This window comes from Triturus cristatus, chromosome 5_1 (assembly GCF_964204655.1).
Source record: "Triturus cristatus chromosome 5_1, aTriCri1.1, whole genome shotgun sequence".
NCBI lineage: Eukaryota > Metazoa > Chordata > Amphibia > Caudata > Salamandridae > Triturus > Triturus cristatus.
This window is the reverse complement of record NC_140587.1, coordinates 210,389,813-211,543,245: the sequence shown is the minus strand read 5'-3', so window position 1 is coordinate 211,543,245 and position 1,153,433 is coordinate 210,389,813. Positions and strand designations below refer to the sequence as shown.

At 45.1% G+C, this 1,153,433-nt stretch overlaps 2 protein-coding genes and 1 long non-coding RNA gene across 3 annotated transcripts; 1 reads left to right on the top strand and 2 right to left on the bottom strand.

The window, feature by feature from the left end:
- Positions 1 to 29,485: 29,485 nt before the first annotated feature.
- GPR20 (G protein-coupled receptor 20) lies at positions 29,486 to 221,951 on the bottom strand. The gene is made up of 2 exons (XM_085604828.1): positions 221,844 to 221,951; positions 29,486 to 31,875 (listed from the first exon to the last, which is right to left on the bottom strand). The coding sequence occupies exons 1-2, from the start codon at positions 221,946 to 221,948 to the stop codon at positions 30,793 to 30,795; spliced, it is 1,188 nt and encodes a 395-aa protein (XP_085460954.1). The 5' UTR covers positions 221,949 to 221,951; the 3' UTR covers positions 29,486 to 30,792.
- Positions 221,952 to 620,241: 398,290 nt separating this feature from the next.
- LOC146830648 (uncharacterized) lies at positions 620,242 to 1,135,733 on the bottom strand. The gene is made up of 28 exons (XM_085604827.1): positions 1,135,343 to 1,135,733; positions 1,073,884 to 1,073,985; positions 975,995 to 976,093; positions 973,672 to 973,785; positions 961,734 to 961,838; positions 950,747 to 950,845; positions 948,089 to 948,190; positions 917,953 to 918,054; positions 913,772 to 913,870; positions 911,506 to 911,706; positions 906,762 to 906,863; positions 883,114 to 883,212; positions 841,352 to 841,480; positions 770,525 to 770,653; positions 732,856 to 732,972; positions 730,153 to 730,251; positions 729,096 to 729,296; positions 722,182 to 722,280; positions 702,505 to 702,711; positions 665,105 to 665,206; positions 663,800 to 663,898; positions 658,633 to 658,779; positions 657,311 to 657,418; positions 650,079 to 650,276; positions 632,856 to 633,062; positions 630,237 to 631,605; positions 623,644 to 623,796; positions 620,242 to 621,016 (listed from the first exon to the last, which is right to left on the bottom strand). Exons 1-28 carry the CDS (start codon positions 1,135,487 to 1,135,489, stop codon positions 620,808 to 620,810), a joined length of 4,944 nt encoding a protein of 1,647 aa, XP_085460953.1. The 5' UTR covers positions 1,135,490 to 1,135,733; the 3' UTR covers positions 620,242 to 620,807.
- Positions 1,057,866 to 1,059,110, top strand: LOC146830649 (uncharacterized). Its single transcript, XR_014961182.1, has 2 exons — positions 1,057,866 to 1,057,964; positions 1,058,676 to 1,059,110. It is a non-coding gene; the product is annotated as an uncharacterized LOC146830649 (long non-coding RNA).
- Positions 1,135,734 to 1,153,433: the final 17,700 nt, after the last annotated feature.

Genomic DNA, 1,153,433 nt, shown 5'->3' with positions numbered 1-1,153,433 from the left:
AGAGCACGCCAGTTGTCCTCGAATGGTGCTGGAGGCTCCGGTGGTCGAGGAGCATGTATGTTCCTTTCCCGTGCTGAACTGGATGGCAGATAATTTTGCAGAATGTTCCAATGACTTCCTCTTGGAAGCTGTTGCAACTTACTGTGCTTATACATTGATGGATTGACTTTTTTGCACTTTCATTTCGTCATACGTCCTTCAATGTTTTTTTTATCCTTTAAATGGTTTTTTTCAATTCTTTTTATTTTTTCTTTGTTTTTTCTCTTCAAACTTTTTCACTTACCTTATATGGACTTACAGTTCATGCCCTTGGTTCCGTTCTATCAAACTTGAACTCTGCGTTCTTGCAAGTGCGCCCCTACTGGTTAGTGGTCCGATCAAAGGGGGGTGTAGTGAAGATCGTTATCTATATATGTACAATGCTAAGTTAGCACAACCGCGTTAGATGTTAGAAAGCCATCTTGACGCTGTTGCTGCTTTTGCACATGACACTGTAGTCACATGTTATTAACTTGAGAAATGCTTGCTCGACTTTGCTTCACATGAGAACTGTCTGTTGTTCACATCCCAAACAGTGAGCAGCGACCTTGGTCTGTACATCGTGTAAAGAATCAGTCTGGGTCGCTAGACGGTGCATGTTGTTGGGTTCAGGTTGATCGGCCCACTATTTAGCCATAACACGCACGCAGCTGCAAATACCTAAAAGTCGGGTGCTTTTAATATTGCAGTGTTACATGTTTTTCATTACATTCGAAAGAAGAGCTTTCCCAGGAGCAGAGCCTAGCTGATCCTGTGATGTGATCTCACTGAGCTGATCTTTACGGTATGGGGTTCCCCATTCAAGCCTAGAGACCTTTTACTAGTCTAATAATAATAATATTAGTTTGCTAGCGAAAGGAAGGTGGCTGAGATCCACTGTCATTTTAGTATGATTACTCCTTTCATTTTCTATGGTATTGTAACTATGCTGATGGTTTTGATTTTAATCATTTGTCTGCTTATGTTAGCCAAAGTACTGCATCTTAGGACACGAGGTTTATAAAATAAACTCTTTAAACTTTACCGTGTCTCTGTTTATTCTGTTGTGGACTGATATGAGAATAATTACGAACAGGTATTTCTGATTCCCACCATTCCTGAGAAATACACTAAGTCGCTTGTTCTGGGTTGTCTATACATTGGGACCGCCGAGATAAAACTCGGATAACGAATGGGACACTGATGCTGGTCGGATAAGGGGTTCTGGGTTCTGAGGTGAGTTTTTGGTACACCACAATTCACTTAGGTCCTGGTTTCCTGTGCATAGTTCTGTGCATAAGCAGAATCCCTGCAACAGAGTGTCCCACAAAATGGCGCCAGCGCCAGGGATCACTGCTGTTGTATGCTGGAGCGGCCACTGCTTCTTCTAATCGGCGATGCAATCCTCCCCTGATGAGCAGGAATAGCGAAGGGGAGCAGCGGGGGGATTCGGTGATGCAGAGAAAGCAAGAGGCGGAGTGACTGCATGACTGCGGGTGCCCGCCTGAAGCCTCCTGACCGCGGACATCAGGAGTCTTGGTCTGCCAGCGTGAACGGCACCCTTACAATGAAGAGGTCAGCCTTGGGGGCAGAACATGCCTAAATGAAGTTTGGGGTCTGGGGGGCTGAGATTTGTACCGGATGAGCCCAAATAGGACTTGCCTGACTTCAATATGGCGCACAGGCAAGACTTGCCTGATCTTAACATGGCGCCCGCCGCATAGAAAAGGAGCATGCAGGATTAAGATTAACTGCCTCACTGGGAATCTTCACACAGGACTGCTCAGAGTTGTTGGCCAACGGCGAGCAGGAGCTTTGATATCTTCACCCCCAACAGAAAGAATGGGTGCCAGCTTTGGATTTTGCAAGTGCTGAACCTAGTCCTCAGTATTGGGGAGCATAAGATTGTTCCTTTTGAAGGAGTAGGAGCACCCCCGGGAAGTGGTGGAGCGGCACGCAGGAGGGAGCAGCGCTGGTGAGGTGTGGGCTCTTCCATCCGCGGAGGGAAGAAGTGAAGGGCTGCACCAATGCCACCGAAAAAAGCCCCTGCTAAGGTGTCCAGCAAATTCAGTACTTTAGAGAAGAAAATGTTGCAGGATTGAGCTGACGACGCCACAGCTATGGCTCTCACCAAGGAAGATCGAATTGCTTCCCTCAGGGATTTCAAGGCGGAGCTCCGCACAGAGATTAAAGTGGATATCAAATCCTCCATGCATCAACTGAAAGCTGACCTCTCAGAACGGATGGCAACGCTCTAGCAGAACCTGAATTCGGTGGGCACACGAGTGCTGGACGTTGAGGTGCAAGCTCAAGACCTAGATAAAAGAATGTCAGCCTCCCAGGATAAAATACGGGGGCTTCACACCCAGTCACAGTCCACGCTACTAAAGATCGAGGACCTCGAAAACAGAGCACATAGAGATAACATCAGGATTAAGGACCTGGAGGAGGGGGTGGAGGGACCAGACCGGGAAGCATTTCTTGAGGGTCTCTTAGCGGAATTCCTGGGGGCGAACAAATTAAGATAAAAATCGAGCGGCTGCATTGAGTGGGATTGCAGCCTGGGGAGAGTGACATCGCACGCTCGACATTTTGGTGAAGCTCCACTCATTCAAAGTGAAGGAGGCCATCCTACAGGCGCCCTGGAAAAAGGATGAGATCTCATTACAGGGCTTTCGCTGTACCCTCTATTAGGACTTGGTGCCCTCGACTCTTCTTCGGTTGCAGCAATTTCGACCTCTCACCACAAAACTAGGAGCGGACGAAATGAAATACAGATGGACTTACCCTTTTGGCTTGGCCTTCGAGTTCAATAATAAAATGAAGTATGTCACGGAGCTTGAGGAAGGTCTAAGACTTGTGGGGCTCCCTCTGGGGCCAGAGGACCACACCGGCCACTACCAATAGGAAGGGAAGCAACAAACCTTTGCGGTGGAACGTGAGTTCGAAGGGCTGTCACTCAAAGGACTATAATAATCCAACCTCGACCTTCTGGTGGTTAGGAACTGATGGGGGGGATCCATCATGGATCACGAGATCTAAAGGGTGGAGTCCTCACCCAGGGATCATTGGGTAGTCAGGTTTCGCTTTTGTCATTTCTGCAAGCACCTACACTCTAACTCTGCAATTGTACAAGATGCTTTGGCGATAACAGGTTTCGAGAAACAGCCAGGGCCCGGGAGCTGGACCGTACGCCATACACCACAAACCCTATCTTCCAAGACTCTATAGCCGAGGGAGCACAAGCTGCCCGGCGCAGGTTTTGGGTATTTAGCTATGTTAACTGTTAGGGAAGGGGGGTTATGGAGGACGGACTCTGGTCTATTAAGGTCATTGGTCACGCATCATCACTGGCTTAAAACGCGTTTTCGAAATTTGAAGAAGCTATGTTTATTCCCTTAGTAGTAGAATTTGAAGGGATGGTGATTTTGTGGCTTCAGGTCCAATCTACGCGGGTGGGGGTTAAGTTGAAACTATGCCAATTGCAATATTTTCCTGGAATGTAAACGTCTTAAATTCACCCTTCAAACGCCAAAAAGTTTGGAAATATCCCTCGGACCACTCCTTTGAGGTGGTGGCCCTACAGGAAACACACCTAAAGCGGGAGGAGGAACTACAATTGCGCCACAAAAATTATGCTTTAATCTGCAGATCCTCAGCGGCTACGAAATACAGGGGGTACCTTTACTTTTTCACAGTTCTTCCAAACTTCAACCTGAAGCCATAAAGTCAGACAAGGAGGGGAGGATTAGCGTGGTAAAGGGTTTTATGAGGGGAAGGCTGTGTACGTTCATATCGGCATACACACCTAATACAGGTCAGCAGGCGTTCTTGTCTTCCCTGCCCAATATGCTGGGGGGGTTTGCCGAGGGTCCGACAATATTGATGGGGGACATCACCCTCACGTGGCATGCAGATTTGGATAGCACCTACCCACACAGAGCGCCCACAGGCAGTTTCTCCAAATTAGTAAAACACTCCATACATGCTATAGGCTTATTAGATGCATGGCAGCAAGTTCATCCTGATACCAAAGATTACTCATTTTTTTCTCATGACCAACCAACATACTTGAGATTAGATTATATTTTTTATAAGCCAGGGGTTATTGAGGTCCCTTCAGGATGAAAAAATGTTGCTGATCTCTATCTCTGATCACAGCTTAGTCGCAATTAATTTAAATTAGAAAAAGGGCGCCTCCAAGATGCCAAGATGGTACTTTCCAGTTTCCCTGACGAGAGACAAACTGATGCGGAGGAACTGCGAGGAGCTATCTCGGAATTCTTTTGTATAAACCAACCACAGGATACTTCTCCCCCGAATAATTGGGACGCCTTTAAGGCGGTCATGAGGGGGAAATGTATGGAGCTTAACTCAGCTCTAAACAAACAGAGCGCTAAGGAGAGAGAAGCTCTGGAGGCAGAACTGGAGGCCACTGAGAAGGAACACAAACAGAACCCTTCCCACCCTTTTCAGCCCAAACTGAGTGCCTTGAGGGGGAAGGTAAAAGCCATCTATGCTAATAGACCGGAGTTTACCCTTTTGCGAATGCGCCATGTCTCCTACACACAGGGCAATAAGATAGGATAGGAGGAGGTGGGAAAGACGATTGCGGCACTTAAACCTAATAAATCTTTGGGCCCAGACGGCCTAACGGCCAACTTTTACAAAACGTTCGCACCAGACATCACCTCACAGCTTACAAAAGTATTCAATGCAATGGCAGAAGGCTCGGTTACCTGGCAATCTATGAGGGAAGCCGTCATTTCGGTCATCCACAAACCTGGAAAAATCCACAAAACTGCGCCTCATATAGGTCCATAGCACTCCTAAATCTGTATGCCAAATTATACTCTTCAATTTCGGTACTCATGCTCAGAGAGTTGCTGCAGCCTCTATTCTTACCCGCGGCTTATCCGATCACTCTCCAGTTACATTAACAGTCACAACCGGCATACATAGACGACCATTCCGGTGGAGAATGTCCACATGGCACCTGCAAGACCAGAAATATAAGGAAAATATTAATAACTCAGTGGCAGACCATCTCCGTCATAATGAGTGTTCTGCGTCTTCGCCGACAGTACTATGTGAAGCCCTAAAACCTACCCTACATGGGGTTGACATCAGCTACACCACTGCAGCCCGCAAAAGTAAGACACATGAACTTAAACAATTAGAAGACCAAATTATGACCTTAGAAAAGCAATGTCACGAGCACAAAACCCCTATATTACACAGAAATCTAACTCTCGCTCAACAGCAATACCAAAGCATGTTAATGGAAGAGGCCAGACAAATGTGGTTGGGATGCCAGAGTTGAATATATCAATGTGGCGACAAATCTAGTAAGCTATTGTAGTGACTGTTCCGACAGGCAACGTTATCCATACCCCTTTCCCCTATTCGGGCTTTACAAGGGATAACCCTTACGGATCCAATCGATATCGCCAATAGCTTCGCGCAATTCTATGAAGAATTATACCAACCAAAAGAGGTAATACATGTCTCTTGACAGAGAAATTTCTAGTTGACATACCACCCCACACAATCTCGGAGGATACACGAGAAGCCCTAGACGCACCTATCACACTAGAAGAGGTCACTACTGCCATGGCCGAACTGCAGACCGGCAAGGCCTCAGGTCCTAATGGCTTTCCTAGTGAGTTTTATAAAAAATGTATAACACAATTAGGCCCACATCTCCTTAGTACCATGTCTGAATCGATGGAGATGGCACGACTCCCGTCAGATTGGCGACATGCCAAAATCGTTGTGTTCCCCAAACCAGGCCGACCAACCGAACGCCACTCTTCATATTTCCCAATTTCCCTTTTGAATATGGAAGCAAAAATCTTTGCTAAAATATTGGGGAATAGGCTACTACCCCATCTGACCACGATGGTTCATCTGGATCAAGCCGGTTTTATGCCTAATCGCTGTAATCGCCATAACATCCCGAGAGCACATAACGCGATCGCAGCCGTAGATCTGTTGAGCAGACCAGCGGTATTGTTACTGGCAGATATGGACAAGACCTTTGATTCCATCAGCTGACTATATCTATTTACTCTGCTACGGCGCTATAATTTTGGCCCACAATTCATAAAATACGTCAAACTCCTTTATACAGATCTCAATGCTACAGTCCAAGTCGCCAATTGTGTTTCAGCTCAGTTTTCGGTAGGGCGAAGAACGCTGCAAGGCTGTCCCCTGTCCCACCTCCTATTTGCACTGGCCATCAAGCCCTTGGCTGTATGAGTCCGGAAAGATGCATCAGGGGCTTTGAGTGGACAATGGATATTTCTGATTGCATCGCATTATATGCTGACAATATACTCCTTTTTCTCATGGATCCAAGCAAAACTGGTCCCAGAATTCTGCCGATTATGCAGATTTTCGGTGAAACATCTGGCCTATACATGAATCCCCGTAAAATCTACCATATGGCCACTGCGCGACACCTTAGGGTCTAGCAGATCGGCCGAGAACCTACAGGTGGTAAAGGATGGACTACCCTATCTGGGAGTGTTTCTGTCTGAGTCCCCTCAAATTTCGTGGGACAGAAACATCGGTACGACCACCGAAAAGTATGCTCTAGCATTAGGTCATGGACAGGATTACCCTTATCATTATATGGGAGGTCCGCTATATTTAAAATGGTCTCTCTGCCACAACTACTCTATCACCAACAGAATCATCCATATCTCATTCTATCTTCCTGGTTTAAATTGATTAATGTTACTCTGGGACAATTCTTATGGATTACTTCTCCCTACTTACTTCCCAGTTCTATAAATACCTGCAGTTCCGCCATGCAATCACGCCGCACATCAACAAAGTCGACTCATTCCCAGAATTCGGCCCTTGGTGAACTTCTCATAGGTGACCTAGAAAAGCATAAGATCTCCAAAATTTATCAATCCCTTTTCACCCATAGTGCCACTTCAATCGAAAAACTTAAAGAAACATGGCAAACCGACATTGGTCCCTTAGACGCTGACGATTGGGCGGAGGCTTTGGAATTTCCCGGTGGAGCTGCCATCTCCTCTCGACTACGCCTTGTACAGTTTAAATATATTCATAGGGCATAATATATACGGTATAGGCTATGGAGAGCAAACATGATTGCATCTCCCGTGTGTCGGCGATGTCAATCTGATGACGGCATCTTCATACACACAGTTTGGACATGTACAGGTCTAGACAGATTTTGGAAAGGGGTGCTAACAAGCCTGGCGGAAGTCCTTGGGTGGGAAATACCCAGATTCCCTAGATTAGCACTACTGCACATAGCATACACAATAGGCGGCAATAAGTACAAATGCCATCTCCTTTGGCTAGGCCTCACCATTGCCAAGCGCGACATTGCTAGAGCCTGGAAATCAGATAAACGCCCTGCGATTAGAGCATGGAAAAATGGCATAGACTTCTGTATGAGAACTAGAGATTTCTGTCTTCCAGGCTCGCGGCTGCCCACAGAAACATTCTAAGATATGGCGCAGATGGGTGGATTACCGTGGGCTGGTCTTGCCGGCACCGGCGACAACGTCTGATGTGTTAGACTCTGAATACAGATCTTATGATGCACAGACACGATGAATATCATGAAAAATGTATGCAGAAATTATGATTCCTCTCTATCTAATATGTATATTATGAGCTTATACAACTGCATTGAAATTTTTCAGTTTAGTTATGTTTATATTAAGTATATAATTTTGATAACGAATGCATACATTCCCAAAATATGCTGTAATGATGGGTTTGTCTTTACACCTGAAAATATGCTAATAAAATTTGTTCTGAAAAAAAAATGATATTATTGCTATATGTATATATATGTATTTTTATTACATTTATAAAAATTAAATTATAAAATAAATTACAAATATGAATGTATTATTGTTAAATTAGATATATGTAAATAAACATATATATTAATATTTATGTTTGTTTTAATTTTTTTGAAAATAATGACAATTGTTATATTTTTCAAAAAGATTATTATCTATATTTTATTTTTATTTTATTAATATTATTATTTAAGTTAATTACCATTTACTATTTAAATGTATATATATCTATATATTTAAAAAACGATATTTTAGACAACTAAATTAGTGACGATATTTGTTTCCTGATATTTTTATAATTTTAATTATAAGTATAGGAAGTCAATTTCTTTGTCATCGATATTTTGCTCGATATTTTTGTATGTAGATATTTTGGTGGTTGATATTTTCAGTGAACCATCAGGTGACATGTATTACTATCCAGCCTGGTAACCAAACAAAATAACTGAAACCCAGCACTGCATTCCCGCCCATGTACCTGACCATCTTACCTGAATGTCCTGAAATCCTCTTTGCAATTGCTTTGAAATCAGAAATTCAGATTCATTACCCAAAAAAGGGGACATCAGAGTTCACACTCATTCCCTGGCGGTTGTTACTTTAATGGTTGGTTAATGGTTGAGTTTTCCACTCCTACAAGATGCCCATCTTGAATGCTCACATCCCCTCTTCGGCACTCGAGCAGCTCCCATTCTGCTCTGCATTTATCTATCTTTGTCTTACTCTCCTTCAGTGAAAGTTTTTATAAATATATAGGATCAGATTTACAAACCCCTTGCGCCACTTTTGCATCATTTTTAACATGGGAAAAGTGACGCAAAAGTGGCTCAAGGGTCTTGTAAATCTGCCCCATAATTCTGTTATCAGCCGCAGCTCCCGCAGGTAAGCGCTGTGGGCGGGGGGAGTCGACAGACGATGGAACAGAGATAATAAAATAAATAAATTAATCCTATTCCGTCGTCTGATGACATCCCCCCCCCTCTCTGTCCCGCCTGTAATGTTCGGCACGCGCGAGGCGTTCTAGCCTTCCGCGCTGCCGAGGTGCGCTAGCGCTGACGCGTGACATCAGACGCTAGCGGGATATAATAAAGAGGCGTGGCCTCGGCTAGTTAGTCGGAGCCGCGTGTGCACTCTAATTAGACCGGCTCCCGTGTGCTTATTTAGCGCGATCGCGTTGCCATGCTATGTAGGCATTCAGAAGCATTACACTGGCGACGAGGGGTCAAGTGAGCCCTGCTGTGCTGTTTTGGCGCCCCACAATGCTTTCTGTGTCCTCTCAGGCTGCTAATCCATTGTGCATGCTGCTTCCCTCATGGTGACTCGGCTGAGCCTGCTGGGAGGCCTGGTGAAGTCCACTGCAGGTGCCCGGAGGGCCCTTCCAAACATCTGCTGGGTGTGCCCTGGTGCCCCAATCCATGGCCTGGAAGGGGTATGTCTCGCCCGGGTGCTGCCGCACACGCCCCCACGAGGTGTCTGCAGACCACCGTGCCCTCCTCCGATCCAGGCCCATGCCGGGTGTGATCACCTCGACCCAGAAGCACCGGAGAGTCCCGCGGACGACGTCCGGAGGTAGGCGCGCCCCCGGTTGGTGCAGCAGCGCGAAGGAGGTCACCGAACAACGCCCGGAGGGAGTGCAGGCCAGGTGGCGTCGACGCAGAGGAGAGGAAGCCGGCATTCACCGCGTGCTGCGCACGTGCCAAGATGGCGTCCATTCCCGCCATTGAGCCGTTTGTCGTGGATGGTGCACCGTCGTCCCTCGCCCCGCGCTGGAAGGATTGGACAGACCGCCTGCAATTCTACTTCGAAGGGGCTGGCATCGTGAGGGAAAGGCGCAGAGCACTGCTACTCCACCTAGGAGGTAAAGACATCCACCGCATCTACAAAACGCTCGTGGAAGCCACGCCGAAGACGTACCACACACTGCTGAACGCGCTCAACGCCCATTTTGAGCCCATGGCGAACAGAGACGATGAGAGGTTCATCTTCCGTCAGGCCAAGCAAGAGGCGGACGAGTCTCTGGATACGTTCCATGGCAGGCTGAAGGAGCTAGCCAGCACGTGTGGGTTCCGCGATGAACAGGAAGAGATCCGAGGGCAGATCATACAGGGGTGCTACTCGTCTAAGCTTCGCGTCACGGTCCTCCAGGAAGAAGGAAAGCCCCTGGCGGACATCCTCACCCTCGGACGGTCAAAGGAGCTGTCGCAAGCGAGAGCCTCGCACATGGAGGCAGCCCTACATCGCCCTGTAAAGACGGAGCAAGTGCAAGTGGCGGAAGCGGTGAACGTAGTGCGGCCAAAAGGGAGGCAAACCGGAGGGAAACGGCAGCCGGAGGCCAAGAAGAAAGACTGTGGGTACTGTGGCGGCCAACCCCACCGCATGCAAGACTGTCCGGCCAGAGGGAAAAGGTGCGGCGCCTGCGGGTAGATGAACCACTTTGCGGCGGTATGCCGGTCCACCAAAGCCAAGAAGGAGGCGGCCCATGCGGTACGCAAAGAGGCAGACAGCGAAGACATGGACGACGACACCGAAGAATACCCAGTCCACTATGTGTTTGCAATCCACCAACCACAGAAGAAGAAGCGCAGACTTCCGAAATGTCGCATACTAGTCCAACAACAGGAAGTAAAGGCGACGATTGACACTGGGGCCTCCATCGAGCTGATGGCCGCCAATGTCTACCACCAACTTCGGGCCAAACCCCCGCTGAGAGGGGCGAAAATTAGAGTGTTCGCATATGGCCAGAAGACGCCCATCCCCCTCATTGGGTGCTTCCAAACAGAGATACAACATGGCGAGAGGAGCATCAGCACCACCGTCTATGTCACGGAAGAGAGCAGCGGGATGCTGCTGAGCGGGCAATCGGCCGAAGAATTGAGGTTGATATCGTTCGCCATGGCAGTCCTGGAGGAGGAACTGGACACCATCCTAGAAGAGTTTGGAGAAGTCTTCAACGGCATTGGATGCCTGAAAGGGAAGGAAGTATCCCTACACATCGACCCGTCGGTCCAGCCAGTGGCCCTGAGGCACCGGCGAATTGTGTTCCACCTGCGGCAGAAGGTCGAAGAGGAGCTAGAGGCCCTGGAGAGACAAGGCATCATTGAAAAGGTCAGTGGGCCAACCCCGTGGGTATCCCCGATCGTCATCGCCAGGAAGCCGAAGCAGCCAGGACAAGTCCGCATCTGCGTAGACATGCGCCTCCCCAACGCCGCGGTCAAAAGAGAGCGACACCTGACGCCCACCATTGATGACATCCTGGGGGAGCTGAACGGGGCCAGGTGGTTTTCGAAAATGGACCTACCGTCAGGCTACCACCAGCTACCACTCCATCCGGACTCGAGGTACATCACCACTTTTTCCACCCACGTGGGCCTCAGACGGTATCGGCGCCTGAACTTCGGCATTTCAAGTGCCGCCGAGGTATTCCAAAATACCATCAGAGAGGTGCTCAGTGGGCTCCCTGGCGTGCTCAATGTGAGTGACGATCTGCTCATATATGCGTCAACCATAGAGGAACACCATCAGCGGTTGAGAGGGGTCCTCAAGAGGATCCAGGAGTCAGGCCTGACCCTGCACCGGGAGAAGTGCCAGTTCCTGCAGAATAAGATCAGTTTCTTCGGGTATACCTTCTCGGACCAAGGGGTGGCCCCAGACCCGGACAAGGTGAAGGATGTCCAAGACGCCCCAGCTCCGACGAACATCTCGGAGGCCCGGAGTTTCCTGGGCATGGTCAATTTCTGCGGCCGCTTCATTAAGGACCTCTCCAACCTCCCCAAACCCCTCAGGGAGCTGACCAAGTCGTCCACCACGTGGCAGTGGGGCCCGGAACAAGAGCAGGCATTCCAAGCGACGAAGGCGGCCCTGTCAGCGGACACTACCCTTTCATACTTCGACCCGGCAAAGCTCACCAACGTGGCAGTGGACGCGAGTCCGTTTGGGCTGGGAGCAGTCCTGACACAACTCCAGGACAATGAGGAGTGGGCCCCCATCGCCTACGCCAGCCGGTCCCTGACCGAAACAGAGCAGCGGTACTCTCAAATTGAACGAGAAGCCATCGCCATCCACTGGGAATGCCGGTATTTTCACGTGTATGTGTATGGACATCATTTCACGGTGACAACCGACCACAAGCCACTCATTCCCCTCTTCCAAGGGTCGTCCTCGAAGCCGCCACCCCGGATTGAAAAATGGATACTCCAGCTACAAGGGTACGACTACCGGGTGGAGTAAAAACCAGGGGCCACGAACCCGGCGGACTACCTGTCACGACACCCGCGGAAAGCCACGACGGAGGAGAAAGAGGAGGCCGAGGATACAGAGGAGTACGTCCGGTATGTGACAGAGCGGTCACGGCCCCTCCCAATGAGCCTGGCCGCAATAAGAGAAGCCTCAGAAGGCGATGAGTGTGTGAGAGCAGCAGTGGAGGCTGTCAGATCGGGGGATTGGAGGACAATTCAAGCCTCGCTCAACAGAAGAACGCCCCAAGCCAAGCTAACACTAGAGTCGTTCCTGAAGGTGAGAAGTGAGCTGTCCGTTGACGCCCAGGGATGTCTTCTGCGGGGTCCGAGACTAATCATGCCGGCCAGCCTCGCCCAACAAGCGGTGGACCTCGCCCACAGGGGACATCAAGGAGTGGTGAAGACAAAGGGCAGGCTCCGAGCCAAAGTATGGTTCCCAGGAATGGATGCGATGGTGGAACAGACGGTGAGAACCTGCACGTGGTGCCAAGCCGCAGGACCGCCGGAGCGCCCTCGCCCAGTGGCAACTGAAGACAATCCGCTGTGACCATGGGAGTGCGTGAGTGCCGACTTCGGACATCTCCCCGATGGGCGGTATGCGTTGGTCATCATCGACGATTTCACCAAATACCCAGAGGTCGAAATCGTGGGGAGCCAGACAGCCACGGAGGTGATCGCGAAGTTTGAAAAAACCATTGCCACTCATGGCATATTCGGAGTGGTCAAGACCGACAATGGACCGCCTTTCCAGGGGCAGGAGTTCGCAGAGTATCTCAAGAGCTGGGGGATCGCTCACCGCAAGATAACACCACGGTGGCCCCAGGCCAATGGAGAGGTAGAGAGGTTCATGCGGACGCTCAATAAAACCATTCGCATCGCTATGGCGGAGGGATCTCCACTAGAGAGAGCAATTTACAGTTTCCTGCGGGAATACCGTCTGACCCCCCATGTCACGACCGAGGCAGCGCCCGGGTCAGCCACCATGGGGAGAATCGTAAGCGACACAATCCCGCACCACCCTACTTGGGTTCCGGCACAAGCCACCAATGAAAGGACATTAGCCAATCGGAGGCGCTCAAACGACCACGCCAGCCTGCGAAGGGGAGCTAAGGAGTCCAGGATACAGCAGCAAGACCGAGTGTATGTGAAGGACCGCTACCCAGGCAGCAAGTTCAGACTTCCTTTTGAACCACAACCATGGGTGGTCACCCGCCGGACAGGCACGATGGTGACCGCTCAAAGAGGCGCGGAAACGGTCACACGAGATGTGTCCTTCTTTAAGAAAGTCCACCCAGGAACACCACCTCGTCCCGGGGCCGAGCCTGAGAGACCGGATCCCGACCAGCTGAGAGGAGATCAGGAGGTGGAGGACGGTCGGAGCGAGGATGGGGGTGCACAGCCCGTCCCAACCACCCCAGGGGGTACCCCGCCTGACAGCTCCCCAGCCCGGGTCGAGCTGAACACCCCAAGGCGCAAAACCCCCGAGGTGGTCCCTTCCAGAGGCGGTCCGTCCCGCTACAACCTGAGGAAGAACCCGGCACCATCATCCCAGCTGGCGGACTATATGGTGTGACCTGTAAAGACTGGCGGACTGGTAACATAACCATCGTTTTGTTTTCATGTTGTGTTTGATGTTTTATAAAGGTTGGAAGGAGTGTAATGTTCGGCACGCGCGAGGCGTTCTAGCCTTCCGCGCTGCCGAGGTGCGCTAGCGCTGACGCGTGACGTCAGACGCTAGCGGGATATAATAAAGAGGCGTGGCTTCGGCTAGTTAGTCGGAGCCGCGTGTGCACTCTAATTAGACTGGCTCCCGTGTGCTTATTTAGCGCGATTGCGCTGCCATGCTATGTAGGCATTCAGAAGCATTACACCGCCCTACAGAGCTTACCCGCGGGAGCCGCGGCTGACAAAGAGCCCAAAAGTGCGAAGTATGTTAAAAAACACCTTGATTTGCACCTGGTGGAGGGTTATAGAAAGGTGGTGATAGTAAAAGTGTTAAAATGGGACTACAGGGAGGAAGAACGAATGAAGAGAAAGGGAGGTGAAAGTGGTGATGGAGAATGGGAGGCAGGCAGGTAGAGTGGTAGAAAGAGAAAAAAGGAAAGAGATAGGGCTACAGAAAGGAGGGAGGAGAGAATGAGAGAAAAGGATAGAAAGTAGAATAGAGGGAGCAGATGCAGAAAGAGGAAGAATGTATAACGACAAAGGCAAAGAAAAGGAGTTGTCAGAAAAAGAGAGAGAATTAAACAAAAGTGAGAAATTTAGTGGGCGTAGAAAAGGATGAGAGGAAGAAATAGAAAGTTGAGAAAGGAGGCGATGAAAGAAGATACACAGAGGAGAAGGAGGAAAAGTGTGAAATGGAGGAAGAAAAAGAGATAAGAAAGGAGAGCGGTGGGCGAAGGAGGGAGTGAGAAGGGCAACAGAGAGAGTAGGAGGAAGAAAAAACATAGTGATAGTGGAGAAGAACGGGGACGGTGACAAGAGGGACAGTGAAAGAGATGAAAGAGGAGCGAGAGAGGTAGATAAAGAGGAACAGAAAGCAGAGACTGGTAAATGAGGGCAGAGAGGATTTGGAAAAGGAAGATGAGTGTGAGATAGTAGAAAGAAACAAGGGGCATGGAAAAACAAGGGGAGTGTGCCTTCACATATGTTACTAGCCCAGTGTGCTTTAAAATGTACTGTTTACACCTAAATTCACAGAATCTCTGTGGGGGAGACCATTGTGTGCATGGCCCTCAGGCCTACTGGGTGTTCAGCAGTCACTGGCCCTACACACCTTCAAACACAGAACTTTCCACTTTTCATCACATGAAAAGTGATGTTTAAAGCCCTATCAAATGTTTAGCAAGTTACTAGCTCCAAATTGCTTGTTGGAGACATATGGCAAGAACTGAAAGACCATTTTCCTCAGCCACCAACTACTCTTTAGGCCCATGAAGGATACAGAACAGGGTCGGGCTGGCCTATAGGGCAGTGTCTGATGGGCTGGTCTGGCAGGTTAGTGTGTGGGGCGTTTTTTGGCTGTTTTATGGTGCTCTTACTGTTGATGTCCATAATAATAAAAACAAGCACCGCGTGCCGCAAGCTCAAATCCATTCAGTCTTCCATTCCTTGAAAAAACACAATGCAGCTTGTATTTACAAGTTCAGTACTGCTCACATTTTCAAACACGGACCACTTTTTAGCCTTCTAATTCTTTAATGGAGGCCACTTTTATTTTGGTGGACGGGACTATTTTCTGTCCGAATCCGACCACGGTACAGAATCCGTGCTAGCTCACATCCGTGAACACCCCATTTCATCACTTGACACAGGAGTTCCAGAAGTCTTCATTCACCTCAGCCCTCAATCCATGTAGGATACCGTGGAGCACGAGACACTCCTGGGCTGCCTGGAAACATGGGCCAATTAAGCAGGCAGGTCTTTACAGACCTTTCCATCTTTCCTGGAAAACTGCAGCCAACAGATCCCCATAGACCCTTTCCATCAACGTCGGCGGTCGTCTCAGGCCATCTTCCCAAAGGTTCGCCACTATTGTCTCACTTCACGAATTCCAAATCCAGATGACAATGGGGAGCAGAGAGATATATATTAAAATACAAACATTGACTATCTGGGAATAAAAAAAATCTTTCTGTGCCTTAATGAACCTAAAACCAAGACAATACCGGGGGATGCGGAGAGGGTCTACTACTGACCCCATTCCATCGTGAATCCCGCGCAGTGCTGATCTCAGTACAGAAAGTGGAAAACCTGTGGATAATTTTTACTTATTTACTTTCTTGAAAGCTAATGGATATATGGTATCGAGTGACTGTGATTTTGCTTATTTGATTAATTCTTTGAATAAATCTTATCTTTAATGTTGATAAGCGAAAATTAAAAAAATCATAATAAAGAAAACATAAACAGACTGTGGGTCTGGTTAGAAGAGGACCTTTCATTCAAGCAGTCAAATCTCAGCCAACATGCTTCTTTCCTAGCAAAGAATTTAATCCAAGATTCTGTTCAGTGTCTTCTAATCAGATTCCGGGTGTCGAACATGCCCCTGTGCAATCCAGTCCTCACTGTGTCCTAATACCAGGCATAAAGTCACACAGGCACACTGAGTTCTAAACATAGGGCCTAATATAGAGCTTGGCAGAGAGAGTACTCGATCGCAGCTGCAAGGAGTACCTCGCGCCAAACTCTTGGTTCGCCCTCCTGATTTTCAGGTGGACGGACCTTCAGTATCTTTATGACAGACTCTACTCTGGCTCTGTTTCCGAGATAGTGTTCCGATGACCCAACGGAGTACGGGCCACTGGAGTTCTGACAATTTGACCACCCACCCGATTTGGAGTGGGCACTTGAATGGCCAGTTTTCGGTGTCCCTCGGTGACGGATAAAACCTGGAGGTAAGGCACAGTGAAAACATTTAAATTACTTCTACACCATGGGAGAGAGCTCATTCCTTTTTGATTTTTCAGAAACAAACTCCCACTTTGGGAGATTGTTTTTGGAAATCCAAAATCATGTTGTAACTTAGACGTACCGTCCATCAAACTTTTAACACATTGACATGATGGTGGCTACTGCCAATGACTAGAGATGTCCGCAGGGCTGGCAGAGATTTCTAAATGCAGAGGACAGGTACTCCATCAAAGAGGCAGAGTACTTTACTCCATCGCTCTGATGGGGTACATACCGTACTTCGTACTGTAAATCAAGCCCACAGAAATGTGAATCCATGCCTGGGGAAACCCTTAAACCCAGCTTCAAGGTTCTTGCTCAGCTTACCAGCTTTCAAGAGAGCATGGAAAACCCAAGCAGACACAAGTGACATGTTCACTGTGGGCCAGAGACAGGGAATATTCCCACAATTATCTTAGGCACTGAAGCTTGTTATCTGTGACTCTCTCTCTTTTCTATATTGGAAGCACTACCATGGAGGGCAAGGGTAAGTAGTTGTGAGAAGGTCTCACTGTCTACGGACAGCAGTATTACTATGCGGGCTAAGCATACGAAACCCTTAGGTCTGGTCACTTTCGAGGGAACCCAATTATAAAGCCAATGCCTCTTTAAAATTGAACCATTCTCTGGGGATTATGCAGTGGAGAGAGAAGAATCTCTACGGAAAGGAATATTTTCTCAAACGGAGTGCTTGGGCGGTTACATTGATTATTTTTTAGTAAATATATCTTTCTATGACTCACTTACAGATCTAAATTAAATTCATAATAAAGTAATATCTATGGGGGGAGTACTACCAGTTAGTTGATGACCAGGCGTAGAGTCAGCTGGTCTGTGAAGAAGCATACAGTTGTAACACTGGGACAATCTATATACACAAGCAACATTTGCTGAATTAGGTGTGTTTTCTAAAATGACAATGCAGTTACATACATGCTACAGAAGGCAAGGTGTTGTGGAATTTCTCTTAAATTATGATTTAGGTATGAATAGTTGTGAGAAGTTGGCCTGATATATGCTGTCCACTAGTTATAGTGGGCACCTTGTATCAGTCTAAACAACCCCTTATGGTGATAGGTTAAAGACAACCTTTATTGAAAGCTTTCCTAGTGGTAGCTATGGAGAGCAGCCTTCAGGCTAAGTCTTGAAGGAATGTAAAGCAGCTTGTTTTACCAGTCTATAATCTCTTGAATGACCAAATGAAAGGACCAGGTATATATTTAAAATATATGTACTTAAGATAAAACACATCCCTCTAGTCTCTTTATGAGACTGGAGTTCGAATTACTTAAGTTACAAGTCAGTATTCAACAGTAATAGCACAAATACACGTTTGGGCCCTAGGGGCGTACCAAACCATATACCAATAAAGTGGTATAAGAACCACGACTGAGCTATACACAAGGCCTAGAGCCTGTAGAAGTCCTTGGACCACAAGGAACAACCCAAGGTAGTGACACAGGGGGCCCACCGGGGACGCGTGCAGTGTGAGAACACAGCCACGAATCGCCGTTAACTTCTATGGGGAATGGCGCGGTTGGAAATTAAGAATTTAAGGACACTTAGAGGATGACTACGAGTGAACCCTTTTGGACTTAGAGGTGTCTAGGTCCAACATCCACGGGAGCACCGTAGTACTCGAGTTACCTCACCCAGGGAAGCCGGGTGCATAGGTGTCAAATGGTGTCGGGTCGCGTCGCTGTTTTCAATGGAAGCTGGCAAGGAAGTGCTGCTGCCGTGAAGAGGAGAAGTGTCCGGAGAGATCCAAGCTTGGATTTAGGATGGAAGGAACCTGAAAGCAGAGGGGACAGAGTCTGGGTCACTTACCAGTGACGAAGGGCACGATAGTCCAATGCCCACAGATGTCGAGTGCTTCAGGTGAGTTGATGGGTGTCTTGATTCTTCAGCCCCGAGGTCCAGGAGGCGCCGATGACAACCAGGAGCTGGATGCCAGCTGTCCCACGAAGTCTGTCGAGTGCTGCGGTGTCGGCGACCAGATTGGACCCAACAAGCCTTAGCAACGGCAAGTCACTTGGAAATAGAAAAAGGATGTCGGTGCAGACCAGCAAGATCTGGGGGACTCACCCAGCAAGGGTAAGTCAGGGCATGTCTGGAGCAAACAGGAAAGCCCAATCAGAAGAGGAGTCGCCTTCGTGGGGACCCACTAGCCAACGGGCTAGCGATCGCGAAGGAACCTCGAGCGGTCACACTGGAAACGAGTGGAGGCCAGAAATCTTTGCTGCAGGAGGTGCTCAAGGCTGGGGCTACTCGGAGCCCAAAGCACAACTTCGAGGAAGACCAGGAAGATGATGGATCAGCAAAACATCATGGTGTCCAGGGGTCACAGTTCCACGTCACCCACGATAGCCACGGGCCTCAGCTGTGCTGTGGACTGAGGGTAGCCACGCAGAAGTCTGGAAGTCCACCTCTGGGGATGCAGAGACTTTGGCGTCTGGCGGGAGTTTCGGAATTGCAGACCGGTCAGTTGCTTCTTTGGTGCCTGCCAAGCAGGGGAGTCACTTCTTGACCCCAAGGGAGATTTCTTCAGTCTTCTAGTTGAAATAGAACGTTGAAGGTCCAGGATATATGTTTCAGAGTTTGGTCCAGGGTAATCTAAAGTCGCAAGGACTGGTTTCCCATACTTATACAAAGTTTGGGGGTCGGACATACTCTAGGGACCCACCTATGGGAGGTTTTGGAAAGAGGGGTGGTTACACCCATTTCCTTTGTCCAGTTTCGCACCAGAGCAGTGGCAGGTAGCCCCTGCAACCTGTTTGAACTGGACTATGCACAGGGACACCAAGTGTGCACCCAGTGCAGGACTTCAAAGCACCAGAGAGAGCTCCCGCCCAGCCCCAATACACATCTGCCTGTCTGGGGAGGTGGTTACACCTCCCCAGACAGGAAACCTATTGTCCAGGCCTCCCCTGCCGGAGTTTTGGTCAGCAGCAGGAGGCCAGACCCGTGTCAGTGGCAGAGGCATCCATTTTGTGATGCCAGGGCTTTAGAAAGTCTTTACCGGATAGACCAGTGTGAACATGTCTCTCCCTCTAGAAGGGTGGAATGCTATCCCCGCCGCCAGAACTGGAACTGGCGGGGGGGGGGGGGGGGGTAGTATTCCAAAGCGTTTGACACCAAACACAACATGTTTCCGTGTAGCCAGTCCAAAGTTAGCATTTACCGCAAGGTTATAATGCACTTAAGAGTATATGGTCAGGCTGCACCACAAACAGCATCATACTAGGTACTCCGAATGCTGCAGAGGGGAGCTGCTTCCGTATTGAATCCAGCTGGCAAATTGATTTGAATTCAGCTGGCAAATCCGTTATTATACGTAAATCCTGTTTCACAGCCCTCTCCAACTTGGTGATGGGCTCCGTCAGCTTGAGCCGCGTTGTAAGGTAGACTCGTTGCCTTATGTTGCGGGGTGACCTACCGTGCGGTTGCTCTGCCAAGTTGGAGAGGGCTGTGAAACAGGATTTACGTATAATAACGGATTCTGGACACGAATTGTCAAGCATACCAGACCTAGGTAACGAATGGGATTACGGGCTGTCTCTTCCCGAACCCATTCTTCTAATATTCTTTTTTTGGTCCTGACGAAGCGCTCCTGGATCCAATAGGGACCATCAGATAGCGCGAAACATGTTGACCTGACTTTCTTTATAGCACTTTTGTTAATACACTACACGGGTTGAGAGAAGTGGGACTTTATTTGGTTCTGTTTCCCCTCTCATATTAGCACTATCGTGCATCTCCATCCCCGTCAATGTTTTAGTTTGAACCAGGGACCTCCCAATTAAACTATTTTTGGACCCTGTCTCAATTTTATAACCTGCACTCACTAGCACACTCCTACCCACACACCCACACTCACAAATGCGGCAACTCCTAAAAGAACTCCACCAGAGAGCCCCTAACCAAGGGCCCGTGAGGGACTGCAGCACCACCCCCACGAGGAGCAACTGTGCCCAATGATGATGCTAAACATCCGCAAGGGTGTGTGAGGGCACCAAGTACCACAAAAAGGAGTATCCTCTCCTCACTCTGCACACTCACTCTGTCCTTGGAGACATCCCCTACTCTTTACAGCTTATCCTTTGTCTATTACTATATTTTCTCTTTATGTAGGAACTGTAACCATCCGTTGGAATAATATATGACTTTTAGGAGCATTGGTTCAGGACCTTTTTCAATTCGCTCCTAGTCCCCTCTCTTATTGATTTGTTGCATTATACTGTCCCCAGAAATACAGTCCTGAAGAGACCCTGTATCTAGAGAGGGTCGAAACGCCGTCGACAACATATAAAAGAGACAGCTTTGATTGAATTATTGTAGATTGTATTAAGTCTGTCCTTGTATAACTTTCCAATAACCGTCTTAGTTTCTTTTCACCTTGTCACGTAATTTCACTAAAATAGGTTATGGTCACTTCACTTGGGGTCACAATATCACTACAAATGTAAAGAATATATGAATCTTTTTTTTATATATATTTTTGATATTATGTCTGTGATACAGACGACAATTGCAGAATAAAAATACCTACTTCGGCTGAAGTTAGGTATATTCTTAAAGGAAAAGTTTTTGTGTGGGCTTATTATGAATGATAAATGTATATGATTGATACTGCAATTCATTATAAGGTCATATTTGAAATATATGAATGTGATTAATTCAGAGCGACAACTTGAGTTGCAGACTGTGCATTGTTTAGTTGAAATGAGTTCCTTGTGAACATTGTTGTGTACTTTTTTTTTTTCAGGATTGTTAAGACCTGCCATAGGAGTGGCTTATAGGTTTTATATGTGTGTGCTATGGTAGTGATATAGGTAGCCCATTGCTCCCACCTATATAGGGTAACTCTCAATCACTCTCCATCATCCGCATTAATCAAACCATTCTTCTGATTTTCACTCTTTTCAAATTTGCATTCTGATGTGATATCCCCGGAGTGGCAAACATATGCCTCTCATTTCAGGGGTATGTGGATGGTGGGAGGGAACCTGTATGGCGGGGAGATTATACTTCAAAACTGATGACTTCCATGCAGCTGATGCAGTGGTGTGAATGGATGAAGAATATCCTGTTAGCTAATCATTTTTATTTTGGGATATAAAAAAATATACTGATGAAACTGTTAAATCAATAAAACCCAAATTAAAAAATGATATTTACAAGTAGCGATAAATAGAAGTCTCTGGGGGTACCGGAAAACGTAGATTATTTAAGATCAAGTAGACCCAAAGTGATGAGAGGTTGTACTATTTTTAAACAGAAGTTCTAAAGAGAATGGGGATGATTCTGAGGGTGGAATAGATATCCCAGTGCATTTTATGGTTTACCTCCTCCCTATAGTATATCTTCCAAATTGATTATAAAAATGGTCTTATCCATCATACTGTGGCACCTGATTAAGTTTGTTTTCATTTTACTCTTTAGAGATGTGAAATGTGAAACAGATCCTGTGGATATGATGGGGTACCCAGTTGCTGGAACATAAACATTTGCCAAACGTATCTTGGGAAATAAGTTCAGATGTTATTCATATGTTAAGGATACAATGTGAGGAGAAAGGTGGTGTCATATCTCATACTCCATGGCATATTGATAGCATGCAAAATTTATTTTTTGCACTATTTTTGAATAAAAGGGGCGTTGGGGAAATAAATGGAGAAGCAATTGGGTTGGTAGGAAATAAGAAAAAATTGTGTATTCTCCCCAACTATGAAAGTTCCAAGGGAAATATATAACTGTACTATCTGAAATGAAGAAATCACAGGCAGGATATAAATGGTACATAATTGAGAAATAATTTAGAATTGGAAGAAATGTTTCCAGGAGGCCAAAAAATAGAGAAGAAATTGGAAGAATTTCTAGTGCAGATGCATAAAATGATCATGCATAAAATGATCATGCTTCCAAATATGCTGAAACTACATAATTTAGATTTTTTTCAACTCTAACTACAGACAGTAATAACCTTTTTTGAGATGCCTCGGTCGCATATATTATCTAAAAAAGGAAATACTTGAAATATTGGTAGTTCTCAGTTAGGGTATGTTGTTCTATATACTTATACTGGGGAGCTTCTCCAGCTTGTTTTCGCCTACCTGTCGCCTCCAAGTCAGCACCTTCAAACGCCAGAGGACCCCTGGTGGGACGAGGGTCCCAGGGGCTGCGCTGTTCTTCCCGCAAACGCCGCATACACTCCGGGGGGACCACAAACCCCAGAGTGCACGACCGCATACACCAGCTGCCGCGAGTGAGGGGGTGGTGTGGCCAACGCGCTTATAGCGCAGGCTCTCCCACTGCGGCGCGGGACGACCGCGGGATGCAGCCCAGATGAAGCCTGGACCAAGGGCGGGCCCGTCTGTGCCCGTCCAGGGCCATCAGAGGCCGGGCTGGGCCACCCCTCTGACATCTTTGATCATCTGTGCTTGGCAGTGGTGAGTGGTGAATCACTTCAGTTTTATGTTTGGGGCAGCAATCGTTATGGGCAAACGCAATATTACCCCAGCATTGCGTAACACTACGTCCATAGACAGTATGCTGGAGAGAGCAGTCAATATTGTTAGCACCGAAATCGAGCTAACCGAGAGGCGCTTGTCCTTGGGCCTAACAAAACCCCATTTCCCTCTACAATCTGAAAATACCGATTGTAGTGACTCCCAACCAATGTTGACTATACCAGTTGATCACAATTCACACTCGTCAGCTCGAGAAAGCGAAATGGGCACTGAGGGAGATGTGGACATTGGGCACATCGGAGAGATGGAGGATTCCGCATCCCTGGTTTGCTCTAAGGACACTCTTGCAACTGCAACTGTGAACGTCTCCCCGAACCCTGAAGTTACTGGGGCAAAAAGAAAAAGGAAAACAGCTAAGCCGGTTTGTTCTAAACGGAAACAACCCTCACGTTCAAACTCACAACGCACTGCGCTAACTACATGGATTCAAGGCTCGGCAGCCTCAGCTGACCCAGTTCCTGTTTGCGCTTCTGTTGATCTAACGTCTTCAGAGACACTAAATTACTCTGTATACACCCAAACTCAATCAACACCCACACCTTTTTCTAATCTTAGACTTGGGGATACTGCTATTGATATTATTATAGATAAGATGTATGAGCGAGTCAAAGAGCTTGTAGATAAGAATTTTGCTGCATTATGGAAGCGCTTGGACCGCTTAGAATCACTAACTAATAAGTCAATCTTACAAAGTAATACACCCAAGCAGTTATCATCACAGGGCGGCATTCACAAATTACAGACCCTGAGTGATGCAATTCTTAATGAACGACAGGGAATTATCATTTCCACACAGTCTCCTGCCCCTTGTGACACCTGTCATAAAACTAAAGATTGCATCCCTCTCAAACTTCCCACCGACTCTGCTAAAGCTCAAAATTCAGTCATCTCCACCCAAGTATATCCATCTAGCCAAATCGCCGATTACGTCCCTCCCACAGCCCCGCTAATATTGTTTGTAATAATATTTGTGGGTTTGCTGTGGCAAGTAAAGATGTTTTAAGTCTATCACCGGTAGCGTGTCCGTATGTCCAGCTTCTCGCAGGGGTTCCCCCAATAGGGAATAATAAATCTGAGTCTTGGGACCAACTACGGAATAAGAGTATTAACTGGCTGGCTAAACACAAAGGGTTCAGGAGGTTTAACATAAACGACATTATAATGGTACGTAGGGTTGGCTGGGTTGGACCGTCAGATAAGACTATCGAGGGAGATTGCATTGTTATTAACTTTCGTCGACCAGTACTTGTTAGATCAATATTGATGGCAAAGGAGACTAACAATTTTTTATCCACAAATATTTGGTAATTACCTCTTGGTTTCTTTTATAAACCAAACACTGAGCAGCATACTTCAGCTACCCCCTCATATCCGTTAGTAAATAGGTTCTCTGCCCTTTCTAGTCTTGACAGTTTAGATTGACCGTCATACATATCAAAACTCACTGCCATTTTTCCTTTGACACCTATGTTGGCTATTCCGGAAAACAACGGTTCTGAGCCATATGACCCAATGTTACATGTGCTAAGCTGGAATATTGCCGGCTTGGCTTCCAAACTAAGTAGTGATGATTGGGTCAAGACGGTAAGCAAATATGACATTCTGATGTTTCAATGGACCTGGGCAACAATAGAGCTATATCTTGAAGGGTATGAATGCCTCAATATTACTGTACCCCCCCCTAAACAAGGCCGACCTTCTGGTGGCCTATCCACCTGGGTGAATATTTCTTCGGGTGGCAGTGTTAAAACAATCCTGACTAAAAGCGCTAACATCCAAGCCTTGATATACACATGGGGGGGTTTCGATTTGTTTAATTAATTTTTATAATAATGATTTCTTAACTACACCTAATATGAATTTTGTTAACCTTTTTAACTTTATTTCAGATACACCTAATCTCACAGGGAATCAAAAACTTGCTGGAATTTGTTTGGGTGGTGATTTTAACGCAAAGATCGCAGGGGGAAACAATTTAACTCCCCTTTATCACTCTTTGGTCCACCCATGTAAAAGGGGGTTTGAATTCATGGATCACTTATCGAATAGTAGCCTATAAAATGTAATGGATATTGCGGACACAAATAATAATGAGGACAGCCCAATACCTACCTATAGAGGCCGTGGTTGTGCCTCAACAATAGATTATGTTTTTATAACGGCCACATTAGAAGACTATTTGGCTAAAGCAGAGGTCAAACCGACCACGTTTGGGGATCATAATCCAATTTCAGTTTTATTCAGGGTTGCCCCCAGATCTGACTTCAGAAAGGAGCCAGGGGCTTGTAATTTAGCCCCCTCAACAGATAACTTAAGGGTTATATGGAAAGGTATCGATAATAGTAGTGTGTTCCAAAACATGTTAAAAACTTATCGAACATTTTGTGATACTTGTTTTTCACCTGTTGATCCCAACCCAGAGGTAGTTTCTGCTTTTGCTCAATTATGCGCAGGCATTAGAAAAATTGATCTCAAGACCTGCACTTGCTTCCAACTCTAACCCTAGGTGGTTCAACAGCACTTGCTCACAGGGAAACAGAGAGCTTAGACCTGTCCTCTCAGCTGTCCCTAGGGATTCTAACCTCATTAGATCATTGAGGCACCAATATAAAAGAGTAACCAAGCAGAGGAAAGACTAGATCTTAAAAGAACAATGGAACAACTTGGCTTGTGCTCAAGACATAACAACTCAAATGGCTTTTGGGCAGCAGCCAAGTCTCTGAGATCATTGGGCAATACACTCACTCCGTTAAGTTGTAATATAACGAGCGAAGCTTGGGTAGCCCACTTTTCCAAAATATATGCCGCTACGCCCCAGTGCGAGGATTCTGTAGATAATCTTGTTGCTACACAAATTCAGATATCATTATCAGAGGTTGAGGATGCTATCGACCAAAGTCTGGGTAATAAGGCCCCTGGCCTAGATGGGCTTCCCATCGATCTTATAAAATTTAAGTCGGAGTTCTGGGCGCCCCTTTTACTCAATGTTTTTAATAATTTGACAATCACCAAAATCCCCAACACATGGTCAACATCTGTTATCGTTCCAATCTTCAAAAAAGGCGATAGATCCAACCCGAGTTGCTATAGACCAATTTCTTTAATTGACAATGCACTTAAGATATTGGGGAGGGTGCTATTCAACAAATTCAGATTTTGGGCCGAGGAGGAAAACATTTTAAATAGATGTCAGCTAGGTTTTAGAAGCAATCTTGGAACGGTGGAACAGTGTCTTAACCTCAATTTGATCATTGGTAAATATACCATAGCTCGACACTGCCCCATCTACCTAGCATTCATGGACCTTACCTTGGCCTTTGATCTTGTTAATAGATCACGGCTCTGGTCATGCCTTTTAAATTGAGGGTTGGATGAGGCTCTAGTGCACTTTCTAGCATATTTACATAGGGACTTAAGGGCACGGGTGAGAATTAGTACGGATGGGGCAGTTTCTGGGGACATAGTGGTTGGAAGAGAGGCAAGACAAGGGTGTGTCTTAGCCCCACTCTGGTTCATTTTATATATTAACGAGTTACATAATGTGCTGTCTGAACTGACAACAGATGTCCTGATGTTTAATGGTAATAAACTGCCCGTCCTTTTCTTGGCTTACAATTCTCAGACAATGGATCTTAGGCAACCCATTTGGCATATGGCCGGAGTAAATTTTTAAAGGCAGTTAATTCGATCTTAAATCTTAAATCTTCCCCAATCAAAAAGAATTGAGGTAGTGTGTCCCTACTCAAAATTTATAGAACACAGTGTGTAGCCACTGTAACATACGGGGCCGAAATCTGGGGCTTCATAACTTCTAAAAGTATCCAGGTCGAAGAAAATAGATTTTGTGGGAGAATTTTGGGGATACCTATCTCCTCTTCAACCTTTGCCTGTCATAATGAGCTAAAATTGTCTTATATAGAAGATTATATTAGGTCCCGCCCTGCCCTGTTTTGGTTAAAAGTCTGGGAAAATCCAGCAGCCTCGTTAACCAGAGAAATTATAGTTGATTGTCTAAAATGCGACAAGTGCGAAGACATACCGTGGCTGGCAGAAGTAAGGGCAAGTTTAAATAGAGTAAATCTTGGCCACGGGTTTCAAAACCCAGACCAGTTAGAGGGTATTAACAAAAAGACTATCCGAGAAGCTATCTATAAATATTATGGGAACATAAGATATGAACAAAAGCTCTCTAAAGCATCCGTCGCACGTTACATATTTATGGTAGATGTCAAGGTACCAAGAAATCCACAGGAGCCGATGATGGTCCCAACGCCCCGCCACCTCAGTCGCCACCAGAAAGTTACTCAAGGTAACGACTAAAGCGGGGGGAAAGGGGAAGTGGAAGAGAAACAAGAGAGACAGCCTCGGAAGTAGATGGTTCTTCACACCATGGTCTTTGTGGCGTCTTCTTAACTGCACATGGATGAAAGACACATATGTAAATACAACCTACACTGTTCTATGCTCGTTATTATAACACAATGCTTGATTTACCCAGTAGACCTCAGGCTATTGCTTCTCCCTTTTTGTTGTTTCTGGTGATTTGTTTTACAGCATCTGTATTTAGGGGAACAACAGCATTTAGATAAACATTTCTACACTAGTAAACAATGATTTTCTATATACCTAGTGAACTACCCTTTTTACCTTTTACTACAAATAATAGCGTATAGCTCAACTGTAGTTTTCTTATTGTCTTGGGGAAGAGTTATGAAACCCTCCTAAGATTCTCCAAAAAATATAAAAATAATAAATATGTAATAAGTTTAAATTCCTTGGTTGTCAAGTGACTGAGTCAAATGTATGATCCCAGCTCCGTGCTTTATATAGAAGAATACAGTCACAATACCTCAGTTGCTCTAGGAAGGTGAAACAGAAATACCGCTATCTGGAACACGAAGGCATAAAGACAACGATTGTGTTACACGAATGTTCTCCTCATACGCGCTGTCAAAACTCTGATTTTCCTCGTCTGGATACTTGACTCCCACGTTGCGCACGCGTGTACTGACCAAAATAGTAAAAATAGTTTGTTTTCGTGAACATAGAAGGAAACTAACTCTGCGCTATGAGGAGACGCTACACTCTCACGGAGGGCTACAGTTGAAGTGCGAAGTTCCTTCTTGGAACACGCACCTTGAGCTCCCTAACAGTCGCGTGAGGGGAAACACTAGACCGCCAACCTGCCTTTGATCTGTCCTCACCTGTGCAACCATTTTCCTCACCAGAGTTTTTTATTATTTTCACGCATTGCCTCAACAGGAGTTTCGACGCCAAACATCTTCTTCTCCAACGCGGATACCTAGTTTGTTTTAACGAAGGTTTTTAGGTTTTTACTCTATATCTCACTATATGTGAAGTCGTTGCCAAAGTCTTGACAGTAGACGATGGAGGCCCCCCCTCTTATCTACCAGCTAGTTATCTTTTAAGAGACATTAACCACTGGGATCGAAGTTTGCTCTTTCGTCTCAGAGCTGGTACATTAAAATATTTGTTGTGCTTCCCCTTAGGCTTTCAAACCAACCTTGAGCAATTGCCTTGCCTGTGTGGCAATTCAGGTAAGCAATCTATGTTACATTTTCTGTTCTTTTAAAGGTTGCTTACAGGGTTATCCTTCAGCTTAATGGGGAAAATGTAATACTTCGTGTTTGTACCTTCCTGAAGATGGCTATTCGTTCATGTGCCTCTATGAGCCCCTGATAAGTAGATTTGATTGTATTATACAAACCTTCTGCCTTTATGCTGATAAAGAATATGCTTCTTGCTTTTTGGCCAATGTTTAAATTATCCAGAATTTTATCCACGGATCTAATAGTCTATCTCCCCCTGCTGCTATTCTTCTAAATCCATTCGCACTTGCACTTTGTATTTTATCATATGATGCTGCTATATAACCTGACATACTCTTGGTTTCTGTGAAAATGATAATCTTATGATGATTTATTGAATTGTTTTTTATACTGCAAAAGCCCTTTTGTATGTTTTAAACCCAGATGATGTTTTTATGTAATGTTTTAAATGTTTAACTTTGTGAGATACTGTTTTGTGATTTTTTGGATACCTTATATCCGAATAAAGATTATTGAATTGAATTGTATATACTTATTGAACAATAATCATTGTATACAGCATGCTCAGTCACACATTCTTTAGAAGCCCCTGAAACCATACTGGTAAAATGGCGATAACTAATGCAATTATAGTTTTGCCAATAATTTTAGCAGGACTATGTTATTTTGTAGCCTAAATTGTGTCCAAGAGTGATGCATATTGCTGCCCGTCCCATCTATAAATCCATTTGGGCTGTACTTGGGGTGTGTAAATGTAAATCTAGAAATGTGAAACACATAGCAAGAAGAATTGATCACAAAATCATTCAAACGTCATTCAAGACTGGCCTGTTAACATGAATACATTTTATTAACATACCATACTTTACAAAACATTTATTTACCTGAAAATAATTTATTTGTGCGGGAAAAAAACACTTAATACTGTTCCCTCCGTTTCTTCAGTTTTCACAACCTATAAATCCCACAGTAATATTTCACACACTCTTTGGTTAGCTTTTTAATAGATAATCAATAAACATGTTTGTGTTGTACTGAAGAACATCATTACTTTGCAGACCAATGCATGACCACACCGTATCTTTGATTATCATGGTTACCTTGCACCGGTGGACTCAAATATTACATGTGCACACTTTTGGTCTTATATTTTTGTGGGTCTTCTTCATCAAATTTACATATTGCTTATCAAGTAATGCCACTTATCAAATTACTCATTTGATACTCTACACACAAAAATGGTATGTTCCTCTATTCAGTTCAGATGCCTCCTTCACTGCCTCAGGATGTGATCCTATAGCTATGATAGCCTCAGTAAAGATGGCTACCTTTTTTCTGAGCATTGACCTTAGACACTCAACGATGTAATATATAAAGATTTCTTTGATACCAAAAAGAAGTTGAAATCATTAAGAATCTGCATTTATACAGATTGCAAAGTTATCCATGACATTTAAGAATATTAAGGAACATTAAATAAAAAAACAGTACATAAAAATGTCGGACTTTTTTTTTAACTTTAAAGACATCTTCAAAAGTGAGTCTTTGTTGATGGGCCACTGAATCAAATTATGCATTTTGAGAATTATCCTTTTCGTTTCTGTCTGAGCCATTGTGGTGGTGGAATGTTGGTAGTACTGAATACTCAGTTTTTCTTCATCAAATCCACAATTTTAGTAACGGAAACATCCAGCATGACACTAAATTGTCTTACTGACCTCGATTGAAGAGTACATGAAGCACGTAAAAATGCAGTTGAAACAGAGATGGTTCACATCCAACATATCCCTTTTCCTATTAGTATGCGAATAATTCAGAACATACTTTTTATGACAATAAAGCAATAACTTGGTCGAGAAAACAAACTAAAATACATCTTTGATCATTATGAGCATGGCAGCCATTTTGGATGTGCCACATATGCCGTATAATGCTGGAAAGGCATTGTTTTCCGTTCATGCCCACTTGTGGCTTCCCTTTCCAACACCCAGCAAGACCTCCAAAGACTTGAATTTTGCATTGAGAGCATTTCCTGTGCCTTCCAGAGAGCAGCCATTGTTGTACCGGTTGCAGAACCCATGCTGCACTGTACCATAATGTATCTGAACTGATGCCAGGGTCCTCTAACTGGCTATAACTGGGCATTACTGGGCAAAGGAAGGTTCACTGGAGAACTTATTATGTTTGAAATCGCCGTTATGGCGCCCGACCCTTTCGAGCTCTTCTGCATACTGATGATATCTCCGCTAATTTGCTCCTGCTCATACTTCCTGAAGATATTTTTCACAGTGGACTGAAAGTTGTTTGTGACAAAACAGTAGACAATTGGGTCCATGCAGCTGTTGAGGCTGCTCAGTGTCACCGTGACATGGTAGACAACCAGGCTGATGTCGCGGGGTGTGTCTGGCTTGGCGCAGATGGCTACTTGGCTCACATGGAATGGAGTGAAGCAGATGGTGAAGATGATGAGCACCGTGATGAGGAGCTGGACAGCTCTCATCCGTCTCTCGCGACTTTGGTGCATGAGGCTCGACTTGGACAGGGCGCACATGATCCTTATGGTGAAGATGGTGATGATTATGAGCGGGAGGAAATATTCAAAGACCGTCAGGACGAAGAGCTGGAAGAGGCAACAAGATGAAACATTGATTGCCGATGTTAGAATGGAGAAAGTCACAATGATGGCAAAGAGCCAGATACACACACACATTCCCTTGGCAAAGTTTGGGTTTCTCCACTTCCGCGAGGCTTCCACTTGTACAATGGCTAGGTAGCGGTCGACACAGATGCAGGTAAGGAAGAGAATACTGCAGTACATGTTCACAAAGTAGCTGAAGATGTGAACAAAGGAGCAAGAGCTACAGTCCCCTGCGCTATAGTACATGATGATGCGTGTCGGCAAGGAAAATCCCACCAGTAAATCGGTGATGATAAGGTTGATTGTATAGATAACCGAAGTCGTTTTGTTCTTGGTCCGAAAGCAGAAAACATAGATTGCCAAACTGTTCAGTACAATGCCCACAAGGAATATTATGGAGTTCATCACCATCAGGGTTATCCACAGCTTATAAAATGTATTGTAGAGTGTAGTGTCCAAGTGGGCCAACGTGTTCAGGAAAGGGCAGGGGGTGTCGTTTTGAGGCACGGCATGTGTCATTTTGGTCAAATCTGGAATTTCGGTGGATGTGGTCTGCATAGTAACAACTTGAATCACCTAAAAAAGAAACAGATCAATCTATGAGTACAATTTTGCTTCAGAACATGTTTATTGCCATTGTGAAGACTTTGATAAGTTCAGAGCTGATATCACGATAATTTGAACTAATAGCAACAGATTTGACTTTGTGAGGCACTATGAGTTCATCTATAATAATTAAAGCATATGATTTATTCTTCTTATTGCACAAGGGTTGCACTCTTGGCACATGGTATATGCATACTAAATTATTGACTCTGTTACAGTTTCAACTGAACTTACCACAATGCTGCTTTCACTACAACACAACTGAAGGATTTAGTGTACACATGCACTGTAAAGAGCAATCCTTCCAGTGCAAAACCTATGCTAAACATCACAAACACTTTTGTGTTGCTAAGCTCAGGAGACGAGTGCAGCAGTGCTGCATCTCTGTTGCAATGTCACTGCATCAGTTTCCCCCTTGTGCAATGTGACACAGCAACTTGCTTGCTGCACTGCATTGCGCAATGTTTTAGTAAATCTGTTTCTTTGTGTCAGGCCACAGAAAAAGGGCCTCAACAGTGCCTTTTACTGCAGCAGCTGTTGTGAGCTTAGTTCTGTCCGAATTACTCTGTATGACTGCTCCAGATGTTACAGGAGGTGTGCAGTCTCCTGTAGAGAGGTCCCCAGTGTGGGATCAAGTGGTTTCTGCAATGGTACCTAACATGATGGTGCAGGATGGGTAAGCAATGCGGATTACTGGCATACCTGTGGGTAATGATTATTAGTTGCATGACTATGGTTCTTTAAATGTGAGTGTAGTAAAAATTCCTGGCATGGCTACGGTGTTTACATACCAGGGGTAATGTAGACACTAGGGGCCCGATTCACAGAACAAACTTAAGACAAAATCCTAAACTTAGTACCATTTTGGTATTCACAGAATGCACTTACTACTTCTGGTATTCACAGAATTAACTTACTACTTTTGCGATTCACAGAATAAACTTACTACTTTTGCTATTCACAGAATGGATTTACGACTCCTAACTTTACGTCCGCACTCGGGCCGGAAATTCCGGCCCGGAGGCGGAGCTTCCGGCCCGGGGGCGGGGCTTGCGGGCCGGAGGCGGGGCTTCCGGGCCGGAGGCGGAGCTTCCGGGCCAGAGGTGGAGATTTTGGCCATGGCTAAATGTCCGCCACTGGCCGGAAGCTCCGCCTCCGGCCTGGAAGCCCCGCCTCCGGGCTGGAAGCTCCGCCTTCGGGCCGGAAGCTCCGCCTCCGGGCCGGAATTTCCGGCCCGAGTGCGGACGTAAAGTTAGGAGTCGTTAATCCATTCTGTGAATAGCAAAAGTAGTAAGTTTATTCTGTGAATCGCAAAAGTAGTAAGTTCATTCTGTGAATACCAGAAGTAGTAAGTGCATTCTGTGAATACCAAAATGGTACTAAGTTTAGGATTTTGTCTTAAGTTTGTTCTGTGAATCGGGCCCGAACATTGTGACAATAGGCCTGATTTAGATCTCGGTGGAAGGTGATGGATAACTTGTTTGCAGAAATATAAATCCCATTATATCCTATGGGATTTATATTTCAGCGGACGGGTTATCCATCACTGTTATGACGGAGTAACCCGTCCGCTGAAATCTAAATCCGGCCCTATGCAAAGTTAAGTCTGTATGCTTAATACTTTGTTATTTCTCATGGCCTTGGATTAGAATGGGCATATTGTCCATTGGGTTACACTATATATCATAGGGCAACTGCTTCTCTTATTCAGCGTTTCATGTCAGGTGCAAGTCTTTTCAATTGGTACAATCATAATGTCAGTAGAGAAATATTGCTCCTGGCCATGAAATATAATATTATATAGTTTACATTTAGATCTCCCTGCTAAACCTATATCTTTTTAGCTAATATATGTGAAAAAGCTATGCTTTAATATTCAACATTTGGCTACTAATATTTTTTAGAAACACTATCTTCTTGGAAAGGGTCATTCTCTCTCACCATGCTCTTTTATTTGCTATATCCTGATGTTGGTAACAGTTTCCGGGGGCCACTTTTGCTTCTATGGTCAGCCCTGACTGTAACCTTTGACTGTACTTCCCTTCAGTTCTTTAACCTGGCATATAGTCAATTCATATGTTCAGGAAACATCTACTTAAATGAGTATCTTGCCCACAACATCTATTTATTTATTTATGAGTTTTGTTTAGCGCTCGAGAGGCAGCTTTAAGGCTTCTGCAGAGTCTTGAAACCTGAAAGAGACAGGTATCCAAAATATATATACCAATAGCATCCCTACTTGGTATTACTCTAACAGTACTCTTGTTGATGTCATAGTTTGGAACCCTTTTCCCTTGTGTTTTGTCATTTGATTGTTGTTAGGCCTCAGCTACAGACAGCTAATTTGTCTGTAGACACTTTTGCTGTTCCCAATACATTACATGCTTACTTAGAATGGGCTCCTTCATGATTGGATGGCTTTATTTCTTTCTCATGCCTGCTCTTGAGTCAATGGCGTTCATCCCCATTCTTGTGTTTGCCCCTCTGTGAGAATATGCCTCTTTTGGCATAGTTAACCCCCATTTTTGTGGACTGATTCTGCTGGCTTCCGAACTCTGTGCACTGAGGTGGTGCTGTCCAGTCTCAAATGTATGTGTTCCGACTCCTAAAATATGGTACAAGTGGCTAATCCCTAATTGGAATATTTTGCTTCCCAGTAAGACCATAGTACATGGTGCAGGGAAATACACCAATGGCATGGAAAGTAAATGTCACTTGTGGACTGGAACCCACCAAGCTGGCAAGTAAAATGTGGCTTCAGGCCCACATGTGTAGGCTGACAGCAGCAGCTTTAAACCCCCAGAAGTGCCTGTCAAAATAACCCTGCTATTTTATTACACCGCCTGCAGCTGGCCTGTTAGTGCTGCCTCTGATGAGGTGGGAATTATTGCCCTTAGAGCAGGGACAGTGTCTTGGACCTGGCAGTAAGGCTTGGGTGACGTATGTGATACAGTCTAACCCAAGAAGGGCAGTTGAGGAGGGTCAGGAACTTCATTAACTCGAAAAGGACCATGGGGAGACATGTACTTTTATAGTTTAGTGATAAGAGAAGCCTGGGGAAAGGAGGTCTTTTCATCACAGGATACACTTCAACTCTCAAAGCTTGAATCTCCATGGAGGAGGGATCTGGTGCCAGAACCAGTTTAGAGTGGCTGAGTGGGTCTGCTCATTACCGTAGACGCACCTCAAGGTGTGCCACAAGCTCCTTCCAGGGGCAGAATGATTCTGCTATGTTGAATTTAATTGAGAATTGTGCACTGTGGGACAGTTTTCAGTGAGGCAAACAGGTGGTATTACAGAAGTAGGAAGGACTGCCCTTGGAATTTTTTTATCCATTGCTCATGGAGTGTTCAGCAGTCGCTATTGAACCGGCTATTGAACGGAACAAAGATAGCTCCTCATCTCCAGCACCTCTGAACACTTTGTGAACATGTGGCAGAATAGAAATGGGCTGAATCTGCTGTCTGTGACCTGTGTGGAGTCCTGAAGGGCTGGGCCTGCCCCCTTCTACCTAGGACTGAGAAGATTACTCCAAGGGATAGTTTGCTGACTTTCTGTGAAGCTACGTGGGCCAAAAAGATGCAAGAGGCCTTTTCATAGCATGAACAGTGGCAAGTAGACCCCCACTGGACTCTGTCAGGCCTCTGCTGAAGTGCTTCCATGACTAATCACCCAAGACTATCCACTCCAGATGCAATTACGGCAGCAGGAAAATCAGGTTGGTCCTGCTCAGAGCTGTCCAACTTCAGCTGACCCTCATGGCTGAGGTATCCTGCTTAGGGATAACCTACCTAGTTACAGCCTCCAGACTGGTCCCACTCAAGGTTTTTAAGTGCTAAAAAGGAGGCTAATTCAGAAGGCAGAAATCTTGACTGAGCAAAGGCGCAAAAAGTATCTGACCAACAAGAGAACTTCGACTGTTGCATTGCATTATAACATTTTTATATCCTAGTAAATATTTATTGGCTCTATGCTTTAGTTGTTTTGATAGCGAATTTGTTATGGGCTTCAGGAGTCTGTAAACACCTTTTTCATATCTCCTCTCTCAAACGTCACAACATTAGTCAGTTGCCAGTTTACCACTGTGGTCTATTCCCCTATAATTAACACAATTCCAAAGGTTTGGAAAATCCCTTTGCTTTTGCTTGAACCACTCACGATGGTTCACAGCAAACAGACAAAAAACAAGCACTGCCAACCAAAGCCAATAGGTCTGGATTTAATGTGCTAACATGTGCAAACAGGAATTCACAGATGCAGTTTGCATGCAATACACTGATTCTAGACCTATTAGCTTTGCTTTCCCAATATTTGTTTTGCAGTGGTGTAGTCTTGCTCAGGGGAGAATTTTAGGTAGAGCTCAGTTTCATCAGCTTATTCAAGTATATTTAGTTGGAATCTCCTTAATACTTTCTTTAAGGGATCAACATATAAGTCTAAGATTGGAGGGGCGACAACATAGAGCAGATCCACTCCATGGGGAAAAGATATGAATTCTGGAGTGTAATGTCAATTTTTACTTCCTTGCAGTCTCTCTACAGACATCAGTTGTCTGTTGAAGAAAGAATTGTACACAGTGTTCGACAAAGCCAATCCTTGCTCAAGACTGGATGTCTTCCATGCCAATCTCAGTTGCCTTGCTCTTATTTGTTGCTTTCCTACCTTTCTTTGTTTGAAAACACAGAAGCTTTTTCATTTTACTGCTGGGAGATTCAGCTCATCCTGCATCCAACTGCATTGTGTCTAAGAAATTAAAACCATGTTCAAACATTAGTTTATTGCCTTTCAGTGCCACCTAATGGTCACTAGCAACAAACTGCAGCAGAACAGGCATCAAAATCTGCTATAAACAAGCACTGTCAATCATTGGCTGCCGACGGAGACACAAAGACCGGTTGGGCGGGTGGGAAGAGGGAGCCGGCGGGGGGAGAGCGGGGAGGGTTAATAATCAAAATTAAAAAAACAAGACTTATCTTGTGCCGCCGGCCACCTCCTGCTCCTCTCTTCCTGGTTCCAGCAGTCCCTGGGACAGCATCGGACTCCACATCCAATTCCCGCGCTGCTCTCAAGCTTGAGAGTAGCATGAGGATTAGCCTAAGCGGGCTGAAAAGACGTTCGGTCAGGCACAGGGAGTCTGTGCTGTTTCTCCAACCCGGCTGTGTAATACAGCTAGGTTGGAGAAACCTAAGTGCGCATGTGTGTTTGGCCGGCCAGAAATGCGCACTTAAAAGTATACATACCACTCCTTCAGGCTTTATCTGGTGGCCCTAAACTGAAAAACATAGATCCCACCATCCACCCTAAATAGATTAAACAGTCTGATGTACTTACACTGACGACCCTGAGTCCGTCAACGTATCAGTCTGGTTTCAACCTATCAGAAACATGATGGTCCGTCTGACTCTAAAAGAGTGTGTAGAGTAGACTACCAGTTTGGCAGACAGGGTATTCCATGATATTTGCGCCAGGGTAAGCATTCATTCAGATTTTAAAGGGGACCCATGATTTCCACCTTAATGTATTCGAAAAATGTGAAATGGACTCCATTGGTAGTGCTACATTTCCATGAGTCTATACATTAGAACATTCTGCCCTCTGTGCAATGTGCTCTGTTCCCCCTAAGGATGAAATAATTTTGGGGCAGCATGAGATCATTACTGGGTTGGGAGTGTGGCCCAAACATTTTTTTAAATATTTGTATGTTGATATCAAGGAGAAGTAAAATGTATTTTATCTCTCTTTTGTAGGGTATTTCTGATGTACATTTTCATAGCAACCTTTTAAAAATGTCTGAGGACATAGTTTTTATGGGGTTTAGGTTAATGGTGATGACATTATTAGGAATCTTCTTAATATTAGTTTTAGAATTTTGTATTGTTATTTAGGATGAATCTAGTGCGGATTGAAGGAGGTATTGAAATGGATGAGGGTATTATGTTTCATGAACCAGGCCTGGGCATAGTACACAGAGTCGTGCTACGCAGAACTTCGTGAAGTGCCAAAAAAACTCTGCCGCACCACGTGCTGATTTGTAGCACCAGGAGTTTCTCCCGCGCTGTAAAATCAACACAAACAGCATCACGCTGAACGCCAGAGGGCGCTGCTTGTTTCTGCCGCTAGAGTAGATTTTCTACTTAAGTGTAAGCTCCCTCTATGCGAGCAGCAGCTTTCCCAACGTGAGTGGTAGTGACCTGCCACGACCACCTGCGTTCAGAAATCTCACTGTGAGGTGGTTCACCACACGATTTATCTCACTCGTGAACTTAACATTGGTGAGCCGCTCCAGAGAAAAAACTCAACTCTGCATCGCGGAGTTTTTCGGAAGGGTGACTTTATGAGGATGTCCATGTTTTTTTTAAAGTATTAATGCTCTTCAATCAATGCATGACATAATTCAAGGTAAGTTCATGTATACATAGTTATACCTTAGTGACCGTATTTGTCCACCTTTTTTCACTGTGAATAAAACATTAGGAAGTTAACAATTCCATAATATAAGAAAACACACTTGTGTCGTAGTCGACTGATCCATACTCCTATGAACATAAACTACAATCATATGTCATACGCTTTGAGTTGTAGCCCATTGATACTCCTTCATCAGTTTGACATTGTGATCAAGAGTATCAGGCCTATTAGATTAATACAGATCCATGCCCGCCTAATATCGAGCCATACTATATCAGGAAAGTTTTCAAGACAGATATAGTGGATAGCAATGTGGCTAGGTTAATAGTGTTTAGTTAGAATCCCATTGAGATATTGCTCTATGTTGCTGTACACTTACAGCGCATGAACATGTGGCGTAATATCATTGTGTATCACAGTTACAGCAGGAGTAGAGAGTTGAGGTCATCTATCACCCATTGAGCTCTGGTTGGATGTGGCTACCAGGCATTGTAGGAGGAGAGAAAGGGTCGAGGGGGCTGTCAAGAGAGTCTGCAGGTTAGCAGAGATGTGGTGAAAGCTGACATGAGATAAGTATAATGTATTGAAGTATTTACAAACAACCACTCAAAACATGGAGCAATGCATTTCCCTATGTTTGAAGGACACAATTTAAAATATCATATAGGAGCACATTATTCAACACCATTATATGTAAACTTGGGGCAGAACATAACCATAAGTATGGGTCAAAAGTATTCACAGAATCCTAAGAGCAACATTTAACTTTAACAGTAAACAAGCACTGGCAAAGCCAATAGGTTTGGCAACAGCGACCAGCTTTTGGCTTTGTCAATGCTTGTTTTGACTTTTCCTGATTTTCACAAAACAGTATTGTTAGTGAGGTTGCTGTGTCATCAATCCCAAAAATATTGGCTAATGCAAAAATATGTTTTGGTCTCAAAAAGCATGCATTGCCATAGTAGTTCCTGGCGCTGGACGGAACTACTTTATATGTGAATGTACTCCTTGTGATAGGGCAGAAGGCCGCCACTCCGAGTGAAGAGGGCTAAACCACTGTCCCAAGCTGTATGTTGTAGCGGGCAGAAAATACTAATGTATGAAGAGGTCTGGCTGAAAGCCCCCAAAAGTAAATATATGTGTGCATTTAATTTTAGTAAAATGAATAGGTCTTGCCTAACACCAGATCTAAAAAAGCACCACGATTCCTCAACAAATCAATGTGATTGCAGTGGGTGAAAGTAAATAGTGATGGACTGTTCTGGGGGAGCAGGTCAAGGGGTTATGGCCAACTTGTCCTCCTCAGTTCCAATAGGCCCAGCCACGCAGGTACACGTCACATTTACATTAAGTATCTCTAGATACAGCAATACCTTCCTTGTTTTAATGGTGTGATTGAGACCCCACGTGTTCAATGTAGTAATATTTAGACATTGAGACAGTCCAGAAACCGGGGCTTGTCTAGTTTCCCACTCAGGACGAGCAAACTAATGCTCTCTGTAGCGCCATAAGCTTTGAGATGAGCACATGCGCTGTTTTCTACCAGAGACCATTCAGGTTGGTACAGCCCCCCCCACCACCAATGTCTAACCCCCTCCAGCCCTCACGTATAAAAAAACTCAACTTTCAGTGCCCCATGCCACCCAAACCTACCCCATTCTAGAACTTAAAGTACCCAAAAGAAATCGCCCAAAAACATATAAAACAAAATGACCGCTCCAGCTAATTTACCCAACTCACAAATTAAGCATCAACCCGCCTTTGCTGAAAGCATAAATAAATATGACATCAAGTAAATACAGCAAGTCACCTCCAACCACGACCCAATTGGGAATCAGTAACTACACCTATCCATGTGTATGCTGCCATTGTTATGTCCCCAATCCTGTGTAGACTTGTTAGTACAGTTTCAAACCCTCAGTTTTGATACTAAACATTGATGTCTCCACTGTTATCCACAGTTGTAGCAACTGCACAATTTCGGATCAGTGACAACCGGTTTTAGTAAAAATACAGAATAAAAAGTAGTGATTTAGGGTGTGATTATATTTAGCAGTTAGAGTAGGGAATGGTGAGAGGGATGACATACGTGTATGGGTTAGGGTAAGGGTTGGTGTTATGAATGGGGTATGAATTAAGGATGATGTAAGGAACCGAGGTTGGAGACGGTTACCTTTAGGGGTTGGGCTAGTGGTAGGGTTATTCTAAGAGATTTTGTAGTAAGGACAGGTGTAAGAGAAAGTGGTATAATTAGTGTTACGATTGTGGTTAGGTTAGAGGTTTGGGAAAGAGGAGGGTTAAAGATGAGTTACGTGTGGAGGTTGAGTTAGGCTTTTGGTAATGGAAGGTGTAAGAGTTTGCAGGAGAAGGGTGGTGCAGGTGCTATGGGAGCATATGGGTATCTGCCTGGAAAATGGAAAAAACCAAAGGGTCTCGCTTTTTATAAAACGTTTTATTGTATTTTAACACCAACTGGGTAGCGGTACATACAGAATAAATTCACTGTAAGAAGTTCTCCCTCCAGTACATACATTATCATAGTGACATTTACCCCTCGATGGGATAGGGGTCCATGCAGAGCAATACGTTCATACAATTTCCAATCAGCAATAAGAGACAACTCTGTCCAGAGAATACAAACAGGGTGCAACAGGCGGCTGGGGCTGAAGAGAACAAGAACACCACACCTAAGGGGAAGAAGCCAGCACCTCCGCCGTCAACTGGGCCATCAGTGTTCGCCTTTCTTTCTGAAGCTCCACCGTCGGGGAGATGCAAATGTCCCCTCTGTACTTATTCCATTTTCCCTATTTCTGAACACATTTCATGGGCAGCCCCGTCCCTTGAATACTGACTTTTCAGCAACCATGGCGGTGTCCATATCCTTTGCCAAGTCAACCAGGCCCAGGACCGTCTCAAGCGCAATATTCCGTTTCGCAATAATAAAGCCCATAGAGGCCCACGCCTGTTCAGCATGTGTGAGGTCAGTCGCCCCCCAAATATTGAGTAAGCGTAGCTGGGGAGATAACCCCAAGGATTTGCCTCCCGCCCTCTCAAGTTGGCGGGCAATTTTCCCACAGTAGTCCTGAATATGTGGGCAGTCCCATAAGATGTGAATGAAAGTACCCTCTTGATGTCGGAGACAAAGTGAATCGGGGCATCTACCTAGTTTGAACAATAGTTTAGCATCAAAGTAGGCCCGGTGGAGGATCTTGAATTGGAGGAGCCGCATGTGCATGGGGATGGCTACTTCTCGAGGTGAGGCTAATGCGTCCCGCCACATGTCGTCCTCCATCTCTCCCAGATCCCTCTCCCACCCCCCCTCAATTTCAGCATCGGGTCAGCACGGTTGTTGACCAGCTTCTTGTAAGTAAGTGAGATGGCCTTGTGGTCCATGGGTTCCAACAACAGCCGGTCTTCCAGAGGGGATGAGTCGGGGAGGGGGCATTCCCTCGGCAGGGCGGAGGACACAGCGTGACTAATCTGCAAATACCTAAACATCTCGGACGGAGCCAATTGGTATTTTGCTTGAAGCTCTGTAAACATGGCCAGCCTCCCCTTAACCCAGATGTCTCTAACTGTGGAAATTCCGATTAAATCCCATTGATGACCGAGAACATCGGGTTCCCATAAAGGGGTCGCTTTCGTCAGACGCTTGTGCCAACCCAACTTTTTGGTAACACCGTGCCAAATCTCGACCGTGCGTGCCCTGGGACCTGTTAAGTTGAGTTTACGGCGGTTGGCGTAGAGTGCTCTGCTATAACCGCCCGTCCTGTGAGCCAATGATCCGTACGGAAATTAGGCTCGTCATGGGGTTCAAACACCCATCTATTGACAGCAATCAACTGGGACGCTTGATAATATAGTCTGAGATCCGGTAGACTGATGTCCCCGTCATACCAACCCATGGTGAGCTTATTCATTGCTATTCGCGGCGTACTGCCCTCCCACAGCAATCCCCGCAATACACCGTCGATTTGGGAAAACTAAGAATCTGGGATCGGGATGGGGGTATTCTGCAGGGCATAAAGAAAACGCGGAAGTGCTAGCATCTTGAACAGGGACGCGTGCCCAAGAAGAGTGAGGGGGAGAGAGCACCAATGTACGGCGTCGGATTTGAAATGCTGAAGAGGTTCGAGTAGATTTTGTTTGAAAGAGAGATTGGAGTCAGGAGTGGTGAAAATGCCCAAATACCGAAAACCCTGGGGGGACACCGGAATATCATAGCCCGAGGACTCGCCCGGGGAGGGGGGGACCCCACAGCGCATACATCTGGGACTTGGACCAGTTTATCCGATATCCAGAGTGGGCGCCGAAGATGTGAAAATTATGGAGCACCCGTTGCAGCGACCGCGCAGGGGAAGCCAAGTATAGGAGGATATCGTCAGTATACAGCGAGATGCGGTCCTCGTGATATGCCGTCCACTTAAACCCCCGTATCTCCGGATCACCCCGGACCCACACCGCAAGCGGTTCTAAGACAAGGGGTGACAAGGGGCAGCCTTGCCTCGTGCCCCGATGAAGCACAAAAGTGGCGGAGCGATGGTTATTAATGACGACATGGGCCGTAGGGTAAGTATACAATAGCCGAATCCAACGTATCAGTTTGGGCCCGAACCCCAGGCGAGTCAAAACAGCGAAAAGAAAATCCCACTCGATGGTATCAAATTCCATAGAGGCATCCAATGATAAAAGAATCGCATCTTCCTCTATGGTGTGGAGCCTACCAAGGGCCCCATGTACTCGACGCAAGTTCCGGGCCGTATTTCTCCCCGGCATAAACCCTCATTGATCCGGGTGGACCAGATCAGCAATATAATGGAGGAGACGATTCGCCAGGAGTTTGGCCAGGATCTTAGCCTCGACCGTCAACAGGCTTGTTTGGTTTATGAATGACCACAATAGCTGCGGCACGGATCTCTGCGGGGAGGACACCCGACTCAAAGCATTCAGTATATAAATGTAACAAGTGGGGAGCCAACAGAGTTGACATGGGTTTAAATAACTCAATGGGAAGCTCATTAGGGCCCATAGCTTTACCGGAACGGACATATTGTATAGCCTTTTGAACCTCCGTCACTGTAATGTCTGCCTCCAAGGTCTCTCTGTCTTGTGGGGAAATAGTGGGAATGTCAATTGTAACCAGGAGGTCAGCCGATAGCGAGGCCTGAGACGTAGGAGAACTAGTGTAAACCTCCTTATAGTAGCTAGCAAATGTGTCAGCTATTTGTTGAGGGTCGATTAGAAGGGTACTCTCAGAATTCGCTAATGCGCGGACCCACCTAGCAGCCTGTTACCGTTGTTCAAGCCACGCCAAGAGTTTACCTGTCCGTTCCCCCTGCTCGTGTCGGGAGGCTAGCGAGCACGCCGCTACGTCTTCAAAGAGAAGCTATCGATAGTCCTGTCTCTTAATTGCAAGGCTGTGGCGTGTGATGTGATCAGGATCCCGGGCGACCGACTCCTCCAGACCCGAGACCTCAGCCTCCAGCCCCCGTAGTCTCTTGGATCGCTCCGCCCTGTGTCCCACCATGTGTGATAAAGCCCTGCCCTTTATGACTGCCTCGAAGGCCCCCCATAGCGTCACTGCAGAGTCGACTGAGCCAATATTTTCAGCAAAATAGTATTCAGTGTCTTTGCGGAGAGCTTCTTTGATGTTCAGAATTTTTAATGCCCATGGGTGTATGGAAATGGAGCTGGGGCATCCCCCACTTCGAGATCCCAAAGTCGCTAGGACGGGAGAATGGTCGGAGATCCCACGGGCCAGGCAACTGGACCTGATAAAAAGCTGAACGTCTTGGGCATGAGTAAATACAAAGTCTATCCTCGATTGGCTAATGTGTACCCCCGTTTGAAACGTGAAACGGGGGTACGACGGATTGAACCACCGCCAGACATCCACAACCCCCAGGGCATTAGCAAACTCCAGCAAGTTTGAGCCTCTCAGTGGGTCCCCCCGGGGAGGGAGACTGTCCAGAGAACCCTCCATCGTGAGATTGAAATCCCCTCCCAACACCAACACCCCGAGCGGCAGGTCCAGTAGCAGGGTTCCCAAGTCACGCAGCATCCGGCGTTGCAGTCCGGGGGAGCATACACAGAAACGACGTTAACAACATGTCCCTCCCAGGTGCCCGAAACCACAGCGTATCTGCCCTGGGGGTTAGTCCAGGTGTTATGGATGATGTAGGGACAACCCCTCTGAAGCAGAACCCCCACCCCCCTGGAACCCGAGGTAAAGCCGGAATGGACCACCATTTTGTACCCTTTCCTGTTCAGGGCACCACAGGAGCTCCCAACCAGGTGTGTCTCCTGTAGTAACACCAGATCGAGCTCATTACCCTTAACGTATTGCAACACAATGCCCCTCTTCATTTTGTCACCCAATCCGTTAACATTCCAAGCGGACAAGTTAAGTGTCAAAGACTCGTGCCATCAGCTTAGGTGGATGTCACTTATGTCAATGACAGCGGAATTGAGTGTAAGAAGGGAGAGGTGAACAATAGCATGCACCGGTACCAGAAATAACAAAAACAAAAGCAACAATCCCCCCGTCTCCCAGAACGCCCCCCCACCCTGCCTCCCTGCAGAACGGGCCTAAAACCACCCACCACCCCAAACTTGCAGCGCGCCTGTCGCCCACCCACATCAACTTCGGGGACGTGTACAACCCCACTCCCTAAAACAGGAAATAGTGAAACAAACGCCAGCCCCGGCCCCAACACCCCAAAAGAAAACATGGTACAGCCTTATTAGACATTCAGAGAAAAGGATTCGCTAAAGCCTATGCAGCAAAATCTAAGCAAACGCAGAGGCAGTCACCCCGGAGCCAAAAGTAAATCCAGCAACCCATGCCAATAAAACAAAAACACAACCCATAAAGTGGAGAGCAGCCGCATCACAACCTTGCAAACCCAGAAAACATTGTGTAGTGCTCTGGCAAGTTCAGTCTTACATGATCACCCCGTGGTGCCCTGAGAACTCGCTTCAGAGAGAGGCGGAGCTCGAGGTTGCTGTCGCCACTCATTGAGTTCCCCAGCGTTCGGTGTCGATTTGTGGGATTACTTACCCACCGTGCGCCAGCCTTTGAGCCAGTCCCAGGCCTCTTCAGGATTGGTGAAAAACCACAGTTTGCCATCCGATTCAATTCTAAGCTTCGCGGGGAATAACATGGCATATTTAATCTCCTGGTCCCTGAGAGCCCGTTTCACTTCCAAGAAGCTCCGGCGTTGTTTTTGGACCCTCAGGGTGAAGTCTGGGAAAAACGAGACCTTACTGTTTTCAACAGTCAGTGGGGGTGCAACCCATGCTGTTTGGAGGATCAAGTCAAGGTCACGATAATTGAACACTCGGGCGAGAAGCGGACGGGGGGGCCCTGGTTTGGGCTTGCCTCCAGGCACACGATGGGCTCGCTCAATCGAGAAACACTTGGAGAGACCCCTTGGCTGCAGACGCTTCAGGATGAGTTCCTCGACTTAAGAGATTGGCGTTTGGCCCCACCGCCCGTTCCGGAATGCCCAAAATTCGGATATTGTTGCACCGCATTCTACCTTCATATTCGTCGAGTTGAACTGCGAAGGCCTCATGAGATGAGCGCAGCTCGGCCACCTGCTCCTTCGTCGTAGTGGTCTCGATGGTATTTACACGGTTGGCCATTTTGTGCATGTCTTTCTGTATGAGGGCCACCTCCGTCATGACCGTGTCCATTTTGTGCTCCAAAAAAGTCAGCACGGTGGTTATTGCCACCAGGAGGTCCTTATTGGTGGGTTCAGAATCACCATCGTGAGCCACAGCATTGCCCGGCTTGTCCTCGTGGCTCTTCTTCCACGCAAACCTGTCCAGTTTGGCTTGTGTCACATTACGCCCTTTCCTGCCTGTCACCATGGTGGCTCCGCTGGGAGGAGGCCGTGAAGGAGTAGGACGCAGAAGTTACTCACAGCCGCCTGCCGTGGGACACCCCACGTGGCCTGCCGGCTTTGGCATGTGCCTCCCTCACCCCCAGCAGGGCAGCACTGGAAAACACCCCACAGACTCACCCAAGGCCACAGGTTTGTTGCCTCACGCAGGTCACGGATAATGGGAGCCCAGGTACCCTGCGCGTCCCACTGGGCTGATAACAGTCTGGTCGTCGGGCCCAAAGAGGTTCTTCACTAGCCCCACCGCGGGCGAAGCAATATCCTCCTTGCTAAAAATGAGGTCATCAAAGAACACCCTCAAGAGCCTACCTGGACACTCGCACCACAGGCAACATCAGGAAGTAACTGCCAAAGCAAAGTCAATCAGCGCGACTCACCAGACACAGATGAAAGCAATGGATACCCACCTGTAGGCCCACACTACTTGCAAGACATGAAGTGGGGCAAGGCGGCCAATAGAGCCTAGGGGCTCACGGCGATGGCAGTGCGGGCGTCTTCAAGGCAGAGAAGCGTCGTCTCAACCAATCGCCCCCAGCGATGTCACCAATCTGCTTAAGAAAGAGGCTGATGGGGGCGCTCAAAGACCCAAGGCCTCGCGGCCCGCTGGAGGCACGGATGCGCTGGAAGGGCGATGAAAAACAGAGGTAGGGCGGATGCACTCCTGTGCGAGGTCCCTACGCCCACGATTGCAATCCAACAAACGGTTCAAGTGTCAAATAAACAGCTCCGGGTGCCGGCCAGTTCAAGCAGCAAGCGCGGCGCGGCGCTGCACGGACTAGGCCGCAACCGCGGCGTTGCATTGTTCTCCGCCGCCGCAGGGCTGCACTTCCTGTCAGCGTGGTCGCACCCAGCAGAGTCAGCGTCTGGAGCGTCTAACGCCAGATACACCCGATTGACATCAAACTGACACCGCACCCTGGGCAGTGGTATAGGCGATCGTAGAGGCACTCAGGGCGAAGATTAGGCCAGGGCAGACAGTGTAAAGCGGATTTATCGGGAGTGGCGCGCCGGAGCTCAGTAACCGTGCGGCCATTTCCGTCGACAGCTGGCCACGCCCCCCCCGGTCTCGCTTTTTTAAAAAGAAAATGGCTGGCCCCAGCATGATGACCTATACATGTGCATGTGTAACCATGCTTTCATGCTTTTGTAGGCATGTGCCATAATGCTGTGGTGGTAATTTTTTTCATGGCATGGCAGTCTCGCTAGTGCACCTATGTGTCATAACGCCAGTTCACGTATGCAGTGGCATAACAAAAGTCCTCGTAGACTCCGTGGTGCGGGGGGACCGAGCTCCCGGGCCCCACTTTGGCACTGGCATGTTCCTGGCCTGAGAGCTCCAGACTGAGTTCTAAGCATTGAGGGCCCCTTGCATGCACTTTGCAGGGCCCCCCCCTCAAGACTCGTAATTAAGCCTGGGCAAAGCACTACGCTACGCTCGCGTAGTTTGCGAAGTTCGCGCTACTTCGCACTACGCGAACTGCACGTAGCACAGTGCGAACACGCGTAGCTTAGTGTTGCGTAGTGCTGCGGTCATTTTTTGCTTGCTCGCGGTCCTCAACGTCAAGTTGGCGACCGCGAGCAAGCAAAAGGACATCCCGGCGAAACTTTTTCCTTGTTCGCGATCAGCAACTTCAAGTTGGCGATCACGAGCATGGAAAATAAACCTCCCGGCGAGATTCCCAACGCGAGGAGGTCAGGTTTCTCATTGTGCGTGGTCGCGTATGCTCGCGACCGCTCGCGATGAGAAACTACCAGTTCGCGTTGAGAAAGCTGAAGCTCGAGTAAAAATCTACTCGAGCAGCAGAAAACTACAGCTCGCACTGTGCAAGATGCCATTTTCAATGATTGCACAGTGCCGGTTGCTTGTCCGCACTGTGCAATCATTGAAAACGACATCTGGCATAGTGCGAACAAGGTACTACGCAGTTCGCGAAGTGCTACGCGTAGCTCGCGTAGTGCGAACTTCATTTTGCGTAGGTTCGCGAAGTGCTACTTCGTGAACTACGCCCAGGGTTACTCGTAATGCCACTGCGCATATGTGCCATGAATCAGCGGCAGCCATTTCATTTATTTTAATTTCCCATGTCAAGAGAGTAGACACCCTTCCTGGGGTGATAATTGTTTTTTTCAAAGGTGCACTGCAGCTCATGGAGCAGCCTAAGGGCAAATTGCAGCTTCTGTGCCCTCGGAAAAAAAAAATCAAAAAGTAAAATGCGATCGGGTGAGGGGCTGTGGAGCAATCAAAGATCAATTGAAGCAACAGAATGCTGCAGAGCAGCATGTAGGAACGGTGAACAGGGAGGGGCCTGGAACCAATAGAGGAGTTGGGGGGGATGGAAAAGAAACCAGAAAAAGACCAAGCAGGATGAGGAGTGTTTGGGAAGCAGTTGGCTAGCTGGCGGAGCGGGTGGTGGGAAGAAACAATAAGAGTACAGGATGTGAGTGGGAAAGTAGTACGAGGGAGAGAGAGAGCATTAAATCACATGCACTCCCATGATGCGCTGAAAGCAACAAAAGTAGTTCCCTGAATGTAAGCAGTGGAAGGATAGAAGTCATCCAGTTAAATGGATGGTACAGATGTTGTACCCCAGGAAGGGACAAACATAAGAAGAGAAATATACTCCATCCAATAAGAAACTAGCAAACGAGAGTGACATAGAAGAAAACCAATGGTAAGCAATGGGCTGATATAAAAGCCTCTGTAAGTATCATAACATTCCGTATAGGCCTTTTGACAGGAGAGAACTAAAAACGTGAGGATGAAAGTTAACAAGGGTGTAACAGTTAGGGATCAGGGTAAGATTTAATTTGTCTCTTTCTACAATTCACAAATGTAACAGTACAAACCCAGGTTTTATACTTATGCATTTTTGTATTTCCGATAGACATGCATGTTAGCCATAACTCTTTTTACCTCTACGTTTTATTTATTAATCATTATTCATCCTCATTGAAACATACTTTTCAGCCTTAGATTTATTGCACAGGGAAGTGAAGTTTGGAAACATCATTAACTTTATCCTTCATATTGTAAATAACCTTTCTCTCTGTCGATTTTAAGGACACTCTCCTGTCCACAAAGTTGAAGATTGAAGCAATAATTGGCCTCCGAAGTCATTGTCAAAGACCTTCGACTCCCACTCATCTATGATGAACATCTCCATGACTATTTGCTCAGGATTGTTTTTGTGCAGGAAGGGGTACCTTCCTGCACAAAAACAATCCTGAAAAGAGGAGAATAAAATATATTTCTCCTCCTTACGTCTCTCTGGGGAGCCATGTCTTTTAAGGGCATTCCCAGGTTTTCCTATTTTTGTAAATCTGGGAATGCATCAAAATCCATGGATGTTGCTTGGGAACACCCATGTAACACCCAATGAAACGCCTCCCTGGTGCAGAGTAATGCAACTCACTGCTTTGCAATACTTGAGATTTACGAAGCCACACAGGGCCACGCAAGGTCATAAATCTCATTTTTCATTTGCATCGCTCTTGCACCACATTGCGCGGTGTAAGAGCAACGCAAAGAGGCTCATAAATTTGCCCTTTTGTGTTCATCTTTGCACTTTAAAACGTGCAGATTAATGCCAGTGTAGTCAATGCCTGATTGTTCTTTCACATTTTGCAATGAGAGTTTGTCTTACTTTTTAACAGTTGTGTTTTCTGTTTTCAGCCTATTCAAACCTGAAAGACAACTAGTGCCAAAAACAATACATGTTTGTCTTAAAAACTGTGGCTTTGCCAAATTCAGTTAGGGTGTGTTGTTCCGGTTCCATTTCTTCATCTCTTCACTTTCATCCAACATAAAAGGACCATCTCATACATTTCAGTGTAGGTGTGCAAATGTATGACAACCAGCGGCAGTTTCTTTATGGGGGTGCTGGGGCCTAGCCCCCCATTTTTTTTAAGCCGCACTGCCCGGGCAAAGAAGTTACATGGGTAAGCAGGGCGAGCCTCCCCTCTGAGTGTGCCTGCTTGATTGGCAGGTGCCGGCCCTCCTGTGTGTGAAGTGCACAAGCCAGTTTGGATGGATGCCTTGCTCCGACCAGCCCGACATGCACACTTGAACCCTCATCAGGCTCTGTAATGTAGGAGCCTAGGGTATTGTTGCCGCAGCCCCAAGGCTCCAAATGATCATTTGTAGCCCCTGACCCAGCCAATTGCTGGGTCAGGGGATATCAACGCTCAACCAATCCTCACGCTGCTGGAGTCGTGTGGGTGGGAATGGCCCAGTGAGGTGAGGCTATTGATCATGTAGGACTGGAGTCTAAGATAAACAGGTCCCCGCATGCAGCCCTGACTTCTGGACGCTTGCACAGCCGCAGCCTTGCGCACAAATGTTCTGGCTCTGCCCGGGGTCCGTGCAGGAGGAACCTGGAGGGGTCTGGTCTGCAGCTGGGATGAGGCACCCATGGACAGCGCTGCATGGAGACGTCGCCACACTGCCTTCCTTGGACATTTCAAAGAGCCGCCGTCCGGAGTGTTTTCACCTCTGCACCTGAGTTGAGGCCCTTTCACCTGAGCCTCATGCACAGCAAGAATAGAAGAAAGACAAATCATCTCAAAAGGTACATTTACGGAAACAACCTGGACACCGCGTTTCCCCCAAACAACCGAAATACCGTCCATTATTCAGCTGACGTTATCCCTGGCAAGGAGACAAAGCTTTTAGGCAAAATTCCATGCTATGTGCTGTTATCGTACATGTAAACTCCCTCCACGAGCCGCTACTGGCTGGAAACAGCCTTTTTAACGCAACCTTTACAACGCATGCAATTACATCGCATGCCGTTGCAATGCAAAACTTTACCCCGGCTTTCTGTTGGTGGAGCGCTGGAAGTTGGAATAGATTAATTTTCTATTCGAACTCCAGTGTGTGCAACAATCGGGAAGGTTTTGGAGTTAAATCCAACACCTTCTACGCACTGCTGCACACCTTTTGCGTTGCAACAGCGTGCAGGGTAATCGCATGCGTTGTAACGGTTGCGTTAAAAAGGCTGTTTCCCCATGAGCAATGCATCAAGAAAATCATGGATAGTAGAAATAAAGTTGTTATGCCTTGCTTTATAAACCTAATTTAACAGTCGCATCCTCAAACATAAATGACTGCTTAAACCAGAGCAGCCATATCCATCCAGTCTGTTCATTATTTCGGTGCTCATTAAATAGGAACCCCACAGGTACTCCAGCCCTACAGAACACCAAGGAAAGGCTCTCGGGAAATGAATGTCGCCTCGCTGTGTTTGACTTCTAGACGTTCTGCTGAAGGTCCGTAAACGCGAATCACCCGAGGCTGCCAACCTTCTGGCGCATGAGCCAAGGACAGGCTGGCAGTGCCACTCTCCAGGACACTCACGATCAAACTGGACCTGTGCCAACTTGTATCTCCTCAGTAGATTTCATCTTTAAAGGTATATCAATAAATAAGGAAATCTGAGAGGTACTCAGCCTTGTTATCTCAAAGTCTGTCATCAAGTTCTGTGGTTATACTGAATAAGCAGCTCCGTGCGTTATCATGAAATCTCTTTATTGGTGTCATAACTGCACTTTCACAATTGCCTTGTTACTTTTTTAAATTTGCTTGAAAATGCAGCATTTGCTCACATTTTTTTTCAAAATCTTGTCAGAGAGAGAACCCCTCGCTTGCTGCCCTTGCTCACCACAGGTCACTAATCCCAAACTTTTACCCCTTGTCACTTTCAAATGTCACCAGCCGCCACTGATGGCTACCCCTTTATGAGATCAGCCCAGGGCTAGGCGCCACGTCATGATTTTGTCTTGTTTAGATCAGGAACTTGGTTTTCGCTCTGACGTTTCAGTCATTCAATGCATTGCTTCTCTCTGGTGACATCACTAATGCCGACACACATTCCAGACATCCCCTTTGGCACTAATCTTTGCTGATAACCTTGTAGGAGAGATACAGTGAAACACCAGACGCTCTATTTACAGTGAACCTCACACAGCTGAGGGCAATTTCATCTGAGAGCAGATGCCTCTCATACTCTAACTGCCCACTCAGCTGATGGCCAAAGCCTGGGTACTCGATCCTTGTGTCAGGGCTGACAATGTAGTAAGGTATATCAGTGACGGCGCCGAGATGCCCCAGGGTGAGTTGAGCGCTTTACAAGTACAATAACATAACATAACATGACATAACACGGCTAACTGCTGGCAGCCTTTCAACATCTGGTCCGTCACAGAAGGGAGATGACCCTTTATAATTGCACCCACCCATGAGGGTGGGATGCTAGGAATCTCCACATGATACACAGCTGAGACTGGAATTGTACGAACTTCATGGCATTGTTTAACACCAAGGGGCATATTATCAAGAAACGGCGTTAAAATTATCGCCGCTTTAGCGGCAGAAAACTGCCGCTAAATCAGCGTTAATGGGCTTGATAATATGCTCTTAAGAATTCCCATAGAAGCCCATGTTCTGGTGTGAACATGGGCTTCTATTCGAATTCTCCAGGGCCTATTATCAAGCCCATTATCACCGCTTTAGCAGCAGTTTTCTGCCGCTAAAGCGGCGATAATTTTAACGCCGTGCTTGATGTCATGCCCCCATATTTTTGCTGCAGTATAGTTAGAGGTAACATTGCTCCCACTTCCTTAACTCCTCCGCACCTATACACTAGCACCGTAATACTTCTATCCCTGCTTTTACCTCAGTCCCTCCCTTTGCACTCTGTTCCCTTTCTCATGCCCAACTCACACTACACCTACCTATACTCTAGAGTACCTCGGGGAACAACCTTTACAACGCAACTTTTACAACGCACTACACTTACAACGCATTTTTTACAACGCAACATCCATTACAACGCATGCCATTACATCGCAGGACACTACAACGCATTTTTAAAAACTACCTTTACAACGCATTCCATTACATCGCATACTACCTTTACAACGCATACCATTACAATGCATAATATTATATAAAAACCCCTACACTATCCAACACTTACCCTACTGTTGCACCCCCTGGAGTTAGAATAGTAATTTTTACCCCTATACTATCCAACACTTACCCTACTGTTGCACCCCCTGGAGTTAGAATAGTAATTTTTACCCCTATACTATCCAACACTTACCCTACTGTTGCACCCCCTGGAGTTAGAATAGTAATTTGTACCCCTATACTATCCAACACTTACCCTACTGTTGCACCCCCTGGAGTTAGAATAGTAATTTTTACCCCTATACTTTCCAACACTTTCCCTACTGTTGCACCCCCTGGAGTTAGAATAGTAATTTTTACCCCTATACTATCCAACACTTACCCTACTGTTGCACCCCCTGGAGTTAGAATAGTCATTTTTACCCCTATACTATCCAACACTTTCCCTACTGTTGCACCCCCTGGAGTTAGAATAGTAATTTGTACCCCTATACTATCCAACACTTGCCCTACTGTTGCACCCCCTGGAGTTAGAATAGTAATTTTTACCCCTATACTATCCAACACTTACCCTACTGTTGCACCCCCTGGAGTAAGAATAGTAATTTTTACCCCTATACTATCCAACACTTACCCTACTGTTGCACCCCCTGGAGTTAGAATAGTAATTTTTACCCCTATACTATCCAACACTTGCCCTACTGTTGCACCCCCTGGAGTTAGAATAGTAATTTTTACCCCTATACTATCCAACACTTACCCTACTGTTGCACCCCCTGGAGTAAGATTAGTAATTTTTACCCCTATACTATCCAATACTTACCTTAAATGCAATGTAATATTATGCGTTGTAATGGTATGCGTTGTAAAGGTAGTATGCGATGTAATGGAATGCGTTGTAAAGGTAGTTTTTAAAAATGCGTTGTAGTGTCCTGCGATGTAATGGCATGCGTTGTAATGGATGTTGCGTTGTAAAAAATGCGTTGTAAGTGCATGCGTTGTAAAAGTGTGCGTTGTAACGACGTACATCCGAGTACCTCTATTCACTACCTTGCCACTTAACCCCTGCCCTTTTTATCTTTACCTTTTCTTGTCCCCTTTCTGGTGTTTGCATTTGTGGAACCCCTAAAATTACTTGAGGAAAGGGAATTTTGTAAATGCACCAAAATGGAGTTCCAACAGGCTGTGTTTCTCAAGCTGATTGTCACCCATATTGGGTTTTCCACAAAGTGAGGTAGAGTTTAATTTTAGGCTATGCCCTAAACTTCAGAAGAGTACAGCCATTGTGTCCATGGCCCTCTAGTGCCTCTCAAAATATTTAGACCACCAACCAATCCTGCCCATTTGTTTCCAGCCCTGCCCATTTGGTCCTGGCCCTGTGTGAGAAAATGGGTTGCTGGTTGAGAGAGATGTGAGCCTTTCTCAAGCAGCAGCCTCACTCCTTGTAAGGGTGAACCACAAAGTCACAAAATTAACCTGTGCTTAACCCTCTGGTAGCTTGGAGCTTAAGCAGCAGCCAGGCTTAACTTAGAGGCAACGTGTAAAGTGTTTAGAAGCGCATTGGAAGTAATAAAGTGAAAAACAACATAAGAAATATCCACACTAATTTAGAAAAATAGTGTAAAATTTAATTAATTATTTGACAACAAAACAACAAAAATAGAATCAAAAGAACCACAGCTATGCAATTTCAAAGAATTAAAGTAAGTATAGCGCCTAAAAGCACAAAGCACCACTCTCAGTTATCTGGTTGTGCGAGACCAGGTGGAAGTCACAAGTTTAGGCTGAGTGCGAAGGAGCACATGCTGGATACAAGGACCAGCTGGGTCCAGCTGAAAAAGTTACCTTCTAAAGTCCAGCACCAAGGGTCCAGTTCATGGTGGAGGAGACCAGGCATCACGGACGGTCGTCACTGTAACACGAAGATCCTGCTGGATGTTGTGGATGTTAATTGCTGGAGCTTCATGGTGGCAGTCACCACAGGCTGTCATTGCTGTAGCGTGAAGTGCAGATCTTGAGTAGCTGGTTGTCGGTGGCAGTCGCTGTAGCATGAAGAGGCGTGTTCGCATTGGCAGTCAGCATGGGCAGCAAGATCTTGCGGTCGCAAAGAGCCCAAAACGTCAGGATTTCTCCTCATTTTCTAGAAGGAGCTCAACTGATGCCATGCCAAGGGTCCATAACATGGGAGGCACTTCTTGGGGAACAGGAACTCACTCCAGCAGAGGTCAACAGGGCAGAGGGGGGTCCAGTTACAGGTCTGGTGCAGCAGTTTAGATGGGCAGTTGCAGAGAGGCCTTTAGAGCTTGTTGTGTCCCTGTAGCTTACAACAGTAGGTCAGCCAGCTGACCCTTGGAGTCACTTCTGCCTAGGATAAAGCGTGCAGGTCCAATCTTCCTTCTCAGACAGCAGGGCAGACCTCACGCAGTGGGGCAGTCCTCTAGCAGAAGGACAGTTCTTTTTCTGGAGTATCCACAGGTCTAGGAGTGTATACTCATGAGTGGGTCTGAGGGTCGCCTTTTTATACCTGGTGCTCTCTTTGAGGTGGAAAAAACTTCTGGAGGCTTTCCCCAGAAAAGGTGTCTACAACTTCCTGCATCCCTGCCTTGGTTCCAGTCTGTCTGCAAGCACAATAGGCTAGGTTGAAGTCTTCAGTGTGTGAGCTGGGCAGTATCCCTGAAGTGCAAGTATGATAGGTGACAGCTCTGCCCCTCTCATAAAGTCAGGATGGCCCATCCTGCCAACATCCAGATTCTTTATTGTGTGGCTCGCTGGTAGGAATACACAGAGGCCAACTGTGACCCAGGAAACAGGCTGCAGGCACCAAATGGTTAGTAAAGAAATGAGTTAGTGTTTTTCAGACCACTGTATGCTAATCAAACATTTCAGCAAACAGTCAATGGCAAGCTTAACTTAACTTAACACTGGTGTGCACGGGAAGCAGACTCGCTATGGAGAAAAAGATTACGTTACTTTACGAAGGTACGAACAACTTCAGAATGGGGTAGGCATTTGAGGGGGAAACATCATGGGATAATGGGCAATGGGAACATCAGGCAAGGTTGAATAATGAAGGGTTCATAAAGGTGTGTGAAGCTCCCCAGGGCACAATGTTTTTCGCGTATTATTGCGCACTTTGAGGGAGAACGTCAGTTTTTCAATTAAGCTTGCCATTGATTGTTTGCTGTAATGTTTGATTAGCATACAGTGGTCTGAAAAACACTAACTAATGGCAATGTTTTAACGTTTTTAGTGAACCCCTGACGAAGAGCTACTGATAGCTGGAAATGCATTGGGTTAATGAGATCCACCATTAAGGATGTTTGATGTATATACCATGCTCCAGAAAAAGGCCTGGAGACGCGTTATCTGTTGAAGAAGAAACTTTTTTATACATATACTGCCTCACTTGTGACAGGAATAAAATTTGGTGAAGATATTTGACCGATTGGAAAACATGGTGAACAGATTATTGAGCATGCTGTGCGTCTGGAAGGAGTGGAATGCTGCTCCAATTTTCTGATGTATCTATACGCGGCATTTGGGCAGTCCACTTCACCGAGGCTGCACGCTTCAAGGATTAAGCATTATCTAATAAAGAATGGGGAGTTCCTTTGCCTGCTGCCTGGTGCTGCTTGTTGTCTTGTATACACAAGAGGCTATTGAAAGATTTATTCATTACCTAGAGGGTGGAGAGGATTCTGGGTTAGAGTAATTCCTCCCAATTTTAATTAGTTAATCACACACAAATTACTCTAACTGACCATCCAGTGGTCGGTGTAGGTGCACTATGATGGGAAGATGTGAAGGATATAGTAAGGGGATGTTTGACTTCACCAATAGGTGAGCATGGAAGCACTTCCTTTTGGTTTAGTTACCCTCACACACCCTAGTGGTGTCATGCTTCATCATCGGGTCACCCCGACGCCTATAAGTCGGGGTGGGCTCGACCACAGTGTATGGAGCTCTTTGAAGAAATTAGAGATCAGGGGGGCTGAAAGATTAAAAAACCTCAGGCAGATCCCCAGTTTCCCTTTATTTTTGGGTCTGTCTGGGTTACTAACATTACTTAAAATATGGGTCTTTTTGGGAGTATTATGGTCCTAAGACCCTGGTGCCAACATGTTTCAGTCCGTGCGAGGCCGTAAAGGTCCAGGACTTTCTTCAGGGCAAAGTAGGCCACCCTGGGTAGCAGAAGAGGGAATTCTCTATCCTGTCTGTGAGACAAGGGCAGAGTAGCTGCTCCTTGTGTAAGTGACTGATTTTATTTAATCTGTCATACGTCGTACTCCATCTGAAAAGAGAACAGAAAAAACAACAACATACACTTGTATGATTGCTCCGTGGTATTTTTAAAATGCTGTGTCCCTTAAACGTGCCTTGGAAAGAGACCGACACCTACATGTGCCAGGTGAGTCTATGACATTGTGGTGTACTATTCTTTCCAAACATGTGCCACTCGTATCCGGATGTATGTCGTTACAACGCACACTTTTACAACGCATGCACTTACAACGCATTTTTTACAACGCAAAATCCACTACAACGCATTCCATTACAACGCATGACACTACAACGCATTTTTAAAAACTACCTTTACAACGCATTCCATTACATCGCATACTACCTTTACAACGCATACCATTACAACGCATAATATTAAATTGCATTTAAGGTAAGTATTGGATAGTATAGGGGTAAAAATTACTAGTCTTACTCCAGGGGGTACAACAGTAGGGTAAGTGTTGGATAGTATAGGGGTACAAATTACTATTCTTACTCCAGGGGGTGCAACAGTAGGGTAAGTGTTGGATAGTATAGGGGTGAAAATTACTATTCTAACTCCAGGGGGTGCAACAGTGGGATACGTGTTGGATAGTATAGGGGTAAAAATTACTATTCTAACTCCAGGGGGTGCAACAGTAGGGTAAGTGTTGGATAGTATAGGGGTAAAAATTACTATTCTAACTCCAGGGGGTGCAACAGTAGGGTAAGTGTTGGATAGTATAGGGGTAAAAATTACTATTCTAACTTCAGGGGGTGCAACAGTAGGGTAAGTGTTGGATAGTATAGGGGTAAACATTACTATTCTAACTCCAGGGGGTGCAACAGTAGGGTAAGTGTTGGATAGTATAGGGGTAAAAATTACTATTTTAACTCCAGGGGGTGCAACAGTAGGGTAAGTGTTGGATAGTGTAGGGGTAAAAATTACTATTCTAACTCCAGGGGGTGCAACAGTAGGGTAAGTGTTGGATAGTATAGGGGTAAAAATTACTATTCTAACTCCAGGGGGTGCAACAGTAGGGTAAGTGTTGGATAGTGTAGGGGTTTTAATGTAATATTATGCGTTGTAATGGTATGCGTTGTAAAGGTAGTATGCGATGTAATGGAATGCGTTGTAAAGGTAGTTTTTGAAAATGCGTTGTAGTGTCATGCGATGTAATGGAATGCGTTGTAGTGGATGTTGCGTTGTAAAAATGCGTTGTAAGTGTAGTGCGTTGTAATAGTTGCGTTGTAAAGGTTGTTCCCCCTCGTATCCATATCTGTACACAATGAAATTACGTGACAGATATATCGTGTGGTGGCGATTTTGCTCGCATACTGACTTATGATTCATGCCAGTTGGTGCGTACTATCAAAGTAAACATCTCCGTATCTCGCTCTCGTACATCACTCATACCGTATCCGTGAAGAAACGAGGTCATGTGCGATTGTCGTGAACACACATGTATAAAGTATTAAAAGTGCACACATACATAAATCCTTACCCGAAATTCGGAGAGTTCCCGTGTCTCAGGGGATCGCAGGGCTTGTAGGGGTAGCTCTAACCCTATCGTTGGACCCCAAGGGTGAGAGAGAAGTTTGGAAATGTGGAGTAAGGAAAAAGGCTCTACGGTTGTAATCAATGGTGGCACCCCATATAAGGTGAGATGCGTGCGAACCCGAAACCTTGTTTGCGTGCCCCAAACTTACTTTGTCAAGAGTCCTGTCCACCTAGTTGGTTACGATCCCTGGCTTGTGCATCGCTAGATCGGTAACCGGTGGATTTGTACTTCCGTATTGCGCGGCAAAAAGGTAATTGGTCCTCTAAGACGCATGGCGCGTGACGTCATGGCGACAGCGCGCTTCCCGTAGAATCATGGGAAGTGTAGTATGCCCCGTAGAAGCTGGTTGTTTACATGGAAACATAACGTTACTAAATGCGATATACCCCGGGTGGTAGATGCCACGGAATGTATGTATCCTTGAGTGCAATTTGGGAAGCACAATTACGGGTCAAAAATACTGAGAATACTATACTCTTGTCGTGAGTGTAGAGGGATGTAATAATATAGACATTAATGATGCTCGGTGTGAGAGACATATCCACAATTATGAATCACGAAAGCGGCGTAAAGCCCTACGGTACTTATGGAGTCTTGATGTAAGAACATCCCGTGGTAGTTAGTCTATCGAAAGTGAGGGTTGATTGTCAGATAGTTATCAGTTGACAACCAAAATTGTGCAGAGGTCATATCTATTATGTCAGGTGTAAGCGTGAACAAGGATGATCACACAATATTATTATTAGGTACATAAAGATCTGTTTGGATAGAATGACACAAGATTATATTTGATGGCAGACATAACGGTCGCCATGTACTGACAGCGGTTACCTATATTGTCCAACACATAATTAAGTCGGTAAGGGTAAGCGGACAGTTTACCTATTTAGTTGACTCCAGGGTATGCAATCATTGAGGCCCTTCTCGTGGGTCTTCAAACGATATACCCATCGTTGTTCTCGCTCAAGGAGTTTACGCTGTTGGTTACCAGTGTTTTTGACCTTCTCTATTACAGTCCACTTGATTTCTGTGTCTTTGTGATTTTTCTCTTGATAATGTGCTGTGAGCCTAGTTGCTGTCACTGCTCGTCGTATTGTACTTCTATGTTCGCTATTGCGACCTTTCACTTTGCGACTCGTCATTCCGATGTATATCATATTGCACGGGCATTTGATCAGGTAGATCACTGATTCAGAGTTACAATTAGTGTGTGATCTTTGTTCCCACGGTGAGTGTAAGCCTAGTTCTAATGTCTTTGTGTGTTCTGTAAACGGGCAGGCCACACATGATCCGCAGGGGTAGTGTCCCGTGACAGAAGGAGTTCCCCATAATGTCATTTGATTCGTGGTTCTGGGTGTAAATGTATTAGTATGTACTAGGGCGTCTCTTAAACTTGTGTTTTTTCTGAATGAAAACATAGGTTTCTCGAAGGATAGTTTATTAGATGTCAATATGGACCATTTTTTGTTTATTATCTTTTTTAGGTCATTAGATGAAGAATTGTATGTAGTGACGCATATCAACTGGTCGGGCTGTTCTTTCATATGTGTTTCTAAAAGGGCCTCTCTTGGTGTGTTGCGTGATCTTTTGTTGGCTCTTTCTATAATCCTGGTGGGGTATTTCTTTTGTTTGAGTTTGGTGGTAAGGATAGCCGCTTCTTTTTTGTATGTCTGAAGATTAGGGTGCCTCCTTTAGCTGTAAAGGTAACATCCAGAAACCCCCTTGTTCTATACGATCCCAAAAATACACAAAGGAATCGATTCCTCCACCAGGCAGACCCATAGTCTCTGGCATTGGGTCTGTCCTCGAACCACTATCAAAATATACAGACGGGTGCTTGCGTCCTTTGGTGACAAACATTAAAGCCTACGTCCAAGACCCCAAACACCTCTTTAATCTCCTAACGCAGGTTGAACACAATCCAGATGAGAACATCTTGGCATGTCTGGACGTAGAAGCGTTATATACTAATATACCTCAGACAGAAGTGGTTCAAGAAATTCTCATACAAGAGGAGTGGATGTGGGCAGCACCAATTGAGTGGATCATTACACTCATACACTTGGCACTCACAGAGAATTTCTTTAAATTTGAAAATCAACTATATCTACAGGTACACGGAACTTCAATGGGCAGTACATTCGCCCCAAGTCTGGCCTGTCTGTATGTGAGTTTCTTTGAAGACCAACATATATGGACAACAAATCCATTCAGTATCAACATATGTAAATGGTACAGATATATCAATGACATTCTGATGATTTGGAATGGAGACATGACTAGTCTCGATAACTTCAAAATATGGATCAACACTCTGAATCCTCACCTTCATTTCACTATGAATATGTACAAAGAAAAATCTATTTTCTGGATGTTACCTTTACAGCTAAAGGAGGCACCCTTGAAAGCTCTCTGTACACAAAACCTACAGATAAGAACAGCTTGCTAAGATTTGATAGCGCATACCCACGCTCCCTAAGAGAAAACCTCCCAGTAGGCCAATTCTTGAGGGTGCGTAGAAATTGCTCTAATCTTCAGATATACAAAAAAGAAGCGGCTATCCTTACCACCAAACTCAAACAAAAGAAATACCCCACCAGGATTATAGAGAGAGCCAACAAAAGAGCACGCAACACACCAAGAGAGGCCCTTTTAGAAACACATATAAAAGAACAGTCCAACCAGTTGATATGCGTCACTACATACAATTCTTCATCTAATGACCTAAAAAAGATAATAAACAAAAAATGGTCCATATTGACATCTAATAAACTATCCTTCGAGAAACCTATGTTTTCATTCAGAAAAAACACAAGTTTAAGAGACGCCCTAGTACATACTAATACATTTACACCCAGAACCACGAATCAAATGACACTATGGGGAACACCTTCTGTCACGGGACACTACCCCTGCGGATCATGTGTGGCCTGCCCGTTTACAGAACACACAAAGACATTAGAACTAGGCTTACACTCACCGTGGGAACAAAGATCACACACTAATTGTAACTCTGAATTAGTGATCTACCTGATCAAATGCCCGTGCAATATGATGTACATCGAAATGACGAGTCGCAAAGTGAAAGTTCGCATTAGCGAACATCGAAGTACAATACGACGAGCAGTGACAGCAACTAGGCTCACAGCACATTATCAAGAGAAAAATCACAAAGACACAGAAATCAAATGGACTGTAATAGAGAAGGTCAAAAACACTGGTAACCAACAGCGTAAACTCCTTGAGCGAGAACAACAATGGGTATATCGTTTGAAGACCCACGAGAAGGGCCTCAATGATTGCATACCCTGGAGTCAACTAAATAGGTAAACTGTCCGCTTACCCTTACCGACTTCTATCTAGGTCTATACGTCAGGAGGGCGGATAGTAACATTAATTACGTGTTGGACAATATAGGTAACCGCTGTCAGTACATTGCGACTGTTATGTCCGCCATCAAATATAATCTTGTGTCATACTATCCAAACAGATCTTTATGTACCTAATAATAATATTGTGTGATCATCCTTGTTCACGCTTACACCTGACATAATAGATATGACCTCTGCACAATTTTGGTTGTCAACTGATAACTATCTGACAATCAACCCTCACTTTCGATTGACTAACTACCACGGGATGTTCTTACATCAAGACTCCATAAGTACCCTAGGGCTTTACGCCGCTTTCTTGATTCATAATTGTGGATATGTCTCTCACACCGTGCATCATTAATATCTATATTAATACATCCCTATACACTCACGACAAGAGTATAGTATTCTCAGTATTTTTGACCCGTAATTGTGCTTCCCAAATTGCACTCAAGGATACATACATTCCGTGACATTTACCACCCGGGGTATATCGCATTTAGTAACGTTATGTTTCCATGTAAACAACCAGCTTCTATGGGGCATACTACACTTCTCATGATTCAACGGGAAGCGCACTGTCGCCAATACGGAAGTACAAATCCACCGGCTACCGATCTAGCGATGCACAAGCCAGGGATCGTAACCAACTAGGTGGACAGGCGGGGCAGGACTCTTGACAAAGTAAATTTGGGGCACGCAAACAGGGTTTCGGGTTTCAACGCATCTCACCTCATATTGGGTGCCACCATTGATTACACACGTAGAGCCTTTTTCCTTACGCCGCATTTCCAAACTTCTCTCTCACCCTTGGGGTCCAACGATAGGGTTTGACTATAGAGCTACCCCTACAAGCCCTGCGATCCCCTGAGACACGGGGACTCCCTGAATTTCGGGTAAGGATTTATGTATGTGTGCACTTTTAATACTTTATACATGTGTGTTCACGACAATCGCACATGACCTCATTTCTTCCCGGATACGGTATGAGTGATGTACGAGAGCGAGATACGGAGATGTTTACTTTGATAGTACGCACCAACTGGCATGAATCATAAGTCAGAATGCGAGCAGAATCGCCACCACACAATATATCTGTCACGTAATTTAATTGTGTACAGATATGGATACGAGTGGCACATGTTTGGAAAGGGTAGTACACCACAATGTCATAGACTCACCTGGCACATGTAGGTGTCGGTCTCTTTCCAAAGCACGTTTAAGGGACACAGCATTTTGGAAATACCACGGAGCAATCATACAAGTGTATGTTGTTGTTTTTTCTGTTCTCTTTTCAGATGTAGTACGACGTATGACAGATTAAATAATCAGTCACTTACACAAGGAGCAGCTACTCTGCCCTTGTCTCACAGACAGAATAGGGAATTCCCTCTTCTGCTACCTAGGGTGGCCTACTTTGCCCTGAAGAATGTCCTGTACCTTTACGGCCTCTCACGGACTGAAACATGTTGGCACCAGGGTCTTAGGACCATAATACTCCCAAAAAGACCCATATTTTAAGTAATTTTAGTAACTCAGACAGACCCAAAAATAAGGGGAAACTGGGGATCTGCCTGAGGTTTTTTAATCTTTCAGCCCCTCTGGTCTCTAATTTCTTCAAAGAGCTCCCAACACTGTGGTCGAGCCCACCCCGACTTATAGGCGTCGGGGTAACCCGATGATGAAGCATGACACCACTAGGGTGTGTGAGGGTAACTAAACCAAAAGGAAGTGCTTCCTTGCTCACCTATTGATGAAGTCAAACATCCCCTTACTATAATCTTCACATCTTCCCATCATAGTGCACCTACTTCTACCACTGGATGGTCAGTTAGAGTAGTTTGTGTGTGATTAGCTGCTTGTTGTCTGCCACATCGTGTTCAAATCCCCTGGTGGGACAAGGGTCCCAGGGGCAACGCCATCATCGCCGTACCACCCACGCTGGCAATCACACTCTGGGGACTGCAACCCCCAGAGTGCACCGCTGTTCCTCCTGTTCCCCGCAGCTGCCGCGAGTGAGGGGGAGGCGGGGCCAACGCGCTCATTGGGCAGCCTCTTCCCCCGCGGCGCGAGAGTTTCTTTGCCTGCTGCCTGGTGCTGCTTGTTGTCTGCCACATCGTGTTCAAATCCCCTGGTGGGACAAGGGTCCCAGGGGCAATGCCATCATCGTCGTACCACCCACGCTGGCAATCACACTCTGGGGACTGCAACCCCCAGAGTGCACCGCTGTTCCTCCTGTTCCCCGCAGCTGCTGCGAGTGAGGGGAAGGCGGGGCCAACGCGCTCATAGCGCAGCCTCTCCCTCCGCTACGCAGCACGCGCGTGTGACACAGCCCGGACGAAGCCCGGACCAAGGGCGGGCCCGTCTGAGCCCGTCAGGGGTCGGAAGAGGCTGGGCTTGCCACTCCTCTGACATCTGCTACTGAGGAAAGTATTTCATCTACTCCGTAAGTTCCAAGTATTATTGATTTATCTGTTACATCTTATTGGAGAGCCCGCCACCCCATTGCCCTATAATTGCACTGTTTAGGTCTGCTGGAAAATGAGCAAACGCAGGGGAGCAGCTGGGACACTGGACGCTTTTCTTGTGAGGGCTGAGTCCCTGTTAACCCATGAAATTGAACTTACAGAGCGTCGTCTGTCCCTCGACCCTGTATCCTTACAATCTCATCTATCATTAGGTGGTTTGACTACAGATAGTGTAACTTGCGCAACTCCAAATAATGTGCCACATAATGTGCCGTTAACGGATGCACGCACTGCTCCCACAAGTCTATCCACACCAGATCTGGGAGCCTCTAGTAAGTCTGCCCCCGACGTACCTAGTCTTAACACCAGAGCACGGGTGGCATGTCCACAAAGAAATCCCAAAGTGAAATCACAAATTGACAAAATTGTAAAAAGAAAGACCAAACCTACTAAAGACCGCCAACCTGTTAATAATGCATCAAATCAGGTGGTGATTCCTACCATCTCAGTGGGCATACAGACCGATGTTTTCTCCAACTTTGCCTGCAACGATTTTAATATAGACACCATGGGAGCTGCTGCTGACACCAACCTTGCAGTAGAATCCATCGGAAATGCACTGGCAAATCTCAAGGATTTAATTAAATCAAATTGTGTCGCACTTTGGGGGAAACTGGAGCATCTAGACTCTGAAAAGGTGGATTCTGTTCTTAACGATGGCGGGGGAGGAATCTCCTCAATAGCCCTGGGCAGTACACTTGGGTATGAGCCACAATCTAGTCTTGTCCTGAACAATGATGTCACAAATTGTAGCAATTTAAATGTATCCCCAGATGATATTGTGTTTATACAACTGTAATTCTTACTATTATGTATTGCTACTTTTTTTTTCTGTCATTTTTAACCATTGTCGCACTTTTATGGATACTATGTTTATCTGAATAAAGTTTGCGAACTGATCTGAATATAAAATGATGTCATTCTGATACAATGAAGGATATATGGTGTGCACGCCGCAACCCTTTTTTGTGTTTTGCATAGAAAGTTTATTTTGCCAGGTCAGAATGCCAGCTTAAAACTGCACATACAGGCTGCAAATGCACATCTGAAACAGGTTTAACAGGGCTACTTAAGTAGGTGGCAGAATAAGTGCTGCAGGCCCACTAGTGGCATTTAATTTACCAGCCTTGGCTATCGCACCTTACTATGGACTTACAAGTAAATTAATTATGTCAATTGGGCATAGGTCAGTCTTGTCATGTTAACAGGAGTAAGCACAAGCACTTTAACCCTGGTTAGCAGAAGTAAAGTGGCAACAAAAACAAATTCAGCAACACATGAGGAGTGAAGGCAAAACGTTTGGGGGAACCACAGCAAGGATTCCAGGACTAACATCCTGTTTAATAGTTACATAGAACCACTTAAAATATTTTTCAACTTTTTACATACTCCCACAAAGTTTTGCACTCCCCAATCTCCATTCTGTTAGAAAAAAGGCAACTTAGCTTTGTGACTGCCTGGTTTAAATTTATGTTCTCTACTTTACACCCATGACCCATTATTGGTAAATAGCTAAACATTTTACAATATTGAGATAAACCTTGGTAAAAGGTGTTAAGATCCTCCTTTTTCGACTGTACTGCTTAGAGATGGTTGAATCAGTTACATGCACCTTCTGATTGTCTTTTCAGTCAGTAAATCGGTTTCACTATGATTGATGATTGTTTCCTGACTCCTGCAACCCAGCCCCTTTGGTAATGCTAAGCCTTTGTGTTTGGTTTGCACTACCTATTCGTACCAAAAAACACAAAAAGCTACATAAAACAATCTTTCACTGGAGCCAGGACCAGGTTCTGAAATTTCCTTCCTCTGCCCAACAGAACCTCATCTGACTAACTCGTCTTCACGAAACTTTGAAAACCTTCTAAAACCCCACCTGTTCTGCATGCACCTCAACTAACTCCTTCAGGCATCACAGGCAGTCTCTTCTTTTCTAGTCTTTTAATGTGACATTCTCACAGCAGGTACATCTCTGAAAGGTTCAAATCACAGTATGTCATACAAGTTGTCGGCATATACATTATAATGATACTGTCGTTGTGCCTTTATGTCATTCCTATAGTACTGCACCTAATTGAATAAAGTGAGATTAAGTGGTTTGTCCGGAATCACAGTATGTTGAGTTGAGGCCGAAACACGAGCCTCGTTCCCTAGTGGCCTATTCACAGAACTAACTTAAGACAAAATCCTAAACTTACTACCATTTTGGTATTCTCAGAAGGCACTTGCTCATTTTGGTATTCACAGAAGGCACTTACTCATTTCGGTATTCACAGAAGTTAGTAGTCCTAAATGTAGGACTCCTAAATGCCTTCTGTGAATACCGAAAGTCTTAAAGTTAGGATTTTTCTCAGTTTAGGAGTAGTAAAGTTAGGACTCCTAACTTTAGGACTCTTAAATGCCTTCTGTGAATACCGAAAGTCTTAAAGTTAGGATTTTTCTCAGTTTAGGAGTCCTAAAGTTAAACGTTACTACTCCTAAACTGAGAAAAATCCTAACTTTAAGACTTTCGGTATTCACAGAAGGTATTTAGGAGCCCTAAAGTTAGGAGTCCTAACTTTACTACTCCTAAACTGAGAAAAATCCTAACTTTAAGACTTTCGGTATTCACAGAAGGCATTTAGGAGTCCTAAAGTTAGGACTCCTAACTTCTGTGAATACCGAAATGAGTAAGTGCCTTCTGTGAATACCAAAATGAGTAAGTGCTTTCTGTGAATACCAAAATGGTAGTAAGTTTAGGATTTTGTCTTAAGTTAGTTCTTTGAATCGGGCCCCTAGTTTCAGAGTCGGCAGTTAGAAGGAATTGAAGATGCATACTATTTTTCCCTTTGTCTGAATGACATCTCTCATTTGTTGGCGGAAATAAGATGTGAGATACATTTCTGACAAAAAGAAAAATGGTGTGCAAACATGGCCACTGTGCTGCTGGTTTAATGCAGCAACAAAAGCCAGGTTTGGCTCATTTTTGCCTCTGCCTCTGTGCAACTCTTCATCAAATGAAATCAGTAATAAACATATTGTTTGAAAACAACATGCTACAGTGCCTGAAACCAGGTGTGTGCCACATGGCATTTTGGAAAATGCATATTTTTGCATTGTCCCAAATTGCACATGTTTACCATAGAATTGAAATCAATGGTAATAGCGATTCCTAAATGAACAATTCTGATTTAGGAAAGGCTTCTTAGATGTGCATTAGGGAAGTGTAAATTGTGATTCCCTATTTGCATTCACAATTTAGGAAATCGCGAAAAATTGCGAATCCCAAATCCTTTCATACATTCAGAAAGGCCATTTTGCATTAGCAAACAGTTGAATTTAGCGATTTGCATCCTTTGTGAATGCAAAATACTTTGTGGTCCTTGATTTACTAGTGTAGCGTCAACCAAATACATGAAAGCTACATCCAAGAAAGCATTCCCATCAGCGACAATACCTCTGACCAATCTGTCACTTTCGGTAAAAAAGAGGTCATATCCTAAAAGCAGTGTTTAAAAATCTAGGTCTGACTTCTGCAGCTCTCCATGCGTTTTAAAATGCTTAGTCTTTACCCATATTCATGCGCCACCAGGCAGCTCCCTAACTCTTTCGGTTTTTGCTAATTACAGAGCTAAAAATGGAAACTATTTCATAACAAATGTAGTCTCAATCTCTGCCTTTCCTTCATGGGAAGTATTCTTGGAGTCCTGGAGGCAATCTACTCTATGAAGGGGCTTTATTACCCTCATCACTATGAAGAGTATCCATGACTCTCATCACTATTAGGAGACTCACCGACACTCACCACTAGGAAAAGACTCTATGACCCTCGTCAATATTAAGGGACTCTATGACCCTTGTCACTATGGGCCCGATTTAACTCATGCAGCATAGATACTCTGTTGAAATAGCGACAGAGTATACAGCCAAGAATGTGGTCCGCCCACCAAATTTATATGCGGGTGGACCTTTGGACTAATCACGACGACGAATATTCCATCTCTGCCACGATTAAACATCTCCAATTGCCCTACAGAGTAAGGACCATTTGAGGGTCACCTCTAATTCCGCCCAGCTATTTGAGATGGGCAAAAATAGAGGTCAGTTTTCACTGCCCGTCACCACCAGGAAAACCGGTATGGGGCAGTGAAAACTGCTTAATGCTCCCCTCGCCATGGGAGAGGACTCCCATGGCAAATTTTCAAAAAGAAAATCACCTTTAAAAAAAAAAAAGATATATTATTTGATGGAATGCTCCGTCATGTTGACGAAGCTGTGCAACCAAACTTTAAATAGCATTAACAGGAACTGCAGTCACAGTGGTTCCTGCCAATGCGTTAGAAAGTTTGGCGATCATTTCTAAATTTGGCAGACGGACTAGTCTTGGCCTGACGGATATTACATCCTCTGCCAGGCCAACTCACTAACAATTAAATCGGGCCATTTGAAGCGACTCAGTAATTCTAGTTATGAGTTTGCTGAATGTTGGTGTAGGGATTCAAGCCTGGAATCTTTAATTGTGGCAATTGCAAGCTGTTTCCCCGGAATGGGAAACAAGCACTTAAACCTGGAATATTGGGTTCAATTCCATATGTTTTTCACTGATCTGTGGATTAATCCAGACATTTTCCACCTGCTCAGAGCAAGTAGAAGATGCCAACAAGAGAGGTCCGGTGTGAGTTGTGATGTGGGAGTAGAGGGTTAGGGGATCAGGGCAGGGTAGCGTGGGTGTAGGCTAAAGCAATTTTTATGCTTTTCCCATGGTGCTGCGGGGTTCGGATAAGGGCAGGCCTATGCTCTTGCCCACAACCTCTGCCACTATCCCTGTAGTGGACTCACCGGGGCATATGGGCACCCAGTGCAACCATAGCAGTGCCTCTGGGTTGAAAATATTGGTCAGAAGAAACAAGGCCACTTTTAATGGTCCAGCACAGTATCCACCCTGAGCAAACATTCCACCACTCGTAAACAGGGCCTATGTCTTTTACCAAGTGTACAGCAGATTCAGGGAGTGTATTTGTATCAGTTTTTAATCTGTTAATCCAATACTACGTATAAAAGAACATTGTCGTACTGGGTGGGCACATGTAAGTGTACGAAGGAGAGGGCACTCAAGGAGCTCTTCACGCCTCTGGATCTATCCATCTCCGAAAGTGCCTTTCTTTCTATACGCCTGCAATACATCTGCGCTCACCCTCTCAACTTCTGGCGCATGTTCGGCGTTTTTGTCTGCAAAGGATGGGTGGCAGCTCCCTTGCTCTGAAAGCAGCCTTAGCCTGGAACTTGTTGCCATTCACTCTTCGGTGCATTCAGGATCCCATTCTGTTTAAAAAAATAACTGAAAACATTTCTCTTCGCTTAATCTAGTCCCCACTCTCTCCTAGGCTCGCACCGGGACACTCTTCGGAGTAGCCCTGCGCATTATAAATATAAATAACATAACATAACATTTATTTACAAAATGCTTTTATTAAATACAGTGTGCAGAATTTATCTTTAAAAATGAAGTATGTTTTAATGTAAAATTTGTAGTAGGGAACCACACTTAAAACTTGTAGGCTTATAACTTCGCAATAGGGCCTGGATTCTTAAATTGACATATGTAAAATGCCATGTTTTGACGTGAAGGCACTTAAATGCTTACTTTTCACTTTTACCGACAGTTGTGCAAGTTGGTTTTCTTCTTTTGCTGCAGATGTTGCAACTTTGAAAGCTACTGTTTATTAGTTGATGAACAGATGTTGTTGTATTAGATGACTGATAGTGAGGTACATACCGCAGAACATGTAGACGACAGGGAGGATGATTCATGGGAAGAAAATTTGTGAAGCAAGATAGGATGTGCCGAAACATTCAAGGACACACGTTTAAAGGATGATTGTATTCTGGTGAGAAGATGGGCAGAAGACCTGCTTCCAGGAGTGTGCTGAAATCTTATTGGTTAACGTGAAGAAAAAGTACATTTATGTGCAATAGAGAAAAGGTGTTTTTGCCTTAGTGCGTGTTCCTATCTAGTTAAGCAGATTTATGCAGAAGCAGCTTTGATGCAGAGCAGACTGAATTCCCTTTTCCCTGACTCTCTGAGAGAGGCTCTGTACTGAGTTTTTTTGATCTGTTGTTATTGGAGCTGAGAATACTTTCAAGCTTATTGTGCTAAAGCTTTATGCTTATGCTGGATTCTCTCATCAGAACTCTACATGAGTTCTGAACTGACACCTTTTTCCCTTTTTGCAATTATCTCGACTTAACTTAGAATAGGGATGTTTTGTAATGGAACGCGCGTTTTACTTTTATTGTACTAATGCTAAAATTTGATTCACTAACTTGATTAATTATCACAAATTGATTGTTAACCTGTACTGATAACGTTTGCAGAATAATAAATATAAAAATATAAAATATAATAAAAATAAAGAAAAGCAAAATGATTTAAAATAAAACGCTTTAACTCAACTTAACTCTCTTCATTGACTGAACTAAAGTCATGATAGATGGCAATGATTTATGCTGAGATTTAACTTCTCAACAGACATCTCAACATACATAAAAGATCCATCGACCGGAGATGTACATGGGGTTCTTGTGGATGAGTAAGTGACGAGCTGAACCCCTTGCTCTAGCACACCTTACAGTATTGTCTCTTAGGCTTACTCTTGTATGTTCTATTTCATACCTGCTCTCCCCTTTGTCATGGGTTTCCTTTCCTACTTCTTTCTCCCTTTGGTGCTTTTCTGTCTTTTACCTTTGGGTTAATAGTTGATGGCAAATAAGTCCTGGATCCCTAAAATGAGTATAGTTGGCCATAACTGCATTCTGTCCTTCACTGGCAGACTGTCTCCTGTGTCTTGTTTATGCATACAAACAGGTGTCATTCGGGGAGTCAGCGAAAAGAGGTTGGCAAACAATCCAAGCACCTTTTTATATTCCCTCTGCTGCTCAAGTGTTTTCTCAGGGCCTAGCTGAACCCCTTTCACAGTTCCTCTCTTCATTTTACTATGTAGCAAATCAGGAGTCTTCATCTACTTCCACTGCCATAGTCATAACATTCCCATTATATCTCTCCAGAGGTAGGGCTTCAGCCTGTTCACATGGAACACCCTCTTGAATTCCCTTGTGGCACCTGTGTCCACCAAGTAGTTAACCTCAGAAATCTGTTGAATTACATTGTATGACCAACATCATTTGTCCACCAAAACCCTGGGACAAATAGGCTTTAGCACCAATACCTCCTGACCTTCCTCATACCCATTCATTGTAGCTTTCGGTACGTATCATCCCTACATCAGCGCTTGGCTGGCCTGAAGGTTTTCGTTTGCTGACTCATGTGTTGCACCATCAACTTCCTAACCTAGTCCACTACAACCTTCTGTGGAGACTCTGAAGTTCCTTCCCACCCTTCTATGATTAAGGGGAGTTGTCCTCGCACTGGGTGTCTATACAGAAGCTCAAAGGGATGAACCCTACTCCATTCTGCGGAATCTCTTGGTAGGGAAACAAGAGACATGGCAGGAGAAGGTCCCACTTTCTCCTGCGGTTCATTGGTAGAGTTCCCATCATGCTCTTCAGTGTCTTATTAAACCGCTCCACCAAACCATTGGTTTGTGTGTGGTACGCTGTGGAGAAGTAGTATGTCACACCACATCTCTCTCATGTAAAAGGAGTTGAAGTTGGTTCCCTGGTCAAAAATTACTGTCTTTGGAAATCTGACTCTATTAATGATCCCCAGGAGAGATCTTGCTACCACCCAAGTAGTCATGCTCCTCAGAGGTACAAAGTGGTGGCTCCTCCGCTAAGGTGGAGGAGCATCTCCCCACTGCTCTTTGAGCAGTACAAAAAATTAAAATAAAATTATAATAACATGACATTATTATCATTTTATTTTTCACTGCTGACTCGGAGCCAGGTTAGGGTGGGGCGGGGCTGGCCAGAGCAAGGTGAGGAGGGGTTTGCACTCCTTTAGGGCACATGATTGTTTGGCCGGCCCTCTTTGGGCCGGCTAAACAGTCATGTGCACAGCCTGGTGAGGAGCATGCACATGTTTCCAGTCCCTCTCTGAGCAGTGAACCACGGTGCTCAGACCACTCACAACGCTACTGTAAAACAGCTTTGTGATTGGATGAGAGAGACTGGGAGCCTGGGTGCTACCGTTCTGCCAGTGCACTGTCGAGAGAAGATGACGGAGGAGAGTCACCAGCGGCGTTCCCAGGTAAGTTTATTTATTTTATTTTTCAGCCACTCGCCACACCACCCTGTTCTGAGGCAGCTGCCACTGGAGGTACAGCTTCCAGGTACCTGGTGGCATGATCCAACACCAACCAAGATATACTTCTTGGCTGGCTGTGAGGGGGGGATCCAATGAACCAATTATGTTGAGTCATGGAACAACTAAAACTTGCAGAGGCATTTACAGTGCCTTAGCCCTCTGTCCTATCTTACCACTCATCTGGCAAGTGGGACATTTTCTAGAGAACCTCTCTTTGTCTCTGCACACCCCTAGTCAATAGAATACCGGGTCCAATCTACCCTGACTCTTTCTAATCTCTAAGTGTCCTGCTAAGGGCACTTCATTGGCTAGTGACAAAAGCAAATTCAAGTGCAATGAAGGAACCACCAGCATCTTGCTAGTTCCTGGCTCAAGATTTACCAGATCACTATAACGTAGGCCATCTTACCAGCCAACATAGGGGCATATGTACAAAAGAATGGAGGAGCGCGGTGTTAAGCCAAAATAGCTAACGCCGCACTCCGCCATTCTGAAAACGGAGGGATGCACTGTATATACAACAATACGGTGCATCCCTGCATTTTCCCTAGCTCTGGCGCTGAACTCAGCTGCCTAGTGCCAACGCAGGCCCCCTTGCACCATAGTGCAAGAGTGCCTACATGGAGGGAATGATTGTTTATGTGGAGGAAGGTGTCCCTTCCTGCACTAAAACAATCCAGAATGACGATTTGTTGCAAAATATCATTTTTAAATGATTGTTTATGCGCAGGAAGGGACACCTTCCTGCACATAAACAATCATTCATGCAGTTTTGCTATTTCTATGTGTGCTGCACAATGCAGCACACATAGAAACAGCAAAAAACAAGAAGAAATAAAGCATTTCTCCTTGTTTTGCCATGTTAAGAACAGGTTTTCCCTGGCCTTAATTTTGGCACTGACTCCTATTTACATCACCTTTGTAAATAGGGGGCAGAGTCAGAATCAATGGGTGTTGCGATCGAACACCAACTGCAACCCCATTACCCACCCCTTTCATGCTGAGTATAGCGTGAAAGGGTGTCTTATTTACAAGGTGGGGTTGAGCCACATTAAGTGACTTAACACCATCTTGTAAATAAGGTCAAGCTCCTATTGCCACTGGATCGTCGATAAAAGTGACGTTCTTGAGGCGATAGGGTCTTGTAAAAATGCCCCATAGTGTGCAGTGCGAGATATAGTTCATGTAGCCCGGCTAGTGAGTTCACAACACTGTATACGAAGGTGCACGAGTCATAGTAAGTTTTTAGTGGGGCCCAAATTATAACTTTAAGTTATAACAATAACTTTAGATTCTCTAATGCTTGTGTAGTATAAGTTGGTTTTGTGTGCAAAGTTATAATAAGGTTTTCCTAACTAGAACTTATCCTGAACCTTTGTTTTTGTCATTAAATTTTAATGTTTATTTTTTATAAAAATGTGTATCACATCGTGAGTGTCGTTGAGTGGAGTGTCATTGAGTGGAGTGCCGTAGAGTACAGTGAAGCAGAGTGTTGAAGAGCATTGTAGTGTCGAGTGTCGTGGAATGGAGTGTCATAGAGTGGAGTAGAGAGGACTGTCATAGAGTGGAGTGCCGTAAAGTGAAGTGTTGTAGAGTGTAATGGCGTAGAGTGTTGTGATGTGGAGTTCGTGGTGTAGAGTGTCGTGGCGTGGAGTTTAGTGGCATAGAGTGGAGTGGTGTACAGTGTCATGTCGTAGAGTGTGGTTGCATAGAGTGTCCTGGTGTAGAGTGAATTGTTGTGGCTTATAACGAAGTGGCATAGAGTGGAGTGGTTTTGAATGGAATGGTGTAGAGTGGAATGATGTGTCGTATAGTAGAGTGGAGTGGCGTGGCGTGTCATAGACTGGCGAGTTTTAGAGTGTCTTAGAGTGGAGGGACGTAGAGTGCAGTGGTATAGAGTGGAGTGGCATCATACAATGGAGTGGTGTAGAGTGAAGTAATGTAGAGTGGAGTGGTATAGAATGGGCTGTAGTAGAGTGACATGTTGAAGAGTTGAAGAGTGTTGTGGCATAGAATGTTGTGACGTAGAGTTTGTGGTGTAGAATGTTGTGGCATAGAGTCTCATGGCGTACAGTGGAGAGGCATAGAGTGAAGTGGCATACAGTGGAGTGGTGCAGAGTGGGGTGGTGTGTCGTTGAGAAGAGTGGAATGGCTTGTAGTGTAGGGGCGCGCCTTAGAGTAGAGTGGAGTGGTGTGTGATAAAGTGACGTATCATAGAGTGTCTTAGAGTGGAGAGGCGTAAAGTGAAGGTCCATAGAATGGATTGGCATGTCGGGGAGTAGAGTGCAGTGTCAAGGAGTGCTGTGTTGTATGGTGGAGTGCCATGCTGTAGAGTGTACTGACGTGGAGTGTCATAGGCTGGAGTGGAGTGTATTACAGTGGAGTGGTGTGTCGTATAGTGGAGTGGCGTTTCAGTAGATGGAGTGGCATATTGTATAATGGAGTAGAGTAGAAGGCCAGATAGTGGAGTGGCATTCAGTGGTGTGGCGTACAGTGGCGTGACATCGAGTGTTGTGGCATAGAGTGGAGTGGTGTACGGTGGAGTGGTCTGTCATAGGATAGAGTGGAATGGCATAGAGCGAAGTGGCGTGTCAGACATTAGAGTGGAGTGCCATGTCATAGAGTGATGAGTCTTAGAGTGGAGGGGCACAGAGTGGAGTGGTGTGTCGTGCAGTGGAGTGGCATGTTATAGAGTGGAGTGGTGTGCCTTACAGTGGACTGGACTGGTGTCTTGTTAAATCTTGTACAATGGAGTAGAGTGGCATAAAGTAGAGTAGTGGAGTAGAGTGGAGCAAAGTGCAGTAGTGTATTATGGAGTAGAGGAGAGCAAAGAAGTATGAAGTGGCACAGAGGGGGTTGCGAAGAGTCTCGTAGAGTGGCATAGAGTGGAGTACAGTGTCGTAGAGTGGCATACAGTGGAGTTAAGTTTTGTAGAGTGGAGGGGCATACAGTGGAGAAGAATGTCTTAGAGTGGAGTGGTGTAGAATGTCATAGAGTGGAGTATATGGTTGAGGAGTGGCATAAAGTGGAAAGGCATAGAGTGGCATAGAGTGGAGTGTCATAGATTGGCATAGAGTGGAGTAAAGTATCATAGAGTGGAGAAGAGAAGAGTGGAGTACGGTGGAGTGACGTAGCGTAAAGTGCAGTCAAATGTCGTGTAGGGGCGTGTCATAGAGAGGAGTGAAGTGGTGAATCATAAAGTATCAAAGAGTGGAGTGGTGTGGCATAAATTGGGGGCTTAGAGTGGAGTACAATGTTTTTTGTTTTTTTTTTACTTGAGTTTTATATAGCACTGGCTAGACCCGGAGTTATCAGAGCGCTTTACATGAGGAGAGTTACGTAGGTTACATGTTACACATTGTTACAGAAGATACATCAATTACAAGTTACATCCAAAGGTACATCAATTACAAATGACATCCGTTGGTTCATGGCGTGTAGAAGGGTAGAGGGTAATGTCAAAGGGCGACTCTACAACATCTACAATGTTGTAGAGTAGAGTGGAGTGGCATAGTGCAGAGTGGAGTGGCATAGAGTAGAGTGGCATGATGTAGAGTGGAGTGACATCTCGTAGAGTGGACTGGCGTGTCGCCGACTGGACTGACATGTCATAGAGTGTTGTGTTGTGCAGTGTCTTAGAGTGGCGTGTTGTAGAGTGGAGTGGAGTGGCGAGTCATAAACTGTTGTAGAGTGGAGTGGCGTGGTGTAAATTGGGGGTGTAGAGTGGAGTAGAATATTGTAGAGTGGCATAGTATGGAATGGTGTTGCGTAGTGCAGAGTGCAGTAGCATAGAGTAGATTGGCATTTTGTAGTGTGTCTTAGAGTGGGGTGGCATAGACTGGAGTGTAATAGAGTGGAGTGGCATGACATAGAGTGAAGTGACATCTCGTAGAGTAGACTGGCATGTCGAAGAGTGGACTGGCATATCATAGAGCATTGTGTCGTACATTGTCTTAGAGTGGAGTGCTGTAGAGTGGAGTGGAGTAGTGGAGCAGAGTGGAGTAGTCTGTCATAGAGTAGAGTGGAGTAAAGTGATGTGGAGTGGCATTGATGGAGTTCTGTTGAGTGTAGTAGAATGGAGGAGAGTGGTGTAGAGTGGCACGGAGGAGAGTAGAGTGGAGTGGTGTAGCGGGGAGTGGAGTAAAGTGACATACAGTGAAGTGGCATGTCATTGAGTTGAGTGGAGTGGTGTGTCATAGAGTATCATAAAGTGGAGTACAGTGGCGTATAGTGGAGGGGCATAGAGTGGGACAAAATGTTGTAGAGTGGAGTGGCATAGAGTGGAGTGTTGTAGTGTACAGCGAAGTGGCGTGTCATAGAGTGGCATGTCGTAGTGTTTTAGAGTGAAGTAACATAGAGTGGAGTGGCATATAGTAGATTGGAGGGGCATATTGTAGAGTGGAATGGTGTGTCATTTAGTGGGGTGGCATGTCTTAGAATGCAGTGGCATTATGTAGAGTGGAGTAGTGTAGAGTGATGTAGAGTGGAGTGGTGTGTCGTAGTGGTGATTAGAGTATTGTAGATTGGAGTGGCGGGCCGTAGAGTGCAGTGGCGTGTTGTAGACTGGAGTGATGCAGAGTGGAGTGCTGTGTCGTAGAGTGAAGTGGTGTGTTTTATAGTGTAGTGGCGCATCATAGATTGCAGTTGAGTGGTGTGTCGTAAAGTGTCTTTTGTCATATGTCAGTATATTTCAGTAGGTACTGCAGTATTTAGATAATTTTGAGGAAGAATTGCAGTGCTCCGTTAAAGTTTTTTTAAAACATACAAACTAATAAAGTACGTTCCCCTTACTCTACCTAATTTCTTTCTATACATTAAAAAAACAGTAATAATCTATATTTCCCATTAAATCCCAGCTCAAACACAAAGGCCCTGATTCACAAAGGTAAACTTACACTTTTGTGTAAGTTTACGATTGGTATTCACAAAGGGATTTATGAGTAGAATGCTTACAAATGCGGAGTCTCCGTACTTGTAAAAATATTACTGGTAAATACCTTTGTGAATAGCAAACAATTGTAAACTTACACAAAAGTGTAAGTTTACCCTTGTGAATCAGGCCCAAAGTGCAGTATAAACAATATGGCTGCCTTTTATTTTGTAAGAGCTGTCATTAGACAATAATATTGTGTTTTGTCATTGCCATATACCGCAGTCCAATATATCACTAAGTTTTTGTCATTTATAACTTAAAAACCACTGAACCAGTTCAGATCAAATAACAAAAAACACCCTTTGCTCCCCATGATCTATATTCCCGCTAAATTTCAAGTTTAAATCCGTCCAGCCATTTTGTTGCTACGTCAGAGTAAAACATCTATGAAAAATGCATTGGTGGAAAAACATTTTTGGGATCCTCCTTTTTTCTTTGCACTCCCTTAAGTAATCACCATGAAACCTTGCATCATCAGCCAATGTAGAAAAATGAATAGGTCTGTAAAGATTCGTGGAGATTCATCAAAAGGTGACAAAGTTATTCCCAATGAAATATCAGAGGAATTCCTATCTCTTAGAATCCAAACTATAACTACAGAGTGACTACTGCCACTTTGTAATATATATATATACACAAACACACACACACACACACACACACATACCCACAGACACACACACACACACACACACACACACAGACATATATATATAAACATACATAAACACACATATATTTATTGATGCGCACATGCCTAAAGGTACACAGTTGCCAGTACTGTGACTGGTGTGAGTACATAGGTCACAGAGAAGTCCCCACAGTGGCATGCAGCAAAGGGCCAGGCTGGCCATTCTGCCACTTCAACATTTCCCCCAGAGAAATGAAGACTGGGGATAACTTTCAGTAAAGGATGTTCTAGTAAGACCCAAACAAAGCTCATGGCCCCTTTCTAGTCACAGCCTCTTGCAGCTTGGAACAGATTTAAACAATTTTTGCCAGGGCGGATTTTGGTTTCTTTTCCAGCTCTGTGTACACTGTAGCTCACAATAACTTGGACATGATGCACATTCTGCACTCTGACACTAGCTGAATCTATCAAAAGCTAGAGAAGGAACGCAGGGTTCATTACGAAGGAGTCCACCCATGAGGAGGACGAGGCGTTGAATGAGGCAAAGCAGGGTGGGACTGGAACAGAAAATAGACCAGGCCACCAGGAGTCTTTGTCAAATACTAATGTTCATTAGGCAGGCTCATTGGTTCTCTTAAACCTACAAAGCTGGAAACATTGAGAACGGACTAATAGCCCACATGTTAAATTTAAAGCAGCAGTGAGTAACATATTTCCGGCTTCAACATGAATTCATTTTGGCAATGATGGTAAGTGTTCTTTTCGATTTTGTTACAGGTTAATCCTTTAACAAAATCGAAAAGAACACTTACCATCATTGCCAAAATAAATTCATGTTGAAGCTTTGTAGGTTTAAAAGAACCAATGAGCCTGTCTAATGAACATTAGCATTTGATAAAGACACGCATGAGTTGAAATGCGTTATGCTTCCTGTTTGCCTTGAAATAAAGAATTTTACGAAGCACTATTGGTCTGGCCTGCCTCATGCTACTAAATATTCCGTGTTTTCAGTTGGAATATATATATATATATATATATATATATATATATATATATATATATATATATATATGTATATATATATATGTATATATATATATATATAGATAGATAGAGATATATAAAACCAGTTATAGTTAGGACCTAGTTTCCATAGGAAAAACGTTTTTTGTTTTCTCAATAGCCTTGGCGCCGGTTGACGAAGTTTCGCAAAATTTTCAAAACTAGTGGCCCGCTCCGGTCAGCTCCTGTCTTGAAAAGTTTCGGTGTGATTCAACAAGCGGGGTTGTAGAAAAAAGGGGGGTCCCAAAACGTGTTTTCCCCATGTAATTTTCCATAGGAAACTTTAGACACAGCTACAACCCGAACTGCTGAACGGAATTATACCAAATTTGACAAAAAGGTAGGTCTTGTTTCAGAAACAGCCCTTTTTTGTTAAATGGTGTTCAGTAGTTCCTGATAAATTTTAAAAAGAAAAAGTTTCGATATCTAGGGATGCGGTGGATTCGCGAACCCTCCCGAGCACGAGCTTCATTCTCATTGGCTGCCAACACTCCAAACTGGGAACTGTTGGCAGCCATTTTGTGACTCGGTAGAACCAAGTCACAAGAAAACAGTAAAATAAATGTCTAAAAACAAGAAAAGGGGGCAGGGTAGAAACACTCTGACCCCTTAGGCCTGTTAAGGGGGTCCGACAAGAACCCCCAAGACCCAAAAAAGTGTTGTTTTTTATAATTTCGGTGGAATGCGCAATGAGGTTGTGAATCCCGCTGAAATTGTTTTTTAAAATGAAGCCCGCGCTTGATTTAAATGAGGCCCCCGGGTGCCTACCACTGGGACAATGCTGTTTGCTATGACAGGGCGGGAGCATGGCTCCCGCCCTGTCATTTTGCTTTGGATTTTGGAAGCGAGAGCAGGGAAACCTGCTCTCTCTTCCAAAATCCAAAGCAGATTGCTTTTCCACACGGGGAGCTGCATGTGAGCAGCTCCCGTGTGGAAAAGCGATGCTGGCTCCCGCAGGAGGCGGGGAGCCGGCGGGACCGCGGGGGCATTGGGGCTCCCCCCACAGTCCCTAACCATGAGGCCAGGTCACAGGGGATGGAGTCTGGGGCCCTAAATGGCCGGGGAGGAGGGTGGCAGTCCCCCCTCCTCCATTATTTTATTAAAACAATTTTATTTTTATATTTAGGCATGCCCTGGGGGATGGGGTCCCCAGGGCAAATGTAAATTAATAAAAGTGGACGCTTAAAAAATAAAACAAATTGAAGTCGCGACCCTAGCGCGATGCTCAGTGCGGCCCCCTGGTGTGAACGCGGGGGGTGTGTGGCTCCCAGCGCGGCATCTGGTGTGAACACGAGGAGTGCGTGGCGCTCAGCGCAGCCCCCTAGTGTGACGTGAAGGGTGCGTGAGTTCTGTATAATTTTTTTTTTTAAAGGAATATAGTTTTCCTAACTAAAAAATGTTCACTATTTTTTTAAATATATATATGTATCTATATAGAAAATAAAAAAAACATAGCATTGAGGTACATTAGACTTACAAATTTTCATTGAAATTCACTGAAAAAACCATAGGATTCAGGCATGTTTTAGTAAGAAATTAGTATTTAAAAAACCATAGAAATTCACTGAAAAAACATAGGTTTCAGGAACGTTATAGTTAGTTGGACATTCCACTCGTACAAAACCATAGAAATCCCGGTGTTATAGTTAGTTCAGCTACCTATAACTTGCGCCCCCGCAATGCACTGCTGATGATGTCACATATTACACCATTCATGACATGGTCAGTGACATCACTGATGACATCACTGATGACATCACTGATGACATCATCCACATGAAAATCTGATGCACCTCCTTGCACCTGAATATTACCTTTGATACACCCACTCTAAAATACAGACTACCATTTTCGAAACAATAGACACATCAATACCAGTTACTAAATACGCACTGACTGATTCCTAGGTCTACACACACATCCACTCATTCACCCATACAGTCACTCATACATGCAGTCACTCATCAATACAATACTATCACATGCAATCATACACCTATACAGACACTCACACACTGCCACATATCCAGAGTTACTCACACACCTAGTCAGTCATGCAAAGAATCAATCATACTTCCATGTACTCAGCTATACAGTTATACAGACACCACATCACTTATTCATAGAGATACTAACACATAATTACTCTCTTATAGAATCTCTGATACAAATACACGCTCATCCATGCAGCCACTCTCACAATAACTGACTCTCACATATAGTTATTTATATACACCATCACTCACATATACTGTCTTTTACATATGTAGTTACTTGCACATGTACCACTGAGACATCTATTCACTCACCAACACACCCATACACACACTCACCCACTCCTACAGCTGTTTCCACATGCACTCTTGAACCCATACATCGAGTGAATCAACCACTCACACGTCTATGCACAGAGTCACACACCTCCCACCCACCCACACACACACTCAGGCAGCCATACAAATACAAATACTCAGGCAAGCAATCAATAATCCATATAGACACTCATGCAGCTACTCACCAACCCATGCAGCAGCTTACACAACAACAGATAGACTGATACAGACTTTCAAACAGTTATGTCACTAACCCATGCATTCAGTAAGACACATTTAATCACTCACTTATACAGTCAGTCACGTACCTACTAAATCCTCCATGCAGCCACTTATACACCCACTCATTCTTTAATACAGCTTGGCATATATATAAAACAAATTTAAACTTAACAGAAACACACAGTCACTGGATGATGTCATCAGTTATGTCATCAGTGATGTCACTGACCCTGTCATGAATGATGTAATATGTGACGTCATCAGCAGTGCATTGCGGGGGCGCGAGTTATAGTTAGCTGAACTAACTATAACGCCAGAATTTCTATGGTTTTGTACGAGTGAAATGTCCAACTAACTATAACTTTCCCTAAAACCTATGTTTTTTTCAGTGAATTTCTAAGGTTTTTTAAATGCTAATTTCTAATTATAACGTGCCTGAAACCTATGGTTTTTTCAGTGAATTTCAAAGGTTTTTTAAATGCTAATTTCTTTTTTATTTTTTTTATTTTATTGATTTAATGCAAGCCAGTTACAATACAGATACAAAGATAATGGGTCAGAAGACAAATACCAACATACAATAAATAATAAAGCGGAGTATACATACAACTTATATTTAACACCCAGTCTCAAATCACAGTTTAAAAGGCACAAAGGGTTATAAAATAAAAGAAAAATAAATAAAAGAAAGGAAAAAGGACCAGAAATTAGCCCACTTCCCCCTGAATCCATTGCAGGACTGGCGCCCAAATTTTCATTCCTATAACCTTTTTTTTTGTCCCTTTTGTTCTATAGATAGCATGTTCCAAGTTATACATTGCTAATAAGCGTGCCCTCCAGGTGCGAAAAGATGGTGGTTCAGGACTAATCCATTCTTGAGTAATACAACCCCGAAAAATGGCCATAGAGATGAATACTAAGTTTCTATTATACTCATTTGGTAACTCAGAAGACACTCCTGTCAATACTAATTCTGCTGTTATTGTTATTACCAATCCAAATAGTACAGTAAGAAAAGATTGAATTTCATGTAGCAGAGATGTTAATAGTGGGCAGCTATAAAACATATGAACTGCATCAGCAGCAAATAGCCCACATCTGCTACATGCAGTTCCAGCTGTTGAACCCCATTTTGAGATTTTTGCAGGGGTATAGTATAGGTCACAAATAGCCATATAGTGCTGAGTACGCAGTCTACCCGTCAACAAAACAGAATTAGCAAGCGAAATAGAAATCTGAATCACATTATTATCACATTCTATCTTCTCCACCCATTTCTGTTGAATAACCAACATATCATCAGAGCAGGATGATAATAATAGGTTATAATAGAAACCAATCCTTTTTTTCATATGTAAGGCATCAATAATAGGAATCTCGACAAGTCCAGAACGAACCAGAAAGGTCATATTCTTGAGAAAACTATACACCTGGAGATACTTAAAGTAATCAACATTTGTAAGATTAAACTTAAATTGAAGTTCTGAAAATGTTATAATGTGATTATTATGCCATAAATCACCGAACAAGTTAATGCCACAATTCCGCCATCTCGTCATTGTATAATCTTTAAAGATGGGAGGAAAAATATGTGATGACGACAAGGGGGTATATCACGAAATTTTTTTAATCCCTAGCTGGCGCCTGATTAAGTTCCAAACAAAGAAGGCGGCTTTTAATATCTTAAATTTTGTTTTTTTATAATAGCTGGGTTCTATATTTCTTAACAGACATCCACGCGCCGCAGCTCCCAAGGAAAACTCATAAATTGAGGGAGCATGGGATTCTAGAATCTGAGCCTTCGCTCCAATTATCAAAGGCGAAATGAACTATAAAGCAGATGCTAAATAATAGAATAAGAAGTATGGTGTGCTCCATCCACCCCTATCCTTAGGAACAATCATCTTCTTATAAGCTCTACGTTGACGTTTGTAACCCCACAGGAATCTAGCTGCCATTCTCTCAAGTTCTTTAAAAAAAGTAAGAGGAAATTCTAAAGGCACAGATCGAAATAGGTATATAAATTTAGGGAGAATTAGCATTTTCAGCACATTATTCCTCCCATATAAAGACAGATGCAAATGATTAATAGTGATCTTGCTACCCAAATATGTTGCCACAGGGACGATATTGAGCTGAACCAAGGAGTGAGACAGGGGATTCTGCCCCACCAAAAGAATTTGCGTTTTGGACATATTGAGTTTATACCCAGAGAATACACCAAACTTTGTTGCCAGTTCTTCCACCTTTGGAATAGCTCTTACAATATCTGTAGTAATCACCACCACGTCATCAGCATAGGCTAGAGCTCTATAATTTACTCCCGCAACCAGAACTGGTGATATATGCTCAGTTTGATTCAACTCTTTAAGAAAGAGATCAATATAAATGGCAAAAAGTAATGGTGAAGCTGAGCATCCCTGTCTAGTCCCCCGATAAATAGGAAACAGGGCAGACGATTGTGTCCCAATTTTAATACAAGACATAGGGGATTTATACAAGGCTTTCAAAGCCGAGATCATAGTAAGTCCAAACCCCTTCAAACAAAGCACATCCCAAAGATAGGGCCAAGCCACCCTGTCGAATGCTTTTTCAGCATCCAACAGGCTGACTGCTATGGATGTATTGGTGCCCTGCGCCCAGTCCATGAGAGTAATAATCCTGCGGACATGATCCGAAGTATCCCGCTCAGGTACAAACCCATGTTGCCACCTGGAGACTATGGTAGAAATTATCCCTGATATTCTTGATGCTAACATTTTTGAAAAAACTTTGCTGTCTGCATTATTTAATGATATTGGTCTATATGATGCCGGGTTAGTAGCAGATTTATCTTTTTTCAGAAAAGCCATTATTGTGGATTGTCTCCAGGAGGGTGGAGCTATCCCTTGCTGTGCTTCTAGAAAAGTGGCCAACATATCTTGTTTTAATAAATGCCTAAACAGCCTAAAGAATTCCAAAGGGATGCCATCAGGTCCCATCGCTTTATCCGAGGCAAGAGAGAGTAGAGCCAGCTCAATTTCATCCCAGGTAATGTCAGTATCCAATGCCTGAGCTTGGGCAGTGGTTAATTTTGTAATATTGTCCAGAGAAGAAAAATTCAAAAAAAGCTCGTTAGAATACGGTAAAGCATCTTGCTCATACAACTGTGAATAAAACTGTCGAAATACCTCAAGAATTTCCTCAGGATTATTATGAGTCTGACCAGAAGCATCCTCTATTGTAGTGACAGTATTAATAACCTCTTTTTGTCTTATTGTTTTCGCCAGTATTCTCCCAGAATTTTCCCCCATCTCATAAATCTGAGATCTAAATATTGCCGTCTGCTCAGCCACTTTAGTTGCTAAGACTTCGTAAAGTCTGGCTTTATGTATATCTAAGATGGTTTTAATATGCTCTGTGTCTTGTAATAAGCTGATAGTGGTGGTTAATTTTTCCTCCCATTCCTGGATCACTTTATAATAATTATCCAGCTTATTCCGGATGTTTTTTTGCTTTCTAATCAAGAAAGACAATGTCTCCCCACGTACTCCTGCTTTAAAAGCGTCCCAGACAATTTGGGTCGAAGCACTCCCTCTATTGAGCTAAAAAAACTCCCTGATCCACTTCCCCATGTGTTCTATATATTATGGATCCGCGAGTAACTTTTGCTCAAAAGACCAAGTTCTCACCAGTGGTGTATCCGGTCTGTCTATTTTAACCTCTATCAACACCGGGTTATGATCAGAAATTATTCGTGGGAAAATAGTCCAATCGACGGAGCTTCTGATGTGGGGCAGAAAAAAACGTGTATCCCGGTGACAAAGGATTTTTATCAAACCCCACATCACACAATCCAAAATCCAAAATTAGTGCTCTTAATGCCTTAAAAGTCTTATTTTTTAAGCCTAAATATGTTGAAGTGCCCCGTATATCCACACCCCCTTCCATATGGATATTTATATCTCCACAAAGAATTAGAGGAGATGGCCAGGCTGCTAACTCTATGCTTAAAAAATTTAGTATCTCAGGATCATCAGTATTTAGAGCGTAAATTGAACATAAAGTCCATACTTTGCTATCAATGCTAATCTCAATAATCATCCATCTACCATACTCATCTACTTTAGAACGTTTCAGACTACCCAATCCTTTCCTCATAAGGATAGCCACACCTTTAGTAGTAGTTCCCTGACGCGTACATCCCAATAGCTGCATACCCAGATCATTAAATAAATGTCTATCATTCCAGACCAAGTGCGTTTCCTGAAGACACAGTAAATCGAGTCTCATATTCTGTATTAATTGGGCGCAGACCCCCCTTTTTACCCCATTGTTAAGACCACAGATGTTCCAAGAACAGATCCTCAATTTACCCATCTTATTAATATTAGGCCTAACAGCCTACTACCACTAGATAACACTAAGTTAGCACAATTCTCCCTTTCAACAAAAAAACAACGAAAATACCCTTTTGTTTTATAGGTCCAATTGATTATAACATTAAGCTCCATGTATAGCATTATGTATATCTCCAGAAAAGTAACCCAGATCAAATTCAAAATCATCTTATAGCAGAATTTATTTTCCGACCCGTCTTTTAACCTTGCTTGCCCCCTCCTCCCCCACACCCACCACCCCACTCAACTGCCCACCCCCTCCCCTTTCCCAACCCTGAATGCTAATTTCTAACTATAACATGTCTGAAACCTATGGTTCTTTAAGTGAATTTCAAAGGTTTTTTAAATTCTAGTTTCTAACTATGCCTACAGAGATAGAACATGTGAAGAAAGAAGAAAAAATGCACAGAAAGAAGCAAAAGAAATGCAGAAAGAGGCAACATCAGTCCACAAAGATGAAGAAAATTGCAGGAAGAAGCAAGACGTGCAGAAAGAACCAACAGAGGAAAAGAAAGAGGCCTTGTTGCAAAATCATCCTGTGCCCACAACTTTTTCAGACGGGTCCTGGTAGTAACTGACTCTGACTAACCAGGCCTAGAGCCAGTGCTATGCTAAAAGACACCTAGAAGACAGTGAAAACACCTACATACACTAGGGAACACTATGCGTTGCGGTACCCCTGTGATTAGCATGACCTCCTCTGTAAGCCCCTAGTTCATAATAGGGCAGGGGGATTAAAACTACCTTTTAAAACCCGCCAAGCGGCGCGTTTGCACAGTGGTGAAGGGAGGGGGGGGCCTGAGGTGACATGTGTGCAAACATGCCCTGTGGCTGTTTTAAGTTGGGGGATAAAGTCCTCTTGAATCCTGAGGGTCCCTGGGGTCCAACTAGCCCACCAGGTACCTCCAGTAAGCGCCACAGAGCTGCGTTGCAGAGAGGTGTAAAAAGGGGCATAGCCGGGACCACCTCTCTGCAAAGTAGGTCTGTGGTGCTTACTGGAGGTACCTGGTGGGCAAGTTGGCCACCAGGGGCCCTCAGGATTGAAGGGAAATTAATTCCCCAACTGAAAACGCGCCACAGGGTGTGTTTGCACATGTCACCTCAAGCCCCGCCCCCTCACTTGACCACTGTGTAAACACACCCCATGGCACGGTTTAAGTTGGGGGATTAAGTCCCCTCAAATCCTGAGGGTCCCTGGGGTCCAGCTAGCCCACCAGGTACCTCCAGTAAGCGCCACAGAGCTGCATTGCAGAGAGGTGTAAAAAGGAGCTTTGACTGGACCACCTCTCTGCAACGCAGGTCTGTGGCGCTTACTGGAGGTACCTGGTGGGCTAGTTGGCCCCCAGCTGCCATCAGAATTGAAGGGGGATTAATTCCCCAACTTAAAACGCGCCACAGGGCATGTTTGCACACGTCACCTCAGGCCCCGCCCCCTCCCTTCACCACTGTTAAATGCGCCCCGTGGTGCATTTTAAGTTGGGGGATTAAGTCCCCTTGAATCCTGAGGGTCCCTGGGGTCCAACTAGCCCACCAGGTACCTCCAGTAAGCACCACAGAGCTGCATTGCAGAAAGGTGTAAAAAGGGGCATGGCCTGGACCACCTCTCTGCAACACAGCGCTGTGGCGCTTACTGGAAGCATCTGGTGGGCTAGTTGGCCCCCAGGGGCCCTCAGGATTGAAAGGGAATTAGTTCCCCAACTTTAAATGCGCCACAGGGTGTGTTTGCACACATGTCACCTATGGCCCCGCCCCCTCCCTTCAGCACTGTGCAAACGTGCCCCGTGGCGCGTTTTAAGTTGGGAGATTAAGTCCCCTTGAATCCTGAGGGTCCTTGGGGTCCAACTAGCCCACGAGGTACCTCCAGTAAGCACCACAGAGCTGCGTTGCACAGAGGTGCAAAAAGGGGCATGGTCTGGACCACCTCTCTGCAAAGCAGGCATGTGGCGCTTACTGGAGATTTTGGTTTCCATTCCAGCCCTGTGTACACTGTAGCTCACAATAACTTGGACATGATGCACATTCTGCACTCTGACACTAGCTGTATCTATTAAAAACTTGAGAAGGAATGCAGGGCTCATTACGAAGGAGTCCACCCATCAGGAGGACTAGGCGTTGAATGAGGCAAAGCAGGGTGGGACAGAAACAGAAAATAGACCAGGCCACCAGGAGTCTTTGTCAAACACTAATGTTCATTAGGCAGGCTCATTGGTTCTCTTAAACCTACAAAGCTGGAAACATTGAGAACGGACTAATAGCCCACATGTTAAATTTAAAGCAGCAGTGAGTAACATATTTCCGGCTTCAACATGAATACATTTTGGCAATGATGGTAAGTTTTCTTTTCGATTTTGTTAAAGGTTAATTCTTTAACAAAATCGAAAAAGAACACTTACCATCATTGCCAAATAAATTCATGTTGCAGCTTTGAAGGTTTAAAAGAACCAATGAGCCTGCCTAATGAACATTAGCATTTGACAAAGACTCGCATGAGTTGAAATGCGTTATGCTTCTTGTTTGCCTTGAAATAAAGAATTTTACGAAGCACTATTGGTCTGGCCTGCCTCACGTTACAAAATAGTACGTGTTTTCGTTTGGAATATATATATATTATATATATATATATTACCTACTGGTGGTCGCCAGTAGGTAGTTATAGTTAGGACCTAGTTTCCATAGGAAAAAAGTTTTTTGTTTTCTCAATATCTTTGGTGCCGGTTGACGAATCTTCGCGAAATGTTCAAAACTAGTCAGCTCCTGTCTTGAAAGTTTCGGTGTGATTCAACAAGCAGGGGCTGAGAAAAAAGGGGGGTCCTAAAACGTGTTTTCCCCATGTAATTTTCCATAGGAAACTTTAGACACAGCTACAACCCGAACTGCTAAACGGAATTACACCAATTTTAGCAAAAAGGTAGGTCTTGTTTCAGAAAGAGCCCTTTTTGTTAAATGGTGTTCAGTAGTTCCTGAGAAATTTGAAAACGAAAAAGTTTCGATATCTAGGGAAGCAGTGGATTCGCGAACCCTCCCGAGCACGAGCTTCATCCTCATTGGCTGCCAGCGCTCCAAACTGGGAACTGTTGGTAGCCATTTTGTGACTCGGTAGAGTATGAGTGAAATGTCCAACTAAGTATAACGTTCCTGAAATATATATATATTCACTGAAAAAACCATAGGTTTTAGGCACGTTATAGTTAGAAATTAGCATTTAAAATACCATAGAAATTCACTGAAAAAAACATAGGTTTCTGGAACGTTATAGTTAGTTGGACATTTCTGTCGTACAAAACCATAGAAATTCCGGCATTATAGTTAGTTCAGCTAACTATAACTTGCACCCCCGCAATGCACTGCTGATGATGTCACATATTTCATCATTCATGACATGACATGGTCAGTGACATTACTGATGACATCACTGATGACATCTTAAATGATATCACTGATGACATCATCCAGTGACTGTGTGTTTCTGTAAAGTTTAAATTTGTTTTATATATATGCCAAGCTGTATTGAAGAATGAGTGGGTGTATAAGTGACTGTATGGAGGATTTAGTATGTACGTGACTGACTGTATAAGTGAGTGATTAAATGTATCTTACTGAATGAATGGGTTAGTGACTAAACTGTGTGAATGTCTGTATCAGTCTGTCTGTTGTTGTGTAAGCTGCTGCATGGGTTGGTGAGTAGTTGCAAAAGTGTCTATATGGGTTATTGATTGGCTGTCTGAGTATTTTTTGGGGAGATTGAGTGTGTGTGTGTGGGTGGGTGGGAGGGGTGGGACTCTGTGCATAGATGTGTGAGTGGTTGATTCACTGGGTGTATGGGTTCAAGAGTGCATGTGGAAACAGCTGTATGGGTGCGTGAGTGTGTGTATGGGTGTGTTGGTGACTGAATGGCTGTCTCAGTGGTACATGTTCAAGTAACTACATATGTAAAAGGCAGTGTATGTGAGAGTTGAAGTATATAAATTACTCTACATGATAGTCAGTGATTGTGAGACTGGCTGTATGGATGAGTGTGTACTTGTGTTACTGATTATATAAGAGAGTAAGTGTGCGTTAGTATCTGTATGAATAAGTGAGGTGGTGTGTGTATAATTGTATGGGTGAGTAAATGGGAGTGTGATTGATTCTTAGCATGACTGACTAGGTGTGTGATTAACTGCATGGATGAGTGGCGGTGTGTGAGTGTCTGCATAGGTGTATGAGTGCATATGATAGTGTTTTATTGATGAGTGACTGCATGTATGAGAGATTGTATGGATGAATGAGTGGATGTGTGTGTAGACCTAGGAATCAGTGAGGGCGTATGTAGTAGCTGGTATTGGTGTGTCAATGATTTAGAAAATGGTAGTCTGTATTTTACAGTGGGTGTATCAAAGGTTATATTAGAGTGTGAGGAGGTGCATCAGATTTTCACGTGGATGATGTCATAAGTGATGTCATTTGAGATGTCATCAGTGATGTCATCAATTATGTCACTGACCATGTCATGAATGATGTAATATGTGACGTCATGAGCAGTGCATTGCCGATGCGCGAGTTATAGTTAGCTGAACTAAGTATAACGGCCGAATTTCTATGGTTTTGGAGTGAAATGTCGAGCTAACTATAACGTCCTTGAAACCTATGTTTTTTTCAGTGAATTTCTAAGGTTTTTTAAATGCAAATTTCTAACTATAACGTACCTGAAACCTATGGTTTTTGCAGTGAATTTCAATGGTTTTTTAAATGCTAATTTCTAACTATGACCTCCCTATTAAGTCCCCTTGAATCCTGAAGGTCCCTGGTGACCAAGTGGCCCACCAGGTACATCCAGTAAGCACCACAAACCTGCGTTTCAGAGAGGTGTTCTGAGGCCACGCCCCTTTTTGCACCACGCTGCAAACGCGGCTTCTGGCACACTGCTGCTCAGAGAATGAAGTCCACTTGTGTCTTGAGGTCCTCATGACACAAGAGGACCTCATCGCCCCACCAGCAATGCACCAGAAGCCGCATTTGCAGAGTGGTGTGAAAAGGGGCGTGGCCTCAGAGCACCTCTCTGCAACACAGCCCTGTGGCCTTTACAAGAGGTACCTGGTGGACTAGTTGCCCCCCAGGGACCCTCAGAATTGAAGGGGAATTAATCCCCCAACTTAAAACACACCACAGGGCACGTTTGCACTGTGGTGCAGGGAGGGGGGTGGGGCCTGATGTGACAGGTGTGCAAACGCACCCTGTGGTGCATTTTAAGTTGGGTGATTAAGTCTCCTTGAATCCTGAGGGTCCCTGAGGGCCAACTAGCCCACCAGCTACCTCCAGTAAGCGCCACAGAGCTGCGTTGCAGAGTGGTATAAAAAGGGGGTGTGGCCTTGGACCACCACTCTGCAACGCAGCTCCCTGGCGCTTACTGGAGCTATCTGGTGGGCTAGTTGGCCCCCAAGGATCCTTAGGATTGAAGAGGACTTAATCCTCCAACTTAAAACGTGCCACACGGTGCGTTTGCACACTTCTCAAATCAGAGCACGCACCCTCCCTGCACCACTGTGCAAACGCACCCCCTGGTGTGTTGTAAATTGGCGGATTAAATCCCCTTGAGTCCTGAGGCTCCCTGGGGTCCAACTAGCCCACCAGGTACCTCCACTAAGTACCACAGAGCTGCGTTCTCAGGAACTACTGAACAGATTTACACCATTTAACAAAAAGGGCTCTTTCTGAAACCGGACCTACCTTTTTGCCAAATTTAGTGTAATTCCGTTCAGCAGTTCGGGCTGAAGCTGTTTCTAAAGTATCCTATGGTAAATTACATGGGGAATACACGTTTTGGGACCTCCCCTTTTTTCTCAGCCCCTGCTTGTCGAATCACCCCGAAACTTTCGAGACAGAAGCTGACCGGAGCAGGCCACTAGTTTTGAAAATTTTGTGAAGATTCATCAACTGTCGCCAAAGATATTGAGAAAACAAAAAACGCTTTTCCTATGGAAACTAGGTCCTAACTATAACTAGTAGGTAATATATATATATATATATATATATATCACCTACTGGCTATCGCCAGTAGGTAGTTATAGTTAGGACCTATTTTCCATAGGAAATCCGCAACATTCTATTTGAAATAACGTTGGCGCCGATTGACGAATCTTCGCAAAATTTTCCAAACTTTTGGCCAGCTCCGGTCCGCTCCTATCCTGAAAATTTCACGGTGATTCGTCAAGCGGGGGCTGAGAAAAAAGGGGGGTCCCAAAACACGTTTTCCCCATGCATTTTCCCATAGGACCTGTTGACGCAGCTACAGCCCGAACTGCTGAACGGAATTACACCAAATTTGCAAAGAGGTAGCCCTCAGTTCAGACTCGTGCCTTTTGCTTAAATGGTGTAAATCCGTTCAGTAGTTCCTGAGAAAATTAAAATCAAAATCACATATATATCTGGGCGGAGCCTAACCTCACAGCTCATTGTGAGATCTGATTGGCTGTCGGCACTTCATCCAAGAAGTGTTGGCAGCCATCGTGGGACCAATATACATGATAGCACCTCATTAAAAAGCATTGCAGTTAATAGAAGGTTTTAAGACTTTAGTTACATTATAAATCATTTGTTGATGGTACCATACTCATTTTAGGAATTGTGGTGTGTTCGAAGGTGATTTTACCATGTGAAAAAGCCTTTTTCTGTGATATCATCAATCATGTTTGAGAGAAAACCATTTTCTCATGCTTTTCCCACAGAGGTTTGAAAAGTGATCTGTAAGCTAAACTGAGAGCATATTTTCTGTAAATTCACATTATCTTTCTCAGTCATGTGAGAATGAAGTCTGACATTCTCAGTAAAACATGTACATCCAACAAGGGCAGAGACTGTCAGTTGATTCCTTTGTGTTCTACTGCAACTTCCCAGAGTGTTCTAAAGAACAACTAGAGCGCTAACAGTCCTACTTCTGACAAACGTATTGCACACCTGAAGCCATCTTGAATGGAATAAAGTGGTAACTCTTAAAATATTTAATTTAAAAAGGAACACAATGAGAGGGTTCATTTTGCCATAGAAAGTATGATTAGTGCTGCAGAAAGAAAAAGTTAGGGCACATTTTGAGTGACTTCTCAAATCCTTTTCTATTTCATTAAACAATTCTGACATGCAGACTGAAACATGCACTTTCAATACCAGCAGCAGACTTCCCTGGTGAGCAGTAGCTTTACTACAGTGATCTAATAAGCAACTAGAGTGCTAACATTCTGAATTTATGGCAAAAGTGTGACACATCTGAATGCCTTCTTGATGGAATCAAAGTAAAAAACTGAAAGTATTTCCTACTGAGGAGACTGTAGTAAACAAGGAAATTAGGAAACTTCATAACAAATAAGTCTCCCAAAATGGCCACCAGAGACAAAAGAGCCCAAATATAGCCCAAATATCACCCAGATGTAGCCCAAGTATAGCCCAATGACAGAATGTCCCAGAGTGTTCTAACGAACAACTAGAGTGCTAACAGTCTTACTTATGACAAAAGTATGGCACATCTGAAGCCATCTTGATTGGAATAAAGTGGTAACACTTAAAACATTTAATTTACAAAGGAACAAGATGAGGGGGTTCCTTTGGCCATAGAAATTATGATTAGTGCTGCAGAAAGAAAAATTAGGGCACATTTTGACTTCTCAAATCCTCTTCCATTTCATAAAAAAATTCTGACATGCAGACTGAAACATGCACTTTGAATGCCAGCAGCAGACTTCCCTGGTGAGCAGTAGCTTTACTACAGTGATCTAATGAGCAACTAGAGTGCTAACATTCTGAATTTATGGCAAATGTGTGACACATCTGAATGCCTTCTTGATGGAACCAAAATAAAAAACTGAAAGTATTTCCTACTGAGGAGACTGCAGTAAATGAGGAAATTAGGAAACTTCATAACAAATAAATCTCCCAAGATGGCCACCAGAGACAAAAGAGCCCAAATGTAGCCCAAATATCACCCAGATGTAGCCCAAGTATAGCCCAATGACAGAATGACCCAGAGTGTTCTTAAGAACAACTAGAGCGCTTACTGTCTTACTTATGACAAAAGTATGGCACACCTGAAGCCATCTTGATTGGAATACACTGGTAACACTTAAAACATTTAATTTAAAAAGGAACACAATGAGGGGGTTCATTTTGCCATAGAAATTATGATTAGTGCTGAAGAAAGAAAAATTAGGGCACATTTTGAGTTCCTTCTCAAATACCCTTCTATTTCCTTAAAAAATTCTGACATACAGACTGAAACATGCACTTTTAATACCAGCAGCAGACTACCGTGGTGAGCAGTATCTTTACTACAGTGATCTAATGAGCAACTTGAGTGCTAAAATTTGAATTTATGGCAAATGTGTGACATATCTGAATACCTTCTTGATGGAATCAAAGTAAAAAACTGAAAGCATTTCCTACTGAGGAGACTACAGTAAATTAGGAAATTAGGAAACTTCATAACAAATAAATCTCCCAAGATGGCCCCCGGAGACAAAAGAGCCCAAATGCAGCACAAATATCACCCAGATGTAGCCCACATGTAGCCCAATGACAGAAGTGTGCAAAACACTTATTTTTTGTGTATTTGCAGTTTTATATAGTGCAGACTTGTCAGGTATTGGAGTGCTTTACATGAGCATTGGTTACATCACACAAGATCAAATTCATTTTGGTTGTAGACATGGGGAGATTAAGTGATTTGACCAGAACCACAGAATGTTGAGCTGAAGCAGAAACTCCAACCTGGTTCTCCAGTTGCAAAGTCTGCAGCTCTGGAAGTAACACCACATCCTCTCCCCTAGGTGCAACATTTAATCAAGTGGTCAACTGGATAACAAAAATAAAGATTACAAATAATTTAAAAATTCTTTGTCGCTATTTGAAAACGCAGAAAATATGTCCTCATTTTAGTTTTTTAGAGCACTAACCAGAATTTTGATGCAAACAAGACCCTCTCATATATGTAATTTCTAAAGGAAATGCTCTAGGTATTACAGTTTTGATTACATCAAGATGACGTCAGGCGTTCCACACTTTTGTAATAAATATAGAATGTTAGCAATCTAGTTGTTCATTGGGATACTGTTGAGAGGCAGAGGCCAGGGGCACGGACTCCAAAAATTGAAGGCAGGTAGGAGAGTGCAGAGGCAACAATTTGACCACACTGGGCAGGCAGGAAGGGCAGTGGCAGCACAACAGACTTTGGAGGGCAGTGGAAAGGGGGGCAGGGGCAACAAACCAACAATACAGGACTGGCAAGAGAGGCTGTGGCAATATAATAGACCATTGTGGGCAGAAGGAAGAGGCAGTGGTAGTACAACCATACATGCCAACAGACCCGTTTCAGCCAGGAAACGTCCAGTGTTTTTAAGCTCAAATGGGCTTTTTTTGGTCTGTCTCCTGTCTACAATCTCCTCTTTTTCAATGTAACTCAAAGGGGAAAATCAATACCCCAGTGTTTTTTTCAAAATCTCCCTCTTACCAAGTTCAAAATGTTCGCAAGTATGGTACATTGGGTCATGGTAGGCAGGAGGAATTGGGGTAGGGACATGGACTCGGATAACAGAGGACAGGAGGGACATGGAGAGGTACACCAAACTGACCCTACAGGGCAGGCATCAGGGTTTGCAGCAGCACAATACACCACACAGGGCATGCGGGACGGGAGTGCAGCACAACAATCCATAGAAAGCAATAGGGAGGGGACAGGACAGCCGTGGTCGGTAGTAGGAGTAACTGCAGGGCGGTGACGTGGGGAGTGGGAGGGGCAGGGTGGGGGGTAGTAAACTATGGATTATGGAGGTTTACAGGTAAGTTAACATATAAATTAATAAAATGAATTTCATTGCGTGCACTGCATCCCCAGTGCACGCAACAAAATTTGTTTTATTAATTTATATGCAATGGTAGCTAGCTGACCATAATGGACAGACAGGAGAGAAAGCTGCAGCATAACAGACAATAAAGGGCAGGAGGGACAGATTAGGGGCATTACAATGGAACAGACAAGCCAGGAGGGAGGGAATAGGGGTCTGCACATGGGCTGGGGGTAAGGGGGCAGGGCAGGAGCAGAAAGATAACCATGGAGGTCAGGCAGGATGGGCACTAGAAACAAGACACACCATGGAGAGCAACAATGAGACTATGATGGCATACACACAGACCATGGAGGGAAGGTGGGAGAGGGTCAGGGGCAGCTAGCTGACCACACAGGGAAGGTGGGAGGGCCATGGCAGCACAGAAGGCCATGCATGGCAAGCGGGAGGGTTAGTGGCAGCACAATGGCTATGATGGGCAAGAAGAAGGGTGCAGGAGCATGCACAAAGGACCATGGAGGTTAGAAGGGAGGGTCAGGACCTGGGCACAGACAAGAGATTTCATGGGAAGGGGCTTCACAACAGACCACGCGGGGCAGGCAGGAGGAGCAGTTGCAGCACAACAGACCAGGGAGGGCAGAAAGGTGTGGCAGTAAAATGGACCATGGAGGACAGGAGGAAGGGGATAGGGGCATGGCATGTGGACAGGCAGAGTGGAGGTGGCAGGGACAGGTTGCAGTCATCTGACAATGCTAGGCAGGTGGGAGGGGAGTGGCAGCTCAAAAGAACACTCAGAGTAGATAAGAGTGGCAGGTCCATGGAACATGGTGGGCAAAAAGGATGGGGCAGGGGCATGCACAAAGACATCGGAGGGCAGGGGGAAGGAGAATAGGGGCAGCAAGCTAAGCACAGAGGCTAAGCAGGAGGTCAATGATGGGCCATAGAATTGGGCAATGGAGGGCAGGAGGAGTGGACTGGTACATCATGCTAAATGGAGGGCAGTGGCAGCACATCAGACCATGCATGGCAGGAGGGAGGAGGCTAGTCCATGGATTCAGACAACAGAGGATAGGGAGGAGGTGGATGGGGCAGCAAGCTAACTGTTCAGAGAAAGTGGGTATTAGGAACTTTATTGTTTTTAAAATGTGTGTCTGTGCGAACTACTTAAAATATGAACAAGTATGCAGCATAATCTCACTTTTATTCAGGAAGAAGAGGACGTTGGTGACTCTGGGCTCACTTGGCAGAAACACCCCCTGACCCTCCACCCCCCATCGCAAAATGTAATGCCCGTGAAAAAGGTAGGTGGACGCAGTGTCATATAGAACATAGTCCTGAGAGCATGATTGAAAATGAAAACTAGATATAGAATATGGTATAAACTATGCACCAAAAAGTGTGATATAAGATGAACCGGGGCGTGAAATATAATATGCAATACATTGTGCGCAATGACAGATTAATTGGAGAGCGCGAGATAGCACAGGCACTAGCGCGTGCTATGCATTATGCGCCTTGGAGTGTAATATGCACAGGGCAGTGTTGTGTAACCTAACTAGTCTCTAAAGTTGTAATATAAAATATATCTTGACTGACTAAGATCGAAACGTCATCGACCACAGTGTCAAAATTCCCTTAAATACTGTCTAAACCAATTGGGTGTTTTTTGACCTGTTTCTAAATGCGATGAGATGTTTTTATTGTCACTTAGCACTTCACGTCACGCACTTTCACTTTTGTATATGTGAGCACTGTATATACAATACACAAAAGTAAAAATGATGGGAATGCAAGCAACTCCATTTTATGATGTAAATAAAATGTGATGTCTTCCGCTATTTTTCTGTGTCCTTGTATACGTTCCGTAATTGGATCTAATTAATTCTCCGTTACCATCAAATATTAGTGATAAATTTATTTTTTCCTCACAAATAAATTTCTGTAGCACTGCTACTCGAGGATTTTGTGACCTCACCAGACCATTGTTTTTTGAACTATCTACTACCCCAGGTCACATTCGTGAGGGGTTCCCTTGTCTTTTATACACGTGCGTTATAACATAGGCATTGAGGAAGGCATGTTAGATGGGGCAATATAACCCGTGCGAAGGCAAGTGTGGCATGACATATTCACGGGGTGGTGTTACAGTGCACATGGGCTAGAGAGTGTCATAGCATACGCACTAGCTGGTGGAATACAACACAGAGGTGTGTGGCACTCGGTGGGCACTGGTGGGTGTAACACAGCATTGGGCTCAGCAAGGAGCACGCTGTGACTCTCAAGTGAGGTTTGTCTCCTTTCCAGAGAGCAAAATAAAAAGTAATACACATTCGGCGGTGGATGTGTGTTTTATTAATCGTGAGGGGGGTTTCTTGCATAGTTTGGTCGAATTTTTGTCAAATCCCCTTTGAATGGCTTGGTGTGCGTGTGTATTAAATGTGCCCGTCAATAGCTACCCATGTTTGTATAAGTAAACAACAAGGGTGTCTACTTGGAGAGTAACCACCGGCGGGGGCGTCAGACATGTCAGAGCTTCACTAACGGTGTAATTACATTCCACATGGATTCATTGTATGCATAGTCGCCTTTTAATGAATATCACTCAAATCGTCATGGTGATAGGTACATACGGTTTGTCCAGCATGTCCTAGGTGTTTCTATAAATATATATTTTTTTAAAATAATAAAAAACAAAGGCCGGTACCGGGGGATGGGGTCCCCGGGGCCAAAAGTGGCCAAAAGAGGCCTGAGGAGGGGGGCAACGCAGCCCCTCTCCTAAAGAGTTAAAAAAAAAAAAGGCCATGACCCGGGGGTTGGGGTCCCCGGGGCCGATTAAGGCCTTGGGAGGGCCAAATTATTTTTTTTTCAAGAAAAAAAATGAGGGTGCAGGCCCTGGGGGATGGGGTCCCCAGGGCCAATAAATTAGAAAAAGAATGGGGGCCACACAGCCCTCCTTCTTAAAAAAATAAAATAAATAAAAGACCGGCATCGCGCCGGAGACCACGCCCCCTCCTTGCAGCACTCTGCAAACGCGCCCCCTGGCCAGTTGTAAGTTGGGGAATTAATTCCCCTTCAATACTGAGGGTCCCTGAGGGCCAACTAGCCCAACAGGTATCTCCAGTATGCACCAGGGAGCTGCGTTGCAGACAGGTGTTCTGAGGCCATGCCCCTTTTTACACCTCTATGCAACGCAGCTCTGTGGCGCTTACTGGAGGTACCTAGTGGGCTATTTTGCCCCTAGGGACCCTCAGGATTCAAGGGGACTTAATCTCCCAACGTAAAAAACGGCCACAGGGCGTGTTTACACAGCGGGGAAGGGAGGGGACGGGGCCTGAAGTGACGTGTGCAAACACGCCCTATGGCGCGTTTTAAGTTAAGAAAAAAAACCCCTTCAATCCTGAGGGCCCCTGGGGGCTAACTAGCCCACCAGGTGCTTCCAGTAGGCGCCACTGCTCTGCGTTGCAGAGAGGTGGTGCAGGCCGTGCCCCTTTTTCCACCTCTCTGCAATTGCGCTTACTGGCCTTCCATAGTGGGCTATTTTGCCCCTAGGGACCATCAGGATTCAAGGGGACTTAATCTCCCAACTTAAAAAACGTCCACAGGGCGTGTTTACACAGCGGGGAAGGGTGGGGACGGGGCCTGAGGTGACATGTGGGCAAACACGCCCTGTGGCCGTTTTAAGTTGGGGGATAAAATCCCCTTGAATCCTAAGGGTCCCTGGGGTCCAACTAGCCCACCAGATACCTCCAGTAAGCACCACAGAGCTGCGTTGCAGAGAGGTGTAAAAAGGGGCATGGCCTGGACCACCTATGACACTTACTGGAAGCACCTGATGGGCTAGCTGGCCCCCAGGGGCCCTCAGGATTGAAGGGGAATTAATTCCCCAACTTAAAACACGCCAATGGGCATGTTTTGCACACGTCACCTCAGACCCCGCCCCCTCCCTTCACCACTGTGTAAACACGCCCCATGGCACGTTTTAAGTTGGGGGATTAAGTCCCCTCGAATCCTGAGGGTCCCTCGGGTCCAGCTAGCCCACCAGGTACCTGCAGTAAGCGCCACAGAGCTGCGTTACAGAGAGGTGCAAAAAGGGGCGTGGCCTGGACCACCTCTCTGAATGCAGGTCTGTGGCGCTTACGGGAGGTACCTGGTGGTCTAGTTGGCCCCCAGGGGCCATCAGGAGAAAAAAGGGGGGTCCCAAAACGTGTTTTCTCCATAACCAAGTCTACAGCCCGAAATGCTGAACGGAATTATGCAAATTTTGCCAAAAAGGTAGCTCTTGGTTCAGAAAGTGACCATTTTTTTAAATGGTGTAAATCCGTTCAGTAGTTGCTGAGAAATGTAAAAAATAAGAGTCAAAAAAAAATTTCCATAGGAAATTTTATCCAAGATTACAGCCCGAACTGCTGAACGGAATTACACTAAATTTGGAAAAAAGGTACTGCTTGGCTCAGAAAGCGACCTTTTTAAAAATGGTGTTAATCCATTCATTAGTTGCTGAGAAATTGTAAAAAAAAAATAGCGATATCTAGGGGTGCTGAGGATCCGCGAACCCTCCTGACCACGAGCTACATTCTAATTGGCTGCCAACACTCCAAACCAGGAAGTGTTGGCAGCCATCTTGTGACTCCGTAGAACCGAGTCACAAGAAAACAGAGAAATAAAGATATAAAACAAGAGAAGGGGGCAGGTTACAGACACCCTGACCCTCTAGGCCTGCTGAGGGGGTCCCACAGGGCCCCCCAGGGCCAAAGAAAGCATTTTAAAAAAAACACAATAGGCTGAATTCGCGCTGGGTGCGCCAATCCGGCCAAAAAAGCCCGCGCTTTGTTATTGTTAAGCCCCCGGGTGAGCAATGCCAAAATGTATAGCAGGCGGCCCGCAAGGGCCCACACAGTCCAGGGAATCTCCACCTCCCCGGGGCTTTTTTCATTATTTGCGGGGGGGCTCTCCTGTTTTTAATAAAAAAGGTATGTGTGGGGGGCTCCAGCCCCCCCACATGCCCCGGGGACCACCACCTCCCCGGGGCTCTAAATTTTTAAATTCAAGAACCTTTGTAGTGGGCTTGAGCCCCCCACATGCCCCGGGGACTGCCACCTCCCCGGGGCACTTAAATGCAAATGCGGGGGTCCGTTACCTGCCCGGGGCTTCACAAACATTGGGAGGGGGGCCGCCCTCTCCTGGAGCCCTCCATGGCCCCAGGGCCGGCTCCTGCAGTGTTCCGGGGTGCTTACCCCCGGTACATTGCTGTTTGCTATGATAGGGCAGGAGCCGTGCCGCTCCCACCCTACCATAGCAAACTTGCTTTGGATGTTGGAAGCGAGAGCAGGGAAACCTGCTCTCTCTTCCAAAATCCAAAGCAGATTACTTTTACACACAGGGAGCTGCATGTCAGCAGCTCCCCGTGTAGAAAAGCAATTCCGGCTCCCGCAGGAGGCGGGGAGCCGCCGGTACCGTGGGGATATTGGGGCTCCCCCCACGGTCCCAAACCATGTGACCGGGACCCAGGGAATGGGGTTCCCGGAGCCATAAGTGGCCGGGGAGGTGGCCCACGCGGCCCCCTCCCCTAAAAATAAAGATACAAAAAATAAAAAAGGAAAGGCTGGCCCCGGGGGATGGGATCCCCGGGGTCATAAATGGCCTGAGGAGGGCCCCCTCCAAATTAAAAAATAGTTAAATAAATTCTGGCAATGCCCCGGGGGTTGGGGTCCCCGGGGTGGAAAATGGCCTCAGGAGGGGGGCCACGCGGCCCCCCTTCCGTTTTTTTTACACCTCTCTGCAACGCAACTCTGTGGCGCTTACTGGAGATACCTGGTTGGCTTGTTGGACCCCAGGGACTTTTAGGAGGTTTCAGGGACATTATAGTTAGAAATTAGCATTTAAAAAACCTTTGAAATTAACTGAAAAAAACATAGGTTTCAGGCCCGTTATAGTTAGAAATTAGCATTTAAAAAATCTTAGAAATTCACTGAAAATACCATAGGTTTCAGGGACGTTATAGTTAGTTGGATATTTCACTCGTACAAAACCATAGAAATTCCCCAGTTATAGTTAGTTCACCTAACTATAACTCGCGCCCCTGCAATGCACTGCTGATGATGTCACATATTACATCATTCATGACATGGACAGTGACATCACTGATGACATCACTGATGACATCTCAAATGACATCACTGATGACATCACTGATTACATCATCCACATGATAATCTGATGCACCTTCTCACACTCTAATATAACCTTTGATACACCCACTTAAAAATGCAGTCTACCATCTTCGAAACCATAGACACACCAATGCCAGTTACTATATACCCACTTGCTTATTCCTATGGCTATACACTCGTCCACTCATTCGCCAATAGTTACTCATACATGCAGTCACTCATCAATAGAGCTCTATCATATGCACTCATTTAGCTATACAGACACTCACACACCACCACTCACCCAGAGTTACTCACTCACCTAGTCACTCAGGCAAATAATCAATCACACTTCCATTTACTCACCTATACAGTTATACACATACCACTTCACTTATTCATAGAGATACTAACACATACTTACTCTCTTCTACAATCACTGACACAAGCACACACTCATCCATGCAGATACTTTCACATTCACTCACTCTCACATATAATCATGTATATACTCCAACACTCAAATATACTGCCTTTCACATATGTAGTTACCCACACATGTACAACTAAGACGTCCATTAACTCACCAACACAGCTATACACACACTCACCCACCTATACAGCCCTTCACTGATGCACTCTTGTACCCATACACCCAGTGAATCACCCACTCACACATCTATGCATAGAGTCATGCCCCCCACACACCCACACAGACACTCAGGCACCCATACATATAATCAGACAACCAAACAATAACCCATTTAGACACTCATGTAGCTACTCGCCAACCCATGCGGCCGCTTACACACCAACTAAGAAACTGATACAGACATTTACACAGTTTTCTCACTAACCCATGCATTCAGTAAGATACACTTAATCAGTCACTTATACAATCAGTCACACATCTACTAAATCATCCATACACACACTCAAACACCCAGTCATTCTTCACTACACCTTGGCATATATATATAAAACATATTTAAATTTTATACAAACACACAGTCACTGGATGATGTCATCAGTGATGTCATTTGAGATGTCAGCAGTGATGTCATGAGTGATGTCACTGACCATGTCATGAGTGATGTAATATGTGACGTCATCAGCAGTGCATTGCGGGGACGCGAGTTATAGTTAGGTGAACTAACTATAACGGGGGAATTTCTATGGTTTTGTACGAGTGAAATGTCCAACTAACTATAAGGTCCAGTGAATATATATATATATCGCACTACTTTCAAATTATGTCATATTTATAACTTACATTTATAATTTATGCACCACTTTCAAATTACTATAAGTTGCGCACCTCTGTACACAGTCTTGTCACCTCACTGACCACATTACATGAACTATAGCTCGCTCCTTCTCCATGCAATAGTTATACCCTTGCATATTACATAAGGTATAGTATTTGAAATTATATCATTGATAACAACACTTATGACATCTGATGTCATATGATTTGTTAGAACACAGTGCATGTCAGAGTGGCGAGTTATAGTTAATGCAGTGTGGGCAGAGAAGTGACAAGACTGTGTACGGAGGTGCACGACCTATAGTAGCAATATGAAGGTGGTGCATCAATTATAAATGTAAGTTATAAATATGACTTACAGTAATTTGAAAGTGGTGCATACATTATAAATGTAGGCTATAACTATAACTTTAGAATTTCTAATGTTTGTGTAGTTTAAGTTGGTTTTGTATACAAATAAGAAATTCATTTTCCTAACTATAACTTATCCTTAACATGTGCTTTTTTCAAGGAATTTTAATGGTTTTAAAATTTTGAATAAAAATGTTTTTCTAATCATACAGTTTACTGTTGTCAATTGGAGTGTCATTAAGTGGAGAGTGGTACAGTATATTGTTGTAAAGTGTACTGTCGTACAGTACAGTCTGGTGGAGTGGAGAAGAGTGGAGTGCAGAAAAATTGAATGAGATACACTGGAGTGGTATAGGCTGGAGCGGCATAGAGTGGAAAGGTGTAGAGTGGAGTGACAGAGCGGAGTGGCGTACAGTGAAGTGGGATAGGGTAGAGTGACGTACAGTGGAGTGGAGTACAAAGGAATTGCGTATAGTAGAGTGACGTACAGTGGAGTGGCGTAGAGTGGCATGGTATAGAGTGGCATCGCATAGAGTGGAGTGTGGTGTATTTGAGTTGTGTATAATGGAATAGTGTAGAATGGAATGGCGTACAGTATAGTGGCATCCAGTGGATTGCAATAGACTTGAGTGTAGTATGGTGTAGCAGGATACAGTGGAATAGGGTATATTGGAATGGCGTACAGTGCAGAGGCAAAAAGTTGAATGTGGTAGAGTGGAGTATAGTGGAATAGTGTAGAGTGGAATGGCATAAAGTGGAGTGGCATACAGTGGACTGGTGTAGTGGATTGGCGTGGAGTGAGGCAAAATGTAGTAGCGTAAAGTTGAATAGCATAGAGGGTCTGGAGTAGAGTTCAGTGGCATCCAGCAGTATAGCATACACCAGAGTGGGGTAGAGTGGAATGGCATAGAGTGGAATGATATAGACTGCAGTGGTGTCCAGTGGAGTAGAATACAGTGGAGTGGCATAGAGTAGAGTAGCATACAGAGGAGTAGTGTTTAGTGGAATAACATTGAGTTAAGTAGTGTTCAGTCTAGTGACGTACAGTGGTGTTCCATACAGTGGAGTAGCGTGTAGTAAGCTCTGTACAGAGGAATAGCATTGACTTTAGAAGAATAGAGTGTAGTGATGTACAATGAAGTTGTGTGAAGTGGAGTTGAGTAAAATGTATTGTTGTACAGTGTAATAGCATACATTATAATGTGGTATAGTGGAGTGACCTACTCTGCATTTGAGTAGAGTGGAGTGGCGTGGTGTACAGTGGAATAGTGTATAGTGCAGTGGCGTGTACTGAAGTGGCACTGAGTGGAATGGCATACAGTAAAATAGTGTAGGGAGTAGTGTCATAGAGTGGAGTTATGTACATTGGAATAGCGTACAGTGGAGTAGCGAACAGTGGAGGAGCGTACAGTGAAGTGACGTAGACTGGAGTGTCATTAAATAGTGTGGCGTACAGGTTAAAATGCCTTCTTACTTAAAAAATACTTACTCTAATTACCTGTAGTACCCATAAGAATCATCTGTGCACCTTAGTGTGTAATCCTCCAAATTTCATATAAATTCGATCAGCCTTTTGTTGCGCTATGTGAAATACAAAAGTCTGTGTAAAATGCACTGGAGTACAACTGTGTTTTGGGACCCCCCTTTTTTCTTTGCACCTTCTTGACCAAACGATGCAAAACTGTTGATCCTCCACCACTGAAATGAATGCAATAGGTCTGAAAAGTTTTGTGAAGATTCGTCAAATGAGTGCAAAGTTATTAAGGGGCAAATATCTGAGGAATTCCTAATTCTCGTAACCAAATCTATAACTACAGAGTGGCTACCACCCCGCTGTCACATATGTAGCAAAATACATATATATATATATACATACATATGGCTCGACCGTTAGGATCCCGCACTGGTACTGAGCGCCGTGAATCTGATGAAATGAGCCGTTTTGTGGGGATATATATATATATATATATATATATATATATATTATATATATATTATCTACTGGCGGTCGCCAGTAGATAGTTATAGTTACAACCTAGTTTCCATAGGAAATCTCAAAATTCTATTTTGAATAACTTTGGCGCCGGTTGACGAATCCTTGCGAAATGGGGCGCTCCGTTCAGCTCCTACCCTGAAAGTCTCGGGATGATTCGTCAAGCAGGGGCCGAGAAAAAAGGGGGGTCCCAAAACGCGTTTTCCCCAAGCATTTTTCCATAGGACCTTTAGACACAGCTACAGCCCGAACGGCTGAACAGAATTACTTGAAATTTGGCAGAGAGGTAGCCATAAGGTCAAGGAAGTGCCTTTTGCAGGTCTGGTGTAAATCTGTTCAGTATTTCCTGAGAAAATAGCATTTAAAAGCATATATATATGTGGGCGGAGCCTAACCACACATCTCATCCTGAGATCTGATTGGCTGTCAGCACTTCATCCAAGAAGTGTTGGCAGCCATCTTGGGACCAATATACATGATAGCACCTCATTAAAAAGCATTGCAGTTAATAGAAGGTTTTAAGGCTTTGGTTACATTATAAATCATTTGTTGATGGTACCATACTCATTTTAGGAATTGTGGTATGTTCTAAGGTGATTTCACAATGTGAAAAAGCCTTCTGCTGGGATATCATGATTGAGAGAAAAATATTTTCTCATGCTTTTACCACAGAGGTTTGGAAGGTGGTCTATAAGCTAAACTGAGAGCTTATTTTCTGTAAATTCACATTATCTTTCTCAGTCATGTGAGAATGAAGTCTGACATTCTCAGTAAAACATGTACATCCAACAAGGGCAGAGACTGTCAGTTGATTCCTTTGTGTTCTACTGCAGCTTCCCAGAGTGTTCCAAAGAACTACTAGAGCGCTAACAGTCCTACTTATGATCAACATATGGCACACCTGAAGCCATCTTGCTTGGATTAAAGTGGTAACTCTTAAAACATTTAATTTAAAAAGGAACAAAATGAGGGGGTTCATTCTCCATAAAAAGTATGATTAGTGCTGCAGAAAGAAAAATTAGGGCACATTTTGAGTGACTTCTCAAATCCTCTTCTATTTCATTTAAAAATTCTGACATGCAGACTGAAACATGCACTTTCAATACCAGCAGCAGTTTTCCCTGGTGAGCAGTAGCTTTACTACAGTGATCTAATGAGCAAAAAGAGTGCTAACATTCTGAATTTATGGCAAATGTGTGACACATCTGAATGCCTTCTTGATGGAATCAAAGTAAAAAACTGAAAGTATTTCCTACTGAGGAGACTGCAGTAAATGAGGAAATTAGGAAACTTCATAACAAATAAGTCTCCCAAGATGGCCACCAGAGACAAAAGAGCCCAAATGTAGCCCAAATATCACCCAGATGTAGCCCAAGTATAGCCCAATGACAGAATGTCCCAGAATGTTCTTAAAAACAACTAGAGCGCTTACTGTCTTCATTATGACAAAAGTATGGCACACCTGAAGCCATCTTGATTGGAATAAACTGGTAACACTTAAAACATTTAATTTAAAAAGGAACACAATGAGGGGGTTCATTTTGCCATAGAAATTATGATTAATGCTGAAGAAAGAAAATGAGGGCACATTTTGAGTGACTTCTCAAATCCTCTTCTATTTCATTAAAAAATTCTGACATGCAGACTGAAACATGCACTTTTAATACCAGGAGCAGACTTCCATGGTGAACAGTAGTTTTACTACAGTGATCTAATGAGCAACTAGAGTGCTAACATTCAGAATTTATGGCAAATGTGTGACATATCTGAATACCTTCATGATGGAATCAAAGTAAAAAACTGAAAGCATTTCCTACTGAGGAGACTGCAGTACATGAGGAAATTAGGAAACTTCATAACAAATAAATCTCCCAAGATGGCCACCGGAGACAAAAGAGCCCAAATGTAGCCCAAAATCCCCCAGATGTAGCCCAAATATAGCCCAATGACAGAAGTGTGCAAAACACTTATTATTTTGTGTTTTTGCAGTGTTATATAGTGCAGACTTGTCAGGTATTGGAGTGCTTTACATGAGCATTGGTTACATCACACAAGAACAAATTCATTTTGGTTGTAGCCATGGGGAGACTAAGTGATTTGACCAGAATCACAGAATGTCGAGCTGAAGCAGACACTTCAACCTGGTTCCCCAGTTACAAAGTCTACAGTTCTGAAAGTAACACCACATCCTCTCCCCTAAGTGCAACAATTAATCAAGTGGTCAACTGGATAAAAAAACATAAAGATAACAAATAATTTAAAAGTGCTTTGTCGCTATTTGAAAACTCAGAAAATATGTCCTTATTTTAGTCTTTTAGAGCACTAACCATAATTTTGATGCCAATAAGACCCTCTCATATATGTAATTTCTAAAGGAAATGCTCTAGGTATTACAGTTTTGATTACATCAAGATGATGTCAGGCGTTCCACACTTTTGTAATAAATATAGAATGTTAGCAATCTAGTTGTTCATTAGGATACTGTTGAGAGGCAGAGGCCAGGGGCACGGACTCTGAAAATTGAAGGCAGGTAGGAGAGTGCAAAGGCAACAATTTAACCACACTCAGCAGGCATGAAGGGCCGTGGAAGCACAACAGACTATGGAGGGCAGTGGAAAGGGGGGCAGGGGCAACAAACCAACAATACAGGACTTGCAAGAGAGGCTGTGGCAATGTAATAGACCATTGTGGGCAGAAGGAAGAGGCAATGGTAGTACAACCGTACATGCCAACAGACCCGATTCAGCCAGGAAACGTCCAATGGTTTTAAGCTCAAATGGGCTTTATTTGATCTGTCTCCTGTCTACAATATCCTCTTTTTCAATGTAACTCAAAGGGGAAAATCAATACCCCAGTTTTTTTTCAAAATCTCCCTCTTACCAAGTTCAAAATGTTCGCAAGTATGGTACATTGGATCATGGAAGGAAATGGGATAGGGACATGGACTTGGATAACAGAGGACAGGAGGGACATGGAGAGGTGCACCAAACTGACCCTGCAGGGCAGGCATCAGGGTTTGCAGCAGCACAATACACCACACAGGGCAGGCATCAGGGTTTGCAGCAGCACAATACACCACACAGGGCATGCAGGACGGGAGTGCAGCACAACAATCCATAGAAAGCAAGAGGGAGGGGATAGGACCATGCACATGGACAACAGAGAACAGAGGGGCAAGAGGCAATGGTAGCTAGCTGACCATAATGGACAGACAGGAGAGAAAGCTGCAGCATAACAGACCATAAAGGGCAGGAGGGACGGATCAGGGGCATTACAATGGAACAGACAAGCCAGGAGGGAGGGAGTAGGGGTCTGCACATGTAAACAGAGGGCTGGGGGCAAGGCGGCAGGGCAGGAGCAGCAAGATAGCCATGGAGGTCAGGCAGGATAGGCACTAGAAGCAAGACACACCATGAAGAACAACAGTGAGACTGTGATGGCATACACACATACCATGGAGGGAAGGTGGGAGGGGGTCAGGGGCAGCTAACTGACCACACAGGGAAGGTGGGAGGGGCCATGGCAGCACAGAAGACCATGCATGGCAAGTGGGAGGGTTAGTGGCAGCACAATGGCTATGATGGGCAAGAAGGAGGGTGCAGGGGCATGCACAAAGGAACATGGAGGATAGAAGGGAGGGTCAGGACCTGTGCACAGACAAGAAAGTTCAGGGGAAGGGGCCTCACAACAGACCACACGGGGCAGGCAGGAGGAGCAGTTGCAGCACAACAGACCAGGGAGGGCAGAAGGGTGTGGCAGTACAATGGACCATGTAGGACAGGAGGAAGAGGATAGGGGCATGGCATGTGGACAGGCAGGGTGGAGGTGGCAGGGACAGGTTACAGTCATCTGACAATGCTAGGCAGGTGGGAGGGGAGTGGCAGCTCAACAGAACACTCAGAGTAGATAGGAGTGGCAGGTCCATGGGACATGGTGGGCAAAAAGGATGGAGCAGGGGCATGCACAAAGACATCGGAGGGCAGAGGGAAGGAGAATAGGGGCAGCAAGCTAAGCACAGAGTTTAAGCAGGAGGTCAATGATGGGGCATAGAATTGGGCAATGGAGGGCAGGAGGAGTGGACTGGTACATCATACTAAATTGAGGGCAGTGGCAGCACATCAGACCATGCATGGCAGGAGGGAGGAGGCTAGTCCATGTATTCACACAACAGAGGATAGGGAGGAGGGGGATGGGGCAGCAAGCTAACTGTTCAGAGAAGGCGGGTATTAGGAACTTTATTGTTTTTAAAACATTGTGTCTGTGCGAACTACTTAAAATATGAACAAGTATGCAGCATAATCTCACTTTTATTCAGGAAGAAGAGGACGTTTGTGACTGTGACTCCGGGCTCACTTGGCAAAAACACCCCCTGACCCTCCTCCCCCTATCGCAAAATGTAATGCCCGTGAAAAGGGTAGGTGAACACAGTGTTATATAGAACATAGTCCTGAGAGCACGATTGAAAATGAAAACTAGATATAGTGTATGGTATAAACTATGCACCAAAAAGTGTGATATAAGATGAACCAGGTGTGAAATATAATATGCAATACATTGTGCGCAATGACAGATTCATTGGAGAGCGCAAGATAGCACAGGCACTAGCGTGTGCTATGCGATATGCGCCTTGGAGTGTAATATGCACAGGGCAGTGTTGTGTAACCTAACTAGTCTCTAAAGTTGTAATATAAAATATGTGCTGGGGAGTGTAACGTTGCATATGCACTGTGACAAAGATATGGATCCCAGATTGTAATATGTATGGCATAGCACTGTGCGTTATAACATAGGCATCGAGGAAGGCACGTTAGATGGGGCAATATAACCCGTGCGAAGACAAGTGTGGCATGACATATTCACGGGGTGGTGTTACAGTGCACATGGGCTAGAGAGTGTCATAGCATATGCACTAGCTAGTGGAATACAACACAGAGGTGTGTGGCACTCGGCAGGCAATGGTGGGTGTAACACAGCATTGGGCTCTGTCAGGAGCGCGCTGTGAATCTCAAGTGATGTTCGTCCCCTTTCCAGAGAGTAAAATAAAAAGTATTACACATCGGCAGTGGATGTGTGTTTTATTAACCATGAGGGGGGTTTCTTGCATAGTTTTGGTCGAATTTTTGTCGAATCCCCTTTGAATGGCTTGGTGTGCATGTGTATTAAATGTGCCCGTCAATAGCTACCCATGTTTTTATAAATAAACGACAAGGGTGTCTACCGGGATTAGGCACGGTAGGGCATCAGACATGTCAGAGCTTCACTAGTGGTGTAAATACATTCCACGTGGATTCATTGCATGCATAGTCGCCTTTTAATGAATATCACGCAAATCGTCATGGTGATAGATACGTACGGTTTGTCCAGCATTTCCTAGGTGTGTCTATAAATATATATTTTTTAAAAATAATAAAAAACAGTGGCCGGCCCTGGGGATTGGGGTCAAAAAAATATAATTAGGAGACAGGCCCTGGGGGATGGGGTCATCAGGGCCAATAAATTAGAATTAGAAGGGGAACCACACAGCCCCCCTTCTTAAAAAATTAAAATAAATAAAAGACTGGCATCGTGCCGGAGGCCATGCCCCCTCCGTGCAGCACTCTGCAAACGCGCCCCCAACAGGCATCTCCAGGATGCGCCAGGGAGCTGCGCTGCAGACAGGTGTTCTGAGGCCAAGCCCCTTTTTACACCTCTCTGCAACGCAGCTCTGTGGCGCTTACTGAAGGTACCTAGTGGTCTAGTTTGACCCTAGGGACCCTTAGGATTCAAGGGGACTTAATCTCTCAACTTAGAACAGCCACAGGGCGCGTTTACACAGTGGTGAAGGGAGGGGACGGGGCCTGAGGTGACGTGTGCAAACACGCACTATGGCACGTTTTAAATTGGGGATATAATTTCCCTTCAATACTGAGGGCCCCTGGGGGCTAACTAGCCCACCAAGTGCTTCCAGTAAGCGCCACTGAGCTGCATTGCAGAGAGGTGGTCCAGGCCGTGCCACTTTTTACACCTCTCTGCAACGCAGCTCTGTGGCACTTACTGGAGGTACCTAGTGGTCTAGTTTGACCCTAGGGACCCTTAGGATTCAAGGGGACTTAATCTCTCAACTTAGAACAGCCACAGGGCGCGTTTACACAGTGGTGAAGGGAGGGGACAGGGCCTGAGGTGACGTGTGCAAACACGCACTATGGCACGTTTTAAATTGGGGATATAATTTCCCTTCAATACTGAGGGCCCCTGGGGGCTAACTAGCCCACCAAGTGCTTCCAGTAAGCGCCACTGAGCTGCATTGCAGAGAGGTGGTCCAGGCCGTGCCACTTTTTACACCTCTCTGCAACGCAGCTCTGTGGCACTTACTGGAGGTACCTAGTGGGCTAGTTGGACCCTAGGGACCCTCAGGATTCAAATGAACTTAATCTCCCAACTAAAAACGGACACAGGGCGTGTTTACACAGTGGTGAAGGGAGGGGACGGGACCTGAGTTAACGTGTGCAAAAACGCCCTGTGGCCTGTTTTAAGAGGTAGTTTTAATCCCCATGCCCTATTATATACTAGGGGCTTACAGAGGAGGTTATGCTAATCACAGGGGGACCCCAACGCATAATGTTCCCTAGTGTATGTAGGTGTTTTCACTGTATTCTAAGTGTCTTTCAACATAGCACTGGCTCTAGGACTGGTTAGTCAGACTCAGTTACCACCAGTATCCGTCTGAAAAAGTTGAGGGTACAGGATGATTTTGCAACAAGGCTTCTTTCTGCTCTTCTTTTTGTTCTTTCTGCACGTTATCCTTCTTCCTGCACTTATCTTCGTATTTGAGGACTTCTGTTGCTTCTTTCTGCACTTCTTTTGTTTCTTTCTGTGCATTTTTTCTTCTTTCTTCACATGTCCTATCTCTGTAGGCATAGTTAGAAATTAGCATTTAAAAAACCTTTGAAATTCACAGAAAAAAACCATAGGTTTCAGGCACGTTATAGTTAGGAATTAGCATTTAAAAAACCTCAGAAATTCACTGAAAAAACCATAGGTTTCAGGGGTGTTATAGTTAGCTGGACTTTTCACTTGTACAAAACCATTGAAATTCCCCCGTTATAGTTAGTTCAGCTAACTATAACTCGCGCGCCCGCAATGCACTGCTGATGACGTCACATATTACATCACTCATGACATGGTCAGTGACATCACTCATGACATCACTGATGACATCTCAAATGACATCACTGATGACATCATTCTTGTGATAGAGTGGCAGACCTCCTCTCACCCTAATATAACCTTTGATACACACATTCAAAAATAGAGACTAAAATTTTCAAAACAATGGACATACCAATACCAGTTACAACAACCTCTTAAGTAATTCTAAGATCCACATACACATCCACTCATTCACCAACAGTCCTATACAGTCACTCATACATGTACTCACTCATCATATGTACTCATACACCTATACATCCTGTTACACAATGCCACTCATCCATAGAGTTACTCACACACATAGTCACTCATGCTAATAAAGAATCAAACATACATTTACTTGCATATACAGTTATACACACACCACCACACTTACTTCTACGGAAACTTACACATACTTAGTCTTTTAAACAATCACTTATAGAAACACATACTTATTCATACAGGAACTCTTTCAATCTCTCACTCTCACATATACTCACATATATACACCAATAGTCACATATACTAGTTTAAAACATATGTAGTTACTCATAAAGACACTATTGAGACAGTCATTCACTCACTAACACACCCATACACACACTCATCCACCCATACAGTCCTGCACACATGCTGTGTTCAACACATACAAACAGTGAGTCACTCATTCATGCACCTATGCACTACGTAATACCCCCCACCGAACCATGCAGACACTCAGACTGATACTCAAAAAACCAACTAATAACCTATATAGACACCCATGTAGCTACTCACCAACACATGCAGCCACTTATACACAAAGTGAGAGACTGATACAGATATTTACATTTATGATACACTTAATCAGTCAGTTACACAATCAATTTTTCAAAAACAAATCATCCATTTAGACACTTATATACCCATTTATTCTTCCATCGACCTTGAGATATACATATATAAAACATATTTAATTTTCAGAAAAACACACATTCACTGGATGATGTCATCAGTGATGTCATCAGTGATGTCATTTGAGATGTCATCAGTGATGTCATGAGTGATGTCACTGACCATGTCATGAGTGATGTAATATGTGACGTCATCAGCAGTGCATTGCGGGCGCGCGAGTTATAGTTAGCTGAACTAACTATAACGGGGGAATTTCAATGGTTTTGTACAAGTGAAAAGTCCAGCTAACTATAACACCCCTGAAACCTATGGTTTTTTCAGTGAATTTCTGAGGTTTTTTAAATGCTAATTCCTAACTATAACGTGCCTGAAACCTATGTTTTTTTCTGTGAATATATATACACACACACATACACACGCACATACACACACACACATATATATATGTGTATATATACATATCTATATATATATAGTTAGATAGATAGATAGATAGATAGATAGATAGATAGATAGATAGATAGATAGATAGATAGATAGATAGATAGATAGATAGATAGATAGATAGATAGATAGATAGATAGATATAGATCGATAGATATAGATCGATAGATATAGATAGATATAGATATAGCAAAGGAAGAGCACAAGTAATATGCAGAATACAAAACCTTTCCTTATTTTACTTGTTCCCACCCAACCCCCAATCCAATTTTACTAAGAGATGTAAAGTTTAAACTACTTTAAACTGATATCTTGTGAACTAACCCCAAGAGATACTTTTATAATAGGCATTACTGTCTGGCTCCTCCCAGATGTGTTTATTTATTGTCTGGGGTCTGCTTAGTGTCAGCGTGCTGCTTACAGTTAGGTTCAAAGTGATTTTGGGGTACTGCCAAGACTGAGACTAGGGAGGTGAAAAGAAACAATGTGCTGAACGTTGCAGAGGCCTCTTCTGTATCACTTTCCGCTCCCACCACTCCTATATTTACTTATAACAGCAGTATATTTTTGGTCGTTTCAAAAATGAGAAACTACCTCCAATGTATGCCTCTTTCTACCATGTATCACTGGATGATAACTGCAAAGATTGGTTATCTTTATAAAATATGCAAGAAATCAACCTGTTCAAATTATGCACTTTGCCATTTCAAGGTGATTTTATTTTCATCAAATACATGATGAGCTAGTCTTCCTCTAAATATGGATCTGCCGCTCATGTACTCAACATGGAGAAAATTTTAAAGGTCCGATTACAAGTTTGGCGGTCCATCGGACGGCCAAACTTGTGGTGGAGGTGCGATGCCGGTTGGGGACCCACACACCAGCAGTACGACCGCCATATTACGAGTACGGCGGTCATAACACTTTGTGGCTGCCGCAACTGCCAGGGATCAGTAATCCCTGGCAGTGGTGTGGTGGTCTGGGGAAGCAATATGCATGGCGGTGCTGCTGCAGCACCACCATTCATATTACGAGTTTCCCCGCTGTCAGCCTTTTCGCGAAGGTGAGTCTGCCATGAAAAGGCTGGCAATGGGGAATCAAAGGAGGGGCCCCCTGTTGCCCCTCTGCTTGTTGGTGCATGCAGGGGACACATGTTGTTGTGCCCCCCTGTGTGCATGCACCCCTATCCAAGCACGGCATGGACTACTCAGTCGATGCTGTGCAGGAACGTTCATTGGCGGTCCTGCAGCAGTGCAGTTCTAAGGCTCACTTATGAGCCTTTAAACTGCACCGCCGTGGGACCACCAAGCCTCCCGCCAGCCAGACCACATATTAACTTGCAATCTGATGGGCTGGCAGCGGTCGGGTTTGGTGCTGTGGGAGCGGGGAAGTGGCGTGGCGGCCTGCTCCCACACCGCCAAACTCGTAATCAGGCCCAAAGTCCACATGGGAAAGCACACTACAACACTTCCTTCAGCCCTATTTTACCTTTTCCCCCACTCAGATGAGCAGTGCCCTACGAAACACACTCTCTGTAAAGGGGCCCCATCCACTTTCCAAATGGGCCTTGCAGACTCTGCCTGAAAGAGAAATACAGTAACTATTTTGTTTCTCTTCAGTCCCGGGTCTGCATGGTATCAGTTCAGAGCATCATGCTAACAGCAACTGCTTTAGAGAGACACACCTTTTTACAGCACAGATATATTAAGGGCGCAGGGGCGGCTCCTCCATTAGGGCGGAGGAGCGTCGCCCCACTGCTTTCTCGTAGTGCGAGAAGCCGAAACATAAAATGGTATTTTCAATACCATTTTATGTTTCTGCTTTTCGCGCTGTGTGATAGCAGAATGGTATGCCTGGTTGGTGGTGGGTGGGAGGGTATGCCTGGTTGGGGGCGGGAAGGGGAGGAGTGGCTTGTCCACTGTTGTGGGCCCTGGGGCAGCCCAAACCAGTCATGCGCATTCTCCTGTTTCTCTAGAGAAAATGGCCTCACTACAGGCACCGGGCTGGGCGCCGTCCCACCAATCACAACGCTGCCATTGCAGCGTTGTGATTGGCTTAGGGGAGGAGCGGGAGGATGCCTGCTTCCAGGTCAAAGCAACAGCAAAATGCCAATCGCTGGACCTGGCCAGGAGCGGAGTCGGTGAGGGACCCAGAAAGGTAAGTTTTTTAAAAATGTATTTTTAACACTCCCCCACCCCACGATAACCCCCCATCCACGAGACCCCCACCTCACCCGCGAGAACCCTCCCCCACCCGCGAGTAATGCCGGCGGCATCTGAGAATTGCTTGCTTGACATTAATACTTTCGCTTTGGATGATACAGAGGCTGTTAGGCTACAAAACAAGCAAGGCAGAGTATGTTTCATTGGCTTTTTTTTCAAGTTTCGCTTGAATTTGATGTCTAAATGCAATGTCTGTGTTAACCATGTTATTGTATGTAGTGCGGATGGTGCCCATTTTGTCGCCCAGGTTTGGCTGAAAATAACCTCTGCAGCTGAAATGTCTTGTATGACTCTGCACTGGTAATCTACAACCTGTTGTGAGAGCACATACCTACACCAGTTAACTAACAGTGCCGACAGAGAAGCGTATGTTTCCGAGGAAGCAATCCGCGATCTAAATCTGTTGTATTGCATGCAGACAAATACAAGTATTGTTGGCACCATAACCGATAACCATGCTCATATGTAACCAGACTCCCCGTGCTGATGATACATGACATAGCACCCGTGGAAATACATTATGGTGAGTGATGAGGCATGTGCGAGCTGGCGTGTGCGTTATTTATCACAGTGCAAGAATCAAACAGTTTGCTTTGATGCATAAATTCAAATGTACATCCATAGTCATAGCTTCAAGTATTTTTCCATTAACACGCCACATGGATTGACAGTTTGGTTTAATGAAGATATATTTTCAGTCTCAAAGTCTTAAATGATGCTGCCTTTTATTGCATGCTCTTACCTATGTGAAAATTGTACAGCAATTTTCTTTGTGTAAATTGTAGTCATTTTTCTTGCTACATGTACAGATGTAAGTTTTAGGCAGTCATGGCCTAGACGTTTTGAGTTTTGATTTTTTTCTTGTATTTATTTCACACTGTTCTAAGCATCAAGTTATTCTTTTAGTAGGTTTTGCACAGGGACAACATGTCTTGATGAAAACAAAAAATACGATTGATGTGTATTTAATTGCAACCCAGGGATAAATAAAAAATCCAACTGGCAGCAAACCAGATTGTTATCAATGGTGTCAGAGGTAATATTTTTTTATTATAGTATTATGATTCCTACCTCTGTACTCCTCAACAGAATCATTTCCCTGTCCTTTATCGGCTCTTAGAGTAGGCACCAGCCTACGAGGGAAGATAGTTAGGATATAGTCACTGGGCATACATTTGATGCCACTGGAAAGGAAGTAGTATCCTCCTTGCAAAAATAGTTTTCAAGACCCCCAATGTTTTTCCCTGTGCAACACATTTCTACACACTAGGATTAATTTCTTTATTTTCTTTCAATAGTACCCCTCGCCCGCACGAGCATTACACACCAGCACAACTATATATTAGAATGCCCTTAGGTTTAATTCATGTCTGAATTAAAGATGTTAAGTATTGGGGAAGAGGAAATTGAGGAACTACTGAAGCGACCCTCTAAACTCAATCCAAATAGCATTCAGGCAACGTCAGGTCAACAGTCAGATTTGGATAAAATCACTAGTTTGAAAAAGAAACAGGTACGCACGGCCCTACATGGCGAAGTGCTACTAGAACATCTATGAGCAGGTACAATACCTGCTGGCCTTCAAGTGAAAAATGTTCCAGTAATCTTTATAGACCAACCAGAATACCTAGATGGTTTCAGCCATATAGGTACAAAATGTTCTCGAGACTGGATGTTTCACTCTATCAAGACAGCAGAGAGACTTTCCCTATTGGAACTTTAACTAATAAAAAAATTGGAGGAAGAATTTAGATCTAACACAGCAGTGCAGAACGCACAAGCACTCTTGATTAAAATTGAAAAAGAGAGCAAAATCTTCAAAAAGAACACAGAGGATTTAAAAAGATCCAAACTTCAAAAGGACATTAGCAACTTTACAGAAAAAAAGACCTACCCATATCTGGATTCGGAGTATTACAAACAACCGTCAAATCTTGGCATGCTCTGTAAGTACGGTGGTAGAAGCAGGAGACAATATATCACTTTCTCTGACACCTCTTCATATTCAGACAACTCAAGCGACTCGGAACCCTCAACAAGCAATAGGGAAAAAGAATCAAGACAATACTTTCAACCGAGGCCTTTTTTAGGCAGAGGACCAAGATGACCAACTGGAACAACAAGACCAATACAGTGGTACAACCGTCCACCTCCTCCCCAACAATATCTGGGAGAAATCACAGCCCAGAGGAGAGTCTACAGATGGTAGAAGAAGAGAAGAACTCCATTTACAATCTATCTACCTATAGTTTATCGCAAGAAGAAACATCATTACTTCAGAAAGGGTTGTCCTTTATACCTACAGTTAAACCTGACATTGGTCAAATGAAGTTGGAGATGATACAAATATTTAGAAAGATGCGTCTGAAAGTCTTCTTCGCCAATAAGGAAGACTTAGCAATGACCAACTACTCGGGCTTAAAGAATCCTTCTACGTTCCTTCCTGCTGCTGTCAATGCCAATAGAATTGCTTACTTTTGAAAAAAATGTTATGAGAGATCTAAACACATTGGATCAAAAGAAGATTTACACCAAATGAAACCTGACCAAAAATGAGAAAATAGCCTTGGAGAAACTAATGGAGAATGAAGACATTATTATCAAGCCCGCGGACAAGGGCGGTGCTGTCGTCCTTCTGCAACAAGACAAATATGAGTCTGAAGTTGAACGACAATTGACCCAAGAAGAACACTACAAACGCTCTGATGAAGATTTTGTAAACTTGATAAAACATAAACTTATCGCTTTGATAAGTTCTGGAGAAGAGGAAGGATGGCTGTCCAAAAAGGAAGCCCAGTATTTGATTAATGAAAACCTGAGAACACCAATAATATACGTCCTCCCAAAAGTCCACAAAGATCTTAAAAATCCTCCCGGAAGACCAATTATCTCAGGAGTGAATTCCATCCTGGAAAGACCTGCCAAGTATGTAGATACCTTTCTAAAACCTCTAGTAGGAGATACCATCAGCTATATAAAAGATACAATGCAAGCTATTACCCTTCTGGAAGGCCAACATTTTGAAGAACAAGAAGAATATCTGGTTACGCTTGACATCGACAGCCTGTATACGAACATCCCGCAAGAAGCAGGCTTGGAGGCTATTGAGTTCTTTTTGGAAAAACGTGTACTTCCTCATAATGTTCCAACTTTATTCTTACGACAAATGGCGGATATATGTTTGAAATATAACTTCTTCACCTTCAATGGATCCTAATTTGTTCAAATAAAAGGAGCAGCAATGGGTTGTCCATTTGCGCCGGAAATGGCCATAATGTTTATGGCATTATTTGAGGACAGGTGGATCTATGCCAATAATCCATATGACGGCCATATTAAAATGTGGTACCGTTATATTGATGACGTTTTTATGTTATGGCGAGGCTCGAAAGAACAACTCTTGGAATTCCTCAACTGGGTTAATAGTAGGTACAGAGATATTCAATTCACGGCCAATTACAATAAAACTGAGATGAACTTTCTAGATCTAATGATCAAACATGAAGGAGGAAGTCTATATACGCTTTTGTATAAGAAAAAAACTGACAGAAACACCATACTCCATTTTTCCAGCTTTCACCAACGCAATCTCCGTGAACACTTGCCCTTCAGCCAGTTTTTGAGAATAAGACAAAACTGCATGAAGGAGGAGGACTACTTTGAAAACGCGAAGGTACTCATGGGGAAACTTGCAGAGAGGAATTATCCAAGGAAACTTCTGAAGAGGGCCATGAAGAGGGCATGGTACATCCCCAGGGAAACACTCTTGGTACCTAAAGAACGAGATGAAGACGTACCAACGACATGAAGAAAAAAGTACGCAAAAACTGGTCCACTGTAAAAGCCTTGGAACCACTGAAAAATCCTCCGATCTTTGCACTTAAGAAAAACAAAAGACTAAAGGACAACCTGGTGCATGCCGATAGAGCCAAGAAAAAGATCACCCAGCCAATTCGAAACTTGCTAGCATTACCGCCCATTAGAGGACTTCGGAGATGCGGTAACTGTTCCTCTTGTGAAAGTACAATAGAAGGCTCAATTTTCATTTATGGAAAAAAGTTTGTAAAACATGAGACCTTTACGAACTGTAACACGCATAACGTAATTTACTGTGCCGTGTGCCCATGTTCAAAAGCGTATGTTGGCAAAACAACTCAAGCCATTAAGAAACGTATTACTCAACACCGCTCGAGAATTCGCTGTAAGATTATCAGTGCACCAATGGTCACACACTGCTTGGAATGTCAGCACAGTCCTAACAACATAAAATGGACTGTGCTTAAACATGTCTCCGGAAAAAATGGTGACACTCTCCTGTCCAGATTCGAAGCAAAAACCATCATGTACTTAAATACAATCGAAAACGGCCTGAATGAAATCAGCAAAATTAACCACCGGGTATGAGAAAGCTTCTCCATAGCTCTTCTTTCCTCCCCCCATATCTATGAATGAAGTAGACAGGTTAAGGATTCATGTAGGCACCCTAGGCATTATGGTCATGTACACTTGGGAGGCACGAAAGTAGGATCGCTAACGTAGGTTGCCCTTGAGAGATTTAATTACCATTAAGCCCCTCCAAGTCTTCAATATATGTCCATGGTAAGGTAAGTATGCAGTAGCTCATTTTTATGAATTTCCGCATTTACAGTGACGTGAATTGTAATATAGTACGTCCGAGTGCACTTCGAACTAGTATTCAGTAGTTTCACTTTAAGAGCTTGTAGCTCCATGGCAACATACCGGAACTACGTCACAGCTGAGCTGTCCTACTTCCATTTTAGAACCCGGAAATAACCCTGCACTTGTTGTGGCTCGACTGTAGGACCAAACTGAAGCATCGTAGTGTGAGTAAAGAAAGAGATTGATTGTTTGTCCGAAGCCATCTTTACGCTCGAACATTCGAGGGAAGTACACCGCTCTTCCGTGCCCCGCACGAACACAGCCTGGGGACGATCGGAAGTTTCACAATGGGGCTACTTTCACAGACGTCGTGATATAGGTCACTCGCCAGCAAGTCCAGGTACAGATTGTTTGTTTAACACTAGTCCTCACACCAGCGGTGAAAGGTTTGCCACTACGTCCGCTTGCATGCACACCGGCGTGATGAGTGTTTTACCGCTTTACCGACATTTAAAGGAAACAGCGGTGCGGTCACCCCGCCATGCCCCTATGAGTAGCTTTATACACTTATCACACCGGGTGTCTACACAGCTCTATTGATATCCTCCCGCTACCCTCCCATTAATATCTTCCTCTACCGGTCACACTTTACGGTGTAACAGAGAGAGGTACACTACAATAATCTAATCTAGAGTAAACTCTGATATGAGGATAGAGATTTACTATAGTATCTATGCCTTTGCCTACTTTCTTTCCATAGTCCAAAGAATCTTCTCCATCAAGAGAGCCAAGAAGCTCGACACCATTTAAAGACAGATTTGGTATGTAATGCTCCCAGCTGATAATAAACTTCCATTTGTAAATATTCCCTATATTACAATAGTTTTTGATTAGCTCCCACCCTTTTCACAAACAGGTAACACCAGTCCTCCTTGTCAATAATTGATGAAGACCTCTGGTATAAGAAGCACCACGCAGAAGGTCGAAACGCGTTGGTTATTTTTCCTGTGAGGCGAGCCTAAAGAACCCAGGATAAATTTATATTAAGAAATTTCGACTATCTATAGCCCATTTAATACGGCTCTAAACTGGGTTCCAAACTTTGAGGCGACCTCTCTCTGGCATACAAAAGATTACTGTACTGCGAGGACCTTATCAAAGGGAGTCCCCGTACCTCTATTTAAGAAAAGAGTAGGACTATTTCCTGCATGTAAAACTGCAGTATTTGATGTTTGTAAATTGTACAGCAATTTTCTTTGTGTAAATTGTATAGTCATTTTTCTTGCTATATGTACAGATGTAAGTCTTAGGCAGTCATGGCCTAGACATTTGGAGTTTTGATTTTTTTCTTATATTTATTTCACACTGTTATAAGCACCAAGTTATTCTTTTAGTAGGTTTTGCACAGGGACAACATGTCTTGATGAAAACAAAAAATAAGATTGATGTGTATTTAATTGCAACCCAGGGATAAATAAAAAATACAACTAGCAGCAAAGCAGATTGTTATCAATGGTGTCAGAGGTAGTATTTTTTGATTATACTGACCTATACGAAGGGCACTCAGTGTATGCAGCCCCAGTAAAAGCATAAGTCACATTCAATCTGTCGGATCGTGAAAATACTCCAAAGAAGGAGCAGCATTATTCAAACATTAAAAGCAGTGCCCGAGCTGAGTCAATCATTTGTGGGAATGTTTTAAAATCACTTTCAAGAACAAATGTGTCATCAGCGATGAAGTGAGTGCCGAAGAGTTGGGTCACTGAGGGTCCTGCCAACTCTGCATTTTATCCTAATGGGCACTTCAAATCGAAGCGTGTAAGCGTGTAATGTGTACCTCACGCCCCCCTAGTTTCAAATGTCACCAGCCGCCACTGAGGGGCCCCCTTCATGTACTGAAGTCTTGGGACCCAACCTCACTGCGGGGGTTCTCGGGGTCTCTGTTCGGACCAAGCTGTGAGTCAGATCATAGCCAGTTCAGAAACATGGAGCAGGAGGCATTACTCTGCATCTACGAGCTTTGCTTTCTGTGGAGCACGCGCTAACACATGAAGCTGGAGCACGTGTGTTGCAGCAGCAGTTTCTTTAAGGAATTAGTGCACAGTTCTCTTCTACAACTATGCCCACTTACGCACAACATCATGGTGCGGCCTCGGTTGCTAACAATCACCTTGGTGCTAATTAGCACCTACAGCGATCTAGTGGATGTGCACACTGGATCAGAGCAAAGTTGAGCTCCCATATCTATGCAACTGCACTGTCTAAAGCACATAGATTTAATTCTCATTTAGTGCATGAGCTGAAGACAGCCAGGGCCAGACTGGGAACTGAAAGCAGCCCTGGCAAATTTTTCCCGAGCAGCCTCCATCCGGCACGTAGCGAGCGTGCGCAGCGAGCGAGCCCGACCACTACTAGGGGGGTTTTCCCCCCACGGACATTTTGGAAAAAGACAGACCAAAATGGTGCATTCTACAGCACATTTTTCATTACAAATTTAATTGTATTAACTTCTAAAGCACAGTAAATAGTACATGATGACCTTAAAGAGCACCAGATTATCCAGTCATTACGCCTACAAGTAAGGCAGGCCAGGTGCCTCAGTGCCTACCTGGTCATGAGGGATGGTGGTGGTAGACAGTGGTTGTGGCGCCGAAAGTAAGTGTACGCGGGACGCAGCCTGCACGTACCGGCTGCATGGCACCCTGTCCCTGCGCACGCACAGTGCAGTAGCTGGGTAGACTGGTATGATAACTTGGTTTGAATTTAGTAGTGCATGTGTGAGGCACACGCACTACTAAATTCAACCCAACTACTGCACCGCAGCACCTCTGTCTGTCTGTGCAGGTAAAAATCACCACTCCCATTCGTGAGTGAGAGGTCACCCCACCAATGGCAGTTGCAGGAGTGCACACTGCACTGTGCATAGCTGCCAAGGTTTCAGATTGCTATGTGTGACATTTTCATAAATTCAGTGTAATTATGAGTGGTACTCAATGACTATGAGTAACACTTTCTCACAAGCAAAAATCAAGCAATGAATATGGGGGAAACATATAAATACCAGAAATTGCACCTATTTGAGCAACTAGAAACTCTAAGATCTTAAACTGCTGCACTAGTGCTGCTGGGAAATTCCATCTGTAACTGGCTCTGCGTGAGACTGCGATTGCACAAATCAACCCACCCACTGCTCTAGTGGTCTCAAAAGGATAGAATATAAAAAAAACTGCAGTGGTCTGAAAATACGGACAAATACAGCTTGTATGATAGCGGCTATAGTTAGTGTAGCACTGTAAAGCTATGCAGACCAATGGTTTGTCAAATTTCCAGGATTTCACTTCTGAAATAGACTGAAAAGTGCCCAGATGCATTTTAGCTTCCAGTACAGCGCTATAAAAAGTTCCCTAGTAAATACAGTCGACAAAAGTGTATCATAATCATTATGGGAAATATTAATTCTAAATAAAACATTAATGTGAGGCAGGGCAATACAAGAAGGGAGGCAAAAAGCAAACAGCAACTGGTGGCGCTGTGGTTTGTGTTTACGTGCTTATGCCCGACCCCTTTCACTCAGTGACGGCCCTCAGTACCTCTCCCTCAGTGCCATTTCCTAGTCAGTGTGCCTGGGTCACTGCGCCCTATACTCACTGTTTCTCGGCCCTGGGCTTGCTCCTCAGTGGACTCCGCAGCGGCTCCCAAATCCTGCTCCCTGGTGCCCGTGCTCCTCTGTCAGTCTCCTGGCTCCAACCACCAGATCTCCGGGCTCATGGTCCTTTATTTTGGGGCTCCCGGCTCTCCCGGTCTTTGCCTGTGCTCCTGGGCAGTGCCGGCTCGCGGGTGTCCTTGCTCTCACGTCACTGGCGGTGCCCAATCCCTCTTGCATGGATCATTGAACTCCCTGTCCTCCTGCCCTTCTCATTTCACATGCCGCCGATACCGTCACTCCCACCTTCACCCGGCAGCTCTTGCTTCTCCCGCTGCGCCTCCTGCTTACCCTGGAGCACTCCCTGCTTCCTCCTTCTACCTGTAAGAATGCAAGTGCAAGGCGCTGCTGTGCTGCAGGCCTCTGTAGCACATCTACGGCCCTCGGGCCTCAGTCCTGAGACTTACCTCGTCCCTAGCGTGAGCTGCTATTGCTCTCCATGAAGAGCCTTCTGCGGTTGACCAAGCTCACATGCGGATCTATCTGTAAGCTGTATTTTCAAACCACCGCAATTGTTTTTATATTCTATCCTTTTGAGACCACTGGAGCTGTGGGTGGGTTGCTTTGTGCAATCGCAGTCTCACGCTGAGCCAGTTACAGATGGAATTTCCCAGAAGCACTAGTGCAGCAGTTTAAGATCTTAGAGTTTCTAGTTGCTCAAATAGATGCAATTTCTGATATTTATATGTTTCCCTCATGTTCATTGCTTGATTTTTGCTCACGAGAAAGTGTCACTCATAGTCATTGAATATCACTCATAATTACACTGAATTTATGAAAATGTCACACATAGCAATCTGAAATCTTGGCAGCTATGCACAGTGCAGTGTGCACTCCTGCCTCTGCTCTGCGGAGAAAAAGCACAACTGCCATTGGTGAGGTGACCTCTCACTCACAAATGGCAGAGGTGATTTTTACCCGCACAGACAGACAGAGGTGCTGCGGTGCAGTAGTTGGGTTGAATTTAGTAGTGCGTGTGCCTCACACACGCACTACTAAATTCAACCCAAGTTACCATACCAGTCCACCCAGCAACTGCACTGTGCGTGCGCAGGGACAGGGTGCCATGCAGCCGGTGCGTGCAAGCTGCGTCCTGCGTACACTTACTTTTGGCGCCACACCCACTATCTACCACCACCACCCTCATGACCAGGCAGGCACTGAGGCACCTGACCTGCCTTAATTGTAGGCGTAATGACTGGATAATCCGGTGCTCTTTAAGGTCATCATGTACTATTTACTGTGCTTTAGAAGTTAATACAATTAAATTTGTAATGAAAAATGTGCTGTAGAATGCACCATTTTGGACTGTCTTTCTCCAAAATTTTCGTGAGGGGAAAACTCCCCAAACCCCCCTAGTAGTGGTCGGGCTCGCTCGCTGCACTCGCTCGCTACGCGCCGGATGGGGGCTGCTCTAGAAAAATTTGCCAGGGCTTCTTTCAGTTCCCAGTCTGGCCCTGAACAGAAGAGAATATTTAGGGGCACGGACTTCTTCCCTTGAGGCCGTTTCACACAGGCCCTGACGCGGACTGCAAGCTATAAAAGTGTCGGAGCCCTCCACCAACAGCCATCTCGCCAGCAGTGGGAGGACCTGCCCGGCGCACGCTTGAAGCCCTCCTTGTGATCTTGGGCGCACATTGGTTCTGTGTCGCCCTGTGTACCCCCAGCGCTTTGAGGCCTGCTGCGGATCCTTCACTTCTTCTCCTTCACTCCCTTCTTACCCCCGCAGCCTCTGTGTTCGGCGCCTCTCTTCCAGGAGGCCTCCTTCCGGATCCCAAACTGCATCTGAACCTCATGCATGGCTCCTCCCTCTGACCCTCACATGTCACCCCGTGTGCCTCTCCTCGGCCACAAGTACATAATAACCAAATGCAAAAATACACACGTATCTGTACATGTTCAGTAGGAGCTCCTCTATGACATGTATACATGGGCTGCAGATCCAAACGCCTTCTCTGTCCTCAGGCTTCACATGATGACACTAACTACAGGACCAGTTCCTGTGCAAGCACTCTGCGTGATGCAGAGCATGTTTTGCAGAACCATGATTCTGTTCTGGGCACTTGATGTGGGGGTTGAGGAGTGTGAGACTGCCTTTCTGTAGGACTCCACTGTCTACGGCGTACCCACATACATTGCATGTTTCCGAGTGCTTTGAAGTGCCTGTAAGGTGGAGTGTTGGTGCTACATAAAAATAGTGGATAATTTGTAACAAAAAAACAACAAAAAAGTGCCGGGGCTCATTTGTCCTGTTGGCGCCGCCTAAAACAGAACCAACTACTAACCAGGAAAGCAAAGAGCAAATGGCGTAATGGCGTAATGGCCAGCGCTGTCGACTGCTTGGAGCTAGTAATTCTAGACATATCACTAATCTACCTGTGCCTACCATAAATAAATGTGCCCTTAACCAGTGCTCCTGAAAAGCGCAGGTGTTAATGATTAAGCGGAAACCACCAGCTCAAATTAAGGACTGTATAGAACATATAATCAATGGAACAAACATTGCATGGGAGCTGGTTCCAGCCATCAAGGGGAATATGGGCACCCCTTCCTACTGAGAGCTGCTTCCCGGTGGAAGCTTCCAGCTGTTGGGTCTGGACACTAATATTTGGGTAGACCTGATGTGAATTAAGAGGGTATTAGAGAACACGGCTGGACTGCTGTGCGCGCGTGACTGCCTTTTGTGCTGAAACAGACGCGACCAGCAAGCTAGGCTGCTCCAGGGGAAAATAAATGCTGTCAAAGTTTCTGATTTTGCGCGCGTTCTGTATTTATTTCATGATGGTGCCACGGACGATGTTGCTAAAATGGAGCGCATAAAGACTTGGGAATGATGTAACAGGTCAGACGGGATTTTTGAAAGCTGCGCAGCACAGTATTAAAGCTGACACCCTCAGGCATAAATGAAGGCTTTGATGCCGATGTTTTGCTCCTGTTTTCAGTGTGAATAAATAATGAATGTCTACGGGCTTTGCAGTCCCTTTTCTCCCCCTTTTGTGATGCCATTTTTTTTCTGCTTATTCCTCCAAGAGACATTTTCTCTCTTTCTGTCTCTCGAGTATTCGAGGCCATTGCCCCGAGCAAGGCCTCATTTTCAGCCTCAAACGTTGCCACAGAGGGGGTCGGGGCGCACCTGATACACGCAGTATAAATAATATCATATTATTTATACTGCATGTGTATTTTTGCATTTGTACACTCCAGGGTCGGATTCCTGCTGACAGCCCATGCTGGCCGAGGCCTGGAAGCAGGACGGTCTTCTGATTTTGCTGCAGGGGGCCGATTTTTCAAAAATCGGCCCCCAGCAACAAAACCGGCCCCCTGTAAAGAAACAGGCCCCCAACCCTTCCGGCCTCCCGGGGGATTGCCCAGTGCCTGGTATTACCAGTCCGGCCCTGAAGACAGCTTAGCTCTGAAAAAGTGAGCAGTGGTTTTCTCTCTGTTTTAGAGTAGTGCTGTCTGCAGCTAATGCACTAATCCCCAGAAATACCGGATAAAAAGAATGTGCTTTCAATAGTCCCATCACATAGAAGCAAATGCTCAGCTGAGGGCCAGCGCACAAGTTCATGATACGGTCCTTATTGTTCATTCTTCATTTCTTGCCAAGTTGTTGGACTTAGGGCAAAGGCGAATTCCTGATTTGTACCTAGTGATACTTATAGAATATAGTATTTCTATATTCACACTCCCTTTGAAAATACAGATTACTGTTAGACCAACCTGTCATTTCTTGGGACGTTTCCCATCATAGTGGCCCCACCTGCATGTCTCAGCTTATTATAGCATGTGTGTGATACATTCGCCATACGTGTAAGAGGTGCTTAATTTGTCAAATAATAGGTGCCAGGTCCCTAGCCAGGAGGCCACTGCAGCTTGCACTACCCATTGCCCCTGCCAGCGCTGACAGTGACAGTTCCTACATAACTACTGAACATCACCCGCCTACAAGTGTGACAATGCAGGATTTCCCAGGCGCCCAACACTACAAGGATGGTTTGGGTGACAGGTATTAGTCCTTTTTTTTATGTATATTGTGTTAATGAACGACTGTTGTATTGCTCATTTCTAAATTAGACAGACAGCACCACCAAATGGCTGACTGTAATAAGTGGCAGTATTGACAATTAAGTGCCGAGCACTGTAAACCACTGGCACAAATTAAGCACTGCGTGTAATGTAGCCTCAAGGAGAATGTCATAGTTGCACATTAATCCATATATTGACCATCCTGACCAGCTGCTATTTCCCTCTTTTTGATTAACAGAATCTGTGGACATTTGCCACATTTTAGATTGAATGGGAACGATATCAATATTAAACATAGGCTGAATTTATCCTGCTCAGCGATAGACTTATTTTGTGGCTGTACAAAGGCTGAGTTAAGGACTGCTCATTCTCTTTAGGGGAAATGGAGACACTTTGACGGCAGGTCTGTACCTATAGCAGCCTTATTAGGGTGTTTCCCCAACCACATAAATGACACCCGTCATCGTCATCGGGACAAAGGGTGGGTTGGCCACTCTGGCATGTGTTTGGTAGGCTGCCATCTAGGGGGCTGCAGTGATCCAAAAATGCCCCATCCTACACAAGCCCAGTGAAAGGAAGGCTGGTTTAGCAGAGGCTGCCCCCAAAGGGGGCCTCGAGGACTGGCGCCATAACCGATGCCGAGCCCCGGAAAGAACCAGTTTTTGGCGCGCTGAGGCGCCTAGAAGCGGAAGAAGCACCCGCAACACCCACCCCTGCGGCAGCTGCCAGAAAGGTGCCACCCCCCCCGGCCAATGGGAAACCGAGCGGGGTACGAACCCCCCAATAGGGGAACCCGCCAGCTAGGCAAAAAATGACTCGGGCGGGATATAAGCGCCACTCCCTCAAATAAGCTCCTAGCTAAGTGGAGCGGGGGAACAGCAGCGGCGCTACGGAGGCACACCGGAGGGCGGTGTGCCGGAATACGACCACTCAGCTTGGGATGGCTCACGGCTTGGTGAGTTGGCCTAAGGGCGGTGCGTAGGACCACTCACTTTGGGATGCCTCACAGCTGAGTGAGTTGGCCTACCAAAAGGGGGTAGCAAACGGAGACGGCGCTCTCAGCCCAGCCCCCGCCGGATGGCAGGGCACAAAAGAGTCTAACAAGGTAGCGAGTTGTGGCCTAACTCCGGGACAGAAGCTACCCCCGCGCAAATAGAGCGCAAATCCAACCAAACAAGGAGACAACCCAGAAGGGACAAGAAACAAGACAAGCCTGCAAATGAGCTAACCAACGAACTGTCAGTCCAATTTGCTAATTGGTGATGTACATATGATTTATGGCAGATATGATGTATGGCAAAATGCTTATGATTTATGACGCAAATATGACAGTTCACCAATAATGATTTATGACCAGGGCATGCAAATTATGCCAAAGTATATACATGTAGTCCGAATAAAACTGGGGCCAACAAATGACCACTACAGACACAACTAACTGCATGTTGGCTTATTCATTCTAAGGAATACAGTGGGGGAATGTTGCATGTACTCTGGAGTGGGCACAGTAAGGGGGTTATGAACATCTTTGGGATGGCTGATTTTGAGTTACAGTCTGGCTCCGATCAGGAAGGTTCTGTCTAAGGAAATCAAACTGAGCTGTGTTTCACAAGTCTGGAGTGCTCTGTGTTGGCATCCAGCGCCCCCTGGGAGGTAAGTAGAAACAAAATGCAGTTTGCAAAATTGTGGTGCATTATGCACACCGATGTCATTGCTTTAAATTGGTACAAACAGGTACGACATGTGCGTGCTGGAGATACCTAGTAAAAGATGCATTGCGATGTGAATGACTAAAAACCCTTCCGTGTGACAGGATGTTTACACGTGGGCCCGTGCTCACTGTGCCACAAGACTCAAGCTGCACCCTCCTGACATGGCCCAAATAGAAGGAAACAAGTCTGGGGTAACTTGTGTTCTGGTGTAACTGTTCAGTGGGGACTTGGCCTAGCAGTAGGGTCTGAACTGTTCCTATTGGAGCAGAACCTGTTCAGATTTGCATAAGACTGGTCCTTTTCTGAGTGACATGCTGGCAAAAAACAATGGACTGGGAAGCTGTAATTACCAGTGGCTAAGATTAATTCAAGCATGCCACCCATTATATTTTTGTATTCCTCGGTGCAACGACCTTGGTGTGGCGCATGTGCACAGGTGTTGGTCCTCCAGTAATGGTGCCACAGAACCATTTCTGCAGCATATTAATAAGGCCTAACTAGTCAGTGGTAGGTGTGGGGTTTCTTGTTTCCGTTCTGGTGGGGCCTATCTGGGGAGTTCAGGATGGAGTATTCCTTTTGGACCAGGGAAGCCTCATTTGTATATGGTTTGTCCCTATCTAAGGTGGCATGGCGGGGAACTAAATGATGCACCTGGATATGGCGCTGAAAGTTAATCAAGCATCCACCTATCACATTTTGCATTCCTCTGCATGTGCGTGCATGCCATTTTCTCTCTGCTGTAAGCTGTGGATACAAAGTTTGCATTATAACTGCAGCACTACACGCCAAGTGAGATGCAGTGTTCTGGTGTTTGGGCATTGGGAATATCACCTATTCTGTTCACTATACATTAGTGACCCTACACAATTGTTTGACACATTTGTTGTGTTACTTTGCAAATGCCAAAGTACAGATCGTTTCTGTACTCACCTGTTCACAGGAGGCTGTCCCTCCAATCTCAAATACATGTACACATGTGAGTATACATCACACAAGTTCATTCTTTTCTACCATCCATCCAGCCGCGGCCCGTGCAGGTAAGAGCGGTGGGCCGGGTGGGGTGTGGGAGGATTTTGATGGAAGATGAAGAGGGAAAATTAAATAAATACTTAATTTTCCCTCTTCATCGCCTGTCAAAATCCCCCAAATCCCCCCCACCGCTCTTACCTGCAAGGGCCGCGGCTGCATCCATGTCATGATTGTTTGATCTTGGTGCACTTGACTTTTGTAGGAGCAGCAGTGTGAGTCAGACAGCAGCTACTTCAGCTCAATTCAGGGTTGGACAGGCCACACAAGAAACCAGGAAACCCCTGGTGGGCTGGCGACAGAGGACTGTTTGTACGTCTGGATGGTTTGATAGATTCTTGTATCCAACCATCCCTGAGAGAGCAGCACAAATAGTCTTATAGTCGCAGGTCTTGCTGAATCACAGAAATATTATATCTGGACTTTGTACAGGCCGTGAAGGGACATTGGACTTACTCTCCATAGTACTTACTCTGTGTAGGACTTACTCTTTGCAGGTACTCGATAGGTGAATTCAGATTTTCATGGCCTGCTCCTTGTCCCATCCTTCGCCTCATTCAATGCCTCGACCTCCTCATGGGTGGACTCCTTCTTAATGCACTGTGCATTCCTTCTCCAGTTTTTGATAGATTGCCCTGGTGTCAGAGTGCAGAATGTGCGTCATGTTCACGTTATTGTAAGCTACAGTGTACACAGGGCCAGAATAGAAACTAAAAACAGCCCTGGCTATTTAAATCAACCCCACACTGCAAGAAGCTGTGACTAGAAAGGGCCATGGGCTTTGTTTGGGTCATGGCAGAACATCTTCTTCTCAATGTAGTCCCCCAGCATGCACCCCACTGGGAAATTGTCGGGGTGGCAGAATGACCAGTCCAGCCCTTTGCCACTCTGGGACGTCTCTGTGGTCTGTGTATTGTTTAACGATATAAGACAACGGGTGCATACTACCCACCAATCGCTAGACATGTAACTCAATCCCCTGGTTAGACAGAATATCACTTACAGAACACTCTTGATTTCACAGTACTCGGCAACAGATACCTGGACACATACTAACATTGACACAGGCAATACACATCCTCAGATGGCCCTCGAAGGAGGGCCTCCAACCTTGAGGGCAGAATCTGAGGGATACCAGATAGGGGACCACACATCTCACGTGCTTGCCATTGAACTGCCTCTTAATGAACAGATAGAGACAAAAATAAGTACACAGTGATAGAAAACCGAGGAAGGCTGTAGGAAAACAGAGAAAATGTATTATTGTCCCCAGGCCAGACAATTATCTCTTGCTAGTCATTATGTAAATAGCATGAATTTAACCAATATATTTATTGCCAGACATGACCCCACTACCAAGAAAACCTGATGATCAATCAGTTAAATACTCAGAAATCCATGGTCTTACAGAAATAAATGGCCCTGGACTATGTTCTTGCGGTCAAAGGGGCAGAATGGCCTTGGGCCAGAGTAGGATCACAATGTTGTGCTAACATTCCTAACACCGCCACCATTTGTTATGAGGGAAGGTGGCAAGATGAGTTGTGACCTGTAGAGAACGTGTCTGTTGGGAAGATGCGTTGCACAAGGGGTACCTCCTTCCCAACACAAAAAAGCAATGGTCAAAAGATGAGACTCGGAATTTGGTGCCATAAAGAAGAAATGGTGAGAGGTAGAAAAATACATGATGGTAAATGCTTCTTGGTAAAGGGTTAGTGGCAAAGGTTGTCTTGGATGCAGCACTGGAGATCATCACATAGATCCCTCTGCTGTGCTGTTTCCATCATGTGTATAGGTGTCCAAGGATCAGGCAGGAAGGAGATACCCCGAGGTTTTGTATTCTGCTAATTTACTGTCTCTTTAAATCTGGGCCAGGAATCTGCCTGAAGCTTGTTTTCTATTACTTTTCAGTGCTTTGTATTGCCATGGCAATGGGGCCCTCCCCTCAAACCATGGCTTCTTTACAACATCCTATAAGAGCAAAACAAACCTGTAAACTAAGTAGAACAAGGGTGTCCAGTTTAACGGGATGAGATCCATATCCGTGCCAGATTTATTTGGAAAGCAACATGGGATAAAATAACATTATACAATAGCCTAAATAGGAATTATTTACATTAGGGGTGCATGTTTGTACAGGAAGGTTGGATCCACGCCAGGTTTTCGGGATACCCACATGAAATAAAAATGCATACAATCAAAATGAAACATATTTAGAAAGTCCAAAGCTAGTGTGAGTATTGAACACATATCCAGCTCTCCTGGACCTACACTGGACTCCTGTGCAGCAAAGCCAGTTATTTTACAACAGATAGATGTATTGGTGGAACCCAGGTAGAATTTTGCGTTGCCCTTACATCATGCAAAGGGGAGCAGGGGTGATGCAAAACCTAGATGAGATTTACTAAGACATGCAAGGCCTCCTTGAATGTGTCAGAATGCTATGTCTCCCCAGGCATTTTGCAGCACATGTAGAAAGAGGAAAAAGCCTCAGAGGATTGTTTCTGTGCAGCCTGCCTATAACGCAGGCACCCTTGTGCCATGGTGCAAGGGTGCCTGCTTTGGAGCTAGGCAGCAGTTTGTGCACCAGCGCTGGCAGAGGGCAGGAATGCGCTGTATTATGTTAAAGACGATGCATTCCTGCCCTCTTCCTTTCACACAGCACAGCAAGGTGGCATGCCGCTTTGCCTTGCATTAAATGCTGCTAAATATGGCCCTTGGTTTTAACTTTCTGCTGGCAGCATCTGTTGTTGAATGATGGTGAATGGTGAGATTGAAAATAATCATATACTGCTAAGCGTGCATTTTATAGTAAGTAATAACACAGAACATCCAGGGCTGTGGATGCAAACGCAGAGATCTGGGTGGCCAGCCATCTGTTGGCAGGCTGCAGTATTTTGCACTGGAAAGTACAATGGTACATGATAAAGTGCTAGGACCAAACATTCGATTGTAATCCTGCAGGTGGGAGTGACAGCTCAGGGGCCTGGTGCCAAAGGATGAATGTTCTCACTCCCCAGTTCCATGTCAGCATGTGAGCAGCTGCCTCCTTCTTTGTTTAGTTTTCTGCCTCTGTATGTTTAGTTTCCTCCTGCGATTAATCATGATATTTATTATGAAGGGTTAAAGCACCCAAGAATCATTTCCCCATCTCCGCATGTTTGGAAAGTTCCTGTTTAACAATAGCTCAGACTGGCCAAATATGGAGTTTTCAAGCAGGATGAGAGAAGTCTTTCAAGTGTAAACACCAGGTAGTAAAACTGTACTTATTACACCAGACAGGGCTGCGCCAGTGCAGAGCGTCTGGCACCTTCAGCCCCATCTTCAATAAAATTAAAGTTAACGTTAAGCAAGAATGGAAACTTCTGCGGTCTTTTCACCTGTGCACTTACCAAATGTATTTTGCTTAAAATAATAGCAGCAAACGTTCATTTTTAAACCTATACTGCTTAAAACAAGAAGTGCATGTATTTCCTAATTAGACATAGACACACACATAAAGACAGAAACACAAGCATATATATATTTACAGGCATCGGTAAGATCATAGCGCCAGACGCGTTTCAGGAGTCTCATTATTCCTTTCATCAGTGGCGCACCCACTTGGGATTACCTCAGCGCACTACAGTTACCAGAAGGCTTAGATTTAAGCCACGCCCACTGGGACAGGTAATTTGGAATAAAAGTGCGCGAGAAAAGACTGCTCCTTTTCCGTCATGCTGCCACTGATGAAAGGAATAATGAGACTCCTGAAACGCGTCTGGCGCTATGATCTTACCGATGCCTGTGTGCTGTTGACTGCCTGCTTGCAAGTTTTCAATAAATGCTGTGAACTACGATCTTCTGGCGGTTCACTCCTTGGGGCTAACCTGCGATGTTGGATATATTTCGGCTGTTGCCCAGCCGTGGAGTTGAACCCACCGCTTCCGAGCAGGTCCGTGTTGGCGCCATCCGGTGCTACACTATACGGGATGAAGGAGTTGGCGCCTGTGCAGGACAGGTGTCAGCATATGTTCATGTTGATTTCTACAAAGCGGGGCAGGCATGTCGACGGACCAGAGCACGAACCCACTTGGGGAACATTTTTGTATTTTATTCATGAGGGACTAGAGCGCACCCACTTGGGATTACCTCAGCGCACTACAGTTACCAGAAGGCTTAGATTTAAGCCACGCCCACTGGGACAGGTAATTTGGAATAAAAGTGCGCGAGAAAAGACTGCTCCTTTTCCGTCATGCTGCCACTGATGAAAGGAATAATGAGACTCCTGAAACGCGTCTGGCGCTATGATCTTACCGATGCCTGTGTGCTGTTGACTGCCTGCTTGCAAGTTTTCAATAAATGCTGTGAACTACGATCTTCTGGCGGTTCACTCCTTGGGGCTAACCTGCGATGTTGGATATATATATATTCACTGAAAAAACCATAGGTTTCACACACGTTATAGTTAGGAATTAGCATTTAAAAAACCTTAGAAATTCAGTGAAAAAACCATAGGTTTCACACACGTTATAGTTAGGAATTAGCATTTAAAAAACCTTAGAAATTCAGTGAAAAAACCATAGGTTTCACACATGTTATAGTTAGCTGGACATTTTACTCGTAAAAAACCAATGAAATTGCCCCGTTATAGTTAGTTCAGCTAACTATAACTCGCGCGCCCGCAATGCACTGCTGATGACGTCACATATTACATCACTCATGACATGGTCAGTGACATCACTCATGACATCACTGATGACATCTCAAATGACATCACTGATGACATCATCCAGTGAATGTGGGTTTTTCTGAAAATTAAATATGTTTTATATATGTATATCTCAAGGTCGATGGAAGAATAAATGGGTATATAAGTGTCTAAATGGATGATTTGTTTTTGAAAAATTGATTGTGTAACTGACTGATTAAGTGTATCTCTCACTTTGTGTATAAGTGGCTGCATGGGTTGGTGAGTAGCTACATGGGTGTCTATATAGGTTATTAGTTGTTTTTTTGAGTATCAGTCTGAGTGTCTGCATGGTACGGTGGGGGGTATTACGTAGTGCATAGATGCATGAATGAGTGACTCACTGTTTGTATGTGTTGAAGACAGCATGTGTGCAGGACTGTATGGGTGGATGAGTGTGTGTATGGGTGTGTTAGTGAGTGAATGACTGTCTCAATAGTGTCTTCAGGAGTAACTACATATGTTTTAAACTAGTATATGTGAGTATTGGTGTATATATGTGAGTATATATGAGAGGGAGAGATTGAAAGAGTTCCTGTATGAATAAGTATGTGTTTCTATAAGTGATTGTTTAAAAGACTAAGTATGTGTAAGTTTCCGTAGAAGTAAGTATGGTGGTGTGTGTATTACTGTATATGCAAGTAAATGTATGTTTTATTCTTTTTTAGCATGAGTGACTATGTGTGTGAGTAACTCTATGGATGAGTGGCATTGTGTAACAGGATGTATAGATGTATGAGTACATATGATGAGTGAGTACATGTATGAGTGACTGTGTAGGACTGTTGGTGAATGAGTGGATGTGTATGTGGATCTTTGAATTACTGATGAGGTTGTTGTAACTGGTATTGGTATGTCCATTGTTTTGAAATTTTTAGTCTCTATTTTTGAATGTGTGTATCAAAGATTATATTAAGGTGAGAGGAGGTCTGCCACTCTATCACAAGGATGATGTCATCAGTGATGTCATCAGTGATGTCATTTGAGATGTCATCAGTGATGTCATGAGTGATGTCACTGACCATGTCATGAGTGATGTAATATGTGACGTCATCAGCAGTGCATTGCGGGCGCGCGAGTTATAGTTAGCTGAACTAACTATAACGGGGCAATTTCATTGGTTTTTTACGAGTAAAATGTCCAGCTAACTATAACATGTGTGAAACCTATGGTTTTTTCACTGAATTTCTAAGGTTTTTTAAATGCTAATTCCTAACTATAACGTGTGTGAAACCTATGGTTTTTTCACTGAATTTCTAAGGTTTTTTAAATGCTAATTCCTAACTATAACGTGTGTGAAACCTATGGTTTTTTCAGTGAATTTCTAAGGTTTTTTAAATGCTAATTCCTAACTATAACGTGTGTGAAACCCATGGTTTTTTCAGTGAATTTGCAAGGTTTTTTAAATGCTAATTTTTTTTTTTTTTTCTTCATTTTTTTCAAACATATTTTTAATTTAATTTTTTACCTTTTATAAAGACTATGCTTAATTTTTTAAAATCATTAAATATTTATTTTATATAAATTTTTTAAAAGAAACAAGTAAAATTTATTTCTAGATTATTTTTTTTTTTTTTTTTTTTTTTTTTATAGTACGCGTACCGTAAGCTCACGGTAAGCGTACGGTTTACGCAACGTCCGTAATCTATCTACGCTGCTTGCGTATAGTTACGTACTTTGCGTAGCGCGCGTACTGCGCGTGGGACGCGTGCGCGCTTACGCAACACGCGCACGTTACGCGGAAGTGCCGGGAAATGACTGTTATGCGCATGCGCGCAAGCGCGTGTCTTTTTTACGCGCACGCGTACTTTTTGCCGTAAGCGCACCGTAAGCGTACCGTAAGCGTACGGTAGGTCATGTGATCATGAAACACAACTTTTGATTGGTTGAAACTACTTTCAGTTCTAGAACTCTCCTACACCACACCCATTCCCCTCATTTCTGCTTGTGATCCCTTGGGAGAAGGAGCTGGTTTGTCTTTGGGATACGATGGCAGAACAGCAGAGCTCTTCTGAGAGTGAGGCTAGCACCAGCAGCACTGTCTTGAGGCAGAGAGCGAGGAAAGTAAAGCCTTCTTATGTTTGGGATTATTTTACTTTTCCAGAAGGCCAGCAAAAGGTGAATGCACCCTTAGTTACTTGCAAGCTGTGTAAGCGTGTACTTTCTAGAGGTAATCCTGACAGGAAGTATTCCTTTGGGAATCACACCATGATGAGGCACCTCAAGGATGTACACAAAAGGACACATGCTCAACTTTTTGGAGGTAACTCTTCAGAAAGACGAGCCAGTACATCCACAGCAGCTCAGCCTGGACCATCACCTGCAGAGCTTACTCCTTCTTCTGCAGCTCAGGTGAGCCCTTCATCTGTGGGGGGAGAATCTCCTTTTGCTGGCCCTCTGGAAATGAACCCTCGATTTCGGAAGGTTGATATTCATTGCACATTTTGTAAAGCTCTAATTTGTTATAGGGAGACCAGTGTTTCCCTAGTGAATAACAAAATAGATCAGCACATTTGTAGCTTTGAATGATTTTCCCATGGTTCCTTTCCTCTGTCCCTGCATGAACACAACGGTTCTTTTAAGAGCCAACCTTATCTTTCATCTTTTTTTTACATTTTTTTTAAAAAACTTTTTTTTTTTTTTTACCGTACGCGTACGGTAAGCGTACCTTTTTTTTTATTTTTTAAAAAAAACACTAAAAATCATTTTTCACATTACAAGGTCCTTGAGAGACTACAATTATTACTATTGACTTACCATACTCACTGAAAAAAATATTTATTCATTTGTTTTTTTAAAAAATAGTTTTTTAAATGGTTGTAGTTTACGAAAATTTTCTATATCGATCTGAAAAAAAAGAAAAAAGTATTAATATTTTTAAACCATTTTATAATACAGTACACATATTTACATTTTTTACCAAAAAATATTTTTGCCTTATTTTTGCTGTTTTCAGAATATATTGCATTTCACTATAAATTGTGAAAGCAATTGCATTCATCATTTTACAGCGGGCAAAAAAAAATAACAATCTCAAAGATTGTATTAAAAAAGCCCAGAATCTCTTCTCACTTAAACTTATCATTACAGAAATGCATATTATTCTAAAAAAATATCATCTAAAAACAATACTTTTTTCTTTAAAATACCGTCTGATATTTTTGTTTCAGGAGTATAATCACAATATTATATCTCAAATAACTCCAAAATACATCTGATTTTATTTCCTTTAGGCCAAATTGTATTTTTTTTTTTTCCCTGGAATAAATTTCCAAGGGAAAACCATTAAAATTCTAAAGTTTAATCTGTCCAGATCTCACCGATTCTCTGTAACATTTTGGTTCACAAAAATTTTTTGAATAATTTATTTAGTCCACAATAGAATTGGTTACTTTTCCACATGGCCAAATAGTAATTTTTTAAATCATTTTTGTAAAAATTTCCAATGGCAGTCCAATAGCATTCCAAAATTTAAAATGTGCAGAAGTTACCGATTATCTCTAAATTATTGGTTTTTCAAAATTGCATTAAAAATTTAAAAAGTCCACATTACAATTGGTTATCTTTCCTTTAGGCCAAATGATAATTTAAAAAAATATTTTTTCTACAAAATTGCAATGGTAATCCAGTAAAATGGTAAAATTATTTTGTCCAGATCTTGCCAAGTCTCTCTAAAATTTAGGTTTCAGAAAGATTAGATAGGAATTTGCTAAATCAAAAGGCAAACGTTGTTTGAAAATCAATTGGGAATCATTACACAGTGTCCAGCCTTTTTCACATTTAAGATAAACTGTGTAATGTCCAGAAGTAACAGTAGGTCCATCATGGAAAATTATTGCAACAGTTACAAAAGTTTTTCCTGAAATTGATAATTGCTGTCCTGTAAACTTCTTTATTAAAGTATCCAATTTTGAACCATCAGCTCTACATCGTTGCATCATTAAAATTACATACTGTCCGTATTCCCTTAAAATTAATGTTGAAAACATGTCAGAATTACACTCACCACATTTCATGCTATGATTAGCATCTTTAACTAATTTTGCAAAAGTGACTGTTTTACTCTCTGGCAATGTCAAATAAATAAACCTTTCATTATCAACAATAGAGCCACATATATTATAACAATTTTCACAACTATGTTCCCATTTATAAGAGAGACCAAAAAAAATGTCAATGGGAACTCCTTCTTCTTCCACTACCTGAAGAAAAAACAACAAGAATTCCTGTGCGTCTTGCTGTACATTTTGAGAAAACTGTGTTCGTCCTGAACATACATCTAAAAGTTTTCTAATGTCAGTAGCACTTTCTATTTGAGTTTTATCTTTACTCAGCTTTTGAAAAAGGAGACTGAGCTCTGAACAGAATCTTTTTCCCTGATTTACTATTATCTGCTCTTGCAAACTTTCCAGATAAAATACAACATTCAGCACTACATTAGCGTAGCAGTTGACACCAGAGCTATTTTCAAAATGACATCCTACAACCTGTTCTTCATTTTCCTTATTCTTTTTGCTTGCAATTACATCACTCCTCTTTTTTTTCCTCTTCTCTACATCTTCATTACAGATATTCTCATTTCTCCTTTTACGAGAAACTACACGTTTCTCCAACACAGGATACTGACCTAAATGAGGAGCATAGGTTCTTCTTAATCTATTATACTCCTTTACACAGTTTGTATCAGCACTAACTTTTGAATCATCAAAGTCAATCATGAATAAACCTGATAATGTTTTGACTCGTGACAAAGCTACATATGCCATACCTTCTTTGAACACAGTTGAACCAATGTTCACAAATGCACAATCTACAGTCAATCCTTGAGACTTGTGGATAGTTACAGCATATGCTAGTGAAAACGGAAACTGCTTCCTACGTACATATAAGTCTTTCACAAGCATGAAACGAACTGAACAACGACAAATGTCTTTAACTTCCTCTATCTGATCAAATTTTATTTTTAAACATTCAATTCCATCTTTTTTCTGATAATTAATAAAACCCACAACTCTTCCCATCGCTCCATTCACTAAGCCTTTTTCAACATCCAAATTTCTCCTTAAAAACACTCTACAGTTCATGCAAACATATAGATTTTTTTCTAATCCTGCTGTTTTGGAGATATTCTTCTCTAGTGAGTCCAATTTATTTTTCAGTTTGCCTGTTACTGTGACAGTAATTCTTCCATCCTCAATTTTGTCCACTGCTTCCAATTTCATGATGTCTTCATTTTCCAATTTCAAAAGCTCCTCATTAAATATTGAGCATTCACGTAGAGTTGGCATTAAGCAGATGACACTTTTGTTTTCTGCAATATTCTTGTATATTTTCTCTGCAACTATTTCTTCCTTTGGAAATAAGTTATGTAACAGCCGACTCTGTAATGCTTTTTTGCCAACTTCTGTGAGTAGTCCAATTCTGATATCTTTCAGAATACTTCCATATTCTTCATCGTTTGCTTGCCTCATATTAGTTGTAAGTTCCTTGTACTCAAAGAAGGACCAAATATTTGTATTTCCAATGCTTCCCAATGACTTCTTCGTGTCTTCATGTGTCACAGTATTAAACACTGGTTGTCCTTTAACTGGAGTAAGTTGCAAAAGATCCCCAAAAACTATGACGTGTTTTCCACCAAATAACACGTCATAGTCTGTCTTCAAAATTTGCTGCATTCTTAAATGCACAAAGGCAAGCATTAAGTTTGATACCATGCTCACCTCATCAATAATGAGAACTTGCATCTTCTTCAATACTCTTGACACTTCTAAGGATGCTTCTCCAGTTAGCTTGTTGAATTGTATTTTGTTCTCATGCTCCACTGGTAACATTAGCAAACGATGTAAGGTGATTCCTTTTATGTTATATGCTGCTAACCCAGTTGGAGCAGTAACCACACAAGACAAAGTAGAATCCGTTTTTTGCTTTAGGTAGCTTCTGATGACTTTAATTAGGAAACTTTTTCCAGTGCCAGCTTGTCCGCTTACATACATCCTGATTGGATGAAATGATGTGCATGAGCACTCTTTTTTGATATGTAGAAATCCGTGATCAATTTTGTTTTTGATCTCTTCATAAATTTGTTGCTGCTCTTGATTCAGTTGTCTTTCCAAATTTTCTAAGTCTATAAATTCTTCTTGAGCTTGATTCATAGCCGTTTCCACTTCATTCATGGCTATTGATGCTTCATTTTCAACGATTGGTTGTCCTAGGGGATCTTGACTGTATGTTCCTGAACTTTGGCTGTCCTGAGAACTGTCTCTAGCTATTTCTGCTGCAATTGTAGTTTCCTGTTCAATTTCTTCATTTAACATTTGCAGATAAGTTGAGAATGTACTGCATTGTATGCTGTCTTTGCAAGCATTAAAAGAATCTTCATAGCTCTGGAATTCTCCCAGTAGTTCATCCTCTGTACGCCATGGTTTAAACAACTGTAAAAGAGCCAAGTAGTAAAATTCTTTCTTGTCGGTAGTGTCGCAACTCAGCTTCCGGTGATTTATCAAACTTCCTTTGGTTTGCTTCACCAAACATCCTTCTTCACCAACAACTTTATATTTTCCACTGTTGATGTTTTCTGCAGCTTTCCGTGAATAAATGTAGTTCTGCAGCACTTCATAGAGACACATGTTCTCCAGATGATGACTTCTCTTGGGATAATATGTGTCCAACATGTTTGTTTTCAATATGTCTGTACTTTCTGGGTCATTCTCAGCCAAATATTCAATTTCTCCAACAGATTTCAGTACCCGATTTCTCATTGCTGCAAGGCCTAAACTTGCCCAAATTATTCTTCTTGACTTCGAGTAGAGACTTGCAGAAGATAACCTATCTGAACATTCGTAGGATCCAATTTCTCGATGCGATAACATCTTCAAACTGAAACTGTACAGCTTCTTACTGACAGTCTTCTCGTGAGAAATCTCTTCCCACATTTCCTTCAATTCTGTTTTTTCTGATTTCGTAATGTAAGACGTTACATATCGAGCAACAGCAATGGAATTGTCAGCAACATACTGTATATCCATGTTAGCGTTCCACATGGATAAAATGACTGGGTTGTAGTCATTTATATTTTTTGATTCTTCTTTTCTTTTAAGGTTGTAGGTATTCTTAGGTGATTTTCTTGTGATAGTATGTCTCACAGCTGACATAAAACTGTTGACTCTTCCATTTGTAAGAACAGGTCTAGGAAATCCAAATCGACATTTAGTGTAGTATTTTTCTTTGCTCTTGTATTTCCGTCGACAGTATTTTCCACACCGATGACTTTGGAAACGTAGAACTTGCTCCTTTAACTTGTTCTCTTCTGTGCTTTTAGGTATAGCACATGTTGCATATTCTTCAATGTAAGATAACACTGCTTCATCAGTATCTGTTCCAAACTTTGGGGCATCCTTGATCCACAGCAGCATATGAATATGAGGAGCACCTCTTGCCTGGTACTCTTTTCTCCAAAAGAAATCCACTACTTCTCCAAGGGGTGGATTTTTTTTATTGCAGATGAAGGACATCATAGCCTCAAATCTATGATTGAAATATCTGCAAACATTAACCGGATCCAATGAGCACAGTTCTCCTGCTGTCTTGTATTCGATGTTTTCAATGTTTGAATTGGCCTCTCGTAGAAAATCCAGTAAATCATCCCAAGCGTACTCGGCGCAGCTTAGGGTAAGGAACCATGTTGGTGTTCCTAAGTTGCGTAACATGCATTTTAGTTCACCATGGCGTCGGTACCAATATTCATTTGTCCCACGCTGACAAGCCATCAGATTGATCAGTTGTGTTTCCAAATGATCATCTCGGTGCTGCACTTTCTCCATAAAATCCTTAGCAGACACATTTTGTAAATGTACTCCACTTTTTAAAATGTGATTTACTGCATAAGACAGTGCAGACAAGTCGCTTTCAAATAAAAGATGGAACAAATAAGGGATACTTTGTCGAAATCTGGGATCTTCAGCATATAGTCTTGTAGTCCGATACTCAGAAGCTGGAATCTGTTCTGGACGTTCATCGTATCGTCCTCCTTTTCCTGTAGGAAACAGCTGGGGAAAACATCGAGCTTCCAAGCTCTCCTCCCATACACTCACGGGATTTCCTTTTGCTTTCTTCATCTGAAAGAGATCAATATTGTCTCCCATAACTTCTTTCGAATGGAGAGGATGTATGCTAAAATGTTCATAAATTTCTTCTTCCTTTGACTTGTCCACTTTTTCAATTTGTCCAGTTGGTGTTTCTGTGTCTCCTTGTAAATCTTCTTCTTCTTCTTCTTCTTCTTGTATATAAATTGATTCATACCATTTGTTATTTTTTTTCAAATACAAATTTGCTCTTTGTACTTTCCGCACATCTACCAGCTCCTGCCAAATCTTCTTATTCTTTGTAGGGACACCATTAACCAGAATAATTAATGGTTCAGTTTCCAAAGTATCTGCATCAATAGTGTCCATATTTTTTTTCAAATCCAAGGGCAAATACACCACTCTACCTTTTAAACCTCTCAGTAAATCTGAAGGAGGTAATTTACCAGTTTTGGGCTCCATACGTACTATGGTCTGGAACGGATGAACACATTGAATGAGTATAGACTCATATGTATTTAATTCAGAAAGTTCAGCAGGAATAGCATCCAATTCTAAATTATTATGTACAGCTCTGGTCGGCATTCTATTTTCCTCTAACTTGTTGTAGCAGTATTTACAAATACGCTGATCTTCACCCAATTCAAAACAATTTTCAAGAAATATATATGTGGCAAAATCCATCCACTTATAATTATCTTCATTTTCACTCTTTCTGTAGAGATCAACATTCCTAGTTTGTTTTCTATAATGAGTTCTGCGGCAACAAATACAAGTAACATTTGGTCTTTCATTAGAGACTATTGCAAATTTTGTTATGTGATCATTAAATGTGTTACTTACAGAGGGTTCTACATTCTCTTCCACTTCTGCCTCATTTACTGTGTCCTTCTCTGCACTGTTTTCTTCAGGACCAAAGTAACAAAACTGAATTTCATCAACAACCTTCTCTACATCTGATACCGTTCCTCGGAACAGAGCCCTATTCAATTCATTTAACTTTATTGCTGGACTTTTGGCAAAATACAACCGTCTCACAAACTTTCTCATTTCAGTATGATGAACAGCCAGCATCCTAAAATGATGGAAAACACTATTGCACACTTTTCTAGATAGACAAGCAAGAGAATGACCCTGCAAACCAGTATTCTCTCTCACTCTGCATGGATCCAGACTTTGAAGCACCTTAATCTTTTGTTTTACACTTTTTTTACTATATTCTCTTAGAAACTCTCGAAATCTGTCAATAGATTCCTGACGCACAGTGCAAATACTACTACAATTCCAAGTGTACACTGGGGCTTTAGGACGTCTCCCCATTGCCTCATCTGCCATCACTTGTACCTCATCTCTTGGAACCATTATCTCCTTCTCCATTATGCAACCATTTTTTACTTCGTATGAACGACCTCTGGTGTCAACTGCATGCAGCAAACTATTACTTTGAAAATAGCTTTCTTCATTAAAAAAAGGTTCACTACTTGAACTATGCATCCACTTTCCTAAAAACACTTTACAAAAGTTTGTTCTGTTCACTACTCTTTTGCTTTTGCTTTGTGATTTCAGTACATTAACCATTTTATCTAATGTACGCATCCTATTCAAAATTAATATGAATAGTTTCCTTTTTAATTCTAATGCTTTTGCTGCAATGGCTTCAATTTCTTTTTTTCTCTTATAATATTTAGCCTTTTGCTTATATTTCTTTATATCCTTTATCAAATTGGACATAACTCTTCTCTGAAACATTTTTCTACGTATCTCTTTAAATGCTGTTTTTCTGTTTATGTTAAACTTTTCAATTGCAGAAGGTATATTTGCATTAACTAAATCCTCAATTTTTTGCTGTTCTGTAGGTTTTGTTACATTTTTCCGAGAACAGACATTTTGGACATTTTTGTTTGTTTTCAATATTTTGTTTAGGAATTGTTTTTTTTGCTTACCAGAAGATTTTTTCTTTTTCCCAACATCAGCATCTTCTACTAACTTTGGTCCTCCAGTTGTCCTCAAATATAGTTTTTTTTTTAGCGTTTTTTGAACTCGAGATTTTGTAGGCATCTTAAATTTTGTTCACTGTTCTTCAGCAATACCTGAAAAAAACTAAAAAAAAAAATCCTTTATTGTATTTAAATATATTACTACATTTCTTTTCACAACAGTCACAAAACGAAATTTCTTTGCCATTTTGAATGCACACAAACTGCTCTTTTTTTAAAATTTATTTAAATGCACATGTCCAAGCTTTTTTTTTTTTTCAGATCACCACCGTGTGCATTCTCTGTGACTGCCTACACTCCAGCAGGGGCAACCAGCCTTAGTGATGCTGAATATATTTGCATTACAGACTTAAACCTGAAAACCCCACTCGCTTCTAATTACTGTGCATGACTATACATGGCAAGCACATGGGTGTGTGCTAAGCCTCTGCTTTTTCCCCCAAAAATTCGCTCCTCTTTTCCATCTACTGCAACTGTGAAATCACCAGAGGAAGACGCAATAAATTTCTGCCTATAATTCTTCTATGCACACAGAGTCATGTTATCACATTAGTGCCAAAACGAAATTTCTTTGCCAATTTGAAAGCACACTTACTGCACTTTTTTTTTCGGGCCAAGTGAAAATCTCTTTTTACACTTTGAAATCACTTTTACAGACTGACACATTCTGAAACCTTTTTTTTAAATTTATTTAAATGCACATGTCCAAGCTGTTTTTTTTTCAGACCACCACCGTGTTTATTCTCTGTGACTGCCTACACTCCAGCAGGAGCAACCAGCCTTAGTGATGCTGAATGTATTTGCATTACAGACTTAAACCTGAAAACCCCACTCGCTTCTAATTACTGTACATGACTATACATGGCAAGCACATGGGTGTGTGCTAAGCCTCTGCTTCTTCCCCCAAAAATTCGCTCCTCTTTTCCATCTACTGCAACTGTGAAATCACCAGAGCAAGACGCAATAAATTTCTGCCTATAATTCTTCTATGGACACAGAGTCATGTTTTCACATTAGTGCCAAAACGAAATTTCTTTGCCAATTTGAAAGCACACTTACTGCTCTTTTTTTTTTGGGCCAAGTGAAAATCTCTTTTTACACTTTGAAATCACTTTTACAGACTGACACATTCTGAAACCTTTTTTTTAAATTTATTTAAATGCACATGTCCAAGCTGTTTTTTTTTCAGACCACCACCGTGTGTATTCTCTGTGACTGCCTACACTCCAGCAGGAGCAACCAGCCTTAGTGATGCTGAATGTATTTGCATTACAGACTTAAACCTGAAAACCCCACTCGCTTCTAATTACTGTGCATGACTATACATGGCAAGCACATGGGTGTGTGCTAAGCCTCTGCTTCTTCCCCCAAAAATTCGCTCCTCTTTTCCATCTACTGCAACTGTGAAATCACCAGAGCAAGACGCAATAAATTTCTGCCTATAATTCTTCTATGGACACAGAGTCATGTTTTCACATTAGTGCCAAAACGAAATTTCTTTGCCAATTTGAAAGCACACTTACTGCTCTTTTTTTTTCGGGCCAAGTGAAAATCTCTTTTACAGACTGACACATTATGAATCCACCATGTGTAACTACAACAAAAACAATTCCCATTTCTATTATTCATTTCTTAAGTTACCACATACATCCCCTCTCAAACTGTAAACTCACCTTTAAAATTAGTTAGTTGTGAAAGAAATGTGTCACTCACACAGCAGATTATCAGAGCCAGGATCTCTGTTCTGTACACCTCTCTCCTCTCAGCAGAACCAGATAATGGCAAACTTTCCCTCTATTTTTCCACACATATACATGTAAGTTTCAAATCTCAGTGCTTCCCCCTTTTTTTCAAATGTAATGACACATTTCTATTGGTTGAAAACCAACCCTTTTCCAAAAGTACCCTGCCCCCAACTTGACTTCTGCCTAGTACCCTTCCCCCAACTTGACTTCTGCCTGCTACCATAGCAACAGCTCATGGAACACTGCTGTGTGCAGTTAGGTCAGAAGTTCGACACACAATGTTTCAATTCCACAGAGCAAGAGTGCTTGACTTTTCAATCCTAACTGCAAATCCATAGTACTGTTCTTTGGTTACACATTTTTTTGTACCAATACAAAACATGCTTCTATTAATTTTCACATACAGCCTAGTTTTTTTTCTAGAATGGTATGAAACAGCCAATCAGTTCTTTTTGTTTTGTAAAAAATATGTATGCCTCCATTTCCAAACTGTCTTTCTTTTCATATTGCCATTCTACTGAAAGACACCTCCTGAGTGCATCCAGTTCTCCTTTGAAGATGTTCACAGTGTGGATTGTAGGGCACAGCTATGTCTTCTGGAGTGAAAAGTTTGCAGAGAAAACAGATATGGTGAGAGACCTTGCTTTGCCAAATGTAGACATTAAATGGATTGGTCAGAGAGGGTTAAAGTGGCACCAATTGATGCCATTGGTGAAATCCTTCATTCAAATCCAACACCCTGACCTCATAATAGTGCACTGTGGTGGCAATGACCTAGGCACTTTGACTGGGGTAGGTCTGGAAATGCTTATGAAGGACACCTTTGCACAACTGTTTACACTTTTCCCTAAAACTGCCTTTGTGTTTTCCAACATATGCCAAAGGCAAAAATGGAACTGGTCCAATCATTTCTGTCCACAGATTGACAAAGCAAGAAAGCACGTCAACAAATCTGTTTCTGCTTTCCTCCGTGACTATGGTATGGGTGCCATTTACCACAACAACTTGCGTTACGACATGCAAGACATTTATAGAGGAGATGGTGTGCACTTCAATGATGAAGGGAACAGAGTCTTCCTCTTGAACCTTAGACTCTGCATCGGTACTTACTTGTAGGTACCACTAAAAAAATGACTCCATAAACACAACAGCTCTTTTTAGAGCTCCCTAATTTCTAAACTCTTAAATCTGATTTTCATTTATTTATTTTTATTTTTTTTACCGTACGCTTACCGTGAGCTTACCGTACGCGTACCCCGTGATTTTTTTTAAAATCAATAAATGTTTTTTTTGTACTTTTCTGTCCTTCTTTGACCCCCTTACAATTGTTAGGGGGTCTGTAACTCTCCTCATTGCCCCCTTTCCTTGTTTTCACTCTTTTTTTTCAGAGTGAAATACACAAAATGGCGGCCGCCGCTTCCTGGTTTCGGCCGATTCGAATGTTTACTAAGATCTAAGAGCCAATCAGAATTGCGCTCGCGCACGCCACCGTACGCTTACCGTAAGCGTACGGTAAGCGTACCGTAAGCTGGCTCAGATATATATATTGATTTAAAGGCTATTTTCTCAAAATCTACTGAACTGATTTACACCAAACCTACAAAAGGCACTTCCTTGACCTACGGACTACCTCTCTGCCAAATTTCTAGTAATTCTGTTCAGCCGTTCGGGCTGTAGGTCGTTCTAAAGGTCCTATGGAAAAATGCATGGGAAAAACGCGTTTTGGGACCCCCCTTTTATCTCAGCCCCCGCTTGACGGATCCCCCCGAGACTTTCAGGGTAGGAGCGGACCGTAGCGCCCCACCTATTTTGAGAAATTCGCGAGGATTCGTCGACCGGCGCCAAAGTTATTCAAAATAGAATGTTGAGGTTTTCCTATGGAAACGTGGTCCTAACTATAACTACCTACTGGCGACCGCCAGTAGGTAATATATATATATATATATATATATATATATATATATATATATATATATATTATCTATTGGCGGTCGCCAGTAGATAGTTATAGTTAGGACCCTGTTTCCATAGGAAATCCGCAACATTCTATTTGGAATAACTTTGGCGCCGGTCGACGAATCCTCGCGAAATTTTCAAAATAGGTGGGGCGCTACGCTCCGCTCCTACCCTGAAAGTCTCGGGGGGATTCGTCAAGCGGGGGCTGAGAAAAAAGGGGGGTCCCAAAACGCGTTTTTCCCATGCATTTTTCCATAGGACCTTTAGACACAGCTACAGCCCGAACGGCTGAACAGAGTTACTTCAAATTTGGCAGAGAGGTAGTCCTCAGGTCAAGGAAGTGCCTTTTGTAGGTTTGGTGTAAATCTGTTCAGTAGATCCTGAGAAAATAGCATTTAAATCAATATATATATCTGAGCCAGCTTACGGTGCGCTTACCGTGCGCTTACGGTAAGCTTACCGTACGCGTACGGTCCCGTTCGCGAGCGCGATTCTGATTGGCTATTCGATCTAAGTAAACATTCGAATCGGTCGAAACCAGGAAGCGGCGGCCGCCATTTTCTCTCTCGCACTCTGAGTGGGGCTGCAAAAACAAAGGCAAAAAACATCTAAAGGGGCAGTGTATTCAGTTCCTAACCACCTAGCATTGATGAATGTGTCCCCAAAGAACCCCCAAGGCCAAAAAATCAATTTTATTTTTTTTCGAAAAATCGCCGATTACGCTTACCGTACGCGTACGGTAAAAATTAAGAAAAAAAAAAAATATCCACACTATCCCCACCCCGTGTGCAAATGGTGCCCGACGGGCACCATTTGTGCATTGCCTAATAACCCAAGGAAAACTATAAAAGATTACCTTTCACAACGAAGCACATAATATGTCCTCCATGTGCGCGCGTTGCGCGAAGCGCAACGTGCGTACATGGCCCATCCCGCGTAACGTGGGCACGCGGTGACTACCGTGCGTGCACGGCACTAACTGCGTAAAGTGGGCGCGCGGTGCGCGAAGCGCACCGTGCGCGCATGGAACGAACTGCGTTAACTGGGCGCGCACGCCACAAATGGCGTAAAGTAACTTAGCATTTAAAAAACCGTACAAATTCACTGAAAAAACCATAGGTTTCACACACGTTATAGTTAGGAATTAGCATTTAAAAAACCTTGCAAATTCACTGAAAAAACCATAGGTTTCACACATGTTATAGTTAGCTGGACATTTTACTGATAAAAAATCAATGAAATTCCCCCGTTATAGTTAGTGCAGGCAACTATAACTCACGCTACCGCAATCCTCTGCTGATGACATATGTGTCTTTATGAAAAAAAAATACTTGTAATATATGTATAGCTAAAATTTAATGGAAGAAGACATGGGCAAATAAGTGTCTAAATACAGTATTAGCATCAGCAGAGGATTGCGGTCGCGTGAGTTATAGTTGCCTGCACTAACTATAACGGGGGAATTTAATTGGTTTTTTATCAGTAAAATGTCCAGCTAACTATAACATGTGTGAAACCTATGGTTTTTTCAGTGAATTTGCAAGGTTTTTTAAATGCTAATTCCTAACTATAACGTGTGTGAAACCTATGGTTTTTTCAGTGAATATATATATATATATTACCTACTGGCGGTCGCCAGTAGGTAGTTATAGTTAGGACCCTGTTTCCATAGGAAAACTGCAACATTCTATTTGGAATAACTTTGGCGCCGGTCGACAAATCCTCGCGAAATTTTCAAAACTAATGGGGCGCTACGCTCCGCTCCTACCCTGAAAGTCTCGGGGGGATTCATCAAGCGGGGGCTGAGAAAAAAGGGGGGTCCTAAAACGGGTTTTTCCCATGCATTTTTCCATAGGACCTTTAGACACAGCTACAGCCCGAACGGCTGAACAGAGTTACTTGAAATTTGGCAGAGAGGTAGTCTACAGTTCAAGGAAGTGCCTTTTGTAGGTCTGGTGTAAATCTGTTCAGTAGTTCCTGAGAAAATAGCATTTAAATCAATATATATATCTGTGGCAGCTTACGGTGCGCTTACCGTGTGCTTACGGTAAGCTTACCGTACGCGTACGGTGCCGTGCGCGAGCGCGATTCTGATTGGCTGTTAGATCTTAGTAAACATTCGAATCGGTCGAAACCAGGAAGCGGCGGCCGCCATTTTCTCTCCCGCACTCTGAGGGGGGAGGAAAAACAAAGGGTGAAAACATGTAAAGGGGCAGGTTAGACAGCTCCCAACCACCTAGCCGTGTTCACGGTGTCCCAAAGGAACCCCCAAGGTCAAAAATTCACTTTTAATTTTTTTCGAAAAAACGCCGATTACGCTTACCGTACGCGTACGGTAAAAATTAATTATAAAAAAAAAGTATCTACACTTTCCCTCCCCCGTGTACAAAAGGTGCAAGTAGGGCACCTTTTGTGCATTGCCTATGATTTTACGGAACATTTAATCGATTACCTTTCACAACGAAGCGCATAATATGTCCTCCGTGAGCAGATGGTGCGCGAAGCGCTTCGTGCGTACATGGCCCATCCAGCGTAACGTGGGCACGCGGTGCGCGTAGAGCACCGCGTGCCCACCGTGCGTGCACGGCACTAACTGCGTAAAGTGGGCGCGCGGTGCGCGAAGCGAACCGTGCACGCACGGAACGAACTGCGTTAAGTGGGCGCGCACGCCACGAACGGCGTAAAGTAACTTAGCATTTAAAAAACCGTACAAATTCACTGATAAAACCATAGGTTTCACACACGTTATAGTTAGGAATTAGCATTTAAAAAACCTTGCAAATTCACTGAAAAAACCATAGGTTTCACACATGTTATAGTTAGCTGGACATTTTACTCATAAAAAACCAATGAAATTCCCCCGTTATAGTTAGTGCAGGCAACTATAACTCACGCGACCGCAATCCTCTGCTGATGACATATGTGTCTTTATGAAAAAAAAATATTTGTAATATATGTATAGCTAAAATTTAATGGAAGAAGACATGGGCAAATAAGTGTCTAAATACAGTATTAGCATCAGCAGAGGATTGCGGTCGCGTGAGTTATAGTTGCCTGCACTAACTATAACGGGGGAATTTCATTGGTTTTTTATGAGTAAAATGTCCAGCTAACTATAACATGTGTGAAACCTATGGTTTTTTCAGTGAATATATATATATATATTTATATATATATATATATATATATAGAGAGAGAGAGAGAGAGAGAGAGAGAGAGAGAGACAGAGAGAGAGAGAGATAGATATTGGTGTAGTTTATAGTTAATTTAGATTTGTTTTGCTAATAACTGGTGCCTCAGCTCATTGCAAGAAAGTTTCGGAGTGATCATTCAAATGGGGGCTGAAAAAAAGCGGAGTCTCATAAGTCAGTTGCCCCAGGTAGTTTACATGAGGAATGTTGTACAGTGCTACATCCAAAATGGCAGAAAAGAATTAAGCCAAATTTGGCAGGAAACTGTGACCTAGATTTACTAAGCACTTGTGTTGTCCGTGCGCTATGCAAGTATTCGCAAAGCAACACAACTGTTTGAGTGACTGTTACAAAGCCACGCAAGTTGATATTTGCAAGGCCTTGCATCAATTTTCACCTGCAGTATAAAATAATGCAGCACTTTGTGCTACTTGCGTTACCCTTTGTAAGGGAGGCATTACATGGTTGGACCATGGGCGTTACTGTGCATTTGGCAATGTATTTTGACGCAAACACAGATTTTTTAAGTTAGTAAACCTGGGTTTGTGCCAAAATCATGAGATTACCTGACCTTGGCGTAACAAGGAGAAATCTCTTTATTTCTCTACGTTACTTTCTCTTTGCTTGTGTGCTGTATTATGCACCCAGTACATAGGGAGGAATAATCCTCTAAGGATTGTTTTTGTGCAGGAATGTATCCCTTCCTGCACAAGAAACAATCCTGCCCACAATGCAGCCCATACATAGGTGCCTGCATTAGTGCTAGGCAGTCACAAGAGTGCCAGCACAGAGAGAGAGCTGAAGAGTGACATATCTTTGTAAATGTGTGAGAACGATTAGTAAATCTGGGCATAGATCTTTATCCAGAAAGCGTGCTTGTAGCGATTTGGTGTAAATCTGTTCAGTAGTTTTTGAGAAATTAAGGTTCCGAATTTATAGATATGTTGACAGTTTAGCTTGAATTAAAAAACTCAAGAGTTTTGATTAGCTGAGGGGGCTTTTTGAAGTGAGCACTCCGACTGGATAGGCGCAATATGAACACACATGTTGCAACTGCCCCTACAGGACTCGATGGCTTAGTCTCTGTGTCCAAAAATGGTTTAAAAAAGACCTCTAGCCCTTTTTGGGGGCCACCCTGGGCACAACATTTTAAAATGATTTGGGGTCACCGTGACCCCAAGGGAATCTCGAGGGATTCCATTGGGACTCCCAAGGGACCAGGACAATTAATTTTTAAAAATATTTTGGGATGGGTGTCCATTAGGGTTGGATGCCCACTGGTGTTTGGAGCCAAGTCCTGCGCCCGAACCCATGCCGCACACAGCCGAAGGCAGGAGGTTGGCCCCCAGCAGGGGTTTGGATATGCTAATAAGACTTACTTTACAATTTTAAAAAAAATCACTGGAAAAAAACATAGGTTAAAGAGGCATTATAGTTAGGTAAGTTAATAATATCTTACTTTACATTAGAATAAAATTTCAGAAATTCATTGAGAAAAACAACTGTGAACGTGACATTATAATTAGGTAAAAATATCAGCTTTTTTACCATAAGGTAAGATATTATTTTTAGACCTGACTATAATGCACTTTAATCTTTCTTTCTTTCAGTGAATTCCTGAGTTTTTTTTTAAACGTAAATAAAAGATCTTATTGCCCTACCTAGATTCAAAATATAATTTTAACCGTTGTTTTTTTCAGTGAATTTGAAGGGTTGTAAATTATGGTCTTACTACCATACCTAGCTATAACCTCACAGGCCTGTGTCTTGTCAAAGGGTCATGCCTCAGTATATAAAAAGTAGAACTATTGGTTTTGTCAAGGGGTGCCACTTCAATATACAAGGAAAGCCTGTTGACTTTGTCAAGGAAGCCATCGAATTAGTAGAGGAAGCCAAGCCTATTGGCTTTGTCAAGGAGTCACCACCTTATAGCCTGTCGTAGCGGGCTATACCGGCTATTAAAGGCCCGCTCCCACGTTAAAGGCCTGAGCCTAAGGCGAGGGACTTTAACAAGGGTGCGGGACTTTAATAGCCGGTATAGACCCTGCTACGAAGGGCTAAAAGGCTATTAGAACATTCTGCCACTAGAGGGCGGAATGTTCTAACAAATAAAACAAAGGCTTCTCGAAGCTCAAGGGAATTTAAATCCCCTCTAGGTCTGAGAGGACTTTGTAAAACATTGGAATGTTCTCTGCAGGCCTTTACCTTCCCGTAGAAGCAGGGAGCACTCCATTGTCTTCAATGGAGCTCCCAACATTCCAGTGTTCTAATACAACATAATTCATTTTGCTCTTAAACATTACAATCTAAAGTCATATTTAAAGCATTTGTTAATAATATTGCACATGTGTTAGACTCTTTCTTTGCAACCATAAGAACAAACACAAGCAATCTCTACAATGCTCAGCTGAAAATGAAAAGCTCCAGCTTAGGGAATCCTTATACAATTTTCCTAGAGTCATGTCATATACACCACAGGAAACATAGGATTTCTTTAAATAAGATATTTCTGGAGGCTGCTGCACTCCTTGCAGCCCCCCACAACATTTTTTTTTAAAACATATTTTATTGATCAAGAACACATATCATGCAGGTCTCTGTAACCCAGAGAGTACTGCCAAATCACTGTCACATCTTGACATTTATCCTTTTACACTAAAATAATGCAGGGCATTTCAAACCAAATATAGCCCTACTAAGTCTATGGTTCCCCCCAACACCCGCATCCCTCCCCCCGACCGCTAACCTGCCCATGACTGTCAATGGAATAAAATCCTCTCCACCCATTCGCACAGCTGACCCACCGCCTTCATTGTTTCGCTCGGGGGACCATCAACCACAGACCACTCACACCCGCTGTTCGTCCCGCCCAACCGCCGGTGGTTCCAGAAATATCCCTCTGTAGTCTGCCCAGCGCTTCCAGATTTTATAGTGCTTACGGGGGCACCCCCTAGCCTCAAACACCGGGAGCTCTAGACCCATGTTAAAGTCCAGGCCCCTCTACCCTCACAACATTTTTGTAAAATTTTAGCAGTGCCCCTGCCCAGACCGGGGCACCACAAAGCAGGAAAACATATGCAAATTAGCCGCTCCTTGCCAGGAACCCTGAGTAATAAATTAGCGACTCCGAACGCTCATTTATTATTACTTTGTGTGGATTCATGCTGCATTCTTAAATTTTCTTTGAGTGCCCATGCCCCAACCGGGATATCTGCAGCTTGCCATATCATTGGGGACATGCAGCGAAAGACCCACGGCCCCGTGGCCACACCTGGAAGCGGGTCATGGTGCTCCTGCTGGTAAGAGCAGCCATTCTTTCTGCTCCTGCCGGAGCAATTCAAGGGCCACTGCCTGCGCTCTGGCAAGCTAGGAAGAAACATGCCTCTTTTAAGTCCTGGGGCTAGGGTCCTTGGGACTCGATAATTGTGTTGGGTCCCAGGGATGGGGTCTACTGGGCCTCTACATGGTTTGGGAAGGGGAGCCACACACACTCCATTTCCCCATTTTCATTTTTTTGAAATGTGCTGACCCTCCGGGTCCTGGCCCACTCCTGGCGGATTTTAATTAAATTTTAAAAAGAATTTGGGACAGTCTCGGGAGAGTACTGCAGAAGTCAGTTGGGCAATCCCTCTTCCCACTTATATTCAAGAATCACCTAGACTGGAACACTCTTAAAAATTACTCCTATCAAGGTAGGTGTTAGTAAGGGTTGTATGCCAGATTACCAAGTACAAAATATGATGAAGCCAAAATATTGTGCACTAAATATTGAGTCCAAAATATCATGAATGTAAGTGACTATAGGTGAGTAAAGAGTGAGTATACTATTCTTTACTCCTTGAAGATAGAACGAAAGATAGATAGATAGATAGATAGATAGATAGATAGATAGATAGATAGATAGATAGATAGATAGATAGATAGATAGATAGATAGATAGATAGATAGATAGATAGATAGATAGATAGATAGATAGATAGATAGATAGATAGATAGATAGATAGATAGATAGATAGATAGATAGATAGATAGACTGGTGAAATAATAGGGAGAGAACTCTCATTTACTGGAGCAGCATAAAAAGCATAGGCTCTCCAGTCTCCTCAGTAGACCAAGTGTCTGTGCCGCAGTAGAATCTTCATGACAGGACCTTCCAAAATTCTCAAGGAGGGAATAGGAAGTAGGAGCCATAAACATAATGTATACTCTATCATGATAATTACAACTCAGAGTTCCCAAGTATAGCAATTTAATAAAAATGCAAAGCACCTCGAAAGCAGAATGTATTGAGTCTGTGATTGGGACATCAGGGCACCACAACTCAAAAGGCCAATTGTTGAAAACACAAGGTCTTGTGGGGAGCTTCCCATGATTCCTATGGCAATGTTGGGACCTTTCACTTTTTCTAAGGCTTAGGTTTGAGACTCATGGCCTGCTGTCTACCACCAGACTCCTTCTCCACAGCGCATCTGGTGAGGCTTCAAACCTGGGATAGCAGGCTAAGGTACAAACTGGGACTTCTTCAAACTGGCTTTATACCTTGAGAATACAGAAAATCACATTATCTTAGTAAAAGCTTCATATATTTTTGAGTTTGCCCAAAAGCACGTATATGAACCGCAAGCATACAAACATACAAAATATGAGAAATGGGAAAACACATCTACCTCACCCCCGTTCTTTTAAAATTTCTACCCACATGTTATCCTTTTACAATGTGCCAATATTCATAGCTGATAATGCAAATATATCAAGAATATAGACTTGATAAACTGAGAAGGAACACAAGCAGTTGCATTACTCCCCAACGCCAATCCCAGTTCACCAGTTTAATTGCCTTTTCTGCAGCCAGGAATGTGATGGCCATTGAGGACCTAGCCTCCATGGACTTCTTTTTAAAACCTGCAGATTCACTCCAAGCAAAGTTATCTGATCAGCTTTCGCCATCAGCCTGATCATTGTTGCTTCTCCACAGCTTTCATTGTTGTTTTATATAAGAAAAATATAGGACTATCTAAGCATACTTCAATTTTAATATACATCTCGGCCAGATAAAATATGATGATTGGCTGGGTTTACGCTACCTGACAATCTAGTAAGGAAGATGCAAAAAACAAATATTTTTCAGCAAACTTGTAGGGGTCCACCGTGCATCCAATTACTGCAATCTGCAAACCTTAGTGCCAGAACAGGCTTAGGAGTAACAATGCATTCAGTCAACCAGCATTGCATTACTATATATTGTTTACATTGGTTGATAGGGAACAGCTACTGAATAAGCGTGGAATGCCGTTTTACTCACACTCACACATCCACTAGGAAATATATGTTGCAATCAATCGTTTGCACATTGAATACATTCTGGCTACTTCTTAGTTTCTACTAGAAGACATATCTAATGACTTTGAGGACCCCTGAATGCATGAAATGTTACCATTATGCCTACGATAGCATTGGTGGGTAAGAAGGCATATGTGATTGGCCCAGATTAATTGACAACATAAATCATTCTCTTCACATATTTTTGCAAGAAAACTCCACCCCTACTCTGCCCTTGTACATCCTCCTCCCCAACTATCTCATAAATTAGAAGGTTGAACTTGAAACTACTTTGGTTACAAAATCCCAGGTTATTCTGGCATGCATCCATACATTCGCACCATGGAGACCACCCAAAGCCTAAGATGCACCCCAACCGATTACCCCTACGCTATTTGTCCAAGTCATTTTGGTGTTGTTTAAGCTGGACTTTCTGAATTTCATTCACAAACAAATGTGCACAAGTTGCATCTTTCGAATTTTTTGAAGAACTTCACCAAATGACCATCTTGGAAATCTGCACAATTTCTGCTTGAGTGCCAGCTGTTTTAAATATGGGAATCATTTGAGGCATTTCGAGCAGCATAACCAGTGCTTGAAATGGAAAAATAGAAGTGCAGGTACTCTGTACCAGAGTACCTGCTTGTTTTTGAGAAGTGCCGGTACTCTCCAATTAAACGGATAGCATTTCTCTTGAGAAGTGCCAGTACTCAACGTCTCAAAATAAAAAAGTGCCGGTACTCCGTACCGGATAGTACCGGCCCATTTAAAGCACTGAGCATAACTAAAAACAAGTAGATCGATGGCAGCCGCGTGATATACCTTACCTCAGCAATCAACGTGCGCTCCTTACCTGCATGACGACGCATAGTACGAGCATTTTCAATGTAGCTTCCAGATGTTTTTTATACTGATTGGCATTTGAGACTCTAGCTACACCCGCATCGCTGATGGTAGGAACTGGAGGTACTAGGAAAGGCAATAGAACCAGGACAGGGGCATCTGTTGAAGTCAAGTTGACTCATTCAGAGGGACGCAGTCAAGTAGGTGGACACCAATGAGCATTTTGAAGGAGTAAGGGTAGGTGAAGATCCATCATACAGGCACCTTTTCATCATAACTGTGTTATATGTTTGTCGTGATCTGTCTTGATCACATTTATATAGTTGGTGTGTGTTAATTGGATTATTTTAGTGATCCATTGTTATGTATAATTTTTGTCTTTTTGTCATTTATGTGCATATGTATACCCTAATTAGAATGTTTCAATTTATATTTTCAAATGAATTATGTTTTGATGTACTTTTATCATATTTGAATTAAAGAAATGAACTTTTAAAATATTTATTCTGTTTACACTGAGGTCATTGTATCAATGTTGCATATTAGTAGCTAATATTTTCACACACCGTCAATTGCCTAGCCGTTGTTTCTCTATTGCATATTTGCCCTGCCCTAAGAATCTTGTGGTTTTGCAGGGGGTCCTTGTTATTTGCTCCAGCCCATTACCGCAGCTGCAACCTTGGAAGCAAATGGGGGTGAGAGAACTTTAAAAGAGTCCTCCGGGCGTGGGTTACACAAATAAGGAGACTACTGGTTCAGGGCAGCGTGGGACTGAATTTGCTTACCAGGATCACTAAACAAATTGTTACCACATTTGATAAAGCGTAGACCGCCTATTAAAACTGAGATTTGGACTAAACTCACTACTAAATTGCATTTAAACCATGTCATAAAGGTGAAACGTGATGTGAAAAGACTAGGAGGTGTGATGGAATGCCTGAAGAAGGGTTACTAATAGTCTGAGAGATGGACAAAGTAATTCCCTTATACCCTCTTGATTGTCCAGGAAATGAAATGTGTGTTCATAGACAAGCAGAGGATATGAACCACTAATGTTGGGAAAACACTCCAAATCTAGTGATGAGATACTAGTGTGCTGGCTGTGTTATTAATAATCTATCGGAAGGTGGAAAGTGAAATGTATCGGAAGTAATAACATAACTGCTTCACTCACCCCAGAAATTGCCCTACTGGTTGCCAATCTTCTCTGCAGACTCACAACACAATATGTGAGAGGCCGTAAGAGGGGGTTTTGAGAAAATGTCCGAGTTTGAGGAGATAGGCCACAACCTTGCTGCCTAGGTGAAGGTCTTCATGGAGGTTCCTGGTTAAATGTCTTTCTTGCTACAACCAGGGCAGAAGAGGATTCAAGGATGGAGACTCAATGTAAACTTCGACAAACGGACATTCACTACATGATGCTCTTCCCTGCACGCCTGAGATAAATATCAGAAGGAAAGACATATGTCTTCCTGCCACTGATGGCGGTATCAGAAGGGTTTGATGGCTGGCAGGAGGAGAATAGGGGACTGAGAAAGATGCTTGAGAAATCGCAAAGAGGAATGCTCAGGGATAATGACCCCGTCACGCACTACAGTAGCAGACGTCGCTGGGGGTCTGGGCCATCAGGTGCCTAGGTCAGAAGCAGTGGAGAGGGACCGATGGCGTGCAAGACCTAGGAGTGATGTATAAAACTCCTCGAGGCACAGATATCAACTCTGAACATACAAGAATGGATCCACAGGGAAAATGGGATGACACCGAACTGCACACAGAGAGACAAGTATGTAGTCGGATCAGAAGCTCTGGCATGATACTATAGAGAAATTTTATATAAGGCCTAGAGTGAGGCTAACAAAGGGTATTGATTTCAGCCAAGGCCATAATTGAGATGGAAGCGCAGCGTGACAGAGGAGCTGCTGATCCTGAAGTTGATCCTCACCCAGAGGCACATAAGCAATTCTCACTTAATGGAGAACTGCTGGGGCAAACAGTACAGTTGTAAGAAGTTTCAAATAAGTAAAATGTTAAGACTGGGGAGACAGGCTCCCCAGTGAATTGGAGTGGCAGGCAGGTGAAAGCTTTCAGCATAAAGTTGTGGGGTGAGGAGTCATCAGGGAAGTGTGTATTTTAAGGGTTACTTCGATTTATTTTATTTTGGTTATGACATCAAAACAACTCACTGTTCCTGTATTGGAGAAAACAACAATGGGTCTGTGAATGGATGGGCAGGCTTAATATACAAAGGTGAAAAAGGGTTTACTTTGTGACAGTGGGCTTAGGCTCTTCTCCTGTAATGTTAATGGCTTGGGAAGCTAAGTTAAGAGGAGGTTATTCTCCATCAGATGTTGAAAAGGCACAGCCCAGATGTGGTATTCTTTCAGGAAACCTATCTCTGGGGCACGAGTTGTCTGGCCCCGGGAAGGGAGAATACGGTCCTCTGGGCCTCTCTGGCCTTACATCTGATTCCAGAGGGGTAGCACTACTGATCACACAAATCAACCCACATCATAGTTAGGCAGACCATGTTCGATCTCAAAGGCTGCTATGAAGCATTGAGAGAGATCTGGAATGGTGATAAATGTATTCTGTGTTCCGTATGCTTCCAACCTAGGCTCCGGTCAAGTGTGATGGACAGGCTGGGACCCCTATTGATGCAGATGCCAGAAGGGCTCCTGGTGAAGAGAGAGATCTAGATTCAGTCATGCGCGAGGGCCTGGACAAAATGTGAGGCAGGTAGTGCAAAAATGACACATGCCTATGGAAATTCACCACAGCCTTGGCCCTAGTGGATGTTTGACTAATGCAGAACTTTACGGACAGACAGTATTCCTTTCACTTCAGGGCCAATAATCCTTTTTCCAGAGTCGTTTCTGTTGGATGGAATAGTCTCAGCAAGAGAGTTTTTGGATCATTCCCTCTTGTGGACAGTAATATCCTTAATCTCAACTGGCTGGAAGAGGGATACCTAATTGCTAAAGGACAAAAAAGTGATAGACATTTCTACAAGCAACCACCGAATATGACTTTGAAGAAAACATAGGTTGGGTGGAGTTGAAGGTTAACCAATGGGAGGCCTACAAGTCCGTTTTTTTTATAGGGGACGGACAATTTCCTGTGCCACAGCATTAAAGCAGTCATGGTTGTCTAAGGCCACCCAAGCTGGGGCTGAAGTCCTACAGCTTGAAAAGGAATACTTGGAAACAAATAACCCAGAGACAGGTCACTGCCTTGCTCCTAAGAACATGGGTTACTGGGCGTTGACTAGAAATGATGCTCAAAACTGCTTCCTTGCTACCCAGAGAAAGCTCTACGTAGTACATGGTTGAAGAAGAGAAACAAGACAAAGTTAGTCAAAGGGTGGGAACTGAAGTTCCCTGTCAGCTGTATGGTTTGAAGAAATGACAATATTACCCAAACCTTTCCAGATTGCTTCTGAGCGGTATACCTCTCATGGTTTAACACGTGTGACTCTGACCAGGAGGCATTCCAGTCAGGCTTGCCACTGCCTAGACTCTCATCAGGGAATAGAGACATACTGTAGTTGGAGATTTCTGGTGATAAAGTTGGAGATGCAATACCTGGCTGTAAAGACCCCAGGATCCATTGGCCTGCCAGTAGATCTCTACAACAAAATGACTCGTAAACTGCCACTGCACCTCCTGGCAATGTTCTAGGTGGCAAGGGCTGCCCACCTTAGGACCTTTGTCTTACTACAGTTGTAGTTATTCATAAACGTTGGAATACCAGAAACAAGTGCTCTTCTAAATGCTGATTATATTAGCCAATATACTGGCCACCCTCATGGGCTAAATCATTGGTATCCTCGTGCACACTCACAAGTGGGAATTTATGCCCGTCAACGTATAAAACTCATTTTTACCCACATACATGGTTGCATGACATGCACCGAAAGGGTGGCACAGCCAGAGATGGATATGTTCTTGGATGTAGCCCAAGCCTGTGACCCTGAAGTAGTCCTCAATGTTCTCTGGGTGATAAAAACAGGGGTTCGGGCTGTAGTACATGAAGTGGCTTATGTGATTGTATGGGCATTCTCTGAGCCGGGTTAAGGTGGTTGGAATCATATCCAAACATATCCATCTCTTGAGGTGCACAAGAGAGTGGTGCCTCTTATTTCCTGTGATTTTTGCCCAGGCGCTACAGCTCCTGGTGTGCTAGGTAGGTGCCTGCGATGGGTTGCTACATGGGATAATTGAGTCTGACTCTGTGTGGATGATTTGCTCCCCTATGTTGCAGAAGTGAATTAGACCATCGAAAGGCAATTGCAAATCTTTGGGATATTTGGGCAACAAAATCAGAAAGGATTGAGAATCCAAAGCCATGCACCGCAAGGGCTGCTGGACCCTGGAGGGGAATCTGCTCCATGCCTATATTTGCTACCCTGAGAGATGAAGGTGCAAACAATTGTAGACTTCTCAATCTGGGACATGAAGGACAGGAGACCGGCCAGAATGATGTGTGTAAATGGATGGATGGATGTCAGAATATTCTTAGCAAAAATACTGCCGGACAAAAATGTTGTGTCCTAATTATCGCTTACAAAATCATCACCCTATTGGGTGTGGATTTTCTATTAATAAATCCAATGAGGTGATATTTTTGACAACAAAATTTAAGACACAATGTTTCTGTCAGACGATATTTTGGTTAAATTGTTTTGGCTGCATATCAAGTGGATACCTCAAAAACTTATGTGAAGCCTTGGAAGCTTGTGGACATGATGGGTAGTCATGATTCAGTTCTCCCAACACTTTAGCAGCGATATTACATGACCTATTGACTGCTTTTGGTACTGTCTCCCGTCCAGAATTTGAATTTAGTCAACACAAACATGCTTAACATGCCACACCATCTCCACTTTCTATACCACCACCAGAAGGTACTCTACAGGCGGATCAGCAACCAATAGCACTGGAAGCCCCTGAACAGACACGTTTTCTAGATGAATGTTTAAAGGCTGTGCAGAGAAATAATCAACATCTCTCAAAACAACCCATTACAACAATGTAATATTGGGGGAGATCCATCAAAGCCTCAAATTGGTGGCCAGTGAATTGCGGGCTCCTGGAAGTGGCAGATGCAGGGCATGGACAGTCTCTGATAGACTCTCAATAAATCAAGCGAGACAAGCTCCCATTCCCAGAAAAAACACAATGGGCGATGCCCCAAAAAATAACTTGGTTGCATCACCTGACCGACGGAAAGAGGCAACCTCAAGTCACAATAATCATGTTGCAGGGCATCATACAGGTTTGTACATGAGCCATGTGTAACCTGTAACCCTCACACTTCCACCAAGTAGGAGCAAAATTGAAGTCTACGCTTAGATGTTAACAAGAATCAGTTAGGATTGTACTATTGAATATCAACCCCCAGAATATCGTGGTTCAAGAATATCAAAGGCAACATTTTAAGGGATAAAAGGTCGAAGGTAAAGACATATAGGGAAGCATAGATTTATTATTCCTAACTCCACATGAACGTACTTTGAATATATATATACATTGTGTACGTCCATTTATATGGAGTTAGGGATAGAAAATCTAGATTTACCTGTCAATATTTTTATCTTCAACATTTTGTCCTCAATATTGTGTCCCATCGATATTCTGGGTTTGATAATAAGGGGGCACACATATTGTTAGGGATAGGCTGGGAGAATGGGGATTCCTGTAAGTGAAGGTATTATTGAAGCTGAAGAAAGGGAAGAACAGAGATTCCTGTTCATTGTGATTTGGTTGGGGTATATTTTCACCAGTGTGTTTCTGTTCAACAAAACATATTTGAGATGATAGCTCGCCTCATGACCAGCTGCATCGATCAATCCGTTGAATATTCTGCACATTTCTCTGAGTGCTCCAAAGAGTAGATGAGCCTGGGTATATCATCTCCAGGTTTGTGTCCCATTGAAAAAGTTACCTTCTAAAGTCTAGCATGAAAAGTTCTGTTAGTGGTGGAGGAGGCCGTGAGGAGCAGGGAGAGTGTCTTAGATGGTCATCACTATAGGATGAAGAGTATGCCGGGCACCGGGACAATCATTGATGTAGCGCAAAGATCTCGTCGGGTGTCACAAACGGTCGGTGCTGGAGAAATGCACTGGTGGTCAAGGCAGGCTGTCAATGCTGTAACGCGAAGTGCAGATCTCCAGTTGCAGGTTTTTGTTGGCGGTTGCTGCAGCACGAAGTGTCGGGTTCTTTAGAGCTTCGCATTGGGGGTCGGCACAGCAGCAAGATCCTGGTGCAAACGGGCCCATTCTTGGCTGCAAAGTGACCTAAATTTCAGGATTGATCCTTTTCTTCAAGGAGTAGCAAAACTGATGTCACTCCCAGGACCCAAGGGGCATCTCTTGAGGATCAAAAACTCACTCCAGCGGAAGCCAGACGGGCTCAGGCAGCTTCAATTGCAGAGTGCACCAGCACTTTAGCTGTGGCAAAGTGTGTAAAGTCCTGAGGCCAATAAAAAAAATTCAGGCAAAGATAGGAGTAAGGCTAAAAGTTTGGGGGAAGACCTTCCTAAGGCTGACAGGTACAACAACCGTACATATAGATATCATGGAAGATTCCTGCAAAATTGCTTTCCCCATTCATAGCCATTGCTAGGATGCTATTGTCCCCACTGTGCCCTGCACTGTCCTTTGTCTGTTCCTTGCCTGGAGTCCTTGACAACACCTTTTAACCCTTGATCACAGGTATGATTGGAAGTACAATGCCCTGCTTGTGTCACATCTTGTCGCAGGAAATTGTCACTTCTGTTGGCCAGGGGTGCTAAGCCTCACAACGGACAAAGTTCAGAGAACTCCGTAGCAAGGGCAAGGTTTCCTGACTTCACCTTTGTTTTAAATTTTTCCCACACTAGTTCTCACCTTCCACAGTGACTCCTAGTGCTGGTAAATTGTTTCTCTTTTTGCCAATTTATTTTGGAAAACTGTGCTAAGAAGAGAGCCATCAGTTGTGCATATATTTGTGCCAACTTGTGATGCCAAATATTAGTTGTAACAACCCAAACTTCTAGTTTTCTTCCAGATCTACGTTACCTTACAAATATCGATGTGGTTGCAAATCAATGTAGGATCATGTATGCTACTTGGGGGTAGCCTAGTATAGCAGCTGCTACCCCTTGCTTCCACTTTCTTACCTCTGACACTGACTTGTTGCTCCTGGCCTAAGAGGTTGTGAAGGCAGCAACAAAAACTGAAAGAAAACATGGCTCCGCGACCTCTGTTTCCATTTCTCGCCCTTCCCTTTACCTCGCAGTGGCAAATAAGTGGTTGTTGATGGCCAAAAGCGGGAGAAGAGGCCAATCATATATTGTCATTGGAGGCATGATGTCACTTTCGCTACTCATGATTTTGTGGCGAATCAACGTCCTTGTTATGAGCTGGCTGTGTAATAACTAACATTCAGGTCTTTTTTTAGTCAAATTTTACATCATTAGTGAGCTAGACCGTAGACCTACACATTTCTTCCAACAGTGCTCCTCTTTGTGAACCTTGAACAAAGTACAGCCATCTGACACCTTCTCCGATCTACTGAGAGAAACACAAAATCTGTCTGAAGATAGTCCTACTGACATACTAGAATACCTGGAACTCAGACTAAACAAGTTTCCAGATACTCTGGCTCCTACCTCCAGCCTTAAACAACGGCCCATGAAGAGAGACAAATGCTAGACTGACAGCCTTCAGCAACTAACAATCCTCGAGGCAGAGCACTAGAAAGATGTTGTACAAAATAAAAGTACCTTCCAATCACATGGACCGCTGTGCCCAATTCACAGGTGTTAAATCAGCCTGCGGCAGGGTATTTCCTACACTACTGAATATTTAAATTTTCCCAAATAACTGTCATGCATCTATATAGCTTGTCCTCAGGTACCCCAGAACCATCATCAAATCTATGTGACAATTTTCAGCCATTCTTTACCATTAGAATTGATACAGTAAAGGCTAACATTGGTGCTAGCACCCTATGGGCCAGGGAATTATCTAATCCCTCCTAAATGAAAGCATTATGGACGCACACATTTTAAGGTGAACCTGGCAACCTTTTCAGTTTATGTCACTCCCTCTCTCAGGTTTGTTTGAGGATGTAAATAAATGGCATTGCTGAAATGGTGGTAAAACTGAGCCCTCACTACCGGGCCTCTGTCAATCCAGCCTAGGGTCTCTACTGCGGTCAGTGGACCTGGCTATTCCAATCAAACCCAGTGCATGAAGCATATCATTTGAATGTGATCTTCCCTGGCAATCTTTCATTTGCCCTCAACATATGTGTGCTCTTCAAACCCGCATTCTGCTGTCTAGATCTGCTGAAAGCGACCTTGTCACTGCTACGCTGCCTTGAGAAACTCACCCTAATCCTTGCTGTGTAATGAGACATGTGGATTACCACAACACTCCATACCTTGGTCTTTCCATTGCATCTCTGTCAAAAATCCAGAGATTTCAGAACTATGCAGCTCACCTGAGGTCTGAGGTGAAACAACAGGAACACGGCACCCTAGCCTTGAAATTCCTTCACTGGCATTTAGTAAAACATAGGGCATCCTATTAAACACCTTGCCTTGTGTACAAGACGTTCATTGGCTGCTCATTGAAGTAGCTTGCAAAACTGTTTTGTCCCTTACCAACCAATCAGAAAGCTCGGGTCTATTACCTGGTGCCTATTGGTGACTCGACCTTCAGGTGCAGTTGACCCCTATCTCCAGCGCGCCGCTCTGTGAAGCTTCCAACACAAGCATAGTCAGTGTATCATGGGCAAGGAAGGAAATGTTTAAATGACAATATATGGCAAGAATGAGCAAGCAGTGGGACTCTCCGTCCCCTGTGACCCGGGGCCACCGCTCCTACTGAACCAATGGAAGCTACACCCCTGGCTCCCAACAACTTCACCTGAGATTGGAAAATGATCATCTAAAATGCAATAGATCCTTCAGGGCTCACCTCCTCAGCCTGACATTTAGATACTCACACACTCTCCGCGACAGCCCACGTCTTAGGTCCATCCTGGCCAGATGCCTAAATATAGCCTCACCTTCTCACCCAGGCGCTCAGGCTTCCTCATATAGCTGCTATTCGATGGCGGGCTATCGCGAGCCATGGCCCATAGCTGAAGAATGGTTGATTGGTTCCACCCACAAGTGCCTCAGCACGAAACTGCTCTAAGTTCACCACTGGGTGATCAGTAGTGCTTTAGAGTGCCCCCAATTCTAGAATAAAAGCACCCCGCCTGCCCTGGATTATTTACATCATGGTGAGCCAAATAAAAGTGTCATCCTCACCTAGCCCCCCCCCCCACTCCCCCCCTACCCTTCGACCCCACGAGTTTTTCGCCATACAGGCACCTGACCATTGCCCCGATTTATTTACGAAAAGACAAATCATAATTGGCGAAGTTATCCTTCTTCTCATGCAAATCTGTCACGTCAGCCACACGAGAATGTCTGATTTCCAGTCAGTGGAAAATCTGAGCAGAATCATGTATTTGGCAGGGCTGTCGCCCGCCCGACGTCGGTCTGCCATCTTAAGTGCTCGAGGCTTCAGACTCACTCGCGCGCGGTTTTCTGCGGTGAGTATTTTTATCCGCGGCTCCACCCAACATCGCCTCGCGCCTGGGAATAGCAGTGTGGGAACGGGCTCGGGAGAGGCCTAACGGGAACTCGCCCTTTATTTTTGCATTTTACATTGTATTATGAGCACTAGTTACATTACAAAAGGTCGCGTTCTTATTTTATTTTTTGTAGACACGGGTGGAATGGGTTGCGTGATTTCCCGGGAATCACAGGATGTAGAGCCGGCGCAGATACTCGAACCTGGTTCTCCACGTTCAGAAGCGGAAGCTTTGACCGATTCACCGCACCCTCGCCCAGGAAAGGGACCACAGGGGAATAAACACAGTTGCATATGCTCATGCTCTGCTAAACCTGCCCAGGACACATTAAAACACCCTGCAGCATGTCATCTTCATCTCTAAAGCAATCTTTGAGAAGTAAATGTAAACATTATTTGTCAGAGCGGACTGCTTCATGGCACGTGTACATGTACGGTATATAATTCAGCGGTTAACGAAGAGAAATTCACCACAAGTAAAATTGCTTAATAGTGCAGTCGCAGGAAATGGGTGCCACAATTCCTAATGCAAGCGATGACTTCTGTCCCTAAATTAGGACACAATAAATTATGAACTACTGTCAAGGTACTAAGATTTTCTTATTGTGTAGCAAATGGCACTTCCAGCTGCACTTGGGCATCAGTGGATCATCAGAAAAACCAAAATCCAAATTATGTTTCAGGTTTTCAATAATATATGTCAAGAAAACCAGTGGCTGAGGTTGGAAAAGGGTGCAAGAGTAGACCCTGCATTCATAAGTGTAGTCCAGGCTTAGAGAATGTCCTAGCATTGCTCAGGGTGTGTTGGCAGGCCCTGGGGTGATGTGGTGTTTCTTCTTGCTGCAGGAGGTAGTTTTGTAGTGTTAAAACAAACAGTAGATAGGGGAGGGCTGCAGCTCTTGGGTCAAGGGAAAGCCAGAGGTAGAAAAGTAGTACCCGAAGGAAAAAGTATCCAAAAGTGTTGGTGGCTGAGGGGGCGTGAGGAATTCAAATCATAGCGGTGGATATTGATGGAGGTGGACGAGGTGGGTGATTTGAACTTGGGAGAGGGACAGGAATTTGAAGAAGAACGGCTTGTGTGTCATGAGCCAGTAACTCTGGTGGCAGAAGAGTGAGATGGGGTGTATTTGGGGAGACTGTCGAAAAGAGGGAAGGTGGTGGTCTGCTTTGCAGAGAGTGGTAAATGGCTCCATGGAGTTGAGTGTTGCTCGCTTGAATAGGGTGCAGGACTTATGGGTGACATTGAGGCCTCCTCCCTTCCTATATGTGCAGTATAGAAAATGGATGCTTTAGCCTGTAGGAAGAATGACGTCTAGGATGTGCGAAGATGTGGACCTGAACCATGTTTCTGTGATGAAGAGCACGTCAAGCTTGTGATAGGTAATGAGATCTGCAATGTCTGTTCCAGGCAGTACTACACAGTGTGCATTGATGGACAAGCATTGGAATGTGTGTTCCATTTTGAGGATTTGTAGTAGTTAGTGGGATGTGTACGAGGTTGCGTCTGTGTGTTGGTGGGAATGCTTTGTCAGTGTTTGTGTCATCTTACTCTGGGTGTGATTGTGCTGATTGGCAGTTTGGGGTGCTGGATGAAGAACATGATTTTATCTTACCTTGTCAGTTTCACAGGAACAGAGTTTGTGTCTGAAAGCACTATCTGGCAACAACAGGCCCAAACAGAGAATGTCCTTGTCTGTTTATGCCTTTTGCGCAGGTATCCTACAGATGGGAGGCCCGCTAGAGTTGACTGAAATAGAGAGAAGGCAGGAAGTCATGCAATTCCTGTGCAGATGTGTGATGGGAAGTGAAGAACTCCTGCTTGGTGTCTTTTTTAAAAGATGGTTTTGGAGGGAAACCAGTGATGTCATTTTTTAGATTGGAGAGGGAATAGTAAATGTCAACACTTTAGTGTCCAACGCCTTCCCCAAATTGGTTTAGATTGGAGTGGGAATACTAAATGTCACCCCTTTAGTGTCCAACACCGTCCCCCAATATGGTTAGATTGGAGTAGGAAGAGTAAATGTTACCCCTTTAGTGTCCATTCCTTGTTAAAATTGGTTTAGTCCTGAGTGGTAATAATAAATGTCACCCTTTTAGTGTCCAACACCTTCCCCACATATGGTTAGATTGGAATGGGAATAGTATGTCACCCCTTTAGTGTCTAACAATTTTTAAAATGATTTATGTTGGAGTGTGATTATTTAAGTATAGATATAACATTTTATTTTACTTTTATATCTGTGAAATAGAAATAGTTTGTATTATTTTAGTAGTATTGTTGGAAATTAGAAATATAATAAAAGAATAGTTTATTGTATGTTTGTAAGCAATATTACATTTTTTGGTTTAATGATGACATGTGACAGATTTTCTAATTTTATTAATGTTTCCAAAGTTTATTTATTGTACACTTTTACATTTTTTATTACATATACATCAAGTTAAAAGTAAACATTTATATAAAAAGCATTACATACAATATTTTTCTTTTATTTATTAATACAACGATGTAAATTATATTTCAGTACCATTGTATGTTGTATATTTTCATCTTTTGTTTTCCGTTGTTGAACAGATTTTTTATCTTTTTAATATACATTTTTTCAACATTATTTTAATATAGAATTTTTCAGTATATATTAAAACAATTATAGAATTTATACTATGTAATTTATAATTTATACTATGTAATTTATAATGTATAATGTTTTTATATTTGATCACAACATTTCCTGACATGTTTTCAATGTTTAAAATCTGTTTTGAAATTTAAAAAAATATTTATTCAACATTTTTGCAATATTTTCCATTCATTTCTATGGGAAGATAGTCTTTTTTTTGTTTCATGTAGCGGGCATTTTCCTTTTTTTGTTTGTTTTTGTTTTATTGTAACCTATTTTGTAACTTTTTTGTGTTGTTTTGAGTATGTTTTCCTAGAACCAGGTCGAGGTAAGGTGCTGCTGTTCGTCGGAACAGGAAAGTTAATTTTTAAGGATTTTTTAAGGGGTTTGAGGGTAGGAGGGGGTCTATGGGAGAGATGTGCAAGTTAGTTATATTGTTGTTTGAGGGTTTCTTGTATTTTGAGATGTATTTTAGTGATACTGTTTTTTACTAGTTTGCCATTTTGGCTTATTGTTCACTATTTTAGTAATGTATCGCTATGTTATGTTAAATTGTGTTATGTTAGTTATATTTTGATGATTAACTGTTATGTATTTATATTTTTGGAAAGGTAATGTGTTTTGCGGGTGGGTTTTTGCATTTACTTTACAGGTTTTTCTCTATGTCCTATGGGCATTGGGAGTGTACTTTTTTTCTTTTAAGAAATTAATTTTTTGTTTTTAATATACCAGTGCTTTTGACTTTGATTTTATTTGTTTCATGTTTCCTGGAGCGTTTCTTTTTTTCCAACACTTTTTCAGGTTTTTTATGGTTCCTTGATACTTTAGTTGCTTTGAAGGATTTCTTTTGGGTTCATTTTATAATTGCATTTTATGGGGGTCTCTATGGACAGCATTTTCCCCTCTTTTGCTGGATTACTATTTTTCATGTGGCTACAGAGAAAGATCTGCAGCTACAAAACAGTAAGTTTTCCTTCTTTCTTTTCTTTTGGGTGGGAAATGTAATATTATATTGTTTGTGTAAATATGTGATTGTGATGTGGACTGTTTGGTTTAAGTGTTGTAATTATCTTATGTGATGGATTGAGTTTGTTTATCACTTTCTTGTATGATGACAGTTAAATGTTTTTATAATAATTTACATATATGTTTATATCAGTCTTCATTAATTTTGTAATTTAAATATTTTTTCTGACCTATGTAATAAAATATTATGTTTCTTATTTTAAATAAAAAATATTTGGTGTGTTGGTTTTGAAGTTGTTATCGTTTTTCAGGACTTTGGTAGGTTACTACTTATTTAATAATATGCTTTTGGCTATCATTTCTAAGTAATCTACACCTCTGTTATTTAAGAAGACTTTGGGCCTAATTCTGAGTTTGGCGGTCGATTAGACTGCCAAAGTCGCGATGGAGGTGTGGTGGCAGTTGGACCGCCAGAGGCTCCAATATGCTTGGTGGTGCCGCTGCGGCACAGCCAGGCATATTTGGAGTGTCCTCACTGCCACAGTTTTCATGGCGCCTTTAAAACATACTTATCGCGATTGTGCAGATTCATTGCTTAAATCATCTTTTCTTATTATCCACTGGAACCACTGTTTCTCCATATATAACTAAATTCCCTGGTTCCTTGTGAGTAGGGTTCCCCTGTTCTTTGTAGTGGCCTTTAAAACAGTGGCGGTGAAGAAACAAAGGGGGCGTCCCCCTGGGCACTACTATTGATAAAGGTTTCTTGAGTTAATCAAAATTTCTCGGGTTCACCATCTGAGACCCGCTATACCCGCATGAGCCGACTCCTCCCTTGTTCCCCGACGAAGGGTGTACAACCCGAAATGCATTGGAACTAACGGGATAGTCGTGTAATCACGCAAAGCAATAAGAACATATATGGATTAAAAAAGAATATATGTACTATGGATTAAAAACAGTGGAAAGACTACAAACTTTTCGTAATCATCATTGGTTCCCACAAAATTGAACCCCAGAAAATTTGATTAACTCAAGAAACCTTTATCAATAGTAGTGCCCAGGGGGACGCATCCTAGTATCGGATACGCAGTTAATCAGTATTGAACAACGTACTATATCGGAGTACGTTACCCCGGGAGCACACGATAAACAGCAAACCTCAGTGAATATTGCATAAGTTTGGCTGTGCGCGCATAACACACATTAGAAACAAAGGGAGCCTCATAGCCATGGTATGCATGCAGGGAGGCACATGGTGTGTCCCCCATCTGCATGCACCCCTTTCCTGCTCATTCTGTTACCAGCGTATCGAGACACTACACGGATGCCGGAATAGAGCGGTCCCAGCATGGCTTCACTTCCAGCTGTTAGTGACTCGTACATGACCATAAGTGGATCTTGCTCACTACTTTAAGCCACTGATTATATGTATCTTTAAGCGGATTATCACGCATGGAAACAGGAATCATGATCCTTATCCCGTATGTTCTTCATTAAAGGAATCCCGCCCCACGAACGGCAGCGGGCACACGAACAGGCCCAGTACCTATCCAGGTTGCCCCTTCTGTCCTGATGAAGATCCGCACGGCCAAGGTTCAAACTCCCTCTTAAGGCCACATAGACGGATCGAAACGTCGACGCCCACTGTTCATTAGCCTGGGACACGTCACTCTCCCGCGTGCTATACTAGAATTGTCTTCTAGTTTAATTTGTAATTGTATAATTAAGTTGGTATACTCTGAAATGTGACCAGGCTTTATAGGACGGTGATTGATAACCAGTCCAGTATTCAATTCTGTTAAAGTTTTCTATGTCACTACTTTCTGAATCCTTCTCTTCTTCACTTCTTCACTCTTAAGCACTCTTGCTACATGCACGTTCCCTCTGGAGCAACCTTGATGACAATAACTGTCAAAAGCAAAAACTATAAGAAAATAAATGTATGGTGTTCTTTGATTTTGGTTTGTTGCACTTTTTGGTCTATATTGAATATTGTATCTAGTACTGAGAGCTACCTAATTTATTATTTTCAGCTCACATTAAGTGAATGATATTACTGAGTAAGGGCCTATAGCCCATTTTTGATAAATTAAGGTCCAGGACCATTGTTTTCTGAATCGTAATTACACCCAGGTCCTTGACTATTGGGTTACCTCATTTCTGTAATGGCCCCCTTTCCTGCTCAGCATGGACTGCACAGTCCATGCCATGCAGGAACGGGCTTTGGCGCTCCCATTGCAATGCCTTTTTTTATAGGCACCGCCGTGGGAACGCCAACGGACCGCCTGCCAGACCACGAGGTAACTCGTAATCTGGCGGGCGACCGGCATTGAGGTTTGCGGGTGTGAGAGTAGGACGGTGGTGTGGCGGCCCGCTCCCACAACACCAAACTCATAATCAGGCCCTGCGACTTTAAATTGTAACATCTTGTACGTTTTTTGGGTTTGTTTACTAAGTAATGGACCAATTTGGCTAACAGATTGTTCCAGTCGTGGTTCTTGGTAGTTTTGATCTTTCTGTAATGCTTCTATAAATTTGTAAAGTGTAGGATCGGTTCGGCCTAGTGTGGATTGGAGCAATTCTTCCACTGCGTTGTTTATTTTGGCTTCCTATGCCAAGATGCTGTCATAGACATTCTGCCGTGGCATTTGGTATTTGGGTTGGCATCTGTGTCCGGAGTGATCTAGCCTGCCAACCCAAGTGTCTTCAAACTAGTCCAATAGGGGACTATATTTGTCTTCATTTTGTTAGTATAGTGGGATGACATTGTAGTGATTGGCTACCTTTGTGACAGGGACACAATCTAGTGCTAGCATTGTTTTAATTTCAAAGGCAAATTCCTATTGACATGATAGTAACATCTTTGTATGGCTGTGTGGGGGTACATTTTTTGAATGCTTTGAAACATGGCTTACTCAAAGTTATTTCTTTTCTATTTTATATGGTGTACGAGGCCGTAGTAAGTGCTGCTTGTTGATTTGGTAGTAGGTTGGGGGTTCCTGGGAGCTAGTGACTGCCTCTATTATATCCTGTAATATCTCTCTTACCTCTATTTCTGTCACATTTGGGGAGGTGGTTGAGCACTCTTACATGAAATACATCATCTTTTATAGTTGCTCTCCAACAGCATGCATTAAAATAATATTTAGTAAATTTACAGTTTATAGTTTGTGATGATGCACTTTTTTGGCTGTAGGTTTAGCCCATGTAATTTTGTAAATGCTTTCCTTTCTGTGAAACAATATATTTTGCATCTTCTGTCAATGTATCTGAAAGTAGTGTAATAGTATACATATAATCAATTTAAGTTCATGTTTGTTATTTTCATGTAAAAATATGCAACTGCTTCTATTTTTTATACGTACATGTATTTTCTGTTTAGATGTTTCACATGGTTTTACAGCTGTTCCATTCAGGGTGTACTCATGTTAGTTCGAAAAGAATAAAGTTAAACATTAAATTTAAAATTTTAATTTGTTTGTAGTTTCTAGAGTTTGAGGTCATTAGGTTTATTTTTGCTTGCTATTTCGGTTAATAGTTTTTAAAATAAATTCATGTATTCTTACTTCGTTATATCTTTTCGCTGGTTTGTGATTGTTGGAGTTGTCTGTCAGTTTATTGTTTTTATCATGTTATAGTTTTTCCATTTAGAAAGTCTATGTAAAGAGATAGAAGTTGGAGAGGGCTTTAATAATTATTTTACATTTTTAGTTTCAATCACATTTTAGTTTAAATGTAAGTTTTACATACTTGGTCAGGTAGTTTTTTAGATGTATCTATTTCTTCTGTAGTGGTCTGGTGATAGAATCCGGCAGAGTTTCCTTGTCTTGCAGTGTTTGTCAGTTTTGAAGTCTTTAGTGGTTATAGTTACTTATAGTTTCATTTTATTGGTTAGTTTAATTTTAGTTAGAATTGTTTTTATGAGTTGAGCCCTTTTATGGTACAAACTAATTAAGGTTTTATTGTTGATGTATGATATATAGTTTGAGAGTTTTGAATATACATTTATTTATATATATATTTATTAATATTTAGGTTAGTGTTTAAATGTTTGTACTTAATGCCAAGTTTTAATTTTGGAGTTGTATTGTTAATATTTTAATTATTTAATTTATTGAGGTATATGGTAAATATTTTCTTAATGAAACATTTTTATTCAATTTAAATATGTGCATGAAACGCTTTGGATTTATTTGAAATAATTGGTTTATGTGAAAGGTGTTTTAAAAAATAATTATTTATGATTATTTGTTTTGGCAATAATATTGTAGTTGATATCATGTGAATCGATATTTTTGATATATTATATGTTTATTTCAAGGGAACTATATTTTTATTTTTGATACTTTTGCTTTTGATATAGGAAAAGATCAATATTTTTAACAACGATATTTGTCGTTTTTTTGTTATCAATATTTCAATTACAATATTTTTGTGTTTCGATATTGTATGCATCAATATTATGTCAGTAATCCACCATTGTTTTATATATGCTAATATTACTAATAGCAGCATCCATATATATTTTTTAATGGTTTACCTACTGTATCTTTCGTTGATATCAATTTACATGAACAATGTTATATTTTGCTTATTTCATTAAAGTTGTTTTTATTTTTTATACCTACATTTACATAGTTTTTTTACTGACTCTCTTTTAGATATTTTTCAGACTCTCTCTTAAGTATTAAGATTGTTCAGTAAGTTAAGTGCTTACTGATAATATTTCCAAAATTTCTTTTACTTGCATCTATGATCTGTGTCTAATCTGCAGTTCACAGTTTCGACTGCTGATGGGGATGACTCAGACTTGAATCTCACGCAGGTTAATAATTTAAATACCTTTAAACTGGTATTACAAGATTTGTATTTCCATAATCAATGAAGTCAAAACAGAAATTGCGAGTGATGTAAAAATCAATACGGCAAATTTAGAGAGAAACTTGTTTCTGCGTAATACAAATGAATATCAGATTACTGAAGATAAGTTTAGTATTGGAATAGTACAATCGAATGGGACTCATAAATACGTATGTGTTGGCCTAGGACATGGGTGCAATGTACTGTATTTGTCAGATCTTGGCTGAAATTCAAATGGTAAATGACTTTGGGCATTATTTAAAGTTTGGCATTTGGGATACTCCTTCAAAAGACGACAGGCATATTGCCCACCGTTTTACAAGTGCCATAAGCTATAATGCACATCTAATATGGCAGATGAGGCATGCACCATGTTTGTGATGGGAGTATTCTTTTGCACCAAATTCTAAATAAGGCCCTTTATCTTCGGCACTACCACTTAATCTTTGAGTAAAGGAAGAATTATTTACCTTTCCAAACCTCCAGTGTTAGGTCATGCATCAAAATGCCACTAATTCCTCTGTCTATATTTTGATAGTGTCTTAATAACATGGTAAACTGCACCGCATATCTCTCCTTCCTCTTCCTTGTCTGAAGCCTTACTAAGTCATTGATAGAAATCTGCATCCAGTGATGTAGTGAGCTCCTCAGAACAGTAGCTAAACTGGGGAGTGGCCTGCGCCAGTAAGATATCGGGTTGGTCTTGTGCTGCCGCTCACGTGGCACCAAGGGATGCAGAGCATTGTGTAGATATACTTACTGTCACAAAACTCTGCATGCAGAGTGCAAAATGTGTAGTGTCCGTGCAGCACTTAGGTTATAACCCCCCAAAAGACTAACTAGTGACTTTATGGGGCCCATTCTATCTACATGTCCACAGACAGAAGCTATAAGTGCACACTTCACAGGAATGGAAAGGCAGAACTAAGTCATGGGGAAGGGGGCTGGCAAAGACGAAAGGCCAAACAAAAGTGATGAAAATGTGGTTGAAAGGAGAGAGAGGTCTGTAAACAAAAAGAGAGAGAGAATAATGAAACAGAGAAATAGTAAGGAAGTTAGACTAAGCAGCAAGTATGACCAGTGCCAATAAGTCTAGCCTTGGAAAGCTGATGCAATAGTTACTCTTTAAAAAACGTTGGAAGTATTTCCCACAGAAAAAAGAAGAAAAAAAGAAAAATGCCACCGCCTAACTGTGAAAACTGTATGCTTGCAGTAGAAATGTAAATTTTAAATAAGATTAATCATAGAATATAATGTTAAAAGAACAGGATTAGGGCTTCCTAGCCAGTTGATGAACTGAGACCAGGTATAGAAACTCTTTTTAATTGTAAAGTACACTACATCAACAGATGTTTCTTATTGGGACAAAGATAAGGTACCATTGGCTGTGAATTACTGTAAATTGAAAATATTAGTTTAATAAAGAATAGAGAGAAAAAAGCTCTGCTAAACTAAAGTAATGGCCCACCAATCATGACACTAAAGTGTACTTGTTTTCAAATGGATGTGCAAGTGATCAGGCCAAATGACGTCGCCAACAGTGCAGAAGATCCAATGACTGAAGGGTCCCTTGAACTAACTACAAGCCCAAGAATGCATTAATTTGGGTTGTTTTACCCTAAACACCCCCGAAGGCTACGCCCCTGTCTGGCTGTGTAACAACGGAGAGAAGTGGGGATGGATTAAGGGAGGCTGTATGGAGGCATATGGCAAACATATATTTTGTATGCAGGTCACAAGGCACATGGGGGATTTTGTAATAAACCAGAACCACCCTTCTTTCTCACTTTTCTGCTTTCTTTCTCTTGCTCTGAGTCAAAGTCTCTTAAAGACAAATAAGTCCTGGTCAACAATAAGCATTGGCAAAGCCAATTGATCTGCTACCATTTGTTGCATACCGATGCTGGTGTAAGCTTTTACAGTGCTTGTACAATTACGGCACAAGCATTGATGAAGCCAACAGCTCTGAGTGACCATCTTGGAATTCAATATGGTTGATATTGTTTATTATAGCTACACACTTTCAAACTGGCCATCATGTTGCATTTAGATGCTACATGGCACAACATGATGACCATCTTGGAATTCTATTTGCTTTGCAATCTGAATTATAGTTATACTGTTTCAAGATGACCATCATGGATAGATGCAGCATTATGCAATGTAACCATGTTGGACAAAGGAAGCACTGCCCATGGAGGTGCTACAAACAGCAGCTGCTTGTTTGTAGCCCACTGCTCCAGTTATTGAGTGCTGTCCTGCGTGACTTAATTATGCAAACAACAGTAAGGATTTAGTGACTGAACAAAAACTACGCAAGTATACTCTTAAAAGAATCATTACTCGTGTCAGTGACTCCTTTCTTTATGGAGCACAGTATTGCTGCAACCTGAATGGTAATTTGCACTTCATAGAACTTTTTGCCTTTTGTCCTGATAAAGACCAAATAATTGGTAAAAGAAGACATCAACATGTTTACGTCCACAGATTGAATATTGATATTTCTATTGCCAGCTCTAATTTATGAAAATGTCTCTATGTAACTAATCAACATATACTGGAGAGCTTTTTGATGTTCTTAGTGGCATTAGTGTATTCATATTGCAAAATTCCATAGAGAAATTTATCATCCACACCCTAAGAATGACTTTCTACCACCATTCATTGCATAAAAGCTATTTGTGCTTTGACCATGTATTAACCCCTTCCCCGCTCATGACGGAACCGTTCCGTCATGAGCCACGGTTGCCGTGTGCTCATGACGGAACGGTTCCGTCATGACAATCCTGTTGGCGGCCGCTCCGCCTGCGCGGCGCTGTTTCCCCGCCTGTGCGGGGCGACAACGCAAATGGGCGGAGTCATGACGGAACCGTTCCGTCATGAGCACAGCTCAACTGTGGCTCATGACGGAGCGGCTCCGTCATGAGCACAGGCCCGCCGCGCTGCCCCCCCCAGCGCTGCAGCGGAATGTCCGCGGCAGCGAAGGGGTTAATCAATAAACTCTGTGTATGAAGGCTTAATTACCTTTCCTTGATTAAAATTTACTAACTAGATTAAGGGCCCAATTAGAATGCTGGTCAGAGTTGCCTCCGACCGATATCTCAGCGGGTTCAAAACCAACCGACCTCAGGTCGGCGGTCTGAAACAGCAAATACAATGCGACCGCACATAATGTGGTCTCAAACTCACATTTCCCTATGGGAGCTTGTGAGGCGGTCGGAAACCAGCCGCAGCACAAGCTCCCATAGAGAAATGGAAGACACTGTAAAATACCTGCACCTATGGCAGGCACCTCATGGTTCCTGCCACAAGGTGCACGGATTTACCGGGAGCCACCACAGGTGCCCCACCTGGCCTACAACCGGAGGCCGCAAAGAAAAGGGTTCCCTGCTGGGGGCCCCCAAAGTCGCTATCTAACAGCTTTTCATGTCGGAAAGCCTGACATGGAAAGCCTGCCGGAAACTGACAACATAATCCCGACAGCGTAAACGCCATCCAGTAGGGATTATGATTGGTTTCCGACTGGCCGATGGGCTACTTGAGCCCGTCGGAAGCCAGTTGGATTGACTGGCCAGTTTAAACTCCGACCACTTCCTTTGTTATAAGGTGGTCGGAGTTTAAACCAAGGATGTCGAACGGTAAGGCTCCGACGAGCGGTTGGAGACTTACCGACGGATATCCTAATTGGCTCTTAAATGTTACACACAGTAGCCAAAAATTGTACAAATGTTTTTGAAATAATTCCCTTTGGAACATTGCTTTGTGGATTCTGTAAAGACTCAGGTTTGCATTTTGAATACAGTGTGCCCTATATTATTAAAAAAAGGCAAGGAATATAGCATATAACCAGGCTAAAATCCTCAAAACGTTCAATTTTCTGAAGATTGTATCCATGGAGTCTAAATGAGATTTGGGTTGGCCATGTCCCCTTTTTAAGTCTAGCACAAAGTGCAGCTGTCTGTAAGACTAGTTGTTACTGATTCTTTAAAATATACGTAGTTTTGGCTTTGATTACTCTCAAAGTAGTATTTCCCTTTCATCTTGTACTGTTTGTTCTTTCATGTACCATTCTGCTTTCTAAGAAGTACTTCATTTAGAATGCATGAGGGACTATTTTAGATCAGAAAACTGCAATTGATCCTCACACTGTTGGGTGTATTCATTTCTTCACCTCATATGCATTCTATAGCACAAAATAGCCAACTTGAACATATTGCTGAGAAATAACTATGTTATTTCAATTATATTCCTAAATTTGTTAATTCATTTTGTATGTTTCTGAGTCACTGTAATTGCCTAAGGGCCTCATTTAATATTTGGAGGTCCTCCACCCTATTTTGAGATCCCACTTACCTCACAGAGGGCCCGATTCACAGAACTAACTTAAGACAAAATCCTAAACTTACTACCATTTTGGTATTCACAGAAGGCACTTACTCATTTTGGTATTCACAGAAGGCACTTACTCATTTCGGTATTCACAGAAGTTAGGAGTCCTAACTTTAGGACTCCTAAATGCCTTCTGTGAATACCGAAAGTCTTAAAATTAGGATTTTTCTCAATTTAGTAGTCCTAAATTTAGGACTCCTAAATTTAGGACTCCTAAATGCCTTCTGTGAATACCGAAAGCCTTAAAATTAGGATTTTTCTCAGTTTAGGAGTCCTAAGGTTAGGACTCCTAACTTTACAACTACTAAACTGAGAAAAATCCTAATTTTAAGGCTTTCGGTATTCACAGAAGGCATTTAGGAGTCCTAAATTTAGGACTACTAAATTGAGAAAAATCCTAATTTTAAGACTTTCGGTATTCACAGAAGGCATTTAGGAGTCCTAAAGTTAGGAGTCCTAACTATACTACTACTAAACTGAGAAAAATCCTAATTTTAAGACTTTCGGTATTCACAGAAGGCATTTAGGAGTCCTAAAGTTAGGACTCCTAACTTCTGTGAATACCGAAATGAGTAAGTGCCTTCTGTGAATACCAAAATGAGTAAGTGCCTTCTGTGAATACCAAAATGGTAGTAAGTTTAGGATTTTGTCTTAAGTTAGTTCTGTGAATCGGGCCCAGAAACTTTATGTGATGAAAGTCCCTCCACTGGTGAGGCTCGTGCTCTTGAATGACTGTTGCATGTCAAGTAAAACAATCATGTTTTTTCGGCCCACTTAGCATTTGCATTTGTTTTTCAGCACCAAATCCCCAAAGTGTGGCTTGTTTCTGAAAAGCAAAAGAAAAATGTCCCTCACCCGCAGGGAGTATTCTCCCTCCACATTTGGGACACATTAATATTTTCCTACCTGGACCATCATGCCGTATGCTGGTCCCAGGAAGCATAATCAGAGGGTTTGACTGGTCCTAAATAGAGCGCCCTGACAATCACTATACTGCTGGATGAAGATTTTCTGGCAGCATATCCAGTGGAGGCTTTTCTGTCAGAAACCTACAATTTTTCCTGCCACTAAATGAGTAAGTGAAACTGCAAGTTCAGGGAGGGTGGCAGCTCTAACAAGACAAGGCAAAGCTCTCTCTCCGTCAAACTCTACATGACCTCGTTAGGTGTAGATTTGTGGGGTTATACCCTTTTTAATGCATACTTACAGTGAAATTTTCAAAGGCTTCCACTGCCATTTGGCGGCTTCACAAAAGAAAAACCTGCAATAGTTTTGTGTCAGCCCACATTTTGGAACAGTCGGTAGAATTTCTCCACTGGATGTGAGTTATAAAGGAAAGCATAGAACAATATTTGTAAGGCAGGTAGGTTCATGGCCATGCAAAGAAAGATTTATGAACAAAGGTTAAGACTAAAGCATGGCTTGACTGTAACATGTCTCCAACAACACCAGGGTTACATCTTGACACTTCATGTGACAAAGATACACCTGCTAGTTTGTTATGATTGTTGTTTCATTTGTGGACAAAGGGTGAGCTACTGCTGGGACCCACCCTCTATTAACAATAAGAGTTTTAAGTGCTCATCACACTTTTGCACACTGTGGAGTGAGCAAGAATTATTGCTAAACGTTTCTTTCAATGTAGATAGTGGGAGTGTCCTTCACAAGAAGAACGTATGTGAACTGTTAAAGAAGCTTTAGCTAAGAGTGAAGATGCAGTTTGTATGTTCTGGTGTGCTAGAACCCTGAAGCATATAGCATTCTGACCCCTGACTATATGCTGTCTGAAGATGGGCCTCAGACCAAATCAAAGATGAATCTAATGGACTAACGAGGAATGCACTATCTGGAAACACGTCCATTGCACAACCAACTCTTCCTCTACACTTTGTAACTATGAATTTGGAGAACCTTGGACTGATCGGACTTGCATTTCCAACAGTTTTCCATCTAATATTAGAGGGCTGTCCTTATCCAGCCGTGCATTCAATGTCGATGTCCTTCTTGCCACCAGAGTTCAAGAGTTTGTCGGGAAGAGAGACACTTGTGAAACGTTCCATGAAATGACTACTAGGGGCCCTATTATGTAAAGGGCGCACTTTCCATGTTTGTGCCCAGGTGCACTGAGCACAAACAGAGAAAGTGTGCCCTATTACATAGAATGTGCTGCCCCCAGGGCAGCCGCAAATCTGTGCTGCCATGGGGGCCGCACACTCAAGTGAAATATGGAGCAGCTTTGCAGCAGTTGCTCCATGTTTCACTTGTCAGACGGCAACCCGCCTGCACTTTAAAGAGGAATTAGGAATCCCCTTGCAGGCGGGTGCTGTCAGTGGCTACACCCGCCTGCAAGGGGATATCTGGGGGGGTCTATGGGACCCCCTTACCCCCATCCAGAGGGCTGACTTCAAGGGGCGCACTGACAGTGCACCTCCTGACAGCTTCTTTACCTCTGCGCCTGCATCTGCAATACGGCTCGAACGCAGAAGCAAAGGGATTCCATCATTTGCATGGGGCACGCCCCCATGCAAATGAGGTGACGCCCCCTGAAGATAGTGCTGGTGCTTTATGTAAGCCAGCATTATCAGGAATACAGAAGGGCCGCACAAGCGTCTGCAGCCCCTTCCGTAATACCAAAATGCCCGTTGCACCCTCAGGGCACTGATGTAATACGGCCCCTGATTGTCCTGTGTTTCCCACAATGTTTCCTGGGTTCCAAATGAGGGCAGCTGGCAACTTTTTCTCCACTATCTTTCCCTGCAATGGAAGATAGGGGGGATAGGAACTAGGAATAGAAAAGCCACAGGGAGAGAGATTTTCTGTAGGAGGGTTGATGACTGCTTGTGGAGGGCGATGTGAAAGTGTGTGAGGTATGAAGATCTGCCAGAGGGTTCAAGCGGAATAAACACTGCCTCTAGATTATTAGTTTGGACTTTCAAAAGCAAAGAAGCTCCCAATCCACCCTTGCACCTGAGCAACACGCATCATGCGATAGCATACCGTAGATGCATCCCTGAAAATAAGTGCGGCCTGCTACCTCTGGCTTGCCCATGGTCACTCCTGCCACAGCCCTTGCTATACGTAGTCTCAGAGGTCATGGAGGCAGCAGCGACAACAGAAAGTAAACATGGCTCTCTGAGCTTTATTGACTTTCTTTAGTTTCCATTCCATACTCTTTAGAATAAACATGGAGGCTGCTGTGGGGCTAAGTTTGGGAAAAAGAGGTCAAGCCGATGATTTCATTGACAGTTAAAGGGCATTTGAGCTCTCTTTCATTGCCGTTGGTGAATTGACATCTGTGAGCCTTAATGGCCACACTGGTCCATACAGGTATAGTCCTCTCTGTTTGGGGGCACTGCTTGGGATCCTGGCCGGGAAAAACACATTCCTGGTGGTGAACGACAACAGTTGGAAAATGGCCGCGCCGAAAAGATTCCTCAAACCATTAGCATAGCAAACTTTCCGGTCCTCTCACATCCTTCAAACAAACAGAGCTTCCTGCCCTTGCTTCCACAGAACGTGTTCCTCTTAGATGAAATACAAAGACCTGACAGGACACAGATTTCCCAAATATTAGCGTTAGACTGTCATAGCAAACAGAACTCTGTTTCCAAAGTTCTCCTGAGCAGGACACCGTCCCCTGCACTTGTCCAGATCCATCACGCCCTGTATCTAGAGTTTGATGTTCTTGTCCAGAAGCGTCAACACAATCTGAACATCTCGAACACGCTGCATATTGGGCATTATCTGTATCAGTGGCCGTACAGTGTATATTTATATTTGTACACTTATTTGTTGGCCATTCTTACAGGAGTGCTGTGCAAAGCTTCAGTACAGAAGAACAACTGCACGTGGGGTGGTCAAATATTTATGCAATGGTTTGTTGAGGTTGAGTGTTGTAAATGGTCTCAACATGTACACTGCTTACATTTGATAAATATTAATGGTTTAACATTAGCAAATAGAATTATGAAGCAATTATCTATATATCTTGTTAGGTCTAGCCTTAGCTTTAGCTGTGACGCCAGCCTCAGGTTTGCCCCCAAAAATTATAACATTACATATGAATGTGTATAGATTGGTCTGTTGAAGTGTCATTAACAATTTGTTTCCGCCCATCACTGCCTTCAGGATAGGGCAGTGGGTCTACCCTCTTCAGCCATCAGCTCACTTCACTGTGATTGACAGCATTTTGCACGCGTGTAAATCTCTCCAACAAGTAGTCTAGTTTTGTGCCAGAACGGGTTGCGAATCTCCACTTACATTTCATGTATTTTAATCATTTTTGCAACGGTTTATTTTTTTACTTACTTTTTTATACAAATATATGCATGCCACCCTCAGAGGGTGGCATTTTTCCTTTTAATTCCTTTTAGATTTTTAATGTCTATACATATGTTGGCAAAAAAAAGAAATAAATTAAATAATAGCAGGCTTGCCATGACCAGACCTTTCGATTCAGCCCCCAAGAAAATTGATGACACATTAGTTTGAATTGAACTATCTAATTTCTGGTACTGCCCATGGATCCCCTTAGTCAACTACAGAAAGTATATAAGGTTACCATGCTTTCCCCTAGCCCGACTGCTGGTAGACACTCCCACTTGCACCCATCCACGGGCCCTCGTCAGCAGCAGACTGGACTACGGCAACGCACTCTACGCAGGAATCCCAGCCAAACACCAACGGCGGCTACAACGCATCCAAAACGCCTCCGCCCGACTGATCGTCAAAGCCCCCCGCCGCAGCCACATCACCCTCCTCCTGAGAGACCTGCACTGGCTCCCCATCAACAAGAGGATCATCTTCAAGCTCCTCACCCACGCACACAAAGCACTCCACAACGCCGGACCAGCCTACCTGAACAGCAGACTCAGCTTCTACACCCCCACCCGCCAGCTCCGCTCCGCCAGCCTCGCCCTTGCAGATGTCCCCCGCATCCAACGTACGACCGCCGGCGGCAGATCCTTCTCTTACCTCGCTGCCAAAACCTGGAACACCCTCCCAACCCACCTACGACAGACCCAAGACCTACTCGCCTTCAGAAGACTCCTCAAGACCTGGCCCCCCCCCCCACCCCTCAGCGCCTTGAGACCCTCACGGGTAAGTAGTGCGCTGTACAAGTACATTGATTGATTGATTGATTGATCCATAAACCCACTGCCACTCTGTTTCTCTCCTACCAATCTTTCACACTCTTCATTCTACTTAACAAATTCTTTGTACGTGTACGCTATACATACTGTTCATGGCATCCTTTGGATATTGGAGTTACCATACATTGGTGCTATACTCTTGAATAAAACCATTTTTATTCTAAACCATCTTTTTTTCAAAGCTTATAATTTAGTTAGTTAAAAGCCGTCATAAAGCACTTTGGCATCTTCCCTGCAGAACTGATAGGACCAGTGGTGGCTCCTGCATTTGGGCGTGGGGGCGTTGCCCCACTGCTTTCTCGCAGTGCGAGAAGCAGAAACCATTTTATGTTTCTGCTTCTCGCACTGTGAGAAAGCAGAAGTGCCTGGAGTGCCTGGTTGGGGGTGGGCGGGTTGTCTAGGTTGATGCCAGGTGTAGATGACTTGCCAACTGTTTTGGGCCTTGACTGTTTGATCAGCCCCAGGGCCGATCAAACGCAGTCATGCGCACTCTCCATTTTCTGTATGTAGGCTGCATGCAGCGTACATAGAGAAAATGGCCTCCCTACAGGGGCTCGGCTGGGGCGCTCTCCGCTGCGCCTTACCAATCAAAACGCTGCCATTGCAGTGTTCTGATTGGCTTAGGGGAGCAGGAGGAGGGAGACTGCCTAAAACGCACCAGGAGCTGAGAGCAGCAGGAGCTGAGGCAGCTGCGCGTGATGCTGCATGCGAAGGAACTGGAAGGTACGTTTTTGTATTTTTAACTGTTCTTTCCCCCCACCTGCCCGTCTTGCCAGCCACAACTGGATAGGAAAGTTACACAAAGATGCTCTGAAGGCAGCTACACATCTGGACAAGATGAGGCAGAGGAAGTGACGTCAAAGGTGAGCAGTAAGACAGACTGACCTAGCTCTAGAGAAATCCACTGGAAACCATAGCAACACAGTGTATTGAAACTTAATTTGAACTTACTCCATCACAATGGTGACGGCTATCCTATCCACCGAAATATAAATCCCATTATATTCAATTGGATTTAAATTTCTGTGGACGGGATGTCCGTCACCATTGTGACGGAGTAACTCATCCGCCTAGATCTAAATCAGGCCCAATGCGTTAAAAAAAAAAGTAATTTCTAAAATCATTTTAGATTTACAAACTATTGCACAAACCTTTTTAATATTAAGAGCTTTGTTAATGCAAAAGTGTCCCATTAATTGTTCTCTGACAGAGCAAGGGAAGACCTCCTTTGCAAGTTCCAGTGAAGGGCTGTCAGCCTTGATTAGAGACAGCCCAGGCAAGTTCATTAATCACAGAGCGGGCTCGCTTGATGAATGGGATAAACATCAAGACAATATGTCATAATAGTATGAATCCAAAATTCTCCATTCGTAAGTGTGAGTTTTATTACGAATCCTAATGGTGTATCACAGTTAATACAGTTCTCTTAGAAATCTTAATGTTGCGGAGTGTTAAATCCTATGTCTTGGTTTGAAACATGTAAGTTTTCTTTAAAGCAAGTTATTTATCTTTAGTAAATAATAGTTGGCAGGTCTGGACTCACAGGAGCCATGTATTTCTCAGAGGTTCAGGGTAATCCAAGTTGTCATTTAAAGAAGATACATTTGACTTCCGGTATGTTTACAGGAAGTAGCATCCTTGCTAATGTCAAAATGGAGATACAAACATGTTTCAAATCAGCAGATTCCACATTATAGTACTAATGCATGGCTCACTAGTCAGCTCCTCCACCACCAGGTTAGGATAATTTGCAATATTTAAGCGAAATCACCTGACAAACCTGGTACCAGCTATTATGCGAGATAAATAGCAAAAGAAATAGCGGTCACTGGACTGCACTGTGAAACTGACAGCACATCAAACATTCTAATGTTTGAAATATGTATTAAAAAAACAAATGCTACCTGACACTGACATGTTAAATCCTGGAACCGCACTTGTTAATTTCTTGTTACGGAAAGCGAATTTGCAGAAACAGTGCCAGGTCGCAAGAATAATAGAAGAAATGTTTCCTGGCAAAGATTGCTCATGGAAAAATATATCTCCAATAACTCTGAGTGCTATCAAAGACTGGATTTGCTGCCCAAGAGGGAAACTAGCCCCCACCAAGGATATTTGCTGTGACCGCTGTGTCGCGTGATTGGGATCGCTGCCGAAGCTGGCCTTTTACTGTTGCAGAAAGGATTTTGTGGTACTCCAAGTGCCGTGGTCAAAGTCACCTCAATTCATCTGTGGAACGAGGGATCAACCGCATTTCATCCACGTGTACCGCACAGCTCCAGGAGCATCATTGAGCAACTTTTCTGCCTGCATCTCCAGCATCAGGACCACTCCATTATCATCTACGGCAGTCGTTTTTTAAAGGCTTGAAACAGACTGGAAAAGGCTCTGGTGGCCAAGTAACTGTCAAATGAATCCTACTGGACTCCTAGAACTCTGCCCTGTCACCCAACCCAGGATGGAGTTGTTGAACTAAATGTTTCAAACTATTCAAAAGTTTGCACAAAGTTTTTTGTTGACCAATGCTTGTTTGCAGTTGAATTGAAGTCTGTATCTCTGAAACACTCCAGTGAGTTTTGATGATCAAGGACTCTAAAGATTTATAAAAAATGTTGTCAAGTCTTTTTCTTGTTGTGTGACTTTCCTTTCTCATTTCGTTGTTTGGTGCTGGTAAATGCTTTACACATTGCTCCTTTGTCAGGCTTTGCTGCTCAAAGCCACAGCTACCTAGAGTTGAGCTTAAGGTATATAAATGAGCCTGACTGGACCCCAGACAGTTTTTTCAAGTATATTACACAATATGGCCCAACAGCCATATCATATAATACATCCAAATCCTCACATGATTCCATTGTACAATTACAGAAGGACAGTTAGCACACAAGTTTTTAATGTTTCTGTGTTACAAACTGACCCATAAAAAACTGTCCAACTTCACACACCTGCCAGTTGACGCTGCCTTAACTATCAGGGTAGGGAAGCAGAGCAATGAACCCTGTGGTGCTTAGAAGAAAGTGTTCTAGTGGGAACATCATAACAGTGTGTTGGAGAAAGGTGCCTTTAGAAGTGGTCTTGGTAAGTTGCTTAGATATGGCATAACAACTAGTATATAGAAACCGAGAGTGTATGTGTCTGCTGGATTACAGGAGGAGAGTAACATCCTTGGCGCAGTCTTTAAAGTCCTCCATCAAAATATATCCCACACCTGTGCCATAAAATATTTTCTCTGACCATCTCATTCCTCCCCGTGTAACAAGGTGCTCTCAAATCAAAACCAAGAGAGCGAGCCCTTGGTCCAAATTATGATAGTGGGAGAAAGTGAATCCTTCCAGTACAGTGTAATATTGCGTTTTGCTGGAAGAAGAGCCAGGTTGAGGAACTTGGTGGAGGATTTCTTGAACTTAGGTCGGGGAATACACCCAATTGGACCACTTCAGAGTATTTCGTTAGTACACAAACCATTGTGGTCAACAGCACCTCAAAAACTCTCTGCCAGTATGAAAGGATTGTGGGGCAAGACCAAAACATAAGAAGTAAATCGGCATCTAATTAATTACTGCGAGGACTTGCAGCTGTGGCTCCCAGGTATATTTTGTTAATTTGTCCAGGTGTAAGGTAGGATTAGTTGAGAATTTTAAATTGAATATACTAAAAACAGGAGCCGCTGGATACTTTATGGGGATATATACCAATATTTTACCCAGTTCGCATCGTGCAGACGTTTGGCCATGTCAGTCTCCCAGTTAGTACGGAGAGAAGCTCTGCAGTGGATCCCATGTTGCAGGAAAGCTCTGTACACCCATCTTATCAGTTTGCTGCCAGTCCCTATGGTGTAGAGCATCTGGTACTAGGTGGTGGGCATGAAATATGGCATTTAAGGATTGCATAAGCTGTTCATAAGGAAGGAATCGACCCATGTACAGACTGTAGTCTACCATAAGGGTTTGGAAATCTAGTAGCTCGCCCTCAACAAACAAATCAACCAATTATGATAGGCCTGCAGCAAGCCACTGATGGACTTGCCCTAAGTGAAGCCGTCCTGTGTGAGTGGAGAGGCCTAGCAAAATTATTGCAGGAGTGTAGGGTTTCTTCATGTTAGTAAGTGTACGGGTCCCAATAAGGAAAGAGAAAGTTGTGCAGAATACCCACATGTGACGTTGGTTAAAATGGTCAGTGGGAAACAATAAGCAGTGCAGTAAGATCTTTAAAGTCTTTACGGGTAAAACTTGTCTCATGCAGGGGATGGCCAGACAGCAAGCAAAACACCCATTGTAACAAAGTAGCTAAATAATAGCATTCTAAATCCAGAAAGGATAGCTTTAGAGTAGAAAGAGCTACTCGGCTGCAGCCCTGGCCCCCAGATCAGATGTGGAACATGTTGAGGTGTCTGGAGAAGGAATGAGGGATGAACAGGGGAAGGTTTGCAAAATAATAAATACAGTAACCAGGGTAGCACCACCATCTTCACTAGTGCCACGTGACCATAACTGAAAGCAGAAGAGAAGACCAAAGAGAAAAGTGCGCTGTGTCACTCAGCCCAGATTTCTATACTACAAGACAGTGGGGGAATGGTAGATGTTAATCCTTAGGTATTGAAAGGTAGCTGATTCCCATGTTCAATATGGGGTCTATCGTTCTATAAAGTGGAAAACACTACCAAATTGTTCAAGAAACACTTCTTACATTATAAATACCTTATCATGCTCTTACATTTTGCAGATCACTGGTTCGGCCTTGGCTCGACTGCAGAACTATTTTAAGACATGGACAAAGTGGACAATTGCCCAGGGCACAACCTTCCAAGGGGTCTGTCTCATGCCTTCACAAGTATGAGCAACGGCCCCTTGCACCAGTAGAGTTTGCCCGAGGGGGTGGGTGCTGCTTGTTCAACCTCTTGACAGTGCCTCTTCTGTTTCTTGCCTCTCTGCTGAGACAAATCCCATGTACACAATACTTTCCGCTACTCATGGGAGGCCCTTCGTGTCCTATTTTAGGAATTATCCCACCTTGTTCTTCTTCTCCTTATATGTCCAGTTCTTAGCAACAACCCTTTGAATCAGTTGTTGTGGTTATCCCATTTGTTCTCGATTTTATCCTGCTTTTTAATTCTCTTCGATTGGTAGTTCGGCACTCTAGTGAGACTACGTACATGTTGTGGGTACCTCACATCCTGACATTAGGTGTGAGACTGTCACCCCCACACCATCTGCTCTGTCTCACTATTTTCTTTTAGGTTTAACGTCCACAGGAGAGGTGAGACAGAAGTTTTTGTTCAACTTGTCTAAACTAGCAGATGGTGAATTACCTTAATGTTTCCCAAACGGTTTGCCATGGATTTGAAAATGTGGACAAAGGACAGGGTTTTGAGCGTATGTGGTTAGGAGAAGGCGCCTGCAACAAGTGTGCATATTATTAGGATTCGAGGTGTTTGAGACGGTGCTGACAGGAGGGGGAACCACACTGAACCCCCTAAAATATAGATCAGAGGTCACCCAAAATTGTTGCAAGCCTGTGCACACGTCAGGGTACAGAGCAGAGTAAGTACTCCTTATCTTAAGAACCTAAAATTAAACATTCACTGTATAACAGATTGAAAATAAAGACAAGATGAACAATCTTGAGTGTTATGTTCTTCTTTTGCCCAGCCACGTGTTTCTTTTGGGGAAGTACCCCTAGACTTCTTCAGGGCTATAAGGCAATGCCAAAAGATATCTTGATCCTCTAAGCCGGTTATACTTTCGTCCCGGCTTGTTAAAGAAAATGGGTGTAATCCAAACATTTAGGGGGTCCAAAATTCAGACCATGTAGTGGAGCCAGAGTATGTGCTTCACTCAGAACCGGTTGTACTTCCATCCCGGCTGTGGTGGAGCAGTGAGGGTTGATAGGATAAAAATGGTCCAGAGTAGGGACCATCCGATGGGGACCAAAATGGGCTAGTCATGTACAGCGTGTGTGCTATATGCCATTAACGATCGCAGCGTCTGGGACCGGACGCTGCAATCGTTAACGGCAGACCGCGCACACGCTGTACAAGACTAGCCCATTTTGGGCCCCATCGGATGACGTGTGCACAGGCTAGCAACAATGGATTTGAAAATGTTAAGAAACATAATCAAAATGTTGCTGTTGCTCTTTCTCCTAGAAAGATTGGATAGATTTAAGTAGGGGTGATGCCCTTGACACCATGGTCAATAACATTAATTTACTACTGAACAAGGGCTTAATGTGCCACCTGAATGTAGCATACCCAGAGGCAATCACAAAGACCATAGTGAATAATTAGTGCTGTGTAGAAAACAGTAAATAAATGCACTGATAAAGTAGTGGCGAATGGCCTCTCCTTGGATGTGTCCATAAAATTGCCCTTTTGTCCTGAATTTTGACCCTTTATCCTGAATTATTGTCCTGAATTTTGGCCGTTTGGCCTGAATTTTTTATTGACCTGTCCAGAATTTTCCTGCATGCCAGGTGGTCACCCTACGTGCCATCAATGTCAGAAGGAAACAGAACACATTTGTGTAACTCTTTCTCCCATATAATATAAAATGAATATTCATTGGCACTCGAAAGAAGATCAATAGTATGCATACAATTGGAATACAATTACAATACAATTGGAAACCAGTCACCAATGCGTCATACATGCTTTCTTCTTGCACATGTCCTGGTGTTTTGTGCCTGCTACTTCTCCAGCAGACTGATCACTCCAATGGATTTGCACATATGGTACTCTTGCACAGTTAATCCAGTTAATTTGACAGCCTCAAAACCCAAGACCCTTCCACTACACCCACAACCACCGCACCCCACAATGCCGGACCCCAATAGACCCTACTCAGCTGGACCCCCTCACAGAGGATGACATCCTCAAGATCATGAAGAGCATCCACTCCAGCGCACACTCAGATCCCTGCCAGCACCACATCTTCAACAAAGCAGGCCTCACCATTGGCCCGGAACTCTCCCGCGTCATCAACTGCTCCATCAACTAAGCCACCATCCTGGAAGACTGGAAACATACAAAGATAAGCCCCCTGCTGAAGAAACCCTCTGCCGACCCGACGGACCTCCAGAACTTCAGACCCATCTTGCTTCTCCCCATTGAGAAGGCCATCAACTGCCAACTCTCCGAGTTAATCGAAGCAAACCACATCCTGGACCTCTACCAATCCGGCTTCTGACACAATCACAGCACCGAGACCACCCTCCTGGACCTCTCGGCCACCTTCAATACTGTCTTTCACTGCACCCTATGCATAAGACTCCACGGCGCATGCATCCGCAACACAGCCCCCGAATGGATCCGCTCATTCCTCACCAGCCGAACACAGAGAGTCAGACTACCTCTGTTCCTCTTGGAACCCACAAAGATCAGCTGTGGAGTGCCTCAGGGCTCCTCCCTGAGCCCCACGCTTTTAACATCTTCATGGCCCCCCTCGCAGCTATCTTCAGGAACCACAAACTCAACATCGTCTCCTTAGCCGACGACACCCAGCTGATTCTCTGCCTCACCAACGAACCAACAGTTGCCAAGAACAACTTTCACGACTGGATGAAGGCAGGCGCCATCTGGATGAAGAACAGCTGCCTCAAGCTCAACTCAGAGACCGAATTCCTCATCAGGGGCTCCACCCCCTCTGCCCGGGACGACTCCTGGTGACCCACAGCACATGGAACCTCCCCCACACTCAGAGAGCACGTGTGGAACCTCAGCATCATCCTGGACTCCTCGCTCACCATGAGCCGCCAGATCAATGCCGTCTTATCATCCTGCTTCCACACGCTACGCCTGCTCCAAACGATCTTCAAATGTATCCCCACCGAATCCAATAAGACGGTCGCCCACACACTCGTTAGCAGCAGAATCGACTACGGCAACGCACTCTTGCCGGCATCACCCAGAAACTCCTCAAGAAACTGCTGACTCATCCTCAACATCCCCCACCACACCCACATCACCAGCCACCTAAGAGGCCTCCACTGGCTCCCAGTCAACAACAGAATCACCGTCAAGCTCTTCAAACACCTACAAAGCCCTACACGACACAGGACCTGCATACCTCAACCACCGCCTCACATTCCACATACCCACCAGAGACCTCCGCTCTGCCCAACTGGCCCTGGCTACCGTCCATGCATCGGCAAGATCACATCCGGAGGAAGAACCTCCTCCTACCTCGCAGCAAAGACTTGGAACACCTTGCCTCTCCACCTCAGGCAATCACCATCACTGCCTCAATTCAGGAAGGACCTCAAGATCTGGCTCTTCGGCTTAACCACAGCTCCTTGACGGACCTGCAGCTCTCTGCAGGCAGTGCCTTGAGACCTTTACGGGTGAGTAGTCACACTCTACAAGACACTCATTGATTGAATCCTATGTAGGTACTCCGGGTAAGAGATGCAAAGCAATTCAACCAGGATTCGCAAAAAGGCTAATGGAGAAGCTACGAATCAGACTCAGGTCTTATGTTGCAGAAGGCTTCAGCTTTGTCACTAGACCTCAGCTGCCCGACCCTCCTCACATTCCCTCACCTGGTGGAGTCAAAAAGATGAACAAGTTGTCCGGTGAGTGTATGGCAGAGTGCATGTTGGCCAGGAATGTAGCTGTAATTCTGCAAGGGCAACTATTCTGAGGGGCACTGTCCCACCAATCACAATTTTTATTTTTAATAGGTTTAAACAGTACTTCATTCAGTTAAGCTTGCATGCTGCTGTGATTCAGTGATTCCCAGAGCTCCTTTCAGAGTCATAACTATTTGGATGTCCCTTTTTTCACTTTCACTTATTGCAAGTTAAGCTCAAATTGCGCTCATGCATTATTTTGACACTCTAATGTAAGATGGAGGCAAAATAGGTTCCGTAAGAAGCACAAAATACGTTGCTCTTAAAATTCCCCAAAAACTCTTAGGACCTGATTACGAGTATGGCGGAATGGCAGTGGGCCGCCACGCCAGCGCTCTGCTGCAACACCGCCAAACCTATACTGAGACCGCCTGCTGAATTCCGACTGGAATCCAGGTTTATTGGTCCTGCTTTGGTGGTCCCACGGTATGCCATGCTAAGGCTCATATGTGAGCCTTAGCAAAGCATTGCCTTGGGACTACCAAAGCACGTTCCTGCACAGCAGCATGGTCTGTGAAGTCCATGCCGTGGAGGAAGTGGAGATGCATGCAGACAGGGGGCAAAACATGTGCCCTCCTGCCTGCATCCCCAAGGCCTGAGGCAACAGGGGGCCCTGTAGGACCCCATTAGTTTCCTCACTGCCACACTATTCATGGCTGGCTCACAAACATCAAAACTGTGGTGGTGAGGAATCTCGTAATACGCTTGGTGGTGCCGCAGTGGCACCACTAGGATATTGTGGGGCTCAGACCACTGGAAGACAGCCAGGGATCACGGATCCCTAGTGGTAGCAGCGGTCCCATGGCAGTCCAAACACCCAACTTGGAATGCGGTGGCCGGACCGTTAGTGCAGCGGTTGGCACACCGCCACCGTGGGTTTGAATTAGGCCCTTAGTCAGTTCGCAAAGCCAAGCACAATTAGAAAGTGTGCCTCAGGGTTTTCATGCCTAATTTAGAGTGACATTCTAAATTAACCCAGAGAACATGATAACCTGGATTACTCCTGTGTACCCCCTGTCACTGCAAAACCCCTGCCTCAGTTGCTCTGTAAGCAGGATTAATGTGCATGATCTGCAGTTCTTAAGTTCGAATCCTGGCTAGGTTAACTCAGCCTTCAATCCTTCTAAGGTGGATAGGACACCTTGAAGTTATTCATAGTGCTTAGAGATGGCAAAACAGGTGTAAGTACCTTTATGTTAGACACAGGTTTTAACCAAAAATGCTGAAAGTAAATAACACATGATTCTACTCACAAATTGGCCCATGTCTATGCAGGACATTTAGCTGAAAACTGGCTTCCATTGTCTGTAGGGTATGGCAAGATGCCAAGTAAAGGGATTGTGTTTTTGGAAGAATGGTATGGAAGGATGGCAGGTGTGGGACAGTGGTGTGTCTGTTGTACGAGAGATGACAAGCTACTTGTGCAGGCTATGGTGTTTGACAGCTGTTCAGGTTTTTGCCGTGTATGAATCCAATATGGGACTGTTTGTGCATCGCAGCTGTCAGGACACCCAGGTATGGGGCAATTTGTGAATGAGAGTGGCAGGATATTCGGATATGGGACTGGAGGCCAACCAGCTATGGGTTGTTTGGGTTGAAGTGCAGGACTATGTTATGGGGTGAGCATACTACGTGTGATGTAAGCTGTGTTGGTGAACAGGCTTGAGAACACTAAATATTGGCTGATTTATGGGCGCTGATAGGGGTGAAGGCTGCCTGGGGTGTGCACATGAGCAAGGTACTGGTTTGCTCCCTTAGGCTTTAGGAAGTTACCACCAGGGCTTTAAGTGCGATGATAATAAAAACTAGAAGGTCTCTGAAAGGGGTGTGGCCTGTGCAATTAAGGGTGTGGCTTAAATATGTAAGCTAAAAATCTGTGTGCGGCCCGACTGGTATTTTGCTGCCTCTTTCTGTTATTACATCCAGATATGTAATACAACAAATGACATTACACCTAAAATAAGCCATGACAATTGGTTTTGTGGTTGTTAGTTGCATTAGATAAATAACAACAACTTTGTTGTATATAATATGAAAAAATGCTTCAATTATGAAATGATGAGACTGTGAAATTAGTATAAGTCTCTTTGAAGTTACATCAAAGGCCGTGAAGGGTGGTGCTGCAGTGGAGTTAAGGTTTTTTTCCTCACTTAGGGTTAGGGAAAAAAGTGGAGAGCCTGATAAGGACCCGTCTCAACACCTGATTTTTAGAACTGCCGGTGCTGAGCAGCGACAGGATCCGGTCCACTTAAAGCCCTGGTTACCACAACAGATGTATACAAGATTTGATACCGGTTTAGTTTAAACATCTCTACTTAAACATTTTGGAATACAATTCTTCTTTTTAAGGTTGAAAAATACTGATTGTGGCTATAACAAAACACCAAAAATTCTGCAAAAACATAATTACATGCAGCAGTATTTGGCTTTGTTTGCGCCGCAAAATTAAATCTATGAGCCCTGATCCAATGTATTGCACCCGGTTCTAAAGAGCATGCATCAGAAGAATAAAGGTAGCCTAGAGATATTCCAAAAAAGGGTTTACTAGGTGTTTAATGGTTTAACCTGAAATAATACTTCACTCCTCTGTTATTGGAGGCTCCTAGAGTCCCCACCACCAACCACGCGTGGTCTGAGCCTCGCCTGAGGATGGTCTGGACCCAAGTAAAGAACGGGCTGTGCTCTCAGCAGTCCTTGTTCTATCCTAGTATTTGTGAGCTACTTTCCTCTCAATGCAAGAAACTTTGGTGACTGACATAACACAGTAAAACATAACAATTTTAAGCATTTGTGCTTGAGTATGTGCTATTTGTGGGTATATATATGTGTGTGAGATGGAGAGATAATCCAGGCTCCAGTGAGATGCTACACTAACATAGTGCCAACAAATCACTATGCAGAGAGGGGTGCAGCATGAAGAAACTTAATAAAACTACAGCCTGCAAGCACTATAGAGACCAGACAAAAGTAAATGTTGAGGTTGGTTGTGGCCTGGTCCTCTTGTACACCCAGAAAACACGGGACCTACACAGCAGTAGCTGGCAATACAAACTATGCCCAACTCACCTTCATGATGTTCCGCCCGGTATGGAACTTCCGGCGATCATGGTGTGACATCCACAAGCAGGAAAGGGAACTACTTCCCTTCCTTCCCAGTGGAATGAGACTCCTGACCAATCCTGGAGATGCCCCGCCACCCTGCCTCACGCTCGTGCTGTACACAGTGCAAGCTAGTGGCAAAATAAAATGCCATTATTATGCCATTTTACTTATTACTGTTTGCCTGCTGCGTCCGCCGCAGGCGGGACAACGCTCCTCCACCATTTAGGAGGAGCCGCCCCTGGACCGACACCTCAAGTGGAGCTACTTCGCTGTTATCTTTACATCGTGTTGACTCTGAGCTTGCATCCCTCCCTGGTGGGAGAAGGGTCACAGTTGGTGGAAACATGTGTAAGGAAGATTCAGCAACATTTGAATGTAATATGAAGAAGAGCCCAAGGTGAAAAAATTTGGTATGGGTTATAATTAGCAAAACTAAGAACGCCTGAGGTCAGCTATGCTTGGCCTCATATAAATAACCAAAGTGATGTATGCCCTATCCAGCTGAACATCTGAAGTGAGTTATGATTGGACCAAATAAAAATATCTGAAGAAATTAATTCATGCCCTGCCTAAGAATACAAGAAGTGAATTATTGCTAGCACAAATAAAAATATATCATATGAGTTACACCATGCTAAGAGAACCTCAAGAACTTTTACTCACACCTGAAGTGAGTTATTCCTAGCTCAACTACATAAAATGGATTCGAGCGAAGTCTTCCGAAAGTCAAAATACCGAAGTGACTAATATCTGTCCCATGTAGGTTTAGTTGTAGCAAAATAGGTCTGACACGAGTAAATATGCCGGAAGAGACTTATGCATGTCCCACGTAAAAACACCTTTTGTCAACAATACCTCACATAAGTTATGCATGACCAATCTAAGATTAGCTGTTAAAAGTTGTTTCTTATCCGACTAAGAAAGCCCATTATGAATAATGCCGGGCTCACCAAAAATATGTGAAGTGAATTGCTTCCAGTTTAAAAAAACCTGGACTGAGTTATGCCTGGCCCAACTGATGCCACATGCCACTGAAGACCCAAGTTCACCTTCTACACAATGAACACACTGAGACAACTTCTCATCCTTTGGATAACAACAAAAACTACAAACAATCCTCACTCTTGTGATCTTCAAGCTCGAGTACGTCAATATCTTGGTGCCACCAGCTTCATTATACACAAAATGCATCAGATCCATAATGCTGCAACCAGCTTCATTATACACAAAATGCATCAGATCCATAATGCTGCAGCAAGACTTCTCCAACACCTTCACCCCAGAGAACATGACACCAGTCCTGGAAACACTCTACTAGCTACCTGTAGCAAGAAGATCAATGCCCAAGGCACTTTGCATTGCCCACATAACCTCCCAAGGAAAAAGGATCATTATATCTATAAATGAAATGTCAACAATACATGCAAATAAGAAATCCATTGTAGGCTGTGCTTTCTCAGTGCAAGTCGTCCAGTTCTGGAACTCAATATCAGCCAAGATTCAAAACAACCAGGAAAGTTCAAGAAAGGAATAAAAACATGGATGTTACCAAAATAGCTGAATCACCCACTGATGCTGGAGTAGAAGGCAGAACAATAAACTCTCTCTATCAGTATAAGTATGCTCCAGAGCTATGGAACAATCAGCACACCACACCACGAAGACAGATGCTCTAACCGATCTAGGGAATTCCACCCAACTTAGCTTCACAATGGCCTTGACATATGGCTGCACTATGATAAGCACATTATACAAGATATGCATCCCAACTCAATATTAGAAGTATGCTTTGCCACTAAGCATCTGCAGAGCCACATCCCGCCCAATGAGATGGAGGACTGTAACAATCACCAACCTCCAGACACCACAGACATAGCAAACAGTGTCTACCCTACCTACTACCTCCAACTATAAAAGAGGTGGCAATGACTCCAATCTTTCTAACAGTCCTCCAAGTTTTAATCAAATATGACCCAATTCACCACATGATACTATTTATCAATTTACTCCCTGATCATTCATTCATCAATAGGGCTGCATTATAATATATGCTAGGACATGTGGAACCTTAATGGCAACCGGAAGGCACAGATACAGTCTATACTAGCCCACTTAACTAACCACTCAATACTAACCAGACAGACCTGTGAAGACCAAAGAGATACGCCACATTGTGCTGATCCTTGTAAGATTCTAACATAGTCCACCCTGAAAGTCCCAAATAATGACATACCTTAGGCACCAACATCCTACAATGACAAAAAGGATGATTCTAATCCAGTGCATCTTGCAGAATCTCCTCACTGAACACCTCATAATGGCAATCATAAAAAATGAGGACTGTAGCATTGCCTATCCTGGCAAATCTTTGATTCCCCTCAGTCTTTCTCTACAGCTGTACCGTCCCCATATTCATAAGATCTCAGAGCATATGGCCTCTAGTGAAAGACACTATTAGATGCTGGATTGAGAACAGAAATGCAAACTACTCGCACAATAAAGGGACATACAGAGCTAATCGGAGCTGCCAACATACCAAAAATTATAGAAATTCACCTCTATCTGTCACACTTAATCATCCTTTACACCACCAAACGTTGTGTCCCATAACATGATAATCACACCATGAAACCCTTCCCACACTTTCCTCCTAGGCACAAAGCAAAGCCAATACACTTCCACCACACACTCACCAGGTGCGGCATGCTATACCTGTGGATTGGCACTTTAGCGTCCACATGGGGGCAGTAACCACTATACAAATGCCACAATACAATGCAACATATACTAAAATACCTGAAGGGGGTTTTACTGTCTCCAATTAAAATACTTGAAGGAGCTGGGATTTAGCTAAAATACCTCAGGATAATTATGCCTGAACCAACTTAAAATATCTGAAGTAATGTATAAAGTCGTTTATTAGTCAATAAAAACCATAAACATAATAAAATGTACAATTGAAATCAGAATAAAAAGATACAATGAAGGAAAACAAGCAGGAATATCAAATCACTGTGAGCAGGAGCAGTTTTAGGTGCGGACTGATGATACCAGTGAGTGCAAAATAGCGAAGAAAGTGCAACAGTTCGGGACTTCTGTTTTGTTTGTCAATAGCGAGTATAAAGTAAAAGCTGATGAGCCCTAATTCTATCTAGCAGCCTATAGTGCCAGTGTATTAAACTTAACAAATGCCTATGCTGTGTGCAAAATTACACCTAAAGTGCAACAGGGCTAATAGTTGGTCAGACGAGATGCACAGGTGAACTTGGGCAAATATCCAACCTGACGGGATTGGGAACCGACAAACACGGGTTAACCCTCGAACCCCATCGTGCTGTGAAAATGTTTCTGGGATTCTTTACAGAGCCTTTTTTAGCCACCTGCCTTGACCCCGCCTAGGTCTAAGTGTTCACTTTAGCAAGGGATTTAAAGATGTCCAAGAATTGTATCAATCGAATATTGAGCTTTGTGTTTCTTGGATCTAAAGACTCAATTAGTGCTGATCTACAAGACCTGATCCCTAATGCGTTAAATTCCTCCTTCAACAGACTCCTTCTCTGATGACCTAGAGCAGGGAAAATGCAGATGACGTGCTGCAGGGTTTAATCTGTCCGATAATATAATCGACATTCCTTGCCCCCCCCCCCCCTGACCTTCTCCGCGCCACTGTGGAAATAAATCTAGCGTTGGAATATCACCAAGTCTCAGAGCCAGTAATTTCTGTTTGATCTTTAGGGAGTAAGTGGCTTCCAAAAGGGTGAGCTCTTTTTGGACATTGTAGGATTTCATCACCAGCCACCCATGTGACCGCTTAGCCACTTTATCTTTATCAGCCAACTTTGCAACTTGATAGATTTATTTACCGCTCTTCTAAAAATTCGACCGGATGTATTTAATTTCCATAGCTCACCCAATTCAAGCTTTTCAATGCTTCTTTCGAGGTATTTTTTATATACACCATTCCCCTTCTGAAGGTTTATTTCGGACCAGACTAAGGGGCTGATTACAATGTCAGTCGGACCTACTTCCACGGTCCTATCGGAGGTGGTCGGACTACTGATGGTCTCTTTGGAAGCAGCCAGTCCGACCACCAGATTGCGATGCATGCATCATGTACTCCGACCGACTGCTGAAAGACGGCCAACTCCAACAGCTTTTCTCTGACCACAGAGATGGCGGTCAGAGACAACTGGCATCCATAGAGCTGTACATGGTTATCCGACCGCCGTCCGGATTATGATTTGCATTTCCGACGGCCCGACCGTGGTGGTCCGATCGGCTGCCTTGAGTCATCAAAAATGAAGGATTTGGAGTGCATACTTAGCCCAATGTGCTTCTCTCTAGCAGTCTCTACCATGCATCCTTTCCTCCAGGTCCCCCCAACACCTCGGAAGCTGAACCCAGATGACAGCGATCCTGTGAGTGCCGGAATCCAGATCAGTCCTTCTGGGGTATGTATCTTCATTGACTGGACTATGCACATTCTGCCACACTTCAGCAATGGGGTACAGGGTGCATAAGGCATATCCCCACATATTAAAACCAAAGGGGATGATGGACGGAGTGTTGAACCATGCAAGCACTCACCCCCAGTCAACTGATCTGGGTTTAATCCGTCATTCTTTAGCTCATTCCACCACCCCAGTTCAGACATGACCATATGCAAATCAGTCTGACCCTGTGCCTCATGGGAACAGTCCAGCCCAAACTGCCAAACCACGCCTTCCCTGGACCGGAAACAAGCATCCTGGGAGCGGTTTTGGGTTCATAACCCTCATCAGCCAGGCTAGCTTGAATCAAGTGGCAAAGTGAGCAAGGGACCCACATCTGGGCATACCCTGCCAACTTAGGGCAAATACAGCAAAACCAAAGGGGATGATGGACGGAGTGTTGAACATTGCAAGCACTCACCACCTGTCAACTGATCTGGATTTAATCCATCATCATTCTTTAGCTCACTCCGCCACACCAGTTCTTGTTTCTAGTCCAGGGAGGACCTGGCTGCGTAGTTCAGGCTGGACTGTTCCCATGAGACACAGGGTCAAGACTGATTTGCATATGGCTGGGTTCAAACTGGAATGGCATGGTGAGCAAAAAACAATGGATTTAGGCCCTGATCTCAGTACTGGGGTGAATGTATGACATTGTTCTGCATTCTGTCCATCAACTGTTGTTTTTGCATTTATCACCCCGAGTGGGACGGGTATGCTCAGACGTGGGTCCCGTGCTCTCCATGCCACTGGAATCAAGCTGTCCTGGCTGAAGAAGGGTGAAACCCTGAAACCGGTCCTAGGATGCTTGTTTCCAGTCCAGGGAGGACCTGGCTTGGAAGTTCGGGCTGGACTGTTCCCATGAGGCACAGGGTCAAGACTGATTTGTTTATGGCTGGGTTCAAACTGGAATGGCATGGTGAGCAAAAAAACAATGGATTTAGGCCCAGATCTATGTACTGGGGTGAATGTATGACATTGTTCTGCATTCTGTCCATCAACTGTTGTTTTTGCATATCCCCACATATGCTATGCATGTGTGTGAATACCAAATGTATTTTTTTGAGCTTTGTACTCATTTGTAGTGACATATTCGGGGATATGTGACTGCCCTAGCTGCAACTGCTGCGCTAGCAGCTGTTGCATCGTAATACGGCGGGGGGCAACTTCCCAGACTCATAGGTCAAAAAGGGCTCACAGATATGGCGGGCAGACAGTTGGTCTGACGGGCATCGTGATGAACCCTTAAGTTAGCCAATGAGCCCCCAGCAGCTGAATGCAGTTTGTGGTAGCATTTTACAAATGCTGCATGCATAGCAAGGGACTGCTCTGTCTGAGAAAACTCCAGACTAATTTGGGCAAGCAATGCTGATCTTGGTAGCTGGAAAATTTGTTTATAGGATCTTATCACAAATTTGTCCAGGAGATGGGCCACCGCACCCATCATTATTTCTGCTCCATATGAGAGTGCAGGTATCAATTTAGTTTTCATTAGATCGGCCATTGGCTAAAGATGGTGCCCCCTGGAAGGGTTTTGCTAGCATTGTAAAGGCATAGTTATGGACTTGTGAATTTGCTTTGATTGCTTCCGTTTGAGGTGCAAACGTAGCCCTGGAGTCTATCTTGACACCTAGATACACATTTGTAGAAGTTTCATCAATCGTAGCTCCTGTAAGATGCCATTTATGTTGATTTAAAATGCAGCGACTAAGTAAGATGACTGTTTTTTTTTGCAATTTATTTCCAACCCATTGTCCTCTGAGTATGATCCTAAGCAATCCAGTCATCTCTGCAAGCTAATTTTGGTGTTACTAAGCAATAACAGGTAATCCACGTACAAGATCTTCTATAATGGCTGGCCACCGAAGCTCAGGTCACGTGAGATCTGTCCATCTAATGCCCAGGAGAGATACGCAATATCTAGATTAAAAGAACAGGTGCTAAAACGCAACCTTGCTTTAGTCCGTACAATGTTTTCATTTCCCTCGATAGGTGGGTACCAACTCCCATTCTTAATCTTGACCCACTTGTCTGAGTAGAGCAGCCTTGTGGCCCTTAAAATATTGGTCAGGATTCCCTGCTGTTGGAGTTTTGCCCATAGCTTGCCAAGTGGGACATAGTCGAATGCTGCCTTAAACGTGATGAAGCACATATAAAGCAGAGTACCTGTGGCCTTTGCTCCACTGAGGATTAGAACCACTGCCATAAGATTGGTAAATGTGCCTTGGTTCTTCGTGAACCCTGTCCGATTGAGTGAAAGTCAGCTCGTGTCTGATGCCCGAGCTTCCAGGCCACGAAGCAGTAGTGTGGAAAAGTTCTTGAGATCCACATCCAATAATGCATTTAGGCAGTAATTGCTAGGTGAAGATGCAGCAGCTCTCTTAAAAATGGGGTGAATGATCGAACCTTTCGAACTTTCCAGAATAACTCCTTCTGCCAAAATGGTATTAAACATCATGGCCAGGAAGCTGGCCCACCGTGCAGAGGAATGCTTAAGGAGTGCGTGTCGTATTCCATTTGGGCCAAGGCACAGTCAGCCCGAATTTCTTTTATGATCTTTATCATCTCTGCAGGTGTATATGCTAAGTGAACGGAGCAGGTGTTGGTCCAGTTTTTCCCATGGAGCTGATCCAGCTTGGCTGCACCCTGGGAGCTGCAATTTAAGTGGGACTTCAAGTGTTCAACCCATTCGCCCTCACTTATATTGGCATTGTGGGCTGCCCTTGGGCCTTTTTCTTTGTTAATATTAAGTTTCCAAAAAGTTTTGAGTCATTTGACTTTGAGGCATACAGCAATTGAGCCCACAGCACTTCTTGTTTGGCTCTTTTGACGGCCTAGATCTCTCTTTTCAATAGTCTCCTCTCAATGCGCAGTACCCTGAGTAGATTTTTGTCCTCAGGGAATCGCCGTAATTGCCTAAGCAGTCTGCCTACTTTGGCTCTTCTCAAGTGGACAGGCTGTGGCTGGACTGTGCTCCTATGGCGCCCATGCTGTGCACCCTTGCTCATACTGCTGGCAGGATGTCTATTTGTCCATTTGTCTGTGAAAGCTTCCCATACGAATATTAGGTTGGAATTCTCTACGGCCATGGTCTCATGTGTAACCACTGCTTCTTCTGCCTGGTCCTTTGCCGTACTAGCGTCCCACTTCAGGCGTTTTAAATTGTCTGTACCAAAGTCTCCCGATAGAGCTGTTATGATCTTGTTTTTCTATCGCAAAGAGGTCGCCACCAAGATTACCTGCGGGTGATGATCGCTCACCTGGTGGTGAGATATTCTAAAGTCCTCCACTTGATTATATAATGGGAGGTTCACCAACATGTAGTCTTGGAAGGAAACTGACTTGCCTGGAGCTCTAGTCCATGCTGGGGTGGTATCGCCTTATTTGTGGCCGTTCAGGGCCAAGAGACCAATGAATTTACATGTTTTGCAAATGTTTCCCCAGTTGTATCTTTCCATTTGTAATGTGGCATACTCTGATATGGGAGAGGCCCAACAACCTTTAAATGCTCCTTTTTTGAACAGTGGAGACTAGCCAATATGATGGGCGCCATGTATTTTTTAGCTGAAGCATTCATGAAGCCAGCTTGTCTGCAATTACGGATTTCTGCCCGAGATTAAATTACAGATTTACGAAAATCAAGGATTCATGTAGATGCTTGGCCCAACCATCCAGACACAGAGCCAAATGGCATGGATCTTATGTACTGAGTTCTGTAATCTTTGTAAACAAGTTGGAGCTAATATAGACTGACAGACTGCCTTTTGCCCATCTGAGGTAACAAGAGTGTTATCCGAGAGCTGTGCCCCTCTGGCTTGTAAAAACTTAATAGCAAGTATATCATCTGCCACCACATGATCAAGGCCTGGCAGTGCCTTTATTAATTTTAGGATGCTCAAGTAATTTAGTACATCCTGTGAGCCCCTAGATTTAAATTCAGGGATCTATAGTAGCCGACATCCTAGGTCATTATGCTACATCGATATGTGTTTGTGGTCGGTCATGCTTTAGTTGCCGTCATCACAGTGGTAATTTCACATCACTTGATTTGGGGTTGCTAACCCTGTTTTCCCACTGGGTATCCCTCTTCCCACCTTGGAGACCACACCCATGGTTACTTGTGACCATGTCTCCGGGGGAGTGAGGTCTATAGTGGCTGAGGTTTGGGTTGCTTCCTCCTTGAGTCTCCGGGCCTGGCGGCCCTCCTTATAGACCTTTTTATCTTGCAGGAATACTCTTATTGCCGGTAAAAGTTAATCTCATTTTAGTGACTTTACTGAGGACGTTTTAATGGATATAGAGGTGCCCTAAAGATGGGTGCCCTACTGTTGGTGCCGCCCCAACATCGGGTGCGTTGGTTACAAGCACAGGTTCATTCCTCCGGGAGCTATCTCCCAGCGGAACCTCAACCTCATCCTCTTCAACCTCGCTTGTCAAGGTTGAGGGTAAATGTACAAGGCCTGGTGCAGGCTTTATTTCTACCCTTCCTTGCACGCTTCTTCTCCCTTTTTGTCAACCAGATCGGTGCATATGTTGGTCTTGAGGTGAGTTTAGCACATGTGCTACCTTGCTGTCTGGGCTAAGGTCTCTCCTTTGGCCAGCAGGGGTTCCTCTCTGGCATTTTCCTGCGCCTGCAATCATAGCACCTGCTGAGACCACAGGTAGATCAATTCTTGTGTCCTGCTCCTTCCGAGTTACTGGCTGGCTGTTAATAGCACTTCAAACCTGTGGGGTAGTTAGTGGTGTCTTGACATGGGCACCCTCGTTGCAAGGCTGATCTTCACTTCAACCAACATTCCTTCCATAATCTCTGGGAGTTGCGCCATCCTGTCGACTACCTCCTTGCAGGAGCATATAGTAAAGTCAGCAAGGTGCTTTGTTTGAACCCTGGTGATCAAGGTATTTGACTTTTTGAGTTTGTTGTCGATTCCGTAGATGAAAACTACCATGGTATTGAGTTGTCGTGGAGTTCCTATAAGAAGTATACAGGATCTGCACGTTTAGATAACATACACTGTAGGATTGGTGTTAGATGAACTCTGATCACCCCCACCGGGTATGTTGGCCATTTTAAACCAACTAGCTCACAGTGCCACTAGAATCTTCTCTTACCAAGGAGAGACTAGTTCCTGCCAACCATCGAACATGACAACCCTGATCCCTCACGACAGTGGAAATAATATACTACCTTTTGCTCAGTCACTCGTGCTTACTTAGGGGCATATCAACAACAACCGGCGATAATTATCTCTAAGCGCACTTAGCGCTAGGATAATTATCGCCGGCTAGCGTGAATTTTTATCGCTGAGATAGCGTGCTATTAGCAACGCTTATCTCAATAGCGATAAAAATCCTCACGCTAACAGGCTAACGTGAGATTATCGCTGGAAACCCAGCGATAATCTCACGTTACCTTGTTGATAGGGACAGGCAAACTTAGCCATGATATCCTCCTTCCATAGGATATCATGGCTAAGTCAGAAAAATACCAGACGTAAAAAAGCAGCGTTAACCGCGGTTAGCGCTGCTTTTTTTGTCTCTAACAGGGTTAGCGACATTCTTGATAATAGGAGAAATGTCGCTTAGCGACATTTCTCCTATTATTTTACTCTGGAACGCCCCCTTTGCATCTCATTAGAGATGCAAGGGGAAGCGTAGAGTAAAAGGGTGCTAACATGCAAATTTGCGTGTTAGCACCCTGTTGTTGATAGGGCGCTAGTTTTATCTCTGCTTTTTTGGCTTTTAAAGCCAAAAAAGCAGAGATAAAGCCCTTGTTGATATTCCCCTTAGTCTGTCTCAGAGAGATACACCGAATAAAACAAGCTGGGCATTTTCAATAGGCATTTATTGAACAGTTGTTATTCTGGTGTAGAATAGATGTGCTGCAACAACCGCTAGACAGTATAAGATATAAATGATTAACAGTACTATAAAGGTAAATGGATGGTATAGTTCTACTATCAAACTAAAATCATGAATACATTCAAGTATATAAAACACATGATAAAAAGATGCGTACTTCTACAAGCTTTCCCTAACTAGATGTACCTACATGTACCTTACATGGGTGTAGGTGTTAAGCCAAGAATCCCTCTAGTATTTAGTCAACCCCATTACCTGAAGTTAGAGACTATGGGACCCCATCCTGGTCTCGAGTTGGACACTCCGCGAGGGATGTTAGACCACTGCGAGCTAGAGTATCTGCATGCAGGAACCTCAGCGTCTCTGGTCAGTGTGTCAGCCGGGAAGTCTCTGTCTCCTCTGTCTTATCTTAGCAAGATGTGATGTATATATATCTATAGGTCTCCCCAGGGGTCCTACCTTGCTGTATTACTGTGTCGGCCTAAGGATGACGTCGGGCATGAACTTTATACATAGATTTTATACAGGAGATGGTTCCTGCTGTGCTTCCAAGAATCCTCATGCATAATGTATGAGATTTCGAACTAGGGAAAACCTGCGTTCAGAATGCAGTGTCGTATCTAGGTAAAAGGCCAGTCCCTGTAAACCGTGACAAGTGTAATGGAGAGACTATAGGTGAAGGGTAATGAGATTACCGAGGCCTATATTACAAGGAATATAACAGAGTAAGCCCACCTGGATTTCCATTTTGTTTGCATGGTGCCTAAGGGCAATCACTGCCGCTTGCATTGAATTCTGGATTGCCTCCCACACCTTAGTTGAATTGGTCGTAGTTTGCAAATCCTTGTTATATTCTTCTGCCCCCACCTTTTGGCTAGAGTACCATCCCGGGAGGGTTGCCAAATCACCCTTCTGTGTCAGCGTGCAGCGGGGGCTTTCCTATATCATTGCTATTGCTCTCCTCCAGCTAATCTGGCTCCTTAACCCTGATAGCGGTAAATGCTAGAAAGGAATTGAGCTCAAACTGAGGGCTCTTAAAAATACAGAGAGGGTCAATCTTTTGATGTTGAGCAAAGTTTACCATAAAGGGATGGTGGGTTCCTAGGGATTCCAAACCTACTGGTCCCGGATTCAATCCATTAGAGGGGGTTCACTCTCAGCGGAGAATCTATGGGGAAGATGGTTATTTAAAATCAAAATTGTTGGAGACAGGGGGATCTGAGAGGGGGACTCCACTGTGACCTCAGTAAATTCATTACCCAACAGATCAGGAGCTGCTGGAGCAAAAGGGCTGGGGCAAGGCCCATGATTTCCAACTGCCCCCTCAGGCTGGCTATCACATCCTCCAGCTGGGGTCTTACTGTCTTGACCACTTAATGACTGAAAAAAGTAAGTTATGTGTGGAATTGTGTGATCCAGTCCTCTAGACTGCTCCAGGCTTTGATGGGCTTCCGCATTATCAGTGTCCTGTGAGCTCTCTGCTGTATCTGTGCGCCTTTCCACGGCTAGGTCGCTGTTATCCAACGATCGGGAGGGGAGGGGCACGAACATGGCGGACGCTGCTGGACCTTCTAGTTTTAGGGTGAGGACTGATGGGGTTTCTTCAGCAACAGGAATCAACCGTGGTCTCCTGACCGCGGGCTCCACCTCTACCCCCCAGGTCTGTCGACTTCACTTTTCCTTATGTGGAGGACGGGGGCACGAGCACAGCCGATGGCGCCGCCTCACCCTTCCTAGGTGTCACTTTCCTCCTTGTATGTTGTGGGGGGCAAGGGCGCTCTTATACTATAGGGATGGATGACGTTTATGTAATCCTGTATAGCTCCTTGTGGCTCCTTGTGGTTCCTTCGGTGGCTTGTTGCAAACGAAGGGGGGGGGGGCAACCTGATTGCAAGCCGCACCCAGGCCTGGCCAGCTGCTTCCGTAACACTGGGCCCTACCGACCAACCGCTCAACTAAGCACGGATCCCCTCCATCAGCCTCGACTGCTCCTCGCTGTCACCGGAGCATTATCAGGTCCTTCGGTTAACACTTAATTTGCAGACAGTACCAGTACCAATTAGGAGGGCAGTTCTTCAAGGTCCTAACTGAAGCCAGCCGCCCCCGCGCTCTACACATTTTAGCTAGTTATGGCTGCAGCGGGGACAGTATATACCAGGAGCAATGGCAAAGTAAGTGTTGGTTAAAGGGAAACACGGAGGGGGGTGCATGCCCCTGTATCTGTACCCCCTCCTACCTTGCCTATTTCATCTGATCTGATTGCCACTGTTGCCTCGGGGCTATAGTGGGCGACGGTGACCGCGACCATGGGGGATTGCGGAAGGCGTGGGAGATGCCGAGGACCTCCAGACTGCAGCCCCCAGCTCTGAACACTGCACCAACAGCAGCCAGAATGTCTGTCTCCGCCCTCCAACAACGATTTAGAAGTCACACCTGAAGTAAATTATGTCTGTCCATCTAAAACAAACTCTGGCAAATTACGCTTGGCCAAACTTAGGGGCAGATTTACAAGCCCCTTGCTCCCCTTTTGCGTCACTTTTAACATGGGAAAAGGGATGCAAAAGTGGCGCAAGGGGCTTGTAAATTTGCCCCTTAGTATTCTAAAACTAATACAAGCTCTGCTAGCCTTTACTAAAAGTATCAGTGGTGCCTGGCTCAACCAAAAGTACTTGAAGTGAATTTATTTCTGACACGTTCCGGGAGTAAATTATCACTAACATAACTAAAAGTGTTTGGTGTGACTTAGGCTTGGTCCACCTAAACATATCTATGCCTGGCTCGAATATACATACCTCTATTGAGCTGCGCCTAGTTCAGTCCTGGCATATCTAAAGGTTCATGAAGTGGAGTGAGGTGTGGAATCTATCTATGGGTAGGTCAGTCAGCTCAGGGGAGAGGATGTGGCAATGTATGGCCATAGCTGCCGATTTAGGAACTACAGGACCAGGTTCGAATCTCGGCGCCAGCTCAACATCCTGTGATTCTGGGCAAACCACGAAATCTCCCCGCGTGTACCAAAAATGAATGTGTCTTTGTGTAATGTAACTGGTACTCATGTAAAGCGCTCCAGTAGCTTCGGGTCGAGTTCGTGCTATATAAAAACTGAGGGAAAAAACAGAAAACTACTAGCAGTTTAACCAACTGCCAGACTAAGTTAACCTGATCTCAGTTATGGCTGACCCAACTAAAAATATCTGAAGGGAGCCATCTACAGCTGACAAAGTGCCTAAAATGACCTCATATGCCACCATAGGGACAGACAGTTTATGTCAATGAAGAACTTCCCGAAATGAGTTGTGAATAAGCAAGAGTCCCCCATTTCCAACATTTTTTATGTTCTTAAAATCCGTACAGGCATAGAGGTCGGTCTGTCTCCCTGCCTGGGCCTTGGACTCAAATACTTTGTGGAAAAAAGAAATAAACTATTAAAAACAGCAGATTTGACGTCGCTTCCCTAATGTTCATCAGAAAGATGTCTTAATCGCGTGTTTGAAGGCTGCGGACCCATTTTTGGTATGTAAAACGCTGTGACTTATGGCTGGGCCCGGGCAGCTCTGAGCCCAGACTGCTAACCCCGCCCCCTTGGAATGCGCAGGACTCGGTGTTCGACGGCAGCAAAATGTTCCATGCGGGTTATTTGAAGCCTTGGATCGTGCAACAATGCTAGAAATAGCAAGCCCAACCTGATGTAAATAATTCAAAAAAGCCTAATGCATGTGACAAGACAAGGGCTGATTCACAAAAGCTTTTATGAGCACAGCAAGCAGTGCTACAGGAGAACTCTTACAAGGCTTTGTAAATTGGCCCGAACATCCAACTCAGTGTTAGTAAAAGTGCAAAGAGGGCACAATCCTTTCTATTTGTACTAATTGCTTACGCATATAGGCAGAAAATTCCCATTTTATTCCCATTTTCGAAGATTTGGGGTCAATTGATATAGTCATCTTAGAATAAATCTGTTTAAATTGAACAAAAATAAAGTCATCTTAGAGTTTGTGGGAGTATGACAGGGTCACTATTTTTCTCCAAAATGCCATTGGGGCGGCTCCTCCGCTAAGACAGAGGAGTGTTGCCAGGGGTGGCTCCTCCATGAGGGCGGCGGAGCGCTGCCCCACTGCTCAGTGGCATAACGAAAGTTGAAGGGGCCCCCCTGCAAGGTACACAGAGGGGCCCCTGCTCCGGATTTAATCCAGAGCTCTCTGGTGTGAGTACAGTGCTGAGGGACCCCCCCGCACTGCGGGGGATGCGGGGGCCTGTGTTACTCCCCTGCCACTGCTTTCTCGCACTGCGAGAAGCAGAAACATAAAATGGTATTTTTAATACCATTCTATGTTTCTGCTTCTCGTGCTGCGAGAAAGCAGAAGACAGGTGTATGCCTGGTTGGGGGCAGGCGGGAGGGCATGCCTGGTTGGGGGCCGGCGGGTGCGCGGGTCGGGGAGGAGTGGCTTGCATCACTCTGAGTACTTTGACTGTTTGGCAGGGGCGGCTGGTGACATTTGAAAGTGGTGAGGCTTAAAATGTGTGGTGAAGCGCACCGCGGCAAGTGAACGAGCCTGATCGGCATAAGGAGAGTTCGGGGGTTTCCCCCCGAGAAAATGTTGAAAAAAAGAGTGGGCAAATGGTGCATTTTCAAGCAAATTTGAGAAAGCAAGAAGGTTAAAAAAGCAGTTTTGAAAGTACAATTATTACATTAATAAAGAGAAGTCAATGTCATATAATAACATAGGTAGTTGCTTATTCACTATAATCACAGAACTTCATAACAGACTTCGAGATAACAATGCTGAGTACCATTCATACATAGCACATTTGACATCAAAATGCTTTTTTTTTTTTTTTTTTAAAGCATTCATCTTATCTGTTTGAGCTCTTAAAATAAGTAAAGCAGTGGCAGGTGGTGATTTTTCAAAGTGTAAAAAAGTTAGCCCCAAGTGAGCCCAACCGATATAAGTCAAGATCAGGGGGAGGGGACCCTCGAGACACCGCTGGTGGACACCCCCCTGGGATGCACTGCGGATGAAGTGCTCTGATCCTACTGCGAGGTGTGGGCGGGGGGAAGCGACGAGGAGGGAACCTCGATGGAAAGTATTTATGAGGCAAGGGTTGTTCTGCGGGGCTTCAAGGGTGCGGCAAAGTTATGCGGAAACTGGGCCCTTAGTATCTGGCCCACTTAAACAGTCTGTTGGACTGGGTGTAAAGCCTCAATCCTTGCCTCATTCCATGTTAACCACACCCCCAACCCTAAAAGTTTGTTACCCGGGTGGCACTCCGAGCCGAGGCCTGGGGCCGCAGTATACAGCTGTCAAAACACGCTCGCCCCTCCCTCGACCCCACTGCACATTCCCAGCCTGACCCATTCATGCACGCTCATTAAATGGGGGGTTTAATTGGACTAATGTACAAAACGAGTCTCCTGGGGCCTGCCCCTTAACTCGACGGGGTTTTAAAAGCACCTTAGAGAAGAGTGCGGACATATTTACACCCCGGCTCCTAGTGACACGTTTCTGTATTGTGTAAGTTTGTACACTTGCATATACTGGCTATTAAAGAACGCCCCAGACGTGAACTGGGGCAGCATGTACGCGCCAGGCGGTATACACAACTCTATGGGGCGCTTCTATTCTGAACAATTCGGCATACTTCGGCGGTCACCATATTTTTGTGTCTCGTGCTACACAGCGCGTGCGCTGTTTTTAAAACGCATTTCAATATAATAAAGCTAGGTCTTTGTTTTCTATTTGTACGGAAAATCTCATCCAACAAGTTAACCACATCCTCCAGCGCGTAGTAGTTTTAGTGAGAGGGGATTGTAATCACCCTTCTCCAAAATTTAAGCAGACAACGTGGAATATTGCATGTCTGGCTGATTTTATAGTACAAAAACGTTTTTAAAAATGCATTTCACAGGAACCTCCACAACATATGTGACTTATTGTCGCGCGGGGGGGGGGGGGGTGTTAAAATACATTTTTTTTAAATCCTACCTGAGGTCCTCAGCACGTCCGCGCCACCTCGGGTCCGTCCGTTGGCGCCTACAGCCCCTCTCAGGCTCTCAGCCAATCCTGGCACTGCCAGCAGCGCCAGGATTGGCTTAGGGCACGGTTACTGCTCGCCCACCTGCCCATTAGGAGACCGAGGTTTGAGCCTTTGCTCAACCCTCGGTCTCCTAATTGGCATGCGCCAGCCAGAGCAGACACTGGTGCGCATGACTGGGCACAGAGCGAAAATTCGCTCACCTTCCCAATCATGCGCACTTGTGCTGCTGCCTGTTGCCCCTGCCTGGTCCGTCTGACAATCATGTCAGTCAACATGACGCCGGACCGCCCACCGGGGGTGGGCGTTCCGACATCATGCTGACTGACATGATTGTCAGTTCTCCCTCTGCTTCTTTGAACTTGAGTAAACTGATTCAGTTTACTTAAGTTCAAAGACGCCAACGCTGCGGGCGACGCTGCGGGCGGGGGGGCTACGCCCCAACGCCCTAATGGACGCACCGCTCCTGCTGTTTGGTCAGCCCCGGGGCCGACCAAAGCAGTCATGCACCCTCTACATTTTCTCTATGTAAGCTGCATGCAGCCTACATAGAGAAAATGGCCTCCCTACAGGTCTACTGGGCGCTATCTGGGACTTTACACCAATTACAATGCTGCCATTGCAGCATTGTGATTGGCTTACAGGAGGGGAGGGAGCATGCCTAATCCTGTTCCTGTTCAGGAAAACGCAGAAAGTGGGACCCGGCCCAGGAGCAGAGGTGGCACGGACCAATTCAGGTAGGTTTTCTTCTTTTATTTTAATCTCCCCCCGTGGTAACCCCGGCACAAACCACCGTGCACTCCCCCCACCCGCGAGTATTGTGAGCAGCGACTGAGTGTTGCCCCGCTGCTCTCAGAGCAGTGGAAAAGGGAAAAATAAAATGATAATGACATTGTGATTATCATTTTAGTTTTCGCTGCCATGGGGCTGGTTAGGGCGGGGCTGGTGGCACACGGAGGAGGAGTGTTTTGTGTACAAGTGCGCATGATAGTTTGGCCGGCTATCTTGGGCCGTTCAACCATGCTTGCGCACTTAGCATGTTCTCCACCGGGATGGAATACACAGCCTGGGTGGAGAACATGCACAGGTTCCCAGTCCTTGTCCGAGCGCCGAACCACGGCGCTCAGGCCAACCACAACGCTGCATTGCAGCCTTGTGATTGGCTATGGGGAGCCAGGGTGCTTCCTGCTTCTGGGACTCGTCAGGAAGAGAAGCAAGAACGGAGGAGAGACGCCGGTTGGGAAAAAGTATGTTTTAAAAAAATATATTTTATTTTTCTCAACCCCCTTACGCCGCCACCCCATTCCCTGCCAGCCGCCACTAATGCCATTGTGAATTGGTGCCATAGTTGTAGAAAATGTATACACGTGTGAGGCCGCTCAGTGCTCGTAATGGGCAAACTACCTCGATTCGCAACCTGGTGGAGTAGTAGCCACTGCAGCACAACCTTCTTTGCTATGTTATTTGATGGTGCTATACAGAGATTTTAGGCCCTAATAATGAGCCAGTAGGAGCGGAATTAGCACATGGAATTCTGCTCTGCCTGATTCTGAGTGGGCTGGAATTCTCGCACCTGCTTTTCCCCGGTGTTGGAACAACAGACCCAATGTTACTGTGCAGTAATTCAGCCTAGAAAAATTGCAAGACGAGCAGCCAACCCCTTTACCTTTTTTTCCTGGAGGACGGGCTACATTACATAGAATTCTCCCCCTGTCGGAAATAAGCCTTCCCTTCATTTCCCTACTCCACAACCTCCCCCCCACCCTACACACAGGCTGCAGCATACATTTACTGTCAGCTCAATGAAGTTGGCAAATGTTTGCAATAAATCCTATGGAATTGGGAATTCAGTGTGATTTAATGGCCAGCAAACCTGGTCCCACCAGGTAATTTCTTGTTCCACTCGTTGTCGCGTGGTACTGGCAGTGTTATTGCACGGCGATATTACTTTCGCATGCAGATTTACCAACCCATCAGTACAACGCAACTCGTAATCAGCCCCATAGACTACACAGTTAATGTACTCTCTCCCGACCATAGATAGCAGATGGGGTGCCTCTTACTCGGCCACCCGTAATGCGCACCACGGCCTCAATAGTCATAAAAGGCCCTATAGAAATGCTGCAAGTTCCCATTCATATTGCTCAATAAAATTGGCCACTCTTTATTGGTTTCGCACAACCCTTGCTTGGGAAAAATGTTCACTTTATGGGACTGTTAAGAGCGTAAACAGCTGTTCTTGGTGAGGTGATGTTCCTGTGATGCAGGGAGCACTGACTGAAGATTGTGGGGTTGTGGGATTGGGGTTTTCAGGAGGAAGGCATTGCTGGTTTAGTCAGTGGAGGTGATGACCTGCTGACAGAGGAGGCCTATCCTTTTTGTGAAAGGGGAATTGCTCCCACTATACTTCGTGAATGGCAGGAAGGCCTCTTTAAAGAGACATAGGGGCAGATTAATAAGCCCGTTGCGTCACTTTTGCAGCGTCTTTGCGTCACTTTTTGTGACACAGCTGTGGCGTAAACAATGCGCCACGTTGATGCCCATTAGCAATGTGACGCATCTAGGGGGATGCGTCACCTTGTAAAGCCCTGCGTTATATTATACCTGCGTCAGGTATAATGTATGCAGGGTGGGCGCTCCCACGCATGAAAGCCTTGTAGAAGTGACACGTGCGACTACAAGAACACCATTGTATCAAAACCTTACGCCTGCTTGAAGCAGGCGCAAGGAGTGATGCAGTACAATAAATATAGGCCTCCCCATGCATTGCTAAAGTTGCGTTGTGCTTGCGACACGACTCCAGCAATGCGTGACTTTTGCGCCAACAGATGTGTCAGAATTTCTGACACATCTGTCAATCCTTGCGCCATGGTGTATTGTAAATACGGCACATCCATGGTGACGCAAGGGTTTCACATGGAGGCGCAGGGAAACTGACACATCTCTACAGATGTGTCGGTTTCTTGTAAATCTGCCACATAGTTTTTAAATATTTTTGATTTAGCCAGAATAGGTTGATCCCTAAGGCTTGGTTAAAGTGAGTGTTGTAATGTAGATTGTCAGTATCCATTTCTTTTCTTATTGTCCTTTGTGGCTTTCCTTAATTTCACTTGTCATAGTTTGCCCGGGGCATTGTGATGTCATATAGAATCCTTGGCATTAAGGCTGTGAGGAGCTGGAGATAGGAGCCTGTCTTTGTATCTGCTTACGGTTGAGCTCTCTATATTTAATAAAGAACTTATTAAATATTCTTCTATTTGTGAGCAGCATCACTACAGTGAGCTCCAGAGCTGAGCACCTACAGTGTGGGTTGATTACCTGACATTTAGCCCCCGATATTTAACTCGATTTAGTCCTCACAGGAAACCTGTCCTGCAACTGGGGCCTAATATTTTTTTATTTGCCCACTCTAAGCTCAAGGCCCTGGTTGCAGCGGGTGTATCTATTTATAGTGCAGCAGGTGGAGTGGCACCAGGCCCATAGTCCTTATCACCAATAATAGGCATTCTAGAATGTTACTTTGCACGATTACACCTGTTTAGGGTTTGAGATACATTGTGACACAATTCACCGACTGGCACCTTTAAATATGAAAGCAAAGAAAGACTCCTCAACAAAGGTGGCTGAATAAGTCATTTGTACTTCTCCATCAAGGTGCCCAGGAAACTACGCACTACGTTGCTCATATAACCAATCATGAACCGTATCTCATGGCTCACGAGCTGCTCGGCGCACTCCCGTCTCCCGCGAGGCTCCCGCACACATACACTGTAGCACCTCCGCACATTGTTGTAAATTCCCAGGCATTTTCACCTTTGGAGAATGTCATCTCTTAATTCTAAAAAAAAACCATACTATTTTTAATAATATTGCAGACTAGCGGCCTTTACTCGTTCCACCATCTGAATTTATATTCAGTTTGCATCAAGTGTTGGCAACAGAGTGGATATTCGTAGTCAGGCAGCAGGGAAAGGCCAGGAGGGCAGGACCGCTGCTTTAGGTCTGGTGGGAATGGACTTCCCCTGGCAGCAGCACAGAGGTCCTGTGAGGGAATGGGTAGGAATGTCGGTCACACAAAGCAGGGTCAGGGATGCCTGCTTGCTCTTTCGTGATAGGCGCGTTATTATTCCCACAATTCGAGCCTGCTTAACTTTAACCTGAAATGCAAGAAACTGGGATATTCTTTAATATCTGTGTTATTCAGTGGAGGTCTGTGTTCTAGCATCGGCGGCAGCCAGTGTCACACTGTGTGCTCCTGGGTAAATAACATATCCCCCAGTCCCCAGTTTCCTTCTGAACTCCCACACCTAATGCCGTTTCTATCCTGGAAATTGACAATATCACCGTCGAAAGATTCTTCCATCGATAGGTTTCAGCTCATTAACCACCATAACCACGCTGCCCTCACATGTAGCCACCCCAATTACATGCCCATAAAACATTTTACTCAACAATATGCATAGTGCTCTGAGACGTCCGACAGGTGAAATGTGGGGTTAATAAAAAGCACTGATAAAGGAAGCGCTTAGAAACAGGCAGCACATTGGCAATAAGCACTAGTCAAATGAATGGACGCTTCCAGAGAGCAACACCAAAGTCCTATACAACAAATGCTGGCTAGAGAGATTCGAAGTAACGTGGGCACAGTGGACTTTTCAGGCATGTGAACACTTCAAGACACACTACTCTTGTAAATCAGGAAGGATATGCCATATGCTGAAATGGAAAGGAAATGTTATCATGATTTAATGTACCACATTACAGCTGCAGCGCCTCAAGGCGCTGTTATCTTTTTGGGGTAAGGAAAGTGATTTGCCACATGTCAGACAAGGCAGGATTCGAGCCTTAACCAAAGTCTGTATTTAGTCGATAGACGACATCTCCTCCTACATGGCGCTCAAGGCGCTATTTTTAAGATGCTAGTATCACTTATAGATCTTTCGTCTGCAATACAAAGCACTTTGCTGATTCACTATTTTATCAAAAATACAATTACAAAATAAAGATAGTAATGTCCCTTAAGTAACTCACTGCACATTAATGATGCATGCAATACAGCGCATCAGGTTACTTTCAGCACTGGAAGGGGCAGCCAAAATATGAATGAATGTGTACTAACAATATGTGCACAGACTGAATAAAAGAAAAACTGACTTTAAAAGTAAAATGAGCTCCTATGATCAACAAAGTGGTCTATGGGGTTTTCAGATTCTTGTAAATGAAAACAGAGTTTTAATTGATTTTATTTTTGTTTTTAACGATCCATTTTTCCTAGCTTTACAATGAATACATTTAGATCACTTACAAGGTGTGGTGAGAAGCCATTCAAGATCTGAACACTGACAGTAAACCGTGGTATGTGATGTTTTAAACACCCATTGTGGTCAAACAGAAAGTAAACGGTTCCTTTTTATGGGGTTTAATACTTGGTCAGACAATATCTAAGCACTCAGAATTTAGGAGATGAAGAACAGGCAAATAATGTGGTTTGCCCAGGATCACACAAGTTGTCTAATTTCCAAATCTGGCTAAGCACTGTACATGGTCCATGACTAACCATTTAAAATACGAGATAACACCCCAGACTAGACAGCTATTGATCTTAGACTGCACCTCAAACTAGACAGCTGCACACCCTAGACCACACCTCAGACTAGACAGCTAAAGATCATAGACCACAATACAAACTAGACAGCGAGAGAACATAGACCGCACCTCAAACTAGACTGCTAGAGATCCTAGACCGCTCCTCACACTAGACAGCAAGAGATCCTAGACCACACCTCAAACTAGACAGCTAGAGATCATAGACCGCACCTCAAACTAGACAGGGAGATATACTAGACCACAACTCAAACTAGACAGCGAGATATACTAGACCACACCTCAAACTAGACAGTGAGAGATCATAGACAACACCTCAAACTAAACCGCAAGCGACACTAGACCACGATAGGTCAGAGACCACAATACCGAGTAGGCAGCGAGAGAACACTGACAGCTCCTCAAACTAGACAGCGAGAGATGCTAGACCACCCACAGACTTGACAGCGAGAGATCCTAGACCACAACACATACTAGACAGTTACAGATGACTTAGGTTTTTAGTTCATCACGCGCTAATTGCTGCTCAAACGTCCCGCGCGAGGCTGCTCTGCGTCCCACAGGCAGGCGCGCGCCCTGGCAGATCTCAGCAGAGGGGACTTACCGGCTCTGGTAGAGGCTGCTCGGCTGCGGCTCCCCAGGCTCGCTCCCAGACCCCTGAATCAAGTGACAGGCATTTACTTCCCAGCACTCGGCCCCTCGGAGTCATACACGAAGCAGACCTCTGGGTTTACTCTACAGCTGACGTCACGCCTCTCCCCCAGCAGCCCCAGCCCGGCCTGGTGAGGGGCAGGCCCCGAGGGGAGGAGGAAGCGAACTAGGGGGATGCTGTTTAAAAGTCACTCCATAGCTCCCTGCAAATTGATGGCGAGCACTGGGGCTGGCATAGGAATCCAGAGTGCCCTGCATGAGTGAGTAAGGGGTGAGGGGTGCAGGGGACACCAAGTAACACCGAAGTGAGACGCACAACAACAACATTAAGTTGATGGTCCGTCAAATCACAGCAAAGTCGGCTGGGTGGCCGCCCTTGCCTTGTGCAGAAGGGGTCACGGGTACCAGGCAGGGCCGTTTCTAGGTGTTTTGCCGCCCTAGCCGAGAACTGAAAAATACTGCCCCCTCCCTTTTACTAACATAACTCTCCCCCCCTGTCATCCAGGCTAGAGAGGCACACCCTCTACTGCCGAACCCTTCTATGTTACTCTAATTTACTATCAGCAAACAGGATCACAACAGTCAGTCCTGCAACCCACCTCAACGAAAGGCCCAGGCCAGACCTTACGGTAGCCATACACTCACAGAACTATGCACACGGATGCCCAATAGAGCCGTGTGTTTAAATACCAAAAAGGCATGAAGTGCACCTCGTTTTCAAAACCATAAACAACAAAAATAGTAACTTTCATTGCTCACTCACCCAGTACCTGTCCTTAGTACCCGTCAGTGAACACAGTCTTCCGTGCTCACTCGGTCAGTACCTGCTCTCAGTACCCCACAGTGAACACAGTCGTCAATGCTCCTTGGGTAGGTACCTGCCTTGAGTACCCATCAGTGAATACAGTCCTCAATGCTCACTAGGTCAGTACCTGCCCTCAGTACTCCACAGTGAACACAGTCATCAATGCTCCCTTGGTAGGTACCTGTCTTCAGTACCCCTCAGTGAACACAGTCTTCCATGCTCACTCGATCAGTACCTGCCCTCAGTACTCCACAGTGAACACAGTCTTCAATGCTCACTTGGTCCGTATCAGTCCTGAGAGACCCTCGGTGAGTACCAATTCTCAGGGGCAGTCCTTTATTCCCCTCCCTATTGTGCCAGCCCTCAGTGCTCCTCGCTCAATGTCAGTCTCAGTTCCCCTCAGTGCCAGTCCTCTATGACCTTCACGAATACTAGTCCTCAAACCCCTTACCCCCTCCCCTTGTTAATAGTAGTCTTCAGTACTTCTTGTTCAGGGTCAGTCCTCTTTAAGCACCAGTCCTCAGTACTGCTCGCTCAGTAACAGTCCTCAGTGGCCCTGCGTGAGTACCAATCCTCAGTGCCCTTCGCTCAGTGCCAGTCCGCATAATCCCTCTCCAGTGACAGTCTTCAGTGTCCCTCTGTTAGTAGCAGTCATCAACGCCAGTCTTCGGTACACCTCGCTCAGTACCAGTCCTCAGTGCCCCTCTGTGAGTACCAATCCTCAAGACAGTCTGTGAGTACCAATCCTCGGTGCCAGACCTCAGAGCCCTTCACTATCATTCAGTCAGTGCCAGTCCTCAGTGCCTCTCCGTGGGTAGCACCCCTCAGCACCTCTCGCTCAGTGACGGTCCTCAGTAGTGCCCTTGCTCTCGCGCCACCGGTGCCCCTTCCCTCTTGCATGGATCATTGAACTCTGCCCTTCTCATCCCACATGCCGATGCCGGCACTCCCACCTTCACCCGGCAGCTCTCGCTTCTCCCACGGCGCCTGCCGCTTACCCTGGAGCGCTCCCTGCTTCCTCCTTCTACCTTTCACTTTCCTCCTCCAGGAGGCCTCGTTCCGGATCCACTTCTCCTCTGCAGGGCTCTCTGCATCAGTCACTGCCCCTCGTGCATGGCTCCCTCTGACCATCACATGTCACCCTGTGCGCCTCTCTGTCCGCGGGTCTTTCTCGTCACCCCTCGCGTCTCCTACTGCACGTTTCCCTCAGCTCTTCTCATGCCTCAGTTTGCAGTTGTTCCTCTGCGCCTCTCCCCCCTCTCTCTCCCTTGGTCCTCCTCTGCACCTCTCCTCTGAACTCCCCAGTCTTATCACCTCCTCTCCTGGGTCCTCTCTCATTAAACTCCACAGTGAATTGTGGCAGGACCGGGACGAGCAGTCTGGTGGAGATCAACCACGTGCAGGACAGAAAAACCATGCAGAGCACACAGGGCACGACGTAGGAAGCCATCGTGCAGAAAAATCTACAGGCCAGGCAAAAACGCATAACGAGGAATGACGGCACCATAGCCTGTCCCTGGGGATATGAACGGTGAAAACAAGAGTTATTTGCTGCAGCTCACCCACTTCTTCATGGAAAAATTACAGACAAGACACTTCCAGGAATTCTATCCACACGTTGACTGCACCTGGTGGCTGGTCTCTCAACCCCTTATTTGTGTTCCTTCTTACACAAATAAGTTAGTCCTTCCGGTGCAGTGAAAGGACGCTTCTCCAGGTCAGGCGTGGAATCAACCGTGCTGGTGAGTCAGTCGTGGTGCGCATACGCACCCTAAGCCCTTAAGACTGGATAGAAATTCATAGTTTTTCATAGTTTTGAGGATTCTGGAGATTCAACAGGTTCTTCTTTTTAATTTAGGAAGAGGAGGGGTTATTTTTGATCAAAGGTCTGCGTATTTGAGTACGTATCCACTTTGCGGTTGGATTACCGAAATACATTTTGTTTAGATGCGAAATGTGCGTGTTTGTGAGATGTCTTGTATCACCAGTACTTTTTTCGAGTTTATCAATTGAGCATGCTAAAGCACACTTCCTTTTCTGATGCATTAGGCAGTGGTCAGCAGCGTGCATGCAGGGCTGTTTATACCATTAGGCAAGACTAGGCGGCCGCCTAGCTTTACTTTCGTAGGATCAAATAAAAAAAAATTCCCTCTTTTGCCACCCTAGCCATTTTGCCGACCTAGGCGGCCGCCCAGTCTTCCCTAATGATAGAAACAGCGGACTAGCCATAACGGACACAGAAGAAACCCCTGATAAGCTGGGGAACTGGGAGAGGGTGGTACTTTTAGCGGTAGATAGATAAGAAGTCATCCACTCTCCAGCCCACAGATCAGCCCCGAGGAAACACAAGTTCTTTTCCTTTAGGCATGTATATGATTTTCACCCACCCAAGTCCTCCTGGAGAAGGTTGGACTTTATGGGCTGGTGAGACACATTTCTAGGATGCTGTTAGCTCTCAGTTCACCACTAGCAGACATGATGCTGTCTCTCTGTTTATGTGGTGAAGATGGTTGTGGGCACAGTGGGCCCAGAGGATGGTGAGATGTGGCAGGGTGCGAGAGGAGCATATGACAATTACCTGGCCACCTCCACCTGATTTCTCCAAGCAAATGGTTTCTGCTGTTCTTGGGCTGATACGGTCACACCTGCTTCATGTGATGTTGCTCCGTAAGGTCTTGTGGCATCGCAGAGCTGAATTGTTCATTAGCGTACCTCAGGTGGGTGTTTTCTGTGATAATCAGGCACATCTAAAAGCGTGGAAACCATACTTAGCTGCTATGTGGCCCTATGCAATGTGACACCTCCAGTCTGTTATGACCTTAATAACAAGACCTTTTGCTATCTGGTAGCTGCACTGGGAACATTTGAACTGGCTGAAGGTGTGACACATGACATGGGGCTGCTTGGCAGATATACCATAGACTGGAGTAAGATTTACCCAGTGCTTTAAATAGGCAGGTACTGTCAGGGACCGTGTACCTGCACTTCTTTAATATGTGATGGAGAGTCCCTGCACTTCTCTTCACTTTACAATACACTGAATGGTAGAATATGGCACTTTTCAGGAGTAAACAGGAAGTCTGGATTGTGAGTACCACAACTTCTGTAGTTCCATCCAAAGGAATGGGTTTGCTGCATATCCTCAGCAAAGTCATGCTCGCAGGTTTGCTATCACAGTTAGGGGCATATTATCAAGGGCAATATCGCCACTTTTGCTACACTTTTTGCTGAAAAAGCGGCAATATTTTAATCGCCCTATTAACAAGCCTGCGATAACAGGCGTTAGCGTAGGTTTACAGGCGTTAGCTGGCGTTTCTTTTCCACTTTGCATTTCAGCGATATATATCGCTAATGACATGCAAAGTAGGCGTTCCTGACTAACACGTCTTGGAAACACTTGCAGAAACAACTTCGCTCTGTTATCAACACGGCCCCAGAACCGCAAAGCGATTAAAAAAGCCTCGCTAACCGCGGTTATCGCCGGTAATTTACATCTGCAAAAATCCTGACTTGCCTATCTGTATCATGGGAGGTGGATTGTACGGCTAAGTCCACATCTCCCTATCAATAAGGATTCCCGTATCGCTGCAAGTTTATTCCTGGATTCCCAGCGATAATCCCACATTTCGCCGCTATAACCGGATTTTTAATCGCCTTGGAGATATGCGTTGATTATAACGCGATATCTCGGCGATTAAATCCAGCGATAGCTGGCGTTGGCCAAAATCGTGGTAAATGCGATATTTACCGCGTTTCCTTGATAATATGCCCCTTAGCCTTCTGATTCCCCTGTATGCCCAAAGCCATGAAACCCATCACATTGGCATCACCCGCGGCTGCAGACAGTGCACATCTGCGGCATAAAAAAAATGGAGGTGTACCTGATGAGAAAAGTTACTTGGAAGAAAAACCACCGAGGTGGCACACACGCGGTTAGCGCCTCCCTCTAGGGTCATATTGCCCACGTGCCTGCATTTGTAGTATGGTGCTAGTATCTGGCAAAGGCTTGTTCTAATTTTCATGGAGCTACAACTCCAGTGTCAATGGGAGAGTGTTCACTATACTTAGGGTTGGACTTGGACAGAAAATATGCCTGGACACCAAAATAAAATTGGGGTCCATTAACGAAGTAGATAGATAAAAAAAAATGACCCACATTTGCAATTCAGGGCAGTTTTCAACTCGTAAAGTAACACAATATATGGGAGACTACATGCATTCGTGCTTGCTGCAGACAATGTTTTTGTAATATCCAAGAAATCAAGATTAAAAAGCAGTCCACCAGAACATATAACAGGCCATTTACTGATCTGTGAGACCAGTCCTATAGACCAGTCTGACCCTGACTGTACATTGCTCCCGAGCTATCAGGTTTTACAGAAGGTGCTGCACAAATGACCCATGTAGAAGTAACAAAATGGTTGGCAAACAGAAAAAGTCCCAAAACAGGCTGCGCTCCCAGGGCCTTATTATGTATTCAGTGCTGTTTCCCTGTTTGCACCATGGTGCACCTTTCAAAAGGTGCTCATGGTGAAAACAGCCCAGGGCGGCGCATTCAAATCAAATACAGAGCAGAGGCTATAAAGCCACTCTGTGTTACACAATGCAGGCGGCATGCCACCTGCACTTTGAAGGGGGGTCAGTGGGAGATTCCCTTGCAAGCAGGAGTAGTGAGTGACTGCACCCACCTGCAGGGGGGATCTCTGGGAGAGTTCATAGGACCGCCTTTCTCCCCTCCACAGGACTGCCTTGGGGAAAAGCACTGAGATCATGACACCTTTTTGGGGTACACTTTCAGTGCGCCTCTTTTGGGCATGTTTGCCTCTGCACCTCGTCCATATAATGCCATGGACTCAGAGGCAAAGTGATGCCCTCATTTGCATGGGGCTATGTCCCATGCAAATGAGGGAATGCCCTCTTATGACAGCGCTAGCGCTACACGTGCGCCATTGCTATCAGTATTAGTTTCAGCTTTATCAGTATTACAGAAGAGGACATGCGTCTGCTGCTCCTTCTGTAATATCATTGTGCACTTGGGGCACACGAAGCAGGCACACACACCTGTTTCACCCTCAGGGCACCAATCCCGACACACCCATCCACAATAAGACACAAATTCAACAACCACATGAAGGCAGAAAAAGAAAACATGCTGCCACCTAAACTTGCTTTGCATATGCTTGAAATATAAAAATAATATTTAACATAGCAGAGGGCGACCATTTTGAAATGGCATTGTATATAGTGTGTTGTTGTTTTAAAGGTACAACATAGCTGCCACATTTAGAAGCAATGTTTTGGCATCTAGGGGCAGTCAAACAATGATTCACTCTGTGCAATACCATTCCAAAATGGCCACTCAGCAAACTTCGCAGTGGGCGGCCATATTCAAATACTGAAGTGTATAGTATATCACTGTTTTACTGATCCAGTGTGGCCAACATAATACTTCTAAACATTATGGCCATCTTAGAACAGTAAAGCAATGATACGCTATACAATACCATCTGAAGATGCCCACCCAGTTTAGAAATAGAGTCCGCACAGGAGGCGGGACACTGCAGATGAAATGAACAGGAAGTAAGTGGCTGGTAGGACCCGTTTCCAGAGCTGCAGGTCACAAGGAGATGACGGAACAAACATGAAAGGTGACCTATAAAAGGAAAATTGGAAAACAGAAGGACAGGCCACCATCCCAGACACTGTACATACTCATTTTCAGGCATATATGCACATGAATAAACAAAACGGTGTTACAATAGAGTCAGTGGCAGAAATGGGCTAACCCGTCGCCCTATGCAGTATGCTGTCATGGGGACAATCAGGATGTGAACACCATCCAGCAAGCAGAACATTACAGATTGGACAGACCCAAAGACTCTCTAATGTTGTGTATTGATGCAGAGGTGTCTATATTGATTTTATTATACTTTGTCACACAGAGGGTGGCACAGCCAGTGATGCAGCATTGGTGGGGGCCCTCTGTCTTACATGTCATGGGTACTCTTGGTACCAAATACTAGGGACTTTGCCTCCTTTTGCATGATCACCCCCCAATGTTTCGGACTGATGCAACTGGTTTTTCAAATCTGAGAGCACATTGAGGCCTGCTAACCACTTACCCATTAAAAATGTATGTAAAATTGGCTACCCCTAATTGGCATAGGCTGACTTACTTATAAGTCCCTAGTGTATGATAACAAGAGTACCCCGGGCATGTAAGACAGAGTGTTCCCCCAGGGCTGCAGTACTGGACATGCCAACCTATGTGTGACAAAGTTCAAAATGGCCCCCAGCCTGCCAATGCAGACTGGAAGAGTAGTTTTAAAACTGCTAGTTCTAACTTTGCCATTTAAACCAATGGCAAAGCCCATACTTCCCTTAACAATACATGTAAGTCTCCCCTATGGAAGGCCTATGGCTCTCTATGGCAGGGAGCTGTATATTATTAAGTAGGACATGTACTTTAAACATGTCTGAGCAGCAAAACTTCCAAACTGTTGTTTTTGCTCTGGAAAAGTTAGTGACCCCATTGGCTAACACAGAGTTACCGGCTGACCTCTCAATCCGACTAACCTTTGAATGGGACTTTTAAAATGGGTACCTCAAGGTATCAAATTAATTGTGCCATTAAACCCGACTCAATGACCAAGTCAAATTTAATGTCACTTTTAAGGAAAGGCAACTTTTAGAAAGGTGTCATTCTGTTGCACAGTTTGTTCAGTGGCCTCACACGAAGGCTGGACATCAGACAGCCTTTTGCCCTCCTGGGGAGTTGTGTGAAGGACACCCAGACTCAGAAATAATAGTAACCTGCTACTTACAGAGGGAGGTGTCCCCTCCCCTTGCATGAAGCCACTCTGGGTGTAGGCCCAAAAGGAAAGCTTCAAAGGCCAAGCTGCCTATGGCAGGTTAATGATGATCACACCCCTGAAGGGCTGCTCCTTTGTTCAGGTAGACAGGCTGGCGGTGCGAACAGAGAGAGGCGACCAGTGCCCAAACCGTTTTTTACACAGGTGTGTTGCCACAGGTAGCCACACCCCTAAGGTGGGCTACCAAGCACAAGCTCCTGATATCTAAGGAAGGATACAGACATCTTGAGAGTGGGCAGAATATTGCACCCTGGGATTGCTAGATGCAACATATAGCTGGAAGTCATCACAGGGAGGGGGCAGTGCTTAATTTGAGCCGGTGCTTTCCGGTGCTCCGCACCGGCACCTTATTGTCAGCACCGGGGCAATGACAGTCTGCCACACGGTGGCGCTGTCCTGCTAATTTCGGTATGAACACAACAACAGCAGTTTATTTGTTCAATTTACATTAACAATGACTAATACCTGCCTCCCAAGTCATTCTTCTGGCTTTGGGGGCCTGGAATATTCTGAATTGTCATTCTTGTAGGAGTGTGAAGGTTAGTAGCTGTGTATGTACTGTCATTGGCAGTGCTGGCATGGGTTATGTGAGGTGCAAGCTGCAGTGGTGTGCCGGTGAGAGCCCCGGCACTTATCCTTTTACAAATTAAGCACTGGGAGGGGGCATCCTCGTAGCCCATTGGCTAGTGACTGCATCAACACAATGAGGACAAAGTAAGTTGAAAGAGGGAGGGATTTAACTGTTAGTGACACGCTACTGTGACGCTCTCAATCTGGTACCAATCCATTTATGCATTGTGTGTGTAAGAGATGTCAAAGGTCCATAATCTAGCTCACTGGCTGATTAAGGTAGGAATCTGCCCCAAATATATCTCAGAGTACGTAAAAACGGAGCCGTATTTCCAAATTATGACACGGCAACTGTCTGATCCCCTACCCCCACGTGAGAATCCGCAGTGGCTGCATCTAGTTTCTGCAGATCAGCTACAATAGCCCCCCAACTGTTAGCTATGGGAAATTTGCGGAGGTCCAGCAGATTCTCCCTTTGCAGGGCGACGCCCTCAGCCCTGGCCCAGTTAAGCAAAGAACGGCGCCACGCTACTGCATGTGGGGCTACCGGTGCTCTCCACCGTTTTGTGATTAGACGTTTAGCGGTGACAAGGCCCAAGTCCAGGAATCGGGAAGTCACCCTATGTTTCCTGCCCCTTTTGAATAGATGTAAGATATAGACCTCCCACTGGAAAGAAATGTCGCGATCAGTGCAGCGGGCTAGGGTGGCAGCCATTTCAGTCCAGTACCCACTGAGGGCGGGGCAGTGCCATAGCATGTGTGGGTCTCCTGCATTGGTTAAGTGACATCTAGGGCAGGCAGAGTTCGTGCAATGAAAGTACTTATTCAATTGGGCTGGGGTGAGGAATGCTCGGTGTAAAATAAAAAACTGAATTTGGCAGAAATGCTGGTTGTGGGGGATGCGTGTGGAACCTTCCTGTGCAGCTGTCCATTCTGTATCGGAGAAAGTACGGCCCAGATCTTTCTTCCAATGCAACTTTAGGGGGCTAGCGAGGCTGCTGCATGCTGACGGAGGGATGAAGCGAACCATCGGTTTAAGTGACCCTCTTCACCCATTTTGTGTAAGTATTGAATCGTGTGGTGTACTGGAGGCTCTGCGAACAGGCTACCCCATCTGGATGAGAGTGTTGCTATGAGTGCGCGGTGCAGTAAGAAATAACCCGGATGGAGACTGTTGTAGATAAATCGAGGTCCGCACAGCTTTCTTCTTTAGGTTGCTTTATTGAGATACAGAGGAAATACAAGAGCGGACTCTCCACAGCAGAAGCCAACCGCAACTGCCAAAGAAGAGAACCCTGAACCATAAAGCAACATAGAACATAGGGAAAGGAACATTCTACAAACCCAGAGAATGCTCAACATGAAGAGAGAACACAGGACATGTACTACACATCTTCTTTCTTTCTAATGAAAAAAAAAAACCACACCTCAACACACAAAATCTTGCAAATATGCTGGAGCTCTTCTAAACCTTTGAACCCGACTCTGGGCCAAAGGCAATGGTAGTGGAATAGAATCAGGAGCAGAGTGAACACCGGAAGAGCTTGAATCCCCCCACCCACCAACCACATGGGATGCAGGAGACACCGAGCTAGGTTCGTGTGGGAAGGGCGCCAAAAGATAACCACTGTTATCTTCCCCTGAAGAAGACTCACACCTGCTGGCCAGAGACACACCCCTTTCATAAAGAGCCACTCGTCTGAAGTTCCAACACTCCCCATTGTTTAGGATGACACAATGATCCAAAACTTTCTTTACAGTAAAAGGTCCCCTGAACTTAGACAACCCTCTTGCGATATGAGCTCGGTGTATGGGATAAGGGTACCATCACGGAAGAGGTCCCCCGTGCCACGAATTCCAGCTTTGTCCCAATTATGTAATTCTGCTGCCGTAGTAATCTTTTGTTCTCTGGGTGTCCCCAACAGGGGGATAGGAGGGGCATATGGTTTTGTGTCACTGGTGATAAATAGGCTTCTACAGTAGCATTTATAGGCCACTGAGAGTAGCAAGGAATCTATACCTCTGGGTTTCGCACATGGATGGAACAAATGAAGTAGGGTTTGGTATGATCTAGGAGGTTGCAAAGTGGCTGTGCCTGATAAGTGATGGGAAGCCAGCCACCTGGCAATCCACTGTAACTGAGCGGCCAAGTAATAGGGCTCAAAGTTAGGCACCGCAAGGCCACCTTGCCCGGCGGGAAGGTAAAGCTCTGTGTCTAGATCTCCCCCAGATAAAATCTCTAATTGTTTTTTCAAATTTGTCAAAGAAGACAGGAGAAATGTAGAAAGGTAGGTTCGTAAATTAATAGAGAAGTCGAGGAAGGACCACCATTTTTGTGAGGGCGACTCTGCCAGAGATAGACAGCTGGAGAGTTTCCCAGAAGGTCATTTGCTACTGAATAGCAGTTGTGGCTCTGATGATGTTGCCCTCAAATAGATCGGTTTTGCCTCCTGTATATACGGATACCTAAGTAGCGGAAGGTGTCGACACACCATGGCACCGGAACACCGCTCAGAGAGTATCCCAGGTCTGGGATGGTCACGGAGAAGGGGAAAAGGGTGGACTTCAATGCACTGACATACAACCCAGATGCATTAGCAAATAACGACTGCGCTAGATCTAGTAAGGGAGGGATGGAGTGGAGATCTCTCACATATAGCAGAATGTCGTCTGTGTATAGAGAGATTGTGTGTGTGTCATCCCCAACGGGAATCTCCACCTCAATTCGAGCATGGATATATGCAGCCAGAGGTTCCACTGCTAAGGAGAAAAGAAGGAGGGATAAAGGACCCGTGACCTACTGCTATGGGTTCAGAGATGTAAGGGCCTGTTTTTATGCAGATAGTTGGGCGTTTGTACAGTCTGACCATACTAATAAAGAAGATCCCTATGCAGAACCTGGGTAAAATTGCAAAAAGATAATCCCATTCAAGAGAATCAAAGGCTCTATTGAGAGCTAAAACTAAGCAACCTGAGCGAGGCCATACCAGTGGGGCATATTTCTCACTCTGCAATAACGGTGGCGATTAAGAGAAGTGTTACGGGCAGGGATGAACCCTTTCAGGTCTGAATGAACCAGGGTGGGGATGCAGGGCACAAGTCAATTAGCAAGAATATTCACCAGTATTTTATAGCCTGTGTTTAAAATTGCCAAGGGCCTGTAGGACCCCAGGGCCGTGGGATCCTTGCTCGGCTTCAATATGGAGACTACATTGGCCATACATAATGGCAACAAAAACAAATTCAGGAAAAAAGAGGAGGCGGTAGGCAAAACGTTTGGAGGCGACCCTGCAGATAGGGCCAGGTCCAATAGACTGGAAAATAAGCCTGGGGATCGCTGCCAAGAAAGAGGACCTGGAGAATGCCCTCAGAGCCTGTGAGGAAGCCAGGAGAACTCAAGCCCAGCTTGCAGAGGAAATTACCCCAGACAGTGCAGATGAAAATGATGGTAGAGCTCTCATTGATTGAGAGTGCGGCCCCCGCAGTTTGTTCAAGGCATGTCTCTACATCCGGCAGTGAGAAGAGTTCTGCAACAGTAAGGGTGCCCAAGGACCTAGAGGCCCAGCTTAACCTCTTAGAGATCCAAGAGAGGAAGCTGGCCCTAGAAGAAAGAAAACTGGCCCTGGAGGAGAGAAATGTCAATCTAGGAATTGAAGTCCCAAGGACAGCAACAGAGACACAGAGGTAAATGCAGGGGTGTCTATGACCCTTGGTTGCCCAAGGGTATTGTGCCACAGTATGTTGAGGGGGGGTGATATAATACTACCATATTCGTCAATACCACTTGGATAGAATGATGGACTTACCTGGGATTTGAATATAATAAATACCATTATTAATATAAATGTCTATTACATTAAATGCTACAGTTTCTAAGAAATTTGATATGAGTAAAAGCAATGTTTTAATAAACCTATGTTGAATAAGATTAAGCTACTGGTCAGGAGTTGAGTTTGGACAATGCTACTATTTTGAGAAGCATCTGTTGAATATAATTTTGCCCTTCTTTGGTAGAAGACTGCTATTGGCCAAGGTTCGGATTTGGGCAATGATTCTGTTTTCATCAGCATCTCTTGAGTCAACTGTTGCTTTGGCCAGGCATTTACATTTGGACGATTATATTGTTTTATCCAGCATCCCCTGCATAGAAGTGGCCACTGTGCAGGATTTAGATTTGTACAGAGCTAATATTTTTAGTGGTATCTGCTGGTTAGAATGCCACCATGGTCTGGGATTCAGAATTGGATAATGATGGCATTTTCTTCAGCATCTGTTGGATAGACTATTGCCATTGCCCAGGATTCAGATTTTGACAATGAGATGATTTTCAGCTGCTTCTGTTGGATAGAATCCCGCCATTGTCCAGGATTCAGAATTGGGAGCTATCATTTTCAACAGCATCGGTCAGCTGCATCTGTTGGATAGAATATTGCCACTGTCCAGGATTGGGATTTTCACGAAGAGATGTTGGAGGCAGCAGCGGGCAGAGGCGCTGAGTGTGGGCCTCTTACACCATGTTCGCCTAGAGTGTCTGCTGACAAGTTAATTGCCTGTGCATCACACACACTCTTACTCATACACGGTGCCAGCACATGTTATTGTGAAAGCAGATGTTATATTTTAACAGGGAGAAAGGGCCGACATGAGATTAGGGAGGTCTCAGTATAACAGCCAGTTATCATATCATGACATTTCATAGAGGATCAACACTAAAGAGTGGAAAATGCATTAAATGAAACTGCAGGTTTAAAGAATGGAAAGACTAATGAGTACTGTCAGCAAGGATGTGGAAAGCTTACACACCTAAAAGAGACTATCTAAGAAAACCTGATGAATCAAATACTCTATAGCTTTTTGCAAAGATGCCATTGTTCTGGAGTTCTGGTTTTAGAGCCCTTGTTCTAAGGAATGTTTTTTCATCTAATATTTGTGTATATATTGAATCACACAATATCACTAGTGAGGCTTGGGTGACACACTTCACTAACATCTATGCTGCCATTTCAGGTGCTTCAATCAATCAATCAATCAGGTGTTTGTTAAGCGCGACTATTCACCCGTAAGGGTCTCAAGGCGCTGGGTGGTGGGGGAGGGGGGCTCGCAGGTTCCAGTCCATCAAGGAGGGGGGTCTGTCGAAGAGCCAGGTTTTGAGGTTTCTTGCGAAGATGGGGAGCGATGTTGTCTGTCTGAGGTGGAGCAGAAGGTCGTTCCAGGCTCTGCCCGCGCGGAAGGAGAAGGAGCGGCCTCCCGATCTGGTCTTTCTGGTGCGGGGGACCACAGAGTAGGAGAGCTTGGCTGATCATAGGGTCCTTTAGGGTGCATGGAATTTGAGTTGGCTGTTCAGGTATGCTGGTCCAGTGTCGTGGTGGGCCTTGTGAGTGTGGGTTAGCATCTTGAAGGTGACTCTAGCTTCGATGGGGAGCCAGTGGAGTGTGCACAGGTGCTGGGAGATGTGGCAGTGTCTTGGCAGGTTGAGGACCAGTCTTGCGGCGGCGTTTTGGATGTTCTGTTGCTTGCGGGTGAGGTTTTTGTTTATTCCGGCATAGAGTACATTGCCGTGGTCGAGCCAGCTGGTGACCAGGGCGTGAGTGACGGTCTTTCTGTGTTCAAGTGGGATCCATTTGAAGGTCTTACGAAGGAGGCGGAGGGTGTGGAAGCAGGAGGATCAGACGAAGTTGATCTGGTGGTCCATTTTGAGATCTGAGTCCAGGATGATTCCCAAGTTGCGTGCGTGGTTCCGTGAGGTTGGGCAGGTAGATATGTCTGTAGTTTTTGTGGTCGGTGGGGTCCGCCTAGGGTTTCTTCAGGAGGGGGTGATCTCAGCGTGTTTCCAGTCGTCAGGGAACAAGGCGGTTGCCAGGGAGCGGTTGATGGTGTGGCAGAGCATGGGTGCGATGGTGTCGGCGGCTCTGTTGAAAATGTGGTAGGGGCAGGGGCCCGTGGGGGCCCCGGAGTGGATTGACTTCATCGTCTTCAGTGTGTCTTCGGTGGTGAGGGCTGTCCAGTTGTCGATTGCTGGCTTCAGGCTGTTGGAGGTGGTTGGTGAGGGTTCAGTGTGTTGGTTGTCTTCGTTGAAGTTGTCGGAGCTGCTCTTGATTTTGTGGTGGAAAAATGTGTTGAGTTGTCGCAGAGGTCTTGTGAGGGAGGGATGTCGGTGGACTCGCTGGTGGGTTGGGCGAACTCCTTGATGATGTTGAAGAGTTCTTTGCTGTTGTGTGCATGAGTGGAGATTCTGTCTTCAATCTCTTTTTTTCAGCAGAAAACAAACTCCCCTTGGCTTCTGCCCATAAGGCTGATTACCCGACCTTGGATGAGGTTGAAAACGCTATTAGCCAGAGTATTGGAAGCAAGGCTCCTGGCCCGGATGGGGTACCAATTAGTCTTATTAAGCATAACCCATTCTCCTTTACCTTACGCATGGTCAACCTCTGTTATCGGTCCTATTTATAGAAGGGAAAACTGCTCGCAACCTGGCTTCTATAGACCCATTTCCTTCATAAATACTACATTGAAAATTATGGGAAGGGTCCTATACCACGAAGAAGTCTATCCTATATTCATGTCAATGTGGTTTTAGGAACAAGATTGGCACAATCAAGCAGTGCCTTAATCGCAATCAGATTATTGGGAAATACACTGTAGCCCAGCAGTCCTGCTATATTTAGCATTTATGGATTTGACCTCAGCTTTTGACTGCGTCAATCGCACAAAGCTGTGGTCAATGCTGTTAGCATGTGGGATGGATGAAGCACTGGTGCACTTTTTCGCGTATTTGCACAGTGACATGAAGGCCAGAGTTAGAATAAATATTCAGGGGGCGTTTCTAAAGATTTTGGCAATTTTTGGGGTGCGAGACAAGTGTGCATTTTAGCTCCTATTTTATTTATTTTATATATTAACAACCTCCACCATTTTTATTAACCATCACCCCTGATGTTCCTAAAGTAAAAGGCTCCTTGTTACTATCCTTGCTATATGTGGACAAAGCTGTGTTGATGGCTCGCACACCTAGGGCTCTGCGTCTTTTAGTCCAAGGATTTGTGGATTTTATAGCTATGCTCGACCTACATTCTAATGTGACCCCACAGCCGGACGCTCCTTACCTGTCCCCTGCTGCCTGCCACTTCTGAACGCCTTCCGCTGCCGCCGCTGGCCACGACCTTCTGCTGCCTCACCGCTGCCTCCTGACGCCCATCGCTCGCTGCACTCACCTTCGCCTCTCCTCCGCTGACCTCACTCCCGGTTGGTGCCGCCGCCACCGCCGCCTCTTCCCCCGCGCCATTTCCGCCGCTGACCCCAGCCGCCCCCCCTTCCCGCCAACACTGACCCCAGGCCCGCCCCCCCTGGCTGCCCATTGGTCCACCCGCCTCCCGCCTCCCGGCTGACCCTCCCGCCAGGCTCCTACTTAAGGGCTCCGCATCGCGCTGGTCAGTGCGACCCCCTGTGACCCCACAGCCGGACGCTCCTTACCTGTCCCCTGCTGCCTGCCACTTCTGAACGCCTTCCGCTGCCGCCGCTGGCCACGACCTTCTGCTGCCTCACCGCTGTCTCCTGACGCCCATCGCTCGCTGCACTCACCTTCGCCTCTCCTCCGCTGACCTCACTCCCGGTTGGTGCCGCCGCCACCGCCGCCTCTTCCCCCGCGCCATTTCCGCCGCTGACCCCAGCCGCCCCCCCTTCCCGCCAACACTGACCCCAGGCCCGCCCCCCCTGGCTGCCCATTGGTCCACCCGCCTCCCGCCTCCCGGCTGACCCTCCCGCCAGGCTCCTACTTATGATGCCCCCTCAGCGACCGCGCAGCGGACGCGCGCAGCGGGAGCGCCGACTGAGCGCCGAAGGTGCGCCAAAGGTAAGCCCGTCTACGCCCGTCCGCGCCTGGACCGCGCCCAGCGCCAGGACCCCTGGCCCTCAAGGACCCCAGCCCACCCGCCGGACGTACACCGCCGCCACCCTCATCGCTCTCAACTCCGGCCGATTCCCAGGTTGCCACCAAGCCACACCACGACACACCCACGGACCCTTCAGCTGCCTCGCCTGCAAGTTCACCTGCATCCGGACCTGCCTCGCACCAGCACCCGCCAAGTCGAACACCAGCAGCACCCACCTCAAGTGCATCCTGCTCAACACCCGCTCCGTCCACAGACACGCCATCGAACTCTGGAACCTCCTCGACACCACATCCCCTGACGTCGCCTTCCTCATGGAGACCTGGATGAACGCCTCTTCGGCTCCCGACATCACCATCGCCATCCCAGAGGGCTACAAGATCACCCGGAGGGATCGCACCGCCAACCAGATGGGAGGAGGCATCGCCATCATCCACAGGAACACCATCCGTCTCACGACCAGCACCGACAACACCCTGACCACCGCCGAACACCTGCATTTCCAGATCCACACCGACCCGAAGACCACCCTCAGAGGCACCCTGATCTACCGACCCCCGGGACCACGCACCCAATTCAGCGAGGACATTGCTGACTTCGTCAGCCCGCATGCCCTCCCCTCCGCTGACTACATCCTCCTGGGGGACCTCAACTTCCACCTGGAGAACATCAACGACCGCAACACCAGCACCCTGATCGACAACCTCGCCAATCTTGGACTCAAGCAGCTGGTGTCCACCCCCACCCACCTCGCCGGACACACACTCGACGCAGTCTTCTCATCCAGCACAGACATCGACTTCAGCCACGCCACAGAGCTTCAATGGACGGACCACAGCTGCGTCCACTTCACCTTCAAAAGAACGACGACCCACCACCACCAGCAACAGGCTGCCCGCAGAAGCTGGAACAAGATCACAGCCGACCAGCTCGCCACCTCCCTGAGCCAGCACCCTCCTGCCAGCTCAGCGAACCCCAGGCAGGCCGCCGACAACCTCACGAAGTGGATCAGCAACTGCGCGGACGAGCTCGCCCCGCTGAGGACCCCGCCCAGCAGACCCGGCAGCAAGAAAGCCCCATGGTTCACCGACGAACTCAAGAGCTCCAAGAAGAACTGCCGAGCCCTCGAGAAAGTCTGGAGAAGGGAACCTACACCGGACAACAGGACCACCTTCAAGCTTGCCACCCGGAAGCACCACCAGCTGATCCGCGCCGCCAAGAAAACTGCATTCAAAGACCGGCTGGACAACAACGCACACAACTGCAAGGAACTCTTCAACATCGTGAAAGAGCTATCCAACCCCAGCGCAGGAAACAACGACATCACCCCATCGCAAGACCTCTGCAACTCCCTCGCCTCATACTTCCACAACAAGATCGCGGACATACGCAACAGCTTCAACACCCAACCAACGCACACCACGACCGAACAACCACCCCCCACCACCACCCTCCACGCCTGGACCCCGATCAGCACCGAAGACACCATCCGCACGATGAACTCCATCCACTCCGGATCGCCGACCGACCCTTGCCCTCACCACGTCTTCAACAAGGCCGACGCTGTCATCGCACCCCACTTGCGAGACATCATCAACACATCCTTCGACACCGCCACCTTCCCTGAGAGCTGGAAGCACGCCGAACTCAGCGCTCTACTCAAGAAACCCACAGCGGACCCCACCGAACTCAAGAATTACCGCCCCATCTCGCTTCTCCCGTTTCCAGCCAAAGTCATCGAGAAGACCGTCAACAAGCAGCTGGCCGCCTTCCTCGAGACGAATGGATCCCTCGACCCCTCACAGTCTGGCTTCCGAGCCAACCACAGCACCGAGACCGCCCTCATCGCCGCCACCGATGACATCCGAGCACTGATGGACAACGGAGAAACAGCGGCCCTCATCCTCCTAGACCTCTCCGCGGCATTCGACACTGTCTGCCACCGCACCCTAGTACAGCGCCACAGCAACGTCGGAATCCAGGACAAGGCTCTGGAATGGATCATCTCCTTCCTCGACGGAAGAACACAGAGAGTCCGCCTACCACCGTACAAGTCAGAGGCCACCGAAGTCATCTGCGGCGTCCCTCAAGGATCCTCGCTGAGCCCCACCCTCTTCAACGTCTACATGAGCCCCCTCGCGGCCATCGCACGCCAACACAACCTCAGCATAATCTCCTACGCCGACGACACCCAGCTGATCCTCTCCCTGACCAACGACCCCGCTGCCGCCAGAGCCAACCTGCACGAAGGGATGAAAGAGGTAGCCGAGTGGATGACGACCAGCCGCCTGAAATTGAACTCAGACAAGACGGAGGTCCTCATCCTGGGCTCTTCACCCTCCGCCTGGGACGACTCCTGGTGGCCTCCCGCCCTGGGCACCGCACCCAAACCGACAGACCATGCACGCAACCTGGGCTTCATCCTGGACTCCTCCCTCTCCATGACCAGGCAAGTCAACAACGTCTCCTCGGCGTGCTTCAACATCCTACGCATGCTACGGAAGATCTTCTGGTGGATCCCCACCGAGACCAGGAAGACCGTCACCCAGGCCCTCGTCACTAGCCGACTGGACTACGGCAACGCCCTCTACGCCGGAACCACCGCCAAGCTCCAGAAGAGACTCCAGCGGATCCAGAACGCCTCAGCCAGACTCATCCTCGACATCCCACGAACCAGCCACATCTCCGGACATCTGAGAGACCTACACTGGCTCCCCGTCAACAAAAGAATCACCTTCTGCCTCCTCACCCACGCACACAAAGCCCTACACGACCAAGGACCGAGCTACCTCAACAGCCGAATCAACTTCTACGCTCCCAAACGCCACCTCCGATCAGCCAACCACGCCCTCGCCGCCGTCCCCCGCATCCGAAGAGCGACGACAGGAGGAAGGTCCTTCTCCTACCTGGCCGCCAAGACCTGGAACTCCCTCCCTACCGACCTGCGCCTAACCCAAGACCACCTCTCCTTCAGGAAGAAGCTGAAGACCTGGCTGTTCGAGCAGTAGCGGCTCCCCCCTTCCCCCAGCGCCTTGAGACCCTACGGGTATGTAGTGCGCTTTATAAATGTCTTTGATTGATTGATTGATTGATTAATTTAGCAAATTCTTATATTATATTATTTTGTGGCCCGAGGAAATATAATTTGTCCTTGCTTACTGTTGGCAACCATAGTTTAAAATGTACTAATGCTTTCTCTTACAAGGGTCTTGTTTTGGCTGCCAAAGGATCTTGTAAGGCGCATATTGCTCATTGTAGAAATACATTTTCCAAGGCGATTGGTTCATTGTTTAGTCCGGGAAGGGGAGGAGGCGCTCTCATGCCCCTCTTGCAAAATTTCACAATGCACCGAATTTCCCCCCTATAGAAGATTACAATAGTGCCCCTCCTCCCCTGCTATGGTTAGCAGTATGGAAAAACAAGGAGGCGAGCCTTACAATAGATGTTATTCCAGACTGCCTTCGATGTGATAAAGGCATGACTATCCCATGGATAGCCGGGGTAGAATCTCGTTTGCGCAAGATTGGTTTCCAGAATCTCTTTGAGAACCCTGAGGGCAATCATGCTACCAGTAAAAAACAGTTACATCTAGCTCTGTACACATTTGTTCATGATGGAAGACTGGCAACAGAAATTAGGACGACAAGTGTGTCGATATGTTGGAACCTTAGAACGTACAGCTTAATTGCAGGATACCTGAATACATCTTTGGGCTGCTGGAAGCACAGTTTACTGTTCCGTTTTAGGGCTGGCACCATCAAGTATTTCTTATGCTTCAAAATCACACAAAGGATCCCAGGGAAAAATCCCACATGAGAGCATATCACTCCCTACCTATACATCAGACTCACAAAAGATACGATCTCCATAAACTGGGGGTTTTATTTGTTAAGGAAAAGTATTCCTTTATAAAGACGAGAACCCTCACTCACCCGAAGGTGACATGCTTCATCATGGGGCTCCCTCCTCACACCGGGGCTGCAAGGTCCCGGGTGTGACCTCTCCACCGAACGAGACAGGTGAAGAGGAGCTGAGGTGTTTTCAATGGGGTACGCCACTAAGAAGTGTGAGCGAAGGGCAGAGTGCAAAACAAAATAAGTGAAAGGTTAAAACTATCTCAAGGGACCCAATACTTTTATTCAATGGTACCTTCGGATAGGGTTAAAAGAAAAGAGGACTAGGGGTTCAGAGCAAATATATCCCCTTAGTGGTCAACATGTTTCTGCCTTTGGTACCCCCCTACATTGCCATGCACAAGGTGGCAGGCATCGCGCAGTGCCTGCCACGTTGTGCATGGCAATGCACAACATGGCATTTAACCATTGCGGCGGGTGCTGCAGCCAGCACCACCCGCCGCAATGTTAAAATGCCTGATGCGACGGCCGCAGTGGCGGTCGCATCATGATTGGGGTAGCGGGACTGCCGCATGGCTGGCGGGCGGTCCTGTTGCCGCTAAGTCCGCCCGCCATCTTAATCACCCCCAAAGTGACTGGTGCATGAAAATACAGCAATTTTTCACAAGAGGCAATGCTATGGTCAAAGTAAATCCATGCCTACGTCTTTGGTAGTGAACGTCTTCCGTTACCAAAAAAGGTAAAAGCAAACTATATTGTAGGACAGCCAATGAGATCTGTAAAAGTCAGATGAATATTTTTGAGTGTGTACAGTGGACCTCCTATAGTACTCTTTTACATACACTTTCTTGTCTTCGTGACTAGGCCCCAAAAACATCTGCAGTAGGAATTGAATAGGACTGTTCTGGGAATGTTCACAAACAATTACCTCAAATAGAAAGAACTGTGCTCTCTTTGCACTTTTACTAGGTGCCCAGACATAATATTGATTTTTTTATTTCGACCTACGGAAATATCGAGTTTTAAATATCGAAGGGACAGAATATCGACATCAAGAATATCGGTGACTAGAATATCGACCTAAAGGTAAGAGTTATCGTTTTTATTAATATCGAAGTCAGTAATATCGTTTGCAAAAATATCGTTGTTAACCCCTTCGCTGCTAGGCCTTTTTCCCCCCTGTGCTAAGCCTTTTTTTGGCTATTTGGGGCAGTGCGCGCTTAGGCCCCTGTAACTTTTTGACCACATAAGGTATCGACGTCAAATTTGCGTCCTTTTCTTCCAACATCATGGGGATTCTAAAGGTACCCAGGGTTTGTGGATTCCCCTGGAGGGGTCCCAGAAATTAGCCAAAATACAGCTACATTTTGTTTTTTTGGGGAAAAATGGCAAAAAGGGCTGCAAATGAAAGCGTCTGGGTTTTTCCCTGCAAATGGTATCAAAAAAGGGTCTGTGGGGCTGAAATCACAATTTTCCCAGCTTTTAGGGAATGACAGACTTTTGTCAGAAAACCAACATTTTTTACACACTTTTGGCATTTTTCTGGGACATAGCCTATTTCTGCTATTTGTTGTGCTTTCAACCTCCTTCCAGTTAATGGTAGAAATGGGTATGAAAGATATAATGGATCCTGGAAAGCTATACACTTTAGAAAAGTAGACAAAATTCTGAATTCAGCAAGGGGTCATTTGTGTAGATCCTTCAAGGTTTCTTTATAGAAACTAACAGTTAAATATAGGAAAAATTTAAAATTAGTTGAAAAAAACAGCCTTTTGTGTCACCGTTTTCACCTGTAACTTCTTCTAATTATGACAGCTCTTTAAAAGCAATATACCGTTACATCCGCTGGACCTTTCTGGTTGTGGGGATATATAGGACTTGTGGGTTCACCAAGAACCCGACGAAGCCAGAGTCAAAAACTGAGCAGCAATTTGCAATGGCAATTATTGAGGGAAAATGTATACATGGAAAAATCGGTATGAAAGACACCTATGTATTTCTGAAATGGGAACACATTTTTAGAGTTTAGAAACAGTAGATATTTGCACATTTTCGAAATTGGGAATACTCATACTAGCTTGTGAATTATCGGTCATTTTTCAAAATGACTTCTTTTTTACACAATGTCTTTCATTTGGAAGGCAGGAATGCATTGAAAGTCAATAGGTAATAACAGTTGCTTTACAAATCTGAATTACCCTAAGTCTTCCGATAAAAATGGTACCTCACTTGTGTGGGTAAGCATAGTGTCCGCGACAGGAAACGGCGCAAAAGGCAACATGGACACACCATGCAGTGAAAAATGACCCTTTTTTGGCAAAGTGCCTAGCTGTAGTTTTTGAACCATAGCTCTGCCGGCAACTAGGGAAACCTAGCCAACCTATACATTTTTGAAAACTATACGCCCAGGCAGATTAGCCATCAGCTGTGGTACAATGCTGTTCCGAAGGATGTAGAAGTCATGGGCCGAGCCTGGAAGTTTTGCACACACGTGCGAGATAATCATGTCTGCCTGGCACACCACCTGCATATTTATGGAGTGGAAATGTTTCCAATTTCGGTAGATGTGCTCACGTGCCTGTGGTGGTACAAGCCTAACATGGGTGCAATCAATGGCACCAACAACATGGGGATGTGTCCAAGGGGACACAAATCTCCCTTCACAGCAGCCAATTCCTGCCCCCTGGGGAAATGGATATATGTGTCCTTGTATATCATCATGGTGGACAGGACATCCCGTAGCACCATGCTGAACATGGGTTGCGACATACCACCTGCGCTGGACACTGTGTGCTGGAACGATCCAGTGGCGAAAAAATGCAGGGCCGCCATCACCTTAGACGTGGGGGTGAAAGCTGTTGGATATGTTCTGCGAGGCTGCAGGTGGGGCTCCAACTGAGCACAAAGGGTCGGTAGGGTGGCTCTATCCAGTCAGAATTTCCAGATGATCTCCTCATTCTCCATGTCTGCCAGCACTGTAAAGGGACGATGCAGATTTGGTCTCCTCCTAGATGAGATAAAAGTGGACACATGTCAATGCAATATATCATGAGATGGGCACAGCATCTCACGTTTTGGCGGACACAACACCAACAATGACTGTCATCTAAATTGTGTTACAGACCAGCTGACATGTAGGGACTCCTTCAGCTACACTGATCGTACACCTGCCAGCTGACACACAGCAAGTACATCCAAATCATATTCGTCATATGAGAATGCACAAATGGATATGGCCACGATCACCATGGGCACGCCTGGGAGTATATCATCCAGCATTAGTGTAAAAATGCAACACCACTGTCTCACACCTAGCTGTTGCACCTGACACACCTTCAGGCGTTAGTCGAACCTGGCACACATCAACAACACAATGACCACAGGCTGAGCGTACATGACGAGTGTGTGCATGGTCAACCATAAGCAAACAGGCACATATGGACAATCTTCATCTTGAAAAACATCACAGTGATTTTCCCTGCACTTTTACACCTTGACATGTGTACACATTGGGGAGTCCATAACAACACTGTCCTGTGTACAGGCCCATCAATATCACAAATTACATGTGAGGGAGCACATGCTAATCAAAGAAATCACATACACAAACATGGCATGTGTAGTCAGCAGTGGGGTACATGGCACATTGGCATTGTGTGCACTATGACGTGCCATCAACCAAGGGGACACTGTGCACTGTGGATGACTGCCAGATGGCCATTGACACAGCATGATGTGTCCATTGGTGCCATCACAGTGACCCGCCACCCAAATCCCGGTCATCCGTGTCACTGTATGGCACCCAAACCGCGGTAGCTGCCGCCTGGCCCCTGCGGTGTGTTACCGCCAATGCCCAGGACACAATTGCGGTAGTGATAGATATATATGTATTGCCAAATGGCGGTTGGCATGCTCCACCACCCAAATCCCGGCCACCCATGTTACTGTATGGCACCCAAACCGCGGTAGCTACTGCCTGGCCCCTGTGGTGTGTCACCGCCATGGACCATGCCCTTACAGCCAATGGCATCCGCTATCGCGGTGGCATCATGCAATTTTGAAAATCGCGGTAGGCGTGCTCCGCCACCGCGGAGCCGGTCATTGGATGCATTTGAAAAAGGCTGACCTGGAACACCAATTGCAGCAGCTTAGGAAAACTGACACGACACCAGGGGGCTATATATGTGTGGGAGAGAGCCCCACATTTCCACTGCTCAAGGAGCCTGCTGCCTGAGACCCCTCACCTCCTGCTGCCTCCAGGGACAGCTGCCTGAGACCCCTCACCTACTGCTGCCTTCAGCCTCCAGGGACTGCTGCCTGAGACCCCTCACCTGCTGCTGCCTGAGACCCCTCACCACCCACTGCCGGCGCTGCTGTCTCATGTCCATAGTGATGGCAAGGACTGAGAAGATCCGTGCAAGTCCCTTCACAAGCGAGGAGCTGGAGGTCCTGGTGAACGAGGTGCTCACACAGTACCCAAGGCTATATGGTGCCCCAAATATCGTGGTAAGTCTTCAACAGTGGGGGTGAGAGTGCAGGGGGGGCACACATGTAGTTGGTCTGATGCAGTATGTGCCTGAGAGTGTGGGGTTGTGTCATGCACTGCCTAACATGCTGTTTCCTAGTGTGAAGGGGGGTGTACCCTACTCCACACATTTCCCTGCCTGCACCTCAAAATTTGAGGGACATGTATTGTCTTGTCAGTCATACAGTGATGCAGCAAGTTTGTAATGCAGGAGTCAGGACAGTGATTTCTAGTGTGAATGACTGTGTGGGTCCCTGTTGTCCATCTCAGTGGGAGCCCGCCTGGCCTGCACAGTCACCGCCCAATCTGACAAGGACACATCACTGAATGTACAGAGTGTTACATGTGTGTTTTTTGCAGGACTCTCCATCAATGAGCCATATCAGCCCTGTAGATTGCACACAACGCCCTGTGAGAAGGGTGTGGGTTTGTAAGATCATGCCCCTCAATGTGACATACATGACACAGTGAGCTATTCACAGGGCAAGGTCGTTGAGGCCTGCGCAGTGTTGGACACAGTGAGTCTCCCCCCCAAACACATGCTGATATGTGACGTACGTCTTGCTCTACCTGGTAATGGACAGTAGATGTGGGCAGACTACACATGGCTTTCTGTGCTGGCATCCTGCTTGTATATGAGATGTGCAGGTTCTGTGTCCCCCCTCACACATGCATGCATTTATGTGTGCTTCTCACATGCAGATGTACCTTGTGAGATGCATTCCTGTCTCTGCAAGACGTATCTGTGGAGTTGGGAAGAGTCAGTATCATGCTACTGTACTGAGAGATTTTGTTACATAACACTGTGTCACTGATGTTTTCACCCTCTTGTCTCCCATGACTGCAGCTCAAAGTACACCAGCGGTAGGCCATGTGGAGGGCCATTGTGACCAAGGTGTGGGCTCTGGCTGTCTCAAACCGCCGGCGCACCTACTGCCACAAGAGGTGGGATGACATTTCACGGCTGGCAAAGAACGTTGCGGAGATGACACGGGGGCTGCTCCCTCGCAGTGGCAGGTTGGCACGGCGCAGCAAGACACCACTAATGTGCCGCATCTTGGCCGTGACACTGCCTGAGCTGGATGCACGATTGAAGGAGCGTCAGCAGCAAAGTAGGGGTGAGTATTCTGTGAAGGGCGACTTTAGCTGTGAGTGGCTGCATGTGTACCAAGCCTGTGCCAGCGCTGGGCTATGTGATGTTGGTAGTGTGATGCAGTGGCTTGTAAGTGGCCTCTGTGCTGGGTGCAGCTGTCATTCATTTGTCCTACCTGTACTTCCTAAGGGAATTCGAGTACTGGGCATTTCAACAGCATTCTGGGTGGTGGCCTTTATGTCTGAGCTATTTGTGTTACTGTTTGAACTGAGCCACATGCAGGATGTTGTGCTGTGTGGTCATCACATGGCTCACTTATGCCTGGTTTTCTTGTTTACACGCACTGTTTGAGTAACAAAAGTGTGTTTGCACAATGTTATTGCACAGGGTGGCGTGCAACATGTAGATTTAGTCATCCTCTGTGTTGCTTTGTTTGCATATGTTTGTTCTGTTGCTGCCACTGAACTAACCCTACATCTCTCTCTCTCTCATGCAGCATCACCCATGGTCACGGAGGGACAGGGGACGGACACCAGTGGTGGGAAAACAAGCACAACAGCTGTACAGGAGCCCAGTGACACAGATGTGACCAGCGACTCGGAGGGGGACAGGAGTCTACTGGAGGACTCACAGCCTGAGATGCAAAGTTCTAGGTCATCTGATGCCAGCGGTGATGGATCCATGTTGGCGGACACAGGGAACGGGGACTCTGCATCATCTTCCTTCCGCACAGTGAACAGTTCCCAGCCTCCCAGCCACTTCCTCTGGTGCTGCCCGTGTTCGCAAGAGTAAGAGGGGAAGAGTGTCCTTCACCCCAGGCACCGCTGCCCCTGCCCCTATCCCCCCTGCTGCCATTAGTGCGGAGTCTGTGGACCTTTTGCGCCAGCTGTGTGTAGGCCAGACAGCTCCCCTCAATGCATTCACAGACCATGACAAAAAATTGGCACAGGTGGTTGCTTTCATGGAGGGCATACATTCAGACGTGGGGGGGCTGCACCGGACTGTCCAGTCAAAGTCCTCCGCAGTGACGGCAGCCCTTCAACTGGCACAATCTCATAGTCCAGGTCCAGTCCCTTTGTCCACCCCATGCCAGTGGCCACGTCTGATGATAGTGACCACTCTCCACAGACCTCAAGGTCACAATACAGCACACATAGCACGCAGCAGCAGCAGCAGCCCAAGCTGTCCAGGGTGCAGACACCATCCCACAGAAAACCAAAGCCAACCCAGAGCGCAAAGACAAAACCCCGTCAGGCGACACCAAGGCCCAACAAGCGAAGAAGCAGACCTCAGGGTCACATGGCTCAGAGCCATCCCCAGCCAAGGATTCTCCTGTCCCAAAAGCATCTCACAAAGATAAGCAGCCACTAGCCTCTTTCAAAACCCTTGAGCCCGCCGTGAGGGGAAGGCCAGTGTTTGGGGCATTCTCAGGTCCTCACCTGCAACGAACTTCGCCAGCAGACATCATCGCCGTGAGGGGAACGGCTTGGAGACTACATCCCCCAGCATCCAAAGCGCCCGGCGCCTGCCGTTGTTGTCACCAGGCAGCGCCAGGGCATTATTTAAGGCTGCAACTTGCCTCGCTGCGCGGGACGCGCTTACAGCCACTAGCCTCTTTCAAAACCCTTGAGCCCGCCGTGAGGGGAACGGCCAGCTTTTGGGGCATTCTCAGGTCCTCACTTGCAAAGAACTTCGCCAGCAGACATCATCGCTGTGAGGGGAACGGCTTGGAGACTACATCCCCCAGCATCCAAAGTGCCCGGCGCCTGCCGTTGTTCTCACCAGGCAGCGCCAGGGCATTATTTAAGGCTGCAACTTGCCTCGCTGCGCGGGACGCGCTAACAGCCACTAGCCTCTTTCAAAACCCTTGAGCCCGCCGTGAGGGGAACGGCAAGCGTTTGGGGCATTCTCAGGTCCTCACCTGCAATGAACTTCGCCAGCAGACATCATCGCCGTGAGGGGAACGGCTTGGAGACTACATCCCCCAGCATCCAAAGCGCCCGGCGCCTGCCGTTGTTGTCACCAGGCAGCGCCAGGGCATTATTTAAGGCTGCAACTTGCCTCGCTGCGCGGAACGCGCTTACAGCCACTAGCCTCTTTCAAATCCCTTGAGCCCGCCGTGAGGGGAACGGCCAGCGTTTGGGGCATTCTCAGGTCCTCACCTGCAACGAACTTCGCCAGCAGACATCATCGCCGTGAGGGGAACGGCTTGGAGACTACATCCCCCAGCATCCAAAGCGCCCGGCGCCTGCCGTTGTTGTCACCAGGCAGCGCCAGGGCATTATTTAAGGCTGCAACTTGTCTCGCTGCACGGGACGCGCTTACAGCCACTAGCCTCTTTCAAAACCCTTGAGCCCGCCGTGAGGGGAACGGCCAGCGTTTGGGGCATTCTCAGGTCCTCACCTGCAACGAACTTCGCCAGCAGACATCATCGCCTTGAGGGGAACGGCTTGGAGACTACATCCCCCAGCATCCAAAGCGCCCGGCGCCTGCCGTTGTTGTCACCAGGCAGCGCCAGGGCATTATTTAAGGCTGCAGCTTGCCTCGCTGCATGGGACGCGCGCGGGCCGCGCCCGGGCGAAGCCCGGGCCAAGGGCGGGCTCGTCCTTGCCCGTCGAGGACCGTTCGAGGCCGGGCTGGGCACCCTCTCTGACATCTGTTGCAGAACACCTGACTTGTAAGTGCTGCTAGTGGTGTGGCTGTATGGCTATGCCATTTATCTTTATGTATTTATTTACTCTCGATGCAGCATTGTTCATCTCTCCTCTATAAACCCCTAGGCGTTCTTGTAATATTCCTGCCTTTGTGCTATTTGACCCATTCAGACCTGGTCATACCACCTGGCATTGTCCCACAGGATATAAGCTGTTATTACCTGTGGGTTGATAGGGGTTGCAGATAAGCCTGTTGTGGGCCAGTGGCTCTTATTGGGACCTTCTGAACTATCCTACCTGTGTTTTTTCCCCAACCGCCCTGTGTGCTGTTGCTGTATTCTCCTCCCGCCGCCGCTTTTCAAATATATTGCGGCCGCTGTGTGGAGGACTCCATCTTTTAGGCATCGAAGCACCGGAAGGCGGTCCCTGAGACTCTTTGTTGATATACTTGGAAGTTCGCTAAATCCTTGCTCGTCTCCCGCGTTGCGGGAACAACGTGTAGGTAGCGGGCAAAGGGCGGCCCCCTGTGGCCCAATTAGATCGGATTGGGCCAGGGTCCCTAGTTGTGTGCCCACTACAGGCATCGGAACTATAAATCCTTTGACTTCTTACTGACTTACCTGTACCATTTAAGGGGTTATTATATTGCTGACATAATTCATTTGTAAGCTATTAAAGCTATTACACTCCACCTATATGAAGCTTAGATTCTATAGGGGAATAGCACCATCCTAAAACCCATAAAAGATTTAAGTGGGAACAACATGAGCAAGACCAAGTGCACACCAATGGCAACCCGCTCAATCTCCAGGAAAAAGGCCCAGGTTAACACACAACTCCCTAGCATCACTGCTATAGACAGGATGCTCCAAAGGACCATAGGAGTTGTGGTCAATGCGATTGAGAATACCGAAAGGCGCCTCTCATTACCCCCAAGTATGTGTCTATCGACCCAACCAACCGAGGGCATAAACATTGGTGCAAATACTTCCATTGTTACCGTATATTCACAGGATTCCATTCTTATGGCCTCATTTGCTGGTCTTCCGGTAACAGAGACAAATCAAACAATACCCCCACAACAAATTTCCCCCCCTGAGTTCATAAGCCGGGAAAGTAGGCTGTCAGTGACTCCAAACACTCAGATGAACATAGAATCGCCACCACTTATTAACATCTCAGAAGGCGAGGTAGGGACGGATGTCTGTATCATCAATGAAGATAGTAACATACCTGACAAAGCTAACCCCATATGTAATTATCTGAGGGAGAAAGGGCGTACAGACAAGCTGGAACTCAAAAGAAAGGTGAGGGCCGCTCACAAATCAAGGGCAAAATCAAAATCCGCAAGGCCCAAACATGGATCGGGGCAGGGTAGAAATGTGAGCCCTGTGTTACGAATCACCAACAGGGCTACACAACCTACAATACACACAGATCAATTACAGAACACAGTCACTCAGGGAAACATATGCCACGAAACTGTTGATACTGTTCTTCGTAACCAGGATAGTACTAATAATTTTTGTATGGAGAACTTAATGTCTAGAATGGAACAGTTAATGAAGTCGCTCATGCTCCCTGTAAATGAAAGGGTAAGAATAATAGGGGAAAGGCTGGAGAAAATTGAAAAAGCCCAACAGCAAAATAATGAAATCATGTTGAAATTTGCCGAGTTTTTTCAAACACAGAGCCAAAATAATATCAATAATAAGCCAGGGCACTCATGGAATAACGAGAACACTCTGAGAGATGCGTCGGGGCACTAGCAATCATACCCAACTGCCCCAGCGACTCACATCTTCAAACAACGGGCATAAGGAGTCGCAAATAGCCCCTCAAAAGAGCCTGGATGGGGCTAAAGAGGTGTCATCTCTCGCTAGTGCACAGATTGGAGATCTAGGTATTGAGGGCACCGTCGGGAAGGATGGGAGCAAGTGGGCAGCCAAGGGATCATGCGGTAACAACAGTAACAACAGCAATGCCACTCAGGAACAACCTGAGAGACTAAGGCCACCTAGTAAGAGCGCATGTGTTGATCTACCCCCAGAATCGCATCCTTTCACCGTGGTCATGATAGGAGTACCTACTTTAAGAGAGGGCAAGTCAGAAAACTATATTGAACTGAAGAATAAGGTTATCCATTGGCTATCTCAACATAGGCCCATTCCCCCATATTTAAACGGTCAAATACTTCATGTTAGAAGACTAAACTGGGTGGGACAGAGACAAAAGGATTATGAAGGCGACTGCATTATTATAAATTTCAAAGACGGACGCTTAGTAAATTATATTAGTGGTTGGAGGGAGGGTGGTTTGGAGAGTAGAATTCAAACAGTGGACCTTACATATTTTTATCCACCCTCCCCGCTTGCCCAAAGAAACTTGTCGTGAAATTTTATTCAAGGAAACAGGCATTTCGATTATTACGATAATCGACATATGGCTCAAAGCCACCTACGCCTTGTACCTACATACGAATATGGGCATTTTGACTATTATGATAATCAATACAGGATACCCATTTATAATCGCTTTGATGCCTTTAATTTCCAAGGTTTAGAGGGCATGGATTGACCCCTTGAAGAGATTATGACACTACCAATTTCTAATCCACTTAAACTAAAAGGTAGTATAATAATCAAAGAACAGGCCCAGGTAACCTTGAACTCAGTAGATGAGTGGCTGGCCAGCCCCAATTCATTATTCGTGAATACTTCTGGAGACCAGGACGAGATTAAGAAACACCCAGAGCAACTGGCGGCCGCTAATGAATCATCGACTCATAAAAAACTACTTAAAGATTTACCCTCATATATGTGTGAACCTATAAGATTCCCAAAAACAGACCAGAATAAAGACTATGATTTAAAAATACTTAGTTGGAACGTTGCCGGCTTTGAACCCAGACTAAAGGAAAAAGACTGGGTGGAGTTAATTACAAGGTACGACATAATCGTGTTCCAAGAAACTTGGGCACCTTATAATCTGCACATCAATGGGTTCCACTGTTACAACATACCAGCACGTAAAATGCAACATGGTCGGGCTGTTGGTGGGTTGTTTGTTAGTCTCAGTATAATGGCCGGGGGAAATCATAGGGCCATTGAGACTGACAATGTTAACATACAGGCCATTGAGTAAAAGCGGAAAAACCCTTTTGTTTTAATACATTTTTACAATAATGATTTCATAACAGTTCCAAATAAGAATTTTACAGCACTGTCTAATTTTATTTCAAAATTAGTTGATAGATGGGGGAAAATTGCTGGGCCCGAAATTGTTGTGGCTGGAGATTTTAATGCTCAGCTCCCAAGAAATATATGGCAGGCAGAACAGCGAAACGGATATCTTGCCAATCAAAGGGGTCAGGAACTGAGAGCTCTCTTAGATGACCATGTCCTTACTAATATAATGGATTATGGACCAAAATTATCACAGCAGCAGGTAGCCACACATAGAGGACCAGCTAGTACCTCCACTATTGATTTCATCTTTGTCTCCCCTGGTATGGCTGATCGCATAATGGAAACTGATACGGTAGTTACTGACTTCGGGGATCACAACCCTGTAACTGTAACATTCAAACTAGCACCAAAACCGATCTACAGTTCAATGCAGGGAGCTAAAGATCTAAGTGTAACCACTGATAAATTGCGGTTAAAATGGAAAGGCATAGACAAAGCAGGAATTATGGGATCTTTGTTAGGGGAAAATCAGCAGTGCATAGATCTTTGCCTAGATCAAACAACTAGTGGCCAGCTAATCATAACACATTTTAGCAAAATATGTGCCACAGTCAGGACTATGCTGACGGTCCAAGCCCCTCAGAGCCCTAAAGATCCCAGGTGGTTTGACCACACCTGTTCCGTGGCAAACAGGAACTTACGCAAGACACTCACAGAAATTCCTAGAGTTGGAGCAAAAGTAAGTGCAGCAAGGAAGGCCTATAAACTAGCCCTAGAGAAAAGGAGATCTACGCTCCTGGGCGAACGATGGGAAGCATTGGCTCTGACCGCAGGAAGGAAATTGAGTAATTTATTCTGGCCAGCAGTAAAAGAACTCCGGAACATGGGCCAACAATTTACCCCAATTAGCTGTACCATATCCGCTAGTTCCTGAGAACTACATTTCTCTTAAATTTATGCTGCCCCGGTAAAAGGTCCAATTACTAACATCCCTGAAACCTCTGCCAATTTAAAGATAACTATGGGAGAAGTGGAGGAGGCAATCGCCCAGAGCCTTGGTAATAAGGCCCCTGGCCCAGATGGGCTTCCGATAGATCTCATCAAATGGCAACCTGATTTTTGGGCACCAATATTGGTAAATGTTTTTAATAGTCTGCCCGAATCAACAATGCCTGATACATGGAGTACTAGCATAATAGTCCCAATTTATAAGAAAGGGGATAGGTCTGATCCTATAAATTACAGACCAATCTCATTGCTAGACAATACACTAAAAATATTAGGCCGTGTTATCTACAATAGACTAATTACATGGACAGAGGAAACTGGGATATTATCCCCTGTCAATTAGGATTCAGATCAAGGGTTGGCACAGTGGAACAATGCCTTAATCTTAAATTAATTATTGATAAATACAACATTGCCCGCCATGCACCTATTTATTTAGCTTTTATGGATTTGTCATCCGCCTTTGATTTGGTTAACCGGTCCAAACTCTGGACTATTTTATTAGAGTACGGTTTGGATATCTCCCTGGTCCACTTTTTAGCTTTTTTACACATGGACCTAAAGTCCAGAGTGAGAATAGGCGTAGGCGGGGAACTGTCTGGACCCATTGAAATTGGAAGAGGAGTCAGACAGGGGTGCGTTTTAGCACCCCTGCTCTTTATTATTTACATAAATGGGCTTAGTAATTATCTTCTAAAGTTTAAACCAGATGTACCCTTAATAAATGGCAAAGCCATACCCACTCTTCTGTACGCAGACGATGCGGTGTTAATGGGCCGTACGCCAAACTCGCTTCGTTCTTTGGTCCTTAATTTTACTACATTTATGGATGACCTGGACTTACGAGTTAATTTTAAAAAATCCTTTATAATGGCATGTGGCCCAGGCAAACGACGACTGAGCCCCATACAGATCGGGGGAGAGAAACTTATTGCAACCAATACCTTTCCGTACCTGGGTGTGACCTTTGCTGCGAATGGCTCATGGTCTGGGCATTTGGCCCAGGCCACGAGCAAATTCTCAAAGGCCACAAATTCGATTTTAAGTATTCCCAAACCAAAGAGATCGGGAGTCATTAAGGCAATTGTTAAGATTTTTAAACTTCAATGTGCCCCAGTGGCAACTTATGGAGCAGAAGTTTGGGGCATTGGGAACAGCATCTCTATTCAACGAGTAGAGAATCGGTTTTGTAGGAGACTATTAAATGTGCCAATTTTTACATCCAATTTTATTACACACTATGAATTAAATTTAAATTTTATCTCAGATTTTGTCAGTTCCCGACCAGTGCTATTCTGGCACTCGGTCTGGACGAACAAATCAGCGTCCCTTATGCAAGAGATATTAACCGATTGTCTAAGCTGTGATAGGGGGTTGAAGATCCCGTGGATTTCTTATATACACACAAATTTGCGAGAAATAGGCATGGACAATATTTTTATTAATCCTACCCATGCCAGCAAAATCAAGAAATCCGAATTAAAAGAGGCATTAAGTGTACTGTACTCCCAAAAGAGACTCAGGAGGGAACAAGAGAAACCAACAGTTACGAGGTACATGGATATAGTAGTACCCAGCTATCCCCTCGCATTATATTTAAAACTAAAACTGACAAATTGGGAAAGAAGTCTCTTATGTCGTCTGAGGGCTGGAACTATTAGGTATCTATTAAATTTCCCTCTGGGCTATCAGGAAAGTGCGACTATGATGAGCTGTCCCTGCAACGGGCAAAGTAAACAAAGTGATTTGCACTTCTTTTTTCTCTGTAATTTTTACTCAATGTACACAAAACGGTTTTTAATCTCTTATTTTAAAACAATTAGACCAATTAGCTTGGTCAAATCTTATCAGGCACTGTTAACACTTGGAAATGAGGAAATAATCTTTCGTGTTTGTAGTTTTCAAAAGATCGCTGTCCACGTGCGCAGAATGATGGAAATGTAAATAATGATGTGTTTTAATCTGCATGCTTTTTACTGGGAAATCTGATTTTTCTTATGTGTTATAAGATGTGCTTTTATGAATTGTTACAATTCGAATAAAGATTCTTTGAACTTGAACTTGATAAGCAGACAGTTTCCGTGCCCACTGATAAGGTGGTGCCTACCAAGGCTACACATAAGAAGGGCTCCAAGGCAGATTCACCCACTACCTCGACTCCTACCTGTATGTGGCTGTGTGTCAGTGAGGGGTATGTCTGTGTGACTTGGCAGACTATGTGTTCAGTAGGATGTTTGTTCATTGTATGTGTGTGTGTTTATTTTGTGCTTGTACTCAGCTTTCTTGCCATGAATGTGGTGTTGTTGTGGTGTGTGGGTTGCCCTGGCCCTGTGATTCTGTGCTGTGTGTTCCTCTGTAGCCACTCCTGCTGTGGCTGTCTCCCTAGTTGTTTGTTGTGTGGTGCAGGGTGTGGATTCACATAGATTGGTGTTGTGCATGGGGGTGCCAGTGTGTGGAGTGGGGTGGTGTGGCCCTGTGTACTTTATGCCCTGCCCAAGCCTGGCGCTGGCCCTGCCTTCTGCATTGTGCGCATGTTTTCCCTTGTCTTCACCGCTGCGGTGACGTGACCGGGACATTACTTGGAGATCGTGGTGATGTGTGACCTGGCTGCGGAGGGGTGACTTGGTGGCAGGTAGGACATGTGTGGGTACACTGGTGGATGTGTTCCTGCCCCCACCAGGGTGTCTTGTGTGGCCAGGGACCTTGTATCAGCCCATGAGTTGTGTGTTGTGGTTGTGTGCGGGATGGTGTAGATGCGTACCTGTGGCGGCGTCTGCGACGGTCTATGAGTTGCTGGTGATGTATCAGGTACAGCACCGAAAAGACGTGAGGAGCTGGATCCATTGCAGTCGGGACCGGGACTCAGGTTTCGCGCTCCGCCGTCTCTAGTTGGGAGGTTTCTCTGCTGCTGCGGTGCGACTGGCTTTTTGGGGCATCCTGATTTGTACAGCGGACAGGACGTCACTCTGCACGGCGGTGAGTCTCCATTGGCTCCCACCGCAGCGGAGTGGAAATTGGCTGTGTTTGGCCATACTAAAATGGAGGGCATGAGGCTCGCTGTTGGCGTGCAGAAAAAGGCATTTTTCGCCACGCAGGCACCGCGGTGGGGCCACCGCCCGCCATCCTAATAGACCCCTTTGTTGGTATTTATCCATATTTATTTTGTGTTTTGAAGATAAATGGAGTCTTAAAATGGTACTTTAATTTAACTAGCACTCCTACGTTTATACTTGTCGCGTTTCCGCGAATTAAGCTGCCAAATATAGCAAAATATTATATCCTCAAGTAAATATTAGCATTACATTAAAATATGTTAACATATGCCTGTATTTAAGGAAATCCCAACATTTTTTTTTAACTCCCTCATGCTGTTTATCTGCTCAGCTGTTGTCTGGAATTGACCAAACACAGCATGGAGAGTCAGTCACAAGAAGCACAATTTTTTATATTTTTCTGCATTTAGAAATAAATACGGACAGGGAACACATTGTTTTCTGCCTGTATTTATCTTAAAAATCTGTAAAAAAAACAAAAACTGGGAGCTTCATTTATATGCATGTGCTCAAAAACCCACTATAGGGGACCTCATGGTCACAGGTTTAAATCCCGGCGGGTCCACTCAGCCTTACATCCTTCTGAGGTAGATAAAATGAATACCATTGAGTTAGGTAACAATAAACATCTATTATTATGTTACCCCTCAGGCTCCCGGCTTCTAACAGCGCTGCGAAGCCAGTTTCTCACACTGTCACTGAAATGCTAAATAGGACTTTGAATTTCTCCAACATATGTCCTGCCCTCCTTTTATCTACTTTGTAGATGTTGAAATTCGTGTGCTTGTCTTTGTGCGGACAGTGGTTACATCCTTAGTACAAAACTGGCACCTGTAGACCCCAGCGATGCGTTCTTGTGAAGACCTCCCTCCCCCTTAGAAAGCTCACAGCTTAAACATATTAGCAAAGCCAATAGCTCTGGCTAAACACTTAAAAGGTCCCAAAGGCGAGACCTATTGGCTATGCTCGGACCCTGTCTCCTTTTTCAAAAACCATGTCCCTACCCCATCTGCAGTTATCTGCATAGGCATTCATCTTACTTTTGTGACAAGTATTCATGACACGAATCTCATCATTGTCCATCTCTCGACTTGTGGTCCATTGTGGTAGTTTTGTCCTAATGGCTTTTCTAAACAGCAAGGTGGAAGGGCTTTCACCTGTTGTAGAATGGGAAGTCGACCGATAGGCCTGAAGGTCTGGACATAGGGCTGACTTGAGATCAATTCCTTCAAGCACAGCATGCTGAACCACCTTCTTCAGGGTGCCCATCAATGACCACACCACACACGGAGCTCCATTACACACGTGTTTATTGTTCGGCCTGCCACCGTTAGCTGCCCGCAATGCGTCATCGGCTTTATTGACCACACCCAAGGTTATTACGTACATTTGTAAGGAGTCCATCGAGGACCACAAGGGTCCTGCTGTGCATAATCACACAACATTACAATTATCACGTAGACAAAGATTCTGAGACTTATGACTATAAGGATGCTGGCACAATAGTGAAAGAGCCTGGCCACAATACATGCCTCCCGTCCATCCCTACCCACCTCAACACATACAACACTTTATGACCTCATTCACCTGGGCATCTGCTTGCTCCGTATTGTACCTGTCCAGCCTTTAGTAGCTTGTGCATTGAATTTTAGTGCTCTGGACATCTCTAGAGGCATTCCTGCAGGTTGGTTGTCGGAATATCCGGACTGGATTACACACAGCACAAGTCTTCAAGATCACAAGTGAAAGCGGACCACGTTTCTATCTACACACGAGAGGATACACATCAGTGAAGGGGTCCCGGCAAGGGGAAAGAGGTAACATAGACTCACGGGATGTATATATGGACTTAGCTGGTGTAAGCAGGAGGCAAGCTTTAACTCGTCCCAGTACTTGGAGTCCTCTTCAGGAACGCCCCAAGACCGGAATGTCACCGCGAAGGAAGCAGTCTGGAGGGGGAAGACAAGTGATAAAACAATAAAGATGAGCGAACGGTATAGCCGGGTGTGAACTGTAGCAAGAGTTGGGCGGGTCACAACAACGATGTTGCCAGACACCTTGCCCCTGTAGTTTTATATACTCTGTCTGCCACTACAAACCAGAAGTATACCTGTGTAGAACAGTGGTCGAACAAAACTTCAGGGGGCCACCCAGCAACGTACAGGGAGCCCCCCCCCCCCCACACTCCAGACCCAGGCAGGAGCTCTCAGGCCAGTGGCCCTCCGCCCATGCACAGTGCCTGAGGAGGTCCCCTGGAGTTAGGGGGGCCCCCCACACCAAAGGGGCAGCGGGGTCTATTGTTGCGCCACTGATGGGGAATGGCCCCACTGTGGCTGGGGCTGCATGTGCGACTCGGAGTCATAATTCAGTTGTTGTAATTCCTTATTCTCCAGTGTCCTATTTTCAGTCTTCGTGTTCTCTTATACTCTGAAATACCTAGTGATCTAATGTGGATTTTTATTCCTTTTTAATGTCAGATTCATCATTTATGCATGGTTTTAAAAAGCCTGTAGACATTTGCTCACTCATATTTCTTGAATTATTAATTGTATCTTGCCTTGTTGCTGTCAAGGGCTGCGTATAATAATTGTTTTCTTCTGATCTGTTTTATTCATTTGAATCAGGGGCGACCGTTTTCAATAGCCGTGATGCCGCCCTACACATGCCAGGCATGTTTAAGGTGCTAGCGCCCCCAGTGAATAGCCCCAAAGGAGGAAAAAGACACCAGGCAGGAAAGCAGCTCCTTAGCAAACTGGGTGTTCCTAATTGAACATGAAGGTAGAAGAAACTCACCAAACCTTCCCTGAATTCAGAGTAGGCAAAGAGCCAGGAAGGTTTATGAATCCACCAGGAATCTTGACGCTGAAAAATGGGGAAATACCAGGAACACAAATGACAGCAGGTGAGCAATGAACAACTTTGAATATATTGCAAATCATCCACCTCTGGCAAAGGGACCTTAAATAGGTTCCATCAGAGTGCAAAGCCAGAGAAAATCAGGCAGCTGCCATCTTGAATAGGTGAACTTCATATATAAAGCACTGAAGTATCAGATATCTTTGCATGAACACTGGACACGCCCACAGAAGTCAGCAGAAGACAACACGAGGGATTCTGTTTTTTTGTCTTGTCACTTGGAGGTTACTTTCCACAATTTGCTGGTTTTCAAAGTTTGTACCTCTTTATCGAACTAGCTTTTTCGGTTTTAGTTTCTTACATGTTACTTACTTCGCATCACCTGTAAAGTGCTCTGATACCCGTTCGGGTCATGTTTGCGCTATATAAAACTTTTATAAATAAAAATAAATAAATAAAATAGGAAACGCCGATTCCTGAACTGATGCCTCCTATTATCTTATTTTGTTTCTTTTGCTTCTTTTCTTGTGCATCCCATTATGTTCCAGCACTGTGCTGCAATGTGAGTAAGAATGGAGGATGCCACTGCAGGCTTTGGGCAGTGGAGTAGACCCATGTTGTTGCCAAGTACGCCATCACCTTCCTCAAGCGAGATCCAGAGCCCCCGTGGCCTGACTGTGGAGACCCGCACCACCATGTGCCGCAACAGTTGCCATGTTTCCCACACCTCCCTCTCTTCTCCTCTCCCTTCTTTGGCTATTTGTTTATAAAATGTGGGGACAGTATGAGAGTGTCCTTATGCTCCTATGTAATCATTGAACCCTCCGTTAGTGGCCTGCAATATCCTAGGGTACTGCTAACAGTATATCACCACCTTGTCTGTCTTCCTCATCTCAGTTCTTACCCAGGAGTGAAATCTTCAACCCCTCCACTCCCAGGCTATGCATTTTTGCCTGTCCCTGACCACTCTCTGTTAAGTTTGTTTTCGGTGGCATGTTCAGTACCCTCCTTATTTCTTTAGGGGTAATAATATCATTTCTTGTTGTATTCATTTATGTTAGTGATTGTGTGTTAACTTAAGGAACTGTCCCCCAGATGTTGTGCTTCAGTCGATATGGGGTGGATTGCTGGCACCCTGCTGATGGGGACTCTGTGTCGTTAGCTCTCATTCACCCTCACCCCGGCTTGTGCTATGCTCAGCACAGAGGGGGTTAGGCACATTGTACCTTCGACGGAAAGAGCCAAAGCCATTTTTTTCTGCAAAATGTTTTGAATCAGCAGCTTCGTAAGGGTGGTACAGTCGGCCTTGCCATGGGGATGGATGCACAGACCTAAACATGGCCAGCATACTTGATGCTGTCATGGTGCGTTTTATTACCATGGTGTTGGAAACAGCCTTTCTGCAGGGTCCCCCCCAATGTTTTGCCTTCCTCCTCCACTTCTTGATGAATTTTTTTGGTTGGCTTTAGAACTCTTTACACTTTACCACTGCTAAAAAGTGCTAAAGTGCTCAAGTGCTTGAGCTCTCTCCTTAAAACATGTTAGAATTGGCTTATCTACAAATGGCATATTTAATTTACTTATAAGACCCTAGTAAAGTGCACTACATGTGCCCAGGACCTATAAATTAAATGCTACTATTGAGCTTGCAGCACTGATTGTGCCACCCACTTAAGTGGCACTGTTAAAATGTCTGATGCCTGCCATTGCAGAGCCTATGTGTGCAGTATTAAACTGCCATGTCGACCTGGCAAGATACACCCTTTGCTAGGCTCAAATGTTCCTTTTTAATATATATGTCACTCCTAAGGTGGGCTCTGGACAGCACTGAGGCAGGGAGCAATATACTTAAAAAGTTGGACTTGTACTTTTAAGTATTAATTGTCCTAGTAGTGAAAAACTCTATATCTCCCTAGGATAACAATGGGATTACCTTATTATATTGTATAAGCTTAATTTCCAGGTAGGAAGATATAAGTGGTTCATATTTGGTGTCTCTTGACTCCTACTTTAAAATTCCAACCTACAGTGAAGTTGGATTTTAAATTACAATTCTGAAAAGGCCACTTTTAGAAAGTTGGCATTTTCTTGCCTCAGTCATTTACTTCCTGCTTTTTGTCTCTGGTCACATGTCTACGGTGTGTGACAGTTGGGCTTTGTGTATTCTCTCTAGAGAGCCACACACAATGGGAACTTAGGTGTGACTTGATGGACCACCAAGGCAGGATGGGAGGGAGGAGCCAGACCAGGCACGGCTGGCACAGGTAACAGTGGTTGGACGGTGGGGAAGGGTGAGGGCGGGGTGGGGGAAGTTGACAGACAACGGAATAGGGAAAGTCAAATTAAAAATAAACAAAACCACTCACCTTGCGCTCGCCGCATTGCCGAGTCGATGATGCGGAGAGAGCGAGGTAATTGGTTTTATAAATTTTTTATTTTACTTTCTCTATCCTGTTGTCTGTCGACTCCCACCTCCATCCTGCCCCGTCCCACCGCTGTTACCTGTGCTGGCTGCTTCGAACCGTGAGACAGTGCATATATGCGAGCACACTAACAGGTTGTGCTGCTAAGATGGGCCAGAATATATTGCTTGTGAACATGACTTCTCTTTAGAATGGCGAACATCAGCCGAACAACTAAGGCCATACTCATCTCAGGAATCTGTATACATACAAGTGATATGTGAACATAAGTACACCAGGACTAAGCCCTGAAGAAGTCTTGTGGAAGGGACGAAACTCGTTGGCTACATTGGCATGACCATTTTTTTGAATAAAGAATTTTGCAACTGACAACGCGTCTCTATACATTTAACTGGAACTGGTGTGATGTGGTTTTGAACTACTTTTTACAAACTGCGTTGTAACTAAATTAGTATCTGTGAATACTGCCTTAATTGAGATTTATAACCAGAGAAAATCAATGATTGTGAGTGCTGATCTTTCTTGTATGTAAGTTTGTGGATAATTTCCATTTATAACCAGAGAAAATCAATGATTGTGAGTGCTGATCTTTCTTGTATGTAGGTTTGTGGATAATTTCCACTTATGGGGGACTAGGAGGTGTTTCTCCTGATCGAAGCACCACTCTTTGTACTATTCCCACATTGTGATGTGATAGGTGCGGTATTGAAGGTCTAGGCCTCCTTTTTGTAAATCGCTACCTGTTCTGGCTACGCCTGGTCTGGCTCCTCCCTCCCATCCTGCCTTGGCGGACCATCAAGTCACTACTAATTTCCCATTGTGGGTGGCTCTCTAGAGGGAATACACAAAGCCCAACTGCCTCACAACCCAGACGTGTGATCAGAGACAGGCAGTAACTGACTAAGGCAAGAAAATGCCAACTTTCTAAAAGTTAGGTAAGTGGTTTTATTAACTTTTTTATTTTACCCTATCCTGTCGTCTGTCGACTACCCCCTCCCCACCCCGCCACGCCGCTGTTACCTGTGCTGGCCCCAACTGAGCTAGACCCAGCCTCACTTACACCTGATTAGGCTGTGTCCTGCCCACATAGAGCATGGCTTAACAAACCTGCATTGTCACTTCAGCCAGCTTACAGCCAGGGGAGGAAGGGCATCTGTGCACTTCAAATGCATGCCCCTAAAAAGATTATCCCCACTATAAAAGCAAAAGCTGTGTATACATGAAGGACATCAGACACCACCACTTCGGTACACTTCTGGACTGGTGAACACTCTGCCAGGAAGAAGGACTGCCGTGCTGCAGAAATTACTGTAACTCTCCTGAACTGCTCCTCTGAAGGAGCTGCTGCCTCACTGTGCTGACCTGCTGCACTCTTGTGTGGGGAAGAAGAACTGTCCTGCAACTCCATCTTGAACACAGGACCCCAGAGTGACTCAAAGGGCTAGTCTGCTGGTCTACTGATCTGAGCCTCAGGGACATTCCAGGCCCCACACAGCTCTTGGACCCATCTTCAATGAGTTCCTTCCCCCCAAGAGGTGCTTCTCGGGTCCTGGGCCCTTGGAATTAGACTTTTTTGCTCTTCAAGTCAAGCTTTTGGGCTCTTTGGGAACGAGCCCGTTTGTTCTGGAACCTCATTGCTCACTCGGAAATCCAGCACAAGTGGCCATATGTTCATCTCTTCGTGCAGCCAGTATCACCGCTCGTGACCGCAAGGCTCTAGCCCGTCTGTCCGTGATGCCTGGCCGGCTCTGCGTCCCCTGCGGACCATTGCCAGTGATGCTGTCCTTGCTCCCAGTGACCATCTTCTCTGTGAACAGGTCCCTTGGCACAATTCTTGAAAAGGCTAAACTTCACTCTGGGACTGTATCTGAATCACACTTCATCGCGGTCGGCCTGAACTTCTGGATTTAACCTGATCTTGTGCTTTCGGGTATCCCCGGTTGGTGCTTTAAGCAGTATATTGTAGTTTAGTCTTTAAAAATTCATAACTCTGGTTCTACTTATTGGATTTTTTTAGTTGTAATCTTGTTTTGTTTATTAAATTAAGCTCTATTTTTCTAACCCAGGGTGGGATTTTTTGGTGTGGTGTTGTCACTGTTGTATTGTTGAAGTGTTGCACAAATACTTTCCACATTGCCTCTAAAGTTAAGCCTGACTGCTCGATGACAAGCTACCAGAGGGTGTGTTTGGTACTTACCTGACTAGGATTGTGGTTACAGCTTGACCAGGGCATATACCCCAGTCAACACATGGTTGCAGGGAAGGAGGAACCATAGGGCTTTTTCTGCTGTGAGTCCTCGCAGTATCAGCATCCCATTGTTTCCGATCTAACTGGAGATCATGGATGAAAGGAGAAGTGCTCTGCTAAGCAGGGGCATCTTGATAGAGATGAAAACAATGAGATTGCTCGATCTATATCCCTGATCCTGGTTTGGCTCCAGAACAGCATTCCTGGGGCAGTGTACAATATGTCACCATGCCTTACCCAACACTCAGTGACTGGATGGTACATGTTGCCATTAATGGAGTTTGGGTAAGGCATGATGACATTGTGAAACCAGCATTCCCTTGCTTTTGGCAAAACAAAATACCAGCTGAAGGAGTTTGAGGCCAAGATGACATCATTCGCTAACGTTGACTCTCTGCTGGTCAGTGGGGCCAATCAGTCTGCTATAGCATTGAAAGATGCTGCTCCTATGGACTGAACTGACAAAAAAGATGAAGGTGCTTCAAAATGAGCTCATTCTGCATTTAATGTTGCTCTGTGTTGGGGTCCACACCAGATACATTGTCCAATCCCTCCTTAAGAATTTGCAAGGTCAGAAATATGTTATTGAAAGGGAACAAACCTTTTCCCTCTGGGCATTAACAGAGGGAAAAGTTTGGTTTCAGATGCAACACTTGATGGATGCACTTTCTGTCACTGTGTATGGTGATACTGTCTTTGGGTGCCCTCCCACACTTAAGTCCTTGGGAACTACATTTGGGTCAATTTACTAACGATCGTTCTTTTTCAGATTACGGCGCTGTAGTCCATGGACTATCGCAGAACTTTGAACAATCTAGATGACCTGTTTATGCCAGGAGGTGTGGGGTGTTAGTTTGTATCACAAGCAGCTTGTAGTAAAAAGGCCTTTCTCGGCTGGAAACAGGATGGAGGGAGGGCTGTATGCTTTAGTAATATCTACTGTTAGACCATATGTGCTGATGAACATCTAAGGTAGGATAAAAGACATGGAGCTTGCATCTGTCAAATGTGATTTAGCCTGTAGACAGGATACCCTGCAATTTGTCATGGTTTATCTATTTTATAAACAATTTGTTGGACTTGGCCCTTCTGGCAGGTTCACCCCTGAACTTTTTGCTTTTATTGGTGACCTGGTGGTAGTGATTTGTGGTTTCTGCGCACTTTCCCTGTGTCCCAGAGTAAAGTGCGTGCGCACTCTGAGTGCATGTGGTGAGATAGGCCTGCCCTCCCATAGGAATGCATGGGGAATGTATGTGTCCCTGGTAGTTCCTGATGCGTGGGGTGTGCAGGCTCGAGTTTGTATGTGCGGACTCGTGTGATCGAATGCTTCGCAATGATATATAATGCGTGATTATGTCATGTGCGGAAGTGCCACTTCTAGGAGTTGGCATATTAGTGTAAAGTGTGTCTGGCGTGTGATTGGCTGGAGCTGGCTGGTGAGCCTGGCTCCAGGAGTCTGGTTGGGTCTGCCCCAGTGGTGAGTGTGAGATTAGCATGCTGATGGCTGGGGAGGAGTGCACCTTGGACCTGAATAGGGCAGGGCTTTCCCCACACAATGCTGGCTCCGCCCCCTGTGGTGCGACTGATGACCCTAGCCCTGCCAGGGAATAGAGTGAGGGGCTGAGCACATAAAGGGTGCTCCCCAACCAGCTGCAACTGGTTTTTCCCCTCACCCTGAACCCAGAACAAAGGGAAAAGGTGTATAAGAATGGGGCTGTGTCCCCACAGAGTTGTTCTCTTCCAGGATCCAAGCTGAGGGGGGCTGCTGCTGCTGGAGGCCAGGAGGAACCGCCACTTAGGACTGCCTTCCTGCCTGGAGGGCCCAGTGAGCTGGCCCCTGGCCCAGCCTTGCCCCCCTGCCTACTTTCCTAAGAACTTTGCCAGGACTTTTGTTGCTGGACTTGCCTTCTCCCCTAAACGCCTGGAGGCGCTTTTATTTTACATATAGCGCTAGGAGCGCTTGGTTTGGTACCCCCCGCGCTTCTAGAGCGCTTTCACTTTTGGCCGTAGCACTAGGAGCGCTTTATTTCTGGAGGCCGGTGCCCACCCGGCATTGTGGTGCGCTTGCGGGTGCCTACCCCGCTTATTTAATTATTTCCCTACGGCGGGTGCCCACCCCGCCGTATATTGCTTATTACGAGGGAGCCCACCCCTCTTGTGAAGTTAAAATCACCGCCGCGGCCGGGCTCGTAGGAAGTCAGGCAGGCCGGGGGCGGGACTCCGGGACAACCGGAAGTAGGAGGGCGGGAGCCTACCCCGCCTCCCACCGAGGACTCGTGCTGGATTGAAAGCCCCGGAGCAGACAGGAGCCTACCCTGCGCCCCGGGGCCCTGGGGAGAAGTCCTGCGCCCCCACCCAGGCGGGAGCCCACCCCGCACTGGGACGTGCCGCCTTCGTGCACGGAGCCCGTAGGCTCCGCATTAAAAGACCCCCGAGGGAAGAGCTCCGGTGAAGAGGGCTCCTCGCTACAGGGCACCGTCCTGCCTGCACCTCAGGAGGAAGACTGCCGCCACCTTCGCCACGAGGATCCTTCCCCCCCAGCTACGAGCCGGTGAGTCGAGGTGGTAGCCTGGGGAGGAGGGGTGCTGTGTTGGGGCCTGCATTGTTCGCTCCAAGCGCGAGTGCGCTCACACGTTCAGAGGGGCAAATTGCGTGTCACAAGTCCCCCGAGCAGGACTCCAACGAATACTGGGGCAGTTCTTTTTGTGCTGAGAGCGGCCCCGGAAGGCAGCGGGCCGCTCCACCGTTGGGGGCATTTTTGTCTTCTCGAGTCCGTGAGGAGGACTACAACATCGGGGCACATGGTCTTAGAGCCGAGACGGCTCCACCGCGGGGGCATATGTGTTCCGAGCCCCGTGAGGCTCCAGCCACTCGGGGGCATTCTTGTGTTCTGAGCCCCGTGGCTCCAACGTCGGGGGCAATATTTTAATAGAGTCCTGACAGACTCTAGGGGGCATTTCTAGTTGTTTTGAGCCCACGAGGCTCCCCCATTGTCGTAGGGCATCCCCGAGCCCAGAGAGGGCCCAGGAGGCACGCCGGTGCCAGGTTCCTTTTCCCAGCTGCCCAGCACTTAGTGGGCAGCTGCAACGTTTAGGTTGTGACCTTTACGCTTTGCCCTGACTGCTTGCGCAGTCCTGCCCTGACTCTGCTGGACACAGGGCGTCCTAGCCCCAACAAGGCCAGTTGGTCTAGGGACTGCCACAAGTGGTGGCTTATGTGAGTTTCTCGCTATTGTGTTTCTCTGCACCTCTGAATGTGTTTTTATGCGTCATGTGCCTTGTTTTACACCGCTGAATGTTTTTATGCATCATGTGTTTTCCTTCCCTACACCTCTGAATGTGATGCATCATGTGTAACGTGCTATTACCCCTACAGGTATTGTGATACTTAGGTGGTTGTTTGTTTTCTCCTAGTACAGGTGGTGCTAGTGAGGTCCTAGTTCCCTGCGTGACATTTTCCTAAGGGGTTTAGGGTTGCGTAGGTGGTACTTACCTGTTACCAGTAGTTACTGGTTGTGTGCTACATTTGCTATTTTGTACTACAGTATTATTCCTACGTTCTAAGTGCTATTTCTACAAAGTGCTAATTCCTGACAGTGGTCCATGTGGCCCTGTCCCCTGTACATATAATCCCTTGTAAACTCTGCCCGTGCCTGTTGGCACATTGTAAAGTGTGTGTTTTTATCTAATGTGTTTTGGTAATACAAAGGCTATTTTCATATAATACCTTGTGTGGAGTTTCTTTTGTGGTGGGCCTTGGGTGTTGTTGCTGGGTGCGCGCGCATCACATCGCCTCCGGGATAAGCCTGACTGCTCGTGCCAAGCTACCAAGGGGGTGAGCAGGGGTTATCTTTGGCGTGTAACTCCCCAGCCCTGACTAGAGTGGTGGTTTCTGTCTGGCTTTGGCGCAAGCCCTAGCCAACCAGAAATCCCATTTCTAACACAATTGCGCTTGACTTTTTTTATAGGTTGGGAGGAATTTTAAACAGGATAGACTGTTATTACTATATTTACAGATGTTATCTGATACCCGCTTGTGTTTTTTACGTTGCTTGCTTTTGATCAGGTGCTATCAGGTTGGGGAAGTCTTTGTTTTTTACATGATGTATTGTTGTTATTGTCTTTTATGGGTTCATTTGTTGAAAACTGCATAAAGAATATTAACTGACTGACAAGTGCTACGCTGCCACTTGGGATGTCTCTGACATCTTTGTGAACCTTGAGGGTACCCGTTCCAATGCTTTTGAATCTGGTGTTCGGAATGCTGTTCACTGTTGACTATGTTTGATCAATTTCACAGTGCGGCAGGTTTCCAAACTTCTGTGTGCATCCTTTTTTGATATACCAAGGGTCATACTGCTTGGTATGTCCTGCGGTTGGAACTGAGATGAAGAAGATAGACGATGTGGAAATGCCCCAATTGCTAGTAATTGTCTTTACTTCGCATTTAGACTCCCCGGTGACTTAGTATTCAACTTCATACCCTTGCACCCTTGGCTTAGCATCCCTGTCAGCTTGGTTAATCAATCTAACAGTATTTATAAAGCACGGCTAATCACCTGATAGGGTATCCAGGTGCTTGCAGGTCCCGGAGGCTCCTTCGAACAGCCATGTCTTGAGTGCCATTCGGAATTCCGAAAGCGAGGTGATGGTCCGGAAGTGCGTGGGGAGGCTGCTCCAGGTCTTTGCTGCAATGTGGGAGAAGGAGCGACATCCACTTCTGCTTCGGTAGATGCGGGCGGTATGGGCTAGTGAAAAGGAGGCGGAGCTTAGTCTTCTCGATCTTTGATGGAAGTTCAGGTGGTGGTTAATGTAGGCGGGTCCTTGGTTGTGAAGAGCCTTGTGTGCATGGGTCAGCAGACCAAAAGTTAAGATATATCCTGAAGGGAAGGTGTTAAAAAAGGGTGTCAGTGAGTTTCCTTTCTCCAGGGTAAGACTTCACCTTATGGGTAAGGACTGAGATGAGGAATCCAAGCTTGGAATAATGAAGATCACCAATAAGTAATCAGGAGATTATCCAATATATCGCCTTCTCTTACTATCAAACACCCTAATTGCTAACTACTCTCAGTTCTGCCCTTTTTACATTTTCTGCTTTTTATTGGGAATGTGCTTTGTTTTTTAAACATCTTTATAGATTGGTCTGTGTGATCCTACGCCAAGCGCTTTGGATAAAACACTACATTGAAGCAATAAATACAACTCATTAATGTCAAAGCCTATGTCAGCCAAGAACGTGAAAAAAATCATTTTCTTCCCATTTGAAGCCTGCAGTAGCTGGGAATTGTTAACACGAATGTCCCTGAACGTTCCTGAGATTTGTGATCTTGGCCACTTCTCCGGTAATGGGAATTTACGACTGTTTGTAAGACAGCGAAGGAACAGCATGGACTCTTGTTTCGCTGGCATGCGTCTCTGCCAAGCAGCATTGCTTACCTCAAAGTGTTTACTGCTCAGTGTCTGCTGTTACTGTAGAGCACTGATGCCCTCTCTGTGGGTCCAGACTCATCACAGGCCTTCACTGGAGACAGAACGTCTTTCTGCACCAGGAAAACCTACAAATAAGTGTGAACACGTCTCTAAGCAGACACCAGAGACTAATAATATAACTTATAAACACTGCACATGGAATCTGTTTGTTTTAATAAACAACATGATTGAGCTACACCAGGACCTGAAGAATTGACCCTCATCGCTCTCACTCCATGATCCCTTTACTCCTTACTTTTTTTATTTAGGTGCTGCCTGTGTATTTCTAAAGCACACGTTCACCCAAGCCAAGATGAAATAACAGATGTTTATTGTTACCCAGGTCAACAGTACTCATTTTGTCTGACCTCGGAAGGATGAAAGGCTAAATGGATCCACCGGGATTCGAATCTTGGACCATGAGGTCAAACACAGATTCATGGAGTGGATGTATTATTTCACTGAGTCACCAGCCTGCCCTGATGTAATAATACAGAGATACTCAAAGTAAGCCCAGGGGGCTGTTCACAACTCTCCTGAACTTTACGTGCGGCCCCCTGGTGAACAGCAGCAATGGGTTGGTGTTTACTTGACTGAGCACTAACATTCAGAAAGATGTTAAACAAAAGAGCGAGCATTTATTTACACATTAACTGAAGTTAAGGAAAAGAGGCAAAGGAGGTGTCCCACACCATTTAAATTTAAGTACACCTTAATTTTTAAAGATATTTTACAACAATTAACATGCAGAAGCGTTTCACCTTAGTACATCACAATTAAATCACTGTATTGAGGGACATATATTGAAAGTGATAGTTTTAAAACAGGAACTTAGTAACATTCATGCCTTCCCCACCTTGACAAGCATGGCATTAATGAATCTAGAGGCACATATTTTGTTATGGTCACCCTGCAGGTTCCTTAGGTAGTTTTTATACATGGAACAACATCATAGTTTACTGAATCATATGCAAGAGAAGGTTTTGTAGAGTTTGCAACCTGAACTGATGTATGCCAAGGTCCTCTCAAATATAAATTCAGCCAGTATATGGGTATCTCTTCCCCTCTCTCATTTAACATCAAAGGTTAATACTTTGGGCCTGATTCACAGAACTAAAAGACAAAATCCTAAACTTACTACCATTTTGGTATTCACAGAAGACACTTACTCATTTTGGTATTCACAGAAGGCACTTACTCATTTCGGTATTCACAGAAGTTAGGAGTCCTAACTTTAGGACTCCTAAATGCCTTCTGTGAATACCGAAAGCCTTAAAATTAGGATTTTTCTCAGTTTAGGAGTCCTAAGGTTAGGACTCCTAACTTTACAACTACTAAACTGAGAAAAATCCCAATTTTAAGGCTTTCGGTATTCACAGAAGGCATTTAGGAGTCCTAAAGTTAGGAGTCCTAAATTTAGGACTACTAAATTGAGAAAAATCCTAATTTTAAGACTTTCGGTATTCACAGAAGGCATTTAGGAGTCCTAAAGTTAGGAGTCCTAACTATACTACTACTAAACTGAGAAAAATCCCAATTTTAAGGCTTTCGGTATTCACAGAAGGCATTTAGGAGTCCTAAAGTTAGGAGTCCTAAACTTAGGACTACTAAATTGAGAAAAATCCTAATTTTAAGACTTTCGGTATTCACAGAAGGCATTTAGGAGTCCTAAAGTTAGGAGTCCTAACTATACTACTACTGAACTGAGAAAAATCCTAATTTTAAGACTTTCGGTATTCACAGAAGGCATTTAGGAGTCCTAAAGTTAGGACTCCTAACTTCTGTGAATACCGAAATGAGTAAGTGCCTTCTGTGAATACCAAAATGGTAGTAAGTTTAGGATTTTGTCTTAAGTTAGTTCTGTGAATCGGGCCCTTTGTCTTTAATTCTTGGCGCATGAAGTTGGAGTGTGGGCGCAACTAGAAGTTACATGAAGGCTCAGGTCATTTTAGGCTCGAGGCTTTAAGAGAACCCTGAGCTGAGCCAGAGCCAGGCATCTGGCTCGAGCTTGGCTCGAGTCTTCAGTGGCTTTATCACATAATGGATATTAAGGGGACAAAGTCACAGGAATCATATGATTTCATGATGACCAAACAATTTCATGAAGCAGGAGTACCAACTCCACAGTGCATGACTCCTTGTAGCAACATTCATAAGGTTTCTCACAACACCACATTTTAGTGAGCGGCCTATGAGACTGGGTGTTCTCTCCAGGGTAAAATAAAATGAATGTTGGCTTACACTTCTATTTTCTTATTACATACTTATTACCGGCATTTACTTTGTTTTTAAGTTTTTCCTTTATTTAAAAAAAATGAGCAGAGAAAAATATTCAGAAAATGATTACCCAAAAGTTCACAATTCATCACAATAGGACACAGAAATTAATGAAACACATACACATGCCTTCAGGTTCCATAGTTTCCATCTTGCTCATTACACAACAATTGAGGTGGAGAAGTTATGATAGTGAGACTCAGGTACTACACTCACCAAAGAAATGCCACTGTGTTATGGAACCTGCCCAGATGTTAAATACAGAATCCACAACCAGCATATTTTGGCAAAATGGTAAAGCCAGTATTAAATGTCAACTCTTAGTGCAATGGCTAAAACTTTCCCGGTGCCCATTGTTTATCAGTGGAGGTTGGGAGTTTATGTCTTCAGTGAACCTTGTTGGGGGGGGCCTGTGTCAAGATTTTTTTTTATAGCACTTGCTACATTAACTCAGCCTGTTTCTAAGCCCTCCTAAGATTCGGAGATAAAAGACTGAAGTCATAAGGATATTGTGAGGCCTAAGGGTCTATTTCTTTCCAATTCAATACTCCAATTACTTCCTTTGTACACTTGGCTCGCCCAAGTAAGTGATAAGAAGCACATCAGGATTGACAGAGCATAATCATGGAATTTAGAAGAAATGTGACATTCACTTATTGACTGCCGGCAAAAAGTACAGGTGTGTCTGTGTCGGGTCATGTATGACATCTATAGAGAAGGCACCTTCCCTACCCACGGAGGTGCCGCCCCCCAAAAACTGCAAAGTAGGAGTAAGCCCACTTCTGGCATAGGGGTACAAAGACAGGACAGCAAATGGAGAAGCTAAAACGAGATTAGGGTAGGCTTAGAACAAGAAGATGGAAACAACACTCACCTCCAGCGACACACTCCCGTCCCTTGTAACGCAGGCTTATCTGTGAATGGCCAGCTCTACAGGCTCCAGAAACATTGAACCAACTGTTTTAAGCATATGTATTTCTCTACTGCAGATGTAAGTCCGTCACATGAACCTACAGCAGACCAGATGACTTGCAAAGGCTGCGGTTTATATAAACAGTGTCAGGTAACATAACTTCACCTGGCTCTCTTACATCCTCTCATCCCCCCTCTATAGGGATCTAACGTGATCGAAGTGATCAAGGCATTCCAACATGCTCATTCATAGCAGAGCAGAAACATACAGTAATCAGTTCACCCCATATTTCTTGTATTTCTGCCGATCATCAGTAATGCAGCCATACAACATTACATCACAGACATTACCACAAACAAAGAGGCTTGTGGGGAGCTAAGGGGTAGTTTGGACCCCTCAGACAGCCCATCACCCTGCTGGTCAGTAGAAGGCCCTGGTTTCTGCTCTCCTGGGAAGGACCACCAGCCCATTCATGAGATTCTCACCTGCACAGCTGGAATCCCACTGCCTTCAGGGCATCTGCTGGTGTGTTCTATGCACTGGAGGCAGCACAGCATGCCAAGTGGGTGGCATGTTTTTTGGGCTTTGCCCAGCATTGTTTTGTTTCACTGAAACAAACTCCCAAAGAGGGAATAATCTACCTGAGCCTTGGGGCCATTGATAGTTTCCGCAGCTCAAAAATGACCGGCGTCACTGTCAAAAACCATCAGCACCCCATCTCTAAATGGTTTGACAGGGGAAGAAAGAACCACCCATTTATGGTGCTGCTTCTTTAAAGAGCTCCTAAAAGGGACACCAGGCTGTAAAACATGCAGTGCAGCAGCTAACATGCCGGACCCAATTCTGACCAAGTGCGGTCACATTTCTCTCTGCTAGGACCCTGAGACTTGGGATAACATCACACCTAAAAATGTGGAGACATGATTATTGCTCCCTTCCACTCACTGAACTCAGCAGCTCACTCCTCCCTGTAAATGCTCACTGAGTGTATCCTTCGGCGATGACCTTGTACAGTGCTCCATTGCCCTTGACTAGGTTCTCGCTATATCCATATCAATATACACCTGCATACATACTCCAGACCTTAATTATCAAGTCTACACGAGCATATAAGAACTGAGCCATGAGTGTCACAACTCCAAAACTACTTCCGCTCTTCCGTGCCTGGGGTGGAACAATGTCAACACCTCTAGGTTTTGGTGCAAAGTCAGATCAGCTAGTATTACCCGGCTTTGCACAAAATGCTGAAATCCAGGGAGAGCAGGTGAAAGGAAAGTGACAAGCAGTACACGGCTAGAATACTGCTGTGTAACTTTTGCTATGTACAAAAGCACCCTTGCTACATGACTGACGGCTCTAACTGTGCTTTGTACAAAAGCGCTCTTGCTATATGACTGACTGCTCTGACTGTGCTATGTACAAAAGCGCTCTTGCTATATGACTGACGTCTCTGACTGCTATGTACAAAAGCACTCTTGCTACATGACTGACGGCTCTGACTGTGCTTTGTACAAAAGCGCTCTTGCTATATGACGACTGCTCTGACTGTGCTATGTACAAAAGCGCTCTTGCTATAGGACTGACAGCTCTGACTGTGCTTTGTACAAAAGCGCTCTTGCTACATGACTGACGGCTCTAACTGTGCTTTGTACAAAAGCGCTCTTGCTATATGACTGACAGCTCTGACTGTGCTATGTACAAAAGCGCTCTTGCTATATGACTGACGGCTCTGACTGTGCAATGTACGAAAGCGCTCTTACTATATGACTGACGGCTCTGACTGTGCTTTGTACAAAAGCACCCTTGCTACATGACCGACGGCTCTGACTGTGCTTTGTACAAAAGCGCTCTTGCTATATGACTGACTGCTCTGACTGTGCTATGTACAAAAGCGCTCTTGCTATATGACTGACGTCTCTGACTGCTATGTACAAAAGCGCTCTTGCTATATGACTGACAGCTCTGACTGTGCTATGTACAAAAGCTCTCTTGCTATATGACTGACAGCTCTGACTGTGCTATGTACAAAAGCACCCTTGCTACATGACTGACGGCTCTAACTGTGCTTTGTACAAAAGCGCTCTTGCTATATGACTGACGGCTCTGACTGTGCAATGTACGAAAGCGCTCTTACTATATGACTGACGGCTCTGACTGTGCTTTGTACAAAAGCACCCTTGCTACATGACTGACGGCTCTAACTGTGCTTTGTACAAAAGCGCTCTTGCTCTATGACTGACTGCTCTGACTGTGTTATGTACAAAAGTGCTCTTGCTATATGACTGACGTCTCTGACTACTATGTATAAAAGCGCTCTTGCTATATGACTGACGGCTCTGACTGTGCAATGTACGAAAGCGCTCTTACTATATGACTGACGGCTCTGACTGTGCAATGAACAAAAGCGCTCTTGCTATATGACTGACGACTCTGACTGTGCTATATACAAAAGCGCTCTTGCTATATGACTGACGGTTCTGACTGTGCTATGTACAAAAGCGATCTTGCTATATGACTGACGGCTCTGACTGTGCTATGTACAAAAGCGCTCTTGCTATATGACTGACGGCTCTGACTGTGCTTTGTACAAAAGCGCTCTTGCTATATGACTGACGGCTCTGACTGTGCAATGTACAAAAGCGCTCTTGCTATATGACTGTCTGCTCTGACTGTGCTATGTACAAAAGCACTCTGAGTGTGCTATGTACAAAAGCACTCTTGCTATATGACTGACAGCTCTGACTGTGCAATGTACAAATGCGCTCTTGCTATATGACTGACGGCTCTGACTGTGCTATGTACAAAAGCGCTCTTGCTATATGACTGACGGCTCTGACTGTGCAATGTACTAAAGCGCTCTTGCTATATGACTGACAGCTCTGACTGTGCTATGTACAAAAGCTCTCTTGCTATATGACTGACAGCTCTGACTGTGCTTTATACAAAAGCGCTCTTGCTATATGACTGACTGCTCTGAGTGTGCTATGTACAAAAGCGTTCTTGCTATATGACTGACGGCTCTGACTGTGCAATGTACAAAAGCGCTCTTACTATATGACTGACTGCTCTGACTGTGCTATGTACAAAAGCACTCTTGCTATATGACTGACAGCTCTGACTGTGCTATGTACAAAAGCACTCTGAGTGTGCTATGTACAAAAGTACTCTTGCTATATGACTGACTGCTCTGACTGTACTTTGTACAAAAGCGATATTTCTATATGACTGAAGGCTCTGACTGTGCTTTGTACAAAAGCGCTCTTGTTATATGACTGACGGCTCTGACTGTGCTATGTACAAAAGCGCTCTTGCTATATGACTGGCGGCTCTGACTGTGCAATGTACAAAAGCGCTCTTGCTATATGACTGACAGCTCTGACTGTGCTATGTACAAAAGCTCTCTTGCTATATGACTGACAGCTCTGACTGTGCTTTATACAAAAGCGCTCTTGCTATATGACTGACTGCTCTGAGTGTGCTATGTACAAAAGCACTCTTGCTATATGACTGACGGCTCTGACTGTGCTATGTACAAAAGCGATCTTGCTATATGACTGACGGCTCTGACTGTGCTATGTACAAAAGCGCTCTTGCTATATGACTGACGGCTCTGACTGTGCTTTGTACAAAAGCGCTCTTGCTATATGACTGACGGCTCTGACTGTGCAATGTACAAAAGCGCTCTTGCTATATGACTGACAGCTCTGACTGTGCTATGTACAAAAGCTCTCTTGCTATATGACTGACAGCTCTGACTGTGCTATGTACAAAAGCGCTCTTGCTATATGACTGACTGCTCTGAGTGTGCTTTATTCAAAAGCGCTCTTGCTATATGACTGACTGCTCTGAGTGTGCTATGTACAAAAGCGCTCTTACTATATGACTGACGGCTCTGACTGTGCAATGAACAAAAGCGCTCTTGCTATATGACTGACAGCTCTGACTGTGCTATGTACAAAAGTGCTCTTGCTATATGACTGACGGCTCTGACTGTGCTATGTACAAAAGCGCTTTTGCTATATGAATGACAGCTCTGACTGTGCAATGTACAAATGCGCTCTTGCTATATGATTGACGGCTCTGACTGTGCTATGTACAAAAGCGCTCTTGCTATATGACTGACGGCTCTGACTGTGCTATGTAGAAAAGCAATATTTCGATATGACTGACAGCTCTGACTGTGCTTTGTACAAAAGCGCTCTTGCTATGTGACTGACGGCTCTGACTGTGCTATGTACAAAAGCGCTTTTGCTATATGACTGACAGCTCTGACTGTGCAATGTACAAATGCGCTCTTGCTATATGACTGACGGCTCTGACTGTGCTATGTACAAAAGCGCTCTTGCTATATGACTGACAGCTCTGACTGTGCTATGTACAAAAGCTCTCTTGCTATATGACTGACAGCTCTGACTGTGCTTTATACAAAAGCGCTCTTGCTATATGACTGACTGCTCTGAGTGTGCTATGTACAAAAGCGTTCTTGCTATATGACTGACGGCTCTGACTGTGCAATGTACAAAAGCGCTCTTACTATATGACTGACTGCTCTGACTGTGCTATGTACAAAAGCACTCTTGCTATATGACTGACAGCTCTGACTGTGCTATGTACAAAAGCACTCTGAGTGTGCTATGTACAAAAGTACTCTTGCTATATGACTGACTGCTCTGACTGTACTTTGTACAAAAGCGATATTTCTATATGACTGAAGGCTCTGACTGTGCTTTGTACAAAAGCGCTCTTGTTATATGACTGACGGCTCTGACTGTGCTATGTACAAAAGCGCTCTTGCTATATGACTGACGGCTCTGACTGTGCAATGTACAAAAGCGCTCTTGCTATATGACTGACGGCTCTGACTGTGCTATGTACAAAAGCTCTCTTGCTATATGACTGACAGCTCTGACTGTGCTATGTACAAAAGTGCTCTTGCTATATGACTGACGGCTCTGACTGTGCTTTGTACAAAAGCGCTCTTGCTATATGACTGACGGCTCTGACTGTGCTTTATACAAAAGCGCTCTTGCTATATGACTGACTGCTCGGAGTGTGCTATGTACAAAAGCACTCTTGCTATATGACTGACGGCTCTGACTGTGCTATGTACAAAAGCGATCTTGCTATATGACTGACGGCTCTGACTGTGCTATGTACAAAAGCGCTCTTGCTATATGACTGACGGCTCTGACTGTGCTTTGTACAAAAGCGCTCTTGCTATATGACTGACGGCTCTGACTGTGCAATGTACAAAAGCGCTCTTGCTATATGACTGACAGCTCTGACTGTGCTATGTACAAAAGCTCTCTTGCTATATGACTGACAGCTCTGACTGTGCTATGTACAACAGCGCTCTTGCTATATGACTGACTGCTCTGAGTGTGCTTTATTCAAAAGCGCTCTTGCTATATGACTGACTGCTCTGAGTGTGCTATGTACAAAAGCGCTCTTACTATATGACTGACGGCTCTGACTGTGCAATGAACAAAAGCGCTCTTGCTATATGACTGACGGCTCTGACTGTGCTATATACAAAAGGGCTCTTGCTATATGACTGACGGCTCTGACTGTGCTATGTACAAAAGCGATCTTGCTATATGACTGATGGCTCTGACTGTGCTATGTACAAAAGCGCTCTTGCTATATGACTGACGGCTCTGACTGTGCTTTGTACAAAAGCGCTCTTGCTATATGACTGACGGCTCTGACTGTGCAATGTACAAAAGCGCTCTTGCTATATGACTGTCTGCTCTGACTGTGCTATGTACAAAAGCACTCTTGCTATATGATTGACGGCTCAGACTGTGCTATGTACAAAAGCGTTCTTGCTATATGACTGACTGCTCTGACTGTGCTATGTACAAAAGCGCTCTTGCTATATGACTGACGGCTCTGACTGTGCAATGTACGAAAGCGCTCTTACTATATGACTGACGGCTCTGACTGTGCTTTGTACAAAAGCACCCTTGCTACATGACCGACGGCTCTGACTGTGCTTTGTACAAAAGCGCTCTTGCTATATGACTGACTGCTCTGACTGTGCTATGTACAAAAGCGCTCTTGCTATATGACTGACGTCTCTGACTGCTATGTACAAAAGCGCTCTTGCTATATGACTGACAGCTCTGACTGTGCTATGTACAAAAGCTCTCTTGCTATATGACTGACAGCTCTGACTGTGCTTTGTACAAAAGCACCCTTGCTACATGACTGACGGCTCTAACTGTGCTTTGTACAAAAGCGCTCTTGCTCTATGACTGACTGCTCTGACTGTGTTATGTACAAAAGCGCTCTTGCTATATGACTGACGTCTCTGACTGCTATGTACAAAAGCGCTCTTGCTATATGACTGACGGCTCTGACTGTGCAATGTACGAAAGCGCTCTTACTATATGACTGACGGCTCTGACTGTGCAATGAACAAAAGCGCTCTTGCTATATGACTGACGACTCTGACTGTGCTATATACAAAAGGGCTCTTGCTATATGACTGACGGTTCTGACTGTGCTATGTACAAAAGCGATCTTGCTATATGACTGACGGCTCTGACTGTGCTATGTACAAAAGCGCTCTTGCTATATGACTGACGGCTCTGACTGTGCTTTGTACAAAAGCGCTCTTGCTATATGACTGACGGCTCTGACTGTGCAATGTACAAAAGCGCTCTTGCTATATGACTGTCTGCTCTGACTGTGCTATGTACAAAAGCACTCTTGCTATATGATTGACGGCTCAGACTGTGCTATGTACAAAAGCGCTCTTGCTATATGACTGACAGCTCTGACTGTGCTATGTGCAAAAGCACTTTTGCTATATGACTGACAGCTCTGACTGTGCTTTGTACAAAAGAGCTCTTGCTATGTGACTGACGGCTCTGACTGTGCTATGTACAAAAGCGCTTTTGCTATATGACTGACAGCTCTGACTGTGCAATGTACAAATGCGCTCTTGCTATATGACTGACGGCTCTGACTGTGCTATGTACAAAAGCGCTCTTGCTATATGACTGACGGCTCTGACTGTGCAATGTACTAAAGCGCTCTTGCTATATGACTGACAGCTCTGACTGTGCTATGTACAAAAGCTCTCTTGCTATATGACTGACAGCTCTGACTGTGCTTTATACAAAAGCGCTCTTGCTATATGACTGACTGCTCTGAGTGTGCTATGTACAAAAGCGTTCTTGCTATATGACTGACGGCTCTGACTGTGCAATGTACAAAAGCGCTCTTACTATATGACTGACTGCTCTGACTGTGCTATGTACAAAAGCACTCTTGCTATATGACTGACAGCTCTGACTGTGCTATGTACAAAAGCACTCTGAGTGTGCTATGTACAAAAGTACTCTTGCTATATGACTGACTGCTCTGACTGTACTTTGTACAAAAGCGATATTTCTATATGACTGAAGGCTCTGACTGTGCTTTGTACAAAAGCGCTCTTGTTATATGACTGACGGCTCTGACTGTGCTATGTACAAAAGCGCTCTTGCTATATGACTGGCGGCTCTGACTGTGCAATGTACAAAAGCTTTCTTGCTATATGACTGACAGCTCTGACTGTGCTATGTACAAAAGCTCTCTTGCTATATGACTGACAGCTCTGACTGTGCTTTATACAAAAGCGCTCTTGCTATATGACTGACTGCTCTGAGTGTGCTATGTACAAAAGCACTCTTGCTATATGACTGACGGCTCTGACTGTGCTATGTACAAAAGCGATCTTGCTATATGACTGACGGCTCTGACTGTGCTATGTACAAAAGCGCTCTTGCTATATGACTGACGGCTCTGACTGTGCTTTGTACAAAAGCGCTCTTGCTATATGACTGACGGCTCTGACTGTGCAATGTACAAAAGCGCTCTTGCTATATGACTGACAGCTCTGACTGTGCTATGTACAAAAGCTCTCTTGCTATATGACTGACAGCTCTGACTGTGCTATGTACAAAAGCGCTCTTGCTATATGACTGACTGCTCTGAGTGTGCTTTATTCAAAAGCGCTCTTGCTATATGACTGACTGCTCTGAGTGTGCTATGTACAAAAGCGCTCTTACTATATGACTGACGGCTCTGACTGTGCAATAAACAAAAGCGCTCTTGCTATATGACTGACAGCTCTGACTGTGCTATGTACAAAAGTGCTCTTGCTATATGACTGACGGCTCTGACTGTGCTATGTACAAAAGCGCTTTTGCTATATGAATGACAGCTCTGACTGTGCAATGTACAAATGCGCTCTTGCTATATGATTGACGGCTCTGACTGTGCTATGTACAAAAGCGCTCTTGCTATATGACTGACGGCTCTGACTGTGCTATGTAGAAAAGCAATATTTCGATATGACTGACAGCTCTGACTGTGCTTTGTACAAAAGCGCTCTTGCTATGTGACTGACGGCTCTGACTGTGCTATGTACAAAAGCGCTTTTGCTATATGACTGACAGCTCTGACTGTGCAATGTACAAATGCGCTCTTGCTATATGACTGACGGCTCTGACTGTGCTATGTACAAAAGCGCTCTTGCTATATGACTGTCTGCTCTGACTGTGCTATGTACAAAAGCACTCTTGCTATATGATTGACGGCTCAGACTGTGCTATGTACAAAAGCGCTCTTGCTATATGACTGACAGCTCTGACTGTGCTATGTGCAAAAGCACTTTTGCTATATGACTGACAGCTCTGACTGTGCTTTGTACAAAAGAGCTCTTGCTATGTGACTGACGGCTCTGACTGTGCTATGTACAAAAGCGCTTTTGCTATATGACTGACAGCTCTGACTGTGCAATGTACAAATGCGCTCTTGCTATATGACTGACGGCTCTGACTGTGCTATGTACAAAAGCGCTCTTGCTATATGACTGACGGCTCTGACTGTGCAATGTACTAAAGCGCTCTTGCTATATGACTGACAGCTCTGACTGTGCTATGTACAAAAGCTCTCTTGCTATATGACTGACAGCTCTGACTGTGCTTTATACAAAAGCGCTCTTGCTATATGACTGACTGCTCTGAGTGTGCTATGTACAAAAGCGTTCTTGCTATATGACTGACGGCTCTGACTGTGCAATGTACAAAAGCGCTCTTACTATATGACTGACTGCTCTGACTGTGCTATGTACAAAAGCACTCTTGCTATATGACTGACAGCTCTGACTGTGCTATGTACAAAAGCACTCTGAGTGTGCTATGTACAAAAGTACTCTTGCTATATGACTGACTGCTCTGACTGTACTTTGTACAAAAGCGATATTTCTATATGACTGAAGGCTCTGACTGTGCTTTGTACAAAAGCGCTCTTGTTATATGACTGACGGCTCTGACTGTGCTATGTACAAAAGCGCTCTTGCTATATGACTGGCGGCTCTGACTGTGCAATGTACAAAAGCTTTCTTGCTATATGACTGACAGCTCTGACTGTGCTATGTACAAAAGCTCTCTTGCTATATGACTGACAGCTCTGACTGTGCTTTATACAAAAGCGCTCTTGCTATATGACTGACTGCTCTGAGTGTGCTATGTACAAAAGCACTCTTGCTATATGACTGACGGCTCTGACTGTGCTATGTACAAAAGCGATCTTGCTATATGACTGACGGCTCTGACTGTGCTATGTACAAAAGCGCTCTTGCTATATGACTGACGGCTCTGACTGTGCTTTGTACAAAAGCGCTCTTGCTATATGACTGACGGCTCTGACTGTGCAATGTACAAAAGCGCTCTTGCTATATGACTGACAGCTCTGACTGTGCTATGTACAAAAGCTCTCTTGCTATATGACTGACAGCTCTGACTGTGCTATGTACAAAAGCGCTCTTGCTATATGACTGACTGCTCTGAGTGTGCTTTATTCAAAAGCGCTCTTGCTATATGACTGACTGCTCTGAGTGTGCTATGTACAAAAGCGCTCTTACTATATGACTGACGGCTCTGACTGTGCAATAAACAAAAGCGCTCTTGCTATATGACTGACAGCTCTGACTGTGCTATGTACAAAAGTGCTCTTGCTATATGACTGACGGCTCTGACTGTGCTATGTACAAAAGCGCTTTTGCTATATGAATGACAGCTCTGACTGTGCAATGTACAAATGCGCTCTTGCTATATGATTGACGGCTCTGACTGTGCTATGTACAAAAGCGCTCTTGCTATATGACTGACGGCTCTGACTGTGCTATGTAGAAAAGCAATATTTCGATATGACTGACAGCTCTGACTGTGCTTTGTACAAAAGCGCTCTTGCTATGTGACTGACGGCTCTGACTGTGCTATGTACAAAAGCGCTTTTGCTATATGACTGACAGCTCTGACTGTGCAATGTACAAATGCGCTCTTGCTATATGACTGACGGCTCTGACTGTGCTATGTACAAAAGCGCTCTTGCTATATGACTGACAGCTCTGACTGTGCTATGTACAAAAGCTCTCTTGCTATATGACTGACAGCTCTGACTGTGCTTTATACAAAAGCGCTCTTGCTATATGACTGACTGCTCTGAGTGTGCTATGTACAAAAGCGTTCTTGCTATATGACTGACGGCTCTCACTGTGCAATGTACAAAAGCGCTCTTACTATATGACTGACTGCTCTGACTGTGCTATGTACAAAAGCACTCTTGCTATATGACTGACAGCTCTGACTGTGCTATGTACAAAAGCAGTCTGAGTGTGCTAATTACAAAAGTACTCTTGCTATATGACTGACTGCTCTGACTGTACTTTGTACAAAAGCGATATTTCTATATGACTGAAGGCTCTGACTGTGCTTTGTACAAAAGCGCTCTTGTTATATGACTGACGGCTCTGACTGTGCTATGTACAAAAGCGCTCTTGCTATATGACTGACGGCTCTGACTGTGCAATGTACAAAAGCTCTCTTGCTATATGACTGACGGCTCTGACTGTGCTATGTACAAAAGCTCTCTTGCTATATGACTGACAGCTCTGACTGTGCTATGTACAAAAGTGCTCTTGCTATATGACTGACGGCTCTGACTGTGCTTTGTACAAAAGCGCTCTTGCTATATGACTGACGGCTCTGACTGTGCGTTATACAAAAGCGCTCTTGCTATATGACTGACTGCTCTGAGTGTGCTATGTACAAAAGCACTCTTGCTATATGACTGACGGCTCTGACTGTGCTATGTACAAAAGCGATCTTGCTATATGACTGACGGCTCTGACTGTGCTATGTACAAAAGCGCTCTTGCTATATGACTGACGGCTCTGACTGTGCTTTGTACAAAAGCGCTCTTGCTATATGACTGACGGCTCTGACTGTGCAATGTACAAAAGCGCTCTTGCTATATGACTGACAGCTCTGACTGTGCTATGTACAAAAGCTCTCTTGCTATATGACTGACAGCTCTGACTGTGCTATGTACAACAGCGCTCTTGCTATATGACTGACTGCTCTGAGTGTGCTTTATTCAAAAGTGCTCTTGCTATATGACTGACGGCTCTGACTGTGCTATGTACAAAAGCGCTCTTGCTATATGACTGACAGCTCTGACTGTGCTATGTACAAAAGCTCTCTTGCTATATGACTGACAGCTCTGACTGTGCTTTATACAAAAGCGCTCTTGCTATATGACTGACTGCTCTGAGTGTGCTATGTACAAAAGCGTTCTTGCTATATGACTGACGGCTCTCACTGTGCAATGTACAAAAGCGCTCTTACTATATGACTGACTGCTCTGACTGTGCTATGTACAAAAGCACTCTTGCTATATGACTGACAGCTCTGACTGTGCTATGTACAAAAGCAGTCTGAGTGTGCTAATTACAAAAGTACTCTTGCTATATGACTGACTGCTCTGACTGTACTTTGTACAAAAGCGATATTTCTATATGACTGAAGGCTCTGACTGTGCTTTGTACAAAAGCGCTCTTGTTATATGACTGACGGCTCTGACTGTGCTATGTACAAAAGCGCTCTTGCTATATGACTGACGGCTCTGACTGTGCAATGTACAAAAGCTCTCTTGCTATATGACTGACGGCTCTGACTGTGCTATGTACAAAAGCTCTCTTGCTATATGACTGACAGCTCTGACTGTGCTATGTACAAAAGTGCTCTTGCTATATGACTGACGGCTCTGACTGTGCTTTGTACAAAAGCGCTCTTGCTATATGACTGACGGCTCTGACTGTGCGTTATACAAAAGCGCTCTTGCTATATGACTGACTGCTCTGAGTGTGCTATGTACAAAAGCACTCTTGCTATATGACTGACGGCTCTGACTGTGCTATGTACAAAAGCGATCTTGCTATATGACTGACGGCTCTGACTGTGCTATGTACAAAAGCGCTCTTGCTATATGACTGACGGCTCTGACTGTGCTTTGTACAAAAGCGCTCTTGCTATATGACTGACGGCTCTGACTGTGCAATGTACAAAAGCGCTCTTGCTATATGACTGACAGCTCTGACTGTGCTATGTACAAAAGCTCTCTTGCTATATGACTGACAGCTCTGACTGTGCTATGTACAACAGCGCTCTTGCTATATGACTGACTGCTCTGAGTGTGCTTTATTCAAAAGTGCTCTTGCTATATGACTGACTGCTCTGAGTGTGCTATGTACAAAAGCGCTCTTACTATATGACTGACGGCTCTGACTGTGCAATGAACAAAAGCGCTCTTGCTATATGACTGACGGCTCTGACTGTGCTATATACAAAGGGGCTCTTGCTATATGACTGACGGCTCTGACTGTGCTATGTACAAAAGCGATCTTGCTATATGACTGACGGCTCTGACTGTGCTATGTACAAAAGCGCTCTTGCTATATGACTGACGGCTCTGACTGTGCTTTGTACAAAAGCGCTCTTGCTATATGACTGACGGCTCTGACTGTGCAATGTACAAAAGCGCTCTTGCTATATGACTGTCTGCTCTGACTGTGCTATGTACAAAAGCACTCTTGCTATATGATTGACGGCTCAGACTGTGCTATGTACAAAAGCGTTCTTGCTATATGACTGACAGCTCTGACTGTGCTATGTACAAAAGAGCTTTTGCTATATGACTGACGGCTCTGACTGTGCTTTGTACAAAAGCACTCTTGCTATGTGACTGACAGCTCTGACTGTGCTATGTACAAAAGCGCTTTTGCTATATGACTGACAGCTCTGACTGTGCAATGTACAAATGCGCTCTTGCTATATGACCGACGGCTCTGACTGTGCTATGTACAAAAGCGCTCTTGCTATATGACTGACGGCTCTGACTGTGCTATGTAGAAAAGCAATATTTCTAAATGACTGACAGCTCTGACTGTGCTTTGTACAAAAGCTCTCTTGCTATATGACTGACGGCTCTGACTGTGCTTTGTACAAAAGCGTTCTTGCTATATGACTGACGGCTCTGACTGTGCAATGTACAAAAGCGCTCTTACTATATGACTGACTGCTCTGACTGTGCTATGTACAAAAGCACTCTTGCTATATGACTGACAGCTCAGACTGTGCTAGGTACAAAAGCACTCTGAGTGTGCTATGTACAAAAGTACTCTTGCTATATGACTGACTGCTCTGACTGTACTTTGTACAAAAGCGATATTTCTATATGACTGAAGGCTCTGACTGTGCTATGTACAAAAGCTCTCTTGCTATATGACTGACGGCTATGACTGTGCAATGTACAAAAGCGCTCTTGCTATATGACTGACGGCTCTGACTGTGCTATGTACAAAAGCGCTCTTGCTATATGACTCACGGCTCTGACTGTGCTATGTACAAAAGAGCTCTTGCTATATGACTGGCGGCTCTGACTGTGCAATGTACAAAAGCGCTTTTGCTATATGACTGACGGCTCTGACTGTGCTTTGTACAAAAGCGCTCTTGCTATATGACTGACGGCTCTGACTGTGCTATGTACAAAAGCGCTCTTGCTATGTGACTGACAGCTCTGACTGTGCTATGTACAAAAGCGCTTTTGCTATATGACTGGCGGCTCTGACTGTGCAATGTACAAAAGCGCTCTTGCTGTATGACTGATGGCTCTGACTGTGCTATGTACAAAAGCACTCTGAGTGTGCTATGTACAAAAGCACTCTTGCTATATGATTGAATGCTCTGACTTGTCTTCATAGAGGAATTTGCACTGGAAGCATGTCCCTCGAGTAGAAATCCTATGATAGGCACCCTGGCTTGCCTTTGCCCCAAAGCACAAGGTTAAGCATTGTGTGGGCATTTCTGTGCATTTCTGGTCTGGCTCACGTTTCTGTTGATAAGGCAGTGTGCAGCACTTCAGCTCTTCATGTAACGCTCCATTACTTGAGAGATAGTAAAAATTGAATCTTGTTTTTTTTTGTGCACCTTATTTATATTTTAAAGTTTTCATGCAATGGGATAAATTACATTTTTCTTTATAAAGTAAAAATCTCTGACTGGCTAGTCAGAGATATACACTTTATTAATGTATGTATTTCAAGATCTGAAGCGCAATTCATGTTGCCCTTCACCCCCCTCTGAGTACTATAAATGCATCAAAGGAAATAAGAGAAGTAAAGCCTCAACCGTGATGTTGGACCCAGCCTCATCCTCATCTCTAAACCCAGGGAATAAGGTTTGGTTGAAGTTGAGTGGGAGTCATTCATTTTCTGTAGCGGTAGGCGTCGAATTTCGCTCCACCGGAGGAGTTCACAGAGTCTTGCCCACTCCCCACGGGGGTTCTGAAAAACTCCGCGAAATGACACGGAGCGGAGTTTTTTCTCTCGTGCAGCTCGCCAACATAAAGTTGGCAGGCGCTAGCAAAAAAAAATCACACACTAGACTTCCTCCTGGCGAGATTTCTAAACGCAGGTGAACGCATCAGGTCGTGACCTCTCGCGTTGAGAAATCTGCTGCTCGCGTTGAGGAAGCTGTCTACTTGAGTGGAAAAAAGCAGCAGTGCCCTCTGGCACGATGGGTAGTGCTAGTCACCCTGATTTTACAGCATGGAACAAACTCCTGGCGCTAGAAATCAGTGCAAGCAGCACAACTTAACAGACCAAGGAGCACAGCAGAGGTTTTCTGGTACTTCGAGGAGTTTCAGAGAGTAAAACTCCAAGAACTCCGTCCAGGCCTAGTTTTCAAGCTCTTCCTGAAGTGCATGTGGTTGATCCCTGTCTTGCTTGTACCACAGAATATCGAGCATAGCAATATCGTGATATACTAATTTCATAGACAGAATATCCAGGGACAAAATATTGAAAGGTAAGTGCATATAGAAGAAATATAGTATTACTATTCATAATATCTATCTACAAAAAAAGACATTTGAGGTGAACAGAATCAGAGTGTCGGTGGTGTTGTAGTGTGCTCTATACGGGAGCTGCTCTTCACCTAAACTTGGGAACTACCCAGAGTTCTCCGCTTCTTTCTTGCATAATTTATGTGGCATTCTAAGTCTGTAAGGGTATTGGTTTGATATATATTACCTACTGGCAGTCACCAGTAGGTAGGTATAGTTAGGACCAAAGTTTCCATAGGAAAAGCATTTTTTGTTTGCCAATAACTTTGGCGCTGCTTGACGAATCTTCATGAAATTTTCAAATAACTTCCCCTTTTTGGTTCAGCTGCTGTGTTGAAAGTTTCGGGGTGATTCGTTAAGCATGGGGCGAGAACAAAGCAGGGTCCCAAAATGCATTTTCCCCATGTTATGTCTATGGGGATTTTTCATTTTTTTAACATGACTACAGCCCGAACTGCTGAACGGAATTAACCCAAATTTGGCAGAAAGCTAGATGTTGGTCTAGAAAGCATGCTTTTGTGATTTAGTGAAAATCTGTTCAGTAATCTTAGAGATATTAAATGTTTAAAAATATAGATATCTGGGGATGCGAGTTCTTGCAGTGGACTCGTGGATCCTACTACAATTTGATGAGCTGCCAACAATTCAGCCAAGAAGTGTTGGTATCCATCTTCGGACTCAGCTTGGAGCAGAGTCCCACAAAAGAAGTGAAAAATAAAGAAAAGGGGGCAGGGTAGGAATACCCTGACCCCCAGATATGGTGTTATGTTAACTAGGTATTTATAAAGGGCACAGCTACTCAATAGAGTTTCCCGGCGCTACAGGGACCCGACCGGGAGAAAATTAAAAAAAATTATTCCGTTTTGTCGCGAATTCGTAGCTGATCCCTCAGATCTATGACAATTTTTTTAAAAGACTCGTGGACTCTGCGCGTCTTTTTTATTAAGACCCTGGGTGGGTCAAATCCCGTGGGCATGCAGGGTTATAATCAAGGAAGGGGGGCTCATGGGGCCAGCGCCTTGTCTTTTGAGAAGCTCCAGGGAATGCCACCTCCCTGAGGCTGTATAGTCTAATGGAGGAGGCTGCACAGTCCCCCTTCTGGAGCTCTACATGGCCCTGAGGACCGATACCCCACAGGGCCAGCGATGTACCGGGTTGCCCACCCCTGGGACATTGCAGTTTGACATGGCTTGGAGGGAGCATCGCTCCTGCCAAGCCATAGCAAACTCTGCTCTGCTTCTAGTAAGCAAGAGCAGAAAATGCTCTCGCTTACAAGAAGCGGAACAAAATTGCTTTTGGACAGAGGGAGCTGCATGTTAGTAGCTCCCTCTGTCCAAAAACAATGCTGGCTCCTGCAGGAGGCGGGGAGCTGGCAGGGACCGCCAGGGCCTTCAGGCTTCCCCCGCGGTCCCCAACTTGAAAAACTGGGTGACTTGGAGGGGGCTGTGCTGCCTCCTCCCTTGTTTTATATAATTTTTATTTATTTTTTATTTGGGAGGTCCTGGGGGATGGGGTCCCGGGGCCAAAATCAGCTCAAGGATAGGGGTCCACTTTACCCCAGAGGGACCTTGGGGGCCAGGAAGCCCACCTGGTACCTCCTATAAGTCCTACACAGCAGGATTCCTGAGACTGGTTGGAGGCCCAGCCCCCTTTCTCCACCACTCTGCAAACGTGACTACTACTTAAAAAAACCTTAGAAATTCCCTGAAGAAACTAAAGGTTACAGGGACTTTATAGTTAGAAATTAGCATTTAAAAAACCTTGGAAATTCACTGAAAAAACCCAAAGGTTACAGGGATGTTACAGTTAGACTCAGATTTTGCTCGTATAAAACCAGTGAAATTTAGCAGTTCTAGTTATCTGAGCTAACTATAAATCCCGGTCCCGCAATGCACTGCTTATGACCTCACATATTACATACCTCATGACATGGTCAGTGACATCACTGATGACATCACTGATGACACCATCCACAGAATCACTGGCGCACCCACTCACACCCCCATAAAGAACCTTTCATACACCCACTACCACTCTCACACAACCATTCACAAACCCATTCACAGACCCATACCAGTACTTACACACCCACTCACTGATTCATATATCCACACACACATCCACTCGTTCACCCCTACAGCCACTCATACACCCACTCAGTCACAAATACAGCCACTGACATTTCCACTCATACACCCAGACAGCCACTAACACACTGAGTCAGTCACCCATAGAGCTACTCACACACCTACTCACTCACCAGTATAACCAGTCATACAGCCACTTACTCACACATACAGTTACACACACACACACTCACTCATACAGATACTAACAGGTACTCACTCACCTATATCGGCAGTTACACAAGCACACACTCACCCATACAGCCATTCTCACATTCACTCACTCTCCCATACAGTCAGTCATATAGCCCATCACTCAGCTATACTGCCTTTCACATATCCAGTTACTCACCCATATACCACTGACACATCCACTCACTTACCCACACAACCATACATACACTCACTCACCCATACAGACCCTCAGAAACGCAATCTCTGACTCATCTATGCAGGCAGTGACACACCTCCTTACCCACGCACACAGAAACTCAAACATCCAGACAGGTACTCAGACAATCAATCGCTCACCCATAAAGCCACTCACACACCCATACAGCCACTTTGACAAAAACTGACTGACTGATACAGACATTCACACAACCAGTCACTCACCCATACATTCACACCTAGTCACACACTTATACAGTCAGTCGCGAAGCCTCTGAATCATCCATACAGGCACTCATACACCCACTGGTTCACTAATACATCTTGGTATATGTATTTAACACTGATGAACTTTTTAAAAACACTAACAGACACTTGATGATGTCCTTCGTGAAGTCACTGACCATGTTATAAGTCATGTAATATGTGAGGTCATAAGCAGTGCATTGCGGGAGCGCGAGTTATAGTTAACTCAGCTAACTATAACAGCTGAATGTCCTTGGTTTTGTATGAGTTAGGTATAGAAAATCTATTCATACTTACTTTTTGATATTTTGTCCCCTAGATATTCTGTCTAAGATATTAAGGTCCCACGATATTCCCTTGTCGATATTTAGAGGGCTAATCAGGTTTGGGTTCAATATGTTTTGCAGTCTAGACCTTGGACTCCCAGACTTCAGCTTCCTTGTTTGATCTGATTAAATATCCCTGGGGAATCAGATGAGCTGAAATAGATCACAGGGTGCCATGTATCTGCTTTTCTCGCTTAATAGTGAGTCAAAGAGATAAAGAGTGTATTGTTCCTTTACAAGGAATTTGTTTAACTGGCCAGCTCCTCTGTTAAGAATTCCTCTGCCTTCTTACACTGCTGTCAGTTTTAAACAGAGGCTTCTCAACATAAACAGAAGAAATGGCACATGGAAGGGGGCAGTTCAATGGTACATCACTCCTGGTAAATGCTCTCATGTGGATTTTTCCATTGCTTATTGAAGGCTGGGGTTATGGGCTGAAGCACACAGATCCTTCAGTTTGCTTTACATTTGTGACAGCGCGTCTTAAAATGAATTTCCAAGTTACGGGAAAGTGCGTATAACTTTTATTTACAATTCAGTTTTCCGTTAAGCCGGCAAAATGGCTCAGTGATTTAATGCGCGCTTTTGGCTCATGCAGATCACCCAGGTTTCATGTGTCCCAGCTCCGTGCATTAGTTGCTCATCCAGTCCAGGTTTATTCTTTGCATCGTGGGAAATGTAGCTGTCTGTTGAGTACAATTTTTGCATACAATATACCAAGTATGGGCTTTAGAGACCGGCTCTTAGTGCTATTGTCGAGCTTGGGTTAGCTTTTCTTGTTAATGTAACGGCTTTCATGTCAGTTTTTACTGTGGCCTGTTGTTTAGAGAAGTGCTTTCTCACCAGCCTTCATTGTTGTTAATTTGTCAGCCTGATCTTATGGTGGTCATTTGCATCTGTCACCAGACAGGAATAGAGGTGTCAGTGCAGAACTGCAGCCTTTCTTTAGGAGTACCGTGTCTGCTCCTTTTTGTTGTTTTATTTATTATTTTACACTTGATAGATTATTTGGCCTTGTAAATCCACTCTTTTTCTATAAAGGTACGGATGTATTGAAATTACTTGTTAAAGAAATCACTTTGTACTAAGAGAGACTTTCAATGCAAAAATGGTAAATGTATTGCTTTATGGCTGTGAGGTCAGGACTGAGAAGGATATAGTCTGGCTGCAGACCACAGAAATGAATATTTGGAAAAGATGGCTTGGCCTGCCGAGAGGCTCAGTGAACAGCGCCCTGAGACTGGGGCTGGGTCTCACCGATATAATATTCAACTATAAGCAGCAGGAGCGGCCCCTGCAGGTAAGAGCGGTGGGGGTGGGGTTGTGTGTGTGGGGGGTGGGGGGGGGTATTTGACAGACGATGCCATGGAAAAATTAAAAAATAATACATTTTCCATCTGCCTCGTCTGTCGAATCCCCACCATGCTCTTACTTGCACAGGCCGTTCCTGATAAGCAGAAGATTTTCAATTTCTGGGCCTGCCTCGCAAAGTCAGCACATGCCTCCCTGAGGCATTTAATTAAATCTTTCCTACAGGAAAAGGTCACATGCCAACGGGCTTCACACTATTAAGACTTCCCTTGGTATATCATCGGGGCCAGATGTGCAGAGTGTGTCAGTGTTACAGCAGAAATTAACAGTAAAACGGGTGATACGAGTGAGTTCTAGAAGTTCTGACCTAGAAGATGTGGGGAACAGAAAGAATTTGCCTCATTTAATGGACTCGGGTTATGGGGGGATTTGCAGCTGTTCTTGCATGACATACAAAGCGCCAACATTACAAAGTGGTTATTGGATTTCCGGCTTGGGCAGGGCTTTATAAAGTGGAAATTGTTTAATAGGGTTGGGGTGGACAGCTGCATTTGCCCTTACTGTGAACCTGCTTTTTGGTCTCTACCTCATGTAGTTGTATTTTGCACTTGGTTTGATCAAAAACAGAGAGGTTTGCTAGTACCTGTTTTTAGAATTTCACAGAGTCATTGGGTTAGTGATTTAATCAATGCCATATTAAAATGTAATAACGTGAGATTGTGCCAAATTGTAGGGAAATTCTTGTCTTTGGTTTCAGAACAGCTGGCTACTATTAAAGAAATACACAATACAAAGACTTTGCATTTCAATAGGAAATGGGAAAGTAAGTGCTCGATTTTATTGAGCGCTTTAGGGGAACCATACGATTACTAAAATCGGGATTGTGTGTTTATCCCACTTAGGTGCCTATGGTCGACTGGTGCTCTTCCCGCACTCCGCTTTCTCTGTTGTCTGTTCTGATTCTTTCTTTCTTTTACTCTGCCCAGTCTCTCATGCCCAGGGCCGGACTGGGAACTTAAAACAGCCCTGGCAAAAATAATAAATTCAGCCCCCATGTGCAGACGTGCTAATGCGCGCGAGAACCATTATAATAGTTTTAATTGCCGCTGGGATCGCGTAACATGCACCACAACTCCTGAGGTACAACTCGGCCTCCAAGTGTCAAAACCGGCCTCCTGGGGTCCAGCCACCCCGGGGATTGCCTGCTTGCCCGGCTGGCCAATCCAGCTATGACCACAACCCCCGGCATGTACATTCATGTAAATGTTCAATTACAGTGGTATGAATACGCCACGCGTCTTTGCTATTTCATTAGAAAAGGCTACGGTTTTTGTCTCTGACACATTGAGTTTAAGTGCATTATCATCACAATAACATTGCAAATGATTCATTACTCTTTGAGGTCGCTTGAGTGATACAACTCAGTCAATGCCCTTGACACCAGTGTTTTGCTCTTCTCAACTTCACACAGTCTGTTGGGGTGGAACATGAGCTTCTGCTTGTCTCTAAATAAGTGCCAAACAGCTTCCAGCTGCAAACGTGTGGCTACGGAAACTGAAAAGCAACTTCCCGCTTTGGTCAGGAGCTTGTATATACAATGTTAGGGGTGGAGTGGCACACTGGTCACAAGCCTAGCCCAGTCCCCCCAAGTGCATTCTGGGAAATGTAGTTCTGGTTAGTCCATAACTTACAGTTTATGCTAGGTAGGCCTGGGCTAAAATTCCGTTCCGCTCGCGGAAATTGCGATAATTTGACATTTTTGCATTCCGCGGAGAGCGCGAAGATGTCAAAATTTCCGCAATCCGCATTTTACCGGAAATTTTTTGCTTGCTCGCGCTGTAAAATAATACATTCTCCGCGTGCGCGCGATCGCCTTACCTGAATCCCCGCGTTTGCCGACTAGTTTTCCCGATCCGGTCGCGTTCTCCACGAGATGTTGGATTGTTGGTAGCCATTTGCGCTGTCTCGCGACAGTTTGCGCCCGCAGTAACGTCATTCGTCACGCTATCACGTCTTTCTTCTCGTGATCATGCACCGCGAGACAAGTGAAAACAAGATGGCCACGCCCGCGAGCAACCGCATGGGTAAGTTGGCGAGCCGCGACCACGCAGAAAATACAGAGAACGGGTGGGAAAAAAACTTCCGCATCTTCGCGATATTTCCGCATGTTTGCGGAGATTTTTAACATTTTCGGGATAATTTGCGAAAGTGAATTTCGCAAATTCCGCCCACCCCTAATGCTAGGGTCACTCTACTGTTGAGGTGCAGACTTTTTGAGCCGAAAGTCAATCACCAGCTCACCACAAGGGCAGGATCTTGTGTATAAATTGTTTAATTTGTAGTTGCGTTTGTGTAGAAGCACAGCCAGTCTGGCATCCCTGATTGTTGTATCCGATGAATACTCCACAAGTTTTGATCTGATAATTGGGCCATCCGTGCAAATTCATGCCAAAAAGCACAAACCTTTCACACTGAACCCACTGAGATGATCTATTTTTCAGAGGAGGGCTGCAGTATTCCCCCAGTCATTCTGTGGAAGTTTATCTCAAATTCCAGAGCATTTTAGCACGTTTTTGTAGCAATACTATTTTGAAAAAAGTCCTCAACGGTGCAGGATTAGCTCATCACAGTCCAGTTGACCTATTTTAGTTTCTGCAGTTCCCCTCACCCCCACACCTGTGGTTACAGGTCCTCAATAAATGCCCGTTGTAAGTGCTGAAATGGAATTCTTCTAAAATGACAACAGCTTACCCTGTTGCAGGAAAGTATGAGGAGGCAAAGTCTATTGGAGCCTGCGAGCTTCACTGTCAGAGCCTCGACTTCTATAGCGCTGTAGGTCAGTGGTGGACGGGTGCCTCTGCTGCTGGAGAGAAGTGCAGGAAGAAGAAATTCAGGCAGAGCAGGAGACTCCTTTCTCCAGTAGTTTCTTGCAGGTCCTGAGGAACTGCATTGAAGCTGGTAGGAAAGTCATCTTTGCTGTTGCGTTCCAGGCATAAACTCTACAATCGGCTACGCAGCACATTGCGCAGGGTAAAACATTCAGCGATTGGCAATGAGAGATAGCCAATCCTAATAGAATTCCCTGGATACCCAGTCCCAGCTTTTCAGTGAAGTGATGCACTATTCATGGGACATGCTTTGTGGTCTCAAAATGATCCCAGACTTCTATGCACCACAGATCCAGAATGGTGTATCGTGCAGATCTGCCGCCCGCCTTGTAGCTTATCCACAGACCCTCCCAGTTTAGCCCAAATAGCTTCATAGCAAATCATCTCTATGTAGGGGACACTTGCACCAGGCTTCAGATTGGGCGTGGCTCCACTGAGTCTTCCTGGACTCTATTCTCTTTTAGTAGAAGTGCTACAGGTCGTATTCATACAGAAATAAACAGATGCTCTAAAAAGAATTATTTGTACACTTATAAGTATTCGAATAAATCTTCTAGAGGAAGGTGGAACAACATCACACCTTGTTAATGCAATTAATGTGGACTTAATCCAACATAATTTAGATGACGACAATTTAGGTATACACATAAAAAGTTTAATTGATTGATAATCATGTTATTTCAATACTTCAAAATGTAAGGGGTTCAAATGCAATATATGCACATAGGTGTCAACAGTAAAACAATATGTCAATGTACACTGTTGAGGGGCATACATGTGCTAATCTGTCCTTGCATGGTATACTGTTCATAAAATATCCATGAGTTTGCTTGCGTTGTTGCTAAATTGGCACTCACTTTTCTGGGATGTAACAAACGGAGCGGATATGACATCAATGTTTCAGTCTCTGAGATAGCGAATAAGCGAGACCATCCTCAGGACCAAATGCTCTTGGCAAAATGGCTGACCCCAACTGTTGCTTTTGTTCGTAGACGTTTCCTCTGTCTCTGCTTACTGCTCATTGGATCGGCCACACTGACGCTGTGGACTTTGACATCTGGTGTTTTATTTTGGATCTGTTTGAGCCAACTTATTACCGATTTATGTCAAATTGGGTCAGCCATTTTGCCAAGAACATTTGAGGATTATCTTGCTTATATTTCGAGGTATTGGAATAACATGATTACTAATGTATATTCTCATGGGGTTACTGACAGGGGTGTCCATTTTGCTGGCCTCAGGGATCTCCCTCTCCTACTCTATGAAGCGTGATCATTCCTTTAAAGTGGCAGGCGGAGACCTGTGTCATTCATTACACCTCATGATGTGAGTGTGAATCCAAACAGTGTGTAGGCCATTCCAATGCACCACATTGAACTCATGCAGAGTACCTTTCTTCACATCTAACTGCTGGAATGTTAATTGATACTGGAAACTGTACCACTGCTCTTTAGCCTAAGAATTTACTTTTCATAGCATTTTCTAATCTAAATATTCACATTAAATGGCACATTACGTAGCAGGTGGTACGTCCTGAAGAAGGGTGCATCAAGAAAATGTGTTGGGTAGAAGTCCCATGTTATGGTTTAAAAGCTGGTAGGACAAATGCTTGTCCTTCCCTTCGGCATCCCATACCAGGACGTTGTGAAGATGCAGAGAGCTGTCATGTCAGAGTGACAGTTCAGTCAATTTGCAAATAAACATGCGGATCCTTAAGACTGCAGCTCTTCATTGGCCAAAATACCCTCTGTCTAGTGCAAATAATGGATGGAGGGAGGGCACACTGCAAAACTATGAATATCTGTAGTTATATAGCACTTCTGGTGTACCTACTGTGTTGGATACCACAAAATTAAGGACAGAAATATTGTCCTGCAAAAATACCAACTCCAGAACATCGACTACCACTATATTGTCAGGGTATGTAGCTAAGTATAGATCTGAGTACCTTGAAAAGCAGAGGAGCATGAGTGCCACCACGGCTCACCATGGTTCCCTGCTATGGGTCACCCACAGAGCTTGCATCATGGCCTGCTCCCACCCACACCTGACTGGACCCGAGTTGGATCAGATGCCAGAACATGATGAGCAAGCTCCTGACAGAGGGATACAAGCATGTTTATGAGAAGATGCTTATATGTTGTCTTGTGAAACAATTGCAACCCGTCTCAGTCGGTGTTGTGGATGTCACCTGTAAAGGAGTAACCCAGTGGTAGTGTGGCAGATACAAATGGCTACATTATCACCCTGCCATGCCTCTATAATAAGGAGGAAATCTAGCTTGTTAGATTCTAGAAAGTCAAAAACTTTGATTGGATGTTTGCTCACGAACTTTCCGTTGCCTAAGATAGCGCTGTAACAAGTCAAAGCCTTTTTTTAAATCTTGGGTCACTGCTTCTAAACAAACATTGAGATCATTAATTTGATGTAAAATTACCTGCGAGAATGATGAAATAATCTTTCCTTAGGATAGCTATTCCTGTAGTCTTTGTACAACAGTACTTTTGATGAGGTATGGGATGAGCTCTCTTTGCTTATCTGGAACATTGACAGGTGCAATGGGGGTTGCTCTTCGTGTACCCTCCAATGCTTAATTTGTAAAAAAAATAAGTGCCAGGGCCCAACATTTTCCTCTGGAGCCTGCAGCCAGCACTATTAAATGTAGCCTGCATATTCTTGATGCCACTTCATGCCTCTTTAATCCACCATCAGAACTCCCTGCCCCTTTATCTAACTCTCGCAGGTTCCTGCTTTCTCCCTTGGCCACTGTTTTTCCACCATCATCTTCCTCTTTCTTTCCCCTTTGTGTCTTTTTCTCTCTCAGACTCTGGGTCGAAGTCTGATACGGAAAAATAAGTATCAGTCCCCAAAAATGAGTGCCAGTGGGTCCCACCTGCAACCACCAGCTCAAATTAAGCACTGGCACTAGTAGTGGACATGTTGTATGCATCTGCTGTGCAGTTGGTCTACACCCTTTCTTTAAAGGGGGCTTGTGCTTGTATAGATACACGCGAGCCTTAAGAACTGGTGTGACAACATCCTCAGATGCAGTTAGGGGTTACAGGAGGTAGCAGCTGCTAGCTTTAGCTTGTCCACTACCCTCGCTACCATTGGTCTCAAGAGCCATGAAGGATGAAGCAGAAAGTCAACAGGACTCTGTTTAACTTACATAGTTTAAGTCCATTGCATCTCCTTGAGCTCCTGGGCAACAACTATGGAACTCCCTCCCCGCACACCTACGACTGACCCAGGACCATCTCACCTTCAGGAAACACCTCAAGACCTGGCTATTCAAACAGTAGCAGCACCCCCCTCCCTTCAGCGCCTTGAGACCCTCACGTGTGAGTAGCGCGCTCTATAAATGTATTGATTGATTGATTGATTGACATATCCAAGAGATTTGTGGCGCAGCCCTACATCACACCGAAAGTGCAGGAATGAGCTGTATTTATCTAATATCGCACATTCCTGTCCTTTCCCCCTGTGCTGGTGCCATTTCGTCAGCCTAGCGCCAACACAAACAGCCTTGCTCCAGGCTGCCAGGGTGCCTGCATTGTAGGCAGCATTGTAATTTCTGCAGAAAGGGACAACTTCCTGCTCAAAAACAATCCGGCGAGGGTTCTCTCTCTTTATACGTGTGCTGCAGCAGCACACACAGGAAGAGGAAAAATCAAGGAGAAATAAAGATATTTCTCCTCGTTAGGCCTCACTTGGCGAGGCTTATCTTTTTGGAACATTCACATTACTCTATATTTTTTAAGCCATTCAAAGCCCTGCAAAGTGGCTTTGATTGGCTTCATAAATATGATTTAGAGGTTTGCGTCGTGCATGTACGGCGTTGCGGGGTGCAAGCATGATGCAAAGCTCTCATAAATATGTCCGTAATAGGTTGGTGAGAGATGTAACAGTCAATTCTGTGATGTCATCAGAGACAAGCTATAGCATTTTGGTTACGTGACGTCAACCAGGGGTGGCCAGGTGGTAAAAGTAATGGTTGCTCAAGATGCTGAGGGAACAGACTCCACGTGTTTACTACCTAAGGGAACCAGGAGCGTAAAAGTGTCTCCTCTACCTAACCAGGAGTCAGGACCATGTCATACATCTGCACTCATGCCAGTAATGCTTAATAGGTGGTTGCATTTGCTCATATTGAGCAATCTTTCATTGCATCTGACTTATGTTAAAAGCACCATTTAAGTTCAGCTACATAAGTCAAAATGTCCTAAAGGTCCTCTAGGGTAGGGCTGTTAATAGCAGTATTCGACTGAACCACAGCACCCTCAACGGACCAGCAGTACCCCCTCCCCCCACGCCTTGAGACCCTTACGGGTGAGTAGTCTCACTTCACAAGTCACCTGATTGATTGATTTATTCTGAAGAAGAACTTGACTGCCATCTGTCTCCAAACCTAGGGCCTAATTCACAAATGTAAACATAAACTTTCTGTACGTTTACGATTGTTTGCTACACACAAGATAGAACAGTCGAACAGTCCTGTCTTTTTATGTGTGGATACTCCACAGTCCTAAAGACACTACTAGTAAAATACCTTTTGTGAATAGCAAACAATTGTAAACTTACACAAAAGTGTAAGTTCACCTTTGTGAATCTGGTCCTTACCATTGTGTTTAAAATAGTGTTTATTGTCAAAACTGGACCAGTACATCGCTCCTTACGTTTGCAGTGAGGAGTGCCATGCGCCGCTGTGAGGTGGTAGACCAGTGCGAAAACTTGATCGTTGAGAGTGCAGTCCGCTGGTGTCTTTCTTCTGTTGTTTACACGGGGCCACACAAGAAGAGAGCTGGTTCAGTTTTATCCTCAGAGTGCCATGCAGTTTAGTAAACACAGAGAAAAGAGAGAAGCTGTCTGCAGCTCTCACAAAGAGCAAGCAAAGAACCCATCAAGGCTAAATAGCCTACATTTACAAGCTGCAGAAGATTAAGCAGGAGTGGGCACTTATTTCATTGGGTTTATAGGCCTCGTTATAGATCTTGAATAAATATGATTTCTTTCATTAGCTTGCATGTTTACCTAGAACTTATAACACTCTTAGACCAATGTTTTCCCTTTGCAGGAGTGATTAGAGATGGTCGCCAGGTGACACGATGTGGTAGGGCAGTGATTAGAAAAGTACCTCTTGTAATGTATGATCCCATTGTGTGACCCCAACACAATCAAGGGGGCATTGTGCTTTCTGGATTTTTTTTTCTCTATTGCTGCTGTCAAATTTCCAATGTAAATAAAGTTGTAATCTGGAGGCTGACAATGACTCATCCACTTGTCTGAAGTAAGGAACCTTGTTTGGGCTCCAAAACAGTTCTGTTTATAAGAAAGTCCCAGCTGTTGAGCCCAAAGGCTATTGTTTATCATGGATGGTGAGCCCTTGATACCAAAGCCACAGTTCTTGACAATAGACAGGTACACGGTAGTTAGACAGCTAGCGAGAAGTGCCCTTAGGAAGGGAAACCAAACTGTGCCTTCATTGATAAGGCCATAAGAGATTGTGTTTGAGTTGATGGTGTTCATTCCATTAGGCTTACAATATTGACTGAAGAACCATGTATCTTACTCACAAAAGGCAATGGGAGGAACGCTTGCAAATCGCTGAATAACTGGCAAGGGCTTGGGTAGCATTCCAACCCATCGGGTTTTGCTCACTGTGCCATTCGAGCAGTGGCGTCTACTAGTGAATAGGACTGGGGGGACATACCCTTGGCCACTTGTACATCAAGGGCTGGATTGGATACCAAAATCAGCTCTGGTAAAAATGTTGAAGCCAGCCCTAAACTGCAGTAGACTGTGACTAGAATAGGGGTATGGCTCAGTCATGGCAGCCTATCCTGCTTTGAAAGCAGCCCCCTTGAAATGATGGGAAGGCACGGAATATCTGTCAAGGTCTTTAAGCGCAGTTGCAAACACATTCCCATCGTTAACAGCTGTTTTCTGCATCTGCAAATAAGTCTTTAATCCCACAGGACCTAAGGAGTGAAGTAGTAGTCTCTTTTTTTGCTCTGGTTTCATCTTGCCTTCCTCATTAATGGCCTCAATATAGTTCACAAAGTACTCTTTCCATTCTATCCACTTAATGATAGCTTGTGGTCCGCTTACCCAAAATGCATGTGGGGCGCTAATGGTGAAATTTTGTTGAGCCATAGCTCGTACTCCAGTTTGTGAAGTCTGGTCTCCCTGATCCATACGCAAAACTAATACTGTAAGCTTTATAGAGGTTGACCCTGTTTTTCACAATACTGGCTTGTCAGATACGAAGGGTCTTTTCTCTTACTGTTCACTCAATTCCCATTTTTATTTCCCCAATATTTAAAATAAAACTCCCCCAACTCTCTCACCTGTTCTTCCTTACTTCTGTTGTCTTTTATTTTAATTTTTTTAATTTTTTATTTTTACAATCTCCACGTATGCAAATTAAGTTCAAATCAGTTCCCTGCCCGTGCCTTGTTCACTCGATACCTCATATCTCGCTCCGCGCTGTTCAGGACACGATCTTCTTCCTCCATTCGTTCTTTCCTGTTCCAAAATGTCCGCTACGAGGTCACGTTGCGTGACCCTACGTTGCGTTAAACCTTCTGCGCATGCCCCGCCCGCACTCGTCCGATAATGTCGGCGCGAGCACACAGCAGAGTCCGCGCAGGGTAGAACGCCGGTGCCAGTCAAACGATGCACTCGCGAGCCCACAACTGCTTGCTGACAAAGTAAGTTATTATCCTTACTTTACCTGGTCAGCACTTCATTCCAGCGTTGTGTCCGATCGCGGCTAGCAAAGTTGTGATAAATCTTGAATAGTGATCTGTCCCTCGACGGAGGTTCTTTCCTTCGTTTATTTATTTCTTCCTTCTTTGCTTTTTTTTTCCTGACAATTACGAGGTCTCTTCTTGGGTTCAATCCATCTCGTCGCCACTTGAAATGATGGGAAGGCACGGTGTCAATTCCAATATATTTAATGGAAAAGGAAGAACAGGCGAGCGCCAGACTACACGATCTCTTCTCCAGGACATCAGCCAACATCTGATTTTCTAGATTGGAAACCGTCTAGAACCCCACAGGGATTCCATACATGCTCAACCCACACAACATTAAACAATAACCAATGCCTTAAAGGCATACACTACACCCCTACTCTGCAACCTACTGGGGAAATGCCTTGGTGGCAGAATGGCCAGTCTGGGCCTGGATGGAGCAAACACACAAAAGGTGATGTGCTGAATGCTTGAAATTAATTTATTAATTAATTAAATACACTGCGTAGCATTCCACTCAATACCACACTTTTTCCGCCAAAGGGTCACTTTTGACAGAGACCTGCCTTGTGCAGATCAGTACTGACTCTGCTCTTGATGGGAACAGACCATCCTGAGCTGTCAGACGAGGCCCCCTCTAGAAAGGAACACAAACAACCACAGACCACACATCTTGCCATCTCCTGCATGCTCAGAGTGCCTTAGTCTTCTACTGTGATAACAAATTAGAAATAGATGAGTAAAAGGAAAGGTAATAGCTTTTGACAGATGAAAGGAATAGAGCAAATGGAGTTTCAATCTTCACACCAGATAACTGAATAAAATCCCATATTTTCTGTGAAAATCTTGTTAGAATGTTTCCTAAACAATACGGCATACCTCATCCTCGTGTACCTTGAAGATATCCGTACATAAATTAGCCTGTCTCCCCAGATTCTTTTGCTTTTAACAGCTGAATTTTCTGACGTACTTTGAGTCTGGGTCTTGGGAAGCTGCTAAACATCTCTCAGCTCCTGGGTGGTATGACAGAGTGAGTGTCTTGGAAGGGCCCCAAAACAGTGCCTCTTGGGAGAGGTATACCCCATGTCAGAGGAAATGCTGCAAAAATTAGACGAATTCAAGCTTTTCACCAATCACCTTTTTAGGTCTCGCTGAGTCAGCGCGCGTGCGCTGCTCGGAGAGACATGTTGTAGATGAGTTTTCAAAGTGCTGCTGGCTGTCCTAGCGCTTGCGTTCACGCGAGTGTGTATGCGCGCAGCCAGCTGCCAGCAGTCTTTCACGGGTCATTAGAACCGTGATGACTTTCACTTTCGCAAAAGAAAAGAAATAGAAAAAAGCATCTATTTCTTTACTTTTGCTATAATCATGGCACCCGCGCTTTACTTTTAATGTTCAAACTAAAGCGCCGGTGCCGCGATGCTTGTTCTCGCGCGCGCGGACAATGCTTGTTAATTTTATTTTTGCGATCGCGATGATTTTCGCGGCCGCGCGACTCTGCCAAATTTGCTAAGGCTGAAATGCAATTATCGTCAGGCGCCACAAGCCCCCGTCACGGACCTAACTTCCGGCAGGTCACAAAGTCTCTGTTAGGAATGCACATGGCATCTTAGTTTGCAAACCTTTTCCTGGGCCGCCTGCAAAGAGACATACATTTCTTTGGCAAAGAACAAGTTTTTATAATGGCCGTAGGAAGTGGATACTCATTGGACTGGCTGTAGGAGAACCTAAGCATCCTCTTCCTTCCATAACAGAATCTGTTTTGAAAACCAACTTCAGTTATACAACAGTGTCTGAAATAAAGGGTGAGCAGATGAGGCACTCTTAACTTTTCCAGGCTTAAACAAGATACTGCTTCCAGTCAAGTCACAGAGGCAAATCCACGCAGCTTGAGGATTCAATACCAGGGCATCAGGTGAAAAGCTCAGAGCTGTCCTCGACATCACACTCCAAAGAGTGCATAAACAACCAGACCCCCAAAACTCATTTACAATGTGTGGCAAACCCTTGATTGTGACAGACACACACTCACACATACACATTTTTCTGCATGCCCCAGTGCACTCTTTGAAGTTTGAAATTCTCCTGCTGCTCGTGGGGTGGGAGCTTACCGGATGTTAGCCATTCAGAGAGCAAAGGCCAAGGTCGGCAGAACATTTCAAGCAAACCTGGGCAGAATTACTCTCCATGTCATTCTGGCAACCAACGTGTGCGTTGTGCAGCTTATTTATATGCTTTGTTATTCGATCCAAAATTCTCATGATTGCCTACATAATGGGGGCGTTCTGCAGTTGTAAACATGCAGCATTCACAGGTCCCTCTGATGTTAGTTTATTCACAAATTACTTTTCTTTCCAGCTGTTGCATTCAAAGAGTCGTACCATCTCCCTCAAACTAGGTTCTCTTTGTTGATCTCTACATTAAATAACATGACGCCTCTGCCGAATCTATTGATATTAATTGTTGCTGTAACTGATTAGAATGAAAATATTGTACACTATGTCTTTGCACAGTGTCTTCTTGTTAAGCGCTCCGACGTCTACTCGGACAACGCCCAGGCTTTAGAAAAAAACAAAATAGATGTTAATCGTACCATGGATGATCACGAAGCAGGTGTTTGCTTTTTAAGAAACACACGTCTCTCTAATACTTGTGAAATATCCAAACCTGTTAACTGAAGCACGGCTGGTCGTAGCGCCAAGGATGCTTCAAATCACTTCTGACACAGGCCCTACTTCTAAATGTGCACCTTCTCTTATTAGGTTTTTATAATGTACCTACAAAACCCGAACCACGGCTAAGTTACCGGGGTCCATACATAAATGGGGTGGCGGGGTTTGGGATAGCAAAGAATAGGTTATTGAACAGGAATCATTTGGAAGGGTATGTGGTCCTCCTAATGTTAAGAGGGATTTCCCTGACTAGTAGCTTTGGAATTTTGATGAGAACCTTACATGCGCTGTCATGCCATGTTTGATCAAAGTGGAATTCAAGCTTCTCTGCTGTCAACGGTGTCCTTTCTTTTGCAAATCCGTTTTGTATTTAAACATTTAAAAACAATTTTTGTCTTCTGAGAACATGAGAATTGCTGTTTCTTTCAAATCCATATACAACGAATCTACATGGAAGTCATTTACATAGAGATTGTGTGAAATAACCCCCCTCCCTACCCGGAGCTATGCAGCCCCCCCTGAGAGAGCGCAGCGCACATACTCCATGAAGCTTAATGGCCGTTCAGGAATCCGGCAGGAAAGATATGACTCGCTGAGGGATTCCTCTTTTTTTGTAATGGGTTCTGTGGCTGGTGTGTGATATACTTTGACGGTGTAACTAATTGAGTGACATTACTGCAGCTGCACAGAGAGAGCTTTGTGTTTGCATTGCAAGTTGACAAGTTCTCTAATCTTACAGTGGCGATTGTGGTAACTATCTGTCTCATGATCTTTGCGATGTGGTTGGAGCATGTCAATGCTGTGGCATCTGTGCCACAACTTTCCCTGTTCCTTCTTCCGTTTCCTAGTGACTTTTCATGTTCTTAGTAAGATGTTTGCTCTTGGAAAATGAAGCCTCGATTATATTGGCTTAATCCACTTGAGGGTGAATATGGTTATTTTAGCAGTCGGTTTAAGAAAAACTATAATTTTGCAGTGGTCTACAATAATCCATACGATCACCAATGGATTTTATTTTTCTTCATTACTTACATTTGTTATGTGCTTTAGTGTCTCTCAGACACATCCTCTATAAATGTAGGCACTGTTTTTGTGCACACCTGTTTTTGATTAGCTTCTATTAATTTGGTGCAAGTGCAGGTCAAATATTGTTTCCCCATGTGTGTATGAAGGCAGACTATCAAGATGGACAGTAATGGGGCATATCTGCCTTTTTGTTTCCATTGATACACTTCTATGTTGCAGTTCTTAACTTGTGTGGTTTCAAGATGCATGGTACTGCACTTCTGACTCCCATGTGAAACAATTTGATATGCTCCCATGATATAGAAGTCTTTATGCGTCACCTAGTTCACTCTCTGCTGTGCTTGAAAGCTATCTCAAAACTTATCACTTCTGCCCCTCATCTAAGCTCTCCTTTCCTCCATCCTCCTCTCCTTTAAAGTAATTCAAATGCCTCTTGTTAATGTCCCAACATGTTCTGTAACATTCCATCTCCAGCGAGTATTCTGTTTTCATATACCGTTCTGCTGCTTCCTGGTGACAGGGTCCCTGCTATATAAATAACCCCCAGGTAAATACCCAAAGTAGAAATGATTAAAATGTCATGAAAGTGCAAATTAAGTTTTTAGATACATAGCGAATGAGGTCTGCCATTTGCTTATGGTAATCTACTGTAATTCCTCAGAGCCTAATTAGTTGACTGCATTCTGTGTCTTCCTATTACATTTATTCCCCTTAATATTTCACACAGTAGAAACCTTTACCTACCCGTAGATATTTTCTTGCTATTAGTATTTTCAATCAGTGCCATATTGGCGTTTTGCCCCCCCTTGTTGCCGTCTATACAACACCTTTAAACAAGCATTGGCATTGCCAATAGGTCTCGCTTTTGGGACCTTATAAGTATTTAGTTATGCAGTACAATATCCTTGGTGCAACAACATAACTGTTACCTGGCTAAACACTTATAAGGTACCAGGTTTAGCCATGCAACAGCTGATGGGACAGGTTCATGGCCATCCACCAACAAATGCTGAAGTGCACCTATATTTTGGGGCACTCACAACCAGAAAATACAACACATCGGGACTTGGATGAACATCTGAAGAATAAAGAAAATATTACTTCCTGCCTGGGAGTGGAGTGAGACCTAGAGACTTGCACCACGGCTTTGCTGTGCTTCTTAAGAGTCAGGCCAGGTGAGTGCCAGTCCACCCAAGGATATGAAGGACAGAAGAAGGGCATCTTTTAGAAGAAGTAGGTGACCAGTTGGAAACAGACGTTAGCCGGGCCTAGCTGTGTGAGTGGCAAACCCTGCCTCCCAATGTAGCTTGTGACCTAGTATCCTGCAAACCGTCCCGGGAAGTCTGAAAGCTTTAGGATGATACAGAGGAAGTTAGCCAGACTCTAAAATGGAGTTTATTTCTTTTCAAATACCAGAAGACGGGAGGCTGAGGCTATCAGAAAGAAGGAATTTCAGAGGGTAATATTTAAAGCTCTGTTCCACTCTGAGTTAATTTACAGAGTAGGTAAACTTTGAGCAGGACAGCACATAGCAAGTATGAGACCTCATGGAGCTCCACCTCCCAACCTTGCCCCACTGCAGGATTTTGAGAACCAAAAATTAAAGGGCCATCAGAGGGGTAAGATTGCAAAGTGATCAAAGCAGCTAAGTGACCTTGATGGCTACAGATTTCAAGTAAGTCCCTCTTTAAACTATTGGTGCCAAAACCTAAGGTGTCAGCAAAACCTCCAATATATCTGGCCTCATGCAGCCCTCATTGGTCATGCTGTCCGATTTTACACAACAGACTAGGTCCAAAGGAAAAATTACTCACCGTGGAGACTGGTACATACTGTCCAATTTGTGCTCCTTCGCAATCAGCATGTTAAAGAGCTGGGTTTAGGTCCTCCATGCACTATGGACTTAAATTGAATTTTACCATCCATTTGTTTCCTATAGGTCTTTCATCTCTCCTGATTCTCTTATCTAATTTCTGTTGTGTTCGTCTTGTTTTAAACATTAAGAGCCAGATGTATCAAAAGGTTTTGCCCATTTTGTGTCTATGGGAAAATGTGTTCATGCATATGGCCCTAAATGTTTCATCTCTTTTATTAAATAGGTTTGCGAATTTTACTGGTTGATTTTTTGACCCATAACATTGTTGGGGTTGCTTAAATACTTTACGTCTGCTTTAGGAAGGTCTGTTGTTTTTGTGCCAAAGCTACCATGGTAGGCCCAGGATTTCTCACTGAAACTGTATTTGCTTAGGGATAAATTAATGAGACACTTTATGGGAAGTCATTCCTTGATGTCTCCCAGTTAATAATTGGGGTGGCCGTAACTCACATAATTTGCTGTAGCATAATTATATGAGATTACAGCAGAATCACTCCAGATTGCCCGGAAATATGTGAGGATCGTAACCCAACATTTAGCGCTATTGTCTTAGCACAAAATGCATCATCATGCCCAAAATGGAGGCATCAATTCCTAAAAGGTGAAAGTATATGTGATTTCACACGTACTCACCTGATTTTGTTAACACATTGAGGTCAGGCGATCCAACTGCAGGAAATGTTATTAGCTTGAAGGATGTGCAGATACTGTAAATATAAACAACAGACTCCAAAAAAGAATTTCCCTTAATTAGAATGAGGGATTGATTTACAGGGTGCTGGTAACCTAATAGGAATGCGATGTAAAATGGCACTCTTTTTAGTACTCGTATGTGAATTTGTGAATTGGTCCCAAAACATCTAAAATGGTAATACAATGGGAACTTGCACATAACAACATTATTACAAATAGAAAGAACTACAACCGCACCCCCTGCACTTTTAGTAACAGAGGGCCCAATTCACAGAACTAACTTAAGACAAATTCCTAAACTTACTTCCATTTACTAATTTTGGTATTCACAGAAGGTACTTACTCATCAATGAGTAAGTGCCTTTTGTGAATACCAAAATAAGTAAGTGCCTTCTATGAATACCAAAAGGAGTAAGTGTCTTCTGTGAATACCAAAATGGTAGTAAGTTTAGGATTTTGTCTTAAGTTAGTTCTGTGAATCGGGCCCAAAGAGTTGGGTGTTTTGGGGCCAATACATGAAGATACGTCAGTGTTTGTAAAAGAGTACTCCTGTAATACTACTTCCTGAGCTCACAATTATTTTTGTGAATCAGCCCCCATAGTATCTGACTTCCTGGTGTATGTGCACACTGCACAGAAGTAGCGCGTGCAGGAGAGGGGATGCTGTCAGCTACACTGCAGAGACAGGCTCATCCTGCACGCCTCTCATTCCATACATGGTAAGGGTGCACAAACAGTGCAGGAGCTGAGGAAAGGTTGCTGTGACCTTCCAGCGTGCATGCTGTTAACATGAAGGATACCAGGCAGCCTTCAGGGAGTCAATAACCCTTTGGGTCACTAGAAACAAGTTTTTGAGGCAGAAATGATTTCTGGCAGCAGCTTTCAACCCTTGCCAGCACGTAGTACACACCAGCACACCGTGTTTGAAAATGAAATTGCTCGCCCCTTGGATGTGTACAACATGTTAATCTAAATGTGTAAGGGGACATCACAGAGGGAAAGTACAGTTCCTTATAATTATAGTTGGCCTAAATCAGGGGTCTCCAGCCTTTTCTGTAGTAAGAGCTACTTCTGATCAGTGAAAGTCATTGTGAACTATTGAAGACCAAGCCACTTGTGCATTGTTTCCAGACAACCCCACACCCAGCTTCACTGACTTTATGCCTAAAGTCTATGGATCCAGATACTATGGTTTTAATAAAATACTTTTACTAGGGGCACTATGACAGGGCATCCATTAAAAAAAATATATATATATCTTTATTAACCTGTTTGACCATACAGGTTATACAAATAGCAGCATGTGCCAACCAGGGCTATATCACATCGAGTGGGCCCCTTCCAAAACTCCCAGGGCATGCCCCACATACAACAATTATAACATATGAACTTTTCCCCGGGTGTCCCTTCGTCCCACATCTCCGATATACACCTTCTATGTAATGCCTCAGTCATGAACACCAATGGGAAACCCTGTCATGGCCAATAATAATAATAGTACTGATATTTGTAGAGCGCGAACAGCTACCTCACGAGGAGGTGTCCCGGCGCTATAGACCGCTGGGGAACCCGTCCTGGCTATCCCTGTGAGATGGTCCCTTTCTGGGTATCTCCAAGGTGAAACCAGGCATCCCCAGCGTCTGTGGGGGGCCGTTGTAGAGATAAGGCAAGCTTAATGCCCAGAGTTGCCGAGTGTGTTCCTGGTTAGAGTAGGTACCGAGGCGAGAATTATTGAGTCCGTTTTGACCCTGGTCCACGACCCTGCCGCGTCGGGAATTGAACCCTGGTCCCTGGTCAATTCTCTGCTTACGGGTCTGCCGCCTCTAACCAGTGAGCCACACCTCTCCACACCCCAGGCTTCAACTCTAAGGATCAATTACCCTGTCTCCCCTCCCACCTCGCATCCCCCAACAAAAACTATCCCCCACCTCCCATCCATGTCTGGTGAGTAATCCGTATATCATACCCAGACGGGCCTTATCTCCCCGTGTTTGTTGCCCCTGCTAGTGTAACCATACTACTCTTCCTCTCTCATCTCTTCGCTACCTTCTGCCTCCCGCCCTGAGTGTATGCTTCCCCCGGTCATGTCGCCAACTGTTCCGTCCATGTCTGTATTTATCAGCTCTTCCACCATAGCCCTCCAGGCCTGGAGGTCCTCTTCTAACCTCTCATTCCGTCTGGTCCGCTGCATTCGAACCACCTCGGCCGTCGCCCACTCCTGCACATCCCGCACCCACTGGAACACACTGGGCGGACGACGGCCCATCCACGATATGGCAATTCGTCTCTTTGTCAGCACCAACCCTAAAAGGACCAGCTTCCGACTAGGGGGCATATTTACTAGGACGCGCTTAGCCCTTGTTTATTTATCGCCATCTATCGCTGGAATTTATCACCCTGGTAATGCGTTATTAACAACGCATTACTCCAGGGTGATAATATTCCTGGGAAATGAGCCAACATCGCTGGAAAACCAGCGATGTTGCACACAAAACAGAGATACCAACAGGGCCGTATCACCATAATCCACCTCCCATGTTAGTTATGCCTTAGTCAGGAACTTAACAGACGTTAAATTCCTGCATTAAGGCATAGTTAACGGGATTTAAAATATCGCTACCCCTCGTTGATGATATCACGAAGCTGGGGTAGCGATATTGTCCCATGGTGTTTTGTCAGGCACTCCTCCTTTACATCTCATTAGAGATGCAAAGCGAGGCATGAACAAAACAGGAGCTGAATCAAGGAAATACACGCCAGCGTGTCCTTGCAAATAATGTGATATAATTATCACCGCTTTTCGCCCCAAAACGGACGCTAAAGCGGCGATAATTATATCTTCAGCCCTTGATGATATGCCCCTTAGTTTCTTCTTCTTGGGTCGCGGTAGCAGTCCCAGCAGTACCACCCGTATCACACCGGCTGTCGCTCTCCTTAGTACCTCAATAACTGTCACCCAATACCCCTGCAGCTCAGGACATGCCCAGGCCATGTGAATGAACTCAGCCTCCGCTTCTCCACACCGGGGACACTGCCCCGATCGCTCCGGATAAATCCTGTGTAACACCCTGGGGGTCAAGTATGTTTGGTGTACATAATTAAATTGAATCAATTTAAATTGCGTGTTTACACTCACCTGTTTGACCCCTTCATGAATCTTGACCTAGTCCCTGTCACTAAGACTATCAGCGTCTCCCACCTCCCTTGGATCGGCAACTCCCCATTTACACGATCATCACGGATCGCCCGGTATAAGTACGATATCACCCTCCTGCCTAGCCATTATTAATAGAATCTGTAGTGTCCGGGAGACTGCAGGTTCATCCAGAAATGAGGGCCAAAGGTCTCTTGCCACTTGTGCAATCTGTTCGTAGTGTAAGAATTGCCCTGGGCCCAGTTCAAGCATCTCCCGAGCCTGTTCACGTGTAACGCATCGCGCGTTGGCATGTAAATCGCCCATGGTCTGACAACCCCCCTCCTGCCATTTCCGCACCGACATTGATGTGGCAATCTGCCGAAACGGTCGGACCACCCACAGGGGCATATGTGGTGCATACGGAGCCCTCTTCAGTACTTTCCTGACCATCACTTCCCACAGCTCCGCCACATGCCGCACTATATAGGGGCATGTCGGAGGCAACCCTTCCCCATCATCAATAACTCGGGTAGTTCTCTCTCTCCAAATACCCCGCCAGCAGGGTCTTTTCCTAATTATCGTACACCTCTAACCAGTGCACCGCGTGCTGAAGCTGCGCTGCAATATAATAATACTCCAGGCATGGGACCTCCAGTCCCCCGGCCTGCCATGTGCGCTGCAGAGTGGCCAAACTGACGCGTTTGCGTTTGGACCCCCATAACAGGTCTACGAGAAGCTTGTCTAGTTCAACAGAAAAGGAACGGGGGATCCTATAGGAGTGCTGCATCGCATAGAAGCACCGGGGTAGGACCACCATTTTTGTCAGCGCTATCCTCCCCATCAGGGATAATGGCAGCTCCGGCCAAAAACGCACCAGGCCCCCTAAACCCTCCACCACCCTGCCTATATTATGTGCCAGAAAGTGTTCCGCTGTGTCCACCAACCGCACCCCCAAATATCTCGTTGCGGACCGAACCCATGGGAGACCCACCTCAGGCAAGTCCTCGTCCATGCGCAGGGCCAATCGCCCCAACGGGACCAACTTAGATTTCCCCTGGTTAATCCGCAAACCTGACACATTCCCAAACCTATCCAGAGCACGCAAAAGCACTGGCACTGCCATGCCTGGATCCCTGACATATACCAGGGTGTCCTCCACGTACAAGGACACCATATGGTTAGAATCCCAAATGTTGCCATCCTCATTCGGAGGTCCATCGCTAGGGGCTCCATCGCCACCGCGAATAGCAGTGGCGATAGTGAGCATCCCTGCCTGGTGCCCCTGTGTAATCGGATGGCCCGAGATACCAACCACCCCACTCTGATCCTAGCACCCGGCGCTGAATACAGCAACTGTACCCATTGTAGATACCGGTCTCCCACACCCACAGCCCGCAGAACCTCCCAGAGATAGGACCAGCCCACAGAGTCGAACGCTTGTTTGATGTCAAGAAGTAATAGCGCACAGTCCTCCTGTTGGAGTACGTACGAATGCCATACATGAGACAGGCGCCTGAGGTTCATGGTCGTGCTACTCTGAGGAATAAACCCCGCCTGATCGGAGTGGACAAGACTTCGCAAGTATGGTTGCAAACATGAACCTGCTAAGGATCTGTTAGACCTGTCAGCCCTTTGGGTGGTCCCTCCTCATCATTATTTATTTTGTCCCACTTTTGCCTCAAACCCTGTTTGAATTTTTCCTTTTTGGGAACCACCAGACTTTTTAGTGTTGCTGCAGATTCAGGGAGCCATTTTAGCTACCCCTGAAACTTCTGTCTGAGGGCCTGAAGCACAAAATGGTGGCCACCTGTGACATCACCAGCATCCACTGGAACCTGCCAGCACCTTCCAGAACATTCCAGAACCCTGTGACAGTTGGAGGCGGTTTAGAATGTTGGGAAGCTAAGACAGAGAGTTGGCAGTTGGAGCTGGCAGTTGGCACCTGACTGGTGAAGAGAGAGGAGCACAGAACTGAAGGAGGAAGGAGTGAAGCAGCAGGGGTGGAAACTTGTGCCTGGAGTGGGGGCCATAAACCCACCCTTGATACTAGTCCCTACTGACGGAGCCCAGCCTAGAGCCCTGTGTGGGAAGAAGTCAGAAAAACCATCCTGAGGACCTGGACAGCAGGAACAGGCCTTAGAAACAAGAGAACAGCAAGATCCTGACCTGGAAGCTGGTTTCCCTGAAGTCCGACGTCGAGTAGCCTAAGACCTGGAGCCCGAGGTGGAGAAGCGGCGCTGACTGGAAAAGCAGACGTCGTACCCGGAGCCGCCAGAGGTCGAGAGAGGGCGCCGTCAGAGGTCGTGAGGAATACCAGAGGTCGAGGAGGAAGTCACCCGAGGTCGAGTGAGCGGCGTCATCGGAGGAGTGAAGTCCGCCCTCCGGAGTCGTCGGAGACCGAGGTGAAGGGTAACGGAGGTCGGGAGTGAGGATCGCACTCCGGAGTCGCCGGAACCTGTGAGAATCGTGCCGGAGGTCGGGAGTGGAGGTCGCACTCCGGAGTCGCCGGAAACCTGTGAGGAGCACCGGAGGTCGGGAGTGAGGATCGCACTCCGGAGCCGCCGGAAGTCGACATCAAGGCAAGGCCGGCCGACGTCATCGAAGCCGAGGTCGCCATCGGACCGGAGCCGCCCGAAGTCGACATCGAGTAAGACTGCCCGACGCCATCGAATCGGAGGTCGAGATCGAACCGAGGCCGCTGACATCGAGACCGGAACCGCCTGCCGGCGTCGTCAAAGAACTGACATTGTGCCGAGGCCGCCGACATCGAACCGGAACCGCCTCACGGCATCGATACGACTCCAGCGGCGTCGGAGCATCAGAAAAAGGGCAGTAAGTGGAGTAGAGGGCGCCTAAGGCCCTGTGGAGACCTGAGAGACTGCTCTAAGGGGCTAGGGAGGTGCTGGAACCAACCTGACTGTGCCAGGGGTGAACTGGGACTAATCCAGAGAAGTTGTGTGGAGAGAGAGAGCCAGGTCTCTGGTATTTTCCCCCTTTAGCTACCTCAGTTTAGGCCTCAGCCTTGACCAAGCCAGGGAGTAGACACCCCCAAGCCTTCCACATCCCCACAAGCTGTGCCTGGGCCAAATCAGCCCTTAGGAATTCAAAAGTGATCTGATTCCATGAGTGTCACTGTCAGCTTTTAAGTATTTATTAGGGGCACTGTATTTATTGTATTTAACCTATTTATTGTTCCACTGTATTTATTGGTCCACAGTATTTATTGATGCACAATATTTATTGGTTACAGTATTTATTGCCTCAGAATATTTAATTGCCTGTCTGTATTGCACTTTTATTTATGCCTTCAGTATTTATGATCACCCCTATTTATTGAATCATTAAGCCAGTATTTATTTGACCTGCACTTTCTAAAAAAGTTTGTATATTGTGATTGTTATTTATTTTCTCCAATCAGCAACTGAGAGAAAAAGAAGATAAAGAAAGTTATTTTCATAATTTTTACGGTGTAGAGTAGTTTTTGGAACGGATGCACGCATGGTTATTGTTTGGGTATGTTGTATGCTTAGCACGGAGCCTGATTCCTGACCACTCGAGCCAAGCTACCACAGTGTGTCCGGGAGACCACCACCACCCCTTCTAGTGTGGGAGTGGTTTTCCAACATAAATTGGTGTTCAGTGGTGGGATAGAGCTGTGCCTACGCATACTCAACAATAACTGTGGGTAGTCCATAGGCCTACACCGGGAGTTTTCTCAAGAGCGGCCTTCCTAATTGTGGGTTTTTGTTTTTTCCAAATTTACTCTGGTGGTGGGAGGAGGTATTATTAAAGGTACCCCCCTGCATAGTTACTGCACAAAACCTGTCCTCTAACCTGAGTGGGCAAGATGGAGTTTGTACTAGAAAATCTAGAGACGTACACTGTGGCCCAACTCAGGGAGTTTTGCCAGCGGGAGGGGGTGTACTGTCCCCCAGGAGCAAAGAAGGGTGCACTCCAAACCAGCTTAAGGGCTTGGGGGGAGGCACGCCGAGAAAGCAAGGCTGAGGAGGAAGACAGGGATGGAGAGCCTGACCCCGAGGGGGCTGAGATGTACCAACCTGAGGTGGGGAACCTGTCAGCAGGGCCCAGAACCATTTCTAGGAAGGGCAGCAGTGCCTCTAGCGGTGGCTTGTCTGAGGTGGAGTTAACAGACCGGAGGGAGAAAAGACAGCTCACATGGGACTTAGCAAGGCTGGAGAAGGAGAAGGAGGAGTAGAGGATGGCCCATGAATTACGACTGAAAGAAATAGATCTTCAGATCTTGAGAATCGGGGCACAACCTGTTCCTAATGGTGGCAGCCAAACCCAAGAGATCACCAGGGAACCTAAACCATACCTGCCAAAGGACATAGTAGCTAGCTATGGAGTGGGCGACGATATCGCCAAGTGGCTAGCGGCCTATGAGGTCTCGTTGAGGGCCCATGGGGTTCCAGAGAAGTACTGGGGAGGGGGATTGTACAAGTACATGCCTCCAGCTGGTAGGGATGCTTTATTGGCCCTCGAGGAGGATGAGCAGGCCCACTACCCCACCATGAAACTGGCGCTCATCAGAAAGTTTGGACTAACACCTGAAAAGTACAGACAGAAGTTCAGGGGTAGTCACAAACTGGGCACGCAGAATTGGGTGGACTTCCTGGACTATGCAAAGAAGGCAATGGAAGGTTGGATTCAGGGCAGTGAAGTGAGGAACTACGAGGGGCTGTTTGACCTGGTACTGAAGGAACACCTGCTCGAGAAATGTTTCCCTGAACTGCGGCAACACCTGGTGGATAGCAAGCTGACCAGTCCCCGGAAGCTTGCTGAGGAGGCGGACATTTGGGCTAGTACCCGGGTGTCCACAAGGGGGACTGGAGGGGATACTCAAAAGGCCGGACAGGGCGCCCCCCAGAAGAAAGAGGGAGGGGAAAAGAAAAAGGAGTTCTCCAAAGGCCCCCAAAATAACTTCCAAGGGAAGGGAACAGGATTCACCCCTAAGGCTAACCCACCCAGAAACCCTAATCCTGGCCAGAGTCAGCAGCCAAGGGTTGTCCATTGCTATGAGTGCGGTGGCGTTGGACACTATAAAGGAGATCCGAAGTGCTTGAAACGACCACCCCCTCCCACTGGAGGAAAGACCCCCGGAGTAGCTAGTGTAGTGCTCGGGGAGGAGATGCCCTTAACTAAGGGAAGGGAGTGGGCGGGTGTCACTTTAGTGTCCCTGGGAGAACGGGAGATGGTTCCTAAGATCCAGGTGCCCGCAAATACCGCAAAGTATGGGCAATGGGTCACCATCAACGGCCAAAGAGGGGAGGCTCTGAGAGACACAGGAGCCAGTATGACTATGGTGCGTAGCCAACTGGTGTCTCCAGAGCAGGTAATTCCCGATGTACTCCACCCAGCCGCGATGGCTGACGGCAGAACAGGCCACTATCCAGTGGCCGAGGTTCCCTTTGAATGGGGGGGGGTTGCAGGTTCACTTCGAGTTGCCGTAAGCCCTGCCGTGCCAGTCGATTGTCTGCTGGGGAATGACATGGAGCACAACGCTTGGAAGGAGGTGGAATACCGGACTCACACCGAGATGCTGGGTACACCTGACTGGGCCTGTGTTAGCACAAGGTCCACGACTACCCGAAGAGGGAGTTCATTCCGGCTGGAGCCTGGAACAAAGGCCCAGCCAGCTGCCAGTCAAGGGAAGAACCGAGGACAGGAGGAGCCTGCCTCGGCGTCCCCACCCCGTAGGACGGATAGGCCACCGGAGGTGGTGGACCAGGAGTCTGCGGTGGGGGACGTTACCAACCTGGAGGACCTACCCATCCCGGCCGAGTGGCACGTGGAGGGAGGCCCGTCCAGGGAGGAATTCTGCCAGGGCCAGAGGGAGTGCCCTACCCTTGAGGGGCTGAGGCGACAGGCCGAAGCCCAGGCAGCAGGGAACGTTGAAGGGAACTACAGTGTTTACTGGGAGGATGGCCTCCTCTACAGTGAACCCAAGGCACCCCTACATGGATCGTCACGAGCCTTGGTAGTTCCTCAACGTTATCGAGCCTTCCTTCTGGAGTTGGCTCACGAGATACCCTTGGCAGGACACCTGGGGCAAGACAAGACCTTCGCCCGTCTTGTCCCACACTTTTATTGGCCTCAGATGAAAGTGTCGTCCGATACCTACTGCCGGACATGTGAGTCTTGCCAAGCCAGTGGGAAAACAGGGGTGAAGCTGAAAGCTCCCCTGGAACCACTTCCTGTCGTTAGCACCCCCTTTGAAAGGGTGGGCATCGACATTGTGGGTCCATTAGATCCGCCAACTACAGCTGGTCACCGGTTTATCCTGGTTCTGGTGGATCATGCCACACGGTACCCAGAGGCAATACCTCTGAGGACCATAACAGCACCTGTTGTGGCTAGGGCCCTGATGGGAATCTTTACCCGAGTGGGTTTTCCCAAGGAAGTTGTGTCCGACAGGGGGACCAACTTCATGTCAGCGTACATGCGGGCAATGTGGAAGGAGTGTGGAGTGACCTACCGGTTCACAACTCCTTACCACCCCCAGACCAATGGTCTGGTGGAGAGGTTTAACAAAACCTTGAAAGGCATGATCAGAAGTCTGCCTGAAAGCCTGCGGAGGAGATGGGACGTCCTCCTACCCTGTCTACTTTTTTCCTACAGGGAAGTGCCACAGAAGGGAGTGGGCTTCAGCCCCTTCGAGCTTCTGTATGGGCACCCTGTACGTGGACCTCTCAACCTGGTGAGAGACGGATGGGAAAGAACTCCCAGAAAGCTTCCCCAGGATGTGGTGAGCTACATGCTGGCCTTCCGGAGCCAAATGGCTAAGTTGTGGAAGCAAGCTTCTGACAACTTGGAAGCCAGCCAAGCAGTGATGAAGGCGTGGTATGACCACAATGCTCACCCGGTGGAGTTGGAGCCTGGCCAGAAGGTGTGGGTGATCGAACCAGGAGAGCTTAGTGCCCTCCAGGATCGCTGGTCAGGACCCTTTGAGGTGTTGGAGAAGAAGGGTAAGGCTACCTACTTGGTGGACCTGAAGACCCCTCGTCAGCCCCTGCGGGTGCTGCATGCTAACCGCCTCAAACCCCACCACGAGAGGCCCAAAGTCATCTTGATGATGGTGACTGACGGAGGAGAGGACGTGGAAAGCGAGCCTCTCCCTGATTTGTTTGCGTCTCAAGAGAAGGATGGGTCGGTGGAGGGAGTGATTCTCTCCCCATCTCTAACTCCTGAACAGCAGGAGGACTGTCGCCAGGTCCTGGGGCAGTACTCCTCGTTGTTCTCCCTTGTCCCGGGTAGGACTCTCCTGTGCGTCCATGATGTGGACACAGGAGACAGCCCACCTGTGAAGTCCAAGATCTACCGGATGTCAGACAAGGTGAAGGCCAGCATTCATAGTGAAGTCACTAAGATGCTGGAGCTAGGAGTGATCGAACCTTCTAGCAGCCCCTGGTCCAGTCCGGTGGTGTTAGTACCAAAAGCTGCACCACCGGGTGCCCAACCAGAACTGAGGTTCTGTGTGGACTATCGGGGACTGAATTCAGTGACCAAAACTGATGCTCATCCGATCCCTAGGGCGGATGAATTGATTGACCGGCTGGGAGCTGCCCAATATCTAAGTACCTTTGACCTTACTTCAGGGTACTGGCAGATCTCTTTGACTGATGGAGCAAGGGAAAGGTCAGCCTTCTCCACGCCCAATGGCCACTACCAGTTCTGTGTGATGCCCTTTGGGCTCAAGAACGCACCTGCCACGTTTCAGCGCCTGGTAAACCAGATCCTCACCGGAATGGAGAGTTTCTCTGCTGCTTATCTGGATGACATAGCCGTCTTCAGTAACAGCTGGGAGGATCACTTGCGTCACCTGCAAGCTGTTCTCCAGGCCCTGAGACAAGCTGGATTGACGATCAAGGCCAGCAAGTGCCAGATCGGGCAGGGGTCGGTAGTGTACCTTGGACACTTGGTGGGTAGGGGAGCAGTGCAGCCCCTCCAGGCGAAGATCGAGGCCATCATGGCCTGGGAACCCCCCAAGACTCAGACTGAGGTCCGAACATTTTTGGGCCTCACGGGATACTACCGCCGCTTCGTGAAGGGGTACGGTACCATCGTAGCCCCCCTCACGGAGCTCACGTCCAAGAAACAACCTCGACGGGTAGTCTGGACGGAGGCTTGTCAGCAAGCCTTTGAGAGATTGAAGAAAGCCATGTGCGAGGCCCCGGTCTTAAGGGCCCCAGACTTTTCCAAGGAGTTCATTGTCCAGACAGATGCATCAGAACATGGCATTGGGGCAGTGTTATCGCAACTCAACGAAGAGGGTCTGGATCAACCCGTGGTCTTCCTATCCCGGAGACTACTTCCCAGGGAACAGAAGTGGAGTGCAATAGAGCGTGAAGCCTTTGCAGTGGTATGGGCTCTGAAGAAGTTGCGGCCATACCTGTTTGGCTCGCACTTCCTAGTTCAGACCGACCACAGACCCCTTCGTTGGCTGATGCAAATGAAGGGGGAGAATCCCAAGTTGTTGAGGTGGTCTATTTCCCTACAGGGGATGGGCTTTCAGGTGGAACATCGGCCTGGAGTGGACCACGCCAATGCAGACGGTCTCTCAAGGTATTTCCGCCTTAGTGATGAGAACTCCCAAGGGGTTGGGTAGCTCTCCCCACTTTCAGCTGGGGGGGACGCGTGTTAGACCTGTCAGCCCTTTGGGTGGTCCCTCCTCATCATTATTTATTTTGTCCCACTTTTGCCTCAAACCCTGTTTGAATTTTTCCTTTTTGGGAACCACCAGACTTTTTAGTGTTGCTGCAGATTCAGGGAGCCATTTTAGCTACCCCTGAAACTTCTGTCTGAGGGCCTGAAGCACAAAATGGTGGCCACCTGTGACATCACCAGCATCCACTGGAACCTGCCAGCACCTTCCAGAACATTCCAGAACCCTGTGACAGTTGGAGGCGGTTTAGAATGTTGGGAAGCTAAGACAGAGAGTTGGCAGTTGGAGCTGGCAGTTGGCACCTGACTGGTGAAGAGAGAGGAGCACAGAACTGAAGGAGGAAGGAGTGAAGCAGCAGGGGTGGAAACTTGTGCCTGGAGTGGGGGCCATAAACCCACCCTTGATACTAGTCCCTACTGACGGAGCCCAGCCTAGAGCCCTGTGTGGGAAGAAGTCAGAAAAACCATCCTGAGGACCTGGACAGCAGGAACAGGCCTTAGAAACAAGAGAACAGCAAGATCCTGACCTGGAAGCTGGTTTCCCTGAAGTCCGACGTCGAGTAGCCTAAGACCTGGAGCCCGAGGTGGAGAAGCGGCGCTGACTGGAAAAGCAGACGTCGTACCCGGAGCCGCCAGAGGTCGAGAGAGGGCGCCGTCAGAGGTCGTGAGGAATACCAGAGGTCGAGGAGGAAGTCACCCGAGGTCGAGTGAGCGGCGTCATCGGAGGAGTGAAGTCCGCCCTCCGGAGTCGTCGGAGACCGAGGTGAAGGGTAACGGAGGTCGGGAGTGACGATCGCACTCCGGAGTCGCCGGAACCTGTGAGAATCGTGCCGGAGGTCGGGAGTGGAGGTCGCACTCCGGAGTCGCCGGAAACCTGTGAGGAGCACCGGAGGTCGGGAGTGAGGATCGCACTCCGGAGCCGCCGGAAGTCGACATCAAGGCAAGGCCGGCCGACGTCATCGAAGCCGAGGTCGCCATCGGACCGGAGCCGCCCGAAGTCGACATCGAGTAAGACTGCCCGACGCCATCGAATCGGAGGTCGAGATCGAACCGAGGCCGCTGACATCGAGACCGGAACCGCCTGCCGGCGTCGTCAAAGAACTGACATTGTGCCGAGGCCGCCGACATCAAACCGGAACCGCCTCACGGCATCGATACGACTCCAGCGGCGTCGGAGCATCAGAAAAAGGGCAGTAAGTGGAGTAGAGGGCGCCTAAGGCCCTGTGGAGACCTGAGAGACTGCTCTAAGGGGCTAGGGAGGTGCTGGAACCAACCTGACTGTGCCAGGGGTGAACTGGGACTAATCCAGAGAAGTTGTGTGGAGAGAGAGAGCCAGGTCTCTGGTATTTTCCCCCTTTAGCCACCTCAGTTTAGGCCTCAGCCTTGACCAAGCCAGGGAGTAGACACCCCCAAGCCTTCCACATCCCCACAAGCTGTGCCTGGGCCAAATCAGCCCTTAGGAATTCAAAAGTGATCTGATTCCATGAGTGTCACTGTCAGCTTTTAAGTATTTATTAGGGGCACTGTATTTATTGTATTTAACCTATTTATTGTTCCACTGTATTTATTGGTCCACAGTATTTATTGATGCACAATATTTATTGGTTACAGTATTTATTGCCTCAGAATATTTAATTGCCTGTCTGTATTGCACTTTTATTTATGCCTTCAGTATTTATGATCACCCCTATTTATTGAATCATTAAGCCAGTATTTATTTGACCTGCACTTTCTAAAAAAGTTTGTATATTGTGATTGTTATTTATTTTCTCCAATCAGCAACTGAGAGAAAAAGAAGATAAAGAAAGTTATTTTCATAATTTTTACGGTGTAGAGTCGTTTTTGGAACGGATGCACGCATGGTTATTGTTTGGGTATGTTGTATGCTTAGCACGGAGCCTGATTCCTGACCACTCGAGCCAAGCTACCACAGTGTGTCCGGGAGACCACCACCACCCCTTCTAGTGTGGGAGTGGTTTTCCAACAGGATCTTAATGTCAAGATTAAGTAGGGAAATGGGCCTGTACGACCCTGGAAGTTGATCATCCTTATCCGTCTTAAGAAGCATCACCACCACTGCCTCATTCTTGGATGGTGGGAGTACCCGCGACTGAAAGGCTTCGTTATAGACCTCGAGGAGATAATCCGCCACAACATGTACAAAGTTCTTATAAAATTCGGCCAATAGGCCGTCTCCACCAGGACTTTTGGCGGATTTCAGAGACTTAATCCCTCCCAGAATTTCTTCCTTTGAGAGTGGCACATCCAGCAACTACCGGCACTCCTTCAGGCAGGGAAGCCCCAACGTATTTAGGAAATCCCCCAGGTCCTCTCATATGGGGTCCTGGCGCCTCGCATATACTCCGGCTATATGGTTTGCCAGGGTATCCAGAATGCTTTGCTGACTATATGCCATATGCCCCTCCACAGTCCTTATCTGCACTGTAGCCGAGGGCTGTGTCTCAGCACAGATCAACCTCGCCAGCAGCGCACCAGAGCGATCTCCCTCCGCATGCACACATAGTCGATATGCGGTATAATGAAACCTCTCCAGGCGACACAATGTCGCCAGAAATTCCTCCCGCTTCTCCCGCACTCAGGTCAGCGATGCGGTTCCGACAGCAGCACACCCTCCAACTCCACCAGCCGGCGCTCGGCGATCTGCACATGCCTCTCCAATTGCTTCCAAACGCCATAAGTCATGCTGAGGCACACCCCCCGCACCACCACCTTCATTGCTTCCCATTCCATGCCCCTTGACGACGCCAAACCCCAGTTAACCCTGAAATAGACGTAAGTTCCTCCTCCAGCTTCCCAGCGAAGGGCTGATCCGCAAGCGCCTCTGCCTGGAGCCGCCATGTGGGGGTTAATGCTCTGGGTCTAGCCATACTCAGTGTTGCCAGCAACGGGGAGTGGTCCGAGATATTTCTCGGAAGGTACGTTACCTTCTCCACCTTGGGGGTCAAAGTATGCGACACCAAAAACAGGTCCAGCCTACTCTATGTATTAGATGCCAGGGTGTAACAGGAGAACACCCGCGACGTCGGATGTCGGGTCCACCATACATCAATCAGGCCCATCTCCCTCATCACATCCGTCAGAGCCCCAGTCATGCCCGGCTTAGTGCCCGCTTGGGGAGGCTCTCGGTCTAGCATCCCATCCAGGACACAGTTAAGGTCCCCTAGGAATATAACGTCACATCCCAAATATGGGATCGCTACCCTCATCACGTCATAAAAATAGGCAGATACGTCCAAGTTAGGGGGATACACGTTTATTAGGCATACCTCCTGGCCATCCAACATCCCGTGTAATACTAGATAACGTCCCTCCGGATCCAGTACGTGATGTAAATGTTGAATTGGGGTCCCCGGGGCCACCCAAATCAGCGCCCATGAGCAAATCCCGAGAACGAGGTGGCGTAGAGCTGTCTGCGCCACCTACGTCTAATGAATGGTAGCGCCTCCCCCCTAACATGTGTCTCCTGTAACCCCGCAATGGCAATTTTATACCTCCTTAAAAATGAATGCGCCCTTCTTTGTTTCTCTAGTGAGGCCATCCCCGTATATTCCAGGTAAGTAGCTTTGTCATTGAGGTGGTCATAACCCCATACAAATGGCAGCCCAACTCCGGTCCCATCCCGCTATGACATTCCCAACCAGATCGTTCTGTGGTAACTTCCAACTCAGACATGGATCCCTCAGTCGCCCCCAACAAATAAAAACAACAACCCCAACAGTGTAAACACCTTGACCCACCACCATCCCCTGGGCAGTAAAAACAATACCTCCCCCCCGCCAACATAGCAAATAAGCAGGTCCATCTCCCGTCCTACACAACCCCTCTCAGGCTCACCCACACTATAAGTAGGATTCCTCCCAACAGTCCATCTCCTGAGACCCAGAGCCTGTCCTCTAGGAACACACTCAGACTCACTTCATTCATCAGTGCCACGCAAGTGACTGGATCCCAAACAGGGCGCGAGGACGACTCCTCCAGCTCCCGGGATAGGATTCAGCTGCTGTTGAGGACGTGTCCCACTCCCCCGCGGCCTACATATACATTTAATCCTCACCCCAGACATAAAACCAACATCGTATAACTTCCATTGTCATAAACTATACAAAATATACACTTAGCTGCATATCCAATGTCTCAGCTATTTACCTCGTTCCCCACCACTCGTTCAGTCAACATTTGTGTCCGGGACTACCTCCGACGAGGCTAGTGTTGAAACCTGCTAATCTTCCACCACCTGCAAGGTTCCATCTGCACACACCTGGACCCTCCCAGAGTCCCCAGCGTCCCGTCGTCCCATTCCTTAAGACACCCAGCGCCGGCGTCTATTTCAGTCTAAAGACATTGTGCACTGACCCGACTCTGTCTGCGACTTCTTCCGGAGCTCCCGATCTCCCACATTGTCCATCCAGTCGGAGGCCTCCCCCGCCGATCCAAAGAACAGAGTCCTGCCCCCGTGCTCCACCCGAAGTTTGGCCGGATACAGAAGGCTGTATTTCACCCCTGCTTCCCTCATGCATCTTTTTACTGCTAGGAAGGTACAACGTCGGTCCTGTACCCTCTGGGTATAATCTGGAAAGATAGCAATGTGATGCCCCTCAAATTGTAAGTTGGGCTGATTGCGGGGGGACTGCAGGAAGTGGTCTTGGTCCCGATAATTAAAGAAGCGGGCTATAATAGCCCACGGTGGCGTGCCTGGTCTCGGCTGGGGAACCAATGCCCTATGGGCTCTTCTAATGTTAAAACATTTGGACGGGTTCCCAGGGGCCAGGATCTTCATTATCCAGTCCTCCAAGAACAACTCAGCGGAGGGCCCTTCCTCCTGCTCAGGAAACCACACAAACCTCAGATTCTTCCGTCGGGAGCGCCCCTCCTGGTCCACGGCATGCTCGTCCAGCCTGATCGTCTTCCCCTGGAGGTCCAGAACCGTGGTCCGTAGATCCTTCACCTCCGCTTGAAGAGCTTCCACATTCTGCTCCGCAGATGTGACCCTGTCCGAGACCTTGCACAGGTCACACCTCAGGAGGCTCGCATCGATCACCACCACATCAATTCTGGTCACCATCTCAGTCCTGGACGCCTGCACCACCGCCAGTATGTCTCTCAGAGAGGAATCTTGTGTGCCCTCCCCCTGCACCCCCACTCCATCCACCTCCCCTCGCACATCCTGTTGCTGTGGGACCAGGGCCATGGGCTGCACATAATTCAGGATCTTGTTTGCTTGCGCCTTGGCCCCTTTATCTTTCACCATGATGCGTGCCGAGCTGTCAACTACACCACTCCAACCGGCACAAACGTACCCCAGGATCTACTCCTCCGTCCTGACGCCCAGGATCTTGGGGGGGGTCACATCCAATGGGACCCCCCCTTCCGCCAGTCACTCAAGCATTCGCTATATTAGGCAGGGCCCTCAAGGCTGCTCCCGGGTATCAGGATACCCCGCTGGTATCATCCAGCAGACCCACTGGTTCACCACAGGAACCTGCACTGGGGTTTTGGCCGCCTCCTAGGAATTGCCTTGCACCTGGGGGCCACAGTTCAATCAGGCCAACTCTGGCCGTCTCTCCCCACTGTGCCGCTGCAAAAGGAATCCCCCCTCGTCTTCCCTGGCGATTAGTACACCATTCAGCCTTCACAAACCAGTCTGGGCTATTCCACTTCAGGGGTCCTACCCTGCACAGCACACTCCAGCCACCAAGCCCCTCATAGAGGCGCCATGTGCGCGGCTCGCTCGGCTTACCTGCAGTCACCTAGACTCCCCTGGCAGGGCGGGAAGTTTCGCGGGAGGCCGATTCACAGGCCCCAACATCCTCACGGCGTCCGCCGCCCCTCACACAGCCTTTGGGACAAACCCCCATCACAGCAGCGGCGTCTCCACCCTGGGCCCACCCGACCACCGATCCGGGCTACGGACAAGGATTCCGCTGACACCAGGCCTTCACCGTACCGGACAGCCGTACCGGACAGCAAGCGTCGCCCAAACCAAGATGGCGGCTCCGCTCTCCGGGCCAACCTTCGATCTCGTCGCGCAGATTGTCACCGGCTCGCTTCCGCACTTCTTCAACCCTCCACGGGGCTCACCGGATATTCAGCATTTCGGGACAAGGGCAGTGCAAAAGTCAGCACCACAGAATAATGCCGGATTTATGCCGCAGTAGGACAGAGTTCACCGCTGCACATCCTATTCGGCCATCTTGTTGGCCACGCCTCCCATGACAGGGCATCCATGTGTGTCAGTGAGAGTGTGGTCTTTGAGGCAGTAGAGCATATGTGCGTATGAATGGGATATATGTGTACGGGTGAAGGAGAGTAGTATGTACTTGTGGCACAGGACATACCTTTCTCCATGTATAACACAAACCTACAACCATTTTTTTAAATGGGAGAAATTTAAAGTGCAGAAAACCTTTCTGGGAGTTTTTCAAAATATGAAAATGATTTCTACACTTTAAATTTCTCCCATTGAAAAAATACTGTATTTTTCAGGTAAATATATATGGCACAATGTCTATTGGCCACAGGGAGCAAGAGGCCTGCTGTTTGTAAATGCAACACTTTGAAATGGGAGAAATTAAAATGAAGAGTTTACCTAATCATGAATGTAACTTTTAATTTTAAATTTCTCCCATTTTCAAAGCATTTAGAAACACCATTCTGTTCTAATGCCCCACTACTGAGTTGACACGGACTTTTATTTAAGAGGTAAATACCTCAGTGCTTCAGTTCTTCATCTCTGTGACCCAAGCGCAGTCTGGGTCATGTATCTGACCGAGCACTTAACTTTAAACAAACTGATGACCCTGTGCTTATTTAAAAATGAATTCAAGGCTGCAAGCTACTTTGAAGGCGTCTGGGAGCTACTGGTAGCTCACGATCGACTGGTTGGAGACACCTGGTCTAAATTGTACTGAGCTCTGCACTCAAGCTTGGCTCTGCACTCCTCATTGGATGCTGTATATGGGGAGTGTAAAGGGTTTTAATAGAAGTAACAGTGCAAACACACAATCCTTGCAAGGAGACAGATTTATCCTCGGAGAATCTCGGCTTCCTAAAAAAGGAAGTATGTTTGGGAGGCGGTGCCGCCCCCTCACCAGTTCATGAAACCCTGTCTAAAAGATTGCCCCAGACCTCGTTCCAGACATTCGATTAAAATGTTCACACTTTTATCACCTAAAATGTATCCTGTATCTGTCTTGTGTCACTTTCCTTTTGCTGTTCTCGAAATTTCAGATCGTTCTCTAACTTTCAGATCTTTGATGCCTGCTATGGAATGAGGCCTCCTGGCAAGGTCTCTACCTTCGGTACTCTTTTTGTCCAGAAAACATGTAGTTTATGTTTTATGCACCTCTATTGCTCGTCGACAGACGAGTGTGGGTGCACGTGGGCACCCACAAAGTAGCGCCTCTCAAATTTGCTACCTTGTCTCAATATTGTCAATTGTTAAGCAGCCTTCCTGTTACTGAAAATAATATAACTTACTGTTTATAACATCTTTTTCTATACTGAGTAATAGCTGGCCCTGAAGGATTGTCTGTGAGCCATAACTTACTTGCTGACAACTTACAAGCTGTTTTTAGTAGGAAATGTGTGCTCGAGCAGTAGTGGGTTTGGAAAGTGGGCTGTGTTGTTACACTGATCTAGAAAGATCCTATCATGGGAATGTAGCCACTTTTTTGGAGCCAATTTTACCAAACCTTGAAGTAACACTGGCCACATTGGCAGTGTCCAGCGAGGAGCGCATCAGGTAAAGTGCCAGGAGAGCTATGACGAGACCGGTTCATTATCTGGCATGGGTGCCAGCATATACAACCATACTGAGATTCTATAAGTAAATTACCCAGATTACCAAAGACTTTGTGTTGGGGTTACGCTACTTTTCTAACGCAAAGCCAATGCAAGGTGCTCAGTTGGGATTTACAATCCAACACATATCTGTATTTCTTTTCGATTGCAACTCAATATTAGCAACACAACACAAAGTGCTGCCTTCCATTACTTTCCAACAAGAGGGCTTTCCTTTAGTGATGCGTGGGCGTTCCCAAACATCCACTCAAGGGCATGGACACAAAAGAAATATGGGCAGGGATTTGTGTCAAACTCCTGTGCCTCATTTGTTTCTCTTTGTTGCATTCTACAGCACAAATAGAAAGCGGAAAATGCCTTAAAGCATAGTTTTTTTGTACAGGATGTGACCCCTTCCTACTGAAAAACTATGCATCATAGCGCAAGGGTGTCTGCGGTGGCGCATGACTGGCACAAGTGCGCCCGAGCAGGAAGAGAGCAGAGCTGCTCCACCCCTTAGTAGATATGATGCAGTCCTGCTCTGTCCCTTTCAGGCTTTACTTGCTGCCCTGCCTTGTGGGAACTCCTTAGAAATCAGACCCTAATCTTTAACTACAGTTTACCTAAATATTTGTATTCTTACACTTACAAGTCTTCAAATAGTGTGTGCCTGCACATGTCCCAGTGCCTCAGTGAGTTGTTCACAGCTTTCATCTGATGAGAACACGGTAGACACAACTGGCCATATTCCAGGGTGTGGCCAAGGGTGTACATGCATGTGGCCTGATGGTGCAGCATGGGACTGCGCTCACTCTTGTGGCAGCCTGACAGCTTCCCCTCAAGTGTAGGGGAATGGGTCCGACTCACACACTCATGAGAAACAGGCCAAGTGAATCCGACACTCCATGCTGTTCACTCTATTGTGGATGTGCACTGTACGTCCAGGGCCGGACTGGCCGTAGCAGGCACCGGTCAATACCCCGGTGGGCCACATGGGTGGGGGCCGGTTTTGGGCCCCTGGAGGCCGTTTTTGTTACAGGGCTGTTGGCCCTGTAACAAAATCAGCCCTGGCAAAGAGCACGCTGGCCGGCCGAGCACTTTCCCAGGGCCGGTTTTGGTTCCCAGTCCGGCCATGTGTACGTCTGTTTGAGAAACTATAGAGACGATACATAATTGTATTTATGAGTATGGGAAGTAATACTGCACGAATACTCTTTTTTGTCCTCTTGCACACCTTTGTGAATAAACTGTAAAGAAGGCACGGTCCTTTCTATCTGCAGTAAGCACTATACACATGTTACAGTACAAGACAGTGCTAATTGCATATGAACATTCCCATTTCATTCCCACTTTTAGATGTTTGGGGGCGAGTCCAAAGGCATGTAAGAGTACGTACAAGAGTTCTACACGAGCATTACCTCATGTACTCCAATAAACGTTTTTGAATAATCACCTTTACTTTTATGTGCAATGGGGAAAGTGCTCATGTGCATCCACCAGTACCGTGCACCATATTCAATGGTGGTGAAACGTGATTGGGCCATTTATTGGGTGAGATGGCGATGAACCAATATAGACGCCAGTGCTATACCTTGACACCACCAGTGATTCCATCTTAGATGGTGGAATTGTGATACAATAGAAACGGACAGTCAAACTGTTTCTAGTGGCCTCTACAATAAGGGATTCTAAATGTTTTCTAGTTATCAAATAATAGTTTATTCTAATTGCCCTTCTGCTTCGTGCACTTTTCAATTGATATATACCCTGACATAGCGAGGTGTCATTTTCCAGGCGTAGATCCCACAGAAATCAATAAACAGGATGAATGTGAGGAGTTACAGACACTTTCCAATGTAAATGTAGCTCCCAGTTTACATTTCAAGAATGGCTGCTGGGGTAGTAGATATTTCTAAGGTTCCACACGCCTCAGGTTAAAAACTACCTCCTGCAGCTTAATGCTAAAAAGAAGGAGATGAAAGAGAAAGGTCAGAGGTCACAATGTAAGGTTGGTGAATCAATCTGAATTTAACACTCTCAGTGAAGATCTGGGATATATAAAAGTAGCTTTGCACTGGAATAAAAATGACAAACAGTGCTTGCACCATTTTATCAGCGTGTGCAATAGGGAATGTGGCAAATTGTATGTGTGGCAGGGAAAACCTGATGCAACATGATTTAATTTAGTTTTTTATGCAGTCTACAAACAACATTAGCTATCTTGCCCGTGTCATGGTCTAAAATAAAGTCATAATAAGATATATACATATATTCACACATAGAGGGGTTTTTGGTTAGTCTAAACGTCCATTGTTCTGTTCAATGGTCATTCACGTTTTGCTTCTGTCCATTGTAGCATATACCATTGGGCAAAGGGTCAGCCCGCTTCAGCCATTTGATCTCTTGCACTGTGAGAAAAAAAAGGTTTGCGATGAGAAGTGTATGTCTGCCTAACAGAAGTGAACTTGAGCACCAAGGGTGGGCAACTGATACCTTTTCTTTCCATTATTTATCTTTTATATATTTTATTCTGTTACCCTTGTGCATTTTTTTTTTTATACATTTCTAAAGCGCCTGGTTACGCCACCGGCGTGACCCCGCGCTATGTAGACTTGCTGGTAAGAGAACAGTGATATACACGTCCCTAGATTGTATACGGACGCGTTGCTGCTGCCTTTGTTGTCATTAGGATGCAGAGGAGAATAGCCATGTTTTTAGTTTTTTCCTAAATGTAGTTTCGCACGGTTCCATTCTAACGGTTTCCGGGAGCTTGTTCCAGGATTTTGCCGCAAGGTATCTAAAAATCTTGCCCCCATTCTTGTGGTCTGTATTCTTGGGACCTTTACTAATGCCCTTCCTTCTGATCGCAGATTGCGGCCAGGGATATAATATGTTATTAGAGGGTGCAGGTATCGTGGACCTTTTTTGCAAGAATTTTATGGCAGTAACACATTGACTTGGGAAGTCACCAGTGTGTGCACTATGGTTTTCCTTGTATTAGGTGGTAGTAGGTCCAGAATTTTTCCCAAGGTTTTTAGGGTGCCAAAGCACTTACCCACTACCTTCCGTATTTGTGCATCGAAAGACAATTTAGTGTCCAACCAAACTCCTAGATTTTTAACTTCTGTTTTGGGAGTTGGTACCGGGCCCAATGTTTCTGGCCACCATGCAGAGGACCATATATTTGGTATTTTACCCACTATCATTATTGCCGTTCAACTTCAGGCAGTGACTGGCCAGTGACACACCTCGAGAAATTGAGCGCTGTCTGCTTGCTATTTCCTTAGAGTGTTACAATCAGCTGAGTATCATCAGCGTACGATACGATGGTAACCTGATGTTTTTCCACTAGCTCTGCCAGTGGTCCCACATATAGGTTGAATAACGTGGGACTCAAGATTGATCCCTGTGGGACTCCCTGGGGCATTAAGATACTCTTAGATATTTGTGATTGCTGCAGTACTTGAAAACTGCGTGACGATAGGAAGGATGTCATCCAGCGTAATGCAGTACTTTCTACACCACATTCCTCTAGTCTGTGCAAGAGCAGCCCATGGGAGACGGTATCGAAGGCCGCACTTAAGTCCAACAGGATTATTGCAGCTGTCTGACCCGCATCCACCCATTGTCTCATTGTGTCCGTAGCCAGTAACAGGGCTGATTCAGTGGAATGGGCAGCTCCAAAGCCAGATTGAGAAGGATGTAATAGGTCATTTTTCTGTATATGGTTTGTTAGCCGTTTATTTACTAGTTTCAACACAATCTTTGCGACAAAAGGTAACAACGAGATTGGGCATAAGTTTTCTAAAACTGCTTGGTCTATGGATGTTTTTTTTTCAACTGACGCACTATCGCTTATTTCCATCTATTAGGTACTTCCCTCTTCTGGAAGGAAGTAGTAATTAACTCAGAGGTATAGGGCATGATAAGATCTGCTCCCATCAATAGTTGTTCTGGTCGTGCAGGATCATGTGGGGATCCTGATTTAATTCCTTTGGCGATTGTTTTAAGTTTGTTAAGTTCTAACATTTTAAATTCATTGAGCCTTTCTCCTAAAAATTTCTTGTCCTTCCTAGGTTCTAAGCTGCTCCCCTGACGTACTTCTGCTGGGAAACCGCTATATATTTTAGCCACCTTCCCTTCAAAGTATTCAGCAATTTTATTGCGTTTTCTACTGAGGGTGTTTCTTCATCCTTATGGTTTTCATAGGATTTAAGTGACTTTAATATGGAAAACATTTCTTTGGAGGAGCTCCCCGCTCTTTCTATTTTTTCCGTGTAGAGCTTGCACCTTGTGTCCTTAATTAATATATGGTACTTTTTTAGTTCTGTTTTATAGCAGTCTTTGGCCATATTGCAGAAAACTTAGCTCCACTTTCGCTCTAACTTCTTAAACTCTTTCTTTGTTCTAGCAAGAGTTTCATTGTACCATGGTGCTGGGCATTGGCAGTGTTTATATCAGTTCCTAAAATTAGTTAATTTTTTTCCAGTGCCTGTGAGAAGGAACCAGGATTAAAACCCGCCCATTTCCTGTGTGTAACTTTCAAACTAGATCCCTCTATCCTTGATCTGGGTATAGATATTGAAAATGGGATCAAGTAATGGTCTGTCCAAGGGATCGGCCATGCTGTGTCCATTTCTATTTCCTCTTGGTTAGTGAACATAGGATCAAGAATATGGCCCCCTTGGTGAGCTGCTGTTTTCACCTGTTGAATGAGGTTCATTGCCATAAGGTCCCTACATAGGGATTGGGCTTCCTTATTCTCTTTGTTATCGAAGTGTATGTTCAAATCGCCAAGTATAAAGAACTTCCATAGCGTAAGGTTGGTTGAACAGTCTTTTCTCCCAGGCTTTCTATAAATTTGGTAGCTGGGCCTGGTGGACAGTACATTAGGAATCCTTCTATTGTCACATCATCAGCCGCTGAGAGTTTAAATGGGGGTGCTTCACAGTGTTTTATATTTGCTTCCGTTATGCTACACTTCAAGGAGGATTTATGAATTCCCCCTCCTCTTTGTTCTCTCTCTTGCCTTTGAATCTCATAACCCTCTGGGAGTGTATCTATGATATCAGGATCAGAACTGTCATTTAGCCAGGTCTCTGTAAGAAATAACGTATCTGGATTTTTTTCTTTTAAAATATCATAGATCTCATATTTATGTTTAGTCATAGACCGACAATTTAATAGCATGAGTGACCACTTCCTAGCCTGTTTGTTGGAGTGATTCCTGTAAGTGGGGTTAAAATTGTAGTGTAAACATTTTAAAAACTTCCCATCAGCATTCTCATTGTTTTTACATTTGGGTGAGATAGGCTTAACCAGTCTCAATAAATCTTCCCTTGAATATGCAATTCTCGTCTGGTATTCCGGACCTCCATGGGGTCTGTCCCCTGGGCCCGGTCTGGCGCAGACGGGCGCAGATGGGAATGCCTTTGGTGCGCCGGCAGCGTGCCAGAGGCTGCGCGTCCTGTAAAGCATACGGTTTTATCGAGGAGGCTGGGGCCGCTCGAACGCCAACCTCCCTCGAAACCGGAAGTTGCCCAAATTCCCTCCACCGCAAACGGGATCATACCGCGGAGGACAGGGAAAAGGCAATCTGCTGTTCTAAGGTTAGTACTTGCAATATTTAATAAGCCTAATTCTAAAAGCAGTGCAATTCAAAAAAGATTTCTAACAGTTTTAAAAATTAATAATAGCAGTTTCTCGGCGCATGCAGCAAGTATCAAGGCTGTCTGCTTTACTCTCGCGCGTCTGCTGCGCGTCCTGTGAAGCATCCGGTTTTATCGAGGAGGCAGGGGCCGCTCGAACGCCAACCTCCCTCAAAACGGGAAGTTGCCCAAATTCCCTCCACAGCAAACGGGTTGATCCCGCGGTGGACCGGGGAAAGGCAATCTGCTGTTCTAAGGTTAGTACTTGCAATATTTAAAAAGCCTAATTCTAAAAGCAGTGCAATTCAAAAAAGATTTTCAACAGTTTATACTATGTCTTCAAGTTACAGTAATTTAAAGCCAAGAGAAAATGGTGTTTGGACTTATAAGTATCAAAATTTCCTGTGATGTACATTAAAACTAAAAAAGTTTTCTTTACCTAAGTACACTTGGCTGCTAGGAAGCACCTATATTTTTCACTTAAAATTAGATGCCATAGTTAATATATGTTTTTTATGTAATATGTCATATTACAAGCACATGGACATCATATCATTTAAAAAATATATAGCATTGGGCCAACTCACCAAGGTTACAAGAATCAGCTTTGCCGGTGCTTGTTACATATTAGAAAACTGAAAATATAGATGTTCTCCAATTTCAAATAGGAAAAATGTCACAAAGAATGAAGGTATATCAGTTAGTTCCACTTTTATTACTTTAGTATCAAAAAAGTGCAAGGTGGGTATTTTCTATGTTTATTTAAAGGGTTGTTCAAGGCCTGTGGTTTCTGTACAATAGTCCCAATTGCATACGTAAAAGAATGTCGCTCAAAAATGGGTGCGATATGTGATTATCTTTAGTTGCGCAATCCCGTCTCCCCATTTTTGCCCTGACGCAAAAATATTTCTATAATGTGGACCGCAGGAACATTCTGTTCACTCCATTCCCTATTACACCCTCTCCAAAACAGTAGAAAGTGGATTTATCATGTTTTTGCACCAAAATTCTATAATATGCCCTTATAGTGGACTCTGATACTGCTGATTGAAATAGAGTGATTAAATATTTCCTGAACGCATTTTAAGAGCATCGTGCTGTCCATGTCATTAGAATGACTGTCAACAAACCTTGGCGTAAGACATCTGTCTGCATGTGGCAGTTGCACATAACAGGTCTCTTTGAGTTACAAAACAATGTAGGCGCCTTGTCAACCATCATGGCCTGGACATCATTGTTGGCTGACTACAATACGGATTGCTCTTCCACCATCCTGGCCTGAACACCTGATGGTTGAAAACAATATGGATGCCGCTTCCAGCATCTTTGACTGAAAGTCATTGATGACTGAATGTTCATTTATATTGTTCTAGGGCACAATCCACTGGTTTAAGGTGACGCAGCATAATGCAGAATTTGACATATTGACAGTCTTGATTTCACTTCGAAACATAAAGTAGTTTCCCTTATAACACACATTTTTGAAGAAGTGGACTCAGGCACTATCTCATTTTATTTTATATTTATTGAACAGTTGTATGATTGAACCACGCATGCCATTACCACGCATGCCATTACCACGCATACCGGTTCAACGCGATCTTAAACACGCAAGTCTTAACCACGTATATGCCTTTAACCAAGCATGCGTTTACAATGAACTATGCATTGTTAAGGTATGTTTGACATAGACATATGTGTGGTTGAAATTTACCAGCTAAGTGTAATATATATATATATATATAAGAAAAGAGTTGCCACAGATTGAAGGAGTCACACCCAGCGAGTTATCACCATTTATTCAGGGAGTTGCAAGAGCCTTCCATCAGTTGAAAACACAAATCTCTGCGCCAGACGCGTTTCGAGCATGTCCTGCTCTTGATCACTGGCATGCGCAGAAGGAAGCAACAAGGAAGCGCGCCACACCCCAAGGTAGATTATATCCCCGCCCCAATGGGCGTATTCACTGGTGCACCTTGGTAAGTGTAGTTAGCTCAATATTCATACCCCAGTGGGTCCCGTGCCTCCAAAGTTCAAACTTTTACCCAAGTGGGGATGTCTGCAACAGTCAGGTAGGTACTCCGCAAAATATAACATCCTCGAACAAGGACTCGTTGTTCCCTGCGCATCTAACATCCTGATGCGCCGGACCTGCTTGATCAGCAGTGGGACTCCTTCGCGGCTTGGGCAAGCCGCTATACAAAAGAAAAGAGTTGCCACAGATTGAAGGAGTCACACCCAGCGAGATATCACCATTTATTCAGGGAGTTGCAAGAGCCTTCCATCAGTTGAAAACACAAATCTCTGCGCCAGACGCGTTTCGAGCATGTCCTGCTCTTGATCACTGGCATGCGCAGAAGGAAGCAACAGGGAAGCGTGCCACACCCCAAGGTAGATTATATCCCCGCCCCAATGGGCGTATTCACTGGTGCACCTTGGTAAGTGTAGTTAGCTCAATATTCATACCCCAGTGGGTCCCGTGCCTCCAAAGTTCAAATTTTTACCCAAGTGGGGATGTCTGCAACAGTCAGGTAGGTACTCCGCAAAATATAACATCCTCGAACAAGGACTCGTAGTTCCCTGCGCATCTAACATCCTGATGTCATCAGTGATGTCAACAGTGATGTCACTGACCATGTCATGAGTGATGTAATATGTGACGTCATCAGCAGTGCATTCCGGGGGCATGAGTTATAGTTAGCTGAACTAACTATAACTGGGGAATTTCTCTGGTTTTGTACAAGTGAAATGTACAACTAACTATAACTTTCCCTAAAACCTATGGTTTTTTCAGTCAATTTCTAAGGTTTTTTAAATGCTAATTTCTAACTATAACGTGCCTGAAACCTATGGTTTTTTCAGTGAATTTCAAAGGTTTTTTAAATGCTAATTTCTAACTATAACGGGCCTGAAACCTATGGTTTTTTAAGTGAATTTCAAAGGTTTTTTAAATGCTAGTTTCTAACTATGCCTACAAAGGTAGGACATGTGAAGGAAGAAGACAAAACACACAGACAGAAAGCCAAAAAAATGCATAAAGAAGCAACAGAAGTCCACAAAGACGAAGAAAAGAGCAGGAAGAAGTAAGACGTGCAGAAAGAACCAACAGAGGAGCAGAAAGAGGCCTTGTTGCAAAATCATCCTGTGCTCACAACTTTCTCAGACGGGTACTGGTGGTAACTGACTCTGACTAACCAGAACCGGAGCCAGTGCTATGCTAAAAGACACTTAGAATACAGTGAAAATACCTACATACACTAGGGAACACTATGCGTTGGGGTACCCCTGTGATTGGCATGACCTCCTCTGTAAGGCCCTAGTACATGATAGGGCAGAAGGATTAAAACTACCTCTAACTCAGAGGTGCAAAAATATGCTACTTTAACTAGTAGTCGCATTTGCAGAGTGGTGGAGGAAGGGTGCTGGGCGTCCGACCAACTCTCAGGAATTCCGCTGCGTAAGACTTACAGGAGGTACCAGGAGGGATTCTTGGCCCCCAAACTCCTTCAGAACTCAATTGGACTTCATCCCCCATGCTGCAGTCTGCCACGAGGCACGTTTGCAGAGTGGTAGAGAAAGGGGGCCATGGCCTCCGAAGACGTCTTAGCAAACCCACCGTGTGCGACTTACTGGAGGTAACAAGAGGGGTAGTTGGCCCCCGAGGACAGCATTGAGGGCCAACTTTCCAAACTATTATCTCCAGTCAGTCCCACACAGCAGCATTGGTAAGTACTCGTTCCAGGCCACGCCCACTTTACCCACCACTCTACAAACGCACTCCCTGGCACGCTCTTGGATGGGGATTGAAGTCCCCTTTACTGCTGGGGGTCCTTTTGGGGCGAACTAGTCTACCTTTTACCTCCAGTAAGTACCACGCAGTGGACCGCAGGAACATTCTGTTCACTCCATTCCCTATTACACCCTCTCCAAAACAGTAGAAAGTGGATTTATCATGTTTTTGCACCAAAATTCTATAATATGCCCTTATAGTGGACTCTGATACTGCTGATTGAAATAGAGTGATTAAATATTTCCTGAACGCATTTTAAGAGCATCGTGCTGTCCATGTCATTAGAATGACTGTCAACAAACCTTGGCGTAAGACATCTGTCTGCATGTGGCAGTTGCACATAACAGGTCTCTTTGAGTTACAAAACAATGTAGGCGCCTTGTCAACCATCATGGCCTGGACATCATTGTTGGCTGACTACAATACGGATTGCTCTTCCACCATCCTGGCCTGAACACCTGATGGTTGAAAACAATATGGATGCCGCTTCCAGCATCTTTGACTGAAAGTCATTGATGACTGAATGTTCATTTATATTGTTCTAGGGCACAATCCACTGGTTTAAGGTGACGCAGCATAATGCAGAATTTGACATATTGACAGTCTTGATTTCACTTCGAAACATAAAGTAGTTTCCCTTATAACACACATTTTTGAAGAAGTGGACTCAGGCACTATCTCATTTTATTTTATATTTATTGAACAGTTGTATGATTGAACCACGCATGCCATTACCACGCATGCCATTACCACGCATACCGGTTCAACGCGATCTTAAACACGCAAGTCTTAACCACGTATATGCCTTTAACCAAGCATGCGTTTACAATGAACTATGCATTGTTAAGGTATGTTTGACATAGACATATGTGTGGTTGAAATTTACCAGCTAAGTGTAATATATATATATATATATAAGAAAAGAGTTGCCACAGATTGAAGGAGTCACACCCAGCGAGTTATCACCATTTATTCAGGGAGTTGCAAGAGCCTTCCATCAGTTGAAAACACAAATCTCTGCGCCAGACGCGTTTCGAGCATGTCCTGCTCTTGATCACTGGCATGCGCAGAAGGAAGCAACAAGGAAGCGCGCCACACCCCAAGGTAGATTATATCCCCGCCCCAATGGGCGTATTCACTGGTGCACCTTGGTAAGTGTAGTTAGCTCAATATTCATACCCCAGTGGGTCCCGTGCCTCCAAAGTTCAAACTTTTACCCAAGTGGGGATGTCTGCAACAGTCAGGTAGGTACTCCGCAAAATATAACATCCTCGAACAAGGACTCGTTGTTCCCTGCGCATCTAACATCCTGATGCGCCGGACCTGCTTGATCAGCAGTGGGACTCCTTCGCGGCTTGGGCAAGCCGCTATACAAAAGAAAAGAGTTGCCACAGATTGAAGGAGTCACACCCAGCGAGATATCACCATTTATTCAGGGAGTTGCAAGAGCCTTCCATCAGTTGAAAACACAAATCTCTGCGCCAGACGCGTTTCGAGCATGTCCTGCTCTTGATCACTGGCATGCGCAGAAGGAAGCAACAGGGAAGCGTGCCACACCCCAAGGTAGATTATATCCCCGCCCCAATGGGCGTATTCACTGGTGCACCTTGGTAAGTGTAGTTAGCTCAATATTCATACCCCAGTGGGTCCCGTGCCTCCAAAGTTCAAATTTTTACCCAAGTGGGGATGTCTGCAACAGTCAGGTAGGTACTCCGCAAAATATAACATCCTCGAACAAGGACTCGTAGTTCCCTGCGCATCTAACATCCTGATGTCATCAGTGATGTCAACAGTGATGTCACTGACCATGTCATGAGTGATGTAATATGTGACGTCATCAGCAGTGCATTCCGGGGGCATGAGTTATAGTTAGCTGAACTAACTATAACTGGGGAATTTCTCTGGTTTTGTACAAGTGAAATGTACAACTAACTATAACTTTCCCTAAAACCTATGGTTTTTTCAGTCAATTTCTAAGGTTTTTTAAATGCTAATTTCTAACTATAACGTGCCTGAAACCTATGGTTTTTTCAGTGAATTTCAAAGGTTTTTTAAATGCTAATTTCTAACTATAACGGGCCTGAAACCTATGGTTTTTTAAGTGAATTTCAAAGGTTTTTTAAATGCTAGTTTCTAACTATGCCTACAAAGGTAGGATATGTGAAGGAAGAAGACAAAACACACAGACAGAAAGCCAAAAAAATGCATAAAGAAGCAACAGAAGTCCACAAAGACGAAGAAAAGAGCAGGAAGAAGTAAGACGTGCAGAAAGAACCAACAGAGGAGCAGATAGAGGCCTTGTTGCAAAATCATCCTGTGCTCACAACTTTCTCAGACGGGTACTGGTGGTAACTGACTCTGACTAACCAGAACCGGAGCCAGTGCTATGCTAAAAGACACTTAGAATACAGTGAAAATACCTACATACACTAGGGAACACTATGCGTTGGGGTACCCCTGTGATTGGCATGACCTCCTCTGTAAGGCCCTAGTACATGATAGGGCAGAAGGATTAAAACTACCTCTAACTCAGAGGTGCAAAAATATGCTACTTTAACTAGTAGTCGCATTTGCAGAGTGGTGGAGGAAGGGTGCTGGGCGTCCGACCAACTCTCAGGAATTCCGCTGCGTAAGACTTACAGGAGGTACCAGGAGGGATTCTTGGCCCCCAAACTCCTTCAGAACTCAATTGGACTTCATCCCCCATGCTGCAGTCTGCCACGAGGCACGTTTGCAGAGTGGTAGAGAAAGGGGGCCATGGCCTCCGAAGACGTCTTAGCAAACCCACCGTGTGCGACTTACTGGAGGTAACAAGAGGGGTAGTTGGCCCCCGAGGACAGCATTGAGGGCCAACTTTCCAAACTATTATCTCCAGTCAGTCCCACACAGCAGCATTGGTAAGTACTCGTTCCAGGCCACGCCCACTTTACCCACCACTCTACAAACGCACTCCCTGGCACGCTCTTGGATGGGGATTGAAGTCCCCTTTACTGCTGGGGGTCCTTTTGGGGCGAACTAGTCTACCTTTTACCTCCAGTAAGTACCACGCAGTGGGATTGGTGAGAGGGAGACAAAGACCATGCCCCTTTCTCCACCACTCTGCAATCGCGCCCTCTGGAGCATTGTAGGTTGGGGTATTAAGTCCCCTTGAATCATGAGAGTCCCTGGGGTCCAACTAGCCCACCAAGTACCTCTAGTAAGCACCACAGAAATGCGTTGCAGAGTGGTGTAAAAAGGGGTTTGCAATGGCGCTTACTGGAGGTACCCTGGAGGTACCTGGTGGGCTAGTTGGCCCCCAGGGACCCTCAGGATTGAAGAGGAATTAATTCCCTAACTTAAAACGCGCCACAGGGTGTGTTTGCACACATGTCACCTCAGGCCCCGCCCCCTCCCTTCACCACTGTGCAAACACACCCCATGGCACGTTGGGGGATTAAGTCCCCTTGAATCGTGAGGGTCCCCGGGGACCAACTAGCCCACCAGGTACCTCCAGTAAGCGCCACAGAGCTCAGTTGCAGAGAGGTGTAAAAAGAGGTGTGGCCTGGACCACCTCTCTGCAATGCAGCCCTGTGGCGCTTACTGGAGGTACCTGGTGGGCTAGTTGGCCCCCAGGGACCCTCAGGATTGAAGGGGAATTAATTCCCCAACTTAAAACGCACCACAGGGCGTATTTGCACATATGTCACCTTAGGCCCCGCCCCCTCCCTTCACCACTGTGCAAATGCGCCCCGTGGTGCATTTTAAGTTGGGGGATTAAGTCCCCTTGAATCCTGAGGGTCCCTGGAGTCCAGCTAGCACCATCAGGTACCTACAGTAAGCGCCACAGAGCTGCCTTGCAGAGAGGTGTAAAACGGGGCGTGGCCTGGACCACCTCTCTACAACGCAGCCCTGTGGCGCTTACTGGAGGTACCTGGTGGGCTAGTTGGCCCCCAGGGACCCCTGTATTGCAGGGGAATTTATTCCCCAACTTAAAACGCGTGGACACGTTTGCAGAGTGTTGCTGGGAGGGGGCGGGGTCTCCGGCATGATCGCGTCTTTTTTATAATAATTTTTTGGGGAAGGGGGCTGTGTGGCCCACCTTCTTTTTACTTTTTTGGGGCCCTGGGGACCCCATACCCCAGGGCCTGACCCCCATTAAAAAAAAATATATATATATAGTTACGGGAAGGGGGCTGTGTGGGCCCCCCTCCCGTGGCCAATTCTGGCCCCGGGCACCCCCTGTCCCGGGGCATGGCCAAATATTTTTTTTATTATTATGGAGGGGGGCTGCGTGACCCCCCTCTTCAGGCCAGTTATGGCCCCGGGGAACCCATCCCCCGGGGCCGGCCTTTGCGTGATTTAAAAAAATATATATTATTGAAGGAGGGGGGCTGCATGGCCCCCCTCCCGGGCCACTCCTTGCCCCGGGGACCCCATCCCCCAGGGCCTGCCCTCTCCTTGGGGCCGTGGGGGGATTGGCGCTCCCCCCACGGTCCCAACCGGCTCCCTGCCTCCTGCGGGAGCCGGCATTGCTTTTCCACACGGGGACCTGCTAACATGCAGCTCCCCGTGTGGAAAAGCAATCTGGTTTGAATTTTGGAAGAGATAGCAGGTTTCCTGCTCTCTCTTCCAAAATCCAAATCACAGTTTGCTATGACAGGGCGGGAGCCGTGAGGCTCCTGCCCTGCCATAGTAAACAGCAGTGTCCCAGGGGTGGGCACCCCGGGACACTTTAGGAGCTGGCACTGGGTGGTGGTGGTCCCCAGGGCCATCACTGGCTTCAGGAGGGGGGCTGCGCGGCCCACCTCCCATCCAAAGCACAGCCCCGGGGAGGTGGTGGTCCCCGGGGATCGGGGGGTACGTAACAGACCCTCAAATTTGCATTGTAGTGCCCAGGGGAGGTGGCGGTCCCCGGGGCGTGTGGGGAGGCTCGAGACCCCCACACAGGTTTAAATATTTATTTTAAAAGCCCCGGGGGTGGGGGTCCCCAGGGCAGCGGGGGGGCCGTGTGTCCCCGCAAAGAATTAATAAAAGCCCCGGGGGTGGTGGTCCCCAGGGCTTGTGGGGCCTTTGAGGCCCCCCACACATTGTAAAATTAGCCCCGGGGGTGGCGGTCCCCGGGGCTGGGGGGGCTGCGTGTGCCCCCCGCAACTATGTAATCAAGCTTCTGGGAGGTGGCGGTCCCCGGGGCAGTGTGGGGGGGAATTGGGCCCCCCCACACACTTTTTGTCCACTGCCCCCGGGACCTGGCCCACCCGGGGACTTCAATATCTTTTTCGGGGGGGGGGGTGGGGCGGCGGATTCATGCACCCAGCACGAAATCGGCCGATTTTTTTTTTTAATGCTTTTTTAGGCCCTGGGGGTCCTTGGGGGACCCCCTGAGCAGGCCTAGGGGGTCAGGGTGTTTCTATCCTGCCCCGTTTTCTTGTTTTACGAAATTGTTTTTCTGTTTCCCTGTGACTCGGTTCTACTGAGTCACAAGATGGCTGCCAACACATCCTGGTTTGAAGTGTTGACAGCCAATTAGAATAAAGCTCGTGGTCGGGAGGGTGCGCGGATCCTCCGTGCCTCTATATGTCGAAACTTTTATTTTTTGATTTTCTCAGCAACTGCTGAACGGACTTACACCATTTCTTTCTGAACCAAGCACTACCTTTTTGCCAAATTTGGTGTAATTCCGTTCAGCAGTTCGAGCTGTTGCCGTGTCTAAAGTTTCCTATGGGAAAAGCATTTTTTTACCTCAATTGATTGGATTTCTCATCAACTACTGAACAGATATACACCATTTAACAAAAAGGTCTCTTTCTGAACCAAGGGCTAACTTTTTGCCAAATTTGGGGTAATTCCGTTCAGCAGTTCGGGCTTTAGTCGTGTCTAAAGTTTCCTATGGGAAATAACATTGAGAAAACACGTTTTGGGACCCTCTTTTTTCTCGGACCCTGCTTACTGAATCACTCCGAAACTTTCAGGATAGGAGCTGTCCAGAGCGCTCCATGAGTTTTAAAACTTTCGCGAAGATTCGTCAACCGGCGCCAAAGTTATTGGGAAAACAAAAAACGAGTTTCCTATGGAAACTAGGTCCTATTTATAACTACCTACTGGCGACCGCCAGTAGGTTATATATATGCATATAGATATTATCTACTGGCGGTCGCCAGTAGATAGTTTAGTTAGGACCGAGTTCCCATAGCAAATCTGAAAATTCTATTTTATCTTTGGCGCTGGTTGACTTATCTTCGTGAAATTTTCAAAACTAATGGGGCGCTCCGCTGAGCTCCTATCCTGAAAGTCTCGGGGTGATTCGTCAAGCGGGGGCTGAGAAAAAAGGGGGGTCCCAAAACGCGTTCTCCCCATGCATTTTCCCATAGGACCTTTAGTCGAAGGTACAGCCCGAACGGCTGAACAGAATTACTTGAAATTTGGCAAAGAGGTAGTCCTCAGGTCAGGCATGTGCCTTTTGCTTAAATGGTGCCAATCTGCTCAGTAGTTCCTGAGAAAATCAAAAGTAAAATCACATATATATCTGGGCGGAGCCTAACCACACATCTCATCGTGAGATCTGATTGGCTGTCAGCACTTCATCCAAGAAGTGTTGGCAGCCATCTTGGGACCAATATACATGATAGCACCTCATTAAAAAGCATTGCAGTTAATAGAATGTTTTAAGACTTTAGTTACATTATAAATCATTTGTTGATGGTACCATACTCATTTTAGGAATTGTGGTGTGTTCTAAGGTGATTTTACCATGTGAAAAAGCCTTCTGCTGTGATATCATGAATCATGCTTGAGAGAAAACTATTTTCTCATGCTTTTCCCACAGAGGTTTGGAAGGTGATCTATAAGCTAAACTGAGAGCATATTTTCTGTAAATTCACATTAACTTTCTCAGTCTTGTGAGAATGAAGTCTGACATTCTCAGTAAAACATGTACATCCAACAAGGGCAGAGACTGTCAGTAGATTCCTTTGTGTTCTACTGCAGCATCCCAGAGTGTTCTAAAGAACAACTAGAGCGCTAACAGTCCTACTTATGACAAACGTACGGCACACCTGAAGCCATCTTGGTTGGAATAAAGTGGTAACTCTTAAAACATTTAATTTAAAAAGGAACAAAATGAGGGGGTTCATTTTGCCATAGAAAGTATGATTAGTGCTGCAGAAAGAAAAATTAGGGCACATTTTGAGTGACTTCTCAAATCCTCTTCCATTTCATTAAAAATTTCTGACATGCAGACTGAAACATGCACTTTCAATACCAGCAGCAGACTTCCCTGGTGACCAGTAGCTTTACTACAGTGGTCTAATAAGCAACTAGAGTGCTAACATTCTGAATTTATGGCAAATGTGTGACACATCTAAATGCCTTCTTGATGGAATCAGAGTAAAAAACTGAAAGTATTTCCTACTGAGGAGACTGTAGTAAATGAGGAAATTAGGAAACATCATAACAAATAAGTCTCCCAAAATGGCCACCAGAGACAAAATAGCCCAAATGTAGCCCAAATATCACCCAGATGTAGCCCAAGTATATCCTAATGACAGAATGTCCCAGAGTGTTCTAACAAACAACTAGAGCGCTAACAGTCTTACTTGTGACAAAAGCATGGCACACCTGAAGCCATCTTGATTGGAATAAAGTGGTAACACTTAAAACATTTAATTTACAAAGGAACAAAATGAGGGGGTTCATTTTGCCATAGAAATTATGATTAGTGCTTCAGAAAGAAAAATTAGGGCACATTTTGACTTCTCAAATCCTCTTCTATTTCATAAAAAAATTCTGACATGCAGACTGAAACATGCACTTTGAATACCAGCAGCAGACTTCCCTGGTGAGCAGTAGCTTTACTACAGTGATATAATAAGCATCTAGAGTGCTAACATTCAGAATTTATGGCAAATGTGTGACACATCTGAATGCCTTCTTGATGGAACCAAAGTAAAAAACTGAAAGTATTTCCTACTGAGGATTCTGCAGGAAATTAGGAAACTTCATAACAAATAAATCTCCCAAGATGGCCACCAGAGACAAAAGAGCCCAAATGTAGCCCAAATATCACCCAGATGTAGCCCAAGTATAGCCCAATGACAGAAAGTCCCAGAGTGTTCTAACGAACAACTAGAGAACAACTAGAGCGCTAACAGTCTTACTTATGACAAAAGTATGGTACACCTGAAGCCATCTTGATTGGAATAAAGTGGTAACACGTAAAACATTTAATTTACATAGGAACAAAATGAGGGGGTTCATTTTGCCATAGAAATTATGATTAGTTCTGCAGAAAGGAAAATTAGGGCACATTTTGACTTCTCAAATCCTCTTCTATTTCATAAAATAATTCTGACATGCAGACTGAAACATGCACTTTGAATACCAGCAGCAGACTTCCCTGGTGAGCAGTGTTTTACTACAGTGATCTAATGAGCAACTAGAATGCTAACATTCAGAATTTGTTGGCAAATGTGTGACACATCTGAATGCCTTCTTGATGGAACCAAAATAAAAAACTGAAAGTATTCCCACTGAGGAACTGCAGTAAATGAGGAAATTAGGAAACTTCATAACAAATAAATCTTCCAAGATGGCCACCAGAGACAAAAGAGCCCAAATGTAGCCCAAATATCACCCAGATGTAGCCCAAGTATAGCCCAATGACAGAATGTCCCAGAGTGTTCTTAAGAACAACTAGAGCGCTTACTGTCTAACTTATGACAAAAGTATGGCACACCTGAAGCCATCTTGATTGGAATAAACTGGTAACACTTAAAACATTTAATTTAAAAAGGAACAAATGAGGGGGTTCATTTTGCCATAGAAATTATGATTAGTTCTGCAGAAAGGAAAATTAGGGCACATTTTGACTTCTCAAATCCTCTTCTATTTCATTAAAAACTTCTGATCTGCAGACTGAAACATGCACTTTTAATACCAGCAGCAGACTTCCGTGGTGAGCAGTAGCTTTACTACAGTGATCTAATGAGCAACTAGAGTGCTAACATTCAGAATTTATGGCAAATGTGTGACATATCTGAATACCTTCTTGATGGAATCAAAGTAAAAAACTGAAAGCATTTCCTACTGAGGAGACTGCAGTAAATGAGGAAATTAGGAAACTTCATAACAAATAAATCTCCCAAGATGGCCACCAGAGACAAAAGAGCCCAAATGCAGCACAAATATCACCCAGATGTAGCCCACATGTAGCCCAATGACAGAAGTGTGCAAAACACTTATTTTTTGTGTATTTGCAGTTTTATATAGTGCAGACTTGTCAGGTATTGGGGTGCTTTACATGAGCATTGGTTACATCACACAAGATCAAATTCATTTTGGTTGTAGACATGGGGAGATTAAGTGATTTGACCAGAATCACAGAATGTTGAGCTGAAGCAGAAACTCCAACCTGGTTCCCCAGTTGCAAAGTCTGCAGCTCTGGAAGTAACACCACATCCTCTCCCCTAGGTGCAACATTTAATCAAGTGGTCAACTGGATAAAAAAACATAAAGATTACAAATAATTTAAAAGTTCTTTGTCGCTATTTGAAAACTCAGAAAATATGTCCTCATTTTAGTTTTTTAGAGCACTAACCATAATTTTGATGCAAATAAGACCCTCTCATATATGTAATTTCTAAAGGAAATACTCTAGGTATTACAGTTTTGATTACTTCAAGATGACGTCAGGCGTTCCACACTTTTGTAATAAATATAGAATGTTAGCAATCTAGTGGTTCATTGGGATACTGTTGAGAGGCAGAGGCCAGGGTCACGGACTCTGAAAATTGAAGGCAGGTAGGAGAGTGCAGATGCAACAATTTGACCACACTGGGCAGGCAGGAAGGGCAGTTGCAGCACAACAGACTATGGAGGGCAGTGGAAAGGGGGGCAGGGGCAACAAACCAACAACACAGGACTGTCAAGAGAGGCTCTGGCAATATACTAGACCATTGTGGGCAGAAGGAAGAGGCAGTGGTAGTACAACCATACATGCCAACAGGCCTGTTTCAGCCAGGAAACGTCCAATGTTTTTAAGCTCAAATGGGCTTTATTTCATCTGTCTCCTGTCTACAATCTCCTCTTTTTCAATGTAACTCAAAGGGGAAAATCAATACCCCAGTTTTTGTTCAAAATCTCCCTCTTACCAAGTTCAAAATGTTCGCACGTATGGTACATTGGATCATGGTAGGCAGGAGGAATTGGGGTAGGGACATGGACTCAGATAACAAAGGACAGGAGGGACATGGAGAGGTGCACCAAACTGACCCTACAGGGCAGGCATCAGGGTTTGCAGCAGCACAATACACCACACAGCACATGCGGGACGGGAGTGCAGCACAACAATCCATAGAAAGCAATAGGGAGGGGACAGGACCATGCACATGGACAACAGAGAACAGAGGGGAAAGAGGCAATGGTAGCTAGCTGACCATAATGGACAGACAGGAGAGAAATCTGCAGCATAACAGACCATAAAGGGCAGGAGGGACAGATCAGGGGCATTACAATGGAACAGACAAGCCAGGAGGGAGTGAATAGGGGTCTGCACATGGAAACAGAGGGCTGGGGGCAAGGGGACAGGGCAGGAGCAGCAAGATGACCATGGAGGTCAGGCAGGTTGGGCACTAGAAAAAAGACACACCATAGAGAGCAACAATGAGACTATGATGGCATACACACAGACCATGGAGGGAAGGTGGGAGTGGGTCAGGGGCAGCTAGCTGACCACACAGGGAAGGTGAAAAGGGCCATGGCAGCACAGCAGACCATGCATGGCAAGCAGGAGGGTTAGTGGCAGCACAATGGTTATGATGGGGAAGAAAGAAGGTGCAGGGGCATGCACAAAGGACCATGGAGGATAGAAGGGAGGGTTAGGACCTGGGCACAGACAAGAGAGTTCAGGGGAAGGGGCCTCACAACAGACCGTGCAGGGCAGGCAAGAGGAGCAGCTGCAGCACAACAGACCAGGAAGGGCAGAAGGGTGTGGCAGTAAAATGGACCATGGAGGACAGGAGGAAGGGGATAGGGGCGTGGCATGTGGACAGGCAGGGTGGAGGTGGCAGGGACAGGTTACATTCATCTGACAATGCAAGGCAGGTGGGAGGGGAGTGGCAGCTCAACAGAACACTCAGAGTAGATAGGAGGGGCAGGTCCATGGAACATGGTGGGCAAAAAGGATGGAGCAGGGGCATGCACAAAGACATCGGAGGGCAAGGGGAAGAAGAATAGGGGCAGCAAGCTAAGCACAGAGGCTAAGCAGGAGGTCAATGATGGGCCATAGAATTGGGCAATGGAGGGCAGGAGGAGTGGACTGGTACATCATGCTAAATGGAGGGCAGTGGCAGCACATCAGACCATGCATGGCAGGAGGGAGGAGGCTAGTCCATGGATTCAGACAACAGAGGATAGGGAGGAGGTGGATGGGGCAGCAAGCTAACTGTTCAGAGAAGGTGGGTATTAGAAATGAAATGAAATGAAATGAAATGAAATGAAATGAAATGAATGAAATGAAATGAAAAGTGAATTTATAAAGCACGAATTGCTGCCCAGGGGCGTCCAAGCGCTAGTGTAGACTAGTGGTAACTGATCACTGAGGGGGGATCAGCCAGAAGAATTAAAGGGGGGTAGTGAACAGGAAGGTTTTTACTTGTTTCCGGAATGACAGCAGATTGGGATTGGACCGAAGTTGAAGAGGGAGAGAGTTCCACAACTTGGCAGCATTTAGTGCGAACATCCTGCCACCAGCTCTCGCTCTTTTTACTTTGGGTATTGAGGCTAGAAAGGCCTGGGTGGAGCGGAGATTTCTGGTCGGGTGGTAGTGAGCTATTAAATTGCGGCTAATTGCTGGTCCGGTCTGCCAGAAAGCCTGATGAGAGATGCACATTGCCTTGAAGGCAATTCTCTGTCGTACCGGTAGCCAATGCAGCTTGCTAAGTCCGGGCTTGACTGATTGTCTGCGAGGCAGCTGCAGCAGGGTGCGGGCTGCGCAGTTCTGGACTAACTGGAACTTTCGCAGTGTGAATTCCGGGGCACCAAGGTAGAGGACATTACTAAAGTCCAACCGGGACTGGATCAGACCCTGAACTGCTACCTGTTTGGCCTCCATCGGTAGAAGGGGAAGAACTTTCCTCAACATTCTGAGGAGGCCAAAACAGGTCGCAGACAGTTTGGTGGCCTGGGTGTTGAAGGAAAGGGTCTTGTCAAGCCATACCCCTAAGCTCTTTTTGTTGTCTTTGGGTGCTGGGGGGTGCCCAGGCATGGGGGCCAGAGGGAATTAAATGGTACTGGAGATGTTGGTCCTAGGAGCATCAGCTCTGTTTTATCCCCATTTAGCTTTAGGGAGGACGTTGTCATCCATTCCTTGACTTCCTCCAGGCATTTCATAAGACCTGATGAAAGAGGTCTGTTGCCCTCCTGCGCCAAGGAAACCACTAGCTGAGTGTCGTCAGCATATGAAATGATCATAATACCAAACGGCTGGACGACCTCCGCCAGTGGTTTAATATAGATGTTAAATAGCGCAGGGCTTAAGGAGGAGCCCTGCGATACCCCACAGCTCAGTGATCTGCTGGCAGACACCGTATCCCCGTCAAAAATCTGGAATGATCTATTGCTCAGAAATGATTCGAGCCATCTAAGTGCATTGCCTGTTACTCCGATGTTAAATAGGCGGTTCAGCAGGGTGGCGTGACTGACCGTATCAAAGGCGGCACTTAGGTCAAGGAGGACCACTGCCTTAGGAACTTTATTGTTTTTAAAATGTGTGTCTGTGCGAACTACTTAAAATATGAACAAGTGTGCAGCATAATCCCACTTTTATTCAGGAAGAAGAGGACGTTTGTGACTGTGACTCCAGGCTCATTTGGCAGAAACACCCCCTGACCATCCACCCCCCATCGCAAAATGTAATGCCCGTGAAAAGGGATGGTGGACGCAGTGTTATATAGAACATAGTCCTGAGAGTACGATTGAAAATGAAAACTAGATATAGTATATGGTATAAACTATGCACCAAAAAGTGTGATATAAGATGAACCGGGGTGTGAAATATAATATGCATACATTGTGCGCAATGACAGATTCATTGGAGAGCACAAGATAGCACAGGCACTGGCGCGTGTTATGCGATATGCGCCTTGGAGTGTAATATGCACAGGGCAGTGTTGTGTAACCTAACTAGTCTCTAAAGTTGTAATATAAAATATGTGCTGGGGAGTGTAACGTTGCATATGCACTGTGACAAAGATATGGATCCCAGATTGTATTATGTATGGCATAGCGCTGTGCGTTATATCATAGGCATCGAGGAAGGCATGTTAGATGGGGCAATATAACCTGTGCGAAGGCAAGTGTGGCATGACATATTCACGGGGTGGTGTTACAGTGCACATGGGCTAGAGAGTGTCATAGCATACGCACTAGCTGGTGTAATACAACACAGAGGTGTGAGGCACTCGGCGGGCACTGGTGGGTGTAACACAGCATTGGGCTCAGCCAGGAGCACGCTGTGACTCTCAAGTGAGGTTCGTCTCCTTTCCAGAGAGTAAAATGAAAAGTATTACACATCCGGCGGTGGATGTGTGTTTTATTAACTGTGAGGAGGTTTCTTGCATAGTTTGGTCGAATTTTTGTCGAATGCCCTCCTTTGAATGGCTTGGTGTGCGTGTATATTAAATGTGCCCGTCAATAGCTACCCATGTTTGTATAAATAAACAACAAGGGTGTCTACTTGGAGAGTACCCATCGGCGGGGGCGCCAGGATTAGGCACGGTAGGGCGTCAGACACGTCAGAGCTTCACTAGCGGTGTAAATACATTCCATGTGGATTCATTCTATGCATAGTCGCCTTTTAATGAATATCACGCAAATCGTCATGGTGATAGGTAAATACGGTTTGTCCAGCATGTCCTAGGTGTTTCTATAAATATATATATTTTTTAAATAATAAAAAACAAAGGCCGGCCCCGGGGGATAGGGTCCCCGAGGCCATAAGTGGCCTGAGGAGGGGGGCAACGCAGCTCCCCTCCTAAAGAATAAAAAGAAAAAAAGGCCATGACCCGGGGGTTGGGGTCCCCGGGGCCGATTAAGGCCTTGGGAGGGCCAAAATAATTTTTTTCAACAAAAAAGATTAGGGTGCAGGCCCTGGGGGATGGGGTCCCCAGGGCCAGTAAATGAGAAAAAGAAGGGGGGGCCACACAGCCCTCCTTCTTAAAAAAATAAAATAAATAAAAGACTGGCATCGCGCCGGAGTCCATGCCCCCTCCTTGCAGCACTCTGCAAACGCGCCCCCTGGCCAATTGTGAGTTGGGGAATTAATTCCCCTTCAATACTGAGGGTCCCTGAGGGCCAACTAGCCCAACAGGTATCTCCAGTATGCGCCAGGGAGCTGCATTGCAGACAGGTGTTCTGAGGCCACGCCCCTTCTTACACCTCTATGCAACGCAGCTCTGTGGCGCTTACTGGAGGTACCTAGTGGGCTAGTTTGATCCTAGGGACCCTTAGGATTTAAGGGGACTTAATCTTTCAACTTAGAACGGCCACAGGGTGCGTTTACACAGTGGTGAAGGGAGGGGACGGGGCCTGAGGTGACGAGTGCAAACACGCCCTGTGGCGTGTTTCAAGTTGGGGAAATAATTCCCTTTCAATCCTGAGGGACCCTGGGGGCCAACTAGCCCACCAGGTGCTTCCAGTAAGCGCCACTGCTCTGCGTTGCAGAGAGGTGGTGCAGGCCGTGCCTCTTTTTACACCTATCTGCAATGGCGCTTACTGGACGTACCTAGTGGGCTATTTTGCCCCTAGGGATCCTCAGGATTCAAGGGGACTTAATCTCCCAACTTAAAAAACGGCCACAGGGCGTGTTTACACAGTGGGGAAGGGAGGGGACGGGGCCTGAGGTGACGTGTGCAAACACGCCCTATGGCGCATTTTAAGTTGGGGAAATAATTCCCCTTCAATCCTGAGGGCCCCTGGAGGGCTAACTAGCCCACCAGGTGCTTCCAGTAAGCGCCACTGAGCTGCGTTGCAGAGAGGTGGTCCAGGCCGTGCCACTTTTTACACCTCTCTGCAACGCAGCTCTGTGGCGCTTACTGGACGTACCTAGTGGGCTAGATGGACCCTAGGGACCCTCAGGATTCAAATGAACTTAATCTCCCAACTAAAAACGGCCACAGGGCGTGTTTACACAGTGGTGAGGGGAGAGGACGGGTCCTGAGTTAACGTGTGCAAACAAGCCCTGTGGCGCGTTTTAAGTTGGGGAAATAATTCCCCTTCAATCCTGAGGGACCCTGGGGGCCAACTAGCCCACCAGGTGCTTCCAGTAAGCACCACTGCGCTGCGTTGCAGAGAGGTGGTCTAGGCCGTGCCCCTTTTTACATCTCTCTGCAACGCAGCTCTGTGGCGCTTACTGGAGGTACCTAGTGGTCTAGTTGGACCCTAGGGACCCTCAGGATTCAAGGGGACTTAATCTCCCAACTAAAAACGGCCATAGGGCGTGTTTACACAGTGGTGAAGGGAGGGGACGGGTCCTGAGTTAACGTGTGCAAACAAGCCCTGTGGTGCGTTTTAAGTTGGGGAAATAATTCCCCTTCAATCCTGAGGGACCCTGGGGGCCAACTAGCCCACCAGGTGCTTCCAGTAAGCGCCACTGCGCTGCATTGCAGAGAGGTGGTCTAGGCCGTGCCCCTTTTTACATCTCTCTGCAACGCAGCTCTGTGGCGCTTAATGGAGGTATCTAGTGGTCTAGTTGGACCCTAGGGACCCTCAGGATTCAAGGGGACTTAATCTCCCAACTTAAAACGGCCACAGGGCGTGTTTATACAGTGGGGAAGTGTGGGGACGGGGCCTGAGGCCACATGTGCAAACACGCGCTGTGGCGCATTTTAAGAGGTAGTTTTAATCCCCTGCCCTATTATATACTAGGGGCTTACAGAGGAGCTCATGCTGATCACAGAGGGACCCCAACGCATAGTGTTCCCTAGTGTATGTAGGTGTTTTCACTGTATTCTGAGTGTCTTTTAACATAGCACTGGCTCTAGGACTGGTTAGTCAGACTCAGTTACCACCAGTATCCGACTGAAAAAGTTGAGGGTACAGGATGATTTTGCAACAAGGCTTCTTTCTGCTCTTCTGTTTGTTCTTTCTGCACGTTATCCTTCTTCCTGCACTTTTCTTCGTCTTTGAGGACTTCTGTTGCTTCTTTCTGCATTTCTTTTTTTTCTTTCTGTGCGTTTTTTCTTCTTTCTTCACATGTCCTATCTCTGTAGGCATAGTTAGAAATTAGCATTTAAAAAACCTTTGAAATTCACTGAAAAAACCATAGGTTTCAGGCTCGTTATAGTTAGGAATTAGCATTTAAAAAACCTTAGAAATTCACTGAAAAAACCATAGGTTTCAGGGGCGTTATAGTTAGCTGGACTTTTCACTCGTACAAAACCATTGAAATTCCCCTGTTATAGTTAGTTCAGCTAACTATAACTCGCGTGCCCGCAATGCATTGCTGATGACGTCACATATTACATCACTCATGACATGGTCAGTGACATCACTCATGACATCACTGATGACATCTCAAATGACATCACTGATGACATCATCCTTATGATTGAGAGGCAGACCCCCTCTCCCCCTAATATAACCTTTGATACACACATTCAAAAACTAGAAACTAAAATTTTCAAAACAATGGACATACCAATATCAGTTACAACAACCTATTCAGTAATTCTAAGATCCACATACACATCCACTCATTCACCAACAGTCCTATACAGTCACTCATACATGTACTCACTCATCATATGTACTCATACACCTATACATCCTGTTACACAACGCCACTCATCCATTGAGTTACTCACACACATAGTCACTCATGCTAATAAAGAATCAAACATCCATTTGCTTGCATATACAGTTATACACATACCACCACACTTACTTCTCCAGAAACTTACACATACTTAGTCTTTTCAACAATCACTTATAGAAACACATACTTATTCATACAGGAACTCTTTCAATCTCTCACTCTCACATATACTCACTTATATACACCAATAGTCACATATACTAGTTTAAAACATATGCAGTTACTCATAAAGACACTATTGAGACAGTCATTCACTCACTAACACACCCATGCACACACTCATCCACCCATACAGTCCTGCACACATGCTGTCTTCAACACATACAAATAGTGAGTCACTGATTCATGCACCTATGCACTATGTAATACCCCCACCGAACCATACAGACACTCAGACACTCATACTGATACTCACAAAAACAACTAATAACCTATATAAACACTCATGTAGCTACTTACCAACCCATGCAGCCACTCATACACAAAGTGAGAGACTGATACAGATATTTACATATTTAAACATTACTCACTAAGCCATGTATTCACTAAGATACACTTAGTCAGTTATACAATCAATTTTTCAAAAACAAATCATCCATTTAGACACTTATATACCCATTTATTCTTCCATCGACCTTGAGATATACATATATAAAACATATGTAATTTTCAGAAAAACACACATTCACTGGATGATGTCATCAGTGATGTCATCAGTGATGTCATTTGAGATGTCATCAGTGATGTCATCAGTGATGTCACTGACCATGTCATGAGTGATGTAATATGTGACGTCATCAGCAGTGCATTGCGGGCGTGTGAGTTATAGTTAGCTGAACTAACTGTAACGGGGGAATTTCAATGGTTTTGTACGAGTGAAAAGTCCAGCTAACTATAACGCCCCTGAAACCTATGGTTTGTTCAGTGAATTTCTAATGTTTTTTAAATGCTAATTCCTAACTATAACGTGCCTGTAACCTATGGTTTTTTCAGTGAATATATATATATATATATACATCCCGTCCCCTTCCCTGAGCCCTAAAACACCCCCAGGTAAAAGAAAATTCGACCCCAACCCCTCCGTCCTAAGCCCTCAAAAGACCCCAGGCCTAAAAATATTGCAAAAGAGCTTTAATTTTTTTAAACAAAAGTAACAAAACTGGTATTAAACATTTACTATTAACACATCACGTAAGTACGTATTTCTTTTTCATATTCAACCAACTATAACTGATTACATTGCTAATCAGACACCAGGTTAAAAACAATGATTGTGAAAGACTTTACAGACTCCATTAAAATAGCACTAGCGTGGAGCAACAAGATTTCATTTTCAATAGTAAGCTACATCCATATCAGTCATATCAATGTGCCCAAGTACAAAATAAATAAAAACTTTAATTCCTGTAATAACTAATTAAAGATAATGTATATCTAAATTAGTACAAATAAAACCCATCAACATCAAACCACTAACTAATTTGCACTCACATTCCAAATTTGACATAGTTTTTCTATCAGCAGAACACTGAAGCCTCAACTGAGTATCTCCTTATTGAAGTTAGGGGAATTGAATCAAATACATCCAGTACTTTTAACTCTAAAAGCAAAGGTCACAGACACAGAAATGTATCAGTCTCTACAGCAGGGCCCAGATAATGTCAGCTGTTACTCTACAGAACTTGTTTATTTTATATTTTAGATAAAAAATAAAAATTCAAATAGCAGCATTAATGAGGATGTAATTGTAACAATGAAAACAATTGTCCACTGTGCATAATGAGATACAGTCTAAGAGATGCATTTTCATAAATTAAATACCAAAGCACACGTAGGGGGATATTCTCAAGAACGTGCGATAATCATCGCCAAATCGGTTAACGCAATTTCACATATCGCCGTCTATCGTGGGAAAATAACTCTGTGTTAACGTCGTATTCTCAAAACGGTATTAATATGCGATAGCATACCAATAACGCGTCAAATATCCGCAATAAAAGTACCAGGACGGCGATAAAAATCAAAACCCGAACGCGAAAAAAGTGGCGATGGGTCCAACCGCGATGACAAAATCAGCGATAAGCTGTGCCAGGCCTGCAATTCACACATGTCAGGCAGGAAAAATCACTATACAAGCAACAAAATAAAACCTGAAACAAAACAACCGCGAAGCACAATAGAGGTAGCCGGAGCAGTAACAGAGGACGACCAGACCCCACAAGCCCCCTGGAGGACCCGGCCGGGAACTTGGGGTCAGGGAAGGGCAAGGACAAGAAGAGGAAGATGTGGTTCAGTCCGCAGGAAAACAGGCTCTTGATAACAGAGGTGATAAAATACCATCAACAACTGTTTGTCACCTCCAATGTGTCATTTGCAACAAAAAATGGAAAATAGCAGTCCATCGTGGACAAGGTGAATACAATCAGAGGGCTGAGGAGGACAATGGAAGAGGTCAAGAGGCGCTGGAATGATGTGAAGCGCAAAACCAAGCAGAAACTCAGCAACAACCAGAAGGCAGCAATGCAGACTGGAGGTGGGAGTCCAGCGCCACAGGAGGAGCTGGACGAGATGGAGGAAATGGTGTCCACAGCAATCAGTGTGGAGACGGTAACAGGAGTTGGGGGACTGGACATTGCTCAACAGGAGCCGACACAACAACAAGACGGTGAGTAATGATCAGGGACTGGGGGCACAGTGCACACCCACAATGACTCTGGAGCATGTCCCTGATCCCCTTGGCACACTGCAGCACCCCTAGAAACTGCAAGTAGGCCCCCGTCGACTATGTTCCCAGAGGGGGCCCTCCCCACACATCACTAATCTCACAACAAACCCATGCACATGTGCTGAATCCAGCAAAGCTGCGGGTCCGTGACCCACACTGACAATGCAAGTGACAATGCAAGTGACATTGCATGACGATTAGCATGGCTACAGTCCAATCATCATGACATGGTGCACGCCACAACACTGAGGTGGCTGAGTGTGGACCACATCCGTAAAGGAGCAGGTCACACTCTGACACATCCACGTGCACAAACAACCCCTGACGTCAACAAGACATCTGCGGACAAGAGCCCAATTTACCCAAGTCTGCAACATCTCAGCACTGTATAAGCACAGAATTGAAAGGCACACCGCCTGAAAGGGACAAGGGCCAGCAAAATCAGAGCTGCAGGGGTGACTCTCCCACAATGCAGCACACACACATAAGAAGCAGAGCACATCAACATTCACAACAATGTGGTACAAACTGCAACACATTCACAACAGAACAGAGGATACAACTGCTGCCGCCTGTGTGTAGAAACTGGCCAATCACATTTGGCATAGCAGGGAAATGTGAAATGATGATGTACAAGTACAAACACACATCCGTAATGTTGTCGAAATGTCCACTGTCCCGCATCAAATAGGCATCACCTCCCAAACAGTCACAATGTACATTGTCATGCAGTCTGTATGTAAACTTGTACAATGCATCAACATACATGTGAACACAATGTCAAACTGCATCTCCCCTTCACATTGCAGAGGGGGAATCAACACCTCCTGCAGAGCAGACCCAACAACTCTCCACAGATGACGAAGAGGAACTCCCAAACTTCGACACGGACACCCTCCAAAAGCTCATGGACAGCCTCGGCCCCTCACCTCCAGGAGTAGGGCAGCCCAGCTGCATCCAGGAGACCTTCTTCCTGCACAGACCACACAGCAGGAAGCACCAACCACCACAGCTGTCTCCCAGGACCCACACAAACAACACATGGCCTTCTAACGACGTGTGTTGGGGTGCCAGGAGAAGATCGCTGATCAGGTGCTGGTGGGGTTTGACCTCATGGCAGCCCAACTAGCTGCCATACGCGGGTGTCTAAGTCCCATCAGGGACCACTTACAGTCCCTAACAGACACCCACAGTCTGCTCCATGCTCTCAAACGATCCATGGATGACATCTGCGGACAAGAGCCCAATTTACCCAAGTCTGCAACATCTCAGCACTGTATAAGCACAGAATTGAAAGGCACACCGTCTGAAAGGGACAAGGGCCAGCAAAATCAGAGCTGCAGGGGTGACTCTCCCACAATGCAGAACACACACATAAGAAGCAGAGCACATCAACATTCACAACAATGTGGTATAAACTGCAACACATTCACAACAGAACAGAGGATACAACTGCTGCCGCCTGTGTGTAGAAACTGGCCAATCACATTTGGCATAGCAGGGAAATGTGAAATGATTATGTACAAGTACAAACACACATCCGTAATGTTGTCGAAATGTCCACTGTCCCGCATCAAATAGGCATCACCTCCCAAACAGTCACAATGTACATTGTCATGCAGTCTGTATGTAAACTTGTACAATGCATCAACATACATGTGAACACAATGTCAAACTGCATCTCCCCTTCACATTGCAAAGGGGGAATCAACACCTCCTGCAGAGCAGACCCAACAACTCTCCACAGATGACGAAGAGGAACTCCCAACCTTCGACACCGACACCCTCCAAAAGCTCATGGACAGCCTCGGCCCCTCACCTCCAGGAGTAGGGCAGCCCAGCTGCATCCAGGAGACCTTCTTCCTGCACAGACCACACAGCAGGAAGCACCAACCGCCACAGCTGTCTCCCAGGACCCACACAAACAACACATGGCCTTCCAACGACGTGTGTTGGGGTGCCAGGAGAAGATGGCTGATCAGGTGCTGGTGGGGTTTGACCTCATGGCAGCCCAACTAGCTGCCATACGCGGGTGTCTAAGTCCCATCAGGGACCACTTACAGTCCCTAACAGACACCCACAGTCCGCTCCATTCTCTCAAACGATCCATGGATGACATCGCTGGAGTCCTGACTCTGAGACAAGGACAACTGTCTAGACAGAGTGGCTCCAGCGGTGTCATCCGGGAGTTGGCACACATGCGGAGGACCATGGAGAACATGGAGCGGGTGCAGGCGGAAAGAATGGCTGCCAAGGCTGCACACCAGTGTGATGTAGCTGGGATCTACCATGCACTGCATATCTTCGTCATGGCATTGCTGCCACTAGGCCTGGCGCAGATGAATTCTGCTGCTGCTTCAACATCCACATCTTCGCCCCCTGATGTGTCAGTGCCACCCAGTGCTGGAGACAGAACACCACCACCCACATGTGAGGCACATGAAACATCAGAGGATGAAGATGCGGATGATTCTGCTTTACTGGTAAGAAGGAAGCAGTAGCATTGATCTCCGCCATATGGCCTGTTTCTGCTTGGTTCTTTCCTCTCCATCATCACCTTCCACTGTCCCCCGATGCACTCTGCGACACTCACCTTTGACCTCGACATGGACTGCCATATTCTGTTTGGACACCAATGACACAGCTATCAGACTGTGGACTGAACTCTTCCTCTTCCGATGTACTTGTCATTCCTTGAAGGACTCTGGCTGGCCCTCCACAGGCCAACAATGTAAAGTGGGGTTTGCATGGCCCTGTACAGCTCCAGCTACAACACTCAACTGATTGTGCATTAAACATTCAAATTCACACAGATGTGTCACGTCTATGATCATTCAAGTATGAAGGTATGGATGAATGTAGGGTCTGTGGTTCCCCCTTACGTCTATGTTGCTCATGTTGTGGGACAGGGTGCAACATTACCAATTGCGGTCCGGGTGGCGCCGACACTACAACAGAGACACACGCATCAGTTACTTCCGGCATACGCCAGGCCGGCCCACTCCGCTTACGCTTACAGGGGGGGACGACAACGCTACATGTCCCAGGTCTTCCCTGTAGTGATCTGCTGATCACAGGTCTACTTGTCAGCATGCCACAGCCACTCCCTGAGGGCTGGCTTACATCCACACCACACCCATCCAACACAGGTGTCACAGGACATGTGACCCTGCCAATAAAATGGGCCGGGCGCATGTGCTCGAGGCCATTTCCACTATCTATCGGAGTGTGTCCGTGTGGTCATTATGTATGCATGAGGGCCTAGGGCCCTACCACATCACATTCCCCACTGCTGGAGGTGACATGATGGCGTCCGCACCACGAGACTCAATCATCAAGGGCCCATGACTTGCGGTGCACAGAGTTGGTGGCAGCCGAGGCACTTTTGCCAGCACAGGCCTACCGCCACGAGACGGTGACTTGCGGTGCACAGAGTTGGTGGCAGCCGAGGCACTTTGGCTGGCACGGGGCTACTGCCACGATACGGTGACTTGTGGTGCACAGAGTTGGTGGCACCAGAGCTGAGAGGGTGTGCAGCCTGCGATGATGCGTAGGCCTCGATACGCCATCTTGCCAATCAAGATTCGATATGAATTGTGAGCCCAGCTGGACCGCAGTGTACGTCGAAGGTAGCAGGCTGCACAGACATGACTCCACGGCACGGTGCATCAGGGTGCGCTGGGGGCCTGTGGTGCGGAATACAGCGATAGGCTGAGGAGGTTGCACCGGCATGTGGTGGGCGCTCTTGGAGACACGCCGGTGGCGGCAGGTGAGCATTGAGGCCTGGGTGCGCAGGGGCAGGCAGTCATCACTGGGCGGCGGACTGGTCTCGGGACCAGGGCTGGGGTGCAGCAGGAGCACAGGATCACGTAGGCACCACCGGTCACGGCGGCGCCCTCCTGGCTAGGGGGGAGTGAAGGTGCATGGGTATCAAGCTGATATAAACCATAATGCCTACAGGTATGAGAAATCCTGCATCATGAGACCGTAACAGAAGTTCGTGTGACCGTAACCTTCATTTTTTTTCCTACGAAGGTTACGACCACACGTACTTCTGTTACGATCTTTTTGTGCAGGATTTGTCTTTCCTGTAAGCATTCCTGTTTGTCCAAGTGCTATACACTGTACCAGATTAGGTTTGTGACTATACGGACGCTTGACCATTGGGGGAACAACCTTTACAACGCAACTTTTACAACGCACTACCTTTACAACGCATTTTTTACAACGCATAATCCATTACAACGCATGACATTACAACGCATGACACTACAACGCATTTTTAAAAACTACCTTTACAATGCACTCCATTACAACGCATACTACCATTACAATGCATACCATTACAACGCATAATATTACACTACACTATCCAACACTTACCCTACTGTTGCACCCCCTGGAGTTAGAATAGTAATTTTTACCCCTATACTATCCAACACTTACCCTACTGTTGCACCCCCTGGAGTTAGAATAGTAATTTTTACCCCTATTCTATCCAACACTTACCCTACTGTTGCACCCCCTGGAGTTAGAATAGTAATTTTTACCCCTATACTATCCAACACTTACCCTACTGTTGCACCCCCTGGAGTTAGAATAGTAATTTTTACCCCTATACTATCCAACACTTACCCTACTGTTGCACCCCCTGGAGTTAGAATAGTAATTTTTACCCCTATACTATCCAACACTTACCCTACTGTTGCACCCCCTGGAGTTAGAATAGTAATTTTTACCCCTATACTATCCAACACTTACCCTACTGATGCACCCCCTGGAGTTAGAATAGTAATTTTTACCCCTATACTATCCAACACTTACCCCACTGTTGCACCCCCTGGAGTTAGAATAGTAATTTTTACCCCTATACTATCCAACACTTACCCTACTGTTGCACCCCCTGGAGTTAGAATAGTAATTTTTACCCCTATACTATCCAACACTTACCCTACTTTTGCACCCCCTGGAGTTAGAAAAGTAACTGTTACCCCTATACTATCTAATACTTACCTTAAATGCAATTTAATATTATGCGTTGTAATGGTATGCGTTGTAAAGGTAGTATGCGTTGTAATGGAAATGCGTTGTAAAGGTAGTTTTTAAAAATGTGTTGTAGTGTCATGCGTTGTAATGTCATGCGTTGTAATGGATTATGCATTGTAAAAAATGCATTGTAAGTGCATGCGTTGTAAAAGTGTGCGTTGTAACGTCATACATCCGACCATTGTCACCATATGTCCAACAGGTTCCTGAATACTGAGTATGGGATTGTATTGGGGAGATCCCGCAGCATATGCAGTGACTTGAATCCACATGTTGCCCTGATGAAGTTCCCCGTTGGGCGTTGGCTGTGCTTTTCATATTGTTTATTTGTGTATTTGTAATAAAAGACTGTTTTGCACTACTGTTGACTACTGGTCTTCATGACCGTGCACACCCCCATTTCAGTAGCTACAATCTTGGATCTGGGGCACAGAGGCGTCTGGCAACAGCTGGCGTTGGGGGTTTGGTTGCGCAGGAACACTGCGAATTGGAACTGTCGTGTGGTGCGAATACAGGGGCCCGCCATTGCTATTTTGGACATGCATCTAGGACATGTGTGAGGAAGTTTGATAGGGCTGGCCGTGACACTCCTCCGACTCAGGCAGTTGCTGGTTGGGAGGTACCAGGGGCCAACAGGTGCAGCACAGCCAGCAGCTTTGTCTGCGGAGGGATGTTGGTTGTCTGCTGTGTTGGTACCGTCAGCCTGTGGGCAATGTGAGTCGGGATGCGGAGGATGGTTGTCCTTTTTTGCCTGTAGTGGGCAATGACTTCCTCTGGCGTTGAGTCTCTGAGGCTGGTGCGTGTTAGGAACGTCTGCTGTCCTATTCTGCGCTGCCTTGGTGGTAGTCGGAAGAGGGTGTGTGGTCCGAGGGGGGCCATGGGGGTGGTGACGGTGGGTGTTGTGGCCCTCTTGGGTATCCGAGCTGCATGATAAGTAACTCCATGAGATGTGTTGGTCTTCAGTCTCGGTGTGTGAAGCAAGCGTCCTGAGGCGGAAGCCGGGACATTTAGAACAGATTAGTATTGTTTGAAAATAAATTGTAAATTGTTTTAATCCCACTTGTTATTTTTGTAAAGCTCACTTGTGTCTGCTTTTATCTTCTTAAATTCCGTACTTTCTGTTCTGGGCACTCGAACCCCCGTTTGGAGGCATTCCGCTCCCGAGGGTACCGCCATTTTGGGTTGGGAGCCGGCCGAGCAGTGCAGTGCTCCGCCCCTCCCGCCCTTCCTCCTTTAAAAACTTGGCGCTTCCTACCGGAGACTGACTTGACAGTCTCGGTGTGTGAAGCAAGCGTCCTGAGGCGGAAGCCGGGACATTTAGAACAGATTAGTATTGTTTGAAAATAAATTGTAAATTGCTTTAATCCCACTTGTTATTTTTGTAAAGCTCACTTGTGTCTGCTTTTATCTTCTTAAATTCCGTACTTTCTGTTCTGGGCACTCGAACCCCCGTTTGGAGGCGTTCCGCTCCCGAGGGTACCGCCATTTTGGGTTGGGAGCCGGCCGAGCAGTGCAGTGCTCCGCCCCTCCCGCCCTTCCTCCTTTAAAAACTTGGCGCTTCCTACCGGAGACTGACTTGACAGTCTCGGTGTGTGAAGCAAGCGTCCTGAGGCGGAAGCCGGGACATTTAGAACAGATTAGTATTGTTTGAAAATAAATTGTAAATTGTTTTAATCCCACTTGTTATTTTTGTAAAGCTCACTTGTGTCTGCTTTTATCTTCTTAAATTCCGTACTTTCTGTTCTGGGCACTCGAACCCCCGTTTGGAGGCGTTCCGCTCCCGAGGGTACCGCCATTTTGGGTTGGGAGCCGGCCGAGCAGTGCAGTGCTCCGCCCCTCCCGCCCTTCCTCCTTTAAAAACTTGGCGCTTCCTACCGGAGACTGACTTGACAGTCTCGGTGTGTGAAGCAAGCGTCCTGAGGCGGAAGCCGGGACATTTAGAACAGATTAGTATTGTTTGAAAATAAATTGTAAATTGTTTTAATCCCACTTGTTATTTTTGTAAAGCTCACTTGTGTCTGCTCTTATCTTCTTAAATTCCGTACTTTCTGTTCTGGGCACTCGAACCCCCGTTTGGAGGCGTTCCGCTCCCGAGGGTACCGCCATTTTGGGTTGGGAGCCGGCCGAGCAGTGCAGTGCTCCGCCCCTCCCGCCCTTCCTCCTTTATATGGCCCCCCTCACGAGGAAGCGCAGCTGACGAGCGCAGCGGGCGCGCCGACGGCGCGCCGAAGGCGAGCCCGTCTGCGCCCGTCCGCGCCGGACCCGCGCCCAGGGCCAGCCCCCCTGCTGCTTCCACGCCTCACCCCTTACCCAGGCTTGTTTACAATACAGACGAACTGCTAGCACTAAACATCGTTTCTCCCGGTAAGGACTGCAACATTTGGGAACCTGGGACCAATCACCCTCCCACACTCTCCCACTGCCCCAAGTGCTCGTCACATTTGCTCAAACCTCTTTGGCTACCAATCACGCAATTAAGAGACCAGTTCACCTGTCCAATAATCAACCACTCCCTGACTAAGTGCCTTCTCCTTAATACAAGGTCTCTAGTCAAGCATAGCTTAGAAGTCGCCGAGTACATTCAGGACGCAGGCATAAAAATTGCTTTCATCACGGAAGCCTGGACCGACGCAGCATCAGGTCCAGATATAGTCAAAGCTACCCCACAGGACTTTATCTGCTACACCCAAAATAGGGACAAAAGGAGAGGGGGCGGCCTAGCCATTATAAATCATAAAGACATCAGAGGCTCCTTTCAACCCGGTCCCTCTGACCTAGATGAATCTCTGCTATTCAACTTTACCCTCTCTAATCACCAGTCTTTCATAGGATGCCTTGTTTATAGGCCCCCGGGCGAGAAAACTAGATTTCTAGCAGCCTTGAGTAAATTACTAGAAGCTGTAGCCTGCTCCCAAAGATTCACTCTTCTGGGTGATTTTAATTTCCATCTGGAAAGCAAAACATCCCCCGACACCCAGGAACTTATCGATCTTCTGACTGGGATCGACATGCCACAGTTAGTAATGGATCCTACTCACAGAGCAGGACACACCCTAGATGGGATCTTTTCCAATCAGCTTAATTTGAAAGTCTCCTCGGTCCTACCAGTGTTCTGGTCTGACCATTCAGCAATCCACTTCTCTATTCCTCTCACCATTTATGAAAAACCAGTCAACAAGAGAAACACCCCGAAACTAGCGAGAAAATGGAAAAACATCACTGGGGACTCGCTAGATAATACACTAAACACCACATTACCCCCCCTTCCGAACAATGTGGAGGAAGCAGCTAAGACCTATACTACCTGGCTGGACCAGGCTTGTTTATTCTTAGCCCCCCCTAAAATCATCCACACCACTCGGGCCAAGCCTGCCGCCCCATGGCTCACAGATCAAATAAGGGAACATAAAATAAGGTGCAAAAAACTTGAAAAAATCTGGCGCATGCACTATAGGGCAGCTGACAAAAAAACGCTTATTTCAGAACAAAGGCGTTACAAGGAATCCATCCTTCAAGCGAAAAAAGCCTTTCTCACGAGACAGATAGAAGATGCAACCAATACCCCTAAAGAACTCTTCCTTACGGTCGCTTCCTTAGCAAACCCCAAACCTATGGAAATTCCAGCAAGCCTCTCACTCTGCGAAAGCTTGGCGACCTTCTTTCGTGAAAAGGTGGAAAACATCTTTCTCCCCTTAGATAGTATAGTGATGACCTCCTCACCGAGGGAGGCCCTTGATTCCGCCAGACCTGAACTCACGCTTCTATATTTCCCGCCCATCACGGAAAAAGAAGTGATAAGTCGCCTACTCAAAATTAAATCAGGCTCCCCTCATGATCCCTGCCCCACAACAATAACTAAACTTGCACCAGACGCAATTGCTAGGGGTCTCACTCCCCTCTTCAATCAGATGCTGGAGACAGGGGAATATCCCTCTAGTTGGAAGCAAGCCTCCATCTTACCCCTGCTAAAAAAAAACAATCTTGACATCACGGAGATGAACAATTATCGCCCGATTGCCAGACTCCCACTCCCGGCCAAAATAATAGAAGGTTACTTGAACACACATCTTAGTGCCTTCCTCAAATCGGCGGATGTACTGGACTCTTCCCAACACGGCTTCCGAGAGGGGCACAGCACGGAATCCGCCCTGATCAAATCTATGGAAGATATCAGGCAGGTGATGGATACAGGGGGCAGAGCAGCTCTGATCCTATTAGACCTCTCGGCAGCCTTCGATACGGTCCACCATAAGCTTTTGGTGGACCGGTTGAGGGCATGTGGAATTCAGGGTAAGGCTTTAAAAATCCTACAAGCATTCCTGTCTGACAGATCTCAGACAGTGGCGCTGGGCGGCCACGAATCTCACTCCTTTGTGCTTCCTTGCGGAGTTCCTCAGGGGTCTTCGTTGAGCCCAACCCTTTTTAATGTATATGTGTCCACCCTCGCCCCGGTGATTCGATCATTCGGCTTTCAACTCACGGCGTACGCCGATGATACACAGATTGTGGTGTCCCTCCTTCCCGGTAACACAGAAAATACCGCTGATAGATTCAGAAACTGCATGCTTGAAGTTGGCCGCTGGATGGCACAAAGTTGCCTTAAGCTGAACTCCTCAAAAACCGAGGTTCTGCTCTTTGGTGACAGAGACAACTTTTGGTCCCCGAGATGGTGGCCAGACGAATTGGGACCTCTCCCAGATCCGGTGGACAAAGTGAAAAATCTCGGTATTCTGGTGGATACCTCCCTGACCTTTAAAGCCCAGGTGAATGCTCTTTCCTCCTCCCTTCATTTCATACTCAAAACCATCAGGGGTGCCTCCTAACTACGACTCTCTGTTGCCCCTGCTCGTACCTGGGGTCTGGGCGCCACTGCCTCCGAGTGTTCTGCTGCTGCTCTGCCTTTCCCCCCCCTCCCGCCGCCGCGTGTGAAACCTTCGTGGCTGCAGCGTGGAGGGAGGGTGTACCAAGACTACATTACCCAGGATCCCCGGGCACACCTCGGAACCAGCGTCATCAGATTAGCGCCCGGAGGCGCTTAAAAATCGGCAGCTCACCCGGTGGAGCGGGTGCCTCCTAACTACGACTCTCTGTTGCCCCTGCTCGTACCTGGGGTCTGGGCGCCACTGCCTCCGAGTGTTCTGCTGCTGCTCTGCCTTTCCCCCCCCTCCCGCCGCCGCGTGTGAAACCTTCGTGGCCGCAGCGTGGAGGGAGGGTGTACCAAGACTACATTACCCAGGATCCCCGGGCATACCTCGGAACCAGCGTCATCAGATTAGCGCCCGGAGGCGCTTAAAAATCGGCAGCTCACCCCGCGTCGCGGGACGCGCGCGGGCGGCGCCGGGCTGAGCCCGGGCAGAGGGCGGGCCGTCTGTGGCCGTCCGGGGACGAACTGGGTCGGGTCGGCCTGGTCCTTGACAAGGTGTTCCTGGTTCATCAAGGTCTGTATAATTATTATCATCTGTAACAGCCATGGGTAAAAGGAAAACCCCCGAGGGAGATTCGGACTCCTCACGTTCCCTGCCTGTGAACTCTAAGACAAGGAAGTCAAGAGCAAAGAAAGCTCGCCAACATGCAGCCAGTAATTGTGTAATGGACCGCATTGAGGTTATTGTTGAAGAATGCGGGGAAATACTTAACGCCACCCCTTTGCAGGCTATTGGTGGTAGAAATGTGTCTACTAAAAGCAGTGTTACAGTTCCAGACATGTTCCTCTCGAAAAAGGGTGGGGAGGGTCAATCAAGTGGGGTAAGGGGCAAAGCTGTGGTCTCTATCACCCCCACTACATCAACGGATGCGAGCCAAGTTCACTTTGACAAATCCCCTTCTGACTTCAACTGTCCCCCGAGTATAGCTTGTAGCAACAGGTTTTCCATTCTGAGTGAAGTTGACATTGAAGCTAGTTGTCCAGCCCTGCTTTCTCCAGCAAGCTTGGATACAAACACAGGTCCTCTTTTACCACAAGTTAGTCCTACTATTAACCTGCCTGAGGAATTCATGGGGGCTGAATCTTGCACACATGATATAAAATCTCTGTTGGTTCTAGTGAAAAACCTGCATTCCCTGGTTGAGACTATGCAACTTAAGATTGATACACTATCAACCACTGTCATGAAGTTGGGGGAATCTAAGCCGGCTACCGATACTCACTCTAAGCTAAACTCTGTCAATTCGGAGAGGGGTTTTGTAAAGGCCTCCGTAGAGGTGTCTGATGGGCCGCCAGCAACATCTAATGTTAATACCAAGAAACTGCCCCATGTTTCTCACCCTGTGAATATCCAGTCTCGTCTCTTAGCTATATCAAAGGCTAACTCTGTCGCTGCTTGCACCCCACCTTCTGTTAGACATCCTATTAGAGTTTCTCCTAGTATGCCTCCGGCATTTCCACGCGCTGAAAGACCTTCTCTTACTAATGAGAGAACAGGAACCACTTCTAGAGGTAATCCCTACCATCAAACTCATAGATATGGGCCACATAGCCGCACTTTTCACCCACGAAAGGTCAATATGGTAAATGTTCCAAAACTGTCCTCTGGGTCTCAATTTGAAAGCAGTGAATCTCTGGTTAACAAGGTCATACACTGGATTAGGCATGTAAGGGGTTGTTGCTCTGTAATCAGAGCTGACATAGAGGGAGCTAGAAGGATTTCTCAGAATGGTAATAGGATGGACCTTTTAGAGGTCACTTTTTATGATCCCATCTTAGCAGATAACCTCATTAATCTAGAATTTAGAAGTTGTCCTCCTGACCATTCTATAATCCAAATTAAGTCCTCCCCTTCACAAACTTCTTGTTCAGGAGATGTTTGGTCACAGCCCCTGGGAGAGTCCGGTCTAGAATCAAATGATTGACTTTGTAATGAAGCTAGGTTAGTGGCCTCCCCTGTCTCTCCTTTTTTGCCTAACAAAACCCTTAACACCGGTACCCAGGCTAGTAGGGATAACCAACATGCTCCCAAAGTTCATGTAAGGATGACCCCATTGAGTAGCATCCCAGAGATTAACAAAGTCCCTGTCATTGGTAAACCGGGTAGTTTGGATATGCATTGTTCTCTTGTAAATCCGATAGAGAACACTCTATTGAATGGTACCCTGGAATCTATTCAAGAAGACAGTGTAATCATCTCTGAGTATGGCACACTTCTGTCCTGGAATATTGCTGGACTGAAATCTAAGTTGAATGATCCTAACTGGGTACGTTTCATCAATTCTTATGACATTTGCTTATTTCAAGAGACCTGGCTACTGGAGGCCCAGTTTGTTGCGGGTTTTTTGAATTTTAATGTCTTGGCCGTAAAGGGCAAAAAGGGGCGTCCTTCAGGTGGTCTCACCACCTGGATTAGACAGGACCTAGGTATTATCGTCAAGGAGCTTTCCACCTCTCACCCAGATATCCAGCTACTTAAGCTTAAGTTTAGAAATGGCAAATCGCTGGATATCTACAATGTCTATGCTAGAAGTACCAGGGGCAAGAAATCCGATATCATAGCACGTTTGGAGGAACTCTTGCTTCTTTATTCCCACCACTCTCATGTTATTGTAGGTGGTGATTTTAACGTAACCTTTGAACCCCTTTCTGGTATTGATTGGAGTATCTCGGCGGCAGAGGATGGGTTATGGGGTGTCCCATGTCTAGATCTTGAACCTGTCATTCGTTGGTCTGAACTGGCAATCCAGATCAACGCCCTTTGCTTAAGCAAGGGGCTTCGTGCAACTAACGGAAGGACTGAACAGGATAAATCAGGATCTATCACCTTCAAGAGTGGTTCCCGCACAAGCAGGATAGATTACATCCTCCTATCGTTAGATTTATGGGAACCCCTGAAGGGCATGGAAGTTATAGCCAGATTGGAGAGTGATCATAATCCTCTCTCTCTGACTATTTCGCTTTGGGTGTCTCCAACTACCCATAATAATCTTTCTCCCCAGGTCCCTCAAGACGTGGTTATTTCTAATGATATGCGCCATGTAAAGTGGGCAAAGGTTGCTCAAAGCCAAGAAAGCTTAACTCATATTTTTAATAGATTAGTGCTTGCCACTCAGGATATGGGGGCCGTACTTAACCAGTGCCCATCGGCAACTCAATGTAATCTGGGAACTTCGATCCATGAATCTTTTTTCTCAGAACTTAAAGATATTTTTATTAGACCCACCAAAAAAACTAAACCTAATATTGACTACTCATTACGTTGGTATTCTACCGATTGTAGAGAAGCTCGTGCTAATCTGGGCACCGCATTGAAATCAGGTGACATCTCCTTAGTTCGTCCCGCTAGGTATGCCTATAAGCAAGCCATCTATAAAGCTAAGAGAGCATGGGACTTCCAAAGATGGCAGGAACTTAGGGAAGCAGGCGCCCATAAAGACACGAGACAATTCTGGTCAGTTTTTAAATGGGGGGCTGGCGGTAACCCTGATAAACCACAAAACTGGGTTACACAAGACGATTGGGTCAAGCATTTTGTATCTTTATATGCAATTGATGAAAACACATGCCCATCTCCAAATTATCAATATACTTTTTACAACGAAGATGCCTTTAGTTTGGGTGATGTTGTTACTGCCCTTAAGTCATTGGTTCCTGGGAGGGCTCCTGGGATGGATGGAGTTCCTGCTGATATTTTCTCCTGTAATAGTGAGTCATGGGGTAACTACATCCTAACTTTAGCCAATTTGATTGCGAGAGGCGCTCCTATTCCGACATCCTGGAAGGGAGCAGAAATTATTCCAGTGTTCAAGAAGGGGGACAAGTCTCTCCCCGCTAACTACCGTCCTATCAGCCTGATAGATACCACACAAAAGATCTTAGGCAGGTTGATCTTGAACAAAGTGTTGGATTGGGCCCTAGATAATGCAATCCTTTCCCATCTACAAGCTGGCTTCAGAGCAAGAATAAGCACCATTGATCAGGTGCTGCATTTTGCTATGCTTTACTGGAAGGTGGTCTACTTGGGGGGTGGCAGCCTGTATGCAGCTTTTATTGATCTTAGGGCAGCCTTTGACTTAGTCCCTCGGCAAACCCTATGGGCTGTCTTAGACAATCTGGGGATGCCAGCTGTTCTAGTTTCTCTAATTGCTAGGCTCCATTTAGACAACTTTGCGCAGATCAGATGGGGTGGTGTTGGACAAGTGACCAGGCAGTTCCCCATCCAAAAGGGGGTCAGGCAGGGCTGCGTCCTCGCACCAACCTTATTTTCTCTATACATTAATGACATAGCAAAATTATTAATAGATGCGAAAGTGGATGCCCCTTCTCTGGCAGGTGCTAAAATTCCTATCTTAATGTTTGCCGACGATTGCCTCATAATTTCCAAAACCCCGAGCGGCCTACAGAGGTCCTTAAGTTTGTTTGAGGAGTTCTGTTTAGCCCGTGGGCTTGAAATTAATGTCTTAAAGTCTAAATTCATGTCTTTTAACCAACCAAAATCTTTTAAATGTAAGATACTTATGAATAGTTTGCTACTGGACCAGGTCCAAGATTTTACCTATTTGGGCATTTGTATTCAGCATGACTTGAGTTGGAAAAAGCAGGTTAACTTGGCATCTCTTAAGCACTCTCAACTCTCTGGTGCTTTAAGTAAAGAGCATGCCAAATCCTTGACCAAACCCATTAATCCTGCTCTTCGGGTTTATGATGGAAAAGTGGTTGGAGCTGCACTTTATGGAGTTGAATTGTGGGGATTCGAAAATTTACATAAGCTATCTTCCGCTGAGAATAATTTCCTTCGAAATTTAACAAGCCTACCTCAGAGCACTCCCCTTTGCCCTTTATTTTATGACCTTGGTATGAGACCGATAGCATTAATTGCCTCATTCCGCCCTATTCTATACTGGAGGCGGTTATGGGTTACCCCCGAACTTAGGCTTTTTGCTCTTGGCCTCATGGACATTATTAAACTGGACATCTGCCGAAAGGTCAAGTGGCTCCGTAGGATCTATGAGTCACTTCGGGACCTGGGCCTAAGAAATTTGTGGGAGGATCCTCAAAATGCTTGTTTCCCCACCAAACAAGTCTTGAAGGCCTTGTACTGGGAAAAGGTAGCATCCAGAGTTTTCAGATCAACAGCACCGCTTTCACTATCTGGCATCTTCTTGGACTTTAAGGATACCATTTCCTTGGCACCTTTCTGGGATGAGATAACCAGTCCTTTGGACCGGAAGCTTTATTTTCAGTTCAGAGTTGGTAGTCTTCCAGTAAGAGAGTTTACATCTAGATGGTCTATTGAAAATGTACTTAATTGTCCTGGATGTACTGCACCTGTTGAATCTGTTAATCACTTTTTGTTCCAATGCCCTTCCTACATAATCCCTCGACAGACCTGGCTTAAACCAATGTGCCGGACCTTGGGTACCACGAATACCAAGGTGGCTGTTCGCATTTTACGATCTGCTGAAACTTCTTTTGTTTATATATCTGTTGCGAAGTTTCTTGGCAGGGCATGGGTGATTAGGAGCAAAATGCTGTCTTGATTAATTTTCCTTCCAATGAATTGCTGAATCAGTTTGTAAATATTTCTATTTATTTATTGTTTTAAATCATTTTAAAATCTTAAAATGTTTTTATATTCTAACATGTATAAATATGCTTTTATGACAATCGTCGAATAAAGCTTTCTTGACTTGACTTGACTTGACTTGACCATCAGGAAAATACTACCTTATCTTGAGAAGAAACACAGGAAAACAATAGTTACGGGTCTAGTGCTCTCACGCCTAGACTACTGTAACAGCCTGATGTTAAACGCCCAGCAGAGCGTATTAAATAAACTCCAGCTTCTGCAAAATGCAGCTGCTCGCCTTATCACTGACACACCCAAATTTGCCTCGGTTTCTCAGGAGCTGGGCAAGCTTCATTGGCTGCCGGTCCGTAAAAGAATCATTTTCAAGGCAGTCTGTATGGTCTTTAAGGCCCTCCACGATTCGGGACCTAGGCACTTGAAATCTCTTTTCAGCTGGCACAAACCAGCAAGAACCCTGAGGTCAGGACAACTGGCGCTGGTCACGGTCCCCAGAATTAAAAGAGCTCGCTGGGGAGGCAGGAGTTTTTCTCTTGGGGCCGCAGAGGCCTGGAATAAACTTCCACTTGCGCTTAGACAAATCCAGAATCTGATGGCCTTTAGAAAAGGTCTAAAAACATGGCTCTTCACTCAGTAAGCACGCTTCAACACACCAGTCTATCTTTCTAGCGCCAGGACACCTCCGGGTATCAGAGCGCTCTACAAATGTGCAAAATAAATAAATAAATAAGATGTGGCTCTGGGCTGGGCTCCCTTTCATACTGCAGGTAGTCGTCTTGCTTTACACCACGAAAAGGCAGGTGTTAAATCCCTGCTGCTAACGCGCTTTATCGCCTGTTTTTGAATCGCATCGCAGGTCTGGCTGTTCATTGAGAATATTGCAAAGTGGTGTTTTCGTGTGTTTCTGCATGGGAACGCCTACTCTGCATATCATTAGCGTTAGTTGTCGCTCTCATCCGTGGCAATGTTTTTTGCGGAAGCTATTGCTGGAAAACTGGCGATATCTGCAGTTTGCACCAACTCGAGAGTGGGGCGATAATTGTATCTCCACTTTTGCTGTGCTAAAGTGCCGATAACACAATCTTTAAAGGCGTTTTCCTCTTTCTATGTCTGCTGCAGATATTTCTCCTCGTTACATTTCATTGGGGAATGCTGAGCATTTTGACGCATTCCCAGGTCCACTAGCTTTAGTAAATCTGGGAATGTGCCAAAATCAATGCGTGGATGCTTGGGAGCCCCCATGCTCCACCCATGGAACTCCTCAAGTTGAAATGTAACGTAACGCAGAGTAAGCAGCTGAGTTTCATTACATTTCATTACAAAAACCCGCATTACAACACAAACCTCCCCTTGCATAGCATCATAAATATTACTGATGCCTTTGCTATGTCTTTGCATTGCCTTGCGCTATGCAAGAACAATGCAAAGGCTTCATAAATCTGGGCCTAAATACTCCATGTACATGCAGTAGAAAAGCCATAAATAAATAAAAATAAATAGTTTGTTGCTATAAATCGTGCATGGACGATTTTCTCTGAATTGTGAATTGTATGAAACTTCAGATACACACTTTATTGCCAAACTAGGAATAGGACGCACACAATGAATATTATCTTTGGTGTAATTTAGTAGCATAGTCAGCACGGCACACCATGAGGTATTTATTGCTATTTTTGCTCATGTGACGTTATAAATTGAATTCACATTCCAAAGCCTAGATTACTTTGTGTATCAGGGTAAATTTAGAGTTGAAGGGGGAAAGTGTTTGTGGGCCAGTGGGGCAGGTGGAACTCATTCAGCACTTTGCATTGGTTTCTCCTTAAAATAGGTTGTATCCACTCTTTGAGGAACGATACAGTGGGGTAGTGTGGTGGAAATGACGTAAACTCTGTAAATGTCCATTTAGGATGGTGCCCATCTATGTTCATGTTTATATTTTATAAAGCATGCAGCTAACCAAGCAGGGTTTATCAGCACTACTGAAGCACCATTCAACACACTGACACTGTCCTGAAAGAGCCAAGTTTTAAAGTTTTCCCCGAAGAGAGCTTCCTTGGGGCTAAATCTAAGCTGAGACAGAAAAGAATTCCAGAGTTTGGAGGTCTGTTAAGTGAATGATCGACCTCCAGCTCTCCTAAACCTGAGCTGGATTGCTAAATTAGACTCTAATGTCCTGGGTGCCATGGATGCCACATATGGCTGAATCAGGCATTTGATGAGCTGAGGACCGGTGTCTGGGAAGGCTTTATTAGGCAATACATACTATGTTAAATTTGACCCGCTCCTCCACAGGGAGCCAGTGGAGTAAGGGCAGGTGAGAGGACACAGATTGATACTTGGGTATGTACAATGTCACCCGCGTAGCAGCAACTTGATTCATCTGCAGCTGTTTGAGGGATGACTGAGTAACCCCAGAGAGGGCACACTACCAAAGTCCAGGCGTGAGATGATAGTTGTCTGGTCTATGGTCTTCTGCATACGGTCTGGTAGAGCACCCATGATATTTGTCAGTCTATGTAGTAGGCCAAAGCAGCAGCCAGCTGTTTGGTTTAATCTGAAGGCCCCATTGAACTTGCCACATCCCTAGATTTTTTACTGTAGGCTTAGAGGAGGAGAAAGGGCCACACTCATCCGGCCATCACACCAGAGACCAGAGTGCCGTCCAATTCCCAATAATTAGCACTTTGATGAGCACTAGCGATTCTCCCAAGGTTTGGTTACTTTGCCAGTATCCATAAATTTGGTCTCCCTAGGATGTGTTAAAGAGTGTTGTATGTGTTTACATTTTTCTACATCATTAATAACATGCAGAATTAATGTATTTATTGATTACATACGTATACAGTGATGTTGTACTGTTGCCTTTGAAACAAATTCTCTATGATGTGTCGAAGTCTGTTTTTCTGATGTTTGTTAACTAGTCCTCAGTTTAGATGAAGATGCCATCTTGCCTTAGGTGGACGTCACCCTTATGTTTCCCCCTGCCCACCTCTCTTCACTCGTGTCTTCCCCCGGCCCACGGCTCTCCTCGCAGTTTCTGCAGCACACAGTCAAGCTGAGATGCACTTGTTTATTTCCACTGTCATTGTTTGTGCTGTTCTCAATGAACTTTCCCTGGGTAAGTTACAAACTGCAAATTTTACCCCAAGGTCCACTGGTTCACTGTGGCCTATTCATTTATATAACACTGTATTGTTCATGTATCTAATTTGTTTTAGCATCTCCAGCTGACATTAGCATAGCGGGGGAAGTATAATTATTCATGTAGGGCCAGTGCTTAGTGTTAAGGCAATATGATGGTTATTTTTTCATGTGCTCTGATTTGCTGATGAAATTATACATTTGCACACACCACAGTAACTTTACAGTTTGTGCAATTTCATATGTGAAAATAATGTATTAAAACCCTCGATTTGGGGGTGAGGAAGAAGACTCGCCCGTTTTACTAGAGCTGCTGTCCATTATTCTCTAAATGTTGCTGTCCACTTGGAACTTCGAATAACTTCTGATTTTGCATTTCTCTGCATACCCTTTTATTTCAGAATGTTCATGGCATTGTTTCTGTATCGCTTACTTTCCAATTTTGTAATAAAATCTGTTAACTTTTTTATTGACCTAGAACTGTTATTGAATGGGCCCATTTACTTAATAAATTGTATTTCTAATTTGAGAAGCATTGAAAAGTGCCTTAACGCAGGGACACACGATCTCATGAAATTGAGGTCTAACATTGTCTCTGACCCAGCGAATGTGGGCATTCTGATTGAGGTGATCTTGTATGGTGTCTAACATTTCCGGGGAACCCGTGCGCACACACATGGCAGGAATGTTTCCCAGACTGCCAGCATGTTATGAATGCTATGTTTTCTATTTGAGGACAATTTCTCACCCTTAGCATGCCATCCGTTCATGGCTCTGAACTGCTAGGATTTATGTGGGAACTGGACCTTGCCAGACCCACTGGCAGAGAGGAACACTGTCTTTGCCCTTAGGATGTTGACCATGCAGGGACATCTTAATTGTACAGGTAGACCACCAGAGGCCTGGATGAAGCATTTACCATCACCAGGGCTTCTGGCAGATCTTTGCTTTACCAAATCAGGTAACCAAACCAAACCAACCCGAATCAGGTTTTCATTTACCACATCACTGCATCTGAGACTTGATGTGTTTACTCCAATTGAATCCATTGTAATGTCTCAACTGAAAGCAATGATTTGGATAATTAAAATGCAATGCTTGATTAGTAGTCGCCTCATGATGTGCAGCCATATGGCGACCCCACCAAACCTGTTTGTCTTCTCTTGTATTCTGTTTTTAGAAAGAACTTCCTGGTTACTTTGTCTCATGTCAGCAAAAGATCCTGTCTGTGAAAAACACTAAGTGTAGGTTAGGTTCTGAAGCCCCCAGTAGCCACCGGCAACACAAAGCGAACGCGTACAGTCAAGGTACAGGATGTGGAAATATGTTTCGACAGTGGATGCTCTTTGCCAAGTTGGCTCTCTTGATTGTTATAACTAGCACACCAGGTCACCCAACAGGAACCCATCTGAACTTTCTTATCAAAAAGATATAGAATTTGGGAGCTGTCCAAGATTGGCATCTGGAACAGTTCCTGTTGTTCCTCCACACTTGGAGCCAGACACGCCGGTCATCGTGTTTTGCCTCTCACTGTACCTGAGTGCACCGGTTTAGAGGAGAGTGACTTTACACTCACCATTGTTTTTGCCAGGAAATTCCCACAATTTAAAGGTATTAATAACATGTTTTTATTCAACCAAGAGGAAAAAGGGAATAATAAGTACATGATGGCGTTCAGACCTGCAATGGTGCTGCTGAGTAATGTGAGACATAATGGCGGCTTACGGAATATATTTATTGTCATCACAGACATTGGCACACAATCTAGCTGGCTCAGCTCTACTAAATCCTATTCATAGCAGATGAAAGCCTAATTCAAATAAATGCAAATTCACACCTGTGGTCTTCACATATGTGCTTTAAAAAGGGGGGTTCCACTATATCGCATGTGATATATTGGACAGAAATAGTCCCATCCACTATAATAACTACTACTATAGTGTCAACCTAAGTAGATGTGGTGTTAACATCAGTAAATCCATACTTACTTATTTACACTTATCTGGACAATATAGTGGTAGGTAGCTAAGTGGATGCAAACATTTTGTAGATCTATATAGTTGACATCCATATAGAACCTTGAAGCTTTATACCAGAGGCATACAAACACAGTTTTCAACGGCCAGCTTTGTGGGCTTGGTAACACAATGGTCCCAGCAATACCATTGAAACTCTCCACATCACTCCACAGTGCAATAGCAAAGCTGCGATTTTGCCATGGAATGGCTTCCTGTAGCACTACACATTTGCCCTCGTGCACAGAAACAAAGCAATAGCCAACAAGCATCAGCAAACCCAATCGGTCTGGCTTTAAAGTGCTAACGCACGCAAAAGCAGGCATTCAGAAATGCTGTGTGCATGTGTAGCACTCACAAAAACTGTTTTCCGTCATTAGAACCTGACCGTTGAGCTTTGCTAATGTCTGGGGGAAAAAGTAATGAAAAAGGATTGTTTTCTGTATAGGATGCATAGGAGAATGTGACAAACAGGACGATGAGTCAATGTACTTTTCTGATGTAAAATAGTCCCTCATGCTTTCGAATGAAAACACTTTCTAGAAGGTGAAAGGATACACCAAACAGCCAGTAACATGAGGTGAGGTAAGTATATAGTTGAAGGTCAGTGGATCACAGGAGTCATTACAATGCAATCACCACATCGACTTCATTGCAGCTTTGTAGCAAAGGTTATAATTATTTACATTTATATAATATATACACTTTATGCTTTTGTGTACACATTTTATATCTCTATTCATTTGTAAATAAGTTTAAACATTAATACTTAAACACCTACACATATTTGTAAATATACATCTGTTTTAATCTAGTTTATTTTGATTAAAAATGTAACTCTCGTAGCTAACAATATTGTATTTCATTTTAAAATGTATATACACACACACATATATATTTAAATACTTCTATCCTAATACAGATATATATAAAAGTGTTCATAAATACTTACCTAATGCTATAATTTACCTGCATAGCAATGTCCTGTGTGATGTAGTGATCCGCCATGTCAGTGTAGTAAAACCCACCTGCAGTGTCATGACTTCCGATGTCCTGCTTGCAACATACTGACTCCCCTGTACTGCCTGCAGTGTAAACGGTACTACACCCAAAATACTCCTCTGGGCAGAGCCAAAGGCCATTCCGTTTATATTTTATAGTACTGGTAACAATAAGCCATGTAAAGAGCTGGTTTGTCAGGCCAGACCATAAACAAATGCACCATTTTAAATTTCGAAACCTCTCTTGATATTTGAGCTATGCAACCAGAGAAAACAGCCACTGCATTTAAAAAACAGCTAGCATGCAGCATTGGCATAATGACTGACCATAATCGACAAATCAAATATCTCAAATGTTGATACATTTCAGCCGATCAAACCTGCTGATATCATGTGGATTTTGGTGCGTTAAACACTAAATCGACGTTATTCCCCATAAACTCATAATAGGTGATATTTATCGCACCCAATAAATGACACACCCAGTGGTACAGTTAGATGTTTTACTCTTGCACTGACGCCCATGTTCTGTAGTTTGGAATGAAATATTCAAATGACTTTAATCCACCAAATCTAGGACAGGATACACATACCCTGCTGAAAAAATGCAGACAAAACTCTATGGTTGACATGTTTTTAGCCGTGTAACAGAGCCATGCACAGACACTGGAGCAAAGTATTCTTGTAAGTGTGCCTTTCACAAAATGTGCACCGTTTTGGTTAGGGGAAAGTAGACAAAGTATATAGGGGCATATTATCAAGGAATGGTGTTAAAACTATCGCCGCTTTAGCGTCAGGAAACTGCAGCGAAAGCGGCGATAATGGGCTTGATAATATGCCGCAGAGAATTCCAATAGAAGCCCATGTTGACACCAGAACATGGGCTTCTATGGGAATTCTCTGCGGCAGATTATCAAGCCCATTATCACCGCTTTTAACGGCAGTTTCCTGCCGCTAAAGCGGCGATAATTTTAACACCGTCCTTGATAATATGCCCCAATATTCTTTCTTTTTATTGTTAGTGAATGTCATATGGAATATGGTAATGCTGATCTGTCCACCATGCGTAGAATCATCTCACATTAGTTCTTGGATAATTGGGTCAATAACTTTGAGTTCTATTATGGATTACATAAACAGATGCACAGTCCTTTTCTGTGCTATTGCACACCCTCATGGAAGTGCCTGACCGTACACCAGATTATATAAAAAATCTACTTTCTCCACAGATCCATAAATGTGCTGGTGAGAGTACGCTGGTGAAAGACGGAGGTCTGTATGCTTAATGTATAAACATTGGACATATTAAATATTAAAGGAAAGTAGTTTCTTAGGGCCTCATTCTGATGTCAGTGGGCCTGCCACCCAGAGGCCGTCAGTCGCGGGCCCACTGACATCCAGCAAAGCGGTCCGACTGCCGCATTACAATGCGGTCGGTCGGACCACAGAGGGACCGACCAACGCCTTCAACAGGCTCAAAGAGCCTGTCGGAGTGTCGGTCTGACCGAATTCGCTACAGTGGAGGTGGTGCTTGCAGGGGCACCACCATAGGGATTACAATGTTCTTTTACCCTCTACCTTTTTATGGCAGTCTGACCGCCATATAAAGGCAGAGGGAATGGAACATTGGGGGCCCCTAGCAGGGCCTCTGTCTCCTGTGGGCCTCCACTTTGGGCCCAGGGGACACATGTGGTGCCCCCCCAAACATCCATGCACTGTGTGCCAGTCACACACGGTGCCTGGCACACAGCGCATGGATGTTTGTGAACTGCCCTTTTCCACTGAAACTTGTGCTGCGTCCCTTATCTGGTACAACAGCCCTTCCTTTGAAAGGAAATCCCAAATTGTGGTGCCGGTAACAGAAACCATTTATTCCCCGAACCAACTCAAACATTTGTCTGTGCCACCTGTGGGGGTGAACTACTTTCAGCCCAGGGAGAGGGTAGATTCCCTCATTTCAACATGAGTGGATCTGAAAGGGAATATCAGCCTTCTGCAGGGTAAGAAGGCAAAACCCTCTTGAATGAGGGACCCTACGAAGTTCCGCAGAAAGTTAAAAAAGCAAGTGCTGCAAAAAGAGGTTAGATTTTCCTGGGAAAGTTGGTAGGATTAAGTGTAGAAAATTTTCAACTGCTGTTTTTTGCATAGGATAACATGGCACTGCACCACCAACTCTTCTGTTCTGGACCTGGCAAATCAAATGGGTGGAAATAAAAGTTTCTGCCTGAAAGCTTGGGAAACAAGCATTTGCAATGCAATAGGTCTCGCATTTACGAGAGTTTAAGCTATTGGCATTGTAAATGATAATGTCTTTTATTTAGGTTTTAAAAACCAAAACATAAATTAAAGGCATTGTCACTTACAATGACAAAAGCTCAAACTCGCGTAAATGCGAGACCTATTGCATTGCAAATGCTTGTTCTTAAATCATAGAGCTTGGAAAGAACAATTTGAAAGCCATGTGGGGCTTTAGCCTCGCTATTAAGTGCACTGAAGTACATGTTTCAGAGGGACAGATAGCCATCTACTGGGAAATTTAATTACCCTGTACAGGACTCTGCAGCCCGTTAGCTTGGTTTGAGCTATGCAGGAGGTGGGCGGAAGTGAGCCCAGGAGAACTGGGGGTGGGGGTGGGGGTGGGGAAGTGGCTGTCCTGTTAGCTCCGTGCACAGGAACACGATTCTGGGATTGGCTACGCTGCAAAGGGCTTCTCTCCCCAACCTGGATCTTCCTGATGAGGCTCCACCACCCACCCACTCTAGGGGTCTCCAGTCATCCCAATAGTTACGATTCCGGTAACAGAATTGTTTAAAACCAGCCGAAAACTGTGAAAATGTAAGTGGTCTGTGTTGTGATTCAGAGAATATTGTGCCATAAAGTATAAAGACGTATTAGAACCGTCACAAGTGTAGTTCCCCCCACATTACACCAGACTGAAAGGTTGTGCATCGCAAGGCAGGACAAGGCCGCACACCGAGAAAGGCAATATGGACTTTAAAGGGACACGGGTGCAAGCAGGATTCGAATCGCCCACTGCAAGCATTAGCTCGAGACGCGCAACTATCATGAGGAAGAATGGACGCTCCCAAGAACATGTGGGAGTTAGGAAGAGCTGCGGCATTAGGTGAAGACTGCTCGCTGAGGCATCAGGCTTCACTCCAACAAAATATATGCTAGTTTGGGCTGAAAACCTGGCACACATTATGGAACTGTCTATCCTGTGTAATAAAATGGTACTTTCCACAGAACAAGCATGTTTTCATTGTGAAACGGCTATTTACGAATGATCACTTTAAAAGTGTAACTGTGAAAGGGCACCAGCCCAAGACATACCCGAAGAAAGAAGACCTTAAGACTCCCCTAAGTCGGTGCATCAATGCCCGCTTCGGATAAAGGGGCGGGGGCAAGCACTCTTAAAGAGCCCACGGTTATGTGCCAAAACGTCGACCTGCAAATTCCAGTAACATTAAAAGTAGCAGACAGCCAACAAATGTTTAGAAAGCTTTTAAAATACCATGAGACTTGTGTGTTTGCAGTTAGCCAGCCTCAGACTGACTTCGACGGCCGTAAGCCCAAAATGTCTAAAGCAGGAGTATTTCAAAATCACGACCTTTTGTGATTTACTCCAAAAGTGAAAGCGGCTCGCGCTGCAAAATAATTAAACAAGCTTTGGCAACGCGTCCGCGAAAGTGACGCGGCCGCGAAAGTGAAAGTGATCGCAATCGCGATTACGATCGCGTGCAACGGAGGGCGCGCGTGCACGTTTACGTGCACTGTAGCTTTAGGCCACGGCAGCACTTCGAAAAAGCCTGTTTACAAAATGTCTCGGCCAGATCAGCGCAAGCGCTGAATCAGGCGAGACCTAAAAAGGAATCCAGAAAACTGCAGCCATTCAGGGGCTTTAACTGCCTTACAAGGATCAACTCAGTTGGCCACCTGTTGCTGCAACAGATTTCCAAATGGCCAGTTATAGGCTGGCATGCAAAGAACCTTCCCGGATAAAGACCTGGGGCAGATTTACAAGCCTCTTGCGACACTTTTGCGCTGCCGTTGCATCACTTTTGTGACTCAGCGGCAGCACAAACAATGCGGCCAATTTACAACGTGATGCATCTAGAAAGATGAGTCACGTTCTAAAGACCTGAGTCAGGTATAATGTATGCAGGGTGGGGGTTCCCACGCAGGAAAGCCACGTAAAAGTGATGCAGTGAAATCTACAAGATTGCACTGCGCCACTTCTAGAACGCCACCGTGTCAAAACCTTACGCCTGCTTGAAGCAGGCGTAAGGAGTGACGCAGTACAAGTATAGGCCCCAACATGCATTGCTGGAGTTGCGTCGTGCTTGGGACACGACTCCAACAATGTGTGTGACTTTTGGGCCAACAAATGTGTCAGAATTTCCGACGCATCTGTCAATCCTTGTGCCATGGTGCGCCGTATTATAAATACGGCGCATCCATGGTGGCGCAAGGGTATCGCAGGCTGGCGCAGGGAAACTGACGTATCTCTATAGATGCGTCAGTTTCTTGTAAATCTGCCCTGTGATTGCTAGAAGCCTGCCCTCAGGGCTTGAGAGCTTTAGTAGAGATGAGGTATTTCCCAGAATCAACACATATTGGAGAGCTTAGATGTAGCAGAAGCAGGGTCAAAGAGATTACCCTAGGGGCTTGTAATATAGTGCATGAGAAGAGCACCAAAAAGATGAAATCATTGGAATGCACCATTGTGGAAGGTTACTGACTATGCCCCTGACCTTCCAGCCTCTGTGAAAAAAGAACAGTTTGCTGAAAACTTCATTGTTTATTTCTAGCTCACGAGCAGCCTCTGGTGTCTGTTTTTGAATAATACTCACATATTGACAGTGACGTTTACAACTCCATTGTTATGATTTAACCTTAAAATGTTATAATTCCATATTTCCCCATTCCTCTAATCCCATGTTAACTATTTATTTGTCTTTTCGCTTAGAAAAATATAATTTATTCTTAAAATGGTTTAGAAATTTTATGGAATTATGTTCCTAACTTTAATGTTGTCTTGTACAGTGGAACGTAGCACACATTTCTCTGGGTAGCTACCTGCTGCTTGTGTTAAAGCTACAGAAGGGTTAAGCAGAGGTTTACTTTGAACTGCATTGTGCCCTAACCAGATTGTGTTTAATAAGTTGGCAGGAGTGGCCAGCCAAATTAATAATTCATTTTCTGAGAGACACCAATTGCTCATTTGTTAAAAAAATTAAAAAGGATCCGTAAAATTGTTAACACCTTTCCTCCTGTATTCTTTGCATGCATGTAAAAAGCTTTTTTGTTTGCTTCTTTTGGATAATTCTTCTAAACGTTTATTCAGGCTCAGAGTCTGTTGCTGGATCAGTCCCATAATAGCATGGTTAGTTATGACTCCAATCCTGCTCCCAGGATAACATTTTAGCTTTCCATTTAATATGGTCTATTTCTGCAAATATAAACATTGTCTCGATCATTCCGAACAACCTTTCATTTAATTATCTACATATTCCTTGAGTGGGCTGAGACTTACATGTTCATACAAGGAATATTTGCAATGCTCTAGGGAGTCTCCCTACTTACAAATAGCTGTAACGGGAGGCCATTTACCACAAACATAAATGTTTTACAAGTGAATTTTTCAATTCTAGTGCATTTTCATTAAAGTCAAGTTCTGTACTTGTACATTCTCGCCAACTCTGTTTTGTTATGTACAGTATATTTCACCAAACTAGCATAAGCTATTTCTGGCATCCTTAAGACTATAGGGCCTATTACAATCTTGGTCACCCCAACCAGAGGGCTCCAGGGAAAGGGGGGCCAGATAGGGGCCCCTAAACACGCTTTAATACAGGGTTTTCATGTCCGAAAGGCCGGCATGGATACGCTGCCGGAAACCGTGCAATGTAATCCGGACGGAGTAAACAGCTGTCCATATGGATTACGGGCCGGTTCCGACTGGTCGACGAGCTCCTTGAGCCTTTTGGAAGCCAGCTGGAATGACTGGCCAGTTTCAATTCCGACTGGCTGTATCGTAATCAGCTGGTCTGAATTGGTCGAAGGATTTACAACCAACATCGTAATCGGACCCTTAATAAGTGATAGCTTAATTTTCGAAAGAGATAGATAAATGCCTTTTCCACTCATTTGAATTGTAATTCAAAGTACTCTTTAATGGTAAAGTCAGGTTTTAAATTACTATTCTGAAAATGCTGTCATTTTTCGGCTTAAACCGAATGTGCAATATGTGCTTTTCTGCCAGTGTTCACATGACTCTTCTCTGGTGTGTTGTGTATTCCTTCCAGACATGCGGACAAAAAGGGAACAGGGTGTAGAGGGAGTGGGTCTTCCTGACAGGATGGTTGGGAATGAGTTGTTCTCTGCCCTGATTATACTTCAAAGGACCCTGCCTGCAGCACAAAAAGTTACCTGACACCAGGCCTGCCCTTGCCTTTGTAACCCCAATCGGTTTGGAGCCAAACCCAGGGAAAGGGAAAAGACTGACCAGAACCGGCTTGGGAGTAGGCCAGGGATTGCTCCCCTACACACAAAGGCTGGCACTAGGTATAAATGTGGCACCTTCAGTACCTCTCATTATAATACTCCTGGACCTTTGGATGATTCAGGACACGGACTGCCCTGCTGTTGGAAGAAGACTGGACCTGCTTATCTTGAACACTGCATCCACAGAAGTGACTCCAAGTGCCAGTTGGCTGACCTCTTGTTTGAACTACAGGGATACAACAAGCTTCCAGAGGCCTCCCTATAACTGCCCAGCTAAACGGATGGAACCAGCTGGACCTGCCCTAGCCTTGCTGCTGGCCTATGCTGGAGTGAGTCCTGATCCCCAAGAGGTGCCTCTTAGGCTCTGGACTCTTGGCTGGCATCAGAATGTACCCCTCCTGCCTTACCATTACAATGTGTGCACTTTAGGTCAAAATTAAGAAGTTTTAGGGGTCTTCGCGACTGCGAGCTGCCTTCTCACAACAGCAGCGGTCACCGTCAATGTGAAGCTTCGATGGCAACCTGCTCTTTGCGTCAAACAGCAACCACCCTTGTCTCCCAACAACCCGAAACTCCAGCGACAATACTGATTGTGCCAACAACGAACTCCTCGCAGCCCCCACAAAACTCCAGCTGAGGCTCTTTGAGTGAACACAGACACAAAGAAGGCAAACTCTTCACCAGGATGATAGTGGTCGGCCTGAGCTTGTGATTTTAACTCGGTCCAGCAGAACCAGATACCCCTGAATGGTGATTTATGCTTTGTGGCCCTATTTTCATCTATAACATTAAAATGTCCAAACTGTGGTTCAACTGATTGGATTTTTATAATTTTGGAGTAATTTTATTTAGGAGAATTTAGTCTATATTCCTAAATTGGTTTGGGATTTTCACTTTCACGAACTACTGCCAGAGTGCTGCACAAATACTTTACATACTGCCTCTAAAGTAAGCCTGACTGCTTTTGTGCCAAGCTATCAAAGGGTTGATAACAGGTTTATTTAGTGACTTTTGTAGGTCACTCTAACAAGAATTATGTTTATTATTTGCTTGGGCTTCCAACCCCTCTTCACTAATACCAAATGTCTTACATTATGGCATGCACAATATCACCAAGAACAGCTACAAAGGTGATTTCCCTTTTATGGTATGCATCTTAGGGTGAACATGTCCCTATTCAGATGGAGGTGGAACAGAAGGCAATGGCCTAATGCACTCGCCAAAGCTTTCAACATACAGAAAGGTCTATACTGAATACAATCCACATAATGATAAAAGCCTTCAAAACCAAATTGCCAAAGGTTTGTGTGTATGTATCAGTCTTTGCACTGCACTTGCAATTAATTTAGGCCTGATCCACAAAGGTAAACTTACACTTTTGTGTAAGTTTACTATTTATTTGGTATTCACAACCTACGGGGCTTATTTACTAGAAAATTATGCAGCAAGGTGCTGCAAGCTATCTTGCTACGTCGAGATGCGTAATTAGGAAAGTGCAGGCATGCGTCGTATTTACAGCAATACAACGCATCCCCATTCATACTACTCTGGAGCACAATTGGCTGCCTAGTGCCAATGCGGGCACCCTTGCACCATGCTGCAAGGGTGTCTGCGTTGCAGGGATGATTGTTTTTGTGCAGAAAGGAGCACCTTCCTGCACACAAACAATACTAGATGGTATTTTTCTCATTCTAAGTGTGTTGCAGAATGCAGCACACATATAAAGAGCAAATAACTGGGAGAATAAAGGTATTTCTCCTTGGTGCACCACTTTAACGCCTCCCCTGGTAGCCGTTAGAATCTGTCTAATTCCCAGGTTTACGAAACCTTATAAATCTTGAATGCATCAGAATCCATGGGTGTTGTGTGGGAACAATCACAGCAATACTCTTGGAATGCCCCTTTCACACAGAGTAATGCATGAAAGGGGGCCATATTTACAAGGCCATAAAAAGCCACACAGGGTGGCTCTGCGTGGCCTTGTGAATTTGTCTCAGCATTGTGTGCCACAAGACCGTCGATATAAGTGACGCTCTGGCTGGCACTGAGGCCTTGTAAATATGCCTCTACGTGTTTAGTTTTACTAATACTAATTTTATTACTTCGTAGACTCACCAGTCGGGGTGGAGAAAACAGTACAATAAAAAATAATACAGGCCAATCATTTTATGTACGGAATCTCTGCAACAAGTGCGGAGTTTCTGCAGTCGTAAAATTAATAATAATAAAATTAAACTCATAATTTGTGAATACCAAAAAAGACAGTACACTTACACAAAAGTGTAAGTTTACCTTTGTGAATCAAGCACAGACAGTTTTATGTGACACTCAGCTCAAAGTTGATCAAGTTGTATCTAGCAGTAGGTTCGTACTCAATGTACACCCTCCAGTACAAACAGAAACACTCTCACACGCACAAAAGGTAAAGCCGTTAGGTTTGTGATTTTGCATAAATCACCTATGTTATATATACGTTTGTTTTCACTTTTTTCACTTGTTATGTTGTTTTCAGGTAAAGTCAGGTCAGACTACTTTACTTGGCCTCCTTCATGTTAAATCCACTTTCTGACTCTACAGCGATTCCTCCAAAATTCCCAGAAAACTATAAAGGTCATTTTTCTCCTGGGCCAATCACCTGTATAAAATTTACATGTGTAGAATGTTCTTCAAGTGGTAAATTGGGACTACTAAAGCCTGACACAAAGATGCAACAGTACATTTATTTTATTTCTCTAAGAGGAAATGGTTTTACCCTGAAACATAAATTGAATATTGGAAAATCACCTCCCTATTCACACCTAACCTTTATGAAAATTTCCAAAGTTCAAAACTAACAGCAGGTGGTATTAAATAGCCACAAACCAATAACTTTGTAGGGTTCACTGACATAATATCAACACCTTAAATATTGTGCAACAGAAATATCGTGTCAAAAATATTGAGCAGAAAAATATAGTTTTCCTATACATATACAGGTAAGTCAAAAAATATTAAAAATAAAATATCGAAAAATATATACAAAATATTGTTTTTTAACATATAAATTGTTGAAAGTAGTAAATCTTGAATATTTTAACATATAACAGTAATATAATGTAAATTAAACATGTTTAAATATTATTAAAAAATATAGATAATATATACTAATTTAAACAAACACATACACATATATATGTATGTGTGTATGTTTATAAACACATGTCAGTTAAAACTATTTAAAAAAATATAATTTTAAATTTATATTATAATTTCTAATTTAGTGTGTAGATATATCTATATTTACGTAAACATAAAAAAACGAAAATATGACAAATTAACTGTAAAAAGATTGAAAATATTGCCTATTTAATTAAAAATAAAATGTAAATAAACAAAGAATACGTTTTGACTAAAACTATCTTAAAAATTACATATATGTATGTGTATATATGTATATATATTCACAGAAAAACCATAGGTTTCAGGGGTGTTAAAGTTAGCTGGACATTTCACTCGTACAAAACCATTGAAATTCCCCCGTTATAGTTAGTCCAGCTAACTATAACTCGCACCCCCGCAATGCACTGCTGATGACATCACATATTACATCACTCATGACATGGTCAGTGACATCACTGATGACATCACTGATGACATCTCAAATGACATCACTGATGACATCATCCAGTGTCTGTGTGTTTCTGGAAAGTTTAAATATATTTATTATATATAGGGAAAGGCATATTGAAGAATGAGTGGTTGTATAAGTGTGTGAATGGATGATTTTGTAGGTGCGTGACTGACTCTATAAGTGAGTGATTAAACGTATCTTAATGAATGCCTGGGTTAGTGACTAAACTGTGTGAATGTCTGTATCCGTCTGTCTGTTGGTGTGTAAGTGGCTGCATGGGTTTGCAAATAGCTACATGAGTGTGTATATGGGTTATAGATTGGTTGTCTAAGTATCTGTATGGGTGCCTGAGTGTTTGTGTGGGTGGGGTGTGTGTGACTCTGTGCATAGATGTGTGACTGGGTGATTCACTGGGTGCATGGTTTCAAGAGTGCATCTGTGATGGACTGTATAGGTGGGTGAGTGTGTGTATGGTTGTGTTAGTGAGTGAATGTATATTTCAGTGGTACATGTGTGAGTAGCTACATATGTGAAAGGCAGTATATATGTGTGTTGGCGTACATAAATGGCTATAAGTGAGAGTGTGTGATTGTGAGAGTGGCTGTATGGATGAGTGTGTGCTTGTATCATTGATTGTATAAGAGTGTAAGAATGTGCTAGTATTTGTATTAGTAATTGAGCTGGTGTGTGTATAACTGTATAGGTGAGTAAATGGCAGTGTGATTAATTATTTGCATGACTGAGTAGGTGTGTGAGTACCTCTGTGGATGAGTGACGGTGTGTGAGTGTCTATATAGGTGTATGAGTGCATATGATAGTCCTGTACTGAGTGACCATAAGTATGAGTGACTGTACGGGTGAGTGAGTGGATGGGTGTGTAGGTGGGTGTATCAAAGGTTATATTAGGGTGTGAGAAGATGCATCAAATTATCACATGGATGATGTCATCAGTGATGTCATCAGTCATTGCATTTGAGATGTTATCAGTGATGTCATCAGCGATGTCACTGACCATGTCATGAGTGATGTAATATGTGACGTCATCAGCAGTGCATTGCGGGGGCGCGAGTTATAGTTAGATGAACTAACTATAACGGGGGAATTTCAATGGTTTTGTACGAGTGAAATGTCCAGCTAACTATAACACCCCTGAAACCTATGTTTTTTTCTGTGAATTTCTAAGGTTTTTTAAATGCTAATTCCTAACTATAACGTGCCTGAAACCCATGGTTTTTTAAGTGAATTTCTAAGGTTTTTTAAATGCTAATTTCTAACTATGCCTACAGAGATAGGACATGTGAAGAAAGAAGAAAAAACACACAGAAAGAAGAAAAAGAAAAAGAAATGCAGTAAGAAGCTACAGAAGTCCTCAAAGACAAAGAAAAGTGCCGGAAGAAGGAAGACGTGCAGAAAGAACAAACAGAGGAGGAGAAAGAGTCTTTGTTGCAAAATCATCCTGTACCCTCAACTTTTTCAGATGGGTACTGGTGGTAACTGACTCTGACTAACCAGTCCTAAAGCCAGTGCTATGCTAAAAGACACTTAGAATACAGTTAAAACACCTACATACACTAGGGAACACTATGCGTTGGGGTACCCCTGTTATAAGCATGACCTCCTCTGTAACCCCCTAATATATAATAGGGCAGGGGTATTAAAACTACCTCTTAAAACGCGCCACAGGGCGCGTTTGCACACTGGTGAAGGGAGGGGGGGCTGAGCTGACGTGTGCAAACACGCCGTATGGCCGTTTTAATTTGGGGGATAAAGTCCCCTTGAATCCTGAGTTAGTTTTTAGTGCTCAGGGGTCGGCTTAGATTTTAGGGCTCGGGCAGGTTGAGGTAGTTGTTAGGGCTTGGGGGTGGTCCGGGTAGTTTTTAGGGCACTCGGGGATGGTTCGGAGATGTTTTTAGAGCTCAGGGGGGTTGGGTTAATTTTTAGGGCTCAGGGTGTGGTCGGGGTACTTTTTAGGGCTCAGGGTAGTTGTTGGTGCTTATGGGGAGTTGGGTTTGTTTATAGGGTTTGTGGGAGTCGAGGCAGTTGTTAGTGCTATGGACAGGTGGCATAGGGTGGGATGTTTACCACACATCCCTATACCAATCATGCCTTTACCACGACAATGCGTAGTAAAGGCATACATGGTAAAGGATTGCGTGGTTCAGGCGCATTCTTAGTTTGGGTTGCATGGTAGAGGCACGTGTGGTTTAGCCATGTGTGCCTCTGTCATACAACCTACCATTTTACAGTTCATGGAGGAGCGACATAGGATTGCATGTCCGCCAGCTGCCCTTTCTTTGGCCACCAATTTGGATGCCGGTTCAGTAAATGATTCATACACAGTTAATGAAATGGAATCACTATACAAAGGGCCATATTTATGACCTAGTTTGCGTCGCTCTTGCGCAATGCAAGGTGGTGCAAGAGTGACGCAAACCTAAAGTCATATTTTTGAAGCCACATAAAGCCACTTTGTGTAGATTTAAATGGCTTCAAAAATATCGAGTGATGCCAAGCAGCGCAAATCTCTGCGTTTCATTTCTCTTCGTAAGGGAGGCATTCTATAAGCATTGTGTGGCTGTTCCAACACAACTCCCATGGGTTTTGATGCATTCCCAGATTTACCAAACCTGGTAAACATGGTAATGCTCCAAACAGATACGCCTCCCCAGGTGAGGCGCAACATGAAGAAATATCTTTATTTCTTCTCATTTCTCCCTCACTCTATGTGTACTGCATTCTGCAGCAAACAGAAAGATGATAAAGCCTCTCAGGATTGTTTTTGTGCAGGAAGGAGCAACCACAACACAGGCACCCTTGCACAATGGTGTGTTGGTGCTAGGCTGCCAAAACAGCGCCAGCACAAGAGGAAAGGGCAGGAATGCGCAGTATTGGATAAGTATGGCACATTCCTGTCCTCTCCCTGAGACACAGGGCAGCGCAGCAATGTGACTGGCTGTGCTCCCCTGCACCACAAGGGACATACATATGGCCTGGTTTCTTGCAGAAACGTAAGATCAAAGAGTGATAAATATGTATTTTTGCATTTTAATTTGGTCCTATAGGTGTTCCATGAGCTTAGACTTATAGTCTTGAATTCGATAAAATGAGCTTAATTCTTGCCGCTGGCGTCTCTTCGCCAGGGGCATTGAGACTCTGCCAGGTAAGCTGCTTTCGTGCATGGTTAGCATGCCCTAGTATTGATGGGCACCAGAACCAATCTTGGTGCTCTTGATTGGTAACATTCCACAGAGTGCAGCCTTGATTGCCTTGCTTTTATAACTCTTAGCTATTCAGCTGTTAGATTATTAAGTATCATTGGACCGGTGTCCCTCAAGATTGAGAGGGAACAACACTGAATTTTGAGTGGGGTCATGCAACATCCCGGGGGCTCTTAACCTCTCTATGGCTCTTGCCCCGTTGTACTTCACAGAAGAGGGGTGTATTTAAGTCGCCATTTTAAAAATAGCGGGGTACCTTTCAAGTTGCTGGGGCATACCCTCTATTCCCCAGTTGTAGAAAGTCCCCTTTTGGCCCAGGATGGCAAGATCTGCCTCCTTGGGTTCCAGCGTCGGTTCTGCAGTCTTGCTCACATCTCCTTTTTTCATCAGCAAAAACACAACTTTACTCATTGTTTGTGCAGATAACGGGGAGTTGCTAGGTAGAGCTTTTAGAAGCTTAGATATATTACTGCGATTTATGTAGCCTTGTGGGCGTCTTCAGCCATATAGTGGTTTAAGTAGGATTACTGTGCCTCGATTTATATCTGTCTCTTCTTGCAGTGAGACTGCTCTTAGGTTCTGGGGTGTGGGGGGAGTAATCCTGTGATTTGACAAGAGAGGCAGGTACCAACTATGTATTTATATGATGATAACGTAACCTTTTTTTTTTGTTTTGCCAAGCTTTATATAGCGCGAACTTGACCCCAATCCAATCAGGTATCAGAGTGCTTTACATAGCACCAGTTACGTTACATGAGGACACACATTCATGTTTTGTTAGGCACAGGGAGATTAAGGGATTTGCCCAGAATAACAGGATGTTTTAGTGTCATTACTGAGACTTGAATCCAGTTCCCCAGGTCCAAGGTCGAGCGCCCTAGCCATTAGTCCAACTCTTCTCCCCATCTTCATGACTCATCCGTATCCATTGGGTGGGAGTTATTGAAATCTACAGGACAGCTGTTTTTATTTTTTGCAGATTGCCTGCCTTGTTGCTTAGTTATGGCGTAGTTGACAGAAGGCTTTCTTTTGTCATGAGTAAGCTGGAAGACCTGCTTTTTGAAAGCATGTCAATTTCTTCCAATCGGTCAGTGGGAAGTTCGGTTGATAGGGATTCTGTTTTAACAGATAACACATTCTGGCAGGTGTAAGTAGCAGTGGCGGCTGTCAGGGTGGCGGAAACAAAATATTTTTTTTAAAACAGTTAAATCCTCACGGCAGCCGTCTCTCGTCCGTCGTTGCTTCGCTTCCTGACGAGTCCAAGAAGCAGGAAGCACAAAGGCTCCTCTAAGCCAATCACAATGCTGCAATGCAGCGTCGTTATTGGTCTGACCACCATGGTTCGGCGCTCAGATGGAGACTGGAAGCCTGTGCATGTTCTCCACCCAGGCTGTGTATTACAGCAAGGTGAAGAACATGCTAAGTGTGCATGAATTTTTGGGCGGCCCAAGACCGTCATGAGTTATTATTGTGCCTAAACCACTCCTCCCAGGCTGTGACACCAGCCCCACCCTGCCCTATTCCCACCCAGTATCTACGAAAAATAAAATGATTTTAACAACGTTATTATAATATTATTTTGCCCTTTTCCTGCTCTGAGAGCAGTTGGGCGGCGAGCATCTGCCTTAGCGAAGGAGCCGCCCCTGGTTTGTAGTTGGCCATAATAGCTTCAGCCACGTAGCTGAGGAGGCCAAAAGTGCCTGGTTTTGGGCTGGTGTTGCCTAGTTCTGATCCAGAGACACCATGATATGAGAAACAACTATTTGAGGAGCAGATCGATTACTTGCGCAGTGAAATCAGGGGGTTCTAGATTTTGAATGGAGGAGGCAGCTCCTGGGTTGGCAGTGCTGCAGAGCTGGAAGCACCTATTTGAAGTGCCGTTTGAAGACTTGCATTGGTGCAGTTCAGAGGCTCTAAAGAGTCTCTGTGATTCTCCTGCCCAGTTGGCTTTAATTTCTCTGCCGTTGTGGGTGTATTTTTTGTGACAATGGACGAAGCTTCTGTTGTGTTCCTGTCTGCAAACTCTGCATTCGCTTTCCCTTTGTTCAATTTTCTCCCCCTCTTATGGTTCTTTTTTGACACAGCAGGCTTAAATTGATCTTGAGTTTTTAAGTCTTGAAGGGCATTCACTTTACTGATCTTCCTAATTAACAGGGCCTCCTTTTTCTTAAAAAGGAGCCGCCATCTTTCTCTGAGGTTGAATGTAACAGTGAGTTGTCCCCCTTATTGTCCAGTAGATGTTGATTTACCTTAATAGCGAACTGGGATGTACTTGCTGCTGCTTTAGATTGTAAGCTGAAGGCCTTTGTGCCTGGGCATCTTTCCATTCCTATAGGCTGTGAATTATTCAAGATCCCGCCTGGCTGTATTGATAACTCAACTGCAGACGGGTTGTGCGCGTCTACGGTGGTGATGATTATATTTGTTTGAATGCCAATACTTATTATGGCCAAGTCTTGGTTCGCTTGTTTGACTGCAGTTGATGGCTTTGTTGCTTTACAATCACGTATGATTGATTTTAAGACAGTTGGGACCTCTTCTAACTTTGGATAGCTGGACATGACTCCTTGCAGACTGGTTGGGGCTGTGATTGCGCCGACTGGGCTATTACTGATCAGTAAATTAAACCCTTGGGGGCAGATTTACAAGCCTCTTGCGCCACTTTTGCGTCACTTTTCCCATGTTAAAAGTGACGCAAAAGTGGCGCAAGGGACTTGTAAATCTGCCCCTTGTAAGTTTTACACCAATTCCTTTCAAAAATCATTCCAGGGCCACGGCTGCCATCAGCAGTTTTTCCGTCATCAAACGTTGTCTGGAGATGGCTGAAATCATTACATTTAGTGCTGCTGAGAGTTCGTACCAGTTAGCAGACTCATTTTTTACATCTTCCGTAATGTTAATCCCTGGATCCGTTTGGTTTAGAATGTACCAGGGTTTGTTGGAAGTGAGCTCAATGAGCTTTCTAGCTGTAGCATAGTAGGGTCTTGTGAGAGACTCTTGGTCAGGTGTTGCTGTCTTTTTATTCCTCACGGTCAGTTTGGCACTATCAGAAGAAATGACCGCCCCTAAACAACGCTTCACCGTAGGACCACAGTGATCGAAGGCAGGAGATACACTGCGGGGTGGAAGGACTTGCAGCGCATGATGGCAGTCTTGTAGAAAGGACTGCTGTGTGTACACAATGCACTTGTGGTACTTGATGTATTAGGTCGTGACAGCCTGGTGTCGGTCTGGTGCGGTGTTTGTCGCTGAGGGCATTCTTCTACATTTGCCTGTTATTCACTTGTCTTTGCTTCTTGGAGGCTTTTGTTTGCGCATGCGCCTGGAGTAAGGCTTTACCACTTTATACCGAGAATAGAACTGAGCAAGTCTAAAGCGCAGTAGTGTTGGCTTGTTTTATCAAGGATTCCTATGCCGCATGCTGTATGTCTAGATGTCTCGAAGCCCTGTTGAATTGAGCATGTTTCTGTTCTTTGTCCTGAATCACATTCCGGGAATTGGCCCACTGCTTGCAAGTCAGGGGCTTTGAGGATTGATTTAGGGCAAGCAGTGATGTACACTTGACAGTACTAGATGTAACCACTGGGGTTAGTAACTTACTGTGTAATGCAAGTCGTTTCAATTTAATTTCAGTTCTGTGCTCACCTCAGTTATGATGTTGTTCTGCAGAAACAGAGCATGATAAGGTGGGGTGAAGACAGCAGTACAAACACAGGCAGCTGCACAAGCGGTGCAGACAGGCAGGCCACAGCCACAAGGGGACCTAGCACGGTTGCTTCGGTGCGCTGTTTGGCAGGCCCTGCACCCTCTCCTGGCGGCTAACCCACTGAGGGGCGTCCCGCACCTCTGCCTACGAAGTCAGCTGTCCTTTTCCCTTGCTGCCTCCTCTGTAATCACTCCCTTCACGGGTGGCCTGATACCCTTCTCCGCCAATCTCCAGCTGAAATCTTGATACAGCTACGCTTTGTTTAGTACTGCCCGAGTCCTTTCCCCTGCAGGTTCCCTTTGCCCGCCTGCAAGTGGCGATTGAAAGCAGATGAAGGAGCCCCCTTAAGACATCTCGCTCTCGGGATGAGACCGCCGAGGTAAGAGCCCGCGATGAGGCCCTACGTCCCCCGCAGATGGAACACCACCCACTGCATGCTGCACGTGGGGGCCGGAGCCAGGCTGGCAGGATGGAACAGGGCAGGCACCGAGGCACGGCAGCAGGCAGCTGGCAGCTGGTCGAGTTTAGCAGCCACCGGAGGAGGACCTGGCAGTGAGAATCAGCTCAGTGCTCCATGTGGCTCTGTGCTGTAGCTGGGATTGGCTTTGTGGGACTCTATGTGGCTTCCATCCATCAGTGGCGGCTCCTCCACTAAGGCGGAGGAGCGTCACCCCACTAAGCAGGTCAAAGCGGAAAAAATTAAATCATAATAACTCATTGTTATTAACATTTTATTTTTCCCCTTGCTCAGCTGGGTAGGGGCGGGCTGCTATGCTCACAGAGCCGGGCAGAGGAGGAGAGGTTTGCCCACTCCAAGTGCGCGGGACGCTTTGGCTGGCCATCTCGGGCTGGTGAAACCTTCATGCGCACTTTGCATGCTCTCCACGCAGGCTGCATTACAGCCTGCATGGAGAACATACCCACCCTCCCATTCTCTGGTTCAGTGCCGATCCATGGTGCTCAGACCAATCGGAAGCTGGGAGCTCGGTGCTTCCTGCCCTGAAAGCGGGCGAAGAGGGAGATCAGACAGTGGCAGACAGCAGACAGGTAAATGTTTTTTTTCTCCATTCCCTTCCCACCACCGTGACCCCGCGACTCACCCCCCTACCGCCGTTAAATACCAGCCACCACTGCTCTAAACAGGTACTTCCTGCTTCTTCAAATCAAAATCTATGGAGTACATATAGAATTTAGTTAAAATGGAGCAGTGCTATATATTGGCAGTGCTCCCGCCACAACAAACTCATGGTTCTCCTACCCCATTTAGATGCAGTGGAAGTGTAAGCTTTTTAACGGTGGACACTGCTGGCCCTGCTGTTGGAAGCCCATGACATGAAAGCCAGTCTTCAACTAGAGCTTCAAATCACAGTGACACATGCCATGCCCTATTAAGAGCAAGGCAGCCATCACTCATTTTCCCTACATTATCTTCTCTTGTTTTAGTAAGACAAAACTTTGAGATTTTTTAAATTAAAACAACAAAGTATGCTGAGCAGAGAAAAGATAACATGCCACCTGCTAAGTATACTGCTCTTTCTTTTGTGCATCCGCCATACCGATCATGTTCCCGGCCAAGGTCATCGAGAAGATCGTCAACAGACAGCTAACCCAATACCTCGAAGAAAACAGAATCCTGGACCCTTCCAAGTCAGGGTTCCGCAGCAACCACAGCACCGAGACCGCCCTCATCGCCGCCACCAATGACATCAGGACCCTGCTGGACAATGGTGAGACCGCAGCACTCATCCTCCTAGACCTCTCCACCGCCTTCGACACCGTCTGCCACCGCACACTACGCGCACGCCTCCACGCCGCAGGGATCCGAGACAAGGCTCTGGAATGGACCACATCCTTCCTCTCAGGCAGAACCCAGAGCGTCCGCCTCCCCCCATTCCGATCCGAAGCCTCCGAGATCATCTGCGGCGTACCCCAGGGTTCCTCCCTCAGCCCGACACTGTTCAACATCTACATGACCCCGCTTTTACACGTTGCCCGACAGCACGACCTCAACATAATCTCCTATGCTGACGACACTCAACTGATCCTCTCCCTCACCAAGGACCCCATCACCGCCAAAGCCAACCTCCATGAAGGAATGAAGGCCGTCGCCAGCTGGATGAAGATCAGCCACTTGAAGATGAACTCGGACAAGACGAGGTCCTCATCCTCGGCTCAAACCCTTCAGCCTGGGACAACTCCTGGTGGCCGACGGCACTGGGGACAGCCCCGACACCCAAAGACCACGCAAGCAACCTGGGAATCATCCTAGTCTCAATGCTCTCAATGACCAAGCAAGTCAACGCCGTCTCCTCCTCCTGCTTCAACACCCTCCGCATGCTCTGCAAAATCTACAAATGGATCCCAACAGATACAAGAAAGACAGTCACCCAGGCCCTCGACAGCAGCAGACTCGACTACGGAAACGCCCTCTACGCGGGAGCCCCGACCAAGCTCATCAAACAACTACAACGCATCCAAAACGCCTCAGCACAACTGATCCTCGATGTACCACGCCACAGCCACATCACCCCCCACCTGAGAAACCTGCACTGGCTCCCTGTCAACAAGAGGATATCCTTCAAGCTCCTCATCCACGCACACAAGGCACTCCACAATACCGGCCCTGCCTACCTCAACAGACGTCTCTCCTTCTACATCCCCAACCGCCAGCTACGCTCCGCCGACCTCTCACTAGCCACCGTCCCACGCATCCGAAGAACTACCACTGGCGGGAGATCCTTCTCCCACCTCGCCACCAAAACATGGAACACCCTCCCACTGAGCCTGCGACAGACCCAAGACCTGCTGACCTTCAGGAGAACACTCAAGACCTGGCTGTTCGATCAGTAGCAGCCCCCCCCCCAGCGCCTTGAGATCCTCGCGGGTATGTAGTGCGCAATACAAATGATTGATTGATTGACTGATGGATGCACAAAAGGCATGAGATCCCTACCAGGCAAATATCAAATATATCAATATTGTGGGTATTCCTCTGCTAGGAGAGCTGTGGTGATGGCCTTTTCTGACCTGGAGGCTGTTGGGACACCTGCCGGTGTTTAAATGACCCCTTTATCTAAAGTTAGTAGGAGAAACTTTATAATTGGGCCTAAATGGGCAACCATAGGAATACATGAAAATATAAAATGCGCTGCCTATGATAACAGCAAAAAGAGACAACAACATGTTTTGGGTGGAAAGAAGAGTGCCTACATTAGAAATGTGATTGCATGGCACATATATACGGCAAGAAGGTTCCCTCAAAGGTATCTGGGTAAATTGAACACAACATTGTCATGTAGCAAAGACATCCCACAACATCACACAAACCAATGAAGGCAGAGGGTACATAACAGGAATGTTGGTCAAATGCCTTCGTGGTACACACATTGTAATGCATAATTTGGGATGGTGATTGCTTGTGGGGACCATCAGCACTTATTTTTGAGGACCGACACAAGAGATGAAAAAACAAACAAAAGCAGAAAGACGGAGGAAGAGATAGATGCAAAAACTGTCATAATGTCCAGGCGCCATTGGACGCTCCAAAAGGCATGAGCAAAATGGGAGCCCCTCATTGGTGTCGCCAAGAAGTAGAATACACTGTGACATCATCTGGGAGTGCCACCTGGGACTGCAGAATATAAGGCATCGCGAGGCAAAGGATCCCATCATCAAATTGATTTGATTCGGGACTCCGATTGCGATTCACTCTCTGCTCCTCTTAGGTGCCTGTGTCTCTCTGGCTTGACCGGGGCCAGGCTGCGTGCAGAGGAGGACAAGTGCTTGATTCATTACTCAGCTGGCTCCTCTTAGGTGCTGGGCCTGCGTCTCCCTGGCTAGACTGGGGCCAAGCTGCCGTGTCATGTGGTGAAGGGCTGATAGTCTAGACCCTGTGTAACTGGAACCCAATGCTGGACCTTCGTTCTCTGGCTTGCCCAGAGCTGCGCTGAGGGGAAAGGGAACCTAAGGAGAAGGGCCTCCAATTGACGCTACAGTTAGCTGTAGGACCAGCAGAAAGGCTCAAGTGACAGCGATCGAAGGAGCAACTGAGCTAATATATCTGAGCTAATATATCTACCCAAAGAGCTCATACTCCATCTCCTACAAAGCATCATCAACGATGAATGGAGAAGTCATGGCCCACCCTATCGACACCGAGGGCTACATGGAATGGCACACAAAGTCAAAGAGAGGACGCGACATGCGCCCAAATTCACCGGAAAAAGCCCTTAAGCTTGCCCGTGCACCTCCCAAAAGCACTGTAATTGCAACCGCAAACCACTTTCAGGTTCTACAGAATGCCCAGGACTGCAATGCCAACCCTTAAGACCATGAGACGGTTGGAGCTGAAACCTCTTCATGTCCTAAAAAGCCACTGCGGATCCCTCCCATCATCGTGAAGAACTTGGCTACTCACAGTGATCTTGTGGAGCTATTAGAGGAACACTGCACCACCACTTTCACAAACAGGCACTGGCAGGACCACGCCAAGATCATGCTCACCACACCAGAAGACTACAGGAGTGTGACCAGCATACTTACTGATCAGAAACTGGAATACCAAACCTTCTCCTTAACAACGGTAAAAGCCCAGCGCTTCGAAATACGGGGACTCCCAGTAAATGCATCCCTCTGACACATCACTCGGGAATTAGCAGAACTTGGACTTCCTGTGAATAATATAATCCAGATTGCCTCACCTGCGGACAAAAACAAGAAGTTTCCCCTGTTCATCGTAACCATGTCTGCAAGCCAGGTTGGGAAACCTGCCGATCTCTCAGCAGTCACAAGGCTCTGCAGCTGCACCATCACCACAGAAGCGCCTAGGGGGAGACAGGGCCCAGTCATGTGCTGCAACTGCCAATGCTTAGGCCACACCTCTGCATTTTGCCACCAGGAGCCAAAGTGTGTACGCTGTGGAGGCGAGCACACCTCCAACCAATGCACCAGGAACAGATAAACGGAACCAGCAATATGTACAAATTGCACAGGAAACCACCCAACAAGCCATCGCAGCTGTCCCTACCTGCAGAAAGCAAAAAAGGATGAACCACGTAAGCAAAACCCCCAACCACAAAAGGTTTCTCATCACTCACCAGCAACAGACCAGGGTCAAAAGAAGACATACATGCACAAGCCCGAATTGTCACACAGGATCCCAACCCATACACCAACCCACAGCCATAGTGAAGCGCATGTGGATGGAAGGACAGACGCAGAGGTTGCAAGACCCAAACAAGACAGCCCACCGACAACAACCACCCCAGCTTTATCCTGTGAAATAAGCACAGCCAGCAACTGGCAGAAACTCATCGTGAAGATTGCAGAAATAATCGCAGACATGTGGTGACAACGGTGGCGAATCTCATCGCCAGACTTTTCCACAGTGAAGAAAATAACCACCATGGCAGCCAAAACTAAAAGAAACTCCCTCTTCTTGATGTGGAATGCCAACAGAATTCAAAAGAAAACTGCATAACTCCTGGACCTGATCGAAAATATGGATGTGATTATAGCGCTAATTTCCGAGACCCATCTCCAAGGGAGCCAGAAGCTCAACTCAGCAAACCACAGGGTGTACCGCACAGATCACACCACTGGAGCTAGGGGCGGAGGAACATCGGTGATCGTCAGCACAAAAGTGAAGCACCACAAGATTGCACTTCCACCAGTGGGGAGTATTGAAGCAACTGGTATAAAGATCCAGACATCTGCAAGCCCTCTACGGTTGATTGCCGCCTACTCACCCCCAGACCAGCTATGCCCAAAGGACCTAGATGCTTTACTGGACTCCAGCATCCCAACATTAATTAGAAGCGACCTTAATGCCAAGCACCAGTGCTGGAACTCTCGCACTGCAAACAGGAAAGGAAATGCTCTTCTTGAGAAGGACTTTGTAATGGCTGGCCCTACTCACCCAACACACTATCCAGGCTCTGCACTGCATGAACTGGACAGTCTGGACATAGTCGTCATGAAGAATCTCTCCCAGTTAATGGAGCTGGAGCCCTTAACAGCACGTCAGACCACAACCCAGTATTGAACACAGTTGGAGACGTGGTTGAAAACCAACAACAGGGTACCAGGCACTACTTCAAGAAGGCAGACTGGAGCCTATACAAGAGAACCATGGAGGAAAACTGGTCCCTGGTCCCTTATGCTGCATTGAACACATTGACCAAGTGGTTCACCACTTCACAGCTGCAGTCTACACAGCTATTGAATGCAGTGTTCCTCAGCAAAAACTCCAATGCTGCTCCATCTACGACCTTCCGAACGGCATCAAGCAGTCGATAGCCACCAAAAACAGAGCCCGGAGACAGTGGCAAAAGTATATCGCACCCCTGACCTACTGAGATAGTACAGCGTGCTGACCAAACTGCTGAAGACGTAAATAAGCCAGCACAGAGGTGAAAAATGGGAAGCTGCCACAGCTAACCTGAACGACTCTGACAACTCTCTCCGGAGAATGACCCGACGCTTGACTGGAAAAAAGGAACCAAACCCACCGATACAAGGAAAGACTCACAGGGCATGCAGCAACAGGGACAAGGCAGAGGTCTTTGCTGACACACTGAAGGCATCATTCAGGCCTAACCAGGCAAGCAAACTAGCAGCAGAAGTCGAGCAAGAGGTCACTAAGCACCACCTGGAGCGTCCACCAGAAACAGAAGCTGCAACCATTGAGGAATGCTCAACTGATGAAGTACTAGCCCTGGTAAAGATACTGAAAAACGAAAGACTCCAGGAAAGGCCAGAATAACCAACCAAGCCATCAAAATGCTCCCAGATGCCGCAGTGGATCGTCTTGCTGAGATCTTCAATGTGTGTATGCGGCACCAGTACTTCCCTAATGCCTGGAAAGAAGCAAGAGTCGTTGTTTTCCCTAAGGCTGGGAAACCACTACGAGATCCTGCAAACTACCGCCCTATAAGTCTGCTATCTGGCCTATCGAAGCTCTTCGAAAAAGTTATTATCGCCCGTCTCATAGACAATGCATCAAGTGAAAACCTTCTCTCCAAAGAACAGTTTGGGTCATGGAAAGACCACTCAACAAATCACCAACTTCTCAGAGTTGTGGACATCATTAGCCATGGATTTAACATCCAAAAGTCTACTGGAGTAGTCTTTCTGGATGTAGCCAAAGCATTCGACCGAGTATGGTACAAGGGACTGCTTTACAAGCTATCAAGCTCAAGTTTCTAAGCTACCTGGTTAAACTGCTGTCTAGCTACTTGTCAGAACAGACCTTTTACTTGGTGGTACAAGAAGAATGATCAACATCACGCCCTATTCTTTCAGGAGTGCCTCAGGGGTCAATTCTTGGACCATTCCTCTTTAATCTGTTTACAAACTAATATCCCCACTGACTTAAACAAAACAGATCTTGCTCTTTACGTCGATGATGTTGCAGTCATCTCCCAATCATTCAGCGAAAAGGAAGTGGCTAAGAACCTCGAGACATCGCTCAGCAGACTCTCCGAATGGTACAGTGACTGTCAGATAACTCTGAACACAAGCAAAACCACAGCCACATTATACACCAGAAATCAGAACAGGAACCATCCACAGATACTCCTCAATGGAGAGGAGATCAAATGTGAAAACAACAGCTCCTACCTTGGGATGACTCTTGACTCCAAACTCAGCTGGAGAAACCACATAGAGAAGACCTGCCAGAAAGCAACAAGCAAACTGGCTGCGTTATACCCACTACTGAGGACTAAGTTGATGCCTATGCAGAGCATGGTGCGAGCAATCAACGCAATAATTTGACCAACAATGACATACGCTCCACCAGTTTGGAGTGGTTGCCATCCGAAGTATCGGAAAGACCTGCAGAGACTACAGAGCAAGGCCTTACAGATTGCAGTAGATGCTCCTTGCTTCGCAAGAACAGCAGACCTCCACAGAGATCTACGCGTTGAGATGTTGGACGACCATCTCCGTAAACTCAACAAGACATTCTACAAAGGGTTAGATCAAAAAGAGAACCCACGGATCAGGAAACTTGCTGACATTTTGCAAACCAATTTGCCCGCTACCCGCGACCCTTCACAGCGCTGACCTTGTGTCACAGACCAATAAGAAAACCGAAACTGCGACAAAAAAAACAACAACTCAAAATGTAAATGGCGTAATGAGGCTACTGCCTCGGTACCCAAAAAAACATCACTGTCAGACGGCATCTGACAGCCAAAGACAAGACTCAGCAGGATTTCCCTCTTTTCCCTCCACTGTGCACCAGATTCCACCATACCGCATTCTCACAGGCCCCGGAGTTGCACACGTTTGAAGATATTACAGAAATATCACAGATAGGTGAGCACAGTAGACGGAGGGGCGGGTGGAGGGGACTACCAATGGCATAGCCATGGGTGTAGTGCTTGTGATAAGAGCAGGTATAGCTTTGTTCTTCACGGCTAACACAGTTATTGTTTGATTTTCTCTTTGTTTTTCACGTGGTCCACGCTGAGATGGCAGCAGCACGATCCTGAGAAGTCGACCAGTGTTTCCAGAGGGAGGTTGGCCAGCCAGGAGCAGGAGTCACAGCGACTTCTCCGAAGACATCAAGGGCAGCAGACCTGGTGTACGGCTCTGGGGTCACCTACGATATCGGTTCGTATCCTGCTGACGGGCTGCTGGGAGTCCTGCTTCCCCCTATATCATTAAAGTGTTTTATCTCACTGTGTTTCTCCTCACTATGCCACTGCAGAGAAGTACCGCTCTGGGGGTTGCACAATTTATTGGTTACTGCTGAGCAGTTGAGCCACTGAGGTGCCCTTGAGAATTCACAAGGTTGCACATCTCAGAGAACCTAGGCGACCCCACCTGAACTGCCACTCTCAGTCATGCCACTCTCCCGCTTCGGTTATTTGGTAGCCGCTCGTGGCACAGTCCATGTGCACATTTATATAGCGTTTCTTACCTCTGAAAAGAGACCAAGGAGCTACAACACGGGGCAGTGGAGGGAAGCGGGCTGACGAGTGAAGTACCTCTTGTGTCCATATCTCCCTGAATTGCTGGCACGGCTTGATTGATTGCTCTATGCCACAGTCCAACGACCATGGCTGAGAGACCTAGAGAGTCCTAAGAGTTCGAGGAGGGCGGAAATTGTTTGAGGCTTTAAATGGTTTAAAAATATACGGTGGTTTCAATGGTCTAAAAGGGTACGTGCAGCTCCCACCCCTGGGCATGTTGGAGGCCTCTCTTTCAAATCCGGGCCATGGCTCTGTGCCTTTTAGGGCGAGGTTGTGGGGCAAGGTTAAGCTGCCGACTTGCAAGATGAGAGAACATGAGAGGTTGACGTCGGCTTATGAGCCTGTGTTTCAGAAACTAATATGTCATTGCGTAACATAACTGGTGCTTATTTTAAAGCCCCCTATTATCTTACGTACATGCTTAACACTGTTATTTCTGCTAGGCTGTACGGTGATGTCATCCGTGTTGTTAGCACAGCTCCAGAGTTGCCCTGGGCCTCCCTTCTGAAACCTATTACACTAGGAGGCCTAGTGTGGGCTGCAACTAAAGCAGAGCCAAGGTGCTAATAATTAATGAAGGTGTCTCATTATTACATGCTACACTTTTATATGTACACCGCCAACAAGGTCAAAATATAATAAAGCGATCGCCCAACTCATTGCAAGTATTATAGTGCTTCAGTGCTGTGCCAGTGGGCGGTGCCGTAGACTTAACCCGGGCAGTGCACATTTGACGGGAAAGTTGTTCGAAGAGGCCACATCAAGAGGGAACATCTTGCTATGGACCATGGACTTTCAAGGCTCATGTCTTGGAAATATTATTCCCCCTTTTAAAAATTAGATATCCCTACTAGGGGGAGGATGTGGCATAACTGCTCGAAGTGCGGACTTAGGCGCCAGTGGGAACTAAGTTCGAGCCTCAGCGTCAACATCCTGTGATTCTGAGAAAAACACCCAATCTCCCTGCTTGGACAATTCAGCCCCATGAGACCCTTGCAGGCGAATTGCAGCAATATGCGAATCCGGGGTTTATTTTATTGTGATGCTATTCACGCCGGTCTTTTAATTCTATATTTCAAGGTGGGACGACTCATGTGTGGGATCTGGCCAGGGCTGGACTGTTAACTGAAAGCAGCCCTGGCAAATTTTGCCAGACCAGCCCCTGTCTAGTGTAGCAAGCGAGTGCAGCGAGTGTGCTCAACCACTCCTAAGGTATTTGTGGGGGGTTTTCCCCCTCGAAAACTTTGGAAAAAGAAAGATCAAACTGGTGCATTTTACCGCACATTTTTCATTACATATCATTTTTCATTACATTACATTAACTTTCAAAGCACAGTAAATAATAGACGATGACCTTAAAGAGCACCAGGTTACCCAGTCATATGTACTCATAGACATTCTTAGAGAGAGTACCAAAAATAGACACAAGAGTAGTGAATCAGAGAGCACAAAGTATAAGTCAGAGCAGCCCCCATATGGTTGTAGCGAGCGAGCGCAGTGAGCGAGCCTGACCACTACTAGGGGAAGTTTGGGGGGGTTCTCCCCCCAAGAAAAATTTGGAGACAGAATGGCCAAAAAGCATTTTTTAATACGTCTTTCATAACATTTTTAAATTTATTAACTTTTAAAGCATAGTAAATGATGATCTTATGGTGCACCAGGATACCCAGTCATAAATCACAGACATTTCTGCAGAGAACACCAAAAAATGAAATGTCGAGCGTGAAACATGAATTTTAAAATAAACGATTTAGTCTTAATATAAAATAGTATATAGACATTTAAAAACACACTTAACCTCAAACAATTGTGCAAAGGTTTAGAGTAACAATGCACAAGACAATGAGCAAACATAAAATGATTTTAATATCCTGGGTTTTGTAAACAGGGCTAAAATAAAGCATCTTAAGCAAAGTGCTGTGCTTTGTATTTTGATAAATTGTCACTCACATTGTCACACATTAAGCACTGAAATGTCACACATGAAACTGTGGAAATGTGACACATAAGCACCCAGGCCACCGAGGCCAGAAACTGTGGAAATATTACACATAAGCATCCATGCCAGAAAGCATGGGAACGTCACACATAAGCACCCAGGCCAGAAAGCATAGAAATGTCACACATAAGCACTCAGGCCACCGAGGCCAGAAACTGTGGAAATATTACACATTAGCACCCAGTCCAGAAAGCATGGCAATGTCACACATAAGCACCCAGGCCAGAAAGCATGGAAATCTCACACATATGCACCATGGCCAGTAAGCATGGAAATGTCACACATGAGCACCCAGGTTACTGAGGCCAGAAACTGTGGAAATGTGACACATAAGCACCCAGGCCACCGAGACCAGAAACTATGGAAATATCACAGATAAGCACCAAGGCTAGAAAGCATGGAAACATCACGCATAAGCACCCAGGCAGCCAAAAAGCATGGAAATGTCATACAAAGAGCACCCAGGCCAGAAAGCATGGAAACATCACACATAACCACCCAGGCAAGGCCAGAAAGCATGGAATCGTCACACATAAGCACCCAGGAAGCCAGAAAGCATGGAAATGTCACACATGGTACCCAGGCCAGAAAGCATGGACATTTCACACAAAGGCAGTAGGCACTCAGGCCAGTGGCACTGGAACACTTTTCAGAGTGTGGTTGATGCCATTAATGTTACATCACTGAAGTCAGGCTTACCCTAGTGGTGACAAATGTATTAAAAGGGAATATGTTTAGGCCTAGCAAAAGGTTCATTTTTCCAGGTCAAAATGGCAGTTTTACAACTGCACACACAGACTGCAATGGTAGGCCTTGACGCATGTTTCAATTGGCTACTTAAGTTGATGGCACAATAAGTGTTGCAGACCCACTAGCAGCATTTAATTTACAGGCCCTGGGTACATGTAGAACCACATTTCTAGAGACTTACAATTACATTACATTTTCCAATTGGATGTAAGCCAATGTTACCATGTTTAAAGGAATGAGCGCAAGCACTTTAGCACTGGTTAGCAGTGGTAAAGTGCACAGAGCCCTAAGAGTCAACAAAAATGGTGTTAGAAAACCGGAGGAGTGCAGGCAAAAAAGTTTTAGGGGTGACCCGGCAAAGAGCGCCAGGTCCAACGTTACTGATGTGTGTTCCTATTTTTTTTTACCTTAAGGCCATCACTAGGGTGGAAAGAGGTGCAGCCGAAGACTATGTCACCCCCTCTCCCACACCTGAGTATCGTATACAACTTTCCTTCAAGGGAACATTATAAAAGCCATTCTGTACAGCCAGACATTGTGGCCTGATTCTGCGCCAGAAACCCCTTTACTCGTTGGGGCAGGGTCTCGCATGAGCACCCAAGGAGGATCTGAGTGCCATCTCCTGCCCGTTCCTGAACAGTCAATCAGAGGCATAAAATGCAAGACCATAACTTTTTTTGCCCACTGCAAAGAAGACGACAGCAGGTAAGATAGCGGAGCTTCGTCCAGTATCACAGCTTCCCAGGCAGCAACTGCGGTAACTAAACATTCTGTGTTCCATACAAGGAACACCCATAACAGAATGCGCACAAGGACAACACCCGAGAGATCCTAACACCCCCCTTCACATAAAAACAATTCCCAACACATCCTTCCTTCACATAATACAAAAACAGAAACGTATCTAACAAAGGAAAACAAAAGAAGCAAAACTAAAATCTAATATATTCCTGAAATTTGGTGGGAGGAGACCTAGTTCTAGAAAGGCTTTGTCTGGGAACAGTGTCCTTGGCAGGTACAGGAATCCTCGGGCTCACCACCACAGGAGGCAAAGTCATAAAAGGAGTGTCTACTCCAAGTTTGCTTTTCACAAACTGAACTTTTGACTCAGGCACTACCGAGACAGCACACTTGTTCCAGACCTTCCCATTCTCCAGTACAACAACATGGTCTCTCACTTCTCTAACAGGAACCGAAAACCGAGAGGAACCCTTACGAACAAGCATGGGTTTCTTAATCCTCACCCAGTCTCCTTGACGCACCGGAGACACGATCAGATGCATACTTAGCCTGGGCAGCAGCCCTGACGTCGGCCACTCTGCCCAGTTTCTGCAGATCCACCTCCTTCCTTGACATCCAGTCTTTATTTAGCTTGGAACCTGCCACTCTACCGCTAAGCAAAGTGAAAGGAGACATCCCAGTACTTGAGTGAGGAGTAATTCTCATTGCCCACAACATGTCAGAAATTGCCTCCTTCCAGTGCAAACCATTAATGGAGGCCAACTGTAATTGATCCTTGATCACACGGTTCAGGCGTTCAACCAGACCATTACTACGATAAAGGGAGGTGAGAATATGTTTGATGCCAAGCACCTTGAGGAAATCCTGCATCTCAACAGACACCAACTGGGTGCCGTTATCAGTCACCAACTCTTCCAGAAATCCTTCCCGAAGAAAAACATATTTGAAGAAATTGATGACAGTGTCAGAATTGATTCCTTCCACAAACCTAACTTCTGGCCATTTGGACATATAGTCAATTAAAACCAGAGCGTACTTGGGAGAACTACCCAGACCACCATATGGACCAGCCACATCAAAAGCCAATTTGCACCAGGGTGAGTCCTTGACCGGAATGGGACTGATGGAAGATGGATAGGTCACCTGAGTTTTGTCACTCAAAAACACATACACCACAGTCACAAACACAGTGTTCCATGGACCTATCGACACCCGGCCACCAAAAATCTTCTCTAACCCTCCGCTTCATGGCACGGATGCCCAGATGACCTTCATGGGCTAAATCTAAAACCTTTGACATAAGGTTACAGGAACAACCTGTAATCCACCTCTGCGCAGAATGCCGTCAATAAGAGACAACTCATCACCAACCCTCCTAAATGGAATTAGTTCAGAAGGGAGAACAGTATTATTTGGCTAGTCGTGAGCTACAAAATCCATCACCTTGCTGAGCTCAATATCTTCAGACAGAGCCAGCTTCCAATCAATTTCAGACAAAGTAGCTCCAGTATCAGCTATCGTACTAACAGCACACACCATTCTCAGCAAGGGGTAACCTAGATAGACAATCAGCTACACAATTTTTCACACCAGCCACGTACTGTAGACGGTCATTAAATTCATTGAGTCTGTATTGGCATTTGGCAATGCGAGGAGTGGCCCTTCCACCACCTTTGGTGGTAAAAAGATCCACCAAAGGTTTGTGGTCAGTTCTGAGAACAAAATAATTGCCCCAAACAAATCACGAAAATACTGTACACTCCACCATACGACCAAGCCTTCCTTTTCAATTGTAGAATAGGTCCCTTCGGCACCCCGGAGTGCTCTAGAGGCAAAAGCAATGATCTCCTCCCTGTTGTCAGATCTTTTCTGCATAAGAACAGCCCCAAAGCCCACATTGCTTGCATCAGTGGTAACAATGCAGCGACTGTTAATGTTAAATAAACCATTTGAGTGGGCGTGCCTGAACATTTGCTTCTTTCAACAACTTGAAATCACAGAAACACTGGTCTGACCATACATACTTTGCATTTCTTTTTAGAAGACCACGCAAACACACCGTCCTGTCAGAGAAATTGGCCACAAATTTAGCAAAGTACTTAACCAGCCCGAGAAAAGAACACAGCTTGTCCTTATTCTGCGGTCCAGGTGCATTTTGGATGGCATTAAGGAGCTTAATTTTGGGTTCCACTCCACTTGCGGAAATATGGTGCCCCAGATAATCTACACATTCTTGAAGGAATTTGCATTTGTCTTTCCTTAATGTTAACCCGCTAGATTTAACAATCTCCAGTACCTGCTTGACTCCGGCATTGTGCTCTAGAACAGTTTTTCTGTGAATCAAGATGTCGTCTTGGAAGAACACGACCCCCGCAGTGTTCTTAATCAGGTTTCCCATAAGACGCTGGAACACTGGAAGCCGACGCTAAACCAAACGGCATACGTAAATAACGAAACGCCCCCTCAGGAGTTACAAAGGACGTGAGGTGTCTCGAGTCCTTGCACAATTCGATTTGATGGTAAGCAGAAGATATGTCAAGTGAAGAGAAATATTTTTCACCCTCCAAAGTTGACAACATCTCATTGATATTAGGCAAGGGTTGGCGGTCCACCCATATGCAAGCATTAAGGTTGCGCAAGTCCACACACATTCTAAGAGATTTAGCTGCCTTGCGCGCCAAAACAATGGATGACAACCATTCAGACCCCTCAATGGACTCAATTACTCCCATGGTACACAACCGCTCTAATTCCTGTCTAAGTTCACTACGCATGCTAAGCGGTACTCTGCGCACTTTGTGTGCAACAGTCCTAGCACCCTCCTTAAGAACAATGTGGTGCTGAAATCCCTTGAGCTTGCCTAACTTGCCACTAAAAATTTCTGGGTAACTTTGAATCCAATCATCATTAGCTGACAACCCAGCTTTAGCTGTGTGCACAGTAGAAACAGCAGGAAGGCTAGAATAATATTGTTTGGTTTCATGTTTGGATAAGACCATATTAGGATGATTGGGATCAAGAATGATTCCAAGCTCACCCTGTTCCTCCCATCCCAACAAATGTGCACCTTCCTTTACAATGAATACAGTACCTCGTGCACAATCACCTTTGAATTCCAAATTGCCCATAAATTTGCCAAGAACCTCAACTCTTTTACCACCATAAGCAAAGATCTTTATGTTGGACTGGACAACAGAAATGTCACCCAAACTTTTAAAAATGCTTGGAATTAATGAGGGTAAAAGGAGAACCAGAATCAGCAAGAAACGTAATGTTTTTGCCGTTCAAACATATGGCACACGCAGGAGATTTTCTTCTATGAGGTTCTACAATGGAAGCAATTTCTACTACACCATCCGATTGAACGGAGGAAGAGGACAACATTAATAATTCATAATTTTCATTATCTTCCTCATAGTCAGCACAGTCTTCTTCAATAGCTTTCACAGTTCGCAACGGTCCTTTGTGAGACAGTCACCTTGCACATGCGTGCCAAATGCCCTTTCTTCCCACACTTGAAACAAGTCTGATTTATGGCAAAACAAAACTTGAAATTGCCCTATTGAGATCTACTTCCACAACGATAACAAGAGAGATCTTGTCCCTCAGGTTTGGATTTAGGCAAATTAGGTGCAGGTGAAGAAATACGAGGCACGTTCAAGTTGATTCCCTTGGTCCGTTTGGCAGTAGGTTTTGTGCTAACTAATTGGATCTCACTAGATGGCGCAGATACACTCAATTCCGTCAGGCAAAATTGAGAATGCTCAATACTTCTCGCTAAAATGAGAGCGGTCTCTAAATCCGGATCCTCAGAAGATAAAAGTTTCTCTTGAACCTTCTTGTTGCATGTGCGTTCAATCAGCTGATCACGGATTATTTCATCCCTGAACTCCCTTTAATTGCAAGTGACAGCTAAGGTCCTAAGAGCAGTAACAAAATTGTCTATGGATTCTCCAAAAATCTGTGCACGTTGCAAAAATTTGTTACGCTCCAATACTATATTAAATCTTTTGTCCAACGTTTTAGCAAGCGAAGCATATTCATCAACAATTAGCGAATCACCATCATCACCTCCACTAATACATGTTCTCACAAGTTCGAGAGGTAAAGTTTTTAAAATAGTCCTCCCCTCAGCACCCAAATTATAAACAAGTAAAGCTTTTTTCTTTTTCCAGGTAAAAGTGTCTGCAAAAAGGGAGGTGGTGCAATTACATGATCCATTTGGTGGCCGTGCGTGGCCCAAAAGTCACAACCAGAAAATTATCAAGTTTCCGTGTCTCTGTGGACAAAGTTGATAAACCCAGACGACACGTGTGGTGTGCATGTCACCGTAGCAATAATAATGTGAAAAACGAGTAAAATAGTGCAGTGTGCTTGTCACCGTTGAATCACTACTCGCAGTTATAAGAAATGTCAGCCAAATTCCATGAAAATTAGCACAGATATAGCATTCACATTGCGTGCTGGCATGGTCACAAAAACTGCGCAGCGCACTGGTCTTTGAAGAGAAGTGTGCACATGCGTGATGAGAAAGCACAGGGGCAAGACAGTGTGACACGCGCCGGTACGCACGCCGGTAGTCGCAATGATTGAAATCCCCCACAGCGTGACATGCGTCAATACAGGCGTGGATTGCCAAGGTGATGCACAGATACACACGTCGACAATGTAATCCTCTGCAGCGTGATGCGCGTTGATATGCGCGCCGATTGTCAAGGTGACGCACGCCGATGCATGCGCCGATAGTCGCCCTCTAGTAAATCGTGCGCCACAACAAGGAAATGGCGAAAAGCGAGAAAATGCAGATAAATAAGATAATCTCACCAGGATCCACAAGCCTTCAGGTAGACACGTGCATCCGTATTGGCAGATTGAGGACACTGGAAGTCAGCTTCACAGGATTCACGAATCGTTGTAAGTCCTGAAGTTGCCTCGAAGTGGAGAACAACCACAACGTCCAGCAACACACAATGAGGGAGAGAGGATGCTGAACGTACTCGTCACCACTGAAAAGAAGACAACAGCAGGTAAGGTAGCGGAGCTTCTTTATACATGTCCAGTATCACAGCTTCCCCGGCAGCACTGCCGTAACTACGCATTCTGTGTTTCATGCAAGGAACACACATAATAGATTGCGCACGAGGACAACACCCGAGAGATCCCAACACCTACATTTTACACCTATCAATGCTGATGTATTGTTTGTGGCATAGTTTTTTTAAAAATAGGAACATAGAGTATTTAAAGACATCATTTGCATGCTAATAATGCCCTACTTTAATGCACTAGCAGAGGATCTCCAACTCATATTTATGTACTACAGAATAGACTAGAACTCTTCTTGGACCACAAAAAAATGAGAAAATCTGGCACACTTACAGCGAATCTGGAGCTTTCCAAGCTGTTGGAGCATCCTTAAGGTCAGAGTAAAAGAGGACCATTTACAGAAAATAGGCAGGGATTGACAAAATAAAAGAGTGGGAAAAAAGAAAGAATAATGGAAGCAAGAGAGAGAATGGAGCGAGGAAAGGTAATGTCTGAGAGGTAGGTGGAGTGGGAGGGAACAAAAGACAATTGCAAAACAGTTGCCTGAAGGCCGATCTTTCTTTATATTCGCCAATCCATTCACCCCTGCTTGCCTCTACATTAAATACTACAATTTTGCCACCAATGAATCGTGCAAAAGTTTTCAATGTAAGGACAGTCAGGCCTATGCAAACTCTTCTACTTACTTGATGCCTACTTGCTGCTACTGAGCCTTCTACTCTGTTGCGGTGTGTCCCGTGCCAGTCTCTGACTGACTAACAAGACATGCGTACTACTATGCTGAGGCACCAGCGGGTGAACTTGGGGAAGGGGCGCATTGCTAATGTCCATAGCAATGTGGTCGACATGTTTCTGCCCATTTCTGATCAAACAAGTATCGGGGCTTTCTTCAGGACCTTTGATACTGCTGTGGTTCAGTGACAAAATGTGACAAAGAAATTGAAAATTTGTGAATAAAATAATCCTACCGCACCGGTCAATTCAAGCGATATCGAAACTGGGTACCCATATAAATCGATATCGCTTGAATTGACCGGTGCGGTAGGATTATTTTGCTATGGACATTAGCATAATGACAACTTATTTGTGCTAGATTGCCATATTGCTTTTTAAATATGACAGGGGCACTCTACCGAATAAAGAACATTTGAGTGCTTCTAGCCATTTTTATTTACACTCTTATTATTTAGTACTGCTGACCTTAGGATCCCCTTCACTAATCTATGGGTACAACATCGTCTTTGACGAAATCTCTTTGAGATCTGACAATAACCCTCTTTGGTTGCATTGTCTCTGTACGTTACCAGATCGCTATTCCAAGATCTGGTTCGTCATATTGAGATGCACAAGATCCAAATGATGACAAACTCACCACCTTAAGTGATTGATGGGTCCTGTCTTAGAAGGGTACTCTGTTGAAGAGACGTCGGATTAGAGATAGGAATACTTTCGCCTGACAGTTATCTTTGACTCAGCTTGAGACCCGGGTTGTTATAGTGTTTATTGTAACTTGGTTATCGCCTCGCCTTTCTCTTGTGCATTCCTTCCCTACTGCTCAGCCGGGATGAGTGTTGGAATGTGTGGTGAAGTCATGGAATGATTGGTTGCCTGGGTTAGGATTGAGAGTCAGTTGGTGAATGCAGGCTGAGCAGCATGGAGGCTGCTCCTGGTGGGGCTATCTACATCTTACTTACTATCTTATCTACCAACTTCATTATCTGGAACTGGATCCAATAAACCACCTTCTTGTAACTTACTACCTGGTTACATCTGGACTTCTTTTACCTACGACATTTTGGCGACGAGGATGGGATTCGAACCCACGCGTACAAAGCACAATGGATTAGCAGCGACTTACGGCATACAATACAATTAACATATAGTGGACTGGCTTGGTTTGCCTGGATAGCTTTGTTTCATCTCAGTTCCATATTCCTCAGGCAATTGTTTTTCTCCTTATCTTGGCTTGTCCCATCACTGGAGTATGTTAAGTTTTACATTGTTTTTCTTGTAAGGTGACTTGAGACCTTTCATTGCGGACATGATGCTTGTTACATCTGGCTTACCCAGGGGGCGGATACTTATGGAAATGTGGACCTAAAGTAATGTCTACAGTACCTAGGATGGATCCTTTATAGGTGTCAGTCACCACCAAGAAAGGAATAGGCATGGATATATGGTGCCAGGGTCCCACTTTTTTAGCATCAGAGCCCAGTAGTGACTCTTGCTCCCAAGATTGCGGTGGGACGGTGTAGGACCTGGGGTCTCCATGCCCTGAGGGGGTAACGTGACACGAGCGGCTGGGCACCCAAAGGCTTGTGTGTAAAGCGACCATACAACACACACATCCTCTGAAGCAAGGAACGCACACAATAAGGGACGCCACACTGTAGAGATTTATGCAAATAACTCAAGTTTATCCAAGCAGTTCGAGATAAATGCAGTTCATGAGATAACAATGCAATTCATAAGATATAAATGCACTTCATGAGATATAAATGCAGTTAATGAGATATAAATGCAGTTAATGAGATATAAATGCAGTTAATGAGATATAAATGCAGTTACTGAGATATAAATGCAGTTACTGAGATGACAATGGCAAGCTTCACTTATATTAGCATTGGGTTCGCCAGCACCATATTCACCAGCATGATATTCACCAGTAGGATATTCACCAGTATGTTGCCTGAAGGCTCTAGGCCACCCTCGTGTTTCTCACTCCCCGTGGTAGGGTTTGGGGAGCGCAGCGCCACTCCTGGGGGCGTGCAGGGACCCAGGGCAGACCTCGCGGGCCTACCGCTACCTTGGTTACCTGTAGCGCCTCAGTGGCGATCACCGCGCTCTACGCGCTAAGCGGGCCTTGTACACCTCGGGACAAATCTGACGAACACAGTACTACTCGTAATAACTGAGCATTTGACTTCTGAGGAGAGCCCACGATCATAATGCTCCTCGTAATCTTTAATCAGTTAATACCTCAGAGCAGAGCCTTTAGAACACAGCGCCACTCGTACCCTTTAATCAGGAAATACTTCAGAGCAGAGCATTCAGAACCTAGCTCTACTCGTAATCAATAGCAGTGAATACTTCAGAACGGAGCATTTAGAACAGAGCGCTACTCGTAATCAATAGCAATGAATACTTCAGAACGGAGCATTTAGAACAGAGCGCTACTCGTAATCAATAGCAATGAATACTTCAGAACGGAGCATTTAGAACAGAGCGCTACTCGTAATCAATAGCAATGAATACTTCAGAACGGAGCATTTAGAACAGAGCGCTACTCGTAATCAATAGCAATGAATACTTCAGAACGGAGCATTTAGAACAGAGCGCTACTCGTAATCAGTAGCAGTGAATACTTCAGAACGGAGCAGTTCACGGAGCACAACGAGTCGTACGGAGCGAGCCTCTCGTACTCCGGTGCAGTTCGTGAGACACAAAGTTTCTGAATAGTCAGTGGGGACCAAGGGGCAAATCCCTCGGAGGGGTCTCTCTGTCATGGTGACCAGGGGACTCCCACGGAGAGGGAACCCGGGCTCAGGGTGCGGTGTGGCTCCCAGCCTGTAGGGGGCGCACCGGGATCAGTCCCAAGCCTCCGAGCTTACCTTGCTCGACATCGGGAGGCGTCCACACCGGCTCCGAAGTCCGCAGGCGAGCTCCGCGCTCAACGGAGCACGCTGCCGGGGATCCCAGGCCAGGTCAGGGAGCGCAGGGGTCGCAGCGCTAAGACCTGGTTGATCCTCAGCGATACCACAATCGGTTAGGCATGTAGTTTCAAGGTTCAGTCTAGACACGCAGTCTCAGCATTCAGTTATTGCAATCAGTTGCAATCAGTTGCTCTAGAAAGTCTTGTTGGCGTGTTGCAGGGATTCTGCTTATACACAGAACTATGCGTAGAACCCCAGGACCTCAGTGAATTGTGGTGTACCAGAAACTCACCTCAGAACCCAGAACCCAGTATCCGGCTAGCATAAGTGTCCCATTCGTTATCCGAGATTTAGCTCGGCGGTCCCAATGAAAAGACAACCCAGAACAAGCGACTCAGTATACTCTCAGTAATGGTGGGAATCGGAAATACCTGTTCATATATTATTCTCACATCAGTCCACAACAATAATCAACAGAGACACGGTGTAAATAAAAAGAGTTTATTTTTATAGACCACGTGTCCTAAGATGCAGTACTTTGGTTAATACAAGCAGACAAATGATTAAAATCAAAACCATCAACATCGTTACAATACCATAGAATATAAAAGGGGTGATCATGTTATAATGACAGTGGATACTACCACCTTCCCTTTATTAAGAATCTAATATTATTATTAGACTAGTAGAAGGTCTCTTAGGCTTGAATAGGGGACCCCATACCTCAAAGATCAGCTTAGTGAAATCACATCACAGGAGCATCAGGAGTCTTCTCGCAGGAAGGCTCGTCTTCGGTCTGAATAATAAACATGATGTCTGTGATATTAAAAGCACCAACTTTCAGGTATTTGCAGCTGTTCGTGTGTTATGACTAAATAGTGGGTCGATCAACCTAGAGTGGAAAACATGCATTGTCTAACAACTCAGACTGTTTGTCACATCATGTGCAGACCAAGGTCGCTGCGCAGAGCTCGGGATGGTAACAACAGATTGCTCTCGTGTGAGGCAAAACTCGAGTCAGCAGTTTGTTTAAGCAATAACATGTGAACGCAGTGTCGTGCGCAAAAGCAGCAAGATGGCTTTCTAACCTCTAACGTGGTTATGCTAACTTAACAATGTATGTACGTATTAAGGGAGTCCTTACTACATGCCCCCTTGATCGAAGCACTACTTAGTATGCAAGAAAAGAGAGAACGCAGAGTTCAAGTGCGACAGAGCAGAACAAGGCGTATTCAATTTAAAAAACAATGGTCAGTTCAGGCAAAGTCCGAGTATGAAAAAACCAAAAGTGGAAAGAAAAAACAAAAAACCTCAAACGTGCAGTGGGGGGTGAAAAAAAATGAAAAAACGCCTCACCGGGCAGAAGTGCAGACGCACAGGGACTGTTCAAGACACATGAGGAAAACACAGTGGACGATAGTTCACTCAATCCATGAAAGTATATGCAGCATATGTGGCCACTGCTTCCAGCAGAAAATCATTGGCACGGCCACTGAAGGTTTCAGCCATCCAGGTAATCAAAGAAAAGGAACATACATGTTCTTCCATTAGCGGAGCCTCTAGCACCATCAGAGGGCAACCAGCGTGTACTTCCAAATAACTCATATCCAAGAAGTCATATGCCGCTCTCGCGATGTCCCAATTACCCAGGATACCATGCGCCGCACCGCAGGCCATAATCCGAACACCAGAACAGGCGAACTCGTGAGACACTAAGGGCCTCATCAGTCGATCATAATCCGGGTCCGGAGACACCATGTTGGTTAAGCACAAATCCATAGGCCATTCAAAAGGACAATCTAGGCAGTGGAAGACAGGTTGCACGCAGGTGAAGTAGGAATACCAGAAGGATAATCCATATGCCAGGCTCAAAGTCGCCAATGGCAGGACGCCACAGTATTCAAGCATCCTGTCACGAAGAAGCTGCAGACGGGACAGGCTGTCGTGTGGCACAGAAAGAGCAGCTATTCCGTAGGATGAAAAGTAAAAGTAGCACACCTGCCACCAGCGCCAGAATTAAAGGGACACCTCCAAAGACGCTCGAGAAAATAGAATGAAAAAATGCCGGAATCACACCAAAAATAGTTTGGAAAGAGTTCACGAGGCCCGAGCCCACAAGTTTAAAAAAATGAGCCAGGCCAGTCGTGGACGAGGCATTGAAAATTGTTTGGATCAAAGCTCCAAAATGCAGGGGGAGGTCAGTATTCAAAAGTGCCTGTACCTCAGTGCGCGTATTTGCTACGTGAAGGACAAATGTTTCCCGGGAGGAAGTCAATGGCACCTCCTTTTGGGACAATAGCGCTCTTATTCTGCTCATCTTGTTGAACTCTGCTTTCAAGGATGGAATCGAAGGCCAGATGGAAGCATCCAGCCTCCCATGCGGGGGAGGAAACAGAACATTATTGCAGCAGACAACCCTCTGCGATACAGTTACTATATATGGGATTCCCACTAACATGCCGCAGCAAGCTTCATTATTTAAAATCAAATAACTACCGTTTGCAAGCAGCGTGAAAGATGGCGTAATCACTGGTACCGGGATACCTTTGAGGACGCAGGCTAAATTCGGGGCGTGTACATTACAAGCACCGTGCAACTGAATGTGCCTACATACAACAGAATGATCAGGTGTCGTTGTACATTCCTCACCCTTCAGATAAACCTCAGTACCGTCCCTTGTACATCTATACGTAAAGGGGAGGGACCAGACTTCATGTATGAAAGCGGTACCCAGCTGTTCATATCTACCCAGAGCATAGTGTTTCATACAAGAGGTAAACTTAAAAAGTGCGAACGGGAGAGTTATCAATCCGTGTAATAGCCACACTGCTGAATCTACTTCCACTACAGAGAAAGGTCACGGCTCCAACTTCTCAATATGTAACAAGGAATATGAAGCATCTTTCATGGACATGAACTGCTGTTTGTCAGTAAGGTTAAAGGAAAGAAATAACGACGTTGTATTCAGATAGTCCCAAGGGACCTTCCCTGCCTTCAATGTTTGTAATGTCCATGCAAACTGCATAACAGAACGCAACTGGTTTTGACCATGATACAATACAGACATATCATCATGCACAATATCAACAATTGAAGAAACAATATTATCTAATGTATAAATTCGAGAAGAAAGAGTGCTAATGCTGTTATCAATAACTGCTAATACTTTTTCCATATTAGCCTGATCAATAGCTCTCAATCGTGAAGCTGCCTCAATTTGCGACAGTTTCCATACTTCGTTGTAAATAGCATACGCCCATCTTTTGGATCTGCCACCCACAGGACCTTTAACAAAATCATTCAAATCTATTTTGTCATGTAATTTTGATAAATGAACTTTGACAGATGCCAAGGTGGAATGTCGCAGCCAGGACTGACATAATTTCCCTACAGAGTACGTAGTTACTGTATGTGACGACTCAAACCGTGGGTCTACGCGTTCCTGAGTATACCCCGGTTTCAGTCCCAGAAAACGACGTTGACAGGTATCAGAACCGCTTTGCCAAATTAACCATCCCTCACTATTAAATTTCGAAATATTGAAAGATGAATTAGAAACTAATGACTGCAAAGCAGGAAGGGACAGATCTGTGTGGTTATCCCAATTTGGGTAAGCGCCCAGATCCGGCACAGAAGGCGAATTTAGTTTTTTAGAAGTGGCCAATCCGAAACAGGTGGTTTGGAAGATGGTTGAATTTAAAAACAACATATGATTTGGTACTAGACAGGCACGGTGTAAAGCTTCAGTTCCCTGAACCTGCCACGGTTTGGAACCCCAAACCGACTTAAGATCAATAGTAGCCTTCCATAGATCATAACCTTTGATTGACAACTCATCCATAAAGGACTTAGAATAAAGCAATTTGGTGTGTGTCAGTCTAACCTTGGAGGCAGACTCAGGCTTAACTTTAAAATAAAAGGATGCCGGGGCTGAAACACTGAAATCAGTAAAATAAGTAAACTTATCAACTAATGTATGTGAACTGCCAAAGGAGGGGGTGGGACAGTGTTCCCATTGGGTAAAATTTACAAAATTTCTAAATGTATTCGCTTTATGCAGGAAGTGATTGCCATAATGTTGAAAACAATACTGTTCTGCATAATTAGCCGCATTTTCATACAAATCCTCAGCATCAAAAGCGGCATAATATTTCAAATCTGAAAACAGTGCCTCAATGGCGTGTACATCCCAATCATCAGAACGTATGTTCTGTTTAACTACATCACCCATAGAAACACGAAATACATTAGGTACATTAATGACCTCTGTAGGCCCATGAATTTGAAATTTAACTGCATCCCATGCGATTCCATCCATGACGGGCCAGGCAGTAATATTCACAAAAGTCTGGTCCCTTTTCATGATGTGGGACGAGGAGTGGGGGGCCAGAGTTCCATCGATAAGTCTAATTGTCGATCTCTCTTTGAGATAGTGGCCATCCACCAAACGGAAAAAAACTATAACAAATCCAATGGACATAAACAAAAAAATACTGAAAAGCAGCAACCAGATGTATGTCCAAGGGGCTATCAAAAAATGTCTCATAAACCAGCTTACAAAAACAGCAACGTTCGATGGGGGAGTTGAGGGCAAAGAGTTAGTGTCAAAGGAGAAACGGGACTGGCCAAGTGCTGTAGATTGTAAAACAGGCGAGGGTCCACGTGTAGGATAAGCATACTCAGTATCTTCGGGCAAACCACCAGCCGGTGGTATCAACAAGGGATCAGTAACTGATTGCATCTCGATGGCAACATCAGACAAGGTATTAGAAGCAGGAACCAACATTGAATTTCTTTGCATCGTCTGGCATGAAACTGCCGGAGTCATACTAAGAAGTATCGGCCACTCGCTGAAGTTTGACATTGTCAATAGAGATGTACCTGTTTTCTTTGCGACCAGGAAGTGGAGGTAAAATGACTGTTCTTGTACCCTGCACTCCAAGCACTGGAACTGGTGCACGATAAGAGGGGCCGAACTCCTTCTTGTTCTCCACCTTCTCACGGACCAGGTCTCCAACTCGGGGTAGCCAGCCGACTACCGGAATCTGAACCTCAGCTTCAGATGTGGAGGGCAAGTGTTCTTTCGAAAGAGAGTCTCTGGCTTCTTGTAGAGTCTGCAAAACAGCACAGTGATCATCTACGTCAAAGGGTGCGGTCGACGCCGCAATGTCTAGACCATCAAGGTCTGGAACAAACATTCTGATTCCGAAGAGCATCATGTACGGGGTCCGCCCACCCAGAGACCTTCTAGGGAGATTATTAAGTGCACGTTGGACGTTATACAAATGGATGTATGACGTTACAACGCACACTATTACAACGCATGCACTTACAACGCATTTTTTACAACGCATAATCCATTACAACGCATGACATTACAACGCATGACACTACAACGCATTTTAAAAAAATACCTTTACAACGCACTACCATTACAACGCATACTACCTTTACAACGCATACCATTACAACGCATAATATTAAATTACATTTAAGGTAAGTATTAGATAGTATAGGGGTAAAAATTACTATTCTAACTCCAGGGGGTGCAACAGTAGGGTAAGTGTTGGATAGTGTAGGGGTAAAAATTACTATTCTAACTCCAGGGGGTGCAACAGTAGGGTAAGTGTTGGATAGTGTAGGGGTAAAAATTACTATTCTAACTCCAGGGGGTGCAACAGTAGGGTAAGTGTTGGATAGTGTAGGGGTAAAAATTACTATTCTAACTCCAGGGGGTGCAACAGTAGGGAAAGTGTTGGATAGTATAGGGGTAAAAATTACTATTCTAACTCCAGGGGGTGCATCAGTAGGGTAAGTGTTGGATAGTATAGGGGTAAAAATTACTATTCTAACTCCAGGGGGTGCATCAGTAGGGAAAGTGTTGGATAGTATAGGGGTAAAAATTACTATTCTAACTCCAGGGGGTGCATCAGTAGGGTAAGTGTTGGATAGTATAGGGGTAAAAATTACTATTCTAACTCCAGGGGGTGCATCAGTAGGGTAAGTGTTGGATAGTATAGGGGTAAAAATTACTATTCTAACTCCAGGGGGTGCATCAGTAGGGTAAGTGTTGGATAGTATAGGGGTAAAAATTACTATTCTAACTCCAGGGGGTGCATCAGTAGGGTAAGTGTTGGATAGTATAGGGGTAAAAATTACTATTCTAACTCCAGGGGGTGCATCAGTAGGGTAAGTGTTGGATAGTATAGTGTAATATTATGCGTTGTAATGGTATGCGTTGTAATGGTAGTATGCGTTGTAATGGAATGCGTTGTAATGGTAGTTTTTAAAAATGCGTTGTAGTGTCATGCGTTGTAATATCATGCGTTGTAATGGATTATGCGTTGTAAAAAATGCGTTGTAATGGTAGTGCGTTGTAAAAGTTGCGTTGTAAAGGTTGTTCCCCTATACAAATGGTCTAGCCAGTTCCGGCCTGTGCCTAAAACACGTGCTGTCAATGATTGCTTTAAGTCACGGTTCATTCGCTCCACCACACTATTACCCTCAGGTCGGTAGGGGGACGAAAATTTGACTAGGACCCCCAAATTTCTCATAGCCTCCTTGTAAGCCTTTGAGGCGAACGCAGGGCCCTGATCAGAATGGAAGGTACCACACGCAATTGTTCCCACAAAGACACGCAAATCCCTGATGACAGTCCGCGAGTCAGCACTCCTTTGTGGCCATACCCAAAGAAAACGTGTGCACGAATCCACCGCAACCAAGATATACTTGTACGCAGTATCAGAAGAAAAAGGACCGCAGTGATCTAAATAAACACAACCAAAAGGCTTATTAGAGATGTACAGCTGTGTCTGTGGTGGGCGCGCAACAGTAGAAGGTTTAATCTGTTGGCAAATGTCACAATCAAGAACATATGCGCGCGCTTGTTTATATAAACCAAACCACCAGTAACGTTGTTGTAGCAGAGATATTGTAGCTGACACACCGGCGTGGGCTGACGCCAACCCCTCGTGCGCAGCTAGGATCAGTGCTGGTCTGCAGTCCGCGTTGGGAATAATTCTGTCACCAACGTCGTTAATCCTCACTAACGGGACGTTATCAGGACTTAAATGATAAATATAACGAGAGGGAAAACCCTTTGGGTAATCACTTCCCTTCTCTGTAGCAGCAATAGCTGCCAAGATGTCATCATCAATCTTACTTTTGGATCTTGTAACTGCTGCCACTAAGTATGTAGCCACTGCTGTTTTCGCTGCCTCGTCAGCTAAGCTGTTGCCGACAGCATGGACACCAAGTCGTTGGTGACCAAGAGTGTGAATAACATTCACGAGAGGGAGACGTTCTTTAAAGTCTGCCACTCGAACCCAAAGCGTTTTATGCTTAATTGTGCTACCTTTCGTGTCTCGATAATCATTCTGAGACCAGAAGTGTAAATTGTCATTGTAGGACTGGACACAGTAGAAGGAGTCACTCACTATAAGAGTAGTGACTCGGGGATCAGCAAACTCCAGTGCAAGCACCAGAGCCCGAAGCTCCGCTAATTGCGCGGTACAATCACCCAATGACTGCGTATGCACTGCATCAGATTGGAATTCACCATTTACGAATGTACCTACGACAATTGCGCAAGCCGCTGAATAAGCGTGCTTTGATCCAATTGCGGGCTGCGCAGACCCGTCAGTGTATATGACACAATGGTATTCTTCGAGCGGGCGCAAAGACAGAGGTGCCGGATGAACAAATTCATACTGCAAGTACTCTTGAGTCTGTAATGAGGCATCAAAGATGTAAGTGACATCTGGCGACGTCAGTGTTGTGGCCCATTGTATCCACCGTGGATGCAAAGTTTTAGAATTTGGTACACTTGCCTTAGTCACTGCCTCTAAGGCAGGATATGGTGTTACAACCAGAATCTGTTTCCCATGCGACAGTGCGCGTTCCTTGAGGATCGCCATCTGCACAGCAGTCAGAACTTTTTCGACCGTGGAAAAACGTAATTCAGCAGAGGTGTACAAGTGGGATTTGTACGCAATGGGGACTGTATCGCCCTCATTAAACGTCAAATACGTGAACCCCACGGCGCCTGGTACTATTCTTATTACCAGGTTAGTGCGGTTATCACGTGTCAGCAAGTATTGTGAAGCAAGAAGGTCAGCCTGTAAAGACTGTAAAATTGCAGAGTGTTCTAGCTGCCAGCTAGACTTCGAAAACGAAGGTTGTACCAAGGCGTAAAGCGGCTTGATACGCTGGGCATAATCAGGAATGTACGTACGGCCGAAATTCAGAAAGCCCAGCAGAGATTGTAATTTCTTCAGTGTCGTAGGAGCACTTAAGCGTGCACACTTCTCCAGAAAGTGGGGGGCTAACCCCTTACCTTCATTGTTGAGCTCGTAGCCCAAAAACAACACCGTATATTCTGCGATGTGAGACTTCGCAAAATTGAATTTGTAGCCATAGTCAGCAATACTCACGATAATATTGTCGACTCGAGACAGATGTGGCATCAGCTCATCATCCGTAAGATAGATATCGTCAACATAGGAGTATGCATCGGGGTCAATTCTTTCTAAGAGAGAAACCACGTGAGCAGAAAAGACGCCAGGGCTATTTTTGTAACCCATGGCTAATCTTGTAAACTGTTTTTGTTTGCCGCCCGAAGTAAACGCTGTCCACTGGCTACTCAGTGTGGACAGGTTGTGGCTAAAAAAGCCATTGGAAATGTCAAGTGTCGTTTTAAACCTTTTACGCACGAGACTGTCGACTAAAGCCGAGCTATGTGTATTTTGTACCGCGCAGGTCCGGCAATGGGAGTTTAGGTGCCGGTAATCCAAAACTAAACGGTACGAGCCGTCAGGCTTCGTTACAGTGAATAAAGGGTTATTCATAGGGGACACACATGTTTCAATAACACCCTGATATTCCAATTGTTCAAGGATCGCCGCGACGTGGGGTCTAGCTTCACGACGCATGGGATATTGTGGTTGAGGCTGGGGCATAGACCGCAATGGAATCTCATGGCAGGGGGACAATCGGTCCCATCCCACCTGAGTACGATACACCGCCGGCGCAAGCGCAAGCGCCCACTCCCCAGCATACACTTCAGCTTGGTCCTTAGGCACTGTGTGCGCAAAGGACGGGAGGATTACTTCCTCCCCTCTAGGAGCCTCTAAAATGAAAGCTGGAGGCCAATCTGCCTCCGCTAGGAGGATATCATAGGTGGTGGTCAGATTATCCCAAAAAATCCCTTTTATTGTACGTTGTATGTCACCCTCAATTAATAAGACTATTTCATAAAGTCTGTCAGGGGGAGCCACTCTGGTGTCAGCTGTTTCAACAGTAACCAATATATCAGTTGCTGTCACCGCCAGAAATGGACGCAGAGCTTGACGGACTATGGTAATTTCCGCTGCGCTGTCCAGTAGCGTCAGCGCCCATGTCCGGTTCCGAAGCTGTGTCCGCACTATCTGAGGCATACCTTGCCGTCAGAGCCGCCACTTTCTTCTTCTGAAACGGGGGTCTTTGTCGTGCAAATTCGTCCTGCTTGCCTTTACCCTCAGTCTGTCGGGGTTGGTCACGCTGTTGTGGAGCACCCCGACCTTTGCCACCGCCTCCGCCACCGGACTGTGCAGCCGATGTTTCCTGTGAAGAACGAGGAGAACGCTGTTCAGAAACCTGAAATCTATCAGGAGACTTAATAGTAGCACGATCGCGCAGATCATAAGTGCGTTCACTACTTGACTGTACGGGAGAGGCAGGCCGAGAGCCCTGTTTCTGTTGCTGCTGCTTTCCCTGTTGTTTAAACCGCCAATTTTGTTTTGGAAAACTTGGTTGGTCGTCCTTACCAGAGGCTTCTGCCTTACCCTGCTGTTTTAGATCGGGATTTTTGATTACAGGCTTAACTCCTAAAGAGCTACGACCCAAATCCCGGTATGCCTCTGCGATTATTTTCGCAAATTCCTGCGGTTTGTCCTCTTCAGCAACTCGCTTCAGTTCATTACGAACCTGGAAATGCAAAGCATCACCCTTAAGGTTTCCCATTATCATGGTAGCCACCAGGTCAAATTGTCCGAGGAGCCGCATCCCTAATTCTATCGCAGACTCCGCACCATGGTTCTCTTGAACACGTTTGATAACGGAGGGCAGCTGCAACATAGACGGAGTGCCAAAGCACTGCGCGTACGTCGTTGCAAAGACCTTGCCCCAATTTACACAATCATCTATGTGGGGGACCAAGTCTTTAGGCAAACTAATGGTGAGGATCCTGTGTTTCTCCACAGGAGATGTATTCGGGTATACCGCTTCTATTTGGTCAAATTTTTCAGCAAGCCAAAAAGGGAAATCATCCCTAGTTTGGGGGCGCTTGCCCATAACAGAATTAACCATAACAGGACTAATGACCACCGCGTGGTGGTGAGTAGGCTGCCCCGCAACAGCAGGTGCCCCCGCCTGCACATTGCGCGACACGTACTGCACTAACGCCCTATATACCGTAATAAGGGCAGTGTGTAGTACACGCAACTCAGCCACCGTCACCGTGAGGTAACGGGGATGAGGCGTAAATCCGGCTAGTACCGGCCAAGTGGCCCCTGCAATTGATAAAGGGCCCATTCTTGGCGGTATAACCACATGGGGAAGGGCGCCATTAAACCAAATAAGATGCTGCCAAGCAGATATTGGTATTTCTTGTGTCCTATACGGTGTATAGTTCGCTGGCACGGCAGCGGCAGTGTAAGAATGAAAGGTATTATCATCCTCACTCACCGCCGGAATCGTCACCCAAGAGTAGAACAACTCATAGGGATGAGCCGCATCGGCTCCCACCACAAAGATGACGTTCATACCAGTGTCCGGCACCCCATACTGCGTCAAATGATGTTTCAGAGCTGCACGGCTATGCGCCGCAATATCCACCGACATTAGGACAACACACACTCGAAGCTATCAGTAGCACAAGGGTTCAATAACCTTTTTAATGATCAAGCTTGAAGGAACCTATATCAATAGAACTAGGTAGGTTTAAATCCGTCAGACTTGTTTTCCGGAAACAAGAATGAGGGTGTTGTGGACTAATACAAGCACTACTAAGGCGTTTCAACTCATAGACCAAACGTTAGGTGCGCCATGTTGCAGGGATTCTGCTTATACACAGAACTATGCATAGAACCCCAGGACCTCAGTGAATTGTGGTGTACCAGAAACTCACCTCAGAACCCAGAACCCAGTATCCGGCTAGCATAAGTGTCCCATTCGTTATCCGAGATTTAGCTCGGCGGTCCCAATGAAAAGACAACCCAGAACAAGCGACTCAGTATACTCTCAGTAATGGTGGGAATCGGAAATACCTGTTCGTATATTATTCTCACATCAGTCCACAACAATAATCAACAGAGACACGGTGTAAATAAAAAGAGTTTATTTTTATAGACCACGTGTCCTAAGATGCAGTACTTTGGCTAATACAAGCAGACAAATGATTAAAATCAAAACCATCAACATCGTTACAATACCATAGAATATAAAAGGGGTGATCATGTTATAATGAAAGGGGATACTACCACCTTCCCTTTACTAAGAATCTAATATTATTATTAGACTAGTAGAAGGTCTCTTAGGCTTGAATAGGGGACCCCATACCTCAAAGATCAGCTTAGTGAAATCACATCACAGGAGCATCAGGAGTCTTCTCGCAGGAAGGCTCGTCTTCGGTCTGAATAATAAACATGATGTCTGTGATATTAAAAGCACCAACTTTCAGGTATTTGCAGCTGTTCGTGTGTTATGACTAAATAGTGGGTCGATCAACCTAGAGTGGAAAACATGCATTGTCTAACAACTCAGACTGTTTGTCACATCATGTGCAGACCAAGGTCGCTGCGCAGAGCTCGGGATGATAACAACAGATTGCTCTCGTGTGAGGCAAAACTCGAGTCAGCAGTTTGTTTAAGCAATAACATGTGAACGCAGTGTCGTGCGCAAAAGCAGCAAGATGGCTTTCTAACCTCTAACGTGGTTATGCTAACTTAACAATGTATGTACGTATTAAGGGAGTCCTTACTACAGGCGCAGATGTATCTGGCGCCCTTAAGGGGTTCTGTTACAGGGGGGTGGGGATTGAGTGGGCGACTAGGTCCTTCCTAGTCAGGCTGGGCAGAGGTTCCCTGGGTCCTCCTACTGCTGGGCAAGATCAGTGGGCTTTACAGGATCCCTCACTCACTTAAGAGGCAGCACCTAAATCCTGTCACTCTCAGAGGCATAAGTCCCTGGCTAGGCCCTACCGCCTACACTCCTGCGTGGATTCTCCAGCTCTGCTTTACCCCACTGGCCAACTAACTAGAAAAAGTTCCCTCCCTCACTTAAGTAGCCCTAGGTCAGGTGACCTCTAGCCAAGGCGGCAAAAGTAAAACCACACCTCCCTTCTCGAAGGTTCCAGCACATTCCAGGAGCTTCCCCATTCTACCTATGGGACAAAAAAGGCCGGCTGGTGTTGCAACATTGTTGTGGGGTTCCAGCCAGCTCCTGGCAGCTAGGGTGCTACTAATAAAGACCACTCTGCAGTAGCAGGGGTCTGTGGCAGCCATCTTGGGAGAAGGGAGCACCTGCACCTTAACACTGATTGGCAATGAATAGGCGCCCGGAGACCTAAGTCCAACATGAAAATGAGGGTGGAAAAAATGAGGCACGATCAAAAATAGATGGGGAGACCACCCTAGGGCTGACAGGTCCAACAGACGGTCAATAGTGCACCTCACCCCCACAAGTAAAAGAAACCAGGATAATGCTTCATTTCTATCAGGAGTCGTGGGTGGTGGGGTCTTGCTAGCGCTCAATTTTGGGGCCCGGAGTGAGATAAATGGGCATAAGGGTCCAATGGGGATGGTAAGGTCATGAACCGGAAGCAGAATTATACAGCCTTGAGCTCAACATCCTGTATCTTTGTAGCTTGTGGCTTCTGAGTGAAACTTAGAGGCTCAGGACATATTCCTTTTATATTCAAAGTCTGGTTCTGACTAGGGAGGTGACAGTGGGAGTGCATCAATTCTCAGCACAGGAGGTAGATGCCTGCAAAGACCACAGGAGTTGTTGGCTGAGGGACTCAGGCTCAGCACCTTCAGGCAGTCTGGTTGATTCCATTTGGGTTATGTTGTAAGTAGTTTCAGGACACTTCCATTTAAGTTACACGTAGTTTTATTTAAGACACAGCTGAGCGCACACCTTGCCAGCTGACCAGACCATCAACTGACAAGAGCGGATCTCTTCGGTACAAGTTAGAACACACACAGGTATTCTGAGAGGCTGAGGAGGTAAGAACACAAAGGAAGGCCTAATGAATGTTGAGAGAAGCACAATATACAACAAATCTTCCTCCTTTACAGAGAAAAAGGAAATAAAGAAACAAAACACAAAATGAAGCTTAATGCATGGAAGACCACAACAATAATCATTAAGACAGGTATGAGGCCTACGATGTCTTGAACTTTTTAGTTCACGAAGGCAAAGGAGCGTTTCAGGGTGAAGGGTGAAGTGAGGGACATCACCAAAACAACCGACAGGCATCCCCGCCACCTACTCCCCTTAGACTGACAAAAACAGGAAGAGACAGTCTACTTTCTCCAATCTGTCCTTGTCCAGCAAAAACAGGAAGAGACAGTTTACTTTCTTCAATCTGTTTCTGTCCACCACCCCTTTCCACTCCAAGTTGAAGAGGAACAACTCAAAAGATGCCTCCATGCTTTAGATTACCAATATCTAGATTTAATGTTCCCGAAGAAATTATTGAAGCCAGTTCTTTCTCTGTCCCAGTTTTGGACTAGCTGTCATGGTTCTGATTCTGATTCTCCGGTTCTGGACTTCTTTCTCCTGTTCTAGACTTCTTTCTCTGGTTCTGGGCTTCTTTCTCTGATTCTGGGCCTCTTTCTCTGGGCCTCTTTTTTTTAGTTTGGGCTCTCTGACCCGGTTCTAGTTGCGGGACCTTTGTCTTTGATTTTCTTTCTCTGAGTCTGGACTCTCTGTCTTACTTTTGGACTATCTGTCCTGGTTCTGGGACCTTTGTCCCCATTGTGGGCTCTCTGCCGTGGTTCCCCATCGTGGTTCTGGGATCTTTGCCCCGTCTTGGTACTGGTTCTGGGACCTTTGTCCCCTCCTGGTTCTGAGACCTTTGTCCCCGTTGTGGGCTCTCTGTCCCAGCTCTCCATCGTGGTTCTGGGACCTTAGTCCCCTCTTGGTAATGGTTCTGGGACCTTTGTCCCCTCCTTTTACTGGTTCTGAGACCTGTGTCCCCGTTGTGGGCTCAAAGTCCCAGCTCTTCATCGTGGTTCTGGGACCTTTGCCCCCTCTTGGTACTGGTTCTGGGACCTTTGTCCCCTCTTGGTACTGGTCCTGGGACCTTTGTCACCTCCTTTTTACTGGTTTTGGGACCTTTGTCCCCGTTGTGGGCACTAAGTCTCGGCTCTCCATCGTGGTTCTAGGACCTTTGCCCCTTGCCGGTTCTGGGTCGCTGTACTAAGTTCACTGACCTGCTTCAGGGCTTGCTGTTCTGGTTCTGAGCTCTCTCCCGCAGTTCTTGGCTTTCCCAGTTCTGGGCTTTCAGACCCAGTACTATGTTCTCTGTCCTGATTCTAGTTAGGCTCTCAGTAGCCATTCTGGTATCATGGGCTCTTAGACCCACTAAATTGCATGTACTGCGCCAGGTGAGACAGCTGTCCGTCTTGGGGTAATGATACAAATCTGATCTGGCTTGGCATAGGATAGGAAGTGCTTGAACTTGCCATTCTCTATGTTATACTACCTATTCATCTTGCTGCCTACTTGCCCTGCTTACTGTCAGTTCATGCTACATTGCACTTCTTCCTACCTGTTGTAACCTGCCTTTGGAGAGTACCACCCGTCTGCCTGGGGAAGAGCGTCAAGGGCTACTACAACATTATGAGGTACTCGTTTTGTGAAGTGTGAAGCTCATAACTCAACTGTGCAGTTCCTACTACAGTTCCTCCTGATGGGGGTCTCTGCCAAGCTTTCTGTGTCTGACACTTTGGAAGTTGAGTTTCCTCCATGTATGGTGAACATCTAGGGTTGATTGTGAGTACATTATGTTTTTTTTTTTTAATTCTTTCAATGCCTCCGTCGTGCGCCTTCCATTGGCAGATGAACCGCCTCTGTATTGCTTGCGAATATTGCTTGAGGGCACACAGAACCTGCGCACGCTCTTACCCTCATCCTGCAGCCTGCCTTTCATTTCTTCCGCGATGTCTGCCATTGGTGCTTCATTGCTGCGGGGTGTGTGCTTCGTGCACGGTGATGCCGGGAGCCAGTAGCGAAATGTGCATACCATAGAGACGCGCTCAGTGACGAAGATGCGTTCTGTGTCGCGTAGGTGGGCTTGTGAGCACAGAACACCTAGCAGTGCGCTCGAGCGCCAACAAGATTAACGGCCCAACATCAATGGCGGATAACATTTGCACAGTTACCATAAGTTTGTGAAGTTTGAAGTACTGCAATAATGCATCCAGTATCGCCACGATGTCTGCTCTCCACAATGAACCGTTTCATATCACCACGATGACTAAGGTACAAATGCCTTGCTCAGAATAGCCAATTTCAACATTTAACACCAGGGCCCGATCTTTGCCCCCAATCAACTCATTTCATGGTGTCAATCAACATTGCCAAACAGCATTAATTAGCAACGGGGTCCGATCTTTGCCCTCGCTCGGCATTTCCAAAGTATAAATAGACATGCAATTGACTCACGGTTAGAGCGAGTGAAGTATGAGGTACTTGCTTCTTCTTTTCTTTTCTTGGGTTCGTTTTTATTTTTTTATAGTTTTCTATCGTTTCTCCTTTTTTCTTGTTTCTTTTGCTCACGTTACTGGCAGCAGAAGGGTGGACCGCCGTGGGTTCTTGGTGCGAGGTGTTGCTCGAAGCTGTGATGACTTCCTTTCTGGTCTGGTCAGCCAAATCGTCGTCAAATTGTTGTAAGTAGTTTCAGGACACTTCCATTTAGGTTACAAGTAGTTTTATTTAAGACACAGCTGAGCGCACACCTCGCCAGCTGACCAGACCATCAACTGACAAGAGTGGAACCCTCCAATACAAGTTAGAACACACACAGGTATTCTGAAAGGCTGAGGAGTTAAGAACACAAAGGAAGGCCTATTGGCCGCAGGTGGCCATGTTGAGAGAAGCACAATATACAACAGGTTACCGGTCCACTTCCTTGCTGACCACCTGGCCAGAGGCCGCCAATTTGTACTGCAATGTTTACATTTTTGCTTTATGGTGTTTTCATGAATCCCATCTCTTTACAAGGGGTGGACACATGTCGTTCATTTCGGATCCTGTGCCTGTTAAGGGGAGGCAACGCAAGGTAGGTCCTCACTCCAGCTACGGGTGGCATTCACGGGTCTGGAAGGTTGGAGCAGGGGTTGCCAAGCCATAGCAGAGGACAGCAATTTGCATACAGGCACCAGTTACTCACATGATACAGGCGTGCAATTATTCTTAATGGGTGTTGGGGAAGCCAGGTTCCAAGTAAGTCCAACCCTTTAGGGGGTCTTCCAAGTTGTTTATGCATTAACTCCATCTGGCCGACGTTCAGGTATTAAGGCAGAGCCACCTTTCACTAGAAATTAGAGGGTGTAGGTTCGCCATTCTTTAAACTGTAAGCATACTTGTCCAAAATTGGTCTATAGAAGGTAGGCGGACCAAACAGAGTGACGCCAGGTTATGAGTGGAACCCAGTTTCCCTTTTGTGCTCCTCTGGGGTTTCGATGGTCATTTGTATGTATGTATGACCAGAGGGGGAACCAGTAGGGGTCAAGGGTTGTTGGGGCAGTAAAATGTACTGAGGCCCTACATGAATGTGGTGAGACAACCCCTGGTATGTAATCTTGGATTATTTGAAAGTTTTTGCCTGGGTCAGTTTCGACAACTGATACATGCCACAAGGGAGGTATCATTCAGGAATATTCTGAATTCATAGTTCAAGAGACTTTTTTGGCAACCTACGGTTCTACATGTGGAGCTCAGTTTCTGTACAATCAGCCAAGGAATTGACTCAGGTTCAGGGAGGCTGAACAAATCCGCCAGTGGCGGGATCCACTCATGGGGTATGGACTCCCGGGTAGGCTATGAAGATGGCAGAAGCACTCGGTAGAGTGCATGCTTCCCAGGACAAAAGGATTGAGCATGGGTACTTTTACATTGACCTCCTACTTGGGAGGAAGCTAAGATCAGTGGGAATAGTTTCAGTACAGGGGTGGAGTGAGCCATACATCTAGAATGGTATGTTGCCGACAGTGGGGTTGGTATGGCTACAGCTGGTAAGGTTCTGGTGTAGCCATCCAGCGACAAGTACCCATTGGGGAAGTTGGGGCAGAGGCACATCTGGAAGTACCCATAGAAGTGTGGTCCTGGGGATGGAGAGCAGTCCCATGGGGAGGTAGTGCATTTATCATCCAGGGGCTGAAAGCTCTGCAGACATCAGGTGCACAATCATAGGGGCCCTTATGGAGGACTTTCAGTGGTAGCTAGGGGGAGGGCGAGTTTGCCAGTGATCTCTTCGCCCAGTGGCTGAATTTCTTGCAGCAGAAAAGGGAGTTACCCCAAATGTGGACTAAAATACTGAACTTTCCCCGTCGAGGGGTGTAGATTTGTGTGGGCACTGGCCAGGCAGGAAGGAGAACTGATCTGCTGACGTTCCTGGACCCTTTTGCCCTACCCCGGGATGCCTAGAGTTGAACATTCTGGGGGATTTGCCTGGTGACAGATACCCCGTAAGGAACAGAGCGCTATACGGTGCCCTGGTGTATGTGTTGGTATGGAACGGGGGTATTGCCTGACCATCCCTCCGAGAGATGAGGAGAGGTTCCTACTAAGGTATGGATGCCCTTGGTGGAGGGCGTGGGAGATGGAGAAGGAAAGGGGCCTGCTGGCCCTTTCCATCCTGAAGTGTTCAGCTGTGATGTAAGGTGGAGACATCTCTGTATCTTTGAATGGTTTTGCTGACCTGATGTCATGCATTCTCCTAACAATAATGCATGTCAGTAATGTATGTCTTTGCTGATCTTATGTACTGTATTCTCATAACAATGCCTACTTAAGTCCTGTATTCGCATAACATTGTGCTTGACTATGGCTATCATTTCTCAATGATACTATGTGAATAAAAGGCTAAGTCCTTGGTTAAACCACAGTAATTGCATTTGTCTCTCTCCTTGGTAGTTGTTGCAGTAAGAGGGTAGCGAATTGCACTTCGTGAGTGCACTGTGGCCAAGCGCCCCCTGCAAATAGCAGAGGGGCACCAGTAGTCTCTCCACTGGCATGAGCAAAGTGGGAGTCCCTCATCGATGTCCCCGCAAAGGATGGTTCCCTGTGCTGTCTTCTTGGGTGCCGCCTGGGATTGAAAAATATAAGGCATTGCAAGACAAAAGATTGGCCTCTTCTCCCTCCACTGCGCACCGGATTCCACCCTAGCTCCGTCTCACCACCCACCCACTCCTGGATGAAGGCAGTATTGGTGAAATTTCTTGCAGCGGAAAAGGAGATCTGCCCCAAATGTGGACTGAATTACTGAACTTTCCCCGTGGAGGGGTGTTGATTTGTGTGGGCCCTGGGCAGGCAGGAATGGGGACTGACCTGCTGGTGGTCCTGGACCTTTTTGCCCTACCCCAGGATGCCTGAAGATGAACATTTGGGGGATTTGCCTGATGATAGGTACCCCGGCAGGGACGGAGTGCTATGCGGTGCTCTGGTGGGAATGTTGGTATGGAACATCGGGTATTGCCTGCCCATCCCTCTGAGAGATGAAGGGAAGTTCCTACTAAGGTATGGATGCCCTTGGTGGAGGGCGTGGGAGATGGATAAGGAAAGGGGCCTGCTGGCACTTTCCATCCAGAAGTGTTCAGCTGTGATGGAAGGTGGAGACACCTCTGTATCTTTGAACGGTTTTGCTGACCCGATGTCATGCATTCTCCTAACAATAATGTATATCTATAATGTATGACTTTGCTGATCTTATGTCCTGTATTCTCATAAAAATGTCTACTTAAGTCCTGTAGTCGCATAACCATGTGCTTAAATATGGCTATCGTTTCTCAATGATACTATGTGAATAAAAGGCTACGCCCTTGGTTAAACCACAGAAATTGCATTTGTGTCTCTCCATCTCTCCTTGGGAGTTTTTGCAGTAAGGGAGGTAGCAAATTGCATGTTGTGAGCGCACTAAGGGATAAGCAGGAACCTGCAAGAGTGAGATAAAGGAGCAGGAAGTGTCTGGTAGTTGATTAAGGAAGCATGAAGTGGGTGCAAGACATGTAGAAAGAGGAAAAGGACTCTAAGAATTGTTTTTGTGCAGGAAGGATAACCTTCCTGCACAAAAACAATCCTACCTATAACAGAGGCACTCTATGGTGTAAGGATATCTTTGTTGGGGTTAGGCACCCATTCGTGCGCCACTGCAAGGAGAGAGCAGAAATGCTCTATATCTCTGTAAATTCTCCTCTCTCCATTTCATGCAACACAGCGCAGCAACTTTGCTTGATGCCCTCTATTGCGTGGATGATTAGTAAATATACTCCAGAGTGTTGTGATATAAGCAAAAACACATGAAACAAACAAAGGAAAAGGCCAAGATTGAAAGAATATTGACTGTAGTTTCAAATATTGCTAATTGTAACAAGAAAGTGTTTACCTGCTTACATCATTTGAGGTTGGCAAAGCAAATAGCGGTTGAGGACCTAGATCCGAAGCATGTTGACTAACCCTGATTCCCAACCCCAAACAATGAACTTGAACTTGTCACAATGAGTCTGAAAAAACACGCCCTGAGTAGAGCCAAGAACTTTGGCATATGTGCAATCCAGTCAACCAAGGCCAGCAGGATCCGCCATATTAGTTGTGCTCTAGTCAGTTCACAGACACAAGTGCAAGGAGAGATTGTTTTGAACATAAACACTAGCAAGGATTATAGACAAGAATTGAACAAACTCCTTCCAGAATTACATGTGCTGCCATTTTTACCACCTTTCATAAAAACCTCAAGACCATTCTTTTTAAAAGGTAACTTTTTTCAGATACTTTATCTCTATTTTATTTTTCCCTTTGTGTTGTTCATTCATGCCAAGATGCTTCAGTATATGTGTGCTAATGAAAAATAGAATACAGAACATAACATATAATACCTTACCATAATAGAACAGAACATACCTTACCATAAGATACATCACATAATATAACATAACATATCATAACATAACCCATTGTAGGCAAAAGCAGGTTGAAGACAGTCGGAACCACACCTTATTTCACGGATAACCATCGATTGTATAATTCTTTCAGTTCGAGTCTGTATATGTAAATTTATCTTATGCGAATGTCTTGAAAATCTGGAATTGACCCAACCTTATATATAAAACATTGATCCAAAACGTATATAATTACTGATATATCCAATATCAGATTTAGAATAATATGCAGTGTTTATTGTATTCTCTATTTACAGAAGCAGGTGCAATGAAGAGACGGGTCGTTTCTATCCAAGCAACCAAGAATTTTCACAACAGATGCACACTTACCAGTGGAATTTGTCCCTCTACTGTGGGTCTCTGAGCCTACGTAATCTTTGACAAAAGGACAGAACAGTAAATGAGGCAGCATGGACAACAGGATAGTGTTTTCAATTTCCAAATTGTCCGAAAGACTTCAAGAGACAAAACTAATACCGTGATGACTTGTTACAGGTGGGGATGGAGCCTTTACCTGGAAGACCAGCTCTCTCAGTGCCCGCTCCCCAGCAACTGGCAAATTTAAGTTCAGTGCCCGTACAACTGACTCAGAAACCTGCAGTGGTGTCTCAAGTATCCTGGTTATGAAAGCAGTTTTGATCTTTCTCATAAATACAGTTCTGCCTCAACATTCAGCCTTACAAATATTCTATGGCACAGGTGTCCTATGTCTTGTCTTACTTTCATATAAGGAACAGACCATATTTTATGCATTTTTGGACAAAATTAGGACATTTTCAGATCAACTTGTAGTGGTTCCTCTAGGGAAAAAAATAATTGATCAGGTCAATGAGGAGATATTACCTGTACCTTACATTTCAACAGGTCAGTTCTCTATTCAAACTGTCCAGAATACAAAATGCCCTCTCTTTATAGCAAAGGTCTGCATATTAACATAAAAAATACATCCTATCATAGAAGGGTTCACCTCCTATGGTGGCAAATTCCTCAGAATTAGTTGACCTAGAACTTCAAGTGGAACAGAAGCTTTCTCATCACAAAAGAGGGTTCTATCATGACCAGAGTAGAACTGAGCAAAGGTCTTGCATAGTATTTTTTGATGAGGCAAAGATGGAATCATCATGAAGGGTATCTAGAAATATGCCTCCAGAGCCCAGGCAAAGAGAGAAAATAACAGGCCAGCAACCTATGACTCTGCGGTGAACAAACTAGACATTTTGTTTGTGAGTGTCAGTGCAACCCAAAGGTGGTCAGAAGGGAAATTAACCAACACGCATATAGGGGGAAGTTAAGCAGCCAAGCACTAATTTCGCTGGAGCATCGAAGAGCAATGCTAGCAGACAAAAATCACCATTCCTCACTTGACATCTAACTAACTCCAAGCAAGACAAAATACAAAAATTCTTCAGGCCTGATAGTGCAGAGTCTTAAAAATCAGAGGACACAAACTAGAGACAGTTTCATCAGGGATTGGATTTAGTTTTAAATTAGGACCATCTTTGCTCAGTCGTTTCCCATAACAATAACTCCTTTCTGAGTGAAAGTTGTGATCTATAAATTACCACTTAGACAAACAGACATGTTTAGTTGGACACAATAAGCTTGATTTCAATTCTACGAATGCCCCAAACCTTTTGGCAGATTAGCATGCCCTAGCTCTCGGGCCACACGCTACTTGAAAATTGGGTGACAGAAAAGCAGTCCAGAAAGCAGGAGGTAAGGCAAACAATGGTGCAAAAACTACGTGAGGTGCAAGGAACTTCCTATCAGGTATGTGTGGTGTTGGCTCAGATTCTGGTTCAGTACTGTTGAGAATGCAGGCATCATTGGCAAGTTGGTTGCTGTAACCTTTTCCCCATAAAAGCCTTTTGACTGTTAAGAGAGCCTGAAATAGGACCCTCGAGTTGTGTAGCAAAATGTGTCCATTTATCTAGGTTGAAAATCTGTACATCTAGCACAACCTAAGATACTCATGCAGCATTCACAATTGACACCAATGCCACCCTAGCTTTTTCTTTGAATGGAAAATAAAGCATACCATACCTGAAATAGTTGTCATGTCCTCAACAAGTCAGCCATCCATGTAGGCCGACTGGGCTTAGTAGCGCTATATAAGTCTATTTCATTCATTCATTCATAGGTAGGTTTACTTTACATTTCACCCATTGCTACCAGAATAACCCAAATCAGCTAACATTTACATTACATTTCAACCACAGGGGACCTACCACCTCGTCAAGTGTGGGCCGGTATCAAAGAGACAATTGCTTACCAGCCAAACTTTGATTTATACAATATCAGGTGATGTATTTTGGCCTTGGAATGCCCCGTAGCTTTCCATTATTTTTTTTATAAATTAAGTAGTGGTGAATTGCACAGATCCATATGTTGTAGTGTGCACATATGATATTTTTATCTATTTAAACTCTGAGGAGCATCACATCAAATACACAACAGTAGTTGTAAAATTCTCGTCTCACCACAAGATATATGAGAAAATCGAAAATATCTTTTCATGTGACATTGATAGAGTTTCCAGGGTTTCAGTTGTCATTCGGAAAAGTGGATATGGATCAACGAAATTTGTTGGATGCCCTGAACTGTCCAACTCCCAACTGTGTGATGACATCCGGTGCTTTCTGATTTTGGAAATGTTCATAGATGCTTCATCAGAGTCCTCCGCTACTGCCACCAATCCCACACCTCCTCCTAAATGTTGTTCTGCTTTGCTAGAAGTGGAAACAGACCATTTTGGGACCCCGATGACTATTTCAACACCTTCGCAGTTCCCGTCGATCCTGATCGTGAGTTACCATACCTGTGGAATCTCTGCATCCATTTTGGTCTCCTTTGACCTGATCATGCGGAGACCTCCAGAGAAAAGCCAATTTCATCTAGTGTTTTTTTCTAAGCTGGGGGCGAACATGGCTGTTCTTTACACATAATCCCCACCTCCACTCCCACAATCACAATGAGACATGGGATAACAACATTGATTACCAAGTATATATAGTAAAAGGCTATGCAGGGACAGTTCCATACTAGATCATTTCCAACAGAAAAGAAAGACAACATTCGTACATCCCTTAGGACTTCACTGTTACCTCCATTCACATCTTACCACTCTAGAAACCTAACCTGCAAAGTCTTGCCTCGCTCTGCCTCGCGCGGCTCAGCTCATTGTGCCTATGCAGGCCCATCCCCAAAAACCGATCACCTGGAGTACGCCTTCCCCAACAATTTATCAAAACAATGGTAATGATCAAAAGCATGAATATGGACAGCCGGGGAAGCCATTTTAAAAGCCTCAAGATTTCAACAGGTATGTGGAAAGGATTCCATGAAATAAAACAAATGTGAAAACGTCCTAATATTTATGCTTCTTGTGACCACAGATGCCTCGTTTTGTCTTTTGACTGTAAAGTTTAGTTGCAGTGACTCAAGAGTTTATTTACACAGCCCAGAAAAAGGAAGCAATACTGATAACAGTAGATGATTTGTGCTTCCAACTTGAGACAAGGCGTTTAACTTAGCAGTACTGGAAGTGTTCAGCAGGAAGGACGAGGATGCTATGAAATGGCAGAGACGTGTAGTCTCTGCGAAGAATACTATATTTCCTATTAGATGCATGCCTAGTAAATATTTGATATCTTTCTATAAATAATCCAACCTGATACATTAAATGTATCTACCTAATGAAATGTCTGATTACCCCCTGAGCTCTGTCAGAAGTAATGTGTGGTCTCTGCCAGCCCATTTGGGATAGGCTGAGAGAGCGTGACACGAAGGATCCTTTATTCCCTTCTTGCTTGCAATGTGGAGGGAGGCGGGGATAAAAGGAGGCAGAGAGAGCATCGCACCTATAGGGTGAGGCTTGGGAAAGTAATATTTCAACTGGCCTGTTTAAACATATTCTACTTTTTCTAGACTCTGGGCGACCTTTTACCAGGACGCCTTTACATCACCTTGCCAAAAGGACATTATAAAAAGATGTCCTCACTACACTGGGATGCAGTCCTTAAAAAACACATAGATTAAAAGATACATTTACTGTGGCCTTTGACTATGTGAGATTATTTTTTTTTATCTGATGTCGATTCTATACATCATTTTTTCTTTCTTTTCTGGCTTTGTTTAGGAGATGATTAATGTATTCTAATGGTTTGTTTACAATATTATACTTTCTGGGCCTGTTGCTTAACAAAACTCATGCATTTATTTGGACAGCCTCATTTTATTACTGAAGTGCTTACATAGCTTTTCCTTAACCTTGCCACATATCACTAATGGCAAAGCCTTATGCTTGACCTGCTATCAAACCACGAACTTCGGTCACTGCAAAATGCCATTACAGTAATCAAGGCCCAGATTCACATAGAAGTCACCCCACGCATCAAGTAAAGTTGCTGCACTGCGTTGTATGAATGGGGGAAATCGAACAGCGCCAGATCTACGAAGATGTGGTGCTGTTCTGCTCTCTCCCTGTGCTGGTACACTGTAGGCAGCCATGAGCCAACCCTGACACTCATGAGACATACTTCAAAGGTGTCTGCATTATCTGAAGCATAGCTTTTGTACTGGAAAGAGTCCCTTCTAGTACAAAAACTATGCTTTGAGGTTTTCCTCACTTTGTATACATGCTGTATAGTGCAGCACACATGCAAAGTGGGAAGAAAGAGGAGAAATGAAAACTTTTCTCCTCATTACACCTGCCTCGGATTTTGGCGCAAATCCCTGTCTACAATTCTTTGTAGATAGGGATCTGCATCAAAGCCCATGGGAGGTTGCGTGTGCCACCCATGGAACGCCCCTTGACGCAAAGAAATGCAGGGCCGTGAATTGTACAACTTTGCATTACTTTGGGTTACAATCCAATACAAATCGCAATTTGTGTTGGTTTGTAAATGCCACATCAACACTTTGTGCTGGGTTTGAGTTAGGAAAGTGACATAAACCCAATGCAAGCATTTGTAAATCTGGGCCCAAATCTCTGGTTCAAGGTCATCTACGTCCCAACTTGTATTGCCATTGACTGAATGTTGAGAAAAACCATCACACATAAAACAAGCATTTGCAATGCAAATAGGTCTCGCATTTGTGAGTTAGAGCCATTGACGTTGTAAATGGCAATTTCTTTTTTACCTACACGTTTTATTTTTGGAGTAAATGTATGTAGAATGCAAAATCCCTTGGAAAGGTCCTGCACTTCGTAATAAATATATTGAAAAAAAACCAGTGTGGATTGTGTCAACAATTGCTTGGCACGTACCTCATGGATGAAGTGTCTCCGCACATGCACACTGTGGTGCTTTAATAATGCAAAACTCATTTATAAAAGTAGTGCTTACAGACTAAACAACGCGATCGGGATCGGAGCATGTGAATCTGAATCCCGGCTTCTCTTTACTTTTCTGGACTATTTGACTCACTATCCTGCGTCTTGGTTATCGCCAAAACACTGGGAGGCAATGAAGTTTGCCAATGGGGCGGGGGCAGGGGGGCTTCGGGGGTACATGAAAATGTATTCATTGCCCAGTTGTCAAAGGTCGCCCGGTGCTATTAGTTAAAAGAGTGCAGATTTCATTAAGATATTAAGAGTACTTTACTCGCATCTATGAAGAAATCGACATTAACTACACAAAATGCCAGAATGCGTGTCAGTTTTCACAGTGTTTTAGACAGTGCTGGTTGCTTAGTTTCATTGCATTAATTTTTGTATTTACTCTTTTACACAGCATCCAAAGTAGGTTACCTAACCCCAAAACCCTGAGTGGTTAAATGACCCATAGAAGGGAGTCTTTTACAGTTGAGCAAATGTGTCCAAATGTAGTTTTGGTAGTGCCATGGAATGATCAGCCAATGAGGTACTCGATGAGCAGTTATTTAACTGTTTATGTTTATGTTTATGAGATTTATAGAGCGCTCAAATACCCGTAGGTGTCTCGGCGCTAAGGACGGCAGCATGAAACCTATACCAGAAGACTTATTGTTCGAATAGCCACGTTTTCGTCATTCTTCTGAACGTAAGTAATGACTGGGAGGTTCTGATATGTAGTGGAAGCGAGTTCCAAAGTTTAGCAGCTGCGACAATGAAGCATTTGTTGCCCCAGGCAGCTGTTTTGGTGCGAGGCACTTTAAACAGAAATGCTGTAGATGAGCGAAGCACCCGGGAACGAGTATAGGCTGCTAGGTCATTAATAAAAAATTGAGGCCCTATGTTGCGCGATGTTTTATACGCAATACATAAGGCCTTAAACATGATGCGGTTCTTCACAGGGAGCCAGTGGTATTTGTGGATAACCTGAGATATTGGCTTATATTTAGGAGTTCCTGAGAGCATCCTGACGACTGCATTTTGGATAGTTTGCAACTTGCAAATGACTTTATTTTGAGCATTCAAAAGAAGCCCGTTGCAGTAGTCAATGGTTGACATAATTAGAGTACTGAAAAGAGTTTTTCCTGAAGTCAAGGGAAGAAATGGAAGAATGCGCAGTTTGTAGAAAGCAGCTGAAACCACAGAATTGGCATGAGGGAGGAAAGTTAGTTTATCATCAAGTATGACTCCTAAATTCCTAACCTTGGTAACTGGGGAGGGTGGAGAGCCCAAAGACAGTGACCACCAGGTAGAGGACCAAGTTGGGGCTAGCTTGCCGAAGATCATGACTTCTGTTTTTTCAGAATTTAATTTGAGACAATTAGTGGTCATCCTGTCATTGATGGCCAGTAGGCCTCCTTGGAATTTTTCGGCTACTTCTGTTCCGTCATTATGTATGGTCAACACCAACTGAGGGTCGTCAGCATAAGATGTGAGACCCAGCCCATGTCTCCTGATGATTCTAGCCAGGTCTGCCACATAGACATTAAAAAGGGTAGGGCTCAAGGACGAACCCTGCGGGACACCGCAGGGAAGACTTAGTTGAGAGGACTGGAAGGTGCCAAGGTTGACCGTCTGGGTACGGTTAGCAAGAAACGAGGCAAGCAGGTCTTGGGCTTTATCCCCGATGCCTAATTATGCGACACGGTCGATTAGTATGGCATGATCGACCGTGTCAAAGGCTGCTGAGAGATCCAGCAGCACAAGAACTGCTGTGCCTCCCTGGTCCAGAATAACTCTGATGTCCTCGGTTGCCTTAATGAGTGCGGTCTCTGTTCCGTGACCTTTCCGGAATCCGAACTGAGGGGTGTCTAGTAGTTGGTGATCTTCAATGTATTTAGAAAGTTGGGTATTCATTACTTTTTCAATAATTTTTGCTGGGAAAGGCAGGCTGGCTATTGGTCTATAGTTCTTGGTTTCACTAGAGTCAAGGTTGCCTTTTTTCAATAGGGGTTTTATTATAGTTTTTTTCCACATCGTGGGGTATATGCCTGAAGTGAACATGGTGTTATAGATAGTAGACAGGACTGGGGCCACTTGATCTAATACGGCATGAGTACAGCAGGTGGACAGGGATCATTGGCAGAGCCTGATTTAATTGCTGACATTATACTAGCAATCTGATCTGAGGTAGTGTTTTCAAATTCCATGAGGGAGTATATGAGGGGGTCCTTTTTTGTTGGTTGAGCCTTGGTATTAGATGCCGAAGCAAATTTAGTGTAGATGTTGTTCACTTTGTCGACAAAAAAATTTGCTAAGGAGTCACAAAGTGGCTGAGTGGGGATAACACTGTTAGCAGGTGATTGCCCAGATAATTTTGCAACTACTTGGAATAGATGTTTATTCGAGTCTTGTGCAGCTTCAATCTGCGCGGTGTAGTATCTACTTTTTTCCTGAATCAGCTGTTTATATTTAGTAAGCTCAGTTTTATAAACTAGTTTGTCCTGCTGGTTGTAGGATCTGCGCCATTTTCTTTCGTAGTTCCTACATAATATTTTCTCTCCTCTAAGGACTTCCGAAAACCATGGGGGGGCTGATGGGGCACTCCGATTTTTTGGGATGTTCTTGATGGGCACCAGCCGATCAAACGCATCGTTAAGCCATTTGGTGTAAGTTACTGACGCTGTGTTGGGGTCAGAGGAGACTATAGGTTGAGTAGAGAATAAATGGGTTTTTCGGAGCTGCGGGTCTAAACCCCTTCAGGCTCTCCATGGGCCCAATTTAAAGGATGAAGCTTTAGGTAAATCCTTGGCACTAATCTGGATTTTAAAGAAGATTGCGTGGTGAGCAGACCATGCTAATGGGAGAATATTCTGTACGCGGATGGCCTGAGAGTTAGAGGAAAGGCCATCCAAGATGTGGCCGGCTTGATGCGTGGCATTTTGGACTTGCTGGAATAGACCTGTTGTTTCCATGTCAATAAGTAAATTTTTAGTATTGCTATCAAGATGATTCTCCAAATGAAAATTGAAATCACCTAGGACTGTGAAGGTAGATTCAACTGCGGAAGATTCTAGCAGCGTATTTAATGTAGAAAGAAATTCTGTTCTAGGTCCTGGTGGGCGGTAAAGTAGGATACCCTTGAAGGTTTGCGATGCGGTTAGCTGAATGGAAAAGTATAGAGCCTCGCAAGTAGGCAGGGGGACAGGTATGACTTTTGCTGAAAGATTGTTATGAAAGATCATGACTAGTCCACCGCCGTTCAAAACGTACGGTATTGTGGCTGTTGTTTGTTTGTACCCAACCACCTCTTTGAATGTGTTTATTAACACAGAGGTTCATCTACCAGACAGTGATCACAGAGGGGCAACTAAAGCACAGCACAAAATGTATTCATTTATCCTGAGTGTGAAGGCACCCGGAAGGCTTAGGTGCCCGCCCAGAGAGGCTAGGGATCCTAGCGCTTCTACAGACTCTGCCATGCTCCTCTGCACCAGCAGGGCACAGCTCAGAATCTGCCGCTTCTGCTAAGAATAGGTGAGGGGGATGAGGTTGGGGCATGCGGGAGTTGCCGTCAGATTTCAAGGTTATTGAAAGTGATGATTCTGATGTGAGGCAATGGAGACTGACTTTGTCTGTTTGTCTACACCAGTCTATTTTTCTACCATCTACCGGGCTCAAAGTCATGTATCCATTTATCTCTCTTAGTTAGAGATGCGCAAGCCAATATATTAATTAGCAGGTAGAGCCAGCCGGAGAAGAGCCAAGCGTATACGAGCCAGTGGGCGAGACGTGAAAATGATCAGCATGTTAATCATACAGTAAACATGATGTAAATGTGCGCTAATGTCTCTTCAGTGTTCACAAAAGTGTATTTCTTTAGCGTGCCACCTCAGTACACAAGATTATAGCACTGAATTGAGAGGAAGTTATTAAAAGTGCTTGTTTTAAGCAGGAGTTAAAACACTGCCGCTTCTCCTGCCCGACAACAATGCCATTTGTGAACTAAGAGGCGTCAGTTGCCATGCATACCCCGAATGTTGCCTAGAGTCTTATTATATTTAGAGTAACATTAAAATCTAGTTCATTAAACAAGAGAGGTTTTTGTACAGCACGCATCTTGAACGCGCATATTTCAAGGTGGCAATACTAAAGATGAAAACGGAATTGCCGGCGGGCAAGAAAACACGAACGAGAGTGGGGGGGAGGGGCAGGGGAGGTTGAAAAGTCACAGACTGAGGGAGGGGGCGATGGGGTGGGGAGACAGGGAAGAAAATAGTGTTAGGAGTAAAGTGGCCAATAGCCATGGAAGGATACAAATGAAGAATGAGGAGGGACTAACAAGCCTCAAACCAATCGGAAGGCAGCATTTAAGACAAAACCCAAAGGGCAGAGAGTGGGAGGAGCTTCCACGAAGCTTCCACACCACAGTATATACTGCATGCTTTGCAAAGCGATGGCAGCGCATGCACGCTGCTGCGCTGCTGTGCACACTGTGGTGCTTTAATAATGTGAAACTCATTAATAAAAGTAGTGCTTACAGACTAAACAACGTGATCGGGATCGGAGCATGTGAATCTGAATCCCGGCTTCTCTTTAATTTTCTGGACTATTTGACTCACTATCCTGCGTCTTGGTTATCGCCAAAACACTGGGAGGCAATGAAGTTTGCCAACGGGGCGGGGGCAGGGGGGCTTCGGGGGTACATGAAAATGTATTCATTGCCGAGTTGTCAATGGTCGCCCGGTGCTATTAGTTAAAAGAGTGCAGATTTCATTAAGATATTAAGAGTACTTTACTCGCATCTATGAGGAAATCGACATTAACTAAACAAAATGCCAGAATGCGTGTCAGTTTTCACAGTGTTTTAGACAGTACTGGTTACTTAGTTTCATTGCATTAATTTTTGTATTTACTCTTTTACACAGCATCCAAAGTAGGTTACCTATCCCCAAAACCCTGAGTTGTTAAATGACCCATAGAATGGAGTCTTTTACAGTTGAGCAAATGTGTCCAAATGTAGTTTTGGTAGTGCCATGGAATGATCAGCCAATGAGGTGCTCGATGAGCAGTTATTTAACTACACGTTCAAAACGTACGGTATTGTGGCTGTTGTTTGTTTGTACCCAACCACCTCTTTGAATGTGTTTATTAACACAGAGGTTCATCTACCAGACAGTGATCACAGAGGGACGAATAAAGCACAGAACAAAATGTATTCATTTATCCTGAGTGTGAAGGCACCCGGAAGGCTTAGGTGCCCGCCCAGAAAGGCTAGGGATCCTAGCGCTTCTACAGACTCTGCTGTGCTCCTCTGCACCAGCAGGGCACAGCTCAGAATCTGCCACTTCTGCTAAGAATAGGTGAGGGGGATGAGGTTGGGGCATGCGGGAGTTGCCGTCAGATTTCAAGGTTATTGAAAGTGATGATTCTGACGTGAGGCAATGGAGACTGACTTTGTCTGTTTGTCTGCACCAGTCTATTTTTCTACCATCTACTGGGCTCAAAGTCATGTATCCATTTATCTCTCTTTGTTAGAGGTGCGCAAGCCAATAGATTAATTAGCAGGTAGAGCCAGCCGGAGAAGAGCCAAGCGTATACGAGCCAGTGGATGAGACGTGAAAATGATCAGCATGTTAATCATACAGTAAACATGATGTAAATGTGCGATAATGTCTCTTCAGAATTCACAAAAGTGCATTTCTTTAGCGCGTCACCTCAGTACACAAGATTATAGCACTGAATTGAGAGAAAGTTATTAAAAGTGCTTGTTTTAAGCAGGAGTTAAAACCCTGCCGCTCCTCCTGCCCGACGACAATACCATTTGTGAACTAAGAGGCGTCAGTTGCCATGCATACCCTGAATGTTGCCTAGAGTCTTATTATATTTAGAGTAACATTAAAATCTAGTTCATTAAACAAGAGAGGTTTTTGTACAGCACGCATCTTGAACGCACATATTTCAAGGTGGCAATACTAAAGATGAGAACGGAAGTGCCGGCAGGCAAGAAAACACGAACGAGAGTGGGGGGAGGGGCAGGGGAGGTTGAAAATTCACAGACTGAGGGAGGGGGCGATGGGGTGGGGAGACAGGGAAGAAAATAGTGTTAGGCGTAAAGTGGCCAATAGCCATGGAAGGATACAAATGAAGAATGAAGAGGGACTAACAAGCCTCAAACCAATCGGAAGGCAGCATTTAAGACAAAAGCCAATGGGCAGAGAGTGGGAGGAGCTTCCACGAAGCTTCCACACCACAGTATATACTGCATGCTTTGCAAAGCGATGGCAGCGCATGAACGCTGCTGCGCTAGACGAGGCCTAAAAGAAAAAAGTGCTAGGAGTAAAGGGGCCAATAGCCGTGGAAGGATACAAATGATGAATGAGGAGGGACTCACGAGCCTCAAACCAATCGGAAGGCAACATTTAAGACAATAGCCAATGGGCAGAGAGTGGGTGGAGCTTCCACGATGCTTCTACACTATAGTATATACTGCATGCCTCGCAAAGCGATGGCAGCGCATTCGCGCTGCAACGCTAGGGGAGACCTAAAAAGGCAGTGAAATGTGTTCACTAAGCGACATTGAGGCTGACACCATCAGTTCACATCATATGATGGTGGTAGAACTGTTGTTGCCTTAGGTATCATTATTAACTGTCCTATTTCATGATTTCTGGGATACTGTGAGCACTGTTGTCTTTGATCATGATTTTTCTAACCTGAATTAAAGTTGCATGTTGTTGCGAAATTAATGAACTCCTTTCCCTTGGGCACTTGTCCTTTCTGTTTGTTCTAGTTAGAGGTACCTGTTTTACAGTTTGCTTTTATTTACTATTTCAGATTCATTTTGGTATTTCCTGCAGGGCACCAAGCTTTTTATATTTTCCCTAGATTCATTTGTCATTTATTTCTGCGTTCTACGCATGCTTTTAGAGTAACTTTTCTTGGTTTAAAGATTTTAGATTCTTTGTTCTTGGACGTCTTCTTCTGGCCATGTTGGTTGGCTTCACGTATGTCTGTAAGTCTGGTTGTCTTTTCTGACTCTTCCTTTCATGTCAAATATGGCAATTTTGACACCAGGCATGAGCCTTGAAGCTTTCTGTGTCAGGGTGATTTGAAGGATTTCTTGTGTAGCTGGCATCCCAAGGTTACCCATTGAAGTGTGCATTTACCAGTTCTCTATCTTTCCACATAGCTTTACGAGACTCATCCTGTGCACTTCCTAGCTTTTCCCTTTCAATCATTGGTTTAGTGTAGCAATGTGAATGGTATTCTTATCTATCTTGTACATAGTAGTAGTTCTCCTTTAAGAGTTAGTTATAAAGGAGTTTGCTATTTATTGAAGCAGCTCCATGGTGATGGAATACTGTGATGTTGAGGTGAGTCAGGTGCACCTGACAGATTGAATATGGTGGATGGGATCTTATTTCCTCTTCAATAAACTTACAACATCTTCATCTCAACCTGTACCAGTCTTCTTCCTTTTTGGATGATTTTTCACTGGCGACGAGGGTGGGATGCTTCAGTACAGATGAGAGATATTATATTTAGAGGAATTTCAAGACTTTAAGAAGATCTCAACATCTGACAATTTTTTTTTTGTCCCAAATGGTAGACGCTTGAATCTAAATGTACCAAAAGGTGTAATGAACGCAGTGTAGTCCTTCGATCCCTCTTCTAATTTGATCTGGTGGTAAGCTGATTTGAGGTCAACCGTGGAAAATACTTTTGCTCCTTTAAGAAGCATGAGCATGTCTGCAATTTTTGGCAGGGGATATTTGTCAACCACCACTTGTTTGTTAAGTTCTCTGAGATCAATGCACAGACGGACACTTCCGTCTGATTTTCGGGCAGCTACAACTGGAGCCAACCATTGGGTTCCTTCTACTTCCTCAATTATTCCTTCTAATTTGAGTTTCTCCAATTGATCTTTCATCTCCTCTCTAACAGACAAAGGGACACCCGTACGTTGCTGGTAAAAGGAACAGCTCCAGACTTTAGTTTTATCTTATGAACACACCCTAATTCATCTTTAAATACCATTGGAAAGGAATTCTTCAACTTCAAGGTGTATTCATCACCACTTGACTCTAAATCAATTTTATTTATGTTAAAGTTCTCTTTTAAAAGGATAGGTGGGTCACTATTGGGGTCTAACATCACCCCTAAATCTTTTTGATGTAACAAGCTTAATAGACTATCCCCTTTATAAGAAACATACACTTTGCCAGAGGTGTACCTCCCTTTATACTCAATTAGACCTTGAAAATAGCCCATTAATTTTATCGGCTCCCCACCATAAGAATAAGGATTTATATCGGCCTTCAATAAATTGATTTTGTCCTTTAAATGATGTTCATAGCGCTTTTTTGAGACAATAGAAATCTTTGCTCCAGAGTCAAAAAGAACACTTGTTCCGCAATGCTCCACCATCACTTCATCAATAGGGCCTTTCTTTTTAGGTCTGCCTGACCCAGCGCATGCGCTGGTCTGGCGAGACTTATTGAGAGGGCTCCAAAAAGTGCTACCAGGCCAGCCTAGAGCTACAGTGCATGTGCGCGGGCGCGAGCGTCACGCTTTTCCGTGATTACTTTCACTTTCGCTTTGATGTTTCATCGCGATCACTTTCATCCGCACGGCCGCTTGGCATAGCCAATAGGTCTCGCTTTTGGGACCTTATAAGTATTTAGTTATGCAACTGTTGCATGGCTAAACACTTATAAGGTCCCAAAGGTCCCAATGCTTGTTTTCATTGGAGACTTGAGAGACAATCTGACCACAATCTATGTCAGAGTTGGACTCACTGTCACTTTCGTCGTTCTTGGATATCATGTTGACCTTGGAGTTAACCTTTTTGAATCTACAAGAGGAGGAGTAGTGCCCAATCTTTTTGCATTTATTGCATTTTGCTTTGAGAGCAGGACATTTCTTATTATTGGCCAGGTGACTGGGGCTCCCACACCTGTAGCATTTGAAGTTAACATCTTGGTCTTTAGATGCAAATAAAGTTTTTTTTTCAGACCTAAAGCTCTTATGTTTTCTTTCGTCTTTATCTTTAATGCCAACGTTTTCTTTTCCGTGCACCTTCACCACTTGAACATTTTCACTTTTACTCTCATTCTTGGTAATCACTTCTACACACTTAAGAGAATGTTCAATTTGTTTTGCAATAACAAAGACTTCCTCAAGAGCAGGGTCATCTTTCTGCCATATGTCATCTCTTACTTTTTGTACATTACACACTAACATAAATTGATCTCGTATTCTTTCTTCCAATAGACCTCCGAATTTACAAGATGAACCAAGTTTTATGAGAGCCGTGACGTAATTCTCCACAGATTCTCCTACATTTTGAGTGCGTCTGCCAAAATGATAGCGCTCAAGGATAGTGCTAATTTTAGGTAAATAAGGTCCATCTAATTTAAGTATACAAATTTCGTATTCATTTAAAGTAGAATCATCTTTTTCAAGTAAGTGGTCAAAAACTTCCTGACCCTCTGAACCCAGACAGTGGAGAAGTAAAGCAATCCTTCTTTCAGCGCTTAGATTAGTTCCGCACACTTTGGCATACCTCTCAAAAACTTTCTTCCACTTTTGCCACCTAATAGGTGGATCACTAGGGTTGGATAGAAAGAAAGGTGGAGTAGCAACGTTCTGCATATTGAATAATTGAGGAATGAATCAAAGTTAATATGAAAATAATTACACGTCAAGGAGATAAAAATTTAATATTAAAAACAAATTACCTGTTTGTAAAAATTTCCCACTCTCAACAAGTACAATAAACCAATGCGACTATGTTGCTATATAGTCCAAAAAACAAAAAAAACATATGAAGATAATGTTATAAATTCTTTACATTGTATAATATCTTCTAAATGTGGAGATCAATACATCTTACTGTCACTCTAAAATAAATTTTTGTTAATAAAATAAACTCTCAATATTCATTGTAATGACATCGAAATACATCCTTGTTTCTAAAGCCTCGGTCTTTCAGAGGGCCCTTGAGAGGGTTTTAAAAAGTCAGAAGGGCGTTAAGATTTACCAAGATGATGTCTTGATTTATGGAGAAAATGAGTCAGAGCATGATTTAAGAGTTACGGAAGTTTTGGAGAGGTTCAGTTTACACAATCTAACGGTCAGGATTGATAAATGCAAGTTTAGGAAAACTTCTATAGATTACTTAGGACACACAATATCTGGTAAGGGAATTGAACCAAAAAGCGACTTAGTTAAATCAATAGAAAATTTGGCGTCACCTAAGACTAAAGAAGACCTAATGAAATTTTTGGGCATGGCAGAATATTACAGCAAATTTGTTTAAGGTTTTGCTGAAAAATTTGTTCACATGCGCACTCTTCTTTGCAAAGGTGTAGAGTTTAATTGGAGCAAGGAATGTCAAGCAGAATTTGTCAAGATAAAGGAATATCTAAAAGTAACACCCAGATTAGGGAGCTTTGATCCTGGTGCTAAATCGGTGTTAGTTACTGATGCGAGCATGAAAGGATTGGGTGCTGTTTTACAACAGGAGAGTAAAGAAAAAACTGATGTCATTATTTTCCTTTCTAGGAGTCTTAGGGGAGCTGAATCTCGTTACTTAGTGATAGAAAAGGAGGCGTTAGCCGTCCATTGGGCTACGAAGAAGTTAAAAAATGTATTGTGGGGTACCAAATTTGTGGTTAGAACTGATCACAAACCATTAGTTGAAGTTTTTAATAGGAAAGGTACTGATGCCATCTCGAGCAGAATATCAAGATGGGTGGTTGACCTACAAGGTTATGATTTCCATGTAGAATACTTACCTGGTGTGCGTAACTATACAGCTGATGCTTTGTCCAGATTGGTCACACAAGATGATGGTTGCTTTGACCAAGATGAAGAGGAGGAGTTTGAATGGGTATGTGCTTTTGAGTGTGGCGGCATTAAGGAGGAGAGATGGAGAGAAGAGTGTACAACTGATGAAGAACTGGTAGAGTTATCTTCTCTTCTCAATAATGGATGGGTTAAGAAAAGGGAAGGTGTTTCTGAAAAATATTGAAATGTGAGGGGTGAGTTATCCGTATCTGATGTTTTGATGTATCGTGGTACCAGATTAATCCCTCCTAGATGTCTTCGTGAAGAGTTGATCACCTTAGCGCATCAAGGGCATCAAGGTATTTCCAAAACAAAAGAAAGCATTAGACTTAACTATTGGTGGGCTGGGATGGATTTAGACATTGAAAGATTAATCCGTGAGTGTATTCCCTGCACGCTAAGCGAGAAATGCTTTAAACCAAGAGTCCAACCTATGGTCATTAGAGACAGACCGAATGCACCTTGGGAGGAATTAGCTCTTGATATTTTAGGCCCGTCAAATGTAAGGATGGTGAGTTATTTCTGTTTGCTCTTATAGATCTGTACTCAAGGTGGCCCGAAATTAAGATCACAAAATGTGTTGACTCTAAACATGTTATTTCATTCCTTATGGAAGTTTTCACTAGAGAAGGCTTCCCTGGATATCTGCTTACAGATAATGGTGTACAATTTGTTTCTAAAGAAATTAAGGACTTTTTAGAAAGGTGCTCTATTAAGCATAAACATTGTTCTTTGTACCATCCGGAAAGTAATGGCATGGTAGAAAAGTTTGTCAGAGTTCTTAAAGAATCAATTTCACTTTCCAAACAAAATAATCTGGATTGGAAAGAGGGTGTTAATAAGACTGTGGAAATGTATAGAGTCACCCCACACGCAACCACCGGTTGTACACCTTTTCTGCTTCTCAAAAACAGACATCCCAATACTTTTGTCACCCCTTTCTGGGTTAATCAAAAAGTGGGTAAGAAAGATACTGGTAAATCTTTCCTTGGGTCATGGAGGGAAAGAGAGGCAGATAAGGTTGTTGATCGCAAAATGAGATTTGACAAAAAGAAAGCTGTAAAAAAAAACACTTGTGAATGTAGGAGATTTAGGGGCATATGTATCAAACGATTTTTAATTGCAAACGCTGCGATTCGCAAAATAACAGCGTTTGCGATTAAAAAATCGGTAATCGGGATGTATGAGGCAAATCCCATCGCAAAATTAAGGAATTGCTAATTTAGCGATTTCTTAATTTTGCGTAAGCATTTAAGAAATCGCAAATTGCGATTTCTTAAATGATATGTAAAAAGCACCCAAGGTGTGCGAATTATCCTTAAGAAATCGCAAATTACCACCAACTTCCAGTTGGTGGTAATTTGCGATTTCCTTTCAAAAAGCACTTTTTTGAATTTTACAAAGTGCCACGTGGCGCTCATACATGCCCTTAGGGCATGTATGTGCGCCATATGCACACACATGCTAATTTCAGGGGTGCATCAGGGTGTCATCATGACACCCTTGCACCTTTGAAATTATTCTCAAATTGCGATTAGCAAATTGCGATTCGCTATTTGAGAATTACTTCCCATTCATTCCTATGGGTCTCCTGGCCCATAGGAATGAATGGGCAGGTATTCCTTAATTGCGATTTCGCAATTTGCTAATCGCAATTAAGGAATTTTAAGAAATCGCAAAAAGTTTGCAATTTTTTAAATACATCCCGTTTTGCAATTCTCAAATAGCGATTCTTTAAAAATCGCTATTTGAGAATCGCAAATGGTGATGTTGATACATATGCCCCTTAGTTATGATTAGGGCTCCACCTGGACGGAAGTCTTCAGAGTTAGTCAAAATGATTCAAAAAGTCAAAAAGGTTTTTACTAATGCAATCAAAACTGAAGATTCTAGGATTTGGAATCTTAACAGGGTGGTTGTTGTTAATAAATCATTGTCAAACAGTGAATTGTATGAAACCACTGTCAAGTCTGGTAACAATGGTATTTCTAGTTCGGTGAGAGAGAAGTAAAAGAATTACAAAACTTCCAGCAAAATTCAATGACTATGTTAGAGAATAATCCTGTTAATATTTTGCATCTTTTCTACCAATCTTTTCCTTTCTTTATATGGGAGGAAGATGTATTCAATCTGTCAGGTGGAACTGACTCACCTCAACATCACAGTAGTCCATCACCATGGAGCTCCTTCAATAAATAGCAAACTCCTTTATAACTAACTCTTAAAGGAGAACTACTACTATGTACAAGATAGATAAGAATAACATGCACATTGCTACATTTAGCTTCTCTGATCATCTTCAGCCAGCTATTGCCTTCCTTCCAAGACCTTAATTTATCCAATTATAGAAACATGAGTACTAATAGCTGGGTTTTGGGGAATCACTTAGGTTGTGGGGGGGGGGGGGGTGGAACTGTGAAATAAAACACAGCTTCCTTGAGCCCTTCAACCACCATCTTGTTTTCCAAGCATCTTATCTATGCTCTCCCGGGATTCTTGCTCTCTCCACTGGTTATGGTTTGCAGCTTTCATTTTTTCATCATCTTTTATTTTATTGTGGTTTGTCTGTAGTTTGGGTGTCTAGGATTGTCAAAGATGAACATGCCCACACAAAAACACTAACAAATCCCAAAAAGATACAAGACACAACACACATTTGGACAAGCACACACATCACTGGGGCAGCACACACACAACCACACACATGCACACAAACCCGAGAAAATCAACACACAGGAATGAACAAAATACTGTCAGTTACACACAGACATTCACTAAATCATGCAAAGGCATGCATACCCACAAACACGTGTACTACAATACACAGAAGAATACAAAATACTGCAATATACGAACATAGATTATCAGAAAAAACAAAAACATGCAAAGGCGTGCGCGCACACAGATGCCCCTTTTTGGGTCATTAATCCCACAGTGGCATCCAGTCTTCTAGAGTGCTATAAATCTGAAATGGCAGCATAAATAAATAATTTGATAAACTGAGTGTGTGTGCAATTTCCATTTGGCTGGATGGCTGCCATGTTTTTCTTTTTCGGTTTCATCAACAAGTCCTCAGAGGTCTGTGGCAGTTTATCCTTTAATTCCCAGGCACGAGGAATGTAGCAAATTTCATAATCTGCAGATTGAAGTTAAAATAACAGAATATCTGCCCTTGCCTTTCAACGGGATTGTCAGATTCGGTTTAACACCAGTAACAATAACAACAGGTTTCATTTTTAATGCCCTTTTCTAAGATATATTTTGTTTAGCAGCGATCTCTTGACTTTTAAAGCATCCTAGCAGGCTATTCCCAGTACAGCACTGTAAATGGACTGGAGTGCAGATCCCCATGAGATTTAAAAGTCTTCCACTCGAGTAGCACATCTCATGCTTTTCACAGCTTGCAGTTGCAAGGCAATTTTCACCTCGACGTGTTTCTCGCATGCAGAGTTCAGACCTCACACGCTGACGTCCTATTCTGACCTTTCCTCCTCACGGAGAAAACAACAACATGGCGCACGCACCTCTCGCGAGAAAATAAATACAAGCACGCATCTCTTGCGAGAAAATAACAACAAGAGAGTCGAAAGGTTAGCAAAACGTTCCGTTTTGGAAACTTTTCTCTCTCCGTTACTCAGGCCATCAGAAGATGCTTACATTTTGAGAGCATCTTAAAAATGCTTTCTCAAGGAGACAACTATTTTTGTTGAAGGGAAAGCTATCCTTGTCACAAACAACAAGCTCAAGATACTGGATTCTCATGTATTTAGAGGTCAGAGAATAAAAGAGACAGGGTTCATAAGTTATTTTTGCTACAGGGTTGATCTCTGTCTCATAGCATTTCGATATATTGTATGCCTGTTCCACAATTAGCAGATAAGATCATGGTATTTCATTAGTTTTTTTCCAAGGAGTGTAACCTTCAACTCTTTTCGTGATGTGGTCACAAAACGTCTTGAACACATACAATACCCTTATGGATGGCAATATTTATATATTGAGGGCACTCACGAACATTTTCCCACGTCTGGTCTGTGGTGACCAAGGACCATTTGATGCCAGCTGAGTGTTGGCGGGGGAGGGAGGGAGTGGAGGGAAGGTGTAAGAGGAAGCAAAGCATATGTTATGTTATGTTAAATTTATTTGTAAAGCGCAACGGTTACCCTGGGGTGTCCTGGCGCTAGTTACCTATCTTTTCAGCCATCACCAAAAAAGGAGTTCTAGTTATTAAACAGCCAAGTTTTCAGAGTCCTTCTAAAAGACAACAGATCAGGTGAATTTCTGAGCTGGGCCGGAAGATCATTCCACGCCTTGGCGGCCCCGAAGACAAATCTTCGTCCTCCCTTAAAAAATGGTGCACAGGGATTTAAAAAGCACACGCTTTTTAACCAGGAGCCAATGTAATTTTTTAATTTCATTGAAAATGGCCGCGAATTTAGGCACCCCAGTGAGTAATCTAGCGGCTGCGCTTTTTGTAGCCTTTGCAATTTATTTAAGTACCGTTCCTGAATGTTTAAATAGAGGCCATTACAATAGTCAAGCCTTGACAGGACAAGGGCAGTGACCACTGTTTTCTGACTCCCTGCTGGCAAGAAAGGCAGGATCTTTTTCACTGTCTTTAAAACAAAGGCAGTTGAGGATGAAACCGAGTGGATTTGATCGCACAGATTCAGTTTGTCATCGACAATTATTCCCAAGTTTTTTACTTTCTTTACCGGGGCAGGAAGTGCTCCCATTGTCGAGGGCCACCAGTTTGGATTCCAGAAATTAGGAGAATTCCTAAATATAATCACCTCTGTTTTATTAGAGTTGAGCTTCAAGCAATTTATCGCCATCCAGCCACTCACTGCAACCATGCAGTTATGAAAACGATTGTCCATGCCCGCCTCCTGTCCTGGCAGAAGGGACACCACAATTTGGGTGTCATCGGCATAGGATGTGAGATCAAAACCCAAGGTCTTAATAATGGGGGCCAGTGACGAGACATAAACATTGAACAGTGTCGGGCTTAATGACAACCCCTGTGGAACCCCGCAGGGCAACACAAAAGGCCTTGAATTGTATTCACCCATGGATACCACTTGTGATCTATCCGTGAGGAAGGATTTTATGAGATTCCGGGCGTGTGCATGGTCATTTTGAGAGTTTCAATCTATACTGCTTTCAAAATAAGGCTCTACTCTCTGGAAGCGTCAAAGATTTGAAAATACTGTGTTGTGCTGAATAAAAGCCGATATACCCCTCTACTGCACCCAGAGGTAAGCCTTCTCTGCCTGTTATCGCTTCCTATGGCGAATCAAGTGCACAAAGGAAGTAACTGGAGTATTACATTGGAATAAAATAGAATCTTAGGTCTCACAAACCTTTAGTCTCTTATCTATAAACATTAGGAGTGCTCAGAAACAAGCTGTGATAAGGCAGCAAGTGCTAAAAAAAAGGCCCTGCCCCCAGCAAGATGTTCAGTTCATTGAGTTGACAGATAAATCCGCTAGACAAGCTACAGTGGGAAAGTTTTAGCCATGTCGCTAATAGACTTAACATTTAATCCTTGCTTTATCAATGTACCAAAATATCCTGGTTGTGCAGTCTATATCGAAAGTCTAGGCAGATTACATAGCTCGAGTGGCATATCTGTGGAGGGAGTAGTGCCCGAATTGCTCACCTGGAACCACTCACACCCCAGATTTTGTGTAATGAGCAAGATGAAACCTATAGAACCAGACAGCCTTTTTTTATTAGTCTTAGCCTCCCCTTGTGACAAATTGTATGCTCTTGGGTAAGCACTTTCTGAACATATTTATCTGCTCCTTTTTTAATCGAGCTAGAAAAAACTTACATAAAACTATACACTATTAATAAGTATGTGATATACAAGGCTTTAACTCAAAAATCACTTTAATTTAATAATGTGGAGAGAAACCCAGGGCCTCAATCATAAAGGTAAACTTACACTTTTGTGTACGTTTACTACATGTGGAGTTTTACGACTCCGTATGTCTTATACTTATGTGTGCAGAGTTCTCCACATCTAGAGAAGCCGCAATCAGGGTGTAGAAATCCACACACATAAATATAGGGAGCGCAGATTTGCAAAACTCTGCTCGTAGATTGTGAATGACTAAAAGTAGCAAACTTACACAAAAGTGTAAGTTTAATTTTGTGAATCAAGCACTCAGTGTCATAGTCCAGTAACTAAAATATGGTGTAGGGAGAAAGTTATGAAAATTGAAAAAAAGAGTGCTGCACTGGGGGGGGCGCAGCATGGGGATAACTGACTGGGTGGCTTGGCAACAACCCCCACTGCACACGGCCGAAGGTCGTTCGCAGCGAGGGGTAGGCTGGCGGTGAAGAGGTTGGCCACAGGGCGTGGCCACAGTCCAGGGCCTGTGACCAACCTCTTGCCATGCACTGCCAAAGGCTATGTGCATTTGGGGATGGCTGCCTGCTGGCGGTTGGAAGCAGGACCTGGCTAAAGTCCAGGCCCTGCTGTCAACCCCTTCTGCATGTGCTGCGGAGGGTTGGTTTTACGTATGATAATAAAATACTATGTTATATACAATAAAAACTAGAAATCGACTGATAAAACCAAAGGTTGAAGTAACATTATCGTTAAGTGAAACACTGTCACAAAAAAAAGTTTTAAGCTAAAAAAACACTGAATTTCAGCAGTTACAGGTATCTCAAGTCAATCAATCAATCAATCAAAGATTTGTAGAGCACGGCAAATCACCCGCGAGGGTCTTAAGGCACTGGGGTTGCTGCTAGCACTGTGGTCATACATTCATTCAAACTGTCAAGTCTTGAGTCCTTTCCTGAATTGTTGAAGCGATGGGGTGATCCTGAAGTGCAGGGTAAGGTTGTTCCGAGCTTTGGCAGCCTGGTGTGAGAAGGGGTATCTGCCGCTGTTACTTTTGCGGATCTGGGGGGTGTCTGCGAGGAAGAGGGAGGTGGCTCGTAGGTGTCTGGTTGGTTGGTGGAAAGCCAAGCGTTTGTTGATGTAAGCTGGTCCTTCGTTGTGCAGGGCTTTGTATGCATATGTCAACACCTTGAACTGGCATCTCTTCTAGATCGGGAGCCAGTGTAGTTTCCTAAGGTGGGGACTCTATTAAGTAGGTTGTTGCAGCGGAAAGCTGGGCAAAAATCTTTCTTTTATACTTATCTCATATTCATCATATCTTGATCTATTTCCTTTCTGGGCCCTGACAAAACAATAAACTGCCATTGGTCCTCCAATGGATCTTTTATGTGAGCTAACAGGGACTTGGATATTTCGAGAACGTGAGTCAAATCCTTATGAGGACCTGGAATAAGAAAATGCCAAATTCATGCTAACAACAAACAACCATTTCTGTAAACACTATAATGATAAGACTTACGACAAAACGGTTCACATCAAGAATGACTCAAATACGATAAAGTTTGCTCATGTAAACCATTTATCTAAGCCTCAATTTGAATGTTCAAGAACATAAATCACATTTAAGATTCAATTTAATAGGAATCATTTAGTACAATTAGTCACACAATGTCAAACAGATTTAATAAAATAAACATTTGCTGATAACCTAGGGGAAGAAGAGAGATAGAGCATGGGAAAAGTCAAGTTTCAGCATTTAGGTTATTCAAACCAAATATGCAGAGTTGAAGCGTAATGAGTCACAGGAATGAGTCCATAAAACTCTTCAGCCGAAGAGTTTTACCGCGCAGCACAGTACAGGTTGACTCAGTTCGGAAAGCTGAGTTCAAATGGGTTTGGCATAGGAAAGAAAATCAGAGTTCAGTCCGACAGCATGCCAGGCAGAGAAATTGAAAATGACAACCAGCAATCCGACTCCTCCTTCAAGAGGGCAATTATACTTCCAAAAGTTCTCAGTTTACGCCCACAAAGTATCCTTTCCATCTTACGATATGGTTTCCATTGGTTGTCCACAGTGGGCTGCTCATGGTGTGATCAATACCTCACTGAGAAATCCAGAAGCATTAAGTAATCCTTTGGCAAAATCATCGATTTCAACAACTTTATAATTTCCATCCTTTCCTTAGAAGTAACAAAATTCACTTTGTTCACTGTCTGTCCATTCCCAGGTGCTCTCTCTGGGTTTGCAACTGTATTGATCCATTTTTGTCAGAAGTGTTGCTGAATCAGAAAAGAGTCTATTGTTTGTAAGCATAAGAACTAAACTTCATGAAAAGTTCTCACAGCGTCTCAAATGACTACTTCAGCTAGATTCTGCTTTTCGAACGAGGAAAAAGAAGCATTTAAGGCCTACATGAAAACTTACTGAATCATTATCACATTATGATAAATATAAAACACACGTTATTATGAAGAATTCAGTTTTCTTAGTTAATTCACTCATTATTCTTTTTCTCCAGACGTTACATGTCAATATTAGGTACTAGAAAAAAAAAAAAATCTCACACGTTTTCATTTTCCAAACAGATTAATATGCGTGTCACTTTTGTTATTCACGTTTGTATCACACATTTCTGAAGTAAAACTATGAATCTTCATAATTCCAAGCATCTTTAAAATAAATATTTTAATAGTTTTTAAGTGTTTCATGTCGTAACCATTATTTTCATTCGTCACATTTAGTAATCAGCAGTTCATTTTCTAGGTTAATTTATGTTTAAATTCTCAAACGCATGTTTACATTACATAAACAAATAACTTTTTCTCTCTCTTTATTTACGTCTTTCACATTTCAGAACACTTCTGCATGCTTTTACAATGCAGTGAAAATATCCTGTTTCTCGCTTTCAACCATTTTGAACATTTTAATAAAAGTTATTGTCATAAATCTCATTTAATGGTGAAAATTGATAGAGGCAACCGTCATTAAACTTTTACACTCCATCAAGGTCCTGGGAGGAGGGAGGGGTGCTGGGCGGAGGGTGGAGCAGGCGGGAGGGAAAATGACCGGAAGGAGTGGCAAAGCAGGAAAAAATGCAAAGAAAGGGGGAAAACGATGACAATGAAGAGGAAAAAAGCAACAATCAGGTTGAAAAGCAGTGATGAAAAGGCAAAATGAGCGCAAATGAAGTTAAAAAGAAGTGGCAGTCAGGCGCAGCAAGTGGTACGCGGAGCGGCACACAGAGCTGCAAAGCAGGAAAACGGCACACAGAAGGGAGAAAACACAGCAACAGAAGAATCCAGTAGCAATAACCAGGCAGGATTTCTGTAATAGAAAGGCAGAGTATGCAGCAGCAGGGGGAGCTGGTATGGGACAAGTAACTATAACTTGTGCCTTAAGGTAACTATAATACACATACACTGCCAATTACCCTAGATATTGCATCACTCATGTCATATTCTATGACATCATTGATAATATCATTGCAACGTTTGAAGTGAATTTATTGATGAGAAAACTGTGCATGGCATGGGAACTAGTTCTTGTTACCTTAGGGCACAAACTATATTTACTTGCAATAACTATAACTATAACTGGTGAAGTTCTGTGCTTTTGTTTAGTTAAAATGATGTTATAGTTAGAAATTGTAATAATGTATCACATTTTACAATAAATTGAAATTCAGTAAAAAGAAATGTAAAAGGAATGTTATAGTTAAGTGAAAATATCAGTAAAACAAACTATTTTAATGACACTCACCAGTTATAGTTATCTAAAGTATCTATAACTCGGGCCCTAAAGTAACTATAACTTGCACCCGCTCCATGCACTGGATATTACATCACGTATGACTTGTTTTGTGACATCATTCACTGCAACATCTGATTATACATAATTGTTGACAACACTGTGCATAGGAGAAGCACTTGTTACAGTTACTTTTGGGCACACAATATAGTTGATTGAGATAACTATAATTATAACTGTTGGATTTCTGTTTGTTTATTTTAAAATGTTCCCTTGTTACTGAACATTTCACCTAACTATTATGTTGATTTAGCCCTTGTTTTTTTCAGGTAATTTTTGCTATATATTTTAGTGGTGTAAGCACACACTGCACCCCACACATGGTATTTAACCCTCCATGCCATAGGTGCATTTTAGAAACCATTTATAGTGGACTTATAGGGAAGTTAAATAGGCCAAAATGTATAGTATATTTTGTGGAGTAAGTGCAGGCGCTCTACTAATACTTAGCTGTGATAAAGCGCAGCTAGCTCAATAAAATCCCACAGAAAAAAATGTAGACACCAAGTCAAAAATTGGGCCATTTCACACATTTTAAATAATGGAGGAATTGTTTCTATGGATGTATATAACTGATCACTTATGGTTTGTATTACAAAAAAGTAATAATTCAACAGGAAATTAATGTCACTTACATTAAGAAGCATTTTTAGAAGATTATAAACATGGTCATGTTGCTTTAGGAATACAACACACACAGCTAGACACACCACTAAACCAAACAGAACTAAACAACTACTAAATACACCTTTTCATTGCTGTATGAAGGGTGCATTACACACTTATACAAGCCCCACTAGCCCTTGATTGCATAGTAAAGGATAGCTATAACTGGAATGCAGTGTATCTGTATCTTCCTAAACTATGGTGTCACTACACCTGCTCCACCACTGATAGATACGCTCCTGCTGCTAGAGAGATGACAGCTCAGTTGATGCTGCATATAGGACAATACATAGTCAAAGCACACAGGGGCATTACCTGCACAAACTTCCCATGGCCTTATTGAAGTTTAATCAATCAATTAGGAGTAACCAATGAAATATATTTTTAGTGCCAATGCACTGTGGAACGGAAAGGCAGTATCACAGTCTGCAGAATCTTAAAATCTACAAAAATAAAGTCCTTAAAAAGTGAAAAATCTGGGGCGACAATACACAAATTCACATTGCTATAATAACAATTAAAACAAATAACATTGAAACACAAAAAGGGGTTGTAATTACAGTCTGTAAAATATGATATCTACAAAATTAAGTGCATTACATTTACCATTGATGATGTATTATTCTATGTTGAAGTTCTCAGTCCGGTGTAGTGGCCCTGATTGTAGTGCCTCATGACATAGTGATGAACAACATAGTGACATACAAATGAAGAGATAGGTTAGTACATAAGTGCAGGAACAATGTTTAAGGTAATTCATTCAGGGGAAGAAAGTGCAATCATCAGTCATTTTGTTTTGCACTTTATTGGAGGGGTAGGGCTTCTTATAACTCATTTAAAGAGTCTCAAGGTTGGCAAATGTCATGAAAACATATGCATTTTATCATTGTTATGTAAGAGTTTGTTTTCTGCTGGACTGTCAAAACCAATGTTGCACCACACTGCTTACTGAAGCATTGACTCTATAGAATGGCAAGTACTTAATAAAGAGGGGCTCCTGGTAAGGATAAGGTGCCGGGCAGGGGAAAATTTATACTACAAAGGACAAACCATGTCTAACCTTCAATTATATCACACTTTATATATCTATAAAGTGATAAATGTGCACTTCTCAAAAGGTGGTCCTTTTGTCGGTCCACCAGCACTGCACGTTGGAACGGAGGTGCATTTACAGGGGGGCACAATATGCCCCCCCCGCCACATGCACAGGGGTCTTGATCCTATCAAGAATCAACCATGATCCAAGCCACACATATTTCGAGCTATAAAGAAATATACTAATTGTTTTGTAAAGTGAAATAATCATTATGACATTGGTTATGTATTAATGACTAGATTATGAATTTATAGATGGACATAATGTTTTAGATTACTTTTCTGACTGTCACTGCCTTCGCCTCCCAGCTGTTCGTCCCTCCCCCCTTCCCTACTTAATGGCGACCGCTGCCGGGGAGCGCAAGCAAGACTTCCGACCCTTGGTCTGAGGCCTGCTCTCTCCCCAGCAGCTCTGCTCTGCTTGCACCGCCGCTGAGCCCTCCGGCCCTCTCCTGGGAGGTGTTCGAGGCCGCTGTCTGCCTCTTCACCAGGTCACCTCCGTGTGTTCCCGTACTTTCCTTGACTCTGCCTTAGTACCATTCCTTGGTAGGTTTGTTATATCTTAGCATTGTGTTTCTGTGATTACTCTCTGACTTGCTTCAGCTTGTTTACTTTGTGCCTCGCTTTCTTGTTTTTGTGCCCGCTCTGTTGTTTTCCCCCTTCCCACCGCAGCTACCCTGCAGCCCCTCCCCCTGACGGTTCCCGCTCCCACCTCCCAGCTGTTCTTCCCTCCCCCCTTCCCTAATCAATGGCGGCCGCTGTGCGGTTGTGCCAAAGGCAAGCCCGTCCGCAACCCGACTGCAACCAGCGCCAGGTACCCTGGACCCCGAACGGTCCAACACTACAACATTGCCGCCCTCCTCACACTCAACCCCGGAAGATACAACATCTGCCAGCAGACCACGCCAAACATGACCCATGGTCAGTGCTCCTGCTGCCAATACCGCCAGACCTTCACCACCCTACTGGCCGCCAACACCACCGTCGCCCTAAAATGCATCCTTCTCAACATACGGTCCATGCACTGACACAACATGGAAATCTGGAATCTCCTGGACTCTCTCTCACCCGACCTCGGCTTCTTACTGGAAACCTGGACCAACGCCTCCTCGGCCCCTGACATCGCCATCCCAGATGGGTACAAGATCGAGAGGAAAGACCGCCCCAACCACCTGGGAGGAGGCATCGCCATCGCGCACAAAAACTCCCTCCGCCTCACCACCTCCAGCGAAAATATCCCCTCCGCTGAACACCTGCACTTCCAGGTCCAGACAAGTCCTAACTCCACCGTCTGCGGCACCCTCACCAACAGACCCTCCAGTCCCCGAGCACTCTTCGCCGACACCATCACCGACCTCATCGCACTCCACGCCATTGCCGCCACAGACTACATACTCATCGGAGACCTGAACTTCCACCTCGACAACCTCAGCGACCCAAACTCCACCACCCTCCGTGACAACCTCGCCAACATCGGACTGAAACAACTCGTCACCACACTGACTCACAAGGCAGGACACACTCTCGACCCCATCTTCGCTGGAGGTAGCAGCACTCACTTCAGCCACACCACGCAGCCCCCTTGGACCGACCACCACTGCGTACACTTCCTCATCAACAAACCTAAGCCACCCAAACCTGCTCCATGCCTCCCTTGCAGGAACTGGAGCAGAGTCACAGGGGAACAACTCACCTCCATCCTCAATGGCAACACCCCATCTGCCGCAACCGATGCCAACCTCGCGGCCATGGAATTCCAAACTTGGATCACCAACTGTGCAAAATTGCCCACAACGCAACCCCGACAAGCAAAGCCCCAGGAAAGCCGCCTGATTCACCACCAAGCTCCAAGAAGCCATACGAACCTGCAGACGTCTGGAGAAGAACTGGGGAAACAGCAAGACACCCGAAAACTACACCAGCTACAAGGACCCTATGACGGAATACCATCATCGCATCAGAACCACCAAAAGGACCTTCATCCACAACAGAATCCTCGCCAACTCCAGCAACTCCAAGGAACTGTTCAGCGTCATCCAGGAATTCACCAACCCCCCCCCCAGCGAAGCCACGGACATCACCCCCTCCCAGGACCTCTGCGACAAACTCGAATCCTACTTCCACCTGAAGATAAAGAACCTCTAGGACAACTTCAAAGACCACACACCTCCCCCCTCAGTGCCGCCCTGCGGCAATGCCAGCTAGACCACCATCTCCGTCTGGACACCGATCACGTCCGAGGAGACCGCCGCGACAATGAAAGTCATCCACTCTGGGGCCCCCACAGACCTCTGTCCACCCCACATATACCACAGAGCCGCCACCACCATCGCACCCGTATTACATCGCACCATCAACACCACCTTCGAGAACGGTTGTTTACGCGACGACTGGAAATGCGCAGAAGTCAGGCCCCTGCTCAAGAAGCCCTTAGCAGACCCAACGGACCTCAAGAACTGCCGGCCCATCTCGCTCCTCCTTTTTGCGGCAAAAGTCGCAGAGAAGACCGTCAACGCAGAACTGACAAGGTTCATCGAAGATAACGCCATCCTCAACCCTTCACAATCTGGATTCCGAAGCAACCACAGCACCGAGACCGCCCTACTTGCCGCTACCGACGACATACGCGGCCTCCTCAACTAAGGCTACACCGCGGCCCTGATTCTACTCGACCTTTCAGCAGCCTTCGACACCATCTCCCACCGCACACTTGCAGCCAGACTACACAATGCCTGCATACAAGGCACCGCCCTCGGCTGGGTCATATCGTTCCTCACCAGCAGGAGCCAAAGGATCAGACTGCCACTCTTCCTCTCCGAACACACAGAAAACAACTGCAGAGTTCCACAGGGATCATCACTCAGCCCAACCCTCTTCAACATCTACATGGCCCCCTCGCGGCCATTGTCCGGCAGCATGCCTCAGCATAGTCTCCTACGCCAATGACACTCAGCACATCCTCTCCCTCACCAAGGACCCCACTTCCACCAGACTCAACTTCCAGGAAAGAATGCAGAACCGCGCAGCCTGGATGAGCAAAAACTCAACTCGGAAAAGACAGAAGTCCTCGTTCTCGGAACCACACCTTCGGCGTGGAAGGACACCTGGTAGCCCACCGCCCTCGACAGACCCCCGACCCCCATGGACCATGCCAAGAACCTCGGTATCGTACTCTACTTCTCTCTCTCCATGACCAACAGGTCAACGCCGTCACCTCCAGCCGCTTCAACACCCTCCGTATCCTCCTTAAGACCTTCAGATGGATCCCCCTCGAGACAAGGAAGACAGTCACCCATGCACTCATTACCAGCAGGCTGGACTACGGAAACGCCCTCTACGCCGGCATTAACAAGTCTCTATTCCGCAAGCTCCAGACAATACAGAACACCACCGCCAGACTCATCCTCGGGATTCCCCGACACAAACACATCAGCCAACACCTACGCAAGCTCCACTGGCTCCCTGTCGAGAAAAGAGTCAACTTCAAGATACTCACCTATGCCTACAAAACACCGGACTCCAATACCTCAACGACAGAATCACCCTCCACGTACCCAAAAGAAACCTCCGCTCCACCAACCTCCTCCTCACCGAAATCCAGCGCATCTGCAGAGCCAGAGCAGGGGGAAGATCCTTCTACATCGCGGCCAAAACCTGGAACGACCTTCCCACTGACATCAGACGTGCCCCCTTCCTGAACACCTTCAGAAAGGCTCTGAAGACCTGGCTCTTCAATTGAAACGGAACTGCTGACTCACCCTCCCCCAGCGCCTTGAGACCCTCACGGATGAGTAGTGCACTTATAATCCCCCTGATTGATTGACTTATAGGATAGCACATTGTCTATAGGTTTATCATATTTATCTTTCGTTTTCAATTCTATATTTGATAATTATAATGTATTTCTCTTTTTACACTTTTGTGTTGCTTGGCTTTCATATCTGTGATAATGTGTAGTGCATCATTTGCTGCATAGGGTTTCTTCATACAGTATATTTTTCTTGCTCTTAGAGTTTTAATTATTAGGAGGGAGCCCTGATTTTTTAAATGGAGGGCCCCCTTAGTTGCCTCTCCATCATCATCTTCATGTTGTTTTCAGACCGCCGGCCCAGCGGGATCCTTGATCCCGGCAAAGCTGGCGGTTTTGTGGCAGTCTGACCGCCACACTAAGAATACTGCAGGCAGACCTGCAGTGTGGCTGTGGTCAGACCGCCACCACGAGTACAACGTTCCTGTGCACAACCATACTCCTAATACAGCCCTATGTCTAAACTCAAATCCTTTATTTGCTCAGTGCATGATTACAAATAACTTTTTGATATCAAACATTACATCTCCTTGATTAAATGAACAACTCAAAAACTTCAGACACAGGTCTCTTGAATAACATAACTAATATATTATTTAAAAAAACATACTGACTCATCCTCTAGCATATATACCACATACTAATATATTCTTCCATACAATCATTAATTGATATATGAACCGTATCCATATTTACAAGGTCCTTGTACTGTATTGATACCTCTATAGGTCTTTACATCCATATATTTACCAAAATTGGCAACAGCTTATGAATAAACTATTTTACTTCACTTCTAATATAGTTTACATAAGTTGTGTAGAAACATACATCAAGTAAATTTTCCATTGCTTGTTTACATCCATTTGATCATTCCTATTTATTTCAGTTTTATCCATCCAATTCTTTTTTATTTTGTGGCAGGAATGTTTTGTGCAGAAAAGGATACCTTCCTGCACAAAAACAATCCATAGAGGCGTATTCCTCTTTCTTGTGTGCTGCAGAATGCAACGCACATGGAAAAAGCTTTAAGCAAGGAGAAATTAGGATATTTCTCTTTTTTATGCCTCTTTTGAGTAGGTGCATCATTTTGGCTAAAACCCAGGGTTTCTGCCTTAAGTATATCTGGGCTTGTGTCAAAATACATGGCTGGATGCATGTTTATGCCCATGCTCCACCCATGTAACACCTACCCGGTGCAAATGAATAAAAGGCAGTACTATGCCCTGTTACTTTGTGTTTACTAAATCACGCAGAGCCACGCAATTTGACTTTGCGTGGCTTAGTAAATGCCAAAATGGATTTTACTTTGGGGCGGTGCCAGCAAAGTGGTTCAACCTCAACGCAAAATCCTAGGAAATGTGGGTCTCAATACCTTAGGTAACTAGGGGTCTTTCATATCTGGAGACCAAAGCCAACAGGGGCCTCGAAGATCTAGTAGGTGGCAATCTGACTATGTTGATTTTGAAAACTTCAAATGACCTGCTGTAGTGGATTCACCTCAACTTATCTATGTTGGCTAGATTCAAAATAATAAAGATTCTAGCGCCAAATACAATTAATATTTTTGCCCTACTCCCGCTCCTAAGACATCCTTCTGTAATGGCACGGATTGAAAGACACAGTAAGGCATTCGCATGGAATGATGATCACCCCAGATGGAAATCTTACAGGCTGCATGCCTGAGGATGGCGAATATTCATAACTATTTCCTAGTCCGTGCTCTTTCCTAATTACTTCCTCTGCTACCACAGCCTGAACCGTCTACACAATGGATTCATCCTAGAAGGCATTTACTTGAATAATATGCAGAGACTGGCTCTTCCTCATGCATATACATCATTACCCCCAGCCCTTGACGCCCCAATCATAAGGACCACCTTCTCCAGACAGACGTTCGCTCATAGAAAACATAGGGTGGACCCGCTGCTGTACACCTCTACACCTATCTGGTGCAAAAAAGCCATGAATGTCAGGGGCAGAAGGGTTCATTGGAAGCAGTGAGAGCTAAAAGTGATCGCCCACAGTGACCAACTGATAGAAGGAAATACATTTAAGTCCTGTGACTCACTATCTGCCGGATTTACACTGAATAGGATCTATTGGCAGTTGTGTCAGTTGCTCTGCTGCTCGTGTGGCAGATTTAGTTAATAGAATCTCCATTTCTGAAAGTCGCGAGACACTTTTTGAGGGACAGTGTCTGGGATGTACAATGTACCCATCAACAATTATTTCTTGAGACTGACTTTTTCCAACACTGGTACTTTTTAGCGGACGGTAATGAAGAGAGACTCTATGGAAGATTGGATCGCTCTGCTAGATACCCATGATAGGCATATCATGGATTCCAAGCTAAAGTTCCTTTATTTTAAGATACTGCAAATTTTTTGCCTCACACGTAATGTGGTTGTCATCACAATGACTGGTCTATTTCCCATCTATTGGACTGTCCCGTTATTGGGTTGACATTTGGGAAAGGATGATGCTTGTTACTGACTTAGCTATTATTGCATTGATATACTTGGTACACCTACATTATATTATTGACTTCACGGGCATGACAAATCACAGGCCGAGGTACAGGCTGAGGTGCATAGCGACGTCACAGCGGTAGAAAACCTGTTCAATCTGCGTCTATGGAGGTCACAGTCATTACTTACTGCTGGTGAATGGCTCCTGATATAATCACTTACTGTGAGTGAGCGATCTACAGTCCCAGTGAACAACGAGACATCTTTTCCCGCTGTATATCTCACAATAATGGTCTGGCCACCAGCCTCTGCATTGCCCCTTCATCGACTTCAAGCACTTGGAGATGTGGCTCTGGAACTATGAACCACATATACCCCTGGAATAGCGTAACTAGGCCTGGGCAGTGAACTCCGCTCCGTTCGTGGAGTTTGCAGAGTTTTCTGCACTTCGTGCTCCGCAGTGCTGGCAGAGTGCAGAAGACTCTGCTTCGCGTAGTACAGCGGAGTTTTATCCCTGCTCGCGAACGGTAAGTTTGCAACCGCGAGCTGCCGCTCGGGTAGAATTTCTACTCGAGCGGCAGGAAGACCATCGCGAACGACACTGTGGAGCCTCCAGTTGCAAATTCGAACAAGATGCTTTAGGCTCAACATGCATTGGGAAAGTTGACTTAACTGGGGATGATCTTGGTAAAATCCTGCACCACATGCCTGCTGCCTAGTGATTGGGACACTGACCATTCCTCCCACCCAAATGTATATCGCCCCCCTACTTTCCACCGCCCTCTCCATACTACCCTCTCCCAAGGTATTTGTGCCCTAACCCCCAAACCCCTTCCACTGGGTTTTCCGGACACCACAGCCATGCTCTGAGGTTAGTTACATGGGCCAAACATGTTAACACAATCACCCCTCTGATTGTCCCGCACCTCCCACCCTTCTTTTCTGGACTCACCAGTCTGGTGCTGTACCTTGATCCTAATGACCATCTGCTGTATTATGTAATATCGAACCACTTCATTTGTACATGAATTAATTTGCTTTAATTGCTGTTTAAGGTAATTTTGTTTCCTCTCTATGGCACTTGTTAACCAAATGGTATAACATTTGAATAAAAGAAATTCTTGCGAATATTGTATAGTAAAGACTCTGGTGCATTGAACCAGTGCTGTAGATTGAGAAATGCGCGTGGTAATGTGTAGGACTGCTTTTTGTGTAATTTCCATCTGTCTGTAATGCAAATATTTGTATACATACCTCTTGGCTATTCATTCCCACTTTATTGTTCCCGAAATTACTGTGTTGTACTGCATCTAGACTCGACTCACACCTCCTTTGTTGAGTAAAATCTTGGACTACTCTCACGTTTCTAACCAGAGTCAACAATGCTTCAGGGACTACAGCTTCCCCTTGCTTATTGCGTCATTTAATGTTGGTTTCTTGGGACACTCAACCTTTTCTCATTTTGAGAATCCTGTTGACCCTGTATTAACCAATCTGGTCTTGCATAGTGCAAAAAAATATTAGGAAAAAAAATGTCCACAATGCAATAAGGTCAAAGCTCCATTTTAGACAGGAGTTACTGATCCACACAGGTCCAGACTCACATAGATTTCAGATTGTCAAATTTCAACTATGGAGTCAATTCCGATGTCGTTGGGAGAGCATTCCTACTGAATCGGTCCCGGAATGCTTTCCGGACGACTCAGATCGGGGAGTCCGACAGAGTGATTTGTATGTATCTGGAGGCCTCTGGATACGATTCGGCCTGACTCCCATTGACTCTGATGGGAGACTGTGTTCCCAGACAGGGGTGGCTGGGGAAAACCGTGCACTGTGTGGCAGGCACTTCATGGTGCCTTCCAAACTGTGCATGGTTGGAAAGGGGGGTCCTCTGGGTTCCCCTACAGGTGTACAGGGGCCTGCTAGGGGCCCCCAAATACAGATTCCTGTAACCAAATCAGAACGTCTGTCAGAATCGGTCATCATAATCGCTTGCTCGGGAAACGAGTCCTGAGAGCTGTACGATTCGGCTCCGAAAGATGTGACCTGTACGAATGCCTTTCGGAATGAATTCGGACTGCCCTACCGGTTTCCGGGCATCGTAATCAGTCGTTGGGAACTGTGTATGATTCGGTCGGTAACAAGGGTTCCGGATCGGATTAGGCAAACCCGAATCCGATTCGGAGCCCTTACGAATGACATCCAAATCGACCCCTAAGACTTGCACAGATGGAATTTGGGAGTTTAATGTCCCTTGTCTAAATCTGGGTATTTACTCTCATAAATTCAATTTGTAAATTCAAAAATTCTACCACTATGGTGGAGTGTCCACATTTGCAAAAATGCTTTGGTGACGGTTTGTGGGTTGGCCCACATGAAAATGTTGGTGAAATCTAACAAAGTAGTAAATAAGCAGGAATAAACTAATCATTTTAATTACATTTTCTATTTGGAAACACAAGTACATTTGGCACGGATGTGCAAAGGGGGTATTTTCACAAGGAAATCTTATTTACCAGTGGCGAAAAAAACATAATGTACAAAAAATATTTGCATAAACTTTCTGCAGTGGGATTTATATATTTGGGGACGCATTACTGAAACTTTGCTCCATTTTTGCTGCTGGTGAAATATGGAACGGAGTATGGAGTTTGTGTGACAAGGTGAACATGTAAAAACTGGATTCACAGTCTCTGAAATATTCAAATGGAAAAGATGGGACCGATATTTAAGTGGAAATATGTTCTATTTTTATTAGATTCATAGCAAAAGCAGTGCAAAATCAGTTTGTCTTATTTATTTGAAGTTTCTTTGTTGAAATATCTCTAGCACTATCAAAATTATTTTAAATAAACAAAGAGTGCTGTATCTGTATAATTGGTTTCACAATTCATTTTCAAAATGTTCACTTAGTGCAAAGCACTTTATAAGGTAGAAACTTTGCAGCTGCTTACATTTAATCTATAAACATTTTTTTTCGTATGATAAAAATGAATACATTTTCAGCTTTCAAGTGATTTATTCCATTTATTTGTTGGCACTCTGATTAGACATTCTGCAATTGTTTAGCAATGGTACAACATTTAGAAGGAATGGTATTAGGGCAGCGTTTACAGAGAGGAGCCGTATCGTGGTGGGCTTTTCTGGCAGAGCACATAGGAGCGCCTCTTTTTATGTGCCTGCCAGTGGCATAACTCACAATGGTGGAGCTCCCCTGCAGAATGTGATGAGGGGCCCTGAGTATCGCATATCCCACAGATATTCATTGACCCGGGCCCTGGGGCTGATTGGGGGCCTATTAAAGGGTTTGCGACACATGAAGGTTTGGAGGCAGGGATAGGAACCCAAAGTAACCCTGGCAATTTTGTCAGACCAGGGAGGGAGGGGGGGTGCAAACTCGAAGCACTGCTCCCACTTTTGTTACTGGGGGGCCAATATTGCTGCACCGCTGCAAATACGGCCTCCAGTAACAAAACCAGCCGCCACTGCTATAAAACCGGCCCCCACCCTTCCAGCCTCCTGGGGAAATGACAGATGCCCACTAAGGCCTACTGGTCCTGTGTGAAGGCCCCCCTGTGCTACAGGGGCTTGTTTTACGCCCCTGGCGCCCACACGGCGAAATTCAATTCATTTAGCTTGATAGTTCTCAGTTAGCTCTTTACTTTCAGATAGTGCAGTTCGGAAACAGTTTGCCTCTTTCTGAGCTGTGCTGTGGTAAAATAAAGCACTGACAGAGATTTATTGGGGTAAATGAGTTCACTTTACACCCTGCAAGTGCATAAAACAGGCGCTAGGCACGCATTGGTTTAGCTTTCACAGTTATATTTGTTAAATGTGCTAAATGCTGGCCGCTGGTGAACAGCTTTCTAGAGCACGATGTAAATTAATCATCAAAAAGAAAGAAAACATTTTGAACTGCTGTAAAATCCAATGGCCAGGTCACAATGGCCTTTTGAGGCACAGAGCCCAGCTTCTGTTTCATGCGCCTGCAGGACGTAAAGTACATTAACGTAGCCCATAGTTCTCAGAATTACACAGAAACAGAAGAGGCAAACTGTGTTCCCATCTATACTATCTGAAAATAAAGCAATTACTCCGAGAAATATCGGACTACATGAATTGACTTTACCCACTCCAGGGCCCTTATTATACATTGTGCTCTGGGGCATAAAGGGTGTGTGCACCCGCTTTGAGCTCCCCGGGACACAATGGTATTACAGAATGTGCTGCAGACGCTTGTGCATCCCCTTCTGTAATACAGATAGCGCTGGCGCACGTTGCACCCGTGCTACCATGAGAGGGAGCTCTCTCATTTGCATGGGGTGTGGCTCCATGCACATGAGGGGCTCACTTTGCCTCTGTGCCCGCGCCATATTACCAGAGTGCTCTCCATGCCACTGGAGTCAAGCTAGCCTGGCTGAAGAGGGGTGAAACCCCTAAACCGGTCCTAGAATGCTTGTTTCCAGTCCAGGGAGGACCTGGCTTGGCAGTTCGGGCTGGACTGTTCCCATTGGGCGCAAGGTCTAGACTGATTTGCATATGCCTAGGTTCAAACTGGAAGGGCATGGGGAGCAAAAAAAAGATGGATTTAGGCCCAGATCTCTGTACTGAGGTGAATGTATGACATTGTTCTGCATTTTGTCCTTCAGTTGTTCCTTTTGTATTACTGGAGTCGGCGCAGAGGCAAACATGCTTTTAAAAGGCATATTGAAAGCGTGCCGCAAAAAGGTGACACACTCTTAATGTGTCTGCTAAACGCAGCCCTCTGCGGGGAAAATGGGGGTCCCAGGGACCCCCAGACTTCCCCCTGCAGGCGGATGCAGTCACTCACTGCACCCACCTGCAAGAGGATCTCTAGTCCCCCTTAAAAGTGCAGGTAGGTTGCCGCCTGCACAGTGGAACACGGAGGAGATTTTAAACAGCTGCTCCGTATTCCACTTAAATACGCTGCCCCCAGGGCAGCGCGGTGTCACAGCTGCCCTGGCGGCAGCGCATTCATTCTAATACATCACGCTATCTTTATTTGCACTCGGCACACCTTTTGAAAGACGCGCTGTGGTCAAGCAAGGAAAGTGCACTGTATCCATAATATGTACCCTGGTGCATAAAACATGCGCCCTTCTCTGTACTGCACAAAAAAGCCTATCATGATACGGTCCGAATGGGCTGATTTTTTTAAAATTCACCAGTGATTTTTAACTGAGTTACTTTATATTTTCATGGATGTTGAATAGAAGAACCGTGTTTGTCGTAAAAACCTTTGCATTAACAATATTCTGCTACAAAATACCAGTGTAAGCACATTTTACTTCTAATTTACTTTTTATATTTTATATAATATAATATATTTTTATATAAAATTACTTTTAATATTTATTTGGTTCTCAGCTTCAGACACTGTATGCTTTTATTTTCAGCAGAGTCTGTTTTTTATCGCTTTTTCCAGTTTCGACAAAAGTTCAGCAAATCTTCAGTAGAAATGCCAAAACCTTGTGAATTATATACAAGTTGCCGTGGATGTTTGGTGATTGTGTCATCAGGCTGTACCTGTTCTCCTTCCTGCTTACATATGTTGTCACCAAGACACACAGCAGAAGGAGGAAGAGCTCTGATGAAAATAGAGAGGTGAGAAATAACCAGAGACTTCTTGAGAATGAAACATCAACAAACAACCGCAGAGCTCACTGAAGCTGTCCATCTGGCGTTTTGTGTGTATAGGAGCGGTCACACTGCTTCATTGCACCTGCTGCTCTCTGAAGCTGTGCAGCCAGTGTATATATATCTCGCCAGTGAAAGAGGGGGAATTTGTTCGCATGTTTAAGGCTCCCAGTTTTCCGTTTTTTCTGATTTATATATCCGTGCACAGATGAAATACAAATTGTCCTGTTTGTAAAAATTCATGAAAATTGAGAAAATTGAAAAAAGGTCTTTTGTTTAGACAACACTTCATCATCAGCTCCACATTTCATCATCAGGTCAATGTTATGCACATTCACAACATAAGGGGAGTGATTGTCAATGTATTGTTAATGATTAGTAGTGTCTTACTCTGGTCTTAGGTGTGAAAAACGCCTCAATGTCCAGGCCTGAATGACAACGAATTGCCTATGAGCAGACTTGGGTGGTACCAAGCTTAGGTGTGACTAACACATACATTTTCAGGAGGAACCTTAGCTGACTCTTGGAGAAAGTTTGCGTGAATCACACAGCCTTTTCTGTTACTCTTCGAAATTCAGGAGTAAGTCACAACTAAGCGAGGACTAAGGCACATCTAACCACCGATAATACTTTGAGAACCAGGCCTGGGTATTAATTTGTAGGGCACATCTAGTAGGCAGTGCAGGTGTCTTTTTACTAATTTCAGCTGTCTAGGCACTAAGGGGCATATTTACAAGCCCCTCTCACCACCACAGCATCACTTTTCACGAAGTTATGAGGGCGATAGGGGTTTCGTCTTATTTACAAGGCAGTGTTAAGGGACACTTTCCTGCACATAAACAATCTTCCCCTGCAACACAGACACCCTTGCACTATAGTGCTTGGGTGCCTGCATTGGCGCTAGCCAAATTTAGTGCCAGTGCAGGGGAAAATGCAGGGCTGCACCATATTGTTGGAAATATGGTGAAGCCCTGCGTTTCAGAAGTGGCAGAGCGCGGCATTAAGCCAAGGAGGCTACTGCCGCGCTCCGCCACTTCCATTCTACATATGCCCTGTCTCTAGTTACGAAATGCCAGAAAATTACTAGTCTTTCTATTTACTAACATTTTACAGGTCATGGGGTCAAGTCGCCTCAACGGTTTTAGACCACCCTATCCTGTGTATATGTGTCAGCTGTTAAACCTAATGCTGTTTACTCCCTGGATAGTAAACATCTGTAAATTAAGTTATATAAGGCCCGATGTACGAAAATGCAACTTTGCATTTCCGAAATAGTGACTCCATAGGAATCGCTATGTAGGAAATGCCAAATGATATGCATGAGATTACTGATTTGCTATTAGCGATTCCTACAGAGAAGGAATCGCTGTTACAAAATCGCAATTAGGAAATCCCATGCCATTAGTACCAATGGGCGAGTTTTGAATTTCGAAAATAGCGATTTCCTACTAGGAAATCACTTTTTTGAAAATGCTAAACAAAGGATGGCTATGGCAGAGAGGACCTCCGTAATGCACCACAAAAATAGTGGTGCACATATCCCTAGGGGCATGTGTGCGCTCTATTGCACTTTAAAAAAAGCATCTTGGGGTGCTTTTTTTAAAATTGCACATGGTTGCCATCGACTTTGAGTCAATGGTAATTGCATTTCCTAAACGCTCATTTTGCATTTAGGAAATGCTTTCTGTATGTGCTAAGAAATCGCAAATAGATAATCCCTATTTGCAATTTCTGATTTAGGGAATCGCAAAATGCAATTTCAACTGGGTAGAAATTTCATTTTGCAATTCCCGAAAGGCCTTTTCATGTGGGAAAAGGCAATTTTACATTTCTTAACGGGCTGAAATTGTGATTCCACCTGTTAAGAAATACAAAAAGCCTTTGTACATTGGGCCCATAGTGCCTACATTTTGCCTAGTGGGAAATTGAAATATGCCCCACCACTTGTCTATTCTGGGTACGACAAAGACATTATATTTCAACTTAAGGTGTACAGTATGCTTCATATTTACTTAATTATAGGTATGAAACAGGGATTTCCTATAAACCTAAGAACCTGGGCCATACAATATGTAACAATATACAGAGTCCCTTCAGATTCAATTTAAGTTACAGAGGGCCTCATTAGAATGACGGTCGGACTTACGTCCAAACCCATCCATTTGGAAATGGTACCGCCTGGCTACAAGGTGGCGGTCCCGCCAGGCGAATTAGGATGCAACCCCCACCACGGTGGTCGCAATTTTTATATTCTGTATTGCGATGGGTGCTGCGGGCTGCAGCACACGCCATAGTACAGAAAATGGACATTACACATGTCCCAGCACTACATGGCAGGCACCATGAGGTGCCTTCCACATGATGCAGGGATTTGTAGGTGGGGACCATAGATGTCCTCCAAAACCCAAAGCTGAGGGCCAGGGGAGAAGGGGGGCCCACTACGGATCCCTAATGTCCCTTTCCATCAGCCTTTTCATGGCGGGTTCACCGCATTGAATGGGCTGGCGAAAAAGAACATTGTAATACCTACGGCGGTGCCTGGCAGGTACCGCCACCATTGTAGGTTTTACGGCACCTCTGATGGACCCCGTCGGATCCGTGGCGGTCGGTCTCTCTGACCGCCATAGAACTGCCTGTCATCATAATGAGGCAGGCGCTAACGCAGACACAGATGGCGGTGGGACCGCCAACGATGGGGTGACGGTGAGGCCCAGAGTTTTGCAATGGGAGATGTACAAGAAAAAATGTCCAACTCTCAGCGTACACAGCTAGCAAGCTAATCCCTAATTTGATAATACAACAAAAAGTTTATGAAATTATTAACATTTTGAAAACACCAGAACAAACAAAAGCGAATTTGAAGACGCATTTATATTTCGTTTCATTAAATTTAATTTAATTTAAATACCTGAAACAACAATCACATCAAATAATGAATGAGTGCTACAAACAATGAAGCTGCGGGTGTGCAGTGCTCAGTGGGAGAAATATGAAAGAACAGTTTGGAGTCGTAAATAATACCTTTGAATAAAAATCAATAGGTTTTAGATGAGTGATATTGAGCTATCAGTGTCTTTTAAGGGTCAGGAAGGGAGACTAGTTTTTCCTTTCTCTTGCGCGAAACTGAGCTGTGATAGGTGACTTTTTTAGTCCAGAAGCGTCCCAGTGCACAATGTTTCAAAACCTAGGAGTTTTTTGGGAGGGTCTTCTTTAGGACAATGTCTGTGACTAGTAAGGTAGTAGCCTTTAAGAAGGGGAAAATATCTCCTTTGCCTTAAATCAAGATCAGTTATTTAACCGAGAATGGGTGGTTGAAAAAAGGACAGCAAATGTTCATTAATTTGATCTCATTGCATCGAATTTTGAGATTTAATTAGGGATATAATAGTGTCTATGTGAACCAGCTTACTCGTAAGTCTTCAGAAAATGTATGGCTTTAATGCTTAATAAGAAGTGATAAAAATGAGCTGTTTTTTATCTGGAAGTGTTCAATAATAACATTGCAGAAACAGAAGTAAGCTGTCCTGTAACAAATTTTGGGATATGTCGTTATTATGGAATTAAATATAGAGATCTCTTTATCTCCCACATGGGGAAAAAGTCCTCTTTCTGTCAAATGTATCTAATAAAGGGGCAAAAACTGCAATTTTCTTTTAATCAGTGAGGATCCGCAGCACTGGTAAAACAAAAACGTCAGTCTCCCATCTTTTTAAAAAAAAAAACTCCTCAGGGCGCACCAGGGCCAGAGAAGTTTTTTTTAGAGAGGGTGTGTGGCTCCCCTGCCCTAGCCTTCATGAGTCTCCAGGGACTCCCCTGGGTAGGCATTTATAAAATGGGAAGGGGGCATGCGACCCCAGTCTCCAAGACTCAAAGAGGCTCCAGGGACCCCATCCCTGGGGGGGACAGTGTATTTGTTTGAGGAGCGGAAGGATTGGCACCGGGGACCCCACCTCCTGTAGCTCGATGGCAGTGTCCCGGGAACCCGATCACCTGGGACACTGCAGTTCTCTGCTTGGTTAAACTGTAGGCACCGGAGCACCGGGCGATACAATAAAATGCCCATTGTGGGTGCCAGTTGGGGAGCCCGCAGGTGCCGCAGGGGCCTTAGGGCTCCCCACCCCCACAGACGCCAACATTAAAAAATAGTGTGGGTGCCCCGTTTCAGCATTGGGGCAGGGCGGGGGCGGTGACCAGAGACCCCGACACCGCCAAAGCCGACCTACACGAAGGGATGAAAGATGTCGCCGAATGGATGAACATCAGCCGCCTGAAGTTGAACACGGACAAGACAGAAGTCCTCATCCTGGGACCATCGCCCTCTGCATGGGACGACTCCTGGTGGCCCCCGGCCCTGGGCACCGCACCCAAGCCAACGGACCACGCACGCAACTTGGGCGTCATCCTGGACTCCTCCCTATCGATGACCAGACAAGTCAACGCCGTCTCCTCATCTTGCTTCCACAACCTCCGCATGCTCCGCAAGATCTTCAGATGGATCCCGACTGAGACCAGGAAGACTGTCACCCAGGCCCTCGTCACCAGCAGACTAGACTACGGAAACACCCTCTACGCCGGTACAACACCCAAGCTTCAGAAAAGACTTCAGCGTATCCAGAACGCCTCCGCCCGTCTCATCCTGGACGCCCCCCGACGCAGCCACATCTCGAGCCACCTAAGAGACCTGCACTGGCTCCCTGTCAACAAGAGGATCACGTTCAGGCTCCTCACCCACGCACACAAATCCCTCCACGACCTGGGCCCAAGGTACCTCAACGACCGCCTGACCTTCTACACGCCCACCCGACAGCTACGATCCGCGTACCTCGCCCTCGCCGTCGTCCCTCGCATCCAGAGAGCCACCGCCGGAGGAAGATCCTTCTCCTACCTGGCGGCTAAGACATGGAACTCCCTGCCCGTCCACCTGCGGCTGACCCAGGACCACCTCGCCTTCAGGAAACAGCTCAAGACCTGGCTGTTCGAGCAGTAGCAGACCCCCTCCCCCAAGCGCCTTGAGACCCTTCCGGGTGAGTAGTGCGCGATATAAATTCCTTGATTGATTGATTGATTGATTGAAATTAAAAATATCAAAAAATGAATAATAATTAAACGGCATGAAACACTCATTTATTATTCACTTTTTCTGCAAAGAGAGCCCCATAATGCCCTGGAGCTTATTTGAAGTATACATTTACTTCCTGGTGGCACCCCTAGAAGAGGCAGGGGCACCACCAAACTTTTGTTAATGGTGTGGGGCCCGCAGAGAGTGCAGCAGCCCCCAAGCAACATTAAAAAAAACCAGTAAGTCTTCTGGGTCATTAAATCCATGATCCAGGAAGAACTTACCATATTTTTAAAAGCATTCTCAGCTGTATGCTCTTCAGTTGGAGTACAAGACATCAAGTGATTGGTTCTATGGTTTCCATTTGTGCCCTGAAAAATGTTACAAAAGACTCAAACATTTTAGTTTAAAAAAAAAAGGTTTGATTGAAAATATTTTATGACTAATCACTTTTTTTTAAAGATTGCAATGTGTGAATTACAGAATATGCATTTGATAGTTATTGGTGACTTTTTGACAAAGCCAGTAGGTAGGCCTTACTTGAAATTATATCCTTTATAATGTTACACATATTCAGCTGTGTGCAGCTGCTTGGGTTTGGGTGCAGGGCCTAGCTGCAAGCCAGGCCCTTCACCCCATCCCCGCTGCGCAGTCACAGGCTAGACTCTGCAGCACCCAACCCAGTGTTGTGCAGCTGTAGGCCAGACCCTGCACCCAACGCTGTGTAAGCCAAAGGCTTTGTGCAGTGGGTGGTTGCCCGCCAGCGGGAGGTTGGGAGCAGGGCATGAACGTAGGCCAGTCCCTGCACCCAACACTCTACCATGCATGACCTAACTCTGGGAGTTAGGGTGCTTGCAGGAGGTTGGGTGAAACTGCACAGCGGGGTTTGGGTGGAGGCCCTGGGTTCAACCCCACTTGGCCCACAATGATGGACATCTTACTTTATGTTAACAAAATCATGGAAATTCACTGAAATTCATGGGGAAAAAGGTTCAAATGATATTAAGGTTAGTGTGGAAATATGGATTTTTCTGGTCAGTTATGTCCCCTATCTTGGACCCCAACGGTTCTATATGCATGTTACAAGTACATGTATGTTCCCTCCCGTTCCAGTTCTGAAGACGCAAACACATGTGCGTCCACCGTCAACATGTCCTCTGTCAGGTCCGCCATGAATGGGCTGGATATTCGATCCCTAAGTATGAAAGGCCACCGACTTTATATGGCTCAGTTACTCCATTTTGCAGTTCAGGCGAGTAGGCCCCGATTCTGCCATCAAGCTTTTCCTTGCTCTCTGCCTCTGACAGCTTCAGCTTGAGCTCGCATCTGTATCCATGAACTTTGTCCTACTCCCTGTGCGGCTAACGGTGCCTGCCTCGGCCGGTTTTGCCTGCCTGCCAAAGAAAAAACTGTATTTCACCTTCGAGTTATCTGCTTTGCTCCTCAGCCGATGCATTCTTGTCTAGTAGTTTAGGTAAACATTTCCTTCCGCTACCAAGCAAAGGGCCCGGCCTCTCTGTCCTCATGCAAGTAATTCATAGCCCTGTTACCATGGGAGGTTTCTGCCCCTTGCATCTCATATAGACACTTAGACGCTTGTACACGCACGCACAGTCAGTATAGAATAGATTCTGTCCGAGAGTCCTTCTTTTGTGGATAACATAGTTCTTTAAACATAGGATGTTAGATATGATTTGGGATTAGGTTGATTTGACCCCCAGACTTCTTGTCTCCACATGTAGAACTAAATGTCAAGTCCCCTTCACCCCCTAGTTGCACGTCAATCACACGTCATGCTGCCGCGCGCGCATCTATGCCAAGTATAATCTTATAGATCCACCTATATATGACGTCATAACCAATTATGTTCCTTTTTACTCCTCATTACGCCCATTTTCGGTTACGCATGTGAATTGTCATTCTTCTTATCAATTGTTACGCCTTCTGCATTCGTTTCATTGTAATGTACATTCTATAAAAATGATTGTCTGTCAATAAAATATTGTACTTCACTTCCTGAACCCCCGTGGTGACGGAACCTGAAGGCCGCGACTCGAGTCGGCCATTTTTGGAATAAAGCCCATTCCGAAACCTCTTATACCACGGATTCTGCCTCTTATTTTACTGAGCTATGTTTTTTCCTAGATTCCGTATTAAATTCAGTCCCGGTAATTAAATTATTTACCACATGATTGGCGCCCGAATAGGGACACTTTCTCATCTCACGCGCCGGTGGTGCGTTGCAGGCCCGGTCTCCTGCCACAGCTGGACGGACCATAACGCGTACCAGCAGGATTTCCTGTAACTCCCTCCGGTCAAGCGGGGGCGACTGAGGCTGCGATCAACCCAGACGAGGCGGTGAGAAGTGCGAAGTATCCCGACCAGAGCCTAGCTGAGAGAGCAAGATCCGAGGTATACAGAGGCCCACCAGATTTCGAAGTCCCGATGTCCAGAGAGTTCGATACCCGCAGTGTCCGAAGTTGTTGAGTCGAGTCCAGTCCAGTCCCGTTCCGAGGCCTTCCGTTCCGAGCTACCCGGTGAGTACCATTGCTGGGGAGGCGTTCTGACGTGCACATAGGTTGTGCCGGTCAAGACGGATTTGGGTACACAAATCCGGTCTGCACTGTTTCAGCAGTGTATATGTACTGTTTAGCAGTATATCAAGTATTCCGAAGTATCTAGTTTTTGTCAAGAATTATGCTTGGTGATTTAGTTGTGCAGACGATCACCATTGTTGTTTCATTCAAAGGTTAAATGTTTAATGTGTTAAAACGTAATGTGTTACACAACGTCCTGCATATTGTGGTATGAATGACTGTTTATTATTGTGCTTTTTGTATTAAATGTGTTCAAGACTAAGTATCAGATCAGTGTGAGTTCAAGATTAAGTATCAGATCAGTTGTCAATATGCCGCTCTTTTCGAAACTAAGACAGATCACTACTAGAAAAGGGGTACTTGAAGAAGCCGTTCCTATTCCTCCTAGGGACACTCCAGGGCACTTCATGTATCACAAACATGGCTTAGACGCCATATTATTTCTTGATTTATGGGTGGACTACACCAAAGAATTACCAGAAAGCCAGAGGTGGCCCGTAGCTGGGACCTGGGATGCAGAGTGTATTATGAAAGTAGAAGAAGAGTGGTGGAAGAGGAAAGCTAGACAGTCACAGAAAGACGCTGTTGAGTTATGGCGTAAAGAATCGCATAGACGTACCGAAAAAGCGCTAAGACAGGAAGAGAGAAATAAAGAAAATGCAAATAAAATCCGAGAAAATTTGTTGATTGAAGAGGGTACACGAGTAAAAACAGAACAAGCCGATAGACAAAGAAATGCCCTTATGAAAGGTATGTATCCCCTACTGGCCGAAGGATTACCTAAGGCTGCTACGGAGATACCAAAAGACTTGCCACCCCCATTGTTTCCAATAAAAGTACATCCTAAAGGGCATCCCAGAACCGCAGAAGATGTTTTTCTTTCCTCATATTTAGATGACGCAGCTCCCGAGTATGTTAACCCCGCACCACATAGACCGTCCGCTGGGGGGGTTCAACGTCAAGATCAGGTGTCTGTATCTGTGCAACAACAAACTCCGGCACAAGCTTCGGCAAGCACATCTGTCTCCGCATCTGTTCCCGCAGCCGACCCTACAGTTGTGTCCACACCTGTAGTTGCCGTAGCACGTTCAACAAATCCTTTTGCGCCCAGTACCCCAGAGGGGGCTACCGGAGGTGCTACTAGCGGTTATTCTACACCACCCCGAATAAGTAAACTTACTTTTCAAGAACAAGTACATTCTCGTACACCCAAACTTATAAATACCTGCATGCTTAAGGACCTTTTAGTAGATTGTAGATATGACCCAGTGCCCGGCAAAGAGGACGAAATGGTTCTGGCATCATTACGTATCAGAAGAGCTGCAGGGTTTTTAGGGAAGTTACCAGGAATGACTATGCATCTGGATAACATATATAATTTTGTCCAAACAGGGAAAGACCCTGAATGCATTAACAGAGCTATGGAATATCAGAAAGTGGAGATACAGGGGGAATTGTTACGTTTTCTTGTAAATTGTGTGATCAGAAATCAAGACCGATCGGGGGTAAACACGGAAGTAATGCAAACTCTTACAAGATGGAGCCAGAATATATCAGACGGAAGACATGATAAACAAGGAAGTATAGTAGCAATGTGCCGGAAAATCAAGAAAGAAATAGAACAGATACATGAAGAAAGATTGGAGGTAGACGAGTTTGAGCAAAACGAGGGAGGGGAACCAGAAGTTCCCGCAAGACAGCCGGACACCATAGCCTATGTAGGTAGAGGAAGGTCCTGTAATAATACTAGATGTTTTTCTGATCCGATACACCCGATATGTCCAGATAATAACAGAACTTATCCGACACCTATAATAAATATGAGGTTTCCCGAACATTCGTTCCAAGCCGTTGACAAAGTACTTCGAGAACGAAGAGGTTATCACCTACTCGATTCTATGGATGAACAAGAATTAGCTAGGTCAGCCGTTCACTGGATTGACAGCCCCGGAAAATATGGTGATGACACAGTAGCACACACGTTTTTGAACCTCAGCCCAGATGAACAGCGTTTGGCTGGGATTTATATGATTCAGCAACTTCTAATCTTATATAAGCACCAACATTCTGATCCTGGTCCCTTACCTGATATATTGACTGAACTACTCACGAATAGGTGGAGAGGTTCAGGTAATAAGTTAATTAAAGAAATACTAGTATCAAGAAAACAGTACATTCTTTTTGTAAGCCCAGACCCTTTCTCACTGCCCAACAAGGAAAGAACGCCGTATTACATGGATAGACAGAATCCTTTACGAGAAGTGCACCCAATAAAAGGCGAGGACAACCAATTTCACCGTGTCTTTGTATATACACCCATATCTAAAATGGAACTGTTAGAAATGAAAAAGGTGGTACCCAGTCATGACAAGGACCCAGCGGGTTTTCACCGAGAAATTAAAGATATGTTATTGATGGGAGAGTATACCTATCCTGACATTATGACGATATTAAAGGTGCTAATGCCTGCTGGCATTTATGAAAAACTTAAGGAAAAAGAGTGGGAAGTGGGTGACCAAAAGATAGACTGGACAGCATTAGAAACCGAAGAAAGAGGCCGAACTGCAGGTTCAGGGCTCGGGGATAAAGTTAAAGCATTACCAGGTTTACTAGTACAGGTACTGCCACGTTTATTAACTACGAAAAAGGAAGATTGGGGTGCAATCTCAGCCTGTAAACAAAAACAAGATGAAGACACTAGTGATTTCTATGCCCGATTTGAAAAATGTTTTGGTATAAATAGTGGTATAAAAGCAAATAGTGAGTCATATCCACATTTATTTGTGACAAAATTAGTAGAAAATTCCTTGCCTCAAGTGAAGAATAGAGTATTGAAATTCGAGAGTACATGGCAAGGTAACACTCCATCACAAATGTTACAAATGTTACAGTATCATCACAATAGAATTAGAGAGTAACAAGAACACGAACAGAGACGTATGAAGGACACTAAAATGAAAATGCTAGTTTCCCAGACAGTTCCAGCGGATGGTCACAAAAAGGGTGTGACACATTCCGGAGATTCAGCAGTTCCTGTAAAGGGAACATGCAATTACTGTAAACAACTAGGTCATTATGTACACGATTGTCCAGTTCTGAAACGTAATATAGCTGTAGGTATTGCCAAAGAAAGACCACGACCACTCAGACAGGACCAGAATGAACAAGGAGCTCTGCAGCATGCACAGTCCATGCCAGCTCCGCAGCAGTCCATGCCAGCCTCACAACAGTCCATACAGTTTGTGCCAGCTGCACCGGCGCTGCCTGTTGCTGCCACACAAACAACAACACGACAAATGTATCAGACCGCACAGTATGAATATCCTGAGTATCAACGTTACGCATGAACAAGCCTAGAGAGGGAAGTAGACTTACCCCTTATTGAGATCCCAGTAGATCAAGAAGGACCTTATGTGCACAGTGAATTATTAGGTCAAGACAGAAAATTTTTACTTGATACGGGGGCAAGTCGAACAACAATAAAACGTAGTGAAGTTCCAGGGGCACCCCTCTCAGGCTCTCAAAATGTTTCCCTTGGTTTTTCAGGAAAACCTATTGTTAATGAAGTATCACAGCCACTTCCACTTACGATTGGTCCCTTGACACGAACTACAGATTTATTGCTTACCAAATCATGCCCAGAAAACTTGTTAGGTATAAAGACATTGAAAGCTCTAGGAGCGATTATATGTTGTTCTCCGGAAGGAGTAAGATTGTTTTTACGTGATTTCAAAGGTCACTATGTGTCCAGAGACATGGATCCCCGACTGCAGACTTTACCTACACATCTATGGGCACAAGGCCCTACTGATGTTGGTTGCATGAATATTACACCATATCGAGTCACACTAAAGGCAGGAGTGGTACTACCACGAATGCGACAATACAAGTTACCACCAGATGCTGTAGTGGCTTTACTACAAATCATTGACGAGCTCATTGCCCAAGGAGTAGTTGTGGAAACAGACTCCAATGTATGTAATTCACCGATAATTCCGATCCTTAAACGAACAGATCCAAAGGCCCCGCCAGTATATCGATTGGTTATTGATCTGCGCGAATTAAACAAATGCATTGTGCCACAATTTCCTGTGGTCCCCGATATCTCGTCATTACTGACAGCTATTGATTCCGAAGCAACATTCTTTACTGTAATTGATCTCAAGAATGCCTTTTTCAGCGTCCCAATAGATCCGGAGAGCCAATATTTGTTCGGATTTAGTTTAAATGGACGTAGCTTTAAATTCTCACGCGCACCTCAAGGATTTACAGAAAGCCCCAGCATCTATAGTCAAGCACTGAAACGAGAACTCGACAGTATCCACATGCCAGTTAACACTGCTCTGCTTCAATATGTCGATGATCTGCTGATCACCGCGAGAAGCGAACCCGAATGTGAGAAAGCATCACTGACAGTTTTACAATTTCTAGCCGAAAAAGGGCACAAGGTGTCCCCTTCTAAGCTGCAATTCTGTGTCCAGCGAGTTGTTTATCTTGGACACTCGCTGTCCAAGGAGGGAAGGCAGCTTACACCCGACCGCATTCAGTTAATAGCTAACATGCCAATACCCAAGACACAAAAGGAAGTACGGGCTTTCATAGGCCTCACTTCATATTGTAGGCAGTGGATCCCTCAGTATGCATTTCTAGCAAAACCACTCATTCAGTTGACAACACAGGAGGCAGCCACATCGACTGTTCTCCCTTGGACTCAGGAACATACACAAGCTTTTGAAAGCTTAAAGAAAGCTTTATGTCAGGCACCTGTTTTAGCAACACCATGTTACAATAAACAGTTTACACTCTTTGTTACAGAGCGCGAAGGTACTGCCTTGTCAGTACTCACACAGGAACAAGCAGGAGCACACAAACCATGTGCTTATTTTTCTAGTACATTAGATCCCGTAGCTCAGGCTTTGCCTGCGTGCCTGAAATCAGTGGCAGCGACAGCTTTAGCAATAAGACAGAGCGACGCCATAGTGTTAGGACATCCATTGACAGTTCAAGTACCACATGCAGTAGAGGTTCTTGTAAATAGAACGCAAACACAACACTTGACTATTGCGCGACTCACTGGGTACGAACTGACATTGTTTCAGCCACATATAGAAATCAGACGTTGTAACACATTGAATCCTGCCACACTTTTACCTGTAATCGGAACAGACCCATTAGCCCATGACTGTATTGAAGTTATTACAATAACGACGAAACCCAGACAAGACTTAACCGATGTTCCATTGTCAGACCCAGACCTGACATTGTATGTCGATGGTTCATGTATGAGAACAAGTACAGGAGAGTTAGTGGCTGCTTACGCAGTCACAACAGACACTGAAATAATTGAAACTGATCGCATAAATACCTTGTCAGCTCAAGCCGCAGAGCTTATCGCTCTGACACAAGCCTGTATTCAAGCCACAAATAAAAAAGTCAACATATACACTGATTCACGTTATGCATTCGGAGTTGTACATGACTTCGGCGTGCTGTGGCGAGAGAGAGGTTATTTAACTTCCCACGGTGCCCACATTCAGCACGGACCCCTCATTCATGCCTTATTAGATGCAATACATCTACCCACTGCAATATCAATTATGAAATGTAAGGCTCATACGAAAGTTACTGATATCATTTCTCAAGGCAATGATCTAGCCGACAGAACAGCTAAACAGACTGCTCAAACTCAAACCTCCGACATGACAAAGCCAATAGTTCCGACACCAACATATTGTATGACGGTTAAGGATCCCGCACTTGACATAATTGACATACAGACACATGCTACAGCAGACGAAATAAAGAAATGGACTGAACTAGGAGGGATCCAAACAGACCAGGGATGGATGACGAAGGAGAAATGTGTATGGTTCCTTCCTGACTCTATGGTCCAAGCTATCATAACTACAATTCACAGTCCGGCACATTTAGGGGAGAAAGCTATGCTAGACAGCATCCAACACATTTGGTTCAACAAACATTTACGGGCAGCTGCTAAGCAAAAAGTCCGTACCTGTATGATATGTTGTCAGTTTAACCCAGGTAAAAGCATCCCCGTAGAGCAGGGTGGATTTCAGCCTCCTGATCACCCTTTTGAAGTCCTCCAGATGGATTATATCCAGATGGAACGATGTCGAGGATTCAAATATGTTCTCGTAGTTGTCTGTGCCCTTTCCCGATGGACTGAAGCATACCCAGTATCAGATTACACTGCCCCGACTACTGCCAAGCAGCTAGTTCGAGAATTCTTCCCACAATACGGTTTACCACGTGTTGTCTATTCAGATAACGGCCAGCCGTTCTCATCCGAACTGATGAAACATGTTTCACTTTTGCTAGGATACCAATGGAAGTTTCATTGTGTCCGACACCCCGAGGCAGCAGGTCTCGTGGAACGACATAATCAAACTTTGAAAATCAGATTGTCCAAAATATGCAGAGAGAAAGGTGTCGACTGGGTAGTAGCATTACCAGTTGCACTCTTTTACATGAGAATGGTAGCACACTCTCGAACAGGGCTATCCCCTTATGAGGTGATCTTTGGAAGACCACCAAATATGTGGGGGACGCCTATACCCCGTAAAATAACTGATGTTGACTGTAATATGCTGACGGATTACCTGGCTTCTTTGATGTCTGCACTACAATCTTGTCGTTCACAGGTAGCTGCAGCCTTTCCCGACAACACTGAGGTGAAACCCCTTGACGTAGTTCCGGGGGACCTCGTTCTTGTGAGGAATTTCGACCGAAAGACTCAGCTGGAGCCCAGGTGGAAATCACCCAAATTGGTCCTGCTCACCACAAGGACAGCCGTGAAGATCGAAGGCAGAAAAGGATGGGTGCATTCAAGTCATATCAAGAAATTTCATGGACTTCCTTCGGATGTGAATAGCCCACCTCGTGTGTCTTCACCCATTGACTCAAAACTACCTTTGGCTGAGGCCAACAGTCAGGAACTTTATAAACTGAAACTCAGGCCTAAACCGTCGGACGATTTGATTGTTTAAGTCCTCTCCAAGGTGAAGCGGTTGAATCTGTCTCCGACATGTATCCCTTAGACCTGAATCATGGAAAATCGCGAAAAATGTTGAAACGACATGCGTATTGTAAATCACTGCGTAGCCACTGTATAGTGACGTTATTAATTTTGTTTTTCTTGAGTTTTATAATAATCACTGCAAGTATATTGTTGCATATATATTATCCTATGTCTAAACATGTTTTCAATATAACTGATGAACATTCTTTTAGTGACCTACCCCCGCATGAATTGTCCTACAGACTTGCGCTGCGCAATAACACTTTCATTAGTATGTTACATCATTCCCATCAGACTAGTAATGCTACTAATTGTTGGGTGTGTGGCCGACTCCCTCCCTATCAGAATTATAAAGGAGTCCTGCCTTTCTTTCCACATCCGTTTACACATAATGGCTCCTGTGGAGCATGGTTTAGTTTAATGAATTCCATAGACTCAGACTCAGCAGTTTATCAAGACCATTGGGTATGGGGAGATCTGAACCTAGTTTTACTCAAAGTCTGTTACCCTGACAAGGAGGGTCACCCCAAAAGAACAGGAACTGATCTAGAAAATGAAGTATATGGATTAGGTAATTTTACACCCAATCTCATGATTCTAAATGTCGAATCCGAAGTTGAACTTGTTTTGCCCACCATGTCAGTATTCCCAGCGAAAGGTGAATTGTGTGTAAGAAAATTTGGTTCCATACATATGGGCCATAGTAAATGCACTACTATAGTAGAATTCAGTGATCAAGGCAAATCTTCATTCAGAGCTTCTCGCCACTCCTACTTTATATGTGGTCAGACTGCATATATGCGTCTACCTCTAGATTGGGATGGTACCTGCTACATTGCATTCCTTTTGCCACCTGTTTTCCTAGCTCCTCCTGATTATTACAGAAATATTCATTTAGTACACAATAGAGAGCGGAGAGATCTCCCAATTGTCGATTACACTGAGACGGCATGGGACAAGTATGTAGATTTTAATAAAGGCATCTTTCCCTATATAGGTACAATTTCAAATAGTAAACTAATACGTAGATTAACTAAGACTCTTGAAGCTGTAGTGAATGAAACTATTGCCGCCCCAGGCAACTTGACAGAGGAGCAATCTGCGATGAGGATTGTTGTTCTTCAAAATCGTCTTGTTCTTGACGTCATCCTGGCCGATAGGGGCGGAGCTTGTAGGGTCATCGGATCAAGCTGCTGCGTATTCATACCAGAAAATTCGCCATCTGTATATAAAGCTATAACTCGCCTTCATAAGATTGTAAGCCAGATACACCAGAATCCAGGCACTTGGACTTGGTCCGGGTGGTTTTGGAGTGTGATATCAGCCTGGGGATGGAGAGTTCTATCCTTCCTAGGTATTGGCCTTTTTATACTATTCAGTTGCTGCTTATGCCTGCAATGTGGACCAGCGATTTGTGGCCTGTGTGCCACATCGTGTATTCCACATCAAGGTTTTCACTCACGATCCCGGAAGAAGAAAGAAGAAGAAATGATGCTATATGAACAGATCAATGGATTAATGAAGATTGATATCTCTTGACGGGCAAGTAGGGGACAAGGAGGGAATGTGGAAATATGGATTTTTCTGGTCAGTTATGTCCCCTATCTTGGACCCCAACGGTTCTATATGCATGTTACAAGTACATGTATGTTCCCTCCCGTTCCAGTTCTGAAGACGCAAACACATGTGCGTCCACCTTGAGGAAAAGTAGGTCGCACACCGCTCGTCACACCAGCAAGTTGCCCCAAAGGACTGTGGGAAATGTAGTGGCGACGGCGGGTACGCCTATGCCACAAAATGTAAATAGAACAGTATGTGTATGCGTTAGCCATCCCTGGACACGTGTTTCGAGGTAGTTGCCTCTCGTCAGCAGGGAGCAGGTCAATGTAAAGGGGTGCCGCGTGGACTGCCAAATGTAATTAAAAGCAGGTCAAGTACCTCTCCTGGCGCGCAGGTGCAGACTCAAGGCTCGTCAGCCCGTTAGCTTAAGGAAGCCGTTTAAATTGAGGAAAAGTAGGTCGCACACCAGCAAGTTGCCCCAAAGGACTGTGGGAAATGTAGTGGCGACGGAGGGTACGCCTATGCCACAAAATGTAAATAGAACAGTATGTGTATGCGTTAGCCATCCCTGGACACGTGTTTCGAGGTAGTTGCCTCTCGTCAGCAGGGAGCAGGTCAATGTAAAGGGGTGCCGCGTGGACTGCCAAATGTAATTAAAAGCAGGTCAAGTACCTCTCCTGGCGCGCAGGTGCAGACTCAAGGCTCGTCAGCCCGTTAGCTTAAGGAAGCCGTTTAAATTGAGGAAAAGTAGGTCGCACACCGCTCGTCACACCCGCAAGTTGCCCCAAAGGACTGTGGGAAATGTAGTGGCGACGGCGGGTACGCCTATGCCACAAAATGTAAATAGAACAGTATGTGTATGCGTTAGCCATCCCTGGACACGTGTTTCGAGGTAGTTGCCTCTCGTCAGCAGGGAGCAGGTCAATGTAAAGGGGTGCCGCGTGGACTGCCAAATGTAATTAAAAGCAGGTCAAGTACCTCTCCTGGCGCGCAGGTGCAGACTCAAGGCTCGTCAGCCCGTTAGCTTAAGGAAGCCGTTTAAATTGAGGAAAAGTAGGTCGCACACCGCTCGTCACACCAGCAAGTTGCCCCAAAGGACTGTGGGAAATGTAGTGGCGACGGCGGGTACGCCTATGCCACAAAATGTAAATAGAACAGTATGTGTATGCGTTAGCCATCCCTGGACACGTGTTTCGAGGTAGTTGCCTCTCGTCAGCAGGGAGCAGGTCAATGTAAAGGGGTGCCGCGTGGACTGCCAAATGTAATTAAAAGCAGGTCAAGTACCTCTCCTGGCGCGCAGGTGCAGACTCATGGCTCGTCAGCCCGTTGGCTTAAGGAAGCCGTTTAAATTGAGGAAAAGTAGGTCGCACACCGTCACCTGCTGACGAGAGGCAACTACCTCGAAACACGTGTCCAGGGATGGCTAACGCAACACATACTGTTCTTTTTACACATCGTGGCATAGGCGTACCCGCCGTCGCCACTACATTTACCACAGTCCTTTGGGGCAACTTGCTGGTGTGACGAGCAGTGTGCGACCAACTTTTGCACAATTTATTACGGCTCCCTTGAGCCAACGGGCTGACGAGCCTTGGATCTGCACCTGCGCGCCATGAGAGGTACTTGACCTGTTTTTAATTACATTTTGGCAGTCCACACGGCACCCCTTTACACTGACCTGCTCCCTGCTGACGAGAGGCAACTACCTCGAAACACGTGTCCAGGGATGGCTAACGCAACACATACTGTTCTTTTTACACATCGTGGCATAGGCGTACCCGCCGTCGCCACTACATTTACCACAGTCCTTTGGGGCAACTTGCTGGTGTGACGAGCAGTGTGCGACCAACTTTTGCACAATTTATTACGGCTCCCTTGAGCCAACGGGCTGACGAGCCTTGGATCTGCACCTGCGCGCCATGAGAGGTACTTGACCTGTTTTTAATTACATTTTGGCAGTCCACACGGCACCCCTTTACACTGACCTGCTCCCTGCTGACGAGAGGCAACTACCTCGAAACACGTGTCCAGGGATGGCTAACGCAACACATACTGTTCTTTTTACACATCGTGGCATAGGCGTACCCGCCGTCGCCACTACATTTACCACAGTCCTTTGGGGCAACTTGCTGGTGTGACGAGCAGTGTGCGACCAACTTTTGCACAACATGTGCGTCCACCGTCAACATGTCCTCTGTCAGGTCCGCCATGAATGGGCTGGATATTCGATCCCTAAGTATGAAAGGCCACCGACTTTATATGGCTCAGTTACTCCATTTTGCAGTTCAGGCGAGTAGGCCCCGATTCTGCCATCAAGCTTTTCCTTGCTCTCTGCCTCTGACAGCTTCAGCTTGAGCTCGCATCTGTATCCATGAACTTTGTCCTACTCCCTGTGCGGCTAACGGTGCCTGCCTCGGCCGGTTTTGCCTGCCTGCCAAAGAAAAAACTGTATTTCACCTTCGAGTTATCTGCTTTGCTCCTCAGCCGATGCATTCTTGTCTAGTAGTTTAGGTAAACATTTCCTTCCGCTACCAAGCAAAGGGCCCGGCCTCTCTGTCCTCATGCAAGTAATTCATAGCCCTGTTACCATGGGAGGTTTCTGCCCCTTGCATCTCATATAGACACTTAGACGCTTGTACACGCACGCACAGTCAGTATAGAATAGATTCTGTCCGAGAGTCCTTCTTTTGTGGATAACATAGTTCTTTAAACATAGGATGTTAGATATGATTTGGGATTAGGTTGATTTGACCCCCAGACTTCTTGTCTCCACATGTAGAACTAAATGTCAAGTCCCCTTCACCCCCTAGTTGCACGTCAATCACACGTCATGCTGCCGCGCGCGCATCTATGCCAAGTATAATCTTATAGATCCACCTATATATGACGTCATAACCAATTATGTTCCTTTTTACTCCTCATTACGCCCATTTTCGGTTACGCATGTGAATTGTCATTCTTCTTATCAATTGTTACGCCTTCTGCATTCGTTTCATTGTAATGTACATTCTATAAAAATGATTGTCTGTCAATAAAATATTGTACTTCACTTCCTGAACCCCCGTGGTGACGGAACCTGAAGGCCGCGACTCGAGTCGGCCATTTTTGGAATAAAGCCCATTCCGAAACCTCTTATACCACGGATTCTGCCTCTTATTTTACTGAGCTATGTTTTTTCCTAGATTCCGTATTAAATTCAGTCCCGGTAATTAAATTATTTACCACATTAGGAATTGTAATTTTATGTTACTTTACATTAAAAAAACTGAAATTCAATAAAAAAAGCTTAAAGGAGCATTATAATTAGGTGAAAATGTCAGTAAAAACCTACTATTTTAATGATATTTACCAGTTATAGTGGTGGCCCAGTGCCACATTGTTTAGTTAAGAGGAGGTTGACGTGCAGCCCCCTTCCTGAGCCATTATAGGCCCCGGGGGTCCACGCTCGTGGCCGAATTCCATAAGTGGAGGTGGCCTGTGGGGCTTTTCCTCCCCAAGCCAATATAGGCCCAGGGGAGCCCAGCTCTGGTGCTGAACTGTCAAAAGAAGGGGAGCCTTCAAAGGCCCAGCGGGCCCCCTCCCTGAGCCCTTATTGGTACCCCCGGGGCCTCCTTTCCCCGAGGCAGTTCACTTGTTGTGTCCCGGACAGCCCACCCTCGGAACACAGCAATTTCCTTGCCCGCACTGGTGCGGGGAGGGAAACTTGCATTTGCTCCCATCTGGCAGGAGAATTTTTGGAACTCCCACCAAATGAGAGCAAACGCCAAGTCTGCTCCCTCCAGCGGGGAGCATACTTGTTATCTGTTTCCCTACCAGCCCTGATTGCGGGCAGGGAAAAAGATCAACAGATTGCTCCTACCCTGAGGGAGCAGTATAAGAAGCTGCTCCCTGCGGTGGAGGGAGCAATGCCGGCTCACGCAGCATGCAGGGGGCTGGCTGTGGTCGGGTGGACCCTGGGGCTCCCACTCTGCCCCAATGTGGTTTTTGATGGGTGCCCCGGGTGGGCACTGGGGCAACCACCTTTTTAAAATAGAGGTCCCGTGAGATAGATGAGGTTCCCTGGGCGTAATGAGGCTTGAGGAAGTGTGCCAAATGGCCCCCCTAAAATTAAAATAATCGCGCTCCTTGGGGATGAAGTCCCAGGGGCCAGATGAAGCTCGGGGGGGGGATTCATGTAGCACGCCCCGTCCCCTTTTAGACAAAAAATGCCCCCGGGGATGGGGTATTCAGGACCCATGAAGGCATGGGGAGTGGGGCCATACGTCCCCCCTCCCCTTTTTTTATTGTCCTCAATGATGTTATTTGAGGAGTCATCAGTAATGTCATAAATAATGTCATAGAAAATGTCATGAGTGTTATAATATGTGAGCTCATAAGCAGTGTATGACAGGGGTGCAAGTTAGCTCTGCTGACTATAACTGGTAAGTTTATGTGTTTTTTAAGTTCAAAATGTTAATATTGTCACTGACATATGAACCTAACTATAACGTTACTTTAACCTTTGTTTTTTTCTGTGAAGATATATCATTTATTTATTTTAGGAGTTTTGTATGGCGCTAGCTGGACCAGAGGGTATCAGAGCGCTTCACAGCAAGTAGCTTATGTGCAAACAGGCAGTACAGAGAATATAGTAGAAAATAAGGGTTTGCGCCGGATATAGATCGAACAAAGGAGTGATCGAGCAGAAGGAGCATGGTGGGTGCAGGTCAAACAAGACGAGTATCCAAAAAGTTTTCTTGATCAAACAAGACAAGTATCCAAAAAGTTTTCTTGATCAGAGTCAGTGTCACCGGGCACATAATAAAAGTTAGATGGAGTGTCGGCTGAGGTACTTCCTTGGCTCCTATCGGTTGGCTCATGAGAGGTCGAGGAAGAGGACTTTGAGCAAGTTTTTGAATTGCGGAAACAAGGGGATCGTTCTGATGTGGGGAGGATGGAGTTCCAGATTTTGGGGGCGTTACCAGCAAACGATCTGGCCGCAGTTTGTTTTCTTGCGAGTTTTCAGCGGGATAAGTAGCAGAGTGTTGGAGCTCCTGAGGTTTCTGCACTGGCCAGCCCTTTTGAGTTTGGCGGCCAGGTATTCTGGTTTGCCTGTGTGAAGGGCTTTGTGCGTGAGGCAGGCTGTTCTGAAGCTGGCTCGCAACTCAATTGGGAGCCATTGAAGTTCTCTGAGTGCAGGGGAGATGTGTTCGAATTTCTTAGTTCCGGTGACCATTCTGGCTGCTGCATTAAAGGTTGTTTTCAGGCGGGCGAGGTGGGCTTTTGAAGTACCTGTCAGGGCTGCAATCCCATAATCGATTCTGGAGAGCACCAGTGCTTGGGTGGCTTGTTGAAGGTCCTTGGGCGGGAGGAAGAGTTTTATTTTGTACAGTAATTTCAAATTGAGAAAGGCACTTTTAGTGGATCTTGTCATGTGTTTTTTCATGTCCAGTTTCGGGTCTAGAGTGATACCTAGAGATTTTACGGAATCCGCCAGGGTGAGGTTACCATTGAGGGCGTCAATAGCTTTGGACCATTCTGCAATTTGGGGGTTTTCGTCTTTGTTGGAGATGAGTATTTCCGTTTTCTCTTGATTGAGTTTCAGGTGGTTACTTGAGAGCCAATGTTGTACCTCTCTGAGCGTGGCGTTGAGTCTATGGATGTCGTCAATAGAGGTGGTTTCCAGATATAACTGCGTGTCATCCGCATATAAGTGGAAAGGGATCTTGGATTTTCTGAGTAGAGTGGTAAGGGGTTCAATGTAAAGGTTGAAAAGCTGAGGGGAGAGCACTGACCCTTGTGGAACACCCCTGTTAATGGGGTGGAGGTCATACTCGAAGTTTTTAATTTTTATTCTTTGTGAGCGGTTGTGGAGAAAGGAAGAGAACCAATGGAGGACTGTCTTTTCAAGACCAGCCCTTTCTTGTAGCACCTTGATGAGAAGTTTGTGGTCGACTGTATCGAATGCAGCCGATAGGTCCAGGAGGATGAGAAGGCAGCATTGGATTGCGGTTTCAGTGCTGCCGCCTTTTCTGAAGCCCGATTGATGAGGATCTCGAAGGTTGATGATGTCCAAGTGTTGGGTCAGTTGAGGAAGTACACATCTTTCCAGGATTTTGGAAAGAAGAGGTAAGTTCGAGACAGGTCTGAAGTTATTCAGATCCTCAGTGTCTAGTCCTGGCTTTTTCACCAGTGGCGTGACTTGACCAACTTTGAGGCATTCTGGTACGACTCCTGATCTCAGTGAGCTGTTAATGATCTTGCACCATAGCGTGGCTAGGACGAGCTTCAAGTCCTTGGTCAATTGGGGCGGTAGCTGATCAAGGGTGTGGAATGAGGGTTTAGCGTTGGAGATTAGTTTGGCTATCTCTGCTTCCTGAATGAGAATGAAGGAAGACCAGTGTTTTGGGGGGTTCAAGGATGCCTTGTCGTTGGTTTCAGACGCCTGGATCACGGTGGAGGGGATGAGATTGGAGCTAAGTGAGAGATCGATCTTGGCGATTTTGTCATTGAAAAAGATGGCGAAGTTGTCATATATTCACTGAAAAAACCAAAGTTCCTAATGATGTCAGTTATGTCATTTGAGATATTATCAGTGATGTCACTAACCATGTTCATGAGTGATGTAATATGTGAGGTCATAAGCAGTTCATTGCGAGTGCGTAAGTTATAGTTAGCTCAGATAACTACAACTGCTCAGTTTCTATGGTTTTGTACATGTGAAATCTGAGCCTAACTATAATGTTGTCTGGAAGTATTTTACAATACATTCAGGGGAAAAGAAGGTCACAGCTAAATATGTGCAGTGAAGTATTTACGGGAAACAGTTATCCAGGGGCACTGCCAAGAAGTATTCACGTGGGACAAGTTCCATGTGGAAGCACTTAAAAACAATTCATGAAAGAGTGTACAACCATATGATGCCGGAGAAAGCAGGTGCAGTAGGACAGTCGACCTCTACAGCACCCTTGGGAGAACCATCATCAACTGCAGTCATTACAATACCAGGTGCCTGCAAAGAATTAAGTGAGATGGTTACTCACTCTGCAAAATGCCACATGCTTGTCGCTGTAAAAATTTATTTTGTGCATTCTTGGATACAGTGAAGAAGCATTTCTGTCAGTTTTGCTTCCATTAACATATATGGCCATATGTAGGTAGCTAAATACCGGTCGGTAACGGACGAAATTCGGTAAATATCCCGTTACCGACCGGTATTTAGCTATTTGAGATGTAGGGGGCATATTTCAGGATTCGGTAATTTACCGAATCGGTAAAATTACCGATTCTGTAAAATTACCGATTCGGTAAATACCGAATCCTGAAATGATATGTAGGAAACACTCTAATGAGTGATGAGTAGGAATTAGAATTCGGTATTTACCACCAAATATAGGTTGGTGATAAATACCGAATTCCTTGCAAAACGTGATATTTAGCAGATGTAACAGTGCCATGTGGCAGACATACATGCCCTTAGGGCATGTATGTGCGCCACATGTGCACACATGGACGAATCAGGGGTGCAACAGGGTGTCAATGTGACACCCTGCCACCCATGATACTGCCTCCCCCATTACCGAATCGGTAATGGTAACTGGCTTCCCATTCATTCCTATGGGCCTCCTGGAGGGGAATGTATAAGCTGTATGGTTGTATCTGTTGCAGAAAGGAGCAAGGAGGGTTTTTTAATTACCCAAACTATAAGAACTAAATTGTTCCACAATGAAAAAGGTAACAAAATTATGAATTTTTCAATTTTATTTCTTTTTGTTGGTTATTTTTGATTTCTAAATTGATTTCCTAATTTTTTTCTTATATCAAAAAATATATATAAAAAGACATATAATTGTGCCTATTTACAAAATTAGTGAGAAAAGAACAGACATTTTATACTTCTATCATTATTCTAAAAGACTCACATGTACACAATTTCTCAATATGACAAGAATACAAAATGGGAGAATACAGTATACTCGATTCAGTTAACAGCGTGGTGATGCTGTGCTTGAATTATTCTCTTGTACTTTCAAAAGCAGACATGATATACACATGAGATTCACAGAGAAATAAACTATCAATAACGTGTGATGGGAAAACACATGGTGGAAAAACCAACGCGTTTCTGCAATGTCTTCATCAGGATTCCATCACTGTGATTAATAAAAACAAAAAATTATGAATCAAAAAAACTGTGTGATTATGTACATGTGTGAACACACAAAAAAATACATTAGCTCCTTAATGCTGTGATACATTCATTAATTGCAGCTTAACTTAATACTATAAATTACATGATTACAGGGTATGGGAATTCGAGAATGCATGCTCATGGGAACTATCAATGAGCCAATCCTGTGTATAGGTGTGTAAGTGCATGTGTGACTTGTTGATGTGTTGTATCCTAGCAGCTGCTGATACATTCCAATCTTGGTTACCAGCTCCCTGGGGTTCTGGAAGCTGGAGCAGAGTTGGAGTCGGTTTTTGCTGCGTGGACCTGTTCAGGGGTCGTTCCTCTTATCTTAATAAAGATCTCTTCTATCTAATACCACCGTCTGCGCCTCTTAAAATAACTGACTCAGTGCTGGGTACTGAATGTCTGTACGGGTGTGTGAGTGGGTGTGCTAGTGCCTGTATGGGTTTAGTGTATGTATAGGTGAGTAAATGGGTGTGTGAATGGTTTTATGGGTATGTGACTGAGTGTGGCAATCACTGTTTGGCTATATAAATGGTGGGTACATAAGTGCTTTTATGGGATATTACTGGGTGTGTAAGTGCCTGCCTGATTGTGTGAGTGGGCGAAAATGATATACAATTAAATTGCATACTATATGAAAACACCCACATCTAATGTCAAACACATCCATTCAAACTGGCTTAAAAAAATACTTTCTTTTTGGGATACCAATTCCTCTTTCTCCTTTCCTGCTCATTCTATTTTTAGTTAATGTTCTCATCTAAGCTATATTCTATTTTGCCTTCTAGTTTAGCGTCTAGAAGCTACACATTTTCTTTCATGTTATAAACACTCACAATTTATTATCTAAATATACTTTTCTATACTATGACCTAATTAACATACCTGTAAAAGCTCTTTGTTGTTCTCCAGCCTTAATTTCTATTTCTGTTTTTATTGGAAATCTCAAGTCAGAACTATTGCAATTCTCCTCCACTCTCAGTTCAAAAGCAGCTAAAAGGGCTACCCTTCACCATGTGCTCTTACTTATACTCCTGGAGTTAACAAATCACAGACTTCCTTCCATCCTTTATTTTGTCATACCACTTCTAAATGGTCAGTATTTTTTAACCCTTTCCATGTTTCTTGGAAAAAAGCCCAATTTGGTTGTTTTTTTTCTCGCAAATCCACGGTTTGACCGCAACAGTCAGCCTAGGTCCCCATGTAACTTCGCAGTGGACCCACAGATCCACACGGAAACCCGTAGAAGCATTTAACAATCTACTATTAATAGTTTGCATTTATGTTTTACTTTGTAAAAGCGACTCAATTAAAAGCCAAACACTCCCTATAGACCAATGTTTCCACACTTCCCAAGTTTCACAGTGCAGTCATTTTTGCTCCCTTTCCCCATATTCTTATGGTGACCATTTTAGCAGCTTTATCTACCTACCACTAGGTCAAAAGTACACATAACTTTCTGTAGGCAGCATATTAGCTTCAAATTAAATTGTAGCTGGCGTGGTTGACCAATTGCAGTTTCAAACATAATTTATTTTTATTTTCTCAAAACCAATCACAGATGTAGTTACCTCCACCATCCACTCAAATATGTTCTTTTATATTATATTTGCTGTCCTCCATTTTAGCTCCCTTTCATCTACAAATCTACCTCATTCTACCGCAGCCTTCTCCTCTGTGCTACTCCACCTTCCCTGCAGAATGGTCATAGTGCGGATTGTGGGTCATAGTTTAGTATTTTGAGCATCGCGGATCCCAAATGAAAACCACACATTCATCACATAATAACAATGGGTTTTCCTCAACCAAAACTGGTCATAGTGCGGATTGTGGGTCATAGTTTAGTATTTCGAGCATCGCGGATCCCAAACCAAAACCACACATTCAACACATAATAACAATTGGTTTTCCTCAACCAAAACTATTTATGTCAAACAACAACACATTTGATACAGTAGGCGTATAACTGGCTAAATGGATATCTAAGTGAGTGTGGGAGTGCCTCAATAGGTCTGTGTCTAGGTGTGTCAGTGGTTTTGATGTTCTGTGAGTGAGTGTATAGGAGGGTGTATGAGTATCTAACTGGGTTTCTGAGTGGCGGTATAGATCGCTGAGTGAGTGTGAGTATGTGACTGGGTCGGTGAGTGGGTATGTGAGTGGCACTATGGGTCTGGGAGAGGGTGTGTGTGTGTGTGGATCTGTGAGTGGATGTGTGGGTGGGTCTGTGATAGGGTGTGTGAGTGTTTCTGTGCTTCTATGAATGGGTGTGTGTGTATGTCTGTAGGTCTGTGAATGGGTAAGTGACTCTCTATGTGGGTCTGTGAGTGGGTTTGTGAGTAAGTGTGGGGGTCTGTCAGTGAGTGTGTGAGTGGGTCTGTTAGTGTGTGTGTGAGTGCCTACATGGGTATGTGAGTGGGTGTATAAGTGTGTGCATGGGTATGTGAGTGGGTGTGTGAGTGAATGCCTGGGTCTCTGAGTACCTGTGTAGGTCTGTGAGTGGGTGTGTGAGTACCTGTACAAACAAAGGAGGAGGTGGTGTCAGGCATAGGGAAGGCGCAAAGAAATATTCACTAGTAATTAGAAGAATCACACTATTTTGGGACGGTGATATAAGGAGGAGAGAACCACCAACTACTCCTGATCTGCTGCCAAGGCTGCAACACAAAATATTACAAAAAATCCTTAGCACACGTCAATTATTAAAGTACGGTACAATAAGTAAAAATTACGGAACAAATGTAGAACAGATCAATAATCCACAATTAACAGCCAGTTTTCTTGATATTCTTCACTCTTTTAATTCATGTGATGATTTTCTTTTTTTTGTAACTACTTCATATAGCTAGTCCGAAAATTCAAAGTCAAAGCCCAAAGCCAACACGTGTTTCGTCGCTTTTTGTATTAATGTACATGCGAGCTTTTCAAGGCTGGATACGTAAAGTGTAATAAAGTTGGTGTGTGGTGTTAATTCCAACCCACAACGTAGCAAGGCGTGCGGTGAAACAAATTTCAGTTCGTTAGTTGCCACAGAGTCCGTGTACGGATCCGAAGGTCAGTGTTCAGCACAGCTGTGACCGTTGAGGCAGTTTCTTTCGGCCACATTTTTCGAGCGGCGGAGACATTCTCCAGTCGTCACTGTAGATTCCAGGAATCCATTCCAGTCTGTGTGAGTACCTGCATGGGTCTGTGAGTGGGTGTGTGAGTGCCTGCATGGGTATGTCAGTGGATGTGTCAGTGGCTGTGTGGGTTTGTGAGTAGGTCTAAGAATGCCTGCATGGCTTTGTTAGTGGCTGTGTCTCTAAATGGGTGTGAGAGGAGCTTTGTGGGTGTCCGAGCAGGTCTGAAAGTGTTTTTTTTTCAGAGAGTGCCAAGCTTCACCAATCCATCATGGATTTACAAGGAGGGTCATGCTGAGCGTCGTGGGGGATCTGTGGTTTCCCATACAATACAACTCAATTTTGTACCCAACATTGGTCCCTCTCGCACTCCTCTAACACACCCATGGGGTCAGGGTACCTCTACCCAGACCCCTTTAAAAATTTAGCAGATACATTTTAAGGCCTCTGGACCGTTCCTGTAATACTTAAAATGGAGGCCGCAACCACTTGGTTAGGTTATGGTCAGCCAATCATGCTGGTGATGTGTAAATTTGCGGATTCATTGTGGTGGATCCACGGAGGGTCCGTGTCCCTACATATACAATTTTATTTTTCCTTTATTCTCCGCAACTACTGACCAGATTTAAAAACCAAATCACAAAAAGGGCTCTTTCTGGACCAAGAGCTATCTCTCTGGCAAATTTAGTACAATTCCTTCCAGCTGTTCAGGCTGTAGTCGTGTTCAGAATCCCTATGGAAAATTGCATGGGAAACATACATTTTAGGTATCCCCCTTTTTTCTCTGCCTTCACTTGACGGATTACTCTGAAACTTTCCATACAGAACTAAACAAAATTTGGCACTTTTTGGGGAAAAGTTTGTGAAGATTTGTCAAACTTCACCAAAGTTATAAGCAAACCAAAAAACACTTTTCCTATATATTGTAAATATGACCTATATATATATATATTCACAGAAAAAACCATAGGTTTCAGGCACGTTATAGTTAGGAATTAGCATTTAAAAAACCTCAGAAATTCACTGAAAAAACCATAGGTTTCAGGGGTGTTATAGTTAGCTGGACTTTTCACTTGTACAAAACCATTGAAATTCCCCCGTTATAGTTAGTTCAGCTAACTATAACTCGCGCGCCCGCAATGCACTGCTGATGACGTCACATATTACATCACTCATGACATGGTCAGTGACATCACTCATGACATCACTGATGACATCTCAAATGACATCACTGATGACATCACTGATGACATCATCCAGTGAATGTGTGTTTTTCTGAAAATTAAATATGTTTTATATATGTATATCTCAAGGTCGATGGAAGAATAAATGGGTATATAAGTGTCTAAATGGATGATTTGTTTTTGAAAAATTGATTGTGTAACTGACTGATTAAGTGTATCATAGTGAATACATGGCTTAGTGAGTAATGTTTAAATATATAAATATCTGTATCAGTCTCTCACTTTGTGTATAAGTGGCTGCATGGGTTGGTGAGTAGCTACATGGGTGTGTATATAGGTTATTAGTTGGTTTTTTGAGTATCAGTCTGAGTGTCTGCATGGTTCGGTGGGGGGTATTACGTAGTGCATAGGTGCATGAATGAGTGACTCACTGTTTGTGTGTGTTGAACACAGCATGTGTGCAGGACTGTATGGGTGGATGAGTGTGTGTATGGGTGTGTTAGTGAGTGAATGACTGTCTCAATAGTGTCTTTATGAGTAACTACATGTGTTTTAAACTAGTATATGTGACTATTGGTGTATATATGTGAGTATATGTGAGAGTGGGAGATTGAAAGAGTTCCTGTATGAATAAGTATGTGTTTCTATAAGTGATTGTTTAAAAGACTAAGTATGTGTAAGTTTCCGTAGAAGTAAGTGTGGTGGTGTGTGTATAACTGTATATGCAAGTAAATGTATGTTTGATTCTTTATTAGCATGAGTGACTATGTGTGTGAGTAACTCTATGATGAGTGGCATTGTGTAACAGGATGTATAGGTGTATGAGTACATATGATCAGTGAGTACATGTATGAGTGACTGTAAAGGACTGTTGGTGAATGAGTGGATGTGTATGTGGATCTTAGAATTACTGAAGAGGTTGTTGTAACTGGTATTGGTATGTCCATTGTTTTGAAAATTATAGTCTCTATTTTTGAATGTGTGTATCAAAGGTTATATTAGGGTGAGAGGAGGTCTGCCACTCTATCACAAGGATGATGTCATCAGTGATGTCATCAGTGATGTCATTTGAGATGTCATCAGTGATGTCATGAGTGATGTCACGGACCATGTCATGAGTGATGTAATATGTGACGTCATCAGCAGTGCATTGCGGGCGCGCGAGTTATAGTTAGCTGAACTAACTATAACGGGGGAATTTCAATGGTTTTGTACAAGTGAAAAGTCCAGCTAACTATAACACCCCTGAAACCTATGGTTTTTTCAGTGAATTTCTGAGGTTTTTTAAATGCTAATTCCTAACTATAACGTGCCTGAAACCTATGGTTTTTTCTGTGAATTTCAAAGGTTTTTTAAATGCTAATTTCTAACTATGCCTACAGAGATAGGACATGTGAAGAAAGAAGAAAAAATGCACAGAAAGAAAAAAAAGAAGTGCAGAAAGAAGCAACAGAAGTCCTCAAATACGAAGAAAAGTGCAGGAAGAAGGATAACGTGCAGAAAGAACAAAAAGAAGAGCAGAAAGAAGCCTTGTTGCAAAATCATCCTGTACCCTCAACTTTTTCAGACGGATACTGGTGGTAACTGAGTCTGACTAACCAATCTTAGAGCCAGTGCTATGTTAAAAGACACTTAGAATACAGTGAAAACACCTACATACACTAGGGAACATTATGCGTTGGGGTCCCCCTGTGATTAGCATGACCTCCTCTGTAAGCCCCTAGTATATAATAGGGCATGGGGATTAAAACTACCTCTTAAAACAGGCCACAGGGCGTTTTTGCACACGTTAACTCAGGCCCCGTCCCCTCCCTTCACCACTGTGTAAACACGCCCTGTGTCCATTTTTAGTTGGGAGATTAAGTTCATTTGAATCCTGAGGGTCCCTAGGGTCCAACTAGCCCACTAGGTACCTCCAGTAAGTGCCACAGAGCTGCGTTGCAGAGAGGTGTAAAAAGTGGCACGGCCTGGACCACCTCTCTGCAATGCAGCTCAGTGGCGCTTACTGGAAGCACTTGGTGGGCTAGTTAGCCCCCAGGGGCCCTCAGTATTGAAGGGAAATTATATCCCCAATTTAAAACGTGCCATAGTGCGTGTTTGCACACGTCACCTCTGTCCCCGTCCCCTCCCTTCACCACTGTGTAAACGCGCCCTGTGGCTGTTCTAAGTTGAGAGATTAAGTCCCCTTGAATCCTAAGGGTCCCTAGGGTCAAACTAGACCACTAGGTACCTCCAGTAAGCGCCACAGAGCTGCGTTGCAGAGAGGTGTAAAAAGGGGCTTGGCCTCAGAACACCTGTCTGCAGCGCAGCTCGCTGGCGCATACTGGAGATGCCTGTTGGGGGCGCGTTTGCAGAGTGCTGCACGGAGGGGGCATGGCCTCCGGCACGATGCCAGTCTTTTATTTATTTTAATTTTTTAAGAAGGGGGGCTGTGTGGTTCCCCTTCTTATTCTAATTTATTGGCCCTGATGACCCCATCCCCCAGGGCCTGTCTCCTAATTATATTTTTTTGACCCCAATCCCCAGGGCTGGCCACTGTTTTTTATTATTTTAAAAAAATATATATTTATAGACACACCTAGGACATGCTGGACAAACCGTACGTACCTATCACCATGACGATTTGCGTGATATTCATTAAAAGGCGACTATGCATGCAAAGAATCCACGTGGAATGTATTTACACCACTAGTGAAGCTCTGACATGTCTGATGCCCTACCGTGCCTAATCCCGGTAGACACCCTTGTCGTTTATTAATACAAACATGGGTAGCTATTGACGGGCACACTTAATACACATGCACACCAAGCCATTCAAAGGGGATTCGACAAAAATTCGACCAAAACTATGCAAGAAACCCCCCTCACGGTTAATAAAACACACATCCACTGCCGGATGTGTAATACTTTTTATTTTACTCCCTGGAAAGGGGACGAACATCACTTGAGAGTCACAGTGCGCTCCTGACAGAGCCCAATGCTGTGTTACACCCACCATTGCCTGCCGAGTGCCACACACCTCTGTGTTGTATTCCACTAGCTAGTGCATATGCTATGACACTCTCTAGCCCATGTGCACTGTAACACCACCCCGTGAATATGTCATGCCACACTTGTCTTCGCGTGGGTTATATTGCCACATCTAACGTGCCTTCCTCGATGCCTATGTTATAACGCACAGTGCTATGCCATACATATTACAATCTGGGATCCATATCTTTGTCACAGTGCATATGCAACATTACACTCCCCAGCACATATTTTATATTACAACTTTAGAGACTAGTTAGGTTACACAACACTGCCCTGTGCATATTACACTCCAAGGCGCATATCGCATAGCACGCGCTAGTGCCTGTGCTATCTCGCGCTCTCCAATGAATCTGTCATTGCGCACAATGTATTGCATATTATATTTCACGCCCGGTTCATCTTATATCACACTTTTTGGTGCATAGTTTATACCATACACTATATCTAGTTTTCATTTTCAATCGTGCTCTCAGGACTATGTTCTATATAACACTGTGTTCACCTACCCTTTTCACGGGCATTACATTTTGCGATAGGGGGTGGAGGGTCAGGGGGTGTTTCTGCCAAGTGAGCCCGGAGTCACAGTCACAAACGTCCTCTTCTTCCTGAATAAAAGTGAGATTATGCTGCATACTTGTTCATATTTTAAGTAGTTCGCACAGACACAATGTTTTAAAAACAATAAAGTTCCTAATACCCGCCTTCTCTGAACAGTTAGCTTGCTGCCCCATCCCCCTCCTCCCTATCCTCTGTTGTGTGAATCCATGGACTAGCCTCCTCCCTCCTGCCATGCATGGTCTAATGTGCTGCCACTGCCCTCAATTTAGTATGATGTACCAGTCCACTCCTCCTGCCCTCCATTGCCCAATTCTATGCCCCATCATTGACCTCCTGCTTAAACTCTGTGCTTAGCTTGCTGCCCCTATTCTCCTTCCCCCTGCCCTCCGATGTCTTTGTGAATGCCCCTGCTCCATCCTTTTTGCCCACCATGTCCCATGGACCTACCACTCCTATCTACTCTGAGTGTTCTGTTGAGCTGCCACTCCCCTCCCACCTGCCTAGCATTGTCAGATGACTGTAACCTGTCCCTGCCACCTCCACCCTGCCTGTCCACACACATGCCATGCCCCTATCCTCTTCCTCCTGTCCTACATGGTCCATTGTACTGCCACACCCTTCTGCCCTCCCTGGTTTGTTGTGCTGCAACTGCGCCTCCTGCCTGCCCCGTGTGGTCTGTTGTGAGGTCCCTTCCCCTGAACTTTCTAGTCTGTGCACAGGTCCTGACCCTCCCTTCTATTCTCCATCGTCCTTTGTGCATGCCCCTGCACCCTCCTTCTTGCCCATCATAGCCATTGTGCTGCCACTAACCCTCCCACTTGCCATGCATGGTCTTCTGTGCTGCCATGGCCCCTCCCACCTTCCCTGTGTGGTCAGTTAGCTGCCCCTGACCCCCTCCCACCTTCCCTCCATGGTCTGTGTGTATGCCATCACAGTCTCACTGTTGCTCTTCATGGTGTGTCTTGCTTCTAGTGCCCATCCTGCCTGACCTCCATGGCTATCTTGCTGCTCCTGCCCTGCCCCCTTGCCCCCAGCCCTCTGTTTACATGTGCAGACCCCTACTCCCTCCCTCCTGGCTTGTCTGTTCCATTGTAATGCCCCTGATCCGTCCCTCCTGCCCTTTATGGTCTGTTATGCTGCAGCTTTCTCTCCTGTCTGTCCATTATGGTCAGCTAGCTACCATTGCCTCTTGCCCCTCTGTTCTCTGTTGTCCATGTGCATGGTCCTGTCCCCTCCCTCTTGCTTTCTATGGATTGTTGTGCTGCACTCCCGTCCTGCATGCCCTGTGTGGTGTATTGTGCTGCTGCAAACCCTGATGCCTGCCCTGCAGGGTCAGTTTGGTGCACCTCTCCATGTCCCTCCTGTCCTCTGTTATCCAAGTCCATGTCCTTATCCCATTTCCTTCCATGATCCAATGTACCATACTTGCGAACATTTTGAACTTGGTAAGAGGGAGATTTTGAAAAAAAACTGGGGTATTGATTTTCCCCTTTGAGTTACATTGAAAAAGAGGATATTGTAGACAGGAGACAGATCAAATAAAGCCCATTTGAGCTTAAAAACATTGGACGTTTCCTGGCTGAATCGGGTCTGTTGGCATGTATGGTTGTACTACCATTGCCTCTTTCTTCTGCCCACAATGGTCTATTACATTGCCACAGCCTTGAAGGAGGGTAGATTTTGTATCACAGGGGGCCCCTGGCCCGTTCTGTCCACACCTGAAGTATGAGACCCTTTGTCCTTGCCCTGCCAGCCGCATTTGTAGGCCGTATTAAATTGACCAGCGGGTCCTGTGTTGCTATATAATTATCCTGAGACATCCTTACCACTCAGCCAGCATAAAACCCCTGTGTAAGCCCTTCTGTTCAATATGTAGGCCTCTTTGTTAAATTGACCATAGCTCTGCAATTTTAGTGTATAGCAGTCTGAAGGCAGGTCTGCGAGGCCTTCTGCTCCAAACTAGTAGCCCCCACCCTACCCGAGTGCTCCGTGCTCGGTATCAAAGTTCAACATCCCCCTGAAGCTGTCGACATACAGTAGGCTGCATCCTGGACTGGTACTTGCTTCCTGGCAGGTTTCCCGCTTTTAAGGAAGTGGCAACCGCAGAGCGTCAAGTTAGGAGAACTGAGGAGATTTTATACATGAATATATTGAATTCCCGTACAATACCCATTATTTTCTGCTTGCTCTATGGAACTTACGAAAAGCGATTGGCCTGAGAGACTGACCTTTTCACCCAGTCCATTGTCAGCATTAAGTGGGTAAATCACGAAATGTCTGGTAAAATCTGCAGACGAAGCTTTTGGGTAGCATACGTAGGTAGATGTAGCGTGCAAAGGAGCCCACAAAATGATATAAAAAGGGAGCACCCACAGATAACGACGGACTACCTCGCCGTCTGTATGTAGGTTAACAGGCTGTGCAGGTTTTCCCCAAGAGCTGGGATTCTTGTCTTCCTTTGCTTAAAATGTCTTGCTCTGCTTTGCTTGAAGTATCTTATTCTATTTTACCTATATGAAATGTCATGTTATGTTTAACCATTGTTCTCTTTACTTTTGCATTTAAAAGATTTTGTATTGTAATTGCAGGAATGCTTGCTCTAACAGTAAACGTGAGTGTTCCTAGTTAACATTTTCCTTAGTGTAACTTGTTTCTCATGATGCATTTATAGATGTGTTTTCTCTCTCTCTCTGTCAGTACATTAATTGAGATACAGAGAATATCATGACAGCTGTATGATTATCTGGATTCTGTATTTTGTACTTTATGTCTCTATTCTGCGGTTTCTTTGAAGTTGCATCTTTTCATTAAACTGCCATTGTATTCTGCCTCCAATTCCATGTCTCATATGTCTGTTTTCTTCATTTTTGGAGCAAGCGTTCCTAGGCACCCCGGCTCAAATTAAGGTGCCCCTTTTGTCCCTGACTCACTCTCCTGCTCAGTTCTGTGGTGGCTCCCGGGGCTCTGGGGACCGCCCCTAGCTTCCTTGACCCGTAATAGATCTTCCCTCCAACAGCCTCTCTTGCAAGTCCTGTATTGTTGGTTTGTTGCCCCTGCCCCCCTTTCCACTGCCCTCCATAGTCTGTTGTGCTTCCACGGCCCTTCCTGCCTGCTCATTGTGGTTAAATTGTTGCCTTTGCACCCTCCTACCTGCCTTCAATTTTCAGAGTCTGTGCCCCTGGCCTCTGCCTCTCAACAGTATCCTAATGAACAACTAGATTGCTAACATCCTATTTTTATTACAAAAGTGTGGAACGCCTGACATCATCTTGATGTAATCAAAACTGTAATACCTAGAGCATTTCCTTTAGAAATTACATATATGAGAGGGTCTTATTGGCATCAAAATTATGGTTAGTGCTCTAAAAGACTAAAATAAGGACATATTTTCTGAGTTTTCAAATAGCGACAAAGCACTTTTAAATTATTTGTTATCTTTATGTTTTTTTATCCAGTTGACCACTTGATTAAATGTTGCACTTAGGGGAGAGGATGTGGTGTCACTTCCAGAACTGCAGACTTTGCAACTGGGGAACCAGGTTGAAGTTTCTGCTTCAGCTCGACATTCTGTGATTCTGGTCAAATCACTTAGTCTCCCCATGTCTACAACCAAAATGAATTTGTTCTTGTGTGATGTAACCAATGCTCATGTAAAGCACTCCAATACCTGACAAGTCTGCACTATATAACACTGCAAAAACACAAAATAATAAGTGTTTTGCACACTTCTGTCATTGGGCTATATTTGGGCTACATCTGGGTGATTTTGGGCTACATTTGGGCTCTTTTGTCTCCGGTGGCCATCTTGGGAGATTTATTTGTTATGAAGTTTCCTAATTTCCTCATGTACTGCAGTCTCCTCAGTAGGAAATGCTTTCAGTTTTTTACTTTGATTCCATCATGAAGGTATTCAGATATGTCACACATTTGCCATAAATTCTGAATGTTAGCACTCTAGTTGCTCATTAGATCACTGTAGTAAAACTACTGTTCACCATGGAAGTCTGCTCCTGGTATTAAAAGTGCATGTTTCAGTCTGCATGTCAGAATTTTTTAATAAAATAGAAGAGGATTTGAGAAGTCACTCAAAATGTGCCCTCATTTTCTTTCTTCAGCATTAATCATAATTTCTATGGCAAAATGAACCCCCTCATTGTGTTCCTTTTTAAATTAAATGTTTTAAGTGTTACCAGTTTATTCCAATCAAGATGGCTTCAGGTGTGCCATACTTTTGTCATAATGAAGACAGTAAGCGCTCTAGTTGTTTTTAAGAACATTCTGGGACATTCTGTCATTGGGCTATACTTGGGCTACATCTGGGTGATATTTGGGCTACATTTGGGCTCTTTTGTCTCTGGTGGCCATCTTGGGAGACTTATTTGTTATGAAGTTTCCTAATTTCCTCATTTACTGCAGTCTCCTCAGTAGGAAATACTTTCAGTTTTTTACTTTGATTCCATCAAGAAGGCATTCAGATGTGTCACACATTTGCCATAAATTCAGAATGTTAGCACTCTTTTTGCTCATTAGATCACTGTAGTAAAGCTACTGCTCACCAGGGAAAACTGCTGCTGGTATTGAAAGTGCATGTTTCAGTCTGCATGTCATAATTTTTTAATGAAATAGAAGAGGATTTGAGAAGTCACTCAAAATGTGCCCTAATTTTTCTTTCTGCAGCACTAATCATACTTTTTATGGAAAATGAACCCCCTCATTTTGTTCCTTTTTAAATTAAATGTTTTAAGAGTTACCACTTTAATCCAAGCAAGATGGCTTCAGGTGTGCCATACGTTTATCATAAGTAGGACTGTTAGCGCTCTAGTAGTTCTTTGGAACACTCTGGGAAGCTGCAGTAGAACACAAAGGAATCAACTGACAGTCTCTGCCCTTGTTGGATGTACATGTTTTACTGAGAATGTCAGACTTCATTCTCACATGACTGAGGAAGATAATATGAATTTACAGAAAATAAGCTCTCAGTTTAGCTTATAGATCACCTTCCAAACCTCTGTGGTAAAAGCATGAGAAAATATTTTTCTCTCAATCATGATATCCCAGCAGAAGGCTTTTTCACATGGTGAAATCACCTTAGAACATACCACAATTCCTAAAATGAGTATGGTACCATCAACAAATGATTTATAATGTAACTAAAGTCTTAAAACCTTCTATTAACTGCAATGCTTTTTAATGAGGTGCTATCATGTATATTGGTCCCAAGATGGCTGCCAACACTTCTTGGATGAAGTGCTGACAGCCAATCAGATCTCAGGATGAGATGTGTGGTTAGGCTCCGCCCACATATATATATGCTTTTAAATGCTATTTTCTCAGGAAATACTGAATAGATTTACACCAGACCTGCAAAAGGCACTTCCTTGACCTTATGGCTACCTCTCTGCCAAATTTCAAGTAATTCTGTTCAGCCGTTCGTGCTGTAGCTGTGTCTAAAGGTCCTATGGAAAAATGCATGGGGAAAACGCGTTTTGGGACCCCCCTTTTTTCTCGGCCCCTGCTTGACGAATCACCCCGAGACTTTCAGGGTAGGAGCGGAGCGTAGCGCCCCACCTATTTTGAAAACTTCGCGAGGATTCGTCAACCGGCGCCAAAGTTATTCAAAATAGAATGTTGCGGATTTCCTATGGAAACGTGGTCCTAACTATAACTACCTACTGGCGACCGCCAGTAGGTAATATATATATATATATATATATATATATATATATATATATATATATATATATATATATATATATATATATATATATATATATATATATATATATATCTTTATATTACCTACTGGTGGTCGCTAGTGGTTAGTTATAGTTAGGACCATGTTTCCATAGAAAAAGCGTGTTTTGACTTGCCTATATTTTTGGCGTTGTTTGATGAAGCTGTAATTCTCACCTGTTGTTTCCGCGAGGGCAAAATGCAAGTTCTGAAGTGAGGTCCCAACATAACCCTCCCGTGCAAGCCCAACAATTTCAAAGCCAACACGGTGAAAATGGGGCAAGAGGGGAAACAAAACAAGGAAAGATAAAGGGAGACACGTCACTGACACCCTTCAGGGAAGGATATTCTCGTGGTGGTCTTTGTATGGATCCTGCAGTGGAGATAAAGTTATAATTATTTCCATGTGCACGTATTCTGGTGATAATGCTTTAACAAACTATTAGTGTGGTCCTACTAGATATAGGTACCTGTGTAAAGTTCCTCTTACGCTTAGGTATATATGATATCAGAGAGCAGAATCAGTTGTATCATCTATATGAAGAAGATTAAAGCATTAGGTGTTTTCTTAATTAGAACAGCAGGATATAGTTACAGAAGTATATAGTATAACTGACCTAAAGAGATGATCAGCTTGGAATCCAATTAATGCCCAATTTATTCACATCTATACAAAATCAGGAAGAAAACCAAAAAACACATTCTCCTGAAATGGATAAGGTTAAGGACAAAACAAAATACACAAAATGTGCAGGGCTAAGGTACAATGAAAAATCAGCCCCTTGAATAGTCAGGAGACTAATTTATATTTATATTGTCCTTACAGCCATCAAGCATTATCAGCAAGGAAGTAGAATCTCCATACACCGTGGAGACATACATCAGATAAGTACCTTAATTAATATTCATATCAAAGCAAATGTTACCACCTTTAGGAGCATGGATTCCTTAGACTGTTTTGTTTTCTTTTGTTGTTTCAGAAACAACGTGAAGTTCTCAGCGGCGCTGGACGAGTAGCAGGAAATGAAGCCGAAATCGCAGAAGCCCGACGAGAGAACTCCGAACAACGTCCGACCAACCCAGAAGGAATCAGATAAGTGTCAAAGGGGCAGGGTGAAAGACCCACATCCATCGACTAGAATGCAAAGTGCTCTTCCGCCCTTCTCGGCCTCCTTTATTCTTGCCTAGCTCCACCTCATGAGCACACGTGATCGGGCATGGAGCAAGCCCGACAAAATCTTCACAAAATGTTCCCAAAAAAGTGTCATAGTGAGTCTTGCTGCGCATGGAAAGTTTGGGGGTGATCCATCAAGCTGGGGCCGATAAAAAGGGGGCAGGGTAAAAAAAACTTGCATTTCCCATGTTATTTCCTGTAGGAGCTTTAGACACTACTGCAGCCCGAATGTTTGGACGGAATTACACTAAATTTAGCTGGAAGGTAGATTTCGGTTTTCAGATTGTGCTTTTTGTTATTTAGTGTAAATCCGTTCAGTAGTTGTTGAGAAATTTAAGGAATTCCACATTTGTTTATCTGGGATCGCGGCTAATTCACTAATAATAATGAGCTCATGCAGGGAAATGCAGAGCTCTGATTGGCTGCCAACACTTTAGCCAGGAAGTGGTGGCAGCCATTTTGGGACTCTGCTTCAGCCAAGTCCCACAAAAAACATTTAAACAAGCATTGGCATAGCCAATAGGTCTCGCCTTTGGGACCTTATAAGTGTTTAGCTATGCAACAGTTGCATAACTAAATACTTATAAGGTCCCAAAAGCGAGACCTATTGGCTATGCCAAGCGGCCGTGCGGCCGCGAAAGTGAAAGTGATCACAATCGCGATCACATCAAACATCAAAGCGGCTGCGAAAGTGAAAGTAATCGCGGTAAAGCGCAGCGCGTGTGCCCGCACACATGCACTGTAGCTCTATGCTGGCCTGGTAGCACTTTTTGGAGCCCTCTCAATAAGTCTCGCCAGTGCATGCGCTGGGTCAGGCGAGACCTAAAAAGGGAGGGGAGGGGCAGGGTAGGGATTTCCTGACCTCCAAGCCTTGGTCTTTGGATCCCAAAGGGACCCAGCAGGGCAAAAAAGCTTAAAAAAAGAGCTGCAAGTTTGTGAAATCAGCAAATTAACGGCAGAAATGAAAACAAAAAACAAGTGTGGGCTCCTGTGCTTGTTTATACAAAAGCCCCCTGGGGCATGTGCACACATTTGATAAATTGGAGGAGTGTGGCGCACGGGGCCCCCTTCCTAGGGCATTTTTATGCCCCAGGGACCACCACCTCCCCGGGGCTTATTTATGTACTGTTGCGAGAGCCCCGTAGACCTCCCCGGGCCCCGGGGACCACCACCTCCCCGGTGTGGTATCCTGGTTACCTGTGACTAGGTAACAGGATACCACAGATTCTGGAATGTGGTGGGATGGAAGGGAGCAGAGAGTGGCAGTTAGTACAGTTACCGGTGGTGAGAGGTTGCCACTAGCTTGCTCTCCAATAAAGGTTCAACATGCTTTCGGTGTCCACGTGATCTTTACACCCGGGCTTCAGTTATAAAAATGGTGTAGGGGGACCACAAGGACCACCCGAGCTCCAGGGACCATCACCTGCCTGGGGCTTATGTGAATATGGTGCGGGGTCTGTGCAGACCCCCGTGGTGCTCCCGGGGACCACCACCTCCCCAGGGATTCTTGTTTTATGAGATGGAGGGAGGTCGCATAGCCCCCCTACTGGGCTGTTCTCAGCCCAGTGAACCACCACCCTCCTGGGTCAGCCCATGCAAATCGAAGGAGGGGAGCCACGCAGCCCACCTCATGGAGCCATACATGGTCCTGGAGACAGCCACCCCCCAGGGCTGGCTCCTGCTATGTCCCGGGGGTGCACACCCCCGGGACATAGCTGTTTGACAGTTTCCGCCAAGCAAAAGCAAACATTCCAATTACAGCAGATGGGAGCTGTCAAAGTGTTCCCGCCTGCTGGAAGCAGAGGTTTCACCGTATTCCCTGCCCACAGACATGCGAGCCGGGAAAGAGATGAAATGATTGCTCTTGCAATACCTGCTCCTGAAGGAGGCTTAGAGCCGGCTGGGTCAACGGGGTCCTTGAGGTTTCCCCTGCGGTCCTGGGGGGAAAAGAGCAGAATGAGGCAAAATAAAGGTCAGAAACAAGCAGAAAGATGCAGAATAAGGGTCAGAAATGAGCAGAAAGAGGTTAAATAAAGGTCAGAAATGGGCAGAAAGAGGCAAAATAGAGATCAGAGAACAAGCAGAAAGAGGCAAAATAGAGGTCAGAAATGAGCAGAAAGAGGCAAAATAAAGGTCAGCAACGAGCAGAAAGAGGCAAGATAAAGGTCTGAAACGAGCAGCAAGAGGCAAAATAGAGGTCAGAAACTAGCAGAAAGAGGCAAGATAAAGATCAAAAACTAGCAGAAGAGGCAAACAAAGGCCAGCAGCAAGCAGTAATAGGCAAAATGAAGGTCAGAAACTAGCAGAAAGAGACAAAATAAAGGTCAGCAATGAGCAGAAAGAAGTAAAATAATGGTCAGAAGTGAGCAGAAAACGAGCAGAGAACGAGCAGAACTCATTCAGGCACTCATGCACCCACTCACAAAACAACTCAGACCCAGTCAGACACCCATGCACTGACATACAAAATCATTCATACTCTCTCTCACCCACTCAGATCTGCTCAGACTCATGCTGTGACTCACAGACCAACTCAGAGACTCACAGACCCACTCAGACGCTCATGCACCCACTCACAGACCCACTCAAACACTCATGCAGCCACTATCAGACTGACTAACACACTCATGGATTCACTTGCAAACCCACTCAGACACTCTTACACCCACTCACAGACCCACTGAGACACTCATAACCCCACTCAGACACTCATGCACCCTATTGAGATACTCAGAGACCCACTCACAGACCCAGTATGAGACTCACACACTCACTCACACACCCACTGAGACACTCATATACTCACACACTCACCCTCAAAGGTTACAGGTTACAGTTAGGAAATAACATTAAAAAACATAGAATTTACTGAAAAACCAAAGGTTACAGGAACGTTATAGTTAGGCTCAGAATTTCACTCATACAAAACCATTGAAATTCTGGAGTTATAGTTACCTGAGCTAACTATAACTTATGCCCCAATAAGTGCACCGCTTATGACCTCACATATTCCATCACTCATAATATGGTTTGTGACATCACAGGTGACATGTTTTTTCAGTATATATATATAGATATATATATATATTCACTGAAAAAAACATAGGTTTCAGGGACATTATAGTTAGAAATTAGCATTGAAAAAACCTTAGAAAGTCACTGAAAAAAACACAGCTTTCAGGGATGTTACAGTTAGTTAAACATTCCACTCATACAAAACCAGAGAAATTTTACCGTTATAGTTAGTTGAGCTAACTATAACTCGTGCCCCCGCAATGCACTGCTGATGACGTCACATATTACATCATTCATGACGTGGCCAGTGACATCCCTGATGACATCACTGATGACATCTCATATGACATCACTGATGACATCACCCAGTGACTGTGTGTTTCTGTAAAGTTTAAATATGTTTTATAAATATAAATGCCAAGGTGTATTGAAGAATGAGTTGGTGTATGAGTGTCTGAATGGATGATTTAGTAGGTGCGGGACAGACTGTATAAGTGAGTGATTAAACGTGGTTTACTGAATCCATGGGTTAGTGTCTAAACTGTGTGAATGTCTGTATCAGTCTGTCAGTTGGTGTGTAAGCGGCTGCATGGGTTGGCAAGTAGCTACATGAGTGTCTATATGGGTTATTGATTAGTTGAGTATCTGTATGGGTGTCTGAGTGTCTGTGTGGGTTGGTGGGTTGTGTGACTGTGCATAGATGTGTGAGTGGGTGATTCACTGGGTGTATGGGTTCAAGAGTGTATCTGTGAAGGGCTGCATGGGTGGGTGAGTGTGTGTATGGGAGTGTTGGTGAGTGAATGGATGTCTCAGAGGTACATGTGTGAGTAACTACATATGTGAAAGGCAGTATATGGGAGTGTTAGAGTATATAAATGACTATATGCAAGAGTGAGTGATTGTGAGAGTGGCTATCTGGATAAGTGTGTGCTTGTATCAGTAATTGTATTAGAGAGTAAGTATGTGCAAGTATCTGTATGAATAAGTGAGGTGGTGTGTGTATAACTGTATAGGTAAGTAAATGGGAGTGTGAGTTATTTTTTCATGACTAATCAGGTGTGTGAGTAACTCTATGGATGAGTGGCGGTGTGTGAGTGTCTGTATAGGTGTATAAGTGCATAGCGCTGTATTGATGAGTGACTGCATGTATGAGTGGCTTTATGTATTTTATCCAGGTTTTTGTCATTAGTCTTGGCACCTTGCCTTTTTTGATTAAGGGTTTAATGTGCGGGGCCTGGAAATTGAGTTGTATAAATATTAATGACGCATTTGCACTTTCGCCACATAATTATGTTAGTGAGACCCAAGTCATGAATTCTGTGACTATTGTTTTATTCATATGATGCTAATATCCTTTTAATGTCAATTTGAGCGCTTTTATCTCTTATTTGCACATTGTTTCCAAAATGCTCTTCTAATTCCAAATGACATTCATAATCTGTACGATCGCTTCTGTTATGGTTTGTTAAACCGAAATAAAGAAATAAAAAAATAAAAAAAGAGTGGCTGCATGGGTGAATGAGTGGATGTGTTTGTAGACCTAGAAATCAGTGAGTGCGTTTATAGTAACTGGTATTGGTGTGTCTATGGTTTCGAAAATGGTAGTCTGTATTTTAGAGTGGGTGTATCAAAGGTTATATTAGGGTGTGAGGAGGTGCATCAGATTATCATGTGGATGATGTCACCAGTGATGTCATTTGAGATGTCATCAGTGATGTCATCAGTGATATCACTGACCATGTCATGAATGATGTAATATGTGACATCATCAGCAGTGCATTGTGGGGGCGCGAGTTATAGTTACCTCAACTAACTATAACAGCCGAATTTCTCTGGTTTTGTATGAGTGAAATGTCCAACTAACTATAATGTCCTTGAATCCTGTGGTTTTTTAAGTGAATTTCTAAGGTTTTTTTAAATGCTAATTTCTAACTATAACATCCCTAAAACCTATAGTTTTTTCAGTGAATTTGAAAGGTTTTTTAAATGCTAATTTCTAACTATAACGTCCCTGAAACCTATGTTTTTTTCAGTGAATTTTTAAGGTTTTTTAAATGCTAATTTCTAAGTATGCCTACAGAGGTAAGACATGTGCAGAAAGAGGAAGAAAGGCGTAGAAAGAAGCAAGAAATATGCAGAATGAACCAACAGAGGTGCAGAAAGACGCCTTGTTGTAAAGTCATCCTGTGCCCCAAATTTTTGCTGACTGGTAACTCACTCTGACTAATCCGGCCTGGAGCCAGTGCTATGCTGAAAGACTCTTAGAATACAGTGAAAGCACCTACATACACTAGGGTACACTATGGGTTGGGGTACCCCTGTGATTGGCATGACCTCCCCTGTAAGGCCCTAGTACATAATAGGGCAGGGGGATTAAAACTACCTTCAAGTCAGAGGCACAGAAAGACTCAAGAGAAGTGCAGAAAGAAACAACAGAGATGCGAAAACAGGCAAGAGAGGTGCAGAAAGAAGCAAGTGAAGTGCAGAAAGAGGGAAGAGAGGTGCACAAAGAGGCAACAGAGGTACAGAAAGAGGCAACAGATGTGCACAAAGAGGCAGGAGGGGTGCAGAAAGAAGGAAGAGAAGTACAGACAGAGGCTTGAGAATTGCTTAAAGAAGCAACAGAGGTGTGGAAAGAAGCAAGAGAAGTGCAAAAAGAGGCAAGTGAGGTGCAGAAAGAAGCAAAAACAGTGCAGAAAGAACCAACAGAGGTGCAAAATGAGGCAAGAGTGGTTCAGAAAAAGGTAGGAGAGGTGAACAAAAAGGCAAGAGGGCTGCAGAAAGAGGCTTGAGGGGTGTTAGACCAGCCAGCCCTTTGGCTGTCCCCTCCTCATTTTTTCTTCCTTTACCCTCTAATTTTTCTGTCCACTAGTTTTTTTTGGTGTTGACTTAGAGGCTCTGGGTGCCCCATCATCACTAATTGATGGTGTGGCGCAAGGCGCTTCCCTAAAATGGAGGGAGGGAGAGAGCTCCTCCACAAAATGGTGGCCTAAACTGTCACCTTAGAACCTGGGCCATAGGCTGGCATGAGGAGTTCCAGAACCTTCTGGGCGACTCTAGCCAGTCAGGGCCCAGGCTATATATAGAGGTGAGGTGCGACGGCCATTTTGGTGGTGAACTGAGGTAGTCAGGAGTAAGGCACCTGAGTGGGAAGGTAGGAGCGCCAGAGGGGGGGAACTGACTGTTCTTAGGGCCTGCTTTTTCTCCCCCCTCGGTTGACACCACCCCCTACCTCGTGACCTAGCCCTGCCTTCAGCCTCTGACCCTGGGATCACGTCAACTTTTTGTGCTCCCCGCCTAGTCAGGACCCCTGAAGAGAACTGGGGAAGAGAGTGACCATTTCTGACCTTATCCACCATTTTCCTGACTGTGCCTGGGTCCCCCCTATCTTGTTCCGCCACTGGCATGTGGCCTGCCGCATTCCAACCAACCTGTCCTGAGCCTGGGCGTCGCTGTGAGGAGACAGGGGGCGCTAGGCGCCGAACACTTCGCCACCCCGAACTGCCGGCCACCCCTTAATTTGTGCCACCCCCGTCGGGGCTGTCCCAGAGAATAGCTCACCGCTGCGGCCCAGGGCCGGAAAGATCGCCCCCATAGTCATCGGGGCCCGTGGAGAAGCCCAGGGCCCCATCGCTGCAGTCGGAAGGCAGGAAAGCCCACTGGAACCCTGCGAAGGCTTCACCAGGCCTGGAGCCATCCTGTGAAGGCCGCGCAAGGCCGTGAAGCGGATTCCCCCATCACGTGACGGCGGCGGACTGCGAGACGCCGCCCCCGCCGCCGGGTGACTTGCCGACTGGGCCGCGCCCCGCAGGTCGCGCTGCAACGGCGGCTGCGGGCCCTGGAAGTCTGAGGGAAACTCTGGAGCCGTCTGGCGTCCTGCGGAGCCCCCACCACCTCGCCGGACCGCGCCGAGTGGAGCGCTGACTGAGAGGAGGCCCGTGAGGGGCGAAAACCAGCGCAGGGGCCAAGAGAAGGCTGAGGAGAAAGGTAACCCCTGGGGGAGGTGGGCGGTAGGCCGTAGAGAGGCCCAGAGTTCGCCCCTCCCCTGGGGAGGCCCAGTGAGCCACAACATTTCCCCCTGACCTGGGACCCACCTCGCCAGCATCTCCTGCCTCTGTAGGGCTCCAGGACAAGGGAGTTTGGGGCCCGAGGACCTCGCCTCAGACGGAGAGTCCTGTTAAGGCCTTAGGTACTTGCGGGGGATAGCACTAATGAGGTACTGAGTACACCGCTAAGCGGAAGGGCCACTTTTAAGGCGCTATGAAATTACCAAGTGCAGTGCTATGTTAATGACTCTATTTAAGGCGCTATGAAATTGCCAAGTGCAGTGCTATGTTAATGACTCTATTTAAGGCGCTATGAAATTACCAAGTGCAGTGCTATGTTAATGACTTTATTTAAGGCACTATGAAATTACTATGTGTAGTGCTACGTAAATGACTCTATTTAAGGCGCTATGAAATTGCTATGTGCAGCGCTATGTTAATGACTCTATTTAAGGCGCTATGAAATTGCTATGTGCAGCGCTATGTTTAATGACTCTATTTAAAGCGTTATTGAATTTGCTGTGCTGTGTTTGACCACCAGGTGGCACGCTTGATTTCACATCAGGGCTAAGGTACTTAAGTACTGCCAATTTAACCACAACTAAATGTTTTGACCCTAATGTGGTGTAGATAAAAACTGATTGGTTTCATTTGAAAGAAAAGAGAAACCTGATAAAAGGAAAGATAAAGCTTTTCTAACTTTTGTAATACCTTGGTGTAGTGTCGTTTTTAGTGGTGATACGCTGGAGTGCTGAGGTGAGTGTGATGCAAGCACGACATGTTACTCCGGGACGAGGCCTTTCCACCTGAGCCAAGCTACCCTAGGACTTTCGGTCCAACAAGGGGTGCAGAAAGAAGGAAGAGAAGTGCAGAAAGAAGCAAAAGGGGTGCTGATAGAGGCAGCGAAGGGTGCAGAAAGAGCAAGAGAAGTACAGAAAAACAAACAGAGGTACAGAAAGAAGCAAGAGTAGGTGCAGAAACAGACAGGAAAAGTACAGAAAGAGGGAAGAGGGCTACAGAAAGAAGCAAGATAGTGCAGAATGAACCAACAGAGGTGCAGAAAGAGGCAAGAGGAGTGCAGAAAGAGGTAGGAGAGGTGCACAAAGAGGCAAGAGATGTACAAAAAGAGGCAGGAGGAGTGCAGAAAGAAGGAAGAGAAGTGCAGACAGAGGCAAGTGAATTGCTGAAAGAAGCAATGGAGGTGAAGGAAGAAGCAAGATAACTGCAGAAAGAGGCAAGTGAGGTGCATGAAGAAGCAAGAGCAGTGCAGAAAGAAGCAAGAGAACTGCAGAAAGAGGCAAGAGGTTGCAGAAAAAGGTAGGAGAGGTGCACAAAGAGGCAAGAGAGGTACATAAAGAGGCAGGAGGGGTGCAGAAAGAAGGAAGAGAACTGCAGAAAGAGGCAAGAGAATTGCTGAAAGAAGCAACAGAGGTGTAGAAAGGAGCAAGATGTCCTGTAACCCAGTTCTCAACCATCCAATACTACGGGAGCGAAGATTGATCCCACTCTTCTACCTTAGTACCCGTCACCAGCACTATCAAGAATTCACAGTGATGGCAGGCAAGAACCATGGAAGAAGGTGGGGAAACAACACAATTGTTCGTATGTCTCTGGACCAGCATTCAGGGACTTGTGGACCCCAGAAGTACCTACAAGAGGTGACAAGAGAGAGAGAAATTAGCGCCACGCAACCACATTCATACGTGCTTGATTTTTAGGCATGACTCTTTTGAGCAAACACAGGGAAAACTCTTACCCCCTAATCAGCTTCCACTGCTTATTGGAGGTATAGTCCTGTTCAAGTCCTTGGTTCACTGTTGTAGGTTTCCCAGTGCAAGAAATCCTCATAGAGTATCATCTTTTCAATGTCCAGACATAAGAGAACAGGATATCCGGGAGGTAAATAAACTGTCTTCTTCTTTATATACTCAAAACAAAGAAGGGGGGAAATACCGGATAATCTAGGCAAAAAAAACCTCACTACCACGCAAGTGAAAAAAGGAAGGAAAATATATACTCATTTCATAAATTGGGTGCACCCACCTTCGTCACGATTATCGCAATGTGATTTACTAATCAATAGCGTTGTCCTGGAAGCAGACAAACTTAGGAAAAGGCAAAAATGGGAACCTACTGCAAGGTACGCGGCCGCGTTAACCTTGTCAATTCTGCTGCGCATAGGATCCCCTATTGTAGAGGTATACTTGGTATCGAAATAATACAGCAAACGAAACCACAGATTAAACAAGAGAATCAGGGTAATGAATATGCATTTCTACCTGAACTTCTCTCCTTCTGCGGGAATACAATAACTGAATCCCAGCGATGATAACAATGTCCAGCATAAATCCAAAACGACGACGTTCCTCGCCAGGAAAGAACTCCACAGGATGTCAGGCAAGGCGAGACAACAGGAAGTTCCAAAGGAATCCCGGTCACCAGGAAAGACCTTCCGGGTCACAGGACCGGGAAAGAAACCAAGCGCCGGCTCAAAGGGAGAAACACACTTTATACTGCGTGTAACCCCGCCCTAATCAAGCACGCATGACAGGCATACGGGACAAACAAGGAAGGTAAGAGAGAACCGGCTCAATGATTCTCAACTCAAGAGAAGTGCAGAAAGGGGCAAATGAGGTGCAGAAAGAGGCAAGAAAGGTACAGAAAATGGCAAGAGAATAGAAGAAAGAGGCAAGAGGGATGCAAAAAAGGGAAGAAGGGTGCAGAAAGAAGCAAGAGTAGTACAGAAAGAGGCAAGAGAGATGCAGGAAGAAGCAACAGAGGTTCTGAAAGAGGCAAGGAAAGTGCAGAAACAGGCAAGAGAAATGCACCAAGAGGCAAGAGAAGAGCAGAAAGAGGCAATAGAGGTGTAGAAAAAAGCAAGAGAAGTCCAGAAAAAGGCAGGAGGGGTCCAGAAAGAACAAAGTGAGGTGCAGAAATAAGCAACAGAGGGGCTGAAAGATGCACGAAGGGTGCAGAAAGAGACAGGAGAAGTGCAGAAAGAAGCAACAGAGGCAGGAATGGTACAGAAAGAGGGAAGAGAGCTGTAGAAAGAGGCAAGAGAGTTGCACAAAGAGGGAAGAGGGGTGCAGAAAGAGGCAGGAGGTGTGCAGAATGTAGCACGTGAAGTACAAAAAGAGGCAACAGAGGTGCAGAAGGATGCAAGAGAGGTGCAGAAAGAGACAAGTGAGACGCAGAAAGAAGCAAGAGAGGTGCAAAAAGATACAAGAGGGGTACAGCAAGAGGCAGGAGAGGTGCACAAAGAGGCACAGCGGTACAGAAAGAGGCAGGAAGGGTGCAGAAAGAAGGAAGAGAAGTGCAGAAAGAGGCAAGCGAATTGCTGAAAGAAGCAACAGAGGTGTAGAAAGGAGTAAAAGAAGTGCAGAAAGAGCCAACAGAGGTGCAATAAGAGGCAAGAGGTGTGCAGAAAAAGGTAGGAGGGGTGCACAAAGAGGCAATAGAGGTACATAAAGAGGCAGGAGGGGTGCAGAAAGAAGGAAGAGAAGTGCAGAAAGAAGTAACAGAAGTGCTGAAAGAGGCGTGAACAGTGCAGAAAGAGCAAGATAAGTGCAGAAAGAGGCAAGAGAGGTACAGAAAGAGGCAAGAGAGTTGCACAAAGAGGGAAGAGGGGTGCAGAAAGAGGCAACAGGGGTGCAGAAAGAAGCAAGTGATGTGCAGAAAGAGGCAAGAGAGGTGCAGAAAGAGGCAAGAGAGGTGCAGAAACAGGTAAGCGAAGTGCAGAAAGAGTCAAGAGAATTGCTGAAAGAAGCAAGAGAAGTGCAGAAAGAGGCAAGTGAGATGCAGAAACAGGCATGAAAGGTACAGAAAGAGGGAAGACGAGTGCAGAGAGGGGCAACAGGGGTGCATAAAAAGCAAGACAGGTGGAGAAAGAAGCATGGGAAGTGTAGAATGAAGCAACAGGGGTGCAGAAAAAGTCAAGAGAAGTGCAGAAAGAAGCAACAGGGGTGCAGAGGGAGGCAAGAGAACTGCAGAAAGAGGCAAGAGAGTTGCAGAAAGAGGCAAAAGAAGTACAGAAAGAGGGAACAGAGGTGCAGACAGAGGCAAGAGATGTGCAAAACAGATAAAAGGGGTGCAGAAAGAGGCAAGAGGGGTACAGAAATTTGCAAGAGAGGTGCAGAAAGAAGCAAGAGCAGTGCAAAAGAACCAACAGAGGTGCAAAAAGAGGCAAATGAGGTGCAAAAGGAGGCAAGAGAACTGCAGAAAGATACAAGAGAGTTGCAGAAACAGGCAAAAGGGGTGCAGAAAAAGGGAACAGGTGGGCAGACTGAGGCAAGAGAGGTGTAGAAAGAGGGAAGAGGGATGCAGAAAAAGGCAAGAGGGATACAGAAATTTGGAACAGAGGTGCAGGAAGAAGCCATGGCAGTGCAGAAAGAACCAACAGAGGTGCAGAAAGTAGCAAGAGGGGTACAGAAAATGGCAAGTGAAGTACAGAACAAAGAAAAAGAGGTACAGAAAGAACCAACAGAGGTGGCAAAAGAGGTAAGAGTGTCACAGAAAGGGTAGGAGAGGTGCACAAAGAGGCAAGAGGGGTACAGAAAGAGGCAGGAGGGGTACAGAAAGAGGCAGGAGGGGTACAGAAAGAGGAAGAGAACTGCAGAAAGAAGCAACAGAGGTGCTGAAAGAGGCACGAAGGGTACAGAAAGAGACAAGAGCGGTGCAGAAAGAGGGAATAGAGGTATAGAAAGGCAAAAGAGTTGCACAAAGAGGGAATAGGGGTGCAGAAACAGGCAAAAGGATTTACAGAAAGAAGCAAGTGAGGTGCAGAAGGAGGCAAGAGGGGTGCACAAAGAGGCAAGAGAGTTACAGAAAGAGGCAAGTGAAGTGCAGAAAGAGGCAAGAGAACTGCAGAAAGAGGCAATAGAGGTGCAGAAAGTGGCAAGTGAGGTGCAGAAAGAAGCAAGGTAAGTGCAGAATGAAGCAACAGAAGTGAAGAAAGAGGAAAGATGGGTGTAGAGAGAGGCAAGAGGGGTGCAGAAAGAAGCAAGACAGGTGCAGAAGGAAGCAAGAGTGGCTTGCACACCGTTAGTACCAATTTGACACCCACATTTAGCAATAAGTAACAGGTGACCATGTTAGGTTTGCAAGGGGCCTTGCACCACGCTGTAACACTTGTCGCTGCATTTCTGATAATGTTTGAGCCGTTTGAGCTAGAAACAAGGCTTTTTTTGTTCAAATCTGCAGATTAGGAAGCAGATGATGAATTATGTGGCTAATGCAGAAAATGGATATTTGTGCGAAATTCGGTGCAGCCAAACAGTCGCATAATTCCAGTGGTCCTGCTCATACCTCTGACTAGGTCCACAAGTGCTCCTCAATGATTCCTTCTTTTTTTGGCTCACTAAATTCCTAGTTGAGCTTCTATGGAAACGATGAAGACTAAACCTGAGGTTACCACTCCACAACATAGACTACCATACCACATAATTACTCTCATAACACATAATCCCACTCTACATAATTCCTATACACTAAGTACCACATACTTTCTATCCACATAATTTCACTTCACAACATACCACATAATTCCACTACACACAACGTACATCCACTCCACTGCAAAAAACATTAGTAAAATACTTTTATATTTACGACGCCGCTCCTATTACCTCCAGTAAGTCCCACACAGCAGGATTGCTAAATTCTCATAGCAGGCCACGCCCCCTTTGCCCACCACTCTGCAAACACGCTCCCTGGCGTGCTCTTGGATGGGGATTGAAGTCCCCTTCGCTGCTGGGGGTCCTTTAAGGGCCAACTAGTCTACCTGTTACCTCCAGTAAGCCCCACGCAGTGGGATTGCAGAAAGGTGGACATAGGCCACGCCCCCTTCCTCCACCACTCTGCAAATGCACCTCCTGAGGCGCTCTTGGTTGGGGGATGAAGTCCCCTTTACTCCTGAGGGTCCCTGGGGACCAACTAGCCATCCTGTTACCTCCAGTAAGCCTCATTCAGCTAGATTGCTGAGTGTGCTCAAAGGCCATGACCCCTTTTTACACGACTCTGCAAATGCGACTGGTGGCGCACTGATGCTTGGGGGATGAAGTCCACTTCAGTCATGAGGTCCTCAGGACAAAGAGGACCTCATCAGCCCACCAGCAGTGTGCCAAGAGACGGGTTTGCAGAGTGGTGTAAAAAGGGGCGGCGCCTCAGACCACCTCTCTGCAATCCAGCTGTGTGGCGCTTACTAGAGGTACCTGGTGGGCTAGTTGGCCTCCAGGGACCCTTAGTATTTAAGGGGACTTAATTCCCCAACTTAGAAAAGCACCAGGGGCGCGCTTGCAGAGTAATGTAGGGAGGGAGCGGGGCCTCCGGCGAGTTGCCGGTTTCTTTTTTCATTTTTTCTTATTTTATGGGAGCGGGGCTGCGTGGCCCCCCCTTCCCAGGGACACTTTTGGCCCCGGAACCCCTTCTTCTGGGGCCTGGCAGCCTTGTTTTGTTTTGTTTTGGGGAGGGGCCTGCATTTGTTCCCTTCAGAGGCCATGTATGGCCCCGGGGATGGGGTCCCCGGGACCGTCCTTATTTTTCAAATGTATTTATTTTATAAAAATGAAAAAAGGGGGAGAGTGGCTGAGTGGCCCCGCTCCCAGGCCACTTCTGGTCCGGAGGACCCCATTCCTCGGGGCCTGGCCTCACAGTTGGGGACTGTGGGGGTACCCCCAATGCCCCCACAGTCTAAGCCGGCTCCCCGTCTCCATCGGGAGCCAGAATTGCTTTTGGGCAAGGGGAGCTGCTCAGATGCAGCTCCCCTTACCGAAAAGCAATCTGCTTTGCTTTTTGGAAGCGAGAGCAGGTCTCCTGCTCTCACTTCCAAAAAGCAAAGCAGTGTTTCCTATGACAGGGCGGACGCCCCCTACAAAGCCCTGGGGAGGTGGTGGTCCCCGGGGCCGGGGTCCGCTACGGACCACCGCATTTGAATAATTAATGTCCCGGGGAGGTGGTGGTCCCTGGGGCAGTGTGAGGGGAGCAGGAGCTCCCCCACACCTATTTTATATTAATTTAAGCCCCGGGCAGGTGGAGGTCCCCGGGGCTGCGGGGGGGCATGAACCCCCCTCGTATAATTAAATAAAGCTCCAGGGAGGTGGTGGTCCCCGCAGCTTGGGGGGGCAGGGTGCCCCCGCATATAATTATAGCATAGCCCCAGGGAGCTGGCGACCACCAGTAGTTAATATATATATATATATATATATATATTTATATATATATATTATCTACTGGCGGTCGCCAGTAGATAGTTATAGTTAGGACCGTGTTTCCATAGGAAATATCAAAATTCTATTTTGAATAACTTTGGCGCCGGTTGATGAATCCTCGCGAAATTTTCAAAACTAATGGGGCGCTCCGTTCAGCTCCTACCCTGAAAGTCTCAGGGTGATTCGTCAAGTGGGGGCCGAGAAAAAAGGGGGGGTCCCAAAACGCGTTTTCCCCCATGCATTTTTCCATATCCATACGTGCGCACGTGCGTGCACCATGCGAGCACCCTAACGTGCGCGAGCGTAATTCTGATTGGTGGTTACATGTTAGTCAACGTTCGAATCGGTCGAAATCAGGAAGTGTCGGCCGCCATTTTGTTTGTTTTCAGTGCGAGAGTGAAAAAGGAAGATGGCGAACGAGAAAAGGGGGCAGGTTAGAGAGTTCCTGACTCCCTAGCCTTTGTCAGGGGGTCCCTGAAGGACCCCGAAGGCAGAAAAAAAAATTATTATTTTTTTTGTAAATCGCGGGGGTGCGCGCACTGTGCGCGCACGGTGAAAAACCAAAAAAAATATATATATTTTTTTGTAAAAAATCGCGGGGGTGCGCGCATCGTGCGCGCACGGTGAAAATAAAAAAAAATTAAAAAAAATGTAATACTTAGTTTATTGTAAAATAAATATATAAAAAATAATAATACATAAATAAATTAGCATTTTAAAAAACGTACAAATTCACTGAAAAAACCATAGGTTTCACACACGTTATAGTTAGGAATTAGCATTTAAAAAACCTTGCAAATTCACTTAAAAAACCATCTTTTTCACACATGTTATAGTTAGGTGGATATTTCACTCGTAAAAAACCAATGAAATTCCCCCGTTATAGTTAGTTCAGATAACTATAACTCGTGCGACCGCCACTCTCTCACAAGGATGATGTCATCAGTGATGTCATGAGTGATGCCACTGACCATGTCATGAGTGATGTAATATGTGACGTCATGAGCAGTGGATTGCAGGCGCGTGAGTTATAGTGATCTGAACTAACTATAACGGGGGAATTTCATTGGTTTTTTACGAGTGAAATATCCACCTAACTATAACATGTGTGAAACCTATGGTTTTTTCAGTGAATATATATATATATTATCTACTGGCGGTCGCCAGTAGATAGTTATAGTTAGGATCGTGTTTCCATAGGAAATCTGAAAATTCTATTTTGAATAACTTTTGCGCCGGTTGACGAATCCTCGCGAAATTTTCAAAACTAATGGGGCGCTCCGTTCAGCTCCTACCCTGAAAGTCTCGGGGTGATTCGTCAAGTAGGGGCTGTGAAAAAAGGGGGGTCCGAAAACGCATTTTCCCATAGGACCTTTAGACACAGCTACAGCCCGAACGGCTGAACAGAATTACTTGAAATTTGGCAGAGAGGTAGCCATAAGGTCAAGGAAGTGCCTTTTGCAGGTCTGGTGTAAATCTGTTCAGTATTTCCTGAGAAAGTAGCATTTAAATGCATATCAATATCTATACGTGCGCAGGGTGCGCGCACCGTGCGAGCACCCTAACGTGCGCGAGCGTAATTCTGATTGGTGGTTACATGTTAGTCAACGTTCGAATCGGTCGAAATCAGGAAGTGTCGGCCCCCATTTTGTTTGTTTTCAGTACGAGAGTGAAAAAGGAAGGTGGCGAACGTGAAAAGGGGGCAGGGTAGAGAGTTCCTGACCCCCTAGCCTTTGCCAGGGGGTCCCTGAAGGACCCCGAAGGCAGAAACATTTTTCTTTTTTTTTTTTAAATCGCGGGGGTGCGCGCACCCTGCGCGCACGGTGAAACCCAAAAAAATAAAAATAATTTATAATACGTAGCTTATTGTAAAATAAATATATAAAAAAATAATAATACATAAATAAATTAGCATTTAAAAAACCGTACAAATTCACTGAAAAAAACATAGGTTTCACACACATTATAGTTAGGAATTAGCATTTAAAAAACCTTGCAAATTCACTTAAAAAACCATAGGTTTCACACGTGTTATAGTTAGGTGGATATTTCACTCGTAAAAAACCAATGAAATTCCCCCGTTATAGTTAGTTCAGATAACTATAACTCGCGTGACCGCCACTCTATCACAAGGATGATGTCATCAGTGATGTCATGAGTGATGCCACTGACCATGTCATGAGTGATGTAATATGTGACGTCATGAGCAGTGGATTGCGGGCGCGCGAGTTATAGTTATCTGAACTAACTATAACGGGGGAATTTCATTGGTTTTTTACGAGTGAAATATCCACCTAACTATAACATGTGTGAAACCTATGGTTTTTTAAGTGAATTTGCAAGGTTTTTTAAATGCTAATTCCTAACTATAACGTGTGTGAAACCTATGGTTTTTTCAGTGAATATATATATATATATAAATATGAGAAACAGGGTTTGCCTTTTGCGGGAAGCACTCGCTGGAGACGTGGTTCCACTAAGGAGCTGCTAGCACCTCAAACACTCGACAGTCTCTTGCGACCCGTTTCGGGCCATCCCCGCCCTTCTTCCATGGCAAAACTGTCAATTGGTGGGTCAAACACAGCCTCCAGTACATCCCCCAAATTTAAACGTAAGTCACGCCCATGTGGGCCGGCAGAACACACACGCCGAAGCAAAGGATTATGGGACTGGAAGTTTATTAAAAATAAATAATCCATGTGGATCTGTTCAAACCTCTCCAAAAATTAAAGCATGAGTTCTTATTTAGTGCTCAAGTGTATCACAGCTCCCCATTACCAGGCAATCTCCAGCTCACAGAATCAGCTGTCCCAATAAACAGCACCGGACCCGCAGGGGTATCGCGGTGGTGCTATCCCTCGACCTGGCTGGCCGAATTACATGAGAAACAGGGTTTGCCTTTTGCGGGAAGCACTCGCTGGAGACGTGGTTCCACTAAGGAGCTGCTAGCACCTCAAACACTCGACAGTCTCTTGCGACGCGTTTCGGGCCATCCCCGCCCTTCTTCCATGGCAAAACTGTCAATTGGTGGGTCAAACACAGCCTCCAGCACATCCCCCAAATTTAAACGTAAGTCACGCTCATGTGGGCCGGCAGAACACACACGCCGAAGCAAAGGATTATGGGACTGGAAGTTTATATATATATATTATCTACTGGTGGTCGCCAGTAGATAGTTATAGTTAGTACCGAGTTTCCATAGGAAATTTGAAAATTCTATTTTGAATAACTTTGGCGCCGGTTGACTAATCTTCGTGAAATTCTCAAAACTAATGGGGCGCTCCGCTCAGCTCCTACTCTGAAAGTCTTGGGGTGATTCGTCAAGCGGGGGCTGAGAAAAAAGGGGGGTCCCAAAACACGTTTTCCCCATGCATTTTCCCATAGGACCTTTAGTCGAAGGTACAGCCCGAACGGCTGAACAGAATTACATGAAATTTGGCAAAGAGGTAGTCCTCAGGTCAGGCATGTGCCTTTTGCATATATGGTGTCAATCTGTTCAGTAGTTCCTGAGAAAATCAAAATCAAAATCACATATATATCTGGGCGGAGCCTAACCTTACATCTCATCGTGAGATCTGATTGGCTGTCAGCACTTCATCCAAGAAGTGTTGGCAGCCATCTTGGGATCAATATACATGATAGCACCTCATTAAAAAGCATTGCAGTTAATTGAAGGTTTTAAGACTTTAGTTACATTATAAATCATTTGTAGATGGTACCATACTCATTTTAGGAATTGTGGTGTGTTCTAAGGTGATTTTACCATGTGAAAAAGCCTTTTTCTGTGATATCATGAATCATGTTTGAGAGAAAACCATGTTCTTATGCTTTTCCCACAGAGGTTTGGAAAGTGATCTATAAACTAAACTGAGAGCATATTTTCAGTAAATTCACATTATCTTTCTCAGTCATGTGAGAATGAAGTCTGACATTGTCAGTAAAACATGTACATCCACCAAGGGCAGGGACTGTCAGTTGATTCCTTTGTGTTCTACTGCAGCTTCCCAGAGTGTTCTAAAGAACAACTAGAGCGCTAACAGTCCTATTTATGACAAACGTATTGCACACCTGAAGCGATCTTGAATGGAATAAAGTGGTAACTCTTAAAATATTTAATTTAAAAAAGGAACACAATGAGGGGGTTCATTTTGCCATAGAAAGTATGATTAGTGCTGCAGAAAGAAAAATTAGGGCACATTTTGAGTGACTTCTCAAATCCTCTTCTATTTCATTAAAAAATTCTGACATGCAGACTGAAACATGCACTTTCAATACCAGCAGCAGACTTCCCTGGTGAGCAGTAGCTTTACTATAGTGATCTAATAAGCAACTAGAGTGCTAACATTCTGAATGTATGGCAAATGTGTAACACATCTGAATGACTTCTTGATGGAATCAAAAAGTAAAAAACTGAAAGTATTTCCTACTGAGGAGACTGTAGTAAACGAGGAAATTAGGAAACTTCATAACAAATAAGTCTCCCAAAATGGCCACCAGAGACAAAAGAGCCCAAATGTAGCCCAAATATCACCCAGATGTAGCCCAAGTATAGCCCAATGACGGAATGTCCCAGAGTGTTCTAACGAACAACTAGAGCGCTAACAGTCTTACTTATGACAAACGTATGGCACATCTGAAGCCATCTTGATTGGAATAAAGTGGTAACACTTAAAACATTTAATTTACAAAGGAACAAAATGAGGGGGTTCATTTGGCCATAGAAATTATGATTAGTGCTGCAAAAAGAAAAATTAGGGTACATTTTGACTTCTCAAATCCTCTTCCATTTCATAAAAACATTCTGACATGCAGACTGAAAAATGCACTTTGAGTACCAGCAGCAGACTTCCCTGGTCAGCAGTAGCTTTACTACAGTGATCTAATGAGCAACTAGAGTGCTAACATTCTGAATTTATGGCAAATGTGTGACACATCTGAATGCCTTCTTGATTGAACCAAAATAAAAAACTGAAAGTATTTCCTACTGAGGAGACTGCAGTAAATGAGGAAATTAGGAAACTTCATAACAAATAAATCTCCCAAGATGGCCACCAGAGACAAAAGAGCCCAAAGGTAGCCTAAATTTCACCCAGATGTAGCCCAAGTATAGCCCAATGACAGAATGTCCCAGAGTGTTCTTAAGAACAACTAGAGCGCTTACTGTCTTGCTTATGGCAAAAGTATGGCACACCTGAAGCCATCTTGATTGGAATAAACTGGTAACACTTAAAACATTTAATTTAAAAAGGAACACAATGAGGGGGTTCATTTTGCCATAGAAATTATGATTAGTGCTATAGAAAGAAAAATTAGGGCACATTTTGAGTGACTTCTCAAATCCTCTTCTATTTCATTAAAAAATTCTGATATGCAGACTGAAACATGCACTTTTAATACCAGCAGCAGACTTCCGTGGTGAGCAGTAGCTTTACTACAGTGATCTAATGAGCAACTAGAGTGCTAACATTTAGAATTTATGGCAAATGTGTGACATATCTGAATACCTTCTTGATGTAATCAAAGTAAAAAACTGAATTCATTTCCTACTGAGGAGACTGCAGTAAATGAGGAAATTAGGAAACTTCATAACAGATAAATCTCCCAAAATGGCCACCAGAGACAAAAGAGCCCAAATGCAGCACAAATATCACCCAGATGTAGCCCACATGTAGCCCAATGACAGAAGTGTGCAAAACACATTTTTTGTGTATTTGCAGTTTTATATAGTGCAGACTTGTCAGGTATTGGAGTGCTTTACATGAGCAGTCGTTACATCACACAAGATCAAATTCATTTTGGTTGTAGACATGGGGAGATTAAGTGATTTGACCAGAATCACAGAATGTTGAGCTGAAGCAGAAACTCCAACCTGGTTCCCCAGTTGCAAAGTCTGCAACTCTGGAAGTAACACCACATCCTCTCCCCTAGGTGCAACATTTAATCAAGTGGTCAACTGGATAAAAAAAATAAAGATTACAAATAATTGAAAAGCTCTTTGTCGCTATTTGAAAACTCAGAAAATATGTCCTCATTTTTGTTTTTTAGAGCACTAACCATAATTTTGATGCAAATAAGACCCTCTCATATATGTAATTTCTAAAGGAAATGCTCTAGGTATTACAGTTTTGATTACATCAAGATGACGTTAGGCGTTCCACACTTTTGTAATAAATATAAAATGTTAGCAATCTAGTTGTTCATTGGGATACTGTTGAGAGGCCGAGGGCAAGGGCACGGACTCTGAAAATAGAAGGCAGGTAGGAGAGTGCAGAGGCAACAATTTGACCACACTGGGCAGGCAGGAAGGGCAGTGGCAGCACAACAGACTATGGAGGGCAGTGGAAAGGGGGGCAGGGGCAACAAACCAACAATACAGGACTGGCAAGAGAGGCTGTGGCAATATAATAGACCATTGTGGGCAGAAGGAAGAGGCAGTGGTAGTACAACCATACATGCCAACAGACCCGTTTCAGCCAGGAAACGTCCAATGTTTTTAAGCTCAAATGGGCTTTATTTGATCTGTCTCCTGTCTACAATCTCCTCTTTTTCAATGTAACTCAAAGGGGAAAATCAATACCCCAGTTTCTTTTTCAAAATCTCCCTCTTACCAAGTTCAAAATGTTTGCAAGTATGGTACATTGGATCATGGTAGGCAGGAGGAATTGGGGTAGGGACATGGACTCGGATAACAGAGGGCAGGAGGGACATGGAGAGGTGCACCAAACTGACCCTACAGGGCAGGCATCAGGGTTTGCAGCAGCACAATACACCACACAGGGCATGTGGAACGGGAGTGCAGCACAACAATCCATAGAAAGCAATAGGGAGGGGACAGAACCATGCACATGGACAACAGAGAATAGAGGGGAAAGAGGCAATGGTAGCTAGCTGACCATAATGGACAGACAGGAGAGAAAGCTGCAGCATAACAGACCATAAAGGGCAGGAGGGACAGATCAGGGGCATTACAATGGAACAGACAAGCCAGGAGGGAGGGAATAGGGGTCTGCACATGGAGACAGAGGGCTGGGGGCAAGGGGGCAGGGCAGGAGCAGCAAGATGACCATGGAGGTCAGGCAGGATGGGCACTAGAAACAAGACACACCATGGAGAGCAACAATGAGACTATGATGGCATACACACAGACCATGGAGGGAAGGTGGGAGGGGGTCAGGGGCAGCTAGCTGACCACACAGGGAAGGTGGGAGGGGCCATGGCAGCACGAAAGGCCATGCATGGCAAGCGGGAGGGTTAGTGGCAGCACAATGGCTGTGATGAGCAAGAAGGAGGGTGCAGGGGCATGCACAAAGGACTATGGAGGATAGAAGGGAGGGTCAGGACCTGGGCACAGACAAGAGAGTTCAGGGGAAGGGGCCTCACAACAGACAGCGCGGGGCAGGCAGGAGGAGCAGTTGCAGCACAACAGACCAGGGAGGGCAGAAGGGTGTGGCAGTAAAATGGACCATGGAGGACAGGAGGAAGGGGATAGGGGCATGGCATGTGGACAGGCAGGGTGGAGGTGGCAGGGACAGGTTGCAGTCATCTGACAATGCTAGGCAGGTGGGAGGGGAGTGGCAGCTCAACATAACACTCAGAGTAGATAGGAGTGGCAGGTCCATGGAACATGGTGGGCAAAAAGGATGGAGCAGGGGCATGCACAAAGACATCGGAGGGCAGGGGAAGGAGAATAGGGGCAGCAAGCTAAGCACAGAGGCTAAGCAGGAGGTCAATGATGGGCCATAGAATTGGGCAATGGAGGGCAGGAGGAGTGGACTGGTACATCATGCTAAATGGAGGGCAGTGGCAGCACATCAGACCATGCATGGCAGGAAGGAAGGAGGCTAGTCCATGGATTCAGACAACAGAGGATAGGGAGGAGGTGGAGGGGGCAGCAAGCTAACTGTTCAGAGAAGGTGGGTATTAGGAACTTTAGTGTTTTTAAAATGTGTGTCTGTGCGAACTACTTAAAATATGAACAAGTATGCAGCATAATCTCACTTTTATTCAGGAAGAAGAGGACGTTTGTGACTGTGACTCTGGGCTCCCTTGGTAGAAACACCCCCTGACCCTCCACCCCCCATCACAAAATGTAATGCCCGTGAAAAGGGTAGGTGGACGCAGTGTTATATAGAACATAGTCCTGAGAGCACGATTGAAAATGAAAACAAGATATAGTATATGGTATAAACTATGCACCAAAAAGTGTGATATAAGATGAACCGGGGCGTGAAATATAATATGCAATACATTGTGCGCAATGACAGATTAATTTGAGAGCGCGAAATAGCACAGGCACTAGCGCGTGCTATGCGTTATGCGCCTTGGAGTGTAATATGCACAGGGCAGTGTTGTGTAACCTAACTAGTCTCTAAAGTTGTAATATAAAATATGTGCTGGGGAGTGTAACATTGCATATGCACAGTGACAAAGATATGGATCCCAGATTGTAATATGTATGGCATAGCGTTGTCCGTTATAACATAGGCATCGAGGAAGGCACGTTAGATGGGGCAATATAACCCGTGCAAAGGCAAGTGTGGCATGACATATTCACGGGGTGGTGTTACAGTGCACATGGGCTAGAGAGTGTCATAGCATACGCACTAGCTGATGGAATACAACACAGAGGTGTGTGGCACTCGGTGGGCACTGGTGGGTGTAACACAGCATTGGGCTCAGCCAGTAGCACGCTGTGACTCTCAAGTGAGGTTCATCTCCTTTCCAGAGAGTAAAATAAAAAGTATTACATATCCGGCGGTGGATGTGTGTTTTATTAACTGTGAGGGGGGTTTCTTGCATAGTTTGGTCGAATTTTTGTCGAATCCCCTTTGAATGGCTTGGTGTGCGTGTGTATTAAATGTGCCCGTCAATAGCTACCCATCTTTGTATAAATAAACGACAAGGGTGTCTACTTGGAGAGTACCCACTGGCGGGGGCGCCGGGATTAGGTAGGGTAGGGTGTCAGACACGTCAGAGCTTCACTAGCGGTGTAAATACATTCCACGTGGATTCATTGTATGCATAGTCGCCTTTTAATGAATATCACGCAAATCGTTATGGTGATAGGTACATACGGTTTGTCCAGCATGTCCAAGGTGTTTCTATAAATAGTTTTTTTTTAAATAATAAAAAACAAAGGCCAGCCCCGGGGGATGGGGTCCCCGGGGCCATAAGTGGCCTGAGGAGGGGGGCAACGCAGCCCCCCTCCTAAAGATTTTTTTTTTAAAAAGGCCATGACCCGGGGGTTGGGGTCCCCGGGGCCGATTAAGGCCTTGGGAGGGCCAAATTTATTTTTTTCAACAAACAAAAATTAGGGTGCAGGCCCTGGGGGATGGGGTCCCCAGGGCCAATAAATTAGAAAAAGAAGGGGGGCCACACAGCCCTCCTTCTTAAAAGAATAAAATAAATAAAAGACCGGCATCACGCCGGAGGCCACGCCCCCTCCTTGCAGCACTCTGCAAACACGCCCCCTGGCCAGTTGTAAGTTTGGGAATTAATTCCCCTTCAATACTGAGGGTCCCTGAGGGCCAACTAGCCCAACAGGTATCTCCAGTATGCGCCAGGGAGCTGCGTTGCAGACAGGTGTTCTGAGGCCATGCCCCTTTTTACACCTCTATGCAATGCAGCTCTGTGGCGCTTACTGGAGGTACCTAGTGGGCTAGTTTGACCCTAGGGACCCTTAGGATTCAAGGGGACTTAATCTCTCAACTTAGAACAGCCACAGGGCGCGGTTACACAGTGGTGAAGGGAGGGGACGGGGCCTGAGGTGACATGTGCAAACACGCACTGTGGCGCGTTTTAAGTTGGGGAAATAATTCCCTTTCAATCCTGAGGGACCCTTGGGGCCAACTAGCCCACCAGGTGCTTCCAGTAAGCGCCACTGCTCTGCGTTGCAGAGAGGTGGTGCAGGCCATGCCCCTTTTTACACCTCTCTGCAATAGCGCTTACTGGACGTACCTAGTGGGCGATTTTGCCCCTAGGAACCCTCAGGATTCAAGGGGACTTAATCTCCCAACTTAAAAAATGGCCACATGGCGTATTTACACAGTGGGGAAGGGAGAGGACAGGGCCTGAGGTGACGTGTGCAAACACGCCCTACGGCGCATTTTAAGTTGGGGAAATAATTCCCCTTCAATCCTGAGGGCCCCTGGGGGCTAACTAGTCCACCAGGTGCTTCCAGTAAGCGCCATTAAGCTGCGTTGCAGAGTAGTGCTCCAGGCCGTGCCACTTTTTACACCTATCTGCAACGCAGCTCTGTGGCGCTTACTGGAGGTACCTAGTGGGCTAGTTGGACCCTAGGGACCCTCAAGATTCAAATGAACCTATTCTCCCAACTAAAAATGGCCACAGGGCGTGTTTACACAGTGTGGAAGGGAGGGGACGGGGCCTGAGGTGACGTGTGCAAACACGCCCTGCGGTGCGTTTTAAGAGGTAGTTTTAATCCCCTGCCCTATTATATACTAGGGGCTTACAGAGGATGTCATGCTAATCACAGGGGGACCCCAACGCATAGTGTTCCCTAGTGTATGTAGATGTTTTCACTGTATTCGGAGTGTCTTTTAACATAGTACTGGCTCTAGGACTGGTTAGTCAGACTCAGTTACCACCAGTATCCGTCTGAAAAAGTTGAGGGTACAGGATGATTTTGCAACAAGGCTTCTTTCTGCTCTTCTGTTTGTTCTTTCAGCACGTTATACTTTTTCCTGCACTTTTCTTCGTCTTTGAGGACTTCTGTTGCTTCTTTCTGCATTTCTTTTTTTTCTTTCTGTGCGTTTTTTCTTCTTTCTTCACATGTCCTATCTCTGTAGGCATAGTTAGAAATTAGCATTTAAAAAACCTTTGAAATTCACTGAAACAAACATAGGTTTCCGGCACGTTATAGTTAGGAATTAGCACTTAAAAAACCTCAGAAATTCACTGAAAGAACCATAGGTTTCAGGGGCGTTATAGTTAGCTGGACTTTTCACTCGTACAAAACCATTAAAATTCCCCCGCTATAGTTAGTTCAGCTAACTATAACTCGCGCGCCCACAATGCACTGCTGATGACGTCACATATTACATCACTCATGACATGGTCAGTGACATCACTCATGACATCACTGATGACATCTCAAATGACATCACTGATGACATCATCCTTGTGATAGAGTGGCAGACCTCCTCTCCCACTAATATAACCTTTGATACACACATTCAAAAATAGAAACTAAAATTTTCAAAACAATGGACATACCAATACCAGTTACAACAACCTATTCAGTAATTCTAAGATCCACATACACATCCACTCATTCACCAACCGTCCTATACAGTCACTCATACATGTACTCACTCATCATATGTACTCATACACCTATACATCCTGTTACACAACACCACTCATCCATAGAGTTACTCACACACATAGTCGCTCATGCTAATAAAGAATCAAACATCCATTTACTTGCATATACAGTTATACACACACCACCACACTTACTTCTACAGAAACTTACACATACTTAGTCTTTAAAACAATCACTTATAGAAACACATACTTATTCAGACAGGAACTCTTTCAATCTCTCACTCTCACATATACTCACTTCTGTACACCAATAGTCACATATACTAGTTTAAAACATATGTAGTTACTCATAAAGACACTATTGAGACAGTCATTCACTCACTAACACACCCATGCACACACTCATCCACCCATACAGTCCTGCACACATGCTGTCTTCAACACATACAAACAGTGAGTCACTCATTCATGCACCTATGCACTACGTAATACCCCCCACCGAACCATACAGACACTCAGAAACTCATACTGATACTCAAAAAACCAACTAATAACCTATATAGACACTCATGTAGCCAACCCATGCAGCCACTTATACACAAAGTGAGAGACTGATACAGATATTTACATATTTAAACATTACTCACTAAGCCATGTATTCACTAAGATACACTTAATCAGTCAGTTATACAATCAGTTTTTCAAAAACAAATCATCCATTTAGACACTTATATACCCATTTATTCTTCCATCGACCTTGAGATATACCTATATAAAACATATGTAATTTTCAGAAAAACACACATTCACTGGATGATGTCATCAGCGATGTCATCATTGATGTCATCAGTGATGTCATGAGTGATGTCACTGACCATGTCATGAGTGATGTAATATGTGACGTCATCAGCAATGCATTGCGGGCGCGCGAGTTATAGTTAGCTGAACTAACTATAACGGGGGAATTTCAATGGTTTTGTACGAGTGAAAAGTCCAGCTAACTATAACGCCCCTGAAACCTATGGTTTTTTCAGTGAATATAGACATACAATGTAAACAACAGAGTTTCAAAACTCTATTGTTTACATTGTATTAACTATATTAATAATTAAAGCTATTACATTACAGTATAAATCTATTAACAACATTATATTCTTGATGTTTTTTGACGACATCCCCTTCCACAATATTTTTGACACAATATTTTTGGCATTCCTATTATAAGTATAGAAAGACGATATTAATGATCACTTTGTTTTTGTAAAGATATTTTTGTGTCTTGATATTTTTTTGCATGGAACCTCTTTCTAGCATCCACACCTATCTTAGTCTAAACACTGTTGTTTGGATACATAGGAAATATGTATACACCATATGAGTGAAGCAGCTGGTAGAGTTATGGTTTACTAATGCCTGGAGTGCTTACCTGTAATTATCATTACCAAAAATCCTCTCATCTCAATCATTTATTCTTAGGGTGATCCTCATCTAGAGATAGACTCCATTCTTTCTCCCAATGACTAACTAGCCCTTCTTCAAAGGGGGAGAGGTTACATTACCCACACACCCTTCTGTCATGTTGTGCTATCTCTAACGAGGAACCCTGGTTAGGATATCCAACACTATTTCCTGTAGCCTGGGAAGACAGGAAACATGGAGAAGGAAAGGGGTAGTGCAGAATAAGGTAACAGAATAAAGTAGTAGACGGACACCATGATGAGAGACAAGCTCTCCCAGAAGTAGAAAAACAAGTAACAGTGAAGGTGGGTATAGTAAGTAAAGAATAATTGAAGTGGGTACATGTGTCTGTGATCTTCGTGTGAAGGAGAGCTACAGTGGAGAACTCTATTCTTAAAACTTCTTCCTATAATGCCTGCTACAACTACCCAAGCAGTTCCAAAGCAAGGTCATGGAAAGGCAGTTTATGGGAGAGACTGAGAGGAGATAGAAAGGACTAGTAATCAGAGCATTAACTCTTTGCCCCTCTTCCTCATCTCAGTCCTAGCAGTGTGCTCAGCTTTGACTGACACCAAGACCTGAATGCTGCAAAATAGTGAACATTATTAAGAACATGTCATGTGGCCGATAGCGACATTGTCGACATCACTACGTTAGCATGAGCCCTGCTGCTTAGATGCAGCTTTTGCACATGTTACTACATGGCATTATTTTTGCAATACTCTGTTTATGCCTTTCACATGAGAACCGTCTTTTGTGTTCGTTCTCTGCCTGTTCCTGGAGTTTAGTCTGAACATTGTGAGCAAGGTCGATAAACAATACCCCTTGTTATTCTGTTCTGGTCAGGCCCTAGCACCTAGACAAAACATACTAATGCAGCTGCTGCTGGAGACTTGTACATTGACATTATGGTGATACATGTTTAGGTAGCACACACTTGGAGAGGGACCTTTCCAGGGAGAAGAGCAACACGCACCTACGATGTAGAAATACCATCTATAGTCTAAGGTATGGGGTCTGCTGACAAGGCACAGAGATCTTCTATTATATAATAATACTTCTTCTTATTAATGGGAGGGAGGTTAGGCACTATAGTTCTTTCTCCATTGTCTTTATATGATGACATCTCCCTTTATGATATCTGGCCTAGCTGCAATGCTAACTATATTCATGTTATGCATTTTTCTGCTTGTTGTGGCCCGTATACTGCATGTTAGAGCACGATAGTCAAAATAAAAAATGTAAACTATATTTGTGTCTCATCAGTTCTTATCGTGGACAAGTATGAAAATGTGTGTCTTGTTACCGGGATTCCTGAAAGATCTGGGAGTGTTGTGTTCTGGGGTAACTAATCATTTGCTTCTTCGTGAGTGTGTAGGAGAGCGAGTGAGACACTATAGCTAGTCGGTCCTGGGTAGGGGCGTAACACGGGCCCCCGCAGCCCCCACGGTGCAGGGGTGTCTCCAAGCTCCAGGGGGCCCCCTCAGCACAGCACTCTGGCTGGAGAGCACCTGATTAAGTCCGGATGGGGCCCCTCCAAATACCTTGCAGGGAGTCCCCCTCGAGTTTCGTTACGCCAGTGGTCCTGGGCTCGTGAGCACTAAGGTGGTGGGAAGGCTTAGCCCCTATACACGAGGTCCCATAATCCTGCGCATAGTTCTGTGTACGTGCAGAATCCCTGCAACAAATATATATAGTACCAAGGCAAGTAGTTAGACTCTGAAACCATAAATGACGCACTGTAGAACATCATTAAAATGTGTGGTTTTTCCACGTTTGCAACCTTACATTTGTTGCAGCAGCAGTTCCTCCACTAAAGAGGAGGAGCGTTGTCCCACTGGTTTGCCAGCGGTTTAAAAAGGAAAAATAAAATGAGAATAATGCAATGTTATTATCATTTTATTTTTCCGTTCCTGCTTAGGTGCGGGGCGGGCAGGGCTGGGCTAGCCAGAGCAAGGGCCAAGGGGAGGAGTGGTGAGCACACTCTAAGTGTGCATGGCGGTTTGGCCAGCCGTCTTTGGCCGGCCAAAAAAACATGCGCACTTTGCATGTTCTCCACCTGCTGTATTGCACAGCCTGGATTGAAAACATGCACAGTCTAAGAGTCCCCATCTGAGTGCTAAACATGACAGCAGCATTGTGTTTGGCTAAGGGAGCCTGGGTGCTTCCTGCTTTCTGCGTATAGACGACCGAAGAGGACCGGGAGGCGGCTGCCGACCTGCAGGTAAGTGTTTTATTTTTTTATCTCCCCCGCCTCACCACCCCCATTTAACAGTAGCCACCACTGATTTGTTGGCTGTCGAAAAGCCACTAAAGTCCATCCACGATGCCTCCAACCCCATTCTGAAGTGTACCTGAATCACAAGTGGAAATGGGGGGGAATCTGCTCATGAAAATAATGCTTGTCTGCTTCATCCATTGGCTCATTGTTGCCACAGCGGCAAGTAACCCTAGAGGAGGTATTGCATAATTTAAGGCAGTCTTTGAACTACAGCACCATTTGCAGTTGAGTTGTTACTGTGGAATTCATTTGAAGAATGATAATTGCAAAAATCTTGTTTGAAATTTGTGTTTCATTTCATTACCTAAATAATGTTTTTTTAAAGTACGTAATCCCCAGACCTCAACAGAACTCCAGAGTTCCCCAGCCTCCATGCTGAACTAATAACCACCAGATTGTAATGGGGGGGTGGGGTACATGTGCGTGTGTGCGTGTGTGTGCGACCATTTGGGTTAGTAGAAGCTAGAATGTGGGGAAGGCTCCACAGGAGTGTAGGAATGTTGGAGGGGCTAGAGAAGAAGTAAAGCAGTAATGCTGTGCACCTGTCGATGTGGAATAAAGAGGCCCAACGTTTACAGGTTGGTTTGATGATATACTGAGTGAGAAGTCTCCTCTACACAGACATAGCCTCTTGAGAATCTAGTCCTGCGAGGGCATGTGCAGTCAGAACAGGGGGAAAGAGGAGGAAGTTAAATAAAGAAAAACAGTGATAAATCGAGAACACAGACATGAGAAAGAACCAGCAAGAATGAGATGAAGGAGCAGGGGGGTGTCTGGTGGTGTGTTAAAGAAGCATGAGGTGGAATCAAGACTACACAGCCTTGGTATTAGGCACCCAGACTTTTGATAGTGTCGGCTGCCGGCGTCTGAACAAATCTTTGGACTCTAGTACTTATTCTATTACAAATGAAGCACTGTGAATAGTGCAGCTAATGTTCCTTTGCAGTATAAACTTAAGTAAGTACTCAGGGGCGGCTCCTCCGTTATGGCAGAGTAGCGTCGCCCCACTGCTGGAACCAGCAGACGTATGTAAAATAATATTATAATAAAGCAGTTATAAAACTGCTTTATTATGATTTTATTTTACTCCTACAGCCGAGTCTTAAGGGCGGGCCATCAGGAGCAGGAGGAGTGGTGGTCTCAGGGCACAGCCGGCCAACCCGACATGCGCAGTTGGATATCTCCAGGCTATTGTTTGGAGATATCAGCAGGCTCAGGAGCACAGGCTCCCAGTCCCTGCTGGAGCGTTGTACCAGCATTCTCCGCCCAATCCCTACTCTTCTCTCATGCTGGTTAATACCAGCATGAGAGTATCGTCTGGATTGGCAAAGCATGTGTGAGTATCGGAGCTGAAGAGGCTGCAAGGTGATGGATGTCCGGCTGCAGGTAAGTTTTGTTTGTTATTTTTTATCCCCCCCCCACGCTGCCCACCAATTTCCCCTGCCAGCAGCCGCTACTGTATGTACTATCATTTGAGTGCCTTTTATAGTTGCGGTGTTCATGCTGCTTAAGGTGGTCACTCCATTATATGTAGTTTACTAAGGGATATTTCTTACATTCCCTGCTGTCTCGCTCACATTGATATTGGCAACGAGTGTCAGGTGATGCTCATATCTCCAGAGCTGTGTTGAACCCTACATGCTGTACCCATGGGCTATATGCTGGGCTGTTCACTTGTTGGTGGCCATCTACACTCCTGTGGCAATATGTGCTTCGCCTTATTTACAAGGCAGCATTAAGCCACTTAACGTAGCTTAACACTGCCTAGTAAATAAGGCACTCTTTCACGCTGTACTTACCATGAAAGGGGAGGGCAATGAGTGTTGTGGTGAGCGTTCCGCCGCAACACCCATTGATTCTGACGCTGCCCCCTATTTACAAGGGTGGAGTAAATAGGAGGCAGCATCAAAATTAAGACCAGGGAAAACTTGGTCTTAAACATGCTAACCAGGAGAATTGCTTTATTTCGCCTCGTTTTTTCTGTTTCCATGTGTGCTGCCTTGCGCAGCACACATAGAAACAGCAAAGGCCATTGATTGTTTAAGTGCAGGAAGGTCTCCCTTCCTCTACATAAACAGTATATTTTTTTTAATGACATTTTGTAACTTCTATGTGTGCTACATTAAGCAGCACACATAGAAGTGCCAAAACGCCATTTAAAGATTGTTTATATGCGGGAAGGGAGGCCTTCATGCACATAAACAATCTTACCCTCAACGCAGACACCCTTGCACTATGGTACAAGGGTGCCTGCGTTGGCACTAGGCAGCTAAATTTAGTGCCAGCAAAGGGGCAAACGTAGTGCTGCACCATATTGTTGTAATTTCAGAAGTGGTGGAGTGTGGCGTTAAGCCAAGGAGGCTAACACCACGCGCCACCATTTCTCCAGTAAATATGTGCCTCAGTGTGAAGTGAAATGCAGTTTAGTAGGCTATGCCAGCTGCATTTTACAAGTTTCATGACTGAGTGCTTAATTTGTAAAAAAAAATGAGTGCCAGTGCCCAAACTGTTGAAATGAAGAAAACTCCAGGCAAGGTAAGTTCCAGTCTTTATTAGCGTCTCTTCTCTCCACTCTTACAATCAGTGGCGGTTCGCACAGGTGAATGCTGTGGAGCGGTGATGTGGGGTGGGGGTGGCGTGGGGGGGTAGTGAAGGTTGGCATATGACGGGAAAGGTGAAAGTAAAGATATAAATAAATAAAAACCACTTACCTTGCGCTCGCTGTACCACTGACTCAGCGATGCGGCAAGCGCAAGGTAAGTGGTTTTATTTATTTACTTTCTTTCCTGTCGTATGTCGAACTCCACTGCCTCGCCACCCCGCCTGTCCCCGTCCCACCTCACCTCCCCACAGCATTGCCTGTGCGAGCCGCCACTACTTACAATACTCCTTCTTCTGCCTCCTCACAGCCTACACTCTCCACACATCAAAATTCCAAGGCAGGCTTCACTCTTTAGAACAGCGCACTACCAACATTCTGAGGTAGGCTGCAGCCTAACTGTAGGGGTGTACCAAAAGGGTGGGTAGGGGGAAGGAAGGGAAACACATCTGCATGGAATATTTGCATAAGCTGTTTTAACTGTGGTAATACATAAGCAGATATAACACAAACACCAAGACTGTGTAGTGTTAAATCCACCTCATGCCTCTTTTATCCACAACCAGATACCCCCTGCCCCTTAATCTTGCTGGTGCAGGTTCCTGAGGTCTCATTTTGAGCCGTTTCTTCCCCCCTTTCTCTTCCTCCTTCTTTGTGTATTTACCCTCTCTTGCTCTTGGGAAATGTCGTATGAGGAAAAAAAGTGCTAGTACTCAAAAATGAGTGCTCGTCGCCCCGAACGGTAACCACCGGCACAAATTAAGCACCGAAACTCTTACATTTTAGCAGACTCCACGGCAAATAGAAGCTGTTAACTAGAAGTCATTATACCGGGTTCTTTTAAGCTTTGGGTCTTTGCCTTGAACTCTCTACTACATCATCCCACAGTGAGTGAATCCACCCCCAGGCGGTCAGGCGTTGCCATGGGAACAATCAGTTGCAAAGAATGCTTCCAAGCATACAGTGTGCACTTAGAGGGTACTTACTGTTTCCAAAATGATGTCAGACCGGAGACAGTGTCTGCTTGAACATTCCGTTGGCACGAAGGGGCAAGAAGATTTCAAACAATTGCCCATATTTGTTGCACCAGGCAAATAACTTGGCACAGGACATGCAAATTGCATCTCTCAGGGTTTATTGATGTGAATTTGAAAACTTCAGGGAATAGTTGTTCAGGGATCTGATTGTCACCTGAAGTCGTAAAAAATCGCCGAGAAAGACTCTTAGCATGCCAAGACCCCACTTTGAATGACGCAAGGGGTCCTACAAAGAGTAGAGCGAGGTCGAGGCAGTCTAAAGAGCTTGTAGAGGTAGAAAACGCAGTGGCAGCGGGTGACTTATGAAAGTAGTGGTGCCTAAAACCAAATTATGAGTTGACCCAAACACAGCTGTCACAGGGGGACTTTGGAGGTGGGGGTAGCAGAGGCAAGGGCGTTTTTCAAGGTACATAGATTTGGAACCAACAATAGTTATACTATACTTACCTATCTAAATTTACCTTCACTACATTTTGGCAGTCGATATCCTACAGCACAATATTTATGTGGCATACATTCTGACAGAATGCTCCCTCTTTGGTACCTTCTGGGCCCATCTATTTCTTTCCCTCCCTCCCTCTATTAGCCTCTTCAATTAGCTGTTTCCAATCCATCTCTTTATGCATCCTTTGGCCTCTCCCTGTCCTTCATTTCCCTCCCTTATCTTTCCTTTTCCAGCCTGTTCCCTCTGCCATCCAGTCCCTCCTGGTCTCCCTGTCCTCTCTTTTTCCTGTTCCTCAAAGCTGTCAAGTTATCCCATGTCAGCTTCATCTCTTCTGTTATTCGGTACCTTTCTTCTACCTCCTCCCAGTTTGTTGTTCTGTGTGGCTTTCTTCCACTGGAGATTTCAAACTGCCCTACATTAGGAGTGAAGAGCTTATCCAATCCTTGTTGTGTTTGAATCCTGGCATTTGTAGTTCAAATGCAAGACTCCGAGTACCAGAATGCAAAGGAAAATCACATAAATTACTTACACCAGTGAACAACTTCACCTCTCTTTCTCTCAGATGTCTCAAACTTAATTTCAGTGTTTTTTCCAGAACAATTCTTACTCTTATTCCAACTTCTCTCTCACCTTTCTCATTCTTTGCTTCCTACCCCTACCCCTTTCACTCTTTACCTTCATCCTCCTGCCCCCCCCCCCCTCTCACCAGGATGCTCCCCTCCATGCTGAGCTCTCAGACACAGACTCCAGGGGGGAGTGTAGCTGAAAACAGTATTATGCAGTGGCTACAAAATGGAATCAAAACACATGCAAGACAAACTGGTATAATCGAAATGCGATGAGTTGAGTTTAGCAATGTGAAAAAGGCCAAATTCATCGTTGTTAGATTCTGCCTGTAAAATGTGTTGATAGAAATATTTTGTGTGCAAGAGACATATTGCATTTGATTTTAAAGTTAAAAGTATTCTGAGACAAATTGGCTCTGTCTGGAATAATGATTGACCACAGAATCATGATGCATGCAAATGCCGTGTTTATTTCACTTTGATCCTGAACTAACAGTACCTGGGTGCGCATGCATTTGTACTATCTATACCTATAGCTGCATCCAGTCATCATCAAGGGCAGGCCAGCAGCAGGTCACGGATAGCAGAGAGTGTGTGCCAAGTCTGTGGATGACGTTGGGGGGTGAATAATGCCCACTGCTCCGAACATATGGCCGTCTCCTCAGAGCCTCTGCTTGATGTGTGCCGCCCCAGCCCGTCCGTCAGGGTAAACCACCTGTACCAGCGGAGGAGTGTCGCCCCACTGCTTTGAGAGGAGGAGTGAGGAAAATAAAATGATAATAATCCTGCCCTTATCATTTTATTTTTCACTGCTGGGCTAGGTTAGGGTGGGGTGGGGCTGGGTCACAGGGGAAGGGGTATTTGCACTCTTAGGCCGGCCAAACAGTCATGCACAATGTGTATGTTCCCCACCAGGCTGCATCACAGGGCCTGGTGAGGAACATGCAGAGGCTAGCATTCCGTCTGAGTGCGGAACGACGGCTCTCAGACCAATCACAACGATGCGTTGTGATTGGCTTAGGGGAGGGAGCCTGTGCGTTTCCTGCCTCCACCGAAGCTGAGGAGAAGGTGGCATGGGAAGGGACCGAAGCGGAGGAGAGAAGGCGGGTGGCAAAAGGTACGGTTTGTTTTTGTCTGGCCTACCTTGCCCTCTTCGCCCCCCCCGCCCGCCACCCCCGTTCCCTGCCAGCCACCACTGCCTTATTAACCATCGATAACGACTCTGACGTTCGGACACAGTGTGCAAGCTCTGCTAAACTGAAGCATGCGCTGTATTTGTTTACATGTGATCTGGTTTCACTGGTGAAGCCTGTCCAGAGGCGCAACTAGAGCCAAATTTCAGGGGGGGCTAAGAAAAAATTTCGGGGGGGGGGCTGAATCTTTTAAGCCATAGGCAGAGTGGAGCTGCAGGGGCTCTTAGAAGGGGTGAAACAACAGCGAGGCCTCATTAACATGCAAATGGTCTTTTAAAGACCTGTGAAGTGCTCGGGTGCGGCTGTGTGTGCGCCAGGAAACTGTCTCATCCCGGGCTGCCACACACGACGGGGGGGGGGGGCTGAAGCCCTGTGAGTCCAATGGGTGTTGCGCGCCTGAGCTTGTCACATGAACTCTGATAAACACTTACGCATCCAGTCCTGCCTCCTTTCCCCCAATTCGTCACAGAGTGGGATGGGTTCAGTGAGACTTGCTGGTCTCTCTCCCCCCCCCCTCCCCCCGCAGCCCCTGGTGCGACGAGCTGGGAAAGGGGCACCTTTGGTAATTGGCACACAGCCTCGGGAAGCACTGGTGATGCCTGAACCAACCAGGCTGCATCCGGGCGGGCAACTAGAGCCAAATTTCGGGGGGGGGGGGGCTGAAAAAGATTTCGGGGGGGGGGGCTAAGTCTTTCAGCCATAGGAAGAGTGGCTGTAAGAAGGGACGAAAACGCAACAAAAGTTTCATTAACATGTAAATGGTCTTTTAAAGACCCGTGAAGTTATCAGGTGCGGCTGCAATTAGACGGACGCCAGCCCGCGAGGCTGTCTCAGCCGGGCTGACACACATGACGGGGGGGGGGGGGCTGAAGCCCGGTGAGCCCAATGGGTGTTGCGCGCCTGGCTGCATCCAATCAGCAAGGGTGGAACACCTCTCGGGGAGGAGACGCCTACACCATGGCATGCTACTGAAGCTAGGGCTGAAGGTGGACAAGCCCTGTCAAACAGGCGCAGCAGTGCATGTGCCTGTCAGTGATGTGGCTCTGCCTGACCCTCGCGCAGAGCGAGAGACAGAGTTCCATACTGCAAAAAAACAATTGTAGTGGTAGGTTCAATTTATTTGATTTAAACATAAAGGAGGCAAGAAATAGGGGAGGCAGAGCCCCCACTGTCTAATTAAGAAGCCGCTACTGAGGAAGTATATGCTTGGTCAAGACCAATAAAGTGCCTGAAAAACCTGTCGCTACACAGAGACAGAACCAAGGACCTGTAAATCACATCACTAAACGAAAACAAGGGATGGTGGTGGTGGTGGTGAAATGTGCTTCAGGTGGGGGTCATGTTCCCATGCATAAGTTTTGGTCTGCATTGGATAAAATTGTTAGGAGTGTGAACAAAGTAGTGTTAACTCTGAGAGTAAATTAGAAACATCTGAATGCAATGATCCTGTAGGAAAGGTTATAACGGATGCCTTTTTTCTAGTTGACTGGTTTAGGTTTCAGGGTGTCTATCATTCCGCAAAAAACTAATGAAAACACCAGGCAGTCTGGATGTTGGAAACAGCAGCGTGCATATCTACCCGGACTTTACCATGGCTGTGCAAAGACAGAGGACCTCGTTTTTGGAGGTCAAGAGAGAACGGAGGGAGGCGGGCATCATATATATATGCTCCTCTTCCCTGAGTGGTTCAAGATCATGGTAAATGACTGTACTCATTTCTTTGACTCCCCGTCGGAGATGTCTGACTGGCTAGCGCAGTATAGAAGTGGCACAGCTGTGTATTCTGAGTGACGAACGCCAACCGCTTGGCTGGTTGAATGGAAAGATGCTGGGATCCTCACTACTGGAGACTTATGTAAACGGTGCATTGAGCATCTTTCAAGACTTGATGACCATGGAACACAAGACTTGGAATGGGCCTCACACCGCCCAAACCTCAAAACATTAGAAGTCTGTCTGCTGGGTCTTTACTGCAGATCTTTTGCTACCAAGGTGGGCTCCAGATGTATTGACCTGGAACTCGCATTGACTATGCGGGCAAATGCCATGCACTGGCATTGGCCTAATGGCCCACAACATAGTAGGTGGAAGGAGGAGCTCTTGAGATGGGCAGTAGCCGAGGAGGTAGCTTTGCGACAGGAGATGCAAAGAGGACTTTGCCGCCTCCCTATAGCAGCGGACTGGCCAACTCTCATTTCTGTTTTTCAAGGGCGGGAGGGAGAGGCATCTGGACCGCAGTCTCTGAGGGAGAACACTGCGCACTCAGGCTGACGACAAGTAACTCTGGCCATCAATCACTTGTGGCTGAGACCAATGGCTGGGGGTGGGCGAGATACACAAATATCCTTGATGAGTGATTATATTTGAGTGACAGGGTGAAATCTGGCTGGGTGCAAATGGTTAAAAGGTTGGTTCCACTATGTTATTGTTTTACCTACCAAACCTCTGTGATATATATTGCAACCCAGGCATATGTTACGTGACTTAATCAACAACGGCGTGGCGAGCGAATGGTCTGTTTCATGATGATGCAGAACAAGGACTATATTAAATGTTGAGGAAAATAATAATAAAAAGAGTTGTAAAACAGTAACTCGCAGGAAGAAAACTCCCTACACATTATGGCAATTGATTTTATGTTGTCAATAACAAACTCCTGCTTTGGAAGTTTGTTATTGCAAAAAAAAGGTTTGTGTAGAGGGCTAAATAAGCATGGTATCCGCTCAATAAAGTTCTCTGTGTTCAGTACAACCACCGCACTGGTTACACCAATAGCTCCAGAGGTGCCCGCCAGGAAGGCAGGGAGCTCTAAACTGGGCAGGCGGAGCTTTGCCAAGGGAGCAGAGGCAATAGGCTCTGCTGACATGAAGGGCTGGTGATCTGTCAGCTCAACGTTACATCACTTCCTCTCTCTGATAATGGTTGATTGGCTTATTACTGCCATGAGAAAAGGAAACTATGGGGCAATGGTGGTCATGAGTAGAAAACTATTCAGCAAGCACATTATCCCATTTTTCTTCTTTAAAAAGTCTACCAGTTTCTCCTCACAAGCAATCCAAAAGTGACCTTCTCTGTGTGCCTGCACATTAATTGAATGTTTACCTTATGCTATAAGTGTCTTGAGATCAAACAGCTCTTACATACAAGGATTTTTGTAAACATCCTCTTGCTTAATCCATTCTTACCCCTTCCACCCTTTCTTCTGGCTTCTATCATCTTTAATTCTCTAACCTCTGCCTACTTTTACGAACAAGCAAAGGAGATGAAACTTTGGAGATTAACCAGCTTCTAGCCCCATGCCAAGGCAGCGAGCTCTATTGGTAAAGGAGTGTCTTGGACTAGTCGACGGCTGACTTTGGGGCGCCATTTTACCTCTTAGAAGTGATACCCCTGAAAATCAGATGTTTAAATAAATGTTTCTGTAATATATCATCATGTTCCTGTCCCCGATTATCCCACGGTTTATGCAGTTTCTATTGATGCTTCAAATAAACAGAGCCCTAAACATGCTGTCGGAAACCTGTTTCTTTTCTTAGCAGAGTTCTGGAAAAAAAGGATAACTTTGCTTTCCTGCGACCTTGATCATTTATCTGAGGTCTGAAGACGCAGTCCTTGTGTACTTTGAAAACCAGCAATTCTGGCCGCTCCGCAGCTCCGAAGATACTAAGCATGGAGAAGCGAAACAAAAGCAATAAGATACTGCTGTTTGTTTACAGCCTCTGGGGCGAAGTGGACATCTTTCAGCTCCGTGCCTTTGATGGAATGAGCTATTACACTATGTGCCCAAACAATTAAACAAGCCATAGTTTCAATGTCTGACCATTGACTGTGCCCCCTTACATGGTGCCAGCCCACCAAAGGGTGGTCTGGCCAAAGAAAAAGATTTCAAATGCTTATATAGGCTGGGGCGGACTGGGACAGAAAGTAAGTCTGAACAGCATCATTATAAAGCCCCCATTAAAGAATCTGATACCTAAAAAAGTGTGCCACATTTGTAAATTGGGGCGGTTTTGACACGCCCATAGGCGTTTTACAAGGTATGGGAGACAATATGCTCACTGCAGGCAATGTTTGTGTCAATATCAGGGAAATCAACAGAAAAAACCGGCCCAACAGACCATAGAAGAGGGCCACAAACAGCCCAAAAAGGCCCACACACTGATCTGTCGAACCAGCCCTTCTGGCAGTGCCAGACTGCCCTATAGGCTGGCTCGACTTACATCTCAAGGGGCAGGTTTACAAGGAACTGATGCATCTGCATAGATGCGTCAGTTTCCTTGTGCCAGTGCCAAATGTCCTTGCGCCACCATGGATGCGCATGTATTTACAATACAGTGTTCCACGGCACAAGGATTACCAGATCAGAAATTCTGACGGACCTGTTGGGCCAAAAGTGGCACATTGCTTTGTTGGAGTTGCTCATAAAAGTGACGCAACCCCAGCAATGCGCCACAACAGATAGGTGAGTCCCATTCAAAAAGCCGTGAAAATTCCTTAGACCTGGCCTGAGCAGATGTAGGGATTTTGATGTAGTGAAGGCGTGGAGTGACACAGTGAAATGTTATAAATTTCACTGTATTAGTTCTTCATGGCTTTTTGTGTGGGAAGGCCCACCCTGCATACATTATACCTGATGCAGGTATAATGTGACACATGGATTTACAACCTAACGCATCTTCCTGGATGCGCCATGTTGTAAATTGGCCGCATTGTTTACGCTGCCGTTGCATCAAAAAATAGATGCAATGGCAGCGCAACGAGGTGCAAGGGGCTTGTAAATCTGCCCCGAAGCATGGAATGCTTGGTATGAATCAGTCTCATTAAATGCCATGATTGTGGTTTTCCACGTCACCTGGGTTTCAGTAGCACTCAGTGCTGTAACACAATAAATTGCCCCCCTCTATATCACTGTATCAGGCAATCATACTACTTCCTACACCAAAGTGGGCACGACTCATATGCAAAATGGACACATTCGCTTCCAGTTAAAAATAAGTGCGCAAAAATGTGCTGCACAGCGCGATGTCACATGGCATTGAGGCCTGTGGGCATATACAGTGGGCCAAATTTACTTAGCGATGACACAACGCTGCAACCAGAGTTGCTGTGCTGTGCTGCACTGCGTGGCAAGGAGAGGACAGGACAGGTTAGTGCCATATCTACCAATCAATCAATCAAAGTAGCTTTATTTCGATAAAAACTATCTTAAAAAGCATTACAGCAATATAAACACAACAAAGTTAATTAAAACCTATAAAAACATAAACAATAAGTAACTAAAAAAGGTTGAATCAAGGGAACATTATTAAGCAATTAGTAAAAGCCTTTTTGCCCTGATAAGCCATGCCCAGCTTAAGTATTTGGCTAAGCCACAAACATACAGCGGCCGGGTATCTGAGCTCAAAATTCGCAGGGCGATGCTGCATAGTCGAGTACCCAACTCCCTGCACAGTGGCTTTAGCCACCTAGCGCGGGGCGCTTTGTAGGCAGGGCATACAAACAAAAAATGGGGAATCGACTCTATCTTCGACGGGCAGAAAGGACAATAGGGTGTGGTTTGGGCCGGAGGTTTCCACCGGGCGGTCAATATTCTCACCGGCAACACACCAATTCTGAACTTGAAAAACAGGGCTCTATCCCTGGAGATTGTAATAAGGTCCAAGTAAAGTTCCCGAAGTGCCACATCCTTTACAAGCAAGAAATCCCTGGAGGCATGGCTCAGGTTAAGATCGGTATTTCTTTCACTTGTTACCCAAGACCAGTATAAGTTCTTCAAGACTGCTTTGGGAGGGGCAGACCGAGAGTGCCAAGCCCCCTCAAGACCAAGATCTATCAGCAAGCTTTTCACGTCCCTTAACCACCTTATTTTTGCCCATCCAGACAAACCTAAAATCTCCTCTAGCCCCTCGGCATAACTGGCCAGTTCCGGAACCCTCCACAGGCGAGCCCACAGCAAGAGAGGACGCAGCCTGGCCTGGTCCCGGATGGAACGACACCCCATGTCCAACAGAAGGGGAAGAGTAGGAGTGCTCTTAGGAAGGGACATCAAGTCCCTCAGGAAGTTATTCTCTGAGCACACCAACTGGCTCATATACTGAGCGCCCCATAGCTCCGCTCCATAGAGCGCCGCACTAACGCCTCTAGCAGCATAAATGTCGAGCACCGGGGCGATAGGTTTCATAGAGGATGCCTTCTGCTCCTTCAGAAGAGCTCCCACCACCCTTTTATGGCTTAAGGTCATTTTGTAGAGGTGACTGTCCCACTTCATATTATCAAGGAGGCGTATGCCCAAATAATCAAATTCCTTGACCCTTTACAAAGGAGCCATGTTAAGCACTGGAGGCCGTCCAAGTTTTTTGGGGGGGTTCAAAACAAGGAACTTGGTTTTGCCAGTGTTGATCTTTAACCCTGTTAGCTCGCAGAATTGATCAAAGCCATCCAAGAGACTCTGTAAGCCAGCCGGGGTCTTGGAAATTAGTAGGGTATCATCAGCGAATAGTATGGTTGGGATCTTCCTCCCTTCCAAGGATGGTGTATCAGCTGGGATTTTAAGGAGATGGTCCACTACCCCATTTATATCAAGTGAGAAGACGGTGGGAGCGAGGACGCACCCCTGGCGCACACCTCTGCTAACTTTAATACGAGCAGTCCTTTGTCCCTGGGTTCCCCACCTCACCTGCGCGCAGTTGTTCTCATGGAGTTTTATTATTAGACACAGTAGGTACGGGGGCATGCCTAGTTTTGCCAAGACCCGCCACAGGCGCTCCCGGGGTACTAGGTCAAAGGCAGTCCGCAGGTCAATAAATGCCAGATACAGACTGCCTTTGCCTATCACTACCACCTTCCAGTAAAGCATCAACAGTCGAAATGACTGTTCGATGGTCCCGGTGCCAGCCCTGAAGCCTGCTTGAAAGTCAGACAATATTTTATTCTCTTCTACCCATTGAAGAACCCTACTCAGAATTACTTTCCTGCCACTTTTTGGGATGAGTCTATCAAGCTTATGGGGCGATAGTTAGTTGGGTCATCCTGGGACCCTTTCTTAAAGATCGGGACGACCTCTGCACCCATCCATGTCTCTGGGAATGAAGCTCCTAGCCTAGATGCATTAAGCAAGGAAGCAATAAGAACCCCCCACTCTCCCGAATTAAGGCGGAACAGGTCCCCAGGCAAACCATCCGGCCCTGCAGCTTTCAACGGGACAAGGGATTTAATAGAGTGTTCAACCTCCCTAGCTGTGAAGAGGACATCCGCCCCTGGGTCATGACAACCAAAAATAGGTGGGACAAAAGGGTCTAGTTCATCCTCCAAGTTCACGGTGTAGAGAGAAGAAAAGTGCTCAAACCAGGACTCCTCAGAGATGTTACAAGTAATGAGCGAATCTATGGGCCTGTGTTTGGCTCTAATTACGTTCCAAAAACCCCTAGGATTTTTCTCTGCACTTGCGGATTTCAGGTCGCTCCAGAACTTGTCCTCCCAGTCTCTCTTTGCGACCTGTTGTGCTGACCTGTACTTCTTCCGCGCGGCCGCCACTAACCCTCCGTCCCCTTTCTTCACTGCCATAATTAATTCCCGCTTCGCTTTCCGACAGGGGGCGGAGTACCAGCCAGGGTTACCCTTGGGGTGAGACGCCCTCCGATCGCCGTCCACTCGAGTGGGGATAACAAAAAGATCCCCTATTGATCTGATGGTGCTACTAAATAGGGAGGAAACCTCAACAGCATTTAATGTAACAGCTGATAACCTTGGTAAGATGTTTGACATGATTACCCTTATGCCCGTGACCTTCTCCTCGTCAAGGACAAACTTGTCCCATTTTAACCGCCTCCCGCAATTCGAAGGGCAGACTTCTCCGGTCAACCTTATAACAGGAGGGTTTTCACGACTGATGTTTTTACACCATAAGGGGGTTAGGCTCAAAGAAAGTGGGTTGTGGTCGCTATCCGTAGATGCAACGACCTCCATGTCTACCAAATGAGACCAGAGACGAAAATCTAATAGGATGTAATCTATCCTAGATGTATGTCCAACCCTATTATAAGTATGTGCCCCGTTCTGATCAGAGATGGATCTCCCATTGGTCGCCCTTAGGCCAAACTCCAGTGTGAGTGCATTCAATTGTAATGCACGTTGAGACCATCTCTTGATTGGACTTATATCGAGGGGCGGAATACCTCTTCGGGTGTCCTCACCTAGGGTATCCAGGATATCGTCCCCTGCAAGTGGCTCGTACGTGCAGTTAAGATCCCCCATAACTAGAATATATGAATTCGAGTTGCACTCCCTGAGCCCGTCCTCCAAGGCCACTAAGGTCGGGGATGGTAAATGTTAAAGATCTCCAGAGGACTGCCACTACGAGAGCCCTTCACAGACAGTCTGATTAAGTCAGGGGAATTAGTCTTGAGCTGCCTCACGTGCAAACCCAAAGAAAGTCTCACCCAGATGAGTAGCCCACCCAACGGGCGCCCCCTTCCCGTAGTGGATGTGCTTGCGGCAACACACAAGGTCATAAAGCCCACTTTGTGCCGAGGTTCTACAGACCAAGTCTCCTGGAATGCACAAATGTCAAAGGACTCAATAAAAGAGTTCCAATCAGGCAGCTCTAGATTACGGCTTATGCCCGCCACATTCCAGCTGAGAACCTTAAGGTTCGCAATGCTGGGGGCTTGCACTACATGAGATAGGAGGGAGTCATGGGTCGGCCTAAAGGAGATGAGGTTGCTTCCAACATCAATTGTTGCCGACTCAATTCCATTTGCAACACTGCTGGATCCAATAGGAGCATCCCCATTCTGGCAGCTATGCAAAGGGGCCAAAGAGGGAAGTGAGGAAGGATCACTAACACAAAGGGGCTCGAAGCATACTAAAACGCTTAAGTCACTGCATGTAGCCCCAGCGGCTCCCGGAGGACCCGGGTTGGCCGCTCCATAATCATCCCGTCAGCAATCCTGCCACAATAAATATGGGCGAGGGCCGACGTTCCGAGACATGAGACTGGGGTCGAGAGTATCATAGCGGGGGTATCAAGAGCCCCTACCCTCCCAGTTAGTCTGTTTACCAGGCCAGTACGATGGTAAGGGCCGATAAAAGTAGCCAAGATCACAAGTACTAATGGCAGAAAGTGCACGGTCAGACTCCTGACTACAGATGAGCCTAGCTACTCTCGGGTCCCTAAAATTAACTAGGATGCAATCTCCCTTTTGGTTCTTTGGCCTGTTGCCGACCCACCCAACCCGTCTCACATGAATGATCCGACCATCAACATCACCAGGTAGAGGTCTATTTTCTCTGAGCCAAAACACTGTTTTGTTTTTTAGCTCAGCATACGACTCTTGGCTGCCTGTATTTAATTGGGGGACCCCAGTGAGGACCACCACAAATGGTTGACAGCCAGGGGGAAGGTTAACATGTGGTGCAGTTATAGTCCCCTTCTTCCCTCTTTCCTGCACTTTCGATACTAAAATGGCAGAAGAGGTTGAGGGTACTGGACAGGACCCGCCAACAAGAGCGCTACAGGAAGTATTGGTATTCTTGGCCAAAGCTACTGCACCCAATTTTGAATGATCTGTGGTCTTCATAACAGATGTGGTGGGTTTTTTCGAGTTACCAATTGTTTTGGGCTGTGTTTTATTAACCATAGGTGGGGACCCTAGTACCTCCCCCCCCCCGGACGCAGAGTGGGATTACACAACACGCTTTCCCCGGTTACAACCTGTGTCTTCCCCACTGTAACTAATGTTAGACCCGGACTCCTTGCAGGGGGCCCAGGTGAAAAGTGAGAAGATTGCCCATCCTCTCTAATTTTCGAGTGCAATTTGATCAAGGATTTTACCGAGAAAAAGTTGTCAAGGACAGTCTGTTCAAAGGCATCCACCAGCTCTGACAGTTTTTTTAACCTCTCTATAACCGGGAATATCAGTGATTTCACTAAGCACTCAAACTTAGGGAGCAAGAGGCTCTCCGAGGGCGCACCAAAGTGTGAGGCCGGATCTAATCCTACAATCGGCTGTTGCTGGAGATTATTCACCCCTGCTACTGCCTGCTGATTTTTTAAGGGATCTAACCCCACCCCTGGGCTCTTCCCGAATGCAACCCCCTTATGAAGATTTTTCTTCCTTAGCTTATTATGGGGTTTAAACAAATTCCCCCTACGAGGGCTGACAACACGTTTCCTTTTGACTGGAGCAGCTCCCCTCACTACCTGTGCTTGAAAATCCAGCTGAGGGGAGAGAATATTAGAGGCCTGAGGCACAGGAAAATTTGTGACTACGGGACAGGGTAGCTGGAGTGTTAGAGGACTATCTGGGTCTATTAAATTAACACCACCCTGGGCAATTAAAGACAACCTATCCAGGCTTGCCCAATTCTGTTAACTCGTTGGTCATCATGAGGTGAAGGATCATCAATCAGGGAAACAGGAACATGGACAGGAGATGAGGCTAGTGCCAGGTTGCCCAGGGATGAGCGTTTGTTGGTAAGAGATTCCCGAGAGAGTCTACGCTCCGTCAGGGCAATCTCCTTCTCTACAATGGAAAAGGCACGCGTTAAAAATTGATCCATAGTGCTGCTCACACAGTCACCCCCCCTCTACGCAATTTATTCGAGCGAGTTGCCATCGGCATTTGAGGATGGACAACAGGCCCGAATTTACACCAGCGCACTACCCAAAGGGGAAACCTGAGTGCGTCTCACAGGGGAAAGCAAATATCACCGGATAGGAAGGGCCAAATCAATGTTCTTTGCCAGGGCGACTTCGAGAAATGGCCCAGCCCGGCCTCCTCCGGCCCCTGACGGCCACAGACGGTCCCGCCCTTGTCCCGGGCTTCTCCCGGCGCGTACCGCGAAGCGTGGAGTAAAACCAAATAAGTATAGGATATGGCGGACCGGGGGCGGGGCTCACAGAGTGCGCAGGCCAGGTGTCAGGGGCCGTGCAGGGACTCCTGGGAGATTGAGTCCCTGCAGCGCGATGCTCCTCCCCTGTTTGAGCCACCCAGCCGCCTCGCAGCGTCACCCCCAGCTGCACAAAGCAGCACCCGCGAAGCGGGTGCGGCGAGATGTAGAAACGGCAGCAAGCCCAGGTCCGCAGCACCAAGCCCAAGTCCACAGGGCCAAGGAAACAACAAGCGGCGTCCACCAACAAGGATCCAGACAAAAAGAGTATCTACAAATATATGGTGCTGCTGTTGCCTTCTCCTGTGCTGGTGCAAATTAGGCTGCTTGGCTCCACGCACATACTCTTGTACCAAAATACTATGCTAAGACATAGTTTAAAAATTGCGAAAAAAAAGTCCTGGGTGGAACATGTGAAGTTTCACCCCGGGGAATTCCGCAGAGTTTCCAAAAAACTCAGCCATATTTCACGGAGTTCTGGTAGCGGGCAGAGTATTGCTCGACCACCCCTAATCACTACCACAAACAGAATGACCTGCAGGCTAGGGTGACTAGAATTGTCAAGCCAATGGTGGAGCAGGTAAAGCAAAATGTTGTATACCTTCTCTATTTTGCATGAAAATACTAACTACGTAATCATTCTAAATATTTACATATATTAATCGTTTGGATTGTTATGACTAACCACATTTTGCACCTTAATAAACACAAGATACACGCGGGACTAAAATGCTAAGTGCATGGCTAATCATTTTAATGATTAACTGTGGTACGCAAACTAACTATAGGAGGTGTTGAAATAGAGAATTGCAAGATTTATGTTGCTTTTGTGATGGTTTGTCCTCCTAGTGTTGCGGAATGGTGAGTATTATTGCTTTAAATGTTGCTATAAGCTAGGCAAATACTCATATATATTGGGAATAGTGTGGGTTAGAACATTAGAATCTTCGGGGCAGATTTACAAGCCCCTTGCGCCTCATTTATGCCGCCGCTGCGTCACTTTTGTTACGCAGCGGCGGCGCAAATCCTGCGCCATGGTGCGGGGTACGTACAACGTGACGCATCTGGGAGATGCGTCACGTTGTAAAGCCCTGCGCCACATGTAGGCGTTCCTGCGCAGGGGGGGCATTCCGTCGCAGGAACGCCTCCTAAAAGTGGCTGAGTGAAATCTACAAGATTTCACTCAGTCACTTTTAGGCTCATGCTGCATCAAAACCCTGCGCCTGGCTGAAGCAGGCGTAAGGATTGATGCAGCATTAACAACATAGGGCCCCCCAGAGCATTGCTGGACCTGCGTCGAGCTTGCGACGCAACTCCAGCAATGCGCCACTTTTACGGCACAGATGCGTCACGCATCTGTGCCGTTTTTGCCCCATGGTGCGCCACATTATAAATGCGGCGCATCCATGGTGGCGGAGCTGTGGCGCACAATAACTGGCGCATCCCTGCTGATATGCAGGGATGCGCCAGTTATTGTAAATATGCCCCTTCATTTCCATATATTAATTATTTTTATGTTTGTTTTTGCTTAAGTTGGCATTCGGGCCTACTAGGCCGCAGTACTTAAAATGGAGTTCGGAAGTGGCCACCGTCATTTGAGCGCAATGCTTACTGCGCAGACTCGGATGGCTCTGAAGATCTCCAGGCGACCTACGAAGCAAGACTACGTGTTCCTTGTCAAGGATTGGGACGTGGAGGACTGCCAAGGCCCAGCTAGTGTAAATGATTGAAAAGCCAATAGAGACCTGTACCCAGAGCTCTACATGTTGTTACTTCGGAACTTTCGCCTGTGAACCCGTGAAAAGAATACAATTCTGAGAGATGTCATACTCTGTCCCATGGGAAGCAAGCGAACCTGGGAATATCACCACTTCTTGCAAATTCAAAGGGATTTAGCCAATCAGAACACTTCTGCTTTAAAAATTGTTGCACATTGTTCTAGAAGTAAGGGGAAAAAAGAATATATAAAGGGGATATTTAGTAGAAGAAAAAAAAGTCTGTACCATTTTCCCGTTGGTGACTGTTGGTGTGGAGAATCGATTTGTTAGCACGATCGCCTGGTCCTTTGGCTAAATTTTGGGACTGTGTCGTGCAGAGAGAGATTTCCCTGGACTTATTTGGTTTCCTATTTAAGTCTAACAGGCCGATTCCATTTGAAGGGATTTGAGTTATGCTGTGGGTTGATGGGTTCTTCCAGGAATGGTCGCCAATATTCAAATTTAGGTAAATATAATTGTTATGTCAATTTGTGTTCAAGATCAAAATGTTAGAAATCACTCATTAAGAATTCTGATTGGATTGTAATTTTGATTATGCTAACGAAGTGAACTAATTAGATAAAGTAAACGTTGAATAATAAGAGATGAGTCTGTGATTTTTTTTGATAAGGTATTGATTAACTGAAAGGTTCAGAAACTTTAATGTGTTTTAACTGGTTCTAAATCACCATCAACCAGTCCAACTAATTGGTCCATCGACCAAGTGGTGGAGTGCCTTGATGTTAAAGTTAGTTCTCTATAGGTACTGATGTATATAATGTATATAATGTAAAGAATTTTTCTCACATAGGTGACAAGGTACCCCACATGTCCAGCGCTTCTTTCCCTCCTGTGTGCAGACTCGAGTGAGACGTATGAGTTTTGGTGTTATGGGTCCCACCAGTGAATGCCTGCGTGAATGAGTAAGTGTGATGACAGGTCTGTGACGCAGGGAGGCTATGTAAACTTGCCCTTTTCCGCTGGAGCACCAAAAACGGGGACATTTTAAAAAATAGAAGAAGGACTACAATGTTACTTCAACTGAGCACACAGAATGTCAGCACCCTTTAGCATAGAATTACAGAAGAGGCAGTAAGAACATAGATAAAATAACATTTTAAAGCCAGTATTATGCCTGTTAATTAAATTGCTTTCTTAGAACTGTTGCTAACTATACCTGTTTTTGAAAACATAAAAAGGCACCTCTCACCATTTTCAGTGGACCCTCTCCAAAAACCGGGACATGAACTACATTTGGACAAATGGTGAAAACTTGCGACTGTCCCAGCAAATCCGGGTCACCCTACTCCAGGCTGTTCCAGGATGACCCTGAGGGGTCGAAGAAGCATAGCGCCTCGGCCCTGTGCAGCTTCACAGCTCACTCCTCTCTGGCACACAGTGTAGGCCCTGGCCCATTCTGGTCGCCAGCTGGTGCTAGTTTGAAATGTGTGCTTAGAGCTGCAAAGCTGCGCGTTCCCCGGGGGCACCCGGTGTGGACCCACGTCTCCAGTGCAGCTGCAAGCCAGCACCCATCCCCACGTGTACTAATTAATAGATTGCTCTCTTAAATGATTAAAAGGCCAGTGCTAATTCAAATCCATGCCTTCATCACTTATGCAGAGGGAAAGAGGCGCGCAGAGAAATGTGGCACCCGAGATAAATTAATTTACTCCAAGTAGCTGGGGCGTTTGTCACACCTCATTGTCTGGCTTAGAATTTACTTTGAAACTATGAAAGAAAGTCTTCAGCCCGTAATGGCTTCCCCTATAGTGCCTTGTTGCAGAGAACCAAACACCCATCCTCATCTGGTGTGCAGCCAGGAAAGGAGGGAAAGAGCGAGCTCTGTCTGCACTCCGTGCCACTGTCTGCAGCTTGCACACTTCTGCCAGCAGCCTGCGCCCTGCTGTCTGCACTGCTGTGTCCCTGTATCCCGCCCCCCTTACGCAGGGCCTGCATCCCCTCAGGTCCAGGAGCACCCCCGCTAGGGAGGCGGGATGCAGCGCTGAGCATTTATCACCCGGGAGAGAGGGACACCGAAGGTAAATGCACCCTGCCCACATCTGTGCCCAGGGTCTGTACCATTTCATCGCCCGTAAACCCGTGCACCTTGTTTATGTCTGTCCACACCGTGCCTCATAGATATCTACGCGCACAACCTCACGATGTCGGGCCAGAATGTTTATCATACAGATTTCTCTTTCTGCATGCCAGGTGTATGACACCTTACTCTGTACATATAGGGGCAGATTTACAAGCCCCTTGCGACATGTTTACGACACTTCTGTGACGCAGCAGCATCGTAAACAATGCGCCACCATGCCACAGATTTACAACGTGATGCATCTAGTGAGATGCGTCACATTGTAAAGCCCTGCGCTACATTATACCTGCGTCAGGTATAATGTCTGCAGGGTGGGGTTCCATCGCAAGGTAGCCCCGTAACAGTGACTCAGTGAAATCTATAAGATTTCACGGAGTCACTTTTACGTCCATGCTGCGTCAAAACCTTACGCCTTCTTGAAGCAGGCGTAAGGAGTGACGCAGCATGTTAGGTATAGGGCGCCCCTGAGCATTGGTGGAGTTGCGTCGCGCTTGCGACACGACTCCAGCAATGCGCTGCCCTTACACCAGAAGATTCGACACACATCTGACTATCCTTGCGCCACGGTGCATCGCATTGTAAATGAGACGCATCCGTGGCGGCGCAAGGGTATTCCTGCGTGTTGCATCTTTACTGTGCGCCAGTCCTCGTAAATCTTCCCCATAATGTACAACCTCCCCACCTGCCTCTGGCCACAGCATCTGCAACATTCCTGAACCTGAACACATTGTGTGCATCCTGTTTGTATCTGAATATGCTGCGTGCATGTGAACCACACCCACCAGTGTGCGTACTGCCTACCTCTGTACACTCCATCTGCAACAATCCTGCATCTGTGCATGCTGAGTACAATCTATTTACTTCTGTATACACTGTGAGCATCTTGAATTTATCTCTGTAGACACCGGTGTGCCCTCACCTACTCCTGTACACACAATGTGCAACATACCTACAGACTTGGTTCATACTAGACATCCCCTGGGGAAAGGTATCAATAGTGCAGCAGGTGCCATGGCATGATGGGCCCACTACACCCCGATGACAACAATTTTTTGCTAACAAATTAGAGCACAGTGATGCCTATGGGTGACCTACTTAGTTTTTTAAAGGCTGCCCGTGCCTCACCTACCCTTACAGGTGTCAGCTGTCCTTGCACCATGCACGCTCTGCCTACAACTAAATGCTACATGAGCACTGCCTATCTCTGTACATCCAATGAGCACCATTTCTAATTGTGAAAACACCGCATGTGCCCTGGATAAATCTGCACACAGTATGTACACAATACATATTTCTGTGCACATTGGCTATTTCTGTACAAATGGGTAAACCTTAACTATCTCTGTACTCACTGAGCACGCAGGTTTCAAAATACCTTCCTCTGTAAATACAGTGGGCATGGCACCTGGCTTGACAAAACTGAATGCACACCATACATGTCTCTAAAAATAGTCATACCTATCCTCCTGCACACACTGTGTAGGCCATGTACCCTCCTCTGCAGTGCAGTGCACACACCATATGCCACGTATTTACCTTGCCACACCAGTAAACTCTGCTTCACCAGCTCAACAACATTTTTGCTGAACTCCATGCTCCAAGTGGAGCGCAGTGTAGCAAAACTCCATAAACTATGACAGTGGAGTTTACCGCCCAGAACGCTTTTCTCAAATTGTAAGTCTTATTTGAGGAGGCTTATATTTCTGGTGTTACTTTTGAGTTACTTTCTAGTGCAAACCAAGATTTGTGCCAAAAGAAAATCCCAGTTCAAAACTTTGGACTGGTTTCCGTCATTTTTTGTGACACTGCACGACACAGCACCTTGATATATCTTCTAGACCGAGGTCTCAGTAAAAACTATTTTAATTAGTTCAACACATTATTAATTGGTAATACAAGATATTACCCCTCTCATTGATCAACATTAAGGTCTTTTACACATTTGCTTTCAACTGTTACACAAGCTGTTGAAGTCTTTGGGCAGATTTACTAGATTCTCACGAAGCGCAGTGCAGCATCCACAAATGCAGCGCTGCGTTGTGTGAGAAAGAGAGAACTTTATATTTACAGAAATATGGCACTCTCTGCTCCTCTCCCTAGCGCTGGCGCAGAAATATGCTGCTGTGCAGAGGTAAGCACCCTGTTCAAGTAGGGACCACAATCCTAGTCAGGGTACGGCAGATACACACCCTAGATCAACCTGTGCTCACCCTCTGGTAGCTTGGCACAGAGCCGTCAAGCTTAACTAAAGAGGCAATGTGTAATATATTTGTGCAACACTTAATACAGTAAAACAGTGGAAAACTGCACAGAAATAATCCAAACCTGGTTAGAAACATAGATCTTCATTTATTGAAGAAAACAAGATCAAAACTACAAAAACTCAATTAGTAGAACCGGAGTTAAGAATTTTTAAAGAATATCTTGAATTATAGTGCTAAAAAGTGTATAGGGCTTAGAGATTACTTGAGGTCACGCTGGACCGGGGTAAATCTGAAAAGTCAAGCCAACTGAGATGGAGCGCAGGTTTGATACAGAAGTCACACAGGTCCGCTGAAACAATACCTTCACGGTGAACAAATGTTGATGTCGAGGAACAGCTGCGAGGAACGGAGGAGATGCTGCTTCATCATCGATCCGAAGGACTGTAGGTGATGCGTAGGCTCCGAGCCATGCAGTCGGGTCCCACACCGTTGTCGAACTTCGGCGATGAAGGCAATGCATCGCCGTTGAGCAGTGCAGTCGGTCAGGCGAATGCGTTGTTTCCGACCAGCGCAAAGCAGGTGATGCATTGGGTTTTGCAGAAAAAGCCAGGAAAAACCCACCTCCAAGGGCCCAGAACTGGATTGCCACCATTTGGTACATACTGGCTAAAATCATGCTAGCTCTTTATTCAGCATTTGCTTGCTGTTTTGCAATTACTGAACACAGTAAAACTGGTTAGCAATTCCTCTGCACTAGTACAATGAGGACTACAGTCTCAGAGCACACCAGGGGCTGTATTATACAAGTGCCGTTTGCGCCCACTTTGCGCCCCCTGAGGCACTTTGGTATCACAGAAGGGCCGCCGATGCTTGTGTGTTCCCTTCAGTAATATCGAAAGCGCTGGCGCACATACAGCGCCAGCGCTTCCTCAAGAGGGTATTCCCTCATTTGCAATGGGGCGTGGTCCCATGCAAATGAGGGAATCCCTTTGCCTCTGCGCCCGCGTTGTATTACAGTTGCAGGATCAGAGGCAAAGAAGCTCTCAGGAGGCGCACTGACAGTGCGCTACCTAACAGGTGGCACACTCACTGCGCCCCCTGATTGCAGCCCTCTGGCGGGGAAAAAGGGGGTCCCATGGACCCCCAGACATCCCCTTGCAGACGGTGCAGTCAGTGACTGTACCCGCCTGCAAGGGGATCTCTAATATCCATGTAAAAGTGCAGGCGGGTTGCAGCCTGCACAGTAAACACGGAGCGGCTGCTTCAAAGCCTCTCCATATTTCACTTGATTGCGCTGCCCCCAGGGCAGCATGAGATCACGGCTGCCCTGGGGGCAGCGCATTCTATGTAATAGGGCGTACTTTCCCTGTTTGCGCCTGGCGCACCTGTTTCAAGGTGCACCAGGACGCAAGCAGGGAAAGTGCGCCCTATACATAATAGGGCCTCAGGACCACACATCAATATCTGACAAACTCTCAAAAACTCTAAAAACCAGTATTGTTTTCATTTTAATCTATTTTATTGACGTTTAAACAGAGTTCAAGTCACCCGTAGGAGTCATGGGATCCTACTCCAACAGGACAGCTTGCTAAATAGTGCATGCAGGAACAATGTATGAACTGTGTTGGGGGCATATATTGCATGAATTAGAAGTCGGCAACCATCTAAGAGGCTCTGTATTAACACATATCAACCATCAGCGTCCACCACAACCTCATCTGCTATAAATGGGATCCCTGGCTTCACCCAGATTAGCACTCCCCTGGTGTTAATGGCACATACTTGACTCTATTTCACCTTTGGAGTCTGCAGGCTTCAGCCAGGGTCAAATGTGCCTCCTACAACAGCACGATGTGAGTAGATCTGCGTTTGAGGTATAACGGGGCAAGGGTGTGTGCATGCCCTGCACATTCCAGGTTATGATATTAGTGTGGGTCATGTGGGAAACGGGACATTGCGCCAAGCTTAGCTAGCCAATTCAAAGTGGGGGGCGGGTCTTGTGGCATGCAATAGTACTTGTGGATGAGAGCGATCGGGAGGACTGGGCATTGCCGAGCAACCAAGCAGAACTCGAGGGGGAAGGAAGAATAAAACAGGAAACATTATCAGAGCGGAGGTACAAGAGGTATCTGCCCAAACTCTCAAACTACCAGTGGCATATACAATCAATCAATCAATCAATCAGGGGTTTGTTAAGCACAACTACTCACCCAAAAGGGTCTCATGGCACAGTAGCCCCACAGGCTGGTTAAAGGGAAGGTGGGGGAAGGCACAGAAGCCAAAGATGCTATACCCAACATGTGTAGGATACAGAGTCACCAATTGCAGTGGAGAGCTATTGTTCTACATCATTACACAGTGGAGTATAGATGAACCGCGTTGCGTGCAGACATGACACAGATACAGGCTGGGCCTTCAGTAGCTGCAATAGAATAAAGGTTAGTGCATGCAGAAGCAGAACAACACAAGAGCAGAACAATCAACAGTGAAGCAAGGAGTACTTCAGGAGCGATAACTATTGACGAGTTATATAATGTCATCAGCAGTCTGCGGATTCACTTCAGGTGGGGCCAGCAAGTCCGCTCTAGAGGGCCATGTGTTAGAGGAGCTGTTTTCACTGAAGGATTTCGTGGAGGCCACGTCTGGACTCTGAGCATGGTCTTGTATGGTGGACAGCATCTGCAGAGCCTGGCATTTTTCCAAGATAACCTGTTCCAGGTTAGGAGCAGCACCAGGTTGTGGAAGGTGTCCTTTCTGTTATTGGCACGTACAGCGGCGGCTCCCCGTCTCATTCCAAGATTGTGCCATTTTAGTAGGCAAGAGGCACACATTTGTGAGTCCAGTGGACTCCATCCAATCTTATGTCTCCGCAGAGGAGTCGAAGAACTGTGTGGACCCTTCAGCCATCACACGAGACAGGCTAGGAACAGGAGCGAATAGTGAATGTTTAGCTCTTAACAGCCAGAAAGGAACTCCTCTGTCACTGCACCGCCATGGTATAGTCAGGAGAGATCATGACTGAGGCATTGTCCATGTGGCTGTCTTATAACTTACGAGCCTTGCGCAAGATAGATTCCTAATCCTGGTAATTAAATAGGCAAAACAAGAAAGGCCTGGGATTGGCACTGGGCGGGGGCCTGCGGGTTGGCAAACAGTGGGCATAGAGAAGAAGGGAGAGAGAGCGGCACCTGGGAGCAAGGGACGGAACCAGTTTTCAGTATAAGTCACTGCGTCTTGCCCCTCCAAGCCCTCTGGAAGGCCGACAACTTGTTTATTATTCCTCCTAGGGCGACCCTCTGCATCTTCCGCCCTGCATTCCAAATTGTGTACACGGTCTGCCAAGGCCCGCAACAAGGATTCTGCCTCGCAGGTTGTCGGCTCTGGTTTGGCTAATGTCTGTTCTACACTAAGTCCTTTGTCTGCTTATTTGCAGTGGTCTGCATGTAGGAGAGTGAAGTCTGCTGTTACTTTATCAACTCTGCTTTCAGGTGACGTGTGTGTATGGTCAAATGTTGCTCTGATCTTCTTTATAGCCTGTAGCACAGTAGCCAGCTTGGTGCCAAGGGACATAGATGAGTCAGATGCTCCCACCGCTACTAAGTCACCAGATATTTCACGATTGTTAATGTCTGACTTGGAGTCACAGGTTGGGTTCCTGAGTGCAGATGACCCATAGCCAGCTGGTGTGCGTTAAGCATTTGAGGGGGGGGGGCACAGACGAGAGAGGTCTAGAAAGAGTATCAGTGACATATTACGTGATGTGGGACAGGGACCAAAGTCCGCGTGAAGAAGGGGTGTACGCGCAGCACCCAGGCAGGTGCACCTTACAAGAAAACATCCTTGGCCGGTGCCATACAAAACTAAACCTCACTAAATATTTTTCTTCCTGCCTTACCCCCCCACCCCCACCCCTAAATGTTTCCCCTTTACAACCATTTATAAAAAAATTAAAAAACTCGGTCATTCTTGCTGACCCTTTCAACATGTAACCTCTTACCACTGTTGTATTCCGCTTTAGCTGTCCGTATATAGGTTTTCATGAAACATGTCCTTAAATAGGCACAATTCGCATTGCCCTTATATAGGCATAAGATCCCAGTCCTTATTTAGGCATTAGCCATGCTATCCAAATACAGGCATGGTCACCTACATCCGTCCACCCCAACGTCACAACGAGTTCTTAGAAATCCTTAAGCTCTTGGGAGTTTCCCTAGCCCAGGATTATTGATTTCTCCAAGAACTCATTTATTATGCATGAACCGCTATTTCTTAAGGGTTCATTCCTGATGTCTTCCTCTGCCTGACTTTAGGTCAATGCTAACATTCCAAGGCACCTACCAGGTATAAATATACCTTCCCTTGCCCAAGCAAGTGGGAGGAGACCTCGACTTTAGAGGAACCCGTGTCCTGGCCTGACGCACTGACAAGAGACACTGTCATTCCTGCTCGCAGAGAATCCAGCTTCTAGTGTTCTGACTCCCTTCGCAGGGAGTTCGAGACCCAGAAAGAGACTCCCACCTCTCTCATTCTCAGGGTATGGAGCTGACTAGAACCTAGAGGGACTCTTGGCATACTATACAAAACTTAGCATACCATACTATAGCCTACCATACTATAGAATACATCACCTACTTCTTGCCTTGTACTACACTTAGGTTAGGTACACTGGGGTAGAACTTGTTAGAGGAGCATCTTATCAGTACTCGCATTTTTAGCCTGTGTTGTTTATGTATATGAATATATGTGTCATAGCTAAAAGATAATGCTAGCGCAGTATTATTTCTTTCTACTGCTTACGCTGTACATAATATATCTCACATACTGTCTTGTGATTATAACAGCACATATCTCTACACGAAAAACAAGACTGTTCAATAAATCCTTTCTGTGTAAACTCTGAAGAAACTAAGCATGCACGATTAGCTGAGTGAAACTGTTATCTATTGTTTCCACGGTTCTGAGAGTGTTCAGATTCTAAAGGGAAACAAAGTTGTCATGTTTATGCCGTTGCCAGAAACTACTCCCTTCTTGTTTACAAGGAGTTTCTAGTGGCCTCTGAGTTAGTTGGTACCAATAAATTAAGATTAATATACTCGATAGGGGCATACTGACCTCAGTCCTATGCCAAATCTATAGGGTATATTATTCCAATGCGCAGAGCCTATTAGGGAAATAGGAACTACACTACACCACTACCTAAGATAACTATCTAAGTAAACTTTCCTATACTAATTCCCCTTCCTGCCTGCCCCATAGTGACTTTTCCCAACCACTAAATGTAAACTGGAAACAATCTAACAACTATTAGCAGGAAAAAACGCCACTCAGAAAAGGCCCTCCATCGACTTTTCTGACCCCCCAACTAAGGTACAGTCTGTTTCGGGTACTGTCTAATGTCCAAAGCTCTGTCCAAAACCTCCTTGATCTGTATGATGTGCAACTCTAAACCAAAACGTGACAAATGTACCCTGTCCTCTCAGAAAAAATATATCGCTGTATACCTAAGCTCCGAATGTTCAACTCTCCCAATACCTTCTTTGTCACAAAAACTTTGCATATCCCTGTTAATCTTACTCCTGGCCTTGTCTATAGCTGCAGGCCGCTCTGCCCCCCTCCAATGCCTCCTAGGTATGAATTCCAACCAAATCACATAGCACCCTGACCACTGCTGCCGTATTTCTAACAGATCCCTCTTCATTTGTTTCAGCAGTGCCAAACCTTTGCACAAAACCAGGTCATTCTCCTCTAAATGAATATTCAGCACGTCTGGACAAATACCGCCTCTCACCATCTTGTTCAATGTGGGAAACAACTCGTGCTACCGCATACCCCCTTTGCCCTGCCATCAACAATGAAATAATGTGTCATCCAGACCTAAATTCACCCATACCCTTTAGACCTCTTGTAACGCTCTGCCCATTTGACAAATGAATGACCCACAATCCATATGGACAATTCCGCCGCCGCAGGCCCAGCCACTGCACCTGAAAAGGCACATATATGAGACAAGCAAAATGAACATTGCTACGCTTCCCCCTCCCCAAGTCCCGCAGCTGAATGTATTTCTTAAAGCAGTCCGACCTCCAGCAGCCCAAACGCATGACCTCCTCCTTCCCCCATCCCAGCTTCGCTGCATCTGTCGTCACCCGGTCACCCGCCTCCCTGGAGAGCACCGCCCATCACCTGACACCAGATCCCTGGACACCATCCTCCCCCAAAGAACTGGACATACTCACTTATCCCTGGCCGTACCCATGACAACGTGCTTCCCAACTCCCCTCTGGTGCATTTTGGATCACGTAAGCTGCACTGCAACCCCCTCATCCCGAAGCTCTACATCGGTCCAACACACCCCCAGTGCCCCCTTACCACCCAGCAATTTGGAGACCTGAAAAGCCCCGCTGTACATCCAAGACATCAGGGTAGAAAACAGAACTCGCTCCTCCCTGTTTCGGCAGTTCTGAGGCAAAACCTCAATCAAGCCTGCCAAGAGCCCCAATGACAAAGGCCTCCGGTCCTGAGGCCTTCTGCCCTTTTCCCGCGCCCAACCTTCCAAGATGCGACTGCCCAGTTCTCCCGCCGAAGGCGTATAGCTCCACCAAAGCTTGCCCATGAACGCTATGCTGGACAACTTTCCTGCTATGGTGACTTTCGAGAAACCCCTGTCAATCAAGGACAGAATAAACTGCACCACCTCCTCCTCCCTCACCCATTGCTCCGATCTGCACTGTGCCCCACCCTCCAGAAATTCCTTCCAAGCCTGTTCATATGCCCTCCATGTGGATGCGGCCAGCGACCCTATTACCAGCTGGAAAATCCTTTGTCTCCTACATACCACATCCCCGCTGGAACCGGCGTCCTGCCTCTGACTAGACCGTGGAACCTCTTCCACTGCGAACGAGACAAAGCGTCCGCAATGTCATTGTCCATGCCTGGTACATGCTTGGCCTGAAACAGTATATAGTGTTCCAAACACCTCAGCACAAAAACCCGAAACAACTTCAGTACTTGGGCCTCCGTTGCCGACTGCCTGTTCACCACCCGCACTACTGACATGTTGTCGACCTTAAAAATCACCTTCTTGTGAGCCAAATCCCGAGCCCATACCGTCACTGCTACCACTAGTGGAAAGAGTTCCAAAAAGGCAATGCTCCTCCCATTCTTCCAATGTTGGAGCCACTCTTCTGCGCACCACCTCCCGCGCCAATAGAGACCTAAACCTCCCGCCCCTGCAGTGTCAGAATAGATTGTGACACCCCACTCCCAGTCCTCCGGCAGCGCCATCAGGATCCCGTTAAAGTCAGTCAGGAACGTGCACCACATGCGCAAGTCTTCCTTTGTTCCTGCCGACAGTCACATGTGATGATGCGGCATAGTCAAACCTACCAAGGACAGTCCTAATATCCTGCAGAAAGTCCGACCTGCCCTCACCACCTGGCATGCAAAATTCAGGTGTCCCAGCAACACTTGCACCTCCCTGACCATCACCTTCTTTTTGGCCAGTAAACCATCACTCAGCATCGGCATGTGTAGTTTTTTGTCTGTCAGAAGTCTGGCCTCCATTGCCCCAGAATCCAATTCGATGCCAACAAAAGACAACACCGTACTGGGCCCGTGCGTCTTCTCTGGTGCCATGGGTACACCCAGGTAACCCATGAGCTCTTCAAAACTGTCCAGCTGTTGCTGGCAGTCCGCAGAACCAGGCTGGCCCACCAGGAAGAAGTCGTCCAGGTAGTGTGTCAGCGTCTCTTTACCAGTGTGTTTGGAGAAAGCCCATTGCAGAAAGGAGCTAAAGCGTTCAAATACGGCGCAGGATATTGAACATCCCATCGGCAGCGCCTTGTCCACAAATATGGCACCCTCAAACTGTATTCCCAGCAACTGGTAATCACCAGGGTGTACTGGCAATAAGCGAAAAGCCGACTTGATGTCGGATTTTGCCATGAGGGCACCTGTCCCCACTGCGGCCACCAATTCTCGTGCCACATCCACCGATGAATAGGAGACAGACGTCAAGTCGGGCGCTATGAAGTCATTTACCGACGCCCGCTCCGGCCAAGAGAGATGTTGGATCAGCCTTTATTGTTCCGGGTCTTTCTTGGGAACCACCCCCACCGGAGAAATGATGAAGTCTCTAATTGGGCTAATTGTGTAAGGGCCTACCATGCGTCCCTCCTGTACTTCCTTTTACAATTTAGTGCGCACCACCGTCCCATATGTCTTTGCAGATTTCAAATTTTCCGCCCACCTGGCAACCCGCAGCCCTTCATACCCCAGCAGAAAACCTTCTTGAAAGCCGCGTCGCAAGGTTTCTGCGTCTTCTGACCGTGGATAAGACGCCAACCACTGTTCCAATGGGCCCTGTCTAAAGGGTGTACAAGCATTTTCCCGTAGCCCCTGATGCCCCTCTGCCACCCCTACCTCTCACAGGATACTATGGGCCCTGATTGGGCTGCTGCTTCTGCCCGCCGGACCCGGGTCCGTTGCATTGCACCAACGGGTGCCTGCCCGAGCCCTTTGAGCATTAGTGCCGAAACTTGCAGTACTGTCGGGCACAGTTCCCTTTATTAAAATCCCAGCATGCTCCCAGTGTACTCCCGGTGCTGCCCGCTGTGTACCCCACCCCCCCTCGGGTGTGGCAGTTTGGAAAGTGGCGGGGGACCAGGGGAAGCCCACTGGCCGTATATATCATTTTCCCAAACTTCACCGCCCCCATGGTCTGCTGGTATAAATCCGTATCTATCTCCCCCCCACTTCACCTCCGTATCCCAAGCAAGGCACGCTCGGAATTCCTCATCATAATGGGACCACGCATAACCCCCGTAGGTCACCTGTGCCCGTCTGATCACGTCCATATATTTAAACAATGCGACCGATCTGTCCAGAAACTTTTCGCAGTATACACTTGCGAATATCAGAAAGGCTTCAGACCAATTCTCGATGGTCACGGCAACCCGTGGTCTCCTGGCTAGCTCTATTTCTTCCTCTTGGACCCTTCCTTCGCCGTAAGCTCCCTATCCAGCAACTTCAGTATATCCACGTATTCTCCCTTCCATATTTTCACTTTGGTGGCCAACAAAAGGTGGGCCCCTAATGGCTTAGTCAACCCAATGTAACGCAACTTCTTCGGTTGGACATCTTGGCTCTCCTTCACCCCACCCGAAGTGACCCCGTCCGACCCTTTGTCTTTTGTAACCGTACCGGTGCTGGGCTTCCCTTGTCTGAGTGCCGAGTCGTCTTTCTTGTTCTCCTCCCCGCCCTCACGTACGCCCCTCTCAGCAAACGAACCTCCCCCTCACCTCCCCCATGCGTCTGTGCCTAAGGACACCTTGCCCTTCCCCGTGGTACCTTGTAGCCCACCTGCCAGCTCCTCACCTGGCATCAAGGCTGGCATCCTTTGGGGATCCCGCCACCTTACCAGGCCACACCCCGATACCCTGGCACCACTCCGTGCCTGTGCTCCCCCTACCCCCATGACGCTGTAACCACTGCCGCAGCCCCCGCGCTGCGCTTAGCCTCTGCGCGCACTCCTGAGCCTTACCTGGCATCAAGGTCAGTGTCCTGACTGGATCCCGCTGCCTAACTAGTTGTGCCACCACTCTATCAGTCGCGTGTCAGCTGCCTGAAAAAACTAGGCACAGCATTAGTCACGACCCCTCCCCGCCCCACCGGTCTGTCGTCCTCCTTTTCTACGATCTCCCCATCCTCCAAGCTAATGTCGTCATAGTCCAACAGTAACTGTCCGTCATCCAACGTGAATGGGCTGTCCCCTCTCGCCTCCCTGCGTATCTGTGCCTGCTCCCTCCCCTGACGTATCAAGTCTCCCACGTCTAAACATGCATTCTGATGGACCGACTCTAGACCCACTGCTTCATCCCGTCTGGGCGGTCCCGACACCGGTGCCCTTTTCCCTGAGGCCACATCAACCCACCGGGGTAGGGACACCAAAGACCGCTCCTCTGTCCAACAGTGCTCCGCTCCCTGAAGGTCCAACGTAGGGGTCCGGCTGCCAGCACGGGGCACTGCCCGCCCATCCTCTCGGCGGGGCGGAGCCACATGAAGCTCACCCGAGTATACTGCTCACAACAAGTTTCTTAATGGGAACTATATATAACTATGTGAATGTCACAAAGCACATAAACCCAACAAAAAGCATTAGCTTTTAAAGACGAGAACCCTCACTCACCACATGGGTGACATGCTCCATCATTGGGACCCCTCTTGCACCCAGTGCCCGCAAGGTACACTGAGTGGGCTACAACTCTCCCTCTGGAGAGGAGCGTGAGGTGTTTTTTTCACTCCAATGCTAAAGGTAAATGAGGGGCAGAGTGCAAAAATAATATCAAATGTGCATTAAAACCGTCTCATAAAGGGAAAAAGAACTTTAATAACTATCCCCGATGGATGGAGTTAAAAACAGTGTGACGATAGGAATATAGATATTACCTATCTAACTAGGTCGACATGTTTCTGCCTAGGGGACCAAAAGTTCCAGGCATTCATCAGGACCATTCAGCTTGTCACTCTGCAAAAATGTGAATAACAAAAACAATACTTATGTAAAATATAAGTGTTGCCGAGACCGACTCCTCTCTGGTCTTCTTACAGAAGCAGGCAAACAATTCCGCCTTACTATACAGGTCCTTTATCTGTGTGCGGGTACCTAATATCCCTGCATCGCTCCTTCTTAATATGGGCACTCACCCGAGTATCCCACCTGCTGCCCTTGCAAAGAAAAGGCAAGGTCCGACAAGCCGGGGTTAATACTCTCCACTGTCCCTGACACCTCTGGGCCCCACTGCCAATAACCTTCCCCCACCAGCCACCTGGAGAACCCCGCGGAATGGCCCCCCTCTGCCCCCCATACTGCCACAAGTAGCCCTTCTGCCTGGCCCGTGGCCCCTCCCCGGCGTCCCCCGATCCCCCCTCCTCCCCTCACTCCACACCAACCGATCTATGATTCTCCTCCCTGTGGGACCCCGATGCCCCCTCCAGAGCTGTGGGTACCCCCTCCCGCCCCCACCACTCCCTTCCCCCGCCGCTTATAACCTCATGCCCAACCCTCGCTCTCAGACCAGCGGTGCCTGAGCCCCTCAGGTTCCCTTTCCAACCACCCCCAAGTTTCAGGGATGGCATAGGGCCCCACCAGGTCTTCCCCTGATCAGGCCGGCTGCTGTGGCCTGACCGCTCCACCCTCCCCCATCCCCATCCCCATCCCCCCGAGCCAGCAGGGCAGAGGGGCTGACAGCAATCTCCCTCCCTGCTCTCCTACCCCGGGGCCCCGCCCGAGAGCCCCCCTCCGATGTCCCACAAGCCGGGCCTTGAGAGCCCCCCCTCCCAGACACCTCCCACATCCCCTCCTCCCCTAGCTGCCCCATGCCGGCCCCTACCGCCCAACCCGCCGGGCAAACTTCCCCTAAATCAATGATGGCAGCCCCCCACTGACTGAGTACGGGCGCGCTTGGTGCCCACGGTGGACCCCCCTCTTCAGGCGCAAACGCGAGGGTGGGCTTGGTAGCCACGCACTGCCCCCCCTACGCCTTCCTGCCCCACGGAGCCGCCTTCGCAGTGCGGTCATGCAGGCCCCCCGCCGCAATCCCCCTTGGTTTTCGGGTCGCAGAAGGTCCATGCGGCCCGCTTCTGCGAGCATGCGCATGGCCTCCGCCACCCTGGGGTCATCTCCGGGAGCTGTCATAGCTAAATCACCACCGCACGTCCCAGAAGCCTCAACAATGCTGTCCGCCGAAAATTATGGGGGCAATGTATATACTGTGTTTTACACTATCACCTCCTCTGACCCTACAAGCCTTTCAAATTAGGCAATCGCAGCACAAAAAATTCCTACAAAAATTCCTCCACTTACCCTACAAGACCGGCCGTCGTGTCACCCACCGAAAATGGTGTCTGGCAACCTAAAATGGCCGGTCTTATAGGGCCAGCCCAATTGTATCCCAGCAAGCCGAATTGGGCTCTGGGCTGCACCAAATGGCCCAAAAACCCCACGGTGGGACAGGCCTCCCGGTGGTCGGCCACCCCCCCCAAAGCCCTAATGTCACTGAGTTGATGCTGGGTGCGGCCGGTGTCTCCTGTGTGTGCCGTGTGTCTCCCACCACATGTGTACTGAAGGGCAGGGGCCTTCCATCCCCAAGAGGCAGGAGGTGTGCCCCACAGCAGCTTCATCTCTGCACTGCCTCTCAGTGGCAGCCAGCAGGGCGCCCTGTAAGTCGATCACGCAGCTAGTCGGGACCCCCGTGGTGATGCGGTCTCTGCAGCTACCTCCGATCCGCCAGCGGGGATGGGCTGCCACCAGGCCCACGTTGAGTCTCCCCCGCGGGCAAAAAATAGTGCAGGATAGACAGCAGCAGGTGCAGGATGATTGCGGGAGCAGATTACTGTGGTCAAAAGTTACAGATGCATAATTGCATTAAGGATTAATGCCGGATACAGGGTTAGCAGTGTAGAGCTTCCCTAGAATGCATCCGCCATCTTGGTCCTGCTAGCCACGCCCCCTCAAAACCAGGATCTTTAATGTAATACCGCCCTAATGAAAGACTCACAACTAATAAACTTTGAGTGACATTGCACCACAATTTGATATTGACAGTGTACCAGGTGGTCATTATTTTGACATCTGTTCACTAACTGATGGTTCGTATCTCCCTGATAAACCCCACTTATCACTCATCGAGACTAAGAAATCATCTAGCAACTGGAGTACATGTAATGCTCTCAACCACCAAACCACACCACTTCTGTAGCTCATCACGCACATGCCAGAGAAGTCTGAAAGCCACCCATTCAAAACGCCTGCTGAAGGATACAGAATGCTTGTTCTGGACATGCAGCTATTAGCATGTTCTACCTTATTCATTCATGCTGTCACATGATTCCCACATCCATCACATTGACAAAGGCCAACTCACTGGAGTTGTGCACTCTCAACACAAATACTAATTTAGCTATGGCACATGTCCTGATAAAGGTCAATAACCTGTATTGAGCCAGGGAGCAACACACACTTAGACTTTCCAGAAACCTATGACAATACACACTCCAGACTGCCTGCCTTCTATAGAAGTGTTGGAAAATGGCCCTCTCTGCAGGGTCACCCCTAAAGCTTTTGCCTTCTTGTTATATCCAATGGATGTGTAATGCATTTTTTGCAATATTTTAGGTGAGTCTGCTCGAGGCCTGTACAGCTCATGGCACCTCTACACTGCATCGCTCAGTCATTCGGTTGGAATGTTGTGGGTGAAAGGATGGTTAGAGGTGCCTACGAGCTGGATGGTTGGTGAGTGGCTGCCCGCAAGGCTTTGATCCTGTCCTGAATAAAGTATAAAAGTTTCACCTCAGTGATGTCTATGGAGGTTCACATCGCCATGTAATATTGGCGACGATTCGGAAACCAAGCCTGCGTAACGTGTTGGTGTGGACACTCACCAAAGTGCAGCAGTGAGGTGTTGCTGGCAGGATCAGGTCACATTTCTAATTTCCCTTGCGGGCGACTGTGGAAGTGATGTGTGGGATGGCTTTGCCATTTCTGTGACTACCTTGCCACAAGCCGTGAACCCCAACATGTTAGCAACATTTGGGATTCTATTCGCATATACTGGGGAAGGTTACATGTTAATGCGCATGGTTAGTGGTCATTTTATTTTGCCTGTCCTTCACCTCCACGGAGTTCAGGCATTACAAAACAAGCCCATTGATTGTAGGAATTAGACCATAAGCACAGTGCAATGGCTATCTTAGGTCTTTGGGGAGAAACACATTTCCTTGAACGGACTTTACAGTAACCGTTGCTGCAATAATTAGTTGGTGTCATTTTGCAGAGACTGACACACCTCAATGTTTTGATCTATATGGGGACAGATATACAGTATTGAGTGGTCATCATGCTTCAGAAACATTGAATTGCTTTTTTTTTTTTAAACTTGCTGCAGATGAGCGACCAGTAATTTTAAGCCTGTAACACCCCATGTGCAGTTCGTTTTGGGGTAAACCACGGTAACAGGCACACAAGTGACCTACATTACCTATGTATTTGTCGAGCTTGTATTGGGAAGTGCAATTGTACATCTATTCAGGTGACTATTTATGCATCTTGTGACAACCACACCCTTGACGTAAATAGATGTTACAGGATCACCATGCAAGCCATTATTCCTCCTCCATTTTTACAGTCACCAGGGGACCCCACCATTTCTTGGAAATAATGGTTTTGTGCTTTCAATGCATATCTTGGGGCAATAGATGGGTTTAAGTTTAAACCGAATCGGAGGAGATGGTTGCTGGAAAACTTGTTGGGTTTGGAAGGTCAGGAAATATTCGTACATCTGGCCATTTATACACCAGGGGCCATATGTAGAAAGCAAATTTGCGATCGCAAACGCTGAAATTCGCCGAATTTCGGCGTTTGCGATCGCAAATTTGCTAAGTGGAATGTAGGAAGGCAAATCTGCATGCAAAATAAGGAATCGCTAAATTTGCGATTCCTTATTTTGCAATTGCATTTAAGGAATCGCAAATTTTGCGATTCCTTAAATGCAATGTAGGAACCTCCAAAAAAGTGCTATTTGGCCTTAAGGAATCGCAAATTACCACCAACTACAGGTTGGTGGTAATTTGCGATTTCTTGTAATAATGCAGTTTTTTGCATTTTTCAAAGTGGAATGTGGTGCACACACATGCCCTTAGGGCATGTATGTGCACCACATGTGCACCCATGCTAATTTCAGGGGTGCAACAGGGTGTCCTATTGACACCCTTGCAACCTTGAAATTGCATTCTCAATTTGCGATTCTCTAATTGAGAATCGCAAATTGAGAATGTCTTCCTATTCATTCCTATGGGCCTTTTAGCCCATAGGAATGCATGGCAAGGTATTCCTTATTTGCGATTCTCAATTAGAGAATCGCAAATAAGGAATGGGTGGGATTCGCAAAAAAAATTGCTAATCCTACCTACATTGCATTTTGCTATTCTCTAATTGCGATTCCTTAAAAATTGCAATTAGAGAATCGCAAAACACAGTCTACCTACATATGGCCCCAGGAGATGATGAATAGCTAGATGAATATAAGGAAGCTGTCAAAAGACTAGAAAAGCACTTTTCTAAACTGCCAAATTTGGTTGTAAGGAGGCACAACTTTTTTTTCCAGTGAACTGACCGCCACTGAGTCCATTGATATGTATGTAGAGTCTTTGTGTGTTCTAGCAGCCAAGTGCAAGTTCGGGAACTTTACGGATCAATTGATCAGAGACCAACCAGTTATTCAACGTTATAATGAGAAGATTCAGTAGAGGTTACTTATGTGTAAAAACACACCTTTACATGAGGCTATAGAAATAGCAAATGCTATTCAGGATTCCAAGATTTCAGCTAAACAGCTTAATAAATCTGATGACACACAGTATTGTTAGTTAAAGGTAACAAGTATCATGTCAACAAGACGGTGGATAGAGCTAAAATGCTGGAAAAAAGAGACGCTTAAATTCTGGCAATTCTTTGTTTTTGGTGTGGATCCAAGTTCCACATAGCTTCTTACAAGCTGTGTCCAGCTCTGACCAAGGAGGGTGATAAGTGTGGTTTTATTGGCCATTTTGCAGGCTGTTTAAGTGCATTGAGAGGGAAAGTGAATTTAGTAACAGAAGATTGTGATCAGAGTTTGCCTGAAGAGATTAATAATCTGTGAATTTGTGTGAGAGGGCAAGGGAAAGGTGACTAATGATATGAGTACAGTGAAACTAATAATAATTCAGTACATTGTGTCAGAATTCATGAAAATGATATGCTTATGTCCAGGGACCCTATTGAGATGTTTCAAGTGGGCAAGTTAATGTTACCCCTACAAATGGATTCAGGATCTGAAATCACCCTCGAATCCAAACATACGGTCCTTAAGTACAACATTAATGATGCTGTATTACCACCAGATGTGTCCCCTTATGGTTATGATGGTACCGAAATTAACTTACTGGGTCTCTTTGAGACTGTCATTGGGTTCGAAGGTCGAGAGGTTCAGAGAAAGGTATATGGGTCTCATAGTGGGCCAGATTTTCTTCGGTGGCACCACCCACCCTGTTCAGATATAGTTTTTAAACTAGGAGGAGTTCATCAAGTGTTGACGTTTACGGACAGTGTATTAAATGTACATGTAGACAATTTACACGCTTTGCTTGAGAGACATAGCAACATATTTGGCAAGCAATTGGGAATGTTGAAGGGGTTTGAACATATCAATAAATTGAAGGATGGGTGTGTTCTTGTAAAACATAAATTGAGGGTGGTACTGTTGACTGTGAGGGATAGTTTGAAAATGTTTTGGACAGTCTATGCAAGGAGAGTCTGATCGAGCCAATTGAATCATCCCTGTGGCTTTCACCAATTGTAGTGGCTTGAAAAAGGAATAATAAAATCAGGATGTGCATTGACCTGAGAAGTTTAACCTAAGCAATTTGGGTGGATGGGTATCCCTTGCCTAAAATTGAGGAGATGATCTGTACTTTATCTGGAACTAATGTGTTTTTGCAGCTTGATCTGCGTTCAGCATACCATCAGGTTTTATTGGCAAAACAATCAAGGCATCTTATTGCTTTTGTCACACCTTATGGCATGTTTCAATTCTGTCAAATGCCATTTGGACTTGCCTCTGCTGCTGCGATTTTTCAAAGGGTCATGTATAGGTGGTGTAGGGACTAGATGGTGTGCTTGTGTTTCAAGATGATGTGTTGGGTTTTGGGAAGGATACTTCTGAACATCATGAGAGGTTGAACGCTGTGTTAACTGCAATGAGTGAGAAAGGATTAAAATTGAGAATGGACAAATGTAAATTTGGTGTGCGTGAGGTTGAATATTTGGGCCATGTTATTTCTGGGAAGGGTATTGGTCTGCGCCCAGGATTATTGAAGGCTATAGAAAACGTACCTGTTCCTGTTGACAAGAACAGTTCCTAGGAATGTGTGAATATTCTGCTAAATATGAAAGGAATTTTTCAACCATTGGTGAACCACTTCTTGCATTGTTAAAAAAGAATGGCAGGTTTGTGTGGGGTGAATCGGAAATGTTTGGCTTTGTAAAGATCAAGGAAGGGTTGACCAATTCCCCTTTACTAAGTCCTTTCAACCCTGGCGAGATTTTAACAATAACTGTGGATGCAAATGCTGTCGGACTGGGGGCTGTGTTGTCACATGGCAGAAGGGACGATGTGTGCACTGTTGCATTTGTCTATCTCACACTCAGACTGCTTGAAAGAAAGTATTCAGTCACTGAACGTGAAATGTTTGTGTGTGTGTTTGCAGTGGAGCGTTTCGGGCTTATATGAGGGGCATCATATTTAGGCTTAGGTCAGATCACAAACCTCTAATACCCATTCTGAATGGTACCAAGGTTAATTTATCCAAAGTCACAGCTAGATTAGTGAGATTGAGTGTAAAATTGTTGGGAGTATGATTTTGTAGTTGAATTCATTCTGGGAGGTAAAAACAAGAAAGCTGATTGATTATTGGTAGACTTGGCTTTTTCCGTGGGTTTACCCCCAGACATTTTGCTTTTTGGCCTCCTGTTTTTGACCCTGTTTTTGTTGGTTTTAGGACTCTGGGAACTTTACCACTGCTATTCAGTGCTAAAGTGCATATGCTCTCCAGGTAAATTATTTAATGGATGGGTGAGCCCATGATTGGCATATTTGATTTAGTGATAAGTCCCTTGTACAGTGCAATGAGTGTGACCAGGGCCTGCAAAGCAAATTCTGCTAGTGAGCCTGCAGCACTGATTGTACTACCCACATGAACAGCCTGTAAATGTAACTCAGACCTGCCACTGCAGTATCTGTACTCAGTTTGGTACAGCCATGTCGACTTGGCATGTGCACCCAATTGCCAGGCCCTAACCTTCCAGTTTCTTACTTGTAAGACATGCCTAAGGTAGCCCCATGGCAGGGTGCAGTGTATGAGAAATGTAAGTCATGTACTGAGGTGTGTGACATGTCCTGATAGTGAAATACAGTGTATTGTGTTTTTCACTATTGAAAGGCTGTCTGTTCCACAGGATAGAATGGGAGTTCATTTATGAAATGTTATAAATATAACTTTCCATTGGGACAAGATGGAAAGATGGAGTTTAGTATGTCTGAACTCAGAATATAAAAATGCATCGTTTAGTAAAGATGATTTTTATAATGTGTGTTTGAAAATACCACTTTTAGAAAGTGGGTATTTTCTTGCTTACCCATCCTATGTACCTCTGCTGGTTTATGGATTGACTGACTGGCTGGGGATGTGCATTCTCTCAGACAGCCACCGGGGAGGGGGGTTGATGTATGTCCTGCCTTTCCTGAATGAGTCAGGGCTAGACTGACTAGACCTGGGCTGCATTCATAGAAATAGGAGGAGTTTTCACTAGCACCTGAATAGGCCTGGTCTGCATTTAGAGTGGTGGGAGGAGATTTCCCTTGCACCAGAATAGGCCCTCTCTGCCTTGGACAATGCTGTCTCCACCTCTTGCTGGAAGGCTGGACCAGAGGACAGTTCTGGTTTTGGCTGAGCACAGAGCCTCTCTGCACGAAGAGAACAAAGGAATTTGCTGTATAAATAGTGGGGCCTAGACCCCAGTATTTTAGATTACTGCTGAACAAAGGAACCAGCCAGGGAGAAGGGCTGGAAAAGCTTGCAGGAGGAACTGCCACTCCTGCCGGGAAGCTGGGCCTGAGAGGACAGAATTGGTTTGGACTCAGCTGAGAAACTTTTGCCACAAGAGAACAAATGACAGTGTGGTATAAATATTGGGGCCCAGACCCCAGAACTTTTGATTTCCAGCTGAACTAGGAACCTGCCAGGAAGACGACCTGGAAAAGCTGTCAGAAGGAACTGCCACTTTGCTGCGTGATCTGCTATGTTGGCCTGCTGATTGCTGCTTCTGTCTTGGGCAGGGAAAGGACTGGATTGTACTTTCATCATCCTGCTTTTAGAGTTTTCTCTAAGCCTGGGAAAATCACTACGCTACGCTCGCGTAGTTTGCGAAGTTTGCGCTACTTCGCAGTATGCGAATTGCACGTAGCACAGTGCAAACACACGTAGCGTAGCGTAGCGTAGTGCAGCGGTCATTTTTTGCTTGCTCGCAGTCCTCAACATTAAGTTGGTGACCGCAAGCAAGCAAAATGACATCCCGGCAAGACTTTTCCTTGTTCGCGATCAGCAACATCAAGTTGCCGATCCCGAGCGTGGAAAATAAACCTCCCGGCAAGCTTCTCAAAGCGGGGAGGTCAGGTTTCTCATTGTGAGTGGTCGCGTATGCTCACGACCAATCGCGATGAGAATTTACCAATCCGCGTTGAGAAAGCTGCCGATCGAGTAGAAATCTACTTGAGCGGCAGAAAACGACCACTTGCACTGTGCAAGATGCAGTTTGCACTGATTGCACAGTGCAGACAAGCATCCGGCACTGTGCAATCAGTGCGAACAGCATCTTGCGCAGTGCACTACGCAGTTTGCAAAGCTATGCGTAGCTCGCGTAGTGCAAAGTGTACTTCGCGCAGCTACGCGTAGCGTTACTTCGCAAACTACGCCCAGGGTTAGTTTTCTCCAAGGGCTTAAAGTAAAGCTTGCCTCCTGTTGGAATTCTCAGTTAGATAAAAGACTTCAGAGAACTTGCTGGAATCAAGGAACCTGCCAAGAAAAAGAGCTGGAAGAGCTGCCAGGAGGAGTACAGCCCCTTTTCTGTGTTGTTGCTTTGTTGGGTTGGCCTGAAGTTGCTACTTCTGCCTTGTGCAGTGAAAGGAGTGGACTGAACTTTTTTTTACTTGTGCTGCATATCTCTAAGGGCTTGAATTAGACCTTGCCTCCTGTTCTGAAGTCTCAGGGACTGCAAAGACTTCACCAACTTCTGGGTATCGCTTCTCGAACCCATGTTTCAGTTGCCACAGAGGAGGGAAAAGCAACCGTCTATGTCAACCAACTCCGTCACTGGCTCTGTGTCCTGAAGGCACGGCAGATGGCACCACTGTATCTCAAGCCTGGTCTCACTGACTACGATGCCTGATGCCGCTGCCACCGAGCTGCTGCTTGCACCGTGACCTGTGGGCACCGCCTCGCTTCACTTCGCCACCCTGGTCTCACCGATGCAGTCGCTGCCTGATGACTTCGACACCCATGACCGCATCATGACTGGGGGCACGGCTCGTAAGTTTCACGACGCACCGTCTTGTCCCACACTGCAATCTGGACCAACTGACGCCAGCTTCCTGCAACCAGCTCTGTCACCTGCATCGTGATCTGGCAGCACCGCATCGAACACCGCCTTCACTCCGCGGTGCAGCCATGGTCTCATCGACACCGCTGGACGACTGTCACCGAGCTGCTGCCTGCACTGCACATTGAGGGCACTGCACGCTGTACTGCTTGACTTCACATTGCAACCACAGCGGTTGCCTCTTCCGGCTTGCACCAACGTGTCGGCCGCAACGCAAAAGGTACTGTTGGATTCTGTTGTTTTCATTATCGCTGTAGCCCCAGACGTAGGTACCGACTCGGAAGAACTGTGCTTTTGGGATATTTCTGCAATTTTAAGGATATGTTGCAAAGTATATATTTTTAAGTACTGTATGTTGGATTCTTATTGTTTTGGTCTTGTTTTTGGATATATAAAAATATTGGAGATTTTTCTAAACAGGTGTGGTGTCCTTTTATAGTGTTTTCACTGTATCACTGTTGGTTATGTGCACATGCTTCACACACTGCCTCTGAGATAAGTCTGACTGCTCGTGCCAACCTACCAAGGGGGTGAGCAGGGGTTATTTCAGGAATGTAACTCCCTTACCCTGACTAGGATGAAGGGTCCCTACTTGGACAAAGGTACCTACCTCTGCCAACTAGAGACCCCCGTTTCTAACACGTATCTAAACTGCCCATTTCAGGAGAAGAAGTACTAGATGATCAATATGGCTTTGAGTATTTAGTGGGTAATATTTTTTGATTAAACACCAAATGTGTGAGTGAAAGAGACTGGGGAGCCAGGATTTTGTATTAAACAAGGTAATTGAATACACCAAAAAGAGTTGGACAAGAGAAGGCTGTCTCGCTGTTGATCTACAGCCATTTAGCAAGATGCAATCTGTTGGAGGATGAATTGCTTTTCAGAACCCATAAATATATTACTCCTAGTGTCATCAGGGAGAAACTAATGGATATTAGTCATGAGGGTCATCTAGGGATGACGATGACTGAAAAAAGATTGAGGAAAACCTTTGGGTTGCCCAGGATGGACAGGAATGTGGAAGGCAGGATTAGTAAATGTGCTAATTGGATGACTAATGATAAGTGTTGGACAGGCCACATGAAGGGCTTGCTCCCTCCCCGCATGACAGGGCCCAAGCCCCGGCCCTCCAGGTGTGACCCACAGAAACAACCCGCACCCCGTCTCCAGACGGAACTCCTGCCCCCGGACATCTCTGTATCATGGGGCCGAACCACTACCGGCTCCCTCGGCCGGACCGGCCGCCATCTTGGACACTGCACCACGAGGCCGCGTGGCCTCAGCTCGACCCTAACCCTGGGCCTGGCCAGGCCCCGACATCCCGGCACCACCATCCACCCAGGAGGTGAACGGACCACTTGGCAGGTCGATGGGAGAAAGAAGTGTCGATGGCTCTCCCCCGCCAGGTGCCGATCGCCCTCCAGCTCCCCGGGCGCTGGCTCCACCCCCCTGCTGGGTGTCTGGACTCCCTCATCCCGGACCTCCCGACCTCCAAGTGCGAGGGTCCGGACATCAAAGGGCGCCAGACCTATAACTAGGACAGCTCCAGAGCAGGAAGGCAGTTGTATCCTGGAGTCGAGAGACACCGAGAAGAACTCATCCTTGACGCTGCCGTAGCCCTGCCTTGTGAACTATCGTCCTGCCTGCTGGCGCTGCCGCGGCCTTCAACATCCTCCATCCTCGTCGGGACCTGCTGGCGCTGCCGCGGACCGTTGCAACTACCACCTTTGTCGGGACCTGCTGGCGCTGCCGCGGACCGTTGGAACCACCACCTTTGTCGGGACCTGCTGGCGCTGCCGCGGACCGTGTAACGACCACCTTCACCGGGACCTGCTGGCGCTGCCGCGGCCCGTCCAGCTAGAACACCGAGCTCGAGGATTGTGAGCTATCCATCATCGCATCTACCAGATTGGTAACCAGACTGTCCCGCTACCCCCTTTCCCAACCAAGAGACTAGAATCGAGGGGACCCCTGAGTCCAGACCTCCTTGTACCATCCTATCGTACCTAAGAGATCGCTTATAAAGAACGTTAAACCTTATCCTTGTGTGGTGTACATCTGTGGGGTGGAAGTTATTCGTCTGTACGATCGCTGGAGACGGCTCTCCCCGGAGACCTCTCCTCTTGTCCTCGGCCGACCCTCCCGGTCCGTCTAACATTGGTGGCCAGCGGCGCGATCCGAATCAACGCGTAATCGTACAGAGAGTAGCTCACCCCACGACAAAACCACAATGTCAACCAAAGAGAGCGGATCCACCGAGAAATTCCAGATGGAGAAATTGGAAGAGTACAGCCATCGTGAATTAAAACAATTCTGCATGGAACTAGGCATTGCTACCACCGGCTTGAGTACCAAAGACGATTTCAAGCACGCCATTGAGTCGTGGGCAGAAACCGGGGCCGCCAGATCCCCGGGCCAAAACATTGCAGCATCAGAGAGGAACGCCACGGCTCCCGAGGAGCGAGGAGCGGGCCTCTCGCAGGAAGAGATCCAAGAGAGAGAAAAAAACAGACTACATGAGTTAGAAATGGCACGGCTCAAAATGGACGGTGAACTAAAATTAGCCGAGCAAAAACTGAACCTAGAACATCTGCGGCTCCGAGAAGAACGGGAAGAAAAACAGAGGCAGAGAGAGCTCGAAGAAAAGAGATTAGCATACGAACACGAGCGCAAACTGGCAGAAATAGACCTACGGAAGCAGAACAAAGAACCGGAGGTGCCCGAGCGACCGCGCACCCCGGGAGTGACAGAAAAGAAAGTCCACATCCCCAAGGATGTCGTTCGAGAGTATGTCCGAGAGGACGACATACAACAGTGGTTCAAGGCCTACGAGATCGCCATGACCTCCCACCGGATCGATCGAAGTGACTGGGGAGCCGGTCTATGGGGGAGGTTCGTCAACGAAGGCCGCGATGCCCTGCTACAGCTCCCAGACCACCAGATGTCATCCTATGACCACATGAAGGCTGCCCTCCTCACCCGTTATGGGCTCACACCTGAAATGTACCGCCAGAGGTTTCGAGACTGCACCCGGATCCCGGGTACAACTTGGGTGGAATATGTCAACTATTTCAGCCGAGCCTTCGAGGGTTGGATCAAGGGAAGCCACGTAACGACCTACGAGCAACTTTTTAATCTCATGGTGTGGGAGCACCTCTCTAACAACTGCTTCGTCGAGCTCAGGCAGCACCTCCTCGACAGTAAATTGACTGACCCACGGCAACTCGCCGCCGAAGCTGACCGGTGGGAAAGCACCCGAGTGGGCCGGAGAGGGCCACACGAACAGAACCGGAACAACCAAGGTCAGCACCGTCCCCGAGGAGGTGGAGGAGGCCAGGGACGAGGGAGAGACACCGTCCCGGCCGCTCCCGCTGCCAGCACCCCGCCCCCGGCCAGCCGGGGCAACCCCCCGATGCGCCCGGGGTTCCGAGCCAACGTCACGTGTCACCGATGCCAGCGAGTCGGCCACTACGCCAATGACCCGAACTGTCCACAGAACAAAACTCCGAGACCCCGCCAGGTAGCTGCCGCCGCACTGGGGGGAGAACACATCTCCGAAGAACAGGAAGAATACGAACAGGCACAACAAGAGTGGGAACCGGCCGCCATGGTTCTAGCGTGCCTAGGGGGAAGAGACATGGTCCCGCGGGCTCCCCTACCCGCCAACACCAGAAAATATAGCCAGTGGGTGAACATTAATGGGCGCCGGGCCGAAGCACTACGTGACACGGGGGCCAGTGTGACGGCCGTCCGCTGTCACCTGGTAAAACCAGAGCAGATCCTGCCGAACATTCTCTGCCCCGTCCGCTCAGCCGACAATTCAGAGAGTCTATGTCGGATGGCCTGCGTCCCCTTCGAATGGGGAGGAGTCTCCGGCATGTTGAAGGTGACGGTCCGGGATGATGCCCCCATGGACTGTCTCCTGGGGAATGATCTTGAGAGTTCCCCGTGGGCCGCCGTAGAAAGAAGAGAACACCTGGGGATGTTGGGCCTCCCGGACTGGGCATGCGTAACCACCCGGTCCATGGCTGCCCGTGCCATCCCCCGACCAGAAGAACCAGAATGGCCTGCACCTCCTCCCCCGATCGCTCCAGTAGAGGACACCGACTATACCGACCCCCCAGAGCAAACCCCCGAAGGGGTCGCTCAGCCCCAGGACCTTCCCGACCTGGCTCAGTGGCGTCAAGAAGGGGGGCCCACCCAGGAACAGTTCCGTCAAGAACAGAAGACCTGTCCCTCCCTCGAGGGACTCCGCCAGCAAGCCCTCGCCCAAAGCGCAGGGGACACCACCGGAGCCCATTGGATCTATTGGGACAACGACCTATTGTACAGCGAACAGAGAATCGCGGAGTTAGGGGCCAGTCGAGTGCTGGTGGTGCCCCTCCGTTTTAGAGACTTCCTGTTAAATTTGGCCCACGATGTCCCTCTGGCTGGACACCTGGGCCAGGACAAAACCTACAGTCGCTTGGTGACCCACTTTTTCTGGCCAAAGATGAGGAACGACGTCCTCAACCACTGCCGGTCCTGCCCCACGTGCCAGGCCAGCGGGAAGAGCGGCCGCAAACTCAAAGCACCTCTGCAACCCTTCCCAGTTGTCACCACCCCGTTCGAGAGGGTGGGAATAGACATTGTGGGGCCCCTGGACCCCCGTACAGCACAAGGACATCGGTTCATCCTGGTACTGGTGGACCACACCACCCGCTACCCCGAGGCTGTGCCCCTGCGAACTGTAACAGCCCCGGTGGTCGGCCGGGCCTTAATGGGGATCTTCTCCCGGGTGGGCTTCCCCCGAGAAGTCGTCAGCGACAGAGGCACAAACTTTATTTCGAAGTATATGAAGTCCCTCTGGCAACAGTGCGGGGTCACCTACCGATTCACGACCCCCTATCACCCTCAAGGAAACGGACTAGTCGAGCGATTCAACCGCACGCTCAAGGGAATGATTGGGGGATTGGAAGAGCCCCTCCGTCGCCAGTGGGATGTACTACTTCCGTGCCTCCTCTTCGCCTATCGAGAAGTTCCCCAGAAGTCCCTCGGCTTTAGCCCTTTCGAACTCTTGTACAGGCACCCTGTGCGAGGGCCCCTCAGCCTAGTCAAAGAAGGTTGGGAGATGGCCCCCCTAAAGACCCCTCCAGACGTCTTCAAGTACCTCCTGACCCTACGCAATCAGACCAGGCGATTCCGAGAAGTGGCAAAAGCGAATCTTGAGGCCAGTCAGGAGGACATGAAATAATGGTACGATCAAAATGCCTCCTCCATCGAATTCGAACCTGGCCAACAAGTGTGGGTGATGTCCCCCACCGAACCATGTGCCTTGCAGGACAAGTGGACGGGGCCCTTCAAAGTGGTCGAACGCAAGAGCCCCGTCACCTATCTCATCGATATGGAATCTCCCCGGAACCCCCTCCGGGTCCTCCACACCAACAGACTCAAACCCCACTTTGTGCGCTCGGAGCTCAGCCTCCTGATGGCTACAGACAGTGGAACGGAAGAAGACTCCGAGCCTCTCCCTGATCTCCTGAAGACTCGGGAGAAAGATGGTTCCGTGGACGGGGTCCGGCTCTCCGATGCCCTCACCCCGGAACAGCGCCAAGGCTGCCGGGACCTCCTGCTGCAGTTTGCTACCTTGTTTTCCCTCACCCCAGGGGTCACCCCCTGGTGCTTGCACGACGTGGACACTGGGGACAGTCCCCCTATCAGACACCGGGCATACCGCGTACCAGATCGGGTGCGGGCCTGCATCCAAGAGGAAGTATCCAAGATGCTCACGCTCGGGGTCATCGAGCCCTCGGACAGCCCCTGGGCCAGCCCGGTCGTGCTGGTCCCCAAAGCTGCTACCCTCGGCACTACTCCTGAGCTCCGATTCTGCGTCGACTATCGGGGCTTGAATGCTGTCACCAGAACCGACGCTCATCCCATCCCCCGAGCGGATGAATTGATCGACCGCATGGGGGCTGCCCGCTACCTCAGCATCTTCGACCTGACAGTGGGCTACTGGCAGATCGGCCTCACACCCCGGGCCCAAGAACGGTCAGCCTTTTCTACCCCCGATGGCCACTACCACTTCAAAGTCATGCCCTTCGGCATGAAGAATGCCCCAGCTACTTTTCAGCGACTAGTGAACCAGGTCTTGGCGGGGCTCGAGGAGTTCAGCGCCGCCTACCTGGACGATATCGCTGTGTACAGCCGCCACTGGTCCGACCACCTCCACCACCTCCGAGAGGTCCTGCAGGCCCTCCAGCGGGCCGGCCTCACAATCAAGGCCGGCAAGTGCTAAATTGGTCAGGGATCCGTGACCTACCTCGGACACCAGGTGGGAAGCGGTCTGGTGGCCCCTCTGCAACTCAAAATCGCTGCCATCCAGTCCTGGCAGCCCCCAGTCACGCAGACCGAGGTCCGAGCCTTCTTGGGGCTCACCGGCTACTACCGGCGGTTCGTGAGGGACTATGGCAGCATTGTGGGGCCCCTCACGGGACTCACATCCAAGAACCACCCGAAGAAGATCAACTGGACCCCAGACTGTCAAGCGGCCTTCGAGAAGCTGAAAGCCGCCCTGTGCACTGCCCCGGTGCTCCAGGCCCCCGACTACAGTCGGGAATTCATTGTGCAAACAGATGCCTCCGACCATGGCATCGGGGCGGTCCTCTCCCAGCTGAACCCCGAGGGACTTGACCAACCGGTGGCCTTCATCAGCAGATGCCTCCTGGCCCGAGAACGGCGCTGGAGCACCATCGAGAGGGAGGCCTTCGCAGTGGTGAGGGCCCTCAAAAAGCTCCGGCCCTATCTCTTCGGTACCCACTTCCGGGTGCAGGCAGATCATCGACCCCTGCAATGGCTAATGCAGATGCGGGGGGAAAACCCCAAACTATTGCGCTGGTCCATCTCCCTGCAGGGGATGGACTTCACTGTGGAACATCGACCGGGCCAAGACCACGCCAATGCAGATGGCCTGTCACGCTTTTTCCGCCTCGACGAGGAGAGTCCCCAAGAGGATGGGTGACTCTCCCCGCCTTCAGCTGGGGGGGACGCATGTTGGACAGGCCACATGAAGGGCTTGCTCCCTCCCCGCATGACAGGGCCCAAGCCCCGGCCCTCCAGGTGTGACCCACAGAAACAACCCGCACCCCGTCTCCAGACGGAACTCCTGCCCCCGGACATCTCTGTATCATGGGGCCGAACCACTACCGGCTCCCTCGGCCGGACCGGCCGCCATCTTGGACACTGCACCACGAGGCCGCGTGGCCTCAGCTCGACCCTAACCCTGGGCCTGGCCAGGCCCCGACATCCCGGCACCACCATCCACCCAGGAGGTGAACGGACCACTTGGCAGGTCGATGGGAGAAAGAAGTGTCGATGGCTCTCCCCCGCCAGGTGCCGATCGCCCTCCAGCTCCCCGGGCGCTGGCTCCACCCCCCTGCTGGGTGTCTGGACTCCCTCATCCCGGACCTCCCGACCTCCAAGTGCGAGGGTCCGGACATCAAAGGGCGCCAGACCTATAACTAGGACAGCTCCAGAGCAGGAAGGCAGTTGTATCCTGGAGTCGAGAGACACCGAGAAGAACTCATCCTTGACGGACTACCGGCGCTGCCGTAGCCCTGCCTTGTGAACTATCGTCCTGCCTGCTGGCGCTGCCACAGCCTTCAACATCCTCCATCCTCGTCGGGACCTGCTGGCGCTGCCGCGGACCGTTGCAACTACCACCTTTGTCGGGACCTGCTGGCGCTGCCGCGGACCGTTGGAACCACCACCTTTGTCGGGACCTGCTGGCGCTGCCGCGGACCGTTGGAACCACCACCTTTGTCGGGACCTGCTGGCGCTGCCGCGGACCGTGTAACGACCACCTTCACCGGGACCTGCTGGCGCTGCCGCGGCCCATCCAGCTAGAACACCGAGCTCGAGGATTGTGAGCTATCCATCATCGCATCTACCAGATTGGTAACCAGACTGTCCCGCTACCCCCTTTCCCAACCAAGAGACTAGAATCGAGGGGACCCCTGAGTCCAGACCTCCTTGTACCATCCTATCGTACCTAAGAGATCGCTTATAAAGAACGTTAAACCTTATCCTTGTGTGGTGTACATCTGTGGGGGGGAAGTTATTCGTCTGTACGATCGCTGGAGACGGCTCTCCCCGGAGACCTCTCCTCTTGTCCTCGGCCGACCCTCCCGGTCCGTCTAACAATAAGGGTTTGAGATGTGTCACTTCGCCAATGGCACTAATTCTGCAGAAAGTCTGGGAAAGATTGAGCACAGATTTTCTTGGACCTTTCCAGATTCTTCCTCTATCTCAAGCATTCTCAAGGATTCGCAATTGTGTTAATAGATCATGTATCAAAATGGCTTGAGGTTAAATTCATCCGTGAACCAAATACTAGAAGTATCATAACCTTCCTCACTGATGTATTTGCATAAGAAGAGTTCCCTTCAGAATTGTTAATTTTTATCAGACAATGAAGTGCAATTTGTATTGTAAGAAATGGAAGAGTTTTTAAAAAGAGCTGGAATTAGACACACAAGGTGTAGCCTTTATCATCACCAAGGAAATGGTCAAGTTGAAACAGGCAACAGATTGGTTGCTGACTGGGTGAGAGGAACTGTGATTGAAGGTGTTGATGTGGGACATGCTGTGATCATATCGCAATACTCCTCATAGTGTGACTGCTATTGCACCTTTTGCAGCGTTGCGAGGCAGTCGTACTCAGGATTTTTTGAGGCCAGCTTAATTGAATGATTACCAAAAATGAATTCCGGTAGTGTCATAGCAGTTGATATTGAGCTAGCTACGAGTAGAATAAAGAATAGTCAAATGAAAAGTAAATACAGGTTTGATGTCATTAAGGGAAACGAAAGTGTAGTGTTTGAGAAGGGTGTCTGTGTGTGTGTGCAGTTACCTAGGCCAAATGGATCAAGGGTAAATTGAGGTATGGTCCCACTTAGTGTGTGGGTGAAGCAAGCAAAGACAGTTGTGCTGTAAAGTTATGAAATGGACAATGGTGGTCAAGGTGGAGGGGGGCCCAGTACAAATGTGCACTAAACCTCTGGGGTATAAAATGTTCAAGGGCAATTCTTCATCTTCTCTGGGGAAGTGTATCCACCATGTTCCTGGAAGATTCTAAGACTATGGGATGACTTGATGTACTATGTGTTTAATGGCCAAATTGCAGTTTTGTAATTGGTATAGTTTTGTTCTCAGATATGTGTTGCTGTTTAATAATATTGATCTTGCAATACTTTTTTTTAGCTTTAATTTAGGGAAAATATATTGTTTATTTTTGTTTCTTTAAAAAAAAAGAATTTGTTATTGGGGAAAGGGGGAGGTGTGTTATATCAAATTCTTGCAGTGTGTTAGATGAGTCTGATCCAGCGCCGTACCAACAACAGATACTCCACTACCATATACTCACCTGGGCCCATAAACACACACCTATCGAGTAAACTGCTGGAGTCAAAGTTTATATGATTACACAATGTTTAGGTATAGTTATTCAATACTCCTAACTAACCTTTCACTGATCAAAAAGTTCTTTCCTCTGGTCGATGGACCATTGGTTGAACTAGTTGATGGTGCTAAGGAACATAACTTTTCTAAACATTAAAGGAAAATAACACAGACTCGAAAAGTTTTCAAAACCTTTATCTAAAATTTCAAGTGCATGTGAACCATCTCAAATACACAGTGGATTCACCAATCATTCAGTGGAGAGAAATTAATTGGATCATGGAATGATATACCATGGACTTATTCAATGAGCAATGTCTAAGGAAAGAGGAAGATAGAGAGAAAAGAGCATAACTAAATTACGAGACAAGTATATTTACCAAGAATGGTGTGAAGACCAACCCTCTGGCCAAGGGGCTGGTGAGGGTCCCCCAGGATAGGTCAGGAGACAAAGGCTTCAGGACAGGAATCAGGACAGGATAGTTGACCTCTCTAGAATACTAACGGTTGTGTCGCACCCCTCTCTGACACTCTCTTCCTCCTTGAGATTCTTCCTTGATCTACTTATCTAACCCAATTAAATTAGGATAGAAGGTTCTGCATCAGTTTCAGCATCCGATTCTTCATCAGCATCTCACAGCATCTCTCCCCAGCACCAGCATTCAGGCCACTAGTCGGGTTCAGCAAATCTTCATCTGACTAAGTAACTAAGGTCACCTCAGTTATACCTTTCATTCTCCATGTACCACCCACTAAAGTTTCAATATCGTAAAAATACAAAATCTAATTGGGCAGGCAAGGGGGATGATCATAACACCATGTTTACATGTCACTTTACTCAGTTTAACCATTGTTCACAAACACATCCCCATAATTGTTATTCAAAATTTTATTTCCCACCCGCATTCACATTTCCTTTACAACATTTGTTAATAGTCCAATATGTAAGTCCATTCCATTGAACTTTTCACCGTCCGATCCCAGGATCTTCAACACTCTCGACCTTGGCTGTCAACCAAAAAATCATATCAACGTTCCGGGTTAACTTTCAGTCAGACATGTGCAGTCTTTTACTCAGCTCACTTCAGTTATACATGAGGGGCCCAAATGCGCACTAATAATAAAATCAAAAAGACAAATGTTACTTTCACAAAATAAATGATCTCACTGCATACCACCCATCTCTACTCTAACCCCCTTTACTTATTAATACTTTCCCCGCATTAGCATTGATAAAATAGCTTGTTGCGTTTCAGCTAATCAGGTGCCATGCATGTGAGTCTTCAAGACTCCATTTTAGTGCCCTCTGCTCATGCGCAAGAATTTCCCTCCAAGCATTAGTCGTCATATTGTATAGATGCAGTTGACGCATCGCAGTAAAGATTTCCACGTTAAAGCATTTTTAGTCCTTCGTTCGTGTTACACGCATTAGTAAACACATGAGCAAGCCTCACTAACCCGCGTGTTTGTGTGGTGCGTATTAATTATTCAAAAAAACACAGTTAATAACTCATTAGTTACTTAAAGGAGAGGATCGCTTCCACGCAAGTCTCTTTTCTATGAGTCCTTGCTCCTTCAATCCCCTCTCTGATGGCATTTTGTGCAATCACAAATTACCCATCCCTCCTCAGGTGACAACTTTAAGCATTTCACATTTTCTATCTCCTCATTTTCTTTCTCAATTTCATCTTTACTTTCTAAGTCTCTCATCTTTTTGTATATCCTCCCTTTCATTTCCTCCATCTGTATCTCCTCATGTTCTCTCTTTCAGTTCTTTCCTTTCCCATTCACTACATATTTTCTTCTTCATCCATTATTTTTACAACATTTACACCAAATCATTATTACTAAGACTATTATTGTCATACCAACTGCTGGAAGAATTATTTGACCTAAAATACTTTTCCCTAAATCAGAAAACCAAGTCCCTATTGAAGAAATAGTCTTTGTTAGTCTTTCCCATACACTGTCAACCTCTAGTTATATACCCTCTGATTTCCTTACTTTTATCAGGAATGTAAGTGCAACAATGTTGAACTTTCAGCATTCCACAGACTCCGCCCTCTTTTGCTAATAAAATATCAAGTACAAGTCGATTTTGCAAAACCATATACCTAATTGCAACATTTCTGTATTTATCATCAAGAAACCCCCAGCAGTATCCGTCGAGAGACGATAAACTACTGTTGACAATCGACAAATTCTATGTGAATTCAAAATGACTCCCACTGAAAGAATCAATGCACCAAATATATCACCTACTATTTCTGAAAAACGAGCCCTCTTTCTCCGTGTTAGTCCATTATTACTTTCATTGCTTCCAGTGATTCTTTTTACATGATACATTTTCGGAAATACTATCCCAAAATAGCAGCTTCCGTACCACCGTGCAGGTAACTTATAGTAAGCATTATTCCAACACATGTAGTAAACCCCAGGAAATACTGGACCAGTTCCCCCTTTTAACCCCCAACCTCCCAAAATTAGAAAGGTATGTTCACAGTCACTGGAACCAACAAATACATTATTATAATCTGTCTTTAATCTATGGAGGCAGGTTTTCCCTTACTTCACAAAGTCCAGGGACATCGCAGCATGAGCCTTGCCAGCTATATAAATTACCTTTTTCCCAGCCCATGGTGGTACATGGGTTTTCTGTTCAGCAGCTTTCTTTTGGAAATCCAGTCTCCTTCCCTCAAATAAATTCAAATACACTTTTTCTTCTTCACTTAATATACATGTTAGATTATTCTTGTGTGCCTTAACTATATCTATTGATTTCATTGTTAAGAAAAATTCACCCATACACTGTGTATCCTTACTACTAAGTACTGGATTCATATTCCTTCGAATAGGAAGTTCTGAAAATACTACATCTAAATTTGAGTAATAGTACTGAAGTTTTCCTGTTGCGTAAAACAGACTTGCTAGAACACTACATGATAAACCATACATCAATGGTAAATGGTGACATGTGACTCCCTCTGATACTGTATGGTAATTTCATACAGACATAACAATCACTAATCTCCATTGTGTCTACATATTGAAATAAAAACTTTGTAAAGACATTTAAAGATGTATCATTATCTGACACTGTGTGATGAAAATCAGTCTCATCTCCTGCTTCTAATTCTACTCTATCTCCTTTTATTGTAGCTGTTTTCTCATTTGTAACTGTTTCATTCTTCCTATTGGTTATCATCAAAATAGGTACCGCTACTGTTAACAATAGCCATACTGAAATCACTAATAAAATACTACATATGCAAGCTCTACAATATATTTGTACTAAACTTCATTTCGGTTGCTCAGTGACTCTATTTGTTGCCATTTTAATCTGAGAGGATAATCTCTCTTCTTTCTTTCTTCACGTGGAAATTCAAGGTTCTTGTTTTAATGTGGTCTCAATCCTCTTTCATCAATCTGTGCAGCATTTACTTTTTTCTGATTGCTCTCTTAAATCTAAATTCTCAAATTCTTCTAAAATGACATAGGTCCACTCAGGGGCCTTGTATTTATTGTTCAATATTCTCAGTCTTGGCCTTCTTCGTGCATTTTCTCGGTTGACTGTTCAGATTGAGTTTGACTAGTAACTTCCTTTACTTGCTCTGGTCTCTCTGTTGTTTTTCTCGAATAGTATCTCAATCTTTTCACTCCATTCGGCCAGTTATCACCCTTTCTGACCCTTTTAACTTGCACTGCACTTTCACCCTCCACGTCTTTTTCTAGCGTTCTCTTATTTTTAGTATGTCTAGGCACAATCTGTTTTTGTTCTGAATCACTCTCTACCTATTCCTGTTCAGGTCTTATTGTTGTTATTTCATCCACCTGAACCTGTTCTTGTTCTTCTTCTATCTGGTCCTGTTCAGGTCTTATCTTCTTCTTCTGCCCAAACTTATTCTTCTTCCCCTAACTTGTCCTGTTCAGGTTTTACTGCAATTTGTTCTTCTGCTGCCTGAACGTGTTCTTCTTCTCCTATCTGTCCCTGCTCAGGTCTTTGAATAGTTCTATTTGTCTTTGCCTGAGTATGTTCTTCTTTCTTTGTCTGGTCCTGCTCAGGGTCACGAGTAGCTTTGTTCACTTCTTCCTGAGCATGTTCTTCTATACCTATTTGATCCTCACTACTTTCCTGTCTTTCTAATCTGGTTCTTCTTCTTGTCTGGATAACAACTTCAGGTATGTCAATCACTGGTATCCAACCTTCCTGACTTTTGCTCGGTTGTTCCTCGTCTATCACTTCAGAATTTATCACTCTAGGTTCTTCGACTTCACAACCTTCAGCTGTTTCAACTGGTTCAATCAGTTGCTGTTCTTCAGTAGGGTCTGGAACTCTTTTGGTATTGCTTGCATTAATCCAATTTTGTAAACATGCATACTTCACTGCTGTTGTAGTGACCGGAATGACTTTGCGTGGTTTATCCCACCTGGGTGCTAGGCACGACTTTTTGGCATGTTTCTTCACTACCACCCAGTCTCTAAGATTCAAATCATGCGCTTGCGTTGGCTGCCTGGCAACTGCGTCTTCTCCAACCTGGTGAGAGACATTACGCGCTAGGTTAGCCAATCCTTTGCAATAGTCCAATACCAGATCATCAGTTATACTCATCAATTTATTTCCAGGAATAAATGCTTGTCTCATTGCCCTTCTCATGATAATTTCATGTGGACTCAATACTGTTTTTCTATCAGGAATACTTCGAAGTCCCATCAACACAAGAGGAAATGCATCTGGCCATTTCAATGATGTTGATGCACACACATTTCCTAACCTCGACTTGATTGAGCCATTTAGTTGCTCAACCACTCCAGAAGCCTCTGGACGGTATGCACAGTGCAGTTTTTGTTCAATATTGAATGCTTCACAGATCAATCGAATTATTTCATTATTAAAATGAGGTCCTCTACCTGATTCCAAAGTGACTGGGAAACCGAACCGAGGAATCAACTCCCTCAACAGTAGTTTAGCAACTGTGAGACTATTATTTCTCCTTGTGGGATATGCTTCCACCCATCCTGAAAACAAACACACTATAACAATGACGTACTTCATTCCATTGCTTGGAGGAAACTCTATGAAGTCAAGCTGCATTCTCGTGAATGGTCCTTCTGCCTTTCCAATTTTTCCCCAACTGACTACTGTCTTCCTGCCTGGATTCTGCTGCTGACAAATTAAGCATCTTTGGCAAAGGCTCTCTGCGACTACCATGAACTTTGGATTGTACCAATTCTGTCTGAATAGTCTAATCATGGCTTCCCTACCAACATGCGTGTCTCCATGATATATTCTTGCCATTTGAGAGAGTAGGCAATCTAGCATAACTGGTCTGCCATCGGTGTATACCCATACATCATCTCCTGTCCTTCTTTCACAACCTGACCTCATCCAAATTTCTTTTTCACTTGTCTCAACTTCATCCTGTAATTGTCTCACCTCATCCCATGTTTCTAGAGCTGAAAAAAACATACGTTGACAGCTGATTTCACTTGGTTCAACCTTTCTATTTAGTGCCATGTTATTTCTTTCACAATATTGAGCAATTTGGTCAGCATATCGGTTACCGGCTGCTACATAGTCATTTCCTGACTGGTGAGCAGCACACTTGACCACTGCTATTTCTTTTGGCAATTGTATTGCGTCCAAAAATTCTTTTACACTTTTCCCATTTCTTATATGAGATCCTGAAGAAGTCAGAAATCCCCTCCTCATCCAGAGTTGGCCGAAGTAATGCACAACCCCGAAACCATATTGACTGTCTGAGAATATGGTTATCCTCCAATTTTTCCCAATTTTGCATGCCTTTGTTAAGGCCACCAAATTGGCTACTTGTGCAGACTTGACTCTCGGTAAACAGGATGCTTCAATGACCCCCGATACCTTACAAACAGCTTAGGCTGCACTGAGTCCTCCTCCCTCGGTTCTCATGTATGAGCCATCTACAAATAGTTAATGATCTGGCTCTTTCAGGGGCTCCTCTCTTATATCGGGACGGGGTTTGGTACACATCTCAGTTATATCCAGACAATCATGATCTACTTCTTCTTTCACTTCTTCACAACAGGGGTCTGGCAATAGTGTGGCGGGATTCATTATTGTACATCTTATTACTTGTCAACAAAATGAGGGACAGGTGGGTAAGTTTAAAGAGGTCCAGTGTACATACCCTAACGACTAGTAATACAAAAAGAGTACAAAGTTCCTCTGGTCAGAGAAAAATGTAAAAAGGTGAGGAAGGTAATATTATCAGCGGGACTGTCATGTGTCACGGGAGGGGGAAACCCTTTGTTGGAACTAGGGCTCTCACACACCCAGCAAGCTAGGTGTCATGCTTCATCATTTGAGCCTGCCTCTCGTCAGGTCGGCGCTGCAATTCCTGACGGGCTCCCAATAATGGTGCTCTTTAGCGGGGATCTTCTGTTCCTGCCGAAGGGTGCTGTGGGGGTAAGGGGCCCTAGAATGTGTAGACGTGGTGAAAGAATTAAAATAGGTACTGTTTGTCCACGGAAAAATATTTATTAAAGTGGTAAACAGCCTAATTAAAATAAGTGAAAAATGAGGTGGGTATAGCCACTAGTGGTTATGTCGCTAGTTATGTATGCCCTACACTCAGGAAGATCAACATGTTTCTTGCCTAAATAGCCAGTAATTGGTCACGGCAATTCATCAGGATCAAAAAAATAAGAACTATCTACAACGAAGGTGTGTGGATACTACATACCTAAGAGGTGCTCAGAAGTAACCTAAGAAAAAATGGAAAACAGAAAAGAACACATGACAATATACCACATGATAAATTGTACACACACAACAAAGTAGGCTACGATCATCAAGAGACTGCTGGGGACATGCTCCCAAGTGGATAATGAAAGGTAACTTGTGACGAGGCAAAACCAAAGACAGGACTGTGGAAGGAGACAAGGGGAGAGGTGAAGAACTCACCTATTGTACTGGCAAGGCAATCTTGCAGCAGTCTCCGGCGGGTAAAAAGGACTCCAACGTGGGTCCTGGGATAGAAACCGGGAAGGGGGATATTAAAAAACCTGAAAACTCAAAACCCGTGCATGGCGTAGTCATCCCATGAATCCAGAGGGGTGAGTGAAGTTCCGGCAGGTAAAGGCAGCCTAAAATCTCATAATGTACTCCCATGGGCGGTATGGTGTGCAGCCGTGGTGGCCCTCATACTCAGGGGCTCAGGCGTGTCATCGCACAAATGGTTAGAGGGGTGAATATCCATAATATAATGGAAACCTCGTAGACATAGCGGGAACCGCCGTAGCCCCTGGTAGCGGATGGGTCAGTACAGGACGGTGGCGCCCATGGAGTCATTGAAGTTAAAGAGGCGCCAAAAGACCCCTCCGTACAAGGAGACTCACCTCGGAAAATATGCGGATGTCGGGGAAGTGAAAAACACGCTCCACTCACCTGCGTCGGTTGACGCTCGTGCTCAAAGACCTACCCCTGCCGCCGGACCTGGGATGGGTAACGGAGTGAGCAAGTGTGAGCCAGATAAGGACCCCGGAAGACGCCGATGGCGTCACGTGACCCCGGGTGCCCCAACCCCATTGGCGGAGGAATTGACTTCAGTGTGGCCATATTGGAACAGGCAGGGAATCCGCCTATCGATATCCGGTTTCAACCCGTGACCGCGGGAAGTAGTTCCCCATAGGTGGAGATTCATAAGGAACGGGTAGCCATGATAGAGCGGGGTAACGAAGTGAGAGGTATGTAGGAAGTGGTGGATAAAACCAACACCCCAAATGGAATCGGGATGGAGACTGGGTTAGAGGAAGCAGTCACGGGGGCCATGCTACAGTGTGAAGGTAACATTGAACCTTTGGGGATGTAGCCCGTGAGTGGAAATAAAGAACCAAAACGGTAATAATCCGCTTGGAAAAACAGACAAACAACGAGGAAAAAGAGGGTAACAAATTAAAATAAATAAAATACAGTTGTTATATCTATGCAATACAGGTGGATAGAAATACCAGAGAAATCTATATGGCATCTGGTCTACTTTTAAGGGATGCACCAATGTCCCCAAAGCCAAGAGGGAGTGGTCAGGGGCAAAGGTCCCATGACCTATCTGAACGATCGTGTGGGATGTAAAACACAAACAGTTATAGAGGGGGCTCAAGCCCTAACAAGGAGAATCTCAGCCAATGAGTGCAGACCATGGGATATCATCATTCAAGCCAGTCAAATGTGAAGATAACCTAAGGACCCATCTTTGTTCTAGTTTGAACAATGCATTCTGAGAGATCTGAGGATGTGCTTCTAAGACCACCCAGCTGATAGTGTCAGTCTGATGTTGCATTTCTTTGAAATGAGTGTAAAGTTTAGTAGTCACTCTCTGACATCGTATGTTGCTCCTGTGTTCCGTTATCCTAGTCTTGACCATGCGGGTAGTCATGCCTATGTAAACCAACTCGCAGGGACATCTGATCATATAGATGCAGTTTTTTGTGTTACAATTGGTATGTCTGTTCAATGTCCAGTGGAAATCATTCTTAAAAGTGATGTCCTTACAGGTGATAGTCAATTTGCACACTACACAGGAGCCACAAGGGAAATGGCCCCTGACTGGGGGTAACTCCCATATTGTCCTTTGGCACGGTACACACACTGATTGTGTGAATTTCATACAATGGATCAATGAGCAAAATGAGTTCCTCAGATTCTCTCACACTATATCAGAGCACTCAATATCGTTTTTGGACTTGAATATCACACTACTCAATGGCACCCTCACCACCACACTGTACAAAAAACCCACTGACCGCAATAGTCTACTGCGTTACGACAGCCACCATCCCAAAACATTGAGGGATAACTTGCCCTTCGGGCAATTCCTACGCATTAGACGCAATTGCACTAGGGTATCGGACTACAACACAGAAGCTAAAATACTATCAACTAACCTGATGGCCAGGGGCTATCCCGCTAGATGTGTCCACAACTCTATGAAAAGGGCTAAGAACAACCCACGTGAGACACTACTAGAAACACACACCAAACCTGAAACTGACATCTTGACCTGTGTCACTTCCTTCACATCTGATTCAACCAGGATTAGAAAGATCATCTTGAGTAACTGGGGGATTTTAGACACGGGCAATCTCAACATACCCAAACCTAGATTTGCCTACAAACGCACACAGAACATCAAAGACCTATTGGTTCACACTAGACCTAGATTGAATACCATCGGTTCACAAAGGACAATATGGGAGTTACCCCCAGTCACGGGCCATTTCCCTTGTGGCTCCTGTGTAGTGTGCAAATTGACTATCACCTGCAAGGACATCACTTTTAAGAATGATTTCCACTGGACATTGAACAGACATACCAATTGTAACACAAAAAACTGCATCTATATGATCAGATGTCCCTGCGAGTTGGTTTACATAGGCATGACTACCCGCATGGTCAAGACTAGGATAACGGAACACAGGAGCAACATACGATGTCAGAGAGTGACTACTAAACTTTACACTCATTTCAAAGAAATGCAACATCAGACTGACACTATCAGCTGGGTGGTCTTAGAAGCACATCCTCAGATCTCTCAGAATGCATTGTTCAAACTAGAACAAAGATGGGTCCTTAGGTTATCTTCACATTTGACTGGCTTGAATGATGATATCCCATGGTCTGCACTCATTGGCTGAGATTCTCCTTGTTAGGGCTTGAGCCCCCTCTATAACTGTTTGTGTTTTACATCCCACACGATCGTTCAGATAGGTCATGGGACCTTTGCCCCTGACCACTCCCTCTTGGCTTTGGGGACATTGGTGCATCCCTTAAAAGTAGACCAGATGCCATATAGATTTCTCTGGTATTTCTATCCACCTGTATTGCATAGATATAACAACTGTATTTTATTTATTTTAATTTGTTACCCTCTTTTTCCTCGTTGTTTGTCTGTTTTTCCAAACGGATTATTACCGTTTTGGTTCTTTATTTCCACTCACGGGCTACATCCCCAAAGGTTCAATGTTACCTTCACACTGTAGCATGGCCCCCGTGACTGCTTCCTCTAACCCAGTCTCCATCCCGATTCCATTTGGGGTGTTGGTTTTATCCACCACTTCCTACATACCTCTCACTTCGTTACCCCGCTCTATCATGGCTACCCGTTCCTTATGAATCTCCACCTATGGGGAACTACTTCCTGCGGTCACGGGTTGAAACCGGATATCGATAGGCGGATTCCCTGCCTGTTCCAATATGGCCACACTGAAGTCAATTCCTCCGCCAATGGGGTTGGGGCACCCGGGGTCACGTGACGCCATCGGCGTCTTCCGGGGTCCTCATCTGGCTCACACTTGCTCACTCCGTTACCCATCCCAGGTCCGGCGGCAGGGGTAGGTCTTTGAGCACGAGCGTCAACCGACGCAGGTGAGTGGAGCGTGTTTTTCACTTCCCCGACATCCGCATATTTTCCGAGGTGAGTATCCTTGTACGGAGGGGTCTTTTGGCGCCTCTTTAACTTCAATGACTCCATGGGCACCACCGTCCTGTACTGACCCATCCGCTACCAGGGGCTACGGCGGTTCCCGCTATGTCTACGAGGTTTCCATTATATTATGGATATTCACCCCTCTAACCATTTGTGCGATGACATGCCTGAGCCCCTGAGTATGAGGGCCACCACGGCTGCACACCATACCGCCCATGGGAGTACATTATGAGATTTTAGGCTGCCTTTACCTGCCGGAACTTCACTCACCCCTCTGGATTCATGGGATGACTACGCCATGCACGGGTTTTGAGTTTTCAGGTTTTTTAATATCCCCCTTCCCGGTTTCTATCCCAGGACCCACGTTGGAGTCCTTTTTACCCGCCGGAGACTGCTGCAAGATTGCCTTGCCAGTACAATAGGTGAGTTCTTCACCTCTCCCCATGTCTCCTTCCACAGTCCTGTCTTTGGTTTTGCCTCGTCACAAGTGACCTTTCATTATCCACTTGGGAGCATGTCCCCAGCAGTCTCTTGATGATCGTAGCCTACTTTGTTGTGTGTGTACAATTTATCATGTGGTATATTGTCATGTGTTCTTTTCTGTTTTCCATTTTTTCTTAGGTTACTTCTGAGCACCTCTTAGGTATGTAGTATCCACACACCTTCGTTGTAGATAGTTCTTATTTTTTTGATCCTGATGAATTGCCGTGACCAATTACTGGCTATTTAGGCAAGAAACATGTTGATCTTCCTGAGTGTAGGGCATACATAACTAGCGACATAACCACTAGTGGCTATACCCACCTCATTTTTCACTTATTTTAATTAGGCTGTTTACCACTTTAACAAATATTTTTCCGTGGACAAACAGTACCTATTTTAATTATTTCACCACGTGTACACATTCTAGGGCCCCTTACCCCCACAGCACACTTCGGCAGGAACAGAAGATCCCCGCTAAAGAGCCCCATTATTGGGAGCCCGTCAGGAATTGCAGCGCCGACCTGACGAGGGGCAGGCTCAAATGATGAAGCATGACACCTAGCTTGCTGGGTGTGTGAGAGCCCTAGTTCCAACAAAGGGTTTCCCCCTCCCGTGACACATGACAGTCCCGCTGATAATATTACCTTCCTCACCTTTTTACATCTTATTACTGTCACATTTTCTGCTCCCAAAATCACTCTTTCATACTTAGTCATCCGACTAGGAGTAAGGTGCTGCGTTTGAGTTCTTGTTAAAAGAATTTCAACTGAATGTGGGATGAAGACTTTGACTGGATGTCCCATCACAATTGATTCACTCTGCTCCAGACTCATACAACTAGCAGCAACTGCTTTTGGGCAGCCAGGTAAAGCTGTAGCCACAGGATCCAAAGTAGCAGAGAAATAAGCTACTGGACGTCGGTTTAATCCATGCCTTTGGGTCAAAACTGAAAGGGCACTACCTTGTCTCTCACAACAGAACAGTGCAAATTCTTTCGTATAGTCAGGCATGCCTGAAGCAGGGGCCTCACACCGACAATTTCGCAATTTCACAAATGCTTCCATGCACTCATCATTCCAGACAATTGGATCCTTTGCTCTTTTCCGGGTTAACTGAATCAATGGTTTTGCCAGCAGAGAGAACCCTACTATCCACTGCCTCCAGTACCCAACCACTCCGAGAAACTTTCTCACTTCCTTTTGCATCTGAGGTAGTTGCATTTTTTTAATTATCTTTATTCTTTCTGGGGTTTGTTTTTCTAAATTTTCTTTCTATTTTATGCCCTTAATATTTAACTTCTAGTTGACAAAACTGCAACTTTTCTGGAGACACCTCGTGTCCTCTTTCTGCCAAATGGCTCAGAATGCAATTGTGTCAGTGACACAATCTTCTCGCGATTTTGATGCCACCAGTAGGTCATCAATGTACTGAACCAGGACTGAATTTCTGGGCATGACCAATGTTTCTAAACACTTTTTCAGGATTTGATTAAAAATCAAGGGGCTCTCGGTGTACCCTTGAGGGACTCGGCACCATGCCAAGACACTGTCTTCGAACCTAAATGCAAATACATACTGGCTGTCTGGGTGCAAAGTAATAGAGAAAAAGGCTTGGCATAAATCAATTACTGTAAACCAGCCTGCATTCCAGGGTATCTGATAAAGATCACTGCTGGATTTGGCACTACTGGGCAACAAGGAACTACAATTTTGTTGATCTTTCTCAGGTTCTGCACTATCCTGTATTTTCCGCTAGGCTTTTTAAGTCCTATTATGGCGAATTACAAGTACTGCCCATTATTTATTTTAGAATGCCTTGCTTAATCAATCAATCAATTTCTGGAGCAACTCCTGCTTTCACTTCTGAACTCATTTTATACTGTCGCGTGTTGGGATAAACTGCACCTTCCTTCACTGTCACTTTCATTGGATCTACATTTGACATTAACCTAATATATTTTCCTGTAAAATCCCACACTTCTGGATTTACAGTTGTTCTCAATTCTTCTGGTAATTCATTCTCAGTCATCAAGGAATACATTTCATCTACCTCAGTACCTTGCTTAGCAAGCATCATTTTGTATATAACGTCTTCATCAGGGGTTTGGAAAGCAACACCATCTGGTGTGAAGTAGTTCGTGCAATTCATTTTGCACAGTAGATCCCTCCCTAACAGATTAACTGGACTGGAATCGCAAACTACAAACCGATGCATGTCTTTAAAATTTCGGATATGTACTTCCATTGGTTTTGTGATTGGGGTTCTAATCTGTTGGTTTGACACTCCTACAACTTGGATGGCTTCTCCCGAGAGGGGTAGGTTTGGGATGTCTGCTGGTCTCACAGTAGACTGGGTAGCACCAGTATCCAATAGAAAAGTGATATCATTGCCTTCCACTTTCCATCAATAAATGGACCTGACTGATCTACTGGCAAGGATGCGCCAAGTACGCACTCCTCTTCCTCCCTCCTCAGGCACCACCATTGCGCATCGTCCATCTCTCCATCATTGTTCTGTAAAATAAATTGTGTAACCACTGAATTTTTCTTACCACTTTCTCCCTGAAATTCAGCGTTTGCACTGTGTCTTTGAGGGTTCACAAAGTTTGGCATAGGAGCTGCTGGGACCTGATACTGTGGGGTGACTCCCTGCTGCGGCTGATTCATAACCACTTCATTCTGCATCTGTAGATTGAAATTTTGGTATGGCCCATTACTATTCTGAATACTCTTACACTCACTTTTTCAATGTCCAAACTATCCGCACGCATGACAGGGAAATTTCTTCTTCGCTTGCTCTCCATTCATTCTTCCTCTTATTTTACCACCATTCGCCACTTGATCATTCTGATTCTGCTGACTATCAGTCTGGGTGTTCAACTTATTTTCCTGCTGTTCAGCCAATTTTACTTGTGCCTGCATCATTTTCTCTTTTAACTTTCTACGCCTTGCCTCAATGTCATCTCCGCAATATTTAGCATACTTCAAAATCTCGTCAATCGACTTACTCTGCCAGCACATGTGCTGTTGAATCATCTGACTAATCTCCGGTTTCAAACCATACACGAACCGATACACAAAATGTCCCATATCCTTATCACCAATATTCTCAAACCCCCTGTACTGCTTAAACACTTGCAGTAACCTCTCATAGTACGCATGTACAGACTCATTTTGGGACATATTAACAAGGAACAGGGAAAATTAACGCTAAGGGTGCTTAGCGTTCATTTTTTTAGCGCCCGCTATCGCTGGATAATATCGCCTGGTTATCACGTTATTAACAACGCTAACCGCCTAGGCGATAAAAAAATCCAGCGATAGCTGCATTTTGGGAGGTTATCGCTGGTAATGCAGCGATAAAACTACAAGGACAGGGATATCCTTGTTGATAGCCCATGGTGGACTTAGCCATGTAATCCACCTCCAATTGGATTACATGGCTAAGTCTGAAAATTAGCAGACGTAAAAAAGCAGCTTCACGCTAACAGGGTTAGCGTGAAGTTTGATAATAGGAGAAATGTCGCTTAGCGACATTTCTCCTATTATTTTGCTCTGGAACGCCCACTTTGCATCTCATTAGAGATGCAAAGGAAAGCGTAGTGAAAAAGGGTGCTAACATGCGATTTTACATGTTAGCACCCTGTTGTTGATAGGGCGATATTTTTATCTCCGCTTCTTTGGCTTTTAAAGCCAAAAAGGCAGAGATAAAGCCCTTGTTAATATGCCCCTAAGTTCTTGAGTTGTTCTATCTATCTTTACCCAATCTGTTTTTTTAGGAGGGATTTTCCCTTTCAGGAAAGTAATTACTTGGTAATATTTCTTCATCACCTCGTCTGAGGGTGCTCCTGTTTCGGAGTCTCTAGTATACTCTTCACTTGGACAATCAACTGTGATTTTACACTCTGTCCATAAGTAAGCAGGTACCACAATATCAAACAAACCATCCAGATCCTTCAACAGAACCTTTGAAACTTTTATAAATCTTTCAACGGGCTTCTCTATCAACCTAGGGAAATCGTTTGTAAACGACAAAATATACTCTCTGCTCCGCAGAACATGAACATATTCACCACCAGGAACCTCCCTCATGGGACACAATCTTTCTGCCTTGTCTGATTCTTTTAGTAAGAATGCAGATAATGCTTATTTTGCTTGTGCTTCCTCCTTCTTTCTTGTCCACCTAGTTCTCCTCTTGTCAATGTTTCCCCACTTCTGCAAAATATTCATTAACTCCTTTACCTGTAGTTTCCTACCAGGCACATTTATATTCTCCAAATCCTTGTCAGTAAACTCCACTCGATATGGCTTCTGTAATAATTTTGATCTCCCTATATCTACTTCAATCTCTGAAGCAAGCTCTGTCAATCTCTCATGAAACAATTTTGCATTTATAGTTATACTCCTACAAATAAACAACAGCTCTTCATTGCTGTAAAGGTTCAATCTATCTAATCCCACATTTCCAGCTATCATCTCTTCCAGCTCCACTTTCAATCTGTAAATATCTAAAATATTTGGTGTTGAGCTTCGCTTTTCTATTCCCTGTACCCATCTTTCTAAATCTTCTGGGGTAACTGCTGTGGTGCTTCTAGTGCCTAAAGGTACCATAGACCCTTTTTCTTTTGAATTTCCGGGTGTGGCTCTTTTTGGGGTTTCAATTACGGGTTCTCTTATTGGAAGATCCATTAAGGAAATGACTAAATCACACTCACTGGCCTGATCATCAGATATTACTACCTCTTTTTCTAGGATTACTCAAAGGAGTTGGTACAACTTGGGGTTTCAGACAACTCTTTTTATCTCCATATAATGGGATAACAGGACCTATTGTCACTGGTACTGTCAATGCTTCCGCGTTTAAATTCAATTGACTTATTTTCTGTACTACTTCCTCTCTAGTTCTATTCAATACTTCTCTTTCTTTATCTTGTAGCACCCTATTAACTGATGTATCATGTAAAATTTGATGTATTAAGAGTGTTTCCATTACCGGTGCACTTGGGGTGACTACTCTACATGGTCCTTCTTGGTACAGTGGAGGATGTTTAGTTAAAATGTCCTCTAACAATTCGTCATCTGATTCACCATATCCTGTTACATTCATGTGTTTTGTTTTTTCTTTACACTTACTTCCCAATTGTTCCTTAGCCATTAACACTGGTTATGAACCTTCTGACACCATAGCTCTTCTCCATTGTTTCATCTGACCTTCGTGTGACTCATGTAAATATCTTGGGAAAAATCCTCTATACCCCTTTCTGCTGCTACATTTTTCTCGTTCATATGGCTCAGTCTCCCATTCTTCCAAAGCCTCATACTGAGTTAACCTAGGTCTTGGTTCTAAATCATTCATCCTCATTCTCAAATTCTGAAGAATTCTCCCATTAAACGTACCATGTTCTGGAAAAGCTAAAACTCCATCACCTTTTGTAGATTCCATCCAATTCTCCAACCATACACAAGTATGATATCCTCTTTGCATCATCATAAAGGAAGCGGATGTTTTCGGTGGCGGAATAGGAACTCCCTCTCTAGTAAACACAGGCTTATCTTTCTTAAAGAAATTCTTAATTTTCTTTATTAATGACATTTTTCTCTTTTCTCCATACATTCTAGATGAACAATATATTTAAGAATATTCCACAAACCCTTAAACTCTGCTATCTGTGCGACTCACACCAGCAGTCAAATCAGAATCCAACTTACAAATTTTCGTCGACCAATCATAGCGTGGCTTCTATCAATCAACTAATCAGACTCAGACTCACACTCGTGGTCTGACCAATGCCAGCACGGCCTTTTGTGATGTCACTATTACTCCTTACTACTCACCCCTCCTTTACAATCTGCTTCTGTCTCACGCCCGCTGTTTCAACCAATACCAGCGCAGCTCTCTGTGACGAGTAAACTCACTGCAGTGTGGCTTCTGTCACCACCCGCTATTCATTTCCCAGGAATTGGACAACATAAAACAAAGATGCTAACTCTTTTGTTAAACATAAATCAATAATCAATAATCAATACTCATCACCAAACTAATCAATAATAACCATAACTCTGCTACCAGAAAACTGATCCAGCAGCGTACCAACAACAGATACTCCACTACCATATACTCACCTGGGCCGATAAACACACACCTATCGAGTAAACCGCTGGAGTCAAAGTTTATATGATTTCACGATGTTTAGGTTTAGTTATTCAATACTCCTAACTAACCTTTCACTGATCAAAAGTTCTTTCCTCTGGTCGATGGACCATTAGTTGAACTAGTTGATGGTGATAAGGAACATAACTCTAACTTCTCTATACCTTAAAGCAAAATAACACAGACTCAAAAAGTTTTCAAAACCTTTATCTAAAATTTCAAGTGCATGTGAACCATCTCAAATACACAGTGCATTCACCAATCATTCAGTGGAGAGAAATTAATTAGATCATCGAACAATATACCATGGACGTACTCAATAAGCAATGTCTAAGGAAAGAAGAAGATAGAGAGAAAAGGGCATAACTAAATTACGAGAGAAGTATATTTACAAAGAATGGTGTAAAGACCAACCCCCTGGCCAAAGGGCTGGTGAGGGTCCCCCAGGGTAGGCCAGGAGACAAAGGCTTCAGGACAGGAATCAGGACAGGATAGTTGACCTCTCTAGAATACCAATGGTTGCGTCGCAACCCTCTCTCACACTCTCTTCCTCCTCGAGATTCTTCCACGATCTTCTTATCTAACCCAATTAAATTAGGATAGAAGGTTCTGCATCAGGTTCTGCATCTGATTCTTCATCAGCATCTCACAGCAACAGCATTCAGGCCACATGTCCGGTTCAGCAAATCTTCATCTGACTAACTAACTAAGGCTACCTCAGTTATACCTTTCATTCTCCATGTACCACCCACTAAAGTTTCAATATCGTAAAAATACGAAATCTAATTGGTCAGGCAAGGGGGGATGATCATCACACCATGCTTACATGTCACTTTGCTCAGTTTAACCATTGTTCACAAACCCATCCCCTTAACTTTTATTCAAAATTGTATTTCCCACCCGCATTCACATTTCATTTGCAACATTTGTTAATAGTCCAATATGTTAGTCCATTCCGTTGAACTTTTCACTGTCTGTTCCCAGGATCTTCAACACTCTCGACCTTGGCTCTCAACCAAAAAATCATGTCATCATTCCGGGTTAACTTTCAGTAAGACATGCGCTGTCCTTTACTCAACTCACTTCAGTTATACATGAGGGGCCCAAATGCGCACTAATAATAAAATCAAAAAGACAGATGTTACTTTCACAAAATCAATGTTGTCACTGTATACCACCCATCTCTACTCTAACCCCCTTTACTTAGTAATACTTTCTCCGCATTAGCATTAGTAAAATAGCATGTTGCATTTTAGCTAAGCAGGTGCCATGCACGTGTGTCTTCAAGACTCAATTTTTAGTGCCCTCTGCTCATGCGCTAGAATTTCCCTTCAAGCATTATTCGTCATATAGCGTAGATGCAGTTGACGCATAGCAGTAAAGATTTTCCCGTTAAAATCTTTTTAGTCCTTTGTTCGTGTTACTCACATTAGTAAACAAGCAAGCTTCACTAACCCGCGTGTTTGTGTGGTGTGCATTAATTATTCGCAAAACACAGTTAATAACTCATTAGTAAGTTAAAGGAGAGGATCGCTTCCAAGCAAGTCTCTTTTCAACGAGTCCTTGCTCCATCAAGTCGGCTTGCAGACTGTATGGCTCGTTGCACCTCTACCCTGCATCATTCGGACATTCAGTTGGAATGTTGTGGGTGAGTGGACAGTTGGAGGTGCCTACGAGCAGGCTTTGATCCTGCCTTGAATAAGGAATCTCAGTGATGTCTATGGAGGTTTATATCACTATGTAATACTTCCTCCTCCCACTTTATACTGAATTAATTATTATTGGCTTTAGGAGTCTGTGCACTTTAACACTGCTAAACAGTGCTAAAGTGCTTGTGGTCTCTCCCTAAAACATGGTAGAATTGGTTTACACCTGTTTGGCATATTTAATTTACTTGTAAGTCCCTTGTAGAGTGGTATGCCATATACTCAGGGCCTGTACATTAATGCTACCAGTGGGCCTGCAGCAATTATTGTGCACCCCACTTTAGTAGCCATCTAAAACATGTTGCAGGCCTGCATTGCAGCCCGAATGCAGTGTCACATTGCCATGATGACTTGGCATTTAAAACAAACTACTTGTCAAGCCTTAAACTCCTCTTTTATTACATACAAGTCACCCCTAAGGTAGTGATGTGTAATTAAAAGGTAGGACGTGTACTGTTAAGCTTTACTTGTCCTGGTAGGGAAAACTCCCATATTCGTTTTTCATTACTATGAGGCCTACCCCTCCCATAGGATAACATTGGGGATTCTTTATTACATTTAATAAGCTGTAATTTCTAAATGAGAGGAGGTATATATATCATGTTTGGTACCTATGAAATTGTAATGATTAACCCTCTTTAAAGGTAAAGTCAAATTTATCATTCCAATTTTGAAAATGACACTTTTAGAAAGTTAGCATTTTCCTGCCCTCAGCCCTTTGTCCCTGCTTCCTGTCTTAGGCCACATGAAAGGGTGTAGTCGACAGTCCGAGTTTGTGAATTCCTCCGGCAGGTCACACAATAGTGTGATTAGCTGAGCCTCAACGGGCCATGAACTGCAGGATAGGGGGTGAAATTGAGCACAGTCCCGCTTGCACCTGAATAGGCTGTGTCCTGTCTCCTCACAGTAGGCCTAGGTGGACTTAGACAAAACTTGGCCAAAAAGTACTCTGAGAACCAGGAGGAGACTGGGACCAACCTGCCCGTCTATCTGCCTGTGGTGCATCACCAGTCAGATGACTTTGCAGCTTTTTCCACTACGTTCTCCATGGCAGCAAATTCATTTCAGCTGTCCTTTGCCCATAAAGTATAGAACCTCATGGAACTGTCTTCGGCTACAGCCTCCTGCTTCGTCCCACTGGAAATGTTTTGACTTCCATCTCGCTGGCTAAGTCTAAAGTTAAAAATCTTCACTGTTTCTTCACTCCACGGCTATCCGATGACGATGCTCTCTCATCCGTTACTTTTGCAGCCTTGCCCCGCTGAACTTTTACCTTCTCAGACACTTTTTCTTAAAAAAGTTCTGCTTCCGAAAATAAGCGCTGACTGGGCCCAACCCACTTCTTTTAGCTGACCCGTGCTCCATCGTGGTCGGCCTTAACGTTTAACTTTGCCTGGTCTAGCGTGACCAGATGTTTGTTGTTGGTCCTTTTATCTATTAGGCACCATTTTACAATTTATTCTTTAAAAATTCATAGTTCTGGTTCTACTGATTGGCCTTTTATGGTTTCGGTGTCAAATAATTCATTAAAATATACTCTATTTTTCTTAATTGGTTTGAGATTGTTCTTGCGTTGTGTTTTCAACTGATAGTGTTTGTGTGCTGCATAAATACTTTGCACATTGACTCTAAGTTAAGCCTGAATGCTTTTTGTGCCACGCTACCCAGGGTTAAGCATAGGTTCATTTAGTGACTTCTTGTGGTTTACCCTGCAAGGAATTGTGGCTGTTGCTTGACCAGGGCTCACACCCCAGTCAACCAATAACCCCATTTCTCATGACAAGTACCAATGATATAATACAAATTAATATATTAAACACAAAAGGCAAGGTGGTAAGGCAAGCCATCATAGACGGTGCAATGATTTCCCTTGTCACCAGCTGGGGTTTTAGTGAGAGTGTGGGCTAAAAGAAGGAGGAAATTTAATTTACACTGGCGTAATTTGCGTATTTTTGTGAATTTCATGTTATGCTTGTTATGCAAAATTCAAGAAATTATGGAATTACACCACTTTAAGTACCTATGAGGCATTGGCAGTAAATTACTGCAAATACAACACACAGGAATAACAGAATGCACCAAAAAATTATGCAAGAACGTATTTTGCAGCAGTTCTGTGGCTATGTTAAAATGTTTTCATGTTTACCAGGACTCCCTGCTTAGGACTTATTAGGTCGAGCCTAGACAGCTCTTGTGCTGCATGGAAGATCTGCTGTATATACTTTGGGGGCTCTGGAGATCAGCCCCAGGACTTGTCTGCTTCCGCTTGTGCTTGGGGACTTTTTTTCTGTTCAACTGCCTCTATTTAACTGTCTTGATAGAAAACGACCAGTAGAGGTCAGTAAAATAGCAGAATTGCTTTCTGCTTAGGGACTTTCTTTTTTTATTTTTCTGCCAACTGCCTCTATTTTACTTTCTTGATAGAAAACAACCAGCAGGGGTCAGTAAAACCAAAATCACTTAAGCATTACCTACCTTCATTACCTAGATTTCAGGCCATAGAAACCTTTCTTCTATGGGCACCCCTAGAAAATAATACTTTTTCTACATTTTGTACATTTTGTATTTTCAGTGATGTGACCACCGAAGGCCTTGATTTTATATTAAAAACAGAGCTTTGGACAATACCATTTATTGCTGATAGGCAGTATTTCTCTCCATGTGTTCCCATACCTGGCGTGTTCCGCAGTGTGGTGCTAACTTTCCCTCCATGTTAAAGAACAGTAGATGTTTCAGCACCCAGGCTAATGTACTGCATAGCTAAATACATATAAGGTCCCAAAGGCGAGACCAATTGCATTGCAAATGCATGTTTTTGAGTAGGGATTTCTTGGGGAACGGGGTAGAAGAACTTTAACCTTTGTAGTGTAATGATTTGTCTAGTAGATCATGCCCCTTTGGTTATTTTGTTTCTTCTAGAGGTAACACACTACACTATGAAGGGCATCAAGTGTCATTTGGCATGATTCACATCCAGAAATCAATCATAATATTAAAAGAAATAAGAACAACAGTCCAACCTTTTAACAGTAGCTCTTTTAAACACAATGAGCTTCAGGAGCAACCAAGTTAACAAAAAATAATAATTGATTATTATTTGGAAATACTTTATGGCACAGTGGCAGTGATCGTGATGTTGTACATGAATCACTAGTACTCTTTTAAATAAGTATATTGTCACATATTACACAACTAAAGACATTAATTTTGAGTAAAAGTAAAGTACTTGAAATCTGCATTGTATAATGCTTTGTGATCACATATGTAAGTCAATGATGGGTCAAGTAATTTTACGCTGTGGTTTCCAAAAATTAAACGGTATTTAGTATATCTTTTTGTAACTCATAGCATGGTGAATATTGCTTCCTCTAGGTTCCAAGCATACACCCATGAGTCTCTGGTTAACCGAAGAGCAATACTGCATCCATGCAGGTGTCTAACTCATGGTGGTCTTCAGTTCGTAGAAACCTTGCAGAACATGATCACTTGTCTTCATTTGCAGCTTTGCAGCCTGTGCACTTTTGAAATTCTTTGATATGTTCTGAATACCCTCATGCTTAGCGTTCTGATGGTAAAGAATTAACATTTAGATCAAAACACACCATTTGGACATTTGGTAGTGACCAGCCTGTGAAAGGGTTGAGTGGAGGACGTCTGCACGTGACCAGCATGCTCTCTTCCAAACAGCGTCCCATCTCTCTGTCCTTTCATTGCAAGGTAGCGCAAGGCAACAGCGTGCCAGTCTATCGCTTCCTCAATGTGCACGCGGCCAACTGAGTGTGATCCTCGAAGGAGCGTGCCTGCAGACAGGAAGATGTAGAGACAGTCAGCTCAATCATGCGTTTATAGAATAATTCACCAGTTACATAATAGTTGTCATGCCCATTGGGTGACATTGGATATTATACCCCAACCATACATGTTACTGCTTTGATCATGCATTCTGTTTTTCTTACTATCGTGTTGTAATCGAATATACGATGTTACATCGCAGTGTTTACACCGCAATACCTTTACAACGCAGGCATTACAACGCAAGTCGTTACAGCGACTTGCTCTGGAGGGCGCTGGACTTAGGAATAGTATGATTTACCATTCCAACTCCAGTCTACATACAGTATGGAAGGTGTTGGAATAGTAAATCACACTATTCCTTAGGTTAGAGCGCCATCCAGCGCAAGTCATTGTAATGACTTGCATTGTAATACCCGCGTTCTAAAAGGTATTGCAGTGTAAATACCGCGATGTAACCGATGTTTCCCGTTGTATTCATGTATAATGTGGTATATGAATGGGTGATTCTCTTTTGTATATATGAGGACCCAGATTTACAAGCACTTTGCATCACATTTGTGGATATTTTCCATAAATTAGTATTATGGGATCTTGATAAACGTGGTGACAAACAGGGATTGTCTCATAATAAGGCTGATAACCTTACTAAGAATGAGGTGTTAAAATAATAATGACAGATAGTGACATTACTATACGAGAGGCTGTTAAAGGTGGTAACATTGTGATAATGAAAAGGGTGATGGTGGTATTGAGGGGGTTGGCTATAGTGGTGGTAGTTATGGTGGTGGTAGGTTGGTAGTGAAGATGTTAGTGTTTAGAAGGGTGGTGGTGGTTTGGGTGGTTGTAGGCAGGGTGGGGATCAAGGAAGGGTGGTTGTGGTGGATAGGATTGTGGTTAGGGGTGGTGGTCGTTAGGGCAGAGTGGTGCAAGGTAGGGTAGGTGGTGTTGGTTAGGGTAGGGGTGAGGAAGGTAGGGTGGTGTTAGGGTAGGGTGGTGGTGGTTGTCATCGTTAGGGTGGTGGGGTGGTGGTTGCAGGGTGGTGGTAGTAGGGTTGTTGGGTGGTTTTGGTAGGGTGGTTAGGAGGCTGCTGTGTAGGGTGGTGGAGATTAGGTTAGTGATATGGTGGTGCTGGTAGGTCAGTATTGGTGTTTAGGGTGGTGTCGGTGGGTAGGGTGATGGGGATGGTTAGGGCAGTGGTGGTTAGGGTAGGGTGGCAGTGATGGATAGTAGGGTGGTGGTGGGTAGGATCAGATGGAGGTGATTACATGGGTGGATGTTATGGCTGTAGTGATTTGGGTATGGTGATGGTGGTTAGTAGGGTGGTGGTTGTTATAGTAGAGTGGTGGTGGTTATGTTAGGCTGCTTGTGGTAAGGATGTGGTGGTTAGGGTAGGGTGGCAGAGGTGATGCTGGTGGATATTAGGGTGGTGGTGGTTAGGGTGGTTGTTAGGCTGGTGGCGATCTGGGGTCTGCTGGAGGTGGTTAGGGTGGTGTTTGTAAGTGTGGTGATGGTTAGGGTAGGGCGGTGATGGTTTGGGTAGGGTAGTGCACAATGGCCGTGGTGAGGATGGTGGTGGTGATTAGGGTGGGGGGCAGGGTGGTGGCATGGGGTGGTGGTGGTAGGACTGTGGTGGTGGTAGCAGTATTGTGGGGTTATTGTGGTGGTTGTGGTGGTTAGGGTGTTGAGGTTGGTGGTGGTGGTTAAGGTGGTGATGATGGGTAGGGTACTGGTGGTTAAGGTGATGTGGTTATGATATTGGTGGTGGTTAGGGTAGAGTGGTGGTGGTTATGGTAGAGTGTTGGTGGTGGTTAGGGTAGGGTGGCGGAGATTAGGGTGGTGGACATGGTGGAGATAGTGTGGTGCTACACATACTGACGTGGGTGAAGGGACAGGGGAAGAAGCAACAATAGGGACATCAGGGAAGAACAAAGAAAAAAAGTAATTCAATCCCAGAGTGAGCAGCGGAAGGAAACAAATGAAAAAGAAGCAATGGTCCATGCTACATGGAAGGAAGAAATAAACACAGAGAAAGTAAAATCGGCATGCACTGGCCAACCAGTAGCTAGCAAGTAAGAGTGACAATGAAGCCAAAGAGTGGTAAGCAATAGGCGGACTCAAAGCCCATTTTAGTTAATAAAATATCTGGCCAGCGCATGCACTGTCTCAGGCAAGAACTAAAAAGTTCTGTTTACTTACACAAGGGCAGATGGGAATTTTACAGTGGGCAAGATCTATTGAACATTATCTTTTCTTTAATACAACAAAGCGCCTTGTCAGTTCAAACAATGCAAATCACATTACACTGTATATGTCATTATTTCTCTTAAAACAGAGGCAGTGATAAATTATAACGGTGACAAAATTATATGCCAAACGTTGCAATAGTGTTACATCTGAGCAATTAGACCATACCAAACTTTGGGGTTAGACCACTGACTTATCAGTCACATATCAAGTTGCAAAGAATTCTAGGGTTCAATAAAGAGTTGAAGAAAGAATGTATTGAAGTGCTGGATTGTTCTAAGTGAAATACTATATCTGCAGGGTAGGGAGTCAGAATAAGATAGGCATATTTCAATCTCTCCTTAAGGACCTTTTTACAGAAAACCATAGCACAGGTACATTTGGCTACCTTCTGGGGTCACTTGAGTCCTCCTCTTGGCAGGAGCCCTAATCCAGGCCCCAGATGTGTGAGCCAGCAGATCGATGGAGCGGGTGTCAGACACGACATCTACATCTTCTTCTTCATGTATCAGGCCTCTCCCTCCAGTGGAGCAGAGCTTTCCTTCAAAGGAGCACAAACAAATTACACATGGCAGAAAGATATTTCAGTCTACCATATCTACAACTAGGAGGCCCCCAGTTCAAGATCTCTTGCAAGAGCTGGCTCGTTGACCCTCCAATTTGTAAAATCCAGTCGAGTTTTTCATAATGATAAAAGATATATAAATAATCTATAGTCAAATTTGTCATATGTAAATTGTCATCATACTTATTCAGTGTTGATAGCCTGAAGAACCTTACTTAATTTTACTGTTCAGTGGAGCTACTTGCCCTCACCACTTTTCAGTTGAGAGACAGTTGAGGGCATATTTACAAGCCCCTATCACCAACAGAGCGTTGCTTTTTGTTACACTCCGATGGCATAGCAGTATTTCCTATGTTTACAAGGTGGTGCTAAGAAACTTAACGTGGCTTAAAGCCACCTTGCAAACATGCCCCTTTCCCCTTAAGTCCTCTGTGGCAAAGGTGCATGCAAAGGGTGTTGCTATGGGCGTTCCACAGAAACACCCGTTGCTTTTGATGCTGCCCCAGATTTACAAGGCTGGGGCAGCGCCGAAAATGAACGCCAGGAAATACCTGGTTTAGGATGACAATACAAGAAAACATAATTAATTTCTCCTAGCTTTTTGCTAAGTACGGTTTTGCCAAATTTGGTGTAGCACCGCGCTACGCTATTTTCTTGTAAATATGCCCCGTAGTTCACTAAAAGTCATATTGATAATTTTATGTCATGTTCTCCTGCTTTAAAATTTTGTTTTTAGGTCTCGCCTATGCAGCGTGCATGCGCTGCATAGGAAAGAGACCTTTAGAAATCGCTCCAGGTTTACAGGCAAAAGCGTGCACGTGTTGCATTGCTTTAAATGGCAACGCGTGCACGTTTGGCGATTGCCTTGCGGGAGCGAGCGGCGCCATGTGTTAGTAATTATCACGCTCGCTCCCGTAAGATAAAAGCTGCCTGCTCTCGGCCGCACCAACCCACCCACTACTTGCGCGAGGCATGCGCACTTGTTAATAGGATGTTTTTGACACTCCTTCTATATACGAGTGGTGTTTGGGGGAATCGGCGCGAGGGTTACTTTTAAAAATTGTGGAGCCAAGTTACTACAAAAGGACTAGGTTTAAAATTATCCAGACAGCATACTTAGTCTGGAAGAGGCTTAGGAAACAACTACTTATTCCTAGTATTACTTGGTATACACCCTTGGACTCGACTGCCTTATTACCTGTTGTATTTCAGGATTCGATCATGCGGAGGTGGTCACAGTATGGTATCAGATTAATTGGGGACTTGTTGGAGCAGGGTGAGATTGTTTCCTTCTCAACATTGCAAGATAGATTTGGGGTTGGAAAGGCTGATTTTTTTAAATACTTGCAACTGAGAAGTTTTCTGCAGGCCGTAATTGTGGTGGGGAGATGTCAGGTCCGACAGATTCGAATTCTGGATCTGATAAAAGGAAAGTGTAAAATAGGGCAAATATATATGGAATTTATTTTAATACAACCTGATGATCTGTCTAGACAGGAAGCAATATGGGAGGAGAAACTGTCGTTAACCAACCTCAATTTACAGCTGATAATGCGAACCGCCAGTTCTATTTTGCTTTCCGGTAGCTTAAGAAGCCAATCATATATGGCTATGTTTAATTTGTACTACACACCAGCAAAGATTGCAAAATGGAAGGCGGGGAGGGGGGCTAATTGCTCAAGAGGTGGACTCTATGCAGCAGATTCGATGCATATGTTTTTTTCATGTCCTGCACTCCAGCCACTTTTGTTGGATATTGAACGTTTTATGTTAGTATCCTTGGGTATACCTATGTCTGTAACAGCATCTTTGGTTCTGTTTGGAATAGAATTTGGTACAGATCTGGGAAGGCAACCGGTACCTTATAGAGGCTTTAAGTTTATTTGTATGTCGGTCTTGAGGCTATGTATAACGTCTCAGTGGCTTGATCCTGAGCCCCCGTCATTTTTTAACTGGAGGGCTAAGGTTATTTCAATATATAATATGGAATCTGCACTGTATAAACTGAAAGGTATGGCAAGGAAAAAATTAGGTGCCTCAATATGGGAGCCGATAAGAACCTGGGTACAGTGATGTAATTTAGTAATTTTCATTATTTCTATATTGTCGTGAAGTCACAGATCTGTATATTTTGGTTCTCTTTATCTTCTCTTTCTTATATTATGATTTGTTAATAATTTGATGTGTCCTCGCTGAATCGTTAAAATTCAATAAAAAAAAAAAAAGGAAGTTTTTGACACACATGCATGTCCATCGCAAAAGCTACTCAGGCCACTTGAATCAACTAAGCACATCGTTAGAATCACTCAGACGAAATGTATTTGGCAAAATCCACATCAAACGCTCAAAGGTCATTTGGTACTTAACCAATGCAATAGCAGAGCACATGTTGATGTTTATGGCTCTTAAAGCACATCTCAGTAGGGACATAGATTGTGCAAAGGATACACATTAAAACTAGACCAAACACCTGAATCCAGACTCTCACGTTTCCTCTGTTCCCTGCTAGAACCCATACCAACGCCCCCTACCTCTTTCCCCGCAAACACCGTTCTTTTGAGAAAGCCTTCCTTCTCTATAGAATTCACATCTCTCCCTCTAAAAGCTGCTTCACTCCTGTCCCACTGGAACTATTCCAGTGACCATGCGTGCACTATGTATCGACACCTGGCTGGCACTCGTTCCACATACTATGTAAAATGCTCAACTGCCCCCCCAAAATAAAATGAATATTGGAGATTTGATGCCATTTTACAAAAAGTGAAAACAGGGAGCTTTCGGCTCCCCATTTTGCCAGCATGAGTCCCCACTACCTTTGCTTCCAAAGCGCGCACAAGGGAATACATTGAAGCCAGTTGACACAAGAATAGATCCTTTCCTGTGGGTGCTGGAAGACACAGAAGAAGCCATGTCTGGACTTGGGCTGTTTTTTCAGGTTACTAATGAAACTAGCACTATATTTCATCAGTTTCAACAGAAGATGGGAAGAAGTAATGGATTCCACATCAAGAATGCTCACTACTTCATACAATCTTCTTTCTTTGTGTACTGTGTCACAATATATTGCACTTGACTGTTGCTCCCAACTACCACTGCTCTGTTGTGCTCATGCAGTGTTCTTCTGAATTCTTCCACCAGTCCTCACTTCCATCTGAGTTTAGAGCAAAGGGAGTGCCCCACAATACATTTTGTGGTGAAACACTTCTTGAATCTCCACTCTCTCCTCACCCCCTTCTCAACTCATGACCCCCTTCTCCACTCTCATCACCCCCTCTTCCGTTCCCCTAATGTTAACCTTTACCAAAGAACTGACTTTCTGAAATATATATCGTCAATATGTGTTATGTGCACGACTAACAGATTTCCTTGTTCAGGTAGGAACTGTAAGGAGCTGTGAAAAATGGATTTTCCTAAAGTATTATAAATTATATCTAGTTTGAGTTTGAAAATAAAGTTAGAAAACTTTAAGGGAGGGATTATGATGGGGCCGGTTCTCCAGTCTAAGGTACAAACTGCTAGGGCATATTTACAAAGAAGTGCCAAAGCGTGGCATTACCCTTCTTGGCTTAATGCCGTGCTCTGCCACTTCTGAACCGCAGGGCTGCACCTTTTTTCCAACTATACCGTGCAGCCCTGCGTTTCCCCCTGCGCTGGTGTGAATTTCAGCTGCCACGCGCCAACGTGTGCAAGGGTGCCAGCGTTTTGGGAAATGATAGTTTTGGTGCAGGATGGTGTCCCTTACTGCACATAAACAATCATAACTGGCGATTTGAAACTTCTATGTGTGCTGCTTTGTACTGCACACATAGAAGTTGTAACTCGTCATTTTTAAAATGATTGTTTATGTGCTGGAAGGGACACCTGTATATTAACAATCATGCATGACGTTTTGCCGTTTCTATGTGTGCTGCACAATGCAGCACACATAAAAACAGCAAAAACAAGGAGAAATAAAGCATTTCTCCTGATTGCGCCCTGTTGAGACCAGGTTTTAAATTTGGTCTTAATTTTGGCGCTGCCCCATATTTACACCACTCTCGTAAATATGGGGAAGCGTCTAAATCAATGAGTGTTGTGGTGGAACGCCCACTGCAACACCATTGCCCGCCCCTTACACACTAATTATAGCGTAAAAGGTTGCGTCATTATAAGGTTTGCCTTATTTGCAAGGCAGCGTTAAGCCATGTTAAGTGGCTTAACACTGCCTTGCAAATAAGGCAAAGCCCCTATCGCCACCACAACGTAAAAAAGTGACATTCTGGTAGCCCTAGGGGCTTGTAAATATGCCCCGCTATTTGTTGCCAAATCGAGATTAGGCGCTAGGCATTTGTTAAATGTTTCTAATATCTGTGGCGACCCTGCTGACACTTTGCCAACTTGTTCGCTGTGGTGATAGTCATGAAGAAAGATTAGGAAGGAGGCTTGTGTTGGGGCTTGCTTCTTTTATACAGCGTGGAGGAGGTATCCGTCTTCTCCTGATGAACTAAAAACAAAATCGGTAGCAGGTTGTCATAGACACTGGCTGATCAGGGGTGTAACACAGGCCCCCGCAGTCCCCGCGGTGCGGGGGGGGGACCACAAGCTCCAGGGGGCCCCCTCAGCACAGCACTCTGGCTGAAGAGCTCTTGATTGAGCCCGGAGGGGGCCCCTCCACGTACCTTGCAGGGAGGCCCCCTCAAGTTTCGTTATGCCAGTGTGGCTGATTACATTTGAAGTCGAATAACAGACATGGATCAATATTTGGTGTTGGATTTAGATTGTTAATTTCTGATGAATCCTGAAACTTCCATCTTGCTGGCCGTTGCAGGTTTCGTAGACATCCTGACATTAGATAGTTGACTAGTCGATGGTTTGAGCGCCGCTCACTGCTGCCTCCATTAGGTCCAGATCCAGTTTTGTCGGAGACTATAGCCCTTCACAAGCCCACCACATCCTTCAAAACAGCACAACTGAGAACTGATACAGTGCATTGATATAAACCATACTGTTTGATAGGCTACTTGGAATGACTTGTTGCCAGTCACATAATCAATACACAAGTGTCCAGCCATCCAGTCATCGCAAAGCATGATCATTAATGGGATGGCGGCTTGGGGTCTTGTGGCTTGGTGGACTAATGCATCCACTGCAGGGGCCTGGGTTCAACCTGATGGTCACAGGTTCAAATCCCGGCGGAGCCGTTCATTCATCTGAGGTCTATAAAATGAGCACCATTGCGTTGGGTAACAATACACTTCTGTTATTCAGCACCTTGAGACCCACGGGTGATAAGTGCACTTTACAAATACACGTGTTATGTTATATTATGTTACTCACTACCTTACACTATAGTACTTTCTGTGGAGGGACCAAGGATTGAGACAACATGGAGACTGATTGCCCTATTCAGAAGATGCAAAGGACTATGCTTCGACAATTTCCACAGGTGTACTCTTGACTCCCTTACACTTACGTTTGCAGTCTGCCCACAGTGTGGACAATCCAAGGGGTATGTACAATGGATACTGGCATTTACACATTTTACTCTTTCCTCCTTTTTATTCACCACATGGATAACCTTTTGACACAAGAGGAAAATCCTTCGCCTGTCCAAAAATTAGCGGATATTTATGACATAGTCACCCTATTTCTACTTTTACGGTAAATAAAGTTTATCACTAAGGCTAGGTGTGTAAAAATGGATATTTGCGAATAACCACGAAGTTATGACTTTGTAAGATTTTATGAGTGTATAGCTTCACCACTTTCCCAATGCTCAACACCCTACCCTCTTCGCACCAGCATTCCTAACCAAAACCGTGAAGCTACAACTACAGACGCTCATCTGAATTACTGGTAATTTTTGGCAGTAGCCAGTTGAATCAATAGTAGGAAAAATCTGCAAATTCTGCGAATCATGAGTTGTATATTGTCAGTGCTTTAACTGGGATGGTACTATCCGGGACTGAGTACCTGCACTTCTTTAATTTTAAAAGGAGAGTACCTGCACTTCTCAGCACTGTTTCAATACATTTAATGGGAGAGTACTAACACTTCTCGAGAGCAAACTTGTACTCCATCTAGAAAGTACCTGCATTTCTATATTTCCATTTAAAGCACTGTATATCGTGAAAACAAGTTTCACTTACGACCACAAATAGTTTTGTGAATTTCGAGTACGGTCCCCCTGTGGATAGGGAAATATGTTAAGGTGCTTTGAAGGAGTAAGCCAGGTGTAGCCAAGCAGTAGGTGTGGCTTACTTTTGAAATTCTGAATTTAGCTTCTACAAGACAGACAAAAACAACAAAAACAAAAACACCATCACTTTCACTTCTAAACACTAGTTTTTATGTATTTCGCACCAAAACTTTCTAGAGATTTTTCATATACTCATTACTCATAAAAAAGAAGTGTTGGTACAACTACCTGGACCCACCTTTATGCTTGCAAAGTAGTTTGATGTAATAGAAAAAGTTGGTCAGCAGGTTAAATGGAGATGGCGTTCCAGATTTCCTGGTCATCTCCCTGATCAGCGTGGCTCTCCCAAACTTCCATTCGGTGTCAGACTGGGCCTGTATCCTCTGGTATGTGTCACTCATCATGGCAATCAACAGGTTGATCAGAACAATCAATGTCACGATCAGGTAAACTCCAAATACAAAGCGAACAATAACAAAGGTGAACGGGGGAGTCCTGTCAAGAGATGGCAATGACTCCGGCTCCACAAGGCCAAAGAGGGAGAAGAATAGTACAACAGTGATGTCGACAGGGTCCTGAATGGCTGACACATTTCTTGTAGTGGTTTCATTAGCCATTGATAGATTTCGGTTTGGTTCGGGGTACACGGGTTGATATACCGCTGACAGCTGCATAGTGAAAGCCACATGGAACAGGCCAAGGATAACAGCAAAGCGCGTCAGATCTTTGATCAGATCCCTGATTATAATTGCCCAGGGACCGAAGAGGTGGTGGAAGGTGAGGAACTCCAGAAACTGGACAAACGACAGAGTCATGGCCACCCCAAGGAAAATATTCCTGGCAAAAAGGCAGTGCAAGCGGTCTGTATCCGCAAACAAGAAAGCAAGCAAATGGCAGAAGAAGGCAATGGCAGAAAATCCCAAAACAAAGACCCGGATCCATGCTAGCCCAGCTCGTTCGCCTGGATGAGTGAGCTCAGAGACAAGCGTCCCAGACAGCCAAGCTAACAACAACCATTCATTCCACTGAGGAAACATACAGCCCTTGTAAACCGGGCTCAATGGGGGATAGACGATGGTGAGAATGAACAGTATCAGCAGGAATATATGAGAAGCCAAGTGACTCATAAATTTCATGATTGGGATCTTGTTAAACCTGTGCTTCAGGGGCAGTGAAAAGATAAGCCACACCAGTGGGCACACCAAAAAGGCAAAGAACAAGAGGGCTATTTTCCATGTTGTCCACCTCAGGCTGCCATACCAGACCTCTGTCAGGTACGTCTGCACAGCTGGATGTGCAACAACATCCTTCTGCTCACACTCAATCAGAGAGTCCAGGATGGTTGTACCCCTGTTGTTCAGAGCTTGGAGAAGGTAGCCAGCACTTTTGCTTCCAGAGGCCACTGTGAGGAGCTCTGTTGCCATATTTTCACTGTACTTTGCCGCATTGAGGAGGTCCATAGCCCGCTCTTTTTCTTTAAGGGAAGTGATGTAGAAAGCGCGGGAAAGTTTGACTGCTGTGTCCAACGGAGCCAAGGAATGAAGAACAAATTCCTCAATTACTTTATTGTTGTTCAGCTTCCCGCAGACCATGAGATCAAAGACAAACTGAAAGTGCAGAAACAGGTATTACAAATATTGTCATTTAATACAGTAAATTGTGTCATCCAATACTCTAAATTTTTATATATATATATAAATATATTGATATTCACACACACACAAGATATCTCCACTATACACTGATCAAATATTGAAAAGCTATCATTCAAAAGCCTAAACCAACTTCCTATAATGACTTTTCTTCATCATTGTCAAACAGCACTATGGCTGATTTCTAAGGTACGCAAAAGTAAGTGAAGGAGCGCTGTATGTTGTATATTCCACAGCACGTCTTATCCAGGGCCTCAAGAAACTTGATCACATCGCCCCCATTCTCATGGAACTCCATTGGCAGGAGCGTAGCTTGGTCAGTAAGATTGGGGGGGGCGAACTTCAGATTTCCAGACAATCACACTGGCATATAATTATAACCTACATTATACGACAATCAGGGTGCATGAGAGGGGCTTAGGCATTGGAAAGGGAGAGGCATGTGGAATGGTAGGAGCACTATGTGAGAGAAAAACAATATTTTGTATAATAATCAAAAAGTTTTAGAGCTTTCAAAACAAACAGAGATGAGCGAGAGTGTGTGTGTATTTTTGTCAGTGTGTACATGCAAAAATCCCAGGTGAAATCCGACAGACAGCTCCCCATACCAGACTGAAAGTTCCTGCATCCAACTATGCATCAGAAAATACATTTATTAGTAGGGTGTAACACCCCAAATACCCCTCCCACGAAGCTATGCCCCTGTCCATTGGCTCCTCTAGTTTACAAGCACTAGCTTAAAAACCAGCAGCATCATTAACAAAGCCTTCGTGATCAGCACAAGCAGCACCCCTCCTTATTTTGCAGACAAGCACACCATCACTGGTGGTTCCAGGACACCATCAGACTGCAGTGTAAAAACTGAAAAAACAAGGCAGCAGGCCTTTTTCGTCTATGCACCAAGGATCTAGAACAACATCGCCGTATCCGTCAGGACCACCTCACCACTGCTCCAATTAACGAAAAAGTTTAAGACTGGCCTCTCTGAAGAATACTACATCATAATGCATTAACTGTCCACAATCCAGCTGCCTCTCTCATCACACAATGACTTTATGCTTGTATTTGAAAATGCACAGGGCTCCACTGCCTTTTGGCTAGGTTTGTGATATAGAAATACTGAATACACACATGCATACATACGTACATAGGCCTCTTGCTTAAGAAAATGAGGTCGCCTTTTTTTTTACGTATATTGTGCTTACCTTTCTATCGTCAGTGAGTTTCATGGTGCTAGCATTTTTCTTCAGAAGGAAGCTCACCACTTCTTGATGATTCTCGGAGGCCGCGTACTGGATTGCGATTTTTCCATCTTTACACTCTAGTGTTGGATTCGCACCACTTTCCACCAGAAACCGCACTGTGGCCAGGAAACCAGATTTCGCAGCAAAGTGAAGCGGGCACCAACCGTTCTGTGTAAATTCAATAATAAGATAGAATTAATTGGCTTCCAGAGTACATTAGCCTACACATGCATAGAGCAAAGGTTAAAATTAGGTTCCTAAAGGGAGTTAGGCTTCGCAAGCCAGCCGCCTATCCACTAGTGGCGTGGAGATGCTGCCTCTGGCATCACACATGTGGGAGGCATACTCTTTTTGTAATTTGATTAAAGACATTTTTATTTATTTATTTATCCTTGCCAATCACCATAATGAACTTAGTTGCATCGGCAATCAATGAATACAGCGTTGTTACATACACTGATATAGCATAATCAGTGAACCCCTTATCTTTGTTCGGCCATTGGGTATCTCCCAGGTCATCTCTTATATCAAACCCAGAAGAGGGACCATAATTATACAATGAAAATCTCAGCCTTATTTAGACTTAAACGCTCGATTATGTTTGTTTTTCTAAAGCAGTTCCAATAGCCTTAACTTCCAAAACAAGGGTGTTAGAAAGTCACCCTTAAGGCCTGTTCTCCCCCCAATGTTTGTGCTGACTGGTACTAATGGTAGCTGATTCTGACTGTGCCCTGGGCTCTGCTAGTCAGGCCCAGTGCCAGTCCTATGGTAAACACACACACATGCATTGTGGTACACTTATAAGTGGCATGACCTACCCTATAAGTCCCTTGTAGATAACAGGGCGAGGGAATGAAAACTACTTATAAGTCCCTAGTATATAATAGGGCCTGGCAATTTAGAGGCCAGCAGGCTTTGCTGCACTTTCATGCGCGCCCTGCTGAGAGCCTGAAGTCCTGTTAAAAGAAGCCCTGTATTAAGGTGCTGCTTTAAAAAAGTTAATTCTCAGCAAATTCGACTTTGTTGGCAGGGGCCCTATAAAAGTGATAATCTACATTATGTATACATATTAGGTACCCCCAAGGACTCCCCTAGGTGTTCCAGGGGTGGGGGGTCATGTAACTATCCGCTGGGTCCCTATAAAAGATGTTTTATAAACCCTGGGGAGGGAAAACTGCCCATTTTATTTCCCCCCAGTGCAGGCAATCCACTACAAAGTCAACTTTGGTGTTGTGGGCACTGTGAAAGATTAATCTACATCACCACAACTAGGAGTTCCCAGGTCACCCCTAGGTGTTCCAAAGGTGAGGGCCCTGTAATTATGAGCCGGGTCCTTATATATAATGTTTCATAAACCCTGGTGAGGGAGGACTTGCACATTTCATTTTACCCATTGTAGATACATGGCCTCATCGGCTAACATGGCAGTAGATTATGGACGCATAACTATTGCTAGGAAAGTATGGAAATATCATTCAAAGACTTAACAGAATGAAATTGATAAATCCAACAGACTGCTCTTGTTGAGAAAAGGAGATATAACACTTTCTTGTCTGTAAGCCAAAATCCAGCCTTCCTGCAGTCTTTCCTGATTGGTCTGTGCTAACAGGCTTAGAAAGTCTGCCTTGATTAGATGATGATTGGCTATTCAGGGGAGAGGTTATTTGCTGGAGAGAGCTCTGCAGCTACACAGGATGCCAAGGCAGGGGAGAGGGGTTGAATAGCATGAGGTTTCAAAGGAGGACTGGACAGGTAGGGAATGCCAGGCCTACTTACCATTTCCCTGTGCCCCAGCCAGATAGCAGGTTTAAGGAATACATTTGCAGATGTTAGGGGAAGAAAGCTATGGAAATGAGCCACAATGAGAGTTGGTTTAGTTAGCTCTTACTGCTCAGCTGAAATTTCAGCCATCATGGATTTTGGAAGAATAGTGCTTTCTGGGACAAGAAGATGCTACCCTTTGGAGGAAGTAGTCATGTGTTTGTGTGGCCCCCTGCATCTCATTGGTGTCCCCCTCTTGATGCCCAGAAACTGAGAATAAATATGTGAATAGCCTTAAACTCCGAGAAGAATGAGGACTGCCCTGGTGGAATCATGATGTGCACTCAAGGGCCTGCCTGGTGAAGACTGCGCCTGCTGTACGATCTGGTACTGCAGCTCTGAGTACTTTGCTTTACTTCAAGAAGGAATAAGCAGTGGAGTCCCTGCAGCTACAGGTTACCAGAGCTCAACTGACACTTCTCCAGCCAGAGTCCCCATCCTGGAGTGCGTCCTGTGGACGTTTAAGAGGTTGGCAAAGTGCATTTTGAGAAGTGTAGTCCAGGTTTGGCAAGGCCCATCTAGGAGATTCCAGACCCTGTGATTTGTGTTTTGGACCCTTGGAACTGATAGAGCGGTGCTGATGCGAAAATTGTAGGGGTGCACCATATTCTTTGTTAGTCAGCACCCACATATATATGAACATGTTACCCAAGTATAATGGAAATGTATTCAATGAAATAGAAAAGTAGAAATGTAAACAGGCCTCGAGAGAGGAGAAGGGCCTTTAGTTATTTTGATATATTGATGTGTATATGTAATGCTTAGTATAAAATGTTGTGCATTAAGTGACATAAAGCCATGTTAGAGGGATGAAGAACGTAAACCTCTTAAGTATAGAACGAATAATTAGAGTTACTAATGATAGAATGTTTAGTTTGAGGCCTAATCAAGAGTGTAAAGTGAAGGCCTCGTTTATTTTAGCCATGTTTTATTAAGGCGGCAGGATGCTAGCAGAGCTTAAAATACAGTGCATTGTGAAACCTCATGATGTTAGGGTTTTTTTCTTATTCAGCATTTGGCTGCAGGTACAAGGCCATGTAGCTCGTTAGTTAGAAAGAGCCTTTGTTCAAATGGAATGGAGACAGAAGGAGTAGACGTGAAGGGAGTGGATTGGAATGTAAAGTTGCAACTCCTGGTACAGAGAAGGCCTGGGACCCAAGGTCGAATTCGTGGATGGAAGAAGAAAGGACCCAAATGGAAATGTACTGAAGAAAGAGGCTGCCTGAAGGGGTGTGTTGAAGGGCGTGTACCGCTTTTTGGGGTTTTGTATTAGGGACAGAGCCCCGTGGGTGGAGCAGACGAGACTTAGGCGAGCGACGGAAAGGAGCAAAATAGATCGAGCTCTCATATGGTGAAGGCTTCTTAGGAAGTTTCACTGCTGACACCTTTTATACGATCCTCACCTGGAAGGGAATGTTAAGTAGGTATGTCACCTTAGAGTAGAGTAGGGATAGAAATGATTTGATTGATGACTTTAAATTTTGATATCACGATTGCTATAGGGTATTTGATGCTTTTGGAAGCTGTAATCCTGTTCATTTTTAGTCGTATGCGAATACTTCGCAGACTAGCATTTGTATTAATCCCCATATATCTTTTGTGTTTGGTATTGAGGTGCCTATATATTCAGATGTTTTTGCTGATAATAAAAGGTCAACCTCCCAGATTATGAGTCTTCTTTCCTGAGATGTCCAATTGCGGTAAATACGACCTGATAATTGTGTTTCTTCCCTCTACGCTAGTCTGCAAGTAAAAAGATCCTGGCGACCTGTGTAGGTTCTTGTAGTTAATTTGGCGAGGTCAAGAACCGGCGTTCCCAGTTGGTAGCAAACGAGGATGGTTTCTTTCTGATAGCGAGGGAAGATCAAGAATAGGATAAGTGCTCCTTGAGGCCCATCCATATAAGTGAGGTTGAATCATCGGAGGGCGAGCGGCAGAAGACCTGGCAGACGGAAGTAGATGGCGAGTAGCAGTGCGACAGCAAGCAGAAGCTCGAAGAGTGAGTATGAACAGGATACGATGTTGTAGATTGCGGTGTTGTATTGTATGAGATGTTTTGCGGAGTTGGTGTGAGTGTTGTGTGACTGTGAGATCAGGCTGTGAGCGCGCGCAGCCCGGGAAAGTCTTAGGCGATGAGAAGTCTGAGCAAGAGGGTGTAGAAGACACCCCTGGTAGATTTTGTTGACCACCGATCGTGAGGTACCATCGATCAATAGGACCGAGATAGGGGGAACGAGTGTATGAGTGTGTGGCAACTTGACGCCGGTCGTGGGTTGTAGTATGTGGAATTGAGTAATTGAAACCTATCAGAGGCGATCTGTCTGCCCGAAAGGGACGGACAGTAACCAACCGAGGTCGACAATTTCGAGAGACTGTGGACGGACAGTCAGAGGCTGTGGACGGACAGCCAGAGGAGTAATTTGTTTGGGATCAAACGGTTATTTCAGCGTGTGAATGGGATGAATGCAAGGGTGAGACGAGCGGTGTGAAGGAGGGGAACTGCTGCGAGCGGAGGAACTGTGACGTCAGAAGGTGTCGCGCTGCGATAGGCTGGTTGGTGTAGTTCGCGCTGTCATTGGCGGACGGAAACCAGGAAGTAAATAGAGGTTGTGTGCGTTTGGTATTTGGTCATGATGAAATGTTTTAAAGTTTTTAGGGAATTGTGTCGGGGGGATGAACCTGTGGTTACTCGGGAGGGTGCGGAGGCCCCTCCGGAGGATTCGCCAGCACACTACATGGCAAGAAATGTAGGGTTGCATACTATAGTTTGGATTGAAAATTGGCACAAGGTGACTCAGGGAGAAGGAGAATTAGCGTTCCCACGGTATGGTTCATTCAGACTAGCAGTGTTGTATCAGCTAAAGACTGTGATGGCAGCTTTACGACCTATGCCGAGGCCCACACAATTTGAAGCACTACATGCGTGGATAAGAGCAGCGCATGATAAAGAGAGAGGCAGAAATCAAGAAAGGGTGAAGAGGTCAGTTCAGGCGTTACAGGATGCTAGATGGGATGCCGCGGAGAAAAGATGGAGAAAGCAGGCCATAGAGGGACATAAATTGTATCCCTTGTTAGAGACGACAGGAAAACCAAAGGAAAAGACAGTAGATGGAGAGGAAGACAGTGACACGGATGATAGCCTGGTAGAAAGGTTGTTATCCGAGAGACCCCCTCCGTACAATCCAGATGCCTCAGAAGGCAACGAGACGAAAGAAGAAGAGGGTAGGGGAACGGTACCTCGATCAGAAGTAAGAGTAGAAGGTAAGATCTCTATGGGAACCGAGAATATTAGGTATAAGTCTGTCAGCAGCTCGGAGGTGGAGAAAGGAGTGAGGTTACCAGATGCGTTGAAAATACCAGTTATCATCGGACCTATTGAGTCGATGTATGAGCTTGAGCCGGACATAGCAGGGAGTTCAGAACGGTCAGAGGGCAGGACAAGAAATGAGATGGAGGGAAGTGACTCGGTGAGGAGAATGGAGAGGGCTCCGCAGCCTATAGAATGGAGTACGCCGATGCCAGCTACAGCGGACTCTTCAGGAGGACAGGGAGAATCGAGACCAATTAGACCAAAGTCGTTAGTGGAGTCAAGATCTGACTTGAGAATGTGGACTCCACCAGTGAGAACTCAGAGTCAGGGTGTTTTAGATGCAGAAAGGGATCGAGGAGCGGTTGTAAATCGCTCGATTCCTATGGGCAGATCAGGAGAGAGTAGGTCGCAAGAAAGAGAATGCGAATACAGTGACAGGGATGGTACAGCTTGTCGAGAAGTCCTGAGGGGAGCATTGAGAGGAAAAATGTTGGATGTTGTAAGACTAAAGGCCGAATTGGATGAGATAATAGGTGGAAATCTACCCCTAGAAAGAATACAGACTTACGAACAAGATGAGTTACTCTTTTTAGCGAAAGATGTGACTCGCAAGGCACGCACAGCTCATGAGAAATTGGCGGAGATGGCAAAAAGATATGGGGTGGATCTGTCCAAAACTAAAACGTTGCAAGGTGACCACCGATTACAGTATAGTGATCAGGAACTGGAAGATAAGAGACTCATGGGATTAAGAACCCATGTCAAGGACCTGATTATAGCAATGCGAGCATGGATAATGCTCGATAAATGGGAAGAAAGATGGTCCAAGAAGAAAAGTTCTAGAGGAGTAATGGGAGAGACGCCACCTCCAGGAGGAGGCGCGATGGCGATAGGGAGTTTCCCTTTAAGGGAAGTACAGAATGGAGGATACGTGCATGTACCCTGGAGTAGAGGGGACTTAGCTGCGTTCACAAATGATTTTCTCAGGCTAAGGGAAAAACCTGTGGAGTGGTACAAGCAGGTTGACCGTTTTGTCAAGATCTCGAAAGTATTGTGGATTGATTTGAATACTTTGTTTGACATTGTGATCCCGGGGGATTTGTGGTCAGCATGTAAGGTTGCGATTGAATGGCCGGCCTCAGAGCCCGACAGAGATTTGCTTACACATGGCCCGTCGCCGATAGTGATGAAAAAGTTCGAGCAGGTAATCACTTGGTTGAAATCGAAGGTCTCGCCTCAAGATACCGATTGGGTGAAGATAGATAGGACAGTACAGGAGCCCAAGGAGACAGTGCATGAATTCTATGAGAGGCTTTTGCAGGCTTTTAAACAGTACAGTGGTTTGGAGGCATTGGATACCAAGGATATGGGGCAGTTTGTGTCTAAGTTTGTGTTGGGATTGAGGCCAGAGGTGAGCCTGATGATACAGCAACATTTGATTTGTTGGCAGAATAAGCCTGTGGATGAGATCCTCCGATATGCTAGGTATTGCAGTGATGAAATCGAATCTAAGCACAAGAAATTGAAAGACAATCTGTTATTGGTACAGATGCAGACCGCAGTACAGGGACAGTCTACTGGAGGAACGTTGGGAAGGAGACAGGGAAATTACCAAGGAGGAGCACAGAATGCTCAAGGACTGGGGAGGCCGAGAGGAGTAGATCCTAAGACCGGAATAGAAGTGACAGTATTGTAAAAGACCACAGCTTGTCACCTTTGCCATCAGATTGGACACTGGAGACGCGAGTGTCCGTTTAATCCATTAAATCAGATACAGCAGGAAGAAGAGTTGACCCATGTTCCAGTAGCAGACACACTCCCTGTAGTGACGCCACCTAGAATGACAAAAGGGGGGACCAACGTTCCGCAGGTACAAGTTCCTCGACCGCCTAGAATACAGAATATGCAGCAGGGAGCTCGGATGTATGTACAGATGCCTCTATTCGAAGTGAATGGGGAAGGCGATTCCGATCCAGCCACAAGATCGTACTGGAGAGGAGATGATGACTGTGCGCTTAGAGCAGTCCTAGAAGTAGACCAAAGGGGACCATTTGTAGAAGCAGAGATTGATGGCCACCCTACAACCTTTTTGGTTGATACGGGGGCTACAAGGTCGACTGTAAGGTCTGCAGTGATCCCGTATCTACCCCTCTCTGGTCAAACAATCCAAGTTGTTGGAGTAGCGAACAGGCAATTGACTAGCCCACTGACGGAACCAATCCCGATCAGGATCGGGAACTTCAGTGATAGACACCAGTTTGTGGTGTGCGATTCTAGCCCAGTCTGTTTGTTAGGAAGAGACCTATTGTGTAAACTTAATTGTACCATCTATTGCACCCCGAATGGAGTGGAAGTCCAGACAAGAGATGATGATGCGACCTTTAAGGTTGCGAATCAGCTTTGGTGCGTGGAAATGTATCCTGCACTTACAGTGGAGGAACTCCCCTTAGATCTAAGGGAGTCTGTGTCAGTTGAAGTATGGGACCTTAGTGGGGAAGAGATCGGATTAGTAAAGGGTGTAGATCCAGTAAAAATAAGAGTCAAAACGAATGTGGAATACCCGAGAACTCCCCAGTACAAATTGTCACCGGAAACTATTGAGGGGATCAAACCTGTAATTGAGTCCATGCTGAGGCAGGGGATTCTGAGAGAAATCAGAGGTAGTCTGTGTAATTCGCCCATAATGGGATTGCAAAAGCCGAGTGGGAAATTCAGGATTGTGCAAGATTTGCGAAGAATTAATGAAATCGTAATCCCATGTTGTCCTGTGGTACCGAATCCATCCGTGATCCTGTTCCAAATCCCATGTGATGCGGAATGGTTCACCGTGATCGACTTGTGTCAAGCTTTTTTCTCAATACCTCTGCATGAGGAGAGCCAATTTCTTTTCGCGTTCAGGCTGGAAAATCGTGTGTTAACATGGTGTCGTATCCCACAGGGGTACACTGAGAGCCCATCTATTTTCAACCAGATTTTGAAAAAGAATCTTGAAGGTCTAGTGCTTCCCCAGGAGTCCGTTCTCGTCCAGTACATAGATGATTTGTTAGTGGCGTCAAAAACTGAGGACGCCTGCAGGATTGATACGGTGGCACTGTTGAATTTCCTGGGAGAGAATGGGCATAAAGTGTCTCCAAATAAATTGCAGTACTGTTTGAGTGAAGTACAGTATTTGGGTCACAGGTTCGAGAAGGGCAAGAGGAAAATATCCCCAGATCGCATAGAGGCGATCTTGAGAATGCCCGTCCCTACGACTCAGAGGGCAGTGCGAATGTTTTTGGGAATGGTTGGCTACTGTCGCCAATGGATCCCAAACTTCTCCTTTGAGGCGAAGCCCTTACAGAGGCTGACGCACAAAGATGTGAGTGATCCGGTACCATGGGATGAAGACTGCTTAAGGGCATTTCTGAAGTTAAGAGAAGCCTTGTGCTGTGCACCAGCATTGGGAATGCCTGATTATAAGAAGGCATTCGCATTGTTTTGCTGTGAAAAAGAAGGTTGCGCATTGGCAGTGTTAACTCAGGTCCATGGGAATGTCCGTAGACCAGTTGCTTATTTTTCGGCTACACTAGATCTAGTAGCCTCTGCGTTGCCCGGATGTCTCAGATCCGTTGCTGCAACAGGTGTCAGTATCGAGAGATGTGAGAGCATTGTAATGGGTCATCCGCTTACTGTGCATGTGCCACATTCGGTTGAACTGTTGATGACCAGGACTAAGACACAGCACCTCACGAATAATAGATTGACACGTTATGAACAAGTCATACTAGCTGCTGAAAATGTAACATTGAAGAGGTGTTCTGTTTTAAATCCTGCTACACTGTTGCCAATCCCAAATTTTGATGATGAAGATTGTGAGGATCATGACTGCCTCGATGTGACTGAATTGTGCACCAAACCCAGACCTGATATTGTAGATGAACCACTTTCCGAACCTGATGAAATATTCTTTGTAGACGGTTCATGTTTAAGAGACAATATGGGTCAGTTGAAAGCAGCCTTTGCTGTGTGTACCATCACTGGGGTGGTCGAAGCCGCTTGTTTAGAAGGAGTATACTCCGCACAGGTGGCCGAGCTCATTGCTTTAACTCGCGCCTGTGTGGCCGCAACCCAGATCCGTGTAACGATTTATACGGACAGCCAGTACGGGTTTGGTGTCGTTCACGACTTCGGACAGTTATGGTCCCAGAGGGGGTTCATGACATCATCTGGGTCACCCATTAGAAATGGAGAATATGTGAGACAACTGTTGGAGGCGTTGCAAGGCCCCGATGAGATTGCAGTAGTGAAGTGTGCTGCTCATACGAGAGGAAATAATTTTGTATCTCTTGGAAATGGCTATGCCGACGAGGTGGCCCGATTTTGTGCAGAGCAGGGGTGCAATTTTACAGAGCGACACATGAGGGGAAATGAGGAGACTACTGATCTCAGTATGATGTTGGCGATGGCCGATACATGGGAGGAGTTGAAACAGTTGCAAGATGAGGTGTCTGAAGAAGAACGAGATAGTTGGGTACGAGCTGGGTGTGAAAAGGGAGATGTGGATGTTTGGGTTTCAAATGATGGAAGAGCGGTGTTACCAGAATGTTTGTTAAATCCAATGGCGCGATTGATACATGGTGCTGTGCATCTTGGCAGGGACGCGATGGTGCGAGTGTTTCGACAGACATGGTACAATACGAAGTTTCGGGCAGCAGCAGAAGCTGTATGCCAGAGATGTGTCACCTGTCAACAAATGAATGTAGGGAAAAGGACAGCTGTGACGATGAGTCATATAGGGAGGTCAGGTGGCCCTTTCAACAGGATGCAGTTAGATTTCATTGAGATGCCAAAGTGTAATGGGTTGAGGTACATATTAGTCGTGGTGTGTGTCTTTTCCAGGTGGGTGGAGGCTTACCCGACACGCAGGTGTGACACTCTAACTGTAGCTAAGTTGCTGTTGAGAGAGCTCATCCCGAGGTTCGGGTTCCCGACCTCTTTGGAATCGGACAAAGGAACGCATTTCCACAGTGAATTGATGAAGTTGCTATGTGCTGCCTTGAACATAGATCAAAGGTTGCATTGCAGTTATAGACCAGAGGCTTCTGGGATAGTCGAACAAGTTAATGGGACGTTGAAAGCCCGAATGGCAAAGGTGTGCTCCTCCACTCCCCTGAAGTGGCCAGGCGCGCTACCCCTGGTACTAATGGGTCTCCGAAGTGTGCCAGATAGGAGGACTGGATTATCGCCCCATGAGATATTGATGGGGAGAGCGATGCGTGTGCCAGCAATACCAGCCTCTGCATTAATAAATATCACTGATGATGTTATTCTGGACTACTGTAAAGGCCTGGCTGATGTGGTTCATTCTGTGTCCCAGCAGGTGCAGGCGGTAGCTGTTCCAGCTGCAAGTGATCTGTGCCACGATCTGTGCCCAGGCGACTGGGTATTAGTACGGAAACACGTGAGGAAGAGTTGCTTGGATGTTCGCTGGAGAGGTCCCTACCAAATCATCTTGGTTACGAACACTGCAGTGAAGTGTGGGGGACTACCGAACTGGGTGCATGCCTCCCATACCCGTAGAGTTCCAGCACCCTTGGAAGATACAGCCCCTCTTGTAAGTGAAAACCCAGCTGAGGTGGCAGGGCCATCTGAGAGGGCAAGTCAAGCTGTAAGGGTGGCTGACGCAGCTGGTTGTGCACCGGAACAAGCCGTAAGCGAAGGAGAGAGAAATTCTGAATCAGAATCAGAAGAAGGTGCATTCGGCGAGGAAGAGCCAAATCTTCCTGGAGCAAGAGATAGTGCACAGGGTATCGGAAGGGAGAGCAGAGGTGTCTCAGAAGCAGAAAGAGTTTGGCCCGTAAGTCAGAGACGGGAAAATTCAAGAGGGACACCGAGAAGAGATCTTGCCCCAGTGTCGGAGGTGCAGGAGTTGGAGCAGAGCGAGGAAGAACAAGATCCTGAAGCCCCGAGGAGGTCGAGGAGAGCCAGAGTACCGTGTCACAGGTACGCTTCGCCTGAGTGGACGTACGTAGCAACGAATACTAGGACCGATGAGTACGGGGAGGCTGAGATCGATCACGCTTGTCAGTGGTCCACCGAATTTGAGGGCAGAAGTGTTGCTGAAGGTTCCAGGATTGGAAATCGAGGGGGTATTGACTCTCTTCATTCCAGACCCTCCACTCCTGAGTAACATTCGTCTTCTGATTTTGGATACATTGGCCTTCCCGAACTTTGCAGTTGTACCTTCTCCCCAAGAACTGAAAGCACTTAAGCTTGAAATATTGCAAGGGGTCCTGGAGGTGTTGGGACCCGCAGTCATTGTAGATTGAAGTTAACTTTTGTTAGGAGGGAGATAAAGGAAGGGAGCCTTTGCGAATCTGAAAAAGAAGGTAGAGAACTGAACACTTAGATATTAGACTGAATGAGAAGGAGACTCTCGCCCATTGTTATAAAACTAGATTCGGAGTGTGGGGGAAAGATGGCAGAACCTAGAAGTTCACACCGTAGGGCAAAGAAAGTGATAGGTACACTCTTAGGAGTAGTCATAGCTGTTATTTTTGCAGTGGTCATAACTTCATATGTAGTGGCACACAGAGAGGAGGGAAAGATGTTAGGAACACCTACACCTGTCACCATCAGTACAGAGAAGGATATCTCAGGAGATAAAAGAGCAATGATGATAGAAGAAAGTCGTAGGCTACACATGGATTTGTCGAGAGGTGATTTCAAGCTCAATGCATATGCGAAACTGTTGTATGAGTACGTGGATGCGATGGATGCGAAGGATTGCTACGTATGCATGCAGTTACCTGCTTCTGTAGACGAGGGTATTAGATACCATCACCTTCCGTTGACTTATGGGATCTCTTGCAGTCTATTGCTTAGCCTGTTTTATGAAAGGAAGCAGTTTGAGTACTACTTCTCAAATTATGATACAGTACTTCCCGATGTACCAGCGTTCAAGCATTTGAATAAGTATGATTATTATAAGTCGCACGAAAGACTTCGGTCTTATTTTATCCCGACTCAAAGTTTGGATACTGCCTATGCACATAGAAATAATTTGACATGTTCAGTGTCAGACACTGAAAAGAAATTTATTGGTCAAGTCGAGGACAGATATAGAAAATTAACCCAAGATAAAGATGGGGGAAAGAAGTCAACTGATTGGACAGAAGAAGAGAGGCTGCATAAGTCAAGGGGAAGTTATGGACCCATAGCTTTAGACCAAGTCCAGAGAGGAAATCTGTGTGTTGCTCGTCCACAGTCGGACAAGGATAAGATCTGGGTGGGACATAGCACATGTTCCCACACCTTTACAATAGAAGATTCAGCTAGGAACTTTTTGCAGGGTCAGATACAGGTAATCCCAACGGTGTATTATGTGTGCGGGAGGAATGCATACGTGAGATTGCCTGAGCAGTGGTACGGGGCTTGTTATTTGGCTGTTATTTTCCCGAAGATATACCATGCCGAGGATTTGACCCTGCTAGAGACAGGACAACACCCCAGAGCACGCAGGGATGCTAGTGCAGGAGCTGTGATTGGTGATATCTTTGAGCAATCATACCTGGTTTGGGTGTGATTTTAAATGACGTGAAAATACGAAAATTAGCAACTGTGGTGGATGAGTTGTCAATGAACACAGCGAAGTCATTGTTGCTGGTGGATGGAGAGATGTTATCGATCAGGACAATGGTTTTACACAACCGTCTTGCTTTGGACGTATTGTTAGCCAAAGAGGGCGGAGTCTGTAAGACATTGAAGGTTCAGGAATGTTGTACATATATTCCAGACAACAGCAAAGAGCTGAGGAAATATATAGTCAACATTACCACACTTCATGAAGAAACTGCAATATTAGCAGAAGAGAATGTGTGGGAAAAGATTGGAAAAGGATTTGGGCATGTAGGAAGCTGGTTTGCAGATTTGGGAAAGGGAATTCTTGGATATGTGCTGAAGCCAATTTTGATTGTGGTGGTTTGTGTGGTTTGTCTGTGGGGACTTGTGAGAGCATACAAGTGGCATCGAGGAAACCGAGCTGAGAGGATTCTCAGGGGACAAGAAAGACGAATGGCACATATGCAAGATAATCAGTACCAAGAGTTGAAAAGAATGGAAGGTTTCCGACAGAATGGGATGGTTACCACTTCTATGTAGATGGATTTGTGTGATGACAAGATGTCATCAAAGGGGGGGACTGATAGAGCGGTGCTGATGCGAAAATTGTAGGGGTGCACCATATTCTTTGTTAGTCAGCACCCACATATATATGAACATGTTACCCAAGTATAATGGAAATGTATTCAATGAAATAGAAAAGTAGAAATGTAAACAGGCCTCGAGAGAGGAGAAGGGCCTTTAGTTATTTTGATATATTGATGTGTATATGTAATGCTTAGTATAAAATGTTGTGCATTAAGTGACATAAAGCCATGTTAGAGGGATGAAGAACGTAAACCTCTTAAGTATAGAACGAATAATTAGAGTTACTAATGATAGAATGTTTAGTTTGAGGCCTAATCAAGAGTGTAAAGTGAAGGCCTCGTTTATTTTAGCCATGTTTTATTAAGGCGGCAGGATGCTAGCAGAGCTTAAAATACAGCGCATTGTGAAACCTCATGATGTTAGGGGTTTTTTCTTATTCAGCATTTGGCTGCAGGTACAAGGCCATGTAGCTCGTTAGTTAGAAAGAGCCTTTGTTCAAATGGAATGGAGACAGAAGGAGTAGACGTGAAGGGAGTGGATTGGAATGTAAAGTTGCAACTCCTGGTACAGAGAAGGCCTGGGACCCAAGGTCGAATTCGTGGATGGAAGAAGAAAGGACCCAAATGGAAATGTACTGAAGAAAGAGGCTGCCTGAAGGGGTGTGTTGAAGGGCGTGTACCGCTTTTTGGGGTTTTGTATTAGGGACAGAGCCCCGTGGGTGGAGCAGACGAGACTTAGGCGAGCGACGGAAAGGAGCAAAATAGATCGAGCTCTCATATGGTGAAGACTTCTTAGGAAGTTTCACTGCTGACACCTTTTATGCGATCCTCACCTGGAAGGGAATGTTAAGTAGGTATGTCACCTTAGAGTAGAGTAGGGATAGAAATGATTTGATTGATGACTTTAAATTTTGATATCACGATTGCTATAGGGTATTTGATGCTTTTGGAAGCTGTAATCCTGTTCATTTTTAGTCGTATGCGAATACTTCGCAGACTAGCATTTGTATTAATCCCCATATATCTTTTGTGTTTGGTATTGAGGTGCCTATATATTCAGATGTTTTTGCTGATAATAAAAGGTCAATCTCCCAGATTATGAGTCTTCTTTCCTGAGATGTCCAATTGCGGTAAATACGACCTGATAATTGTGTTTCTTCCCTCTACGCTATTCTGCAAGTAAAAAGATCCTGGCGACCTGTGTAGGTTCTTGTAGTTAATTTGGCGACGTCAAGAACCGGCGTTCCCAGAACCTACAAGGAGACCTTCTGGAAGGACCTTCAGAAGATTGGGAATGTTTTGGGAAGTTTTAGAAAAATGTTACAGAAGGTGCCCCACCCGACCGTGAGGGCCAAGCCAGCCACCTTCAACCGTGACTGGGCCCGGATTACAAGTTAGTCCCATGGCAGTAGAACATGCTTATTCTTTAAAAATTCATATCTCCGGTTCCCTCATTGGATTTTGGTCGTTTTGGTGTCATTTTAAATATACAAATATTTCCTATTTTTTTAAATTGTTGTGGCATGTTTATTGTGTGTTGTGTCCTACTTATTTACTGCATTGGTATTTTTAAATGCTTTACATGCCTGTCACCTAAGTTAAGCTTTATTGATTGATGTCAGTTACCAAGGGTTGAGCAAGGGACTAATTTATAGAGACTCTTTTTAGGACCCAGTGCAGTGCCTGGGGGCTTGTTACTGGTGGTAGGTTCATACTTACCACCACCAATAAACCACCTTCCAATGAGGGACCTGCCATAAAATCTAACACACATGTCACTCACTTTCTGGAGTTTTCTACTAGCGGGTGGGGAACATTTTCTCATTATTGTTGTCTGGCACTACCACGGTGTGTATGGCAGCGTTGCACAGTAAAAAAGCTGGAAGACATGGTGTCCGAAGACCTGCCCTGAATAGGGCAGATATCCATTTCCACCTTCTCAGGCAGCCCTAAAGGTTTGCCTGACATTATACCTAGGTGGTAGCTTTGCTGCCATAATATCTGACATCTTCTAACCTTTAAATGAGGTGGGGTATGTCAGAAGAGTGTGGATAAGATATGTGACAATTTGTGGCAGGTGCCCCTTTTCCACCACCCTCCAAGTGTCCCGCTAACATTCTTCCAATTGCTGACAGCTCTGACATTTCTCAATGGTGGTAAAGTAAGCATTTATATTGAAAATGTCCAGATATTGCTGTTTGTTATCTCCTTGTAAATTTAGTTTATTCAGATCCTTGCTGAGCTTGTCTACATATTCTTATGGTGAATCATTTACCAAAATGTCTGCTGTTCTGCAATATGATTATCAGAAGTCTATGCATGCAGCACTACGCATGCTACAAAAACAGCGCCGTGGTTTGTCCTGGAGGAGTTTTGCTTCTTGTCTAAAATCAAATGTTCCAGAGAGAGCAGGTTAAAGTAAGAACATATTTTTGTTTACCTTCTATGCACATAAAACATAGTTTAACCATGCTTTGCTTACACTTATTCACAGAATGTAACATATACATAGGTATATGCATGCACAATGCACACATTTATACTTATTGTAGGCACAGAGGTCCTGATTCTCAAAGCTATTTTTTACAGATGCTTATCTAGTTTTGTTATTTACCAAACTAGAATCTACACTTGTAAAAGGATTTACACATGTGCAATGTTATCCCCCAAAATGTTATATTGTGTATGTGTCATTTCCAGGACAGGGGTGGCCTGGAAGGTTTCACAAAAGTGCATGTGACTAAGCCTGGTAAAACTCCTGTTAAATTGGTGTAATCGCCCATATTTTCTGTAATTTTGGTAATGTCAGTAATTTGATGTTATGGTTGTTATGGGAACTTAAAAATTGCGCTATTACATAATTAACTTTCGCTAACTGGAAAAAGTTTGCATTAGCGTCCAGAAACAAAGAGAACAATCACAAGTGGCCGCTGCTTGTGGCATGTGTGCTTTTCTTGCTATTTATTTTCACACAAATAAGCGTCCTCAAAATGGATGCAAGGACACATTTCGTGCTAAAATAGAGCACCAAATGCCAGTTTTGCATTTTATGTAATTTGATGTAATTTCACTGAATTTTTCGGGAATTTCATGTGATTACACAAAAGTAAATTATGTGAATTTTGTACACCCCTCCTTTACCACTCAATCTCACCTTGGATATCACGAGAAATTTACTCCTGACAAGGCCGAGAGAAAATTGCTTTGAAGGGTGGTAATGGGATGGAAACCCAACTAAAATTAGAGGAAAAACCTAATTCCTGTGAAGAAAAAAAAAATAAAAAAGTGCAACTGCACAAATCCGAAGGCATTTTTGCATTAACAAACAAACGTACGTGTGAAAAGCTCTATACACATACGCAATTAAGAATTCTCAGAGGTTATCCAGGAGTGGTCTTGGAAATTGTGAATTCCTTGCCAGGTGATAAAAATAAATGTGATGATTTCATTTGGTGAATTATGCTTCGATATTCGAACCAGGCTTTCTCAATGGAATTGAAGGGTCCGGGAAGTCCAAAGCAAATGGGAATAAAGGTAGAATCACACAGGGCGTCATTTTCAGTTTTGGTGGAGGGGGAGCACCAGCTTCAATCAGCAGCTATCCTGACACATCAAACATGTAGTTCCTCTTCTCTGGTTAGAGTCGGGGATGCACAAGGTTTCCACCAGTCCCCCCCAAGGGCACAAAGAAAGCTCCCTGCACGTCAGGTCCAGTGCTCCTCACTGAAGCTTAAAAAAATGTAGCAGCGCAGTAGCTGTCCTGTTGCTACAACAGTTCTTTTCTTAAAAAGTAAAAATAAAACCCTGATCTTTCTCCTGTAGGTTGAATCAAGCAAGCAATGGCAGCCTGTGTGGTGTTATATGTACCTGCTCGATGACGTTGATCTCTGCTCCCTGCCCCAGAAGAGCTCTCAGCATCTCAATGTGTCCATTCGCTGCGGCCAGGTGCAGGCACGTGCGCCCCCTTCGGTCCTTCAGGTGCAGCTGGGATGTTGACTTGCTCAGGAGGAGACCCACAACTGCGGTGTGGCCATTTTGTGCTGCGAGGTGAAGGGGAGTAGAACCCTGAAGGACAAACATAATAAGAAGCAAATCACGTGTTGGAAGGTGGTTTATTGATAGGTGCAAGTAAGTACCTACAGCTAGTTATAACAACAGAATCACAAGTAAGGTCCAGTCAAGTTGTCAATAAATTAATCCTTGCTCAACCCTGGTAGCTTGGCTGCGAGCAGACAGGCTTAACATTGGAGACAGGTGTGTAAAGCATTTAAAAACACCAATACATTAAATAAGTAAGACACAACACACAACACAAATTATTAATCCAACACTAATTTATAAAAATGGGAAATATTTTTATGACTAGAATGACCCCAAAACAATAAACATCCAATGTAGGAAACCAGAGATATGAAGTTTTAAAGAATACCACATTCTAGTGCCTAAAAGCCAAAAGTGCCAACTTGGGACATTTGATCGTGCTTGACTAGGACAAAGTCAAAGTTCAGGCCAACCGCGATCGAGCACGGGTGAGTGGTAGGGCCCGGTTAAGTAATTTTACCTTCTGACTTAGTCACTTTTTTGTAGCTTTTTGTCTCGACGTTGAGCGAAGCTCCTCGTCAGGCCAGCTTGCAAGTCAATGACGGCAGCTTGCTTCAGCGAAAGGCCTCTGTGAAATCCTGGAGGTCGTGGAGCTCCGGATGTTTCAGCGGGATGAACCTGAATTTCAGGTCAGGTCGTTGTTCGACGTCCGCGGCTTGACTCTCGATGACGAGCCGGTCAAATTATAGAGCTTTTTAACAAAAATTCTCCAGATAATTCAAAACTTCTGCCCCTTCTTCCAGAAGGTCCTTTTGGGCTCTTGAAGGCTCCACAACACCAATCCAAGGTTCCAGAATCTTTGAGATGCTCCTTGGGAAGCAGGGACTACAAGACCCACAGTACATCTGGCCAAATCCTTTAAAGTCCACTGAGTGCTGTCTAGCTAGATTCTTTTTGGTGGACATGATGCAGGTGGAGATCTTTTTTTTTTAACAACAAACTTTATTGTTTTGTACAGTGCAAGGGTCAATCAAGAAAGGCGACTTCGTAATAGTGTGAACACATAAGCCCCTTCACTGCAATGTCCTCCCACTTCCCTGGTCTGCAAACATCAGACCCCTAACCCCCCCCCTCCCTTCCCAACTCATGCCCACACCCTCTCCTTCCTCATTGCACAACATGACAATTACCACAATACTGTAGGGTTTAGACACCTCCTTGACACAGCAAGCGAGTCGTGCTACGTGGTTCTCAGCAATCTTTCTATGGGGTCTCCCATATCGGGCTGTTCCAACAACGCCAGGTCTATACCTCTATATGTAGCCCATCTGGACCATATTTTCCCATGTTTCGTTGGGCACCCCCGGGCCTGAAAGACCGCGATTTCCGCAATCATACAGCGGTCCAACGCCTTCTTCCAAGGAGACAGTCTAGGGGGAGAATTATCCTTCCAGTGCTGGGCCACATCCCGTTTGGCCAAGGTGAGACCTAGAAACAATAAGTGCCGCTTATACCTATTCCCTCCTATGTCCTCAGTACTATGGAGCAAGATCAAACGGGGTTCTAAGGGAAGGGTCCAGGCCAGTACCTCACTCAAACAATTCACTACCCCCTGCCAAAAGACGTGTAACGCCCCACACGTCCACACTGTATGTAGGAACGTTCCTTCCTCAGCACGGCAGCGCAAGCAGGCCTGGGACTGGATCACTCCCATACGCCATAGCCGAACTCGTGTATAATAGACCCGATGCACGTATTTAAATTGGATCAAACGGTATCTGGTGGACACCGCCGCCCCACGCGGACTCGCCAGCACCTCGGCCCAATCATCATCGGTCAAGTCTGGGAGATCAGCCTCCCACCGCTCTTGCGTATTGTGTAGTGTAGTCTTAGCATATGTCGTTAGGGACTGGTATATCTGACGGATTTTATGGTGGCCGAGGTTTCCCATTAACAGTCTACCCTCCTAGGGATGAAATTCCGGGAGTGTGGTCAATGAACCAATGGCTGGGGATAGCGCGTGGTGCAACTGCGGATAGCGATGGAATTGGGATTTGTGTAGGGCGAAGTCGGTCTGGAGCTGCTGAAAGAATTTGAGTACCGTGCCTTGCATGACATCCCCTAAGGTGGAGATGCCAATGTCGTCCCAGCGGCGGAAGCCTCTGCCGCAGGTACGTGCCTTGCCACAGGGGGGTGCTCTTCGTAAGGCATCCCCGCCACACCTGGATCACTGTACGGCAAGCCGGGGGATGCGCGTCTAGCGAGGAGGCGCTGTACAGGAGAGAATGGAGCCGCGAGTGGGACATAGTCAAGCGCTCCACCGCATAAGCCAGATCTCCCGGGGATTGATACCACCAGTCGTTGATTACCTGTAGCTGCGCCGCCCAATAATATGCCCTGACATCGGCCGCCGCTATACCCCCACAATAGGTCGACTGGGTGCACGTTGCCAAGGCTACCCGCACTGCCCCGCCCTTCCACAAAAATCTATTCAACAACACGTTCAGTTGAGTAAACCAGGACTGCGGAATTGGGTGGGGATAATTCTGGACCCGATACAATAAACGGGGCAGCGACACCATTTTAAAGATGGCCGAGCGTCCGTAGAAAGACAGTGGTAGCTGCGACCAGATCGTCGTCTCATCCCGCACCATCGGGAGAAGCGGCGCTATATTTTTCGTCCACGCCGTGGTCTGGTCCCTGGTGACGTACACCCCTAGATACTTGAAGCCTTCCGTGGCCATAACCAATTGGTCCGCCCAGGCCGTACGACCCTGGTCACCGCAGATCGGGTATAGGATAGATTTAGCAGGATTAGCCCGGAGCCCCGACATCTCGCCGAAGACACGAAGAATTTGAAGGACCCTCGGCCCCGATGCCCAGGGGTCAGTCATATATAAAAGGGCGTCATCAGCGTATAGTGCAATCTTATCTATGTAGTCACTGGACTACTCCATTCCCCGCATCACCGCGTCCCGGTGCACCCAGGACGCCAAGGGTTCAATAGCGAGGGCGAAGAGTAGGGGGGAAAGCGGACACCCTTGACGGGTGCCATGGCGGAGCGGAAACGAGGTCGACTGGTGTCCCGCGACCCGGACTGACGCCGTCAGGTCCGTGTACAAAAGTCGAACATAGGTTTGGAATCGCGGCCCCAGGTTTATGACGTTTAATAGCTTGAACAGGTACATCCAGCTAAGTGTATCGAACGCTTTGTCAATGTCCGCCAACATCACCGCCGCCGGGCGCCCAAGTGTCGAGGTGGAGATCTTTTAACCTGTTGTTTTCACAGAGTCCACTCCTCAAACCTTTATAGTCAGGTAATTTTCTTCTTTTGCTGAAGCAAAAGTGTGCAGCAGGTGCAGTTCTTCAGAGTGCAGTCCTCTTGGTGCATGCCAGGGGTTCCGCTGGGCGGTCCTTCTTCTTCTTGTTTCTTCTACACAGGGATATGAGTTGCTGGGCAGCTCTCCCATATTTATCGAGGCTTCCGGGTTAACAAGCGGGGGAGATCACCTGACCAATGGGGTGCAGGGTGCCACCTTCAATGACGACCACTTCCCCTGAAGCGTGGCATATTCTTCTCCGAGAAAGCACTGATTCTTAAAAATGAAAATGGAGAAAGTCTCTACTGGAGCTTCAGATCTGGCTAACCTATCATACAGGTGTACCTAACTTTTTTTTAACAGTCCCCTTCCAGACCCTATGATAATATAAGTACAGGGCTCCCATATGGCTGGGGATGCAGGAAGTGGAGGGTGGGGTTGGATTTATTGCAACTGTCATTTTCATACTTTGAAGTAATATTTTAGCTCACTCCTGTCATTAGTTAGACTTTATTAAGGTTTAATAAAGCCTTTCTATGTTAGCCGATAGAGCTAATGCACTACAATAGGGAAAAAGGAAATTGGCAGTTTTCCCTCACTAGGGCTTATAAAATATATTTTATAATGTCCTTGCTCACTTTAACATGGCACCCTACCCATGGGCCACCCAGGGTAGACCTTAGGGATGAAGTATAACTAAAAATAAGGTAGTTCAAGACTTTGGAAGTACCTTTAATTCCAAAGTCGAGTTTGGAGATAGTTTTATTTTAAAAGGAGCCTGCAAATGCAGGGCTGGCTATTAAAATGACAGCAGGCACCACAGCAGTGAATACCTAAATGAGTTAAATCTAATAGGCCTCCAAACCTACATGCACTACCATAAACTAGGGACTTACAGGTAGGTTGTCAGTACCAATTGCAGTTATACCTAATTACCATGTACCTTTTCACAGAGCACAGACCCTTGGTCTGATTAGCAGAGCCTAGGGCACAACCAGTCATAAAACCAGCATTTGTAGTCAAAATGGGGGAAAAAAGCCTTGGATTCTCTCATGACATATGTGTGTGTGTTTTTTTTTGTTGAGACATACTCTTTCTACTAGAAACACTATTTGCTGCATAATACTTTTGATTCTTGTACTATTTCCAAACATTCTGCATGCATACTGATAATAACTTGCTTTTCTTTAGAGTAATTCAAACTGTTCTTGTGCCAGCTGTAAGCACCATAAATAAATAAGATTGACTGTGTTTAACAAACTTAGGGGCCGCGGTAACGTGTCCACCCGCCTGCCATGCGGCGGTCCCGCCACCCAAATTATGATGCGACCGCAGTGGTCGCATCTGGCAATTTAATATTGTGGGGGGTGCTGCAGGCTGCAGCACCCGCCGTAATGGTAAAATGTCATGTCGTGCATGTCCATGCATAAGGTGGCATCCCACTGGCCCCCCTGGGGGCCCGCAACGGGCCCCCTAACCAAGTCCCCGCTGGCCTTTCCATGGCGGCATCATGGAAAGGCCTTTAAATCCCAACATCATAATATGGATGGCGGTGTCTGCTAGTCACTGCCACCATATATGTGCCCCAGCTCCGCCCGGCCGGCAACCGTAACGATTGCCGACCGGCGGAAAAGCAGCAGACGGACTTTCCATCTGCCGCAATACCCACGCCCATCTTAATATGGCGGTGGGTAATTCAGCTTACGGTGGTGGGTGGATTGCCACAGCCGGGCCGGCGGTGGCGATCCGCCCGCCATCGTAATCAGCCCCTTAATGTTATTCATTTAACTGACTTTAAAGAGTGGATCACTGATTTGGCCTTGGTGAGATTCATGCTTGGGACCTGCAGGACACAGCTGATGCCAGCAGTGAGCAGCTAACTCATCAAGACACCAGGCCAGCTCATAATGTAAACATTAATACACAGCTATGCATTTCTCTTCTGAAAACTGCAGTCTGTGTTGACACATCACTGGGTATGACATTGGTAAACCCATTAGGCCCGATTCACAAAGGTAAAATGAGACAAAAGTCTAACTTTACAACTTTCGGTATTCACAAAGGGCATTTACTACTCATAAATGCCCTTTGTGAATACTGAGAGTCATAAAGTTCAACTTTCGGTACTCACAAAGGGCATTTACGAGTAGCAAAGTTAGACTTTCGTCTCAGTTTACCTTTGTGATTCGGGCCCTTTAACTTTAAGTACCAGATGTAAACCTCTACAATTTAGACATGCAGTATTAACATGCTTTTTGAAAAACCAACATAGACAATCATTCCATGACATGTGTAGCTACTTCAGCTAATGAAAAATAAACTGCAACAATATAATAATTCAGGGGAGCCAGTGTAGTGTTCCGAGGTGGGGGGGGTCAAGTGGGTTTGTCTCGGGAGGACGAGCCTTGTGGCTGCATTCTGTATGGCATGTAGCTTGTTTTGGAGATGAGTGTTTATCTCAACGTATAGGGCATTGCCAAAGCCCAGGCGGTTGGTGATGAGAGCCTGGGAGATGGTGATTCTAGTGTCTGTGGGGAGCCATTTGAACATTTTCTTCAGCATGCGGAGGATGTGGAAGCATGTTGAGGCGTTGACGTTCGCTTGTTTCTTCACGGATAGAGTGCTGTCGAGAATGATGCCTATGTTTTTTGCGTGTTTTTTGGGTTCAGGAGGGGGATCTAATTCGGTGGGCCACCAGGATTGGTCCAAGGAGGAGGCAGAGTGCTCAAATATGAGTACCTCGGTTTTATCGATATTCAGTATGAGGCTCTTGCTCTGCATCCAGCAGGTGACGCTGGTCAAACACATGTGGAAGTTGTTTTTTGTGTTGGTGGGGTCAGAGGAGAGGGATAGGATGAGTTGGGTGTCAACCCCATATGATATGATGTTTATGTTGTGGGATTTGACCAGGGTGGCCATGTAGGTGTTAAAGAGGGGGATCTGAGGGAGAAGTCTTGGGGGACACGGCAGATGATGTCTTTAAGGGGCTGATGTGTGTGTTGGGTGGTGGATGCTTTAGGTTCTGCGTGCGAGAAAGGAGGCGACTCACTTAAGGCCGTCTCCTTCGATGCTTATCTGGTGGAGGTTGGAGAGGAGTGTATGGTGAGAAATGGTGTCGAAAACTGTAGAGCTGTCGAGGCGGATGAGGGCGGCTGTTTCGCTTTTCTCCATTAGGGCTCTGAGGTCATCCGTGGCTACTAGGAGGACATTTTCGGTGCTGTGGTGTGCACAGAACCCTGATTGCAAGGGATTCAGGAGGTTGTTGGTTTCAAGAGGGTTAGTAAGTTAGGTGTTGATCGCTTTTTCCATGACTTTTGCAGGGAAGGGTGGAAGAGAGATGGGTCGGTAGTTTTTGAGGCTTTTTTAGGAGAAGTTTGACTTCTGCATGTTTACAATGCTACATGTCTCTTTACATTACTTTGATGTAAAAGGAACAACAATGCATTGGGAATCATATAAGGAGTCATGCAAACATTGGGCCCTGGGAGGCTTCTATGAACTGGCTCCAAGATATGTGACAGGCCTTTCTTTTTCATCAAGTCTGGATACTAGATACTAGAACATGCTGAAACAATAGTTGCATGAGTCTTTCTTCACTCTACAAGTCTTACCTGCCTGTGGTACTGTCAAGGAGGAACCATGAGGCAAGGGACATTAGACCTAATCTCATCTCACTTTCAACGCACAAGATCACTCACACGGGCAAAAAGGAAACACAATACAGCTCAGATCTCTTACCTGCATGTTTGTTGGAGTATCTGCCTGCACTCCAGGGTAGTTGAGCAGAAGTCGAACCAAGCTCTCATGTCCTGACTGGGCTGCTAAATGCAGGGGAGTATAACCGGACTACAGGAAAGAAAAAGTCGAAGTCAAGATTTCGCCATGCTAAGAAATACTGTGACTTCTATTTGCACCAAACTCTGACAGCCCAGTTTATGAAAACCAGTGGGTAGCTGGTCTTGCGGCTGGTGCTCTTTGTGTGCAAGTCTGAATATAATGCTTCATGAGTAGGCAATATGGAACATAAATAGAAAAAATGGAGTGGGATCTGTCGTTCCCCAATAAAGCACTTTCATCATCTATCCTGCAGTGCATATCTCATGTGGAGAGTATTATTAGAGAAATGAAAACACATTTGTAAATGAGGAGTCAAACAAGTGGCAAAAAGAAAATAAATAATTTGCATAATGAACAAAATTCTATGCTTCCAGCGGCCAGTAGCTGAGACAGGATGTGGATAAACAGGCCGTCCCATGTACCAGAGAAAAACTGATGCAGAATAACTATCAGCCGCATAAAAACTAACTTGCGCACCAACCAACCGGTCATGGTAGTCCCTAAAACAAAGAAGGAGAAAACAAAAAAACAAACTTTTTCATCTTCTCCCAAACGCTTGAATTCCTCCACATTCACATCAAAACCTTCAGGAATGAATTCACCACCCTCTTCTTCTCTACACATCGTCCAGCCTGGTACACAAATATACTTACGGACTTTGTACAACTCATGACTGTATACGTGTATTAACCTGTAACATTCCTGCCTATCATTCTGTTGCTTTTCCAAGTGTTCACCCATCATCATTTAACCCTCACGCAGTGACCATAAACATGTAAATCGCATTGCTTCGCACAACATAAAAACTGAAAAATAACATAAACATAAATTAAACTGTAAACATGGCTAGACCACGTTTCACCACTGGTCAAAGATCAAAGACAACCATAGTAGTTATTCAATGTATCATTGAATCAAATACCACATTTTCACCATGGTCACCCCTTTGTGAATACAGTCCTACTCGAGGAGAGATGTGGCCAGTAGCCAGAGCGGATGACTCCAGAGCGCGGGGCTCACGGTTCGATTGCCGGTGACAGCTCAGCTCCGCATCATGTGTCTCTGGGCAATAGCTCACTTAATCTCCCCGATGGTCCCCTAGTGCCTGGATGCACTTTACAAATGTGGAATCATTATTATGATAATAGTGTATTCTGGGGATCAGAGTGCAATAATTTTGCTTCAGTTCGGCAGTGCAGGGGGTTTGCACCAGTTTGTTTTACCTCACTACCTTGCTCCTTGATTAACAGCATTTCAGAGGTGGGCTTCGGAGGTTCACTACACATTGTCGCTGGCACTTTAGTAAGAATTTCACGGACAAAGTCCAGCTGTCCACAATGGGCTGCTACATGGAGGGCCGTGAAACCAGTCTATGAAAAGAGAAAGAAGCAAAATATTTGGATTAACAGGAAATATTAATGTTATTGTTCTCATGTGGAACAAGCATTTGAAATGCAATTGGTTTCGCCTTTGGGACCTTATATGTATTTAGCTTTGCAGCACATTAGCCTGGGTGCGGAAACATCTACTATTCTTTAACATGGAGGGAAAGTAAGCAGCACACTGTTTGACACGCCAGGTATGGGAACACATGGAGAGAAATATTGCCTTTCAGCGGGAAAGGGTATAGTCTGAAGCTCTATATAAAATCAGGGGCTTCGGTGGTCATATCACTGAAAATACAAGATTTGAAATAAAATATTATTGTCTACGGGTGCTCGTGGAAGACAATTTCTGTGGACTGGAATCTAGAGAATTCTAAAGTGATTCTGATTCTGATTTACTGACTTCTGCTGGTCGTTTTCTATCAAGCAAGTTAAATAGAGGCAGCTGCCAGAAAATAAAAAAAAAGAAAGTCCCTCAGCAGAAAGCAATTCTGGTACTTTATTGACCTCTGCTGGTTGTTTTCTATCAAGACAGTTAAATAGAGGCAGTTGAACAAGCAAAAAGAAATTCTGGTATTTTACTGACCTCTACTGGTCGTTTTCTATCAAGACAGTTAAACAGAGGCAGTTGAACAGAAGCAGACAAGTCCTGGGGCTGATATCAAAAAGCCCACAAAGTGCATACACATATAAGTATATACTAAAGTATATACAAGAGGTCTCGAATGCTCGACCTAAAAATGCTGGTTTGATGCATGGGCACTCAATCTGTTTCATAAGGACATGGGGTGATGGCACAGACGCAAATATGAATTTGATTTGTGAAATTAGGTTGCAAATCTGCCCTGGAGACCCACCATCTTGTTTAGAATGTTCAATCATGTACAGTGCATATAGCACTGCACAGCTTTGCTTGGCTTCCCTGAGACCCATCACATTGTCATGTTGTTCATCCTGCCAGCCAACATTTGGAGCTCAGACCAGCAAGAGTAGTGTGATTCTGTAACATCACAAAATAAAATGACAGACGGAGTGTTGAAACTTTCCAAACACTCACCCCAGTCACAAAACTGGGTTTAATTCATCGTTATTTTGCTCGCCATGCCACCACAGTTTGGACCCAGCCATACGCAAATCAGTCTTCACCTTGCTCCCCATGGGAACAGTCCATCCTGAACTGCCAACAAGCATCCTGGGACTAGTTTCAGGGTATTACCCCTCATCAGCCAGGCTAGCTTGAATCTAGTGGCGCAGCGAGCAAGGAACCCACGTCTGGGCATACCCTTAGCCACTAAGGGCGCACATAGGAACATCACAAAATAAAATGATCGACGAAGTGTTGACACTTTTCAAACACTTATCTCCAGTCACAGATCTGGGTTTAATCCCTCATTCTTTTGCTCGCCATGCCATGCCAGTTTGGACATAGCCATATGCAAATCAATCTTGACCCTGTTCCCCATGGGAACAGTCCAGCCTGAACTGCCAAGCCAGGTCTTCCCTGGACCGGAAACAAGCATCCTGGGACCTGACTTGCTTGGGTGAAATCCAAAGGATTACAGTCCAGACTAATGGAGTTGAATCAGACGGATATTGCATGTCTACCTTATTCAGGTTTTTTTTTCTTACTTTGAATCAGAATCCTTTAAAAAAAATCTTTCAGTCCTACCTGCAGCCAGAGAGAAGGCATTGATTAAACAAACTCAGATCTCATAGGTTAACAGTGTTGATGAGCCAAGCATCTAGGACATGGTACTGCCTAACCACTGATGAGCGATCGCACAATGCGGAATTCTTGTGAAGATATTTGTTGAAAACTTGGCACCCAAACAGCCAGCCACAGCATTACCTCATTCCCACCCTCATCTACCGCTTGCATAGTGACATTTATATAAAAACCAATAGTGGATAGCAACAGGGCAACCACGAGTGTACAGCTAACACTAGTGCAAAAAATAATGTTTTAGGTTCCAGATAGTCAACAGGCAGCAGCAATGATTTAGCCATGATCTTTGGACTTACCCCCTCTGTGCTATCTTTGTATATCATTCAGATAGGTACCTTCTCCACCCTGGCATGCCTGCATAAGTTTCTATCAATGATCAGAATGGTTCACCTCATAGTGAAAATGTTCTATTGCCATCTCACATGCATGCCTCTTTATTAAATGTTTGCGAAAAGTACAGATACAAACCAGCACTACACAAAACATTGACCACGCAGTTGTATTATTCCATATTTCTTACAGCAGAAGCTCATTTGTTTTTTTAACTCACTAGCATTTAACAATTTACCCGTTCATCCTCAATTCAACAAAGGCTCTCGTGTTATGAAGGCCAACGTGTATATACTAGCAAAGCTAATCTATTAAAATCCCTGTATAATTCCATGGCTCCATTTTGAAAGGTTTGGCTAGTCTGTTCTGTGAAAAACCAAAGGGGATGATGGTCGGAGTGTTGAACATTGCAAGCACTCACCCCCAGTCAACTGATCTGGGTTTAATCCATAATCATTCTTTAGCTCACTCCGCCACCCCAGTTCAAACACGGCCATATGCAAATAAGTCTGACCCTGTGCCTCATGGGAACAGTCCAGCCCAAACTGCCAAGCCATGTCTTCCCTGGACCGGAAACAAGCATCCTAGGTCCGGTTTCTGGCTAATCAGCCGTCATCAGCCAGGCTAGTTTGAATCCAGTGGCAAAGAGAGCAGGGCACCCACGTCTGGGCATATCCTGCCAACTTAAGGCGAACAAAGCAAAACCAAAGGGGATGATGGACGGAGTGTTAAACATTGCAAGCACTCACCCCCAGTCAACTGATCTGGTTTTAATCCATCATCATTCTTTAGCTCACTCCGTCACCCCAGTTCAGACATGGCCATATGCAAATCAGTCTGACCCTGTGCCTCATGGGAACAGTCCAGCCCGAACTGCCAAGCCATGTCTTCGCTGGACCGGAAACAAGCATTTTCCACTCCAGGGAGGACCTGGCTTGGCAGTTCGGGCTGGACTGTTCCCATGAGGCACAGGGTCAAGACTGATTTGCATATGGCTGGGTTCAAACTGGAACGGCATGGGGAGCAAAAAAACGATGGATTGAGGCCCAGATCTCTGTACTGGGGTGAATGTATGACATTGTTCTGCATTCTGTCCATCTACTGTTGTTTTTGCATTTGTCACCCCGAGTGGGAAGGGTATGCCCAGACGTGGGTCCCTTGCTCTCCATGCCACTGGAATCAAGCTATCCTGGCTGAAGAGGGGTGAAACCCCGAAACCGGTCCTAGGATGCTTGTTTCCAGTCCAGGGAGGACCTGGCTTGGCAGTTCGGGCTGGACTGTTCCCATGAGGCACAGGGTCAAGACTGATTTGCATATGGCTGGGTTCAAACTTGAATGGCATGGTGAGCAAAAAAACGATGGATTTAGGCCCAGATCTCTGTACTGGGGTGAATGTATGACATCGTTCTGCATTCTGTCCATCTACTGTTGTTTTTGCATTTGTCACCCAGAGTGGGAAGGGTATGCCCAGACGTGGGCCCCTTGCTCTCCATGCCACTGAAATCAAGCTATCCTGGCTGAAGAGGGGTGAAACCCCGAAACCGGTCCCAGGATGCTTGTTTCCAGTCCAGGGAAGACCTGGCTTGGCAGTTCGGGCTGGACTGTTCCCATGAGGCACAGGGTCAAGACTGATTTGCATATGGCTGGGTTCAAACTGGAACAGCATGGTGAGCAAAAAAACGATGGATTTAGGCCCAGATCTCTGTTCTGGGGTGAATGTGTGACATTGGTCTGCATTCTGTCCATCTATTGTTGTTTTTGCATTTGTCACCCCGAGTGGGAAGGGTATGCCCAGACGTGGGTTCCTTGCTCTCCATGCCCCTGGAATCAAGCTATCCTGGCTGAAGAGGGGTGAAACCCCGAAACCGGTCCTAGGATGCTTGTTTCCAGTCCAGGGAGAACCTGGCTTGGCAGTTCGGGTTGGACTGTTCCCATGAGGCACAGGGTCAAGACTGATTTGCATTTGGCTGGGTTCAAACTGGAACGGCATGGTGAGCAAAAAAACGATGGATTTAGGCTCAGATCTCTGTACTGGGGTGAATGTATGACATTGTTCTGCATTCTGTCCATCTACTGTTGTTTTTGTATTCTGTTCTGCGCCCATGCAGCAGCTGATAAAATATTCTGATTGTAGCCCCTTAACCAAACTTTGGTGCTGGCAAGAACTTACAGTTTCTGGAATTAATGCTATTTTATTCTTAAAGTTGGACTTGACTAAATAGAGTTGTTGGAGGTTGTTCCAAGTTACATCATTACCTGAAACCACTGAGAATCTTTCCTGTGAACCAGACTCACTTCTAGGTCTAGGTATCACCAAGTGTCCCTTTCCACAAGACATTAGAGACAAGTATTTGGTCTGTGGATGAAATCATAGAATATCAGTCTAGTGCTGCAGAGTGAAAGCGAGTAAAATGAGCGGATGACAGTCACTGTGTGTGTGAGTGTGATAGAGTGAATGTGATTGAGTGAGTTAAACACATAGCAGCTATTTGGCATTGCCAGAAAGACTGCCTCCAAAACAAATTGATTTTTAAGTGATTGTATTTCTGCAGCTGGAATGCACTTATTGTAACTCTCTGTGCAGTTCACTATATTGTTGCATGGAAGAGTAAGAAATACACGGATCATCATGGGATGAATCGCTGCTCTCATTTCATATCACCTGATGCAGACCACAAGTTCAATGCGCTTCTAGCTTTTCTTTCTCGCTGAGGACACATCTATAGCATCATGTAAACAGCAGGAGGTCTACCTAGTACAAGGAATCTTCAGCTTCACCCACATCCTCCAAACATGAACCCCACCCAAACAAACCCCAGCAAAGTCCCATCCCACCGCCTGCCCTCCTTTGCTTCTTTTTGTTGCATTAAAAAACATTTCCACTCAATTGCTTTATCAAGACCATCTGTGTTCAGTGATAAGATACCCTCAAACAGCAGTGGTTCTTACCTTTGTGCTGGTGATCTTGAGTGAAATACTGCCCTTCAAGGTCTCTAGAACGCTGATGTGTCCATTCTTGGCCGCTAGATGAATCGCTGTCATGCCCTCCTAGCATCAATGAATAGACACAATATTGGAAATCTTCTCAAATTGAGAAAAATGAATCCTACAGGCCAAAGGCCAAAGCCAAGTATGCATGGATTTTTTCTATTGTTATTATCAAGGACATGCTCCGTGAAGAAACATGTAATGGGGAGTCTGTGGAGAATGATGGTCACTTGCCTAACCAAGATCACCACAGAGCCTCAGTTTTCCCACCTGCTACCAAATCTAAGCCGAGTAGCAACTCAATGAGGAAGGAGAGGCACTATGAGCTATGAATGTGCCACCAGGCAAATCCGAGTGACAAAAATATGAATTCTTTAGGATTGCACAGAAAATATGAGTCAAATTTGCTCAGAAGCACACACATAGATCCTTGATTGGATGACATTGTCACAGAGTTTATTTTCCTATCATGCATGTTTATTTTGGATGCCCATATGTTTGCAGCACTTGCCCATGGAAAACCTATTTTCAAGTGGCTAGCCAATATTGTAATGGTGTTCAGGCACCAATATCCTACTTTGTATTTACTATCACATCAAATACATCATCCATAGAGCTGATAACATTGCTAGTTATACCTATTTATAAATCCTTAATGAATGCTTAACAAGGACTGATTACTGAATCAAATTGAGTTGAACAACAAGGTCTACCTTTGGATAATCATAACCTCTGTCTGAAAGGCTAAGAAATGTATAATGTAAAGGAATGAAGATAAGTGTTATATCTTGAATACAAAGACACATATATGTGATTTGCCTTAGAGCTCGGCGTAGTGGGGTCTACCAGCCATAATGGTCGGTAAAGCTTGCTATGGAGCGTTCTAAGGCTATTAGAACATTCCGCCCCCAGAGGGCAGAATGCTCTCCTTTGTAAAACAAAGGCCTCACAGAGCCAGAGGGTGTTGAAATCCCCTCGGGCTCCGTGAGGCCTTTGTTCATGGCAACAGCTGTGAACAAACATTGATATGTTGATGCTCCAGGCTTCTAGAAGCCATTAGAAGCGCAAAGCACTCCATTGTCTTCAATGGAGCGCTCAACATTCCAGTGTTCTAATTTACAATGGGGACTGTTCCGCCCAGCTCCCAATTAGTTATCCTTAGTTTCAGTGGACCCTAGTTCATCAATATGGTTCAGGGTGACGTCTATTGAAATAAAATACCATTGATATGTTTTACTTTATGTAATTCTCAGTGATTATACGTACCCCATTCTCATCAGATGCCGAAGCACCCATTTCCAGCAAGACCTTCACAACCTCAGCATGACCTCCAGATGCAGCCAGGTGCAGTGGTGTGGAATCATTTGTCTAAAACGTAAAGAAGAGTCAAGACAGTACTGAAAAGAAGAAGTCAGAGATGATAAAACCTCACCTGAACTTCTAGCCAGAGACTACTGGCCATATAATTTACATGCATTTTGTCTTGCCTTAGGTGTAGATGAATCTAAAGGACATCGTAAATGCTGAATTTACATGAGAATTAACTATTATTTGTCAACTAACACCTCATTTTTGAAAATGTAGAATGAAAGATACGTTTCCTTGGCAATTTGCTGAGATCCATGTAAATAGTCACTATCATGAAAACGAAAACATGACAACTAGACAAGCGTCTAGATTGATGGGAACCAAACCAGCTCTAAAGTTTTGCAACTTGAAACTCTGCTTTTAGTTAGGTATATGTTCAAAAATCTACTTAATGTCAGAAAGCATTGAAATTAAGTTTATAATGTAATGTTAAATCTGTCCATTGATTGACTCTATAAATGACAGCGGGTTCTCCTCTAAATTCTGGAAGTATCTTGGCCAAACAAAAAAATACCAATTTGAGGAACCATAGACAGAAACCGGCAGACATTCCCAGTTCGTGGTTCGTGGAATCTCACCTGTGGTCCTCGTCTGTAAATTTATCGTAAGAGATGGTTGTTCCCAGGGAAGGGCAGGGATATGACCAAGGGGAATGTAGTAAGCACACCAGAAAATGACAAGTTTGTAGAATACCCATAAGCATTCCCAAGGATATTTCATGATCAATTTATTAACCAAAGGGTAGTTGGCCATTTCTTCAGGTGTGTTGGAAAACCAATCTCTTCACATTTAAAAGTACTATCCTTGTAGAGAAAACATGGAAAATAATTGGGGTGCATTTGCACTTTGACCCTTACTGTAAGAGTTTGGCATATGTAGGATATCAGCAATTTCCCAAATTTTTTTTACATGTTTATTTTTTTTCTTTGTAAATCCCCAAAAAGAGAAATTTTTTAAAGTGTTTTGCCTAAGCCTAAAATGCGGTTCATGCAGATAGTTGGTGGGGTTACTAGATGAGCTAGAAAGGATTAGGTATTGTTTATGTTGCAGTGATATGGCTTTCAAAGAAGGAGAGGTAGTGATCTCTGAAAATGATGAGTTGACAATTTGCAGAAATACATTAATAGAGATTAAAGCAAACGTGCATGTGACTTAGAGTAGGTAAAGAGGTGGCAAGTAGAGAATAGAAGGGAAGGAAAAGGCCCTTTAAAGGCAAAAGAAGGGATGTCAATCAATATTTTAAGTAAAAGTCACTTTTTCTTGTCAGGCTGTATGACTGTAGAGGATGCCTTTTGCGATTTCATGCAACTTGAGGATGCAAGACTGTAGAAAGAAGCAAAATTATTTGCATGTGAGATTGTGCTATATTAGGTACTTTGAAAGGCACTAAAACCATCTCTCCACTGCTGGGCTTCCACTAGACAACCAATCTGGAAAGGTAAGATCAACAGCTCAGGGGCTGGAAGTGTAAGGTAATTGTTAGGTGCATATATAGCAAAAATGTTGCGAGCTTAAGGTTGTGCTCAGAGGAAGCAGTAACATCAGGATCATAACAATATTAGAAAATATATGAGTAAATAATGCAAACATCAAAGAGAAGAATATGCATCCATGTCCTCCCTAAACTTTGGCTCACGGTATTAATTACAGAAGCAATTAGGGATGCATGCATTTGGATGTCTCTGGTTTGACATGACACAAGATGCAGGGTAGGAAGAATTTCCAGAGACAGCACAAGTGCATTGCCTGCAGTTTTGTGGTTGAAGGGTTTTAATCCAGACACTGAGGTGAGGAGGATCTTTACAGGGATCCGTTTAGAAATTAAATGAATACTTTGTTAGCAAGGGACTTCTGATTTGACTCCCTGAATCACTGACCGGGAACATGGTTGAAGCTAGTGTTGAGACTTTAGATTCTGTTGTACAAGGTGAAGACAACCCTTTGGGTTAGGCCCAGCTCTTGTTCTTCCTTTATCACACTTTCAGTAGGGCTGATGACAGCCAGGTGCAGAAATCTCACATCTCTTTGTGCCTCTGTTGTGAGTTCTAATCCAGAGACACTCTTGATGTGAAGACCATCACTCTACACAAAGGCTGTACTGGGAGAGCAGCTGGGTTAGGGCATTTGAAAGAAGAACCACCCCAAACCAGTTCTGTAGCATGAGATAGTGAATGCACAGATCTGTGTATATGTCCTGTCCATAGTCATGCTGTGGACATCCTCTGTACGTATGTGCCAGGAACTGGTCAGACTTCCGGATGGCAGAGATCTGCTTGTAACACAAAGTGGATACCAAAAAGCAACTCAATGAGGTAGCTTTTAATCATGTAAGTACAGGTGCACAAACCAGCCTGTTGTGTCATCACAGAGCCACACTGTGCATCGCTGGAGTGGAGCCTTCATGGAACTTGAGGCATGCTCTGTCTGGCAATGCTGAAACTGTGAGGGCAGCGGTGCTAGACATCTGCACCAAAAGCTTTATGCATACAACACGCCAGCATTTGACTCTACTATGGTATTGTGGAGTACTCGCGGTACTAACACTCACCAATTAAATCAGCAACAATATCCCCATGTGCAGTAAGAGGTGCCCTATCTAGGTGTCCTGTGTGATGCCATGCAGACATGAAGTGACACCCTGCATGCACTCAGTAGTTCCTCTGAGCCTGGTTATATTTCCTTTGGTTATATAGCCCCTTTACAGGGTCAAGCATTGTCCCCATTGCTTTGATAGCTGCATCCTCATATATAATATTATATACAGATGCTTAGCAGCACCCCCATGTCCTGATGCCCCCCTCCAATACTAATGTCCTATGCAGACGATCAGTAGCACCCCCTAGACGTAACCCCCTGGACGTACTGCCATGCAGCCAAATGGGTTTCTCACTGCCCCTTTTATGCTCACCTTCCCTGTTGTGCTGGCTGTATTCCATGTCTAGGGTCTCAGAGCTGCTCTGCTCACACTGCAGTCTGCTCTCCTCCTAGCCACAGGTCTGCAGTGCCTCATAAATGTGCAGCACCAATTAATTTTTTTGTCCTTCATTCTCAGAAACATTTCCAAGAGGTGCCTGGAAGTCTCACAGTGCCTGCAATCTGGCCTCCCGACTGGGGGGTGGACACTAGGTTGGCAGAAACTACCACCTACACCTTGTAAGGTGAAAGGCAGCCTGCCATACATAGAGATCCCCATCTATATGGTTCAGATTGTTTTTACCAAAAGTACTCTCTCTGGAATGGCAGAAGCACTTTCATCATAACTGAAAAGCTGGCTGGCCACAATGCTTGGCAGCTGTTCAGCAATTTGTTTTAGATAAAGACCGTAAGCAGGATAGTATATCTGCAAAACAAAAAATTAAGGGCCCTGACACAGAGATAGTTTATTTATTGTAGGTGAGAACTATTGTTTTCTTTTCCTGTGCACACTAGTGGTGCCTGTTATGATGGCTAGGCACAGGAAAAAGTGTGGCAGAAATTCCAGCCCAAGTATGGTAGGCCTGCCGATGCTCTGAAGCCACTAGCCTAGTGGCGTATGGTCTGTCCGAGGAGACTTTCCACTGCGTAGCCAGCTGAGGCTCTGTCTTGGGAAACCTGGCTATGCCACACCTCAGAATGAGATGGAAGAAGTGTTATTTTGGTGGGGCAGGAGAACTGTTGATCTATGGCAGTGCTTCTGTTCACCAAACTTTAAGGGCCACATGTATCAAATAACCATTTTGCGATATACAAATAGCGATTTTTACAGAACCACTATTTGGTAATCGCTAAATGCTATGCATGTAAGGAATTGTCAAAGAATTCCTTCATATTACCTAATAGCGATTCAGTAAATAGCAATTCGCTATTAGGTAATATTACTTCATTCGTTCCTATGGGCTGAAGAGCCACAGGTGCGAATGGTTTTGCATTAGCTAATTTGCGATTACCTAATTGGTAATCGCAAATTAACTAATGCAAAGCCAAGAGTGCCCAGGGGCCTAAGGCCCCCCTGTAGCACCCCCCAAAAAACTTAATGTGCACATGTAAAGCAAACACATGCCCTCGGGGTATGTGTGTGCTACATGGCGCTTTGAAAAATGAAATTTTGTGCATTTTTCAGTTTGCACTTGGTTACCATTTTCAAGTCAATGGTAATTGCATTTTCCTAAATGCACAGCTTGTATTTGGAAAATGCTTCATACATGTGCTAAGGAAATTGCAATTTGCGATTCCCTATTTGTAGTCGCCATTGCATCCTAGAACCGGTTTCGGGGTTTCACCCCTCATCAGCCAGGTTAGCTTGATCATATTAAAATTTTTGTTTACGTCACACTTCAGAATTACAAAAAAAGTGTGTCATTTGTGCTTTCCTAAATGGTGATATATTCAGAAATGTTTGTACAGTTCATGCACAGATATTTAAATGTTGTTGTATATTAGGAAAAAATGACACCCTACAGCCTTTCCTTTCACAGTCACTGTACCATCAAGATTGTCACATAGTTCACTTTAAAAAATCATCTAACTTTGCTGCCAGAGTAAGAAAACTACACACCAAACCCCATGTTAAAAAAGCCAGCAGCAATTTTTCAGAAGACACAGCATAACACCTGACCTCTTTCTTTCAAGAAGATAAAAACAAAATTTAAAGGCATCTTTATTGCTTATTCGACTTCCGACCTCCAGCACTGTTATTTTGGGGGTGTTGCCCCCTGCCTCCAAAGCTTATGCCTCTTCTCTAAAAACTGGCAAGGCCTGCTGAGTGACACTAGGGAGGAGTGGTGGGCAGAGGGCTGCCTTTGCACTGTTTAAAGTATGCATGTCTCTTTTGGCGGCCATCTTGTGAAAGTCAGCAAGACATGGGCACTTTGAACCACTCAACCTAGCTGTCTTAACACAGCTAGGTTGAAAGCAAATGCAGTGTGCTAGGGAGCGTCGACAGAGGATGCTCCCACCAATCAGGGCACTGCTCACATGGTGGTCAATAGCACGTGAGCAGGCCAGGATTGGTCGAAGGAGTTTGCTGAGACCTGCACTACACAGCAGAAGAGGTCTGAGTGAGGAGGACATCGTCCATCACAATCCAATAACTGTTTTTCTTTTTTAGTTATTTTGTTTGTGCGCACGCATGCACACACCCATTTGCCCGTACCCCCTCAGTAAATGCCAGCCACCACTACATTTACCAAGGTGTTCTGTTTGCTAAGAAACACAACATTTAAAGTACACTGAGCACTGTGCTAAGCACTGTGCCAAGAGTCAATGAGATAGTGTGAGAAAGAGAGAGTGAGAGAGAGAGAGAGAAGAGTGACAGAGGCTGTTATGAGCACCCAATGTACCCCAATATAGGCCTAGGTAGCTATGCGACCATTTACCTACATTTGTCCTACCTTGATCTACATAACAGCTCTGGCGTTGACCTTTTACCTAGTTATATGCAGAATAAATGTTGGGTGGGTTTCTTTGGAAACTAGCCTCATTTTTTATGCATGAGGATTCTTAGTAGCACACAGCAGGATTACCATCTTCTGTATAATAACTCTGTGCAAAAGTCACCGCTATTGTCATCCTTGGATGACAGGGCCACTGTATCATTACACATCTAGGTAGAACCCCTGAGGGTACCTTGTGGGTATAAAAGAACCACATCTTCGCTGGGCAAACCAGAGGAGAAGCTTTCATGCTGACACAAGAGACTGAGATTCCTGCACGCAGAAACTCCAGCACGCAGTGGTCTGGCATCCCTAGTGGGGTGTCCACCTTGAGATCAAGACCTTCATTCTCTCCCATCAGGTAATGGGATTGGGTCTTTCCTAGGGGGAGGGATTCTTGGCTTTACACCTACATACATGCTAGGTACACTTAGATAGGGCCCGCATAGTAGGAGTATGCCTGATTACTGCTATGTATATATAAATATGCCTGCATAGATTCACTGTTTTAACACCATGGTAGAATTTACCTTTTAACCTTGGCATCATATTGGACTCATCGCTCGCTATGAACCCCCAGCTCAATGCCGTATCCTTGGCCTGCTTCAACACCCTCCTCATACTATATAAAACATTCAGATGGATCTCCTCCAAATCCAGAAAAACAGTCATGCAGGCCCTCATCACCAGCAGACTGGACTACGGCAATGCCCTCTACGCCGGAATCAACAAAAAACTCCTCTGCAGTCTCCAGACCGTCCAGAATGGTGCAGCCAGACTAATCCTTGACATCCCCCGGCACAACCACATCACCCAACACCTCCCCGATCTCCACTGGCTCCCCTTCGAAAGAATAATAATTTACAAGCTGCTCACGCATGCATACAAGGCCTTCCACAACATCGTACCACAATACCTCAACAACCGTCTCTCCTTCCACGCCCCCAAGAGAAACCTCCGTTCAGCCAACTTCTACCTGGCCACTGTCCCATGCATCTACAGGAACAGACGGGGTGGAAAGTCCTTCTCCTACCTCACAGCCAAGACATGGAACCACCTCCACCTCCGGCAAAGCCCCACTCTGCTCCAGTTTAGGAAAGACCTCAAGACCTTGCTCTTCAGATGACCCAACGGAGCTGCACACTCCTGACCCATAGCACCTTGCAGGTGAGTAGTGTGCTTTACAAACCCCTGATTGATTGGTGCTCGCCATCATATACATCTGTTTCTGTCTAATGATTGTCGCAGCAAACATGTTTTATACTAGAATGACACTGGTTTAATAAATACTTTCTGAAAACGTCCCCATCATTTATTCTGTGTATCTCTCTGAGACTAAGTGAGCATGAGTGACTGAGTGACAAATGCTGTACTGCGTCCATGATCCCTGAGGGATCAGGGTTGTCATGTTCAATAGCTGCCAGAAACTATTCACTCCTTGGTAAGGTTGGGGGGCTCATAGTGGCCCTGTGAGCTAGCTGGTCTACAGGCTAAAATATCCTTTGGGGTGTCTGGAATCAGTCTGGACACAAATCCCATAGTTTATGTTGTCTAAACGCGCAAACCCTATATAGATTTATAGGAACTACACGAGAGCCAGAGAAAGAGAAGAGAGACTCGAAAGGAGTGAGCACGGCCGGACTGGGAACCAAAACTGGCCCTGTCAAACAGCTTGGCTGGCCCCTGGGGGGTGGGGTGCTAGTGGAAAGCACCACTCCCGTCTCTCCACTGCGGCTTTTGTTACAGGAGCCAGAGGTCGATATTGTAGCCCCAGGGGTCCAAAACCGGCCCCCACCCTAGAGGCCCACCGGAGAAACAATCGGCGCCCGCTATGGCTAGTCTATCCCTGGGAGTGAGTGAGATTAGTAAAAAAAACGCCAGGCGATTAAAATAGATTATGCAAAAAGGCTTACTATTAATGCACTGTGCTAAGTAAACGAATCCAATTGATATCTGCATTCTGAACTCCAGCGTGCAGCACCCCTCTGATAAGGAGACTTGTGGTATGGAAAGCAAAAGAACAACTCATGTTAATCTTCAACTGATGACATCCCAGCTCTTTGCTGCCTCTCAGTGTTGATCCTGGGCAACTAGGAAGGTTGATTTATGTCATGTTTAATCAGTCATGCAACAGATAAATTGCACCCCGAAGAATGGAACTTCTGTTTAAGGCAGCAGATAGTCAGATCTGTGTAGCCTGAGGGAAAGCTCTGCTGAGTGAGCTGGCATCTTTAAGGCCTGTGTAAGTTGATGGATGCCCTTCCTCAATGCCCCTGTGGAGGCTGGACTTTCTTAGCACACCATGAAAGTAGTGGAATGGTTCAAAGGTGCACTTTCTGTACATTTGCATTTTTAGTCAACATGAGAAAATTGTGCTGTAAATGCATCATTTCGCCCTGTTTTTTTTTCACACCTCTTGTCGATGTCAGAGTGAGAGTGCAGAGTGACGTAAGACTCCAGAAGATAGAGGACCTCATTTATGAAAAGTGTTGTATCGCTGCGTGAAAGCAGCGATGCAACACTTTTCAGTGCGCCCTCCTTGCGACACCATGGATGCGCCGTATTTATTGCACAGTGCACCATGTTGCAAGGAATGACAGATACATCAGGAATCGTGACGTATCTCTCGGTGCAAAACCCAAGCATTGCTGGAGTTGTGTCTTAAGCATGATGCAACTCCAGCAATGCATTGGGGAGGCCTATTCCCATTGCATTGCAACACCCTTACGCCTACTGTGTGGCAGGCATAAGGTTGTGATGCAGTAGCGTCCTAGAAGTGGCGCAGTGAAATCTTCCAGATTTCACTGCACCACTTCTATGAGGCTGTTTCACATGGGATCGCCCACCCTGCATACATTATACCTGACGCAGATATAATGTAGTGCAGGCATTTGCAAAGTGACACATCTGCTTAGATGCGTCACTTTGTAAATATGGTGCAACGTGGCACATTATTTACGCTGCCAATATGTCACAAAACTGACGCAACGGCGGCGTAAAAGTGTTGCAAGCCTTCATAAATAAGGCCCAGAAGGTTTTTAAGAGTTCAGAGCAAGTATTTGCATAAGAATCCTGGATAAAGCCGAACAAAGCAAGTCTTAGAAGAGAGAAGGGAGATGTAACGCCTGGCTCAGACTCCAGGATGGTGGCTGCATGTCATGCTTAGTAGAAGCACCGGTGCATGTGGAGAGTGAACTTTCCAGTTAGTTTTACAGCTAGAGAGCTATGAGGAGCAGATATTCATGGGAGCTTAGGGCATGGGTGTCAGAGGACAGGAATCTTTGTGATGCCCTTAGAAAAGTTGAGCCCTCCATGGTGAAATATAAGGCACTTTGGAGATCAGAGGGCCTCTGCACTAGGCTTGGTCAATCCCCTGATGGGCAGACTGCCCCAAGCTCCCATGTCACCAGTCTGCCTTCTTGAGGTACATACAGGCACAAAGGATGAAGAGGAACTGACAGGCGCAGACATGGGAATTCCTTGTGGGTGTAGTAAGTGGACAACATGTTGGACATCACCAGCAAGTGCTTCCAAATCTGCTGGGTGAATTCAGAGTATTGGGAAGGGCCTTTTTTCTCATCAAGTCTGGAAGGACTTTCTCACAGAGGTTTGCCCACAGCCATTACTGTAAACAACATGCCTTTCACACAGGCATTGTAAGTGTACCCTGGCACTTAGGTGGACCCAGGGGAGACTTTGGAAAACATGACTTCTCATCTGGGTGAATACATTTCTTGCCGCCTCGACATGTATTATGCTGTGCGCACCCGTGGATGGAAACCACCACTGAGGGAGGAGGTGTCCCTTCCAATACTGTTCACCCAATTAATCTGAATTGTACTTGGCTCTGTGCATGCACCTGCTTGTACATAGTTATGTTCGCCCAGCTACAACAGAGCTCTGTAAATAATCTTGCAGCATTCACTGATTTCCATGGAGAGTGTTCTGTTCTTTGCAGCAGAGAGTGGTAGTAAGTCCACTTGTTGGAAAACCAGGCTACACCTTGAATCACAAGCACTTAGAGCCGGCTTTATTAGCCATTCAACAACGAAATTCTCCAAATTCTGAAATTCATTCTAAGAAAAACATAGCATACTGAGCTGTTAAAATAAATACATGAAAAGGGCCATACAGTTGTACATCGATGGGGATAGTTGTTGTAATCACAATAATGTTCAGTCTGGCAGGGCCTTAAATCTGCTGTATTCATAAACCATCTTAACCAGCTCCTACACTTTGTTTATTTTTCAAGCTCGGGTAGTAAAATGTGTTTGTAGTGTTTGGCAGGTTATGTCTCTGAGATAAAATACTCGTACATAGGAGAACACAAAAGCTTTCTGGAGCTTCTGGCTATTGAACCGCGTGCCTGCCACACGTCTGCTACAAAGCTGTAGTCTTGTAGCAAGGCCCCCCTATGTCTTATCTGAAACAACATGAACCCCTACAGATTTTGTAGGATCCTGAAAATTCAATATTTGTAAATGTGATGTAAACGTGCTGTTGGACATGTAACGATTCTCTACTAGCGTTGTTTCCCTGCCCAGAATGTCCCTCCCATAGATGGCCATTATGTATAGGTGTGTCCCACCCCACTTCTTACAGTGCAAATACATTCTTTATTGGCAGGAGGACGCTTGTGTGCATTTAGATAGCAGGAAACTACATGCAGGAGCCATGAGGATTCCCACAAACCTCCATGTTTGTGGGTGTTGACCTACTTATGCATGGTGCACCACGCATAAATGTATTAAATCTATCCTCTTATGCTAAACTTGCTAATGTGGAAATTCCAACATAATGCCAAATTGTAGCATAGGGAAAATATACTTTATGAAAATCAGCTGCTTACTTAGCCTTCTAATGCATACCCTTGCCTGAACGAAACCTAAACTTTGAAAATGGCATTGATCACTGGTACTCTTTAAGGCCAGCCCTAATATTTAGAGAAAGGCAAAGAAGTAAGAAGTATTTTTAGGTGCTTAAATAAGAGCGGAATCAATGTGAAGAAAGCACAAAGTGAGACGCCTCAGGATGCAAAAGCACACCTGCTCCCCTACCTTTAAACAGGATCTATATGAAGATGCCAGCCATAACCTGCGTCTATCAGCATTCATGCAATTGAGCAAGGAGGCATCTACTGATAAAAAGAGCATTTTGCATGCCCGTTGCAGGCACCTAGTGTAGATTATTTGGGGTGAAATTAGTCTACAAATTATCTTTAACTGGAGATCTGTGTCCAAGAAGTACTTAATGTGGTCCTGTGTTAGCCGGTGAGCACCGCCAGCACTCATTTATGGGTCCAAGATCTTTGGCAGCTTCTTACTGCCCATCTCCTGGACTTACAGTCAGCAGGTGCTTTAATTACTGTGCCCCTGAAAACAGCAGATCAGTCCTTCTTTTATTTTCAGAAAGGTTAGTAGAAATAGAAGACAGCCACTACAGTGAACCTTCACGGGCCTGTTTATAGGTAGCTCTTCAGTGGCAATAAGAGCAAGACTATTGCCCTTCTCTCCAGACACAGTGCATGCCTCCCTCTGGCAAGGCTGATGGACGGGCAGGTGCCAGAGGTGGTCTGGGAGTCTTGGGGACATATTTACAATATTTTGGCGTTTGCCGCACTGCAAGCCTTCTAGCTGCACTGCCCTACATCAAAAGAAAAGGGCAGGAATGTGCTAGATCTTCAAGATACGGCACATTCCAGTCCTTTCGACCAGCGCCAGCGCACAAACTGCAGCCGAGTGCCAAGGCAGGCACCCTTGCACCATGGTGCAAAGGTGTCTGTTGTTGGCATGATTGTTTTGTGCAGGAAGGAACCCCTTCCTGCACATAAACAATCAAAGGATGGAATTTTCCTCGTTATGTTATGTTATGTTATAACAATTTATATAGCACACTAATACCCATAGGTGTCTAGGCGCTTACGGTTCGCATACTGTGTTAGAGAAACTAATTTGTAAAAAGCCATGCCTTGAGGTGTTTCCTAAATTCAAAGAGGGAGGAAATCTTCCTGAGAAAAAGCGGAAGAGAGTTCCATATCCTGATAGTGCTATGTCTGAAACTCCTCGCCCCCCAGTTCATCCTTTTGACTCTGGAGGTGGGCATTAGTAAACCATTGGCTGAGTGTAACAGTCTGCTCGGAGCGTACCAGCTAAAGGCATCCCAAAGAAATTGTGGACCTTCTCAGTAAAGTGCCATATGTGCAATGCAAAGTGCCTTGAATTTTATGCACTGGCCGATTGGCAGTAATCCAAGCACTAATGGACTGGTATTTGGGAACATCCAGCACTAATCTGGCGGTGGCATTCTGTACCGTTTGCAATCTTCTGAGTAGATTAGACTGTATGTTAATGTATAGGCCATTACAGTAGTCCAACAAAACCAGGGAAGTTAGAACTGGTTTTCTGGTATTTTTTGGGATGAACCGAAGAACTTTACGCCAGGTTCTAATCGTAGAAAATGAGGAAGACACCACCTTCGAAATCCGAGACTTAAAATTAAGCTTCTTGTCTATTATGACCCCCAAATTTTATGCTTTAGCTACCGGTGTAGGAGGGGGATCCAAGGACCATAGAGGAAAAAGCTTTCCACATAGCACCACCTCAATTTTACTAGAATTAAGCTTCAAGCAGTGCCTACTCATCCAGTTGCTCAAAGAGACCATACAGTCATGAAGTTTGATGGAATAGTTAACATTCTTGTCTATAGTTGAAATGACCAACTGGGTGTCGTCGGCATACGAGGTGGGAATAAGATCAAAACTTCTAATCAAAGGTGCTAATTCAGACACATAAATATTAAAAAGCATAGGGCTCAACGAGAAGCCTTGCCGCACCCCACAAGACAGGATAAAAGGTGCAAATTTAAAATCGCCTAATTGGACTGTCTGAGTTCTATCTGATAAAAATGACATTAAAAGCGATAGGGCCTTTCCTCCTAAATCTATGGTCTTCTATCAGCAAGGTGTGATCCACGGTATCAAATGCCGCGGACAGGTCGAGGAGGATAAACGTCGCCGACCCTCCACCATCTAGTGCAGTGCGGATTTCCTCAGTGGTCTTTATCAGAGCTGTCTCAGTGCTGTGACATGCCCTAAATTCAAACTGAATATGGTCTAGAATGTGTAAAATATAGGTGGAAAGTTCCACATTTACAATTTTCTCCACAATTTTCGCAGTAAGCGGGAGCCTCGCAATAGGTCGGTAATTGGCCGGGTCCATAATATCCAAACATTTTTTTTTAATAATGGCAGAATGCAGGTCTGTTTCCACATTGTTGGGAATAGTCCTTGTGAAATCATCTGATTGAATAAGCTAGATAGCTCCAGACTAATAAAATGGCTCATATTGTGGAGGATCCTCGGAGGGCAGGGATCATCCGGAGAGCCAGATTTGGTCCTTGAGAGAAGGGTGGCTATTTGCGCTGAGGAGGTAAGAGTAAAATTTAAGAGAGGTGTTAAGATCCTAGCTTCCTGTTCTGTAACATTGGTGTTTGATTTATACATGGCAAACTGATCATAAATTTGATCATCCTTTGATTTAAAAGCCTGGGCCAGTGTGTTACAGAAGTCTTGAGTACAATTAGCAGCATCGTCCTTTTTAACAGTTGTCAGATTGTTTATGATCATCGTTTTATGTGTGCTGCAGAATGCAACACACGTGGAAAGAGGAGAAAAACACCTGCCTCCCCCCCAAGATACTCAAACAGGCACCAGAGATAATTGCCACTAATTTCTCCAATATCTTTATTTTAATGTTTTTCAACGGATGTGTTTCATTCGGTTTGGAAACAAGCCTCCATCCTCCCTCTTATAATAAAGCTGAATCTTAGCTGTATCGACCCCAATAACTATTGTCCTATATCACGTCTCTCCCTCCCCTCTAAACTTGTTGAAAAAATCATGAAAATAAAACTATCTAAATTTATCCAGAATAATCAAATCTTTGACTAGAATCAGATCAGGTTCAGACCAGGACACAGTACAGAAACCGCCCTGGTCAAAGCAACGGAAGTGGTAAGGATGGCACTAGACAGAGGGGGGTCCGTGGCCCTTCTTCTTCTTGACCGCTTTTCGATACAGTAGACCACAAGACCTTGATTCACCATCCAGCGGAGATAGGGATCAAGGATAAGACTCACCTCCTTTCTTTCTGATAGGAGACAACCCCTAGCTCTAGGCAAATTTGAGTTATCACCCTTCTCTCTACCATATGGGGTCCCACAGGGATCTTCGCTGAGCCCAACACACTTTGATATATATGCATCTAATCTAGCTCCACTTATCAAAAGCTTTATTCTGGATCTCACCTCTTACGCTGATGAAACCCAATTGGTAGTCACTGCCTTCAACAGTGATCTGTCTGGACCTAAAAAATGTCAAAATTGTATTAAAGGGGACGTGGTCTGGCCAACTTGGTAGATGGCCGCCTGAGGGTGAGCTCCGTCACGGGATGAACCCCTGACGGGTTTTCTTCACTCACCGGCGGTCGAAGAGACTCCTTTTCCTGCCCAGCCGTAGTCGGAAGACATGAAGATGGACTCGGCTGGGTTTCCTGGCGTATGTTCAATGTGAAGGTGGTTTCCCTACATTGAGCGTCAGTGAGGTGCTTGCGTGGATCAGTTCTGCCCTGCGCTTCCCTGCCTGACGCGTCGCTCTAGGCCGCGCCTTTTCTCCTTCACAAGGCCATGCCCTCAGGCTGCCAAGAGCCGCCAAGAACCCCCTCCTGACCGCGCCTCCTCACATCAAATAAATTCGCCTCCTGGCAATTTCTAGCCTGACGGCAGTGGAACCTGCTCCTTTCACCGCTAACTGACAGACACACCTGAGGCCGCGCCCTCCAGTCTGACAGGGCTGTTTCTCCTCATTTGACAAGGTGAGCAGGCCTCCTCCTGTAGTTTGAGAGGCTTCTCTTTTCTTCCTGAAACTGCGCCTCCTATTGCTGCCACTATTGATGTAATGCAATATCTGTGAGAAGCTGAGGCTGTGTCCTTTTTTTTCAAATACGCCTGAGCCTTTCTTGTTACATATTGTTGTCCTTTATGAGACTTGACATTACAGCCATTATTTTCCTCTCACACTTATTATTAAGGGGAGTCTTTTGATATCCTTCAGCATAGGACAACCTCGAACTTGCCTCCCTCCTTTTGCCTTTTTGCATTTTTCTAAAGTATGCTTATATATGTCATTATGTATGAGTCTGTGATTTTAAGAGGAGACAAGCAACAATTACTTTTCCAGTGGAACTGTCTTTACCACATATTAATACCTGGTTACTAATGTAAAAGTAAATGATGTATTATTAATCTTTGCATTTATTGTCTACGCAGTTGCCAGCTGTCATATTACTGCAGGGATTTTTGTACATCTCTTCAATTGTCTTCTACAATAAGTTTTCAAATCGATTATATACAATTATCTCATACCACGAAACCACGCCTCTACACTACTTCAAAGTTTCCATCAAAAATAGTATCCAAATGTCTGCTAATAAGCAAGAAAACAAAAATCCTAAACAACCTCTCTTCGCAGAAGTTCTCAAACAATCTAACGCCATGCCAATGAAAGGAAATACATCTTCTTCATCCATTTGGCCTCAGACTTCGCCTCCCACTACTGCACATGCATCAGCGGAGACCATGCAACGTATATTACATGAGATTTCTGGGGTCAGTCGCCGATTAGAAGGCATGGATATCATAATCACATCCTTGGCTGAAGAAACCAAGTCAATTAGAGCAGACATTGCAAGCTTTCATACCAAAATTGAAGGTCTTGATTCCAGAATCCTGGTAATGGAAAATCGTCTTGACTCAATTCAAAACAAAGACCAAGATCTTCTCTTTCTTCACAGCAAAATCATTGACTTGGAAGACAGCAGCAGAAGAGACAATATCTGCTTCTTTGGGTTTCCGGAAAATTGAAGGCCAAAACACTAGAGCATTTCTTTGTGATATCCTCCCAAACCTGTCTGGCATTTCTTTCACTCCACCTCTGGAAATCCAGCGAGCTCACAGAATTGGTCCCCCACGTAAAGACCCTGCAGCGTGTCCGAGACCGATTATTGCTTGTTTTCTACGTCATGAGCAGACAAGACAATTACTGGCTGCAGCTCGCTCACAAGGCTCCTTTTCGTTCGAGGGTCATCTAATCCACATGGCAGCTGATTTTTCTGAAGAAACGAATAAACAACGGAAAGCATTTCTCTCCATGCGACCTGAATTGCGACAGCTAGACATCAAATATGGTTTGTTTGGGCCTGCATGCTTTCATATCACCAGAAACGGAGATTTTAAAGACTTCTATGATCCGGCACATCTACAGAGATTTTTACACGGTATGAAACCTCAAGACTTGGAAACTCAACCCTCACAACATGACCAACTTCAATCATCCTCTTCTTTCTCCCCACAGCTACCGGAGTACAGACGACGAAACCTTAGTGATTCAAGGCACCGTGGTAGAGATTTGGAAAGACCCAACCATTCCCAAAACGATAAAAATTCAGCTCTGCAATCTGTCTCTACCTTCACACAAGATCCGCATAGAGACAAATCCTGGTCCCCTCTTAAAACTCCCTCAGACGTGGACTGAACAACTCCCTGTTATTTAATTGGTTATTCATATGCCTAGATATAGTTGATAGTAGGCCTCATATTTATTCTTGGTCTCCATCCATTGATACTAATACTGGAGTTAATGTGTTTGCCTCTACATGTTATGATATTCAAATATTGTTAGGACTGAATAGTTTCCTGCTACTTAATTGGTTATTCACATGCTTAGCTGTAATTAATAGCAGAAATTATATTTACTTCTGGCCTTCATTCATTACTATTAATATCAGATTTAATCTGTCTACTTCTGCATGTTATGGTAAACATTGTTAGATGACTAGTAGACAGTACTTTCCTCTACTTTTTCTTTCTTCAATTTTACATTTATGATGCTCTTTTACCTAATAATGGTTACGTGTTTTTCCAGCATGCCATGGATGCGGACTGCATAACTTCCTGCTATTCAATTGGTTATTTGTCAGATTTTTAGCTGTAGTTAATAGTAGATCTTATATTTCTTCCTGGTCCTCATCCATTAATTCTAAAACTAATTTGCCTCCTTCTACATGTTATGGTATTTAAATATTGTTAAATGATATATAACCCTTTTTGTTACTTTACTTTCTCTTTATTTAATTCTATTTGTACGATATTTTCTCCCTTCATAATAGTTGCCTGCTTTTTTCAACATGTCATACTGTAATGCATTACTTTCCCATAGTATTCTATTTTACTCTATATTATCTTATTGAAACTTCTGATATTAGTTCCTAGTATGTTTTCCATCCTTTTTAGGCTTTTTTTCATTGCTAATACTTACATTACGAGTAAGTTGTATTCCATTATAAGCTAATGATATTTGTATTTTTACTGTTCTATTTTTTAAAATATCTCCACTGTCGTTATCAATATTATAAGTTATAGCATGTTATCATAGGACATATTCTCATATAACTATTTCTGATATTTAATTACTCGATTACACATTTTTAATAATTCACATATAGTGACTTAATACCATTTCATGCCTATTTATATCAATAATGAATACTTCTTTAGTTTGATATACGTAATTTTATTGATAATCTCTCTCTCCTTATTGTGAACTATTCTATGGGTCTTAAACTCTCACTTTGCTCTTACTCACTCTTATGACATATTCTACACTATTCATCTATCTTTATCAATCTGTCACTATAGGTTTTTCTACCTTATACTATTACCCGCCCTACTAATTCTTTCTTTTCCTCAGGGGGGTCCTTCCCCCTGTGGCGGTGCTCCAGTGCACCCAGGCCCGCGGTTGACAGATTAAGACTCCCAACTTTATTTGATCTTTACCCTCTTCCTTCATCTTATTCTCATTATACCCTTATTCCTTCCCTCCCTTTTAGGGTCCCTAATCCTGTTCCACTCCTACTTTCCTCTCATTTCAACTTCATTCTAGTCCCTCACATAACGTGTTGCATTGTTTCTACTTTACTATCTATCTAGGCTATTTTTCCTTCTTCTTGATTGTCTTCTAATATCAACATACTGCTGTCTTTGTGGTGAGCCAGAGTACCCCCTCTCTCCATTCTGCCCTTTATCCTCTTATTGTATTTTCAGTAATTCATCGTTCTTTTCCTTCGACAAGTATATTGATTCCTGAATTATAAATTCATTTTGACGGTATTTTCGTATGACGAGCACTCGTCCTCTTTCTATCTTATCTCCAATCAAAACATGTTGATGTGGCTCTATTGCAAGAAACACACCTAGATGTGCTAGAATCTGACAAACTCTGTAGAGATTGGGTGGAGAAGGTCATCCACAGCAGCATGCGAAAAGGTGAACCCACAGATACTAGTCCTATCCGCAAATGTGGAGTTGCAATCCTTATTCGTAAATCACTTCCAGTCCCAATTTCCAAAACATGGTCGGACCCTGACGGTCGCTATGTGTTTGCTAAATTACGTATTGGCAATTCTTACATCTGCTTAGGATCAGTCTATGCTCCGACAGGCACTAAGAAATCATTCTTCCTCCAGTTGAACCGCGTACTTACAGAGATTGCCGCCTCACAATATCCCATTGGTGGAGATTGGAATCTGGTGCAAGACCCTATCCTAGACAAAACAGGTCCGCTAGACAAAGGAAATGCAGCAGATAGAGCTATATTAAATGATATACTTTCAGGTGAGGATTGGTTGATCATTGGCGTCTTAGTAATCCAACAGACGCAGAATACACATTTTTGTCTCCCACCCACGGCACATTTTCTTGCTTAGACTACTTTATGACATCACATAAAGTGGTTCAATTGGTTACGGAGTCCCGTATCTTAGAGGCAGCATTGTCTGACCATTCTCCTGTTCTTCTGTCTTTAGATTGAGGACTTTCTTGGCCAGGGCGCAAACCATGGCGTATGAACATACAACACCATAGGACACCCAAGGGTAAACTCCAATTGCAATCACACCTCCAAGACTATCTTTCCATTAACCAGTGTTCTGTCACTTCCAGCAGGACTATTTGGACTGCAGCTGAAGTCACTATTCGGGGCCAGCTAAAGCGTGACACAGCACTTGCTAATAAGCAAAATGCTGCACCACAAACAGAATTAGAAAAAGACATTCAATCCTACTCTCGTCTGTACGCATCAACCCCAACCTTGCATAATCATAAACTACTAGACCAAGCGCGTATGTCCTTAAACACCCTTTTTACCTCTAAAGCTGAATACGCTTTGCAGAGAATGAAGGGACGGCACTACAAACAGGGGGAGAAAGCCGGGAGATTGTTAGCTGCTCAATTGCGTCAAAGGGAGGCAGCAATGGCCATCCCAGCTAGCCGATCAACACAAGGTGATTTACTCACGAGACCTCAAGAAATCGTTAATGAATTCGCCTCTTATTATCAATCCCTTTACACCCCAGGTAACCAAAAAGATCTAGATAAGATGTTGTTAGACCTGTCAGCCCTTTGGGTGGTCCCTCCTCATCATTATTTATTTTGTCCCACTTTTGCCTCAAACCCTGTTATACTTTTTCCTTTTTGGGAACCACCAGACTTTTTTAGTGTTGATGCAGGGTCAGGGAGCCATTTTCCCTACCCCTGGAACTTCTGTCTGAGGGCCTGAGACACAAAATGGTGGCCACCCATTGTCACCTGTGACATCACCAGAACTCACTGGAGGTTTCCGGAACATTCTAGAATCTTGTGACAGTGGGAGGCAGTTTAGAATGTTGGGAGGCCATCTCAGAGTGGCAGTTGGCAACTGACTGGAGAAGAGAGAGGACAGAGATAGAAGGAGGTCGGAGTAAGGCAGCAGAGGTGGAAACCAGTGCTTGGAGTGGGGTCCAGAAACCCACCCTTGATGCTAGTCTCTACTGACCAAGCCCAACCTAAAGCCCTGTGTGGGACCAAGACCAGAAGAACCATCTTAAGGGTCTGGATATTTGGAACAGGCCTTAAAGAAGAAGAACAGCAAGTTCCTGACCTGTTCAGCAGTGTCCTCCTGGAGTCCTGACGTCGAGAAGCCTAGAGACCTGGGGCCTGAGGTCGAGAAGCGGCGCTGACAGAAAGCAGACGTCGTACCCGGAGCCGCCAGAGGTCGAGTGAGGGCGCCGACGGAGGTCGTGGAGAGACACCGGAGGTCGAGTGGAGAGTCACCCGAGGTCGAGGTGAGGGCGCCGACGGAGGCCGTGGAGAGGCGCCGGAGGTCGAGTCGGGAGTCACCTGAGGTCGAGGTGAGGCGTCGACGGGGAAGTGAAGTCCGCCCACCGGATGTAGGAGAGTAGGGTCTGCTTTCTATGTTCACCCCCACTTTTTGCTTTTGCTTTACTGGTTTTCGACTTAGATGTGGCTGTGGGCCTGCTGATCAGACCCACAGCCCTGCTGTTCTCTCTCTAAATTAATACTATGTACTTTAGGTGCATAACCCATTTGGATAGGATCACCTTATTGGCCCCTGTACAGTGTACCCTAGGTACCCAGGGCATAGGTGTACCCTAGGCCTACCAGGGGCTGCAGCATGTATTATGCCACCCCTGGCCTGGCCTTCCATTTTGACACAACTGGCTGATCACTCAGCTGGGGCAAGGTCGTGTAATCACCCCTTGCTTAGGTGTAGTATTCCTATACCTAACTTACATATAGACACATGTGTACCTATCGGTCACTCCTATGGCAGGCCTTAACAATCCTGGAGGCAGAGTGCTTGGTAACATGTGAGATGGTGCTCTAGCATGAGCTGAGCCTGTCTGCAGCTTTCGGAACCAAGTCCTTATAGCTGTTCTATGATATAGCCTACCATATACTCTTAAAGTGCCTTATAATCTTAGACAGTTATGGTAACTATGGTTTGGCTTTATCGAAACATGTCGTGTAAGGTGTCTAACACTGTGGAATAATACCCCCATACCATTTATGGACATGAGGATTTTATTCCCCCCTTCTAGAGGGAAAGACATGTTAAAATCATACTTCACTGTTAGCCTCTGACCAAAGCCTCAGCATCACAAAATGGATGCTGCTGCCACGACACAAGTCTAACCTCCTGCAGCTGGGAGTGATCCCAGCCAGGGAGGCCTGGACAATAGGTTTCCTGCTTGGGGAGGTGCTAGCACCTCCCCAGACAGCCTTTAGTGTATTGGGGCAGGGTGGGCTGAAAGGAATGAGACATGCCTGGGGCACACAAGGTGTTCCTTGCATAGTCCAGTTCAAACCGGTGCTGGGGCACTCCAGCCCCAGCTCTGGCGCGAAACTGGACAAAGGGAAGTGGGTGTAACCACCCCCTCCCAGGTCCCACCCATAAGGCGTGACCTAGCAGGTATCCCAGCCCCCCAGATTAGTATAAGAGTGGGAGTTGGGCCTCAAGACTTTAGATTATCCTGAACCTGCAATCTTGAACAGAAACTCTGGACCTTCGACATTCGACGAAAGAAGAAGACTGAAGAATCTCCCTTGTGGCCAAGGAGTGGCTACCCTGTGCAAACAGGCACCATCAAGAGACTACCCTTTGCTTTGGCCACGTTCTACGAGGAACCGACTGCAGAGCCCGACCAGAGCCTTGACTTCCAGACTTCTCCGACCCTGATCCACATCCACAGCAGAGCTGAGATCCGTGGAGGCGACGAGCGACGTGGGACCGGCTACCTGGGAAAAGTGGCTAGTATCTTCAAGCGCAGCTTCTGAGGCACCCTCGAAGTTGTGCACCGGGGATTGAGAAGCCCCAACCCCAAGCACCATCTGCACCGAAGATCAGCCCCCCACACTCAACGAGTCCTGCGTGGGGCCCTTCAGCATTTTCCTGCTTGCCGCGTCTGTCCGGTTGCTTGCCCGCTGGCTAGTGGCCTTTGTGACAACGCATCCCGTAATCTTCACCGCTGGTTTGGCTCCTCCAGACTGGCTCCTGCTTCTTTGAAAAAGAGAAGCACCCCAGACCTTCCTGGTCTGCACCAGAAGCAAGTCCTTCATTCTGCGTGGGTTCCGCTTGCCAAGGCTTGGTGAGTCCTAGTCCAACTTCGACGCCGCCGACAGCAAGAGCCTTCGTGGGACAGCTCGCCTCCTGGTCCTGGTCGTCCTCGACGCTTCCTGGTCCTCCTGGCTGCAGCGACAAGCTTCACCTTCACCTGCAAATCTTCACGACATCGTCTGGTTCCTTCCTGGTTCCACGTGGTCACTGGCTAGTGACCTTGACTCTGTCCCTTCTGCTTGCAGGTATCCTCTCTTCTTGATCCCAGCCTTGGGATCCACCGGACACTCTTCACTGACTGCCTGTCAGCATCTTTCTTCAGGCATCCATAGGAGTCGACGACGAAACCCGACGCAACTTCACCCCTATGCACCCGCAGCCTGTGGGCTAGGTAACTTGGGTACTCCGGTGCTCATCAGGATAGTGACTATCCTAGTGTCTAAGTTTCAAGTCTCAACTTCCTAGCTACTCCGGAAGTGTCCTAAATCTATCTATTTCTAAACTGTACTATTGCTAGTGACTTTTACGCATTGCGCGTGAGTGTTTCCACTCTGCATACGAATCCCGTGGGCCTCCCACTTCCTAACTGTTGCTAGTGTAGTGTAGCCCCAGCGATTCCCTAGGCCTAGGCCTATCCTATTTCCGTGACAGTGGTCCTTATACCACTTCTTTAGTATATGGTTTGCGTGGCCCCTGGGGCCTAACTGTATTACTTACCTGTGTGACTTAATGTATGCATAAATAAGACTGTGTTGTACTTACCTCTAATCTCATAAACAGTGCTGAGGGTTTGCTTAGAATAAATACACTTTATTTTATATATATATCTGTTGTGGTGTCCTTTCATTTGGTATTCAAGGGATTACATATGGTATCACAGCTGGCTTCACATGCCATTCAGAGTTTAGCCTAAGACTGCTCTTGCCCATGCTACCACTAGGATAGCTGGTCTATAAGGTTGACTTTACAACCAATCTCCATAAGGGTATTTGGACTGATATAAGGTGTACACTATAACTAGTGACATCATACATCAGGCCAACTTCTCACACCGGAGTCGCCGGAAGCTGAGGTGAAGCGCGCCGAAGGTCGGGAGTGGAGATCGCACTCCGGAGACACCAGGAAGTGGGGAGTCCGAGTCCCTGTGACGCCGGAAGGCGACATCGAGCCGAGACCGCCCGGCGACATCGAGCCGAGACCGCCCAGCGACATCGAGCCGGGGCCGCCCAGCGACATCGAGTCAAGACCGCCCAGCGACATCGAGCCGAGACCGCCCAGCGACATCGAGCCGAGGCCGCCCAGCGACATTGAGTCGAGACCGCCCAGCGACATCGAGTCGAGACCGCCCAGCGACATCGAGTCGAGACCGCCCAGCGACATCGAGTCGAGGCCGCCCAACGACATCGATCTGGAGCCGCCTCACGGCGTCGACACGGCGCCGAGCGGAGCCGAACATCGTGAAAAGGACAGTAAGTGGTAGAGGGGGCATCTGAGGCCCTGTGGAGCCCTAAAAGACCATCCTAGAGGTTAAAGGGGTGTTAGAACCAGCCTGGGAGTGCCAGGGGTGAACTGGGACTGGTACAGTGACCTCCATAAAGGGTTGTGTAGTTTGGAGGGCCAGATCTTTAGACTACTCTTGTTCTGCCTCAGCCTAGGCCCCAGCCTTGACCAATCTAGGTGGGACACCCCCATGCCATCCAAGTGTCCTTAAGTTGTGTATGGGCAAAGTAAGACCAAGTGACCTCATGAAAATGATTTGAACTATAACTGTCATTGATTGTTTTACCTTATTTATTGAAGGTGCTTTATTTATTGTCATCCACTAATTTATTCCTGCACTATATTTATTGTCTGACTGTATTTATTTGCCATCTGTATTTATTGCACATCTATTTATTCTTTGCTAAATGTTGACCTGAACCTATTTATTGAAATTCCAAAGTAGTATTATTTATTTGACCTGCTCTTTTAAAGGAAAATCTTATGGTATTGTATTTATGTTGTGAAACCTGCAACTAAGAGAAAATAAGATAAAGACATATATATTTTCAACTTGACTTGCATAATTTTTACGGTGTAGTGTCGTTTTTGGAACGGATGAACGCATGGTTATTGTGTGGGTGTGACGTACGCTTAACACGGTGCCTGACCCCAACCGCTCAAGCCAAGCTACCATTGTGCTGGGAACCTGGTGACTGCTAACCCGGTTGCCCGGTTTCCAACATAAAATTGGTGTTCAGCGGTGGGATAGAGCTGTGCTTGCGTCTACTCGACAATAACTGTGGGTAGTCCATAGGCCTACACCGGGAGTTTTCTCCAAGCGGACTTCCTAATTATGAGTTTTGTTTTTTCCAAATTTACTTCTGGTGGTGGGAGGAGGTATTACAAAAGGTACCCCCCTGCATAGCTTCTGTAAGCAACTGTCTTCTATCCTGAGTGGGCAAAATGGAGTTTGTGTTGGAGCCTGGCCAGAAGGTGTGGGTGATCGAACCAGGAGAGCTTAGCGCCCTCCAGGATCGCTGGTCAGGACCCTTTGAGGTGTTGGAGAAGAAGGGTAAGGCTACCTACTTGGTGGATCTGAAGACCCCTCGCCAGCCCCTACGGGTGCTGCATGCCAACCGCCTCAAACCCCACCATGAGAGGCCCGAAGTCATATTGCTGATGGTGACTGACGGAGCAGAGGACGTGGAAAGCGAGCCTCTCCCCGACTTATTTGCGTCTCAAGAGAAGGATGGGTTTGTGGAGGGAGTGATTCTCTCCCCGTCCCTAACTCCTGAACAGCAGGAGGACTGCCGCAAGGTCCTGGGGCAGTACTCTTCGTTGTTCTCCCTTGTTCCGGGTAGGACTCACCTGTGCGTCCATGACGTGGACACAGGAGACAGCCCACCTGTGAAGTCAAAGATCTACCGGATGACAGACAAGGTGAAGGCCAGCATTCACAGTGAAGTCACTAAGATGCTGGAGCTAGGAGTGATTGAACCTTCCAGCAGCCCCTGGTCCAGTCCGGTGGTACGAGTACCAAAAGCTGCACCACCGGGGGCCCAACCGGAACTGAGGTTCTGTGTGGACTACCGGGGACTGAACTCAGTAACCAAGACTGATGCTCATCCGATACCGAGGGCGGATGAACTGATTGACCGGCTGGGAGCTGCCCAATATCTGAGTACCTTTGACCTTACTTCCGGGTACTGGCAGATCTCTTTGACTGATGGAGCTAAGGAAAGGTCAGCCTTCTCCACGCCCAAGGGCCACTACCAGTTCTGCGTGATGCCCTTTGGGCTCAAGAACGCACCTGCCACGTTTCAGCGTCTGGTGAACCAGATCCTCACTGGAATGGAGAGTTTCTCTGCTGCTTATCTGGACGACATTGCCGTCTTCAGTAACAGCTGGGAGGATCACTTGCGTCACCTGCAAGCTGTTCTCCAGGCCCTGAAACACGCTGGTTTAACGATTAAGGCCAGTAAATGCCAGATCGGGCAGGGGTCGGTAGTGTACCTTGGACACTTGGTGGGTAGGGGAGCGGTGCAACCCCTCCAGGCGAAAATCGAGGCAATCATGGCCTGGGAACCCCCCAAGACTCAGACTGAGGTCCGAGCTTTTCTGGGCCTCACCGGATATTACCGCCGCTTCGTGAAGGGGTACGGTACCATTGTGGCCCCCCTCACGGAGCTTACGTCCAAGAAGCAACCTCGACGGGTAGTCTGGACGGAGGCTTGTCAGCAGGCCTTTGTGAAACTGAAGCAAGCCATGTGCGAGGCCCCGGTCTTAAGAGCCCCAGATTTTTCCAAGGAGTTCATTGTCCAGACAGATGCATCGGAACATGGCATTGGGGCAGTGTTATCGCAACTCAATGAAGAGGGTCTGGATCAACCCGTGGTCTTCCTATCCCGGAGACTACTTCCCAGGGAACAGAAGTGGAGTGCAATAGAGCGTGAAGCCTTTGCCGTGGTATGGGCTCTGAAGAAGTTGCGGCCTTACCTGTTTGGCTCGCACTTCCTAGTTCAGACCGACCACAGACCCCTTCGGTGGCTGATGCAGATGAAGGGGGAGAATCCCAAGTTGCTAAGGTGGTCTATCTCCCTACAGGGAATGGACTTTCAGGTGGAACATCGGTCGGGAGTGGACCACGCCAATGCAGACGGTCTCTCAAGGTATTTCCGCCTTAGTGATGAGAACTCCCAAGGGGTTGGGTAGCTCTCCCCACTTTCAGCTGGGGGGGACGCGTGTTAGACCTGTCAGCCCTTTGGGTGGTCCCTCCTCATCATTATTTATTTTGTCCCACTTTTGCCTCAAACCCTGTTATAATTTTTCCTTTTTGGGAACCACCAGACTTTTTTAGTGTTGATGCAGGGTCATGGAGCCATTTTCCCTACCCCTGGAACTTCTGTCTGAGGGCCTAAGACACAAAATGGTGGCCACCCATTGTCACCTGTGACATCACCAGAACTCACTGGAGGTTTCCGGAACATTTTAGAATTTTGTGACAGTGGGAGGCAGTTTAGAATGTTGGGAGGCCATCTCAGAGTGGCAGTTGGCAACTGACTGGAGAAGAGAGAGGACAGAGATAGAAGGAGGTCGGAGTAAGGCAGCAGAGGTGGAAACCAGTGCTTGGAGTGGGGTCCAGAAACCCACCCTTGATGCTAGTCTCTACTGACCAAGCCCAACCTAAAGCCCTGTGTGGGACCAAGACCAGAAGAACCATCTTAAGGGTCTGGATATTTGGAACAGGCCTTAAAGAAGAAGAACAGCAAGTTCCTGACCTGTTCAGCAGTGTCCTCCTGGAGTCCTGACGTCGAGAAGCCTAGAGACCTGGGGCCTGAGGTCGAGAAGCGGCGCTGACAGAAAGCAGACGTTGTACCCGGAGCCGCCAGAGGTCGAGTGAGGGCGCCGACGGAGGTCGTGGAGAGACACCGGAGGTCGAGTGGAGAGTCACCCGAGGTCGAGGTGAGGGCGCCGACGGAGGCCGTGGAGAGGCGCCGGAGGTCGAGTCGGGAGTCACCTGAGGTCGAGGTGAGGCGTCGACGGGGGAGTGAAGTCTGCCCACCGGAGTCGCCGGAAGCTGAGGTGAAGCGCGCCGGAGGTCGGGAGTGGAGATCGCACTCCGGAGACACCAGGAAGTGGGGAGTCCGAGTCCCTGTGACGCCGGAAGGCGACATCGAGCCGAGACCGCCCGGCGACATCGAGCCGAGACCGCCCAGCGACATCGAGCCGGGGCCGCCCAGCGACATCGAGTCGAGACCGCCCAGCGACATCGAGCCGAGACCGCCCAGCGACATCGAGCCGAGGCCGCCCAGCGACATCGAGTCGAGACTGCACAGCGACATCGAGTCGAGACCGCCCAGCGACATCGAGTCGAGGCCGCCCAACGACATCGATCCGGAGCCGCCTCACGGCGTCGACACGGCGCCGAGCGGAGCCGAACATCGTGAAAAGGACAGTAAGTGGTAGAGGGGGCATCTGAGGCCCTGTGGAGCCCTAAAAGACCATCCTAGAGGTTAAAGGGGTGTTAGAACCAGCCTGGGAGTGCCAGGGGTGAACTGAGACTGGTACAGTGACCTCCATAAAGGGTTGTGTAGTTTGGAGGGCCAGATCTTTAGACTACTCTTGTTCTGCCTCAGCCTAGGCCCCAGCCTTGACCAATCTAGGTGGGACACCCCCATGCCATCCAAGTGTCCTTAAGTTGTGTATGGGCAAAGTAAGACCAAGTGACCTCATGAAAATGATTTGAACTATAACTGTCATTGATTGTTTTACCTTATTTATTGAAGGTGCTTTATTTATTGTCATCCACTAATTTATTCCTGCACTATATTTATTGTCTGACTGTATTTATTTGCCATCTGTATTTATTGCACATCTATTTATTCTTTGCTAAATGTTGACCTGAACCTATTTATTGAAATTCCAAAGTAGTATTATTTATTTGACCTGCTCTTTTAAAGGAAAATCTTATGGTATTGTATTTATGTTGTGAAACCTGCAACTAAGAGAAAACAGGATAAAGACATATATATTTTCAACTTGACTTGCATAATTTTTACGGTGTAGTGTCGTTTTTGGAACGGATGAACGCATGGTTATTGTGTGGGTGTGACGTACGCTTAACACGGTGCCTGACCCCAACCGCTCGAGCCAAGCTACCATTGTGCTGGGAACCTGGTGACTGCTAACCCGGTTGCCCGGTTTCCAACAGATGTCTTCCTTCCTTGCAAAGGTAGATCTTTCCCGTCTCTCTGATGATGGTAGAGCCCTACTGAAGGTGAAATTATCAAGGATGAGATCCCTAAAGTCATTGCTGCCTTACCTTATCATTAAGCCCCTGGGGAGGATGGATTTCCTGCTGAATTCAATAGATGGGCAGGACACAATATTATTGATACACTATATGCCGCATTTCAGGAAGCAGATAATACATCTTCATTCGGACCTCTTTCTAACAAAGCAGTTATTGCTGTGCTACCTAAACCTGGTAACGACCCTCTGTTATGCAGTAGCTACCGACCCATATCGTTATTAAATTGTGACATCAAAATATTAGCCAGTATCCTAGCGTCTCGCCTTCACACGATCTTACCTTCTCTAATGCACCACACTCAAGTCGGCTTTGTCTCGGGGCGTTCCTCTCGGAATTATCTTCGTACGTTAGCCCATACATTGTGGTCTGCTAAACATACTTCAGAGGATGCATTAGCCCTTTCACTTGATGCAGAAAAAGCGTTTGATCGCATTGAATGGGACTATCTTTTTACAATAATGCAATGATTTGGATTAGGTGATCAATTTATAACTAAAGTACACTTAATATACGATAATCCTTCTGCTCAGGTGAATTGTGGTGGTTTTTTATCTGATGCATTTCCGATTCGGAGAGGAAGGTGCCAGGGTTGTCCTCTATCCCCCCTTCTTTTTCTTTAACAATGGAGCCGCTGGCTGCTAAAATCCGACAATCTGATGAAATCATAGGTGTTCCCCTTCCAATTGGACATTCTGAAATCTACTTATATGCAGATGATATTTTACTTACTCTTACAAATCTTCCTCGATCTCTTCCGTCCCTCCTCCAAATCATTAATGATTTCTCTTCTTTTTCAGGCTACAAAATTAATTGGGACAAGAGTGAGGCTCTACCTATTTCTGATGGCACTAGAAAGACAGCTGCACATGGCTTTCCTTTTCACTGGCAGTCTTCACGCTTTAAGTACTTAGGAATTTTACTTAATAAGGGTTTGGAAAACATGGTTGCAGACAATTTAGCTCCTCTGCTTTCTCATATGCAGCGTGATTTTGACAAATGGAAAACTTTAGGGTTATCTCTGTGGGGTAGAGTTCAAGCTATCAAAATGGTTACTCTTCCCCGTTTCATTTATGTTTTAGGCATGCTTCCCCTTCAGATCCCTTTAGCTACGCTTCGATCAGTAGATTCTAAGATTAAGATCTTCATATGGGGTTCAGCTAGGCCACGCCTTGCAATGTCAAAATTAAAAGCCCACCAATTATATGGAGGAATTGGTTTTCCATCTATTGAACACTACTCCCTCGCATTGCACATCTCTCAATTCTCTTGCTTTTTACCAGGAGTCAAAGATATCCCGCAATGGGTTTATATTGAGCGCCATCTTTTATCCATGGACTTAGGTCTCTCTCTTTTGTATGGCAAAGATACTAGTCGTTCTGATCCCAAAAATCTGATTTTATCAGTTATGCATAAATCATGGCAAAGAGGACATCGTTTATTGGATTCACATCCACGTATTCATGTCAAGGCTCCCTTGTGGAATAATTCAGGTATACGTATTAATGGTCGTACTTTATCTTGGCCTTTGTGGCAGGCAGCTCGCATCCACTCCCCAGATCAACTTCTTCATAACGGCGACTTCAAATCCTTATAACAACTAAGGGAGGATTTTAATCTTCCAATACAACGTTCCTCTAAATCTCTTCAACTTTAACACTGTTTAGAGAAACATTTTGGGTCTCCCCCTTGGTTGCTTCAAGTTTCTCCAATACTATCCTGCTTAAACATATGGGGGAAACATAAAGGAGTGACCTCTGGCATCCATAAAACCCTTACGCTTCACTTATTTTCACAAAGCCTATCTCACAATCTTCAAACTAAATGGCAATCCCGTTTATCGAATTCTTATACAGCTACTGAATGGGAACAGATATTAGAGGGTTTACATAAAGGAGTTCGTGAAGCAAGGCTTAAATTTTGTATATTTAAAATTCTCCATGACTGGCATTGGTCACCGGTTAAACTGCATAAAGCTGGTTTACTTTCGCATGCCGATTGTTGGAGGTGTTCTACCTCTGGTTGTGATACAATGCATATTATTTGTGAATGTCCAAAAATACAGCCTTTTTGGACCTTTGTTGGTAAAACCTTACATTCCACAATGCCCTTACTTCTACCATTTACGTCTGCCAACATTATCTTACATGACTTACGTCATTCTCCAAAGCTCTCAACCACAAATCCATCTCTTCCATACTGCGTTGGCTACAGCAAAAATGTGTGTTCTGCGCCATTGGAAGTCATCATCCCCACCCTCACAAGAGGAATGGTTAGTGGCAATGATGCAGGCGACTTTACATGAAAGCACGATATATTACCTCAAGGATTAAGCTGATATGTTTCTCCAGACATGGTCTCCTTTTCTAAAAGCTGAAGTTTATGATCCCTCTAACTCCTCTGCTTCACCTAACACAAGCAGTCAAGCAGACTAATTCACTGTTTTACACCATTATATATTACGTTTTTGCCATCTCCACTTGCTTTATCTCTTCAATATTACCATATTCCTTTACCATTCTTTTCCCTTTCCTTCTTCCTTTTCCTTCCCTTTCCTTACTCTGGCCTCACCTCTCCACATTATTCTTCAAATTTACTATCTTCTTTTTATCTTCTTCTTATTCTCTTCCTTCCATACATTATTTGATTATCCTTTTTCAAACAATTATATTTTATACCTCGCACGGTGAGTATTTTCTTCCTCTTATTTCGATGATTTTATATGGAGTTACTGTCTCATAGTTATATCTGATTCATTTATATTTTATTTATTATTACTATATGCTATATCAATTTCTTATCTGTGTCTTTTTCACTACTCACTATTCATCTATTTATTTATTAAACTATTTATAAATAATATGCCTACTTTTATATTTAATATTTATTCGTCTGTATCAACCATAAATGCTATGTATTCATTGTTACTCTTTATTCCTTTAATATTCCCTAAGTATTTATTAACAATGCACTGCTCTTACCTATTTTGTTTTGACGTGTATTTCATTGTAAAACTTAATAAAAAATTTCAACACAAAAAAAGATTGTAATAAAGCAGTCAGCCTCTGGATGAGCCGGCACTGCTTAAAGCTTAACTCGGGAAAAAGAGTTGATTTTATTTGGGAACCTCTCTCCTTCCTGGTCCCCAACCTGGTGGCCAGATTTGCTGGGCTCATACCCAATCTCTCCCTCCCTCCCTCCAAAGCCAAAAACTTGGGGTTTATCATCGATGACAATCTCGGAGCACAAGTTTCATCAGTGGTATCCTCATCCTATCATACCCTCATGATGATCAGAAAAATGTTACCATGTATCCCTGACAATTCCAAGAAAAACTTGACTACTGCCTTAGTCCTCTCAAAACTGGACTATTGTAATAGTCTATATATGAGTATACAATAAAAGCATGCCAGTAATTTCAGTTAGTGCAATAACGTAACCAGAATGATTCTGAATCTCCCGAAATTCAACTCCATCTTCCCCGGGCTCCAAAAGCTACATTGGCTTCAGATCCACAGCCGGGTAAAATTCAAATGCCTCTGCCGTGCGTGCATAGGACTTTACCATACAGGGCCAGAATATCTAAGGCACGCGTTTCGATGGTACATGCCTAACAGACCTCTACGCTCTGCAAGCTCCACCACTCTAGTGATCCCCTGAATATTGAAGGCTAACTGGGGAGGTAGGAGTTTCATATTCAGCACAACTAAACTATGGAATAGCCTTCCGGCCCACATCAGAGCCATTCCATCACTGCTCACTTTTAGGAAAGAGATTAAGACCCAGCTTTTTAATAACTGTGTGCCATCTTCAGCGTGCTCAGGTTCAGTTAGCGCTAAGACACCCTTTGGTAAGCATGCACTTTATAAATCCTCTTAACATAACATGTCTGCTTGTTACGCCTGCTTTAGAAAGGCGTTAGTTTTGGCGCTGCCCCAGATTTACGTCATATTGTAAATCTGGGACAGTGTCAAAAACCATGGGTGTTGCATGGGAACGCCCACAGCAACACCCATGGAACTCCCCGTTCCACGCAGAGTAAGGCATTGCCTTACTCCATATTTACAAGGCCATGAAAACTCATGGAGGGTGGCTTTGCGTGGCCTTGTAAATATGGGCCAGCGCCCTGCGCCTCCGGAGTGTCACAAAAGTGATGCTCCAGCGGCGTAAAAGTGCCACCGTGGAATTGTAAATATGCCCCTAGGTCCATAGTGGTGATGCAGTTCCTACTGGGACATGACAGGATAAAAAAGAGGATAAGGTAAAACTTGCTGCTTTGAAGAGAGCACACAATCACAATCCTCGCATGGTGAACCTCAAAAGTCACTAAATAAACCTGGTAGCTTGGCACAAACTAGTCAGGCTTTTTTTCTTTTTTAAATTCTTTTTATTGATAATTAAAATAAAACAAATAAACACAATAATGGTGCAGTTACAAGACAAAATACAATACTGAGGAAATACCGAATACATAAATGAAACCATATAGTACATTGGGTCAAAGGAAAGAAAAAACACTCTAATGTCATCAGCCCAAGACACACAATTGATGGACGGAATGCAAAACAAATCAAAACATTCACCCCAGTCAAGAGATCTGGGTTAAATCCATCATTCTTTTGCTCACCACGCCACCCCAGTTTAGACCTGGCCATATGCAAATCAGTCTTGACCCTGTGCCTCATGGGAACAGTCCAGCCCGAACTGCCAAGCCAGGTCCTCCCTGGACCGGAAACAAGCATCCTAGGACTGGAATCAAGCTATCCTGGCTGAAGAGGGGTGAAACCCCAAAACCGGTCCTAGGATGCTTGTTTCCAGTCCAGGGAGGACCTGGCCTGGCAGTTCGGGCTGGACTGTTCCCATGGGGCACAGGGTCAAGACTGATTTGCATTTGGCTGGGTCCAAACTGAAATGGCATGGGGAGCAAAAAAACGATGGATTTAGGCCCAGATCTCTGTACTGGGGTGAATGTATGACATTGTTCTGCATTCTGTCCATCAATAGTTCTTTTTGCATAATGTCATCAGCCCAGCAACTGTCAGCCTATGGTGTCATATCATCAACAACGTCACTCGGTTCTGCAAATGGGGTACAAATAAAGCCTCTACTTCTGTTACACGGGCCCCACACCTTGGTCCATTTACCCGGGCAACCTCTACTTTCGTACACCGCCTTTTACGCCTGCAAGCACCAGTCCATGTCCGATGCCCATTCTGCATACTTAAGAACATCTCCCTCCTTCCAGGTTCTAGCGATGTTGCGCTTGGCAACCATACAGCCCAGTGTGACCCAGAGATGCTTATACCTGTTTAGCTCAGTCACCTCCCAAACATTCAAAAGGCAAAGTCATGGGGATAGAGCTATTGGTTTATGGCATAAGTGGCAAACTAGTCAGGCCAAACCTGGAATCAAAGTGCAATGTATTTATGCAACACTCAAACAGTAGTAAAGTGACAACATAACAAGAAAAATCCCAAACCAATTTAGAAAAATAGAGACTATTGTCATGAATAAACTGACACTAAAATGACAAGCATCCAATAAATTGAACTGGAGCTATGAATTTTTCAAATTTGAATTATAAATAGCACTAAAAAGTACAAAGCAACAACCACAGGTACCTGGTCGCACTAAACCGAGTCAAAGTCAAAAGTTAAGGCTGAATGCAATGGAGTCCTGGCCGGATACACGGACCAGGTGAGTCCATGCGGAAAGTTCACCTTCTAACTTAGAGACCTTTATGGAGAAAAAGTGGTCATTGATGAGTTGTTGGCGAGCCAAGCTGCAAGTGGGATCTGAAGAGAGTCTCGACAATGATGAGTTTCGGTGGTCTCAATCAGTTATCAAGACAGAAAGTTGAAAAAAAGTTACTAAGTCCTGCATACCATAGCTAAGAAGGTTACTCTGTTCCTGGGTTTCATGAATCTCACATCAGCATTTAACTGGGTAAATAGTTCGGAACTCTGGGCATTGCTGCTGTCTCTTGGCGAGGATTCAGTGTTGGTATACATCTTGGTGGACATACATCAGGATATATCTGCTTCAGTAAGAGTTGGTGTGGATGGTTCCTGTACTAATCGTTTTCCCATTTCTCGAGGGGTCAGGCAGAGGTGCATGCTGGCCCCTTTTCTATTTACTATCTATGTGAATGGTTTGGAGGCGGTGCTGATGGGCAAACAATGTGACGCCCCCCGTGTTGGAGCCGGACCCTTACCAGTCTTACTATATGCAGACGATGCTGTCCTTATGTCAAGGATGGCTTTAGAGCTTCAACTGCTACTTGACTCCTTTGCTGACTTCATGGCTGGTTTTGATCTGTCAATAAATAACACTAAATCCCTTATTTTGGTTGCTGGTGATAAACCATCCAAACCAAAAGCTCATTTTTGTGACAACACTAAGATTAGTCATGTACACACTTTTAACTACCTAGGCATTTTCCTTGTAGATAGGAACACTTAGGGGCCTTTACTGTTTTCTAAAAGACTCATGTTAGCACGCTCCTGTGGGCAGTTATGGATTTTAGTGCCAGGGTTGGCAGGATACCAGTGACGGCTCTGCTTCATATTTATAAAGCCAAATGTGTCTCGGCCACATGTTATGGTAGTGATATATGTAGATACAGGGGTTGTAGCGCCACCCAGTTTGAAGAAAACATATTTGCCAGGCGCCTGTTGGCTGTTCCGCAATCCACTTCTACTTATGCTGTGCATGAGCTGGGCCTCAAATATATCACTGACAACATAAAGTTGAGATCTTTGTTGCGCTGGATCTCGATCCGGTCTAAAAGTGAGCCTAAACTGAATAGAATGAGTATCAAGGACTGTCGCTCCCTTGATAATATGAGTGCGATCCATTGGCTGAAGTATATCAAGATCGAACTGGCAGCCTTGGGTCGCCCTAACTTGCTCTCCTGTCCTGGCATTTTCAAGGCTGACTATATCTGGGTAAACAGAACTTCTTGACCCGTAACGCTGTTGACTGAGAACGGTGCAATTACAGAAACCAGAGGTCCATGCCTATCCCACAATTGAGCCTTATCTGACCTGAGTACACAATACGTACCATCGCCAGCTCTTAACTAGGTTAAGAATGAACCTCCTTTTGCCATTAACCAGTCTTCCCAAGGGATGGACCGCACAGGGTACCCTTGGTCCCTGTGAATGTGCCAATCCCCCAGCCCAGACCATGGCCATTTTGCTTAGTTCTATGCTTTTTATACCCACCCAGGAGAAACATCTTAATACCCATTCTAACAGCTATTAATATCAATCAAGTAAATTCTGCTATGCTGTTCCTCTGTACTAAGAGAGGCCTGGCCCTAATTTAAACATAACTCTTAGTTGGGCTGATTTCACATAGTTTTGCTTGCGATTGATGCTTGTAGCTTGCTTTTGAATTGGTCTGGCTAGGCCCAATTTTTATCCTGGGCATGGGATGTATGTTAATGCTTTTGTATGATTATGCATTCTGCTCTCTGCTCCCTTTCCCGAAGAGGCTGGTTTTAACTCATGAAAACCGTAAATCCACCCTGGAAAGATATATTAACCTTTCAAGCACATTGGTAGTGGGACAATGTTTCATCTTGGCCAGGTCTAAACTGGGGTGGCATGGTGAGCAAACTAATGATGGATTTAACCCAGATCTCTTGACTGGGGGGTGAATGTTTTGATTTGTTCTGCATTCCGTCCATCACTTGTATGTCTTTTGCTCATCTTGTATTAGGGCTATGCATTTTTCATTTTTATCTCAATCTTGTTGTGTTCTATTATAACTTTGATGAGATGTTATGATTATTTGTATCTGATCTTATGTATCTTTTTTACGGTTATACATGTTTTAACCGAATAAAGAAATGTACTACTACTGTGTCCCATTTCTTGAGTTTGAGGGGAGTCGTCCAGGGTCCAGGAACTGGGAGGACCACTTGGGGGGTTAGGAGGACTCAAGCAGAGGCTAGCATCAGGGTCCAGAGCAGATCCAGTAGGAACTGGTTAAGTGGACAGTTGCAGGGAGAGATGCCTCTGGAAGCTTGTTGTGCCCCTGCTTTTCAAACAGGAGGTCAGCCAACTAACCCTTTGTGTCACTTCTGGGGTCCTGGATTCAAGGTAATCAGGTTCATTCTCCCTACAGGTTCTTCAGACAGCAGTGCAGTCCTTCTGATTCTTCACAGGTCAAGGATTACTCTAAGGAGAGGTCTGTGAGGTCCACTTTTATGCCCAGTGCCAGCCTGAGGGTAGTGGGCAAGTCTTTGTCCCCCCGTAAACCAGTCCTGGTCAGTTCCTTCCCTCCCACTGGGTTTGAAGTCAGCCTGTCTAGAGAAACATAAAGGAGGCAGGGCTAGGTGTCAGCTTTCTCTGCCAGTGAAAAGGTATGCATCTTTGAAGCTCTGGAGCTGGCTGAGCATGGCCTCTAGGCAATCCTGCCAAGGGAGGAGTCTCCCTCCCCAGTAAAAGCTCTTTGTCTATTGTCTTGGAGTAATACCCATCTCACGACAGGGGAGTCATCAGTGGTCAGATGACAGCTGGACAGTTGCAGGAAAGGCTTTTGTTATTTAGGCAGGAAAATGACAAATTTCTAAATGTGTAATTTACAAAATTGTAGCATAAAACCAGACTTGACCATTAAGTTGGAATTTAAACTACTATTAAAATGAGTTCTTGAACAATTTTTCTAGCTATTCCCAAACTGAATTTAGCACTTATTAACTGTAACAGTGTAAGCCAATGTTTACCTACGGGAGAGCCAGCCCTGCCGCAGTGAAACGCGACTTTGGAGATTTTTCACTGCCAGAACATGTAAATATTAAATATAAATGTCCTACTTTTTACATACCACCCTGCTCTATGGGCTTTTAAGTCCTACTTTGGGTGTGAATTGTACGTATTAAAAAAGAATGTTTAGTTCTGGTAAAAGGTTTATTTTTCCAGGCCTAAATGGCAGTTTAATACAACACATTCAGGCTGCTGCGGCAGCCCTAGAGATATGATTTACAGGGCTACTGATGTGGGTGGCACAAAGATTGCTGCATTTAATTTGCAGGCCCTGGGTACAGGTGTCAACATATGTTAGAGACCTACAAACAAATTAAATGCGCCAATGAGGCTAATACCGATTTGTCCATGTTTACCACTGGTTATCAAATCACAGAGTCCTATGGCCAACAAACACAGGTTGTGAAACAAAAGGCAAACATCTGGGGACTACCACACAAAAGATGGGCATTTCCAACAAGCACTGTGCCCAAGAACAAGCAGCATATGTCACTAAAGCTAGTGAAAACTATTGTATTATGTGATTTAAAGAAACCAGTTATTTAATTCCTAAAGCCCCACTGTGACATTTAAAGTGTGTTTAATAGCTCACGCATGAGGGAGAGTTGCAACTTTACCATGGAATTGAAAGAAGGCTTAACAGGGTATCTCTAAAGTGGTCATTGTTTAATTTCCTTTTTAGGTACAACATTGTCATTCAGAGAGAATATGACAGCATTTAAGGGTTATGGAACGGTAGTCCAAGACAAGAAAAACATTGCCATAAGAGACACCATATCCTAGGCCAGTCAGAAAAAACCCACTTATGCTCTCACCTTGTTTCGTGCCGTGATGACCCCAACCTTGTTAAATTTCAGTAGTTCCTTGATCACGGCCACACTGCCCTTGGCAGCCGCAATGTGGGCGCACGTTGAGCCCTCCACATTGGCTGAGGTGACCAGTTCTGGTTTGTGCTTCAGAAAGAGCTTCACCACTTCAGAGTGATCACTCTGTGCGGCCAGGTGCAGCGGTGTCTGCCCTTGCTGGGGATTAAACTGCATGTTAGTTTATCAGGAAGAGAATAAACATATTTTGTTCAACAATAATGATGAATAGAAATAGGTTACTACAATGGGTGATAAATAAATGAGATGGAATATTCATTTTCTATTTGTCTTTAGCACTTACATGATTTGGGATTACACTCTTGCCTCCACAGTTACATAATCAGATTTTAAATTCTGTTGGCATACTTGCTACACACCAACATATGGATTTCTAGAACCCTTCTTTGCAGCATGTAAAATACAAAAACTTTAGAAACTTAGCCTGCAGTTGAACAGACTACAATGAGTGCCAAAAAAAGATCACCAAACATAAATATATAAAAATGCCAGGCTGCACCTACACCCACCAGGGAATAGATTATGAGTCAGGCGGAGTGGTGTCCCCTTCTGATCACAAGTGCCCTGGGGTGCCCACAGTCAGATTTATAGAGTGTAGTATACAATTAAATTAAATTTAAATGCGAGTTGTGCAGGGGCTGCAGGCACAAACATAACCCGGTCACCGATCCCTCCTATAGCACAGGGGGAACCTGGCTGCTTTCTCTGCTGCCTACGCTTTGCTCTGCCACCTGAGATCACCAACCACCCACACACCTCTTCTCTGCAAGACTCCTACTGGCACACATCCCATGCATATACAGAACCAGATCAGGAGGACGGGTGTTCTCTTACATCCCACCGAAAGTGTGAGAAACAAGCTTCCACTCCATATCAGAGCAGGGCCAGACTGGGAACATCAACCAGCCCTGGCAGATTGATGCTCCACCAGCCCTAGGAGCAGAGGGCAGAAGGTGGGGGTGCTAGCAAGAAGCACTGCTCCCGCTTTTGCTACACAGGGCCGATATTGCAGTACTGCTACAAAACCGGCCCCTAGTGTCAAAGCTCTCACCCAGGGGCACACAACCAGCCCCCACCCAGCCGGGGAAATGCCCAGTGCCCGCTACTGCCAGTCCGGCCCTGCATCAGAGCCTCCTCCACTCTTCTTGAATTCGGCAAGAAGCTGAAGACCTAGCTTTTTAATTTATCAACATACCATAGGCAGGGCTAGGCACACACACCTGCTCACCACCAAGATACCCTCATAGGTGATAGTGAGCTTTTCAAACACACCTAACATAACGTAAAAGGCATTAGGATAATGTCCTTCCTGGAACATCCATATCACTGGAAGCCTGTTCTTTGAGACACAAATTGAGTTTGCCTCGAAATCGTACTTAAACCAACTCCTGCTCCTCTGGAGAATAGCTCCATTAGTATTGGGGTCTTTCTATTGCTACCGGGGTCTCAGCATGTTATATTGACTTTGTCTGTGGTATTCTGTCATTTGGAATTCTGCAATAGCTTGTACCTTAGCTTGCTAGAGTATGTGACTGTCTTCTGTAGAACAGTGTCAAAACAGTGCTTCTTGGCTTGCAACTGGTCCTAGTCCTAGTCATAATAATAATAATATGTATCAAGACCACTGGCGGCTTTAGCTGAGGTGGATAAGAAGTGGGCTTGTCTGCTTATCCGATAGGACACCCGACTGTATGATGTCGGGTTAAATGAAAGCACTTTAGACAGCGCAAGCGTATTAAAAGCGATGTTCTGTTTGTTATGAGCCAGAGCAGCTGTTCATGATCCGGCTCATGGTGTACTCTGAAAGCAATCTAGAAAATCATATGTCCTCTTTGTCCCTGCTTTAGTACTGAGAGATCAGTGAATGATCCAAATCAAAGCATTCAGGTCCACATGTATCATTATTGGAAATAGCGATTACCTAATTGCGATTTTCTGTGAATCGCAATTAAGTAATCACTATTCCTAACGTATGAAATTCCATGAGTTAGTGAGTCGCAAACCAACCTTAATATTAATGAGGTAGGTCGCAATTTGCGACCCATTAGAAACCGCTAAAATCACGCGGATGGTGACCTTCTGGGGTCAGCAGGCCACCATGTCCGTGATGGCTTTTAAATAAAGCAATCCTTTTTTCTAAATGCAGCCAATTTTCCTTAAAGGAAAACGGTTTGTGTTTAAAAAAGAAAAAATAAAAGTTTTCCTTTCATTTTTTAAGAGCAGGCAGTGGTCTCTGGGACCGCTGCCTGCTCAGAAAAAATCTTTTTCTACCATTCCCAAAGGGGAACGGGTCCCTTGGGGACCCCTTCCCTTTGTGAATCGGTTACCACCTACCTGGAGTAGGTGGTAAAATGTGAATGTTTTGCAATCGCAAAACATTTTTACATACCACTGTGATTCGATATTAGGAAGGGACACCCTAAACACGCCCCTTCCTAGTACAGAATCGGTATGTATTCGAAATTCAAATTGGAATTCCGTAACATGTTACCAAATCGCAAATTGGTAAAATGCTAGATACATGTGGCCCTCAGTATTTCAGTACTGAAATATCAGTGAATGGTGCACTCAGAACAGAGGTTCATTTTGTGAACTCTGCAAATGTATCAAAAGCCAGTCATGGCTGGTGAAGGTAAGAGCGGTGGGGCGAAGCAGAGGTGTGGTGGTGGATAGATGTAGTGAAGTAGAAGACGAAGAGGGAAAATAAAATGTAAAAAAAAGAAAAACACTTGCCTTTATTTTTATTTATTTTATTTTAAAAGTTTTATATAGCGCTGGTTAGACCCAAAGGTATCAGAGCGCTTTACATGAGAAGATAACATAAAGCAAACATGGCATACAAGTAGATAAAAAGATAATGAAACATCATGTGAAATATACAAATCAAAATAGATATACAGGTGCAGCCACAGCCAGTGGAGAGAGAGGTGTTGATGATTGTGGTCCAGTATGGGGGGATAATGTGCTTAAGGGCAGGGACAAGGTTAGAGGGTAAGGGGTCTTTTGTGTGGGAGGACGGTTTAAGATTATCAATTATTTTAAGGACTTCTAGCTCAGTCACGGGGAGGAAGTTGAGCAAGGAGGCATTGTTCTTAGGAATTGTGAGTTAGGGGAGTTGGTTTCCAGAGATGTGGTAGGGGATAAGTGTGGGGAGTGGTTAGGGGGGTGAGGAAGTAGGTGTTTGAGGTGAGTCGCTGGGGAGCAGAAGAATAGTGAGCGGAAGAGAGAAGGGGTCAACTGGTCAAGGGGATGTGGAGCAGGCATTAGAGGTGAGGATGGGTTTGCATTGGGAGTTGGAGGGGAGCTGTGTGGGAAGGAAGGATTGATCAATTTTGGCTATTTTTTCCGAGAAGTGGGAAATTTCTTCACATCTGGCTGAGAAGGCGATCAGATTTGGAGGTGCGGGGGAAGTTTGGTTTCAAATGATTGACCGTCTTTCGTTATTAAGCTCGGTATTAAACCAAGAGTTGGAGGGGGTGTTTCTTTGGTTTTTGAGTTTAGGCGGGGCCAATTAGTCAAGAATACCGGTGACAGTACTGTTAAACTGTTCAGTGAACTCATTAGCATTTTGTGAGGGGGGAATGAGAAGAAGTTGTGCTTGGAGTTTAGACTCAAGAATACCCGGGGGAATACGTTTTAGATTTCTGGTCAATTTCTTAGGTCTGTTAATTTTGGAGGTGGGGAAATTTGCAGTGTTAGCAATGGTGAACAGTATAAGGTGATGGTCAGACCAGTCAATGGGGACGATATTAGTCATGGAGGCCAGATCTTCATTGGAAAGAATGGCATCAAGGATGGCTCCTTTGGTGTGTGTTGGAGACAGGCATAGTTGTTTGAGTTCATTGATCTCAAGTAGATTAGTGAGGAAGGAGATATTGGGATCATCGTATCATTTCAATGGAGGTTAAGATCCCCACGAAAGATTTTTTGGGAGTTGGATAGTGAGGTTTGTGTCAGGAGCTCAGATAAGTTCTCGATGAAGGGCTGGGGGGATCCCGGGGGGGACGATAGATGTTGTGTAGATGAATTGGGTGGGAATTTTGAGTTGTCAGTTCAGCTTCCAGGTATTCGCAGGAGGAGTAGCCAGGATTATTGACAAGGGATAGCTGAAGTTCATTTTTAAAGATAATGACTAGACCACCCCCAACTCTGTCAGGTCTATCTTTTCTAAGAATAGAGTATCCCAGGGGGGAGAGTAGATCAAGTATGCTCATTGAGTGGTCATTGAGCCAGGTTTCTGTGAGGAATGCAATGTCAATGGATTCACTCAGGATAGTTTCTGAAATTTCTGTGGCATGTTGGACTGCGGAGCGACAGTTGACAAGCATACATGTAAGTAGTGTGGGGTTGCATATGGTGGGTGGTCAAGAGTGGATAGAGTGGATCAACGTGAGTTGGGGCGGTGGTCTGGGGGAAGCGGGGGAGGAGGGGATTCTATTAGTCCCTAGGATAACAGGGATGTGAGAGTAGGGGAGAGGGGGATTGGTGGTTGGTAAACTAGGAAGATCAGATTTGCATAGGTCAGATGGGGAGAGATGGTTCGAGGTGCGGCAAGGTCAATGTATACGGCAGCGGAGAGGAGTCGATCTCCAATGATTGTGTTTGGTGTTAGGGATTTTTTGGGGGTGGATGGCGATTTTATGGTGAGGGAGGGTTCTGGAGCTGAGGAAGATGCCATCTTCTAGGCTCTGGGCAATTAAGGTGAAGGGAGGTACCGAGGGGGTGTGGTCTGGGTTAATTGCGGAGGGTGGACTGATGTGTGAGGGGGGAGTTAGGGTAGTGGGTGTGGAGTGAGGGGTGATGGGGCTGTTAGGTGTGAGGGGTTTGGTAATCAAATTGGATAGGTCAGGTTCAGTGTTGTGTAGGCTCAGGGCAATTGGGGTGAAGGGGGGTACTGAAGGGGCGTGGGCGGGGGTAGGTAATGCTGTGGGTTAGTTGCAGAGGGTGGACTGATGTGTGAGGGGGGATATAGGGGAGTGGAGTGAGATGTGACTGGGCTGTTAGGTGAGATGGGATTAGTAATCAAATTAGATAGGTCAAGTTCAATGGTGTGTAGGCTCGGGGCAATTAGGGAAAAGGGAGGTACTGAAGGGGTGTGGGCTGGGGGAAGGGAATGATCTGGGTGTAGGGAATGGTCTGGGTTAGTTGCAGAGGGTGGACTGATGTGTGAGGGGGGAGATAGGGTAGTGGGTGTGGAGTCAGGGGTGCCGGGCTGTTAGGTGTTTGGGGTAGGGCTAGGTTAGACAGGAGGTTAAGAACTTCAGGAGATGTGGTCAGAGAAGATAAAAGGGCATAGAGCGAGTGGAGAGCGGCTATATTGGGGTGGAGGGGTTGTGTATTTATCGGGGGTTAGGATAAAGGATTGGGAGGTGGAGTTAGGAGGGCCTGGAGGGGTAGGATAAGGGGGTGGGGAGGAGAAGAGGGTGTTTGGGATGGGTAAAAGGAGGGGGTGAGGAGTTGTGTTGGGGATTGAAGGGAGAGGACGGAGGAGGACGTGAGTATTTGGGTAGGGGGGAGACAGGTTGGGGGGTCAGGAAGAGGGGGTCAAGGGAGGGGAATGATAAGTAGATGGCAGGGATTGGGGGCTACCGTTTTTAGTGTAGGGGTCTGAGGAGTGTGATTTCCGGAAGTTAGGGAGAGAGAGAGGGAAATTAGAGGGGGATAAGAAATAGGTAATGGTGGTTGGGGGATGTCGTTTGCTGTAGAGAGGTCCAGGGAGGGTGATGGTGAGGTCAATTGTTGGAGGATGGTGTTAGCTGGATGGTTGAGAGTGGAGGTGGAGTGAAGGGGAAGGGGGAGGGAGAGGTTGGAGGGGCGTTATTCAGTAGGGGAGAAGGAGTGTTAGGAGCAGAGTGGTCAAGGAGGAGTGAAATAAAGCTGAGGTGGTGTTTGAAGATGGAAAGGTGGGATACTGTGGCTTGTATGAGGATGTTACCTGTTTGAAGATGGAGATATCAATATCACCATGAAAGGCTGGGGAGGGAGCGGTGGATATTTTGAACCCATATGGTATTTTAGTTGATTTAGAGATTGGGAGGTGTTGTAGGAAGATGCGTTTCCATTTGGAAGGACATTTGGAGTAAAAGATGTAGTATGTCATAATGGGGGAGGTGAGGCTGAGGTAGTTACCAACAATGATTGTTTCAGGGTTACGGATAAGGAGTTTATGTTTGAAGTTTTTCTTTGCATGTTTGGAAAGATTGGGGGGTAGAGAATGGTCAATGAGTTGGGGCCATGTTTGGAGAGAGTAGGGTCATGGGGGTGATGGTCAATGCTATGAGGGGGCATGTTGGGTAGACGTGAGCGGAAGAGAGAGTGGAGAGAGGGAAGTTAAGGAAATGGGGGGTAGAGCAGGAGAGGAGGATAGGGAACCAAGGGGGGCACTGGGAGAGTTGGGGGTAGAAATATGGGAGCTAGACAAGGAATAGGGTAGACAAGCGAGGAATTATAATCGGCAAAATAGAGCAGAACAAATAGATAAACAAATTATATCGACAACATGGAACAAATCAAATAGATAAACAATCGGCACAAATGGAGCAGATCAGTATACCAGCAGCAAAGCTTCCAATCAAATAGATAAACAATTAGCAAATAAGAGCAGATCAGTAGAAGACAACAACAATGCTTGCGAGGGAATACCGGAAGAGAGAGTAATACAAGAGCATAAATATAGAAAGAGCTAGAGGGACATATGGATAAATCAATGAGCCAAGAAATTAATAAGCGGTAAAAATGTTAGAGTAAGAAGATAGAGTCAACAATCAATACAAACAATTAGAAAGGGAATACCTGAAGAGAGAGTAATACCAGAGCATAAATATAGAAGACTTATAGAGACATATGGATGAATCAATGAACAAAACAAAATAATAAGCGGTAAAAGTTATAGAAACAACAACAATACTTGCGAGGGCGAGGAAGGTCAGAATTTGAAAGGGAATGCAGGAAGAATGAGTATTACAAAGAAAAAGATTAATACAGAAAGAGTGAGAGAAAGGTATGTATAAAAAACCATGATAGTAAGTTTAGCAATAGTGCATTGGGTCACATAAGATTCACAAAACAGATACATAAGCAATGTTGAGGGGCAACATAGTGTGGGGTCAGAGGCATCTCCATTTTGTAGAGTTTAAAGAGATGTCCATTTTGGAGAATTTTTTATGAAAAGGACTCCATTTTAGGAGAAAAACGGAAATCAATAGACGACGATACGGCGAGCGCAAGGTAAGTGGTTTTCTTGTTTTTTTTAAATTTTATTTTCCCTCATCGTCATTTGTCGTCTTCACCCCCCTATCCCCTGCCCTGCCGCTCTTACGTGCACCGGCAGCAACTGTCAAAAGCCATACATCAGTACATTGTGGGAGTCAGTACAGACGCGTATTATGAAAGCTCAGAGGATGTCTTGGTTCTGAGATGTCACATCATTTTACTAGCTACTGAGGGAATGAATCATGAGAGTTCTGTGAATATCTCAGTACTGGCATCTCAGTGCATGGCAAAGCTCAGGAAGGAGGCACACAGTAGGAGACTTGCAAATGTCTCACTGCTGGAGTATCGTTGTGTAGCAGGTCAGTACATACGTGCATTGCAAGAGTCCTGCAAATGTTTTAATACTGCTCCAAGGAAAAAAACTAAATACAATGGGTATTGAAACGATCAGTGGGTACCTCAGTATTGAGATATCAGTTCAAACAGTTGTGCACTATGAGAGCTTGGGGAGCAACATTTCCCAAAGGTGTCTGGAAAGAGACAATTAACCGCTTTGTGCACATGGATGCACATTCTGTTGGTTGAAAGGACTGAACATTTTTGTTAAATGTGACCTAAAGATTGAATTGTGGATCTGGAAGACCAAAGTTCTAATCATAGCATTTTTACCAAATGATGTAAACTTAGGTATTGGTAAACCATTTTAAATAATTTTTGCGCTAAAGGTGGGCCACCTAGAAACCAGACGGCCCGAGTGTACAAGAACATGTCTAAACTGGACATTGATGCTAAATGTGACAGGGTCTACTTGCTGAAATATTCCTCTGAATTTATATCATGTTACGTTGGTGATTTATGCAGTGCACTGTGGGGGGGCAAAGCAGAATGCATTGACTATATCAAAAAAGGCTAAATGCGCTCTATTTTCATGCAACGCAGTGCAGCAAGCACAGTTGCTGTGCTGTGTTGCATGTACGGAAGAGAGCAGAGCTGCACCATACCTACTAAGATATGGTGCTGTTTCTCTGCCCCCTTGGGTGACTGCACTTTAGGCTGCCTTGCACCACTCACACACCCTTGAACCATAGTGTCTGGCAAACAGCTAGGCCTACTTATGGCAAAATGCCTCTGGAGATCAGTGAGTTCCACCAGGGGCTCTTCGAAGGGCTCTGTAGGGACACAACCTATGTTTAAGGACCGAAGGGGAGGGGGGGGGGCAGCAAAATGTCAAACATTCTAAAACCTCTTTTCTCCAGACTACCTGTGACATAGAATGTTCCATACAATAACAAATGATGCTTAACACTGTATCTCTGAGGTGGATTTTGCTGAATCATGGTTGCTTTCAGTTTCACTTTCTACTCACATTGCTGTTTGTAAGCCCTACTACCTTAAAAGCTCCACAGCTTCTCAGAGGTATGTTTGTGATTCTCCATTGTGTACATAATTCCTTATTTGATAATATATAGTTTATTATTTTAGAAAAGGACTATTTCAGTAAGGTCTCAGAGAGTGCAGCTGTGAATTAGTTGTCCATGTTTCTTTTTTTTATTATTAGTTTATTTTGTTTGATAATAGAATTGCATATTTTTCCGTTACAGAAATAGGTATCATCATCATCATTACATTACACGTTACATTATAGCAATAAGTAATATTTGTCTTCAACATGCGCCATTTTTCATTTTAATACAATCAATGGTCATGTTCCTTCGGGTAGTGATATCATATGAGTGTGCCCAAGTTCTATATTAACCAGTTTCTGAGGAATGCTATTTTAAAATATATTATGACAGGTGAGTTGTCTAGGTATGGCTTGCCATGTATGTAAGAAAGATCACAGTCATAAAGACCTAGTCTTGATGAATGTGTGGATGGGTCTTTGGGGGTCCCCGGGGGAATGTCCAGCCATGAATTATTGGCTGTCGCATATTCATTCCTCAGCTTGGAGAATGATTCAATTCTTTGCCATGTGGTGGCATGCTATGGGGCTCCGCCATCAATCTTTGAACCAAGGCAGTCGTCAAACTGTTCTAGACTGTTATGTGTCCGGTAATTTGTTTCTTTTCCTAGAGATAGTCTTGTTCTTCGTTTCACCACATTTCAGTGGTTTCTTTCCCCATGTTCCCACCTTAGGAGATTTAGCTGACTTTCAGGATAGATGCTCTTTCAGTAGAAGCATTGCCAAATCTATGAATCAGCTCCCCAATTTAACTTTTCTTGGCCTTGTCATAACCCTCAGAAGGCAAATCTTGAAATTGTTTAGACTATATCTAAATTCCAGTGCTTAATTTGAGCTGGTGGTTTCCTGTGCTCAGCACTGGCACTTAATTGTCAACATTTATGAAAGTCTGCCACATGGTTTCTCTAATTTAAAGATGAGAACAGCAAACAGCTTTTTATAAAATCAATATACATTAAAAATGATTAACACAAGCCGCCCAAGCCATTCATAGAGCTCTGGGGGCCTGAGATAGTCTGAATTGTCACACTTGTAGTGTGATGGTTAGTAGTTGTGTTGGTACCGTCATTGGAAGCACTGGCAGGGGCACTGGGTGGTGCAATCAACAGTGGCCTCCTGACAAGGGCCCTCTCACTTATTATTTTACAAAGTAAGCACTGTATCTAACCACTGTTCTATCTGTGGAGGCCTTCCAGGAGTTACCAATTTCTGGCATGGCCTGAACATTTGTTTGAAATCTGCCCCAACTCTTTTATCGCGAGGACAGACTTCAGTTATTCACAGTTTTTGAGCTTAATGTATATCCACCTGAAAGAAGCCTATATAGCATGTGTCCCCTACTCCCCCTGTTTGTTCAGTCGACTGATGGCGCTATGCACCAAAACCTGGCCCGCCGTTATCAGCTCAAGTGTCTGCAGCACTCCTTCCTTCCATTGCACAAAAATGAGTTGTTTATTTGAATTTGGATGTTTTTTGTGCAATGGAAAACGTCTCCAGTATACCCTTTTACTTTTCATTTTAAAATATCAGATGCGAGGGGCGTGGCTTGACCGCCGAAGTGTCATGGCGGATCCTGTTTGAGCTCCGCTACGTCGCGGGACTCGGAACCCTATTTCCTCCTGTATTCGAGCAGATCTTCTCTCCGTGGGGACTGTCCTGTTGTTAGGATGCTGCGGTGAGTCCGCTGGCTGCTTTTGTTTGCCGCAACCCACTGCTTCAACGGTTTTCACCGTAGCGGCGTTTCTCTCTCCTCAGAGATGCGAGCGGCCGCCATTTTGATGCGTTTCCTCACGGCGCTCGCATCCCCCTCACGAATTGTTATCAACCTAGGCTGTCCTCTGCTATGTACCTATTCTTTGTCCCTAATATGAGCTACTCCAAATACGGGGCATGATTACTGGCATGTCAGCGTTCTCTGCTACAACAATGCATTGCCTTGTCATATGTTGCGGATTATGTGCTTCTCCTCTCCTGCGCTGGACAGCTTGACCCACTATCCCTAATTTCCTCTACTTCTGTGAGGTTATTTCTACATACCGCTGCTGGGCTACTTTCAAGTTCGATATGGCTCTATTGGTTTCTATGACTGTGTCCATCCTGGGATAGATTTTATCTTGCTGGAATTGCGGACTACATCCATATTCAACTAGCTCTTCTTGATTTGACGTAATATCCCGGTTGGTGTGGTGTGTCCTCGTTGCTCCAGTACTGTGCCGTCAAGCTCTTTCATCTCCTTGGTGATTTTTATACCCTTGGGTGTCCGCCTTTCTGTTTCTAAAAGATGGCTAGTGATTCCAATGTGTCCAGGCCATCGGTCTCTGGTACGAAACCGAAAAGGCACAAAAACGATCCACCTTCACCAATCCTTTCATCACAGAACCCTGTTCTGGACTCCATTCTGGATGAGGTCCGTGGCCTTCAGCCTTTCATGTCCGCTACCAACGACAGGCTCAAACAAATTGAGGAACGATGGATGGTTATGGAAAGTAAAGTATTAGACCTTGAGCAACGGGTTAGTAACATTCAAGATGTCTCTGTAAAGATTCCTTCCCTCGAGCAAGAAATTCTCAAACTAAAACTCCACACAGAGGATCTTGAAAATCGAAATCGTAGAAATAAACTACGCCTTTTTGGCCTGCCGGAAAATGTTGAAGGGGTTGACCTTGTCTCATTCCTACAAAAATTTCTGCCTGAGCTTCTTGATCTTCAGTCCACATCCAATCCCCTCAACATTCAAAGAGCGCACCGGTTGGGTCGCCTTCAACCATCATCCAACAAACCTCGAGGGATCATAATGTTGTTCCTGGAATTCACAGAGCTTATGCAGGTTTTGAAGGCTGTGAGAATCAAGCGTCGTCTTATTTGGTCTGGCCATAACATTTATATATCTCAAGATGTCTCTACTGCTACTAACGCCAGACGCAAGGAATTCCTCGCTCTTCGACCTCAGCTTCGTCAGCTTAATATTCAATATGGAATTCTTCATCCCTGCCTTTGCAAGATAACTCATGATTGTCGCACACGTTACTTTGAGGATCCGGAGAAGCTTAAACTTTTTCTTCATAATTTCTCCTCACATGGCATGGCTACTGGTTCTTAAACTTTGGTCATAATGTTGGAATTGTTCCTTTTTTAACTGTTCTGGTTGACTTATTTGTTTCACCCCATTGAGTTTCTGTCTCTCTGTTTGCCTATTGGGCCCATCGCCCATTTATTATTCTCTGCGTCTGCTTTCTATGTATCCGCGTCCTTCGGTGTCACCTCGTTCTCCGCTCTCAGGTTTTCCTTCTCTTTATAGGTCTGGATGTCTTTCCTTGATCTGTTTACTTTTCTCTATTTCTCCCTTTTACTTTTCTCTCCTCCTTCTCTCCTTCTCTCTTTCCTTTCTTTTCCTTCCCTCTATTTCCTCTCAGTCTCACCCTTGTTTTCATGTATAGACTTGTCTCTTAAGATTTGGTCATTTTTCTTACTCATTGTAAAATGTCCTTCCTATTTTTATCTTGTCCATTCTGCAGTTTTGTGGCCCTATTACTGTTCGTTCCCCTGCATCCAGAAGTATGGTTAATGTCGTCTCGTGGAATGTTCGTGGTCTGGGTCACCCCGTCAAGCGTCAGAAGATACTGTCTCACCTTGCTAAACTTAACGCCCAAGTTGCTTTTTTACAGGAAACCCACTGCAATGATAAAGAATCACTTAAGCTTAAACGCCAATGGGTAAATCAGATTGTCTTCTCTCCTGCTATTGATCGTCATGGTGGTGTCGCTATTTTATTTCACAGGTCTATTAATGCACAGATTATATCATCTGAGTGTGACCCAAATGGTCGGTGGGTACTTGTTGAGGTTCTCATTAATAAAAGACAAGTGACTTTCTTCAATATTTACGGGCCTGTCAAGCCAGACACTGAATTTTGGCAATCTATAAAATTGAAACTACTGTCAATTTCCACTTCTGACATTGTGGTTGGGGGTGATTTTAACAATTGGTTGGACCCGTTCACTGATAGGCAATCCAAGTGCAAATTCAAACCTGACAAAACCCACAAATCATTTCAAACAGCCATCTCTTCTCGCCCACTTTTTGACACCAGGAAAATAAGTAACCCTGATTCCTCCGAATTTACTTTCTTCTCACCTGTACATCATACCAGGTCCCGTATTGATTATATTCTTGTATCCAAACCACTGTTACCATGTCTACAATCCTCTGACATTGGGTCTATCTTTATATCAGATCATGCCCCTGTCTCCACTCATATTGACTTATCTCTTACTACTTGCAAACAGGGCAGATGGCGGTTCAATAATTTCCTTTTATCAGACCCTACTTTTATTTCAGAAGCGACCTCTTTTATTAAGGAATTTTTTTCTTTCAATCATTCTTCAGATACCTCCCTACATAACAATTGGGATGCTTTTAAAGCATCTTTCAGAGCCTTTACTATTGCCTACTCCTCCAAGAAGAAGAAGCTGCTACGCATTAAATATAAAGACACTTTAGCCCACATAAAATCATTAGAACACACGTATTATTCCTCCAAATCTCCCTCATCACTTCAAGACTTAATCAATGCTAAATCCACCCTGAATAAAATAGTAACAAACGATGCTTGCAATGTTCTCCTCAAGATTAAGTCAAAATATCACGGGGGCCAAAATAAAGCTGGGAAACTGCTAGCAAATTATCTAAAAATCAAATCGGAACGTAAAGCCATTGGCCCCATTCACTCAGAAATGGATGATTCTCTCCTCTCGTCCGACGCTGATATTGCTGCCACATTTCAATCATATTACAATCTCTTATACATGGACACTACCAAGCCCTCTGAAGAAGATTTCGCCTCTTTTTTCCGAGATATACCTAAACCCAATCTTTCCCAAGATAATTTCCAATCCCTTGAAGAAGATATTTCCCTAGCAGAATTAATTGATGCTCTCAAAGCTCTGAAGAAAGCAAAAGCCCCTGGCCCTGATGGCTTTTCAATTGAACTGTTTTCTGCATTCTCTTCAATCTTTGCGCCTAAATTATTAGAACTTTTCAACTCTTTTATATCTAGCTCCCATGCTGAAGGTTCCTTTTTGGAAGCCCTTATCATTGTGATTCCCAAACCTGACAAAGATCCCTCCTATTGTAAAAACTTCCGTCCCATTTCACTCATTAATTACGATTGTAAAATTTTTGCAAAAATATTGGCCTCTCGTTTAGAAAAAATTGTCCCTTTGCTCATAAATCCAGACCAAGTTGGTTTTGTTAAAGGCCGTTTAGCCTCGGATAATGCCAGAATGTTTTCCAATGTCCTTGCTCTTAGCAAAATCTATCCTTCCCCCCTAGCTGCTGTATCCCTGGACGCTGAAAAGGCCTTTGACCGTGTCAATTGGGAATTTTTAATTCATACTTTGAGATGGTTTGGTTTTGGGCCGAAGTTTATTTCATATGTTAAATTGTTATACACCAACCCTAAAGCATGTATTTTTGTCAATGGTCTTTTTTCCCCTTATTTTTCCCTTCAAAGAGGTACTCGTCAGGGCTGCCCTCTCTCACCATTACTTTTCCTGTTTTGTTTGGAACCATTTTTGGAACGTATCAGAAATAACCCTCTCATTAATGGTTTTCATTTCAAATCTCACCAAATTAAGTTGTCTGCATATGCTGATGATGTTCTTATTTATATGTCTAACCCAGTTTCTTCCCTACCCCCCTTTCTGAAGGAAATCGCTTCATATGCTAAGGTTTCAGGCTACAAATTGAACTTCTCTAAAACGGAGATTTTACCCTTAAATCCCTCATGTTATCAATATATGTTTGAATCATCTAGTTTCACATGGTGTCCTCAAAAAATTAAGTATATCGGCATTTGGTTTTCCTCTAATATTCGTGATACATTATCTAATAATTTCTCTGCCTTAAAACTTAAAATCAGTAATTTGTTAAATCTCTGGTCCCCCTTGTTCCTTTCTTGGTGGGGTAGACTTGATAGAATTAAAATGATGATTGTCCCTCAGATACTGTTTATTCTATCTATGTTACCTTTTAAAATTCCTAAATATTATTTTTCCCAGATTAATTCGTTATGCTCCATATTTATATGGAATAACAAACATGCACGTATCTCTTTGTCTAAATTGATTCGACCTAAGAATGAAGGGGGGGTGCGATTTCCTGATTTTATTTTATACCATAATGCATTTTTGATTCGTCAATTTTTTGCCTTATCCAAAGACTATGGGGTCCTTCCTCAACCTCCGTGGGTTAAAGTTGAATGCTCATTGTTAAATGACTTTTCAATACGAGATGTTGTTCACATGTCTAACTGTACTTTTATTTCCAAATATCCTATTTTGAAAAATTCTCAAGTTTTGTTAAACTCATTGTTTTGTAAGGAATTGAATCCCTATCAATCCTTTCTAGCGTCATCAATTTGGTTTAACAAGTTCATCAAATTTCGCCACAAATCTTTCTACTACAAACAATGGAAAGAAAAGGGCATTATTTATGTACATCAACTGATTGTTAATAATGTGCTTCTCTCTTTCCCTCAATTGCAAGAATCTTTTCACCTCCCTGACTCCTGTATCCAGCAATATGATACTTTAGCTCCAATAATTCAGGGGTGCCTCCAGAAATTCCTCCCGCTTCCACTACCTTCTTCCCCTCCTCCTGTCCCCTCACTATTTCAAATTTCTCCTGATGTTACTTCTAGTGCTTCCTTTATCTACAAATCTTTATCTACGCCTATCTGTACACGGATTAAATCTAAGGTGGAACTGGAGTGGGAGCATGACCTCTCTGTGTCCCTATCAGTATCTCAATGGGATAAGTTTTGGCAGAAATTATTTAAGACCTCCAAAGCTGCTCATATCACACAGTCCTTATTTTTCATTTATAATAGAGTCGTTATCACTCCCCTTGTGTTACATAAATTTAACCACTCTGTTACATCAACTTGTTGGTCCTGTTCTAATGCTGAAGGTTCTTTAGCACATTTATTATTCTACTGTCCTAAGGTTTTTACTTTTTGGAATGATATATGGTCAAAATGTTCTTTGATTTTTTCTTACAATGTACACCTTAATATTCAGAATGTATTTTTAGGCACTGTGGCACCGGACTTTGATCTAATGCCTCCTGTTTCACCATTACTGAATTTGTTTCTTGCTGCTGCTTTTAAAGTTATACTCTCTTGTTGGAAGGACAACTCAAAATTGTCCTTTTTTCATTGGTGGAATTACATATGTGATGAACACAGAATTGCCTCTATTCCTCAATCCTCTATTCATTTACAAATTAAATCTGACCTTCTCTGGCTACCTTTTACTTCTTTTCTGTCATCAACACCATAATTTCTATCTTCTCCTAATATTTCCCTATTGTTCTTTACTTCTCTGTCTTCTCCCCTTTCCTTTCCTTTCATTTCTCTCTTTTTCCTTCCTCTTCTTGTCTCTTTTTCCTCTTCTCTTTTATATGAAAATGATTTACCTACTTTAAATATACTTTCTTTCTTTTTTCTGTTTTCTCTACCTTCCTTATTCACCTAGATTATATTCATTGCGTTAATGTATATCACCCTTGTTTTTATCTCCTGTTTTACTGATTTTTGTAAAATTCTTTATTCTTTGCAATATTGTTATTACTTGGCTCAGTTCATTCTCTGTAATTCTGTGCATTGCTATCTTCAATAAAAATTATTTAACAAAAAAAAAAAAAAAAAATCAGATGCCTTCTCTCTTTTACTGGTTTTATCTGGTTCTTAGTTTGCTATGGCTCATCATACATGTCAACATTTTCAAAGTAGGCCAGAGACTCCTCATTCTTTACGTTAAAATAATGTTTTAAAAAAAACTTTCTCCCTCTTAAAGCGTCCTCGATTTCAAAGCACCGTCCCAGAGTGAATTCTCTAAATCTCCCTCTTGAAGGATTCTAAGTAACACATGTAAGAGCTTTATTTATGTGCTGAAGATTGTACCTGCTTTGATTTGGTTTCAGCATCTTTTGGTTATTTTTAAAAAGCACAGAAACAAAATAACGTTATGGAGTACAGCCCTACTTGCCAAACATTTTCTGTGTGACGCCTTCAGCCAAACTTCTTTTTTTAGGCAAACACACTCTGCATGCCAGGAGTTCTAGTCCATGCTAACAATGTTAAAAATGTAAAAACCCTTGGTATCTACTTCCAGTTGACTTAAAACTAAAGACATGACTTGTTGCTTTGGTAGCCTAGTACTGTACTTGTCTGCAGCGTTCAGAGAAGTTTTAAGGCATGGGCAAAGTGGTCTCTAACCCAGGGCCCCCACCTTAAATGGCAGCTGCTAGCTGGATAAAACAAAGTCATGCAGGGAAATACTATTGGAATGGCTTATGGTTTATGATGCCACGTTCAAATGGGACATCCATATGTCTTAGCAAGGCTGCTGCCTTTTGTCATCCTATAAGTGGCATCAGTAAACCTTTAAACATATTTTTGCCTTGGTGGATGGAGAGCACGCCACCAGCATGACATTGTTATACCTGGAGCATCACAAGTGCAGAGGTAATAAGGGCAGCAAGAGGCCTCCTGCCTTCCTCATTTGCCTTGATGCAACCCTACTCTGTCAGGTACCACCCCTGGTGGGCCACTTCCAGGTATAGAGTCTGTTTTCTTAAAGTGGTGCCTCATAGTCACCGCTAAGATTTTCTATCACAGGCACAATCATTGTTATTGACAGCGATGCATGGTCAGGTAGGGCCAGCAGACCCAGGGCTGTCAATATCAGGGAGAGGATGTGTGTACCCTGTTGACTCCAGAAGTGAAAGGAAAGACACTGATTTTGAACTTTCCTCTTTTCCTTTTCCCTTAAAGATTACAGGTCAGGACTTGCCTGGTGGTGTTTCATACACGCTTGCGGAGGGTGTGACCTACCCAGCCCCAGCATCTTTTCATGATTTCTTCAGCAGTAGGGAGTTGGAATGTCTGCTGCCATAGGTCGTTGTTGCTGATGATGTTTGGCCAGTGGATTTGGAGGATTTTTCCCAGACAAGTGTTGATGAAGGTCTGCACTTTGTTGGTGGTGGTCACTGTTGTCCTTTAAGTTTCTGCTCCATACAGAAGGACTGATTTTACATTGGTGTTAAAACGCCTGATCTTGGTTTGTAGCGTTAGGTCCTTAGAGCTACAGATCTTCATTAGCTGAATGAAGGCAGCGCTACTTTGCTGATTGTTGCCTTGATGTCAGCATCTGGACCACCCTGCTTCTATATGATACTGCCCAGGTAGGTGCATGTACACCTCAATATTGTTTCGGGAGCAGCGACAGCTGGGGTAGGGGTACTCACACGAGTTCCTGTGTTTCTCCATGAACCTGGTGCCATGACTAAACACTGTTTTCTGCTTCCAGCCTTTAGAAAGCGAGGCTGCCCAGCTACCCTATCTGGCACACCTGTCAGCCCTTCACATCAGGTGAGTTAATTTCAGGTGTTCATTTGTTGTGCTGCACATGTTGTTGAGTAACCATGTGCTCTGGACGTGTTTACTCTTCTGACCAAAAACTCTTACCGCCATGCAATTCTTCTACCGTATAAAGTCAGGTTATTCTTGCAAATCACTCTGGTATAAAAACCTTGTGGCAGATTAATGATGGCTGATGCTATTAATATATGTGTGGGTTTAGGTGGAGGGAAAAGTTTCTTCATCATCTACGGCCTACTCGCTTGCCTCATCTCAGCAGTGTGTCTCTGCCCTCACTGTCAGGAGTTATACTTAAAAAGATAACAATTCTTTGTCAAAAATAAATACATTCTATGGCTCTCTACCATGCACACGAGTGTCTGTTCCAAACACAGTATCTTGTTCGGAAGTTGCCAACAAATGTGTTAGATTTCACTGAATCTCTTTGTTTCTCAGAGGTATGTTTACGAATAATTACATCCCCCAGGTTTCCAAGAATGTAAACTCTGTGTTTGATGTCTGTGAACCTTGTGATCGCATAGTTAGGAAATGAAGAGTATGAAAAAAAATAAATAGGCAGCAGGCATTTTCTATCTCTGCACTCAGGATTTGTATCAGCATCCCTGTATCCATCAGGAATGCCCCATAGCTGCTTCAATTTAGGGGAGTTGTAGACTTACATCTTTAAAGAACACCACATAACAATACATTAAGGATCCTCAAACTAGCTCCATCTCCCTCTTTTTCTTTGACTTTATGCGAGTGCTTTCCCATGGAAAAGATCTTTGATAGGTTCATGCTCTAGAGCTACCATACACATACATCTATACAGACATACCTTAAATAGATACACATTGCTCATGAGAAACATATTACCCTACCTGTACATTAATGCCTTAAAAAGGTTAAATGTGCACTTTTCACTTTCATGACATCAGATCGGAGGTTTGTGTTCAACCATTCTGTTTGTTTGAAGGGAGCAATGAGAAATTGTCCTCTGATGGTACTGCACATGGCACCTTCTAAAATAGTAAACCTACCTACTCCAATCACCTTGATGAATTTCATGATTAAGGGACTCAATACCAAGTCAGAGTCATGAATGAAAGGATTTGCCCTGGTAAATGGCATATCTTGTAACAGGGGTGTGTCAGCGGGGATGATGGATCCACAAGCAAAATGGCAAGCTTGTGTACATTTGCAAACCTTAGTCAAGTACTCACCCTGAGAATGATGTAGCTTTTCTCCTAGGCACATTTGTTTTCAAGGTGGGAATGGTGAGGGAACATCCCCAAAATGTCATACTTTTCAGATTTTCCAAGCACACCTTCAAGTCTCGAGTGCTCTGTGTGATTGTGACCAATATTACCCCTATAACACACTTTACCTGAAGACTTTTCTGAGATATTTCTTCGAGTATGATGCCAGCGACAATTACATGCCACATTGTATGTACACATTTCAATTTAATATGTTCTGTCAGATATCTCTAGCACCATCAATTAACACTTACAATATCTGTTGCATTAACGTCAGCTTTCATGTTGAGGAGGCTACTACATACATCGAGTTGTCCATTGAGAGCGGCCATGTGAAGGGGAGTCTGTTTGGTCTAAAAGAAGAAAGGAGACAGGTCAGTAGTAGCCTCACTCTGCTGCGGAGCACGCAAATCGGTACATTGAGCAGTTTGAGGCCGGATGATCATGTACATATCGGGTGTGTTAATATTCTGGCCATTTACACAGTTTTATTTAGATGGAAGTTTCCCTTTCTAGAATGTTCCTGTGAATTATAGGGTAGTTCACATACAACATATTTACTCAGTAACACAATAAGAGTGTCTGGTAAAGCAGGAAGCTATGCCTGAGATACATACAGCCCTAGATGTAAATGCCTCTATATTCAATACTTCTAATATGCTGTTCTAGGTTTTTCACATATGTCAATACTTGCATTTCATGATGATCAGTACTCTGCAGCTAGATTCATCCTCAAACCTAAATGGCAGGTTCACCTCCCAGCCCTTCACTGGCAACGATTAGATACATTCTTTTTTTAAGGTACCGTCCGTGATGGAAATATGTCCTTGTGATTGGGATGCTTCTCATGAATGTCTTCTTACAAGCATGTTCAACCACTTTAATCATCTTTCTGATGCAGTTGATGTTCTCCTATTGCAGTACCTCTGTGCTCCCTGGGTGTGATGATGCTAGGTCAGATAAAAGCTTGAATTTGAGCATCACATTCTAAAGGGACTCAATCTATCCATGACCTTTCCTTAGTGTGATATTGAGATGTAGTAGATGCTAAAAGAAAGACAGACATTGGCACCAAGAGTAAAAATCTGTAAACTTCTCAGTTCAGTTTTACTCATTGTTTAAATGTCACTCATTAGTGCTCACTGATAAGTGTGCTAAACAGCGATCAATTATATTCCTAAAATATTAACTATATAGCTATGACCACATGTGGGCGTCCATATTTAGGGGCAGTTTGGAAATGGCAAAATTATCTGAAATGAAGAGTTCATCTTGGTGGACAAAGAATAATCTGCATATGGTGCTACTATGGAGGGGTTTTGCAAGGCAAGTAAAGAGTCACCTAGAGATGGGCCCTCAAAGTCATGGAATGATCGCAGATGTTGATTAAGCCTTTCCAAACAATGATATTCAAACCCCTCCTTAAAAGGTGTTGGAATACCTATAATATGTGAGGGTAACAAGTGACTATGACTATACTCTTTACCTGGAAGTATGAACGTATTTAGTCAACTAGATCTGAATGCTACCCAAGTCCACTATATGACCACAAACTGGACCAATTCAGTATGAATTAGAGGGATCAGCAATTTGTAAATTGCATTAGATCCCAGCAATCCGCCAGATTGTATCACCAGTAGCTCTTCCTTGGTATCTACATGGACTAACTAACCTTTGACACACCCTTACACCCTGTCTGCTCTACTTGTACTACAAGTATCTAGTCTATCAAATCAAAAGAAACTTTCAGGAACTCTCTTTCAATCATGCTTCAACCTCTTGAAAATAATAAACATTTTATAAAGCTCATAAAACTAGAAAAAATCTTTGGAGAATGTGAACCAGTATTTTTACTAATAAGGGGACCAAATGAAATTTGAGCGCTTTCAATGTAGCCGCATACCATACTTTAAAAAAACTGCTGTTTTCACAAGATTTAAAAATGCTTCCAACAATGTGACTTGTATTTGTACTTACTACATGTCCTGCTTTATTTTGTATCCTATATCTGCATGCTTAAGCTAGTATTTCTGTTTTAAATCTCCCACTACATAATTAAATACAGACACCAATGCTAGATACATTGAGAATGAACAGCATGTGTATCTACAGACATGCTGCAAAAGTATAAATACAAGTAAATAAAGCTATGAAATCAGCAATCCAATAATATCTATCAGCTTCCATCAACAACAAAAAAATCTGGTTGATCCTAAACGTGGCCTTCTCAATTATAATAGGGTGTAAAAAACACTCTATCTGAGAATTGTATTCAGCTTTTAATATGATTATATGTAAGGTAACTTCTGACCTCAACCAAATCTATGTAAGGACAGCTAGAAGCCCCTGAGCATTCTGTCCCAAGTGAATTAACAGCACATAGTGAGTAAAAAGCAAAGCTGATTGGCATATGTAAGGTAAGTCTGTGCCTCCTGCTCAATTAATGTACAGTTAAATATATTATTCTGGTGGTAACAAAGAGATAGATCCAATGCAAACGCACCATTTAAATTGTGATATATGCGTAAGTAACTTTAGGAGTTTTGTGAAAATATCTTAAAGAAGAAAGCTTTTTTTCCAATATTATTTTGTGATCAACCTTTAATATGCTAATTCCTGGCTGAGTACTAGAATGATGCAATGTGAAAACACATACAACCTTTCTATAGCCCACTGTAGTGTACTGTTTCAGGCAGCTTCTCCTCTGCAATGCACGCTGGCTTGCATGGCCTCAGTACTTGCTAACAAGCATGCATATTTGGAGATGAGGAAGAACTGAGGACAATGCCTCCTGTGCCTTTCTCTCTGCTGGGCCAAAATATTTTATTTTTTCTATCTGATAGTGGAGAGAGACAGACAGGGACTGAAGGGTCTATCACTCACAGCTCTAGATGTCACTCCATAACAGGCATGGTAGTACCTAAAGGAGGCAGGAGAGGGAAGCCATGTTCCCTTCCCTCAATGAGAGCCGCTGCCTGGCTCGCTATTTGGTAAAACTCCACATAGTCAGAGGGGAGGGAGAAGCAAGAGAGTAGCGTGTGTCTTCCTGTACACACAAGTATGAGGCAGGCGGCAGGAATGTGTAAAAAATTTACTTTAATTAGTAAGCTCAAGACACATAGGAAAGAGTTCTAACTATCTCCTCTTTCACAGCAACTGCCATCCAACAGAATGCTGGACAGGGGAACCTATCTATGTCACAACCTACCAACTTCTAAATTGCCTGTCACCTTCAACACAACATAGCCATATAAACCATAACTCAGAGGTTGAAGATTTGAGCAACAGAACGTTCACGGCAGTGGTCCTATACAAGAGCATACAGCCTGCTGCCCGTTCATTGTTCTCAAAGAAGAGCTCAGCGTTGTCGTTTGGTATACCCCATTGCTAGCTGAGAGGTCTCTTTCATCATTGAGATGCTTGTTAGGACTGAAGAAGAGCTTCCTCAATGGGTAGGATATATTTCCATATTTGGTCACTGAGAATGGCTCTTTAGCTATGATGAAAACCCTAGGAAGGCTCTGTCTTGAAAACTGGTGTTGTTTGATGTGGACAACATGACTGGTGAGTGGATCCCCAGCTCCGATAGCTAGGAGGGCAAGAAGCTGTCAGTGTTCTTAACCATAGACCTCTGGGAAAAGACCTCTTTGAAAGTCCTTTCAAGTCCTGAGGCAGCTTTGTCAATGGTCTGCCAAGGGATCTGGGACACTAAGGCCCAATGTGCCAAGGTGTTTGTGCACCTAAGCTGAATGTAGATAAACCACCAATTTTCAAAATGTGAATTTCCATCTACAGCCAACTATTAACCTGTAAAGGAATATCATTGCAAATGTAAAGCCAAATTATTTTAATTACAGCTTATACACACAGTAGGGCTCTTTCACAAAAGCATGTGTGAGTACGGGAAGCAGTACTACAGTGCTCTTTATGTACTCTTACATGTCTTTGTAAATTGGCCTTGAAACTTCCAACTCCCTGGAACCTATTCAAAAAAGCCTTTCGGAGTACAGAACTGTATCTGGCTATTGATTGAATATTCCCATTTTAAATATTTTGGGTCTAACACACAAGGGACAGTAGGAGTATGTAAAAAAGCATTGCAGGATTACTGTTTTATGTACTCCAAAATGCCTTTGTGAATAGATGCTACTCACTCTACTTACAATTTCAAAAGCAATAATTCTGAACATTTAAAGAAAATCAAGGATCGCTCTCAAAGTGGAATACCCAAAGCATGGAAAATAGGAGGAATGGTGAAGCTGTGTTATGTTTTGATAATGTTCTTAAAATGTAATTATTTAAAATATTGAAAACATATCAATGCAATTTTCTTACCTGCTGGTATACCCTGTACAATGTATCTGGCCTATTTCCCACAAGATATTGAGACTGGTTCACAAAGCTAAGGGTCATATCAGCAACAACCAGCGATAATTATCGCTAAGCGCACTTAGCGCTAGGATAATTATCGCCGGCTAGCGTGGATTTGAGTGGTTATCTCAAAAGCGATAAAAATCCTAGAGCTAACTGCGTAAACGTGAGATTACCGCTGGAAACCCAGCGGTAATCCCACGAAGTTTGGCGATAGCTTGCTGATAGGGCCTCACATACTTAGCCATGATATCCACCTTCCATAGGATATCATGGCCAAGTCAGTTTCAAAGCAGACGTAAGGAAATTAGCGATAACAGAGGTTATCGCTACTTTTCTTGTCGCTATGCTGCTTTGCGTGAGGCTTGATGATAGGAGAATTAGAGATGTAAAGATGAATCTTTACATCTCTAATGAGATGCCAAGTGGGCGTTCGGAATTCAGGCACTAAGGCAAGGATTCACGCAATTGCGTGACCTTGCTGATATAGCGATAAAATTATCGCCGCTTTTCGGCCGAAAACGGCCGCAAAAGCGGGGATAATTTTTTATCGCCACCTTGTAGATATGCCCCTAAGGTTGCCTGTGTAGACCAACTCCTGTGTAAATCTACTCCTACAGCTATCTGCAAATCGCTATGGCCTAGATTTTAAGGATTTGCATTGTCCTTGCATGAGAGGTCGTTGCACAGGAACGCAAGTCCTTAAATGGTATTTACAAAGCCACGCAAGTGGCTATTTGTTTCCCTTGTTGACTTTGTAAATAAATGTAACACAACTCTGCGACTTATGCTGCACTCCATTTGGTAGTGGTAGGCATTCCATGGGTGGAGCATGGGTGTACCAGTGCATCCACCCATGGAAATTGGCACAATCCCAGATTTACTGAAATCTGTAAACCTAGGATTGAACCAAAATGATACGCTCCTCCAGCAGATGTGTAAAGAGAAGAAATATCTATATTTCTCCTCATTATTTCATTTTTCTGTGTGTGATGCATTCTGCATCACACATAGAAAGAGGATATGTTTCTTAGGATTGTTTTTGTGTATCAAGGTATTCCTTACTGCACAAAAACAACCATGCCCGTAACACAAGCACCTGAGCACCATGGAGCAAGGGTGCCTGCGTTATCACTAGGTGGCTTCAAGTGTTCATATGCAGGGAGAGAGCTCCCTCCTGTTCATGCATCGCAGCAACTTTGGTTGCTGTCCCGCATTGTGTGAACGTTTAACATATATGTGTTGTAAATAAGATACGTAGTCCAGGTAAGTCTCTATGTAGATTTATTGTAGGTAAGATATTTCCAGGATGAGAGCCCCACCAGGAGCAGTCTCAATGCTGCTATGCCTCAACTTTTTTGCTATTCATCATTTATGAGTCAAGATTTACGTCTAGGTGTAGAATTAAGATTCTCTAGCCCCTCACATGAGACAGTGCAGACTCCTACAACTGAACTGATGCTTGTAAAGTAAGTGCTATTAGTAACTTTTCACCTGTTTATGGAGATCTCTGCCACTGGAGTGCAAATCTCTCTATAGAAAAAAATTGGTAAGTTTCATTAAGTTAATGATTTAAATGAGTTAATAAAATTAATTTATTCGAAAAATAGAAATGTATAATATTTTTAACAAATAATATTAACCTAGGATTACTTAAAGAAAACTCTACTTCCTAAAATTAACTTTGAATTAAATTATGAATACATTTAAATATATATATATTTTTTAAATAATACCTGAAAATTAAAATCACTCACCCTCAGTAACAATATTATTTCTATTTAATTTGTAATTTGGTTACACTTTATTTTATTAATCTGGATTAATTATTATTTTAAAACCTTTTAAAATAAGTTATTTTATATATGTATATACATTAATACATATATATATATATATATATATATATATATATATATATATATATATATATATATATAGAGAGAGAGAGAGAGAGAGAGAGAGAGAGAGAGAGAGAAGAGAGAGAGAGAGAGAAAGAGAGAGAGATGCTATTTAACTCACTATAACAGGTGCTATTTGACTGATTATGACAAGTGCTAATTAATTGAAGTTATGTACATTGCTGAATACCTTTAGTTTTTTAAAAATCAAGGCCCATTTTTCTACGCCTGGTTTTGTATGGGTTTTTGCTTTGCTTGAAATGTTGATTCTTTATGGCTATGTATCAGCATGTTTTATACTCCTTTGTGGTTTGTTGCAGATTTGTATGATTTTGGTTATTTGGTGCTTGAGACACTACACGTCTATCCTGCAGTATATCCTGTTTTGTCCCTATTAGGGCTGTAGTAGAATTAGAAGTGTATTTTGTGAAGGGCAATTGTATTACTCTTACGTTTGTCTTTTGTTTTGTAATAGAATGGCCCTTCATAAGCCCTTCTTTAATGTCCCTACACACCATCCATTTTGTGTAATTATTCCCCGTTTTCCCATCACGCTCCCTTGTCCTGCCCACGTTTATTAAAACAACCTATACTTACATCTGCAGAGATCTCCACCACAGGGCGGAGATCTTTGAACAGAGATGATAGGAGGAGGCTGAGGCGGTGTTTGTGAACTACATTTTGTAGAATGTGACGTAGTACTACTGGAGTACTATTTTACATACTTTCAAAGTGCCTTTTGTGAATAGGGCTTATTATGCACAAGTCACTGAGTGAGTGGGTGATGCCATCATTTACTTTGTGGCCATTTTAGGATTAGCCATCCCATATCATCAGGATATAGTTATCTTTCCTTTCAATGATAGCCACTTAATTCTTTTTAAAGCTCTTCTTACCAGAGACATGGCATCAGTGCTGGCCAGGTGAGTCTCCACCAGAAGTTTAACCAAATGGTTGAAGCCGTTCTGAGCACTGAGGTGGAGCGGTGTCATTCCTAGCTTGGTTTTAGCGTTGACAAATGCTTTGTGCCACAGTAGGATGTCTGCAATCTGGTCATGGCCATTCTCAGAAGCCAGATGCAGGGAAGCTTTGCCATGCTAGGACACAAGCCCATCAGGAGCAATATCGGAGAACATAGAAAATAATAATGGATATAAAATAGGGAAATGATACAAAAAACATGTTATTACTATCACACTTTCATGAGCAATATCAGAACACAGGACACAATTTTAGGCATAAAACAGGAGAATCATAGACAAAGTATTTAATTAGTTTGACACTCTCCCTAGCTATTGCAAGCCATTGTATTAATATTGATATATATCTGCGGACTTGCCTATCTTTCTACTTCTATGCTTTTATAGGACCTGTTTAGAATGTGTCACAATATTTATGAGAAAACCCCTTTCATGAGAGCAATTCATATCTTGATTTCACATATGAGTATGGATTCATAGGAATGTTTCAATTAGTCATACCTGAAATGAAATTCTGAAAATATGCAAGTACTCAGCTAAAAACAGGTCTCTGTTCATGAATTTCGAAACATATCATACTTTAAATCCTTCTAGTCTATAGTGAGACAGAAAATGAAAATGATGCTATCAATGTAGACATTTATATGTGATTGAATCACTAAAAGGTACCAATTCAAGTTCTATCTATATTGAGTGAATGATAGAAGTTGAGTTGATTGGAGGTTAACGTAATGGTCATATGCAATGTAATGGTGAGGTCCTTGTAGTGGTCAGCCGATGTAATGGGATCGAGATAATGGGGTGGACTGTAAACCTTCCTCTCAATTACATACTAAAAGGGATCCACATTGCAACTACTGAAGCTTTCAAAAAGGAACTGTGTAATATATACTTTTGTACAAAAGAAAACAGAGACTGTTAAAAACATGTTGTTAGAATTTTGCTGTCACAACATAGTTCATACTAATACTACCTCGTCAAACACGTCTACCCGCGCGTGGCTTTGGAGCAAGATTTTGACAATGCCAGTGTGCCCTTGTTCTGCAGCCACCAACAGTGGAGACCAACCATTCTGTAATGAAAAAGAGAGATGAGATAGCAGTTCCCTTTTCAACTAGTGTCTTTATTTTACTAATATGGGAACCACGATTTTGGTTGAGCCTTTCAGCTTTACATTATCCTATTCAGAAAAGGTGTTGAAGTTGTTTGCTGATGGGGTAAGGCTTTTCACAGAAGTAGATTAGAATTCATGCTCATGTCTTCACAAGACATCAGAGGCAATAGGATATTTTATAGCCTGGATGTTCCCAAATTCTTACATAGTTAAATGCACAGCTAAACTACTCTACATGTTTATGGACAAAAACGCACAAAAGGCATTGAAATAAGAATAAAAAGTAAAACAGTTAAAAATTAGTTTTTCAAAAAGGACTGATAAGTAATATTAGACATAAGATTCGATAGAGAACATTTAAATATCAAAATTATCATGCTATATTAACAATTACCATTTTTTATTTTCCCCTTCTTAACAACTCTTTGAAGAGGTGTTTTGCTCTTATTTAATTGTATTGGTATATGCACTGACAGATGACAATCTTAATATCATATGCGCATTGTATAAGTAATTTAATAATATCATAATATAATGGAACATCAATTAAAAAGAAACATATATCCAGAATCATACAACTCTGTAGCAAACCACAAAGAAGGAGTATAAAACACACTGATACATAGCCATGACGAATAAACATTTCAACCAAAGCAAAAACCCAAATAAAGTTCTAAAATATTCCATAGAAAAATGGGCCTTCGGATTGTTTTAAACTGAATGTAGTCAGGAATCTGCCTAACTTTTGTTAATTATCACCTGTTATAAGCAGTTAAACAACTGTTGTTGTTGTCGTCATCATCATCATCCAGGGGTAAGAAAAGTTGGAGTTTCAAGTTGAAGAACAAAGCATCTCCTAGACATCTTGGACACACCAGATACTGAGCCTTCCTCACCCTCAGAAGCCTTGGAGATTAGCTGGCTTAGTTGGCCAAACTTGAAATATTGTCCAATTTACAGGGCAGCCTTTAGATAGGAGACACATTTTCTGACCTGTCAATGGTAACTCAGAAAGGCCCACTGTCCAGACTAAAGACAGGGTGGGAGCTGATTAGGGTTTGAAAAACCGGTGCTAAGTCTACATGTAAGTGATCTAAACGAGGCAATACCAGATCCAACACCAGTCCCTTCACTAATGTCATAACATCAGAACAAAGGATGCAACCAACAGCAGAAACACCTAAAGATTACATTCAATTACATGAAAAGGAGTAGGATTACAGTAAAGCCATGCTCTTTTCCTCTCTTTCTTACCCTCAACATCGCCACACACCTCACTCTCTGAAAGAAGTCAAGTTACTTAACATTTCCGTTTTTTAGAATGAAACCCAGAACAACCTGGCATCACAGCCAGTTGAGCATATGAGTATAAATGTGATGAAAAGGAGAGGTCTCCACTGATGTAAGACGCCCAAGGAAAAAATATATAATTTTCCAGAAAAGTGGCATAAACCTTCAGGTGTTTTCCTGAAAGGAAAGAACCTTGAACTTAACTCTATGTGGAATGGCTCCTACAGTGATATCAATTTCAACCTGTAACCATGAACGCCTGCACCATGTGATTCAGACATACATTTAGAACCCACTAAATGTGTTCATGTCTGATACCACCCTAGGATACTTAATTGAAATTATACAGCATGGTTATCATGTTTTACATCCATCCATCAATCTGGCACTTTGTGTGCATGCACCAAAAACCTTGCCTGGTCTCTCTGAAAAACGTAGAAAAGAATTACTGATTAGTTGTCAAAAACTGTCCGCCCCCCCTGTGAGAAGGCAGCCTTTTCCTGAAGACTAGAAGAAATAATCCAGTTTTTGCAAAAACTATAAAATTACGTGCTCTTTGTTGAGGAAAATGGAGATCTGGATTCATAGCATCCGTATCTATCAGAACGCCTGTCCTTAGATACAACATACGTCTTTGGAAAATCCGCACATAGGGGTCCAGTCATAACTTTACAGTTAGGGGAGGAAGATGGCTGCTCCCAGGGGAAGAGCGGTGAGTGTTCATAGGGAATGTAGTGGCCACCCACAAATCAACATCTTTGTGTCTATTCACAAAGGCAATGGTTTGTCACACCCAAATTGGGGAAATATACTTGAGGCCTAATATTGGGTTGTAACCCAAGATTCTGGGTTTTGTCAAGTAACTGATAATTAATGTGCAGGAAGTACTCTGTTGTGGAAAATATGCTTGGGAAAGGACTGCTTCCTTAGGGATAGGGTGACAGAGGAACCTCTGCCCAAAGATTTTCCAATAGTGTCAAGAACGGTTGGAGTATGGGTGTGAATTAAGTGCAAACCCAGCCAAGCACATCCATTTATCGTAGGGCTAGCAACACCTCCATTGGGAAAAATAAGTTCCAGGCGGAGAAAAAAAGATTGGGTGCATTTGCACCCTAACCCTACCCATAAATCGGAGGATAATATGCTGGAAATTTTGTAACTTCATGTAAATTGGAGGAGAGAGCCAGTGAGGTTTAAACAACTTCTTTGAGAATTTGCTATATTTGTACTATAAATGAGTAAAATCTGAAAATGAGAGTGCCAAATCAGTACCTTTGCTTGCTTGTTGATCACCTGTTGCATCCGATTTGAGCTAATGTGGTTTAGCATCTCCAGAAGAACGTCTGAATTTCCCACACGCGCACAGTAATGCAATGGGGTTTCATGCGCCTGAAGTAGAAACATATCAGAGCTATCGATCAATAACTTTTATAACATTTGCTATGCTTTTAGAGTTTTCTATAAAAACAGTATATTAGGTTTACAACTTTTGAGATAAACATTAATTTTTTTGAAAACATTTTAATAAATCAATGATAAAGCCCGGTTTAAATAAAATTATAACATTTATTTATGGTATTTTTTTTTCTTCTTTTTGACAGGCCTTCAAGACTGCAAACTTAGTAGATAAAATGTGCCTGAACTTATACATTGACTCATGGTGGAAGTAAGGATCCTCTCTGCTGTGAGAGTAGCTTACGGAGAAAGGACCATTCTACCTATGCCCAGTTTCTTCCAAACAAACACACACTTCCCAAAAACGTTAGCTACACAGCCGGGTAACTCAATGTACCATCAAACGGTAGAAGCACGGGGCAGATCCTTGGGAATTCCGTCTCCTAAACTATGGACTATCATGAACTCACTCCTGAAGCAGAGCCGAACTACACCTGCTGCAGAAAACTCTTGAAAACTCTGCTTTTCAAACTTGTCCACATACAAGAAAGGCTCATGGTGGATGAACATCGGTAAATGCATCCTCTTTCCAATCAAACTCTCACAGTCCAATTAACTGTTGGACTCACACGTGTTCAGAAGATCTTAAGCACACGAGGTACCTCTGCCCATAGATTTTCCAAGTGTAACACTTAATATCTGTTATAAAGTTTCACGAGGAATCCTTATGCCCGCTAGAAGAGGACACAAAAAGGAATTTCCAAATGGCAGTCAAGAAAGGAAGAAGTCACTATGCTGTCCCATCTGCCAGACCACGGAGCTGAGGTTTTACCATGAGACACAGAGTCTGTGGCGGAACAGTCACAAACACCTCTGAACCTAATGGCTATCAAAATAAACTAAGGCGGAGTTTGCCTCGCTGTGCATTGTGGGGTTTCAGGGAAAGTGATCAAGAGACATTTGAAACACAAACCTGAAACAGAAACTGAATTACTTTCAAACAAAACATAATTGTAATAGTATGAACCCCCAGCACCAGCTGGCAGGAGAGTGCTTAGCATGTGAATCTACAAAACACCTGCTGCTAACGTACACTTGACGCTACTCACTTGTTTATTATTAGCCCAACTCACAAAATAAATATGAAAGAAATTGGAAATACTTGTATCACAGGTTTCCTCATATTGTTCATGGTCATCAACTCGCAATTGAATTTTATTTAGTTATTTAACCTTGTTACATAATGCTATTGCATGAGAGTGTATGAGGGCATCACGTATGCAAAATATTCAAGACACACGAGAACCTGTTCCAAGAAGGAAATGGTAAGATTTCATATCCCAAAGAAGCCTTTATGTTGCCCCGCGCCCCCTTGCTCAACACAAAGGCTTAGTAAATCTGGCCCATAGTGTTTACACTTTCCATGTAGCTCTGTGTGATAATCAGGGATTCTGCATCATTTTATTGCTCTGCGCTAATATTATCCCATTGATTGTGCAGACGACATTACCAGGGAAACATCACACGTATTTGGAATCCCCAGACTCAAGACATACTGGGCATTATTACCTTGGCTAGATTTGCTGGATTTAAGTGTATCTATTTGAGAACTGGAACAAAATGTAGAGAAGAATTGTTAATACACATAAAAATATCTCCCCAACTTGCACTATATCTTCAGGCTTCAATGATATATGGATTTGGGGTTTGCACCAATACATAGCCCTGAATGTACTGAAAAACAATATAATTTGCACGAGTGCATGAAGAGACCAAAGAGGTACATGTGTTTAAAAATCTGAAGTTGTTTGTTTTTTAAAGCTCTGGCACAGAGGTGTGCAAACACCTCAGCAGTGAAAGGGTTAAGTACTACTGGTGAGAGGAAGACATCAACATATGGCTGTTGATATATTATAGAGCTTTTGGACCTGGACGGTTTTGTAGCAAAACGTACAAGGGCTGCTGAAGTCATAAAGTTTCTCCAGCTTGTTACTAAAGGAGGTGTAGGAGATGTTGTTGTCATCTCTGCTTAAAGGTGGCGGAATTGTGTTTGCATTTTATGTCTTGAGAAAGATTTAGCTCTTTCCACGTTTGATGATCTGCTCTGGATGTCTTGTTTTAGGTCAGTTGAGGTTTATAGATAGATTTGTTGTACTTGGATATGCTGCCCCCGTCATTATTGTAGTTTGAACAGTACTACTTCCATTGTGAGAAGTAGGTGGTGTGAAGTGTTAAGGAAGGGACAGATTTTTAATAGAGCATACGTGTGGAAATTAGGGAAATTCACTATTGCTTGGGTTGAAACGTAGTTAAGAGCCTGAAAGGACACCCATATCCTGTACTAGTTGCCCTGAGGCAGCTGGCTGGCAGAGTTGGAAGGAAATGAGGCAGAGCAGAGCAGCACACACTTGTTTGTGATCTGATTTTGATGTTTGCCAAGTTCAGATGCTGTTCCTTTTTAAGCACTTTGATTCACTTCTAATTATTTATAGCATTACTATGACATTCATTAACCAGAGCAGCACTCAATATCTCTGGCTCACTTTCCCAAAAATGACCTGTCCAGTTTTGATAGTTGGAGTCTAAACCTCGAAGCACTAATGCCAACATATTTCCTTTATGGACTTCTTTCAGTGCATAAATTGTATTTGTTGGCTTCATTTTCAGAGGTGTTTAAATTTCATCCACTTTTTGATTTGCAAAAAACAGTCAGCAAGGTTATCTCTATAGAGTTATTGCTCATGTGAACAGGAAAACAGGTATCATCAGCATACGTCTGACTGTACAGCCCCTATCTTTGCTCAGATGGTCTATAGGCATCCACTATTGGTTGAAGAGGAGAGGTGACAGTGTACAGAGGTTGGCTCTGCCTAGTGATGGCCTTATTTCGAGCTGCTGCTTGTACAGGAAGGCTTTAAACTAGTCCTGTGCCTTTCCCAAGATGCAGAGTCAATTAATTATGATATTCTGTAGAATTTTTTCATCCATCGTCTCAAAAGTCGCCAAGTGGTCCAATAGTATTAGCGCAACAGGCCACCCTTGGGATTAAATGGAACTGTAACTATCGTAGGATTAAATACTCTCAATGTCTATTTGACATCCCTAGGAAACCCCTTGATGACAAAGAACCCCTTTATTGACGCCCCCGGCTGTATTTCTATAGCTTTGATAGAACTAAAACTGGATGGCTGTGATTATAAGGCAGATTTCTTTTTTCTGTAGAGATAATTTTGTACAGTATACGTAATTGTGTGCCGGCAGAAAGCTGATTCTTTATCAACCATCCATTCTCTGGAGAGGAAACTGAAAATAAACAATCTGAGAGGGTCATTTTTATGGAAACTAAACATCCCCATGGAATTTCTGTAAAAGCATAAAGTGCTTAGATCTTTAAGTGCAACTTGCTGTAGGAAGGAACATCTACGTGGCCTTGATGCATCAGCTCCATCCCTGGCCCTTTTGCAGGCGTTGATTCCTAGAAACTCAAGTGGGCACATCCCAGAGACTCTTTTATTAGGTCTGGTCTTTGAAACAGATTTAGATTTCTCGCCAGACTCTTGGCTTTTGGCCAGTATGCTTCATCTATGGGTCTGCTAAATTGTCATTCAGATTTTGCTTCCATCCACCAGGGCATATACCATACCATTGCTCAATGGGTTAACCCACATTTCTTCTTTGAATGAATGCACAAAGCATGTTAACATTTGTAGGCAAGTGGAGTATTATGTGTTAATGCTGGTTAGGCCTCACTGAGTAATACTATCACAATACCCTAAAGACGGTCCTTGGATTCACAATAATAAATCCTTAGATCAGTCCTGGTGGTGTGGCAAAGAGCAGTCAGGCTTTACTAGAGGGACAAGTGTTAAGCATTTCAGAGTACCAGCATGGACGATAAGTAATTGACACGACTTATAAAATGTGAAACCAATTTATAAAAATAAAGCAGATTTTTATATTAATTTAGACACCAAAATGAAAACAATCAGATGCAAATAATTTCCGAAGAAACAACAAATCAGTGCAATACTCCACTGTAAACCTTTAACATTGTGGTCAATGGGAAAAAGAACTAGTGACAATCGGCGACTTACAGGGCGTGTTGCGTGGAACCTACAGAGGGATAAGGAGATGTGGGTCCCAGGACCAAGCCCCAACAGTCAGTTCAATTTTACTTGGCCTGAGAGGCCTGGATGTAGAGTTGTCCTGGCTGTTCTTGGTGCTGATGCGGGAGCCACAGAAGAGCTGGGTTTCCGGCTTAGACAGTAATGGGGAGAAAATGAATGCAAAAAGTCGACAATGGAGCCACTTCTGTGGTTGTTGGAAGGTGCTGCGTGGTTCCCTCTTGGTGCAGTGTGGAGTAAAGAAGTTAATAACCAGACTGCTCACCAGCAAGCCATGGTAGCGGTAAGGTCGGCAAGATCATACTTGACAACTGGAGGTCTAGGGGAAAACAGTAGCCGCCTGAAACTTGCTAGAGGTGGGGGCTACATTTCCCACAATGCAGTGGACTATCTACTTTTGGGTGATCCCTCTGAGGGCCTAATGGCCAGCGATTCTTTAGTGCCGGTATTCTGTTTTTATTTGCGGGCTGCAGAGGACTAGTGCCACTAGTCCAAAGGAGTCAGGAGTTGCTGTTGGTGTTCAAAGTGGTCCCTCTGTGATTGGTCCAGGACAAGTCACAGTTGCAGGATGGTTGCCGCAGGTACAACAAAGAATAACAGTTAGTAACTGAGGCAAAAGACAACACCGCACATTACCACTGTCCCCTCTAAGTAAAGAACATTGCAACCTGTATTGTGCCCAGGATTAGATTCTGAGTGCACGGATAATGAGAAACAGTCACCATACACCTCTTGACTTGTAATCAAATCCAGTATACAGAATGTTTAAAATATTTTTATCCAGCACTCACAAATTTAAATATATTCTAACATCAGTATAAGTTGATCATGGTGCTGGATACAAATATTTCAAATATTCTGTATACTGGTTGCCACAGGTGCAGGGTATCGAGTCTTTGCTTTGTGAAGGTCATGAAGTCGCTGAATCCAGTCTCTTTTTTGTCCTTGGCTGCAAGCCTTCGCAGATCTGAGATTCTGGTGTCAGGGTGTCTCTTAAATCCTAGATTTAGAGGCCAATGGGCTACTTGTCCCAGCGGCTAATCCGCAATTGAGGTGACCACATCCGGGGGTGTGTGTCACTTTATCTACCCAGAACCCGCTATGCCGCCACTTCTAAAAATGGCAGAAACTTTCCTCGGCTGTAGAGCCTAGATAGCCCATCCTAGGGGTGATGCTAGTCTTTTAAGGGTATACACCTCCTAACTAATTTCTCCACCTGCCTGGGTGCCAATGTGCCTGTGGGGGCAAATGGAGAGCAGCTTCCTTAGTTGGGAGTCAACCTGCAAGCATATCAGAGACTGTGTATGCTTTGAAGCATACCGCCTTGATGTGCCACTTCACTAGCCATCCTGTCAGGGAGGGAACTGTCACCTCCTTCCGAGGCACACCTTTTGTTTTGATTCCCTGGAGTGTTCACACTGCCTAGCTGGGGATCAGATTCCTGTCTTGGTGGTAGAAGCTGCAGGCTGCCAGCCAGGGCACAGGAAAGGCTGGGGCAAAAAGGCCAGCAACCTCTAAGGTAGCCACCTGGGTGCATGCCACATCAAACCAGACATTGGAATCATGGGTGATGAGGGACGTTGTTTGATACGAAACATGACCATATTCAACAGTACCATTATGGAGTTGGTGACCTTGGGGTGCGCGGGTGCCAGCCCACGTTATCCTATAGATCGCTGATCACTTATAGCAGTTCTTAATGGAAAGGTCTACTATAGGGGCTTCTAAACTTACATTTATATGTCCACGCCTTTAATATAATGCACCCTCCCTCCTGGGCTTGGGAGGCCTACTTTAGGAGTGACTGGCATATATAAAAGATAGTGTTTTGACCTTGCAACTCATGGTGAGGGCAAAGTCGAGTTGGACCAGTTTGTGCTGTTCCTGCAGTCTGCAATGACAGGCTTACTTTCATCATTTACTTGGGTCACTCATGGTGGCACAAATAGTGTTTCAGGCCCTGGTGACCCCTTTAACACTCATGCCTTGGATACCCTTAGTACCACTTTACTAGGGACTTATAAGGGGGTTAAAGTCCTTGTCAATTGGAAGCACCAATTTGCTTACATCGTGTTTACGGAGAGAGCACTGTCACTGCGGTCTGAGCAGCAGGCTCCAGTGCACTATCAGAGTCATAACCGTCACAATTGCAGTTACCTTGCAGTTAAAAGGGACTTGATTTGAATGGTACAGCAGGTGCAGTAGCACCTGGACCAAAAGCTCTAGGGATGCTACAAACCCATATTATAGCTAAATATTTCTACTAAACAAGACAGACAAAAGTGCATTTATCTAGCAGGCAATAGGGTCATGATTTGAATGGTGCAGTGTAACCCCGATAAACGCTCTAGACACCCCACTAAACAGCTATTATTGCTGTATTTTACTACTAAACAGGGGTCACAAGTGCAGTTACCTTGCAGACAACAGTGTCATGATTTAAATGGTGTAGAAAGTGCATTGGCACCGGGCCTCAAATTTGCCATGACCTCCTTGAACACCTAACATTGCTATATTTTACTACTAGACAGGCAGACAAAATTGCCGTTATTTTGCAGTTAAAAGGGGCTTGATTTGAATGATGCAGCAGGGGCAGTGGCACTGGGGCCAAAAACTCTAAGGACCCCACTAAACGAAAAGTATTGCTAAATTTCACTACTAAAGAGGCAGTCACAATTGCAGTTATCTAGCAGGCACTGGGGCCATGATTTTAATGGTGCAACAGGTGCAGTGACACTGGGGCCCAAAGCTCTAGGAACCCCGCTAAACACCAAATATTGCGATATTTCACTACTAAACAGGCAGTCACAAGTGCAGTTACCCTACAGTCAAAATGGTCATGTGCAGTTGCACCGGGGACAAAAGTTACCATAACTCCTCTAAACACCAAATATTGCTATATTTTACTACTAAACAGGCAGTCACTAATGCCAGTTATCTTGCAGGCACTAGGGGCATAATTTGAATGTTGCAGCAGATGCAGTGGCACTGGGCCCAAAAGTTTTCAGAACTCCTCTAAACACATAGGGGCAGATTTACAAGAAAGTGCCGCAGTGCGGCAACGCAAGGCCTTTGGCTGCGCCACGCTGCGGCACTTCCAAAGCACAGGAATGCAACATATATTTTACAATAATATGTTGCATTCCTGTGCTCTCCCCTGAGCTGGTGCACAAACTGCTGCCATGCGCCAGCGCAGGCACCCTTGCACCATGGTGCAAGGATGCCTGCGTCATGGGGAGATTGTTTTTGTGCAGGAAGAGGCACCTTCCTGCACGAAAACAATCACTACAGGCATGTTCCTCTTTCAATGCGTGCTGTAGAATGCAGCACGCATTGAAAGAGGAAAAAAACGAGGAGAAATGAAAAATTTCTCCTCGTTGCGCCTCGCTACGCCATCACTAGGGTGGCGTAGCATTCAGACGCATTTCCAGATTACCGATTCCTCGTAAATCTGGAAATGTGTCTTGTTCCATGGGTGTTGCATGGGAACACCCACAGCAACACCCAGGGTGGCTTTTCCTGTCCTTGTAAATATGGAGCAGTGACATGCACCACCAGTACGTCACAAAAAGTGACATACTGGTGGTGTAGGAGGCTTGCAAATCTGCCCCATAATATTTCTATTACATCAATTAATTAGAAATGTTGCTATTACTTACCCGCACTATACACCTAGTAGCAGCACAATATCTTGCCTTCTTGTACTTAAACAAGTCATAACACTTTAACAGACTTTCTGTAACTTATATTGTACAACTACTCAGCAAGCTACAACTTACAGCAAAAGCAAGCCTATTATTAATCACATAGGCACAACCTAATGCATTTTCCAGTGCATGCTTTTGTACTTTCCTCTTTCTGACTCAACAGTGTGTGCCTCCCATGTGCGCCCCCATGCTCTTCAGTTCACAGCACTGAATTCTGCTCCATCCACCAATGAAGTGACCGCAAAGGGAATAAGGACTTTTTTTTTTTTAATGAAACAACAGCAGTGGGTTGGCATGCATCAGGAACACCGGGAGATTGGAAAGGGCTGGTGCCACTTTCACTGTTTCTTGTAGTGTCTGCAAAGCAAGAGAGTAGCCAGAAAATTAAAATAACCCCCACTTTGAGCCATACATCTGGTCACAGTGAGCCTGTAAAACCAGCTAACCCAACACTCCTTCGAAGAGTGCCATTCACACTTTCTCCCTTCTTTCAACCGTCTTTTCTATCTATCCTCTCACCTTTCCATCCATCCATTCATCAACCTGTTCTGCCTTTCATCTTTCCATCCACTTACATATCCAACTAAACTTTCGTCAATCCCTATATCCTTTCATTGTTTCATATATACATTAATTCTTGCACCCATCAATATATCCCTGTATCTATCCATCTTTCCACCCATCAATCCTTTGTCTCTTCCTTTTTCATAATTTAACATACCTGTTCATTCTTCCATTCACTCAGTCCATGCTTTTCCTTTTTTCTATATTCATCTTTTCACCCTTCCATTTATCGTTTTACCTTTGGATTTTGTACATTCTTTCACCCTGCCATCAATTCATTCACCCTTGCTTCCTTTCAACCATTCATCCTACCTTTAACCATTTCTTTGTTCTTCCCTTTCATGTTTTCTTACTTTTGTTCACCCTTCTTCCCTTTCTTTATTTCCCATTTGCATCTACTCATCTTTCTTCTCCTCTTCTTTACTTTTACGTTCTTTTTTTACTCTCTCGCTTACACTTGTCATTGTTTTCTCTCTGTGGCTCTCTATTTTCATAATTTCTTTTTTTGATTTCTTCACTGTGCCTGTCAGCCCAAGGACACAGCGCTCTGACATAACATTTCCCAAGGGTGTTATTTAGGAGCATTTCCGGCGAACATGAACACACATGATGCACATAAATAATACATATTTTAGAGGGAGTGAGTTCATCAGCCCTTGGAACCCAGTGGCACCCCACTTAAAGCTGAGGGTGCTGCTAAGCATCATCAGTGGTAGAAACAGCTTAGTACTCACATAAAGCTAAGTTCAGTACACATTGTGCCAGGGTCCTGGTGGCCACTAGCTTGCTTGCTTTCATTCTCTATGTAAACCCATGGGTACAATCACCATTCTCACATCAGCCCAAGAGTGCTTATATATATATGTATCTATATATATTAATTACCTACTGGCAGTTGCCAGTAGGTAGTTATAGTTAGGACCTCGTTTCTATTAAAAAAGCGTTTTTTGTTTTCCCAATACCTTTAGCGTCGTTTGACGAATCTTTGTGAAATTTTCAGAACTAGTGGGGCGCTCCGGTCAGCTCCTGTCTTCAAAGTTTCGGGGTGATTCGTCAAGCGGCGGCCGAGAAAAAAGGCGGGTCCCAAAACGCATTTTCCCCATGTTAATTTACATAGGAAACTTTAGACAAAGCTAGAGCCCGAACTACTGAACGGAATTACACCAAATTTAGCAAAAAGGTAGGTCTTGGTTCAGAAAGAGCCCTTTTTTAAATGGTGTAAATCCGTTTAGTAGTATCTGAGAAATGAAAAAAAGAATAAATATCGATATCTGAGCACTGAGGAGGAGTCGCGAACCCTCCAAGCACGAGCTTCATTCTAATTGGCTGCCAACACTCCAAACCAGGAAGTGTTGGCAGTCATCTTGTGACTCGGTAGAACCAAGTCACAAGAAAACAGTGAAAAGAGGTTGAAAAAACAAGACAAGGGGGCAGGCTAGAAACACCCTGACCCCTAGGCCTGCTCAGGGGGTCCCACAAGGACCCCCAGGGCCAAAATAAGCATTCACGCTGGGGTCAAATTTGGGAGTCCGTAACAGACTCCCGGCCCGAGGACCACCACCTCCCAGGGGCTTTGCAAACATGGGGAGGGGGGCTGCGCGGTCCCTCTCCTGGAGCCCTTGATGGCCCTGGGGACCGCCACCCCCCAGAGCCGGCTCCTGCAATGTCCCGGGGTGCTCACCCCGTGATATTGCTGTTTGCTATGGCCACAGCAAACTCCTGCTTTCCTTCATTTAAGCGAGAGCAGGGAAACCTAATCTTGCTTCAATGAAGCAAAGCAGAATTGCTTTTGAGCAAGGGGAGCTGCATGTTAGCAGCTCCCCTTGCTCAAAAGCAATGCCGGCTTCCGCAGGCGATGGGGAGCCGGCAGGGACTGTGGGGGCATTGGGGCTCCCCCCACGGACCCCAAACGGAGAGGCCAGGCCCTGGGGGATGGGGTTCCCGGGCCACTTGAGGGGGGCCACACGGTCCCACTCCCCTATATTAAATTTTTAAAAAACACGGAAAGGTCGGCCCGGGGGATGGGGTCCCCAGGACATAATTGGCCTGAGGAGGGGGGGCCACGCGGCCCACCTCCCAAAAATAAATAAAATAAAAAGGCCCAGGTCCCGGGGGATGGGGTCCCCGGGCCATAATTGGCCTCTGGAGGGGGGCTACGCAGTCCCCCTTCCCAATTTTTATTTTTTTTTAAAAGGCTGCCAGGCCCGGGGGATGGAGTCCCCGGGCCCGAAAGTGGCCAGGGAAAGGGAGGCCATGCAGCCCCCCTCCCATAACAGACAAAAAAAAGGAACCGGCAACTCGCCGGAGGCCCTGTCCCCTCCCTGCAGCACTCTGCAAATGTGCCCCCTGGCGCGTTCTAAGTTGGGGGATGAAGTCCCCTTGAATACTGAGGGTCTCTGGGGGCCAACTAGCCTACCAGGTGCTTCAAGTAAGCGCCACAGAGCGCCACGCCTCTTTTTACACCTCTCTGCAACGGATTCAAGGGAACTTAATCCCCAACTTACAATGTGCCAGGGGGCGCGTTTGCACAGTGGTACAGGGAGGGGGCGGGCCCTAACATAACAAGTGTGCAAATGCGCCCCCTGGTGCATTGTAAATTGGGGTATTAAGACCCCCTTCAATCCTGAGAGTCCCTTGGGGTCAACTAGCCCACCAGGTACCTTCAGTAAGCACCACAGAGCTGCGTTGCAGAGAGGTGGTACGAGGCTACGCCTTTTTTAGACCTCTTTGCAATGCAGCTCTGTGGGGCTTACTGGAGGTACCTGGTGGGCTAGTTGGCCCCCAGAGACCCTCAGGATTCAAGGGGACTTAATCCCCCAACTTACAACGCACCAGTGGGCGCGTTTGCACAGTGGTGCAGGGAGGGGGCGAGGCCTGATATAAAAAGTGTGCAAACAGCCCCCTGCCACATTGTAAATTGGGGGGTTAAGTTCCCTTGAATCCTGAGTGTCCCTGGGGGCCAACTACCTCCAGTAAGTGCCACAGAGCTGCGTTGCAGAGAGGTGGTCCGAGGCCATGCCCATTTTTACACCACTCCGCAAACGCGGCTTCTGGTGCACTGTTGGTGGGGCGATGAGTTCCTCTTGTGTCCTGAGGACCTCAGGAAACAAGTGGACTTCATCCTCCGAGCAGCAGTGTGCCAGAAGCCGTGTTTGCAGCATGGTATAAAAAGGGGCATGGCCGTGAAACACTTCTCTGCAACGCAGCTCTGTGCCACTTACTGGAGGTACCTGGTGGGCTAGTTGGCCCCCAGGGACCCTCAGGATTCAAGGGGACTTAATCCCTTAACTTAAAACGCGCCAGGGGACGCGTTTGCACAGTGGTGCAGGGAGGGGGCGGGCCTGATATAACAAGTTAGCAATCTTGCTGTGTGGGACTTACTGGAGGTAATAAAAGGGGTAGTTGGCCCCCAAGGTTGACTTTGGGGGCTAACTATCCCTCCTGTTACCTCGTGGGATTGCTAAAAGGTGTTTGGAGGCCACGCTCAACTTTCTCCACCACTCTGAAAACGAGACTGCTATGTTATACTTAGAAATTAGCATTTAAAAACCTTTGAAAATTACTGAAAAAACCACAGGTTTCAGGGACGTTATAGTTAGAAATTAGCATTTAAAAAACCTTAGAAATTTGCTGAAAAAAACATAGGTTTCAGGGACGTTATAGTTAGTTGGACATTTCACTCGTACAAAACCAGAGAAATTCCCCCAGTTATAGTTAGTTTAGCTAACTATAACTCACGCCCCTGCAATGCACTGCTGATGACGTGACATATTACATCATTCATAACATGGTCAGTGACATAACTGATGACATCACTGATGACATCATGCACGTGAAAATCTGATGCACCTACTCACACCCTAATACACCCACTGTAAAATACAGACTACCATTTTCGAAACCATAGACACACCAATACCAGTTACTACATACGCACTCACTGATTCCTAGGTCTACACACACATCCACTCATTCACCCATACATTCACTCATACATGCAGTCACTCATCAATGCAACACTATCATATGTACTCATACACCTTTACAGACACTCACAAATCGTCACTCATCCATACAGTTACTCACACACCTAGTCAGTCATGCAAAGAATCCATCACACTTCCTTTTACTCACCTATACAGTTATACACACACCACATCACTTATTCATACAGATACTAACGCATACTTCCTCTCTTATACAATCACTGATACAAGTACACACTCATCCATACAGCCACTCTCACAATCACTGACTGTCACGTATAGTCATTTATATACTTAAACTCTCACATACACTGCCTTTTACATATGTAGTTATTTGGACATGTACCACTGAGACATCCATTCTCTCACCAACACACCCTTACAAACACTCACCCACCCATACAGCTGTCTCCACATGCACTCTTGAACCCATACACCCAGTGAATCAACCACTTACACATCCATGCACAGAGTCGCACACCTCCCACCCACCCACACACACTCAGGCACCCATACAAATACTCAGGCAACCAATCAATAACCCATATAGACTTTCATGTAGCTACTGACCAACCCATGCAGCAGCTTACACAACAAAAGACAGACTGATACAGACATTCACACAGTTTAGTCACTAACCCATGCATTCAGTAAGACACATTTAATCTCTCACTTATACAGTCAGTCACACACCTACTATATCCTCCATCCAGACACTTATACACCCACTCATTCTTCAATACATCTTGGCATATATAAAAAACATATATAAACTTTATAGAAACACACAGTCAATGGATGATGTCATCAGTGATGTCATCAGTGATGTCACTGTCACACATGTCATGAATGATGTAATATGTGACGTTATCAGCAGTGCATTGCGGGGGCACGAGTTATAGTTAGCTGAACTAACTATAACGGCGGAATTTCTCTGGTTTTGTATGGGTGAAATGTCCAACTAACTATAACGTCCCTGAAACCTATGTTTTTTTCAGTGAATTATATATATACATACATATATATATATATATATATATATATATATATATATATATATATATATATATATATATATATATATATATATATATATATATATATATATATATATATATATATATATATATATTACCTACTGGCGGTCGCCAGTAGGTAGTTATAGTTAGGACCCCTTTTCCATAGGAAATCCGCAACATTCTATTTTGAATAACTTTGGCGCCGGTTGACGAATCCTCGCGAATTTCTCAAAATAGGTGGGGCGCTACGCTCCGCTCCTACCCTGAAAGTCTCGGGGGGATCCGTCAAGCGGGGGCTGAGATAAAAGGGGGGTCCCAAAACGCGTTTTCCCCATGCATTTTTCCATAGGACCTTTAGAACGAGCTACAGCCCGAACGGCTGAACAGAATTACTCGAAATTTGGCAGAGAGGTAGTCCCTAGGTCAAGGAAGTGCCTTTTGTAGGTTTGGTGTAAATCTGTTCAGTAGATTCTGAGACAATAGCCTTTAAATCAATATATATATCTGAGCCCGCTTACGGTACGCTTACCGTACGCTTACCGTAAGCGTACGGTGGCATGCGCGAGCGCGATTCTGATTGGCTGTTAGATCTTAGTAAACATTCGAATCGGCCGAAACCAGGAAGCGGCGGCCGCCATTTTGTGTATTTCACTCTGAGAAAAAGAGTGAAAACAAGAAAAGGGGGCAAAGAGGAGAGTTACAGACCCCCTTACATTTGTGAGGGGGTCAAAGAAGGACTGTAAAGTACAAAAAAAACATTCATTGTTTTTTAAAAAAATCACGGGGTACGCGTACGGTGAGCTTACGGTAAGCGTACGGGAGAAAAATGGCGTGCGCGAGCGAGATTCTGATTGGCCCTTAGATCTTAGTAAACATTCGAATCGGCCGAAACCAGGAAGCGGCGAACGCCATTTTGTGTATTTCACTCTGAAAAAAAAGAGTGAAAACAAGAAAAGGGGGCAATGAGGAGAGTTACAGACCCCCTAACATTTGTAAGGGGGTCAAAGAAGGACAGAAAAGTACAAAGAAAACATTTATTGATTTTAAAAAAAATCACGGGGTACGCGTACGGTAAGCGTACGGTAAAAAAAAAATAAAAAAAAAAAAATGAAATGCAGAATTAAGAGTTTAGATATTAGGGAGCTCTAAAAAGAGCTGTTGTGTTTATGAAGTCATTTTTTTAGTGGTACCTACAAGTAAGTACCGATGCAGAGTCTAAGGTTCAAAAGGAAGACTCTGTTCCCTTCATCATTGAAGTGCACACCATCTCCTCTATAAATGTCTTGCATGTCATAACGCAAGTTGTTGTGGTAAATGGCACCCATACCATAGTCATGGAGGAAAGCAGAAACAGATTTGTTGACGTGCTTTCTTGCTTTGTCAATCTGCGGACAGAAATGATTGGACCAGTTCCATTTTTGCCTTTGGCATATGTTGGAAAACACAAAGGCAGTTTTAGGGAAAAGTGAAAACAGTTGTGCAAAGGTGTCCTTCATAAGCATTTCCAGACCTACCCCAGTCAAAGTGCCTAGGTCATTGCCACCACAGTGCACTATTATGAGGTCAGGGTGTTGGATTTGCATGAAGGATTTCACCAATGGCATCAATTGGTGCCACTTTAACCCTCTCTGACCAATCCATTTAATGTCTACATTTGGCAAAGCAAGGTCTCTCACCATATCTGTTTTCTCTGCAAACGTTTCACTCCAGAAGACATAGCTGTGCCCTACAATCCACACTGTGAACATCTTCAAAGGAGAACTGGATGCACTCAGGAGGTGTCTTTTAGTAGAATGGCAATATGAAAAGAAAGACAGTTTGGAAATGGAGGCATACATATTTTTTTCAAAACAAAAAGAACTGATTGGCTGTTTCATACCATTCTAGAATAAAAACTAGGCTGTATGTGTAAATTAATAGAAGCATGTTTTGTATTGGTACAAAAAAATGTGTAACCAAAGAACAGTACTATGGATTTGCTGTTAGGTTTGAAAAGTCAAGCACTCTTGCTCTGTGGAATTGAAACATTGTGTGGCGAACTTCTGACCTAACTCCACACAGCAGTGTTCCATGAGCTGTTGCTATGGTAGCAGGCAGAAGTCAAGTTGGGGGAAGGGTACTAGGCAGAAGTCAAGTTGGGGGCAGGGTACTTTTGGAAAAGGGTTGGTTTTCAACCAATAGAAATGTGTGATTACATTTGAAAAAAAGGGGGAAGCACTGAGATTTGAAACTTACATGTATATGTGTGGAAAAATAGAGGGAAAGTTTGCCATTATCTGGTTCTGCTGAGAGGAGAGAGGTGAACACAACAGAGATCCTGGCTCTGATAATCTGCTGTTTGAGTGCCACATTTCTTTCACAACTAACTAATTTTAAAGGTGAGTTATGAGTTTGAGAGGGGATGTATGTGGTAACTTAAGAAATGAATAATAGAAATGGAAATTCTTTTTGTTGAAGTTGCGTTTATCATTTTCTGTTTTGGGAGAAATTTAAATGTGAGGAACATGTAAAATAATATGGACTATGTTTTCACAATAAATTAAGGTGTACTGGAAAAAAAAGAATAGTTTAAGGGTTTGAGGTTGGACTCAGTAATGCAAATACATTCAGCATCACTAAGGCTCGTTGCCCTTGCTGGAATGTAGGCAGCCACCCGGGTTACACATGGTGGTGGTCTGAAAAAGCAGTTTGGACATGTGCATTTAAGAAAATCAAAAAAGTGGTTTCATAATGTGTCAGTCTGTAAAAGTGATTTTCACTTGCCAAAAAAAAAGAGCAGTAAGTGTGCTTTCAAATTGGCAAAGAAATTTCGTTTTGTGACTAATGTGAAAACATGACTCTGTGTGCAAAGAGGAATTATAGGCAGAGATTTATTGCGTATTGCTCTGGTGATTTCACAGTTGCATTAGATGGAAAGGGGGAGCGATTTTTGGGGGGAAGAAGCAGACTCTTAGCACACACCCATCTGCTTGCCATGTATAATCATGCACAGTATTTACAAGCGAGTGGGGTTTTCAGGTTTCAGTCTGTAATGCAAATACATTCAGCATCACTAAGGCTGGTTGCCCTTGCTGGAGTGTAGGCAGCCACCCAGGTTACACATGGTGGTGGTCTGAAAAAGCAGTTTGGACATGTGCATTTAAGAAAATCAAAAAAGTGGTTTTATAATGTGTCAGTCTGTAAAAGTGATTTTCACTTGCCCAAAAAAAAAGAGCAGTAAGTGTGCTTTCAAATTGGCAAAGAAATTTCGTTTTGTGACTAATGTGAAAACATGACTCTGTGTGCAAAGAGGAATTATAGGCAGAGATTTATTGCGTTTTTTTCTGGTGATTTCACAGTTGCATTAGTAGGAAAAAGGGGGAGCGATTTTTTGGGGGAAGAAGCAGACTCTTAGCACACACCCATCTGCTTGCCATGTATAATCATGCACAGTATTTACAAGCGAGTGGGGTTTTCAGGTTTCAGTCTGTAATGCAAATACATTCAGCATCACTAAGGCTGGTTGCCCTTGCTGGAATGTAGGCAGCCACCCAGGTTACACATGGTGGTGGTCTGAAAAAGAAGTTTGGACATGTGCATTTAAGAAAATCAAAAAAGTGGTTTAATAATGTGTCAGTCTGTAAAAGTGATTTTCACTTGCCAAAAAAAAAAGAGCAGTAAGTGTGCTTTCAAATTGGCAAAGAAATTTCGTTTTGGGACTAATGTGAAAACATGACTCTGTGTGCAAAGAGGAATTATAGGCAGAGATTTATTGCATTTTTTTCTGGTGATTTCACAGTTGCATTAGATGGAAAGGGGGAGCGATTTTTTGGGGGAAGAAGCAGACTCTTAGCACACACCCATCTGCTTGCCATGTATAATCATGCACAGTATTTACAAGCGAGTGGGGTTTTCAGGTTTCAGTCTGTAATGCAAATACATTCAGCATCACTAAGGCTGGTTGCCCTTGCTGGTATGTAGGCAGCCACCCAGGTTACACATGGTGGTGGTCTGAAAAAGAAGTTTGGACATGTGCATTTAAGAAAATCAAAAAAGTGGTTTAATAATGTGTCAGTCTGTAAAAGTGATTTTCACTTGCCAAAAAAAAAGAGCAGTAAGTGTGCTTTCAAATTGGCAAAGAAATTTCGTTTTGGGACTAATGTGAAAACATGACTCTGTGTGCAAAGAGGAATTATAGGCAGAGATTTATTGCGTTTTTTTCTGGTGATTTCACAGTTGCATTAGATGGAAAGGGGGAGCGATTTTTGGGGGGAAGAAGCAGACTCTTAGCACACACCCATCTGCTTGCCATGTATAATCATGCACAGTATTTACAAGCGAGTGGGATTTTCAGGTTTCAGTCTGTAATGCAAATACATTCAGCATCACTAAGGCTGGTTGCCCTTGCTGGAGTGTAGGCAGCCACCCAGGTTACACATGGTGGTGGTCTGAAAAAGAAGTTTGGACATGTGCATTTAAGAAAATCAAAAAAGTGGTTTAATAATGTGTCAGTCTGTAAAAGTGATTTTCACTTGCCCAAAAAAAAAGAGCAGTAAGTGTGCTTTCAAATTGGCAAAGAAATTTCGTTTTGGGACTAATGTGAAAACATGACTCTGTGTGCAAAGAGGAATTATAGGCAGAGATTTATTGCGTTTTTTTCTGGTGATTTCACAGTTGCATTAGTAGGAAAAAGGGGGAGCGATTTTTGGGGGGAAGAAGCAGACTCTTAGCACACACCCATCTGCTTGCCATGTATAATCATGCACAGTATTTACAAGCGAGTGGGGTTTTCAGGTTTCAGTCTGTAATGCAAATACATTCAGCATCACTAAGGCTGGTTGCCCTTGCTGGAGTGTAGGCAGCCACCCAGGTTACACATGGTGGTGGTCTGAAAAAGAAGTTTGGACATGTGCATTTAAGAAAATCAAAAAAGTGGTTTAATAATGTGTCAGTCTGTAAAAGTGATTTTCACTTGCCCAAAAAAAGAGCAGTAAGTGTGCTTTCAAATTGGCAAAGAAATTTCGTTTTGGGACTAATGTGAAAACATGACTCTGTGTGCAAAGAGGAATTATAGGCAGAGATTTATTGCGTTTTTTTCTGGTGATTTCACAGTTGCATTAGTAGGAAAAAGGGGGAGCGATTTTTTGGGGGAAGAAGCAGACTCTTAGCACACACCCATCTGCTTGCCATGTATAATCATGCACAGTATTTACAAGCGAGTGGGGTTTTCAGGTTTCAGTCTGTAATGCAAATACATTCAGCATCACTAAGGCTGGTTGCCCTTGCTGGAGTGTAGGCAGCCACCCAGGTTACACATGGTGGTGGTCTGAAAAAGCAGTTTGGACATGTGCATTTAAGAAAATCAAAAAAGTGGTTTTATAATGTGTCAGTCTGTAAAAGTGATTTTCACTTGCCAAAAAAAAAAGAGCAGTAAGTGTGCTTTCAAATTGGCAAAGAAATTTCGTTTTGTGACTAATGTGAAAACATGACTCTGTGTGCAAAGAGGAATTATAGGCAGAGATTTATTGCGTATTACTCTGGTAATTTTACAGTTGCATTAGATGGAAAGGGGGAGCGATTTTTTGGTGCAGAAGCAGACTCTTAGCACACACCCAGCTGGTTACCATGTGGAATCATGCACAGTATTTAAAAGCGAGTGGGGTTTGAGGTTTCAGCCAGTAATGCAAATACATTCAGCATCACTAAGGCTGGTTGCCCTTGCTGGAGTGTAGGCAGCCACCCAGGTTACACATGGTGGTGGTCTGAAAAAGCAGTTTGGACATGTGCATTTAAGAAAATCAAAAAAGTGGTTTCATAATGTGTCAGTCTGTAAAAGTGATTTTCACTTGCCAAAAAAAAAAGAGCAGTAAATGTGCTTTCAAATTGGCAAAGAAATTTCGTTTTAGGACTATTGAGAAAACATGACTCTGTGTGGAAAAAGGAATTACAGGCAGAGATTTATTGCGTTTTTTTCTGGTGATTTCACAGTTGCATTAGTAGGAAAAAGGGGGAGCGATTTTTTGGGGGAAGAAGCAGACTCTTAGCACACACCCATCTGCTTGCCATGTATAATCATGCACAGTATTTACAAGCGAGTGGGGTTTTCAGGTTTCAGTCTGTAATGCAAGTACATTCAGCATCACTAAGGCTGGTTGCCCTTGCTGGAGTGTAGCAGTCTGGACATGGGCTTTTTAAAAAATCTGAAAAGTGGTTTCATAATGTGTCAGTTTGTAAAAGTGATTTTCACTTGCCCAAAAAAAAGAGCAGTAAGTGTGCATTCAAATTGGCAAAGAAATTTCGTTTTGTGACTATTGTGAAAAGAAATGTAGTAATATATTTAAATAAAATAAAGGAATTTTTTTTTTAGTTTTTTTCAGGTATTGCTGAAGAGCAGTGAACAAAATTTAAGATGCCTACAAAATCCAGAGTTCAAAAAACGCTAAAAAAAAAACTATATTTGAAGACAACTAGAGGATCAAAGTTAGTAGAAGATGCTGATGTTGGGAGGAAGAAAAAATCTTCTGGTAAGCAAAAAAAAGATTTTCTAAGGAATATATTCAAAAAAAGGAAAAATGTACAAAATGTCTGTACAGGAAAAAATGATTTCAAACAAAAAGGACAAGAAAAAATTGAGAATTTAGTTAATGCAAATATTCCTTCTGCAACTAAAAAGATAAACTTAAACAGAAAAACAGCGTTTAAAGAGATACGTAGAAAAATGTTTCAGAGAAGAGTTATGTCCAATTTGATAAAGGATGTGAAGAAATATAAGAAAAAGACAAAGTTTTATAAGAGAAAAAAAGAAATTGAAGCCATTGCAGCAAAGGCATTAGAATTAAAAAGGAAACTATTCATATTAATTTTGAATAGGATGCGTACATTAGACAAAATGGTTAATGTACTGAAATCACATAGCAAAAGGAAAAGAGTAGTGAACAGAACAAACTTTTGTAAAGTGTTTTTAGGAAAGTGGATGCATAGTTCAAGTAGTGAACCTTTTTTTAATGAAGAGAGCTATTTTCAAAGTAATAGTTTGCTGCATGCAGTTGACACCAGAGGTCATTCATACGAAGTAAAAAATGGTTGCATAATGGAGAAGGAGATAATGGTTCCAAGAGATGAGGTACAAGTGATGGCAGATGAGGCAATGGGGAGACGTCCTAAAGCCCCAGTGTACACTTGGAATTGTAGTAGTATTTGCACTGTGCGTCAGGAATCTATTGACAAATTTCGAGAGTTTCTAAGAGAATATAGTAAAAAAAGTATAAAACAGAAGATTAAGGTGCTTCAAAGTCTGGATCCATGCAGAGTGAGAGAGAATACTGGTTTGCAGGGTCATTCTCTGGCTTGTCTATCTAGAAAAGTGTGCAATAGTGTTTTCCATCATTTTAGGATGCTGGCTGTTCATCATACTGAAATGAGAAAGTTTGTGAGACGGTTGTATTTTGCCAAAAGTCCAGCAATAAAGTTAAATGAATTGAATAGGGCTCTGTTCCGAGGAACGGTATCAGATGTAGAGAAGGTTGTTGATGAAATTCAGTTTTGTTACTTTCGTCCTGAACAAAACAGTGCAGAGAAGGACACAGTAAATGAGGAAGAAGTGGAAGAGAATGTAGAACCCTCTGTAAGTAACACATTTAATGATCACATAACAAAATTTGCAATAGTCTCTAATGAAAGACCACATTTTACTTGTATTTGTTGCCGCAGAACTCATTATAGAAAACAAACTAGGAATGTTGATCTCTACAGAAAGAGTGAAAATGAAGATAATTATAAGTGGAAGGATTTTGCCACATATATATTTCTAGAAAATTGTTTTGAATTGGGTGAAGATCAGCGTATTTGTAAATACTGTTACAACAAGTTAGAGGAAAATAGAATGCCGACCAGAGCTGTACATAATAATTTAGAATTGGATGCTATTCCTGCTGAACTTTCTGAATTAAATACATATGAGTCTATACTCATTCAATGTGTTCATCCGTTCCAGACCATAGTACGTATGGAGCCCAAAACTGGTAAATTACCTCCTTCAGATTTACTGAGAGGTTTAAAAGGTAGAGTGGTGTATTTGTCCTTGGATTTGAAAAAAAATATGGAAACTATTGATGCGGATACTTTGGAAACTGAACCATTAGTTATTCTGGTTAATGGTGTACCTACAAAGAATAAGAAGATTTGGCAGGAGCTGGTAGATGTGCGGAAAGTACAAAGAGCAAATTTGTATTTGAAAAAAAATAACAAATGGTATGAATCAATTTATATAGAAGAAGAAGAAGAAGAAGATTTACAAGAAGACACAGAAACACCAACTGGACAAATTGAAAAAGTGGACAAGTCAAAGGAAGAAGAAATTTATGAACATTTTAGCATACATCCTCTTCATTCAAAAGAAGTTATGGGAGACAATATTGATCTCTTTCAGATGAAGAAAGCAAAAGGAACTCCCGTGAGTGTATGGGAGGAGAGCTTGGAAGCTCGATGTTTTCCCCAGCTGTTTCCTAAAGGAAAAGGAGGACGATACGATGAACGTCCAGAACAGATTCCAGCTTCTGAGTATCGGACTACAAGACTATATGCTGAAGATCCCAGATTTCGACAAAGTATTCCTTATTTGTTCCATCTTTTATTTGAAAGCGACTTGTCTGCACTGTCTTATGCAGTAAATCACATTTTAAAAAGTGGAGTACATTTACAAAATGTGTCTGCTAAGGATTTTATGGAGAAAGTGCAGTACCGAGATGATCATTTGGAAACACAACTGATCAATCTGATGGCTTGTCAGCGTGGGACAAATGAATATTGGTACCGACGCCATGGTGAACTAAAATGCATGTTACGGAATTTAGGAACACCAACATGGTTACTTACCCTAAGCTGTGCCGAGTACGCTTGGGATGATTTACTGGATTTTCTACGAGAGGCCAATTCAAACATTAAAAACATCGAATACAAGACAGCAGGAGAACTGTGCTCATTGGATCTGGTTAATGTTTGCAGATATTTCAATCATAGATTTGAGGCTATGATGTCCTTCATCTGCAATAAAAAAAATCCACCCCTTGGAGAAGTAGTGGATTTCTTTTGGAGAAAAGAGTACCAGGCAAGAGGTGCTCCTCATATTCATATGCTGTTGTGGATCAAGGATGCCCCAAAGTTTGGAACAGATACTGATGAAGCAGTGTTGTCTTACATTGAAGAATATGCAACATGTGCTATACCAAAAAGCACAGAAGAGAACAAGTTAAAGGAGCAAGTTTTACGTTTCCAAAGTCATCGGTGTGGAAAATACTGTCGACGGAAATACAAGAGCAAAGAAAAATACTACACTAAATGTCGATTTGGATTTCCTAGACCTGTTCTGTCAAATGGAAGAGTAAACAGTTTTATGTCAGCTGTGAGACATACTATCACAAGAAAATCACCTAAGAATACCTACAACCTTAAAAGAAAAGAAGAATCAAAAAATATAAATGACTACAACCCAGTCATTTTATCCATGTGGAACGCTAACATGGATATACAGTATGTTGCTGACAATTCCATTGCTGTTGCTCGATATGTAACGTCTTACATTACGAAATCAGAAAAAACAGAATTGAAGGAAATGTGGGAAGAGATTTCTCACGAGAAGACTGTCAGTAAGAAGCTGTACAGTTTCAGTTTGAAGATGTTATCGCATCGAGAAATTGGATCCTACGAATGCTCAGATAGGTTATCTTCTGCAAGTCTCTACTCGAAGTCAAGAAGAATAATTTGGGCAAGTTTAGGCCTTGCAGCAATGAGAAATCGGGTACTGAAATCTGTAGGAGAAATTGAATATTTGGCCGAGAATGACCCAGAAAGTACAGATATTTTGAAATCAAACATGTTGGACACTTATTGTCCCAAGAGAAGTCATCATCTGGAGAACATGTGTCTCTATGAAGTGTTGCAGAACTACATTTATTCACGGAAAGCTGCAGAAGACATCAACAATGGAAAATATAAAGTCGTTGGTGAAGAAGGATGTTTGGTGAAGCAAACAAAAGGAAGTTTGATAAATCACCGGAAGCTGAGTTGTGACACTACTGACAAGAAGGAATTTTACTACTTGGCTCTTTTACAGTTGTTTAAACCATGGCGTACAGAGGATGAACTACTGGGAGAATTTCAAAGCTATGAAGATTCTTTTAATGCTTGCAAAGACAGCATACAATGCAGTACATTCTCAAATTATCTGCTAATGTTAAATGAAGAAATAGAACAGGAAACTACAATTGCAGCAGAAATAGCTAGAGATAGTTCTCAGGACAGCCAAAGTTCAGGAACACTCAGTCAAGATCCCCTAGGACAACCAATCGTTGAAAATGAAGCATCAATAGCCATGAATGAAGTGGAAACGGCTATGAATCAAGCTCAGGAAGAATTTATAGACTTAGAAAATTTGGAAAGACAACTGAATCAAGAGCAGCAACAAATTTATGAAGAGATCAAAAACAAAATTGATCACGGATTTCTACATGAAAAAAAAGAGTGCTCATGCACATCATTTCATCCAATCAGGATGTATGTAAGCGGACAAGCTGGAACTGGAAAAAGTTTCCTAATAAAAGTCATCAGAAGCTACCTAAAGCAAAAAACGGATTCTACTTTGTCTTGTGTGGTTACTGCTCCAACTGGGTTAGCAGCATATAACATAAAAGGAATCACTTTACATCGTTTGCTAATGTTACCAGTGGAGCATGAGAACAAAATACAATTCAACAAGCTAACTGGAGAAGCATCCTTGGAAGTTTCAAGAGTATTGAAGAAGATGCAAGTTCTCATTATTGATGAGGTGAGCATGGTATCAAACTTAATGCTTGCCTTTGTGCATTTAAGAATGCAGCAAATTTTGAAGACAGACTATGACATGTTATTTGGTGGAAAACACGTCATAGTTTTTGGAGATCTTTTGCAACTTACTCCAGTTAAAGGACAACCAGTGTTTAATACTGTCACACATGAAGACACGAAGAAGTCATTGGGAAGCATCGGAAATACAAATATTTGGTCCTTCTTTGAGTACAAGGAACTTACTACTAATATGAGGCAAGCAAACGATGAAGAATATGGAAGTATTCTGAAAGATATCAGGATTGGACTACTCACAGAAGTTGGCAAAAAAGCATTACAGAGTCGGCTGCTACATAATTTATTTCCAAAGGAAGAAATAGTTGCAGAGAAGATATACAAGAACATTGCAGAAAACAAAAGTGTCATCTGCTTAATGCCAACTCTACGTGAATGCTCAATATTCAATGAGGAGCTTTTGAAATTGGAAAAGGAAGAGATCAGGAAATTGGAAGCAGTGGACAAAATTGAGGATGGAAGAATTACTGTCACAGTAACAGGCAAAATGAAAAATAAATTGGACTCACTAGAGAAGAACATCTCCAAAACAGCTGGATTAGAAAAAAATCTATATGTTTGCATGAACTGTAGAGTATTTTTAAGAAGAAATTTGGATGTTGAAAAAGGTTTAGTTAATGGAGCTATGGGAAGAGTTGTGGGTTTTATTAATTATCAGAAAAAAGAAGGAATTGAATGTTTAAAAATAAAATTTGATCAGATAGAAGAAGTTAAAGATATTTGTCGTTGTACAGTTCGTTTTATGCTTGTGAAAGACTTATATGTACGTAGGAAGCAGTTTCCGTTTTCTCTAGCATATGCTGTAACTATTCACAAGTCTCAAGGATTGACTGTAGATTGTGCATTTGTGAACATTGGTTCAACTGTGTTCAAAGAAGGTATGGCATATGTTGCTTTGTCACGAGTGAAAACATTATCAGGTTTATTCATGATAGACTTTGATGACTCAAACGTTAGTGCTGATACAAACTGTGTAAAGGAGTATAATAGATTAAGAAGAAGCTATGCTCCTCATTTAGGTCAGTATCCTGTGTTAGAGAAACGTGTAGTTTCTCGTAAAAGAAAAAATGAGAATATCTATAATGAAGATGTAGAGAAGAGGAAAAAAAAGAGGAGTGATGTAATTGTAAGCAAAAAGAAAAAGGAAAATGAAGAACAGGTTGTAGGATGTCATTTTGAAAATAGCTCTGGTGTCAACTGCTACGCAAATGTAGTGCTGAATGTTGCATTTTATCTGGAAAGTTTGCAAGAGCAGATAATAGTAAATCAGGGAAAAAGATTCTGTTCAGAGCTGAGTCTCCTTTTTCAAAAGCTGAGTAAAGATAAAACTCAAATAGAAAGTGCTACTGAAATTAGAAAACTTTTAGATGTATGTTCAGGACGAACACAGTTTTCTCAAAATGTACAGCAAGACGCACAGGAATTTTTGATGTATTTTCTTCAGGTAGTGGAAGAAGAAGGAGTTCCCATTGAAATTTTTTTTGGTCTCTCTTATAAATGGGAACATAGTTGTGAAAATTGTTATAATATATGTGGCTCTAATGTTGATAATGAAAGGTTTATTTATTTGACATTGCCAGAGAGTAAAACAGTTACTTTGCAAAATTAGTTAAAGATGCTAATCATAGCATGAAATGGGGTGAGTGTAAATCTGACATGTTTTCAACATTAATTTTAAAGGAATACGGACAGTATGTAATTTTAATGATGCAACGATGTAGAGCTGATGGTTCAAAATTGGATACTTTAATAAAGAAGTTTACAGGACAGCAATTATCAATTTCAGGAAAAACTTTTGTAACTGTTGCAATAATTTTCCATGATGGACCTACTGTTACTTCTGGACATTACACAGTTTATCTTAAATGTGAAAAAGGTTGGACACTGTGTAATGATTCCCAATTGATTTTCAAACAACGTTTGCCTTTTGATTTAGCAAATTCCTATCTAATCTTCCTGAAACCTACATTTTAGACAGATTTGGCAAGATCTGGACAAAATAATTTTACCATTTTACTGGATTACCATTGCAATTTTGTAAAAAATAGATTTTTTAAATTATCATTTGGCCTAATGGAAAGATAACCAATTGTAATGTGGACTTTTTTAATTTTTAATGAAACTTTGAAAAACCAATAATGTAGAGATAATCGGTAACATCTGCACAATTTAAATTTTGGAATGTTATTGGACTGCCATTGGAAATTTTTTCAAAAATGATTTAAAAAATTACTATTTGGCCATGCGGAAAAGTAACCAATTCTATTGTGGACTTAATAAATTATTCAAAAAATTTTCGTGAACCAAAATGTTACAGAGAATCGGTGAGATCTGGACAAATTAAACTTTAGAATTTTATTGGATTACTGTTGGAAATTTATTCCTAAAAAAATTTTAAAATTACTATTTGGCCTAAAGGAAACGGAATCAGATGTATTGTGGAGTTATTTGAGATATAATATTGTGATTATACTTCTGAAACAAACATATCAGACGGTATTTTAAAGAAATAACTATTGGTATTAGATGATATTTTTTTAGAATATTATGCATTTCTATAATGTTAAGTTTAAGTAAAAAGAGATTCTGGGCTTTTTTATTACAATCTTTGTGATTGTTATTTTTTTTTGCCCGCTGTAAAATGATGAATGCAATTGCTTTCACAATTTATAGTGAAATGCAATATATTCTGAAAACAGCAAAAATAAGGCAAAAATATTTTTGGGAAAAAAATGTAAATATGTGTACTGTATTATAAAATGTTTTAAAAATATTAATACTTTTTTCTTTTTTTTCAGATTGATATAGAAAATTTTCGAAAACTAGAACCATTTTTAAAGCTATTTTTTTAAAAAACAAATGAATAAATATTTTTTTGAGTGAGTATGGTAAGTCAATAATAATAATTGTAGTCTCTCAAGGACCTTGTAATGTGATAATTGATTTTTAGTGTTTTTTTTTTTAAAAAGTACGCGTACGGTAAAAAAAAAAAAAAAAGTTTTAAAAAACATATGTAAAAAAAAGATGAAAGATAAGGTTGGCTCTTAAAAGAACCGTTGTGTTCATGCAGGGACAGAGGAAAGAAAGCATGGGAAAATTATTCAAAGCGACAAATGTGCTGATCTATTTTGTTGTTCACTAGGGAAACACTGGTCTCCCTATGGCAAATTAGATCTTGACAAAAGGTGCATCGAATATCAACCCTTCGAAATCGAGGGTTCATTTCCAGAGGGCCAGCAAAAGGAGATGCTCCCCCCACAGATGAAGGGCTCACCTGACCTGCAGAAGAAGGAATCAGCTCTGCAGATGATGGTCCAGGCTGAGCTGCTGTGGATGTACTTGCTTGTCTTTCTGAAGAGTTACCTCCAAAAAGATGACCATGTGTCCTTCTGTGTACATCCTGGAGGTGTCTCTTCATGGTGTGATTCCCAAAGGAATACTTCCTGTCAGGATTACCTCTAGAAAGTACACGCTTACACAGCTTGCAAGTTACTAAGGGTGCATTCACCTTTTGCTGGCCTTCAGGAAAAGTAAAATAATCCCATACATAAGAGGGCTTTTGTTTCCTCGCTCTCTGCCTCAAGAGCTGCTAGTGCTAGCCTCACTCTCAGAAGAGCTCTGCTGTTCTGCCATCGTATCACAAAGACAACCCAGCTCCTTCTCCTAAGGGATCACAAGCAGAAATGAGGGGAATGGGTGTGGTGTAGGAGAGTTCTAGAACTGAAAGTAGTTTCAACCAATCAAAAGTTGTGTTTCATGATCACATGACCTACCGTACGCTTACGGTACGCTTACGGTACGCTTACGGCAAAAGTGCGCATGCGCGTAAAAAAGACACGCGCTTGCGCGCATGCGCATAACAGTCACTCCCCGACACTTCCGCGTAACGTGCGCGTGTAGCGTACACGCGTACGCGTCCCACGCGGAGTACGCGCGGCTACGCAAATTGCGTAACTATACGCAAGCAGCGTAGATAAATTACGGACGTTGCGTAAACCGTACGCTTACCGTAAGCTTACGGTACGCGTACTAAAAAAATAATAAAAAAAATAGAAAAAAAGTACTGCAAATAAATTTTACATGTTTATTTTAAAAAATATATTAAAAAAAACATATTAAAAAATTTTAAAAATATGTTAGAAAAAATAGAAGAAAAAAAAAAATTTGCATTTAAAAAACCTTGCAAATTCACTGAAAAAACCATGGGTTTCACACACGTTATAGTTAGGACTTAGCATTTAAAAAACCTTAGAAATTCAGTGAAAAAACCATAGGTTTCACACACGTTATAGTTAGGAATTAGCATTTAAAAAACCTTAGAAATTCAGTGAAAAAAACCATAGGTTTCACACATGTTATAGTTAGCTGGACATTTTACTCGTAAAAAACCATTGAAATTGAGTGATGTAATATGTGACGTCATCAGCAGTGCATTGCGGGCGCGCGAGTTATAGTTAGCTGAACTAACTATAACGGGGCAATTTCAATGGTTTTTTACGAGTAAAATGTCCAGCTAACTATAACATGTGTGAAACCTATGGTTTTTTTCACTGAATTTCTAAGGTTTTTTAAATGCTAATTCCTAACTATAACGTGTGTGAAACCTATGGTTTTTTCACTGAATATATATATATATATATATATATATATATATATATATATATATATATATATATATATATATATACTTACACAATGGAAAAATGCTGCATGTCGCCCACCCCAAAGACATACCCATTGTTAGAGCTTGTTTTCTTTCAGCGTTAGGATTCCACGCAGAGCTGTGTCATGCTATTTTATGTAACTTTATTTGATGTGTAATACCTGGGGTGTTTGCTCTGCGTCCCTTTGCTCTTTGTACAACTTATAAGGGTTTGCTAGTACACAACACAGTGGCATGTAGCTCTTCACTCAAGCCAGCTTTTGGCATACAAAGCTTTTTGCACACAAAAGGTGATCAGCACTAGTGTTTGCGCTGCTTTGCATTGTGCAGCACTACTTTGTGTCACAAGAGTGCCTGCTTTTAAAGTTAGAGGGCCTCATTTATGAAAACTGTCGCATCGCTCTATGAAAACAACGATGCAACAGTTTTCACTGCTCCCTCCTTACGACAGAATGGATGCGCAGTATTTAATGTACAGTGCTTCATGTCACAAGGAGTTACAGATACATCAGTATTTCTGAAAACAGACGCCACTCCAGCAATGTGTCCTTTCGCATGGGGCTCGCCCCATGTGAAAGGACCTGCATCAGTCTTACGTCTGCTGTGAGACAGGTGTAAGTTATTGACGCAGTAGCGTCCTACAAGTGGCGCACTGAAATCTCATAGATTTCAATGCACCACTTCTATGAGGCTTTTTGCGTGGTAACGCACACCATGCATACATTATACCTGGCGCAGGTATAATGTGGTGTAGGTGATTACAAAGTGACGCATCTTCCTAGATGCACCACTTTGTAAATAGTGTGCAACATGCCGCATTTTTTACGCCGCTGGTGTGTCACAAAAAGTGACGCAACGGTGGCGCACAAGTGTCGCAAGGCCTCATAAATAAGGCCCAGAAAATGTGGGTCCAAGTGTTCTCTAGCATCAGAAATGCAAACTGCATGATAACATAACGTATATTTGTACAGTGCACATTCACCCGCAGGCATCTTGGCACTGAATAACAGATGTTTATTGTTACCCAATTCAATGGTACCGATTTCATCAACCTCAGATTGATAAAGGAGGGATTTTAACCAGTGACCATGAGGTCGAATACAGGCCCCTACAGTGGGCGAATTACTCCACTGAGCCACCAGATCCGGCTTAATATTTAACATTAGCCACCTGCACAGATGCCAAGGAAGTGATTCTGGCAAAAATGAAATGTAATTGTTGTGCCCAGGCTGGCAGTCTGAATAGAGGCCGGCTCATAATACACAGACTGTACAAGACACGTCGGAGCCAAATCCTTCACTCTACATGCCGCGTGGGGAAGTTTTTTACATAAACACAGCAAAGTGAGATGTATGGGACTGCGTCGATCCTGGTTCGAGCACAAGCACAGAAACTGAGAGGGTGGCCATTTACAACACTCTATTTATCCACAAATCAAGGGCTGCATAAACAAGAAGCGTGAACACTCCCGGCCTGCTGGCACTTCCTCTCCAAACCTAACCCGAAAGGGACACTGCCATCAGGGAAGAACTATGTCCAATCCCTTCTGAAGTGGGCCCAAGAGCAGAGTTCCACTTATGGTTTCTGGGAAAAGTGTTCAGACACTCGAAGTACTTGATTGTTTCTGGCTGATTGATTTTTCTAACACCCAGAGTGAGGTTTGTGTGTAGAGCAGAGAAATAAGCATGAAGTGCCCATCAAGGATGGCGAGTTACAAGTGGCATTAATCAGGGAAAAGACGGGTCCAGCCACCCATCTGCAAAGAGTCAGGCAAACCCAGGTCTGAACTTTGCATTAGTCCCTTTATTTTGGTTTTTATTCGATTTGAACTTAATTTAAAGTGTATTTTTCTCAGTGGAATGGTATGCAAGCCTGGTGGGTATAAACTCCAGCTAATTGAATCCTCCTGTTAAGAGCTGACAGATATAGCACAGTATGGCTTAGGCTGCCACAAAGAAAGGGTTGAAGACAGGTAAATTAAATATATTTATTTTATATTTTATTTAATTTATATTTTTCTGTTAGAAGGTTGCACTCCAGAACTCAGCTGCTAACACCTTTACGTTACCTCTCACAAAGAATATATCTTTGTCACCGAGAAGACTCAAAATTACTCCATCAATAAAAGTATATACTGGCTCTCAAGTAACCTTTAGTTTTGCTCATTAACCAATTGTACATATTTACTATGTTTCTGGTTGCAGGCACCCTGGAGAGAAGGCCCCCTCCTTCCCTTCCAGCCAGAGACACTTCAAGGTTGTCATTAACCCTTCAGGAATGGTTGTCTTGTAACAACATGTAAGAGAACTGTTGTAAAATTTAACAAACATTGCTAATGCATCGGCTTGCCTTATGTAATGAATAAAGAGCTGTTTTCATCAATCATCGTCCGGGAGAAGGAAAGAGCTTCCTGACAAATAAAACGGTAGTGGAGAGAATGTGGCGCAGTGGCTAGAGCTGCTGACTTGAGAGCTGGGGATCCCGATTTGAGTCTCGGTGGCACCGCGCAACATCCTATGATTTTATGCAAATGACTTAATCTCCCTGGGTGATGAATTGGTATATAAATATGCTGCAAGAGCAAAAGGCAAAACTTTATGAAAATATATTCAACCAAAGCGGATATTTACAGTATTTCAGCCACAGGAAACTGATAAGAGAAGCAGGCAAAGAACAAGCATTGGTAAATGCAGGAAAATATGCTACAGCCAATAGAAGTGGAGGAAAGGTAAGTGGCACAAGCAGGAACCAATGAGAAGCAAGGAAAAAGAGGAGGTGGGATGTAACCTCATATCATATATCCGTACTAGCTATCCTTCTTTTCCCACTGCTTTTCATATTCACTATATGCTCTACATAAGTGACGCCTTCACCACCATCTGATGCCCATCCTCTCTACTTTCTTCTCTCCCATTCCCCTTATCCCTCACCCCTTTACTTCTCTATCCCTCCTATATCCATCTTTCCTCCTTTTCTGATATTCTCGATTTAAACTTCCCTCCTCACTATGTAAACTCCTGATATTCTACTGGGGGTCATCCACTTCAAAGACCATGTACAATATGCTTATTGTCCCATGCTAACGGAATGCCAGCATTCTAACATGGGATGTTATGCTATGTGTATACAAGAATAACTTATATACATAACTTGTCCTACCCACCAAAGCCCGCAATGCCATACAGTTTCCTCTCTCTCTGTCTGTATGGTTTTGTATTGTTTTATAAACATCTCAATAAAAATGATCTGAAATAAGCATAACGCCAGGGATGCACATCTCCGTAGAGTGAGAAGAAATTATAGAGCTCATGTTGTTGGCCAGCCAATCTATTGAGAAAAAGTATAATTTGTTCTTTCACACTTTCAGTTAGAGCAGGTTTTCTTGCAGCAAAATTCTGAGCAACCGTTAAACAGGTTGCAAGTATCTTGCTGTTCTTAGTCACCCCTGTATTCTGAATGGGTGTGGGTGTCATGGCAACAGGTTTTCTAACTCCCTACTCATGAAGATATCATGAAAAGATGCTGACAATAGATAGGTCACACCCTCTCCTCAAGCCCGCATCAAACACTACCAAGTAAGTCCAGATCTGGAACCATCAAGGGAGAAGGAAAAGAGGAAGCCCAAAAGCCTCAACTCTGACTGCAAGGAGATGGGTTACACCTGGAGAAAGATTGAAAGAAACGCCCAGGGCAGAGATGGCTGGAAAGTCCTGGTTGTTGACCTACACCCCAGAAAGCGTAATAGGCATAAGTAAGTAGGGTGTCATCATTGTTCATTTGGGAGCCAGGATTATATTTGTTGAAGACAGACCCAGTGGTGCCGTGTAGCTTGCGGGAAGGAATGCACATGCTGACTATGCAAGGCCTCAGATTGGGCCACAGTACATTTTAGGCACCTACAAGAGAATATTTTGTTAGTGGTGGAATTGTCAACAGAATAGGGTCTTATCCTAATATTATATGGAGATATTTCATTTTCTATCTCCTCAATGGTATTTATTCTATTATAACAAGGTGAGTAGGATGTTATGTCTTGGGCCAGTGACAAACTAGGTTAGAGCTCTCTACCACAGCATTATTTACTACTAGACTTAAGAAGAACACAGAGTAGAACTGTAGAGTATTGTAAAAAGAACACTTCCACAAGCACTGCTCTAATTAGGTTCAAATCTGTGTAATGGGGATTGTAGTGGTACGACTTATTCTTGTAGTGCGATAAGTGGTTTTTGCAAAGAAATTATTTGTACCGGTATTATGAATTTATGACACAGGTTCTGCTGACAAAAATAAGTCAATGTCACCAGTTCCTGCTCAGCCAGACACTCCCCTTCCAAACACCAATAAATCAAAAGATTTTTTTTGAAATGCGGCAACCGCAACTTTGGGGACAAGGTCAGGAATGTTTGCATACAAGCAGAACATTAGACATAATTTTACAAGAAAAATATGCACATGTTTTTCATAAATGTGCGGAATGCACACACACGCACGCACACACGCACACACATACACACACATACATACACCTTAACACTGACGTGATTTAAAGCAAGTGTTTCGTTCCTTTACTGAGTTAGAGCAGCACCCAACACAATATTTCATGTGTCTGACCTAGAGATAGCTTTTCCTGCCTTGCCAACCTTTTTTTAAACAAAATCCTAATAAAAATACACATATATATGTGGATCATTCTCTATCAGATTTGAAGATTTTCCCAGTGGAACATGTTTCAAAGGAAGAACTACTGGACTCCAGGGAAAACTTCTGGATGTACCGTTTAAAATCACTGCATCCTGATGGACTAAACATTACTGACAACACAACCTGATTACTGCATACCTCAAGAGCTCTCAGGACTGCATTGATTCCACATTCCAAATGGAATCTTCACTCATGATGCTTTTTGAAAATTCAGCTGTGTCATCTGTGCAGCCACACAGCAAACCATCTTGAAATACCTGAGGAAGGCGGAAGCTGAAACGTTGTAGTGGAAATATATTTTTGTTCTTTGGTGAATCTATCTGTTTGAGTCACTTCTTTCTTGGAGATATATATATGTACGTGGGAAGTACAATTCATCTCGTACACATTAGGATACTAAAACATCTAAGGGCCATCAGCAATGATGACCCTACGTATCCTGTGGCCCGCCACATAAACACATTACATGGCGGCAAAGCGGAGGACTTAACTTACTTTGTCATTGACAGTGTGAAAAAGAACATTAGGGGAGGCAATAGACAACTAGCACTTCGGACACTAGAATCCAAATATATAATCTTGCTGGATTGCCAAATTCCGAATGGCATGAATGCTGACAAGGCAATGAGTGTACACCTCTAACTACCTGCCATTGCAAAAATTACAAATTAAAAAGCAAAAATTTAAAAGCAAAAATTAAAAAACCTAGATAACGGTAACTGCCCACTCTAGATCTTTGAACCAATCCCCCCTATTTTACATCTGACTCACTCTTTTTTTCTTCATATTTTTTACGTTTCATTATTGACACATATAATCTATTTTTGTTCTGACACCTCTTTCCATAATATACCTCCAGATCACCTATCATAGAGAGCACTACAAAACAACAGACCCATGTAACACCAATGAAACGGAATTGAGAGAGGGTATGACCTAATGATAGAGACCCCAATATTCCTGCCCACTTGGGCACAATGAACTTATGAATTCATTAGCGCGCAACATTTTATATTCATCCATATGACCATAAACCACCCTAAGCACATGTGTGTTACTTTGAGGCAATTAGTATCACCATTTCACTGTTAATAATGGTAGAGGGATTTTTTTGATGGATTTACATTTTTGTAGCCCGCCACTTATTTGATAAAGAAAATGTATTTTAATCTTTTGGAATGTTTTGGAAATTTCCGAAATTTTCGTTGTATCCCATTTCCGTATCGATGTAATTTACATTCTATATTGTTTGATATTTGCGAAAGGTGGCAAGTTGGGTCTGTTTTCCAAGGAATTATGAGTCAGAACATGCACTGTTTGTGAAACTTTTCTATGTCCTTCACTAATCCTTTGGTGCTATGGCAACCACTTTGGTTTGTGTCACAAGTGTTAAAACTTTAAATGTAACTTACCTGGGTGATGCCAGACACAGTGAGCAAGGCGGACTTGTCTGCCGAAACGCATCTGGGTTACATCGTATGGAATAAAAGATTTATTTGATTCATGGTATCCCACGGAGTCAGTGCCTGTTTTGTATTGGCGAAACTAGGATTGGAAATAATATATATTATCTACTGGCGGTCGCCAGTAGATAGTTATAGTTAGGACCGTGTTTCCATAGGAAATCTCAAAATTCTATTTTGAATAACTTTGGCGCCGGTTGACGAATCTTCGCAAAATTTTCAAAACTAATGGGGCGCTCCGCTCAGCTCCCACCCTGAAAGTCTCGGGGGGATTCGTCAAGCGGGGGCCGAGAAAAAAGGGGGTCTCAAAACACGTTTTCCCCATGCATTTTCCCATAGGACCTTTAGTCGAAGGTACAGCCCGAACGGCTGAACGGAATTACTTGAAATTTGGCAGAGAGGTAGTCCTCAGGTCAGGGAGGTGCCTTTTGCATATATGGAGTCAATCTGTTCAGTTAAAAGCACATACATATCTATAGCCGCGCACCATCCGCGCACCGTGCGCGCACCGTGCGCGCACCCTAACATGCGCGAGCGTAATTCTGATTGGTTGTTACATGTCAGTCAACGTTCGAATTGGTCGAAATCAGGAAGTGTCGGCCGCCATTTTGTTTGTTTTCAGTGCGAGAGTGGAAAAGGAAGGTGGCGAACGTGAAAAGGGGCAGGGTAGAGAGTTCCTGACCCCCTAGCCTTTGTCAGGGGGTCCCTGAAGGACCCCGAAGGCATAAAAAAACATTTATATATTTTTTTTAAAAAATCGCGGGGGTGTGCGCACCGTGCGCGCACGGTGAAAACCCATAAAAAAAAAAAAAATAATACGTAGTTGATTGAAAAATAAATATATAAAAAAAATAATAATAAATACATAACTTAGCATTTTAAAAACTATACAAATTCTCTGAAAAAACCATAGGTTTCACACACGTTATAGTTAGGAATTAGCATTTAAAAAAACCTTGCAAATTCACTTAAAAAACCATAGGTTTCACACATGTTATAGTTAGGTGGATATTTCACTCGTAAAAAACCAATAAAATTCCACCGTTATAGTTGGTTCAGATAACTATAACTCGCGCGACCGCCACTCTATCACAAGGATGATGTCATCAGTGATGTCAAGAGTGATGCCACTGACCATGTCATGAGTGATGTAATATGTGACGTCATGAGCAGAGGATTGCGGGTGCGCGAGTTATAGTTGGTGTGTGGTGCTGATCTTGCTACTGTTTCTTTTTGGCAGTGGCAAATTTGGCTCCACCCATTATTTAAGGGGGTGGAGATCTGTAAGTTTATACTTTTGAGTTACTTGGTTCTCAGATTGCATGGTGGCAGCTGCTGGGTGCTGCATGCTGCTGCCTTCCTGGACTGTGGGGTCTGGAACCTGTGGAGGATTAGGCGGTCTCAACCCTAGGCTCCCCTGCTGGCTATCTTTTCCCAATCCCTTGTCCCGTCCTTTCCTCCTGGGAGTTCCTGGAGGATCCTCCGATCACCCCCCCCGGGACCCCTCCCATAACTTCCCCATGACTCCTTCTGAGAGGGAGCGGCCGCCAAGTGGGGGAGGAATTGGCCAGCCAAATGGGGGGTGTGGAGGCTGGAGAGAGCGTGAGTGGAGAGCAGAGCTGGAGCATCGGTAGCGGATGGTGGTGTCTGCTGGATGGGCGGTCAGCGGCATCTGCTGATTGAGTGGAGCTTCCTGAGCGAGAGAGCTGAGCTGAAGCTCCGTTTGATCTCATTAGCTACGATACTCCCACAAGGTGCAAAGGGTATCATCATCATTACTTGAGCTTAGTTCCCCAGACATGCTGCCTCTGTGGGACTCTGCAAATTTAGACTTCAGACTTCAGAACGACAGATGGGAAATATTTTGTGTCCCGCCCCGTGCACCTAAATCCACGCAACTGTCTTGCACCAGCTGGGCTCGTACTGTCCCATTTCTTAACTAAGTGAAGAAATTGCAGATTCTGGAGTACAGTCACAAACTCCGCATACATCTGGCACTTAGCATCTATTTTTAGTCATGTGTCTCCCAGATTATTTTATAGCAACTTCTGAACTTTATGTCTGTTGTGAAACTCTACCAGTAACAATGAGTAAATCGTCACATTAGACTTTTATTAAGACTGTTTATTGTAATTTAAAAGATACATTTTCCTGGTGTATCTTATACAATGGTTTTTAGCAACTAAGAATAAATAAATATTTTGACTCACAAGTGGAAGTTAGCTTTGCGAATAGCCCTGTTAATGCTTAATGTATACTTTTCGAAAAAATAGAAATTCATTAAATTAATTAAAACATTTCAGGTTTACTAATGCCGGACATTTTGGCTTGGCCAATGCTTGATTCTGCTCCCACGAGTGGCCCACCACTTCACATACATGGATGGGGCAGTTCTGGCAATTGCTCATTTAGCCCAGCACTCTAAATAGATTTTTGATCTGTACCTGAGTGGTGGCAGAAGAGATGTCAGCATCATATTCCATGAGCATCCTGATGATCTTTGTGTCTTCCTCCTCTATGTGGATCAGTTCTTTCTTAACAGCTGCTGCCAAATGCAGCGGAGTTTCTCCTTCCTATGGGAAACCAAAAAAGTACATGAATAGAACAGAGAAAAGGACCTTTTAAAAATCATTCGTATTCCTTTTTAGGGGGTTTTTGAGAAATTGTCTGAGAAATCATGGAGGTTTCAATAGACCATCAAAGGGAAGCATCTCTAATCCCAAATAAACAAATGGAGGCAGAAAGCACCAATGCAGCTCTAGAGATTCCCCGAGCATGCTCTGGCGCACCCCACTGGAATCATGTGACAGGTGGCATCCATACCTCAAGTACCAGTGAGGGGGCCTCGGGACAGACCATCAAAAATGGTGGCTTTATGTACTTTGGACCTCTTAACAGGCATGATAAGCTCCACTTGTCTTTTTCTGTATATGGAAGTTGCCTATCGCTCTCATTATTTTAATGTACTTTTTAAATTCTGTTTAAATTCACCTATTGTACACATGTATGGCACACAATGACTGTTTTGGGTCAGGGAGTGCAGCATCTTATATAACTTGTTCTTTGCGTTGTGAACCTTTAAAAGCTCTATCTAACACTAAGGGGTCGATTACGATGTCGTATGGAAAGGCTCCGAAAGGCATTTGATTCGTCCGCATCCAATTTGGAACCCGCCTTTCCAACCGACTTGGACACGTTTTCCAACGACCGATTATGATGGCTGGAAATTGTTCAAACTGTTCGGTTCCAAAATGCATTGGGAGTAACCGAGTCGGTCAGAGCCGGGTTATAGCGGTCTACGGACTACGTTTCCAGCCGAGCGATTAGGATGTCAGATTTGGACAGCTTTTCCGAATCAGTTGTGCTGACACGGATCAGCTGTCGGAATCTGACTTTGGGGGTCCGTAGCAGGCCTCCCTTCACCCGGGGCCCTCCGAATCAGGCTCGTGGAGGTACCCCTGGGTCCCCCCTTCCCATGAATGCACAGTGTGGCAGGCACTATGGGGGGGATCACTGGTGTTGGCACAGCGGTCCGAGGGCCGCAATATGCTGGTAGTGCTGCTGCAGCACCGGCAAGCATATTACGAGTTTCCTCACCTCCACAGATTTTATGGCAGCGAGCCAGCCATGAAACCTGTGGCAGTGAGGAAACTAAGGGGGCCCTACAGGGTCCCCTGTTCCCTCTTAGCCTGAGGATGCATGCAGGGGGCACATGGTGTGCATCCCTGTCTGCATACACCCCCTTTCCTGCACTGCATGGACTGCACAGTCCATGCCGTAGAGTAACAGGCTTTGGCATTCCCATTGCAGTGCATTTTTAATAGGCATGGGAATGCCAAAGGATCGCCCGCTAGACCACAACAAAACTCGTAATCTGGCAGGCGCCCGTGGTGAGGTTTGGCAGTGTGGGAGCAGGGCAGTGACGTGCCACCCCGCTCTGCTCCCATACCTCCAAACTCATAATCAGGCCCTTACAGCCTGATTTGGAGTACGGTGGATGTGTGTGTCAGATATAGATATCCGACTGCCTCCGCCGCATTTTATTTCTATGACAATGAAGTGAAACTCCAAACATGACGGACGGAGTGGCAGAAAGACAATACTCCACTAAATTTAGAATATAATTTCCATCAATAGAAACGTGGCAGTTGATCAGCCACTAAACCACAAAAAAGTACTCCAATAGACCAACAAGTGGTCGTGGGGCTGAGAAACCAGACTGCAAGAAACAGAAATAATCTATGTGAGGATGTACCTAGGCTCACCAACTGGTGAGGAGGGAAGCACTTCCCTTTTGTTTAGTTACCCACACACACCATAGAAGTCGGGGTGGGCTCAACCACAGTGTTGGGAGCTCTTGTGAAAATGAAGACCAGGGGGATTAAAGATAAAAACTTCAGACAGGCCCCGGTTTCCCTTTATTCATAGGTCTGTCAGGGGTATTAAAATAATTAAAATTTGCCCACAACAACTACAAAACCTACTCAAGCAACATGTCCCTGCTACTTCAAGTCCTGGGGCTCTATCTGGCAGTGCTGGATGAACAAGAAAATCCACAGCAAAATAGAAGTGAGGTAAAACTTTCTTAAAACATTTTTAAAAGCACAATGTTAAGTCTCAATGCTACTAAATATATTTTTTGAGCACCAAAACATATCTAACAGCAGTTTACCCAGTGTACCTACCTGGCCACATCTCTCACACCGCAGGCCGATATTAAATACTCACCGAACAATATTTTACTACCTCCACACATCAAGTCAGTATAAGAATGCACATTTATTACACATCCATGCTCACACTAACATATCACTTTAACACTCTATTACATTACTAAACTATTCTCATTTTGAGTATTTATCAGAAAACACAAAAATATTCAGTCTAACCTTCATCACACTTTACCCACTTACCACACATTCTGCAATCATCTGAATTACTCATGTAGCCCAAGTGCAGATTTCCACTATCCAGTCACTGATCTGTTATGTATATAAATTGACTATATGATATCAAGGGTTGAACACACACTCATGTGCCAGACATTGCACTCATATCCTTAACCTAGGTGTAGGCATACAAAATCTGTGTCATGGACTATTTGTGAAGCACAATATCTCAACCCATTCATACATTTATTTACAAAAACTTTGGTGTGAAATGTAGCCGTACACTTACTACCACTCTGAATGCCACTTAATTTAAGCCCTCACAAGAACACTACCACTTCCTACAACACACATCAGAAAGGACTGCCTCTCACAATGCAACACACGGTAATGACCTGGAAATGGAAGGAAATGTCTAACATATTGAACATATTGAACTATGCGGTCACATATGGTAAATATATTGATAGTTTTAAAACACAATATTACTTCAAGAAAACAACAGATACAATGCTTTCAAATAATATTTTTATAATAACTAAAGAAAAATGGACAACAAAAAGCTTACTCCTTGAGGTATTAGGAAGGAGAACAAAGCATAAATGAAGACAAATCAAAGTCCAGTGGTGGGTTTCAATAAAATAGTCTCCTGTTACAGTCGGTGAAAATCGTAATGCTTCCTGCAGTGTGTAGCAATGTTCTCCTCAGGGAGCTCCCCATTCTCCTGTCATGCTGGGCACTTACTTCTTCGGATGGGGTGGGTTTTTAAGAATTTGTTTAGTGAGGGAGGGCCAGGTGGTTCTGGGGAGACAGGGTGATGGGAATAGTGAGGTTTATGTCTTTGGGATTGTTTGTTGGTATGGGATGATTTTGGTTGTGGTTAGGGCAGGAGGAATGCTGGAATGGGTTCCAAATGAGAAATTGGGATTATATGTGGGATGGAGACAGGGCTTGGGATGGGGTCAGGTGGTTAAGTGGGTTCAGAGCTTCGGATTGTGGCAGGTGATTGAATATTGTTTGGGGGCGATAAGGTCAGAAGGAGGAATAAGGGGTGGTGCACCAATAGCAATGGTGTTAGCTGAGGTGCTAGGAAACAGCAACACTCTCTGTAAGGCAGGCATGGCAGAGTGAACGCCATCCAGTATCTCTATTAATTGAGCCACTTACCAATCATTCCTCACCGGAAGAAGCCAAAGAATTAGACTTCCACCCTTTCTCTCCGACCCCACGAAAATCACCTGCGGAGTCCCACAGGGGTCGTCACTGAGCCCGACCCTCTTCAACCTCTACATGGCCCCCTCGCCGCCATCGTCTGACAACACAACCTCACCATCGTATCCTACACTGACGACACCCAGCTCATCCTCTCCCTCACCAAAGACCCCACTACCGCCAAACTCAACTTCCAGAAAGGAATGCAGGACGTCGCAGTCTGGATGACCAACAGCTGCCTAAAGCTCAATGCCAAGAAGACAGAAGCCCTCGTCCTCGGAACCACCCCTTCAGCATGGGACAACACCTGGTGGCCGACCGCCCTCGGAAGCCCACCAACCCCCTCGGACCACGCCAAAAAGCTCGGCATTGTACTTGACTCATCCCTCACCATGAACCGACAGGTCAACACCGTCACCTCTAGCTGCTTCAACACCCTCGCATCCACTGCAAGACTTTCAAGTGGATCCCCCCTGAGTCAAGGAAGACAGTCACACACGCACTGATCATCGGACTGGACTATGGAAATGCACTCTACGCGGGCATAAACAAGTCCCTACTCCGCAAACTCCAGACGATACAGAACACCGCCGCCAGATCGTCCTCGGCATCTCCCAGCAAGAACCCATCAGTCAACACCTACGGAGTCTCCACTGGCTCCCCATGGAGAAAAGTGTCACCTTCAAAATCCTCACACATGCCTACAAATGCCTCCACAGCACCGGACCCAAATACCTCAATGACAGAATCAACTTCCACGTACCCAAAAGAAACCTCCGATCTTCCAACCTCGCACTGGCCGAAACCCAACCCATCCACAGAGCCAGAGCAGGCAGAAGATCCTTCTCTCACATTGTGGCCAAGACCTGGAACGAGCTCCCCGCAGACTTCAGATGCGCCCCCTCCCTAAACACCTTAAGGAAGACTCTCAAGACCTGGCTCTTCGGCTAGACAGATCTGCGGATCCCCCCTCCCCCAGAGCGCCTTGAGACCCTCACGGATGAGTAGCGCGCTTACAATCCCCTGATTGATTGATTGATTGATTGATTTACTGCCGGACATCCTGCATGGCAATACTGTCTGCCTCACAGAGAGGTTCTTCAGAACTTCCAGAGCCTCAGATGACAATAATGCTGGTTGGATGTGGTTCAGGAGAAGAGGTTCCGGGGCAAAAGAGACCTCCAGTCCACTTTGGGACTTGTAGTTGGCTGTTTTCTAGCAGTACAGGATTGAGGGTGCTGCTGGCTATAATGGCAATGGCAGACACAGAAAATGATGGACCATTCTGAGTTGCATCGATTGCAACACAACATGGAGCTGGCCCGAGTTAGTTTCACATGTTATATTGGCCTCCTGGCCAACCCCTTCACCCATATTTCTAGTGGAGCCCTCTGTGTTGGTGCCTCAGCCTTCAAACTCCCAGTGGCTCTCCTGCAGTTCCCCCAAAGTCTGGTCAACATCAACCTTGCTAGCTCCAGAGGACGCTGAAAGCACTCATATGTACACATCCCTTCCAAACTACAGAGGTCAATTCCAAATCTACACACATCAAAGAGACTATTCAATAAAGGACACACAAATCGATATTACAAAGGGCCTGGTTATGAATTTGGCATACTGGTTGCTAATTCACAAATGTCAAGGGTATTATTTCTTCCTTATTTCAAGTGATTATATTATCTAACTCTTGTAATAAAACAGACAATATCATACAATACTGCCTCTCAGCCATGAAGCAATGCCAATGTAACTGACTTTCATTTACGGTACCTGACACATGTTGTGTGTATCTCCAAGTGTAGAACTTGTTCTTGATGAGGTCATCTGTAGCACATCTGAAGAAATTAGGTGTATTTTATGACTACACCTGCGCATAATATATGTGTAAAACATGATGACAATTCCAAAGTGTGACTGAAGACTACCATTTGTGTTGTTAATTAGGCCTGTGCGGGATTTCAATCACAGTGGAGTAATCAGTGTAATTTCGGTAATCCTGCATAACTCTTTGACGCCGAATTGCCAAGAATAACCTGATTATGCCTGCTTGCGAATTAAGAGTAATTTGGGTGGAAAAAACCTTACCACAAGAGCACATTCTAGAGGGCCAGCAGTTGTTGTTAATGTTCTGTTGCATTTAGCGCGATTTTCTTAGCACAAAATGCACCCTCACATCTATTTTGGAAGCTAGGTGCCAATTTGCACTAAGAAACTAGCACCAACTGTTGGCAATAAGTTGGGGGAAAGTCTTTACACCAAGTGACATTTAGCGAGCATGAGCAGCTGCTAACCCTTGCTGTTTATGTTATATTGCATTTAGCGCTGTTTCTTAGCGCAAGATGCATCCTCGCATCCATTTTGGACACGAGGGGGCAGTTTTGCATGAAAAATAGTGCTAAATACATACTTACTCTTATTGTGTATTTCTGTGTAATCTTCCTGAATCCTTGGGTATCTGAGTAATCCCATGTGATTATGCTTCACAGAATTAGGCGAGTTGCGCCTACCCCTTTTGCTAATTTATCTAGTGGATCATTTGTTAACAAGATGTAGCAATGACTTTATAGATAGGTGGATTTGTTACATGCATTCCATTGTCAAAATATTTTTTTATTTTTCATTATGCCTCATACTACATGCTACTATAGGCTATTTCCTAGTGTTGTGTCTTCTGTGCAATTTAATAAGTGTTTGTACACTTGGTTGGCATATACTTCCCTCCTGCCGATCAATTTTATGGTAGTAAATGTAGCATTACACAAAATAATTGAATACATCATTATAGCGGAACTTCTAACTAATGAGGTGATAGTTATTTACGGAAGGAATATGCCTCTTTTTTCATAATCATCCCAATTATTTGGACTGATGCTGCTGGTTGTGTGACTATGCACTGGGACTCCGCTAACCAGGGCCTAGTGCATGTGCTCTGACCTCTAAAACATGTCAAATTTGGCAATACTCCTAATTGGAATATTTAACTTACCTGTAAGTACCTAGTATATGGATCCGAATACATTTCCGTGCTCCGGAGGAGGCACTGACCAGACTCCTGTCAATCCCGCACCGAACGGAGGCCGAGATCCCAAGATACAACCCCCGTCTGGAGGAGGCCTTTACATCTGCCGAAGCCGGGCCCTGGAGTGCTGGAGGACGCCGCATCGGAGGTGAGGAGGGGCGGCCGATTCCTGAAGTTAGACCAGGGCCTTGACAGTCACTCCCAATAAAGGCACCCCGTAACGCGACGCCTCCCGGTGGATCCCCCCCGCATACCGGAGTGGATGCAAATCGCGGGGGGAGATGCCCCGGGGGACAAAAGCTGCCAAACAAGCCTCGGAGTGCTCTGAAACTGTGGAGGAGTCTCGGGGCCACTCTTTCACTTTGTCCTGTGAAGTAGATCTTCCTGGAACCGGCGTGGGGACGGAGAACGGTGCCCTAGATTGAGATTTCACCGGCCTGACCTCCCCCCCCACCCTGCATGTCATAACTTTGCAACTGGAGGAGCAGTGACCCCCACTCCCCCCTACCTCCTCCCCCGCAGGGGAACAACCCGGATCGAGTGCATAAGGCTCCCTTACAAGACTGGAAGCCCTGAGGCGGGCAGGACCTGGGCGAAATCTTCTGAGCTTCTCACCGGGGGCTGCAACTCCCCCCACCCCCTCCCCCCCGAGCCCCTGCAGTCCCACCTCGCCAGTCTTCTGCAGTTCTGCCTGTAGGCAGAGATAGCGGACACAGAAATCTCAGGCTTGTGTGCATTCCTAGACCTCCAGACGAGTGGGCCAGAATCAGACGCTGCCCAGTTGGCGCACAATGTGCTCCTGGGAAACTTGTAGTGGCCTGCAGCTTACCAAATGGCGACCTCGGAGAGGCTAAGAATTACTGGCCCCAAGGGCCACAAGACGGTCCAATCAAACACACTTGTCCACTACACAGTTCCCAAAGACTCGCCTCAGGACTCCCACTTGAAGAGTCGGATGCCGGGCGACGCTGAAGGAGAGAGCCAGGAACTTACCCTTAAAGATGCCTGCCTGCTATCCTGTCAAAGACCCCACCTCGCCGGCCGCAAGTTTCTTGACCCCTGGCCCGCGATCGCCACACTTTGCAGAGTTGGTCTGACGGAGTTGCGGGGTTGGTGCTGCCTCGGAGGCGACAGGGCCCGGACGCCAAGATGGCCACCTGATCTCCACAGAGATCGATCGCAACGGAGGAAGCCCGCCCGGAAGGGGGGAGTCATCCCTGTGCTGGTCAGCGGTGTCTGCTGGCCGTGACTGCGGGATATATATGAAGCCGCGTGGTTGCTGATCACGATCGCCGTAGCCTGGACCTCCTGCTGCACCTCAGTGTGTCCGGTATGATGAGGGAAGGCTGGAGATGGCAAAACCAAATGCGGATGAGCAGGATAAAAAGAGGATAATGTACCAGCAAGAAGAGATCTGTAAGAAACGGAAGCTGGACGCTGAGGCCGTGAGGTACAGAGCGGGTGGAGGATCTCGGCCTCAAGATGGCGGCCGCGGCCTGGACGAGACCGTGAGCGGGATCGCCCCCAGGAATCCCCTTGAGAAGAAACAACTGTGACACTGCATGCAGCCCCAATACATTATATGAAGATATACCGCAAGGAAAGAGACGGCAGAGGTGACTGGGGGTCGCCATAGTGAACCGAGCGTGCATCCAACTAAAGCAAAACGCTTATAAACAGTATAGTGGGGCTAACGGTGTACAACACACCGCTGATACTGGAGCGACGTGACCACATCGAACATCATCGTAAATTTTAACTCTGCATATGGTATTGATGTGTGAACCCATGATCGGCTACGGCCGAAAACGAAACCTGGATGACACGCAGACGCCGCGTAGTGACACTAACCAAGACCCGGGAGAGAACTTGCATTCTTGTTAATCACCAGAAGGACATATAAAATCTAGCAAGGACTTGAATGCGCAACCCAATCCCACCTTGCATGTCCCTGTCGTCCCCAAAAGACTTAGGCTGCCTGTGCCACTGTATGCAGACATAACGTCCTCTAACTCCCCGATTCTGGCTCACGGCTGAGAAGCCTTTGGCTATAGAACAGGAACACGTCAGCAAAGTCAGTAAGTGCACGAATTGTTGATACTATACTTAACACCAGCGCATAGCTACCAATGTTTCATAGTGCCATTTGTGACATTTCCATAATTTCACTGAAATTATGAGTAACATTTCAGCGACTATGAGTGACACTTTCTCGCGAGCAAAAATCATGCAATGAAGACGAGGGAAACTTCTTAACATCAGAAATTACAGCCATTTGAGCAATAAGTAACTCCAAGAAGTTCTTGAAACTGCTGCAGAGCACCAGAAATGGAAGGGCGCTAACCCTAGTGCTCCCTCCTGACAGATGAGGGAGAGCCCTCCTGGCAAAAGAAAACACCACCATGACCAAGGGCACCGGCACACCGTAAGTCACACCAGATCAAGCCAGCCCTAGCGGTGTGCACCCTTGGGCCCTTGCTGGCTGTCTGGTGACCCTACTGTGCTTTGGAGTGAACGTTGAGTGCTATACCTACACAGGATTGAGTTCTGATTCGGATTAAAACCTGGTTGCACCTGGTGCGCCCAGCTGTGTCTGCAGGGCCTCTGTAAGCCTGCGACATCATGATACGAAACAAGTTAAACTCACCTTTGAGCATGAAAGACTCACCCGGCACAAAGATGATGAAGTGGACACTGAATTTTCTGTCCCTACTGGTTGATGTCGCCTATCTTCAAAATGGCGTCGGTCAGGCGATTTCAGCTTGACGCCCTGTGTGGTCCACAAAAAGTGAGCAGAGGGGCTGACTGGACATCAGCCATTGTTTTCTTCCTCATCCTGTTTTTCTATGTTTATTGAATGGTTGGGCCCCGGAGTTTTGGGATCGCCATCGGCGTAAATCCTGAGTAAACCCTGGAAATCGAGCCTATCAAACCAAGCTACTTGCTTCATATTGCTAAAATATGATATAATATTATAATATAATATAATTGCTCCCCCACAGACTATTGTTTTTAGATTTTATCTTTTGCTTTTTGAGGTTTGTGTTTGTTTACCTATCTAATTTGCTCCAATTTTACGATCTGCTCTTGATTTTTAATTTGTTTATCCTACTCCCCTATTTTATCGTGTTTGTTTACCTATTTAATGTGATCCATATTAGCACTGGAATCTGCTTTTACTATCTTATCTGTGCCTGACTGTATTTCCTCGCTTATTTGCCCCCTTGCTTGATTCATCATATCTACCGTGCTTGTTTTACCTTTTCTACCCTACTGAACATCAGTGATGTAATTTGTTTTGCTATCGAATCTGCTCCTGATTTTATTCCTCTCTTGCTTAACACTACCTCCTTATCTTGCCCCCGATTTTTCAACCATACCCTCTCTAAACTCGGCCCCAACTCCTGGACCATTCTCTACCCCCCAAATCTCTCCAAACATGCAAGGAAACATTTCAAACATAAACTCCTCATCCGCAACCCTGAAACACTCATTGTTGATAACTACCTCAGCCTCACCTCCCCCATTATTACCAACTACATTTTCTACTCCAAACGCTCTTCCAAATGGAAGAGCATCTTCCTCCAACACCTCTCTATCTCTAAATCAACCAATATACCATATGGATTTAAAATATCCACCGCTCCCTCCCCAGCCTTTCAGGGTGATATTGATATCTCCATCTTCAAAACAGGTAACATCCTCATACAAGCCTCTCTATCTTTGAACACCACTTTAGCACTATGTCTCTTCTCCTTAACCACTCAGCGCCTAACACTCCTCCTCCCCAAACGAACAGAGCCCCTCAAACCTCTTCCTCTCCCCTCCCCCCCACTCTACATCCTCTCTCAACCTCCAAAAATTGTCCTCACCATCTCCCTCCCTGGACCCCCCTATTGATAACGACTACCCCATCCCCAATTACCTACTTCTCATCCCCCACTTATCTCCCTCTCTCCCCCTAACCCCCTTAACCCTTACTCCTCTGACCCCTCCTTGAATAACGGTAGCCCCAAACTCCTGTCACCTACTTATCATTCCCTTCCCATGACCCGCCCTCCCCCTGTCCCCCAAACCTCCCTCCCCCTGACCCAACCACTCACTTACCCCACTGTCTTTTCCCCACAACCACCTATCACAACTCCTCACCCCCTACTCCTACCAATACCATACACTCTCTGCTCCTCTCTACCCACCCCCCTCAGGCTCTACCTACCAAACCCCCCAACCCCCAATAAACACCCATCTTCCTCACACCCCCTCACCCCAACCCTCAATAATTACACATCCCCATCACACCAATATATTCGTTTCTCACTTGCTTCATGCCCTTTTATCCTCTCTGACCACATCACCTGAAGATTTCTGCCCCGTGTATGACCTAACCCCTCCACTCTCACTTAACAGCTCCGCCAGCCATCACTCCATACCTACTACCCTATCTCCCCCCTCACACAGTAGGCCTCCATCCGCAACTAATCACGACCACTCCCTATCCCCAGACCATTCTCCTCCCACCTCCTACGCCCCGTCATTCCTTCCCTGTACCCGGAATACCCCAAGCCTACACAACACTGTACTCGTCCTACCTACTTTAACTTCTGAACCCCTCACTCCTCCCAGCCCCATCACCGCTCACCCCACACCATCTACCACATCTCCCCCTCACACATTAGTCCACCCTCTGCAAATAATTCAGAAAACGCACTCCCGATACCTCCCCTCTCCTCAATTGGCCAGATCCTACACAACATTGAATGTGACCTATCTAATTTAACTACTGAAATTGCCCGACTCAGAAAATACTTCTTCGTACACAGCACCAGATCCCTCCCTCACCATAAAACCACCATCCTCCCTCTCTCAAACATCCCCAATAACAAACACAACCTTTGGAGATCACTCCCTCTCCGATGCCGTAAGCATAGACCTCTCCACACCTCGAACCATCTCTCCCCGTCCGACCTCGCCGCCCTTTGTAACTCCTACCTTCCTAATCTGCCAACCACCAACCCTCCACTCCCTTATGCCCCCATCCCTGTTATCATAGGGACAAATAGAACCCCCTCCTCCCCCGCTTCCCCCAGACCACCACCCCAACTTTTGCTGATCCACTTTTGCCCACCCTCCATACCCAACCCTACACCACTGAAATGCATGCTAGTTAACTGTCACTCCGCGGTCCTACACGCCATGGAAATCTCGGAAACCATCCTGAGTGAAACATGGCTAAATGACCACTCAACGAGCATACTTGACCTTCTCTCCCCCCTGGGATACTCTATCCTTAGAAAAGACAGGCCTACCAGAGTTGGGGAGGGCTAGCCATTATCTTCAAAAAGGAACTTCGATTTCCCTTATCACTAACCCAGGCTACTCCTCATGCGAATACCTGTAAGCAGAACTGTTAACTCAAAACTCCCTCCCAATTCGTCTACACAACATCTATCGCCCCCCTGGACCACCACAGCCCTTCATTGAGGACTTATCTGATCTACTGGCGCAATCAGCATTATCTAACTCAAAAAATCTCTTTCTTGGGGATCTCAACCTCCATTGGAATGATACCAATGACCCCACCATCTCCCTCCTCACTACACTTCTTGAAATCAACGAACTCAAACAACTCTGCCAATCTCCAACTCACACTAAAGGATCCATACTTGACGTCAGTATGTCCAACGATGATCTGACCTTCGTTACCAATATCATCCCCACTGGCTGGTCCGACCATCACCTTATACTGTTCACCATTGCTACCTCAGCAAACCTCCCCGCCCCTAAAACTACCAGACCTAAGATATTGACCAGAAACCTAAAAGGCATCCCCCCGGGTATTCTACAATCGAAACTCCAAGCTCAACTTCTTCTCATTCCCCCCTCCCAAAATGCGAATGAGCTCACTGAACTATTTAACAATACTGTTACAGATATTTTTGACCAACTAGCCCCGCCTAAACGCAAAAACCAAAGAAACACCCCCTCAAACTCTTGGTTTAATACAGAGATAAATAATGAGAGACAGGCACTCAGACTGTCGGAAAGAACCTGGAGATACCATCCCTCACCCTCCCATCTTGCACTTCTCAGACCTGCTAGATCCAATTACAAAAAACACATCCTCTAGGAAAAAGCATCCTTCTTCCGCACTCAACTTGACCGTGCCAAAAACAGACCCAGGGAATTCGTCAAAATCAACCTAAACCAAACTTCCCCCGCACCTCCTAATATGACAGCCTCATCAGACAGATGTGAAGAAATTGTCCACTTCTTCTCGGAAAAAATTGCCAAAATTGACCAATCCTTCCTTCCCACACAACTATCCTCCAACTTCCAATCCAATCTTGTCCTCACCTCTAATGCCTACTCCACATCCCCCCTTCCAGACGACACTCTCTCTCCTCTGCCCTCTATCCTACCACTCCCCAGCGAGCCTCCTCACCCACCCATTTCCATACCCCCCCACCACTCTACAGGCCTCTCACCTTCCACATCTCCAGTAACTCCCCTAAATCTCAACATAAGAACAATGCCTCCTTGCTCAACTTTCTCCCCGTCACTGAGCTTGAAGTCCTCAATATAATTGGCAATCTAAAACCGTCCTCCCACACAAAAGACCCAATACCCTCCAACCTTGTCCCTGCCCTTAAGCACATTATCACCCCATTCTGGACCAAAATCATCAACACCTCTCTCTCCACCGGCTGTGTCCCCTTCCTCCCTTCAGCTTGGTCAAATCGCGCCCATAATCAAAAACCCCAATGCTGACCCCAATGACCTAAATAATCTCCGCCCCATCACTAACCTCCCCCTTCTCTCAAAGGTACTTGAAAAATGTGTCCTACTACAACTAGACAAACACATAGAACATTTCAACCTTCTCGACCCCTTTCAATCTGGCTTCAGAAAAGGCTGCAGCACCGAAACGGCAATGCTCAATGTCATAGATGACATCCATCAATCACTTGACAATGGCAAGACCTGCCTTCTTATACTTCTTGATCTCTCCGCAGCATTCGATACAGTCAACCATTCAGCCCTACTTAATGTGCTTAGGACCCGTTTCGGCCTTAATGGCACCACCTACAAATGGTTCATCTCTTATCTACAACACCGTACTCAGAAAATCAAAATTCAAAACTGTCTCTCTACCCCCACTCCTGTCTCCCTTGGAGTCCCCCAAGGATCTATTCTCTCTCCCTCCCTCTTTAACCTCTTTATAGAACCCCTCACCCTCATTCTTAACCAAGCAGGCATGAATTACCACCTCTTCGCCGATGACACCCAAATATATTACAAGATTAAAACTCATGCTGACATCTTACACCTGAACAACACCCTTACCAAGATCCAAACCTGGTTCCATTCCAATCATCTCAAACTCAACCCTAACAAAACCGAAATCATTCTCTTCTCCCCCAAAAATAACCCTCTACCCATTCAATCATGGATCCCTGACCTCAATGCACTCAATTGCTCACTCACCCTGTCCAACTCCGACAAATCTCTTGGCATCACTATCAACAACACCCTAACCCTTAATGTTCACATCAAAAACTCTGCCAAAGGAACCCTCTTCACTCTCCGTCACCTCAAGAAAATCAAACCATTCATACCCACCGATGATTTCAAACTCGTATTTCAGTTGCTTGTTCTGCCACGTATTGATTATGGTAATGCCATCCTCAATGGAATCCCCAAGGTACACCTAGCTCCAATCAAAGCTGTGCTCAACCTTGCTGCCAGGCTCATCACTGACTGCAAACGCTTCGATCACATATCCCCGGCTCTCAAATCTCTTAAATGGCTCCCTATCGAAGGAAGATCTGCCTACAAAACCGCCTGCATTACTCAATTATTATTGGGGTTCCTAACCTGTGTCCTACTCATGATTTCTTATCTATCATACTATATTTGTTCAGTAATTATCTACCCTGTTCTCCTGTTTACCATTTACCTAATTACTTAAATGTGTAGCTCCTGCCCCTGTTTATTTATCTGGTTTTGTATAATGCTCATGTTGTTTGTACTTTGTATATTTCAAATTTCTGTTGCACTACCTTTCATATGCTTTTATACCCTATGTGCCTTATACTATCCTTATCTTGTAAAACGCTCTGATACCTCTGGGTCTAGCCAGCGCTATATAAAACCTTCAAAATAAAAATAAATAACAAATAAATGGTACAAAGTGTACTTAAGGCCTGTAAGTTAAATGTCCTTACTGGACTGCAAAATACATTGTGTCACCACTAGAGTGTCAGTGTAAAACATGACTGGACCCCTATAAGTATAGCCTGCCTGTGCAGTTTTAACACTACAATTTCGTCCTGTCACAATAATCCTTTTTGACAGGCCTCACCCTTCTTTTAAATATTAGCAAGTTACAGCTCCAAAGTTTATTGTTGGACTTTTTAAAAGGCTTATTACAATCTTAAGTCAGTGGGAAAGTCGGATTTGTACTAAATATTGAACAAAAGGTCTTTTAAAATAAATCACTTTTTACCTGCCTAAATTCTCATTTGCATAAGCTTCCAACTGTCCCTCAGGAGCTGAATAGTCCTTTTGATGAGGTGTGAACTTGTTCCAGAGCTGAGACAAAGGTCCAGTGCCCAAGAACGTAATTAATTTTAAAGGTCACATGCAGATGCAGCTAACGTCTGGGGCTGCTCCTTCCTTTTCCCCTCACGTCAGTGAGGCACCATCCCAGTGGAAGAGGAGTTGCCCCAGAACCAGTTTTCAGTGATCACAGAGGAGGGGGTTGCTCATTTCCCTTGCCACACCTCTGGGGTAGGCAAAGGAGCTTTGAACAGGAGAAGAAAGGTTATGCCATATGCCATGTGGGATTTAAATGGAGAGGGGCACTGTGGGATTGTTTGCTGTAGTGCATAGAGGAACTGCTGAAAAAGTGGATAGAGGTACCACTGTGAACTTTTTCTCTACTGGTTAAGGAAGGACCAGGACTCACCCCACAACACTCATAGGCTATTGCCAGGCATAAATGTGGCACCCCTCTGCTCCCTTTTCAGAATACTACTGGACTAGTGGAAGACAGAAGTAGGACTGCTATTGATTGTGAGACCTGTGAGGAGATCTGAAATGCTGGAACCTCCTCCCAAGTGTACCAAGGACAAAGAAGAAGACTCCAAGGATCAGTTGTCTGACCTCCGGTTAAGCTAAGGAGCCCTTTTCCTGAAGATCTCAGCTGACCAGCTCCAACTGAATCTGCCCTGGACACTGCTGGTGGCTTCTGCTGGAGTGTGTCTTGACCCCCAAGTGCTGTTCCTGAGGTCCTGAGACCCTTGCCTATGTCATATAGTACTGCTCCTAACAGTTAAAAAACCTAGGACTAAGAAGCTTTTGGCTCCAAAGACCTTTGGAGGACAAGGACAAGCTTTTCGGCTCCAAAGACCTTTGGAGGCGTGGGAAAAACCTGCCAAGTCAATCCAATGAAGGTGTGTTGACGCTGGGCAAAAAATTCAGGTAACTCCTGCCCCAAGTTTGTCGGCAGAAGGAAATCCATTTCAGCTGAACTTTGCAGAGCGGTTATCTAACCTTGTGGAGCCTTGTTTGGCTATAAATATTTCAGCATTGCCGGCTGGAGAAATCTGAGCTTAAAATCTTTTACTTAAGCCCCGATTACGTGTCTGGCGGTCCACAGACAACCAGATTTGCGGGGCATGACGGTGGTGGTCTTCCAACCAGCCTAAGGAGTACAGCGGTTGGACCGCCACAGTCCCCCTGCAGCCGCCGGAAACCACCGTTCCCTGGTGAGGTGTGGTGGTTTAGGACATCAAAATGCTTGGCGTAGCATATTAGGAGTTTCCTCTCCGCCAGGGTTTTCATGGCAGTTCCTCCTTTATGAAAACCCTTCAAAGAGGAAACAAGGGGGGCCATTCTGGGCCCCCTAGCGCCTCTGTGCCCTCTGGATGCACACAGGAGGGGAACAACAGTGCCCCCCACCTGCACACCAGTTCCTGCACAAAATGGACTTCTCAGTCCATGCCATGCAGGAACTGTTTTTGGCGTGCCCGTTGTGGGCCCGTTTTTAGAGGCACTGCTGTGGGAACGTCAAAAAACAGAAAACCAGATAGGAGAACACTCCTAATCAGGTAGGCAGCCCGACGACGGCTTTGAAGGTGTGGCAGCAGGGCAGACCCGATTCCACACCGTCAAAGTTGTAATAAAGCACTAAGGGGGATATTCATAAGAACGTGTGATAACTACCGCAAGAGTAGCGTAACGCAGCTTCCAATATCGCTGCCCATCGTGGCAAAATAACCCCATGTCAACGTGGAATTCACAACAAGGCGGTACCATGCGATAGTCCGCTGACGCGCAGACATTGTCTGCGATACAACCACCAAGACGGAGATAAAAACACAAACCACAACTCTAATAAACACGCGATGGGCTAAAACGCGATGAGGAAATCAGCGATAAGCAGCGCCAGGTCTGCAACACACACCTGGCAGGCCGAAAAAATCACTATAAAAGTAGAAAAAACACATACACCCAAACTGATCTACACCTAAGCACCATGGAGGCAGCCGGAGCAGACACAGAGGGCGAGCGCAACCCCACAAGCATCCCAGACGACCAGCACGGGACATCGGGGACAGGGAAGAGCAAGGACAAGAATAAGAGGAAGACGAAGTTCAGTCCGCAGGCGCACAGAATCATAGTCATGGAGGTGAGGGAACACCATCAACAACTCTTCGTCACCTCCGTGTCATTGGGCACCAAAACTGGAATATGGGGGATATCATCGACAAGGTGAATGCCGTCGGAGAGCACAAGCGGACAATGAACGAGGTCAAGAGGCGATGGAATGACATCAAGCAGAAGACCAAGGAGAAACTCTCCGCCAACCAGAAGGCAGCAACGCAGACCGGAGGTGGGGGCCCAGCACCACAGCTCGTGCTGAATGACATGGAGGAGCTGGTGTCGACAGTCATCAGTCTGGATACTGTGGCCGGAGTTTGGGGACTGGACACTGCTCGACAGGACACAACAAAACCGCAACAGGGTGAGTGACCACCAGGTACTAGGGGACGGGTGGAGATAGCCACGATGGCACACATGCACAATCAAGCAGGGCACAGTACACACCCACAATGACCCTGGCACCTCTCCCAGACTCACATTGTCACAATGTACAATGCCATGCTGTCAGAATGTCAGCCTTTACCATGCGGCTACATACATGTGGACACATTGTAATACACCATCTCCCCTTCACATCGCAGGGGCATCTTCAACAACTCCTGCAGAGCAGTCACAGCCACTCTTTAGTGATGACGAGGAGGACAACACCAGCATCGATGCACAAGCCCTCCTAGACATCATTGACCTCATCCACGACTCACCTCCAGGATCAGGGCAGCCCAGCTACATCAAGGAGACCCCACCACCACCCAAACTACCCAGCAGGAGGCACCCACAGCCCCAGCACCCTCCCAAATCCCCCAGGAACAACAAATAGCCTTCCAACGCCGTGTGCTGGGGGGCCAGAGGGAGACGGCTGAGCAGCTGCGGGTGGGGTTTGAACTCATGGCTGCCATACTGGACGCCATCCTTGAGTGTCTATGTCCGCTCCATGGTCTGCAATGAGCCCTGACTGACATCGCTGGAGTCATGAGGCGGAGAGTAGAACAGCTGTCTGCTCAGAGTGGCCCCAGGGATGCCAGCCGTGAGCTGGCACACATGCGGAGGCTCATGGAGGACATGGTGCATATGGAGGCGGAAAGGATGGCAGCCACTGCTGCACATCATTGGAATATAGCTGGGATCTATCATGCCCTGCAGACCTCCACCATGGTATTGCGGCCACAAGGTGTGGCGTTGATGAATGCTGCTGCCCCCACACCATACCCGCCCCCTGGTGTGTCAGTGCCTCACAGTGCAGCAGACGTATCCACCCAGGCCCCTGATGTGTCAGTGGCAGACAGTGCCGCAGCTGGGACTGCAACACCCACAGTGGGGGCAGGGGACACATCCGAGGACGTGGATGGGTTTGTGATCAGGAGGCACTGGCATTAATTTCCGCCACCTGGCCTGTTTCTGCTTGGTGCTGCACATGGCCTCATGACCTTCCACTGACCCCTGATACACTCCGATGCACTCACCTTGGACAGTGACATGGACTGCTACATCCTGTTTGACGTCCAATGACACGGCGCACAGACTGCGGGCTGTACCCTTCCTCTTCCGCAGTACATGACATCCCCGGATAGACTCTGGCTGGCCCTCCACGGGCCCATATTGAGTAGTGTGCTCGGCATTGCCCTGTACCACTCCAGCTGCATAACTGCAATGGATGTGCCAATAAACATCCAGTGACACACTGCTGTGTTATGTCTTACATCATTCAGGTATGGATATGTGGATGAATGTGGGGACAGTGCCTTCCCTTGCGTCATTGATTTTCATCCTGTGGGATGTGAGTCAGAGGGTGCGACATTGCATTTTATGTACCTGGTCCCGTGAACACTACAACAGGGACACATGCATCAGTCACTTCCTTGTCCAGACATGGACTGGACCATGCCCCGAGCCCACGAGTCATTGTGGCAAGCCCTGCACTGCAGGCCAGACCACTCCAATGACGCACCGAGGGGGGCCATCATTGCTACCCATCGCAGGCGTACTCGCTGGTGGTGTGCAGGTCACTGGTCTAGTCGTCAGCATGTCACAGCCACTCCCTGAGGGCAGGTTTGTACACACACCACACCCATCCGGCACAGGCGTCACTGGCCATGTGACTCCGCCAACATAAGGGGCCGACAATGTCACATTCCCCTCTTCCGGTGGTGATGGATGACAGTCGCTCCACGCTTCTCATTCATAAAGGGCCCATGAGTAGTTGCGCACAGGGTTGGCGGCATCTGAGGCCTTGCGGCCGGCACATGGCTGCCACCACGTGGCGCTGACTGGGGTTGCACAGGGTTAGTGGCACTCAGAGCATTGCAGCCGGCACAGGCACCCCGCCACTGGACGGTGACTTTGGGTGCACTGAGTCAGTGCACCTTAAGCTGCTGAGCGGGTGTGCAGCGTGCGATGATGCCCTGTCCTGGCGGTCCGGACAGCTCTGGTTTTGTGTGCCCTGCTGGCCCGCAGTGTAGGCCAGAGCCAGTGGGCAGCACGGGCCTACCGCCACATGGCTTCGCTTCAGGGATCCCAGAGTTAGTGGTACCCATTGGGCTGAGAGGGTGTGCAGCTTGCGATGGTGCCGGGTGCACTGGTATGTCCTCGGCCATGGAGTAATCAAGACCCAGCACCAAATGTGAGACCTGTTGGCCTGCGGAGCGTGGCTGCATGGTGTGGAGGATGCCATGTCCGTGGGCCTCGGGCTTGTGGCTTGCAGCGGCACGTGGTGGGACCTCCTGTCTACGCGCTGGTGGCAGAAGGTGAGCAATGAGGCCTGGCTGTGCAAGGGCGGGAATGCTCCGATGGGTGGCGGGAGGGGTTGGGGTGCCTCTGCCTGGGTGTGCATGGGCGGGCATGCTCCGATGGGCGGCAGGAGGGGTTGGGGTTTCTCTGCCTGCGTGTGCGTGGGCGGGCAGGCGATGTTGTCTTGTGCAGGTGTGTGTACTGTGTCAGTCATGTATATGGACTCTGTTTCAGCTGGTGGCTCTGACTCAGATGTGTGACCTGGTGAACTGCGATACATACCTGCCCGTGGTTGGAGACACACCGGTGGCAGCAGGTGAGCAGTGTGGCCTGGGTGCACAGGGGCGGCACTGTCTCTCTCTCCCCTTCTCTTCTTCTCTCTCTCTCTCTTCTTCCCCCTCTCTTCTTCTCTCTCTCTCTCGCTCTCTCTCTCCCCCTCTCTTCTTCTCTCTCTCTCTCTCCCCTCTCTTCTTATCTCTCTCTCCCCCTCTCTTCTCTCTCTCTCTCTCTCTCTCTCTCCCCCTCTCTTCTTCTTTCTCTCTCTCTCCCCCTCTCTTCTTCTCTCTCTCTCTCCCCCTTTCTTCTCTCTCTCTCTCCCCCTCTCTTCTTCTCTCTCTCCCCCTCTCTTCTTCTCTCTCTCTTTCTCTCTCCCCCTCTCTTCCTCTCTCTCCCCTTCGCTCTCTCTCTCTGTCCTTTGATGTGCGGAGGACACACCTTCTCATCATGAATTTTGTCTTGCAGGCTGGGACCTACGGATTGTCCTGAGACGAGCAGCCATGTGTCTTCATTTCATTTCAGTGCTCATTTTAATAAACTTTCATTTGTTGCTTCGAAAGTGAATGTGTGCTGCTCTTTTCTGGTGTCGACACAATGCATGTCACCATTTGGGATTGTGCGACGTCAGGCGGATTATTTTGTGCATGTTTAGGTGTAGCTGATGTGGCATGTCTTTAGTCGGGGGATGCCAGGGAGGGGTGTTCCTGGGGGTGGTGTCGGTGGGTGTTGTGGCCCTCTTTCGTGTCCGGGCCACATGATGGGTGGCTCCATGGCTTCTGTTGCCCTTCGGGTGTGGCCCTGGACTCCTCTCCCTTTTGTGGTGCAGGCTGCCATCTGACTTTACACCAGGTAAGAGCAGGTGTTGATTTCCTGGTGCTAACATGCCTTATCGCCTGTTTTGTGTTTTTATCGCCGATGTGGCTGGTCGTTGAGAATGTTGTGGTGTGATGTTGTTGCGGATTTTGGTACGGGAACGCCCACTCTGCATCTCATTAGCGATAGTTACGCGTGTCCTCTGTGGCGATGTTTTTTGCTTCTGCTATCGCGGGTTAACTGGTTCTGTGGGCTGTTAACACCAGCTGGTGAATGGGGCGATGGATTTATCGCAACTTTGGCTGCGATAAAGTGCCGTTGACTCAGCGGTTTCTTGTGAATATGTCCCTAAGTCTGAAGCTAGAAATCTTCACTGAGCGAAGGTGCTAAAAGTGTCCGGCCAGTGAGGAACTTTCCTTGGGAACAAATTTTTATTCTCGCCCACTCTCAGCGTTCCAGCCAACAGTCAGCACCCTCACCAGTCTGCTGCCTTGCGTCACTGAAGTTTTTCGACTTCGATTTCAGAGACCAGGGGAGAAGGTAAAACTTCAATTTAGGCCAAACCTCGTTTTTGTGTTAAACCTATGTTCTTTCGTGGTAGGCCATATGTACCAGTCAAGTGCAACCAGAAGACTGTGGTTGGTACTTAACATTTGTTGGTTCTATTTTCATCTGACATTTTAGAAATTCATATCTCTGGTTCCCCTTATTGGATGTTTGCCGTTTTAGTATCATTTTGTTCATTAAATTATTCTCTATTGGAGTGGGATTTTTATTGTGTTGTGTTGTTGACATTTTCATCTGTTTTGTACTTCTAAATGCTTTACACAGTTTCATGTGTGCTTTGTGCCATCACTACCAGGAATTGAGCTCAGGTTTAAATTATAGTAACATTTTGTGGACCTAACAAGAATAGAGGCATTATTACTTGTGGTGGACTACAATCTACTTGCACTAATAATCCATTCCTCACATTTACGTTTTAATTTTACACGAAATTTGTATTGTGTGTAGTGTGTTAAAAGTTTGGACTTTATTATTTATTTTATTTATTACGGAGTTTTATATAGCGCTGGCCTGACCCAAGGTTATCGGAGTGCTTCACAACAGTCATACAATAAAGCAGTAATCTACATATAGGTTCTGAAGTCCAAATGTGCTGAACAGCATTGAGGTAGTCCGCAAGACCTGCGTTAACCTCATAGAGTGCACGCTGTCTTGGGTTGAACCATTTGGGGGGGGAGGAGCAAATAGCAGGGAGGAGGTAAGTTTTAGAGCAGCAATGTCTGGGAGAGACGGTGAGCAGGAATTTGTGTTTAGATGGCAGCTATCCATTTGGGAGGGAGCGGTTGAGGAAGAGTACTTTTAGGTGTTTTTTTAATTTTGTGAAGGACGAGATAGTCCTGATACCAAATGGGATGGCATTCCAGATTTTGGGCGCGTTACCGGCGAAGGACCGTGTGGCAGTTTTTTGTTTGCGCGTTTTCATAGGGATGAGTAGTAAGGTGCTGGAGCTCCGGAGGTTCCTTGTCTGACCGGCCCTCTTGAGTTTAGCAGCCAAATACTCGGGTTTTCCTGTGTGCAGGGCTTTGTGCATGAGGCAGGAATTCTGAAACTGGCACGCAATTCGACTGGGAGCCATCTTAGATCTCTGAGTGCTGGTGAAATGAGATCGTATTTCCTGATTCCAGTGACCATTCTAGCTGCTGCGTTGAGAGTAGTTTTGAGGGGAGCTAGGTGAGATTTTTTTGTACCACTGACGGTGGCATTCCCATAGTCGAGTCTGGATAGCACCAGTGATTGGGTGGCTTGTTTGAGGTCTTTGGTTGGGATGAATGGTTTTATTTTGTTGAGTAGCTTCAGGTTGACGAAGGCACTCTTTGCGGAGTTCTTGATGTGTTTAGCCATGTCGAGTTTAGAGTCTAGGGTGATTCCTAATGCTTTTACAGAGCGGGTCAGAGTGTGATTGTCGTTAAGAGCATCCAAAGCTTTTAGCCATTCTGAAATATGAGGGTTTTTGTCTTTGTTGGAGATGAGGAGGACCTCGGTTTTGTCTTGGTTGAGTTTCAAGTGGTTAAGCAACAGCCAATGTTGGATTTCTTTTAGAGTGACATTTAGTCTGAGAATGTCATTTATGGAGGAGGTTTCTAGATAGATCTGGGTGTCATCTGCATATAGATGGAAAGGGATGTTGGCATTTATGAGTAGGGTGGTGAGGGGTTCCATGTATATGTTGAACAGTTGAGGTGAGAGCACTGAACCTTGGGGGATGCCCCTGTTGACAAGGGTGTAGGTCGGAGGTAAAGTTTTTTTTTTTTATCCTTTGTGAGTGGCTGTGTAAGAAGGAGGTGAACCAGTGTAGGACCACCTCATCAGCACCAACCCTTTCTTGCAAAGCCTTGATGAGAAGTTGGTGATCAACCGTGTCAAAGGCTGCCGATAAGTCTAGGAGAATGAGGAGGCAACATTGGTCAGTATCAAGGGATTTGTGGATGTCGTCTGTGATGGTAAGGATCGCGGTCTCGGTGCTATAGCCTTTTCTGAAACCCGATTGGTGAGGGTCAAGAAGGTTGATGCTGTCCATTTGTTGAGTCAGTTGTTGGAGGACGCATTTTTCAAGGATTTTGGATAGGAGGGGGAGATTGGAGACGGGACTGAAGTTATTCAGTTCCTTGGAGTCAAGGCCTGTTTTTTTTAGTAGTGGCGTGACTTAGCCAACTTTGAGGCATTTAGGTAGGATGCCAGTTCTCAGGGAGCTGTTTATGATCTTGTACCAGAACGGGGCTATGGAGAGTTTCAGTTTTTTGGTCAATTGGGTGGGTATCGGGTCAAGGACGTGAGAGGCTGGTTTGGATGTGGAGATCAGTTTGAGGATCTCAGTTTCCGGGATGGGGTTGAAGGACTTCCAGGTTTTCGTGGGGTGCTTGAGTGTGCTGTCTACTGTCACTGGGGGCAGGCTTTTGCAGACGGGGTTGACGTTGATGTCCTTTGAGAGCTCAATCTTGGTAATTTTTTCTTCGAAGAAGTTGGCGAAGTTTTCGCATAAGTCCTTGGAGGCCTGTAGAGAGGATTCCGGGGGCCTGGAGGTTTCTTGCCTGATGATTTTGAACAGTTCATTGGGCCTGTTTTTTGCCTTGTCCAGGGCAGCGCAGAAGAAGGTGTATTTTTCGCTGCTGATGTGTTTTTTGTATTTCCTTTGGGCTGCTTTGAAATGTTCGAGTAGGTTGAGGAGGGGGTTGCTTCTCCATAGTCTTTCTGTAGCTCTTATTTTGATGTCTTCTTTTGTTGTTAATGTCCGTGTTGAACCAAGATCTGGATGGGATGTTCCTGGGTTTTTTAGTTTCAGGAGGGCTACTTGATCCAGAATGGATTTCATGTTTGTGTTGTAGTGGGAGGTGAGTTCTGTTGTGGATAGATAATCCGTGGAGGCAGTGAGGAGAGAGTTAACCCTTTCCTCTAGGTCAGTCATGTTAATCTGAGTAAGGTTTCTAGTCCATTTTGGAGGGTCTTGGGTGGGGGGTTTGAGTTTGATCAGCTGAGTGAGGTGGAAAAGGATGAAGTGGTGGTCGGACCAATCCACGGGCAGGATGCGGTCTATTGTAACTGTGTCATGCTGGGCGATGATGGCATCTAGGATTGCTCCACTATTGTGGGTTTCCTCTGAGCAGTGTTGGGTAAGGTTGTTGCTGTGTAGCAGCTCCTTCAGGTTCTGGATTAGCAGGTTGTTTTCTTCATTCCAGTGTAGATTGAGGTCGCCCAGAATTAGGTTGTTCGTGTCTCGGATAAAGAGCAGTGGGCAATCAGGTCAGACAGGTGTTCAGTGAATGTGGTGGTGTTGCCTAGGGGGGTGGTAAATTAGGAGCAGATGAGTGTTTTGTTGTTGCTAGTGTTGATGTTGGCGGTAAGGCATTCAAAGGTGTTGTAGTTGAAGGAGTCTTTTTCCGTCACGGAAATATTGTTTTTGTGGATGATTGCTATGCCCCCACCTCTTTGATCTTTTCTATCTTTGTTGGTGATTAAAAATCCAGGGGGAACAAGAGTATCCATGAGTGGCAATGAGGAGTCATTTAGCCATGTCTCAGTGATGAATGCTATGTCTATGTCGTGGGTGAGGATGGATTCCGCAAGCTCTGTGGCATGCTTGGTGGCTGATCTGCAGTTTATGAGCATGCAGTTGGTGGGGAACGTCTCAGTTATGGGTTTTCTTGTTTGGGGGACCGTGGGGATGATAGTGCGGGTGGCCGGGAGTCTAGGGGATTTCGGAGGGGCCTGTTCTCTTCCCAGTCCGGTGATCACCTGTATTTTGCATTGGAGGGTGGCAGTAATAGGATTGTCGTACGAGGAAGCGAGAGCTGTCGCTTCACTCGCAGACATTTCATCTCTAGTTCTTTTTGGTCCCTGTGTCTGATTAGAGAGGGGGTAGAGATCCTTTGCGGGTGGGGAGCCTTGGAAAGCCTCTGTTGAGAAAGAGAGGGGAAGGAGGGAAAATGGTGAGGCTTTAGGTGTGCGGCGAGGTTGGTTAGGATTTCACTAAGACCCTGTATTATGGTTGTTATCTGACTTTGAAGCAGGGTGAGCCGCTGCCCAGTCTCTATGTCAGTGGGGGTGTTTTGGGTAGGTATGTTAAACCTGGGGGGGAGAGCCTATCATTGTTAAGTTGTCCTTTTGCCAGTGAGCTGTCCATTTGGGTTCTAGGTGGGGCTGAGAGTGCAGGGAGGCGGGGTCGTGTTGGGGCGTCAGTGTTAAATTGCAAGTGGGTCTGGGCAGGGGGTTTGGAGTCACGTACTGTGTGTTGAAGTCGTTCGAAGTGGGTTGGGAGGGATGGAGGGCAGGGGGCAGGTGAGGGTTGTTGCCGGAGGGGGGTAGAGGGTCTTGTTCTCTCTGGTAGTGTTGGGCTGGTGCCTTGTGGCAGGGCCAGGGGGCGGGGGCGGGGGCCGTGTTGGGGCATAGGTGTTAAAATGCATGTGGGTCTGGGGAGGGGGTTGGTAGTCACGTGCTGTGTGTTGAAGTCGATCGAAGTGGGTTGGGAGGGATGGAGGGCCCAGGTGAGGGTGGTTGCCAGAGGGGGGTAGAGGGGTCTTATTCTCTCTGGTAGTGTTGGGGGTGGTGTCTTGGGGCAGGAGGCAGGTGTTACTAGGGTGCACCGGAATGATGGATGAGTTCTGTTGGCGGGTCGGGGTCTTCAGGGAGAGGAGGATGGGCGGGCAGGGGAGGAGTGCGTGGGAGGGGGCAGTCCAGAGGGATGGGAAGAGGGCATCAAAGGACTATAGATTATCGTTGTTGGCTTGTATCAGGACTGTGCCATTGGAGTAGATGGTCGCAGTGGTGTTCCCATTTCGCCTAGTGCGGTCAGGGGCTGAGAATGTCAGTTTGCAGCTATTGGAGGTGTTGGTCATTTTGGAGATACTGAGTTGCGATCTGAGGATGGAGTTCCATATTTCGGGTCTTTCAGTGTGGAAGATGAGATGCATTTTTACCTGTCCTTTGGTGGCGCAGTGATAGATGTCCACGAATAGTGATTCAGGATGTTGTCTGATCAGTTTTTGTAGAAAGTTTTTTTTCGCTTTGGGTGAGAGGTTAGGGGGGAAACTGATCAAGAAGGAGTTTGGGCCGTGCTGTTTTAAGTGGTTCGCAGAGGCGGGGTAGGAGTAGGTTGACGTGGCGGATGGCATTGTGACTAGGTGGGACGGGGGCGGGCACCCTATTAGGAAGAGTGGGCTAGAGTTTCCAGGGTCGTCCTTTGAGGGTAAAGTGCGAGTAGTAGAGAGACTTGTGCTATAGCTCTAGAGCTCATCAGTGACTCTCCGGAGCATATGGTTGGATACCTCTCCATTCAATGGCCTCCTAGGAGGCCATTGAATGGAGAGGTATCAAGGGCCAGGCTGTAGGCAGATACGGACTTGGCATGGCAGTCATGAAGGTGAAGATTCGAGCGGCCATTTTGGGGTCAGGCGCCAGGCCCCAAGATCGCCGACTCCCGATTGTTGAGGCAGCTCGGGTGTGAAGCAGTTTCACTTACAGGGGGGTGTTGCATTATCCTGAGGGATCAGAGATCTAATGGTTAGATCTTTCCCGTTAAATGTACAGGGATTCATCTGGTGAGAGGATGATAATGCCTCCATTTTGGGTTCAGGCACCCGGAGCCATGACCTGGGATTCCTTTGGATTGGGGCAGCCTGGCTGAGAGTATTGGTTCCTTTTACCAGGGGGCTATAGTAGGAACCTAGCCTTTTGTTCAGTGTGAGGGTTAGTAGCAGTAGCAATTTGTGCAGGTATTTCCTCCCTTGGTTAGCGCGTGGCAATCCCCCATTTTAAAATTAGGCGTTTGGGCTCAAGAGCAATGACTAGCTTGTTAACGAGGGTGTGCGATCCCCAGACTTGTCACCGGGTTCTGGGTGGTTCTTTCCCGTTTTCCGTTACACCGGAGGGTAACCCATTTTCTTGGCATTAGAGAGGGTCCCCACCGATGATTGCTTCTACATGTGATCCCTGAATCTTCGCGCGGGTCAGTCTGCCATTTTGAGGTCAGGCGTCAGGAGCGTACCTGCCCCGTCAATGCGAGCGAGACCCCAAGGCCAAGAGAAAAGAAACCCAGGCTCTATGCGGCTCCTCCCCGGGATTCCGTTGCACTGGGCAATCACCGATGTTGAACTAGGAGCTCTCAGTGGGAGCGGAGTGTTGGCGGCTTTGATTAGAGGGGGTTTCACGCTGCCCGCAGTCCGCCATTTTGAGGTCAGGCGTCGGGAGCGTTCATGCCTTGTCACTGCGAGCGAGACCCGAAGGCCAAGAAATATTATTTAGTAAATATGTTTTCAAAACTTTATATGTGTCAGTTGTAAAAAAAAATATTTGAATGATGTCACAATGCCCATATTTTTTCATTTTTTATTAATACTGAAAAAAATTACAATTTGGCATTCTTTGAAAGAGTACATTGTTTGAGACAATAAAGAAGAGCATATAGGGGCACATGCATCAAGCTAATTTGTGATCACAAATAGTGCTAATCGCAAAAAACAGCTGTTTGCGATCGCAAATTAGCTGTATGCAATGCATCATTGAAAATCGCAAAATTTGTTTCAGATTCGCTAATTTTGCGATTCTCAATTTAGCGAACACAAAATTGCGAATCCTTATTTGCGAATTTGCAAAAAGGGATTTGCAAACCAATGCATCAAACAATTGCAAATTGCGATTAGTGAAGAATTCGCAATTTAGCACATGCAAAATAACACCAATTCACATCAGGTGTTAACCAACTGATAACTATTTAAACTGGCCCAGAATGCCTCAGAATGTTTCACAAGGGCCACGTTGTATATAATGGCGAGGAGGATGAGGATACAAGCAGTAGCACAGAGAAGAAGGAGGATACAGGAACACATTTTTAGATTGCGCATTATATTGTTAGGGCAGACAGTGGAAGAGATTTATGAGAAATATAGGTTGAATTCTTCCATGATATATGATCTGATAGCTGAATTGTATCCACTACTGCAGTGTCAGACTCTCAGAACACATGCCATCCCCACCCATGTGCAGTTCCTATGTTCACTGCACCTCCTAGCCTCAGGTAGCTTCCAGGGTGTAATAGCAGGAGGGATTTCCCAAAGTGCACTTTCTCGTTTCTGTAATGCGTTACTGGACGCTATGTTGCTGAGGATGCACCACCATATAAGGTTTCCAACTACCCCACAGGAATTGCTTGAAACTAAATTGGACTTTTACCAGATAGCCAACATCCCCCACAAAATTGGTTGCATAGATGGGACACTTGTAGCTATATGTCCCCCCTCAGTGAATGAGTACATTTACAGGAATAGGAAGTCATATAATTCACTGAATATACAAGTCATTTGCAATGCAAAGATCATCATCACAGACATAGCGGCAATATACCCAGGTAGTACGCATTATTCCTACATCTTTCGACACAGCGGATGCATACAAGTCGCCTTGAGGGTGAATTTGGTGAAGGATACCTGGTTGGTAAACACATATCATGCAGATTCTCTGGTGCTTGTGAGACATAGCAGTGACTAATATATTGCCTGTTACTCCATAGGTCACAGCGCATGTGCTGTGCGCTCATTTATCTTGACACCAAACCTGAATACAAGAACACCTAGTGAATGCAGCGCACAAGACAACGAATTATGTTATTGAGAGGACATTTAGCCTACTGAAAAGTCGCTTCCGCTGCCTACATAAAACAGGCGGTGCATTGCAGTACAGGCCAGACACTTGCTGTGAAATTGTTGCCATTTGTGCCATGTTGCATAACATAGCAACTGCTTAAGGCGTACCACTGGAACTATCGGGTGGTGAACCCGATGAGGACGAGGAGACATTACAACCACAACAAGCAGCAAGCGCATCAAGTGCAGCAGAAGGAAAACAGCGACGTGCAGAAATAACACAGAATTATTTCTGAGGTGGGTAATGATCAAACCCGACACTGCATTGTTACTTTGACAACTGGATTTTTTTTTTTTTAAGTCAGTTTGTGTTAACGCACACAAGCCATGCTGAAAAATTACAATGTGTAAATATAAATGTTTGCCATGGTACTTTACATCAGTCCAGACAAATATAGTTTATGGTTACCTCACCAAAAACAATCCCGTAGACATGTCCACACTATTTTCTGCGTCCGCGTTATTCCATTGCCCGGTCTGGGTGCTCAGACACATCCCTGTTAGAGCACTCTGATGCTGGAGTATTACGTGTGCTGCGCCTCCTGCATTATGTCACTGGTGCCATGCTGCTACTGCGGCTGGAGGCATCCTCAATATCCTCTCCACCCATGACACTCCTGGCAACCACATAATTTGTTTGCATCTGCTACACAGCATTGGTGACTTGGATCAGTCCCCTGGCAACATCGCTGCAGCAATGTGCCATTTCCAACTGCATGCCTACAGTACGTCGGGATAGATGTGCAGTTGTTGTGCGAAGCCAGTTGATGGCTGTTAGAAATGGGAGTCTCTAGTTGGCAATGGCTGGCCACTGTCCAAGTAGGGACCCTTCTTCCTAAGTCAGAGTAAGCAGCCTACACCCTTTGATAACCCCTGCTCAACCCTGTGGTAACGTAGCACGAGCAGTTAGGCCTATCAGAGGCAGTGTGTGAAGCATTTATGACCATACACAGTAATACAATGAGGATCACTACAAATGGACACCACTCAAGTAGTTATAAAAAATAGGTATATTTATATAGACTTAATCACAAGACCAATAACAGTAAAAATACACAATACTAGAAAAATATGGTTACTTTAAAAATGCTGCAAAAATAGTTCAAGGTGCACAAAATGATGTTCAGTTCAATGCAGTGGTCTCTGCGACCCTTTTACTCACAAGGTATCTGGATTCTGTAGCAAAGCAACAAAAATGTCGCTAAGGAGTTGTAGCGATAAACTTCCTCACGCTAACCAGCGATGCGCTGAATCCTTACCGCAAGGGAGGATGATGCGCTGGGTTGCGGGCAGGACAAAGCGACAAACTTCTTCATGCTAAGCCGGTGATGCGATAAAATCCTTGCCGCTAAGGGGGGATGATGCACCGAGCCTGTTGCGTGTGCGATCTTTGCTGCGATAGAAGAAAATGGAGCTCCGCGAGGGAGCGACAATCGTGATGTGATGCGGGGAAAATGGCGAACGCTCGGCGTCCGCCTGCGATGAGCTTGGTGCGATAATTCGGGGTTAGCGAGCGCTTTGGGGCACGCTAACAAACAATGCGACAAGCATTGGGTCTAGCGAGCGTTTTCAGGCCCGCCGTCAGGCGATTCAATAGCTGGGGTTAGCAAGCGTTTTCAGACCCGCTGACAGGCTCTGCGACGATCTTCGGGATAGCGGGTGTTTTGGGACCCGCTGACAGGCTCTGCGACAATCTTCGGGATAGCAGGCGTTTTCAGGCCCGCTGACGGAGGATGCGATAATCTTCGGGATAGTGGGCGTTTTCAGGCCCACTGACAGATGAAGCGATAATCTTCGGGATAGCGGGCGTTTTCAGGCCCGCTGACAGATGAAGCAATAATCTTCGGGATAGCGGGCGTTTTCAGGCCCGCTGACAGATGAAGCGACGATCTCCGGTAGCAAGCGCTCGACGGCAGCAGAGTGACGATTTTTCTTACACTCACCAGCTGCAGCGGCTCGCTAACGGAGGTTAGCGACGATTTTCAGCACTCTTTTCTCAGCAGTAGAACTAGAGGCCCTGGAATTCACAGGAGCCTCACCCGCAGATAGAAATACTCGCTGGGAGGATAGGACACAAGAGGCTGGTGGTGGAGTCTGGTGTGCCTGAGACTCCTGCAGGAGGCTAGCTCTCTTCTAGCCCTTGGGTGATTGCTGTAGCCACAAAATCAAAGTTCCTTCCAAGTCCTTTTCCTCTGCAGGCCAGTCCAAGAAACAGCACACAAGCACAAGGACAGTCCTTCTCCTGCAGATTCCTGTAGTCACACGGACAGAGGTTCTTCTTGTTGTCCAGGAGCAATACAAATTGTAGGGGTTTGGGCACAAATATTTATACCCCCAAAGTCTTTGTTCTTAGGAGTCACAAGTCTCTGAACCCCGCCAGAACCAGTTCTGCCCAGCCCTGGAGCACTTTGTTGACCAGGCTGCATCCTTCCTTTCAGAAAGAGGGGGTCTGCCTTCAGATGCACAGTGAGAGGTGGAGACAGCATTCACCTTGCCAGGCACAGCCCTATTCAAGTATATGGAGTTTAGGCTGTAGGGTACTTTTCTGACCCATATATATACAGCAGAGAGTGACCACGGTCCCTCCACCGCTGATTCCATTTAACCATAATTTTGGTAAGAGTGGAGCCCGTTTCTTGGTAAAAACTAAGGTCCTGATGAATGCCGAGTACCGCTGTTGACATTAGGCAGAAACATGTCGACCCATTTTCAGACCAATGATTATACGGCGAGGGGATAATAATTTTCCCAATTGCGCCGTACACTTGTTTTTATAAACCATATAGTCTCCTAAATCATTAAATAGAGAATGAGGTTACTATAATGGCTTTTAATCTCACTTATCCACTTTGGGCCCCACTTAGTTAGAAGTGCATCCCTGTCGTCAGGTGTATGCCCGCCCTCTATCAAACCAAGTTTTTAGAGGGCGAGGACTGGCCGATGATGAAGCATGACACCAGGTGGTGTGTGAGGCCAGTCCGTAATTTTTAGTGAGATGTCCACACTCACAGTCACTTAACACTACTCAGTTGTTTGTCCGGGTCATTCCAATAGGAGCGGCCCCATTTGTGTGTATCAAGTTGTGTTGGAGGCAGGCCGTCTCCTATTACCCTAACAAGCCTCTAGGTCCCTTCCCCAGCGAACCTGGGGTTAGTGTGCATTGACCTGGGCCATACTCTCAGGCTCCAGGTCTTTCTCAACTCCCTTCATGGCTGCCATGGACTGAGTGGTAGCACACGCCCACTCAGGCAGACCCAACATTTGTAAGTGAGCTCTCCTCTCCACTGTAGCCCACGGTGAGTTCTCTAAATCATTGCCCAACAGACAGTCCACAGGCATGGCGGGCCTCACAGCCACCTGAAGAGTTCCTGAGACCCCCCCACTCAAAGGGAACCTGAGCCACCTCACATTGGCTCTCTGTGTTGTCTGCAGACACTACTGGGTAGAATGCATGGGGCACAACCTGTTCTTTGGACACCAACCGGGAGCTGACATCAGTTACACTGGCGTCTGTGTCCCTCAGAGCCTCCACTCTATGGCCATTGATTGTTACCCACTGCCTGTACTTTTTAGTGTTATCAGGCAGTGCAGGCTTAGGAACCATCTCAAAGTCTCCTAGTGAGACAAAGGTCAATTCTACGGGGTCCCACCCACCTTGGGCATCCATCTCCTCCTCCCCCAGGGCTACACTAGAAAGCAGGCGGGGCGGTGCCTGGGGTCGTGCAGTAGTATCCCTTTGGGGACACTGGGGATCAAAGTACCTGTGGCCCACCTGGCCACACTTAAAACAAGTAGGGGGCCCCCTCTGAACAGGCCTACCTGTTCGGGGCATTGGCTTCTTATCCTGGGGGGGCTGGGACACCACTGACTGGTTCCCTGGGGAATTATTTTGGGGCCCTCTGTGGAACTCCCTTGGTTTACCCCTGTCCCCCCCATCTCTCTGCGAGGGACCCTGCCCACCTTTGGCGAAGTCTCCCACTTGACCCTTGCGAACCCGGGTGCTCACCCAGCGGTCCGCCTCCTCAGCAAGCTTCCTAGGGTTAGTTGGCTTGCAATCTATCAGATGCTGGCGTAGCTCAGGAAAACAATTACTAGAGAAATACTCCCATGCAATCAAATCATACAGTTGCTCAAACGTTGCTACTTTACTACCTTTTACCCAGCGCTCCATTGCTCTGGCAAAAAAAGACACATATTCAACCCACGTTGTACCCTCTAACTTCTTGCAAGTTCTAAATCTCTGCCTGTACATTTCAGGGGTCAAACCATAGCGGGTAATCAAAGCTTCCTTCATGTGGGCATAAACAATCCTACTTTCTGGGGGCAGGTCCAACAAGGTATCCCTCCCCTCACTCACAAAGCGTCCCCACAACCCCGCTCCCCAATCCTTTTCAGGGACCCGGTGGGACACCATAGCTAATTCATAAGCGGCAAACCATTGCCCAATATCTTCACGTTTATGGAAATCCTTAATAACCTCTTTAGGTATATACACTCTACTCTCAGTATGCACTACTGGTATGCTGCCACCAGAGGGGGAGATCTCTATACTCTTTGCTTTAATCTCCAATTCCCTCAAAATTCTCTCATGTTCAAATTTCACCTTCATCATCTCAAATTCTAACTTCTTATTCTCTAGGTCTTTCTGACCATCCAATTTAAGCTTAGCCATCTCCATATTATGCTGCCTATCTCTCTCCCTGTCCTCCATCTCTTCTGGAGTCAGGCCCCTTGAGGACACACTAGTGCCCGGTCTGGAAACTGCTTTATTGCCTACCAAATCTACAATTTCTTCCAGCTGCTCTCCTGCATTCTCTTCCCCCTCCACAGGCTCTTCCCTATTCCTAGGGGCATCCCTGGCCTCTAGCCAGGCCTTCAGTGCCTTGTAAAACTCTTCTCTCTTAGTGAGACTTGTGATAGGGACTGTGAAGCGTTTGCAAAAATATTTGAGCTGCTTAGAAGTGTAGGTGTCTATTTTCTCTTCTTCCCAGGAGAGATCCTCAGAGGCATTGGATATGGGCTTGCCCATTGTAGCAATAACTGGCAATAACAATCAAAAATAGAATCAAGAAATCTCAAAAAACGTACGTGGTTATGTTATGGTCTGCACTCACTAGTAGAGTACACTATAATTACTGTATGCAATCATAAATGCAAGTCCAGATCCTTACAGCTGACCACCAATGTTTGAAATGGGGGTTTCTAGTTGGAAATGGCTGGCCACTGTCCAAGTAGGGACCCTTCTTCCTAAGTCAGAGTAAGCAGCCTACACCCTTTGATAACCCCTGCTCAACCCTGTGGTAACGTAGCACGAGCAGTTAGGCCTATCTCAGAGGCAGTGTGTGAAGCATTTATGACCATACACAGTAATACAATGAGGAACACTACAAATGGACACCACTCAAGTAGTTATAAAAAATAGGTATATTTATATAGACTTAATCACAAGACCAATAACAATAAAAATCCACAATACTAGAAAAATATGGTTACTTTAAAAAGGCTGCAAAAATAGTTCAAGGTGCACAAAATGATGTTCAGTTCAATGCAGTGGTCTCTGCGACCCTTTAACTTACAAGGTATCTGAATTCTGTAGCAAAGCAACAAAAATGTCGCTAAGGAGTTGTAGCTATAAAATTTCCTCACGCTAACCAGCGATGCGTTGAATCCTTACCGCAAGGAAGGATGATGCGCTGGGTTGCGGGCAGGACAAAGCGACAAACTTCTTCACGCTAAGCCGGTGATGTGATAAAATCCTTTCCGCTAAGGGGGGATGATGCACCGAGCCTGTTGCGTGTGCGATCTTTGCTGCGATAGAAGAAAATGGCGCTCCGCGAGGGAGCGACGATCATGATGCGATGCGGGGAAAATGGCGAACGCTCGGCATCCGCGCTGCCATGAGCTTGGTGCGATAATTCGGGGTTAGCGAGCGCTTTGGGGCACGCTAACAAACAATGCGACAATCCTTGGGTCTAGCGAGCATTTTCAGGCCCGCCGTCAGGTGATTCAATAACTGGGGTTAGCGAGCGTCTTCAGATCCACTGACAGGCTCTGCGACGATCTTCGGGAAAGCGGGTGTTTTGGGACCCGCTGACAGGCTCTGCGACGATCATCGGGATAGCGGGCGTTTTCAGGCCCGCTGACGGGGGATGCGATCATCTTCGGGATAGCGGGCATTTTCAGGCCCGCTGACAGACGAAGCGATAATCTTCGGGATAGCGGGCGTTTTCAGGCCCGCTGACAGATGAAGCAATAATCTTCGGGATAGCGGGCGTTTTCAGGCCCGCTGACAGATGAAGCGACGATCTCCGGTAGCAAGCGCTCGACGGCAGCAGAGTGACGATTTTTCTTACGCTCACCAGCTGCAGCGGCTCGTTAACGGGGGTTAGCGACGATTTTCAGCACTTTTTTCTCAGCAGTAGAACTAGAGGCCCTGGAACTCACAGGAGCCTCACCTACAGATAGAAATCCTCGCTGGGAGGACACAGGAGGCTGGTGGTGGAGTCTGGTGTGCCTGAGACTCCTGCAGGAGGCTAGCGCTCTTCTAGCCCTTGGGTGATTGCTGTAGCCACAAAATCAAAGTTCCTTCCAAGTCTTTTTCCTCTGCAGGCCAGTCCAGTCCAAGAAACAGCACACAAGCACAAGGACAGTCCTTCTCCTGCAGATTCCTGTAGTCACACGGACTGAGGTTCTTCTTGTTGTCCAGGAGCAATACAAATTGTAGGGGTTTGGGCACAAATATTTATACCCCTAAAGTCTTTGTTCTTAGGAGTTACAAGTCTCTGAACCCCGCCAGAACCAGTTCTGCCCAGCCCTGGAGCACTTTGTTGACCAGGCTGCATCCCTCCTTTCAGAAAGAGGGGGTCTGCCTTCAGACGCACAGTGGGAGGTGGAGCCAGCATTCACCTTGACAGGCACAGCCCTATTCAAGTGCAGGAGCTACCCCTCCCCTCACTCCCAGGCAGATCTCTCTATTCAACCCAGGTCTGACTCAGCCTGCCCTGTCCCTCCAAAACCAGACAGCCAATACACATAAGTGCCGATTCGGATCCTGGAAAAATCTGGACTTTTTTCCGTCCGAATCGTACAAGTAGCGTACAAACTGCCAAGTACGATTCGCATGGGAAAAACTCCATACGAATCACATCCGGAAAAGTTCCCCACACGTCCTCGGGTCGGAAATTGTGTCCGACACATCCCCGGACGATTTACCGTACGAATCGGAAAAATGAAGTCCGACCGCGCAAGTACGATCACTCCCGTCCTTTCGATTTCACAACTGTATGGAAAAAACACCGTACGGACCGAACTCCCATAGCAACCATGGAGACACGGGCCCGCATACGCGCCGAACACCCCACCACAGACCCCGCATGTACGCGCAAAATGCCCCCCGGCCGCGGATGTACGCGCCGAACCCCCACCAGTGTATGCATGGAGCGTACCCCCACCTGTGTATGCATGCAGCGTACCAACTCCCCACCCGTGTATGTACGGACCGTACCCGCACCCCACCAGTGTATGTACGGACTGTACCCCCACCCCACCCGTGTATGTACGGACCGTACGCCCACCCCACCAGTGTATGTACGGACCGTACCCGCACCCGTGTATGCATGCAGCGTACCAGCTCCCCACCCGTGTATGTACGGACCGTACCCCCACCCCACCAGTGTATGTACGGACCGTACCCCCACCCGTGTATGCATGCAGCATACCAACTCCCCACCCGTGTATGTACGGACCGTACCCCCACCCCACCCGTGTATGTACGGACCGTACCCCCACCCCACCAGTGTATGTACGGACCGTACCCCCACCCGTGTATGCATGCAGCGTACCAACTCCCCACCCGTGTATGTACGGACCGTACCCCCACCCCACCCGTGTATGTACGGACCGTACCCCCACCCCACCAGTGTATGTACGGACCGTACCCCCACCCCACCAGTGTATGTACGGACCGTACCCCCACCCCACCAGTGTATGTACGGACCGTACCCCCACCCCACCAGTGTATGTACGGACCATACCCCCACCCCACCAGTGTATGTACGGACCGTACCCCCACCCGTGTATGCATGCAGCATACCAACTCCCCACCCGTGTATGTACGGACCGTACCCCCACCCCACCCGTGTATGTACGGACCGTACCCCCACCCCACCAGTGTATGTACGGACCGTACCCCCACCCCACCAGTGTATGTACGGACCGTACCCCCACCCCACCAGTGTATGTACGGACCGTACCCCCACCCCACCCGTGTATGTACGGACCGTACCCCCACCCGTGTATGCATGCAGCGTACCAACTCCCCACCCGTGTATGTACGGACCCTACACCCAGCCCTCCCTGTATGTACGGTGCAAAACACCACCACCGATGGACGGTGCGGACCAACACCCTGCCCGTGTTCGTACGCACCCTACCCCAGGCCCACACACCAGCAAACTCACCCAACATCGGGCATGTACGAGTCGTACTAAGCCATAGCATAGGACGGCACTGTACAACAACATGGCCCATGTACGCACCGTACAGACGCTTAAAACACTCCTACTGAACCAGGACTAACCAAAAAAACACAAGGACAGTCAATCCGAGGCCCACAACACCACTAAACATATCCAACAAGGCCAAATACATCCTATACACTGACCTGCAACTGACAAACAGATAAACAGAGGCCCAACCCACTACCACTCCTTATAACACACCCACCCAAAGTTCAAACACAGCCACACCCACAAATGGACCAATAAAAAGGCCCAACACACACAAACCATGATCCTTTGCAACAGATCCACTGCTGCCAGACCCCAGAGACAACGCACTGCACCATACTTCAACCATAAATACACCTTACACTTGCACTCTTTCACACAACCACCATCACAAACACACCCTCATCACATTCACACACACCCACACACCCACAACCATCCACACCCCCACCCCCACAACCATCCACACCCACACCCCACACCATGCCCACCAACAAGAATCCAAAGTTCACCAAGGTCGAGCTGGAGTCCCTTGTCGACGAAATCATCAGAGTCGAGCCACAGCTCTTTGGAACATTGGTCAGACGGACCAGCATATCAGAAAAAACTGCCATGTGGGAGAGGATAGTCAATTCCGTGAATGCTGTTGGGGCCACCAGAAGGACCAGGCATGAGTGCCAAGCCAGGTGGTACGATCTGCGGAGGACGGTCCGCCGCAAAATGATGGATGAGCACAACCAGGCCAACATCACTGGAGGAGGTCCGTCCCGCAGACCGGTACACTACCATCCCTGGGAGGAGAAGGTGATGGCCACGCTGCCGCCGTTGGGAGTAGACGGACTAGAAGGAGTCTGAGAGCCAGGTGAGTACACAAACAACTCACCTCACGTGGGGGGAACGCCATATACAACCCAAATAACAATCATGCACGCAACCCCCCCAAAGCCAGCACCGGACACAACCACACTCCAAAAACACACACATGCCACTAGCGCCTCCATGCCCCATGCCCCAAGCAAGGCCATGCCAAGTCACAGGCCACACAAAACACCAACACAAGACAGGATGTCCCCGATGCCGGGAGGGTGGGCCTCAAAACTAACATAGAGCAACTCTGAAGCACACAACAATGCCCTCAGCCCATATGGCTTAGGGCACAGCCATACCAACAGTGTGTCCCCACACAGTACTGTTTTGCCTGCTAATGGTGGCCGCGTTGCAGGACGACATGGGTATAAAGGCACAATTTGCACATAACAGCTGCCAATGAAGACTCAGCACACTGAAAGAGTGTCAGCACACACCGCCACAGCAGCAGCGCAGACTCAGACACTCCGCCCAATGGGTGCCCGCAGAGAAGAAACAAACCCACATGAACAAGCCAATGGCCTTTGCAAGACCTGCAAACTGTGTGTGCCCAGGAAGCTGGGCTGAGGTGACAGAGGGTGACACACAGAGGGAGGGAGAGGGGCAGAGAGAGGGACACATACAGAGGTGGACACAGGGAGACAGACAGAGGGAGGGAGGAGGCTGACAGAGGGAGGGAGAAGGGGAGACAGACAGAGGGAGGAGGCTGACAGAGGGAGGGAGAAAGGGAGACGGACAGAGGGAGGAGGCTGACAGAGGGAGGGAGAAAGGGAGATAGAGGGAGACGGACAGTGGGAGGAGGCTGACAGAGGGAGGGAGAAAGGGAGACGGACAGAGGGAGGAGGCTGACAGAGGGAGGGAGAAAGGGAGACGGACAGTGGGAGGAGGCTGACAGAGGGAGGGAGAAAGGGAGACAGAGGGAGACCAAATCACCCTTGGGTGGTGTGGCCATGTCCGCTCGTCAGCAGGTGGAGTGTGTGCATGTAGACAAGGTTTGGCAATGCCTTAACCCCCCCTTCAACCTTTGATAAACACTAGGCCATGTGTCAATCTGTGCACGAGTACATCCGTGCTGCAGGCACAAACAGAACCTTACACCCAGTATACTTACCCACTGTGTTCGTCAGAACCCTGTCACAAATTGTTAAGTTACCTACCTGCATTCTCAAATAGCATGGAATAAACACCATTTGGCCACGTACAGTGCAACACGTAAGGCGGCTCTGCATGGCTTGCTACGCCCGCTCACTACACTGCTGACTGCGTTTCCAAAATATACATCAACTAAGATTGTGTCACACATAGGTAAAGTGTCGAAAGCTGTGGCCAAGGGACATACCCATGCACAAGTGCACTGTGTGAGGAATGCTAGCCCAATCCAACCACCCAGAGGAACTGTGCCAAATCAAAAAAGAATGAAACATGGATGTCGCATGTAACACAATTAACACTGTCTCTCTCACACACAGGTCAACGTCATCGATCTCCCCCCAACACTGGGGGGGAAGACTCACAGGACCAGGCTCTGCGTGAAGAGGACACCACCGGCAGCGACGACGCTCACCACTCCGTGGATGACCCAGACCAACCTGGCCCCTCTGGTGTCCAACCACCTGCAGCACCTGCGTCAGGTACAACTGTGCCAACCACCACCCCAATTCCTGCCACATCCCAGGAGACACCCAGGAGCCCTGCCCGCACACAACACAGCCAGTCTGTCCACGAGGGACAAGGTTCTCCAGGCACCCAGGAGGAGGCAGGCGACACCGCAAATGCCATCCCTCAGGGGCCCCGGAGACCCGATGTGCCCACAACGGCAGGCCAGGCGCAAGTGGGCAGGGGTGGTGGGAGTGGAGGACGGCGGAGGCGCGAACCTGACCAGTTGGCTCAGGACCTGGCTATGGCACACGACAGAACCATCCTGGGCGCATACCGGCGTGACTCCAGAGGCATCGCCCAGGTAGTGGGGACCCTCAATGAGATGAAGGCCCTGCAGGTTGAGCATCATGCCAGGATGGAGGTAAGACTTGCAGAGCTCTTGGCGGTACACAGGGACGTGAGCCAATCCCTCCGTCAGATCGCCCAAAGCCTGGCAAACCCTCCCTGTGCCAGCAGGCGTAGAGCAGCACCAGACCCAGGGAGGGAGGAGGAGGAGGATTCATCTGACGGAGCGTCCCTTGCATCGACAAGACAGGCGTCTGAGGGTCCCCGCAGGAAGGTGGGTCGTCCACGAAAAAGACCGTGAGAGTCAGCGGAACATCACCATCTCCCAGGTCACCTGGCCTGGCACTTGGCCCTCTGGCCCAACAGCAGCACAGCAGCAAAGGACATTCTCTGCCACATGGCCTTGCTGGTCACTGTCTGACCAATGTTGACAAAGACTGTGGCACATACTCTGATGACTGTCAATGGCAAGGACACCAACTCCCCCTGTGAACTTTGGATTCTACACTCCCGCAAAGCACCTCTTGTCACCCCCCCAAACACGTACCCCAGCACTAATAAAATTCATCACAATCACAAGATGATGCCGTCATTTTGCATTATTCCACTACATGTGTGTGTTGTAAAGTTAAACAATGCCTGATTACTGAATTAACTCCAAACATCCATACCCTGGGGTCTGAGTCTGGCACAGGACACACATGGGTCACAACGTACCATCCAAGACAGACATGGAGCACCATACTCACCCGTGATGGACCCAACCAGCTGAGGGGGTGCCCGCACAACTGTGCCTACAGACCTATTTAGAAGAGCAACAGTCATGCGCAGAGGTCAGGGATCATGTGGAGTGTCCTGGGGTGGGAGTCCCAGGTATGTGTAGACACGTGGCAGAACCATGTCCTGCATGCTTGAGTCAGGTGGATGTGGAGAATGGTGGGCCGGCCAAGGTTGGATGCATGGAGATGGCACAATTGGGTGTTGGATCACAGTGCCACAAGGTTGTGTTGTGGTTGTGGGCTGCATCCTGAGTGTGTGCGTGGATTGCAGCTGGCAGTGATCCACTCCCCCCATCTCTGTTGGACGTTGATGTGGCCTGGTCGCCGGATGTAGTAGCAGAGCTGTGCAGATGCACCCTGGATGTGGACAAGTATCATGGGATTTCTAACGCACATGTCCGTAGAGTGCAGGGTAGGATTAGACACGGATGTCGTAGTTGACCTGGGGGATGGTCTCCCTCTTGCCTTGAGGTGGATGGAACTGGGGATCTTGTGCATAATGCAGAGTGTGCTGCCGCATGAGGCACAGATGCTGCTGATCAGCATAGCACATGTCAGCAAGCAATCCATGATGAACACCATCTTGTTTGCGTGGACACTGGGTGCCCTTGCTGCAGGGCCTGCAGCAGCATGCGCCATGTCAAGGAAACAATGCCACAATTAGCACACAAAGACAAGGATCTCAGGAAGGAACTATGTAAAAGGTGTATGTCAAGGAAGGAATGTCTGGTTCAACATGACACACACACACAATGGATTCACGTGCAGCACAGTGGCCGTCGTGGAGACTGACATGCCACAATACCTACACAGCCATGGACATCATGAACAATACAGAATCTAATCCCTGACAAACAGCTTGCATCTTGCTACTCTACACATAGACTCATATGCACCATCTCTGAGAACAATGCCAGACATGCCGCATGCACAGTGGCAACAGACCACCATTGACAGAGATGAGGCACATTGTTGGATAGAGGGACACCTTTATTACTCGTGTGTCGGAATGCTAATGCAACTCTGTCAACACATACACAGGTCATGTGGATGAACACGTGGGACCAACACTGGCACCCCCCTTACCGCCACAGATGCTGGAAATCCATGGCACTGGCACACAAGTGACGGGTTAGAGCTAAACACCCCCTGCTGCTCACGGAGAGGCTGCTATACACCATTGAGCCCCTAATGGGGAATTCACACACCATGTCAACCCGGTGCAACCCGTATGTTTCCGAGGCCAGTGTTACACACATTGATGGCTCCATCACAATCCCATTACAGATGACTGTCACCAAGTCTGACCATCAATTCAGGTGAATTCTGCTCCAGGTCATGTGCCCCATGGTGATTCTACATGTATGCAAAGTAACCAAACATGAACAGGAGCAGTGCACACACATTCAAAACAAATACCACTCCCAAAAAGCCGTGCTGCATCCCTTACCCGAAGGAGATTTTCAAACTTGTCCGTGCATGTAACGCTGATTCTGCACATGTTGCTGTGTTCATGAGGAATATCAGGAGCACAACAATGCCACCAGCAGACAGCATGCGCAAGTACCTGTGGATGGGAGACACACCAGAAGTCAGCCAAAAGAAGCACATCCGCATGCATGTACTCGACACGTATTAGGTTGTCAACATGCTAGGTGACAATGATCACTCTGGAAAAACATTCTACTATTGCACCATCACTCGAGTGACAAATCCAAACACACCTCAGAGTCACTTGGAAGACATGCAGATGGACACACACATTGCAACACATGCCACACACAGCCCAATGCGTGCACACTCAGACACTGGAACTCACCACTAAGCAAAGAAGTCACGTATGAGCCGACCCCGCATGTCCTCTACCGCCTCCTCCTCCTCCACATCACTTGCCTCGTGCCCAAGCCCTTCATCCTCCATGGGTGGATGGTCCTGCTCATCTGGATCCAGGATGAGTGGTACAGCTTTCTCCACTGCCATGTTGTGCAGCATGCAGCACACGAGGAATATCTTGCAGACCTTCACCGGTGCATATGGGAGTGAGCCACCGGTCTTGTGGAGGCAACGGAATCGGCTCTTCAGGAGGCCAAACGTCCTCTCTATCACTCGCCTGGTCCGCCCATGGGCGTTGTTGTAGCGGTGATCGGCAGCCGTGCTGGGGTTGCGGAGAGGCGTGATCAGCCATGGCATGTTGGGATAGCCAGCGTCCCCTACATGGAAACATCATGGACAAGAGTGGGTCAGGAGGAGCAGTAAGACAGGATGATGACGTTAAATACAGGACTGCCAGAGTATACCCACCAACAATACATGCTCGTTCGTTGCGCAGCTGCAGCATCATTTCAGGCACCCTGCTACGCCTCATGATGTACGCATCGTGTGCTGATCCTGGAAAACGAGCACAGACATGTGAAATCACCATGTTGGCAAGACACACCGCAAGGGCATTAATGGAGTGGTAATGCTTGTGGTTACGGAAGGCTACCTCATGTGCCTGTGGTGGTACCAAAGCCACATGTGTTCTATCTATGGACCCAATGACATGGGGCATCCCTCCCAGGGCATAGAACTCACGCTTGACAGCTGTCAACTGCTCAGGAGTTGGGAATTTAATGAACTCATCATCATTTTTTAGAGGTGGCCTCTAAAAAATCATGCAGAACACGGCTGAACATGGTTTGGGACATCCCACCGACATGGGCAATGGTATGTTGAAAGGTACCCGTGGCCAAGAAATGTAGGGCTGCCATCACCTTCATCTTGGGTGTCAGTGCACCAGGATACCTGTGTAGCGGTTGGAGGTGTGCTGCCAGCCGTGTCGTCAAGTCCTCAATCAAACGTTGGGGGAAGCGGTAGCGGCGTATACAGTCATTTTCCCGCATGTCAGCCAAGTCCGGAATTGGTCGAAGGAGAGGTGGAAACCTGCAGTGAATTAGAAGGGACAACGAAGAGTGAGTACAGTACACCACCAATGTCAATCTACAGAGCACATGCTCAACAGGCAATACACATATGCTACATACAGAGTCAGGTCTGTGCAATGTGCCCTGGACACGTATGCCAGGCATGTGACACTCCTACCAAGAGCCAGCTGCAAACGTTGATTCTCAACATCTTTATGCCATGCCATGTAACTAGCTGTGGGCCAGTGTAAGTGAGCAGTCAGACGCATTACAGGAGTTACAGACGTCCAAATATGTGCAGAAGAAGGATGTTTATTGTGCAGAAAGGTTGCGGAACACTAGAGGCACAGGTGACATGTCATAGAAAAAGGACAGACCACACACCTTGCCATGAAGGATTGCATGTCAAGACTGATCACACAGCAGTGGGCGACATTGGGGAATATTGTGGCTAAACGCGACATCGCACAGTTATGGGGTTCTCAGAGGTCACCCACGATCTCGGTATGGAAGGAGAATATGGACTGGTGCATGTTTAGAGAAAAGACGGTGTATGTGGCGAGAGGCAAGCCTAGGAAATGGACTAAGGTGTGGGGTCCGTGGAATTCTTATCGCGGAGACATCTGCGCCCCTCCTCTGGCAATAGTATTGGATGTTCCTTTGTCCCCCTAGCTGAACATTCCTAAGTTGCTATGTTATGAGTCTGTTACAGTTTGATTTTTTCTCCACTCCCGGGCCCCCCCCCCTCCTCTGTCGCAGACCATTCATGATTACTATATAAAGTGGACTTTCCTACCCCGGGGAGCACGTACTGATACTTATAATTCTTATTGCCTTGTTTGTGTGAAATGTTTATAAGTTTTAAATAAAAAAATGAAACCGTCTTTATACTGGTATTCGGATACAACCGCTGCCTTCACTCAGAGTGCGGATGGACTAACGGGATCTTTTGATTGACTTGTCTGTATAACGGTGAACTAACTCTTCTTGTACTACTTAGCGGCCAGCCCAAGTGGTTGTAGGCCCATGTCTGTAGTCAAATAAAGGTTTCTTTAAAAAAAAAAAAAAAGACTGATCACACATACATTGAGAGTATGCAGATATGTCCTTGTTTTGAAACTCCGTGTCGATGCATACATACACACCTTACGTCGGATTACACATGTGTGCTGGTGTGCGTAACAGTGTGCCATGCCCATCTACACACAGACACATGTTGGTTGCAGCAACAGCAGATGCATTTGACCAAACACCTACAGCAAACCTATGGGAAGACATGACACACACATGACATAGCTACAGCGTGCAACGCGGGCATTCACTTGTCAGGGGTAAAATTCCGTGTACCTGGCATCAGGGGACATTTGCGGGTGTCGGTGACTGTGCCATGCCAGTGACGCATAGCCCACCAAGTCAGTACTACATGCACACATGTCAAAGGAGTGAAGGGGATGTGTGGCACATAGGGCACCATCACACGTGACATGTGTACACAGCCCATCATACTGTAATTAGCTTCACACCTCAGGAGTATGGTGCCACATCACAGCCTGACCCACCTGTGCCCGACACATGTAGTACTGCACAGACGATGCCTTGATGTCCAGCCCTGGCCATGTATGACAGCTCAATTCATTCCTGTGTGCCGCCTGTCACCACTGTCAGGTGTGAATCCCACCGTACATACGCTCCGAGGGCGTGTGTGGGGTCCCTATCACTATGGTGGTGCTGGTGTACGTGTACACCATATTGATAGGGACCGTACACACGCGTGGACGGTCCCTATCACTATGGTGGTGCTGGCGAACTTGTACGCCATAGTAGTCCGGACCGTACACGCGTGTGTACGGTCCCTATCACTATGGTGGTGCTGGCGTACGTGTACGCCATAGTGATAGGGACCATACACGCGTGTGTGCGGTCCCTATCACTATGGTGGTGCTGGCGTACGTGTACGCCATAGTAGTCCGGACCGTACACACGCGTGTATGGTCCGGACTACTATGGCGTACATGTACGCCAGCACCACCATAGTGATAGGGACCGTACACGCGTGTGTACGGTCCGGACTACTATGGCGTACACTTACGCCAGCACCACCATAGTGATAGGGACCGTACACGCGTGTGTACGGTCCATTGCAATGCTTTTGGGGTGCCCTAGGGCTGTGGGATGCACCGTACCTGTGTTGTGACATAAGATTGCCATAGGGGACACATGAGGGACAAGTATAGGGGCCTAAATGCATGCTGGTTGTCATGGAGACCGAGTTTCAGGTTTGAATTTTGCATCATGTGGCCAGCAGAAGTCGGTTGGAGACAATATACTTTGTTGCAATGTGGTTGTTGACATTACATCATGCTCAATTTTAAAACCATGCATAGCCTGTCACTGGGGTAGTTTTAAATTGATTGGAGGACACGTAGGATGCTAATGTGACTGAGCCAATCACTCTGTACTCCTGTAAATGAAACAGGCCAGCAAGGAAGATATAAGGCAGCCAGGTCCCTTGAGAGAGCACTTGCCTGCACATCCCTTCATTACACAACACTGCTGCTGCTTGTCATTCCTCTGGCACCATGTCCAGGTCTGTGGAGAGGGCCCAGCCATTCACCATGGAGGAGAATATGGCATTGCTGGATGTGATCCTCCCACAGTACACCATGCTGTATGGTCGACCAGGGGAGCAGGTGAGAGCAGACCCCACTAGCTTAAACTGTGCCCCTCATTTTTACTGTGACTTCTGGCATTGTGTCCAGGTGTGACAGACATGCAGGGTTCTTCATAGTGGTTCTCAGGGGTGGGGAAGGGCTCATGTCTCCCATGCAGAGCATGCTGTAGTTCCTGTGTGCACAACGCACTAGCATGGTGCTTACTGTGACTATCACTGCATGGTGCATGCCGCTTTCGGACTGCCTAATCCTCCTGGAAATGTTGTTCCTACAGTCCTGATGTGAGTCTGTGCTCCCCACAGGGTGACAGGTGCCAGGACCCACAGATGTGTGTCTGTTCTGTGTACCTGTGGTGAGAGTGTCCAAATGATGTGTTCGTCCCCTGGACATTGGTGTGTGTGTGTGTGAGTCCCCTGTCATGTGGGTGTGTGCATATGTGGAGTGTTGCACCCCAGCTGCATGTGGGATGGATACACCCTGGCCATCTGATGTGAGCAGGGAGCTGTGCTGGATGTCTGCCGTGCTGAGACAGCCCCACATGTGTGACACCCCCAGTCTAGTGGCACATGTGCAGAGTGAGGTTTGTAGCGGCAGTTGCCAATGCCAGGTGATTGTTCAGTGCCTGTGTGTGTCTGTGTACTCTGCTGAGGTGGCGTAAGTGGGCTGGGGCATGTGACTGCTTAGGGGTACTGTTCAGATTCCTGTTGTAGCTTGGGATGCACAGTGTGAGCCTGCATCATTGATTGTGTTGCACCCCTCATGCCACCTGTGTGCTTTCAATGGCACCTACTGCATTAGCCCATTCCCAGGAGGATGATGTCACTATGACAAAGGTGCAATGAGTTGGCAGCATACTGTGGCCAGTTCAAACATGCATGATGTGTAATATGTGTGTCTCTGTGTCATTGATAAGGTGGATTGATGTATTGTCACTTTTGCATCCTCACAGGTAGGCGTCTGTGCCAAGGGGGAGATCTGGAAGCAAGCCGTCAGTGCCGTGAGGAGGACGGATGGTCGGAAGCGGCGCCTAGCCCAGGTGAGGAAACGCTGGCAGGACATCCGGTGCTGGACGCGGAGGATCGCACGGTTCCTGCTGGGGGACTCACCTGAGAGCCACAAAAACCGTGGGCGCTGCTGTCTGACCCACATCCATAAGTGTGTGCTGGCCGTGGTCTTCCCTGATCTGGATAGGCGCCTAGCGGAGAAGCAGCAGCAGGAAGGGGGTAGGTATATGTGTGTTTGTTGTGTGTCACCAGCTTTTGGAAGTGCGCAGTTGCATGGATACACTGCCAGGGTTTAAATGTGCAGTGCGTATCCTGTTCCCCAAAGTAAAGCGGTGCTGTTCTTCCTCCCTTCCCCTCCTTGCCATGTGTTCCCTGGTCTGTGTGTAGTCACTCTTGCACAAGGTCATCTAGGCGGGCAGCAACTCCAAGTGCCCAATGCTTGCAGCATCATGTGTGGGGGTGGTGTGTAACAGGTTTTTGCACGTTGCCTGTGCCCTGGCCAGTCATTGTGGGGTCCATGTTAGTTGGCACTGATGCTGAGTCCCGACATGGGAGTATGTGTTTCATGTGTACTGCCTTACTGCCTGCATGTCGAATGTTGTGCCCTCTGACATGATGTGCTTGAGTGTGAGATGTGCATAGTGCAGGGATGGTGGCTTGTGTTCCAGTCATATCCATCCAGGGCCATGGAGTAGTGTGGCCACTACAGTCCCCTGGGGCACCTTTTCCTAGGTATCATGTGTGTCATCAGACAATGTGGACATTCTCTGTGTCTTCAGCATAGTTTGGGCCCTGTGTCATAGTACCATGGCCTCATAAGAATTCACGTATACTGTGCTACATGTGTCCACTGTACAGGGTGACCTAAATTAGCTGGTGCATACTCACAGGGGCCAGTGCCTGTGTGTCTTGGTACAACTATCTGATGATGGTTGTTTGTCAGTGATATGTGTGGACAGGCGCACCAGGGGTAGTTTGTATGCGATCAGGATTAATTGCAGGCCATGTGTTTTCATCCCAGACTAAGAGGTGTAAGTACTTCCTCTGTCTCAATCACATTGTCTCAGGTGGGGGGGGGGGGGGTTGGTGCGGGCAAGGCCTACATGTCCAAACCTGAAGTCTCCTTGCTCGGTCTGGCCAGTGTGTGATGTTTGTGTGGCCAAACACTCAAGGTGCAGTGCCCCAGTCATGTTGGCCATGGTTTACTGTATTACCTTTGCAGCATGTCCCAAGAGTTGCTAGACATGGTTCCTGCTCATCCCTTTCTTGGCTACGCTGTGTTACGCTGATGCTGTGCTAGATTGTCCCCAGAGCCTGGCTCCTCTGTACAAATTGATATCAAGTTATTTGCTATTGTGTCATGCTCTCCATATTTTAACAGTGGCATGGTGGATCAACAAACTGTGTGTTGCAGGGACTACATATGTACCTTGTATTGTAGATGTTACTCTTGTAGCTTTTCAGGCTATGCACTGTGACCTATGTAGAGTTGACTCATGTGACATATGTATACAGGTGTCTGATTTCTCCTGTCTCTTCACCTTGCACACAGCATCGTCGGGGGACTACGAGGGAGACACTGGCACGGCCCGTGGGGAGGGAGCGAGCACCAGTGCCAGCAGTGCAGAGTTGTCTGGCACATCGAGTGGCACGGAGGCCGACGGGAGTGCAGCGGAGGACCTGTCCAGTCAAACCACCACCGACTATGACGCAGACGCATCCGAGGCCGAGCACTCCAAGGGGGCGGAGGCTGCTCCCACAGCTGACACCAGCACTCCATCGCTACCCGCCCCCTCCATTCCGCTCACCGGCCTCCCACTTGCTCGTGTCCCTTCCCGGCGTGCTAGGTCACCACGTGTCTTCTTCTTGCCAGGCACCGCACCCCCTGCCCCTGTCTCCACTGCTGCCACCAATGCCGAGTCTGTGGACATCCTGCGGCAGTTGCAGGTTGGTCAGACTGCGATGCTTAATGTCCTCCATGGCCACAGCCAAGTGATCAACCAGATGGAGGCATACATGGAGGGCATTTCAGCTGCGCAGTCTGACCAACGCAACTTGCTGAGGTCCATAGACTCGACACTGACTGCAGCATTGGGTCTCCTGCAGCGCTATGTCCCCCCCTACCCCTGCTGCATCCACACTTCCCACTCCCATGCCTGTCCATAGCACACCCAGACGTAGCCATGCACACACACCACCAGACACAGGCACCACACCACCAGGGAAGGCAAAGCGCACACCTCCTGGCACGCACACGCAGGGTGAAGTAGGCACACCCACTGGGTCGGGGGGGAAACGGAAGACACGCAGCCAGAGTGGGAGTCCACATTCCTCACGACCACCACCCTCCAAATCCACTCCCCTCAGCTCTCCTGGCCATGATTCCACCAAAGACTTCATGGCCGCTCTGTCCCTGAGCCCCACAGTGACACCACCCCGCAAGCGGTCAAAGGAGTCCCCGGTCAGGGTGGTTGATTCCCCCCCTTGTCCCCACCCTCCCCGGGTAGCGCTGCGACCCATCTCTGCGACCCCCCCCCCTCCTTGGGGCCTGTGGTTACTTCGGGTGCAGGGGAGACGCTGGGCGACCTGGCAGTAGTGTGCAGCGCCGTGCTCGAATCCACCTTTGGCGCTGCCCCAACCCCTGTGTTGGAGTCGTCCGTCCCTGCACCCACAACACCTACCCTTGCCCCTCCTGTCCCTGCGGTGCCTGGTCCTTCCCCCCCACATGATGCCCCCCCCCCTGTGGATGACAAGGTTGTCTGAACTGTGCAGGCAGGCTAGGGGACACGCATCCCAATGTGTCCCCCACCTGGATTGGAACTGTGGACTGCCCTATGGGACTTGTGCATTTTGAACTCTTCGTACAATTCATTTTACAACATTGCTGAATAAAGCTATTTTATTTTCCTTGGCACACTACTGCTTTTCTGGCATTGCTGTTGGTGGTGCTGCTCCATGATTTGGGGTGGCGATAATGTGTTAGGTGTCTGGGATATGTTGTAGTGTGCTGTTCGTGGGGTGGACCCTGTTATCTGTGTGCCATCACACGGTATTTACTATCAAACTTTGCTCATGTTAGCTGTTACTGCATGGTGACATTGTTCCAAGGTGTGTACCTTCCTCTGTGGACCCTGACATCTTCCCTGCAGGGTGTTGTGAAGACATTTGTGCAGTGCTGTGTCTACATTTGCTGGGTGTGTGACGGACCCCTTCAACTTTGGCCATGCATGCTGGCCAAGGTCTCCACCTGCATCATTTGTGTCATCCTTGGGGGTCACTGTACTTGTGACTGGAGTATATTGACAGGACTTCATGTGTACATGTTCCCTTTTCCGCAGTATGCATGTGTGTACTCCCAGCCTCGCACACATGTGTTTCGTGTTCTGCTGGGTCTTTGAGCACTTGACTGACAATTGTGGGCATTGTATCTGTGTGTACTCAACCCCTTTCTTTCCATGGGCACAGCTGGGGGGACTCTGCACTCACCCCTCCTGTGTCTGGGCACTGCTGGGAGGACTCTGCACCCACCCCTGCTGTGTCTGGGCACTGCTGGGAGGACTCTGCACACACCCCTCCTGTGTCTGGGCACTGCTGGGAGGACTCTGCACACACCCCTCCTGTGTCTGGGCACTGCTGGGAGTGATAGGCACACAGCCCTCCTGTGTCTGGGCACTGCTGGGAGTGATAGGCACACACCCCTCCTGTGTCTGGGCACTGCTGGGAGGACTCTGCACCCACCCCTCCTGTGTCTGGGCACTGCTGGGAGGACTCTGCACCCACCCCTCCTGTGTCTGGCCACTGCTGGGAGGACTCTGCACACACCCCTCCTGTGTCTGGGCACTGCTGGGAGGACTCTGCACACACCCCTCCTGTGTCTGGGCACAGCTGGGAGTGATAGGCACACACTCCTCCTGTGTCTGGGCACTGCTGGGAGTGATAGGCACACAACCCTCCTGTGTCTGGGCACTGCTGGGAGTGATAGGCACCCACCCCTCCTATGTCTGGGCACTGCTGGGAGGACTCTGCACCCACCCCTCCTGTGTCTGGGCACTGCTGGGAGTGATAGGCACACACCCCTCCTGTGTCTGGGCACTGCTGGGAGGACTCTGCACCCACCCCTCCTGTGTCTGGGCACTGCTGGGAGTGATAGGCACACACCCCTCCTATTTCTGGGCATGTACGGTCGGGACATACACGGGTGTGGGTACGCTCCATTCATACACGGGTGTGGGTACACTCCATTCATACACGGCTGTGGGTATGCTCCGTACATACACTGGTGGGGTGGGGGTACGGTCCGTACATACACTGGTGGGGTGGGGGTACGGTCCATACATACACGGGTGGGGTGGGGGTACGGTCCGTACATACACGGGTGGGTAGTTGGTATGCTGCATGCATACACGGGCGGGGGTACGCTCCATTCATACACGGGTGTGGGTACGCTCCGTACATACACTGGTGGGGTGGGGGTACGGTCAGTACATACACTGGTGGGGTGGGGGTACGCTCCATTCATACACGGGTGGGGGTACGCTCCATTCATACACGGGTGTGGGTACGCTCCGTACATACACTGGTGGGGTGGGGGTACGGTCCGTACATACACTGGTGGGGTGGGGGTACGGTCCGTACATACACTGGTGGGGTGGGGGTACGGTCCGTACATACACGGGTGGGGTGGGGGTACGGTCCGTACATACACGGGTGGGGAGTTGGTATGCTGCATGCATACACTGGTGGGGGTACGCTCCATTCATACACGGGTGTGGGTACGCTCCGTACATACATTGGTGGGGTGGGGGTACGGTCCGTACATACACTGGTGGGGAGGGGGTACGCTCCATTCATACACGGGTGTGGGTACGCTCCGTACATACACTGGTGGGGTGGGGGTACGGTCCGTACATACACTGGTGGGGTGTGGGTATGCTCCATTCATACACGGGTGTGGGTACGCTCCATTCATACACGGGTGTGGGTACGCTCCGTACATACACTGGTGGGGTGGGGGTGCGGTCCGTACATACACTGGTGGGGTGGGGGTATGCTCCATTCATACACGGGTGGGGGTACGCTCCGTACATACACTGGTGGGGTGGGGGTACGGTCCGTACATACACGGGTGGGGAGTTGGTACGCTACATGCATACACGGGTGGTGGTACGCTCCATTCATACACGGGTGGGGGTACGCTCCGTACATTCCTGTACCCACAGTTTGCAGGCCTGGGTACGTACCGTCCCCAGGCCTTAAGAGCGTGGGTATGGGCCGTACCACGCCCACCACTACGTCACCCCGACAATGGCGGTACGGCCCGTACCCACGTTCGAATGGCCTGGGTACGGGCCGTACCAGCATTGTTGGGGTAATGTGGGGGTACACGTGGTACGACCCGTACCAACGCTCTGAGGGCCTGGGTACGGTTCAGACCCCCAATGGGGTGCCGTAGGGGTACGCACCGTCCCCAGCCCTTCAGGGCGTGGGTACGGGTCGTACCACGCGTACCCCCACATCACCCCAACAATGCTGGTACGGCCCGTACCCAGGCCATTCGAACGTGGGTCCGGGCCGTACCGCCATTGTCGGGGTGACGTAGTGGTGGGCGTGGTACGGCCCGTACCCACGCTCTTAAGGCCTAGGGACGGTACGTACCGGTATTGTTGTGTTGCCGGTTCACGTCAACATCCACTTCCGTTGTGGGGGACGCTTGCGTTGCTGGACACGCCCCCACCCCCTCGAGGTGACCAGGTCCTGCAGGTCAGGTATGTCCAGGGCATGTGTGATTTGTGACTTGTGTGGGGGTTATGTGTCCTGCCCCTGCCCCCCCTTTGCCCCTGGGTGTTATTCTGACCTTCTGCGGTGTCTGCGTCGGTGCCTGTAGAGCAGGTGGACTGCTATGAGGGCTGGGATGACACGTAGGTTCGGGTCCATGGCTGTCCGTCGCGTACAGGTGCTCCTTGTGTGCGTTGTCCTGATTTCCCGGCAGTTTTTGGCAGCCGGAAAATATAATCCGTGCGGGGTGACGTCGGTGCGGATCGTACTTCCTGGTTCGTGAACCGCAGCCTGCATGCGTCCCGACGTCACGTCGGAGCATTCCCGGATCACATTCGTATGTATATTATCGTTGGTCGGTGTTTGGTACGATTCGTACGGAAATGGTGTTTCCATACGAATCGTACTTGCATGTTTGTAATGTTTATTTCCCGGGTACGAGTCGGATGGAGAAAACGCTCCGACCGACGGTTCGTACCCGGTTTCTCCAGGATCCGAATCGGCACCATAATAGCAGAGCATACTGGAAGGCTTAGGCAAGAAAGTACCTATACTCTAAAAGTGGTAGTTTCAAACACAGAATATAAAAATAACCTTCACTAAAAGGTGTATTTTAATATTCTGAGCTCATGCATACTAAATTCGTTTTTCTACCATGTTCTGTGGGTCAATGAGGACTATAGGATGTAATAGTCCAGACCTCCCATTCTGGCCTATGGAGAACAGGTAGCCTTACAGTAGTGAAAAACGAAATTGGGTGTAATTCACTACTAGGACATGCTACACACATCAAAGCATGTCCTACCTTACACATACAATGCACCCTATCATAAGGGTGGCTTACAGGATGCCAAGGGAAGTTTCACGGGCTGGGAAGTGGGTGCACTTCACAGCCAGTTCTGGACTGCACGCAGACACTGCAGTGGCAGGTCTGAGACACACTTTACAAGCTGCTTCTGTGGGTGGCACAAACCAGTGCTGCAGGCCCACCAGCAGCATTCGGTTTACTATCCCTGGGCACACTCAGGCCACGCTACTAGGGACTAACAGGTAAACCAAATAAGCCAATCATGGATGTACCAATTCACATGTCATCTTTACAAATCGAGCATTCGTGCTGTGGCACTGAATGGCAGTGGCACAGCGCCCAGAGCATCTATAACCAGCAAAAACAGAGGAGGCACAGCGAAAAATGGAAGGGAGACTCATGCCAATGGTGCCATGTCTAACAATGGCCCTAGTGTACCAATCCAAGAGTCCAAGAAATTGGTGGTGTCTTTTGCGATGGGACACCTGGTCTTCTTTCATGACCTTTCATAAGTCCCTGAGTGCTACTGTCATCTCACCAAAGTGTTCATTGGTTTCGCTGCGACCTTCCTGCACAGCTGTTGTGAGATGCTTGATGCTCAATGCTCTTTTATCACAAACAGAGAGGGAGAGAATAAACAACGTGGTTGCGTTCTCCCTGAGTAACTTTTTTTCACAAAAAGCAACCACTATTGAATTGGCGAAATACCAGATTCAGAGTAGTGGAAAGATGTTGTTCAACTATCTACTTGACAGGTGGAATATCAAAGATATTGAAGTAAAAGCCTCACTCACGTAATAGTGACATGCTTCATCATAGGCAATTACTCCACACCCAGAGAAGATGGTACTCTCTGGGCGGACTCAACCAAAGATATACTGGGAGTTCCTAGATAAATGAACCACTGGTTAGGCAGGGAACCAGATCAGATTAAAAATACCTATGAGTGTACCCTATTTTAAATTATTTATTATTGGGCACTCATGATATCAGTAAAAACTTATTGTCGGGGTTTCTTTGAACTCGATTTGTTCAATTGTACCCGCTACCGTATGCCAACATGTTTCGGCCCGTCTTGTAGCCCAATCGGGTCTTGGGGCCTTCGTCAGGGCGATATCTTTCTTTTCCTTATGCTATAAGGTCCCTGCGATTAAGCTGTACATGTGCTTACATGCAACTCATTCGTACGTGAGGCCTAATGCACTCACCTGTCCGTATGTGCCTTCCGACTTCAGTAGAATTTTTCTATTGGACATGGGACACAAAGTTAACATGTGTTTCTTTGACGACACAACAACATGAATCTATCTACAGCCCGTCTTGTGCTCGTAGTCGTTGGTTCTTAGTTGTAGTGATGGTGTACCACCTGACTATGTGCTCTCTATGTTAGGGCTTAGTGTAATACATTAATCATTCCAGTTTGCTCACCGCCACATCACATCCACATCTATACACCACACAACGTGATCATCATACTGCTTGTGATTGACTATGAGTGAAAAGGATTGTGGCTATAATGTATTTTCTAGTCATCAATCCTATAGCTCTCTATTCAGGCACCCATTCCCTTGTTGTGTTGTTTATTCATTTCTTAAATATATCACCATGCATAGTGATCATGTATATCTCTTTCATCCAGTCGATTATTCAGAACTTCCGGCGCTCACCTACTGCCCTGTGCCTACTGGCATCATGCAGATCTCGTGTGTTAGGTGCAGTCCTGTAGTCAAACACTGCATCAGAGATAAATAAAGGCAACTATTAGCACGTTCAAAACCGATCTAATGATAAACATCTCGTTCTCTACAAGATTCTAGTTCACGGAACCTTATTACCGCGTTACTATCTTTTTACGGTTTATGGAAATATATTCAGGGACGTATTTATTCTTATTTCGCTTCCGTGCCAGTATTCCTGCTTAGTTCTTCAAATCCTGTGTTGCAGGGTGAACTTTCCCCCTATTTGTATATGTTTTGTTTGCTGTCCCTTTTGTTATAGCTAGTCTTTTTTTGAAATTATTTAAACAGAACAATTTGGAACCATTGGTAAGCTCTACATGCGTCTCTGCTATCAACACAAATCATACGCGATAACAGGCGTCTGAATAACAAAGTGTACCCTCGCTGTCACTTACTTCATCAAGGACCCTGCACCGCCGTTGCACCTAGTCAACCACACCGTCTGCCGTCGGGGATGTGAGTACGGCGGTGTCGGCTTTTAACCGGAGGTGCACGAGCCTGATTGGAGGGCGGTTCTGACCCAATTCTCTAACGTCACGCAACGTAATCACAGCTGTTCACACTTTTACGAGGCTGAACTACAAGACTTGTGGGAAATGTAGTTTATTTATGTCTGGTGCGCCGTGTTCGATCCCCCTCACAGCGAAGGATTTGTTAGTTACAATTTTGAGGAGTATTTCGTTGATCCCTCGTGTAGTTAATTTAATGATAATCGCTTGAAGTGTGTAGAGTTGCTATTTCGCCATTATCTTTGCGGAAATAGCGTGTCTCACCTCACGACCAGTGTTAGTGGGTATGGTGTAGGCAGCCCCACTTGAGTTTCGTATATCTGCTAAACGGCAGGTCATTCTAATCAGTGGATTTATCTAGTTGACTGCACGTTTGTTACCTAATTCCGACTTTCATGGTGTTATCCCCTTGTGTTCCTAAATTATATATATCGAGGACTAATGTTACACCCCAATCTTTTGTTGTTATATATGTCGGAGGTTTTGTTGTCTTTCCAGGACTATGCCTCTTGTCTTTTGCTCCTGTTTACCATGTTTTAGGGATATGTATACTTTGTGGCCCAATCTAAATTAAACCTTCCCGCGGAATTTTCTTCTTATTTCCTGTTGTTGTTTTAAACGGGCAATAGATCTACTTGTGATTGCCATATTCAGAGATATGTAGGCTATGTGGCAAAGCTACGTCATAGAGCACCATGGAATTTCCTCGTTCAGTCCTGATGTTGTGCTTGACAAGCGATAGATCCACCTTTGCTCTAGTTTTAGCAATTGTTTTTCGTTGCAGCTGTCTGGTAGTCTCTCAATTACAGTCCAAGTAAAGTCATCTTCACTGTGTTTCTGCGTTTGAAAATGTCTCATCATTTTTGTGATGGTTTTACCGCACCTAAATGTACTGCGGTGCTCATTGATCCTGATCTTGACCTTACGTGTGGTCATCCCAATGTATATTTTATTGCAGATGCACGTCATTAGGTAAACCACATTGTGGCTGTTGCAATTGCTGAAGGACCTTTGTTCCCATGGTGTTTTAAGGCCCACGTCGATTGTTTTGCTCTGTGTTGTTAATTTGCATACACTACATGATCCGCACGGGTAGTGTCCGGTTACCTCTGGTAGATTCCAGAGTGTGCTCTGTTGGCCTGTTCTGCCTTGTTTCTTTTTTGGTCTGGTATGTACAACAGAGTCTTTGATGGATTTACCTCTCTTAAATGCAAATAGTGGTTTCTCTAGTTTAAGACCCCCAGAGTTCAGTGTTCTCCAATGTCGTAGAACTATGTTCTTTACACTGTTGGAATCTGTTCCGAATGTGGTTACGCATACCAGTTTTTTGTCATCCAGTTTCCTTTTTGGTTCCAAAAGCCCTTCTCTGTTGCAGTTTTTTGCCCTTTTATATGCTTGTTTAATCAGTTTTGTAGGGTAGCACTTTGTCTGCAATTTCTGTGTTAATTTTTTGGCGTGAATTTCCTAATTTGCTTTTTCCGTACAATTTCTCCTTAGTCGTAGGAATTGGCCTACTGGCAAGTTGTCTCGCAGCGCTTTCGGGTGGAAGCTGTCATATCTGAGGAGGTTGTTGGCATCTGTAGGTTTGTAGAACACTTCCGTTTTTAGTGTCCCCTCCGCTGGCCAGATTTTCAAATCCAAAAATGTGATGGAATCTTTTGTTAGAGTCATTGTAAACTTCAAGAATTCATCCCTGTTGTTTAGCCATGTCAGAAATTCTTTTGCTTTTTCGGCATCTCCTTTCCAGACTATAAAGATATCATCTATGAATCTTCTCCATACTCCCAAGTTGGATTGGTACGGGTTGGAGTCACTATAGATGAAACGTGTTTCGAAGTCATGCACGTACAGGCATGCTACACTGGGGGCGCAGGTCATCCCCATTGAAGTGCCATGGGTTTGTAGAAAATACTCCCCTTCAAATTCAAAGTAATTTCTTGTTAGGGCTAATCGTACACATTGAACCACAAATTTTATAGGTGTTATTGATGACCAGTTTTCCAGACCCAGCAGATTTTCTATCACCCTAAGTGAGGCCTCTTGTGGAATACTGGTATACAATGCTTCCACGTCTAATGTCATTAGGTAGTCGGTGGTAGGACTGAAGCTCAAAGTTTGAAGTTTCAATAAGATGTCTTGTGTGTCTTTAAGGTACGAGGGCATTCTCTGCACCATTGGTCGCAAGAAATGGTCGGCAAATCTTGACAGTGGTTCGAGAGCCGAACCAATGCCTGACACAATCGGTCTGCCTGGTGGTGGATGTACGTTTTTGTGCACTTTCGGGAGGATGTAAAAGTATGGAGTTTTTGGGTCAAGTTCTTGTAAAAAAATTTTCCAGTGTTTTTATTTCAATAAGGAGGGCATCTGAGAGTCTTTTAGCAGTCTTAATAATTAAGACCAGCCAGTCTCTGCTGCATTTCCATGCGATCAAGGACCAGCTGCGTCTAAATTCGGGGTCATTCAGGAAAATTCGTGGGGAGTTTGCCACAATCAAACCGTTGGGTGCTATATTACCCCTCAAGTATTCAGTCATGATGGCTCCGTGAAGTAAAGTTTTGAGTTGGGTCCTTTTCAATTCTGTTAGAGAGTCCCAATCGCCATTGTTTTGGTTGACGTGTGTGAGAGTAGTGTCGGAGATCAGTGGTGGCATTGCTAAAATGGATGATATTTCATCTTCGTCATATGCTAATCCCTCGGCCATCTTGGCGGGATGATTGCAAGTCTGTGGGGTCACCTGTCAAGTAGATAGTTGAACAACATCTTTCCACTACTCTGAATCTGGTATTTCGCCAATTCAATAGTGGTTGCTTTTTGTGAAAAAAAAAAAAAAAAAAAAAAAAAAAAATGATGCTCAATGCTGTCACTCATCTCCCCCATGTTGCTTGCAAGAGTCGAAAGGTGTGCCTGCATTTACCGCATTTGTTTGACTTGCAGGCGCTGTACCCTCAACATTGCTTACTTAAGACCAGCAAAGGATGTTGAACTGTCGCCTTCGCCAGCTCTCATCAGTGCAGCTGCCCTGCGTCTCCTGATTCTGATGTTCCTACGTTGCAGCTGGACACGTGGTCTTGATGTGGGTGTATGCATAGGCTGTGCTGTTGGAGGGTTAGGCTGTCCCTCATCCTCTGTTTCTAGAGCAGGCAATTGTGCCACTGTGATCCTGCGTCTTGTTGGAGCTGGTGTTGTGGGTGCTGGTGACACTGCAATGTCTTCTCCTGACTGTGACTCACTCTACGGGGGGCATGTCCTTCACCGTCATCTGACTCCTGCTCAGGTGCATCCGTGATGTTGAACAGTGCATTTTTTATTAGCATATGTGGACATTTGTTTACTTTTGAATATTGTATTGTTAAATAAAGTTATATTGCAACACACTGTGCAGAGATTGACTTGCTTGTCATAATTGTTCCAACTTTGATGGTTTGCTACCCACTTGCCTTCCCATTTGGATTTGCTGACTGCTATTCCCATAATGCATTTGTGTGTTACAAGTAAACAAGGTCTGGAATACTATGTTCTACACTTATCCGGATCTGACTTACGGAGTTTGTTTGGTAGTGATACTAACATTGAATAGTAATTTGCATGCATCTTACCTTGGGAGGTACTGGGCGGTGCTGAGGAATCTATTGATGTCACTCCAACAACAGCCTCCGGCAGAAGGGTGGACTCCACAAGATCCTCCAAGGCTGTGGGTGATGTCTGTTTGGATGGCCCACCTCCAGTTTTTTTTGCTTCAGAAAGCCTTGCAGCAACCCTTTTCTTGGCCCTGCTCTGCAGGTCATACCACCTTTTGCGCAAATCAGATATGGAGCGCTGTGGGACACCCACTGCGCTGATTTTGCATTTAATTCCCAGCCATAATTTCGTTTTTCAGATTCTGGGACCTGCAGTGACTGTTTACCAAACAGTTTTTCATGGCTCCTCACAACTTCTTTAATCAGTATTTCCAACTTCTTCTCCCTGAATTTCATCTTCCTTTTGCGCTCCTTCTGTGGTGTTTCTGATGCCATGCTGGTAACTGCACCGGTTCAAATGTTTTCCAAAAGCTGTTCTCACTCTACTTTGCCATTCCTTAGCTTTTATTTTGAATTGAAAAGATATTTGTTTGAACAATATGCTATAAAAATTAATACATTCACTCACCTACAATGTAGTGATATGCCATCTTCAAAACCAGACTTTGAACATCTTAGTCCTAGTTACTTGGATTCATCTGTTCTAACTTCTACTACTCCAAATGACTTAATTTACATTTTAGACTGTAAAGAAATATAGTGTGTTGTATGTGAATGAGATCATTGTAGGTAGATTTTTCATTGTTATGAGTAAATTGTTAGATGTAGGTGTTACATAGGTGTGGGTGTGACTTTTACTCAAAATATTATGTTATTTCTGTTTAAATGGGTTTCTATTATGAGTTGTGTTAGGGGAAAAGGTGCAAAGGAATGATGAAATGTTATATTTTAGTAAGGGTATGTAGTGAATTGTGGGAGATATCATTTAGTAAACTTGTGTGGAGATGATTAATTTGTTAGAGGAGAGCTAGTGTTTGTACGGACCAGTCTATACTCCACTTGGAATTCCTGTAACGACTTCAGTATGGAGTTTTGACAACACCTTCTCCTTCCAGGGCATGAGGCCTGGGAGAGCCAATACTAGTTGCTAGGGCTTCTTGGTGTGCCCTCGAACCAGGGGAACAAACTCTCCCCCGCAGGTCATTCCACCCCTTGTGAGTGTCGGGTGCTGGAGACAGAATTCACCTTCTCGACTATTTTGTCTCACGTTTGCCTTCTCTGGCTCATGGTTGTTGTCTGGACCAGTACTCCAAACAACTGAGGGGTATATTCAAAAGAACGTGTGATAACTACCGCCAGAGTAGCGTAACGCAACTTTCAATATCGCAGCCCATCGCGGGAAAATAACCCTGTGTCAATGTGGAATTCACAACAAGGCGGTACCATGCGATAGACACCAGATAACGCGTCAAATGTCAGCGTCAAAATCGACGCCACGCCGTAAAAATGTGAAACGCGAATGCGAAAAATCATGCGAAGAGGACATTTGCAGTACACAAATCAGCGAAGACTACCCACAGGCCTGCAAATCCCATGTGCCTGGCGGCAAAAAGCAACGTAAAAGCAAGAAAACAAAAAACAAAAAACATTTCAAACTGCGTAGCAACATGGATGCACCCGGACCGAGTGCAGAGGACAAGCCCGACACCACAAGCCCCACGGAGGACCAGCCAGGAAACCCGCGTTCATGGAAGGGCAAGGACAAGAAGAAGAGGAAGACGGGGTTCAGTCCTCAGGAAGACCGGATCCTCGTCACGGAGGTGACCGAACACCATCAACAACTGTTCGGCACCTCCACTGGCACCCCAAACCGAAATATGGCAGGCCATCGTAACCAACGTCAATGCAGTCAGAGTGTCCAGGAGGTCACTGGCGGAGGTCAAGAGGCGCTGGCATGATCTGAAAAGGAAGACCAAACATAAGCTTGCCGACAACAGGGAGGCAACAACTGCGACTGGAGGTGGGCCTCCTTCGACACAGGAGGAGCTGGATGAGCTGGAGCAAATGGTGGCCACAGTCAGCAGTGAGGAGATGGTAGCAGGATTGGGGGGTCTGGACACAGCATGATACGACCTGACACAACAACAACAGGGTGAGTAATGACCAGGGACGGTGGGGGATGGGGGAAGATGGGCACAATGGCACACTGCACACTCACAATGAACATGGAACATGTCCCTGATTGCATGGCACACTGCAGCACACATAGAAACGCCAAGTAGGCCCCCATCCACAACATGCAAGGAGAGGCCCCCCCTATCACCAATATCACCACCGACCCATGCACATGTGGCGAATCCAGCAAAGCTGCGGCTCTGTGTCCCACACTGACTATGCAAGTAACAATTCATGGCAGCAGCCCAAAAAAAATGACATGGCCCACGAATCGACATGGAGGTAGCCCAGTGCGGATCACATTCGTAAAGGAGCAGGTCACACCCTGACATGTCCACGTGCACCCACAATCCATGGCTTACAATACACGCAACAGATGAACAATGCACCAGGCCACAAAATCTGTCTGAGAGCACATATAACCCAAGTCAAAAGCAAATCAGGCACTGAAAAGCACACAATTCAAAGGCACTCCGCCTCAAAGGGAGAAGGCCACACGAAATCAGAGCTGCAGGGGCAAGTCCCCCCGCAATGCAGCACACACACATAGCAATCACAGGACATCAGCAACGACGGCAATGTGGTACAATGTGCAACACCACAGGACAGAGCCCACAACAGGTTCCGTTCGTGCGTAGTAACAGTCCACTCACATCTGGCATTGCCTGACTGATAATGAACGGGTACCACCACACATCCGTCATGTATTGGGAAAACACACTGACTGCCATTGAATAGCCAGCTCCCCCAAAACATTCATAATGTACATTGGCATGCAGTCTGAATGTAAACATATGCAAATCAACAACATACATGTGAAACCCTCTTAACCTGCATCTCCCCTTAATATTGCAGAGGGACAATCAACACTTACTGAAGAGCAGAACACAAACCCCATCATTGATGATGATGTAGAGGACAACCTGCACATATGTCAAGATACCCTCCAACGGATACTGGACAGCCTCTGCACCCCACCCCCAGGAACAGGGCAGGCCAGCTTGCTCAAGGTGACCCCACCACCTGCACAGACCACACAGCAGGAAACACACACCAACACGGCTGTCTCCCAAGACCCCCTCGACCAATACATGGAGCACATACAACGTGTGTGGTTATCCCAGGTGGAGTTGGCTGACCAGCTGCGGGTGGGTTTTGAGCTTGTGGCAGCCAAACTTGATGCCATACGTGGGTGTCTGAGTCCCATCATGGACCACGTACAGTCCGTATTGGACAACCCCTGTCCGCACCATGCTCCGATACAGACCTTGGCTGACCTCGCTGGTGCCATGAATCGTACACAAGAACTGTGTGGGCAGACAGGCACCAGCCATGACAGTATAGAGTTGGGACAGATGCGGAGGTCAATGGAGAACATGGAGCGGATGCAAGCTGGAAGGATGTCTGACACAGATGGACACCAGCGAGTAGCAGCTGGGGACTTCAATGCCCTGCAGTACTTCATCTTGCCATTGCTGCCACTGAGCCGGTCCTAGATGACTGCAGCGGGAACATCGACACACACAGCTCCAACCCCTGATGTGTCCGTGGCACACAGTGATGCTGCTCCATCACCTTCGCAGTCTGATGTGTCAGTGGCACACAGTGATGCAGCCATCACCCTGACACACACACTGGACACAGAACCCGTATCAGGGGAGTAAGAAGGGGATGTGAACAACTGTGTGGGGAAGGAGGCAGTTGCAGCCATCACCACCGTATGGCCTGTCCCTGCCTGGTTATGACCTATGCATCATGGCCTGGGAAACACCTCATAGTGACCCCCGGAACACTGCGACTTTCACCCGGACCCCTACACGGACTGCTATTTCTTCACCGCTGGTCAATTACACAGCTATCCTGCTGCGGACAGCACTCTCCCGCTTCCCAATCATTGTGCAATTCCCAAAAGGACTCTGGTTGGCACACCACTGGGCATCCATGTGATGTGGGCTTGGATGGCCATGTACAGCCCCAGCTCCCGCAATCACCTGAATGTGAATAAAACATTCTAAATCACATAGATGTGTCATCACTATGTTCACTCACGTGTGGAGGTATGGCTGGATGTAGGTACAATGATTGCACATGAAGGTACACCCTGGTAACTGACATCTATGCGCATGTGAATCCCTGAGACACATGGCCAATTGGATGACTGTGAAGGTGAGTACTAGCTGTGTCCTTATTGCACATCAACAACAATCTCACAACCCCCAACGTAGGCACACGTCCATGTATTGAATAGGGCTGTGTGTAGGACTGACCCAAACGAAAGCAGGCCAGGAGTGGTGTTCTAAAGCACATGTGATACCAGAAGTTCACTTTGCATACCTACTCACACACATCTGTGTGGACACATTCTGTTGTGCTATATGACATTGCTCCACATGGTCAGGGGTTGGACACCATACTCACATTGCTGAAGTCACGTAAGTGCACATGGCGTCAAGCACCTATCCAATAATAAGGTCTGGCTCACAGAGGTGGAGCTTGCCAAAGGGACACCCCCCCATTGCACATGTTTCAGTCAGTTCCTCCCTGTGTAGGGACGATGCTCATTGTGGTGCAAGAGTGGACAATCCAAACAACACACCTCCCAGTTAGACACCCGTGGAGTTGCATAGAGTTTATTGGCAAGTGCGTGTCAGTACGGACGAGGCAAGGGCCACAACAGGCAGGGACATGCTTAAGACACTCACACGCAGAATGGATACATGTCGAAGTTCAGAAAATGTTGGGGCTAAAATGGGCAACATTCATCACGGATGTCAACGTTCTCAGCCCACCTTGCCTTGCTGGATGAGTCATGTGTTGTTTGGCGTCTGCCCATTTCCCCGTGTGTAGGGGCACGACTCGCTGCCCATGAGATCTGCATAGTGCTCTGCCTCCGGAGTGTACTGATTGTCTGCTCTGCTGACAGTGATCAGGTGTGAGGGTCCGACAGGTTCACATGTCATGCTACATTGCCACATGTGTGCTCTCCCCCAGCAGTGTGTCCGAATTTGTAAAGTTGCCAAACTACGCTGTGTTGCACCGGGCATGGACCTGCATCGCCTTGAACAGGTGTGTGTACACACGCGTTGTTCCACGAACATGCATCCAGAGCCCGGATGAAGGCAGACGTATCCTCTGTTGTGGTGGGATGTGTGAGCTATCCCCACAATGCAACAAGTTGTTGGGACATGTGCTGTGGGTGCCAATCGGATGTGGCTGCAGCTTCATGTGCAATGTGTTCCAATAGTACATCGTTGTCATGTTCAAGGAACCCCAGGGGAGCCAATCCATTAAGTGGTCTGGGCAGGTGTGCTCAGCCCAAGCCGTTTCACCAATCCACAGCAAAGCCCAATAGGGGAGCGCCTTGATGTGGTCACTGCACATGAGGAATTGTGCAATCTCCCATGCACAACTACCAATACATACGCAGTATGTCAAGGCATCCCATGCACGGCTGTCTCGGTTACACTCCTGTTCGTGATCCAACAGGGGGCACAGACACAAGTCATAGCGCAATTCATCAACAGTTGTGTTGGATAGGCAGACATCCATGGGACACTCGAATATGCATGTTCGGCAGTGGAACCAGGGCTGGATGCAGGTGACGTAGGCAATGCGGAAGTTGAGCCGGTAACTGATCTGCAGCACAGCCAGTGGCACTGCGCCCAGTAAATGCAGCATACGTGCACGGTATTGTTCCACGTGACGGGGGTTGTGCATGTGCCCGGTATGGCCTGCCATTGTGTTGGTGCATCTCGTGGAACGGACACTCTTCTGTATTGCGGCAGTTTTGTGGATATGCCACAGCTCTGAGCAATGATTCGGTTGTGTGTGCAAAGTTGGGGAGAGTGGGTTGCTGTTTCCGTGAGTGTCAAGGGCATGCCATGCAGGGGTACTACAGGCAGGGGCTTCTGTGTGTAGGGTGCAGATGAGTCAGATAGTTCATTTGCGAAATGCGTGGTGTGGGAGTCGTCCCCGTCTGCCATGGCATCTCTCTCAGGGTGTTCCAGGCGCGTTCTGGACCAGGGTCAGAGGTGCAGGTGTCCTCCCGCCTTCTGCATTGGAATAATGGAGCTTTCATCCCTGATGTTTGTCTGACTACTACTTGCGTTTTCGGAATGTGATGTGGATTTGGCGCTGAGATTGGGACAGGGCCTTGGGCTCACGGTGTATGGATGGCAATACACACACACACGCTGGCATGTGGAGGCAGATGCCCGAGGGGCCTTGCGCTGCTTTTGCAATCTCACTCCCTCTCTCTTCCTCGCTCTATTCCTCCCTTTCCTTTGTTGGGCACATGGCACACCTTCTTCTCTTGGATTTGGTCTTCCAGGCTGTGTGCTACAGATTGTCCAGTGAGGTGCCGCTAGGACTCATCCTACGGGTTGTCTGGGCTTTTGTTTGTATGGTGTTTTGTGTTGGTGTTTGCATTGCTGTTTGACAGAGTCTCCATTTCCTGGCCATGCATGTCTGTTGATTCTCCTGCTTGTGCGACATCAGGCAAAATGTTTGTATTGGGATTCTTGGTGTTGATGTGCAGTTTCTTGGTCCGGGGCTGGGGGTGGTCCCGTGGGGGTGTTGCGGGCCTGGGTGGGGTGTCGGAGGGTGTTGTGGCCCTCTTGGGTGTCCGGGCCTCATGATGGGTGGCTCTATGGCTTCTGTTGCCCTTCGGGTGTGGCCCTGGGCTGATATCCCTTTTGGGGTGCAGGCTGCCGTCCGACTTTACACCAGGTCAAAGCAAGTGTAGATTTCCTGGTGCTAACGCGCCTTATCGCCTGTTTTGTGTTTTTAACGCCGAGGTCATTGAGAATGTTGTGGTGCGATGTTGTCGCGGATTTTGGCACAGGAACGCCCACTCTGCATCTCATTAGCGATAGTTGGACAGGGCTTCTGTGGTGATGTTTTTTGCGGCTGCTATCACGGGTAAACTGGTGCTGTGGGCTGTTTACACCGGCTTGTGAATGGGGAGTTATTTTTATCGCAACTTTGGCTGCGATAAAGTGCCGTTGACTCTGCGATAGTTTCTTGTGAATATGCCCTTAAGGCTCTACCATATTAACCTCTTCCACAATAACAGTTGACTCATTTTCAGAAAATCTTTGCTTCCATCTTCCAGGTATTTTGAAAAATAATGATGACGAAGGTATACTTCTTATGCTTTGTGTCGCGAGTGGTAAATGATTTGTGTGGTTTCAGCAGTGTCTTTTGAATGGTGAACTGCGGATGTTGCTGACCAGTTTATTTTGAGCAGGTGTGTGTTGACTAATGTTGTCTGTCAACTTGACCAACATGTCTGCTGTCCGAACTCCCGTCCACCATTGCTGTCCTCCATCATGAGGTTACCCCCATCCCACTCTGATGGCAGATAACTCTAAATATGGTGGACAAGTGTGTACACTTCAAAGCTAATGGAGTTGTATCTGTTGACGGTGTGCGGGGGACTCACGATGAAGGACTGAGCATTGGCAGATGGGCTGTCTTCCATCATAAAGATGGCAGTCCGTCAGGCCCAATCCTAAGTACGGCGAGTGGAAATCCATTAGCATGACTTATGGATCAGTCCCTCCATGACAGAGAAACAATAGTCCATCTGCTAAAATCTAAATCACGCCCAAAGCCTCTAATAGCCCTTGCTCATTCAATTGTTTTGCTTTGCTTTTATGATAACATGTTGTTGGATCTATATCTTTTTTATAATGTAAATATGTAAGCACATATTGACTTTCGTAAACATACAATGAAAATGCTGCTCTTTTGTCTGAAGTATCTGCTATGCAATATTTTCTGATGTTTGCCTTTTAAGTTCACAACTAACAGAACAAAATTCATCTTATGACTCTTTTGGAGCATGTGGCTTAACTCACAGGATGCATATTGTTGTAGCCCAAGATGTTATTTCATTATGGGATTTTCTTTCTTGGGCAGCTGGGCAAAACACACAAAGGGGCATATTCTCAAGGAGCTATCGCCAAGTTATTGGTACTTTATCGCAGCCAAAGTCGCGATGTATTTACCGCCCCATTCACAAGCCGGTGCTAACAGCCCATATCACCAGTTTCCCGGCGATAGCATCCTCCAAAAACATCGCCATGGAAGACCCCGGCAACTATCGCTAATGAGATGCAGAGTAGGCATTCCCGAGCAAAAAGCAGCAACAACACCACTCCACAACATGCGGGACAGTGGACATTCTGACAACATCACGGATGTGTGTTTGTACTTGTACATTGTCAACTCACATTTCCCTGCTATGCCTCATGTGATTGGCCAGTTTCTGCACACAAGCGGCACCAGTTGTGTCCTCTGTTCTGTGGTGGACGTGTTGCAGATTGTGCCACATCGTTGTCAATGTTGATGTGCTCTGCAAGTGATGTGTGTGTGCCGCATTTTGGGGGAGTCGGCCCTGCAGCTCTGATTTGGCTGCCCCTCATCCCTTACATATAGTGTGCCTCTGACTTCTGTGCTTATACAGTGCTGAGATGTTGCATACTTGGATGCATTGGGCTCTTGGTGGGAGTTGGGACTCTGGGGCATGGTTTGTCCGCAGTTGTTCTTTACTTTAATTTTGCCTGTGTGCCATTGTGGCCATCTCCCTCCCGTCCCCCTAGTCCCTGGTCGTTACTCACCCTGTTGCTGTTGTGTCCGGTCATGTTGAGCAGTGTCCTTGCCCCCAACTCCTGCCACCGTCTCCCCACTGATGACTGTGGACACCATTTCCTCCATCTCGTCCAACTCCTCCTGTGGCGCTGGGCTCCCACCTCCAGTCTGCATTGCTGCCTTCCGGTTGTTTGCGAGTTTCTGCTTGGTTTTGTACTTGACATCATTCCAGCGCCTCTTGACCTCTTCCATTGTCCTCTTCAGCACTCCGACTGCATTCACCTTGTCCACGATGGTCTGCCATATTCCATTTTTAGTTGCCAGTGACACAGTGGAGGTGACGAACAGTAGTTGATGGTGTTCTATCACCTCCGTTATCAGGATCCTGTTTTCCTGCGGACTGAACCTTTTCTTCCTACTCTTCTTCTCCTTGCCCTTCCCTGACCCCGAGGTCCCAGGCTGGTCCTCCGGGGGGCTTATGGGGTTCTGGTTGTCCTCTGCACTTGCTCCGGCTGCCTCCATTGTGCTTCGCTGTTGTATGGCTTTTGTATGTGTTTTTTTTCCAACTTTTGTGGTGCATTTTCCTGCATGTCGCGTGGGGATTGCAGGCCTGAGGCTGGTTTTCACTGATTTCTGTATCGCGATTTGCGTCATCGCCGCTTTTTCGCATTTTTGTGGCGTCGCGTTGATTTTAACGCGTTCATTTGCCGCGTTGTGGTGGGTATATCGCATGGTGCCGCTGTGTTGAGAATCCCACGTTGACACGGTGTGGTGTTATTTTCTTGTGAAAGACTGCGATGTGAAGAGTTGCGTTATGCTACTTTTGTGGTAGTTATCACACGTTCTTGAGATTATCCCCCAAAATCACCTATTATCAAACACTGCCAATTACAAAACATCCGATCCATTAGCCTCACCAATGTTTGTTTTGTTTTGTGGTTGTAAACTCCCATAAGTATATTAGTTTAGTTCAGAAGACTATTTGCCAGGTTTTGAGGAGGAAGCAAACAGAAATTGTGCTAGTTAATTTTTATGCAATTTCTACTGAAGCTCAAAGAGCCATTTTCACTGATGTAGGATGGTTTTCAATTGGGGTTAACTATGCCGTGCAAACTCAGCATTTCTGTTGCCATTACAAGCAATTATAAGCAGTGTTACGATTGTTGGAAATATACTGGCAAATTTGTTATATCTAGCTCTGAAAGTCACTGTCATAAAAAGTAGCAGAAAGGCAAAAAGGGTCAAAAACTAATAGTGCTCGAGGAGAAAAACCCTGAAGCAGGTCCGTGGGAGCGGAATGTAGGTCACCACAGTGCACCTCCTCATCAGAGGTAAACTTATAGTGCCTGCACATATTGCTTGAAATTACACCACTATGGTCAGGTGTTGCTGACAATTCCTCCAGTGGATTGGCCCAGCAAATGTAATTCCATTGGCAAAATTCGCTATTTTGGCCAAAATCTTGCTGGCGGACAAGCCAGCAAAAAACGGCAGAAATTTCTATATGTAGATGATTATCCTCCATTCACATAGAGTAGGAGAAAAATCAGCAAGTGGTGGAAAATTGTCTTTCTGCAAACTGAACTGTAAATTGTAATAATATAAAAATGAGAGAGATTTGGCATGAGATTGTAATGGACGCATCACAAGACTGGAGCATTACTATCAATGTCCTTACCTTATTTTTCTGGTTCACACATGCAATGGCTTCAGGTCTCCCCTTTTCGGTGGTCAGGTGGTTAAGGATTTCTTCCACCACAGGCAGATGGCAGTGACGTGCCGCCACATGAAGGGGATTGTCTCCAACCTGGGAAAGGAAGAGTGGGGAAGAATTTTAGGATGTGAAATGCCTTCTTCTGAACATTCTGCGCAGCAACTGAACCCAATGAATGAATGAAAGTAACTCCTCCAAAAGAGAAATGTTGTAGAGCATTTTCTGCTTAACCCTCCAGAAAAGACGAAATAATTCACCTATATTCACATATATGTTTCCTTTACAGTTTTAAATCTAGCACTACAAGTACCATAATGCGATGAATAATACAGAATTGGATGGCATATATGGTGAGGTATCTGCTATATGAGTGCACAGACAATCCACTAATCTGAGCACAGAGAGGCTTTTAGGAGTCCATGGGAGTGACATTTGTGAGTATGGTACCGAGATGAACTGTATGAACAGATCTGAGGTTCTATTAAAATCAACAAAGCCCTTAAAAATGGGCATGAATTAGACAGTACTCCATGGTGCCCAATTAGCACCCAATGAATGACATGTGACTGTAAGCTGCACTTCATATGGTATAATGTATTGCCCAGTTGTGATTTACTACCAGAATCTCAACATTAAAATATGGGCTGTAATATCGATCACCAGACCATTGTGATCGTAAATGTGTATAGCTAATTATAGGTTTACCATACTTAATTCAGCTCTACTTTGATGATATGTACATCCTCAAGGTACATAAATGTGGAGTTAAGAATAATACATCTATGTTTATCACTTACCAACGCATACTTAGCTTCCTGAAATTCTGGTAAGCGATATTTTGGCATAATAATATTTTAGTCCTTGATATTTTTGGCCATATTCTCAAAAATGCCCATCTGGCCTTACTTGGTTTTGCATCTGCGGTTTACACCGCAGGGCACTTTGGTATTACAGAAGGGGCTGCAGACGCTTGTGTGGCCCTTTTGTGATACAAATCACAACTGCACTAAATATGCACCAAAGCAAACACAAGGAGACGATGGACGGAGCGCTGAAACTTTTCAGACACTCACCCTCATTCACAGATCTGGGTTGAAGCCATCAGCGTTCTTTATCTCACTTCGCCACCTCAGCTCAGACACAGATATATGCAAATCAGTCTTGAAAATGTGCCTCATGGGAACTGTCGATCCCGAACTGCCAAGCCAAGTCTTCCCTGGACCAGAAACAAGCATCCTGGGACCGGATTCGGAGTAACACCCCATATCAGCTAGGCTAGCTTGAATTCAGTGGCAAAGTGAGCAAGGGACCCACGCCTGGGCATAGCCTGCCACATTAGGGTGAACAAAGCAAACACAAGAAGATGATGGACGGAGCGCTGGAACTTTTCAGACACTCATCCTCAGTCACAGATCTGGGTTGAACCCATCATCATTCTTTAGCTCACTTCGCCACCTCAGTTCAGACCCACCATATGCATGGGAACAGTCCAGCCCAAACTGCCAGGTCAGGTCTTCCCTGAACCGGAAACAAGCATCCTGGGACCGGTTTGCTAAATGTGCACCAACCTGCTCTCATAGAAGCATCCCTCATTTTCATCGGACAGTGACATCATGCAAATGAGGAAATCCTTTGCCTCTGCACCGGAGCCCTATTATAGACATAGGCCGAAAGGCATTGAGGCCATCAGGAAGTGCACATACTATGCACCGCATAGAGATGGCGTACAATCAGTGCGCCGCCCTAGGGTATTCCATGTAAGGGGGAGTCAAAGGGTTCTCTGCACCCCCAGAGAGGGAGGTATTGACAACGCAGGCATTCCTACACAGGTAGGAGCAGTTAGTCATTGCAATTCCCTGCAGGGGGATCTGTACTTCACTTTAAAATGCACAGTGAAAGGCAGACCTATGGTTCCAAACTGTTGGTTCTCCTTTCTGAAATGCGCTGCACCCAAGACAGGCGATCGTTTGGGTCTACACTGGGGACAGTGCAGTCAATGTAATGGGGTGCACTGATCCGGTCTACTCTCGCCTCACCCAGTTAAAACCATGCCACCACGCAGAGGAGGACACCGTGTCTGTAATATGAGTCCTGATGTACAACTTGTGTTGTCCCGGAAGCAGACAAACCCAGGCAGCAGTGATAACCATCTCTTGAAAATTAAGAGACAACTGTGTTGTAAATACCCAGAGCAACACTGCTAGTGCATAAGTCAATGCAGGGCATACACGGTCGGACTGGGGAAAGAAACCAGCCCTGTCAATTTCACTTGACCGGCCTCGGGGGTAGGGGGGTTATGGCACTGAAAAGTTGTAGCTGCGAGCACCGCTGCTGCTTTTATTTTGTTACAGGTGGCTGATATTGCAGCACTGCTGTAAAAGCGGCCCCCAGTGACAAAACTGGTCCCCACAGCCGCAATCCAGCGATAATCGCACAAGGTTTGGCGATAGCTTGTTGATAGGGCAGGGCATACTTAACCATGATCTCCACCTTCCATTGGATATCATGGTTAAGTCAAACTAAAAGCAGCCGTAAGAAAAGTAGCGGTAACCATGGTTAGCGCTACTTTTCTTATCGCTATGCTTGTTAGAGTGCCCATTGATAATTGGAGAAATGTCGGTTAGCGACATTTCTCCAGTTATATTGGGAAGGAACGCCCACTTTGCATCTCATTAGAGATGCAAAGGTGGGCATTACGGGAAAGGGTGCTAAGGAAAGGATTCACGCCATAGTGTGACCTTGCTGATAAAGCGATCAAATTATCACCGCTTTTCGTCCGAAAATGGACACTAAAGCGGCGATAATTCTATCGCGTCGCCTTGATGATATGCCCCTAAATCAGGCCCTAAGTCAGAAGGTAAAATCTTTGACCGGGATGAACCTGGTTGGCATATCGAACCCACGCTTCATTGAAATCACCCTAGGTCCCGGTCTACCAAGACTTCAGACTGTCATTGGAGCCTAGCGCTTTTTGGAGCTATTCCTACTTAAAACACTTTAAAAAATCATATGTCCTGGACTTCTTTTTGGAATTTTGCCACTTTGGTGTAATTTTGTGTATTTCATTTTACTCTATTTGTCTAGATGGTGTGGGACTTTTATTGTTTGGCATTTTTATTTTACTACTGTTTTGATGTCTCCTAAAACTTTACACATTGCCCTAAGTTAAACCTGTCTGCTGTGTGCCATTTTGGGAACTGATCTGTTAGTACAATGAATTCGGTAGATGTCCTTGCACAAATTGCAATCACTTTTTACTGACTTGATTTTAGTACATTTCGAATAAAAAACGCAAACTGTAAGGTTGTTGTTAGTAGCAATTTACAATTTCTTACTTGGAATCTTTGTACATGAGGCCCAGAGTGCCGAACTTTAATGAATAGTTGTTTGTGTTTCTTTAGTTCAATTGGAGCCTAAACCCTTCATCAAGGGACGATGAATGTCAAGAAAACAAAGGCAACCTTGTTACCACAACTAGACACCCCCTCTCACCCAAATGAAGAGCTTAGGTTTGAACTGCATATGGGTTTGTAACACAAAAATATTATTTTCCATGAATAATTAAGGAATTTAAAATCATCACTGCTGATACTTAAAGGATTCAAGGAAAATCAATGGCCAAGAATACATTTTTAACTGAAGCTACACTTACAATGAACTCTTCATGAAAGTTTGAATCAGAGCAGTGTATTTATTAGAGATACCACACGACTGAAGTGCCTAGACTATAGCCCTGCCTGCATTTCAAGCATCACGGTTTGTTCATATATATATATATATATATATATATATATATATATATGAAACAACCAACACGTATAAACGTGTAAAATGAAGAGCACTCCAGCAAAAATCCAGGGACAATGTTTTTCAAAGCATAAATGCTTTATTCGGCAAGTTCCCCCCCGTGCTACCCCCGAAACGCTGACAAAAAAAAAAAAAAATATATATATATATATATATATATATATATATATATCTATATATATATATATATATATATATATATATATATTACCTACTGGCGGTCGCCAGTAGGTAGTTATAGTTAGGACCGTGTTTCCATAGGAAATCTCAAAATTCTATTTTGAATAACTTTGGCACCGGTTGACGAATCCTCGCGAAATTTTCAAAACTAATGGGGCGCTCCGCTCAGCTCCTACCCTGAAAGTTTCGGGGGATTCGTCAAGCGGGGGCCGAGAAAAAGGGGGGGTCCCAAAAGACGTTTCCCCATGCATTTTTCCATAGGGACTTTAGTCGCAGCTACAGCCCGAACGGCTGAACAGAATTATGTGAAATTTGGCAGAGAGGTAGCCATAAGGTCCATGAAGTGCCTTTTGCAGGTTTGGTGTAAATCTGTTCAGTATTTCCTGAGAAATTAGCATTTAAATCAATATATATATCTGTACGCGCGTACCGTGCGCGCACTGAGCAAGACCTGTGCGCGCACCTTGCCGTGCGCGAGCGCACTTCTGATTGGTTGTTAGATGTCAGTAAACATTCGAATTGGTGGAAATCAGGAAGCGGCGGCCGCCATTTTGTCTCTCGCATAAAGAGGGGGTGATAAACAAAGGGGGAGAACTTGAAAAGGGGGCAGAGTGGGGAGATAATGACCCACTAGGCATTGTAAGGGGGTCACAGTAGGACCTTGTAGGGCAAAAAAAAAGATTTATATTTTGAAAAAAAATATCGCCGAGTGCGCGCACCCAGCGCGCACCCGAATTTTTTTTTTTTTTTTTTAAATAATAAAAATTTGCAATTAAGTGAAAAGATATAAGGTGGCTCTAAAAAGAGCCCTTGTGTTTATTGTGTGTTTTTTGGTACCTACAAGTAAGTACCGATGCAGAGTCTAAAGTTCAAGAGGAAGACTCTGTTGCCTTCATCATTGAAGTGTACACCATCTCCTCTATAAATGTCTTGCATGTTGTAACGCAAGTTGTTGTGGTATATAGAACCCATACCATAGTCTCTGAGGAAAGCAGAAATAGATTTGTTGACGTGCTTCCTTGCTTTGTCAATCTGCGGACAAAATTGGTTGGACCAGTTCCACTTTTGCCTTTGGCATATGTTAGAATATACGAAGGCAGTTTGTGGAAAAAGCGACATCAATTGCACAAAGGTGTCCTTAATAAGCATTTCCAGACCTACCCCAGTTAAAGTGCCTAGGTCATTTCCACCACAGTGCACAATAATAAGGTTAGGCTGTGGGAGATGTAGAAAGGTTTTCACCAAAGGCATTAATTGGTGTCACTTTAACCCTCTCTGACCAATCCATTTAATGTCTACATTTGGCAAAGCAAGGTCTCTCACCATACCTCTTTTTTCTGCAAATTTTTCACTCCAGAAGACATAGCTGTGACCTACAATCCACACTGTGAACATCTTCAAAGGAGATCTGGATGCACTCAGGAGGTGTCTTTCAGTAGAAAGGCAAAAAGAAATGAAAGACAGTTGAAAAATGGGAGCACATATAATTTTTTTAATAAAAAGAACTCATTGGCTGTTTCAAACCATTCTACACTAAAAACTAGGCTGTATGTTTAAATTTTAAAAAGCATGTTTTGTATTGGTTCAGAAAAATGTGTGAACAAAGAACATTAGTTTGGATTTGCTGTTAGGTTTGAAAAGTCAAGCACTCTTGCTCTTTGGAAATGAAACATTGTCTGCTGAACTTCTGACCTCTCTGCTCACACCTGTGTTCCATGACCTGTTGCTATGGTAGCAGGCAGAAGTCAAGTTGGGGAAAGGGTACATTTGGAAAGGGGTTGAAGTTTTCAACCAATAGAAATGTGTGATTTCATTTGAAAAAAAGTGGGAAACACTGAGATTTGTAATTAACATGTATATGTGTGAAAAAAGAGAGGGAAACTGTGCCATTAACTGGTTCTGCTGAGAGGAGAGAGGTGTTCAGCTCAGAGATTCTGGTCTGATAAACTGCTGTGTGACTGCCACATTTCTTTCCCAAATAACTAATTTTAAAGGTGAGTTATGAGTTTGAGAGGGGGTGTTTGTGGTTAATTTAGATATAAAAAAAGAATTGTGATTATTTGTTTAAAGTTGTGATTTACATTTTCTGTTTTGGGAGATATTTAACTGTCTTGAATATGTAAAATATTATGGAGTATGTTTTCACCATAAGTTAATGTGTACTGGTAACAATGAGGAATACTGTTTTGTGCCTACCATCAAACCATGAGTCTGTGTGCAGAGAAGAATTGTTGACAGAGATTTAATTTGTGTTGCTGTTGAAAAGTAAGACTTGCAGTAGAAATAAAAGGACAGCTTCTTTTAAATTGTGATGGTTAGGATTTAGCAGAAATCACTTTGAAAGAAAAGAGAGGAAAATGGCAGCACATTTGAAAAAAGCATTAGTTCTGTAAGAATTGATGACCCAGGAAAGGGGCAGCCTGTGTTTTGTGCCTACCAACACAGCATGAGTCTGTGTGCATATAGGAATTGTTGTCTGAGATTTAATTTGTGAAGTTGTTGTTCAGTAAGAAATGCAGTCCCAGGAAAGGGGCAGCCTGTGTTATGTGCTTAAAATGATGGTATGACTCTGTGTGCATACAGGAATTGTGGGCAGAGATTTAATTTGTGAAGATGTTGTTCAGTAAGAAATGCAGTCCCAGGAAAGGGGCAGCCTGTGTTATGTGCCTAAAATGATGGCATGACTCTGTGTGCACACAGGAATTGTGGGCAGAGATTTAATTTATGAAGTTGTTGTTCAGTAAGAAATGCAGTCCCAGGAAAGGGGCAGCCTGTGTTATGTGCGTAAAATGATGGCATGAGTCTGTGTGCGCACAGGAATTGTGGGCAGAGATTTAATTTGTGAAGATGTTGTTCACTAAGAAATGCAGTCCCAGGAAAGGGGCAGCCTGTTGTGTTTACACAAATTATCCCTTAGCACACATGCACTGTTACATACATCCCTGCAGTCTTCATGCAGTTCTGGAAGTCTCTTTGCTCATCTGTCTTGCACCAGACAATACACAGTCTTCAGAAACACACTCTTGGCACACACGCAGCAGCTTCTCCAACACTCTCATGTGTAGTACTCAGCTCTGTGTGCTGTTTCAGATAGCAATGTGTAATGCAAACACATTCAACGTCACCAAGGCCTCATTTAAATTGATCTAGTCTAATCACTCACCCTGTAACACATGGTCATGGTGTTAAGGAGCTGTTAGGACATGTGCTGTTTTCTGCTTCTGTAAATGATATGGGAAATGTGTCAGGCAGTAACAGTAATTTGGTACTATTCAGGGACACTGTTTTGTTCCAAAAAACATAGCATGAGTCTGTGTGCGCTCAGGAATTGTGGGCAGAGATTTAATTTGTGAAGATGTTGTTCAGTAAGAAATGCAGTCCCAGGAAAGGGGCAGCCTGTGTTATGTGCCTAAAATGATGGCATGACTCTGTGTGCACACAGGAATTGTGGGCAGAGATTTAATCTGTGAAGATGTTGTTCAGTAAGAAATGCAGTCCCAGGAAAGGGGCAGCCTGTGTTATGTGCCTAAAATGATGGCATGACTCTGTGTGCACACAGGAATTGTGGGCAGAGATTTAATTTATGAATTTGTTTTTCAGTAAGAAATGCAGTCCCAGGAAAGGGGCAGCCTGTGTTATGTGCGTAAAATGATGGCATGAGTCTGTGTGCGCACAGGAATTGTGGGCAGAGATTTAATTTGTGAAGATGTTGTTCAGTAAGAAATGCAGTCCCAGGAAAGGGGCAGCCTGTGTTATGTGCCTAAAATGATGGCATGACTCTGTGTGCACACAGGAATTGTGGGCAGAGATTTAATTTGTGAAGATGTTGTTCAGTAAGAAATGCAGTCCCAGGAAAGGGGCAGCCTGTGTTATGTGCCTAAAATGATGGCATGACTCTGTGTGCACACAGGAATTGTGGGCAGAGATTTAATTTATGAATTTGTTGTTCAGTAAGAAATGCAGTCCCAGGAAAGGGGCAGCCTGTGTTATGTGTGTAAAATGATGGCATGAGTCTGTGTGCGCACAGGAATTGTGGGCAGAGATTTAATTTGTGAAGCTGTTGTTCAGTAAGAAATGCAGTCCCAGGAAAGGGGCAGCCTGTTGTGTTTACACAAATTATCCCTTAGCACACATGCACTGTTACATATATCCCTGCAGTCTTCATGCAGTTCTGGAAGTCTCTTTGCTCATCTGTCTTGTACCAGACAATACACAGTCTTCAGAAACACACTCTTGGCACACACGCAGCAGCTTCTCCAACACTCTCATGTGTAGTACTCAGCTCTGTGTGCTGTTTCAGATAGCACTGTGTAATGCAAACACATTCAACGTCACCAAGGCCTCATTTAAATTGATCTAGTCTAATCACTCACACTGTAACACATGGTCATGGTCTTAAGGAGCTGTTAGGACATGTGCTGTTTTCTGCTTCTGTAAATGATAAGGGAAATGTGTCAGGCAGTAACAGTAATTTGGTACTATTCAGGGACACTGTTTTGTTCCAAAAAACATAGCATGAGTCTGTGTGCGCACAGGAATTGTGGGCAGAGATTTAGTTAGTGAAGTTGTTGTTCAGTAAGAATTGCAGTCCCAGGAAAGGGGCAGCCTGTTGTGTTTACACAAATTATCCCTTAGCACACATGCACTGTTACGTACATCCCTGCAGTCTTCATGCAGTTCTGGAAATCTCCTTGCTCATGTCTCTTGCAGCTGACAATACATAGTCTGCAGAAACACACTCTTGGGACACACGCAGCAGCTTCTCCAACACTCCCATGCGTACTACTCAGGACTGTGTGTAATGCAAACACATTCAACGTCACCAAGGCCTCATTTTCTTTGCTCTACTCTAAACACTCACCCAGGTTGCAGATACTTATGGTATGAAGTAGCTGTTAGGAAATGTGCTCTTTTCTGCCTCTGTGATCTACAAGGAAAATGTGTAAGGCTGTAACAGCAATTATCACTTGATCTACCAGAGTAGTAAATGTGCTTTGAATTTTCAAATCAAATTCTGTTTTCTGCTTAGAAACACACCATGAGGCTGTGTGCGCACAGGAATTGTGGCCACAGATATAATTTGTGTTGCAGTTGTTCTGTAAAACATGCACTTGCAGGAAAGGGGCAGCTTGTTTTTTTTCAACTGTGGTGGTTAGCACTGTGCACAAATTAGTAAATCACAAATGAGAGACAAATGGAAAAACATTTGAAATTAATGAAAAGTAAAAAAAAATATTTTAATGAATTATAATTACAAAAAGGATTTTTTTTTAAGTTCCTTGCAGGTATTGCTGAGCAACAGTGAAAAAAAAATGCCTTTAAGGACAAGAAAGAGGAAAGAAAAGCAACAACAAGTATATCTGGACAAAACTGGGGAAAAAAAATAGGAGGAGAAGCTGGTGATGGCAAAAAGAAAAAGTCTACTGGTAAGCAGAGCAGAGATTTCTTTAAAAAGATTTTCAAAAAACAAAAAAATGGCAAAAATAACTGTAAAACAAACAGTGTTTTATGTACAAAGCAATAACACAGTCAACAGCAAAAAAAAAAGCTAATGTACAATCAGAAGTATGTCAAACTGATTTAACACGAAAATTAGATTTTAAAAACATTCGTCGAAAAATGTTTCATAGAAGAGTGATGTTAAATTTGCTAAAGGATGTGAAAAAATATAAGAAAAAAACAAAATTTATTAAGAATTTTTTTTTATAGAAAATATTGTAAGTAAGGCTTTGGAAATAAAAAGAACACTTTTTATTCTAATTTTGAATAGGATGCGTAGATTAGATAAATTAGTGAATGCAATGAAGTCACAAAGCAAAAGGAAAAGAGAAGTGAAAAAAAGTAACTTTTGTAAAGTGTTCTTGGGAGAATGGAAACACAGTTCAAGTACTGAACCATTTTTTAATGAAGAGAGTTATCTTCAAAGTAATAGTTTGTTGCATGCAGTTGACACCAATTGTAGAGCATATGAAGTTAAGGATGGTTGTGTGATGGAAAAAGAGAAAATGGTCCCAAGAAATGAGGAAGAAGTAATGGCTGCTGAGGCTATGGGGAGACGTCCAAAAGCCCCAGTGTACACTTGGAACTGTAGAAGTATTTGTACTGTGCGTCAGGAATCTATTGATAAATTACGTGACTTTCTAAGAGAATATAGTAAAAAGAGTGTAAAACAGAAGATGAAGGTGCTTCAAACACTAGATCCATGCAGAGTGAGAGAAAATACTGGTTTGCAGGGACATTCTCTGGCTTGTCTACCTAGAAAAGTGTGTAAAAGTGTTTTTCATCATTTTAGGATGTTGGCTGTTCATCATACTGAAATGAGAAAGTTTGTGAGAACATTGTATTTTGCTAAAAGTCCAGCAGTAAAGTTGAATGAGTTGAATAATGCTCTGTTCCGTGGATCTGTATCAGATGTAGTGAAGGTTACTGATGAGATTCAGTTTTGTTACTTTGGTCCAGAACAAGAAAGTGCAGAAAAGGACACAGTAAATGAGGAAAATGAGGAACAGAATGTAGAACTCATTATTACTAAAAATTTTGAGGATGAAATGACAAAATTTACTATCACCTCTAATGAAAGACCAAATATTACTTGTATTTGTTGCCGCAGAAGTCATTATAAAATTCAAACAAGGAATGTTGATCTGTATAAAAAAAGTGAAAATGAAGATAATTATAAGTGGAAGGATTTTGCAACATATATATTTCTTGAAAATTGTTTTGAATTGGGTGAAGATCAGCGTATTTGTAAATACTGTTATAACAAGTTAGAAGAAAATAGAATGCCGACCAGAGCTGTACATAATAATTTAGAATTGGATGCTATTCCTGCCGAACTTTCTGAATTAAATACATATGAGTCTATACTCATTCAATGTGTTCATCCGTTCCAGACCATAGTACGTATGGAGCCCAAAACTGGTAAATTACCTCCTTCTGATTTACTGAGAGGTTTAAAAGGAAGAGTGGTGTATTTGCCGTTGGATTTGAAAAAAAATATGGAAACTATTGATGCAGATACTTTGGAAACTGAACCATTAGTAATTCTGGTTAATGGTGTACCTACAAAGAATAAGAAGATTTGGCAGGAGCTGGTGGATGTACGAAAAGTACAAAGAGCAAATTTGTATTTGAAAATGGTATGAATCAATTTATATAGATGAAGAAGAAGAAGATTTACAAGAAGACACAGAAACACCAACTGGTCAAATTGAAAAAGTGGACAAGTCAAAGGAAGAAGAAATTTATGAACATTTTAGCATACATCCTCTTCATTCAAAAGAAGTTATGGGAGATACTATTGATCTGTTTCAGATGAAGAAAGCAAAAGGAACTCCCGTGAGTGTATGGGAGAAGAGCTTGGAAGCTCGATGTTTTCCTCAGCTGGTTCCTACAGGAAAAGGTGGACGATACGATGAACGCCCAGAACAGATTCCTGCTTCTGAGTATCGGACTACAAGATTATATGCAGAAGATCCAAGATTTCGTCAAAGTATTCCTTATTTGTTCCATCTTTTATTTGAAAGCGACTTGTCTGCATTATCTTATGCAGTAAATCACATTTTAAAAAGTGGAGTACATTTACAAAATGTGTCTGCTAAGGATTTTATGGAGAAAGTGCAGCACCGAGATAATCATTTGGAAACACAACTGATCAATCTGATGGCTTGTCAGCGTGGGACAAATAAATATTGGTACCGACGCCATGGTGAATTAAAATGCATGTTACGGAATTTAGGAACTCCTACATGGTTTCTAACCCTAAGCTGTGCCGAGTACGCTTGGGATGATTTACTGGATTTTCTACGAGAGGCAAATTCAAACATTAAAAACATTGAATACAAGACAGCAGGAGAACTGTGCTCATTGGATCCAGTTAATGTTTGCAGATATTTCAATCATAGATTTGAGGCTATGATGTCCTTCATCTGCAATAAAAAAAATCCACCTCTTGGAGAAGTAGTGGATTTCTTTTGGAGAAAAGAGTACCAGGCAAGAGGTGCTCCTCATATTCATATGCTGTTGTGGATCAAGGATGCCCCAAAGTTTGGAACAGATACTGATGAAGCAGTGTTATCTTTCATTGAAGAATATGCAACATGTGCTATACCTAAAAGCACAGAAGAGAAAAAGTTAAAAGAACAAGTTTTACGTTTCCAAAGTCATCGGTGTGGAAAATACTGTCGACGGAAGTACAAGACCAAAGATAAATTCTACACAAAGTGTCGATTTGGATTTCCTAGACCTGTTCTTTCAAAGGGAAGAGTCAACAGTTTTATGTCAGCTGTGCGACATACTATAACCAGAAAATCTCCCAAAAATACCTACAACCTAAAAAGAAAAGAAGAGTCAAAATTTATAAATGACTTCAACCCAGTCATTTTATCCATGTGGAATGCTAACATGGATATTCAGTATGTGGCAGACAATTCTATTGCTGTTGCTCGGTATGTGACATCTTACATCACTAAATCTGAGAAAACAGAATTGAAGGAAATGTGGGAAGAGATTTCTCACGAGAAGACTGTCAGTAAGAAGCTGTACAGTTTCAGTTTAAAGATGTTATCGCATCGAGAAATTGGATCCTACGAATGCTCAGATAGGTTATCATCTGCAAGTCTTTACTCGAAATCCAGAAGAATAATTTGGGTAAGCTTAGGCCTTGCAGGAATGAGAAATCGGGTACTGAAATCTGTTGGAGAAATTGAATATTTGGCCGAGAATGACCCAGAAAGTACAGATATTTTGAAATCAAACATGTTGGACACATATTACCCAAAGAGAAGTCATCATCTTGAGAACATGTGTCTCTATGAAGTGCTGCAGAACTACATTTTTTCACGGAAAGCCACAGAAGACATCAACAATGGAAAATATAAAGTCATTGGTGAGGAAGGATGTTTGGTGAAGTAAACAAAAGGAAGTTTGATAAATCACAGGAAGCTCAGTTGCGAAACTACTGACAAAAAGGAATTTTACTACTTGGCTCTTTTACAGCTGTTTAAACCATGGCGTTCAGAGGACGAACTACTGGGAGAATTTCAAAGCTATGAAGATTCTTTTAATGCTAGCAAAGACAGCATAGAATACAGTACTTTCACAACTTATGTACAAATGTTAAATGAAGAAAATGAACAGGAAGCAAAAATTGCAGCTGAAGTAGCTAGAGACAGTTCTCAAGACAGCCAAAGTTCAGGAACACTTAGTCAAGATCCCCTAGGACAACCAATCATAGAAAATGAAGCTGCAGTAGCCATGACTGAAGTAGAAACGGCTATGAATCAAGCACAGGAAGATTCAATCGACTTACTAAATCTGGAACAACAACTGAATGAAGAACAAAAAGAAATTTATGAAGAAGTCACCAAAAAAATTGATCATGGATTACTACATGAAAAGAAAGAGTGCTCATGCACATCATTTGAACCAATCAGGATGTATGTGAGTGGACAAGCTGGAACTGGTAAAAGTTTCTTAATAAAAGTTATCAGAAGCTACCTACAGCAAAAAACAGCTTCAAATTTGTCTTGTGGGGTAACTGCTCCAACTGGGTTAGCAGCCTATAACATAAAAGGAATTACCTTACCTCGCTTGCTAATGTTACCAGTGGAGCATGAAAACAAAATAGAATACTACAAGCTAACTGGAGAAGCATGCCTCGAAGTTTCAAGAGTGTTGAAGAAGATGCAAGTTCTCATTATTGATGAGGTGAGCATGGCTTCAAATTTAATGCTTGCCTTTGTGCATTTAAGAATGCAACAAATTCTTAAGAGAGACTATGACGTGTTATTTGGAGGTAAACACGTCATAGTTTTTGGAGATCTTTTACAGCTCACTCCAGTTAAAGGACAACCTGTGTTTAATACTGTGACACATGAAGACACAAAGAAGTCATTAGGAAGCATTGGTAATGCGAATATTTGGTCATTCTTTGAGTACAAAGAACTCACTACCAATATGAGACAAGCAAATGACGAAGATTATGCAAATATTCTGAAAGATATCAGAATTGGACTACTCACAGAAGTTGGCAAAAAAGCATTACAGAGTCGGTTGCTACATAATTTATTTCCAAATGAAGAAATAGTTGCAGAGAAAATATACCAGAACATTGCAGAAAAAAATACTGTAATCTGCTTAATGCCAACACTACGTGAGTGCTCAATATTCAATGAGGAACTTTTGAAATTGGAAAAGGAAGAGATTAAGAAAATGGAAGCAGAGGACAAAATTCAGCATGAAAGAATTACTTTTACATTAACAGGCAAACTGAAAAATAAATTGGATTCACTAGAGAAGAACATTTCCAAAACAGCTGGATTAGAAAAAAATCTATATGTTTGCATGAATTGACGAGTGATTTTAAAGAGAAATTTGGATGTAGAAAAAGGTTTAGTGAATGGAGCTATGGGAAGAGTTGTGGGTTTTATTAATTATCAGAAAAAAGAAGGAATTGAATGTTTAAAAATAAAATTTGATCAGATAGAAGAAGTTAAAGACATTTGTCGTTGTTCAGTTCGTTTCATGCTTGTGAAAGACTTATATGTGCGTAGGAAGCAATTTCCGTTTTCTCTAGCATATGCTGTAACTATTCACAAGTCTCAAGGATTGACTGTAGATAGTGCATTTGTAAACATTGGTTCTACTGTGTTCAAAGAAGGTATGGCATATGTTGCTTTGTCACGAGTGAAAACATTATCTGGTTTATTTATGATAGACTTTGATGACTCAAAAGTTAGTGCTGATACAAACTGTGTAAAGGAGTATAATAGATTAAGAAGAACCTATGCTCCTCATTTAGGTCAGTATCCTGTGATTGAAAAACATGTTGTTTGTCGGAAAAGGAGATTTGCGAATATCTGTAATGTGGATGAACAGAACAAAAAAAAAAAGGACAGTGATGTGATAGCAAGGAAAAAGAAAAAGGACAGTGTTGAAGAGGTTGTTGGTTGCCATTTTGAAAATAGCTCTGGTGTCAACTGCTATGCAAATGTAGTGCTAAATGTTGTATTTTATCTTGAAAAGTTGCTAGAACAGATAATAGTAAATCATGGAAAAAGATTGTGTTCTCTGCTGAGTCTCCTTTTTGAGAAGCTGAGTACTGATAAAACTGAAATAGAAAGTGCTTCTGATGTTAGAAATCTTTTAGATGTATGTTGTGGTTCTACACAGTTTAAAGAAAATGTCCAGCAAGATGCACAGGAATTCTTAATATATATTTTGAGTGTACTAGAAGATGAAGGAGTAGAAGTAGAAAACTTATTTGGTGTCTCTTACAAATGGGAACATTGCTGTGACAACTGTATGAACACATGTAGTAGTAATGTTGATTCAGAAAAGTTCATATTTTTACCATTACCACAAAGTAAATCAGTGACTTTTAGTAAATTAGTTAAAGATGCCAATCACAACATGGAATGTTCTGAATGTAAATCAGACATGTTTTCCACATTATTTTTACAGAAATATGGTCAGTATGTAATTTTAATGATGCAACGTTGTAGAGCTGATGGTTCAAAATTGGAAACTTTAATAAAGAAGTTTACAGGACAGCAATTATCAATTTCTGGAAAAACTTTTGTTACAGTTGCAATAATTTTTCATGAAGGATCTACTGTAACTTCTGGGCATTACACAGTTTATCTTAAATGTGAAAAAGGCTGGACACTGTGTAATGATTCCCAATTGATTTTCAAGCAACGTTTGCCTTATGATTTACCCAATTCTTATTTAATTTTTCTGAAACCTAAATTTTGAAAACTAAAAACTGCATCTGAACAAAGCATTTTTTGTATTTTTAAAGGATTATAATTGAAGATATCACTTAAAAAGGATTTTAAAATTACTATTTGGCCTAAAGGAAAAGTAATAAAAACAATTGTGGACTCCTTTGACAGAAATTATTTTGGCATGTGTGCTTTTGCGACAAGGTTTAAAGACGGTTTGTCTAGAAAAATTTTATTCATCTAGAGAAGTACTTGTAATATATATGTAATATTTCTAACAAGGTATATTTTAGTGAGGAAAGTTTTAGGGCTTTTTTTAAGCAATCTTTCAGATTGTTTTTTTTTTGCCCGCTGTTAAATGATGAATACAATTGTTTTCACTATTTTAAGTGAAAAATAAAAAATTCTGAAAACAGCAAAAAAAGGGCAAAAAATGGCTTTGTAAAATATGTAAAAACATGTAATGCTTTTTGTAATGTATGATTAAATATTAATACTTTTTTTCTTTTTTTACAGAACTGGAAAGAAAAAATCCAAAAAAAAATCTGTTCCCTTGCAAAATACTTTAAAAAAAAAAATTTTCTAAAAAATTTATTTTTTTTAAAAAATAAGTGAAAAATATTAGTATTACTCAATCCTCCCTTTTCATGCTTCCATTTCTTCACCTCTTTTTGTACATTAAATTTAAAAAAAAAAAAAAAAAAAAAATTAAAAAAAAACCTTGGGTGCGCGCTGGGTGCGCGCACCCCCCAAAAAAAAAAAAAAACCCCCCCCAAAATTTTTGGGGGGTTTAGTTTATAAGTGGCTCTTAAAAGAGCCCTTGAGTTAATGGAGGGAAACAGGAAGAGAAAACCAAAAAAAAAGAAAAAACATCTATGGCCTACTGCACTCATGGGCATCAAATTTTCTCTGAATGAGATCAAGACTGGTCTCACACACAGAAATAAGTTTACCACAATCAGTGCAGCGTGTGGACAACCTCGCAAAACAAGGTGGTCCAAAACGAGGTGTGGAAGAAGGCAAAGGCACCACTGCAGAAGAAGTGCTCGGCTGAGCTGCCGAAGATGTGCTCGGCTGAGCTGCTGCAGATGTCGTCGGTAGAGCAGGTGGAGGGTTTGCTCCAGAAGCTCGACGAAAAGTCACTGGATGCATTTTGTCAACATGTCTCAACATAGTGTGAATGCTAAAAGAATATTTCTTGTTAGGATTCCCACGTGACAAGACTTTTTGACAAAGTACACATGTAACTTTAGGTGCATTTACCTTTTTTTGTCCCTCTGGAAAAGTGAAAAACTGCCATATAAAGCTGTCTTTCTGCTTCCTGTTCCTCTGCCTCTCAAGAGTGTCCTGGTCACTGTCTGAAGATGGTTGCTGTTCAGCCATTGTCTCTCAACAACAGAATAGCTCCTTCTCCAAAGGAATCAGAACTAATAATGAGGGGAGTAGGTGTGGTTTGGGAAGAATCTGGAACTGAAAGTACTTCAAACCAATCAAAAGTGATGATTCTTGATCACATGACTTGCCATGAGGGGATTGGGTGTGGTGTTGAAACAATCAGAAACTGAAAGTAATGATAACTAATAAGAAGTGCTGTTTTATTATGCATATACCCGAGGTGCGCGCACTGCGCAAGCTCCGAGCGCGCACCTCGTGATTACGTATGCGCGAACGCGTAGGAGCGCATGTGCATACGTCATATGCGCGTACGTAGCGCGCATACGTTGAACACGCGTATACGCGACCGTTATTGCGCGTAATTTTAGCGTATGCGGAAGTAAACCGCGTGGAGCGCGTAGGACGCACGCACGCATGCGTACGTACGTACTCATACATACTGGGTGCGCGCTCCCAGCGCGCACTATGACGTATATATGCGTACGTAAATAACGTACGACGGTATTCATAAAAAACGTACGAAATTGTACTAGGAGCGCGCTCAGAGCGCGCACCCCAAGAATTTATATATAAAAAAAGTGGAGAAAAATTAATTGCAAAAATTTAAAAAACTGTTCAACTTTATCCTAATTGAAATTTTTTTAAAAAAGCAAAAACAAATAAAAAGATACAGATAATATATAAATGAATACATAGGAATTTTATTTTTAATATACATTTTTTTTTTAAATTAAATAATTCAAAAATTAGCATTTAAAAAACCGTACAAATTCACTGAAAAAACCAAAGGTTTCACACATGTTATAGTTAGGAATTAGTATTTAAAAAACCTTGCAAATTCACTGAAAAAACCATAGGTTTCACACATGTTATAGTTAGCTGGACATTTCACTCGTGAAAAACCAATGAAATTCCCCCGTTATAGTTAGTTCAGCTAACTATAACTCGCGCCCCCGCAATGCACTGCTGATGACGTCACATATTACATCACTCATGACATGGTCAGTGACATCACTCATGACATCACTGATGACATCTCAAATGACATCACTGATGACATCATCCTTGTGACAGAGTGTCAGACCTCCTCTCACCCTAATATAACCTTTGATAGAAACATTCAAAAATAGAGACTAAAATTTTCAAAAAAATGGACATACCAATACCAGTTACAACAACCTCTTCAGTAATTCTAAGATCCACATACACATCCACTCATTCACCAACAGTCCTGTACAGTCACTCATACATGTACTCACTCATCATATGTACTCATACACCTATACATCCTGTTACACAATGCCTCACATCCACAGAGTTACTGACACACATAGTCACTCATGAAAATAAAGAAAGAAACATACATTTACTTGCATATACATTTATACACACACCACCACACTTACTTCTACGGGAACTTACACATACTTAGTCTTTTAAACAATCACTTATAGAAACACATACTTATTCATACAGGAACTCTTTCAATCTCTCACTCTCACATATACTCACTTATATACACCAATAGTCACATATACTAGTTTAAAACATATGTAGTTACTCATAGAGACCCTATTGAGACAGTCATTCACTCACTAACACACCCATGCACACACTCATCCACCAATACAGTCCTGCACACATGCTGTCTTCAACACATACAAACAGTGAGTCACTCATTCATGCACTTATGCACTACGTAATACCCCCACCGAACCATACAGACACTCAGACACTCATTCTGATACTCAAATAACCAACTAATAACCTATATAAACACCATGTAGCTACTCACCAACCCATGCAGCCACTTATACACAAAGTGAGAGACTGATAAAGATATTTACATATTTAAACATTACTCACTAAGCCATGTATTCACTAAGATACACTTAATCAGTCAGTTATACAATCAATTTTTCAAAAACAAATCATCCATTTAGACACTTATATACCCATTTATTCTTCCATCGTCCTTGAGATATACATATATAAAACATATTTAATTTAAAAAAAAAAAAACACATTCACTGGATGATGTCATCAGTGATGTCATGAGTGATGTCACAGACCATGTCATGAGTGATGTAATATGTGACGTCATCAGCAGTGCATTGCGGGGGCGCGAGTTATAGTTAGCTGAACTAACTATAACGGGGGAATTTCATTGGTTTTTCACGAGTGAAATGTCCAGCTAACTATAACATGTGTGAAACCTATGGTTTTTTCAGTGAATTTGCAAGGTTTTTTAAATGCTAATTCCTAACTATAACGTGTGTGAAACCTTTGGTTTTTTCAGTGAATATATATATACATATACATATACATATATATATATGTGTGTGTATATATATATATATATATATATATATATATATATTATCTACTGGCGGTCGCCAGTAGATAGTTATAGTTAGGACCGTGTTTCCATAGGAAATCCGCAACATTCTATTTGGAATAACTTTGGCGCCGATTGATGAATCCTCGCGAAATTTTCAAAATAGGTGGGGCGCTCCGCTCCGCTCCTACCCTGAAAGTCTCGGGGGGATTCGTCAAGCGGGGGCTGAGAAAAAAGGGGGGTCCCAAAATGCGTTTTTCCCATGCAATTTTCCATAGGGACCTTTAGTCCAAGGTACAGCCCAAACGGCTGAACAGAATTACTTTAAATTTGGCAAAGAGGTAGTCCTCAGGTCAGGGATGTGCCTTTTGCATATCTGGAGTCAATCTGTTCATTAGTTCCTGAGAAAATTGCAGTTAAAAGTACATACATATCTATAGGCGGGCACCGTGCGCGCACGGTGCGCGCACAGTGACGTGCGCGAGCGCAATTCTGATTGGTTGTTAGATGTCAGTAAACATTCGAATCGGTCGAAATCAGGAAGTGTCGGCCGCCATTTTGTCTCTCGCAGTCTGAGGCAGTGAAAAACAAAGGTGGAGAATGTGAAAAGGGGGCAGGGTGGACAGTTCCTGACCCCCTAGCCTTTGTCAGGGGGTCACTGAAGGACCCCCAAGGATGAAAAAAACATTTTTTTTTTTCGAAAAAGCGTGGGGTGCACGCACTGTGCGCGCACGGCACGCACAACGCATCGTGGGTGCTCGGTGCGCTAAGCGCACCGAGTGCCCACAGCGCGCGCACGGTGCGCGAAGCGCCCACAGCGCGCGCACGGTGCGCGCACGGTGCGCGCACGGTGAAGAACCTGAAAAAAAATATATTAATAAATACAGAACTTAGCATTTAAAAAACCGTACAAATTCACTTAAAAAACCATAGGTTTCACACACGTTATAGTTAGGAATTAGCATTTAAAAAACCTTGCAAATTCACTTAAAAAACCATAGGTTTCACACATGTTATAGTTAGCTGGACATTTCCCTCGTAAAAAACCAATGAAATTCCCCTGTTATAGTTAGTGCAGGCAACTATAACTCACGCGACCGCAATCCTCTGCTGATGATGTCAGATATCACTGATTACATATGTGTCTTTCTGAAAAATAAATATTTGGAATATATGTATAGCTAAAGATTAATGGAAGAAGACATGGGTAAATAGGTGTCTAAATACAGTGATGTAATATCTGACATCATCAGCAGAGGATTGCGGTCGCGTGAGTTATAGTTGCCTGAACTAACTATAACGGGGGAATTTCATTGGTTTTTTTCGAGTGAAATGTCCAGCTAACTATAATATGTGTGAAACCTATGGTTTTTTAAGGGAATATATATATATATATATATATATATATATATATATATATATATATATATATATATATTCACAGAAAAAAACATAGGTTTCAGGGGTGTTATAGTTAGCTCATACAAAACCATAGAAATTCCTCCGTTATAGTTAGTTCTGCTAACTATAACTCACGCGCCCGGAATGCACTGCTGATGATGTCACATATTGCATCATTCATGACATGGTCAGTGACATCACTGATGACATCTCAAATGACATCACTGATGACATCACTGATGACATCATCCACTGAATGTGGTTTAGTTTTAAATTTAAATATGTATTATATATATACCAATCTGTATTGAAGATTGAGTGGATATATAACTGTCTGGATGGAGGATTTAGTAGCTGTCTGACTGTCTTTTTAAGTGAGTAATTAAAAGTGTCTCACTTAATACATGGATTAGTAACTAAACTATGTGAATGTGTGCAGCACTGTCTCTGTTGTTGTATAACATGCTGCATCAGTTGGTCACTAACTACATGAGTGTGTATATTAGTTATTGATTAGTTGGGTGAGTATTAGTATGGGACACTGAGTTTGTGTGTGGTTTGATGGGGTGTGTGTAACTCTATGCATAGATGTGTGAATGGTTGATTTACTAGGTGTATGGGTTTAAGAGTGCATGTGGAAACAGTTGTTTGGGTGACTGAGTGTATTTATTTGTGTGTTGGTGAGTGAATATATGTTTTAGTTGTACATCTTCAACAAAGTAAAAAAATAAAAGGCATTTTATGTGAGAGTTGTTGTATATAAATAAGTATGTTCTCCAATTCTCTCCTCCCGGAAAGCAAGAAGCCGCACTCCAACAAATAAGTATGTGTAAGAGTCAGTGATTGTGAGAGTAACTATATGAATGAGTGTATAATTGCAATGGTGCTTTTTTAACATATTAACGATGAGTTACTATGTGTTTGAAGAAATGAGATGTTGTTGGAAAATTGTGTAGGTGAGTACATTTAAGTGCGATACATTTTTTTCATGAGTGAGTAGGATGACTGCATAACCGACTAAGATGACTGCTGATGTGTCAATGTCTATATATGTGTAAAAGTGCATTTGATAGTGTTCTATTAATTAATTACTGCATGTATAGATGATTCTGTTGTTGAATGGGTAGTTGTGTGTGTAGACTTAGGAATCAGTGAGTGGGTATGTAGTAACTGGTATTGGTGTGTCCATGGTTTCAAATATGGTACTCTGTATTTTACAGTGAGTGATGAAAGGTTATACTAGTGTATGATGAGGTGTATCAGATTGTCAAGTGGATGATGTCATCAGTGATGTCATTTGAGATGTTTTCAGTGATGTCATCAGTGATATCACTGACCATGTCGTGAATGATGCAATATGTGACATCATCAGCAGTACATTGCGGGCGCGTGAGTTATAGTTAGTAGAACTAACTATAACGGAGGAATTTCTATGGTTTTATATGAGTGAAATGGGCAGCTAACTATAACACCCCTGAAACCTATGGTTTTTTTCTGTGAATATATATATATACACATATACACATATATATATATATATATATATATATATATATATATATATATATATATATATATGAACAAACCGTGATGCTTGAAATGCAGGCAGGGCTATAGTATACATGTTGGGTTGCCTTTGTGGACTTTCTAATTGACTGTATCCCTGTGTCCAGACGAGGAGGTAACCGAGAGGCCAAACTTCGTCTCTTGGAAACCAAATATATATTAGAGTTAGATTCGAAGACTCCAGATGGACACAACTCCAGTGAAGATTTCCATACCTGCCTATAAATAATTCCAAGTGAGCAGTATGAAGAACCCAAAAAGAAAAACAAGTGTGTATATATATTACAAATATTAATATATATACAAAATTGTTCAAACTGTCTTTTCGCTGTCATGACATTAGGTCACAATGACATTTTTTAACAGCACACGTCACCCATAAATTTTATAATCTAGCACTATTTATATATTTAGTTTTTTGCACTTTCACTTTATCCTAAGACATCTAAAACATATAATGACTTAAAAACACGCTGAGAAAGCAACAAATTAGAAACAGCGGTGTACATTTTCATGGATCTGCTATTGTAACTCATATAGCAATGTCCAACATAATAGATCCAAATATATTGGTCTATGTGAAAGCAAGAGATGAGGCATATATAGTCAAAAATCTCAAACTGCATGAAGACGGTTTTGCACACGCATAATTAAATTGCTTTTAGATAAGGAGGTTTTAGAATAATTAAAAATTATATTTCATCTAAATTATTCTATTTATTCAAAACTTGGTATTTAAAGACAATTTTTAAACAAGTTTTATCCTTATTCATGAAAGCAAATTTGCACACTGTCAATGCGAAAGTATATGCATAGTATGTCGTTGATGTCTATGATGAAATCACGTGTGGTAACAATGTCACTTTAAATACAACATGGCAACCCCGTAGCGCGTTATCTGAACAAGGCCGCAAGGCCGAAACACGTCATGGTGGACAAGGTGGCTGAATTAATAACAATTGAAGCACGAAGCTGTGGTCTCGCCGTCCGTTTTTCCCGGAGGAAGGGAAGCATACAAGCGGCGCTTTGCGATATATATATATATATATATTAGAACTCCAATATATTTTTACCGTTAATACGGGTTGGCCTGATGGTGAAAACCCGAGGGATTTCAAGCCTCTGGATAATTTGTGGTCTGTAAGGCAAATATTTTGTTCCAACTGCAGAGAGAGTTGGGAATGGTGGTCAATCAATACAAAGATCTATCTCAGAACATGAAGGTAGGTTCCTGCAGGTCTCCTGGTTTTCTAAAATAGGCCATGGTCCGTTTGTGCTTTAGATATGAGCCAATGATAGTAATGCCTTAATATCCAAGGGAAAGACAGGGCAGCATGTGTTTAAATGTACATTGAGCTACACTAAGATACGAGGAATGACATTTTCGATGTTTCCAAGAAGGGTCAGAAAATCCCATTGAACACAGTGTCAAGTGTTAAAGTGGCCTTGCTCACGTAAAAATGGAAGGAATCAAAATATCCAGTACTAATCAACAGTTATCTCGAAACAGGAGGCTTTGATTTAGTTTGGGCATTTATGATTCATATTATATGCTATATTTGTAATAAGTATAATGGATACTTTTGGTTTGCTGATGAATCTTGGCTCAGTGTCTTCAAGCTGCACCAAGGTGACTTTATTAACACATAAACAAATTATCGCAAACGTTGCTCACTCGCAAGCTATTGTTTTTAAATCTATTAACATAATTCATCTTCAGTTTATTACTAAACATGACAAAAAATATTGTGTTTGCTTCAAAACCATTATCATTGGTTAAAAAAAAAATCTTTAAAAATGTATAATTTCAAATTGGAAAATGTAAAGAAAAAAACCTCTATATAATTTTCTTTCGACATGAGTAAAAGAGCAGGCTATACAGCGTTCTTGGAAGGCACATCATAATGCATTGCCAGGTTTTAATGGTCCATTAATGTGCGTGAAGGAAAGACGCGGTCTCTTTCCGTATGCAATCCTGCCACCTAGTGGTCATCAACCATACTTGCAATTACAGAAATAAATCCTGACTAAATTAGCGGATCCACTTTTTAAGGGAGATGACATTCACCATAATAAAAACCAGTACATGACTCAATATAGCAACTTAAAATGATATTACGTGATATATTTAAGAAACAGTCGCGCTGGAGAAAATATAATTATCGAAAAAAATGCATCCGCATCGTTCTCTGTATTTGCGTTCTGACAAAACATCATAAATCATTAGTCAAAAAAGCAGACCTCTGCCTTAAAAACGAAAGTATTGTATGCAATTTTAAATTTTATATCACCTTCGAAAAGTGATTTGCTTGTGCTGGTAAAAATGACTAACCTATGACATGAGCAGCATAATGCAAATTTATACGGATTGTTCTTCTGATTTTCCTCTTCTATTTAAAATCAATACACTGTTTACCAGATAGCTTTCACCAAGCTCTGAGTAAAAGCGTTTCGTCAGACATAAAGGTGAAAAGCATCGCACTGACAATGTCCGAATACTGACTGAACAGAATACTGAGAGCCAGGTAAAGTAATTGGGATGTCACTCAGGAATATATATGTGTGGCACACAAGGCCTATATCTTGCAAAGGAGGCTGGATGTTACTGCAATCAAAGGTTAATGTCAACAAAACCATTTCTATATAAAGAGTTTACACGTTTGAAGTTGTTAGGTCGAGCATTCGAGACCTCTTGTATACTTTAGTATTCTTCTTTAGGGGCTTACAGCCATCCCCTCCTTTTTAGGTCTCGCCTGACCCAGCGCATGTGCTGGTCTGGCGAGACTTATTGAGAGGGCTCCAAAAAGTGCTACCAGGCCAGCCTAGAGCTACAGTGCATGTGCACGGGGGCGCGCACCGCGCTTTACCGCGATTACTTTCACTTTCGCTTTGATGTTTGATCGTGATCGCGATCACTTTCGCGGCCGCACGACCGCTTTGCATAGCCAATAGGTCTCGCTTTTGGGACCTTATAAGTATTTAGTTATGCAACTGTTGCATGGCTAAACACTTATAAGGTCCCAAAGGCGAGACCTATTGGCCAGCCGCGGCCCGTGGAGGGAGTTCCGTGGGGCGGTAAGGCGGGGCAGGGGAGGGGCAGGGTGGGGGGTTCTAAAATCTGGAATATGGATAATTACAGGTAAGTGAACAATTAAATATATAAAACGAATTTCGTAGCGCGCGCTGCAGCGCGCGCTACGAAATGCGTTTTATTTATTTATTTAGTATGTTTGTGCTTGATGAGTGCCTTTTAATAGCATTACAGGCACCTTAAAGTTCCCCATTTAAACCATTCTCCTGCTGAATGTACGAGTATAAAATAGTCGCTTATTTGTTCTACTATCAATGGAGCGTGCACCATTCCAATAGTTGTGAGACAGAGATGCATATCAGCAGTGTTTTCTCGAAGGGGAAACAGAACCCTTTCAAGGTGACCTTTGCTAGATTTTTTGTTGACTTCTCCTTTTAGCCACCAGCAGCCTTCCTTTGCTTACATTTGAATGGCAGTGCCACAGAAGCCACGCTATTGTGCTTAAGCTTTACTTTTGTATCAGCAGCACAGCCAATATGGCATATGAAGGGTCCACACATTGAACAATTAGTATGTTGCATTTAAATGCAGATTTATTCTGAGTCCATTGCTTCTATTTTATACAGTACTTTTTTGGGTTCAAAATAATTAAAAAAGTATGCAACCTCACCTATCGTGGATAGCGTGTGCTGCTGTATAAATAGAATAATTACGTGTTACAGGATTTTGCCAGTCACAATAAATTGTTGCTTTATCCTAAAACTGTCTTCCAGTGGGACATTTTAAAATTCAACTAGTTGTGTTTCTGACCACCCTCCCTATTCTTTCTCTTGAAGTCTCAGCAGGACGGGCTTTGAACACACGGAATTTAGTTGGCCAGAGACTGTCAATTGTGAGTTTGATCCATCCATTCTTTGAAATCACTGTCAGTACTTCATTTGTGCTTGTGATTGTCGGTGTCAGTACTTCATTGTTGCTGGTGCCAGTACTTCATTTGTGCTGGTAGTTGCTGGTGCCAGTACTTCATTTGTGCTAGTGGTTACCACTGCCAGTACTTCATTTCTGCTGGTGATCACCGGTGCCAGTACTTCATTTTTGCTGGTGGTTGCGGGTACCTCATTTCTGCTGGTGGTTGCCGGTGGGCACACCACCCCTTACTTTGGGGGACCAGGGCTCTTTTCACTTCTTACCACACTGCTGCCCCTGCCCAGACACTAGCCAAAGTGTGCCTTGGGTGCCTCTGCTTCCTTTCCCTTATGCCCACCACCAACCCAAACTCAAACATTTCTGGTCAGCTCAGCAGGACTCACACTGTACATCGCTAGCTTTGCACTTCAAGAAACTGTGGTCTCGATTACTTTGTTGTGCCGCCAGCAAATGCACATGGCCTGCCCTCAATGCTGCTACCTACCTCATTCTACAGCCTGAACGTGAGCCCAGATCCAAGTCCCCATGACTTTCTAGCTGGTGATCTTTTGGGCAACGATGCTTGCACCTGCCACCCAACAAACTCACAAGTAGCTATTAAGCAAAGTTGTGACGTTGGGCACCAGCACCTATTTTGATTTTAAAAATAAAATATGCACCGACTAGAGCATCTAGCCATCTACCTGCACTCAATCTATCATCTATTTATCCATGCATCAATATCCATATGCAAATCTATCCATTCATATAATGGTTTCCATCATCCAGGGCATTTGTCTGGTCATGCGTGCATCCATACATCCATCCATTCATCCTTAGACAGAAAAGAATTCCAAGAGTGATCTAATAACATGACATCACCACACTATACCATTCACTCATCCACTTATCCATGTACACATTCACAAGAACACCATTCATTTATCCACATGCAATCTTCCATCCTTCCTTCTATCCATCTACCCACCAACTCATCCATCCATCTGTCCATCATGCAGAGCATCCACCCTTACAGACACACTTTCCTGGACACTGTTCCAACGCAGCACCAGTACAGTATCACCTCAGCACCACCTGATTACCACCAAAGCATCACTCACCATCATCTCAGCACCACCTCAGTATCACTCAGCACCATCTGAGTGCCACCTCTGCACAAGCACACAACCACCTCAGCACCACCTCCATATCACTCAGAACCAGCGCAGCATCACCTCAGCACCAGCACATCAGCTCAGCATCAGTGCAGCAGCACCTGAGCACCACCACAGCACCACCTCCGCATCAGCACAGCACCATCTCAGCATAAGCACAGCACCAGCTCTGCGTCAGTGCACCACCACCAGTGCAGCACCAACTAAGCATCAGCACAGCACCACCTGAGCACCAGCACAGGACCGCTTCATCAGCACTGCACCACGTCTGCATCAGTGCATAACCCCCACCGCAGTCCCACCTCAGCCCCACCTGTGCACCAGGGCAAGCCCACCTCAGCAGCAATTCAACACCAACGCAGAACCACTTAAACATCAGCACAGCACCACCTTAGCATCAGTGCAGCACCACCTCGGCATCAGCACAGCATCACCTCAGCACAGAACCAACTCAACATCACTCAGCATCACCTGAGCACCAGTTCAGCACCACCTGAGCACCAGCGCAACATCAACACCTCAGCATGACTCAGCACCATCTCAGCATGACTAGCACCACCTCAGTAACACTCAGCACCATCTGAGCACCACCACAGCATCAGCACAGTGCCATCTCAGCATCACCACAGCACCACCTCCTATTCAGTGCACCACCAGTGCAGCACCACATCAGCACCAGCGCAGCACCAGCAGAGTAACATCTCAGCACCAGTGCAGTACCACCTCAACATCAGCACCATCTCATCATCAGCACAGCAAAACCCCAGCAAAGCACCAAAGCATCACAACTTCAGCATCAGCACAGCACCACCTAAGAATCAGCGCTGCATCACCTCAGCATAGTACCAACTCATTATCACTCAGCACCACTTGAGCAGCAGCTCAGCACCGCCTGAGCATCATTGCAGCACCACCACCTCAACATGACTGTTGGACCCGGCCTCGTGGCGTGGTCCCGAACCCTCCTACCCGACCCGACGGGGGCAGCCCCCACCCTTCGGGGTCCCGCCAGATTGTACTTTGCCGCCCGCGCCAGCCTACGCGACCCGGCTCGCCCCGACATCAGCCCCAGCGAAGCCCCGACATCGAGGCACCAAGATCCGGCCAGGGGGGACCAAGTGGCCACTCCACCGATCCCGGAGGAGGGGAGTTTCGATGGGACCCCCAACCGTCCCTCAACGCCTGGGTTCAATCGCCCTCCGGCCCTCCTGGGCGCGGGCGCCTCTCCCGCTGGGTGTCTGGCCTCTCCCATCTCGGCTCCTCCGCCCCCCAGGCACAAGGGTCCGGACATCAAAGGGGTCCAGACCTATATCTGGGGCAGCCTTCCGCCAGGACGTTAGTTGTATCCTGGAGTCAAGAGCCCTGCTGATCGGATCGCGGCTGACCCTACGGAGAAAGACTCATTACTTGGAACTTGGACCTCTGAGCCCTGCTGACTGTGTCGCGGCTCCCCCCTCTTGCTGAGAAGAAGACACTCCCGAACCATCGGAGCCCTGCTGACCTCGTCGCGGCTCGACCTCGCAGAAGTAAACCATCGGAGCCCTGCTGACATCGTCGCGGCTCGACCTCGCAGAAAGAAACCATCGGAGCCCTGCTGACCTCGTCGCGACTCGACCTCGCCGCAGCAATCCCCCTGAACTGTACGGAACCCCCCCGGCTCGAGGATTGAGAGCTAGGCGCAGGGTGTCCAGTACCAGGCTAAGACTGAGACTGTCCCGCTACCCCATCCCAACCAGACTTTGAGACTCTTTGGGATCTCTCGATCCACCTGTAAATATTGCCACAGAAATCTGCCTTGCTTACCGATAAAAACGTATAAGAATTGATACCCTGGTTGTGTTCCTTTGTGGTGTTGGGGTTACTTGGCTGTTACGAAACTAGGAGAAGGACCTCGCCTAGGAGGCTTCTCAGCGGCGCTCGGCTACTCGCCTATGGAACGGTGACCCTCGGGGTGGTCAGTCCGATACCATCGGGCACCCGGCGGGCGCCCTTCTAACATTGGTGGCCAGCGGTGCGATCCGAGCCCGACGCAGTTCGTACAGCGAGTAACTCACCCACTACCTACCTAGACACAGGGTAACCATGAACGACCACCCCAACCGCGGAGTTCCGACAAGAACGGTTGGAGGAATATACACATAAGGAACTAAAACAGTTTTGTAAAGACAAAGGCATCGCGACCACCGGATTAAACACAAAAGAGGACCTGCAGAAAGCCCTAAAGACCTAGGTAGAGTCCGAAGCGGCCTCCCCCCAAACCGAAGAAAACCCGGTGCCAAACGTACCCCGGCAACCAACCGCAGCCCCGGCAGAGGGGAGAACAACCAGCACGGAGACCGGCCTCTCCCCGGAGGAGATACGAGAACGGGAGAGGGCCAGGACCCACGAGTTAGAGCTCGCCCGGCTCCGCCTGGACGGCGAACTCCTACTAGCCGAAAAGAAGTTGGCCCTAGAGCAACTGCGGTTGCAAGAAGAAATAGAGGAGAAAAAGCGGCACCGAGAACTGGAGGAGAGGAGGCTAACCCTCGAGCATGATCGGGGGCTTAAGGAACTCGAAATCAAGTCCAGAAATGGAGAGACCGGCACCCCCGGAAACCGAGACACCCCCTCGCCGGTCGAGGCGAAAGTACATATCCCCAAGGATGTCGTCAAAGAGTACTACAAGAACGACGACATCCAACAATGGTTTAAGGCCTACGAGGTAGCCATGACCGCCCATCGGGTGCCCCGGAAGGATTGGGGTGCCGGCCTATGGGGACGGTTCCTCAGCGAAGGCAGAGACACCCTGCTACAGCTCCCCGACGCAGTGATGACCTCCTACGACCATATGAAGGAGGCCCTGCTCACCCGCTATGGGCTCACCCCAGAGATGTACCGCCAACGCTTCCGGGACTGCAAGAAGCTCCCCGGTACCACCTGGGTGGAATACGTAGACTTTTTTAGCAGAGCCCTGGAAGGTTGGATCAAGGGCAGCAAGGTCACCTCCTACGAACAACTGTTCGACCTCATTGTATGGGAGCACCTCTCCAACAACTGCTTCATCGAGCTGAGACAGCACCTCCTCGACAGCAAGCTGACCGAGCCGCGGAAGCTCGCCGCCGAGGCCGATCGATGGGTAAACACCCGGGTCCCAAGAAACTCGATGGGGGAGTACCAACGGAACCCCACGGGCCCCCCCGCCAGCGGGGTGGAGGAGGAGGAGGATCGAACAGGAACAGAGACTTTCCAGCGGGGCCACCCCGGAGTCCTCCCCGGGGACCGCCCCCCCAACCGCACTTCCCCATCCCTCGCTCGAAGAGGGCCACCTCCAGCCGGACCAGGGCCTCGACCAACGGTAACGTGCTACAACTGCCAACAACCCGGGCACTATGCCAGTGACCCTACCTGCCCCGTGAACCGACGGGCGGGGACCACCGGGCCACCCCCCCGCCAGTTGGCGGCCGCTGCCCTGGGGGAAGGGGGAGAAGAGGAAGAAAACTACGACGCCGGACCAACCGAGTGGGAACCCGCCGCCATGACATTAGTCTGCCTGGGCAGTCGGGAGATGGTACCCCTGGCTCCCATTCCGAGCAACACCCAGAAGTACCAACAGTGGGTCACCATTAATGGACGCCAGGCCGAAGCCCTCCGAGACACCGGAGCCAGCGTGACAGCCGTCCGCTGCCACTTGGTGACCCCCGAACAGATCTTGCCTAACGTACTGTGCCCCCTCCGGTCGGCAGACAACACTGAGAGCTTGTGCCAGATGGCCCGGATTCACTTCGAGTGGGGGGGAGTGTCGGGCATGCTGAAGGTCACCGTCCGCGACTACACCCCCGTGGACTGCCTCCTCGGGAACGACCTGGAAAGTTCCCCCTGGGTCCACGTTGAGCGCCGAGAGCATCTGGGGATGCTGGGACTGCCCGAATGGGTCTGCGCAACCACCAGGTCCACAACCGCCCGGGCCATCCAACCGAGCGTCAAGGCTCCCCTCGAAGAGCAGGAATGGCCCGAACCACCAGCCCCCTCCGTCGAAGAAGAAGCCGACACCGAGGCCGGGCCGCCAGAACTCGCCCCGGACGAGGTCGCCGCGCTCGGCGACCTCCCCGAACTCGCCCAATGGCGCCAAGAAGGTGGCCCCACAGGGGAGCAGTTCCGCCAAGAACAAAAGACCTGCCCCTCCCTCGAAGGAACCCGACAGCAAGCAGTCGCCCAGGCCGCCAGAGACCAGGCGGGGACCCACTGGGTCTATTGGGACAACGACCTCCTCTACAGCGAGCAGAAGACCGCGGAATTGGGGGCCAGCCGCGTGCTGGTGGTCCCCCTCAGGTTCCGGGACTTCCTACTCAATCTGGCGCATGATGTGCCCCTCGCCGGGCACCTGGGGCAGGACAAAACATACAGCCGCCTGGTGACCCACTTCTACTGGCCCCGAATGCGGAAGGACGTGGACAATCATAGCCGGACCTGCCCGACCTGCCAAGCCAGCGGGAAGAGCGGGGGAAGGGTCAAAGCCCCTCTCCAGCCCTTCCCCGTAGTCAACACCCCGTTCGAGCGAGTGGGGATCGACATAGTGGGGCTCCTGGACCCCCGAACCTCCCAGGGGCATCGCTTCATCCTCGTCCTGGTCGACCATGCCACCCGATACCCCGAGGCCATCCCTCTCCGGACAGTGACGGCCCCCGTGGTGGGCCGGGCCTTGATGGGAATCTTCTCCCGAGTAGGATTCCCCCGGGAGGTTGTGAGCGACCGAGGCACCAACTTTATCTTGAAGTATATGCGGTCCCTGTGGCAACAATGCGGGGTCACCTACAAATTCACCACCCCATACCACCCCCAGGGGAACGGTCTAGTTGAACGATTCAACCGAACATTGAAAGGGATGATCAAAGGCCTGGAGGAGCCCCTGAGACACAAGTGGGACGTCCTGCTGCCCTGCCTCCTGTTTGCCTATCGGGAGGTCCCGCAAAAATCTCTGGGGTTCAGCCCCTTCGAACTCTTGTACGGACACCCTGTCCGAGGCCCTCTCAGCCTGGTCAAAGAAGGCTGGGAGACCACCATCCAAGATGCTCCCCCGGACGTCTACCGGTACCTCTTGACCCTGCGAAACCAGACCCGGAAATTCAGGGAACTGGCCGAAGCCAACCTCGAGGCCAGCCAGGAAGAGATGAAACGCTGGTATGACCAGAACGCCTCCTCCATCGAGTTCGAGCCCGGCCAGCAGGTCTGGGTCATGTCGCCCGTCGACCCCTGTGCCCTCCAAGACAAGTGGACCGGGCCCTTCAAGGTGGTCGAGAAGAAAAGCCCCGTCACTTACCTGGTCGACCTGGAATCCCCCAGGAACCCTCTCCGGGTCCTCCACGCCAACAGACTCAAACCCCACTTTGCCCGAACCGAACTTAGTCTGTTGATGGCTACGGACGATGGGGCCAAGGACGACTCCGAGCCCCTACCCGACCTCCTGAAAACCTCCGAAAAGGACGGCTCCGTGGAAGGAGTCATCCTCTCTGCTACCCTGACTCCCGATCAGCGCAGAGACTGTCAAGGACTGCTGCACCGCTTCGCTGCTCTCTTCTCCCTCACTCCCGGAGTCACCCGATGGTGCGTCCACGACGTCGACACCGGGGACAGCCCCCCTGTGCGACACCGAGCCTACCGTGTCCCCAAGCGAGTGCGGGCCTGCATCCACGCCGAGGTCACCAAAATGTTGGCCCTGGGGGTCATCGAGCCCTCCGACAGCCCCTGGGCCAGCCCGGTGGTCCTGGTGCCGAAAGCTGCCGCCCCCGGCGCCACCCCAGAGCTCCGGTTTTGTGTGGACTATCGGGGATTGAATGCTGTCACCAAAACCGATGCCCATCCCATTCCTCGGGCAGATGAACTGATCGAACGCCTAGGGGCCGCCCGCTACCTTAGCACCTTCGACCTCACCGCCGGATACTGGCAGATCGGGCTCACCCCCAGCGCCCAGGAGCGTTCCGCTTTCTCCACACCCGATGGCCATTACCACTTCTGCGTGATGCCCTTCGGCATGAAAAATGCCCCGGCGACCTTCCAGAGGCTAGTAAATAAGGTACTGGCCAGCCTAGAAGCGTTCAGCGCCGCCTACCTGGACGATATTGCGGTGTTCAGCAGCCACTGGGCCGAGCACCTGAGGCACCTCGGGGAGGTCCTGACCGCCCTCCAAAGGGCCGGAATTACCATAAAAGCCAGCAAGTGTCAGATAGGCCAAGGGTCCGTAACCTGTCTGGGACATCAAGTGGGGAGCGGCCATGTGGCTCCCCTCAAGCCAAAGATCGACGCCATCGTGGCCTGGGAGCCCCCAACCACTCAAACAGCCGTGAGGGCCTTCCTGGGACTCACGGGCTATTACCGGCGGTTCATCCAAAACTATGGAAGCATTGTGGGCCCCCTCACGGAGCTCACATCAAAGAAGCAGCCCAAGAAGGTGCACTGGACGCCCCGCTGTCAGGCGGCCTTCAAGACCCTCAAGACAGCAATGTGTACCCCTCCCGTGCTGCAGGCCCCCGACTACAGCAAGGAGTTTGTAGTGCAGATGGATGCCTCAGAGTACGGAATCGGGGCCGTCTTGTCCCAGGTAAACCCTGAGGGGGTTGACCAGCCGTTGGCCTTCATCAGCCGGCTCCTGCTGCCCAGGGAGCAGAGATGGAGCACCATCGAACGGGAGGCCTTCGCCGTGGTGTGGGCCCTCAAGAAGCTCCGGCCCTACCTCTTTGGCACCCACTTTCGGGTCCAAACCGACCACCGTCCCTTGCGGTGGTTGATGCAGATGAGAGGCGAGAACCCGAAATTGTTGCGATGGTCTATCTCTCTGCAGGGGATGGACTTCACTGTAGATCATCGGCCCGGCAACGACCACGCCAACGCAGACGGCCTGTCCCGCTTCTTCCGCCTCGGCGAGGAGAACCCCCAAGACGATGGGTGACTCTCCCTGCCTTCAGCTGGGGGGGACGCCTGTTGGACCCGGCCTCGTGGCGTGGTCCCGAACCCTCCTACCCGACCCGACGGGGGCATCCCCCACCCTTCGGGGTCCCGCCAGATTGTACTTTGCCGCCCGCGCCAGCCTACGCGACCCGGCTCGCCCGGACATCAGCCCCAGCGAAGCCCCGACATCGAGGCACCAAGATCCGGCCAGGGGGGACCAAGTGGCCACTCCACCGATCCCGGAGGAGGGGAGTTTCGATGGGACCCCCAACCGTCCCTCAACGCCTGGGTTCAATCGCCCTCCGGCCCTCCTGGGCGCGGGCGCCTCTCCCGCTGGGTGTCTGGCCTCTCCCATCTCGGCTCCTCCGCCCCCCAGGCGCAAGGGTCCGGACATCAAAGGGGTCCAGACCTATATCTGGGGCAGCCTTCCGCCAGGACGGCAGTTGTATCCTGGAGTCAAGAGCCCTGCTGATCGGATCGCGGCTGACCCTATGGAGAAAGACTCATTACTTGGAACTTGGACCTCTGAGCCCTGCTGACTGCGTCGCGGCTCCCCCCTCTTGCTGAGAAGAAGACACTCCCGAACCATCGGAGCCCTGCTGACCTCGTCGAGGCTCGACCTCGCAGAAGTAAACCATCGGAGCCCTGCTGACGTCGTCGCGGCTCGACCTCGCAGAAAGAAACCATCGGAGCCCTGCTGACCTCGTCGCGGCTCGACCTCGCCGCAGCAATCCCCCTGAACCGTACGGAACCCCCCCGGCTCGAGGATTGAGAGCTAGGCGCAGGGTGTCCAGTACCAGGCTAAGACTGAGACTGTCCTGCTACCCCATCCCAACCAGACTTTGAGACTCTTTGGGATCTCTCGATCCACCTGTAAATATTGCCACAGAAATCTGCCTTGCTTACCGATAAAAACGTATAAGAATTGATACCCTGGTTGTGTCCCTTTGTGGTGGTGGGGTTACTTGGCTGTTACGAAACTAGGAGAAGGACCTCGCTCAGGAGGCTTCTCAGCGGCGCTCGGCTACTCGCCTACGGAACGGTGACCCTCGGGGTGGTCAGTCCGATACCATCGGGCACCCGGCGGGCGCCCTTCTAACAATGACTCAACACCACAGCATCACTCAGCACCACCTTTGAATCACTCAGCATCACCTGAGCATTACCTCCGCACCAGCACACAATCACCTTAACATCCCTCAGCTCCACCTGAGTATCATACAACATCACCTGAGAATCACTTCCACACCAGCACCCCACCACCTCGGCACCACATCAGTCTTCCCTCTGGCATCTGTTGATTCTCCCCTAGTGTCCGTTCACTGCTTGTGTTGTAATTCAGGTACTATTTCCCAACCTCCACCCTCTCGTTCTTTATGCCATTAAAACAGGCAGGAAGATGTCACCAGCATTGCGAGGACAAAAAACTAGAAGACATTTTTTTATGTTAATTCTTTTTTTAATAGGGCCGTCCGGTTGTATATAACGTCTTCTTGGTTATATATACGTTAACAAAAATGTTTCTAACACTTTTTATTATAATTTTTCAACATTCTACACAGCAGCCACACTGCTCTACAACATAGCATAAATACATTGGCAAAGACAATAGCCCTGGCTAAACTCTTATAAGGTCCAAAATGCCAGACCTATTGGCTATGCCAATGCTTGTTTTTAGTACAGCTAGATTACACCCAGGTCTGTCTCTGCTCATGCGTGTCCATAAGATGTCGATACTAATTTGGTTCCCCTTCCTTTTATCTTATATTTTTTAGTTATTACACAATGGGTAGAACGAAAACTGCTGTGGCCATTACGGAAGATAAGAATCTTCCATTATGAACTTTTTGACCACTGCAGTGAATGCACTAAATAAAGAAACTGCTTTGGGGAGAGAACGTGGCATTGCGGTCAGAGTTGCAGACTTTGAAATTGAGGAACCGGATCCGAGTCCCGGCTTCGCCTCAACATCCTGTGATTCCTGGCAAATCATGTAATCTGCTCTTGCTTAGCATGACGCTAGTGCGATCAGATGGACTGACGATGATGATGCGCTGATGCCCGCCTTACTATTCCGGACCTTGGTAACTCGTTTGGGTCTTTACCAAGGACAATATAGAAGATACTACCACCTTTTCTGCAACCCTGGCTAGGTAAAAAATATTGGAATTTATAATGCCAATAACTACAACTTTGCAGGGTGCAGCACCATATGTGTATTGCACCCTGCAACATCGCTAGGTAAACAAGCATTTGCAATGCAATAGATCTCACATTTGTTAACGTTAGTGGTGTTGGCATTAAAAATGACAATGTGTTTTACTTTAGCTTTTTTATACAAATGGCAAAAGCACTATGCAAATATAATTACTTCACTGCACATAAAAAAAGTAAAAAACATTGTCATTTTAAATGCCAACAGCTCTAACTTTAACAAATGCGAGACCTATTGCATTGCAAATGCTAGTTGTTAACCCCTTCGGTGCTCATGACGGAACGGTTCCGTCATGAGCCACGGTTGAGCTGTGCTCATGACGGAACCGTTCCGTCATGACCACGCCCGCGCAAGATTCCGTCAGCACAGCGGCGGAATCTGCGCAGCATGGAAGGGGTTATTTGGTGCAAATCCGTTCAGTAGTTCTAGAGAAATGTAAGTTGAAAATTATACTGATATCTCTGGCCACAGGTATATTGCTACAATTTTGCGATTACTCACGAATGCGTGCCCCAACAGGAATGCTCCGATTGGCTGGACACAACCTGAACAGAAAGTTACGGCTGCCATTTTATCAATCACGAATGGTTCCCAGGGATAAAAAATCTGTGAGAGCTGACATAAAGAGTCAGGGTAGAGGTACTCTGGCCCCATGTTTGAGGAATGGGGGTGTTAGTGAGTGACATACGTTATGTGTCCAAAATTGTTTTTTTTACATCGCTCGCGATATTCGCAATTACACCGCCGCCGCCAGAGCAGCCCCACCCATGTGCCATCACAGGGACGTTGTGACTATCGCAATGTCTTTGTGACGATTGGTGGAAATATAAAACAAAAAGTATCAATATCTATATACACACCCTCGCTGGTCATAGTCAAAGACACATGTACTTACTCACATATCCACTTAGACACTCATGCACCCACTCACATACCCACTCAGTCACTAAGGCACCCACTTACAAACTCACTCAGGGACCCAAGTGTGCACTCACATAAGCATTCAGAAGCTCATGCATGTACTCACAAACCTACTCAGAAGCTCATACACCCACTCACAAACCCATTCAGACACTCACGCACTCACTCACAGACCCACTGAGAGACTTATACTTACATTCACACACCCACTGAGAGATTGATGCATCCACTCACTGACCCAGTCAGAGACTCATGCACCCAATCACAGACCGACTGACACTCACGCACCGGCTCACAGACCCACTGAGACTTATGCTTCCACTCACACACCCACTGATTGACAGACCCACTCAGACACTTATACACCCACTGATAGATCCAGTCACAGACTTAGGTACCAATTCACTTACCCATTCAGACCCTCACACACCCACTCACATACCAGTCAGAGACTTATACACCCAATCACCAAACTCACTCAAAGACTCATCCGCCCATTTATATACCCACTCAGAGACTCATGCACCCACTTATAGACCTACTGAAGGACTTATGCAGCCAGTCACAGACCCACTCAGAGACATATGCACCCACTTACATATCCACGCAAAGACACATGCTCTGACTTCCTAACCCCCACAAAAAAACTCATGCAATCACTCGTATCCCCACTAAGAGACTCATGCACCCACTCACATACCTTATGCTCCTAGTCAAAGACCCACTCAGTCACTAATGCACCCACTGAGAGCGTTACTCTGAGAGTTTTATACATCCAGTGAAAAAGACTCATGCAACCACTCACAGACCCACTCAAACACTTCTGCACCCACTCATAGATCCAGTAACAAACTGACATATCCACTCATATACCCACTCAGTTGTACATCCATTTACATTCCAACTCAGACACTCACACACCCACTCACACACCTTTGCGCCCAGTCAGAGACTCACTGAAATAATTATCTAAATACTCACAAGAGTGCTCAGAGACTCATATACGCACTCACAGACCTACTCAAAAACTCGTGCCCACTCACAAACCCACTTAAGGACTCATGCATCCACTCACATGCAAACTCAGACACTCATAAACCCACTCTCTTACCTACTCAGACACTGTTGCACCCACTCATAGACTTAGGGGTCGATTACGATGTCGTTCGTAAAGGTTCCGAATCAGATTCGGGTCTGCCGAATCAGATTCAGAACCCGTCTTTCCGACCAATTTGGAAAGCTTTCCAAACGACTGATTACGATGTTTGGACAGCGGTCGGACTGTCCAAGTTGGTTCAGGGTGACGATTGCGATGTTGGATTCGGACAGCCTTCCTGATTCAGTTGTTCTGACATGGATCGGCTGTCGGAATATGACTTTGGGGGCCCGTAGCAGGCGCCCCTTCACTTGTACCCCCTTTTCAGACCATGCACAGTGTGGTAGGCACCAAGGGGTGCCTCCCACAGGGTGTATAATTTTCCCCAGCCACCCCATTCTTCAATGGGAGCCTGTGTATTCGGTCGGAACACAGTCTGCCATTGTAGTCAATGGGAGTCCGACCGAATTGTATCCGGAATCATCGTAATCGGTAGGTGCGACTACCCGTATCCGATTCGGTCGGAAACCATTCTGAGACCAACTCGGTTGGAATGCTTTCTGAATGACATCGTAAATGACCCCTTAGTAAAAGACTTATGTGCCTACTCATATACCCAGTCAAAGACTTATACACCCAGTGAGAGACTCACTCAGAGACTCGTGCACCCACTCACATACCCACTAAACGACTCTCTCGTATATCCATACAGAAAATCATGCACTCACTTGTATAGCCACTCAGACAGTGATGCACCTACTCACATACTCACTCAGAGACTTATGCACCCAGTTACAGACACACTCAGAGACTGTTGCAGCCACTCAAAGACCCACTCAAACACTTATGCACCCATTCACACACCCACTCACAGACTAATGCACCCGCTGACAGACCCAGTTAAATACTCATACATCCACTCACAGACCAACTCAGATACTTATGTACCCATTCAGCCACACACTCATGTACTCACTGACATACCCACTCAGATACTTATACACCCATTCAGATACCCACTCAGACACTCATACACCCACTCAGATACCCACTCAAACAGTCTAACAGACTCGCTAAAAGACTCATGAGTCTACTCACATACCTCACTCACATACCTACTCACAGATTTAAATACCCACTCAGAGACTTATGCACCCATTCGCATAACCCAGTGAAGCATGAATACACACTGTTATAGCGATATTGAGAGAGTGATACATGTTTTATAGTTATTTAGATAGTGATTTATCTGGTTTGATTGTTAGAATAAATTATATAGTTATAATTTTTGAATGAGGTGGTGGCTATTGAGTTCCTGCTTTGTGTTTTCGTGACATATCTGCAATTGTCACGACTACAAACGTCATCGCACCTCCGGTGTTGCCGTGAACAAGGAAAATGCATTTTTGATGTCGTTTTTTCAACAAATGACTACAAAGGGGAAAGTTTAATTAATTAAACTGCTAGGCTCCAACTTTATGTAAAATATGTCTATATATGTGTTTTACACTTTGAAATAAGATGGTTAATGTACTTTTTAAACAAATAGATGACTAATACAACAAGTGTGCATCATGCAGTTGTAATGTTCAATATCTAGTTATAGAAAAAAATTTAAAGTTGTACAAATACACCTAAAAACACAAATGTAATATGGACATTAAAGTTAATTAATACAAATCCTAAAAACCTTAGAAAATCAATTAAAAAACAAATGTTATAGAGACGTTATAGTTAGGAATAAGAATTTTAAAAAACTTACAAATTCACCAAAGAAAACAAAGGTTACAGAGGCGCAATTATTTCGAAATAGAATTTTTAAAAAACTCACAAATTCACTGGAAAAAAACAAAGGTTACAGAGATGTTATAGTTAGGAAATAGAATTGAAAAAACCTTAGAAATTCACTGAAAAAAACAAAGGTTACAGGGATATTATAGTTAGGCTGACATTTCACTAGTATAAAACAAGAGAAATTCAGCAGTTATAGTTACCTGAGCTAACTATAATTTACGCCACCGCAATGCACTGCTTATGACCTCACATATTACATCACTCATGACATGGTCAGTGACTTGGCTGATGACATCACTGATGACATCTTAAATATGACATCACTGATGACATCACTGATAATGCTGGAGCAGGTCTTTCATGGCTGGTGTGGCCCACTACAGAGGGCTTTAAGACGATATTCTTTACTCTACTCAGAGCAGAAACTCACCTGGAACAATTCAAGGATGCCATTTGTTTCTACATGATGCTGTAGCAGTATAAGCACCACTTTTCTAGCACTTTACCAAGTAAGGCCAGTAGCGAAATTGGATGAAAGTTATTTGTGTTATCTGAGCTAAATGTGGCATTTCTTTTTAGAAGAGGCTTCACTACTTCTTAATTCAACTCCTTTAGGGAAATACCTTGAGTTAGCAGGTTGTTAGAGATGGACAGAAGCTCATTTTTGCAAATACAAAGTAGAGACCTCATGACCTTTGCTGGACATAGGTCTTTCAGAGACCCAGAAGATCAGCAAGATACAGCAGTGGTCATCAGTTCATTGGCTATTAGTTATAATGTCTCTAATAAAGGAAGTCAGTGGTTGGCTTACAGGCTCAGGGCAATAGATAGAGCAGGAACATTGTTAAGGGTGGTAGACATCCATGGGTTACTGATTTTATCAGAGAAGAAAGCTGCAGTTTCTTCACAGGGTTGCTAAGATGACTGAATTGATTTTACATGACTGTAGAACGATCAGTTCAGAAATCCTGTGGGATACTGTTTTACTTATATTCGGGGATTGTCTAATACCCTATAAAAAATGCAGTTGTTACATCTTTGACTCTGTGTGTAGATTCAGAGGGCCTTACAATGTATTCTGTTGTCAGATTCAATCCACAGCTCTCTATTTCCACTTTTGTCAACCGGTGGCTGGTTATAGATCTTTTTGTTTGGACTGGACGCGGTGAGTCTAGTGAGATTGGTGACATGGATGAGCTGTTTGCAGAGAGGTACAGCAGTATAAAGAGCTGAAGAGATTCGACAAGCAGTTACCTTTGATTGCCAGGTGGGCTCTCCTCCATCTTCGATCAAAGCAATAATCATCTTTAGGTTGCCGTGTCGCGCTGCGATGTGCATAGCTGTCTCCCCATTCTGCCAGAAAGAAACAATCAAAGCTTCAATGTTAGTCAGGTTGTTAAATTAATATCATTTTCTTAACTTGATGTCACTATCACCGAGCAACATTTTGATTAATCAATGGAGGCTATAAATGGGCTATTGTATACATATAGCACATGCAGTTAAATGTAACCCTGGGCGTAGGACTACGCTACGCTCGCGTAGTTTGTGTAGTTTGCGTAGCACAGTGCAAAAAACGCGTAGCGTAGCAGGCATTTTTTAATTGCTCACGGTCTTCAACATCAAGTTGGCGACCGTAAGCGAGCAAAATAACATCCCGGTGAGACTTTTTCATTGTTCGCGATCAGCAACATCAAGTTGCCAATCGTGAGCGTGGAAAACAAATCTTCCGGAGAGATTCTCAACGCGGGGAGATCAGGTTTCTCATTGCGAGTGGTCGCGTATTCTCGCGACCGCTTGCGATGAGAAACTACCAGTCCGCGTTGAGAAAGCTGCCGCTCGAGTACAAATCTACCCGAGCAGCAGAAAACGACCGCTTGCACTGTGCAAGATGCGGTTTGCAACAATTGAACAGTGCGGACATGCATCCGGCACTGTGCAATCAGTGCAAACAGCATTTTGCACAGTGCACCACACAGTTTGCGTAGCTACGCATAGCTCGCGTAGTGCGAAGTGCACTTCGCATAGCTACGCGTAGCGCTACTACTCAAACTACGCCCAGGGTTAGTTAAATGTAATTAAATTGCTAAATTATTGGAGATCAATTGTCAATTTTGTAAACATCTTTTTAGGCTTCTGATGGAGTTAAATATGTTTACTGTGGGGCTGGCCATTTTACATTCAGGCACCAGGACTGGCAGTAATTCTGTAATCATTTTAGAATTAGGGCCCGAATACGACTGAACCGCCAGGCCGCCACGGCTGCAGTTCTTAAAAACGTTACTGAGTCGGCAGCATTCTGCCCGCCATATTAGGAGTTTCCCACAGGGTTGGCAGTTGCATGGCGGTGGAGTCAAGCAGGATTACACTGCTGGACATGACCAGAACGTCATCCCAGCCAGTTGGGGGTAAGTGCGTTTTTTATACGCTAACCCGACTTGAAGGTATTGTCGCGCTTTGCGTGTACAATAGTGACATACCCTAAGTGCACAATCATCCTGGGGTCATGTTTTCAGCAATTTACTTGCCTTTCTGTTGACTTGCGCAAGGTGGTGTATCTGCCAGGAAAAGGTTGGCTGAAAGGCATGTCGTAATTTGGATGGTGGTCCACATATTGCACCTCTACCATTCACCGCACAGTAGCGGCAAATGTCGGTGGTGCCGGCGGTCTTGAGGCTGTCTTCCGCTGTGTTCGTAATCGGGCAGTCGGACCACCAGGGAAGCGGGTGGTCGGACCCCCAAAAAGCAACAGTGGTTCTTTAATTGCCAAAGTCGTAATCGGGTCCTAAGTCTATAACTATAACCCTCACGGGGCTAGTACAATGGACATCGAATGAAAGCTTACAGAACTTCCGGCCACACCCTGTTGCCACAATGCCCACTTGTCTTTAGTTTTCTTCATCTTCCTCCCTGCATCTGCATGAACTGTCCCTTCATGGGAAATAGTCAGTGTTCTCTCTGCGGCTATTCTCAAAGATACCCAAAGTATCAGTCTCTGCATAGAACCTCTCCATATATCTAATCCATCAGGGCACGCTACCATGTTTAGAACTTTCCGATGCTACATTTACTCAATCAACACATATATGAGATGGACACTTAGTGCTAAAATATATGGGAAATGGAGCATCTGAGATGCGTTTGTTATCTTGATAGCAAGAAGCATAGCTATTTACTTATGTACAGGTTCAAAAATCAGACAGAGAAACACAGGCTTAGTAGGAGAAGAGTTAACTCTGTTGGGTCACAAGCGGGGATGCTTTTACAGCAGATGTGAGATGGTGAGAAAGAGTATACAGCTCAGGGTGTAGCATGTTCTAGTACAGCAGGCCAAGTAAATATAATGTATGGGAAACAACCTTTACAACGCAGTCATTACATCGCACTACATTTACAACGCAGTCATTACATCGCAACATCCTTGACAATGAATGTCACTACAACGCAGCCATTACATTGCATGTCACTACAACGCATGACACTACACCGCATATCAGTACAACGCAGGCATTACATTTCATGTCATTATAACGCATACCATTACAACGCATAGTGCCCCTACACTATACAACACTTACCCTACTGTTGCACCCCCTGGAGTTAGAATGGTAATTTTTACCCCTACACTATCCTACACTTACCCTACTGTTGCACCCTCTGGAGTTAGAATAGTAATTTTTACCCCTACACTATCCAACACTTACCTTAAATACAATGTTATGGCATGCGTTGTAAAGGTATGATGCGATGAAATGGAATGCGTTGTAAGTGTAGTTTAAAAAAAATTGTTTTAGTGGCATGCGATGTAAATGTGTGCGTTGCAAAGGATGTTGCGATTTAAAAACTGCGTTGTAAAGGCATGCGTTGTAAATGTATGCTTTGTAACATCATACATTCATAATGTATAGAACTGGGATGTAGAACCGGGTGCATAAAGGGACAGGCGGGATATGATTGGACTTAGCATAAATGCATCAACTACACTGAGAGATCCAGAGCTGGGTGGACCCTGACAGGGTCTACGTAACTACAGATGTTGGGGAGCAGGTTTGGGTGACTATACTTCTGTGCAGAAATACTCTGTCACTCGGGCCACAGAGATCTTTAAAGAGAATAGTTCTACAAAGTACTGTATGCCAGGATCCAGAGCATGGAATCAGAGGGAGTGGAGGAGTGCAGGACCCGAAGGCCTTGATTAGAAATTTTAGATTTCCCAAGAGGCAATCAAAGTTTTGCAAGACATTCAGATTTGACACAAGACCTGTGAGAAGTTGGCCTGGTATATGATGTTCACTAGTTAAAGTGACCACCTTGTACCATGCCAAGCAACCCTTATGGTGTGGTTGTAAGTCAACCTTTTCGGACTAGCTGCCCTAGTGGTAGCGTAGGCTAAGCAGTCTTTGAGGCTAAACTCGTTTGAGCGTGTGAAGCAAGCTGTTTTACCATATGTAACCCCCCTTTATACCAATGAAAGGACACCACACAGATATATATTCAAAATATATGTGTATTTATTACTCAAAGTATCCCCTAGACTCTTTATGAGCACAGGAGCACAAATCGTTAAACAAGAAAGTATTATAATATACTTTAAATGGATGGGCCCTGGTGGCCACTCAAACCATATACTAAAATAGTGGTATAAGTACCACGAACAGGAAAGGGAAAAGGCCTAGGGCCTCTAGAATCACTGGGCCTACAAGGAGCTAACGTTAGTTAGTGACCAGGAGGTCCTCGGGTCGCGTGTGCAGTGAGGAAAGTTACACGCGGGCTCCCATAGGTTTTCAATGGGTGCGTAAAAGTTTAAAAGTTACTGCAGAAGGGTCTTCTGGATGGACTACGAACTTAAGATTTAAAACACAGACACTAGAGATGTTTCTCTACACTTGGGCACCGGAGTGCCAGCTTTACCTCACCCACAGGAAGCGGGTGCATAGGTCTCGAAGTGCGCCGGGTTTCGTCTATCTGGTCAATGGAGCCTGATGACAAAGATGCTGCAGGCGACCGGCCCAGAAGAGATGCGGTGGATCCAAGAGTGGATCGGAGTTGTAGAAGACCTGAAAGCAGAGGGAACAGTGTTCACAGTCACTAGCCAGTGACCAGCGTGGCACCAGGTAGGTACCAGGCGATGTTGGGTGCAAACAGGTGATGAGGGGTAGCTTGTCTCCGCAGCCACGTGGTCCCTGAAGGTCTACGACGTCCAGGAGTCGGTTCACGAGCTGTTCCACGCAGGCTCTCGCTGTCGGCTGTGTCGGCGACTCGAAGGAAGCAAACAAGCCTTGGCAAAGGCAGGAGTCGTGGAAAGTAAAGAAAGCTGATTGTTCTGACCAGCAAGGTCAGAGGGGCTGCTCCTTTGGAGAGCAGCAGGGGCCAGTCTGGAGCAACCAGACCAGCATCGTAGTTTTCAAGGTTCGTCGCCAAAATGGCCACTAGCCAACGGACCAGGGACCGGGCAGGCTGGTCGAGATGCAAAGTGCAGAGGGGCCCCACGCAGATCGTGGAGATGCTGGAGGGCTCACCTTTGATGCAGATGCTGCTTGGATATTGGGCTTCTCAGGACCCAAAGCACAACTTGGAGGGAGCCTCTGTTGTTGCGCTTGCAGCTTGTCGTGGGTCTTTCAAGATGTCTGGCTCCACGTGTCTCGGTGCCTCCACGGGTTTCTTCTTTTCAGGGACTGTGGATCGGGCGGTGAGAGGTCTGGAGGTCCAGGTCTTGTCGGGCTCTGGGCTCAGGCTCCGGCAGGAGGCGGCGGCAAAGCAGACGTCGAGTAGCTGGTTGGTGCTTGCGTTAGCAAGATGGTCACTCCCTGACCATAGGGGAGATTTCCTTCTGTCCTCTGTGCAGCAGAGCGTCGAAGTTCCCGTCTTCTTCTTTGTAGTAAGTTGATTCCAGGATGTCTGAAGTATTAGGACACAGCTCCTACCTTTAAGCGGATTCTAGGGGCCGGACTACCTGCTAGGTCCCTCCCTAAGGGTGGGACCAGGAAGGGGGGTGGTTACACCCCCAATCCTTTGTCCAGCTCGCCCCAGGTCCGGGGCTGGTGTGCCCCAGGACCGGTTTGAACTGGCATATGCACCGAGGCTCCTTGTGAGCCTCAGGCTTGTCTGATTCCATTCAAGCCCTACCTGACCAATACACAAAATCCTGTCTGGGGTGGTGCTCGCACCTCCCCTGGCAGGAAACCCTTTGTCCACGTCTCCCAAGCTGGAAGGACTCCCAGCAGCAGGAGGGCAGACTTGTGTCTGTGGTGGCAGCGTCAATTTGTGGAGCTGAGGCTATGTCTGATTTTACCCGGGTTTCAGGTACTGTACATGTCATGTCCCTCTAGAAGGGTGGAATGCTAACCCCGTCGCCAGAATTGGCGAGGGGTTAGTATTCCAATTCGTATGACACCTTACTCGACATGTTTTGATAAAGCCAAACCAAAGATAGCATTTAACCGCGAGGTTCATAATGCACTTAAGAGTATATGGTATGGCGATATCTGGAAACGGTAGAAGGAAGTTGTTCCGACCACTGCAGACAGGCTCAGCTCATGCCAGAGCACCATCTCACATGGAACCAAGCACTCTGCCTTCAGGATTGTTAAGGCCTGCCATAGGAGTGACTTATAGGTTAACATGTGTTCCATTTAAGGTTAGGTATAGGTATACTACACCTAAGTAAGAGGTGGTTACACCAACTTACCCCAGCTGAGTGATCAGCCAGTTGTGTCAAATTGTTAGGCCAGGGGTGGCACAATACATGCTTCAGCCCCTGGTAGGCCTTAGATACACCAATGCCCTGGGTACCTAGTGTACACTGGTACAGGGGCTCACAGGGTGATCCAATTCCAATTGGTTATGCACCTATAGTGCATAGTGTCAATTTAGTAGAGAGAACAGCAGGCTGGGGGTCTGATTAGCAGGCCCACAGCCTCAATATGTCAAAAACCAGTGAAGCAAAAAGCAAAAATTTGGGGTGACCATAGGATAGCAGACCCTACTCTCCTACACAACCCCCCCCCCCCAAACGCAGGGACATTAAACTAGCCTTGACCAGTCTCGTCTTCATGTCCTAAGTGGAAGTACCTGGAGAGACCATCTGCATTCCCATGGTCTGTACCTGGCCGGTGCTCCACTGTAATGTCCATCCCCTGTAGGGAAATGGACCACCTAAGCAGTTTGGGGTTTTCACCCTTCATCTGATTTAGCCACAAGAGGGGATTATGGTCGGTCTGAATCTTGAAGTGAGTGCCAAACAAGTATGGCCTCAGCTTCTTCAGGGCCCACACCACAGCAAAGGCCTCCCTCTCAATAGCTGACCAATTCTTCTCTCTGGGGGTCAACCTTCTGCTAATAAAAGCAATGGGTTGGTCTTGACCATCTACATTAAGTTGTGACAGCACAGCTCCCACACCCAACTCAGAAGCATCTGTTTGGACAATAAACTCTTTGGAGTAGTCAGGACTTTTCAGGATAGGTGCAGAGCACATGGCCTTCTTCAGGTCATCAAATGCCTTTTGACAGCTTACTGTCCACTGAACCTTTTTGGGCATCTTCTTGGATGTCAGATCATTAAGAGGAGTCACAATGGACCCATAGTTCTTAACAAACTTCCTGTAGTACCCAGTCAAGCCCAAGAAAGCTCGAACTTGAGTCTGGGTGGTTGGAGGAGACCAGTCCTTGATGGATTGTATCTTACTCTCCAGTGGTTGAACTTGGCCTCCACCTACAAGGTGGCCCAAATACACAACCTTACTCTGCCCTATCTGCCACTTAGTAGCCTTGATAGTGAGGCCTACCTTTTGCAGAGCCCCAAGTACCTTCTTCAGGTGGATCAGGTGATCCTCCCAGGTGGAGCTAAAGACATCAATGTCATCAAGATATGATGCACAAAAGTCATCCAACCCAGTAAGGACTTGATTCACCAACCTTTGGAAGGTGGCAGGTGCATTCTTCAGACCAAAGGGCATCACCAAAAATTGATAATGTCCTCCTGGGGTTGAGAATGCTGTTTTGGCCTTAGACTCCTCAGCTAACCTGATTTGCCAATAGCCAGCTGTCAAATCAAATGTGCTCAAAAACTTAGCAGAAGCCAGTTTATCTATGAGCTCATCTGCCCTTGGAATAGGATGTGCATCTGTCCTAGTGACAGCATTGTGTCCTCTGTAATCCACACAGAACCTCATCTCTCTCTTGCCATCTTTGGTGTGAGGTTTGGGGACCAGAACCACTGGGCTAGCCCAAGGGCTCTCTGAGGGTTCAATGACACCCAATTCCAGCATTTTGTGTACCTCAGCCTATATACAGTCCCTGACGTGGTCAGGTTGTCTGTAAAGTTTGTTCTTTACAGGAAGACTGTCACCAGTGTCCACCACATGGGTACACCAGTCAGTTTGACTAGGTATCAATGAAAACATATGCTGAAATGATTGTAGAACCTGTCTACATTCAATCTGCTGATGATCAGTGAGGTTGCCTCCAAGGGTCACTCCTTCAACTGAACCATCTTCAGGGTTCTGAGACAACAGGTCTGGGAGAGGGTCACTCTCTTCCTCCTGTCCCTCATCTGTAGCCATGAGCAAGCCCATGTCTGCCCTGTCAACATATGCTTTTAACCTGTTAACATGGAGTACCCTGTGGGGACTCCTGGGAGTTCCTAGGTCCACCAAGTAGGTAACCTCTCCCTTCTTTTCCAGGATTGTATGGGGTCCAGACCATTTGTCTTGGAGTGCTGCTGGGGCCACTGGCTCCAACACCCATACCTTCTGTCCTGGCTGAAACTCAACCAAGACAGCCTTTTGGTCATGCCAAGCTTTCTGTAAGGCCCGGCTTGCCTCAAGGATTTTGGATGCCTTCTCCATATACTCAGCCATCCTGGAGCGGAGACCAAGTACATAGTCCACTATGTCTTGTTTAGGCTTTTTGAGAGGTAACTCCCATCCTTCCTTCACTAAACACAGTGGGCCTCTCACAGGGTGCCCAAACAACAATTCAAAGGGGCTGTAGCCAACTCCTTTTTGTGGGACCTCTCTGTAAGCAAACAGAAGGCATGGTAGAAGGATGTCCCATCTTCGCCTGAGCTTTTCAGGTAATTCTTTGATCATACCCTTTAGGGTCTTGTTGAATCTCTCAACAAGCCCTTTGCATTGTGGGTGATAAGGGGTGGTGAACTTGTAGTTGACACCACATTCCTTCCACATAGCTGTCAAGTATCCTGACATGAAGTTGGTACCTCTGTCAGAAACCACCTCCTTAGGAAACCCCACTCTGGAGAATACTCCCAGTAGGGCCCTGGCCACAACAGGAGCTGTAGTGGTCCTAAGGGGAATTGCCTCTGGATACCTGGTGTCATGATCCACTACCACCAGTATAAATCTGTGCCCAGATGCAGTGGGGGGATCCATGGGACCCACTATATCTATACCCACTCTTTCAAAGGGGACCCCCACCACAGGTAGTGGTATTAGGGGGGCCTTTGTTGTGCCACCTGATTTGCTACTGGCTTGGCAGGTCACACAGGAGCGACAAAACTCCTTGGTATCTTCATTCATGTGAGGCCAGTGAAAGTGAGGGACAAGCCTGTCCCAGGTCTTGTTCTGGCCTAAGTGTCCTGCTAGAGGAATATCATGGGCCAAGGTAAGAAGGAAGCCCCTAAATTGCAGAGGTATAACCAACCTCCTGGTTGCACCAGGTTTTGGGTCTCTAGCCTCTGAATAAAGGAGCCCATCATCCCAATATACTTTATGGGTACCTTGAGCATTCCCAGCAGCCTCAGCAGCAGCCAGCTGTCTGAGGGGTTCAAGAGATGGACAGGATAACTGCGCCTGCCCCAAGTCAGCCCTGGAAGGTCCCCCTGTCCCCAGAAACTCAACCTGATCAGGTTCAAGCTCTTCAGGGACAGTTCCTTCAGGGTCCTCTAGATCATACTCCTGGGAAGACTGATCATCACTTGGAGGCAGGGGGGAAGGCACAGCCTTAACCCTCCTGTTCTTCTTCTTGGTAGGTGCTTGGTCCATTGTTCCAGGATCCAAGACCTGAGGTTCAGTAAGGCACTTTTTGGCCTGTGACCTGGTCACAGCAAGGACATATGGTGATATACCTAACATCTCTGCATGTGTCCTGTACTCCACTTCTGACCATAGAGAACTCTCTAGGTCATTGCCCAACAAACATTCTACTGGGAGGTCTGCACTAACCACAACCCTTTTGAGGCCAGTTACCCCTCCCCATGAGAAGTTAACAATAGCCACACTATGAGAAGTAGTGGCATTGCTGGCATTGGTCACCAGGTAATTCTCACCTGGTATGTACTGTCCAGGATCCACAAAGCCTGGTGTCACCATAGTGACACTGGCACATGTGTCCCTGTAGGCTTGAGCCACTTTTGCATTTATTAAAGGAGTCTGTCTGTACTTGCCCAGATTACTGGGGCTCACAGTCAGGGACAAATCCATGTCCCCATCACAGATCAAGACTGCCTATGTCAGGGTTCTGTCTAAGTCAGAATCTCCTTCAGTTCCCATAGTGATTTCCACTACACCCTTTGTCTGGGGACCAACACTGCTAACAGTAGTACTGGGAGCAGGTGCCTTAGGGGCAACAGTGTTGGGGGCTCCACCCTTCTTACAATCACTAGTCCAGTGAGTTGTATTCTTGCAAGATTTGCACCAGGGTTTCTTTGGACCTTCTTTCTTCTTCCCTTTAGGCTGGGACCCACCCTCGTTAGTACTAGTTTGGGGCCCTGTTGAAGACTTCTGGTCTTTGGATTTCTGATCTCCACCCTTTTGGTCTGTTTTCTTCTGATCACCCCCTTGGCCCTGGTTCTGGTTCTTTTGCTTAACCCTGGTTCTGACCCATTTGTCTGCCTTCTTTCCCAATTCTTGGGGAGAGGTCAGATCTGAGTCAACCAAGTGTTGATGCAGTTGCTGGTTTTGACAGTTATTTAAAATCTGTTCTCTCATCATCAAATTGTACAATCCTGTATAATCAGATACCTTACTTCCCAGCAACCAACCCTCCAAAGCCTTAGTGGCACATTCAATGTATTCAGACCAGTCCTGAGTCTGTGTCTTCTGGGTATCTCTGAACATTAACCTGTACTGTTCAGTGGTTAAGCCTAACCCATCAACTAGGACACTCTTCAAGGCTCTATAGTTTCTGACATCCTCCTCTCTAACAGTGAGGAGTCTATCTCTGCCTCTACCTTCAAAGGAGAGCCATAAGATTGCTGCCCACTGGTCGTCAGGAACCTGCTGCACTTTGCAGGCTCTCTCAAGAGCAGTCATCCACTTGTGGATATCATCCCCACTTTTGTAGGGGGGCACAACCTTGGACAGGTTCCTATTGTCAAAGACCCTATCTTTGTCCTTAGGGACAATGCTGCCACCAGTGGGTATAGACCCACTCTCTCTAGGTTGCCTAGCCTTGTTCAGTTTTTCTTCCATCAGGGCTACTTCTAGCTCCTGTCTCCTGATCCTCAGCTGAGCTGCCTTCATTCTGGCCTCATGTTCCCTCCTCTGAGGGCTGGTCATCCTTCTTCTGGAGTGACCCTGAGAGCCTCTAGAGGCATGAGAAGCATTAGAGTCACCTGAGTGATTCCTCTGCCTCCCAAGCCCCTGGTTAAGTCCACTAGGGAGATCCAATGGGGTGAACCCATTATCAGTCCCCTGCAGCCTTAAGTTAGCTGAGGCAGGTCTGGCACCTGGAACTGGGCTATCTCTCCCATCTGAACTGCTACTACTGTCAGATTCACCCCCTTTGTCATCCCTGTCCCTATGCTGATTCTCATCATCTGTAGTCAGATGCTCAACTAAGGGGTGACTGTGGGAAAGGGGTACTTCAGTGGCATCTTCAGAAGGAGGGCCTCCTGTTCCTGTCCCTAAGGGGTCTAACTGGGAGGCTTTCTTGAGAGCTCTCTGATCTTCATCAGCTTGTAAGAGTTCTCTGAGTTCAGCAGAGGTAGGGTTCCTGGGCTGTTTAAGGCCCCTGATATTTGCCAACTGCCTGAGCTCATTTTGGTTTAGGGGAGCAAAGATGGCTGGTGCCCTCTGGGTGTCACTCTCGACAGAGATGGGTACATTGGACCCCTCTGCCCCAGCCATTGCTCTTAAGTGTGGGTGGATGTGTTGCAACTACCTACACTTGGGTTTTCCAACTAAACCTATCTAGTAGTTGTAGTCAGGGTGTGCTACTCCCTTTTCTCTACAACAACTAAGTTCAGTAGAACTTAAGTATATCTAATCTTGTTTTATATGTACCTACAGGTACCTATGTGATCTTTCAATTGGTAACAAAGAGATTACAATGGTAAAACACAGCAAGCTCAAATCCAACCGCTGCTCACCAATGTGAGAAGTTGGCCTGGTATATGATGTTCACTAGTTAAAGTGACCACCTTGTACCATGCCAAGCAACCCTTATGGTGTGGTTGTAAGTCAACCTTTTCGGACTAGCTGCCCTAGTGGTAGCGTAGGCTAAGCAGCCTTTGAGGCTAAACTCGTTAAAGCGTGTTAAGCAGGCTGTTTTACCATATGTAACCCCCCTTTATACCAATGAAAGGACACCACACAGATATATATTCAAAATATATGTGTATTTGTTACTCAAAGTATCCCCTAGACTCTTTATGAGCACAGGAGCACAAATCGTTAAACAAGAAAGTATTACAATATACAGAAGTTGCACCTTATATGGATGGGCCCTGGTGGCCACTCAAACCATATACTAAAATAGTGGTATAAGTACCACGAACAGGAAAGGGAAAAGGCCTAGGGCCTCTAGAATCGCTGGGCCTACAAGGAGCTAACGTTAGTTAGTGACCAGGAGGTCCACGGGTCGCGTGTGCAGTGAGGAAAGTTACACGCGGGCTCCCATAGGTTTTCAATGGGTGCGTAAAAGTTTAAAAGTTACTGCAGAAGGGTCTTCTGGATGGACTACGAACTTAAGATTTAAAACACAGACACTAGAGATGTTTCTCTACACTTGGGCACCGGAGTGCCAGCTTTACCTCACCCACAGGAAGCGGGTGCATAGGTCTCGAAGTGCGCCGGGTTTCGTCTATCTGTTCAATGGAGCCTGATGACAAAGATGCTGCAGGCGACCGGCCCAGAAGAGATGCGGTGGATCCAAGAGTGGATCGGAGTTGTAGAAGACCTGAAAGCAGAGGGGACAGTGTTCACAGTCACTAGCCAGTGACCAGCGTGGCACCAGGTAGGTACCAGGCGATGTCGGGTGCAAACAGGTGATGAGGGGTAGCTTGTCTCCGCAGCCACGTGGTCCCTGAAGGTCGACGACGTCCAGGAGTCGGTTCACGAGCTGTTCCACGCAGGCTCTCGCTGTCGGCGGTATCGGCTACTCGAAGGAAGCAAACAAGCCTTGGCAAAGGCAGGAGTCGTGGAAAGTAAAGAAAGCTGATTGTTCTGACCAGCAAGGTCAGAGGGGCTGCTCCTTTGGAGAGCAGCAGGGGCCAGTCTGGAGCAACCAGACCAGCATCGTAGTTTTCAAGGTTCATTGCCAAAATGGCCACTAGCCAACGGGCCAGGGACCGGGCAGGCGCGTCGAGATGCAAAGTGCAGAGGGGGCCCACGCAGATCGTGGAGATGCTGGAGGGCTCACCTTTGGTGCAGACGCTGCTCGGATGTTGGGCTTCTCAGGACCCAAAGCAAAACTTGGAGGGAGCCTCTGTTGTCGCGCTTGCAGCTTGTCGTGGTCTTTCAAGACGGCTGGCTCCACGTGTCTCGGTGCCTCCACGGGTTCCTTCTTTTCAGGGACTGTGGATCGGGCGGTGAGAGGTCTGGAGGTCCAGGTCTTGTCAGGCTCTGGGCTCAGGCTCCGGCAGGAGGCGGCGGCAAAGCAGACGTCGAGTAGCTGGTTGGTGCTTGCGTTAGCAAGATGGTCACTCCCTGACCATAGGGGAGATTTCCTTCTGTCCTCTGTGCAGCAGAGCGTCGAAGTTCCCGTCTTCTTCTTTGTAGTAAGTTGATTCCAGGATGTCTGAAGTCTTAGGACACAGCTCCTACCTTTAAGCGGATTCTAGGGGCCGGACTACCTGCTAGGTCCTTCCCTAAGGGTGGGACCAGGAAGGGGGGTGATTACACCCCCAATCCTTTGTCCAGCTCGCCCCAGGTCCGGGGCTGGTGTGCCCCAGGACCGGTTTGAACTGGCATATGCACCGAGGCTCCTTGTGAGCCTCAGGCATGTCTGATTCCATTCAAGCCCTACCTGACCAATACACAAAATCCTGTCTGGGGTGGTGCTCGCACCTCCCCTGGCAGGAAACCCTTTGTCCACGTCTCCCAAGCTGGAAGGACTCCCAGCAGCAGGAGGGCAGACTTGTGTCTGTGGTGGCAGCGTCCATTTTGTGGAGCTGAGGCTATGTCTGATTTTACCCGGGTTTCAGGTACTGTACATGTCGTGTCCCTCTAGAAGGGTGGAATGCTAACCCCGTCACCAGAATGGGCGAGGTACTGTACATGTCGTGTCCCTCTAGAAGGGTGGAATGCTAACCCCGTCACCAGAATTGGCGAGGTACTGTACATGTCGTGTCCCTCTAGAAGGGTGGAATGCTAACCCCGTCACCAGAATTGGCGAGTATTCCAATTCGTATGACACCTTACTCGACATGTTTTGATAAAGCCAAACCAAAGATAGCATTTAACTGCGAGGTTCATAATGCACTTAAGAGTATATGGTATGGCGATATCTGGAAACGGTAGAAGGAAGTTGTTCCGACCACTGCAGACAGGCTCAGCTCATGCCAGAGCACCATCTCACATGGAACCAAGCACTATGCCTTCAGGATTGTTAAGGCCAGCCATAGGAGTGACTTATAGGTTAACATGTGTTCCATTTAAGATTAGGTATAGGTATACTACACCTAAGTAAGAGGTGGTTACACCAACTTACCCCAGCTGAGTGATCAGCCAGTTGTGTCAAATTGTTAGGCCAGGCCAGGGGTGGCACAATACATGCTTCAGCCCCTGGTAGGCCTTAGATACACCAATGCCCTGGGTACCTAGTGTACACTGGTACAGGGGCTCACAGGGTGATCCAATTCCAATTGGTTATGCACCTATAGTGCATAGTGTCAATTTAGTAGAGAGAACAGCAGGCTGGGGTTCTGATTAGCAGGCCCACAGCCTCAATATGTCATAAAACCAGTGAAACAAAAAGCAAAAATTTGGGGTGACCATAGGATAGCAGACCCTACTCTCCTACAAGACCTCTTTAAAACCATTGCAAAAGAACACTTCTAATATACTGGGCATGTATGCTGTCAATGTTGTTGTGTGTCATGGCGTTGATTTGCAGACAATTGGGTTTGTTCTCTGAAGAGGGCGCGCTTGCTATAGATTAATTCTTAAGGGGACATCAAAGTCCATCCTGATGAAGTAAAATACAGGTGAATGCTAGCAGCAACACAAGGATGTGGAAGAATCTTGTCCCCCCACCGCACATACTAGTGCTTCAAAAAACATCACTAGGGAGCCCTTTTAACAGGCCAGGCTGTCTCTGCCACAGCCCTGCTAGTCTTTCAGAAGCCATGACCCACTACAGAGACAAGATTGTGATACACCATGTGATTGTTAGAGAGCAGTGGTTTTGAAGAGCTAAAGGAGGGATTCGTTTAAGTTCTGGCTTGGCAGCTTTAGTTGTCTACACAACCAAGCGTTCCCAATATATAATAGAATAACATTTATAAAGCGCACGGCTGCCTCCGGAGAGGCGTCCCGGCGCTAGATGTACTGGGGGATTAAACCACGCCGTAACAGGGAGCCTGCTTATCAAACGGCAGGTAAGTTCAGAGGGTGCGATGCGAGGGGGAAGAAAAGGAGCGTCCACCTGTCCTTGTCTTGTGTGCAGGCTTCGGATAAGCTCCCTTCTGCCATTAGCTTTTTTAGGGGCATATCAACAACAACCGGCGATGATTATCGCTAAGCGCACTTAGCGCTAGGATAATTATCGCCGGCTAGCGTTGATTTTTATCGCTGAGATAGGGTGCTATTAGCAACGCTTATCTCAATAGCGATAAAAATCCTCACGCTAAGTGGCTAACGTGAGATTATCGCTGGAAACCCAGCAATAATCTCACGTTACCTTGTTGATAGGGACAGGCAAACTTAGCCATGATATCCTCCTCCCATAGGATATCATGGCTAAGTCAGAAAAATACCAGACGTAAAAAAGCAGCGTTAACCGCGGTTAGCGCTGCTTTTTTTGTCTCTAACAGGGTTAGCGATATTCTTGATAATAGGAGAAATGTCGCTTAGCGACATTTCTCCTATTATTTTACTCTGGAACGCCCCCTTTGCATCTCATTAGAGATGCAAGGGGAAGCGTAGAGTAAAAGGGTGCTAACATGCAAATTTGCATGTTAGCAACCTGTTGTTGATAGGGCGCTAGTTTTATCTCTGCTTTTTTGGCTTTAAAAGCCAAAAAAGCAGAGATAAAGCCCTTGTTGATATGCCCCCAAGTGTCTCCCCACTCCCTCAAGCAATGCTTTCACATTTTGTCAATCCCATCTTGGATCAGCCCAGAGGAGTAGTTGTCTCTTCTGTTTAAGTTATTGGGCATCTGGTGTTTCATACCCTCTCCCCGGGACTGCTACCCTTGCAGTATACAAGGCTGTGTTCAGCAGCACAAGCCTCTGGCAGGGAGTATTTGCTGATGGAGAAGCTTTTCTTACTAAAAGGAACCTATTCTACATAATAAGCAGATGCGCATTCGAAGTATGATGTAATTGCATTCAATTATTATCAGATGCTATTTTTTGATAAAATCAATGTTTTTACTGTGTGAAAATGGTAATTCAAAAAAGAAAAAAAATAATTGTGTTAAAAAATAAAATCTGGCAAATATAATACTGTTTCATATTTATTTACAATCTATATGAAGCAAGCACATGGTTAAATATGAACATAATGACCACTTTAAGGTCCCCTACTTCTTCCTATGATATCACACCTTCACCTGTCCATCCCTTCTTCTATTTTGGTTTCCTGCTGCCTAATCTTCTACCTGCTTTGTTGCCCTGACATGAGTGTTTGAAAAGTACCTTTGATAGACCTTGATGGCTGCCAGAAAGAGTCAGCAGAGTAGAGGCTTTGAGAGATGCTGTGCAGGATATATTCGCAGCATCACGGGACAAAATAAGCCAACCTGAACCTTTCAACAATGCAGCCACTCCCAGGGCACAGGCCCCTGCAGCGCATAGGAGAAACCCAGGCTTTCCGGGGCCCCTTAACCTATCAGGGGGCCCCAATTCAGGTGAAGGTCAATGAAAATCTGTAGGAAATAGGAGACTCATGGGGTCTCTTCGCATTGCGTTACGTCACTGGTGAATCCAACACATTGCTATGGCTTTCATATGCTTAATTTGTTAATAAATAAGTGCCAGGGCCCTTGTCAGGAGGCCACTGCAGCTGGCACCAGCCAATGCCCCAGCCAATGACTGTACCAACGCAACGACTAACTGTTGCACTCCGATTCAGACTATTCCAGGCCCTCAAAGCTATGAGAATGGCCTGGACAGCAGGTATCAGTCATTTTAATCTATATTGAATTAATAAACTACTGTTCTGGTGCTCATCTCCGAATAAGACAAACAGCTGCAGACTGGCATAAGTGCCTGCATGGACAATTCGGTGCTGGTGCAGAGTACCGGAAACCACCTGCTCAAATTAAGCACTGCAGATGTTCTCTAGCATTGTGAACTATGCCATGGCTCTGCAGGCACACCGTTCACCTTCAGTGTTTGGCTGAGCTATGTGTTTGACATTTGGGGGTCTCATTTCAACATTCATCCATTCTTCGAGGTACACATAGTACAACTATTTCATAAGATGTATCCTGCTTGGTATTCATATAGTACAACTATTTCATAAGATGTATCCTGCTTAGTATTCATATTTTAGTTTACCTACACTGTTTTACTTTTCACAGCATGTATATGTAACCTGCCTATGGGCATTCAGACCAAGTTGTACCTCACTGAAGTTATATGTCGGATTGACAGTCGTTCTATGTCTTAGCCCTCTAAGTAAACTACTTGAGAATTGTACTGAACTTTAAGTTTTAGTTTGTTCCTGCAATGCAATCTTTACTCAGCTTCATTAATTGTTTTACTTGGGCTGCTTCACGTCTGCTTGGTTACAGACAGTAGTATTATTGAGTGTTTTTTTTCTTTTATTTGTGTCATAGTTTTTTTATGAAGTAAAAGCGTACAACAGGATTTCAATGCAAGAAATGCAGCAGTGAACATTGAATGCCACAGTAAGAAAGAAATGTGAGGAGGGAAAAAGGGCGGGATGGGGAGGGGTAGGGAGTGGCGGGAGTGCAAGAGGGAGGGTGCAGTTCACTAGCGGAGACAGAATTTCCAACCTTTCGCCCTGTCGCTATGTGCCGGACCCTTGGCGATGGCCGCAGTGTAGTGGGCAAAGGCATTTCTCCCATTACAATCACCATTAAGGCCCACTGGTGGGGGGGCAGGCTGGGGAGGGGGAAGGCCAGAGGCTTGTGGCACCCGGGGCTATCCCTCAGATTGCCGCCCCCCGCGGTGCTGACGAAAAAGGACGGCGAGCACTTGAAAGAGGTCCGAGAGACACGTAGTATCGCCGCTAATAGTTACCTCGATCATGCAAGTTACATGCACATACATGACTTTTGACTTTGTTAGGCCCCTTTATGTAAGTGCATGAACTGTAAGTATCTCAGATGTGTTGGTCGGTCCCAGTATTTACACACAATTTAAATAGCACTATTTAACTTTTTTTTATAACGCTACACATCCCAATGCAGGGTGTCAGAGCGATTTACGTAACATACAGATTGAAAATAAATCATGCAAGCGTGTAAATCAGTGTACAAGATGTGTTGCTTGAGTCACTGAGGGTTAAAAGTTGTAGCAGTAACATATCCCACATAGCTCACTGTGCTATATTAAAAGGTTTACTATTTATGAACTGCAAGTAACAAAAGGATAGGTGTTCAAAGCAGTAACCTTACCTAGCTACATTAAAACAAATCTGTCATCTGCATATTACATGACGTGCTTTGCAGGCACATTAACCTTCTATACTACTTTTAGTCAGATCTGGGACTACAAAAAACAGAAATTTCTCCAAGAAATACTTTAACCTCCAGGGTTATCTCACCATTTATTATTACGATAGTTACTGGGCACCTCTGCAGCAGATGCCTTAACCCTACAAAAATATTAGAAAATGCAGACTTTGTAACCAATTAAGATTAAAAGATCTACTAACATGCTTCTCCTTGTTGCCAATTTCTTTGTGGCAGGGTTTTAATTTTTTTTTTTAATTAGTTGAGGCCCAGATTTTGCATTGGGATTGCACCACTTTTTTAGCACAACCCCAAAGCAACATCTAATTTGTTAAATCTCATAATGGGCTTAAATGCACTATACCTAATAAAAACAAATGTGTGTGATCATAATAGCTGACTGGCGGGCATTAAATTACCAAACAAGCACACAAGGGGCCATGAGAGCCTGCTACAGAAAGGCAACAAATCAAGAAGATGTCAGGAGTTTAGAGCCTTGGCACAGGCGGTCCGTTTTTGCAGTCCGGAAAGAAGTGCCAGGGCGCCAAACAGCCCGATAGAGACCCATTTCGAGACAGCAAGCACATCGATGTGCGCTGTTTACACTGCTCACTTCTCACTAGTGGAGAAGTGACGGCATGACGTCATGCCAGATGAGCGTTGTGGGGGAAGGGAAATCCTTTAAAGAGTCATTTTCTCTCTGGATTTCCCTTCTCTTTTTGAAACGCAAGAGCAGCAACATTGTGGTATTGTCACCAGGGCTTTAAGTGGAAGCTTTATCAATATTATATGTAACAAGCCATAGTTACAGCTTATTTATCATATGCAACTAATAACCATTGACAAAGCCAATAGTCCTGACTTGGTGTAGGCAGGCCCGGCTCTAGGATTTTTTCTTTGAATAGGCCATAAAGAAGCATGGGTGGGCCATGAAGACGAATGGGTTCCAGAAAGTATTTCAGAGATTCGATATTTTAGGTGTTGGCATCTGTCCTCTTTTGACATTTTTAAGACCATAACTACCACCCAAAGAGCTACTGACTACGCTTTCTCTGTTGCCCTTCTAGCTTTGGGAAAGGGGAAGGATTTTGCTTGTCAGAACTTTAAAATGTAGATGCGGAAAATTCAGGCTGAAGCATGGGTCAAATTATGCAGCAGTGTTGACTAAATTGTGCAACAAGAAAAAGCAAACTATGCAGCATAATGCGGCACATTATGTGATAGTATTAGTTCATTATTTTGATATTTTTACGCTTGCTAACACTAGACATAGATTGCACTTCATTGAGACCAGTTTAACACCTGAATATAGCAATAAGCAATCAGAAAGTGACCAGTCAACCTTAGGAAAGAACCTTCCACTCAGCGCCACCACATGTCTATGCAATTTTATAACTTTTGAGCCATTTGAGCCAAAAATAACCTCTTCAAAAATCTGCAGATTATGCAGAAGATAATGGATTATGTGGCAAATGCGCCAAATCCATAGCTATGAGAAAAATGCCACGCCTGCACAATCACATAGTTCCAGTGCCCCTGCCCATAGGTCCCTGCTCAAGGAATCCTTCTACCACTTGTAACAATCGACATACAAATTATTGTGGTGTGAATTAATGATGAGTAGAATGTTTTTTCATTTAGCCAATGGAAAGATAAAACATATTTTAGTTTTACTTTTTCCATTCATTTATTTTTTATGTAATACTGCAAGTTAGTAATGGCCTCAGAGTAGGAAGAAATTTAAAAAAACACCTGAGTAAATCTATATGCTAATTCTAAACACATTTTCACGAACTTTTTGGGGAAAAGGAAATCCTTTGCAAAGCGTTTCTGTCATATCACTTTTTGCAACTCCTAGGTAGCTTGTGATGGGAGCCTGCAGCCTCTTTAGTGCGAGTGAGTGAAAGTGTTCAGGATGTCTGTGCGGTTCATTTGCACATCATAGCAGCTACTATCCCTGCTGATTTCACACCCGTCCCCAGGCCTGAAACTAGAGCATGTCAATGGTTAATAATTAAATAAAACTACGCGGCAGGGCACAATGGAGCTTCAAGCCACTGTGAGACATTAGGATGAAAAACGCTCATTTTCCAGTTTACAATGGCCTAGGGTGGGCCACGCTCTAGAACCGGGCCTGGTTGTAGGTATGATGTTAATTGTTGTATCACATATCTGGATGCAATGACAGAAACAGCAAAATACAAGTCGGGCAGCACACTATGCTAAACAGATGTTTAGCGTAAGTGTTTTATAGCCACGCCCTTAAGTAAACCGGCCACCCCCCTTTGAGAGACCCCCCAGTTTTTTCATCCCACTTAAAGCCCTGTTGGCAGCTATGCTGCCACTCTGCCACTCACTAAATAGCCCCTTTGAAAACTAACTCTCCACTTACCTCACTTGAGACTTGCTCCAGGGTCTCTATGGCAGGCAGGGGTGGTTGGTTCGAACTTCGTTCACGGTTCACTTATTCAGCAGTCTCCAGAGCCAGCAAATCACCCAGAGAGCAGCATTGCCACTGATTGCCTCAGGCCAGAATGAGCGCAAGAGCGCGTAGCGGTGAAGCGCGTGACGCGTCACTGCTACGTCGTTCTCATCGCGAGGGCAGGGCTGGCCAAAATAAATCCTTTTTTTAATGTTGCCCAGGGCCGTCATTGGTAGCGCTCGCGCGTTACAAGATTGATTGACGGGAATGACGGCCCTGGAGGTTGGGACGGACCAACAGGCAAGAGGGAATCATTGTGACTGCCGCTGGCGCATTAGCAGCAGTTATAATAATAGCTGAGCAGGTCAGTGCGTGCAGCGCACACTTTCAAACTGGGCCGCGTGCGCGGCACTGGTGGCCCGTTGCGGCCGTGGCGGCCTTTATAATTTATTTGGGTACACAGTGTCCCCAAATAAATAATAAAGGCTGTGACGGCCGCAACGGGCCACCAGTGCCGCGCGGCTGCCCCCGAAATTGTGCTGCCTGGGTCGGACCGCCCCCCCTAGCTACGCCACTGGGGAAGGCTGTCACCTATGACACAAGGTGGGGTGGACCGCAGGCTCAGGGGCTCCGGGGAGCGGCTGGGGAGGGGGGTCCTAGGCCACTGGTACATATGTTTTATTAGACCCATCTCTTCTTTCTGTTGCTTCTCAGTTCATTTACATTCTGTTACCTTATCATTCCCTCGAAATGAAATGTACACAACAGCCACAGACATCTTTCACCGTCTTGTTAAATATGCTTCCACTTCAGGAAAGGGGCTGATGCAGTGAAGAGCACCATTGTTGGAGCCTTTCACAAATGTGAACTTACATATAAGTAACTCTACATATGTAAGTTCCCTCTTACACTTTTGAGTAACTTTGCTTCTTTTGGCTATTCAACATTTATGAGTGTAAAGTTCCTTAGAAATGTAGAATTACATATCTACCCCCTAAAACAGGGGATAGAGCCAAGTTTACTTCAAACGCCTGTTTTATGACATCTGCACTCACTCATGCCAATTATCCAGATCCTCCCAATCATCAAAAGTCCCTCACATATCATAGGCTCACTCATCCATCTTCTCCAAGTCCTTATGGCCCAAGACTTCTCAAATCACTTAAGGTTAAATATAAAACCATCAGGCCATCCGTTACTTTAAGGTAATACTCCCAGATGTTCCCATATTCTCTCCTTGCTGTTCTAACCCTCAATATATCTTTGGCCCCTTCCCTAACAGCTATGTCTGAAACCGACTTCACCCTGCATACCACAAACATCTCTTATCCATTGTCATTCTTGCCTTGCCTTGGAGTACAGTCAGGTATAGAATCCCACCTGACCATGTCCTATCTGATTGCAAAGAGAACCATCTCCTGGTCACCTCAAGCTAACCAATTCTGAGCAGAGTCAGCAACCAACCCTCAATCAGGTGACATCCAACAAAGCTTAGCCCTTCCCTGATTCCTTCTCTTTTTCTTTTTTTAAGGACTGCCACTGACTCAAATTCTTCAAGTCTTGTTTCCATTCCTATCCTTGCCCCCCTCTTTTACCATGAATAGGATAATACCTCTTTCATTGTAACTGGACAGCCATTTGCTAATACAAAAACATAAATCACATGCCTCAGCACACATAGTAAGCTCACGGAGTATGAAAACATTTGAATTATTAGGCGCAGTGTTAGTCTATACACATACTTGATCCAAGCACGCCTTTATTGTACCAGTCTCCTTTTCAACCCAGAGGTCGGCACCCAGTGGAATACTTCATATTAAAAAGCTCTGAGGTATGACCTCCTCCAATCCAAACATAATATGCCCAGCACACTTTCAGGCGTTGGGCAAAGAGGAGTCTGCGTCATAATCAATATTCTGTGCTTGCACTAATTACACCAGCAGGTTTTTGCACACACAATGTTTGGCAAGTAAAACCAGGTTCGTGCAAGAAGAAAACACAACATTCTGAGTTTGTGCGCCTCATTGTGAGGAAACATGCTGTATTTCTCAGCTGTCCGCCATTCCACGTTACGGAAATTGCAATAAGGTGGAAATACTACACCTAGAAAATACAAAAAGCCGAGGAGTTGGTAATTTCGAGTTCCACTATTGCCAACCAGGAGAATGGATATGGCAGGAGTTGTAATGAGGAACTATGGGCATATTTACATAAAAATGGTGCAGTGCTGTGCCTCAAGCAATGATGCTGCGCCGAGCTGCATCATTTTCAAAACGCAGGGATGCGCCGTATTAACAAGAATATGATGCATCCCTGTGCGCACCACTGCGCCGGGGCTAAAAAAGCTGCCTAATGTCAACGCAGGCACCCTTGCACCATGGTGCAAGGGTGCCTGCGTTGCAAAGATAATTGTGTTTAAGCAGGAAGAGACACACTTCCCTGCACAAACACAATCATTAATGCCGTTTTGCTCCTCCTAAGTGTGCGCATAATGCAGCGCGCATAGAAGGAGCAAAAAATGAGGAGAAATAAAAGTATTTCTTCTCGTCGCGCCTCCTTTTGAAAGGCCTTAGTTTTGGGCGCTGGCTCAGATTTACAGATCCTTGTAAATCTGGAACAGTGTCAAAAAGCCATTGCTGAGAACGCCCACAGCAATATCCCTTGCACGCCCCTTTGACGCAGAAAACTGAGTTGCAGAGGGCCATATTTATAAGGCTCTGTTAAGCCACTGAAAGTGGCTGAGCGCAGCCTTGTAAATATGGGCTCGCATAGAGCACCACCGGAGCATCAAAAAAAGCGACGCTCCGGTGGCGCTAGGGGCTTGGAAATATACCCCTTTGTTTTGCTTGTTTGTTAAACCCTTCATGCATAATTAATCCTGTAGCTAAGGATGTCCAACTCTTTATGTACTAATGATACCTATAATTTTAAATGGATTGTATGCAATTCTGTGCATTGTGAGATAATTTTAGCATAGAAAAATAATTTTTGTCTAATCAAATTCAGTCAAGCTGGAAAATATATGAACATCTTCACTCAGCAAGTTTAACTTTTGAGTAGCTTTTCTGTGCACAATGGCAATGGTTTCCAACATTTTTCTATTTAAATCACCTTTTGTGGACCTATAATATGTACAATGGCAATGCAGAGAAAAACATTAACTATTTTTTTTTAAGTATATATTTTGTAGAACCATTTTTAAGTATTATATGAGTACGAGGGACATAAGTTGTCACAAAAGTCATGAATTTCACATGAAAGTGGAAAAGCGAAAAACATTTCAAAGTTTATGAAAATTGCAACGTTTTCTATAGACCGTCACATAGGTTCCAAAAGAAACCCACCCATTTCAGGTAAGTAAAACCTGTCCACTTCCTTCGACATGGATCTTCTCTTGTTACATCAACTTTTTCATTCGTCATTCTCCCTAAATTACCTCTTGCTCTACGTTGACATCGGCTCCACATTTCAACAGCATCTCTGCTACCTTCTCGCCGTCTGGGATGCGGGCTGCAATGTGTAGGGGAGTTTCCTGAGCCTGTTACATGAGAAATCATAAACGTCAGAACACAAAGCCTGCTGGGATGTTGATAAAGTAGTGTTTCAGAGCACTAGGGGATGACACACTATAAAATTCAATGTAAAACACCCACTGCTTATTTTGTAATATACGTGCAGGATTATAGCAATGAGTATCAGTGAGAAAGTGAATTATTAGTTGAGTGCAGTCCACCACAAGGTATAAAATCACTATTCTTGTAATGTCCAGTCAGGTTTCAGTAAACTAAACATGAGCTCAACACCTGGTAGCTATGGCACAGGGCAGACAAGTTAAACTTAAGAAAATGCATACAGCATTTAGGAGCACCAAACAAGTTGCAAAATTGAAAGCACGACACAGTAAAAATTAGACTCCAGTTTATAAAAATAGAATGTAATTTAATGGACAAAATGGCAAAAAATCCAATAGGGGGAACACAGGATACGAATTAAATAAAAATAGCGGCAAAAAGCAAACTCATTTGATTGAGCCTGACTGGGACAAGGGTAAGGTTTATGGCTGGCCACAATGGAGCGCGAGTCAGATACGACGACCAGGTTCGTTCCTGTGGTAAAGTTACCTTGTGAAGTCAATAATCTTCAGTGGAAGCAGGCAGTGGAATGCAGCCAAGAGAAGGAGGATCAGCAGCAATGAATTTCAGCATCAAGAGAAAAACACTGTCAGGAGTTATGGTGAAGGCAGACCCAGGAGTGATCAGCTGCCCAGGTTGGTCCCAATCTCCTGATGATTCTTCAGGTAAAAAGCTAGCAAGTGCCCAGTTTTAGGGTTAGGCAGGAGGAGTAATTTTTGACACCAGCCTGGGGTTCCAGGACCTCAGGAACCATATTTTGGGGTCAAGACTCACTCCAACAGAAGCCACCAGCTGGGTTCAGGGCAGGACCAGTGGGAAACGTCCGGGAGAGTGGGCTTTTTGTAGCCCTTAGGGTTCTCCCCACTTGCCTCAACAGAAGGTGGAGATCTTGTTCTATTTTCAACAGGTCCAGTAGTGTTCCGAGAGGGTATCCAGGGGTGGAACATTTCTGCTTGGCATTGGCCTGTGGGTTGGGGTGACTCTTGACCCCTTCCTAACCACTAAGGAAAAGCTTCCCATACCCACGTCTGCAGCACTTCCTGTGTGGTGTGCCATTTTGCAAACAAACCCATAATGCCCCTCTCTACCTAAACTAACAGAACCTTTCCTACCCTGTGCAGAGCATCTGTGCCCAAACTAGAGATGTGGCCAGGGAAATGAGCAACCCCCATCAGTCAATCAAATCCTAAGCATGCACTTAATTATACAATATGTTAGTAAGTAATAACAACATGCAAAAATGTCCCTGGTCTATGTCTTTAATTTTCATTACTTCCTGTGCTCAGCCAACATGTGTTTCTTCGTCAGGGGAGTACCCCACGACTTCTTCTGGGCTGTAAGGCTGACAGACCTTAAATACTTGTCACACCTCTACGCCGGTTCTACTTCCATCTTGGCCTTGTAAAAAGTATCCTCTGCCACGTACAATATCACACAATTATCGAATTCACCCATTATCAGGGTTGTTGATCCATAAATCTCCGTATTAAGTCCTCTTAGAAATATTTGCCTCCTGGGTGTAATGTATGTTCACAAAATTCTCCTGTTAGCCAGTATGCTGACAGTCCGACTCACCGCAGCCGTGTTTCTGTGTATGCTGACCCGGGGTACTCCCCTGACGACGAAACACGTGTTGGATGGGTACAGAAAGTAACGAAAATTAAAGAAAAAGACCAGGAATTTTTTTTGTGTTGTTATTACTTTCTAAAATATTGTCTAATTAAGCGTGTGTGCAGGATCTGATTGATGTTTAAAAGACCTGAGGGTCTTGATTTTAGAGAGGTTAGGGTGACTCCCCTCACCTTGAGCACCGCATGAAGATAAATCTTTAAAACCTGACTACTACTTCTATTTTGAGCGCCATCATTCACCTAGAGTTGATTAACCCCAATTTTGTGTCAACACCCATCTGTGGTCACTCAAAACCAGTTCTGGGGACAGCCTTTCTCCTAATGGAATTGGTGCCTGGCCGGCTAGAGGTGCAAAGGAAAGGGCAGGCCAAGGTGTTAGCTACATCTGCCTCTGACAGGGTAGGCCTCTTTGAAGGTTAATTAATTTCCTAGGCACTGCCCATACTGTCAAAGGATAGAACACCTCCCCGTACCAAGGCCTTTGCCTCAGCTTTGGGATAAAGTTCACACCTCTTCAAGGAGCTATTCATAACTGGATGGCAGTTGGAAACTCAGGAAAATGTTTTTCTAGAGCCTTTAGCCAAGTAAAAGATTACTTTTTAAAACTACCTTTTGTAAAATAAATAGTAAAAATCCAACTTTACCCATGAGTTGGGTTTGTGAGAACTATTTTAAAAGGTCCAAGGATGAACCTTTTAGGTGGTTCCTAGGCAGAGATAACATTGTTAAATTAAAATTGTATATTTGTAATTTTATATTCCATTGCTTTCCTGTGTGTACAGCCATTCCTGAAACAGTGAAAATAGCTTTTGAGGAATTTTTTACATTGAACTTTAACATGTGATACTTTTAAATACCATGCACCCTCCCTCTTTGCGCATTAAGGCCAACTTAGGTGTGCCTTATTAATAATAAAAAAGGAGGGTTTAGGGCTGTCAAATGATAATATTTAGACAGATCTATTTGCAGTTTTAAGAAGGGGGCATTTTCCTACAGTAAAGGTGTGCTCTTCTGCATGTAATGATAAACTCACTGGGATTTAAAGGACCAGAAGTAAGAATAATTATCAAAGTATTGGTGTTCTTTCTGTTCTAGCTTCCCATCTGTCAATGCCTACAGTCTCTGGTGCAATGCAAATCTATTGTATGCATAGACACTAATATGCACACTTACTGAAATTATAGCAAGCTTCCTGAAAATACACTTTCCCCAAATATTCAATGACTAGAATAGTAATGTATCCTGTCTACAAGTATGTGGTAGTTTTTCTATGTATCTCTTGATTTTGAAGGGAAGCATAGAAATAAAGTTACTTCCAGTAGGCATGGAGGTTGATGCTCTACAGGCCTACAAAACACCTGTTCAAAAAGGAATTAGGCCATGCTGTAACATTTCCTCTCTGTCCACAATGTGAGAAAAATACTAGGCCAATATTAGAGAGAATATGTTGACAGAGTTCCTGGAATTTAGTATGTATGGAAACTGTCTTTCAGCTCTTACCCCTTTTGTGCCATGTGCCACACTTTGCCAGATGAACGCTTTCTGGCCCACATAGAAAGCCTCATCATATACCATGGAGCAGAGTGGCATTCACGCCCTACATTTATACTTCATTTACTCCTAATAATAGAAAACATGGCCTTATCTACACAGCGTTTGGGTATTTAGTGTGAGGGCAAACTAGTCCAAGTATGTAGCATTCTATTTTTCCTATATAAAGCTACCAGCCATATGAGGTTATAAGGCACAATTTAGACACACTTTATGGTGAGGTATTTATTATATAAAATATATGGCAAAGGCACTTTTCCTTGTTACAGAGGTTCTTTTATACTGCAGCTCAGCGAGAACACAGTAGTGCTAATGGCAGCCCTATGTTTTTGTCATATTGCAGCCCGTGGATGACGTATTTGTAGACAAAATAATGAGGCCCTACATAGCGCCCTCTCTCCTGGGCCATCTCTTTGATACTGTCCTTGTATTTCACTTCTGGACTCACCATTTTACAAAGATGAAAGGGCATTGAACTGTTTGTGCTAACTTTGAGGTGCCTCTGCCTGCAAGCGAGGGAAAGGGCAGGTGCTGTGATGCCAAGGAAGGGACAAAAGAAGGAACAAGCCTTCTCACCAGGATGCCCACTACCTGATGGAACTATGGGGCATATTTACAAGGACTTTATCTCCGCTTTTTTGGCTAAAAAGACAAAAAAGCGGAGATAAAAATATCGCCCTATTTACAAGAGGGTGCTAACATGCATAATCGCATGTTAGCACCCTTTTTCCCAACGCCTCCCTTTGCATCTCTAATGAGATGCAAAGTGGGCGTCACTGGGCGTTCCCCGGATGGACTACTTTGCAAATATCGCTGATGTTCACATCGCGATATTTCCAAGGCAGCCCACAGGATTTTAGCACACGTTAGATTTTCTCGAAAACGGCCATTTTCGCCAAAAACTAACGTCTGCTAAAATCCAGACTTACCTATGCTTTACATAGGGGGTGAATTATGCTAATACAACCACAGGGTCGTATCAGCAAGGTTATCGCCGTTTTGCAGGGAACATTGCTGGAAAACCAGCGATGTTCCCTGCAAAACAGAGATAACCTTGCTATCTCTGGAATTTTTATCGCCCTGGAGAAACGCGTTGTTAATAACTCGCTACCAGGGCGATACATTCCAGAGATAGCCTGCGATAAAAAAGTTATCGCTAAGCACGGCCAGCGATAATTATCGCTGGTCGTTGCTAATATGCCCCTGAATATGTTGTCAATCAATGTTTGTTGTACAAATATCACGCCAGTAGCAAGGGGTCAAATTCTCCTCGATCAGACATAAATGCACATTGTGACCATGTGGCACACCACCGTGCAATAGAGCTCCAGGTCTATTGCATACTTGCAGGATTCTAATTCCTTACCTTGCCTCCCTTGAGCTGCACCTGGGCGCCAAAGCCCAGTAAGGTCTGTACGACCAGGGGCTTGCAGAACTGTGCCGCGATGTGCAGGGCTGTGTAGTGGTCCTTAGTGCGTGCATCCACCTGAGCCCCTTTCTGCAGCAGAGCCTTCACCACAGCACTGTGCCCCCTCTTGGCGGCCGCATGCAGGCACAGGGCACCAGACTAGAACAAGCAATCAGAACATCAAAACATAACAGTAATAACTGCAGTCATCCAAAACACATTTCATGAGCGCATTAAAAAAAAAGTTTTTACCATATATATCATGTGGGTGACCTTACTCCATTTTGTTGACTTTGATCGTGTCAATTTCTGCACTTTTTCTTTCATATTAATGGTGCTTTTTCCTTTGCCAGTAAGGCTGTGTCTACATAACTTTTAAAGTTCTATTCTGTGTAATAGCCGGAGATAAACTGCTTTTTTGAAGTAATCGTACTGGTCCTTTGTAAAACCCTAGTCCACAAAAAGATGTCTTCCTCGGCTGTTGATGCTACTATTAAACATCTCAATATGTCTCATTTATAGACCTCTGAATAATAACCCATATAGCCGCAAGGAATTAGACTCACGTTGACCACGCACCAGTTGCCACCACACACTTAATACTCTCTATGCATGAGAACCAATAGGGGTTTCTAGCCCTTTTGCCCCTTCCCCGTGACTAGCCATATTTCTAGAACTTCCCAATCCTGATCCACAGAATTAAGATTGACAGGATTTTTCATATGCAAAGTGCTTTTGCGAATGCAGAATTTCCTCTCGTACATAGAGTTCGAGGGGCAGTCTGTTAGACGTCCTGTATAGGTTTTCCTGCTAAGGTCGGTAAAAACCAACACGTACATTTTCAGTTTTTCCCCAATAATTTGTAGGTAGTTTTCCATTCTAACAAAAGTACTCCTGTCCAGGAAAGGAGTAAGTGCGTTTCTACTGGAAAAAGGGAGGGAGCACCCACATATTCCATGGGGTGACAGGGTGGGCTGCTCCATGAGAAAAAAATATTCTCTGGGGAGGAACGAAAAAAAAGTTCCACGTGCTAATGCATGTTTGCATTGTATTTCCGTAGGTGGCAGGTTCAGGCTCTGTGTGTGTACATATTAGACGTGTGGGTACTCCTGGAGAAACATGACCGTTGCAGTATTCCAGGAGACTAATGGAGTCCTTAATAATATTCCAAAAAGTCAAAACTCTCTCTGTTTGTGAAAGCTGAGCACTCACATCCACTGCAGAAACCGTGCAGAGTGTCTTCAAGACACACAGCTGAAAGCTGCATTCTGTGCATCTCTTAATGCGCTCATTGTGAGTGTCAACAACAAAGATGGGGGGAGACAGGATCAGGAATTCCAGCATTCTCTATCAGTCTCCCCTTCTTCATATCCTTGCTTTCTTCAGTTTAACCCTTTCATCCTATTTTCCACACACATAAAGGTCAACAAAATACAATGACCAAACCACAACTTCAAGCAATCTCATAAGCACATGCCGTTAGCGCAAACCATAATCACAGGGTCACAATGGGTTGTCCTTATGGCTTAGCCCAAGCCCTTTCGTTAGCCTCTGTGCTACAGCAAAGCGTATGCCACCTTTGCATACTAAACCACAATGGCTGGCTGCACTGGATCCGTACACCCATGAGGCATATCTACGTCTGTGACACTATGGTTGAACCATAATGGTTGGAAGCTAAGCCTAATCACACAACGCGCCTGCTAGGCTTTGCTACATGTGCCTAGTCAGACCATGGGTATGAGTAAATGTGAACAACCAGCATACACAGGTCCCTGGGGCAAACAATCACATAGCTGGGCCTATGGCTCAGTGGACCAGGCAGGGTTCTCCAAAGTCTGTCCTGGAGGGACGAATCCATACCAGATATTTAGTCTATCCCCATTTAGATAAATGTAGTTATCTTAAAAATATGGCATGGATCCGGCCGTCCAGGAGAACCCTGGACTAGAGCACCCACAGCAGGGATCTGTGTTTGTGCGATGGTCCTGGTGAGTCCATTCTGCCTTTCATCTGCCTGAGATTAATGCAATAAATTCCATTGAGTTAGGCAACAATAAACAAATGCTATGCTGGCTGGAGGTGGGCTTTACAAATACATGTTACATCACGTTGAGGAATTGATCCAAGGCGTGCTACTGGATTGTACACAGGCAGAAGTCTTTTGGGTGATTCAAATCACTGGAAGTGAAGGGAATTATGATGCACCAAAAACGAAGTTTACCTTGTTGGGCATATGCAGAAGCACCCCTTTCTTCAGAAAAGCCAGGGCAGTGTCAGGGTGCCCACACTGGGCAGCGATGTGCATGAGGGTACTTCCGTCCTACATCGAACAAGTCGAAAAGTAATAAAAAGGTTAGGGATCTACCTAGCATGACCTTCTGCAATGTAAAGAAAAGGAGTTAAGTGTGTACAATTTACCCTACTCAACCGGTAGGACTGAAGAAACTGACTATTCCACTACATGCTGGTTTCAGCTGCAAACCCCCGAGTCATTGTGTGCATTTTTCCTGTGGCAAATCCTAGCTACGACTGTGAAAATCAGAAATGTAGGTGGATTTTCTGCAGTTGTACATTTAGGGACTGTGATGAGAAACAAGAGGGTGGAGAAGGGTAGACCTGGGCAAAATATTTGTTACACCAATGTTATCTCACGTAATTTCAGGTTTTTTACATTATGCTTGCTATGTGAAATTCCCGAAATTATGCTATTATGCCACGTCATGTAATTTCAAGCCCATTAGGTAAAAATCTTATCACTGGAGCCCTGGACCAAAGCAAACAACCAGAACGCCAGCAATTATTTCTCACAGCACTTTCGTTTTTTCTCAATTTTCATAGTGCGAAATGCCCCCTCGCAGTCAAATGGCCATGAGGATGGCTTTTGCTCGAAGACATATCGCTTTTCTTTTGCCAGACTTGTATTTTGCATAATTTTATAGAATGCTTCCGAAATCTGGTGTAATTACGCCAAAGGAAATTACACAAATTTTGCACAGCACTAGGAGGATGAGAGAGTGGGGATGTATGACGTTACAACGCATGCTTTTACACCGCATGCCGTTACAACGCATTTTTTACACCGCAAGATCTGTTACAACGCCAGCCTTTACAACGCATGCTTTTACAACGACGTACACTAGATGGAGTGCTGACATTAGAAATGTATAATTTACTATTCTAACTCCAGTCCACGTTGCAGTAGGGAAGGTGTTTGGATAGTAAAACTACACTATTTCTAATGTTAGCACGCCATCTAGTGCATTTCATTGTAATGGCATGCGTTGTAATGGCACGCGTTGTAACAGATTTGGCGTTGTAATAGTTTCGTTGTAATGGTAGTGCGGTGTAAAAGTTGCGTTGTAAAGGTTGTTCACCAGAGAGTGGCCATGACGATACTAACACCCTGGGAAAAAAACACAAATCTATTCTTCCAAAAGATAGCAGTAATTGTGATTCCTACTATTTTTTTAACCAGCTCTTAGTTGTCTGTTTGTGAAAGACCTCTTGACGACCACACAAAAAACCTGCAGGCTTAGAGCGTGCCCATTGTTTATCATTGGTTGGCTTTCCTGCCACTCACTTATTCAATGGATCATCATCTTGTTTTTGACCCTCCCCTGGAACATCGCCTTTTTATCAATCGTTTGATTGGAAGACTTGTATCCTTCCACTGCACACATTCAGTGAACAATTTTTTTTCTTTCAGTGCTCATTAAGAGTATGTGTTTTCTTGCTCTCGCCCTCATCTGCTGCTAATCTTCCAAATAACCTGCACATATACGCTCTGTGTTGCTCACTCTTCCCCTCCTTGCTCCCTCCGTGGTGTACTGCCTATACCTTTTAAAACATGTCCCTCACCTCACAAGCTCTGTGTTGCTTCTTCCACCACCCAACCCAGGTTTTTTTTCATTTCCTTTAATTCTTTTTTTATTTTCCCTGTCCACTCCCCGTTTTTGCTTCCTCTCCCACATGCTCTCCCACCCCTTGATGTCAACAAAACTACAATAAGTTATGTTTAATCTTTCTGGGAGACTCAGCAGCTGCCATTTGATGGTGGGCCCCTCCCCTTTCAGAAAAATGCTTTCTCTGACATGTACGGTGTAGCATGTACGTGCATATGCCATCACGCATGCGGACACATCACACATGTTAGCGTATATCTTATTACACATGTATGCGCATACAGACTGACTTGCCAAGACCATCATGACATGTACTCACACATGCATGCATCGCGTCATTTTGCGTTCTTTTTATGTTTCTTTCTAATGATGCTGAATAGCATTGGCAAAAATCATTGACAAAGCCAATAGGTTAACAAGGTGAGACGTATTGGCTTTGCTGCTGCATGCTCTAATATTTGCTAATGCACACCTCCTGTACTCGAGCATATGGATTGTCTTCCCTACAAACAATTTGCAGGGGTAAGAACTAGAGAGTAGGATTATGCATGGAACTACATGACTAGCATAGATGCCATCTGTACTCCTGGTGGTTTTTATGAATTATTTGAAAGCTGTAAATCTTTGGATATCTGACTTTTTTGTGGCTGTTCTAAGCATACAAGTCTTTTTTTTAAAGCATTGGCAAGGCAGTAGCATTATCAGTAATTTTATGATTATTAGAGGATATGGTTCAATTTCCAATACCTGTATGAATACAACCGTTATTTGCAAGCATATGACACGGCTCATTTTTTTAAATATGCAGGGTTACATCAGGTGTTACATTGTAGTGAGTTACACTGTGTGGTATGCCTTTAGCTGCCTTGGTGATCAAACTACTTCATGCAAAGGTCCCTTATAGGTCTGGCAACTCAGTCAATCAATCAATCAGTACTTATGAAGTGAGTCTTATCACCTGTAAGGCTATCCAGGCGCTGGGATGCTGGGCTTAGTTGAAAAGCCAGGTCTTGAGTTTGTTCCTGAAGTATATCAGCGAGGGTTATGTTCAGAGGTGAGGGGGGGGTTCACGTTCCAGGACTTATTGGCAAGGTAGAAGAAGAAGCCACGGTGTCTGTGCCAGGACAAGGGAGGCAGAACACATGTTTCTGGATGGTTAGTGGAAGTTCAGGCAGTGGTTCATATATATTGGCCCTTGGTCATGGAGGGCTTTTCAGGTGTGTGTCAGTAGTTTGAATTGGCATCTTTTCTGGATGGGGAGCCAGTGGAGGTTTCTTAAGTGCTGGGAGAAGTGGGTCCTTTTGAGCAGGTTGAGGATCAGTCTGGCCGCTGAGTACTGAATCGTCTGGAGCCTTCTCATGAGTTTACTGGCGGCACATTGCCGTAGTCCAGACCGCTGGTAATAAGGGCTTGCATGACTGTTTTCCTGGTGCTTCAGGGGAGCTACTTGAAGATTCTTCGGAGCTTGTGGAGAGTGTGGAAGCAGGCAGTGTTGATCTATTGTTTCATGGTTTGTTTGCTGTCCAAGATGGTGGTGAGGTTGCGGGTGTGATCTTTTGGTGTAGGGGTGAGTCTGAGTTCCGAGGGCCACCAGGTGGTGTCAAACTAAGTGTGTAATGGGGGCACAGTGTGTAATGAGGGGCACAAACTATGAGGCATTGTAGGAACACTCATTGCAGGAACACTCTTCTGAATTCCTAAAATGCAATAGCTAACCATAATGTGCAATGATCAAAAGATGCCCCTTCTGTCACTCATGTTGAAATTAATCAAAAAAGTAGAACCTCACAGCACATTTAAAGCATAAGCTAAAATGTCCTGCTGGTGCACATCTGACCTATCTACCTGCGATTAATGTAGGGACCTCTCCCACATCCGACTGATCTTTTTGTCACCATTGAATAGATTTGTCAAAATTATTCTTATAGCCTCTACCTAGCAATCCTACGGCCCTCACAGAATGGCTAAATCTATTTTTTAGGTGCAAATCAGTATGCAATTCTGGAAGACATCCACGCTAATTCAACATTTAAAATAGATTTAAATATGATGAAACTGTTAAAAATTGTACTTTTCCCAATGTTTGTTACCATTAGCAAGGGCTCTATCATTCTCCTGGGTTCAGTCTCATAAATTCCTGCACTTCATTGTATTCAATCAATATTGATCTATAATGAATGATGCAAACATGCCTACAGTTTCAGAAGTAGTGTGCAGTCTTGGGCAGCAGTAAAGCAGGATCCCAGCCCATGCGTTAAGATTTGATTATCTCTGAGATTATAGGAAGGTATCCTAATTATTGATAAATCAGACCAGTCTTTGGGTGATCCTTAAGTGTGCCCATCATCACTAGGCTGCTTCTGGGAGGTTTCCCTTGAAATAACTAGAACCCAAGCCCATCTCCCACTCAGTCTCCAAACCCAAGTTTCATTGGATATTATTCCAAGTATGGAGACAGTGAGCCAAGCAGGTCATATATTATGTTATATATTCCACTTACCTTAGTACGCGCCAAAACATTGGCACGGAACTTCTCAGTTAAAAACTCCACAACATTTGTGTGCCCTCTTTCAGCAGCGATGTGCAAAGGAGACCGGTCAAACTGAAAACCAAAGAAACAAATCATCAAACAGAATTTTTAGTGTTCTCCTATGATTTACTTATTAACTAAATTACAAAAGTCAGAGCTCTTGGGATGTTATAAAAATTCCAAACTCTCTTTGTCTTGTTAATACATTTTCTAATTGGATTTCAATTTACCACCCTCTCAAATTTTAAATCACTCCAACTGTCTATTTAAGGAAACTATACATTTCCCCCTCACTTCCAACTGTGGGTTAGATTTCAGTGTGATCACATTTCTAAAACATTCAGAGGCTGATGAGCCATTTAGATCATTTTTCACAATATATTTTATTTCTTTAGAAATTTTGCAAAGGATTGCTTACCACCTTATAGTGGCCTCAGTGTGCTTTAAAATGTATAAGCTTCAGGTAGCCGGGTAGTGATTTGCAGAAAGCTAGTGATGGAGGACCAGTGGTCCATGCTGGAAGAGTGGGGTGTGCTAAAGACCAGCACCGTTGAGTATGATCCATGATATGACAAAGCCTCAGACAATATGAAGAGTCTTGAGAGCCAAGGATGAGAGGGCTCATGCAAGGCAACCGTAATTTACTCTCATGCTACTTAGCAGCGAGGCTTAGAGTAATGGTTAAGCTTCATGACTGTTAACATTAATGATAATTAATTAATTTATCCTCCTGTATCCTTGAGAACACAATTGTTGAATATTACATTGGATGTTTTCTTGTTGAATACAGTTGTGTATCTCCCTCTATTGTGCACTCGACAAGTAATACGGCCAAGTGGATATGGTTGTTCTCAAGGTGATGAACAAATTGGACGACATTGTGATGGCTAAACCCTTTCACAAAATATAGAGTTGTAGATGGGTTGGTATCAATGATGGGGAACATTTCAATGAGGGGTTCCAAATGCCTTCGTAGACACAGAGAGCAAAACTCAGTTATAGCAAATCAGAATGCGAGGTGGAAAGCTAGTTAATGATTCATGCAACACCTACAGTGCGCACCACTGCTTTTACCATCCTCCAGCACATCCACGTGGCCCATTCTGCCCAAGTCATGAAAATATATACCTGCATTCTGCAACCCCATGTACCCCCTTTGTCATATGTTCAAATGCCATCTGGTATTCGGAAACTCTCCAGGCCCTCTTCTCTCTGGTCTTCCCTCTTTCAGGATTGCTCTCTCTGCTCTCTATGAGAAAGCAGAGAGCAGATGACATGCTGGCAGGGGTACAACTATCAACGGTGATGTTGGTGCAGTGGTACCAGGGCCCAGAGACTACAGGCGCCTACTGAACCCTAATTATTACTACTCAAACAGCAGTCAGAATGGCCATTTTCTTTGCTTGCACCTGCATTATCATGTATATCTGTAGAGCACATATTCACCCCTCCTCTTTGGTTATCTTAGTGCTGAATAACATGTATATTGTCACCCAATTAAATGGCATTAATTTTACCAACCGCGAAAGGATGAAAGGGTGTGAGGACCCTGAAAGGATTTGAACCTGTGACCATAAGTTCAAACACAGACTCTTGGCATAAAAGCCTTAGCCCACTGAGCCACCAGGCACACACAGATAGGACAATTGAGGTCCTTGCCCCTCTTGCTACGCCAGTGCAGGCGGGAAGAAGCTGTGACAGATCTGATCTCTCTGTCCTATAGACCTGTAGGAGTCAGGGGATGTGGAGGGGCAGGGGCATAATGCCACTCACCAGCCCACCGATTTATTCCTAGCTGTGGAGACCCACAAAAAGGTAAAGGAAGGCTGAAGATGCAGCTGCTTACACATGCTAAAGTCACAGCAGTGGAAACCAAACTGTTTATCATATTCTTGATTTACAGTAACAACTTCCACCCAAACTCATACACAAAAATCCAATCAATCAAAAAGGTGAACATGCTTGAAAGAAAAGTAAAATTGGTCAGTATTAGGGGTGGGAGTAACTGGCGTAATTCTCTCTCACGTAATTACTTGTAATTACCTCATAATTTACTCACAATTCTGCGTAATTATATGGGAAGCATAATCCAGTATTAAGCGCTATTTTCTTGGTGCAAAATGTACCCCTGTGTCCAAAATGTACCTGAGGATGCATTCTTTGCCAAGAAAATATCACTAAATGCCACAGGAAACTAACAGTAGTAACCACTTACACTTGCGCTCTGTTAGGGGCATATCATCAAGGACCGGCGATAATTATCGCTAAGCGCACTTAGCACTAGGATAATTATCGCCGGGTAACGTGGATTTTATCGCTGAGATAGCGTGCTATCAGCAACGCTTATCTCAAAAGCGATAAAATTCCAAGCACTAACTGCCAAATGTGAGATAATCGCTGGAAATCCAGCGATAATCTCACAAAGTTTGGCGATAGCTTGTTGATAGGGCAGGGCAGATTTAGCCATGATATCCACCTTACATAGGGTATCATGGCTAAATCAAACTAAAAGCAGGCGTAAGGAAAGTAGCGTTAACCAAGGTTAGCTCTACTTTTCTTATCGCTATGCTTGTTAACGTGCCCATTGATAATTGGAGAAATGTCGGTTAGCGACATTTCTCCAGTTATTTTGGGACGGAACGCCCACTTTGCATCTCATTAGAGATGCAAAGGTGGGCGTTACGGGAAAGGGAGCTAAGGCAAGGATTCACACGATAGCGTGACCTTGCTGATAAGGTGATAAAATTATCGCCGCATTTCGTCCGAAAGCGGACGCAAAAGCGCCAATAATTTTATATTGCCTACTTGATGATATGCCCCTTAGTTTGTTGTTCTGTGCTCCTGCGATCGAATGTTTGCCCCAAATTACTCTTAAATACTCAAACTAGCGTAATAGCATAATTTCAGTAATTTAATCCCAATTCAACCCTGCTGAACATTGTATCATTGTAGCCGAGAACGAGTCTTTAAGCACTTTACTTTCCTGCTATGCAGGAGACTCTATGCTGATAAATATTCTACTCCACTGTGCATGTACCATAGCAGCCAATACATCAGCCCAGCCGAGAGAATATTGGACTACCACAGCGAGTACCCCGCTCGCCACTAAGCACCTTACGTTTCTGTTTTCACTTAACTCACTGCTGCTTTATCCATTCTTTCTTCTTTTCTGGCTACAGATTTTAACCACCACATCTAAGCACTGTGATTGGGTGATAGGCAGTGTTGCAAATTATAGGGTGGCTGGCAGTGTTGGGATAGGGCGCTACACAGTGTTTAGAGTAACAGGGGCCTGGCCCTGTTAAAAAACATAGAGTGCTGGGCAGATTGTCCAGAAATAGGGTGCTAGGCTGAGTTCCGATAGGGTGCGAGGCAGTGTTCTGAGATATAGGGTGCCAGGCAAAGTTTGCAAAAACACTGGTGCAACGCTATGTTCTGATAAGGTATCAAACAGTGCTCTGATGGGGTCTATGCAGTGTTCTGAAAGAAAGAATGCTAGGCAGTGTCCTGAACGGTTCTAGGCAGTGCTCTGACAGGGTGCTAGGCATTGTGCTGAAAGATGGGGTGCAACACAGTACCCTCTTAGGGTGCTCGGCAGTACTCTCAGGGTGCTCAGCAGTGTTCTTTGAGGGTGCTAGGCAGTGCTCTCTTAGGGTGCTTGGCAGTGTTCTCTTAGGGTGCTCAGCAGTGCTGTCTTAAGCTGCTCAGCAGTAATCTCTTAGGGTGCTTGGCAGTGTTCTTTGAGGGTGCACGGCAGTGTTCTCTTAGGGTGCTCAGCAGTGCTGTCTTAAGCTGCTCAGCAGTAATCTCTTAGGGTGCTTGGCAGTGTTCTTTGAGGGTGCACGGCAGTGTTCTCTTAGGGTGCTTGGCAGTGTTCTCTTAGGGTGCTCGGCAGTGCTGTCTTAAGGTGCTCAGCAGTAATCTCTTAGGGTGCTTGGCAGTGTTCTTTGAGGGTGCACGGCAGTGTTCTCTTAGGGTGCTCGGCAGTACTCTCTTAGGGTGCTCGGCAGTACTCTCTTAGGGTGCTCAGCAGTGCTCTCAGGGTGCTCAGCAGTGTTCTTTGAGGGTGCTAGGCAGTGCTCTCTTAGGGTGCTTGGCAGTGTTCTCTTAGGGTGCTCAGCAGTGCTGTCTTAAGGTGCTCAGCAGTAATCTCTTAGGGTGCTTGGCAGTGTTCTTTGAGGGTGCACGGCAGTGTTCTCCTAGGGTGCTCGGCATTACTCTCTTAGGGTGCTCGGCAGTGCTCTCTTAGGGTGCTCAGCAGTGTTCTTTGAGGGTGCTCAGCAGTGTTCTTTTAGGGTGCTTGGTAGTATTCTCTTAAGGTGCTCAGCTATCTCCCTCTTAGGGTGCTCGGTAGTGTTGTCTTAGGGTGCTCAGCAGTGTTCTCTTAGGGTGCTCGGAAGTGCTCTCTTAGGGTGCTTGGCAGCACTCTCTTAGGGTGCTCTGCAGTGCTCTCTTAGGGTACTCGGCAGTATTGCGAAGGATAGAGTGGCATGGTGCTAGGCAGTGTTCTTACAGTGTGCTCACCAGTTTTTTGAAACTAGGGTGCCAGGCAAGTATTGCAAGGGAATGTGCACAATGCAAAGCAATGACATTATAAAAGTAAGAAAAGTGTTAAATGTGTCAGGACCAGCTGCAAGAGCGCCTTTAAAACTCACAGAACAAAGGCAGCCTCCGAAGTCAATAAAAATAAATGACCTTCACAGATGGCATGGGAAAGGGACTGAACTGAGAGTCTGGGACAGACTAAGTGTGGGGGCAAAAACAGCACTGGAGAAGAGAAAGGGTCCATACTATGAACGCAAGGTGGAGGAAGGGCTATGCTATCAAAGCAGGGGAGGCCCATGGTATCAAAAGCGGTTATCCTGAAACATTTTCCCCTCCCCGTTCTTGCATTGGAAAAACGTTGGGCACCCCTCCTGTAAATAATTGTATTTATGTTAGTGCTTGTTGGCTAGACTAAAAATATGACATGGATGCCTGCCACCCTGGACCTACACTGGACACCCCTAAAAACTGAAAACGGACTGGTGGTTAGCTTGGTAATAGCCACCAGGTTCCAAAGATAATCAGGTGTGGATATAGCTGAATGCATACTCACTCACACTGCTAGATACAATTGTCTGATTACTTCGTAATAATAGTGGGAGATTGTAATTATTGCCCCAAAGACTTACTATTTTATGGTACACGTAGGAGGCAATGGACGGTCAATTTGTCAGAGTCTTAGCCGATTGCGCTAGGCTGATGTATTTGCCAAATTTAGCCAATTCCATCGGCTCCTGAGGGGGAACACCAGCTTCGTAGCCTCGTTGCAGGTTCGTATGCCATAGGCAAGAAAAAGTGCTTTTAGCGATGTGCGGAGAGGGAGTGAAAGTGCCGGACAACAGCATAATACATTTATAAAAGTCTCAAACTTGTAGGCACAGAGGGGCAGATTTACAAGCCCCTTGCGCTTCATTTACGCCGCCGTTGCGTCACTTTTGTGACGCAGCGGCGGCGCAAATCCTGCGCCATGGTGCGGGGTACTTACAACGTGACGCATCTGGGAGATGTGTCACGTTGTAAATCCCTGCGCCACATGTAGGCGTTCCTGTGCCGGGGGGGCGTTCCGTCGCAGGAACGCCTCCTAAAAGTGGCTGAGTGAAATCTACAAGATTTCACTCAGTCACTTTTAGGCCCGTGCTGCATCAAAACCCTGCGCCTGCTTGAAGCAGGCATCAGGATTGACGCAGCATTAACAAGATAGGGCCCCCCAGACCATTGCTGGAGCTGCGTCGCGCTTGCGACGCAACTCCAGCAATGCGCCACTTTTACGGCACAGATGCGTCACGCATCTGTGCCGTTTTTGCCCCATGGTGCACCGCATTTTAAATGCGGCGCATCCATGGTGGCGGAGCTGTGGCGCACAATAACTGGCGCATCCCTGCTGATATGCAGGGATGCGCCAGTTATTGTAAAAATGCCCCAGAGTCTACAGTTGACTGTTTTGGTTAGTGACTGCAACCTGGGGTTTACGTCTTTGGATTTCAGCCCCAGTAGCCCTGCAAACATTATTTGTTTAGGGCAGCCTTTAATAAGCACGCAGCGGTGATAAGGTTGAGGTCTAAAGCAATCCCGCTGGACATACGATAGCCCCATCACCTGTAGTAGTTTTGATTTCCTGAGATTTCTCATATCGTTTGCCTGTAACAGTGTTTTTATTTGTTTGTTCAGTGGGGCTTTAATAGTGGCACACGAAAGCTGCAGGTTGTTCAATACTGTCTGATTAATTTGGAGAGTGGTGATTGATCTTTGGAGGTATTGCGACCATGGACTCCCTTCGAGGGCGGAGATGTTCTGGAGGACTGCTTTCAAGGTGTTGGGTGGAGCTTTTTCAATTCTGCAGTAGTAGTTTAGAAAGAAAGCCATGCTTGCCCATGGTTGGCCCTCCAGACCGAATTCCAGCCTTATTAGGGTGTTCCAGAGGTATGTTGGCAATCTGAAAACCATTTTATAAGCCTTGAGCTGGTATTTGTCCATGATGTTATGGCCGTGGTCGTACGTACTCATTGGTAGAAGGGTTGATGCTAGTACAAGTCTTATTGAGATAGTAGATGGGCTTTCCAGGTCGTTATGTAGTTTGCAGGATTCAATTATGATTGATTTGGCCTTTGCCACAGTGCGCCTCAAGCGCTTTTTTGCTGGTACTTTTACTATTATCCAAACAGCCAGGTAGTTATAGGCATCAGCAGTTTTGATTTTCAGTAGACCCAGGCTCCAGGTAAAGTTTGATTTTTTTGTTGGATTAGCAAATACTAACACTTTAGTCTTAGAGTCGTTTGTGACCAAGGTGTGTTGCAGCTGGGACAAAGACTCAGGCTGTTGCCATTCTGAGCTTTTCTGCAGCAGCAAATCCATTTCAGCGGGACGTCGCGGAGGAGGTATTCGGCCTCATGGAGCCCTATTCAGCTACAGATTTCAGTCTTGCCCCACTGGTGGAAATCAAAGGTAGAAATTATTATTATTTTTTTTTTTTTGAAAACCTTTATTTTCAAAAGTCTGGACACAGCTATTCAGCCGACAACCCGGAGGTTCGGCAGCTTCGATAAAGAGGAGCAGAAACGTGTCCACTGTACAGTGAAGGAGGAGTGCAAAGATTCCATTTTTAAATAAACACAAAACACACAACAACCCCCAGCAAGGCAAGAACACCGAATGCCCATGGTGAAAGCCCCCCAGGGGAGGCAGGACCCCAATCATCTACCAGTTACAGTACTATGAAAAGAGGAAGAAGGGGGACAGCAGAGGCCAAAGAAGTCCATTAACCATACTGAGCTGGAAAGAAGGTTAGGAGGAAAGCTGTTCCTCGGGGGGATCCAAATCAGGGGCAAGACATATTCCCCCCTGTATTGATTCCACCGCCCCCAGATGGCGTGCCACTTCCGAGGGCGGCCTCTAGCGCAATATACCGTCTTCTCCCTTAGCATACTCCAGTCCATATTTTCTTTCCACGCGGTCAATGTGGGGGGCCCCGCGGAGCCCCACAATCGCGCGATATCTCTCTTAGCGAACATGTTACCCAGAGTCACCCATTGGGTCTGTGCCTCATCGTGGTTAGTGGGCCCCCAGACATTCAGGAGGCAACACCGCGCTTCCAGCTGCATAGCAATGCCCGTCACCTCCCCCATCACTGCATGGACTCTCCTCCAGAATTCCGTAATGACACCACATTCCCAAATGATATGCAGGAAAGTACCCACCATACCACATCCCCTCCTGCATAGGCCGTCCTCCGAGAATCCCATGTGGACCAGCCTTGGCCCCGTCACATAAACTCGATGCAGTATTTTAAGCTGCACCAGCCTCAGACGCGACGGGATCGCAACCTCCTTAGGAGAGGAAACAGCAGACTGCCAATCCTCGTCATCCAACTCGAGGCCATCCCTAGTCCACTGGTCCCTCAGCCCCAGAAGCATATCCGCCCGGACGTTGATCAGTTTCTTATAGATGAGCGAGATCGTGCTCTCGGGCATATGGCCATCAAGGACCCGGTCCTCCAAAGGAGAGGACTCAGGCACCTTCTCACCCTCTATGAGGACTGATCGGAGGGCGTGACGCACCTGAATATAGCGGAAAAACTCGGATGGCCCCAGCTCATACTCCTTCTGCAACTCTTCAAAGGACTTCACCCTCCCCTTAATCAGCACATCTCCGACCCTGGAGATGCCGATCAAGTCCCATTTGTCAAAGCCTTTTGTATGCCAAAGCCTACCCAGTCTCTCAGATTCAAACAGCGGGGTAGCGAGGGTGAGCCTATCCTTCCAGCCCAGCGAGTCAGTTGCCATCTTCCACACACGCACCGCCACTCCAGTGGGCCCCGTGAGGGACGAGTCCAGGGACCGCGAGTACAATGCCCTGTAATAGTTACCACCACGCAGCAACCACCTGTCCATGGCATACCCAGGGCTGAGGGCAGGGCCATAAAGCCCATGATTAATCGCACTCAGCTGGGTGGCCCAATAGTACCGTCGGATGTCTGGAAGCGCAATACCCCCGTCGTACCATGGAAGCGTCAACTTTGCAATAGCTATTCGCGGCCGCCCATCCCACAGCAACGTTCGTTGGAGGCCTTAGACCTCCCGAAAGTAGTTGGCCGGTACCCAATCCAAAGTATTCTGCAGTGCGTAGAGGAACCGGGGAAGAGACATCATTTTGAACAGGGCCGCGCGCCCAACGAGGGAGAGCGGCAGCCTCCGCCAGCCCTCCACATCCCGCCTCAGGCGCGCTAGGGGGGGGAGCAGGTTCCTCTCATATCGCACAGCAGAGTCCATGGAGATAAAGATCCCCAGATACACGAAGCCCTGCTGAGCGACCTGGATCGAACACGTTCGAGGGATCGGTGGAACCTCGCCACTAAGAACATATAAATACGATTTACTCCAGTTGATAACGAGACCCGAGTTCCTACCGAAAGATGTGAGTACGTCACAGACCACTATGAGTGATTTCTTGGGTGAGGCAAGATACAACAGGATGTCATCAGCATAAAGCGAAATACGGTCCTCGTGTTCAGGCGACCATCTAAGTCCCCGTATATCCGGGTGCCAGCGTATCCACGCAGCCAGCGGCTCAAGGGCGAGGGCGAACAACAATGGCGACAGGGGACAACCTTGCCGAGTATCCCTCCCTAGCTGAAACGGAGTCGGCGCCCGGCCATTTACCACCACACTCGCAAGAGGTCCCTCATACAGCAACCTCACCCAGCTCACAAAACCGTGGCCAAAGCCGAACTTGGTCAACACGGCCCACAAATATGCCCATTCCACCGTGTCAAAGGCCATCGTGGCGTCAAGAGACGCCACAATAGCTGGTTCACGCAGCGTGCCCGCCCTGGCGATTACACCATGAAGGCGCCGAAGATTTAACGCAGTGTTACGGTGCGGGATGAATCCGGATTGATCCGGGTGGACCAAGTCACCGAGTACCCGAATCAATCGGGCCGCCAGGATTTTAGCCAGAATTTTCGGCTCTGCGTTAAGGAGTGAGATAGGCCTATTTGAGGCGCACTTATCTCGGGGTTTGCCCTCTTTGTGTATAACCACAATTGTCGCCAGTCGCTGATCCAACGGGAGGGCCCCACTCCCCCGCGCCTCCACGAACATGGCGCGCAGGTGAGGGGCGACCCTATCCGGAAACAGCTTGTACAGGTCGACCGGCAAGCCGTTCGGACCCGAGGCCTTGCCCGAGTTCAACGCGCGGATAGCCCCCGCCACCTCATCGACCGTTATGTCTCCATCTAGATCGTCCCTATCTATATCGGAGAGACAGGGCAATGCGATATCACGCAGGAGGTCACGCGAGTCCTCGGGCGGCCTGTCCGACACTGAGGGATAAACCATACGGAAATAGTCCGAAAAACACTGTACAATCCTCTCAGGTTCCACAATCACCTCTCCCCCCTCTCCCGTCAGCTCCGGCACTACTCTATTAACCCGTTCTTTTTTATCCAGCCAAGCCAGGAGTTTCCCGGCCTTGTCACCAACATCATACAGACGGCCCTGCTGTTCCCTACTGAGGGTCTTAGCGGCATTAGTCACCAGGTCCTTATACTCGGATTGCTTCAAGCACAGCTCATGCAGTGAGGCCTCTGTAACCTCCTCCTCCAGCGCTCCCTCCAAAGCCGCGATCTCCTCCTCAACCTGCAAAACCTCGCCATCTCTCCGCCGCTTGGCAGCCACTACAAGGGAGAGGGCTTCCCCTCGCAGCACGGTCTTAAATGCTTCCCACAGCGACACTGCCGAGTCCACGGATCCCTGATTGTCCTTGAAAAAATTATCTACTGTCTTTACCAGCGCGCTGCGCATCTTGGGGTCTCGGAAGTACCAAGGGTTGATAGGGGCCACCCTTCCCCCTCCCTCCCGACCTAGATCCAGCCTGACCCACACTGGCGAATGGTCAGATATACCACGCGCCATGTGCCTGGCCTCGGACACCAATGAGGCATGCGCAGCCAGAGTGAGTAGGTAATCAATCCTAGAAAGGCTACCATGCGCCCCGGAGTGGAAAGTGTATTGGCTCTGTGTGGGGTGCCGGAGCCTCCAGCAGTCTATGAGGCCAAGCGTGTCTAGAAAGTCTGGAAGCCACTTCTGAGCCCCCCCTGTTTCTCTGGGCGGGTATCTATCCAGCAGACCGGAGCCAACCGCGTTGAAATCACCTCCCACCACAAGCATACCCCCCGGGAGATCCAGCAAGGCCCTACCCAGATCTGTAAACGTGGAGGCCTGCAGGGCCGGCGGGACATAAACCGAAACTAAAACCAAAGTTCTTCCTTCCCACCGCCCCGCCACCGCCACAAACCTCCCCCTATCATCAACAATGGTGGAGTCCACCTCAAATGGTAGCGAGGCTCTGACTAGGATGCCCACACCCCTGGACCCAGAGGAGAATCCCGAATGAGCTATGAATTTATAACCCTTCCTATTCAGAGCATAGCACGTATTACCTATAAGTAGGGCTCCCGGTTTTATGGTATTTATCTTTTTGACATTTCCGTCTGTATTTATCCATATTTATTTTTTCCTAATTTTATCTGTATTTATCCATATTTATTTTGATCTTTGTGAAAAAAATGAAGCTGAAATTAGTATATTTCTACATTTATTTAACTGATAAAAATGCACTCATGCTTGAATGTCTGCCAGGTTTCAGTGCTGTGAGCACCAGCTGAAGTTAAATCTATGCACTTCTATGAAAATATGCATATTTCAATATCAGCCTCTCTGTTAAAGCCTCTTTACTAAAATCCCTTTCTTTTTTAGCTCCCTTTCCTATCAACCCACAAAACTATTGGCTTGGCAGTCATGGCAGACAGACTTTAGAATTACTTAAAAAACAACCCAATTTCGGTTTTTATCCACATTTAAAAATAAATACGGATACGAAAATAAAGGTTTTCTGTCAGTATTTATCTGTAAAAATCAGTAAAAACGGAAAACAGGGAGCCCTACCTATAAGATGCGTCTCCTGCAGCAGGGCGACATCCGGCAATGACCGTTTCAAGAATTGCAAAACAATCCCACGCTTAATGCGATCCCCCAAACCATTAACATTCCAGCTTATAACACTTAAACCCCTACCCCCCATCCCCAAACGTAAAGAGGCCCACCCCACACCCGAAGAGCCACCATGGAACAGTCCTGGAAATAATCACTATGCCTTGCGGAAACAAACCCCCCAACAACAAACCCAAAATCCCGGAACCCCCCCCCACCCTGCACCCCTGCTGCAGCTTACAAAGCCCCCCCAACTTGCAGTGTGCCTGTCGCCCTACCAAACCCAAAATCTACAAAAAGTACCCTAAGGGAGGAAAGAGCTCCCCTCGTCCTCCCACAACCTCCGTATTTACTGCAAGTCATTATCTAGAGTCAGTCCGAGTCAGTCCGGTTCCGAAGACATCAACCTTGTTCATACCGGCCACTGTCCCCGTCTACGGCAGTGTCCTCTTCCGTGCGTCGTCGAGGCAGAGCGTCCAGCCATTCATCCGCCATGGCAGGCGATTCAAAGAAGAACGTTCGGTCTTCATACACCACACGTAGTCTGGCAGGGAAGAGCATGGCGTATTTCAGTTCCCTCTCCCGAAGCCTCCTCTTCACCCCCAGAAAGCCCTGCCACTGCCTCTGCACCTGCTGGGTGAAGTCAGGATAGAAATTCACCGACGCGTTCTGGAAGGGGACCGGGCCCGTTACCCTCGAGGCCTGCAGGATAGCGTCCCGGTCTCGAAAATGAAAGAGCCGGGCGACAATCGGCCTCGGTGGGGCTCCCACCTTGGGCCTCCCACCCGGCACTCTATGGGCCCTCTCAACTGCGAAGAACTTCCCAAGACCCTTAGGCTGCAGATGGTTGAGCACCAAGTCCTCCACGAGCAGGTCCACGGAAGTCTCGTCCGATGACTCCGGGACCCCGATAACGCGCACGTTGTTGCGCCTGGCCCGGCTCTCAAAGTCCTCCAGCCGGCGGGCGGCGAGATCACTCTCGGTCCGCAACTTACGGACCTCGGTCTGCAGGTCCGAGACATCATCAGCAAGGCCCGTGGTCTTGATGTCCAGGGATTTGACCCGTTCATTTGTTTTGCCCAAATCCGCGCGGATCAGATTAACATCCACCAAGATGGTATCCACTTTGTGCGCCAGGGCATCAAACTGTCTCCCAATCGAAGTCTGCAGCCCGTCGAGCGCACCCATGACATCCTGCAGTGAGAGCTCCGGGGCCAAGGGTGAGGCAGTCTTCTGTGTGTCCGGGGACTGGCTCGGTGCACCCGGTGACCCCCTCTGCTGGGCATAGCGGTCCATGTTATTGGCTTGAATATAGGCTCCCCGCCTGGTGGCCTTAGGCTTAGGCCGGTCCACCTCTGCTTTGCCCGACATGGTGGGCTCAAGCAAGTCGGTTCAATCAGGAATGCCCTCTCTCAGCAAAAAGAGATCAGGAGTGCTTCGTCTTGCGATGGGTCGCCAGTGTGGCATGCAGAGCGTCCAAATGATAATAAGGCAGCCGTGAGCACTCCCTGGGCTGGGCAGACAAAGGGCGAGAAAGTGAAAGTGAAAGGATAGGGACCTCCGTCCGGCAGTTCACACCTCGCCTGGCCGCTGTTGTTCAATTAGAGGTCGGGCATCCTGCCAACTCGAGCCCCTGGCATCCCTCGGAGTGAGGAAATATGAATTTTTATGATCAGTTATGTCCCCTATCTTAGACCCCAACGGCTCCATGTACATGCTACAAGTACATGTATGTTCCCTCCAGTTCCAGCTATGAAGACGCAAATACATGTGCGTCCAACGTCAACATGTCCTCTTTCAGATCCGCCATGAATGGGTCGGATATTCCATTCCTAAGTATGATTGGCCACCGACTTTATATGGTGTACTTTTCACGTTTTACAGTTCAGGCGAGTAGGCCCTGAATTCTGCCATCAAGCCTTTTCCTGCCTTCTGCCTCTGAAAGCTCCAGCCTGAGCTCGCATCTGTATCCATGAACTTTGTCCTACTCCCTGCGCGGCTAACGGTGCCTGACGCGGCCTGTTGCCTGCCAAAAATTGTATTTCACCTTCAAGTTATCTGCTCCGCTCCTCATCCAATGCATTCCTGTCTAGTAGTTTAGGTAAACATCCTTCCAGCTACCGAGCAAAGGGCCCGGCCTCACTGCCTTCATGCAAGTAATTCATGCAAGTAATTCATAGCCCCTGTTACCATGCCCCTCGCATCTCATGTAGACACTTAGACGCTTGTACACGCACTAACAGTCAGTATAGAATAGATTCTGTCCGAGAGACCTTTCCTTTTGGATAATACAGTTCCTTAAACATAAGATATTAGATATGATTTGGGATTAGGTTGACCTGACCCCCCAGACTTCTGTCTCCTCACGTAGGGCTAAATGTCACGTTCCCTTCACCCCCTAGTTACACGTCAATCACACGTCATGCGGCTGCGCGCGCATCTCTGCCAAGTATTTCTGCTGACACTGCAGGATTCTTTTATGGATCCACCCACTTGTGACATCATTTTTTATGACGTTTCTAGTATACGCCTTTATGTACGCCTATTATTACGCCTTTTTCATTACGTATGTGTATTCTTATCTGTATTATCAGCTGTTACGCCTCCTGCATCTGTCTTAATGTAATGCATTTCATATATATATCATTACTTGTCAATAATGTATTGCCTATCCCTTCCTGAACCTTCGTGGTGATGGAATTCGATTGCCTGGTTCGAACCATAATTCCTTTGTAAGGAATAAAGTCCTTTTTAGAACCTCTAATACCACGGATTCTGCCTCTTATTTTACTGAGTTATTCTTCCTGAATTTTACCGCATAAAAATAGTACAGGTAATTTAAATATTTACCACATAAATTGGCGCCCGAACAGGGACACTTTCCCATCTCACGCGCCGGAGGTGCGTTGCAGGCCCGGTCTCCTGCCACAGCTGGACGGACAACTACGCGTACCCGCAGGATTTCCTGTATCTCCCTCCGACTAAGCGGGGGTGACTGAGGCTGCGATCAACACCCAGACGAGGCGGTGAGAAGTGCGAAGTATCCCGACCAGAGCCTAGCTGAGAGAGCAAGATCCGAGGTATACAGAGGCCCGCCAGGTTCCGAAGTTCCGAGTCGTGTCGAGTCCAGTCCGGTCCAGTCCAGTTCAGTTCCGAGGCCTTCCGTTCCGTGTGTCCCGGTGAGTACCGTTGCTGGGAAGGCATTTAGACGTGCACATTAGTTTGTGCCGGTCAAGACGGGTTTGGGTACACAGATCCGGTCTGCACTGTTTCAGCAGTGTATCTGTACTGTTTAGCAGTATATCTAGTATATCTTGTGTATAATTTAGTATTATCTAGTATTAGTATTATGTCAGTAACTAGTTTTCTTCTGATTATCATTGTTCGTTAAATGTTAAATGTTTTAATATGTTTTAAAAATTGTGGTATGAATGATTGTTCATTATTGTGTTTATTGTATTAATTGTGTCCGAGTCCAGGTATTAAGAGTTTGAGTAAGAATCAAGTAGCAAGGTTTAAAGATGCCACTCTTTTCAAAATTAAGACAGATCAAAACTAGAAAAGGGGTACTCGAAGAAGCTGTTCCCATTCCACCTAGGGACACTCCAGGGTACTTTATGTACCATAAGCATGGCCTAGATGCCGTATTATATCTTGATTTATGGGTGGACTACACCAAGGATTTACCAGAAAGTCAGAGATGGCCCGCAGCTGGGACGTGGGATGCAGATTGCATCATGAGAGTAGAAGAAGAATTATGGAAAAAGAAAGCCAGACAGTCACAGAAAGATGCCATTGAGTTATGGCGTAAAGAATCGCATAGACGCACAGAGAAGGCGCTCAGACAAGAAGAGAAAAGTAGGGAGAATTCAAATAAAGCCCGAGAAAATATATTAATTGAGGAAGGTATCCGAGTAAAAACAGAACAAGTAGACAGACAACGTAACACTCTTATGAATGGTATGTATCCTCTTCTGGCCGAAGGTTTACCTAAGGCCACCCCGGAAATACCGAAAGATCTGCCACCTCCATTACTCCCGATTAAAGCACATCCCAAGACCGCAAAAGATATTTTCCTTTCTTCCTATTTAGACGACGTAGCTCCCGAATATGTTAATGTTCCACCACACACACCACCTGTCGATGGTGCTCAACGCCAAGATCATCCGCCTCCACCTCCGCAACAACAAACTCCTCCTTACATTCCAATAGGTCCATCTGTTTCTACCGCTTTTCCTGCATCTACAGTTTCTACCTTACATCCAACAAATCCTTTCGTGCCTAGCACCTCAGAAGGTGCGACAGGAGGTGCGACAGCAATTTTTGCCACGCCACCGCCACGAAGTAAATTGTCTCTTAGAGATTTAGCATACCAACGTACACCCCAAATAGCAACGTCCGACATGTTTAAGGAACATCTTGTGGATTGTAGATATGATCCAGTGCCCGGTAAAAATGACAGAATGCTGCTGTCATCACTACGTATACGACGAGCTTCAATATATTTAACGACACTACCAGGAATGGTTGATCATCTAGACAATATATATCGCTTTGTCCAAACAGGGCGAGGCCCTGAAAGTATTGACGAAGCCATGGAATACCAGAAAGTGGATATACAGCGACTACTGTTACGCTTCTTCATAAACTGCTTGATCAGAAACAGAGATAGGCCTGAGGTAGATCAGGATGAAATGCAAGTACTTACCAGATGGGGTCAGAATATATCAGAGGGAAAACATGATAAACAGACGTGTATAGTAGCTATGTGCCGAAAGATCCGCAAAGAAGTAGAACGAATACATAAAGCCAGATTAGAGGCAGACGAAACTGAATCAGAGGGAGAGGAGGAGGAAGAATCAGAAATGCCCACAGGACAATTAGAAACGATAGCTTATGTAGGTAGGGGAAGATCTTTTAATAATACCAGATGCTTTAATGATCCGATACGTCCGATACGTCCAGAATGTAACAGAAATTTTCAAGCCCCTATGTTAAATACGAAGTCCTCCGAACACCTATTCCAGGCTGTTGATAAATTACTCCGAGACCGAAGGGGGTATCATATGCTCGATTCTATGGATGAACAAGAATTAGCCAGGTCAGCAGTACAATGGGCTGACAGTCCTGGAAAATACAGTGATGATGCGCTAGCACACACGTTTTTGAATCTTACCCCAGACGAACAGCGTTTAGCTGGTATATACATGATACAACACCTCCTTATATTGTATAAAAGCCAACACTCCGATCCTGGTCCCCTACCTGATATACTGATGGAATTACTCACAAATAAATGGAGAGGTTCAGGCACTGATTTAATCAAAGAAATTCTAGAATATCGGAACCAGTACATTGTCTTCGTATGCCCAGAACATGTTTCAGTTCCCATCAAGGAAAGAAAAACGTATCACATAGATAGACAGAATCCCTTACGCGAAGTGCACCCAGTCAAAGGTGACGACAATATCTTTAAACGCGTGTTTGTGTACACGCCCATAACTAAAATTGAACTATTGGAAATGAAAAAAGTAGTACCCAGCCATGACAAAGATCCAGCAGGTTTCCACCGTGAGATAAAAGACATGTTACTCATGGGAGATTATACCTACCCTGACATTATGAAAATATTAAAAGTATTATTGCCTGCCGGTATTTACGAGAAACTCAAAGAAAAGGAATGGGAGGTGGGAGACCAAAATATAGATTGGACAGCATTAGAAAATGAAGAAAAGGCCCGAGCTGCAGGATCAGGGCTTGGGGAAAAGACTACAGCATTACCAGGATTATTAGTGCAGGTACTGCCACGTCTATTAACTACGAAAAAGGAGGACTGGGGTGCAATTTCAGCCTGTAAACAAAAACAAGATGAAGACACTAGTGATTTTTATTCCCGATTTGAAAAATGTTTTGGTATTAATAGTGGCATAAAAGCAAATAGCGAGTCATATCCACATCTGTTTGTGACAAAACTAGTTGAAAATTCCCTGCCCCAAGTTAAGAATAGAGTATTGAAATTCGAGAGTACTTGGCAAGGTAACACCCCGTCACAGATGTTACAAATGTTACAATATCACCACAATAGAATTAGAGAAGAACACGAAAATGAAAATGCTTGTTGCTCAGTCAGTTCCAGCTGACGGTCATAAAAAGGGTACGACACAGTCCAGTGATTCAGCGGGTCCTGTAAAAGGGACATGCAACTATTGTAAACAGCCAGGTCATTATATACACGATTGTGCAGTTCTGAAACATAATATCTCTACGGGTAAAACGAAGGAGAGACCACGTCCACCTAGACAGGATCAGATCCAACAACAAGTACCTCAGCATGTGCAACCTATGCCAGTTCCACAACAACAGGCCGTAGCAGTATCACAATCGCAGCCTATTGCTGCAACACAAACAACGACACAACAGATGTACCAGTATGCACAAGCTGACTATCCCGATTATCAGCGATACACATGAAATAGCCTAGAGAAGGAAGTTGGCTTACCCCTTATTGAGGTTCCTGTAGACCAAGAGGGACCTTATGTACATAGTCAAGTATTAGGGAAAGACCGAAAATTTCTAGTTGATACAGGGGCAAGCAGAACAACTATACGTCGCAGCGAAGTTCCAGGGGCACCCCTCTCAGGCTCACAGAATATTTCCCTTGGATTCTCAGGAAAGCCTATTATTAATGAAGTATCGCTACCTCTTCCACTTACGGTTGGTCCATTGACACGAACTACAGATTTATTGCTTACTAAATCATGTCCAGAAAACTTGTTAGGCATAAAAACACTGAAAGCTCTAGGAGCTATAATATGTTGTTCTCCGGAAGGAGTACGATTATTTTTGCGTGACTTTAAAGGTCACTACGTGTCCAGAGACATGGATCACCGGATACAGAATTTACCTACACATTTATGGGCACAAGGCCCTACTGATGTTGGTTGCATGCACATTACACCATATCGAGTCACACTCAAAGCAGGAGTGGTACTACCACGAATGCGACAATACAAGTTACCACAAGATGCTGTAGTGGCCTTGCTGCAAATCATTGACGAGCTCATTGCACAAGGAGTGGTTGTGGAAACTGACTCCAATGTATGTAATTCCCCGATAATTCCGATTCTTAAACGAACTGATCCAAAAGCACCGCCAGTATATCGATTAGTTATTGATCTGCGCGAATTGAATAAATGCATTGTACCACAATACCCCGTGGTCCCAGATATCTCTTCATTACTAACAGCCATTGATTCAGAAGCAACGTTCTTTACTGTAATTGATCTCAAAAACGCCTTTTTTAGCGTCCCAATCGATCCGGAAAGTCAATATTTGTTCGGATTCAGTTTAAATGGACGAAGTTTTAAATTCGCACGCGCACCTCAAGGATTCACAGAAAGCCCCAGCATCTATAGCCAAGCACTGAAAAGACAACTTGACAGTATCCACATGCCAGTTAACACTTCCTTGCTTCAGTATGTCGATGATCTGCTGATCACCGCCCGAAGCGAACCTGAATGTGAAAAAGCATCACTGACGGTTTTACAATTCCTAGCCGACAAGGGGCACAAGGTGTCCCCTTCAAAGCTGCAATTCTGTGTCCAGCAAGTTGTGTACCTTGGGCACTTGCTGTCCAAGGGGGGAAGACAGCTTACACCTGATCGCATCCAGTTAATTGTTAACATGCCGAAACCCAAGACACAAAAGGAGGTGCGGGCATTCATAGGCCTCACTTCGTACTGTAGGCAGTGGATCCCTCAATATGCATTTCTAGCAAAACCACTCATTCAGTTGACAACCCAGGAGGCAGCGACATCGACTGTCCTCCCTTGGACTCAGGAACATACACAAGCTTTTGAGAGCTTAAAGAAAGCTTTATGTCAAGCACCTGTTTTAGCAACACCATGTTACAGTAAACGTTTTACACTTTTTGTTACAGAACGCGAAGGTACTGCCTTGTCAGTACTCACTCAGGAACAAGCAGGATCACACAAACCATGTGCTTATTTTTCTAGTACATTAGATCCCGTAGCCCAGGCTCTTCCTGCGTGCCTGAAATCAGTCGCAGCAACAGCTTTAGCAATCAGACAAAGCGATGCCATAGTATTAGGGCATCAATTGACAGTACAAGTACCACACGCAGTAGAGGTTCTCTTGAACCGGACACAAACACAACACTTGACTATAGCAAGATTGACGGGTTATGAATTGACATTGTTTCAGCCACACATAGAAATCAGACGTTGTAGTACATTAAATCCTGCCACACTTTTGCCATTAAGTGGAACAGACCCATTGGCACATGATTGTATTGAAGTCATTACTGTTACGACGAAACCCAGACAAGACTTGACAGATATTCCATTACCAGATCCAGACCTGACATTGTATGTAGATGGTTCATGCATGAGAACAAGTACAGGAGAGTTAGTGGCCGCTTATGCAGTCACAACAGACACTGAAGTTATTGAAACAAATTGTATTAACACCTTGTCAGCTCAAGCAGCAGAGCTCATCGCTCTGACACAAGCCTGTATTCAAGCCAAAAATAAGAAAGTCAACATATACACAGATTCACGTTATGCATTCGGAGTCGTCCATGACTTCGGCGTTCTTTGGCGCGAAAGAGGTTATTTAACTTCTCACGGTGCCCACATTCAACACGGACCCCTCATTCAAGCTCTATTAGACGCAATTCATCTACCTACTGCAATATCGATTATGAAGTGCAAGGCCCATACGAAAGTGACTGACATTATTTCTCAGGGTAACGACCTAGCTGACCGAACAGCTAAACAGACTGCTCAGAATCAGACTCATACAACTGACACGACAAAGACAATAGTTCCGACGCCAACACAGTGCATGACAGTTAAGGATCCCGCCCTTGATGTAATTGACATACAGACACATGCTACACCAGAGGAAATAAAGAAATGGACTGAACTAGGAGGGATCCAAACGGATCAAGGATGGATGACGAAGGGAAAATCTATATGGTTTCTCCCCGACTCCATGGTTCAAGTCATCATTAACACAATACACAGCCCAGCGCACCTAGGAGAGAAAGCTATGCTAGATAGTATCCAACACATTTGGTTCAACAAACACTTGCGAGCAGCAGCCAAACAGAAAGTACGTACCTGCATGATATGTTGTCAGTTCAACCCAGGTAAAAGCATTCCCGTAGAGCAAGGTGGATTTCAACCTCCCGATCACCCTTTTGAAGTCCTCCAGATGGATTATATCCAGATGGAACGATGTCGAGGATTCAAATATGTCCTCGTAGTTGTATGTGCTCTTTCCCGTTGGACAGAGGCTTATCCCGTCTCAGATTACACTGCCCCGACTACTGCCAAACAGTTAGTTCGAGAATTCTTCCCACGGTACGGTTTGCCCCGTGTCGTGTACTTAGATAACGGCCAGCCGTTCTCATCCGAGCTAATGAAACACGTTTCACTTCTGTTAGGCTATCAATGGAAATTTCACTGTGTCCGACATCCCGAGGCAGCAGGTCTCGTGGAACGCCATAATCAAACTCTGAAAATAAGACTCTCCAAAGTATGTAGAGAAAAAGGATGTCGACTGGATAGTAGCCTTACCAGTTGCGCTCTTTTACATGAGAATGGTAGCACATTCTCGAACAGGGCTATCCCCGTATGAGGTGATCTTCGGTAGACCACCAAATATGTGGGGGACGCCTATACCTCGTAAAATCACTGATGTCGATTGTAATATGCTGACAGATTACCTGGCTTCCTTGATGTCTGCACTACAATCTTGTCGTTCACAGGTAGCTGCAGCTTTTCCCGATAACACTGAGGTGAAGCCCCATGACGTGGTTCCGGGGGACCTCGTGCTTGTGAGGAACTTCGACAGGAGGAGCCCGCTGGAGCCTCGTTGGCAGTCGCCCAAGCTCGTTTTACTGACCACAAGGACAGCCGTGAAGATTGAGGGACGCAAAGGGTGGTTGCACTCGAGCCATATCAAAAAATTTCATGGACTACCATCTGACGTGAACTCTCAGCCCTGCATTCCCTCACAGACTGATTCAAAACTCCCCCTGGTTGAAAAAACTGAGCGCGAGAATTATAAACTGAAACTAAGGTCTAGCAAGTCAGACAATTTGATTGTTTAAGTCCTCTCCAAGGTGAATCGGTTGAATTTGTCTCTGACATGTATCCTCTAGACCGAAATAGAGAGAGAAATAGACAGAAACAGCTCAAGAAACATGCGTACTGTAAATCACTTCGTAGTCACTGTATAATGACATTATTAATTATGTTTTTTCTAAGCCTTCTAATTATTGTCGCGAGTATACTGCTACATATGTATTACCCTATTTCCAAGCGTGCTTTCAATGCTACTGCCGAACATTCTTTTAGCGAATTACCTCCGCATGAGTTGTCCTATAGATTTGCGCTGCGCAACAACACTTTCATCAGTATGTTACATCATTCCCATCAGACCAGCAATGCTACAAATTGTTGGATATGTGGCCGACTCCCTCCCTATCAGAACTACAAGGGAGTTCTGCCTCTCTTTCCGTATCCATTCACACACAATGGCTCCTGTGGAGCATGGTTTAGTTTGATTAATTCCCTAGATTCAAATTCAGTAGTTTACCAAGACAACTGGGTATGGGGAAACCTGAACCTAGTTTTACTTAAAGTCTGCTACCCTAACAAGGAGGGACTTCCCAAAAGAACAGGAACTGATCTAGAAAATGAAGTATATGGATTAGGTAACTTTACACTTAACCTCATGATTCTGAATGTTGAATCCGAAGCTGTACCAGTCTTGCCCGCTATGTCAGTATTTCCAGTTAAAGGTGAATTATGTGTAAGAAAGAATGGTTCAATACACATGGGCCATAGTAAATGTACCACTGTAATAGAATTCAGTGATCAAGGCAAGTCTACATTTAAAGCTTCTCGTCATTCCTACTTCATATGTGGCCAGACCGCATATATACGTTTACCTCTAGATTGGGATGGTACCTGTTACATTGCATTCCTTCTGCCACCTGTTTTCCTAGCTCCTCCTGATTATCACAGAAATACCCATTTAGTACACAATAGACAGCAGAGAGATCTCCCGATTGTCGACTACACTGAAACGGCATGGGAGCAATACACAGATTTCAATAAAGGTTTCTTTCCCTACATAGGTACTGTCACTAATAGTAAGCTGATACGTAGATTAACTAGAACACTTGAAGCAGTAGTGAATGAAACTACTTCCGCCCTAGGCAACTTAACAGAGGAGCAGTCTGCGATGCGGATTGTTGTTCTTCAAAATCGTCTTGTCCTTGACGTCATCCTGGCCGATAGGGGCGGAGCTTGTAGGGTCATCGGATCAAGTTGCTGTGTTTTCATTCCAGAAAACGCGCCGTCAGTATATAAAGCCATAACTCGCCTTCATAAGATTGTAAGCCAGATACACCAGAGTCCAGGCACCTGGACTTGGTCCGGTTGGTTCTGGAGCGTGTTGTCAGCCTGGGGATGGAGGGTCCTATCCTTCCTAGGTATTGGCTTTCTCATACTATTCAGTTGCTGCTTGTGTCTACAATGTGGGCCAGCGATTTGTGGTCTGTGTGCCACATCGTGTATTCCACATTCAAGTTTTCATTCAAGATCCCGGAAGAAGAAAGAAGAACAAATGATGCTATATGAACAGATTGATGGATTGATGAAGATCGATATTTCATGAAGGGTCCGTAGGGGACAAGGAGGGAATGAGGAAATATGAATTTTTATGATCAGTTATGTCCCCTATCTTAGACCCCAACGGCTCCATGTACATGCTACAAGTACATGTATGTTCCCTCCAGTTCCAGCTATGAAGACGCAAATACATGTGCGTCCAACGTCAACATGTCCTCTTTCAGATCCGCCATGAATGGGTCGGATATTCCATTCCTAAGTATGATTGGCCACCGACTTTATATGGTGTACTTTTCACGTTTTACAGTTCAGGCGAGTAGGCCCTGAATTCTGCCATCAAGCCTTTTCCTGCCTTCTGCCTCTGAAAGCTCCAGCCTGAGCTCGCATCTGTATCCATGAACTTTGTCCTACTCCCTGCGCGGCTAACGGGGCCTGACGCGGCCTGTTGCCTGCCAAAAACTGTATTTCACCTTCAAGTTATCTGCTCCGCTCCTCATCCAATGCATTCCTGTCTAGTAGTTTAGGTAAACATCCTTCCAGCTACCGAGCAAAGGGCCCGGCCTCACTGCCTTCATGCAAGTAATTCATGCAAGTAATTCATAGCCCCTGTTACCATGCCCCTCGCATCTCATGTAGACACTTAGACGCTTGTACACGCACTAACAGTCAGTATAGAATAGATTGTGTCCGAGAGACCTTTCCTTTTGGATAATACAGTTCCTTAAACATAAGATATTAGATATGATTTGGGATTAGGTTGACCTGACCCCCCAGACTTCTGTCTCCTCACGTAGGGCTAAATGTCACGTTCCCTTCACCCCCTAGTTACACGTCAATCACACGTCATGCGGCTGCGCGCGCATCTCTGCCAAGTATTTCTGCTGACACTGCAGGATTCTCTTATGGATCCACCCACTTGTGACATCATTTTTTATGACGTTTCTAGTATACGCCTTTATGTACGCCTATTATTACGCCTTTTTCATTACGTATGTGTATTCTTATCTGTATTATCAGCTGTTACGCCTCCTGCATCTGTCTTAATGTAATGCATTTCATATATATATCATTACTTGTCAATAATGTATTGCCTATCCCTTCCTGAACCTTCGTGGTGATGGAATTCGATTGCCTGGTTCGAACCATAATTCCTTTGTAAGGAATAAAGTCCTTTTTAGAACCTCTAATACCACGGATTCTGCCTCTTATTTTACTGAGTTATTCTTCCTGAATTTTACCGCATAAAAATAGTACAGGTAATTTAAATATTTACCACATAAAATAGGCCTCAATCTTCCGCCATGCATAACTCCGGTTCCCGGTGGGCGATTCGACCTCGGGTGGCATCAATCGCCTCCCTGACAGGTCATCTACACGATGCCATGCATACAAACAGGATTAGATACAGGATAGACGACGGAGGGCACGAGGGTCTCGGGAGCTCAGAGCTCACGCGGCCATCTTGGTCAAGCGCTAGGCTCCTCCCCAAAGGTAGAAATCTTTAATGGGTGAAGGAGCCAAAAGTATCCAGCCAGTGATGGACCTTCCTTGGGTGAGAATTTAGAATTTCCCCTAACCCGAGCTTTCCCGCAAAAGTCTATGACTTCACCAGGACTTCGTCCGATGGCTATCTGGCCTTGTGGACTCAGCTTCCGCAACCCATTGCCTTGCACCACTGAGGATTTTTGAGTTCCATTACAGTGACTAAGTCAGAATTTAAAACTACTGAAAGGGACACAGCTGGTCACTGTATCAGACCCCTACCCCATCACAGTTGGCCTTAAACCTTACCCTTGTCCGGTCTAATGTGACCAGTTGCCCACAGTTGATGCTTTGCGCTTTTTGTTGCTATTTTCATATAAAAGTTAAAAAACTCATATCACCAATTCCCCTTATTGGATTTTTTAAAAACATTATGTATAACCCATTCATTGTTTTACATAAGATACAATATAATCCTGTAGTAAGAAATTGTGTCGTAACAGACAAAACAGCAAGGTGCCCAAGCTCCATAAGGTGCCTGGATAGCCTAAAATTCCATTCCCCCCAATTCCCTCCCTTGTGATTTCCCCAGTCTTCCTCCGCACGGGGTTTCAACATTCATATGCCCATGTATAGTGCCCAGGGTCTTCCTTTACACAGATCAAGGTGGATCCCCCTGTACTGAGTCAATTCTCTCCAAAGTTCGTTACAGTTTTGAGAGCAGCCCTGGGCCATGAAAATGGGCCGTTGTGAGCTCAGGGAGCAGTCCAACCCACGTTTCCACCCTTCCAACGAGTGTGCTGTTGAGTCACTTCTTGCCTTAGGAATGTCACATTCCGCGACAACCAAGCCCACCCACAGTCAAGTCCTCTTGTATCTATTCCAATCAATGTCATCAGGATGAGTCCCTGTGTGGAAGAATTTTTCCAAATCTACATTTTCATGCAATAAATAAATAATAGTGAATAGTAATTATGTTTATGTTGGCTGCAATGCACAAATTATAAATTAACATGATTACAGTTGAAACTAGTTTAACATATTTGGAGTAAGCCCCCTCTGCAGGGCAACCCCCAAACATTTTAACTTCCGCCCTCTTGTTTTACTGAATTCATTTTTGTTGACTTTAGGACTCTGTGTACTTTACCACTGCTAACCAGTGCTAAAGTGCCTGTACTCTCTCCTCAAACATGGTAAAACTGGCTTACATCTAATGGGTCCATTTAATTTACTTGTACGTTCATAGAAAATGGTACCACATATACCCAGGACCTGTAAATTAAATGCTACTACTGGGCCTGCAGTAACCTGAAGGTCCAGCAATGACAGCCCATAATGACCAACCAGCTTTTTGCGCTACAGCAACCACATCCCCAAACGCCCAGCCTGCTCTTTGCACTATAGTGACGACCTTTCACAAAGCACACCCTGCTCCTCGCAACCTTCTCCACTACAAACGTAACTCTTTGTGCCAGAGTTTGAGAAGGTAACTTTTTCATCTGGAGTAACCTGGTGCCTGTATCCGGCCCATGCTCCATTGCTGATGGCCTGAACTTGTGACTTTCCCCAGTTTAGCATGACCAGATGACTGCAAGTGGTGCTTTGTGCTTTTATGCGCTATATCTATTTAAAACATTCAAACTTTAAAATTGAATTTCTCCGGTTCTACTTATTGGATGTTTGTCCTTTTGGTATTATTTTATTTATTAAAATTGACTCTATTTTTCTTTTCTAAATTGGTTTGAGATTTTTCTTCTGTTGTGCTTTCACTTTATAACTGTTTGTGAGCAGCATAAATACTGTACACTTTGCCTCTAAGATGAGCCTGAATGCTTTGTGCTTAGCTACTAGAGTGTTAAACACTTTTGTGGTTCACCCTAACAGGGATTGTGGGCGTTCCTTTCATGGCCTCCACCAGTAACCCAGTTTCTTGCAGTAGGTGTAAGAAAGGGTATTATTATTTGGGGTGGTCAATTGCCCATTTAAAGTAAAATAACACTTCTTGTCAAGATGAAACCTCAAAGTCACAACATCTAAACTGGACTAAAACCCGAATCCCCTAGTAACTTTGTGTAAAATATTTATGCAGTGTCAAAACAGTAATAAATTCAAAACACCAAGCAACAAAAATACCAAACCAAATTTTTCAAAACTGAGTAAAATGTAATAAACAAAATGACACCGAAACAACAAAAAATCCAATAACAGGAACCAGAGATATGAATTTTTAAAGATTTAAAGTAAAAAATCCTCCCTGCTCAGTACCCTCTGAAATGTTATCCGATGCTGATGAACCAAAAGCTGTATACCTGAAGCAGATTGGTCTTGATGGCATTCTGGAGCTTCGGAGATTCCTCACAGAAAGTTGTCTAAGTCCCAAAGCAGAAGGGGATTTAGCAGCTTTTTCTGAGATGCGGGAACCCTTGAGCAGGACGAAGCTGAAATTCAGTCTGATGCTGTGGGATTGTTAGAGTCAGATACTTTTTCTGGAAGGTCCTGTGGGGCTCTGGAGGAAGAGTTCTCAAATGTTCCCAAACTTTTTTCTGGTACCCAAACAACCATAGGAGCACACTTATAAAACCTCTAGGACCTCAGGGGGAGGCACTTAGAGAGTGTTAGGCAGAGTCCAGTTCAGGCCCAGCTGCCACTGGTCAGCTGGGCACTTGAGGGAAGAGGCCTCTTGCAGCTTGTTGGATTCCTGTAATCACACAGGAGGGCAGTCATCTGACGCTTGGAGTCTACTTCTTTGTCCTGGGTACAAGTTCAAGCAGGTCCTTGAGGGGTCATCGTAGGTCAGAAACAGAATTTCCAGTCTTCTACTGGTCTTCAGCAGGTCCAGTAAGTGAGGAGGGTGCCTGGGGATGCCTCATTTGTGCCTGGCACCAGCAAGTGGGTGGGGGTGACTCCTAGCTCTTCCCTTCCAAATGGGGTATAAGATCCCAGGAACAACCCTACCCATATTTTCAGCAGTTTGTGTTTTCCCTACTGAAAGCAATCCAAAAGTGCCCCTCAGTCTCAAAATACAAGATGGGGAAACCCGTTTGTTCTTGTGCGGAGTCTGTGTGCCTACTCAGAGGTGTGGCCAATGTAATGAGCAGCCCTCTCCTCTGTGGTGACTAAAACTGGTTCTGGCAGTAGCTTTCCTCCCACTGGGTTTGGTGCCAGCCTGACTATGGTGACAAATGCACAGCCTTTCTAGGTTTCACCTAAGATTTGCTTGTGACAGGCAGGCCACTTTGAAGATAATTAAGTTCTTGGGTACATCCTAACTAGTCTCCTGCAAGGGGACAAAAACACCTACCCACACCCAGGCCATCGTCTCTGCTCTGGGAGCAGTTTTAACACCTCCTCTACAGCTTACTTAGGCCAAGTACAGGCTGGGCAATCATTGGAGAGCTAATGAAAATAACCCCCAGCAGCTTCAGGCAAGGTATTAAATATATTTTAAAAAGTCTTTGAATGGAGTCTGTAGCTGGTACATGCCAAAAGTTATGAATTAAAGTATAGAATCTATACTTTGACTTCTTCTATGTGCCATTTACCGCCTGACCAGTGACAATGTTGTTTTGGGTCTAGTTAATGGGGGAATGTGCCAATTCTAATGTCACACATGTTCCTCTCCAACATATGCACACTACCTTGTGGGCAGCATAGTGTGCTTAGGGGTGACTTGTGTAATATTTACAATCAGATTTTCCTACCTGTCAAAAGGGTGATTGACAGGTCAATGCAGCATGGTACAAGCTGCTGCTGTCAGGCTACACAGGGTAGGCCAGAAGCCATGTTTTCACTGCCACTGTAGTGCATGGCGCAATAGGTGCCACAGTCCACAGGTGGCATTTAACTTTCCATGCCAGGGGTGTATTTCCCACCTATACTATGGCCTTACAGGAAAATTAATTGCACCAATCAGGTTTAAGCTAGTTTTGACAAGTTTAAATGGTGAGCACAAGCACTTTACTCTTGTTTAGCAGGGGGTAAAGTGTACAGAACTCTAATGGCAGCAAAACAGATAGGGTAAACATTGCCGGGAAACCATACAAAAAAAGATGGTAATTTCCTACAGTTGGCATCAATTGAGCTGTCACATAGCTCATGTTAAGTCTCAACCTACAAACCGCTTGCCGGTTACAAAATACAGCTTCATTTGGGCTTATACATATATATTTGTATCATCATCATCAAAACTTTTATTACAATCACCAGGATCCAAAAATGTACACAGCACATGAATAAAAACAAGGGTATAAACATTTGGAAATAAATATGTGAAAAAAAAATCATAAAATAGATGTGCAAAGAGCAAAATGGGTAGGAGCAGACACGAGGAAGGTTTGTAACTTTCACAGGTGATCAGCAACAAGTTATATTTATGAATTGTGATTTGTCGGAGAATGATCTTCAATGCAATTATGTATATATAATTTCTTGTAAGAGATTATTTTGCTAAAAGTGTAAATATCAAAATACAGCAACTCCTAGAAGAATAAAGTGCTTCATGCAGGTAGCTTCCCACACCTGATCCACAGTGCGCACCAGAATCTTGTTCTCATGACCTCAAGATAATGGCCCAGACCAGCAAGTCTACACAATGGTAATATCCATTTTTTCCTCAGAGATAAATAATGTGGGCAGAAGAAAAGTAAATGGACAAATGACTCTGGACAGGCTTTGCACGCAGGGCACAGATCATCAATCATATTTGTATCACATCCAGCCGCGGCCTGTGCAGGTAAGAGCGGTGGGGCTGTGGGGCCTAGTTTTGTTGGAGGGGGATTCGACAGACAACCTTGGGGGGGAAATTAAATAAATAATAATTTTTCCCTCGTCGTCGTCTGTCGAAATCCCCTCTCACCTGGCCCCATCGCACCACCGCTCTTACCTGCACGGCTCACGGCTGATCACATCATGCAAATATCAGACTCTATGAGAAGATATTAAATCTATACTAGATACATAGATTCTCTTTCTTTGAAAACACATGTTGTTAACACAGCATTACTCTTTAGGCTGCCCTGGTTGAATTATTCAGTCCTGGCTCGCCACCTAATCATCAGTCAGATTTCTCTACATGATGAAGCATTAATGTTGGCATCTTTGACCTATGTTTTCTGCATTCATGTCAAGTGCTAGTGGATCAAAGGACCCCCGATGACCCTGAAAGAGTCTATCCTGATGAAATGGAGGCTGGTCAGATCACTTTTGTAAGGAAGATACAGTCACGAGTTTTGGATTTCAAGCAATAATACACTATGGTCTGTGTGTGCAAATCATATATCAATGCAGTTGCATTATATGTGAAAACTATAAAGTATCTTTTTAGACTATCTGTCTATCTCAGTTTTGCAGAAAACCATTTTAAATTTATTAAAGGAGCAATCACAATGCTAAAATCACACCAGGCTTTATTGAAGGATGTAGCTTTACCTTGTCCACTATGTTAGCGTTGGCTTTGCACTGGTAGAGGAACTTCAGAAGAATTTCATCACCTTCCCAAGCGACAATGTGCAGAGGAGTCTGACCTTCATCCTGTAACAGAAAGATTTAAAGCTGGGTTGATTCAAATGACAGGAAACCACCCTGAGCAGCCATAAACTGGTTTTGGGCAGAGCCGAATGAGCATAAGGGAGAATGGGAAAACCTTTTGGTGGTACAGAGGGGCGGGATCTAGTGATATAAACATTTTAGTCCTAAAAACATCCCAGAGAGGGGTGTGCAAATGTCTTACGCCCCCCCCCCCTTTCTTATTGGTATTGCCCCGGTGGATGGGATACCCGGACCTAAAAATAACCCCTCCTCCTTTTTCTTGTATTTGGCCCTGGGGCCCAAAGACCTAAATATCATTTTTTCCATCAAAAAATCTTAGAAACTCACTGAAAAAACCAAAGGTTAAAGTAACATAGTTACGTGAATATATCGGTGACAATATTAAGGTTTTGAACAAGAAAAACACAGAAATTCACCAGTTATAGTTAGCAAGGCTAACTATAACTTGCGCCCCCGCCATGCACTGCTTATGACCTCACAAATTACATCTGTCATGGCATGTTCTATGAAATCATTTATGACATCACCGATGACATGTCAAATTACATCACTGATGGCATAACTGATGACATCATCCAAGCTTCTTATTTTTCTACGTATTGCTCTATAGACTAGTATGGAATTAGAGGCCTGAAAGTAAGTACAAAATAGCTCAAAATAATATGAAGCATCATTAATGTCATCATAGATACAACTTCCTTGGGTTATGTGCAGCATTAAGCCTATGCCATACACTTCATGGGTAGCCTAGTTCACATTAACAAGCAGCCACAGATATATGGGAAACCCTTATTGCACACGGTGTTCAATTGGTATTCAAGTGTTCAGAGAAAGCCAAGTCACTCAAGATACTTGATGTCTCTCCTAAAATGAATAATCTGCTACGTACAGCCTTTATCTGCATCAAACGTCTCATAGTCACCAAACCTACATTGAGAAATGAAGTGGATATGAGTAGAAAAGTGGGTACTGGAAACAATGTTTACTCTATGGAGAGAGTTTACTCTGTACCACACTGTTTGTAGATAGTGAAACTCTCATGAGAAATACATCACAGAGCATTAAAAAGTATCTATTAAGAAGAGTGTACACTCTATGCAAAACTTGCACCAAGAGACATTATTTGATAAAGAATAACCAAGGTCTGAAGGTGCTAAATTTCATACTACTTGCAGCCTTTATATTGTGCTGAAAACTTTACAGATACACAATCTTCTAAAACTAAACCAGCACAAGTTCATAGGTTGGTATCTGGTGCACACAGTCTTCTACGTTATGTAGAAATTGTCATGCTGAAACAATTCTGTCAAATAACTCATGGTTGCTTGCAATACTTAGTATCTACGACGTAGAATATTTGCCCTGTTGAAAACTTTTTCAGCAGAGCCAAAAGACTTGTGTGTAACATACTTGACAGAAGTAGGCAACTGTCACCTGCACCCAGAGTTACCCTTCAATACAAAGATATATAATGTATTCAATACCTCTGCATGTCTATGATGCATTATAAGCACATCCGTTTTGTAACCACTAACACCGAGTACCTGGGCAAAGGCTGTACATAATTAGGTACAAAAGTAATAAGATAGCTCCGCTCCGCTATGTAAACTATAAAACAGACGAGCACACTCATTTGATGGTGTCATCAGTGATGTCATCAATGATGTCATCAGTGATGTCATAAAAGATGTCATAGATTATGCCACGAGTAATGTAATATGTGAGGTCATAAGCAGTGAACTATGGGGGTGCTAGTTATAATTAGCTCTGCGGTGCAGCGAGTGGCAGCCAGGGTTTAGGGTATCGAGGATCACAGAGGGGTAATGATGGGTCATGAGAGGACTAGGGTTTCTAGTTCTGGGTGCAGTCCGAGGGTAGATGGACTTGTCTTTGGCACGCATGTTGCGTGTCTGTGCTGTGGCCCTCATTAAGTAGGTCCTGGGAGAGGGGTGGAAAAGTGCAGGGTGTGGTGGACAGGGCTAAATTAAATTCTGCAGTGCTGCATTGAACAAAGCTTAAAAGATTGTGCTGTACCATATTTACAAGTCACGGGTCAATGATGTTTTCATCTGCATTCGCACAAAAAATGAATTTTTGTGTGATGCTTAACTTTACAGTATAGTGCTAAAGCAAGCCAGCAGTGTCTTGCTTAAGATTTGTATTCAAAATGCACCTTCCAGTACAAATTTCTATGCGATGGCAAGCGGCAAAGTATAAACCGTGCAAAATATGTATTGCTGTGGAAATTAATCATGTGGCATATAGGAATATAAAGCGATAATTTGCTTGTCCTTTGTTTATGTCTAGTTTTATTTGAAGTGTGATTTCAAGCAAAGCCAGGCCATGTTAGTTTAATAGATGTGGCTCAGCCATTTAGATATTTGCACTGAAACGTTTTTTCAGTAATATTATGAAGAGGAGAAAGAATGCTGCAACTGAACTCACCTGAACTGGGAGGACATTCCAGCACAACAAGTGCAGTTCAATGGGTTACTTAGGAATAGGTTAATTAAAGTAAGTTATCAATATATCACTTACATTCTGTTCATCCACCATTGCTCCATATTCAACTAGCAGCTTAACCAGTTCCAGTTCTTTCTTCCGACAGCAGGCGTGCAGTACAGTGTCTCCATATTTCTGTGAAGACAATAAAGCATTAATAACAATAGTCATGTGGACATTTTGCTGAAAGTGTGTTATATCAAAGTTCATCTTGCTCAAAAAGTGCATGCACCATAATAAATGATAAAGACTTGACTGTAAGTGTGGACTGCATGAAAACATGTGTAACTGGAATTAAGTAACATTTAGGCCCTCAGCGGTACCCAGGAAGGCAATTACAAGTGGTCCAGTGTTTCCGTACCCAGAATTGCCAGGTCAGGAAACACCATTTCCCGTTTCGCTGGGAGTGGATCCATGGCCATAGTAAAGCACCAGCTGGATAGGGCCAGGAGCTGTGGAAAGAAGCACAGCCTCACCCCTGCCTGCCCCATCTATCCCAATGGGACTAGCAGGTGACTTGAGATATACTCTGTTCAAATAATAGATTTTAAAAAAGAGGCCCAAATGGTGCATTGTACAGCACAGTTTTCCAAAATAATTAACTAAAACTATATGTATTTCATAAGATATTCTTAATGGGAAGCCATGAAATATTGTACTACTGGAGGGTCTGAAACAGAACCCCGCCTTTAAGTATGTCTGGTCAATATTCAACTTGTTCTAGTCACAATAGGCATCAATCTAGATGTCATTGTTGATCAAGATTGAAACTGTCTTTAAATAAAGAAGATAAGATTCCTTCACCTATGGACCATCAAGAGAGTGCCCTTCACCACCGAGTGTGCGCAGCCTGATTCTGTCTAGAATACACTTTGGGAAGTCAATTGTACAACTGTACTACTCTCAAGAAAGCCAACAGAAATGGCAATGCTTTCTATCAACCCACGAAGGAACCAGTTCTAGTTCTAGATATTGTGCACTTTATGAAAAAAACATTTTAAGTCTGGATGTATAGTCTTCCACAAAGAAGCGACATCAATCCTTTCTAGTAGACTGACTACATATGTATCGAGAAGTGGTCTACACTCCGCCTTATGGAGCTCATCCAGAAAGGTACATTTATAGCAGACAATTTACTCACATAAAGTCTACACTTGCACTTAGGTGTAAACTACACTTTTGTGAAATTCGCCATTTCTGAATGTAGACATATATGTGTGCACCCCCTCAGTTCAGGGACCGGAGACATCTAATTTTGAATTTACTAGTGTAAAGTTACTAGGAGAATCCTCTATGAGAAAGTATAGGAAACATTTAAAGGGCAACAAAAGACCATCCCAGCAATCCAGAATGATGAAAGCGGCACACCAAGGGCCTCATGTAGGTAAATAAATTTTACCGGTTCTTAAATACCGAGCCGTACCGAATCGGTAAATAAGAATCGGTAAGTTACATGTAGGTAAAAATTCGGTAACAGTTACCGATTCGGTAACATTCGGTAAATACGAATCGGAATTCACCGAATCGGTAAATACCGAGGTGGTATTTACCGATTCGGTTAATACCGAGGCGGTATTTACCGATTCGGAAAATACCGAGGTGGTATTTAGCGATTCGGAAAATACCGAGGATACTACCACCTTCCCTTAACTAAGTAGCCAACATCAGAATCATGTCATCATAGAAGGCCTCTCAGGCTTGAATAGGGGACCCCATACCTCACAAATCAGCTCAGTGAAATAACATCACAGGAGCATCAGGAGCCGTCTCGCAGGAAGGCTCGTCTTCGGTCTGACCAATAAACATGATGTCTGTGATATGAAAAGCACCAACTCACAGGTATGTGCAGCTGCGCGTGTGTCATGGCTAAATAGTGGGTCGAACAACCTAGAGTGGAAAACATGCATTGTGTAAAATTCCAGACTGTGTGTCACAGCATGTACAGACCAAGGTCGCTGCGCAGAGCTTTGGATGGGAACAACAGAATGCACTCGTCTGAAGGAAGTCTCGAGTCAGCAGTTTATTCAAGAAAGAACATGTAAACGCAGTGTCGTGTGCAAAGACAAAAATATGGCTACAGAACATTCAACGTGGTCATGCTAACTGAACAATGTATGTACGTATTCAGGGAGAACTCACTACACGCCCCCTTGAGCGAAGCAACATGTAATAGGCAAGAAAAGAGAGAACGCAGAGTTCAGTTACGTCAGAGCAGAACAAGGCGTAACCAATGCAGCGCCAAAGTCTGAAAGTCCAATTAATCGCAGCATGAAATCCCAAAAAACACAATGCAAGTATAGTTAAAAACTCAAGGCGACCATCAGGAAGAGTAAAACGATGAATAACAGAAATGAATGTTGCGCCAGGGTGCTGTCCAGTAGCACAGGCGCAATGGACGACAATCCAGTTAATCCATGAATGTATAGGCAGCAAATGTGGCCACGGCTTCCAACAACAAATCGTTTTCAGGGCCACTAAAAGTCTCAGCCATCCAATTAAGTAAAGAAAAGGAACATACGTGTTCTCCAACCAACGGAGCCTCTAGTACAATCAGAGGGCACCCAGAATGTTCCTCAAAATAGCTCATGGACAAGAAGTCGTAGGCTGCCGCTGAGATGTCCCAATTACCCAGGATACCATGCGCCGCACCACACGCCATGATCCGGACACCAGAACAGGCCAACTCGTGAGACACCAAGGGCCTCATCAGTCGATCGAAATCCGGCACCGGAGACACCATGTTGGTCAAGCACAAATCCAGAGGCCATTCAAAGGGACAATCCAGGCAGTGCAATACAGGTTGTACGCAGGTGAAGTAGGAATACCTGAAGGATAATCCATAAGCCAGGCTCAAAGTCGCCAATGGCAAAGTACCATAGAAGTCAAGCATCCTATCACGAAGAAGATGCAGACGGGACAGGTGCTCGTGTGGCACAGCAGGAGCAGCCATTCCGGAGTATGAAAAGGAAAAGCAGCACACCTGCCACTAGCGCCAGAAGCAGCGGGACACCTCCAAAGATGCACGGGAAAAGTGAATGTACAAATGCCGGAATTACACCTAAAATAGTTTGGAAAGAGGTCACGATATCTGAGCCCACATGTTTAAAAAAATGAGCCAGGCCGGTGGCGGACGAGGCATTGATAATAGTTCGGATCAAAGAGCCGAAATGCAGGGGGAGGTCAGTATTCAGAGGCGCCTGTACATCACTGCGCGTATTAGCAACGTGAAGGTCAACTTTTTCACGAGAGGAAGTCAAAGGCACCTCTTTGTGGGACAATGGCGCTCTATTCAGCTCCACTTGTTGAACTCTGCTTTCAAGGTTGGAATCGAAGGCCAGATGGGAACATCCCGCCGCACATGCGGGGGTGGAATAAGAACAGTATTGCAGCAGCCAACTTCATGCGAGACAGTAATGTACGGGATTCTCAATCACATCCCGCAGCACGCTTCATCAATCATAATGTAATAAATACCGTTTGCAAGCAGAGTGTAAGAAGGTGTCATCACAGGCACTGGGATACCTCGTAGGACGCACGCCACAATCGGGGCTTGTACATTGCATGCGCCGTGTACTTGCATGTGCCTATTGTCTCATGTATGAATCCTAGAAGTGAGAGTGCTGGAGCTATTATTTATGACGGCTGAAGCCTTCTCCATGTTTGCTTGGTCAGTAGCTCTCAAACTGGAAGCCGCCTCACTGTGCGACAACTTGCAGACTTCGTTGTGAATAGCATACGCCCACCTTTTGGTTCTGCCACCCACAGGACCATTCCCAAATTCATTCAATTCGGTATTCACATTGATGGAGTGGGTGGAGTTCCTGATCCTGTAGATGTGCTCTGTGTCAGCTGGTGGACAGATTGGGATGTGTGTACCATCAATGCAGCCAATGGAATGGGGGAACTGTGCCATGTGAGAAATGTCTGTTTTTGTTTTCTGCAGTGCAGCCTGTGTGTTGTGTAAGCTGATGTAGTGGTGCATTCTCTGCATCATGGCATCCAGGGACTTCCTGAAGGAAGGGGACGGCCAACTCTGGGATACCCCACCCACCGCAGCTGTCACCACCTGATTACTGCCGGATGCCAACAGATGTGGGCTGCAGAGCACCTGCACATGTGGGGGTATGGCGTGCGCCCTTCTGATTGGCTGGTCCAGGAGTGGGTGCAGGTCCCTGATTAAGTCCATGATGGTTTCGGGGTGTAGCCTGTACCTGTCATGTGTCTCTGCATCAGTCAGCTGGAATTGTGTGATGCGCTGTCTGTAGATGCGTTCCTCCCGTCGCCATACCCTCAGTCCTGCTGCCTGTAGATGTAGGCGCCTTGCAATGACGTACATAGCGGGCATGTTGTCCACGCTGTTGCATTTTGGGATTGCTCATCTGCACTGTTGATGGTTACCACCTGCTTTCAATCCGTGTTATTTACCGACTCTTATATACCGATTTTACTGGATTTCTTAATTACCGAGTGCTCCTACATGTCATTTTACAATTTTACCACTTCATATTTACCACTTCATGTTTACCGATTCGTTAATTATGTATTCGGTAAATATGAATCGGTATTTTAGAAATCGGAAGATATGAATCGGTATTTACCGCCTCATATTTACCGAAAATTGGTTTTTGGACTCCTACATCTCACTTGTCTGAATACCGGTCGGTAACGGCATATTTACCGAAAATCGGCCGTTACCGACCGGTATTTGGCTACCTACATGAGGCCCCAAGTGAAGTAGCACAGATATTTAATGTGCGAAACCGGCACATATCTGTGCTGCTTCACTTGGTGTGCTGCTTTCATCATTCTGGATCGCTGGGATGGTCTTTTGTTGCATATAATTGATGGTTGCTGCCACCATTACCAGCACCGGCCCTGCGAGGCGAGTCATGGCGTCCAAGCAGCTTTATGGTTAGTGAATATATAAATATAATTGTTTTCATTGTGAAATATAATTTTAACATAATTATTTTAAATTATTAAACAATACAATAATTATTTTCAACAGTATTATTTAAACTAAAATAAAATGTTATAGTACATTAACTCATTAAATTAAATGTGCAAATGATTAATTAATTGAAAAATATTTATTTAATTTGTAAATATTTCCTATATAATAATTTTAATACAATTGCTCACCATCTCTAACAGTATACTTTCTATTTAATGAGTATTAATTGTTGTTTAGAGTGATGAGCTCAATTAATTTAGATTACTTGTTTAATATTTAACAAAAGTTTACTTGTTTACATTAATGTCAGACTTAAATGATGTTTATTATTACATTGTGAAATTGTCAACTAATTAAATACAATACATATTTATACATATATATTTTAAATGTCAAAATCATTTGATTAGTTTTACATTAGTTCTTATGGGGTGTAATTTTAAGTCCTTATCTCCATTGTTTTCTATGGGAGTGTGTTGCAGTACCTGTGAGTGGCAATGTGAGGTGCTTGACTTACTGTAAGGCTGTGCTGGAGTACATTTATTACTGTTCTGACACCTTGAGGTTGCAGCAGCTTTAGAGGTGTAGTTTGTGAATAACAACGGGCTTACACTTTTGTGTTTGGGTGTTAGCCTGTCCCTCCTTCAGCCCCTCCTTACATTTTCCAAAAGCGCTCCCATTTTGTTGTAGTAGTATGTAGAGGTATTCCCCATTTTCAAGACACTCAGTCTTGTCCTTGTCATATTTACTACTGAAACATAGGTGTGCTTGTGCAGAGATCTCTGCCACTGTGGTGGAGCTATTCTCATAGAAATGTTGAGGAGAGGTGGGGGTGTTCACCGTAGGTTAGTGAATAGCATTTTATAATATGTGAGTAGTACTACTGTAGTACTACTTTATGTTCTACAAAATGCAGTTGATGAATAGGGCTCTAAGTATCCCAATCATGCAAATGCAAACAGGTGAAGAGGTTTTGATTAATAGGAATAACTAAATATAGAAATATAGAGAGAGCTTGAAAACTTTGTTGTCCAACCTTTAAGTGGCCAATTGTCAACAGACTCTAGCATTCTCCATCAGTGTTGTGAGGTCACAGTATGCAAAGGTGTACTTGCTACAAATACACTAGCGTGAAAGGAGCATTACTTCTTTGTAGCTGGAAATCACTTATGAGCATGTTACAAAGTTGAGGGCACGAACAGGACGCATCTCAAATATTCGCACCACAACACTGAAGCAGGTCCACCTTGAAATACTGTGACTTCTAGAAGCTATTATGCCTTTTGACAAATGATGCCTTTGTACCATTGTATCTGTGTAGGGAAACTATCATCCATTGCTGGACCATTAACCTTCCTGTGAATCGCTGCATTGGGTTAAGCAGCATAGGTTTATGTCATGAATTGTCATATAAAGTAGGACTGGAAAGCTTGTAAATAAAAAATGCTGAACTGGTGTGACACACTAAACCAATAGGAGATGACACATAGCCACCATCAATGGTTATCCACACTGACGTTCACAATGATGCATACAACCATTTACTGACACATGCAGCAGTACATCATAGAAGTTAAAGACCTTCAAAGTTCAAGGGTTAGCCTGTAAACCATATACCAGAGCACCCTTGAAATTTATCACTTTGGCACATCCTCCATATCTGAATCACACTCATGGCATATTGGTTCTGTATAACATATAAATATAACATGTCACGTGCCATGACAATAGATTATCTCAGATATGACCTATGAAATATTCATAAGGAAACGTAGGCATGCAAAATAGAATCAGCCCACAAGCTACCAGCCCCTGTTTAGATTAAAAGAAACTCAAAAGCCACTGAAGGGTCTGGCCGACCCAGGTGCAGGTAAACCTGCAAGGCAGAGATTGAAAGATCATTATGCAGTGAATTTACCTGAACTAAGGAATAGGTGTGTGTTTGTGTTCGATAAGGGTGAGAGTGAAATCATAAGTGTATGTTTGAGGTCAATCCAAAGGCCTCAAATTATGTTTTTTCTGAATGAAAAATTGCTTATTTCTCTTGGTTGATTTTCAAAATTAGAAATAATTATCCTTTTCTCTTTGAGGCAGTCAACAGCACCCAATGCTGGATGGGAAGTATGTTTCAGGTGAAGCAAGATATCAATTGAAATTGGGTTTCCTGCACATTGAACCAAAGAGGAAAGTATCTTCCAAAAGCTTCCTATCAATCAAGTGTGCAAGAATAAAGAAAATTGTTTAATGGTCTGTTGATCTATGAGATACCAACCACAAGAAAGAAACATTTTTGGGAAGAAATCAAGCATTACATCTCTTTTTTCACTGACATCCAAAACTTCCAGTGTTACTGCCTGCTACAATTTGAAGGTGTTTTCTTAAAGGGATTGCTGCATCTCTAATGAACATTCTATTACTTTGACCCATGCAGATCTTTGCACATTGAGATCAATGCTAGGAATGGATGAGTCTGGATCAACCTATTTCTCACCGCATCATCTTTGTCTGGACCATTAGACTGGTGTGACCAGGACCTTGAAATTGTACCTTTATAATATATACACAATGTTACAAATTCCATCAATTCAGAAAAATCCTCAGTAATCAGAATCATGATAGCCAACAATGGGGGTAAATGGTCTGAATGTTTTTTTCATCTTTCTGTTAGACCAGATATCTTTGAGAGATCTGAGAATTGACAGCACCTTGAAATAGATAAGTTCCTTTAAATGCTAGCACCCAGAACCCCTGACAATCAAGAGTTGTTGTTTTTAAGTTAAAAGCACTCATTCTCTCCATCACAAACCTTGGATAAAAACAATATAATAGCAATAATAGAAATGTACATGATCAATGAAAATAAAAATAATTTTCATTTATGCTGTATGAAGTGAAATCTCACAAATTCAAAGGATGGCACTGCAGGACCCATTACTCCAAAACAAGAGGCTTGACTGAAACAACGAAATGTGCCTATAGTCAATCACAAGAGTCCACAATGTATGTCAGCACTTCCAATCTCTTTAACAGAATACAAGCAAACATGGCAGACTAGATAATGATTTATGACAGAAAGGTATTAGTGAATGAATAGTGCCAAGAGGGCAGAGACATAGAAACAAAGAAGTAATGCCCAGGAACTGAAACTATGGCTCATACCAAGGCTGTTCACATAAAGGTTTCTAAATATTGACTGCCCAGCTTCCTTAATAACCAGAAAAAGACACTATAGATGAGACCTTCTATTCTTTAAAAACTTTAAAGTGAGTTTGTTGGAAAATGAGTTTGTGCTGCATATGTATTTTTATTTTCGGTCTGCATTTTATTTATCTTCTGGTCAGAGTGGAACAAGTAATGATCCACATTAACCTCCAAAATGTAATTGCAGACCCTAGACATCTCAACTACAAGCTCTAAATGTATCACTTATTACTGAAAGGGGGACCAGGATTGGAACTATTCATACCCCTGTCACATTTCTGAAGTCACCAGGTCCTCTCATGGCCTTGTCTGATTCTTAATCCTTGTTGCTCTAAAAAGTACATTGACATCCTTAGAAGATTTTGAAACATGTTAACGACCAAGATTTGCTGCCATGTTCTCATAACACCCACCACTCTTCCTTCTTAGTGGGGAATCCCCCTTGCCCAGGAGGCCAATGGGGCACCTTCCTCAACCTTGCTAATGGCCTGAGTGTAAAATACGGTCTCTCCAGATCATTGTCCCACACTTAGGGCAACCATGTTGTAATGGCCTGCCCTGGCATTCCAAAGAGCCATACTGAACAGTCTTCCCCTTATTTGCAAGTAGAATCATTACAGGAATTCCTCATTTGCCATCACACCTACAAATGCTCTCATGGGGTCAAGGTCCAGTTCTACAGCTCAATGGGTACACCACTGCTCTCTAGTTGTGGCTGTTGCAGCTTGCATTAATGCAATAGCAAAATATATTAATTTGAAAGATTTACCTTCGAGTGTGAACCTCCTTATTGTCTTGACCACAACCTTGACCTTAATATTAGGTATGTGTTATTTTCTCTGACTGACAGTAGAATAGGAACACATACTCCCCACTGACTTCTGCCTCAAGATCCTCAAAATATTTTTATAGGTAATCTGCCACTATCACACTCCTGCTTCCCTCCAATCACTCTTCAACATTGAGAAGATGTGAATCAATATCGTCCTCAGATCAACCTCTATTTTGCAAGCTCTCCAGGACCTCCACTACTGAAGGAGTCACAAAGCTGCAAGTGCCTTCTTCTCTAGCAGCCTCACCACTGGATCCAATCAACATAATAACTCTTTGTTCTAGAGAAATTATTTATTTGTGGCAATTCATATTTCTTTCAAAAACAAGGCACTCGTTAAAGGTGGTAGAAAAGAATAGGTGAACGAAAGAGTATGAGGAGGTGCATAGTAAGAGAACACAAAGTAGACTTGAACAAGACATTAATGAAATCAATATCCAGGGAAGTGTTGCTGTTTTTTTGGAGTGAGGTGGAAGGGGGTTATTTGTGGCTCCCAGAAGCTTATGTGGGTACTGGCTGGTCTTTGCCATTGGCCCTACAGGGCCAAAATATGGGTTGATGGTGTTCACACCTATGCGGGGCGAGAGCTTCTCTATGTGGAGGGGCTAGTAGTGAGAAACGAGAAAGAAGCACTGCTAATGCGGTTTAGAGCTAGCTAGACTGGGAAGGCTGTGGAACGTACAGTCCTGGTGAGGATATACAAATGTATGTTCTTAGTGAAGTAGGGAAGTGTTGCAATGTTCATTGCCTTAGATACCAGAGTGAGGACACTAATTATGAATCTTTTTATAGTCAGCAATAGCCAGAGTTGGAGGATGAACCTGGGGAGTTAAATACTGAGCGTGCTGCCCAGTTAAGAACTTTTTCTAAGGGGCATTGGGTATACTTGAAGCTGCCAATGAGGAGGCCATTGCATTATTATGAATGTACGACGTTATTCCGCTGCCTTTTTCCCCGCTTGGAATCACAACGCGGTCGTTACAATGACCGCGTTGTGATTCCGCATTCCATTACTCCGCAAGTCGGAACAACAACTTGCGGAGGGGGGATGCTGGATATTGGAATAGTATAATTTACTATTCCAACTCCAGTGTGTGAGGACACTAGGGAAGGTTTTGGGTTTTAAATCCAGCACCCCCCCCCCCCCCACTCCGCAAGCCGTTCTTCTGACTTGAGGAGTAATGGTATGCGGAATCACAATGCGGTCGTTGTAACGACCGCTTTGTGATTCCAAGCGGTGAAAAAGTTTTGGGGTAAACGTTGTTTACCCATTAATATAGTTTTATAGCAAGAAAACTTTGGTCAAGGCTTTGGCTGATTGGAAGGAGAGGTGTTGTTGACCCTGCTAATGTGCTGGAACTGATTGTAGGTGGTTGACCCAATGGCCACAGTGGTGGTCGGCCTCATATGCATCTCTCAGACACTCGCCAATCCCTTTGGAGTTCTTCAGCACCATCACGGCATGCAACCTTAGCCTCTTCTCCTCTGTTTGCATAACAATAGCCACTGCCTAAACCTCATCCTCCGTTGAAGCATTAAAACCCAACTCCTAGAACGCTTCTCCAAACCCTGAACTTACAGCTTCCTCATCTTCTCTTTCTTATCACGGTGACCACCCATCTGGGGTCCATGCAATAGGGTGAGAAGGTGCATTATAACTCCCCTTTTCCCAGGGAGTCTGTCGTAAGACTATTTGCCAAGAAATATTTGCTTAAAAGGGGAAGATAAACATTAAAATCAGACCACACACATAAAGGGGCTTTGAAAACAGGCAAGTGGTTTCTTTGTGCATCCAATTACTAGTCTAGTGAATTATGGAAACTTTTGGGAACTATGCAAACAGGTTTAATATACAATGACGTGTATTGATACATTATGAAAATCACATTTTACTTCTGCTTTTATGACCTGAGCCCTATTTGTATCCATTCCAGTAAAGACAAAAAATAAACACATACATATTAAGCATATACTTTGCACACTGACCTAATTGTGTAAATATATGTGTGTTGTTTGCATGTATTGCAGGACAGTACCTTACTCTTTGCTCTCAGCTGGCTGTCAGCATTGGAGGACAACAGCTCCTTGCAGATTCCAACATTTCCTGCTTCCACAGCTAAAAAGAGAGGGATACAGCCATCCTAGAAATTGGATTAAGAGAGACGAAGAACAGGGAAGTAGAAGTGATGACTTTCAGGAATGTAAACCTCTTACACACCTTCTTTCAAAGAAAAGGAAGCTATTCTATCTTCCCATTTGTATACACTTGCATCCCAATATATGTGACCCAGCCACCAAACCCATCCATTGTCCCCAAAGACCCAACTACTTTTAAATTCTTCAACTACTGGCCATCTAGCACCGCATAAAGTATTGTGGTAAATGTGGGTTCAAAGGTGCCCTGGTGTAAACCACTTTTACTCCAGCTACACCAAAAATGTTTGTGCACGATTCAGAGAGTGTGGCACCAAAACTGGGACTAACATGCACACATAGGTAGACAGCAGTACTGCTGCATTGCTGGCATTTTTTCCCTCTGCTGAAAGTGAATGGTGAGTGCGAGCACAGAATGCAAGTGAGTGTCTTTTAGTGATAGCATCAATGTAGTTATATTTGGGTCTAGGTTTCTAAAGGAAAGGCATTTTTTGTTTTCTGAATTACTTTGACACTATTCGATGAATTTGCACCACACTTTCCAAATGTTCATCCAGTTTGGGTCCCTCAAGGTTTTCAAAGATCTGTCAAGCGGTGGCAAGAAAAAAGGGGATCCCAAAAGTGTGATTTCCTTTTTTAATCCCCATAGTTGTCCTTGCTCTTCGATACAGAAAGGACAGCTAATTGGAATTGCACAAAACCTGCCACAAAGTTAGAACTTTACGCAAGGATTGTGCTTTTTTGGTTTGTTGTAAATTCATGCAGCAGTTTTCGAGACATTAGCATTTGAAGAGGTGCTTGGGTTGGGCATGGATTTTTGCGGACTAATCTGTTGCCAGCACTACTGCCCATAATTAAATAGCGCTCTATTTGTAGGTGTCAAAATGCCTGTCAGCTGGTGGGGAAGGCAAGCAGGGGTAAAAAAGATAAAAGAAAGCTGCAATCACTGTGGGGCAAACATAGACGTTAAGAGAGAGTCGGTGTTATGCAGTGAACTGAAATATCCGCAAATCGGGCTGCAGAGGTTACATTTACAGATAGAAAGTTGGATTTTTTATATATCCAAAACTTTAGCACGGTTTGTCACATTTGCACAAGATTTGTCAGATGCTTGGCATGTTTAGATTGCTCTTTGTGCTTTTTAACTTAGTGCATATTCGTTAAGGTGGGGTACTTTTAAAAGGGGGGGTAAAAAAGTGCTAATGTGCTAATCTCTATGGAACAATTTGACAAAACCAAATGAAATATGAGAACTATTTAGTATGTTTAACCTTCTGTGGCTTAGGCAAGTTTTGTGCAGATTCATCATGGGGGGGGGGGGAATTAAATGTAGGGTGTCAAAAACAACTTCATCTGCTAATAAGTGTACTATAATCAATCTGCATGAAATTTGGCAGGCTCTTAGTATGTTATCCCCAGTGCAGGAATTTTAGGTTACATGCAGGTCCGGGAAGTGGAGCAAAAATAAATAAGGGTGTCAAAATGAATTTATTGGCTAATAGCCTAGGCCCAATTTTACAGATCTGTGCAAGACTTGGCAGACACCATGTTTAGCTTACGTGTGATATTTTGATTTTCAAGCAAACTGTAATGGATTGTAAACTTAAAGGGGGGATAAAAAACAGTATTCCCCATTTGAACCCTGATAGGAATGATTGCTCTCTGCTAGGGAAAGATGCCCTCTAGGGAATTATAGCAAACTTGGCATACAACTGAAAATCAAGGAAGTGCTGTTACTTGGTTTGGAGTTAATCCATTGGGAAGTTTTCAATGAATTAGCATTAAATTAATATGTCTGTGGGTTTGAAAGAGTTAGAAGTTAAAGATATATTGACTGCTCATATGCAGATGGTATTCAAACTCAATTATAGTTAAAGTAAGCTTGCACCGCACTGTAACACTATGGTAGGAAAGCTAGCTCTAAGAACTGCACATCGAACATTTATAAGCTTCCAGATTCGAACATGCACAGTAGGGGATCGCCGCCTGCTAAAGGCTTGCTGCTCACGGAGGGGTGGGTGCTTAAGGCGGTGCTCAGTGGGGGTTAGCTGCCCATGGAGGGTTGAGTGCAGGGCTTGACTGGCGGCCAAGACCTGCACCAATCTCCACTGGACACGACTGAAAATTATATTCAGTGGGGGCTGGCTGAACATGGAGGTTCGGGTGAAGGGCCTGGTTGAAGGTCAAGCCCAGAGGACTACCTCTGCTGCTCAAGGCCTAAGGCCATGCACAGTGTAGATTGGTTGGATGTAGAGGGTGGGTGAAAGGCTGGAGGTAGCCATAAAGAGGTGAGGTCCAGAAAAAATTCTATTTAGAATATGGACAAATTGGACATTTGAGAGGTAACCAGTGTTGTTATCAATGATGCCATTTAACATGTCACGAGTGATGTAGTATGTGAGGAAATAAGAAGTGCACGATGGGACATGAGTTATAGTAGTTCACTGAACTATAGTTGATTAATTTAATTGGTTTTTAGGTTTTGCTTTGTAACCATAACTGCCTTTTAACTGTGTTTTTTCAGTGAATTGTTGGAGATCTTATTAGCAAACCTAATGATAATGTCACTTTAACCGTTATTATTGACAGAAAAATAGTATAGATTAAAGGGACATTATAGTTAGGCGAAAAAAGACACTTAAAACAAACTATTTTAACCTAACAAACCCACTGAAATTGACAAGTTATAGTTATCTCAAATAACTATAACTTGTGCACTAAAGTAACTGTAACTCACGTCCCCACCATGCAGTGTAGTCATCAATGATGTCATTTCAGATGTTACCATGTAATGTATTGTAATGTAATGAGGTGCTTATATAGCGCTCTATCACCCGACGGGTATCCTGGCGCTTAAAAAGGAGAGTCCCCACCAGAAGTTAATAGGGCAGCCGAGGTGTGAAACAGGAAGGGAGGAAGAGAGAGATAATATCAGAAGGAAAAATTACTCCAGCCTGGGGAATAAAAACGTTTTCAACCATGATGTTATCAGTGATGCAGTAGATCACAATGAGGGTGATAATTAGCCGTTCATGGCTACGGTGTGAGTTATAGTTACTACAGGGCACAAGTTAAAGTTCCTTGAGATAACTGTAACTTGTGAATTTCAGTGGTTTTGTTTGATTGAAACGCCATGTTTTAACTATGATTTTCACCTAATTATAACGTCCATTTAACCTTTGGTTTTTTCAGTGAATTTTTAAGAGGTTTTTTTAATGCAAAGTACGATATAATTAAAATCCAAAACTTTAACCATTGCTTTTTTTAGGAAAATGTCTAGTTTAAAAAAATATATAAAGTAATATTTCATTATCAAACTTAAAGCCAACCCCACACAGTGCATGGACTTTGGCCGTGCAAGGTGTGGGGTTGGCCACAGGGACTGGCCTGCAGCCAAGCCCTAAATCCAACCCTCCACAAGAAAGCAACCCCTCTCCATGGATGGCCCTAGCCATGTGCCGCTTGGGCTTGGAGTTAGGGGTAGGCACTGCCCTGAAGCCAGGCCCTGTCCCCAACCCCCTGCATGCGCCAAAACCCCTTTTTTATTTATTTTTTGTGGGGGCTCAATAGATCTGCAGATCCACCACAACACCCAATGTGACACCCCTGGATCTGTGGATCCGAAGAGATACCCAGGTGTGTTATGTTATGTTAAAAGTTTTTATAAAGCGCACGTACACCCAACGGTTTCATAGCGCTGTAGGACAGAGAACAACAATGTACTGGCCCAGGTGTTATGGGTAGGCCTGAGTGAAGAGGAGAGTTTTGAGGAGAGTTCGGAAGCGAGGAAGAGAAGTTTCCAGTCTGAGCTCTAGAGGAAAGGAATTCCATATCTGAGGAGCGAGAAATGAGAAGCTTAGACCGCCGTGTTTTTTCCGCTTGTAGGGAGGAACGACAAGAGAGTTAGAATGGGAAGAGCGAAGAACACGGGAAGGAGTGTAACGAAGGATCAAAGAGGAGATGAAGGCCGGACCGAGACCGGCTAGGGCTTTAAAGATGGTGCAGCCCAATTTGAAGATACAGCGCTTGGCCACCGGGAGCCAATGGAGGCTTTTCAAAAGGGGACGGACATGTTGATTGCGTGGTTGCTGAAAGATGAGACGGGCGGCCTGATTCTGCACCATTTGGAGGCGATGAAGTTGGTGTTAGGCTGAGTGTTGCAGTGGATACGCAGATGCACAGAACTAAAAAAAAACATTTTTAAAAACATTAAACCCTAGGTGTGGTCCCTCTCTACCCCTACTGCAAAAGGCCAAGGGCTTCAGGGTAACCCTACGCTGCCCCCTTATATCTTTTTGTTGTTGTTGTACGTTTTAGGACTTTTTGGACCAAATCCACAGAGTCCTAAAATGGCAGTCACAACTTTTCCTTCAGGTTGCGGCCAATCAATCACATTATTAAGTACGCAGAATCACAAATCCATTGTGGATGAAATATACAATTGTTTAGCTTAATTACTCACAATGGAGTGCTGTTTCTTCTGATTCTTGATGCCTTCCAAATATATATATATATATATATATTACCTACTGGCAGTTGCCAGTAGGTCGTTATAGGAAAAACATTTTTTGTTTTCCAAATAACTTTGGCATCGTTTGACGAATCTTCGTGAAATTTTCAAAAATAGTGGGGAGCTCCGGTCAGCTCCATTCTTGAAATTTTCGGGGTGATTTGTCAAGCGGGGGCCGAGAAAAAAGGGGGGTCCGAAACGCATTTTCCCCATGTAATTTTCCATAAGAAATTTTAGACAAAGCTACAGCCTGAACTGCTGAACGGAATTACACCAAATTTGGCAAAAAGGTAGGGCTTGATTCAGAAAGATCCCTTTTTGTTAAATGGTGTAAATCTGTTCAGTAGTTGATGTAGTAGTAGGGACCACCACAGCCCCAGGTTTTTAAATGTTGGGAGGGGGGCCGTGCGGTCCCCCTCCTGGAGCCCTTGATGGCCTTGGGGACCGCCACCTCCCAGGGCCGGCTCCTACAGTGTCCCGGGGTTCCCAGCCCGGGACACTGCTGTTTGCTATGGCAGGGCAGGAGCCGTGTGGCTCCCACCCTGCCATAGCAAACGCTGCTTTGCTTCCTTGAAGCGAGAGCAGGGAAACCTGCTCTCGCTTCAAGGAAGCAAGGAAGTTTGCTATGGCAGGGCGGGGGCCACATGGGGCCCCCTCCTTAAAAAATATATTTTTTAAATAAAAAAAATTGTGGCTATTCCCGGGTGGATGGGGTCCCTGGGGCCGAAATTGGCCTTGGTAGGGGGCCCATTCCCATCTTTTTTTTTTAAACGTAAAAAACAGGTCAGGCCCTGGGGGATGGGGTCCCCAGGGCCCCAAATATTGTAAAAGAAGGTGGGCTACACAGCCCCCCTTTTAAAACATGGCCAGAGGCCCCGCCCCTTCCCTGCAGCACTCAGCAAACGTGACCCTGGTGCGTTGTAAGTTGGGGAATTAATTCCCCTTGAATACGGAGGGTCCCTGGGGGCCAACTAGCCCACCAGGTACCTCCAGTATGCACCACAGAGCTGCGTTGCAGAGAGGTGTTCAGAGACCATGCCCCTTTTTACACCTCTCTGCAACGCAGCTGGCAGAACAAAAAAACAGCTTTATCACTATCTTGTTTGACTAAGGGATGCCAGGGAGGGCTTCTCTTATTCATTACCGGGACCCTCCCAGATAGCCTGTCTCAAGTCAGAGTAGAAGGGAAAACCATTTCTGCGACCTGCCACACCTCAGAGCAGGAATACACATCCTTGGATGGGAGAATTAACAATTCTGGCTCAGAGGGCAATAGTTTACTCTAGACTTAGGAAAGGGCAATGGGTGTTAACAGCTGTCACTTAGCAGGGATTAGCTATCTGGGAATGGACAAGAACAGTTATAAGAACACATAGCAGCTTTAGCACTACCGCTTTTGACTTGAAGATGTCAGGGAGGCATTCTCTTATTAATCCCCAGAACCATCCAAGCAGTCCGGCTCCAGCCACAGTTTGATTGAAAACCAGTTTTGTTCTTGTCAAATAAGGGAGTAGCCAAAAAGCTCAGGAAAGGCTAGACTGTTGGCAGCTGGGACCTGCCACATTGAAATAGGGCAATTTAACAGTAAAACATAGATGAAGTGATGTAAAAGAAGATGAAGGAATGCAAGAAAAAAGTTAAGAGTGGGATGGTCATTTTCTCCAATGACGGGCTAGTGAACAGGATCAATTTGGCCCATCAAGCACCAGAACATTCTTCAAACTGGGAAGACTCCATAAGAAGAAGGTTGCCCAGCTGGAAGAAGAATTCTCACTTCTGACTCCTGCTAGAAGAAGAGGACACACAGGTCCTTAATGACTCAAGGACCCTGAATTCTCCTGGCACCTGGGGACTGGATTGCTCTCCCAGGGTTAATTGGTCGTCCTCCTGTTTACCTGCTGTGGGGATACAAAAAGCAGGAGGACTCCTGACTCCAAGAGGGCCCAGCTAACTAAAGAGGACTAGACCCTGCAGTAGACCTGGTGGGAGAGAGACCGGGTGTCCAGAAGCCTGGCCTGAGGTCACAGAGGATACATGTATCATGGATATAAAAAAAAACATATCAAGCATAACATTCAATAAATACAACAGTCTTGTGCAGTATCATGTCATCCCATAAATGGAGACAGTACACACAGAATATCCTGTTCCCCACACTATAGATGCTAAGATACAAATGAGTCTTCATGTATAAATTAGATTACATCATACAAAAAGAAAGTATACATTGTGCGCTTAATGCTCGTGATATTATAATGAATGCTGGTCCCGTAGGCAAGGGCAGGAAACTATACTCCGACTATAGGGTCATTTCGGTTATGATTAGAGTATATGGGCCATCACAAAGCATTCTGATTGGGCGGGGTTCCCAATCACCGAAATTCAGGGATGTCATCCGCAGTATCTGAGATCTACATTAGAAGATACATTTCCAAAAGTTATCTCTGGGTCTCTAACCGGGGGTGGGGGGGTAATAATTCAGCATAAGTAGTAAGCTGATCTTTGCAATATATCAAGTCTTGCAACCAGTCCTTAAATTTCGGTGCCCTTCCCCATTTACAAGCAATCCGCCGCTTAGCTAGAAGAAGGCAAAGAGAGACATATTTCCGATATCTCACCTAAATGTCTCCCGTAAACCCCAAAATTGCCATCATTGGCGTGATGTTTAGTGCCTGCTCAATCATAAATGAAGGGTGCTTTGCTCACTGTGCCACTGGATTCAAGCTAGCCTGGCTGAAGAAGGGTGACATACCCTGAAACCGGTCCCAGGATGCTTGTTTCCGGTCCAGGGAGGACCTGGCCTGGCAGTTCGGTCTGGACTGTTCCCATGGGGCACAGGGTCAAGACTGATTTGCATATGGCTGGGTCCAAACTGGGGTGGCATAGTGGGCAAAAGAACAATGGATTTAACCCAGATCTTTTGACTGGGGGAGAATGTATGCATTGTCAGCATTCCGTCTATCATTTGTTTGCTGTAACACTTTTCGCCCTTAGTGGGATGGGTATGCCCAGACGTGGGTCCCTTGCTCACTGTGCTACTGGATTCAAGCTAGCCTGGCTGGAGAAGGGTGACATACCCTGAAACCGGTCCCAGGATGCTTGTTTCAGGTCCAGGGAGGACCTGGCCTGGCAGTTCGGTCTAGACGGTTCCCATGGGGCACAGGGTCAAGACTGATTTGCATATGGCTGGGTCAAAACTGGAGTGGCTTAGTGGGCAGAAGAATGATGGATTTAACACAGATTTTTTGACTGGGGGAGAATGTTTGCATTGTCAGCATTACATCCATCATTTGTTTGCTGTAGCAATCATAAATGATAGCACCTCTTCAATCTCTCTCCAATAAGATTGAAGCTGTGGACATGACCAGGCCAGGTGGAGGAAGTCCGTACCCTTCATGCCACACCGGGAACATCTGTCATCGGAGCGAAGTTTATATCTGTAGAGTCTAGCAGGAGTATAATATATCCTATGGAGGAATTTAAACTGTATAATACATAGCCTACTGCTTGATGCAATACGCCCTGTCTGTTGGGAGCCATAAAGCCACTGTGCATCAGTGAGGGGAGTGCTGAGCTCCATGTCCCAGCCCTCCCGCACTCCCACATCTGTGCTCAGCATCTGCTGAATGGTAGAGGTGGAAAACGTGCAGCATAATAAGTGTGGGGGTTCACTGGGAAAGTCAGGGGTAACAGCTCTTATTTCATGTAATAATCTGAGACATATGAATGCATCTAGAGGTTTTGGATGGCCACCATCAAACATTTCATCTTGAGTGAGGAGAAAAATCTTCTCTATAAAGGTCTCCCCAAGTGCTAATGCCAGTCTGATGCAGCATGTTTCAGCAGGTACCCTCCTGAGTAACCGGAAGCAATGCTTGACGATGGAGTGGAAGAAGAGGTGAGTATACAGTGGTTTTTGTAATGTTCCTCGCTAGTTTGCTCCACGCTGCATTGGTGTAGTCAACAGTGGAGTGAGATGGGGCAGCGGTAGATGCTCGCGGGACCAGATATGGGGTGGAAGGGATAGGGGGCATGTAACCATGTTCAATAGCTAGGTGCGGGATATGAGAAGCAGATTTTACCAGTATATTGCATGATGTGCCTGTGCACACGGAAAATAAAGATCCAAGTCCGGGGCTTCAAAGCCTCCCCTTCCAAAGGGATGAGTGAGTAGTTCCTATTTCAAGCATGCCTGTTTGCTCACCCAGGCTAAGCAATTTAATTGTGTTTTGAGCCTAGTGTATAAGGAATATTAAGAAATATAAAAATTTCGGTAGTATGATCATTTTCATTAGGGAAATCCTTCCCGCCAAGGACAAGGGTATTGAAAGCTAGTGGGTAATGCTGTCCATTACATTGGTCAGAACCTTGCCATAGTTTGCACGCTTAAGTTTGTCTTTATCTCTGGACACTTCAATGCCCAGATATCGAAGAGTTGAGTTGCACCATCTTATTGGAAAGTCGGGCTGAAACTCCTTGGTTGCGTCAGTTAGAGGAAAAATATTGGACGTCTCCCAGTTTATTTGAGTTCCTGATACCCCTCCAAAGTGAATGAATATGCATAGTAAATTACTCAAACATTCTTGGGGGTCAGGTAGGTATAGTGTGATGTCGTCCATGTAGAGCGACACTAAGATATGTTGCGTGAGGTACCTAATTGCATATTGGCGGTGGTGTTGTCAAAGCTCAACAGCCAGCAATTCCACCACGAAGGCAAACAGCATGGGCGACAGTGGACACCCCTGACGCGTGCTCCTAGTGATAAAGAACGTTGCCGAATGCAAGCCATTGATCTGGACTCTGGCCGCGGGGTGGTAATACAGTCTCACTCCAGCGACATTTAGGTCTTGGTTGACCGCAAACTGCTCTTTTTCCTTAGTGCTTGATTTTCTCTAGGGGCTTTTTACTTTAAAATTTTAATAATTTATATTTATTGTGGTGACTTTTAGTGTATGTTTGCTTATTACATTTCTCTCTATTGTTCTAAATTGTTTTCGGACTTTTATTGTGTATTGTCCTTTACTTTCAAATTGTTGATATTGCTCGATCTTAATACGCACTTCTCTGGGGATTACCTGTTTCATTGCTGCCAGGGATTACGAGCTCTTAGAATTGTGTTTTAACCTAACCTTATTGAATTTGTAGGAAGGCCCCCTCCCCAAATTATAACCCTATTTCTGATAGTTGTATCGCCATTGTGTAGTTATAGTTAGGTGAGAGTTTCCATTGGAATGGAGATTTTTTCTTTTGCTAATAACGTTAATAGTACGGCTTGATGAATCTTCACATAACTTTCCAATAAGAAAGCTCATCCACCTCAGTTCTTTCCTGGAAAGTTTTGAGATGATATGTCAAGTGAGGGTTGAGATAAAGAGGGTCCCAAAACATCTTTTCCTCATGTTAATTCCCATAAAATATGTTGAGAAGGGTTACTGAAAAAACACAGTAGAACTAATTTACACCAAATTTGGCAGAAAGTTAGAACCAAAGGTAAAGTAAAGTTATATAGCTAAGTATGGTAGTAAGATTTTACTTTATGTTAAAAAAAAAAGTACAAATTCACTGGAAAAAACCTATTTTAATAATATTTTGGATTACATTAAACAAAATCTAGAAATGGACTGAAAAAACAAAGGTAACAATTAGGTTATACTTAGGTGCAGAAATATTCCAAAAACCCATGTTTAAAACCAAAAAAACTCTGAAATCCACCAGTCATAGCTTATTCAGCAAACTATAACTTGTGCCAGCATCATGGCCTGCTTATGACCTTGCATATCACTTCACTCATGACATGTTAAATGACATCACTGATCACATTTCAAATAACATCATTGATAACATCACTGATGACAACATCCCAGCTACTGCTCCTCAGATTACTAAATATGCACTAGATCATTTTAGAAAATAGGTAGAAAAGGGCCCACAAACATATGCAGCATAGATTGAATACATGTAGAAAAAGGAAATACTGTAGTACAGGAAACAACTCTGATTCACTACGGTGAATAGTATAAGGTGTACAGTTTAATTACCAGTATACCTTTAAGTGCAAGCCGTACTTAATTTAAAGAAGGTAGAAGCTGAGCGCAACTAGTGTGAGTTGCAGACGTATTTTTTAAATTGGTTGTGAATTATTTAGAAGGCCTGTTGCCAAAACATGGCCAAAAAACTGAAGTTTCTCTTTTTAATCCGTTATCCATTTGTGGATTTCTGCGAACATACGAACGTTAAAGATTTTTCACACAGTGCTATGAACAATTTCTATATAATATGGAGATTTTTAAACAACAGATTTTTATTTTGATATGTTCAATGAAAATTATGAGATATTATACATTGTTGTAGAATGTATCAAGTGAGATTGACTCACTTACAGATGGTTCAGGGCGTTGTATGATTGTAAGCATTGTGAAAATGGTGTAGAATATTCTGGTCATTTCAAGAATAAATGTAAAGAACTTTTACATACTACAGAAGGGTGTCCATAGGGCCATTGTGCATGTCTTATCATTGGATAATGTGTAGATGTGAAGCCGTACACTTAACATTATAAGTCACATGAGGAATTTAACAGGCACATCTCAATAATTTGTCACTCAAGTCGACAGAACAAAGATTCCACTATTGCTTAATACTGAGCATTCCATTGTGGCTTACATACAAAATGCCCTGCACCACACGTTATTGAACTGGATAAATACCACATCAAAACCAGGCTTAAGGACAAGCTATAAACTCAAGGACCATGAATTATGGCCTGACTCGTAATAATCAAACCACTTATAATGGGAGAATGGCCCGTTGCCATCTTAAAATCGGTATAGTGGACAAGGTTTACCATGTCAGGCAGCTTGAGCTGGAAAATCATTTGGAAACAATATGCATGAGAGCAGAGGGAGTCTCCAAAGGTACTCTCCAATTCTCAGAGAACAAGGAAATATCACCCTTAAGTTTGTAGACCAAATTTCTCAAGCTAAAGTCAGAGGGTTCCTTTCACATGGTGCAAAAACCCATGATGCAAACATTGACTGCACTTGAATAAGATGACTATTACTGAGTCATAAATGTTTACCTTCTTGACATTAAAGGTATGGTCGAAACACTTAGTGCAAATTAAATTGAATTGACTAAACACAAATCACCTGAAAAGTTAAGAAGAAACTGCTCCTGCCTTTCTCCTCTTCCTGCTTCAAGACATAACCTTTTAAAATTGTACAGCACAGCTTGAGTCCCTGATTTAACTGCCAATCAATAGCAGTGCAGCTTCACAACAGATCACACTTCAGTGTCAATGTTCTTCTTACCTTGTCAGGAGTATATTTTACTTCCTTGTTGGAAGCCTTTATCAATGTTTGGACCACACTGACTGCCCCAGTGACACGGAGGGATGCGTAGTGGAGAGGAAGCTGATCCTTTGGCTGTGAATTGAAGGAGACACATGCTCTGTGTTATTGCGGTTGTGCAGAACATCACAAGTTTCCGTATTAAATGTCATATCATAATCCTGGCTATCAGTATAATACTAAATAATGGAAATAACACAAAGGTAAATCATTGTAATCTAAAGAACAGAACACAGTATGTGAAGTCCTATCAAACAGTCCTACATATAGCAGAACATTGTTATGTCTCACTCCCACCCCATAAGTGATTGGCCCTAGCCCCATATCAAGCCTAAGGGGAAGTAAAGGTGTACTGATTGGTAATCCACTCAGTTGGCGTAAAAATCGGTTTTCCACGATTACCAATTGTGATGATCCACTTCCGTGTATTTCACAGGTCTCTCAGAGCACTCCTGGGAAACTGAAGCGGTCACAACTCATTCAAATATTACAGCATTCTTTATGCAGTCCTGAAAATGTGCAAAATATTGCTAAATTGGGTACGGTAAGGAAATAGAGACAGAGGAAGTGTTAGGGGGTTAGGGCATTGGTTACGGTTTAGGTTAAGAGTAAGTGTCTGGGTCATATTTTTGAAATCATAGCAATGTAGATTGTACTTTGCTCATTATGTTAAAACAATGCAAAGTGGAATAATTATGGTTACGGATTCTTAATGACATGGTGGTTGTAATGGTTTCCTTCATTATGGACTTTTTCATTTACAAGGAGGTCCAGATAACACTGAACTGAATGGGTAAATCAACATTCACTGGGTGAGCCGACTCTTGCCACTTACTGAACAGGCAAAATAAACAGATCAGCCCACCAGTAGAACAAGCATCGGCATAGCCAATAGGTCTCGCCTTTGGGACCTTATGAGTGTTTAGCTATTGAACAGTTGCATAACCAAATACTTATAAGGTCCCAAAAGCGAGACCTATTGGCTATGCCAAGCGGCCGTGGGGCCCCGAAAGTGATCGCGATCAAACATCAAAGCGGCCGTGCGGCCGCGAAAGTGAAAGTAATCTCGGTCAAGCGCCCGCGCACATGCCCTGTAGCTCTAGGCTGGCCTGGTAGCACTTTTTGGAGCCCTCTCAAAAAGTCTCGCCAGTCCAGCGCATGCGCTAGGTCAGGCGAGACCTAAAAATGAACCAATGATCCATGTTAGAAAGCCTTTATAAATGTGGTCAACTAGGGATCAATCCATTGCCCATTGGAACAGGAATTTAGTGATTTCTGTTGGGGAAAACATTGTATGGTGTTGATTATTTGACCGACCATATAAGTACTAAGATGTAAGATGGGATTATCTTTCAAGACCACCTGAGTGTGTTGTAATTTAAGACACATGTTTTAGGAAAAATCGAACCTCGGCTGTATCACCAAGGCCTGACGTGACTCTCCAAGACAGAATGCATATCACACAGAGACTTTCTCACTTTAATTTCTTCTTGAAATGCCAGAGATTGTAGATGGTTTGGGGACTTTTGCAAAATAGAATATCCCTCGGTGTGAGAGGGGCATGTGATACACTCATCATATCACAGTACCTCAGTGCTCCAAGACCCCTTGGGGGCTGGTCAATGCTTTCCAAAAATAAAGGAATAAGACTGCCTCATTTCTGGTGATAGTTTGTATACAACAGTAAGTTGACATTAAGTCAAGCTTTTCATATCTCTCAACCTTTTAGAGTTTTAATGCAGCTTTAAATCAACTTTTGTCCATCGTTTTAAATCAGATTAGGCTTATAATAAGGGCGAGAGCTTTTAAAATGGTATAACTCGAGACAGAAAGGCCACAATGGTATTAGAACACTCCACCCACCCTGGTTAGAATGTTTTGAAATAAACAGAGGGAACATAGAAATAGGTTTTTTGCCGTGCCATTGTCAATATAATGGTCTTATAATGGCCCAGCGACAATACAAATCTTGACCAACTGAGGCTGCGGTAGAAATGCATAGACCAGAAAAAATCCTCCGGAGACTTTAAACAAGATAATGTTATGTTTTCACTATACAAGAGTGTAAAATGATAGGTCAACATTCCAAAGTAGGGTCACTTCAGTACTATGCCTTCACCTCTGTACAACAATACCATACCTTACTCGGGATTTATTGAACAACTCTTGCCGCATTAGTGAAAGAACGAAATGAAAGAATTTTATTTTGCTAAAAAACGTTTTATTCCTGTTGAAAACGCTCTTTATGGTGCAGGAGGTAGCATATTATAAAACGCACACCTACCCCTCCAGTGACATTAGGGTCGGCCTTTTTAGTGACGAGTAGACGGACTATCTCCTCTTTGGAGTGGGCAGCGGCCACGTGCAGAGCCGTGCGTCCTTCCTGGAAGGAAACAAAAGAAACGTGTCTAAAATCTTGCAAACAGAGATACTCTTTGTAATTGAACCGCAATTAATTCTGAAATGAACTGTCAGTAACATTGACGTGCACTTTCTGCAATGCCTGACACAGCACACAACCTGTGTCTTTGTCTGATAATGCATACAGGCGCCAGGGGATAAAGGGGCATATTTACAAGTAGGTGCTAAAAACTTATCGCCGCTTTTGCGGCCGTTTCCGGGCGAAAAGCGGCGATAATTTTATCGCCTAATTAGCAAGGCCACGCTAACGCGTGAAACCTTGCTTTAGCGTCAGGATTCCTAACGCCCAGCTTTGCATCTCTAATGAGATGCAAAGTGGGCGTTCCTGACCTGACATTAAAGGAGAAATGTCGCTAAGCGACATTTCTCCTATGATCAAGGCCCACGCTATTAAGCATTGCGTCAGGAAAAGTAGCAATAACCCCTGTTATCGCTACTTTCCTTACGCCTGCTTCAGGACTGACTTAGCCATGATATCCTATGGAAGGTGGATATTATGGCTAAGTTTGTGAGTCCCTATCAGCAAGCTAACGCCACATTGCGTGAGATTATAGCTGGGTTTCTAGCGATAATCTCACGTTAGGCAGTTAGCGTGAGGATTTTTATCGCTGAGGAGATAAGCGTTGCTAATAGCACGCTATCTCAGCAATAACAATCCACGTTACCCGGCGATAATTATCCTCACGCTAAGAGCGCTGAGCGATAATTATCGCCGGGTGTTGCTGATATGCCCCAAAGTGACTGGGCCAGGCTCTCAAAATGTGCTAAATCGTGATGCTGGGGTACATTTTATGTAGTTATGTTAGTTTTATTTGGAAAGAAGCTTTATGCAGAGCGTCTTTTTACTCTATTGGGCTCTGCAGTTGCAAAAACAGCCAAGCATTGTCAAAGTGTCACCTTTTAAGTGGGACCCACAATGCAACGTTGGCCTCCCGTGGCTCATTGACTCTCCAGGTAGGAGTCCAAGCACTATAATCCATACTGAAATAAAGCTGTGAATGTCGAGCCAGGGATGTGGGGTTTTAAATGCACACTTTAATAGTATTTCAGTCTATATAAATGTTTTAAAGTATAAAAGAAGTTGTAACGGCAAAAAGCACACACATCACAACATACAATAGAAACATTAATGCAACACAAAACTCTGATTAAAGTAGCCCTTGGCAGTAACCACTTTACTGTGTTAGTGGTCACTAATTGATGGTAAACACATAAACACTGCTGAAAACAAGAAACACAACATAATACATTGCAGTTACTATAGCAATGGAATGGTCAAACATGTAATGTTTGCGATCACAAAAAAAAATCGCACTATAAAATCACACAGACATGATCCACCGATCAAAGGGTGCCATTTTGCACTCAGTTCATAAACAAAACACACAGAGGCAATCGAGATACAACGCAAGAGTGAACTCCAAGTGAAATGGGAAGTGTCTGGGAGTGCTTGAAAGTGAGTGACATTATCCTGAAAGATAAGTGTATCTCCCGACGTGGGATTCAGGTGGCGTTGGCTCCCTAAAAAGGGGTAAGCTTGTGACGTGGGGTCCTCGAGGTCCTGGGTCTGTTGTTTCACACTTCTACAGTCTGGAAGTGTGTTCTACCTTTAGATGAAGAACAAGGTTGGACCTACAGGCCCAAAGGGCTTGCAGTTGATTATGGAGGTCCCTCTCTGGCTGGCTAGCCCCCAGGCCACCTGGATCTCAGGCATCTGCAGCAAGGCAAAGAAAACTGGTCTATGGTAATTGTTGAAAGCGTTTACTGCCATTATGTCCACAACCGTGGGCTCTTTGGGCTGGCTGGGGGCCTTCAAGCATGCAAAGTCAGCAACAGCATGTGGGGGCTGTAGTAGAGCATCTTGAGAGCCTTCAGGCATGTTCCCAGTCAGAAGGAAATGGTCATCACCCAATTGGCCTTCTAGAGCTGCTACAGCAGCAGGGTCCAAGGAGGTCTTCAAGCAGCTGGAGGGGAGCTGTATTCTGTGGGAGCACGGGTACTGGACCTTCCCCCTTTCTCTAACTACGCTCCCGGTCCCCTATTCTCCTTGTATTACGAGCTGGAGGGGAGCGCCAGATTGTATTTTCAAATCGTGGTATCTGGGCAGCACCTATTGCCAATCAGAGTTTCTACATATTTAAAGTTCAAAAGTCCTACACAACAAGGTGAAATAGGATATTCTATCTTGGAGTGGGTTCTCTTCCTTCCCTCAAAATACATTTTGGCAGGCACTGCCTAAATGCATCTGGTCATGTACAACCTACAGTGGCCTGCTCTGGTGGGAACCTGTATTATGCCCTCAGAGGTGTCCTGGAGACGTAGGAGCAGGAGAGGAATAGTAAGTACCCATAGGCTGTTCTTGATCACTATTGCCAAAAATATGCATCATTGCAAAACCTATGCATATAATGTTTGAGAACAATAAAAAACATAAACCTTAACATCCAGTATTTAAATAGCTGTTTTGCGCGCCACCGCAGTGGGTGCGCTAGTGGCACCAAAGACGAGCCCATCAGTCAATCAGTCAGTATTTGTAGAGTGCACATTGTCACCCCTGGGAACATCTGGATGCTGATTTGCCATGTCTCAGTCGAAAAGCCAGGTCTTGAGCCTCTTTTTGACCTCAGCCAGGGAGGAAGCTGTACAGAGGAGAAGGGGTAGGGTGGTCCAGGTCTTGGCGGCGATGTAGGAGAAGGAGCGGCCCCCACTGCAGCTGTGATGGATGCGGGGTGTGTGTGTGTGTGAGTGAGGTGGAGCGCAAGTGTCTTGCGGGCAGCTGGAAGTTCAGTTGATGGTTGATGGAGGATGGTCCCTGGCTGTGTGGCACCTTGTAGGTGTGCATGAGGATCTTGAACTGACATCTCTTCTGGATGGGGAGCCAGTGGAGGCCTGTGAGGTGAGGGATAAAGTAGGTCCATTTGGAGAAGTCCAGGATGAGTCTCGCTGCTGTGTTCTGTATGGTCTGGAGTCTTTTGAGGAGTTGTTTGGAGATTCCGGCATCCCATCTGCTCCCCAGACGCCTCCGTCCTCTACCCCACATCCCCCAAATTATTTACTCGCGATCTCAGCTTCTGGAAATTAAGCCAATCATAGTTTATCCACTATGAGTACACTACCTTTGATATAAAGGGAAAACTCTCCATCAGACAGCGGCCATGTCACCCCCTCGGGTAACACGATGTTTAATGGGGTTTTTACTAAAAATGTTGGTACACATGCCCTGTGCTGATTTCTCCTTAAAGCACAATATATGCCAGCACATATGGAAATAATAGAGCAGTTTATCACTGCTCATGAAGTAAATGTGTGGTGTGTAACAGATATTTAGCTACATAAGGCTTCTAAGCAAGAGCGGATCGTATTGGGGAAAAGAGGTGAGCCTGTGGAGGGGGTTGGGAAGGAAGGGGATGAGGACAACGTAGACAAACATTATTTATACAAAAGAGGCGGGGCGAAGGGTTACAACGAAGACACCAAAAATTAAAAATTACATTTACCTGCTGCCCTCCAGCATCGTGTCGTGCTCGTCCGCTCCTATCCACCGCTGCAGGCAGGCACATGCTCCCAGCCTGCCATATGGCCAATCCTGAAGCTGCTCTCACATAAGAACTGCTTCAAGATTGGCCTGAGCGCCAATGATGTGCACTCCAGGACAGACTGGGAGTCTGTGCTGGCTCTCTACAGCCCCGGCAATGCAGCTGGGGTTGGAGAGGGGTCACTGCGCATGTGGGTTTTGGCTGGCCTGAGACGACCGGCCAAAAACCACATGCGCAGTGCAGGTAGAGCCCGCCACTCCCCCTCCGGCATATCAAAACCCTGGCCACCCCAAGCTAAAAAAAACAATATTAAAACGTATTTTAAACCCGTTTTATTATCGTTTTATTTTTACATTTTTTTAAAGTTCTGTCAGGGGGGTGACGCTTCTCTGTCATAGCGGAGGAGCTGCCCTTGCTTCTAACCCTGCCCTTGATGTGGCCATTCCACCAGGTTATTTGAATGTTCGTCACAACCATCTTGTAAAAAGAGGGTGGGGTCTTTCCACTATTTATAAAAACATTCTTAACAGTCTCTACTTCAATAGATGCAAGACTGAGCTCAGCAGACTCTTTATTCATCAAGATTGTGATTGACAATTCTGTTATTACCTCTGGGCTCACCATCCGCCATGCTCAGATATTTATTTTGAGCAATTGCCCAACATTTCTCATATTGGGGCATATTTACTTATGGATCGATGATGTATCCAGCCCTGAAGTTGCTGCGTGCCTGAATTATATAGCTATCATAGGACTCTCTCAAAAGATCACTCAAGCTACACGTACCACAGGTTATATACTTGATGCTGTCTTTGCTGCAAAAAAAGCTACTTAAAAGGATGGTCGTATCAACATGCCATTAATTTTCTTTTCTGTGCTAACTGCACATTTATTTGCCAGACTTTGAATCAGCCCTCCTTTATTTACTGTCTACCATATTAACCTAAGGTATTACTTTTCAATTTATGGCTTGGAAAAGATATTGAGGCTAAATTGAATAAATATTAATAGCAGTTAACATCAACACTAAGGGCCCGATTATGATGGCGGATGGACTGGAGTCCGTCCGCCATTGTGGTGGTGAATGGAACCGTCTGCAATGCATGCGGCGGTTACGCACACCAAATTAGGATGCAACTGCCACCATGGCGGTCGCATCTTGCATTTTAACATTGCGGCGGGTGCTGCTGACAGCAGCACCTGCCGCAATGTTGAAAATGCATGTTGTGCATTTCACTGCACTACGTGGCAGGCACCACACAGTGTCTGCCACTTAGTACACTGGAAAGGCTGGATCTAGCCTGCATCGTAATATAGTGGACAGTGCCCGATGCTCCGCGTGGTGCAGTTCGCAGTGATTTTGTATTGTGGAACTAGCTCCCAGTGCTAAAAATCACCAAGGCGCTATGATTTCCGCCCATTCATGGAACTCCACGGAATCTCACAGAGTTTTCATGTAACGCTACATAATTCTGCAGAGTGAAACTTCACGTGTCCTGCCCACCCCTTTAAACACTGCCACTATACTTCCTTTAGGTTTATCACAGCAAATTTCAATTTCACCCCACCTACGCAGTATATATTGACTCCCAGCTGACAGAAGAGTAGTCTTTAAGGCATTGTGTATTTGCCATAAGGTCTGTTCAGGGCCCAATAGAACTCAGAGTCATTACTCTTCACTATTACCCATCACAGACTCTTCATTCACCTTCCGGTTCACCCCTGCTTCACCACTGTTGGTTGCTGGCATTAGGAAAACTTGCAGTGGAGGGAGGTCGCACTAAACTCTGGCATGAGCTTCCTCTTGATATAATCATATAATGCCAGAATCTAAAATATGCCTTCTGGGAGAAAAATCTAAATTTGTTTGTTTTACTAAATTGTTATTTAGGCTTTCTTTTCCAGGTAGCGCCGGACACCCTAGAGAGTAATTCTTGTGTTCTACAACTTGTATTAAAATTCAAATTTCAAATTAAAAATTCTAATTCAATTCAAACAAAAACAAAAAAAATCACCCTTCAGCCAGAAGCCGGTGGACTTAGTTTATATGGGAGGCTAGTAGGTATCAACCCTAAGTGCGAATACTGCACCCCAAAACCTCTATATCCTGTACCACCCCTAGAGCTTGTGAAAATAAGGGGGGTTACCCTCTAAAATACAAAGGCCAATGGATGTATGGGCTTCACCATCTCAGTGCGCATCAAACTGTGTCCCTGAAAAGCACAAAATATGCATTTTGAGGGGTCCCTTGGCACCAGTGGCCTTAGACACTGTTGGCAAAAAGGAAAAAATGCAAAAGGAGGGATGGTAGTGCTGCAGAGTATGAAATAATAACAGATTATGTATTCTATGAAGTCTGAACCCTGATAAAGGATAAACCAGATTATTTGGGGATTTGAAAGAGACAGAAAGATGACTGGCTAGAATGACTTCCAGAATCTTTGCAATAAGAGAGACAAAAAATGAAAGGTAATTAAGGTTTAGAGAAAGACCAAGGAGGCTGTCTTCAAAAGTGGGAGAACAGTGGCAGCCTTAAAGGAGGCCGAGACTTCAACAAAGAGATCACTGATGACATCATCCCACAAAAGGACAGCTTCCTGTAGGCTTTTCTTACTGGAAGGTATTCAGCAAGGTGCATGTAAGCCCAATTTTCTATAACATGTGCAGAACTTATGGACATTCTTTTTCACAAAAACCAGAACAAGCAGAACATGAAACTAAGGAGATGTGTCTGTCAAATACCTCGTCTAACATTGAATTATAGAATAATGTAAGCCTCAAAATTTTCAGTGAACTTTTGAAACTAGAGATCTCTACTTTAAAATTCTCCATTGTTTTTAAAAATTGTCTTTTGAACTACATGACAACTGCTTCACGTCAGAATGTACACAGACTTGCACAGGACAATAATGTTGCCTTTGTTCTTCTGACATATTTTTTATAAGAGGCCTTTGACACAACCTATTTGAAACATCCATTTGCAACTCACACGTTACGAGCAGCTTGCTTTAATGAAGTACTATTTGCACTCAAAAACTCACTTGATGCTAATATATGGACAATGTAAGTTTTGCAGTACTACAAAAGATTAGACTCTAATACTACACTCTTTCAATTTGAGGAGCAGTAGCTTGAATAATATGATCAGTCCTGTCATCAATGATCTCATTTGAGATGTCATCAGTGATGTCATTAATGATGTAATTGAATATGTCATGCATGATGTAATATATGAGGTCATAATAAGTGCATGGCGGGGTGCAAGTTATAGTTAGCTCAATACACTTTAACTAGTGAATATCAATGTTTTTTTGCTGTTTAAACATTTGTTTTTATTTTATTTTAGCACCTAAATATAATGTCACTTTACCCTTTGGGTTGTTCATTGAGGGGCAGATTTACAAGCCCCTTGCGCCACTTTTGCGTCACTTTTCCCATGGTAAAAGTGTCGCAAAAGTGGAGCAAGGGGCTTGTAAATCAGCCCCTGAATTTCTAGGGCTTTTTTATGTAAAGTAAGATCTCATTACCTTACCTAACTATAACATCGCTTTGACCTTTGTTTTTTTCAGAAATGTATGGGGTTTTTTGATCATATTCACCCAGCTCCCTCCCTGAGAATAGGTGTTTACCCTGTGCAGTAGGGGGCTGGATGAAGGGCTTGGTATGGTAAGAACCGACAGTAGCAAGCTGGTCTTTAGGATGGGCGAGCTGGGTCCAGGGCGCCAATTTTCTGAGGGGCGCATGGAGCTGTGTGGATTATGGTTATGCCAACAGCAGCACCCTTCTCATCTTGCTACAACTACAAACCATATTCAGAGGCTATATTACTTTTTAAGTAAACACCAAAGATACTGCAAACTCAATTCACCCCGCCCCCTTTAAGCCCGGCGCAGAAATGTTTTGCAATATGGCGGCATATTATCAAGGACGGCGTTAAAATTATCGCCGCTTTAGCGGCGGGAAACTGCCGCTAAAGCGGCGATAATGGGCTTGATAATATGCTGCAGAGAATTCCAGTAGAAGCCCAGGTTCACACCAGAACATGGGCTTCAATTGGAATTCCATAGGGCATATTATCAAGCCCATTATCGCAGTTTTCTGCCGCTAAAGCGGCGATAATTTTAACGCCGTCCTTGATAATATGCCCCATGGTCCCTCGAACACCTCATTTTGGTCGCTTTCTATCTACGACACAAGCAACAAAAAGGACACACAACGGGTTTGCTCACACTTTGGCCACTGCGCAAAGCTGTAGTCAATTTCGTCACTGTAATAAGTCACAAGTGTGAAACACCAGTGAGCAGACAGACAGAAAAAACCCATCCCAATATTATTTTTATTGAACCCTTCAACTCTACTGTTGCGATTTGTTAAGGTCACGTTTGTGAACACATTCGATTTGTTTCACAGACATTTACAGCAAATATGGCATTCTTTAGAAGCAGTGAGGTTATTGGCATTCCAGCTGGCAGAACCGTAACCATTAACTAAAAGAGTCAGGTAAATGCCAGGCTAGGACGGTATCCCGGGAGCATGGATCAATAGATCATGTTAGCTTTACCCCACGCAGTCCACCTTGGTACCCCACCTCCGGATGAGGAGGCCGCGTCTGCCATCCTTTGCGTAGATGTCTGAAACGAGCTCAGCGCAAAGCACTTCGACATGACCCCCCAAATGATACTTTCTAGGCTCTTGCCTCCTCTCTCCCTCCCTTATGGTATTCAATCAAACTAACAGGCTCACATGTCCACCGCTCACGAAAACAACTCATATTTCCCTCTACTAATCCACCATGAATCCTTTGGGTTCGGAGTAGCAGCTACTCGCCGAGCAGCGCTTCAACGCTTCGTCAGGGGTAGTAAGTGCTATATACATCTAATTACAATGACCACAATTCCAGTCACCTTCTATTGAATCTGTTATTTTTCTTGCTCTCTTTTCTTTCCACTACTTATTAGGCGGTATTTTTGCAAAAAGTCACAATCTGCCCACTTCATACATATTATTGTGACAGGAATCGGATTGAGATTTCTTGAGAGAAGTGGGAAATGTCAGGATGGAAGCCTCCACCTCAGCATTCGCATTGTTCTCCATTGTGCCAGTGCATTGTGACCCGGTCCCTACAAGTGATGGCCTCACAATCCCATAAATAGTGCCCCATTGCGACAGTGGCGTAACGATAGCCGCGGCCAGTGCAGGTAAGAGCGGTGGGACGGGTGGGGGAGGGGCGATTTCGACGGACGATGGAGAGGGAAAATTAAATAAATCATTAATCATTATATTTCCCTCGTCGTTGTCTGTCGGAATCCCCCGCCACCCGGCCCCACTGCCCACCGCTCTAACCTGCACAGGGGGGCCCCTGAGTGCCAGGAGGACCGCTCTGGCACTGTGCGTGGGCCCCTGGCCTGAGAGCTCCTAACTGGGTCTGGAGCCTGGAAGGCCCCCTCCATGTACTTTGCAGGGGGGGCCTCAAGTTTCGTTACGCTACTGCATTGTGAATGTAAGCTCGAAGAGAGCATGCACCAATCTGTCGCCCGCCACCTGCTCCTTCTCATGTCTTGAATGTGTCCAACCAGAGTACAGGCCGGCGAATGTTTGCATCTTCCATTTTTAGGTCTCGTCTGAGACAGCGCTTTAGCGCTGCTCTGGCGAGACTTATAGTAAGCGAGTTTTGGAAGTGCAAACAGTGGCTTTTCAGGCCTCCAAATACAGTGCATGTGCCCCGGGCGCGCGCACCATTTGGCAGCCTGAAAAGCACTGCCTGATCACTTGCTTTGATGTCCTCAGTGAGCCGCGCGGCCACTGAGGACATCAAAGTGCACACCATTTGCCACCCCCTTCTTGTTTCCTTTGATCCCTATCTTTCCCTTTCTCAGTCTCACCCTCTCCCTGCCTTTTACAACTGCGGCCCGCATCACTGTGCCACTCCCTGCCTTGATATCTTTTTTTTTACCATAGTCCTGTTTTCGGGTTACGTAAAATGCAGCCACATCATTTTAAAAACGCATCACGCCTACACATTTACCCCCAACACGCCGCCCTCTGCACTGTTAAAGTCTCTCATCTCATTGACCAGCCCCTGCCAGTCGCTCTCTGTCCTATTAGAATTCATGGCTGAATAAAGCATCGGAGCTCTTGTTCGTAATTAGGTTTGGGTTGAGGAGGGCTTGTTGTCGTCACCGGAGAGCAGCGCGCGCAGCACTTGGAGCAGAGGGCCGGCTCTCCGGACTGTGCAGGGCATTACCTCATTCCCTATGAGTAATGCATATGTGCAACGCTGAGATCAAGAGCCGCCGAGTCCGCTGCTTATTGGACCTGCCGTGGGCTCCCATCCCCCTGATGAACTAGTTATTTCTAACCGCTGTAAAGAAGAGGAGTTATTATTACCCAACGTGACAGTACTCACTCTGTCCGCCTTAGAAGGATGAACGTCTGAGCTGACCTGTCGGTATTCAAAATCATGGTATAGACTGCACCAGAAGTCAGCAGCAAGTACTGAACCTCCTGCGCTATCTTGCTATGCCAGGAGTACACCCATGAGACAGGTGGTGAGGTGAGTAAATGGAACAAAAAGCTACATGCCACCCTACAGCCCACCGCAAACACATTTCACTCTCTTTGTAATGCTTACAACATTAAAAGAAACTCCCGGTTTTTGCACAGCTCATGCAGTTGAGGGGGAGGGGTGGTGGGGTCCCAAGCCTGGGTTAGTGGGCTGCCTTCTCATCAGAGTCAACATTACGTTTTCAGGTTATCCGCTGTCCCGAGCCCCGAAGGAGGAACCAGGGCAGTGGTGTCAAATTTAATTCACCCGTGTGCTTGGCTAAGAGCTAAGACCCTAGCGAGAACCACTTTGAAGTGTTCGTAAATCTCAGTTACAGACAGGCGCGCAACACCCATTGGACTCAAAGGGCTTCAGCACCCCCCGCCCCCCCCCCCCCTCGTGTGTGGCAGCCCGGGATGAGACAGTGTCCAGGGCACGCACACAGCCGCGCCCAAGCATTTCACAGGTCTTTAAAAGACCATTTGTATGTTAATGAGGCCTTGCTGTTGTTTCACCCCTTCTAAGAGCCCCTGCAGTTCCACTTTGCCTATGGCTTAAAAGATTCAGCCGCCCCCGAAATTTTTTCTTAGTACCCCGAAATTTGGCTCTAGTTGCGCCTCTGGTTACAGATAATGGGCTCTGCATGCTTTGATCTGCCCCACTCCACATGAGTTATCCACTATGTGACAGCAAGCGGTTTTACCCCACGCTGTACCACTGTGAAAAATCATCAGCCGCCACTGCCTGTGGGATGATAGCATCCTATTGGGGGATATCTATTCCACTTTGTCTCTCATGCTTGAACAACCTCTTCTACCCGACCCCCTGATTGCTTTGCTAGGGTACGTTAGGCCATTACCATTAGGATTACATTGTTTTACACCTATTGCCTTACTCCTAGTGAAACGGCAGATCTCGCTTCACAGCCTAGCCGAAAGATCTGTCCTATTGTGATATTATCTCTGAATTGTGCGCTTCCCTGCAGCTAGTTCCTTCCAGGCCCAAAGATATCTGGCAACCCCTGTAGGACGACTTGTTGTCCATTGATAATTCGGCAGATGATAAAATGGCAAGTTAAACACTCGTTATCTGTCACCTGCTGTATAAGGCACTCTCCTGTTGCGCTCCGAAGTGCCCCGATGCGCTATGTCTGCTTTTGAAGTGTAACCTGTGTATCATTTGTTCGCCTTGCCCTTGTATTTACCTGCATCATTTTCTTGCCTAGTAAATTTGTGGTGCCACACATGCATTATTGTTTTATATTTGAGTTCTGGATTCATTGAATGTATTTGTTGTATAAAACGATACATAAAGTTGAAAAAGAAAACAATAAAAGTATTAGAAAAGGGATGAAAGCTCATGTCAGCTATTTCATTCTTAGCAGCTAAGCAGATGTATTTTTTATTCAAACAAATTAATCTCTGCAGTCTATCATTAAGAAGTAGAAGTTACATAATCGAAAGTATCTGTTTATGAAGTGAACTTTATTTTTTCAGTCGATTAATCTTCATGGCAATATGCAAAGCAACTAGATTGTATATCAGTTTTTAATTAATTCACAAATCGGGCTCTATTTGGCACTGGAAATTTCAAGCAAACCCTAAAGTAACATACTGACGTCTACAGTTCCTAGTGCTCCTATCCAACGTTCCATAAAGCGATGTATAAGCCTGCTTTGCCAGACACAGACATACATTTCCACATTGGAATGTTGGGTGCCGCACTGAAGGTACAACGGTAGAGGGTCAATAATTACTGGTATTGGCCTCCTTAATCATTTCAATATTTGCCTTCCTGTTACATTGCCGCATTCTACCCCATTGCCTGTAATATTACCCTTTGTCTCGGGCTATGCCAGTCTTAAAAGTGCCCTAGATGGAGGCGCTTGCCTGCAGCTCAAGTCAGAAACTCTGGGCCTTTAAGTTCCTTGGAGCCCTCGGCAGCAAACTATAATGCTACCGAAGAGCCCAGTTATCCCACCTCCAGACAGAACACAAAACACCAAGCATCTCTCAGCTGGGGTAGTAATGTTCCTGCCTTTACATATAAATCCACTGTGCCCCTATGTGCGCAGACTATTTCGCTACTCCCATACTGATAGGCAATGAACTTTCCAGTGCCAACAATTCAAGGGTCGGCAAAGTGCTTGGCAAGGATAGCAGCAAGCCGTGTCAAGGTCTCATCATAGCCTGCGTAGAGAAACCATACAGGACATTTTACAAGACTTTTTAAAAAGGGAGATCACACAATGCAGCTGCAATGTAGGCATAAAATTAAGACTCTGAAAGAAAGAAGGGCAACTACATTAGGCACAGACTATAAACATTCTGGCTCCTCTTAGTAATGTTAAAGATCACTATAAACTTCCGTATCACACAGCTCTTATGCCCATGTATCTTCTTACCCATTTCTTAATCATAACATATAACTTGAACTCCATACCTTTTCTTGACTTTCCTTCACAACATTTTTTTTGTAATCCAGGCCTTCCATATGCATCTTTACACACTGGGTGCTAGGAATGCTAGCCTCACTCTTACCAGTGGGGGACAGGATGTGGTCTAACGGCCAGAGTTGCCGCATTTGGAGCTGTGGAACCAGGCTCGAGTCTAGGTATGGGCTCAAAATCCAGTGAGTCTGGGCAAATCCCTTAATCTCTCCATGCCTACCAAAAAACAAGCATTTGCAATGCAACAGGTCAAGCATTTACGCAAGTTTGAGCTATTGGCATTGTAAATGACAATGCCTTTTATTTATGTTTTTGTTTTTGAAACATAAATAAAAAGCATTGTCATTTACAATGCCAATAGCTTAAACTCGCATAAATACGAGACCTATTGCATTGCAAATGCTTGTTGTGAATGGCAACTGGTTGTCCTCAGTAGGCACTAACCATTCCATGATTTGCAACCACAAACAAGGATGCAAAGCATTTGTGCATATCCTTGTAAGTTATAAAAGGAGAGAAATGCCTTTTGGGTGTCCCTTTTCCAGTTGTGATTCACAAGGGATTGCAGTGCTTGAATAGCGAGTGTGAATTGCGGCTCACTTTTGTGGTTTGTGAATTCACACTTTGTATTCATAATGTCAATTGCACTGAATTAGCAAATGCAATGTATTTTGAGCTTCAGGCCCAAAGCATTTCCACTGCTTTGACGTCATAAGGAAGCACTCACTTTCCTGCTCACCCCGTCCAATGCTTCAGCTTGCCTGGATCTCCGCAGGTCCCAGTAAAATGGCGGGAGGACAGAAGATGGCTGCCCTCCCTATCGCCTCTCTAACACATCCACAGATCCGAGGGCCCCGGGTGCTCTGGCTTCCATTTCCTCAGTCGGGTCTCCACAGACCCGCAACTGAAGAAACTTATGACTAGAGACAAATTTCAGTGAAAGCAGCGGTCAGGAAGGAGCCGGCTCTGCACCCTAGGCAGAAGGATCAGTCCTCTGTAGGGTGGCGAGGGAAGGCGGTAAGATTGGGTTTCGGAAATAGCAGCGCTATACAAATACTACTTGATTGATTGATTGAAGATGCCCCTGAGGCTCGCGACGAGGGCTGCTGAAGGCAAGGTATTGCTTTTTTGGAGAGGGAGGGTTCTAACGTGATAGGGAATGAATTCATAATGACGGGTATTCTTTTTTCTACATGTTGATACTTGGGGAGGGAGTTGGAAGGGGCTGAGGGTGAAGGTCAGGGAGTGATAGGCAGGGGGAAGTATGGTATATGGCTTCCCATTGACTTCTGTCTGACAAACCATTTCCTCCATGTTGCAGGTCATCGGCTCTGCTGGGGGTCATACACAACACAGAATTGCAGATGGGTAATTATCAGAAACTGGGAGTTTTCCAAGTCAGAGTTCCAAGTAACGTCATAGACCTCTTGAGTTTTGCCCTTGATGTCTATGTGATGACATTTGGAACTCCTGTTAATCACAGTTACCCAACTATAAATCTATAGGTTTTACTACATACACCTATGCTCACCTCTCAGACGCTCTTGCCTTCAATAGCGATCACGTTTCGGTGCAGCTCAGCTAATCAGAAGACTTAGCTTGCAGTCAATCCCAATGCCTTATGCCCCCCACTAAGCTTGCATACTCGCGGATTTTGTTGCAATAAGAATATTAGCATTCTAGCACCAAAAGCTCACCACCCCCAAACAATCCGGGGTTCTGTGAATATGACTCACTCAGCTTTCCCGCACACCATGCACTGCTTCAGCATCTAAACACGCAGACCATCCACTCCACCCGCAATGACCACAGCCGTCACATGTCATACCTGCAAACCAACTTGATCTGCACCAAAACTTCACTTTGAATGTTGGGCTTTTCAGGTATTTATTTACAATGTTAAAATTGAAAATATAGGTCCCACAGTATATAGTGATGTTAGTTCAAATGCATGACTGGCTAAGGTATTACACTGAATGGAGTCACTTGGCAGCCGTACTATCAATTAGCAATAACGCCATTCCTTTCTCTTCTAGTACAACATGGTTTCAACATTTGACACTGAGATGAGACCTCAAGGGAAAGGTCAGTTGTAACATAATTGTTGAGTTTGTGAACCTTAACAACAATGAATTGCGGCCACTAATCATGAGCACATCGTGCAGGTAAGGTTGGTATAAAAATAATTCTGGTTCTAATACATCTAGCCTTTGGCTTTCTTTAACACATTAGTGCATTTTGGTAGTTATTGTCTTTGCTTCAATTGAAGGAATGTGCCTGCGGTGCCACAAAGAAAGTAGCAGGAGGCCTTAAGAGTATGATGGCCATAGTCATCTCCACTTGGGAGCCTCTTCCATGCCCGCCTTGAGGTCTTTTTGCTTTGTTTCATAGGTGTTGTCGGGCGTGGCTAGCTCTCGACATAGAGGGTGGCCTCCATTCTGGGCAGCCTCAATGGAAGGTGCTAGAGATATTAGCGGCCTTATGCTCAGAGTTTTGCCTCTTAATGCCTAATCTGGTGCCTCAAATCATCTGAAAGTATCCTGAAGCACACCCATGTTTGTTTTTTAATTCTCTTTACTCTTTATGTTCCTCAAATTTGGCGTGCATGCACTCTTATGTGCCCCGTCCCAGGTGCACATGTGTAAATACTCAGAAAAGATGTGGCTCGCGATGTGCGAGTCACCTAAGAGTTGCACAACCTTATGCACATTTGTGATCCACATTATACATGTACTCAGAAGTATTCAAAAAAGTTCAATCTGTTTATTTCTACTCATTTTTAAATGTTTGTCCGTCACATCAAAGGTACGAGGTTCCCTAATTTCATGCATTTTATTTGCTCAGGAATTGCCCATCCGGGCCTAATCGCAGGCATGTTAAGAAACTCGAATCCTCCATTTACATTTGAATTCACCCAATGCATTTCGGTCATGTTTGGCCTTCGTCAGGGGTATCTACAATAGTCAATAAAAATATATGTCAGCCAAACGAAATGGTTGTTGTGCAGCAACAATAAACTAACAATAAATTAACAAACATTCCTTGTTCAACCCCTTCCCCCTAAAAGAAAAATTCAGTGCTACTGGAACTACTATTTTATACCCCTGCCCTCCATTAGTTACCAACCACAACCCACTAAGCAGTGCTCCATAACCTTAAGTGTAAACATAACTATCATGTACAGCTTGCGATGATTTCGCTAGTGAAACTAAATATGAAACTGATTATAAACCACTAATGCCACCTATAAGAATCCTCCCCGGTTTACAGCTGACCGAGTCTGCTTTCTAAAAGGGTTCAGTCGCTGGTTCCCACCTGCGGTAACCCTGCCAAGACATTCTTACCAGTGTACAATCTTCCGGGGACCACGAGGCAGCTTCCGGGCAGTACCACAAATATAATGGAAAAAGAATGGTAGTAGAATTAGATGGAAATGGTGTTCAGCCAATTTTTTGGGTGCAGAAAACATGTGCCCTATCATAAAAGTGGTGGTGCCCTTTGGACAGAGGGCAGTAATGTCCTAAGTAAGCACTGGCTGGTGCTATTACTGGTGACACAGTGTCACTATTTTTCAATTGCATTTAATGACATGTATAACCATTGCTTACAAATATGCACCTGAAATGTATATTTATCTTAACTAAAATGAGGGAATTTTACCTTAACTATAGTTAGAGTGTCTTCACATTAACTTAGCCGGAGTAGGCCTGAGATGACAGACTCTATATTAAATGGAATGTTGTATTTCTGCTTGCAGTGCATATTTCAGAGTTTTTGCGAAGGTCGTTGCGGTTGTATTTTATGGTTTGGACGGTGAATCCCGGCACCTGCCTGAGAAGGGAGCTTGGGAACAAGAACCACTCTTGTGTGATAACTAGGAAGGCCACGGTGATGAAAAGTTTTGTATTGTATTACTCATGAGAAGTTGGCAGACACCAGGAACATTGTGAACATTAATTGCCATTGTTTTTTTCTTTTGTTGTAACCATAGGAGTTGTATTTGTCTCCTGAATTTCATGATGTACCTGCACATTCTGGTATTAGACAGTTAGACTTGCTTCTGTGCACCCTTTATGGCGGACGTCCCTTTCCTACTTTTGCGACCCAATGCTCCTTTTATATCTGCTCAAAGAGATACTTTCTTGAGCAAGCTCATTTCTCCTTGTTCTTTTTGTGTTCAAAATATTTTATTGAAATTTTATAATGAACAGCAACAACAGAGACATACAAAAAAGAGTAATAATAGACTAAAATATCTAATACAATTCGTACAAAATCATTATCAAATTCATTTCAATAGAAAAGAAAATAGTCATATTCTTATAAACTTAAAAGGAGGGGGGGAGGGAAACATCTAATAACAAATTATTGTGTAAGCAATAAATAGAGCTACTATGACATATTGATTAATATAAAAATCGTAAAAAGCAGTACAATACATAAATATACCCTTAAGATGCAAAATAGATATCAACAGGAATCCAAAAAGAGTGATAGGAAATAGGATTATGATTAACCCCAGACAAAGATAACTGAGCACCTCTTCTTGTAAAGATAACCCAAGACCACCAAGCATGAACTGATAACTTAGAAACATCTTTCCAACAAAAGGTAATAGATTTTAACGCAGCAGAAATCAAAAAATCAAAAAGCCTACATTCAAGATTACTTAGAGATTGTGATAATGTAACTGATTTGCAAATTAACATTTTATATGATAAGTCTTCATGTATATTTAACAACTTCTTAATAAAATCCCAAACTTCTGTCCAGAATTTTGAAATTAAAGGACAATCAAAAAGCATATGTCGTAGCGAACCAGGATGTAATTTACAATGCCAACAAGTGTCAGATTGAAGGAGTTTAGCCTGGAATAAACGTAATGGAGTCCATAAAGAATTAAATAAAATATAGGAATTGGTTTGATAAAGTGAGACAGGTAACCAACCAGAAATATTTCTAATCCATATAATTTCCCATGCATCATTAGACAATGTAAGTGAAAGTTCATTATTCCAGAAGGTTGCAATCATCGTTATGTTACTTCCTAAAGTGTTAGATAATTTTTTATATAAAATGGAAACACCATTAGCTGTCAACGATATAGTTTGAATATACACGGATAGGTCAGCTGTAACATTAGTCGTATAGCTTGCGGAAAGGAATCTAAAATTGAATTAATTAAATATTCATATTTAATAAGATCAGATTGAGTTAAACCAAACCTTGTTTGTAGATCCTCAAACGGTATAAAAGTATTGTTGGAATAAATGTCTTTAAGATAAAAAATACCCGCCTTAATCCACGAAAACCAAAATCTAATGTTCCTATTTAATTTAATGATATTGCTATACCATAATGATAATTCAACAGTGTTATACATGGGGTATAGAAAAATGGAATCTAGATCATTAAAAACCATTTTAGTGGATTTGAGAATGATAGATTTATGAAAAAATGAGGAGTTGTTAGACATAGTTAACAGAGTTGGTAATGGAAACGGCTTCACAATAGATTTTTCAATTCGGAGCCAAGAAGGTGGATTATGTAAAGGGGAATGAATAAACCATATGGCACTTTGTTTTAAAATAAAAGCTTTGCGATATAGTAAAAAATCTGGGATACCAAATCCAGCATTACATTTAGACATTTTTAATTTTTTATAACTAATGCGAGGTGATTTGTTATTCCAAAGAAATTTGGAGAGAAGTTTATCAATATCTTTATAAAATTTTAATGGAAACTGAGTAGGAATCATGGAAAGAGTATAAAATATTTTTGGAGCAATATTCATTTTAATAGATTCCATTCTACCCCACCATGAAAGATGCAGTGATGCCCATTTAGACGTTTTATCTTTAATATAATCTAAGACAAAATTACAGTTTAAAGTCATTGTAGATTTTATGGATGAGGAAAATAAAATACCAAGATATTTTAATTTATTCTTTTGCCAAACAATTTCATTCATAGGTATCATATCAGGAGTACAATAAATGTTTAAAGGGAAAAATTCAGTTTTATTAGTGTTTAATTTGTAGCCAGACACCATAGAATATTTTGTTATAATCTCTAATAAAGAAGGAAATGAGGATAAGGGGTCACTAATAAATAAAAGTACATCATCAGCATACGCTAAAGTTTTAATAATAATCTCATATTATCACATTTTCTTATAGAAGTAAGGAAAGGTTCAATGCCAATTAAAAACAATAGCGGGGAAAGGGGACATCCTTGTCTAGTACCTCTAAAGAGGGAAAATTGATTTGAAACTTGGCCATTAATAAATAGACGAGCAGTAGGAGCACAATATAGAGCTGAAATCATACGAATAAAATTATCACCAAAGTTAAATGATGATAAAGCATGGAATAAAAATTGCCAATGCAATTTATCAAAGGCTTTTTCAGCATCCAGAGCCATAATTCCTGAAGGAGTAGTTAACGTATGACCCTGTTCAATGACATGTAATAAAGTTCTTGTATTATTTGCAGAGCGTCTATTTTTCATAAAACCAGATTGATCTGAATGTATAATAGAATCTAGTACAGGGGATAATCGTGTGGCTAATATTTTGGCATATAATTTACAATCTTGATTAATTAAAGAGATAGGGCGATAATTAGATACAAGGGTGGGGTCTTTATCAGGTTTGGGAAGAACGATAATTAAAGCTTCAGTAAAGGATCCTGAAGTAATTCTCATAGAGCCAAACGTTGTGAAAAGTTGAAATAATAAGGGTAAAAGATGGGATTGAAACTCTTTATAAAACTCCGCCGGGATACCATCAGGACTCGGAGATTTATTTTTTTTAAGAGATTTTATAGCAGCTAAAATTTCATCCTTAGTAATCGGAGAGTCAAGCCCCATTTTATCTGATGGAGAAATTTTAGGTAGACCACATGAAGTTAAAAAAGAATCAACTAAAGATTCATTATGAAAATCAGGTTTATCATATAACTTAGAGTAAAAATCCAAAAATTCATTCACAATATCTTTATGAGATAAAGCAATTTTACCATTGGTTCCGTGAATAGAAGTGATTTGAGTTTTATCTTTTTTAATACGCAAGTAATTCGCTAACAATCTTCCAGATCTGTTTGCATTAAAACTAAATTTAGCTTTGGCCTTAGAAATCTGAACGCCAGCTCTTTTACTAAGAAATGTATTAAATTCATATCGAAGCTTTTGCAACTTAATTCTATATTGAGGATCATTAGACGAAATAAAAAGTCATTCATTTTCCGCTATTTGCTTTTCTAGCTTTTTAATATTGGCATTAAAAATCTTATTTTCGTGAGCCATAATAGAAATAGTAACCCCTCTAATATAAGCTTTAAAAGCATACCATCTATTAACCATTGAAGTAGTACCTTCAGGGTTAAATTGAAAAAAATCATGAATGGCAGAGAGGAGCTTTGGTTTATTAAGTTCATTGAGAGCTATACCAGAATTCATTCTCCATCTAGGCTGGTTAGTAAAGGTTGAATTTAAATTTAGAATACAAGAAACCATAGCATGGTCAGAGACGTCAGTGTTGCCAATCTTAGGGGTACTAACACAGTTGATCAGCTGTTTCGAAACTAATATGTAATCGATCCTGGAATGAGAACTATGTGGGTTAGAAAAAAAAGTAAAACATTTTTCTGTAGGGAAGTGTAAACGCCAAATATCAACTAACTTAGTGGTTTGAAGAAATAATTTAAAAGCAAAATAAACCTTAGGGGGGGGAATTTAGTACGAGATAATCTATCTAATAAAGGATCAGATATGACATTAAAATCACCTGCAACAATTAAAGGTACATTACCAATTTTTACAACCTCTGTTGAAAGAGTAGACCAAAAAACAGGGTCATCTGCAGTAGGGCCATAAACATTTAATAAAAATAAGATAGAATCATGAACTTTAACCTTAACAATTAAATATCTCCCATCCGTATCTGTAATTTTGCTCAAAATTTGGCAATGCGCTTTTTTCGCAAATAATATAGCTACACCATTTTTCTTGCCATTAGCAGGAGAAGACACAATATTGTCAACCCATTTTTTCTTCATATAGTCTAAAATGTTATCATCTATATGAGTTTCTTGTAAAAAACAAAAATCAGCTTTGCAACTACCCAAATAATCCAACATTTTTGTACGTTTCACAGGATGGCGTAAACCTTTAACATTCAGTGACACTACTTTAATATTAGCCATGACAAAATAAAAAGAGAGAAGGGTTAGAAAGAAGAAGGTCAGAAAAAGACACAAATGTTAAGAAGAAAGTAGCTCCAGAACACACAAAAGGGAATGGAAGAAATAAAACATAGCAAAAAAGACAAACAAAATACATAAAGATGAACATTGACGCACACACGCTCTACAAGCATGGCCAGAACCGCTGGAGCCCAAAATAATATGAGTTATATAAATCTGTCAAAGAAGATCATACAGGAAAGAATCAAGTGGTAGGACCCTGAGTGTCCATAGTTTGCTGTAATTGTTGATCCAGAAATTGTTGCAGATCTTCAGGACGCTGAAAGGATTTTGAAAAATTATCTTTCCAAATGCGCATAGTTGAAGGGTCAAAAAGGCCATATTGGTATCCAAGGCTTCTTAATTGTGGGCGAAGATCAGTAAATCCCTTACGTATTGCAACAGTTTCCTTGGCAAAATCTTGATGAATAAAGATTTTGTGACCATTGACCATCAATGTAGGAATTTCTCTAGCTGCTTTTCTGATCATAACCAAATGATGGTGACTAAGAACTTTAAATATCATTTGTCTAGGCTTGGTATGCTGAGGATTGCGACGCGAAGGAATTCTATGAGCCTTATCAATTTCAAATTTTTCTGGAAATTTGACATTTAAAAGTCCAGGAATTAAGTTCTCTAAGTATAGTCGACAGTTAGTTCCCTCAACCTCTTCTGGTAAATTAAATATGCGAAGGTTGTATTGTCTATTGCGATTTTCCATGTCCAAAAGATGTGAGCACAGAGGTGATATTTTCACCACAAGTGGAGTAAAAGCGTCGACTTTAACTTTATTGTCCTGTATTTTAATTGAGTTGTCTGAGATTTTCATCGACATACTCGCCATTTCTTTTCGTACATTTTTTATTTCAGTCGCAATAGTTTCTGTATTAGCACGAAGAGCCTGAATTTCCTCCAAAATTAAAGAAAGCGAAGGTTCAGATGACTCCACCACTTTTGATTTTATTGGGGGCGGTGAAATCTGCTGTTTTCTTTTATTGTTGAGAGGATTTTTATTATCCATTTTTGAGAAAAAAATAATGAGATTTGAATAAAAATGAACAGTTTATGAGTAAAAAGAGCAAAAAGATGCAAAGCAATCCTCAAAAATACTGGTGCAGCAGCTAAACTGGACTAGGGGTGTGGCTAGGCCCAAGCCAGGCCCTTTCCTGAAGTATGCTCCGCCCCCCTGACAGACTAACCAGGCAGAAACGCAGTGCAGAGCCCGGAGCAGGAACCAGGGAGCCAGAAACACCATTTCCCACAACCAGATAGGCTTGAAATCGCTTCCCAGTACAGGTAAGCCTATTAACACTGCAGCGACCTCTTTTTAAATAAAATTTTGACAGATTTTCGTCGTAATATGCTCAAAAACGGGCGAAAACGCGGAGGAGCTCACCGGGTGGCGGCCATCTCGCGCGTCTCCTCCATTTCTCCTTGTTCTGACTGAAACCTTCATTTGGTTTATTTGAGATGCTATTTTTGCTGACACCTGCTGCTTATGAATTTCCTGACTTTACCCCAGCTTCATTTTAGCGTTAGGGAGTTTCCCTTTAATGGAATTGTATCTTTATATTTGCCTATTCCGACTTTAAATAACTTGACTTCGCATTTTCTTTTTGACCTGTCTGAATTATATTCGATATATGCTTTAAAAAGGTGACTATTGATTTATGATTGAACTGATTGATTTGAGATCCCATGCTAAACATTCAGTATATTACATTGTAAATTGTTTGTAAAGTTTTGTGGTGTCGGTCCGTGAAGCACTATCAGCTGCACAAATGATAGGGACTTATTACCTTCTACTGTAATAGTGTATTAACTTAGATTGATGTTTGGTTAATCATTTTATGCAGAGGATCACACCACAGTAGTCACTGTGATTTCCCACTAGCCGAGATTTCACTTTGTATTTGTGATAGCGCCAGTAGGACGTCATCCCCCTGTCCATTTGGAGCGACTGTTTACTTTGACAAGAGTTATTGTTTTGTTTAATAGCCGTTCTTGCAAAGCTGATGGAGGGAGAGCTGCTGTGAGGTGCTGCAAGGTGCATCATTGAGTGCCGCAGTGGTATTGGTCGGTTGGTTGGTGTGTGTGCCACACTGGGATTGGTTACTACGTCAGAAAGTGCAGAGATGGGAGTGGACCGTTCCATGGTGTCATACTGAGAATGGAAGTGTTATTGCTTTTTACTTTGTGATTTGCTGAGAACCACTTTTAGTTCAACTGAAGTTTATTGGGGTTTTGTTGCACCGCATTCAGAGAAAAGATGACCTTTTTCAAGAATTTGAGAGCTTTGCTTAGCGACAATGTGAGAATGCATTTTCATGAGAGCAATGGGACCCATCCCAAGGGCATTACATGACAACCAATGTCAGTTTACATACAAGTATTTGGCTAAAACAATGGAATAAGATCACTGAGAACGGAGGGTCCTCGTAGTATCTCCCATATGGTACCTTTAACCTGAGATTAATTGAGAATTTGAGGAGATTGTTGTATGAGATGAAACCCCCACCTAGACCATTCCAATATGAAGCTTTGAACACATGGAAGAGTGCAGCACATGCAAAGGAGAAAGAAAATTATCACAATAGAGCTAAAACGGCTAATCAGGGCTGGTTGGAGTTGGAGTGGAATGCAGAACAGAAAGGATGGAGGAAAGACATGTGTGAGGGGTTCAGAATGTACCCCGTGCAGTCCAGTGGAAAAGTAGGGAGGAAGAAAGCTCATGCGTGGGGTGAAATTAAAACAAAGATGAGAATAGCGACAATGACTCTAGTGATGATTTCCTAGATGACTTATTGGCCCCCATACAATGTAGTTCAATCAGCTTGAGGAAATCAATTGCCGATAGGGCTCCTGATACTTGCATTGATCAGACTCTTCTTGACGGGGGAGCCTGCTACACTTCCACCTCCCCAAAACAGCCCCTGTTACTCTTCCAGTCCCACAGTTAGCGCCTATTCTGCTTCCAGACCCATAGATATTACTGCCAATCCTACTGCCCGCTCCACAGATAGTGATCCCAAATACTATCACAGTTGCTACAACACGTTTCCCACCAGTGGTCACGACAACCACTGCTATCCTAGGAGTTGACAACTTTGCATAGATGTAAGCGAGACCCCTAATAGGGGCAGCACCTGTTGTGAGTGTACCAATTGTAGAAACTGATAGTCCTGAGTTACAGCCATTGGAGAGTGAAGCATCTATAAGAGTGATAGATGTTGTGAGGGTGAAAGATTTGGAGGAAATCATCAAAAGAAAGCTTGAGATGTTGGTTAATGGATGGGTGCAATGAAAAGGAACTCTTGTTTTTTTGAAAGGAAGCCGCTAGGCGTGCTAGTGAGATGCACAAAACCCACGAAGGAATGGCTACAGAATTTGGGATTGACCTCTCAAAAAGTTTGATTTTAAGAAAGCATTTCAGAATGTTTATGACTGAAGATGCTCTTTACATGCAAAGTCCTGGACTAAAATTGCAATAGAATTAGTTACTTATATTCAAATGTGGCGCAATACACAGACTTTTAGAAATAGATGGGCTCAGAGAACAAAGAAAAAGAAAGATGATGAAAACATTCCAGAAGCAGATGGTAGTAGGAATGACCCTGAGAATAAGGCTTATCCAGTGAGAGAGGTGCATGGAGGAGCATATATACATATATCTTGGAATCATGGTGATCTTTTCACATTTACCAATGATTTTCCAAAATTTATAAAGAACCCTGATTATTGGTATACCCAGGTTGATTGATTTGTGAAGATTTCAAATGTACTTTGGGAAGACTCGAACACTTTCTTTGGCATTGTGAATCCTAAAGATTTGAGGGGGGAATGTGGAGCCACCGAGGGATGCCCAGACACATGCTCTGTCTGCTGTAGTCATGTAAAAAGTGAACAACTTTTTGAAAACTAAGGTTCCCCAGAAAGAGATGATTGATTGGTCGGAAATCTCAAGAACCACTTAAGAGTTCAAAGAGTCAGTGCATGGTCACTATAAAAGACTGATGCAGGTCTTTTGTCTGCATAGTGGCATTGAAAACCCTGAGCAAGGAAATCTCAGTCATTTTTTCTCAATTCAGCCTTGAAATGCATCCTGAGATCAGCTCGTTCATCCAGTAAAATGTGCTTTGTTGGCAGTCACAGTCCTTACATGAGATCTTGCAATGTGTAAAGTATTGCAGTGATGATTTAGAAGCGAGGCAGAAGAAAATCAAACAGAAATTCATGTTGGCTCGAATAATTTTAGCTCAGAAAGGATTTCAGAATAGCCCTTACATGGCGAATCCTGATGTTGGTTCTGGTATTGGTAATGGAATGCAGGGAATTATCATAGAGGTGGTCAGATGATGCAGGGTGGAAATGGTATCCTACAAGGTAGAGGGTGAGGAAGGCCAGTTGATTCGAACTCGGAAATGGATACAGCTATGTTGAAGAAGACCATGCCATGCCATTTTTTAAATAAGTTGGGCCATAGGAAGGAAGAGTGCAGGTCTACTCCAATTCAAATACAACCTGTTGGTGAGATGTCTAATGTGAAGGTTGTGGCAGCTCCAAATATGCAAATGCCAAGACCCCAGAACCTTAATATGTCTCAATGCAGCATATTCCGAATACCCCAAGGTTTAGCATGAACTCAAATCCCAGTATTCAACAGAACCTCTTTCCCGAATGCTGATAGAGTTTAGCAATTCCAAGTCTTCAATAAAGTCAGAGATTCAGGGTCTGACCACTCATAATGGCTGTGCTTGAGGGGGAGGGAGACCAGAGTGGCCAATAGGTGGATGGAGAGATGACTGGTCACCCATGTCATTTTTGATTGACACTGGTGCTATCCATTCTACTGTAAGGACAGTGAAAGTCCAGCTCTGGAAAACAAGTCCAAGTTGTAGGTATTTCTGATAAACAAATTGTGAATCTTGTTTCAGTAAAAGTCCCTGTGAAGATAGGTTCCCTTCGGAAGGATCATCAGTTAGTGATCTGCGATTCTAGCCCAGTTAATTTGTTAGGTAGGGACCTTTTGTGCAAGTTAAACTGTGTGATTTATTGTGCACTGGATGGTGGCGAGCTCCAAACTCATAACAAGATCTTAATTTAAGCACTCAAAAGCCAACAGGAAAGGTGGATTAGAGCAGATCATGCAAAGAACAAGGATGAGGGTTGGGTCTTCGTAGATGGAAGACCAGTCATGCCTGATTCCATGTAGTTCCCTATGGCATGACATTTTCACAGTGCAACGCATATAGGGAGATACTTAATGGTTTGTCTATTTAGCACCTACTGGTTTAATCCTGAGTTCCATGTAGTTGCAGCAGAATTATGCCACAGATGTGCCACATGTCAACATTTAAATGCAGGTAGGAGAACATTAGTCCTTACAAGCCATATAGGGATATCAGGTCGTCCTTTCAAGCACATGCAGCTTGATTTCGTTGAGATGCCCAACTGAAATGGATTCTGCTACATTCTGGCAGTGGTTTGTTTCTTTTTCCTATGGGTAAAGGCATACCCAACTAGGAGGAATGACAGTCTCAATGGGGTCAAACCATTGTTGAGAGAATTGATCCTTTGTTTTGGAACCCTGGGTTTCTCTGGAATATGATTGTGGCAGTCACTTCAAGAATGAGGTGATGAAACGTTTGTGTGCCGTTTTGCAAATAGATCAGAGGTTCCATTGTAGTTACAGACCTGAGGCCTCAGGCATAGTGGAGCAGATCAATGGCAAGCTGAATTTCCACCTTGCTAAAGTGTGTTTATTTACATCTTTGAAATGTCCCGATGCCCTTCCATTGGTGCTGATGAGTCTGAGAAGCATCCCAGTTTGCAGGGCAGGATTTTCCCCCAATGAAATCCTCATGGCCAGAGCCATGACACTTCCCGCTGTGCCTGTGACTGAGCTTGTAAATGTTACGGATGATATGGTTCTTGACTACTGCAAAGGCCTGGTTGATGTGGTGAGTGTTCTGCCTGTCACCAGGTTGAATTGGCGACTCCCCTTCCAAGGCAATAACAATGTGATGACCTCAGTCCTGGTTCTGGTGGAGAAGTACATAACGCAGTTGTGCTTGGATCCCTGATAGCATGGCCCCTATCAAGTGATTGTGGTCACGATCACTGCTGCTAAATGTGGAGGCCTTCAAAATCTGGATTCATGTCACACATACCCAAATAAAAATTAATAAGCATTGATAAATGTTGATTCCCTTTCATATATAGATATTCATAATAGAGAAAGAATATATATTGCCTTTAAGCAATTGAAATAAAAAATGTTACTTGTGGAAAAAACGTAGATTTATGGTAATGTGTATAGATGATGTTCAGTGCACTTGAAATTATGCTTTTTTATGTGAAAAAGTAACCTGAAATGTTGACTCTAATTGAATCTTAAACCTGTAACTAGCCTTAGCCTTTACCCCTTGTGTAATTTTCCCTACTAGCTAGGAGGTCCATTGTGCTTTGTAGGGGTCCCCTTCTTCTCAACCCATAAGTCTCGCAGCCTGTCTGTGAGGGGATAGCCTTTCATCCATCCGCTCTAAGTCTAACCCTGTGTCAGTGCTTCTGCAACTAAGAGATCAAAAGAATTAATAAGCATTGAAAAATGTTGATTCCCTTTCATATATAGATATTCATAATAGAGAAAAATATATATATTGCCTTTAAGCAATTGAAATTAAAAAAAGTTACTTGTGGAAACAATGTAGATTTATGGTCATGTGTATATATGATGTTCAGTGCACTTGAAATTATGTTTTTTATGTGAATAAGTAACGTGAAATGTTGACTCTAATTGAATCTTAAACCTGTAACTAGCCCTAGCCTTTACCCCTTGTGTCACATACCCAAAGAGTCAGACAAGCTGGAGAAGATGAGCTGATGGCCACTACTGATACACAAAACCGAAAGTCAGTGCAACTTCAGAGTTCAGAGGGAGAAGAAAAGTGTTAACAATTGTCTCCAAGACAACCCGATATCAAGTGCAGGGCCTGTGAAAAATTAACCAAGAGTAGCCACTTTGACCCGAGCTGAGGAAGCTGTAAGAGCAGACTCTGTGCCTGGAGAAGTTGTAAGCAGTACAATCAGATGGAGGCCAAGAATTGAGAGGTGGCCTAGGAGGAGTAAGAGACTGAGAATGGCAGTGTCTGAAAAATGCATCCCGGACACCATCCATGAGGACACCGAGACAAGTGAGCATATTGACAGTGACATCGATCAGGAGATGAAGAAGAACTCGGGTACCTAGTCAGATGTGGCTCTTCCTGTCCTTGTAAATACGGCCCCTTTACACTCAGCACTTTGCGTGAAAGGGGCTTTCCATGGGTGTTGCTGTGGGTGTTCCCATGCAACACCCATGGAACCAGACACATTCCCAGATTTACAAGAAATCATAAATCTGGAAATGTATCTGAATGCTATGCCTCCCAAGGGGTGGTGTAGGGAGGCGCAACGAGGAAAAATGTATTCATTTGTCCTCATTTTTTTTCCTCTTTCCTTGCTGGCTGCATTCTGCAGCACACATAGAACGAGGAAATGACCTCTAATGATTGTTTTACAAGTTCTATGTGTGCTAATGCAGCACATATAGAAGTTGTAAAATGCCATTTCTCATTGTTTATATGCAGGAAGGGAAGCCTTTCTGCGCATAAACAATCATCCCCTTGTTGCAGGCATCCTTGCACCATGGTGTAAGGATGCCTGCGTTAGCGCATGGAAGCAGTTTGTGCACCAGCGCAGGGGGAAACACAGAGATGCGACATATTGTGTAAATATGTTGCATCCCTGTACTTCAAAACTAACGCAGTGCAGCAAAATGACTTGCTGCACCGTGCTGCGTTATTTTATTGTAAATCTGTCCCTCAGTTCCTAAATGGACGTACTTTGCTGAGAGTGAGGCAGACTTGAGAACATATGGGACTGGAAGTCAATATTTTGGAAGAGCCTCCATGAATAAAGCTCCCACACTTTGACAGTTTTTTCCTATTCTAGTTGATCTAAAATCAACTGACATTTCTAAACGATTGAACATTTGGACTGAGCTGTGTGAGGAAACCTAGGGCCGAAGCTCCAGTAGAAGTGTAGGGGTGTGATTTTAGAGCTAGGGACTGTCATTGAACAATGGAACTTGAAATTCATCCCAAATTAATTAACAGATGTACAAGAAAAAAAAATACTAGTGACATTTTTCATTGTATTTTATTTTTGAGTCTTGCATTTTTCCTTTCTGATTCATGGGACACAATGGTGATCCTTTCATTAAATCAACCTACTGCAATAGTGGTTACTGAATAAATGAGTTATATTATTTTAATGATCTGCTTATTATTAAGTGTAAGTTCTCTCGCGGAGCAAGTTATTCTAAGGATAAACTTAACACTCCTAATGTTGCTCATGTAAATGAGAAGCCTAGAGTTGATCTGACTGAGATAGTTCTGAGGGAAAATTCTTGTCAAATGTTTTCTTCAATCTTTTGCATGGCGCATGAAAACCACTGGCATGTATGCACCCCCCTGCCGGCATCTATCGCTGTGGGTATCAGGAACATTCTGAAATGTATTTCTCAAATTATGATTTAGACCTTTCAGAGGTTCCCAAATATAAAAAATGTAACCCCCACTCTAATGCTAAGTATATGGATACTGTGTGGCACTTCTTTAGGTCACAAGTTAAACTTGACACTGCCTGAGCCCGCAGTCAGAATTTAAGCTGTAAGTTGGGTAAGGTTGGAAAGGACTTTATTGATTTTATTGATGACCTGGAAGACAGGAGGGGAGAGCTTGCCCAAAGAGCACAGGGCAGAACGGATGAATAGAAAGGTGTGTGGAGAGAGGAAGAAGAGAAAGATAAACTAGCTCGAGTATAACTGAAATTGAGCTTAGATCTGGAGCAGTAAAGAAAGTTGTGTTGCATGAGGAGAAAACAAAATATTTGGAATTCTTAGATGATGGGAGTGATGGAGTGAATGTAAGCATAGATTTGAGGTTTTAGGGTACATCCATCGGATATTTGATGGAAATTACACTGTCATTCCTGGGTCTACTGTATGTGTGGAAAGAATGTATACTTCAGTCTTCCTGCAAATTGGGCTGGGAGTTTCTATTTAGCCTAGGTGTTCAACAAGGTAAATCATGTAGATAAGTTAGGTGACCAGGGAATCAGGTTCCTCAGACAGCTAAAGGTAGTGCTTCACAAATAGTCTGTGACATTTTATGGGGCTATAATCCTCTCTTCTAGAGTAGTTCTAAATGTTTTGAAGATTAGAAGATTGTTTACCTTAGTTGATAGATTTGCGGCCAATGCTGCTGGTGCGCTTTTAACCATTAATACAGAATTATTAGCTATTAGAGCCAGAATAGACTTGCTTTAGACATATTGCTCATGAAAGAAGGCAGAGTTTGCAAAATGTTACTTGTCCAAGAATGCTGCACGTACGTGCCAGATAAGAGCCGGGAGATTAACAATCATTTAAAGAATATAACAAGTCTATCAAAAGACTTGACCGAGTTGTAAGAAACAGGCGCCTGGGAAGCAATTCGAAAATGATTTTCTGCTGTAGGCAAATGGCTTGTTGTTTTACTGCCTGCTTTGTCTGGCTGTTGGTTTCTCAATGCTGACAATCTGGTGGATTCATTAACCTCCGGATCCAAATACTGCTAACTTGAACTTACTAAATATTGCTGGACTCAAAGTTGTATGGAAAGGTGTAAAAACCTAATCGTAAAAAACTGACAAAAGCAGAAGACTCGGTCCCAGACTTATTATTAATTACTGAGAACTTGTGCAACACTAATTTCTTTGTGATGTAAAGTTTCTGGTACGTCACGCTAATCCCCTACCTGATCATTGCAAAGGGGCGTAACAGGGTAGGATCTGGGCAAGCACTAATATTCTTTCAAAGCCAGATCTACCAAAATAATATGGCCTGACTTTGCATCAAATCCTAGCGCCAAATGAAATCAGGAGGACACAAGAGGCAAGCAGAATGTCACATGCTATTTCAATGCATGAGAGGTATCATTAAAACATAAATATACATTCTAGACAGCTTAATATTTGCTGGCTGTCAATACATATAATGGTATGCTGGAGGGTTTGCCTCACGTACACATCTCACTGTCCACAATGCTGTCTCATCTTTGGACAGTAGCTCAACAGCCAGCTTTGAGCTAAATAGGGTAATTTAGTGGGACTTCTAATAAATCCGCACTGCACAGTTTTATACGGAAGATTTTCACACAGCACTGCGATGCATGACTGTCAGTCAATCTTGGCCTGAGTCTACATCTGCTCACTCATGCCCTTTTTAAGAGGGACCTCTTAATTCCAATGTTACTGAACATATCAGAATTATGAGACCCGCAGTGTTTCAGCCGAACTCTTGATTTCCACCTGGATATTAATCTCTGTGTGAAAATCTGGATGAAAATTAAGAATGACTGGATAATGGGTCCCAGAATGACAGAATCCCTTGGCAATTCCTCATTTCTAAGAGAAGCCGGTCGGTCCAACTTGTTACGCATCTTTCATACATTATGTCAAAGTTATTCTTTCATGAGGACACAAACTTTCTCCTCTTTTTGTGGATTTAGAATGCAACAATGTATGGGTTCTTTCCCTACTGTTCTGATCATGTACAGCTAGAGGGTAAGATGGTAGTATCAGTGGAATATAATGCGCAACAAATGTACCAATTCCCCACAAATGAGCGACAAGACGTTTATTTTCTATCACCACTATCTTTTATTGAATGCATGACAGTAACTGTGGATCCAAGAGCACAGACCTGAAGTACCACAGACTGCTACTAGATGGCCCAAGAGTGAGTAGGACAAACCTGCAGCAGCACAAGCTGTTATTAGCTGGCCCGAGGGTGAGCAATGCAAGATGTAAGCCTGCCGTACCAAAGGTTTGACCAGGTGTGTGAGGAGGGAGCAGTGCAGGTCTGCAGCACCTCAAAGCTGTTCATCTGTTAGAGGTAAGAGGGTACCGTCAGTAATGTGAGACTGCTAGGGTGTGAGGGCTGAGACTGCTGCCAGTCCTTAGTGCTTGTTGCTTTTGGGCCTAAACCACTGATCCTGTGTTTTCATGGAGGTTAGGGCTGGAAAACATGCTGTGTAATTGTATAGTCTTACTCCTGAAACAATGCAGCAAATGTTTTTCAATCAATCAATCAGGATTTATAAAGCGGGGCTAATCACCGGATAGGGTATCCAGGCACTTATCCAGGGTTATGCTCTACTTTTGAGACATGGCAGCCTACGTCCCCCATTGATCCTGCATGAAGGTAGGGTAGCATCCATTGTTCAGGCTGTCCAGTTATTTACTTTTGAGAACCATTGCCCAGTGATAGGCCAGCTCCACCCTCCTACCTCAGAACAGATCACTGACTCCTTCCCAGCCGGATGTGCTTTAAGACATCAGTAAGCACCAGTTATACCAGTGGATGGAGTCTCGAACCACTACACCCTGGATCCCTTGGCACGTGCAGACATTCACTCTCTGCTCTAGGACTCTGCTTCAAGCCTTCATGAACAGCTCCACAACATTTTCTAGCAGCTGCTCGCCCTGGCTGAAGCCAGTCCCATGACACCAATCATGGAACCATTCACCTACACTGCAGGCACACATAAAGAGTGCTCATGTGCAGAAAAGTGCCATTCATGCTCAGGGTGCACATTGTCAGGAAGTCAGTCTGGAGGTACTGCCTTCTACCTAATGTGGTTCATGTGTATGGAAGCAATAGTATAACCTTCTCACGTTGAATGCCTTTTGTTACATGAAAGGCTAGCAGTCAGTACAGAGTGCCAGCACTGGGATTCACGCTCAAAGGATGTGCTGTGGGACAGCACTGTGGCAATGAAATACGATTCCCATGGCCCACAAACCCTCAGGTGTCTAGAACAGACAGCGGTCATCTTGGCTCTTCGAGTATAGAGTCACCATGGTTCTCATCATCATAAGCAAGGCAAGACTGCTACAATGCTGCCTCAGCTAGGAACTCGCGACATGAATCGTGGCTTTCCCTAGCCACTAACCTTTGCATTCCAAAGGATTGTTATTATGGACATTTGGGTTACAGACGAATATCCTGAAAGTCATTTGTTGATTAAGAGAATGTTTGAACTTATTCCCTGAACTCTCATCTGAACCCCTAAATAATGGGTTATTCATATTGGAACTCTCAATACTGAGTGTGTGTGTTCTACTCAGGATTCCCTGTGAACTGACAGGAAGGATTCTCAAAGAGGACAATAGTATGCATATATGCATCTATAGGTCTCAATGACTGAGTGTATGATGATGATGTTTGAGGTCATTATTCAAAACACAGAGAGCGGTGTTAGTGCACATGTATTGTTGAGATACTTATTTTAACATGTTTAGCTTTTAGTAATTCCCAGTCTCATATCAAAGTACAGAGATGTTGCTGAGGTGTATCTATTCACATTTACAGCTACGCTCAGCATTCTTCATGTCAAGTTTCTTTAGCTGTCTCTGTATCTAGCAGTGGGATCCATCGCAGCGTAGAGACCTCCTTGAGAAAGTGATGAGGCAAAGTGGTGGAATCCTGTGTCTCTGTTTTCTCTCGTCACATTGTCCTTTTCCCACTTCTACCACTGCCCTTCATATTTTTGGGTATGAGGACATCAATGGGGGCCACCAGAGACAAAAAAGAGCATTGCTTCTACTGGATCCTGATCACACGGTAAGTGCAAGGACAGTGAACCTAACGAGAACTGCTGGCTTGCCACCAGCCAGGGTCACTATGCTGTCAATGTGCAAAAAACGACCTAATCTTTGCATGCACTGGAAAATACCATCATCACACAGTAGATCAATCGGCGCAGCGCAGCAGAGAGCGCACCCACCACTGTCATCGCTCACTGAACTGGAATGGATCTGGGAGAATCTTAACAGTGGACTATCACCCAGCCCACTCCATACTGCCCTGAATCATGATCTTTGGATGCAGCAGAGATTCTACGGAAATGGAATCCACAGCAGAAGCCACAAAACACCTTGCCCAGACTTGTTGCTGCTGGTGCTAACGCGCTCCTGATGGTTTATCCGCAGCACGGATCACTGCCGCTGTTGGAGCTTGCACAGACATGGCAGAAGCAGTAGCAAGTTCATGTGGGAAGATGGGAACTAGTTTGGAGGGTCCCAGGACAATCTGAGGTCAATGTTCTCTAACTGTGAAAAAAAACAGTCTTTTCTCTCTGGTGTTCTGGGGCATGTTAATTGTTCGACACAAACTGAGCACCATGTACACCTGATTAGTACTTGGCCATCAGGGTAGAAGGCAGGGCAGTCCATGGCTTACTCAGGGAGGGACTGTTGCTTAGAAACTCAGAACTCTGCAAAGCACCTTACACTGACTGAATACATCACTGTGCAAACTGTGCTTTTCCTTGGAAAAGAAGCTATAATTTATTTAACACATCTAAAAACTGAACAGAAAATTATAATCAATTCATAGACAGGCTTCTGGTGCAACTCCTGGACTTGAATTGTGCGTCAAAAGGTCTCTCTGTATTAAACAATGTAAAGCCCATTCCAATGTGTTTGCTATGGAGTTAACACAGTAAAACACCTTTGTATTGAATTGATAAGAAACTTCACAATGTAAAGTCTTTTCCTATTGCAATCATACAAGAGATCACAATGCAAAATACATTTCTATTCTTGGGGTTACACCAGGCCAAGAAACTTGCTACTGCAAATCAAATCAAATCAAAAACTAGCTTTATTCGATTTTGGACATTAAAATCATAAAAGCAAACATATTAAAAAATACATCGTCATATTTTACATTTATAATTTATCAGTGCACTACTTTCGTGAATAGATTCCTATAAATTCATAATATGCGTGTAAACATTCTGTGATTCCCTGGGCGGTCTTACTCATACTAATTAATTCCAACCCAATTACGTCTCTCGAGATTCAGTTATTGAGACCTTTCCTGGTCCTCAAAACGCTCTTTAAAAACCCACCATAGAGCCAGTACAGTAACAATTACCCAACATCTGTAAGTACACAAAGGCAGGGCGACATTGCCTCCATCCTCTCTGTCTTAAAAGTGGTACTAGCCATCTATGCCTTTCACTAGTGTAAAACTTACAGAATAGAACCACGTGCATGTGTACTGTATTTGTTGATAGGTCTGCAATAAAAATGTTTATTATTACTAGTAGTAGTAGTACTAGTAGTATTATTATTAATGACAATAACAATAATCATATTTATGGGGCTTTATATGGTGCATGCGTTCACCCACTAGGGTATTTATTACACAAAATGCAATCCTATCAATTATGAGCATTGGAACGACTTTATGGGTGGACTAACACAACTGTTGGCAATCAAAGTCTCATAAAGTGGTTTTACTGGATTACATGTGCCCTGGCAAACAATTACAACTGCCGCTAGCTAGACTTATATAGCTGAAGAAAATATGAGCCGATCCCCTCGTTTTAGTCGAAACAAGCAATGGCAAAGTCAGTAGGTCTGGCTTACAACTGAAAATGCACTTGGTGGCCTTAGCAATACTTGTTTTATTAGCTCCTTCACTTCCCTACTGACATGTACATATGCAGAGGTGCCAAGCTGCAGAGGCAAAAGTTCCCTGATCCCCTTGAGAAAATCAATGGCAGACAGGGCCACCTCGGGAAAAAAAGAACATGTGATCATGTCTGGATTCTTGGAAAAAAGAAAAGAGCTAAGACATACAATGCACCGTGCATAAAGCACTGATACCAATACAATGAGTACCTCACGTGTGGGTAAGCCTATTGTAATGGACAGCAACTGGCAAAATTAAGACTGTGTGGAGCCAATACAATATCAATGGTAATAGTTTTGACTTGTTCCTGTCCTCTGCATTAGGCCCACCCACATATATGGGGTACCATTTTTATTGAAAGATGGGTGGAACACTGGATGGTAGGATATTTGTCATTAGTCAGAAATGCTGGGGTTTTCTGTCACAAAAAAGGAAGAACTGTGATTTTTGTACCCATACTTTACATTTGCAAGGGATTCTGGGTAATGCAATGTGTTGGGATCATGCTTGGCGCATCACTATGGATACCGCGGGGTCCAGGGTTAATCGTTTGCCCTGGCTGCCAGCTAACTATGCGCCTAAATACTGCAGCATATTTAGGCGCATATGTCCATTCGAGAAATGAAACAAAACATCATACACATTTGTTGAAAAAGAAATGAAAACATCCACATTTTCCATTATATATTCAGGCAACAATGAGGTATTGATTGATGCACGTTTGTACCAATACATAGCCCTAAATGCGCCCAAAAATGATATCTATTTCGGTGGACAAAGACTGGAAGAGAAACATGTGCGTAAACAACTAAATGCCGTTATTGTTTTATTTTTTTTAGGACAAAAAGCTCGGCACCAAGGTGTTCAAACACCCGGCAGTGAAAGGGTTAAGTTCACTGAAATACATGTTAGCAGCTGCTGTTGTTTTTATAGCAGTGGGATGGATGACATGGTGTTAATAAATGTGCCCACTTGCTTCACCTGAGCATCCTCACAGAGATGGCCAATAAAAACACAGCTTTTGTTGCATTGATTTACAGCCCCCATCCCGTCAATGGCGGCCATTAACTATTGACGGTGAGGGGATGCTTTGCACCCCGAATGTTATTTGCATTGTTTCTCTGCAGAAATAGCAGACCAGCGGCTGAAAAGAAGGGGCCCCGGGGGCAATAACTCCACTGAAAGGTCACCGCCAAAAGCAGGCCGCTCTGTCCTGATAAAAAGAACTCCCACCTCTCCTGGTGACCTTTTTGCGGGCTGGGGACCTTTAATTTGCATTCCCATCACTCCTCAGGCAGGAGAGTGGAGACCGACCTCTCTATGGTAACCGTCCCTGCAACCAACGGTTTTATCGTTCAGGAGACCTCGCTGCGTTTTTTTTTATTTTATTTTTTTGTGCAAAACCTAATTTTAATGTTAGACTCGGGCAATTTATTAAATAATTCAAGAGTGGAGGCTGATGGTTTCTTATTCTGCTTCTAACTGTGCGTACACTTTCTTGTTGTGTCTCAGCTCAAAGCACTTAGGGTGCATCGCAGATAAACCGCAGAAGAAAAGCCTCACACAATAAAAATGCAATAGTTTCTTTGTACAAATTGTACAGATATATATATATATATTTAAATTAAATTGTACAGCTTTAAAAGAAAATATCACTGTGGAAACTCTAGGCAACCAGTTACAAGTGGGTTTTACAACCGGATGCTGCGTTTACGTTTATTAGCAATGAACTCTGTATGGGTAATTCTCATGGCTGCCAGGGTTTGAGAATGCATATGTGTGAAATTTCCATGATTTCAGTGTACCCAGGAGTGGCATTCAGGGCCTTATTTATGAGCCCTTGCGACACATTTACACCGCCGTTGCGTCTAGGCAGATGTGTCACTTCGTAAACTCCTGCGCTACATTATACCTGCGTCAGGTATTATGTATGCAAGGTGGGCGTTACCCCACAAGAAAGGGTCGTAGGAGTGGCGCAGTGAAATCTATGAGATTTCGCTGCGCCACTTCTAAGACGCCAATGCATCACAACCTTACGCCTGCCTCAAGGCAGGTGTAAGTGTGACGCAAGCCCTATCACATGGGGCGCATCCATGGTGTCACAGGAAGGGCACACTGAAAAGTGTTGCAACGATGCAACACACTTCTCATAAATAAGGCCCTCAAAGACCGAATGTGCGACACTTAGGCTCAGATTTTCCCAAAAGTCATGAAATGCAGCGCAGCAGCAAAAAAAGCTGCGCTGCCTGATGGGGAGGGAGCAGGAGAGCGCCATATCTCCTCTTCCTAGCGTCAACGCAGATTTCAGCTGCCATGCGCCAGGCACACACCTTAGCGCTAGGGTGCGTGATCGAGTCTAGCATGGATTTTGCACTGGAAGGCTACCCTTCCAGTACTAAATACCATACATAGACACACTTTAAAACTTTTCCTACTTTGCATGTGTGCTGCACAGTGCAGCACGCATGCAAAGTCGGAAAAGAAAGGAGAAATAAAAACATTTCTCCTTTTAACACCTCCTTTTAAATGGTGTTATCTTTTGGCACTAAACCCTGTCTACTATTGTGTGTAGATAGGGTTTCACTTCAAAAGGCATGGCTGGTAGCATGGGAACGCCCATGTACCACCCATGTAACGCCCTCATGGCGCTAAGAAATGCAAAGTAGTGCTGCACTGGAAAGTAAATTAGCAAAAAACATTTTGTGCTGGTTTGTGTCTCTTTTGTGACGCTAACCCAGCACAAAATGTTAGTAAATCCACCGCTTAGAGTAACACTTTCTTGTGAACAAAACTAAGCAGTGAAGTCCATTGCACATCCTCCTCACATCATCACACATAAATTGACACCTCCTTTGACCACTACAGCTGAGCTGCTTGCGGTACCAATTCCTAACATTCATCGGTCTCTCCGAACAGACAGTATAAAATTACCAGGCCATTGCAACGTGGCGACTTAAACACCTTTTATCACAACTTGTAAGTTAGAAATCCAACTCCTGTCCTCTGCCTATACAGTACTACCACATTAGTATGCAATCACTCTCAAACAGCACAATGACAGACACCACTGACTCCCTCTCTCAGGGCGGCCATTAGCACTGGTGGTGCCTGGTGCTACAATGACCAACTTGTCCACAGATTCCCTCACTATCATGGTCCACCAGTGCCCCTCATCTCTCCACAGCCCCTCTCTCACATCCATTTTATTTGCTTTATAGTGACACTCATACCACTGTAGGGTGTCCGAGCACTTTACCTCACACACACATTACGCACATTATGCTGAGACAATTAATCATACATGTGTAAATCAGTCTAGGAAATGCTACATAACTCAAAAGAGGATTACACGGTGTAAGAATCACACGTCATCCATACTAGTAGGCGATCATTATGAGCGTTTGACTGGAGAAGCACGAACGCAGAATTTAATACCAACCACAGTGGTTGGGGTTGGCTTTGCTAATAGGAATGCATTTCTACCCAAACAAACCCCTTTTAGCAACATAAGCATAATGAAAGACTGAGGAAAAACATAACATTCTAATCTATACCATGCAGTTTACATGCAGCTGAGCTCTTTGAAGACAGTTTTTAGGTCACTGTTTTATGGGGTGATTGCAACTAATGAACTGCAAGTATCAAAAGGATCTCTGTGACAAAAGCAGTCACCCACTGCACTTTCCACATAAAATACAGTTCCATCTGCATGGTACACATTTTGCAGCCCTCCTGGCCCGCGCCGGAAGCCTAAATTCCTTCCCTGGCAAAGCGGCAGTGCTGCATACAAGGCTGTTTTTAGAACGCCTCATGATCCCTAAGAATATATGTCTTTGTCCCGCAGTCTTTTTTCCAGCAGGGATTCACAACGCGGTCGTTACAACGACTGCGTTGTGATTCCGCATACCATTACTCCGCAAGTCGGAACAACGACATGCGGAGGGGGGGCGCTGGATGTTGGAATAGTATAATTTACTATTCCAACTCCAGTCTGTGCGGACACTAGGGATGGTGTTGGATTTTAAATCCAACGCCTCCCCCCCTCCGCAAGTATGGAGGAATGACTGCGGAATCACAACGCAGTTGTTGTAACGACCGTGTTGTGAATCCCTGCGGGGAAAAAGTTTAGTCATAAACGTTGTTTACCGATCCCCAAAGGGTTTCAGGGAGCTACATATTTATGACGAATGCATTTTAATGCGGTGATGTGAACACCGGTTTTAAAATGCAATGGTCTAACTCCTGTTTCATGATACTTTGCAGGGCTGAATTCTTCAAAAGCGATCGCAGTTTGCAACATGTCCTCATGATGGTCACACACCTTATCTCAGTAATAGAGGTGGGCGAGCCACTGAAAGCTCAAGCCTGGCTGTGGCTCAGCTCAAAGTACTTTTGCAACATCGAGCCCACAGCAGGCCCAGCTTTCATGTGGCTTCTGCCTGCCACCCTCCCGCTACTCAGGATGTGGCGTTGCCGCCAGAGCTGCTGACTTTGGAACTGGGAAACCAGGTTCAAGTCTCTGTGTTGGCTCACCTTCCTGTGTTAAATCACTTTATCTCTCCCTCACTACAACAACATGCATGGGACCTTTTGTAATGTAACTGGTGCTCATGTAAAGCGTTCCAATACCTTTAGCTGCAGTTCATGCTATAGAAAATCTGAAGGAAACTGCATAGAGGTTAAAACATCGTTAACATAACCAAACAAAGACAAAAATATACCCATGTGGTGTCTGATTTGTATCAAAGGAAACCAGAAAACCTGGCAAAATCACAACTTCCCAGCTTAAACTGTGTGATCTTAGGCACATACTTTATTTCACCAAAACTCCTTTTTCGTCATTTTCATGTATGAAAGCACTTTCAAATATGTGAGTTTACAATACTAGCTGTACAAAACTCAATATGTTTTATTTAATAGACTATAATGTTGGCCTATAATAATCTGGGGGCAAGTATAGGGTTTCCATGTCTTGGCTCTCAGTCCACAATTGGCTCATGTTTAAAAACTGTTACTTTTAATACTTCTTAGTGCTTTCTACTAAGGTCAAAGCTTCCACATGTTAAAGAAATACACTTTCTTAAAAAGGCTTTATCATATTTTCATGATGCTTGTTGTATGATTTACATAGCAAACATATTCAGGGCTCGGCTCGTGTACAGGCTCTAGGAGCCAAGCTAGACACTAGGCTCGACTCTGTCTCTTCCTGTTAATTTGTTGGCTCACCCGCCTCTACTCAAGGAGTGGGTGTGCAAACTACGGGAGGACGGCTAGTGAGTGCAACAATCAACTCCTGTCATCCCTGTATAAATTATTTATTTATTTATTTATGCGTTTTTATATAGCACGTATTTTACACGAAGGTGTCAGAGCGCTTTACAATAGAACCAGTTACATTACACAAGGACTTCAGAGTACATGAATTACTCACAAGATACAAAACAAAAACATGAGTCTAAACACAAAAGGAAAACGCTACAATGGTGTTTACGAAAGATGCAATTTAAACTAAGAGTGTAGATATAATCTGCCAGTATTGGCAGGAATTGAGCGCAGAGAATTTAGACATATCATAATGATATTAATTAGCAAAACATTATGGTCTTGGTTGGTTGGTTAGTTCGAAGATAAGTCTAAACAAGCATTGGCATAGCCCATAGGTCTCGCCTTTGGGACCTTATAAGTGTTTAGTTATCCAGCACAATATCCTTGGTGCAACAACATCAAGTGTTGCATGGCTAAACACTTATAAGGTCCCGAAGGCGAGACCTATTGGCTATGCCAATGCTTGTTTTGAAACGCCTTTGGGTGTTTCTGCATGGGGCAGGGCCTAGCAAAATGCTTGTGAATACACAGAGTAACAGGTTGTGACGTTTCCACGCATTTTTCTTTTCAGTCTCATCCTGTGCTGCCCTTTACCCAAAAATATTAATGTGCAATTCCGACATACTGGAATATTATGCACCACATAGAGTGCACGTCACGATTCTACAAAAAGTCATTTATCGTGATTCTTGGAGTCAGTATGTAAACTTTACAGTCAAAGATGCTTTTGTGTTTGCCTCAGTTATGTTTAGTTGCGCCAAAACTTTTAGGCAAGGGGCTTTCAGGCGCTTGAAGGGTTGTACGAAGATGAAAAGGTCGCTTGGCGAAGAGCGAAGCAGTGGGCGCAGACTGTTAGGTAAAATGAAATTATTTTTGTTTTTTGTTTTTTAAAGCGCGAAATAGACCCGAAGATATCAGGTATTGGAGCGCTTTACATGAGCACCAGTTTCGTTACACAAGGACACATACATTTTTTGTTAGACACGGGGAGGCGAATGCTAAAATTGCGTCTCTTTATGGGTCGTGACTAACATTGTTGATTTATGTTTGACAACTCCCTGCGTCGTCCGAGGTCGCCACTGTTCTGTACACAAGTTTGCATCGCATAACAAAAATACAACGTAGGAAGTCCGCTGAAAATACAGCTAGGACTTAAGTGAATTGATCATTTTGAGGGGGTTTCCAAGCGTCTTTACTGACATTTAAGGAGAAAGATGTTTAGTTTCAGTCTGGTGGAATTGATATAAGTATATTATTGGGGTTTAAGTCCCAGCTGGGGACTGGTAGTGGTAGGTCGAACTGCAGGGTCTGCTCTTTAGTAGAGGTGGTGACGTTGAGTGCCCAGTGCGAGTTCCCGGCTGTTTGCCTTCCCAGAGCTGCTGTTTTTTTGTTTCTTTACTTGTGGATGCATCATAACTCATTGGAGGAATAGATCCTCTGTTCGTCTTGTGGGCCAGCCCCAGGCAGATTTCCATCTGGTCATGTGGCGGCCACCAGCAGGAATATTGCAGTTCACTGCGCCCGCCCGATGACCCTTCCTAGGCTGTGTGTATTTTGTGATTATTACTACATAAACATAAGTCTGCAAGAACACGCTCACTCCCAGTGCAACAGCTTGGCGCTGATAAGAGGTCTATTGTTACTCAACTCGGTGTCGCGCATTTTATCAACCTTAGATGGATGAATGGCTGAGTGGACCACTTTGAGTTTGCAATCTGTGACCACTCGGCCAAACAGATACGCCTAGAAGAGAAGCATTATTAGTCTGTGGATCTACACAGTGTCGTATGCAATATAAGTGGACGCTGAGAACGTTTGTGGCCTTAAAGTCCGCAAGGCTTAGTACTTAGCCAAGGTATATTAGCGTGAATAAAATTCAACCAATACACTAGAAGCCGGAGGTCAACCAAGGGAGGACGGGAAGGGAGGGGGTAAACAAAGGCAAGAGCGAGTGAGAGGATATAATACACCCGCCTCTGAAATAGAATAATATACATCTGCAATAAATAAATAAATACCTGCTTGTTTCTTAGAAGTACCGGTACTGTCCAATTAGAAGTATCACGTTTTTCTCTAGAAGAGCCGGTACTCTCCCTCTCCGTGCGGCCGCGAAAGTGAAAGTGATCACGATCGTCTTCAAACATCAAAGCGGTGCACATGCACTGTAGCTCTAAGCTGGCCATGATAGCACTTTTTTGAGCCCTCACAAAAAGTCTTGCCAGACCAGCGCACGCGCTGGGTCAGGCGAGACCTAAAAACATCCAAGGTCACCAGCCGCTAGTCCTGTCCCCACGGTCGCGCTACACAGGGGGGAGCAAACCAGGCTGTAGTCAACTTGTCCCAGGCAGTTGAGTGTTGCAGGCTGGGGGAAGCTGAATCGAAGAGGTGGAGAGTCAGCAGCAGCCCGTCTCCGAAGTTGGTCCCAGCTCAAGTTCATCCCTTTCCTGTGGGATGGGGACTCGCCTCTCCCCAGTGGGAAACGGGAAGAACAGGGGAAACAGTGCCGGTGGCCGCCTGCAGGCACTCAGCAGGCAGCAGAGGAGGGTGTCAGCAGGCTCTCCCACTCCATCTAAATACAGCTTAGGTGTGAGTCTGAAAGCCATGCATTGCCTTCTGTCACTCACCTGAGTTGAAGGACAACCTCTCACCGTCCAAGGACATAGATGTTATGGATCTGGGAAAGCAGAGCAGATGACGACAGACACAGGTATACTACTGAACTATTCTTGACTATCCTACCTGCATTTCTTTGACACATCTTTCTCTCCTTCTAGTGTTGTATTGCATTGGCATGTGACAGTCCTCATCCCTACACTTCCTGTTCTATCCTTGGGGCAGGAAGTGGTGTGCTGTGTCCCAGCTTTGGACCAGGCAGGATGGCTGATGGGCTTTAATGTCCTTATCTCTGAGGCCGGATATTCAAGCACTACTGAGTTATAGCGACAATATTATATGTATGTGTTGTAATTTCTTCTGTCCTTTCCTCTGTGTCTTCAGCTCTTCGTCAGGATGGGGATCCCAGCCTGCTGTCAACATCAACTGCCTCTCCAAGAATGCTGCATCCCTTTAGAATCTCAAGAGAGAATTCCACAGCAAACAATCCATCCCCACGAGACACAGAGGAAAGTACAGAAGAACTTACAACATATCCCCTATCATTATAACAAAAATAAAAATAATTCATACAATAATGTACATAACAACAATGCTGAAATAGAAGAGATGAGAAAATAACATGACACTAACCACAAACCTAAAGGCTAAGCAGAAAAACAAATAAAGCATAACAAAATCAATAAAACAATGAGGTACCAGACATAACTTCCAAGTCATAACAAAATCTATAGACTTTTCTGGTACGTGACAAAACTTAAGGTACAAGGCATACCTCCTTTCAAGTCATAACAAAATCTTTAAATCTTTCTGGTACATGACGTAACCTTGGTTGTCTAAGAACAGAAGAACTAAGACCACCACCCGCACCCTTTTCCTTAACAACAGATGGTTAGACATGCTTTAGATCCAAATTATCACAGAAGATATCATTTATTTTATTATACAAAGCTAATCTCCTGTAATTCCATTTTTGTCCATTCTCTAAAAGAACATGCCATTTATGAACTTCTTTCACCTCCATGGGGTCAGAAAACTGGTTTGGACCATGCTCTGTCCTACCCCATTTCACTTTGATTAAATTGCCAACCTCAATGTTACCAAAACGTTCTGTCTTAGCAGCGCTTGTACTACATTCATACATCCAATGAGGTGTCAATTTAGTGTTAGGTGACCTTCCTCTCATCCTTTTAAATGGTGACACTATGCACTGTAGTGTTGTGAGCCCAAACTATGTCCTGTACACACTTTTGAACATTCTGCCCTCCCTGCATAGCCATTTGAATAGCACCCTTGATAACCCTGTTCATACGTTCTACCATACAATTTCCCTGAGGGCTGCACAAGGAAGTACACATATGCCTTATGCCATTATTCATGAGAAAGCTACGCATGATGTGAGAAGTTAATTGTGTACCATTGTCTGTGACCAAAGTGTGTGGAAAACCTTCTCTCTTAAAAATAGAACATAACCTCTCAATAACTGTGGTGGTGGTAATGTTTCGTAAAAATTCCACTTCAAGCCACCTAGAGAAACATTCACTATCACCATGGCAAAATGTTTATCACCAGGAATAAAATCCAAAGGTCCAATAAAATCATGACACACCTTTTGCCAAGGTGTGCCACCACTGTTACTAGAAATAGAACCCATGCTTTGCAAACCAACCTTCAATCGCTTTTCACTCTCTCTACAAAGAGAACAACTTTCCACCCAAACCCTGACATCTTCGTCAAGACCTGGCCACCAAAAATTGTGCTTAAACCATTTCACAGTGATAGTTTGACCTAAATGCCCTTCATGAGCCAGCATGAACAATTTCTTTCTAAGTGTCCTAGGAGGAATAAACCTCTCACCTCTCAAAACCAAATCATCCAAAACACCAATATTCAGTTCCTCTTGCAATTCAACATAGGTACATAAAGAAGGTTTAACAAGCCCCTCACGCTTCCAACCTGACTGATGGAGTTGACTAATTCCAAGTAGTCAGAATCATCAATGGCAGCTTGATGCCAATCATCTGTGGAATTGGATTAAAACTCGTCCACACAAGCATCTTCAATACTAGCTACCATGCAGACCATTTCTTCATCAGAATCCATATGCTCATTCCCTACCAAAGGAAGTCTCGATAAACAGTCCGCTTGGACATTTTTCTAGCCAGATATACATCTGAGTTTATACGTAAATTCCTGTAATTTAGCTGCAAATCTCATCAAACGAGGTGAACCCTTACTAGCACCCCCTGGACTGAGAATTCTAATCAGCGGTTTGTGGTCAGTCCTAGTGTGAAGTGATTTCCCCATGCATACGTACGAAAATAGTGTACACCCCATGCTGCAGCTAAAGCCTCACGCTCAATAACAGCATAATTACCCTCAGAGCTGCTGAGTGTACGTGAAGCAAAAGCTACAGGTTTTTCCACACCATATTTAGTTTGCGACAAAATACCCTCAACACCATGACCACTGGCATCTACTGGGATAAAGGTATCCCTGCCAGGTTTGAATGGGGTGAGAATACCAGCACCAATAATTTAATCTTTTATGTTCTGAAAAGCATCAGCTTGCGGAGTGTCCCATGAAAACGGTGCACCTTTCCTTAACAACTGCCTCAGCGCCTCTGTCTTATGTGCAAAATTATTAACAAACTTAGAATAGTATTCTATCAGTCCCATAAAGGATTTCAATTGCTCCTTTGTAGACGGTGTGGCTGCACCTCTGATAGCTTTCAACAGATCTTCCTTAGGTTGTACACCCCCTTCAGAAATAGTGTATCCTAAGTAATCCACCTCTTTCATAAGAAATAAACACTTATCTTTTCTGAACGTGAGACCAGCATTCTGTAACAAACCTAAAACCTTGTCTAATGTGACATTGTGTTCAGCTTCATTTTTACCAGTGATGAGAATGTCATCTTGAAAATAATGAATATTCGTGATACCTTTAAGTTATTGATGCATCATGCGTTGGAACACGCTGGCGGCTGAAGCAAGGCCGAACGGAAGCCTCTTAAATTGAAACACTCCCTCCATGGTGAGAAAAGCTATTAAACTCCTAGTGTTGGGATGCAAGACAACCTGATGATAAGCTGATCTTCGTTCGAGCTTGGTATAAAACGTAGCTTTATCCATTAGGGGGACCATTTCCGAAATATTTGGAAGGGGAAAACTATCGACAACAATGTTCTGATTTAGTGACCTGAGGTCCACACAGAAACGAAGTTTGCCATCCTTTTTTTTTGTGACCACTATCGGAGAAATGCAAAAAGAACTATTGTGTGTTTCACTATCGGAGAAAGCCACTCCAAGACCTCAACTTGTTCAATAATGTCTTGCTTTTGCATATCATTTAACATCTCTTTAACCTCATCACGGACAGAAATAGGTATTTTCCATAGAGGATGTCTGACAGGATTGGCATCCTTCTTAAGTTTGATTTCATGTGTGTACCCCACCAACTTTCCTTAATTAAGACGAAAAATGTCATCATATTTAGACAAGACAGAGTCAAGACTAGGATAATCCTCAACTACTAATACATGTTCTGGAGACCTAGGATCAATGATGACATGTAGATCATGTTGTTGCACCCAACCAAGAATAGCAGGGCCATCAATGGAAACATACACTTTGCCAATGGCAGTTCTACCCTTAAATTCAAATTTTGTTTCCATGACTCCTTTTATATCCATAGCTTCACCACTGTATCCCTTTGGAGAAATGCCACTGTTAGTCAAAGTAACATTAGGCCAACATTCTTTGAAAATGTGAAACTGAATAATAATAAGCATGGAGCCTGGGTCAACCATAAGAGATATAGAGACTCAATTCAAAATAAAAATAGCTTTAGGTCTCTTTAAGATACCAGGATGATTATCTTCAATACAAAGAGACATTTCAGGTGAAACACACTCATCATCTATAAAAGCAACTCTATTCCTACTAGGAATTTTACAGACAGTGCTCAAATGACCTCTCCTACCACATTTTCTGCAAGACTTAGCTCTAGCATAGCAACCAGCAAAGTCTGCAGCATGATTCATACTGCCACACCTATAGCAACCTGTAAATTTGCTTTTGTTGTCAGTAGGTCCCTTTGGTTTGAATTTCGTGAGTTGCTTATTCTTGCTATCACTGCCTGAAGAAGCATCTTTCTTCATTACCACATTTACTGTATCGTCTTTCTTTAGTTTCAAAGAATGCATTTCTTGCATACATTTGCCAGATTCTTCAACTACCTTGGCAATGGTAATAGCTTCAAGAAAACGTAGGATGGCTGCCCATAGTTTTTCCTGCATTCTTTTATTTTTGCATTGCACAATTAATTGATCTCTGATTAATTGATCAGTCATGGTGCCAAAGTCACATTTCAGAGCAAGTTCCCTTAGACGGGTAACCATTTGATCCACAGTTTCTTTTTCCTTTTGCGGTATTGTATAACATTTGTGGCGTTGCATGATGATATTAATCTGTTTACCAAAATATTTAGCAAGCCTTTGTTTGGCCTCAACATAAGGATTGTCAATAGGCTCACCATCAGCACCAATGATCTCAGGAAGAAATTTAAAAGCATGTTGACCAGCTTTTCCTAAAGAACCTGACTGAATGGAGTTGACTAATTCCAAGTAGTCAGAATCATCAATGGCAGCTTGATTCCAACCATCTGTGGAATTGGATTAAAACTCGTCCACACAAGCATCTTCAATACTAGCTACCATGCAGACCATTTCTTCATCAGACTCCATATGCTCATTCCCTACCAAAGGAAGTCTCGATAAACAGTCCGCTTGGACATTTTTCTAGCCAGATATACATCTGAGTTTATACGTAAATTCCTGTAATTTAGCTGCAAATCTCATCAAACGAGGTGAACCCTTACTAGCACCCCCTGGACTGAGAATTCTAATCAGCGGTTTGTGGTCAGTCCTAGTGTGAAGTGATTTCCCCATGCATACGTACGAAAATAGTGTACACCCCATGCTGCAGCTAAAGCCTCACGCTCAATAACAGCATAATTTCGCTCAGAGCTGCTGAGTGTACGTGAAGCAAAAGCTACAGGTTTTTCCACACCATATTTAGTTTGCGACAAGATACCCTCAACACCATGACCACTGGCATCTACTGGGATAAAGGTATTCCTGCCAGGTTTGAATGGGGTGAGAATACCAGCACCAATAATTTAATCTTTTATGTTCTGAAAAGCATCAGCTTGCGGAGTGTCCCATGAAAACGGTGCACCTTTCCTTAACAACTGCCTCAGCGCCTCTGTCTTATGTGCAAAATTATTAACAAACTTAGAATAGTATTCTATCAGTCCCATAAAGGATTTCAATTGCTCCTTTGTAGACGGTGTGGCTGCACCTCTGATAGCTTTCAACAGATCTTCCTTAGGTTGTACACCCCCTTCAGAAATAGTGTATCCTAAGTAATCCACCTCTTTCATAAGAAATAAACACTTATCTTTTCCTAACGTGAGACCAGCATTCTGTAACAAACCTAACACCTTATCTAATGTGACATTGTGTTCAGCTTCATTTTTACCAGTGATGAGAATGTCATCTTGAAAATAATGAATATTCGTGATACCTTTAAGTTGTTGATGCATCATTCGTTGGAACACGCTGGCGGCTGAAGCAAGGCCGAACGGAAGCCTCTTAAATTGAAACACTCCCTCCATGGTGAGAAAAGCTATTAAACTCCTAGTGTTGAGATGCAAGACAACCTGATGATAAGCTGATCTTCGTTCGAGCTTGGTATAAAACGTAGCTTTATCCATTAGGGGGACCATTTCCGAAATATTTGGAAGGGGAAAACTATCGACAACAATGTTCTGATTTAGTGACCTGAGGTCCACACAGAAACGAAGTTTGCCATCCTTTTTTTTTGTGACCACTATCGGAGAAATGCAAAAAGAACTATTGTGTGTTTCACTATCGGAGAAAGCCACTCCAAGACCTCAACTTGTTCAATAATGTCTTGCTTTTGCATATCATTTAACATCTCTATAACCTCATCACGGACAGAAATAGGTATTTTCCATAGAGGATGTCTGACAGGATTGGCATCCTTCTTAAGTTTGATTTCATGTGTGTACCCCACCAACTTTCCTTAATTAAGACGAAAAATGTCATCATATTTAGACAAGACAGAGTCAAGACTAGGATAATCCTCAACTACTAATACATGTTCTGGAGACCTAGGATCAATGATGACATGTAGATCATGTTGTTGCACCCAACCAAGAATAGCAGGGCCATCAATGGAAACATACACTTTGCCAATGGCACTTCTACCCTTAAATTCAAATTTTGTTTCCATGACTCCTTTTATATCCATAGCTTCACCACTGTATCCCTTTGGAGAAATGCCACTGTTAGTCAAAGTAACATTAGGCCAACATTCTTTGAAAATGTGAAACTGAATAATAATAAGCATGGAGCCTGGGTCAACCATAAGAGATATAGAGACTCAATTCAAAATAAAAATAGCTTTAGGTCTCTTTAAGATACCAGGATGATTATCTTCAATACAAAGAGACATTTCAGGTGAAACACACTAATCATCTATAAAAGCAACTCTATTCCTACTAGGAATTTTACAGACAGTGCTCAAATGACCTCTTCTACCACATTTTCTGCAAGACTTATCTCTAGCATAGCAACCAGCAAAGTCTGCAGCATGATTCATACTGCCACACCTATAGCAACCTGTAAATTTGCTTTTGTTGTCAGTAGGTCCCTTTGGTTTGAATTTCGTGAGTTGCTTATTCTTGCTATCACTGCCTGAAGAAGCATCTTTCTCTCGGGCGTGGCCAAGCCGCGAGCTAAGATGGCCGCCCGGCGCTGAAGCTCCGCCGTCAGCCCGGCGCTAAAGCTCTTTTCCTCGCCCTCCTGATGCGGGCGCAGGACTCCTGACGCCGCCGCTGGTTCTCCTGTGGCCCCGGAGCGAGCCAGGATGTGGACCGGGCCGATCGCAGCGTTGGAGCGACCGGAGGAGGACGCATCACCATAGGGCCCAAGATGGCGGGCTGACTCAGACTTCGCAGCCGCGAGTGCGTGGACGGCGGCTGACCGGGAGACAGGTACCCGGGGGGGCGGAGGGAGGGGCGTTGAGCGCCAGGGTGCGGGTTGGCGGGTGTCTGCGGTTCTCCCTGCGCCGCTGCGGGCCGGGGGGCGACCGGGCGCCCGGCTCTTGCCCGGCGCGCCGGGCGCTACCTCGATCGTTTTCTCCTCCCTTGGTCCCCGGGCTGCTGGGTCGGGGGGCCGGTGACGGGTGGCGGGTTGGCCCGCTGGCGGTGGGGGGGGGCGGGTTGGACGCTTCACTGGGCCGGTGCTCGGGCTGTCTCCGCCTCTGTCTTTGGGCCCTCTCTGAGGGTGTCCTGTGCTCTGCGGCCTGGTCGGGCTGTCCTCCCTCGCACTTCCTTGTTACTCCGGAGCTCGGCTGCTGGTTGCCTCTCTATGGTCCCCCCTCCTCCCATTCTGGACCCCACTTGCTGCATCTGGTGATGGCCTTGGCCTGCTACACAGTATAGTCGGGTCGGCTCCGGCGTCCGGTGGGCGCTGCAACTCCTGGGGACCTGAGCGGCTTGGCGACAGATTGAACTAACCTGCCGGACTGTTGCTGCAGCATAACTGGGCCAACTCTGCGCTACAGGCAGCGGACTGGTGGCCGCCCGACGGTCGGGGTCATGGGTCGCAGGGACCCCAAGCAGAAAACATTGCCTTTCGAGAAACTACCTGAGCAGCCGGCGGAGAATCGCCCTGATATGCCGGGTCCAGCCGATGGAGTGTCCGGTGGCCTGGCGGCCCGTGCCCCATCCCCGGACTGGCTGCAGGAGATGCGTGCCGGCTTCAGGGCCTTGGATGGCCGCTTCGATGCCCTGGATAGGACGCTTGAAACCATGGGGGCTAAGATCCAGGCTCACGACAAGCGTTTGGGGGAGGCCGAGGTCCGGATCTCTGCCGTTGAGGACAGATCAGTGCATGAGTCCAAGCGGGTAGACAAGTTGGAGCGCATATTGAAAGAAGTGGCCATCAAGAACGAGGATTTGGAATCGCGCAGTCGGCGCAACAACGTGCGGATCACTGGGGTGCCGGAATCCACGGCCACGGGCCGACTTGACGTTTTTGTGGAACAACTGTTGGCTGACATTTTTGGGAGAGAATCCTTCACTCCGGGCTTTGTGGTAGAAAGAGCTCATCGCTCCCTGGGGCCGCGACCTAACCCGGGGCTCCCGCCTCGCCCGCTTAATGCCCGTGTCATGAACTTTCGGGACCGTGATACTGCCCTGCGGCTTGCCAGAGAGAGTTGGGAACTGCCGCACGTTTGCGTGGTTTCGCTGGGTGGGGGGAGGGGGGTGGGGATATGCAAGTTTGATCTTCATGACTTGGCTGTGTGTGAGCTGTTTTCATTGATACACGGGGATGCTGCGTCTTTCTTGCTCCCACTACGAACAGCTTGGCATCGATGGCCCAGATAGGTTTGAATGAAGCTCCTGTCAATCTATCATTAATGACTTGGAATGTCCGTGGCCTAAACAATCAGCGTAAATGCAAACAGATACTACATTACCTAAATCGGCATAGGATTGACATTGCTTTTCTTCAAGAGACGCACCTACACTCCTCGGGGGATGCCCGCTTTGCGGCTTCCTGGGGCGCTCACCGCTATTTTTCCAATTTCAGCAACTATGCTAGAGGCACAGCGGTGCTGATTCATAAGAGGATCCCGTTTCACTGCCAGACATTCCTGGGGACAGGGAGGGGCGCTACTGCATAGTGAGAGGGGTGCTGATGGGCCATGTGGTTGCTCTGGTATGTGTATATGCTCCTAACACTGATTCCCCGGATTTTTTCCATGCGCTTGCGGCCCAGCTAGCATCCCTTGCGCCCGCGGATATCCTGCTTGGCGGCGACCTCAACTTGCTACTGAATGTGGGGCTCGACAGCACCTCTGGGGCCACTGATTCCAAGCCTAGGGCGAGGCGCGCACTCCTGGACCTCTGCAGTCGTTTCTCTGTGACTGACATTTGGCGCAGGCGCAACCCGGGCACCACTGACTACACGCACTTCTCTGGACAACACAACACTTGGACCAGGATTGACTACTGGCTCCTATCCCCGGCCCTGTCCCTCTGGTTCAGCGCATTGAAAACCTTCCCTAGAACATACTCTGACCATTCTCCTGTTGCACTAGGTTTAGACGTTCCTCGCCCGGAGGGATTTGAGCGGCAGTGGCGTTTCCCCGGAAGGGCGCTTTTGGATGACCTCTTTGTCCATGAGGTGTCTGCAGCGATAGAAGACTACTTTACAATAAATACTGGCTCGGTGGACTCGTGGGCAGTACTCTGGGAGGGGTTCAAGGCCTATATCAGAGGGGTCTGCATTGCAAAACAGGCTGGGGTCCTGAGGGCACTGCGCACAACAATCACACACTTAGAGACGCAGCTGGACGCTATTGATGTTGAGGCGCGACGGTCGCCCACCGACGAGGTGTTTGCCAGGCGCTTGCGCCTACTGTCGGACTTTCGGGAGGCCGCGGACAAGGAGATCCTCTATCTGGGAAAATACTGTGTGGCTCGGCGGTATGGGGAGGGGGATCGGCCGGGGCGGACGCTCGCGCAAGCTCTGAGACCGCCGTATAGTAAGTCCCTAATAGCCGAAGTGAAGGGTGTGGACGGTGCGCTCCGCACAACGCCCGCTGAGATTCGGGACAAATTTCTGGCCTACTTCACTGAGTTATATACCTCCAGGTTGGGTGACTCCACGGCCTCTCGTGATGCCTACCTATCAGAAATTGCTCTTGTGTTCCTGGATAGGGGCATGCAGGAGTTTATGGCGGAGCCCATAACGGTGACGGAGGTGCGGGGGGCGATTAAAGTGCTTCGGAGCTCTTCTGCCCCGGGCCTTGATGGCTTCTCCGGGGATTTCTACAAGGCCTTCTCGGATCTGCTGGCGCCTAAGCTCATAGAGGTCTATGCGGAGGCGTTGGAGCGTGGTTCCCTCCGGCTACTCTTGGAGAGGCGGTCGTGGTGTTGCTCCCGAAACCAAACAAGGACCCGTTCTTGTGTGGGTCGTATAGACCCCTCTCCCTCTTAAACACCGACTATAAGATTTTGGCCAAAATAGTGGCCAACAGACTCTCCCAACTGATGGAATTCATTATATCGCCCGTGCAATCGGGCTTTGTCCCCCGCCGCTCGAAGTCGCTGAATTTGCAGACGTTGTTCACTGTTCTGCACAGAATTAACCCGGCCACACCTGCTGCTGCGATCCTCCTTGATACCGAAAAGGCATTTGATTCCTTAGAATGGCCTTTCTTTCTTGCCGTTATGGAGCGCATGGGCATGCCGGCGAATTTCCTGGCTACTACTCGGCTCCTCTATAGCCGCCCCACGGCCCGCCTGCGTATCAACGGTACGTTATCATGCCCATTCTCTCTAACACGCGGCACGCGGCAGGGTTGTCCGCTTTCCCCGCTCTTGTTCATTTTAGCTATGGACCCCCTGATTCGGCATTTCCAGGAATGGCACCTCCACAGAGGTCTCCAGTTCCGGACGGGCCCATTGCTTGCCTCCCTTTATGCAGATGACACTATCCTGTATGTGAGAGAGCCGCATATTATTCTTGCCCCCCTGATTCGGGAGATTCTGCACTTCGGTGGCCACTCGGGACTGGGCATAAACTGGCATAAGTCCATCATATTCCCTTTGACTAGCGGCACCTCCCCATGGCAGTGTGAGTTCCCATTGGAGTGGTGCTCGGACTCGGTACGTTACTTGGGCATTCAGATACATTTGAGCACGGACGAAATCATACGCCTCAATGATGGCCGCGCGATTGCGAGGCTGGAGACGCAGGTGGAGGGGTGGTTGCGCCTCCCGCTCTCCATGTCGGCCAGAATAGCCATCATAAAAATGGTAGTGCTCCCCAAATTATTATATCTCTTTAATAACATCCCTGTTCCTCTCACCCGGTCCTTTTTTTCCACCCTGAGGTCCCTCCTGATCCGACTGGTCTGGGGAGGGAGGCACCCCCGGATCCGCTGGAGGACTCTTACACTTCCGCAGGATAGGGGAGGCCTTGGTGTACCTGATTTGTATTTATACTACCTGGTCACGCAGTGCTCTCATGCCTATGCCTGGTATCATCCGGACGCTCGGATCCCGTTTCTTCGCCCAGAGGCGGACTTTGTTCTCCCGAGTCAGTTGGCGGCCATTTTGCCCAAGGGTGTCCCCAGAAGCCCAGTGGATATTCAAACGGTATCCACTACCAGCTGGGCCTGGAAGAAACTTTTGAGCTACTTAGCCCACCCTCGCCTATATTCCTCTTCTCTCCCTATTCGCAACCCTGGGTTGCTACCGGGCACGGATGAGGCTATTGTGCAGCGCACGTTAAGTAAATTTAACCTCACCAAGATGGGGGATTTATCCTCTGGAGGGCACATATTCTCGACATCGGAGGAGGCGCGGTTCAGCGAGGCTACATTCATGGATAGGTTTGTTCTTCGCCGACTCTATTGCGCGGCCAGGGCGGTAATTGAGGGTTTCTCCCTTGAGCCCGCTTCCTTTGAACCCCTTACCATCCTTATTGATAACGATACGGGGGCCCATATTGTCTCGAGGCTGTACAAGGCGTGTGCGGCTTTGCTCCCTAGTACGGATGACCGGGCGCGGGCGGAGTGGGAGACGGACTTGGGTAGGCCTATCACGGACGAACAGTGGACGGCTTGCTGTAAGGTTACTGCTACGGTGTCACTGAACAGTCGCCACAAACTCCTTCACTATAAATTCCTGCCCCGTTGGTACATGACCCCAGATAGACTCCATTCGATTGACCCAGCACGGCCACACCTCTGCTGGAAGTGCTCGGCACCACATGCTGACTTTGCGCACTTGTCCTGGACTTGTCCGAGACTGCAATCGTTCTGGACACAGGTTTACAAGGTCCTGGAGGACATGTTAGGGCTTACGCTTGTTCCTACTCCTGAGGTTGCGTTGTTGGGCTACACGGCAAATTTCCCTAAGAAGGTTTGTAGGCTGGCCTCTATGGGTCTACTGCTTGCCAAGCGTGAAGTCGCCAGGCGCTGGGGGGATAGACTGGCTCCTACGGCCAAGTCGTGGCTCACTGCCATGGCTTTCTGCAGCACGAACAGCGAACTCTACTCTGTTCTCCTCCCCACGGTGGCGCGCCCTAGGGACATCTGGGGCCCTTATAAAACATACATCGCAGGTCTGCCCAATTCCCCCCCCATCGCACTTACATTCCGGTATAGTCCCAACGGGAGTGGGGTAGGCGGTACGGCGCGGGCGTTGCGTGGGTGGTGTAGCCATGAGATGGATGGGATGGTGTGGTCCGCAGCGCGTTTGGTTTGGGAGGGTGGATGGCACGGACGTCGAGCGGGGTTGAGGTGTGCACGGAGAGATGGGGTGGTTATGGGCCCTGGGTGTGGATTATTGGTATCAGCTTCCCCTGTTTCAAGTCGGGCAAATGTTGATGATGGGTTGATAGATGGGGTCCTGATGTCTAATGCCATAATTACTTTGTACGTTTTGTCTGAGAGCTGGAATTGTCGTGGTGTATCTACACACTTTGTCACTGTGGAACGCACAGCCATCATTTCTGTACTGTTTCCTTTTGCAAATTTAAATAAAGTTTAAGAAAAAAAAAAAAAAAGAAGCATCTTTCTTCATTACCACATTTACTGTATCGTCTTTCTTTAGTTTCAAATAATGCATTTCTTGCATACATTTGCCAGATTCTTCAACTACCTTGGCAATGGTAATAGCTTCAAGAAAACGTAGGATGGCTGCCCATAGTTTTTCCTGCATTCTTTTATTTTTGCATTGCACAATTAATTGATCTCTGATTAATTGATCAGTCATGGTGCCAAAGTCACATTTCAGAGCAAGTTCCCTTAGACGGGTAACCATTTGATCCACAGTTTCTTTTTCCTTTTGAGGTAATGTATAATATTTGTGGCGTTGCATGATGATATTAATCTGTTTACCAAAATATTTAGCAAGCCTTTGTTTGGCCTCAACATAAGGATTGTCAATAGGCTCACCATCAGCACCAATGATCTCAGGAAGAAATTTAAAAGCATGTTGACCAGCTTTTCCTAAAGAATTTAATAAAATAGCTCTCTTCCTGGATGCTCGAAACCTAAGACCATCAATGGCTTCTAAATAATTTTCAAAAATACCAATCCATTCTTCCCATTCTATGGGAGGTGCATCTCCTTCAGATAAAAACGGTGGTGGGGGAGAAATCGTCTGGTTGGCAGCCATAGTGAGTGAGCAAACAAAACAATTCACATAAACAAAAGAAAATGAGAAAAGAAGTAGAAAGCACTGTGTAAATATTGTACAAATGTGGTGAAAATTATAATGCAACTTGAAGTGTGATCGACCAATAAGGTGTGCAGATCACCGTAAATAAATGCTAGAATTGTAAACTTCTAGCGAAGAACAGGTGTAATCAACCCAAAACGTGATCTGCGAATCAGGTGTGCAGATGACCGTGTAAATATTGTAAAACAAAATGTAATTCACAAATCAAAGTAGTTTGAAATATTATCTGCCAATAAGGTGTGCAGATCACCGTATATGAATTGTAGGAAACCAAAATTGTAAAGATTCCTGCGAAAAACCAACAGTGCTGTCAGGACGTGATCTGCCAAGAAGGTGTGCAGATCACCGTGTAATAATGTATTCAGCTATGAGAACAATGCGTACAATTCAAGGCGTGCCAGCTGACTGTCCAACCAAAGAGACGATGTGTTGAAAATGCCATGTAAAATCACAACGTTGCCGCTCGTGTTGACACTGGCCAAAGCACAGCATGTAATCCCAATCCTAATTTTGCACATAAGACAGAGGCGCTGAGGCAGTTGTTAAGGAAAGGTGCACCGTTTTCATGGGACACTCCGCAAGCTGCTTTTCAGAACATAAAAGATGAAATTATTGGTGCTGGTATTCTCACCCCATTCGAACCTGGCAGGGATACCTTTATCACAGTAGATGCCAGTGGTCATGGTGTTGGGGCTGTCTTGTCACAAACTAAATATGGTGTGGAAAAACTTGTCGTTTTTGCTTCACGTACTCAGCAGCTCTGAGCGAAATTATGTTGTTATTGAGCGTGAGGCTTTAGCTGCAGCATGGGGTGTACACTATTTTCGTACGTATGTATGGGGAAATCACTTCACACTTAGGACTGACCACAAACCGCTGATTAGAATTCTCAGTCCAGGGGGTGCTAGTAAGCGTTCACCTCATTTGATGAGATTTGCAGCTAAATTACAGGAATTTACGTATAAACTCAAATATATATCTGGCTGGAAAAATGTCCAAGTGGACCGTTTATCGAGACTTCCTTTGGTAGTGAAAGAGCATATGGATTCTGATGGGGAAATGGTCTGCATGGTAGCTAGTATTGAAGATGCTTGTGTGGACAAGTTTAAATCCATTTCCAAAGATGAGTGGCATCAAGCTGCCATTAATGATTTTGACTACTTGGACTTATTCAACTCCATTCGGTCAGGTTGGAAGCATGAGGGGCTTTTTAAACCTTATTTACGTACCTATGTTAAATTGCAAGAAGAACTGAACATTAGTGTGTTGGACGATTTGGTTTTGAGAGGTGAGAGGTTTATTCCTCCTAGGACACTTAGAAAGAAATTGTTCATGCTGGCTCATGAAGGGCATTTAGGTCAGACTATCACTGTGAAACGGCTTTAGCACAATTTTTGGTGGCCAGGTCTTGACGAAGATGTCAGGGTTTGGATGGAAAGTTGTTCTCTTTGTAGAGAGAGTGAAAAGCGATTGAAGGTTGGTTTGCAAAGCATGGGTTCTATTTCTATTAACAGTGATGGCACACCTTGGGAAAAGGTGTGTCTTGATTTTAATGGACCTTTGGATTTCATTCCTGGTGATAAATATTTTGCCATGGTGATAGTGGATGTTTTCTCTAGGTGGCTTGAAGTGGAATTTTTACGGAACATTACCACCACCATAGTTATTGAGAGTGTATGTTCTATTTTTAAGAGAGAAGGTTTTCCACACACTTTGGTCACAGACAATGGTAAACAAAGCGGTACAAAAGGGGGTGGTGATGGACGGAGCATCAGAACCAATCAAACACTCACACCCAGTCAACAGATCTGGGTTTGATCCATCACCGTTCTTTAGCCCACTCTGCCACCCCAGTTCAGACATGGCCATATGCAAATCAGTCTGACCCTGTGCCTCATGGGAACAGTCCAGCCCGAACTGCCAAGCCATGTCTTCCCTGGACCGGAAACAAGCTTCCTAGGACCGGTTTCTGGCATTTCAGCCGTCTTCAGCCAGGCTTGCTTGAATCCAGTGGCAAAGTGAGCAAGGGACTCACGTCTGAGCATACCCTGACAACTCATGCTCTCCATGCCACTGGAATCAAGCTATCCTGGCTGAAGAGGGGTGAAACCCCGAAACCGGTCCTAGGATGCTTGGTTCCAGTCCAGGGAGGACCTGGCTTGGCAGTTCGGGCTGGACTGTTCCCATGAGGCACAGGGTCAAGACTGATTTGCATATGGCCATGTCTGAACTGGGGAGGCGTGGTGAGCAAAATAAGGATGGATTAAACCCGGATCTGTGAGTGGGGGTGAATGTTTTGCCAATGTTCAACATTCCGTCCATCATCTTGTGTGTTTTGCTGTTCGCCCTATGTGGGACGGGTATGCCCAGATGTGGGTCCCGTGCTCACTACGCCACTGGAGTCAAGCTTTCCTGGCTGAAGTGTGGTAAATAATTTAATTACCGGGACTTAATTTGATACAGAAACATAATAAATTAGCTCAGTAAATAAGAGGCAGAATCCGTGGTATTAGAGGTTCGGAATGGGCTTTATTCCAATGGTCGATTATAATCGGTTGCTCCAAGTTCCATCACCACGAAGGTTCAGGAAGTGAAGTACATACGTTATTGACAATCAATTACTTTTATACAATAGGCATTACAGTGAAGCAAATACAAGAGGCGTAACAATTGATAGTGGTGATAATATATTCGTGCGTAGCAAAAATAGGCGTAACTGGGAGTGATGAAAGAACGTCATCAGATGTGATGTCATAAGAGGGTGGTTACATGAAAGAATTTCGCAATGTCAGCAGAAATACTTGGCAGAAATGCGCACGCAGCAGCATGACGTGTAATTGACGTGCAACTAGGGGGTGAAGGGGACTTGACATTTAGCTCTACATGTGGCGACAGAAGTCTGGAGGGTCAAGTCAACCTAATCCCAAATCATATCTAACATCCTATGTTTAAAGAACTAAGTTATCCAAAAGAGAGGTCTCTTCGAGTAGAATCTTATTCTATACTGACTATACTGACTGTTAGTGCGTGTACAAGCGTCTAAGTGTCTACACTAGATGCGAGGGCGGAAATCTTCCATAGTAATAGGGCTATGAATTACTTGCGTAAAGACAGAGAAGCCGAGCCTTTGCTCGGTAGCTGGAAGAATGTTTACTTAAACTGCTAGACAGGAATGCATCGGGCAGGGAACGGAGCAGATAACTTCGAAGGTGAAATACAGTTTTTTGGCAGACAGCAGGCTGATGTCAGGCTTCGTGAGCCGCGCAGAGAATGAGACAAAGTTCATGGTCGCAGATGCAGGCTCAGACTGGAGCTTTCAGAGGCAGAAGGCAAGAAGAGTTTGATGACAGAATCAGGGCCTACTTGCCTGGACTGTAAAATGGCATAAGTGAACCATATAAAGCCGGTGGCCTTTCATACTTAGGAATGGAATATCCGGCCTATTCATGGCGGATCTGACAGAGGACATGTTGACGGTGGACGCACATGTGTTTGCGTCTTTATAACTGGAACTGGAGGGAACATACATGTACTTGTGATTCATACATGAAACCGTTGGGGTCCAAGATAGGGGACATAACTGATCAGAAAAATCCATATTTCCACATTCCCTCCTTGTCCCCTACTTGCCCGTTAAGAGATATCAATCTTCATCAATCCATTGATCTGTTCATATAGCATCATTTGTTCTCCTTTCTTCTTCCGTGATGGATGAAATCCTGGCGGTGGAATACACGATGTGGCACACAGACCACAGATCGCTGGTCCACATTGTAGACATAGACAGCAACTGAATAGTATGAGAAGGCCAATACCTAGGAAAGATAGGACCTTCCATCCAAAGGTAGATAATACACTCCAAAACCAACCGGACCAAGTCCAGGTGCCTGGATTCTGGTGTATCTGGCTTACAATCTTATGAAGGCGAGTTATGGCTTTATATACAGATGGCGAATTTTCTGGTATGAAAATGCAACAGCTTGATCCGATGACCCTACAAGCTCCGCCCCTATCGGCCAGGATGACGTCAAGGACAAGACGATTTTGAAGCACAACAATCCGCATAGCAGACTGCTCTTCTGTTAAATTGCCTAAGGCGGAAATAGTTTCGTTCACTACTGCTTCAAGGGTTCTAGTTAATCTACGTATCAGCTTACTATTAGTAACGGTACCTATATAGGGAAAGAGACCTTTATTGAAATCTGTGTATTTTTCCCATGCTGTTTCAGTGTAATCGACTATTGGGAGATCTCTCCTTACTCTATTATATACTAAATGAGTATTTCTGTGATAATCAGGAGGAGCTAGAAAAACAGGTGGCAAAAGGAATCCAATATAGCAAGTACCATCCCAATCTAGAGGCAAACGTACATATGCCGTCTGACCACATATGAAATAGGAATGGCGAGAAGCTCTAAATGTAGACTTGCCTTGATCACTAAATTCTACTACAGTGGTGCATCTACTATGGCCCATATGTATGGAACCATTTTTTCTTACACATAGTTCACCCTTTACTGGAAATATTGACATAGCGAGCAAAATTGGAGTAGCTTCTGATTCGACATTTAGGATCATAAGATTAAGCGTAAAATTACCTAATCCATACACTTCATTTTCTAGATCAGTTCCTGTTCTCTGGGGAAGTCCCTCCTTGTTAGGGTGGCAGACTTTAAGCAAAACTAAGTTCAAATTTCCCCATACCCAGTTATCTTGATAAACTGCAGAATTCGAATCTAGAGAATTAATTAAACTAAACCATGCTCCACAGGAGCCGTTGTGTGTGAACGGGTATGGAAAGAGAGGTAGAATTCCTTTATAATTCTGATAGGGAGGGAGTCGGCCACATATCCAACAATTTGTAGCATTGCTAACCTGATGGGAATGATGTAACATACTGATAAACGTGTTATTGCGCAGCGCAAATCTATAAGACAACTCAAGCGGAGGTAATTCACTAAAAGAATGTTCAGCAGTAACATTGTAAACATGTCTAGAAATAGGATAATATATGTGCAACAATATACTTGCAGTAATTATTAAAAGACTTAAGAAAAACAAAATTATTAATGTCACTATGCAATGACTACGCAGTGATTTACAGTACGCCTGTCGTTTCAACATTTTTTGGGTGTTTTCTCTATTCAGGTCCAAGGGATACATGTCGGAGACAATTCAACCGCTTCACCTTGGAGAGGACTTAAACAATCAAATTGCTCGACTGATTGGACCTGAGTTTCAGTTTATAATGTTCGGAATTACTCCTTTCAACAAGAGGAAGTTTTGAGTCAATGGGTGAAGACACACGAGGTGTGGTATTCACATCTGCTGGTAGTCCATGAAATTTCTTGATATGACTTGAATGAATCCAGCCTTTCCTGCCTTCGATCTTCACGGCTGTCCTTGTGGTGAGCAACACCAGCTGAGGCAACTTCCACCTAGGTTCCAGCTGAGTCTTTCGATCAAAGTTCCTCACGAGGACCAAGTCTCCCGGAACTACGTCATGGGGTTTCACCTCAGTGTTGTCAGGAAAAGCTGCAGCTACCTGTGAACGACAAGATTGTAGTGCAGACATCAAGGAAGCCAAGTAATCTGTCAGCATGTTACAGTCAATATCCGTTATTTTGCGTGGTATAGGCGTCCCCCACATATTTGGTGGTCTGCCGAAGATCACTTCATACGGCGATAGCCCTGTTCGAGAGTGTGCTACCATTCTTGTGTAAAAGAGTGCAACTGGTAATGCTACTACCCAGTCGACACCTTTCTCTCTGCATATTTTGGACAATCTTATTTTCAGAGTCTGATTATGTCTTTCTACGAGACCTGCTGCTTCGGGGTGTCGGACACAGTGGAATTTCCACTGATAGCCTAACAAAAGTGAAACGTGTTTCATTAATTCGGATGAGAACGGCTGGCCATTATCTGAGTGAACAACACGTGGTAAACCGTATCGTGGGAAGAATTCTCGAACCAACTGTTTGGCAGTAGTCGGGGCAGTGTAATCTGAAACCGGGTATGCCTCCGTCCAACGGGAAAGAGCACACACAACTACGAGAACATATTTGAATCCTCTACATCGTTCCATCTGGATATAATCCATCTGGAGGACTTCAAAAGGGTGATCAGGAGGCTGAAATCCACCCTGTTCTACGGGAACGCTTTTTCCTGGGTTGAACTGGCAACAGATCATACAGGTACGAACTTTTTGTTTGGCTGCTGCTCGTAAATGTTTATTGAACCAAATGTGTTGAATGCTATCTAGCATAGCTTTTTCTCCTAGATGTGCTGGACTATGTACAGTGTTAATTATAACTTGGACCATTGAATCAGGAAGGAACCACACAGACTTTTCCTTCATCATCCATCCTTGATCGGTTTGGATCCCTCCTAATTCAGTCCATTTCTTTATTTCGTCTGGTGTAGCATGTGTCTGTATGTCAATTACGTCAAGAGTAGGATCTTTAACCGTCATACAATGTGTTGGCGTCGGGACTATTGTCTTTGTCATGTCGGATGTTTGAGTTTGAGCAGTCTGTTTAGCTGTTCTGTCGGCTAGATCATTACCTTGAGAAATGATATCAGTAACTTTCGTATGAGCTTTACATTTCATAATTGATATTGCAGTGGGTAGATGTATTGCCTCTAATAAGGCATGAATGAGGGGTCCGTGCTGAATGTGGGTACCGTGAGAAGTTAAATAACCTCTCTCTCGCCACAGCACGCCGAAGTCATGTACGACTCCGAATGCATAACGTGAATCAGTGTATATGTTGACTTTTTTATTTGTGGCTTGAATACAGGCTTGTGTCAGAGCGATGAGCTCTGCGGCTTGAGCTGACAAGGTATTTATGCAATTTGTTTCAATGGTTTCAGTATCTGTTGTGACTGCGTAAGCGGCCACTAATTCCCCTGTACTTGTTCTCATACATGAACCATCTACATACAACGTCAGGTCTGGGTCTGACAACGGGACATCGGTTAAGTCTTGTCTGGGTTTCGTTGTGATTGTAGTAACTTCAATACAGTCATGGGCTAGTGGGTCTGTTCCGATTACAGGTAAAAGTGTGGCAGGATTCAATGTGTTACAGCGTCTTATTTCTATATGTGGCTGAAACAAGGTTAACTCGTACCCTGTAAGTCGCGCTATAGTCAAGTGTTGTGTTTGCGTTCTATTCACAAGAACCTCTACTGCATGTGGTACTTGAACTGTCAATGGATGTCCTAACACTATGGCATCGCTTTGTCTGATTGCTAAAGCTGTCGCTGCCACTGATTTCAGACACGCAGGCAAAGCCTGAGCTACGGGATCTAATGTACTAGAAAAATAAGCACATGGTTTGTGTGCTCCTGCTTGTTCCTGTGTGAGTACTGACAAGGCAGTACCTTCGCGTTCTGTAACAAAGAGTGTAAACTGTTTACTGTAACATGGTGTTGCTAAAACCGGTGCTTGACATAAGGCTGTCTTTAAGCTTTCAAAAGCTTGTGTATGTTCCTGAGTCCAAGGGAGAACAGTCGATGTGGCTGCCTCCTGTGTTGTCAACTGAATGAGTGGTTTTGCTCGAAATGCATACTGAGGGATCCACTGTCTACAATATGAAGTGAGGCCTATGAAAGCCCGTACCTCCTTTTGTGTCTTGGGTATTGGCATGTTAGCTATTAACTGAATGCGGTCGGGTGTAAGCTGCCTTCCCTCCTTGGACAGCGAGTGTCCAAGATAAACAACTCGCTGGACACAGAATTGCAGCTTAGAAGGGGACACCTTGTGCCCCTTTTCGGCTAGAAATTGTAAAACTGTCAGTGATGCTTTCTCACATTCGGGTTCGCTTCTAGCGGTGATCAGCAGATCATCGACATATTGAAGCAGAGCAGTGTTAACTGGCATGCGGATACTGTCGAGTTCTCGTTTTAGTGCTTGGCTATAGATGCTGGGGCTTTCTGTAAATCCTTGAGGTGCGCGGGAGAATTTAAAGCTACGTCCATTTAAACTAAATCCGAACAAATATTGGCTTTCCGGATCTATTGGGACGCTGAAAAAAGCATTCTTGAGATCAATTACAGTAAAGAATGTTGCTTCGGAATCAATAGCTGTCAGTAATGATGAGATATCGGGGACCACAGGGAATTGTGGCACAATGCACTTGTTTAATTCGCGCAGATCAATAACCAATCGATATACTGGCGGGGCCTTCGGATCTGTTCGTTTGAGAATCGGAATTATCGGTGAATTACATACATTGGAGTCTGTTTCCACAACCACTCCTTGGGCAATGAGTTCGTCAATGATTTGCAGTAAAGCCACTACAGCATCTGGTGGTAACTTGTATTGTCGCATTCGTGGTAGTACCACTCCTGCCTTTAGTGTGACTCGATATGGTGTAATATTCATGCAACCAACATCAGTAGGGCCTTGTGCCCATAGATGTGTAGGTAAAGTCTGCAATCGGGGATCCATGTCTCTAGACACATAATGACCTTTAAAATCACGTAAAAACAATCTTACTCCTTCCGGAGAACAACATATTATAGCTCCTAGAGCTTTCAGTGTTTTTATTCCTAACAGGTTTTCTGGACATGATTTAGTAAGCAATAAATCTGTAGTTCGGGTCAAAGGTCCTATCGTAAGTGGAAGAGGTTGTGACACTTCATTAACAATAGGTTTTCCTGAAAAACCAAGGGAAATATTCTGTGAGCCTGAGAGGGGTGCCCCTGGAACTTCACTACGTTTTATAGTTGTTCGACTTGCCCCTGTATCGAGTAAAAATTTTCTGTCTTGGCCTAATAATTCACTATGTACATAAGGTCCTTCTTGATCTACAGGGATCTCGATAAGGGGTAAGTCAACTTCCCTCTCTAGGCTTGTTCATGCGTATCGTTGATAATCAGGATAGTCATACTGTGCGGTCTGGTACAGTTGTCTTGTCGTCGTTTGTGTGGCAGCAACAGGCAGCGCTGGTGCAGCAGGCACAAACTGTATAGACTGTGGTGGAGCTGGCATGGACTGCGCATGCTGTGGGGCTCCTTGTTCATTCTGATCCTGTCTAGGTGGCCGTGGTCTTTCTTTTGTATTACCTATGGCGATATTATGTTTCAAAACTGGACAATCGTGTACGTAATGACCTGGCTTTTTACAATAGTTGCATATCCCTTTTATAGGTCCTGTTGAATCACCGGAATGTGTCGTACCCTTTTTATGTCCTTCAGCTGGAACTGTCTGGGAGACTAGCATTTTCATTTTCGTGTCTTTCATGCGTCTTTGTTCATGTTCTTGTTCCTCTCTAATTCTATTGTGATGGTACTGTAACATTTGTAACATTTGTGATGGAGTGTTACCTTGCCAGGTACTCTCGAATTTTAATACTCTGTTCTTTACTTGAGGCAAGGCATTTTCTACTAATTTTGTCACAAACAGATGTGGGTATGATTCACTACTTGCTTTTATGCCACTATTTATACCAAAACATTTTTCAAATCGGGCATAGAAATCACTAGTGTCTTCATCTTGCTTCTGTTTACAGGCTGAAATTGTACCCCAATCTTCCTTTTTCGTAGTCAATAAACGTGGCAGTACCTGTACTAGTAAACCTGGTAGTGCTTTAGTTTTATCCCCAAGTCCTGCTCCTGCAGTTCGGGCCTTTTCTTCTGCTTCTAATGCTGACCATTCTATCTTTTGGTCGCCTACCTCCCACTCTTTTTCCCTGAGTTTTTCATAAATGCCAGCGGGCATTAATACCTTTAATATTGTCATAATGTCGGGATAGGTATACTCTCCCATGAGTAACATGTCTTTAATTTCTCGGTGGAAACCCGCTGGGTCTTTGTCATGACTGGGTACCACTTTCTTCATTTCCAATAATTCTATTTTTGATATGGGCGTATATACAAATACGCGTTTAAACTCATTGTCCTCGCCTTTTATTGGGTGCACTTCTCGTAAGGGATTCTGTCTGTCCATGTAATACGTAGTTCTTTCCTTGATGGGCAATGAGACATGTTCTGAGCATACAAAAAGAATGTACTGCTTTCTTAATTCTAGTATTTCTTTAATTAATTTAGTACCTGAACCTCTCCATCTTTTCATGAGTAATTCAGTCAATATGTCAGGTAAGGGACCAGGATCCGAATGCTGACTCTGATATAGTATAAGGAGTTGTTGAATCATATAAATCCCAGCTAAACGCTGTTCATCTGGGGTGAGATTCAAAAATGTGCGTGCTACTGTATCATCACTATACTTCCCGGGACTGTCAACCCAATGGACAGCTGACCTGGCTAATTCTTGTTCATCCATAGAATCGAGAAAATGATAACCCCTTCGTTCTCGGAGTAATTTGTCAGCTGCTTGGAATGAATGCTCGTTAGACCTTATATTTATTATTGGTGTTTGGAAATTCCTGTTATTATCTGGACATATCGGACGTATCGGGTCAATAAGACATCTAGTACTATTACAAGATCTTCCTCTACCTACATAGGCTATGGTGTCTGACTGTCCTGTGGGCAGTCCTAATCCTTCTTCCTCGCTTTGTTCGAACTGGTCTACCGCTAATCTTTCTTCGTGTAGGCGTTCTATTTCTTTACGGATCTTTCGGCACATGGCTATTATACAATTTTGCTTATCATGTCTCCCTTCTGATATATTCTGGCTCCATCTGGTAAGAATTTGCATTGCTTCCGGGTCTACCCCCGGTCGGTCTTGATTTCGGATCACACAATTTATAAGGAAACGTAACAGTTCCCCCTGTATCTCCACTTTCTGGTATTCCATAGCTCTGTTAATACATTCAGAATCTCGCCCTGTTTGGACAAAATGGTATATATTATCTAGATGCGCAGTCATTCCTGGTAACTTCCCTAAATACACCGCGGCTCGTCTGATACGTAATGATGCCATGATCATTTCGTCCTCTTTGCCGGGCACAGGGTCATATCTACAATCTACAAGAAGTTCCTTAAGCGTACGGGCATTTATGAGTTTGGGGGTACGTGAATGTGCTGACTCTTGAAAAGTAAGTTTATTTATTCTAGGTGGCGTAGAAAAGATATTGGTAGCACCTCCGGTAGCCCCGTCTGGGGTATCGGGTGTGAAAGGATTCGTTGAACGTGATACAGCAACTATAGGTGTGGATACAGCTATAGAAGTAGCTGTAGGAACAGATGCAGAAACAGATGTGCTTGCCGGAACTTGTGTCAGAACTTGTTGCTGTAGGGATACGGGTACTGGATCTTGGCGTTGAACCTCCCTGGCAGGCGGTCTATGTGGGGCGGGATTAGCATACTCGGGAGCTGCGTCATCTAAATATGAGGAAAGAAAAACATCTTCTGCGGTTCTAGGATGCCCCTTAGGATGTACCTTTATTGGAAATAATGGGGTTGGCAAGTCTTTTGGTATCTCTGGAGTAGCCTTAGGTAATCCTTCGGCCAGAAGGGGATACATACCATTCATAAGGGCATTTCTTTGTCTGTCTACTTGTTCTGATTTCACTCGTGTACCTTCTTCAATCAATATATTCTCTCGGATTTTATTTGAATTCTCTCTATTTCTCTCTTCCTGTCGGAGTGCTTTTTCTGTACGTCTATGAGATTCTTTACGCCATAACTCAATGGCGTCCTTCTGTGACTGTCTGACTTTCCTTTTCCATAACTCTTCTTCTACTTTCATGATGCACTCTGCATCCCAGGTCCCCGCTGCGGGCCACCTCTGACTTTCTGGTAATTCCTTGGTGTAGTCTACCCATAAATCAAGAAATAATATAGCGTCTAAGCCATATTTATGATACATGAAGTACCCTGGAGTGTCCCTAGGAGGAATAGGAACGGCTTCTTCGAGTACCCCTTTTCTTGTTGTGATCTGTCTTAATTTCGAAAAGAGCGGCATATTGAAAACTGATCTGATACTTGATTTTGAACAAACTTAATACATTAAACACAATAATGAACAGTCATTCACACCACAATATGCAGAACGTTATTAAAACATTTAACATTTAACATTTAACTGAGCAACGATGATAATGACGATCTAAGGAAAACTTAATCACTAAACATAATACTCGACTTTAACTGGATTATTCTGAATGTATATACTTGATATACTAGATATACTGCTAAACAGTACAGATACACTGCTGAAACAGTGCAGACCGGATTTGTGTACCCAAACCCGTCTTGACCGGCACAACCTATGTGCACGTCAGAACGCCTCCCCAGTAATGGTACTCACCGGGTAGCTCGGAAACGGAAGGCCTCGGAAACTGAACTGAACTTGAACCGGACTGGACTCGACTCGAACACTTCGGACACTGGACTCGACTTGGGACTTCGGAAACTGGTGGGCCTCTGTATACCTCGGATCTTGCTCTCTCAGCTAGGCTCTGGTCGGGATACTTCGCACTTCTCACCGCCTCGTCTGGGTGTTGATCGCAGCCTCAGTCGCCCCCGCTTGACCGGAGGGAGATACAGGAAATCCTGCTGGTACGCGTTATTGTCCGTCCAGCTGTGGCAGGAGACCGGGCCTGCAACGCACCGCCGGCGCGTGAGATGAGAAAGTGTCCCTGTTCGGGCGCCATTCATGTGGTAAATAATTTAATTACCGGGACTTAATTTGATACAGAAACATAATAAATTAGCTCAGTAAATAAGAGGCAGAATCCGTGGTATTAGAGGTTCGGAATGGGCTTTATTCCAATGGTCGATTATAATCGGTTGCTCCAAGTTCCATCACCACGAAGGTTCAGGAAGTGAAGTACATACGTTATTGACAATCAATTACTTTTATACAATAGGCATTACAGTGAAGCAAATACAAGAGGCGTAACAATTGATAGTGGTGATAATATATTCGTGCGTAGCAAAAATAGGCGTAACTGGGAGTGATGAAAGAACGTCATCAGATGTGATGTCATAAGAGGGTGGTTACATGAAAGAATTTCGCAATGTCAGCAGAAATACTTGGCAGAAATGCGCGCGCAGCAGCATGACGTGTAATTGACGTGCAACTAGGGGGTGAAGGGGACTTGACATTTAGCTCTACATGTGGCGACAGAAGTCTGGAGGGTCAAGTCAACCTAATCCCAAATCATATCTAACATCCTATGTTTAAAGAACTAAGTTATCCAAAAGAGAGGTCTCTTCGAGTAGAATCTTATTCTATACTGACTATACTGACTGTTAGTGCGTGTACAAGCGTCTAAGTGTCTACACTAGATGCGAGGGCGGAAATCTTCCATAGTAATAGGGCTATGAATTACTTGCGTAAAGACAGAGAAGCCGAGCCTTTGCTCGGTAGCTGGAAGAATGTTTACTTAAACTGCTAGACAGGAATGCATCGGGCAGGGAACGGAGCAGATAACTTCGAAGGTGAAATACAGTTTTTTGGCAGACAGCAGGCTGATGTCAGGCTTCGTGAGCCGCGCAGAGAATGAGACAAAGTTCATGGTCGCAGATGCAGGCTCAGACTGGAGCTTTCAGAGGCAGAAGGCAAGAAGAGTTTGATGACAGAATCAGGGCCTACTTGCCTGGACTGTAAAATGGCATAAGTGAACCATATAAAGCCGGTGGCCTTTCATACTTAGGAATGGAATATCCGGCCTATTCATGGCGGATCTGACAGAGGACATGTTGACGGTGGACGCACATGTGTTTGCGTCTTTATAACTGGAACTGGAGGGAACATACATGTACTTGTGATTCATACATGAAACCGTTGGGGTCCAAGATAGGGGACATAACTGATCAGAAAAATCCATATTTCCACAGAAGAGGGGTCAAACTGGAATGGCATGGTGAGCAAAAAAACGATGGATTTAGGCCCAGATCTCTGTACTGGGGTGAATGTATGACATTGTTCTGCATTCTGTCCATCAATTGTTGTTTTTGCACAGACAATGGTACACAGTTAAGTTCTCACGTCTTGCGTAGCTTTCTCATGAATAATGGCATAAGGCATTTGTGTACTTCCTTGTACAACCCTCAGGTAAATGGTATGGTAGAATGTATGAACAGGGTTGTCAAGGGTGCTATTCAAATGGCTATACAAGGAGGGCAGAATGTTCAAAGTGTGTACAGGACATGGTTTGGGCTTACAACACTGCAGTGCATAGCGTCACCAATGAGATACCATTGACAAGGATGAGAGGAAGGTCACCTAAAACTAAATTGACACCTCATTGGATGCATGAATGCAGTACAAGCGCTGCTAAGACAGAATGTTTTGGTAACATTGAGGTTGGCGATTTAATCAAAGTGAAGTGGGGTAGGAGAGAGCATGGTCCGAACAAGTTTTCTGACCCCATGGAGGTGAAAGAAGTTCATAAATGGCATGTTCTTTTAGAGAATGGACAAAAATGGAATTACAGGAGATTAGCTTTGTATAAGAAAATAAATGATATCTTCTGTGATAATTTGGATCTAAAGCATGTCTCACCATCTGTTATTAAGGAAAAGGGTGGGGGTGGTGGTCTTAGTTCTTCTGTTCTTAGACAACCAAGGTTACGTCATGTACCAGAAAGATTTAAAGATTTTGTTATGACTTGAAAGGTATGCCTTGTACCTTAAGTTTTGTCATGTACCAGAAAAGTCTATAGATTTTGTTATGACTTGGAAGTTATGTCTGGTACCTCATTGATTTTGTTATGCTTTATTTGTTTTTCTGCTTAGCCTTTAGGTTTGTGGTTAGTGTCATGTTCTTTTCTCATCTCTTCTATTTCAGTATTGTTGTTATGTACATTATTGTATGAATTATTTCTTTTTTTTTTATAACGAAAGGGGATATGTTGTCAGTTCTTCTGTCCTTTCCTCTGTGTCTCGTGGGGATGGAGTGTTTGCTGTGGAATTCTCTCTTGAGATTCTACGGGGACGTGTCATTCTTGGAGAGGCAGTTGATGCGGACAGCAATTATTGGACTTACCTGTGTGCCTCCTCCATATTTACTTCAACAGTATGCATTCAACTTTGTGTTAGATCGAGAATGGAAGAGTAAGTCACACATTTAGTGTTTGGCAGGGGGCCTGCAATCCGCTTGGGTGGCAGAGCTCATTTTTCCACCACTGTGGCAGACTATCGAATGCCATAGATCTCCACTAGCCTAGTGGGGATTTCTGTGCCTTCACAGGAACTGCCACCACAGCATCTCCTCTGAAGGCACTCTGGGGCATATCAGCAAGGGCCTGCGATAATTATCGCTCAGCGCTTTCAGCGCAAGGATAATTATCGCAGGCTAACGCTGGATTCTATCACGGAGATAGCGTGCTATCAACAACACTTATCTCGCAAGCGATAGGAATCCATGCGTTAGCTGGAAAACAGTGAGAATATCGCTGGAAACCCAGCGATAATCACACTGTGACCAGCGATACCTTGCTGATAGGGCAGGGTGGTCTTAGCCATGTAATCCACCTCCCATTGGATTACATGGCTAAGTCAGATCACAAGCAGGCATAGGGAAAGTAGCGATAACTGTGGTTAGCGCTACTTTTCTTATCGCTCTGCTTGTTTGCGTGCAGCTTGATAATTGGAGAAATGTTGGTTAGCGACATTTCTCCAGTTATTCTGGCACGGAACACCCACTTTGCATCTCATTAGAGATGTAAAGCTGGGCGTTGTTGTAAGGGGCGATAAATCAGCCAAACACGCAATAGCGTGTCTTTGCTGATAAGGCGATAAAATTATCGCTGCTTTTCGGCCGAAAACAGCCACAAAAGCGGCAATAATTTTTTATCGCCGCCTTGTTAATATGCCCCTAAAAGTTTGCTTAGCTGCCACCATTTTTATGCAGGTGCTCAGCAAGCTGTTTCATGTTTTAGTGAGTTTGTTTTTGTAAAATTACACAGATGACCACAAGTCAGTCAGGCCATTGGTGTAATGTTTCATCCGGTGGAATGAGCGGGGCACATTGCTGACGAAACATGGTGGTCCACCTGACTCCAAATACAGCAGGGGGATTGTCACTAAAATCATTCAGCCCAATTCACAAAACTAATCTGATACAAAATCCTAACTTTACGACTTTCGGTATTCACAAAGGGCATTTAGGAGTAGTAAAGTTAGGATTTTGTCTCAGTTAAACTCAAGTTTTACTTAAGTTAAACTTAAGACCAAAACTTTAGTTTAACTGAGACAAAATCCTAACTTTACGGATCTCGGTATTCACAAAGGGCATTTAAGAGTAGTAAAGTTATGATTTTGTCTCAGTTAAACTTAAGTTTTGGTCTTAAGTTTAACTTAAGTAAAACTTAAATTTAACTGCCACAAAATCCTAACTTTTCTACTCCTAAATGCCCTTTGTGAATACCGAAAGCCGTAAAGTTAGGATTTTGTCTCAGATTACTTTTGTGAATCAGGCCCATTTTCGTTGGTACACTAAGCTATTTTGACCACATCCGCGTCATGCACAACATATAATACTGTTTTAGTTTTCCATTTGACATGTACTAGAATCCGCAATGCAGCAGCCGCATTCCGCATCCTGTGCTGATGCTGTTGGGGGAAGCAATAGCAAGCCTATATCTCTGAGGTTTGATGTGCCTGTTGTGCACTGAGCACAAGAACTGTGTTTCTTTGTGGAGACATTTATTAAGAGCCTAGAATATGTCCCTTGCAAAAAAAGTAATATGTTCACCACAAGGCTACAGTACCAGGCTACCAGAAATTGAGTCAATGCCGCCTACAAGATATTCACAAACCCCAAAATAGGGCGGAGTATTTTCTTATCTCAGGTACCGAAGGTGACACAAACTGCGCTAGTATTGAGAACAGAAACCTTTGCTTACTGCACATACAAAAGAAATTCATAAAAATCCTGCAATATCACAAGTCAAAATACAATAGTTAAGTTGTGTTTCCATTCTGTAGTGGCTGTTCTGTCTAGCGTTGCTCAAGATAGCTATGTAGTATTTATTCTGCGATGGTGTGTCCTCTTACAGTGACCAACTACACTGTCTTGGTTCCTGCTGTACTCGTATTCCCCCTTAAAACCGATTACAATGCAATACGCATTGGGATTGTGGTACCCTATTGTTAAAAATGGGATTTCTGGTTGGCTAAGGCTTGCGCCAAAGCCAGGCAGAAACCACCACTCTAGTGGTGGCAAGGGAGTTACACGCCAAAGATAACCCCTGCTCACCCCCTTGGTAGCTTTGCACGAGCACTCAGGCTTATCCCGGAGGCGATGTGTAAAGTGTTTGCGCACGCACACAGCAACAACACCCCAGGCACACCACAAAAGGAACTCCACACAAGGTTAGATATAAAAATAGCCTTTGTATTGTAATAAACACATTAGATCATAATCACATAATATACACTGTGCCAACTGGCACTGGGCAGTATCTACAGGGAACTATTTACACACGACAGGGCCAATGGAGCCACTGTCACAACCATCACAAATCACCAATTGTAAATGTAGAACAAATAATAAATCTAGCTCACAACCAGTAACTAGTTGTGAAATACTGAAATAGGGCCTAGATCATGCAACGTAAATTACACTATGCAATAGTCCTCACATTAGGCCTAAGAGATATTCTGCATAAACCTCAGGGATTAAATACATTATGCATAAACACCATAGCATCAAATTAGGCATCACAAGCGTAAACACCCTAGGCAACAGATTAGCCTAAAAAAAAAAACAGTGTGCCCCAATCGGGGCACAACACACTGAACCGGGCCCAAGGCCAACTGGCCTCTCACAGGGGCTCAAATGCCCGATGTCCAGAATGTCCGGGCTGGCTGCGCACACAGCAGAAGCAGCAAAGCAAAAGATCAGGCCTAAACGTGGCAGCTGCCCACTACTTGCTGGGCAGCTTTGCAAAGGAGCCCTGGCACCAGCGTGCCTCCTGAGCCCCTCCTTGTCACCACGTCCAGCGCAGTAGGAATTCAGCTGCCAATGCAGCGGTCACCCAAGGGCGCAATGCGCTGGGGGGCCTCTTGCCCCTTTCAGGCTAGAACCACTAATGCCCCCAAGTCCCACATCGGGACTTCTAGAGAAGATCTGGCCCCCAAACATGAAAGGACACTGGCACCATGGTCCCCGCTGCAGCACCACTCTGGGACTCTAAGTAACAAATTCCCCAACGTTGCAGCTGCCCTCTGTCTAGCGGGGCAGCTGTGAAGGACTCTCAGGACCTTCAAGGGGCGGGCACCGACAATGTGCCCCGACATACACCCCCTACCGGATTCCTGGTTAGGTGCAAGAGGGTCCAAGAACGTTGCAGCTGCCCACTGTTGCGGGGCAGCGGAGGATGCCCAAAATACACAAGCACTGGCCCCACAGGCCTCAGGTACCACACCCTCGGACCAGGAATCAGCCCCACTCACTGGGCTGTTACGGGGACTCCTACGGTCTCCTCTGATGCTGCCCCTTTCACATGCAACCCTCGGTGGAGTCCTCCTCACCTGGATTCTCTGGCGGCGTGTCCGGTCTCCGGGCACAGCGTGGGACACCAGCTGGGAGCCCTTGAGGCTCCGGTCCTCTTCAGGCCCGGTCTGGCTCCTCTCTGTTGCTCTCACAGGCACCGGAGCCCGCAAGGCTCCAGACGGCTTCCCCAGCAGCGGGCGGCACTTCCTCTCCCTGCTTCCTGGGTATACGCGGCCGGCCCCGCCTCCAGTCAGGCAGTGTCCCTAACTTCCGGGCCGGCCGTCCTGCTTTCCCCGGGCCGCGGTGGTGATCGTCCCATCAGCAAAGAGTGATTGCGGGGTGGGCTCCCGCAGTTGAAGGCACGCCGGAAGCGGGGTGGGCACCCGCGGTAATTAGCATAAAGCGAGGTGGGCTCCCGCTAGAAGGTACCGAAGGCGGCAATAATGCGGGGTGGGCTCCCGCTTTTCTTACGAAAAAAGGTCCCTGGCGGGGTGGGTACCCGCTAGGGGTATCACGATGCCACAAGGTCCATGGCGGGGTGGGCACCCACTAGGGGTATCAAAACGGCAGGCAATGCGGGGTGGGCTCCCGCACCGTAAATGATTAGAGTTGCAAGAAAATCTCCACGCTGGGGATTCCCTTTTTGAAAAGGATCGCAGCTCCGTGCGGCCACCGAAATTAGAAGCGCTGCTCCTTGGGACAGTAAAGCGCTTTTCAGAAATAAAAATAAAAGCGCTTCTCAGGAAAACAATGCGCCTCTTCAGCAGTGGAAAGCCAAGCACTCCTCAGGAAAAATAGAGCGCTTCTTTTTAGGAATGAAAATAAAGCGCTTCCCAGGCGCTTGAATGCAAAATCCAGAGAAAGTCTTTCAGAATTCAGGGGTGGGGGGCAAAGGCTGGGCCCAAGGGCCAGCTCACATGGCCTTCCGGCAGGGAGGCAGTCCCCAGTGGCGGTACCTCCTTGCACCCAGCAGCAGGCCCCCCTCAAGTTAGGAACACAGAGAGAGAACCACTTTCATGGGGTCACAGCCTCTTCTTATACACACATTTCCTTTGTCACAAACTGTAGGGCAAGGGGAGAACCAGTTACAACTGGTTCTGGAGCACCTTGTTTTGCTCAGCCCCTCTCCCTATTCACAGGACAGGCTAGGGACATCAGACGCATCACAGGAGGTGGAGCCAGCATTGTGTAGGGAAGGCACAGCCCTATTCAGGTCCCAGGTGCAACTCCTCCCTCCCATCTGCATGCAGATCTCTCTATTCACCACTGGGCTGACTCACCCTGACTCCTGGACTTCCCCACACCATCCAGCACCTGTCAATCACAAGCCAGACATGCACTCCACATCAGGCAGGCAGACACACAGCACACAGAAGAGCCAACTTCTAGAAGTGGCACTTCCCCTAAAGTTATAATAAATCCGCGCACATCATTGCGCAGCATTTATTCTTACGAGTTCGCACATACTAAACTTGACCCTGCACTCCGTTCACACCAGGAACTACCATGGACACACATATCCCCCATGCATTCCTATGGGAGGGCAGGCCAGTCTCAGTAAATGTAACACAGAGCGCACGCACTTTACACTGGGACACAGTGCTAAAGTGCCTAGAGGCCTAAAACAACTAACATCAGGTCACATAAAAAGGCAAAAAGTTTAGGGGTGAACCTGCCAAAAGGGCCAAGTCCAACATAACCCCCTTCCAGCCAAAAGGCAGGGCAGACCAATCACCACCGTGATGGGCTTCCCTGCTTTGGGCGATAGAACACGGACGCGGGCACGCAACGGCAGGGACACCCTCCGGTTCTACGCCACCCTGAACCCATGTTGTTCCTTCTGTAAAAGCTCTGCGGACCAACTGGGCTACCCCACTGGTACTCATAGGCCATCCAGATACCACTGGTCCTTGCCTATCCATAGAGTGGGGGGTAGTAACCCCTGGCATATAGTAACCGTTCTCCACTCTACCCCTCATCAGGGCAGTTCTAAACTGCCACTGATCCTCCAGCCTAGGGTCTGTACCCTCAAGCTGACCAACAGTCACGGGCGAGGTTCTCCTCCCCCTACCTCTTCTTCTAGGGTTCCACCCTCTCTTCGTCTGAGAGGCACCCTCATAACACAACTTTCCCACCAGTTCAGGACCTCTTTCTAAGAACTTGTCTCCCAACCTAGGGTTTAACCCCTCAGGTTGCATTGGGGTCAGGGGCGAGGACTCCCTCCCTCTGCACCCCCTTCCAGAGTCCGGCACCCTCCCAACTGGAGTGGTGCCCCTAGCAGCTACATCGGTCAGGACACTGCTTACAGTTGTCCTTCCCTCCAGGTCAAGCAGACCCTGAACCTGGCTTCCCAACCTTGGGTCTAAACCCTTTGGCAGAGTACTTGCCTGGCACGCCAGGACTTCTGGAGACTCACACAGTATCCCCCCGAGGGTAACACCTGACTCATATATTGCGTGACCGTCTGCCTGGTACAGATCTCCCGCCCCCTGTCCACCTGACAGTGCGCGAAGATTCCCCAGAACAGAAGTGGTGTCACCATGGTCACTCCAAGGGAACTCAGCCGTACTGGCCGGTCCCTGACCCACTGGTTCTTCCACTGGGGAACACGTCCCCCTTTCACCCCTCAATTCGAACTTCTCTACCCTCCCTACTGGAGCGGCACCGCCAGACACTAGAACCACTGGAGCTCTATTTAGAGACGCTCCAGTTACCCTAGACACTAGGTGATCCTCCTCAAATGGACTAACAGGACAGCATAGGCCCCCAACCTGGTGTTCCCTGAAGAAACCATCCAGGTTCTGAGACAGGGTTTCGGGCACTTGGGCACACTCAGTCTCACACTCACTCCTACTTCCCTGAGACAGGACGTGAACCCCTACACCCCTCTCGCTACATTGGGACCTAGCTGGGCTACTCTGAACCGCTTCCACCACTCTGGGCTGGAAGATACCTGAGCCACTACTTTTGGAATCGCTTTCCCATGTCTCATCAGAACCTTGGGCACTTTCCCAGCGGTCTACTTCCTCTGCAAGGGCCCATGGACTAGCGAACCCACACTCCAACAGGTGTTGGCACAACCCGGGAAAACAACAACTGAGCATCTGCTCTTTGATAACCAGATTGAACATTCCGTCCAAATCTTCTAGCGTATTAACCATCACCCAATCAGCCAGTGCATCATGACATTCATCTACAAAATCCCCCCAATCCTGGTGAGACAGCTTCTTACTGCCCCTGAACTTCAACCTGTACTCCTCCTCTTGGGAACAAGGTATCATACCCTGGGAACTGGGAATGGGACTTTCTGCACTGGACTCCATATTGCTGCCACCACTGGATCCCACCCTCACTGGGGAATCCAGAAAACTACAACGGCACTCAGGGGATAATCTACCCTCCAAAGCTAATTTCTCCCTGGCGAAGGCCCTCTCAGCCTCCGCCATCCTCTCCTGTACTAAGACCATCTCGGTCTCAAACTTTTTCTCCTCCACACCAAACTGCGCTATCTCCTTGGCATGCTCTCACCTGAGCTTCTCCAACGCCAGCTGATAATCCCTTTCTTCCCTCCCATCTACCCACTCCTCTGGGGACATGGAAAGGGATGGGACGCTGCCCCTGACACTGGACCCAGCAAAGGACTCCCTATCTATGGGGTCCTCACTATCTACTGGCGTCCCTGTCCTGTCACTTTCTTCCTCCTCTTCAGACTCCTCAGGGCACCTCTCAGACCCACTACCCTCTTGGCGTGCGGCCCAGGCCCTCTCCTCTTCCCTGTGCTCACGTTCCCATTCATCCTTCTGCCATTGGATCAGGTTTTCCCTAAGTTTTGACTGGGAGTCAGAACCACTCACTGCTATATCTCTCTCCTCACAAAACTCAACCAACTCTCCCATACTGTATCTAAACAGACCACAGAAATTAAAAGCAGACTCCATTTTGGCAGGACGCTCAGGGACACGTGCAACACAAGGGACCTAGGTGTCTGAGCTGAAGCAAAAGTACACAATTCAAAAATGACACTTTTAGGAGAAGAATTAAAATGAAACACAGAACGATAATCCCCAAACACGTGATTATCTAAATGCAGAGTTTTGTAGTGCAGCCAGTTGTCGCTGTGGTACTGCGCAAACGCAAGTCCTAATCCCACCGCTGATCACCAATGTTAGAAATGGGATTTCTGGTTGGCTAAGGCTTGCGCCAAAGCCAGGCAGAAACCACCACTCTAGTCAGGGCAAGGAAGTTACACGCCAAAGATAACCCCTGCTCACCTCCTTGGTAGCTTGGCACGAGCAGTCAGGCTTATCCCGGAGGCGATGTGTAAAGCGTTTGCGCACGCACACAGCAACAACACCCCAGGCACGCCGCAAAAGGAACTCCACACAAGGTTATATATAAAAATAGCCTTTGTATTATAATAAACACATTAGATCATAATCACATAATATACACTGTGCCAACTGGCACTGGGCAGTATCTACAGGGAACTATTTACACACGACAGGGCCAATGGAGCCACTGTCACAACCATCACAAATCACCAATTGTAAATGTAGAACAAAATAGTAAATGTAGCGCACAACCAGTAACTACTAGTGAAATACTGAACTAGGGCCTAGATCATGCAACGTAAATTACAATGTGCAATGTGCAATAGTCTTCACATTAGGCCTAAGACATATTCTGCATAAACCTCAGGGATTAAATACATTATGCATAAACACCATAGCATCAAATTAGGCATCATAAGCGTAAACACCCTAGGCAACAGATTAGCTTAAAAAAAAAACAGTGTGCCCCAATCGGGGGCACAACACACTGAACCAGGCCCCAGGCCAACTGGCCTCTCACAGGGGCTCAAATGCCCGATGTCCAGAATGTCCAGGCTGGCTGCGCACGCAGCAGAAGCAGCAAAGCAAAAGATCAGGCCTAAACGTGGCAGCTGCCCACTACTTGCTGGGCAGCTGTGCAAAGGAGCCCTGTCACCAGCGTGCCTCCTGAGCCCCTCCTTGTCACCCAAGCAAATGCCCCACGTCCAGCGCAGTAGGAATTCAGCTGCCAATGCAGCGGTCACCCAAGGGCGCAATGCGCTGGGGGGCCTCTAGCCCCTTTCAGGCTAGAACCACTAATGCCCCCAAGTCCCACTTCGGGACTTCTAGAGAAGATCTGGCCCCCAAACATGAAAGGACACTGGCACCATGGTCCCTGCTGCAGCCCCACTCTGGGGGCCCGATCCACAGAACTAACTTAAGACAAAATCCTAAACCTACTACCATTTTCGTATTCACAGAAGGCACTTACAGGCACATGCATCAAACCTTTTTGCGATCGCAAACGGTGCGAATCGCAAAAATAGGCCGTTTGCGATCGCAAAAGTCAGTGTTGAAATGCATCAACTGTATATTTGCGAAAATCCATTTTTTCGCAAATATAAGGAATCGCAAAACATTCTGCGAATCAAATAGCGAATCGGTATTAGCGTGTCCCAATTAGCGAATCGCAAACAACGATTCGCTAAATGTATGCATGACAAATCGCAAATAGCGATTTCCATGAAAATCGCAAATTAGCGATCGCTAAATAAGAAGGATCACAACCAGGTGGTAATCATGAGTGCAAATCACAGACAGGTGAAAACCAACTGAAACCCATTTAAACACACCCAGAATGAGCCAGCACTGTTCACAATGGCAGGGATTTACCTGATGGCGAGGAGGATGAGGCTGCAGGCTGCCGCACAGAGACGGAGGCGAATGAATGAGCGCATCTTCAGAGTCCGCATAACTTTGCTAGGCCAGCAAGAGGATGAGATATACGACAAGTATAGGCTCAATGCAGCAATGATCCATGATCTAATCAATGAATTGGACCCCATAATGCAACGACAGACACGTAGGACCAATGCCATCCCAACGCATGTGCAGGTCCTATGTTGCCTACACCTTCTGGCGTCAGGCAGTTTTCAGGGGGTCATTGCTGTTGCGGGAGGTGTGTCACAAAGCGCACTTTCAAGAATATTGAAAGCATTCCTTGATGCCATGATGGCCGTGATCGGGTCTCATATCAAGTTCCCTACCACCGCGCTTGACCTTGCAAAAACCAAACAGGAGTTCTACCAGATAGCTCGTTTCCCACATGTTTTGGGTTGTATTGATTGCACCCACGTTGCAATATGTCCCCCTGCAACACAGGAATATATATATAGAAATAGGAAATGTTACCATTCCCTCAATATTCAGGTCGTTTGCAATGCCAAAAACATTATCACTGACATTGTTGCGCAATTTCCAGGGAGTGCACATGACTCTTATATCTTCAGGCAAAGTGGCATACACACCCGTCTTGTCAGGGGAGAATTTGGAGAGGGACATCTGCTTGGTAAATATGTGTTATAGTTTATCACTGTCATTGTACGTATGTCAATGTGAAGCTGCCACTGACTCTTTGCTCCATTACATGTAGGTGACAGCGCATACGCCTTGCGTAATTACCTAATGACGCCTTACCTCAATCCCACAACTGCCAATCAACAGAGGTACAATGCAGCACATATTTCGACAAGGAACATCATAGAGCGCACATTTGGGCTGTTGAAGAGCCGATTCAGATGTCTACATAAGACCGGTGGAGCACTGAAGTACAACCCTGAACAATGCTGCAAGATAGTAGCGGCATGTGCCATGCTGCACAACATAGCGACAAGGGGAGGAATGGACATCGAGGTGTCTGACGGCGATTCGGAGGATGGGAACCAGCAAGTGCCACAACACCATGCAGCACAAGGGGCAGGCGCAGCAGAAGGGCGTAGGAGAAGATTTGACATCACACAAAATTATTTCTGAGGTGAGTAATGATGACACAGAAACTGACTATTGCTATCAAAGTATTCTTTAATTAAATAAAATTGCCATGAGTGTTCAAGCACACTTGTAATCTGACCAGTGCAATGGACATAAGTGGTTTGCAAATGTCAATTCACTTGTCAGTCTGTGAAAAGTCAAATCCAAATAAATGGTTACGTCACCATAGTGGAATGCACTTGTACATGCCAGTCTAGCGCTTTTTCCCACGAACACCCAGACGCCTGTCAGACCCAGCATTGTCATCCGTTATGTTGGAAGCGGTGGGGGTACTGCTGCGTGTGTTGCGTCTTCCTGCAGTGCGGACTGGAACTGCCACACTACTTAGGCTTGAGCCACCCTCACTACCCTCTTCGGGCGTCGAATTGTTGGCCGCAATTGTGGAAGCATTTAGCAAATCAACTGCATTGGTGACCTGGTCCAGTGCTTTAGCCACATCGCCGCTCCAATGGCACATTTCAGTTTGCATGGTCACAGACCTACGCGCCAGCAGTGCAGTTGTCGTGGCCAATCTATTGTTTGATTTAGCAAACATTTTCAATTGCAGCATTAGTTGACGATGCTGTCTCTTCTGGGATACATTTCCCTCATGCATCACCTTGCTCAGTTGCTGCACACTTTCTGACAGTACTGCTATGTTGCTAGCCATCTTGCCAACTTGCAATTGTACTAATCGTGTGTTTTTTGTCTGCAGGCGCTGCATACGGAGCATCTGTCCCTCAAGACCACCCCAGACATCACTTGGTTGCTCCTCCTGCTGTGTCCTGAGTGCTCTTCCTCTCCTACGCCGGGCTCTGTGATTAGTTCTGGGGACCTGTGGTTGTGTTTTTGTGATGGAAGTTGTCTGGCCATGGCTGCCACCTGGTGTTGCATCAGCCTCATCATCTTCACACTCCATGGTGACTAGGGATGGAACAGTAGCCCTGCGTGACTTTGTTGGACGTGAGGGATTTATTTGCACCACAGGTGTGTCCATCTGTTCACCTGCGCTGGTGTCCTGCATGTCTGGGGAATCGCTATCCACATCTTCTACACGTTGCGCATCTGTGAGGTGAAACAGTGCAACACTGTATTATTTCATGTCTGTGATATTAATTGCACAGTAATAAATATCTGCCTTTGTAAATGATTTTATACTCTATTAAGCTTTTTTGGGTTGTTACTCTGAGATTTGACATTTTAACTGCTTGACCTGACTACATCTCCCATAATGCCCCTCACCTACTGAACGCATTGTGTACTGGATGTTCAGGGTCTGCACTTGGGCTGTACTGTGGTCGAGTTCTACCTTTACATTTTGTAACACTAAGAAAACATACATTCATCTTACCTTCAGATGTGTTTGCTGCTCCGGACGTGTCCAGCTGGGTCACACCAACAACAGCTTCTGGCTGGATGGTGGATTCAATCAAGTCCTCCATGGGAGTGTTCCCAGTGTCTGTTGGTGTTCCCCCTCCTGTCTTCTTTGCCTCCTTCAGGCGGTCAGCTATGCGCACCTTAGCCCGACTGCGCAAGTCGTACCATCGTTTTTTGAGTTCTTCAATGGTGCGGTGTGTCACCCCAATGGCATTGACCCTGTTTTGGATCCGGAGCCAGATTTTCCTTTTCTCCTGCTCTGCCACTTTCAATGATGCCTTTCCAAACAGCTTGTCATGGCTGTGGACTACTCCCTCAATGAGGGTGTCAATTTCTTTTTCTGCAAATTTAATTTTGCGTTTCCTGCCTGTTTGGCTCTCCTCTGCTGTTTGTGAGGCTTCCATTTGATATCACAAGTTTCTCTTCTGTCTCTGTCACACTCCTGTTCTGCTCCCAGAGCCAGCTCCCTCCTCTCCCTGACACTGTGCACTGGAAATGAGGCTGGTGCTGCTCACTTCCTGGTTGTGATGTCATCAGGATGCATCAAAAAGCGACTTCGGTATTAGCGATTTCGCTAATTGCGAAATCGCTAATAGCGAGTTCGCAAATGCCGAAATCGCAATTTATTTAGCGATTTTTAGCGATTCGCAATATTCTCGCAATGTTTTTGTTGCATCGTGTTTTGCGAGTCTTTATTTGCGATTCCTTAAAATTCGCAAATAAGGACTCGCAAACTCTCTTTTTGATGCATGTGCCTGTTACTCATTTTGGTATTCACAGAAGACACTTATTCACTTCGGTATTCACAGAAGTTAGGAGTCCTAACTTTAGGACTCCTAAATGCCTTCTGTGAATACCGAAAGTCTTAAAATTAGGATTTTTCTCACTTTAGGGGTCCTAAAGTTAGGACTCCTAACTTTACTACTACTAAACAGAGAAAAATCCTAATTTTAAGGCTTTCGGTATTCACAGAAGGCATTTAGGAGTCCTAAAGTTAGGAGTCCTAACTTTACTACTACTAAATTGAGAAAAATCTTAATTTTAAGGCTTTCGGTATTCACAGAAGGCATTTAAGAGTCCAAAAGTTAGGAGTCCTAACTATACTACTACTAAACTGAGAAAAATCCTAATTTTAAGACTTTCGGTATTCACAGAAGGCATTTAGGAGTCCTAAAGTTAGGACTCTGTGAATACCGAAAGGAGTAAGTGCCTTCTGTGAATACCAAAATGAGAAAGTGCCTTCTGTGAATACGAAAATGGTAGTAAGTTAAGGATTTTGTCTTAAGTTAGTTCTGTGAATCGGGCCCAGGGACTCTAAGTAACAAATTCCTCAACGTTGCAGCTTCCCTCTGTCTAGCGGGGCAGCTGTGAAGGACTCTCAGGGCCTGGCACCACCCGTGCCATAGGAGCGACCTCAGAGGGCGGGCACCGACAATGTGCCCCGACATACACCCCCTACCGGACTCCTGGTTAGGGGCAAGAGTGCCCAAGAACGTTGCAGCTGTCCACTGTTGCGGGGCAGCTGAGGATGCCCAAAATACACAAGCACTGGCCCCACAGGCCTCAGGTAGCACATCCCGGACCAGGAACTCCTCCAGTCTCCTCTGACGCTGCCTGTTTCACATGCAACCCTCGGTGGAGTCCTCCTCACCTGGATTCTCTGGCGGCGTGTTCGGTCTCCGGGCACAGCGTGGGACACCAGCTGGGAGCCCTCGAGGCTCCGGTCCTCTTCAGGCCCGGTCTGGCTCCTCTCTGTTGCTCTCACAGCCACCGGAGCCCGCGAGGCTCCAGACGGCTTCCCCAGCAGCGGGCGGCACTTCCTCTTCCTGCTTCCTGGGTACACGCGGCCAGCCCCGCCTCCAGTCAGGCAGTGTCCCTGACTTCCGGGCCAGCCGTCCTGCTTTCCCCGGGCCGCGGTGGTGATCATCCCATCAGCAACGAGTGATTGCGGGGTGGGCTCCCGCGGTTGAAGGCATGCCGGAAGCGGGGTGGGCACCCGCGGTAATTAGCATAAAGCGGGGTGGGCTCCCGCTAGAAGGTACCGAAGGCGGCAATAACGCGGGGTGGGCTCCTGCTTTTCTTACACAAAAAGGTCCCTGGTGGGGTGTGTACCCGCTAGGGGTATCACGATGCCACAAGGTCCATGGCGGGGTGGGCACCCGCTAGGAGTATTAAAACGGCAGGCAATGCGGGGTGGGCTCCCGCACCATAAATGATTAGAGTTGCGAGAAAATCTCCACGCTGGGGATTCCCTTTTTGGAAAGGATCGCAGCTCCGTGCTGCCACCGAAATTAGAAGCGCTGCTCCTTGGGACAGTAAAGCGCTTTTCAGAAATAAAAATAAAAGCACTTCTCAGGAAAACAATGCGCCTCTTTGTGGAAATTTAGCTTGCAAACTGAACATTATCTGCGCCATCTTGCCTCTCCCCAGCGCCACGCACAGTGAATGCACGGCCGCCATTTTAGGCACCCCACTCTCTCCCCGCTCATTCTCGATCGCCAGCGCTTTCCCCTGGCGCTGCGAACATCCCCCGCGCGCCGGCCGCCCCCGCTCTCTCATACACGGGCCATAAACCCTCTCCTTCTGCGCGACCCTGCTACGGAACCACATCCGACCGACATCCCATACATGGTCATGCCTCTCCTTTGATAACCCCCTTCCTCTGCGCCCCATTGTCCGAACTGGTCCCAGGCCATCACCTAGCCCTGCGGATGCAGTTTATTGCCCCTACTGTGAGGGAAACACCCCACATCAAAGGGATTACAGTGGATCAAAGCCCCTACCCCCTGAGACCCGGCCGGTCGCACACACCCCCGGGAATTGGCAGAATTCCCTGCTGCGCGATAGCCATCTCCTACTTCGGGTAAGGTGGGAACTTCTACTGTAGCTATGTGGGGGATCGGATCTGAGCCGGGGCTTCAGGGGATGTTCTCTCATGCATCAAGGGAATCTCAAGAATGAACTATGTGTAAAATAAACCGGTGTATAAGAGACCAGGTCTCAGAGATGCAGTTAGAGCACCTCGTGACGATACCTTGCTGTCTGATCTGATGTGTTCTGCTCCGACGGAATAAAACTTTGTTTCCTGCCTTCCAGTCTCCGGCGCCTGCCTCTTTCATTGGTAAATTATCGAGTGGTATGAGAGGTGATTACCGCCGGGCAAATACTTGAAAGGTTATCGACTGAAACTGCCGCTACCATTTAACAATTGGCGTCCCAAACGTGGGGCCCATCAGCGACACGTGGATCCAGTGGGAGAGGTCCCGACGACAGAGTGAACGACTGCAACGATCGGGAGAGCTCCTGCCCAATAGACCCTCGTCTGGCAGCCGATCATCCGAACTTCACTGGTTCCGAACCGACCTCTCTCGAGTGATCTACGGTCCTGACTGGGAACCATCAGGAGTGCCGCGGCAAATACGGAGAGTAGAGGACGATCGGGCGCTGGAGGCGGAAGACGAGAAACTGTCCACGCGGTCCGGGTAAGGTCGTGATACACGACAAATTGCGAAATAATTGATTGATTGTTTGAAGCTCTGGAATACTAGTATTGCTCATTGATTGTGCTCATTGATTGTTCTCTTTGAGATATTCGCTGTCTACAAACGGGGAGGAGTAGAAATACTCTCTCTCTCTCCCTTTGCAGATAGTGAAGGGTAGGTAACGCAGACTTTTGTCCCCGTTGTAACCCGTCGTGCCTATCTTTATCTCCCCACTGATTGATTGTCCGAACATTGATTGTTTTGAAGAATAGTGCTCTTTGAGATATTCTCTGTTTGCAAATAACGTAGAATAGAAATATTCTGTCTAGTCTTTGCAAATAGTGAAGGGTAGGTAACGCAGACTTTTGTCCCCGTTGAAACCCGTCATGCCTATCTTTATCTCCCCATTGATTGATTGATTGATTGTCCGAACACTAGTTGTTCGATATTGGTTCTTTTGGAGGTATTCTCTGCTTACAAATAACGAGGAATAGAGATATTCTGTCTAGTCTTTGCAAGCAGTGAAAAGATAGGTAGTGCTGACTTTTGTCCCCGTTGAAACCCGTCATGCCTATCTTCTCCCCACTGATTGGTAGTTGGTTCTGCCCGGACCGCTTATTAGAGGTGAACCATCCGGCTCCACTGGAAGGCACCCCTAATAAGGACATGTTCACTAAATATGGACTAGTCGCCGTAGCTTATACCAAGCTATGGTATAAATATACAAAGAAGGACCCCGAGAGTCAGTGGCCACTGATGGGATCCTTCAACGACCATAAGATAGAAGTGCTAGAAATAGCTCTGCGTAGCAATAAGACGACGCCTACTATGCTTGACAGTATCGGCATGTGGCGCAAAGAAGCAACGCAACGGAAAAAGAGGGAAGAAGTAAAAGCAGAAAAGGAATTACGAAAGGCAGCCCACCTTGCCGCTAGAAAGTTAGAAGAAGAAATAAAGGAGAGAAGGGAAACTAAACTAAGACAGGAGCCCGAAACATCAGGCCAGTACGCTGTTAGGACCCCTTCTTTGCTCTACCCTGAGTTATCCTCTAAGCAGCGAACGAATGACGAATTACTGTTAGATCCCCCGATCATTTACATGCCCCCTCCATATGCACCCTCCCAGTCAGTAGTGCAACACCCACCACCCCCAAACACGAGCGAAAGCAGTACAGGGGCCTCGGTCCTCACGGCCTACGCGCCGGCTGAGCCTCTTGTACTGAACCCAACGTCGGCTATAACGTTAGACGACCCAGAGATGAGAAAGAAAGAGTCCACCAGAATGAATCGACTAACGAAGGATGAACGAACAGGAATCGACAAAATAGTAAAGGCACTGGTAGGATCCTTTTTGACCTTACAAAAACTAAAGTAACGCTAGGAGTTAGCCCTTTGTGGGACATATGAAACCAAGGGAAGGAGCCAAGCTCACGGTCGAGACGGCCACGAGGTAGCCCGACTCCATTACTCTCGCCTACCTAAACATGTCTGCCCTACTGCCCACCTCGCCCAATAAGCATGACAAAATCCTGCACAAACGGAAGCCTGCTGGCACCCACCATCGACGTCACCAAACTAGGGCTAGATCGCGCGCAATTGGTCTATGCTATTTTTCCGATTTGCACAACAACCTCCTTGTGCTCGTCATCAGATTGCAAATATGTACAAACACTCCAACGAAGTAGTATAGTTATAACATTTTAATAACTTATAAGATATAACGAACACACCAACAGGGTAAACAGGTTAAAACACGTTCTAAAACAACTATTTACATGACAGTCTGCTGCAACCTCCATCCCAAAGCCTTAACGTCCACGTGACACCGTCCTCGCCTCTCCTTCCTCGAAATTGCAACATTGGCCTGTTTTGGGCGGTTCTTTTAGTTGACTTTGGGCTATAAAAGCCATGCAAAAATCCATTGACATCAGTGGCGGACGACTGTGCGAATAGGCCGGAGGCTATACGAAGCGCCGAAGTTCTGGCAACACCAAGGCGGAGTCCGCCACGCTGTGCGGGCCTTCCCGTTTTCTTTCTTCTTTCTTCAATAAGGGCTGATGCCCTGGCGGGGGGAGGCGACGCGGACGGGCCTCCCCCGCCTCCCCAGGTGGAGGCTCACCAGCAGATGAGGACGCCCCAACCGTCTTTTTCATCGATCTGCTGGATCGCACCCTGCCACGTCGTGTGGATCCTCCCATTCTTTTCTTCTTCCTTCAATAACGGAGGGGTGCCCTGGCCGGGGGAAGCGACGCGGACGGGCCTCCCCCACCTCCCCAGGTGGAGGCTCGCCAGCAGATGAGGGCACCCCAACCGTCTTTTGACTCGCCGGCCAGCTAAGCTGCACCCAACCGTCTTTGACTCACCGGCCAGCTGAGCTGCACCCTGCCGCTGCACGCGACCACCGGACAACCGCCCAGGCACGGGTTCACCAGGATCACCACTAGCGCCCGACGCGGGGAGTGGGCCCCCGCAGCCAAATAATCGGGGACCCACCCCGGTGGTGATACCATCCAAACTGCTGTCGTCACTGCTACTGGAATCACCCCGGTGGCAGTACCATCCGAACTGCCGCTGTTTCAGCTGCTGGCTCCTCTCCGGTGGCTGTACCGAAGAGCTGCTGCTACTGCTGCCCTTGAACTCCGGCGGTCGACTCCTCCGGATCCAGGCCTAAAGCCCACCGTGAGACAATTCTGGACTCGAAAGCTTGTCTGCTTGGGCATGGGCCCCACCCTTGACAAAATGCTCCCCTCAGCCTTGCAGAATCGGCTGGAGTCATTTGACACTCGACTCCCGCGGACTTCCGGTAAGGACAAAACCGCCGCCATTGCTCTTTGCCCCGGACGGCAGCCACCTTGCCTCCGCTTGGTGCAGTGAGAAAGACTGGTTCGAAGCGTCGGCGGAAGAACCCGCCTGCTGCCCCGCCCCAAGAACGAACCATGACATTTCTACGGGGTCGCAGTGACGCCATGCTGACGCAAAGTTGACGCTAACGAAAGTTCTCGAACTACTGAAAGGGATTCTGGTCCAACAGCTAATTCATGGAAAGACTTAGACTGTACTCCGGCCCGACCTCGCCCCAAGATGGCGCCGATGTAGGAGAGGCCTACAAACCCTTGTGGCGTCCCAGTCACGTGACATTTGTGTTAAAAAGAGATATATATATATATATGCGATGCTTTCACACATGATGGTCGGGGAGGGGCGGGGAGGGAACCGATTATGTGCCGTAGTAGCGTTGCTCATGACACTCGACGCCTCTCACGCCGTGGCCGGCCTGAACGGTTGTAGGCCCGTATCTTGTATACTGACATTGTTTTAAATAAAGGGCCTCTTGAAGGAATTACGGAATCAGTGTCATGACTAATCACATAGGTTGATAAAGATTTCTACTTTTGAATAAATGATTGTTACTCCCAAGCAATAGAAAACAGGTAATGCAGTCCCCATTTGCCTGAATTTTTTTTGATTAACGGAATTTGTACCCATCACACCTATCTTTTTCCAAGAGTTGTTAAACAATGGCCAACCATAGCTCAGGGTATATGCCGAACGCAAGGTATGGTATCTTGCACCTTAATACACGACCGATTGAGAAATGCATGTACGACAAGGGAACCCGAATTTAGGAAATGAAATAAATTAGAGCATCTTTGTCTCGGACAAAAAGAATAATAGGTCTGCGGTATCATCCATTCCTGCGACTAGCCTGGTACGTGGTAAGTAGAACTTTTTCGTGTCTGCGCGCGCTAGGGTACTTTGAATGCTGCACATCCCCTCCCCTCTTTGTCCCCTCTATAGGTCACGACGAAGCCCCGACTGAAGAATGAAGTGGACATGGACCGTACCGAGTTCAATATCAGGGAAAATTTAGACAAACGTTGTGAGATAGTGCGTGAAGTGCAGACCACCATTGAGAACATGAGAAACTGTATGGCATGATTGTGCGCGTGTGCTATGATTACACGGTATGAATGTGTGTGCATCTCATGCTTGGGTCACTTGAAGAGAGCGTCACTGTATGATTGAAATGCTCGCCATCGATCAAAGGGAGGAGAATAAAGGGTCCGACACCCCCTAGGATAAACTACAAAATACTGAAAGTACGCAGCATGCATAGGAAAGGAGGACAGGAAAGGAGAGGTCCCGATGCTCAACGTAGCCCTGAGTCTCCATCTTAAGTTTCTGCGCTTGATGCATGTACTGTCACACCCTATCCGGCTTTCGTGTATACGTGATCACCGAATTTATGTCTTTTCCCCGCTTGTGTTTTCTTACATAGAACAGACCCATGCTACTCCATGCTGTGTGTGCACCAAGTGGCCTATTATCTTACCCATGTCTCTCTCTCTCGTTTTGTGTCGTATGTATGCCAAATAGCCTACTTGATGCACACCACTCTCTCTCTCTCTCTCTCTCTCTCTCTCTCTCTCTCTTTCTTTCTCTCTCTCTCTCTCTCTCTCTCTCTCTCTCTCTCACTCCCTCCCTCACTAAAAAGCCTTCTTACCCTCTTTTCTGTTTGAATAAATTAACGACACATACCTCCTCGGTAAGTGTATAATTGGCCTGGAGCACGGTGGTGTTCGAACAAATTGACTGAAACAAAACGACCGTACTTTGCCACGTTACTACCTCTCCTTTCTACAAATATTGAACTTAATTGGCTGAGAAAAGAAAGGACAGGTAAGACGACTGATGTCTCCCAATTTGGCCCTCATCACGGGGACTATATGTCAGTGGTTTCCATTTTTTCAGAGCTTTAACAACACCATCCCCACCGCCCAGAATTACCCCCGCCCAATTACCCCGAAATAGAATGTCTGAAGCACCCCGTTCTCCCAAGATAACCCCAGCCCTATAGCCGCCTCAGAGTATTTCGAACGAAACAGCTGATGACCTTATTCACTAATAATACATCGCCTAAAGTGATAAAGGGTTACCTATTGTCGCCAGCAAAAATAATGCTTAGCTTATGGATACTCGTGAGCCCGTGACAGTAGCACCTCGCTCTTTCTTTTCATAAACTTAGCAGTCCTCGGAAGGAAATATGTAGTAACAAAACTTGTGTTGAGACGAACGAGCCTCAGCCGGAGAAGCCGGTTCGAATTTTTAATAGGCTAGAAGGTTGACAGATGTCAGGCTTCCTGCAACCAGTATCGGACGCAGGAATCGGCACCTAGAGGGCCAGACGATGGACAGGGACACCCACAGAAACTTGCACCACAGCAATGATTAATAGATTAGTAACGCACACACTAACATCAGAGTTAAAAGACACCAATCATACAGCAACCGATAAAAACATGTCCGCAACTACTCGGTGGTTGGGAGAGAGGATGAAGTATGTAAATGTCTTCCCTGCCAACTCTCTAAGATTTTTGTTTCTTGTACCCATTTAAAGATAACGTGCTGCCATCGGAAGGGAGGGGTCGGACGTGACGCACAGCCTGGCTGCAGACCATGGAACATCTATGACATCGACCAAGGGGGAAGCTACGAAGCAAAAAGGGCGTGAGACGAGACACCATTTTCAGGATGATAAGCGCGAAGGGCTACATCGAGGCCCCCCTGCTCACTGACCAGCGTGCCTGAAGTCTCAACCCGTCGGGCCCGATTGATGGGCCCAGTGCTGGAAGATTCTGCTCCCCTTGGTCCACATTTTTTGATCCGATCCCACTCCACCCCCTCTTCCCTCGGCATCCCGAAGCACGTCACACCCTTCTCTCTCTCACCCAGGGGCCAGCTCACAGGGCCTCCGGCAGGGAGGCAGTCCCCAGTGGCAGTACCTCCTGGCACCCAGCAGCAGCAGCAGGCTCCCCTCAAGTTAGGAACACAGAGAGAGAACCACTTTCATGGGGTCACAGCCCCTTCTTACACACACATTTCCTTTGTCACAAACTGTAGGGCAAGGGGAGAACCAGTTACAACTGGTTCTGGTGCACTTTGTTTTGCTCAGCCCCTCTCCCTAGTCACAGGACAGGCTAGGGACATCAGACGCACCACAGGAGGTGGAGCCAGCATTGTGTAGGGAAGGCGCAGCCCTATTCAGGTCCCAGGTGCAACTCCTCCCTCTTATCTGCATGCAGATCTCTCTATTCACCACTGGGCTGACACACCCTGACTCCTGGACTTCCCCACACCATCCAGCACCTGTCAATCACAAGCCAGACATGTACTCCACATCAGGCAGGCAGACGCACAGCACACAGAAGTGCCAACTTCTAGAAGTGGCACTTCCCCTATAGTTATAATAAATTCGCGCACATCATTGCGCAGCATTTATTCTTACGAGTTTGCACATACTAAACTTGACCCTGCACTCCGTTCACACCAGGAACTACCATGGACACACATATCCCCCATGCATTCCTATGGGAGGGCCGGCCAGTCTCAGTAAATGTAACACAGAGCGCACGCACTTTACACTGGGACACAGTGGGACACAGTGCTAAAGTGCCTAGAGGCCTAAAACAAATAACATCAGGTCACATAAAAAGGCAAAAAGTTTAGGGGTAAACCTGCCAAGAGGGCCAAGTCCAACACCTATAAACACCCATGCTTACTTACTAACTCATTCACACCCTGACTTAACCCCTTCCATGCGGGGCGGATTCCCCCGCTGTGCTGAGCGCTGCTTGCGCGGGCGTGGTCATGACGGAACGGTTCCGTCATGAGCACAGCTCAACCGACGCTCATGACGGAACCGTTCCGTCATGAGCGCCGAAGGGGTTAAGGAATCACTTACATGTTTACTAACTTGCTCATTCATTTGTATGTGTTCACCCATATAATCAATCACTCATATATTCACTAATGTATTTATACACTGACTATGCACTTAAATTGTTCATATATACTAAGTCCTACCCATCGTCTGGAATATTCACTCTTATTCAATCAGATGTTCATGAAATCCTACTAATTCACATACTAATTTGTTGATGATGTATACTTACCTATGGAGTCATTGTTTCAAGACTGCCCTACTCGGCCACTCGCTCGTTTAGTAACTCACTCATTTAATTATTCACTTATTCACTTACTTATATATTCATTCTTTCAGCTACTTATTCACTCAAATGTAATGAAACCCTTTCCTTACTAGTTCTCTCCCTATTTTACTAATCATATATAATTACTTATTTGGCAGTTTACTCACTTACTGTTTAATTCATTCGGAGAGTGAATTACATTCCATGTAGTTACTCACAGACATATTAATTTACCCACCAGCTCACACATTGGCTCACTCATTTACATCATCAACCACCTACTTCTACATTTGCGTATTCTCTCCCTCATTCCAACACATTTACATGCTTATTAACTCACTTCCTGTTCACTTAAACACCCATGAACTAATGCTGTCAATGAATCATTGACCCACTAACATATTCACTCTTTCAATCACAAAGACAATCCCCCTCATTTTGGGAAGCCCAACATCCGCCAAAGTACAAGGGGTAATAACCCCCGCCTGAAATATCTGGAGATCACTGCCAGCCTGGCAGAGATCTCTATGGCTTCAGAGGAGTCACCCCAAAGCGGCTCCTCTGAAGGCATTGCTAGTGTGCTTAGTGTCCGATGAGCGGCTGCCATGTTTCATGCGGCCGCCCAGCAAACATTTTGATTTAAAGAAACAATCACCCAAAGTGGGAGTTTATATTTGTAAAAAGAAAAACTAGTGGCCCCAACACCCTAGGAGTTTTCTATCATTTCTACTATTTTTTTCTGTGTGGGACCTTAGGCTTTTCCTGCCAGCCCGTAAAAAGGAAACAAGCATTGGCATAGTCAATAGGTCTCGCCTTTGGGACCTTATAAGCATTTAGCCATGCAGCAATTTATCCTGGGTGCTACAACATCTACTGTTCTTTAATGTGGAAGCTTTGATACTAATAGACGAATATACTATGCGAGTCATTACATCGCGTGGCATTACAACGCGGTCCTCACAACGACCGCGTTGTTACCACGCAATGCCATTACTACGCAAGTCATTACATCGACTTGCAGTAGATGGCGCACTGACATTAGAAATATATAATTTAACTATTCCAACTCCAGCCTACGCAACAGTAGGGAAGGTGTTGTAATAGTAAACTATACTTTTCCTAATGTTAGCGCGCCATCTACTGCAATTTGATGTAATGACTTGCGTAGTAATGGCATCGCGGTGTATTCACCGCGATGTAAAGGTCGTTTCCCTAATAGGCACATTATAGCACAGCATTGAGTAGTACTTATTTAAAGAGTGATTTTTGTACAACTGGTAGTCTGAACTTGTGATTGATTGACCGATGCTTGTGAATTTTGTAATGTTATTATTGGAACACCTTCCTTAATCTTTATTTATTGATCCACTGAACTCCACAGGGTAACGCATTCAACTTGAAACCATACTTTTGCTGGGGGTACTGGTATTCTACTTGTGATAATGTATTGTTTTAAATGAACATCACCGCTAACTAGTCTTAATTAATACAAATGAAAGCCTGGTAGTGACAGGGTACACATTAAATGAATAATTCACTGTTAACCTCCGATGTCTAAACCGAATTCTTCTACAACACAATGCAGAATACACAATTTGTTCGTAAAATGGGATACTTCTTCAGCTACTGTAGAAATCCATTGTAAGAAACTGAGACATTTCACACTGTGCTGGGTTACAGGATGCATGTTTTTTCTGCCTTGTTTCTGTGATGGGACATCATGCTGCATCATTTTTTCAGAACTTTCTCAAGCAGCATATTGTGTATCCCTAGTAAGTGACAAAGTTTGAGACTGGGCATCCATCTGCACAATCATCTTACAGCCATACACAATGCCCTGTACGTGAAACACCGTTTGCAACTCTCAAGTAATGCATTCAAGCAACACATTTTTAAAGTGCTCCAATGCCTTATAAGGGTAGTATATAAAAGCAATAATTAAATCCCACGTTCCAAGCGGCACAGGCCATTCATTATATGTACATGCAAAGGTGCAGGAAGTTTGCTCACGGTATGAAAGACTGGAGTCCCCTATCCCCTTTTCTGTTTTGCAATTTGATATACAGTAATCTCGACCCAAAGTTATTGGAGCGCTTTACCTGAGCACCAGTTATATATTACTCAAGGTCAGATGCCTCTTTTAGGTATGGTGAGATTTAGTAGTTTGCCCAGAATCACAGGATAATGACCTGTTGCCGAGACTCAAACCTGGTTCCAAAGTCTGTAGTTCTGATTATGCACTAGCTCCAAAGCTACACCAACAATATTGCGTACATGAGGATCTCCTAGTGTTCGCATGAGAGATCCTTCCTCTCTTCGGAGTCACAGTATCATAGTGCTGGAAGGGTTGACCAGCTCCCATTGACACCCAAATCCTAGTAGCAACACTACCCTCATTCAGGGGCAGCTCCTCCACTACGGCAGAGGAGTATCGCCCCACTAATATCTCACAGTACGAGATGCAGAAACATAAAAACTGTAATATCTTTTAGTTATTGCCATTTTATGTTTGCTTTGCGCATTGCGGCTGGGCAGGGCTGCTTTGCTCTTTGAGCAGGACTGGAGAGGAGTGGTTAGTCCACTCCTGAGTGAGCAAAGACTGTTTGGTCGGCCGTCTTGGGCCGCCCAAACCAGTCATGTGCACACTGCCCTTCTACATGCAGGCTGCATTGCAGCCTGCATGGAGAACATGCCCACCCCACTAGCCCCTGGCTGAGCGTCATCCGGACCAATCACAATGCTGCAAGTGTAGCGTTGTGATTGGCTTAGGGGAGGGAGCCTGGCTACCTGCTTCCTGTTCCTGTCGTAGGCAGGACAGCAGGAGCAGAGAAGACGTGGGACCCAGAGGAGAGGTAAGTTTAATTAAAACATTTTTTTTTTATTTCACCGCTACACCCCCTGTGATCCCCTACTTCCCCCCTCGACGAATCCCATGCCTCCCTCTCGACCCATCACCCCCACCCCCGAGCCATGCTGGCCGCCACAGCCCTCATTGCTAGCATAAGGCCCAATAAGGAGAAATACCCAACTATCCAAAGAAAAAGAATAAAAACAGGTGCAGCCTACAAAATGAGGACTCACAGCAAAAAAGACACAGCCTACTATTTGGTGATCAAACTATCTACTGTTTTTATGTGGCCCGGATGTACTGACATTACAGACTAATGACATCCGTTAAAAGATCACAGCATGAAAAACAGGCATACGGCAAAATTCATGGGCGCTGGCACTGTCAGTTGTCAGCTTATTGAATAGTATGGTGAAATCCAGCAAATATGAGGCCATTCAACATGGTGGTGGTGTGTTATGCCTCTGACTGAAAGTTTTCTTTGTGCTTTGCCTAAGAGAACTCCTGGCATGTTAATATGGTGCGGTGGTTTTGTGGTGCACTGAGGCTCACGGGGGAAGATTGGTGGGGTGCTGAAATGAGGCACCCCACACGCTCCATAGATGTGACAGCATGAACCCACGTCCTAACAGGACATTTTTAAAACATTTTCCCAGACACAGAGCGACACGCTCCAAAGTGGAACAATAGCAGCAGTATGGCGCTGCTCCTGGCTGTTAACAAACAACTAAAAGGAGGGACGAAGAAGAAGGATTACACACCAGAAAGTAAGTCTTTCTAAAGGACAATCCAAATTACCCCAAAAATCCAAAAGGCAATGAGCATGTCTCAAGAGACTGCGCATGCGCGCTGCCTAGGCTCGACCTAAAAAAGGGTTGTTGGACCCTCCCCTCTAAATGGCACATGATCAGAGGTACTTAGAGTGAAGGCTCTGTCAGGCTATTTGTCTAAGGTAGAGGCTCATGTCTGCCCTAGGGACCCCATCTGTGAAAACATGGCAGTCTGCCGGACACTGAATAGACCGTGTAGACCGTCGGTTCTGCAGGAAAGGTACCCCGCTACATTCTTACATTTTTGGCAGAGTACCCTGTCTACCAAACACTAAAGGAGGCCCTATATTTCCTTTAAGTTTCAGGCTGTACACTAAATATCATCTCTTTGAAGCATCTGGTCTTGCAATCACAGTTCCTCTATAGTCAACAGCACACACTCCATGTTCGTTCATTACCTTGGTGCGGTCACAGAGACTGGCCCCCAACTCGAGCAGCTTTTCCACAATAGACAGCCGGTTCTCTCTCACTGCAATCATCAAGGGGGTCAAACCTGACTCCTGAGGGCGAAATGGAACACGTTAAAAATCAGCAGGCCATATGACAATTTACAAAACCTGGTTGTTGGATGGCAATGTTAATTGTAAGTAGAACTACCATCGAATGACTGTCATTATTGCTGTCATTGGATGGGCTCTATTGTAAACATGCAAGACGGTAAACAGGTGCAACATTCACCGAGCTGGTACTTTGAGTCTCTTCATGAATCCAGTTAGAATTATGAACTGAGCTAAACTTGACTAATCGAGGTTTTGCTAAAGATGTATGTTCCCAAACTGCAACATGTCTGCTAGACACTCACAGGTCAACATTAGCACTGGGTAAGGCTGGAGATCGGGAAACATCCATTACAACGCAGTCATTACATCGCACTGCTTTTACAACGCAAATGTTATAGAGCAACTGCCCTTACATCGTAGGCCATTACAACGCATGCCATTAAAACACATGCCATTACAATGTATTACAAGGTAAGTAAGGGAGATTTTTTTGTTTTAGTGTGGCATGGGTTTTGGGGTAGATGAGAATAGTAATTATTACCCCTACAGTATCCAACACTTTCCCTACTGTTGTACTCACTGGAGTGGGAATAGTAATTTGTACCCCTACACTATCCAACACTTACCCTACTGTTGCCCTAAAAGTATTATGCATTGTAATGGTATGCAAAGTAATGGTATGCGTTGTAATGGAATGTGTTGTAATGGTAGTATTTAAAAATGCGTTGTAATGGCATGCGTTGTAAAATCATGCGATGTAATGGTAGTTGCAATGTAAAAACTGTTTTGCAAAAACATGCGTTGTAATTGTTTGCATTGTACAGTCATATCTTCCTGGAGATCACACAAATTCTATGCTAAAAAGGTGTTATCAAGAAGCATGAAGTTCTATGATTCCATAATCATATTCTTGTATTTAACAAAAGGCCATTATCTTTCCAGTGCATCAGCCCTGATATCAAACTGCTCTGGGTTATGTATGGTCCTGATCTGATAATTATACATGTAGGATGGCCGCTACGACTGGGATTCATTATTAATTTAGTACAGTTAACACAAACACTGTTTCCAAGGTGCGTTTGGGCCATGCAATTGCTCTTGTACAATATAATATGTACATAACAGTGGAATAGATATGCACACAAAGGGGTCTATTAGGATGGTGGGCGGATCGCCCCCGCCGGGTCAGCGGTAACCACCGCTGGCCCAGTGGTGGCGATCCGCCCGCCATCCTTGCATGATTGATCCCCCGCCATATTAGTATGGCTGGGGGGTCCGTGGCGGATGGGAAGACCGTCCGCCGCTTTCCGCCAGTCGACTCGTCGACCGGGCGGAAGAAGGTCATAATATGGTGGCGGTGTCTGCAAGACACCGCCATCTATATTGACATGCAGGCCGTGACTCGCGCCGCCATGGAAAGGCTTGTGGTCTTTGCTGTTGGGGGCCCTTAGTAGGCCCCCAGGGTTATGGGGGTGCACATTGGCATGGACAAGCTGGCAGGCACCGCACCGTGCCTGTCACCTTGTGCATGCCAATGCACAACGTGCATCCACAGCGTTGTGGCGGGCGGTGCTGTCAACACCGCCCGCCACAATGTTGTGGATGGGGGATGCCACAGTGGCAGTGGCATCCTAATGGCACAGCGGGACCGCCGCACCTCTGGCGGATAGTCCTGCATACAGTTACGGCCATCGTATTAGACCCCAAAGTAGTTACATACGAATGTACTGACTCTATTATGCTGGCAAAAGTGTTAAATGAGAAAAACCTTTAAAAATATATATATGTATATATATATATATATATATATATATATCACTGAAAAAACCATAGGTTTCACACATGTTATAGTTAGCTGGACATTTTACTGATAAAAAACCAATGAAATTCCCCCGTTATAGTTACTGTAGGCAACTATAACTCACGCGACCGTAATCCTCTGCTGATGCTAATACTGTATTTAGACACTTATTTGCCCATATCTTCTTCCATTAAATTTTAGCTATACATATATTACAAATATTTTTTTTTCATAAAGACACATATGTCATCAGCAGAGGATTACGGTCGCGTGAGTTATAGTTGCCTACAGTAACTATAACGGGGGAATTTCATTGGTTTTTTATCAGTAAAATGTCCAGCTAACTATAACATGTGTGAAACCTATGGTTTTTTCAGTGAATTAGCAAGGTTTTTTAAATGCTATTTCCTAACTATAACGTGTGTGAAACCTATGGTTTTTTCAGTGAATTTGTACGGTTTTTTAAATGCTAAGTTACTTTACGCCATTTGTGGCGTGCGCGCCCACTTAACGCAGTTCGTTCCGTGCACGGTTTTTATCAACTTTAATAAGCCCTGTACATTTGGTGGCCTTCGGCCACCAAAAGCACAGGGGGTGAGGTCAATGTGGATAGTGTTTTTTTTATTTCGATTTTATAATTTCATGTTGCCAAAATTACGTTTTTTTTCTCTATTAATAAGCCCTGCACATTTGGTGGCCTGCGGCCACCAAAAGCACAGGGGGTGGGGTAAGTGTGGATAGTGTTTTTTTTATTTTTATTTTTTTACCGTAAGCGTACGGTAAGCTTACAGTAAGCGTACGGTAAGCGTACGGTAAGCTTACCCCGCGAAATTGCCGAAAAAAAAATAAAACCGTTTTTGCTCTTGGGGGATGTTTGGGGACTCCCTCAACATGACTATGTGGGAGGGAGTTGTCAAAACAGCCCCGTAACATGTTTTTGGCCATCATGTTTGATAAACAACACTCAGTGCGAGAGACAAAATGGCGGACGCCACTTCCTGGTTTCGGCCGATTCGAATGTTTACTAATAACTAAGAGCCAATCAGAATCGCGCTCGCGCACGCCACCGTAAGCTTACGGTAAGCGTACGGTAAGCGTACGGTAAGCGTACCGTAAGCGGGCTCAGATATATATATTGATTTAAAGGCTATTTTCTCAGAATCTACTGAACAGATTTACACCAAACCTACAAAAGGCACTTCCTTGACCTAGGGACTACCTCTCTGCCAAATTTCTAGTAATTCTGTTCAGCCGTTCGGGCTGTAGCTCGTTCTAAAGGTCCTATGGAAAAATGCATGGGAAAAACGCGTTTTGGGACCCCCCTTTTATCTCAGCCCCCGCTTGACGAATCCCCCCGAGACTTTCAGGGTAGGAGCGGAGCGTAGCGCCCCACCTATTTTGAGAAATTCGCGAGGATTCGTCGACCGGCGCCAAAGTTATTCAAAATAGAATGTTGAGGTTTTCCTATGGAAACGTGGTCCTAACTATAACTACCTACTGGCGACCGCCAGTAGGTAATATATATATATATATATATATATATATATATATATGGCCTGTTTTGAGCCTTGGATTTTATAATTTTGCTCAAATTGTTAGTTTTGCACCAATTGGTGTTCATTCATATTACAAATTATTGCTTCTTTGTGCTTTATTTTCTTTCAATTTTCATTCAGAATGATTACATGCAAGGATGGCTTGTGTATTTATGTGGTGGCATCTATTGCTTCTGCTTGCACAGTATTGATTGGCTAGGATTGAAAGCATAACATTGAGTCATGGAATTCACAATAACATGCTAGGACGCACGTACACACTAAGGGGCCGATTCCGATTCGGGTCGGAAGGGCACCGAATGCGATCCGTCCGGAAAAACTATGAGCCGTACGCGTGTTTTCCGTCTGATTCGTACAGCTGTACGAGCGAGCAAGTACGATGAGAGCTACGTGAAAATCACCGACCGAGTCATTTCCGGCTCCAAACCGCTTAGTACGTCTCGGCCGTAAGCTAACCGTGGCGTGCAATGGATGCGATTTATGACCGAGCCAGTACGATGTACGCGTCAGACAGCTGGTGCGAGCCGGAGTGTCCGGCTCGCAAAACGTCCGGGAAGTTGCCTTTGGGGGTCTGCGTCGGACTCCCTGTCATCCGCAGCCCTACGACTTGGACACAGGGTGAGACTCAAGGGTCTCCCCAACACAGGCATGTACGGTACGATGCATACCCACTGTAGGGGCACCCTTGCACTAGACGCACCCATTCAGTCAATGGGAGCCCATGTATGCGTCGTACGACCAGCTCCCATTGACTTTTATGGGAGGCCAACCGAACCGAGTCCGGCAGCATACGGCTGCATCGTACTTGCTCGGCTGGACTGCAGGACTCCGGCTCGGTTGAAAAACACTCCAGGTACGGCTCGGTCGGAGAGCTTTCCGACCCGGATCGGAATCGGGCCCTAACTATGATCATCTAACATGTGAATAACAGGATGCACTTCACTAATTGTAACACAGTACAAGGTGGTGCTTATTTTCTGCAGAATGTTGTTTGGATCACTACACGTTGTGTATATATGGAGTAGTCTTGTAGTATTGATTCAGTCACTAACCGTGATCAAGGCCTGTTCAGCAAAGACACGTAGGGAACAATTACAATGCATGCTTTTACAACGCGTTTTTTACATCGCAACTACCATTACATCGCATGATTTTACAACGCTTGCCATTACAACGCATTTTTAAAAACTACCATTACAACACATTCCACTGCAATGCATACAATTACAACGAATACCATTACAATGCATAATACTTTTAGGGCAACAGTAGGGTAAGTGTTGGATAGTGTAGGGATAAAAATTACTATTCCCAATCCAGTGAGTGCAACATTAGGATAAGTGTTGGATAGTGTGGGGGTAAAAAATACTATTCCCACTCCAGTGAGTGCAAAAGTAGGAAAAGTGTTGGATAGTGTAGGGGTAAAAATTACTATTCCCAAATAGCCCATAATCCACACCTATCCTAAAACAAAAAAATCTCCATTACTTACCTTATAATGCGTTGTAATGGCATGCGTTGTAATGGTATGCGTTGTAGTGTCATGCGTTTTGGTGACATGCGTTGTAATGGTATGCGTTGTAATGGCATGCGATGTAAAGGCAGTTGCGTTGTAACAGTTGCGTTGTAAAAGCAGTGCGATGTAATGACTGCGTTGTAATGGATGTTTCCCTGCGTAGGGTGTTGTTTCCTTGTTAATAAATTTGGATTGTGAACTGGCAATTCTGGAGTAAGCAACAGAGTTCCCTACCCGCCAACATTATGGTCTGCCCACCCAATTTAAAATTGGGTGGACCATATATTTGATGCCAGCCAAGACTCTATGTCATGGTCAAATCCTCCGATGGATTAAGGGCCATAAAAGGATTGGCTGTATATCTGCTCATCTAATTTAAATGGGTGGACATATAGATAATTTTCAATACCCGTCACTACCAGGAAATAAATGACGGTAAAGGGCATTGAAAAGTGCTCAATGCCCCCCTCACAATTGGAGAAAATTCCCATGGAACACCTAACCCCCTGAAGTTAGAATGAATCTCTCAACTGTTTCCTTCAAGAAAGAAGTCAAAGTACTCCTCATGCACACATTTCTTCCCTAGATCCTAAGATACCCATCCCGATTCCTCAATTATTATCATGACTACGGCTTACCGACTACTTTACTATTTTTGACTATTCAGTCCTGACATTACCCTCCCTTTTCCGTCACTGCCTGATCCTGCAGTTTTCTAGACTATGATACTTTTGTTTTTATTGGATTATCTCCTCCGCTCTCTGAACATTGTAAAGCCTCCCCTCCCTTTTCTGGGTACTACCTTATCCTGTATTTTGTCTCGAATATGATATTATTGTTATTATTGCACTGCTCTCTGTAAATTTGTTTAGCGCTGTGATACCCCCAAGAGTCATGTTCGCGAAATAAAAAAATTATTAAAATGGAGTGGGCATTGTTCTTTTTATTTTCAAAAGCAAAAAAAAAATTCACGTTGGGATTTTCTTTACAAAAATAAAATGGTAAGTAGTCTAAATATCGATTTTTATATATTGATATACAAAAATATCGAGTTTTATATATCGTTGGTAATAAATCTCGATGTTTTGTATATCGATGTTAAAAATATCGATTTTTAAGTGTGTGCAAAAATATCGAAGTGAATAATATCGAATGACAAAATATCGTAAATGTCAAACTATCGTTATAGCATTGTATTTTAAATATGTTTGTGTTATGAAGAAATTAATTGTATGTTATAATTTTTAGTAGAGTTTAGTTGTTTTTATAGGACATAAGGGTGGGTAGTGTTTGAAAATGTGTTGTGAAATATTTTGAAATTGTATTATTTATATATATAATTATGAATAAAAATGTACTATTTTGAAACATAATTTTAGGAGCAGGATTTTGGGTTTCTAGGTGATAAGGGTGGGGAGTGTGTGTTTTAAAAATATATTTGTGAAATTTTATTAACATTTAATAAAAATTAATTTACAATTTAAATTTTAGAATTTAGATTTATATTTTTTTATGTGGGATGTTGGGGTTATAGGGGATAAGGGTGGGGAGTGTTTTTAAAAATTGTGAAAAATGTCAAGTTTATTACAAAATTAAAATATTAAGGGGTCTATTAGGATGGAGGATGGATGGCTGCCGCTGGTCCGGCGGTGAAACCACTGGACCGGTGGCCACCTGCCATCGAAATCCGGAAAACCGCCAGTCCAGTTAGCATCGCGGTCGTGACCGCCACGGTGTGATTTTCTGCCCGCCACTTTTCCGCCGGTTGCAGTCCGCCCGCTTGCCTGGCGGGCAGAGCTGGACCACTACTATTGTTGTGGATCAGGGCCGAGCCCCGCCCGCACGATTATGATGCCGGCAGTAGCCAGCCTTTCCGCTGCTGTGGAACTGCCATGGAAAGGCATGCGTAGACATGTTCCAGGGGCCCATTGCGGACCCCCAATGTGTTGGGGGGAGTGTGGGTGCACTGGGGGGAGTGTGGGTGCACTGGGGGAGACCCCCCTACATGTCCCTGTAGCCTGATATGCAGTGCAGTGACATGCATAACATGCTCCTTTTCACACCACGGCGGTGCTGCTGGCAGCAGCAACCGCCGCAATGTTAATCGCCAGAATCCGACCACCGCGGTTGGATTTTGACTGCGGAGCATCCTAATTGGACCGGCAGTTATGCCGCGGTCGTTGCAGGCGGTCTTTTCCCGCTACCATGGCGGTCGGGGAGATTTTCTGACCGCCATCTTAATAGACCCCTAAATTTCTGAAGTTTAAATTTGAATTCAGAAATTTTATTTTAGGAGCAGGATATTGGGTTTATAGGGGATAAGGGTGGGCAGTGTTTTAAAAATTTTTACAAATTGTAATTTATTCAAAATTTTAAATATTTAATTTAGAATTTTAAATGTGAATTTAGAAATTAATTTTTAGGAGCGGGATGTTGAGTTTATAGGGGATAAGGGTGGGGTGTGTTTTTAAAAAAACATCTAGAAATGTATCATTTATTCAAAGTTTTAAATATTTAAGTTAGAATTTAAAATTTGAAATTAAAAATGTATTTTTAGGAGGGGGATGTTGGGTTTATAGGGTGTAAGGGTGGGGAATGTTTTAAAACAAAATTAAATTTTGTTAAATTTAAAAAAAAGTTAAATTCTTTATTTTAAATGTTTATAATTGAATTTAGAAAAAATATGTGTATGAGCGGGATGTTGCGTTTATAGGGGATAAGGGTGGGGAGTGTTTAAAAAAATAGTTTAGAATATGTTAATATTGTAATAATTTTTAATTACATTTGGAAACAAATATATTTATTTCTATGTTTATTTTGAGAACTAAGGGGTCTATTGCGATGGTGGGTGGACGGCGGTCCCGCGATTGAAATTAGGACGCATCCCACATTTTTTACATTGCGGCGGGCAGTGCTGTCAGCAGCACCCGCCGCAATGTAAAAAAGGCATGTTGTGAATTTGCATGCACAACGTGGCAGGCACCGCGTGGTGCCTGCCACCTTGTGAATGTAAATGCAGGGGAGTACCATACGTATCCCCCATGTGCACCCCCTCCCCCAACACCCTAGGGGCCCGCTACTTGCCCCCAACAGCAAAGTCCACAAGCCTTTCCATGGCGGCAATGCTGCCATGGAAAGGCGAGTGACCGCCTGCATCTTAATATGGATGGCGGTGTCTTGCAGACACCGCCACCATGTTAAGCCCCTTTCCCGCCCGGTCGACTCGTCAACCGGCGGAAAACCGACGGACGGTCTTCCCATCCACCGGAGTCCCCCCCGCCATCGTAATGTGGCCGGGGGGAAAGGTAGGCGGGCGGTGAATGTTGGCGGGCGGATCGCCACCGCCATGCGGGAGGTGGCAATCCGCCCGCCAACATAATCGGCCCCTATGATGTTGTGTTTATAGGGTGTAATGGTGGGAAATGTAAAAAAAAATGTAGGTCGATTAAAAATGTAAAAATTAAAAAACTTACATTTAAAATTTTACATTTTAGTTTATGAGTATATGTTTTAGTATTCTGATGTGTTTTTAGGGGATAATGGTGGGTAGTTGTTTTTAATTTTTGTTGATATTGTTTATATTAAAAAAGAAACAATTTTTTTAATTTATATTATATATTTCTTTGCAGAAATATACATTAATAAGTGAGATGTTGTATTTAATAGTGGATAATGTAGTTATTTTATAAAAAAATTTTATAAATATTTTTACATTTAAATTTTATGTAAATTTATTTGTGACTGGAGTTGGAATAGTAAATTAATTAGGTTTAGTGTCCAGCACTTTCCTCAATTTATTTTAGACTGGATAGGGAATAGTAAATTGTTGGAACGTGGGTTATTGGTAGGGGAAAATGTAGGTCTGCCACTGGAAATAAGGCCACTAACATATGATAGGACTCAGCATAGGTCTTAGAAAATTATTACTATGCTCAACACTTGGTAACGTGGCTGCGAGCAGACAGGCTTAACTTCAAAGACAGGTATGTAAAGCATTTAAAAATACCATTTCAGTAAATAATTAAGACACAACACATATTAAAAGTCCACTTTATAATAATAGGAAATATTTTTATCTTCAAAATGACACCTATACGACGAAAATCCATTGTAGGGAACCGGAGATATGAATTTTCAAAGATGTAATAAAATATAGCACTTAGAAGATTATACCACCATTTGTGATACCTGCTCGCAATAGACCGGGCCAAAGTAAAAGTTTCAGGCCGGGCGCGATGGACACCTGAGTGCAAATGCAGGGGGGTACCTATGTGTCCCCTACCCCCAACACCCTGGGGGCCCGCAACGGGTCCCCAACTGAGAAGCCCGCATGCCTTTCCATGGCAGCAACGCCGCCACGGAAAGGCTGCTTCCCGCTGCCATTATAGTATGGATGGCGGTGTCTAGCAGACACTGCCACCATATGCAACACTTTTCCGCCCGGTCGACAAGTCGACCGGGCGGAAAAGCGGCAGATGGTCTTCCCGTCCACCGCGGTACCCCCTGCCAACATAATATGGCAGGGGGAAATGAGAGACGGGCCGAGAATAATGTTCGGCGGATCGCCACCGCCATGTGGGCGGTGGCGATCCGCCCGACATACTAATAGACCCCTTACAAACTTTTCTGGAGCTTTTCTTCCCGAGGGTCCTCAAAGCTCCCAGCCAGTCCAGATCCGGAGAGGGTTCGCTGGCTTGGCTTGTGACGAGGTCCCGGTCAACTTCCCTGGAGCGGACTTAGAACATTTCTCAAGATCGCTTCAGTGGGGCAACCCAGGAATCCAGGCCGGCATGCGATGGAAGATAGGCGGCTTGGCTCTCGCGGTAGCTGCCGGTCACCTTTTCGACGAGCGGACTTAGAAACTTTTCTGGATCTTTTTCTCGCGGGGTCTCTCGATGATCCTCATGTAGCCGGATCCGGTGACAACATTATGGTCTGCCCACCCAATTTAAAATTGGGTGGACCATATATTTGATGCCAGCCAAGACTCTATGTCATGGTCAAACCCTCCGATGGATTAAGGGCCATCAAAGGATTGGCTGTATATCTGCTCATCTAATTTAAATGGGTGGACATATAGATAATTTTCAATACCCGTCACTACCAGGAAATAAATGACGGTAAAGGGCATTGAAAAGTGCTCAATGCCCCCCTCACAATTGGAGAAAATTCCCATGGAACACCTAACCCCCTGAAGTTAGAATGAATCTCTCAACTGTTTCCTTCAAGAAAGAAGTCAAAGTACTCCTCATGCACACATTTCTTCCCTAGATCCTAAGATACCCATCCCGATTCCTCAATTATTATCATGACTACGGCTTACCGACTACTTTACTATTTTTGACTATTCAGTCCTGACATTACCCTCCCTTTTCCGTCACTGCCTGATCCTGCAGTTTTCTAGACTATGATACTTTTGTTTTTATTGGATTATCTCCTCCGCTCTCTGAACATTGTAAAGCCTCCCCTCCCTTTTCTGGGTACTACCTTATCCTGTATTTTGTCTCGAATATGATATTATTGTTATTATTGCACTGCTCTCTGTAAATTTGTTTAGCGCTGTGATACCCCCAAGAGTCATGTTCGCGAAATAAAAAAATTATTAAAATGGAGTGGGCATTGTTCTTTTTATTTTCAAAAGCAAAAAAAAAATTCACGTTGGGATTTTCTTTACAAAAATAAAATGGTAAGTAGTCTAAATATCGATTTTTATATATTGATATACACAAATATCGAGTTTTATATATCGTTGGTAATAAATCTCGATGTTTTGTATATCGATGTTAAAAATATCGATATTTAAGTGTGTGCAAAAATATCGAAGTGAATAATATCGAATGACAAAATATCGTAAATGTCAAACTATCGTTATAGCATTGTATTTTAAATATGTTTGTGTTATGAAGAAATTAATTGTATGTTATAATTTTTAGTAGAGTTTAGTTGTTTTTATAGGATATAAGGGTGGGTAGTGTTTGAAAATGTGTTGTGAAATATTTTGAAATTGTATTATTTATATATATAATTATGAATAAAAATGTACTATTTTGAAACATAATTTTAGGAGCTGGATTTTGGGTTTCTAGGTGATAAGGGTGGGGAGTGTTTTAAAAATATATTTGTGAAATTTTATTAACATTTAATAAAAATTAATTTACAATTTAAATTTTAGAATTTTGATTTATATTTTTTTATGTGGGATGTTGGGGTTATAGGGGATAAGGGTGGGGAGTGTTTTTAAAAATTGTGAAAAATGTCAAGTTTATTATAAAATTAAAATATTAAGGGGTCTATTAGGATGGAGGATGGATGGCTGCCGCTGGTCCGGCGGTGCAACCACTGGACCGGCGGCCACCTGCCATCGAAATCCGGAAAACCGCCAGTCCAGTTAGCATCGCGGTCGTGACCGCCACGGTGTGATTTTCTGCCCGCCACTTTTCCGCCGGTTGCAGTCCGCCCGCTTGCCTGGCGGGCAGAGCTGGACCACTACTATTGTTGTGGATCAGGGCCGAGCCCCGCCGGCACGATTATGATGCCGGCGGTAGCCAGCCTTTCCGCTGCTGTGGAACTGCCATGGAAAGGCATGCGTAGACATGTTCCAGGGGCCCATTGCGGACCCCCAATGTGTTGGGGGGAGTGTGGGTGCACTGGGGGGAGTGTGGGTGCACTGGGGGAGACCCCCCCTACATGTCCCTGTAGCCTGATATGCAGTGCAGTGACATGCATAACATGCTCCTTTTCACACCACGGCGGTGCTGCTGGCAGCAGCAACCGCCGCAATGTTAATCGCCAGAATCCGACCACCGCGGTTGGATTTCGACTGCGGAGCATCCTAATTGGACCGGCAGTTATGCCGCGGTCGTTGCAGGCGGTCTTTTCCCGCTACCATGGCGGTCGGGGAGATTTTCTGACCGCCATCTTAATAGACCCCTAAATTTCTGAAGTTTAAATTTGAATTCAGAAATTTTATTTTAGGAGCAGGATATTGGGTTTATAGGGGATAAGGGTGGGCAGTGTTTTAAAAACAAATTTTACAAATTGTAATTTATTCAAAATTTTAAATATTTAATTTAGAATTTTAAATGTGAATTTAGAAATTAATTTTTAGGAGCGGGATGTTGAGTTTATAGGGGATAAGGGTGGGGTGTGTTTTTAAAAAAACATCTAGAAATGTATCATTTATTCAAAGTTTTAAATATTTAAGTTCGAATTTAAAATTTGAAATTAAAAATGTATTTTTAGGAGGGGGATGTTGGGTTTATAGGGTGTAAGGGTGGGGAATGTTTTAAAACAAAATTAAATTTTGTTAAATTTAAAAAAAAGTTAAATTCTTTATTTTAAATTTTTATAATTGAATTTAGAAAAAATATGTGTATGAGCGGGATGTTGCGTTTATAGGGGATAAGGGTGGGGAGTGTTTAAAAAAATAGTTTAGAATATGTTAATATTGTAATAATTTTTAATTACATTTGGAAACAAATATATTTATTTCTATGTTTATTTTGAGAACTAAGGGGTCTATTGCGATGGTGGGTGGACGGCGGTCCCGCGATTGAAATTAGGACGCATCCCACATTTTTTACATTGCGGCGGGCAGTGCTGTCAGCAGCACCCGCCGCAATGTAAAAAAGGCATGTTGTGAATTTGCATGCACAACGTGGCAGGCACCGCGTGGTGCCTGCCACCTTGTGAATGTAAATGCAGGGGAGTACCATACGTATCCCCCATGTGCACCCCCTCCCCCAACACCCTAGGGGCCCGCTACTTGCCCCCAACAGCAAAGTCCACAAGCCTTTCCATGGCGGCAATGCTGCCATGGAAAGGCGAGTGACCGCCTGCATCTTAATATGGATGGCGGTGTCTTGCAGACACCGCCACCATGTTAAGCCCCTTTCCCGCCCGGTCGACTCGTCAACCGGCGGAAAACCGACGGACGGTCTTCCCATCCACCGGAGTCCCCCCCGCCATCGTAATGTGGCCGGGGGGAAAGGTAGGCGGGCGGTGAATGTTGGCGGGCGGATCACCACCGCCATGCGGGAGGTGGCAATCCGCCCGCCAACATAATCGGCCCCTATGATGTTGTGTTTATAGGGTGTAATGGTGGGAAATGTAAAAAAAAATGTAGGTCGATTAAAAATGTAAAAATTAAAAAAATTACATTTAAAATTTTACATTTTAGTTTATGAGTATATGTTTTAGTATTCTGATGTGTTTTTAGGGGATAATGGTGGGTAGTTGTTTTTAATTTTTGTTGATATTGTTCATATTAAAAAAGAAACAATTTTTTTAATTTATATTATATATTTGTTTGCAGAAATATACATTAATAAGTGAGATGTTGTATTTAATAGTGGATAATGTAGTTATTTTATAAAAAAATGTTTAAATATTTTTACATTTAAATTTTATGTAAATTTATTTGTGACTGGAGTTGGAATAGTAAATTAATTAGGTTTAGTGTCCAGCACTTTCCTCAATTTATTTTAGACTGGATAGGGAATAGTAAATTGTTGGAACGTGGGTTATTGGTAGGGGAAAATGTAGGTCTGCCACTAGAAATAAGGCCACTAACATATGATAGGACTCAGCATAGGTCTTAGAAAATTATTACTATGCTCAACACTTGGTAACGTGGCTGCGAGCAGACAGGCTTAACTTCAAAGACAGGTATGTAAAGCATTTAAAAATACTATTTCAGTAAATAATTAAGACACAACACATATTAAAAGTCCAATTTATAATAATAGGAAATATTTTTATCTTCAAAATGACACCTATACGACGAAAATCCATTGTAGGGAACCGGAGATATGAATTTTCAAAGATGTAATAAAATATAGCACTTAGAAGATTATAGCACCATTTGTGATACCTGCTCGCAATAGACCGGGCCAAAGTAAAAGTTTCAGGCCGGGCGCGATGGACACCTGAGTGCAAATGCAGGGGGGTACCTATGTGTCCCCTACCCCCAACACCCTGGGGGCCCGCAACGGGTCCCCAACTGAGAAGCCCGCATGCCTTTCCATGGCAGCAACGCCGCCACGGAAAGGCTGCTTCCCGCTGCCATTATAATATGGATGGCGGTGTCTAGCAGACACTGCCACCATATGCAACCGTTTTCCGCCCGGTCGACAAGCGGCAGATGGTCTTCCCGTCCACCGCGGTACCCCCTGCCAACATAATATGGCAGGGGGAAATGAGAGACGGGCCGAGAATAATGTTCGGCGGCTCGCCACCGCCATGTGGGCGGTGGCGATCCGCCCGACATACTAATAGACCCCTTACAAACTTTTCTGGAGCTTTTCTTCCCGAGGGTCCTCAAAGCTCCCAGCCAGTCCAGATCCGGAGAGGGTTCGCCGGCTTGGCTTGTGACGAGGTCCCGGTCAACTTCCCTGGAGCGGACTTAGAACATTTCTCAAGATCGCTTCAGTGGGGCAACCCACGAATCCAGGCCGGCATGCGATGGAAGATAGGCGGCTTGGCTCTCGCGGTAGCTGCCGGTCACCTTTTCGACGAGCGGACTTAGAAACTTTTCTGGATCTTTTTCTCGCGGGGTCTCTCGATGCTCCTCATGTAGCCGGATCCGGTGATGGTTCACCGGCTTCAGATTTCTTCTAGTCTTTGGAAGTTGGAGCGATGGAGCTTTTAGCGGGACGAACCAGGTTAGCTTGGCCGGCTCGCGGTTGAAGGCAGGCGGCCTGGCTGGCCAGGTTGAGTCGGTCCCTCAATGGAGCTTTTTTTCAAAGTTGCTTCAAAGTTCTCCAAACTTCTTCCTAAAGTTCCTCAAGGGGTCCCAAAGTGTCTCAAACTTACTCCAAGAGTCTGGAAGCTCCAAGATGGTCTTTGAAAGTTGAGGACGTCAGTTCCCACAATCCACTTGTACAAAACCCTCACAAATCCACTGATGGTTCTCCAAGGTGTAGATTTAGTTGGTGATGTTCCAGTGGAGCTCTTTTAACCTGTAGCTTTCAAGGAGTCCACAAAGCGGCAGACGGTCTTCCCATCCGCCGCGGTACCCCCTGCCATCATAATATGGCAGGGGGAAATGGGAGGCAGGCTGAGGATAATGTTCGGCGGATCGCCACCGCCATGTGGGTGGTGACGATCCGCCCGACATACTAATAGACCCCTTAGAAACTTTTCTGAAGCTTTTTTTCCCGAGGGTCCTCAAAGCTCCCAGCCAGTCCGGATCCGGTGAGGGTTCGCCGGCTTGACTTATGACGAGGTTCCGGTCAACTTGCCTGGAGCGGACTTAGAAAATTTCTCAAGATCGCTTCAGTGGGGCAACCCAGGAATCCAGGCTGGCATGCAATAGTAGACAGGCGGCTTGGCTCTCGCGGTAGCTCCCAGTCACCTTTTCTACGAGTGGACTTAGAAACTTTTCTGGAGCTTTTTCTCGCGGGGTCTCTCGATGCTCCTCATGTAGCCGGATCCGGTGAGGGTTCGCCGGCTTCAGATTTCTTCTCGTCCTGGTCAATGTCTGGAAGTTGGATCGATGGAGCTTTTAGCGGGACGAACCAGGTTGGCTTGGCCGGCTCGCGGTTGAAGGCAGGCGGCCTGGCTGGCCAGGTTGAGTAGGTCCCTCAATGGAGCTTTTTAGGTCTCGCCTAGCGTTGCAGCGCCACTGGAGTCAAGCTATCCTGGCTGATGACGGCTGATAGCCAGAAACCGGTCCTAGGATGCTTGATTCCGGTCCAGGGAAGACATGGCTTGGCAGTTCGGGCTGGACTGTTCCCATGAGGCACAGGGTCAAGACTGATTTGCATATGGCCATGTCTAAACTGGGGTGGCGTAGTGGGCAAAAGAACAATGGATTTAACCCAGATCTCTTGACTGGGGGCGAATGTCTGCATTGTCAGCATTCCGTCCATCATCTGTTTGTTGTAACGCTTTTCACCCTAAGTGGGATGGGTATTCCCAGACGTGGGACCCGTGCTCACTACGCCACTGGAGTCAAGCTATCCTGGCTGATGACGGCTGATAGACAGAAACCGGTCCTAGGATGCTTGATTCCGGTCCAGGGATGACATGGCTTGGCAGTTCGGGCTGGACTGTTCCCATGAGGCACAGGGTCAAGACTGATTTGCATATGGCCATGTCTAAACTGGGGTGGCGTAGTGGGCAAAAGAACGATGGATTTAATCCAGATCTCTTGACTGGGGGAGAATGTCTGCATTGTCAGCATTCCGTCCATCATCTGTTTGTTGTAACTCTTTTCGCCCTAAGTGGGATGGGTATTCCCAGACGTGGGACCCGTGCTCACTACGCCACTGGAGTCAAGCTATCCTGGCTGATGACGGCTGATAGCCAGAAACCGGTCCTAGGATGCTTGATTCCGGTCCAGGGAAGACATGGCTTGGCAGTTCGGGCTGGACTGTTCCCATGAGGCACAGGGTCAAGACTGATTTGCATATGGCCATGTCTAAACTGGGGTGGCGTAGTGGGCAAAAGAACGATGGATTTAACCCAGATCTCTTGACTGGGGGAGAATGTCTGCATTGTCAGCATTCTGTCCATCATCTGTTTGTTGTAACGCTTTTCGCCCTAAGTGGGATGGGTATTCCCAGACGTGGGACCCGTGCTCACTACGCCACTGGAGTCAAGCTATCCTGGCTGATGACGGCTGATAGCCAGAAACCGGTCCTAGGATGCTTGATTCCGGTCCAGGGAAGACATGGCTTGGCAGTTCGGGCTGGACTGTTCCCATGAGGCACAGGGTCAAGACTGATTTGCATATGGCCATGTCTAAACTGGGGTGGCGTAGTGGGCAAAAGAACAATGGATTTAACCCAGATCCCTTGCCTGGGGGAGAATGTCTGCATTGTCAGCATTCTGTCCATCATCTGTTTGTTGTAACGCTTTTTGCCCTAAGTGGGATGGGTATTCCCAGACGTGGGACCCGTGCTCACTACGCCACTGGAGTCAAGCTATCCTGGCTGATGACGGCTGATAGCCAGAAACCAGTCCTAGGATGCTTGATTCCGGTCCAGGGAAGACATGGCTTGGCAGTTCGGGCTGGACTGTTCCCATGAGGCACAGGGTCAAGACTGATTTGCATATGGCCATGTCTAAACTGGGGTGGCGTAGTGGGCAAAAGAACGATGGATTTTACCCAGATCTCTTGACTGGGGGAGAATGTCTGCATTGTCAGCATTCCGTCCATCATCTGTTTGTTGTAACGCTTTTCGCCCTAAGTGGGATGGGTATTCCCAGACGTGGGACCCGTGCTCACTACGCCACTGGAGTCAAGCTATCCTGGCTGATGACGGCTGATAGCCAGAAACCGGTCCTAGGATGCTTGATTCCGGTCCAGGGAAGACATGGCTTGGCAGGTCGGGCTGGACTGTTCCCATGAGGCACAGGGTCAAGACTGATTTGCATATGGCCATGTCTAAACTGGGGTGGCGTAGTGGGCAAAAGAACGATGGATTTAACCCAGATCTCTTGACTGGGGGAGAATGTCTGCATTGTCAGCATTCTGTCCATCATCTGTTTGTTGTAACGCATTTCGCCCTAAGTGGGATGGGTATTCCCAGACGTGGGACCCGTGCTCACTACGCCACTGGAGTCAAGCTATCCTGGCTGATGACGGCTGATAGCCAGAAACCGGTCCTAGGATGCTTGATTCCGGTCCAGGGAAGACATGGCTTGGCAGTTCGGGCTGGACTGTTCCCATGAGGCACAGGGTCAAGACTGATTTGCATATGGCCATGTCTAAACTGGGGTGGCGTAGTGGGCAAAAGAGCGATGGATTTAACCCAGATCTCTTGACTGGGGGAGAATGTCTGCATTGTCAGCATTCCGTCCATCATCTGTTTGTTGTAACGCCATCGCTTTGCGAGGCATGCAGTATATACTGTAGTGTGGAAGCTTCGTGGAAGCTCCTCCCACTCTCTTCCCATTGGGTTTTGTCTTAAATGCTGCCTTCCGATTGGTTTGAGGCTTGTTAGTCAATCCTCATTCTTCATTTGTATCCTTCCATGGCTATTGGCCCCTTTACTCCTAACACTATTTTCTTCCCTGTCTCCCCACCCCATCGCCCCCTCCCTCAGTCTGTGACTTTTCAACCTCCCCTGCCCCTCTCCCCACACTCTCGTTTGTGTTTTCTTGCCTGCCGGCACTTCCGTTTTCATCTTTATTATTGCCACCTTGAAATATGCGCTTTCAAGATGCATGCTGTACAAAAACTTCTCGTGTTTAATGAACTAGATTTTAATGTTACTCTAAATATAATAAGACTCTAGGCAACATTCGGGGTATGCATGGCAACTGACGCCTCTTAGTTCACAAATGGCATTGTTGTTGGGCAGGAGGAGCAGCAGTGTTTTAACTCATGCTTAAAACAAGCACTTTTAATAACTTCCTCTCAATTCAGTGCTATAATCTTGTGTACTGAGGTGACGCGCTAAAGAAATGCACTTTTTTGAATTCTGAAGAGACAGTATCGCTCATTTACATCATGTTTACTGTAGGATTAACATGCCGATCCTTTTCACGTCTCGCCCACTGGCTCGTATACGCTTGACTCTTCTCCGGCTGGCTCTACCTGCTAATTAATATATTGGTGTGCGCACCTCTAACAAAGAGAGGTGAATGAATACATGACAGTGAGCCCGGTAGATGGTAGAAAAATAGACTGGTGCAGAAAAACAGACAAAGTCAGTCTCCATTGCCTCACGTCAGAATCATCACTTTCAATAACCTGGAAATCTGCCGGCAACTCCCGCATGCCCCAACCTCATCCCCCTCACCTATTCTTAGCAGAAGCGGCAGATTCTGAGCTGTGCCCTGCTGGTGCAGAGGAGCATGACAGAGTCTGTAGAAGCGCTAGGATCCCTAGCCTCTACTGACGGGCACCTAAGCCTTCCGGGTGCCTTCACACTCAGGATAAATGAATACATTTTGTTCTGTGCTTTAGTCGACCCTCTGTGAGCACTGTCTGGTAGATGAACCTCTGTGTTAATAAACACATTCAACGAGGTGGTTGGGTACAAACAAACAACAGCCACAAAACCGTACGTTTTGAACGTGTAGTTAAAGAACTGTTCATCGAGTACCTCATTGGCTGATCATTCCATGGCGCTACCAAAACTACATTTGGACACATTTGCTCAACTGTAAAAGACTCCCTTCTATGGGTCATTTAACAACTCGGGGCTTTGGGATTAGGTAACCTACTTTGGATGCTATGTAAAAGAGTAAAGACAAAAATTAATGCAATGAAACTAAGCAACCAGTACTGTCTAAAACACTGTGAAAACTGACACGCATTCTGGCATTTTGTTTAGTTAATGTCGATTTCCTCATAGATGTGAGTAAAGTACTCTTAATATCTTAATGAAATCTGCACTCTTTTAACTAATAGCACCGGGCGACCTTTGACAACTAGGTAATGAATACATTTTCATGTACCCCCAAAGCCCCCCTGCCCCCGCCCCATTGGCAAAGTTCTTTGCCGCCCAGTGTTTTGGCGATAACCAAGACGCAGGATAGTGAGTCAAATAGTCCAGAAAATGAAAGAGAAGCCGGGATTCAGATTCACATGCTCCGATCCCGATCGCATTGTTTAGTCTGTAAGCACTACTTTTATTAAAGAGTTTCGCATTATTAAAGCACCACGGTGTGCATGTGTGGCGACACTTCACACATGAGGTACGTACCAAGCAATTGTTGACACAATCCACACTGCGTCTTTTTCAATATATTTATTACGAAGTGCAGGACCTTTCCAGGGGATTTTGCACACTACATACATAAATAAAACGTGTAGGTAAAAAAGAAATTGCCATTTACAACGTCAATAGCTCTAACTCACAAATGCGAGACCTATTTGCATTGCAAATGCTTGTTTTCAAAGTTGCTTCAAAGTTCTCCAAACTTATTGAACTTCTTCCTAAAGTTCCTCAAGGGGTCCCAAAATGTCTCAAACTTACTCCAAGGGTCTGGAATCTCCAAGGTGGTCCTTGAAAGTTGAGGACATCAGTTCCCACAATCCACTGGTACAAACCCCTTACAAATCCACTGATGGTTCTCCAAGGTGTAGATCAAGTTGGTGATGTTCCAGTGGAGCTCTTTTAACCTGTAGCTTTCAGGGAGTCCACTCTTTAGTTCCTTTTTCAGCAAGATAATCAACAGGGCTGTAGTTTTCAGATGGTGCAGTTTTCAGAGGTCAGGCCTTAGAAATCTTCGCACAGCAAAACTTCTCAACAGGGCACTTCTTGCTTCAGTAAGCTTCAAGCAGCAGATCTGGAGGGTTCTGCCACCCTGAGATACTTATTCCAAGTTCTCTGGGTCATGCAGGAGGTCACTTCTGACCAATGGGAGCAGGGTAACTCCTCAAAGTTATGACCACATCCTGTAGAGTGTGGCATTATTTTGTCCAAGAGTGCATCAAATCTTCCAAATCCATAATGGCTGATTTTCCAGCAAGGAGGTAAGAGCTGGCTAAACACACCCCTAAAATGGCTAATTTACTTAGACTCTCCCCCCTGCATCTGCTCATACCTTCCTTAATCCTACCATCTGCCTGAGGTGGTAAGTTCAGAACTGGCCTCTGCTTTCCTCTTTGAATACCATGGTTTATGACTCCTCCCCCTGGCCTGGCATTCCTATGGAACAGCACACTGCCCTCCCAGCAGAGCGGTGTAACTCCAGGGGCTCTTTATCACCGCTACAAGGCAGCCTGGCTAATCCATTTAAATCTGACCAATCAGGGCAGACCACTGGAAGGCTGAATTTGGACTTACAAACAAGAAAGTCTTATAACTTCTTGTGTGTACACTTTAGGAGAAACTCAACAATATGATATTGTTGGATTTATTAATACCATTCTGGAAAGTCTTTGAATGGCATTTCTATCCCTCTCCTATCCATAGTTATTAATCAATAACTGCCTACCATGTTAACCTATGTAACATGGGATTTGCAATGGGAAAAACGACTTGGGCCATTTTTCCAGCACCAGGACTTACAAAAACATATTGTAGAAGTACTTGCCTTATATCTTCAGGAACCCCACCCCATGTGCAAGTAGGGGAGATTTTAGGGGTTCTGAACCTGTAGAAAGTTTGCAGATTCTCCCTCTACAGTGCTCCTAGCATCAAAGTTGAATTTGAGTAGCACTGTACCACAATGTGGGGAGTGAAATGTGAAATTTCACTTTACCCAGGCATATAAAAACTCCTTTTATAAGGGTGTACCTTATAAATACCTGTCCCCCCACCCCTGGGATACCTATGGGAGTCCCTGGGGTCCCTAATATGCCAAAACATTGTAGGTTATCCTTTTTTAAGTGCCCCAAACACCAAAGTCGAGTTTGGGCACAGTTTACTTTTTAAAAGCAGTCCTTGCACCCAGTGCTGCTTTTAAACTGACCTCAGGCTTCAGCAGTGCACACATGCAAGTGCAAAAAGAGCTGCTGGCCTTTAAACTGCCATGCCCCAGGGTACTAAGGACTTGTAGGTAGTTTCAATCCCCCTGACCTATTATATGAGACTGATAGGGTAGGTCATGCCAATCACAGGGGTACCCCACCATACCATTGTGTACCCTAGTGTATGTAAGTGTTTTAACTGTATTCTAATGTGTTTCTTTCAGCATAGCACTGGCCCTGGTTAGGCAGAGCCCAGAGTCAGTCAGAGTCAGTTATCACCAGCATCAGTCAGCAAAACATTGCGGGGGGGGACTTTGCCACATAAATTAATTAGGTTTAGTGTCCAACACCTATCCCAATATTTTTTAGACTGGAGTTGGAATAGTAAATTAATTAGGTTTAGTGTCCAGCACCTGCCCCAATTTATTTTAGAGTAGAGTTGGAAAGGTAAATAATTATGTTTTAGTGTCCAGCACCTACCCCAATTTATTTTAGACTGGAGTTGGAATAGTAAATTAATTAGGTTTAGTGTCCAGCACCTACCCCAATTTATTTTAGACTGGAGTTGGAATAGTACATTAATTATGTTTAGTGTCCAGCACCTACCCCAATTTATTTTAGACTGGAGTTGGAATAGTAAATTAATTAGGTTTAGTGTCCAGCACCTGCCCCAATTTATTTGAGACTGGAGCTGGAATAGTAAATTGATTAGGTTTAGTGTCCAGAACCTACTCCAATACTTTTTAGACTAGACTGGAATAGTAAATTAATGAGTTTTAATGTCCAGCACCTACTCTAATTTATGTTAGACTGGAGTTGGAATAGTAAATTAATTAGGTTTAGTGTCCAGCACCTACCCCAATTTATTTTAGACTGAGTTGGAATAGTAAATTAATTAGGTTTAGTGTCCAGCACCTATTCCAATACTTTTTAGACTGGAGTTGGAATAGTGCATTCATTAGGTTTAATGTCCAGCACCTACTCCAATTTATGTTAGACTGGAGGTGGAATAGTAATTTAATTACGTTTAATGTCCAGCACCTACCCCGATTATGTTAGACTGGAGTTGGAATAGTAATTTAATTATGTTTAATGTCCAGCACCTACCCCAATTTATTTTAGACTGGAGTTGGAATAGTACATTAATTAGGTTTAGGTGCCGATTCCGATCCGTTAAAAATATTCCCCGTACGAATCGTATCCGGATTTTTTTACGTACGAATCGTACAAGTCCCGTACAAACTGGCAAGTATGATTCGTATGTTAAAAAATCCATACGAATCGCATTGGGAAAATTCCCCCACACGTCCTCGGGTCGGAAAAAGTGTCCGACACGTCCCCGGACAGTTTTACCTACGAATCGGGAAACTGAAGTCCGAGCACGCAAGTACGATCCGTCCCGTCCGTCCGAATGCACAACCGTATGGAAAAAACACCGTACGGAGCGAACTCCCATAGCAACCATGGAGACGTCCAAACATGTGCCCGCATACGTGCCGAACACCCCCCAGCCCACCCCCGAGTACGTGCCGTACCCCCAGCACCCCCATCTACGCACCGTACCCCCACCCCGTAGGTATGGAGCGTACCTCCACCCCACCCCGTAGGTACGGAGCGTACCCCCACCACACCCCGTATGTACGGAGCGTACCCCCACCCCCGTATGTACGGTGCGTACCCCCACCCCCATATGTACGGTGCGTACCCCCAGCACGTAGCACTGGGGGTAAGCACCGTACATACGGGGGTGGGGGTGCGCTCCGTACATACGGGGGTGGGGGTACACTCCGTACATACAGGGGTGGGGGTACGCTCCGTACATATGGGGGTGGGGGGTACACTCCGTACATATGGGGGTGGGGGTACGCACCGTACATACGGGGGTGGGGGTACGCTCCGTACATACAGGGGTGGCGGTACGCTCTGTACATACGGGGGTGGGGGTACGGCACGGACATGGGGGGGTGCTGGGGTACGGCGCGGACATGGGGGGGCTGGGGGTATGGTGCGGACATGTAGGGATGGGGGTACGGTGCGTACCGGGCCCCCTTTTCGCCGTGCATTGTGGCGTACTTAGCTTTTCCAGCACTTTTTGGGTCCCATAAAAATATTGCCGTGCGAAGTGCTGTGGGTACGAATCGTACTTGCTGGTCAGTAAAACGCTGCCTGACTCCGTCCGAATGTCGCGTACGCAGTGTCCCGGATCGGAATTGTGGGTATATTTTAGCCGGTCGGTGTTTTTTACGATTCGTACGGAAATGGTGTTTCCGTACGAATCGTACTTGCATGTTTGTAAGGTATTTTTCCCGGGTACGAGTCGGACGGAGAAAACGGTCCGTCCGACGATTCGTACTCGGTTTTTCCAGGATCGGAATCCGCCCCTTAGTGTCCAGCACCTACTCCAATATTTTTTAGACTGGAGTTAGAATAGTAAATGAATTAGGTTTAATATCCAGCACCTACCCCAATCTATTTTAGACTGGAGTTGGAATAGTAAATTAATTAGGTTTAGTGTCCAGCACCTTCCCCAATTTATTTTAGACTGGAGTGGGAATAATAATTTAATTACGTTTAATGTCCAGCACCTACCCCAATTTATTTTAGACTGGAGTGGGAATAGTAATTTAGTTACGTTTAATGTCCAGCACCTACCCCAATTTATTTTAGACTGGAGTGGGAATAGTAAATTAATTAGGTTTAGTGTCCAGCACCTACCCCAATATTTTTGAGACTGGAGTTGGAATAGTAAATCAATTAGGTTTAGTGTGCAGCACCTACCCCAATTTATTTTAGACTGGAGTTGGAATAGTAAATTAATTATGTTTAGTGTCCAGCACCTACCCCAATTTATTTTAGACTGGAGTGGGAATAGTAATTTACTTAGGTTTAGTGTTCAGCACCTACCCCAATTTATTTGAGACTGGAGTTGGAATAGTAAATTAATTAGGTTTAGTGTCCAGCACCTACCTAAATTTATTTTAGACTGGAGTGAGAATAGTAACTTAATTAGGTTTAATGTCCAGCACCTACCCTAATTTATTTTAGACAGGAGTGGGAATAGTAATTTAATTACGTTTAGTGTCCAGCACCTACCCCAATTTATTTTAGACTGGAGTGGGAATAGTAAATTAATTGTTTAGTGTAGGAAATTAATAAGGTTTAAGTATAAATTATAATATGTGTATTAATATAGTTTAATTTATAAATATAAAATAACAACAACAAAAAAGCTTTGGAGTTGAAAAATATGTAATGGTAGACAATAAATTGGGAATATTCATTTGTTACAATATTTATTAGACATAAAGTGTAGTTTGTAAATGTAACAAAAAATATATAATAAATACAAAAATAATTAGAACAGTATAACAGTTGTTTTTTTTATTGTGGAAGTAATAAACCATTTATTGGGTAATTTGGGTAGGATAATGAAATAAAAATTTGAATACATCAAAATAATTTGAAACATATTTGTGCATACATTTCAGAAATTAGATAATGTATATTTACAATAGCTTGTATATTTTTCATATAGAATACTTATTTACAAAATATTAGGCATAATTGTTAACAGATGTGTTGGACATATTTATACAAATAAAAGTGTAAACAGTTTTGATATAATATAAAAGTAATCATCTTTATATTTTGTAATAAACATATATTACTTTTTATTTAATAATATTAATATTTAAAATATTAATATTAATAATTCTTACATATGTTTTTCGATTTTTACAAATTTTTTCCAATGTTTATTTTTATAATATACCAAAAAAATAAGAAATTTTTTTTTGTACCTTGTTTTATGATAGTTTTCATTTTATGGAATTATAATATTCAATATGATATATATATATAATATGTATTATTATTGTTTTACAACAGTTGAAAATAATGTAATGTTTATCAAAAATTGTAAGATATTTGTAATATTTTAATTAAATAATTTTACAATTTTAACATTTTTATAAAACATTTTTACAAAATAAAGGGGTCTATTATGATGGCGGGCGGACTTTGCCCGCCCGCCATCACCCCGGTTAATAGGACCGCCCGCTATTTTTGCATTGCGGCAGGCGGTGCTGTCAGCAGCACCCGCCACAATACAAAAAAGGCATGTGCACATTTGCATGCACAACGTGGCAGGCACCACACGGTGCCTGCCACATCGTCCATGCAAATGCAGGTACCCCCCATGTGCCCCCCATTCCCCCAACATCCTGGGGGCCCGCAACGGGCCCCCAACTGAGGAAACCGCATGCGTTGCCGCCACGGAAAGGCTGCATCCCGCTGCCATCATAATATGGATGGCCGTGTCTAGCAGACACCGCCACCATATCAGGCCCCTTTTCAGCCCGGTCACCTGTGTGACCAGCAGAAAACCGGCAGGCAGTCTTTCCGTCCGCCAGGGTCCCCCTGCCATACTAATATGGCGGGGCAAATGGCAAGCGGGCGGAAGAGAATGTCGGCCAGATCGCCACGCCATGCGGGCGGTGGCGATCCTCCCGACATTCCAATAGACCCCTAAATGTTTTAAATTCTTTATGTTTAAACTTGATATATTTATTTGGGCCTTGTATTTTGTAACCGCTTGCTGTTGTTTTGGGTAATTTTGTTGGAGAGAAGCTTGCGGTTGGGAGCTGGTTCACGTCGAAGAAGGTAAGGTTTAATTTCTTTCTTTTAAATAACTTTTAAACGTATTTTGAACATAGATAGTGTTTAGTGTATTTAGACATTTAGGGGGCGATTCCGGTCGCAATTCGTACCGACCGACACGGACCCGGACCGGATACCAACTAACACGGACCAGCGCCGTACAACCCGTGCAGTACAATGCAACGCGTGCGAATTACAACTGACACGGACGGAATACAAGCCGAGCCATAGGGAAAATAGTAAACCGGCCTGAAAACCGACGCGATTTTCACCGACCGACACGAACCCGGAATGAACCCGACCGACCCGTCCCTGCGATGTCCGATCCGCGCAGTACGATGCAATGTGTGTAAACCCAGACCGACTCGCACGGAGACCAAGCCGCACGACCGACACGCACAGAAAACCTGGCCCACAGGTAATAGAAATCTCCGCGACCTATGCGTATGAAACACAGAAGATAGGCAGCGTGAACGAGACGGAGAAGCCCGCATGAGACAACATCAGCGTCCGTTTCTGTCAGATGAACGTCTCCTCCATGCCTACAAAACCCAAAGGAAAAAAGACAAAAAAGGACCAAACAAGCAATGACAAAGCCAATAAATATCAAAATAAAAAAAACCTGGGACAAAGACACACCCACAACTCCAAATATATAAAGGACTACAATCACTACCATGATCCCTTGCAAACAGGAGACACAGCCAGCAGCAAACACTATTACACAGCAACCACAGACACACTCACAACTCACACATCACACAATTCACACACCATCAGCACCTCATCCAAAATCACACACACATACAGCCAGCAAAACCAACACCAACCCACCCTCACTTGCACCCTCACACCCACATCCCTCACCACCACCCCGCATCACCATGCCCCCAAAGAAGAATCCAAAGTTCACAGATAGTGAGTTAGAAGTACTGGTAGAGCCACATTTGTTTGGTACATTGGTCAAAAGGACCCCCATGTCACAGAAAACCAAGATGTGGGCGAGGATTGTGGACAAGGTGAACGCTCAATCACCAGCAAGGCGCACAAAGGACGATATCCAGAACAGGTGGTATGACGTGCGCAGGAGGGTCAAGAAACTGATCTAAAAAGATCACGCCCTGAGTCAGTGCACCAGCGGTGGCCCTCCTGCCAAACCAGTCTACTTCAGGACCTGGGAAGAGAAGGTGCGGGACATCCTACCACCAGAGAGCATCCATGGGCTAACAGACATACCAGAGCCTGGTGAGTACACAAACAACATACCCAAGAATGTGTGGCAAGGGTACAGTGAAACCATGCACCACAAGCAAAGCCACAGTAACCAATAGATAATCATCCCAAGATGTGTATGCCAGTCAGGCAAACTCAATACCTGCCATCTCATAGTGACTTGGAACTATGTCATGACATGCACCAACCTACAAACAATAGAGCAAGGCAGTGGCACAAAGCTAAATAGACACTGCCAGACAGTTTGCCACCACAAACACACTACCTCACAGTGCAGTTGACTGACAGGAAGGAATAGTGGGGATGCAGGTGAAGTGAGTGTATCCAAAAGCATGATGGGGTTTGTAGTCACAGATAATGCTCCCCCTCCAAATTGGCCCATCAAGACCTCTCTGAAACATGCCCACATCACAAAGAGTGGAAAATGACTGACAAGATGGCTGACACTGGGTACTGCTGTGGGGAGCATAAGGCCCTGGTAGGGCATGTGCGCAAATCAGAAGCAGGACACCACTGACTGACATCCTGAAAGACAACTTGCACGCTCTCCAATGGAAGCACATTTCATGGTGGGATGTATGGCCGGGTGGGAAGGAGGACTGACAGCTCTGACCATACTTACCAGCATGTGGAGACACCCCCCCTCAACACAAACTCCACACAACTCACCGGGTAGAATGCATTGACCCACATCTCTGTAAAATATCAGCAAAATATGCCTCATACTGGGTGCAGCTGTGTGAAGCTCAGGGGCTCTCTTTGGACTTGTAGACAAACAAACACCCGGATTTCACAGTCAGCCATCTTGCCATTGCTGTCACACCCCCTCGCAGGGAAGCAGTGTCAAGAGGGAGGAAGTATGGGCATGCTGGGAAGGGGGGTGTAGCCAAGAGTATGATGGGAGTTGCAGTCACAGACAATCCACACCCACCCACATGGCCCAGCAAGTTCAAACTGAACCACACTCGCCTCACAGGGAGTGGGAAGGGACTGATAGGATGTCTGACACTGGGCTCTGTTGTGGGGAGCACAAGGCCCTGCTGGGACATGGCCAACAACAATATCAAACTCTGTCAGTGACAAGCTGGAAAAAAAGCAGTGTACAGGCAGGCATCTGTTCGTACAGTAGAAAATGTCATGTTTGTGAACCATTGATGCATGTAGAAACTTAACTCACATTGTGTGTCTCTTCCACAGATGGTGCTGGGGACCCAGCACCAAATGAAGAGTATTCCCAGTCCCAGACTCTGGTGGACACTGAGCTCTCTGGTTTGACTCTGTCTCTGTCCTCTTCGGATGACGACGACCAACCTGGCCCCTCCGGTGTGAGTCATCATGCAGCACCAGCAGCATCAACATCTGCACCCCCTGTACCCACGCCTCCAGCATCTGGAAACCGACAGGGCACCCTCGCCAACACGGACAGACCAAGGCCACTGAACACCCACAGCACACGGGACCCCCCGGAAGCTACAGCAAACACCACCAGCAACATCACCCAAGGGGTCCCAGTGTCACCTGTGTGTCCCGCCGCTGGTTCTGCCCGTGTGGATAGGGGTGCTGGGAGGGGTGGGAGGCAGAGGGCGCGCCTTGCAGAGGGGTTTGGATGCATGATGACCCCCAACTGGCACGCATTATAGATGCGTACCAGGATAGCACCGGAGGATTTGGCCAGGTAGTGGGGATCCTCAAGGACATGCAACAGGAGCAGGCTGCCCACCATGCCCACATGGAGGCCAAGTGGGATGCCCTTACTGCGGTGCATCGGGACATACTCCAATGCCTCCTCCAGATCAACACAAACCTGTCCACACCTCCCTGTGTGGCCACAACATCTGTTGCAACACCATCTGCCAGAGCCACAGGGAGGGAGGAGGACTCTGGCAGAGAGTCCCCTGCACCGCAGAGGCCTGCACCTGAGGATCCCCCCCCCAGGAAGAAGAGGGGTTGTCCGAAGAAGGACATGTGAGAGGCAGATGTCCCAGCACATCCCCCAGGGCCTCTAAACCTGTTCTGGACAATGTTCTTTGTGCGCAACCCGTTCACCTTTTTCAATCGCACACAACTCGCCCACATGACATGGAGGGTTCATTTTGGGCCAATGTAGCAGATGACTGTGGACTTTACTCTGGACATTACCAGCACTTCCAACTCTAGTGTGAACTTTGGATTCCAAAACCAATGTACAGCACCCACCATACTGTGCACTTTCCTCACGCATGTTCGAAAATAAACTCACTAGTACACCATACTTGCCTCTGTTGTGAATACAAATTGTCATGTGTCATGGAGATGTCGATCTGCTACACAACACAGTGCATGCCAAATACTGCAACAATGTGACCAACGTTAGGTGAGTCATGGTGATGTGACACATGTGAGGGAGACACACCACTATGGCAACACAACACATACTCACCATTGCCATGTTACTCATCACACACAATGATGTTGACCTGAAACACATAGGTATGCACAACCACAACACCTATCCACAGTCAGTGGTAACAAGTCCACAGGTGAGGTAAGCAAATGTCAGTCAGATGTGGGAAGACAGACAACACGCCTTACAAAGCATAGCACAGGTTCATTACACATCAACAACATGTTTATTCAAAAATAGTTGCAAGGCAATTGTACGTTACGGTGGACATGCGGTCACAGAGTGTCTGAGAATTGTAGTCCAGGGGTGTGTGGCACATCACTTGATGTCAATTGACTACTCCCACACTGGTGTTGGATTCTGGGTGTTGGGGGGTCAGTGTTGAACAAACAACAGGCAAATTACCCTGTGAAGGACAGACACAAGACACAGTCAAAAGCACAGCAGAACAGGAGACAAATGCAATACACTTGCACAAAACATGTCACAAGAAACCTACAGAAAAACAAGTTAGCAGTACTACCCTATTGTGGAGTACACACCACCTGAATGGACACATCACTGCACGCATCCAGTCAAGTGGCACACAGACACACTCAGACAGCAACAGAGCAGCCACGACACATTCCAGGCAAACTCCATACATTGACATAACAACCCTGGAAACTCACATTCAGGTGAAGAAGTTGTTGATGAGCTGTGAGCGGACGTCACCCTCATCCTCATCATCACTGGCATCTTGGCCCAGGCCGGGATCCTCCACAGGTGCCGGAGGTTGGTCATCGTCATCGTCATCCTGGATGGGAGGCACCTTCTTCCGCACTGCCATGTTGTGTAGCATGCAGCATACAAGGATTATTTTGCACACCTTTGCAGGCTCATATGGGAGGGCCCCTCCGGTCTTGTCCAGGCAGCGAAAGCGGCTTTTCAGGAGGCCGAATGTCCACTCATTCACCCTCCTGCTCATGTGCCTCATTGTAGCGCATCGCGGCTGGTGTCACAGGGTTCCTGAGGGGTGTCAGCAGCCACGGCATGTTGGGGTATCCTGATTCACCTACACACACAAAAATGAACAAGTAGCTGAGTTTTGTAGGAGTGCAGAATACAACATTGACAAACACACACAATGATAAACAGTCAGTACACACCGACAAGCCAGGCATGCTGAGCTGGCATCTGTGACATCAGCGTTGCAATGCGACTACTCCTCATTATGTAGGCATTGTGCGCAGAACCAGGGAACCGTGCACACACATGTGTGATACACATGTCTGCAAGACATACCACCAGAGCATTGATCGAGTGGAAATGTTTCCTGTTACGGTATGCCTGCTCATGTGCCTGTGGTGGTATCAGGGCCACATGTGTCTCATCAATAGATCCAACGACGTTCGGCATCCTCCCCAAGTATAAAAGGCATCCTTTATTTCAGGGAGTTCAGCTGGGCTAGGGAACTTGATGTACAGGTCAAGTAAATGCAACATCCCCTCCAAGACATCGCGTAGCACATGACTAAACATAGTTTGCGACATCCCACCTGCTGTAGCCACAGTGTACTGGAAGGTACCAGTAGCAAAGAAGTGCAGGGCTGCCATCACCTTCACCTCTGGGGTCAATGCTGTAGGGTATGTCCGGCCAGGTAGCAGATGTGGCTCCAACTGCTCCGCCAACTCCTCAATCAGTGGCCTGGTGAAGCGGTACCGTCGGATGCAGTCGCGTTCCTGCATGGTTGCAAGGTCTAGGAACGGTCGATGGATAGCTGGTGCCCTGCAGAACAGAGATGAACAAAGGAAGATTGTCGGTTCATCCACCCATGTGGCCATGACCAGGCTCAATATAACATGATAGATCATGACATTACACAATGTACTGAGGTGTGTGCTGTTGGGCATGGACACATATGTCACCTACATGACCATCACCTCACATCTCAATTCCACATGTCCACATGAGTCCCATGTAGTGCAATGGCCAATCATCTGGCTGTGTCACCCAACCTAGGTACTGCTGTGACGTTACAAACACACACCACAGTGACAAGTGAGGCCTGATGTCTCCCAGGCATCACAGATCTTTGCCATGCAGAAACCCAGGGTCCCTGTATTGCCACATCGACACTGGCATGGACATGGCGTATCACGTACACACCACAAGTCAAGCGTAATTCCCACAGGTAGTGGCCACTGTTATCCCTGCAGGCCCTACATGTACGTCTCTTAGACACACACTGACACCTTCAAGGTTGATGCATATACCAGATGGATGTTGAGACTTTCTCCCATTGGGCACATTTGATCAGACACATCTGAGACACAACATGCACACAGACTGTGGGTGCACATCAGAATTGTGGCTACAGGTCTCACTGTGACGTACATGCGATCACCCCCAGGACTCAGGGTGTATGTGACATGTCCTAAACCTATCCAACAGTGACGGCCCGTGTAGGGCGTTTTACCGGGGCGGTGACGTGGCGCAGAGGAGGGGCAGGGTGGGGGGTTGCAAAATGCGGCAAACGGCCGATTTCAGGTAAGTTACAAAAAAATGTAATAAAACGAATTTCGTTGCGCGCGCTGCATCGCATTTGGCGATGCAGCGCACGCAACGAAATTCGTTTTATTAATTTTTTTCGTAACGTACCTGAACTCGGCCGTATGCCGCATTTTGCAACCCCCCACCCTGCCCCTCGTCTGCGCCACGTCACTGCCCCGGTAAAATGCCCTACACGGGCCGTCACTGATATCCAACATGAAACTGTGTCTGTGACTCATGCCCATTACTGTACATTTGCACATCACAGTGGTAATGTGCACGACACACAAAGGATTCTGCCCCCATGTACACGTGTACAGCCTGGGAGTGGCTGAACAAAAGTGCCACCCAACAAACCAAATGTGGCCTCCCCAACACCCAGGGAATGCAGCCTTACTTGCCATGGGACACTGTGTGGCCAATGCTGTAGTGTGGTAGGTGTGCACAGGTGTCCCTGGCAAGTAATTGTGTGTTGAATCCGTTGAATAGTCACACCAATGAGGTCCGACGCGGCTGACAATGCATACGCATTGCACGGTTCATGACCGAGCCGTGCGTACGCTTTGCCATTGACTGCAATGAGGTTCGACGCGGCTGACAATGCGTACGCATTGCACGGTTCATGACCGAGCTGTGCGTACGCTTTGCCATTGACTGCAATGAGGTCCGACGCGTGTGATAATGCGTACGCATTGCACGGTTCATGACCGAGCCGTGTTTACGCTTTGCCATTGACTGCAATGAGGTCCGACGCGGGTGACTATCATGCATACGCATCAGGCAGGCATGGTCCGAGACAGGTGTATGCCTTGGCCATTGAATCGTATGGAGACGGGTGCATGTGTATTTTCAAAATACGCGTTTACAGTCAGTTGACCGAGCCGGACGCACCCATTGGCTCTGGACTGTCATGGAGACGGATGCGGATTCAAAACTTGTACAAGTTGTACGCTGGAAATTCAGTTGGATGCCTACAACAATGTTGCAATTACTAGTGTTTCATGAAGGTGATGATTTGAACGATGCGGAAGGTGTGTACGAGTCGTACATTTCCATGGATTGGCCAGATTCATGGAATGCAACCGTGTTGGACCTATCACTTGAGACACATGGCACAGATTCTGCCTCTGCAGCACAGATATAAGGTTGGCTGGCCCCCAGGGAGCTCACTTGCCTGCACTACATGCTCCTGGACCACATCACTGCTACCACGGCTGCTGTCTCTGCATCCTCTGGCTCCTGCTATGGCACGTACTCTGGAGAGGGCCCCAGCCTTCACTGAGGAGGAGAACCAGGCCCTGCTGGACGGGCTCCTTCCACAGTACAGCAAGCTGTATGGGAAACCAAAGGAGCAGGTGAGTGTGCAGTCCACTGCCTTCCTGATTGTGCATGTTGTCTGGCTAGCAGTTCTAGCAGTGTGTACACCAGTGGCAAGCATTCTCACTGACTACTTTCATCACCTAAAGTGCCAGGCATTGTTAACATGTCAGACATGCAGGTGATTTGTCCCTCCCCATGGTTGCACTACCTGTGTAACTCATTTCCCTTTGTGATGATGACATGTATATCCAAATGTGTGCAGCACAAATATGGGGCATGTGTGTTAATGTACTTTTAACTTTGTCATCCTCACAGGTTGATGCCTACCAGAAGCATTAGATATGGCTGACCATCGCCCGGGCAGTTCGTTCGATGGGGGTCTACAAGCGCCGGATCCGCAACTGCCAGAAGAGGTGGCAGGACCTTCGGGCTGGACTCGGAGGATAGCTAGAGTCCAGCTGAAGCTGTCACCTCCACGCAGGAGGGCCGGACACCCGACCCTGACCCCCACATGCTCCGGATCCTGGTGGTGGTCTTCCCGGACCTGGATAGGCAGCTGAAGGCCAGACAGCAGCAAGAAGGGGGTAAATTCATGCCTAATCTGTGTACTATGTCTGACATGCTAATTGCAGTCTTTTGGCCTGGTCACACTTCCACATTACGTAGTTCTTGTAGTCCAATACACAATTCCCTCACATGTGTGATGCACCCTACTCATCTGTTCCACAGGTGTGGCCCCTACAGTCTGTTGCTTGTGTCACTAGGGCACTGTGTCCCTGCAGCCAGCTATGCTTCAGCTACCGGACAGCATCTGTTCCCGTGACTCTGTTGTGTGTTTCATGGGGGGTTCAATTGTTTGCACAATGCCTGTTATCTGACATGTGATCTGTGTGTGCCCTTGATATGTGTTCCAATTTCTGGTCTGACTCGCCAAATGTGGCTGGGGTATTTCAAACAAACCCATGCAGCAGGGGACTCCAATTTGGGGGCCTCAGGAGTATGTATATCAAGTATGTCACACTTGCTTAGCCACCTGACTACTGTCCAGGGCCAAACACTGTTTCACGTAGACCTGGGCAGTCATACCTCCTCAAGGGCATTTAGAAACACTCTGTAATCCCACTCCTGTGTATCAACTTACAGGTTGTGCTTCGTGACATGTGCCTTCAGGTGTCTGCCTCTGTGTCATTATGGTGTGGCTTCCTGTTACTTACAACTGGGTGTCCATGATTTTGAGGGTCAGCACGACATCTGAGATGTGACTGTGAGAGACAAGACCTGTGTGACATATAGGTGTGTGATCATCTGACAGCGCACAATGGTGAAGGCAGCTGGGTTACATGCACGGCAGACTGTGATGTGCTAATGTACATGGAGTTGTGGTTGCAGAGACTCATATGTCTGATTTGCATGATGTGGGGTCTTCTGGGTCAGGAGTATGTTGGTTGCAGGGAATGGGCAAGTGCACTTGTCAGCTGCAGAGTTAGCTTTACCACTGAGCTATGATTGTGAAACAGTGCATACTGTTGTTGTCTGGATGCCCTGCCCCTGTGACAGGAGACAGTGTTGACTGACTTTCCAGGCATCCCAGTGCCATGGCATTTAATTTGCTATGAGTGATCCTGCATTGTGTTCAAGTGTGCACCATGCACCCCATTGTGGCATTGACTATCAGGACATGAGAACATCACAGTGTGTGTTGCTGGCATGCATCACAAGCATGTGAAAGGAGTCTCTGCCCATCCCTTCATCCGGACACCTGTGCTGAGTCAGTGGCAAGAGATGTGCTGTGTGTATAGTGACATACATGTTCACTTGCATGTCCAACTGATGTGTGGGTGGTGCATGTCGGAACATTGGGGTATTGACATCCAACATGAAACAGACATATGGGTGCAAGTCAAGGAGAGATATGTTTTCCATGGTTGATGTTGAGAATGACAATTGGCTTATTCTGAACAGTGTTGGCACTTTGAGCAGTGTTCAGCTGATGATGCCAGGGTTTGCCTTGTGATGTGATGTACTCACTGTGGTGTGTGCAGTCAGTGCAGGTGACTGATGTTGTTCTCTTTCTTCCTATTCCTTTCCAGATACATCCACAGGAGGAGCCACAGAGCCTGACAGGGACAGAAGGAGAGGAGTCGGGGGGACCCAGTGGCATGGAGGGCGAGTGGAGCCACACCGAGGAGTCGTCAGCACCACCCCCCCAGCTGAGGGCCACAGCAGCTCTGAGGATGACTCCCTTGTGGAGGCGGGTGTCAGCAGCCACCAAACCCCAGCTAGTGAGGTTGTCCCCGCCACTGCCCCCACCGCCACCATCACCACCCTCCCATCGGCTCCCATCCCAGAGGTCCGTGGAGGTTCCCGTGTTCGTGAGCATGCCTCCTTTGTGCCAGGCACCGCACCCCCTGCCCCTGTGTCCCCTGCTGCCCTGAGTGAGGAGTCGACAGATCGATGTAGGGCAGACATCAATGCTGAGTGTCCTCCATGCACACACCACTCTGTTGACGCAACTGGTGTCATTCATGGAGGGCATTTTATCGGGCATGTCTGCCCTACAGAGGACCAATCAGTCTGTGGCCTCCTCCCTGACGGCAGTAGTGTCCCTCCTTCAACAGTCCCGCACCCCTCCTACCCCTGCACCACCCACGATTCCTAGCAGCCTACCTGTCCCGAGCACACACACACCTGCACATTCTCACAAAGCCACAGACACGGGCAACACACAAACACCCAAACCAAGGGCTAGATGTGCACACAAGCAAGTGCAGGGGACTGATACCACACTCACAGGGGATGGTTTGCAGACACACACACAGTCATCCCCGACCACTCCACAGTTCTCCAAAACCTCTCCCTCCCAGCCCCCTTCCCTTGCCTCACCTGCAACCCCATCTCCACAGAAGCTCTTCCTCTGTGACCTTGACCTCTTCCCCACCGACCCAGCAGATCCAGATTACAAGGGGAAGAGGAAGTCCCCACACACAGAGGGGAGTGCCCCTCACACCCGGACACCCTCCTCTAGGCGCAGTCAGACTGAGCCCCCCACCCGCAAGTTCCCCCTGAGACGGAAGAGCAAGACCCCACCACCGCCACGCAGCTCCAAGGCAAAATCTCTGCCCTCCATCCCCCAGGCCACCACTCCAGAGGTTCCCCCACCCACAGATACACCATCCCCAAAATGCTGAGGCCCTCCCCCCTACCACTTACTCCTCCACACCCGGTCAGACGGTTTATGCCACTGATGTGTGGACCGTGTCCCCCCTCTGTCCTGCCGACCTCACCTGCACCCTATTCCGCTCACATGGATTTAGGCACTGCAGTGGAGTCCACGACCACCCTGTCTGACTTAGGTACTGCATCTGACCTGCCCACTGAAGTTGTGCCAGCACCCACCCCATCTGACTTGTGCCCCACAGTTGTGACTGCACCCACCACTTCAGTCAGCTCCACTGCAGTTGCAAGTGACTCTCCTGCATCCACCACCCATTCACTGCCTCCTTCTGCTGCGCCCTGATCCTGTTCCTGCGGTGCCTGGCCTGCCCCCATGTATGCCCCTCTGAGGTGATGTCCCCTGTCCTTCTAGTGCAGGCAAGCAACGTGTGACAGTTGTCACTCAAGTTCACTCCTTGTAATTTGATGATGGGCTGGCCATTGGCCTTTTGTTTGAACGGACGTTTCAAATTTCATATGCTGAATAAATCTTTTCTCTTTATACTTGTGAACTTGATTTAGCTGTACATTAGGTTGATGATGTTTAGCATGCCCTTGCACCTGTAATGCTTGGTTTCCAATGTTGAATACTGAGGTGTTGATGTGAGGTACTCCATGTGGTCCATGAGATATGTATCCAATTCTGGTCGGTATCCATGTCATCCTCTGCAGGTAACTGGGTGTGTCATGATCAACAATTTGTGGACATCTCTGTGAACATTTCATTTGCATGGTCACATCTGTGGCTTGCACCCATGCACATATGATGTGCTTCCCATTGCCTAATATGTCTATTTCCCTGACTTTGGGTGCATCTCCACTGGACCTACAGGTGCGGGCATAATTGTTATAGGAGCAACTGGGTCCTCTGTGCAACTTGCTGTACATATGTGTTGAGTATGTGCATATGACTTAGGGGAGACTCACGTACCCAGGCTGTTGTGACCAGAGCCTTCATTGTGTGGTAACTGATGGCTGACTGACCAAGTGTTCTGCTGACATGAGTGGGACGTGCTGTGACTATGTTTGGCACAGCTGGACTTACACAGGAGTTGTGTCCCCTCAGGCTATGTCACGGATGTGTTGTCCCGTGACACAGCCTGGGCCCATGGTGTGTGTTGTATGAGCATGTGTGTGTGTGTGTGTGTCCACATCCCTTTTCATACACAGGCAGTGTTCCCTTGATATGTTCCTGTTGTTGATGCTTGCTGAGTGGTACTGTGTTCATCCCACAACTTTGCCATGGGCTACCAGATGTGTGGGTGCATGACACACTACTGTTAATTGGTGTTTGATCATTGGAATTTGTCTGTTCTGAGTGGTGATGATGTGGTCAGACACAGATGGGACACAGTCAGGGGTCCCCAAGGCACTTGTTTGTTTGCAATGTCATGTAGTTGTCCCTAGGTGGTGCCTTTCAGTGATTGAGACGTGTATATGTGTGTGACTGCTCCCACTTGTCGGGTTCAGGGCTGCAATGTTTGCAGGTGTCAGCATGTGTGCCTTGTGGTTCTCCTTGGCTTCTGCATTGCCCTGGGACTGTGGCGGGTATTCGGAAGGTTACGTGAGCTTTGACGTCATGGCCATGTACCGCATACTGTGCAGTATGTCTGTCATTAACCACGGTTGTAAACTGTCCTTGTGTGATGAGTCTGTGCATCTTAGTTCCTCCCAACATTCCTGTGTTTGTCATGGGTGCATGTGCAATGTCACCTGTCCATGTGGGCTTCACAGATGCACATTGTTGCAGTTCAGGGTGTGTGGTGTTGAGGGTGGACTGATGTAAATGTTTGCATGGATGGGCCTCTAGCTCCCGTTTGTTCATGGATGACAGGCCATGCTGAGTGATTTGTGTTTGTGTAGGTGTGATGTACGTTTGTGGCACAGGACACATGTCTGGGTTTCCCAGTTTGTATGACATCTACCTTTGTCATTACAGTGGAGGTGTCATGCATGCTTATGCCACCCCAATGTCTGGTCCCTGGGGGTAGTGCTGTTGTGTGTCAGTCTCTTGCTGACTTAGTTGGTGTTCATTCCAGCTTGTGTCACATGTGTCTGTTGTGCTCCCTCTCATCTCACAATTGCCTGATTACCCACTAAGGGTGTCCCAATGATGGTTTACTTTTGTATGGCACTGTGTCCACATCTGTGTCACTGTGGTTCAGCCCCCCTCATGTGTTGTGTAGTTGCCTGGGGATACTGAGACACACACACACATGTTGTGTCAGATGTGCAGTGTGAGGTTGCCTGTTTGTGTTTGTGCATCTGCATCAGTGCATTGGTATTGCTGTTGTGGGCCATTGTCTGGATGCTGTTTCTGTGATTTTCCCTGCTGTCCCTGTGAGTCATATCACATCATTCTGCACATTCATCCTGGTTGTTAGGTGCCATTGCTGGCATGGAATGTGAGTTTGTGAGCTGACACCTACAGTCTACACAGGTTTTGATTAGTGTGTCTATTTTCGAGATGCGTGTATGCTTTGTGATGGTCACCTCTGCTCTTGTGTCATTGTACACTGTATGCATTGTCAACCCCCATGTGTGGTGCTTGTCTGCACATGGCCGAGAGTATGTTTTGTTTTCACAACACTGTTAGCCTCACCACATCTCTCTGGGTAGGGGACACACCACTAGTTTGCCCCAAAAGTGTTTCATGTGTTGGGAGCAGGAATCATAAGTGCTGTTTGCCATTTGCAGCTTTGACCATGATGACACTTATCTTTTGGTCACTGTGATGAGGGGGGGTTTAGACCCCATCACCACAATGCTCGACATTTGCTGCAGTTTGAAACCCCACACTTAACTTTTGTTTTACACAGTGAGGGGGTGTTAGTTTTACATTGATACAGTGCTATAGTGATGCTTGCCTTGTGTAGGGCACACTCATCTGTTGGTCACACATGTGCTGTTAGTTACATTGTATGTTCGAAGTCATAATCACTGTTGTGGGCATTTGTCACAGACAACACACTGTTGTCATGATGTTAGGGGGGATGTATTTTGCTGACATACCTAATGTTGGAGTATGATGGATGTGTGGCGCATCACCCATCCTATGGGAGGGGGTGGCAGGGGTGATGGGCAACAGGTCCCCTATGAGTGGGGGTGGCAGTGGTGCTGGGCAACAGGTCCCCTATGTGTGGGGATGGCAGTAGTGATGGTCAACATGAGCCCTATGGGTGGGGGTGGCAGGGGTGATGTGCAACATAAGCTCTATGTGTGGGGGTGGCAGGGGTGATGGGCAACATGAGCCCTATGGGTGGGGGTGGCAGTAGTGCAGGGCAACATGAGCCCTATGGGTAGGGGTGGCAGTAGTGCTGGGCAACATATGCCCTATGAGTGGGGGTGGCAGGGGTGATGGGCAACAGGTCCCCTATGGGTGGGGCTGGCAGTAGTGCTGGGCAACATAAGCCCTATGTGTGGGGGGCAGTAGTGATGGACAAAATGAGCCCTATGGGTGGGGGTGGCAGTAGTGCTGGGCAACAGGTCCCCTATGTGTGGGGATGGCAGGGGTGCTGGGCAACATGAGCCCTATGCGTGGGGGTGGCAGTAGTGCTGGGCAACATATGCCCTATGAGTGGGGGTGGCAGGGGTGATGGGCAACAGGTCCCCTATGGGTGGGGGTGGCAGTAGTGCTGGGCAACTTAAGCCCTATGTGTGGGGGGCAGTAGTAATGGGCAACATGAGCCCTATGGGTGGGGGTGGCAGTAGTGCTGGGCAACATGAGCCTTATGGGGGGGGTGGCAGTAGTGCTGGGCAACAGGTCCCCTAAGTGTGGGGGTGGCATGGGTGATGGGCAACAGGTCCCCTATGGGCGGGGGTGGCAGTAGTGCTGGGCAACATATGCCCTATGAGTGGGTGTGGCAGGGGTGATGGGCAACAGGTCACCTATGGGTGGGGGTGGCAGTAGTGATGGGCAACATGAGCCCTATGGGCGGGGGTGACAGTAGTGCTGGGCAACAGGTCCCCTATGAGTGGAGGTGGCAGGTGTGATGAGCAACATAAGCCCTATGTGTGGGGGTGGTAGTGGTGATGGCCATGCAACCCCTATGGTGGCCTGTTGTTAGTGGCCAGGATGTGAATCCCCTGTGTGTGTCTGCCATTTTGCGGGTACGTGTCGTTTGTTTGTGTGGTAGGTGTCTGACTTACCATCTGCGCCGTCGGCGTCGGTTCCTGATCCGGTCATAGATGTAGAGTACTGGTATGACCTGCGCGATGGGATTCATGATGTGCTTGTGTCATACACGCTGCTTGTTGCTCCGTCTCGTACCCGTTGCAAGCTGGTCCGTCTCGTAGCCGTGGATTGAGTTGTGACGCGAATCGTAGCTGATATGCTTGTTTTCCGGATGCTGTGACGTGCCGAACGTGGCGACCCGTCCTGCGCGTAGGAAGTACGCATCGTACTTGTCAGGGCGGAAACTGCTGTGGATACTGCTTCCGGGCGACTCGGTTCGGCGTTTGGAGTTATGGCTCGGACGGAGAATGAAGCTTGAATCACAGCCTACGTGTTGGTCGTATTTTTGTCAGTTATGCGCATCGTACTTCATCTACAGGACGGACCGGCTACAGGTACGTGTCGGTCGCACGGTAAGGCTATGGACAGCTCTCGGAGACCTGGATCGGAATCGACCCCTTATTAGTGATGTTAGGAAGGGTTATATGTTAAAGTTACGTATTGTTTGTTTTGTTAGTTTTTACGTCATTGAGGCCTGGAGGCAGGGCTTCCGGCCCAGAGGCGGAGCTTCTGGCCCAGAGGCGGGGCTTCCGGCCCGGAGGTGGGGCTTCCGGCCCGGAGGTGGGGATTCCGGCCAGTGGCAGAGATTTAGCTATGGCCAAAATCTCCACCTCTGGGCCAGAAGCTCCGCCTCCGGCCCAGAAGCCTCGCCTCCAGGCCGGAAGCTCCGCCTCCAGGCCGGAATTTCCGGCCCGAGTGCGGACGTAAGGTTAGTAGTCGTAAATCCGTTCTGTGAACACCAAAAGTAGTAAGTGCATTCTGTGAATACCAAAAGCAGTAAGTGCATTCTGTGAATACCAAAATGGTAGTAAGTTTAGGATTTTGTCTTAAGTTAGTTCTGTGAATCGGGCCCACGGTGTTTAATGTGTTATTTTTTTAAATGTAAAGTTAGTAGTAATGTTAAATAAGGAGTCCGACATCGGTCAGGAGCCGTAACCGACCTACCTGCTGTCGTCGGTTACGGCCCTGTAAGTACGATTCGACTGAACCCTGTTCGGTCACACTCGTTTGCTTCACAATGGGAGCATGCATCCCGAGCGGAATCCATGCTTGCTTTGTGAAAAGCAGGGGTGCTGTTCATCCCTGCTCCCTGTGGCCGGCACCCCAAGGTGCCCGCCACCGGGTGCAGGGATAAACAGATGGGAATCATAGGTGCCCCAGGACGCCATTCGGCGGCCTCGCACTCATGGGGGCCCTAAGACAGTTTCCGACTGCCTTTTTGTGCCGGAAAGACCGGCACGAAAAGGCAGTGAAAAACTGTCATCGTACTCCCCCGGTCGTGAAGAGGTGGCCGGGGGAGTACTGAAGGATTTCCGGACAGCGGACGGGCTCTCCGAGCCCGTCAGAAGCCATCGGGAAATCCAAGTCAGATTCCTTTCCGACTGAGCCATCCGGCTGGCACGTTACGATTCGGTCGGAAGCGCTCCGACCATCGTTCGGAACCCTTCTGGCTGAAATCGGAATCGGCCCCTAAGTGTTTATGCGTTGTTTTATGTGGTAGGAATGTATGTGCTTTTATTTTGTAGGTTTTTGTTTGCAGACGTTACGGGTGCCGCAAGAAGTTTTTTATCTTTAATTTTTCGGGTTTCCTGGAATGTTTCTTTTTTTAAAGACTTTTTTGGGTTTTATGGTTTTCGGATGGTTGTTTTCTCGATGGAGGATTTATTTTTTGCAACAGTTGTATTTTTCCATTTTTTGGGGGAGAAATTTTGTGGATTTTTTATCCTTATTTAATTGGGTGGTATCATAAGAAGTTTGATTTTACAGCTATGGCAAGAAACTCGGTAAGTTAATTAAATTCATTTAATCGTGGGAGGGAAATAATGTTATGTATTATTGTTGTTGTGTTTTATTTAATTACATATATAATTATTATGTGTCAATATAATCTTTATTTTGGTTAAAAATATGTAACACACAGTAATTATATTTGTGGTAAAATAAATAATTTCATTTTTATGTTATGCTTTAAAGAAGAGTATTTTGCATTTAATTTGTATGGATGTTTTAAAGTAGAGTTTTAGCTATCATTCCTAGATACTCCAGGCCTCTTGTACTAGGGTACAGTTTTACTTGCTGTTCTAGGTATTGGTACATTTGTTTAGTTTGTTTGGATGTTTTTGGTTTTAGTTGAGTTACAGATTGTTCCATTCGGAACTCCTGATAACTGATGTTATTAGTTTTTCTAAGGTTGGTCCGACTCTACCTGTTGTTTGTTATAAGGCATTATGCCATCCTTCCACAGTGTTATTAGTTTTGGCTTGTTGATTAAGTATGCTTGTGAAAACGTTTCATCAGGGAGTTTGAAATTTGGGCTGTCTTCTGTGGCCAGATCTATGTAATCTGCCAACCCGGGTGTCTTCAAAGTAGTCCAATAGTGAACTTAGCTGTTGTTCATGTTGTTGATAAAAGGGGCTTTCTATTAGTATATTATAATGTTCAGCAACATCTGTTACTGGCACATAGGCTAGTGCGATTAATTTTTTGATTTCGTATGCAAAAGATGTATTAGTTGCATACTCTACACTTAGGGGCCGATTACGTTCTCGCTGGGAGAAGGCTCTGTCCGACTCGGATCCGGAGTGTTTTACGACCGACTCGTGCTCCGGGGCTCTGCGCGCCCGAGTACGATGCGAACAAGCGCTGACGGACACGGGTCGCTCGGAGCCCCATTGAAGTCAATGGGAGTCTGTTGTACGACACATACATAGGCTCCCATTGCTGAAAAAGGTATGTTGCGCACAAGGGCACCCCCTGTAGAGGGGACACGTCTGTGCCATCCTCACCATACATGCATGTGTAGGGGGGCCATGGGGTCCCCCCGTGTTCGACCCCCGAAGTCCGCTTCCCAGAGTGTTTACGTGTCAGAGGATCTGACTCGATCTGGCTGTCCGAATCGTGCATCGTACTGGCTCGGTCAGAAATTGACTCCATTGCACGGCACGGTTTGCTTACGGATGAGTCGTATGGAGCGGTTCGGACCCAGAAACTATTCGGTCATCGATTTCACGTTTTCCACATCGTACTTGCTCGCTCGCACATCTGTACGAGTCGGTCGGAAAACACGCGTACGGCTTGTACTTTTTCCGGCCGGATTGTGTTTGGAGCCCTACTGAGCGAGATTGAAATCGACCCCTAAGTGATGATTTTTGTAGGTGCCTCCATAAGTATTGATTAAAATGGTAATAACATCCTTGAATGGAGGTATGGAGGTATGTCTGCAGTATTGCGTTGATCATTGATTGCTCAAAATCTATAATAATTTTTTGAGGGAAATATTCATTAGTTTCTTGTTTAACTTTATTTAGCATTTCTGCATAGGTTGAATTGTGTTTGTTAGGTAGTAATGCGTAAATAAAGGGAATATTACAATTTTGATGTAGCCCATGGATAGTGTAAAGTTGGAAAAATGGTTTGGGACATGTTGTGAAAGTCCCATCCATCATCCATATATCAGCTTGTTGCAGTTTAACTAAATTATTTGCTGTAAAAAACATTATTATTCTTTTTTCAATGCATTTATTATCATAGATGATAAATGGTTCTTTATTGAAAGTTATAGCTTGTTCAGGGCAAATTATTACTTCGTCAAATGTTTTAGGAGTTGGGGTGGAAGTTGTTGTAGCCCTTTTAGTACGCGCTATTGTTCTTTTCAATGAAGTTATGGATGGCATTTGGGAAGTAGCTTCTTTGGGAATTTTAGGCAGCTGGTCATTTAAAATTGCACTTGTTGATCTTTGTGAGCTTGTGCTAGCCTCTTTGATTGTTTCAAGTGCCCCTCTAACATCTATTTCTGTAATGTTTGGAGGATGATTATGTTCTCTGGTGTATATTACAGTGGTTTCCTTTGTTGTAGCACGGGCATAACATTTATTGGAATAATATTTTGAACATTTCCAATTGACTTTTAAGCCAGTTTGTTTTTCCTGCATGTAAACATATCCCATATAACAAAATATCGTTTTTCCTTTCTGGGATGTAATAAACTGTGCTCCTTCAGTCATTTTGATGTTGGAAAATCTATAATAAATGTATATATCAATTATTACATTTGTTGCTATATACATTATTGTTTAAAAATATACATTTTGTTAAAGCATACTTAAAAAGTTTGTCTTTATGTTGTTGAAATTGATGATGTTTGTTCTTTAGGTGTGGAATGTTCTTTTGTAGTTTCTTTGTCTGAAATAAAAAGCAAGTTTATTGTATTATTTGTTTATAGCCATTTTATACGGGGTGGGGAGGGTGTTTGGGATGGGTTTTGGGTTTGGGTGGTTGTTTTACAGTTTTATTTAATACATTTTGGAAAATACTTACTTTGTTAGTTGTATCTTTTTATGGTATTTTCTGTAGTTTGTTAGTTTTCTTTATAGTTGTCTGTAGTGGAAATATAAAATAGAAAAAAGATGTAAGTTAGTTTTTTACGTTTGTATATTATTGTTTAAAGAGTTTTAGGTTTAGTATTATTTCGTATATTTTAGTTTACTTACTTTTGATAGAGTTTTAGTAGTTTTGGTATGTTGATCTTTTTTTGTTAAATTTCTGCAGAGTTTCTCCTTCTTCAGCTTTCTTCATTTGAGGTGTGGAATAGGAGTTACGTTTGTCAGTTTATATAGTGTTGTGGGTATTGTTACTTTAATTTTATTGGTCAGTTATAAACTTTTGTGTTTTTCTTGGTTAATTTGTATTTTTTTGAAATTGTTTTGTAAGTTGTTTTCCGTATATGGAAAATGCTAATTAAGAGTTAGTTGTTTATTTTTTTGTATTTATATTTAAATAATTTTGTTTATCTGTTAGATTATATATCTAAAATTAAAGCAATACATTTTATTTTAGGAAATTTGATATGTATAAATGTTGTTAATAGTGTTTTATTGTTTTAAATATTTTGTTATGTAATTTTGGTTATACATTTTTTTTATTTAAATTATTTTGATTTCAAATGTATTTCTAGGTATTTATTTATATTTATGCAGTTTAATTTTAATTGTTTCTATAGTTTTGTATAGTCGATATATTTAAAATAACGATATTTGTGTCGTCGATATGTTTGTGGTCGATATTTTATGCGTAGTCAATGTTTTCAATCACTGTGCGATATTTTTGAAAATCGATAAATATGTCTACGATATTTTTAATGTCGATGTTTATGTAGTACGATATTATTGTTTTAATATTTTTGTGTTTTCTTAAATAAGTATATAGGGGTCCATTATGATGGCGGGCGGACAAAGTCCACCCACCACCGCAACGGAGCATGGGACTGACCGCCGAAGTCGCGGCAGTCCCGCAATGCAAATTAGGATGCGCCCGCCACACTGGCGGACGCATCCTGGGCATTTGACATTGCGGGTGGATCTGCTGGCTGCATATACATATTTCACCCCTAGGGTAGGCCCTGAACAGCCCAGAGGGCAGGGTGCAATGTATTTAAAAAGTAGGACATGTACGTTTAAGTTTTGCATGTCCTGATAGTGAAAAACTCTCAAATTCGTTTTTTACTACCGCAAGGCTATCTCTCCCATAGGATAACATTAGAGTTGCTGTATTACCTTTTATAAGTGTAATTTCCAAATGGAAATTGATAGCCAGTTTAAATTTGGTGTCTCTGTAATCACAATTTAAAAATCCTAACTTGTCGTGAAATCGGATTTTAAATTGCCATTCTGAAAATGGCACTTTTAGAAAGTTAAGAAAAAATCTAAACGAATGTTTAGAAAAACAAGTGCACTACTCCGAGCCCAGGTTGGGCTATTGGTATTTGAACATAAATGGATAACGTATTATAACAAATGTTGTCTGGAAGAATAAAACAATTAATCAGAAATGACACCAATTGAGTAACATTTAAATCATCATAGTGGTTAGTTCTCCATGCTTAGAGCACAAATGAATGTCGAAGCTGAATCCATGTGTCCATGTAGTATTTACTCAATAGCCAGAAAAAGTAAACAGAACAATGTTCATTCTCAACGAGAATTCGCAGTTTCAGAAGACAAATCCCAATGCATTTCGGGCTTAAAACATAGCCCTTCGTCAGGGGAATCTCTAGAAACAAACAATATATACATATCAATTGAGAGTATGTCAAAAATTATACTACATTCAATTTAACTGTACAAGGAAAACGCAAGGGGATAACATTATAGTCATAACACCAGGAGTAAAGTGCCACCACCGCAGAAACCAGAAAAATATGGTATAAAAGCCTCGAAAAAATGTGTGTATTAAAGACAAAAAAATAATACTCAAAACAGTTCCCTATTAATAGCTACACAGACCCAATACCAGTAAAGAAACAGTGCAACACCAACACCGTAAGAAACCAAATAGATGAGTCAAAGTCGTAAAAACAAAACAAAACATACCTGCGAAAATATAATAGGTAAACCACAAACGGTGTGCCAAAAGCACAACGCAACATATACAATTAGCAATCCGGAAGTCCCACTATAAGAAATAAATGAAAATTATGCTAGAAACCTAATCGTAACGGCTCATTTCAACAACGGTCTAAGTATCCAAGATGCAAGGCTTACCCTGAAAACTCACACGAGTGAGTTTGATCGAATGGTTAACCAGCCAGAAGTATTAAAGCGCTGCCAGCGTGAGAACTCTACAAAATATCAAAACACAATTTTTAGCAAGCTGGTAAACCTCCAAGACCGCTAAAAGGTGAAAACAACATTAGCACCTACCAAATAAAACTACGTTCCACCTCGGATCACTAACAACGCTGGCTCTTCAAAAAAGCCGCCCGCGTCGGCGTGTTCTTAAATGAATATTGAAATAGAAACAGGACTAGGGCTAACAAAACTAGCGTCTCTCCCATGCCAAACGGCCGCCATATTTAAAGAGTGAATACAGTACTATCCAAATGTAAGAATGAGAGATTCACAACAGAAATGAAACAAATCAAAAATAAAAAAGAAGAGGAAGAAGAAAAAAAGGAAGAAAGTTGCCATTTTCTTGCTTTACCCATTTGGGGCCTGCGGCCTGTCTCTAGTTACATGACTGGGTGTAGTTAGAAGTTGTTCTTTGTGTATTCTTCCTAGACAACCACACACAATGGGAGCTTAGGTGTGACTGGAGGAGCCATCACTGGCAGGATGTGAGGGAAGTGTGGGCCCAGCCTCACTTATCCCTGAATAGGCTTTGTCCTGTCTCCACACAAAGGGCTACCTACCTCCTGTGGTTAGTCTTGAGACAGAGCACTGAAAGCAGGATACCGGGGGACTTCAAAGGGAAGCCTCTATCACCCCTACTTCAGAGGCACAACTGGGTATAAATACTGGACCTCAAACACCATCCCTTCAGTACACTTGTGGACCTGTGGATAATCTACCAGGAGGAAGAACTGCTGTGCTGCTGAAGGACTGCCACTTTGCAGGACTCATGCTTTGCTGTGCTGACCTTGAGCCCTCTTGCCTTGGTGAGAAGGACTGGGTCTGCATCTCTTGAACCAAGAGTGACTCCAAGGGCTAGTTGGCTGGTCTCCTGATCTGCAGCCTCAGGGAAATAACCTTCCAAAAAAACCTTGCATCTGCACCTGGACTCAGCCATCTGTGAGTCTACCCTGCTAAGTGGTGCCACCCCAGTCCTGTGTCCTTGGAAATGAGCTTAAGGTACTTTGCCAGCTTTTGTGGATACAGTGGACATCTTCTCTGCGGTGCATTGAAACCCTGTGCAGAACTCATGCACCTCCACTGCTGCGGGGATTGGACCCATTGCAACGACTTGCTTCGTCGCCACAACCGGCATTGCCTTTGGAACTGCTGGCGCACACACATCCTCGGTGCAGGCCCTCGCATTTCTCGTTGACGGCAGTCTTGATGCCGGACTCCGCATTGCAGCTCTTTGGAAACCGATGCATTGCCCTGACTGTGTGCTGCATCCCCAATGCCGAACTTCGCTTCGCAAGCCCCGTGGACAGGGTGCTCTGTGTCGACGTGACAGGACCCTGCAATGCAGACTTGCCGCATCTCAGAACTGAGCTTCAGCTGTGTGGTGCATCTTCGACACGGATCATCACAGCAATCCACAACTAGGATTTAAAGTACTTTGCTCAGCGGGCCTAACTGGATCCCTGTAGCCGGCCCGCGCTCTATCGTGGTCGGCCTGAACTTGTGACTTTGCCCCGGTCCAGCACGACCAGATATCCACAGTTGGCTCTTTGTGCTTTTTGGAGCTATTTTCACTGAAACTTTAAAAATTGGATAGCCCCGGTTCTACCAATAGGATTTTTGTCATTTTGGTCTTGTTTTTTACAAATCTGTCTATTTTTCTTAGAGTGCTGTGGGCTCCTTTTTTGGTGTTCACTCAGTTACTGTTTGAAGTGTTGCACAAATACTTTTCACATTGCCTCAAAATTAAGCCATACTGCTCTGTGCCAAGCTACCAGAGGGTTGCGCACAGGTTACTTTGGAGTTTGCTTGTGCCTTACCCTGACAAGGATTGTGGTTGCTGCTTGACCAGGGCTTACACCCCAGTCAACCAACAACCCAATTTCTTACGCAGCTAATTTTTTGGAAATGTTGCATACTTCCCACACCCCTATTGATAAGATGCTTCTCTTGCAACTAGTTTAATATAGGGAGGCATCACAGGCAGACAGATGACACCACCCACAGCTACAGGTCTTGTTCATGCTACAGAACTGCAAGGACAGATCCCCTATTCGTACTGAAGAGCATGCAACACGGCATGGGGTAGAGTAGGGTTCTAAAGTTTATTAAGTTACTAGATGCACAGGAGCAGGGAAGGCAGCACTGAGGAGCTGGGCTACTGCTCTCGACTGACTCTACATTTGTGGGCATACATTATATATCCTATAGCAATGACGACACTGAGGAACCAATCACAACTGAGCAAGCAAGTTGTTATTAATGTGTTTGTACGTTGCTGAAATGCGTCTCTCTTCACTGCTGATTGCAGGTCAACGGTGAATCGGCATACAATAGCTTGCATTGTGTCCCAAGTAAGACCTGAATGAGCCTTCACACAGCTTCATGTACTCATGTTTCTTGAAAGCCGTAACCAGTCTCTGAGTTGAATGAACACATGTGGGCTGTCCCATCCTATTGAAATAGCACATTGCCAGTCTGATAGTAGTCCGGGAAGCAGATACCATAGGTGTAGGCTTTCGTGTTTTCAATTTCTATCTTTGGCAAATTCTGGTGTTTTTTTTCAGTGATTTCAATACCTTTAAAAAACAGTGGTTATCAGTGGTTACACATTTCCGCACCATTAAAAACAACAGAAACGGTGCTCTTCTGGTGTTTATTGAACATTTTGCTTTTATTATTGCTTGCTTTCTACACTGATAGTGCATGGTATATAGACAGTGTATGTACAGTGTATACATGGTACAAATACATTTTTACAAAACAAACTTATTATACTACACCATAGAGTACTTCTTTAGTGAGTCTTTGGTCATGTACGATTGCTCTTTCCTTCCCATGTAAACTTTTATCTGTGAAATGGCCCTCTCAACATTGCCACTTGAGACGGGCAACGCCAAAATAGCCAGTACACAATTTGCTAACTCTGGCCACTTACATTGCTTTCCATGCCAATACTGGTACACCTGAAGATTGGGATTCTCTGGGACAGGTTCTACAACATATGCATTGAACTGGGAGCATATGCCCACAGAGTTATTGAAGAGGTCAAAAATGAAGCAGTACTTTTCAAGAATGCAGTAGAGTTTCCTTTTTTTACATCACTATCAAAATGCGACCGAAGATCCTCACATTTTTTGCCTTTGGCATCATTACTAAACAAATAAGCAAATATTCTGTGAACGGTCGCCACATAGATAAAATAGCATTCACAGCCTCTAAGGCTGAGAACCCCTGGCTAAATGACACCATTGGGATGAATCTTTCTTTGATGCCACACAAAGCACAAAATGAGAAATATTTGCAGCTTAGTTCCCGTGCATAACAAAATTGTGTACCAGAATGGACTACAAGATCAATAGCATTCTTCATTAACTCTGAAGATTGTAAATATGCTTTCGGCATACCATATAGCAAGTGGCAAGGATCTCTTGCAGGGAAGCACTGCAGCTCAGGTATCGATTTTGACAGGTCATCACAAAACCTTTTCATATACATAGCTGAATTACTGCAAATACAAACAATATCACTCCACTCTTTGTTGAATTTGGTAAGAACGTTTGGCAGCAGCATTCCAAGTGACACTGTGTTCCATGTTTTCCAAAAGTCTGGTACCATGTTTTACCACTATCCCAGAAGCTTGGTGATAGCACTCTTTTCACATATACTTGTCACTGCACCCTGCATTGAAAGTTTAAAGCCTGGGGTGTTTGGCAATTCACCTACTATCAATACTGACTCACTAGAAAAGGGGGCTGATATATCAAAGGGTTTCACCTATTCTCTGTCTGTGGATAAATGTGATGGTACATATAGGGAATATCCTAATGAAACCACCCATGTTACCTATCAGTGAAAGAACCAAACATAGCCAAAATATCAAATATGATTTTGATATTTCCTGATTCTCTACTGTTTATAAAATAATCAAATATGACCTAAAACATGTTTCTAAACCCTGCAACTTTAGACCAAAGACCACAAAACGGAAAAAAGCAAACGTGACCTCCCTCAAAAGCAAAGCTCAAGCAGAATAGTGTTAGCCCAGCCTTTCTTGCTGCTACCTTGTATAACAAAGTTACATTGTATTGGCCCTTTCAGGAAGAAATAAAAATGACTCTTTCACTCTCCTTTTCCTTTCTTTGAATGGCATTTAGTTTGTAGTTCTGCAGGTGTGTTTTCAGTGTTTATATGTTTACACTGGTGAGGGCTATTTCCCTTTTGGTGGGGTTTTATCAGTTCTTATAGGTTTAAACCTAAAACAGGATAGCCTACATATGTGTGATTTCTGAGGGCTGCTGATGAGCTCAGAAAGGAATAGGTTTATATATTAGAGCTTAAAATGTAGTGCTACGGCTCGTGTATGGTGCATCAGAATGTGTTTCACCAGTAAAACAGGAACAGATAATCTTTCCTTCATTGCTTCATCACAAACCACTGTTAGCAAATGTGTTAGTCTATTGTTTCGATGGAAGAAAGTTAAGGCTACAACTCCCAGAATGCATTGTGTGGCAAATGAATGTCAGGGAGTGGAATCCTGGTGACCTTTTCACAATTCTACTGTTAGACACTTATATGTTTGCTCCTCAAGGAATTGCTCAGTATTTCGAAGGAACACACCATAGGAGTGCAACCATGTTCTTTCTTTTCAGCAGTAGTGTTTAAGTTATTTTTGTCATCTATATGCATGTCCACATGCCTGTGTAACGTCACAGCACCTGGATCCTGGATTCGGCTATATACAAGAAATACTATTAAATTATCTACAATGTTGGTAGGGCAGAATAACCTGACTAATGAAATGGCAGGCAAGGAAGCCAGTGAGCCAACTCAGTCGATTGAGTGCATGCTGTAGAGGACACACAGCATCACTTTTAGGTGCTGATGTTAGATTGTTAATATTGAGTTATGTACTAACAACCTTGAGAGCAGCAGTTTAGGCCTTTCTTTCTTTCCTGTCTGTGTTGCACCTGTCTTAAAGGGAGGCTTGTTGAAACTAGACCCCCAGATAAAGCTTGGCCTCTCTGCTGAGACTGCAAATAAGGACACTTGTTTGTAGAGCTGTAATAATCGGGCACTGGACAGACACTGTGAAGTGGGTTGGGGACCCAATGTATTTGTTACACATTGGTCACTGAACACAACACAAGGTGGTAATCAGTGCTTAATTTGTTAAAGAATAAAAGAAGCTGGTGGTAGGTGCTTTCTAATTTTGGGTGCCAAATACTTAGGCTAGTGAGTCTTGATTCCACCTCATGCCTCTTTAATTCATCACAAACATTCCCTGATACTTTATCTCACTCTAGCAGGTTCCTGCTTTGTCCCTTTGTCGCAGTTTCTCAGTCTTTCTCTTTCTTTCCCCCTTCTCTGGTTTTAACACAATTGCTCGGGGTCAAAGTCTGATACGTTAAAATAAGTGCCGGTGTCCAAAAAAGAGTGTTGGTGCGCCCCACCTGCAAACACCAGCTCAAATTAAGCACTGGTGGTAATACGCTTTGGGTAACAAAGTCCGCAGGGCTTAATGTCTGATCGCCTTAAAGCTTCTAACACCAAGATTAAGTGGCAAGTCAAAGGTATACACTTATGGTGCTGGTCCATTTACTCATTTTGATGATTCTTAAAAACCAGGAGTATTCTCTAGTAATACACTTAGAGCCAGATGTATCAAAGGGTTTTACTAATTTTGTGTATATGGGAAAATGTGTTCTTACATAAGGCCCCATTTCCCTAAATCCTAGTCCTGCAGATTGTGCGCTGATGCACAATCAGTAGGTTAACAATTAAGGAAAGCATGCATTTGCACAAATCACATTTTTTACCTGCACAGAAACATATCCCTATTTCCAATGGAGACCCCCTACTTATGCTCATGTGCCCATCCCCAAACTTTCAATTTTGGAAAATCCAGTCACATGCTAGATTTCCGCAGTACTAGATTCAATTTGCAGGTGTAAATGTTGCACCTACAATGGTGCCCAAATGTGACACTTCTTGGGCACATATATGAAACTTAACTGCACAAAAAGAGAACCGACCTCCTGGAGCAGAAATAACCCAACAGTCATACGAGATTTTTAAATTTGGGATTTTATTAGGCATAATGCTACTCCTGTGCTGTTACATTTCATTAAGTTAATTTAAAAGTGCTATTGAAAAAAAAATTAAAACACAGACAAGTGAAACACCACCCTTTACCATTGTCAGGTAAATACGTGAATTACACAAGAGCACCCAGTTACCAAACTGGTCAGCAGGACATGTTTACGGTATGTGCTAGTCATCCTGTGTCTCTTAGTGTACTGTAAATGCTATTCATCCTGTGTTTCTTAGTGTACAGTAAGTGCTATTCATCCTGTGTCTCTTAGTGTACGGTATGCCCTCTTCATTATTGTCTCTCTTGGTGTATGGTATGTGCTATGCATCCTGTGTGTCTTGGTGTATAGTATGCACTATTCATGGTGTGTCTCTTGGTGTACGGTATGTGGTCTTTATTCGGTGTCTCTTGGTTTATGCTATGCTCTCTTCACCCTGCATCTCTCTGTGCAAAGTTTGCGCTTTTCATCCTGTGTCTTACTATACAGTATGTGTTCTTCATCCTGTGTCTCTTGGTGTATGGTATGTGCGCTTCATCCTGTGTTTATTGGTGTCTGGTATGTGCTCTTCATCCTGTGTCTCTTGGTATACAATATGGGCTCTTCATCCTGCATCTCTTGGTATACGATATGGGCTCTTCATCCTGCGTCTCTTGGTATACGATATGGGCTCTTCATCCTGTGTCTACGATATGGGCTCTTCATCCTGTGTCTCTTGGTATATGATATGGGCTCTTCATCTTGTGCCTCTTGGTATGCGATATGGGCTCTTCATCTTGTGCCTTTTGGTATACGATATGGGCTCTTCATCCTGTGTCACTTGCTGTATGGTATGTTCTCTTCATCCTGTGTCTCTTGCTATATGGTATGGGCTCGTCATCCTGTGTTTCTTGGTGTATGGTATGCACTATTCATCCTGAGATCTAACACCCCCTGTGGTGGGTCTTTTTGGATCTTCCAGAGGGCACTCTCACAGCCTTCCCTAACCTTACTCTGAGCCTCTTAACAGATCTGCTGAACCCAGTAAAATCGGGATCTCCATTCATCAAGGGTCTGAATGCATTGCCCTGGTTCTGACTGATCTGTTAAATCTCTCTCACACATGTGAGCAGGTCCCCAATCAATAGTTAAACCACTCTTTAAAAAACCTTACCAGGACCCCCTCTGTCTCAGTAACTATAGACCAATCTCGCTGTTACCAGGAGCCTACTAGCTCCGGGAAAAACATGGTAAAAACATCTTTCTGCCTTCCTAGAGTCCAATGAAGTTCTCAACCCCACTCAAATGGTGTTCCGACCACAGCACTGAAAAAGCTCTGTTTCCTGTGGTCGAGGAACTTATGCAACTTCTATGTCAAGGAGGTTCTGCAGATATCATTCTCTTAGACCTCAGTGCTGCCATCGATATGGTTGACCACTCTATTCTTATTCAGAGAATCTTAAATGTAGATATTGAGGGCAGAGCTGTTAAATAGCTTTACTCCTATTTGGAGAACAGAACCATTCAGGTTGTGAACAAGTCCTGCTACTCTGTTAGTCTTTCTCTTCGCTGTGGGTCACCTCAGGGCTTGCCCTGATCCCCACCTGTTTCAATCTTTACTTGCTCCCCTTGGATGACATTCTGTGCTCGTTTGGGTTGTCATTAGTCTCTTACGCCGATGATACCCAGTTAGTCATGTCAATCTCCCCTGACCCCAGCTTAAGCCATCTATCTTCAATGCCTTGCCTCTTGAAGGTGGCCAGATGGATGGCCAGCTGCCAATTGAACTTTAACGAAGAAAAGAAAGGAGTCATGCTGCTGGGCAATAATGTCTGTAACAATGGTCCTACCTCTATGTTGGAATGCTTGAGTAAGCGTCTCTGTCCAAAAAGCTCAATAAAGAGTCTTGGGATGCGGCTGTACTCTAATCTCACAATGGACCACCAAGTTAAAAAAGCTTGCTGCCAGTTGTGTTGGCATTTTGAGTCTGTTAAGGAAGATCCTCAATCTTCTTCATTTTACAGCTAGAAGAGTGATTGTCCAGCCCCTTGCACTACCGCGCCTTGACTACAGGAATGTCTTGTGTCTTGGCTCCCCCCAATATGTGGTCAGAAGGTTGCAGGTTGTGCAGAATGCTGCTGCCTGCCTCTTGATGAATGTTCCAAAACATCGGTCTGCCAAAATGGCATTAATAGAGCTTCACGGCTTCAGGTGGAGTGCCGAGTACAATTCAAGTCCTTTTGCATGATGCACAGGGCTCTCAGCAAAAATGGTCCCTCACTGCTTAGACCCTTAGCCTCCCCCTATAAGCCCAGGAGACTTCTTAGATCCTACTCGGCACACTGGCTGTTTCCAAGATCCGCAAATCTCATGGGGGGAAGGGCACTCAATATCCTTTCTGGCTGCAAATCTTTGGAACACCTTAGCCTTTAGAGCTACATGAACTTCCCTTCCGCAAAGCCTTGAAAACCTGGCTGTTTAGGAAATGATTTCCCCTCCTACAGTGACTTGGCGATCCGTGATGTTCGTTTTTCAGCACTGGGGGGCCTCCGGGTAGCTAACTGTTTTACAAAAACAATAATTTAATCTGATCTGTGTCTCTTGGTGTATGCTATGCACCCTTCATTTTGTGTCTCTTGGTGCACAGTATTCACTATTGATCCTCTGTATCTTGGTGTACAGTATACGCTATTCATTCTGTGTCTCTTGGTGTATGGTATGCACTCCTCATCCTGTGTCTCTAAGTGTACAGTATGCACACTTCATCCTGTGTCTCTTGGTATACAATATGGGCTCTTCATCCTGCATCTCTTGGTATACGATATGGGCTCTTCATCCTGCGTCTCTTGGTATACGATATGGGCTCTTCATCCTGTGTCTACGATATGGGCTCTTCATCCTGTGTCTCTTGGTATATGATATGGGCTCTTCATCTTGTGCCTCTTGGTATGCGATATGGGCTCTTCATCTTGTGCCTTTTGGTATACGATATGGGCTCTTCATCCTGTGTCACTTGCTGTATGGTATGTTCTCTTCATCCTGTGTCTCTTGCTATATGGTATGGGCTCGTCATCCTGTGTTTCTTGGTGTATGGTATGCACTATTCATCCTGAGATCTAACACCCCCTGTGGTGGGTCTTTTTGGATCTTCCAGAGGGCACTCTCACAGCCTTCCCTAACCTTACTCTGAGCCTCTTAACAGATCTGCTGAACCCAGTAAAATCGGGATCTCCATTCATCAAGGGTCTGAATGCATTGCCCTGGTTCTGACTGATCTGTTAAATCTCTCTCACACATGTGAGCAGGTCCCCAATCAATAGTTAAACCACTCTTTAAAAAACCTTACCAGGACCCCCTCTGTCTCAGTAACTATAGACCAATCTCGCTGTTACCAGGAGCCTACTAGCTCCGGGAAAAACATGGTAAAAACATCTTTCTGCCTTCCTAGAGTCCAATGAAGTTCTCAACCCCACTCAAATGGTGTTCCGACCACAGCACTGAAAAAGCTCTGTTTCCTGTGGTCGAGGAACTTATGCAACTTCTATGTCAAGGAGGTTCTGCAGATATCATTCTCTTAGACCTCAGTGCTGCCATCGATATGGTTGACCACTCTATTCTTATTCAGAGAATCTTAAATGTAGATATTGAGGGCAGAGCTGTTAAATAGCTTTACTCCTATTTGGAGAACAGAACCATTCAGGTTGTGAACAAGTCCTGCTACTCTGTTAGTCTTTCTCTTCGCTGTGGGTCACCTCAGGGCTTGCCCTGATCCCCACCTGTTTCAATCTTTACTTGCTCCCCTTGGATGACATTCTGTGCTCGTTTGGGTTGTCATTAGTCTCTTACGCCGATGATACCCAGTTAGTCATGTCAATCTCCCCTGACCCCAGCTTAAGCCATCTATCTTCAATGCCTTGCCTCTTGAAGGTGGCCAGATGGATGGCCAGCTGCCAATTGAACTTTAACGAAGAAAAGAAAGGAGTCATGCTGCTGGGCAATAATGTCTGTAACAATGGTCCTACCTCTATGTTGGAATGCTTGAGTAAGCGTCTCTGTCCAAAAAGCTCAATAAAGAGTCTTGGGATGCGGCTGTACTCTAATCTCACAATGGACCACCAAGTTAAAAAAGCTTGCTGCCAGTTGTGTTGGCATTTTGAGTCTGTTAAGGAAGATCCTCAATCTTCTTCATTTTACAGCTAGAAGAGTGATTGTCCAGCCCCTTGCACTACCGCGCCTTGACTACAGGAATGTCTTGTGTCTTGGCTCCCCCCAATATGTGGTCAGAAGGTTGCAGGTTGTGCAGAATGCTGCTGCCTGCCTCTTGATGAATGTTCCAAAACATCGGTCTGCCAAAATGGCATTAATAGAGCTTCACGGCTTCAGGTGGAGTGCCGAGTACAATTCAAGTCCTTTTGCATGATGCACAGGGCTCTCAGCAAAAATGGTCCCTCACTGCTTAGACCCTTAGCCTCCCCCTATAAGCCCAGGAGACTTCTTAGATCCTACTCGGCACACTGGCTGTTTCCAAGATCCGCAAATCTCATGGGGGGAAGGGCACTCAATATCCTTTCTGGCCGCAAATCTTTGGAACACCTTAGCCTTTAGAGCTACATGAACTTCCCTTCCGCAAAGCCTTGAAAACCTGGCTGTTTAGGAAATGATTTCCCCTCCTACAGTGACTTGGTGATCCGTGATGTTCGTTTTTCAGCACTGGGGGGCCTCCGGGTAGCTAACTGTTTTACAAAAACAATAATTTAATCTGATCTGTGTCTCTTGGTGTATGCTATGCACCCTTCATTTTGTGTCTCTTGGTGCACAGTATTCACTATTGATCCTCTGTATCTTGGTGTACAGTATACGCTATTCATTCTGTGTCTCTTGGTGTATGGTATGCACTCCTCATCCTGTGTCTCTAAGTGTACAGTATGCACACTTCATCCTGTGTTAATTGGTGTGTGGTATGTGTTCTTCATCCTGTATCTGTAGGTGTATGGAATGTACCCTTCATTCTGTGTCTCTTGGAGCACAGTATTCACTATTGATCATCTGTCTCTTGGTGTACAGTATACGCTATTCATTCTGTGTCTCTTGGTGTATGGTATGTGCTCCTCATCCTGTGTCTCTAGGTGTATGGTATTCACTTTTCATCCTGTGTCTCTTAGTGTACAGTATGCACTCTTCATCCTGTGTCAATTGGTTTATGGTATGTGCTGTTCAGCCTGTGTCTCTAGGTATATGGAATGCACTCTTCCTCCTGTGTATGGTATGCGTAATTCATCCTGTGTCTCTTAGTGTACAGTATGCACTCTTCATACTGTTTCACTTGGTGCACAATATTCACTATTGATCCTCTGTCTCTTGGTTTACAGTATACGCTATTCAGTCTGTGTCTCTTGGTGTATGGTCTTTGCTCTTCATCTTGTGTCTCTAGGTGTATGGTATGTAATCTTCATCCTGTATCTCTTAGTGTACAGTATGATCTCTCCATCCTGTGTGCTTTATGCATGATATGCGCTATTGATCCTGTGTCTCTTGGTGTATGGTATGTGCTCTTCTCCCTGTGTCTCTAGGTGTATGGTATGTACTCCTCATCCTGTGTCTCTTAGTGTATGGTATGTGCTCTTCATCCTGTGACTCTATGTGTATGGTATGTACTCCTCATCCTGTGTCTCTTAGTGTATAGTATGTTCTCTCCATCCTGTTTGCTTCATGCATGATATGCGCTATTGAACCTGTGTCGCTTAGTGTATATTATGTGCTCTTCATCCTGTGTCTCTATGTGTATGGTATGCACTCATCAATCTGTGGCTCTTAGTGTACAGTATGCACTCTTCATCCTGTGTCAATTGGTGTATGGTATGTACTCTTCATTCTGTGTCTCTAGGTGTATGGAATGCACTCTTTATTCTGTGTCTCTTGGTGTATGGTATGTGCTCTTCATCCTGTGTCTTTTGGTGTATGGTATGCACTCCTCATCCAGTGGCTCATAGTGTACCGTATGCGCTATTCATCCTGTGTCAATTGGTGTATGGTATGTGCTGTTCATTTTGTGTCAATTGGTGTATGGAACGCACTCTTTATCCTGTGTCTCTTAGTGTACGGTATGCGCAATTCATCCTGTGTCTCTTTGTGTACAGTATGCTCTCTTCATCCTGTGTGCTTGGTTTATAGAATGCGCTATTGATCCTATGTCTCTTGGTGTAAGGTATGTGCTCCGCATCCTGTGTCTCTTAGTGTACATTATGCACTCTTCATCCTGTGTCTTTTTTGTTACACCGCAGCCTTCCAGTCTTCGACAGAATACTGATTGATGACTGCTTAATGAAAGCAAATTGTATATAGTATTCGTCCCTTGTCCCTCGTCCCTCTTCTTCTCTTTCCGTTGGGGTCCAGCAGCTTGTGAAAATTAAGGACTGCTCCAAAGTTATCTGAATGTTAATTTATTCTAATTTTACCCATTGGAAGACCCTCTTGTATTAACCCTCCCGTTCCAGTTTACAATCTTGTGGAACATTCTCTAGCATTGGTGGCTACAGCTCGATGCATCTCTATATTTCATGTGCTTCATGTGAATCACACTAAATCCACAAAGTCCAGGAGTTGTACTGTCTAAACTGCCCTGGGGCAAAGCACACATGTGCACCTACTGAGGCACTTGGGTATGATAGAGGGAAACGCAGATGCTTGCACGGCCCCTTCTGTAATACAGATCATGCTGGCGCACATGTAGTGCTAGCGCGATCCTAAGCGGACATCCTCTCATTCGCATGGGGTCATGGCCCCATGCAAAAGAGGAAACACTGCCTTTGCATCATCACCATAATACAGACACAGGCGACAAGGCAAATAGGCCATTGGGAGTCACACTGACTGTAAGTGGGATTTGGGGGTTCATGGCCCACCTTAGACATCCCCCCTGCCTTTGGGCGCACCTGCCTGCAAGGGGATCTCTGCCCCTCCTTCAAACACAGGCCGCATTGCAGATTGCACCACTTAAAGGATGACCAGCAGTTTCAAACAGCCTGTCGGCCTTTCACTAATGGGCATGAGTTCACGTTTGTGCTGAGGGCAGCACATTCTGTATGATTGGGCCAGGGGCGGCTCCTCCGCTATGGCGGAGAAGCGCCGCCCCACTGCTGAAATGCAGCAGTCTGAAGAAAAATAAAATGCCAATAAAACTATTTTAGTGTCACTTTATTTTTATTTCCAGTCCGCCAAGTCGAGCGGGGGCGGAGCCAAGTCCCCGCTTCACACAGCAGGGGGAGTGGTGGCAGGCACTAAAAGTGCGCCTGCTGGTTTGACCGTCCACGGCCGGCCGGCCTAACAGGCATGCACACTTGGATATCTCCAGCTTTTCCTTGGAGATATTCTAGTGCTCAGTGGCACAGGCTCCAAGAACCTGCTGGAGCGCCAAACGGCCCGCCCCGCCCAATCCCAGCGTTTCTCTCATCCTGGGAGAAGCGCTGAGATTGGGTGGGGTCTGAAAGCCTGTGCCCATGAGAATTGTAGTGCAGGCGGGAATGGGAGCAGAGGAGCGGCGCAAGAGCAAAAGATCGCGGTGGGTGGCAGGAAAGGTAAATTTATATTTTTATCATTATTACCATAATCTGGATTGGGCACACTGACCCAGTCGGCGCCCAGCACAGCCTGTTAAAGGTGCGGACAGAACACTGTGCCCTGTCTATAATACGGTAACGGGGCCATGTAGCCTAGATAACAATATTAAATAAATGAATAAATATCACACGACGGCCATCGCTTTGCAAACATCTGCAATAAGGGTGGGACTCTGAGTAATGAAGATTGCCAGTAAGGAACCAGACTCTCGTGCAATGAGTACTCACGTGGTCAGCTTGGCACACATCCACGTCGCCTTTGTCGATGCCCTTCAGGGTCTGCTCCAGGGCAATCCACTCCCCCCTGCTGGCCAGCTGCAGCACCCTGGCTCCGGCGCCCGAGCCGTCCGTGGAGCACCGCTCCGGCTCCGACATCTCGGCAGGTGTCCCTCCTCATCCAGGTCACAGATGTGGATATGCACTTTTAAATGTGGTATACATGCATGCCTCCTCTTCTTCAAGCAGAGCCAGGCTCCCTCAGTCCTTAATTGTCGATGCCCTCATCTCTGTCCGCAGCAGAAACTGCGCCAAGTGCGCGCGGCAATTCACTACTTGATGGACGGCCTCTCTCCAAGCCTCCCTCGCTCTGTTCTCTCACAATCTTTTGCACTCTGCTCGCTCTCCCCTTTTCCCTTCTCCCTGTCTTTCAAACTCTTAGTTCTCTCTCACTCTCATGGCTTTCTTCCCTTCCCTTCCCTTCCCTGTCTCCTTTTCTCTTTCTTCCCCTATTTCTCCTTCCCTCTATCTCTTATCTGTCTCATTTTCTCGTTCTCTGCTCCTTCTTTCTAACAATCGTTTGTCTCACGCTCTCTCACTTTTTTTTCGTCCCAGTATCCCTACTTCTCTCTCTCCACTCTCACTCTCTTGCTCTCGTTCTCTTCCCTCTCCCCCTCCCTCTACCCTCTCTCTCTCTCTCTATCCCTCTCTCTCTCGCCCTCTCCCACCCTCTGTCTCTCTTTGGCTTGCTTGGTAGGAGGTAGGCACCGTTTTTTTCATCCTTTCTATTTACTCAGACTGTGCCAAATCACAGGGGGACCTGGAGAAAGTTTTCAGACTCTTCCTTTGTGCCCCTGTTGCCTTGGAAACCGCTGCTTGGGAATGAGGGGAGGAGGGAGGAGAATGTCCCTGGCTCGCGCAGTTTGGAACATTCACTCTCATGACTGTGCACTTATATGGATCCCAAATTAGAAACCCATGCATGAAGCCATCAAATGACTGACAGCACCAGAAAACAATGTCTTCACGCAAAGCATTGGTGCTGCTGGTGCTCTCTGGTGCAGCAGGTGAAGTGGCACCGGGGCCATGGAGTTGAGAGGCCCGCTGCCACCAAAACAGGGTGCATGCTGGGAAGTGGTCATTGTTCTCATGTGGTCGCAGAAATCTGACCCCACAGGGGTTACTCCAGTCTATGGAGCAGATTCCTGATGTGTATAGATTTAAGGAAGGACCCCTGGAGTATGCCAAGAAACCCACAAGAGTTGTATATTTCTAGGAGTTCTTCTGTGCATAAAACTGAAACCTGCAGAATACCCTCCTGGTGGAAAATCATGCTTGCTGAAATGAAACATGAATTTGTCTCAGCACATGTATCGTTTTCTTTTTTTTCTCCAGAGGAAAAATATTCTTTCCTTTATAGAAACTCTACCGTGTCCTATACTCCTATTCCTATAGGAGCATCTCTTCTCATTTTCACCGTGAAAAGGCACTTTCTCCTGAGCTCTGTGTGTTTAAATATTGAATGACTGAAAATCATCTTGCCATTATATTATATTCAGAATATCAGCACCCATTACATAAGGGACAAAGTACCCCCTGCCGTACATTATAAGCATGGCCGGATTGGGAACCAAAACCGGCCCACCAAGGGGGCAGGTGTGCCGCCGAGCTCTTTCCCAGGGCAGGTTTTCGGCCGATTTTGTTACAGGGACAATTTTGCAGGGGGATTGTCCGGTGCCCGCTATGGCCAGTCCGGCCCTGATTATAAGGATATTACGAGGAGTTCCATAACTATATAGAGGAACAAATACGAAGGCTGAGTTCCTTTATAAGGTTATGGAACTCCAGGGTGACCTGCACTATCCAAATCGTGTCCGTCAGGGGCACTTTATTCCATATAGTACATGGTCACATCATCACTTTTCCCACAAACCCCTTAAAACCTTGGTCCTTAGCTCTTTCATAGGAAAGAGAGAGCATGTTGACAAATATGAAGAAAAAAAAAATCTCTAGTGCAAAATTAAACACATCAAAAGTCTGTTAGATATTTGTTGTGAACAGATATTAGAAACAGTTTAATACAAATCGGTTTTAAAACAAAAATAAACGCTGCTGCAGTAGATTGGAAGGAGCAGAGTCTAGTTTACACATTCTCTCCTTGTCATTGTAAGCTATTAAAATAGAGCAGAAGAAACAAAAGCAACTTTCTATTAGTTACTTTAAACAGCTGCTACAATTATGCGACTTTCCATTAGTTACTTTAAACAGCTGCTACAATTATGCGACTTTCCATTAGTTACTTTAAACAGCTGCTACAATTATGCTCCATGACCTGACCTGCCTTTCACCTCAGCTGCTGGGTCTGGCAACAGTCATTGGGATGTCAGAACTCAACTGTATTAAGGTATACTAGTCGATTTCTGGCGTCTTTCCTTATAATCAACGACTTGAAGCGTCACAAGTCTCCGATTACAAAGAAATGAGGGGCATATTAACAACGGCCAGCGATAATTATCGCTGGCCGTCGTGCTTAGCGATAATTATATTATCGCAGGCTATCTCTGGTATTTATCGCCCTGGTAGCGCGTTATTAACAACGCGTTACTCCAGGGCGATAAAAATTCCAGAGATAGCGAGGTTATCGCCCTTTTGCAGGGAACATCGCTGGTTTTCCAGTGATGTTCCCTGCAAAAGGGCGATAACTTTGCTGATAAGACCCACAGGGTCGTATCAGCATAATCCACCCCCTATGTTAGGGATGGCTAAGTCAGGATTTTAGCAGACGTTAGGTTTTGGCGAAAACGGCCGTGTTTGCCAAAATCGAATGTGTGTAAAATCATGTGGGCTGCCTTGTAAATATCGCAATGTAAACATCAGCGATATTTGCAAGGTAGTCCATCCTGGGTACGCCCAGTAACGCCCACTTTGCATCTCATTGGAGATGCAAAGTGAGGTGTTGGGAAAAAGGGTGCTAACATGCGATTATGCATGTTACCACACTCTTGTAAAGAGGGCACTGGTTTTATCTCCGCTTTTTTGGCTTTGTAAGCCAAAAAAGCGGAGATAAAGCCCTTGTAAATATGCCCCAAATTAGTGACTGCCATTTACACAGGGATCACAGAATCCCATGCATTGTATTGTGTATCTAGAAGTACAGATTTACTATTCTTCAATCCACATTTACGTAGCTGGAAGGCAGCTATATGTTCACTGAAAAAAACAAAGTTTATAGTTTAGTAAACTAACTAGAACTTGCACCATGTCATACATCAACTCATGGCATGTTAAATAATATCATTGATTACACCACTGATGACATCTCAAATTACAACATGCTCCATACTGCCAGGGCCTTTAACATGTGCAAGCTGGTGCCATGCCCAATGCGCCGACCTCCAGAGTGGCGCTGGTGCTTCCTGCAGCAGTCGCCCAATCAGGGTCGGAGTGAGACAGACAATAGGCCCAGGAGCCAAAATAAAAGTGGTCCCCATTAGCGAGTTAGATAGCTAAAAAGTGGCCCACATTTGCAAATAGGGCAGTTTTTAACTTGTAAAGTCAAGATGAATAGGTGTTTGCAAATGTGCGAGGTGCTGCCCCATGGGGGTGACTGGAGTAAGCTGCAGTCCTGGGAAGAGGCAGGAATCATCACATTGGGTGACCTTTACGAGGATGGCAATCTCCTCTCCTTTAATGATCTTCGGGAGCGCCATGACCGACTACGAGGGGACATTCTATTTCATGCGGCCCTGACAGCAGCTGTCAGGAGGCACTGGCAGAGGGGGCTGGCGGAGCCTGACACGTTTCTCTCCCCTGTCAGTATGTAGTGATGGCAGCAGGAACTTTTAAGGCGGTGACTTGTCTTTATTGGCGGAGTACACAGGACTTGCGTCAACCCTTAACAGCGTTGCGACTCCAATGGGAGGCGGATCTGGGGGAACCCATTGGGGAAAAACCTTGGGGGGCAGTTGTCGAGAGGGTGTGAAAAAGCTCTTGGAAAGCGTGGTTTCAGCGGATCCAATTTTATGTCTTACATAGGGCGTACCTAACACCCGGCAAAGTTAACGACTATATTGGGACGTCATCCACTTGTCCCCATTGTAATCTTAAGGGGCACGGTTTCTACACATGTTCTGGGCCTGCTCACAGCTGGGGGACTATTGGCGGGGGGTGACAACTGCTCTGGCAACTGTGATGGAGAGGGAGATAGTTCTGGCGCCACAGGTTTGCTTATTGCACTGGTTCCCGCACACTGCTAAGAACAAAATCACCAGCAAGTTCATTGATTTGGGATTAGTCCTGGCAAAAAGAGAACTTACTGCTCACTGGGGGGCCTGGCAGGGACCTTCCCCCGGTGTTCCTGGACTGCCCTGGATTGAGGCCTAAGAGGCAGGGATTCTGGTGGGTGGTACAGGAGATCTGGTCTACTCCCTGAGTATTTTAATGGTTAGCGGCATGCTTGGGTGGGTGGATCGGGTGGGGGGGCTTTGTTCGTGAGTTTTAAGGACTGGGAGAGCGGGATGAGTATTGGGAGTTTCTTATTTGAATCTACATTATTGGACTGTAACATATCCGGAGACGAATCAAGCTGTATGCTTTATGCTGTATTACCTTTGTGAAGGTGGCGGGGAATTGGCGAGGCACTTCTGGAGACCCCATGAAAAAATTCTTGGCTTGCTGCCAGCTCTGGGACGATCGCAAGAATATTAATGTATATATTTGTAATACATGTTCCCTTCCCAGCTATTTTCCTATGATGCCCATGGGCTGTTTGTATGGCTTTTTCGGAAAAACAATAAAAGTTTGTTAAAAAAAATAAAAAATGAATAGGTGTTTGCAAAGTATAGGAAACTGTATACATTTGTGCTTGTTACAGGAAATGTTTATGGTATTATCAGGGAAATCAACAGTAACAACTGATTCACTAGGCCATAAAACAGGCCCACAAACCTAAAAAAAACTGGCCCACACACTGACCTATGAGACCAGCCCTCGGGCACTGCCTGATTGCGCTATTGACCAGTTCGACCCTGCTCTCTCGGAGTTAAATGCAAAGAAAAGTGTGTTGTGTTTAAACACTTCTGTGTCCTTGTCTGCTTTGTTTGTTTTTATTTTCATGGCACTAGTGAGAATTAGGTTATTAGTTGAGTGGGGTGTTAACCATTTTCAAGCAACAACCACAATCCCTGTCACGGTGAACCACAACAAGTCAGTAAAATAACCTGTGCATAACCCTCTAGTAGATGGCACAAAAGCAGTCAGGATTAACCTAGAGGCAATGTGTGAAGTATTATGCGACACTTAAACAGTAATAAAATGAAAACAGAACACAAGCAAAATCCTACACCAATTTAACAAAATAAGAGTAAAATTAAATAAATATTTGAAACCAAAATGACAAAAATCCAATTAGTAAAACCAGAGGTATGCAATTTAAAAAATGTAGGTAAAAACAGTGCCTAGAAGCACAAAGTGCTAACAGTGGTTATCTGGTCGTGTCCGAGTTCAGGTTCAGGTTGACTGCGATTGAGCACGGGTCAGATACAGGGAACAGGTTACCCCAGCTGACAATTGCACCTTAGGTCCTGTATGTGGGGCATTGTGCAGCGCAGCCGCGGCTCCAAGGATCAATGCGCAGTCCACGTGGAGTTGCATCAGTAGCCATGAGGAGCTGTGGGGTCCGCATCATCATGCGTCACACTGAGTCAGTTCCGCAGGGGAACTGCAAGGGCTGCGTTGGCCATATATGTAGCTTGTTGAATTACAAGTCTACAAACTCTATTGGACACTGTCTCAATCATTGGATGATATCATCAGTGATGTCATTAGAGATGTATCAGTGACGTCACCAATTATCTCATTTAACATGTCATGAGCAGGGTTACTAGAAATAATGTGGCACGGTTCAGTAATTTATGCAGAAAAAAAAGGAGAATAACGCAACATAACGTGCCACATTTTGTGGTAGTGTTACTTAATTATTTTGTTATTTTTACACTTAACAGGGTCTGGGCATTGGTTGTACCTCATTAGCACTGGTGTAACACCCAAATACAGCAATAAGCAACAGAAAGGTGACCAGTCAAACTTTGGAATGGGCCTTTCACTATGCGTGAACACGTGTCGCTGTGTTTTTCGTAACTTTTGAACCATTTGAGCTAGAAACATTTTTTTTGTTAAAATCTGCAGACAGATGATGGATTGTGTGGCAAATGCGGAAAACCTATAATTATGTGAAAAATTTAGCAGCTGCACAATCGCATAATTCCAGTGGCCCTGGTCATGAGTGAAGTAATATGAGAGGTCATGAGAAGGTCATGACGGTGTCGTAAATTATAAATAATTCACTAAACTATAACAGGTGAATTGCAATGTTTTTTAATTCTCTCTACGTTAATTTTTATTTCATTTCAACACATAACTATAACGTTATTTTAACCTTTGTTTTTTTCAGTGAATTTCTATTTTTTAACATAAGCTAAGATCTTATTATCATGCCCAGCTATAACATCACTTTACCCTTTGCTTTCTTTGGTGAATTTTTTTATCATATGCAATCTTTAGCATATGCCTAACTCCTTCTGCAGCTTGTATCCAACACTCTGGCCGCACATGGCCTTTGAATGGGCTCAGCGGGGGGTTGGCCAGATCCTGCACCCAACCCTGACAAAAGCTCACTCATCCAATCATAAGGCCATATTTTTTTTTAATTGTTGGGTACCGCAGGACCACCTGCCTAGATAAACATAACTTTTTCTAAACATTCACCCATTCATGCCCAAGCCGCGTCCCTCTTTAAACAGCTGAACAGATTTACACCAACTCACAAACAACAAACAACACGTTTTCTGAGTTAAGTTGTACCTGTTTGGCAAATTTGGTGTAATTTTGTTGAGCTGTTTTTTCTGTATCTAAGAACAAAATTTCTAAATGGACTTAACATAGGGAATAAACAATATGGGACCCACCTTTTCTTGTTCCCTTCTTGATGGATCAACGCAAAGTTTTCCATGAAGGAGTCGAGACGAATAAACTTGTGGTTTGGGGCAGTTTTGCACAGATTTATTAAACTGCGCCAAAGCTTTTAGCAAAACAAAAAAAAAAACACAAAAAATGCTCTCTTATAATGGAAACTCTGATCTAACCATGACTATATATTTTTCCATCTCTTTTCGTCCATAAAACAATTGGAAGGTTGATCATTAACTGAGGTTATATGCATATGGGATTACGGAACATCGTTGAGACATCCGCCTTTTGTTTTGATCACTAACGCAAACTTTGAGTGACAAGACCTACATGTTTAAAAAATATTATGATTTTTTTTAACACTAAGTGACAGCTTTTTAAATAAAAATTTGCTTACTAATAGCCTCTCCATACTCTGTGATTGTTGGGGAAATCCCTCAAGAGACCAGATCATCTGCTCTCTGTGTGATATTTCTTATTTTTAGGTCTCGCCTAGGCAGCGCATGCGCTGTCTCGTTGAGAGATGCTGTTTACAGTATAGTGGGGGAAGCTCTGCCCACTTTCCAGCCTTTTTTTTGAGTGGTTTGAGTCATAATTTCTGCATTCTGATTGGTGCTTGGCTTGTTAATCCCGCCTCTTGACGTCCATGTCGTCATTTTTATCCTTACGAGGCTATCGGCCCCTTTCCTACAAAAACTGTTTTGTTCCCCTGCCTCTCCTCGTTCCCTCGTTCCGTAATTGTTTTGACCACAAACACCTCCCCACCCCCTCCCATTCGTGCCTTCTGTAATGCCCGCAATTCCGTTTAAAATGCAATAGGGCTCGAGTAAATACGAGTCCTATTGCATTTTCAATGTTTGTTTGTTTTGTGATTGGTGGCTGTATTTGCACTCTTTGTCTCGCAAGCGCGCGATGCCTTACATCGTATGCATGCGTGACAAAACAGTGGCATTTTTACAAATCACTGTGGGAGGCAGAGACAGCACAAGCAGTGAAGCGGCGGACGGCCTGGCCAGCGCTCCTTGTTTTTCTGCTTCTGCTGCTACTGGAGACCCAGCGAGTGCAAGGCCTCTGAAGACAAAGCGGCCCCTCTTTCCCAGCTCCGGGCTTTGGTGTCTGGCGTGCAGGAGTACAGTTCCGACAACAGCTGCAGCAGGCGACAGGGTGAGCTGAAATATGAAGCCTCACAGGTTGAGTCACAACGCTCCCGTAAGCTGCCATGCTCTCTGGAAGCAGCGGAGGTCCTTGCTGGCCCAGCCGCTCTCCGGTAATCCCGCGCAGCAGCCCCAGATGGACTCCGATACCAGGTCAGAGTCAGATATGCTTTAAGGGGCGGCCGGACGGGAAGGCTGGATGCGAGGCTGTCCTTCCAGCAGCTCCGTCCATCCATGTCTTCTCTTCTTCCGCCGAGAAGCCACATGTCTGTCAGTCACCATGCCCGTTGCACTGCGTGTGGAGCCCAGAGGGATTTGTGGGCATAAGTAAGTGTGTTGCTCTTACTTTGTCACGATTGAATCAGCAGGTGTGTTTTTTCAGTATGCGTTTGTTTGTTTCACTTTCATGATTACTTGGCCAGGGGCCGGTGATTTCTGCCCACCACGACTGTGAGGTAAAAAAAAAACGGAGCCCGGGATAAAATGTTAAAAAGCGCCCCTCCCTATTTGTAACCGATATGTAAGAAATTGAAATTCGTGCATATAGGTTATATGTAAGGTAATTCATTCTAGCAGGAATGTAGAGGAACTGCACTTGTGTATGTGTTGCACGTGGGCTCGATCCACTTAGTTCCTGCACTCACCAGCAGGAACCACACGGAGCTAAGGCAGGGACTGCATGTAGCTTATGCAGGGACTACCCAAAGGTCACGCATTGATTTAAACAGCTCACCCACAGATGTGCAGAGCTCGTGCACGCAACACACAGAGCTCATGCAGGGACTGCACGGAGCTTATGCAAAAATGACACTTCGTTCATGCAGGGACCGAACAAGCTAATGGAGGCTCCACATGGGGGTCAGAGAGGGACTACACAAGGCTCATTCAAGCACCACACAGAACTCGTGCATGAACCGCATGGAGGTGAGGCAGGGATGACACAGACTTAACGCAGGCGCCACACTGTGCTCATACCGAGACCACAAGGAGTTTGTGTAGAGACAGCTCAATCGCTCCAATAGTATCTTGTATTTGCCGAACTACGTACCTGCATCACCAGCAGAGGTTAGGCAGGGCCTCCAGTGAGATCCTGCAGACACCCAATGCAGCTCGTAAGTGAGCACAGCTCAGCGCTGCAGGTACCCACTGAGCTCCTGCAGAAAGCGGCATCGGCTACAAGTGCTGCCAAGTACACAACACCTTCATTTCTTCACCCCTACTTTCCTAGTTCTGTCCGACTCTTTCCACATACAAACCGATTCCCTTTGTTTCATGTAGTATCCCTTCTCTACTGCTTTCTCTCTTTCTTCCCTCTTGTTGTGTTCAAGCTGATTTTCCAAAACTACATATTTCTTTCTCTGCTCCAAATCTCTCAGCCTTTTCCCCTTCATGTTATATCTCTTTTAAACACCCATCGTTGCTCCTTTCAACTATGTGCCGTTCTCTTTGTTTCTCATTCTGTGCCCTTCTGTTAAGTTGGGTTATAGGCAGTGTCACTGGAATGATGTGGTAGGGTTGATTAAATTATGCAGCAAGCAAAGTGTATGGCCGCATGGATAATACTTATAAGGTCCCAAAGGCGAGACCGGTTGCATTGCAAATGCTTGTTTCTACTTATTGCTCATAGGATGCATAAAGGTATAGCAAGCAAACAAAGGGACAGAAACATGCCATTTGTATTGTAGTTATAATCTTCCACATAAACCATCTTCTTTGCTGTGCTCCTAAGGAAGCCAAAACAACACACCACAATCCACCTGCAACCATATCGATTCACAATATGTGGACAGCCGCAGCAATAACTTTGTGACTACGCTTTGTATCTTGGTCGAATTACTACCACCCAAGTACAGCATAGCGATACATCAAACTTCCCCAGTTTGATGCAATCTACCATGATATGCTCTTATCTTCCTACATGTTTTCTTTCTTTCAGTGCTGGCAAACAACAGCAAAAATGCTTTGAGAAGGACAACGCTGCTCTCGGAGCGTTAATCAGCACACCAGACAGGCTCACCCTTGCAGGCGCTTCTTTGGTGGAAGCAGCTATCAATGAACACTCCCCAGGGGTGAAAACAAACACTGTAAAGTCAGAAACCTGTCAAAACGCTGCATTGTCCCATTTTTTTTCTTTATATATGTCTTGTAAAACTACTCTATTGTGTGTATGTACAATAAAAGAAAAGCACATTTTATAATACAAGTTTTTCATATCCTCACAATGGGAAAAAACAAACACCACAAAACATTGACAGGCATATCTTCTGCATAAGGCAAGTACCAAACGAATATCAAACAGATAAGGCTGAAATGCTCGCAATCTTTCTAAAGAGTATTAAAATCAATTAATAACTCATTTACTATAAAAATAACATAAAGGGTAACACGTGTAACATGAGCCTAAATTCCCATCGAAGGGTTCAGGTGACATTTATAAACCACTGGGCCTTTGCATCACGGGTTATAAATGTTATGGTGTTTATTGATCCCGTGAATACATATGCGGGTGCCCTGGCGCTGAGAAACTGAATAAGGAATTAGCCAGAGCCGGCTATGTCCCAAAGGGTCCGCATTAGTAATGCCACACTTAAGCTCTACACAAGCAGGCCTCCAAGGCCTTTCTGAAGAGCAGAAGAACCTACAGCTTGTGCACCGGGTACAGGCAGAGAATTCCGCAGTTTGGCAACGGCCACTGAAAAAGGCCTGCCCGCAGTCTGTTAAACCTGGGGGCAGAGAGAAACAAGGCGTCCTGAGAGCAGAGCACGGCCAAGGATATAGATATGATTTTTTTCCCTTTGATATATCGGTAAGAATTGAGTGGGATCTATGCGCCAGACAGAGGGATTTAAAAACAATCCTCTTTGCTACTAGAAGCCAGTGTAGCGTGTCAAGGACCTTGGATGCTCAGGAATATCTGGGCAATCCTAGGGCTAATTTTTCTGCTGCAATTTCTATTTGTTGAACATTTTACCTCACACCAGAAGTGGCGCTCAAAAAAGGGAGTTGTGGCAGTGACGGCACCTAAGAACACAGCAGCCTGGACGACAATGCTCCGAGCCTGTGAGGGAAGAAGGGTCACACTTTTCCTTCACAAGAGGAAACACGAGGAGGGCAGATGGGTAGCTTGTTTTACCTGGGACAAATCGTCTCCAGGTGAAAACGTACGTTCTGTACAGTCTTCACAGGATTTGGAGGGTCACACCTTGTAGTCTCAAACAAGTAATACACCTCACAAGAATCCTGAAACTACGCAACCCAGGGTGTGGCAATGGACATAAAACCATTGTTAAACAAAGTGTGATCGCTTGGTGCTCCATACCCATCGCACTGAAAGGAGGCCGTTCACACAATACATCATAACCTACGCTAAACTAGCCTCTTATGCCCTACCAAAGGCAACAAACTGCATCTCATAAATAGTGCAGTGATGCTGGGTGCCCCAGAGGAGCTAGCACTGTCTGCTGCACTTCCCTTACACGAAAAAGGCAATGTTTGGCCCTTTTGCAGTCATTTCACGCTACCACTGGTTTGTGACCTTACTTCGCCTTTTGCAGTCATTTCACGCTACCACTGGTTCGTGACCTTACTTCGCCTTTTGCAGTCATTTCACGCTACCACTGGTTTGTGACCTTACTTCGCCTTTTGCAGTCATTTCACGCTACCACTGGTTCGTGACCTTACTTCGCCTTTTGCAGTCATTTCACGCTACCACTGGTTCGTGACCTTACTTCGCCTTTTGCAGTCATTTCATGCTACCACTGGTTTGTGACCTTACTTCGCCTTTTGCAGTATTTCCTTATGGGGAGTTTGAAACATACCTAACATACACATTTCTGAAGTCCCACATGAACTGCAGACAAAGAAGGCTGGAGCATCTGATACAAACACCGTCGCTCATGAATGCAGTACTCCCAAATGGCACCCAGAACCTCCGGATCAGAGAGCATCACCCTAACAATTCAAGAAACTCAGTTTAGTGGGGGATGGCAAGGGAGGGAGATCAGTGAGGAGGAAATGAAGGTAAAGAGAATGCAGTAGTTGAGACAAAGCAAAAAAATAAGACTGCATGAAAATTCAATGTAAGACCATCTCTAATGAAGAAGCATACTGGCATCCAAAACTGTGCTCCATCATTGGTACATACATATCATATAGGAAGAATGAAGTCTGGAACACCAACATCTCATTAAGGGTTAATTTACCAAGCAGTGCCCATTATCAGAGCTGACAGTCAGATTAGTGGGGGCAGGGAATGGCATGTCTGCCCACATGAGTGGGAACTGATGACTTACCCATGGTCTGAAACAAGCAGAGAAGGGACCACCATATAGCAGTGGGGGGTTCGACATGGCATACCCAAGGGTAACCCACACACAGTCGCCCAGGCTGCATCTCACTTCTCATGATAGGGAGCATAAATACAAGGATACATAAAGGTAGAGTGAGGAGGAAGCCCTCTGCAGTGAATATGACAGAGTGCGTATCCAATCAGCAAGAGTGTAAAGTGTAGGGTGCAAAGAGCAAGAAAGCTCTCAGAGTCACTATCCTCCCTGTATCTTGTAAATTGTGCAGGAGGAACTAGGAGGGAAGGGAGAGTAGAACAACTCCACCAACTTAATAAAAAGGTAAAAGTGGAATGCAATCTTGAATCTCTCTGTCTTCCAGCATCCCCAAAAATGGAGTCACAGTACAGCATTCAACTCATAGTGCCTACACAATTCAAGCGACCCCCACTCTGGTTCCAAGGAGTTCCAAGCCTGTCATGTATCTTGCAGGTGAACTTCTGACAGTGCTCAGTCCTATGCGTTTCTATCTACCATTTATTAGTAGACGGTGCTTACTTCTGACACTAGTGCTGACGAACACATATCTTGGCTGCTGCTAAGGAGGTGTCTAGCCTGTGCATAGGGACATTTAGTTTCTTGATATCCTGTAAAAGTGCCAAATGTGAGGAGGGAGGAACACTGATGGAAGCTAGTCTTTGTAGATTGGCCCAGATGTCGCCCTAATAGGGAATAAGGGACAGGTAGGCCGATAGTTTATATTACAAATCACAGTTATTAGCCATCCATGTCCCTTTGAGCTCTACCCTACAGAGGGTAGAGCCCAAATGCATGGACCTGGTGATAGCCCCATACATTCCAGAGACCTATCCTCTAAACTGACTGCATATGAGCAAATATTGCATCACTGGCGGGACAATCAATTCTATTGGCTGGGTCCCCAAGGCACTGTCTATACAGAGCACCAGCCATCGATATTCCCACCAATCAATATCACGTAAACCAAACTCTGCTCCTAAAGTGTGCAATGACTTAACCCTTCCCTCTGCGTACAACTGATCTATGTGAGATAAACCAGCCCCTATGCCAAGACACCTATTAAATCAGTTTAAAACAGTATTATGCCGTAGTGGTGCATGTTTGTGGAAACAATGGGAACTTCCACCAATTAATAGTAACCGCCGTACAATGCCTGTTGCAGCCAGGATTGGATTCCTCACTGCGGCGTGGTTGGCCGTCCCAAGTAGATAGGCAGTGCCAGACCCTCACATCCCAGTAATTAGTGCTTTAGGGACACCCAGGTCGAAGCCCCTCTCGGATCTTGCAGGTAAAACAGTAGCTGTGAGAGATGAAAAAACTGGTTATATAACAGCGTTTGGAAGGCAAACTCCTCCTGCCATAGTATCAGCCCACAGTTCAGCAGCTCCACTCTGAGGTCTACCACCACTCCAGATATAAGAAAAGATGTCAGCCTCTGTCTGAGCAATCAGTTTCCTGGGTACTCCCAGTGGTAGATAATTGAACTTTGGTGCAATAGTCATCTAAATCGTCTCCACCCTACGCCATAAAGAATGGTCCAAGTGTTTCTATTTCGCAAACTCCTCTTTGGTACAGGCTATCAAGGTCTGGAGTTTGTCTTCCACCATACATGTAAGACCTTTGTTTATAAGGATGTCAAGAACTTATATCACATCCTTGTATACTAGCGCAAGTAGTGGATGTAGACATTGGGGGGGCCTCACACTTGCTCCAGTTAATTTTATAGCCATCATAAACAATGGGGTATTCCCAAATAGTCCCTGGGCCTGGGTATTGTTTAGAATGTTTCACTTCTCTGTGGCTATAAAATTAACTGGTTATTATAAAGAAACAATGGTCCTGGACCAATTATTCACGGAAGAGTTAGATTGACAGAATTATCAACTTATTTGAGCTTACATTAATCGGCTCACAAACGTCTATAAATCGTGAGGATAATTAAAATAAACAGATGTGCAGAAAGAACCACTAAGTATTATTACAATATATTTATTTGATCATTTAAAGGAACAATCATTAGAGGGTCAAGAAGGTAGGAGAATGTTCTAGGGAACGTGTAAGAAAGAGTGCTCAAGTGTATATATAGGAGTCAAGAGACCTCAAAGTGTATAGAAAAGTAAGGGGCATATATTTACAAGACTGTACAAAACTGATATCCAATAAACAGTTAGATGCAACCTGGCCACATGCAAATTATTCATTTGAATTATATTTTCTAAAGTTGTAAGGAGAGTTTCCTTAAGGCTGTAAACAGGGGTAATGGGGAAGGGGAAATTGGTCCAGGTGTGGTAGGGGGTAGCGTCGACGTTTCGATCCGGCTTATCGGCAACCGAGGGACTTTAATACCTCATCCATGTGGATCTTCCTCAGGACAAGAGAACAGGTGAAGTGACCCTACAGAATAAAAACAAGGAACTTAGAACCGGGACCTACTAGGTTACCCAGGCGTGGTGCCTGCACATCAAATGGTGGAAGTAATGTATTAAACCCACCTCATCAATCTTGCAATGCTCAATTGGAGTCCAAAGCCTGGTACCACCAATGCCTGCAATTCAATAATAATAACAACAGTTGTTGTCAAGGGTCCATAAGGATTGTACACTAAAAGTACACAAGGATTGGCTGTAGCAACTCACCCATGAAGTGGCAAGGGCCCACTAAGGACAAATCCCGTTATTCAGTAGAAATAGACCATGACAGTGGTGCCCAGACCATCCATGGAACATAATATTCAGGCCCTTATATGTGGCAAGAGTTTGCTGAATGAATCAGGCAATCCGGGGCACAGCGTAATTTGTACGACTAGAAAAAAGGGGGGTGGAAGGGAATTCTAATTAAATTACTATCTAAGGAGTGCAAGGTGTCTTTAAGTTACCCTCATCACTCTGTATATCAGGAATGGACAGCTGTGAGTTCTTCTGGTGCAAATATGCTGCAAGGAGCCTCCCAGCTTTTTCTTCTAGGTCATATTGCCGCCAGCATAACCTTACTAAAGCTCAGGTGCGGCTGTGAAAAAAGTATTTGAATGAAGTTTGGCTCCCGCCGTCTCTTTCCTCAAGGACAGGGTACAGGGTGGGGGCATCTGTGGATCGTTTTCTAAGCTCCCTAATCTTCGCTTCCAATGACTGTTGGTCTGTGGAAAGCCAATGCTACGCTATTGTCCATTCACCTCCCACTCAAGGATGCTTTGCTAGCGACCCATAGTACCCTGTGTGATGTCACTGCGTTTTCATTATCTTCCTGGTAAGAACAGACATGTTGTCTAAATTATCTTATGCTATATTTATTTATAGGAGCGCACATAAAGCAAAGATTTCATGGCGCTAAATAAAAGTGAGTAAATGTAGAGGGAATTAGAGCCCATCAAGAGAAGAGCAACAGGTCTACTCAGTATGAGAAAGCTTTCTTGAATAACCATGTTTTTAATGATTTCCTAAAGGGATGAAGATCAGGTTCTGAGGGATGAGATGCTAGTGGAGAGTTTCACGCCACTGGAGCTAGGACCGTAAAGCTCCGACCACCGTACCTGTGTTTTCTCTATCTAGGAATTACTAGTAAATTTGCTGTAGAGGATCAGGGAACCCATGTTGTCACATGCTTACAAAGTCCTCTGGTTACGAATTGCGGGGCGATTCCATGCATGGCCTTAAAGAGCTGGAAACAGACTTTTAATAGGACTCTTTGCTTGATCTGCAACCAGTGTGGTTGTTTTGGAAGAGAGTTCCAGGTCTTCGCAGCGAGGTAGGAGAAGGATCTTCCTCCAGCCGTGGCCAGGGTCAGGATAGTGAAGCAGAGGTGTCTGGTGGGAGTGTAGAAGGAGAGACAGTGGTTGAGATATGGGTCTAATAAGTGTGGAGATAGTACAGAGTGCTGAGGTACTCCTCACTTCACATGGACTTCTTCTGCGCAATAAAGGGCAAGTTGTACTGCTTGAGATCTACCTTCTAGGCATGATTCTAACCATAAATAGGGGATACCTGTTTACCCTCAGCTTGGACAAGCGGTAGTAGGATGTTATGGTCCATCATGGTGAAAGCTGCAGTTAAGTCCAACAATACTAAAGCAGAGATTAAGCCGTTGTCCAGATCAGCTCTGGGATCATCAATAGCTGTCGGCATTTAGTCTCAGTATTGGAGCTCGGGCGGAAACCGGCTTGGAGGGGGTCTAAGTGATTTGGGTTGTGCAGGAATTTACTGATCTTTTTGTGATTAATGGCAATTTATCCATATTAGGCACATATATCAACACAACTATGAGAGTGCTTATCCGTGTTATGTAGCTTGCTGAAGACCCAGCACCCCTCCATGTCCATCCATATTTTAAGAACTTTATTAGGGAACCTTTTATTTGATTGCTACTCTCAATTTTTTGAAGCAACTGGACGAGGGTTAACCGCGGGCATCTGTCACCCTGCTGACCACTGTCGCCTCTTAAGTTTCTGTGATTCCCCTGGAAATAGGTGTGTCTCATGGTGAAGGGCTATGCCAGATTGCTTTGTGCATAAGTAGTGAAAAACCTTCCTTAGTTTCACGTAATGTGACATTCCTTTAACATTCAGAGAAATTATCAAAACTTGTGTAGACATTAGAAATCCCTCACCAGAGTCCAGGGGGAAGAAAGAGTATAGTCGTCAGAGGGGATGCAGCGGCAAGTATAAACAGGGACTATGTGGCTGGTTCTAGAATGACCAATCTGCTTAAGTAGCCTACGAAGTGACCAAACAGGGAAAAACAGGGGTCGTTCACAACAAGAGGCCACAAGTGGCAGAACTATGTAGCCCCATGCTTAATTTGCAAAGAATGAAGTGCTAGTGCCCAAGGTGTTTTTCATCGGTCCACTTCAGTTGGTTCCGCCCACATTTCACTTTAAATTTCAGATTCAAGTCCTAGTTTTACAATTTGTTAAGCTAAATTAAACAGTTAATTGCTCCACTAATAGGTGCTGGTGTTTACAAATAAATGCTGCTGCTGAGCACCGGAAAACACTGGCACAAATTAAGCACTGATAGCCTATGTTGAGTGCCTCAATGTGAACCATCTCCACAGTGGAGGCAACCTATAGCCAATATAGGCTAAACAGAGCTTCCGGAGAACCAATGCTCACAAATTTAACCCAGTGCCAACTAGGCCAATGGGTGGTAAAACCTCCCTAGAACTGCATCAGAACAGTTAAGAAACCTAAATCTAAAACTGTGTGTCTGGAAGTAACACCTGCGGGGTGCCATCTGAACCAGTCCCCCGTACATAGTTGCATCAAAACAGGAAGGGGGAAAATCACTCATCAAACAGCATCCAAGCAGGGCTTCTGTGACGTGTGGACCTTTTTATGGAAGAGAAAGGAAACAGAAGAGGGTAGAGGAACAAAATGCAGCACTCAATGGCATACTTTTGGAACCACCACTAGACAACAACACAATTTACAGTGCAACAAAGGGGCAGAACAGGATGAATAACAGTAGCAGAGAGATAAATAGAGCACAAGGTCAAATATCGCAATGGAGAACAACAACAGGAGAAATAAGGATATTGCCCAGAAATGCAGAAGCCATGCATCATGCAATGTGAAACAAGTCTAGTTCAGTTCAACACAGGGCCCTTGATCAACAATTTCAGTGAGAACAGCAGGTTTCAGCTGTGCATGAGATTTGGCCATGTTCCTGAA

Coding starts and splice junctions, on each gene's coding strand:
- LOC146830648 (XM_085604827.1), bottom strand. CDS start 1,135,489: ATGTCGGAGCCGGAGCGGTGCTCCACGGACGGCTCGGGCGCCGGAGCC. Junction 911,707..913,771: donor TTCTGCATATGCCCAACAAG/GTAAACTTCGTT, acceptor TGCTTGTTCTAG/TCTGGTGCCCTGTGCCTGCA. Junction 621,017..623,643: donor GACTCAAGTGACCCCAGAAG/GTAGCCAAATGT, acceptor TCCTGTCTGCAG/GCACGCTCCTTCGAGGATCA.
- GPR20 (XM_085604828.1), bottom strand. CDS start 221,948: ATGACTCCGAGGGGCCGAGTGCTGGGAAGTAAATGCCTGTCACTTGAT. Junction 31,876..221,843: donor AGCAGCCTCTACCAGAGCCG/GTAAGTCCCCTC, acceptor TTTCTTTTTTAG/GTGATTCAAGTTGTTACTAT.